The following is a 1,153,433-nucleotide window of genomic DNA, read 5'->3' as shown; positions in this document are numbered from 1 at the left end:
TTTCTTCCCTTCACTAAAATATAAGGTACCAAACAGCAGGAACCACATCTCTTCTGTTCACCCTTGTAACGCCAGCAGCCAAACACATTGTAGGTACTCAATAAATATTTGCTGAATGAAGGGATATAAAATTGATATGGAAGGATTCACAAAAAGCTGTTAACAGTGGTTTCCTCTAAACCTCTAAAGCAGGAAGAAACTACAGGAGCTGGGTGAAGGGGGTTTTTATTTTTTTACTCTACTTTTTTTTTTTTTTTTGGTCGCACTGCATGGCTTGCAGAATCTTGGTTCCCCAACCAAGGATTGAACCCGGGCCCTCAGCAGTGAAAGCACAGAGTCCTAACCACTGGGCAACCAGGGACTTTCCTTTACTCTACTTTCTAAATAGTTGGTTTTAAAATAGTAAGTCTGAACCACATTTATCACTAAAATATAGAACTGTGCCAAAACATTCAGATTTGACTAGGAAAGAATCACTATTCATTAATCTATTTTTGCCATGACCATCTCCCTCAGTGGAGTTTCAGTGGAGGACAGCAACAGTGAGAAGTTTCCGTGTCATCACCTTCCACTTCTGTTGGAAGGACCTTTCAGGTTTGTGAAAGAAGAGCCACTCTTGGTAGCAGATCCACTCTTTACCTAGGATTTCTGTTTCCTTTAAGCATGTTATTTGATTGTACGTATTTCGCTAATGAGTTTATTTAAAAGGCATTTTCTAAGAGCCTCTTCAGGTTGAAATGTGGCCGCAGGTGGTTGGGAAGATTATTCACCTATTAATGATGATGAGTGGGGAGACATAATGTGTGGGAAGACAGAAAGTCTTAGAAAATTAGTACATAGCAACATAGGCTTAAAGAGAGAGTCATTTCCATCCTTGTCAGATAAATAGGTGCTGAAATTGTAGATAGGACAAACGCACATCCTGGAGATGTGACAATACTTCCAAAGTGATGATAAGAGGCTACCCCAAACTGCAACGACCAAAAGACCCCCCCGGAGATACTTTAATCCCTCAGATTTGAGGCTAATTTTCTATGTACTACTGAAACCATCTTTTCTACATAAATATCAGCTGTTCCTTCCATAAAGGCAGCCTGAAATTGCCATTGGAGATGATTACTTGATTGGCAGAATGCTTACCTCAGACACACTACGTTCAGCCTCGGAAAGCTGGATGCCCAGTGGGTGCCTGTAAGAGCATGGAAGAGAATATCTTGACTCTACAAATCCCCCCCTCTGCCAACACACACACACACACACACACACACACACACACACACAATGACGTCATATCGCTGTGGCTGCACAAAACAAACACTGCACTTCCTCTAAATCAGTTTCTCAACCTCAACACCATTGACGTCTGGGGCGGGAAATTCTTTGTTGTGGGAGACTTTCCTGTGCATTTGTAGGATATTTAGTAGCATCTTTGGCCTCTACCCACTAGATACCAGTAGCATCTTTGGCCTCTACCCACTAGATACTAGATACCAATGTCTCCAGACATTGCCAAATGTCTCCTGGAGGGCAAAGTCACCCATGGTTGAGAATCATTGCTCTAAACCACCGTTTTCTAATAATGAGAGCAGTTATTAGTATTACCCCTTCATTTGTCTAGCACTTCATAGTGTACAAAACCCTAAGAATGTTTCAGAAAATCAATTTTATTACCAACAAGGAAAACAGTATGAAAAAGTGGTTGACCATGTCTTCCAGTGATCTTCCACAAGCTCCTATCGGAAGAAATTGTTGGCCAGCGGGAGGCTGATGAATGGAACTTTCTTCTTGGTTTTAGTTCCTTTGATGCCACCTGCAGTTTGGAATGCTGGGGCACGTTTTTTGTTCACTTTTTAGAAAATGTCAAAAGAAATGCTGGCTCTAAAGAATAAATCATAACTTAACTTATTAACTATACTTCATTAGTTTATCTCTTGTGTTCCTATTCTTCAGGGACTTAGGGAAAAGTGTGAAGGAAAGTCAGTGAAATTTCACCCTTTCCCCCATACTCAAGTCTTTAGTCACATTCTATAAGAGAAAACCTAAAAGGTGGCTTAAATACATTCAGCAGGTAGAGTGCTGGTGGGTGCATGAAATAACCTTTAGGTCTTTAACATTGTGTGACTATTCCATTTAATGGCTGTATCAGCTTTGTGCAGGGAGTTTTTGCCCCTTTAGTTATTGCTTTTTTTTTTCATATGTTATGTTGTTGTCCAACAACATTATCTCTTCTCTCTCTCTGTTTATGTCCGTCTGTCTCTCTCTCTCACTCTTTGTCTTTCTCTCTCTCTCAGTGGTATCTGAGGCCTCAACATCAAGGTGTTGTGGGAAGAATGAGGTCTTTAGAGGCAGACAATCCTGAATTTAAATCTTGGTTTTAACGATTCTAAAACTGTGACATTGGACAAAATTTCTAGCTTTTCAGTAATTCAGTAGTCTAGAGTTTATGGGTCAGGAGAATAACAGCTACTCTCAAAACTGCTTAGTTATGAGTGACATATAACCTTACTTAAGTTGATATAAGGAAAAAGGAAATTTGTTGGACCAGTATGAACAAGTCCGTGAGTAGAGCTGTCTACTTTCAGGAAGAGTTTGGTCTGGGTCTCAAATATTCTCAAAAAAAAATTGTTTCTCATTGTGCTTTCACTGAGTATATTCTCAGGTCCATATAGTGACCCCCTGTCCATTTCATGTCCATTCAACACCTGACCAGTATAAGAGTCTGTGCCTCAATAGATCCGTCAAAAGTTCTGGAGTTGAGTCTTGTTGTCATTGATTAGCCCCAGTTGGTGAAGAGTTTAGATCTGAACCAGTAACTCCTGTGGGAAGGCAGGACTGCACTAACTGGCTTAATCTGAAGCACATGGTGAAAGAACTGGGAAAGGTGGTTCCTCAAAGTCAAAATCAAGGGCAAACTGTAAGAAGGGGACTGGATGCTGAGCAGAGAAATAAAAAATGAAACCAACAAAAAACCGCAAAATAACCCAAAACTCTGAAGTCCACTAGAGCTACCTTAAATTATGTAATATACAAATGTCTTCTGGGGTAGTTTTCTCCTACTGCAGAATTTGGAAAAGGTAAGATGTTATTTCATTCATTTAAATATATTTTTGTATGTCTTGTGTGTGGATGTGTGTGTGTGTTTAATTGGCATTAAACTCTATAATGTCTGTTTGGTCACTTAAATTATTTATTTATTTATTTTTGAAAAAGGTGTTTTCAAAATAGTCTCATATGTCACATTTAGAAGAAACAAAAGGTTATATTATGAACAGTATCCCTCCCATCCCTGTTCCTTACCCACCTAGCTGTCCTACCCAAAGGCATTGAATCTTAGCAGTTTTTTGTATAGACTTCTAGAAATAGTTCACGCCTATACAAAGAGAGACCTATTTTATCTCTTCCCTCCCCGGTAGTGCTCTCCCCACTTTTCTCCTCCCCAACTCTTCCATCTTTTTCTACACAAAATAGAAGCATATTTTACATATTCTACTGCCTCTTACTTTTTTCATTTTAAAATATCTTAGAAATTTATCCATAACTATACAAAAAGGGCTTTTTCACACTTTTGCATACTATATCATTAATTTGTTTGCTCAGCAGTAGGTGTTTATTATATATAATAAACACTTTATATAGGTGCTTATTATATTTATTATATATCCATGAACAAAACAGAGAACAAAATGGGCAAAAATATCTGACCTTATGAAAGTTACATTCTAATGGGAGCAGACAATTAAAACATAAGAACAGGAACAAATTATATAGAATGGTAGAAGATGATAAATGCTATGGAAAAAAACAAAGCAAGCAAGGGGGATATGGTGTGAGAATTCAAATGTTTAGATCAGGAAAATCCTCACTAAAGTGACATTTGAAACAAAAAAGAAGAATTGAAGACAGTGAGGCGTGAACAATGCCATTATGTGGACTAAAATTTTCCCAGGCAGAGGAAATGGCAGATACAAAGGGCCTAAAGCAGAGGTGTACTTGGTATGTCCAAGAAAAAAACTGAGAGGCCAGTATGGATTGAGTAGTGAGCAAGAGAGAGTGATGGAAGATGCTGCCTGAGAGTCAGTGCAGCCAGTCGTGGACAGCCTGTGGCAATTGTGATGGCTTGGTTTTTACCCTGCATGCAATGAAGAAACATTAGAGGGTCATCAGCAGAGGAAGAATGTGATTTCACGAGCATTTAAAAGCCATCCCTGTGGTCAACATATAAAGAACAGACTAGGGCGGGAAAGGGCAAGATGGAAGCAAGGAGGCTATGTTCATATATTTTTCTATAATTTCTATTTTATCAAGAATGTCTCTCAAGAATGTATATTGAATTTTATCATGCACTTACTTTAGCATGTTTGGTAGTAATTATGATTTATCTCCTTAGATCTGTCTTACTAATATAATGAACTATAGTAATAGATTTCCAAATAAAGAATCAATCTTGCATTCCTGAAATAAACCCTGCTTGGTCATAGTATATTCCTTTTAACATGCTTACTGTTTCCACATAATAATGTTTTATATGACATTTGTTTATTAATGTTCATAAATCTGATTGGTTGGTAGTTTTCTTTCTGAACAATGTTTTTGGGTTTCTGAATAAATGTTTTTATTACTCCAGAAAACAATTGGAAGCTTCCTTCTCTTTTCTATGGTCTGAAACAATTTAAAATAGCATGATAATTAGTTGTTCTTTAAAAGTTTGTCAGAACTTCTCCTGTGAACCAACTGAGCCTTGGGCTTTTTTTGGAGGGGATGGGGAGCTGAAGCTATTTCACAAATTTCTTTATTTCTTCTATAGTAATTGATCAGTTTAGATTTTCTCTCACTTCTGAAGTCAGCTTGGGAATGTTATACTTCCCTAGAAAATTATCCATTTCAACCAGATTTTGAAATTAATTTGGAAAAGTTGTTGATCAGAGTCATCTGATATGATCACTTACATTTCCTCTGTATTTATAATTATTTCTTTTCTGGGTTTATATCCCCTCCTTTCTTGACTATATTAGTTAATAGTTTATCCATTTTGCTATATGTGGGCATGTTGTTGTTGCATTATTTTTAAAGACCATCTTTTAGATTTATTTGTTAGGGCTCCATATATTCTATATTCTAATTAACTAACTTTTGCTTTAATATATACTCATCTTCTGATTCCTTATGTGTGTCTTATAATCTGTTTCTAATTTCATGAGTTGGCTACATAATTCATTCTTCTTGTTTATTAACATGCGTTTTTAAGTATGACTTCACTGATGATTGCTGCTTTAACTGCAGTTCTTATATGTAGAGTTTTTATTATCAGTTTTCAGACATTCTGCAATTTTGTTTTATGAATATTCTCTTTGACCTAACAGTTGTTTGAGGGTGAGCTTTTAAATTTTGGGGTAATGGGTGATTTTTGTTTTCTGATTGGGATCAAGTGATATTTTCAGTACTGCTAATACCTGGAGTTATTTGATGCTTACTTTGTGACCTAAACTATGGCTTTTTCTAATGACCATTCAGTATCTAACTATAGAGATATTCTGTTTTCAGGTTAATAGGGCTTGATATGTATCCATTAGAACCACCATGTTAATTTTTTTAGGCCTCCTATATCTTCATGTATAATGTTTGTACTTTTGATATGTTATGGACTAAAGTGAAGTAACTGCTAATGCGGCTCTGTTCCTTGTTGTATCTCTCGTAGTTTTTGTTTTAGGAATGTTAATATATTATTTGGTAACTAGATATTTGTAAGGTCGGATCTTAACAAACGGCACCGCAAAACCGAGGAAAGCTTCAAGTGAGTTTTTTTAGGGAGCGCTCCCAGGCGAGGTTCACTGGTCCGAGAGAAAGGGGCCAGAGAAGTCGCGCCCAGTACTGGATGAGGGGGATTTTTATTGGGGTAAAAGCAGAAGGTGGCTTGCAAGGGGAGGGGGTGGTTTGCTATACAGGGTAATTCCTTATTTGGTGAGGATACAGCAGGGCCAGGTGTTGGTTGGTCTGTTGTGGGGCATAAGCCCATTTTCCTTTCCCGTCAGCCCCGTTGTTTTCTGGGCAGGAAGTTAGAGTCTCTTGTTGATTCCCAGAACAGGTGAGGTCGTTATGTCCCGATGCCTCTCCTACCTCATACGGTGTTTTCTCTTACCCACCCGGGCCTCCTTTCACCCGGGCCAACGGACCTTACAATATTGAGACTTTCTCTGTGGATTGTACCCTTTGGTATTATAAAGTGTCTTTATTTGTCTTAATTAATACTTTGTGTGCTGAACCAAACTTTGTCTGAGATTAAGATCACAGCCCTGGTTTCTTTTGGTTTATAGTTACTTGCTATGCATTTGCCCATCTTTTTGTTCTCAACCCTTCTGAATCTCTTTGCTTTACCCATCTTTTACATAGCACACAAGGGAGTTTTCTCTGCTATACTATCTACACATCTTTTTCTTTTAATAGGTGAGATTGGACCATTAACATTTAATGGTATGATTAGATATATTTGGTCTTAGTTAGGTTTGTTACTTTATGTTTAGCTTCTGTTTTTATTACTTTCAAATACTTTCATCATGTACCTTGTTTTTAAACTGTTTTATGTGTATGTATGTTTCTTCTGATAAATTTGAAGATTTATGGATTTTTTGTACTTGCTTATCATTATAGAACTTTTGATAATTTCCTTTCTCCTCATTTCTTTTGGCACTGTCTGTTAATTCCCTACCACGAGTAACAATGAAAATGTCTAATGCTTCTTCCTCCTCTTCCCTCCTTCTCTCTTTCTACCCAGTTTTAGATGATAAACTTACCTTTTTGTAACTACCTTTTTAACATTAAACTTTTACTTTTTTTCCATGTTGTGTCAGCTTTAATTGATTTCCTTTGACTTCCAGCTATTAAATACGAGAAAACCACCGATCTTCTATCCTATCTCTCCAAGCTGTTGTTAGTTATAACATTTCTAATTTTTCATGTTTATATCATTATATTCTCTTATATAAACATAATCCTCATACTTGTTTTAATCTTAATTCTGCAGTTAAATGGATTCAATTTTAATCAGTGGTCTTTTGCCATCATTTTTTCCAGTTATTTCTGAATTTGCTTAAGTTTATTTTCTAGTAGATTCTTCATGAAGTTCTCATGTGAAATAGTCTCTGAATGCTTTAATATTTTAAACTGTTGATTATCTTTATGCCTAACTGGCATTTTGGCTAGCTTTAGATTATAGGGTGACACTGTCTGTTCTTCAGGATTTTGTAGGTTGTGTGTTGCTTTGGAGAAGTTTAAGGCAATCTGATTTTTAAATTTTAATTATTATAAGTTACTCACCAGAGAAACTATGTATTCTTTGTTTTGGTATTCTAATAGCTTCTTAGTATTAAGCATACGAAGTCCTTTTTTTGTGTGTGGGGGGGGAATAATGTGGCTTTGCGGGAGGAAGATGAAATTCTTTTGTCATTTTTAGAAATTTTTCTTTATATATTTCAACATTTGTTCAATTTCATTACTTCAGTTTTCTTTTTCTGAGACTCCAATTATGTGTATGTTGGATTGTTTTTTGCCTGTCTATAACTAGACTTCCTTTTTTCTCTGCATCCTCCTTATTTTTTTCCCTTCCCTCTCTCCTTTCCTCCCTCATGCTCTTCCTTTCTTTCTTTTTTTTTTTTTTTTTTTGGTGGTACGCGGGCCTCGCACTGCTGCAGCCTCTCCCGTCGCAGAGCACAGGCCCCGGACGTGCAGGCCCAGCAGCCATGGCTCACAGGCCCAGCTGCTCCGCGGCATGTGGGATCCTCCCGGACAGGGGCATGAACCCACGTCCCCTGCATCGGCAGGTGGACCCTCAACCACTGCACCACCAGGGAAGCCCTCTTCCTTCCTTTCTTTCTTTCTTCCTTCCATTTGATTTTACTCACTTTTCTTATTTCTGTTCTTTGTATCTCTTACTGTATTTCAGCAGTGTCTATACTCTCTTATACTCCTAATTTCATATTCATTTCTTGCTTTTATTTTTCTTTCACTTTTTTTTTGCAGATCTCTGGGGGCTCATATTTCATCTCCAGTTTCCTAACCATCTCTTCCCTGGGGTCCTCTATTCTAGGTTGTGTTCTTGCTTCTTAGAAGCAATTGTCATATTAATAGTAGAAGTATCACTTATTTGGTTTAAATATTTGTCAAAGTTTTCATCTACTCCATTGAAACCTTTTTTCAAAAATTTTTTGGTGAGTGCTCTTCATCTATCACTATTATCAGTGATTACTTTTCTCAGTTTTTTGTTGTAGTATCTCTATATGTTATCCTTATCTGTCCTTTTTGATTGTTCACCTTGAAGTAAAAAGTTTTTTTTCTGAACCCACCATTTGCAAGAGTTTTCTGTGTGTGAATAGGGAAGACCTAAGATCATGCTTTAGTTGAGTAGGAATTTTCTTTTTGACCCAGGTGAATGTGAGACTTTGTTTAGCCTTTAAGTCTCCCCAATTAATAGAAAGAGCAACTGTGGGGTGGTTCATGATGCAAACTCTTTTCTCCTCACTGCCACATTCTGCTTCCTGCAAAATTTGACTTTTCTATATTATTCTTCTTTGGCTGGGGTTCTTTTGTTTTTCAGAACAAAGTCAGATCTGGGGAAACTCCTGTCTCTAGCTGGTTCATATCACTCTTATGGTAGTAGAGCAGATATTTAGATTCTTAACTTATGTTTGGGAAAGAATAATTTAATTTCTCTTTCTGATCTCTGCAGCTGAGGGACCTCACCTCTTCATTTTTCTGCATATACCTCCATATGATCTCTGCTGTTGGCAGCCATTCATCCATTTTCTGATGTAAGGTTTCAGCTGTATCCTAATTTCATCAGATATAGAACTTAAATTTCTTATTCACATTCAACTAATTTCTTTGAGGGAGGAGAATTTCCAACAGGATAAAGGGAAAATACTAACTTCATACCATCATATTAGAGCCAGAAATACTTCTATTTCAGTAGTTTAACCTAAACACTTGTTTAAAGTATTTTAGCCATGCCTTTTCATGTTGGTCAGAAAAAATCATATCTCACATAACCATAACAGGTTGACAACAATGTTTTTGTTTACCAGTTATTCTGATCCCTTTTCTTTCAACACATTTTAATGATCAATACATTATTTGTGATTATTTTTAATAATGATTAAATAAATAAAACCAGATTTATCTTATAAAATTTATATTTTAGCCTTTATATTAAAAGGAAAGTAGGAACTAATGGTCCCTAAGATCTAGAGGATTAAACGCCTAATTTTAAATTGTGTTTTTCTTTTCTCAGTAAAAGTAATAACAGAACTAGAAATATAGTGCCTTAGATCTGTTAATGCTTGATAACCTACCTGGTTTCTGAGTCTGTTAGTCAGAGTGCTTATGGCTGCAAACTATGAGCATATGGTTAGATCAGCCCCATCAATGGATGAAATTAAATCCAAGCCCACCATAATGACTCATTTTATTTAGGGAGTCATTTCTAATTGGAGAGGCTGTAATAGAAACCACCCCCCCTAAGTTATATGAATTGGAAATAAAAGGAAAACACCTTAAAGGAATTCTCAGAAATTATATCAAAATCATAATAATGAATTCAGAAAGGACAATCTATCACTTTCCCTCTCCTACACACCTTATTTCTTAAAGCTCTTGACTAGTTTCCCATTCCTTTTAGAATAAAAATCAGAACTCCTAAACACAGTCAACCAACGTTTCTGTGGTTTGGCTCTTACCTACATCTCCAGCTCCATCTTACATCACGCCTCTAAGTTGGTTTTTCTGGAGCAGAAAATCTTTACTTCTCTCATGCTTGGCATGCACTTTCCTACTCCAGGGCCTTTGCACTTGCTTTTTCCTCTGACTGCAGAAACTTGCCCCTTACCTTTGCTTATTTAACTAACACTCATCTTCAGATCTCAGCTCAAAAGTTTCCTCTTCAAAGGGGCTTTCTCTAGCCTCCTTGACTAGCTGTCCTGTTGCATCTTCTCACAGAATCTATCCCTTTCCTTTGCAATTCTAATGTCTCCTCCACTAGCTATAAGGTCCACAATATGGCTGTTTTTTGCACAGTATTTTATTCCCAGTGCTCATCCCAGTGCCTATCACATAGTAGGCACTTTATAAATATTTGTTGGGAGAATTAATAATGATGCTTAGCATTTATTGATTGCTAACTTTGTGTCAGGCATCTGTGTTATCTTACTGCAAATGAAGATCTTCATTTTAGACATTATGAAGTAAAGCAAAGGAAAAAAGAAAAAGAAAAACGATGAAAATAAATGAATTTAATTGTGTCCTTGAGGAAGAGTTTTTGATCTTGTAAAATTTTGCATATTTACTTCTTATGTTGGTTGAATATGAAAGGTACCCAGGAGTCTAGAATTTGCATCAAAGCTATCTAAACTCTTAAGCTTATAAAAATGAGCAAGGAATCTAATGATGGGATTTTAGAAGATATATTTGGCATTTACTGCTTATAATTGGATTAGAATTACAAGCCGATCAAATTTTCTCACACATTTCTTATTCTTACCCTTGATCCTATACTAACTCAGAAAGCCTGAGGTAGCGGGGGAAATACATTTTTAAAAAATGTATTGTAATCTAGGCCTTTTCTTCTGGAAGCTAATGAGAAGTTTGCTTCAGGTTTTGATTTTGAATTTCTCATATTTATTCCACTTTGTAGTGCCTGCTGGATATTCTCCCGTCCAGCACTACTTTGAATTTTGAGAGAAGAAAGTGAAGAAATTAAGAATTACAGAAGGGGCTACAGGAATGATCTGTTCAATGCTTCTCATTTTACATATGAAGAAACTGCTCCCCGGAGAGCATATGTGCTGAAACAGTGGTGAGAACTCTGGTTTCTACACTTCCTTCCCAAAGTCCATTCCGAGCCATACCTGGCCACAGAAAAAGACAAGGGTTAGACCCAGTGTCAAACCTTGCTTGTATATCAAGACTAGTTTTCTCATTGACTTGACTTCAAGATAGAATGATTTAAAAAAATCATGTCTTGGGCTTCCCTGGTGGCGCACTGGTTGAGAGTCCACCTGCCGATGCAGGGGACACGGGTTTGTGCCCCGGTCCGGGAAGATCCCACATGCCGCGGAGCGACTGGGCCCGTGAGCCATGGCCGATGAGCCTGCGCGTCCGGAGCCTGTGCTCCACAACGGGAGAGGCCACAACAGTGAGAGGCCCGCGTACCACAAAAAAAAAAAAAAAAAAATCATGTCTTGAAAATACATGGATTTTATATAGACACCACGAAAATAACATAAAAGCATTTCAACTTGCAAGTCTATTTTCCTTAAATATGATTTTTTTATATCATATAGAAGTTACCACTTTTGATCCATAGGATACCTATAGAGCAGAAAGAGCGCACAGAGCTTTGCCATATCTATGTTCAGTTCTTGGCCCCCTCCACTTATTAGCTAACACCTTGGGCAGACGACTTACACTTAGAACCTCGGTGTCTTTATCTGAAAGTTTGAAATATTAGTACCTATTTAATAGACTACTTGAAACACTTTCTTGGTACCTTAATATGCAGATAAATATGTATTTAATAATAAAATACTTTACAGATAGCTGTGAGGAGTAGATGATATGACAGCCCCTGGCATATGAAAGGTGTGCTAAATCTTAATTTCCCTTCCTGTTTTGAAATTAGCGGAGCTGCTCAGCTTCAGTCAGCATGGGTGAAGTTTTGCTTGTCATCCTACGAGGCGGCAGGCTATTTGAGATCTCTTTGGGAAATATTTCGTGTCAGTGTTACCTGCCATGGAACATGTACTGAGAATTTTTTTTTGTACTGAGTATTTAAGTGGTTTATAAAATGACCCCTATGGTGGTCCCTGCTATAAATGACAGGAAAATGCGCACGCTCTTGTGATTGAAAATTGCTGCTCACCAGCACACCAAACTTTTGTTAATGTGTTGATGGAGAATATTTGCATACAAGGTTTAAAGTTCTGTCAGTTTAATAGATTTGACTATCAACCAGAAAATAACAGATTTTTAGTACAAACCAGCAAGTCAAATGCAGTCTGCCTCATGAAGCAGACTAAATTCTTCAGAAGGAGGACATTGCTACATGACACTTGAAGAATATACCACTTAGGGTGAAATCTCGTTTCAGACCTGCAGATCCTGGCTTTTTCTACTTAGAACCCTACAGCCTTGGGGAAAGGCAATAGAATTTAGTGGGATAATGAACACTATCTCCCTCTAGTTCCCAGAACCATGAAGAAAGAGCTGAATTAGCTTCCAGGTGCCATGTTGCTGTGGAAAAAACATGGAACTAGAAACTCAGACTCTTGGGTTTTCTCCTACCACTATATGGCATTGGTCAAAATCACCTAACCTCTTTATTAAAAAGAAAGTTGAGAACTTAAAGAGGTTCTTTTTAATAAAGTCCTAGACCTGAAGTAGCCTCTCAGTAAAGGAATAAAATTATTACTTACTTATTACTCTACATACTGATGTGGTTTCAAGTTAGTTTACCAACCTGGCTGTGACCTCTGGATGAGCCCCCACTCCTCATGGTACCCTCATTGGCTGGATCCCTTGACTTCAACATAATACCCTTTACAGACTGTCTCCAGGGTCGAGGACAGAGGCCAAGGTTTGTTAGCTACAGATCTGTCTCACGTTCTCCATCTTGTCTGCAAGAGATTTTAAGACAATGATCTGCTAGTCTGGAAGCTCTTATCAAAGAAGGAAATATATTTTGTTCAAGAAAACTCATTTCTTAAAGAATCCAGGGGGCCTTCCAATTATTTCTGTTTCCTTTGCTGATTGCTCATAACTTATCCATTCAGTTATCTCTACTAGCATTTTCTCCAGAGGTTGATGTCAGACTCATTGATTTATAGGCTCAGAAATGTGACTTTTCTCCTTTCTCTTGGGTATGAGTACACCATTTACCCATGTTCCATAATCTGGACTTTTACCCATTCATCTATTTACACTAAGAGGACCAAAAATGGTCCTACCTGTTCATCATCAAAACTAGTGCTTCCAAAAGTCTGCATTTGAATTTGGGTAGGAGATCCACTCTCCAGTCCACCCAGTCCTCACTAAGCTTTCTATTTTAGCCTAGCATTTTCACACATTTATACAGCAGGACTGGTCCATGGAATGTTTCGAGTTTGCAGTCCATGTTAGTGTTATCCCTTTCATCTTGAGGATTATTTCCCTTGGTAATGAAGACAGAATCGCAAAAGGAGTTGCTGCCAAAGGTTTCCCTACCTTTGCTCACACTGTGTTCTCTGTCTAGAATCCTCTTCTTCACTTCTCCTAACTGTTTAGAATCTCTCCAGCATTATCTCATATAAGAGCAGCAATAACAACTATTTATTGTGCACCTACTATGACCTGGTGTGCTGTGCAGGGGTTATAAAAATGAATGTAATCTGATCCTGGGCTCAGATCCTTGGTCCCATGTGAGGGAGTGATGTGTAAAGCTGCACTTACAAAATGGTATGTATGGTGTGTTTTTGCACGTGGACTCAGGAGACACACTACCTAGGTTCAAATCCAGGCCCCAACACCTAGTGACCATTTAGCCTACAAAAAGTTTTTAACTGCTCTGTGCCTCAGTTTCCTCATCTGTGAACTGGGGATAAAAGTAGCATCCCCTTAAAGAGCACCCCTTATCGTCCTGTTGTGAAGATTAAAGGAGTTAATGTATATAAAGTATTAGAATAGTACCCAGTACGTATAAGACCTCAATCAGTGTTTGCTATCATTTCTATCATTCTTAAAGTATAAATGTAATAAGGAAGATATTCTCTGACCCCCTTCCTGCCCCCTATAATCACTCCCATGTATTACATGTTCCTTCTCTTTGCTGTACCACTCTGTGTATATATTTATAGCAGCCAACGCTGAAATGATATAATGTAATGGTCTCTCTCCAAGGTACTGCTGGTAATATATTGAAATCTTTCCTCTTGTTTGTTTTAAAAAGTTGTTACCTCAAGGTTACCTTTCCACCCAGTGTTCCCATTCATGGTCTCCTTGGCAGCCCCATGACCCATCTCTGGTATTCTTTGGACTTCCTTAAAATATAACAACTAAGAAGTTAATTGTTGACATGGAAAGGTCTTTAGGATCTCACCCCAATGCAAGTTTTCATTCTTTCATTCTCATTGGCCAGTGCCCCAGCTATACTGTTGTTAAATATTTTGAATTTCACCCTTGTTTTATCCCTCTGCAATTTATATAGAATACAGGTTCATGGTTCTTTATCCATGATCCCTAAATTAAGAAAGAACTGAAAACCAAGTTTTCTCCTTCCTTCCCCTTCCTTCCTTCCTTCCTTCTTCCCTTCCTTCCTTCCTTTCTTCCTTTCTTCTTTCCTTTCTTTCTTTTTCTTTCTTTCTCTCTTTTCTTTCTTTCTTCCTTTCTCTCTGTCTCTATCTCTCTCAACTTATACTACAACACATTTGACCACAAATCTTAACCTGAACTGAGGGATGGAGTTTACAGTCTTTATTTGTTATCCCATTTAGTATTAAACAAATATGTTTCACTACAACACTATTAATAAAGGTAACATAACCACTGCCTCAGACTATACTGGGGATTTTTTGAAATAAAAGTATATATATTATTTCATATTTCTGAAGTCCCCCCCAAAATTCTGAATTCTAAAACATGTCTGGCTCCAGGGGGTTCTGATAAGAGATTTATGAATTTTACAGACTGATACCTTGGATTTAAACCTTGGCCCTTCTGTATAAATTGTGTGATTTTGAACAATTTAGTTAACCTTTCTCTATATCAGAAACCCTCATCTATAGAATGGAAATAATATTAGTATCTCTCCATAGAGTTGCTAATAGGATTCAATAGCTAATGCACTGAAACTGCTTTAAAAAGTGCCTGTCTCATGGTAAGCACTCATTTATTAGTAACTATTACTTTTAAATTCGTTGTTGTTGATTTTATTTGAGGGCAAGGTGTGTGCTTTCCAACTTCATGCTTGTACAATACCTACTACACAGTGGGGACTCTGTAAAAGCTTGTTGAATAACTGAATGAATGAATGACTCCATTTGCCCCAAGTAGTGAGTTGATCCCTTTCCTGTTTTTCTAGAAAAGTTGGTTAAACAAGTTAAAATGCTTGTTTCATTTTTTTTACACTTTTCACACACCTCAACTCAGTCTGGCCTTTTTCTTTCTGACAGCATCTTATATATCTTTGCCCTCCTGTGCTTTCCATCCTTGGATATATGCTTTTCTTTCTATCTTTTATATATGACTTTATTCAGTCAAGCACTTTCAAAGTGAATATTGTCAAGCAATACTGCTTTCTTCACATTTTCCTTCTTCTTCTTCTTTTCTTTTTTTTTTTTTTTTTTGCCAGAGTTGGGGTTCTAAGCCTTTCCCATCACCCTTGAGACCTCTTCCCTCTTGTATTCCTCCTGGTACACACAGAATCCCATCTATATTTCCTTGAAACTTTCTGAAATCTACATAATAGAGTACATATTTCCTTTCTGTGGCTACTACAAACCACAGGAAATAGGGATGTTCTTCCTAGGCTACCATCATTTTAACCCCAAGAAATATTATCTTTGGTCCTTAGGGTCCACTTCTGGTTTCCAGCAAAACACATAATAACATCTCAATACATTTTTGTTTTAAAAGAATTCAGTGTTTCCTCATTGGTCAGAGTGAAGTTCAAGGACTTTGCCCGATGCATTGCTTATTCCATCATCTGAGGTAAAATTGTTGCAGGGATTGACTAGGAGGTATCAGGTTGTTCCATTGGCAGAGAAGGGGACTTTCTGAAAAAGTGGAGATCATTGGAGTTACTCAGCATTGTCATGTCTTTCTTCTGTAGTAAGAAGAAAGGACACCCCAATGGCATTAGTCTTCTTGTTCCTTTTCTCTTTCATTTTTATCCAGGCTCTTTTGATCTGCAGCTCCAGGCAGCTGTCTATGGGCACACCCTCTTTTCTGGCACACTGCGTTCTACTCCCACCACTTCCTTTAAATGTATTGATTCTGAGCAAAGTATCCCTTTTCACTGTCATAGTTGTATCGTGATTCCTATCATGTCAAACATCAGAAACACTTCAAGATCATACTTGCTTCCTTTGTTGAGTGTCTCATTTCAATTTATTGTCCAAATATTGCTCATTGATATCTATGCATTGGAAGGTACATTGATTACTTGTGACACATTTCCTGTTACTTGAGAACTTACGTACCTCTTACCCACTGTTGACTAGGCATACATGGCTTCTTCTCTATAATTTTGGGCCTTTTTCCTTTCTTCCAAATGCCATTTTATCACCCTTACGATTTAGTTGGAAAGTGCTAAGAACATTCTTCTTAGAACACACTGTTCTTTACCAAGAGTTCTTTATTCAGGAATTGTTTACCATGTTCCAGAAAGGCAACCCTGTTCCTTGACCCTATATACCTCTCAGGTCTTTAACTTCCTGTTGCCAGTGGCCTGTTTCTTCATTCAGTAGCGGTTATGTACTCTCATGACCTTGACTGGAACCATGCTTCCTCTGATATCTCAGTTTCAAATATCTCATTTTCAGACTGCAGTCTCCCATCCTTCCATCTCATTCACTCAATCTTCAACCTTGTCAAGACCTACAGTCCATTAACATAACTGATTCTCATTCCTGAAGAGAAAGGAAAGGCTGCTCCTCCCTCCTTCCCAAGACAGGATTCCATAATCCATTAATATAACCATGGTCTAGCAAATGTTTCCAATTCATTTTATCTAATCCATTTGTTGTTTTTCTTGGCAAAGCCCCAGACTGGTACCTTCTCAAATTAAATAGTTAAAGTTCATTGGGAAAAAATCAAATATGCATCCAGCATTTTATTTCGTTTAAATTCAAGATTATAAACCTCAAGCCTGCCTGACAGCTCTTCTATGTTTATCTGGTAAACTCATATTTCTACCTAACCAATGACAAAGACTCTCTCAGTGAATGACCAAACTCTGGACAGGTTCCTCTGAGCCCTTTTGTGACTAGGCCCTGACCTTGGGCTCTGTCCTTGGCCTGCTTAGTCCAGTTTTAGCAAGAATCCTGCTGAGTCTGTTTAGAAAAATCCACCACCCTTGAAATCTGATTACCCTCTATATCTAATCAAGTCCCTCATCCTCCCCCACTCTTGATATCATTCTGGCCTGCCTTCAGCAAGAATCCCATCAAGTTGGTTTAGCTAGAATCCTCCTTACCCTTGATGTTTCTCTCCTCTTAATAACTTTCCACCCACTGACCCCCACCCTGCTCCTTGGCTATAAATCTCCACCTGTCTTCATTGTATGGTGAGGACTAATTGACTTTCAACCACAGTCTGTGCCCTCTCTAACAAACTCACCAGCCACCATCATCACCCTTGCTCATTTTGCTGCATCCACCCTGGCCTTATCTTCTTCAAACAAGAATGATCTTCCTTTGACTGGAACACTCCTCCCACACAACTGGTATGTGGCAGCTTCATGCTTCAGGTCTTGAATTATAGATGTCGTTCTCAGAGGCACTGTGATTTTCTTTAATATAATATATATTTTATTTGCTGGCTAATTCTTTTTCCCCTCTATCTCCTCCCCAGACTAGAAGCTCCATGAAGGCAAAGATAATGTGTCCTATTTATGAATATACACCCAACATCTACCAAAGTGTCTGGTATGTGACATGTTCAGTAAAAATTTGTTCAATGACTGAAGCCAAAATTCTAGCTGGCAAGGTCTTTAGTGCTTCTTTGACTCACATTTTAGCTTCTGTGAAGTTCAGTAGTATGGTTCTGTAGATTGGTGGGAGATTTCTATGTTACTTATTACTTTGTATCTTCTTACACTCCAGTATGCCACTAGCCAGGTTAAGTCAAGGCAGTCCCTATTCCTTGATCCTCAAAGAGCTTGACTAAAATAATATCCTTTAACCATGTCTACCTACCTTACTATCTTTTAGAATTCTCACCATATAAGTCAACTTATATTTTTCTCTTTCAAAATCCACGTTACAGCTATTTTCTCTGATGAAAGTGGGATGAAAAGGAGAAGAAATCTTGTTACGGTATGTAATTTTGTCCACACTGAATAAAAATTCAGAAATAGCTAGCCTATTTAGGCTATATGTTCTTTGGATATTAAAAAAAAATGAGATGGAATAAAGTATATATTGTAATAACCATAGGGTAGAGCCCATAAATCTCTAGATCTTTTAGAAATTCAAAGGTTTTAATATGAAATATATACAAATATATCATATTAAATAGCTTAAGTACTTTCATAGAAATGTTCTTTTTTGGGCTTCCCTGGTGGCGCAGTGGTTGAGAGTCCGCTTGCCGATGCAGGGAACGCGGGTTCGTGCCCCGGTCCGGGAGGATCCCACATGCCGCGGAGCGGCTGGGCCCGTGAGCCATGGCCGCTGAGCCTGCGCGTCCGGAGCCTGTGCTCCGCAACGGGAGAGGCCACAACAGTGAGAGGCCTGCGTACCGCAAAAACAAACAAACAAAAAAGAAATGTTCTTTTTTTCTAAAGTGACTTATTTTTATATTTATTCCCATTTCAATAGTTTAATATACATAAATAGAACATGTACTTGAGTGGTAATTGACAATGGTGCTATTTTCCTCACGGTCTTAAAAAACCTATTCAGAGCTAAAAGTTTACTTGTAAAACATCTATAGCATCGTGACAAGAATTCAATATATTTAATAAGTAGTTAGCAGACATTTCTCCTAGGATGATAGCAACCTATGACTAGGATTATTCAGGTGCCAACATTATTAAATAATATGAGAGGTGAAAGAAAAACCAGTGTAACATTTAACATTCATTTAAATGCTCAGTTTTAATAGAAGTACCTAAAACAGTATACAGCCAAATTAAGTACTGAGCCCTTACTTTGTTAAAGCTAGAAAGGAATGTATGAATTTCTTCCCCAGGTTTTTACTGTTTTACTAAGGACAGTCTAGATTAATTTGAAAATGCAGTGCACTTTTTCTTAACAGAAAAAAAATTGAATCAGCTGAGAGATGAGAAGAATAAACACTGAAATAAACATTGCAGCCAAAACTAAAGTAACTGAAGTGAAAATGTTTTCCATAATGAACTTTTATGTTTAACAAGCCCAGACACTTGGAACAGTGTAAGGTATATTAAACCCTTTTATGAAAGGATTATGTTCTGTATGATGAGTGTTTTAATATAAGTATGGTACACAGCGTAAAATACAACTACATTTAACTCAAAGTAATTATGAGAACTCAGGCAAAATTATTTTCTCCTGTACTATCACATTGATACAGGAAAAAAAATTCTTCTGGAACCTTTCACCAACATGTCTCTGTTTCAATTATTTTTGGCAGTATATATATTGCGTCTCTGCCTCAGCTACCTTTTATATCGACAGTTGGTAGCACAAGCCTTTTAACGCACAAAGGGTAGCGGCTCTTCAGCCAATCTGTGATAAAAGGGAAAAAAATGAAATCACTATGGAAACTGCAGGAAGGATCTAAAAGCTCTCTTTATAAAGTAAACGTCTGATGTTTGTGACTGCAGGGGTAAAAAATTCATGAATCTGTGTGATGCTATCATTTCTGATTTGTTATCACTTCAAATGGCAACTCGGAAGCAGCCTGACCTTAGCTTCATTAAGTGTTATCTGGTCAGAGATAGTTACTATTCAACAGGAGGAAGACGCAGAGAGGTCAGGAGTTTAAGGGGATAGTGTGGGACACAGCGAAGAAACTAATTCACTTAGAATGTTTCCTTTCTTTTCTCATTTGATTGTCTTTTTCTTTTAAATCACGGTGACTTGATGAAATCAGGCACACCGAATTGTTCTGCTGTGTGTTTTATTTTGGTTCGTTTTTCATTCAGAAATGGAGCAAATCTCAGACCCAAATTCAACTTAGAAAACTATGTCTGTCTTTGCTTTCGAATTGAAAAATGCTAACGCTCTCCTTCCAATCAAAAAGCGAATAAATGCCAGGGAGAAGCCATTCTCACTTCAGCACTCTGGACCCTCAGGAGGAAAAAAGGAAGGAGATCGTGCTCTGATGAATTTGATCTGACAACAGACAGCAACAGACACCTGAGTCAAGGAAGAAGTTTCAGAATATCTCATCAGTTCTCAGAAGTTAAATGACTTTTAAAAGAATTATATGGATATCAAAATAGGGAACTTTTTATTTAATAATAGTTCACCTGTGGAAGAGGGAGTATGAGGTCACTGAAGAATTCTCAAATGTGAAATTCTGCAAATTCGAGAGTAGTCTTAATTCAGAGGAAGACGAATACTCAAGTAAGTAAACCAGTAAACTGCATAGGCTAGATGCTTATCTTTTCAATGTTTGCAGTTGAATACTACTTCATTAGTTAGATTTTCAGGCAATAGAAACTGTGGCTTTTTAAAAAAGTTTCTGGCAACTTTACTACAGTTGTAATGCATTGAAATGTCAAAGATTGATGTGCATGGTAATTGATTTCATATCGTCATGCTGTACTTAGACAATTATAAACATTGCTAATCTAATGTTTCAAGGTACTTATGAACAATTAGTGACTGCACTAGCATCTCAAACACACTTTTGATGATAAAAATATATTGAGATGAGTTCGATAAATCCTAAAAGGGCTGTTGTGTAAATGATGATTAGAAAAAAATTAGAGTTTCTTTTTTTTTTTTCCCCAGTGAAATGATTAAGGCTTTGAAAATAAAAACAAGAGTATTCTAGTTGTGAACATGCAAAAATTAAGCACAATTAGCAGGGAGAATACATTGCTTTATAATAATATATTTGTTCAAAATAAAAGAACATGACATCTACCATTCTAACTTTATTGAACTCCTACTCTTACTAATGACTAACTTGGCTGTTTGTGCGGCCTCTACAGTTTTCACAGCGCAATCTCTCATGTTAGAAGGGTGTCATTAATGGTCAGTGATATAGAATCGAATGGAAGTACGTGTTTGGGTACCCAAACATAAATATATGCAGACTTTCATTTGAAAATATTTAAATGCCTCATACATACAGACTTCGCTGATGCTTTTTGTGCATATAATGAAAACCAATTATCTGTGGAGAAAACTTGACTGGGTGGAAGGAAATTAAATTGGTTTTTAAAGACTTCCTTAAACAGCAGTAGCTAGGGAAAGCTCCAATAACATTTTAGCTCAGGATTGTAATGACTTTGCCATATTAATAAATCATGCTTTATCCTGACTTTTATCAAAAGACTTGGATGGGGAAGACTGCACATGACAGAAGCAGGAGAGAAGAGCACTTTCAGCTGAAGCTACACATGTATCAGCCACTCTCCCACTTCCTGTGAAGCTCTGGAAACAGCCACTGAAGTCAGGTAAGGTCCTAATTCACTCAAAGAACAGGATACAGGATAATATTAACAAAACTTCCATTTGTAATTTCTTGTAAGAAATATTCATGTTCTGGAATACTCTGTGGTTTTTTAAATGCTGTACAAAATAAATGCGAGGAAATCTTTACCAACTTTTCTGCCTAATTTCCTCTGGGAGTTTCCCAACTTCTTCAAAATGCTTTTGTGTTGAATATCAACTCTCATCTATCAGCTCCATGTTAAATTTTTTTTTGTTTCATTGGTGCTGTATGTCTGAGACCACTTAAGAGGACATTTATGGAAACATGGAAAACATATTGTTTCATTTACACATGGAACAATGCAAATACTTTCCCTTTGTTACTGTTCAAAATATTAACATTCTGTTCTCTGTATGTATGTTCTCAGAGTTGACTTCCAGCAGCTATTGTAGACTAAGGAAGACAGAATACAATCACCTCAAAATATCTGATTGCTTACTAATTAACGAGTAAAACATTTCACTGATTTTTTCTGAAACCAAATATTTATCTAATTTAAACTCTATATCAGGAAGTCGGTTAGGTAGACTCTATAAAATATGTATTACTATGCTGCAGTGAGGGAATTGTTAGGGAAAATGCATACTTTTCCCTCTATTAATTATCAAATGGCCATACTGTTAAATATTGCAGGCATTTGGATGTTGTAAACTAGCCTCTAATATTTTCCGTTAAATTTTCCCTGACTTTTCACAACAGTGCTCCTAGAAATAGTGTTTTCACTTAGTGAATTAAATGGAAACATAAAGAGCATTTATTCCATCCTCGGTCTTAAATATTAAGAAAATTTATATATTCCGTGGTGTGTTTTCTAATCAGTCAGTTGCATGATCAGATTTTTAATGTTGCTTTTGAATAGAGTAATATTTCCACACCCCACAGAAATTTCATCTCTCGTGTCTCTTTCTCTCCAACTCTCAAGAAAGTAAAGTTCTGTGGAATAAGTCCCCAGGGAATCTCTTTATGGCACTAAATACGCGGGGCCTAAAGGTGGTTTCCGAAGGTGCTCATAGTTTTGTATTATTTTCTTCCTATTAGAAATATTTTGTAATACTGCCGTCAGTTGCCAGCTTGCAGCCGTCAGAAATCTCAATCCCACATGAGCTTTCACTCTGAACCAGAACTTACTCTCTAATCTCAGATCGGCCAACTGAGATAAGACAAAAACTTTTAATTAGAATTTTAGTATGTAATCCAAACCATTTATAGATTATGCACAGAGGTGATCTTCTCTGTATTCAAATAACTGTGTGGAGAACTTAGACAACATTTAATTTGGTGGAGAGACTATTTTTAACTTTGCTGGAGTCCGGTTACCTGCGACGTTCCCGGAGTGTCTCTTAGAAGTTCTATCAGCATGAGGTTTATGGTGTGAATGAGTAACTGAATGTGTTTGTAGCAAGCCCTGGGGCGGGGGGCGGGGGGGGGGGGAATTATAAAAATTGGAATAGTCCGTAATATAATGAAGATATTCTGTTTTCCTTTCACATTTCTTCTGGGAAGCCTAATTTCATGTCTCTCAGTCCAAGCCATGTGGATGAAAAGAGAAAAATACAAGCGGAGTACCAGGGGAATTAGCCTGCCCCTTGCTACTGTTAATGAGTGGTGCCCCTAACCTCGTGTGTTTAGTCCTCAAAAACCCAGCACATGAAACAGTTTTTTTTTTCCTTTCCTTTCAAGAAACAGTTGGCACTTTATGTTGGACTTCTGCTTGACATGAATTATTTGGCAAATTGGGGACTGAAGTGTGAATTATAAACTTAGGGCTGTGTAATAGGCTTCAGGGGTGTTCTAGGGACAAAGACATCCTAGCAGGGTTTTCACAAAGAATTTTATTGAGAAAAAAATGATCTTTTCCCCCACTCCTGAAACAACAACAACAAAAATGTGTACCTTGCTCAAATACTGATTCCCGTTTATACACACACACACGCACACACACACACACTTTGCCTGAGCGTATCCTCTGTTTTTTACTTCCATGTGCACATGACTCTCATTAATGTTGATAACCCTCTGCACATGCCTCCAGAAAATAATGGACCCCGACTGTGAGAACTGTCTGTATTCAAACATGTTAAGAGCTGAATATATAAAATCTGTTTGGCACGCCAGGCTTGGGTTTTTGAAGACAACAGAAATTGGACAGAAAGATCAATAGGAAAAAAAAAAAAAACGTAAAAGATAATGACATCTGGATGCGGCCTGGGTAATGCTCTAATTAAATGTACTTACACCTAAGTCTTATCACATGCTCAGGAGCAAGGCTTAGATGCCCCTTTTAAACTGCAGCATTAGAGGTGGTCGTGGGAGCCTTGCCTGTGAGGTGTCACCTCCCCTGTGATCCAGTTCTGTTCTATATGTACACCTATAATCTATCTTAGTTTCTTTCACTGAATGGGCTCCTGCTATTTTGCTAGTAAGATAGCCATGCTAATTTAGGTTATCCCTTAAGCTTACAAAGATATGCATGTTCTTTAAAATGGGTTTGAAAAAAATCGGTTTATCCCACCTAGAGAAAGCAGGCTACAGGATTCTCTTGTTTCGTTGCTGTCTCATAGGTGAAGATGAGCGTAGTAAGAAACCCTGTATACTTTTCTCCCTGTTTGGGTAAAGTCTTTTGACATCCTTTCCCTTCTGAGCATAATAGAAGCTCTCCCTGAGGACAGTACACAAGGTAGACTTTCAGAAGTCACCACGTCAAGCAATTTTAACTTCTAAAAGAGTTCTATATTAATTGCACAGAGTTCTAGGTAAATTAGCATGACTTGAACTGGTTTCAAAATGCTGTCATTTAAGATAAGAGACAGTGTGAAAGGAGGGAACTGTATTTCCTGGGTCTTTTTTTCTTTTCTTTAAATAGAGTTTTGAAACATCATGATGTAATCTCTTATTTGGTTCCTAAAACAATAAATAAAACAACTCTATAGATATTTAGAAGAAGCTGCTGGGCAGTGCATAAACATATACTGTATGTCTCGTTACCATTAAGAGCCATGCATGGTTAAACCTCCTCCTATAGCTTTGAGTATTTCCCCTCTGGCTTTGTAAAGTGATGCTTGAGTGTGGGTTTTACCAAGGAATTTCATAACCATTTTATAGACTTGGTAGCACACCTACCATATCAGAATATGCACACTGTTTCTTGGGTAAATGTTAACAATCAATGAAATTCATGTTCATTCTGGAAAAAAGTCCAAAGTGCTGGTAGATTAAGGCTTTGTAGGGTGTATAAGTCTATCTCTTACTTTAGCTCAATGAGAAGCTACTTCTTTCTTTTGTTTTTTCTATTCCCTGACTTCTAATAGTGCTAAACAATCAAATGCAAGGCATTTTGCCTTCTTTCACTCCTTAGAAGAAAATTATTCAATTAATATGTGAAGATGAAGGTTAGAAACCCACTGTAATCTAGAAAGGTCCAGGAATTTAGAGAATCAAATGTACTCTCTGGATCTCAGGATCCATCAGGGAGAATATAGAATACAAGTTATTTTTCTCTGAGCTTCCTTAATTTTGTTTTACTGCTTTCGGTGTAATTAGAACACTTGTGAGGATCTGAGGAAGGGAGATGTTTGGGGGGTGCTTGAGATGTCTAGTGGGGTCTAGAAAGAGAGAGACCAAAAAGACTCCAACCTCTAGGAAAACAGTGGTTTACTGGGGCAGGCTTTTGTGCAGAAGGAATTCCGTGTGCCACACCCCTCTGCAAAAATGTTGGGACCCCTTTGGCTCAGGTAACCCCCTTCACATTCTAGGGTGCTTCCCATAGCCCCAATTGCTGTCTTCCTTTTTCAAATTGGCTGTGCTGTTCATCTTGGATGTCAAGGTTTTCTTTTACTCGCTAAGTCTTCCCCATGTAACCTAATGCTTCATTTCTCCCCAGAAGAATAAGATAGTTGCTTCAAATTCAGCATTTCAGTAATAGTAGTGAAAAGTCCCTCTTTGTAAAAGATACAGGATTAGTTCCTGCCACGAGCTCATCTGTATCATCTCCATTTATTTCTCGTGGGTGTTGGGAAGACCTTTGCATTTGACCAAAAAGCACTAGTAAATAAGGAGTTAAAATGAAGGCAGGCTCACTGGTTTGCTGAGATCTGTCAGAGTCTGACTGGCTGGCTACATATCTGTCTCTGGAACAATAGGTACCTGTATTCTGCACGGACTACTGGGCAGCGCTGACACTCTGGAGAAGGTCTGCCTCTGGCTGCGCTTTCCTGGTGAGAATCCCCAATGACAGTTCCACTTTTCAGTGGAGGAGAAAAAAATATCTGTCTATTCTCCTGATGAAGGACAGAGCTTTGATCATTTTTATTCAGGCTTGTCTTGGCCGGAGGTTTCAGGTTCTTAGTCTCAAGTCAGCAGTCTCTCCCGTTCCCTCTCTCTCTCTCTCTCTCTCTCTCTCTCTCTCTCTCTCTCCCCCACACACACACACACAAGCACACACATCCACTCCCTCCCTCCCTCTCACTCTCTCACTCTCTCTCTCATTTCCCCTCCTAGGTTGTATGCAGGCAGATGAGTGCCACAGCTGTAACTGAGGCACAGAGCAATAAACACAGTGCAGCCAATTTCTACAGTGGCGAGAGGGGCATCAGAGGTGACAGTAATGACAAGGACCCAAGGACCGTCCCTCTGACAAGTTATAGGTAAGAAAATGTTTATGCCCCGATTCTTGTATTTTTGCATCCTCGTGGCTGAGACATTGAGATAGAAAGCGAGTCTCAATAGGAAAATATTTGCCTCAGAGTATCATCTGCTGTCACTTGCCTGCAAACCTGTGTTCTCAGGGCTTTGTGTTACTAGAATCATCGGAGGTGAGGTGTGAGAGGGGCTGGGCAGCAGGGTGAGTTGCTTTTTATATCTGTCTGGTGACATTTATCATGCTGTTTAAATTCATATCTGGAAAAAATGCTGTTTGATGATAGTTGGCAATGTTTTGGGCAACATAGAACATATGGCCGTGTAGAATTCAAGTGATGCTCTTTCATTCTTAATTTGTAATTATTTTTACACTCAACTGTACTGAGGTCAGAGAGTTTTAAAAATTAATGAGATTCCCTGTGGAGTTCAAATAGTAATGCCTACGTGGGCTGTCTCAAAAAGATAAGATTATGCTGGTATATTTTTAACATAGATCTAACTCTTTTTTGCATGCACTCCATTTGAAATATTTTAATTGTACAATAGTTTATGGAAGCTTAAGTATTTGGGGATATTAGTCTTTAACATTTTTTTGTTAATGACCGGAGAAATTTTGTCAAAATTAGACTGTAGAAGATGAGTATTTTGTGTGGAGATATTGCTGAAACTTAACAGATATTATTGTTATGGCAATGGAGAATACCTTATACTTTCGAGGAAATGACAAATAATGAATGAGAAACATGCTAAGAAAATCTTCAAATTGGTTTCATCTTAAGTAATATATAAAAATTCAGGAGATATTTAGGGTAAAAAACTGTTGGCAGGAACAAAGAAGCAAGTGTACACATAGATGAGTATTCTTTGTCACAAAAATGAATCCAGGGCATGGATTTAGGAGGTTAAGTGATTTCTACATTCTCGGTGCCCCACAAAATGGGTGAGTCCAGTCATTTAAAAATGTACTGAAAACTTTCATTTCCCACAATTTAAAAACATTGTTTGTGTTTCTGATACAACACATTGTTTAAAAGAGGGGAATTGGAAAGCTGTCTGAGTATACAGTAATGGGGCTAAAGATGCTTTTTATCCCGAGTTCCCCATTTACAAGACCCATTCTGAGCTTCCTGTGATATATTGTTATGTAAATACTGTGCAGCCAGGGAAAGCAGTACTATGGAGATTCAATTTACTTTGAAAGTTGTTCATTATAGCAGGGATGAATGTTATTTATTTGATGTGATTCAAAGGCTGGAAATGACTTTTTCATTGTGGCGCCTTTTGTAGTGGGTGCAGGGTGATCTAATCTTTTTAATTTTGGCTTTCACACCAGTGGAGATGAAAAGAGATCTGAACTCATTTATCGGTTGCTAGGTCCTTCTGGAGACCCAAGTCCTGTTCTTGGTTGCTATGGCCAGTCTGACCTCAATCTCTGTGGTTTGGGGGACTTAAGCAGTCTTTTTTTTTTTTTTTTATTGAAGAGCATGTACCTTGATTTATGTCCAAAATTGTGGCTGAACGTCTTTGTCTGCAAGTGATAAATGGCGAACAATTCATCAGTTCTAACAAGTAAACACCGCTGTCCCACTAAAAATATGTTTTGTTCTGAGTTAATGGTATGGAACAAGGCAGCGTCCACATACGGCTATCTTTTATTGTGGAGGGGCCTCTGAAACTTGGAGCAAAGTGCAGGAAATTGGCATTCACTTTCTCGTCCATTAGCATTTCATTTGTGGTTCGGATGATGCGGCTTTAGGTGGATAGAGAACGAGAGGGTAACCCTTCCATTTCCTTCCTTTCTCTTTAGTGGGGGCTGTCTGTGAAACAGGAGCAGGCCTTCTTCAGATGCCTGGATTCTGCTGGGGCAGTAAGAAGTCAGGAGTAGTTTCTGTGATGAGGCTGGCCTCCGCTTTACAACTGCCAAGAGCTGAGGCAGAAACAGGCGGGTGTGCTACGGCTCGGTCGCCTTCAGTCTCCTGTCGGTTCTTTGAGGGAAAGTTGTATCTGTTATTGGTGACTCCCAAGAATGTTCTGCCTATGTGCTACTTAATGGTCCCCAGACGTCCTTGCATTCTAGAACCTTGTTAAAAAGAGCCTTGGTGATTAAGAGGCTGTGGAGTATACAGCCGTGCTTAGCAGATGAGCCCTCATGCATTTCCCCGTTCCCTTAAAAACTGCTTAACTGATGCTGCAGGGAGCACACACTCTGCTAATAAGACGATGAGGACAAAATAGGTATCTGGAAAGGCATTTATGGCTTATAAGCGCCATCAGCTTCCATCCAAGAGAGATTGCGGCTTTGTAGCGTAGTTTTTTCTTTTAATAGTAATATGCTAATGGTTTTTATTCTAAATCGGCCAGCACTGAGTATCTCCAGGAAAAATGGGCTCCCTAAGAAGCGGCATCCTCCTGGAATTGAAAGGTAACAATTAAACATTTTTTAAAGTGCAATTTTCAAACCGTTTCATGTACTTATTGCCAGTAGCATTAGAAAACTGCTTTCTGAATGAAACTGTTTAAAATTGAAACTATTGTTCTTCACATAAAAGGTTTAAAGAAGAAACTATCTTAGGGAATTTTATTGTTAGTCATTTGCTAAAGATTGACTAGGTTTTATTAACAAAATAGAATCAGGTACTTTGTATGTTTACTTTCAGCCTTGAAAATAAGCAGACTTGTATATTTTAGAAAAAAATCATTTGGGGGATCAATTAAAATGATCTTTATCTATTTTATGTAGATTTTATTTCTAGAACTGGTTAAGAAAAAACAGGATTTGGTGATATGGATGGTCTCTTCCGGCTTAAAAATTCTTCAAAGAGTGCTAGTTTTCTGAAAATACACGTAAGGTTTATTTTAGTCCTTTATTAGTATAACTGGACTAATTCAACTAATGTTTAGCTCTTTAGTTGAACAGCAGTTAAAAGTTCTATGCTCTGTTGTACAAGTAATAATTGTGGTAAAGGTAATTTCCGGAAAATTGATTTTTGAAGGTATTTTTTTAAACTGCTACTTTAGCGCTTTATTAAGAGTGAGGTTTTGCAAAGCTTAATTGTGGCTTCTTAACTTGGGTTTCTTACTTAGGTCTTCTTGAAGGTAATACGTTATATGAGTGGTTAATTTCACAAGAAATATTTAATTCCAGGTATGCAAAGACCAGTATTCCCCGGGATGTGGTATGTATGTATGTGTGTATACGGACGTATTGTAATATAAAATGTCTTATAAGTTTCACATTGTATTTTGCTTTACTGTTATTTCAAAGGATTTAAGTGAATGTTGGGTAGCACTCAAATTCCTGAAATGATTAAATTCAGTCTCTGAAGAATCTGGGGAAAAGGCCTGTAATGACAATTTGATGACTTTCATTTTAAGGTGTAATAGAAATTGAGTAAAATATTTTAATAGCTATTCTCTAATATCTCATTCCAAATACGATGTTTTTATTGCTCATTCTAGCTTACAGTTTTCTGGTGATAATAATGTGTGGCTGGTAATTGTTTCTTACATAGAAATCATTTTATCCTTATGTAAAAGTATTTTAGAAAAGTCTTCACGAATTTATCTCAGCTGAAGCAATTGTATTGAACTCCTGAGATAAAACAGTGAGTATTTCCAGATTCCTCCTATTTTAATTTGGTAATTCCTTACAAGATTTAGGTGTATCTTAAAGGGAGGAATATTCCATATGATAGTTTGTGGTTTAAAGAGGAAAACAACAGTCATTCATGTAAGTCAGGGAGGGCTGAGAAAACAGAAGGAATAGATACTATTACTATACACTATGACAAAACTGACTTGACTTTTCTTGCAGCTATCATGTATTTTAAAAAATTTTTAAATGGACTAAGAAATAAAAAATATGTGCATAAATGTGCAGTTACTATATCTATCTTTATTGAATAGGGAGGTGAAGATATATAAACGTAACTTGGTTGCAGCTAATGTTACCAGAAACATCTTTGCACCTCAGTTCTTTCAGGAGATGTAGACACAAGTAGTTAATCACATAGCTTTTAAAGAATCAAATACTTTGGGAACTGCAGTTGTGACATATTATATTAATTTTCATGTAAGTCAAAATGAAATCCTTAAATCATTTTTTCTGTGTATGTTACACAAAGCCATTATCTTCCAAACTGCATTGTTCTAAATGCTAATTAGAAAATTTTTATGCAGTTTAGCTTGATTGTAGTGAATATTTAAAGACAGAATATACTATTATTGCTAAATTAACATGCCGCAAGTGCATTTTTTAATAAAAGTAAAATTAAGCTCTAGTATCAGATTATTCTCCTCTCCTAATGTGTTTACTAAAATTTCCCAAGTTTGCTTTCTTCTTGTAGTTAATATTCCTTTCCAGATACCAGTGTTGCAGAGTAACTGGTTACTCTTAGTTTCTTTCTGCCTCCTATAGTTTTGGTTTTTGTCTTTTTGGTGTACCATTATTCTTATCTGTCACCTAGAAAGTTGTATTGACTTTGAAGGTAATTGTCTGACCTATTTGTCTGATTTTGGGGTAAAAAAAAAAAAAACCCAAACTTGTTTTATTAGAAATTTTGTATGAAGTGCTGAAAAATTTGAGTTGGCCTTGGGATGTTGTTCAAGTGGTTGATATTAGGATACAGGGTTTTCCCAGTAGTGGCAAGTTACTTGCGTAATTCAATAAAATCTTTCCTTCAGCTATGTTAGTTTATTTTCCACAAAATAGTTTGCCAGCTGGCAAACCTCAAATTACATTGACCATCCTCTAGAAAATTTATTATAGAGAAAGAAGTGGCAGAGGAGGGGACCTCTTAGATAACTCATGGATTTGCCCCAACTTACTATCCTAGCATGGTGGCAAGGTCACATGGTAAAGTTTTATCTACTGGTGTTTAGTGTTTAATCACCTCCGAGATCCAAGAGCAGATTTTAATTTGCATAGCCATCAGTCAAATACTTTTGTTTAAATGATACCAGAATGAATTAAGAAAATAAAATTTTTCTCAAACGCTTAACTGTATACTCTATCACTCACTAATAATTAATTGAGACATTTAAAATTTGTTCAGATTTTAAAATGTGAAAATTGTTATTTGCTTAATGGTGTCTCTAATTTTTTTAATCAAAAGAAGGCCTATATAGACTCATAATGACCCAAGTCGTTCTAAAGGCGCTAGACTTTATCATCCTATACTATATAGTAAACAGAACCTTTTTACATTCTTAGTAATAGCTCTAAGCCATTATTTATATTCTTAATATTGTTTGGCATTATTTAAGCATGATGATTCATAAATCCTTGAATTTCCTGTATTTTTCTGACAACTGAGTTCACAGTCCAAAAGCAAAGACTAAAATATACCAGAAAGCTAGGAGTGTCCTTAGAGAAAGGAAGACAAGGTAGCTTACCATGGTCAGGAACATATGGTGTATAGTTAATTACCACAATCTCAAGGGTTTTAACATAGTTTACTGCAGGCATCTTTAAAAGTATTGGATTTTCAGGAAATCTTTGAAGAAGAATTCAGTTTGCTGGAAATCTGAAACATAGACATCAAATAAATTACAATAATGTCTTCCCATACAGATTTAGAAAATATTCATTTGTTCATTCCACAAACACTTATTCAGTGCCTGCCCTGTGCCAGATACTATTCTTGTAGCTCTTAACTGAATATTCACCATTGATTCAATATTTATTACTTGCCTGATTTTGCAGATTATAGAAGTCTTACCAGATACTAATATATCATCAGTCACATCACAATCCATATCATTTTGGAACTTGTATTTCTCTTGCCTGTTCTTTAAATGGCTTAAAATATATTCTAGGCATACATACCAATTTAGAGGAATATATTGGCAAAACAGTCACAATGAGTTTTAATAAGCTGTCTTATTGATATTCAGACCCACGATGCAGCAGACACTAAGTTGGTTTTACTGCTTTTTACGCTTCCTTCCAAAGCTCCTTATACTATTTTAAGGGACCTCTAATTCTAATTGTTAATGGCTAACATTTATTTTCTATATACCAGTCAATGTGCTAAGCCCTCACCTTGATTCTTTCAATTACATTATGTGAAAGGTAGTATCACTGTCCCTCCTTGCAGATGAGGAAACTGAGGCTTTAAGAAGTTAAGTAACTCCCTGGAGGTCACAGAGCTAGTAAGCAGCTGAGATGACTTAAACCCCAGGTCTTTCAGACTCTATTCATTCTTCTAGTCATTCAACAAACATTATTGAGCATTTTCGATGGTGCTAGGCTGCTCAAGATGTTTAGAGAAAAAGAAGTTGTCTCTAACAGGCAAGTCTCTGCCCTTAGAACAGATACTCACAAGGACTTTGATACTTTCATTATGTAATTTTCCTTTGCATCTATGAATTTCCCAGAACCTATTAGATAACATTTTCAAATTTCAAAACTTCTTCAGACTTCTCACCATTTGGCTTCAGTCTTTCTTTTCGATCGCATTATTGCCTATTTCTAAACCGGAATTTTCTGCACTGGAAGGCTGATCTGCTCCTTGCCCACACAAGGTTTGCCTTGCATTTTCTCTGATCATTCCTGCACCTGAAACAGTTTTGCCACAGCTTTCTCAATGCCTCTCATGCTTCAGTGTCTGGGTCAAAGCCCTGTCTTAGAAATGAAATCCTAAAATTCTTTTATCTGTGTTGATATGTGACATTTGCAACAACCAAAGTGATTTGTGGGTGGGTAACATTTCACATATTTCCTGTGTACCAGCTGCTTCAATGTTTGTAGATGTACCCAACTGACATGTTGGCAAGAGTTCAGAGAATCAACAGTGAAATAAGAAAGTAAAAAATCTAAGACTGGAAGGCTTGGAAGCAGGAGCCCCACTGCCTAGTACAGCACCTGGCATAGATCATAGAGTTAATATACATTTGAGGCTGGGATGAGGGCAAGAGAGGATCCAAGGAGGGAGGGATGGACAACAGACAGAAAGTTCACAGGGAAAAAGAAAATAATATTTCTAAATGTATAGCCCAGGGCCTTCAAAGACCTTTAAATATTTAATAAGGGTCAAGGATCCTATTAAGGGATGTATAGATATACACAATAATCTTTACTTTCAAATATATTTTTGCTTCTTCTGAGAATAAATTGTCACTCATCAATATTAATACATGAGACATATAATGAACTTTCTGGTGTTTCTAAGAGAAAATGCAATTGTGTTCTGTTTGTATATGTTTTCCATCGCTATTCAGGCCCACGATGCAGAAGTTGCTGGCCACTGCTCCCCACAAAAGAGCCATTCTCTTAACCATCATAAAGTTTTATTAGTTAGTACTTCATGTTGGATTTTTTTTTTCAATAAAATTCAAATTCAGCATTCAAAATCCTAGTGCAAATCCCCTATATCAACAAGCAGCTCTTCTGGTTAATTTTATTTATGTTTTTACTCAATTATATTAAAAAATGTAGCCTTGAAATCTCAAGGGAAATATATAGGTCTATATTTTTATGGATTCTCAAAATCAATGCTTAAGGTAGAGAGTTTACTTCATAGGAGAATCCAGGTGGCTATTTCTTAAAGCAACTACTACATCTGACCTCTGCTATGGAGCTATTTTATTGACTATAAGAGCCATGACTTGTATACATAGATATGACTATAAGGCTTACTTAAAGGAGGTATTACTAATACATAATACATATGTAACATGTACTAATTTTCCTGGGTGAAGCAACCTGGAAAGTTTGCACACTGAACCAGTGAACATGATAGCGTATGTGTACACTCTAATTTATATGGGGGTCCTCTGCTGAAGCAGCCCCATTCTTCAGGCATCCCTAGTTGAGATAAGCGAGGATGAAGCATGGGTAATGAGATGGGTGGGATCGGGGTGGGGGTGGGAAGGAGGTCCAAGAGGGAGGGGATATATATATATATACAGATAGCTGATTCACTTCCTTGTACAGCAGAAACTAACACAACATTGTAAAACAATTATACTCCAATAACAAAAAAGAAACAAGTATTTCTGCAGTCAGTATTGTAACAGTAGCAGCTGAACAGTCCTTAAGAGTTCCAAAAATGAAACTGTGTTCCAAATGCTTATCTGCTTATTGCATGCTGTGTTGATGGTGGTAAAATGTAGAGGATGAGCTTGTCTCCCCTTTAACCCTAACTTTCTTTGGTCCTTTCATTTTGACACTAATTTCAGGCATGAACCTTGGCACCTAGCTACAGTGTGTAATTGTTGGTGTCTCGCTGCCACCTGGGTGCACAATGGAGAACAATATTTAGCCCCTGTGATTTACCATAAGAACACGCCACATGCAGTTGGAAAGGGAAATGTTTAATCAGCCAGTTTTCTTCTCTACACAGTTTCAATCAGTTGAGTGCTTTGAAGATTTTATTTTCTCTGAGTTAACTGGTGGTTTTGTCACTGCTCAGGTAAAACCTCTGGATCCCCCTCATATTTGAACTGTATAAATTGGGGGACATTGCCTATCAATTTGAATGTACAAACAAAAAGCAGATATTTTAAAAAGTGCTAAGTTAATAACTCATTTTGGTCAAAAGATTTTTTTTTTTTTTTAAAGTTCCTTGAGTCCTCTGTTTTGTTGTTGGCTGCGGACTTAATATGTAAGAGGCTCTAAGTGACGCACGAATAAATACCATTCCATTTTTAGGCGTGTCGTATGATGATGCTGTTGATCTTTAGAAGAGATTCCATTTGGTGACATTTACAAAAATAATTTCATGTTAGCAGCTTTTAATTTTAATTTTAAAAGAAATAACAAGAATGGTATAACTTGCAAGTGACAAGAAATTCACCCAAGAGGTGTGTATACTTACATACTGGAAATATGAAACATACCTTGCCTCCCATCTGATGTTGTGCTTATACGCAGTCCAGGGAAATAGTTTTGACAAATAGGAAAATGGTATAAGAATAGAATTATCTGTATAAACGGGCAGCATATCATCTTAAAGATTGAGATCTGTGGAATTTTTTTTTTTTTTTTTTTTTGGTTTTTGGGGTTTTTTTTGTTTGTTTCGTTTTGTTTTTAGAGCTGGTGCTTTCTAAGTGCTAGAAAGATTTGAATCCAGAGTTTAGTCTTCATTGTACTTTAATCCTACAAATTCATTGCAGTGCCATCCAGTCCAATCCACTTCAGTTCACCCAGTTGCTCACTGAATTTCTAATATTTATAAAAATTTTAACCTCCTCTCGTAAGTTATCTCTTTAGTGGTTTTATTTTATTTTATTTTTTGGTTGGGTTAATACATTAGGAAATGTCAGTATATATGGCAAAGAATTTGTGGTTCTTTACTGCAAAACAAACTATTTTATGAAGTTCAGGATTTCTACATGGTTTAGGGCATTTTCTTTTTTCCATTCCAAGTTGGGTAAAAGTTGGTACAGTATATGATCTTTCTAACTAAATTGGTCTCTCTTTTACTCAATAATCATAATTATTGTCATAAATTTGGGAAGAATTCAAATCATTTATTTACTCAATTATTCAATTGGCTTTTTTCCCTTAATTATCTTGTCTGACCATTGTTGCTAAAGGCACTGTGGAGGATTTTATAAAAGGAGAAAATGTGATCTTTCCCTCATCAACTATAGTATAATTGGAGAGAGAAAAAGAACTCTAAAGAACTAATTGGATAATATAATAAAATTACTCTTAGTAATCATGCTTCAGTACTGTGAAGAGAGAAGCTATTTTCTCACAGGTGGAAAACAGTATTAACAATCAAATATAGCTTTTGGGCTCAGAATATTGTTTCAGATTATTTGTAGCGAGAACAATAATGAGAACATTTAGAATAAAGGCTACTTCTTGAAAACAGATTTTACAATTTTCAATTGATTTCATTAGCAAAAAAGTTTCATTTCACTAGGATTTTTTAAAAATTAACTGTGTTGCATGGTTAGTTAGTCATTAATTCAACTGTCCAAAACTTAAAAATGCCTTACTTTAATTGATGATTTATAATAAAATATGTGTGTGGGAAGGTGGAGTTTACCATTACCTTAATTATACTTTGTGATATTCTTCCAAAATTTGGACACAAATGTAAATTGAAATATTTTTTGAAATACTTCAACTTTCTTGCTATCTTGAGAAGACAGGCTAACATATTCTATGAAATGGAAAACTTTTCAAAGCTGCCTTTAGCAACATCCCTGTACATATAAAGCCCTGCCCATAGCTTTGCTCTCTTGACAGAACTATTACACCATTCACCCACGTAGATAAAAACTCTATTCCAAATAAAGTCTAACATTAAGCAAAGAGCTTTGGGATTGGTTCAATTTTTAGTTTCTATCTTGAATATGAATTTTCAAGATTTTAAGGAAAAACAAAACTTTGTTTGCATGTTGATTATCATCTTCCAAAGCCAAAGATTAGTCAGCCAAAATTTTTTAAAACTTTGCTTAACGAGCCTTGAAGTGTTTACCCTTAGTTACATTGAGAACTGTGTTGAAAAGCCCAGTGACAACTTAATTATTTCTCTTCTTTTATCATGAGGAGTTTGTATTTTGTAGACATAGAGAGAAGAGCCTTGACCATTTTTGTTTTCTCTGCTCAGGAAAGGGAAGAATTGGGTAGAAAAAGGAACACCCCAATTCCACCAGATATTTCCTATGGACAGTGTATGGCAGCCACTAAGCAGGGAAGACAAATGTCCTGTTTTAAGGGGCTGGGTGAGGGGGCAGCAATGAACTGATTCTCCTTCGTATCCTAGCGTGTGAACGGACTTATAACAGACACATCATGGGGAAGATCACACAGAAGGATACTTGGAGACAATAGGAGCATCCTCTCTAGAATGTAACAGTTCTCGATTCTTGGTGTCTTTGGGAAGCAGGGTTCACCATCTACCTGTCTAAACAGGTAATGAGAGCAGAGACATGACACACCTCCCTGTGACTTGTGAAAGACTTCACTGTCCCCAAATAAGGAATTCCTCTCACGGCTGTCTTCTCTGAGCTGCCATTTCATTTTGATAGCCGTTTGCAATAGGCACTTTTGAACTCAATGCAATGTAAAAAGTTATGGTTGAAAAATTCCCCAGTAGGATTTCTCTCTACCTCCCCAGTAGGATTGAGAACATGAAGATCAGAGACTTAGAGACAGTCTATCTAGCCTAAAACTACACGTTTAGGCTCATACCATTGAAGAAAAATGAAACAGATAAAAAGGAAAACTTGAGAAGGCCAAAGAATTCTACATCAGGGAATATGGAAAACGGTTAAATTTGTGAACCGGAAGAAATAAAAGAAAGCATTTAGGAAAAAAGAGATCAAGTTTTTGTTGAGTTAGAGATTCACCGATTCTCAATTTCATTTTCACTTGCTGGATCATGATGTCCGTTGTCTTCTCCAAATGTAATTTCAGCGTCACATGTCTAAAAATAAATTCGTTTGAGTGTGGACATCCTCACCTTGTTCATTGTTTGAGGGGACGGCATACCTCTTCAGTCCATCTCCGGCATGCTCACTCTTCATTTAACTTTGGCCTAACTTGCTCGTTGTCATACTGTTCTTTCCCACAATAAAGTAGCCAAAGTATTTTGATGAATGATACTTCTAATGGCAAATATAACTTTTTATGCTTCATCTGGAAACATTTAAAGGTGAAATTGGAATGGGAGTGCTGCATCTATGTCCAGGAGCACAGAACCTTTTTCTTGCACCTATGGTGAATCCACATCTTGTCAGTAATGTACGATTGTCAGGTTTTTCAGGTTTATGTTCATTTTTTAGGCTATATTGACTAGTCGTGGCTTTAGTCCTTTTTACATTTGAGTTTAGTACTCTGTGATTTGAGGACCTTGAATGTTTTTTGAAAGTCTAATACTGTAATATTTGAATACACACTTTTGGAAGAAAGGTTTATTAGAATACAGGCATCCTAGAATGATTATCGGGATGGAATTTGGAGAATCTTCTCAGCTGATGTCTCCTTTTCTTGTTCACTTTGGGACTCTAAGTTAAGCAGCAGCCTTTGAGGCAGGAAGTGTAGAGTCTTCGAATCAAACCAAATTAGATTCAAATCCCAGACCTGGTATTATCTTGGACCAATTGTTTAGCATCTTTGAAATACAGTTTCTTTCTCTGAAAACTAAGGATTGCAACACCCACCTTACTAACATTCCTCGACCATTTCCCACATGCCAGGCATCATACCCACATGGCTATAAGGGAAGTACTGTTATTATCCACAGCTTACAAATTACCATACTGAGGCTTGAAGAGGTAAAATAAACCCACTTAAGCATACGTAGTTGTTAGGTATTAGGTCCTCTTGTTGTTTCTTTTATTTCTGTAGAATTTGTTTTTAGGCAGGGACTTGCAGGGTCAAAAGACAGGTACAAAATAAATTTAGTTAATTTTCAAAATGTCATTTAGTTTCATGTGCTTGACTATGAGAAGCAGTGTTAAAGCTGTAATTTATATTTCACCATGTTGCCGTATTGCGGACTGATGCTGTCTGAGGGTGCACTCTGTGCGTGGCCATGGAGGGCTATATGCTATGAGAGCTGCTTGATGCTTTTCTTCTTGAAGATGGTGATGGTGCCTCTCATTCTGATGAGCACAACCCCTTTTCAGTAAATAGTCTAGATAAATGGCTGTTGCATGGAATTGAATGCTCGCCTACAAGGCAATTGTTACATCTTAGATTAAGAGTGGATGCCATCATATATACAATGGAATATTACTCGGCCATGAAAAGAAAGGAAATTGAGTTATTAGTTGTGAGGTGGATGGACCTAGAGACTGTCATACAGAGTGAAGTAAGTCAGAAAGAGAAAAACAAATACCATATGCTAACACATATATATGGAATCTAAAAAAAAAAAAAGGTTCTGAAGAACCTAGGGGCAGGACAGGAATAAAGATGCAGACATAGAGAATGGACTTGAGGACTCGGGGAGGGGGAAGGGTAAGCTGGGACGAAGTGAGAGAGTGGCATGGACATATATACACTACCAAACGTAAAATAGCTAGCTAGTGGGAAGCAGCTGCATAGCACAGGGAGGTCAGCTTGGTGCTTTGTGACCACCTAGAGGGGTGGGATAGGGAGGGTGGGAGGGAGATGCAAGAGGGAGGGGATATGAGGATATATGTATATGTATAGCTGATTCACTTTGTTATACAGCAGAAACTAGCACAACAATGTAAAGCAATTATACTCCAATAAAGATGTTAAAAAAAAAAAAAAAGAGTGAATGCCATTTCCAGAAGAGCTTGACATTCTCAGGGAAGAGTTTTCTACCTTGAAGAATTTATATGTGTGATTTGTATGATCCTGGACAAAGAAAATAAAAATGAGGATTGTTTACTAGATATTTAAAACTTTCATTCTGTTGCGGCTTCATCTGCTGCCCATTCCCCATTTGCAAGACACTGCTAACCAGCTTTTTCTCCTACTTCATCTGTAGGCTCTTGAAGTCTGTGGGATGCCCAAGTGTGTATAGAAACACGGAAATAGCACAGTCCCTTTGGTTAAGAATAACATGTCAGTTTTCTTTCCCTGCTTTTGTGCGCTCTCTGGAGCTCACCCATGCATGATGTTCCAGTTGACTTCAAAGACAAGTCTGTGGTTGGATTAGCTCCACAGAACTGGAAGCAAGGTGAGAAACAGGCTTAGTGCTTTCAGAACCCACTGGGGAGCTGCTAGAGCCAAGCTGTGTAGTTACCAAGACCACATAGCTTGTGGTTCACTATGTCCTCCTGGAAGAACAGGAAAATTTGCATAATACTTTCTGTATTATTGTCACTATTAAAATTATTTTTTAAATGATGATTGGACAGTACCCAAAAAAGGTTGACTTATAGTTCTATAATTCCTGTGCTTGGGGAGCTTGGTGTCTAATAAAGGAGATACAGATATAATAAATTTGGAGTGAGAAAATACCACTGAAGTCATGAAGGTATAAAACATGCAAATCCTAGGGTAATTTTAGGTATTTAAAAAAGGGATGGCGTAGCTAGTGGTGTGTGCTTGAGAAATTACAACTAAGGTATGTTTACTTTCTAGACATAGCCAGCAAAGGTAGATTTCTTACAGAAGGTTAAAGCCAGGCACTGCTGAGGGAAGGAAGGGAGAAGACTGGATGAGTTGAAGACATCCTCACAAACTCAGGACACACTTTGAGAGAAGGCTTAGTAATGAAAGAGGAATGGCTGAATGATTTGGGCTTCGAGATGACTTGCTGGAGAAGAATACGGTTGACTGGAGAGGGTCAAGAGACAGAGCAGATAGGGCAGGGTGAGGTGCCCCTGTGGACTGTGAAGCTAGGAGAGCCTACAGAACAAAGTGTCAACATGAAACTTTCTTCTGTGGAGGAAGTAGAAGTGATGAGGTCCAGGGAAAATAGGGAAGCAGCCCTAGCAGTTCTGCTGTGTATTGACCACAGGCTTATTCTTGAAGTTTGAAAGCCATGTAAAGGCAGATGACGAGTTTGAATTTTCACAAACCAGGGGACCAGATAAAAGAGGCCATAATAATTCAGGCGAGTGACTGCCAGGTCCTGGACTGGGCCTGTCGACGTGACGTGAAATAAAAAGGCGGGAACGTTCGTAGACGTGAAGGAAATGAGCATACAGAGTAACAAAACCCAGCACCACAGAAGGACAACTCAGAAACAGTAAAGGAGACAAAGGAATTAGAAATTATTCAAAGGTTTTTCTTATTTGATGGGGGAATTACAAGTAGAGCAAGACTGAGTGAGGGTATATAATAATAATAATAATAATAATAATAATAATAATAATAATAATAATAATAATAAATTCCAGAAAGAGGGCCAAACATACTTACTGCATGTTTTTCTCTCTGACTCTGGAATGAAGAAGAAAGAGAATTAAGGCTATTTCTTTGCACTTGGATTTATTCCAATTTAAATCCAGGATCACAAAGTATTAACGTATACTAACACGTTGAAGTTATGTAGAGCTAAAAGCATTTTTTAATTTCCTAGTTCCCACACACCAGAGTTCTTTGAGGTCATTTCGTTCGGCATTGTCTAGGGAGACAGTACAGAGGGAAACTGCTGTCTGCGTGGTAACCAAAGGCATAGACTTTGTATTACTGAACCTCAGATTGAATCTCAACTGTGGTTATGTTCTAGTGAATAGAGCCGAAACAGAAATGAATCATTTGTCTCCAGAAATTGTCATTCTGGCTTTGCTTTTGGAGACACTCGGATGTGTACTGTGGCTGGAACAATCCTGCTTTGATTCATCAAACACTTGATATTGGGCTTTGAAAGTGAAGAAAAATATTGTGTGATTCAAATGAGCTTTTCATTTGCAAAAAGAAAAGACTGTGTATAAACTATCTTTTCTAATTATTTCCAGTAGGTATTTCTCTCCCGTGATATATGCCATAATTTTATGACCTTGTAACTGCTTAATATTTGCTTCAGAACATATTTGATGTAATTTCCTAAATCTTAGAAAATACAACAGGAGTTTTGGTCATAGTTTTCTTTTACCTGGAAATTCTGGATGAGGAAACCATCAGATGGAAGCATCTTTATTACATAGTTGAAATGAAGGCTGAACTTGGAGGAAGGACTTGTATGGGTCAAGGGGCTAGGTGGTGACAAAGCCAGGAGAATCTCAATTCTGTTTATATCCAGATGAGCCTCTATTTATGCTGTGCCATCCCTTCCCAGTGTAGGAGATTCTAAACTGAAGAAAACTAACTGCACATATATTTGCCATTGACCAATAAATCAGATCTTATGTTCAATGTCTCATAATGTGTCTGTACATCTATCACAAAGGCATTATTATAAAGTAAAGTATAAGCACTCCAGTAATGACTGATGGGGCTTAAATAGGAGTTGAGGAAGAGATTTTTTTAAAACAGTAATTATTTAAGAAAAAAATCGTTTCTCTGGTTTCCTCAGGAGATGTCATAAGAAAATTATGAATCTGCCTATCTCATTTCATGTTTGCTTGCTAAAGAACCTGCCATCCTAGGACTAGGGCTAATTGACCAGAAAGTTTCTCAAATGCGAATATAGTAGAAGAACAGAAAGGACTGATGGAAGAGGAAAGGGAAGTGGGTGGAACAGCCATTGACAGAGCCATAGCTGAGTCTGCTGTGGTCTCGGTTGTCACTCAGGCATCTGAGATGACTCGGGTCATCTGTTCAAGTGTATCCCTGTGTTTTTCCCTGTCCTAAAAGTCCTCTCCCTCGTTCTGGTCCCTGTCCATCTGCATTTCGATCTCTCTACTCCCCATCTCACTCAGACCTCTTGAAAATGTGATCTATATGTGCTTTGCACATTGCTTTGTCTCCACTTTACAATTCCCAGCATCTGATACCTGCTTTCACTTCACGATGGAGCTAATGATTCTTGGATTTGCTAAATCCACTGACTTTGGGGTCTTTCCCGGCTCTCTCTGAACTTTTGGCCCCATGAGTCACTCTGTCTTCCTTACAGTTCCCTACTCCCTTGGCTTCCACAGCACCATCCTGCCAGATCATCCTCTAGTTGTTCCTTCTCTGTCTCTTTCATGGCCTTCTTTTCTTCCTCTTCCCCAAGCTTCATCCTCAGCCCATTGCTTTTCCCACTCCCCACACTTTCCTTTTGTACTCATTCACTGTCACGATTTACAATTACTCAGACATTTTAAATGCACTGTAGTTCGGATCTCTTTCCTGCAATGCAGACTCGATTATTCAACTGCCTGCCCTGTCCAATGGGTACCCTCCAGCCCAACATGTGCAAACAAACCTCCGCATTGTCCCCGTAACCTGGTTTCTCCATCAGTGCTCTCTGCGTAGTTTTGTAGAACTGCTGTCTACTCATTCACCCATACTACAAACCCCAGGGTCATTTTTGGCTTCTCATTCCCCACTTCTGTTGTTTTTCACATCAAACCCATTACCAGGACCTGCTAATCTTCCATCCGAAATACTTCTTTTTTTTTTGGGACGTGGGCCTCTCACTGTTGTGGCCTCTCCCGTTGCGGAGCACAGGCTCCGGACGCGCAGGCTCAGCGGCCGTGGCTCAGGGGCCCAGCCGCTCCGCGGCATGTGGGATCCTCCCGGACCGGGGCACGAACCCGTGTCCCCTGCATCGGCAGGCGGACTCTCAACCACTGTGCCACTAGGGAAGCCCTGAAACACTTCTTGAATCCGACTGTACTGCCCATCATTACTACCACTGTTGTAGCTCAGACCTACTGCCACTTGCTGTGGTTTATCTCTTGCTTGGGCACCATTTCGATGGCTTTTCTTCCACCAGCCTTGTCACCATCAAATCCATCTTACATACAACCCAAAGTCAACCTGCCACTTGCAAGCTTAAAACCCTCTTGTGTTTTCCTGCCCTGCTGGATAAAGCCCAAAATAGTCCCATCTTAAATTCTACCCCTGAATATGCTACTTCCTGCCTCTCTCTAGTCTTATCTCTAACAATTTCCTGTTTTAAACTTTGCTCTCCAGCAGCACACAACAGCTGGGAATTCTAGGTATAAGCCATATCATCGCTTTGCTTTTACAGACTCCTTGGCCTCTAAGTCACTTTTCTCTGCTCTTCCTTGGCCCACTCCTAATCTTTCTTCAGTCAACACAAGTGTGTCACCTCCTCCAAGAATCCTTTATATGTCTTGTCACCCTCCATCCCAGTTATTCTTATCAGTACCCTGTGCATATGCCAGTCATTGAATTCACTGTCATTTTCTAATTGTATTTCTGTGAGCTGCATAGTCCACCAATAGCTGTTAACAACTTGTTAGCTACTTATTTCCTTCAACTAAATTCAGACGTCTTTGGATAAGAATTTGGTACATAAACAGTTGGTTCCACTGCTGACAACTGAGTCAGGAAGCTGATCATTTAAATAAATATATATATATATATATATATTTATATATTTATATACATTGTGTCTTTAATTTAATTTTACCTTTCCTTCTGAACAGTAACTGAGTCACAAATATACAAGTATCTTTTTTTTTTTTTTTTTTTTTTTGCGGTACGCGGGCCTCTGCCGTTGCGGAGCACAGGCTTCGGACGCGCAGGCCCAGCCGCATGGCTCACGGGCCCAGCCGCTCCGCGGCATGCGGGATTCTCCCGGACCGGGGCACGAACCCGCGTCCCCTGCATCGGCAGGCAGACTCCCAACCACTGCGCCACCAGGGAAGCCCTATACAAGTATCTTTAACCTCTCTCCCAACATCCGTAGTTTACCTATATTTTACTCCCCCAAAAAGCTTCAGTCCAAAAAGGACTAAGTTATTGACTTGCACAGAACACCACAATTCGTTTAGAAGTGTCACAAGAGTCTATTTTCTCAATTTCCAGATCAGTCCTCTTACTTTTATGACATTGCTTCTCTGTGATCTTTTTCAACATTTAAAGGTATATTTTATGTGACCTTTACTCAGTCACATGCCTAAAACATGGATTTTCCAGGGTGGTCAGTTACCATGTTGGAGAAAAGATTTTAAAGCTTTATTTATGCACATTTCAGACATATTATTTTTCGTACCAAGAAGTATCACACTGAGCTTTGCTGTCCCCCAAAATATGACAAATGCTATTTTCTCAGGCAGAAGAGTGAAGTTTATTTTTTGCTAATGAAATGCCAGACAAGCCCAGCCAACTTGCCGGGCATAATTAAATTGGAGCATCTTTGGCAGTTAGCTACGTAGCTCCATCCATGCAAAGTTTTGCAAAAATTTATCTTAAGCAATTTTTTTTTGCCAGTTTCTTTTCAGGATAAAGCTGGGCCATTCAGGAATTGGGGCAGTTCTCACAACATTATAAACATTTCTAAGGACTGGTTAAATAAACGCCATTATTGTCCTAATTATTCAACTCCAGCCTTTCTTCTTAGCCCCACCACAGGCACCAGAACTTCAGCACTTGACCCATTCGGGTGTGAATGAAGTGGCAAAGTTGTGATTTAAAAGCATTGCTTGTAAAGTCCCTTCATTTCTAATTTATGTTCCCCCTACTTACGTCTTACAATACTACTTATCCACCATCTTTTTTTGGCTCTTCCTAGTATCAGAGAGGGAACAAACACACATTCCTTAAGAAGTCACTCTTAGAATATCCTGCAGAAATAGATTCCAAAAAGAACACACCAAAGTGGAAAAGAGACAAATAGGTACCTTCCATTTTTTAAGCACACCATCCAATTTTAATTAACATATTCTCTGTTGTATCTATTCACCTCTTCTGTTGTAGCTCGAAAGCAGCCATAGGTAATATATAAACAGATGAGCATGAGTGTGGTCCAGTGAAACTTTATTTACACAAACAGGGGGCAGGCTGGATTTGGCCCACTGGTCATAGTTTACCAACTCGCCGTTTAACTCACTACCTCTGTTAGTTAACTCTTTTATTTTAATTTCTAAAGCTGTGGACATAGATATTAATGCTCACTTCTATAATGAATAAAATTTTAGGTTATATCAAAAACAAACACATGAATTCTTCAAAGGTGAGAAAAGATTAATTTTTAAGATCTTTTCTATATTTGAAGTTATTGCTTGTACAATTGTAAGTTGCTTGAGGAGAGTGAATAGATGATAATCATCTTATGCTGTCACCTTGACCAAAGTGCCTGGGTCATGGTACAGGCATATTTTTTGAACAAATAATGATTAGGGCCAATTCATAAGTCAGGTTGGTCATATTGTAGACAAAACATCAGACCGAGTTTTTAAGGCTCTCAATTCTTTGTGCTTCGTTATTTCAAAGGATCCCAGCTTAGCTGCACTGATAATGGGATAAAGAATGGTGCCCTTGGCAGTGGGGAAGCAGTGTGTGCTTCCACCTGAGCCCATGTTCTGAAGCTTGTGGGGATTTTCTATGGTAAGTAGGTATGGATAGGTTTGTAGTAAGTAAGGTACGACTTTTTCTCTAGTGCTTTAAATCTGCCCCATTACAAACAAGAAGGAAAGCGCTTTTAGCTGTGAATGTGGGCTGACAAGCATGATGGATTTACTAGTTTTTTTTTGTGTGTGTGGTACACGGGCTTCTCACTGTTGTGGCCTCTCCCGTTGAGGAGCACAGGCTCCGGACGCGCAGGCTCAGCGGCCATGGCTCACGGGCCCAGCCGCTCCGCGGCATGTGGGATCTTCCCGGACCGGGGCACGAACCCGGGTGTCCTGCGTCGGCAGGTGGACTCTCAACCACTGCGCCACCAGGGAAGCCCGATTTAGTAGTATTTTTGACTCCTTAGATTTGAGGTTGTCATGGGCATAGTGTCCTGGGAGAAGCTTTGGAAGTACTTGTGACGGGTAAATGGCCATATGCTGGAGAAGGTGCTACTTGTATCAATTAAAAATATCTCTTCTACAGAACTCGGTGACCACCATGGAGTAGTAGGCTCAATTACAAAAAACCTTTAACATGTATATTAATCATTCCATGCTAGCTGATGTAAATCTCCTTCATTCTGTTTATGAAAGTACTGCCCATTATAAAACCACTGTATACTTTCTCCCCTCCCCATGTAAGCACTGTGCTGTGCTTACAGCAGTATTCAAAGGTGCTTGTGTTAATTAATTAAAGAGATGAAAACAGTCCTTTCCGTGGTGGGGAAATGAGTATCTACTTTTATTCATCTAGTTTTACTTTTAATTGGCTTATGGATGATCGTTGATAGTTGTGTGCCAAACGTGCCCTTGGTTCTCACTGTGGCATATTTTTGTGTAACTGTGTGTTTCTAATTATACAATTATAAGGGCCCGTGCCTGCAAACACACACACGTGCACATAATGCAGATTTATTCACTTCAAGGAGACAATTCAGATGGCCAGGCTCAGAGTAGAGATCATCATGACATCTATCTGCCTTTTGTGACAATGGCATCCTAACAGACACAGTGTGCAGACATTGAGCCTCAGAATATTCTACCATCCTATAATAATTGCTACATGCTTTTTGCCATATTAAAAAAGAGCATCTTTAACCTTCCATAGAAGAAACCTTTATACCTTACTATTCACAGGCAGCTATTTTTAAAATTTCCAAATTCACTTGCAGCTCTATTCTCTGCAAGATCTTCCCATCTATTCCGACTGTGTCAAACTATACCAAAAACAGAAGGAAACAAGAAGAGACTATATGTGTCACTCATGTTGGCTGAGAGATAAGCTGAGAAAAAGAATTGGATGATGGAGGAATAAACGTACCATCATTTGAAACAGAACTCTTCTCTTTCAAGCTATATATAACTTATCCATTGTAAACTGAGTGAGACTTAATAGTAATGATTGTAATAACAATTTACCTTACATTTGTCTATTCCAGTAACTTACAAAGTCTTCTTCAAACTTGAATTCATTTCATCTTTTTGACAGCCCCATCAATTAGTCAGGACAGAGCTTATTATTTCCTCCCTGTTTCCCACCTCTGTGATTACTTCTGCTGCTCTTTCCAAGCCTGACGCACCACATTCAGAGAAGTAGAGCTCCCGCCTTAAACACCACCTAGAAGTCATTATGTTTGGGCAACGTGCTTGTTGACATGTTAGAATGTGGAAATTTCTGCTGTGGTTAGCATCCCCTTAGAGAGAACACAAATCACTAAAAAGCTCAGGTCAGATAACTTAGAATTACTGAGGTGATGCTACTTTTTTGAAATAGAGACATATGACAATATTAAAATGGATAGCATGACTTAATTTCTAAAATTTATTCTTAGTTATATCATAGAGTCATTTCAATTCCCTCCATTTCTCCAGTGATTTGGCCACTGATAATCATAATTATGACCCTTAGGTGTGCTAAGAAAATGAAATGCCTCCCGAATTATTAAAAAGTGTTCATTTATGTCTACTCTGTATGTCGTTTAGAGTATTTTACTGCATTATCAGTTTTTGAAAATTGGTCACCTGTGTATATGATATACACATAAGGTTAAATTTTAGAAATGGTAATATTTTTTAGAAGAAAACCCTATTCCTAGTGTTGAATAAACATGATTATATTTTATGTGACTTTCCCCCCTAGATTTCTGTTTGGTGTCCATGATTTATTTGCTCATAGGCCTAGGTTGGTATTTGAGAAAAAATAATCCTGAGCGTTTGTATGTTGCTTTATTAGGAACCAGTGTTTTCATTGTCATATACTCTGTCCAATTTATTATATAAGCTTCAAGAAGTATTATTACCAGCGTTTTATAAAGTAAGCCTCACAGAGTATAAGTGGTTTGCTCAAAGCCACGTGGCTAGTAAGTGGTAGAGAAGAAACCCAATTCCATCTGTCCAAGTCAAGAATTTTTTCCATCAAACCACAGCCATCTCAGAAACTCATCTCCCAGAACTGTGTCAGGAGGTTTCAGCTAGAATGGGCCTCTCTCCTTGTAAACCCATCTGGCAGAGTTTTTTTCTTAGAGCTCGTCAGAGGTACTAATATCAACCAACAAATCTGAGATTCAGAAAATTTGGTTTAATTATCAGTGAAAAGGGATAACGTCCCCAATATTAGATTGCATTCCATCCACCTAGAGAGGTGCATAGAATGCATCATTTTGCTGAGAGATGACTTTATTTATCCAACAATACAACCAAGACCATGATAAAGTGGGACCCTTTGTAATAGCTTTTTACCATATATGAGAATAGTAAGCTTTGAAAGGAACTATAGATGTGGGCATTCTCCATTTACCTTGGATACAAAACAGATTTTCTGCCTTTGATGAAAAGAACAGGCGGTGCCCATTCTAAGGAGAGCGTGTGAAATAAGAGAGAGCTCTGAGCGCAAGGTTTTATCATCACCTCCTGGTTTCATTTTTTCCATTCTAATCAGAAACCTGCTTTGAAACAAGCTGCCCTGATATTAAAAAGTGACATAGAAAAGTCACTGCCTTGAACTTGCTCGTATGAAAAGTGGCCCGAGAAAGCGAGGGACACCTCAGAGGAAGAAGTACCTTCGCCATTAATAATTATCTCTAAGGAACAAACAGTGCCTGGGAGGTAGGGCTGGATTCGGAGAAATAGAAATCTGAAACATTAGGGCCTCTGCTTTTTCATAAGATAATGGCTGATGCTGAATGCAAATTTCCAACTAAAATAAAGCTGCTAACAAAGCTTTCCTATATTCATTCATCCTGGAAGAGTAAAGAGAAATGTCTCCTGTATTCATTAAGCTACTTCTAATGATTCCTCATGTGTCAACTATACTGGGATAGAGAGAAGAGAAGAAGATTGGGGGGGGATCTTTTTTAATATGTCAGTCTTCAAAGAATTGAACGAGTAGCCCCAGAAATGATATTTCTGTAAGTCTGACACTGCCACTTCATAAACCAACAGAGAAGATATTGAAAGGAATTCTGTCAGCATTCTGGGACTAGTGTAATTTTGAACAATCAGGCATAATGGCAAGATCAAGCTTGATGTCGTGCTGTACAACTTGTAATTCTGCGAAATTATAAAACTTGTGAATGAAAGGGAGGGAGAAATACGTAACCATGGAATGGAGGTAAGGATGCAGGAAGCCTGAGATTCCACTTCTGTCGCATCCAGCCTTCCTGATATGCAGATTGTTCCACTGAGACAAAATAGCAGAGGTGAAACAGTCAAGGTTTCCGAAGAAAAGAATTTCCAGTTTCACCACAGAAAAAGATAAGTTTTGCATTTGGAACATCTGAGAAGTGTTGTCTCATGAAAATTTATGATCAGAATTAATTCACATTCATTCTGCTAAGAACCAAATCACCTGGGTTGAATCTGTGTGGGGAATCATAAAAAAGGATAATGAGAAATGACAGCAGGTCCACAGAGTGGTCAGTGAGGACCACTCGGCAGATCTGATTTTTCTCTTTTCCTTTTCTTTTAACTTCCCATTTGGTGTTTGGAGATTATCTGGTGTTGGAAAATCAATGTCATTTGTTGACATTTGTATATGATATGAAATAAGTAGCATCCTTTTTAAAATCACTCAAGTTAAAGGATTTAAATGGCCTTAAATGAGACCCTTATATGTGGCAATAAGAAAAAAATTACACTGCTCCATGCAAATGAGAATTTTATTTGTTAAGGAGAGTTTCGTGCCTGGCACAGTGCTCCGTGGACTGAATGATGCTCGCAGATAGAAAGCCTGAGTGTAGGATAACTTTCCCATAGAATTGCTGAGACGGTCCATTTCCTTTGCTCCGGATGGCTCAGCATCTCAAGTAAGAAACCAGATTCTGCTCTTTGACTCCTCATTGCCCCTGTTCCCCACATCCTGTTGGTCGCAGAATGCCGAGTACAGCATCTCGTCTTCACGCCTCTGTCATTCGTGTAGATAATTCCCAGCTGAGGCTGCTGACCTCTCTTGCCAGTAGAAGACGTTTGTTTCCCGGCCTTTCCATTTTCTTTGGAATAACAATTGCTATCAGGAAATTTACTTCTCTAATACTTCAGCCACTTTCTTCTATCTCCATGAGTTCTAATCCTAGAATTGCCCCTCACTCAATGATCCTTTAGGCTGGTGACTTTCTGGGACACACCATCCTTATCTGGAGAACTGGAGCCTGATTATTGCTAAAATCTCATTTCGGAATGTCTGCTCGTCTGTGTGTTGATAAGTCTGAGCCTTCTGAAGATTGACGGTGGTGAGCTTTCACAGGTGCAGATGTAGGATTAAAATGAACACCTTCTGTGTTTGTCTCACCATTCCTTTTTCTGTCTACTCTCTTTGTATCAGATGAGGCTACACACTGACCCCTTTATTCAAAATTTCAATTCTTGACTAGGGTACTACTTTATACATCAATATTTTCTTCCCCTCAGGACTGTCAAAGAGTACCCACGTCTGACGGACTGGGAAATGAGGGAAATGTTCCCCAGCTCGCTGCTAGCCCCTTGGGGACCAGCAAGTGGTACCCAAGTTCCATGGCACCTAGACCACAAAAATGCAATTCAGCATCTTGAGAACATCCAGGCAAAAGTGTGAGCTTTACCTAGAATAGCTTCTCCGTAGTTCTCTTTTAGGGGCCTCCAGGCTTCTTGCTTTCTCTCTCTGGTGACTGCGTCCGTTTTAGAACTGAAAGGAAAAAAGGTTTCAATCTGTTCCTTTTTCTCTGTATAACATTTACCGAAGAGCTCAATGCTAGTGGGCATTCAGCGAGTCATCTTCTTCTAGTACTTATATTACTCTCTCTTCGATGGAAATTTCTATTTCAGGTTCCTAAGGAGCCATTTCTAAGTCTCCCTTGTGGCCTCAAAGAGTTGGGACTTAAGCATAAACCTAAGCTTTCAGAATATAGAGAAAGGAAGGGAGCAAAGAAAGAAAAGACAAGCTGGGTGTGTAGACAGTTTTCCTGCTGCTGAATCGCACAGTTGTTAAAATTGCATCTCTGCTGCCCCGGTCAATGTCTCTTCAGTAACTCTGTGCAGAAATCTGGATTATGATATAAAAAACAAACAATTAAGCAAGTAATCCTTTTATGTTACTTAAAACGTAACCGTATAGAAATAACTACTTCTGGCTCTCGAGGCGGGTGTCTGACAGCATTGTAAGCGCTGATGATTTTTTAGGTAGTTCTGTCATCTTCTGTAATTTGCCTGTGCTCTCACCAAATAGAGGGGAATGAAATTATTTGTGGAGCTATGTCATGGTGAATTTTCAAAGCCAAATTGTCCCTGGGCTGAAAGAATTTCCTGCGACCACATCCAATTTTCCCAAAATCTGTATTAATGCTTTTACACTGAAATGGCAAAACTTTTGATTGTTAGTGCTTAGTTGCAGCTCAAGTCTAATCTATACAAACTAAATCTAATAATAACAGTAGTGTACGTTTATTGAGTGCTTACTACGTGCCATGCAGTAAGTTAAGCATTTTACAGGGATTAGTTTATTTAATCCTCAAAACCCTCAGCGGTAGTACCATTTTTATTCCCATTTTATAGGTGAGGAAATTAGGTCATAGAGACATAAATAACTTGTGCAACTTGCGAAAGGTAGTGTCAGGATTTGACCTCAGGAGGCCCGACTCCATTAGGCTGCAATTAGGTACCTACTCTACTAAAGGCCCTACTTCATGACTTTTATTCTTGCAGTTCTTTTCTGACTTATTTTCACGTTCAGTGAGCATCTTCCAGGATTTAAGTTTTCAGGGAGTAAATGGTATCCCGAAACAAAGATTAGTGAGAATCTGAGTGCATCGAACTTATTCTGAAAGAAGGAGATGCTGGCTCAATATAGAAGAAAATGCCTGAGGAAAAAGCAGATAAACAAGCCCAGGGCCCTGAGAAGTTCATAGGGTAAAGCTTTCGTTCCAGGCATATTAATTCCAGTGATATAGGAAAGGAAGAGCCCATGTATAGAAACCATGTTTTGATATAAGTCTCTATCCATAATGACATTGGTTTGGTGACCGTGGCAGGGCAAAGAGAAGGGAAGCAATGTAAAAGGACGCTGGGGCCAGACTGCCTGGATTCAAATCCTAGCCCTACCACTTCCTGACCAGGTGATCTGGGGCAAGTTCCTTGCTGCCTCTGTGACTCTGTTTCCTTATCTGTAAAAGAGAGATAATAGTACCTACCTTACAGAGTTGTCATGGGGGTTAAATGAGTTCATGTCTATAAAGCGTTTAGAACAGTGCCAGACACACAGTAAGGGTGTTTGCTCTGTCGTCGTCATCATCATCATCATCAACATCATCACGAGTTGCTCAAACATGGTGTGGCAAAGATAGCAACAGTGGTTTTATATTTAGACATTCTTAGGGCTTTCACATAGGAAAAGAAGATACTAGATTCATTTTATCTTAGATAGACTTGGCTATGTAAAGCGATTCTTAGATCACCTAGATTTATTTTGGTTTTAGAATTTGAGTGGTAATTTATAAGTTAGCCAACAAGTGTGTTTCCATGACTCAGTCTGAAAGTAGGATCTTGCTCCCAGACAAAGGGGCTTTAGCATCTAAATTGAATGATTATTAAACAGAGAGACTAACCCCCTATCCTCAAAAATTTGAAGATGGGAGTAGCAGAAAAAAAATGGGAGGTAATTCTACCTGCATTAGGGAAACTGGGGTTTGGAGTTTACATAGCATAAACATAGCTAATTTATTTCGGGGCAAGGTAAAGTGACGCTCGAGGAGCACAGTTCTGATAAATTCCCACACATTCCTCCTTTCTTCAAAGGGTTGGAATGGATGCTGCCTAACGCCCTTTGAGGGCATCCATGGGAGTGAGAGAGGCTTTATTCCTTCAGGACAATTTGGTCCAACTCTGCCTGCTCACCAATGGGGGAATCCTGGCAAAATTCCAAATGTAATTAGTGTTGTATCTATTATTTTACAGGATGGAGTGTGTTTGGGTGGATGAAGGGGGAAGCCTGTAATTTCAGAGCTGGTAGAAGAACATTTCTGCTAAACCTCTTTTTATTCTAAAAATTGATGAAAGGATCTCCATGTTCAAGATGATCTGAGGGCATTGTACTGTCCCCAGAATAGAATGCACCCCGGTTGTTACTAAATTTTGGTGGTGCAAGTTGGAAGAGTGTAAATATTTCCTCCAAAATATCAATTACCATTTCGACCCATTTTTGTGTGAGATTGAACTAATCTTTTTAATTATTTGAACTCTGAAGATTGTTCTCCATAAATATAAAATCAGAGCTATAAGCTTAATCTAGAACAGCTTAATCTAGTATTGCATTTTTAAATCATGCCACCATTGTCTTGTTTAGGAAGAATATGATTGGGTTAAACCAAATGTTGTGTTATCAGGTATTTCAGTACTCACATTCATCGTTGCCTGTGATGTGTAAACATTCTTATTATAGGTTCTTTGAATTACGTTCTAAATGACTACCATGTAAATAAATTAGAACAACATGGGTCATTTTCATCAAATGCTCAGTAACCTCATTGCTGTTGTGTAATTAGGTGAAGAAGGTCCACCCGAGCCTCCATGGGTCAGCTATGTGGACTCTAGCTGCCAAAGGCGCTTCTCCTTCTGAACCGAGCGCTTTGCTCAGCCAGTGTAGACATGGCCTGATAAACAATGGAACTTCTCCCTTGAGAACTGGAGTTTGGATTGATCTAATTCTTTAACTCAAAAATGTGCACAGGTTTGATGAGCGGTTAAGATACCTGCATTTTAGTAAAACGGGAGCTTAAATTGACAGTAATGTGAAGAATAGCATAATTTATAATGAACTTGAAAGGCAGTAGCACTCACTGTTGCGCAAGCTGATGAAGCGACTATCAAGTCAAAGTTTGAACATGAGCTTAAATATCTGTGGCAGGGAGGTTGTTCTTGCAGGTTTCTATCTGTCAGGTCTTAACACTAGACCTGTCAGAGTGCACCATGGCTGTGTCACTTTTAACCAAGACATCACATGTCACATATACAGTGGGAAACAACCTGCTTTGTGTTTTCTTCTCTAGAACTTTACGAGAAAAAGCAAAGGTAAAAGGAATTTTTTTTTTAACACTGCATTCTTAATTTGTAGATTCTCAGGCTGATGGAGTGAGTGATGGAGTGGGTTGCCAACCGTAGTTACTCCACTCAGTGCAGAATGGCTGCAGGGAATATATTAAGATACGCCCAAAACACTGTGCCCAGAGTGAAACAAGTACCTTTGAGGTTTATATCAGGTGTGTGAAGAATGCTGGAAACAAGACTTCTTGGGTTTTGATTTTGGTTTTGTATTTATGTTTCTCAAGGAAAGTGATGGCTCTTACCTGTTCTCCCAACTCTTTTAAAAAAAAATGCTGTAAAACACACCCAAAAGTTTAACCCACCCTCTCTCCTAGGATTTGATATGCTCTACTCCACTGCCTGGAAGGGTCTTCAATTTTATCAAAAGTTTTGATTTTCAAGACGTGATTGTGGTTTCTCATATTTAAAAAGGGTTTTGATTTTGGAGATATTTTAAAATTGGGAATTGAAGTTTGATAGGCTTTACCATTGTCTATTTTCTTAGAAAAATAAGTACTATTTGTAATGTATGAGTTAGCTGCAACATACTTAAGAAAATTACATTCAAACTATCTTTTAAAATATATGTTCATGTTATCCTTAGAAAGTTAAGTGGCTCAGAAAAATCAAGCGAAGGTGACTTTTTTTTTTTTTTTTTAGAAAATGTAGACCACATTTCCTTGTAGGATGAAGTTGTGCCTAATAGCCTCTGTTTAATTTATTCAGAAACTACACGCCTTTTGTTGCTATATTTTGTTAGAAAGGAAGGAGAGGCCATTTCTACAGGTGTCATAGAAGAATCGATATTGAGCCATGGATTATTGGATCCCATAGAGCCACAGAGACTTGGCAGTGAAATTCTTCCAAAGGTGAGTAAGGGCATTGATTTTTCTTCTCATGCCTGAAGATATATGACACAAGGAACAGAGGCTAAATTTAGACTAGAAACAAGTCTGATTTGAAACTATGCCTTTACAAAACTGGTGACATTTTTTTCAAAAAAATTAAATGAGGCAGTCAAATGAGAATTTGAGCATATACATTTTTCTCATATATTTTTCTTAGATTCACTTCTTTTCTTTATTCCTTTGGGTACTTTTGAAAAAAAGTTGACTCTTTGACCAACATTTTATCTGTAATTCAGATCCAGTGATTTCCTTGTGGAATACTTGCGTTGTACAATACAAAACAATCTGTCTCATAAACCTGTAACCAAGAAGGCAATAGTCCTTCAGCTTCTAAGAAAAAGCATATTATTCACACAAACTTAAAAATATGAGCCCTAATCTTCCTTATTTAAACTGTGTATTCGTCCAGCAAATTTGTGCCATGATTTTTAGACACATACTTGCTTATTTGTGTACTTATTTTACGGTTTCTTCTAGATTTCGCAAAGTTGAAAAACTATACATAATGCGTCGGTTGTTTGACCGCATTGCTTAGCATTCCTTCCATGCAGGCAGACGGTGTTCCTAGGTTTGGAAGCATAAATCCCAGGGGAAGTGAGCTGAAGAACATCTCATGCATCACTCGTCCTATCGTGAGCCCTGTGCTGCTCCATCTCTGTACAAGGTAAGCGATATATTGTGAGTTGGCTTCCGGCAGTTGAAAATGACATATGCTCATGGCTCTTGCTTCCAAGTGTGTGTTTTTGGAGCTCATAATGGGGAGTATAGAAATTGTGTTATAAGCAAAAGAATAACTGGAACATTTTAAGTTACTCACACATGCTTTAGCTTGCTCATCTGTCCCCAGGTAGCATTTGGTTGTTCTACCCTGGGACCCACATTCTGTGGTATTGTCTTCTTCGTGTGAAGCAAGGTGGTAAATTGGTCATTTTTATAATGAATTTGAGCACAGCAGATGATCAAGGAAGATAATTCAGGCCTCCAAGTAGAAAATTGCCACATTACCACCACTTTTCTATGTCTGGGGGTAGATAAAATTTGAGTTTTAATACTTTGTGGGATCAAAAACTGATTATAAGGAAGTTAAAATATGAAATGCTAGCACGTTCGTGGTAATATATAGAATTACCTTAATATTTTTTTCTTTTTGATATCCAGTGGAAAATTCTTAACACTTTTTTTCTTATCTTGAACTTTCAGACTGGCTGAAACAATAGAAACAACAAAAATTGTTTATAATTTGTATTCTAGTTTTGGATAATCTGGTTAATACCCTGACTCTGATTACCCAGAAGAACAATGTTCTATAAGAAAGACTATTAGAAGTCTGCTGCTGCATTATTAGTAAAATAACATGGAAAGTGCAACATTCTAGATGTCCCATCTAATGAGGTAAGATTTTGTCATGTCCCATAAATTGAGGTTACATTTAATTTTATTTATTATTATCTCAGCCCAAAGAAAGTTTTGGATTTCAATTTGACACAGAAACCCATACTATAAAGCTTTATATGCATTGTCTCAACTGTGGCCAATTTGAGGCATTTAAAGCAAGGCTATTTAATGTATTTTATTTGTGCATAAATTACATTATTTTTATTGTTTTTCCATCCTTTCCAGCTTAGTAAATTACAACTCAGTGTACCATGCATGTTTAAATAAAAATAAATTAAGTACATTATAATTCTTATTGTGGGGGAAGGGCATACAATTCTCTAACATTTGATGAAGTTTAACTTTTGATGTGTGGATTCTTAAATGTGATCAAACCAAAGACAATGGAATACTTTGAAGTATTCTAAAAGTAAAATGGAAACTAAAGATTTCATGGTAAGTGACAGGCTTGCATTTACTGTTATAATAATATAACGTCTGCATGGGAAGAAAAGAAGTACAAAAGACAACAGAGAGGTGATGGAGGAGCCAGATATATGGAAAGTTCCAGGTGCCTGTAGATACAATGTGAGAATTCTCAAATATCTAGTCCCCTTTATTTGGTACAGATACCGTCTTCCATCAAAAAAGAGCTCATGGGGGCTTCCCTGGTGGCGCAGTGGTTGAGAGTCTGCCTGCCGATGCAGGGGACGTGGGTTCGTGCCCCGGTCTGGGAAGATCCCACATGCCGCGGAGCGACTGGGCCCGTGAGCCATGGCCGCTGAGCCTGCGCGTCTGGAGCCTGTGCTCCGCAACGGGAGAGGCCACAACAGTGAGAGGCCCGCGTACCGCAAAAAAAAGAAAAAAGAAAAAAAGAGCTCATGGGCTCTTTTTGTAGTCCAAAAATATTAGTGTTTTCAACAGCACTACCCTTTATGTTTATACCAAAATCTCCCACAATATGTAAAATGTATCTTGTCCATTTCTGAGCAACATGGTAGTAACCATTCTCTCTTTGGGGTAAGCACATCCTGTGACTTTTCCTGAAGCGTTGCAGTGAGGAATTTCCACTAGATAATTTGTAGTTTGTAAAGCATGAGTTTTTGAGGGGAAAAGTGGCAGTTAATTGAAGCATAATTGTCTTTAGTGTGAAAATAGTCTGGGATGCCAACTTCGGCGAGCAGTGTCTTTGACTCATTAGCATTTTCTCTGCGTGCTTTGTTGTCATCCTTCGGGTTCTTTTTGGATCCATCTCTCCTTTGTTTCCCTTTGACTCCTCTATTGTATTCCAGTTGGCAGTTAAAGAACAGAAACAGAGCAATAAGACTGCATGGCTACATTTTCCCAGTGCCACCAACTGGGAATTAAGCTGACTAACATTTTGAAAGCTCAGCCCACTTTGTTCCCAGCAGGCATGACAGGTAAAAGCATTTCTGTATTAAAGTACACACTTTGTTTCTTCAGGTTCTTGCTCTAATCTCTCTTGTTTGCCAGTTGTGGAGAGAAACAAAAGTAGGTTGGGGACCAAATGCCTGGGGTATTTAATCAAATGCCCAGCAACTCTTGATTATAGGATGCAGAAATTTCACTTTCGAGGATTAACTCTGGTGCATTTTGTCAATCCAGATGGGTATCCCCTTCTACTCAGCATGTTATTGGGCTACTTCCTATCACTGAGTAAATAAGATGTAGTGGAGGAATCCCAAGTAGTTTTAATAGTAACTCCTGGGTTAGCAGAAACTAGATGGGCAGGGTGAAAACTCCCATCAAATATAGGTATTTGTGAAGGTCCTCAGACAGTACATTTTACATGTTACTGTTTGCTTCTATTAGACCAAGAAATTGAGAATTCTCTGTGTTCTGTTAATTTGATTAGTATCTCCTCAGTATAAACCTCTTTAAATATTTTATGAAGCTCACTTAATCAGGTAGATACCCTAACACACATCACTGTATTGATCCTTGACCTTTTGACCTGTCGCTCTGCCACGTTGGATGCCTTTTCTCACGTCCTTGCAGAGGAGAGCCTAGGAAGCAGACGGCATGAGGAAAGGCGTTAGTCCTTCTGCCTGAGCAGCAGTGGGCTGTTCAGTTGTCTCCTCGGAGGGGATTTCCTTGTGAGTGGTGAAATTGGGATGAATAATGTAATTTTGCATCTATACTGAATATATATTTTAAGGAAGGAAGCTTAAGAGCACTGTGTGAGAGTCATCTAGGAGGGATAAATGTAATATACATTTAAGGTGAGAAGACTAGCACTCTTGAGATACATGGAAATATTGTGATAATATCATAGCAGATCTTATGAATAAATCCAAATATTCCTCAGCTGGTGCCCACATGCCTTATATGGAAACAAATTTTACAAAACGTCTTCTTTCACTAGAGTTAGAGCCTATACATGTATCTTCTTACCATGAAGTATAAACCTAGTTTGTTTTGTTTTATCAGACTGGATCAAAAGTTAACAGAGGGTGCAATGGAAAAATAACATTTAAAGTGTTAACAATATATAAATATATTGTTTTCATACATATATATGTAAGTGTGCATATATGGATACACACACATATATATGAATGATTAAAGGCCAATGGATGTCCACACCATGACTGTACCTGGAATAGTTTCAGGAGTGTGAAGTCCCTTCTATTTTAGCCATTAGACAAATTCTTTAGCCAGTTTGGCCTCAAGTTGACAAAGAGTTTCTATTTATAAATGTCGATTGGGGTCCATGAAGAATCTCTGATACTCATTTATTTTCTAAAGAAAGGTTCAGGATCAATAAGTTTAAAATATTTCAAAGTCACCATGCAATTCTTTGCTTGACTAAAGCAACATTGTCATGAGTATAGCCAAAGTCTTTGGGACACTCGACATGGCTACCCTCCATTGTACTTTAGTGGATGACGTGGCCTCCTGGTTGTCTAGTAGCATGAGATCTCACTCACATTTGTTTAGTTAGTGCTTTCTGACTTTCAAAACCCTTTCCCAGGATAGTCGTGATCAGGGGTAAGGAGTAGAATCATGGGGAATAAGGATGAATCTTTTGTTTCTTTTTCTTTTCTCTTTTCTTTCTTACTGTGTTTCTTTTTCTAACTTGTTAAACGAAAAGATAAAATGTCTTTTTATTCTGGAAGATAAAATGTCTTTTGTTTTTGGATCAAATAACTGCATGACATGTGAATCACAATATAATTGTCATGGTGACAAGAGAGGGAAAGAAGTGGTTACCCTTCAGCTACTATGGTTCTTAGGGGCCACTGTGCTATTAACGAGCTAAGAGGAAGGATGCACCATTTCTTTCTAATGTAACATAAAGATAACAGTTCCCTTAAACAAATTCAGTTTTAAATATGAAGGTCAGTGATCCATGATCCAGGTTAAATATATGCACACACATGTTCATATGTATATACTTGTCCAAATTTTTCAGCCAAGTAATAAAAATGGTGGAGGGGAGAGAACAGGGTCTCTCTAAGGCGTCCCTGGGGAATGGGGGTGCAGCCCTAAACAGATGTCAAAACAAGTCCATTTTTAATTTGCAGCTTTGGGTTTTAGCTTAGAAATTCACTTACATTTTGTATTCTATTCCATTATGTATTGTGATTGTTTTATTATATAAGAAAGTTTTAATTTGCTTACCTCTGAATAAAACTGATATTTGAGATGAGTGCCATGTCTACCCTTTCATGACTCATTCAGAGAACGATTACTGAGCTTCTCCTATGTGCCAAGCACTGTCCTACCCCCTCCCCCAACTCTCACATATCCTGGATATTCCTATGCAAGTTTGAAAAGCACAGAATAGAGATATACGAGTTTGTGAGCCATGAGTTGGCATTTGATAGGTGAGTTGTAAACTACCATAATTACTAATACTGTGCACATTTTTCTACCCAGGGATTTTAGATGAGCATTGTCAGAATTTGGCAGAAAGCCCCGTTGAATCTGTAGGTTTTCGGTGAACTTAGAGCAGTTCCTTCACACTTTAAAAGTTTACATTTTCAGTGTTTGTTTTTCAGAGATACAGAAAGTTCTTCTTCGTTTTCCATTTCTACTTTGACAAATGTTCCACACTTAATAGTTTTATGTCCTTCCACTTTCACTGTTTCCCTCCTTGTTTCCCAACTTTTCTGAAGATGAACTGCTGCATTCTTCTCCTTCTTAATCCAGTTTTTGTGTACTTGGTGCATATTAAACCAGGAGATTAAAAATGCAATGGGTAGAGGGCTCTGGCTTCTTTGCTACAGGGTCTAGAATATTGATGTGCATGTGCGTGCGTGCGTGCGTGTGTGTGTGTGTGTGTTATGATGAAAACACTGCAGCCTAAGTTTAGTGCACAAAGGTAGAGGTTAAACTGAAATTGGATTGACTGGTTTAAATTCTTGCTCTACCACTTACTAGCTGTATAAACAGTTTCTAAATTTGCTTCTTCAGCTATAAAATGAGGAAAGCAATCACACCCACCCCCATTTGGTTGCTGTAAAGATTAAATGGAATAATGAGTGTAAAAAGTACAAGCCTCGGTAGACGGTAAGAGGTCAATAAATACCAGCAATGATCTTTAGTATTACTATTATTTATTTCATGTCAGTGCAGATACACACATACCCTGGATATGCAGTTTTCTAAATGATGCATTATTCAAAGAATGATGGCTAATCTTAGGCAAAGTTGTGAAAAGTCAATATCCACCTTCAGCATTGCCAGCTTTTATTGAGAAGGTTCATTCTCTCCTTACTCCATTTGAATGCCTGGTGCTTGCCTCTCTTCTTGCCTTTCAGAGTAAAACCTCCTTTCAAGTAAGGACCTGAAATTTATCCCCACAAAGGTCTAGATGATGGAGAACACTTGAGCTGTTGTCCTTGTAAAGGTCACTGACCTCTTATCAAAGATCAAATACAGAGCTGATGAGATTGCAGGCATCCGACAGCAGCTAGAGAAATTTGACGATGTGATCTCTCCCTTGCCTTCTGGAAGTCTCCCCAGCATGGGAATGGTTAACTGAGCCAAGGGGTAAGGTTGTTCTGGGGGTTGTCTAACATCCTCAAAGGCTGCCTCTCTCTACACTTGGGGTCATTTAGGAATGTCTGTCAGATTTTCTGGTTTTTTTTTTCATTTGTATCTGTGGGTTTTGAATCTAGTTATGCCTTAGACCACAAGTGGTAGACCTTTGAACACTTTTTCCTAATACTCTTCTTTATTTGGGGATATACAACCATTTTTTTCTACCCACATCCCATCCACATATTCGTTCTTGGTTATCCATTGTATTTCTTTCACAAAGACCTGTATTCATGATTTAAAGTTTTTCACACATCAAACTATTATTCTGAGACATGCTCCTGAAATCGTCTTCTTCGTTTCTGTAACTACTGTACCTGTATTTTCTGTGCACAGGCTTGAGGATTTGAGGGACTGGGTTCATGTTTCAGGTATGCCTACACGGGCAACGTATGGTTGGAAAACGCTTTCATTTCTTAGCTTTAATGGTCCATGAAGGGGGAAGAGAGGGCTCTGCCTTGGTGTTATATGAATCAACTGAAGTGTTTTGTAAACTCAAAAGTGGAGTAGAAGCTTTTTTGGTCTTCTTTTCACCCATTATGACTACCTCCTCAAGCGGCCTTTTTAAGGGAGAACATGAACAGACACATTGCGTTTAGTAATTTGTGAAAGAGGAGATAGGATTCTCTCCCTTTGAAAATGTCCCTTATTACCTGAAAAAGCTATTCTGTATATCCTTATGGTATTGCTGTCAGTTGCCTTTTGCCAGCGTTGTATCATTTAATGCAGAGACATCCCAGAGAGAAATTCTCAGATGAAACTCTAAGAGGAGAAATGTCTACCGTTAAACAGAAGGGGCCTGTATGGATGGGCTAGATCCACAAACTCTTTCTCAAAGGATCCAGATCGTTCTTTAGAGCATCCATATGCAGCGTGGTCAGTTTGAGATGCTCCCAGGTCACTCAGAAGTTTGGACTGAACCCATGAGGCATAACACCCTCTACACAAGTGAGAAAAGAAAAAAAGCTAATATTTATCAAGCACCTACTATGTGAGAAAAACACTTTCAATAATAATAGCTGATGACTTTGGGGTTTTGGTGGTTGCCAAAAGGCACTGAGCTACAGACATGACCCAGTTATCTAATCCTTACAGCAACTTTGTGACACTGGTATTATTATACTCCTTTTACAGTTGAGGAAACTGAGGGCTCTCTGATATCAAAGCCAGTGCTTTGGGATTTTCCCACAGATCCTGGGATATAAACAGCGTGATGTGCATCTTGCAGATGAGGCTGTTGAGACACAGTGGGTTGAAACAGCTTGTCCCCATGGCTCTGTGTGGAAGCGCTGGAATCTCATCCAGGTTGGCCTGACCCTGCACACTAGGCAGCCCTGCCATTCTGAGTGTGCTCCTTCTCAATAAGGACTTTTTTCCCTTCTTAATTTACAATCTGATGTGGATTAATACTTTCCTAAAATAGGATGGAACTGAATTACTGGAAAAATAAAATTAGAAAAGACATACAAAACACAATTTTTTATTATTAGATTCAGCAAACATAAAATTACTCTCACGTGGCTATAGGCGCTTCTAAATGCTTGCTCACAATTTCTGTTTTATCTCATGGTGGACCAATAAAAGAACTGCTGATGCCAGCACCAGTGCATGGACAGTGCTTTGAGGAGTGCTGCTTTAGGCCTTTGGAATATGAAGATAAGGCAGTGTCCACGCTCATTAACAAAAATCTTGTAGCCATAGATTTAATTTCAATATTTACCCATGAGGCCTTGAATAATACCCATGTTGGAAATATACTAAAACACAGTTAAAAGTTAAAAGTCAGGGGCCCTGTTTTTTGTGTTTTTTATCTGACTGAAGTTAAATAGAACGTCTTAGCAACGTACCCACAGGAACTAAATTAATTTTGTATAGAATATGGCTATCATGTGAAGGCCTATCCTCTTGTAACCTACATAGCTGAGAAATGTAGACCACTGTAAATTAGCCTATTTGATATAATAGAGATAACACTATATTGCAGGTAGATCACTTTCTCTCCAGAGGACAGGTTCATTGTTGTATTGATTAATTAATATTCTCTCCCACTGTATTCAAGTAGGTGAAAGAGATTAAAAGCAGTACGATAACAAAGCCAGCGAAGCAAACATTTCTGGTTAGTTCCCACAGTGACTAGAGACATGCTTGTCACCTGCTTCTTGCTGGGCAGAGCAAGTTAGCTTAGCAGCGGTCCCTTTTTTGGCATTCCTGAAAGCAAGTCTTAAAATAGAATGGCCATGAAAAACAGTGAACACATGTTTCCCAGGGGAGAACCGGGTCTGCAGCAGGTGCCTGTCTCCACAGCCATCTGTAGAAGTATCTGCGGGAAATAGATGAGGGGAAAAGGCTTAATAAACAGAAAATGTCAGAGTCGCTATTTTTGATGTTTATTTAGCATCATCATATCCCGGATTTCAAGACAAAGCTTAGCTTTTGTCTGATTCCTGTCCCACCCCTCCAAGCATATGACTGATGTTTGGAATGCTGTGTTTACATGGTATTAGTGCCGGTTAGGGTTAATCTTAATTGGGCTTTAATTTCTCAGAAGAGGTGCTAGATTCAGGGATCTGTTTGGATCAATCATTGTGGTGAATTGCGTTACCAACTCTCTGCAATCAGTAGAGGTAAAAATAGTGGCAGAATATACAGAGGACCTTTATTTGTCCTTATGATGGAGCCCTGTGCTGACCATGGCATTGGCGACCTTAGTACCCTGAAATTCAAATGAAGCTCCATTCTTGTCCTTAAGCAGTGCCCTACCTTGATATCTAATCTGTTATTCAGATTTGCTGCAAACATTCTTACACTGATCATTCATTTATGGGTACCTACCATGTGCCAGGTCCTATGGGAGATACCTTTATGAAGACTTGGTTCCACCTTCAGAGAATTCCCAGCCTGGTTGGGGATGCATAGGGATGCAGAGATAGATTTAGAGCATTGCAGCACTTGCTACAATAAATAGGGATTGACCGGCCTGTGAATTTAGGAGAAGTGACAAACTCGAGCTGTGGAATCAGAAAGTGCTTCACAAAATGAGTGCCATGCAGCCTAGATATGGAAAAATCAAGAAGAGTTTTAAATTTAATAATGGTAAACACTTATATCAATATTTTTGTGCAGTGTAACTTTCCTTGAGTTTTCATCCATGACATGTTTTCTTAGGACTCTTCATTAATACGTCTCCCAGTGGAACTCCTGTTTTGATGGAGTATTTTATGTTGTTTCTCTGTTTCTCCACATCATATTCCTTGTGTCTGGACAATAGCTAAAAGTTAGAGTGGCTAAAAGCAACATTTTATTTATGCTTTCAGTATCTCCCTACCGATTGCCTTTGCTATATTGACTGCCAGCAGCTTTCCTCTAGTTTCAAAAACTCACCATCTGCTGATGATTTTTATTTCCTTCTTCCCCTATGATAAAATTCATTAGTAGTTAATGAGTTCCTAACTGTTAAATAGGACTTTAGCCTTGCCTCAAAGATCTACAAGACAAAGCATACCTAAGATAACATTTCATGTAAAAAAAAAAAACAAGCTTATAAGTAATCAATTTTAGTTATGGGAACCTTGACCAAACAGAGGCTTTTGTTTAAAAGAAAAGAAAAGAAAAGAAAATGAGTAAACCCATAGGAAGAGTAGAGAATGTTTTAAAACATCACCCCTGCCCTGTTTTATTCTGTTTGAGAATTCCAGGGGAAAAGTGTGGTGCTTTTAAAAATGTAAATAAGCACTTTTAAGAATAAAGGCTGTCACCATGCGTTGCTAACTGGCAATTTAGACAAAGCCAACAAAGAAACAAGATTATATTAAACAACAGGAAAATTTGCCCAAGTGAGCTGAATGGGCTGCCTCAGAATGCTTGGCTACAAACTAGACACTGGGTGAGGCCACACAGACTTTAAGGGTCATTGATAAGGGGTGCCCCTACTACGGTATATGTCGGCTAAAGTGTGGAGGTAGCACATCCTTATACGTGTCAAGAAAGTGGCCAGAGGAAATCCCAGTATCCTATTTTTGAACAGACACATACTGTATTCCCATCCAGAATCCTGCTGTTCTGACATGAATAAAGACATCTGAATATCTGAAGAAGTTGGTAGAAAATGCGATAAATGTCAGTCGCTGTTCATTTATTAAGTTAGACTGATATAATTAAAACACTATTTTCAAACACAAAACCAAAAAGTTGGCACCAGGCCTTTACATGTGCCAGACACAGTTCTTCTAGGGATTAGAGACATGGCAGTGAATGAGAAACACAACTTCCTATCCTGTAGCACTTGAGGTCCAGACAGGGAGACAGATACTCATCCAGTGTTAAGCATGTGACAACAAGGTAGGTAGAGGGTATAATGGGTCTAACTAGTGAGGAAATATATCCAAGGCTTGGGGTATCTGAGAAAGTTTCCTCGGGAAGTGAGGTTTTAGTTTGGAGCTGAAATAGCAATTGAAGCTAGCCAGTTGTGAATAGAGGCTAAGGTTTGGTGAAATGTGGAGTCCAGGGGTAGGATGGAGTGGGGAAAAAATGTTGAGCAAATATGAGAGATGGGAGTGGGTTTCATAATAGGGTAGATTCTGTAAATCCCAGAATATATGAATTGGAATATACCCCTGGGAGCTTGGAGGAGTGAGAAGACCAATTACTAGAAGATGAAAGATCTAAGACCTAATGTCAACTCGGACACTTACCAAGGGTCAGCCTAGGTATGTCTCTTGGTTTCTCACAACTTCTTTTCTCTCACCTGTAAAATGGTGGATGTGATCAGTGCTTTGCCTAGCTTATGGGATGACTGTGTGTATCATATTAATATATGAAAATTCTTTATAAGCAGTTAATATATATGATGATAGACTTTGTTGATTAGTACTTTCCATGGCAAGAGAAACTATTTGGGAAAAATGGTTTCAAAACATAAATCCATTTTGGAAGATCTAGATCTAAGATTTGTGAACTCAAATGAGCCACCCCTTCACATTAATACTGAAGGGAGCTCAGTCAGGGCAATGCTATAGAATACTGGGAACTGCAGCAAAATGGAAAAGGCATGCCCTGTCTGAAAACCAAGACAATGTATTGTTATATAAAAATACAGCAATGCCGGGTCTTTCAATTTTGACTTCTAAATTTTTAAAGATCTTCTGATTGTAAAGTTGGAAATTCAGATGTTTATGTGAAGCTAGTTGGTAACTAGTTCAAATATTCAACAATGGCCCCCTGTGTGTCAATGTGAAACAACCCTCCCTCCCCCTCCAACACACACACACACACACACACACACACACACACACAAAGAGCTGTGAATTCTGACCTGGGGGCTGTGACATCAGGTTTAAATGAATAATGGAGAGTAAATACATCCCTAATCATCTGAAATTAATGTCAATGTCATATAAGTTAGCCGTATTCTTTGGTGCACAAAGAAAGAATACTACGCTACAATACTGAATGATATAAATGGCAGTCTTTATGTTCCTTGTCGCTAGACTGCTAAGACAACTTGTTTAGTCTTTCACCTTTCTTCCCTTCTGTAGAACCCATTGCAGCCTTCAGAGTCATATTTCCTGACTTCTGTATTGAATACGTCACTCTCTTGCTCAAGAGCTTCAGGTAGTTCCATCACATACATCAAACTCAGAATCTACTTTCTCTTGTTTTGTCTTCTTCTTCACTCATCCCAACTGATCCCTTCTTTCTGTTCTACGCTTTATTCTTTGCATCTTACTAAGAGCCAGCTCTGCCTTTTCCCGTGTACATTGAGCCTTCTGAAGCCGTTTTATTAACTATCAGCTCTCAGTTTTCTTTAGAACCACAAATATAAAATTGCACAGCTTGTAGTTATTTGTACCGGACTTTCAGAAATTTTCTTAAGCTGAGCAAGAAATGTGGACCTTGTGAATCATTTATTAGTATAGCCCTGTCTTATTAAACTATATTAAATCTCAAGCCCAATGAAAGTAGATGTAAATACCTGATTAGGAAGGCACAGACATATATACTTTAATGATTAGGTTTAGTCCAAATTTCAAAGACTACATTTCCTAAAATGTACTTCTTATTTTATGTTAGCATTTTCATGATAATATTAAAATATTGCCCTAAAAGTATTATTAGCACAATAATCTTCATGTGTAATGGGTGTGATATCATAAACCCCCAGCTTTTATCTGTGGCTTTTGTATTCCCAAAACAAGACTCTGAGTATTGTATGTCGTTTTAGAAACATGAAGAAAAAGTTCTTAGACAAAATTACATTTTTTAAAAGTGGTCACTTATGTTTATTTTTATATTTATTTTCACCATATCTTGGATATCCTAATACATATGGTTTCAGACTTCAATTTGTTTTATATCCAGGATATGAGGATAGGGAAAATAAGTGCCTTCTTTTCACTTACTGCTATACTGAGTTCTACCCTTTGGAAACATAGCAAATGACCCTTGGACTTACTTGCTAAGATTAGAGAAGGAAATGGTGAAGGAAGTAATATAGGAAGGATTATCTTCCTGGAAACCTTGGTCACCCCTGTTTGAGAGCATCTCATTTTAATCTTCATGTTATGTTCATTTTTATTTCACTTTGCTGTTGATGCCTTATGAAAGATTTTAATTGGAAAATATTAGGTTCTCATGTTCTCTCTGGGATTTATACTTCGAAATGGGTGAAATTTGGTTGTCAGATTGTACAAATTATTTAGAGGTGTCTAAGGCAAAATCAATGTAATGGTTTTCCTTAAGGTACTCAACAAACAATCAGGAAAATATTAATACTTAACTCCTATTATTATGCTTATAGAATCACAGGTTAGTGTAGAAACAGTTCTGAGTCAAGAATGCCTAGGTAATCAGTGATGAATACAAATCTTCTAAATGAATGACTGCTTGCAAAGAATTCGGGTTTTGTCAAAAGTTGAAAGAAAAATTGACAGCTGCATAGGACTGTGTTTGGATTTCTTCTACTGTAATACAGCAAAGGCTTGGATATGACAACAAAAACTGAAAAGGTTTACAGTGGAAACTGAGAGTAACACTTGTCTTCTGCAGTAATGAACATCTCAAGCTTCTTACTGTGGTTCCTTTCATGAAAACCAAAAGTATATATGGTGACAATGCCATGTGTAACTAACCCTGTCATTCTTTTGACCCATCAGCTAACAAAACATAGTTGCTGTTGCACATTGATAATGGGTGGATACTACACAGGTGGCTCCCATTTTACTAAGATTACTTATTTTTATTCTTCTAGAGATTTCAATATAATACAAAGACAAATTTCAGAATTGGATTTAAGTTTTGATATCACTGCCATGACAGAATTTTTGAAATGAATTTAAGAATAATTCTACCTATATAGATCTTATTGCCAAAAAAGGTTAAAAGTTTGATTTGTAAATTTTCTGATAGGACAGAAAGAAAATATTGTACGATCTAGGTACCTGAAAAGCAGTTTATTTTCTTATACATTGTCAAGAGGATAAATACACAATAAATTTAATACATGAAGGTGTGAACCATTTAAAATATTTATTGACTTCTGTATATATGAAGTCATTTTATTACTAAAAATATTTATTTTAATAAAAGTGGCCATTATAGTTATTGTGGATATATTTAGTGGTAAATTATATTCTCAATATATATAAATTAGATAGGTAGACTGAAAAATATAAACATATATGACTACATAAGATTTTATATTGTAATATAATTGACAGTGATGTATTAGTTATCAAGCAATCTAGTTTACTGTCCAAATTTGTCCCATAAATATAGTTTATAAAATGGCTTAAATATCTACTGTCTTTATAAGCTATTTACCTAATTTGTAAAAGTAATCTTTGTGTTTAAAATGGTAGACATATTGAAATGAAAATAATGGTGAGTTTCTTTTCCTATCTGAATTCCCATCATTAATTTTCAGTGATTAATGTAAAACATGTATGTATCAAAACATTTATTAACTTGATATTTACTGACTACTTTCTATAACCCAGGTGTTCTGCTAGGGTCAGGAGATAAAGAGATGAGTGAGATAAATTCTGTGTCCTAAAGGACTTCATTGTCAAGTCAGGGTGACAGGAAAATGGGTACATTGTCACACAAGGAATTAGAGAAGTTTTAGTTGGTTTCATTAACTCTGTGGGGTAACTGGGAAAGGTTTTACCTAAAAAGATGAAATTCAAGCTATTTACTAAAAGATGCAGAATGCAGACATGGGGGGAAAGCATTCTAGGCAGAGAAAAAATAACACCTGCAAAGGTACCTCACAATTCTGGTGGGAATTTCAATATGGTGATGCTTGGAGTGTATGTACATGTGAAGAAAGAGAGGTAATGAATTAGAAAGATGTGATGAAGCCAGATGGCGATGAGCTTTGAATGCAAACGAAAGGAATCTTAATTTTTAATCTCGTAGAAAATAGTCAGCCGATGTATATGATTGCATTTTTGTTTCTTAAACAGGCTTGTGATTTGAAATGCTTAGTTGTTGTAATTATTACTATTATATTTAAGATAGTTAACTCTGCCAACTGTGGAAAAATGCATATACTGGCTAAAAGGATAAACAAGAGGGAAAGATAAGGAAGATTTTATCATTTTCTAGATGCCCAAATAATAAAGAGCTGATTTTAAGCATAATGATGAAATGAAGAAAAAAAGGCTAGATACAATAAACATTTCTGAGTTAGTACTGATAAAAGTTAGTGACCAATTGAATGTGATGGGACAGAGAGAGGGAACCCTTAAGGATGGCACTGAATATTCTGGTGTAGAAGACTATAATGGATAATAATGCCATTACGGTTAATACTGGAAGAGAAAAATTTACTGGGAATGGGGAGGGAAATAAATATTAAATTTGAAATACTTGAAAAGAATCCTAGTATAGATCTCCAGAGATCAGTAATGTGGGTATGGAACTCAAAAGAGCTGTGACTGTTTCATTCTTATTTGTACCTTTTGAGGCAGGTGAGTGTTTGTAGTATTTATGTAACAGGCGAGTACCTTTCCCCCAAACCCCCAGTCTAGGGGAAGGGATGAAAGCATGGAAGAGTACCCACAGCTGGAAACTTAGCAAACTGGCTCACATTTAAAGGATGAGCATCATGGAAGAGTCTGTCAAAGGAGGAAGAACGAAGCCAGGGAAGACTTAGGGAAGAATGGATTTTGATCAGAAGGGAATCCTACTGGTGCCACATTTCACTAAGCCGCCAAGTAGTATGGAGATGAAGCATCAGCCTTTGGTTAGGAACAAGGAAGTTTATGGTCATCTCAAAAAGATTGCATTAGTGGGAATGTAAGCCATATTATAAGGGGTGGAATAATAAATATGACTTGAGGAAGCTGAGCCAGTAAAGGCAAGCAGCCTACATTTTCTACACATTTGGTGTTGAAGGAAAGGAGGGAGATAGAATGGTAGCTACAAGTACTGGTAGGATCAAAGGAAGACTGTTGAGAAAGTAAGGGGTTTGAGAACATTTGTAGTGAGAGATGTTTGTAATGAAAGAGAAACAGATTACCTAATGGAGCAACTCCTGGTGGAGATGGAAGAGGATACTATCCACCTGGAAGAGGGACCTTGGAAAGGAAAATGTATACCTCTCTCCTCCCAGAGAGGAGGAAAGAAGCTCAAGACAGTTGTCAAAGGGTAAAATTAAGAGGTTTCTACCTTTTGGCTCTTTTATTCTTTAGGAAGTGAAGCAAGGTAGTCAGCAGACAGTTGACAAGAAGAGTAGTGAAGCTGCCTGGAGGACTAGGACAGAGAGGTGAGTAGGTGTAAGTGACGGGGTTTCTGAAGTCATCCCTTCGTAGTGGCACCAATCTGCCGAGTGCTGTAAGTTTTTTGAGCATCATTGACTAGCTTTGGAGCAGGAATAGAGAAAGAGCTATTCGTTAAATTACCCCAAGTTAGAAATTGATCCAGGGTTATGACAAAAGAACAGTAGGGCAAAATATAGAAGTCTGAAGGTGGTCATGTAGTTATGTAGGGTGGGAGAGACTAAATAGTCAAGATTTGTAACATTGCTTCTATTTTTACCACAATCTTGGAGGTTTAGGCAGAAAGACTTAATTTATTCAACTCAGCTTTAAAAGAAGACAAATATTTAGACAGGAATCAGCTTGTCTTCTTTACTAGATTCATCATTGCGTAAGGTAGCATAAGTGGAGGAAACCTAGACTCATTGGCTTAATTTGCTTGAGCTTTTGTAGTAAAATGAGTTCTCAGAAATTTCATCCTTTGAATAGGATTTTAACCAGGAGACCATCATTACTTTGTCTCAACAGGTATCTTTGAAATTCCTTGAATTCTCCCTTGCATTCTAGTTAGTAAGGGATAATAAAGATACACCTTTGAGAAAGGATAATTATAAATTTATTTAGGAAGATTCCACTGTAGGCATACAGCTGATACTAGAGTTCCTCTCTTCTGTTGGCATCTTAAGTCAAACCTTCAATTTACTGTCACAGAAATTTGTTGAAGTCTGCCTTCAAATAGAAAAAGCTCTTTCATTACTACATTCTCTGCGGTGTGACAAAGTGGACTATATACCGAACTTGCTAGTCCGATTCTGCTCTCAACCACTTAAATCCAAATATGTTACTTCATATCTTAGGGCCACAATGTAATCAGCATAAAAAGAACTGCTTTCCTCCAAGGTTCAGGCTGAGAGCCTGAAATTTAGGAGAAATCATCTTATAATAAAATCCTCTTAGATGGACAATTAAGATGGTTTTACCTTCTCTCACTACCTTTCCCTTCCTCCTCCCCCCCTTACTAAATGAGGTTAGAATATTACAGAAGCAAATGTAAGTTGAATCAAGCATCTCATCCTTATGCGTCACTCCAGTCCCCAGCACAAGTGCCCTAGCTTGACGTAGGTGACTCTCCTCTTTGCTCCTAGTGCAACCTGATTCATTCACGTGTTCCCGTAGTCAACAAATATCTATCGAGCGCCTACTGTGTGATAGTCACATTTCTGGGTACCGGTGACATCTGTGAACTTAAATGATTCCCTGTAATGCTATATTTACCCCGCTGTGTTGAAAGTTTACGCTCATGTTTATGTCTTATCCACTAGACTGTACCTACCTGAAGGGAAGGGATTATGCCTCATTTCTTCAAATCCCCATAATCTAGTGCAGTGTTTGACACAGAGTGGGTGACCAGAGATTTGCTGAGTAAATTAATTATTGTGAATAGCTCAGTTAACACGAGCACATTTACACTCTGAGACTTATAACGGAGGAGACATATTTACAGAAGACTTGGATTAACTGTCTCTTAAGATCTAGTGATCTGCCATGTGGGAATCAAAGAAATACATTTAATTAACTTGATTTGTTTGGTGACCTCAGAAATAAAGCAACTTTGTAATTTTGGTAAAAGTTACAGTTGAACTATGAGAAACATTTTCTGAGAGTGCCAGCAACAGATGGAGGCATTAAAAAATCCTATTCATGAAAACCAGAGAGGGGCAGGTTAAAGCCGTAGAGAAAATAAAATCTTTGGTTTTCATCATTGCCATCTACTAGGTGATTTCTATGAGTCACTTATTTACTTTGTAATTGAACAAGTCATAAAAATGAATCGAGTATCCACAAATCTGTTGGAAATGAAGATGAAACCATCATGTGCTTTTATTTTCTAAGAAACTGAATTTTCAAGGCTCGGTACATTGTATGGTCATAATGCCGTTATTCAAACAAATGATTGTCCAGTTTGTCTCAGTAGAATCTTAGCCTATTTAAGGGGTATATTTTTCACTAAATTGGCATTGTTTGAATTCATTGGTCAAAACTGCCTTGATCTTTTATTACATAGGGAGTTACTTCCAGAAACCCAGTAAGTGATGGAAATATTTGTCATGCGTGTTTACTCTATGTGACACCCACCAAAATGGTCAAATTTTTTTAAAAAATTCAGTTTATCACTAGTCTATTTTGGCTACTCCCACCACACAAGTAGATGTGGTGAAATTTTTTTTATGCACAATTTTTAAAAGTTAAATTTAACAGTTGATTTGTGATTGTGCAAAAAAATTATTCACATGGAGTCCACGACTGGGATCTTATTTCTCCTCTTGTAAACTTTTTTGTTTCCAAGCTCTATCAGCTTCTTCAGTCATAAAGAATGAAAATTCAAAATTTGACATAAATTTCAAATTTGAAGTTTCTTTTATTATTTTGATCTCTAATTGAAACTCTAGAGCAGAGAAGGGAAATTATCTTAAGTAGAATTGTTTTCTACTGAGAACTTATAATAAACTCTTTGGGAAATCATACTTCTCCTCGTTATCAGGAATATACAAATTATTCTAGAGGGTCTCTCTTTAGAAATTCGTTGCCATTTTTCCCTTTCACATTATCTTTCAATTCTCCAAAGAAGGAGAGCATGGAATAGTGAAAAACATATAGGATTTGGTCCTGAGGTACCTGAATTTGAATCCTGACCCCAGAATTTACTTACGGTGTGAACCAGGGCAAATTGCTTCAGTTGTCTCATGTAGGAAACAATGAGTGTCATTTTGAAGAGTAAATGTAATAACTAATTATAGCAGGATTAAAAGTGGAATAAAGTAACCTATAGAAAGATGTCCACTTTGTAGTTGAGAACTATGGGGTGTGACAATGACAAAATGGCTTTGAATCCATTGATTCATAGGCTAACCAGAGCCATTGCTTTATTGTCATCTTTTGTTCATGTATATGCATTTGGATATCATTTTAGCTATTGCAAGATGTGATCAAAACCAAGACAATACTCGGCAGATACAAAGCTCTATGTTTAGATTTTTAAAAATCAGTTTCATGAGTACAGAATGGAAGAGACCTGGCTTGTCAAACAGTGCAAGTAAGGAAAGATGTAGCAGCTTTAAATGGCTGCTTTGTTCACAACATTCATTTACCAAATATTTATTGAGTGCATACTGTGTGCTCAGTGCTGAGGATGGAGCAGTAAACATAACAGACAAGATGTCCTGCCTTCATAGAACTTCTCTTCTAATTGATCATGAACTCAACCCAAAACAAATCCAATGAAGCTACTGTGAGAGAGAAGGAAGGAGGGAATTTGCTTTTATACTGCAGTTTCCAACTATAGTAAACAGGGTTCTAATGTATTTTATGCTTATTGAACATACTTGTTTTATACTTTAAATAAACATACTTTATTTTTGATGATACAAATTAAAAGGGATATTGATAAATTGGAGTGACTTGGGAAGACAATGCCATGAATTTTCTGAATTTACCATGTGTATGGTAAATGGTGTGCTAGGAGAAATGGGTGAAGAAACTATATAGGTTATGTCCAGAGACGAAAAGGGCCGGAAGAAGCGACAGCTGACGTTAAGCATGTAAGGGGTGGATTCAAAGGAAAGGCAAAGACTGACTTTACATTTTTCCAAATATAGGACTAGAAACAAAGAGTGGCAGTTCTTTAAAAAGTAGATTTCAGCTCAAGACAGCTAATTTTCTATTTAGAAGAGTTATTCTGTTGACAAGTGGTGGTCAAGGGTCAAGCTTCCTCTTTGCTGAAGGCCAGTCAGCAGAAGTTGGCAGATCAGGGTCAGGGGTCCTCTCTGAGTGGAAGACTGGCAAGATGTGCTTCTAATTCCCCAACTCTGCAACACCGTTTTTGCTCCATAGTTAACCACTGCAGTAATTTAAAAACGCAATAAAAATTGTGAATCACAACATTGTGCACCTGTAACTTACATAATATTGTATATCAACTATATTTCAATTAACAAAACAATTTTTTTTAAACCCCAGAGCCAGTGTATTTCTAATGAGAATATCTCTATAGGTTTCTTGCCTTTAAGGTTTCTTACAGTTTTGCAACTCTGAAAGTATCTCTTTACCTGGTAAATTTTAGAGGAAAAGAGAATGAAGCCTTTCTTATTTATCAGCCATGTTCAAGAAATGTTTTCTTGGTGTATGATTTCACTTTTGTTTTTTAAAGTGGCGACCCCTTGGAGATTCGCCTGTCTAAATCCATTTTCTCGTCGGGATTGGAGATGACAGGTTATTCTTTTACCTAAATATTAATTTCTATGGCATATCTATGTATTTCATTGGCTAATCTTCTGTGAATTCTCCAGATTTCGATTAGCTTGTCCTAAACTCCTGGCAAGCTAAATTTCTCTAACAGTCAATTCACTGCATTAAATGCCTGCTCAGCCTTGGAAGATACATTGATTTTTTTTCTCAGCAAAGTGACAAATACCATTTTCATGACTATAATAGAGATTGATTACATTTTATGGCACACAGAGAGAATGCTGATCTTAGTGAGACAACCTTGGGGCTTACAAAAATGAAAAAATCGTTTGAATTAATAATGAAGTTAATGAATTCATCTGTTGCTGATGAAGTAGAAGTATTTTGAGAAAAAATGAAGAGTTCTGCAGCTGCACAACCACTAGGAAGAATTAAGACCAGTTTCATTACTTTGGAGGTGCTGGTTTCGTGAAACCTTTTAAAAAGTTAATAGTACTTCTTCTTAAATGCAAAGCTGTGGCATTAACCCCCAGCACACCTGGGCAGGTTGTTTCTGATATGACTTATGTAGCCTAAATTTAAAATTGAACCAGTTTCCTTTTTATTCTAAGCTTCTTAATGGTTAGGCTTAAACTAGGACAAGTGTTAATTTTTTTATTATTCTGCCTTGCTGTATATAACCTAAAAGGTGTTTAAAAAACAAACAAACAAAGAAAACATGCACACATGTCATAAGCTTAATGCATGTAAAGGGTACAACTATGTTTTTTGAGAGCTAATAGAAATAAAAAACAAAGGTAAGTATTTTAAGGTGTTGAAATAAGCTATGGTGGACCTGGAAAACATTGCTAAAAAAAGATTATAGAATTACTTTCTCTGAAAAAAAACCTTTAAAACAAGGACACCAGCTCATGTCTGTTTAGGAACCATATCCATTTGTTCATCTTTTGTCCCGCTCAGCAAGCATTGTACCAAGCATCCCATCTAGCACATAGGAGGAGCACCACAGTATTTCTTGAATGAATGAACAAGTTTCCCTGATAGCAGAAAGAAATAAAAATCACCATAGCAAACAATGTTGGTCGAGCTACCAATATGTGCCATGGAACTTTACCTATCTTTTTCTCAATTTTTGCAGTTCTTACATGACTACAGGGTGTTAAGTTCCAGGGCAGCGGTTGGGCCACTAGCATTGATAAAGCTGAAGAATATTTATGCATATTCTGAAATATATGTTTATATGTTTGTTATAGTTATGAGGAAAAGCAACCAAACCTGAGGACTTGGGAAACACCAGAGAAATTACGGTGAATATTTTTGTGGCCCATTCTTTTATTCTGTGATTGTACTGCACATAGTAACACTGTTATTTTAAAAATATTTTCTAATTGTTTCATAGCTATATGCTTTGTCTCTTCTGTAAGCTTTTTGTTGATAAATAATTTTTGGTCCATCCTAGATGTTCTTTGTATCAAACTGACTGTAACCTTGGATTCAGAAAGTACTAAAAGTCTTAGTCAGTGAAGGGATGAAATCTCCCGTTTTAACATATTTATGCCAAAATGACGCAGAAGCTAGTCCAACAATAGTCGACCATATAGCTAGAGAAAACCTTTTGTATGATTTTATTTTATTGAACTTTCCAGTTTTACACTTATAGAAAGGATACTTTTGTTCGAGAACTCAGTGTTTGCTTAAGTATTCTCAGTTTGTAAAACATGACTTTAAAAGTAATTTAAATAAAATAAGAGCTATACGACTTACTAATTGCTGTCAAACTCTATGAAAACTCTGCAGTAAATAGTTTTCTCCTTATTATTTCCTGTCTGCATAGGCTTGGTAAAGCTGTTCCTTTCACTATAACAGAACAGCCAGCAAAGGTTACGTGTGCACCATTGGTGATATTAAATATATAAAAATATGATTTACTTTACATCATAACTATTTTATATTTTACTTTTCCCCTCATGTTTCTTTAAATTAGCTAGAATTCAGATTAAAAACAGTTGCTGAAAACTTGGAAAATTAAACCTGGGAAATACATAAATCTACCTAACTATATAGAATTTCATGATGAAATTATGTGGGTTTTTTCCCTATAATGTTTGAGAGTTCAAAGATATTTCCCGACTTTTAAAAAGATACATAAATTAGTTAATTTTTTTAAAAAATTGCTATGTTGGTGTAGGGAAAAAAACCCTCTTGAACATAGTATGAAGTTAGTGATTTAACTAGCATCTGTTGGATGAAATTATGAGAACAAATCGCTATTACACTTAAATGTAAAATAAATGTTCATATTCAACATTCCCATATAAGTTAGGATATTTTATGGGAGCTAAGCACCTAATAGTATTAAAATGGAGAATGAGTGAGGGTGGTCTTATGAAAGGTATCTAATGAATGATTAAGTAGCGTAATTACATAATTTAGTCTATGAGCACTAATATTATGGGTATGTATTTATTTCATACTCTTTAAAAATGTAAATATAAAGTTTCCTCCATCAAGTAGAAAGATTGATAGATTAATTAAAATGGAAAGGTTTTTGTAAAGTAGAAGTCAGCACGTACATCTGTAACTTTTCTGGATGATTTTAAAAACCCGCAGTTCCATTAAATTTTGAGAATTAATTAATCAAAGTGAAAGGAAGCCAGTTTCCCCTCCACACCACCTTCGAAAGTGACAGTATTTTCAGAAGTTATTTAAAATCCTTGACAAGCATTTAATAGATTGTAAATACTGTATTTTTTAGCTACTTCAAAGTTAAATTTTTAAGTTCATTTTTAAGTTACAAAAGTGTATTTTCTCATTGATAAAAAAATCTAAGTGATACAGACATGTGTAAATTAAAAAGTGAAAACCCTACCCTTCACTTCTTGTTCCATTCTCCAATTCCGCCACAATTGAGCTTTTTCTGCAAGCAAAGAAATGTATGAATACACATTTCTTTTTTCATTAAACATTGAATTATTATATACATATTTTTCTACAATTTATATTTAAAATTATGCATCTTGAATATTATTCTACAATAACATAGATTTTCAGAATTTATAGCTATAACTGCATAGCTTTCTGTAATACTTATGTAACCTGATGTAACTATTCCCTTATTAATGTTCATGTAAATTTTCTCCCCCTTTTTTCCTGAATAGTAATTATTATATGAGTATCTGTGTGTGTGCACGTGCATGTGATTTATCTATCCTCATGCGTCTCTGTAGTTGCTTTTCTAAGCTAGACTACTAGAAGCACTTTTTCTTTTGCTAAAGAGTGTGGGCATTTAAAATTTTGTTAGGTTTTACCTGTTGCCCCTTGAAATAGTGTGTCTATTTAAACTCTCAAAATAGATAGTAATAGTCCTCTTTTCTCAATACCTTCATCAACAATGAATATTATTTATTCTCTTAATTTTTAAACTATGATAGTATTTATAGATGGCTTTCTAATTTCTCTAAGGATTAACCAAACTAATGTTTACCTGAAGGGTTAGAATTGAGTGACAGCTTCTGAAAATGGGCATCTAAAACAGAATTATCAGAGGTAGAATAGTGTACTTTAAAAAGATTTTTTTTTAAGGGAATAGTAATGTCTTACCAAAATCAGTTGATCTTCAAAGTCAGTCTTTAAAACATATTGGAATATTGATATGTAGGAATTTCTGATAAGATTTTGGATTAAGTCCTTTTGAGAGAAATGAAAATATCGCTGTTTATTTGGAGCAAAGGTGATTATTATCACCACACATCTAGGTTAAAATAAGAAATTCTGTTTTGGACTTCTTGCCCAGACTTTCTTCTTGTCTCCCAATTTTCCCTTCCTTAAGTCCTTCTAATATATCCTTCAATTCACTTCTCCCCGAACACTTTAAATGTTCCCTGTTGCTTCTCAGCAATTAAAAATAATATCATAACTTGCAAACTTGTTCAAAAATCCAGTTTCTCAGTTCTCATCCCTGAAGATTCTGATTCACAAAGTCTGGAGTGGGTCGGATCATCTGGGTTTTCCATAGGAATGCCAGATGATTCTCCAGACTGTATCTTGAGAAAGACTGGAGGAAACTAGTTTAGTACTAACAGAGACTTCTAATAATCACCTTTTCAACCTCACACTTAATGTCTCTCTAGCCAATGTCTCTCTAGCCAATTGAACGACATGCTGTCTCTCAAACTGGATTCTGGGTTCTTCTGTCTCTGTGTTTGTATCTCTTTCCCCCTGGAAAGCCAATTCTCTCCTCTCCACCTCTATCTTTACCTTACCCCTCATGTCCTAACCTAATCCCACCTCTTAAACGAAGACTTCTGTTTTCTCATCCCATGATGGTCCACTTCCGCAGCATTTATCCACATCGTGCATTTGGTGCTACGGTGTAGTATCGTTACTTACGGTTCATGTGCGATTCTCTGTATCTCTTATCGTGCCTTACACATAACCAATGCTAAAAATGTGTTGCTTGGCTGGTTGAGTGAGTGAGTGATAATGTAATTAGACTAATAGGGAGCAGGTCAGAGAATGTACTTCAACCCCATGAAGCCACTTCTTGACATTTTGCAACTTGTTCTACTCCTCAGAGACTCCCTTGCTCTCATTTCAAATTGGATTGCTTGTTTTGGTGAATAAAACAAAAGCTAATGCTTACCATTTATTTGGCTCTGTTAATTACATATTTAAATCACCCTACATGCAGTGCTTGAGAACATTAATCCATAGCAGAGGCAGAGTTTAAAAATTATATGTGACATCTACTGATGCAGCTCCACACAATTTTTATCCCAGCAGGTGTAGGTTGCTAAAGGCCTAGATGTCTTAGCTTTCTTAAAGTAGGTTAGCTTTCTTCAAAGAAAATTAATTTTTGTTCAGAATGGTTTCTTATCAGTAGCTACAACATAATACTGTGATGAGGTCTTTAGAATAAATATAACATTTGTCACAAGTACAGCACTTGAAGTGCATTTGGTTTCTGTGCTCTATTCTTGCTATTTAGAACCAAATTATACAATTTAGCGTAGGTATGAGTATAACCCAGCACTGTGTTCATAAAAAAATGGGATATACTTCGTGCTACTAAAAAACGATAATTTCCTGAAAATGGAACTAGCATATATTTACCAGTGTTATCTAAAATTGTCTCAAGAAAAACACTATTCATTTGATAAAAACTTAATCGCAAGGTAGGCATCTTCCTAATACTGTTTCATGACATAGGAAAATTGGCACTATTTTTCCTCAGTTTTGAAAAGCAAACACTTGGTAAGTCACCTTGGAAAAATGGAGTTGATTTATTAATTTGTCATTTTCCGGGACTGAAAATATCTTGACAAATAAAAAGACGTCCATCGGACATATATTCCGTTCTCTTCAAACTAGCAATTTAGAGCATAAGTGGAACGTCTTTGGCCAGGCTGGTCTCCTGTAGGTCTGACTGTGGAGGAGCAGGTGTGTGCTTCCAAAGTGTCCTTACAAGTGTCTCAGTGGGGCTTCCCTCCCATGCCTCCGCAGGAGACAGCTCATCTGTTTAATCCTTATGTTTTAGTCAACCTTTCTTATTATGCAGACAGGGCTCTGAGGCTCAGCTGGATTTTGACTCTCTGAATGAATTGATGGGACTCTTTGATCTTAACTGTGTATTGCATCTGTTTCATTTTTCATCTTCACGCGTAGTCTTCCAAACTCCGATTCTAACTGGTGCTCTTAAAATAAATGGATAATTATACAAACAAACAAATAAAAATTGCCATTTAAAACTCAGCTACAAACTCCACTTTTCACGTTGGACATTTTTGTTGTTGTCGTCATAGTAAACTTTCTTGAAAAAAATCCCCAAAGCAATTTAATGCTGTTACTCTGTAAGGGACCACCAGACGTAAGAGTATTTCACTGTGTGTGTATGAGTGTGTATGTGTTTCGTGGGATCAGATTTGCATGGAAAATAAAGAACGACTGATCTTTGCAATTTAGTATATTGTATGATAGCGTAATATCTTAATAGACTATATTGAAGTAAGAGGCATACAACTTGCTTAGAAAAATCTATCGTAGAGCTATAAAGATCCTGCTGGGGAATAGTCCTCTTTTTGATGGGACTGAGAAAGACTGAGTTGCAGGGAAAATCAGGTAGAATCAGAACTCATCCACATGGAAAGATCATACTAGGTTATAGGACGCTAAAATAACATTTCTTTTAAACAAATTTCTAAAATGAAATATGTGTGTGTGAACTTGTGTGACGTGGGAACGGAGGAATGTTGAAGGGACAGCATGGATTGTTTCCTTCCCCACATTAAAGCAGATAAAGTTAGGATTAATTGAACCAGAAAATAGCAAGTTTTTATCTGAGTAACCTTTGATATTCTAATTTGGTATCTTGAAGACTTGTATTAATTCTTTTTATTTTGAATTCCCCACAAATCCTCATTTGTCTTTAAGTATACCATGATCTTGTGATGATAATGTAATGTCAAAGCTGTCAGAATAATTTCAGCTGAGCAAAAAACTGATGTCTCATAAGAGCCAGAAGCCCTTGAGAGTGTTATGAAAAGGTTTCTCTGGGAAAGGAGGAATATTGTGATATAACCTTCTAGTCTATTAAACATATACTTTATCCCAACATACATACACTAAATATACTAATAACTATTAGTGAATTGTCAGAATAAACATTTCCCTTAGAAATATTTAAAGTATATAAGGAATTTAATCCCTACTCGTAACCCTATCATCTTGCTGTTTTAAAAATATTCAGCTAACTTCCTTCCACTCAGAAGTACCCCTCAAACCCCTACGTGGTATTCAGCACCGACCTGGGGATTCTTTCATCACTATTCTTGTACTTGGCATATGGAATCTGAGAATAACTGTACAGGAAGGAAGTAGGGGCGTTTACGCAATCCTTCTTCAAGCACAACTACTCTAAACTACTCACTAAAGCTGGTATTACTCCCCTCTAACCCGTTTGTCTAGCTTACTACCCTCTGGGATGTGCTTTCCTTGTATTTATTTACTTATTTACTTACTTACTTCTTTCCTACTTACTTATTTATTACTTAATGCTTCCGTTGGAAAAAGAAGATCTAGCAACCAGCCAAGCAAAGATATGTGGTCTCAATGAACTTCATTTAGGTTCCCTGTTTTTATTTCTTTTAGTTTCTTATCTCACATGCCTGATTGTTCTGTTTCTTCTGTAAAATTGAAACAAAAATGCTTACACTCTTAGTCTAGGTATACAATGCCTGATTGTAATGGTTCTGTGCTGCTTGAACTTCTGAAAGTTACGGCCTTGCCCACATGAAATGGATCGACACAAGCCAAAATCTTATTTTATTTCTATGCTTTTCTGTGATTTACAAGTCCTGAAAAGTTCCAGTTGATGTTAGAATACTGTTCATTTGGTTCACCAATGTAATTCTCAGGTCAATGCAGCTTACTGTATTAGAATTTATTTGAAAGACGCTACATTGCTACCTGCACATTTCCTTACGTTCATCAGTTCATACCCATATAATTATTAACCTGCCTTCTTATTGCTTCTTAAGAGTAATTGGGTAATTCATTTGACCTATGTTAATCCTACCTAAATGTGAAAGGTGATTTTCTTACATTATCCTCCAAAGAAGGGGAAAACATTTATAGGTGTATTGGTGGAGATATTGTTTCTAACTATTACCTGCCACTGAAATGCTCTTGTACAAAATACATGGCTCTCTGACCATGTATTTTGGTCTATGACTGTCATTGCATGACCTCAATTCTTGAATATCTGTTGCACCCATAAATTGTCAGAGAACCAGAAGTTACCCAAGGCTGTGTCATTTTCAACTCAGAAGTTTGAACGACTAATTAGTGCGTCATGAAATCAACTTAGTACGTAGATCATAATCAGCATAAAAAGAGAAAAAAAAGAAATGTTAGAGCGTGTTGTGTATAATGAGACTAAGTATTGTTATCATGAACAAATTGTTTCAAAAATATTTTGAATGTATATGTGGTTCTTGCTTGTGCTGTAAATATATTTTTTTTTTTACCATGGATCTCAGTTGTTTTTTTTTTAAAAGCCTGAAAAACCAAACCAAACCAAAAGTGAGCTGGATCTTATAGCTTCTAGTAAGGTTTTGCCTGTATGCTGGGCTTTAGAATTTAGAGTATTATTTTACCATATTCGAGTTATACTTTTCACCAGTTAACCTCAAGCAAATCAAATGAATTAGCTTATTGCAATATAAATAATAATGAAAGCTTAGCAAATGTTTCCAGAATTGTTAAGAGCTAGGCTATATCAACACACTGAGGGTATAATATTCTTACCGATCAGACCATTTAGCTTTAAGTAGTTGTTTTAGAAACATGAATATTTAGTTACACAAGAGAAGCACAGAGACCACAGAAAAGGGATTTTGTTAATACCTTATTTTGTCATTGAGCCAGAGTAAATATAAACTTTGACTGTATACTTTTGTTATGACAAGAAAGAAAATAACAGTTATCACTCTTTTAAAATATCTCAAGGTTAAAATTTTTGCCTTTTCACTTAAAAAAGTCTTCCTAAATGTGATCCATTCATTAGGAATGGTATAATTGGGGATTTCCCCCTTGCCTTTGTATCCACCAGGAGTTAATGTAGAGAGGAAGCTCTGCTTGTCCTTTCATTGCGCACTTGCATTTTATTTCATGACTGAGAAATGTAAGTGCTGCTCTGCGAGGTCAGCATGAGAGAGAGAAGAAAGTTATCATTTGGTTGTGCACGTGTGTATATGGTTTAATATTTGTTGTCATGTCATTCTTACCCTCTGTAAAGTCCACAGTGGTGTGTAATTGGTACCCCGCAAGCAGCAGCACCAGAGTCACTTCAGAGCCTGTCAGAAACGTGGGCTGTCGGGCCCCACCCCAGACCTACCGAATCGAAATCCGCATTTTAACAAGATCGCCAAGGGAATTACATGATCATGAAACTTGAGAAGTGCTGTTATATAAACTAAGTATTACCAATTGCTATATGGACGTGTATCCATTTCGTGGATAACATTTTCTCTGGAAAAGAAAAATTAACAAGTGAGAAGAACCAGCAGTTTTTCATATCTTAGAGCAGCTGTGGACCATCTAACGGTGTTTATTATTAACAGTGATGACCATGCTGCTGCTGCTGGTGAGAGCACCTATTATCAAGTGCGCCCACATCTTGGCCATTGTGTCTAGTACATCAAGTAACACATTTAAGCATCTTCTTTCTCCTACCAGTTGGGTGCTGTTTTACAGATGAGGCAGTAGAGGCCAACGGTTGCCTAAGATCACCCTGGTGTGAATCCAGGCCTTCCAATGGCTAACATCTGTGACTGGTAGTCTCACCTTTTAAAAGTAAAAAAGCCTTATTTGTTTCAACTAGGGAGAAAACTTGCCACTTGAAAGATTCCTATGAAGGTATCAATTGACACTTGTTTAGATAATATTTTTAATTAACAGTGAGTTTTCAAATCTGTATATTTGAAAAGACAAGAAAAGCCTTAAGTTTTAAGCCCATATCAAACTTTAGGGTTATCAGTTCACAATCTATTATATACTGGGGGCGTGTAGCTGCTGTGTTGCATCTTGTGCCGCCTTGGCTCTAGACATTCTGCTGGCATCTAGGGAACTTAGCCTTGAGAGCAAACTGCCTATCTGAGGACAAACAATTGTACATTTGTAACATGAATAGAAGACGCCTTACTTGAAACAACTCTAAAATTGTACAGAATGTAGGAATGCAGTTTGTCTTTCATGTGCTGAATTAAATCCTTTATAAGGATGACATCTTTTGAGAAAGGAGATGCTGTAGGAATGTCAACATTTTGGCATTTACTGCGTGAGGAAAATCAACTTACGTAAAAAATGCTATCGATAGCTTGAAATATTTTTTCTTTTACTTTGTGTCTATATGAGGTGATGGATGTTCACTAAACTTATTGTGGCAATCATTTCACGACGTACGTAAGCCAAATCGTTTTGCTGTATACCTTAAATTTATACAGTGCTGTATGCAATTATGCACCAATAAAACTGGAAGAAAAAAACAAATTATGTAGAACTGGAAAAAATAGCATTAAGATGAGAGTTGGAAGCAAAACTTGACAAGGTCATGTTATGGTTCAGAAAAACAGTGTGTCCTTCAGATCAACTGGGCAAACAAGCTGGTGAACCATGTCCAGTAACACGGGGAAATGGAGGGTGTCTGGGCTTTTTTGTAAAGAAGCAAAGATGACTGCACATTCAAGTAGGGATAATGAAAAAAATTTTAAGTGTTAAATTTGATAATGAAAAAAATTTTAAGTGTTAAATTTGTTAATGTTTTAAATATATATATATATATATGCATAAATTCATACAATAGCAAAGAATATATTGTGAAAAGTAGTTCTTCCTCCACTCCTGCTCTCCAAGCCCCAGTTTCCATACTGAAGCAATCATTGTTAGTAGTTTCTTGTGTATTTTTCAAAGATATTCTCTTTATATACAAGCTTTATGTACAAAATCCTTATTAAACAAAATGATAACATATAGTACACATGGTTCTGCACCACTCTTCTTTCACTTAAAATGTATCCTAGAAATAATTCCATGTCAGTACTTTGTTCATTTTAATGCCATGCAGCATTCTAAGGTATGGCTATAACATAACTTATTTAACCAGTTACCTTTGGTGATTTTCTTTAGATCATCCTCAGTCTTTTGCTATTACAAAGAGTACTGCAACTAGGATTACTGTCCATGTAATGTCAAGCATATGTAATCTATGTATTCTCAGGTCTTCGTGTACCCAGTAATCAATGTATGTACAAGTCTGTATTCTGCTTTTTTCATTCAACATAGTCATAAGAATTTGGTTTTCTCAGTCATCCTCATTATCACATAATGACTGCATACAAGTAATTGCTATAATTTATTTAATAATTTCCCTCTTTGGGAACATTAGTTTGTTTGCATTTTCTCTTATAGATACTACAGTGATGAAAAACTTTGTGTATGTAACATATTTTATGCTCTTGGAATTTTCTGGAGGAAAGTTCCTTTTTTCTCTCAAAGTGTAAAGAGCTTTTTGACTCATTTTGAAATTCTGAGTCAGAATTATTTTCATAGGAGCAGATAGCATTATTGAAATGCTTGTTTTGGAATCTTATGAGAAATGTCTATTTTGAATTATTTTTAGGTATGAACTCTTTTTCAGTATTTTAAAGATATAATTTTGAATGAATATATGCCTAATTAATACATAGCCATCAGCATAAGGCCAAAGGAGTGATTTTTTTTGCATTATTAATTTATAAAGTCAGTAAATTAGGCCTTGAGGGAGGGTGTATGCAACAGAAGTGTTCATTTTTCATCAACATGTATTTCTTGAGAAGCTACTATGTGCCAGACCCCATGATGGTCACTAAGGCTACGACGATGAATGTGATGGGCACAGCTCACTTCCTAGCAGAGCAGTTCTAAAAGCCACATCTAAGATTCTTTGTCCTTGATGTTGTGTTACAACACACTCTTGTTCTCCAACATTTCCAGTTTCTTTGTTCTTTTGCTTTTAGGGTATCTGACTCATTTCTTAATATCAGCCCAAGATGTGAAGAGTAAAGAATATCTTACTCTCAGAAAGATATATATATATATATACACACACACACACACATATATATATATATGTATGTATATAGTTTAAGAATCCCTGAAGCCATATTTTCCCCTACCTTTCTGATATTGAAGAAACCCTTCGTCGTCTTAGGATGAAAATATCTTTCTCTGTAGTTTGTGGGATCCCTAAATCATCTTATCCTCATTGTATATATTTTAGATTGCATCTAAATACATTTATCTTTTCAGCAATTTAGCCTAAATAAACCACGGGCAGGGACTTCGGACCCTCTGTTACAGGAACATCTTCATGTGAAAATAAAATGTAAATTTAGGCTACATACCATGATTGATTAATACAGTGCATGAGAACTGCAATTTTCACAGGTCAAGATAACCATTTTGCTCCCCTTTAGGGAACCAAATATAAAGAATCCCTATGTAAAATTGCACTTCAAAATTGCATTTTAACTTTTCACCAAAATCTTTCATCCCAGAAAGACCCACTAATTTCTTGATGAATATAACTTTATTATTATAGTGTATTTTATTCTTTTTTAAACACTGTAGTGCAAACTTTTTACTTCATTGATGCTTAAACATTTCAATGGGAGAAAATAATTCTTTAGTAAATATTACATCAGTTTAAAGGTTACCGAGCAGATCAAGCTCTTCACTGACCAAGTGAATATTTCACTTTCAAAGATATTGTCATATCATTCTTTAGGAGCTTTACGTGTGCGGCCTAATATGCATTTAAATTTTACTAAATTCTGTATATGTTTGTGTATATCTACACATTTCTCTATGATTCAGTAGACTGACCTTTAGAAGGGAAAATGTGTATTAGGATGTAATGATACCTGTCTCTCAATCTAAGGTTGTATAAGTTATTGTTACCAGAGATACCCAAATTCGTTTCTCATTATTCTGTGTAAATATGATTTGAACTTTTATGTCAGGGTATGTTCCAGGAGTTGGAATTTATAGAGTACTCTTCTTGATGAAAAAGGAAAGGGTGGAGACAACTTCTTAATGTCAGAATACCGCTTCCATAAGTTGACTTAAAGCTATTTAGCCAGTAAGCTGGCTCCTCCTGGTAACAATCTGCTCATAAGCCATTACCAAGGTAGCACAAAGGTGGAAAAGAAAATACAAAGGCATCTGAAAATGGAACTCTGGTAGATTTTTTAAATTCTCCTCATTCTATTATCCCATATCCTTAATGTTGAGATTGAAGTCCTCCTTATTGCCACTTTGCACATACCCTACTGTTTGAACTAAAAACCCTAGGAACTCCATGTCTGAGGTCTGAGTGTATTCTTGGTCCCAAATCAATCTTGTCACTTCTCGGAAAGCAATGCAAGATAATAAGTAGTATTCACCTGATTGCTTTCCTGCTCCGAGACAGCTGGTGACGCGTGTCTTCCTGATAACCAGGAGTTTCAGATCTAAGGCAGGGATAAAGGGAAGCTGGGAGCTTGCGGAATCTAAATTTGACAGTCGATGGCTGAGGAGAGGGTCAGAAGGGATAGAATCTGTGACACGTATGAGAAAGGAACAAAATTTATCTGCTCTGGTTGCAATGATTAGATGTCTCTTTGTCTGGCTTTCTTACAGTGGTTGACTGATTGTACCTGCCAGCTGGCTAATATCATAATTAACAAAGTTGCTACTGCGTCTGCAAAGTTAAATCGAAAAATTTGCCAGTGATATGATGTCATTGTCACAAAGATCACAAGGGACTCGGAGTCGACTTTTGCTCAAGGTGGAACGGCGAAGCTGTGTAGGCAAAATGAGAAATCTCAAACTTGTTCAGCAAAGGTAGGTTTCTTTCATAATCCAACCTCCTGGGCTTTCTTATTAAGACTTTTGTTTGATGGTTAGTGGGCTTGTTTTTGGTTGTGTGACTAAAATGATTCAGATAAAGATCCACATGCTTCTTGAGCACTTACAGCACATTCTCAGGAAGCTTTGGGTTTTTTCCAAATATAGAAATTCAGAAATATAATGAAATAGCTTTTGATGCTGAGAATGGAATATAAAGCAATGTATTTGCCTGTTGTTGTGTCTAGCTAATCTTTATCAGTTTACAGACTATTTGGTAACAAATATCAATTGAGCATTTATATCGTATAGCACTTGGAATTATTTTGCTCAACAACATAAAAGCCACTACTTTGCTTTATTCTATTGTGTCAACCTAGGTATAGGAGTGAAAAAAAACAAGCGTAGTTATAGGATATGTAGAGGTTCTTTTTCAGTTTCAAGAAATGCTCAAAGTGGGGGGAAAAGGGCTGAGGTCTTGACTTAAGTCAAACACAGTGATTGGGGCTTTTTCTTTATAACACTTAGAAAGACTGGTATCTTTTGAAATCATGTGCTATTCCTCAATGTCTGTCTGGCCATTGACGTTTATACCTGTATTTTCTTTTTACTGTGATTTGCTTTGCTTGATTGAATATTCACGCTCTGGCGAGTTTCCCGTATGATAGCCTTCACATATTGCTAATTAATGGATGTGAATTATTGATAAGGAGGGGCATGTGCCTCTGTGCTTCCTCTGAGTACAGAGAGAGAGAAAAGCATCTCAAAAAATATACAGAAGGCAAAGTTTGGGTTATTTATGCTGTGTCACAGCACAGCTATAATACAAAGGCAATCGATTTGCAATGTAACTGGGGACAAACGTTAAGGTCCTTTTACTTTCCCCCCATGGTCATCCGGGCATTGTATCATGGCAGAAAAGCAGAGTAATTTGTTTCTTGTCCATTGCTATTTATCTTTTGTGTTAATAGCAGTTTTGAAACATCCTGAAATAACATTTTAGAAACAAATTAATGCACAGCACGTATATTTTTTAATAAGCCCGTAAACTTTCTCCTGGTTTTATTCTTAACCACGGGAGACTAGATATTTTGAATATACTCATTTTAAAATTTGACAATCAGATTTCATATTCTCAAATTTAAAAAATGAATCCTTTTATGGGATTATAAATTGTAAAGCCTTTAAGAGTCTGGATAATTTACAAGACTGTTTATTGAAATTTTGGTTAAATTTTGACTTAACATATCTCCAATCTTCACTAAAATTTAATGACGTTGATAAGAAAAACTGAAAGTTGAGGTTTAAGTCATTATTTTATTATATTCTGGACATCATTTTCGGAAGAGACTGTTATTTTCCTGATAAAGGCTCTCTTTCTTTTTTTTTCTTTGACTTTACATCTCTCCCTTCCTAGTATCTGGTACGTAATAGGCACTCGATACATATTTATTGAGTGAATGAATTAATGAATTTGAGTCTTTCTACTGCTATTCAAATATGGTTAACATTTGCTGTCTCCAAATCAATAACTTTTGTATGCAGTAAACATTATAGACAGAAACAAGTAGATGAATGGCACAATCACAGACAACAGGGAGGATTACGTTCCTAAAATAATATAATGTTGTTTTAACCTAAACCTCCATAATATTTTGTGTAATTGAGATTTGCTATTGTAAGAACTCAGCTGGAGGAGCAAAGGTCTATGAGGATTAGAAAGGGCTAGGAAAGTGGTTCACAGCTGATGCACCCGTTCTTTTAAACAGGATTATCTCCTGAGATGTGTAGAAATGAACTTTTGTCAGAGTTTCAAAGGAATTAATATTTTTGGTAAAATGTGCTAATGTAAAGAGTTAGAAGATTAGTGGTGCATAATGAAGGCAATGCATTCTTTCACATGGAAATAGGGATATAATAAATGTCCTGCAGGTGATTGGGGCTGTAGCAATTTTATTCAAGATTAAAGTTTGATTGACCTTTGTTGGGGTGATTAACCCTTCTGAAATTAAAAGCCAGAGCTGAATTATTCTGACCAATTTAAATGCAAACATTGAGCAGGTCGTATGTCATTCAAATAATAATAATAATAAACCCTCCTATTTTAATTTTCATTTTTGCACGTCTGAATGAGATGCTGCTTTGGAAGGATTACAGCTCAGGCAAAAGCATGCTGGTGGCAGAGAATACAGAATAACATATAGATAATTGGGAACATGTGGGAAGAGTCCCAGGCATTATCCCTCCCCCATTCAAAACATCAAAACCACCACCCCAACAAAAGGAGGGAGCCTGAAAGCAATCTCCACACACTGAAAATGTGTGCTCTCAGTAGAAAAACAGTCTGGGAATAGCCTGAAAATTCTAGGAATAAATAACAGTGACATCTCTATTCTAATCCAGTGCCAACCACCTAAACTGCATATTAGATCCACATTAAATCCATATGATGTCTTCTGAAAATGGGGGCTTTGGGGTACAGTTGCTTATGAAGCTGTTCATAAAAGTTGACTGTTTCCGATGACAGGAGTTTCATTCCCCATGGTCTCTGATAGTCTATGGATAGAGTTGGTATTTTCAAAAACATTTTAAGAGGAGCAAACCCTAGTTATTTACCAAGCTATGCAATGATTTGGTTTTATTTGTCTTTTTTAAATTTTCTTGAAGCCTTGTGAAAAGTTGAGTATTCACGTCGCTTCAAAACACTGTTTCCATTTTTCATACCATATTAAATGTTTTTATTCCTAAGCCAGTGAATATTTTTAGTTTTAGGTCCACCACATGGTGAACGCATCTTCCTTTTATGTGTCTGTGGACTATTAAAATGATAATAAAGGTTCTCTTCCTTCCATATGTAATTTATTTCTCGCTCTTTTCATCAAAGGAGTTACTCTGAATGTGTCAAGGTAGAAAAGTCCAAGGTATTGTAGTGTAAAAATTAAGAAGCCCGAGGTGTTATAGTTTCTTTTAGTACATGCTTTTCATGTACTCTTTTAATGTCCTTTTGAACAATGGGCTTCTACTCCAGGCCTATGAAGAAAGTCGAAGATGAAAAACTTGTGATAGACCGACTGAGATTATTCAGCTGGCAAAGTGACTCCGACATCCTCCAGAGAGCGGGATAATACCTTGCAGCATAGATTAATAACATGTTTAACTAAGATCTGTTTTCTATAAGGATAATTTCCTAATTCTTAATCGCGGGGCCAGTATTCAACCATAAATGGTAAACAAATACTTTCTGTACCTTGCCTGATAAAGTGTAGACTATCAGCTTTAGTTTTGGTACATTGAATTGTCAAACTTTTTAAAAAATCCAGCTGTTCCATGATAATATTTTCACTAAAAAAAATCAACACTACCATTAAATCAAATCCCTAAAATAAACATTACTAATTCTTCAGATATAAGTCAATAATCTTCTCTAATTTGATTATTCTTGTTTTACTCTTACCAGAACTGAATGAAAATAATTTGGAACATTACAATGTATTGTAAATGCAGCATTTTCTAAGCATAAAATGCTAATGGGCCAAACTACTGATAACATCTCGGTGTTGCCATTAATACTCAGCAGTCTTTTCCATAAAAGAAAATCATGGCACGAGAAGAGAAAGTCATACTGTCTTAGGGTAGAAAAGATAATTGGTGAAAGAGCAAGGTCAAATAGATTATATTTTGTTAAATCCCAAATCCAATCATTTGTTTTGCTTCAGTGTGTTTAGAAGACATTTTTATTTCTTTGTTGCCTTTGTTTCTGGCAATCTGTTTCCCTCTAATCCATCCAGTCCCAGACCTGACATTTTCGCTTTTAGTTATGAAATAACATTCTTTGCCATTAACAGGCCAAAATTAATCCGTCTGATATTTTCATGGGGCACACATTCTAGTTGGAGTCCTTCTGTTCAAAAAAGCATACGGTTTTAAAAGTGACTGGTGGCATTATTTTATACATTGCATATTATTTGCTAGTCAACAATTTAATTCAATTCCACAAAAATGTAGAGTAGGGCTACCATGAGCAATTTTATTGTTCTGGGCTAAAGAGAGAGAACAAGTGGCAAACTCGAGGATTTTCAGCATTTTAAAAATCAATAAGAGTGAAAAACTAGTCAGGAATTTTTCAAGATGTTATTCTCTTTAACAGACACTCATTCTAGAATAAAATTAGTGGGTTATGTCAGTCCAGTGAGTTCATTTTTGTAATTTGTTTGGCAAAATAATATGCTCTCAAGACAATAAATGCTCTAATGTTGACTTTCTGGCTAATTGTGAAGGTTAGTTCCCTAGCTTTAGTTTTCAAGTGAATTGGAAGGCCCCCTAATAGAGTGCAGTGGCCTCTGGCCTATTGATGCATTCCCTGCTATTTATGTTAAATGATCACACCACCTCTACATAATACCTTGGAAGCTGGAGAACTGCTTAATGATAACTTTGACTAAAATGCCTTTAGCATTAGTATTTCTGGAGCCATCACTGTCTGACCTTTATTCCATTTCAACATTTATTGAGCACCTCCTATGTTCCAGGTACCCCCTCCAAACAAGGGAGTTGGGTCTATGAGCCACATTTTATGAACCAGAAACTAAGACTCAGGGTGGAGAGTGATTTGCCTGAAGTCACATAGCAAGTCAACGGCACAACCTGGGTCGGAAGCTGGTGCCGTATTTCAAGGTCTTTGAGGCCAGAGCTGCCCTTGCATTGTCCGTAGTGTTCACTTTGCCAAAACTTGGTTATTGTGCACACAGGATATTTACCACTTTCCCCAGATGAAGGAATTTCCTAAATCGCAGGAACTACAATGAAAGAATTAATTCTCTCCTGATTCATTGCTAAGGAAGTAAGAGAAGAGGTGGTTTAGAACGACACAGATTATTCACTGGCGTGTCCGGGCAATGAATGTCACTTAGTTGGCTCATTTCATGGAGAACAGAAATTGTCCTCCGCAAATACTGATCATTTAGTTCATTGAAAACCAGTCTTCAGGCTCTTTTAAAATTGTCTTTAAAATGTGTGTGCTTACCTATCTTCCATTTAAAATTCATAAATAATTGTGTCTAACAGAGTCCGAGTCAGAGGAACCTCCATCCCACCTCATCTACCATCATTGGTTGAATAGTTGGACAACCATTGATAAATGTGCCTCCAGATTTTATAATTCCTGCCCTTGAAACTGGATATGAGCACAGAGTCTGTTAGATTTCTACTCCATAGGGTATTGTCCAATTGTTTATGCCAATTGAGTTTAAAGGAATATATAGAGACATTTTTTTAATAAATATTTTAAAAATATGAGTTCTATGGGGTGACTGTAATATGAGAAAAATACATCATGCTACTTGGCAAAAACAATTTTGCTTCTCATTTCCTGATTTATTATGAGAATAAAGGAATTAGCATGGGTTAGACAAAAAGTAAATCTCTGAAAAATTGGCCTAGGAGGTCCCAAAAGTTTGGGATTGACAGATAAATTTTTCTATTGGAGACTTGTTCCACCTTTTGAAAGTTGGTTCTTTTGGTCTACAAATTCTCAGAGCATGGCTCAGAGGACCGTGATGGGTCCAAATTCATCTCTGTATCTACCCATAGGGCCTAGAAAAGTGCCTGATGCAGGTAGGTACTGAGGAAATGTTTGTTAAATTGGATTGAAAGTGACTATTACCACTAAATAATGCTAGGCATGCTGAAATCAATACTTCACTTAAAGACCTGGTGTCTGCACTAAGAAATAAACTAAGAAATAAAGTTTCAGACTTTCAAACTTCAAAGTCTGAAAAGGGAAGAGAGAAGTTGAGAGAGAGAGATGTAGAGATAGTTATAGCTATATTCTCATATCTACATCAGGATGTTTTTTAAAATGGCCCAATTTTCTCCTTTACTTAGCTTTACCTCTAGGCCTATCAACCTATCCCAGCCCTGACTTGTTAGTCACTAGTTAGTCACTTAAAACCTACCGACAGTGAAGCTAGTTTTCCTGAACTGATTAGAGTATTTAATCAAAATGATCATATTGGATTATGTCTATAGGAAAACAGCGAAAATAATTCACAATATTCATTTTGAAAATGCATGAAAAAGCAACTAAAGGGCATTGTGTAGAACCAGGAAAGTTTAAGAGTATTTGCAGGAAAATAAGAAATTACTATTGTGATTCTAACTGCAAATGAAAGTACTTTGCAGCAGAGAAAATTAAAGTGTGTGATAAGACAATACATACTGAGAGCATCTTCCCTAAGAGTTGCTATGCGGGATGGGAGAGCAAGTTTGACCAACATCTCTTCTAATGAGATAAATATTTGAGCATTCATTAACCATTTGAGTCCTGCGTGATGATGATTAAACCCTTAGGCAGATGTGAATCAACTTTACTATGTGGAAACATTGAGGAAAACATTTATGAAAAATATGACCCAATTTCCGAAAATACAGGCCAATTAAAGTTCGAGATTTAATTTAGGGATTTTTACTCTGTCTGCATGATGTATATATTAATGATGATGTCTCTCCTCTCATTCTTCATCTTCTTAAGCAAAAGGGGATTTTTACTTATTGACATATTACTGAAGAATCTAGTTTTTCTCCAAAATTACACTTTTTTTTGCATAAATGTGCCTAATTACCTGAATTCAGTTTTGATTAGCAGTGTTAATTGATGCAGCTGTGGATGGGATCTGTTTACCTAAATTACCATGTGCAAACAGCAATATGTCTGGAAGTGAATATGCTAAACTGAAAATACTAATTAGCTAAGACAGATTGTTATTCAAGTCACATCGTGGAGCTTTCTAATGAAAGCCTGGATGTGTCAGGGCTTTATGATATTCAGACAGAAATGTCTATATTACATATGATTTCTAAATTTAATTCATAAGAACAGATGGGATGTCAGCCAGTGTTCTTCTGCCTTATTCCAGTATTAATGTGAATATTTTACTCAACTGGAGATATATTCATACGGCTTTTTTTGCTAAGAAACTGGTTGTGTGCTTTGACAGTGTGTCAGTTCTGTGCATTCAGAGTCATCTATTTCTTGACCAATATATTCCTAGATTATATCCACCTACTGTCCCAAAGATGAAGATAAATAAACCACCTTGCACGTTTAATCACATCAACTGGCTAATTTAATGAAATCAAATAGCAGAAAGTTTAGTTAAATAGACAGCTTACACTGAGTTGTATTTTATGGGTGTTTTCTTCTTGCATCCCAAATTAATAATAATAATAAAAGTTTGATCAAAGGATTCTTAAGAATCAGCAAGCAGTTTGCAGGGCTGAAAGGTGATTTCTCACTGTCTTCAGATTGCCCGGCATCTTTAATCATTTAAAAATGAATAGAAAAGCAGTGCTTATTTTCAAGTGCCCAGTTTTAAAGTATTACAGCTTTTTTTGTCTGAGGTTACCATTACCTTTGTCCTAAAGCATGATCTGCTTTGCTTAAGGATTCTCTCCAAAGAAAGCATTAATCTTTTACTGTCTGCTCAGGCAGGCACTCAGCGCTCATTAACGGCAATGTAACTTAGAGGTACCCAAAGATTATAGTACAAATCCTGCACATCATATAGTGAAGAAATAATGGACCCATATTCTTTTTCCCAAGAGGCAAAATAACTGTGCTTACTGCATAATGTCTCTTCTTCCCAAAGGCTGTGAAAATAAGGCCTCTTGACTCAAACTTAAGAGTTTAAGATCCCTTATTAGATATTTTAAGATGCCATGAGCAAAATGGGGATAATTTTCATGATGCAAATTTGAACATAATTATAGTTTGGCATATTTAATTTAGGTTTAAGTGAGAATTATAATTACCAAAAATTGAATTATTTCAATTATGCTAATTTCTATCCCCAAAGTTTTATGTAATTTGAGTTCTCTAATATAGGTTTAGACCCAGCAAAATTACAATGGAATCTAGTACTAAAAATAAGGAATTTGTGAAAATGACTCTGCTCTAGTTACATTTTAGCTGCAAAAAATGTTAAAGCACTCTTAACTAGCCCAGGAGAACATGCAGTGCTTGAAATACCTTAAATCAAAGTAGAAAGAAGGAACATTACACACTGCTTGGACCATTTGCATTCCATTTTCTATATCAATACCAATTGTAGTGTAGTATTGCTATTTGTTGTCTAATCAATAAGGCTAATCCCAGTATTTTTAAAATAAAATTCATGTATGTTACAGTTATGGTTATTTAATAAGTACACTTTGAAAAGTCACCTTCAGAATTGTCTTGCCTTTTATTATCATTTTACCATTAGTCTTTTCAAAGAGGCTTAATGTAAAATTCCTTTATTCTCAGAATTTCTTTATTCTTGAAAACTTGGAAGGTTTTCTTTCCCAGTAGGTAATGGTAATTTGCTGCATTGTTCTGTAGACAGTCCAAGAGATTTACTGTTATAGAAACAAAGTGTGTGTGTGTGTGTGTGTGTGTGTGTGTGTACACACACATTCATAAAATCACCTAAGTGAAGAGTTGAATTCGGACACTAGTCAGTCAACCAGTTTGATTGTCGGATGCGTTTACTTTCTATGCTGCTGGATTCACCAGAGCAACTGCTGAATTAATGTAAGTCTGCTTTCCAAGCATAGATAAAAGAAGAAAATCCTTTCTATAAAGTTCAGCCATCTATTCTATTCAAAGCAGTGTTTAGGGAACCTTTGCTCACCATTAGATTCCCTAAATATTGTAGTCAAAGTTTCTTTTTGTCTCCACGTGGAGACATGAACTTGTTCTGTGTCAGAATCTTTTCTAGAATCTTTGTTGACGCATGTGTGCATGTCTACGTAATAACCTTAAAATGGGAAAACAGGTCAGTGATGTGAAATGTAAAATGGAGTTAAGGAGTTTTATCAGACATTCCAATGAATTGTCTTTAGGCAAATCACTTAACTTCAGGGTGCAAATTAGTTAATTTTAAGAATAAATATAGTCTTCTTTCTGACTTATTAAGGCTTTATCACTTGTGCCCAAGGTTCAATGGATCTGTAAATGAAACGTAGGAATCTTTTCTTTGAACTCTAATTGGCATGTGGGGGAAGCAGGTCAGACTGAGCTAAAGGCTGAGGGACTTAATCCTTTGAAGAAATTTTGATTTAGTTTTATTGCTTCTAAGTATTACTAATATATTCTAAGATTAGTTTGACTCTTTCACTGCTTCGTGTGTGCTGGTTTCTTTTCAGAAGGATAGTTTGTAGGCTCCCTGAGGGATGTTTTTTACTTCTTTATTAAATCTCCCCTCTGCCTTCACGCAGCTTTATCACAGGACGAGGGGTATGCGCACAGGTTCTCGTGGAATGAACTGTGGTTACCACTGAGTAAAACTCATGGTCATTAACCCCATTTATAAATCTCAGTAACTTAAGTTACAGGATCCCATGTATTATCTGACCCAGGGGCTGTAAGACATTTAAAACATTTTTAAGCTTCTGGTTATTTTGAAAAAATCGCATATTTTTGATCAGTTTATGTTTTGGTCAAAGGAACCCTAACATTTCACAAAGGATAGAATTCATTTGAACTTGCTCCCTGAAAACTCTAACTAACATATGCTACACTTGAATTAATGCAAATGTCAAATGAATGGGATTTGAATGGGTAAACACAGCTTAGTAGACAGGCAGACCTAAATGCAGATTTTGCCTGTCACGTGTCAGCCGTGTGATCTTGGGGCCTTTTCTCAATTCTTCTGGGCCTTAGTTCACCCATGTAACAGAGAGAGAATGATACCTACTTATAGTGGTGTTATGATGAATAAATTATATAATGTATGTAAACACCTTAACTCGATGCCTGTCATCAAGTTGACAATAAATAATAGATACAATTACTGTATAAAATATAGTTGCTCCCTATTAAAGACCAACAGACACAATTAGAGAAATACTTTTAATGTGGCATTCATTGACTCTTAAAGTTTTATGCAGTAAATTGATTCAGATTTCCCACCAGTATATATACAAGCCCGTTTATCCCAGGTATATAGGTACACATGGCGTATGTATACACATACACATATCATTTATATAGGAATGAAATTAGACACCCAGCTTCCCAAGGTATGTAGTTCATGAACCTTCTTTCTTATAGCTATCTAACACTTCATAGCTCAAAAACTATTCTGTACACATTATCACATATAATCTTCACAGTAACAGGGTAAGGCAAATGGCATTACATTCTTCTTTATAAACGAGATACGCAGAGATGTTAGGTGACTTACCCAATGTCTCTTACTACAGTGAGGGACAGGGCAGGGGGATAGCGGGGAATAAAGGAAGGAAAATACACTCAGAGTCTTTATCTGGGCTGTTTGGAGAAAAGAAGCTAATGATGCTGTTTCTCCATGCAATATTGGCAGAGTAATGTCCTAAGAGAATATTACTAGATTTAAGTATAGGACCCAGGGATGAGTGTATTATGAAATCCAGGACATTATCCAGGTTTTGACAGGTGGAGTGGAATTTGTTTCTCCTCAACAAAACTTTAGTAAGATATTCTGACTCATTGATTGTTCGTAATAGTTAGACATTATCATTTCCACAGATACTACCAGGGCTTATGTGGAAATGAGGTGGGCCTTATTTGGAAAAGCTGGGGCCAGGAACTGAGGTCTCCCTCAGGCCTGGAAAAAGACCCAGAGGTCTAAACATGGGTGCAAGTCTAGGGATTTCTTAAGATATTAGCACCTGGAGCCAGATTTCTGAAAAATGTATTCTTCCTTCATGTAAGGAGCTAGGATAAGAGAGGGGAAATGACCCCAAAAATGCCATTTCACCCATTTGTAATTTGTTATGTTGGGTTAAAATATTTCACTGATTCAACAAATATCTTACAGGTACCTTGTATTTGTGAGATATTGCAAAAAGCACTGTAGGTATATAGAATAGGGATATAGAAACATAAGACACAGTGCCTTCAAGAATTTTACATAACTATCCTATCCTTGTATACCTATTATTGCAACAGCAATATAGTTTAGGTGGTAAATTCTTCCTCCTTTAATTCTAAAATTATTGATATCAAGTAATGCGTTTGTCCATTCATATGTGCATTCAACGAGCATTTTATTCCTTCCTGCACTGAGTAGTGGAATATGAATGTAGCTTTTGAAATTGGATGGGCTGGGTATACATCGTTATTTCTCCTCTAATTAAAGGTGGGGCAAATAATTTAAATCTTCAGCTTGCTTATCTGTATAAAATTGGGTTGATCATAAAAAGATTGATATGGGAATTGACAATATTTATAAGGCACTTCCCACTGTGCAGGGCACACACAAGTGCTATTATTTCTTGAAAGTGAAGGCTCTTCCGCTCAAGGGTTGTTAAAATAGTTGGAATGGATATACACATACCTAGAGCAACTAGAGAATTCTAACATGTGAGTAAGTACACTCTAACATGGTCCAAACTCCACAGGTGCTGACGGAATTTAGAAACAGGAAGGGTCTTTTAGAGAAAGAGAAAACAGTAGCAAAAATGCTTTCTGAACAGGGTGGTGTCGAGATTCTAGCCATGCCTTTCCCAGCATATGCAGCCTGATGAGCATCTCCCTGGAGACCATTGTTAATTTAGGAACCTACAACATCTGTGCAGTTTAAATAAGACCAGAGCCCAAATCCAAAACCACATAGAACACGATTTCTTATTCAGTGTGGTTGAATAGGACAACACCCATCCCTGGGCTTTGATTCATACACTACATGGACCTAATTGACACCGGTTGTTGCCTTTTCAGATAGCATGCATGGTAGAGTTTTGGTGTATTTGGACTCGTTCAGGCCTCTTATGTCCAGAAGTTCCAAATTACTTTTTTGCCATTAGCTTGTCAAGCTTGTCTTAAGCCCACTTAATGAGGTCTGCCAGCGGAATGCCTTTTATGTTCTGTGGCCTTTATGCTTTAGTCTCAGCTACTCTCAACTGTGGCTAAGTTAATGAAGTTGCCACAGTGCTCGCTTGTCTGCTGCTTTTGAAAACACACCTCGTATGTGTTTGGGTATTTAAATTCTGTTTTCTGGCTTTTAGGGTTTATATCCTCGTAGTGCATTCAAGTGCTATGGAAATAAGACCAGATGGATGTGACAACCAGCCATTCGGGAAATTACATACACATTACATTTTAGAAAACCAGTGTACATATGTCTTTCTGGATGCATTCATATGCTGGATTATTTTTGTTGCATCCAAATGGTTGGGATTTCAATGAACCAGTTACCTAGAATGTCAGCTGGAGAATTCCTTTCGGAGGAAAAGCATAGCCTGCAATGAGCCATTTTGTCAAACCCAGTTGAATATGGAGACAGAGTAAAGGTCACTCTGCATTTCTCTGCCTTCCTTTAGTTTTCTCCTCAGCACTCTTCACTACAGACATTATATTATAAAGTTGTCTATCATCCCCCTAGAATGTGAACTCTATAAGGAGAGGAAATTTTTCTGCTTTGTTTAATACTGCAGTGCTTGATACATGGTAAGCATGCTGTATGTAATAGTGAATAAATTGACCATCACTGAGATAATGAAATGGTATTTAACTCCCCCTTGTGCTAAAACCAGCATAACATGGAGATTTTCTTTTGTCTCTTAAATGATGAACATAGGATTGTGAATAATGATGATGATGATCATACCTAACACTTATATAATGTTTCCTATGTGCCAGGCACTGTTCTAAGCATCACAGGAACCTTTGGTGGGGGGACTGTTATCTTATGGATGGGGGATCTGAAGCACAAATACTATGACAGAGCCCAGGTCCAAACTCATCAGCCTGCCCTTCGACAGTTGATGTGCTGTCAAGATGTGGCTTCCAGGGCTTGAAAATAAGTCATCTCAGGAGTTTATCCACCCTTTCGATTAGCAAAAATCATCACATAACCATGATTTATTAGTTCTGTGCTATTCTTAAATATGCTATTCACTTCAACACAGTGGTGCAAGGAGAATTACTCATATTTCGCCCTAAGAAGTGGGAATCTGTAGAGGCAATCACTTCTTGTATTTTGTATTACCCTCTTCATTGATTTGCCTGTCTACTTACTCTTCTGTGGAAAGGGGAAGACTAGATGATAAATGCTGTAAATAAATATTTCAAGTTTCTGTGCTCATTAAAATATTATGTTAACAAGCCCAAAGCATAATGTCAAGCTAAATGAACTACTGGCATTGGGGATTCTACCTTGGCTTACTCATGGTTACTCAAGTTTTATTCTTGCTAACACAAATGGTGATGGAATAATCACATTTAGATTTGAAATCAAAACATAGAACTTTTAGCAACAAGTGTGTCAGTCCAACTGGGTTTATTTAGGTTGATTAAAGATTAGTTTCTATAACTCAGCACAGACCTCCCATGGTGGTGTATGCTTTGTCCCAGGTGAGTGCCAGAAAAGAATCGTTAATTCCCTACTAATTGGCAAAAATCACCTCCAGACACATAGGTAATCAGGGAGTGAACAGTATATAGAATGTAACGTATAACAGATCTTCAGAAGAATAGCACAGTTTTGAGGGATGCATTTGTGTACTGAGGGAACAGTGTTCCACAGCCATAGGGACCATATCTTCACTAGAAGTGGGAATTATGTTCATTACCTGTATATTCCCTGAGACCTTTCCTGTTGTCTATCCACCTAGCTGTATTATTTTACCAATTCATTCAAATTAATCTTCCTGCCTTCCTTCTTTTCCTGAATTTATCAGTTCCATGAAATCTCATTCAGAAATGAAATAGCTTTATTTTGGGTTTACATAGTCCTACATATTCCTTTTATATAATATATATTTATATGGTGTGCAATTTTAATATTACCTAATATGGTAGGATATCAATTCCTGCCCCTACTAACTGAATGAGATAGTGAATGCAGAATTACTTAGCAATACTGAGCACATGGTAAGAAAACCCAATAAATGACATCCGTTATTAGGCATCAATTTCTTGTAAACATACTCAAATACACTGGAAGAAAACTGAAGAAATCCATTTTGCACAAGAACTTTTGGATGAGCCCATAATTTTTCTCATTCAGGGTCAGATAAACAAAATCATACGTTTATGATTTAAATTACACTCTTGGATTTTATCATCATACTCTCTCTAGTCTGCTTCCTCATACCTTCCCTTTTATATATTATGAAATGAATTGGTCTTTGTCTAACAATCATCATCATCATTATCATCACCATGATAACTGTATCTCAGAAAAACACTTAACAATATTTACAGAGTACTTTACAGTTTATATGGCACCTCCTGTTAACGTTTTCTTCTTTCCACAACACTCTGTGGTTGACATTGCAAGTACAGAGGAAAGAAATCATGTTGCTAGTGTTGGACACATCTAAGATTTAGAGTCTAACTCTCAGATTGTACATCACAATGATAAATGGGAGATCTGTGCAATTATTAGCACTGTACAGAATTTTTAATAACACCTTCACGCATGTCCCACCTTTAGAGAACAAATGTTGGAAAAGACTTTTTTGAACTAATCAGTGATTGAGCCTGACTTAAGGAATGTAGACATTCTCTCCTGTGTCTCTTCCCCTATCACTTCCAGTTAGTGACCTTGGAAAGGGTTCTCAGACCTTGGCTTTCAGCTGCCCCCAAGCTCTTCTAGCAGGCAGAAGGCAAGCAGGTATTCAGGGTATAGGGCTAGATATATTTGCTTTTTCATCAGGATCGTAATGCGGCAAGGCCAGAAATATGACAGGTCTCGGTATTTTTTAAAGACTTAATTTTTTTAGAGCAGTTTTAGATTTACAATAAAATTGAAAAGAAGGTACAGAGATTTCCCATATGAGCTCTCCCCTCACCCATGCATAGCCTCTCGCATTATCAATATCACTCACCAGGACAATACATTTTTTACCAAGGATGAACGAACCTACATTGACACATCGTAATAACCCAAAGTTCATAGTTTACCTTAGAGTTCACTCTTGGTGGTGTACATTCTGTGGGTTTGGACAAATGCATAATGACATGCGTCCATCAGTATAACATCATACAGAGTACTTTTATTGCCCTAAAATCCCCTGCTCTGCCTATTCACCTCTCCCCTCCCCAGCCCTACCCCTGGCAACCACTGATCTTTTTCTGGGTCCATAGTTTTGCCTTTTCCAGAACTTCATATAGTATTGTCTTCTTTCACTTAGTAATGTGCATTTGGGGTTCCTTGATGTCTTTTCTGGCTTGATAGCTCATTTGTTTTTAGTGCTGAATACAATTCCATTGTTTGGATGTACCACTGTTAATTTATGCGTTTACCTATGTAAGGACATCTTGGTTGCTCAGGTCATGGAACTGATGAGGAAAAAAATCCTAGGGATGAAAAAGTTCTACTCATTAATGTTGCTAATATTGCACTGTTACTATGACTCCACACAAGTATGTCCAACAGCTCTAGAGCTGAATGGGACATGGTTTTTACAAACTATATGTGTCATTGGGTGGCATGAGAAATGGGAATGTGCCAGTTCTTATTTAAACAACAGTTCACCAGGTGACAAAACATTCAAGATAACAGTAAGGACTTATCTTTGGGTGCAATGTTGAGAGCGTAGTCATTGCAGGCACAAGAGGAAGTGGGAAATGGAAGAGGATGATTTAAGAGAACTGAAGGAGATATGCCTCAATCATTATTATTATCAAAAACGCTTGTTCTTTTTCTATCATATATCCCAAATTGGATGCCGTCTTCATCCTCGAAGGGCTTATGTCTTAGAAGGACATTGCTGTTTTGTTAACTTATTTTCCTGGTCATTGAGAATATTTGAAGAATATATATGTTTGATGGTAAAGGTTTAATCTTTCACATCTATATTTTTAATCAAGGAAATGTTGGTGTCAAAGTAAATTTTTGTGACTTTGACTATTCTGTTGTGGTGGGAGTGAAGAAAACTATTTTGATCGTATAAAGAACAAATGAAGAAAAGTCTAGTAACCGAACATTAAAAATAACCAGTGGAGGTTGACTTGAAAGGTTTATATTTATTTGATCAAGCTCTAACTGACTCTAAGTTCTGAAAGCAGAAACTTTGGGAAAGAATGATTTGGGAACATCGACAAAATGGAAAAAAGATATTAGATTTTGCAGAAATACAGCGCTGCTCATTCCCTGCTACTCACCTCGAATGGTTTAAAACTCTGAAAATGATTCTAGAACAAACACATCTGCACATCATTAGCTTTAAAACCAGGCCCTGTAACAAGTCGAAATATCCTTATTGGAACAAATCGGTAGAGCCTCAAATCCTTTTTGGATTTCAGAAGAGAACATGTTTTACCTTACCATGTGACTGGTAGAGTGTTGAGAATACCTTTTGTATACATGTGTTTTTATTTGATTTGTGAAACAGGCCCTTTCCTTTTATAGCCAGAGGAGCCATTCTCGGAAGGCATGCAGGCAATCAAAGTATTTTCAAATCCCGAAAGCCAAAGAAACGCTAGCTTTTGGTTTATTCACTGGGCTGTGTTTTTCTGAACATTTTCTTTTTTAAACTGGCCCTAAAGGGCAGTAAACTAGACCTCTATTAGGCCTAAGCGAATAGAAAAGATGAGGATTAAATGACATTCAGCAGGAATGTCATGCAGATGATGTCTGTCTCAAGACGAATGGCCCATGAGGTAAGTTTAAACGGGAAAAGGTAAACAGAGGGCCATCACTACGTGTTCACACCAGTCAAAACTTACTCACCAACACGTTTACTGCAAACTCAACTAGGTAGCATATTTGTCAAGAAAACATGCATATGAGGGGTTTTCTTTCTTAGTTTCCCCCCTTTCCAGTCTCCTTACTATGTATCAGCAGTGTGCTAGGTCTTGATGAGGCAATATAAACCTTCAAGAAACTGATGGGTATTTATTACTGAAAATGTAACTGTTGACATAGAAGCAGGTATTAATAACAAAGGGTAAAGGTTCAAGACCTGTGCTCCACAGAAAGAGAATGAGGTGATGTAAGCAAAGTTGGAATTTCAAATCTCTACAGAATTCAGTATTTTGTAATGAATGTTTCCTTTGCCATTTTATATGCCAGGAGACCAAAACACACAATGGTTGTTAAATAATTAGCATCCATTAAAAGTTCAAAGTTGAAAATGAATTGAGAAAATCAAATGGTATTATTGGCAGAGGAACCTTTCTTAGAGCTCTAAATGCTATATTGACAGCCATTAAAAGTAACGAAATATTATAAGAACTGAAATAATGTCGACGGTGTCCAAATATGGGGACATAGCCTGTGTTTTGACAGTCCAACATGGGAATTGTTCAGGGAATTCACCTGTGTCAGATAATTTAAGATGTGGTTGACGAATCCTTACTACCTTTGAATCATATAAAATATTTGTGGACTACTGTCAGTTGCTGCAAAGTTAAATTTAAACCCACACTCTTGGCTTCATGAAATGAAATATTTCTGTAGGATCTTTATTTTCTTGACTTTATTATTTCCGGTGCAATTTATACTGCCACCTACATAACCCCCTGCCACCAGGGATCCAAGACCAAACGTATTTTGTGGCATCTCTCCTTAATAGGTGTCTTTTGGCCATACATTCACCCACATACATGCCAAGTGGGGTTGGGAAAGTGTGGTTGGAAAGTAGGCTTACCAAATCTCAGAGACCCCAGATTATGGAGTTTTCACTAAAGCCATCGAGGGAGGTGAGTTGAGCTACCTTTACTGAGCATGTACTATATTCCAGTTTACATATACAGGTTTCCCCCTGCTGTCTGAAAGTAGAGCATTTCTATGAAACCTTTCATAGGCCAAAATGGTGTAAAGCAAAGAAGCAATCATCTTAGGATACATCTTGGTAACTGATGCACAAAATAAATTGAGATAAAGCACAGATGTTCACAAACACAGTTCAAGGCTATGGCGGCTTGTTGCTGAGATGCTGAGTGTAGTTCCCAAGGAAGGGGCTTGGCGATGCCACTCTTGCTGCTGGGATGCACTGCCTCTAGAATGGCTCATTGCAAAACAAACACTGAATACTCTTTTCACTTTTCTCCTTTTTTCGTAAAAGTGAAAATCCCCTTCGGATTTCTTTCAATTAGTAAAAAAAAAAAACAGGTATTAAGTGTAGATCTTTCATAAAAGTGAATTGGCCTAAACTTTCAAAAATCAGAGGATACCTATATAACCTCTGATTGATACACAACAACCCAGAAAAGTAGACAACACTCTCACTATTTTATAGACGAGAAAAGTGAAACCAAGTGTGTTTAATAAACTTTCCAAGGTTACCCAGATCCGATTTTTAAATGAGGGTTGACTCTAAAGACCATACTCTTCCTAGGACAACACACCATGCTCTCTTACTACCTTGAGAGGCTGTACCAATTTAAAGTACAAAAAGAATCAATGGTGTTTATGGTCCACTGTTAACAAACACGAAGCCCTGACCCACTGGCCCCTCAGTCCTCTTGGTAATTGAAATCACCAGGCCTGGCATTTCTTATGCCATCTAGGGGAAGATAGAAAGTCAGCTAAAGGAGGGAAAAAAACACAGAAGAAGAGAATATTAGCTCTGTCTATTTGGTGGTGGCTCTTCGAGGAAATAAAAGGACGATACATGTTTTCCTCCTAATTTTTCTGTTTAAAAGAGAACCCGGGGTTGCAGGGGAAATGCCTGGGGTGAAGGGCCAATAGAGAATATTGATGCTGTGATAATGAGCAAAGGGGAGTTGGTTTGGGGCTTATTTCTCCATCACCCTAGTCATTCCATCCTTCACAGAATGAGAATATTCTGTTCGGCTTCCAGGCTGGGGTTGTCATGTGAGAAGTGTACGTTAATTTCATCTTTTCTCATAACTTTCTTTTGGGGATAAGCATTTTGGTTTTCTGCTGTTTATTATTTCAAAGGCATCTATATGCTAATATGTTTTATGCTAATTATTTTCATGTTTTCCCCTTAGGTTATGCTTCGTATCATCCACCAGGGAGGATCATATCTCTTGAAAACTTTCAAATTTGATTTTGAAAATTATTCAGAAAATTTAAGCCATGCTATCTCTCAGTGTAGGAAAGCATAGGCTCTGGAGATTCCTATAATTCAAAGAAAATGGACTGGGATAACATCTGAGTTCTCATGCTGCCAAAATCCTCCTGAGGAGAACAGCCAGGTACACAAAGCATTTAACATTGTGGCATTGAAATGTGGGAAGAATAATTAAAATAAAAATCTAATAACAGGTTTTCAGAAATCACTAAATTACTGTTTGATCCAGAGAGGAGAAAGGAAAGACTGTTTTCATTCTCCATCGCATCTGAAGTGTGCTAACTGCTTCCATGACTATGAGTACCGTATTTTAATTGTATGTCATCACTCCTTAGTGTCATTTCTAGAAAGTTAATTGTCATGATATTAATGCCTGAAACTGAGTTTGTGCTTACAGGAAGAATCAGGTGAGAGAGGATTTCATACAATAAGCTAGCTTGATGTTTTCTTCCAGTTTTTTTTATTACAGAGATTTTTTTTTTCCGAAATTGCAACTGGGGGAGTAGGTTGCAATTTTTAAAAAAAAACATAGGAGTGAGCCAATTAATCTGTCTTAAAAAAACCTTTATGCAGGCACCTTCATCTGAGGATAACCAAGGCATAGAAACTGATTTCTCAACATGAGATATTAAAACCTTGGAGAGTATTTTACGTTTTTCCTTTGGTCAGGAAATGGACTTCTTTTGTCCCCAAGCACTTCAGGGGTGCAAAGAAAAGGCCCCCAAATCCCACTCCTCTGCATTGTTCTCTGCCCTGCTCTGTGCTTAAGAAAAGCAAGGATTCAGAAGCACTGGGGGATTCCCACTCCAGACTTCAGTTCATTTTGTGACTCGTCTTTTCTCTCTCCGCCTTTGATAGCTGCACCTCATTTCATTTCTATTTTTTAAATGCTTTCACTTTTAGACCTCAGTCGTGTCTTCATCCTGCAAGAAGTAGAGCCCAGCTGCTGCTATTTCTCCTCTTGCTTCACTTTAATGCCTCTTGAGCTCTAAGGTAGCTTTGTCAGTAGGAGAGTTCCCTTTCGGGGTCTCCTTCTGGAAGGGGGCAGGGCAAGTAAGCTAGGCTCTCCTCCAGACAGAAGGGGCTCAGAGTCAGCCTCCAAAAGGCAGGTGAAGACAGGTACCAGGACGACCTGTTTTGGAACAGCCAACCAGCATTTCAACACGTAACAATCTTCACCTCTCTCCAAATAGGAAGAATCATTGCTGGGGATACGTTTGGTAAATTGGTTAGAATCAGTGATTGTCCGTTAAAGGTAAAATAACATTTTGTTGAAACCTGGCTGTGTTTGGTACATTCTGTTGAAATAAAAGACCTACAGTAGTTTATGTGCTAAACCTTTGTGACCCATCATTATTTTCTTTTCATTCTACTTATTTGTCGGTGACAATAACAAAACAGCTAACCATTTTCCCTTTAAAAGTTGTGTTTAGAGAAGGCTCCCTTGAGCTAACATATTCCATATTTTTTTCTTTTAACATCTTTATTGGAGTATAATTGCTTTACAATGGTGTGTTAGTTTCTGCTTCATAACAAAGTGAATCAGCTATATGTATACATACATCCCCATATCTCCTCCCTCTTGCATCTCCCTCCCACCCTCCCTATCCCACCCCTCTAGGTGGTCACAAAGCACCGAGCTGATCTCCCTGTGCTATGAGGCTGCTTCCCACTAGCTAGCTGTTTTACATTTGGTAGTGTATATATGTCCATGCCACTCTCTCACTTCATCCCAGCTTACCCTTCCCCCTCCCCGAGTCCTCAAGTCCATTCTCTATGTCTGAGTCTTTATTCCTGTCCTGCCCCTAAGTTCTTCAGAACCTTTTTTTTTTTTTTTTAGGTTCCATATATATGTGTTAACATACAGTATTTGTTTTTCTCTTTCTGACTTACTTCACTCTGTATGACAGATTCTAGGTCCGTCTACCTCACTACAAATAACTCAATTTTGTTTCTTTTTACGGCTGGGTAATATTCCATTGTATATATGTGCCACATCTTCTTTATCCATTCATCTGTCGATGGACACTTAGGTTGTTTCCATCTCTGGGCTATTGTAAATAGAGCTGCAATGAACATTGTGGTACATGACTCTTTTTGAATTATGGTCTTCTCAGGGTATATGCCCAGTAGTGGGATTGCTGTGTCATATGGTAGTTCTATTTTTAGTTTTTTAAGGAACCTCCATACTGTTCTCCATAGTGACTGTATCAATTTACATTCCCACCAACAGTGCAAGAGGGTCCCCTTTTCTCCACACCCTCTCCAGCATTTATTGTTTGTAGATTTTTTGATGATGGCCATTCTGACCGGTGTGCAGTGATACATTAATCAAGACAGTATGGTACTGGCACAAAAACAGAAATATAGATCAATAGAACAGGGTAGAAAGCCCAGAGATAAACCCACGCACATATGGTCACCTTATCTTTGATAAAGGAGGCAAGAATATACAATGGAGAAAAGACAGCCTCTTCAATAAGTGGTGCTGGGAAAACTGGACAGCTACATGTAAAAGAATGAAATTAGAAGACTCTCTAACACCATACACAAAAATAAACTCAAAATGGATTAAAGACCTAAATGTAAGGCCAGACACTATAAAACCCTTAGAGGAAAACATAGGCAGAACGGTCTATGACATAAATGACGGCAAGATCCTTTTTGACCCACCTCCTAGAGAAATGGAAATAAAAACAAAAATAAACAAAAGGGACCTAATGACACTTAAAAGCTTTTGCACAGCAAAGGAAAACATAAACAAGACGAAAAGACAACCCTCAGAATGGGAGAAAATATTTGCAAGTACAGCAAAGATGAAAACGAAGCAACTGACAAAGAATTAATCTCCAAAATTTACAAGCAACTCATGCAGCTCAATATCAAAACAACAAGCAACCCAATCCAAAAATGGGCAGAAGACCTAAATAGACATTTCTCCAAAGAAGACATACAGATTGCCAACAAACACATGAAAGAATGCTCAACATCACTAATCATGAGAGAAATGCAAATCAAAACACATTCCATCTTAATGCAGCCCAGCTAAGAAAAAACTTTCTCTTCTTGCTCTTCTCTGAACATGAGTCAAAGGTAATTCAAATAGAAAAGCAATTCGCGTACAATTAGGCTCCAGAATTTATGAGGTGTAGATGAGCCATGTAATTTGATTAAGGAGGCTGCTATGAGTGTATTATTCCGTTGGAGAACTAAATTCTGTGAGGACAGAAAAGAGATCTATCAGCAACTGTTAGCCTGTAGTAACTCTAGAAGGTGGCTGCAGTTGGTGGACTTGAAGCAGACATTTGGTGGGCTTCACTTGGTCTATCTGAGCAGTGAAATTGGCTCAGCACAGCTCCAGAAATGCTGTATGATCCGAGAAGAGTAGCACAGCTGGGTCCTGAGCATGGTTAAAAGTACACGGCGTTGAAATGATAGAGACTATAATCAGAGAAACTGGATTTGCATCCCGCATCAATACCTGCTAATTGTCTGACCTGGATGAGTTTCTTGGCCTCCTGAGCCCCATTCTCCCCATGGGTGAAATGGGAGGAAAAATAAAAATCACACTTACTTTTTTAAGTTGGCTGTGAGGATTAAATGTGTGCATGGTGCCCACACCTAGTAAATACTCAGTTAATGGTCATTACTTCTATTATCATCATTATTCTTACTGGTCAATGATACTTGTAGGATTTTTATTATCATTATCACCATTAATGATGTTAATGGCTATGTGACAGGTTCAAAATTTTTCCTTATGGAGAACTTCGGTAGTTGAAATTCAAAGATGCATACACTGGGTACTTTTGCTGCTAGTAATACAGGTCCTGTGAAATGAAGATGTGGACAGGCTCAAGCTTTAAATGATTCACTGGAATCCTCTGGAATTCCAGTGATTCACTGGAAGCCTTTATACCACCGCAAACTTTCAGTAAACACTTTTTTGGTGGTCAAAGCTAAGATTTTGCACAGGATGGAAAAATTTTTAAGGCCTCCAAATGTTATTGCTTGTATTAACCAATGCCAAATATTCAGTAAGATAGGGAAAAAAGTCACTTAGCATCTCAATATTTTTACCCTCACTGCCAAGAATTCAGATGTCTAGCTAATGAGCTGGCTTTTTCACTTGTCTTTTCCATACCTGAGATTATGAAAATCTTCTAGTCTTGCTGGTATTAGTGGCCTTGTTGATTACAGGGTACAATTTGAAATTCCTGAATCCCATGAGGTGTGGAATTGCTCGGAACGAAGGCCTTCTAGAGGAAAAGCCACCTTGCTGGTTGAAAAGCCCTAGTGAGCTGCCAGGCCATCTTCATGGAGCCAGAGCTTCATATGAAAGCATGCAGTCAGGTCTCAAGGCCATTAAAAAGTTCAGCCTCGCTTGCTAAATGGGAGGAGTGTAAATGGTCTGTGCTTGCCTCCAAACACATGGCTGTTCCCAGACAGAAAAGTCAGACATTAATTAAACCATTGCAGGGTTAGAATGGATCATGCCATTCTGTTTTGAAAAGTCAGCTTTGACTTCTACTTGCATGCCAAAAAAAAAAAAAAAAAACAAAACCCACAAATGCATTTGCTAACGAAGGTTCTTATTGCATGCAAGTCACATTTAAAGTAAAAGAGAAATCTTTTTTCTTCGTATGTAGAATGGCTCTAATCACAACAGAGCCTTCATGAAAACAATATCTTGAGTGTATGCTTATATGTTTTATTTAATTTTCATCCTTTGTATTTAATTTTTAATTTAATTTTCCTCCTGTGGATTTCCCTCTTTCATGAAGCCATCCCCCAAAGTAAATGCTTACAATAAATTAACATCCATACCCCGGTGTATTTTAAGGTGTTTCATTTTAAATGTTCACACTTGGATTAAAGTGTGGTATCATTTACCTTCACAATGCTTAGCATATAGTAAAGGGTAAATAAATAGCAATTACAATAAAATAGCCTTATTAGAACTATAGTGATACTTTCCTAGATTTCATTTCCATTCTGTCATTCTTCAGTGAAGTTGGTGTAATTTCTCCTTGAATGGGCAAGACTTAGGATTGTTCACAGTCACAAGGAAGAGCACAAAATAAGAGAGATTTTCATTTATAAGGTTGCCTTTCTCTTATCTACTAGTCTTGCCTCCCAGACTGTCTGTCTGTCTCTGGAAAGCCAAGTCAATAAAAATGATGAGAGTTGGCATCTCACAAATGGATACCCTTAAACCATGAAGTAGTAATGCTGTGCAGGAAATATTTTTCTGACCTTTTCAAATTGCATCCAACTGTCTCGGGAATTTCTCAGTGACTAGAGGTAATAAGGTTCAATCCGTTTTACTGGCTGGCTTCAAATTTAGTTCTGCCGAATCTCTAACTTATCAATTCTTTGCATCTTGGCTCTGGAATCCATTCAGCACAGAAATCCATGCACCTAACCTTCTTTCCCCTCCTCAGGTTTCGCTAAAGGATCACACTGTGGAATCTACAACCATGACAACTCTCCACTTATTGCCCCTTCAAAAACAAAATATTAGCGTGGGGAAAATTAGTGGGCATAATGTCTTGTCAGAAGCCCTTGTTTAATTAGCTTGTAGATTTCAACTCCCTCTTACCTCTCAGTTTTTACCTATGTGATTTATGCCTCAGTAATCTTCATTATATAAAACTTTTTCCACTTCACTATACCAAGGCACCCTATAGAATATTAAAGAAGCAAAACTATGTGAATTTCTTTTGTGTTAAGTTGATTTTGGTTTTTCTTCTGTGAGTCCAAATGCGATGAACACACTCCCTCAGTAGGGATGGGAGTCATCCAAGTGTGACTTGCTAAAAGGCAGCTGGGCGGCCCCGTTCTTCACTGTGTTCCCTGAAGGAGAACAGAAAACAGAAGCTGGGGACACATTTCTTGACCTCGCCAAAGTGTTGGATGTCAGGAAGCCTTGACGAGGAGTTAAAAAGCTTGTCTTACTTTTCATATTTAGAGCATCTCTGTGCTGGATGTGATGCGGGGGGAGACGTCAGTGTTTTCTCATTTGTAGGAAACACCAAATTCAACACATTTTGTCACTCCCATCCATTGCCTTTGTACTGCCTTCTTCAGTGGTGATTAGAATCCTGGCTGGAAGTTCCTGTGGTCAGTGGAGCTTGGAGCCTTTTTCTGGAGCCTCTCTGTTCATGGGCAAACAGCCACCAGGAAGAGGAAATCTTTTTGAAGTTGTCCTTCTAAGAATCTGTATTTGCTTGTGCAGTAATTGTCAAGTTTGATCATCATAAGATATTTGGCTTTATAAAACTGGACTGAATGTCAATATTATGACATAGCGTGAGTGTGTTTCGTGTTTGGGAATTGCAATCATTGTTGCTTTTTTTGTGGTCATCCATTTACAATGCTTGGCGTCAGTTTACTTATCTCTTGTAAAAATAAAATACAGTGTGTGTGTGTGTGTGTGTGTGTGTGTGTGTGTGTGTGTGAACAAAGAAAAAAAAATGAGATTATTTCAAACATCCCTATTCAGAAAATAGGTTTAGAGGGAAGAGGACAAAGGGCAGACTTTTTTTTCATAGCTATGTATTTTTTTTTTTCTTGAAAGAAACTGAATCTACTTATACCAAAGTTCATCTTCATAATATAGCTTAACTTTTCCACTTTAGAAAACAGAAATAATGATGTTGATGAAAGTTAAAAAGAAGCTTACAAAGTATGTTTAAGGACATGAGTGTTTTTTGTCATTGCTATTTTGTCACTTGAAATTCAGTTCATCTTGACAGAGTCACAGTCCTGATTTTGTCCCCTTACAACCTGGGTATATGGTTAGCTGGCATTTTTTTGGGTAGAGATGAGGCATTTTGGTGGTTTTGCATTATCAGATTACCTAGCATTTGCAATGCAGCACCGTGATTTTTATCACTAGCTGGGGAAGAATGAAGACTTGCAGAGGAGGTAACTAGAGCAGGTCTGTTCCTTGAATGCAGCTGCAAACACCCGATAGGTTGTTAATACAGGTGCGTGTCAGGTGTGTGCACATCTACATGTATGTTGCAGTCATGTGTGAGGAGTGCACGATAACTTGAATTTGGGGTCAGAAGGCAACAACTCCAAAACCAAATGGATTCCAGTTTCTCCCTGGAAATGATATCTCAGTAAATTGGAAACTTGACTATATTGACAAACCCTTTCAAAACAAGAGTAGCTTAGGGACTTCCCTGGTGGTCCAGTGGTTAAGACCCTCTGCACTTCCGATGCAGGGAGCCTGGGTTCGATCCCCGGTCAGGGTGAAAAACAAAACAGAGTAGCTTAGCCAACTAGCTCTGATTATTACACATTTGGTGCCTCCTTTTCCCCATTTCTAAATAAACCATCTTTCCTACCCTTCAGGACCTGGAGTTAAAACAAAATCAGTGTCCAGCCCTTCCACTGAAAGTGTAAAGTGACTTGAGTCTGGTGAAAGAAAGGAGCGAGGGTGTGCCAGGTTTCATTTGGAATGAGTTATTTTGCTTTGCTGAGTGTTCTTAGAGTTTGGGGGAATGGTTTGGGAGCTAATCGGGAACCTCCAGGTAAAGAGGCACAAGGGGAATGAGTAGTCTAGTGTCTAGTTAGCAGTGCTGTGAATACTAATAGCTGCTCCGTATTGACTGCTATCTACCAGATGTGTCATTGATAACTGACAGCCTCCCTTAATCTTCCTAGGAGCCCCATAAGACAGGCACAACTATCTTTGATTTACAGGGGCCGAAAGTGAGGCTTAGAATGGTTAAAACTGAGTTTGCTTGTAAGTGGCAGGGGCACTGTATGAAGAGAATTATTTTTATATGGAAAAGAAATAATTCATTTACTGAACTCAGTGAGTTTTTGACATTTTCTCCTCCTCTACCACTTCTTCCTCCTTTCTTCTTCTTTGCTTTTCCTTCTCCTATTCTTTTCTCAAAGAAGGAATGAAATGAGGCCAAAACGGTAAAGCACTGTCCCACTGTGTCTTCAACAAGACAGTCATTCTTCTCTCCATCGTCATAGAGTTGCTTTCAGTAGAACTACATATATAATTATTCTGAAAGTTTAATAAGAGCCAAGCGTTCTGGCTAGTGGCTTAAATTATCTTATGCATAAGGTAGTTTTTATTACCTTAAAATAATAATACAGAGGCAGAAGATGGTGATCATATGCTGTCCTCACAAGCTCACATTCAACCCTGTCTAATCTATCTTTCATCTGTGGTAATGATTTACCAGGATGAAAGGATGGATGCAGAAAGCGGAAGTTCAAAGCTGTTTTTGTGAGTAATCCAGTAAAACCTACTTCTATAAATGTAATCTTTCTAAATCAGGATATCTAGGAAACTGAATTCCTTCAAATATACATTTGAAGGATCTTTTCTCTTCTTCTATTTTCTTCACATCTCAATATTACAAACATAAATACTCTCGATGGCCAAAGCAGGCTTGCTATTGTGGCCTTCGCTCAATGACGACATCGACACATAAGGATTACATTTCATTCTCACAGTGATGCCTGATGTACTTTAATTTGTTTCTCCGTGAAGGGGCTCGGTTATTTATTCTGGGTAAACTGGGCTTGTGTTGCCACAGCTCCACTTGCTCTCTGATGCCAAGGCCAGCAACCTGACGGGGCCTCATTTCTCCCTGGCACGTCAGGCAGAAAATTGATTCAAATCTAAGCCAAGTGGTAGAATCTCAAAAGCTCTGTCACCACTGTTCACGGCAAATATATTTCTTCCTAGAGTGGGTGTTCTGAAATTGTGGTCTGTATCTCACTTGAAATAAATAAGCCCCTTGAAAAAATTTCGAACAGGACTACACAGGAAAGGCAGCATGGCTTTAGATGGAAATATGATGTCAAGGTTGGTCTGTCTGTCTGTCTGTCTCTGTCTCTGTCTCTCTGAGGTCCTTGAAAATGCATGTGATCCCAGTACAGAGTTCTTCCATGAAAGCCTTTACGTTTTGCACAAGGCCCCTCCGACTCCCACTATCACCCTTATTGGAAATAAACTCAAAATAATATAAACAAACAGGAATAGATTGTTCTGAAATGATCTGCCAGACACAGTTCATCTTCAACACTTTGCTTTCCATTACTGCTGAAGGAAGGGAAATGACAGCATCAGCTTTAAATCTGTAGACTGAGTAGTGGGCCCCTGCCTGTGCTTCTGTGATATAGTGGCAATCTCCACTTATTGTCGGGGTTCAGCAGTATTTATTATTCCCTAATTGGAACCCCACTGATACGCTGGGGGATTTCCTCTCCATGGCAGGGCAATATATCCATATAGACATAGAGCATAGCCACCGTGGCCTATTGTAATACTGTAGTCAGAAATACCAACATTGGGATCAAAATTAAACCAACACCTAGGCTAATGGAGTTTCTAGACTGCCTTTTGATATTATTAGGAACTCACCATTTTTCTGTGTTTATCTTTGGACTTAAAGTGATGTCAGCAGAAATTCAAATTGAATACACTTTATCACAGTGTTTCCTCTTCTGTTTTAATTCCTCACTGCATTGCTTTCAGAAGTGAGGAGAACACTGGCAACATTACCAAAGATTACACATTACAAGGACACAACAAACACCAGAGGTCCGGGCACTCTATATAGAAATGTTACTGTTTTATTCTATCTTTATTCTACTTTCTATCTTTTTAGGTGCATCAGTGTAAGGTCAACTTTAGGAAAAGGCCTGGAAAGCCTTAATTTTACTAAAATTAAGTTAATTAAAATGAAATTAACAAGTAAATCCCTTTTATCTTAATTTTCGGTGCCAAAACAGGTTTCCTTACTTTGGACATCAGAGGGCCCCTTCATTGTGTTTATTTATGGTCACAGCACTTGCATTCCCTTCTCCCTTGTGCTATTTTTATTTTTGTCATTGGAGTCCGTGAAGACCTAATCATCAGTCCTCTAATTTTCCAGAAAAAAAATGTTGATTTATCGAACTGGCTGCAGAAAAGGAAGAAGAAGAAGATCAATCTGACATTGTAGGTTAATAGTAGGAAACAAAACACATTCATAATTAGAGGAGAAAAGGCCTTTTCTTGTTCATTCCAGTTTATAATAAAAAGCCCCTCGCCAAAGTGTCTTAGAAAATAATGCATTCGGACTGAGTCGAATTACCGCCTAGCAGATTCTATTTATCTGTAGCTTAAAAAGCAGCTGCGTTTTTGTAAAAAGCAATGAATGTGGCAGTCCTACTTAAAGGTAGAAGAAAAAGAACACCCCTTGTTTTGTAATAAGGGGATTTTCCATTTAAAAGAGAGAGCGAGCCTGTTGTGTGAAGTACGATTATTACATTCACTGTATTCTATCTCACCCACCAGGAGGCTAATAATGAAGGGGCCAGAGAAGGAGGCCAGTGCTACGAGGGTTATCTCTCAGCCTCAGATGCTGGATAAGTCGAAGAAGGCAGAATCGCTTTTGGATGACATTCAGAAAGGCCGGAGTGATTATTTGGAAGAGAAAAGCCTGCCTATTCTTTTCCAAGGTAAACAGTTCATTTCATCTGTCAACTGCATGTTTTATTATAAAAATATGTTTATATAAAGATATCTATGAAGTTTGCCTTTAAAAAATTATTTTAGGTGCCTGAATATTCCCCCAGCCTGCCTGTCGGTCCACTGATGAATTACTAGCAACCTGCCTTAGACAAAGGATGCACTCGGAGCCCCGCCACACCTTAAGCCACGCTCTGAAGGATCTGCCCAGCTCACTTTTAATCACGAGCAAGGAATTACCCACATGGAGTCAGCAGAAAATGAGAAAGTAAAGCTCGTGGTGCGAATAATTCCAGCAAGTGCCAAGGGGCTAGTTGAGGAATGGCTTCACGAGGTGAATATCTTCAGCTTGTACTTAGGGTTTGGGTAGCGTATAATCATTTTCTCTTTTAGGAGCAATGACTGTCGTAAGTGTCCTTCCCAGCTAAGAGCGCTTAGAGCATTTATCAGGCTGTTGACAGATGTGATACCCGTCTCGTCCTTGTTGTTATTTACTGTGACTAATTTTACATCTGCAAATATGCAGCAACCCACTGGGGCCGGGAGGCTGTCGAGCCCGTGGCTGTGAATAGCTGTGTGTATTTGTGTGAGTGCCTGTCCGGTAATCTCCGTCTCTGTGTGCGTATGTGCCCTTGTTCTCGTCTCCTCTCTGTTGTGCACGTAGGCGGGGAGGATTGGCCAGCCAGCAGGTTCTCAGATGTGATCCGAGACTTTCCTTTGATATTTGGACCAGGAAAAAAAATGATCGTGTCACATCATGATGAATGGTCAATCTGAATTTTCAATTCATACAGAAGGCGAAGGGGGAGGAGAGTATGAGCTCAGTGATGAGACTAACCTTTTCCCTTTGGGCAGAGCATGATTCAAATTAAACATCGCGTTCAGTATGAAATTTGAAGGCCTTTTTTTTTTTTTTCTTGTGCCTGCCTGGTTTAACTCCTTGATGGGCTGCTCTTTCAGGGAGGATCCCTTCTGTCCACCTCTGTGCCTGAGTCTATTCCCAGCAGCAGCCCGTAGTTCCTCTTCCTTTGTTCTATTTTTCTGAAGGTCAGGTCCAAAAGAAACCAAGAAAAGCATATTTTACTATCTTCAAAACTCTGTTATTCACAAGATAACATTCTCCCTAAAACATGTTATTTCTTGATATCCCAAACTAATATCTTAAATAAACAAACAAATAAATAATGTTCTAGTTTTAAGGGTAACTTTGCCGGGGAGGAGGGGGAGGGAAAGCGAGGGATCCTTTCGAAAGACCCTTCAAGGGTCCTCTGCTGTAGACCAGTGTCTGCTGGCAGAGGGAGCCTCAGAGGAAGAGCAGCAAACAAAAAGCCCAGATTTGCTCTCACTTCCCTAGTTCCCCACATAACTGAGTCACAGGATCGCCATGCCAACCTGCAGCAACTCTGGCCTCAAGCAAGCATGTGCCGGGACTCTTTGAAACCGCCCTTCAGTACTTACTGGTCCAAGGACTCAGGCCCAAACGTATAGAAAGAACTGCTGTCCGTGGACACGCGAGGCTGCTTGCCCATCTGGGTACATCCTTGCTGCCTCTGTTAGGCACCAGCAGGACTGAAGATGTGACTGATTCTCTTTCTGGAGTTTGGTGGCTTGTGGGGAAAGGGATAGTATTGAAAAGGCTAAGAGACAAGGTCATTCTTCCAATGCATCTTCAGAAGGAAAATGTTAAGGCTTTTAAATTCCTTTCCTACAGGGAAGAGGGCTGTGGTGGAGGACCTGAGGCAGCTGGGGGTGGAGGTTGAGGTGGGAGGGGGATGGGAGGTGGAAACAGAGGAGTAGCTGTGTTTATTTTAATACATCTCATTTAACCCTCACCTAAAAACAAATTGGAGAGGTTTGGGAGTGCATTAATCTGGACCCAGTTAGCAAGTCTTTCTCCTTCAAAAGTGCAACCTGAGATTAATGAATATAAACTAGAGTTTCAGATGCAGTGCTTAAATCATTTGCATGTTTCATGCATGATAATTGAATTTATGTCTGCACTTCCTTTCACTTACCTATTTCCAGTTCTGTCCCTGTGAGTCACATAAAGCAAGATTTCATTCTCCTAACCTCTGGGTTGGAAGAGCTTGCCTAGACCTTACTCCTAATGAGAAACTCAGGCGCTTGTTTCTTTTATTTGAATTTGAATAATACGATATTTTTCACAAAGCGGAGGCCAGGGCTTAATAGTCTGGGATGCTGTTTTGGGAGTTGGTAAGTAGGCACTCCAAGTTTATTTTTGAGAGGCCAGAAAATCCATGGGAACTGAAGGCACTGAGTTTTCAGTGGTCCCAGAGAATTGGGTTTCAGTGTGGCCACTTTTAAGTGTATTAGTAATGCCAAAAGCAAGGTCACTTTAATCAGCATAAAGAATGTTCTTGGACTCTGCACCGGAGTTACTTAGATCACAGGGATTTAGTGCACAGTATCGTTTCTGGCATAGTTAGATATTTGCTTCCGTAGTTGGGGGAGGGGATGGTGTCAGCCTCCACGAAGGTCTGTAGATGGTAGCACTCGTAGTCCCTTAGCATGCTATGGTTTTCCTTCTTTTTTTTTCTTTCTTTTTTGTTATTTAGGTGTAGAAGGCTTAATGCTGACTTAGTGCAAGCGGGTGCTAAGGCCCTCCTCCCCACCTGCTCCAACATGAAAAGCCTAAAAGCTGGCAGTGGGTATGAAAGAATGCTTCCTAGGGAAAAAGTTGAAGCCAGAGGCTTGAAATAATCCCCCTGGGTTCAGTTTGTATCAGTGGTTTGTCTGTCTTCTGTGTTTCCTCATGTGTTTCCAAGTCCAATGTCAAAGTAATGAGCTTTTCTCCAGGAATTGTCCCCAATGTCCTTTGTTTTTGGTGAATTCAGTGGTTGAGTGTTGCTGAGTGTCTTCTGGTCTCGTTTCCTGGTCCTTGTAGCTAAGCATGTCGTTGAAGGGTAAAATCTTGTTAATTTGTGATGTCACAATTTAAGTGTGTTTCCTGTCACTTATGTGTAGTTTAAAATGTTCCTTAAAATAGCATGAAATGATTGGTTAGCTTTGAAATGGTGGTGAAGTCATGTGAAGAAAATAAGTTTTGCATCCGACCAAGATAAATTCACTCTAGTGCTTTATGGCTTTTTATTCCTATGTGATAGTAATAAAGTCTCATGTAGGGATGGAAGCCATGAAATACATTGTGAAAAATCATCAACTAAGAAGGGGCCATCAGTATAGAAAACGTTAGCCTGTGGAGCTGTGAACGTGGAGAAATGACTTAGCGTATAGCTTTGCTATGTGTGTGGTGTTTCTTTGAGTTTCTTTATCCTGAGAGTTTGACAGCTAAGGAATTTAGGTTACAAGAGTTGATTCATCTTTGTAATCAAGGATTTACATGCACATTTGGGTTTGCACGTTTCTGTTTATCACATATTTTTCTCCGTTTTCTATTAACGAATGTGCTCTAGGGGGACTATTTATAACCCGCCAATCTGGGAGGCAGCATTTGGTCCTCCTATGCCTCCTTTCTCGTGATGTGGTCTTTCTTCTGAAACAAAGAAGAAATAGTCAAATCAGATTTGCCTTCTTGGAAATGTGGTCCAGATTGCTCTACTCCCAAGCTCCAAAAAAGGTAGACATTGGGTGGGCTAGATCCACACCTCCTCAGATCCACGGAGCCACTGAGGGTTGTTTCCAGCTTTACAGGTGTAGTATAGTCGAGAAACTCCGGGTGTCAGGGGAAAGGGGGCCTTGGAGCAGAGTTGGGTTCTAATCTCTCTGCCACTTCAACTTCAGGAACTGGGGCAAGTCATTTAAGCTCTGTGAGCCTCTTTATCTTTAAAATGTGGAGAAGTAATGCACCTCGGGGGGGATATTGTAAGGATTAGAGGAGCCTTAGGCATACCAGTGCCTAACAAAGCATTTAGCATGTGAAAAAACAGTTCATGAAATATTACGTTTTCCCCATCCTCTGTCTCTTCCCTCTTCTGTTCCCTTTTCTCCCCCCCTCCCCTCAGATGTCAGTCTAAAACCAGCCCCTTTTAGAGAGAAAAGACTAGAGTGCCTAATAAAATACAAGCAAGCAACTAAAAAAAAAAAAAAGAATGCCTAGTTGCCTCCTTTCCATATGTGGCTGAAATCTCTCTGTTGGATCAATAGTTTAATTTTTTTCCTTGAACTGTTTTAACGATGATCGACCTATTTTCACTGCTACTGTTTTCTGTATATTTATTTTTGCTTGATTGTTTTAATATTGACTATTGACCTCTACTCATTTTTACTGGTTTTCTGTATTTTTTTTCAATGAGAATTCCAATAAAACTTATTTTTGTTATCTTTTGCCTCTCCATTTCCTCCACACAATGGGATTTCAGCCTGTGCTCTGAAAATGTCTGGGCTGCTCCAGAAAGATAAATGATGCCTTTTCCTTCGAAACTGCCCACTGGTACTACCAGGAGAACTCTGGCCTCCCTTCATTTGCATATCAGTGTGCTTGGGGAAACTGATCAATTTAGTTGTAACTTTGATGCTAGTATAACTTTTAAACGTACAGAAATTATAACAGACTTTATCACTAAAGTCTATAGAATAATTGTGGATAAGTAAAAGGACTTCACAAGTACACAAATGCTGAAACTTTAACAATTACAGAATAATATAAGTGTATTGCTATAAAAAATAGAGTATAGTGAAAATCTGTGACACCGTATTTGTATCCAGAGTTCTTTTATTATAACTGAATTCGTTCTTTAAACCTCATTCTTACTCCTATATATCCAGATCCTAGTAATATCCCTGATCCTTAGTAATTACTCAAATATTAGTGGATTAATTAATGAGAAAGGAGAGGAAGGAAGAAGATGGGGGTAGGGAAATAAAGAAGTAAAAGGCCATATCACCGTAAGATGTAGACTGTATGGTTAGGAACGTAGGGCATACACACTCAGTTAAAGGTCTACTACGAGAGTGTAATTCTGGAGTAGGGCAGATACTACTAGGACATTCAAGATAAAATGTAATGAGTGACATATACAAAATTAAGCATTCAGAGCACGGAAAGTTCCCTAGAATCAGGGAAAGATCTATGTCAGGATTTAGGACATCAGCCAAATTTCCAAAGGCAGGAGTCAAGGACTTAAAAATTAATTTATCAAGGAATTTATGAAAAGCTCAAGTGAGCATTTCCTGGAAATTTTTCCAACGTATGAAGTATTCAACCCTGGAACACATATTTACTTCTAAATATCTTCACAAGTGCCGTTAGAAACAGATAGTAGATTTTAATGGACACGCTTAGATTAGTTAATTACTGCTGAATCCCAGTGGGCTGCATTTAACTCTTACCCATGTGAGATAGGACAAGTCTAGACTACCAGCATGCCTCTGATTTCAAGGATGGCCATGTATTTGCCAGTCTTTCCCCTCTATTTTTGTATGGTTGTCTTTAAACTCCAGTACTTGCTGTAACTATGAGGCAACTTGTGCAAAAGTGGTTGCCTGCAAGAAGGGCTCAGCATCCCCCAAAGCGCCGGATATTGAATGTGTCACAAGCCTTTCAGGGTGATTGTTTGACAGTAGATCTCGCAGTCTATTCCTATGTCAAGTGCAACAGAATGCTGCAATGAAGAGCGATTTCACTCAACAAGTGAATGAGTAAAGCTCTGTCTCACCAGTGGTCATGGCACAAGCAGGAGGCAAGAGCATCAGAAAAGAATGAGAGTGTGAATATGGGGCAGAACAATGCTTCTCGCTTTGTTTCCTTCCCATATCTTTATCAGAAGTTTCACTTCATCAGAGGTTTCACCAACAATAGTATCTTAATCAATGGAGGATAATATCTATGGGATCTGGATTTGGGCAGCTTAAGAAAAGCTACACATTGCCCTATACATTCAAATCCCAAAATGGTGCTATGGAATTATAGGGCCTCCTATTTGGTGAAATAAAGAGTTCAGAATTCTTCTCTTGTTCTTTGGATAGCCCCGGGGACTCTGAAGCCATGGTTCAAATAGCAAAGCCCCATCGCTTTAGTCACAATTTGGACCTTGCCAAGTAGGCATGTACTCTGAGTTGTCTTTGCCCGAGTGAGAACGGACTTACGCTGACCCACACTCTCACCTGCCTACCTTTATGACCAAAGTCACTCACACCTGCATGTCAGGCGTGACTGAGTGGGAGGTTCATCACTATCTCTGGATCAGAGTGGGGTCTTCACAGGAGAACAGAGCCCAGGACCTCAGTGAGCACCAAATAACATGACCCTCTTGGTCATGAGCTTCAGGTCTTCCATCTCTAAACCGTTCTTGGAACTGGATCTCCCAAGCATAGCTACCCCAGACCCTGTATTTATAGATTAAACTGTCCTTGGATTTGAAACACTAGTGGTCAAAGTGTGGAGGGGGATGGGGTTTGAAGAGCTCTTTCGTGATGCTACTGGATGGCTCTGCCCTTCACAACATTCCATGAAACAGACCCCCTAGACATGTGACAATCTGCTGCCTGACCTCCTCACCTTTCTTTTTACCTTTAGTCATCCTCGAGATGAATATAAAATAAACTGGTTGGTTTAAGGTAATAATATTAGCAGCCCTCCTGTTTCATTCTTTCATTCCATTAGCTCTTTTCTCTTTCATATGTTTAATTAGGCATGACGAAGTAAAACTTTCTAGCCAAGAGACATAAAAATATTCTGGGAATATGTTTTAATAGGGAATATATAAGTAACTTATTGGTCATCCAAAATCAGGTTACACAAAGAGGGCTCAGTAAATATCGATGACTTAATTGCTTGCTGAATCAAGTTCAAAGTGCTTACTGTAACCCACAGGGCTCCACCAGGTCTGCATTTGTCCTCTCTTTCTGACGTCATCTCCTGCCCCTCGTCCACCCAGCCCAGCCTTGTGGATTTTGTTGTATTTCCTGAATATACCAAATGAACTTCTACTGCAGAGCCTTTGAAATTGCCATTCCCTCTACCTAAAACCCTCTTCCTGGAAACCTACAGGTCTCACCCTCTCGTTGCCTCAACTCTCTGCTCAAAAGTCTCTTTATCAGTGAGACTTCTCAAGTGACTATGCCCTATAAAATAATAAATCCCACGTATGTATATAAAACATATATATGTAACATACACAACTGAGTCACTTTGCTGTATACCTGAAACTAACATAACATTGTAATTAACTCTACCTCAATAAAAAAAAAATAATAAGTCCCCTCCTTCTCCATACTCCCACCACCTTATCCAGATTCATTTTTCTCCATAGATAACACTTTTCATTATCTAATATACTACATATTTACCTGATTTTTAAAAATGGATTGATTGCTTTTCCTCACTAGAACATAACCTCCAGGAGGCCAGGGGATGGATCTGTCTCTTTTGTTTACTGCTTCATCACCAGAGTCTAGAATCACGTCTGCACATAGTAGACACTCAAATATTTGTTCAAAGTAATTTTCATCGGGCACTTCCTGGCATCTGTGTGTCGAGATACTGACAATATATATCCTAACAGCAAAGAATCACTTGTATTTCTCATCATTCAAATTAACCACGCTTTAAGCATTATCTTCTCGTAAGTCAAAAATTTTACTTTTCCAGTTTCCCCTCTTATAAGTAATAGTGTGATGTGCATCTTTGTCCGTCAGATTTAATCCAAATTCTTCCCTAGGAAAAGTTCTTAGTTGTGGAATTACGTGAGTCAGAAGTTAATGGGCGTCTTTATGGCTCTTTATTTCTATTACCCAATTGCTTTCCAGGCATGTTGTACCAATCCACACTCCAAGCAGAAGGAAAATGTCAAAATTTTTGTTTGACGTTTTTTTGAGCAGCATCACACTGATTTCTACCAAGTTAACCAGATTCCCTTGCTCTCTCAGTTCTTTTGATTGATTCCTCCTGAGAATGTCAAATTGTGCTATTTTTATTTACATTTTGAACTTTGATTCTAGATCTAGAATGAAAGAAATTACTTTAGAAATGGAAGGAAGTCAGAAATTATATTTTCCAATTCCTCTATTATACACAGGAACAGTGAATTTCCAAGGTCATCCTGTTGGTTGCAAGCAAGGCTGGGAGTGAGGGACACAAGGCTGCTGGCTCTCAGGTCAGCACCTAAAAATATGTGAAAACAGTGAGTCAGCTCGCAGGAATCAGAGTACACCATGCTACCTCTGAACTATCGGTGTCTACCTGTTCCCCATTAAAATTCATGTCAAAATGTCCACAAGAGTATCTCTTGATGTTGAGAGATTAGTGATATTTATGGTGAGTAGGATATCACTTTTAACTTGAACTACCTGTACTACTGGCTGTGTTAACTTGTTCTGGAATCCTTTGTTTATCTCAGTCTCTCTTGCACAATCTGGCCCCTTCACATTTACCTTCTTTCTGAATTTCATAGTTACAAGACATCCAAGAAACGAGTAGCATTTGCTGCATTTCTTTGAATATAAGTAAAACAATTAGGTAACTGGTCTTTTTAACCAAAGAAGAATGTTGTGTGCTTCTCTGAGCTAACGTGAAATTATCATGTGGGCACTGTGGGAATGACTATTCAAACCAGCTCGTACATTGATAAAAATCTATGCACCTTTGAAGACACCTATCTCATGTATAAACACATATAATCTCCCATTTCTCTCTAGAGAAATGTACACTAATGAAAAACTTAGAATTGTATCTTGCCGTTCCTTTAAAATCCTCAAAACTGGTCCTGTATTTTTTTTCTCTCATGTGTATGCCCTCGTAAGATCTCTTTTCAGGTGAGGTGTTCTTACCTTATTCATGGATTGAAATGTTCCAAGAGCGCCGTAAGTGAAGATCAAACAGTGCTTAACATCCGTGGTCAACAAGATTAATAGAGCTCTGCTTATTCCAGAAAGATCTTGAGGGATCAATCAATTGATAGCTTAAATAGGGCACTGTGTCCTGATAAAAAGCACTTGTATGTGAATATATGTCTTAGCTTCGGTGCCTCCTCTAAATGCAGGAATTCTGAAATTCCAAACTATTTGTGGAGAATACACTGTTATTTACTGATAGGCATTAATATCTCCCAAGAAAATGTAGGAGCCCAGGTAAAATAAACAAGTAGCTCAAATTGACAGGAAACTTCCAAAGGGAAACAGAAAGAATGGATTTAATAGTCACTCACCATAGCTGTGTGGGATAGATGTGTACATGTGGGCCTATGAGTTTGTTTCAGAAGCACAAATTTATTTTAAATTCAAGGGCAGAAAGTTGTGAGGCTCCCCTGAAAGAAACCAGACTTGAAACAAGTAACACTCGTGATTTTGAAAATTTTATTTTTACTTTAAATATGTATTTCTTAGTTATGGCCCCTTCTTATTTAGATTATAGGAAATAATTTCAATAAATATTTTCCGCAGTTTTATCAAATCCAAATCTTTAAAGCCAGTGGACCCCCAACATCTGTCAGCAGCTATGCCCTCTCAAGCCTAGTTAATAACCTTTTCTTAGATATTCAAAACTTCATTCCCTCTCACTCCATTGCTACACTCTCTTTCCCTTCAAGGTGCACAGAAACTCAAAACAATAATCCACCAGCCTGTTTCAGGCCGTGTCGTTTACAGACATCATCTTGATTAATCCTCTCAGCAACCTCACCAGCAAGTTTTTGTCCTCATTTTTTTTTTTTCTTCAGATTTAGAAACTGAGGGGCTGAGAGATTGTGATTCACCAGCTGCTTTTCACATACTCATTATGTCCCTGGTGTCCATCCTCAACCCCAGGGCATGACTCACACCAGGTGTGCCAGTTGTTGAGATATTGTGTCTCAGCTCCAGACCCCCTTCTATGTCTTGTATATGGTGATACTATAGGGTCCCCTACTCCTTCTCAGAGGATTGGGATTGGAGTGATTGCCCAGCCCACCCTACACACACACACACACACACACACACACACACACACACACACACACATCCCCTTCCTCATTTCCTCTAATGGTTGAGCCTGCCCAGGAAAGAGAGGATTTGTGACCCTGTCCCCCATCACTCCATGCCCCGAGCCACCCCAACTGCTGTCTTCTGTCTATTGTTGCCAACATTTTCCCATAATTCTTGCTAAAGGTCAGAATGATGCTAGAAAGGGCAGAGCGGGCCTTAACGGGGCTAAATGTCCTCTGAGTACCTGAGCAGTGAGCTTCCTGCCTCACATGAGGGAAGCAGGGTGCCGAGGGTCCCTGGGTGCCTTGGGGAGGCTTTCTAGACCTCCCCCACTTCCTTGTGTAGAGAGTGCAGTTGATGAAGGTCTGTAAGCTAATTCTGCTAGGGCAAGTGACGCCAAGAATAAAGGAGAGTGCTAGAGCAGATATTTCACAGTGACTCAGCACCCTTTTGCAATCCACACAAGGAGCTTTCTGTATTCACAGAGTACGTTGACCGATGGTGGCTAGCGAACATGACAGGAGAATCACAATCGGAGGGCCCAACTCTGCCCCTGGCTAGATGTGTGAGCATGTGAAGGTCGCTCACTCTCTTGACCCAAGTTCCTCATCTGTAATCTGGGATAATTTCCATCCTCACTCCGGGTGGTTTTGAGGCTCAGCTCAAGAGATACATAAACAGAAATGCTTTCGTGAAATACAGCACTTTGGAGGTGTAGCATCTAGAGGGTTACTAGGTTGGAAATTGACACAAAATGGGAAAAATGTAATTTCACTTGAAATAGAACTTGGCAATTTTAAGTTCATTCACTGGTTCATATGCCAAGCCCCGTACCAGGGGATGGGACGTTGCCAAGAGCAAGGCAGGCGCAGTCCTCAGTGGGGACTAATGGCACTGGGGGAAGACACAGACAGAGCCTGCGGTCAAAGTAGAATGAGGGTTATGAAAAGGGGCTGGGGCTCGGTGGGTATATGGAGGGCTCCATTTGGAGGATCAGAAAAGGCGTCCTAGAGACGCAACATTTAATCCTGGTTTCAGAGGTGGGAGGCCACAACTTCCTGAATACCCTATAACTCTCCCATTCTCTGATACTCTCCTACTCCCTGATTTACACACCTTAAAAAAAAAAGTCCAGTCATTCCTTCTACTGTCACACAGATGTAAAAATAAAATTAAAAGGAATTCTTAGTCTAAGGCTGATAACTGTTTACACGAAGCATTTTCCAATCTGCTCCTCCTTGGCTAGCTGAGCAGGGCTCAGTATCTACTGAACCGTGTTTGGGACATGCAACGCCACTTCTCCTGGTGGGTATAAAACGGGAGCCATGGGCTTCCCTGGTGGCGCAGCGGTTGAGAGTCCGCCTGCCGATGCAGGGGACACGGGTTCGTGCCCCAGTCCGGGAAGATCCCACATGCTGTGGAGCGGCTGGGCCCGTGAGCCATGGCCACTGAGCCTGTGCGTCCGGAGCCTGTGCTCCGCAACGGGAGAGGCCACAACAGTGAGAGGCCCGCGTACCGCAAAAAAATAATAATAATAAAATAAAATTAAAAATAAAACGGGAGCTATATCTCCATGTCTTTGATGGGATAGAAATACATTTTCCTGTGGCTGCAAAAACAAACCAGGTTTTTAGAGTCAACCCCTCCAACTACTTTCCTAAATAAACCTCACCTCTCCTACATGCACCAAACTTTCTCAGAGAATTGTCATTGTGTGGACAAGTTATTTAACCTCTCTAGGGAGGAACACTAAAACCACAGGGTGCTTCTTATGGGTTCTTGTAAGAGCTAAATGAATTATAACTTAAAATAGTGCCTGGAACATAGTAAATGTTAGACAAGTGTAGCCAATATTATTATGATTATAATCACCATCTCCTTCTTCCTACCTCCTACTTACTCTCAGTTCCCTACAGCTTGCTTATAACCCATGACTCATATCTGTATACAGTTATTGTTAAGGTCACCAATAACCTCCGTGTAGCTGAATCTAAGGGGCTATTTCAGTTCTCATTTTACTGACGTCTCCATAGTGATCTAGCCTGTTGATCAGAGCCTTTTAAACATGTATATTCTCTTCTGTTGACATCCATGACACAACAATTTCCTATTTTCCCTTTTATATCTCTGGCTACGGCTCCATTTCTTTTGTTGGCTTTTTAATATTTAATATGAAGTTACTCAAGATTTGGGCCCGGGTCTTTTCCTCTTCTCTCCCTAGGTAAGCCTCTTTAGGCCTGTGGCTTCATAACTTCTTGCCTATCTCTTCTCTTAGTTCCAAATCCATATACATAACTACCTTCCACTACATTCACTAGGATGTTTCAAATGTATATCATTTGCAACACGTTCAAAACAAATTAGTTTTCTTCTACCCTAAACCTGGGCCTCCTCCACAGTTTCCAATATCTGTGAATTATATCCATTGCATAAAGTAGAAATCCAGGAATAATCCTTGGTATAGTTCTTACCCCATTTCCTTTTTTTTAATTGAAGTATAATTGATTTACAATGTTATGTTTCTGGTGTACAGCAAAGTGATTCAGATGTATATATATATATATACATATGTATGTGTGTGTATATATATATATATGTCTGTATATACAGAGTCATTTTTATATTCTTTTCCACTACAGTTTATTATAAAATATTGATTGTGCTATACAGTAGGACCTTGTTGTTTATGTTTTATATATAATAGTTTGTATCTGCTAATCCCAAACTCCTAATTTATCCCTCCCCCCACCTCATTTCTAATTTCAAGTTATATCTTTTATGTATCTATTGATTCCATCCACTTTTCTCTGACCCCACTGCCACGACCCAAGGTCAATGCCAGAATGACTGCAGTAGCCTGCAGCTTGGCATTTCTGACCTATTCTGCACCCTCTCTGGGTATCCAGTCTCACAGCACAGCCAGACATAGCTCTTCATATTCAAAACTGACATGTCAACTTCCTCTCCTTCTTAAAACCTTTTTAGTGTTTTCCAATGCTGTTAGAAGAAAGGCCAAAGTCATCACCATGCCTTCCAAAGTACTACAGGATCTGGCCCCTGGCCTCCCTGTCCCCCTTGCTCTGTGCACTCTGTTCTCCTTCATGCCCCTCAGTCCTTTAAACAAGTTTGTACTTTCCCACCTCTTTACACTCATGGCTGCCTCCATCTGGAAGGCTCTCCAGTTCACCGCTCCACCTCCATCTTTCTAGGAAGAGACGTCTACTCAAACTTTAGACTCTCCTCCTCCCATACGCCACCTCCCCAGCTTCCCGTACTAGATCAGGTTCATCTGTTACATATTCCCACAGAAGTGTGTGCCTTTTTTTCAGGAATTTTGACTCAGTTTGTAATTATTCATTGTGTAATTAATTAATGTTCTTATCCCCAAATATAACTTAGGCTCTGTGAAAGAAAGGGCTTTTTCTGGTGTTGCTTCTGTTTTCCTCGAGCAACTTACCAGAGGACCTATTATCTAGAAGGTACTCAACATTTGCTGAATAATTGAGTGAGTGATTTCCCCATCCTGGGTTATCAGAGTATTTCATGTTTCTTTTCAAAACCCTCAAATCCCCTCCAAAGCTTGATCTTACCACATTCTAAGAAAGATTTGAAGATTATAATTAAATTTTTTGGCTAAAACATAGCAAGGGTTTCTTTTAAATAGATGTGGTTTCCCTATAAAAGCGAGATTCATTAAAGCACAAGTTGGGGCTTCCCTGGTGGCGCAGTGGTTGAGAGTCCGCCTGCCGATGCAGGCGACATGGGTTTGTGCCCCGGTCCGGGAAGATCCCACATGCCGTGGAGCAGCTGGGCCCGTGAGCCATGGCCGCTGAGCCTGCGCGTCCGGAGCCTACGCATCCGGAGCCTGTGCTCCACAACAGGAGAGGCCACGGCGGTGAGAGGCCCGAGTACCGCAAAAAAAAAAAAAAAGAAAAAAACACAAGTAGAAAGAATGTGTGTAAACAGCATCAAATGAAGTACCCAAGATTCAAATAGGAGAGAAGCCACAATTAACTTGAAATCTAAATTGTATTTGTGCATCAACAAAGTTAGAGAAAAACAAGTCATTAAGTAATTGCTATTGTGACATAGATTCATGCTATAGTTGAAGTACTTTGCACAGCTGTAATCTCAAACCACCTTGAGGTTTGCCGCGTTCTTTAATTTTCTGATTGACTAAATGGATTATTTGACATTTTGGCAGATCATTGAAATTACAGAATAACAAAGACTTCTTTCATTCCTCATTATTTGCTCTCTCTGAGCTTAATGCAAATTCTTTACAAAGGTATGATATTTCCTTTTCTATAATTTTATTTCAGTGTTGTAGTTTTATTGATAATAGTAGCAGTTCCTACACAAAAATTTCACATTATTAACTTAGCATTCTCTCTAATTAAAATGTAATGCATAATAAGATATGGACTTCATATCATATTCAGACTTTTATCTTCTTGTCATTTGTACAGAGAACTGTGTACTTTTATATTCTTGTCATTAGAACAAAGGATTTAAAAGAAAAACAAACACTCACTGATGATGGAAAATTTCTTCAGTTCTAGCTGCCAGTGCATCCTTTGGGAGATTAGGTATTTCCAGGTGGCCAGTTAAGTGATGGTTTGGACAGTGTTTACATTGATTAGACTGGCCAGAGGAGGGCTTTTAGGTTCCAGGCTCATTTTCTCTAGTCTATTCAGTTAGTACTGATTATATAAATATATAATAGTTGTCACTCGTCCACTGGGACACCCACAGACCTCTATTTACAACCTCCATCCAACTTCTAACTTGGGTAAAGTTCCTTAGGGCAACCTCGCTAATCAGGTTCTCATGCCCACTCAAGGACAGAGCGTATTTGTCACCTGGCTGATTGCCTAGGAAGGCAACCCCAACAAAGGTACATTGAGTTTCTACTAAGTGATAGGAGCTGGTCTAGGCATTAGAAATAGACACTGAAAAGACACCAAGTTCTCTTTAGCACAAGATACTCAGACTCAAGTGGGGAAAATAATTGTAATGTAGTATAATAACTGCTATCTTGAACAATTTAACCATCCCCTACCCAACTTGGCAAGCAGGGAAGGCTTGTCAAGGAACTAACATCTCAGCTGAGATTTGAAGGCGAAATAGGAGGAAATGCAGGGAAAAGGGGTGGAGGGGGAATACACAGCATTCAGAATGAAGCAGCAGTGTATGTTAACGTTGGAAACATCATCCGCCGTGACAAGATTCAAGATATGTAATCAATTCCAATTCAGTGCATCCCAAGCACAGGCTATAAGAGGGATAGCTTAAAAAGAGGTGATTCAAGTAGAGAACTGAAGGGTGTGTCAAATAAGGAGCTCAATTTTATCTCTTACGCAGCAGAGAGCCACTTAAGATTCTGAGACAGGGAACACTGGTCAGCTCTGCTTCTCAGGAAGATCTCTCTGATTGCAGGGGTGGGAGGAAAAGATAGGATGGAGAAAAGGAGACCCATTTGGAGGTTAACGCAGTAATCCACTACTGTGCTAATCAACCTACTATAGTAGCAGTGGAGATGGAGACCTCAGGGGACAGATAGGAAAGCTATTTAGGAGGAATATTAGGCAGGAATTTGCAACCACCTAATGCAGACAGGGAAGGAGGAGTGGAGTTGAGGCAATGCTTAGGCTTCCTTGGGCTCCTACGTGGGTGACATCAGTCCCGGAGATAACACAGGCTTCCTGTTGGCAGTGCGAATTAAAAATAGGTAGATACACTCCTGGATCCTGGAAACTTTAAGCAAAAGGGATCCGAAGCATTCATTAGCTGGTCCCTTTCCTGTCTGTGCAAGAGGTTTGAGCCTGTGGCCTTTTTCCTCCAAGGGAGTCTTCAGTTAGGTGGCCCTTTGTCTTCTCAGGACACCCTCCCTCCTGAATCTCTCTTTTGGTAACACATTTCAGATTGTGCTGTAGTTGTCCCTTAACTGTTTTCCTCAGCAGAACACGTTTCGGGCAGGAACAGTGTCTTATGACTCATTACTCAGACGTTTGTAATGTCTGAGTTTACTCATTTACAATTTACTCATTACTCAGACAAGATACACGACATCCATCGTGTCTCCTAGGTGTCAGGCACTAATCACGCTCAGGACCTTACACAGTGCTTGGCGCACAGGGGACCCACAATGGATGTTTGAGGCATTGAATTCAGGCCAGCATTTGACTTGATTGGCTACTAGTCAAAGATCTTCACTCTCATGTGAGGAAATCTCAGAGTGTGAAATTTTGGCAGACAGGTTGTCTAGACTAGCCTTTCTACGCATGTGGGCCAAGGACCAATACTATTGACGTCACCTGGGGGCTTGTTAGAGACACAGAATCTGAGGCCCCACCCTGACCCACTGAATTAGAATCCGTGTCGTAATAAGGGCCCTGGGAGATCAGTGTGCACAGTAAAGTTTGAGAAGCCTGGCTCTGGAGAGTCGGTGTGAATTGCTGTGGCCCGCAGTTGAGTTGTGTACACGTGGTGATTCCCCAGTACTTGTGGTTATCCCTCAGCGTGCTCCGGTCCAAGCTGAACTTTCTTGGAGGAGTCTGTGTGTAGCAGGTTTCAGACCACAGACATAAGAAATCCAATGAGGGAGAAATTATTTAAGGATGAGATTCCGGAAGAAGGCTTCATGTAGAAAAGGTTATCTTGAGGGATGAATATGATAATTTTTAAACTTAATTAATCATACATTTGATTATAAAAATTAAAATGGTAAAGACTATTTTAAAAAATATGTAAACCCTTCCTCAAATCCCATCATTCTTTTATTTCTATATTGTTTTCTCCCTTTTTTGGTCTATGGGCATCCATATTTCTCATGCTAAAGCAGAACTATTCAATAGAAATGTAATGTGAGGCACAAATTCAAGCCAGACATATAATTATAAATTTCTCAAGATCCACATTATAAAAATTAAAAAGATACAGGTGAAAGTAATTTTAATAACATTTTATTTAACATATTATATACAAATATTTTCAATACAAAATTAATGAGATTAATTCATATGTAAATACAGCCTTTTGCATGCTAGTTCTTCAAAATCCAGTGTGTATTTTACACTTAATACAAATCTTAGTTCAGACTGGCCTTATTTCAAGTGCTTTATGGCCACATATGGCTGGTGGCTACCATATTGGCAACATCATTCTAGAAGGTATGATCTACACAGGACATTTAAGGGATTCAGAAATAGTGAATATATATTAACTATTATTATTGTTGTTGTTTTCTTGTCGTTGTTGTTAAAATAGAGATCTGGTTAAGACAAATCCCATAGAGTCAGACCACCGTGTGGATTACCCCAAATAGTGGGTTAAGGGCTTTGAATTTTATTTAATGGCCATGAGAAAGCGCTGGCAATTTTGAGTGAAAATGCCAACTGTGCTGTGTTAGACGAATTGGAAGAAAGGGCAGTTGGAGGTGAGAAGACCAATTAGAAGTCCAAGAGAGAGGTAATTATGGTGTGGATTCCAGCCAAGGCAGGGGAAATGGGAGGAAAGGAACAAACCGGATAATGTTCACAAAGACATGGTGATTAATTTCATTTGGGATAGGGGTAGAGAAACAATAGAGTCAAAGATGACTCTGTGGCAGATGGGAAGGTCGGGGGAAGAGTTCGTCTAGGGTGTACGGAGTGATTCTGTTCAGGTTTATACATGTTGAATTTGAGATCTAAGTAAGATGACGTCCTGATCCAAATATCTAGCAGGTAATGATTGGTATGTGGTCTTGGAGTTTATCTAAAGGAAGGGTTAAACCAAAGAAGAAAGTAGAGAACATAACAGAGGAGATCTGTAGGGGAATATGAAAACTGTCTTTAAATACCTAACGAATTGATATTTGGGAAAATGATCACAGTTTACAAGTGCAGCTCTGAAAAGCAAAAATGGCATTAGTCAGAAAAGTCATAGAGAGGCAGAGTTTAGCTTCATATGTAAATAAATTACCTAACATTTAGATAATGGTCCATTCATAGAATAAGTGGCCTCAAAAGTTAGTAAATTCCTTGGCCCTTTTTAGAGCAAACATTTAGAAATAAAAGCACATGTAGATACAAATCAGATGTCTCTCTTCCTTTCTAACAAGACATTGCATCATTTCTGTAAGAGCTTGTCTAAACTCCAGTCTTAAACACATACCCTGAGTAGACTGTTAACCTCTACTAAACTCCTTTTTTCATAAGTGGCTGTGCTTAGGCCATCCCCATTCATAGTTTAACCACTGGCAGACAGGTTTGATTAGCCTACCTGGAGTCATCCTTCCTCTGCTTCTCTCTGAGCCTTTCTGACAGAGAATTCTCTCATCACATGGCTCTTCTGTTCTCCAGCCAGGGACCTATCTTCTTTTGGCTTTCTTCACTCTATCCTACCACTGATATCTATTAAAAGGGCATGAAAGCTTCGGCTTCTAGGAAGATTTCATTACTTCCTTTACTCCTCCTCCCTCTTGTTAGATTGAATCAGAACCAATAAAAAGAACATTTAGTCAATTATGGGGTTAAGTTGTGGTATGAGTTTGGTATGATGTGAAAAGAAGTAAAATGTGAACCTTCATGAGGCTGCATGGTCTCTCTCTCCTTCCCCTTTCCCTCCCTCCCTCTCTCTCTCTTTCCTCCCTCTTCCTTCTCTTCCTTCTTGTTTCCTCTTGGATCTTTTTCTTACTTTGGCTTGACATTGGAAATACTGGTGGTTGGTTAGAAATAGGCTTAATATCCCACTACGAATAAGAATTCTTTCTCTTCCATCCTGATCTTTTTACGAAACAAGCAGGATTCTGGGAGGATTTGGGACATGCCAGATGACACCATTGTGTTTCCTCTTTTAGTTTTAGGCAGAAATCCTGAAAGCAAAAGTTTTGTGGATCCACGTGACCCAGGTTATTAACTAAAACCTCCTCCGTTAGAGTACAGTGTAGTCGGTAAGAGCATAGACTCTGGAGTCAGGCAGCCAGGTTCAGTCCTGGCTCTACCGCTCATTAGCCGTGTGTCCTGGGTCAGATTGCTTAACCTCTGTGTTTCTCCCATTCCTAACCTGTAAAACAGGAATGAATTATTCTGCAGTTGTGTGGCTTGCACTGAGAGTAAAGCAGTATCCAAACAGATGACATTCCTGTTCTGATAGAGTTTGCATTCTAGCAAAGGAGACAAAACACAAGCAAATAAATATATGATTTGTTGAGTAGTGATAAGAGCAAAGAAGAAAAGCAATACAAGGTAAAGTGATAGAGAGTGATGGAAGGGGTACTAGTCTATGGAACAATCAGGTAAAGCCTTTGTAAGGAATCATGTCCCAGCAAAGACCTTGCATATAGCTGGGTGATGCATGTCCAAGCTGAGGGAATGGCAGGTGTAAGGTTCCAGTGAGGGAAGCTTCTCTGGGTGCTCAAGGAATAGTAAGGACCAGCATAACTGGAGTAAAGTAAGGGAGGAGAAAGTGGCAGAAGATGAAGTGAGGAAATAGAGGACAGATCATTTTGGCCTGTAGGCCATGGATGTTGGATGGTGTTCTAAGTGAAATGGAAAGCCATTAGAGAAGAGTCAGAGGTGACTGCAAAGTATTTTGCCAGTGCAGTTAGAATTCTGCATAAAGTTGTCATTTACTGAGGTGAGGGAAGATAGAGGGAGAAGCAAAATGGGGAGATCAAGTGCTTATAACCAGACACATTAAATTTGAGATGCCTATTAAATTTTTAATTGAAAAAGTCAAGTAGAAAGTTTAATATATACCTTTGGAGTTTAAATGGTGTGGTTGCTGTGAGTCCATATGAGATGAGAACTAAGAATTGACCACTGAGTTTGATAACAAAGAGGTCATTAGTGACCTAGACAGGAATATTTCAATGTTTTAATATTTCAGTATTTCAATGCGAGAATGAAAACTTGACAGCAGTGAGTTAGAAAGATAATGGGAAGATTCTGCTTCTGGCTATGAGGATTGAGCTTATATCAAACCAGTCTCCTGCTGAAATAACTAGAAAAGCTGGATTAAAAAAAAATCTCTTTGAAGATATTTGAGATAATACTAAGACTGACAGTACTGGAGAAGCCAAGAAGAGAAGAGAAAGGAAGTACATGGAGGGAACCTCAATATTTGTTGCTGTCTTTTTTTCCCCATTTAAGGCATTTGCCTATTCATAAGTGGTACTGAGTAGAGGCTAGGAGACAAGAAGAAAGTGATAGCCAAGGAATTAAGAAGCTGACTGGACCTATGGACAGTCTAACGGAGCTGCAGAGAAAAAATTAGAGAGAGAGCTGGTGAATAGCTCAGGATTTCATGTGGAGACCCTGAAGGGCCTCATCCTGAGAGCAAGAACAACCAGAAACAGACCAAACCTCCCAAAGAGTAAGCCCAGCTTCTACTCACCTCAGTCACAGCCTGCAGTAAGAGTCTTCCAAAAGCAATAATAAATCCTCTGGAGCAGAGCGTCCAAGAGAACCTTTCATGAGGAGGTAAATGTTCTCTATCTATGCTTCTAATGAGGTAGCCACCAGCCACATGTGGCTAGTGAGCGCTTGAAATGAGACTAGTATAACCAAAGAAATAATTGTTCATTTTATTAATTTTAATTTAAATTAATTTAAGTTTAGATGGCCACATGTGCTATTGGACAGTGTAGCTCTGGAGGAAAATAATATATTTATAGCCTCAAATTATCTGTATAATTTTTCACACATCATGTCTACTTTCAACCCAAAATTACCAGGCATGTCAGAATATAAGAGCAAATGACCAAAAGACAAGAGAAAGAAATTATTCAGAGGAACCATAGATGATCCAAATGGATTAACTATGATTAATATATTTTAAAAACTTAATGAAGAGATGGGGAATTTCAGCAGAACACTGGTACTAGAAAAAATAGAAATAAATGGAAATTCTAGAATAGAAAATTTTAAAACTCAGTAGATGAGTTTAATCATAGAATAGAAACAACTTATGAGAAGATTAGGAAACTAGAAGACAGATCATTAGAAAGTGGATTGAAGTACAGGGAAAGAAGAATGGAAAATATAGAAAAGCATCCATATGTCATATGAAACACAGTGAAAAGGTCTAACATACATGTAATTGAAGTACCAGAAGGAGAGGAGAAGGAATGGGGTATAAACAATCATTCAAGGCATAAAAATTTCCAAAACTGAGGAGAGGCTTCAGACCATATTCAGGAGGGGTGAGCTATGATGGTATAAATTTCAGAGTCATGGGCTCAAACAGTCTATCCTTTCTTAGACTAAATGAATCAAAGCACTGTATCTCTTACCTAACCAGTAGAAGCTGGCATAAATCGATACACAGTGCTGGATTAGTTATCAGGTTACCCCTATAAATCTAAGTAGTTGATCTTACTAGAATAACCACAGTTAGAAAAATTAAACACAACAGAACGATGCCTTGAAGAAAACATAAATGAAAACACTGATTTTGTGTTGAATACCTGACTGCACTCCTTACCACACTGGAAACTTGCAGCATAAAAAAGATGTGCCAATTCTAAATTCTTATTCACCTCCATTTCGTTTTAAGAAAATAGACTGGACCATATACTTTAATCTGCCTCCTGGTTCTCTTTTCCATATTAATCAGAAGTACCTCACTTACTTTAACTTCTTTTTTAGGGAGAGAATGCAGAGAATGAAAGTACCAACAATGAACCAGATACTTAGAATGGAAAGCTTACATAAAAGTAAAATAATGGAAGGAGAAAGGACCTAAAGGTTATTTAGTTCAGGGAGTTCTGGAGGGCTTGGAAGAAGGATGGGACAAAATAGGGGTGGGAAAAAGGTCTACAGGGGCTCTTCTGATTTCCTTCTTCAGCCAGAGCTGTCCCGAGTGTTCAATTATGGTTTTATTTGAAGAAATGTTTCGACTGATTACATGAAGGTAAAAAAAAAAAAATACTTTTCAAATTAAATGGCCGCCACTGGTCTAGTCCTGCCCACTCAGTGAGGAAACTGCCTCAGAGAAGAGAACAGCAAAGCTTTAAATTACAATTGTGTGGAGCTTCAAAGCAACTTTTTTTTTTTTTTTTTTTTGCTGCAAAAAAAACCTCCCAAGCTTTATCCAGCAAGAGTACTCACGTGTGAAATCTTACATTAGTCAAGTTGAGAAAGTTACCTGGATAATTTTCCTGGCAAATAAATCAGTAATCTGAAATGATTTAGCATGGGACTAATGACACTTTGTATCATTTTAAGTACAGTAAACTTAATTACAGACACTTTAGAGACTTAGAAAAATGGCTACAATAATGGCACGTCATTAATTCTAAGGAAACACAGCTTCCTGGGCAACACCTGCTAGATACATGTAACTTCCAAGTTAATATAGACTTTTAGAAATTAATAGTTTCCTTGCTTTTAAGCCGCAGTGAACTCCCAAAATCTCTACCCAGCTATGCCAGTGTCCACAGTGGTTCATTTCAATATTTCATAACTTTCAGAGACTGGAAAAATTCAGTACAAGTATTGAGTACTGGACACAGAATAAGTAGAGGCTGACTCCTCTCCTCGGAACTGCACAATCTAAACACGAATCTTTTAAGAGAAGTAATATGTGCTTAGTGCAAGTATAGAAGAGAAAATAAAAGATGGCACTCTCCACAAAACTTTTTCATTTCCAACTACAAAAGTTGTGTAAACAGTAACGCACTTATTTTTATCACTTCTTATGTGTCTGATGGGCTAAGAAACATATTTATGCTCATTTTCTTCAGCCTTGATCAAATGGTCCTTCAGCTTCAAACATGAAAGCTTTCAAATCTTCTAGTTCTTAGATTCCAGGCAGAATTTTGCCTTCATGGGCCGTAAGTATCACGTAACTGTAAGAAGGTAATTGCAGCCACATGACACATCCATGTTCTTTGTCTATCACAGAGCAGAATTCTTATATTTTAATGAAGTCAGGCTTATCAGTTCTTTCTTTCATGGATCATGTCTTTGATGTTGTATCTAAAAAGACATCACCAAATCCAACGTCATGTAGGTTTTCTTCTATATTATTCTCTAGGAGTTTTATAGGTTCACATTTTATATTTAGGTCTGTGATGTATTCTGAGTTAATTTTGGTGAAGGATGTAAGGTCTGTATCTAGATTCATTTTTTTGGCATGTCAATATCCAGTTGTTCCAGCACATTTGTTGAAAAAACTATCTTTGCTCCATTGTATTGCCTTTGCTCCTTTGTCAAAGATCAGTTGACTCAATTTATTTCTATTTCTGGTTCTCTATTCTGTTCTGTTGATCTGTTCGTCTATTCTTCCACCAAAACCACACTGTCTTGATTACTGTAGCTTTATAGTAAGTCTTGAAGTCAGGTGCTGTCAGTCCCCCAACTTCGTTCTTCTTCAATATTGTGCTGGCTATTTTAGGTCTTCCTATCAATCTCCTTGCCTCCTCCAATTTTGCTTATCATCTTACTTCTATAAAGTGGTTTCCCTTAGCTCTATGCTCTTGAGCAAAGTAAGTTATCTCACAAATTCTGTTTCCTTCCCCATAATTAAAGTGCTTGCATTAGAAAAAAAATGCCAAAATTTCTTAAAATTTCAATATTCACTGATCCCCAAATCATTCTTTTTACCAGACCACCTCCCTGCTTAAACTTCCATGGCTCCCCATTTACCTACATTATAAACTCCAATATTTTTTAACTTAGGAAAATGTTCTTTTTTTTTTTGTGGTATGTGGGCCTCTCACTGTTGTGGCCTCTCCTGTTGCAGAGCACAGGCTCTGGACGCGCAGGCTCAGCGGCCATGGCTCACGGGTCTAGCCGCTCCGCGGCATGTGGGATCTTCCCAGACCAGGGCACGAACCCGTGTCCCCTGCATCGGCAGGCGGACTCTCAACCACTGCACCACCAGGGAAGCCCAGGAAAATGTTCTTTTAAATTGTGTACCAACTTACCTTTCCAGTCTCTTATCCTTTTGTTTTAATCATGATTTACTCCATGAATGTTGGTTGGTGCCAGGCTGCACTCCATGTTCTTCCTACTTCTGTAATTTTCTCTTCAAACCTTATAACTTTCCCTACAGAGAGCCCCAGGAGACTACTGCAAATAAAAGAGTATAATCTGAGACAATAAAATAAAATACTTAACAAATTTTAAGAGATAAAGGAATGAACAGAATCGATAATGAAAAATAGGATCTTATAAAGTATAAAAAGAAGATTTGAATAGGAACCAAATAGAGTTTCCATAACGAAAAACTAAATGGCAGACTGAAGCTTAAATAGAGCTGAAAAGAGAATCAGTGAACAGGAAGACTGATTTGGAGAAATCATTCAGAATGCAAAACAGAGAAATGAATAAGTAGAAAATTTAAAAGAACATTTAAAGATGTGAAAGCAGGAATGAAAAGTTCCAATAATACTTCTCTTAAGAATTATAAGAAGTGAGAGAGGTCAGGAGGTAATTTCAAAGAAATATTGTTTGAAAAATTTTCTTTGAAAAGTAAAGATTAAAGTGATTACAGAAACTGATTAGAAAGCTCTTGCAGGGCTTCCCTGGTGGCGCAGTGGTTGAGGGTCCGCCTGCCGATGCAGGGGACGCGGGTTTGTGCCCCGGTCCGGGAAGATCCCACATGCCACGGATTAGCTGGACCCGTGAGCCATGGCCGCTGAGCCTGCGTGTCCGGAGACTGTGCTCCGCAACAGGAGAGGCCACAACAGTGAGAGGCCCGCGTACAGCAAAAAAAAAAAAAAAAGAAAGCGCTTGCAGAAAATAAAAATAAATCTACTACTGTATAGATCCTAGTAAAATTCAGAACATAAGAGACAAATAGAAAATATGATATGGAGCAAGATAAAAATATAGATTGCCTTCATAACATTTTCAAACTGACAATCTAAAATTCTATATTCTGCTAAACTTCCCTACCAAAATAAGAGTGAAATATAAATGTATTCCCTACCTTTAAGGAATTTATACACTGCTAAAAAAGAGATGAAGATTGGCTATCTAATACCATCTAAATGAGAGGTCAAGCAAACTCTTTCCGTAAATATTTTAAATATTCTGTGAATCTTTTAGACTTTCTTGATCACATAGAGTCTCTGTTACATATTCTGTATTGTTTTACATCCCTTTAAAAATATCAAAACCATTCTTACTTACAAAATCAGGCTCTAAGCAGATTTACCTGAGTCATATTTGCTGACCCTGATGTAAACTCTCAACTTCTTATTTAATGACCTCTACTTTCTTTGCAAGCTTTTTTCTTCTTTTTCTAAAACCAGTATGTTGAAAAAAATATCACCTCGACATTGGATTTTCTTTGTTCCTTTGGTAGAAATCAGTTGTCCATATATATGTGGGTCCAGACTTTCTTTTAAATATTGTTCCATGGAGACACTCTACTCTGATATATTTAACAGAATAGAATATGTTTACTACAAACAATAGCAGAGGAACATATATTGTGTTTCTGTACTGTCCCAAGTGCTATGGGTGACCCAGGCAGGGCACAGTTTTTGGCCAGCTGTATTCAGAAAAATGTGCCTCTTTAACAAGTTTATGATTTAAAAGTGAAGCAGGGGCTTCCCTGGTGGCGCAGTGGTTGGGAGTCCGCTTGCCGATGCAGGGGACACGGGCTCGTGCCCCGGTCCGGGAGGATCCCACATGCTGCGGAGCGGCTGGGCCCGTGAGCCATGGCCGCTGAGCCTGCACGTCCGGAGCCTGTGCTCTGCAGTGGAGGGGCCACAACAGTGAGAGGCCCGAGTACCGCAAAAAAAAAAAAAAAAAATAGTGAAGCAGTCAACTGGAGGCTATATCAATTCATATTTATCCTTGGAATTATGATCAAATATACTAAGATAATAAAAATTAATAGGATTCTGATCCTAAGTGTGAGCAGCTCAGTTGAATATTCACATTTAATGAATACCCTGAGCAGGGCAAACAACGGCCATATTACAGGGGTTGGTTACAAAGATGAATATAACAGTCACCTACTTGGAAGACTTCAGAATCTACAAACAAGAGAATTTGGGTGCATTAGTCAATGAATAATTTTAAATTCATGATTATCAGTTTCAAATGATTGTGTATTAAAAGGACATTGCAGACAAAGTCAAGAGGTTATTTTTGGACACTTACTGTAAGTCATTTAAAGAAAGAAACCAAGATGCTTCTGCCATACAGATAAATGTCTAGTTATTTCATGATTCTGTTTTCTTTGGGCTGTAATTTATTACTTACCCAAAATTTTTAAATATATCTATTCCCTCAGGTACTTATTTGTTCAGATATACTTTGTCCTCTTGGTATCAACCACTAAGCTCAGGGAGCATTTAGATTAAAGACTCCTCTAAATCTTTCTTGCTTTCTGTAGAAAGTGTGGCTGTCTGTAGTGTGCGTGTGTGTGTGTGTGTGTGTGTGTGTGTGTGTGTGTTGGGTGGAGAGTGAGGGGATTATATATTGCTGTTGGTAGAGGGATGGGAAGATCTCCCTTAACAACAACAACAAAAAACTACTTTCTTTCTTGATCTTTTAAACAACCAAGAAATCCCTGTGACTTCTGCTCCCAACCATCAATTACATCACTCAGTCAAAACCCCAGCACAATCACCTTCCAGCTCCCTACATAGCTAGCTCTATACAACATAACTCCAGCCATCTCAATGCGGAGGCCACAGTATTAACAGAATGTAGCAAGTTGCTTGTGTTGCTTCACTCACAGTAATCAGAAAAAGAAGTCAAGCAGGCACATTTATCATGGTGACCTCAGAGTCTGTAGGTGAGATGCTCCGAAGGGAGAAGATACCTTTGATTAAGTTAAGACAAACTATAATGGATGGGAATTCTGCGCAAGTCCAATAAATCACCAGAGCCTTCCTAGGCTAGCAGGAATAAGAATCATTGGTAAATTAAAACTTGCTGCAATGGCTATGCTGATACCTTTAGTGTGGATTCTGCCTGGACACCTCTGCAGAGGAAAGCTGTAAAGGAAGTCTAAATAGTCTTGAGAGGATCTTTGTGATTGACGACTCTAAAACGTATTACCCAGTGGACTTTTTCAGGGCTATGCTTTAATAAACCTCTGTCTCTTTTAACTGTGGGATGTGGTGAAAGGTCTCTGGGCTCAATTTTAGCAATCAGACTGGCAGGCTGAAATGGCAATGGTATTGGGACCATTGTGTATGTGGAACAGCCTCTCCTCTGAGGGTCTGAGAGTCAGAAGGTGTCATTTGAAATAAGAAAGTGTGAGTCTTTTTGTTTTGGGTTTCTCTATGTCTATACATTTTAAAAAAAATTTTTCCCTGGGATTCTGAGGCCATGAATAAAATATGAGTGTGTTCTATTTCTTTTTTTCCTTAATGAGAGATTGCCTTGGATGGTAGGCCATTCCCTGCACAAAGAAAGCCACACGGTGGATTTATTAACTCTTAGCAAATGTTTGTTCGATTCTGAGTAATGAGGAGGTTGGCCAGTGCAGCAAGATAAAAGGCTTTCCCACTTTGTGTTTATCCTCTGGGTAATGAAAAAACAAATTGGCGATTTTGTATTTTTCCTGTTGGAAATTCATAAGGTCACTGGGGGGAAACAGAGAAGGTTAACTGGTATGAACATTTGCCTGTAAGCATGGTGTTGGGAAAGAAAGGTCACAAATGGATGAAATACCCCAAACCATAACTAGTGCCACTGTAGAGCCCTAGGAAAAGAAATTACATTCAATGAAAGCAGAGCCTTGGGAATAGCACTGAATGCATGCAAGGAATCCCTCATTTTCAGCACAGACACATTGAAAAAAAATCTTTTGTAAACCAGTAGGATAATATCTCCCTTTCAAAAGTTTTTCGCTTTTTTGCCACTTTCCATTATCTCCCACTCTGTTGGCATTTTTTTCCTTCCTGCCTTTGTATTCTGTTTCCCCACCCCCTTTGCTTTTACATCTCCCATCACAGAGAAAAGCTACATGCTAAGAGTAGCAGGTAGCTAAGGGTCGAAGGGAGATGGGAGGAGAGGCTGACGAACCTGAAGCTGGAGACTTCTGGTGACTGATAATCTACAAAGAGTTCAGAGCATTCAGACCAGCCTTAAGCTTCAGCTGATAACTTTTCTTAATATGGAGCAAGATTAGTCCCTTGTTTCCTTTGTTAGACTCATGAGGAGCCAGAGAAATGGGATTGCCTGCAAGTTTGCAGAGAATTTCAGTTGAATATTTTGCTGCAAAATTACATCAGTCATTCCCTTTGGATGAATAAACCAGTTTGGCTAAGGAATCTGTTAAGTTAGAAGGCAAAGACCATGGTCATTTCCTGCCAGCAATCTTATTTCTCTGCCCTGGGAAAAACTACTTTTTTCCTACCCCTTTAGGAATCCCTATTCTGCTCTACAACAATCTAGATTGGGTTAAAATTGGAAGAAAACTCTTCTGGTTGACTGATTGCTTTCCCAGAATATGAAATAATCCCTGTCCTCGATGGGGAGGTATCACCAGAATAGGAAAACTGAAAGAAGGATTAGAGAAAGAAAGAAGATGGAGGGGGAAAAGGGAAAGACGAATGGAAAGATGAAAGGGGTGAAAGACCAGTCTTTGAAAAGGAGGAAAATTATAGAAAAGAGGAAGAAACTGGGAGAAACCAAACTGGAAAGAAAAGTCAGTATAAGCTAGGGTAGACGAGGGTCTTGGGAAATAAGTTCATTCAGAAAAGGATAATGTTGGATTTCAATTATCCCCCTAGTTCTGTCCTTCACAAGTGGAAAATTACAGGGTTCTGCCTGGAAAAATACCACCTCTTCATTCTGTATAGGAAGGAAAGGAAGACCAGAAGGTGCTCAGAGGAAAAGAGCCCGTGTGTGCATATGTTAACTCTGAACTTTGAAGCTTTGAAGAAAACTATATGGTCATGGAATCTTCAAGTCAGAGAGGACCATTGACATCTATCTAATCTAAATTGCTCATTTTGCAGATGAGAAAATCAAGGTCCAGATTATTGGGAGGGCTTATCCCACATTGAGACCGTCTGTTATAGTGATACAGTTGGGAGTTGAACCCAAATTTCTGCCTCCCTGTCATAGAAATTCTATAGCTGTTGCTAGAGCTGACCATTTATTTCTCATTGTAGATGCCTGGCCCCTGATAGAGCGCTGGGCTCCCGCCAGCTGCTCGCCCCTCACAGCTCTGACACTAGAAACCACAGGGGCTACAAAAGCTTTCCACGCAGGGGAGTGATGTAACAAAACTGGGTTGGCAGAAGATCATTCTAGCAGCTGAGTGTGGTGAGCAGGTGGGGATAAAGAAATCACAACACCGTAAAGCCCTGATAAAGTACCTGTGTGACCTTGAACAAACCCGTTAATCCCTGAACTCAGTTTTCTCACATATAAAATAAAGGCATTGGATGGTCCCATGCACCTGTAACGTTTCATGATTCTGAACCACCCCTATATGCAGTCGTGGCACTTAACGTTACTTAATTGCAACAGCTGACAGGCTATGACATGCCTGTCATTTATGTCCCTCGATGTTGGCCAAACAGGCCCTGAGGTAAATTGGCCACTCCACAAACAAATCCCTGAGGAATGGCAACTCTAGCGACTTGCCAGAGGCTGGGCCATGCCATCCAAATGGGGAAAAGACAGGAGCACACAGACATGTGTTTAACACTACTCCCTTTGATTAATGACTATTATCCAAGGTAATAGTCATAAAGTACAAAGAATTTACACAGCAAGAGACTCTACACCAGTTTCCCCAACCCCAACTAGCTAATAGGAGTAGAATTCCAGGGGTTCTGGCTGAAATAGTTCAGTATCTAATTGAAGGCAAAGAAATAACAGTCAGCTAATTCTGTCACCGGTGACATCGTCATCATGGAGAAAACCCAACTCCTCAATTGTTTCAAACCAGTTGCTCTCTTATTTTACATTTTAAAAGTTATCATTTCAAAGGAAAGACAGTCTCTTGTCAGAATTTACCATTTAGAATCAGGTTGATAATAGCCCATTATATGGAGAAGGAGGTCAGTGATGAGAGTTCTAAAAAAATAGTAAGCTCTTGTCATATGAAGATAGAAAAGTCTGCCGAAAGAGAAAAATGTTATGGAGAGAATATTGTTCGAATATTTTCAGAAATGTTGAGTGAGCTGTTCATAAAGCATTCTCTGAGGCTTGAGAAAAATTAAGTTACAAGTGCTAAATTAACAAACAGCTTTGGGATATTTGATAAACACGGGGAAACGACACTAGAATTTATTACTGGACATTCAAACATTATACCCACAACCAATAAGAGGAGCAAAAGTGATGTCGGGGAAATGGATTTGCCTGGAAGGAAGAACCAGGTAAACATTGAACGTCCACCCATTCAGAAGTGAAATGGTGTGTGAGTCTAACTCATTGATCAGACTGAAGAAAGACCTGCGATTAGGAGGAGGCATCTTGTTCTTTACTAGATTTGTTTTTCCTTAAAAGGAATTCAAAGGGAAATCAAAGAATTGGCCATTGCATAACTAGGGCTTTTATTTTTACGGTAACCATTTATTACAGATTTTCATTTATCTGAATTGAGAAGTCTTCCGTTTGATTTCTTGATTAGAGATTTGTCTTGGGTGATATTCAGATGAGCGATATTCAGATGAGTCTAAAAATCCAAATAAATATTAATGGTATGGGTACCAACTCTGTCAAGAAAAGCAGCCTGAGATGGGAAATGAAAGAACAAAGAGAGAGAATTTATTAGTTCTCCTAACAAAAACATTGTAGGGCTTCTATATGTCAGACACTGTGCTATGAACATATAGATCTCTGAGTTTTCAGAAGTTTCCTTTGAATATTGTGTTGAATGACCATTTTCTAACAAATGCTTTCATTCATAACTTATTGGAAGTCATATAAGGGATTAATAAAAAGAAAAGTAACACACTGCCTCGCTCAGTTCTACTATGTGAGTCTTTTAACCACAGATAAATCAATGAATTTCTCAGCACAATTTTTTAAAATATCTCATGGCTGTGAAATTTTAAATGAAGGTAATACCAACAGTAGCTTTTTGTCATCTCCCTTTCCTTTCCTCTTCCCTTTCCCAATTTTTTCAGTTGTAGGATAAATAAGTACTTTATATATAAGTATATATAAGTACTTTTACTTTTATATTATCAAGGGTGATAGCATTTACATGTTGTTCTCCAATTACAATGGAATCTTTACTGATTTACCTAAATGTTGAAAGCATTTAAAAGCATTCCTGTTATTATGACCATGTACGTATGTTTTACTGAAGAGACAATGTGTACTCATATTCCATCTCTTTCTTTATGTTTCTCTCTGCCACTCAAGAATACAATGTTTTCAGAACCAAGGTCAAAAGATTCTTTATTCCTACACTTCGTTAAATTCTAATTTGTTTTATTTGGGGGACACAGTATTCTTATTTGTTTTCTGAGTTTTTGATCGTCTCTTATCCTGAGAAAAAATGTTACTGATGTAGTTCGGCTCTTAATCATTGCAGCTACTCTTTGAGATCCATTCCCTTCTACCTGAAGCCATGCTTGTTGGATGACAATAACCTTTTGTTCTATAATTAGTTTTTCTTTTTTGGCCTGTTGTACAGCTGTCATCCTGGTCGTTCTTATCATTGGACTCTTGGTTTAGTTCCTCCATTTCTTATATCCTATACCTTCATTTTCTTGTTCTTAATCTCTGTTTTGCTGGAGTACATCCTTAAATAAGTACTTTGAAATAAGAAGGTAAACTTGAAGAGTCTTCACATACCTGAAAATGACTTTACTTACATCTGATTACTAGTTTATTAGTTATAGAATTCTAGAAACAATATAATATTCTATGAATTTTGAAGGCCCTGTTTTGTTGTTTTCTAGCATTTATTACTGATGGTGAGATGCTTGATGATGTTCTGCTTTTTATTCTTTTGTAAATTATCTTTTGTTTCTCTTTGGTAACTTTTGAGATCTCTATCTTCGGTGTTCAGAAATTATACAATGTTTTTTGTTGTGGGTCTTTTTTGGCACTTGAAAAACTTTTGAAGGAAAGCTTCATTTCTTTCAATGCTGGAAATTTTTCTTCATTTTGTTTTATTAAAATTTTCTTATGTATAATCTACTTAGAAATGCACAAGTCATAAGAGTACACTTAATTATTGATTACCAGCTGAAAACATTCTTGTAACCAGCACTAAGAATGAGAAATGGAAGGATTCCAGCACCCCAGAAGCCTTCCTCATGCTCTCTTCTAATCATTCTGCCAATGTAACCACTATCCTTATGCCTAACAGGAAGTTTCATTCTTCCTGCTTTTGCCTTTTATATAAATGGACTCAATATATTATTTCTTTCCTAATTTCCTTCTATGCAAAATTTTCATCCTTTCTCTGGAACTCCTAGTAGTCAGGTTTAGACCTTCTGGATTGATACTTTGTATCTGTTATCTGTTCTCTTGTATTTTCCATCTTTTTTTGCTCTTAGTAGTGGAACATATTCTTATCTTCTAATATTTTACTTTTGGGCCACTTTTTTTTCTCTGTTACTTTTTCATATTATGTAGGCTATTGATGTAAATCTGAGTGGTGTCACAATAGGCCCCCAAATATAGTGACTTAAATAATAAAAAACATTCTTTCATTCGCATGTAACTGACATGAAATGGATGGACTCACTGTGCTACATGAAGACTTTCAGAAAGCCAAGTTCCCTCCATCATGTCACTCTGGGTGTATGCACATGTTAAAACATTAAATTTGTACATATGAATTAAAAAAAAAACTTGCTCTCTTTCCTTCAGGATTTTGAAATCCTTTTGTCTTCTCTTTAATCATTCAGTAGATCTTTAGAGAACTCTGACTCTTAAGGAAATCTTACTGCTGCCAGAGGTTTGAGGGTATATGTTTTGGCTCCTACCTTCTTTTCTTATATATATTTATTATATTTCACAATATTTACCAGATATGTTTTATGATTTTTCCCCTTGGGATCATGTTAGTTTCTTTTCTGACTTGACTATGACTTTTTCCACTTATTTTGTACTGTTCTTGTTTCTTGTTTGATTTTAATGACGTTCAAGAGAGAAAGTATGGTAAGATGATCATAAACCACATGCATCCACCATTTTGAAAATTTTTTTTCTGGAAGAATATTTGTAAGACATACTCATGCCTTGAGAAATGATGTGATTCATACTAGACCCACTGGATGGGTCTATCACCAAAAATGAACCTAGATCTGTGCAACAGTGTTGCTGGAATACAGCAGAGCAGCAAGGCAAAGCTATATTCTTTTCATATGTAATTGAAAATGAAAGGAAAAAAAAGAAACAATTAACATCCTAATATTTTTGAAATGCAGATCTTTTTTTTCCCTAAAGACAAAAGTTCAAGAGAAATACTTGAACTGCTTGGTTACTCATAAGTTTAGCAAGGATTACAATTGGGCATAAATTTGATATGAATCAGAAACATTGTGCTATTGTGAAAAGCTACCATTATTCTGGGTGATGTTAAGTAAGTATGAGGCAGAAGAAACCAGAATCGATACTTCTAGCAATCTTTGTCAGACCTTTACTTTAAAAAAGTATCTAGTTTAGTTCGTAAATTTTTATTATGCATCTTCTTTCTTTCCCAGGTTCTGCACTGGGCACTGAGGATGAAATGGGGAAAAGTGTTAACCCCTCACCTGCATGCTTTGAGGTGCCAAGTTCCTCTCTGCTACCTGTACTGTGTGAGTCCCAGTCTCCAGAAACACCTTCCTCAAAGTTTCCCAAGTACCCATTTCTCTGTTTCAGGAGGTACTGTCCAAACCAGCAGCTGGGGTGCCTCAGGTAGCCCAAGGAATTCTGGGGCTCAAACTATGAAGACCTCCTGGACCTCAGAGCTGGTACCCCATTCCAGGAAGGAGGCCTAGCAAACAAATCTCTTCTACTGACCAGTATGATATTTCTTTCCAGGATCACTTGAGCTTCCAGGATGGTGCTGACTCATATTGTTTATACTGACAGAAATCACTGGGAATTTGCCTGGGACACTGCCTACCTTCAAGGCAAACCTGGGGTAAGAATCACCCTTTCGGTTCGTGGAGCAGGATGTTCAGAGGCCAGGTGCAAGAGAATGCAACAGGACTAGGGCAAGTAATTTAGATGCTAGAAAATGAGGTGGGACTTCCTGGTGGCTCAGTGGTTAAGAATCTGCCTGCCAGTGCAGGGGACACAGCTTCGAGCCCTGGTCCGGGAAAATACCACATGCCGTGGAGCAACGAAACCTGTGTGCCACAACTACTGAGCCTGCATGCCACAACTACTGAAGCCCGTGCACCTAGACCCCAGGCTCTGCAACAAGAGAAGCCACCTCAGGGAGAAGCCCACACACCGCAATGAAGAGTAGCCCCCCGCTCGCCGCAACTAAAGAAACCCCACGTGCAGCAACGAAGACCCAATGCAGCCAAGAATAAATAAATAAAATTTTTTAAATTGTTTAAAATATAATTTAAAAAAGAAAACAAGGTGCCTTGTATCCCACAGAAAGAAGTTGGACCTATTATTTTTTTTTAACGTCTTTATTGGGGTATAATTGCTTTATAATGGTGTGTTAGTTTCTGCTGTATAACAAAGTGAATCAGCTATACGTATACATATATCCCCATGTCCCCTCCCTCTTGCGTCTCCCTCCCACCCTCCCTATCCCACCCCTCTAGGTGGACACAGAGCACCGAGCTGATCTCCCCGTGCTATGCGGCTGCTTCCCCCTAGCTATCTATTTTACATCTGGTAGTGTATATATGTCCATGCCACCCTCTCAGAAGTTGGACTTCATGTTGAGGTCAGTGCAGAGCCAGTGAAGGGCTTTAAGTGGCGAAGTTACCTGGTCAGATTATTGTCACCTTACTTTAAAAACTAACAAACAATACCTAAGGAAGTAGAGCAAAGAGAAGCAAAATGGCCAGAGGAAAGAAGTCCATCCTTAAAGTAAAGATTAGAGGGATAACTTAAGTTTTATTGTCCCTATAAATGATTCGGGGGAGGAGGACATGGAATTTCTCTACAGCTTTCTGAGAGGAAATGGACTTAATTTATATCAGGGGAACATTTGTGTGAACATGAAGAAGACATTCTTTCCTCTGAGAAGGAACACAGGAACGGGCCACCCAATGGGTCTCTATCCCTGGAAACTTGAAAGAAAACATATCACCTCCAGTGGCTTCTATCTTCTTCTTGCCACAAGGATGATGACGAAATCGAGAACCTTGGGAATTAGCGAGGGAACTTTCAGTTTCAAGTGACAGGGATGCATCTCAAGTGAGTTTAAATGAGGGAAAATTTATTGGTTTACGTAATTAAAAAGGCAAGGAACTGATCTAACTTTAAGCATGGCTGGACCCAGAGGCTTAAAATATGTCATCTGGAACCTATTTTTCTCCATCCCCTACCTTTGCTTTCCTTTTTGTTGATCATGTGGCCCCAAGCTGCAGTTCCTATTACATCCTAATTCTTTAGCAAACATACTCCTCTCTCAAGAGTACTGGCAAAATTCTAAATTGACTCTGATTGTCTTGGTTTGAGTCAAGAGTTTACCCAGGAACCAATTACTGAGAGTGAGTCGTTTGAATAGTCTAATTGGTCACTCGAGTCATATATTCATCCTTGGAGCCAGGGAAATTGGGCCAGCCTCACCTAAGGGCCTGAGCACGATGACGAGCTGGTGGTGGGTGATTCCCCAAATTATACTGGAGTGTTTTAATAAAGAAGAAGGAAAATGTGCTGGACAGGCAAAACAAGCAAATAACAACAAAACAAAACCACCCTGCACACACGTACATGTACACACATATACGTCCTCTCTACCTTTTATAGACTCTTTAATGACTATATTTACCAAGCTTCGTATCTTAAGATTATGAATCCAGCCAAAAGTATTCCTGGTTTTACTCAATTTTACTCTGTGATCAGTTACGCATTTCCCGTCATGCTCCACAAACTTGTTTTGTTTCCATCCTGCACACTTTACAGTGAAAGCCAAGGCATAAGGAAACTAACTCCTTGGCTGTGGGTCACCCAATAAAATGTGTTCCTGTATATTCTCTGGACTGGAAATACCTCTTGGCAAGAAAATAATGGAACTAGCTGCCTTCATCATAAGGGAGAAGAGCCATGTGTAGCTTATGTCTGGAATAAAAAATCCAGTGTACAACTTTCAAGCAACAGATTGTCCCCAGCAGTACTGAGCCATGGGCAATGACAACTGAAGCCTTCTCAGGCTGTCCCCTGTACCTTAGTTGTGTTCTGAACTGAGAGCCCCAGCTGAGAGTGGTAGAGGCACCGTGCCCAGTTAATCCTTAACGCTCATGCCAAGACTGCCGACAAAGGGTCCCATTGTCACAGCACAGTGGGGCTATGGTACCAGAACGCTAGGAACTGGATGGTCACCACCAACTCATTGACTGAATGTTGTCTCCCCCCCCCACCCCCGCTTCCCAAAATGGAAATCAATGGTTGGCACTTAGCATTCATGAGCAGTCTAACAATACCACTCTTGATGCGCACATGCTCATGAGGAAAAGGAAATGGATAAGCTAAAAGCAGTCTTCACTTCCAAACCTCCGAGGGGTTGCACGCATCACTGACAAAAAAATTGATTTAGCAAAATTATGACTGGTCCTGACTGCCCTTTTAATTGCATGCGAAGTTCAGTGATGATGTGTCCAATTTTCCTCGTGCGTTACAAAAATAAAAGAAGGAATAGAAAGAAAAAATATGGGAATCAAGAGTCCCTGAAATTTCCTTTCAAATTTTCAGTTTCAGCACTTACCGTGCTGGCTCTTTCTCTTTATTGCTTGCTAAAAATGATCTCCCTTTCAATGTTGGAGCTTATTCTCTTGAACCATTTCAGACAGTTTTCTGTTATTACTTTAATTCTCAGTAAGCTGTTGGCAATTGCTATCAAATTGCTTCATGGATCAATTCTTCCCTCATAGCCCATTAAATTTTGCTTTTTCGTCCAGAGTAAGAAGTCACAAACACATTTGGTCACATTTGGTCAGTGGGCCATAAGCCCTTAACTCCTCTTTAGAACTTACTGCGATAGACTCCCGTTAGAATTTCTTAATGCCCCATATTTATGGAGCTTTACATATTCAGTACCATATCTTGCTATTATGGAAAGGTCTGTTGGGATTCAATGTTATTTCCTTGGATATGCAGTCAGGAAGGGGTGTAAGTATACCGGATGTAGTTATTGGCTGAATCCCAAGTCTTGTTGGTGATTGCAAAAATGGCCACAGATTAGTCCTTTCCCTTTATCGTGGCCACTTGGCGATGTGACTTTGCAGCTTCTTTTGCCAATAAGTGTGTCTCTTTCCCCACCTGTTAAATGGGAGCTGGTCCTGCGACTTGCTTTGATCAACAGCATGTGGCAGGAGTTGTGATGTGTCTGTCCCAGGCTGGGCTTCAAGAGGCTGTGCATGCGTCTGCTTGCTCTCCTGGAAGCCTGCTTCCGACAGGTGAGCAAGCCCAGAGGAGCTTGCTGGGAGGCGAGAAGCCACTGGAAGGAGAGCCACGGTGTCCTGGCCTACAGTAAACCAAACCCCAGCTGACTCTAGACGTGGCTCAAATTACTGACCACAGAGCTAAATTAATGGTTATTGTTTTAAGCCATTGAATTTGTAGTTTATTATGCTATAAAAATTTATTGATAAAATCCTTATCTTATTGGAGCTGGTGGTCCTTGCCATTTTTAGCCTGTAAATACCACCTTCTAGCTTCTATCCTAAACTAAGAAATCCTTGCTGTATGCCTAGTTAGAAAATTAATGACAATAAGGATCTATGACTATAATATTTATGTCTATGATGGTATCAGCCCTCTGTTAAAAGAATATGAACAGAGGCTTATTGCCATTTAAGTAATGTTCCATCTTATCAACCCGACATTTAAGACCCTGCACAATTGGGTTTTAGCCTACCCTTTCAGCGTGTATCTAATTCCATTCAAAAACATTTTCCTGGACTATCTGGATTACTCTATTTTTACCAAATTTCAATGCTTTCCCACCACCTTCCCTTTCCTCATACTGTTTGCACTCCCTGGAATGCCCTTCCCCTTATCTCTGTGCTGTAAAATCCCACATAACCGTCAAGGTCCGTTTCAAACGTTACCTCTTCCATGATGTTTTCCCAAAACATCCTGATCAGAAGGTATAATTTCTTCTTCCCGTGGAATGCTGAAATGTCTTGGCATCTAGCCTTCAGGAGTCACCAAAGGGCCTTGGGTTCTCGTTGCTTTGACCCCTGTGATGCTCTGGTATAGGACGTCACCTCTACCATTGTCATCATCCAAACTACTGAGCACTTGTCAGAAGCCAGACCCCCACATATGCGCTCATTTAGTCCTCTTCATTACCCTGTCTGGTAAGTGCCATTGCTTTCAGTTTATATGTGATAAAAATGAGGCTCAAAAACCTAAGTAACTGAGACTTCTCTGGCCGTCCAGTGGTTAAGACTCTGCGTTTCCACTGCAGGGGGCACGGGTTTGATCCCTGGTTGGGGAAGGTCCTTCATGCCATGTGGTGAGGCCAAAAAAAAAAACCCTCAGTAATTGGTCTAAGGTACCACAACTCCTGGGTGGCAGGTGCAGTATTAAGCCTGAGCTTTCACTTTGTCCCTTAGGTCTCCCTCACAGCCCCTGTGCAGGGACACACAGCAGTTGCTAAATCAAGGTCTTGGAGAGAGCATTGCCAGAGCTTTGACCGCACGTATCAGCCCAAATGAATGTCTGTACTGAGCTCGGGAGTCAAATGAAGGGGAGAAATTGCTGAGAAGAGTCAATGGGGGTAGCCAGTCAGTAATATGGGGCTCTATCAAGACTTGTTTCTTCAACTTCCTTTGGCTAACCTAGAATGTTCTGAAATGTTTTATGAGTTGTAATTGCCAGACAGTGGCTCACCACTAGAGACACTTAGTAAGCTTCCTGCTATTCGCTGCTAATTGGGAACTAATAACTCCCCCACCCCCATACTTTCTGGTCGTAATCAGTTTCTGTTTGTGGAGCCTAGCTTGTCTGTACGTTGCCCATGTGACTGACACCCAAGAGGTTGGCCCTAAAGAATCAGATTTCAATATGGCAGCTGCCTTTTGGCCTAGGTACTGGGAGCACGTCAGCAGCTGAGATGCAAGATAAGAGGCGGAAAGCTTGGCTGCTCTGGAGGTACAGGCGAGCCTCTCTTTTACGAGGACTTTTCCCAGGACTTAGTTTGTTTGTTAGTTTATTTGTTTGGAAAGCCACAGATCATTCTCTCACACGCATCAGGAAAGTGGGACAATTTCCCTATACTTGTGAGTGATTTCTTCTTAAAATAGTAAAAACAGAATGGAACTCAAAAGGCATCACGTTTTGGTTATGGAAAGGTGTTCTTGTAGACAGAAGTATCTGGATTCTCGCTTTGAATGGCTGGAATGATGAGGCTGACTTCACGTCCTGCAACCTGCCTGGCCACAGTCTTGGGCACAAAGACCCGGCTGGGGATCTTTGGTTCGGTCAGGAGGTGGCGTCTGCTTGGAAGGGGGAGCTCACACTGGGGGTCTCTCATTTGGAGAGGTTTGGCCTTGAACCTGGGTGCTATGGGATGCAGACTTCCTGACTAAACCCGTGCTCCCATCAAGGAGTTTCCTGGGTCTGAGTCTCAAATGGACCCCCCCCCCCCCCGCCAGAACCTTGGGTGTGGCTGCCTCAGAACACAGCACACAAGCCCTGAGGACCACAGCCAGACTGCATTGCACCCGAAGAGGCAGCTGCCCGCACAGAAGGCTCTGGCTCTATGTAGATTCTGTTTCCACCCAAGCAGCACCTAATCTGGCAGATGGTGATCTTTGCCAAGTTCCCTCCTTGGCTTCCTAACAGTCTTGACCACAGTGGAGTTGCAGCGGGCTGGTGCCAGACCCGATCCCAGTTCAATTTGATACAGCAAATATCTATAGACACTAGAAAGGCCCGGCAGCGTGCTAGGCCCAGAGGGGAATCGGACTTGGTTTGTATTCTCCAAAATCTCTTTAAGTACATGATATAAATAAATGGCATTGGAGAGAAAAAACAGAGAGAGCTTGTAGTACAAACTGCTTCTCGCTGTGTTTTCCATGCTTTTACTCCATCAGGTTTCATTTGCTTCCTCTCTCATGAAGTCACTTTCTCATGTTCGGTTCTCAGAACAGCAGCAACAACAGCTAAGCCATGTTTCTTTAGCATCTTCTTGACAATTACTGTGCTTCACTCTGAACTAATAACCTACCATTCGCAAGAAGCTGTTCCTGGAGGCTCACGATCAGACTCTTGCAGTGCCTTGCACATAATCGGTGTGCCTAAGAAGCTTATATACATATAAGCGTCCTTCCTCAATGTATCAAGGAAGGATAGCCAAGTGGTTCAGTGTGTGTTCTTTGATCAGGATGCCTGAGTTGGAAGTGCGGCCCTGCCACTTACTTGCAGTGACACTAGGGGCAAATGTCTTTACCTCTCAGAGTTTCTCAATGTCTTTGTCTGTCAAATAAGGATAACAATAGCAATAACAATACCTCAACTGAAGGCTGTTATCAGGTTTAAGCTGTAAGCTCAGCATGTAGGGCATGTTAAGCACTTAATAAATATTATTATTACTGTTATGATTTTTTTCTTTGCCAAGCATTCTACAACGTGCTTTATCTGCATGTTTTTCACTGAATGTTCATGGTGTACACTTTGAAACAGGTATTAACATATATATATTTATTTCCCAAAGCAAAATCAAGACTCAGAGAGATAATAAACTTATCCAAGGCCAGAGAAGGGACTGACTCAGAGATCTATTCTCTCAGCCCCCAGCAACCACAGAAGTCACCTTCTGTGCTGTGAGAAAAGAAAGGCTCTTTATGAACTTAAAAAAAAATTTTTTAAAACACTCTGTAAAGTTTGTGGGAGGCTTATTATTCCAGAACAGGCAAAGGTTATTCTACACAACTCCATTGGTCAGTAAGTCTGGCGGTCCTTGAAGCAGGACAATTCAGTTCAGGGCTAAGTTTTCTCTGCAATCTCCTTGCAGAATACTACTGTTATTTCCCATCAAACAGAACACACGGGAACTCATTTCCTTTGTTACTGGAACCTCTCCTTTCTCAGGCCACTCGTTATACTGAGAACATGCAGCCAGGTTATAACTTAGCATCTCTTCAGCAGTCTCAGGGTCCCATCCCAATTTGGGTCTTCATGAAAGAAAACTAAAATACAAACTGTCTCTGATCAGCTCCCTACCAATCAACGTCCTGGACAGAGCCAAGCGTGCACTCGCTCACTGTGCCTCAGGGAACCGAGAGTGTCTTTGGCAGGGTGGAGGGGGCTCGAGGTCCTAAACGATAATATTTCTACAGGACTCAACTCTGGAATTTGGTCGCTCCTGGTCTGTATGACCTTGGGCTTTTCTGCAATTGCTTCTTATCTTATAAAGCAGATTCCCAAAAGGCCCAGCTCCAGGTGGGTCTCCTAGTGATGACGGTGGCAGCTCCCAGCAGCAAGGTCTTCCAAGAGCTACTCCTTGTTCATGAACCTACTGTGCATGACACCATGCCTGCCCCTGGGGAGCTCTCCTTTAGTGTGGGACTCCTGGCAGCAGCACCTTTCAGCGATGGCAGCTGCCGGTTTCCTGTACTAGAGGCCGTGGACCATCCTCCCTGCACTGACCTCCATACCCCTCAGGTTCTATGGGATCTTAGAGCCCACACTGAGCATCATCTCTGGAGGCAGCTTCCAGCTGGGCCTCTGCAGAGCCCTCCACTGACAGCGGTGAGAAACAAGCTTTTAAAGAACATCACCTCAGCCTTCAGAACTGCTTAAGGAGTAACCATCGCTACTGCTAATGATAATAAATTAATATTAACAACAGCTACCATTTTCACACACTTCCTGCGTGCAGGAACTATATTAATATATTTTATCTTCATCACAATTTTATGAGGTAAACACCCCAATACCCATTTAAGACATGAGGAAATGGAGGACCAGAGAAGCTAAAGGACCTTTACTCAAGGTTACTGGTTGGTAGGTGGCAGAGCCAGCATTTGAACTCAAATTTGTCTGACTTAAAAGCTCTTGCTTTTATCCTCAAATTTCCATTTGTCAAGTGATAGGTACCGTTCTGAGAGCCCTGGACACGTCGCCTCGCGTAAAGAACGTGCGGACAGGGGCGCCGCACAAACCATCCATCCATCTGAGACGGCCCAGGGATCCACCTAGCTCAGGCTGAGCCCTCAGGATTCTGGGGAGGCGTCCCTACCACCTGGAAGTGGCTGTCAGGACACTGGCCACAGCTTAAATTCATCACATCTCTGTCCTCTTTGCCAACACCTCTCCCTCCCACCTCTACAAAGCAGATCCCTAAGACATGCAAACCAAATTCCCAATTTTGGCTAACCTACTTGCCCTGAAAACCGGTGGCAATGAACGCGTCTTACATGAAATAAACTGATTTGTGGGTCTCCCAGAAAGCAAGCTGAACTCAAATCTAATAACTGGCATGCAGCTCCAACTTTGATTATCCATGAGTGGAGTACCCACGGCCAATGTTTAATCCCACATGAAGTAACATATGCCAAAGGGCTTTGAAAAGTATAAAATATTCTGCAGATGTCAAATATGATTATGCTTGTCAATGCCACACTCACCCTCCCAGCAGGTATGTGCTGAGGGAATATATGTGACGTCAGGGCTAGTGGGAGCCAAGTATATTGAGAACATAGAGACTCTGATGGGGAGGCCCAGTGATGTCAGGGTAAGAGCCCTCATATAGCAGTCAGGAAACCTGGATCTGAACCCTGACCCTGCTGTTAACAAGCTGAGGAAACTTTGACAAGTCACTGGCCTTCTCTGATCTTCAATTCAATAATAATTCAATAACAATAGTAATGACATACATAAAACAACAATTGCAACTATTATCAATGGATGTATACTCACTCCAAGCCATGTGCTTGTCTAAGAGCTTTGCATACAATAGTTCATTTAATTCTCACAACAGTCCTCTGTACTGTTAACATCCCATTTTACAGATGCATAAATAGAGGCTCAGAGATATGAAATGACTTAAACTGGCTTCATATCAAGCAAGTAAGGAAGCCTATATTTGGATCTAAGCCAAATTCTTTTTTGCTGTTCATTGCAAAATCAAGTGATTGGTGGGTTATTTGTGCTCTGTCTCCAGTTCACTTGTAGGAAAATTAGCTATGGTTAGGTTTAGAATTTGTTAAAATCCCAGAGGGAACAAATAGACTCCTAATAAGTGAAGCAGACGCATGATTGATTATGACATTTTCCTAATACATGAGCTATGCCTGCTCTCTCTTCGGAAAATGCCTTTCAGACTGAGGGCATTGCTCCCAGAAGAGGCTACCTTGGGAGAAAATGGAATATTATACTTAACTCCTCATGTTTCAACTATCAATTGAGCCTTCTCTCTTGCTGCTTCTAGACTGTGAATTTTTTTATGGAAAGTGCTGGAACTCATCTACATCCCCAGCACCTATCACAGTGCTTGTCACACAGTAGATCAACATTCAATGGCAGATTGAATAGATGTGTTTGCAGGATGAATGAATGTATAAATGAATGAATGTCTGGCTCTTTGCCCTGTGATTCTTTGTCCTTTTCTAGTAGAGCTAATTGACTTCCTGGTAGAGCTAAATGACTAATCTCGTCCTCTGTCCCTTGGAGTCAAAGAAACCTAGTTCAGCAGCTCAGGTATTGAGTCAACCTTGGAGCTCATGTTTCTCTGCTGTTGTAGGTCTCTGTCTGACTTCTTATGAAAAGGTAGTGGACATTTGTTGTTCATGAGTACCCAGAACCCAGCTCACCTTCTTTCAGAAACACCTGCTCCGTCCTTTCATTTCATGTGACTCCTGTTGGGAGGACACTCTTCTCTTCCCTCCATTCCTTCCCTAGGAGTGAACCCAGGGTCCAGATATGAACAATCAGGGTACCCCATCCTCTGGCCAGAGTAATTACTTGCTTCATAAAAAAGCACATCACAGGCTTCCCTGGTGGCGCAGTGGTTGAGAGTCCACCTGCCGATTCAGGGGACACAGGTTCGTGCCCCGGTCCGGGAAGATCCCACACGCCGCAGAGCGGCTGGGCCCGTGAGCCGTGGCCGCTGAGCTTGCACGTCCGGAGCCTGTGCTCCGCAACGGGAGAGGCCACAACAGTGAGAGGCCCGCGTACCACACACACACACACACACACACACACAAAGCACATGACTCACACTGCCCCAGTGAATCATAGGACTTTTGTTGAGCCAATAAGGAAAAAGCAGCCCTTTTCCACTAGGGACACTAGACCAGTTCAATGCAAGCCTATAGCTGCTTGTGGCCACCTTGCTGCTGCAAAAGAATAGCCTGTGTGACAGTGAAGCCACATTAGGAAGAGTTGTGTTAAGAGCTGAAGAGAGATGTATTCTTGACAACACAATGTACATACTATTTACGGATTTATCCATGCTTGGAACCAAGTCTGCTAGTGGACTTTTAATTATGTAATCCAATAAACCCAGCCTCCTCTTGTGTGTGTGGGAGATCTGACCACCAGCCTGAACTGCTGTATACTATGGTTGTTGAGTACTATGCTTTAAGGACCTAACCTAACTTGCTCCCACTGCAGGATACAGCCAGCTCTTCTTACCAGTGTCTGCCCCATGCTGGTGGTTGTATGTAGTCTCTAAGTCCCTGTTCTTTAAGTGTGGGACGGTTCCATCACTAACAGAGTCCTCAAGTTGCTGTTGTGACATATGTTAGTGGAGAAAACTGGTGGTTTTCAGTTAAAGATAGAGTAGCATGGCTTAATAGGTAAGAGCCTTCAATCTCAGGTAAACAGGGTCCAAATTCCACTTTGACTATTCAGAAGCTATATAAGATTAGAAAGTTGCTTTATCTCCATGAAACTAAGCTCTTTTGACTATAAAATGGGGATAAAAATGTCCCCACTGCGAAGAATTAGATAAGTTATGTAAAGTGCCAAGAGCTTGGCAATACATAGTAAATGCGCCATAAAAGGTATCTATTGCATTCACTTTTTTATAAGCCTTAAAGGTAATCTACCAAAAAAATCCTCTTTGGTCCCCCTTAAAGCTGTATACTGACTATTTTATGAAAAACAGATATGCTTGTACTTGGAAATAAAAAACTATCTTAAGGAATGACCACTATAACAGATTGTGTGATTCTGAAATCTTCAGACACTGGAGGTAGGTGGTTAGGCATATAGAGTTGTGTAATGTGGACTTTGGAAGATGTTTCCTTACCTCTCTCTCTTTTTTTTTAACATCTTTATAGGAGTATACTTGCTTTACAATGGTGTATTAGTTTCTGCTGTATAACAAAGTGAATCAGCTATACATATACCTATATCCCCCTATCCCCTCCCCCTTGCGTCTCCCTCCCATCCTCACTATCCCACCCCTCTAGGTGGTCACAAAGCACCGAGCTGATCTCCCTGTGCTATGCGGCTGCTTCCCACTAGCTATCTATTTTACATTGGGTAGTATATATATGTGGGTTGTTGTTTTTAATTGACAGCTCTTGGGCAGAACAATAAAGATATAATTTATAGGCAGCAAATAATTTACATGAACACAAGAAGTATGGAAAGCCATTTTAGATTTCATTAAAAAGGATTAGAGAAATATGGGTAGGACTTCTTGATATGAAACCAGCTAAATCAAATATCACAAGTAAACAGTTATGTGGAGGGCTTTATTACAATAATTTATTTACATGTATGCGATACTGTACGATGAAATTTTTAGAAGACAGGCATATAATGTAGAAGGAGGCAAAGCTAGTCTGCGCAATTTTTTTGAATGGAAAAAAATAAAGGTACAACTTGGAGTGAAAAAGCAAAATAATTGTGGTAGAAAAGAAATAGTAAGGAAAACATAATGATATACTGAGAGAGCAGTATTTCTAAAGACACGAAGGTCCTTAGAGAAAGGATAAAGTATGGTTGGCAGCGACAGTAAAATGTATTGTCGGGGAGGGGAAATTTCCGCCTCTACCCTGCTTGAGTTCTTGTGACTGAACTAATAATAAAATTGACACAAGACAGATTAGCAGGAGAAAAAGAAACAAATTTAATTCCTGTGCACGGAGGTCTCATAGAAGCGGGATCTAAGAAGGGGTGAAAGCAGGCAGCTTATACACTTTTTAGACAAAGAAACAATGAATTTGAGAGGAATTGGCAGGACAAAGAAACTTCAGCTTGGCTGCTTAATTAGCAAGGAATTTAAGCAAAGTTTGGGCTTGGGTAGTGAAGTAGTAGAGAATAACAAGGTTTCTTTTACACTGTCTCCTCAGCTCTGAATTCCCTGTCTCTGGTGGTAAGGATATCTTCCTTCCTCCGGGTACAGGGAGGCCTCGTTGCACTTGGGAGATTTGCTTCTTGCGTTCAGGGAGACAGAGAGGAGGGTCCGAGCGTCCCTCTTGCACTGGCTGTTTCTTAAGTGACTTTTAATTCAAAATGATCAGTATGCCATTGGGGCATATTTTAGGGTGACCTGCCCTGGGCCCCCACGTTACCGAGCAAAGGACTCGCCGCCCAACAAGCATAGAAGCCAATACTATGGCACCGACCATTGAGAAAAGGAAGAGCCTTATCGTGAGGTCTCAGAAATCCCGGTAAGGAGACAGGAGGCGCAGCTCCAGTCTGTCTCCCTGATCGGGGCTTCAGTTTTATGAATTAGGGGAGGAGGGCTGGAAGTGCTGGCAGGGCAGGTTTTGATTAAATGAACTTATTTACAAAACAGAAAGAGACCCGCAGACATAGACAACAAACTTACGGTTACCCTAGGGGAAGCGGGGGAGGGGTAAATTACAGTTTGGGATTAACAAATACACACTGCTATGTGTACGGAAGATAAACAACAGGACTTACTGTACAGACCAGGGAACTCTACTCAATGTTCTGTAATAGCATATAAGGGTAAAGAGTCTGAAAAAGAACACATATATGTGTGTATATATATAACTGAATCACTTTGCTGTACGCCTATAACTAACACAACATTGTAAATCAACTATACTTAAATTAAAAAAAGAACTTGGTTGTTTATGCTAAGTGTGGGAAAGGGGCTTCACCAGGTCTTCCTGGACAATGGATCCTTTACTTCTGAAAGGGTCCTGGCCTTTAGATTCTTGTCCTGTCCCTGTCCCTTGGTTTCATGGGGGGAGACATTTTGGTTCCAGGTGTTATTTAAGATCAAAATTTTCTTCTCTGCGTGTACTTCGGCTGCATGACTTGCGGTTTTATTCTGTTGTCTCTGAAAACCAGCTCAGTATTTGTTAGGAACGGGATAGTGCCCACTTGGGGCTGGTTCTGCGGCTACGTTTCTGTATACCATCCACAGAGTTCTTTCCCTGTCGATACATTGTGATTTTTGTTCACACCCCTTCTACAGCCCAGCATTTACTTACCCTAGGAAGCAATTCAATGTATTAATACATTTTAACTAATGGGTCTAAATTCAGGCCTCATGCTCTAATTCCATCACTGACAAAAGTCTTCTTTCTAGTTTCTCAGAGTCGGCTCTTCCCCCCAAATTGATTGCCTTAGGAGGAAGAAGAATGAAAGGTGGGCACCCTCCTAAGAGCTCCCCTGATTAAGAGATGAGGGCTCTGCAATTGAAACCAATTTCCTTTTTGAAATGAGGCTGGATCCCATCTCTGTTGCCTTTGACCCTCTCCGTTGTCCCTTTAAATGTCACATCTGCCCGCATCACTCAATAGGTTTTGCATAAGTCAGGGATGCTTTCCCACCTGAGCTGAGGAGGGATGACGTCTTGGACACTGAGAATTCATCATCTTTACAGATGCTGAATGTGCTCAGTGTTAGAAAGGAAAACCACACAGCAAGGCCTTTAGAGGAGGGTCTGTGAAATCCCCTAATCCCAGGAATTTAGTCCTAAGGATTATTTCGAATGCCATCCCAGGGCTCCTTTAGTGACACCAGAGAAGAGTGACTACTAACAGCTTGGTAAAAACCACTTGCTAATGGTTGAGTGGCTGCTGTGTGGTTATTATTTTCTTTTCACTCCTGGGTGTAAATGTCCATTGGGCACGCACATCCAATGCTGTCGATCCTGGTTGGAGATCAATCTAGATTATTGGATGGGAGGTCGAGCAGCAATTCTGCCTCTTAGCCACCAGATGAGTATTGCAGAATCCAGGCAATGCTCCGTGTCTAGTGTGTGTTGTTTCCACAGGAAAGTTATCCTTGAATCTTTTTCTACTCCCCCCTGAAACTTGTAATTGGTGTGTTGTGTTTAAATCATAGTCTAAGCTTTGTTTGCTGTTAACTCTCCCAGGATATCTACCTTGAACAGAAATAGCAAGAATAGGAGGCGAGTGTGTTGCCTAGAGAATTAATCTAAGAACTCAAACAGCATCCTTTCCAGAGGCAAGAAAATTGATAGAAAATGGTGGGTGGGACACAGCTTGCTGTCAGAGTAATCATCTTTAGTTGTAGGAAGGTGGGGGGCAGGTGAGAGTGATCACCATCAAGTGAAACGCGTATCACAGAGAATGCATTTCTGGGAGCACATTCTGACGGCAATGCCTCGTCAGCGGCCAAATCTCTCGGCGGCTCGGCGAGCATCATTCTGCAAATGGCCATTGCGGCCTGGATTTCATCACTTCACATTTGCACCTTTCAGCTTTTAAGGGCCATTAGCACCTAAACACTGCCCCATCAAAACTCGATCTGAAAAGAGTTGTTGCTGGCAGCCAGATAGCCCATGGAATCTCAGCCTTCGACAGTTCTTAATAGGTAAATACCTTTGCTTATGAGAGAGAATGATGATCTGGAAAGGCTGGTGCTTGAAAACTCTGACGGTGTCCACGAGCAATTGGAAATTTGACACTGATTCTCATCACGCTCTTATGCTCGTGTCCCTGCCCCACGGGGTGGGCTGGAGTATCAGAGACCTCGCCTTTTGAAAATTTTGCCTAATGTGAGACATTAAAATTAAAGGTGGTGTTTACTGTTCAGTTATTACACAGATATTCCCAGATTTACAGCGAGATATTATTTCTCTTGAAATGCTTCCTGTCCTTGCCAGTTACTGAATGCAATCAGATAGCTTTGCGTGGGCTGGCATACCAATTAGAGGCCTTGTCTGTGTTACGTGTGATGTCTTCCCTCCTAAACTCGACAGCACGTCTGCACGTAAACAGATACAGAGAGCAGAAAGCTCAATTCCCAGAAAAACCTAGAAACTCTTTCTGTTCTTAAAATTACACGTGTACGTAGACTCAAGGTGGAAGGCAAAATAGCCATAAAGCTTGGCGAATAAAGGAAGGTTAATGAGGGAAAGAATCTGACAAAAATATTTAATTAGAATGCAATGGCCTGGCCCTATTATCTTGTATTATTATACATCTTGTCATTAACCAAATCTGTAGCTAAACTGTGGGCATTTGTCTTCATTATGTAGTAAAACAATATAATGAGCAAGTTCCAAACAATGAATAACTGCTCTAAAATCCTCCCAAACCTGCAGAATGGTAAATGTTTCTATTTCGATTCCATGGGCTCAGGGAGCTAGAGCTCAGCCCTGCTTTGAGAGCGGAAGGAATTCTTTTGTGTTTAAAGTTGTGGGTAGATGCATCAAACCAAGGTGTCTTACAGTGTGCCGTCCAATGAACTTGGCATCCCGAGGCCCAGGGGTCTGTCTCTGCTGTAAACTCACCAGGAGAGACCCTTTTCGGATTGTAGTTTCCTTATCTGTCAGACATGATGGATCTGTACCATCTCGAAGGTCCCTTCTGGTGCTAATATTCTGTGTTCAAGAAAATGATATGAATTGTTAATTCTCATTTGGGGTCTAGTTTAACTGATATGCAGGAAGCCATTCTTCATTCATTCATTTGTTCATTCACTAAACATTTATTGAATGTTAATAGAATGCCAGCTGCTACTTCAAGTATGAATGGTCCAGAGATGAAATTTCTGCCCCTAAGCTAGTGCTGTTGTTTCCAGTCCTAACTGCACATTAGATCAACTGGGGAAATATTTTAAAACCCTGATGCCTGTGCCCTAGCCCCAGAGATTCTAATTAAATTGGTTTTCAATAGGGCTCCATTCTACAGTATGGTTTGGCTTGAGAAACTCCTGATCTAGAGGAAGATGCAGAAATTACAATACATTATACTGTAGTGTTAAGTATGGTGTTTCTGAAAGACACGCCTTCCACTCACGAGAGAACTAACAGGGTACAGGGGAAGTTCTCCTGTAGGAAGTAACATCTGAGGTCAATTTTAGAAGATGAACAAGAGTAAAGCTGGCTGAGAGGTGCTGGGATTCAGGGTGGGCTGCCCCCAAATATGCCACAATGGCAAATTGATGGTTTTGAATTGAAGTTAAAAGACACAGCCAATGCAAGAGGGTCACTCTGACCCTCCTCTCTGGCTCTCTGAAATCGGGAAATAAATCTTCCACGTGAAAGGTGCACTCCCAGCGTCTGGAGGTAGAAGGACACCCTTATTGGCAGAGATAGGAAATTCAGAGTCAAGAAGCCTGTATAAACAAGCCTGTTACTTCTTTAGTTTACTATCCTAAGCCCAGACTCAACAAATTCTTCCTAACTGAGCACCTGAAACCTAAGTTTCTTTGTCCTGTCAATTCCTCACAAAAGTATTCTTTCTTTGTCTAAAAATATAAAAGCTGCTTTGGCTACTTCTTAGGTCTCATTTCTATGAGACCTCCATGTGTAAGAACTAAAATTTGTTTCTTTTTCTCCTACCAATCTGTCTTGTGTATCAGTCCAGCTGCAAGAACTCAAGTGGGGTAGAGGGGGGTATTTCCCCTCCCCGACACAAGGAAAGCAAATGTACTCCCAGAAGAGAGAGCTGAAGAGACATCAGACAACCTGGAGGTGCCCAGAATCCCTAGAAGTTCAGTATGGCCAAAGCCCAGGGGAAAAGGCTCCCCAGATAAGGTTTAGCAATAAAACACTTTGGTACACACTGCTAATTGCTCCTCAATAACCCTTCATTTTAAGCGGGGGAGGGGGAGGAGGGAGGGGAGGCCTATAGCTACCCAATTAGTAACCACATTCGCCAGGTCCCTGGCAACTAAGTATGGCCACAGAACTAAGTTCTGGCCAATAGGAATGTGAAAAGAAATGATGTGAATAACCTCTAGGTCTCACCCTCAGAAAAGCCATCTGCTTGCATCCACATCCTCTTTCTCCCTGCCCATGAGCTGAAACACAAAAATAGTGCTTCAACGGTTGGTCAACAGCATTCGAGGGAAAGAGAGAGAACGGATCAGAAGAAATCCCTTCTCTAAATGATACCCCGATCATCTACTAGCTTGGACTTGTACCCCAAGGGAGAAATAAAGTTTTTATTCTGCTTGAGCAACTGTTTGATATTCTTTGTTACAGCAGAAGGTTATTCTGGTGAAGAGAAAAATCACTACTTTTGGAGGGGTAGCTTTTATAAACATCTGCTTTTGTGAAGTTCTGTTGTGGAAAGTATAACACAGGATCTTTTCAAAATCCTAGTAAAGGAAGAAATTCTCTGAATGATCATTTTTCACAAAGTACCCCTTGCTCTCAATGCAGTTTTAGTACCTCTAACATAGGCTGGTGTTTCTATATATCACAAGATTGTAGATAAGTGTTCTTCATTCAACAACCAAGTCTGTTCTTTGGTTAATGAAGGCCCAGTTGTAATTCCAAAGATTTGTATTGTTAGAATGGGCCTGGAATTTGTCTTTTGTTTAATATTCTGGAATGATTTTGGTGGACGATGCCCAGACTTCAGGATAGTACAAGCTCTCAGACATTTTATGGGATTTTGATTGAGAATGTTTGCAGGAGCAATTTCCAGGGGAACACTTAGGTGATACGCCTCAGGAGGCTGCAATCTCAGGTCCCAAGGGAACAGAAATCACCAGTGGAAACATGACTATTACTGGGGAAATCGATCTTCTTGGCAGGACATAAATCCCACCCCCCGACCCTTGGTCGTCCTACGAGAGCAGAGGTGTTAAAATCATCAGGACAGGAGAGCAAAGAAAACTGGTTTGAATGCCAGAGACTTCCCTCCTGCTTCACTCTATGCTCTCCACAGACCTGCTTGCAAACACTGGGCAACTGGGGGAAGTTGGTCCTGTGTGCCGTGGTGCCTGCCTTCCCAACGGATGGTGGTTTCCACCTTTGTTCTCCAGGGCTGAGTGTCCTCGTTCAGTCTTGCCCCTAAGACTATATCTGGGCTGAGGACCCTCTCCCCACCATCTCTAAGGCTCCTATTCTTTCAGTCTCTCTTGCTGCTGCCTTGGTTCACATTCCCATGATCTTTTGTTTTTTATGAATTTTTATTGGAGTATAGTTGCTTTACAATGTTGTGCTAGTTCCTGCTGTACAGCAAAGTGAATCAGCTATACGTATACATATATCCCCTCTTTTTCGGATTCCCTTCCCATTTAGGTCACCACAGAGCACTGAGTAGAGTCCCCTGTGCTAGACAGTAGGTTCTCATTAGTTATCTATTTCATACATAGTAGTGTATATATGTCAATCCCAATCTCCCAGTTCATCCCACCCCCCTTCCCCCTTGATATCCACACGTTTGTTCTCTACATCTGTGTCTCTATTTCTGCTTTGCCAATAAGATCATCTACACCATTTTTCTAGATTCCACATATATGCGTCAGTGTATGTTGTTTGTTTTTCTCTTTCTGACTTACTGCACTCTGTACCCCATGATCTTTTATCTGAGCTACTGCAGCAATTGGCTCCTAACTTGTCTTCCACCCTCCCTCCATCGTCTCCACTCTAACTTCACACTGTAGCCACAGACCCTCCGAGAGCACAAATCCAACCGTGCTACTCCCCTGCTCCAGCCCTCCCATGTCTTCCCTTTGCCCACTGGATTCTTATCAGACCAGGTCAGCCAAATTCCTATAGCTCCCTTGGTCTTATTCCTCATCCTTCTTCCCTAGATTGGCAGATGCCTTGCTTCCCTTGCCTTCGGGAGTGGGTGACATCATTTTCATTGCAGGGGGTGAGGGAGACACTCCGCTGAGATACACTCAGGGTATCTCTGAGCCAGAGTTCCCACTCTGCTTCCATTTGGCTCAGCTCTTGGGGAGCAGCATTTCTGCATGGTGAATGCAGCCAAGGAGTCCAACTGCTGTTAGCATACCTGTAACTGGCTTCTGACTATTTATGCTGCTTCTGCTCTCAGGGTAAGAGATCAGATTGGCTGTGCATGGTTCTTACAATATAACTAGCAAGTGACGGTAGACGCTACTTTCTTTTTTTTTATTGAAGTATAGTTTTTTTTGGCAGCAAAAATTTTGAGATTTAATGTTTTTATTTTGTTTTTTTTGTTTGTTTGTTTTGTGGTACGCGGGCCCCTCACTGTTGCGGCCTCTCCCGTTGCGGAGCACAGGCTCCGGACGCGCAGGCTCAGCGGCCATGGCTCACGGGCCCAGCCGCTCCACGGCATGTGGGATTTTCCCGGACCGGGGCACAAACCCGTGTCGCCTGCATCGGCAGACGGACTCTCAACCACTGCGCCACCAGGGAAACCTGAGATTTAATGTTTTAAATAGATCTTGTACTTTCCAGTTCACTGTGGTGCCCACCACGTTTTAAAAAATTTTTATTTTATACTGGAGTATAGTTGATTTATAACGTTGTATTAGTTTCAGGTGTACAGCAAAGTAATTCAGATATATATATATATATATATATATATATATATGTTCTTTTTCAGACTGTTTTCCCTTATAGGTTACTACAAAATATTGAGTAAGTAGTTGCTTTCACTTTCACATGTGGTATGATTCTACAAAGCATGAATGTCTCCTCCCAACACACACACACACACACACACACACACACACACCTGATTCCTAAGAATCAAAACATTATTTTAAAAACCTAGGGCAGCAATAGAGAACAAGAGAATAGTAAATAGGGTGACAAAGTATCAAGAAAAGAAGAAGAGAGAGAATGGTTTTGAAAGGGAATTAAAGAGACCAACTCTGAAACTCTGAATACTTCTCAGCTTTGTCAACAGCTGCCCCTAGGCCCAGGCATCTGTGGTTCACAGCCAGAGTTGATTGGCTTTAGGTGGCCTGTGGATCAATGACTGTAAAGACGCCTAACATTTGTAATAACCTATATGAAAACCTTCTGAGGAGTTGGGATTCTTGGTCACTAGTCCTCTCTCTCTGAATCTCTCAAGAAATAAGGAAGCAAGATATTTAAATGCAAAGAGCACAAGCACCGAGGATAAGACAAAATGGCTTTCGGTCCCAGTTATCCCACTTACTAGCTGGGTGCCCTCAGCTAAGTAGCTTAACCTGCCCGAGCCTCCGTTTACTTAATGGCAAACATAGGAACATAAACACCAACTCACCAGGCTACTGTGAGTCTCAATGAGATAAGCATGTTTGGTTGGCAGTATTGAAGCAGCACATAGAGGTGATCAACAGATAGTTTAGCTCATCTCTTCTGAGCATGAATCCCATCTATGTTAAAGGATGGAAAGACTATTTGCCCTGTCTCTCACAGGGCTGTTAGGATCTTTCATTACATAATGTTCATTGAAAGACCCCTGTACATTCTATAGCACTGTATGTATAATTGAAGTTATTGTTGTTGCTTTGTTAATTATTTTTATGATTCCTCTAGTGATTATTTATAGGCACCTGGAGGTTAATGATTCTTAGTCTAAAGAATACAGATACCTGGTGCATGGGTGATACACGTCATTCCTGGCAGCTGCCCACTCATATTGGAGAGAAGGAAGAAAACCAATGTCAGAGAAAGGCTTGGCAATGCCCTGGAAGGCAGAATGAATAGACACCTAGGTTGGGACCTGGTTTTTGCTCTCAGATGATACGAGAAAGCTCAGAGCTGCTTTGCTGAAGCAGGGTGATTGTAAAGTCACAATAGGGCGTTAATCTTATATGATTGTTGTCACTGTCTGGTGAACCTCTACCTTACCTCAAAACTCAGCTCAAGCATCACCTATTTTATATGGGCTTAGTTCCTTCTTCTCTATGCTCTCACAGCACCCCATACTTACCTCTTTTCATGCAGCTATCATACTACATTATACTCTATCCATCCATCCATCCATTCGTCCATCCATCCATCCATCCATCATTCAGTAAATAGCTAGTGCATGTCTCTCCTGGGCTGGACACTGTGCTAAGTACTCAAGTTATACAGGTGGTCCATTCACCTATTCCTTCCACTAGACTGAGAGTTCTGTGACCCTTTTTCATTCATGCCTATGTCCTAGAGGCTTAGCCAAGGGCCTGCTACCTAATAGACACTCAGGAGATGGTTCAGTGTGGTGATTAAGAACACACCAAGTCTTGTGTAAGTGGCTGAAGCCTTAACCCTCATTTTTCTCATCTGTTATAATAATACCTACCTCTACATTTACTCTAAGGATGAAAATAAAACACTCCCATAAAACACTTGGAAAGGTACCTGGGATCTAGTAAGTGCTGTATAAATGAGAGCCTCAGTCATAATAAATTACTCCGGCTTACACTCTCAGGCATAGGAGGCCTGTCTGTCACAATGGATGGGGCAGCTCATGCTTCTTTGTCCTCCTTTCTCTCATCCCTCCCCACCCACCCCTCATCACCAATGCCCCCCGTAACCACATACATATTCAGAAGTATCTTCTGGGTCCCTCTTGCCCAGAAACTCACCTGGGGTAAGGAATCTGCTAAGGTCTGTGACAGGCCTTCCCAGTACCAGGTGTCATCTGTCTAGTTTTTAGCAACTTTGTCCCTTTCTGTTCTCATATCCAGAAGCATCCCAAGGGGCAAAACTCATATCCCAGCACAAAACACTTCACTTTAGAAGCAATACCGAAACTGTCTGGCCACGAACAATGTCCTTTTCCCCAGGATTAATGTTTCCTTTTCATAACTGCTGATCAAATTAAGACTACAATGTGAGCAAAAGCAGAGCGTGGCAGAAAGGAAAGTACAGAGTACAGAGGATTCTTCCCGCCCTCCTCCACTGCCAACCGTACAAGTCTCAAAGCTAAAATAAAATTAAAGGGAAAGGGAAAGAAAGGGACCAAACTGATTAGGTGCTGGTATGCAGTTTAGAAAATCAGTTTAACTGAAGTTAAAAAAAAAAAAAGTGCTGTGGTTGTTCCTGTGATTGGATTTAAAAATTCATCTCCTCAGATAAAATCCACTTTGTCACTCTGCTACCCTCTGTCCTGTCTCCAGGTCATCCTGATGTTGGGTCAATAGTCTCTGAATCGTGTTTCCTAGCTCCATGGCCAGTCACTGTGATGCTCACTTAATGACAGTCACCAGGAAGAATCTTAATCAAAATGTGGGTTTGGGGTCAGTTAAACCTGGGCTCATTTCCAGATCCATGCCCTTTGAGTTATGTGGCTTTGAGCAAGTTTCTGAACTTCTCTGAGCATGTTTCCCCATCTGTAAAATGGGTATAATAACACCTACCTCCCAAGGTAGCTATGAGGATTGCACAGGATATATACAATGCTCAGCATACAGTAGGTGCTCCACAGTTGAGAGTTCCTTTCTCTTTGACACCTGAAGATGTTACTCTTGTTTTTGTTTTGGTCTCCTTTAACATGTAAATCCCCATTAAAGGTGTAACTCTTTGTTATCAATTTGTTATTTGCTCCCAAATGGGTTTCAGATTTTTTTTTTTCTGAATACAGGCTTTTATAGAGGAAGAAAGAGGACAGAGAGAATGTGATAGATACAGAGTAACCATGGGATCCCAGGGCGAAGACAGCTGTGGAGAGTGGAAGGATTACAGAATCAGGAGACCAGGAGCCCAAATCTACTTTATATATAGTAGTATGTATATTTCAATCCCAACTAACACAACACTGTAAATCAACTACACTCCAATAAAAAATTTTAAAAAACGTATCCATTTCCTCCCTTCCTTCCTTCCTTCTCTTTCTTTTTAAATATTGACGCTGCAAATCACAACAGTCACATTGTATAAAGAAGTGAGTGAGAAGTCCAAAAAAGTGATCTATTCCCTAAGCACAGGATTGAAAGTGTCCTGCTGGCATTACTGGATTTTGTAGCTGTGGGCAGAGTCATGACTTGAAGCCTAGGCTATTTTTCTGCTTCTTGTCTCTTTGGGCAACTTTCACATGCTAAAGGGACACACACACACCCACACACACACACCGTGCATGCAACACAATGTATGTCTTTATTTATTGAACTCCTGCCATATAACAGGTATTAAGTGTCTTATGGAAATTATAATTTAACTTTCAAAACTCATGTATAAATTTTTTATATCAATTAAGATTTTTAGAAATCCAATTCAAACAAACCAAAACAAAAGGAGAATTTATTGACTTATAGAACAAACAAGTCTAGAGCTACAGCAGGATCTAAGGACTTAACTCTGTCTTTCTCCATCTCCCACCTCTGACTGTCTCTGTCAGGTTTGTGTTTAAACAGGCTTCTCCAAGGCTTCCAGTAGCTTCTGGTCTAATTTCTATCGGCTCAGTTACTCCAGCACCCAGAGATCATTTCCCCAATCATTCCCTAATATATCTTCAGTGGGAGTCTCATTGTCCCAGCCTGTGTCACATGCATGAACTTGAAACAGCCCCCATGGCCAGTGGTCACAGTGCTCAGAAAGTCCAGAGGCAGATCCCGTGTCCTCTCCCAAGAGTCTGAGGTCATCCTCTCACACCACATGCCTTGAGAGTGGAAGCCATGCTCTTCTAGAGATAACTAGACTTATGTTCCTGAAAGTATAGAAATGGTGAGAACAAGAGATGTGCACTGTAGTACCCCAGGAGGTGAGTAGTATTGTCCTTGTTTTGCAGAAGAAGAGATTGTAGGCTAAAAAGACTGAAGGACCTGCTCAAGGTCACAGAGCTGGCAAAACGAACCCAGGACTTGAGTTGACATTGGCCACTTTCAGGGTTTTCACCCTTATCCAGGTCTATGCTGCATAAACTAGAGGTTGACACTGAGTGAAGCAGTTAAGTCTTAGTGTCCCTAGATTGAGAAAACTCATTTTTGTCTGTTTTAATATCAATATAGCATGAGCATTCCTTCCCCCTTCACTATGTTCAATCCCTCTTTCTCTCACTTTTCCTCCTGGACAGATAATGGCTCTTTCTATCTACACTTCTTCACAGGCAGAGCCTCTATGTAAGTAAGTTCTTATTAGTAAATTTGGGGGGGGGGGTGCATATCTAATCTGCTTCCAGCTTTTTAAATAAAGGAAATAAGAAGTTCTCAGCAATGTCAGCCTTGTCAAACTGAAATGTGTGGAAATCTAAGTGTGGCCGCCAGGGGGTCCATGGCGGGGATAGATTTTTTTTTTTAATTTATTTCTACATTTGTGTTAAGGTCAGTGTATTCATTTCACAGTAGGGAAGGATGAATTTTGACATTTTTATAAGGGTGATTGATTGGTTTGTGTCCATTTGTAAGACTCAACATGGCAAGAGGCCATGGCTAATGGAAGAGGAGGGGGAAAAAAAACTCAAAAATAACTACTTTTGTCAGAAGTCTGCCTATCACCGTTTTGAAAGCTGTCCAGAATTGTGGACACAGATCCGAGCAGAAGATAGAAAAGTGTTCAACACACATTCATTAAAGTACAAAGGGAAGGTTATTGACAAGGATTTCATTTGAAATATGCATCCCAGCTGCCCCTGCTTTTTGCTGACAAACCTTCTGTGTCCCTCTCACGGAGGTATTACAGAGGAATGACATCTTCACAAAAGGGACCTTCTGCCTGGAACCCTCCTGCCCACACTTCATGGTCTCCACTGACGGTTCGGTTTATGTGGACCTTCCTTGGGGTGTTGGAGGCCTCCTGAGCCCTCAATTAGCTGTATGTATCCTGACCTTTGACCTCCACACGATTCTAATCAGAGCACCTGTAACTCCTCCCTCAATCGTTGTCCTCCTGGCTAGACTCTGAATTTGATGAGCTAATGAGGCTAGGGAACATGTGTGTCTGCTCCTTGTCGTATCTTACTTGACAAGCAGAGGACATAAAATTTATGGCAGGAGTTCCCAAATACCTATTAAATGAATAGCTTTTAAACCATTTCCATCTCTGCCTTTTGAGCTGTAGTACAGAGTCATGCTCTCATGTGAGGGAGATATGCCCTGGCTGATTTTACTAGCCATACTCTGGCACCATGGATAAAGAAGTGGACCCTTCTAAGTAGACATAAGTCTTGGAGAGCCCGTAGTACCATGAGTAAACTGTAACTTGAGTGCTTCTCATGTGGTTAGGTCATTGCTAAAGAATAAGTGGAAATAATGAGGTTAGCCACGTATGTTGTTATATTACTGCTCTGAACACTGATTCCTTTCCTTCTCTCCAAGGATGAGAGCAAGCTTCATCTAAATTATTATGCTTGTAGGTGATTGATAGGGAGCTGTGAACATTTAAGTGGAAAGCATTTCTCTATAAAAACAGAATACTCTTCCTTGGTGATTTGTCACATTTTTCTGTTATGACCTCATCTAATGTTTAACCACACTGAAGCTTCCATGTTGACCCAGGACTGCTTATTCCTGTGACCTCATGTGTATTAGGCTTTGTTTTAGAGCATCAGAAGTCAGAGACCTCTGTGTGAAGGTCAACTCCGGTCACCCCAAAGTCCTAAAGCTGATCCTTCTAAAGGCAATGACCCCACGTTTGAGCATTCCATGATGTCAGTGATATTTCCACAGGGCCTAGAGGTGGAAGTCACATGGTTCCGTTGACTCCACAGACAGTTCCTGGAATAGTTAATAAGTTACATTGTTCAGAGATTCCCTGGGGTCAATAATAGCTAGAAAGGTAACCTCAAATATTGTATTTTCTGTTGGGATTTCGCTTGCATGCTATTATAAAGGGATGAAATTATTCACTCATGGATATTCCTAGCCTCTTCCCTCTCCACTCTCTCCCCTAAAAGAATTTCGGTTTTATGGTGAATTATTTCTCCTCCTTTGTTCTAAAAATTCCCAGGGTGGTTCTTTGGGTTTCCACGTTGCAGAATCTGAAGGGTAGGCAGAGTAGAAAATACCTAATCCAGGAGGGGGTTTATGGCAGCAAAATGGGCCTGATCAAAGTGCACTCCTCAGAGGCCATGTGACACGTTGAAGGGGAAAGAGTATGATGGGTAGGGAGCATATCTGTGCGTTCACACCAGCCTTACAGCATGGGATGGAAGTACAAGGAGAGATGAAAAGGTATGATTAGGAAAAGAGCTAGAAACTCCCAGATATTGCAAGATATTAGAAAAAATTGGTGATGCCTAAGGTCACTAATAACAGTTTCATGACCTATGTACCACAATATGTTATATGACTTTCAAGAGACTTTAGGATGATTGGAAATTCTATTTTGACCACCTTTCTCTACTTAAAGCTCTACAAGTAGGTCAGGACCCAAACAAATAGACTAGGCCCAAAGCATTATCTGTGACTTTCCATGTGTGTCACCAAAATAAATGGGCTTCTTCCACAACTAGTTTCAGGTCCTGTCTTAAGGACCTTTCCCTTTGTTTTAATACCCTCTGATCCAAGTCTCTTCTTCCAACTCTTCACATCTGAACCAACCTTGGGATTCACTTCCAGACTAAGTGACTATGGAATCTATATTGGGGGTGAGTATCCACCTGTGAACGTTCTGTTACTCCTCCTTAGTATAGAATTAATAACATGCAGACCAAGCCTTGTCACACAGGGTCAGGCTGCTGCTAACTGGCCAAGGGATCTGTATCTGATGTGACCCTCAGAGTTGAGTTGAAGTACATGGATCGCATTCCTGATGGTTGCTTCAAATGAACCCCATGGGTTCGCCTCAATAACCCTTTCCTGTGCCATCTCCTTAACACAATCTAAACTTCTGAGGCTGTGTTTTATTACTGCATCCTAAATCATCACTTGGAATGAAGTGTGTTCCCAATGCACAACACACTGTGTGCATTTTTCTAAATTTGCCCTTTTCAAAAGTCAAAGGAGAGTTAGTCACACATAGATTTTTCAAAAGTTCAGCCAACCCCACTCCTGTCTCTTTCAATAGCACAGCTCTTCCTCCTTCCTCAAACCCTGTTTATTCCTTCATTTTTCACCCATAAACTTGGAATCTACCATTCCATCTTCTTCCCAGAAGCACTGCCCCGGGCACAGGGGGATAATAACCCAACTGAGAAGCTTCTTTTTCCAAGGTTGAGCAACTAGCATAGTATTTGACACATAGTAGATACCCAATAAATATTTTCTGAATGAATGGCTCTCCTTCAGAGGTACCCGGGAGTGTGTTCTCATGATGTCAGGAAGAGTGGAGAGTCAAGTTATCTAAATAATCCACTTGTAAATCGCTCAGCAGCATTGTATAAGTTTTGGTTTTTTTTGTTTTTTTTGTTTTTTTTTTTTTGCGGTACGCGGGCCTCTCACCGTTGTGGCCTCTCCCACCGCAGAGCACAGGCTCCGGACGCGAAGGCTCAGCGGCCATGGCTCACGCGCCCAGCCGCTCCGCGGCATGTGGGATCTTCCCAGACCAGGGCACGAACCCGAGTCCCCTGCATTGGCAGGTGGACTCTCAACCACTGCGCCACCAGGGAAGCCCTGTATAAGTTTTTATTCATTCAAACAACTCATCTGCCTGGGCTTCAGGGCAACGTCCGGGGCCATGGCCCGGTGTTTATACCTCTTTCAGATGGATAAAGAACTTGAGTTTGGTTAAGTCAAGGCTTTGGTTCAAATCTGGTTCTATCCCATTCTACCTGTGTGAATTTAGAGAAGTGATTCAACCTCACTGGCTCTTATCTTACCCGACTGAAAAGTGGGGATGATAATGCCTTCCTCACAGAGTTATAATGAGAATGAAATGAGATAAGAAAGCCTGGCATATGGTGAATGTTCAATAAATGGTCCCTGCTGGTATTGATTGATTCACTGAAGAGTCTTCTCTGGAAAATTAGAAGTTTTGAGTAGGTAAGTTAGCATGGATTCACTTTAAGGAGAAACAAAAATCTATTTTTATTTTTATCACAGAATGTTGCTCTACCCTCCCTCTGCAACTCATCTATTCTGTATCAAAATAATCTTGCTATTAGAAAATTCAGGGTCACCTTACCTAGGCAGGGGCTAATTTCCCCTCTAGAACATAATTTCTCATAATCCTGGACATAATAACTCCTCATATGCTTGAAAGCCATTAGTCAACATAAGCTCCACAAAGTAATATTTTCATTTAATTTAACATGTTTGTTGTTTTCCCAGGCATAATGGAAATAGGTCTATGGTCACAAGCCTTGCATCCTGGGCCATTGCCCGTAGAGGAAAACTATCACTAATTAGCACCTTTGTGCGGGCCTGTGGAAGGGCTGCTTTTCTTTTTTTTTTTCCTCCTGCTTTCATCCCTTTGGCAAACATCCCTTGAAGGCTAGTTGTAAATGCTAATGAAATCGCAGTTTCTGTTGGAAGATGAAATCCCAGAATATTTGAAAGCTCAAAAACTCACTTAACACTGTGGTGCATTGTCAGGTATATTAATATTCTTTTGAGACTTGCTTGTTTATGTAATTTAATATCTATTTAAAGAGCATTTGTCCAAAAGTGAGGCGATATCTATTATGCCTCTCACTTCTACACCATCAGCAGGGAGAGCTCATCCTAGTCACCTGGTGGGGGTAAAATACATCATCTTTATCCTTCGAGTTTCAAGGTAATTTGGTGATAAGAACTACATAAATATATCGGTGGATAGATGCAAGCTGTCAGTCTCTCAAAAGGGATATTAATATCCCTAAATATCCCTAAAAGAATATGGTATGACTATTTCAAGTGATGCACTTCCTTAGAGCTCTGGCCTTGCTAAGATGCCTAACACATTAAACGCAGAAAACTGAACAGCAGGAACACATTTTGCATTTCATTTAATCCTCTTGATAAGCAAGTCAACCTACTTTCTGATCCTAGCAAAAATGTCTGGGTATCAGGCCTAAAGCCTATGCACCCATCCTAAGACTCCACATGAGGCCACGCGGAGGAGAAGAAAAATATACACTTCAGTTAAATGACTTGAACATGGACGGAGCGCGCTCTGGAGAGTGAAGCGGTCTCGGTTACTTCGCCGTCATTTTAAATTCCAGCTTCCCAGTCTATCTTAATTGCGTCGTTGCTGTTTCTCCCACACAGCCCTCTTCCCTCTCTTTATCTGCGATTATACGCTGGTGTCTGATGCTTCACTATAGAGTGTTGGGTCTTGACAGTATTTCCCATCACGGTGGGAGAATTTTCTATTTTCCCAGGCCCTAGAGATCAGCTTTGTCTTTTGTGAGAAGGAGACTTTCAAAAGACAGCTGAAGTGGATAAGAGCGGCCCTGGGCTCGCCAAGGAGGCGGCTGCACGTGAGCTGCCAGGCGCGGCATTAGCCCTGCTCCAGCTCGGCTCCGGAATAGCTGGTTTTGAGCGGTTTGGCTAAAGCCTATGGAAATAAAAAGACTTTTCCATTTTACCTGTTCCCTGGGATGGCCCAGAGTTACCATTCAGAGAGCGCAGGAGGCCCCAGCCAAGAGGAAAACCAACAAAACTTATTGTAACTTAGCAGCAGAATCCCACAGCACAATGGCTCTCACGAGGGCAGACAAATACAGCCTTTGCTTTCCCGGCCTCTGCTACTTCCTTGGTTTATTTATACATTCAATAACACCATCAACGGGAACGGGAACCCTCCTCTCCTTGAGTCTGCGCTGCCAGGAGTAGACGTATGAGCAAGAGCTTTGACATATCAGTCAACAAGATCGTTGTCCAGGTTAAGTAAAGAGAATGTTGTCATGTGTGTAATACAAGACAAAACCATTATGCAAAATCAATATCTCCTTAAACACAAATTACTCTAATTAGGTTGGGACAATGGAGGGACTGATCTGTGAAGAAGTGAACGGCTTATTGCGATAATTATTTATTCTTTCAAAATAATTTTTCATCAGGTGAGTCAAGACATTTTGGAAGCTCTCTCTTACACCCCAGAGCTGACTTCCCCTTACTCCTCTGCTTTCTGAGCTGCAGCAGAAAGACTAATGTATCATATGAAGATGATTAGAGGTGGCCTAGGAATTGGAAGCTGGTATTAAGTGAGCTCAGACTGGCCTGTAACATAGGCTCTGAGATGCATTTATTGCATGGTTCTGCGGGAAGCAATGCATGGAAAGAACATTCGTGTTATTTTTGGCTTCGTTTTCAGTAAAATTAATCTTCATTTCGTTGTACTGAAAACAGCAAGCAAAAACAAATGCCTCTATCAGAAGCATTACTTTCTACACAATAACGTTTTGGAATAAAATCTGGGTTTTGGTGAAGACATATTTCCACATACAGAGACTTTTTGCTGTTGAGTAAGAAACAATCCAGTATATGTAATTTAAAATGCAAAAAGATACACGTAATAGAAGACAGTTACTACCTACTCTTGATCACAAAGAAAAACCTAATGAGATTGATATTAATGTTGAAGCCTGTATTTTAGCAGTGTTTGTAACTTTTTTCTCCAATGGGAACAATAACTGTGCTTTTATCAGGAGCCATAATATAGCCAAACATTTAAAGTTCTCCAAAATCTAAAGGGAAATAATACACAATAGCTCCTTGGCATGATGGTTTGGCTGATGGAATGAAATGTTAGCCTCACTGTAATTGGTGGAAGCAGAAGTGGCTCTAGCATGGACGTTAAGAGTGCCAGGTATTTGATCTTGGTCCTGAACAGCATAAGAAGAGCAAGAAAGGGCTGGGAGACTGGAAGAAGGCTAAATGCTATAGGCACCTATTTATACTTGAATATGGACATGGTAGGCAGCTTCTGAAATGGCCCCCCATTGTCTCCATCTCCTGGTTTTCATGGCCTTGTGTAATCTCCTCCCCTTGGGTACAGTGACTTAATCATAATGAATAGAATATGGCAGACAGGATGGGATGTTACTTCCAAGATTACTTTACAAAGAGATGGGGACTTCTGTCCTACTCGAATTCTCTCTCTGGTACTGCCTGCTTGTTTGCTCTGATGAAGCCAGCTGCCATGGTGGGAGATGCTCTTTGGAGAGGCTCAAGTGGCAAGGTGACCTCTAGCCAATGGTGGGGGAGGAACTGAGGCCCTGAGTCCAACAACCAGCGAGGAACTGAATCCTGCCAACAACCAAGGATGCTTGGAAGCAGCTCCTTCCCCAGCAGCACCTTGAGATGACTACAACTCAGGCTGCCACTTGGATAACCGCCTGTGAGAGGTCCTGAGCCAGAGGACCCAGCTAAGCTGCACCTGGATTCCTGACTCACAGATTTCGTGAAATAATACGTGTTGTTTTAAGCGACTAAGTTTGGGAGTAATTATTTATGCAGCAATCGCTAATGAATGTAGTGGAAAACTGAAAGTTTTATCAAGTTTATCAAATTAGGCATCACTTCTGGAATGGCTCAAGCCTCACTATTCCTCTTTTCAAACGATTAAAAACACCAACCTTGTCTATGGCTAGGCACCCGTTTTCCTCTTTTCCTAGCTACTATCAAGCCTTCCACTTGGTCAGGGTCTGGTTCTGATGACTGCGGTGCTAGAGTTGATCCCTCAAATCCTCCAGAGCTTTCTGATGGCTGCTAGGGCCAGAGATCATATGGGTTACAGTGACGCAGAAGAGTTACCGTTGATGGGAAAACACCTCACTCCCAAAGTTCTTCAGAAGCTGATCACTGTTCCATAGTGGTAAGAGCGCTAGGCCTGATCCATGGAGCTCAACTCAACAATGGACACCTCCTACATTATCTCCTTGACAGCTGTGTATCTTGTGCAGGGAAGGCACCATGCCAGGTCTCTGAGGAATGCCAAAACCAATAAAACAGTTCCTGCCCTTTAAGAAAGCCCAGTGCAATGAGGAAGACAGGCACATAAATAAATAACTCTAATATGAAGGTGGAGTAAACATCTGAGTGAAGTACTCTCTGGCTGCTTTGACGTGAATGATTAAAAGAAAGGAAAGTTTGGGGGAGTTACTTTGTTTAGGACTCTGTTAACCTGGGACAACAGAGAGAGGTGCTTTTCAATGGCGAGACTCCAAATTTTCTGAGGGAAGATGCAATGGAGGGAGTTTGAACTTGAGATATTATCTTATCGCTAACATGGTATGGTTTGGACTATGTTGTCATGCTGATCATTGCGTAACCTCCAGAAAACCTGGTCAAACAGCCGAGCTGGTGGGTAGTGAGTATAGCTTGAGATGGGAAATAAAATAGGAGTTAAATATTGCCCTGGATAGAGTGTGATCTTGGAGCTGACTTAATTGATGTCCTCTTTCTTCTACTTTTGGCAACTTGTGAGAGCAATACCCACCTTCCCTGGTATTACATTGTTTTTCTTCTCCAAGGAGGCAGTCAGGACTCTCATGCACAGAGGCTTTGGCTATAAATTCCCACAGGTTAACAGGATAAAAATATGGAGAATAGAGAGGCAAGGGTTATATTTCTGCCCTTTTCCAAGGCTGTGTGCCCACTCCTTCTTTAATCCTCCCTAAGAAGAAAAAATACTGATCTTATTGGTAGGATCACAGGATGTTGATTAGATCCCATTTACTAGAATGTAGGTTTGCCTTGTGTCAAACTGTCATGCATTTACCTCAGACCCTTCTCTTCTTTCTCCTTTAGCTAAGTGGCGGAGGGTTAGGTGGGGAAAGATTTGGAGGCAAGACCTGCCACAAGGAATCTCCACTGTCTTGCTTCTACCCTTTCATCTCATGAACTGCTTGGGGGTTCTACTGATACCTAATGGAGAAACGCCCTTCTAAGGCTCAGGGACTAAGCCACAAGCTCCAACCTAGTATTACTGTAGCTCTGAATTGGGGGCATAAGGCTTTGGCCCAATTAGTGACTGATTGGACTATTCTTTCCCGTTGGACTATTGGTCCCTGTGTATGAATGCATGTGTGTTCCTTCAGAATTTCAAATCTGCTACCCTAAAGATGTACAGTGCCATGGTGCTTCAGGGAATAAAGAATTTAATTTTGATGAGAAAATCTAGGAAGACTTCATGGAGATATGAATTGATTCTTGAAGAATGGGTAAGAATTTGGTTAAGTGGGTATGAAAGGTCAGGGCATTCCAGCATGTTCCAAGTTTAGGAAGCTAACTCTGGTGGCCCTGTGGGAGATGCATTAATGCTAGAGGCAACGAGAGGTATTAGGAGACAGTTGTCATAGTTCTGAGATGAACCTGACAAGATACTACAAAGAATAATGCTATACAGACAGTGTGGTGTCATCAGAAGTGGCATGGAATGAGTTATTTTTTGATAGGAGACATCTTAGTAAAATCTCAGTCAAACTTGTGATTTTAAGATAGCTCTTAGGGCTTCCCTGGTGGCGCAGTGGTTGAGAGTCCGCCTGCCGATGCAGGGGACACGGGTTCGTGCCCCAGTCCGGGAAGATCCCACATGCCGCGGAGCGGCTGGGCCCGTGAGCCATGGCCGCTGAGCCTGCGCCTCCAGAGCCTGTGCTGCGCAACGGGAGAAGCCACAGCAGTGAGAGGCCCGCGTGCCACAAAAAAGATATCTCTTAGGTTAGAACATGAACTGTGCTTAAAATACTGTATCTGGCAAAGAAGTGTTATAAAAGGAAACAAAATGCTTGGGATCCTTCTTTGAGGAGACTTATGTATAACCTAGTTTTACAGAAAATACCAAGATATTCAAAATGTTTGAAAAACACTTCTGAAAAATTTGCCTTAGAAGTGCAAATAGATGTGATTCTTCCATCGCCAATTTTGAATTGTGAAGAATAACACTGAATAGAGATGGTGAGGCAAGGGAACCTGAGCATGAATGGGCTGAAATGCCCAAACATGTTCAAGGACGTAGAAGAGTACATTGAATTGGTGAGCATTACTTATTTTCATTCCTGGACATTGCACTTGCCTATGAATATTCAGAGCTAAATAATAAATGGTTCTGACCATAAGAATCTTACATCTAGTGTATGTCATCTGGAAGAAATAAGTTCTGAACAACTTAAGGAGATGAGATGCATCTGTCGGTATAAAGAAATGGGCTGCTCATTCCTGCTAAGAGGAGAGAATTGTTAAGTGGTAAGTATGTAGAAGTGACTTAGTACATTCCTTTGGTAGAAGAGGAAATTTTGAAAAAATTAAAGGCCAGATGTGAGCAGCTTTGATGGCCAGACTGAGGATGTTGGTAGAAGTCTTGGTGATGGGTAGTTATCACACACAGAATAGCAAGTGGTTGCTTTCTAATGAAATCTGAAGGATGCTAAGAAGACTCGCACTTGAACTAAAAACATCCTCTTTGAAATGGACATTACTTTGCAAAGGTCATAAACTCTCTTAAAGTACAACTGCCTTAGAAAAGCTAACATATTAAGCTGGCCTTCAATCATTCACACTTTTATTGATATTTTAGATAATATAATGCTTTCCTCCTAAGATCAGTTTCTCCAAGGTTAAAAAGTTTTCAGAGACCAAGAGAGGACTGAGAAGAAATTTAGAAGACCAGGGTATTTTCCGAGAAGGACATCCTGAGTTGGGTTTCTCAGGAGGACATAGTCCATAAAGAGGGAACAGACTGATGAGACTGGGCCGAGGTGGATTAGAAAGTTAAAGAAAATTGGTTGTGGTATTTAGACCAAAGTTTGCAGAAAGTTCTCTATTGGAGGAACACAGAAGAACCAATAGCCAAGATGCCTCTCCTCTTACGATCATAGTACTGAAAGAAAAGTCAACATAGACCAATTAGCAAAATGTTGCTAATTGGCCTTTGCCACTTGGTCCTCCATGGTAAGTTGTTATCTCAGGATAGGGCAGGCCAAGAGAGTTGTATATGGTATTGGGCCTGGCTGGAAGGTCAGGATAAAGAGAGTAGCAATATAACAAAATAACACATCTGGGGCTTCTGTTCGTATAGTACAGTGGTCAGCCACGTTTTAAAAGTCCACTTATTAAATATTTTAAGTTTTGTGGGCCATATGGTCTCTATTGCAAATAATAAATTTTGTTATTATAGTGTGAAAACAGCTACAGACAACAAAAAAAATGAATGAGCATGGTTGTATTCCAATAAAATTTAATTTACAAACATAGGCTATAGGCCAGATTTGGCCTATAGGCCATATTTTGCCCATCTTGGCATTGAACAAATATGCTGGTACAATAAATTTTTAAACATTGGAACCAAGACTAGGTTCAGCATATCCTAGCCAATAAGTAGTTACAGTTAAGGTAAAGAGTCCAGAATTGGGATCTAGGTATCAGAATTGGGCAGCATGGCCCAGACTGCTACTGTGTCTGTCCTTTGGTAGAACTCCTGGTTCAGAGTCCGGACAGGCCAAGAGAAGATGGGTCAGGATGGAGACCAGAGGAAATCTCGAGATGAACGCATAGTAGCTTGCAAGGAGGAGAAAGGGACTAATTTGGTTCAAAGGGAAAACAACATATAACCAAGTGAACTATATGGATCTAATGTTAAGTCCCTTCTCTATGGACAGGTAGGGGTTGGCATTTATGATATTGACTGGACGCTGCTTCACAGGCAGAGTGGCACATGGTCCTGTCCATTCTAACAAGCAGCAATTTCTCATATGTTTACATCTCCCGCAGCCCTGGAGTTCGGCCCCCTCACCAGAAATGTGTTTATTAATATTCCACACAGTTAATTATGTTTCTAAATTTCTTCATAGAATTCAAAAATGTGATTTGATTTGGGACATTCCATTTACACTCAGAGAATGAAACTATAATTCATCTTTTATGCCTTTCTGCCTTGCATGCCAAATAATACTCAAATTGTCATTCTCTCTACAGAACCAAATACCATCTTGAAATTGTTTATTCTTATTGTTTAAAACAATTTTGATTCTAGATTCTTTTATCTCAAGTTCTTTTATCTCAAGTAAGCAATACACATTTAAGAAATTAAAAGTCATATTATTTTTTCTCACTGGAATAATTTTCTTTTAGGCAGAATATTGTTTTGTCAAAAACTGGGATGTCTCAATGCTTTCTATAATTTTTTTTCAGATAATGCTAGACAGTGTGTTAGATAATTGTCCAGAATCTGAATCCTAGTTCTAACTCTGCCACCTATTAACCTGTGTAACCTTGGGGAAATTGTCTATATTCATTTTGTTTTATTCCATTTTGTTGCTTCTCTTTTTCATCCCTGGGGAAAAAAAGAGATGTTAATTCTTACTCTGGTTCTCTAAGTAAGAATCTGATGTGTCAACATATTCAAAAGTATATTGTAAAACCCTGTAAGAACAGTAGGTATTACTATTCATCAAGCATTTATTTTGTTCTCAGTTTGTACCAGGAGCTGTACAATAGATGAGGGTATAAAAATGAATAAGACTAGTCTCTTCTTTCCAAAAACTCACTACATCAAGTAGTTAATTACAAGAGATAACACTTTTATAGTATTCACTATGTTCTAAGCACTCTGTATATGTTTCATTTAATCTTTGCAGTATAAGTACAGGTATTGTTCCCACGTTAAGATGAGAATATTAACCCAAAGAGAAGTTAAGTAATTTGCCCAAGGTCACACAGCTAGTAAGTGGTTGAGTCAGAATTACAACTTAGGATGTTTGATTCCACCGTGCTTGTGCTTCTACATCATGCTGTATTGAATATTAAGACTATACATACTTAACTGAAGGTGATTAGAAAGTCATTAGTGATTTTAGAAAGCAAATAATTAGGAAGAAATAAAAGTAGAAATGGCCAGAAGAAAGAAATATTTGCCTAAATGTTTTCCATGAAACACAAGTCCCATAGATGCTCTGTGGGAAAAAAAAAGGATTGTGTGGTCAGATGTTTGGGAAATATCTTGACCTTCCTCAGAAGCTTAATGTATGGTAACGTGGCAAAGTCCTGCTTAAAAGTGCAGCAGAAAGGATAACTAGCTCCTTTTGGTGGGTCTAATGGTTCCCAAAAGGATTTGTCCTCAGGATCCTTTTTCACCAACACAGTTATATGATTTCTGCTGAACATTTTGTCTCCCTGAAACACTGGTGTAGAACTTATCTTTGAAGCAACTTGGCGTGGAGTAGGGTATTGATTTGAAACAGCAAAATGAGATTGAGAAAGGGCTCTGACCAGGGGCAAAATAAGGAACTGCTGAAGAGCTTGTGAACACAGCTGGTGTTGAAAAACAACCATTGGTGATCATGCCAACTGGCATGGTTATGGGGTTATCTGTAGCTGTGCTCAGCAGTTGTGGAGTAGGGGCAGAGAAAGTGGAAGTTTGGGTTGATCTAGGATTAAAGACTGACAAGCAGATGAAGTAGAATATAAGAAGGGAGGAAATGAATTTACTATTAATATTTTAAAAGGACAAGGCAAAAATGATGTTGTTTCTTGTAAATTGTACAATCTTTAATAAACCTAAAGTCTTCAGAAATGTCACTGTATAAGCAACTTGACAAAGAAAACAGAGTAATGTGCTCATCAATTTTTTTAAAAGAATATTTATTTATTTGGTTGCACTGAGTCTTAGTTGCAGCTTGCCAGCTCCTTAGTTGCAGCACATGGTCTCCTTAGTTGTGGCATGCGAACTCTTAGTTGCAGCATGCATGTGGGAATCTAGTTCCCTGACCAGGGATTGAACCTGGGCCCCCTGAATTGGGAGTGCAGAGTCTTACCCACTGCGCCACCAGGGAAGTCCTGTACTCATCAATTTTGAGGGAAAGATAACTCTCTCCCTAAGTTAATCTAGCGTCCCTTACACATTCCTGTTGGGGGTCTGACTAGGACTTTCAAAGCACTGATGCTCAGACACCTCTGACATTATTCCCAGTACGTAGCAAATACAGGGGTCTCTGAGGCATCTTGACCAGAGAGGGCGCAGCCTAGATTGTTATCTCAGGTGCTGGTGGCTGAGTAAATGGCCTTGCTCAGTCGTGCCTAATGCACAGAATCCGGCTAAGGAAAGCAGTTCACAGGGCAACTGAGGAGAGTTGGAGGGTGGGTCTCTTGAAAGAGAGAGAGGGGGCAGGGCTCTCCTAGAAGGCAATGGGAGGGGCTAGGTTCTCTCAGTGGTTCTCCCAGAAGAAATAGTGCCCTCTTGCAGCAAACGTCGGTTGAGTTAGTAAGCACACCCATCACTTCCTAGGGCAGGGGTGCTTAAACTTTTAAGTCTTCAGGACTCCTTTACATCCTTCAAATTTATTAAGGTCCCCAAAGAGCTTTGGTTTCTGTGGGTTATATCGATCGGTGTGCTTTATATTTGAACTGAAAACTGAGAAACATTTAAATATTTATTAATTTCTTTCAAAATAGAAATAATAAACCCACTACATGTTAACCTAAGTAAAATAAAATTTCATGAGAAATAAAATTTCATGTCATGGACTTGCATTTTTGCAGATCTTTTTTTTTTTTTTTTTTTTTTTTTGCGGTACGCGGACCCCTCGCTGTTGTGGCCTCTCCCGTTGCGGAGCACAGGCTCCGGACGCGCAGGCTCAGCGACCATGGCTCACGGGCCCAGCCGCTCCGCGGCATGTGGGATCCCCCCAGACCGGGGCACGAACCCATGTCCCCTGCATCGGCAGGCGGACTCTTCAACCACTGCGCCACCAGGGAAACCCCCTGCAGATTTTTTTAATGATTGGCTTAATAGGAGACAGAATGTCCCACCTGTTTCTTCAATCAGTCTGTCATAATCTGTTGCACACGTACATATAATTAGAAAAGGGAGAGGCATTCGATTGCTTTTCCATATCCATTGGGAACATTCTCCTTTGAGACCAAACCAAAACTCTAAAAGCGAAAGTGGTAGTTTCTTAATGGTTAGTTGCAAAGAAGAACCTGAAACCATATTGATGAACTCTTGGTACTCTGTTATATTAAAATTCATGGCTCCATCTCAGACTTTAAGTGGATGTTGTATCCATGCAGGGCTTTGTAACATCATGCACTGACCATTTGGAAAACATTGGCTCACTGAGATATGCAGATCTTCCAAATGTTGATATATGTCATTAAACGATATAAAATACCACATTTATTAATATCACCTTCATCTTGGCAGAAGAGTCTTTAAGTTTTGAAAAGCTGTCGAGCTCACAGCAGCCGATACAAGTTTTCCAAAATTCTAATTTTTGCTCGAAAGCTCAAATTTTATCATTGGCAACAAAAATTGCCAGTGTTTTCTTTGAAATGACAGGTTCACTTAGGGTGACCGACCATCCCTCTTTGCCCAAGATTGAGGGCTTCCTGGGTAAGTGCTAGGGTTTCAGCACTAAAACCTGGAAAGTCCCGGGTGAACCTGGTTGAGGCAACCTAGGTTCATTCACTTTTGAGAAAATATTCATCAAAAACTCAAGTCAGAGTAACTTCAGTCATTCCTTCCAGCAAAATATGGTGTTCCAAACCAAACACAACTAGTTCAGTTTGTAAATCAAATAACCACACAAGTGCTTTTCCTTCAGACAATCAGCATTCTTTGGTATGCAGCAGACATGCTTTGATTTTCCTATTTTGTCACTCAGAATACTAAAAAGACAGGTACTCAAGGGTCAATGTTTAATAAAGATATTAATTTCTACTGCTTCATTACAGGCATTCTTAAATACAACTGGCATTTTTTGAAACATAAGCATGTGACTGTGAAGTATATCTTAACTACAGTGGTTTGGTGCCTCTGCCTTAGCTCATGCTTAGGTTATCAGCAGTTTGTCCCACCATGGCTTCTGCACCATGTGGATACAAGGTCAACAGAGAAAATAAAAAGGTAAATAGTGTCTTACTGTATCATGGAAATAGCTTTCATCTCATGAACTGCCTATCCTCAAGAGTCTAGAAACCATACTTTGAGAAGCCCTGTCCTGGGGCGTAAGCCTTGCCAGGGGCTCTGTGTAAGAACTGGTTCAAGCACCTGCCCCTTTGTGAACCCAGAATTACAATCCTCTTTTCCTCCCTCCAAGGATCTTTCCAGGGTTCGGGAAGGTTTTCCTTTTAAATTCTCAAAGCACATGAGCTTCGAATATACCTTCCTTTTGATAATAGAATTCTGACCCTATGTCCACGCTTCTGAATAAACTTACTTTCAGTGATTCAAAAGCTCTCTATCTTCATCCTTGTAAGAGAATCCACCTTCTATGATCCCAACATGGTTTTCTGGCCCTATCCATCTAAAAAAGAGTGAACACAAAACAAATTTAATCTCCATTGGGTCACAATCCTGCTATATATTTTAATACACTTTAATACCCCAGTGGTCTAATCAAGGTAGAAAACTAGCATTGAAAAGAGAAGAATGGGACCATTTTCAAATTCGTTAACGTACTAATTTTTATTATTTTACTAGAGGTATTAATAGATTTTATTTTGTAACATATACTAAAATTTAGTATAGGGCTGTAACATATACTAAAATTTTTTTTTTTTCGGTATGCGGGCCTCTCACTGTTGTGGCCTCTCCCGTTGCGGAGCACAGGCTCCAGATGCGCAGGCTCAGCAGCCATGGCTCATGGGCCCAGCTGCTCCACGGCATGTGGGATCTCCCCGGACCAGGGCACGAACCCGTGTCCCCTGCATCAGCAGGCGAACTCTCAACCACTGCGCCACCAGGGAAGCCCTATACTAAAATTTGAGGTTGCTATTGCCAGTAAGAAACCTCAGTTGGAATTATAAAAATAAAAATCACATCTTAACCCTGAGGCCTCTGCATAAAAACAAGGCTTTGTAATAGAAAGTAGACTCTGAGGCACTTTTCCTCAAGTCTTAGAGCTGTCCAGGGTTCTCGTTATCTGTCACAACATCTGCCATAGGCTGATGAAGAATGAAATAAATGTAGCACGGTGGTGACATTTTGCTACATTTAGGGTTTGAAATAGCTTTTTTTATTAAAAAAAAAAAAAAGGACAGATGAAAAGAAGCTCAAGACAAGATTGACAGGTAGACATATTCCCTGGAGACATACACTGCTATTCTTTGGAGTCAGAAACATAAGCTAGAATTAATTTAACTACATGGTTCTACTTTCATTTTATATGGCATTTTACAGTTTATTAAACATTTAACATGCCCTAACTTATTTCTCTTCACAGCATTCATAAAGTAGGTATGTACTTTCTCTCTCCATTCGACCAGACGAAGCCAAAGCTGAATGATTTGCCCAGGACACATCAAAATAACCCTGTCTGCCGACCCAAAGTGCAATGTTCATCCAGGGGACAGCGGTGGCTTTATGAAAACCTTGGTGGTGGAGAGGAAGAAGTGGGGCCTGAGAAGTGAAATGTGGCAGACTGGAGTCACTTGTTGATCTCTGCTAGCTTCTTGTGCTAGGCTGTTGGGAACACAGCATCATTCTCCTTCTACCTCGCCCCAGGGAACACATTTCCTGAATCCCTTGCCGGAGTGTTTCCAGATTAGGTGGAAGGTAGAGGAGAGACAGGTGTGATTTTATGGGTGCTTTAGCAAGAGTGTGTGGAGATACAGCCTCAGTGGGTCTGAGGTTTACAGCTGCCTCCCCGTGGTTTGCTGTGCTGAACCAAAGTCAGGGTTATAAACATTAGCAGTCACTGCAGGTGGTTTCTCATGGTTCCTGCAAACTTCCTGACTCTCTGAAAGCTAATGGAGACCTGAGAACAGGCAAAGCCTTTACTTGCTTGATCTTTGAAACTCCAGCCCTTACCACCATGTTCTAAACATCTATAGTCCCTAAATTAAACTCCTGCCAGCTTGAAATACCTGAGAGGCTTATTATTTTCTGAAAAAATACCAACTGGTAACTCCTCAACCCCACAAAAATGACAGTAAGATTTTTAAAAAAGAAGCATAAACCTTTAAGGACAACGAGAATGTGAGTTAAAACAGCACAGAGATGCCAACAATTTTTTTGGATGATAGAATTGAGTTGAGTGGTGGTAAATGACATATCAGAGAAGAGAAAACTGAAACTCAGCTCCATGTAGTGGTGAAATGCTGATTAGAAGTAAGCGGATTTATGCTGTACTATTGATTCCTGGAAAGTTTCAGGTAATTTTGAAGTTTATAACACAGAATGAGATAGAAATAAGTGGATTGATTGAAAGTCTGTATAAGTATAGTTCAGGAGCTGGAAAACTTTCTGTAAAGGGCCAAATAGTAAATATCTTAGCCTTATACTTCATATGGTCTCTGTCACAATTATTTAACTCTGCAGGTGTATTGCAGAAGCAACCATAAACAATACTTAAACAATGGACATGACAGTGTTCCACTTTATTTACAAAAACAAGTGGCAGGTCAAATTTGGTACATGGGCCATTGTTTGCTGACCTCTGTTTGGATCATTAGAACCTTTCATCAGCTTTCATAGTTCTCCCCATCCAGGACAAGACAAGAAATTTACTCTCTGGAAAGACTGAAATAAAGTGATTCTATAGTTGGGGACACTAGACACAGCTGGGGGGTGGATATGGAGTAAAGAATCACATAGAAAACAGAACTACATGCAAGCCTGCTAACTGGGCCATGGGACCCAGAGAGACCTTACCTAGCCTGATTCCTAAGAAGCATTTTTTTTTTTGAAAAGTGGAGGTAAATAACAAAGGAAAATTGAAAGTGGTTGCCTAAGGGGAATGAGAATCAGGTATGAGGTGTTCTTTCACTTTATAGGTATCATAGTAATTATTTGACCTTTAAAAACATTGCATGTATTATTTAGATAAAATTAAATTAAGAAAAAAAATAAAGTAGAGAAATTCAAGGTACTGCATGTATGTTTCATGACCCCATGGAGTAGGCAACACAGGTATTACTATCCTGATTTTCCAAGTGAAGAGGCTGAAGGGTTAAATTCGGAAGCTGAATAACATAGAGGGAAAGTTATTGCACTGGAGAAAGGAAATACATTGGGTTTATGGAAATACATTGGGTTAATCCTGACCTGTTTCCTCTCTTTCTGATATTTAAGTAAGTGTATGTTGGTAAGTTTTCAATCCCTTACCTGTTGCAGTGGGCGCCATCACTTCAGGGGAGGAAACTACAGGGCAAGTAGATGACAGCGCTCATAATACACACGCTATGGCTGCGGAAATTTACTTGGAATCATCACAACTGCCTTCCCCAGTTAGTTTCCCCAATGATAGTGGCAATTCTTGCCACTATCAAGACGCAAAAAAACCTACTTAAACAGATATGGCTACGAGGAAGGCGGAGTCCACAAGAGAAAAGGTTTTAGCAACCAATGCTTGGATATCACATCTGCCTCTCATAACCTGGATGACGTCGGGCAACTGACGCAGAGCCTCAGCTTCCTCTTCTGTTAACAAATATTTGGGGGATTGTGATGGTTAATTTTACATGTCAACTTGACTGGGTTGTGAAGTGCCCAGACATTTGGTTAAACATTGCTCCGATGGTGTTTCTGCGTGAGAGCAACATTTGAATTGGTAGATTGAATAAAACAGATTGCCCTCCCTAATGTGGATGGTCCCCACCCCATCTGTTAAAAGCCTGAATAGAACAAAAAAGCTGAATAAAGGAGAATTTGCTCCCTCTCTGCCTGGTTGTCTTCAAACTGGGACATTATTATTCTCCTGCCTTCAGACTTGGACTGGAACTTATACCATTGGTTCTGCTGTGTCTCCCGTGACCGAAGATCTCAGGACTTCTCAGCCTCTACAATCATGTGAGCTAATTATATATATATAATTATTATATATTAATATGATATATATTATATTCTATATATTATATTCTATATATTATGCATTACATATAATATATATTAACATTATATATACTATAATAATATAATTTTATATATATATATATATATATATATCCTATTGGTTCTGATTCTCTGGAGAACCCTGACCAACACAAAGGTACTAATACCTTACCTTTCGCCTTTGGATTTTGGAGAAAAAGTTTTATTTTGTATCGTACTTGATCAATTGTAAGTATATGCACACGTACAAAAAGATAGGTCTTATTATTATAACCATCTTCTTGGAAAAAAAAATAAAGAAAAATCCAGAGGTGTAAATATTTGTTGATTTTTTCTTTGAGAACAAGCAGTAGAAGGTAGTAGATTAGAGTGTGAACTTTGGGGTTAGATAGAAACTCTGCTGCCACATGTTAGCTATAGGATTTTGGACGAAGTACCTAACTTTACATCATCTCAGTATCCTCTGCTATAGAATGGAGTCAATAACACCTTTTCATAAGCCTGTTTTGAGGATGAAATGTGATAACATAGATAACATCTCTCACTCAGTAAATGGTGGCTAATATTGTTAAAGGTCAAACAATGACCAAGACCACTTGATTAATGAAGATGGGACTCCAACTCAAGCCCTCCACCCCTGACTGTTCAGCCCCATGACCTCCCACTTTATCAGCACTCTTGTGGTTGGAGAGCCATCCCCCTGATTTTGCTGGGTGAGAAAGAATTTCTCTGGTGCTGCTTGAAAGGGAATGGACAATTTTCTACATGACCTTCCTTAACTATACACATTTAATGAGAGAAGGGAAGCTTCATTTGGCATGAACAGTTCCTTTCTTTCCTCTGCTACCCGCTGAAATCGGGCTGTCCCCTAAAGGGAGCCTGTGATCTTAAGTCTTGGACTCCTTTTAATTAAAGCTGTGAATGGCTAATGACCAGCCTGCCAGGGGTGAGAGTTGGGTGAGGGACCAGATAGAAGCAAGTCCATAAGGAGTAAGATGTCAGTGGTTGTACAGACTATTGAATACCAGGCATCCAAGACCATGATGCATAATTGCTCAAAATGATTTCTCAGACTTGGCACGAATATATTAGACACACACCCGCCAATAGCCTTCATCCTTCTGAGACAGTAATGGGGCACTTCCTTTTCAAATGGGAAGTGCCTTTCAGGGCTGCATAACCCAAGAAACTTGAAATTCTGCAGGTCAGCAACAAATAATGATCATTTGTTTCTGGATAAAATCCTGGACCTGTCATCTTTTTCAGAGTGTTGCACATTTCCTGGAATGTAGGACACAGCTTACAGTTCTGAGCAGTTTTCGAGAGTGTGAATTAGATATCCTGATACAATGAAGGGTTGCTCAGGTTGCTATTCCACTTCTGATTACAAGAGTCCCCTTGAGGCTTTGCCTATGGGTAGATGAGTACTTTGAAAACTGTAGAAGCACTTTAAATGATTTTTATTTTTTCTCATGTCTCTGTATTTATTTTATAAAAATAAATTCTTCTTGTATATTATAATACAGTAAACTCTCTGGATCTGTGGTTCTTAATTTCTTTAGGGGTTTGAAGGAGGCAGAGCTCACAGACTTCTTGGAACTTCTCTCCACACAGATACCTACACACACACAGACACAAAGACACACACACACAAGTTCACATTGGATTTTTAAGGAATCCTTGTTCTACGAGCCATTGATTGGGATAAGGGATGGAATTAGACTGAGGAATAATATGTTCAGGGCCACAGAAGGAGGATTCTGGGGAAGGTGGCTGGATGTTTGTATGCACTTTCATGAGTCAGCTTCTTGAAGAGCCCATTCAAAGGGTTTAGGTCCGAAAAGGAGAAAAGAAGGAAGGCAATTGGATAGAAAGAAGAGAGGAGGGAGGGAGAGGAAGAGACATGGAGGGTGAAGGCAGAGAGGCAGAGACAATCAGAGAAGCTCAACCAATACTACTGATTGATTATCTCCTCTACACCAGGCACAGTCCCAGGAACAGGGCAGGCAGATATACATGAATGTTGTTTTGTCTGGAAAAGGTTCATGGAACAGAAGGGAGCACACGTGCAATCATTTAGCCCCGTAGAGGGGTGCACACAATGCCCGGAGAGGACAGTGGGGGACCCTCAGGAAAGGTTTCAAAGCAGAGGAGAGATTTGAGTTGGGCCTGAAATCTAACAAGGATTTCAGCAGGCCAGGTGGGTTTAAATATTTTTAGCCCTCTTGAATACCTGGGGATTTGTACTGGCGGCATGACTAATGTCATTGTTTGGACCTCCTATTTCAACTGGAATCATTCAACAAGTACATATGAGGCATCTGCTCTGCGGCAAGGACTGGGGGAGAAAAAGAAGCAGCATAGCCTGCAATCTGCAGGAACTTAGGCTCTAGGCAGGTTGAGGATGCTGGCGAACACAGACCAGAGAGAGGCCAGGGAAGGCAGGAAGCAGGGGGCCAGGGCGAGGCAGTGGGGACAGCCCAGAGCAAGAGGCCTCTTCTGGATTCAAAGCATCTAGGGCAGGAACTGGCAGCTGAACCCAGAGAACTGGGTACGCCTGACTCAGCGTCCCAGCACCTGGGCTTTTCCCAGGGAGAACATCCATTCATTAGGTGCTGAGGAGCTCCTCCTCTGTCTCTTCCATTTTCTCAGCGATGTCATTTTGTGAATAAAAAAAGGTTATTCTTGTTTGTTTGTCTTCGTTTTTGTATAATCCCTCGAAATGCTCATCTGGAATAAGAAGATCCTTGGAGCCCAGCAAGCTTCTGGTTATGTTAGCAGAGGAAATAAATATTTTAAAAATGCAATTGTGGTGGTATTCCATTTTTAAAAATCTATTTCAGCTGTGCAAGGAAGGTAACATCTTTTCCGTCTACGCTTCTAAGCTCTCAGCTGGGGCTCTGTAACAAAAGACAGATTAACAAGGCATATTCAATAGCAAACTAATTGAATATATTTTATGTGACATGAGCCTTCATAAGGAAATGAAGACCCCAAGAAGCGGTTGAACCTGAGTGTCTTACATTAGGTGTGATGAAGAGGGGATAGTCGGGGAAAGATGTGATAGGACAAGGGGGATGAGCTGAGGGTACAAACCTGGGGAAACTTAGTAAGACCTGTTCATTCCACTTGGCGTCCCTGTGTCTTCTGAGATAAGGACACTCCTTTCTTGGGTTGGGGCGGGGGTGTGATCCCTCACCTGAGGGCTTAGGACCTGCTTCAGGGGAAGCTCAGAGAGTCTTTCCAGCACCTGCTATTTCTCAAATTCTTTCAGCTTAAAATATTCAATATTCCAAAGCACCCTGTTTGGGGTGCTGTGTCCTGAATCCCATCACCTGCTCTCCCCAGCTTCTAATAGATTTTATTATACCTCACATGGTTCCCTGTTCTTAGTTCTCGGCTTCACTTCCTTAAAAGAGAAGGAAATGAATCCTCTGTCATTAGAGAGGCAGCTAAGGAAAATGGAATAAGAAATACTTGTCCCACTCAGAGACTATTTGAGGTTCTTCTAGGAATGTAGTCACTGATTTGTCATTTCAGACATGTTTATCCAGAGCCTACCCTATATTAGCCACAGTCCCAGGACCTGAGGATAAAGCAGATCAGGAAAAATCAGTAAAAATCCCTGCCCGCCTAGACCTTACATTCTAGCTAGGGAGATGCACTAAAAACAGATCATTCATGAAAATATGTAATATCTCAACTTGATAAAGACGAATAAATGAAGAAAAATAAAGCAAGGAGGAGGCATGGGAATGCTAAGGTAGGGGAAGGCGGCAATTTAAAATGAATTGGTCAGGAAAGGCCCTACAGAGAGTGGCATCTGAGCAAGTGGCAAAAATCCTACAAACAGACTTCCATGGGTCCACAAAGCCCTGTTGTACCTCAAGAGAAGTATTATAATTCTTTGGAAAGTCCTCTTTTTAGTGGTAAAATAAATAAAATATAAAATTTAATAAATAAATAAAGTGGTAAAATAAATAAAATATAAAATTTTAAACTATTTTAAATCTACAATTCAGGGGCATTAATTACACTCACCATGTTGTACAACCATCACTATTTCCAAAATTTTATTGTTTCAAACACAAACTCTGTAAACCATTAAGCAATAACTCCCCATCCCCCTTTCCTGCTGAGCCCCTGGTAACTTTTTAAAAAAATTTTTTTACTTAATATCTGTTTTATTTATTAATTTTTTAATTTAACATATTTATTGGAGTATAATTGCTTTACAATGTTGTATTAGTTTCTGCTGTATAACAAAGTGAATCAGCTATACATATATATATATATCCCCATATCCTCTCCCCCTTGCGTCTCCCTCCCATCCTCCCTATCCCACCCCTCTAGGTGGTCACAAAGCACTGAGCTGATCTCCCTGTGCTATGCAGCTGCTTCCCACTAGCTACTTTACATTTGGTAGTGTATATATGTCCACGCCACTATATCCAAAAATACAAGGGAAGAAATTGGTTCATGCTTAGGCAGGAGTTGATCAAGGTTCCAAAGCTTCCCCCTGCCCACCCACTGTCTCCACCAGTGAAGGGTCTTCCTAGTGTGTGGAAACTTTTCCTCTTTCACAGCTCCCTCCCAGAGGTGCAGGTCCCATCCCTATTCTTTTGTCTCTGTTTTTTCTTTTTTCTTTTGGTCTACCCAGGTACATGGGGATTTTCTTGCCTTTTGGGAAGTCTGAGGTCTTCTGCCAGCATTCAATAGGTGTTCTGTAGGAGTTGTTCCACATGTAGATGTATTTTTGATGTATTTGTGGGGAGGAAGGTGATCTCCACATCTTTCTCCTCTGCCATCTTGTAGGTCCCCTTCCCCTGGTAACTTTTAATCTACTTTCTGTCACTATGGATTTGCCTAGTCTAGATATTTCATATAAGTGGAATAGTACAATATTTGTCTTTCTATGTCTGGCTTATTTCATCTAGCATAATGTTTTCAAGATTCATACATGCTGTAGCATGTGTCAGAATTTTTTCTTTTTATGGATGAATAATATTCCGTTGTATATATATACGTTTTGTTATCCATTAATCTTTTGACAGACACTTGAGTTGTTTCCACATTTTGTCTACTGTGAATAAAGTTGCAGTGAACATCAGCATACAACTATCTGTTCAAGTCACTGTTTTCAATTCTTCTGGGCTTATATCTAAGAGTGGAATTGCTGGATCATATGATACCTCTATGTTTAGCTTTTTAAGGAAGACACTAAACTATCTTCCATAGTGGCTGCACCTTGTATATTCCCACCAGCAATGTACAAGTATTTTGATTTTTCCACATCATTGCCAATATTCATTTTGTTTTGTGTGTGTGTTTTTTTAAAATTACACCTGTCCTGGTAAGTATGAAGTGGTATATCTCATTGTGGTATCTATTTGCATTTCCCTAATGACTAATTATGTTGCGCATCTTTTCATGTGCTTATTAGCCAGTTGTATGTTTTCTTTAGAAAATATCTATTTAAGTCCTTTGCCCATTTTAAAATTGTATTGCTTGTCTTCTTGTTGTTGAGTGTTAAGAGTTATTTATATGTTTTGGATATTAAATCTGTATTAGATATATGATTGGCAAACATTTTCTGTTTGGAGAGATCTTTTAAATAAAAATTTTATTACAAACGATTAAGGAATGGGGCAAAATAAAGAAGTGAAGGAAGCAGAGAACAGACTAGTCTTTGGGAAATTAGGTGTTAAAGAGAAAGAGGTAACTAGGGAAGATTTGTGATAAAGCTGAGGGATAGTTAAATGTAACAGAAGGTGGAAGAGAAGGAAGGAGACAGTGAAAAGTGATGGATTCAAAGAGAGGACAGTTGATGGAGAAGGTGGTGAAGACTCCAGAGAAAGGAGTGGGTACAGGGCTACAGAAAGATAGAAGGATATAGCCAGAAATATAAGTCTGGCAAAAGGATGACAGTAAAGAGTGACCTCTTTTTCCTGATTTAAGAAGGAAAGTGATAAATCAGGGTTCCATGTCCTCCTTGCCATCTTCATGGATGTGAGAAGCCAAATTAAAATAAATCAGGTCAGTGTCATCTAGAATTTATAATTTCTCCCTCATAACTTCAATATGCTTCATGAATAGTTATTTATCATCAAAAAAGCCTCAAAGTTAGGCATAACACCTATGTCTGTACATTACAAACTTGAAATCAATTGTCTTTCAAAAGCCCCTAGATTTCCTGGGCCTTCCAATTTCCAGGCCAAAATGTTTTGCAAAGACCTGCCTGCCACTGCTCACTGTTAACGGCAGTGATGATGGAACTCTTTGTTTTGATATACCTGTTCTTGTAATTAAAGACCCTGACCAGTTGTTCCTGCAAAACCAGCCTTGTATCACCTCTGCTCTTGACGTGTTCCTCACCATATTAAAAGACCTAAGAAGAAACCAATTTAGCTTGGTTAACCCAGGTTTTAAGAAACTCATTCGAACACAAAACACTTTGTTTTATATTAGCAACTATTAACCTCCCAAAGACCAGAATTCCAGAAAATACACTTTGGGAAATGCTGACATGGATGAATAATTCCTTTTCTGGAGTGTTCTGCATCTCCTTAGTTTTATCTCACAAATGTCAGAAGAAAACCTGCTTCATCTCTGCCAGTGTTTTTCTTGCCTCCTCTGTAGCTCCTTTGCACTTTGCTTTTCTCTAGAAAGCAGTAAGAGGGGCATTCCCATGAATGGCATTCTCCAGAATCTAGTCTCATACTGAAAGCTGAAATATAATGAAATCTATGTACATATATATATGTATATGCATACAAGCACACACACGTCTATATTATCATTGTTATTATTATTATTGACTCAAATTCTTTCTACTGTTCTAATCTTTGACACCTCTATAGCAGTTTTATGGGCAACAGTCCATCGCATGGAATTTTTGAGCAGAGATAACTCAGTAGGGGTGTGTAAATGTGCCCCAGGGATGTGGAGAAGGCTGAAAATTGAACCCTGTCCGACACACAGCCTAACAGCAAGGTGGTGTGGCAGCACACGCCCGTCCTGCCCATTTGTACTTAGAAAGGGGCAGTTGGTTCATAATGAGCTGGTTCAACAAGCCTATAGCGTCTTTCCTGCTGCTGTGAACATGAGCCCCTACTGTAAGTGTAACAAAGTGATTCCATAAACAGTATGACCATGTATTAAACATATGTGATAGCATCAGATAGACACCATAATAACTACAGAATGTTAACAAGCACAAATGTGTTTGTGTTTGACAAAGCATAACACAAAACTTCTTTAAGCAGTGCCTTTCCTTTTAAAGGGCACCAGCAAGTCTGGAACATAAGATTCACATCAGGTAAACAACCAAACAAGCAACAATACATCAGGAAAAAGAAAACCTACAAAATATGGATCCCAATTCCAATTTTCAGAGAACACACTGAGTTCCTTATCCTCAGCCTAGAATCAGAATTAAAAGGTTATTTAGGTGTAAAAAACTGAAATTTAGTGTAAGAAAGAAGTACACTTGTTGGGAAAATAAGTGCTAGTTGAGATATTTAGAGGACAAGGAGAGATAGAACCAGACTCGGGTCAATGGGAAATGGCAGGCATCTATTGGAGGACGTGGGTCCCACTGCTGCCACAGTGGTGACCTCCCTAAGGGTCAAGATAAAGGAAAATGGAGGAAGAATATAATCTCATATGGCAGCAACATATAAGCAGCAGACATGTACATCTGTGAAAAGTACAAAATTGATGGGAAATCAAATGATCAGTACTTGAGGAGCCTGTTTTGGAGAATACATTTCACTCATTGTGCTGGGAAGTGGGAAAAACACGGACTGGACATTAGGAGACCTGAGTTGTGAACGTCCCTGGGTAGGCTAACTCCTATAACAAACATTTCCCAAATATGAGTTGATTTGCATAATAAAGGTTTATTTCTCACACATATCACAGGCCTATGTGGTCCAGCGGTGGGTTCTGCATCACCAAGGCATTCAGGGAGCTGAGGTACTTCCCTCTATCGGCTCCATGATTCCTAGGGCTTCATAGTCTTCCGGATCACATCAGATCAGGAGAGGAAGAGAGAAAGAGCGAATAAGAGGGACTGTGTGAGAAGCTTTATATGCTCGGAACCTGTAGGTATCGCTTCTACCCACATTCTGCTGGCCAGAACTCAATCATATAGGTCCCATCTATTTGCAAGGGGGGCTGGGAAATGTAGTCTTCCTATGAGTCAAAGAGGAAAATGAAAGGGGTTTATCTCTGCCACATAAACCTACAAGTGAAACTTTTTTGTCACACTTTTCTGTTCAGTGGTCAGTTCTCAAATCAGACAGAACTGGATTCAGAGCCACATTTCCCCACTTATCAGCTATATATATGGCCTTGGACTAGCTACACAAATTTTTGGAGTGTCATTCTTCCTTGCTTTTAAATTGGATAATGGTAGTATATTCATCATAGAGTGCCTATGAGGATTAAGCAATATGAATTATAACAAGAATTTAGCATAGTTTCTGACATAGAATAAGCACTCATTAAAGGTTAATTATACTGCAAGATTCATTTCAGGTCTAAAGTTTGAGATTTTATTTTTCTTATATTTGTTATTGGCTAGTCAGCCTATAGCCATTGTCATCAGAGAAGGAAAATGTTTCAGAGTTGGCAAAGATTTGACATCTGTGTCACCACTCTCCTCTCCCATTAACATTTTATCCATTGCTAATTGACAGCCACATTTTCCCCCTTTAAGTTTAACAAGTCCGCAGAGTCCTTATAAACTCGGCATTAGAGTCGGCATGCATGATGCAACATATCTGCCACTGTGAATTTAAATTTTATCCTAATAAGAAGTGAGATCAAAAGCTCTGGGACTGGGCTTCCCTGGTGGTGCAGTGGTTGAGAATCCGCCTGCTGATACAGGGGACACGGGTTCGTGCCCCGGTCCGGGAAGATCCCACATGCCGCGGAACGGCTGGGCCCGTGAGCCATGGCCGCTGGGCCTGCGCATCCGGAGCCTGTGCTCCGCAACGGGAGAGGCCACAACAGTGAGAGGTCCGCGTACCACCAAAAAAAAAAAAAAAAAAAAAAAAAAAAAAGCTCTGGGACTAGTTGCACCATACAGGTAACAGGTTTGGATACAAGAAAGATCTTGATTTCAAAATTGAATTTAGCATTACTCAGAGAGGAGAAGAATGTAAAGTAATATCCAGTTGTATGAAGTCTAGCTGGGGAGCACGTGAGCCATAATAAAGAAAAGAGAATAAGGATAACTGAAGCTGATAAAGAATTTTAATGGCCATGTATCCCCAAATCAGAAGCTAAATTCAATAAAATCAGAGCTGATGAAAACCTATTTGATTTGAGTGGTAAGACATTTTCAGGCAGATCTCTGGATGCTATTTGTGTGCTGTGATGAGTTCAGGAATCCAGGTGGGAGAGGTGCTGCAATTGTCTGCATCTGCAGAAAAGGCAGGTTGAGTTCCGTTCTCAAGGAACATATCCAAAAATACAAGGGAAGAAATTGGTTCATGCTTAGGCAGGAGTTGATCAAGGAAAGATTTTTTTTAATAATATGGAAAGAACCCCAGAGACCAAAGTCTCTTTCATAATAGCAGCAGAAAAAGATGGAAAAATCCCAAAGAGAAAACCTGCAGGGGCATAGCCGAGTGACAAGAAGTCAGAGGAAATTAATAAGAGGCCAGACGCAGCCCTCACAAACCAAAGATTCCAAGTGGCAGGAGGAAAAATGGCAAACTTTCTGCAAGTTCAGAATGGTGCAGAGAACCCGTGAAAATTAGGGCAAATGGATCTAAAATGAAAGTTTCAAAGTGAGGAAAATAAATTCCATTTTAGATTAGGACAGGGCTGCAACTGAGGAGTCTGTGAGTCATGGGGAGAGGCTGCCCACATATAGTGGTTTTGCCAGGCCATGCTTTTATCTCTAGTTCCTCTTTTAACCCTCAAATCGTCTTTCCTCTCTGACAATCCCTCATGGATGGCCACCCTGTCCTTCCACGCAACTCACACGGGGGAAAGAAACACAGTGGAACAAAACAGTGGAGCAATAAAACAGCCCACAGTTTGACTCCTAACTCTAGTACTTAATGCTTACACCCACTATTTCCTCACGTGTTTCTCAATAATGACTAACTATCATTATTGAAAAGCAAAATAATTCCACTTTATGGTTCTCATTAGTGAAAAGCAAAGGAATTCCACTCTACAGTTCTTCTATAGATTGGTGCCCTAAATATTTTATTTGATTGCTTTGTACAGCATTGAAAAAATAAATTGGACAACTTCTATTCCTGGTCATGAGAGACTAACAGGATCCAGACTCATCTTCCACCATAAATAACTAGAAAACTGGACAAAATATGTAAACAGCTGCTTTTGGACATTGGACCATAGGCAACAGAGGACTGTGGTCCTTGATAAATAAAGGAAAAAAACCCCAGAGGTTAGCCCTAGCTTTTTTCCCAGAGGCAATTTCTGGATCAATATGCAGATAGTAAGAACCCAAATAAAGCCCTGCACTCTCTCAGAGTTGAGGAAATAGAGACTGTACATTGGGAAGGCTGAGGGAGCTAAAAATTTCAGGGGAGAGTATCAGAAACAATGGAGACATAAGTAAAAGTGCTTATGAAATCTACATAGGGCTCACTTTGAGCCTTTGTCTGAATACCAATAAGTATTTAGTATGGCTGAATGCCGTAAGTAATGAAATCATGAAATTTGCTTCATGAAATCAAGCAAAGGATAATTTTCAAGGAAAGAACAATTCTGGGGACTTATAAGCTAATGTCCCCAGAGCTCACACAGGGCTAGAACTCTTTATGTTTCCGGAAGCCAGAGTGGAAAGACTATATTGAATACATGGGGCTTTCAGTAGAGACTTCAGAACACTCACAACTTACTAGTGGGACTAAAGTAACCCTACACTTACAATAAATAAAGCTTAAAATCAAGTCTCAAAAAGATCAAAGTGATCCACAAGTAACTTCACTGCCACCAACAATTTTTAAAGGAAGAGCAAAAAAAGCAGCACTTAACCTTGTAAAGTTCATAAAATTCATTCAATTAAAATTGCAGCTAGACATGCAAGGAAGATAGAAAATGAGTCCTATAAACAGAAAAAAAATCAATCAAAATAAACAGATCCGTCATGACAGAGACGATAGAATTGGCAGAGAAGGATGTCAAACATGCTCAGTGTGCTCAAAAATTCAAAGGAAAATATAATGTAACAACAGTAGAAATAGAAGGTATAAAAAAGAACAAAATGAAATTTGAAATAAAAAATAAAATACATGAAATAAAAATTTTACTGGACAGGATTTATAGCAATTAGACACTATAAAAAATTCAACAAACTTGAAAAAGTAATAATAGAAGCCACCTCAAAATTAAGCACATAAAGAAAAAAAAAACTTAAAAAAAAAACCCAAGAAGAACCTCAAAGAAAATATCAAGTGGTCTAACATACATATTATCAGAGTCCAAGAAAAGGGTGTGTGGGCAGAACAGAAAATATACTTAAAAGAAATAATGGGAGATTTCTCTGGCAGTCTACTGGTTAAGACTCTGTACTCCCAATGAAGGGGACATGGGTTGGATCCCTGGTTGGGGAGCTAAGATCCCACATGCCATGCTGTGGGGCCAAATAAAATAAAATTTAAAAAAAAGAAAAAGAAATAATGGCCAGAAATTTTCAAAATTTGACAAAAATTGTAAATCTAAAGATCCAAAAAAGAAACAGAATGCAAGAAAAAGAAAAAAACCCAAGATTCATTACAATCGAATTGTTGAAAAACAGAGATAAAGAGAAAATCTTAAAATTGGTCAAAGGAAAAAAGTCAAATAGGTATAGAAGAATAATAAGAAACACCTCAGACTTCATGAAAATTATGTAAACCAGAAGCAACAGCATGATGAATTTAAAGTGTTGAAAGAGGGGGTTTCCCTGGTGGCTCAGTGGTTGAGAATCCGCCTGCCAATGCAGGGGACACGGGTTCGAGCCCTGGTCCGAGAAGATCCCACATGCTGTGGAGCAACTAAGCCTGTGTGCCACAACTACTGAGCCTGTGCTCTAGAGCCCACAAGCCACAACTAATGAGCCTACACACGGCAACTACTGAAGCCCGCGTGCCTAGAGCCTGTGCTCCACAATGAAGAGAAGCCACTGTGATGAGAAGCCCACGCACTGCAAAAAAGAATAGCCCCCGCTTGCCACAACTAGAGAAAGCCTGCACACAGCAACAAAGACCCAATACAGCCAACAATTAATTAATTAATTTAAAAAAGAAAGAAGCTTCATATGTTTCTGCCATCGCCATAAAAAGAACTTCCCCTGGGCAGCTGCCGCCTCATCAAGCTGGACTCCAGAATGAACCCACTTGGACCAGAGCCACCCCAACTGCCCACAGACCATCAGGGAAAATCAAAGCTACTGCAGATGCCACAGCTTGAAGCAGAGTCCTCCAGCCAAGTCCAGCAGAGAATAACAGAACTGCCCCATCCTGCCTGTAGAGCCAAAGGGGGCGGGTGGGGAAAGATAAAAATAAAAGTGTTAAAAGAAAAATAACACTGTCATTCTAGAATTTTACACTCAGTGAAAATATCTTCCAAAATTAAAGTGAAAATAAAAACTTTTTTAGACACACAAAAGCTAACAGTTTATTGCTAGCAGGCCTGAACTGTAAGAAATACCAAAGGAGGGTCTTCAGGAAAAGGGAACAGAATACCATATGAAAAATCTGAATTTACAAAAAGGAATGAAGAGAACAGGAAGTGGTAAATATGTTGGAAATATAAAAAATATTTTGTCACTTTAAAAATTCTTTAGGGGATACTAGTTTAAAGTAAAAAAAATAACAACATGTCATAGGGTTTGTAACGTCTAGAAATAAAATGCATGGCAAAAATAGCACAAATTATGGAAGGGGACAAATAGAAGGTTTTTACATTATATGTGAAGTGGTATAATATTAGTTTATATAGACTGTGCTTAGTTAAAGATGTAGACTGTAAACCCTAGAGAAACCAGTGAAAAATAAAACAGATTATAGCTAATGAATAAGCCTTGGAGATAAAATGTAGTTATAAAAATGTTCAATAAATCCAAAAGAAAGCAGGAAAAGCAGAGAAATGAACAGAAACAAGTAGGACAAATAGAAACCCAATGACAAGATAATAGATGTAAAATAAACATATTGACAATTACATTAAATAGTTGGTCTTTTCAGACTGGATAAGAAAGCTTTTATGGTCTGAATGTTTGTATCCACCCCAAATTTATATGTTGAAATCCTAATGTCCAATGTGACAGTATTGGTGGGTTGGGCCTTTGGGAGGTGCCTAGGGCATGAGGGTGGAGCCTTCATGAGAGGGATTAGTGCTCTTATAAGAGAGATCCCACAGAATTCCCTAGCCCCTTTCACAATGTGAGGATGCAGAGAGAAGTCTATGACCTGGAAAAGGGCCTTCACCTCACCATGGTAGCACCATGATATTGAAATTCCGAACCTCCAGAACTGTAAGAAATAAATTTCTTTTGTTTATAAGCCACCTAGTCCATAGTATTTTGTTATAGCAGCCTGAACAGACTAAGACAAAAGCAAACCCCAAATATATGCTGTCTAAAAGAAACTGACTTTAAATATAAAGATACAGATAGTTTAAAAGTGAAAGGAAGGGAAAGATATACAACACAAGCACTAATCATGGGATAGAGTGACTAAATGAATATCAAAGGAAGTGGACCAAGAAATGTTACCAATGACAAAAGAGACATAACCTAGTAATAAAACACCAATTCATCAAGAAGAAATAACAAACTTAAATGTGTGTGCACTGAAAAACAGAGTTTTAAAATACATGAAACAAAAACTGATAGAAGAAAGGAGGAAATAAAAAATTCACAATTATGGTTCAAGTTTCAAAATTCCTTTTACAACTGATAGAACAAACAAACAAAAAAATCAAGAATATAGAAGACTCGAACAACACTATCAATTAACTTGACCAAATTTATAATTTTAGAACACTCTATCCAATAAAAGCAGAATATATATTCTTTTAAAATGCACACATATATTTACTAAGATATTCTATTCTGGGCCATAAAAAATCAGTAAATTTCCAAAGATTGAAATCTTAGAACGTATATTTTATGACCACACAAAATTAAATTAGATATCAAAAATATATCTTCAAAAATTTGGAAATGAAGTGATATATTTCTAAATAACTTATTGGTAGAGAAGAAATCACAAGAAATATTGAAAATATTTGGAACTGGAGAAAAATTAAATCAAATTTTGTGGCTGCAACTGAAGCAGTGATTAAAGGAAAATGTATATCTTTAAATGCTTACATTTTAAAAGAATTAAATGCTAAAATAAATTATCTAAACTTCTATTTTAAGAAGAAAATAGAAGAAAAATAAGAGCAATATAAGTGAAAGGAAGGAAATAATAAAGATAAGATGGAAATCAATAAAATAGAAAATGGATAAATTGTAGAGAAAAACCAATAAAATCAAAACTTGGTTCTTTGAAAAGGTTAGTAAAATTAATAAATCTCTAGTTAGGCTGATATTTAATGAGGAGTGGGGGTAATGAGGAATGAAATGGGAGATATCACTACAGAAACTACAGATATTAAAATAATAATCCAGAAATATTTTAAACAATTTTATACCACTAAAAGTTGACATCCTAAATGAAATGGATACATTCTTTGAAAGATACAAATTATAAAGCAAACTTAAGAATAGAAAATTTCAAAAACCCTATATCAATGTAAAAAACTGAATTTAAACTTTAAAACTTTTCTCAAAAGAAAACCCCGACCCCAGCGGATTCACTGGAGAATTCTACGAAACATTTAATGAAAACATAAAACCAATCTTGGGACATTACAAGAGAGAAAAATCTGTAGAACAATATTCTTCATAAACATAGAATCAAAAATTCCTCAATAAAGTATTAAAATCAAATCTAGATATATCAAAGTAATACACAATAATCAAGTGGGAATGTAAGTTTGGTTTAACATTTGAAAATCAATTAATTCACCGCCATTGTAATTCACCAATGTAATTTCTTTAGGAAAATAAAGAATTTTTGGTTACCTCAATAAATGCAAGAAAAGTATGTGAAAAATTCAGCATCCATTAATAATAAAAAATGATGGAATTAGATACAGAAAGAAACTTCTTTAATTGGAGAGAGAGCATCTACAAAAAACTTTCAGGAGATACTTTACTTAAAGATAAAAGACTGATTGCTTTCTTACTAAGACTGGGAACAAGGCAAGGATATTCACTCTTACAACTTCTATTCAACATGTCCTGGAGGTTCTAGCCGGTGCAATTAGGAAAGGACAAGGAATTACAGGCATACACATTCAAAGAAAGCAGTAAACTTCTATTTTTTCTCAGATACATAGAAGATCCAAAAGAATTTATTAAAACATTAGTAGAACTAAGTCATTTTAGCAAAATTGCTAAAACACACAAGTCAAAATACTAAAATCAAGTGTTGCTCCATGCTAGAAATAAACAATTAGAATATTAAATTTCAAAATACCATACCATTTGGAATCTCACTGTGAGTATTTATAGCAGTTTTATTTATAATAGTAAAAAAAAAGTGAAATAATCCCTATGTCCATGAACAGGTGAATAGACTTTTTAAAATGTGGTATATTCATACAATGGAAAACTACTCAGGAGAAAAAAATTACAAAACATGTATGAATCTCAAATACACTTATGCTAAAGTAAAGAAGCTAGAGACATAACAGTCCTTAGTACTCAATTCAATTATTATGAAACTCTAGAGAAGAAAAATCTAATATATAGTGAACAAAAGTGCATCAGCTGTTTCCTGGGGTTTGGGGGTGAGAAGGATATTGGATGAAAAAGGGAATGATTAAATCTTTTGTCTTGGTAAAATATTCATCTCGATTTTATTAGTGTTACAACATATTTATCAAAACTTATTGAACTGTATACTTTAAATTGTTGTATTTTATCTTATGTAAATGATGTCACAATAAAGTAAGTTAAAAAATAAGTTGAATTTGTCAGTCTCTCTCCATTAGGACCTGTCCCTGTGACTCCCTACTGCCTCATGCCAAGCCCACTTGCTTCTCTGAGAGGGCCAGGAGCAGAGTGAGGCAAAAGGTAAAGTACTGATAGAAGACAAAGTCTAAGGAGGCTCTCACTCTCAGTGTCATGCACAACCCTGTTCTTTTACATAACCCGCCTTGCCCTACAGCCTGGCTTCCATTCTCACTATTCTCTTAAAGATCACCAAAAACAACAGACTTTCTGTGCTTCTACTTACCGTCCATACAGCTTTGAGCAATGTTGACAATTCTAATAACCTTGGGGTCTTTTATGCTTATTAGCTCCCAATTACAGGTATGCTTTGGTTTTCTACATACTCCTCCTTAGCCTGTCCCTCCACGGCTGTGGTGGTAATTATTCTGCTCTTCAAAGGGCTTCTATATCTTCCTTTGAGCTTTGCTTTCTATTCTGAGCTCCAGATCTAAATTTTCTCCAGTCACTGTAGAGTAACACAGGAAGTCTCATATTTACTTTACACTTTCCACCAGATAAATATAAAATCATCAGCTTTGCTCCAAATTACCTTCTGACTTCCCTCCTCAGATGTTCTCCTAGTTACACTACTCCCTTCCATCACCCCATCCAGTCAACTCTGTCTCTTATAAATGTTGCCTCTTTCGTTCTTGCTGCTACCATCCACCTCCCCTCAAACTTACAGTATAACTCAATACCTTTTACAAGTGTTGCCTGAAGACTCCCAGCCGCTCTATGCCTCCCAGTCTCTGTTATTCTAATCCACCCCACCCACGGGTGTCATCTTCCTGTAAATCTAATAATTCATCCTCCTTTCAAAATTCTTAAATGACTCTCCTTCAAGTACTGAGTAACAGATTCCTAGTTTATGTTCAAGGTCCTCCATTCTTCACATCAAACCCCACTTTTTGCTCTTATCTCCCATTACTCCTCTACTCAAACCATCTAAGGGGAAAATTGCACTTTCCCTGAATATACCACCTACTACATGTCTAACCTTTGTTGCTGATGATTGTATTGGTTTGCTAGGGCTGCCAGAGCAAAGCACCACAGACTGACTGACTTAAAAAACAGATATTTATTTCCTCACAATTCTGGAGGCTGGAAGTCTGAAATCAAGATTTCAGCAGGATTGGTTTCTTCGAAGACCTTTCTCCTTAGCTTATATATGGCCATCTTCTCCCTGTGTCTTCATATGGTCTTCTCTCTGTGTATGTCTGGGTTCTAACTTTCTCTTATCACAAGGACATTAGTCATATTGGAATAAGGCCCACCCAAGTGACCTTATTTTAACTTAATTACCTCTTTGAAGACCCTATCTCCAAATACATTCTGAGGTACTTGGGGTTAGGACTTTAATATACAAATTTTGAGGGAGATACAATTAGCCCAAAACAATGGCTATTGGTTTAGTATGTCTTTGTTCTACATTACAACCCATCCAGTCTCTACCCAGCCTCAAAAACCAGATCAGATATTACCTCCGTCTTGAAGTTTTTCCATATGGGCAAACCAGATAGGCCCACTTACTCTGCTGAGCCCCGGTAATATTCGTTTTGTACGTCTGTCAGTATATGAATCATAGTCACTATGCATTAAAGCTACTAGTGAATTTTTCTTCTTCTATAATGTAAGTTCTCTGTAGCAGAGAAGGTGTTATTTTCATTATGGTAACTCCCTTGACCGCTAGCATTGTTCTGGCACAAATAAACTTTTGTAATTGAATGGGGTACTTCTAGATAGGTCAGCCTTCACGATAGGAGTTCAGGAGCCCAAAAAGGGTTTTTTCTGGTCTTCCATCTCCTCATGTCCTGATGTACTTCATTGGTTCACTTACGGCATTGATTCTAGATGAAGTACAATATCTTGATAAGTGTGGTGATATTTTAGGTTTTTAGAGTAGATGTTAATTTTGAGAAAGCATGAAGAATATTGACAGTTGGGGCAGGGAAGAAAGTGACAAAGGAGTATAAACATTTATTAAGGATTTATTGCAGGATAGGTCTTTCAGAAACTTTTTATTCTTTTAATCCTCATGGCAATGCTGTGGAGACAGGCTGTAGTTTTTCCACATTTTACAAAAGAGAAATCTGAGGCTCAGAGAAGATAAGTTACACGTAGTTATTGGTAGTTAGTGGCACAACCAGAATTCCAATGCAGGCCCAGCATGTTTCCAATACTTGGCCTCAAACTCTTTCTAAGAAGTCCCACTCAACTGTAGTTTGGGTAAATCTGAGAGTAACATAATACAGTGGTCCCCTACCCCTGGGCCATGGACCGGTGCCAGTCTGTGGCCTGTTAGGAACTGGGCCACACAGCAGGAGGTGAGTGGGAGGTAAGCGAGCAAAGTTTCATCTGTATTTACAGCCGCTCCCCATCGCTCACATTACCGCCTGAACTCCGCCTCCTGTCAGATCAGCAGCGCCATTAGATTCTCATAGGAGTGCAAACCCTACTGTGAACTGCACATGCGAGGGATCTAGGTTGTGCGCTCCTTACAAGAATCTAATGTCTGATGATCTGAGGTGGAGGTGAGGCAGTGATGCTAGCGCTGGGGAGTGGCTGCAAATACAGATCATCATTAGCAGAGAGCTTTGACTGCACAGGGACGGTAATAAATCAATTGCTTGCAGACTCATATCAAAACCCTATCGGGGAAGGGTAAGCTGGGATGAAGTGAGAGAGTGGCGTGGACATATATACACTACCAAACGTAAAATAGATAGCTAGTGGGAAGCAGCCTCATAGCACAGGGAGATCAGTTCGGTGCTTTGTGACCACCTAGAGGGGTGGGATAGGGAGGGTGGGAGGGAGATGCAAGAGGGAGGGGATATGGGTATATATGTATAGCTGATTCATTTTGTTATACAGCAGAAACTAACACACCATTGTAAAGCAATTATACTCCAATAAAGATGTTAAAAAAAAACAAAACCCTGTCGGTGAGTGGCAAGTGACAATTCAGCTGTATCTGGTGGCAGGCCTTATAGTGGCAGTGAGTTGATGTATTTCAATTGTACAGCCTCATCTGGTGGCAGCCTTTAAGTCAGAATCCGACAATTATTTTAGTCTGCACGTGGCCTGCCCATTATTTTATTTATCACTTCTGTCCGCACCTCTTTCCCACACTGTGCACTGGTGTCAGTCACAGTTTTGGTAAGCCCATAAGCTAACCCTAGCGAAAATGAGTAAAAAACAAACGTCACTGGAGAGCTTCTTTGAAAAGGGGGAAAGACCCAATGATGAGACAGCAGAAGACTCTAAGACTGCCAACAAAATGAAAGCTGCAGTGAAAAGAAAATAGGAAGAGGGCTACTTAAATGATGGGGTTATTGCAACAGGTGATTCACATTCTCCAAGCCTGCTTTGTATAATATGTGGCGACTGGCTACCCATGAAACCTTCAAAACTGCTTCGTCATATGGAGACCAAGCACCCTGCATTAAAAGACAAGCCTTCAGAGTTTTTCAAAAGAAAAAAATGTGAACATGAAGAACAGAAGCAATTTTTGAAGGCCACCACTTCATCAAATGTGTCTGCACTGAGAGCATCATTCTTAGTGGCTAATCACATTGCTACAGCTAAGAAGTCCTTTACTATTGGTGAAGAGTTGATCCTGCCTGCTGCTAAGGACATCTGTCGTGAACTTTCAGGAGAGGCTGCAGTTCAAAAGGCGGCACGTGTTCCTCTTTTGGCTAGCACCATAACTGGACAAACTGATGAAATAGCAGAGGATACTGAGGCACAGATTTTAGAGAGGATTAATGAGTCACTGTGGTACGCAATCCAGGTTGAAAAGTCTACTGATGTTGACAGCAAGGCAACAATGCTTGTTTTTGTGCAATATGTTTTTCAGGAGGATGTGCATGAGGATATGTTATGTACACTTTTGTTGCCAACCACCGCCACAGCTGAAGAACTATTCAAGTCTTTGAATGATTACGTATCAGGAAAACTGAACTGGTCATTTTGTGTCGGTATATGCACGGACAGAGCAGCTGCCATGACTGGACGGCTTTCTGGTTTCACTACTCAGGTCAAAGAGGTCACTTCTGAATGTGAGTCTATGCACTGTGTCATCCATAGAGAAGCGATGGCTAGTCAAAAGCTGTCAGCTGAGCTTAACGTTTTTCAGGATGGGATTAACATTATCAACCACATTAAAGTACATGCCCTTAACTCACGTCTGTTTGTGCAGCTCTGTGAGGAGATGCACGCAGAGCACACATGTCTTCTCTTATATGCAGAAGTGAGATGGTTTTCTAAAGGTAGATCACTGGCCAGAGCTTTTGAGTTACAAGAGCTGCTCCAGAGATTTCTTTTAGAAAAACAGTCATCACTGGCAGCACATTTCAGTGACACAGAATGTGTCGCAAAACTTGCTTACTTGTGTGACATATTCAACCTGCTCAACCAACTCAATCTATCACTTCAGGGGAGAACGACAACCATGTTCAAGTCATCAGATAAAGTGGCTGCATTCAAAGCCAAACTGGAATTATGGGGGTGACGGGTGAACACTGGGATTTTTTGACATGTTTCAAACATTAGCAGAGATTTTGAAAGAGACTGAACTAGGGCCTTCTTTCTCCCAGCTGGTGCACGATCACCTATCTCAGCTTTCAGAAGAGTTTGAGCATTACTTCCCAACCACACAAGACCCCCAAACTGGGAAGGAATGGATCCATGACCCATTTGTGAGTAATCCAGGTGAATCGACTTTGTCCGTGCTAGAAGAGGATCAACTGCTTGAGATCACAAATGATGGTGGCCTTAAAAGTATGTTTGAGACCATGTCAAATCTCCGTACGTTCTGGATTAAAGTCAAGGCGGAATATCCTGAGATCGCCACGAAAGCACTGAGAAGCCTGCTTCCATTTCCAACATCCTATCTTTGTGAAGCAGGGTTTTCTGCAGTGACAGCAATAAAAACGAGACTACAGAGTAGACTGATCATAAGCAACACACTTCGGGTGTCACTGTCTCCCATCACCCCCAGATGGGACCATCTAGTTGCAGGAAAACAAGCTCAGGGCTCCCACTGATTCTACATTATGGTGAGTTGTATAATTATTTCATTATATATTACAATGTAATAATAATAGAAATAAAGCGAACAATAAATGTAATGTGCTTGAATCATCCCGAAACCATCCCCCTGCCCCGGTCCGTGGAAAAATTGTCTTGCACGAAACCAGTCCCTGGTGCCAAAAAGGGTGGGGACGGCTGACATAGTATATGGTATTTCTAAAGTGAGAGGCACTGATCCAAGTGCCTTAGATACAGTAATTCATTTCATTTTTAAAACTTAGGAGGTAGGCCCTATATCATCACCATTGTACCTAGGAGAAAACTGAGGCACAAAGATGTTAAGTAACTTGCCCCAGATTAAAGTAATAAAAAGTAGAAGGTCCAGGATTTGACCTAAGCTGACTAATTCCAGAGCCGCAGCCCTACACTACTCTGCTGTACCGCGTCTCTTCACAAGTGGCCATCTTCCCTTGTATCCCAGGCACCCCTAGATTCACATTCCCACTTGGAATCTCTGCTCATCAGCTGTCTGATGAACAGCTGTCTGGAAGCCAGTCAGACACAGACACATGAGACAGGTCAACCTTTCCCAGTTTATTTCTTTCTCAAACTTTTCATAGTTCAGTAACTACTGAAATAATAGGTACTAGACATTCACTTTTCACCCTTCGGGAAACATGTTTCCCAGTCCACATGCCAGCACACATACCATCCAGTCCAAGCTGGGATGAGAATTAGGGTTTTTTTCTCTTATGGAAAGTGCGTTTCACACATCTAGTTGATCTCCATGGGTTGCTTTTTGGTTTTGGTTCTATTTTTACTTTTTGAAAGAGGAGCTTGTAAATTGGGAAGTTGTCCAAAAGTGTATCAATTATTTACACATATAGTTGTACGTGCAAATACTGTATTTCTGCAGACATTGTCCCCAGCTGCTGCTAAAATGCAAAAAGACATTTTACTAAATATTTTACCTGTGGCAACTTGCTTCTGTTTGTTGCCTTTGAAGAAGAAAATTGAATTTTACCACGGAGCACTGTGAGGTGTGTTCTGATCATCACATCTCCCCTTCTGATTCTCATGGTAGGCGGAGGACTTTTTCAGACTCCTTAACTCACTTGGCCCCTATGGAGATGGAATAATTGATCTCATTGGTAAATGTGGGAAGAATGGCTGGCTCAGATGCTGTTCCTCTTTTATGTTGTCTTGAACTGCTTCATGACTAAGAGAGGGAGTTCACCTTAAATGTGTGTGGCCGCTTCATACTGCAGAAGACACTTTCCCCACAAGACTTCAAACTAACTTTGGATTTAATCATTACATAAGAAGCAGAAGGCTTCTTGGGAGGAATGTCTCTCAGGCCTAAGCTATTCCATGAGGGGAATCAGTGTCAGTGGATAGAGCAGCATAAAATAAAAATGCTCACAAGATTTTGTGGAGGCCAAAATACTGAATAGAGTTTACAGAGTGTGTCGAGCTGTCACCATGCAAATTTCTAAACCTTGCTAGAATGTAGGAAGACCTCAAGGGCCCTTCTGTGAGAATGAAGCCAATATGGAGACAAATGCTTTGTCTCTTGTCCATGGTAAACACAGATGCCAAAATTAAGCTCTCGTGGGAACATTTCTGTCAATAGTGTTTAAGTTCGTAGACTGTGATTCTGGAACAACTGGCATCTACTAGATAATATCCTGGTGAGGCTAAAACTTCTCAGAATCCATTAAGTTCCTGGAGCGTCTTTGCCGATACTAATTGAGGCGATGCAGAGGACACGTTGTATGTGGATTGCTTTTTTGTTCAAATTTGGAACACAACCATTTGAGAAAATAAAAGAGATAGAGAATGAAAATACAGAAAAAGACTAAATTGGAGTGAGTAGCCAGTTCTAGAAGCCAAGCAGATTTATGACTACTGAATTTCAGAATCCCACAGACCTACCTACTGGGTCTCCCTGATGCTGAGGCCAGCAGTGTCCTCTGTTCCCTCCACTGCAGCCAAGGCAAAAGCATGTTCCTTGCAGGAAGCTCCCCTCGAAGACAGGACAGTGAGCTAGGATACGCATGCTCAGTTATTACTCTTCTCCAGTGTAAAGGTGGAGAAGCCAGAGAAAAATTCCCCTCCTCATGGAAACCAAGAGTGGGAAAATGGTGTTTCCATCTAGCAAAGCCAAAGTCCAATATAGCTCAATTTTCCTATTTCGCATTTTGGATCAATCTGTAAAGCATTTTACTGCAACTTATGCCAAGGAGATCAGTTCTTACACTAGTATTTTGTACTTTTGCAACTGCTGTGGTTGTGCAGTATAGCCATCTAGAATAGCATTAGCCCTTTACAAGTTTGCACCAGGACTGTAGTAAGATAAGGTCTTGCTTTTCCATGGCAGACTTCAACAATACCTACATCATTTTCTATTGTTAATATTTCAGTGTAGACCATTCCAGATTCTCATGTCAGAAAAGGAGAAAAGTACTTCCTCTTATTCTTGGGTTGGGCAACCATCATTTTTAAAATAACCTTCAAATACTGGGATAAGAGGAAGGAATCAAGCACATCTCTTTTGCCTTTTGTCACATGGGGCTCAATCATCTTGTTCTCTTTCTTGCTCATATATATCTCCCAGGTTTTTCATGTATATATATATATATCCTTCATTAATCATACATTATTCTACCCTCTCAACTCCACAAAGTCCCTTCTACAACAAGTAGATTTATTCCAGTTTTACATCTTTTTACAACGCTTTATTGGTGAGTAGATAAGATAAAAATAAGCTATATCTTTTTTAAAAATGCAATTGGTATGGCAGGTTTAAAATCAGTGGAGTGTGTCTGTAGAGCTGTAAAACAATGACTCTCATTCCTCTCCATTGGAGTGACGGGTCAGTGACAGATATGACCATTAGTTGATGTCCCATCTGGACACCTCGACCATCACACATGACACCTGCCATAGGCTTTGCTAAGCTGATTTGCCAACATTGAAAAGGTTACCAATCTGATTGCTTAAATTTTATTCCTAAGTCAGTTCTTTTCAGGTATGCCACATCACTGGGGCTTGGGGAGGATTAATGCATGAAAGTTTGAATTTCAGAAAGCATGTCAATTTTTCTCCAGTTATGAAAGACTCTGAAAGGTTTTCTTTTAAAAAAAAAAAAAAACACTTTTTTTTGCAAAGCATTAACTCTCAGTAAGTGTTTATCTTCAATTTTAACCTGAAACTAAGTTTGAGAAATTCCAGTCCACATGGATTTTGTTTTTACACAACTCATCAAGAAGGCTTACAGAAGACTGTCTCTGATAAAAAATGATGAAATTGCTACTTCAACTCCAAGAAAATCCAGAGTGTTTTACTTATTATGACACCATTAACTGAAAAAGCTCCAATTGGCTGGAAATCCAGTTTAAATATCAGAAATTTCTATACTTTCCAAACCAAGAAAAAAAGAAATAAAAAAAGGAAGGAGGAGAAGAAAGGAAGGAGAGGGAAAAGAAGGGAGGGAGAAGGAGAGGGGAGACATTGAGAGAGGTCGGGGAGAAAGAAGGAAAGAAAAAAAGAATGTTGCAGGAGCTTGGGATGGACACGTGCACTACTATGTATAAGACAAATGACCAATGGGGACCTACTGTATAGCACAGGGAACTCTACCCAATATTTTGTGATAACCTATATGAGAAAAGAATCTTAAAAAGATTGAGTATATGCATAACTGAATCACTTTGCTGTACACCTGAAACTAACACAACATTGTAAATCAACTATACTCCAATAACATTAAAATATTAAAAAAAAAAAAAAAGAGTGTCACAGAAGCTGCACTGACTTTCTGAACAGCATCCACAAGAAGCAATTAGAATAGGGTAGGAAGGGCACTGAGCTGGAATCCTTGATAAACACCTAGAAGAAATCTCCCAATAAGGGCTCACTCAGGACATCACTGCCAACCATCTCCATGCTTTCCTCTCTACATCTCCTCATTCTGTTCTGAACTTCTGCCCTGCTTCACCCTGGAAGAAAATGATCCCTGCAGATGAGAACAAATATAAATGATGCTTTCCAGCCTCCACCTGCCTCTTCGTTGCTCTCCAGCCTTTGTTTTTCTTTCAGTGACGCCCTAACACATTCCACAATTCCTTCAAGCCAGACCTGGAGGTCAGACTGGAGAGAAAAGACTCAGTTTTCAATGAGACTTTGGGCTTATCTCGCTTGGCCAGGCTCCTTCCTGCTAGTGTGCTTCACCTGCAGGGGTCCGCCTAGTGTGATGGGAGCAGCTCACTCCCTTTAGCTCCAGAGAGGCCTGAGCTCAAAGCCTAGCTCTTGATTTCATTAGCTGTATGGCCCATACCATGGCCAGTTTTTTTTTCCAAAATGCAATTCTGACTGGGTGCCTGCCCTCCTCAGAGCACCTCAGGGGGTCACTATTGATTTTGTGCACAAAAGCCAAACCTTGCATTCTGTCTTACAGGCTCTGCAGATTCTGGACTCTAACAGCCCCCTTGAGTTTCTCCCCACACCGCTCTCCCACTCACACTGAAAACTACAGCCCCCTGACATCTTCCTCAGTATTGTGAGCTCTTTTACTCGACTCTAGAATAGGGGACAACATACTTTTCCTGTAAAGACACAGATTGTCAATATTTTTTCAGGGTTTACAGGCCAAATGGTCTTTGTCACAACTACTCACCTCTGCCATGGTGGTGCCAGTGCAGCCACAGACAATAAATGGACGAACGGGCACGTCTGCGCCAGGAAAACTAGCCTGTGGGAGGTTGGGAGCAGTTGGTGCGGATGCAGATTTGACCCATGGGCTGTAGTTGGCTGACCCCAGCTCTGTATCTTCATCCGTGTTCTTTATTCCTTCTGCCTGGGGCACCTTCCACCTGCCTCTCACATGAGCAACATGTTTTTAACTGGTGCTGCTTCTTCCAAGAATCTTTCCTGATGCCCCACTCTGGGTCACCTGCCCTGTCCCCAAAAGATTCCAAGACAGAGGAGAAAAACAAATATCATTTATTAACACATATATGTGGAACCTAGAAAAATGGTACAGGTGAACCGGTTTGCAGGGCAGAAATAGAGACACAGATGTAGAGAACAAACGTATGGACACCAAGGGGGGAAAGTGGCGGGGTGGGGGGTGGTGGTGGGATGAATTGGGAGACTGGGATTGACATATATACACTAATATGTATAAAATAGATAACTAATAAGAACCTGCTGTATAAAAAATAAATTAAATAAAATTCAAAAACAAAAAAAAAAGATTCCAAGACAGCCTGCACTTACCCCACCACTGGCTCACCACTTTATATTATAATTGCTTATTTACATATTTACATCACTCCCTGGACTGTAAGTTCCACAGGGCGGGGATGAAGTTTGCCTTGTTTATTTTATACCCAGTACCCTCACCTAGTAGGTACTCAAAAAATACTAGCTCTTATTGTCATCATCATCACAGTAGGATTAGGTAAAGTGGGTCATTTTGGGTGAGCCTGAAAACCTACAACTCTTCTATCAGAAAAATCAAACCGACAGACTCACAAAGGCAAAGTTTTCCCAAATCAGGGTTGCCTCAGGGTCTGCATGGAAGTGATTTTTGCCAGTTAGTAGGTGCAACGTCCCGAGCCCAAAGTCAGTGGTTCTCAGCCTTCACGTGCATTGGCATCACCTGGGAGAGCTTTAAAAGTTACTGTTACTTAGATCCTACCTGTGGAGATTCTTCTTTAATTGTTCTGGGGTGCAGTCTAGCATGAGAATCTTTACAATCTCCTCAGGTATATTAGTTCCCTTGGGCTACCATAACAAATTACCGCAAATTGGGCGGCTTAGAGAAACAGAAATTTATTCTCTCAGAATTCTGGAGCCCAGAAGTCTGAAATTAAGTTATTGGAGGCTCTGGGGGAGAATCCTTCCTCGCCTCTTCCAGCTTCCGGTGCCTGTCCACATTCCTTGGCATCTTGGCTTGTCCGCATCCATCCAGTCTCCTCCTCCATCTTCACATCTTCTCCTCTGTGTTTCTGTTCTCCTCTGTATGTCTCTTATAAGGACACTTGACATTGGATTTAGGGTCCCTTGGGTAATCCAACACGATCTTCTCTCAAGACCTCAACTTAATTACATCCGCAAAGATCTTTTTTCCAAATAAGGTCAAATGCACAGGTTCCGGGAATCAAAACATGCACCTATCTTTTGGGGAGCCGATGTTCAACCCCAAACACCAGGGAATTCTGATTTACAGCCTCTCTCTAAGGAACACGCACATGTTTGCAGGTGGGATGTCACGTCTGTGCCGGGGCTTGAGTGGGGATTGATCCCTTCTCTAGCCAAGTGAGAATCATTTTGGAGCATTCCTCACCCTGATGAAAGAGGAACAGAGGGTTAAGGATGGAGGGTGAGGAAATGCCAGGCAAGTGAGACAAAGGAGATGCAAAGCATGGATTTCAGAACCAATTTCCCTGTTCTCTGTTCTTCCCCACTCTCTCCATCAGAATTATCTTTCCCTCTTTAGAGGAATCTGTACTATCCAGACTTTTCTCTCTTTTATTTTCTTTCCCTTTCTTGTTTGAAGCATTCTGTCTTAGACTGATTATCTACAATCCTATCATCTCTTATTATTTCAAAGACAACCATGCCATGCCCTTCATTTGGTCAGACTTATAGACAAAATTGTGGACAGGTTTTTGTATGTTTCTTTGGGTAACAGAGACATTCATAGCTATGATAAAGGAAATTCTGCTCTTCTTTCAGATTAGTTGAGGATAGGAAGTCAGATGTGCCCCTATATTTCAGTGAAACCAGAGCTGTCTCACACTGAGGCTGAATCCTTTAAAAACTAAAAAAGGGAAAGAAGTGAAATGTGTAATCCTCAAGAAATTAGGTTCATGCTCCTTTGTTTGCTGTTTAATTTTCAAGTCATTTTACTTTAGCTCTTATCAGAAATAACCTTGAATATCTAGCAGTGATGATTATATTCTGGAAGGAGGTTATGAGATTGGGGATAGAATGCTCAGTTACCTTTTGATTTTTCCTCTCTGCTATCTTTTGGAAATCAGATATCAGAAGCTCCAATAATTGGCAGTACAAACAGTACCTTCATGGCAATCCCCCAGCAACCTCTTTGAAGGGAAATGTCTAGTCCTTACTTATAATAAGATAATAATGTGATTTTGAAAGAGGCAGCATGAGTGTGGATTTTGTTTTGGTTGAAAAAAATAGAAGCTGCATTTTACTTATTTATTTGTTTATTTATTTATTTTTAGGCTGCACTGTGTGGCATGTGGGATCTTAGTTCCCCGACCAGGGATTGAACCCATGCCACTTGCATTGGGAGCTCAGAGTCTTAACCACTGGACCACCAGGGAAGTCCCTGCATTTTTTTTTTTTTAATGGAGGAACGGAAGGCTGTTGGATGCTGTTTAGATAAGAAGTAGCAGGAAGGTTATACTCACTGATGGGCTCTGCTGTCTGGCATGTGAGCTAATTCTCCCTGACTGCTAGCACCAACTCGCCTCTGCCATTTTGTTAGAGAGAAAAGAAAAAAAGAAGAAGAAAATACCCATTCTGCCTGTTTTCACTTTATTGTCTCGTTCTTATTCTAATCCTCCAATAAAAAGGGCAAAGTCCTTTATGCTGATTCAAGACTTTTTGCAATTTGGAGAAAAATCCTATTTTTTTCCTCCCAATTTTGATGAGATGTTGAGCAATCCTGGTAGACTAATTTAGGTAACTTTTCAGGTGTTCTTAACTGAAATGAGAATTGCCAAAGAAATGCAAAACATGCCAGCACTTATCGGAAATGCAAATGTGGCATTTGTTCAGCTTAATGTGAATAGCCTGGCCCAGGCAACAACAGAAGAGACAATTAGAATGCAGTTGTGGTTCCCAAAATTCACCCTTTCTTCCTGCTAATATGACATTCTTTCAAAAAGAAAAGAAAGAGAAAGAAAAAGAGGAAATGTATGTGGCTTTTCTTCAGTACCAGCACAAAAAATGCCAATTTGGTACGGGTTTTATTTAAACTCAGAAAATCTGTTATTGCGCAAGTACTGTCAGAACAAAGTAGCAATAAAGGAATTTTATGTCTGTACTGCCTTCATTATGGCTGGGTTTTAAGAGCAATGGAACTCAGGTCAACCAGCGTTAGGAGCAACTGTGGGTATTATTCGCCACTGAGGACTGTGGCAGAATAACCATGTTTACTGCCCATCAATTTTCAATGATTTTATGCCATCATTTGGGAGATGAATAAAATAACTCTGTAGCAGGCATGCATGTAAATAAATTAAGCATTAAGAACGAGCGAGTTGTAATCATCTTTCTTTGAGAATGTACTAAATACTTGCAATCAGTGAAATGGACAAGGAATTGCATTAAATTGCAGTTCCAGTTACACAGCATAGCAGCTAAAACAAGACTGGTTTGAGAGGACGTCTGCAGGCAGGGCAGAATGTAGTTGTCTCCTGGGTGTGTTTTAGACTACAAAACCACACTGGGCAAATAAGGCATGGGTCACTTAACCTTCCTAAGTGAAAGTATCTATTATTGATGAACAAACAGCAATGAATGAATTCTTTAGCCATATATTACCATTTCCCTCATTTAAGCATTCAAGCCTTCAAGGCCTGAGAACCATGGCAAATATAAAACCAATTGTCCCCTTGTATCATAATGCCTCTTCCACAATGACCACTTTAATTATTCAGAGGATCCTTTTAAACATTAAGATTGAATAGGAATGAGAGGAGAGGGTTTGATGCAGACATGTGGATTTTATTTTCCTTTTTCTTTTAGAAGGAAAATAGGAACTGTGTATAGGGAAGCATTTTCTTCACTTCTACTGAGTTAATGGTTGGACCTCAAGGGTGAAGATTTTCCAGCGTCTTCTCCGAAGTAAAAAGTAATGGTGCCCTCCAACTTCTCCTGATTTTCAGTTGAATAGAGGTACATTTGGCATCCCTGGATATGTGCTTCAGTCAAGAGATATCTTTAGCCTAACATCTTGATTTGTGATGCACATGAGCCAGTTTTTTGAGGAAAATCTCAATGCAGAAGAAAAAGTATAGGTTTCAATGGTCACCAGACACTGGTTCAAATCCTGATTCTGCCACTTACAAACTGTTCTTAGGTTAAGTTTCTGACAAACTGTTTGTCTTTAGGTTGAGTTTCTTTGCCTGTCTGAGCCTTTTTTTTTTCTCATGGATAAAATGGACATCTTATGCTCACATCATATTAACCTCCTGGTACTAAGTCTAGTGTAGTGTTTGCACAACTGGTGGAGGCTGAAGCTGTTAGTCTCACAGTTCAGAAGAGTCAAGATTGTTCTTGGAACAGTGCAGACGACAGGCAGCTAATGTTTACTGAGCTCCTACCATGTGCCAGGTAATCTGATAGATGCTTTCACATATGTCATCTCATTCATTTCTTATGACACTCAAGGTACTTTGCATAATCTCCATTTTGCTGTGGGACAGAATGAAGCTCAGGGAGTGTGTGGCTTGCTTGAAGACTACTTAACTACTAGAAGCTGGGGTTGGAAATTAGATCCAAGTCTTTTCATTCCAGGTTAAGGCCTCTATCTCCCCATTGTCCCCCCAACCACGTGTGCCAGCAGAGTTAGGAGGTCTAAACTTAAGGCCTAAAAAATAAAGCCTTTATCTATGACTACGTTATTACTATCGTTGACTCGGCAATTTTTTACATTCGTCAGAATTCTTTGTCACAAATAAGCGAAATTTAAATAGTACCGGATTATGAAAAAAGGAGCATTTATTGACTCAAGTAATGGAAAGCTTCAGGAGAAGCTGGTTTTAGGCACAGATGAATTCAGGGACCCAAGCAAGTCCAATGGCCCTTGGTTGTCTTCATTCCTCCTGACTGTTGGCTGCATCTCAGTGGACTCTCCCCTTCCTCTAATAGGTGACAATATGGCTGCCAGCATTTCCTTGCAAATAGCTTCACAGTGGAAATAAAGATCCTCTCTTCCCCACAGGAAGAGTTTCCAAAATGAAGTCTTTCCTTGGCCACTTGGGTCACAAGCCCACCCCTGAATCCATCAGTCTAAACCAGGACAGCTGGCCAGAACAGGGTCATATATATAAACTTCTGGAATCAGGAGTAAAATTCCGTCAGCCAAAACAGCATAAACAGAGACACGAGAGAGATGTCCCAAGGGAGGTGTCTAGAATTAATGTGAGTGAACCAAGTTATAGTTGCTGTTATGGAAAGAAAACTGAGAACCAAGCCTCTTGTCTATACACTATGTGACTTTGAGCCTATAAGAGTTCAGCCTTTGGTGCAAGACACACCAGATGAATTCTGGCTCTACCATTTTTCAGCTGTGTGACTTTGGGCAGGATACATCATCTCTGTTCCTCGGTTTCCTCATCTATAAAATGGCGCAACTCATAGAGTTTTGGAGGAAGACTAAACAGTTTAAAATATACATATCTATATCTATATATCTATCTACAGCTATAAAATGCTTGGCTATAGTAAGTGCTCATTCACAGCTGCTAGCAATCGTTTTAAAATTATTATGCCTCAGTTTCCTCGAATTTAACACAGGACTTTGCCTTCCTTGATTAACACTCAGGACGAAAGTGAGAACAAACACGTGATGGCACGCTGAAAGAATAAGAGACATTCTAAAAGAGTTTTGTGTTTATGGCATTGTTAATGAACTTACAGGAGTCAGATGCCCTTCCCTCATGGTACCTCTTTTAAGTAAAAATTGTCTGACCAGACCTTTGCAGTGATGTTGCTGGGATCCTACCATATTTGCCACTTTCCAGTAAGCTGCCCCAGCACGACTTTGCAGACGAGTGCTTGGCTTTTACTCTGAGTGAAAAAAGGGGAACCATTGCCTGTGTTTGGCAGATCAGCTCTCTCCTCTGCTCAAACCTTCCAGTGGCTTCCTATCTTAGAATAAAATGCAAGGTGCTCACCATGGTCAAAGGACCCTATAGAATCTGCCCTCCTAACTTCTTCCTCTCTCATCTCAGTGTTTCACATTCCCCTCTTCTCTCACTGGCTTCATTCACACTGGCCACCTTGATCTTTCTAAAATGTGAACATGGTAGGTATGGTACAGCCTCAGGGCCTTTGCATATACTTTTAACTATTCCTTACCCACCTTCTCACTTCAGTTAAATATCTGGGCAAATGTCAACCTTGTCTGTGAAGCCTTTTCTAATCCACTTGACACAAAATACACCCCTCAGCCTACCTTACCCTGACACGCTTTCTTTTTTTTAATAGGGTTTTTTTTTTAATTTTTTAAAATTAATTAATTTGGCTGTGTGGAGTCTTAGTTGCGGCATGCAGGATCTTCATTGCGGCATGCGGGATCTTTTGCTGTGGCGTGCACAAGCTCAGCAGTTGCAGCACGCGGGCTCTCTACGTGTGCTTCACGGGCTCAGTAGTTGCGGTGCACAGGCTTAGTTGCCCTGCGGCATGTGGGATCTTAGTTCTCCGACCAGGGATCGAACCTGCGTCCCCTGCATTGGAAGGCAGATTTTTAACCACCAGACCACCAGGGAAGTCCCTACCCTGTCATACTATTTATAAACACTCAGCTTTACTTGCCATTTTAGATATTTATTTATTCATTCATTTATAATGTTTTCCTTAACTGGAAAAAAAACTCCTTAAAGGAAGGATTATTGTTACTGTTGTTCATGGCTCCATCCCCAGTGCCTAGAAGAGTCTGCACATAGTGCTAGAGATTTAATAAATATTTGCAGAATGAATGAGTAAATGAGGGATGTAAAAGTATCTGTGCAAAACTTGGAACATAATCAATATTCAATAAATGTTGGTTTAAAACTATATTTTCAGAGAGACCTTCAAGATGACAGAGGAGTTAGACGTGGAGATCACCTTCCTCCCCACAAGTACATCAGAAACACATCTACATGTGGAACAACCCCTACAGAACACCTACTGAACGCTGGCAGAAGACCTCAGACTTCCCAAAAGGCAAGAAACTCCCCGCATAACTGGGTAGGGAAAAAGAAAAAAGAAAAACAGAGACAAAAGAATAGGGACGGGACCTGCACTTCTGGCAGGGAGTTGGGAAGGAGAAGAAGTTTCCTCACACTAGGAAACCCCTTCACTGGTGGAGATGCGGGGGGGGGGGGGGGGGGGGGGGGGGCTGTGGTGGGCGGGGGGGAAGCTTCGGAGCCACAGAGGCAAGCGCAGCAACAGGGGTGCGGAGGGCAAAGCGGAGAGATTCCCGCACAGAGGATCGGTGCCAACCAGCACACACCAGCCCGAGAGGCTTGTCTGTTCACCTGCGGGGGCAGGCAGGGGCTGGGAGCTGAGGCTCGGGCTTTGGAGGTCAGATCCCAGGGAGAGGACTGGGGTTGGCTGCGTGAACACAGCCTGCAGGGGGCTAGTGCGCCACAGCTAGCCAGGAGGGAGTCCGGGAAAAAGTCTGGAGCTGCTGAAGAGGCAAGAGACCATTGTTTCGGGGTGTGTGAGGAGAGGGGATTCAGAGCACCACCTAAACGAGCTCCAGAGATGGATGCGAGCCACGGTTATCAGCGCAGACCCCAGAGACGGGCATGAGACGCTAAGGCTGCCGCTGCCGCCACCAAGAAGCCTGTGTGCAAGCACAGGTCACTCTCCACACCTTCCCTCCCGGGAGCCTGAGCAGCCCGCCACTGCCAGGGTCCCGTGATCCTGGGACAAATTCCCCAGGAGAGCGCACACTGCACCTCAGGTTGTTGCAACGTCACAGCGGCCTCTGCCACCGCAGGCTTGCCCCGCATTCCGTACCCGTCCCTCCCCCTGTCCTGAATGAGCCAGAGCCCCCGAATCAGCTGCTCCTTTAACACGCTCCTGTGTGGGTGGGGAACAGACGTCCTCCGAGGACCTACAGGCAGAGGTGGGGCCAAATCCAAAGCTGAACCCCAGGAGCTGTGCGAACAAAGAAGAGAAAAGGAAATCTCTCCCAGCAGCCTCAGGAGCAGCGGATTAAATCTCCACAATCAACTTGATGTACCCTGCATCTGTGGAATACCTGAATAGACAACAAATCATTCCAAATTGAGGAGGTGGACTTTGGGAGCAACTGTAGACTTGGGGTTTGCTTTCTGTATCTAATTTGTTTCAGGTTTTATATTTATCTTAGTTTAGTATTTAGAGCTTATTAGATTTGTTTATTGATTTGGTTGCTCTCTTCCTTTTTTTTATACAGATATATACATGTTTTTTCTTTTTCTCTTTTTGTGAGTGTGTATGTGTATGCTTCTTTCTGTGATTTTGCCTGTATAGCTTTGTTTTACCATTTGTCCCAAGGTTCTGTCTGTCCATTTCTGTTTGTTCGTTTTTTTGGTTTTTTTTTTCTTTAGTATAGTTTTTAGTACTTGCTATCATTGGTGGATTTGTTTTTTGGTTTGGTTTCTCTCTTTTTTCTTTCTTTTCTTTTTTTTTTTACCGGTACACAGGCCTCTCACTGCTGTGGCCTCTCCCGCTGCAGAGCACAGGCTCTGGACGTGCAGGCCCAGCAGCCACGGCCCACAGGCCCAGCCACTCCACAGCATGCGGGATCCTCCTGGACCAGGGCAAGAACCCACGTCCCCTGCATCGGCAGGTGGACTCTCAACCACTGTGCCATCAGGGGAGCCCCTTTCTTTCTTTTTTTAATTACTTTTTATGTTTTTTATTTTTAATAATTTTTTGAAATTTTTTATTTTAATAAAATTTTTCTTTTCTTTTATTATTTTATTTTTTCTTTCTTTCTTCCTGTTTTCCTCCCTTTTCTTCTGAGCCATGTGGCTGACAGTGTCTTTGTGCTTTGGCTGTGTGTCAAGCCTGTGCCTTTGAGGTGAGAGAGCTGACTTCAAGACATTGGTCCACCAGAGACCTCCTTGCTCTATGTAATATCAAACAGCGAAAGCTCTCCCAGAGATCTCCATCTCAACACTAACACCCACCTCCATTCAATGACCAGCAAGCTACAGTGCTGGACACCCTATGCCAATAAACTAGAAAGACAAGACCACAACCCCACACATTAGCAGACATGCTACCTAAAATCATAATATGGTCACAAACACCACAAAACACACCACCGGATGTGGTCCTGCCCACCAGAAAGACAAGATCCAGCCTCATCCACCAGAACACAGGCACCAGTCCCCTCCACCAGGAAGCCTACACAACCCACTGAAACAACTTTAGCCACTGGGGGCTGACACCAAAAACAATGGGAACTACAAACCTGCAGTCTGCGAAAAGGAGTAAGTTAAGCTAAATGAGAAGACAGAGAAACACACAGCAGATGAAGGAGCAAGGTAAAAACCCAACAGACCAAACAAATGAAGAGGAAATAGGCAGTCGACCTGAAAAAGGATTCAGAGTAATGATAGTAAAGATGATCCAAAATCTTGGAAATAGAATGGAGAAAATACAAAAAATGTTTAACAAGGACCTAGAAGAACTAAAGAGCAAACAAACAATGATGAAAAACACAATAACTGAAATTAAAAATTCTCTAGAAGGAATCAATAGCAGAATACTGAGGCAGAAGAACAGATAAGTGACCTGGAAGATAAAATAGTGGAAATAACTACCACAGAGCAGAATAAAGAAAAGAGAATGAAAAGAATTGAGGACAGTCTCAGAGACCTCTGGGACAACATTAAAGGCACCAACATTTGAACTATAGGGGTCCCAGAAGAAGAAGAGTAAAAGAAAGGGACTGAGAAAATATTTGAAAAAAATATAGTTGAAAACTTCCCTATCATGGGAAAAGAAATAGTCAATCAAGTCCAGGAAGCACAGGGAGTCCCATACAGGATAAATCCAAGGAGAAACATGCCAGGCACATATTAATCAAACTATCACAAATTAAATACGAAGAAAAAATATTGAAAGCAGCAAGGGAAAAGCAACAAATAACATAAAAGGGAATCCACATAAGGTTAACAGCTGATCATTCAGCAGAAACTCTGCAAGCCAGAAGGGAGTGGCAGGACATATTTAAAGTCATGAAAGGGAAAAACCTACAATGAAAGTTACTCTACCCAGCAAGGATCTCATTCAGATTCGACAGACAAATTAAAAACTTTACAAACAAGCAGAAGCTAAGAGAATTCAGCACCACCAAGCCAGCTCTACAACAAATGCTAAAGGAACTTCTCTAGGCAGGAAACACAGGGAAGGAAAAGACCTCCAATAACAAATCTAAAACAATTAAGAAAATGGTAATAGGAACATACATGTCGATAATTACCTTAAATGTAAATGGATTAAATGCTCAAACCAAAAGACATAGGCTGGCTGAATGGATACAAAAACAAGACCTGTACATATGCTGTCTACAAGAGACCCACTTCAGACCTAGGGACAAATGCAGACTGAAAGTGAGGGGATGGAAAAAGATATTCCATGCAAATGCAAATCAAAAGAAAGCTGGAGTAGTAAATATCATATCAGACAAAATAGACTTTAAAATAAAGACTATTACAAGAGACAAAGAAGGACACTACATAATGATCAAGGGATCAACCCAAGAAGAAAATATAACAATTGTAAATATTTATGCACTCGACATAGGAGCACCTCAATACGTAAGGCAAATGCTAACAGCCATAAAAGGGGAAATCAACAGTAACACAATTATAGTAGGGGACTTTAACACCCTATTTTCACCAATGGACAGATCATCCAAAATGAAAATCAATAAGGAAACACAAGCTTTAAATGATACATTAAACAAGATGGACTTAATTGATATTTATAGGACATTCCCTCCCAAAACAACAGAATACACTTTCTTAAGTGCTCATGGAACATTTTGTAGGATAGATCATATCATGGGTCACAAATCAAGTCTTGGTAAATTTAAGAAAATTGAAATTGTATCAAGTATCTTTTCCGAGTACAATGCTATGAGACTAGATGTCAATTACAGAAAAAAACTGTAAAAAATACAAACACATGGAGGTCAAACAATACACTACTAAATAGCCAAGAGATCACTGAAGAAATCAAAAAATACCTAGCAACAAATGCCAATGGAAACACGATAACCCAAAACCTATGGGATGCAGCAATAGCAGTTCTAAGAGGGAAGTTCCTAGAAATAGAATCCTACCTCAAGAAACAAGAAACGTCTCAAATAAACAACCTAGCCTTACACCTAAAGCAATTAGACAATGAAGAACAAAAAAAACCCCAAAGTTATCATAAGGAAAGAAATCATAGGACTTCCCTTGTGGTGCAGTGGTTGAGAATCGGCCTGCTAATGCAGGGGACACAGGCTCGAGCCCTGGTCTGGGAGGATCCCACATGTCGTGGAGCAACTAGACCCATGAGCCACAGCTACTGAGCCTGCATGTCTAGAGCCTGTGCTCCACAACAAGAGAGGCCGTGATAGTGAGAGGCCTGCACACCACGATGAAGAGTGGCCCATGCTTGCCACAACTAGAGAAAGCCCTCACACAGAAACGAAGACTCAACACAGCAAAAATAAATTAATTAATTAATAAACTCCTATCCCCAACATCTTCTAAAAATAAAAAGAAATCATAAAGATCAGACCAGAAATAAACGAAAAGAAATGAAGGAAATGATAGCAAAGATCAATAAAACAAAAAGTTCTTTCTTTGAGAAGATAAACAAAATTGATAAACCATTAGCCAGACGCATCAAGAAAAAAAGGGAGAAGACTCAAATCAATAGAATTAGAAATGAAAAAGGAGAAGTAACAACTGACACTGCAGAAATACAAAGGCTCATGAGAGATTACTATGAGCAACGATATGCCAATAAAATGGACAACCTGAAAGAAATGGACAAATTGTTAGAAAAGCACAACCTGCCGAGACTGAACCAGGAAGAAATAGAAAATATAAACAGAACAATCACAAGCACTGAAATTGAGACTGTGATTAAAAAATCTTCCAACAGGGCTTCCTTGGTGGTACAGTGGTTGAGGGTCTGCATGCCGATGCAGGGGACATGGGTCCATGCCCCGGTCTGGGAAGATCCTGCATGCTGTGGAGCGACTAGGCCCGTGAGCCATGGCCGCTGAGCCTGCTCTTCCAGAGCCTGTGCTCTGCAACGGGAGAGGCCACAACAGTGAGGCCCGTGTACCACAAAAAAAAAACAATCTTGCAACAAAAAAAAGCCCAGGACCAGATGGCTTATAGGTGAATTCTATCAAATATTTAGAGAAGAGATAACACCTATCCTTCTCAAACTCTTCCAAAATATAGCAAAGGGAGGAACAGTCTAAAATCATTCTATGAGGCCACCATCTTCCTAATACTAAAGCCAGACAAAGATGTCATAAAAAAGGAAAACTACAGGCCAATATCACTGATGAACATAGATGCAAAAATCTTCAACAAAATACTAGCAAACAGAATCCAACAGCACATTAAAAAATCATACTCCAAGATCAAGTGGGGTTTATCCCAAGAATGCAAGGATTCTTCAATATATGCAAATCACTCAACGTCATAAACCATATTAACAAATTGAAGGAGAAAAACCATATGATCATCACAATAGATGCAGAAAAAGCTTTTGACAAAATTCAACACCCATTTATGATAATAAACCCTCCAGAAATTAGGCATAGAGGGAACTTACCTCAACATAATAAAGGCCATACATGACAAACCCACAGCCAACATCGTTCTCAATTGTGAAAAACTAAAACCATTTCCACCAAGATCAGGAACAGGACAAGGATGTCCACTCTCACCACTATTATTCAGCATAGTTTTGTAAGTTTTAGCCACAGCACTCAGAGAAGAAAAAGAAATAAAAGGAATCCAAATCGGAAAAGAAGAAGTAAAGCTGTCACTGTTTGCAGATGACATGATACTATTCATAGAGAATCCTATAGATACTACCAGAAAACTAGGAGAGCTAATCAATGAATTTGGTAAAGTAGCAGGATACAAAATTAATACACAGAAATCTCTTGCATTCCTATACACTAATGATGAGAAATCTGAAAGAGAAATTAAGGAAACACTCCCACTTACCATTGCAACAAGAAGAATAAAATATCTAGGAATAAACCTACCTAAGGAGACAAAAGACCTGTATGCAGAAAACTATAAGACACTGATGAAAAAAATTAAAGATGGTACAAACAGATGGAGAGATATACTATGTTCTTGGATTGGAAGAATCAACATTGTGGAAATGACTATAGTACCCAAAGCAATCTACAGATTCAGTGCAATCCCTATCAAAGTACCAATGGCATTTTTCACAGAACGAGAACAAGAAACTTCACAATTTGTATGGAAATACAAAAGACCCCGAATAGCCAAAGCAATCTTGAGAAAGCAAAACGGAGCTGGAGATATCAGAATCCCTGACTTCAGGCTATACTACAAAGCTACAGTAATCAAGACAGTATGGTACTGGCACAAAAACAGAATTATAGCTCAATGGAATAGTATAGAAAGCCCAGAAAAGACAGCCTCTTCAATAAGTGGTGCTGGGAAAACTGGACAGCTACAAGTAAAAGAAAGAAATTAGAACACTTCCTAAGACCACACACAAAAGTAAATTCAAAATGGAATAAAGACCTAAATATAAGGCCAGACACTATAAAACTCTTAGAGGAAAACATCAGCAGAACACTCTGTGACATAAATCACAGGAAGATCCTTTTTGACCCACCTCCTAGAGAAATGGAAATTAAAATAAAAATAAAGAAAGGGGACCTAATGAAACTTAAAAGCTTTTGCATAGCAAAGGAAAACCTAAACAAGACAAAACGACAACCCTCTAAATGGGAGAAAATATTTGCAAACGAATCAACTGACAAAGGATTAATCTCCAAAATTTATAAGCGGCTCATGCAGCTCAATATCACAAAAACACACAACCCAATCCAAAAATGGGCAGAAGACCTTAATAGACATTTCTCCAAAGACAATATACAGACTGCCAACAAACATGTGAAAGGATGCTCAACATCACTAATTATTAGAGAAATCAAAGCTACAATGAGGGCTTCCCTGGTGGCACAGTGGTTGGAAGTCTGCCTGCCGATGCAGGGGACACGGGTTCGTGCCCCGGTCCAGGAAGAGCCCACATGCCACGGAGCGGCTGGGCCCGTGAGCCATGGCCGCTGAGCCTGCGCGTGCGGAGCCTGTGCTCCGCAGCGGGAGAGGCCACAGCAGTGAGAGGCCCACGTACCACCAAAAAAAAAAAAAAAAAAACTACTATGAGGTATCACCTCACACCAGTCAGAATGGCCATCATCAAAAAATCTACAAACAGTAAATGCTGGAGAGGGTGTGGAGAAAAGGGAACCCTCTTGCACTGTTGGTGGGAATGTAACTTGATACAACCATTCTGGAGAACAGTATGGAGGTTCCTTAAAAAACTAAAAATAGAACTAACATATGACCCAGCAATCCCACTACTGGGCATATACCCTAAGAAAACCATAATTCAAATAGAGTCATGTACCACAAGTTTCATTGCAGCTCTATTTACAATAACCAGGACATGGAAGCAACCTAAGTGTCCGTCAACAGATGAATGGATAAAGAAGATGCTGCACATATATACAATGGAATATTACTCAGCTATAAAAAGAAACGAATTGAGTTATTTGTAGTGAGGTGGATGGACCTAGAGTCTGTCAAACAGAGTGAATTAAGTCAGAAACAGGAAAACAAATACCATATGCTAACACATATATATGGAATCTAAAAAAAAAAAAAACGTTCTTAAGAACGTAGGGGCAGGACAGGAATAGAGACTCAGATGTAGAGAATTGACTTGAGGACATGAGGAGTGGGAATGGTAAGCTGGGACGAAGTGAGAGTGGCATGGACATATATATACTACCAAATGTAAAATAGATCGCTAGTGGGAAGCAGCCACATAGCCCAGGGAGATCAGCTCCGTGCTTTGTGACCACCTAGATGGGTGCGATAGGGAGGGTGGGAGGGAGACACAAGAGGGAGGAGATATGGGGATATATGTATATGTATAGCTGATTCACTTGTTATAAAGCAGAAACTGCAGAAGCTAACACACCATTATAAAGCAATTATACTCCAATAATGATGTTAAAAATATATATATATTTTCAGTTAAAGCTTCAGTGAGATTTTGCTGGTAGTTTTTCAGTTACTGGAGATAGTATCCAGCAATTGCACTCCTAGGTATTTATTCAAGTGATTTGAAAATTACATCTGTATAAAAATCTGCAAGTGAATAATTTATAGCAACTTTATTCATAACCACCAAAAGTTGGAAGCAACGAGAATGTCTTTCATTAAATAAGTGAATGGATAAACAACCTGTGGCACATCTATACAATAGAATATTACGCAGAAATAAAAAGAAATGAGCTCTCAATCCACAAAAAGATGTGGATGAAGATCAAATTCATATAGCTAAGTGAAAGAAGCCATTTAAAGAAAGCTATATGTTATATGATTCCAATTATATGGCATCTGGAAAAGGCAAAAATCTAGTAATGGTAAAAAAAAAAATCAGTGATTGCCAAGGATTTGGGGGAAAGGGGAGGGAAGTTAAATAGGTAAAGCATGGGAAATGTTTTAGGGTAGTGAAACTATTCTGTATGATACTGCAATTGTGGATACATGACATTATGCATTTATCAAAGCCCACTGAATTTTACAGCACAAAAAGTGAGCCTTAATTTTTGTAAATTATTTAAAAAATCATTTTTGGAGGTCTAGTAGTCACAGAACGTAAAGCATACTGTCTTAAAACAATCTGTGTTGCAAATGTTTAAGACAACCTCACTGGAAGGGGTGGGAGAAAAAAGTGGTGCTGACCAAAGTAACTTTGGAAGTGAGTGGAATATAAAACTAAAGGCAGAAGAAGTTGTAGATAAACACCATATTCTAGTTGATAAAGTCATATCCCACAAGAATATCAGTTAACAATCCTGATATTTCTCTATGTGTGGACTGGAATTGAACAATTAAGTAAATGGATGGTGGATGGTAGAAGCCAAGTTTATCACTGTTGGAGCGGAAGTTTACAGATATACACAGGGAAGAGGCTAGAGTGATCCATGTTGCAATGAATCAGAATTAGAAACATCAGTATGAACTCATGTTTGGCTTAACATAGATACAGATGGTTCCATATAAAAATAGGTATAGATATGCATGTATTTGCAAATGAATACCACAATACCTTGCTGCATCAGCTGAGTTGGTCTAGAAGCAACAATACCCCCAGTAGCAGTGAGCACACCTAGTAGGCAGATCTTGGTTTCTAAGACCATTCCCCAACAAAAGGAAGAAAAGTTCCTTGAAGAAATAGCTGAAATTGCTGAGTCCTGGAATGGGACAGGAACTATACAAGACGAGTCTGGAGTGTCTTATAGTGTCAGAAAGTAAGGACTAAAAAATCAAAAACAAACAAACAAGACCCCTCAATGACGAGGGTATGTCCAAGAGACACAGGAACAAACGGAAAGAGCTCCCAGTGGCCAGAGCTGGAACAATGTGAGCGACAGAATAAAGAAAGTAGTATTGGGTTATAACCTAATATATGAAATAAATATCCACGAGCCATACTTATGTAAAGTATTGAATAAATAAATAAATGAGGGAGAATAGGCAAGTTTCCCATACAGAAGAATTTCAAATAATTTTAGATATTTCACCTTCTGGAATATGCGGTATAAGTCCCAGATCCCTTAAGTATAGCTGCATACAGTGGAGAAAACTAACAAGCACAACCTCAGCCAGGTGATCAAGGTCAACAATCTCAGTGTTTAAGTCATGTTGATAAATGTACCCTTGACGTGATGTGATGAAAATAACACTTCTCCTCTGTGGTATTCCTCCCTCAAATACATAACCCTAGTCTAATTATGAGAAAAGCTTCAGACCAATCCCAACAGAAGAATAGTCTACAAAATACCTGACTAGTACTCCTCAAACTGTCAAGGTCATAGAAAAAAGAAAAAAAAAAAGCACAGACTGAGAAACTGTCACAGCCAGAAGAGCCTAAGGATACGTGGTAATTACATGTGCTGTGTCATCCTGGATGGGGCCCTGGAACAGAAAAAGAACATTACATAAAAACTAAGGAGATCTGGACTTTAGTTAACAAGAATATATATCACTATTGGTTCATTAATTGTAAGAAACACTAATATAAGATGTTAATAATAGGAAAAATTGGGTTCAGGGTATGTGGGAACTCTCTGTACTATATTTGCAATTTTTCTATAAATATAAAACAGTTCTAAAAATGAAGTGGAAAATGTTACTGAAGACAGTCCCTGGGTAAAGAGCACCTTGAATAAGGGTGTGGAGAACAGAATAAAGAGGTGACAAGGGGGACTACCATCAGTGTCCCAGACTTTAACTGAACTAATTAACAGTTTTATCTACCTTCATTAATACATTTATCCAACACAGATCCATGCACGTTTGCATTTACCAGACCTATGCCAGGAGATGGGGACGCAATGGTGAACCAAGAAGGGGGCATGTCTGCTGTCCTCAGGGATCCAATGCCTAGGGAACCCAAACATTACTAAAACAATCATGAGTAAATGTAAAATTCCAGCTGTAGTTAGTGTTACAAAGGAGAAATACACAGAACAATGAGAACACAAAAAGGGGCATCTGAGTCCATCAGAGAAGCTAAGAAATGTGTCCCTGTCTCAATGTTAAAATCACAGTGGTATTATATGTACCCCTGTGAGAGAGTAGGGAAATACTTGAGCTGTTTACTGCACAAAATATAACTATTTGAGATGTCTTAGCTTCGTTTCGCTTGTTGCAGTCAGCCTGAACAGATTGACTGTTGTGCAAACAACTTCCATTTTGTTTAGGTTTTGATAATTGTCATTTTGTTATAAGCAATTGCTTCTTGTTTGAAGTGGGAAACTCTGTAAGGAAGAATTCAAAAGATTTTAAGACTACCTGACAGGATTGCTTCGTAATAACAAACAGAGCCATGAGAAATGTTTGAAGTGTGAAAGATTACTTCCTCAGCGTTTTTGTATTTTTGTTGTTTTTTTTTTTTCCTGGGTGCCCCGCCCTGCAATGATTTCCCCAGATAGATAAGAAATAATTGCTTGTTTCTTGAGGAATAAAAAGAAGGAATATCCTCAGGCTGCTTTCCTCATATTTGGTATGAATATGACTAGTGTCTATTCTAATCCTTGAGGCATTCTTAAGAGCCAGTAGATGAATAAAAAAAGGCTTTAACCTTTTTCCTTTGCTCATTATGTAAATTCTATTTTTCAGCTTCCTTTTTTTCCCCCTCAAGTCTCAGTGCCAACTCCCCTCCCCTTAATTTTTCTGAATGAGTATTCTTCTCTTTTGTCGTTTTCCAGGATGCAAATTCTTTTGGGGTGGATGGGTATCTATTAAGACTATTAATGTGTTTACAGGTATACCAATTTAGAATGTGGTAAAAGACAAGGAAAAAAAAATAAGTAAGCGGTGCCCTCTGGGTAACGCCGCGGAGCCGACGGTCATGGCAAAGTTTTTTCCGAGCATTACGTGGTAATCTGACTGCATTGTTAGAGTCGGTAGGGTATTCAGCATTCTAATCTCTTATGGGTAACAACTACCCAAGTAAATTAATTACAACTCGAGAAACGAACGTGCGCATCTGACACACAGGCGCCATTTTCCTCCAGGCAAGATGAAACAGCATGAGCATGGACATAAAATAATCATCAGACTCACTGCCAACCTTTGTCCTCATTTTCATTCTTGGTTCATACAGGAGTAACTAAGCAGGTTAGTGTCACAGAACTGGCTGTGGTTATTTTTAGTTTAAACAACAGTGTCTGCCTAAGATGAATGCATGTGCAAGATAGACTTCGCCCCAGAGAGCAGTTCATCTTTCCTTTGGTGTGCCATTTTCCCTTTACTGCCCCTCAAATGGATTCTGAACGTATAGATTACATTATCGCATTAAATAAGGATGCGTAAACTTCAAAGCGTTCAGAGTTAAGATGCACCTGGACTTTTAGATTCGGACTTGAAAGCAAGCTCACATTAACTGACGTATGAAGCGGTAATGGAGACACCTAATGTCATTGTCAAATTCCTATGAATAGTTTTTAAATGAGGCAAACCGAATGTAGGACTTAGGGGCTTTTGAATTATCCTCTCGAAACTGATGCTGCAAAGGAAGGGAAAAGAAAGATTTAATATTTTTCTAAAATCATATATTATGAAAGTACATTAATATCAGTATCCAGAGCTAACCTTGTATCTAGCTGTGTCCATTTAGTCATTTAACAAGAAAAATGTGTAAATCAGTTCTTGGCACATAGAAACAATGCTTTACATAAATTGTTATTTTTGTTTATTGCTTTATTCCTTCAACAAACATTCACTGGGCTTCCTGTATATCCAGGCACCATGCAATTAGGTGAGTTCGCGAGGATACCTCTAGCCACCAGGCTGTGAGCTGAAATGACATGTCTTATTTCTGAGCCAAAGGTTGTAATTGCTGGTGCAAGACTCCCCAGAGCTCTCTTCCTCTGCTGGGGTTACTGAGAGAAACACATGTCTCAAATGGGTGAGATACAATATGGGGGAGAGTGCCAGCCTGGGTTCCTGAGTGTGGCCCGCTAACCCATAGTGGACATGTAGTATGAGTGGAAAACCAACTTTTGTTGTATTAAGCCACAGGGTTTGGGGATTGATTTGTTATTGTAGCATAACCTAGTTGATCCTGACTAATAGCGTAGTTCACTACTTAACTAGTAATCATGATGATAAGTGTTGCCATTATTAAGTTTATAACAAAAATCCTATGCGGTAGCTATTGTTGTTCATACTTGAGGAAACTGAAGCTCAGAAGGTCAAATAACTTACTCAAAGTCACATAGTTTATAAAAAGCAGAGCAAGACTCTGAACCAAAAGCCCACGTCCATGAATATGTCTCCCACACTCTATCATAATTAGGGGCTACCCATAAGAATAAAGATCTTTTACAATATTAGGAAGATATTTACTGATTCATTCATGTAGTTCAAACCAGAGTAGAAGGAACTATGGTAAGACTTCCCTTGATACTCAGTGCCCTTCGGTTGCCCACCTCTATAGCTCTCATCATAGTCACTATTCCTTGTTGACCTCAATACAGAACTAATCTAAGTGAATATGAAAAGCCAGTTTATGGTGTTGAATAAAGTTAATGCATCACCTTCACGAAGTAACATTTCATTCTTAGTAAAGGCCTTAGAAGTATAATGTAAATGAACAGGTGGTGGTGGGATTTCCACTACAGCAACAAAATAGCAAAGGAAAAATTTCTGAGCAAGCTTCTTGCATTAGAGTCATCAACTTTGCCTAAGGATGAACAATTTGTCATCGGTATTAGTGCCTCCCAAGAATATGCTCATTCTTCCCAATAGGCAGGGTCTTATCAGGGACACACTGAGAACTCTTGAGATATGGGAGGATACAGCAGGACTAAAGTGTTTGGTGGAGGAAGGAAGGGTAGGTACGCTACTACCAGCATTTCCAGAATCATTGTTCCTCACAGTTGTTTTTCTGGGAAGTAAGCCTTACCCAAAACATGACAGTAATTCTGTAAATAAAGTGGTGAATCCCCCTAAGATGATTCAGACTTGAATCTGTACTACTTACTGTAGTGCAGTACTACTTACTCAGTAGATTAACTCTGGGGAAATAGTTAAACCTAAGTTCTCTCATCTGCACATTGGTTTTAATAAATAATATCATATATAATATTATTATTATATATATTATATCATCATATAATAGCATATGTCATCAAGTTATCATAAATTTGAATAAGATCATGGTTCTCCCATTATCTGTATGATCTTGGGCAAGTAACTTTAAATTGTCTGAGTCCTATTTTCTCCGTGTCAACTCTATGTTAGAGGCCTTGTTCAAATAATCACCAAGATCCTTCTAGCTCTGGTGTTATAGATCTATGCATATGAAAGCGTTAATTGGGAAGTGTTAGAGAAAAGTAAATTTGATTACCTTATGATCGATAACGTTTGTACTGTACTATTTTGAATGCAGCAGTTCTCGGGAACAAGGCTTCTCTAAGACATGAAAAAGCATGGTCCTTGATAGCTTCCATATGGGACTGTTGTCAGTGGCAGAGATTTGTCTCTGTAAAGGCCATTGGTCAGAAGCATAGAGCCCTTTGCTCCTCCTGCTTGAAATTGATGACCTTCTGCTCTAACCACCAGCAGGGAGACATCATATGTTTCCTGTTCTGATTTACACACAGGAGCTTCTAGCAGCAGGTTTGAAATTAATGAACCCACACCCTCCAGAAGTCAGAAGCAGCAGAATCATCAATTTCTCATTGATTTCAAGGTTGAGGAATGAAGGCTCTGCCCTCTCACCTCCTCTCCTCTCCTCTCCTTGGAGGATGGATGGAGTACTACAAAGAAAACATGGTTTCCAAAGGGTCAAAAAATGCTTCTGGAAGTCACTTCATGTTATCATCCCTTTACAATGATGATAAACCACTTATTAAGAGTTGACTGTATACTTAACCCTGAGCTCTGTTGCTTGCCTATATTTTCTTATTTAATCCTCACAACAACTCCACGATGTAAATGTTACTCTTATGCCCAGGACACTGAGGCTTAGAAAATAACTGGGAAGTCAGTTATAACTTGTATCTGTTTGACTCCAAAGCTAGTAATTCTCAATTTTTTGGTACCAGAACTGCTTTACATTCTTAAAAATTATTAAGGGCTCCCCAAAGCTTTTGCTTGTGTGTGTCCTATCTATTAATATTTACTGCTTTAGAAATTCAAGCTGTGAAAAACTTAAAACAATAGAAAACACAAGCAAACATTTCACTAGTCACTAGGGCAATGATGTGATCACCTTATTTAACCTCTGGAAAACTCCATTATACACCCTAAAGAAGAAGACTGGAGGAGGCAGATAACATTGCAGTATAATGTGAGAATAATTTTAACCTGTGAACTCCCTGAAAAAGTTTTGAGGTCAGTAGAGGTCCCAAAACCATCCTCAGAGAGCTGCTGTTATAACTTTCACATTCTACATTCTGTGCTAACATGACTTATATGTCTAACATAATGGTAAAACTGACATAAATGTCTTCTACAAATCAGACAGAGGTCTACAAGTCTCAAATGCCTCATCTCCATAGTTAGGAATTCATACCCTCTGTCCCTTTTGAATATGAGGGTTAGTCTTTTTTTGACTCTTCAAATGGTTATTGTGAAAGGTGATATTATTATTACTCATTATTCATAATTCTCCCCTGCTCCTGCTTTACTCATAACCTGAAATCAAAATGTTATCTGATAACATGTCATCATCTCACCCCATGAAAGAGATATTGTTGGAAGTAGTTCATTTTTACCTTCAAGAAATATTTATCCAATGCCTACTATGCGCCAGTCGCTAAGGCAGATTTACAACAACGAATGTAACTCAGTCCCTGTGTTCAAGAAGCTTAAAGTCTGACGTGATAGGAAGGAATATACAAATCAAAAGGTAATTTACAGTACATAGAAATATCAGGGATAACTGGAAAAATCACCAGAGAAAAGTTCTGTGAAAATCAAGCTCTTCGGCTCAAAATGTCTCAGGGCTGAAACACACCCTCTATTCATCCAGGCAACAACGCCTCTTGCTTCTTATCAGGAATGCAATTGGTCAAGGACACTAAATGGCTTCACAAAGTAACTTTTCAAGCTTTCCTTTTGGGCCAAGGTCTGGGCCTACGAGCATCAGGCAGCCCCGCGCGAGGGCTGGGAACAGCAGGTCCCAAAGGTTCCAGGTTCTGGCCCTTCCTTCCCAGACACAATGTCAAACACGCAAAAGCTCCTGTCATGTTACATTTTACATTTTGAAATATGCAAGCATGTTTTAAATACTCTTAAGGCATTTATTTCTGTATTTTGTTGTTGTTGTTGTTGTTTTTGAAATGAGGTGTGTCCAGTTTTTAAATCTAACAACTACTTTTGGGGACTTGCCCACATCTCTGGGATGTGAATGGGGGTTGTGTCCCGTTTTACTGTCTTTTAAGTTTACATTTAACGTGTTTCTCTTCTCTGCTCCCCTTGCCCACTGGGGCCTCCCCTTTGGCTCCTTAAAGTTTGCTGCTTAGAGTGGAAGTTCAGCAGGCAGGTGATCATGCTGCAAGTTCTTTCTGGACCTCTGGCAAGGGGAGTGATCAGTGAAGGAAGGCCACTGCTATCTTGGGATCTGCAAGGCTGGGTGTTTTCGGTACCTGCTGTCCACAGCCCTCCACTGTTATCGGAATACTTTGCCAGTGCACTAATCTCTTTGGAGATAAAAATGTTAACGTGTTACTAAATGTTAATTTTCTTTTGCAGAAAATACAGTACCATGTCTGAGTTAATTATTAATATTTAAAATATTTCATCCCTTAACTCCCTCATTTGCTTTGCCCACGGTCTATTCAGTTCCTTTGTTCTGCAGAATTCTGCAAAATGTGTGTTATCCACTACTGAGACTGTTCTGCCCTGATGTATTTATTTGTTTCTGGGGGTAGCTTGTCCTAAAATGTGTGTAGCAAGCAGGTATTTTAGGATAAAATTGTTGTCTGGTGCATGCTCTGTGTGGAATTCAGAGGAAAACCCAGATTCGGTGATGAACGATGCCAAAAAATGCAAGTAAGTAGCCATTGTTCAAATAACAGTGGTGCCGTTTCTCCTTTGTGGCCTTTTAGACTTTGTGGCCCTAAAATTCCATTTTATTGAGACCCATTTTCTACCTGGTCTGTCCTGACAGGGTTTTTTTGCTACTTTAAATGGTTTCTAAATAAAATTCTGTATTTCAAGAAAAAAAAAAAGGTAATTTATAAAAACAATGTGATAAGTTCGAATAGGGGACCACATGGTAACAGCACCTCATTCATCTCTCAAAGACCAGAGATGATTAAGAAATACACTAGTAATTTTACTGCTATATTTCAAAGGGCCCGTTTTTAAATTTAACTCCATTATCCAACTCCATGTCACTTTCAACATTGACTTCTAGTTTTCTCTCCTCTATTTAAATGTTGAAGGTTTCTTTTTTTATATTCAGACTCATTGCTTTGCATTTTCAAAGTCAAGTCTCACTGTTATTCCTTCTCTAGGTCCTATTGTATCATTTCCCTGATATCCTTGGTATTCATAATATCTCCCAAATGAGTACCATCTGTGAATTTCATCAGTGTGCTGTCTGTTCCCTATTCTGCCTTATGAATGAAGATGTTAAATAAGAACAGACATTGTAGGGCAGCTGCTTCCTACAGCACCCCACCAGAGTGCTCTCAGCGTTTAGGACACCATCTCACTGGCATTCATTATATTTTGTTTATAGTTTTTCAGGTAGCTTTGACTCCCAAGTGGTAAGGATGATGTTCAAATGAATTCAGTTTTGTGAATAAAATTTGAGGTAAGATGTGGCATACTTTCTGTTGAGTTCTGGGTTCTCGAAAGCAGTTACCTGACTTCCTCCCCTCCTGACCTCTGGCCCAAAATGACTCTAGTATTTGCTGATAGACTTAAAAATCTGCATGTGGAGAGTACTTTATCTCAGTGTACAGGATGATGAAATGGAAGTAGGTGTCATATTTTGATGTGAGGTGAGAAACCATGATGTGGGATTTGCAAGAGAAGTAATTAAAAATCAGTTAAGAGATTCTTAACCCAGTACCACAACAGGTTAGATTATTGGAGATTACAGTGTGACTTTTGGAGTCATTTGGTCCCATCCATTTACTAAGGTATAGGAGGGGTATTTCCCTCTTCACCTCAAGCCAGCAGAGAGAGAATTTAAAATAACTCAGAGAGTTTGATAACTATGCTCTGAAGTTTGGGGGATATTATATATTGATATTTTTCACCAACACAGAAACATCTAATGGTAAGAAGGAGTCACTGTCCTTGGCAAACTGCTTTCCTAGAATTATCTGAATTAATCTGAGCAAAAACTATGGAACCATGTATGGGATATGCACAAGAGAAACCCACTTGGGATCATTGTTATCTTGTCCAAAACTCATAAAAAGGAATTTTGCAGAGAGAAGCTAAAGGCGTCACTCAGTTTTTATTGATGACTAGTGAGATGTAAGTGTTCATCCAGAATAGAAATGAATTCATCTAGGTCAATGAGCTACTACTGGATATGGGGTAGGAATAGTGCAGCTTGGAAGAGCCCATGTGTATCAGTTAGCTTTTGCTGCATAAGAAAATACCCTCAAACTTAGTGTCTCCTAACCATTTGTTTAGCTTGTGATTCCTTAGGTCACCAGTGTAAGTGGGGAGTCAGCAAAGCATGCTTTGCAATTTTAGGCTGGCTCACTCATGTGTCTATGGTTAGTAATGGGTCTGTTGGGGGCTCACTGATTTACTGTAGCCTCAACTGAGATAGCTAGTCTCTGCTCCACACCGTCTCAACCTCCAACAGGCTGTTTTAGTGGCATCATTGGTGGTTTCCAAAAAAGAGTGAAGAAATGCAGGACTTCTGGAGGCCTAGGCTTATAACTGAAATATCTTCAATTCCTTCACATTCTGTTGTTCATGGCAAGTGACAAGGCCAACCCAGACGTGGTGGGTAGGGAACCAGATTCCACCTCTTATTGAAAGGACTTGAGTCCTTTCCTGAATCTTTCTTTGTGTAACATGAACATAAGCTCAGAGGTGCAGCAGTCAACTCCTGACCATGAGGTTACAAGCATGTTGAGAAAGACCTCATTCTAAGGATAGCAGAGGGGGAGAAAAAAAAAGGATCCTTCATGCTTAATGACATCATTGAGTCACCAACCTGCCCCGCACTGCCTACTCCTGTCGTCTTATTGCATGAGACAAATTAACCCCTTTCCTGTTTAAGCTACTGTTTGTTGAGGTTTTTGTTACTTGCAGGCAAACACATTCCTAACTGATACAATAGCAAATTTTTATATAAGATGAGCTAAACTGAGCTGCATGAATAAAGAGGGATAAAATTAAGAGAAGAGTCATAAAAAAATGGATTGAGTTATATGAGAAAACATCAAAGCAAGTCGACTTTTTCTGGTCAGAAAAGAAAATACAGAACTTGGAGAGTGAGTTTAGCAAAATTGTGTGAATCGTTAGTGTGCAAAGGATTATGAATAAGCTTTGTTTTTTATAGAAGGAAAGAAACAAGACCCAAGATTATACTGTAAGATTGTTAGATGGATAAATTCATCTCTGAAGAGAACAGTGTAAACACTGGAATTCTGTTTGAGCAGAATTGGCTCTGAATCTCCATTTCTAGAAATTTTTAAGAAGATAACGTATATTTTCTATCTAAACTTAGATATATTTTTGTCCCAAAGAAAAATAAATTAAGTAACCCCTTTTCAGTATTTTTCAGCCTTATATTTCTTCAAAAAAAGTCTTAGTTATACATAGAAGAAATAGATAAATATGTGAGGCAAAACCTGGTACCTTCAATAACTGGAGGTAAGGCATTCTAAGGATATGCCTTAGAATGCTGTCCTGGTGACCTATGCTTCTATTTTCTACATTCATAGTCAGAATCTTGACTTCTTGACTCTCCATGCCTCACATTTAGTTTTATTCAATAAAAGAATCTCATTTTCTTGCAGAGATTCTTGGTGTCTCTATACAACTCCTTCATGATAGAAAAGTGATTTATTTTACAACAAATAGTCATGGACCTTATAATTGTCTTTTTAAATCTTGTTTAACTTTATCATACAGCACATCTATCAGTTGCTTGAATCTATTGCCATCATTTTCTTCATTTGCTCCACTTTCTATGTATCACCTGAGGAGCCACCATCCTTTAGAGTTTAAGCTTTTAGCCCAAGATACCCAGGTTTAGTTATTGCAAATAGTGTATTCATAATATAGGTGACTTATTCAGTCCTTGGAATGTTTCCTTTGGTTGTAACTTGTGGCATGCCAAAAACAAAACAAAACAAAAGCCTTATTAAGATAGAATTCTATGTGGAGGTTATTTATTCTGGTTTATCCCGACTTTGACACCAAAATCAGGACTATAACAGTTATGTAGTGCCCATACAGATCAGGTACCTGCCTGCAAGGTTTACAAAAACAAAGCAGAGTGACTTCCCTGGTAGTTAAGAATCCGCCTGCCAATGCAGGGGACACGGGTTTGATCCCTGGTCCAGGAAGATCCCACATGCCGCAGAGCATGTAAGCCCGTGCACCACAACTACTGAATCTGTGCTCTAGAGCCTGCGAGCCACAACTACTGAGCCTGCGTGCCACAACTACTGAAGCCCACGCACCTAGAGCCCATACTCTGCAACAAGAGAAGCCACCACAATGAGAAGCCTGCGCACCGCGACGAAGAGTAGCCCCCGCTGACTACAACTAGAGAAAGCCCATGCACAGCAACGAAGACCAAACACAGCCAAAAATAAATAAATTTATTTTAAAAAAAAACAAAGCAGAATTTGAGAATGACTGGAATCTAGACTATAGGATAAAAAAATGTATGTCTTAAAACACATTCTTATATTTAAAAATTATGAATAAGTTACTTTGAATTCTGACAGAAAAATCAAATTTCTCCTCAGTTAGGAACTTCAAGATCCATGGGGATACTTCAACACCCTTCTGGATTTTTCTTGCAATCTGTTCCATGCCATCCCCACCAGTTGGCATTTTCAGAGAAGTGTCTATACCTTGCTTTAGGACCCTAATTATTAAATATGACTTATCTCTAGTCTTCGATAACGCCTTTTCTCAAAGGATAATCTCCAAATACTGTCATCATCAATTAACTTTTATGGAGGGCTTAGCTTTCCATATTTCCTAAGCACTCAGGAAAATGTTGGCTGGTGCCAGAGGTGGATTTACTATGAAGCTAATGAGGTCAAACTTCGGAACCCTTCAATTGCACAGGTCCCTTCCAAGGCTCTGGGAGAGGACCCTACAAATGTGTAAAATTTGTACGAATAAGATAATTTAACCACGATTACTTAAGGCTACTGTTTCTTTCCATTCCCATCTCCACTCTGTCCTACTTCCCTTCAAGTCAGATAGCGATGTGGCTGTAGGTATTTGGGGATCCAGCTAAGGGGAGATTGAACTGCTCATACCTTAATTTGCATGGCATATACTTACGAGGCTCACAGCCCCTTCAGAGTATAGTTAAGATACTGCTAACCTTCCTGGTGATGACATGTCTCCCAGGCACTCTCCTGCTCTTCACTAGCTGCCTCACTCGGCTTCATGGCACCAGGTGCAGGGGCAGAGGTCAGAGCATCATGTGAGCGTGTCCGATGGCAGGTAGCATGGGACATATGTGGGTCCTGGAGAAGAAACATGGTTTGAAACACGCGGAGAAGGAAGCAGGCCTGTGGAAAGTCTTCCAAAATTATATTTCCAAATTATTGTCAATTGAAGAAGCAATCAAAGAATATGCAGCCCAAAGTATCATAGAGATATAATAGGCAGTTAAATAAAAACTTTGTTATTTTTTGTAATGTTCGTGGTATTTGACAGCTTTTAAAAATGTATCATTTGTTGTGATTTCTATTCTTATTCTAAATAAATATTTATTCTAGTAATTAAGTTGTCCTTTATAATTTTGTATTCTTTTTCTTAAAGTGGGCTTCATAAATTGTAAAAGCTTCAGGCTTCCATAAACTTAAATCCATCTCTGACTGAAGTCCCTCTCTCTCTCTCTCTCTCTCTCTCTCTCTCTCTCTCTATATATATATATATATATATATATGTGTGTGTGTGTGTGTGTGTGTGTGTATATATATATATATACACACACATATATATATATACACACACATATATATACACACACACATATATATATATAGAGAGAGAGAGATCTCTCTCACACACCCACACCCACACACATGCACAAAAACACATAGAGTTTAGTGCACTTGACTTGAATTTTTGTTCTTTACAACATTGCTTTTTGTTCGTTTGTTAAATCAGACTTCTTGGTAGTGTGATGGAGAAGGATATTTTAAATCTCTTCCTGGGGGAATAGTCACTTATCCAGGATTGGTGGAGGTCTGAGCTGATAAGATGCTTTCCCATTAGGCTTCTCTGTGAGGTTCCTTTTCTAGCAAGACGTTAGAGTGTTTAACCACTTCGCCTGCATGATCAAGTTCGTGACCTTCCCAGCGATGGCTGTCTGTGTGTCACCATGGTCATCTTCTTCTTCCTCCTGCTCCTCCTTTAATAAACCCTATAACTTACATTTTATTTTGTCCAAGAGAAAGAGATAAGGAAAATAAATGCACCAGGAAGAGTACTTCCAGCCCACAAGAGGTCAACCTGCATTCCAGGTAGGGCTGCTCTTCCTGTGGTACCAGAGGGTGGCAAAGGGCAAAGTAGATGTGGACCTTCTGAATAGGATTAGGAGGATGTTGAGGCCAAACTGCAAGTGGTTGGTTCGGTGGGAGGAGGTTCTAGTACCGGGGAAGAATCCACATAGATATAAAGTTCCAGGAAGTCTAAGAACAGAACCAGGAAGTTCAGAGACTCATCTAAAGTCTAAATTAGAGATTGAAAGAGTCAAGTGACCAGGGGATGGAGAATGAGTCCATTGGAAACACTCGGAGATGTGGGCTCAGTTTATGTCCTAGATCAGAACCAAAATGGAGGTGGTATCAGGGATGCAAAACTACAGTCAGAGGTATGTGGGCCGTGAATGACATCCAGGGCCAGGTTGGCAGCCAGTGCCCCAGCTGCTCCAAACCCTGTGCTCCTTACTTTGAAGGACTGGACCTGGCTGTTGGCTGGAAATCACAGTGATAAGAGTCTTCTTCCTCTGGGGAACAGTGTGGACTCCAAGAGACAAAGTTCGCTGTGGAGTTCATGACATCACCTTCAAGCAATGATTCCAATTACAAATAGGCACAGGTATGACTCACTTCATACTTTAATGGCAGGTGTCATTTTTAGAAGAAGATGAAGGATTCCAGGGTTCAGAGTACAGTCCCTCCCATAGCAAAGTTCTTCAACCCAATGATTCTCTCCATTAATGAATAGCAACATCTTCTCTTTACCTCGAAAGTACTTGTTAAAATCATTTATTGTTATTAGTGAGGTGAATTTTTACAAAATAATTCATTGTATTAACACTGTTAGTCTGCTTTAGAGGTTTTTACATTCTTCTTTTTCATTTAATGAACATAGCATACATCCTAGATGTTAGAGTTGCTATTATTAGGAAGAAAAGTAGCATCATTTAATTTTACTTACATATTTTATTTGTCCAACTGAGTGCTATTATGTCCCAGAATAATGAAGGATATTCATAACTTTCTCCATTCTCAAAATAAACCAAGGACTTAAAGTTTTCCCCAGGTACCTCTAGCCTTGAATTTTCAAGTATTATTCCTCCTTACACATTCCTCCATTTTTTTCTGTCAGACCTTCCAACTTTAAATATTGCTTCAAACCCCTGAGGGTTTTATAAGCTTAACCACAGGCAGCATTTAAATGGACTTCACTTATAATTAATTAGTTGAATGTGTTTAACTATTACTCATTGTCCAAATAAATGTAAAATAAAGTGCCTCTACTTAAATGTACAAAATAGCCGTCTATAAAATCATAAGCAATAAAGTCACAGAGTTGGATTTGTTCTATTTCTTTGGCTGAAATAAAAATAGAACGTCAGCTGCTTAATAACATTTTCTTATACTAAAGGAAGATATAGCACTTTTGATTGCCTATCAACTTTAATATTTGCTGATATAGAAAAGCGCTAGTCTCTGCTAAATATGGAGAAGGCTTGACCTACTTTATTTGATTTTAACATCTTGCATTTTAAAATGTAGGATCAAGGACTGTAGATTTTTATCATCTTTCCTTAGCTTTCTCTAAAATAAAGGCAATACAGGGAAATTTTGGAAGGTAAAAAGATGCGGGACTCTTGAGGCCAATTTAATAGAAAGGATTATTTTAAATAAATTTAAAAGTGACATGTTGAGACTTGTGCAAGGAGGCACAGAATTTTCTTCAAATAGTATAAAAAATCAGTTATATTCACAATGAATGCTTGGCTTAGAAAGACTTTATAAGCCTGTCCCTCTCATTTGCTTGTCTCTCACAAATCTGTCAGATACCGAGGGGCATGAGATATTGGGAATTGTTCTTTGGGTTTAATGGAAGAGAGGGCTGTGTTTGTCTGGAGGGAAAAGCCCACTGTTATGTGTCAAGTTTGGGGCCTGCTGATAGAGCACTCAACAGACACAATTTACTGTGCAAATCAACCAAATCTAGAACAGAGAAGAGAAAGGCAGTGATATTACCTTCAACAGACACAGTTGGATGACAACACAAGGCAGGAAAGGTTTGCAGCTATCAGTAATCTGGGCAAGAAGTTACCTGAGAAACTTCGACAGCAGATAAGAGATGGCAAGAGCTGTAGAGGGAAAGAGGTGTCTGGGGCAAGCGTTGAGCCTACATGATCCCCAGAGTACTTACATAAATAGATATCTGGGGGTGGGAGTTGATTAAGAAGGGAGTTGGTGTTTTTGCAATCATAGAGGGCTGAAGGGTCAGAGAAATATGGTTTAATAGCTGATGTTACCTATTTCTACTGTCCATTATAACATGAACTGGGATAACATGGTTCCAAACAGAATTTTCGAAGAAATGATGGAATTCCAAACACTGTTTCCCTATAATTTACAGTGTCTGGACTACTGGGCTCTAATCTGTTAATCAACTATTAAAGAGTCTTTAAAATTTTCTGATTTGTGCCTGAATGGTTATGGCATTCATATAAAAATATATTATGCCCACTTGTTTGGGTTTGAGTGCCCCCCAGAACAGATCCTGACATAAGGATTTTGGAGCATGACCTCTTCAACCCCCTCCACTTTTGATAATCACTGCAAATGGATTGCTGGAGAGGTATCACAGTGTAAGAGTTACAGGCAAAATCTCTCAAGCCAAACTACTGGGTTTATGGTCTGACACTGCCACTTACTAACCATATGGCCTTTCAGTAGTCCCTCCTGTCTGTGACTTGACATTCTTTTCAAAAAATGTTGATGCTACTAGGAGTCAACTCTTAGCGTTGTTGCAAGTATAAAGTAAATTAAAACAAATACTGTGCTTAGAATGGGGCCAGGTGCATGACAATTACCCACTAAATATTAGTTCCTTTTATCATGGATTTTTTTCACACAGCTTCAAAAATCCTTCTCAAAACAGTTCCAGGAAGCCACTGTCAATGAATAAGGGTTCACATAAGAGATGAAATCAATTTGTCTAGTCTCCATCCTCTATAAAGTGAGAAGACAATGATACAAGTAGAGACCTGTGTTTCTGTGTCCATATAGCTTTAAAGACTTGTGAAATCACAGAATCTCAGGGGAGAAAAGGACCATAATAGTCAGCCACTGTAGCCTCTGTGCTGCTCTGGAAATGTCTTCTGTAGTATGCCGTAGCGCACATGCATGTGGGCCTCTGCTTGCTACTCAATGCTCATCAAATTATTTAATTTTAACTTTAGACATTGTCTTAGTTCCAGCTGCTATAACAAAATAACATGACTGGGTGGCTTAAACAACAGAAGTTTATTTCTCACAGTTCTGGAGGCTGGGAAGTCCAAGATCAAGGTTCTGGCTCATTCAGTTTCTGGTGAGGGTTCTCTTCCTGGCTTACAGATAGCTGCTTTCCTGCTGTGATCTCACATGGTCCTTCCTTGGTGTGTGCACATGAAGAGAGAGAGATTTCTTTCTCTTTTTTTAAAAGGTCTCTAACTCAATAGGATTACCCTAATGATCTCATTTAACCTGAATTACCTCTTAAAAGCCCTATATTCAAATACAGTCGCATTGGGAGTTAGGACTTCAACATATAGATTTTGGGGGAACACCATTTAGTCCATAGCAAACATTTTTAGTCTTACTGAACTGAATTTAGCCTCACTATAAGTCACAATTTTGTTACCAAGGGCAACAAAGGAAATGAGACGTCCTCCACATGACATACGTATAAGAATTCAAAACACTTAAAGTGTCCTCTCTAGTTTGTCTTGTCTTCAAGTTAAATGTCCCCAGTTCTTTCAATAATTTTTCACCTAGACCTCTCACCATCCCATGAAAACTATATCCTTTGTTAATTTCTATGCTTAAAAATGGCATCTACAATTGAAAACAATGTTTCCAACGTGATCTGATCAATATAAAATGCAAAGGAGGGCTTCCCTGGTGGCGCAGTGGTTAAGAATCCACCTGCCGGGGCTTCCCTGGTGGCGCAGTGGTTGAGAGTCCGCCTGCCGATGCAGGGGACACGGGTTTGTGCCCCGGTCCGGGAGGATCCCACATGCCGCAGAGCGGCTGGGCCGGTGAGCCATGGCCGCTGACCCTGCACGTCTGGAGCCTGTGCTCCGCAACGGAAGAGGCCACAACAGTGAGAGGCCCGCCTACCACAAAAAAAAAAAAAAAAAAAAAAAAAAAAAAAAAAAAAAAAGAATCCACCTGCCAATGCAGGGGACATGGGTTCAAGCCCTGGTCCGGGAAGATCCCACACGCCACGGAGTGGCTAAGCCCGTGCACCACAGCTACTGAGCCTGCGCTCTAGAGCCCGCGAGCCACAACTACTGATCCCAAGTGCCACGGCTACTGGGCCCATGCTCTGCAACAGGAGAGGCCACCGCAATGAGAAGCCCGCGCACAGCAACGAAGACCTGACACAGCCAATAAATAAACAAGTAAAATAAATTTATTTTTAAAAATGCAAAGGAATTAGTATCTTCTCTGTTGTTATAACTATTCTTGCTTTGTCACAGGCTGACGTTGCATTCAATATGTTAGTCATTGGATGACAGTTTATAGGCAATTAGCTTATTCTAGCATTTTAGGTACTTAGTAAGCACTGGTTGAATTGAACTGAAGTCCACTCTGAAGGGGTTTTTTGTTATCTTAAATTTTATTTTTTCTGAATCATCTCCTGTCTAAAGGGTTCACACAAGACTAGAAACTGGGCCATTTTGGCGTTCTCTTGATATTTTTGAATTTACATTAAGAACAGTAAAAAAGGTCTGGACCAGTATGGAGAAAAGTTGCAATGGATCAATATAGAAAGTGCCTGCACAGAAGAAAAACTGATAATATTTTTTTCATCTCTTTCCAGAACAAGAGAGAGAGTGAACAAAGGACTAAGCTTCTGTTGCGTGTCTTCAATAATTGCTTTAACATGTGACTTACATTTAAGCAATAAAGGACATTAACTAAGGGTTTAATATATGTCAGCTACTGTGCCAGACACTTCCGTATTATCTCGTTAATCCCCTCTACAGACCTGTGAGGTAGGTCTTATTAACCTCACTTTACAGAAAAGTTATGGAGCTTGCCTAACTTTACATGCTAAAGATAGTCCTTGCATAGGAGGCCAAATCCCACGTACTTTCCACCACACCTGAGCTAGTGAAACTGGGGTGTGCTGTGGATACTGGTACCACAGCTAATATATGGCATATCATCCTGGGACATTAATATTCCTGCTGGCAGGTATATTAGTATATATTAGGGTTGCCATAACAAATACCACAGACTGGGTGGCATAAACAACAGAAATTTATTGAGTCCTGGAAGCTAGAAGTCCAAGATCAAGAGATGGGCAGAGTTGGTTTCTTCTGAAGCTTCTCTCCTTGGCTTGTAGATAGCCATCTTCTTCAAATATCTTCATATGTACTTCCTTCTGTTTGTAACTGGGTTTTAATCTCCTCTTCTCATAAGGACATCAGTCGTATTGGATTAGAACTTGCCCCAATTACCTCACTTAAACTTATTTACCTCTTTAAAGACCTTTTCTCCTAATACAGTCACATTCTGAGGTACTGGGGGGTTAGAACTTCAACGTGAATTTCGAGGGAACTCAATTCAGCTCATAATAGCAAGTAATCAAAAGCATATTAAAAAGTAGGTGAAATATAATGCACAGTGGCCTGGACTCGAAAGTTTGATTGCTTTGGTTGGATCCTGATTCTTTCATTAACCATCTGAATGACCTTGGGCAAGTTATTTACCTGTCTGTATCTCAGTCTCCTAATCTTTAAGATGGAGATTTAATAGTATGTTTATAGGTTTTTATAAGGATTAATTGAATATATATATTTATATATTGCATTAAGTCCTGCATATTTATTAACTCTTATTAAATTATTGAATAAAGTAAAATGCAAAATTCTTTTAAAGTTAAAACATATTGTAGAATTTTTTCACTTACAGAATGCTGATTCAATCACATATATCCATTCATTGTCCTCTTCTAATGGGGTCGAGTGGAGAAAAAGTCTGAGAAACAGTTTCTGCTACCATGGATTTACCCTTCATGCTAGGCAGACTTCTAAGATGCTTCATGCTAGGCAGACTTCTAAGATGCTTCTTGATGCTTTCCACCAGTGGTATTCAGGCCTGATAAAAGCCCTCCCTGTAAGTGTAGGCTGGACCTAATTAATCACTTATAATGAATAAAATACAGCAGAAGTGTTGGAATGGCACTTCCAAAGTTAGGTTATAGAAATCTGTGACTTCCATCTTGCTTGCTTGTCCTCTTTTCTGGATCTTTTTGCCTGCTTTCTTTGATGGGGCAAGTCGTAGTGTTCGGCGTTACCCTATGCATAGGCCCACATGGCAAGGAACTTAGCATAGCTTCTGGCCCACAGACTTTGGGGAACTGAGGCCCCTCAGTTCAACACCATATAAAAAACTGAATCCTGCCAACAACAACATGATTAAGTTTGGAACTGAATTCTTCCCCAAGCAAATTCTTTCCTTTCAAGGCTTGGATGACTGAAGCCCCAATTGGCACCTGGATTACAACTTGTGAGAGACCCTGCGGCAGAAGACCCAGCTAAGCTGTGCCCAGGTCCCCAACCTACAGAAACTATGAGGAAAATAAATACTGTTGATCCAAGCCACTAAATTTTGGGATAATTTGTTATGCAGCAATAGGTAACTAATACACTCTTCTGAAAGTGAAGAATGTTGTGAAAGAAGATGGAGCCATCAAGATTCAAGTGGAAAACAAGATGCATGCAAACACAGCAGAAGGACATAAAGAGGGCTAGAAAGGAGCTGTCCTCCGAAGATCACAACTGTTTTCTAACACTCACTCTGCTCAAGTGGTTTTTCCCCATCAGCATCTCTAGAATCAACCCTCAATTGGATAGCTTGCAAATACCCTTGCTTTGCACCAGTTGCATTTCAAAGCACTTAAATTGCTCAACCTGCTCCAATACATTTACTCCTACTGTTTTCATCATTCACGATGCCCTCAGCTTTTATAATCTAGGAGATGACCTAAAGATCAGAGTTAATTTAATTTAAAATCAATGAACTAGAGAAGAAAGCCCCTGCCTCCAGCATCGACATTGAACTGCAGGCTTCTGCAAACTCAGGGGCAAAGACACATAACAGCATATGCCATGTTGTTATTTCTAGCCAGGTGCCTACAGTCACACAATCACAAAATTCTACCTAAAAAGATTTTGAAAATTGGTCCCCACCTGATTTAATACTACTTATAGGAGACTTCTGTTTGATCAAATGAATTGCAAACCACTTCCTGGATTCCTGGATTTTTGAGTCTTAAATCCCAGTGAGTAACTAAAACCAATATTAATGAATCCTACATCCTTGATATATTGGACAAAGTCGCTCATGACTGAGATAATCAAAGGGCTTAGATTTCTGAGCAATGGTTATTATAAAATATTTGTGTTTTTAACTGAGTTCTATTTGCAAAGTTACTAACTCCTACTGCAAGAAGTAAGAAGGCTCTGTGATGCAAAGCCTGGGGGTATCTAGTTCACATGTAATTGTTTTATCCTCAAAGTCTGATTTCTGGTTTTCAGGGGTCTGCAGTGAGATGGCTTCATAGCTAATTGTTTTCTATTCGTCCACTCCTTCATTTGTTTATCCATTCAGCAAACACTTACTGCATATCTCTTCTATGCCAAGCACAATGCTAGATCTTAGGGATTAAAAATGAATAACACAGTCCCTCAGTCAAATAAACTAAGTTTTGCTATTGTAATAAACAAGCTCAAAATCATCTCTATGGCTTATCCCAACAAGTTTATTTCTTGCTTACACCAAGCCTACAAAGCCCACCTGATACCTCCATGGCAGCCTGGGTTTCTGTGTTTGCTGAGACAAGGGACAACCAGAATGGAAATCCTGGTAGCAGTAATTAAATGCTTCCATCAGAAAGAGACAAGAGCTCTTCTGTTTGCATGGTCAGGTCTGCCCCCAAGTAGAAGTGCAACCACCAGAACAGTTTCATTAAGAGGAAAAAGAGAAATAGAAAATAAGATAGTTTTCCACACACTGACTTTGATCCCTGACACTCTCCATCCAGTTCAGTTTTGTTAGCCTGTACAGACATGTCATGGGCACTTGTATGACTTTTTTTTAAACATTTTTATTGGAGTATAATTGCTTTACATTGTTGTATTAGTTGCTGCTAACAACTATAACAAAGTGAATCAGCTATATGTATACATATACCCCACATCCCCTCCCTCTTGTGTCTCCCTCCCACCCTCCCTATCCCACCCCTCTAGGTGGTCACAAAGCACCGAGCTGATCTCCCTGTGCTATGCAGCTGCTTCCCACTAGCTATCTGTTGTACATTTGGTAGTGTATATATGTCCATGCCACTCTCTTGCTTCATCCCAGCTTACCCTTCCCCCTCCCCAGGTCCTCAAGTCTATTCTCTACGTCTGTGTCCTTATTCCTGTTCTGCTCCTAGGTTGATCAGAACCTTTTTTATTTTAATTACATATATATGTTAGCATTCGGTATTTGTTTTTCTCTTTCTTATTTCACTCTGTATGACAGACTCTAAGTCCACCCACCTCACTACAAATAACTCAATTTCATTCCTTTTTATGGCTGAGTAATATTCCATTGTATATATGTGCCACATCTTCTTTATCCATTCATCTGTCGATGGACACTTAGGTTGTTTCCATGTCCTGGCTATTGTAAATAGTGCTGCAATGAACCTTGTGGTACATGATTCTTTTTGAATGGTATATGCCCAGTAGTGGGATTGCTGGGTCGTATGGTAGTTCTATTTTTAGTTTTTTACGGAACCTCCATACTGTTCTCCATATTGGCTGTATCAATTTACATACCCACCAACAGTGCAAGAGGGTTCCCTTTTCTCCACACCCTCTCCAGCATTTGTTGTTTGTAGATTTTTTGATAATGGCCATTCTGACCAGTATGAGGTGATACCTCATTGTAGTTTTGATTTGCATTTCTCTAATGATTAGTGATGTTGAGCATCCTTTCATGTGTTTGTTGGCAATCTGTATATCTTCTTTGGAGAAATATCTATTTAGAACTTCTGCCCATTTTTGTATTGAGTTGTTTGTTTTTTTGATATGAGCTACATGGGCTGCTTGTATATTTTAGAGATTAATCCTTTGTCAGTTGTTTCATTTGCAAATATTTTCTCCCATTCTGAGAGTTGTCTTTTCATCTTCTTTAAGGTTTCTTTTGCTATGCGAAAGCTTTTAAGTTTCATTAGGTCCCATTTGTTTATTTTTGTTTTTATTTCAACTTTTGTAGGAGGTGGGTCAAAGGATCTTGCTGTGATTGATGTCACAGAGTGTTCTGCCTATGATTTCCTCTAAGAGTTTTACAGGGTTTGGCCTTACATTTAGGTCTTTAATCCATGTTGAGTTTATTTTTGTGTATGGTGTTAGGGAGTGTTCTAATTTCATTCTTTTACATGTAGCTGTCCAGTTTTCGCAGCACCACTTACTAAAGGGACTGTCTTTTCTCCATTGTATATTTTTGCTTCCTTTATCAAATATAAGGTGACCATATGTGTGTGGGTTTATCTCTGGGCTTTCTATCCTGTTCCATTGATCTATATTTCTATTTTTGTGCCAGTACCATACTGTCTTCATTATTGTAGCTTTGTAGTATAGTCTGAAGCCTGGGAGCCTGATTCCTCCAGCTCTGTTTTTCTGTCTCAAGATTGCTTTGGCTATTCAGGATCTTTTGTGTTTCCATATAAATTGTGAAATGTTTTGTTCTCATTCTGTGAAAAATGCCATTGGTAGTTTGATAGGGATTGCATTGAATCTGTAGATTGCTTTGGGTAGTAGAGTCATTTTCACAATGTTGATTCTTCCAATCCAAGAACATGGTATATCTCTCCATCTGTTTGTATAGTTTTTAATTTCTTTCATCAGTGTCTTACAGTTTTCTGCATACAGGTCTTTTGTCTCCATAGGCAGTTTTATTCTTAGGTATTTTATTCTTTTTGTTGCAATGGTAAATGGGAGAGTTTCCTTAATTTCTCTTTCAGATTTTTCATCAGTAGTGTAGAGGAATGCAAAAGATTTCTGGACATTACTTTTTTATCCTGTTACTTCACCAAGTTCATTAATTAGCTCTAGTACTTTTCTGGTAGCATCTTTAGGATTTTATATGTATAGTATAATGTCATCTGCAAGCAGTGACAGCTTTACTTCTTCTTTTCTGATTTGGATTCGTTTTATTTCTGTTTCCTCTCTGATTGCCACAGCTAAAGCTTCCAAAACTATGTTGAATAATAGTGGTGAGAGTGGGCAACGTTGTGTTCTTCCTGATCTTAGTGAAAATGGTTTCAGTTTTTCACCATTGAGAACGATGCTGGCTGTGGGTTTTTCATACATGGCCTATATTATGTTGAGGTAGTTTCCCTCTATGCCTCCTTTTGGAGAGTTTTTATCATACATGGGTGTTGAATTTTGTTGAAAGATTTTTCTGCATCTGTTGAGATTATCATATGGTTTTTATCCTTCAGATTGTTACTATGGATTCTGTTTGCTAGTATTTTGTTAAGGATTTTTGCATCTATGTTCATCTTTGATATTGACCTGTAGTTTTTTTTTTTTTTTTTTTTTTTGTAACACCTTTGTCTGGGTTTCCATCTGGTCCTGGACTTTTGTTTTTTGGAAGATTTCTAATCACAGTTTCAATTTCAGGGCTTGTGATTGGTCTGTTCATATTTTCTATTTCTTCCTGGTTCAGTCTTGCAAGGTTGTGCTTTTCTAAAAATTGGTCCATTTCTTCCAGGTGGTCCATTTTATTGGCATATAGCTGCTTGTAGTAATCGCTCATGATCCTTTGTATTTTTCAGTGTCAGTTGTTACTTCTTTTTCATTTCTAATTCTGTTGATTTGAGTCTTCTCCCTTTTTTTCTTGATGAGTCTGGCTAATGGTTTATCCACTTTGTTTATCTTCTCAAAGAACCAGCTTTTTGTTTAATTGATATTTGCTATCATTTCCTACATTTCTTTTTCATTGATTTCTGATCTGATCTTTATGATTTCTTTCCTTCTGCTAATTTTGGGTTTTTTTGTTCTTCTATCTCTAATTGCTTTAGGTGTACGTTTAGGTTATTTATTTGAGATTTTTCCTGTTTCTTGAGGTAGGATAGTATTGCTGTAAACTTCCCTCTTAGAAATCTTTTGCTGCATCCCATAGGTTTTTGGACCAAAGTGTTTTCATTGTCGTTTGTTTGTAGGTATTTTTTGATTTCCTCTTTGATTCCTTCAGTGATCTCTTGGTTATTTAGTAGCATATTGCTTAGCTTCCATGTGTTTGTATTTTTTACAGTTTTTCTTTTCCTGTAATTGGTATCTAATCTCATAGCATTGTGGTTAGAAAAGATACTTGATATGATTTCTGTATCTTCTCATTTTGCTTAACTTAGTGTGTTTGGGGTCTCCTTTTCTCAGGCTGCAGGTTCGTAGGTCCCGTTGTTTTTGGTGTCTGCCTCCAGTGGCTAAGGTTGTTTCAGTGCATTGTGTAGGCTTCCTGGTAGAGGAGACTGGTGCTTTTGTTCTGGTGGATTCAGCTGGATCTTGTTCTGGTGGGCAGGAGCACATACGGTGGTGTGTTTTCGGGTGTCTGTGACCTTATTATGATTTTAGGCAGCCTCTCTGCTAATGGGTGGGGCTGTTTTCCTGTCTTCCTAGTTGTCCAGCATGGGGTGTCCAGCACTGGAGCTTGCTGGTCGTTGAGTGGACCTGGGTCTTAGCATTGAGACAGAGATCTCTTGGAGAGCTCTGGCCGATTGTTATTATGTGTGGCCAGCAAGTCTCTGGTGGTCAAGTGTCCTGAACTCAGCTCTCCCACCTCAGAGCCTCAGGCCTGACCCCTGGCCAGAGCACCAAGGCCCTGTCTGTCATGTGGCTCAGAAGAAAAGAGAGAAAAAAGAGAAAGAAAGAAAAATAAAATAAAGTCATTAGAATAAAAAATTTTTAAATATTATTAAAATTTAAAAAGTAATAAAAAAAAAGAAGAGAGCAACCAAATCAATAAATAAATGCACCAATGATAACAAGTGCTAAAAACTAAGGTATGATAACCAAAATAAATCAGAAACTAGTCAGTCACACACAGCAAACCTCAAGTCTACAGTTGCTTCCAAAGTCCACTGTCTCAATTTTGGGATGATTCATTGTCTATTCAGGTATTTCACAGATGCAGGGTACATCCTAGTGTGGGTTTCCTAGTGTGTGGAGATTTAATCTGCTACTCCTGAGGCTGCATGGAAAAATTTCCCTTTCTCTTCTTTGTTTGCACAGCTTCTGGGGTTCAGCTCTTATTTGGCCTCACCTCTGCAGGCAGGTTCCCCTCTGAGTCTGTTCTTTGCCCAGACAGGAGGGGGTTAAAGGAGTGGCTGATTAGGGGCTCTGGCTCACTCAGGCTGGGGGGATGGAGGGGTATGGAATGCGGCGTGAGCCTGTGGCGTCAGAGGCCAGTGTGATGTTGTAACAGCCTGAGACGTGCCACATGTTCTCCCAGAGAAGTTGTCCCTGGATCATGGGTAGTGGTGAGCTGCACAGCCTCCTGGGAGGGAAGGTGTGGATAGTGACCTGTGCTTGCACACAGGCTTCTTGGTGGCTGCAGCAGCAGCCTTAGTGTTTCATGCCTGTCTCTGGTGTCCGCGCTGATAGCCACAGCTCGCACCCATCTCTGGAGCTCATTTAGGTGGTGCTCTGAGTCCCCTCTCCTCGTGCACCCTGAAACAATAGTCTCTTGACTCTTAGGCAGTACCAGACTTTTTCCTGGACTCCCTCCTGGCTAGCTGTGACACACCAGCCCACTTCAGGCTGTGTTAATGCAGTCAACCCCAGTCCTCTCCCTGGGATCTGACGTCTGAAGCCCGAGCCTCAGCTCCCAGCCCCCACCCACTCCGGTGGGTGAGCAGAGAAGCCTCTTAGGCTGGTGAGTTCTCGCTGGCACCAATCCTCTGTGCAGGAATCTCTCCACTTTTCCCTCTGTACCCCTGTTGCTGCGCTCTCCTCCGTGGCTCCGAAGCTTCCCGCTCCCGCCTCTCCCTGTCTCTACCAGTGAAGGGGGCTTCCTAGTGTGTGGAAACTTTTCCTCCTTCACAGCTCCCTCCCAGACATGCAGGTCCCATCCCTATTCCTTTGTGTCTGTTTTTTCTTTTTTCTTTTGCCCTACCCAGGTACATGGGGAGTTTCTTGCATTTTGGGAAGTCTGAGGTCTTCTGCTAGCATTCAGTAGGTGTTCTGTAGGAGCTGTTCCACATGTAGATGTATTTCTGGGGAGAAAGGTGATTGTGTCTTACTCCTCTGCCATCTTGAAGGTCTCCTCTCTGAGACTTCCAAGTTCTCAGTTCAACAGCATGGACTGGCGCTCTGTGAACTGTAGTTCCATGGGATGTACTCCTTTTATGATTTTTGTCAGGCCTTCAAACTATTAAACATATCTTGGAGACCCCCCCATTATAGTTCTCATGGACAATTAAAGGAACAGGGACTCCCCTTTAGAAATGACTCATCTCCCTTCCTCTGAAAATATTGTGGTTCTTCCCTCTCTTCCCCTCTGTCCCAGGTAGGAAAGCCTGGTCACTCCTTGAAAGTGGAGAAATGAACAAAAGAGGACATAGTTCAGACCAAGCTAGATTTTGAGAATTACATTAAATTCTCCATCATTTATTTATCTATGTAATCATTTGACCATTTGACAACTATGTAATAAGCATCTGTACTATATGCTGTGTGCTAGGAATGAGATAGTTATCAAAATAGACATGATTCAAACAATATATTGAGGGAGATTGTCAAGAAATGAGCAACTACAATGCAGTGTAGTAAAAGCTTTGCTAGAAAAGTGCAGAGACCTCTGGGGACACACTGGGGCACCCAATGGATAAGGGTAGGCCCTTGGAGGAAATAATGCCCAAGCAAATGTCTAAGATCGGCAGAGGAATAAGTTAGGTGAAAAGAGCGGTGGGGGGAATGAGTGATTGTTCCACAAGAACAAATGCCAGGAGGAGAGAGAGAGGGAGAAGAAGAGGAAGACAGAAAACAGAGAGGAGAAAGCAGATGAAGCTTTTGACATAATCAGGGAACTATCCAGAGCATAGATTCAAGGTGGGGGAGTTTTGAGAGACAAGACTAGAGCCATGAGGAGGAGTCAGGTTTCACAGGACTTTGTAAGCCATGAATAAGAGTTTGGACTTTTTCCTAAGAGCAATGGGATACCACTGAAAGGTTTCAAATAGAAGAAAGTGATATGACAGGTACTTCATATTTGAAGTAACAACTGCCTACTTTACAAAAAGCCTAGCAGTTTTTATGCTGGCAAAGACCCAACACAATCCAATGCTTGTTCACAGCAGTCCTGGTCTTCGGCTGGTTTCCTTAGTAGGGAGATTTATGTAGAGTGAATTGGGGATTTGTGTCTTTGGTATGATTAGGAACACCAGGAGAGCCTCTAACACAAAACTATACTTTCCACTCTCTGCCATCAACACCGAAACCCCACTCTATTCACTTTTGTTTTTTTCATTTACCTGGTCATCAAATATGCACCAAGCCCCTGCTATGGGAATGGAATAGAGCTTGTGCAGTAAAGAAAAGAAGACAAGGACGGGGCTCTTGCTTTCAAAAGGCTAAAAGGTCTAGCAGGGGAGATAAGACAAACTGAATAGTATTGAAACAGAGCAGGACCCTATGGTCTTTACCTCCCCATATCCTCAGCCTGCCTTTTGTCTGTGAAAAAATTTTAGCCAAACAATAAATTTAATCAGAGAAGTGAGAAAATGCAGAAACAAAGGAAACCAGTCAACAGAGACCAAATAATAAGAGTTTAGTCATTAAGCAAAGTCAAGGGCCTTTAGTTCCTCCTCAAGGGCTATAGATAATATTCTGAGCCATATCCTGTGAGCTGTCTTATAGATACTAAAACCCCCAAAAGGTGGAAGAAGTTAACTACATGATGACCAGCCTGTAGCCATGACATAAGCTGCCACAGTTTCGAGAACTGGCCTCATGGAAATGGGAACAAACTGATCCTGGAACTGAAGATTAACTGTACTTAAAATAATCAAAATGACGCTGGTCAGACCACAGTATGATCCATTTCAAGATGACTGGCAGAGCTGACTGTGCTGTTTCTACATGTAGCCCCCTCCCTCCGTCTATAAAAGCTTTTGTCCACTGGTTGGAGAGGGGGGAGTCGGCTTTTGGACAGGAGTCTGCCCTCTCCCCCACCCCCAACCACTGCCCCCAGTTGCCAGCATCCGAAATAAAGCAAAGTTTCCTTTCCACCAACTTACCTCTTTATTGGCTTTTGAGTGGCGAGAAGCCAGACCCCCATTTTTGGTAACAGTATCATGTGTGGGAGGAGAACAGAGCTATAAGAATCCAGAGGAAGAAATGAGCCTTTCAGACTGGGGACCCCAGGGAAGGCTTTGTGTAAAAAATACCACCATGACTGGGCCTTCAAAGATGAATATGAAAAGCTTTTGCACAGCAAAGGAAACCATTAACAAAAGGAAAAGACAATCTACCGAATGGGAGAAAATATTTGCAAGGGATACAACTGATAAGGGATTAATATCCAACATGTAAAAGTAGCTCATACAACTCAGCATCAAAAAACAAAAAACCCAATTAAAAAATGGGCAGAAGAACAAAACAGACATTTTTCCAAAGAGGAAATGCAGATGGCCAACAGGCATAAGAAAAGATGCTCAACATCACTAATCACCAGAAAAATGCAAATCAAAACCACAATGAGATATCACCTCACACCTCATAGTCAGAACGGCTATCATCAAAAAGAACACAAATAACTAATGTTGGCAAGGATATGGAGAAAAGGGGAGACTTGTACAGTGTTGGTGGGAATATAAATTGGTGCAGCCACTGAGGAAAACAGTATGGTGATTTTTCAAAAATCTAAAAATAGAACTACCATATGACACAGCAATTCCACTCCTGGGTATACATCCGAAAAAAACAAAAAAACAAATTCAAAAAGATACATGCACTCCAATGTTCATAGCAGCAGTATTTACAAATGCCAAGATATGGAAGCAACCTAAGTGTCCATCAACAGATGAATGGATAAAGAAGATGTGGTGTATACGTACAATGGAATACTACTCAGCCATAAAAAAGAACAAAATTTTGTCATTTGCAGCAACATGGATGGACTTGGAGGGCATTATGCTAAGTGAAATAAGTCAGTGAGAGAAATACAAATACTGTATGATATCACTTATATGTGGAATCTAAAAAATACAACAAAGTAGTGAATATAACAAAAAAGCAGACTCACAGATATAGAGAACAAACTAGTGGTTACCAGTGGAGAGGGGGGAAAGGGGTAAAATAGGGATGGGGAGGTGGGAGATACAAACTATTGGGTGTAAGAGAGGCTCAAGGATGTGTTGTACAACATGGGCAATATAGCCAACATTTTAAAATAACTGTAAATGGAAAGTAACCTTTCAAAATTCTATAAAAACTTTTTAAAAGTTGCATGATTTCCTCAGTGCTGAGCCACGTTTTCATCAGAAGTCTTTCAGCTCTCCAAGAGAAAAATTTAATGCAAATGAGCATAAACAAAAAGAGAGCATTATAGGCTCCCACACTGGGAAGTCCAGAGGTGCTGCTGACTTCAAGCCTAGCTGGATCCAGGGACTCAAGGTTATAATCAGAGCTCAACCTTTCTTTCTCCATTCTTATGACGGGTTCTCTCTGGCAGGCAAGATGGCTCTCAGCAAACCCAGTGTATTCATTCCACAGGGCTGCTCTAACAAATCACCACAAACTGTGTCTTAAAACAACAGAAATTTGTTTTCTCACAGTTCAGGTCTGAAGTCTGAAATCAAGGTGTCAGCAGGGTTGATTCCTTCTAGAGGCACTAAGGAAAAATCCATTCCATGCCTGTCTCCTATCTTCTTGCATTTGCCAGAAATCCTTGGCACTTTTTTTTTTTTTTTTTTTTTTTTTTTGCTTTTAGATGCATTCTACAAATCTCTGCCTCCACCTCACATCCCTGTCCTCTCTGTGTTTCTCCTCCGTGCCTCTTTATTTAAAATCTTCCTCTTCTTTCTCTTGTAAGGACACCAGTCACTGGATTTAGCACCCACGCTAAATCTAGAATGATCTTTCTTGAGATCCTAAACTCAATTATATCTACAAAGAGTTCATTCCAAACAAGTCATAGTTTGAGTTTCCAGGTGGACATAAATTTTAAGGGGACACTGTTAAACCCACTACACCCAGCAAAGTCATCTTTCCCACTATCTATGGTACAAAGTCCCCCTCCAGTGGACCCAGATGGGATCATGTGCCTGATCTGTGGTGAAGGAATTGGCTGTTGAGTTTAGTCCCACCAGAGCCACATGGAGTGAGTTCTCAAGGGAAAAAAAATGTTCTGCTCTCAGAACAGGAGAAGACACATCAATGACAGGATCCTGGAACAAGCTCCTGGCAGAGCTTTCTGAGGGAGGATATGGAAAGGTCTTTGGAATCATTATGCTTCAGAAGTGAATGGACTGCAGAGGTTAGTGTAGTGGCTTCCATTCCCTATTACAGATGAGGAACCAGAAGCACAGGACAAGAATGATTGAAGACCCCTGGACCTAACAGTCAGTGAGGGACATTCTGTTTGAGGACATTCTGTTTGAGGACACCTGCATTTCGGGAGCAAGAGGCACCCGGAGAATGGGACAAATCAGATGGGGAGAGGCCAGTACAGGAGACATGGATGGATCTTCAAAACACATTTTACAATAATTCCTACAGCTATCCCTGCCTTAGTCTACTTAAGCACTTTACCTATGGAGCTCAAAATTAGACCACTGGTTTTCAGAGGCAACTCTGAAGGCCTGTGTTGATGTCATGTTTCCATCCATCTTCAGTGAAATTAGAAAATTAAGATAATGTGGAAATTTTTAAGCTAAATTAATTCAATTTATTTTTTTAAATCATTTATTTATTTATTTACTACGTGTTTGGCCGCACCGGGTCGGGTCTTAGTTGCGGCACATGGGATCTTTAGTTGCAGTATGTGAACTCATAGTTGTAGCATGTGGGATCTAGTCTCCTGACCAGGGATTGAACCTGGGCCCCCTGCATTGGGAGCATTGAGCCCTAGCCACTGGACCATCAGGGAAGTCCCGTAAATTAATTCAATTTAAATGGCTACATGTTGGTCCCAAAATTCTATCCTTTCTACTTTTTTGGTATTTGTTAAGCTGTTTTTAAAAATTAAACCATGGTCAGAGTAGAAAGTAATTATTATTTTGTGTCATTTAGTCTTGTGCCTGTATTTGGCAAATGAAAACGTTGGCAACCCCAGGGTAGGTTTCCATATTTCTGGACAGGGAGGGGATTTTACCGACTCATGAAATCCAAAGGTCTTGGATACCTAATCTTGGCCAACTGCTTCATCTCATTAGGTAGCTCCAGAGCTCAGAAACCCCAGGGAAAAATCACAGAGGACTTCCCTGAACATTCATTTTCTAAAAAGGAAGGTAGCCTGGATTTTGAATTGATTTTTATTGTGTTTGGAATGTTTTAAGAAAGCTCTCTTTCGCTCAGGATGAGATGGAGTTTGTTAGCAGCATTTTTAGTTGCTAAGGGATGTGCCGGGCATCCCTTAGTGAAGCAGGCATGTGGTACTTCCTAAAATCCTGTAGCTTAGAGACCATACCACCATCACTGCAAGTGTTCAAAAACTATAAGACCCACTTGTTGGTCAAAGCAGCTGAGCTGGTTGAAAGCCTCTGATTTCTTTGAAAACATTTACCCGTACTTTTTCAAACAGGAAAATTAACAGGGCATTCTTCAGAGTAATTGACCTGTGAATTTGAATTTGATTTGTTTATCCACAACAGCCATCACACCAAGTTAGCAATAAGCATGTTTCAGTCGAACTTCACGGTTGGTGACCCCTGAGTTGTACATTATCCATCATGCTACAGGCACTCCTGGCCCACTTTATCCAAGCCACTCTTGTTAGAATAACTGTTTGGAAGTAGGAGGGCCATTGTGAAAGCTTATTTAAGGAGCTAGTTAGACATAAAGCAATTCTTTCCTGGAATTTAGAAGGGTGAGTTATCTTTGCCTAACCAGGAGGCAAAGAGATACTCAAGAGTGGCATATTGGTCATCCACTGGGGTAACCAGAGAGACCTGAATTTTCATTAGGTGGTCCTATTGTATCTACTCTCCACCTCTCTCAGCTTCCTTTAGGTTTGTTCAGTTCCTGAAGGATGAAGGAGATAAACAATGCTAAAAAGCCAGCAAAGAAAAGGAATAAGAGTAATCTAGTACGTGATCAATGCCTCACCGTCCAGACCCTAAAATAGAGAAAATAGTAAACATCCCTTACCCACTTCTTTTTTTTTTTTGGTCAACATCTTTATTGGAGTATAATTGCTCTACAACGGTGCATTAGCTTCTGCTGTATAAGAAAGTAAATCAGCCGTGCATATACACATACCCCCATACCCCCACCCTCTTGCGTCTCCCTCCCACCCTCCCTATCCCACCCCTCTAGGTGGTCACAAAGCACCAAGCTGATCTCCCTGTGTTATGCAGCTGCTTCCCACCATCCATCCATTCTACATTTCCTTACCCACTTTTTATTCACTCACTGGTGTGTTCATTGTTTGGTTGGTACATTCATTCATCAATCCATTAAAAATCAAAATTTTATTAGTGACTATTACATGCAAGATATTCTTGTCTTAGGACATTGGATAGAGAGGTAATTAGAATGGACTTAAAGTAAAGGAGCTTTTAGTAAACTCATTTTAGCCTAGTGTTGAGGAGATTGTTGGTGCCCTGAGGGTCCTTGGGTATCCTGTTGGCCTCAAAAGTGCCGACCAGGTTTCAGGCTTCTATTTCAGAAGAAGTGAAGCAGTCCAACTGACTGATTAGGGCTTTCTCCAGGTCTAATATTTTAAGGGAGAGAAACACATCATTGATGAGTCCTTCCCAGGGAAGGAAAGCAGACAAGGACTCAAGGCATAAGCCTGTCCAGGAAGAATGCATGTGTGTCTCCTGGAACTTAAACCCAAGGGAAATCTTGCTGGGAAAGAAGGGAAAAGAGACAAGTCACTAACCACCCTGAGTTGCCATTAATAAAATTTGTACTTATTGATATTAAGAATCATTATTGATTATTGGATATTAATAAACAATCCTAGCACAGGTTTAGTGCCTACTCATGACCATCACTGGGCTGGAGCCACAGACAGACAAAACATAGTTCTTACCCTACAGGAGCGTCTTATATAGTCATGGATGAATATTGGTGAAGAAAAAGGAGACAGTCTTGGTTTCAATTGAGCTTTGCGAAACACAAGAGGGAAGATAAAATCTTTTCATCCTTCTGGCATCTCATTGGAGGGATGGTTCTATCTGTAATTGAAAACAATAATAGCAACATATATTGCATATGTACTGTGTGCCAGGTACTATTCTAAGTGCTTTGAATACAAAGTGGGCAATCTGCAACCCAGAAAAGGGTCCTCACCAGAACCTGACCGTGCTGGCACCCTGACCTCGGAATTCAGCCTCCAAAACTATGAGAAACAAATTTGTTATATATAAGCCACCTATGGTACTTTGTTATAGCAGCTTAAACAGACTAAGACAGTGATCAAGGAAGTGACATCTGAGCAGCTAAATGAAGTAAAGGTGTGAACCACGTGGACACGTAGAGGAAGAGTGATCCAGGAGGGGGAAGGGCAAACACAAACCTGTGTCTGTTCACTTCGAGAACACAGGCTTTATATGTCATGTTGAGCATAAAAAGACGAGTCAGATTTGGACCCTGAACTCAAGGAGTTAATAGTCAAATAGGGGGAAATGGGTAAGTTTAAAAATGTAAACGATTAGATTGATTGACCTCACAATGCACCTGACAATGAGGCTTAGGGCACTGTGAGGGATGAAGACAGGACAGGGATGATCAGGGACGACCTCAGTTTGGAATCAAACCTTTACTTCCTAGGGTTAAAAATATAGCAGTCTGATCATCACATGCAGTAAACAAAATCATGGTTGTGATTGTTTCCTTTTACCTTTTCCACAATAAAACTTGCCAAGAGTAGCGGGTTATACCTAGATCTGCATGTTTGTGTGATGGCCTGTAGCATCTTCTCATCGATATGGTGATAAATCTGAAATCCATCAAGAAACAATGGACAAAGAAGCTTTGCTTCACAAATGTTAACCTTAAAATCTAACGTCCCCGTTGCTGCAAATAAAGGGATATTTGCTAAGAATTCCCAGCTAAAGCCACCAGTCAAACTCACTTGCCCTTCCTGGCTTTCTCCTTTTCTCTCTCATGCACTGAAGAATGATTTATCTTTTAACTTAGCCTTAATTCACAATTTCACAATTAATTAAACATCAGCCTAATCATTATACCCACAAAACATTTAAACTGATGTTGGGAGAATAATGGGGAAATGAATAATGCTTTGAAGGTCCATTTCAAATTAGTTATTTGATTAATGAATATTCCACAAGGGCATTTGGGAGATGACCTCTGTTGATGACTTAAAAAAAGACATGTCTGTTTAGATAATGAGAAGACAAAGCGAGCTTGAGTTATCTCTGAGTGTACGTTGTGTAGAATTACAAGGATTAATCCATATAAAATGTTACTTTTCCTGTGGCTTGCTGGAGATAACATAGAGTTGTAAGATCAATAAATAAAGTTTGGCATTTCAAAGATGCTGCTTGATGATAAACTGTGCAGTGCGCACCTCAGACTGCCAGCCGTGGTGGCTCTGAGCACGAGACGCCCACCGGAGGTTTATGAAAGAAAGCTGGGCTTGTTCCTGATAAGGCTTGCAGTGGGGCAGGCTGTTTGCCTCATAAGCTCTCCATAATCTCTCCTAACACCTGACCTTTCGATTTCTTAGATGTAGAAGAAGAAAATTGGTTGTCACCTGCTTCCTGTATATTCAAACAAATAAGAAACAGCTTACCTTGTTTTGTAGTTTAGAAGGAACCTTTTCCCAGCAGTTTCGTGATCAAAAGCGCATATTGCAAAAGGGAATCAAATATAGGTCAAAGACGCTGACTGCAGCGCATGATAAGAGTAAGACTGAGAAGGAGGTGTTTCAATCACAACCAGACTGCCTTCTTTATGGAGAAATACATATCACAGACTTGACGTTGTAATCTCAGACAGTTAGGTTACTTTTCATCCTTAATTATGCTAAATCTTAGAACAGTCCAAGCTGAATCAAAAATGGGGGTCACCAGAGTCCCCAAAGGATTGGAGTTGTCTGAACATGAAGCAAATGCTAGAGAAGGTTTAATTGCTATGGCCAACAACATAGTACTTCCTTCCCTCCTGAGCTGTTTTTCACTTTAAAGCGTGGAAGTCACCCTCTAAAAGCAGGATTTGCATTCATTCAATAGATAACTAATAATCCAGTGCTAAATAATTTCTTGGGAGCAAGTTGAGAACTTGAACTCTTGTGGACCCCAGGGGACCTTTGGATGCCCGTTAGAGGGAGTATAAGGCAGGGCCTCTAACTGCTACACACAAGAAGTTGGTAGGAGACCAGCTGTTGGTGCCCACCTCCTTCCCAACGTATAAAGGATGAGTTAACATTTTCTAAAACCATCTGTTGAGCAACTCTGAATGAGTTTAACTCTAAGGTAAGAAAGATGGACTACTCTTTTAGAAACAGGAGACAGGATATGGTTCAGTCTTCAAGGCTCTAGACTGAAATAATAGAAATTTTAGAAACTAGATCCTGGATCTAGTGGTGGCGTTGACACTGATTAACTGTTCAGCTTCATGCAAGTCACTTCATTTCCTTCCTCTAAAAACGGAAGAGCACAAGGTCCTACTGCATAGCACAGAGAACTATATTCAGTATCCTGTGATAAACCATAAAGAATGTATATATATATATATATATATATATATATATATATATACACACAACTGAATCACATTGCTGTACAGCAGAAATTAACACAACACTGTAAATCAACTATACTTCAATTTTAAAAGATAATAATAATTAAAAAAATTAAAATGGAAGTGCTTTGATCAGCTTAAAGTTTCCATTCAGCTCAAAATCTCTCTTCTTCTATTCCTTTGCATGGGTGAAAAAAATCAAGAAGTGTGGCAGTGAGATTTTTTGTAGTTGTTGTCACATGACCATGAGGGAGAAGAATTTATTAGCCTTTTGGGCAGTTGTTCTTTAGAACTGAGTCTTCAATTTTTGCTTTGCAGATGTCCTTTAACATAAATCACCCAGCAGGAAGTTATTTATTACACTCTGCATTTATCTGCACTCATTTCCAAAAAGTACTTGAGAGCCAGGTTTCTCATATCATTTGTAGTATTGCATGATGATTTTGGCATCTTTTGGCATGCAATCCTTTTGGACTTGAGATATTCTAGCTCAGGTAGTATTTCTAAAGGTAATTGTCAAGGGAAAATCCTTGCTTTAATTTGGCCTTGAAAAGATTTCCTTATGCTGACTATTTTCAAGATAACCTTCCTCCAGGAGATCATTTAAAAGTCAAATGACAAGACTGGCTTGAATTTTCCCTTTTCAAGTCCAGAAAGATTTTCTTGAAATATTTGGCATCTTACTCTTTGACAAAGCAGCATTTGGGGACTGCCCGGGATGTCAAGCACTTTTTGGTTTCTTATCCTTTGCTCTCTATTCTCACAAATGGAGACATCCTTGCCATTGGGATCAGTTCATACCTAGGGCAGGGGGGATTTGAGTAAATCTTTTACCTTTCCCTGAGCCTTGTATTGTGTTTTCCTCAATACTCCTTTAGCTTGACCTTTGAGCTCCACTCCAATGACTGATTTTCTACTATTGTGCCTTCATCTTTGTATCTCCTCTAGAGCCTCAATACCTGAGAGCAATGGTCGCCTAGTCTTTGAACTGGTGCTCAGTGACTGGCTCTGTGATATTCCCTGAAATTTTTCCCTGATGCCACCCACTTGCCTAGCTTTATCAGTCAATATTAGACCTTGTTCTGGTTCATTAAGAGGCTACAACTCTTTAAGAGTGCTCTCAGGGACATCCACCCACAGGGTTCCAGGGACCAAGGTTCTGTACTTACGACATTGGCTGTTCCTTGAATTCATTTCTTGATCCTAGTCCAACCAGAAGTGATAACGCAGCTTTAACATCCTATGTGATTCCATCTTCACCTGTATGCATTACAATTTTAACAATGTACAACACTATCTTTAGTCAACTAACATAAAAATGTTCCTTATTAATAATTGATCAATGTGCAAATTCCTTTAGTTATTTTTGTTAATAACAAATCCCATCCTCCAGAGTCTACACAGGGACCTGGATTTCACAATACCACATGGGCCTGGACTGTGACAATCCCAGATTGGACTCATAAATACAATTGCTTTACTGATGAGTTAACCATCATGATATCCTGGTCCCTCTGCTTCCCTCCATCAGCAAGCTCGTTCTGTTATAGATGTCTGATTTCCTGTTTTAAATCCTCCTCTTTCCAGCCCCAGGACAGCCAACTATACTCTGCTTATCCACATGCAAATAAAGACAAGAAACCTGACTGAATAACAGATTGACATAGGACAGCTCTGTTAACAGAAAATGTCCTATTATTCAGAACCTGTAATGCCACCAGTGTCTTTCCAGTTTTCCATTTGCTCCTATTCTTTGCCATCTTTCCCCTTTCATTGTGGGTGCCACCTTCTCATTAGTATCCCAGCAGGAAAGAGTCTTCACAGAGAAAGTTGCTGAAGCTGTCCTTGGTGGAAACCTGTTCCCCTGCTTGCATTTTCATGGCTGAAACCCATGGTTATATTTGCTGCCTACCCTTTATCACCTGGGCTTTCATGAAAGAAAAGGAATTTGAGGAGCAAGTGTAGTAAGAATCTAAAAAGACCAGAAAGTGTACTTAAGGACTGGATCTCCAGCAGAGCAGAGGTGTCTGGGAGAGTAGGTGCAGTCTTTATTCAGAAAGGGACCCAATTCAGAGGGCTTTTAAGTGCAGAGAAATCACACAGCTGATAATCATCAGACATGATTTTTCCATTGAACTGCCATTGTGGAGTCACATTTTAAGACACTAAACTTATTTTCCCCACTCCGTGAAAGTTCAAAATCAGGGCTATTGTGAGTATACCATACCTTTAAAGTTGGTAGGAGGGAGGGAATTTCCCCTCTTTCCTAAAGCAAAAGACGTTTTTACACATACAGATAGAATACATGGATAGGATCCTGGCATATGGCAGATGTTAAATTTGGCCTTAAGAGTAACACCTCACAAGAAAAAGAGAAGTGAGGGAAGCCTTGCTGTACAGTGTCTTCAGTGCAAACTTGCAAGTCAAATGCTATGGCTGACTATGGGGCAGAAATCTGAGTTAGTATTATTTTGGACTCATTTCTCCTGGACAATCAGGACTCTTGTACCCCTTGGGGCTTGGATGTAGAGAGGATGAGACAGTCTCTAGCATTTCCCTAGGATCCTTGATTGCTGGTATTGTGATGTAAGAGGGCGCTACTGAGCCATTCTTAGCAAGAATTTTTTCCCCGGACAAATTCTAGGATTTGAAGGCATAAGTGGCAGTGGAGATGGAGCCAGAGGTGCACAGATACAGTGATCTATACTTTATCTTTGTGAGTTATCTTTAAGACACCATTTATGGTTTTTTGCTTTGTTTTGTTTTTTGTTTTTGAGGAACTGTGGCTCTCCCATACCAGGAAGGGAATGTAGGTAACTTTTTCCATTATGGTGCCACTGGAAGGACTGATTGGGACAAATTTCATCACAAAGAACAAAAACTTTGCTAAATTAATTAAGAATACAGAAGGAGCTCATGGTACCATTTGTAGGAGGTTTAGCAAAGTTTTATACTGGCCGGCCCTGGAAACATGGAGCCTCAAGACTGAAGGACTTTCTGCAACTGTTTTTTCTCTTCTTCCCCATGGCCCAATACGACCTTAGTTTGCCCATATTCCCATAGAGATAATCCAATTCACTCTGTTCAATTTGGGGAGTGTTTCCAACATCTTCCCCTGGTCTAAACAGGACTGGCCAGGAAGGGACTCTTCTATGCCTAATCCCTAGCATGCTAATGAAAACATGGTGAGCACCCAATCAATATATGTTTATCGAATTAATGAATGAATGAGCCAAACAACCTTTAAATGAATTAGAGAAATATCACTGCAAAACCTCTTTACCCAAAATATCAGGGAAGCAACGATCTCATGGAAAACAAAAAGTGACTTGAATGAGGAATAGACACAAATGTTCACTGTACAAGGACCTCTGCTTTATATTCTGGATGGTGTCACAGGAGGAGGGAGGGAGGCACAACAGAAAAAAAATAGCTATATGTGCCCAAGGACATCAGGGATGGGCTTATTTCTCAGAGAGAGGAATATGGGACGCCAAGATCCCCAAATCTGCCTAATACACTGGCTTCATGTTTCAACCTTCTCAGAAGAATCATGTCTTAAAAGAAGATTTCCAGGAGAGGGACCACAAAAGATAAAGGTGTAAAGCTTTATGAGCGTCGAAAACATTTTGCACGGTTAGACTCCAAAACTCTCCATAGAGATGCCCCCTGATAAAGACTCCTTCTTTGACCAAATTTAAGTCAGGATCCTCTAGGCCCTCTTTGACTAAGCTTCAACTCTGGCCTGCCTCTAGCAAGAATTCTGTTAGGCCAGTTTAGCAATAATCCCTCACCCTTGGTATTACCTCTTGGTAATTTTCTGTCTACTGACCCTCTCACTTTCCTATAAATCTCTGGCTGTCCTTGCTGTATTTGGAGTTGAGTTCAGTCTTTCTCCCCTGTTGCAATAGTCTTGACCCCTATTGCAATAGCTTTGAATAAAGCCTTCCTTGTCATTTTTTAAAAAGTGTTGGAATGGGGTGTCCCTGGTGGCGCAGTGGTTGAGAGTCCACCTGCCGATGCAGGGGACACGGGTTCGTGCCCTGGTCCGGGAAGATCCCACATGCTGCGGAGTGGCTGGGCCTGTGAGCCATGGCCGCTGAGCCTGCACGAGGCCACAACGGTGAGAGGCCCGTGTACCGCAAAAAAAAAATAAAAGTGTTGGAATAATTTATCTTTTATACCCCTTTTTCCACTCACTAGCTATTCTTCCCCCGCTCCAGGCTACGTTCCCTGGTCTCTCTGGGGAAGAAGGAGAAATGTCTGCCACTTCCCGTAGCACCATCTAGAATATAAGATAGAGATCCTCACATCACTGAATTTTTGTGTTTATTCCTCATTCAAGTCAATTTTGGTTTTCTTTGAGACAATGTTTTTCTTCTCTGGTATTTCTGGTAAAGAGATTTGGCAATGATATTTCTCTAATTCACTTAAAGATTATTTGATTGATTCATTCATTCAACAAAAATATATTGAGGGCCCACCACTTGTTCATCTTTAGACCAGGTACTAGGTAAAGAATCCTTAAAACTCATAGTCACGTCTTTTGTTTTGTTTTCAATTTTTTTTTTTTTTTTTTTTGCGGTACGCGGGCCTCTCACTGTTGTGGCCTCTCCCGTTGTGGAGCACAGGCTCCAGATGCGCAGGCTCAGCGGCCATGGCTCACGGGCCCAGCCGCTCCACGGCATGTGGGATCTTCTCGGACTGGGGCACGAACCCGTGTTCCCTGCATCGGCAGGCGGACTCTCAACCACTGCGCCACCAGGGAAGCCCTGTTTTCAATTATTTTTTAACTGTTTTCTAAAACATAAAAGAATTCATTGGTAAAAATGGAATGCCCTCAAGCACGTACCATCTCACTCCCCTCTCCCAACTTCTAATCTCCCAGGGAGGTTCTTACAGATTTTTGTCCAAGCCCAATATAAAAACACAGGTTCAAGAGACCCAACCGGACCCAACTTGCCATTTACAATTGATATCTCATGGCTGTTCCATCTTCATTTCCTTCAACAAAAGTTTTAAAATAATTTTGATGTCAAGGGAGTCAACTCTCATATGCAGTGTCTAGAACACTGTACATGACCCACAAACATCTGCTGAATAAATAATCTTCCATACAAACGCCTTGGTTAATGCAAGATCACCTGTTGCTCCCATGGAAACTTCTATATGTACTTTGCCACCAACGACAGTTTCTTTATCTGATCTACTATCATATAATATTTTACCCTTGTATGTATACTGCCCACGTTATTTGGTTGCTCTAGTCTTATATGTATATATTGTCTCCCAAGTAGAATAAAAACTTCTTGAGAGTTCAATGGTAAAGCTCACATTATTAAAAGACAGCAACGTGCCAGTCTTTGGACGAGGTGCTGGGGATACGGTAACAGCTAGTATTTATGAGCACTTACTACCAGACACATACTTCATTAAGCACTTAAAGTAGAATTAACTCTTTGAATCTCCATTACAGCTATGAGGCAGGTACTACGTATTATTAGCAACACTTCACCTATGAAGAAACCGAGGCACAAAGAGGTTAAATAACTTGCCTAAGGCTGCACAGTCAGAGGTAGAGCCAGGTTTCTAGCCCATACAGTCCAAATCCAGACTCCATGCGGCTTCTGAGATCTCTGTTTTATGGTCTGGCTCATAACTCTCAGTTAATTAAATTGAATATATGGGAAGATAAAATTTTTCTACTATTCACTCAATCTTAAGAGAACTGTGTTGGAGAAAATAGGTTGGCAAGTTTGACATCTTTTTAGCTGGTGTGCGTGAAGAGATGCCTGCTGTTCTGGAAATAACTTCAGCATGACACTGTGTTTTGCCAGCCTTCCAGCTAACTTTAAATCATGTGGGTCACAACTAAAAATGCTCTGTCCTTTTTCTTGTTGGGATTTTGAAGTTACAGAGCTTACATAAGTAGATGTTGTTAAGACAAGGATGAGAGATGATTTGATTCGGGTATATTTGCTCAGGAAGAAAGTGCAATCGAGAATTAGCCCTGAAGGGAAGGACTTCTGATACCAGTCTTTCATTCTTCAGAGAATCCACTGTGCCTCTAAGCAAGTCATTTTACTTCTCTCTGTCTGTTTACCCTTTTCTAAAATGTGTGAGAGAATCCCTATGCCTCCTGGAAGCAGATAAAGATGCTAGCTTATTTAAGTATCAGAAGAAAACGGGACGAAAAATTCTATGATTACATGTTTTTGTTATACTAAACAACAGCAGATCCATAAAAAGTTTAAGTGCCTTGATGTGCGGGTAGCACACCCACAAAATTAAGCCCCATTATGGCAACATTTTGAAGGAAGGGCTGCTGAACTGCTTATACCCACCCACTCTGGGTCCCAGAAGTTTAACTGAAATAGGCTTTGAGAGTCTATTCTAGAGGAATCAATATAAAATACCATCAGGAGGGGCTTTAACTCTAGACTTCAGGAAGACAAAAGAAACGGTTCAGAATAATGTGAATACACACTATAAAAAGACTAGGACGTCATGATACATACATAACAAATGAGAAATTCTATGTCCATTAAATTCTGAGATAAATTACCAATTTGTCCTCACTTAGAAACTGATGACAACCCTTAACCAATGAGGTCAAAAGAAAAGTTTCATCCATTAAGTCTTCTTTATTCAGACTCTCCTGGTTTCCTGTGTATGTTTCTCACAATCTGTGCTGAGGTTGGTAGTACCTTTGTATTAATTTTCATTTCTTTTTGCAGATAACTCTCAGTCTCTGCAAATGTTTTGGCATAAAGTTCACTCTAAGTGTTCGTTATCAATTGACAGGTATTTTGACACTTTCCAATAGACTCCTCAAGATGCCTGTAGCCACAATCTGCTAAACCCAGACTGGTGTATCTGACCCACTCTGCTTTACATGCTCTCTACTGTGCTGTGTGATGAACAGACACATTGAGTCACCCAGATGGGGCGAAGCTGAAGAAGACAAATGCTTCTTTCAGCACCCTGAAAATCTCACTACCCAACATAGCCCCGAACCTGCAAACAAAAGCAAAACCAAGCACCTCTATATCTAATATCGTCATGCTTTAAGTCTTTATTGCCTTAACATCAAGTGCCGAGTGGCATCTTGACTTTCTTTTGGATAATGAAATACAAAACCTATCGTGTATGTGAGAAAGTGATGAAGTAAAGGGGGCAATGGGGAACTAACTTCAGGAAGTGAAAGAGAAAAGGTGTGTGCTGCATGTCATATCTGGTTTTGCATTAGGATGGTGGTGAGATGGCTTTCCTTTGTTCCTTCCTTCTGAGGAAGGTACATATTTTGTATGTGTCTCTAATGCAGGGAGTTAGATATCTTTGTTTACTTCTACCTCAGTCCAGGGGCTCTATCTTTTCACAGTTATCAGGAGTTATTTGGAATATGAGAGTAAGAGAATAATTCTACATTTGAAATTCTGTGGAATAAGAGGGATGGATTAATTAGGAAGAGACTCAAGTGCACTGACAACATAGCTTTCAGCCCAGGCTACACTATATTTCTAAGTCTACCAGGTATGCAACCATACTTTGTAAATGAGGAAGGGTTGTCTAAATGCAAGGTAGCTTTTTGTTGTAAGAAAAGTCTGGGTATTTGCACACCCTTTGGCACTTAAATATATTGGCAGCAGCCAATTAAGCTCAGCATAAACACAGAGCTAGAATAGGTTTTCTTCCGATCGGTGTGCACTTCAAGCCCCTTTCCCATTTGACTTGGACCATTCTTTCTAATCTACTTTTCAGTGGAGCTGAGATTCGTTTACCAGGCAGGCCCTCCTTGTGATCTTACCTGAGAAGACACACTTAAAGAACTGCGTACACGGTGACAAGGTTTGTGGGCAGATATTTGGACAATTAGTTCTGTGTTGCTTGTGATGTGGTGAGGACAAGACAGTCCTGGAATCTGGTCCAAGCTCTTTATCACAATTCATCATTGCATTCTTCCCACAGGAGGGAGGCCATCCATGCTGTCTTGGCAAAAGGTGTGTTCTTGATCCCACCTTCTTTTTCTTTTTTCTTCCTTTTTTGCAGTACGCGGGGCTCTCACTGTTGTGGCCTCTCCCGTTGCAGAGCACAGGCTCCGGACGCACAAGCTCAGCGGCCATGGCTCACGGGCCCAGCCGCTCCACGGTATGTGGGATCCTTCTGGACCGGGGCACGAACCCGTGTCCCCTGCATCGGCAGGCGGACTCTCAACCACTGCGCCACCAGGGAAGGCCCCCACCTTCTTTTTCAATATTCCACGGAACAATGAAGGGTCGCTTCAAGTAAATACTTAAGCAAGTGGGGTTGAAACTGGAGTTTTTCAATTTGATATGGCATTAGACATAGGAGGATTCCCTCACCTCTTTTCAGGCAACTGGTGTGTCATGAATGGCTCAAGGCTCCCCATTACTGACCGGAGGTGGAGAAACAGAGCCGTCTTCAGACTTGAATTTAGCTCTTCTGCTTGCCAGCTGTGTGAACATGGACAGGTTACTTAGACTTTTATAACTTCAGTTACCTTATCTACCAAACAGTGATAGTATGCACTTCAGAGGGTAGTGTGAGTATGGGCTTTACCTGCAGGTGTTCCTTCAGCAGAAGTTTCTTAAAAGTCCCAGCTTACTTTAAATCATTGTAAAAGTAATCTCTTTGAAGACTTCTAGCAGAGAGGTAGCACTGCTTGGTGATCAGCCCTCACTTTGGCCAGCAAGGTGCCAGACACCAATACATACAATGAAAAGATCCAAGAAAGAAGAGTGGATCGTATGCCCCAGAGAGGCTGCAATGCACAGGCTTGGAAGATGGCAGATGTACCGTGGCCCCCAGGAGCCCATGCCAATGATTCAGGTGTACGTGTGCACTTCACACGCTCCACCAAACATCCCCCAATGTCTGTGGCTCCAAGCCTATAACCCAGGGCCTGTACTCACCCATCTGGATTTCACCTGAGGTATGAGGATTTTATGAGTGCTATGGTCTGAACATTTGTGTCCCCCAAAATTCATATGTTGAAATTCTAACCTCCAAAGTGATGGCATTAGGAGGTGTGACCTTTGGGAGGTGCTTAGGTCATGAGGGTGGAGCCCTCACAAATGGGATTAGTGCCTTATAAAAGAGGATTCAGAGAGATCCTTGCCCCTTCCATCATGGGAGGACATGGTGAGAAGGCTACGAAGTCTATAAACCAGGAAGAAGGTTCTCACCAGACCGCAAGTCGGCTGGTGTCATGATCTTGGACTTCCCAGCCTTCAGAACTGTGAGAAATAAAGGTTGTTTATAAGCCACCCAGTTTATGTTATTTCTGTTATAGCATCCTGAACCAACTAAAACACTTCAATAAACCCAGCACATAGCGGGTGTTCAAGAAATCCTAGTCTCCTTCTCATCCCCTCCCTTGTTAAAATGCACTTGGCTATCCTGTTAATACAGTCATGCTACTTGCATGAATAAACATTGTTAGAGTGTAGTATTTGGTGGTTTTCCTTAGACCCAATATTTTACTTACCCAAAGTAGACACTTTTTATCCATTCTGTGTATGGACTTAAATAGTACATTAAACAAATAAGGAATAGTCATTTATCCTATACTTTATTGTAATGAAATTTTGTTTTAAATCAGTGAGTGAAATTATAGGCATATAAATGCTTTACACACAATAAAAATAAGTTAGACTTGCTACCAATAATTTCATCCTGAAAACCAAACATTTCACTTAGTCCTCATTGTGTGGCATGCTCATTTAGTGAAGCTGCTTGGAAGTTATTTTTAAACACAGCCACTTCAGTCATCATGTCTCACATACTGTCTAGAAGATGCAATGTTTCATTATCAAATGGAAACATTATGGACTGTGCCATATGAGTCATTAAAGAAACAGCAAGATATGTTTTCACTCCCAAACAATAAAGCTTGTTACTATTATTGATGATGTCCTTATAGAACCTCTTAACTGAGAAGCTCAAATGACATTCTAATTGAACTACATAAAATTCCAATAATGCAGATATTCTAAAAGATTTTAGTATCCACAGTCCATGCTTTCATTTATTTAACAAGCATTTATTGAGCATTTACTATGTGCTAGATACAGAGCTCAGCCCTGAAGACTCAGAAATGAATAAGGCCAAGACAAAGCCTTATGTGAATCAGTTGGTATGGAGACAAATTTAATTAGAAACTATTTTAAAGTCTGGTTTACTTTAACCTGCAGAGTAATCTCTGTACACTGAAGAACTTCCTATTTAGCATAATTAAAAACAGAACCTCTTGGGATGCAGATTTCAAAATAAAAAAGCAAAGATGATTTCTGAAAACCATGTCATTTGGAAGAAACTGAGAGATCATTAAAAAATCTTCCTATATTCTGTTTAAGGGTATTTTTGGTTTAAGGTATGAGTGAGAGAAACTTGGAGCACATCTCAAATTGGATTTTTTTTTTTTTTTGGTTATCTTAAAAGCTTTGAAGAAAACTGTGCTTTAGAAAACAAAGACCAGAATGAGGTTTATATTTGGACCAGTGATTCACACTATATATGTTTGTCATTTTTCCATCAATTTCAGATAAGAAAAAAGGGAATATTGATATAGTCACATACCTAAAAAGACTATTAATCTATTTTTTCTGATAAGTGTGAAAGTACTTAGGTTCTTATTGTTAGAGAAAGAATTTCTTTAAAATTTTTGATTCCATGTAGCTCTGAAACCCCAAAGTACTAGAAATATATATACATATAAATGTGTGTGTGCAGGTGAATTTCCCAAGGACTTTCAGATTTTATCATTAAAACACAATTCATACCACTATCAAAGATTGCTCTATGAATCTGTAAGCCCAAATTAAGGAAACGTTGAAACAATAATCAATAAAATCAATACATATTTTTTAATAAATTTTCTATTGTTTTCCAATTGTGTACTTTAAAATGTTCCTGTGACATGTGCACAACACTTCAAAATGTTAATTAATTTATTTTAAAGTAATATATCTTACTTTATAATACTTACTGTATTAGAGTTCTAATTTGTAATGAAAAGATGATAAATGAATAGAAAATTACATTCCATAATGTGTCCTCAATGTTAACCACACCTTTGGGAAACCCAACAACATGGATCTTGAGAACAAAGCCGAGGCATTATTGTCTATGCAATGGACATTTACCCGAAGTTCAGACTTAGTACCAGGGAGAAAATGAAACTTCTTGTAGCCATCTCAATCAACAGAAATATTTTATATAGTCACTTACCATTTAATGAAGGTCTACTATGTACAGGCATTGCCCTGGGTGCTGGAGATTCAACAATAACTAACACACACTCTCCTCCAGGAGTTCATTGTTTGTCAGTGAAGACACTCAAAGCACAATATGACAGAGACCAATGGAATTTTTTGTGAGACTGTACCATCACTTCCCTATCCAGACAGGGAGCATTGGGACATTCTCTTCCTGGAATGCCCATTCCTTCCTTTTCTGAACTAGCTAATGCCAATCATGCTTCAGATATCAGTTTAAACAATACTTTTCCAGAGACACTTTCTCTGAGACCCTGCAGCCAAGGGTAGGTCCATCTGTTTTACACTTCCATAGCACCCTGTACTTTCTTTCTTTCTTCTTCCTTTTTGAAATTCACAGCACCTTATGATTATTTGTTTGATGCCTGTCTTTCTGCTAGCATATCTGCTCCACAAAGATAGAGCTTATGTGTCTTCTGTTCACAGCTGTCCCCCACATCTAGAACAGAGATTTCCATATCATATGCCCTTGGAAGAGAGCATCAGAGGAAAGCTGAGCAATTGTACACTTTCTGAATCATGTGAACTCACCCATTTTTATCAGACTCCAGGACTTCACCCTCAGCCTGCTGTCTGATCTCTGTCTGTTAGCTTTTCGCTACCTAAAAACTGATCCTAGGCTGCTTGCCTGTAGGAGCCATCCAAACGGTTCTCTTCACTTCTAAGAAGCACTCAGAATGTAAACTATTCTTCCCAGTTTGGACCCAAGCTACTCCCAAGTCTCTCTTTAGAACGGTTGACTTCCCTGTTGTTACCCCATGTTTGCATCACATGATCCCCTAGAGGCCTAGGTTGAGTTCCAGTTGAATATTTCTAGTCAAAATTGATGGGTTTGTCAAGTTACAGTGCAGACAACAAGCCTGGCAAGCATAGATCACAAAGAAACATTGCACATCGAAGGCTTTGTGTATGAAATTTGGTATCTTTTAAAATTTAGGTTTAAATATTAATGAAATTTGTATTTGTACAAATTAGATGAGAAAACAGGGTGAGAAAAGTGCTTCTTAGATTCTCACGAGACAAATCAAGCAAGAATGTGTGCTTCCTTCCACAACAGAACATGTTTTGAAATTCCCCCTTCATACATATTTAAATTTGAAGTCTAGCAGCAGTTATTTCTTTACAAGGATGACCAGATTTATACAAAAAAAAGAAACAAAATACATTGGCAATCCAACCAATTTCTTGGTCCACTGGAAAATTACCAAAACATCACAATTTCACCAAAATGGCACAACCAGGACAATGTATGTAGGAACTGCACACATAAGCTCTATAATGATATATTTGCATAAAGGGATATATATTAAAACATGATTTGTAATATAAATTCCTTTTATTTACTCTTATTTATTTATTTATTTATTTTTTTTGCGGTATGCAGGCCTCTCACTGTTGTGGCCTCTCCCGTTGCGGAGCACAGGCTCCGGACGCGCAGGCTCAGCGGCCATGGCTCACGGGCCCAGCCGCTCCACGGCATGTGGGATCCTCCCGGACAAGGGCACGAACCCGTGACCCCTGCATTGGCAGGCGGACTCTCAACCACTGCGCCATCAGGGAAGCCCCTACTCTTATTTATTTTTGAAAGTATCTACAGGGTATACATTTCAAGTTATTTATAATAACCCCTGCCCTTAAAGAGTTAAATGAGATTTTGCCTGAGGAAAAATTTTACTGCTAACTCCTTATTTACAGTTAGATTTAGGTCAATATTGCTCAAAGAGCAAAGCTAATTAATGGGGAAGTTAGATTGGTTCTTAAGATACTTCCTATTCTAGTCCTTACTTGAAAGTAAAGATACAATTTAATATCCAAAATAAGTGAATTAGCTTGAATCCTACAGCTTCTTAAAATAAGTTATCTTGTCACCTTTCTTTGAAATCATGAAATACTAAAAATTCAAAAGGAAAGGTTAAAGAGTTGTGATACATTTGTTTTCAAATATCAAATGAGGACACAATTATTCTCACCTCAACTCCGTAAGAAAACAAAGAGCATGCATGCTTACCATGAGACAGTGAAAAAGAAAAGACATCTTCCCAAGAGTGACTAAAATACTAGAAAAGATTATCAAAGAAGACCCAGAAATCACTTTTGTTATTTTTTAACATCATCATATCCTTTCTTCAGAATACAAATGTTGTACAGCTATATAAAATGCAAACATTATGGAACTAATACAAAAAGTGAATATCACTCCCAAAGGTAACTCTCTGAAAAGTTAGGTGCTCTTCTCTAATTTATTATTATTTTTAAATGAGATTATATTACATAATTGCTCTGCAACTTGATTTTTATACTTATCAATTATCTTAATCATCTTTTCATATCATCAATATTATTTTCTCTCTCTTTTATTCTATTCTTTCCTTTTTTAATGGCTGCATATAAGTAATCCATTAAAAGAATTTTCTCATATTTTTAACAATTTTCATAGAGATAAACTTTTCTGTTATTTCCATCTTGAGGTTAGTACAAAAAATACTGCAACGAATATTCTATTATGTATTTATATGTAAAATGTGGAAGCATTTCTGTAGGAAAAAATTTCTAGAAAGGTTGATTCTTTTAAAAATTAATAGATACTCAATATTGTTTTCTGAAAGTTTGTGCCTGTTTCTACATACCCTTACAAGTATGGGTACCATCAGTTTTTAAGTATTTTTAAGTATTCTGCAAATTTGATAAGACCAACATTCTCTTATTTTTGGTTTCATTTGTATTTCTTTGAATGCTGAGTAATTTGCACCGAAACCACTTATTCTTTTTCTGTTACAGTATCCCATCCCTCCCTTATCCACAGGGGACACTTTCTAAGACCCCCCCCCCCCCCCGCCCAACCAGTGGATGACTGAAACTGCAGATGTTACTGAATCCTATATACACTATGTTTCTTTTCCACACATACACACCTATGATAAAGGTTAATTTATAAATTAGGCACAGTAAGAGATTAACAATACTAACTAATAATAAAATAGAACAATTATAGAGCAATTATGTGAATGTGGTGTCTCCCTCTCTCTCTCTTTCTCTCTCTCTCTCTCAAAACACATCGTTGTACTGTACTCACTTTTCTTATTTCTTGTGATGAGGTGCAATTCACATGCCAGGCAGGACACAGCAGGATGGTGCATGATCCCATCTCACTACTCAGAATTTAAAACTTATGAAAAAAAAAAAAAAACAAAAAAACAAAAAAAAAACTTATGAATTGTTTCTTTCTGGAATTTTCCACTTAATATTTTCAGACTGCAGTTGAATGTGAGTAACTGAAACTGGAAAGTGACACCACAAATAAGGGGAAACTACCGCATTTTTTCCTTTCTTTTCTTTTGGTTTGTTTGTCTTTTTCTTATTGATTTTTAGGAGCTCTTTATATACCATGGACAAAACACTTCTTCCATTAAATATTTTGTTCTTATTTTCTAACAGTATTAATTATATTTAACTTGGTTAAACTGAACCACTTAAGGTTTACTGGTTCGAAGTCAGTGGGACAAGAGAGCTTGTATTCATAATTTTTTTCCTTTTTGGCTACTGATAGATATATCCATGCCTTCTAAGTCTGAGAGTAAATAAATAGATTTTCAGACATGAACTCTCCCTAAAAATACTTACCACTAACTAACTCATTTTTAGGAAGCTACCAAAAATGTTCCACAAACTCTCTCACGTGTGTCTCTTCCTATAAGGGCATTAATCGCACCATGAGTGCCCCACCCTCATGACCTAATTACCTCTCAAAGGCACCATCTCAAATACCATCATGTTGGGGGTTAAGGTTTCAACATGTGAATTTTGCAGGCACACAAACATACAATCCATAACACTGAGCTTTTCAAAGGTTTTTATTGTTCTTTTCATTTTCTTCTTTATTTTTTATTTTCTACTACCTGGGTTGAAATCTCAGCTTCATTATTTACTAACTATGCAACTTCAGAAAAAATTTTTACCTCTTTATGCTCTCATTTTGCCATTTCTTCACCTGGAAAATGGAGGTTATTCTATTTCCCTCATAGGATTGTGATTAGAATTAAATGTCTGTAATGTTATTAGCAGAGGTCTGTATTGCTATAGATGTAAATATATAGATAATATACTAGTAAACAGAGTCAAGTAATATAGCAAACAAATAATTCACTACAAACAAGTAGGGTTTATTTCCTGATGTAAGCAGACTTCATTACTAGAAACTTAGGTCTATAATGTGAATACCGTCACCATTACTTGGAGATAATAATAGTACATACCTAATAGAGTTGGTATAAGGATTAAATGAAAAATTTTTATTGAAGTATAGTTGATTTACAATATTGTGTTAGTTTCAGGTGTACAGCAAAGTGATCCAGTTACATATATATCTATTTTTTCAGATTATTTTCCATTATAGAGTCTTACAAAATATTGAGTGTACTTCCCTGTCCTTTACAGTTAATCCTTGTTTCTCATCTATTTTTTGTATATAAGTTTGTATTTATTAGTCCCATACTCCTAATTTATCTCCCCACCCTTTCCCCTTTGGTAACCATAAATGAAATATTTTATGTAATGCTTAGCTCAGTAGCTGGTAAGTATTAACTTTGAATATATTTTGGCCATTTTTATTCTTAACATTATTATTATAGATTATAGGTAAGATAGTATATGATCATCCAGAGAAATTTTGATATTTTGATAAATCTAACAACTCTTCTTGATTTAAATATATGAATCCTTATAGGTAAGGTGTTGAAAGAAATTTCTTTAATAAGAGAAAGAATAGCTGTGTAAAGATAGCTGGCAAATATCATATCCAACAATGAAACATTAGCAGAATTATCATTAATCGCATCACCAAGGATACTTTCTATCATAGCTATAATTTAACATAATTCTAGGAATTGTAGCTAATGCAGTAAGTCAAGAAAAGTATGAGACACAAATACCTAAAACGAGTGAAATAATTTATTATTTACTTATGATACATATTTCTACCCAGAAAACCCCAGAGAGTCAACTTGTAAGCAAATTTAAGAAGGTGGCTGCTGACAAAATAAATAGACAAATTAATAGCTTTTCTTCTCTACCAGCAATAACCAGTTAGAAATCAGAATAGAATAAGAGTTCTTATCCACAGAGCAAGGAAAAACCCTAGCAATGAACTGAACAAGTGATGTGCACAGCCTATGTGAAACAAAGAATAGGATGCCACTGAGATTCTAAAAATATGTTTAAATAAAGAAGAAAATGCTATCTGCTTGGATGGATATAATGTTCTTTATGAAGATATTAATTTTATACAAATAAATCAATAACTTCAATGAAATTCTAGAGAACTTCTGAAGAAATTATATACCAAATAAAATCATAATTAAAAGATATTATATTACATGGGGAAATTTTCTCAATACAATGTGAAGTGAGGGAAGTAGAATAGAAAACTATATGCACTATATGTATTGCTGCTGTAAAGCTGACCTTGAATGACATAGGTTTGAATTGCATGGGTCCACTTATATGCTGATTTTTTTAAACAGTAAATACTACAGTTCTATACAACCCGTAGTTGGTTGAATCCATGGATGTGGAACCATGCATGTGAAGGGCCGACTGTAAGTTATACCTGGATTTTCAACTCATTGGAGGGTCAGCGTCCCTAACTCCCCCATTGTTCAAGGATCAACTGTAGTTTTATTTATAAAAATAAATAAAATATTAATTTAATTAAATTATTTAAATAAATATATTTTTATTATTAAATTACATTTTTTAATTAAAATTAAATTTAATTATACATTTAAAATACAGGAGCGATACATATAAAATATCTAAAAACATACTGCAAAATTTTAACACTGGGATGGGAGGGTGAGGACAGGGATGACTGGCAATATTTTCCTGTATTTTTTCCATTTTACACAGTGAGAATGTATTACTTTCTGTATTTTTATAAAAGGTATATACTACAGAAGTAAAATCTAATAAAATGAATTTATCAGTGTGAACTAAGTTGATGGTGCCATTTGTTTTCTGTCATTCACACTTGGGCCCTGCAAAAACATCATTATCCGCACTGTTTTTGTGCAATGGATAATATATTTAATAATTAACTCTCCACAGTATGTGGAAATTATGCTTCAGTACTAAGTTTTATTTCACATAATAGATTTCAGTAATGTGTTTCAGCACACAGTATAATTAGTTAATGGGGTTATAGTCATAAAGACTTGGTCCAACATAGAATTATGTTCCCTTTAAGACCTCTTCCTCCTGAAATTATGCACTCTGCTGTGCCTGGATCACACATATAAACACACACTTAATTTTTCATTTAGATGATCATAATTTGTGGCTTTCAGAGAGTGCTTTCTATTTTAATTTCTATTTTTACCTTGTGGTGGAAAAATGTCAATAGATTGAAAATCAGGTGAGGTTTAGAAATATTAGGAAAATTTACTAATAAACCTCATTAATACATCATTAAATATTGTGTGTTTGGAGTGAAGTAAAAGAGAAAAGTTCTTGTCTAGAAAAAAATATAATACATTAATTTTTTAAAATGCACTTTTAGGGCTTCCCTGGTAGCACAGTGGTTGAGAATCCGCCTGCCAATGCAGGGGACAAGGGTTCTATCCCTGGTCCAGGAAGTTCCCACATGCCGTGGAGCAACTAAGCCCATGTGCTACAACTAAAAGCCTGTGCTCTAAAGCCTGTGAGCCACAACTACTGAGCCCACGTACTGCAACTACTGAAGCCCGTGAGCCTAGAGCCCGTGTTCTGCAGCAAGAGAAGCCACCGCAGTAAGAAGACTGCGCACCTCAACAAAGAGTAGCCCCTGCTCGCTGCAACTAGAGAAAGCCCGCACGCAGCAGCGAAGACCCAACGTAGCCAAAAATAAATAAATAAAATTAATAAAAAAATTTTTTAAATGAGAAAGAATATATTAAAAAATAATAAAATAGGGCTTCCCTGGTGGCGCAGTGGTTGAGAGTCCGCCTGCTGATGCAGGGGATACGGGATCTTGCCCCGGTCTGGGAAGATCCCACATGCCGCGGAGCGGCTGGGCCCGTGAGCCATGGCCACTGAGCCTGCGCGTGCGGAGCCTGTGCTCCGCAAGGGGAGAGGCCACAACAGTGAGAGGCCCTCGTACCGCAAAAAAAATAAATAAATAAAATAATAATAATAATAATAATAAAATAAAATACACTTTTACACATTCTAACGTAAAACATTTTATTCATATAAATGTTATTTTATATAATAGTATTTTTATAGAGGATTCATAAAAAATTTTTCAACAGGCCAAAAAAAAAAAAAGCTAATTACTATTATTTCAGTGAATGTTTTCTTTTGTAATACAAGGCATTAAGAGGCCGTCTCCTGGTAGAAAAATGAATATGAACTCTTGTTGGTCATTGATACAAAAACTGTCTTTATAAGTTGATGTAATAGAATGCTCAAATTTGGAAGTCAGGTAGACCATATCAAAATAAGCTTATTTCTCTCTTAGTACTTCGTGTTACACTTTCATACATACTATTGTAAGTATTTCATAATAGTTTGTTAAGTTTGACATTATTATTGTAATGGTTTTATCAGTATGATATAGGTCGATGATGACATTTGTTTTCTGTCATTCACATTTGGGCCCGGAAACATGTCATTATCAACACTGTTACAGAAAAAAAAACTTTAATGCAAAGCTATTAATTTGCCAAATAACAAAGAAAATCGTAGAATTGAGGACAAATGCTCTGCTAATTAAAATGTACAGTACTTTTATTCTTCATAGTATAATATATGACTGTCCATAATATTTCTTCTGAAATTATCAATACTTAGTTATATTACATTTTGATGCATTTCCATTCACCAAACTCAAATGTCATGTAATTTACATGGAAGGGGAAAGTTTGTCTTTCTCCTTTGCAAGTGAGAAAGATACCCAGTCTTCTGAAAACTGGGCATTACATTTAGTCCCTTCCCTTGCAATTCACATTCAAGCCTTTGGTGTAAGTCCTGTCAATTCTGCTTTAAAGTTATTGCACATCAATTATTTCTCTCCATCTCCATTGACCCCACTCCAAGTCAAACCCAAATCCCTCCACCTGGACCACTACAGCATCTCCTAACTGATCTTTCCCCTCCACTTTTTTTTTTGTTTGTTTTAGCTTACAAACAACAGAAATTCATTTCTTACGGTTTTAGAGGCTGGAAATCCAAGATCAAGGCACCAGCAGATTCAGTGTCTGGTGAGAACCCTTTTCCTGGTTCATATATGTTCATCTTCTTGCTGTAACCTCACATGGTGGAAGAGATCTCCCTTGACATTCAGGACATTCTCTGCAAAGTAGAGTAATCATGTCAAGCTTAAATTCATTTGTACCATTCCCCCACACCTGCAAAAGACCACAATAGCTTCCTAGTGCTCTTAGAATAAAATAATCACATCCTAATTCTTTACCCTGTTTGCAGGGCTCTGCATGCATGGATGACACTTGAACTAGCTCTTCAACCTCCACTTGTGCCATAAATACCTCACTCTCCACTCTGGCCACATGATCTTCTGCTGGCACTCTCTGGAGAGAGCTCTTAGCTGTCTCCAGACAATTTTACTAGATTCTTCTTCTATCTGGGTTATTCTTCAAATGACCAACTTCTTATCCAAGTCTCATCTTAAATGCTACTTACTTAAAGAGTATTTCCTTAAGCATTAAATCTAAGTAGGGCCCTGTCTTTTTAATATGATAGTATACTTCATTTGAATTTAATTTGATGACTGCACTATATTTACATAATTTTAAAAGTCAATTATTTTTACAGGGCTCAAAACAAAAGCTATTTTTCTCTATCTCATGTCTTACCTCCCTTCAATTTCCTCTTCAGAGAAGCAGACATTTAAAACTCATTCAGTAGCTTCTCCTGCTGTTTTCCTACATATATTTTTTTGTTTTATTATATAAATTTCAGGCATACAGCATTATAATTTGACTTCTGTAAACACTACAGAATGATCACCACCAAAAGTCTACTTATCATCCATCACCATACAGTTGACTGCCTTCACCCATTTTGCGCATCCCCAACCCACTTCCTGTCTGGTAACTGCTAATCTGATCTCTGTATCTATGAGTTTGTTTTCATTTAATTTTGTTTGTTTGCTTTTTTTTTAAGATTTCACATATGATTAATATTATGCAGTACTTGTCTTCTCCATCTGACTTATTTTACTTATAACACCTTCAAGGTCCATCCATGTTGTCACAAGTGTCAAGATTTTATTCTTTGTTACAGCTGAGTAGTATTCCATTGTGTGTATATATATCACATCTTCTTTATCCATTCATTCACTGATGAACACTTAGGTTGTTTCCATATTGTAGCTATTGTAACTAATACTGCAATTAACATAAGGGTGCATATATCTTTTTGAATTAGTGTTTTCATGTTTTTTGGAATAAATATCTAGAAGTAGAATAGCTGGGTAATATGGTAATTCTATTTTTAATTTTTTGCAGAATCTCCATACTGTTTTCCCTAGTGACTATACCAATATACAGTCCCATCAATCGTGTATGAGGTTTACCTTTTCTCTACATCCTCTCCAACATTTGTTATTTCTTGTCTTTTTGATAATAGGCATTCTAACAAGTGTGACATTATATCTCAGTGTGATTTTGTTTACATTTCCTTAATAACTAGTGATGTTAAACATATTTTCATGTGCCTGTTGGCCATCTACGTGTTTTCTTTAGAAAATGTCTATTCAGATCCACCACCCATTTTCTAGTCAGGTTGTTTTTGTTGTTGTTGTTCAGTTCTATGAGTTATTTATATTTGGATATTAACCCCTTATCAAATATATGACTTGCAATTATCTTCTCCCATTAAGTAGGTTGCCTTTTCATTTTGATGATGGTTTCTGTTGCTATGAAGAAGTTTTTAGTCTGATGTAGCCCCAGTTTTTCATTTTTACTTTTGTTTTCCTTGCCTTTGGAGTAAGATCCACAAAAACATCACTAAGACTGATGTCAGTGATGTTACCACCTATGTTTTCTTCTAGGAATTTTATGGTTTCATGTCTTACATTCAAGTCTTTAATCCATTTTGAGTTAATTTTTTGTATGGTGTAAGACAGTGGTCTAGTTTCATTATTTTGCATGTGGCTGTCAAGTTTTCCCAACTTATTGAAGAGACTGTCCTTCCTCTGTTGTATGTTCTTTGCTCCTTTGTTGTAAATTAATTGTTGATATGTGTGGGGGTTTATTTCTGGACTCTCAATTCTGTTCCATCGATCTGTCTTTTTTTGTGCCAGTACCATACTGTTTTGATTATGATAGCTTTGTATTATAGTTTGAAATCAGGGAGCATGATAATTCCAGTTTTCTTCTTCTTTCTCAAGATTATTTTGGCTATTTGGGATCTTCCATGGTTCCATAAAAATTTTAGAAATATTTGTTCTAGTTCTGTGAAATATGCCATTGAAATTTTGATAGGGATTGCATGGAATCTATAGATTGCTTTGGGTAGTATGGACATTTTAGCAATATTAATTCTTCCAATCCATGAATATGAAATATCTTTTCATTTGTTTTTGTTTTCTTCAATTTTTTTCATCAGTTTCTTATAGGTTTCAGTGTACAGGTCTTTCACCTCTTCTGTTAAATTTATTCCCAGGTATTTTGTCCTTTTTGATGCAATTGTAAATGGGATTGTTCTCTTAATTTCTCTTTCTGATGGTTCACTATTGGTGTAGAGAAATGTCACAGATTTCTTTATACTGATTTTGTATCCTACAACTTTACTGAATTCTAAATTACTAATTACTGTTATTTGTTCTACCAGTTTTGGTGTGGAGTCTTTAGGGTTTTCTATATATAGTATTATGTCATCTGCAAATAGCAACAATTTTACTCCTTCTTTTCCAATTTGAATTCCATTTATTTCTTTTTCCTGTATGATTGCTATGGCTAGGACTTCCAATACTATGTTAAATGAAAATGGAAAAAGTGAGCATCCTTGTCTTGTTTCTGATCTCAGAGGAAAAGCTTTCAGCTTTTTACCAGTAAGTATGATGCTAGTTGTGGATTTGTCATATATAGCCTTTATTACATTGAGGTCCATTCCTTCTACACACGCTTTGTTGAGAGCTTTTATCATAAATGGATGTTGAATTTTGCCAAATGCATTTCCTGCATCAGCTGAGATAATTGTATGGTTTTTATCCTTCATTTTGTTAATGTGATGTATCATGTTGATTGATTTGCAGATGTTGAACCACACTTACATCCTTGGAAAAAATTCCACTTGATCATAATGTATGATTTTCTTTAATGTATTGTTGGAATTGGTTTGCTAATATTTTGTTGTGAATTTTTCATCTATATTCACCAAGGATTTTGACCTCTAATTTTCTTTTTTTGTGGTATACTTGTCTGGTTTGTTGGACAGGAAATGCATGTTTTGGTATCAGTGTAATGCTGGCTTTGTAAAATGTGTTTGGAAGGTTTCCCTACTCTTCAATTTTGGGGATGATTTTGAAAAGGATACATACTGAATGTCTTTGAATGTTTTGTAGAATTCACCAGTGAAGCTGTCTGGTCCAGGGCTTTTGTTCATTTGGAGATTTTTTAATGCTGCTTTAATTTCCTTACCAGTAGTCAGTCTATTCAAAATTTCTATCTATTCATGATTCAGTCTTGGATGTTTGTATGTTTCTAGAAATTTATCCATTTTTCTCTAGGTTGTCCAACTTGTTGGCATATAATTTTATGTACTAGCCTCTTATGATCTTTGTATTTCTATAATATAAATAGTAACTTCTTTTCATTTCTGATTTTATTTACTTGATTTTATTTACTTGAGTCTTCTCCCTTTTTTTCTTGGTTAGTCTACTTAAAGGTTTGTCAATTTTGTATATCTTTTCAAAGAACTAGCTCTTAGTTTCATTGATTTTTTTCTATGTTTTTTTTGTTGTTGTTAGTATCTATTTCATTTATTTCCACTGTAATCCTTATTATTTCCATCCTTCTACTAATTTGGGGATTCATTTGCTCTTTTTTGTAGTTCCTTTCGGTATAAAGTTAGACTGTTTATCTTGGTTTTCTCTTACTTTTTGAGGAAGGACTGTATTACTATGAACTTCCCTCTTAGAACCAGTTTTGCTATATCCCATAGATTTTTGTATGTTGTATTTCTGTTTTCACTTGTCTCTAAATATTTTTTGATTTCTCCTTGATTTCTTTGATGAACCATTAGTTGTTCAGTAGCATGTCGTTTAATCTCCACGTTTTTGTGGCTTTCCCTATTCTTTTCTAGTGATTGAGTTCTAGTTTCATATCATTGTGATTGGGGAAGATGCTTGATAGTATTTCAATCTTCTTTAATTTACTGAGATTTGTTTTGTGACCTAACATGTTATCTCTCTGGGAGAATATTCCATCTGCACTTGAGAAGAATATGTATTCTGCTACTTTTGGAAGGAATGTTCTGTACATATTCTAAAGTCCATCTGGCCTAACGTGTTGTTTAAGTCTAAAGTTTCCTTATAGGTTTTCTGTCTGGATGATCTATCCATTCATGAAAGTGGGATGTTAGACAATTACTATTATTGTATTGCATTAAATTTCTCCCTTTAAGTCTGTTAATATTTGCTTTATATATCTTGATGCTCTTCCCATTCTTTTATTCTTTACCAAAACACCCTATGGATTTATTTCTCAAACACAACACAATCAGTAATACTGTTATGCATTTGTTTGCTCATTTGTTATCTCTCCTTCACCACTAGAATGTAGGCTCAGCAAGAGCAGGACCCTTATATGTCTCATTCATCATTGTATACCCTGTTCCTGGCACAGTTCTTGGAGCATGGTGGGCTCTCAATAAAAATTGAGTGAATGTATAGTTTTTGCATGATAAACACATTAAGGCTGTATAAAAATTTAGACACTCACTCTTTCAAATATTTCTAACTTCTCATGTAAATTTCAGTAATACAAAAAGCAAATTATGAGCCATAAGACAGGCTAGTATTCCATTATTCTCTAAGACCAGACTTTTGAAAATTGGCTTATGAAATATTCAAAGGAAAGCAAAATTTTATTCAATCTAATTCAGAAAGAAATCTGACTTTAGTTTAATTGCTGTAATTGTAGTGAATGTCACTTTAAAATATATCTTGGTAAATGGATATTGTTAACAATAATATAATGTTTTCTTTTGCTAATTAGTTTCTTGAAGCCTGTGTTTAGGAAATCTTTTCATTTTCTAATTAGTTTTCTTTTTTTGTTTGTTGTTGGATTTTTTTTCCTGAATAGTTAATTACATTTCACAGTACTTAGGGTAGACAATTCACAATCTCTTTTATCCGACTCTAGGTTTAACTTTTCATTTGGAGTTTTGTCATCCTATGCTGACTTCTGCTTTGGGTTGCTTCAAACGATGATTTAAAAAGAAAAATCTAGGTAGCACACTATGTAAACTCTAATCAAGAAAATATACCACGTTGCAAGTTAAATAAATACTTTAGTCTCAGACATGGGCATTTATCCTGCTCCTACTGTATGGATGATTCTAGCAAAAAGTAAAAATAATACAAGTGGTTGTAGGAAAATAACATGTGTTATATCCTGCTATTTTTTAATAGGCATCTTCAAAGAGATAACCCCCTAAGAAGAGCTTATCTAATCTGAACTAAAAACATAAAGAGATTTCTTATAAATGGACTGACTTGCCTTGAAGTTGACATGTCAGGATTAATTATTAAAATAACATTTTATTTATGGAATTTTGTAAGTTAAATTACTCCAAAGCATGTAGAAAGAAAAAAATGATATTAGCCAGGCAGTTTGCCACAATTAAAAAAAACTACTAAATTGCACACAGCATCTCTCTGCCACATCTTTCTTTTACACCATTATTCAAAAACCTGGGAGTAGGGCTTTGTTCACCAGCCAGCAGTGAATATATTGGTTATAATGTCAATGAACTTTAAAACAAGCTCACCAAAACGGAACTCATTATTCTCCGAGGCACATCACTATTGGCATATGGTACATTCATGCAATGACTTTTCATTGTACAAGTGGGTTATATTTCTCAGAATGATTCTATTTTTTTTTAATGCTTAAACTGGCATTCATTTTTATTTACTGCAGATCTGAGAAGCTTTGTGTGGAGAAATACATCTTTAAGTAAATATAAATTTTGTCCTTGGTGACAGGCTAATACATATTACACCAGGGAATTTGGTAGAGATTGATTTCTGTTTGTGGGTAAGAATAATACTGGCATGTTTATTCTTCTATAAAGTTCATGAGGGAAGGAGATAAAGAAAAGATAGATTTTTGGAGTGGTTCTAATTACAAACAGATTACAGAATTGATATCCTATGACGGTAATGGAGAAGAATACGCTTCAATTATGCATTGATGTAGAATGGTGGATTATGGACCTGTGACCTGGTGAATAAATCGGAGGCAAGAGTGATTTGCAGGGAGAAGCTTAGTGTTGAGTTTCCCTAGGTGAGGCACATCCTGAAATCAAGGCAATCGTCTGAATAATTCTCTGCCAGACTTGGGACCTGGGGTTGATCAGAATCAGCAGATCATCTCAATAATATCAAAAGAGAAGCATATTTTGCTCCATAGGGAATAAATACTTCTGTAAGACAATAACAGCTTGAAAATCACATTTTTAGTCATAGGAAATATATAAAACATAAAAATATCGTTTCTCTTTCTCATCTTGGAACCAAGTCATCAACAAATGTATGGTTTTGCCTTTTTTCCATTCTATGTACAATGTTATAAAGATTCAAAATGAACATAATCAAGGTGCATCAGGCATAAAAGTAAGACTATAAGGGAAGAGGTAAACAGTAACACAAACAAATGTACATTTTGGCTATATTTAGTTCCTAACATTTGGATACCAAGCACTGTTTTTCCCAGAAGGGATGTTAACTTGCCAAACTCTCATTCGGTGGAACACTACGTAGAGCTTATCTTTTCTTCCCTTACATTTTAAAAGGCTATCTGTTTCCCTCTTTTGAAATTACTTATTACATAAATTACTTCAAATCTTTTCTTGTCCCCTTTTCCTCAAATGACCCTAATGTCATCCCCAAGGGACAGACAGATGCAATTTCGTACCCCAAATCTCGACTTTAATTTATTTTATTATTATTACTAATACCTAACATTTCTCATTAGGTCCCTGACTTTACTCAGTGATCTTGTATTAGGCTCAACACGGGAGGCTTGGCATTTGCTCCACATTTCTGTTTTCTTTTCCATCTTTTTTTTGGCCTTTTTGTGTTATGAGCAATTTAGCAAAACAAAATATGAAAACTAGAACTAAAATTTGTGAAATAAATTCTTAATTTCATAAGTAGGCCTTTGCCTGTCTCCCTAAGAAAGTAAATAAGTAATAAATGAAGACATAAGTTAGGAAGAAAAGGTTAAAATGAGATGATGGCTGCATTTGAGAATAAAGGTCAGCTATTAGTTTGTAGTGGCAACTTGAACACAATGACTGTTGTTTCCACAGTTCCCTTCCTGGGGAAGGCGCATGCCTCGATGGCTGTTCTGAACTAAGCACATTGTCTGAACACTGCAAACATTAAAAACTTCAATACCTGCAATTTCTCATGGATGGTAAATCTAGTAAATTTAATTCTCCTAAGTTCAACAATTACATTTTAGTAGATCTATATATGTCTCCCTAAAAAAGTAAATAAGTAATAAATGAAGTAATAAATAAGTAATAAATAAATGAAACCTATACTAAGAATGATAACTATATGAGCTAATATCTGTTGCACTTACCCATGCAGCAGGTCTATTTTATATTCATTATCTCATTTGATTTTCTTAACCACCCTATGAAGTGGGTTGAATGAGTGGGACTTTTTGGGTATAATCATAAGCATTTTCATTTGTCTCCCAATGTTTCTTTAAAATTGGTACAGTGAGAAAGTTCTTTCCACCCCACCTGGAAACATGGTCAGGCTCCATAATTTCTTTGACTTCTCTTAAGGAAGCAAAACTCCTATAGTCACTTTAAGCCATAAAATATAATCTCAATTTTAGTATATAATTTATGAGGCATATTTAAGGTAAAAGCTACTTCTTCCTGAGCCCTCAATGTCCCATGGTTCACATTAAGCATTCCTACCCAGGCCTACTTGCTCAGCTATGCAGGCCCACAGGACGAATTCTATGAAGATTTCCACACCTGGAAACACTCATGCCTTCTTTTAAAAAATAGCTTAGATCAAACGTTTATTAAATACAAAAGGATTTTATAAGGTATGTATAAGATGGAAAGAATAACAGCACAATGAACCCCTAAGTACACAATATCCAGTTTAAGAAATAGAACACTTTGTGTGCCCTTTGTATTATGTAGCTGTAGTTCATTCATTTCCTCTATAATATTTCATTGTATGAACTTACTATGATTTATCCATTTTATTGGGTACTATGGATTGACATTGTGCTTTTAAGTTGCACTTCCTTAACTACTGATGGGATTGAATATCTTTTCATATGTTTATTGTTCATTCATACCACCTCCTCTGTCATTTGCATATATTTTCTATTGTTTGTCCTTCTCTTACTGATTTTTAAGAGTTCTCTCTCATATGTATATATATCCTGACCCCTAGTCCATTGACTGGTATAGCAGTTAATATTTTCTGCCAGTGCATAGTTTGTCTTTTCATTTTCTTCATGAGCATTTTCGATGAAGAGAAGTTCTTAAACTTAATGTAACGAACATATCAATAATTTCCTTTATGCTTTCCATTTTTAAAGTCTTGTTTAAGCATCCTTCTTAATCACAAAATTTTACAGTGTATTATCCACCTGGAATTGATTTTTGTATATGGTATGATATGAAACTCCATGTCTTTTTTATCCCTATGAATGATCCTCCCAGCATCATTAATTGCATTAGATTTCCATGTATCTGTGAGTCTGCTTGAGGAATTCTACATTCTGCTCCACTGATCAGTTTGTCTATCCTTGCAGTAATGACCCGCTATCTTAATTACTAAAGTTTTATAATAAGTGTTGACATTTTGTGTGCCGCACTCCTGCATAGTTTTTCTCCATCAGGCGTACTGTGGCTATTATTGGCTTGCTGCCCTTCCATATAGATTTTAGAATCAGCGTGTCACAATTCACGTACACAATGCAACACAACAAAACAAGGATTATGATGACCTTAACTCCATAGATTAAGTCAGTGAGCACTGACATCTTCACCATGGCTTGGTGATATGTCTCAATATCAATAGGACAATTCCTTCTTTCTTAACTACGGTTTTCAATGTTGCCTTGATTGTTTGGGGACATTTGTTTTTCCATACAAACTTTAGACTAAGTTTACCGAGTTCTTCAAAACATCCAAATGAAATTTTAGAGATTGCATATGTGTGAATTAATCTGGAGAAGAATTTACTTTTCCATAAGGGATAGAACCACCAAAAAGCATAAAATGTCTCTTCATTTATTCAGAACATCTCTCTCTTTTATTCAAGTTTTAAGATATTCTCCATAGAAGTCTTGCGTGTTCCATTTAAGTTAAAATTCTTTGTACGTGTTGCTGTTGTAGATGGTTTTTACTTTAATTAAATTTTCTGGTTGCTTATTGCTTTTGTAGAAACTGCTATTAATTTTTGTACTTTGGTCTTGTATTTAGCTATCTTGCTAAACTCTTATTAGGTCTAACAGTTTGTCAGGTTTTATTATTTTTTTAAAAAAATCTTTCCTTCCAATCCTCATTTCTCTAATTTCTTTTTCTTTCCTCACAACACTGACCTGGACCTTCAGTACTATGTTAAACAGTAACAGGGGTATTGGTCCCATATCACACACTCCTAGTCCTGTTATAATCCTTCACTAGGCTTCAAGTGCTAGAGAAGGAGTAGGGATACCCACAGACCAGCAGCAGGTCTTGAGGTTATATAGTTTGCAACAGTGGGAGCTGTGACAAACACCTGCATCATTTAATTCCAAAGACCTTGATCTTTGCACTGTATTTACAAAAAACACTAGAATTTAATTTACTTTAATAAATATGTATTGATCACCTGTTAGCACTAAATAAATATACTGAGTCACTGAGGTTTCTGCATAAAATTTGTATTATAATTTCATGAGAAACACATTTATATATATATATATATATATATATATATATATAAAATATACTATTCAATCCAAAAAAATTTTAAAAACAAACCCTTGGAATTTTCTCAGCAAGGAGATGCCTCAAACAGATTCATTAACCAGAAGATTGAACAAGAACACTGTCATTTTTCAAAGCATTAAATTATCCAAGTGAAATCATAACATCAGTTTTATAAAAGGAATATTTTACTCTTCACTTGAATAGTAGGCCTTAAAAGCTAAAAGTTAGTCATTTCAAGTTTGCCCTTCTTTCACAGTGGTATTTGATTATTCATAATGAGAAGCCAGTGCCTTTGAAAGTAGACTATAAGAGGAAATAGATCTTTTTTTTTCATTTTCCTAGTGACTGCACAAATGGAGGACCTCATTAATCAAGATGACTCCATTGAAAAGCTGACATTGGACACATCACCATGCAGTTGTCATTTTTGGCCCCCTGTGATCTATTTCAGTTTCACACACTTGCAAAACAAGTTTTATCCCCTTGCACCCAATCAAGAATCTAACTGATTGTCTTCGAGTATTTGAAAATTATTATAGGAGGGAAATGCATTCAATGAACATTTATTAAGCACCAACGAGGCTCTATGTGGCAGGCAAGGCTCTCAGCGTACAGAGAAAGATGTAATCATCTCCTCACATGTCTCCAAAGCCGGAGGAGAGATACAAAGTAAGCAGAGACTTCCAATAGCAAAGAATAAGAGCTGTAATCAAGGTCTGTTGTAGTGTTTTGAACGTACAGATGGATAATGTACTAGGTGTCTATTACTACATAGTATTACTACAAATTTAACAGCTTAAAAATGATACATGTTTATTTTCACCCAGTGGGTCAGGTCCTAGCTGGGTCCTCTCTAAGTTCTTACAAGGTTACAAATAAGATGTCACCTGAGGCTGTGGTCTCATCTGAAGTTTGACAGGGGAAAAATCCTCTTCCAAGTTCACATGATTGTTGAGAGCCCTCAGTTCTTTGTAGGCTGTAGTAATAGTGGTCCCAGTCTCTTGCCAGGTAACATTGGAGGATGTCCTCCAGTTTCTTGCCATGTGGCACTCTCCATCATTGCAGCTTGCTTTTTCAAAGTTAGGTTAGCAAGGAAGAGAGAGACTCAGCAAGATGGGAACTACAAATGTGCATAACATAATTAAGTACAAAATAATAACACATTCTGTCTACAAGCAAGTCACAGGTTCTGCCTATACTCAAGGGAAAGGATCCCACTGGGGCATGAGGACAATACAATGGTTCTGTCTGACTCAGATATTTACTCTGGCCCTAGGGTGCTAACTGAGTCCTGAAAACATGGATGGATGCTCCAGACAGAATTCATCTCATAGCATAAGAGAGCAAAGACTAGTCAGAAACTTCAAGTAGTCTTTGGGACTGTTATATGGTGGGAAGGGGGTGATCATGGGCTGAAAATGGATGCTAATCATAGTAACCAACTTTTCAGAGCACTTACCATGGTCAAGTTTTTTTCAGAGGAATTTACATGTGTTGTTTCCCATTAATCTTTACAACCCTTAGTCTGCTTGGACAGCCATAATAAAACACCATAGACTGGAGGTTTAAACAACAGACATTTACTTCTCAACATTCTGGAAGCCGAGAAGTTCAAGATCAAGGTACCTGCTGACTCAGTTCCTGAGAGAGCTCTCTTTCTGGCTTGCAGATGGTCATCTTCTCACTATGTCCTCACTTGGTCTTTCCTCAGCGTGTTCCCATTGGTGGGGAGCTGGGGAGAGAAAGGAAGATTTTCCTTTTCTTATAAAGTGAGCAATCCCATCATTAGAGTCCCATCTTCATGACCTAATCCAACATTAATTACCTCCCAAAGGCCCCACCTCCAAATCACCATGTTGGGGGTTAGGGTTTTAATATAGGAATTTGGGGGAGAGACAAACATTATGTCCATAAAAAATTCCATGATGTTACTTTTATTAATATCCCCATTTTTCAGATGAGGAAGTAGAAGTGGAAAGGAGTTTAGAAATGTTTCCCCAGACAGGCAAAGAGAGACCAGGTTATAACTTTGTATTCCTTATCAAGGAATTTTAATTTTATCCTGAAGATACTGAGGGAATATTTAAGCTAAGGAAGAATATAAGCAGTTATATTTATTGGAAATTCTGTGTGTGTGTGTGTGTGTGTGTGTGTGTGTGTGTGTGTGTGTGTGTTCAGTGATTAGGGTCAGGGAATAGTGCAATAGTCTAGACAAGAGATGCTGAGGAGCTAATCTGTGGCAGAAGAAGTAAGAATGGAGGAGAGGGACTAACATTAAGATATATTTAGGAGGTAGAATCTACAGTGCTAAGGCACTATTTGAATGTAAGCATTGAAGGGATCAGGGATGATCAGGGATGATTCCCAGGGTTCTGATTGGGTAACTGAGTGAATAATGGTGCCACTCACAAAGGGAGGTTAACAGGTGGTGGAGTGGGTTTGTAGGGGAAGAGGAGACAGCTGCAAGTTCAATTAAGGGAACTTCAGTGAATTCAATTTTTGTTAAAGCAGGAGGTAAGGTCGTCAGCTAATGTATGGTGACTGAGGGCATGGCTGAGAGTGGAGGAGGTCTGAAACATTGCTGTGATGGATGCAATCTGAAATTAATAGGTGATGAAAAAATCATGGCTGTATACTCAGGCCCAAAGGAGGTTGGAGAACATGAATTTGTGGTGGAGCCTAGCATTGGGCTCATTGTCTCATTGGGTGTCTTTTGTTCTGCCACCAGGGAAAAGAAAATGAATAGTGACAGTTGTTCAAGGATGGAGATTGGCAAGAGGGAGCATCAGGAGGATAAGGGAGCATTTGTACTGTGAGCACGGCACCATGGCTGGGTGGAAGGCAAATAGAGCCAGAATAGAGAAGGGACTAGAAGAACTGGCAGAGCACTGGGTGTCAATGGAAAGTTCACTGTCTTCCAACTACATAGAGAACAAAATCCAAAGCGCTGACCAATACCCATAAGGTCCTACACGATCTTGCCCCTGGTTACCTCTCCAAAAGTCCCAAGCTATCTCTTCACTAGTGTAATGGGTATAGTCCTGTTGCGTGATGTTGGCAACTGCTGCGTCTTCTGCCCAGACCATTCTTTCCCAAGTAGTCTACATGGCCCCCTTGAACTTCATTCAGTTTTCTCTTTTCTTCTTGACTTCTTAGAGTGGACTTCCTTGATCCCTTATCTAAAATAGTACCTATTTTCACTATCCATCCACTTACAGAAATTTACTTTCTATTCTTAGTAATTATCGTTATTAGACACTATGTTATATACTGTCTCTTTATTTTCTGTCTCATCTACTAGACTATAAGTGCCAAGAGGACAAAGACTTTACATTATCTTTAAGTAATTCTTGCATATATTTCAAAAACCAAATGATTTTAATGCACAATGTAAAGTCTTGCAGTCCCCTATTCATTCAGTTACTCTTCTAGAGGACAGCCACATGTATTGAATTCTTGTGTATTTCTCCAGGCGCCCCATGCAAATATAAGCAAACACAAATGCATGTTCTTAGCTTTCTTCTTCTTTTCTTGCAGAAAAGGGCACATATTAAACACACAACTGGGCTTGCTCTTCTGTTGCAGACCTTTCCCAGCAGTGCATAGCAAAAGTCTTCATTTTACTTTTGTTTTAGAGATTTAGAGTCTTTGGATTCTTTGATTTACAGCCACCTAGTGTTTCATTATATAACTATACCACAGTTTATTGGACATATGGGAGTTTTCTATTTCTCCTATTTAATAACTAGGTAACATTGTACATACATTATTTTATCTGTGTGTAAATATAGCTCTAGATTAAATTCCCCAAGGTGGTTCAATGTCTACATACATTTATAATTTTTATAGATATCAAATTCTCCCCACCCCATAGGGATTGTGCCAATTTATACTCCCACCAGCCATGTGTAAAAATGGTGTTTCCCCACAGTCTTGCCAAAAGTGAATTTTTTGCCAATCTGAAAGATGAAAAATGGTATCTTGGTGTATTGTTTTGTTTGCATCTCTCTGACTACGAGTAAAGTAGAGCTTCCTTTCTTATGTAAAGGTCTTTTATGCATTTATATGCATTGTTCTTTTCTATGAACATGAAATAAAACATGGTACTGTGAGTTGTTCTGGGCAGAATGTGCATCCTTACATCTGCCAAAGGATAAGGATAAAAATGATGCTGTGACTCTGACTGTCTGGTACTCTTCTTCCAAGATGAATGTCTGGGCATCCAGACCTGACTGCTTAGGTCTAACCACACTCCTTGGCCTCCCATTATTTTTCATTCTATCTTTGACTCAGCTAACCTAGGGTTATCAGCTCCTCTGGCCTTGGATCCACTTATTCATCAATGTCTTCTCTCCTTCTGCTTATTGTTGTTCAGATTTAGTCCCTCTCATCAACTCCTTCTTGGACTCAATGTTCTACTACCTGCTCTCGGACTCAGGGTTCTATAAACTGCCCCCTTCCTGCCTTTGTCCCCAGAGAGTTAGGTGTTGAATACAGAAAATAAATGTTCTTTTCTCTCTTGCTCTTGTCTTTCAGCAGTAAGCGAAATCATTTGTAATTACCAAAGCCACGTGCTGGTAAATTCCTCTCTCTCAAAAATGTGGACAGCTGTCATGGAAAATGACTTCCTAAACTCATATGACTCTTTAACAAATCAGAGGATGACAATCACTAAAATGAAAGTGTGTCTTTCAAGTCTTTGGGGGGAAACATATAATCTGTTTTTGAACCTCTGTATGGTGTCACTGGGTTGCTTGGTCGGTTTTTCTTTTGTTTGCTCTGTGTATTATGAAAAACGATCCTATTACTGCAAATTCAATTGAATTTAGCAAGAATTTATTGAGCACCTAGTAATGTTCTTAGCATTGTGCTAGAGGTTGTGGGGAAAATAAATGAAGTGTATGATATACCCTTGCCCTCGAGGAGTGTAGGATTTTAAGAAGAAACAATATGTATGCAAATAATCCAATTAGCTTGGAAACACACAGAGTGCAAACATGGAAAAGTAGGGAATAAAATAAGTCATCTGGATATAAATTATGCTCCAGACACACTGGAGCATTCATCTCTCTGGACAAGTCAAACTTGTTCCTTCTTTAGGACTTCTGTCCGGAAAGCTCTATCTCTAAGCCATGGAATAGCTAGCTTCTATTTCTGATCACTCAAGACTCAATAAGGCCTTCTGTTTTTGTTTTTTTGGTTTTTTTTGGCTGCGTTGGGTCTTCGTTGCTGCGCGTGGGCTTTCTCCAGTTGCGGCAAGCAGGGGCTACTCTTCGCTGTGGTGCGCTGGCTTCTCACTGCGGTGGCTTCCCTTGTTGCAGAGCACAGGCTCTAGGTGCATGGGCTTCAGTAGTTGTGGCTCGCGGGCTCTAGAGCACAGGCTCAGTAGTTACGGCGCATGGGCTTAGTTGCTCCGCGGCACGTGGGGTCTTCCCGGACGAGGGATCAAACCCGTGTCCCCTGCATTGGCAGGCAGATTCTTAACGACTACACCACCAGGGAAGTCCCAAGGCCCTCTGTATTAACCAGTCTAAATTATCCAGCACCAATAACACTTTCTCTTTTTTATTTTCTCCATACCATTCCAGTCTCTGAAATTGTTTTATTTGTTTACTTGCCCAGTGCCTTCCTTCTCCCACCAAATGTAAGTTCCAGGAATGCAGGCACTTTGGTTTATTCCCTTCTATATTCCCAAGGACTATGCCAGTGCCCTGTACATGGTAGTGGCTCAATAAATCCTTGAATTAATGAAACAGATGTACAAAATGGATGGGACTGACACTAAGAGAGATGAGAAGAAATCAAAGTCTGCTGGTGTTGCTGGGTGTGGCTTCATGGATGTGGCGGCAATTTGGGTAGTATTTGAAGAATTATGGCATTTTCACTGAAAAAAAAAGAAGGATCCTGACTCAATTATCCAGTTAGCTGGTAGGTGTCTTGATGGAGAGAAGATTTAACAGGCTTTTAGAATTATTTGTCTTCTCACCATAGAGATGTGTCAAAACCAGCAAGATCCGCTCCCAAGGGGTACAGCTGTGGTTTTCAAAGCACTGTATACTGAAGAGTTTCCTGAATTGTGAAGGAAGAAGGGCTCCTGTTGCCACTGATAATCCATAAAAACTCATCAGGATGCTTGATTTTTGCCACTGACAGAATCTCCTTTGGTGTTCAAAAGTATACTTAATATTATTAGAGGACATTATTCCAAAAACAAACAAACAAAAACTACAAGACTCGAAACAAGGAGTATGAGGGAAGTTAAATTTCATGTCTCAGGGGATTAATGTGGCGATGAGTTTAAGTATATTTTTTGGAACTTATTTTCAAAGACAGGGTCAAGCTCTATAGCCCAAGAAATAACCTAGAGACACTGTTGTTCTCCTTTTCTTTCCCAATCCAGTCAGTCACCAACTCTCATTAAATCTACCTTCTTATAAACCTCTTCACTCCATGTTTTTCCCAATGCTACTTCCTTTGTGTAATTCTCCGTAGCTCTTACTTGGGCTGGCTGCCATAGCCTCCTAACAGAATCCCATGCCCTCATCTTGACTTTCCACATTGTAGTCAAATAAGTTCTAAGAAGCAAATCTGGCCACATCACACCCCTATTTAAATGAGTAAAGGTTAAGGTCCTCCTGTTATCTCATGGATAAATTCCAAACTCCAAATCATGATATTCAAGCCTATTAATGATTTATCACTTTTCTCTCCCCCTAGACTTATCCCTCAATATTCTCCTAAAACTCTCCCCATCCTCAGTCACCTGTACTCTACATTAGAGACATATGGAACTGCTTGTTGGTCCCTAGACTAGCAGCACTATTTCTTGTTTCTGAACATACATTCTTTTACCCTATTGACCCTGCATCACCATTCCACTTCTGCTCTTACCTAAGCAACATTTCCATGTCTCAATGATGCCTCTCCAATCTTGGATGCCTAGTACTCTGGGAAGCTTTTCTAGACAGTCCCCCTACTATTCAACCAATATCATCTATTCACAGTGCCTCCATCCTCTACTTCCCACTGTTGTACTTATACTCTATCTTAATACCCTGATTCTCCCAACAGCCTGGGAGAGCCTTAAGGTCAGCATATGCCTTATTCATCTTTGTATCCATAGCATCTTACATAAGTCTGGCATGGTTCCAATGGGCACCCAACACACATTTGTTAACTTCCAAAATAAGATACCCATTGCAAAAGACAAGAAGAAGCAAAGACTAGAAAAGTCATGTTTGCCAGAAGGTAGCAGTTGCAATCTTATAGTATCAGTCAAGAAAATGCAGGTGGGGTGGGGAGGGTGGGATTGGATATAAAAGTCTATGAGTTCAGTGCTGTGAAGGAACTGAAGACGCAGCCAAGAATGATTTTAAGTTCTTATTTTCCCAGCAAGGCAGCAGCTGGTGCCTGGCAGAAGGGGAAGAGTGCTGCCATGTCACTGAACAGCAGTCTTAGAGTAGCCACTGAGCCAGCAGCCTAAACATTCTTCCCTGGGCCAAAACGGGGCTGCAGGGAAAAGGCGGCAGCACAGCAAGCGTCAGCTGGAGAAAGCAGCAGAGGCCATGGTGGCATACCAGCAGGGGAACTGCTTCTCCAGATGAACCCAGTTAATTAAGACTAATAGGGCACAAGGCCAGCCTGAAGGGCTAAATACCCAAATTTTAGCTTATGAAGTCTCCCATGCAAAGAACCTCAACAACACCCTTCCTTTGCTTCCCGCCACCTATATCCTACACGCCATCAAACCTTGATCATAATATCTGATAAATGTCTTCACACATTCCTTCCATCCAATGTTCTTTGCCACAACTTTTACTCAGACCTTAAGACATTTAATCTAGACTCTCCTTAACAGCCTACTAACAGATTTCTGTGTACAAAAATCATCAGTCTAAACTCCATATTCTTGGATTTTATTTGTCTATAGAAATTGAGCAATGTCATGTCACCTCCATTCTACCTACTTAAGGAAGGTGCCTTTAGTTGTTTTCACCTATTAAAAACCACCCTGAGTGGTGGATTCCTCCTAAGAAGCTAAGAGGTGACAGATGATATGATATTAGAATGGCCCCCAGATGCCAGTCTAATGAGAATTCTGTTAATCCATTAGCTCCTTAAGATAATAGCATGTGTTATCAATGGTTCCTGCTATAGGACAGTGACAGGCAGTGACTTTCTTCTTAGTGACTAGAGTCCCTTCTCAAAAAATCTGCTTCCCTGACCATTTCTGTGGGTAGATTTTATACTTCCAGTCTTCAACCTCCTCTGCTTTTTTCTTTTTTTGCGGTACACGGGCCTCTCACTGTTGTGGCCTCTCCCGTTGCGGAGCACAGGTTCCGGACGTGCAGGCTCAGCAGCCATGGCTCATGGGCCTAGCCGCTCCACGGCATGTGGGATCTTCCCAGAGCAGGGCACGAACCCGTGTCCCTTGCATTGGCAGGCAGACTCTCAACCACTGCGCCACCAGGGAAGCCCTCCTCTGTTTTTATCTGACTGCACTTCCACTCCAGCGAATGACTTCAGTTTTCTATTGGGATAGCAGCTTAGTTGCTTAAGGACAAGTTCTCTTTAATCTTTTGGTCCTCCCCTGCTAAAGTTTGAAAACTTTGTTTTTGTTTTTTTGGTTTTTGTTTAGTTATCAGAAGTTTGGTCAACACCTAACCCTTTCAAAACTCCTTTATGAAACCTGGTTTCTTCAGACCCCAGGAATTACTGTCCATGTCTGCTTTTAGGTCCCCACTGTAACATTATTCAACTTATTTATTCTTCTCCCATGAACTTTTCAGGATGGTCTTTTGATCTATGGAAACTAGGATGGTGACTGACACGTAGTAGCTCCTTAGTATTTAATAAGTTATAAAGAAACTGATATAGTGCCCATCGCATCACAGTTTTCACTAAGTGGTGTCTCTTAGGTATATGAATAAATGCATGAACAAATGAATGAATAAACAAACATAGATGTTGGATGTTTTCATCACAGGATAAAATGCATAAACTGCTAGAATTTCCAAGGGAGACCTGGTGGGTGGTACATTTTAAAATCAGTAGTAGGAGCTACTTTTTTTTTTTAATTTTATTTATTTATTCTTGGCTGTGTTGGGTCTTCACTGCTATGAGCGGGCTTTCTCTAGTTGTGGCAAGCAGGGGTTACTCTTTGTTGAGGTGCGCAGGCTTCTCATTGCGGTGGCTTCTCTTGTTGCGGAGCATGGGCTGTAGGTGCGTGGACTTCAGTAGTTGTGGCTCGCGGGTTCAGTAGTTGTGGCTCGCTAGCTCTAGAGCACAGACTCAGTAGTTGTGGCACACAGGCTTAGTTGCTCTGTGGCATGTGAGATCTTCCCGGTCCAGGGATTGAACCCGTGTCCCCTGAATTGGCAGGTGGATTCTTAACCACTGTGCCCCCAGGGAAGCAAGGAACTAGTTCTTTCTGATGTCTAAAGGAAAAGAGAAAATGATCAGTCAACTTGAAAAGCAAATACTTTGCATAATTATTTTATTAATATTATGAGTGATGCTGGGCCCATTTGTTGTAAAGTGACAACCATTTCACAGAAATTGCTTGGGGCCAGTTTGGGGATGAAAAGTGCTTCTTTTCAATGTGTGCTTTCATGTGCCATCCACAGGGGCAAGGGAGAGACAAAGAGCTAACTTGGATCCTGTTTAGAATAATCAGTCCGTTATTACATACTCCAGCCTCTTTCCCTGAAAGCCTTGAGGCACGGGACTGACTACACAAAGAGTACACGACCATAATGCATAATCAACAACTGGCCCAAAGTTAAAATGCTTCCAAAGGATGAATCTATGAAAGCCACAGGAAGACGCAGTCACAGTGCCCAGCTCATGAGGCCCCAAGAAATGGGGAAAAGGCAAACATTTCGGTGAAGGCAAAGACAACTGCAGCCCTAATGAACCTCAGAGAATCTTGCCTTTGCCTTTCTAGCACCTTCACTCTGACTCTCAGGGTCTTGCCTTGAGAATTCACTTTATTTTTTACTCTTTACTTAATTTGGCTACCTGACTCTCAATTTTGCAATTCCCATCATGACCTCTGACTCTAGCCCCCAGCCAATTCCTGTCTAACACCATGGTCTTTGCTCTTAGAACTCAGACACCGGGTTCAGCTCTCTAGCTTTTGCCCGTTTCAGGACATCAGCTCTCCCACACTCCTCTTTCCCCCACTTTGACTTCATCTGAAACTTGACACCAAAGGCAAGTAATTTCAGCATTTTCTTCCTCTCAACTCCTGATGGTTTACTATCTGTCAAAAAATAATAATAATTCTTTAGATCTGAGAAAGCAGAATTCTACTGAGAAGAGGGAAATCACTAGAGCCCAGAATAGGTCAAAGAATGTGTGAAAGGAAGTAAGAGATAGAAAAATAATGTTTCCGTTAATTAATTTATACCCTACTGTTCTCTAAAATAAAGTTAAAGGCATTTTGAGATACAAAAATTTATAACAAGGTTAGAAAAACCGGCAAAGAAAAGACCAGTTAGAACTCTTGGATCAAGTTACCAATTTGAGTGATGTTCAAAATGTATTATCATAAAACCTGATACATTTGCCAGAGGTTAAGCACAAATCTGGCCTTCAGCTTATCCTATACAATCTTTTATTCTACTTTTATGACTTTACATAATAAAAATTTGCTATTTTATTATATTGTCACTATAATAAAATTGTTGAAAGTCCCATCGTGTTCCATTTTATGGTAACACTGGCACGAATCTCACTTTTTCTTCCGTTTTTCATTTTCTTCATCATTCATGGGATAATACGAAAGAGACTGACTGGAATAATCTTGGGCTATTGGTAATAAGGCAAGGTCCAGTTGAAGTCTGACTCAAAGAAACTTTCACCAAGACTATGTGAATCCCAATACCAGAGTCTTCTACCATCTCTTTTCTGCTCCTTTTTTCCATTGCTATGGAAACCCATGTAATTAAGTGGAGGAAAGGTCCCAGAAACTATCTTGTTCTGGTACCTTAGATGGTTCTTTGTGATTCCAAGATTTACAGTGCCACCAATTATGTTCAGCTTTGTGTTTTGAACAGCTCAAATTACATATAGTTCATATATATATATCTGCGGGAATGTTTATCTATGAGAAAAAAAATAAGAATGGAAAAATAGCTGAGACTGCAGAAAGCATGAAACCAGGAGCAGAAAAATATTATAAAAATCTAGGCATCTGACACTACTCTGCCTTGAGGAGATACTGCCAGGTTCCTACAGATGCTGGCACTGGGGAGAATGGTGTGGCTGTTACTGAGTTTCCGAATGATTATTGAAATTCCTCAGAATTTCAGTGTACTACCATTCCCTTAACATTCTTCTGTGGTTAGACATGCTGGTGATCCCCAAATTCCTGCCCTTATAAATACATCTATATACACATCTTTACTCATGAAAGGTTTTCCACATTAAGATATTTTCTTTGAGAGAGATTCTTAGTGGAATGAAGAGCTTCAGCTCCACATTCAGATTTCCTCTTCTTAATCTTATCTCCACCATTCATTAGCTGTGGGGCTGTAGACAAGTTACTTTACTTCTCTCTGTCACAAATTTCCTCTTTTTCAAAATTAGGATAATGCTAGCAGCCAATGCTATGGGGTAAGTTATGAAATGTAGTTAATATAATATCTAGAAAGGGCCTAGAAATGTAACTGATACATAATAAATGCTCAATAAACACTGTATATAATTTCCTCCAGTGGAAGTTAAACTATGTTTTTTCAGTTATCTGTGAACCCCCAAGCCCACATGCTAAGCCTTCGTCTTATTTGTACCTTCAGATCACAGAACAGTGCTCGCTGTATAGCAGGTACTCAAATAAGCTCCAGGAGGGCAGGGACCTTCTGTGCTGTTGACTGCTGAATATCCAGAGCCTGTAACAGTACCTGACACCCAATGGCACACAGTACACTTTTGCCGAATGTATAACTCTTTGCAGAACTAAATGTAAGTCATTTGAAACTCGTGAGGACCTGAGCAGGAAATAGTTCATCATTTTTGCTGTTGTGGCTTGGAATGCTTGGAGTATGAGACTGGAGACAAGTTAAGTGTTCAGTGTCTGCGTGTGTGGCAGGGGCAGGGAGGAAGGAAGGGAGCTTTGTATAAGCAGGGAGTGCAAGCTGGGGACTCAAGGAAGAGGCAGAACATGCCCAGAACAGAAGGCTGCAGGATTGCATTGGGAAGTGAAGTGGGAGCCCAGGAGACCCCAAACTCCTGGGAATGGGGTGGGTGTGGAGAGAAGAGGGCAGGAGGAAAAAGGCAGGTAGAGTTGCCAGAAAAGCAGACTTTGCTTCTTTCCACTAAGACAGCCAAAAGAAAGGAATAAAGTTCTTCTCCAGAGCAGTTGCTGACACGGTCAAGCTGTGAAAATGATTAATTAGGTAGTTTTCATTAAATTGAGGGACCACGGCACAGTGGAAAGAATAAGATGCCAGGGTTGGTTACAGCCAACAGACTTGATGTACAGTTCGGTCTGTGCCACTCACCAGTACGTGACTCAACACCGAACCTCAAGTTTCCTGATCCTCAGAAAAGGCCAATACAGCGTCACTTACGGGGTTGTGGTGAGGGTTAAAACTTCCCCGAGACAGGGCGCTTGAAGCTTCTCTGTTTAGCGCCTGGCACCTAGTGGGTCCTTAATAAACGGTAACTAGTTGTGTTGAAATTAATCACAGTAATCAGGCCTCACAATAAAAACTGACATAGGGCTTATCAAACGAATTCTCTCCACCGCATGAAAGAAACATGAGAACAAGCCCAAATTAGCTTCCTATTTTCCAGCAGCAAGCAGAGGAGACTGCTGAAGGTCACAGCAGCCATCTCGTAGAGAAAGAAAATGACATGGAACACTGGGTCCCTGCTCATCGGCAATGAATGCCCACCCAATTAAGCAGATTAAACATTCACTCCGTGTGATGAGAAAGCCCCATGCAGCTGAGCTAGGCCGCCTTCTCTGCTTCCTAGTCCAGAGTCTCTGTTAAATCACCCTTCCTTTCCCTTCCACAGTCACGAAATAATTGGCACTTGTTTAATGCCAAATCTACATTTGTTTTGCATGGGAACAAAATTTGCTTGCAAACAGCTCTGTGTGTGAGCAAATGGGCGTTTGTGCTGGTAAATAAAATAGACATGCAGTTTTCTAGTTTGCAGATGTATTATTCAACAAAACAAGCAGAAATGGCCTTTAGTTTTCAGTTATTCCTAAGTACTTAGGAACAAATTGTAGCAGAAAAGCCCTTTTTATTTTTGTCATTTATGCCTGTTCCTGAGGTTTGCACATTTGTCCTAGATGCATATGTTATCAGAACTGACTAGAATTTCAAAACTTTTAGATTACATCTCTTTGATGAAGCAATTTAGAGATTTAACAAATATTTGCTGAGCACCTACTATGTGCTGGTTTGTAGGGATTCAGAGATGAAGTCACAGTGCCTGCCTTTGGGGGATCTTGCAAGTCACAGAGACTGATCTGTAAATGGAATAGGACAATAAAATAAAAGAATTACCCTGAGAGAGTGCTATGTGACAAGTTAGGGAGCAAAAAAACCAGAATCATTATTTCTGCCTGCACAGTTGGAAGAGATGGTATTTGATTTTAGCAGTGAAAGCAAAGAAAGAAATGGGTTTCCCAGGCTAAGGGAAAAGCATGGGGAGTTGTGAGAATCCAGGATTTTGGAGGGCGTTTAGTGAGGGGGATTTCATGTGTCTGGAAATGGGTAGTGGGAGGATATGAAGCTGCATTTTGAAGGGCCTTGAAAGCTGTGTCAAGGATTTGGACTTTATCAGTGCTTCTGTAACTTCAATATGCATGTGGATTACCTGGGGATTTTGTTAAAATGGTCATTTAATTCTGTAGATTTGGGATGGAGCTGGAGATGCTGCATTTTTTACAAGCCCCTAAGAAGTGGAATGCTGGTAAATACTTAACAGCTGGCTCTGGGGCCAGGGATCAGAAGGGCATTTTCCAATTCCCATGGTATAATTACTCCCACCATGGCCTATTTCAAGCTGTCAGCATCATGCCAGTGAAGGTGATGTTGGAAAGAGATGTGTACAATTGGCTTTTTGAAGCCTGTGCAAGCTGGCAATAGGACACCACGTCCCCAAGGTGTTGCCCAACCTTGCTGGCCCAAGGATCCCCCTTTGAATAGGAAGACTCTAGTACACTGGTTCTCAGCCTTGGCTGCCATGGGAATTACTGTGGGATTTTTTGAAGCTCAGGAAGGAGAAATACAGAAAACAAGCTCCTCCAAGCCCCAATTCACATATTCAGCAAGTATTTTAAGACACAGTGGCAAAATGGTCAGAGTAGCTTTATATTTTCCCCTGTTCCTTTTTGTTCCCTTTTGTTTCCCCTTTCTCACTCCACGTGTGTAGAGCCCTTATCCAGTGCTCATTTTGCTGACAAATATTGTTTTTTCTTCTTCTTCTAAGAGCCCATAAATTCTATTTTCCTTAAACTTTTTTTCTGTTTCCAGTCCTCTTAAGGAAAAAGAAAACCTTTATTTCTCCACTTCAGACTCTGGCTGGATATTGGTCAGGTATGGAACAATCAACTCTGTTTCAGTAGGTATTATTATAATATAAGCATTATAAGGCCAACAGAGCAGGAGATGATTGTCATTGAAAAGATATTTTATTATACTCACAGATCCCAAAAGAGGGAGTGCACATCACGCTATGGAAGGCCATATGAGAAAGGCCTGGTGTCGGTTATAAGGCAGAGAGGCGGGCATGATGAGCGTGAGCTTTTATTGTGGGAATGAAAAGACAAGGCAGAGTAAGCAGGTTTAGGATTGGCTAGTTTGAATATTTTCAGTGGGTTCTGGAGCATGGCGGCTGTTCCTGGTTATCTGGTACCTTCCCCTGGGGTGATTAGGGCCGGTAGATAGTGGCTCAGAGACTAAGAGCCCAAAAAGGAAGGCAGCTGGGGGCGTGGACTCCGGATTGTTTGGTTTATATTTGAAAAGCACGTCCCCAGGAGGAGAATTTCTCTGGAGGAGGAGGTAGGGGGTTGACCAGGAAGTCAGGAGGTCAAGGTAGACTGACACAGACTTATTATCAGGTTGTCCAGAATAAGGCATGTCCAACATATGCCTGCAGGACAGATGTCAAAGCACCAAGTTTACAGACACTAGAAACACAGTTACTACAAACTCAGAGTGAGATATACTTTACTTACAACCCCTTTACCTTGAATTTTAAGAGTAGATACATTTTAACACCAATGACTCTCTAGAGTCTTTAATATGGTATTATCAGCTTTTATCCTATTATTCAATTCAACAAAACTCTGAGTACCTGCTACTTGCCAGAGGGAGCCATGAGTGCTGAAGCTGGGGAAGGAGACGTGCCAGGAACAGGGAGTGATGGAGGAAGAATGAATATAACACAGTTTTGGCCACCCTACTCCTTGCTACCTAATGGGAGAGACCAACATGCAAACAGCTACCTGGAAAGCAAGGCAGAATAAATTGAGGCTTACAGAATCTAGAAGAAGAAGATATAACAGGTAATCCCTATGGGATGCTGATTGTCTCAGCTCATCTTTGACAAGAACTGTGTGGAAGACAATTAAAAGTGGAAATCACTCACACTCCCCAGAAATGCAAATTTTCTGTGGTGTTGATTGAAAGGAGGATAATTTTCTCAGTATATCAGCCCTCCAAGTAGTATACAGGGTGTTTTTGTTCTGAAAATTAAAGAGTTTAACTTGTAATTTTGTCTAGAGTGAAGGCTACTTCTTCAGCTTAAGAGTCAGCTGCTGGAATGTTGGAGGACAGTTTGGATCCGTTAGAATATGTTGGCAGAAAATAACAGAAAAACTGCCTCGTGGTAGTTTAACCCATAAAGATATGCATTGGTCCAAAGGTGAGTGGTCCCAGCGTTGATTTGGTATTTGTGGCAGATGGAAAAATGGGTATAATTCTTTGTAGCTCCTTCCAAGAGACTGAGCCTTTATCACCTCTTGAGTCTGGATTGCCTTGTCGCCTTCTTGAACTAATAGAATGCAGCAGAAGAACTGTTGGACAAGTTTTGAGACTAGGCTTCAGGAGACTTTATGCACTTCCACTTTTACTCTTGTACTCCAACTAACCATAATATTCCTGGACTAACTTACAGGAGGTGAGACACTATGTGAGTAGAAACGGGCCATTCTAGCTGTGTACTCTCCCCACCCCTGCCTACCAACCAACTCTCAACTGACCTGGCAGCTGACCATGGATGCACGAATCAGACCAGCTGAGTCCTGAAGACCCACTCAGCTCAGCCAGCCCAAACTGCCCCCTATAGAATCTTGAGCTAAATAAATGGTTATTGTTTTAAGCAATATTTTTGGAGTAACAAGAGCTAGCAGATACAGCACCTTCATGATGTCACCAGGAAGCAGGTTCTTTCTGCTTTTCTCTCCTGCCATCAACTGTGTATCATTAGCAGTAGCTCCATTATGGCTAAAGGATGGCCACTGAAACTCGAAGCGTCACATTCTTATACTATAGCACCACAAGATAAAGGAAGGAAAAGAGGAAAAAAAAAGCCTCTCTTACTGGTCCAGCATTTTACCAGCAGCATAAGCTCTCTCAGACAGCTCCTAGCTGATTTCACTCTGTGTCTCACTGGCTGTGACAGATTCACGCAGCCTCCCTAGACAATCCCTGGCAAATGAGATAGTGTATATAAAGTCATTACATATTTATATGATGTTTGGATCAATTATGATTATTTTATTTTTTATTTTTTCTGTTTTTGCCTCTCCTCGCCTCTGGCAATAGAGGACAGGATCAAGTTTTCTGGACAGGATCAAGTTCAGTCTAGAAAAGTTATAGAATGAAGTGAGTTTTGCAGGTGGAAAGAAATGTTATTTAGTAAATTGGCTATCAGTGAGAGGAAGGCCTTCTGATGTCAAAGAGAGAGAAAACTAAGTTGTGAGAATATACACAGTAAATTAATCATAAAATTTAAGAAAGCTTATATAAAATGAAAGTCAAGTGAGAAGAGAAATAGCTACAAAGTTGTGGAAATTGGAACTTTATATGTTTGGCATTGGCATATGATTGGTTTGGCATATGACTGGCATTTAATTTCAAAGCAAAAACACATTTGCTATTAGGAGGATTTCTAAATATGCTAGATGAGTTGACCCAGGCCTCATAGTGAAGCATCTGACACTTTGGAAGTCACCTCAAGCATCTGATTTGTTCACAGACATCTGTAGAGAGAGTGTGAGTGTGCACCTTTAGGTCCCGAAAGTTTGGGAGAAGGGTATTTTATGTGCCAAGCAATCCAGCAGAGAACATCCAGCTCATAAGACCATTAATTTGTTTGGTACCTTTAAAGTTATCATTCTGGTAAAAGAAAATCTATACAATCACAACGAAGTTACTTATTTTCTTATAGTAATATCCTTGAGAAGCAGATAATCTGAAAAAGGCAAAAATGTCGCGTTATTAAAGGAACAACTTATAATTGGGATTCCAATAACTTGCAACTGAGGTGTAGTTATTTTCTGTAAGAAGCTATCAAAACAAGTTTTCTATCACCTGTGGAGCATAATCAAATACTTGGGAGGCAAAGGAAACTCGCAAGAGCATACACTTTATCTTGTTTGGGTTGAAATGAATATTCCCCTACTGAATGCTTTTAGACAATCTGCCACCCTACTGTGAAATATAGGCACAACCAGTAGATTGCATTTATAATACGAAATTTAAAGTAATTTGACTGTGATTGAAAAACAAATAAAACAAGGAGCTCAACTCTTGAGAGGACTTGAGAGGCTGTGATGATATGTCTTTAATACTTGGATTGCATGTAGGAAAAATTAAACTTGTTCTGTGCCCAATGCTTGGTGCTTTTTTTAAGGAAGGATGGAGAAAGGTAAAGAGGGAAAAAGGGAAGGAGGGAGAAAAAAAGAAAATACAAATATGAATAATTGAAGAAAGTGTGGGTCTGGAAGTCAAAACAAAGTTTCAAGAACACAAATCTGGGCTCCTCATAAGGAACAATTTATAATGAAATTCAAGTCTTGGCCTCAGTGGGAACAGGTTGCCTGGGGAAGTCAAGGGATGCATGCCACTTGAAGTGTTCAAGGAAAAGGTACATGGTCACTTGTTAGGAGTGTTGTAAGTAATTCTCATGTAATAGATGAGGTTTGGATAAAGTGATATTTAATATCCTTTCTAACTCTGAGATGATCTGAGTTACAACATATACAATATTGATTAACTTAGTTACCAGGGCCAGACCTAGTCAAAACTATGGATGAGCTGACAGCATTTCCCCCCCAAATTCCTACTTCTTCCTTTCTCTATATCAGTCACTTTATTTCAGTGTCCCCTTTCTTCTCTGTACCAGTTCTCCCTGTCCCCTATCCCATAGCAATACAGTCACAATCACTGTCTCCAAAGCAAGCAAGAAGAGCAACCTAATTAACTCACTGTATTTTTGTGCTATAGACACAACCCAGTGATTTTCCCCACCAGATAAATTCCCATTCTCGAAGGACCATAGAGGAAATGCAATGCTTAGAGCAAAGGTATAAGAGAATCACTGAGGATGGTGTTCCAGACATCAACCTTCCAGACATATGGCTCTGCTTGCAAAAGATACCTCCTTTCTACCCCTCAAGGCGTGTGGTTGACTACCCACACTTGAAGTCTGCCCTGTCAAAAACGGAAGACTCTTTGGCAGTCATACAGAAGCTGCTGCTGCTGAGAACTTTGACTTTTGTCGTACAAATGGCATTAACAGCATAATTACCCCTACGTTGTTTCAGGTAGACAATTATGACTCCAGTATCTATTGGTGTAGGTAATTGGGGCTTGATTTATACTTGCTGACACAATTAATAAAGTATAAAAATTCACAGACAAGAGTGATCCATATGCCACCCAGCTTCTTGGAAAAGGAGCGTTTATTCAGATTCTTTGTAGATCTGCCCTAACCATACATAAATAGTAACATTTTCCCAGATACTTATGACCATGTGTGAGAAGAATACACGTTCGCTCAGGAACATGTAAATGAAACCCACCCCAGTGTCTTAGCCAAATCTCATCAGCTCTTGCCTGGACGCCTAAAGTAAACTCCTAACTGCTGTCTCATTCTTCTGCAATCCAGTCCCTCAGTGCCTCCAATCACCTCACTAGAACACACCGGATCACGTCACTTTCTGCCTACAAACTTCCAATGTCACCCTATGGCCAGAAGAATCAAGTCCAGACCCCCTAGCCTGCGGCACATAAAGGTATCATAGAAATACTATTTTCCTGACAAGTCCCAATTGTAAAATATCCTCTCTATTGTTATTATAATTTCCCAGAAATGTCAACAACTACCAGTTGGACTCTTGTTCCTGCAGCAGCACAGAAAAAAACTTTTGTTAAGCCGTGGGTCCCTATTATTTTTAGGAAGTTTGATCACAGTAATTAAAACAGAATAAAAGCCCTTTCTCATTTCCTGCCAATACCACTTCTTTCACCTACATATATACCAAATAGTGGAGGCATTCTTCACTCCTCTGCTAAAAATAAATTAATGATGATGATGATGATAATAATAATGAGAAATGTCTCTTTGCTTTTATCATTAGAGTAAAATCCAGAAATGCCAACATCCCACAGGGTCTTGCATGATCTACTTCCTTTTCATTCTCCACCTAGCCTGAGTTCCAACCACACTCATCTTTCACTTCCTCAAACCCTCCACATTTTTCTCTGCTCCTGACCTCTCCCCAAACACCTTCTCCCTAATATAGGTCAGGCTATTTCTAACTCATCCTTTGGAACTCAGGCTAAATACCGCTTCCTCAGAGCTGTCTTCTCTACAGCTCATTTAGATGTCCTGCAGGTTTCCTTGAAAGTACTTATTACCATTTAAAATTCTAATGGAATTTGTCAGATCATTTGTGCTTACCTCCTCCTGTATGAGGACAAGTTTCAAGTCTATACCCAATTCATAATCCCTAAGAGGAACCTATATATATATATATTTTTTTTTAACATCTTTATTGGAGTATAATTGCTTTACAATGGTGTGTTTCTGCTTTATAACAAAGTGAATGAGCTATACATATACATATATCCCCAAATCTCCTCCCTCTATATTTTTGAATGAAAAATGATTAGATGCTGAAGAATGAACTGTAATTCAAAGCCAGAACTGTGAACACCCCACCATTTTTTTTTCTTTGCTTGATTTAGATATGCTTCAGTCTTTTTTAAAATTGGATATATACCACAAAAACTCTCTTAAAACTGAGGAGTTTTAAGAAATTTCCTGGGGAAATCGTTGAGGCTTCCATGCCTAAACAAGCCTAATTACTTAATATAACTTAACTAAGATTTCCATAAAATGTCATCCATTAAATCACTCTATAAATAGGTTCAATAATAATGATATTTTTGAAATCAATTTGTGTAGCTATGTATAAACAGAGTACAAATAGTTTATATTTTAGATATGTTAGGGTTGAGCATTTAAATATATCATATGGCAAACCCCAGATATATCCTTAGAGTTGTACAGAAATTTTATTACAATATAGCTGTATTCCTTGTTTTAGTTCTCTAATGAATAGAATTGGGATGGAGGAAAGATGAATAACTGGCACTCAAACTTCAAGCTATGGTGCTGAGATTATAATACCTACCTTACAGTGTTATGGGAATTAATTAAAATAATACTGGAAATGCCTACAAAATGCTGTTGCTTAGCAGGCATGTACTAAATAGCAGCTACTATTATTATTTATCATGTTGTTATTATCACCATGCCTCTTAAAACCATATGTGAACAGTGTTATTATGGAGCTAATAATCGAAGAGCAATGAATTATTTTCTGCGATGGTCATTTTTGTGCAATTGCAAAAACTTGAAAAGCTCCCCATTGCCAGTGACTCCCCATTGCCAATTGGATAAACTCCCAGTTTTCTAGCAGGACTTTCCAAATCCTTTACAAACAATGGTCAAAGAACATGAAAACAGAAGAGAAAACACAAAAGGTCAATAAACATTGAATTTATATTTGGCATCACCGGTATCCAAAGAAATATAAATTAAAACAATGGTATGCTATGTTTCACTATCAAATTAACAAAGCTAATTTTTGATAATTTTGTGATAACATTTACAGTGGGTAAAGATACAATAAAAGAGAGACATTTACATTATCTCTTGCAGAAGAATAATTCATTAAAATAATTTTGAAAAAATTAATAATGTGTATCAGGACCCTTAAAACTATTCTTATTTTTTACCCAATGGTTCCACTTTTGACAATAATAATTGTTAATATTTGAGCCAACTACTGTGCTAAGTGCCTCATTTACATTTTCTGATGAATAAAGCCTAGGAAAATAATCCAAAAGTTAGAAAAAATATTTATGCAAAAAATGGTCTTTACAGAACTGTTTATAATGTCAAAAACTTTTTAAAAAAATCCATCAGCCAAGGAACAGTTTCATTCATTGTAGTAGATTACAATGCAACTATTGAAACTACAATTATGAAGAAGGGGTAATACAGAATTATGTATTAGTTATAATGTTATTTGGAAAAAAAACAATATATAGAATTGTGTGCAAGATTTGATTTCAACAAAAAAAATTCTTTAAAGCATGGGAGAAAGCCTGGAAATAAACACAACACATCAAAATATTAGCAATGATTTCTACCACATGATGAGATTATGAATGATTTAAAATTTTTTTCCCTTTATACTTTTCTAAATTTTCTATTTTTACAGTAAGTTTGTATCAATATTTTTGCGATTAGAAAAAAAAAACATAAAATTCCCTAACCAAATCCAATACACCTTTCAACAATAGCTTTCATCATTCATTCCAGACCACTGTTTTAGATTCATCTTATGCCAAGCCTCCACACTCACCCATTCTGAACCTGATATAGATGCTCTGCTTTTATATCCCACCGTGCCTTCCCAAGTATAAAATTGCCTTTATGGTGTTCCCTTTTTCCTCCATGACTCACCCTTTGAACCCCTCCATTTCCTCCATGACTCATCCTTTGAACCCCTACCCCCAAATGTCTTCTTCTCAAATAAACCTTCCTCTCAGGTAGTAAAGCTAGGCTCTTCCTGTGAGAGCTTAGTGCTCCTTAAACACACCTCCAGCATAGCACTCGTCACTCCATGTTATGCTACAATTTGTTAACTTGTCCACCTCAAAACAGTCAGCAATCTTTTCCTGGCTCCCTAGCACCCAGCACAGTGCCAGGCATGTTTGCTGGACAGATAGACAGATGGGCAGGTGGATGAATGGTTAGAAGGATATATGCAGAATAATGTTATATTAAGCTCAAAGCCACTTCGCAGCACAGACACTGACTGGAGAGAGTCACAAAGGTCTTTGAAAGAAGAATAAGGGAGGTACAAAGCATCTAATACTACTTGGTTAAATATATCAGTACCAATTTTGGCAAAGTAAAAGGAAATTAAGACAAATTCCCTCCATTAAAAAAATAGGATACTTTTTTAAAAAGTCATGGAAAAAGAACATAACCCCCAAGTTTTTGTATTTATGAGTTTGAGTTGCAGGTTTCATTTCATACGTTGGCTTTTGGGATAGGATTCACAGCTTTGCTCTAAGTTTTTAATGTGAGTTTTGAAGCTGTTTAAGGGGCTTCAAGCAGAGGCCGGTCTTGAAATAACTTCGGACCAGAAGACTGGGAGATAAAGCATTTCTTTGAGTGTGATGCAGACAGCGATACTTTTCATAATATCCAAATATTATTTTTCATCAAACCTGTAGAAAATTTTCAACCTGCCCTAATTTTTACCAATGAATCTAATAGACCTGGATTAAACTGCAGGGAAGATAAGAACATAAATTTCATTCCTTTCATTTCTTGTAATATTAGGGTTTGTATTCTTTCCAGCTGTAATAACCTCTAGACTTCAACAAAACTGAAAACCTTTGAATAGCCTTTCACAACCTTTCAGTGGAGTAATGAAGTTTTAAGTGCTCACCGGGGATTTTTCAGTTCAGAAAAATCTAAGCAGCAGTAGATATTAAAATCGAACGTTTACTTCAACCCTTTTACAGCCTAATGGGTTTTTCTGACCATGTAATTTTTAAAAGGTTGGGTTTCATTTATTAATATAGTGTACCCATGCTGGAAACCTTTATTCTTTAAGGTCTCTGATGAGAGTCTTACGGTTAAACCTTGGTTGAAAGCCAGAGGGATCAGCGGGGACAAGGAAAACAGAAACCTACAAGAGGACTTGCGAGGGCTGCCCCAAGCAGGTTGTTTTGGGTTTAGAAAATGGGGAAAAGTCTTCTCTTTATGACTTAAACACCACAGGAAGTGAAAAACAAATGCAGGATGGAGAGCCCCTGTGTTCACATAATTATGAGTGTGTGAGTCACTGGAGTTCACACAGTTACTCACAACCAAAAGGTCTGCCTAGGAAATCCAGCTATTCGCTAAGCTGATGGGAGGGTACTGTTCTCTGGAGCTGCTCTACCGGGGACCAGTGGGAGGATGTTTGAAAACCAAGGAGAAACTGCAGGGTGAGCAACAGGCAGGCCCACACTTAAGCAGAGAGGATGGGATTTGGAAAGATTCCATTTTACACACTGTATGCTGAAACCAGTATGCAGAGAAAGCCTGCATGAACTCCAACCAAGTGGTAATAAAAAAACAAATGCCACTTCTCATATGCATAATGCCTCCATGCAGTTGACGGAGATTTGCAAGATATGTACACTAGAGTGGAAAGGGGCAGGATTTATTTCCATTGACTAGGATGTAGTAAAGCTACTCTCAGGTTTATATATTATCCAGTGTGCTCTTTTAAATTATAAAATAAAAGTGCCACTTGAGGATGTAATTGAAAATAATATTGTAAAGTAAAGGAGCTTGGGGGTCATAAGAATAGATAGTTTGCGTGTTTTTCATCTTCACATTTCACAAATAGATGGTTTTGTTCTCGTATGTATATGTGGCTCCCAAATTGGAATCTTGCCTTAATAGATAAGGCAATTTCAGAAAACATAGAGAGTGTACTGAATTATCCCTGTAACAGTTTTATAATGGTATCAGCGTTCATCATAACTACCACATGAGAGGTATTTATGGTTTTTCAGAGAAATGAAAAAATTCAGATAGGCAAAAGCAAAGCCGAAATCTCTTATAATTGCAATGGCCATAGGCAAAAAGTCAGTATTTGGGCTATAACTTTTCAGTAGATTCTATTTAACATTATGTCCTGAAGACTTTTTTTATATATCCCCTTCTATATTAATTACATAACACTGCTTTGATTGTTCTGCTGTAAAATTTTGATAAGGGCCCAAATAAGAATCATTAGAAACCGTGCCTCATTCTTGCAAAAGCTTTCATTTGAATGATTAACCCCGATATCTCAATCAAGATCTTGTCCTGTTTCTCTAGCTGCCTTGGTGGACCTCCATTTTGGGCTACCATAAACCGTATGGTATAATCAGTTCTTCCAAACATCTGTCACATAGGTGCCTGTGGAGCCACTCCAATCATTTACGCTATCATGCCCAGTTTATTGTCATTAACCTACTAATCTCCTGTATCTTTTCTCTCCTACTTTCAAATATTACCCCTTGATGCCTGATTGATAACTAATTCATTTCATCATTGAGTCACTCAGTAAGTATGTATTGTATGCTGACTACGTACCAGGCAATGTGCTTGACACTGGGGATGTGAAACAAAATTGCATCCTTCTTTACTCAATGAAGTTACCAGTCTACTGGGAAATAAGAATACTAACCCAACAATTACAAAATGATCATCAGAATCAGTAGGAACTTAGAACAAGAAACACCTTGGCCTTTCTGAAAGACTCAGGAAAGATTTCATCTTTCAAAAATATTAATATTTTTATGTCACATCCACATGAAGAGAATTCTTAACTGCCTTCTACAGCGTAAAGTGCAAAGCCCTCAGTTTGGCTTCATGACTCTATAAAATCAAACCCCCTCCAATCTGTCTAATCCTGCCTCTCATTTCTCTGTACACACTCTTCACTCCAGCTAACTCACTTCTCATCTATAACTGTTGTTGATCATGCTCTTTCCTCACCCAGAATACCTTCCCCAATCCCTTCTGATTCTCCAATCCTAACTACTTATCCAGGCCCATTTCTTTCATTCAGACTCCCTGACATGCCAACTAATATTGATCTTCCTCTGCTTTGGCCTTCCAAAGCAATTATTATAATGTTTCCCGTTTTAGTAAATATTGTGTGTGTGTGTCCTACATCCCTAAATAATAGATTGTTGGATCCTGGAGAAATGATTTCTTTATATCCTCAGTACATGGCACAGCATTATGTATGTCATATAATCTAAAAAAATGCTGTGTTACCAGAAGAGTGAATAAGTAATTGCACAAACTGTTTAACTATATACCATATAACTATGGTATATAGCTCTTCATTATTCATTTAGTTCATTTAGTATTATATCAAATGATATGATACTTCCCAACTACTTAGAGAGACTCAGGGAGACTCACAGTCAAGGAGCATAACTTGAATTCACTGAGCATTTGAAAAATAGAAAATGAGTGCCTACTGTGAAGTGTCAGTCACCACACTAAGTATTAGGTAGTCACTGGTAGGCAAGACTGCCATGATGCCTGCCCTCCCTGGGCATACAACAGTCTTTGATGTGATAAATGCTCCATCCAGAGAGACATGCGATGTGAAGGGAATGCATGGTGCTGAGCAGAATCTAACATAATCTAGGGGGTCAGCAAAAGCTTCCCAGAGGCAATGAAAAAAATAATAAATTAAATATGTCCTGAAGGATAATAAGAATCAACAAAGTAAAGAGACAATGGTAGAGGAAACAGCAAGCACAAAGGCTGGTGGGCAAAATGAGTGTGTCATATCTGAGGACCTAGAAAATATCCAATACAGCTAGAACACAAAATGAGAGGAACGAAAGATGGAGCTAAGGAGGTAGGTGAAGATGAGATCATGCTAAAAACTTTGGAATTGACCCTAAGGGTGTTGGGAGCCTTTTAAGGATTTTAACGAAAGCGGATCGTATGAGATCTGTCTCTAGAATGTTCATTAGGCAAGGTGGAGGATGGAATGGAGGAGACCAAGGAAGGAGTCAAGGAGATTAGTTGAGAGGCTGTTGCTTTAGTCCAGGAGGAAGCTGATGATAGGCTAAAGTTGACTACTGTAGATGACATTGAATTGGAAGTTAAAGAACTATGTAGGAGAAAGAATGGAGAGGATGCGGTATCAGGACCTAAAAATCACATAGTTATTGGACTTGGAAAACACAGTGGTTCTGGAATCAGGTAGACATCGTTCAAGTTTTGGTTTTTGTTCTCCGGGTGACTTGGGCTGAGTTATTTTGCCCTTTCTAGACCAGTTTCCTTGTTTATAAGATGGTGATTATAGCTGGCTCATGGAAGCTGAAACAAGGGTGACTTCAGTAAGAGAATATAGACAAACCTACTTCACACAGGGTTTAGTGCATAGGAAATGCTCAGAATTGTTAGTCCTTTTTCTTTCTTTTCTCCTCCACATGTGAGAAAACTATGTCATCAGGAAAGGTACCCGTTCTCTAGCAAAATCTTACCTTAATACAGCCTTTTATTGGAAATCTTTCTAGGGCGACTATTTTGCTCTGTTCTATGTTGCATGATGGCAGGGGCTTATGAACAATTAAACAGGTCAAGTGTTATTGACAAATACATTGGTATATGGCAGGAGAGAAGAATGGAAGAGATGGAGGAAAGCTCAGAGAGAGGGAAATGGAAAAATAGGGAAATTAAAAGAAAAAGCATGAGTTTAGAGGGTGCATAGAATTTATCACCTGGATGCTTTCTTCACTTCTATCATAAATTTATACAAGAAGAGGATTTGCTTTGGGGAAGATTGAAAATTTGCAAGGGTGCAAGCTTCTAGCAGCATGCAAAGAAAAATATTCTTTTAGTGCAACTGTTTTATGGCCTAACCCAGATGGAGCATATGTTTACATTTGAAGGATTATTTCCAGCATTTATCACTCTAGTAAAAATGTTAATTCCACATACATTTTCCAGTTTTACGTTTCAGATCAGTAATTTAAACCTTGTGGCAAAATGGTGAAATTACCAGAGTGACTTCATTAATCTTTTATTCCAGTGATTAACTGCAGCTTTCTTTTGGTGATTTTCACTGGACTCTTTGTCACTCTCTTCTTACTCTCTGTCCTGTGTAGCTTTGAACTTTCCTGACTATATTGGTTGTTCCAGTGTCCTTTTCCTTGGGGAATGTTTAGATCTCTAGCTTTCCATAAAAAGCCACTTCAGCCCATAAAGTTCAAGCATGCCCATGATTTAGAATCAGAGTGTTCCTCTCCCCTATACCTGGTGGACACATGACCCAAGCTGGTTCAAATAGAGTCTTCCTCAGGAGCTTGACCAGAGCCATAAGGAAAGAGGTGCTCATTTCTATGGGATTGGAAGTTGAAAGGACAAGTCAACCACAGGAAGAGTTTCCTGCCTGAAACTGAAGCCAATAGGGGAGAAAGGAAAGCTTACAACTAGAGAGAACAAGACAAGCCTTGCTGATATTCTCTGAGTACCTGGATCCAGACACACCTGAATCCATCGATCTCTCCTATGGTTGAGTTATATGAACCATAAGGTCCCTTGCTTTTCGCTGAGGCTTCTTTGTGTTGGCTTTCCATCACAACTACAACAACCTGACCCCACTTTCATATTCAGTAATACCTAAATGCTTATATATTGATAAAAATACTTGCTAAGAGACATCTAGAACTGTTTTACTAGAATTCTATCTAGATCAACCCTTTAGCCCAGTTTTATATTAAATCTTTCTCAGAAATGTCAATTTGACAGAACTTCTAATAAAGATGCTTTCACTTAACATAAGCAATTACAAAATAATATTTGTTACTTTATAGATTCAGGATGTTTAAGAAGCTGTGAAGCTTATTGGAAAGAAAACACACTTTGAAGACAGACCTGGAGTAATATCCTACATCGGCCACCTAATAGTTGTATGATTTTTCACATGTATTAATAGCTATGCTGAGCCTCAAACTTCTCATAAATAAAGGGGGAGTGATAACGTATCAACACTTTGGGGAAGATTAAATGAAATTACATTTATAAAGTACTAACTTCACAACAGGGATATACTTAGAGTGTATTATGCTAAGTGAAATAAGTCAGACAGAGAAAGACAAATACAGGATGATATCACTTATATGTGGAATCTAAAAAACACAACAAACCAGTGAATATAACAAAAAAGAAACAGACTCCCAGATATAGAGGACAAACTAGTGGTTACCAGTGGGGAGAGGGAGAGGAGGAGAGGCAAGATAAGGGTAGGCGGTTAAGAGGTACAAACTACTATGTATAAAATAAATAAGCTACAAGGATATATTGAATAACACAGGGAATATAGCCAACATTTTATAAGTATAAATGGAATATAACCTTTAAAATTTTTGAATCTCTATGCTGAAACCGACAAAATATTGTACATCAGCTATGCCTCAATTAAAAAAAAAAAAAAGTACTGACTCCTAGAGGGAAAAGAAAAGGATTTTGTTCACTGTTACATTCCTAGGCCCTAGAACAGTGTCTGGCACACATTACTATTTGCATCAAACAGAAATATCTGGTACCTCGCGAGTGTTCATTATATGATAACTAGGATGATGGTGTAATAATGATGATGATGTACCCGTGGGCTAGCAAACTGAGTCACTCATGGGAAAGAAAGTGAGCTGGTAACCTCATAGGAAAGCTGTTGAAGCTATTCCCCTATCCAAAGTGGACTCCTGACATTATGGAAGCTGACAAATAAGTGGCTTACTAGAATACTTCTTTATAACCCAGAACGTAAATGAAGGCCATACTTTTTTTCATTAATATTAATGAGTAATAGTGAGCATGCACTGAGTACTATGCTAGGTGCTAGCAATGTGATGAAGAGTAGCAACAGTAGCATTAAGAGTAACAACTAAGTTTTCTGAGTATTCTCTTTGTGCCAGGTACTCCTCTGAGCACTTTACATGTTTTAGCTCACTCATTCTCACAAAAGCTCTATGTCATTGGCGCTACTATTATCATCACAAGTCTACAAATAAGGAGACTGGGGCATAGAGCATTTAGATAACTTGTCCAAGGGTAGACAACTGAATCTGAACCCTGTTGCTCTGGTTCTAGGATCCACAGTCTGCTACATTTTCAGATCTTCTTTTTTAAAAAATTTTTAATTGAAGTATAGTGGATTTACAATATTATATTAGTTTCAGGTGTATAACAGTGATTCAAAATTTTTATAGATTGTATTCCATTTAAAGTTATTACAAAATATTGGCTGTATTCCCTGTGCTATGCAATACATCCTTGTAGCTTATGTATTTTATGCATAGTAATTTGCACCTCTTAATCCCCTACCCATATCTTGCCCCTCTCCCCTCGCTCTCCCCACTGGTAACCCCTAGTTTGTTCTCTATAATATTCAGATCTTCTTAAAGAGCAACCAGAATGTGAGGACCAGAGTGTGTGGTCTAATAGTAGACATGAGGTGGCTAGTGTGCAACGGAACGGTGTTCTCTTTGTCCTAAAGAATGAATAAAACATGGAAAAGTATATCCGAACTCAAATTGAGTTTTCTCAGCTCAAAGACAAGGCCAGATCTAGAAACAATGTGAAGGTGTTTTCAAGATCGTCTTCTCCTCCCTGCAAGGCCTTTCCAACCAGCTCTGGCTTCCTTGGACATAAAGGTCTAGGAATTATTCTTCCTTCCTCCCTTTTTCCTTATCCCTATCACATGCCTTTCTGTTACTGAATACTTATTCCTTGAATAGTTTTTACTTAATTCTTGTGAGAGAGATTGGAGACACAAATTCACACAGGTGTTGAGGATTAATCATCATTCCATGGTCTTTCCCTAAAGTAATGAATCTTATTTCTTCCCACTTAAACTACTAAAGAGTTCTCTAACTGTTCTTCCAGACTTCAGTCTCTGCTCCTTTATTTTGGACACAGCCGAAAGGCTAAGCTTTTCCAATGCTGCTTTGAGTGACTTTCCTATTCCAAAATCTATGGCTGCCCACTTACAATAGAAAACAATTCAAATTCCTTAAACCAGAATTTGATACTCTCAACATCTGCGTCAGCCTACCTTTCGGATGTGTTTTCTGCCATGACTTCACACCTGTTTTACTGTATCTTATGCACATCCACGTGCTCCAGCCTCCTCACTGTTTCCTATACTCTTCCCGAAACCTGGAGTCTTCTTCTCATCTTTTTCACTCATTTCACCCATTTACATTTTTTGAGCCTTTGCTTCGGGCCGCTCATATTCTAGGCCCTGGGAATACAGCATTAATCAAGTGGGACAAGATATCTACTTCCACGGAGCTTTTATTCTAATGAGTGAAAAGAGTAAATAAATAAACACAACAATTTCACAGAGTGATAAGTGCTCTGAAGACAATAAAACAGAGTGATGTGATAGAAAGTGAGTGGGATGTGTCATTTCACTGAGTGTTCAGGGAAAGATATTTCTGAGTGGTTGATGTTTGATCTCAAACTAAATATCCAGAAGGAGCCCAGCCATGTGAAGATCAGAGAGTTCCAGGGAGAGAGCTCAGCAAGTACCCCCAATATTCAAATATTATCCACTTTCGAAGGCCTAGTTCAGATGCAGCCTCAGCCTCAAACTTTTTCTTATCTTCCCACCTGAATTTCAGCCCATAATACTTTTTCTTTGCAGTGCTTACTACTTTATATCTTGGATGTTAGCTATTTATGCACAAGTCTTTCTACCCTATTAGAATTTCCAATTCTTCAAAATCTGCTCTTCTTTTTATCACCTCCTGTACTTAATGCAATATTAATCCAGACACTCAAACATTTCGTGAATAAGAGAATAAAGGAAGGAAGGAATGAGCAAAGGAAAAATGGTGGAATTTTATTTCACTTGTGGAAGGAATGCAGAAGACAGACAGTAGGGATACAGAGTCTTGGAGTGCCTCAAAAAGTGCCACAAAATCTGCGAATGAGACTGGTTCTTCTAATAGGAGAATAGAATCCTCCAATTTCATTTGGCCCATTTTGGAGGAAGTTCGAAATAAATTTTGTGTTTCCGATGAGTGTTTTAAGCTTCTGTCTTTCACAGGGTATGTTGAGTTGTTCTGATGGGGGCAGACTCCAAAGCCATAGGGAAATTCTCCAAAGATCCAACAGTCTGGATCCTGGGCATACTTGAATGAATTTAATCGTATACAGCTGGAGGTAACTGTAGCACCAGTTTCTTAGTAAAGTTGGTATTCATTGAAAGTGACAAGCCTGACAACTTCATTAACGGCATTGACATTAAGCAACACTGACTGTGTCTTACAGTTAAATAGGAAAGGAAAACTTACAATTTTGGTACATTTTAATCAAACTCCACTGGTAGTCCGTGTCAGATCTGTCCTTGTCATTTTGTGCTCTGTTTTTTCAGCGTGCTCTTCCTTCAAGTGTTGCTGGGGAGATGCTCCTCTCCCAGCCCTCTCTCTGCATAGTAACCAAGGGAGGTTGAGGAGGAGATGCTGCATAGTGTTCACAATAGATTAGCTGTGAGCTCTCTCTCTCTCTGGCATGCTACCTACCACTCAGTGTCCAACAGACAGTTGCTAACTTTCATCTATCTGTAGAATGCTCACAGCCAGGAAAAGATGCCTTAACACAGTGTTTATTACCTTTCTAGAACCACTTCTGCCTTCAGATATTCTCCTGTAGGCTGAAATGCCTTTGTTCTTGACTGAGAAGGAATCCTGAATAGAGAATTAGTTTCACTTCCCCAATTAACCTAAGAGAATAAATGTGGAGAAATATAGCAGGAAATATTCTATAAGATGGAGGAATGACACACTTAGTGTGTCATGTTTTAGCAACAAATGCAGTTCAAAGTTAAAAAAATAGTTGAATTTGATTCAAATGTCTGGTTGAAATCACATCTTTTTAAAGTGGTGCGAATATGTCTTTTAAAATACTATAATGGATTTTTTAGTGTTTCCATTTCCTATATTTACTTTATGTTTATGACAATATCACATTTAGTAAGAAATCACCATTTTGACATCTTTCTTTTGAAATGTCTTTATTTTGTACATTTATTTCTTGTCAATGTTTTGAATAACTTATCTCTTTGAATGAGTTCTCTAGGCTTGTGCTTGTGTGGTATTTAACAAGTAGCTCTTAAAGGGATGTTGTAAAATAATTTGACAACCAGACTTAATTTCTAAAGTTGCCCAATAAGATTTGTATGGAGTTTTAAGTTTTATTCTTCCTTGATTATATCTCTGTAGCAACCCAACATTTTTTTTCCCTCAACACAGCAGTAACCTCTGACATTGAGCCCTGTCTGCCAAATCATATGCCCAAAATTGGTAGTAATGAATCCAGTTCTCAGGTGGAGTTGAGCTGTCACCTAATTTCCCTGAGACGGTGTCAGAGGGATAATGCCAATGTGTCCACAGTGACATAGTTGGGTCTGCACTCTTGGGATATGACACAATTTTAAGAATGTCCATGTCAAAAGGACAGTGTTTGGCCTCCATCAGGGAAAGACATGCTCCTATATAAAATATAAATTGTATGTTCAAATAAAACACATGGGAAGAAAATGTCTGTGTGAAATCTTTTTATGCCTTTGTGCATTTTTCCTCTTACCCTCTGAAGAGTTCCCACAGGGCCAGCACTAAGTTTCTCTTCATTAGAACCCAGATTTCAATTTAAATTTTAATTAGAATAGATGACTAGAATATTTACCATTCTCTGTAGTTTCTGCATGAAGCTAATCAGCATCTAGAAGCATGTCCTATGTTTTCATAAAAAGATTAGGCTCTTATTCCACAAAGATTTACTGCTATCCATAAAATTATTTTATATCCACCATACCACTATTTTTGTTGGATGAATCATTTTTGGAAGAAAAATATTGTTTTTCCATTTATATAGTCACAAAACCCAGCAGAAAACTTGATTTTACATATGCCCAAAACTTTCATTTTTATAAGATCATAGCTTTACTAACACACATCCCATAAATCCCTGGACTTTCCCCCAGTATTTCAAGTGTAATTTTGAATATTGTAATAATTTCTGCAAACTAAAAGGAAATGTTAGCAAGCACCCAATACATGCTATTCTATAACCCAAACTGGTTCCATGATAATAAATACAGATCTGAGTGATCATGTTTAATGACTATGAAATCAACACTTACATTTTTGCACCTTACAGTTTACAGAACAATAGCACTTATTCATTCATTCATGTAACAAGTAACTACTGACCTACTCTGGGTCAGGGACTGTTCTAGATTGGGAGGGTGGGAGGCAGATTCAGCAATAAATAGGACTGGCAAGGCCTGACCACACACTGCTTACATTTTCTCAACTCATTAGGAATACTACTATCTGTATTTTACAGGCTGAAAGAGTTCAGGCTCAGAGGAGCTACGTGACTAGCCTAACATCATCACATAGCTGATGAGTGGCCAAGCTGTGACTTAACACCTATCGCATCTTCCCTCCAAGGTCAATGTATTAGATAACAGTAAAAATAGGTAAGAAATTCAAGGTTCTCTTTAAGACAGTTCTTTTCTCCTCTATGAGGTCTATAGAACAAATCTATCTTAAAATCACAACAAATACCAACAACAACTCAAGTGGAAAAGAAAATTAAAATAAAACATGGTTATTCTCTGGCACAACTAATGCTTCACTCCCTCTTAGCTAGTTTCATTCCTTCCAAAATGAAAATACCTTGGTCATTTCTTTTTATTAGAAAGATTATGCAGGCTGTTTGTTATGGACTGAATGTGTCCCTCAAAATTCATATGCTGAAGCCCTAACCCACAATGTGATAATATTTGGAGGTGTGGGCTTTGGGAGGAAGTTTGGTTTGGATGAGGTCATGAGAATGGACCCCCATGATGAGCTTAGTACCTTTATAAGAAGAGGAAGAGAGACCAGAGTTCACTCTCTCTCTCTTTCTCTCCCTCCCTCTCTCCTCCATGTGATGACATAATAATAAGGCAGCCATCGCCAAGCCAGGAAGAGGGCCCTCACCAAGAACCAAGTCTGCTGGCACCTTGATCTCGGACTTCTTAACCTCCAGAACTGTGAGAAATAAATGTCTGCTGTTTAAGTCACTCAGACTGTAGTATTTTGTTTTAGCAGCCCAAGTAGGCTAATACATTTATAAAAGAGAAATCAAAATACTGAAAAGAATGATGAAAAAGTAAAAATAATACAGTTTCACCATCCAGAGATAACCATTATTGCTCTATGTCAGTACATATATATCCATATATTTATTATAATTGTTAAAATATGATCAAACTGTATACGTTGTTCTATAATCCAAATGCATTCCATGTTAATAAATATAGATCCAGGGCTTCCCTGGTGGCGCAGTGGTTTAGAGTCCGCCTGCCGATGCAGGGGACATGGGTTAGTGCCCCGGTCCGGGAAGATTCCCACATGCTGCTGAGCAGCTAGGCCCGTGAGCCATGGCCGCTGAGCCTGCGCGTCTGGAGCCTGTGCTCCGCAACGGGAGAGGCCACAACAGTGAGAGGCCCGTGTACCGCAATAAATAAATAAATATAGATCCAGGTGCTCATTTTTAATGACTCTATAGCATTCCATTCTGAGTTTATATCATAATGTATTGAACCAATCTCCTTTTAATGGACATTCAACAGTTTCCGTTTTAACTAAAAAACAGCTAAAATTAACACCCTTTCATAAAGATCTTTACATACTTGCCTATCTGTTGCTATTGTATAAATTCTTAGGGGTGAAATTGATTGGGTATGATGGTGGACACATTTTAATAATCATACATGTCTCAGTTTATAGCTTCTACCAACAGGGTATGAGGCACCCATCCCTCATGCTCTTACCTTTTTAATCTTTGACAATCTGATAAGCAGGGGAAAATATTATCTCAGTGTAGTTCTTTTTATGTTTCCTTTTCTTCCTGATAATAAATTAATATTTATACATTATAGAGAATTGAGAAAAGTATATAAAATCATCAAAAATAAAACTCATTCAATAATGGTACATCCAAGAGGTAAACATTATCAACATTCTGCTATAGCTCTTTACATTACATTATTTTTCAATGTTATAACTTTTTAAAATAAAGTTGGGATTATACTGTAAACCTGCTTTTGTTTTCTTCCTTTTTCAAAGTAAACCTTTTAATTGAAAAAATTATGTATACAGAGAAAGATTAACAAATCATAATTGATTAATTTTTGCCAAGTAAACACATCTATGTAACCATCATCCAGGTCAAAACCAGAAACATTACCAGACCCTTCCCCCACCCGCTGGAAGTCTCCCTTGAACTCCCTATCAGTTAAACAATCCCCTCAAAAGTACCCACTGTTCTTACTTCTATTACCATAGATTAATTCTGTCTGGTTGTGTGAAATCATATATTGTGTTCTTTCATTTCTGTTTTTTCACCCGACAAATATATCCACATTGTTGCATGTAGCTAGTGGTAGTCTATTCATTTTAATTGTTATATTGCTATATTATTACATTATTATACCACTATTTATCTCTTCTACTGGTGATGGACATTTGGGTTGCTTCCAATTTAGGTTATTATAAATAATATCAATACTACTGTGACATTCCTTCCTAAAGTCCCCTCCATCTTCCTTTTCTGGACCACCTGATTTCCAAGGCCTACTGTACAAGGACTATCCTGGGAATTCCATGTGTCCCTGTCCCCTGGGCTGAATTCTTACCTGGATTCCACAGCTTCCTCATTCTTGATTTAATCTCTTATTTTTATGGGTATATTTCCAGTAGCTTCCTGAAAAAGATGGATATGAAATATATTTTTTGAGAACTTACAGGTTGGAAAGCATCTTCTCTTTGAATTATAATAGTGTTGCTCCACTTTTTCTAGCCTACTGTGTTGCTAGTGTGAAGTCCAACTTCATTCTCACTCCTGATCCTCTTAATGTCCAGTGTTGGGAAACTCTATGATAATGTGCCATCCTGTGTATTTTATCCCATTCTCTGAAATGGGCATTCAGTTGGCTCTTTCAATGATTATACTCATGCTTTTCAATTCCTGGAAAATTTCATCATTATTTCCTTTATAATTTCTTTCCCTCAGTTTCCCTCATTCTAGCACTACTGACAAAAAAAATTGAAACTACCAATTTGCACTTTGTGTTAACTCTTGGGAGACCTCTTGAACCTTGATTCATCTTTCTTTTTCTTCTTGGAAGATTTTCTTAACTTTTCTGTTGATTTTTAAAAATGTTGTGCTAATTTATTTTTAATGTCCAAGAGCTTTTAAAGCCCAAGGTTTTCTATTCTTTTAAATAGGCTCGTTTTTATTTATTTAAGGAAATCATTTGCTGTTTTTTATTTGTTTTTTTATTTTGCTATGTGTTTTATTTCCTTTACTTCCCCTTTTAATCTGCTTCTTTGTTTTGATCTCTTTATGTAATTAGAGAATTTCCTCAAAAATCTGCGGATTTTTGGCTATCTGGTCATATTTTAAAATGAAGCACTAAAAAGCTATATATTCATAGGCCAGTTTGATAGTTAGTAGATTTCACTGTAAAGTTACTGGGAATGGTACTGGGTGACCCTCTAATGTCAAGGTCCATAGGTTTTCATTCTTGGGAGATTCTGTTTCCCCAAAGAGGACTCCTTCATTATCTTTCCTGAAGTGTATAATCCTTATAACCAAGATTCTGAAGCAGAGCTTTGAAAGATGCTGCTCTTCTCACCATTGTGTGCATGTGTGTATATAACTCCAGGACTCACAGGAGTTATTCCACTTCCCTAGTGATACTGGGCAAGTCATTAAGCTTTCTGAACTTCAGTTTTCTTATCAATAAAATGAAATGACAATTCCTATTTCATAGGGTGTTATGAGAATTAAAGCAGATATTATACATATAATATTGAACATATTGGCTGTATATATTCCAGTGAACGTTCTAGCAGTTATCATTCTAATTGTTAGTATTATTATTATTATCATTATAATCAACTGCACAATAGCAAGAATCTTCTCGGATTTAATCTTACATCTCTTTGGAAAACAACTTGCTATAATGGTAGAAATGGGAAAGAGTAAGAATTAAAATCATATTGTTCAGGTTATATCACTATTTATCTTACAAAGGCTCATTCAAGTCAGCATAGACACATTTGATAAAATGAGTGGAACCACTACATCAGTTATTCGTAAAACCAGTAGTTTGCAAACATTTTCTATAAATGGCCAGATAGTAAATATCTTAGGATTTATGGGACGAACTCTCTCTGTCACATTTTATGCCACAGTACCATAAAGGCAGCCATGGACAACTCATAAACAAATGGACATGGCTGTGTTCCTAATAAAACTTTATTTAAAAAATAGGTGGTGGCCCAACTTGGTTTGAAGGCTATAACTTACAGACCCTGCTTAAGAAAAATATCTTTTGTTGAAACTACTATAGCTGGGTTAATTAACACTATTTCTATAACTAACAAGCTCAAATTCTCAATGATGTAACACAATCAGTGTATATTTCTTATACAGAATCTTGTGGGCAGCCTTCCAATGGTGCTTTGGGGATTCTGTCTCCTTCTCTCTTGTGGCAATCCCACCTTTAAGGGTTCCTTGGAGACCCTTGCTGGATCCTTTTCATCCAGCCAGTCCTTGAGTAAAAAGAGAGAATGAAGAGGATCATGTGGAACTTCTCATGGCCAGGCCACACTTGAACCCACATATTAGGGGCCAGAACTAACTACAAAAGAGGCTGAGAAATATAACTTCCTGTAAAAGAGCCCAGTAAAGAAATGAGGATTGATGAGCATCTAGCCAATAGCTACCAAAAAAACAAAAGAGAGAGAGAGAGTTACAAGTAAAAAAAAAAAAAAAAAAAAAAAGCCATTCAGCTTTTGCAGAATATTTTCCCTCCAAAAAATCTGGATCATCTTTCAGGGTTAGTTAGCTACATAATTTGTTGGACAGAGTATACAATGAAAATGTGAGGCCCCTTGAACAAAAACCAGGTAAAAAGCTTTTGCCTTCCTTCTGTCACTTCTGTAGAGCTGTCACAGTATCTTCTTAATTTGTATTTAACCTCTCATTCTCTTGGTCATGGGGATACTTACAAGGCAAGGGTGCTCATAGGCACCCAGGGCCCACCCATAATTAGCACATGGGACCCTCTGGACCCTGACTCTCCCTGTATATGCACCGAAGCCCCCCAGTGCCACCCCCAAGGTAGAGGGTCAGCAGCCAGGACCCAGTTTGGGGCAGATGAGCCTGTTGTAAGCCAAGACTCCAAGACCCAGCTCCTGCTCTGTTGTCATCAAGCTTCACTTACAAAACACAAATTCAAAGATAAAATTATTAAGAATTTCAAGATGGCAACCACAGAGCATTAAATGCCAAGAGTGGGGGCCCCATCTAAGGGTGGGGTTGTATACAACTGCACTGGCCACATCTCATGAGGCCAGCCCTACTGTCCTTTCAGCTTGATCACTTGCTGAAGGGGAAAGGCCTAGAAGTCCCCACTTCAAGAAGTTTACTAAGAAGTCAAACTCAGAGCCTCTACCTGCTCCTGCCCAGCTTTTTCCAACCTTGTTCTCCAGAAAAAACATTACATCAAGCTGCTGTAGAAACTTGACTAAGATTGAATTGGCCTTTAACAAGACAACCTTTAGCTCTGGATTGTCTAAATTATTGTATGGAGGGACTTCCTTGGCGGTCCAGTGGTTAAGACTTCGCCTTCCAATGCAGGGGGTGCGGGTTCGATCCTTGCTCGGGGAGCTAAGATCTCACATGCCTCGTGGCCAAAAAACCAAAAAAACATAAAAACAAAAGTAATATTGTAACAAATTCAATAAAGACTTTAAAAATGGTCCTCATCAAACAAATCTTTGAAAAAAAATAAATTATTGTATGGTAAGGAAATGCTAATGGACTCAGCACTCCAACATTAAATCATTCTACTATTTTTCATATATAACATTTATTCCTATTTTAAAAGTCATGCAGGTGAACTTCAGGAAGTTAACGACCCATTCATTATTTATTCCATGCTAATAACACTGTGAAAGGCTCCATAGAGTCAGGGTGGAGAGTTCTGACTGACTGATATCCAATCCTATTTCCTGGATTAGCTTCATGGCCTTATGCAAGATGTTGCATTTCTATGAGCCCCCGTTTCATCATCTGTAATACTGGTTTGATAATATCCACCTCACAGTACTGTAGTGAGGATGCCAAGGAGATAACGTGTACAGATCCTGGCACATAGTAAGCATTCAAAACATGGAAACCATTATTGCTATATGAATTGGTGATAATGCCAGTCATTATTCGGAGGTGGGGGGAAAAAGTCTTCCAACACAACCCCTAAACTGCAAGATTATGAGTTTAGAGGGAGAATGACTTCTAAACAAAAACTGCAAAGCCAGGCAGTAAATACAAAAAGCCACAATAACAGGACATAACATGTGTGTTATAAGAGTATTAAGGGTGCTGTAGGGGTTTCTCATTTAGATTGGAGACACTTGTCAGAGTCTTTCCAGGCTATTCTTGAGTCTGCTGGCTCTAAAGGTAAACACTTTTACATAATTTTCGGGGGGGGGGGGGGGTCGGGGACACAATTTAAATGCAATGCCATTTAGTGGCTCAGGAATTTACAATGGGTTAATTATTTATGTGCGTGAAAGTAAACAATGTGATGCATGTACCCACAGTAAATAATAAAATCAGGAAATGTAAATAATAAAAATCAGGAAATGTAAGTGATTTCTGGATATTGCCTTTAGTGCTGCAATTCAGCCAGCATTCATTATACGCTATAAGCTCAATGGAGAAGAGGAAGCATCCTCATAAAATAAACATTTGTCTGAAAATTTTCCAGTTGAAGGAGAGGCTGGCTCTTAGCTCAGCTACCTCCACTGCACATGATGACTGGACATTAGTGAATCACACAGCCTGGGTCAGCCTAAAATTGTCTTATAATGAAACTGAGATATAATGGGAAGTTGTGCTATTTTTGTATTTCCAAAGAAGGAGGCCTCTCATACAGCTGTGCTCCTGTGTTGAAAAGTGACCCTCAAAACAAACAAGAAAATGATATAGGACAATCTAAGCTCTAAGATTAAAGGAGGTAACAAGACAATCTTGTTTATGCTTCATAAAAGGATGTTCTCACAACAGAAATACCTCTATGGTTACTGGTAATAAGAAAAGATCAAATTAATCAGCTTTCCCTGAACTCTGGTGATCCTACACATAATTTTAAGTATGGGAGCCCTACTTACCTCATCAGGTTGATTACATTTTTGACTTCAAAAATATCTAACTATTCTTAGAGAGTCTGTGTATAGAGATACAGAAGTCTACTCAGTTCTATAATGTCCTAGCAGAGTACTGGAATTGCATTTAAATGTGGACAATTAGAATGAACAAAAATTGCAAATCTCTTAGTGAATCACAAGGCCTGTTTTATGTTTGAGGATACTGTTACATAAGATATTTGTATCTGACCATGCAGTATATATGGTCTATAATATATATAGACCATGCAGTCTATTGTCCCTAGAAACATGTCTAAACCTGCTAGTTTCTCAGCAAGAATAGAGGCCATTATATTTTAAATGTGTATGCCAACATTGTATTTGTAAATGTCAGAAATTCACTTCTATGACTGTATTAGTTCCTTATGGCTGTTATAACAAATTATCACAAACTTACTGGCTTCAAACAACACAAATTTATTAACCTACAGTTCTGGAGGACAGAAGTCTAAAAATAGGTCCACAGGCCCACATTCCTTCTGGAGGCTCTCAGGGAGAATGTCTTTCTTTGCTTTTTCCAGCTTATGGAGGCCACCTGCATTCTTTGGCTCATGGTCCCTTTCCTGCATCTTCAAAGCCAGCAGTGTAGCATGTTCTATCTTCTCTGACCACTAGCCTCCCTCTTATAAGGACCCTTGTGATTACATCAGGCTTACCAGAATAATCCGGGATAATCTCTCCTCCACAAGATCTTTCATTGAATTACATCTGCAAAATTTCTTTCACTTTGTAAGGTGACAGATTCACTGGTTCTGGGGATTAGAAGGGAGACATCTTTGGGGGTCCATTATTCATCCTACCACCATGTCTGTCATCACTGCAACTCTTTTTTCCACTTCATGTGCAAATGCTCATATGATTTTATATATCAGCATATAAACAAGTTCAACTTTCTTCCATGGCTTAAATAAATAAATAGACCCTCTCTTGATGCCAAATCTCCCTCTACCTACCCTTCCTTATCTTTCTTCCCATTCATAGTCAAGTAATTGGGCACACTAACTACACTATCTCCAAGACATGTTTCTTTTTTCCAGTCTTAAAATCTTAATCTGCTGCTGCCTAACACCTGCCCCCACCACTCCATCATCATTTGGCAAAATTCAAAAATGACATTTCCATTGTCAAAATCCTATCCTTATTTAACTTCTCAGTAGCATTCCGTACTATTGATGCATCTTTTATTCTTCAAACTCCCTCTTCCCTTGGATCTTGTGATGGACATTTGTTGGTTTGTCACCCAGAACTTTATTTTGGTATGGGCCCTTGGTTTTCCTCTAGGGAACACTCCTCTTTCCTTCACTTTCAGTGGTGTTACATTTATCCCCAGTAACTGGACTGGGTATGTGACTTAGGCCTAACCAATCAGCGCATCATCTGTCCTTGGTCACAGTGATTGGTTCAGGAACAGGCAAATGGCCCAATCCAAGTCAGTGAGGTTCTATCCCAGGACTTTTATTGGGACAACTGAGAGAGACTTTTTCCAACAGGACTATAGAAGTTGGCAGCCAGTTTGACACTGACCAGAGTCTGTGAATGAAGCCAATATGGAGGAGAAACGTAGAAAAGAGAGAAGAAAAACCATGTTGTGTTTATTTCATCTCTTGATTTAATCTAGGCTGAATTCAACCTCCGGGCACTTTGATTATGTGATCTAGTATATTCCTTTCATCTGCTTAAACCAACTTGAGCATCTTTTTGGCCACTTTCAACAGAAAGAGCTTCACTTGACATGGTCGCCACCATGGCATCCTTGCCTCTCTGTTCTCTCCTCCTCAAGACTTTTTGGTCCTCCCTTTTTTCTGCTCTCCCTTAAACATTGAGGTCCCTGGTTCTGACCTTGTCCCTCACATTTTTGCCCCTACATTCTCTTCCAAATCAATGTTCACATTGTCAGTTACCACCTGGATGCTCATGATGCCCGCATGTATATCTACAACTAAGACCCCTCCTGAATTCCACTTCCATTTAACCAATGATGCCTCCTAGATATTCCACAGGCAACTTACATTTAATGTATCCAAAGCAAACACATCCTCTTCCTCCCTACCACCACCCTTACCCAATCAATTCCCTCTTCTGTATTCTCTATCTTAGTAACCACCTCTTAAGGGTTGAAATGTATCCTCCCAAAAGATAAATAGACCCTCTCTTGATGCCAAATCTCCCTGACCCCCAGTACCCCAGAATACACAATTCCGTTATCCTCTGCTAGGAATCATACAATGATTGCTTATTGTCTTCAGGATAAAATATAAGCTTCTCAAAATAAACACAAGATCCCGCATTATCTCACCTCCATCAGTCTAGCCTTCCCTCCTGCCACTTTTCACCTTGAACTCCACAACTCCCGATCACCACATCTTGTAGCTCCATAATATTCCTTTCTTTCTCATGGCTCTGTGTTTTGTGCTCACTGCTGTCTCTGTAGGACTGTCTCTCCAGCTGATATACCAAACTGTTACTCCATCCTCAAATCTCAACTCAGTGACTATCTCCTTGGAGATGCTTCCTCATATTCTCTCAGAAGCCTTAAATATTTTCTCTTCAGTCCCATCATTTTTGGTGCTTCCTCCATCATAGCACTTATAGTACTGCCCTGGAGATGCTGGTTTGCATGTCTGGGTTTTCTCAGGAATGTGAGCTCTCTGAGGGGAGCAACTCTGTCATCAATTTTGTACACTTTACATCTATCACAAAGATAAGGCCAAGCAGGGGTTCAGTAAATATCTGTTGATGCCGCAGATGAGTTAATTAAAAATTAATTAAGTAAATTAACTAAACTAGAATTGTAAGAAATTGCTGCAAACAATTCAATATATCAGAATTTGGCTTTCATTATATTGAAGAGAAGGGATGGGAATGATCATTTATTGTGTTAATGCTTATCATTCACATTCATTCCTTCATTTACCAAACATTATTGCATACATAGGATGTCAGACCCTGTGTCCACCACTGAAGACATGAAGACAAATATGACAGACCACTGCCCACAAGGAGCTCACAATCACAACTACAAACAAATGAGTGTTATCCAGGGCTATAAATACATAAACAAGAGCCAGTAGAGGATCCTTTTGAGGCAATGGTTATGGAGCAGGGCCTTGGTGGAGTGGAGTAGTGGGAAAAGGGTAGGGAAGAGTAATTTAATCCTCACATCACCTTACTGCAGATATTATCTACAATTTACAGGTAGAAAAAACCCACCCGAAGTAATTAAATAGGAATTCTGATCTTTCCTCTCTTCAAAGAAAATGAAAAGGATTTAATTTGTAACCTAGAGACTGAACTGCCCCGGAGCCTGAGGGGAGGGCGGACTTTCTGAGGCTGCTGGCTCTGGAGGGGCCCCAGCAGCAGAAGCTGCCACAGACCTGGGGACCGCAGGCCAGAAGCAAGAAGAACTACAATCCTGAAGCCTGTGAAACAAAAGCCACATTCACAGAAAGATACACAAGATGAAAAGGCAGAGGGCTATGTACCAGATGAAGGAACAAGATAAAACCCCAGAAAAACAACTAAATGAAGTGGAGATAGGCAACCTTCCAGAAAAATAATTCAGAATAATGAGAGTGAAGATGATCCAGGACCTCGGAAAAAGAATGGAGGCAAAGATCGGGAAGATGCCAAGAAATGATTAACAAAGACCTAGAAGAATTAAAGAACAAACAAACAGAGATGAACAATACAATAACTGAAATGAAAACTACACTACAAGGAATCAATAGCAGAATAACTGAGGCAGAAGAACAGATAAGTAACCTGGAAGACAGAATGGTGGAATTCACAGCTGCAGAACAGAATAAAGAAAAAAGAATGAAAAGAAATGAAGACAGCCTAAGAGACCTCTGGGACAACATTAAACACAACAACATTCGCATTCTAGGGGTCCCAGAAGGAGAAGAGAGAGAGAGAACCCAAGAAAATATTTGAAGAGATTATAGTCAAAAACTTCCCTAACATGGGAAAGGATAAAACCACACAAGTCCAGGAAGCACAGCAAGTCCCATACAGGATAAACCCAAGGAGAAACATGCTGAGGCACATAGCAATCAAATTGGCAAAAATTAAAGACAAAGAAAAATTATTGAGAGCAGCAAGGGAAAAACAACAAATAATACACAAGGGAACTCCCATAAGGTTAACAGCTGATTTACCAGCAGAAGCTCTACAAGCCGGAAGGGAGTGGCATGATATACTTAAAGTGATGAAAGGGAAGAACCCACAACCAAGATTACTCTACTGGGCAAGGATCTCATTCAGATTCGATGGAGAAATCAAAAGCTATACAGACAAGCAAAAGCTAAGAGAATTCAGCACCAACAAACCATCTCTACAACAAATGCTAAAGGAACGTCCCTAAGTGGGAAACACAAGAGAAGAAAAGGACCTACAAAAACAAATCCAAAACAATTAAGAAAATGGTCATAGGAACATACATATCGATAATTACCTTAAACGTGAATGGATTAAATGCTCCAACCAAAAGACACAGGCTTGCTGAATGGATACAAAAACAAGACCCTTATATATGCTGTCTACAAGAGACCCACTTCAGACCTAGGGACACATACAGACTGAAAGTGAGGGGATGGAAAAAGATATTCCATGCAAATGGAAATCAAAAGAAAGCTGGAGTAGCAATATTCATATCAGACAAAATAGACTTTAAAATAAAGAATGTTACAAGAGACAAGGAAGGACACTGCATAATGATCAAGGGATCAATCTAAGAAGAAGATATAACAATTATAAATATATATGCACCCAACATAGGAGCACCTCAATACATAAGGCAACTGCTAACAGTTATAAAAGAGGAAATTGACAGTAACACAATAATAGTGGGGAACATTAACACCTCACTTACATCAATGGACAGATCATCCAAAATGAAAATAAATAAGGAAACAGAAGCTTTAAATGACACAATAGACCAGATAGATTTAATTGACATTTATAGGACATTCCATCAAAAAATGGCAGATTACACTTTCCTCTCAAGTGCGCACAGAACATTCTCCAGGATAGATCACATCTTGGCTCACAAATCAAGCCTCAATAAATTTAGGAAAATTGAAATCATATCAAACATCTCTTCTGACCACAACGCTATGAGATTAGAAATGAATTACAGGGGAAAAAACGTAAAAAACACAAACACATGGAGGCTAAACAATGCGTTACCAAATAACCAAGAGATCATTGAAAAAAACAAAGAGGAAATCAAAAAATACCTAGAGACAAATGACAATGAAAACACAACGATCCAAAACCTATGGGATGCAGCAAAAGCAGTTCTAAGAGGGAAGTTTATAGCTATACAAGCCTACCTCAAGAAACAAGAAACATCTCAAATAAACAATCTAAACCTACACCTAAAGGAACTAGAGAAAGAAGAACAAACAAAACTCAAAGTTAGCAGAAGGAAAGAAATCATAAAGATCAGAGCAGAAATAAATGAAATAGAAACAAAGAAAACAATAGCAAAGATCAATAAAACTAAAAGCTGGGTCTTTGAGAAGATAAACAAAATTGATAAACCATTAGCCAGACTCATCAAGAAAAAGAGGGAGAGGATTCAAATCAATAAAATTAGAAACGAAAAACGAGAAGTTACAACAGACACTGCAGAAATACAAAACAACCTAAGAGACTACTACAAGCAACTCTATGCCAATAAAATGGACAACCTGGAAGAAATGGACAAATTCTTAGAAAGGTATAACTTTCCAAGACTGAACAAGGAAGAAATAGAAAATATGAACAGACCAATCACAAGTAATCAAATTGAAACTGTGATTATAACTCTTCGAACAAACAAAAGTCCAGGACCAGATGGCTTCACAGGTGAATTCTATCAAACATTTAGAGAACAGCTAACACCCATCCTTCTGAAACTATTCCAAAAAATTGCAGAGGAACACTCCCAAACACATTCTATGAGGCCACCATCACCCTGATACCAAAACCAGACAAAGATACTACAAAAAAAGAAAATTACAGACCAATATCACTGAGGAATATAGATGCAAAAATCCTCAACAAAATACTAGCAAACAGAATCCAACAACACATTAAAAGGGTCATACACCATGATCGAGTGGGATTTATCCCAGGGATGCAAGGATTCTTCAATATATGCAAATTAATCAATGTGATACACCATATTAACAAACTGAAGAATAAAAACCATATGATCATCTCAATAGATGCAGAAAAAGCTTTTGACAAAATTCAACACCCATTTATAATAAAAACTCTCTAGAAAGTGGGCATAGAGGGAACTTACCTCAACATAATAAAGGCCATATACGACAAATCCACAGCAAACATCATTCTCAATGGTGAAAAACTGAAAGCATTTCCTCTAAGATCAAGAAAAAGACAAGGATGTCCACTCTCACCACTATTATTCAACATAGTTTTGGAAGTCCTAACCATGGCAATCAGAGAAGAAAAAGAAATAAAAGGAATACAAATTGGAAAAGAAGAAGTAAAACTGTCACTGTTTGCAGATGACATGATACTATATATAGAGAATCTTAAAGATGCCACCAGAAAACTACTAGAGCTAATCAATGAATTTAGCAAAGTTGCAGGATACAAAATTAATGCACAGAATCTCTTGCATTCCTATACACTAATGATGAAAACTGTGAAAGAAAAATTAAGGGAACACTCCCATTTACCACTGCAACAAAAAGAATAAAATACGTAGGAATAAACCTACCTAGGGAGAGAAAAGACCTGTATGCAGAAAACTATAAGACACTGATGAAAAAAATTAAACATGATACCAACAGATGGAGAGATATACCATGTTCTTGGATTGGAAGAATCAATATTGTGAAAATGACTATACTACCCAAAGCAATCTACAGATTCAATGCAATCCCTATCAAATTCCCAATGGCATTTTTTACGGAACTAGAACAAAAAATCTTAAAATTTGTATGGAGACACAAAAGACCCCGAATAGCCAAAGCAGTCTTGAGGGAAAAAAATGGAGCTGGAGGAAATCAGACTCCCAGACTTCAGACAATACGACAAAGCTAGAGTAATCAAGACAATATGGTACTGGCACAAAAACAGAAACACAGCTCAATGGAACAAGATAGAAAGCCCAGAGATAAACCCACACACCTATGGTCAACTAATCTATGACAAAGGAGGCAAGGATATACAATGGAGAAAAGACAGTCTCTTCAATAAGTGGTGCTGGGAAAAGTGTATAGCTACATGTAAAACAATGAAATTAGGACACTCCCTAACACCATACACAAAAATAAACTCAAAATGGATCAGAGACCTAAATGTAAGACCGGACACCATAAAACTCTTAGAGGAAACCATAGGAAGAACACTTTTTGACATAAATCACAGCAAGATGTTTTTTGAGCTACCTCCTAGAGTAATGGAAATAAAAGCAAAAATAAACAAATGGGACCTAATGAAACTTAAAAGCTTTTGCACAGCAAAGGAAACCATAAACAAGACGAAAAGACAATCCTCAGAATGGGAGAAAATATTTGCAAAGGATTAATCTCCAAAATATATAAACACCTCACGCAGCTCAATATTAAAAAAACAAACAACCCAATCCAAAACTGGGCAGAAGATCTAAATAGACATTTCTCCAAAGAAGATATACAGATTGCCAAGAAGCACATGAAAAGCTGGCTCAACATCACTAATTATTAGAGAAATGCAAATCAAAACTACAATGAGGTATCGCCTCACACCAGTTACAATGGAAATCATCAGAAAATCTACAAACAACAAATGCTGGAGAGGGTGTGGAGAAAAGGGAACCCTCTTGCACTGTTGGTGGGAATGTAAATTGATACAGCCACTATGGAGGACAGTATGGAGGTTCCTTAAAAAACTGAAAATAGAATTACCATATGATCCAGCAATCCCACTACTGGGCATATACCCAGAGAAAACCATAATTCAGAAAGACACATGCACCCCAATGTTCATTGCAACACTATTTACAATAGCCAGGTCATGGAAGCAACCTAAATGCCCATCGACAGATGAATGGATAAACAAGGTGTGGTACATATATACAATGGAATGTTACTCAGCCATAAACAGGAACGAAATTGGGTCATTTGTTGAGCCATGGGTGGATCTAGAGACTGTCATACAGAGTGAAGTAAGTCAGAAAGAGAAAAACAAATATCGTATATTAACGCATTTATGTGGAACCTAGAAAAATGGTACAGATGAACTGGTTTGCAGGGCAGAGTTGAGACACAGATGTAGAGAACAAACATATGGACACCAAGGGGGGAAAGCCACAGGTGTGTGGGGATGGTGGTGTGCTGAATTGGGCGATTGGGACTGACATGTATACACTGATGTGTATAAAACTGATGACTAATAAGAACCTGCTGTATAAAAACATAAATAAAATAAAATTCAAAAAAAATTTTTTTAATTTCATAAAGTCCATAATATTCCTTTTTTCTTTTGTGGATTGACTTTTTGTGTTGTGCGTTAAAAGTCAAAGCTCATGCTCTCCAGACCAAACCCAAGGTCATGTAGATTTTCTGTTTATCTCTGTAATTTTTACATTTTCACATTTTAAATGTCTGTTAATAAATTTGAGTGAGTTTGGCATAAAAAATAAATTGTAACCTAGAGCCCTAAGTCTGAAAATATCTCCTTTTAAGTTGTCCTTCCTCTCTTAAATCTCTCACACTATAGCAGCTTGGAGCCTCTCCCGTTCCAGACAACTGACTCCCAACTTCTCTCCTGCAACTGCTTCCTGTCTCCTAACCCACAACCTCTTGTGATTACAGTTGGCTCTCAGTAGTCACAGATTCAGCATTTGTGAATTCAACCAACCGCAGTTCAAATATTTTTGATGTGCTCAAGAGACTTGAGAATCTGTGGGTTCTGGTATCTGCGGGGGATCCTGGAAGCAATCTCCCTTGAATACAGAGGGAGATTGTATTTCTTCCCCACTTCTTCCTCAAGCCCCATAATCTCCCAGGCCAATGAGTCAGACTCCCTAGGAAAGACAGAAAAGAGGTTATCTAGGGCCACCAACATCCCCCTAACCGCCCAGTTTCTCCACACAGTGCCAGGGAACTCCTAAAGGGTGAGGCTGCTCTCCAACTTTAATACTTAGCTAAGAAGAAACCTCTTCTTTCTTCATTCTTTCATTAAATACATTTTTTGAGTATATTTAGAAAAACTTGTGTGTGTTGAATCTATTTTTTCAGCTGCTCAGTTTATGAAATCTGAATACGGATCAAGTGTTTTCCATGAACAGTTCTTAGCAGAAGCACGCAGAAAATAACTGTTCTCATAGAGTTTGAATTTTAGTTGGGGCATACAGATAACAAACAAACATAATAAATAAGCAAATTATATAATACACTTGAAAGTGATAAGTACTACAGAAAAAATTTACAAGGGGCATTTGGAAAGGACAAGTTTACTCACTTTGAAATGGGAGAAAGAGCTTCACAGAGATTGCCCAATTAGCAACTGGAAGAGTTCAATCTCTTTTCCCTACACCATGCTGCCCTAATTAAAACAGATTATAAAGTCATTATGTATTAATGGTAATATACGAATATAATGGAATATATGTGATTTAAATTACAATCACATTTCTAGAATACATGGTCAGAATAACTTGGGAGCATGCATTCACAGGGATTTTTTTTTTCATTTTTAAAAATTCTTTAATGTTTTATTTTTTTAGTGTACAACACTATATTTCTATTCTATATATACTCTGTAAACACCAGACACATTTTAAATCTATTCTGGTAGTAATTTTGGATTTTGCCCTATTTTTAAAAGAATACCCATTTGATTGTAGAAAGCACAAGTGCTCTTTATTGGAGAAACATGGGATAAATGAGAGACTCAGAAGACCTGAGTTCTAGTCTCAGATTTGCCATTAAGTACATGTTTGGTCTTGGATAAATTATTGAGCTTTGTCTGTTCTCAGCCAGGCATTGAGCAAAGGTGACTTCCACACTTAATAAAAGGTCCTCCAAAAATGACAACAGTCTGTGAAAGTTCATATAAACTTGAATACTCAGTTTAGAAATGAATTATTTACACACAGGTTAACTACCTGTTTTCTAAAGTTGTCATAAAAATGTCTAAGGGGAGAAATCTAATTTTTTTTAACATTTTTATTGAGTATAATTGCTTTACAATGGTGTGTTAGTTTCTGCTTTATAACGAAGTAAATCACTTATACATATACATATATCCCCATATCTCTTCCCTCTTGCATCTCCCTCCCTCCCACCCTCCCTATCCCACCCTTCTAGCTGGTCACAAAGCACCGAGCTGATCTCCCTGTGCTATGTGACTGCTTCCCACTAGCTATCTATTTTACATTTGGTAGTATATATATGTCCATATATACACTACCACTCTTTCACTTTGTCCCAGCTTATCCTTCCCCCTCCCCATGTTCTCAAGTCCATTTTCTAGTAGGGCTGCATCTTTATTCCTACCTTGCCCCTAGGTTCTTCATGACCATTTTTTTTTTTTTTAGATTCCATATATATGTGTTAGCATACGGTATTTGTTTTTCTCTTTCTGACTTACTTCACTCTGTATGACATACTCTAGGTCCATCCACCTCACTACAAATACCTCAATTTCATTCCTTTTTATGGCTGAGTAATATTCCATTGTATACATGTGCCACATCTTCTTTATCCACTCATCTGTCGATGGACACTTAGGTTGCTTCCATGTCCTGGCTATCGTAAACAGAGCTGCAATGAACATTGTGGTACATGACTCTTTTTGAATTATGGTTTTCTCAGGGTATATGCCCAGTAGTGGGATTGCTGTGTCATATGGTAGTTCTATTTTTAGTTGAGAATTCTAATTTGATCGCCCTGGTGGTGCCTATGTGCAGTGGACTGTATTCTCTACCCTGTTACATGGAAAGTGAGTTATTGCCCTTTCTCTTTTAATTTTAAAGGAGTCAAAGGGAGAAACTACCACTGCTTCCCTTTATTCATTAAGTCTCATTACTTACTGTAAAGTTTTATTAACATTAGGCCTTTGGGGTGGTCAAACAAAAGCACTGAATATTATTACTCTATATCGTGGTGTCTCTTTGATGTCAAATATTTACATTGATGCTATATGATTACATCTGTGACATGTCTGCCCAGGATAACTATGCCTTCTTTAGGCTCCTTTATTCCAAGTTCCATGTCTTTTCATTTATCCCAGCTGGAAATTCTTTCTCTTAACTATCTCTCTCTTTGAATTCCATTCCACCCAGTAAGTGTAAGAAGAGCTAAAGACAGGTTAGTATTTCAAGTAACATCTCACCAGTGTCCCAGGGAACAAATCCCACCCCTTCCCCAAATTCGCTGCTTCCCCATCTGTCTCCAAAGCTCTCTAGGCTTTATTTTTTCTATCTGAGAATAAGACTTTAAAAAAACTCATAGTTTCTTTTCCCTTTTTGTGTCTGTTTCAGGACTATGGCCATTCCCTTATTTCTTACCAACTGAATATTTGGGAAATAGCCTGGCAAATGGACTTCAGGCTTCTCTACACAGAAGTCCAATTGGCTGGATTACTGAGTCCATCTTGTTCCAACCGAGTCTCTTGAATTCTGGTCAGGCTTCATCCACCCTGGGGCTTTCTTCTTACCGGCACTGACCCAGTGGGATCCAGGACTGTTTCCAACACCAGCTCTAACCTCAAGAACCTCACAAAAATGGGCACTATTTTCACGTTCCATCTTAAATAAGAGTTCCAGTGACATCTACAGCTCTTGCACCAAACTAAGAGAACTAATCCAGAGGCACCTTGTGGTTAGAGAGAACAGAGAGAAAGTTCCTATTGCACTCCCACTGTTGGCTGATTATGTAGGGAGATGTACGTCCACCCTGTCTAGCGACACGTGGTTATCAAACACTTGAAGTATGGCTAGTGCGACTGAGGAATTGAAATTTTAATTTTTATTTGAAAAGTTAAATCAGTTAAATTTAAAAACTGATGCTCAATTTGGTTATTAAAAAAGTTTTAAGGAACAACTTGGGCATGTGACTCTACGTTGTCAACTCTTAATTTTATGAAGCCTAAATACAGATCAAGTATTTCCAACGAAAATTTAGTGTCCAACTGAGATGTGCTGTTTAGAAAATACATCAGATTTCAAGAACTTAGTAACAAAAAATATCAAATATCTCATTAATAATTTTATGTTGATTTCAGATTGAAATAATATTGTTTCTTTCTTGGCTGTGCCCTCAACACCTAGTCCAATGCCCTGACATGTAGTGGGTGCTCAATAAAGAGTTGACTGAGTGAGTTTTGTAGATGAGCTAGAAAACTGAGAGGCAGTAGAAGCAGGGACCACAAGCAGAGCTAAAGAAGAATGCTGGGCCCTTCTCACCACTGTCTGCCTGTGAGCTGCTTTCCCACTGGTGAACAATGAATGTATTTCTTTTACATATGAGATGTGTTCAGTTGTCCCCTAATCTTTGAGCCTGGCTTTTCAAATGGATGAAAATGAGGTTCCAGAGAACATCAAACCGAAGCAAATACCATACTGGATGAGCCAGTCTGAGCCAATTATAGTCTACAGACAAGGAACCTCATTATAAAACCCTGCGGCTGGGGCTCAAGGTGTGGTCAAGATCCCTTTCATCAGGTCGTGAAAACGTCACACAATTGGAAAAACACATTAGAGTCAATACTCATCCATCTCCACACTGAATTATTGCCAAAGCTGAACATTTGCATTCAGCTTGAAAGGAAGGAAGGAAGGAAGGAAGGAAGGGCGGGAGGGAGGAAGGGAGGGAGGAAGGAAGGGAGGGAGGAAGGAAGGGAGAGAGAGAAGTACAGAGTAGCTGTCTAGACCTTGGTCCCACATGGTGTTGAATAAAACAATTTTAGCGTGCACACAGGCACTACCTTGCTGTGAGAGCCAGGAAGGACTTACACAAAAGGAAGGTTAAACCCCAGGAAACAAGGAAAGGCATGAACATCTAATTTCCTTCAATTTGGTATGATGCTAAATAAAATCCAGCAAGAACTAAAGTGCACAGGACCACCCTGGCAGCAGGGGAGGAAAATCCAACACTTACAAACAAGCATCTTTCAGAAACCCAAACAAATTTCGTTTTTTAACACTTTGTAGTCAAGGCATAGAAATGTTTAGTTCTGATTTATTTATCTCTTCTTCCATTCATTTAATAAATTCAAACCACATGTCCTGTGCTAGGCTAGGTACAGGATGTAATAGGTAACTAACACATGTTTTGTCTTTCTGAGGACCTTCAGTCTATTACACAGGAGAGACAGTCACAAACGAATAATCATATTGTAAGACATTTTTTAAATAGATAATTCTAGAAGCCTAGTTTCCTAGGGCTGCTGAAACAAATTACAACAAACTTGCTGTCTTAAAACAGCAGAAATTTATTTTCTCATAGTCCTGGAGGTTAGGAGTCTGAAATCAAGGTGTCAGCAGGGACATGATTTTTCTGAAGGTTCTAGAGGAGAGTGCTTTCTTCCCTCTTCCAGGGTCTGGGGGCTCCAGGTGTTCCCTGGCTTGTGGCTACATAACTCCAGTCTCTGCCTCCTCTTCAAATGGCCTTTTCCTCTTCTCCATCTGTCCCTCCTCTGTGTGTTTCTTATAGAGACACTAGGCATTAGTTTTAGCGCCCACCCAGATAAACCAGGATGTCTCATCTCAGGATTTTTAACTTAATTACGTCTGCAAAGACTGTTTACAAATGAGATCACATTGACAGGTTCCAGGATGTGGACAGGTTGCTCCTGTGTGCTCCTAGCTAAAATCCACTCTGCCCTTTTCTCAGCACTCATAGTCTCACCACCACTATCCGCCCTGTCATTACCACAGTGTGCCTTTTACACCAGTTACCACAAGAATCCCTGAATACCAGGCTAGCCTCATTCCCAGGACTGTTGAGGCAACACCCACCGCATCTGTCACTCTCTATCCTCCTACCTTTCTTAATTTTTCTTCATAGCACTTGTCATCACCTGAAATAATATACTTTAACTTGTCTATTTCCTCCCAGTAGATTGTAAACTCCATGGGGGGCAGGGATTATTGGAATTTTTATTTTATTCCCTGCTATATCTCTAGACTCCAGACGACAGTAGGTGCTCAATCACTATTTATTGAATGAATGAATGAATGAATCTCATTGGTCACGACTTATACACATGACAAGACCTTCAAGGGAAACTAGGAAATGTTGTCTTTCTGCAAGTGATCATAAGCCTTGCTAAAAATTGGAAGGAGGAAAGAAGTATTGTAGGACAATCAGCAGCCCCTATTGGAGGTGGCACCCATTAAGTGATCTTATGTAAACCTTATAAATAATGTTTACCTTCACTAAAATAAAACTATAAAGCAGCGTGCAAAAATTATGTGCCTTAGGAGTTCTGGTGACAGAAAACCCTGTCAGCAAAAAAAGAAAAGAGGGCTTCCCTGGTGGCGCAGTGGTTGAGAGTCCGCCTGTCGATGCAGAGGACACGGGTTCGTGCCCCAGTCCGGGACGATCCCACATGCCGCGGAGCAGCTGGGCCCGTGAGTCATGGCCGCTGGGCCTGCGTGTGCGGAGTCTGCGCTCCGCAACGGTACGGGAGAGGCCACGGCAATGGGGAAAAAAAAAAAAGAAAAGAAAAATAGATATATACATAGATCATGAAACTCTACTGTTCATGTGAGCAAATTGGTCCTCAAGGAAGTAACAAAACTTACTCTGGGACACGAAATCCACTAAGTGTCAAAATGAGGGCCAAACCTTTTGGTTTTGTGTTCTCCCAGGTATGCCATGAAATTTCTTGTTATACTGTTAGGTTGTTGTTGACTTTCCATAAACAGAGACATGCGGGGAGAGAGAGATGACTATACATGTGGTCAGAAAATCCATATCCTTCAGACAGGGTTAAAGAGTAAAAGGTGAAGGAAACTCAGGAGAAATGAGAGGCCAAGAAATTCTGAATTTGTGAACTCTTGTGTTTTAGGTGAAAAGACTTTAAAAATGTTGCACTAATGACTGTTGGAGTCCAGCTAGTTCTAGATGTCTTTCTGTTAATCCAATACCTTATCTGCTGTATTATTTACTTACTGAATATTGGACCTGTGCTTTTAAATGTAACCTTTTCAACTGGAATCATAGGTAAATTTCCAGGTTCATTTGTGTTAGCTGATTGGCTATACATTGTTGAAAATCAATTAAAGTTAAAAAAAAAAGTCACCTTTCTATCTTTTCCAGATCCCCTCATAAGATCTGTGTTGTAGAGTATGGACGATTTTGCTGGTGATGTATGAGGTTGAGCCAAACTCAGTTTCTCCTGTTCAGATGTTGAGTCTAAGGAAGTGCTGACAAGCCAGAGTAAAAAAAAGAAAAAAGAAAAGTTGGCACTTCTTTTGGCAAGCGATTTGACATGTGGAGCCATTATTATTTTAGAAAGAAAGATGGCTTCCTGTGACAGACCTAATCCTCTCTACCTGCCCACCCCCACCACTACCACATACACACAGAAGATCATCACCTTGCCTGAAGTCCTGAAACCAATTACTAAGAAATAATCTCTAAACCACTTGTGTCTTCATGCTGTGAAGTTTAAAGTACAAAGAGAGGAGACAAGATCTTTCTAACACAGGCAATTGATCCCGCCTCAAGGAAGCAGGATGTGAGTGGTACTGACATAGCATTGTGTTTTCCCTACCAGAGTCTTGACTCCATTACACAGTAATTCCTCCACTATTAGTTTTCACCTACCTACTCTGTGCTCTGTGAGGGAAGGATCTGTCTCTGTCTTTTCACCTAGACATCTCCAAATCTTCTATAGAGCTTGGGCATAACAGATAATAAATATTATTGAATTGAACCAATCCAGCTATCACAGATAAAAGGGAAGATTTGAGGGCTAAAGTCAGTGGGGGCATGGAGAGCATCAGGGTTAAGGAAAGGATATGTTAACATAAAAAAAAAATTGTTGAATACAAACTCAATAAAATATCTGCTCACTGAAATTTAGGTCTTCGTAATCAGATGACCTCATTTTATAACCTAACTAAAAAAATTTTAAAGCAAGATATATTTCCTTAGTGTGCAAACAATATAAAGGGAGTCTAAACAACTTAAGCTATTGTTGTTATATTAATAGATGGCATTGATTTGGGTCAGTGTCATTTTAAGCTTCACAGGAGATAGAAAGAAGCATAAATTGGTTGTCATAGAAATTAGGACATGATTCAGATTCTTAAAGAAGCTTGATTGGAATTTGGAATTGACTTGCAATTCAATATATTTTTAGCTGATGTTGAAGCCAAACTCAAAATGAAATCTATCAGTTAATTAAGTGTATAGAAGAGTTTTTAATTAGATTTCACCAAAAGAATTGCTGTGATGAAATAATGGTATCCTATTTAGCATATTTGCTCCAAATTTCTCCTCCTAGCCCCCAATTCTACTCCAGCTTTTCCTAACCCCTCAAACAAAAAGAAACAAAAACAAACAAAGAAACAAACGAAACAACCTTTATGAGTATATGGCAGAGCTGTAATTTCCTGCCTTACTTGTCATAGGTCACTGGAGGTCCTTTTCAGGAGGTATTGTTTTGCGACAGAGAATGCTATAAAGTCCTTCAAATGTGTGAGTTTCACCCCAGCTATCAGTGTTAGAAGCCTCAAAATTCTAAGAAGTAGGTGACATGAAAGTTGATTAACTTAGCATTTGTTTTTCTAAACATATATAAATTACGAAGGTATATATTTCTATAAATATAGTGCTAAGGGGAAAAGGAAAGATCTTATATAACCCTTATATTACCTTTAGTAAAATGAAACTATAAAGGCAACACCTTTTATAAAGAGACTATCCTAACATTTTAAACATATTAATTGTGTAATTATAGTCACTGCTTTTTGTTTATATTTACAATTTCTTCTTCACTAACTACTTTTCAGTATAACAAGGGCTAATGTCTATTCAGCTCTTACTATGCTTTGGGTGCCGTATTAAGTATTTATGTACACTGTGGCATTTAATTGTCCCCAAAACCCTCGGGATAGATACTATTATGATCTTCATTTTACCCATAAAGAAATTCAGCATAAAGAGATTAAGTGACTGGCCAAATAAATGGCAAACTTTTTTTTTTTTAAGGACATAAGATCTTTTTTTCTTTTTTTTTACATCTTTATTGGAGTATAATTGCTTTACGATGTTCTGTTAGTTTCTGCTGTATAACAAAGTGGATCAGCTATAGGTATACATATATCCCCACATCCCCTCCCTCTTGAGCCTCTCTCCCACCTTCCCTATCCCACCCCTCTAGGTGGTCACAAAGCACCAAGCTGATTTCCCTGTGCTATGCAGCTGCTTCCAACTAGCTATCTGTTTTACATTTGGTAGAGTATATATGTCAATGCTACTCTCTCACTTTGTCCCAGCTTCTCCTCCCCACCCCGGTGTCCTCAAGTCCATTCTCTACGTCTGTGTCTTTATTCTTGTCCTGCCACTAGGCCCATCAGAACCATTATTTTTTTAGATTCCGTATGTATGTGTGAGCATTTGGCATTTGGTATTTTTTTCTGACTTACTTCACTCTGTATGACAGACTCTAGGTCCATCCACTTCAGTACAAATAACTCAATTTCATTTCTTTTTATGGCTGAGTAATATTCCACTGTATATATGTGCCACATCTTCTTTATCCATTCATCCGTCCGTGGACATTCAGCTTGTTTCCATGTCCTGGCTATTGTAAATAGTGCTGCAATGAACACTGTGGTACATGACTCTTTTTGAATTATGGTTTTCTCAGGACATATGCCCAGTAGTGGGATTGCTGGGTTGTATGGTAGTTCTATTTTTAGTTTTTTAAGGAACCTCCATACTGTTCTCCATAGTGGCTGTACCAATTTACATACCCACCAACAGTGCAAGAGGGTTCCCTTTTCTCCACACCCTCTCCAGCATTTACTGCTTGTAGACTTTGTGATGATGGCCATTCTGACTGGTGTGAGGTGAAGTCTCATTGTGGTTTTGATTTGCATTTCTCTAATGATTAGTGATGTTGAGCATCCTTTCATGTGTTTGCTGGTAATCTGTATATCTTCTTTGGAGAAATGTCTGTTTAGGTCTTCCACCCATTTTTGGATTGGGTTGTTTGATTTTTGATATTGAGCTGAATGAGATGCTTGTATAGTTTGGAGATTAATCCTTTGTCAGTTGCTTCTTTGGCAAATATTTTCTCCCATTCTGAGGATTGTCTTTTAGTTTTGTTTATGGTTTCCTTTGCTGTGCAAAAGCTTTTACGTTTCATTAGGTCCCATTTGTTTATTTTTGTTTTTATTTCCATTTCTCTAGGAGGTGGGTCAAAAAGGATCTTGCTGTGATTTATGTCATAGAGTGTTCTGCTTATGCTTTCCTCTAAGAGTTTTATAGTGTCTGGCCTTATATTTAGGTCTTTAATCCATTTTAAGTTTATTTTTGTGTATGGTGTTAGGGAGTGTTCTAATTTCATTCTTTTACATGTAGCTGTCCAGTTTTCCCAGCACCACTTATTGAAGAGGCTGTCTTTTCTCCATTGTATATTCTTGCCTCCTTTATCAAAGATAAGGTGACCATATGTGCGTGGGTTTATCTCTGGGCTTTCTATACTGTTCCATTTATCTATATTTCTGTTTTTGTGCCAGTACCATACTGTCTTGATTACTGTATCTTTGTATTATAGTCTGAAGTCAGGGAGCCTGATTCCTCCAGCTCTGTTTTTCTTTCCCAAGATTGTTTTGGCTACTCAGGGTCTTTTGTGTTTCCATACATATTGTATAATTTTTTGTTCTAGTTATGTGAAAAATGTAAATGACAGGGCTTCCCTGGTGGCGCAGTGGTTGAGAGTCCGCTTGCCGATGCAGGGGACATGGGTTCGTGCCCCAGTCCGGGAAGATCCCACATGCCGCAGAGCGGCTGGGCCCGTGAGCCATGGCCGCTGAGCCTGCGCATCTAGAGCCTGTGCTCCACAACGGGAGAGGCCACAACAGTGAGAGGCCCGCGTACCGCAAAAAAAAAAAAAAAAAAAAAATTAAAGAAAAATGTAAATGACAGACACTTATCTCAATCTCCAAAGCATTCACCACCTCCCTTACTTTTAGGAAATGCTTATACATTTGTATCGTCTGGTTACAGATAATATGCATAATAAAGACCCTTATCTCTCTTTATAATGACCACTCATTTTGTGATTTTATGACTTTTCGAGTGGTTCCTACTAGATCCTGAGTCCCACTTCTGTCACCTTCCCCCATTTTCATCCTGGTCCTGAATTAACAGTTCTAAATGTCAGCTTTATCTACTAACTTTCTGATGAAAAAAACCTCCTTCTCTAACATCCATTTTGCCTCCTTTTCCCATTTCCACTAGGAAAAATATTCCCAAAGGAAATATTCATAACATCTGTACACAAGAACAAGAAGAAAGAATTCTCCCAGTTGTCAACAAGTGTACTGTCACTCTTAAAGAAGCTGGGATCTGTTAAGACAAAATTTGGGGAGCTGAGTTGTACCTTGAGTGATTGCACATGGACTTCACAAAAGGAAGCCTACATACAAACTTATGCTAGTTCCTACTTTGAATTAAGCAACATTTTGAAAAATTACATTAAATTGTTTTATATTGACAACCAGATGAAGTGAGAATGGTGTGTGGATCCAGATCACCCTTTTATTTTGATAGAGTTATCACGTCTGCTACACAATGTCACCAATGTGCATGATGTTCCTTAGTCCCTGGTATGATAGTTTTTCCTCTGGGTTTATCTGTGAAGTGGGAGAAAAAAAAAATTAAAGCAACAGCAATGAAAGAATTCTTATTATGAGATGCATCAAAAAGAGTTAAAAAAAAGAAGTGTAATGAGAAGCATCCAGAAATGCAACCACTTCCCAATGTTTCCTTTGATTGTGATGGATTTCAACTAGAGTTGAAAGACATGAACAGTCTCTAGGTCCATACAGATTGAAGTAAGTCAGGGAGAGAAAAACAAATACCGAATATTAACACATGTATGTGGAATCTAGAAAAATGGTACAGATGAACCAGTTTGCAAGGCAGAAATAAAGACACAGACATAGAGAACAAACATATGGACACCAAGGCGGGAAAGGGGAGAGGGATGAATCGGTAGATTGGGATTGACATATATACACTACAATGTATAAAATAGATAACTAATGAGAACCTGCTGTGTAGCACAGGGAATTCTACTTCACTTTATTGTACAGTAGAAACTAACACAACATTGCAAAACAACTACACTCCAATTTAAAAAAAAAAAAGACATGATGAGGACCTTCAAGATAGTGGAAGAGTAAGATGTGGAGATCACCTTCCTCCCCACAAATACATCAAAAATACATTTACATGTGGAACAACTCCTACAGAACACCTACTTAACACTGGCAGAAGACCTCAGACTTCCCAAAAGGCAAGAAACTCCCCACGTACCTGGGTAGGGCAAAAGAAAAAAACAGAGACAAAAGAATAGGGATGGGACCTGCACCTCTGGGAGGGAGCTGTGAAGGAGGAAAAGTTTCCACACACTAGGAAGACCCTTCACTGGTGGAGACAGTGGGTGGGCAGGGGGAAGCTTTGGAACCGTGAAGGAGAGCACAGCAACAGGGGTGAACAGGGCAAAGCAGAGAGACTCCTGCAAAGAGGATCAGTGCTGACCAGCACTCACCAGCCTGACAGGCTTGTCTGGTCACCTGTCAGGGAGGGTGGGGCTGGGAGCTGAGGCTCAGGCTTCGGAGGTCAGATCTGAGGGAGAGGACTGAGGTTGGCTGCATGAAAAGAGCCTGAAGGGAACTAGTGCACCACAGCTAGCTGGGAGGGAGTCTGGGAAAAAGTCTGGAACTGCCTAAATATCAAGAGACAATTGTTTCAGGGTGCACGAAGAGAGGAGATTCACAGTACCGTCTAAATGAGCTCCAAGACGGGCGCAAGCCAAGCTATCAGCTTGGACACCAAGGACAGGCATGAAACGCTAAGGCTGCTGCAGCAGCCACAAAGAAGCCTGTGTGCAAGCACAGGACACTATCCCCACCTAGGCCTCCCAGAAGCCTGTGCAGCCCGCCACTGCCAGGGTCCTGTGATCCAGGGGCAACTTTCCCAGGAGAACACATGGCCTGCCTCAGGCTATTGAAACATCATGCCAGCCTCTGCCATCACAGGCTTGCCCCACATTCCATACCCCTCCCTCCCCCTGGCCTGAGTAAGCTACAGCCCCCTAATCAGCCGCTCCTTTAACCTCCTCCTGTCTGGGTGAAGAACAGGTTTCAGAGGGTGGCCTACATGCAGAGGCAGAACCAAATCCAAACCTGAACCCCAGGAGCTCTGCAAAGACAAAGGGAAATTTCTCCATGCAGCCTCAGGAGCAGCAGATTAAATCTCCACAATCAACTTGATGTACCCTGCATCTGTGGAATACCTGAATAGACAATGGCTCATTCCAAAATTGAGGCAGTACACCTTGGAAGCAACTGTAGACTTCGGGTTTGCTATATGTGACTGACTAGTTTCTGATTTTTAGGTTCATCTTAGTTTAGTTTCTAGTGCTTGTTATCATTGGTGAATTTATTTATTGATTTTGTTGCTCTCTTCTTTTATTTGCTTTTTTATTACTTTTTAAATTTTTTTATTTAAATAATTTTTTAATTGTTTATTTTAATCACTTTATTTTATTTTTCTTTCTTTTTTTTTTTTCTCCCTTTTCTTCTGAGTCGTGTAGCTGACAGGGTCTTGGTGCTCCAGCCCACTGTCAGACCTAAGACTCTGAGAGCCAAGTTCAGGACATTGAACCACCAGAGATCTCCTGGCCCCACATAATATCAATCAGTGAGAGCTCTTCCAGAGGTCTCTGTCTCAGTGCTAAGACGCAGCTCTACCACGAAGCTCCTGTGCTGGACACCCAATGCCAAACAGCTACTGGAACAGGAGCACAACCTCACTCACTATCAGAGAGGCTGCCTAAAATCATACTAACTTCACAGACAACTCAAAACGCACCACAGGACGCGGTACTGACCACCAGAAAGACAAGAACCAGTCTCATCCACCAGAACACAGGCAATAGTGCCCTCCACAAGGAAGCCTATACAACCCACTGAACAAACCTTACCCCCTGGGGGTAGACACCAGAAACAACAGGAACTAGAACGCTGCAGCCTGCGAAAAGGAGACCCCAAACACAGTAAGTTAAGCAAAATGAGAAGACAGAGGAATATGCAGCAGATGACAGAGCAAGGTAAAAACCCACCAGACCAAACAAATGAAGAAGAAATAGGCAGTCTAGCTGAAAATGAATTCAGAGAAATGATAGTAAAGACGATCCAAAATCTTGGAAATAGAATGGACAAAATACAAGAAACATTTAACAAGGACCTAGAAGAACTAAAGAGCAAACAAACAATGATGAACAACACAATAAATGAAATTTAAAATTCTCTAGAAGGAATCAATAGCAGAATAACTGAGGCAGAAGAACAGATAAGTGACCTGGAAGATAAAATAGTGGAAATAACTACACAGAGCAGAATAAAGAAAAGAGAATGAAAAGAATTGAGGACGGTCTCAGAGAACTCTGGGACAACATTAAACGCATCAACATTCGAATTATAGGGGTCCCAGAAGAGGAAAAGAAAAAGAAAGGGACAGAGAAAATATTTGAAGAGATTATAGTTGAAAACTTCCATAATATTGCGAAGGAAATAGTCAATCAAGTCCAGGAAGTGCAGACAGTCCCATACAGGATAAATCCAAGGAGAAACATGCCAAGACACATATTAATCAAACTATCACAAATTAAATACAAAGAAAAAATACTGAAAGCAGCAAGAGAAATGCAGCAAATAACATAAAAGGGAATCCACATAAGGTTAACAGCTGATCTTGCAGCAGAAGCTCTGCAAGCCAGAAGGGAGTGGCAGGACATATTTAAAGTCATGAAAGGGAAAAACCTACAACAAAGATTACTCTACCCAGCAAGGATCTCATTCAGATTTGAGCCAGAAATTAACACCTTTACAAACAAGCAAAAGTTAAGAGAATTCAGCACCACCAAACCAGCTTTACAACAAATGCTAAAGGAACCTCTCTAGGCAGAAAACACAAGAGAAGGAAAAGACCTACAATAACAAACCCAAAACAATTGAGAAAATGGTAGTAGGAACATACATATCGATAATTACCTTGCATTTAAATGGATTAAATGCTCCAACCAAAAGACATAGATTGGCTGAAAGGATACAAAAACAAGACTCATATATATGCTGTCCACAAGAGCCCCACTTCAGACCTAGGGACACATACAGACTAAAAGTGAGGGGATGGAAAAAGATATTCCATGCAAACGGAAATCAAAAGAAAGCTGGAGTAGCAATTCTCATATCAGACAAAATGGACTTTAAAATAAAGACTATTACAAGAGACAAAGAAGGACACTACATAATGAACAAGGGATCAATCCAAGAAGAAGATATAACAATTGTAAATATTTATGCACCCAACAAAGGAGCACCTCAATACATAAGGAAAATGCTAACAGCCATAAAAGGGGAAATCGAAAGTAACACAATAATAGTAGTGGACTTTAACACCCCACTTACACCAATGGACAGATCACCCAAAATGAAAATAAGTAAGGAAACACAAGCTTTAAATGACACATTAGACAAGATGGACTTAATTGATATTTATAGGACATTCCATGCAAAAACAACAGAATACACTTTCCTCTCAAGTGCTCATGGGACATTCTCCAGGACAGATCATATCTTGGGTCACAGGTCAAGCCTCGGTAAATTTAAGAAAATTGAAATCATATCAAGTATCTTTTCTGAGTACAACACTATGAGACTAGATATCAATTACAGAAAAAAATCTGTAAAAAATACACACACATGGAGGTCAAACAATACACTACTAAATAACCAAGAGATCACTGAAGAAATCAAAAGGAAATCAAAAAATACCTAGAAACAAATGATAATGAAAACAAGATGACCCAAAACCTAGGGGATGCAGCAAAAGCAGTTCAAAGAGGGAAGTTTATAGCAATACAATTCTATCTCAAGAAACCAGAAACATCTCAAATAAACAACCTAGCCTTACACCTAAAGTAATTAGACAATGAAGAACAAAAAACCCCCAAAGTTAGCAGAAGGAAAGAAATCAAAAAGATCAGATCAGAAATAAGTGAAAAAGAAATGAAGATAACAATAGCAAAGATCAATAAAACAAAATGCCAGTTTTTGAGAAGATAAACAAAATGGATAAACCATTAGCCAGACTCATTAAGAAAAAAAAGGAAGAAGACTCAAATCAAAAGATTTAGAAATGAAAAAGGAGAAGTAACAACTGACACTGCAGAAATACAAAGGATCATGAGAAATTACTACAAGCAACTCTGTGCCAGTAAAATGGACAACCTGGAAGAAATGGATAAATTCTTAGAAAAGCACAACCTTCCGAGACTGAACCAGGAAGAAATAGAAAATACAGACAGACCAATCACAAGCACTGAAAATGAAACTGTGATGAAAAATCTTCCAACAAACAAAAGCCCAGAACCAGATGGCTTCACAGGTGAATTTCATTCAAAAATTTACAGAAGAGCTAAGGCCTATCCTTCTCAAGCTCCTCCAAAATATAACAGAAGGAGGAACACTCCCAAACTCATTCTACGAGGCCACCATCACCCTGATACCAAAACCAGACAAAGATTGTCAGAAAAAAGGAAAACTACAGGCCAATATCACTGATGAACATAGATGCAAATATCTTCAACAAAATACTAGCAAACAGAATCCAACAGCAGTTTAAAAGGATCATACACCATGATCAAGTGGAGTTTATCCCAGGAATGCAAGGATTCTTCAATATATGTAAATCAATCAATATAATACTCCATATTAACAAACTGAAGGATAAAAACCATATGAACATCTCAATAGATGCAGAAAAGGCTTTCAACAAAATTCAACACCCATTTATAATAAAAACTCTCCAGAAAGTAGGCATAGAGGGAAATTACCTCAACAAAATAAAGGCCATATATGACAAATGCACAGCCAACATGGTTCTCAGTGGTGAAGAACTGAAACCATTTTCCCTAAGATCAGGAACAAGAAAAGGTTGCACTCTTACCACTATTATTCAACATAGTTTTGGAAGTTTTAGCCACAGCAATCAGAGAAGAAAAAGAAATAAATGGAATCCAAATTGGAAAAGAAGTAAAACTCTCACTGTTTCCAGATGACATGATACTATATATAGAGTATCCTAAAGATTCTACCAGAAACTATTAGAGCTAATCAATGAATTTGGTAAAGTAGCAGGATACAAAATTAATGCACAGAAATCTGTTGCATTCCTATACACTAAGGATGAAAAATCTGAAAGAGAAATTAAGGAAACACTCCCATTTACCATTGTAACAAGAAGAATAAAATACCTAGGAATAAACCTACCTAAGGAGACAATAGACCTGTATGCAGAAAACTATGACACTGATGAAAGAAATTAAAGATGATACAAACAGATGGAGAGATGAAAATGACTATAGTACCCAAAGCAATCTACAGATTCAATGCAATCCCTATCAAACTACCACAGGCATTTTTCACAGAATGAGAATAAAAAACTTCACAATTTGTATGGAAATACAAAAGACCCCGAATAGCCAAAGCAATCTTGAGAAAGCAAATTGGAGCTGGAGGTATCAGGCTCCCTGGCTTCAGACTATACTAAAAGCTACAGTAATCAAGACAGTATGGTACAGGAACAAAAACAGAATTATAGAATAATGGAACAGGATAGAAAGCCCAGAGATAAACCCATGCACATATCTGGTCACCTTATCTTTGATAAAGGAGGCAAGAATATACAATGGAGAAAAGACAGCCTCTTCAATAAGTGGTGCTGGGAGCCCTGACAGCTACATGTAAAAGAATGAAATTAGAACACTCCCTAACACAATACACAAAAATAAACTCTAAATGGATTAAAGACCTAAATGTAAGGCCAGACACTATCAAACTCTTAGAGGAAAACATAGGCCGGACACTCTATGACATAAATCACAGCAAGATCCTTTTTGACCCACCTCACAGAGAAATGGAAATAAAAACAAAAATAAACATATGGGACCGAATGAAACTTAAAAGCTTTTGCACAGCAAAGGAAACCATAAACAAAACTAAAAGACTATCCTCAGAATGGGAGAAAATATTTGCAAACGAAGCAACTGACAAAGGATTAATCTCCAAAATACACAAACAGCTCATGCAGCTCAATATCAAAAAAACAAACAACCCAATCCAAAAATGGGTGGAAGACCTAAACAGACATTTCTCCAAAGAAGATATACAGATTACCAGCAAACACATGGAAGGATGCTCAACATCACTAATCATTAGAGAAATGTAAATCAAAACCACAATGAGACATCACCTCACACGGTTCAGAATGGCCATCATTAGAAAATCTGCAAACAATAAATGCTGGAGAGGGTGTGGAGAAAGGGAAACCCTCTTGCACTGTTGGTGGGAATGTAAATTGATACAGCCACTACGGAGAACAATACGGAGGTTCCCTAAAAATGTAAAAATAGAACTATCATATGATCCAGGAATCCCACTCTTGGGCATATACCCTGAGAAAACCATAATTCAAAAAGGGACATGTACCACAATGTTCATTGCAGCAGTATTTACAATAGCCAGAATATGGAAGCAACCCAAATGTCCATCGACAGATGAATGGATAAAGAAGATGTGGCACATATATACAATGGAATATTACTTAGCCATAAAAAGAAACAAATTTGAGTTATTTGTAGTGAGGTGGATGGACCTAGAATCTGTCAGTCAGAAGGAGAAAAACAAATACCATATGCTAATACATATATATGGAATCTAAAATGATGGTTCTGATGAGCCTAGTGGCAGGACAAGAATGAAGCCACAGACTAGAGAATGGACTTGAGGACATGGGCAGTGGGAAGGGTTAGCTGGGATGATGTGAGAGAGTGTCATGGACATATATACACTCCCAAATGTAAAATAGGTAGCTAGTAGGAAGCAGCCGCATAGCACAGTGAGATCAGCTTGGTTCTTTTGACCACCTAGAGGGGTGGGATAGGGAGGGTGGAAGGGAGACGCAGGAGGGAGGGGTTATGGGGATATATGTATACATATAGCTGATTCACTTTCTTATACAGTAGAAACTAACACAACAGTGTAAAACAATTATACTTCAATAAAGATGTAAAAAAAAAAAAGACATGAACAAAACAGTCAATTTTTGCTTTCTGACTATGGTGGGCATAAAAATTAAGTGGGATTATTGTCTAACTAATCTTTCCCTAAGCACTGTTAAGAGATAAACTGAAAAGTATAAAAAATATTTGGAGTTTGAGCAAAAACCGATTGGACTCAACACCAAACAGGAGGTGGTTAGGGGTACTCTGAAGACAGTGGTCAAGGACAAGACTTATGTAGAGAAGGTACAGAAGCAAAACAAGGAAATTATTTGATTGGCTATAGTTTAAAGCCTAGCTGGGCTCTGATTGGTTGTTCCTAGGTTTCGATCTCATAACTTTGAGGCATTTCTAGGCGTTAGTTTCGGTTTGCTTACATAGGTAGTCTGGCAACAGAGCCACACCAGTCTAATGGCCTCCTGGTTTAATTAATTGAACAGCACATGGCTGAAATTACTTTTTTAGAGAAATATAATACATCTTGCCAAACAGCAAATTGAGCTGGAAGAAGAGGATTGGAATGAATTTGGAGTCAACACACCTGAGCAATTCTAAACAACCTGGAAAAAAAATCCTGTCTAATTTTGAAAGATCTTATAAAAAGCTTTCAAATTCCTGCAGACTCTCTACTCCATGTTAAGAAAACAAAACAAAACAAAAAAACTCTCACCAACAGTAAATGGTGGCTTCTCCAATTGAAGACCTCCATATGTTAATTTTCACAGACTCTTTATTTTCTTAAAAATTTTAAGCATTTCTTAAAGTAAATAAAGACAGAGAACTATATATCTCCATTCTCTTAGTCAAAACTTTCTAAAATTAAAGATTTTTAATTTGAACTTTCCTTATTTTCTCTCCTTCAAACTGAAACCCCAAACCCATTTAGTTCTTTGCTCTTGGATCTTTCACTATATGTATTAGAACAAGTACATCTGAAAGCAAAATTTAGATTAAAATGCCTTAGGTTGAAGTGTTTTCACTAAAATATTCTCCATTTCAGAAAACTCTTTTGGCTTTTATTTACATTTGAACACCTTTGTAAATTAGGTTGTTTTTTCCCCCCTAAAGTGGCTTAAAACTTCTGCATCCTTAACTGAAGATCCCTTGATTAGACTCAATCCAATATGTTAAAAATGAGCTTCCAATAACTGCAGCTTCAAAGAAGCCTTCCTAGACTATAACTATAAAAAAGTCTACTTAGCCTACCATTGCTGAATAAGGAACAGTTATAAATGTCATTGAAAACCAGACTATTTATTATATTTCCCCATCTGTTTACTACATTGGTTATTTGAGTCTCTTCTAGGTGTAAAATGCTTTACATTAATAAATTCAAATGATGTCTGTTGTCTTGTACAAACACAGATGTCATTTTTGCAGCTTGAACTTGTTTAAGTTCACAAAATAAAATATTAAAAAATAAAAACATGAATTTTGAATTGAAAGAGGGAAAAATTGTAGTGAGCATGAAAAGCCCATGTTCAACTTTTATACATTCATCTCTTACTCAACTACACAATGTTTCAACTAATCACTAACCTCCACTAAATAAGGCACTTTAAAAAGTTTCTTTGGTGTAATGGCATCACATGTAACCATTTCTTATCAACCCTTATAATGACTCATCCATAGACATCCAAATTCATAACCAGAGCAAAATCTGTTTTTCATTTTGTTTATGAAAATTGAAACAAGTTAGGGCATTGGTTACACAGGCCAATTGGTCATCTGTCTATTCTTAGCCACAATGATTTCACCAAAAAATGAGAAGATTTATTGGACCAATTAACATAGCCTAAAAGGTACTCTGAGGACACAGGTCTCAGCTTTTGTTTTCAAAGCAATACAGAGTAATAATACTTCAATATGATTGCAGGGAAACTTTAATATCAAACACTGGCCTGGCTTGGGAATCTAGCTTCAAGCAATCCTCTCCCTATTTCTGTGAGATTCATATTTGACACATTCCAGCTCATTTTCAAGAGCCATGTCCAGCAGCCAGGAATGGGAAGCATATTGTTAAGACTGCATCTGTTTTCTCTGAGTGTGAATTTTGCACACTTTAGAACAACACTTCATCCTCCTGGAAGATGAAATTGATTATGATGACCACTTATTGAGCACTTACCATATGCCAGGCATTGGACTAAGAAATTTTTATTATTTAATCTATAGGACAACCCTATGATACAGATATTATTATTATTTTCATTTAACAGATGAGGAGAAATAGAAGCTGAAAAGCCTCAGCCTTCACTGAGATCATACTCCTATAAAATGAGAGCTTCAGAACTACAACCCAGATTTGGCTAAGTCCAGAATGTATGCTCACAACCACTATGCTCTATTGATTTCAACTATTTAAAAAATCCAAACTCATTGGGTCTAAGATTCAAGGATGTTTTCTTGTTCATTTCCTTTGAGACGCCTCTGCTACTTTTTAATACCACTGACGAAAGCAGTAGATAAAGGCATAACTTCTATGGTTGCTGAGCTCTTTGGACTTATGTGTTTTGAAATTAAAGGAAAGATAAATCCTACTCGTCTCTTGGGTTTACTACAGAACTTGATAAAGAGTCATCAGCCTTTCTGCTGGGATATTTATCATCTTGGCAACCACAGAGGAGGAGATGATTTTGCCTTCAACAATAAGATTTTCCTCAGAGGTGTATATAAGGTAAACACTAACTGTCCCCGGTATCATTGAGGTCTATTTTAGCACAGCTGGGCTTATGTAAGGAAGCACAGAAGAGTTCAGACATTGTCTTCTACATTGGCTGAGGTCCTTGCAAGATGGGAGCCCACTCTCACCCCATCTTCCCAGTTTCCTAGCATCCAAGGCTATACTCTATGCCCAGATATTCACAGCTGTCCTCTGCTGCAGCCCACACACACAGAGCACCCTCTGTGGTGGCCTTAATTAACCCCTTTCACTTTGGAAATACAATTTGTATTATATCCTCTTAAAGTCCTGCTTAATATTAAGTTATGGAATTCCAAACTTCAGACATGAGTAAGATTGTAAATATCATCTCTACAGTATCTCCTTGATACAGATAAGAAATCCAAAGCTTAGACACATGACCCAGATCACCCAGTTGGTGAGTGGCAAGGGTGGGGAAAATGCTATACCTGCCTGGGGACTCTCAGTCCAGTGTTCTTTACATTGCCCTACGTCACCACCTCCTATATACCATGCTGTCAGCCAGTTAACCCAAAAAACTAATCTGCAATGTAGATCCCCGTGAACAACACTTTCCCTTCCTTTCCAATTACTTTATGCATTTCAGCAGGGGATGCTTTTGAAGACAGGAGTAACAAATAACTTTAGTGATTTAAGAAGATCCAGGCCTAAACTGTCCAGTTAGAGAGACAGCCTTCTGGGCAACCAACACTTATATTCATTGTTAAGACACATTCATCATGGTTGTCTTTGGTTTGGCCCAACCAAAACTCTAGAAAGAACTTGGAAAGGCACAGTTAATCATAGAATGAATTATTAGATCAAAAGCAGGGCCTGTGAGAAAGCTTATAGAATTTAGGATTACTCAGCCTGAAGAAGAAGAAAAAGCAACTTTTGGAATTGCCTTTGGTCAAGGGGATTTATAATAGAGAAAAGAGTGACTTGTCTTCCATGGTTAGGATACACAAAGAGAAATTGGGCTTAAAGTGCAGCAAGATAAATGGATGGCCCCACTGAGTGCCAGTGTGGTCAGTCAGGTGGCCTCTGGAGGCTTTCTGTAAGCCTGACTGCAAGGGGAGAGCTTGACCTGCACTATACAGAAAGCCATCTTATCAGAGATTTGGAGGACAGGTGTATGTCTATAATGGTCAAGCCAGGCTCTTTGCTGACAGCAGAAGCATGCACTGTGCAAAGTCTTCCTCACAATCACATTACCTAGAGTTGATTTTGTTTGCTTTATAACTGCTGAGAAATTTTGAAGAATCACCTACCATACACAAGCTTCTATCATGTGGGCAATGAAGCTTCTACTTGTCATTGACAAAGGGATCAAATTTCATCCCATCTCAAAAAGAGAGTCCAATTTTGGACCATAATCTGGTTAAAACTGCTCTCTGCAAAGAGGTTTCTAAATCAGTTACTTTCCTAGCACAATGGCATAAGATCTGCAATTCTCCTCTTTGAATTACACTGACTGTGCTCTGAGAAGCACAAAGTCAATCTTCATTGCTACCAAATCTGAAGGTTAAGTTTCTGGGCAAGAAAGGAGGTGATGCTGAAGCCATGATCCATCAGTGATGTCAACCTGCCAGAAGTAACTTATCATGGCACAGGTATTGGACATTTAATTTGAAGCCTTCTTTTTTTTCCTCACTCCTGAGAATCTGACGTTCAGTCACTTTATTTTTTCTAATTTGTTGGAAGAAAGATGAAGAGAAGAGAATTTATGATCTCCAAACAATGAAACACCTTTTCATTACCATCATTATTGATTTCTTGTACACCAGTCCTACTAGCATTTTGTCGTGTCCTTTTGAAAACTTGCAATTGTTTGAAGGCTAATTGTGAGGTTTGTTGGAACACATGTAAATCACCAATTCCTTTTTTTAAATTGAGAGAGAAACTCTGGTAGGAGTTCAAGGTAGGAGAAGCTTTTTTTATTATTAATTCCAAATGTGAAATGGCCTTTAGTTAGTTCATCTGGGTGATCTTAAGATGAAAGTCATCTTTTCAACGCCTAACCCCTCATAGATAGGCTAGTGAGTTTCAGGTTGGTAGGAAAGTAAGTTATCCTCTTCAGCAAAGCTTTTTGTGTATGGGGTGGGGGGGTGGGGGGTTAGGTATTTAGACAGCGGTCTTAGTGTTTAAAAATACTCTTTCTTACTAAGAATCCAAAATTAGCAAATCTAAACAATATGAAGTGAATTATATTTGCAGTGGAGAAGAAGACAGAGAAAGAGATTGAACTGTGGGGGAGATTCCATTCAAGAGATAATTCTAGAGGAGGAGCTTCAAGAGAGCGGAAGATTAAGATGCAGAGATCACCTTCCTCCCCACAAATACACCAGAAATACATCTACACGTGGAACAACCCCTACAGAACACCTACTGAACACTGGCAGAAGACTTCAGACTTTCCAAAAGGCAAGAAACGCCCCACGTACCTGGGTAGGGCAAAAGAAAAAAGGAAAAACAGAAACAAAGGAATAGGGACAGGACCCGCACCAGTGGGAGGGAGCTGTGAAGGAGGAAAGGTTTCCACACACTAGGAAGCCCCTTCGCGGGCAGAGGCTGCGGGGGGCGGAGGGGGAAAGCTTCGGAGCCACGGAGGAGAGCACCGCCACAGGGGTGCAGAGGGCAAAGCAGAGATTACCACACAGATGGTGCTGACCAGCACTCACCAGCCCGAGAGGCTTGTCTGCTCACCCGCCGGGGTGGGTGGGGCTGGGAGCTGAAGCTCGGGCTTCGGAGGTCAGATCCCAGGGAGAGGACTGGGGTTGGCTGCGTGAACACAGCCTGAAGGGGCCTAGTGCGTCACAGCTAGCCAGGAGGGAGTCCAGGAAACAGTCTGGAGCTGCCGAAGAGGCAGGAGACTTTCTCTTGCCTCTGTGTTTCCTGGTGCGCGAGGAGAGGGGATTAAGAGCGCCGCTTAAACGAACTCCAGAGACAGGCACGAGCCGCAGCTATCAGCGCGGACCCCACAGACGGGCATGAGATGCTAAGGCTGCTGCTGCGGCCACCAAGAAGCCTGTGTGCGAGCACAGGGCACTCTCCACACCTCCCCTCCCTGGAGCCTGTGCAACCCACCACTGCCAGGGTCCCGGAATCCAGGGACAACTTCCCTGGGAGAACGCATGATGCGCCTCAGGCTGATGCAATGTCACGCTGGCCTCTGCTGCTGCCGCAGGCTTGCCCCGCACTCCATACCCCTCCCTCCCCCCCGGCCTGAGTGAACCAGAGCCCCCGAATCAGCTGCTCCTTTAACCCCGTCCTGTCTGAGCGAAGAACAGACGCCCTCAGGCGACCTACGCATGGAGGCGGGGCCAAATCCAAAGCTGAGCCCCTGGGAGCTGTGTGAACAAAGAAGAGAAAGAGAAATCTCTCCCAGCAGCCTCAGAGCAGCGGATTAAATCTCCCCAGTCAACTTGATGTACCCTGCATCTGTGGAATACCTGAATAGACAATGAATCAACCCAAATTGAGGAGGTGGACTTTGGGAGCAATGATATATATATTTTTTCCCCTTTTTCTCTTTTTGTGAGTGTGTAAGCGTATGCTTCTGTGTGTGTTTGTCTGTATAGCTTTGCTTTTACCATTTGTCCTAGGGTTCTGTCTGTCCGTTATTTTTATTTATTTATTTTTTTAGTATACTTTTCAGAGCTTGTTATCATTGGTGGATTTGTTTTTTGGTTTGGTTGTTCTCTTCTTTCATTCTTTTTTTTTTAAATTACTTTAAAAATTTTTAATAATTATTATTTTTTTATTTTAAAAACTTTTATTTTATCTTACTTAATTTTAGTTTATCTTTTTCTTTCATTTTTCTCCCTTTTATTCTGAGCCGTGTGGATGACAGGCTGTTGGTGCTCCAGCCAGGCTTCAGATCTGTGCCTCTGAGGTGGGAGAGCCAAGTTCAGGACACTGGTCCACCAGAGACCTCCCAGCTCCATGTAATATCAAATGGCGAAAATCTCCCAGATATCTCCATCTCAATGCCAAGACCCAGCTCCACTCAACGACCAGCAGGTTACACTGCTGGACACCCTATGCCAAACAACTAGCAAGACAGGAACACAACCCCACCCATTAGCAGAGAGGCTGCCTAAAATCATAATAAGGTCACAGACACCCCAAAACACACCACCAGAGGTGGACATGCCCACCAGAAAGACAAGATCCAGCCTCATCCACCAGAACACAGGCACTAGTCCCCTTACCAATGAAGCCTACAAAACCCACTGAACAAACCTTACCCCCTGGGGGTAGACACCAGAAACAACAGGAACTAGAACGCTGCAGCCTGCAAAAAGGAGACCCCAAACACAGTAAGTTAAGCAAAATGAGAAGACAAACGCACAGCAGATGAAGGAGCAAGGTAAAAACCCACCAGACCTAACAAATGAAAAAGAAATAGGCAGTCTACCTGAAAAAGAATTCAGAATGATAGTAAAGATGATCCAAAATCTTGGAAATAGAATGGACAAAATACAAGAAACGTTTAACAAGGACCTAGAAGAACTAAAGAGCAAACAAACAATAATGAGCAACACAATAAATGAAATTAAAAATTCTCTAGAAGGAATGAATAGCAGAATAACTGAGGCAGAAGGACAGATAAGTGACCTGGAAGATGAAATAGTGGAGATAACTACTGCAGAGCAGAAAAAAGAAAAAAGAATGAAAAGAATAGAGGACAGTCTCAGAGACCTCTGGGACAACATTAAATGCACCAACATTTGAATTTTAGGGGTCCCAGAAGAAGAAGAGAAAAAGAAAGGGACGGAGAAAATATTTGAAGAGATTATAGATGAAAACTTCCCTAATATGGGAAAGGAAACAGTCAATCAAGTCCAGGAAGCGCAGAGAGTCCCATACAGGATAAATCCAAGGAGAAACATGCCAGGCACATATTAATCAAACTATCACAAATTAAATACAAAGAAAATATATTGAAAGCAGCAAGGGAAAAGCAGCAAATAACATAAAAGGGAATCCTCATAAGGTTAACAGCTGATCTTTCAGCAGAAATTCTGCAAGCCAGAGAGGAGTGGCAGGACATATTTAAAGTCATGAAAGGGAAAAACCTACAACAAAGATTACTCTATGCAGCAAGGATCTCATTCAGATTCGATGCAGAAATTAAAACCTTTATGGCCAAGCAAAAGCTAAGAGAATTTAGCACAACCAAACAAGCTTTACAACAAATGCTAAAGGAACTTCTCTAGGCAGGAAATACAAGAGAAGGAAAAGACCTACAATAACAAATGCAAAACAATTAAGAAAATGGTAACAGGAACATACATATCGATTAGTACCTTAAATGTAAATGGATTAAATGCTCCAACCAAAAGACATAAACTGGCTGAATGGATACAAAAACAAGACCCATATATATGCTGTCTACAAGAGCCCCACTTCAGACCTAGAACACATACAGACTGAAAGTGAGAGGATGGAAAAAGATATTCCATGCAAATAGAAATCAAAAGAAAGCTGGTGTAGTAATTCTCATATCAGACAAAATAGACTTTAACACAAAGACTATTACAAGAGACAAAGAAGGACACTACATAATGATCAAGAGATCAATCCAGGAAGAAGATGTAACAATTGTAAATATTTATGCACCCAACATAGGAGCACCTCAATACATAAGGCAAATACTAACAGCCATAAAAGGGGAAATTCACAGTAACACAATCATAGTAGGGGACTTTAACATCCCGCTTTCACCAATGGACAGATCACCCAAAATGAAAATAAATAAGGAAACAAAAGCTTTAAATGATACATTAAACAAGATGGACTTAGTTGAGATTTATAGGACATTCCATTCAAACACAACAGAATACATTTTCTTCTCAAGTGCTCATGGAACATTCTCCAGGATAGATCATATCTTGGGTCACAAGTCAAGCCTTGGTAAATTTAAGAAAATTGAAATCATATCAAGTATCTTTTCTGACCACAACACTATGAGACTAGATATCAATTAAAGGAAAAAATCTGTAAAAAATTTAAACACATGGAGGCTAAAAAATGCACTACTTAATAACAAAGAGATCACTGAAGAAATCAGGAGGAAATCAAAAAATACCTAGAAACAAATGACAACGAAAACACGACAACCCAAAACCTATGGGATGCAGCAAAAGCAGTTCTAAGTGGGAAGTTTATAGCAATACAATTCTACCTCAAGAAACAAGAAACATCTCCAATAAAAAAACCTAGTCTTACACCTACAGCAATTAGAGAAAGAAGAACAAAAAAAAAACAAAATTAGCAGAAGGAAAGAAATCATAAAGATCAGACCAGAAATAAATGAAAAATAAATGAAGGAAACGATAGCAAAGATCAATAAAACTAAAAGTTGGTTCTTTGAGAAGATAAACAAAATGGTTAAACCATTAGCCAGACTCATCAAGAAAAAAAGGGAGAACACTCAAATCAGTAGAATTAGAAATGAACAGGGGGAAGTAACAACTGACACTGCAGAAATACAAAGGATCATGAGAGATTACTACAAGGTACTATATGCCAATAAAATGGACAAGCTGGAAGAAATGGACAAATTCTTAGAAATGCACAACCTTCTGAGACTGAAGCAGGAAGAAATAGAAAATATGAACAGACCAATCACAAGCACTGAAATTGAAACTGTGATTAAAAATTTTCCAACAAACAAAAGCCCAGGACCAGATGGCTTCACAGGCAAATTCTATCAAACATTTAGAGAACAGCTAAGACCTAACCTTCTCAAACTCTTCCAAAATATAGCAGAGGGAGGTACATTCCCAAACCCATTCTATGAGGCCACCATCACCGTGATACCGAAACCAGACAAAGATGTCACAAAAAAAGAAAACTACATGCCAATATCACTGATGAAAATAGATGAAAAAATCCTCAACAAAATACTAGCAAAACAGAATCCAACAGCACATTAAAAGGATCATATACCATGATCAAGTGGGGTTTATCCCAGGAATGCAAGGATTCTTCATTATACGCAAATCAATCAATGTGATACACCATATTAACAAACTGCAGGAGAAAAACCATATGATCATCTCAATAGATGCAGAGAAAGCTTTCAACAAAATTCAACACCCATTTATGATAAAAACCCTCCAGAAAGTAGGCATAGAGGGAATTTACCTCAACATAATAAAGGCGATATGTGACAAACCCACAACCAACATCATCCTCAATGGTGAAAAACTGAAACCATTTCCACTAAGATCAGGAACAAGATATGGTTGCGCACTCTCCCCACTATTATTCAACATAGTTTTGGAAGTTTTAGCCACAGCAATCATAGAAGAAAAAGAAATAAAAGGAATCCATATCAGAAAAGAAGAAGTAAAGCCATCACTGTTTGCAGATGACATGATACTATACATAGAGAATCCTAAAGATGCTACCAGAAAACTACTAGAGCTAATCAATGAATTGGTAAAGTAGCAGGATACAACATTAATGCACAGATGTCTCTTGCATTCCTATACACTAATGATGAAAAATCTGAAAGTGAAATTAAGAGAACACTCCCATTTACCATTGCAACAAAAAGAGTAAAATACCTAGGAATAAACCTACCTAAGAAGACAAAAGACCTGTATGCAAAAAATTATAAGACACTGATGAAAGAAATTAAAGGTGATACAAAAATACATGGAGAGATATACCATGTTCTTGGATTGGAAGAATCAACATTGTGAAAATGACTATAGTACCCAAAGCAATCTACAGATTCAATAATTCCCTATCAAACTACCACAGGCATTTTTCACAGAACTGGAAAAAAAATTTTCACAATTTGTATGAAAACACAAATACCCCGAACAGCCAAAGCAATCTTGAGAAAGAAAAACGGAGCTGGAGGAATCAGGCTTCCAGACTTCTGACTATACTACAAAGATTCAGTAATCAAGACCGTATGGTACTGGCACAAAAACAGAAATATAGATCAATGGAACAGGATAGAAAGCCCAGAGATAAACCCATGCACATATGATCATCTTTTCTTTGAGAAAGGAGGCAAGAATATACAATGGAGAAAAGACAGCCTCTTCAATAAGTGGTGCTGGGAAAACTGGACAGCTACATGTAAAAGAATGAAATTAGAACACTCCCTAACACAATACACAAAAATAAACTCTAAATGGATTAAAGACCTAAATGTAAGGCCAGACACTATCAAACTCTTAGAGGAAAACATAGGCAGAACACTCTATGACGTAAATCACAGCAAGATCCTTTTTGACCCACCGCCTAGAGAAATGGAAATAAAAACAAAAATGAACAAATGGGACCTAATAAAACTTAAAAGCTTTTGCACAGCAAAGGAAACCATAAACAAAATGAAAAGACAACCCTCAGAATTGGAGAAAATATTTGCAAATGAAGCAACTGACAAAGGATTAATCTCCAAAACATACAAGCAACTCATGCAGCTCAATACCAAAAACACAAACAACCCAATCCAAAAATGGGCAGAAGACCTAAACAGACATTTCTCCAAAGAAGATATACAGATTTGCCAACGAACACATGAAAGGATGCTCAACATCATTAATCATTACAGAAATGCAAATCAAAACTACAATGAGGTCACACCTCACATCGGCAGAATGGTCGTCATTAAAAAATCTACAAACAATAAATGCTGGAGAGGGTGTGGGGAAAAGGGAACCCTCATACATTTTTGGGTGGGAATATAAATTGATACAGCCACTATGGAGAACAGTATGAAGGTTCCTTAAAAAACTACAAATAGAACTACCATACAACCCAGCAATCCCACTACTGGGCATATACCCTGAGAAGACCATAATTCAAAAAGAGTCATGTACCACGATGTTCATTGCAGCTCTATTTACAATAGCCAGGACATGGAAGCAACCTAAGTGTCCATCGACAGATGAATGGATAAAGAAGATGTGGCACCTATATACAATAGAATATTACTCAGCCATAAAAAGGAATGAAATTGAGGTATTTGTAGTGAGGTGGATGGACCTAGAGTATGTCATACAGAGTGAAGTAAGTCAGAAAGAGAAAAACAAATACCGTATGCTAACACATATATATGGAATCTAAAAAAAAAAAAAAAGAAAAAATGGTCATGAAGAACCTAGGGGCAAGACGGGAATAAAGACGCAGCCCTACTAGAAAATGGACTTGAGGACACGGGGAGGGGGAAGGGTATGCTGGGACAAAGTGAGAGAGTGGTAGTGTATATATGGACATATATACACTACCAAATGTAAAATAGATAGCTAGTGGGAAGCAGTCACATAGCACAGGGAGATCAGCTCGTTGCTTTGTGACCAGCTAGAAGGGTGGGAGAGGGTGGGTGGGAGGGAGGGAGACTCAAGAGGGAAGAGATATGGGGATATATGTACATGTATAACTGATTCACTTCATTATAAAGCAGAAACTAACACTCCATTGTAAAGCAATTATATTCCAATAAAAACATTAAAAAAAAGAGAGCTAATTCTAAGTACAAAAGAGGTAAATTCATGTTCGTCATTTTGATACACGTCTTCCACTGTATCATTGTATCATTTGATACAAGTCTCCCAAATTTTACCTGAGATTTGTGACAGTGACTTAATCTACTGGGATCACCATAACAAAATACCATAAACTGGGGGAGCTTAAACAATAGAAATTAATTTTCTCACAGTTTTAGAGGCTGGAAGTCTAAGATTCAAGTGCCAACATGGTCAGGTTCTGGTAAGGTCCCTCTTCCTGGCTTGCATACTCACCTTCTGGCTATGTGCTCACATGGTTTTTCCCTAGTGAATGCATGCAGGAGAGAGAGAGCAAGCTCTCTGGTGTCTTTTCTTTATAAAGGCACTCATCCTATATAAGGGTACCACCCTCCTGACCTCATCCAACCCTAATTGCCTCCCAGAGTCCCCATTTCCGTATACCATTATGCTGGGGATTAGGAGCTCAACATGTAAATTTTAGGGAGATATAAATATTCAGCCCATAACACACAGTAAAACTAGAGTTGAACTAAACTGTGCATCATACTCAACAAAAGCTTTACCTAGGTAAATCTTCCTTCTGTCTTTTCAGACTCTTAGGAATCCTTCAGAAATCCACCTCCTCCATCACCAGAGCTGCACCTTCACTGGCTCCATTCAGCCACATCTGCATTCATCCAGGAGGCTCCAGCTCTCTTCCCTTCCTGTCTTCCCCATCAAACTGCCAGTTGTCACCCAGGAGGTCATAAAAGGGACAGTGTGCATGATCAAAGGGGTGATCATGTTGCATTTTGTGTCATTCCAGGGAAATATCCCTCCTCCTTTTTCTTCTTGTATATCTCTGCCACCTGTCTTGTATATCTCTGATCTACTCTCTCTGGTTCATCAAAGACAAGAATCTGCACTGTTCCCAATGCCTTAGCAGCCTGGGAGAAGAACTTGATTATGGTTTACTTGGATAAAGTGACTTATAACTTACAATGCTTTCATATTTTTCCAGTTTGTGTTATCCTCACTTTTATAAGGTATTTACCTGCATTACACAGATGAGGAAATTAAAATCAAAGAGTTGAATCGCTTGCCTGAGGACCATGGAATGTAAGTAGTGTATTCAGGACCCAAACTAAGTCCTCCCAACCGCAGCTCCCGGGCCCTTTCAAGACATCACAGATATCCCCATAGAAGAGCATCACATAGTCAGTAAACCAGCCAAATGTGGTTTGAAAAGATTTCTCCACAATCTTTGCAATTATGATACAATAAACTTTCTGTTGTCCAATTATTCTGAAATGCTTTTTTAAACATAAAAACTAGTAAATGTTAATAACTGAAATTCTATAAAGGAATGCATACATACGTGTACATATATTTTTTAAAGGATGGAGAACACAAACTTTTCTACTGAGCTGCCACCTCAGGCTTCTCTCAGTCTCACTCTTTTCATCCAGCTGCCTCCAAGGAGGGAACATGTATTTTTTGAGCTCCTAGTAGGTTCCCAGCATTAAGCTGCATCCCACATGAGAATCACAGGGTATTGACCAAGGGAATGCATTGTAAAGCCAGACAAACCTCAGTCCCAAACCTGATTGTGCCACTTAGCCATGTGACCTTGAGCTTATTAATTTTCCTTTCCAAGCCTCAGTTTCCCCATTTGCTAAACTGGAATAAAAGCAATAGCCAGAATGATTGTGAGTATTAAACAAGCTAACTCGTGTAAAACGCTCAGCACGCTAGCTGCCACGTGGTACGTATTGCCTGTCATCATTATTTTCGTTACCAGTTATTGTTCAAAGATAAGTAAGACAGTTCTACCTCAGAAGACTCAAGATACAGTGGGAAAATGAAACAGGCATAACTAATGCCAGTACAGGCAGATTTTGGAAAGGGAATGGAACAGAGACATAGATTGTCCTTCCACAGCTGTCTCCTTGCTAAGTCCCAAATGCCATAACTCTCGTGCCCTAAGACTTAGCAAAATCCTCACTGATTTAAACCCTAGTACATTTTCCCTTGGAAAATAGAAATCTTAATGCATGAAATTATGTCTGCAGAAATGGTAAGCATATGGGGTAAAAACTCAAAGCAAAAAAAAAAAGTGTAACAGTTTAGGACTCCAGCTTGATGTACTGTTGCAATTCGCAGCCTTGTCAGTCTGTTTTATAACACCATTGCTCAAATTTGTGACAAAGTCCCAGCCCCAGAATCCTAGAATGATGCAATTTGGCATGGATAGACTTGTTTACACTCTCTTCTTGTGAATATTTTCATTTAGAAGTTTCTTTCACTGGTGTTTCTGGTGTAGGCACCCCTGATTATAAGCAGGGAGGTAAAAATATCAAACCTCAAGGCGAAGTGGGACAGAAATTAAGCTGGGTCTGAGATGATCTCCCCAAGCCCCTCCCACTTACCCACTTTTCTGAGATGTCCCTAACAGAGATGTAAAGCCAGCACAGCTGGTTCACCAGGCATAATTGTATTTTCTTTTATTTACCAAATACTTCTCATGGGTCAGGGTTGCTTCAGGAAATTCATAATTAATATAATTCATTAGCCCTCATAACAACCCTATGAGATGGAAGCTTTTATTATTCTTAATTTACATATGTGGAAACTGAGACACAAAGAAATTAAGCAATTTACCCCAAGGCACAGAGACAGTAAATGATGGGGCATGAATTATGAACATAGGCCAGCTCTGGAATCCATATTTTAACCTCCATGCCAGTGTTTATTTGTGGGGTGTTGGTGTTGCTGGTTTTTCACTTATGACTACATGGCATTTATGAAACTGGCATTAGAAGTACAATGACTGTGAATGTGATTAGGACTCTTTGGGCACACCGGCCTGCAGGATTTGAAAGCATTAATGTTCCATCTCAAGAGTTAATTCTTGCACACTGGTTCATAAGGATTAAACCTCTCCTACTGAGATAATGATAGTTTTATATACTTCAATTTTATAATAACATGAATTCTAATGCAATTAGGTGGCCCTAGTTTTTACTAGGTTTGTGATCTATGATCTTAAATTGTAGTTGTATGGATATGGGAGGAAACAGGGAACACCAGATATCGAACATACGGCTTTTTTAAAAACAATTTAAATTGGACTTTTATGTAATTTTTCATTTCTCAAATTCCTCTTTCACACTCAAATTGCAGAGCCAAATTCTACTTTAAACCAGATGATAAGTGGACAGATATTACAGTTCAGTTTTTTTTGTTTTTTAACATTTGTTAGAAGAGAAAGCAGTATATTCATTTAGTGCCTTCCTTTTCCTGCCACCATGAAATAACATACCTAAATTCAGTTCAGCAATTAAGAAGCATTGCAGCTCTATTACATGTTGGAAAGTATGACTACTGCATGGCCACGGACTAGCACTTAGTCGGTATTCAATAAATAATTGATAAATGAATAGTCCCAGAGATTCAAGGATGAATACAATTCTTCCCTGCCCTCCAATGGCTTATGATCCATTAAGTCAGTCTTGAAAACCAACAACTAAAATGCAATGTGATAGATTTTGAGAACAATGTACATACATGAGCACTATAAGTGAGAATTGGTGGTAGTAATATTATATATACACAGATATATTAATAAAAAACAGGATAATCTCCCTTGTTCCCTATCTTTAATCTCAGCATCCTGAAATATTCTTAATAATAAAAGTTAAGTATGCTTCAATATATAGAGTTTAATTTTCCTAATAATAAAAGAGGGGTACACTATACATACTTTGGAATTCTACAGATATCATGCATATACCTCCAGGCCAACAATATGCATGTAATCCTTTAAAAAAATACATTATGTTGTATATGTTGAATATATCATAATGTATTGAATGATAAATTATAGACAATCAGGTTATAGCCTTGATTTTACTTTTTTGTTTGTGTGTTTTGTTTTTGTCTTTAAAAATCCCCATACATCTATCTTTCATTGTAAGTGCTGTTTATTTGTTTTAATCAGCTTTACTGAGGTATAGTTTATAACCAATGAAATTCACCCCTTTAAAGTGCACAGACTGATATGTTTTAACAATATGTATACAAAATATGTACTGTCATGTAAAAGCCACAAAAAGCAAAATGTAGAACACATCCACCACCCTCAAGAAGTTTCCTATGCCCCTTTGCAGCCCTAGCCCTCCACAGCTGCTGATCTGCTTTTATGACTATAGTTTGTGCCATTTCTTCTTTCACTTAGGTTTTAGAAATAATAAACTAGATGTTTTCCAAAAATGTTCTCCTAATCTGTGTCTCGCCTATTCATGCCCTTAGTGTCTTTTGAAGAGCAAAATTTATAATTTTGAAGAAATACAATTTATTAATTTTTCTTTTCTGGTTTGTGATATTTGTGTCCTATCTAACAAATCTTTACCTAAAACAAGATCACAAATGTCTTTTCTTTTAAGACGTATAATTGTAGCTCTTAGGTTTAGATCTCTAATATACTTTGAGTTGGCTTTTATGTATGGAGTGAGGTACGGGTTGAGTTTTATTTTTTAACAGTATGGATATCCATTTATTATGAAACAATTTATTAAGGAGAATATATTTTCCACATTAAATTGTCTAGGTTCTTTTGTCAAAAATCAGTTGAATATGTATGAATATGTCTATTTTTGGCCTCCACTTATACTAATGCTATATTCAACTACTGTGGCTTTGTATTTAATTCAGGTGATAAAAGCGGTCCAACTTTGTTTTTCTACAAGGTTATCTTTGTTATTCTAAGTCCTTTGTACATCCATACAATTTTGAAATCAATTTCTCCAATTTTATTTTTTTCTAAAGCCTACTGGGATTTGACTGGAATTACATTGAATCTACAGATCAATTTGAAGAGAACTGACATCCTAAGAGTACTAAGTCTTCCAATCCACCATATGCTTCTCCATTTATTTAGATCTTCTTTAAACTATTTTAGCAAGGATTTATAGTTTTCAGTGTAAAAGCTTTGCACGTGTTTTGTTAAATTTATTTGAGAATTTTATGTTGTTTACTTTATTGCAATATGTTTAAATTTCGATTTCTAATTACTTGCTGCTTGTATGTAAAAATACATTTGGTTTTTGAATATTGACCTTGTATCCTGAAACCATGCTAAGTTCAATTAGATTTTTTGTAGATTCCTTGGGATTTTTCATATATAAACTCGTGATTATACGAAAGAGATAGTGTTACTTTTTCCTTCCCAATATGTATGCATTTTTTTCTTGCCTTATTGTACTGATAAGGACTTCTAGTACTTTGCTCAATAGAAGTAGTGAGTGTGGACATCCATGCTTTGTACCTCATCTTAAGAGGAAAGCATTAAGTATTTCACCATTAGTATGATGTCTGTGGTTTTTTTCATAGATATCTTTTATTATGTTGAAAATTTTTCTCACAATTCCTTGTTTGCTACAATTTTTTTAAAAAATCATGAATGGGTGTTGAATTTTTTCAAATGCTTTTTCCTACTCTATTGAAATTAAACCTTTAAAAAAATTTTAATCTTGTTGGTATAGTGAATTATACTGATTGGTTTCCAAATGTTAAATGAACATTGAATTTTTTTGGAATAAATCTCAGTTGATCATGATATATATTTTATATATTTTACATAGTGATGGATTTGATTATATTGGTCTGTAGTTTTATCTTGTGATACCTTCTTTGTCTAGTTTTGATATATTGGCCTCATGAAGTGAATTGAGAACTGTTCCCACCTCTTCCATTCTCTGTAAGAGTATGCAAAATTGGTATGATTTCTTCCCTAAATGCTTGACAGAATTCACCAGTGAAACCACCTAGGCCTGGAGTTTACTTTTGGGGAAGTTCTTAAATATAAATGTCATTTCTTTAATAGATATACGGTTATTCAGGTTATCTGTTTTTCTCCTTAGGTGTGCTTGGTAGTTTGTATTTTCCAAGATATTTTGTGTAAGTTGTCAAATTTATTGTAATATTTTTCATTTGTTACCCTTTAATGTTTATAGAATCTGAAGTGATGTCCTCACTTTAATTCTTGAGGTTGGTAATTTCTGTTTTCTCTTTTTTTTTTTTTTTCTGGATTAGTCTAGCTAAAGTTTTATCAATTATATTGATTTTTTCAAAGAACCAGCTTTTGGTTTCACTTATTTTCTCTATCTAATTCTATTTTGTTATTTTGCATTCATCTTCATTATATCCTTTCTTCTGCGTACTCTGGGTTATTCTGTGTGTGTGTGTTTTTCTAATTTGTTACAGTTAAGGCTCGGATCATTTTTTGAAATCTTTAAAATCTCTTCTAATATAAATGTTCCATGTTACAAATTTCACACAAATTGGATAACTCTGTTCCATGAATTTTGATATTTTATGTTTTCATTTCAACTCAATTTAAAATGTTTTTTGCTTTCTCTTGTAATTTCATTTTCAATCAGTTATTTAGAAGTGTGTTATTTAATTTCCAGTTAGTGATATTCCTGATATTTTTCTTTTGTTGATTTCTAATTTAATTCATTTTTGTCACAGAATATAATCTATGTTTTCAATCCTTTCCAATTTATTAAAGAATTCTTTTATGATCCAGCATGTTTTTTCTTTATAGAACTGATCTCTAAAGCGACACTGCTGTCAAAGAATATGTTCGTTTTTATTTCAAATAGATATTGCCTAATTACTTTCCCTAAAAACACAATTTATAATGCCATTTCCCATATTGTCTTTATTATAATATGTTATCAAATTATATTTTCCCATATATTTAGTAAAATATAGTACTTTTTAAAAAATTTTTGCATCTCTCAGGAAACAGGTAAGGTTGAGGAATCTTTTGGAAGTATATTATGCATTTACATTTTCTTATGACTTTCTTGTCAGTGTTCTTTGTCCAACATTTTATTTTAAACATGAAATTTTAAGAACTTTCTTGAATCTTTTGAATTTGGCACTATTATTTATGGAAATGACACATTTCTTAATGTTTCTTTTATATAGTAGGTAAAAACAAACAAATATATGTGTATAAATATATGTATATATATTTGCTTTTTATAGAGTCTCTATACATATATTTTTCTCTAATCCTTAAAACAGCCATCAAAGGACAGATACATTTATTTATATGCCATCAGTGTGTGTCTGGTACTAGTATTACAGCTTTCAAATTGTAGCTGAAGAAACAGTTAATTGGAGTTACTCGTTGAAGTTTACACAGGAAGTGAATTACAGAGCTGAATTTGAACCCAGGTCTGTCTATCTCCAAAATCCATGTCCTTATCACTGCAACATGCAGCCTTCTCTTAAATAAAGAAAAAGTTCAAAGTGCCAATGGTTTTTTTGTTGCCACTATTACTGTATGCTAAAAGAGAATAACAAGCCATTTATATATAAATGTTGCAGCTATCTAACCGTAGGAATCATGGAATGCTACAGTCAAGAAATAGTCATGCAATCTCAAGCATTCAGAGCCAAATTCCATCCTCCTGTCAATGTCCAAAGATCACACCTAGTCTGTCCCACCCATATTGTGCACTTTCTCTTTCTGTGGACTCAAAATCTTACTAACTACTATGCCAGTTCCTTTCCCTCTCATACTAACTATAGTTCTAATGAAAAAATTCCAGAGAGTTATCCATAAAAGGTCAAGGTCCAAGAGCCTGGACTGATTCACGAAACATTCAATCACAGTTTCCACTGTAGGCCATGATCTGTATCCATTTAGATGAGCCACAGGAGTCAGAGAGTTGAGGAATCCCGTTTGGCAGAATAGCAGTAAGTAGCCCCTCAAAATGCTTTGCATGCAATCATTATTATCTTAAATTCTGGAAACAGAGAGTGAGTAAAAGAGATGTTCTTCCCATTATCCTTATTATCTCCATAGAAGCAATTTGTGCTGGGTTGTCATTTTATAAAACTATGCATTGCAAATGCATCTGGCCACTGCTATGGTTCTCCATTATGTAATGGCAGCTGACCTCCGCTCATACTGACATCCCTCTAACACATTCTGTCCACCTCATTAACACAGGCTTACGATGATATACTTACAGCCTCTCTGGTTGTTTGGGTCAATCCAGATAATTATTCCTAGTTAAGAGTTTTATCTCTTCCCTGAAGTTGTTGCTACCAGTAGGAGTACTTAATAGTTTTGACAAAAAAGAAAAGTCAACTACATCATTCTTGGCTCTACAGAGCAAACAAAAATAACATGGCTTAGCTCTGTTAAGATCTATTGAATAATGGTGTCCAGGCGCTAAGGGCTTTTTACCTGTGAATCAATGCCAGGCAACATTCTAGACTCTAGGACACAGCAATGAACAAAACAGCAATTAAAAAATTCCTACTCTCGTGGAGCTTATATTCTAGAGGGAAATATATGTCTACCTCATTTTATCATGCTTCACTTTATTGTGCTTTGCAGACATTGCATTTTTTACAAATTGAAGTTTTGTGGCAGCCCTGCATCAAGCAAGTCAATCATTTTTCCAACAGTATTTGCTCACTTCATGCCTCTGTGTCCCATTTTGGTAATTCTCACAATATTTTAAACATTTTTATATTTGCTATGGTGACCTGTGACCAGCGATCTTTGACATTACTATTGTAATTGTTTTGGGGCACCACAAACCACACCCATATAAGGCAGCAAATTTAATCAATAAATGTGTTTTGATTTCTCCACCAACTAGCTATTTCCCCATCTCTTCCCCTCTCCTGGGGCTTCCCTACTCCCTGAGACACAACAATATTAAAACTAGGACAATTAATAACCCTACAATGGCCTCTAAGTGTTAAAGTAAAAGGAAGGGTCACACATCTCTCCCTTTAAATCAAAAGTTGGAAATGATTAAGCTTAGTGAGAAAGGCATGTTGAAAACCAAGATGGGCTGAAAGATAGGCCTCTTGCAGCAGTTAGGATAATAAGAAAGTGAAACAGCCTTATTGCTGATATGGAGAAAGTTTTAGTGGTCTGGATAGAAGATCAAACCAGCTACAACATTCCCTTAAGCCAAAGCATAATCCAGAGCAAGGTCCTAACTCTTCAATTCTATGAAGGCGAGAGAGACGAGGAAGCTGCAGAAGAAAAGTTTGAAGCTAGCAGAGGTTGGCTCATGGGGGTTAAGAAGAGAAGGTGTCTCTATAACATAAAAGTGCAAGGTGAAGCAGCAAGTGCTGATGTAGAGCCTGCTGCAAGTTATCCAGAAGATCTAGCTAAGATCATTAATAAAGGTGGCTACACTAAAAAACAGATTTTCAGTGTTGAAAAGGCAGCCTTCTATTAGAAGAAGATGCCATCTAGGACTTTCATAGCTAGAGAGGAGAAATCAATGCCTGATTTCAAAGCTTCAAAGGACAGAATGACCCTCTTGCTAGGGGCTAAGGCAGCTGGTGACTTTAAGTTGCAGCCAATGCTCATTTACCAGGGCCCTTAAGAATTATACTGAATCTACTCTGTCTGTGCTCTACAAATGGAACAAGAAAGACTGGATGACAGCACATTTGCTAACTACATGGTTTACTGAATACTTTAAGCCTACTGTTGAGAAATACTACTTAGAAAAAAAGATTCCTTTCAAAATATTACTGCTCATTGAAAATGCACCTGGTCACCCAAGAAATCTGATGGAGATACACAACGAGATTAATGTTGTTTTCATGCCTGCTAATATAATATCCATTCTGTAGCCCATGGATCAAGGAGTAATTTTGACTTCCAAGTCTTATTATTTAAGAAATACATTCTGTAAAGCTACAGCTGCCATAAATAATGATTCCTCTGAGGGATCTGAGCAGAGTCATTTGAAAACCATATGGAAAGAATTCATTCTTCTAGATGCCATTAAGTACAGTCAAGATTCATGGGAAGAGGTCAAAATATCAACGTTAACAGCAGTTGAAAGAAATTGGTTCCAACCCTCATGGATGACTCTGAGGGGTTCAAGACTTCAGTGGAGGAAGTCACTGCAGATGTGGTGGAAACAGCAAGAGAACTAGATATGGAGCCTGAATTTGTGACTTGAATTGCTGCAATCTCATGATAAAATTTTAATGCATGAAGAGTTGCTTCTTATGAATGAGTAAAGGAAGTTGTTTCTTGAAATGGAATCTACTCCTGGTGAAGATGCTATGAAGACTGCTGAAATAGCAATAAAGGATTTAGAATATTACATAAACTTAGTTGATAGAGCAGCAGCAGGGTTTGAGAGGATTGACTCCAATTTTGAAAAAAGTTCTACTGTGGGTAAAATGCTATCAAACAGCATTGCCTGCTACAGGGAAATCACTCATGCAAAGAAGAGTCAATTGATGTGGCCAACATAATTGTTGTCTTATTTGAAGAAACTGCCACGGCCACTCCAGCCTTCAGCAACCAGCACCCTGATCAGTCAGCAGCTATCAACATGGAGGCCAGACCCGCCATCAGCAAAAGATTATGACTCCCTGAAGGCTCAGATTATGGTTAGCATTTTTTAGCAATAAATTATTTTAAAATTATGTACATTGTTTTTTAGACATAATGCTACTGCACACTTAATAGACTACAGAATAGTGTAAACATAACTTTTACGTACATTGGGAAACCAAAAATTCATGTGACTTGCTTTATTGTCGTGGCCTAGAACCAAACCCGCAGTATCTCTAAGGTATGCCTGTAAATGTGTCCATTAAAAAAAATATGGCTCCCAGCTCTGTCATTTACAAGCTCTAAGTGCTTAGAATTTACATAAGCTGAAAGTTACATAAACTGTCATTTTTCTCATAAGGGTAGTGATTATAGCTAGGGTGGTTATAAAGGTGAAAAGAGATAATATAGGTAAAGTGTTTTAGCACAAGGCGTAGTACATAATAAGCCCTAAATATGAATGAGATTTGTTATTATTATTTTACTACATTTCTGTTCACTCCTATTTTCAGAGACATTATACACACTATTTTAAAAATTTATTTTATATACTCTCAACCTAATCAGTCAGATGTCCACAGTCTAATTCTCTGTTGTATTATATCTGACAAAATTCTAACCATGTCCCCCCATATTATCTCTGCTCAACCACACTGCATTTTCTTTATTTTGTTTAAGTCCTTGTTACCTTAAAATGGATCAGATATATCCTCCCAAATCCAATTTGTTCAGCTCAAAGTTAACTTCCCTATACATATAATGTAGGTCACACAGGAGAAGGATGTTGATATCATGGGTGATTCATGGAGATGGAAGCAGTCATGAGAATCAACAGCACTGTGGAAGCTCTTGCAGACAAACAGACAGTCAAATGCATCATAAGGCAGGATGCTAAGGGACCAGTCAGCTCAGAAACATTGACTCTCTGTCACACACTGCTTAGAAGAAATGAATGGCAAAAAAAAGGGACAATAACAAAAAGCTCTTATTTAAATCACTATGCCAGTGAGGATAGGGGGAGACATGGGGTAGTCTTAGAGCATTCAAATAGAATGAATAGGTCTGGAGTTCTAGTCTTCCCTCTGTCTCCAACCCGATGCATGACACTGAAAAAGTCAAATACCCTCTCCATGCTCATCTGTAAAATCAGGCCAGGCCATCTCATGCTTCCTTGTTGCTTCTATATTGCTGTTAATCTCTGCTGCATAGTTATTTTTGAATGAGAAGCCTATAAGAATAGAATTTTTTTAAGATAATTTCCTTTCTTCTTCATCAATAATATGGAGAAAATAAGACCTACCTGACAGGATTGCTGTGAAGGTCTAATTGGAAAGTACATGCAGAGCACTTAGCATGATGTCTGGGATGTTGTAGGTTACCAAAATGTGATGTTCCATCACGTCATGATAATCCTGACAATGTAAAATAATCAAATTGAAAAATGACCTGTCTTTAAAATGAACTACCAAAAGAGAGAAGAAAGTAACAAATACAGAAACAAAATTAAAATATTTGGGTGGTGAGATTATGAATATTGTGGGTTCATTTTTCTATTTGAGAGACAACATAAGGTAATGGTTTGACTCATGGCTTTTCTTGGCACTGAAACCAGCTCTTTCACCAACTGTGGGACTTTTAAACAAGTTTTATAACCTCCCTGTAAATGAAGATGTAATAATACTTACTTATCAAGAAATGAGTTTATATTTGTGAAGCACATGTTAAGCACTATTTAAGTGTTTGTTAAATAAAATACTTTCCAAATCTGCAATCATGGACATGTGCACTCCTATAATGGAAAGGAAGGGATATTCTTTTATAAAGCAATGATTATTGTCCCTAATTGAGTAATTTTTTTCCATGCCAGGCCCTGTTCAAAGAACTTTATGTGGATCAACTAATCCTCATAATAATCCTGTGAGATGGGTACAATTATCATCAGAGGTGAGAAACATCCAGAGGGAGACAGTCCTGGTCTCTTCAGTCTCACCAAGTCACTAGGGCGAATCTGCTCATCCCTGTGTGCTCCCCTAGTTTGCTGGCTTCTGCAGATGGTATACCTTGGATCTCATTTGCCCAGAAGCTGAGCTGCTCCGGGTGAACTGGGACAAAACTGGACTAGTCTCACCTTGTCCTTTTCTCTTCCTGGCACCTGCTTAGGGATCCAGTTCACATGCTGCTCTTGCTTCTCCTCTTATCAAAACTAACTCTCTTTTCAGGTTCTCATGGAAGACAAAGTGATAAGCTGATGGTCCAAAGACTTGCTTTGAGTCTTGGTTCTATCTCAAATGCTGTATAGCTTTGAATAAGTTACTGGATGGCTTAGAGTGTGAAATTCATATGTAAATTTCAGTCCACTGTGTTTCTGAGAATTTTTGTCAGAGAGAAAGATGGAGATTGTTACCCATCAAGACACTGAATGCATGTTGTCTCAGAAAACTGAAAGGCGGACAATGTTTAAAATACCAACATCCACTCTAGACTTTGTGCTAGACTCGGAATGGCAGACTGCCCGAAATTACGAACCTCCATTTCCCATGGTGTTATTATACACCAATATAGGGAAATGTACTTCTGAGGATCACAAAAGGTTCTAAAATTCAAGGTTACAGTTTTTGACCCATTGATTTCCTGTAGTTGGATGCAGTGATTTCCATTAGGCAGAGTACCGAGTGATTTTCACTGTGATGAAAGCCTGCCATTGAAATTGGCAGTGTCTTCTGAATATTTGCTGCTCCCAAGGAATAAGAGGAAGAGAAGCCACCTATAGAGTGATGTTTGTTTGCTTTCAGTTACTTTTATTACCCAGAATAATCCCAATTTGAAAGTCTCCAGCGAGAGGACTATCAAATGGGATAATAAAATGCTTGCAACATTTCTTTTCTGCTTTTCAGAAATTGCACATTTTGACACTATTTAGAGCAATATTAGTGTTTTCAGAAAAATGCTACTAGGTGGCATGTATGTAATTTGGCCTACCACTTTAAAAATTACTCTAACTTATAGTTTAGGACCTGTTAAATTTATGGCCTGACTTTTTAAAAAAGGAATGAATAAAAAGTTTCAGTGGAAAACTACAAATTTATTTTTACCCTAAGCATTTTAAACTTGAGAAAGTAAAAGAATGTATTTGTTATTTTGACCTTTTACAGACCGATTTGTCTTGCAGCTAGCATTAGTAATTCTTCAACATCTACTAAAATTGCTAGCAGTTATGTGTATGAAGAAACTATTTCTCAGTCATTTCTTTGTCCAGAGCCTTTATGAAGGAGTCATTCTAATGTTCTGGTTCAAAACATTAACATCAATTGGAATAACTGTTTTCAGTATCACCAAGTAAATATCCACTCAGTATAAAAGAGGAATGGCTGCCTTTTGTTGAACAACTCACCAGATCTTCAGCTGGAAGAGCTGCATGTATTATCTATAAATTCACAACAACTGGGCTTCCCTGGTGGCACCATGGTTAAGAAGCCGCCTGCCAATGCAGGGGACACAAGTTCGAGCCCTGCTCCGGGAAGATCCCACATGCCGTGGAGCAACTGGGCCCGTGCGCCACAACTACTGAGCCTGCACTCTACAGCCTGTGAGCCACAACTACTGAGCCCGCACGCCACAATTCCTGAAGCCCGGGCTCCTGAAGCCTGTGCTCTGCAACAAGAGAAGCCACTGCAGTGAGATGCCGGTGCACCACAAGGAAGAGTAGCCCCTGCTCACCTCAACTACAGAAAGCCCGCGCACAGCAACAAAGACCCAACGCAGCCAAAAATAAATAAACTAAAAAAAAAAAAAAAAATTCACAACAACTCTGCGATGCAGATATCATTACCCTCACTTCACAGATAAGAAAGTTGAGGATTCGAGGATCTAAGATGCTTGATTGAGATCACACAGCTAGCAAGTTACAGAGCCTGGAGTAAAAACCAGGTTTGTCTTCTTTCTGATTCACCATAACTTACCAAGCTTTTTTAGAATAAAAAAGACAGCCAGGCAAAAAAAAGATTGATATGAAATTTTCCAATGCAAAGCTGATTCTACTTATAAGTTTCTCTAGTTAGAGGGAGCTGGCAGAGTAGGGTTAAAGTAATTTGGGCTTTGAAATCTACCAGACCTAGATTCAAAATCAGCTCTACCACTTGACAAGTACATGGCTTTGGAGAAGTTACTTAATATCCACCATATCACCTCATAAAGTTGGGAAGATTAAATAAGATAAATCTCGTAAGTGCTGAACACATTACTTGTACCTGGTATGGACTTAATAAGTAGTATGTCTCTTTAGCCTATTACTATTTTTTAAAAGAACGAGATTCTAAACTGCCCAAAAATATAAGTATTCAAAAGTAGTTGTCTCATAACTTCTCAAGGCCACAATTATTGTATTTCTTTTGTTTTGTCACTTATCAGCAGGAACATAAACCACCTTCTTACAGGGGATCTGGAGGATTTGTAAGAGGACCCGCTTCCCCTGACACGTGTGAGAAGGAGCAGTTCGTTTTTTTTACCATCAGAAAAATAGAGACCACTTTCCTTCCTCAGATGCACAAGGTTTCTATTATGTGAAAGCAGATTGAATGCCGGTCTGACAAGATTTGGCATGGGGTCTAATAGGAACCGAAATGGAACTGGGACTCAACATGATTTATCACAGTAATTTTTATAAATACCAAAATGGAAAACTTTTTGGTGCTGGAATGAAAAAGTGAATTGACTGTCTGATCAAGGATCAGTCAGTACTTTTCATAGGTCATTTGAACAGAACCCAAGGGATGTTAAAAGGACTTGAAATACTGATGTCTGTAGCTACTAAATGAAATCTGACCAACACCCATACATATAATGGGATTGAGCAGCAGTTGCTTTGAATGGTGGACAAAGTTGCTTTGCTAAAAGATGGTGGAGAACTGTATTTACTGGGTCTAGGAAGAAGTGACAATTGATTTAATCTAAGGAGTTCATGAGAGGGAAAGGTTGGCAGAGCTGAAGGCATATGCAGGCCAAGACCAAAGTGCTATCTGTAGGGAGGGCTCTCCAGGGAGAAGTCACTGCTCTCTCCCAAGTGGAAAAGCCCATGGAAAATCTGTGCCATGCAGAATTTTTTTTCACTCTTTTCCCACTATACTTTCTGACCAATTTGCAATGTTCTGCTGTTCTGCTGAAGTCTTGGGATAGAATTTTTAATCTTCTCAGTTCCATACTTTTGTCATAATTAAGTTTTGAAATAACATTGTTCTCATGTGTATCCTACTGGAATAGTCTTTCACTCATGGCTGCTGACTTTAAGAAACTCGATGACACTAGGAAGTGAAATCTATCTGCATTCTATATAGGCATTTATGTATTTATACAGTGTCTATGAAGCAGCATAAATGCAGTGTTCTTCTAGCCAGCTGCTCTGTCAGAATAGCTCTTCCAAATGCCTTACAGTTTATAGGGACTTTTCATACAAGGAAAGAAGAGGGAGAATATTTTACTGGGGACATATGATGTGTGGGATTCTATGCTAAATGTTTTATTCAACCCTCTTCATCACCTGTAAGATAATCATCATCTACGTCATTCAGCTGAGAAAACCAAGGTTCAGAGAGGTTCAGCAACCTGTTCAAACACACAGCTAATAAATAGCAAATTCTGGGCTAAAACCCAGATATTTCAATCTAAGCCTGGACTACTATAGGAAGATAAAGCTCAAAAAGTACACTGAGTGAGAATACTGAAGTCCAGCTAAGGAATTTAGACTTCAGTATTTATTTTGTAAGTGACAGAAAATTCCTCAAGATTATGAGGAAGGAAATGTCATGAGTCTTCTGGGTTCTCTCAGCTCAAGTCTCAGTGCCTTTTGTTTTTCTTTATTATGCTATTCCTTATCTATATTCTTTCCATTCTTTCCATATTCATTCATTTATACTCTTCCATCTTATGAGGAAACTTCTCTTATTAACTCCACTTAATAAATCAGGAAAAAGAGGTACAGAGGAGTAAAGGAGCTTTCCCAAGGTCAAAACCAGGGAGAGACAGGATTAGAACTCAGGTCTCTCTGGACTCAATCAATCACAGAGCATAACTCCGTGCATCTATGCACATAAATATGTATAGTAATAAGTATTTGAATATATAAACCCATATAAATTTCAGCTTACTGTAAACCCCGCTGTCAAAAAAAATTTCAAAACACTATATATTTCAGGTAGGGAATATCCGAAATGCCACGACGTATAACAGGAAAACAGCAAAACAAAGGAATACAAACAACTGTTGCAATCACCAAGCTGAAGTCTTGGGATGCAAAAGATTATTGAACTCTTTCACAAATATCTAAAAAGGAGTGCCTCTGTATTGATACTGACTCGTCATCATTTTTCTCAGCTAATATCATTGCTGCACAGAATATCATAAAGTTTAGGAACAAAGAAAATAATTTGAGAATCCTCTTCAGGAAAAAAAGTACATTTCAAGGAGAAGTGGATTTTTTTCTACTTGTTTTTGCTTTATCATGGCACATTAACTTGATGAAAATTTCCCTTGTGGATATGAGGAATGGTTTTGACCCTATGTACCTGTATATTTATTTTGATGGTTCTAAATTTAGCAAAGCGTTATTGTCACCATTGATCCTAGAGAATTATTCACCTGTTAGTGAGTCAATAGCTGCATGGGTTTATGGTATCATGAGGGACATTGACTGTCAAGTTTATTTACAGTAATTTATAATTTTTAATTGTTCTCTGTTCCTATTCCTAAAATAACTAACCAAAGATGATCATTTCACTGGATGAAGAAAATGTTCACATAAGTGATAGGGGAAAGAAGTGCCGGTGTATGTACTTGAGAAGAAATAGGACATGCCTAAAGGCCCCTAGAACTTTTCTAATGCTGGCAAAACCTTAAGCAATCCTCAGAAGCCAAGTGGACTGTTGTCTCCCAAGAGAAGTGTGCCCTGCGTGAAGTGGTTCCCCCCCTTCTCTGTCTCTCCATCCTGACTTACCTCTAACAGCTTTCACAGTGGATGACCTTCTTTCCCTACAACACTCAGATGCACAGTATGCACTCAATAAGTATGTCAAATTACTGAAGTCATTCACAAGGCTGTTTCCACTTTTTTTTACCATGAGCTCTTTAAGTACAAAGATGATGTGTATTTATGGACTTTGCATGCCCAGAGCATTACTTCCTGCTTGGACCTTCATACATGCTCAGTAGATGTTTTTTAAGAGGCAGCATGGGCAATAGTAAGACTTTGGAGCCAGTCAGCCTGTGTTCAAATTCTGACTCTGCTGTTGACTAGCCTTGTAACCTTGGGCAAGTTACTGCTCCATGCCTCAGCTTCCTCATCTGCAAAATGGGATAACAGAGAACTTATAAGATAGCTGTGAGGATTTGGTGTGTTTTTATACATAAAGTGCTCAACAAAATAAAAGCTATTTCTCCAGCACAGATGGTCCTTGCCAAATGGCTGCTCTCCAGGTAATGACTCCAGGATCAAACTCTTCCTATCTTGTAATGCTATCATCTTTAACACCTGGTATCCAAGATTCCATGGAAGGGGAAGAAAGAGGATAATTATATCTGGAAGCTTTTCTTAGGAGCTAGGCCTCAGGACTAGCTCCTAAGCCAGTCTCAGGACTCTTCCTGAGCCAGGGAACTGGTCAACAGATCTGTCATTATGTGCACTGGTATAAAGTGAACCAGTTTAGTGGAGCATAGCATTCTCCCTGTCACTGGAAAGACTTCAATAGATGCTAGCAATTATTTATAAAAATCAAAGCTCTAAAACCATATAAGTAGATGTTCATAGCTGGGTAGTTTAGTTTCAATTGCTTAAGTACCACTATTTTAATTTTAAATTCAACTGCTTTCTTCATGGCCCTCTGGATAATTCCGGCAGCACTCTACTACCATTGATGCTTCCAGTCCACCTGAGACCTTTAAACCTGAGGTCACAAAGACCTACTGAGGAAATGCGGGTGACATAAATGAACAATGCAGCAGAGGTGGGTGGGGACTGCAGGGCTCTGGGGAGTAGCACCTGCTCCATCAGGCACCATGACAGTGGTCAGTAGGAACACCAGCCCACCAGCCCAGAGTATGGGTCTCATTCTGCCACCCCATCCCCTGACTGTGTTCCCCCTGACATTAGGATATGGCCCCTATTGTAGGATGGTGGCTAAGTGCCTAGATTCTGGAACCAGTCTAGGAAGGTTTAAAGACCAACACTAAAACTTAACTGGCTGTTTACCCAGTTCCCCCGTTTGTAAACTGAGGATACTAGTGGTATCCAACTCAAAGGATTGCTGAGTGGTGTCAATGAGCTAACATGCATAAAATATTTAGAACATGCCTCATGTGTAGTATAATGTTCAATATACATTAGCCATTACTTTTCTTCTCATTACCTCTGGCTTAGTGGGCTGAATTTGAAAGTTGGGGCTTCAATTTGCAATTTTTGCTTTAAACTGTAGCAACTGGGATTCAAATCAGAAAGCACTTAGCAGCCTATAAAACCAAGCTTTAGAGAATAGCCCCAGCTTCCTGGGAAATGCCTGGCACCCCTTGCTTTGCTTTGCCCCACCTTCACTCTTTGCTGCCTACTCCATTCCTGCTTCTATCTGGCTCTTGATCTCTGTAGTTGTAGCTCAGATTTTTAACTCCATTCTTGCTTTTTGCATTGACAATATTATTTTTCTGCTTTGAACTCATTTCCCCCTAGATAAATTGAGTTCAAAGGCCACAATGCACCCTGACCTCTCACCCCGTTTGGCCATTACTACTGATTACTGGTCTGACCAAGCTGAAACTCCCAGAAGAAACAAGACATTAAGCAATTCATCCAAAGTCACACAGCCAGTAAGGCAAGGAACCAGGATCTGAACCAGATCCCATGACTATCGTCAGGGATCCCAAACTTTCAGCCATACTGTCGTCACTCTATTTTGCTGAGGCAGAAATTTGAGTCTCAAACAATTTGGGGCATAACTTACGAGAACAAACCACTTAGCTAGGAAGTCAGCCTCAACCCAGGAGTCATATCTCAATGGGCCTTTGCTGTTCTCTGCTCATTATGGAGGTGTGCAGAATTCCCAAGAGGTGAAAAAAGCTTTGTTTCTCTATGACAAATGGCCATACAGTGAAAGATCAAGTTTTAGTGAAAGTTAAAAATGCATGCAGGGCTTCCCTGGTGGCGCAGTGGTTGAGAGTCCACCTGCCGATGCAGGGGACACGGGTTCGTGCCCCGGTCCGGGAGGATCCCACATGCCACGGAGCGGCTGGGCCCGTGAGCCATGGCCGCTGGACCTGTGCATCCGGAGCCTGTGCTCCGCAACGGGAGAGGCCACGACAGTGAGAGGCCCACGTACCGCAAAAAAAAAAAAAAAAAAAAAAAAAAAAAAGCATGCAGTTAGCATCAGTGACAGAGCTGCATAGGAAGTTTGTGACTCTCAACAGAATTAAGAGGAGATTCATAAAGATCTGGATGTTTCTCTCAGAAAAACCACGGGTCTACACACAGAGTCACAAAATGATGGCCCACAAGCTAAGTCTTACGATTTGGGGGAGGAAAGAACATATTGTTAAAAAGCATTTGAAATCTGTTAGATAGACATGGACTCTCCAGTATGCCTCAGCTACTGGCATTCTTTTTTTGGAAAGAACGTCTATTATGTAATACATAATAGAATAAATGAGTATGAAGAATTAAGTTTCTATACATAACATTTTGCATTCCCCCTAAAGACACCCATTAATTATGTTACCCTATTGCTTAAACAACACAGAATAGCCGTTTGAAATATTTTAACACAATGCTTTTTTTTTCCCATGAATCTTTAAACTCATCCGTAAAAGTCATGAGCCTGGAAGAATATTGTCTAAGGATCAGTGAAACGTCTTGTTGGTTCAGATTCAGGCTTACTTCACAGAGTTTACACAGCATGTGCCAGACACAGTGTTAAGAACTTTCACAGACTTTTCTTCTGCACAAAAATCCAATGTGCTTTAATAATATTATCCCCATTTTACAGTTTTGGAAACTTTGATTCAAAGAGGCTTAGTCATTTTCCCAATATCGTACCACTGGGAAATGGTGGTTTGGGGGTTCCTACTTAAATTCAGGGCTTTTCACCATTTCATGCTGCCTCCCATTAGTGTGATTCAGCCTTTGGAAATAATTTTCCAAAAAAAATAGCCTAGAAGAGTATCCATCCATTAAAAATTATTCCATTGTCCAAGTACCTTGTCATGACTGAGATGGAGGAGAGCATCAGTTGTTTGAAATATTTAATAACAATTCCTTGGATGGTAGTTCTAATTTTAGCTTCCTGAGGTCCCTGTTTCTTCAGGCAATGAATAATTTGCATGGCAAGTTTACTTCTGAGTAAGACACTAGAGTTGAATCCAAGGACACTTAGAATAGTTTCATAGGACAGTTTGGTTTCAGAACTGCATAAAAACTTGCTAAAAATTCTACATTTATGGTTCACTCTTGATTATATACTTAATTATTTTATAGTTTTCAAGTGTCCATTGAATTCTACTTCAACACAATAACCATTTATATTTCATAATGATAATGGCGAGATGGTGACTTTTTAAAGCTCATTTGAAACTCTATTTTTATTCCTGGTAATAACCTTTGACATTCCGTGGCCATTCTCCCTCCAGGTTTTCTAAAAATATTAAGAAGTGTGGGACCCAGGACCCAGTTTTAATCTCAGGTCATTAGACTCTTCCATCTACTACCCTCCTTGGTGCAGTCAATTAGTCCATTTTCCCTAATTTTTTGAAGATTTTTACTCCTATCTCACTGTCACACCCTCCAGCACTATTTTTACCTCAATTCTTTGTGAAGTCTGTAGATCAGAGCCTAGCCAGTAGTAAACATTGCAGGCTTTGTGGCTCAAGAGACAAAACAACTTACTTATGTAACAAAGCAGAAAATTCCTACCTGAGATGCCATCAGAGTCAATTTCACCCTCTGCCCCAGTGACCCAGATCCTAGAATCCTCTTCTTCCTGGAGAGCCCAGCCATTTCAACTTGGGCAGCTAGCCAGAGGTGAGGGAACTCACTGAATCTCTGCCTGCTGGGCTGAGATTCCACACCCTGATGCCTGGCAGGGGCCAACAGTGAAGTGTCCAGTAGGTAGGTGATGAATAGCATGAGTCTTAAGCAGTGATGAGGTGTGGTCACCAGTTGGGTGGCAGGCACTGGAGTGGAGGTGCGCAGAGTGAAGGAATGCACCGGCTGTGGTTCACAATGCTAGCCAGTTCCAGCAGCACCGGGGGCCATACAAAACCGGGCACTGGGCCAGAATGGGCCAGACTGGGCTGTGGTTTGCCAACTTTTAATGTAGATTATCATTCCAATACCTAGTCTCTCAAGCTCTGGACACTTTTTCTTCCAATGATCTTGTCCTCACCCTACCTTTGACATACGTTTTCATGGTTATGACTTCTCATTGCAAAATCCTGCAACCACTCCACATAAATTCCATTCTAAGCACCCTCTCTTTTTTTCTTAACATCTTTATTGGAGTATAATTGCTTTAAAATTTGTGTTAGTTTTTGCTGTATAAACAAGTGAATCAGCTCTGTGTACACATATATCCCCATATGCATCTCCCTCCCACCCTCCCTACGTCACCCCTCTAAGTGGTCACAAACACCGACCTGATCTCCCTGAGCTATGCGGCTGCTTCCCACTAGCTATCTACTTTACATTTGGCAGTGTATATATGTCAATGCCACTCTCTCACTTCGTCCCAGCTTACCCTTCCCCCTCTCCGTGTCCTCAAGTCCATTCTCTGCATCTGCGTCTTTATTCCTGTCCTGCTCCAAGGTTCTTCAGAACCTTTTTTTTTCTTTTAGATTCCATACATATGTGTTAGCTTACGGTATTTGTTTTTCTCTTTCTCACTAACTTCACTCTATATGACAGTCTCTAGGTCCATCCACCTCACTACAAATAACTCAATTTTGTTTCTTTTTATGGCTGAGTAATATTCTATTGTATACATGTGCCACATATTCTATATCCATTCATCTGTCGATGGACACTTAGGTTGCTTCCATTACCTGGCTACTGTAAGTAGTGCTGCAAAGAACATTGTGGTACATGTCTCTTTTTGAACTATGGTTTTCTCAGGGTTTATGCCCAGTAGTGGAATTATTAGTTCATATAGTAGTTCTATTTTTACTTTTTTAAGGAACCTCCATACTGTTCTCCATAGTGGCTGTAGCAATTTACATTCCCACCAACACTGCAAGAGGGTTCCCTTTTCTCCACACCCTCTCCAGCATTTATTGTTTATAGATTTTTTGATGATGGCCATTCTGACCACTGTGAGGTGATATCTCATTGTGGGGTTTGTTTTTTTTTTTGACATATAACATTATATTCACTTCAGTATAGAACATAATGATTGGATATTTGTATATTGTGGTTTTGATTTGGATTTCTCTAATGATTAGTGATGCTGAGCATCCTTTCATGTGTTTGCTGGCAATCTGTATGTCTCCTTTGGAGAAATTTCTATTTAGGTCTTCTGAGCATTTTTGCATTGGGTTGTTTGTTTTTCTGATATTGAACTGCATGAGCTGCTTGTATATTTTAGGGATTAATCCTTTGTCAGTTGTTTCGTTTGCAAATATTTTCTCCCATTCTGAGGATTGTCTTTTCATCTTGTTTATGGTTTCCTTTGCTGTGCACAAGCTTTTAAGTTTCATTAGGTCCCATTTATTTATTTCTGTTTTTATTTCCATTTCTCTAGGAGGTGGGTCAAGAAGAATCTTGTTGTGATTTATGTCATACAATGTTCTGCCTATGTTTTCCTCTATGAGTTTGATGGTATCTGGCCTTACATTTAGGTCTTTAATCCATTTTGAGTTAATTTTTGTGTATGGTGTTAGGGAGTGTTCTAATTTCATTCTTCTACATGTAGCTGTCCAGTTTTCCCAGCACCACTTATTGAAGAGGTTGTCTTTTCTCCATTGTATATTCTTGCCTCCTTTATCAAAGATAAGGTGACCATATGTGTGTGGGTTTATCACTGGGCTTTCTATCCTGTTCCATTGATCTATATTTCTGTTTTTGTGCCATTACCATCTTCTCTTGATTACTGTAGCTTTGTAGTATAGTCTGAAGTCTGGGAGCCTGACTCCTCCAGCTCCGTTTTTCTTTCTCAAGATTGCTTTGGCTATTTGGAGTCTTTTGTGTTTCCATACAAATTGTGAAATTTTTTGTTCTAGCTCTGTGAAAAATGCCATTGGTAGTTTGATACGGATTGCATTGAATCTGTAGATTGCTTTGGGTAGTATAGTCATTTTCACAATGTTGATTCTTCCAATCCAAGAACGTGGTCTATCTCTCCATCTGTTTGTTGTTTTTAATTTCTTTCATCAGTGTCTTATAGCTTTCTGCATACAAGTCTTTTGTCTCCTGAGGTAGGTTTATTCCTAGGTATTTTATTCTTTTTGTTGCAATGGTAAATGGGCATATATCCTTAATTTCTCTTTCTGATTTTTCATCATTAGTGTATAGGAATGCAAGAGATTTCTGTGCATCAATTTTGTATCCTGCTACTTTACCAAATGCATTGATCAGCTCTAGTAGTTTTCTGGTAGCATCTTTAGGATTCTCTCTATATATTATCAGTGACAGTTTTAATTCTTCTTTCCTGCTTTGTATTTCTTTTTCTTCTCTGATTGCTGTGGCTAAAACTTCCAAAACTAGTTGAATAATAGTGGTGAGAGTGGGCAACCTTGTCTTGTTCCTGATCTTAGAGGAAATTTCACATTTGAGAATGATTTCACCTTTGAGAATGATGTTCGCTGTGGGTTTGTCATATACGCCCTTTATTATGTTGAGGTAGATACCCTCGAAGCCTACTTTCTGGGGAGTTTTTTTCATAAATGGGTGTCGAAGGCTTTTTCTGCATCTACTGAGATTGCCTTATGGTTTTTATTCTTCAATTTGTTAATATGGTGTATCACATTGATTGATTTGTGTATATTGAAGAATCCTTGCATTCCTGGAATAAGCCCCATTTGATCATGGTGTATGATCTTTTTAATGTGCTGTTGGATTCTGTTTGCTAGTAGTTTGTTGAGGATTTTTGCATCTATATTCATCAGTGATATTGGCCTGTAGTTTTCTTTCTTTGTGACATCTTTGTCTGGTTTTGGTATCAGGGTGATGGTGGCCTCATAGAATGAGTTTGGGAGTGTTCTTCCTTCTGCAATATTTTGGAAAAGTTTGAGAAGGATAGGTGTTAGCTCTTCTGTAAATATTTCATAAAATTCGCCTGTGAAGCCATCCGGTCCTGGGCCTTTCTTTGTTTGAAGATTTTTAATCACAGTTTCAATTTCATTACTTATGATTGGTCTGTTCATATTTTCTATTTCTTCCTGGTTCAGTCTTGGAAGGTTGTGCTTTTCCAAGAATTTGTCCATTTCTTCCAGTTGTCCAGGTTATTGGCATATAGTTGCTTGTAATAATCTCTCATGATCCTTTGTATTCCTGCAGTGTCAGTTGTTACTTCTCCTTTTTCATTTCTAATTCTGTTGATTTTGTTGATTTCTTTTTCATTTAGTTCTGACCTGATCTTTATGATTTCTTTCCTTCTGCTAACATCTGGATTTTTTTGTTCTTCATTTTCTAATTCCTTTAGGTATAAGGCTAGGTTGTTTATTTCAGACTTTTCTTGTTTCTTGAGTAGGATTGTATTGCTATAAACTTCCCTCTTAGAACTGCTTTTGCTGCATCCCATAGGTTTTGGGTCATCGTGTTTTCATTGTCATTTGTTTCTAGGTATTTTTTTATTTATTCAGTGATCTCTTGGTTGTTTATTAGCATATTTTTTACCATCCATGTGTTTGTATTTTTTACAGTTTTTCTTGTAAGTGATATCTAGTCTCATAGCGTTGTGTTTGGAAAAGATACTTGATATGATTTCAATTTTCTTAAATTTACCAAGACTTGATTTGTGACCCAAGACGAGGTCTATTCTGGAGAATGTTCTGTGAGCACTTGAGAAGAAAGTGTAATTTGCTGTTTTTGGATGGAATGTCATATAAATATCAATTAAGTCCATCTTGTCTAATGTGTCATTTAAAGCTTGTGTTTCCTTATTTATTTTCGTTTTGGATGATCTGTCCATTGGTGAAAGTGGGGTGTTAAAGTCCCCTACTATTATTGTGTTACTGTCGACTTCCGCTTTTATGGCTGTTAGCATTTGCCTTATGTATTGAGGTGTTCCTATGTTGGGTGCATAAATATTTACAATTGTTATATCTTCTTCTTGGATTGAGTCCTTGATCATTATGTAGTGTCCTTCTTTGTCTCTTGTAATAGTCTTTATTTTAAAGTCTATTTTTTCTGGTAAGATAATTGCTACTCCAGCTCTCTTTTGATTTCCATTTGCATGGAATATCTTTTTCCATCCTCTCACTTTCAGTCTGTATGTGTCCCTAGGTCTGAAGTGGGTCTCTTGTGGACAGCATATATATGGGTCTTGTTTTTGTATCCATTCAGCGAGTCTGTGTCTTTTGGTTGGAGTATTTAATCCATTCACGTTTAAGGTAATTATTGACATATATGTTCCTATTACTCTTTTCTTAATTGTTTGGGGTTTGTTTTTGGAGGTCTCTTCCTTCTTTTGTGTTTCCTGCCTAGAGAAGTTCTTTTAGCATTTGTTGTAAAGCTGGTTTGGTGGTGCTGAATTCTCTTAACTTTTGCTTTTCTGTAAAGGCTTTAATTTCTCCATCAAACCTGAATGAGATCCTTGCTGGGTAGAGTAATCCTTGTATTTTTTCCCTTTTCATCACTTCAAATATGTCCTGCCACTCCTTTCTGGCTTGCAGAATTTCTGCTGAAAGGTCACCTGTTAATCTTATGGGAATTCCCTTGTATGTTATTTGTTGATTTTCCTTGATGCTTTGAATATTTTTTCTTTGTTTTTAATTTTTGATTAATATGTGTCTTGGCTTGTTTCTCCTTGGATTTATCCTGTATGGGACTTTCTGCACTTCCTGGACTTGATTTACTATTTCCTTTCCCATGTTAGGGAAGTTTTCAACTCTAATCTCTTCAAATATATTCTCAGACACTTTCTTTTTCTCTTCTTTTTCTGGGTACACTATAATTCAAATGTTGGTGTGTTTAATGTTGTCTTAGCAGTCTCTGAGACTTTTCTCAATTCTTTTCATTCTTTTTTCTTTATTCTGCTCTGGGGCAGTTATTTCCACTATTTTATCTTCCAGGTCACCTATCCATTCTTCTGCCTCAGTTATTCTGCTATTAATTCCTTCTAGAGAATTTTTAATTTCATTTATTGTGTTGTTCATCATTGTTTGTTTCTTCTTTAGTTCTTCTAGGTCCTTGCTAAATGCTTCTTATATTTTCTCTCTTCTAATTCCAAGATTTTGGATCATCTTTACTATCGTTACTCTGAATTCTTTTTCAGGTAGACTGCCAACTTCCTCTTCATTTGTTTGGTCCGGTGGGTTTTTACCTTGCTCCTTCATCTGCTGCATATTTCTCTGTCTTCTCGTTTTGCTTAACTTACTGTGTTTGGGGGTCTCCTTTGTTCTTGGCTGTCCTATGTTCTTTGCATTTTCACATAAATTTTAGGTTCTACTTGCCAATTCCTACCACACACACAAAAAAAGAAACTGCTGGATTTAAATTGGGATTTTATTGAATCTAAAGATGACCTTTAGGACTGTTGACATCTTAACAATATTGTTGTCTATAAACATGGAATTTCTCACCATTCATGTGAGACATCTTTATTTTTTCTCAGCTATTTGGAAATTTTCAAGTTTTCACTATAGAAGTTTCATACCTCTTTTGGTAAATGTATTCTTATGTATTTGATACCTTTTAAAGCTAATGTAGATGGTAATTTTTACCTTTATTTTAATGTGTTTATTGCTCTAATATAAAAAGGTAATTGATGTTTGTATACTAATCTTTTATCCAGAAATTTTGCTAAACTCACTAGTTCTTATAATTGTTTGAACATTTCTTTGGATTTTCTGATCACATTTGCTTTTAACTTTAGTAGTCCTACTGACTTGACATTACTTCTATGAAAAGTTCATCTCTACTTCACTTTTTACTTTTGTTTTCCTAGGGAGAAATTAGAGTAATGTGAGAACATAATCTAGATGAAGAGCCAAATAGGACCCAAAGACATAAAATATACAAAAGATAATTCCAGTTAAGCTCTCTTTTTCTAGTCTTATCTTTCTCATTTCTCACTGAGAATTCACTTCAAGGACTGAAAACTTCTGGCATATTCCAGAGGAAAGTAAGACTTTCCCAATGGCATCTCTGGAAATTATTCCAAAATTCTCCTCCATCCATCTTTTCTCTGAATTCTCTTTTAGGCCTCATCTCTGAAGAGTAGCAGATTAAACCATAGCTTCAAACTTTTATATCTTTAACAAAATCAGGAGTTACCTAGATGGTAATGTGCATATAATAAAAGACCAAAATTATGAGATGACTTTCTGATCTTATTGAAGAATAATATAGAGAAGTGAAAAGAGTTCAGGTTTTGGCATTTCAAGACTTAAGGTTCAAATTCTCTCTCTTCTACTTGCTGGATGGGTGATCTTGAATAAATTACCTTTGTAAATCTCATTTTCTGCATCTCTATGAAGGAGATATTAGTCACTTCCTCTCAGAGATGCTGTAAGTGTTCAATAAGATGACACATATAGAGATTGGTTCAAGATGGCAGAGTAGAAGGACGTGTGCTCACTCTCTCTTGTGAGAGCACCAGAATCACAACTAACTGCTGAACAATCATCAACAGGAAGACCCTGGAACTCACCAAAAAAGATACTCCACATCCAAAGACAAAGGAGAAGCCTCAATGAGACTGTAATAGGGGCACAATCACAATAAAATCAAATCCCATAACCATTGGGTGGGTGACTCACAAACTGGAGAACAATTATACCACAGAAGTCCACCCACTGGAGTGAAGGTTCTAAGACATATCTCAGGCTTCCCAACCTGGGGGTCTAGCAACGGGAGGAGGAATTCCTAGAGAATCAAACTTTGAAGGCTAGTGGGACTTGATTGCAGGACTTTGACAGGACTGGGGGAAACAGAGACTCCACTCTTGGAGGGCACACACAAAGTAGTGTGCACATCAGGACCCAGGGGGAAGGAGCAGTGACCCCAAGGGAGACTGAATCAGACCTACCTGCTATTGTTGGAGGGTCTACTGCAGAGGTTGGTGGTGGCTGTGGCTCACTGTGAGGACAAGGACACTGGCAGCAGAAGTTATGGGAACTACTCCTTAGCATGAGCCCTCCTGGAACTGTCATTAGCCCCATCAAAGAATCTGTAGCCTTCAGTGCTGTGTCCCTTCAGGCCAAACAACTAACAGGGAGGGAACTCAGCCCCACCCATCAGCAGACAAGCAGATTAAAGTTTTACTGAGCTCTGCCCACTGAGAAACACCCAGCTATGCCCACCACCACTCCCTCCCATCAGGAAGTTTGCACAAGCCTCTTAGATAGCCTCATCCACCAGAGGGCAGACAGCAGAAGCAAGAAGAACTACAATCCTGCAGCCTGTGGAACTAAAACCACATTCACAGAAAGATAGACAAGATGAAAAGGCAGAGGACTATGTAGCAGATGAAGGAACAAGATAAAACCCCAGAAAAACAACTAAATGAAGTGGAGATAGGCAACCTTCCAGAAAAAGAATTCAGAATAATGATAGTGAAGATGATCCAGGACCTCAGAAAAAGAATGGAGACAAAGATCGAGAAGATGCAAGAAATGTTTAACAAAGATCTGGAAGAATTAAAGAAAAAACAACTAGAAGAATTAAAGAACAAACGAACAGGGATGAACAATACAATAACTGAAATTAAAAATGCACTAGAGCGAATCAATAGCAGAATAATGAGGCAGAAGAACGGATAAGTGACCTGGAAGACAGAATGGTGGAATTCACTGCTGTGGAACAGAATAAAGAAAAAAGAATGAAAAGAAATGAAGACAGTCTAAGAGACCTCTGGGACCACATTAAACGCACAAGCATTCGCATTATATGGGTCCCAGAGGAGAAGACAGAGAGAAAGGACCCAAGGAAATATTTGAAGAGATTATAGTCAAAAACTTTCCTAACATGCAAAAGGAAACAGCCACCCAAGTCCAGGAAACACAGAGAGTCACAGGCAGGATAAACCCAAGGAGAAACACACTGAGACACATAGCAATCATACTGACAAAAATTAAAGACAAAGAAAAATTATTAAAAGCAACAAGGGAAAAACCACAAATAACATACAAGGGAACTCCCATAAGGTCGACAGCAGATTTCTCAGCAGAAACTCTACAAGTCAGAAGGGAGTGGCACGATATATTTAAAGTGATGAAAGGGAAGAACCTACAACCAAGATTATTTTACCGGGCAAGGATCTCATTCTGATTTGATGGAGAAATCGAAAGCTTTACAGACAAGCAAAAGCTAAAAGAATTCAGCACCACAAAACCAGCTCTACAACAAATGCTAAAGGAACTTCTCTAAGTGGGAAACGCAAAAGAAGTACCTACAAAAACAAACCCAAAACAATTAAGAAAATGGTAGCAGGAACATACATATCGATAATCACCTTAAACATGAATGGATTAAATGCTCCAACCAAAAGACACAGGCTTGCTGAATGGATACAAAAACAAGACCCATATATATGCTGTCCACAAGAGACCCACTACAGACCTAGGGACACATACAGACTGAAAGAGAGAGGATGGAAAAAGATATTCCATGCAAATGGGAATCAAAAGAAAGCTGGAGTAGCAATTCTCATATCAGACATAATAGACTTTAAAATAAAGACTATTACAAGAGACAAAGAAGGACACGACATAATAATCAAGGGATCAATCCAAGAAGATATAAAAATTATAAATATATATGTACGAAACATAGGAGCACCTCAATACATAAGGCAAATGCTAACAGCTATAAAAGAGGGAATCGACAGTAACACAATAGTAGTGAGAGACTTTAACACCTCACTTACACTAATGGACAGATCATCCAGACAGAAAATTAATAAGCAAACAGAAGCTTTAAATGACACAATAGACCAGATAGATTTAGTTGATATTTATAGGACATTCCATCCGAAAACAGCAGATTACACTTTCTTCTCAAGTGCACATGGAGCCTTCTCCAGGATAGATCACATCTTGGCTCACAAATCAAGCCTCAGTAAATTTAAGAATATTGGAATCATATCAAGCATCTTTTCTAACCACAATGCTAAGAAATTAGAAATCAAGTAAAGGGGAAAAAATGTAAAAAACACAAACATATGAAGGCTAAAGAATACATTACTAAATAACCAAGAGATCACTGAAGAAATCAAAGAAGAAATCAAAAAATACCTAGAGATAAATAACAACGAAAACATGATGATCCAAAACCTACGGGATGCAGCAAAAGCAGTTCAAGAAACAAGAAAAATCTCAAATAAACAACCTAACCTTACACCTAAAGCAATTAGAAAAAGAACAAACAAAACCAAAGTTAATAGAAGGAAAGAAATCATAAAGATCAGCACAGAAATAAATGAAATAGAAACAAAGAAAACAATAGCAAAGATCAATAAAACTAAAAGCTGGTTCTTAGAAAAGATAAACAAAATTGATAAAGCTTTAGCCAGACTCATCAAGAAAAAGAAGGAGAGGGCCCAAATCAATAAAGTTAGAAATGAAAAACAAGTTACAACAGACACCTCAGAAATACAAAGCATCATAACAGACTACTACAAGCAACTCTATGCCAATAAAATGGACAACCTGGAAGAAATGGACAAATTCTTAGAAAGGTATAACCTTCCAAGACTAAACTAGGAAGAAATAGAAAATATGAACATACCAATCACAAGTAATGAAATTGAAACTGTGATTAAAAATCTTCGAACAAACAAAAGTCCAGGACCAGATGGCTTCACAGGTGAATTCTATCAAACATTTAGAGAAGAGATAACACCCATCCTTCTGAAACTCTTCCAAAAAATTGCAGAGGAAGGAACACTCCCAAACTCATTCTACGAGGCCACCATCACCCTGATAGCAAAACTAGACAAAGATGACACAAAAAAAGAAAACTACAGGCCAATATCACTAATGAACATAGATGCAAAAATCCTCAACAAAATACTAGCAAACAGAATCCAACAGCACATTAAAAGGATCTTATGGGCTTCCCTGGTGGTGCAGTGGTTGAGAATCTGCCTGCTAATGCAGGGGACACGGGTTTGAGCCCTGGTCTGGGAGGATCCCACATGCCACAGAGCAACTAGGTCCGTGAGCCACAACTACTGAGCCTGCGTGTCTGAAACCTGTGCTCCACAACCAGAGCGGCTGCGATAGTGAGAGGCCCACGCACAGAAATGAAAACCTAACACAACAAAAATAAATTAATTAATTAATAAATTCCTACCCCCAACATCTTATTTTAAAAAAAAAAAAAGGATCTTACACCATGATCAAGTGAGGTTTATCCCAGGAAGGCAAGGATTCTTCAATATATCCAAATCAATCAATGTGATACACCATATTAATAAACTGAAGGATAAAAGCCATATGATATATATACACTACCAAATGTAAAATAGACATATAGTGGGAAGCAGACTCATAGCACAGGGAGATCAGCTCGGTGCTTTGTGACCACTTAGAGGGGTGGGAGAGGGAGTGTGGGAGGGAGACACAAGAGGGAGAAGATATGGGGATATATGTATATGTATAGCTGATTCACTTTGATATAAAGCAGAAACTAACACAGCATTGTAAAGCAATTATACTCCAATAAAAATGTTAAAAATAAATATATATGGTAATCTCAACAGATACAGAAAAAGCTTTCAACAAAATTCAACACCCATTTATGATAAAAACTCTCCAGAAAGTGGGCATAGAGGGAACCTACCTCAACATAATAAAAGCCATATATGACAAACCCACAGCCAACATCATTCTCAATGGTGAAAAACTGAAACCATTTCCTCTAAGATCAGGAACAAGACAAGGATGTCCACTCTCACCACTATTATTCAACATAGTTTTGGAAGTCCTAGCCAGGGCAATCAGAGAAGAAAAAGAAATAAAAGAGAATACAAATCAGAAAAGAAGACGTAAAACTGTCACTGTTTGCAGATGACATGATACTATACATAGAAAACCCTAAAGCTGCCACCAGAAAAATACTAGAGGTAAACAATGGAGACACAAAAGACCCCGAATAGCAAAAGCAATCTTGAGGGAAAAAAACGGAGCTGGAGAAATCAGACTCCCTGACTTCAGACTATACTACAAAGCTACAGTAATCAAGACAGTATGGTACTGGTACAAAAACAGAAATATAGATCAATGGAACAGGATAGAAAGCCCAGAGTTAAACCCACGCACCTATGGTCAACTAATCTATAACAAAGGAGGCAAGGATATACAATGGAGGAAAGACAGTCTCTTCAATAAGTGGTGCTGGGAAAACTGGACAGCTACATGTAAAAGAATGAAATTAGAACACTCTCTAACACCATACACAAAAATAAACTCAAAATGGATTAAAGACCTAAATGTAAGACTGGACACTATAAAACTCCTAGCAGAAAACATAGGAAGAACACCCTTTGACATGAATCACAGCAAGATGTTTTTTGAGCTACCTCCTAGAGTAATGGAAATAAAACCAAAAATAAACAAATGGGACCTAATGAAACTTAAAAGCTTTTGCACAGCAAAGGAAACCATGAACAAGATGAAAAGACAACCCTCAGAAGGGGAGAAAGTATTTGCAAATGAAACAACTGACAATGGATTAATCTCCAAAATATACAAGTGGCTCATGCAGCTCAGTATCAAAAAAACAAAGAACCAAATCCAAAAATGGGCAGAAGACCTAAACAGACATTTCTCCGAAGAAGATATGCAGATTTCCAGCAAACACATGAAAGGATGCTCAATATGACTAATCATTAGAGAACTGCAAATCAAAACTACAATGAGATATCACCTCACACCAGTCAGAATGGCCATTATCAAAAAATCTACAAACAGTAAATGCTGGAGAGGGTGTGGAGAAAAGGGAACCCTCTTTCACTGTTGGTGGGAATGTAAACTGATACAGCCACTATGAAGAAAAGTATGGAGGTTCCTTAAAAAACTAAAAATAGAATTACCATATGACACAGCAATCCCACTACTGGGCATACACCCAGAGAAAAACATAATTCAAAAAGACACATGCATCCCAATGTTCATTGCAGCACTATTTACAATAGCCAGGTCATGGAAGCAACCTAAATGCCCACCGACAGATGAATGGATAAAGAAGATGTGGTACACATATACGCTGGACTATTACTCAGCCATAAAAAGGAATGAAATTGGGTCATTTGTAGAGATGTGGATGGACCTAGAGACTGTCATACAGAGTGAAGTAAGTCAGAACAAGAAAAACAAATATTGTATGTTAACGCATATGTGTGGAATATAGAAAACTGGTACAGATGACCGGTTCGCAAGGCAGAAATAGAGACACAGATGTAGAGAACAAATATATGGACACCAAGGGGGAAAGCAGGGGTGGGGGATGAATTGGGAGATTGGGATTGACATATATACACCAATATGTATATAATAGAAAACTAATAAGAACCTGCTGTAAAAATAAATTAATTAATTTAATTAAATTTTTAAAAAATAGGTAACACATATAAAGCACATAGCCCAGGGTCTGGTATGCTATAGCCATTTAAGCACTAGTTCTCCTTCTAGCTGTATTGTTTTTGAGATATACCACAGTTAAACTTTTCCCAAGATAACTTGGAATGTAAGTCACTGGAAATTAATTTGGGATTTTATTAAGTATATCTCATTTTTTTTCTATTTTTTAACTATAACAACATGTGAAAAATATTATTTTATTTCAGAAGAATTTAAAACTTGAATAATTTGCTATCATCACAAATAAAAGCAGCGACGGCAACCACTACAAATTCACATCATTACGCTTCTGTTAGAGCCTGATACTTTACTGCATCCCTAAATATCTCTTTCTCATTCCTTATAGCTGCTCTTTCAAGTCTTCTCAATTCTTTGCAATGCCTCAAGGACATCTCAGTCCCATAACTCTCAGCAGATAGGAAAAAATAAAAGCCATCAGCCATGAAATTCCCTTAGGACTTCTCCCCACCTACTTTGTTATGTCTCTGGCTCTTCACTTCTTCTGGCTTATTTTCCTTCTCATTTCAAGGATATTTTCCCCCTTCTTTCTAAGAAATCTCTTCAGTTGTATCCTTTAATCTCATACTGTTTTCTCTTCCTACAAATTTACTCAACTGTTTATTTCCTCCATATTTCACACTCTTAATTTCTTCATCTGAACAGACTCTTGCCCCTGGCTTGCAAGCAGACTGAAAGTTTGGTCTTTGCTTTTTTCCTCATTCTGCATTAGCTTTTGGGGATTCTCTCATACTCTATCCACTCTCTTTTTCTAGTGAATCTCAAATTCTCAGCTCTGGCTCTGACTTCATGCATGAACTCAAGGTCAATATTTCCTATTACTGCCTTCTTGGTATTTTCACTGGGCTATTCCACTCATAATTCAAATTCAGTGAGGCTAAAATGGAATGTTATACTCTCCCACTTCCCACCCTCATTTGGGCTTGACCCTGAAGAACGCTAAGCCCTCTGGGCTGGGCTAGTGGAAAAAGGGAGGAATTGGAACTGGCAGGCCTGAAGCTAAAGAAGTAAACTTAACTGTCAGGCCTATCCAGATGTGAAAAGCAAAAATCAGCACTGGAATGACATATAAAAGAGGAACTAATATAGTGAAGCAGGAGTCAGTAATCTAGAGCAATGTGGAAGGTAGGCGGGTGGGAATGTATTGCTCCCGAGTTATACTCCTGGTTGGGAATATGGTTCCATTTAATGGTTGAGGATATAAGAGCAACAAAAGCTTGTACGTTTCCAGGGCCCGTTTCAGTAAAAAGGTTTGAACCCAAGGTAGTTTTCCCTGCCTCAGTGATAGAATTGGGTACAGGTTGAAAAGGAAAGCTGACCCAGCAATCCCACTTCTGGGAGTACATCCGAAGGAAATGCAGTCACAGCCTTAAAGACATATCTGCACCCCCATGTTTACTGCAGCATTATTCACAATAGCCAAGACAACATGGAAACAACTTAAGTGTCTGGTGTTGGACAAAGGCCCATGGGATAATAGCCATAAAAAAAAAGAAGGAAATCTGCCATTTGCAACAACATGGATGAACCTTGAGGGCATTAAGTTAAAGTGAAATAAATCACTTTAATATGAAACTGCATGGTCTCACGTATATGTGGAATCTAAAAAGACTAACTCATAGAAACAGAGAGATTGATGGTTACCAGGGGTTGGAGGGGTGGGAGAAAAGAGGAAATGCTGGTCAAAGAGTACAAACTTTCAGCTATAAAAGGAATAAGTTCTGAGGATCCAGTGAAGATACAGCATGATGACTATAGTTAGCAATACTATATTGCATATTTGAAATTTTCTGAGTAGATCTTAAATGTTCTCACCACTAAAAAAACTAAGGTAACTATGTGAGGTGATGGATGTGTTAACTAATCTTCCGTGGTAATCACTTCACTATATATATATATATATATATATATATATATATATATATATATATATATATATATATATATATAATCATCCCATTTTACACCTTAAACTTACACAGTGTTATTTGTCAATTACATCTCATAAAGCTGGAAAGAAAGAAAAGAAAAGGAATGATGGGAGTGAGTCATAATAGGAAAAATACAGCAGGTATGAGACGTAGGTTCCTTGGGTGCCAGCTTTATGAAACCCAGACTAATTGAGCCAAATGTATTCTCTCTACAGATCTTTACTGAGCACTTACTGTGTACAGAGCAATACTAAGCTGGGGTCTGGGAATGCAATTGTGAATAAAAAGAAATTCACACCACACAGCCCTTTTTCTCACAAGCAGTCTGGGAAAAGTTATAAAACAGTGAAGAGCTGATTATGATATGGAGGTGGGAGGGAGATGCCAACATGGGGAAGTATAGTGTGCTGAGGGGCACCTAACACAGAGTCACAAAAATCAGGAAATGGATGGTGAACATTTGTTATGTTAGCTGCTAGCCCAGCATCTTTGATCTTTCTTTGAATCCTCAGGAAATGTCCAGCCTTATGCATCCCTCTTCCCTAAAATAGGATCCAGAAAACTTGCCTCCCAGCCTCTTTTGTAACTGAGGCACAGGTGTGTTCCCTAGACCACACTAACCTGACTCATCTTTGAAAGACTTTGACTTAGAACTGTGAAAGAGGAATACAAAGGCCCCCATGGAACAATTTGGCTTTCAAGGCACCCAAGCCTTAGCAGCTACACTGGTTGGAAAGTCAGGTTTCTGAATCAGGTTAGTATCAATTTTGGCAACAGGAGCATTTCCAGTCAAGTCGAGGATCCAAAATTTTTGATCCATGTAATAACATTTTCTTCTTAATAAGCCAGCCTTGGTTTCTACCACTTGCAACTAAAAAAAACCCCAACAAATATAAAAGGCTTCCCAGGGTAAGTGTTGTCTAAACTGAGATGTCAACAAGGAATGGGGTAGTTAGGGAAAGAGGAAAAGTGTTTGGAACAGAAGGAACAATATGGTCCAGTGAAGAGAGAAAGTATTTGTGTATTTAGGGGACTAAAAATGTTAGGTGGCATGGCAGATGGTGAGTAGTGAGAAATGAGACTGAACAAGCAGGGGCCTGGCCATGTAGGATCACACAATCCAGGTTAAGAAGCCCTTTACCAAGACTGACTCAGCAAATGGGCAGGATTGAGGTTATTGAGTTCATTGCCAAGAATTTAAGAGGCTGAGCCAACTAAGTTGGCTCAGGCCAACTTCATTCCTATATGCTGCCTCCAGGAATGATATTTTCCTCAAAATTCTCTAGCCAAGGCTGAGTCTCATTACCTTTATCTCCAAATTAGACATTGCAAAAGAGCAAGGTGTCTATCATGAAATATTTTCAAACATGGACTAGAGAACTACCTACGAAACTTTTATCTAACAGAGGTATCCAGTGGATGGACTTTCAATCCAGCACAAAAATGTAAGAAGATCTTTTAATCATGTCATTTACTCAATATCTCCATGTCAGTGCTTTTTCCCAGGGAACCCAGCTCATATTCTATTTACCACACCCAGAGACCCACTGTCCATCCAGACATAGTGCATCAAAACAGCACCAGTCACAAGTGCCAATTTGTGAAAGATCGTCACAACGTTGGCCACACTAACTCGATGCACCAAAGACCATTTGCTACTTGAAGACCTGAGATCAGCATGTTCTCAGGATAATAATAGATATTGTTATAAAAATAGTGTTAAGGTCAAACAATATTGAGAAACACTTGTTGAAAGGCTTATGTGCTGAAAGAATGCTTGATGTGCACCAAAACCTCCAAGACAGAGACGATATGCAGCATGTTCCGAATTTATCTGATTACTCTCTTGCCCACAAAACCCATCCTGGGTCATGATGTCTCTTTAATATGACCTGCAAGTCATGTAAAGCTGAGTCTCAGGTCAGTATTTACCTGAAAGAGAAAAAGATGAACCAAAAGAAACATAACCCAGGTCATGTCACTCGTCCAGTGGCTTCCCATCTCACTTCAATATAGTTTTCCTTTTTGTGAAAAAGACCTAATTCCACATATCTAATATTTTCCTTTTTCACTGGGGTTTTTTTTTTTTTCACTTCCTTGGGTTTTTTTATTTGTTTGTTTGTTTTTACTCCCTTGGTTTTTATTATTAACTTCTTCCCTGTGGTGTTGGTCTCTCTCTGTCTTGGGGAAAAAGTTCCTTCATTAAGTTCACATGGAAAAATCTACACTTCCCAGGGTCCAATCAGATTTTTCACATCCTAACCTGGCTCTGACACATTTTCCAATTAAGATACACACACTCCAATATAAACAAAGCCAGGACCTTGAGGAGAGCAGAGGAAGTTTCTTAATGAGGTCATCTGTTTTAAACAGCAGTTGATATGAATCAAAAATAAAAAAGCTCAGGGACCAAAGATCAGTTTTAAATCAGTGTGGGGTAGGCAATGAAGACAGAAATCCCAGACCATGAAAATGCTTTGAATCTGCAGCTTAAATAGAAAAGCTACTTCCCGATTATGGCTGTCCCAGCAGAAGGAAATGAATCAGAATTACCTTGTTGTCTGACACTGTTGGACCCCAAATGAACAGAAGGGTTCTGCAGAGCCTTCCATATTTGCCTAGAGCAGTGGGTCTCAGACTTTAATTGGCAATCAATCCTAGGCTTGTCAAAACTCAGATTTCTGGGTCCCACTCCTTGAGTTTCAGATTCCACAGCTTACCCATTTCTATCAAGTTTCTAGGTGATGCTGACAATGTTGTTCTGGGGACCACATTTTGAGAACCAGACTTAGATGACAGCAAACTATGGCCTGGGACAAATCTATTGTTAATAAGTTACTTTCTCTTTTTCTTTCTTCCTTTTTTCATTTTTTTTCTTTAAAACACGAACAGCCTAATAGCAAAATGCTAGAGAGCAGACATGTGGATCAGAGAGACACTGGGTTCAAGCCCAGATATGTCACACACTCTCTGAGGCCCTAGAACAATTTACTTACCCTATGGAAACCCCAGTTGTCCCATGTGCAGAACAGGGCAACAACGGCTCACAACACATGGACTGTTGTGAAGATTGAGTAGGACAACGCTCTCAACAGAGACTCTGGCTCAAAGCAAAGCGCTCAATAAATGGGAACCACAGTGAGTATTGTTTTGTTGATTTTTCACTGGTGCTATCCTGACCCTAAACTCCAAGTAATGAGCAAAGAAAGTCTGGGTGTTTTAAATTGCACTTTTCAAAAATCCAATGGGCAAGGCATATTAAATCTCCAGCTCTCCAGGACACAAACCAAGAATTAGTATAGAACTCATCCCCAAATTACCGAGGTTGGTTTTTTTTTAACGGGAAAATATTTTCTCCAATTGCTTTTCCCTTTAGATGGTTCCCATCTGCAGCAGACATTGTACTTTGGGGCCCCCAGGCAAAAAATTCCAGAAGGGCTTCCTTACCCATTACTAACTGTAAAATAAGTAGGGAGTCTTCTATTTCTTGGGGATCCTCAGATCACAGTGTAAATATCAGTCCTTTCCTATCAGGCTTGGTTAGAACACACTGCTGTGAGCACACATGGTATCCTCCACCCTTACCTCTTAATATTTTATACATCTGTAATCATTTCATGAATTGTTTGTAATAATTAATGTTTTTTTTCTCTCATCTAGCACACTTTTCATGAGATAATCATGTTTACTAAGTTCCCCACTGTACCCCCTAGAATAGAATCTGGAACATAGAAAAGTCCATAGTAAATATTTGATGAGGATCAGACCAAATGACTGAATTACCAAGAATTTGGAACAGCAGAATGAGAAAAGCAATTTATTTCTCTTGTGCATCTACCAATCGGCATGTTTCAGGAATGTATGCACTTGACAAGAAAAAATAAAATTTGATTCCACCAACATGTTTTGGTGATTGGATATTGGAATTTCCCACTGAGTTTAGGACTTCATTAATCCATTGTTTAAGAGCCCAAATCAAGAACCCATAATATGAGAATGTCTATTTAAGAAATAATGAGGTGTGGGGATTTTACACATGTTGGAAATTCAAATCATGGTATTGCATCTACATAGTATTTGGCAAAATTCATTCAACTCAGTTGTATTTTTTTCTGTTGAAAACTCTGATCTTTTTCCTTGTTACTTTCCTTGGTATATTTCCTTTAATATGCATACAAATGTAAGTGCATTTCTGAGCCTTTGCTTTCTTATTTTAAATTACCTCTCCACTTCAACACAAATTGTATATTTGGAATTCCATTTGTGGCCAAAATGCATTGTTTAATTGTGCAATATGTAATTTGTAATATAATCATGCTGGTCAAATTATTTCCTGGGCTGCTCAATTACTGTGATTATATTTGTTAAGTTTACAAGCCACATGCTGTTATTCTCCTTTCCCTCTGGCTGGTAAATAGTTTTATTTAGCTTTTAGTTCTTGGGTTCAGGGCTTCAAGTGGGTGTCATAAAGGGGAGTGAAATTTGATATCTTGTTTTCTACCATTACAGCCCCACTTGTGTTAATGAAGATGGGAGCTGAAGCTGAAAGACCAGGAGCAACTTTTACTGTTATGTGCCCACTCAACACTTAGAAAGAGAGATTGATGATAGCACATTTCAAATTCATCTTCCAGAACATTCCACCTCAAATGGGGAAATGGCTAATGTTTATTGGGTGCTTTCTTTGTGCCAGCTACTAGACTAAGCACTTTACATACATTTAAATGTTCACCTTCAGAACAACACCGTGAGGTCAATACCATGATGATCACTGTCTTAGCCTAGGTTCCTCAAAGAGCAGAGTCTGTGGCAGGGGCTTGTGTGCACGTAGCTGAATTTGGAAAGCGAACAAGGAAAGGGAGTAAGGACTAGGAGGAACGAAACAGGGGAGTGTGGAAAGCCAAGCCAAGGGTGTGCTGTCTGGCTGATCTACTCTGTGGGCAACAGGGGTTCTAATTCATGAAGGTAGCTCTGAGAAGCTGTGCAGAAAGCACCCCAGAATTATCTAAGACTCTGAAGAGAGGAATATTTTCCCCCTGGACTTTGTCCCCTTGGCCAAGAGTTGTCCTATAGGGTGTCGACACCATAACACTTCCAGGACTGCAATGCCTAAGAGTAGTGAGTCTGGAAGGTGCCCCATGTGGCTGCAGCAGAGACGCCCTGGGGCAAAATGTAGCACATGCCTGGGGAAGCCAAAGGGAGCTTCTGTAAAGTACACCTAGAGTAAGACGGTATGCAACATGAAACTGGGCACTAGAGGCGTCCTATACACACTGTTTTTCTTTTTCTTTTTTTTCTTTTTTGTGACATACTTCAAAGACCTTTTATTAATATTCTTATAATTCACCAACATTTTTGTAGCTTTATTGGGGTATAATTAATATATAAATACACCCCCAAACTGCTCATGTTTAATGTATACAATTTGATGAGTTTGGACATATGCATCTACCCATGACCCATCACCACAATCAAGATAATAAATATATCCATCACCTACAAATGTTCCCTCATGTCCCTTTGCTTTTTCTGTTTTTGTTTTTGTGGTCTGAACACTTAACATGAAATCTACCCTCCTAACAAATTTTTAAGTGCACAACATCGGATTGTTAACTATAGGTACAATGCACAGCAGATCTCCGGAACTTATTCATCTTGTATAACTGTAACTTTATACCCATTGAACAACAATTTCCCATTCCCCCCCTCCAATCCCCTGGCAACCACCATTCTGTTTTCTGCTTCTATCATTTTGACTATTTTAGATACTTCATATAAGTGGACTCATGCAGTGTTTGTCCTTCTGTGACTAACTTATTTCACTTAGCATAATGTCAAGTTCCATCCATGTTGTTGCAAATGAACCATTCTTGCATCCTAGGGATAAATCCCACTTGACCGTGGTGTATGATCCTTTTAATGTGCTGTTGAGTTCAATTTGCATGTATTTTGTTGGGAGTTTTGCATCTATGTTCATCATGGAAACTGGCCTGTAATTTTATTTTCTTGTACAGTCTTTGTCTGGCTTTGGGGTAACTCTCTTTTTCAAAGAAGAAAACTGAGGCTTGGAGAGGTTACCTAAGGATATAGAGCTAGTATCTGGCAGAGCTCATGATCTTGTGTCAGGATTGCAGCCTGTATTAATTTCCTAGGGCTGGTTAACAAATCACCACAAACTAGGTGGCTGAAACAACAGAAATTTATTTTCTGACAGTTCTGAAGGATCGAAGTCTGAAATAGGCAGTGACAGTCTATAGGCAGTGACATATGTACTGGGTTTGAAAAGGAGTCAGGAGTTTACCACAGGGAGAGGACAAGAAACAGCGCTCTCGGCAAAGTGAAGAATAAGGACAAAAGATGGAGGCACAGATGTGTGTAGCATATTTTTGTGACAGCGCGTGTGGTTCTGAGAGCAGAGGGAGGGAGGGATTTGGGGTGGAAGGAGTAAGGGGTCAGGCTGTAAGAAACTTTTTTTTTTTTTGGGGGGGGGGTATGCGGGCCTCTCACTGTTGTGGCCTCTCCCATTGCAGAGCACAGGCTCCAGACGCGCAGGCTCAGCAGCCATGGCTCACGGGCCCAGCCGCTCCGCGGCACGTGGGATCCTCACGGACCGGGGCATGAACCCGCGTCCCCTGCATCGGCAGGTGGACTCTCAACCACTGTGCCACTAGGAAAGCCCTGTAAGAAACTTTTGAGTGCCATACTATTCATTCTACCTGTAGCCAACAGAATGCACCACCATATACATATATGGTATATATATATATATATCTCTCCCGTCATTCTTTCTCCTCTTTCTCTTTCTCTCTCATTCTCTCTCTCTCTCTCACGCACATACATACACGTACACACACATACAATCCTGTGATGCTGTTTCCCATATTAGTGTTGCAAATTCCTCCTTGTCTGTATCTGGAGACAAGAAAAATAAGGGAAAGAAAGGTTATGTGGATAAAATGTTCCCGAATGAAGCTAAAGATAGCCCTTAACAGGTGGATCTCGGTGACGGCAGCTTTTGCAATTCACAGGATAATTTCTTTCCCATTTTCATCAAGACCACCCAGCCAACAATCTTTACCCCTTCAAATCATTCTAACATCATTGCCAGATTCATCTCCTGGGGAAAAATCAAGTGTATATCACCTTATTCCCCTGTTAAGAATCTTTCCCTAGTTTTCTAAGCCCATCAAGGAGCTCCTGCTGTTCCCAAAAGCCACAGAGCCCACCAGAGGGGAAAAGGCTGTAAGGGGGAAAAATTCCTCTTAAAATTTTAAGATGAAATAGAAATATTTAAGGAAGGGAATCAAATAAATATGTTCACCTGGATATGACTCACATAGTATTTGTAGATAAGAACATGTTTGATGGTTTCTGAACTAGTGGTGTAGGATGTTGGCCTGGAAGAGAATTGTCTGTCAATACAATCATTTAATATGTTTGCTGTTTTGGAAGATGGTATGTGGGAGGAAACCTGAGACAGGTGGTTGTACTATATTTACACCTTGCTGCTGTTTTTCCTTCATAATCAAAAGTGACACTACCAGTGATAAATGCTATCTTCCAGGGCAGCTGTGGGTAAAAAAGCAGATATGAAGCCCCCATGCACACCGCTTGCCTCTAAAGATGGAACCTTGATTCGTGGCTCTCACAGAAGTGCCGTCCAGTAGGTCTTCCTGCAATGATGGAAATGTTCTTTCTCTGTGCTGTCCCATTGCATAACTATGAGACACATGTAGCAATTGAGCCCTCAAATTGTGGCTAGTGCAACTGAGGAACTGAATTTTTAATTTCATTTCATTTTAATTAATTTACATTTGAATAGCCATATGTGGCTAAGGCTATCATATTGAACAACACAGTTCTATACCTACCAGGGTCCTTTTTTCTAGTCCTGGGTCTCTTCTTCGTGTGTGTATGTGTGTTTTTATGGGTGGTTGTATTTGTTTCCTGAGGCTGCTGTAACAAATTACTTCAAACTGAGTAGCATATAACAACAGAAATTTATTCTTTTACTATTATGGAGCCCGAAGTCCAAAATCAAGTTGCCAGGGTTGGTTCCTGCTGGAGGCTTTAAGGGAGAATCTGTTCCATGCCTGTCCCCTAGCTTCCGGCGGCTGGCAGGAATCGTCAATGTTCCTCGGCTTGTAGATGCTTCTGTCTTTCCAATCTCCGCTTCTGTCTTCACATCACCTCCTTCTCTGTGTCTCTGTTTCTTTGTCTCAAATGTCCCTTTCTCTCTTCTGAAGAGACACTGGTGTGGGATTTAGAGTCTATCCTAAATCCACAATGATCTCATCTCCAGATCCTTAATTTAATTACATCTGCAAAGACCCTGTTTCCAAAAACGGTCACGTTTACAGTTACCAAGGGTTAGGTCTTGGACGTATGTTCTGGGGGGACACAGTGCAACCCACTAGAGCAGTATTCTGGCACTTTCTTCCACAAGGAGGCTTTCGTGTGGGACACAAATTACCTTCCCAAACAACAATTCGCATGTTTGTCCTCATGATATCCAAAACCACACACATGCCTCTTTCCCCCAAGCCAACCCCTTTTCTACAGCCTTCATACCTTGAGCTATTTTGACTCTTTTATATTCAGTCGATTACATTTTTAGGTGTTTTCCAATATTAAAGGTAATTCCCTGCTAGGGAAACAGACCTAACTTTGTTCTGTAAAAGCAATGCAACAGAGGTCTCAGGACACTACGAGAGCATTCAAAGAGTTTCTCTCCTGCCTCTTTTGGATTCTTTACTTGGAAGAATATTAAGTGATATCCAGACAGCACCCAGCTTTGTTTCAGCCATCTGCATGTGAGATTTCTTTTTTCTCAGGTGTAGGAGGACATAAGGAAACTTCCTGCCACTTTGTGTGGGGAGGGGCAGCTACAGACACTGGAAGACTGTGGCTTCGGGGAAGAAAAGTGCCCTGACCCCATTCCTAGGTCCCCTGGAGTGGAAGCCATCGGCAGGGCAAGATCCAGCATAACCCCGTCATCTCCTCTGAGGTGGGATGTTCTTGGTAATGACTCTATATTTAGCAAGCTGGCACAATTTTTAGACAGAGAGTTCTCACAAGAACTTGGCAAACATTCCATGTTTCCTTTGCTGCAATATGTAGAATTGATATTTCTGACAAAATTGCTCACACATCTTAGTGTAACCTGTTTAGTAGCTGCACTTTGTTAATTTTATTTTTTTTCCCAAGCAAAAGGAAAAAAAGGATTAACTGTAAGGTGTTGGAGGCTGGGTAGGGGAATTTGACCACAGGTCTCCTGGAAAGTCAGGCCTGTCAAGTCTTCTTTGCTAGGGTTTCACATACCAAAACTTCCCATCCAGCCTCCCGCCCATCCTTGAATCACAACCACACACCTACCAGTAATGCTGGAATTGAAAGACCCTGACTAGCCTCCCTGTTCAGACATTCCACCTTTCCATTCATTCTGCACCACCCTAACAGCTTCATCTCCTAAAACACAAAGGCACTTAAATATCAGCATCTGGGCGGGAGGCTGATCCTCAGTGAATAATACACTGGTTTTTCTGCACTTTGCTGCACACTGGAAATAGTTCCTAAATATTTTTTAAATAAATGATAAATATTATAGTGAGTCCAAACATAATTGTTAGAACACCAAAGCCACTCCCTCACACATAATTAGAAGACTAAATTGATTTTTTTTTAAACTGTTCATTTAAAATTAAAAATTAGGGCTTCCCTGTTGGCGCAGTGGTTAAGAATCCACCCGCCAATGCAGTGAACAGGTTCGAGCCCTGGCCCGGGAAGATCCCACATGCTGCGGAGCAACTAAGCTCGTGCGCCACAACTACTGAGCCTGCGCTCTAGAGCTTGCAAGCCACAGCTGCTGAGCCTGTGAGCCACAACTACTGAAGCCCACGTGCCACAACTACTGAAGCCACAACTACTGAAGCCCGCGTGCCACAACTACTGAAGCCTGCGTGCCTAGAGTCCGTGCTCCGCAACAAGAGAAGCCACTGCAATGAGAAGCCCGCACACAACAAAGAGTAGCCCCCGCTCACCGCAACTAGAGAAAGCCCGCGCATAGCAACGAAGGCCCAATGCGCCAAAAACAAATAAATAAAATAAATTAATTAATAAAAAATAAAAAATAATTAAATTAAAAATTTTAAAACCTGTAGTTCCCTCAAATTCCGAACTCCTTTTCCCAACACTCAAGATCCTAAAGCCTCACTCTCTCCTCTTCCACTGACTTCATCGCTCACCTCTGCCCTTTACAAATCATATTACTCTTGTGTTGTTATCAAATAGCTACCATTATTGCGTGTCAGTGGCTTTATACACTTTTTCTTATTTAATCTTAAAAACTATCCTATGAGATGGTTGTTATTTTTCCCATTTTACAGATGAGGAAAAGGAGTCTTAGAAATGTTAAAAGGTTTTTTGCTCAAAATCACACAACTGGTAAGCAGCAAGGCAGGAGTTTGAACCCATACTTGTTTGATATCAAAATTCACATGCTTAACCTAAGCACAGTCTCAGGCACAATGGTAGTGTTCAAAATCCAGTAGTTATTATTGGGTGTAACCAGGTACAATCACAGTCTGTTCTGTCCTGCCTCCCTGCTTTGGAAGGTCCTGTCTTAAGGACTTCTGTGAGCATTGGACAAACTGTACTCCCCTGAAAGCCAATGGCAGGGATTCTGGTTGCTATTGTTACAAAACAAATTATCCCCAAACTTAGCAGCTTAAAATAACTATTTTAATATGCTCACATTTCTGTGTCTGAAATTCAGACAGGGCACAGTGGGCATGGCTTATCTCTGCTCCATGATATTTAGGACTTTACCTAGAAAAACTCAAAAGCCATTGGGGGTGATTCGATGGCTGGAGATGGAATCATCTGAAAGTGCAACTAGCTGTCCAAGATGGTCTACTGATAAGGCTGTCCACTGATGCTCTCTGCCAGCTGGGGGTTTAGCTGGGAGTATTGTCTGGAGCACCTATTCATGGCCTCTTCAGCATGACTCAGAGTAATTGGACTTCTTAACGTGCTGACTAGCCTCCTTAGAATGAACATTCCAAGGGAACCAGGAAGAAGCTGCATGGTCTTTTCTAAACTAGCTTCAGATGTCATATAATGCCACTTCCACTGCATTTTTTTGGTTAGTAGGGAGTCATTCATGCCAGTTCAATTCAAAGAGAGGGAACAGAGACCCCACCTCTTGACTGAAGGCGTGTCAAAGAATTTGCTTACATATTTTAAAATCACGACATCAATATCACCCATAATGAAAGAACAATTTCAGTGAGAGGATGAACATCTGCTCCTGAAACTCAAGTATTGGAAGGGACATCTACATGGATGCTGAAGTCGCCATGATGATGACAGTGTTTGGAGCAAAAAGGAAACCTATGAACCAGTTGCCAAAGTCTTCAGAAAAGAAATATGAAGGGGTTTCTTGGATGTTGGTGGCAGGGGGTAGTACATGGCAACAACATGCAGAGGTAGAGGATGTCTTAACCAGATGGTAGTTACTATTAAACATAATCAGGTATAAGCACAATCTGTTTCCTCCTGCCTCCTCAAAGGAGGAGGGTTTTTTCCTCATAAGAGCAGAAAATTAATGGTCTACCAAGGCAATGGGCATCCAAGATAATGTCATCCTTACCTTTGACCCCTGTGACATTTGGAGAAAGAAAAATGACATGAATTTCTGAAAGGACTGCAACAGACTCAGTGCCCTCTGAGAAGAGCCAGGGTTCAGGTTAGGCAGAGACAAGAGTATTGTGTGATGGCCTCAGAATTATTTACAATGGAACTCACTTTCCAGAGGTTCCAGTAAAGTGAGTTAGGAGGGAAGACAGCAGAAGGAAGAAGAGATATAGAAGATAAAATCTAGCAATGTTTGTGCCTGCAAGTAAAAGGAAAAAACACATAGAATTAAATCAAAGGGACATTTATTATATCTAACAAGAAATCCTGACAGAGATTGAGCCTGGATTCCTTTGATTCTACCCATCTGTCATCTACTATGTGTAGCAATGCCTCCCTTCGTAATACAAACATGTCTGTCCCAGCTACGTGTCACATCCTCAGAAATTAGCATCTACCCTTGAAGCAAAGGGAGAAGAAGCAAAAAAGACTTTTCTCCTCACTTGCCTATTTTTTTAATGAGGAAGGAAAGTTTACCCATAAGCCTTCAGCCTTCAGCTGACTTCCCTTAAATTCCACTATCACAACTTTCATCCCTATATCAATGGGGGATAAGGAAGTTTAATCTTCTTCCTCGTGATAGCACTTCAATTTGGGAAAATAGTAACATGATCCTTCTGAATCTTTTTGCTATTATGTTGCTTCTATGTAAATGGTTCCTTTCTGTATTTCTCTTAATGTACAGTGCCTACAAATGCTCAAAATTCTTATGTGAGAAAATAAGAGCAGATTTTATCCTCTTGCATCTGAAATACTCCATACTTGTAGTTGCTATATTGACAAGCTACAATTTGTGGCACTGTCAAAATACAACATTTTTTTGTCTCCTACCTTTCCATTAAAATGTAATCAGAGATGGTTTTTAAAAATGATATTTTTCTTACTCTTAAGTAACAGACATTCCTAAGGTCACTTTCAATTACAAACATACACTCAATTCGGTAATGAAAATGTCCATTTCGAGATAGGAATCAAAATCATCAACTTGGTCAAACGCTATATCCTTTCCACTTCCTCAGCTGGAGTCAGCTTCAGGCTGGAAGCCTGCAACATGAAAAGGGTGGTGGTTTTATGTGCTTGTGAACGGTGGTGGGTGGTGGTTGGCTTCTCTGTTTTTCCACTTGCTAGGTAATTTCTGACCTTTCCACACTAAGTGTGGAAAGTGTGGATAAGATGAAAGGAAAGGTCTTAAATCATAACCTGCTCTCTCTCCGGGCTTGGCAGATGTCTAGTGCTTTTTTTGTGTGGGCGGGTGGGTGTTTTTGTGCACTTTGGTTGAGAATTCCATCTCTGAGGACCAGTTTTCCTGAAAATCTCTTGACCCTACCACACATATTTCTACTTTGACTTGTTGTCCTGATGATTATTACTTGAGACCTTTCCTTAACCCCTAGAAGTCAGCATTCTCCTTCATGTTCTTGTTACTGGGGCCGTTCTTCTCATACAGGTAGACAGATTAAACAGGACTCAAGAAAGCGTTACATCAGCTCTCTCTCATCTGTGTGGCCCACCTATGGTCCACTCCTCACCCCAACAAATGTTGGATGTAGCAGCTGGTTTTTATGCAGCCAGCTCTATCCTCAGGTATGAGTCAGGCACCACCAACCCCGCCACGCCCCCCCCCCCCCCCCCCCCCACCTAACAATGTAATGGATGGAGCAGACACTGAAGTTCTCCAAATGGCTTCATGGAAGCTCCCGTCAGGGGAGCAGGCTGGAGGTAAAGTTACAGCTTTTGCCAAAGTAATTTTCTGCCCACATTTACCTCCTCTCCACATTCTCATCCAGTTTGTAGCTATTTCCTTAGCAACTCTGTACACGGTAATTTGTCTAACCCTCACTGTGGTCTCTAATATCTATCATGCTGGAGTCCAAGATAAACCCAAGGTAAGAAGAAGAGTCTCATTCTAACCTGCTGTTTCATACTCATAAACATGTAGCATGAGGTCTTACTAGCCATCTTAGTCTTTCAAGCCACATTGAGTGTATTCTTTGCCATCATCCCTGTGGCAGACTGCCAGTGTTCTACAAAATCTGCTCTTCCTTTCTTCTTAGTAAACGAGTTTTAGCTTGTCCCCTTACCTTAAGCTGGAGGATGCATTTCCTGACTCCTTTGCAGCTAGGTGTGGCCCTGGTATTAAGTTCTCACCAATAGGATGTAAGTGGAAGTGAAGAGTGTCCCTGTCATTCCATGTGTTTAAGAGGAAATCATGAGATTCAATTCTGGTTATGATGGAATAAACACACCCTACACTATCTCTCCCACTTAATTCAACTAAAAAGTTTGGGCAAAGTATATAAAGCAACTACCAGAGGACTCTGAAAAAGTGCTTAAGAACATGAGGACTGAATAGGAAGTTCAGGGCTCCAAAGCAACCCAGCAGTGTTGTTGTTATTGTTTGTTTGCTTTTGCTTCTGATATATGTTGACTTGGGCTCTGGATCGGCCCAAAAATGGAATCACAAAGAGGAAGCTCCAAGAGAAGCCCATGTTCTCTCGTCAGAGAACCAAGAATGGTAGTTACAAAAATCAATGCATGCGTGAAAACTCACAGAACTATACACCCCCCAAAATGAAATTTACTACATGTAAATTAAAAATAACTTTTAAAAAAGAAATCACTTTTCCTGGGCATTCTTCTTCCAACACTTTAGAAAACTGGCATAAAACTGGGCCATTTTGCCCACTCAGGCAAGGATAACACCCTAGTGGATAGCAGCACACCCAGCAGTCTGGACTACTATCTGGGAGGTCTGCTTTCTGTAACAACTTCACCTCTACTTTACCTAATCAAACCTCTAATGCTTTCCACGTGGATGACAACTAAACTGTGTCTGCCCCATCGATCATGGGTGCGGGCAGCTGTTTAAACTCAGGCAATGTGTCATCCAAGCTAATCTGGATTGTATTGGATTCACATTCTGTCATAAAATATATTTGCCATTCCTCCCGAGTAAGCCATACCTGAAAATTTAATACTGATAAAGGCATGGATAAATATGTTGATTAAGACCACAGAGAGAGCCACAGGGCACCAATGAACTTTACTTCAAGGAGAAAAGGAGAGAATGGAGAATGCTTACCAAAACATGAAGAACTGATAAAACTTTTCAACTGGAATTTCTATCTAGGCTGATAGCAATTAATGCTTTGTCAAACAAAGCAGTAATCCATCTGATTATGTCAGGTCTAGCTTATTTTTCCCCATTTTATCCACAAGAAAATAATGGGAGATTTTTCATTAGTGACTTGCTAAAATGCAAATATACTCTGTCTCTCACATTTCTCTGGCAGTCTAGTTTTCGACAAGGCAAATAAAAAATAAATTTAGCCAACAAACCTCGGCTTTAGTATGCTAAAATTTGTCTTGGTGGTAAACTTCCTTTAGAAGGCAGACAAACAGTATAATGATCAATTCTAAATCTTGTTCAGGAGTGAGTATACCAGTCTGAGATTTGCTGAATCTATACTTTACCCTCTTTTTGAAAATCAGAATATCTTTTTTTCATGTCCAGAGTTTTCTGGCACATCTTTTCTTTGTCTTAATTCATCAAGAATCATCAAAGCAGTTCAATGACCTGACTTACAAGTTCTCCACAACCATGAGAAATAATCTGGTTCACAAGCCCCCCCAAAAAAAAAGTCACCTGTAGTACCTGGGTTGCCTGTCTTTCAAACTCTTTATCCAACTGAGGTTTCAGTCCTTCATATCAAAGTTCATTTATTCATTAGTTCATTCACCCATTCAACATACATCTGTTGAGAGTCTCCTATGAGAACCAGACTTTGTTGGAAGTGTTGAAGATTCAGCAGAGAACCAAACAGACAGAAATCCTTCAAGGAGTTTACAATTAATCAAATAAAAGTATAAAATTATAGAGTGTCAGATGGTGACCAGTTGGATGAAGACGGATATTTTAGGGAAGAGGAGGCTAGTATGAGTGTGGGATTAAAATTCTTAAAAGGATGGTCAGGAAAGGAGTTACTGAAAAAAAGATTCACTTGAGCAAAAGATTGAAGGTGGGGAAGGAGAAAACCATGCAGATTTCTGGGGTAGAGGGCTCCAGGCAAAGGAAGTAGCAAGTACCAATGCCCCGAAGACAGAAACATGCATGACATGTTTGATAAACAGTAAGAAGGACAGTGTTGCCGGAGTGGAATAAGTGAGTGGTAGAGAACTAGGACATGAAGACAGAGACGCGATGGGTAAAAGACTACATAGGAGAGGGTTAGTCTCCAAGTTCTACATTACTTGACCCGCACTGGGAGTTTCTGGGGGAATTTAAGACATTAATGACATATAGTGTTACTCTGCCTCCTTTCTGGAGGAGTCTCTTCTTAAATTTTTTTATTTAGCAAATATTTATTAAGTACCTATAATGTGAAGGTGCCTTGTAGGGACTGTATAAACCTCCCAGGAACCTTATAGTCTGTTGGGAAATAAAGCCTTTATAACTCACTATGGGGACTTTAGCTTTTACTCTGAGCAAGAAGGCAAGCACTGGTTTGAGCAGAGTAGTGACTTTGACTGACTTAGGTTTTAAATGGATCATTCTGGCTGCTGTGCTAAAAATAGATTCTAATAGTTCAGGAAGGAAACAGGGAAAACAATTAGGAGAATATTGAAATAATCTATGCAAAAAAGGATGCTTCAACCAGCATAGTAGTGAAGACAGACAATGTCAGAATCTGGGTACATTTTAAAAGTAGAGTCTACAGAATGGATGTGGGGATGGAAAGAAAAAGAGATGTCCAGGATGGATCCAAGGTTCCAAGTTTTTGTTTCCCCCTCCAAGGAATCAAAAAGAGTCACCATTTCTTTAGCTGGAGACAACAGTGGAAGAGGGCAATTGAGTGGAAAAAGATCAGGGGTTTTGTTTAGGACATTTTAATTTTGAGAGGTTTATTATATATCCAAGTGGAGATGATGAATAGGCAAGACTTGGAAAATGTCCAGGTGTGAGATAGAAATCAGGGAGTCATAAGCATATAGACAGAAGTTAAAACTGTGATGCTCTAAGAACTTACCAAGGAAGTGAGTGAAGACTAATTCCTAGGGCACTTGAATACTTAGAATTGGGGGAGATGAGGAGAAACAGCAAAAAAAGGATTGAAAAGAAGCAATCAGGAAGGTAGAAAAAGAAGTAGCCAAGACAGCAAGGTGTGTTGGAAGCCAAGTAGAAAATCATATCAAGGAGGACAGAGTGATCAACAGTTACTGTTAGGAAAATTCAGACAAGGACTAAAGACTAACTATGTGGAGGTCATCTGTGACGCTTACAACAGTAATTTTGGTGATGTGCTGGCCTGAAAAGAATTGCAAGAGTGGGATGGGATCAGCAAGACTAGACATCTTTTTCTGTAAACTTATGAAGACAAGGAAACAAGTTGAATTTTGGTTTGTTTCTTTGTTTTTGATTTTTTTAAGGGAAAAATTACAACATCTTTGCATGATGGAAATGATCCAGTAGAGCACAAAAAAGGTATAATTTTAGAAAAAAAAAGAGAGAGAGAGAGAAATTTCTGCAATGTTGTCCCTGAGTAGGTAAGGAGATGAGATCCAGTGGGCAGGTGAAGAGCTCGACTTCAGACAGGTGCAGAGAGATGGTGGCTATTATTCCCACCCTCCATTTTTTCTAAGTAAATCAACAGGCCCCTCATCTTTTAGTTTTACTATTCTTATACATAATGCATGCTACTGCTTTCTATAAATAAGATTTAAGCTTTTATCCCCTGCTCATTGATCAGGTGAAGTGGCTCCTGGATAATTTTGTATTCATTCGTATTCATTGAGACACTTCATTGTTCCAGGACTGTCCTGAGCATCTGAGATGCAGCAGTGAACAAGACAGAAAAGGCCCTGCACTCCTAGAGCTTGCACTAACAGTAGAAGGAGAAGGCCAATGTGCCAGTAGATATGCAAATGAAGACGATGAGTTCAGATGGTGATGAATGCAGAAACAGAACCTCCCTGGAGTAAAGAGGGTGGGAGCTTGTTTAGAGCGAGCCAAGGGGTCAGGGAAAGTCTTCAACACTTGAGCTGCAACCTGAACTTTGAGAAGGAACCTATTGTGGGTGAGGGACAGATGCTGGAGATGGAGCGAGAGACGATGCGGGGGAACAAAAGAAAAGAACAAAGGGAAGTCCAGTTTGATTGGAGTGTAGTGAGCACAAGATAGGCAGGTGCTAGAGAAGGTCAGGTGGTAAAGACTTGGGAAGGTGCTACAGACTGAATGTTTGTGCTTCCCAAAATTCCCATGTTGTGATCTTAACCCCCAATGTAATGGTATTAGGAAGTAGGACTTTTGGGAGGTGATTAGGTCATGAGGGTGGAGCCCTCATGAATGGGATTAGTGCTCTTACAACAGAGACCTTGAGAGCTCCTTCACTCCCTCTGCCATGTGAGGACACATCAAGAAGATAGCTTTGAACCAGGAAGCAGGCTCTCACCAGACAGTGAATCTGTCAGCACCCTGATATAGGACATCCAGCCTCTAAAACTATGAGAAACAAGTATTTATTCATTAAGACACCCAGTCTATGGCATTTTTGTTATAGTAGCCCAAACAGATTAAACAAAAGGAGACTCAACTTTATGCCAAAGGCACTGGTAGGTCATTAGTGAGTCACAAGCCTGACCCCTATTCCCATTTTAAAGATATCCTTCTGGTTACTTGTGTGGAGAATGGATCATAAGGGTATCTGGGAGCAAAGGAAACAGGGAAGAGGCCTCTGCAGTCCTCCAGGCAAGAGATGGGGAGGCTTGTTCAAGAACAGTGGCAGCGAAGATGAAGAGAGGTGGATGGATTTGTTTTCTATCTCAGAGGTTTGACCAGAATGACTTGCTGATGAATTGGATGTGAAGAGTAAGAGAAAAAAGAGGAATCAGCGGTGATTCCTAAACTTTTGGCCTGAGTCACTGGGTCAAGCTGCTATAGCAGAGATGGAAAAACAACACAGGGGAGATTGGTTTGGAGGAACAGTGAAAACTTCAATTCCATTTTGGATTTAATTCGGAAATACCTATCAAACATTCAAGTCAAAACAGTTACTAGGCAATTAGCTATAATAAGTAACGAGAGCTGACACTTCTATGGTGTTTACTATGAACTAGGCACGGTTCTCAGCACTTTACAAACATTAAATCGGCATAGATTACATTTACATACTGGGTGAGTTCACCTGGGGAGAAAAGGCAGCTAAAGAAGGAGGCTCAGGAATAAGCCCTGAACACACTAGCATTTAGAGGTCAGTTAGATTCCCTTCTTCCCCAGATCCCCAGGTAAAAGTCACTGGTTATAGGCTTTTACGTAATAGATCAGAATTCCAAATCCTATTTGTTGACAACATCTGCACAGACAGCTGCTTACCTCCTATCTCTTGGTGTGTCTTCCAAAGTCCCAGGCATTAGTGGGAGGAATTCATGTAAATACCAGCTGTATACATAAGCCTTTCTGTTTTCTGTCTAAAAAATGATTGTCTCTAAGGATGCTTACCCAGTCTTAGATTGCTGTTTATCTCTATTTGAAATCCCCCCACCTCCCAAATGCACTTCAGTGGGAAAACGTATTAAGTTTCAGCTGGCTCTCCATCACGTTTGCTATACGCTTCAGGTTGTATATCTCAATTGGCCTTGCTGGAGAAAAATTCAGCTGCCTTCTTCACCAAATTTACCGCTAATTTCTTCCTCCCAGGGTAAGTTTTCACCTCCATCAAAACTCTACTATCTGGTAAGTGACCTTCTCAGTTGAGTACTAGTATTGATATACATAATTCATGTTTCCTCCACTTGGAAAGTAAAAGGAGGAGGTTGCAAATTCCGCTTTACAGGAAAACCCCATAGCCAACAGCATCAGTCCCAAGGGAGAATGGGTTAGGGAGGGTTAGTGACCAGCATGGTAGCTGTGCAGGCCAGCACCGCTCTTGGGAAAGCAACCGTGAAGAGTATACCTGTTACTGCTGGATCAGTAGTTGCTTCTACACGGAAAAACAGCCCCTACTACACACAAATTTCAGTGCATTGCATTCTTAGGGCTAATTTAATAGCACTTACTTGAACCAGTTTTAATGATGTGGGCCAACTGCTTAAATGGTAGAGGGTGCATTATCTTTTTCTCCACTGTTTTATTATTTGGGGAGACCAGACTTGGCTTCTATTCACGATCAGCTCCAAGAGACTTAAAAGGGGCTTTGATTCCAAAGTATATACATAAATCGTGTGGGGTTTTTTCCTTTTGGAGATGATGAAAGGCCAATATTTTTCTTTTATGCTTCAACAGTAAACAGAAGTCCTTCTGAAATCTTTTAAATAGCAATTCTTATTAATTACAAGTGAAGGCTTAAAGAGGGTTTAAATAAGACGAACCAAAATGATCATGTTGGTGGCAGTATTCCATGTATTATTTCTCATATTGTGCTCCCTTGCATACAAATTCTCTTTCTCTCAATCTCACCCTCTCTTTATTTTTCTCTACCTCTCTCCCTCCCTCCCCTCTCTCCCTCTCTCATTGTTTCCAATTTTCAGTCCTTGTCCCATGACATTTCTGTCTCTGATAGCATCGCTTCTGACCTCTTCCCTGGGGTTTTCCTGCTGGCTTCTCACCACAGCATCCAGGACGTATCCAACAGGGAAATCATACGGAAAATGAATCTGAAAGCAAGAATTTGGCTCTTCAAGGAGATAATACGAGTCAGAAAATGTCTCATCTAATTCTCTGGATTCTGCCTTATAATCTGCCGTGAAATATTGAACCCCTGATTTTAAATCAGAACTTGAAATGGGTCCAAGATGTAGATACTTAAATGAAAATCTTTAGGGGTTTTCCTCTCCCATATAAAACTAATATTTTGATTTTCTGCCAGTTTAGTATATGGATTTCAGATATGCTGATGAACTGATTTTTTTCAAAAGGACTACAGAAATAAACCACTGTGGTATGACTTTATTTGGGGAAACAGCTTCTAATTAGAAAACTGCTTCATTATTATTTATAACATGTTATAAATTAGGTTTGTGCCATGGTTTCTTAACCTAAATATTTTACAAATCCTCCTCTATATTTTTAGGTGGAAATATAATACGCAGAGCTACATTATATGGGAAAGAAACTGAAGCCCCTGGGTTACGTATTTTAACTTCTTAAGTAAAATGTAAATTTTTAAAACAGATCTAAGAGGAAAAACTGGTATAGTTGTATGTTGGTAGAAAGCCCTCAAGGGTGTAAAACCTCTGTGTTGAAGGAACAATCTAGAATTTGGGAACAGCTAGAGGCAAAAGTCCTAGTGGATGAACACAGAGTGTTTATCCCAAACCCCAAACCTATCAGGACAGGGCAGCCATAGAGTAGATTGGATGAAAGTTCACATGAACAGATGGAGGATAGGGTTCCTGAAGCAGAAGGAAAATCCTGTAGAGAAAACTACTAAGAGACTTTATCAGATTTTCATATTTAACCTACTTCATTAATTCAGTTTTCCTAATGGTCTACCGTATGATTTCTAAAACCCATGAGTTGTTTTGTTCTATTTTTAATAAGAAATTTAACAGAAAAATAGCTCTAAGAGTCTGTTCTGAATCTCCTAAGAAAAATACCTGTATCCCTTCCCTGCAAGCTTACAGGAAAGAGGAAGAGAATTCTTGATTTAAAAGGCCTTCCTGTCCCCTCCACCCGCTCCAAGATTAGAGCCCCAGTGATCAGCTTTCCTAGCTCTCTTGATTTCTGCTTTATCATACTAGCAATTAGTTCATCATCTGACACTTTTTGTTCTATGGACATCTTCCCCACTGAACTCTTCCAGGGATTCAGGAACCATGTCTGTCTGGTTTACTTTTCTTAGGTGAGGCACTGTATGGCATAGAGTCAGTGTTCAAGAAATACCTGTTGAATGAGAACAAAGGAGCATGCTCTGGTATAGGTACAGACCCCAAGGAAGCTGGAAAGTTGAGAATGGAGCCACATGAGAAGGGTAACAGTAACAGCATCATCATCAAAGACAATATCAGTGCCCTTCTATTAAGTGCACACTCTGTGCATTATTGCCTTATGATTAAGAGCACAGGCCATGCTCTTTGTCTGCGTGAGTTTGAAAGCAGTCCCTACTCTCTCCTGAACTATGTGAACCTGAGCATGTTATTTAAGTGTGTTCTCTCTCTTTCCCCATAAAAAGAGGATTCTAATGTTATTTTTACCTCTTAGGGCTATCGTGAGGATTAACTGAAGTAGACACTGAGAAAGGTTTAGTATAGTCAGGCCCTCAGTGGGTAGTGTGCATTAAGCACTGGGCTGGAGTTCAGGGAATTCCTTTAGGAATACTGTGCACATGTGTCACTAACTCCACTTTGCGAAGCTGGAACCCCGTCTCTTGCTCTAGGTCATCCAGTGGTCAATCATGGAGCTGGGATTATGCCAGGGCATGCCCTCTCCCGAGGTGGAATCTTCACACTAGTTTCACTGACTCAGAGAAAGTTACTCGCCAACTAACTACTAACTACTACCATAGTTAAGACCCACTGAAGGGCCAGAGGAGATGGCCCAGGTGGTAAGAGTGAGCCATGGCTGCCACACAACAGGAACGAAGCCCAAAGTTGAAAGGCAAATTCTGGCATGGAACTCCACCTCACTGGCATACAGCGGGCAAGATGTTGAAAGCCTTGTTTGCTGCTGAAGTCATCAATGGAGCATCCCCACGGGGCCACAGAGGCCACTTCCAAAAGATTTCACCCACCTCACTCAGCCTCTAGAACTGGCTAGGGATTGTCCTACCAACAAGGTGCCGATTAACTAATAAGTCACTCAAGGCATCAACAAACCTGGGTTGAATTAAATAAAACAAGAGCAGATAGTCTGAAAGGCAGTTGTCTCCCATTCAGTTAAGGAGGGAAAAGCCTAGAGAGAATTAGTAAAGAAATATGGAATATACATTTGCCTGCAGTTGAATCGTTAAGCGAAATGGCTCATGGTGCAAGCTAAACGAGAGTGCGGTTGTTTCCGTCTTGTGGTCCGTGTGACATTTTCCCTCCACTTGGGTCACTGACTCTTCAAATGCTCTATTGTGCCAGGCTGAAGGTATAAGTATTGGGTAGCTCTTAGTGATTCCTAATGCATAGGCCTACCTCTCTGTCAATCAGGAAGAAGGTGTTTCTTATGGAAAATACCGAGTTACGGAGATAGCCAGCCAAAACTGGGTTTGCATTCTGACTCTGCATTGTCTAGCTTGGTTAAAGGACTTCAACCTTTCTGAGCCTCAGTTCCCAATAAAACAAGGAAGTGACTTCACAGTGATATAACAGAGATTAAATTTATTGGCCTATATAGTGCTTAGCACAAAGAAACAAGCATCCCCTGACAGTGTTCCTAGCATTTTCAGTCACCTTATCTATCAGTACTTTATGTAATCATTACAGAAGCCCTATACGGTCACTAATAGCTTAGCATCATTCCTGGCCTTGTAGACTAAAGATCTTGGTCTTTTCCTAAGCACAGCGGAAAGCCATTGAAACATTTCATGCTGAGAGATGTTGGGAATGGGTAAGTGTCATGTTCAAATTTGCATTTTGGAAAGATTGCTCTGGCTACAAGGTGGAGAACAGTCTGCAGGGATGGCAGAATAGATTCGGAGATATGTTATGTGGTAATTATAGTAGTAAAGGTGAGGGGTAGGATTAGGATGGACTAGGGTGGTGGAGGTGATGGAGAAGGAGAGAAGTAAAGAGATTCGAGTGATATTAATGAGTAAACTCAACAGAACTTGGAGGTATATTTAGTATGAAGGATCAAAGAGTGGGAAGTGTCAAGAATGATACTAGATTAGGAATGTGTGATGCTCACAGAGATGGGCAACACTCAAAGAAGTCACAGGCTGGAAGTAGAGTGGGAGCAGAGCATGAGTTTGATCTTGGAGAGACTTTGTATTGATTTGACTCACATACTATCAGAGATACTGAGTAGCCATTGACTGTACTGATTAGCAGCATGGAAGAGAGACTGGGGCTGGAGGCAGCATATAGAGAGTCACCTGCATGTGACTCTATTCTTTTAACCTTTCCATTGGGAATATTTACTTGTTTGTTTGCTTGCTTGTTGAAGGGTTGGTTGATTGATCGATTTGATTTCATTGGCTTTGGCTGTCTGAAATAGAAGCCCCTTCCTAACTGCGCTTTTCTGACACTGTTGAGCCTTCCTTGACGGAGCACAAAGAGCTTGACCAAAGTTCCCCTCAGCTCAACACTGCCAGAGGATGGGCTATGACTTAGGCTCGGCCAGTGGGATACTCTTAGCCAGAGCTCACCTATGACCCAAGGTTGTTGGGTCAGATAGAGGTCCTCATTAGCCCCAGCAGCAGCCCAAGTGGCCTTGAGTCCAATCTGTTTCTACTTCACAGTCTTTGCTGTGGTTCCTGTTGCCCAGCTCTAGATTCCTACCCATTATCCAAATTTCTGGTAGAGTCTATGAGCCTCCCATATCTTCACATAATTGTTCTTTTTATTTATTTTTTATTTTTTGCTTAAATTGAGCAGTTTCATGAAATTAAGAACTCTGATTGATACCTTTCCTTTCAATGTATTTTTCTTTCTTCCTTTTTCTCCAATTTCCCTAAAACTTCTTCTATCCTGAGTTCTTCTTTCTGACTGGCTACCTCCCTACCACCACCATCCTTTCTAAACTCCATCTTGCTCTTTACCTGTCCTTCCACAGACCCTCCTTATCTGGTCATAATATCAAACTAGGGATTCAGGGTTAGAAATAGAGTGAATACAAGGACTTTATAAAATCAAGAATTTAAAACTTGTGACAAGTTGGAAAGAGAAGCTGAAATTTATGGGATGAGATTTAATTGAGATAAATGTACATTTCTGAGCCTAGTTTCTAAAATGAAGTATAGAAGATAAGCAATGGTTTAACAGCAAATTATATTAAAAAACAAAACCAAAAAAACACTTAAGGAAGATTGCCAGATAAAATATCTGTGACATACTTATTCTAAATAATTATTCACCATTTATCTGAAATTTTAATTTAACTGGTGTTCTAGGTTTTTGCACCCCAATGTTCATAGCAGTATTGTTTACAATTGCCAAGGTATGGAAGCAATCTAAGTGTCCACCAACAAGTGAGTAGATTAAGAAGATGTGTTATATATGTACAATGGAACACTACTCAGTCATAAAAAAAAAAGAATGAAATTTTGCCGCTTGCAACAACATATATGGACTTGGAGGGCATTATGCTAAGTGAAATAAGTCAGAGAAAGACAAATACTGTATGATATCACTTATATGTGGAATCTAAAAAATACAACAAACTAGTGAATAAAACAAAAAAGAAGCAGATTCACAGATATAGAGAACAAACCAGTGTTTACCAGTGGGGAGAGGGAAGGGGCGAGGAGCAATACAGGGAAAGGGGGGAAAAGGGCTGTTATGGGCTTATATGAAATCATCTGTGTGAAACTTTTGAAAATTGTAAAGTACTATAGAATTTAATGACTCACTCAATTTTTTTTTAAAGGAGAAAAAAATTTAACTGAGTGTTCTATATTTTATTAGTAAATCTGGAAGACTTACTTTTAAGGTTCTAACAGATTGAAAGCTCAGTATAGGTCTTCAGACCTGGGTGCCCTGGAAAACAAATCAATTTTGCAGTATATGAATGAAATAATGATGACTAGAAGAAAGAAAGAAATCCCAGGATTTACTGAGCTCAGAGCTCACGTATTGATTGTTGTGTGCCTTTCCAGGACCCACTCTTGGAGAGATGCTAGTGAACTAGAGCACTGTTCACAGTGAGCAGTGATCATGGAAACCACATTTTAGGAAGAATAGCTGAAAGAATCTGAAAAAGGAAGACCAAAATGGATCATGCTGCCAAGACACCCAGAAGGACCCTGATTCCTGTCTTTTCTACTAAGCCTGGTTCTCCAGCCTTCTCCTTAACTATGAGCAGCCTAATGTCTCACCAAGAAATTTCTTTTCATCTTAGGTTTGCCAGTCAATTTCTGTTACTTGCAACCAAAGATCTCAAATGATACAATGGGTTTTTGTATGAAGGGATACAAAAGGGATCTTTTACAGAAGAGAATTTGGTCATATTTAGAGAGCAAAGCTGAGAATGAAATCACACAAGTCAATATGGGAAAGAACTTTCTAATTATCTGAGTGATTCCAAATTAAAAAGGCCTGCGGATTGGTGAGAACCCATTACTAAAAATGTTTAAGAAGAGGTAGGATGACCAACAAATAGGGACAAGATTCCTCTCCTAACTGGGATAATAGACTGGATCAGATGTCTTATATGGCATGTTTTGTTTTGTTTTAACTTAGAGGACTTTGTTCAAATAAAATCTTAAATAGAATTAAAACAAAATATCATCCAAAAGCTGAGATACTGTGGTAGTTGTAGATAGGGATCAAGTTACCCCTGTTTATCCTTCCCCTAAACTTACAGACATTCCAGAATGGAACTTTTGGAACCTAGGACTTATTAAAGCATAGTTTAAAAATCACTGAACTAAAATACTTAATATTTCTTTGAGCACTTTCAATGTCTCAGGTACTCCACTAAGTACTTTTTATGTATTATCTCATTTAACCCTCTCCCAAACTACATGAAGTACAATTATTAGCCCCGTTTTACAGATGAGGGAATGGAAGCACAGAGAGGGTAATTAACTTACTTAAGGTCACACAGCTAAAAGATAGGGGACCTAAAATTCAAATAAAGTTGCTCTGACTACCAAGATTGCACTATGAACAGCTATGTTATTTTGCTTTTAAGATTTATGACTGAGGGAAGTTTGATGTTCAGTGCTATCATTTCTACTGAGTTCTGTGCTCCTTTCATTCATTTACCATCAGATTAATTTCAGCTTTTCTAGGCTTTTCTAAAATAGCACCAACTCAAATGAATTTAATTTGTTTTTCATGAAAGTTCACAGTTTTCCTTCTAACTGGTTTTCCTTAATTAGTATTTTTTTAGAGTGGTTCACATACCTCTCTAAACTAGGTGCTTTAAGGTATCACCTCTTAGGGTTGACTGTAAAAGACTGTTACCTGCCGGGGTCAGCATTCGTTCCATCACTTTAAGCGTTCATTGTGCCTCCTTCATCTTTTCACAGCAAAACAAAGTGGGGGAAAGAGACTGGGTTCGTTTGCCTGGCTTCAGTTGACCAAATGAGGATGGAGATTTCTCTGATGATCACAGCCTGGAAAGGGAGGCAGGCAGAGGAAGAAAGCAACGGCTCACACTAATTGTCCTGGTGTTGCTACGACCTCTCTTGCCGCTGTCATGAAGTCAGACAGGTAGTTTGGAGGCAGCAGAAGGAGCAGGCTGACCTAATCAAACGCTGTCCTGACCATTCCTAGGAAAGCCGCCAGCTGCGGCTCGCAGGAAGCAGTAGCCAACGTGAGCAGTGTTGCTGTCACCCATTCTCCTCGGCTCAGTGTGATCCTTGACTCATGCTGTTAACCACGTCCTACCGTTCTCTGTCCCCATGTGAGGAAGCAGATTCCTAAAGGCACAGGCCACCAGGACCAGGCTTTATGTTAGGGGCCTGGGTTCCCGAGAAGGGGTACAAAGGAACAGCCTCCCCTCCCTCGTGCTCCTGCGTTCTCCTTCCCACACACAGGTGGGCGCTCTGTCACCTGTAAATCCACCCATCCATCCCGTTACTCACTGCCGCTAACAGGCTGTCAGGGCCTCAGTTTTCTCTTTGTGAGGTGCTCTCAAATACTGTTTGTCTAATGTCGCCCATGAGCCCCAAAGGCATGGACCGTTATTTCATATTTTATAAAGGATGGTGTAAGTTCAGCACTCCATACATATAAAATAGTGAATAGCAGATTTCCCCCATACCGAAGCCATTTCATTTTCTTCCACAAAACAGCTGCTTTTATCTCTATGCAGAAAGCCCAACGAGGGAAATATCTTCATTGCTCAGACAGCTACAAAATGTGATCACATTTTTCCCCACAGCTAATGTGCTCTTATGTATAAAATTTAAATTTGAAAGTCTGAGCAGATGGCCTATAAAGTTCTTGTTTTCCCTCTGAATTTAATTTCTTCCTGCTTAGAGTGGGATTTTTTTTAATCGTTTGAAAAGGAACAATAAAATGTTTCTGTAGAGTGTAATAATCATTATCTTAATGATTGTTCACTGCCAGAGGTATCCCAGAGGAAAGATTGGACCTTGACTTTGGGTCTGGAATCTTACCTGCCCTGTCACGTTCACAAACATTAATCAGTTCCACAAAACCTTGCCAACTGGGCCCTGCACATTTTGGAGTTGGTCATCATTCTTACTTGAACTAGGCAGAAGTTTACCTTATTTTAGAAAACAAAATGACCTAAGTAAATTAGTTGTATAAAGAAAAGAGGCAAAATATTAAGGCTCATTTAGAAAATATTGTTTTTCAGTGCTTTTAGAACTATTTTATTTCATTTCGTTCAGAGACATTAATGAGCTAATTACCTTTTTTACTAAAGGAGGCCCATAAGACTCCAACTTAGCAATACTTAATTGATCATCAGTTTTGGTGATTATATGTAACAAAATTGTGTTGTTTTTCAAACTAATCCAGATTCTTTTTTATCATTTACTACATTTAAAGGTATCTATCCTGGGCTTCCCTGGTGTCGCAGTGGTTGAAAGTCCGCCTGCCAATGCAGGGGACACGGGTTCGTGCCCTGGTCTGGGAGGATCCCACATGCCGCGGAGCGGCTGGGCCCGTGAGCCATGGCCGCTGAGCCTGCGCGTCCGGAGCCTGTGCTCCGCAATGGGAGAGGCCATCAACAGTGAGAGGCCCGCGTATCGCAAAAAAAAAAAAAAAAAGGTATCTACCATAGGAAGGTTAAATAAGTTGATAAAATGTAGGGATTGACATCACCTTTTACTCCAAACATTATTTTGCAAGTTGAATTCATTGGCATCACCCTGCCCTTAAAATTTGCAGAGCTGAGTGGTGAGAGTACAAATGGATACCTATCTACTATATGTCCACATATTATTTATTTATTTTGCGGTACGCGGGCCCCTCACTGTTGTGGCCTCTCCCGTTGCGGAGCACAGGCTCCAGACGCGCAGGCTCAGTGGCCATGGCTCACGGGCCCAGCCGCTCTGAGGCATGTGGGATCCTCCCGGACTGGGGCACGAACCCGTGTCCCCTGCATCGGCAGGTGGACTCTCAACCACTGTGCCACCAGGGAAGCCCATACGTCCACATATTTAAAAGTCATAAATGAAGCTAACACATGTGAAATGAAGTACATTCTATCTGTCTATTTTCAAACATATACCTTGTCCTATACTCCTTAGTCTGGAAAATTGAAGGCCAGGTTCAAGTTTAGAACTCTTGGATCATCATGTACTATACCTGAACATGGCAGCACAGGGAGCATCAGTGCCCAGCCTACTATTCACTCACCTTCTCTTCCCAGTCCAACTGCATCCTGCACCGTGCAGGCTATCATGCGCTCACAGTGCATGCACCTCCTGGCTCAAATTTCCAAGCTCCAGCTCTACCTTTCTCCGCAGCTCCCTGCAAACAGCTGCCCCTTGGCCATCCTTCAGGCCTAAGGATATCAAACACTGGCATCATAGTCTTCCCTTGGAAGAGACCTATGCATATTCTGCAAGTGGGCTTAGGGCCATTGGGATAGGAAATTCCAGGGACATGGATATGAAGAATATAGTCTAGTAGGTGCAGAGAAGGGAGGGGTCCAGGTAGAATCTTATTTATCTATCATGTCATGTTCACAACCATCTACTGAGATAATAAAACCTTCGACTCTTGGCCCCAATAGTAGGGTTATAGCCACAGGAGACCCAGGGCAGGTGCCCTGCTAGCAACAGGACTGCCTGCTGTCACAGTACTATGAATCAGGCCGGCAGTACTTGTTTCACAAAGTAGTCACCAGGCACTGAGAAGTAGCACTGGCAAGGGTCCTACTATGTGCCGTAAGAAAGACAAACATCTATGAGATTTAGTCTCTGTCCTCAAAGAACTTACAGTCTAGCTGGGAAGATCAAAAGCACAGAAAATAATAGTGGTACAGAGATGAAAGCCCAAAGAAGAGGTAGAAGTCAAGTCAATGGTTTATTCTTCCCCAGAAGCAGTTAGGGACTAAGAATTATTAAATAAACGAGTCTTCTTTAACCACTTAGATAAAATGTTCTACCTTCCTAAATCAACCTTCATGACTCTCCTTGAAAGAAGCTTAATATTATCCCATAGAACACTCTGGAAATGAACAGGTTAAGATTTTGGCTTCCATCCCTGAGCAAGTCTGATGCAGGCAGGATTAGAAGGAGAAAGATTCAGCTCCCAGTTCAGCACATTGTGTGCCAACCCATCTGCCCACATCAGTGTCTATTTAAAAGTGAAGCCAATCAGACTAGCCCCATCTTCACCTGTCCTACTGATCGCCTATAGCAAGGGAGGAACAGAAAGCCCACACGTTGGTCTGGAAAATTGAGCCTCTGTGTAATTTCCAGTCGTGTGTCTGCTTGGAGGCACACAGCCAACAAAGCCATCAATCTGGCAGTTTTCTAACACTGACCCAGTATATATTTGCTAGGCCATTTGCACCATCTGCCATGCAAATGTCAGTTAAGGAAATAGCAGAGAGTTGTGGGAATATCAGAGTTAAAATGCTATTTAGCAGGAATGCCCAGAGGAGAACAAAGAGCTGGGAGAGCCAAGGGCAATAAAAAGAGAACAGAGGTTTAACAGACCAAGGCTCCCAACCTTGCTCTCTCTTCAGGCTTATTTTATTACGGCACCTTCAGAAACATGGGCCTTCCTTACTGACAAAGACACTCTGTATGATTCCACCGAATTAAAGCTCTCATGTAGCAACTATATACATTACATTTATGTATAAACTTACATTTCATATATATAAATTATAATTTATATGTAACTATATATATAAATTTTGTAAGTTTGTATATATAATTTTATAAATTTTTAAAATTTATATATAATGTATATATAAACTTTATATATTCATATACATAAAAATTTTAAGGGGAAAACCAGCAACCATAGTTCCATCTCCCTAAGATAGCTCCCCTCCCACCCCCATGAATATTGCCTCCTGGTTTGGGTCCATATGTTAGCAATACTTGTAACCATCTATTGAGCCCTTACTATAATATGCTGGGCACTGTATTAGCTTCTAATTATATATTTTTCTAAAGTTTACATCAACACTAAAAAGTCAATATTTTCTTCTAATTTTATAGATGCAACAAACAAGGCTCAGAGAAGTACTTTTTTAAGCCCCAGGACACCCAGCTTGTAAATGAAAGACCCAGACTTCAAATCAGTTCATCCATGTCCTTCATACTGCAGCCACTCCTGTGGGTATGCACACTTGTTTATACAGGGTTAAAATCACAGAGCATATACTATTTTGTGTTTAGTTTTGTTCAGTTAACAGGACATCATAAGTATTTTTTATGTCACTTTTAACAGCTAGATAATAACCTAATGATTTATATTGATTTATAGTTAATACTACAATGAACTTGTTGGTATATATAGGTTTTTGCATCTGTTGTATTATTTCTTTAGGATCAATTTCCAGTAGTAGATTACTGGGTCAAACAGTATGACCATTTTTATGGCACTTGGTATACATTGTCATATTGACTTTCAAAGATATTCTATTAGAAGCATGTAAGTGTTTCAACTTATAATAACCACACCAGCACAGGATGTTTTATTAAACATTTTCCAATTTATTACATTTAAAATAGCACCTCAAGCTTGCTTTGGTTTGCCTTTTTTATTCCAAAGTTGTGATGGCTATTTCACCCATCTACTTGTTTATTGCTTTTAGGCTGTCTTATATAGCTGTTCTCTCTCCCTAGCTCAAGTCTCAAGGTGCTTTGTATAAATATGTACGCACTCTTCATGTGGAGGTACTATGACCTCTTTGCCTTATTGTCTTTATTTTTGCAGAAATATCTGAAAAGGAAATGCTAACATATAAAATGCCACTGACAAATCCTTCTCCAGAATGATGTCTAAAACTGAAATAAGAGATAGCAGTATGAGCAAGTTATTTGGAAATATATAGGTAAATATCAAGAGAAAGAGCTGAAAAGGCTTTAGAGAAGTAGCCTCTTGTGGGGTATTGGGGGTTAGAGAAGGGGACAGGGCTGGGAGCTACTCGTTTTCATAAGTCTTGCATAACTATTTGACTTTTTATGTGGCAATTACAACTGAAGAAAAAAATTAAATTTATAAATTCTTCTCAACAAATGAATTGGAGGCTCACATAATGCTCTGTGCCCCTGCCTGAGAAAATCTTCCAATTAAGCTTCTTTCTTTCAAAAATTAACATGTTTTGTATTTCCTTCTTATTGCTCACAGCCACAAGATATTAAAAGGAAGGGACAAAATCTGGCCAAACTGTGTTCAAGGATGCTATCAGAGTCATGTCTTTCTGAATTCCAGATTCTCATTATTTCCCTTTTTTATGTACTTTGCATAGCATTAATTGGAGTTCCTGCATTGCAGTGGGGATTCATAACAGGAGGGGTCCTCTCTCCAGAGAAAAACTGATGCTCATTAACAAAAGAGAAATGAATCTTCAAATAAATTTTTTCTTGGGAACCTAGGATTCAAATACATGTGAGTAGTGGTCTGTCATTCTACTCTCTCTTATAGGAGAAAATCAAAATTACCTGAGATGAATCATGTCCCCTAAGACCAGGCTGATTTCTAGACCCAGACCCCCTGAGTTGAATCCTTGCTCTCCTACTTCCCAGGCATATGACCTTCGGCAGGTTATTTAACCTTCCTTTGTCTCAGTTTTCTTCTCTGCAAAATGGAGATAATAATAACACCTGCCTCACGGTTTTTGTAAGAAAGTCTTGAGTAAATACATTTAAAGGGCTCAGAACAGTGCCTGCCACAGAACAAGAACTCAATAAATGTTTTCAAATAACATTTTTGTTATTATTCTCATTTTGACAGTTTATCCTAGAGAGTAGGAAACTTTGTCCATGATCATAATGCATGGCATAACTGTGAATAGAGATTCGTATTGAATTAAAAATCAGATATATTCAAATACTAACTTTGACTCTGCTACTTATCAGCGGTGCAACTCTGTGCAAGACATTAATTTCCTCATTATACACTGGATCTTGATATCTAGACCATATGATTGACTGGGAAGATCAAAGAAGAGAATGCATCTGAAATCTGCTCGTCTCGTTTTTGCCAGTGTATGTTGCTCAAAGGGACAAAGAGAGCAGGGGCACATGAAGAATTATAGCAGTGACCTGAGATGGCTGAAACTGAACCATCTTCTCTTGCCCTAATGGTACCAATTGCAGGTGACTGGTGGGAGAGCAGTGGGAGCAGAGAAAGCTATTGAATACATGTTCATTACTTAACACATAATTACTGTTGAGCCAGGTGCTGTGTTGGGAGATAAATCAGGTCACTGTCCTCAGTGAGCTCAGCGCAGAGCAGGAAACAAAGGTAAACATCATTAGAATACTGTGTTCTAAGTACAAGAATAGAGCTATACAGATGGCTGCACAAAGGAGAGGTGCCTAGGGTGTGGGGAAGCTGCTTGGAAGGGAGGTGTATTAGTAATCTGTTGCTGTGTAACAAATTACGCCAAAACCTAGTGGCTTAAAACAGCACAGGTATGTTATCACACCACTTCAATGGGTCAGGAATCTGTGCATGGCTTAGCTGGGTCCTCTGTTTCATAGTTTCTTGTGAGGCTGCAGTCAAGGTGTTATTCCAAGTATGCAGTCTCATCTGAAAGCTCTACTGCAGAAAAGACCCACCTCCAAGGTCTGTGGTTGCTGGCAGAATCCATTTCTGTGTGCACTGTTAGAGAGAGCATCAAGTCCTCTCTGTTGGCTGGAGGCTGCCCTCGGGTCCTTGCCATGTTGACCTCTCCACATGGCAGCTTGCGACATCCAGTCATTCAAGCCAAGAAGGCAAGGGAGAGAGCTTACTCATAAGATCAACATCACAATTATTTGTAACCCTACCATGGAAGGGACACCCCATCACACTTGCCACGCTAATTATCCCACTACTTTTGCCAATGCTTGGCAAATCACTAGGGTTCAGCCCAGACTCAGGCAGGAGTTGGGGGGGTGGGTGTTGCACAAGGGCATGAATACATGGAGGCAGGAAACACTGGGGTCCTTCTTAGAAATAAGTCTACCCCAAAAGGACTCCTGAGCTGATTCTTGAAGCAGGAAAAGTTGATCTCAGTCTACATGTGAGAAAAGTAGAAGGTTGTGGAGGAGACAGGACAAGAAAACAAACCAAAAAAAGGGAATAAAAGGATAAATGTTATCTTATTTCTTAAGGTGTTGTCTTGGAGGAAAAGAACAAAGATGCACTTTAAACAATAGAAGGAAATTAGACAACTGATATAGATAAGGGAAGAATAGGGGTGAATTTTGAAGGGAAAAACGAAGACTTAGTCTTGCTTGTGGAATAGCTGAAAGCCACACTGCTGATGAGGGCGATTTTCCTAGATTTATTTTGAACTGGTGAGTGGATAAGAGGTCAGAGTGACAGAGGTGGGCATGTGCTGAAACAAGGATGGCAGCCACAATCGTTCCCTTGGCTTTTTGTCTTTATTTCCCCAATAAATAGACCTCTTCAGGCTTCCCTGGTGGCGCAGTGGTTGAGAGTCCGCCTGCTGATGCAGGGGACATGGGTTCGTGCCCCGGTCCGGAAGATCCCACATGCCGCGGAGCGGCTGGGCCCGTAAGCCATGGCCGCTGGGCCTGCGCGTCTGGAGCCTGTGCTCCGCAACGGGAGAGGCCACAACAGTGAGAGGCCCGCATACCGTAAAAGAAAATTGAAAAAAAAAAAATAGACCTCTTCATTAGACTGTGGTGGCCATTTAATTAATTAATTAATCACTTAGTGCCAGTTGCAACACTTTCCTGAGTCTTTTTAGCTTTTAGTGTAGCCCATGTTCTCATGTGCTTGTTTCCCTCATGTGCTTATAAAAAAAGAAAAAAAAAATGATGGCAAAGAATCATAGCCATTACATTGAGTATTTCAGCCTAGAATTTGACTTTCTCACTGGTCTCCATTATTCTGGCCAAGATTTAAGTGATTACAATGAGGAAGGATGATGAGTGCTCTCAATTGGACTTTGGAGTTCAGTTTGGTCACTCTCTTCTGCCTTGATGTCCACGGTTATAAAATGGGAATAACAGGACCTACCACCCCTATCTTTTCTAGTTGATGTCACTATTGAATGAGATAATGTAGTCAATACAGTTTAGAAATTATAAATAATACATACAATACATAAGAAAGTAATTCTTTCCACAAACGGTTATTGAGTGCACTGCACAAGACACAGTGCAAATGTCTAGAATAGAACCCAGCCCGTATGTCTGAGTGGCTCAACAGTATTGGGAGAGAAAGACAACATTTCAACACATCCTTAGAATACAATTTCCTAAATGTGATGACAGAGACTTATACAAAACCCATTAAGGCTATTGACAAATTTATTGCATCATATATTTTCTCCACATCTTTATTGGGGTATAATTGCTTTACAATTTTGTGTTAGTTTCTGCTGTATAACAAAGTGAATCAGCTGTATGTATACATATATCCCCGTATCCCCTCCCTCTTGCGTCTCCCTCCCACCTTTCCTATCCCACCCCTCCAGGTGGTCACAAAGCACCGAGCTGATATCCCTGTGCTATGTGGCTGCTTCCCACAAGCTGTCTATTTTACATTTGGTAATGTATATATGTTGATGCCACTCTCTCACTTTGTCGCAGCTTACCCTTCCCCCTCCCTGTGTCTTCAAGTCCATTCTCTAGTAGGTCTCAGTCTTTATTCCCGTCCTGCCCCTAGGTTCTTCACTAACACATGTTTCTTTTTGAATTATGGTTTTCTCAGGGTATAAGCCCAGTAGTGGGATTGCTGGGTCATATGGTAGTTCTATTTTAGTTTTTAAAGGAACCTCCATACTGTTCTCCATACTGGCTATATCAATTTACATTCCCACCAACAGTGAAAGACGGTTCCCTTTTCTCCAACCCTCTCCAGCATTTACTGTTTGTAGATTTTTTGATGATGGCCATTCTGACTGGTGTGAGATGATATCTCATTGTGGTTTTGATTTGCATTTCTCTAATGATTAGTGATGTTGAGCATCCTTTCATGAGTTTGCTAGCAATCTGTATATCTTCTTTGGAGAAATGTCTATTTCTTCTTTGGAGAAATGGTCTTATGCCCATTTTTAAATTGGGTGGTTTGTTTTTTCGATATTGAGCTGCATGAGCTGCCTGTATATTTTGGAGATTAATCCTTTGTCAGTTGCTTCGTTTGCAAATATTTTCTCCCATTCTGAGGGCTGTCTTTTCATTTTGTTTATGGTTTCCTTTGCTATGCAAGAGCTTTAAAGTTTCATTAGGTCCCATTTGTTTATTTTTGTTTTTATTTCCATTTCTCTAGGAGGTGAGTCAGAAAGGATCTTGTTGTGATTTATGTCATGGAGTGTTCTGCCTATGTTTTCCTCTAAGAGTTTTATGGTGTCTGCCCTTACATTTAGGTCTTTAATCCATTTTGAGTTTATTTTTGTGTATGGTGTTAGGGAGTGTTCTAATTTCATTCTTTTACATGTAGCTGTCCAGTTTTCCCAGCACCACTTATTGAAGAGGCTGTCTTTTCTCCATTGTATACTCTTGTCTCCTTTGTCAAAGACAAGGTGACCATATGTGTGTGGGTTTATCGCTGGGCTTTCTATCCTGTTCCATTGATCTATATTTCTGTTTTTGTGCCAGTACCATACTGTCTTGATTACTGTAGCTTTGTAGTATAGTCTGAAGTCCAGGAGCCTGATTCTTCCAGCTCCGTTTTTCTTTCTCAAGATTGCTTTGGCTATTTGGGGTCTTTTGTGTCTCCATACAAATTTTAAGATTTTTTGTTCCAGCTATGTAAAAAATGCCATTGGTAATTTGATAGGGATTGCATTGAATCTGTAGATTGCTTTGGGTAGTATAGTCATTTTCACAGTGTTGATTCTTCCAATCCAAAAACATGGTATATCTCTCCATCTGTTTGTATCATCTTTAATTTCTTTCATCAGTGTCTTATAGCTTTCTGCACACAGGTCTTTTGCCTCCTTAGGTAGGTATTCCTAGGTATTTTATTCTTCTTCTTGCAATGGTAAAAGGGAGTGTTTCCTTAATTTCTCTTTCTGATTTTTCATTGTTAGTGTATAGGACTGCAAGAGATTTCTGTGCATTAATTTTGTATCCTGCTACTTTACCAAATTCATTGATTAGCTCTAGTAGTTTTCTGGTAGCATCTTTAGAATTTTCTATGTATAGTATCATGTCATCTGCAAATAGTGACAGTTTTATGTCTTTTCCAATTTGTATTCCTTTTATTTCTTTTTCTTCTCTGATTTCTGTAGCTAAAACTTCCAAAACTATGTTGAATAATAGTGGTGTAAGTGGGCACCCTTGTCTTTTTCCTGATCTTCGAGGAAATGCTTTCAGTTTTTCACCATTGACAATGATGTTGGCTGTGGGTTTGTCATATATGGCTTTTATTACGTTGAGGTGGGTTCCCTCTCTGCTCACTTTCTGGAGAATTTTTATCATATAGGAGTGTTGAATTTTGTCGAAAGCTTTTTCTGCATCTATTGAGATGATCATATGGTTTTTATCCTTCAATTTGTTAATATGGTGTATCACATGATTGATTTGTGTATATTGAAGAATCCTTGCATTCCTGGGATAAATTCCACTTGATCATGGTGTATGATCTCTTTAATGTGCTGTTGGATTCTGTTTGCTAGTATCTTGTTGAGGATTTTTGCATCTATGTTCATCAGTGGTTTGGGCCTGCAAGTTTCTTTTTCTGTGACATCTTTCTCTGGTTTTGGTATCAGGGTGATGGCGGTGTCATAGAATGAGTTTGGGAGTGTTCCTCCCTCTGCTATATTTTGGAAGAGTTTGAGAAGGATAGGTGTTAGCTCTTCTGTAAATGTTTGATAGAATTTGCCTGTGCAGCCATCTGGTCCTGGGCTTTTTTTTGTTGGAAGATTTTTAATCACAGTTTCAATTTCATTACTTGTGATTGGTCTGTTCATATTTTCTATTTCTTCCTGGTTCAGTCTTGGAAGGTTGTGCTTTTCTAAGAATTTGTCCATTTCTTCCAGGTTGTCCATTTTACTGGCATATAGTTGCTTATAGTTGTCTCTCAGGATCCTTTGTATTTCTCTGGTGTCAGTTGTTACTTCTCCTGCATCATATTTTAAATATTCATCTTATCAATACTTCTGTGAAGTCACATAACATTTAACAAGTATTATTGTGCATCTTTTTGTTTGTGTGTGTTTGTTTTTTTTTACTGTCACCATGGTGTGGTGGTTAAGCACATGACTCTGGAGAAAGCCTGCCTGAGTTCAAGTCTTGGCTGTGATACTTTCAAACTGTGTGAACTCGGGCAAGTTACTTAAACACACTGTATCTCATTTTCCTCTTTTTTAGAATGTGGATGATAATAGTATCTATCACATAGGGGTATTATGAGGGTTAAATAAGTTAGCATAAGTGAAGCTCTTAGAACCGTGCTCGACATGTAATAGGCACAGTACAAGTGTGTGTTTTCATAACCATGGGCAAAGTCCTATGCCGGGCCCACGGATACAATGCTGAACAAGAAGAATGTAGTCCCTGCTTCCTAGTAAGTTGGAGCTTAATGCATGAGTCTTATGCTCCATTACACACCAAATCATCTAAGCCAGGAGCCTGGAAGTTACCTGAGACACATCTGTCTTCCTCAATTCCACCACTGCTCACCCAGTCCTCATAACTGGTCACTGAGTCAGATCATGTACATTTTCCAAAGATCCCATATCTGTCCCCTTCTTCCAAACTCCATGACTCCCACATTCATTCAGTAACTCATCTTCCCTCACCTGTATCAGTGTCTTTGGCCCCAGTGCCTCCTTCATGCTGTTGGTTGTGTGTCAGTCTGAACACCTTTACCCATGACTCAAACCCCTGTAATGTTCTTCACCACTTCCTGGAACAAAATCAAATTCCTTAACAAGACCCTTCATAATATGCTCCTGGAACATCTCAACACTTTCCCAGAGGCAGTGTTGCATAGTGGTTTAAGGACACAGACTCAGGAGACAGGTAATCAGAAGTGAGCTCCACCATTTACAAGCTCTATAATCTTGGTCGGATTAATGATTTAACATATATAAAGTACTCTGGCACAGAGTAAGCATTATATAAATGTTAGCAGTAATTATTACCTATGCAGTCTTATCTTGAATCTCTCTTTCTTAACTCCTCCATCCTATTACAACCATATAGAACCATTGTTCATACCCTATATGCCATCTTACCTGTTTATCTCATTCCTCTCATCTTCCTATGTGATAGACAGACCCTAGGGTGAACCCCAATGAGTCCCTCCTTCTGGTGTTCACAGCTCTGTGTAATTCTCTGTCCTTAGGTGCAGGTCAGACCTGTGATTTGCTTCTAACCAATAGAATATGTCAAAGGCAATGGGATTTTGTTACACTGTATAAGACTCTGTCCTAGACTAGACTAGAGATTCTCCTTGCTGGCCTAGTGAAGTAAGAGACCATGTTGGAGAAGATCACATGGCAAGGAACCGTGGGCAGACTCTAGGACCTGAGGATGGCCTCCATATAATAGCCAGCAAATTATGGGGCCCTCAGTCATATAACCACAAGGAAATGAAAACTGCCAACAACATGAGTGAACTTAGAAATACATTCTTCCCCAATCAAGCCTCCAGATGAAAATTCAGCCCATCTTACATCTCGAGTATGGCCTTGTGTGACCATGAACAGAGAACCCAGCTAACCCATGCCCAGACTCCTGATCCACAGAAACTGTGAGATAATAAATGTTTACATCATTAAGTTTGTGGTAATTTGTTACACAGAGATATAAAACAAATATACCCTCATTCCCATTCTCTTGGTGAACTCCTATTCAAACCTCTGTTGAAGTGTTACCTCTTCTGTGAAGCCTTCCCTGATGCTCCCATGCACAGATGGCCTCTCCCTCCTGATCCCCCTATGGCACCTCTTGCTCCCTTTCAGAACAGAAGAGTTGCACTGCATTGCATTTTTACTGTTTACTAAGCTCTAAGTCCTTAAGGATGGGAGCTATATTTTATTCATCTTTGAATTTTCAGTTTCTGTAATACGATGTCAATTTTGTAGGAGACAGGAAGGAAGAGAATGAAAAAGAATAAGAAAAGGGAGGATACCAGGGCAACTAAATGCTCAATAAATGTTTGTTGATAAGAGAATGAATAAACAGTACTTCGATTATTTTCTTCTCTGGTCTATTGAATTCCTCCGAGACGCTTTCATTTCACTCTGATCGGCATCTCAAATATTGAGGCTATCATCATAATAGATGACTAAATTATCACTAACTGGATTGCAAGCGAAAAATGAAAACAGCATTGAGAAAAGGATGCTACACCAAGAGAAATATTTTTATTTACTTCTATTTTTAAAAGAAAACCTGGGCAGAATAAGGTCCAAATAGTAGATGAAGAAGTGACGGGGGTAATTTTTTCAGTATGGCAAATACTGGAAATGCATGTTGAAATAGACCAATTGATAGGAAACGTGGATAAAACTCAACCAACTTGGAAAAGATCTCTTTTAACTTTATTCAACAGAGATAAACAATAGAACTAGCATGATTCTCAATTTCTCAAACTTTTTATGAAAAAGAAATCGAGTTACTTAATTTCTCTGATGGAAAAGTAAAACAATTAAATTACCACTTCTTCCTTCTCTAAGATCCTTGTCACTCCAGAGTGCATCGTTACTTATCCTTATTGTGCAGACTTCTTGTTTACCTTGTGCGTTATGTTATATCCAAAAGGAAACAAAAGCAGAAGAGGCCCACTGTACATTATATATATATAAAACCTGGCTGAAGCACACTTTAATCACAGGTAAATTCTGAATTGTTCCTGGAGTCTGCTTTCTGCAGATCAGGGCCACTGAGGGCAGGCAAATGATGAGCAATCCAGCTGCTGGGATGGAATGATGGATGGGTACATAGACAGGCACCTGCTGTTAACATTCAGTGACAGCAGCTGCCCTACAGTGTTATGGTACCTGCTGAGAGGAATAAGCATTAACTTCTGACAATAACAGCTACTTCGTGTTGCATGTGTGTCCAGGAACTTTTCAGTTTACCCACTTAAACTTTTCAGTTTAAGGAGATATTATACACGTCAAACATGTCATTCCCAGTGCCTGGCACTTAGTAGGAATATAGTAATATTAATTGAACATAAATCTGAATTGCTGCTCCTAAATTGTTCCCTGCCTTTGGGAAATGAATGCCTGTGATTGGAACTGGCGTTACCGATACTTAGGTCAATTTGGATGGTATTCTGGCCTGGTAGGCCAAACGTTGAAAGTTTAAGGGTGTGACCTGACACCTGATAGAGAACTGTTTCTTTTAAACTTAGACTTGTACAATGCCAAAAAGAAAACACAAAAACAAGAACATTGGATTTGACTCTGATCTTTTGTGTTCAAGAGGGAAAAAAAAAAAAGCCAGTGAGTTGTTGGGGAAAACAACAAACTCAGTTAGTTGGTTCTATCAGAGCAGCAAATGGACTGTGTTTCTCTAAGCTTTGTACAGCCTGGGAGTCTCCCTTCTTGGGCCACCCTGAGTCTGCTACATAAGGATAAGGACTGTCTCAGTTTCCTATTCCTGCTTCACAAATTACCACAAACTTAGTTGCTTACAGCAAGATATATTTATTCTAAGAACTCCAAAATCAGTCTCACTGGGCTACAGGCAAGTGGTCTACAGGGCTGGTTCCTTCTGGAAGCTCTGAGGAGAGAACTGGTTTTCTTGTTTTCTTTAAGCTACTGATGGCTCCTTGTATTTCTTCGCTTCAGGACACTTTTTCCATCTTCAACACAGCACCCAATCTCTTCAGCCTTCATCACACAGCCTCCTGCTCTGATAGGACCCTTATGATTACATCAGGCCCACCCAGATAATCCAGGATAATCTCCCACACCTCAAGATGCTTAACTTAATCACACCTGCAAGATCCCTTTTGCCCTATCAGGTAGCATATTCCCAGGTTCTGGGGATTAGCACGTGGACATCTCGGAGGACCATTGTCCAGCCTACCACAATGATTAACCACAAATCTAATTGATAGAATATTGAGAATTCAACAAAACAATGCAAACTTAGGAACAAAACCAAATCTTGGACTAACAAATGTGCTTTTAAGTGTAAACAGGGCATGTTGTTTTGAGTCTTTCAGCCAGCTGTTTCTCAACCTATTTTCCTTCCACAAGACAAGGTAGCACACTTGAACTTCTCATCAATAAAGATTGCTCACTCCCTATCATCTCAGTATTCCATGACTGAGAACCACTGTGTTTAGCCCTTGAGAAGTCCACAGGGATGAATAATTTCCTAACTTTTGCTGTGAGGATCCTCTCCTGGACCCCTCTGTGATCCCCTGGTGACCAAGTACGTAAATTTATTTCTGATTGTGTTTAACAAACTCGGAGGGAATTTACTCACCCTTTATCAGCATAAAAATGTCCACACATCATGCTTTCTCCTGACTGACTTCATTTTCTGCCTCAAGCTCAGCCAGTGCAAAACAAAATCAGCTCCTGGGTTTTTACATCCTGTGCCTTGTACTCGTCAGGCCTATTGCTTCCAGTGGATGGGTGAAAATTGGGAGCTAGGGGATAGTGGGCTGGGTTGAGCCTGATTCATTCCTCTTGGTTTAGTTGGCTCCTGACGTCGTCAAAGACCAGTGTTCTATTATGTTTCCTGTATTAGATAGTGGCAGAGTTGCCAGCTGGGAACAGCTTGCCCTCTGCCCCTGCAATAAAGCCAAGCAAAATCTGACTTGCCAATCTTGTGCCCCATCAGAATATCCATGGGCAGAGATTTTTCTCTACTTAATTAGAATCTGTCTTAGTGGGCCCACCAGGCCCTGGGAGCCCAAAGATGCTCCTACACAGCAGTTTTCCTTCTTTCTCTCTTCTTTTGGTTTGGCACTGCCTTGTCAACAGGTGTGATCAAGAGTAAGGAGACATGCAATGCCAGTGCTCCCGTTCTGGTCCAGGATGAGAACCCACGACTGAAAAGATGGCACTCACAGCATTAGGCAGGCTGCCACGAAATCATCCTTCCTTGGCACTGGTGCCCATGGTGAGCATCTAGGCAACTTTTGATTGGGCACCATGCCCTCCAAACAGATGGGCATGAATGTAGGCAGGCAAGAGACCATTTATTTATATCAACTGTATTTGCTGAGGGCAAGGTTCCCAGCTGGGAACATCAAAACAGCTCTTTGTCCTGGCCGTCTGCAGCTCTGATGGAGGTGAGGCAGCCTTGCAAATTCAGCTGGATTAATTTTGAAAAATAAGAACAATGTTTCTATGGACACCAGGGGACATTTTTGGCTCCCTTCAATGGTTCAGAGTACAGAGCAGGCTGGTCCCAAGTCATTTTAATAAAATCTCCCGTCCCTGTTTGGATTTGGTGGGAGAGAGCCAAGAAAGCTTTCCAAATAAGGCCAAATTTAGGTGAACAGAGTTAGCCTCACACGGAAGCCAGCTTTGTAAGTCTTTTTACACACAATGGTGTGGCTTCCAGAGAAAATTAAGCTTAAGTCACCAAGGCTCAGGTGCTAGGAAAGACATTCTGGTTCATCTCACCACTGCACCATTTTTCTAAGCATCCACTGACCTTCCTGTTGTCCCTCTTGTAAATGATGAATGGGATCAAGTGTAAGCTTAAAGTGCAAGGGTAGACCTTAGGCCAACTTCCATAAGAGCTTCAGTTGGCTTTAAGGGTAAATAGATAAATTTTAAAAGAATTATTACCTATATTTAGACAATACAGAGCAATTGAGCAATTGTAGAGGTCTCTGAAGAATACAGCCTTATTATTAATATTAGTATTAACTACTAAAACACACCGCTTGCTTAACAATGCATCTGGCATGGTCTTAAGCACTTTGCAGGCGATATTTCGATTCATCTTCACAATAATCCTATGGAGGTGGGTACTATCATTAGTATCATTACAGATGAGCAAACTGAAGTTTAGAGAGACTGACCCGAAGTCACACAGCTAGTAACTGGGATAACCAGGGTACAAACCCAGGGCTGCCTGACAACAGAGCCTACGGCTGCCCCCCTTCCTCTAGAAACACTGAAAGCTGCCATTCTGTTTAGTAATTGGCTTGCTAACTTGGGGATGTTTCTTATAACAGGTTTAGGCCAATGTTTCTCAAACTTTAATGTGTCTACAGATCACTGGGGAGATTTTGCTAATATGCAGATTATGATTCAGCAGAGTGTGTTCAGTAGAACTGACCTGATTCAGTAAATTTCTGCAATTCTAATAAGCCCATGAAGGTGGCACCCAGCTGCATCGAGAGCAGCGAAGTTTCAGGGTAGAGCACTAAGTCACATAAAAATGACCAAGGAAGCTTTTAAAAATACCAATGCCCATGTCATACCCCCAGAGATTCTGATTTAATTGCTTAACAACCACTGGGTTAGCGATTCTCTTACTCACCAGCTTTTGTCATTTATTTGAGACAGGAATGCTGAATTCTAAAAGATGTCCTTGGTTGCATTCCTTACAGATGGAAAATAAGACAATGGATGAAGATGCGTTGTTGGAGGGCGCTCCCAGTTCCTAGTCAGTTTCTTTTCGTGATGCTGATTATATATAACAATCCCAGAGGCAACTGATGGGATGGACCTGTTACTCACAATGGTCTTGAGCGTGAACAGCTGGGAGCGAGAGCAGGCTGCGATCAGCAGCACCGCTGCGATCGCTTAAGAGCAAAGTGTGACAAAATGTATGTTGATGGAGGTGACAAAAAATTATAATCAGAAACATCATCTTTCTATGGCATAGGTTTTGTTGATTGTTATTTTTTGGTTGAGAGGATCTGAATAGGGAAACCCGGAGCCATTCAAAACTCTACTGTGTCAAACCTTTCATTAATTACACATAACAAGCAATAGTATGGATCAGGTGCTCAAGGATTCCATTTATTAGAGAGGAGAAATTGATTCCATGTTGGCGGATATGTGGCCATGGCTCTTTCTGGGGTTTCCTGCTAAGTGTGATCAAACCAAAAGGACTATAGATTATTAAATCCAAATCAATATTTTTGCTGCAAAAGCAAAGCATTCGATGAGAGGGGAAAATAAAGTATCCTCTTTTCAGAAGGTCTCAGCCTCATGTATTATCGATGCAAAGATGATCAGATAAAAACTAGATTTTGGGGTTTCCCTGGTGGCACAGTGGTTGAGAGTCCGCCTGCTGATGCAGGGGACACGGGTTCGTGCCCTGGTCCGGGAAGATCCCACATGCAGCTGGGATCATGGGCTGGGCCCGTGAGCCATGGCCGCTGAGCCTGCGCGTCCAGAGCCTGTGCTCCGCAACGGGAGAGGCCACAACAGTGAGAGGCCCGTGTACCGCAAAAAAAAAACAAAAAAATAAACTAGATTTTGGCAAGCTGTCAAATAAAAAATGCAGAGCGAATCAAAAATTTGTAAAATAGTATTGAGTTATTACAATTCTATTATAGATACCAGTAATCATTTTTACTGAAACAAACCTCTTATATGACTGTATAGCTGGGATGTTACGGTACGAGGATTTAGGACTCGACCTCATTTGGGGGAGGGGGAAAATACCACAAAATTAAAAATAAAATGTGAAGAGTAAATGATTTAGTCACAGTTCAGTAGCAGATTGAATAAAAACAATAGGGTTTTCCTTCCTGGGCTACATTTTGCTGACTTCCTTGAAAACTTACTGGCATTAGATTCAGAGCAGGATGAATTGCTTTATAGAATCTGTAAACTTAATGTGTGCACGTGCCACACATGCACAACGCAAGACATTGGAGAGGAAAAATGACTTGGTGAGATATTTTGTCACTTACGGATTTTCTTTTATAGAAAAAAATCCCAGTTTTATACTTTTATTAGCTGTCTCGTTTTATGTAGGAGCCTTCTCCCTCCCTCTTTGGGACTAAAGCTCTGACAAAGCCAGAAATATATTCAAGAATGGAGAGATGGCTGTCACCATTCCTAAATATTCAGAAGATAATCGCCAACCAAAGTTAGAGCATCTTGACATAAAACATCCCTTCAGCTCCCAAGCCGATTTGCCTATCCAGGATCAAATAAATAGCTGTAGTTATAAAATCATACATACTGATACGTAGTCAGCATCAGGAAAATGACACCAAGAACGTGTGACAGGGATGGCTGCTTTCTCTCCTTGGCTTTTCCTCCGTACCTGGGCAGAGAACAAAGACAGTTTCTTGGAACTAAAAATGACTCTGAAGGAAGGTTAAGTGTAGAATGCAACCAAAAGCATCAGCCCTGGGTTTTCCCACTTTAGGGCTAAAACTGAAATGTGACATTATTTTAAGGATTGAAATATGAAACAACTTTGTCTTTAAGAAACAGAACTGACTCCATGTAAATGGACTTTGATCAAGAGGCTGAAAGGGGGAAATGTTTTACTTAATCAGACCCAGAGCCAAACTACCCCATGCCATGAGCCATTTCAGTTCTACTTGGGGATGGGAGAGTATGGTCAATTTTAATTCGACTTTGATAGGCGAAACTTTCATGTGAATTACATATTTGCCAATTTGTGTTAATATTAGACACTTAACACCTCACCTAAAGTGCTGATGCCAGGAAAGCCTGCAGGATTCATCATTCCCTATGCCTGAAAGAGCACAAAAAACTCAGATTCTCTGCCATGACCTATTAATTATGTTGAATCATTATTTTTGACTTGATGGTTCATTCATGTCACTGTGGCTGTTTTCAAGAATGTAGGAAAAATGCAGATGCCAGGGGAATTTTCATTTCTTACCTAGAGCCAACTTTAAAAAGTTCCCATGACACTTGAATTTGTCTAGGGTAACTGGTTATACGCTCTGTGGCGTTCATCTTCCCAAGACTAGGGCTTGATTATGCAGTGGTGGTCCTCGCAGTCACTAGACTAGGGAACTCAGCATAAACTAGATTAGGGTTGGAGACACCTCGAGAGAGAACAAATGTGTTGTTTGAAATGGGCCTGTTACATGTTGCGTGTTACGTGCCCTGCCTCGTCACAGTCCAGTCAGGAAAACAGAAACCACACTCATGATTTCACACAGAAGGGATCTAGTACACGGAGTTGGTTATACAGGTGCAGATGAGGGCACAGGCCGTTTTGGCCAAAGTACAAATAAAAATCTCTAGAGCGAAATGCTTTCAAACTGCACACAGGGGTTTGGTCGACTTAACCAAATGCCCTGGTTCAAATTGCATTTCAGCCATTTGGATCGCCTGACTTGCTTCTTTTGGGAGGTATAAAATCTCTCCTCATTTCCTATCGTCAATTGCAACATGGAGTGGCTGAAAATTGTTCAGGCAATTACTGTGCTTCACCAACTGGGTGCCTTTGGCCATAACGGGCATTTGGGGTTTGCAATAGCTCTGCTGTCATTTCCCTTCTTCTGGCTGATCCTGATACAAAGTGCTGACGGCTCTGAGAGCATGTCCTCTTGCTCACTGGAAGGGAAGTCACATTCCTGAAAAAATGCTGTTTGCTTTTAGATGTGCCACGATGATGGGAGTGGAAGGGTGGTGGACAGGAGGATAAGGACAGAGGAGATGGCTCACCCCCAATGTTAATCGAGCCACCACTGATGAGTCCTGTTGACTCTGCCTAATTATCTCTCAAATTCATCCCTTTTCTCTATTCCAATGAATGTTCCCACTATGTTCCTTCAGGCCATTTCATTCCTCAGCTTAAATATCACAATAACCTTCTAACTGGTTCCTCTGCCTTTGATCCAAACTTCTTCCTATTAATTCTCATGGCAGTGGTTCTCAGCCAGGGGTGTACCGCCCTCAGCAGCAGCAGGCATTTGGAAATGTGGGAGTGTTTGGGGGTTGTGATAATGGGGGTGGGGGGGATATGCTGGCATTAAGGGGGCAGGAGCCAAGGACACTGAAATACCTAATGTATTCATCTCCTATTGCTCTAGTAACGAAATACCACAAACTTAGCAGCTTAAAAAAATACCCATTTATTACCTCACAGCTCTGTAGGTCAGAAGTCTGACAAAGGTCTAAAGGGCTAACGTCAAAGGATCAGTAGGGCCCTGGAGGCCAGGTGGGAGAATCCCTGTCCAAGCACAGTCATGCTGTTGGCAGAATTCAGTTTCATGGGACTGTAGGACTGAGGCTCCAGTTCCCTGGCTGACTCTCAGCAGGGATTATTCTCAGCTTCTAGGGTCTCCCACATTACTTGGCTCATGACCCCTTCATCTTCAAAGCAGGTAATGATAGGTTGAATTCTTCTTATGCCTTGTGTTTCCTGCCTCCTCTTCTGCCACGTCTTTCTCTGACTTCTGCTTTGCTCTTCCATTTTTAAGGGCCCGTGTGATTAAATCAAGTCTACCCACTCTAAGTAAATCAGGATAACCTCCCCATTTTAAGGTCCTGTCTTGCAAAGTCCCTTTTGCCATGTAACATAACAGAGTCACAGTTTCCAAGAATTTGAACATGGACATCTTTAAGGAGCCATTAATCTGCCAACCACACCTGGAATGATCTGCACAACAGAGAACTGTTCCACCCAAAATGCCAATAGCAGCCTCACTGAGAAATATCTATCTAGAATGCAAATCTGACTGTGTCTCTTTCCTGCCTTAGAATCCTTCAGGGAACCTTCACTGACTTCAAGATGAAATCCAAGGCAGAGACCAGGAAGGGCTTTATGATCCACTGTCTCTTTAATCCTCTAGCTCACATGTTACTATCCTGACTCTGCCTCTTGGCTTCAGCCATACTGAATGATTTTCTGACCATCCGGTGTGTTCTCTTACCTCTCATTCCTTATGAAGTCTCTTTCCTCCACCTGGAACACTCTTTCCCCAAATTCTCACCTACCTTCCTTAACCTAACTTACTCCAACTCAGTTTTCAGGTCTTTCCTGATCTTACTTCCTCATGAAAGCCTGCCATGACCCTTCAAGTCTGAGTTAGGACTCTTCCCACATGCTCCCAGAGCACCTGCATGCCCACCCATACGATTCATCACACTGCTTTGTAATTTCTTGCCTGTTTGTTGGGTCTCCCCTAAGCTCTAAGAAGACAAGGACGGCATCTGTCTTGTTGCTGTGGTATCCATGGCACTCAGCTCACACCTGTCATGCACTCACAGTTTTATTAAATAAATTACGTGGTCATGTTGACTTTGATATAAAGGGCAGAGTAAATTTGGTTCCAACTCTTCCACAAGAGACATAATCATAACAATAGCCATGTACCAATCTTTGACAGTCAGAGAGCATTTTATCAGAACTTTATATCTGCATGAAGTTGGAAGTATTATTACTAAATCAGTATTACAGAGGAGGAAACTTTAAGTCAAACAGAATAAATAACTAATCATAGAAGCAGGTGGCCCAGAGGGGGCAAAGCTAGGAACCAAGTCTAGTTTCTGATTCTCAAGCCAACCATGGTACTTTTCTGAACCAACAACTAGTGTCTTATGGTTTATAAAGCATTATGTCACAGAGTCCTTATAACCTCACTATAAGATAAAAATGTTGATCCCTTTCTCAAACATGAGGAAAGAGACTCATCAATGTTAAGCGACCAAGGTCACACAGTGTATGTGGAAAATTCAGAACTAGAAGCCAGATATTCCATTCCTTTTGCTTTAACCATATCACCTATTAACTAGGAAGATGGCAGAACTTGGAGAGTAGAGAAGCCTATCTTGGCACTTTATTCTCAATTTCTTCAAGTCATCATCTCACACCTCCCTGCCCATATGCAAGGAACTTAAACCAGTGAAAAATCTATTTAGACAAATAGGGAACCCCTCTATTCATGAATCATATGTGTATATATATATATATATATATATATATATATAAATATATATATATATATATATAAAATGTATGTGATGAAAAGAAAGAGAATTATGTGAATTTAACATCCAAAAAGATGATAAGTGATTAATAATGGCAATTACCTTAAGAATAAATAGATTACCTTAGTGATCACAACACCTATGTGAAATAAAATCTAACCTTGAGGTGGAAACATCTGCCACCATAATGTATCAGTCAGCACTCTTTTGGTTCCTTTTTCCCAACCTCCAAGATAGCCTCCAATAGTCTTCATCTCTTGGTATCCACATCCTTGTGTATTCCCCTCCCACAATGAATCATGGCTGACCCATATCAACAATAGAATACTAAAGAAGTGACAGTGTGTAACTTTCAAGGCTAAGTCATAACAGACATTTGCATCTTCCACCTTGATCTCCTGGGTTCCTTGTTCTAGGAGAAGCCATTCACCATGTCATAAGAGCACAAGCAGCTCGGTGGAGAGGTCTGTAGGAAGAGGACATGAAATCTCCTACCAACAGCCAGTATCAATGTACCCCACGTGACTGAGTCACTTTGGAAAGATCTTCCAGTCCCAGTCAAGCCTTCAGGTGACTGCAGCTCCAACCAACACTGAATGAACCAACCAACCCCAAGTCAAGACCACCCAGACAAGCAGCTCCTGAATCTCTGACCCACAGAAACTGTGAGAGATAATAAATGCATATTGTTGTCTGAAGCTACTATGTTTTATAGTAATTTATTAGACAGCAATAGACAGAAATACAGGTTGCAAGTGACAGAACTCCAATTTGAACTAGCTTTAAACAGAGTGGGACCTTTTAACCTATGTAACTATAGGAAGGTCTGGGGGTACATAGCTTCTGGGAAAATGGAATGAGGAACCCAAAAGGAATCAGACCCTTTTCTTTTATCTCTCATCTCTTTCTCTCTGCACATGTTTTATTCTTAAGGCAGAAAACACAGCCACCAAAATGATCAGGTGTTACATCTCACTTTCTCCCATCCCAAGGTCTGAAAGCCTGGAAAGTGCTCCAATTGTCCTAACACAGATCGCATGCCCATCCTAGGCCAATCAGTGTAGGCCAAGCTGGTGGGATCCATGAGAATATGTCCAAACCACATGATTAGGGTGAGGAAAACATTTCTTAGAAGTGGAACGGGGCAGGCAGAGTTTCCTTGGAAGTAGAACAGGAGGCCCACTGCCCGCTGTGTGTTTGATTAGGAGCATGAGGGTGCATACATGCATGCTCAGAGTTGCTCTGTGCTAATCCCCTGGTGATACTTGACATTACTACTTTCACATATCATTTCATCACCTGGCCCTAAGGACAAGCTTCTGACCAGCAAGAAGATCTTATCAGCCAAATTTCCAATAAGAAGTAAATCTTGGGGCTTCCCTGGTGGCGCAGTGGTTAAGAATCCACCTGCCAATGCAGGGGACATGGGTTCAAACCCTGGTCCGGGAAGATCCCACATGCTATGGAGCAACTAAGCCCGTGCACCACAACTGCTGAGCCTGCGCTCTAGAGCCCGCAAGCCACAACTGCTGAGCCTGCACACCACAACTACTGAAGCGCGCGTGCCTAGAGCCCGTGCTCCGCAACAAGAGAAGCCACCGCAATGAGAAGCCCACGCACTGCAATGAAGAGTAGCCCCCGCTCGCCGCAACTAGAGAAAGCCCGTGTGCAGCAACAGACCCCATGCAGCCAAAAATAAATAAATATAATAAATAAATTTATTACAAAAAAGAAGTAAATCTTGTTTTTCAAAGAAAGAGAGGAAAAAGAAAAGAAAAATTAACCCAAATCAGCTCAATATTAGAAAACCCTTTTTAAAATGCTTTCCCTAGAATGTAGGACCTAGAAAATGAGGTAGAGAAATGGTAATAATTAATGATAACAGACACCATCTATCAAGCACATGTCAGACACATGAGGTTTCTGGATATCACATAATTTGCCCCATCTCACAGAGCAGGTAAGTGCCAGAGCCAAGGCCACTCCTGGGTCTGTTGGTCACATAAGTCCAAGCTCTTAATCACTATGCAAAATACCAGAGATGGGGTCACATAAGTCCAAGCATTATCCAAGTTCCCGTTTAGCACCTAAGCTAAACAGAGGCAGAGCAAGCTGAACACAGCTCAGGATTTACTCTCCTGTATCTAGCTAGACCTCACCTCAGCACTCCTCTGAGCTCCATCTGGGAGAACTGAAATCCAGCCCACACCTGCTGCTCTTGTCTATGAAACAGACCCAAGGCAAAGGTTTTCAGAATTTTTTTATAGCAAAACCTCTGCTTTTCATTGTCCTCAGAAATAAGCTTTGCTAAACCAGTTTCATTTTTGGGTGGCTCTCAGAGGGAGTTACATGAAAAGAAAACCCACGTGACTCATTGTGGCTGAGAGCAAACCACGTGGAACAAAAGATTTTGAGTGTTCATCAAGGCAGGCATGCCATCATCAGTGACAAGTGAGGTCAACATGCAGTTGAGGACCGTTCCTGTGGCACAACAACCATCAACTGTGTCTTGGAGAAGATATATCTCCATCTCGTGGTTTCCTTACCTGAAAAGTGGAAGTAAATCACATATCTCACAGTTATTGTGGAGACCAATTGAGGTATCATTTGTAGAAACACCCAGCACGGTACTTGATAAATATTGCTGGAATTTGTCTTTCATCAACAGGAATTTGGTTTGTTCTGTGTTTTAGTGCATGAGACTTTTCTCCTCAAGGAAATTGTAAGTTCCCTATGTCAGAGACACCCTATTCTTCCTGTTCTGTACTCTACACATCACCTATGAGCAGGTAGTGCTCGATGGACTAACACAGTGGGCTGTGCTGGGCTCCATGGAGAGCACATTAAACAAACCAGCAGGCAGCATGCTTTCTGGCATGCTGCAATATGCCCTCATTTCAACCAGGTAACAATAATATGGATGAATACCTCAAAGGTTGGATAAACAGATATCCAAGCTAACAGGCTCAGTGACTGTAAGAGACAAGCCTGTAGATAGATATAAATATTTTAATCCTACAAGTCAAAAATAGTGTCAGTAGGTATAGGAGGTCAGTTGATAGGACCTACTCCTCCACTACCTGATCTAGGCAACCATGCCCTCTCTATGACCCCTTTGACAAGGAAACCCAAGGCGGCCACATTTCAAACCACATGATCCTATCACCTTACTCAGCTGCACAGACGATTGGACCAGAGCTAGTGTTTTAAGATACAACTAGGCACAGAATGAAGAATTGGGCCAATGAGATTCCTTCCCTTGGGAAACTGTCTTAGTCTGTTTGGGCTGCTGTAACAAAATACCATAGACGGAGTGTCTTAGAAACATTTATTTCTCACAGTTCAGGAGCCTGGGAAGTCTAAGATCAAGGTTCTGGCAGATTCAATGTCTGGCAAGAGCTGCTTCCTCATTCACAGCCATCTTCTCTCTGTCACCTCACATGGAGGAAGGAAGGTTTCTTTAAGAAGGGCAATAATCCTATCATGAGAACTCCACCTTCCTGATTTAATCACTTCCCAAAGGCCCCCACCTCCTAATACCATCACCTTGGGGGTTAAGATTTCAGCAAATGAATATGAGAGGGACACAAACATCCAGTCTCTAGCAGAATGTGAACCTAGAAATACTGAGAGAATAAGGCAGTGTGAGATGGAAGTTAAAACTAAAGTATACTATTAGGAGGCAGATTACAGTAGGAAATAAAGACTGGAGTCAGATGGCCTGGATCCATGTACCAGCTCTGTTAGTTCCTACCTGTGTGATCTTAAGCAAGATACTTCACCTCTCTGCATCTCAGTGCCCTCATCTGTAAAATGGAGATGATCATAGAACCTGCCTTGTAGGCTTAATGTAAGGATTCAAAGAGTATATGAATATGGAAAGTTCTTGAAATGATAGCTGACATATAGTTAGTGCCATACAAGGGATGGCTAGTATTACCAGGTAGACTCCAGGATCAAGGCAAGTCCATGCCATGTGCAGGCCATTAAGAGAAAGCAGAAACTATGAGAGACCATAGGAAGCTGGTCAATACTGAGGGATAATGAAGCATGTGCAGGGAGAAGCCATGAGTCACAAAGACCCCCTAGCTCCTGAGAGAGATACACAGAGCATAACCTGTCTTGAAGATGAATTTCCTCCAATTTCCTTGAAATGGACTCCCTGGAGGATGGGTCAACCTGCCTGTTCTCTGAGCTGGGCAACCTAAAGAACCTAAAAACTTGGTTCAAGAAGGACCCTGAATAAGCAGAAGCATTATGTCTTTACTGCTAGGAAGTCTGCAAAGGCTAGATGGAAATAACATACCCCAATTTTTTCAGTAAAGAGAAAAATAATGAGGCTCTGAAAAAAATCCATCAGTATGCCCCTTACCTCATCATGAATTTCTGGTGCAAGCCCCAAGTTGGCATATAGGAGCTTTCCATATCTAGCAAAGTGATAACCCTTATCAAAGAGGCAGAGTCTGAAGCAAAGAATGTCTTGCAGCCCTGATAAGCTCTAAGGGGCTGGGCCAGGGTAATGGACCATAGGAGATGGAGCAGGGGTCTGCCAGCCTCAATAATACAGCATTGTTGCTGCACTGGAAAATGTTTTAATTTACATTTTCAAGTGCAAAATATTTCCCCCTCATGCTTTAGCTAAATTAGGTAGTTAAAGTCTGTGAAGTGGCAGTAATTGGAAACAATGGATTTTATATTTGACATTTATTATTTTAGTGGAATCTGTTTTACATTTATATCAAACATCCAAGGACCCCTGAAGAAGTTGCTTTTGCTATTGCATTGCCATTTAATTCTAATAATGCACTTTGAATCCCCAAGTCTTGATTATAATTATATCGTTTCAGATGGAGTAAGAGATAGGATAGAGGTAAACCTTCAATGGCAGTTGTACCCCCATGCTTTCCTCTCCTTTGTTGAACTTTCATAGGCTGATAATTTGTTCAATGTATTTTACCCTGATTTTTTACACTTTCATGTCGTTCTCTAATTACTTTATATACTTTAGTCTTACTTCACCACAAAGCTACTTAAGGGCAAAGAGCATGGCTTATAACCTCATAGTACTTGCTTTGAATCCAAGCACGTAATAAGAATGAAGAAATGTTTGATTGACTGTTCAAAACACATTAGTGTTATCTTATAGGCAACAGGAGAGCAGACCCCAGGGGAGGCAGTTGGAAAGACAAAATTCCAGTTTGGTACAAGGAAAGACTCTTATAGAGCTACTTAAGTTGGATTAGGCTGATCCAAAAGTGGTGAGTCCTTTGTCCCCAGTAGTGTTCAAACAGAAATACAATGACCACTTGATAGTGAGGAAATCAGCCAGTAATTAAAAGGTTTGGAGTCAAAAAGAATTGGGCCAGACCCCTAGCTCCATACCTTAAAACTGTGCAACCATAGCTAAGTTACTGACCGCCCTCTGAGCCTCAGCTTCCTCATCTTTCAATGGGATAAACTGTCTACCTCTTATGAAAAGTGAGGAAACATATCCATGTAATGAATCAGATGTCCTGAGGGGCCCCCAGATATTCAGTGGTTCTTTCCCCCTTAAGACAGCCCACGTCTTTCATGGTGGAGGCAGGTCAAAAATTACCATTTCATTCTTGCCTTTGATAATTAAAGAAACAGAGACTAAGCAAAGCTTTAAAATAAAATTCAAAGATAACACTAGAAATAAAACCAGAATGCATACCATCCAAATTATAGGAGAAGCTGAAAGTAACTGAGAAAAAAGGGAAAAAGAAAATCTAAGATGACAGAGGCTATAAAGTAAAATGATATAACAAAAATAACATATTTATTAATGTAGATGAAAGTATTGGTGCCAGGGCCCATAGTAAAGACCTTACGTACTTTATCTCATTTAGTTCTCACGTGCCCTAGAAATTGGCATCATCGTTATGTGCATTTTACAGGTGAGAAAACTATGGCTCAGGGAAACAGAAAATTCTTAAATTTACCCAAATTTGAACTGCAGTAGCCCAACCACAGAGGGCATCGTCCTAAACATTATGACACCATGTAGGAACAAAAGGAGGATGCATCTCTCTAGATGTCTAAATATGCTCACAGATATACACTGGTAGAAGTGAATGGGTCATAAATAAATGAAAATATTAAATAGTGTTTATTTCTATATAGGTAGTGGGATTATGAGCAATCTCAATTTTCTTTTTTAATGTTGTCCATATTTTCTGAAATTTTCTGCAGTGAGCGTATATTTTTATAGTCAGGGGTAAGGCTGTAAAATTTACAATAGATTGTTCCTTTTCTTTTTATACTAGGAAGCCTTAAGTCATGGTAAAAAATTCTTGAGATTTTCATGGGATTTATGCTTCCTGAGGGAAAATGTTTCCAAAGGGTTCTCATTATTTCTTCCAGTGGAACCAGAATTAAAACTAGTAGATGAAACTGTTTCTTTTGTTGTGTCTAGTATAAGGCTTTAAAAAAAAAAGTAGAGGAAGGTTTTGTCAGAGGAAAACTAAATAACTTCTCATCCTATGTTACAATTTGATTCAAAGTAAAAATTTTAAAATATGGTTGTCAGAAGTTCTACAATGAAGTTTGAAGCACTGGTATAAAGCATGTCTCATCTGAGGAGTTCAGAGAGAACCCCACATCCAGGAAAAGCCCCACCCAAAAAGCAGCATGTGAGAGTGCATGCTACACACTAGTCATGTGGTCACACAGCAATACACTCTTCCCCAAAGTATTTCCATTCCACCAAACCAGAGAAATTGCCGGAAAGCATCCTAATGTTGAGTCCAGCCTTTCTTTTGCAAAGAGGAAACTGAGAACCTGAAGGGCTATATCACTTTGTTTCCAGCATTTCCTCCCTAGACAAAGCTATGGCTGTCACTCACCTGGATTCCTCCCTTGATCTGATTCGTGCCCACTCCAGCCTCTCTCAAATCCACTTACCACCCACTGATCACCCCACTCTCCGACTCGTGGCTTCTTACTGCTCTTACAATAAAGAACAGTGTTCTTACCATGTTTGACAAGGTCCCCCATAATCTGACCCTATCCCTCTCACGTTATCTAAATCACCCTCTTTAATTCTCTAAGTTCCAACTGCACTCTTCTTTCTGTTTTCCAAACTTGCCATTCTACCTTCCACCAAAGCACCTTCACGGGTGCTCTCTTCCTCCATCTGCTGGTCTCCTAGACAATTTCCACTCAGAAGCCTTCCCAGGCTCTAGTCCCAGTCAGATTCCTTTCACCCATCATCTATATGTCCTTCCTAGCACTCATCACAGCTGTAGCTTTACATTTCTGTGTCTGTTTTCTCCCACTAGGTTGTAAATCCCAAGGGATAGGGACGTGTCAGTTTCACCCACCATTCCATCGCCAGAACTAGCCCCGTGCCTGCCACATTGTAGGGCTTCATCAACATTTGTTGGGTGAATGAATGGGTGGCACACAGCAAGTCAAGGATAGAGCAGGGTAAGTCCTTCATCCCACACTATTTCTTTTACACTTTGGGGGACAGAAAAGGAACTTCTGGAATCCCAGGAATTTGTCCACCCTGCATTGTCTAAAATTGCTTATTCCTCTTATCTTAGAAACACAGTTTTAGAACCAGTGGGCCATTAGATGTCATCTAATCCAAGCTTCTCATTTTATAATCAAAGAAACAGGGGCCCAGAGAAGTTACATGGTTTCTCCAGGGCACATACCAGTAGTGATGTAGTCAAAACCTAAAACCCAAAACTAGGACTCCAGCATTGTTTCTAAAGAACCCATTGTCTCTTCCAAATAGGGCTGCCTTTATCCATCAGTTGTAGCTCTAGCCCAATACTTTTTTTTCCTTCTGACTTCTCTCAAAGTCTCCCTTTCCACCCTCGATCCCAAGTCCCCACTGAATTCCTGCATTTTACTTAGAGTGGCAAAACTACTTGCTTGTGTTTGGTTCAACATGTTTCCCTGACATTCTGAACTTTCAATAAATCAACCAATGACAAAAATGTATCCAGTCCCTCCTGTGTCTTCAGACTAATCTGGGCACCACAGGGAATAAAGGAAAGCCACAAACGTCCTTATGACAGTCAAGAAACAGAAAAGCTACTTAAGGAAGTAGGGTTTGCACACCTAACACTACTAGAAGGGGGAAAAAACAGTAATGTTAGTAATCAAGCTTTTGAATATAGACTCTAAGTGCTACAGAGATTCAGCCAAAGAAAGACAAGGAAGGCTGCATGTGGAAGGTAGGAGTTGATCTGGAGCTTGAAGGAAGGGAAGAACTTGGACCTGCAGAGAGGAGAGAGAAAAAGCAAATCACCATCTTCCAACAAAGGATAATGTCTCAATAAGCCTCATCAGCAAGTTTTGTAAAATATCAACCAAATGAAGAGCAGGGCCAGGTTTGGCAACATGAAGAAAAATAAGGGCGGAATGTCTTTTCCAAATTCCATAGGGACAACTGACAGACAAGTTAGTGAGGCTTGGAGTATGACTCTCAGACTCTGCTATGACCTCTCTGTCATCATCTTGTCCAGATGTCAATATTAATAGTTAATAATAAAGTCAACCATTATTGAAATCTAACTACATGGCATGCATTGTGTTAAGTGCTTTGCATGTATTGTCTCACTTATTCTCACTTAATCTTCCCAATACTCCTATGAGAACAGATAATGTTATTATCCTCACTTTATATGAGGAAACTGAGGCTTTGGCAGAGTAGATAACTTGCCAAAGAAGATTACATGGCTGGATTACATAAATCCAGTCTCAACTCAAATTCTCTGATCTTAGCCTGAGCAACAATAAAAATAACTCAGAAGTTTCCAATGCCATTTTTAAAAACCTAAATAATAGCGCAGAGCATGAACTGAGAAAACCATTCATTCTACCTATTATGGATAATTGTAAGCCACTTTTTTGCGTTGTGCAGGAATCCAGAGATGCAAAAGGGTCAGTTCTCACAACTTTACAGTATTAAAATTTCATTAGTTTAAAACCATTAAGTCATTAAGGGGGAGAAAAGCTACAGTGTATCTGAATTGGCAACCCCAAAACTACACGAATCCCTTTCCATTCTTCCCTCAACACTGAATTGTTCTTCCTGGTGTTAATAACAGCATTTTAACACACCCATTAGGTGTAACAGATGTAAACTGCAGCACCAAAGCAAAGAAGAAAGTGAGGGAGAGAGGGATTCCAAAAAATTGTCTTCTGTTATTGTCAAACGATGCTAGCCACCGCTTCTATCTTCCCTCCACCTCCGGTAATGTGTGTTGACAACAGTGACACCTCCTGGTGAAAACAAACTCGATCTCCTGCTGCATTTCATTTTGCTCACTCACTGCAAATTACTCTTGACTCTTCTTGTTGCCTCCAGGTGTAATTTTCTTTTCCTCATCTGTAAAAGCATACACTGACCGGCCCATCTTCAACCTCAGAAACTCAATAACTCATTGCTAACCTGACCACAGAACTCCACTACACAAAGCCCCCCGAGTTTCATCCTGAACACGTCAGCATGACTAGCCCAGAGACCCAATTCATAGTCTTCCTACTTACAGCTACATTAAATATACGTAAAACAAACTAAATACCAGCTACTGAAAAATAGTTCAATTAAATCCTACAATGAGACTGCCCCTTGATTTTAATGTGTTTGATCCCCTGGGAAACATGGTTGGTGTATGCCTTTCTTTTCCTGTAGAATGCTTTTTTGGTCTCGGACTTGTGTAAATCATACAGCCACCAAAAAGACTAAAAGATGTTGGTATTATTGTTAACCAAAAGCAGTAAAAGATTTGTTTAATGAGTGTGGAACATACTGTTTCATCTCATTTGCAGAACCTTCTAGGGCATGATCCCTGTGGTTACCTTGAGAATAGTATATTGGAAAATATAGTAAGGTGTTTTGTCCCTTCTTTGAAAGCAGTGCAGCATTTTATTTGTTAAACTAGACCACTGAATAAGCATAGTTGAAGGAGAGAGGAATTGGCCAATCACAGGAGAGAGTGGAGAGCTCAGACTCCACGGTATTCTCAAATTTTATAAAATAGCTGAGGGCTTCTGTTGTTCTCTCTAAAAGGAAGGCATTGAGTGTTTCAAGGCATGAAGAATTTACCTTGAAACTGGGTTTGCTTCTATTCCATGCACAGTCTGCACAATGTGAGTGTTTGGCTAACTAAACCTTGTAAGTTCACAGGTTGGAAAATGTCTATGAACTTTCCCTTAGTTATGCTTTTATTTTGAAAAGGTTCCTCTGAGAGAGCTGCACAGTAATTCTCAGGTGAACTTGCATCCTAAATTAATAAAAATTCAAACGCTAGCTCCTTCCCACATCTAGTGATTCTTTTGGCAAATAAACCTTGGAGATTAGATTATGTCTTTGCTATGCATGAACAGAAAACACTTGTATTAGAGAGAACAAAAGCCCTTCAAACTGATCAAAAAGGAAAAGGCAGTTGGGTTGTGGAAGCTATGTTTTTGCTTCTGTTTTGTTTTTCAATGAAAATTGCGGTTGAAATTTCAACTTCATTCTGACATAGTGACGATTCCAAACATGGGCATTTCAAATCATGCATGCAAAAGCAAATTGTGGTGGAAGGGCCAGTTCCTAAACTCTCTGCTTGCTTTAAAACACACATGAAATATAGACAACGGGACTAGAGAACGTATTTCATGATTAACCAAGCATTAAAATGACAGACCTGGATCATGTCAGCACATAATATACAGGTACTGAATTTATGTTTGGACTTCATTAAGTAGTTTATTTATTTCATCAACAGTGACTAAAGTGTGTGCAGTGGGTTAAGCAAAATGCTAGGTGTTGGGAACAATGATGACCCCTGCCCTCAAGGGAGATCAGTCTAGTAGGAGAAGCAAGAGTTGTTTGGGACATACATATACTAAAAATTATTCATTATTTATCTGAAATTCAGATTTAATTAGGTGTCCTGTATTTTTATCTATTAAATCCTATAGCCCCAGGAGAAGGTAAATGGGCGATTTCATCACAGCGTGAAGTGGTAAGTATGATCTGAGTGCTAAACAAGTGCATACAGAGGTACAGGTAACCCAGATTTGGGAACCAGTATCTAAACGATGAATAGGAGTTAACCAGGAAAAGAGAAAGAGGGAAGGGATTTCAAGAGGAAATGCAAGTTCAAAGTTCACATGGAGTCAAAGAGACTGGCACATGTCTATCACTGTTGTTAAAAATGACAGAGCACAGGGTGATAAGGCAGGGCAGATAAGCAGATGCCAAGCTATGGGGGCCCTATAAAGGCATGTGGGCACTTTTAGGACGGTGGAGAGGTGTAAAGTTTTCTAGGCAGAGGTGTTATACAATCAGATACATGATTTAGGAAGACTATTCTGGGTGAATGGTGGAAAATGGACTGACAGCTGGCAAGACAGGGGGCAAGAAACCCGTTGAAATAATTTGCCTAAGGGACACTGGTGACTTGAACTAAAATCCTAGCAATGGGGATGTAAGAAGTGGGTAAATTAGACACCTGTCGTAGAAATGGACTACGAGATAGGCACAAGAAGATTTGATGATCAACTGGATGTGGGGTTGTTGGAAAGGAAGGAATGAAATATAATAATTGAGTATAATTGAGCACTTATAGATCAGTCACTATGCTAACTGCTACATGCATATATGTACAGTCCTTACAAGTCTATGCAATAGGCACTATTATTCCGGTTTTATTAGTGAGAAAAAATGAGATTTAGAGAGACAAATAAGTAATTAGCCTGTAAAGCTAATTGTAAGTGATGCAGTAAGAATGATGACCAGGTTTGGAGGCTGGGCAAAGGGCTGAACAATGGTACCGCTGACCAAGATTAGAAATATAGGAGGGTATACATTTGTGGGAAAGATGCTGAGCTCCTTTTTAGAGTTATTGAGTCTTAGGTGCCTGGGAATGATGTCTGAGGGAAACTGGATAGATGGGGTTAGAGTTCAGCCAAGGGACTGGACCAGGAATCAGGACTGGGAAGTCATCAGAGTAGCGCTCAAAATTAAAAATATAGATAAGGTGACGGAATTCCCTGGCAGTTCGGTGGATAGGACTCCATGCTTCCACTACAAGGGGCGTGGGTTGGGGAACTAACATCCCGCAGACTGTGCCGCGAAGCCAAAAAAAAAAGGAGTATACATAAGACGAGAGTACGGGTTACTGTAAGAGTATAGATAAGATGACCCAGAGAAGGTATACAGACTGAGACCAGAAAGGGGCCTAGGGAAGAATCCTGAGAAACACCAACGTTTAAGGGTCAGGAGTGGCCAGAGTAGTAGGGGAAAGACCAGGAGAAAATTGTCTCAAGGAAAAAAAGAGGACACTCTAAGATGTAGGAAGTGTCAGCACTGTGATTTGAGCTATGCGAGATGTGCTCTTGTATAGGAGCAGAAAAGAAAAGTTCCAAAGCTAGCTGGTTGAAGTAAAAGGATTTAAATTAGTAAATTTAGGGTATATACTGGTGTACAAGGAGAGACAGATAAAACAGGGGGAGAGGAAGGTGGAAGTGTAAACTGCTGTGTATTCTTGCCAGCCCAGTGACCAGGTAGGAGTAAAGTCAATTTCAATAAAGACTAAACTGTACATTTTAATAAGTTCAATACAGACCAACACCACTCCTGGTTGATCTAGTCATGGGGAGGGGGGTGCCACCACCCCATGCTGATGGTGTTATTAGGAAAAACAAAGGTGGGGGTGGAGCCATATTTAACCAAGCAGGTTTGACCCAAAGGAAGAATCTGGGGAGGTGCTGGGGAAAGGAAGGAGTTTAAAGTGGTTTCGGTTGATGATGAACCCAAGTGATTGGCAGAATGAAATTCAGAAAGAAATTTTTTTAAACATCTTTATTAGAGTATAACTGCTTTACGGTGCTGTGTTAGTTGCTGTTGTATAGCAAAGTGAATCAGCTACATGTATACATATATCCCCATATCTCCTCTTTTTTGCGTCTCCCTCCCACCCTCCCTCTCCCACTCCTCTAGGTGGACACAACGCACCAAGCTGATCTCCCTGTGCTATGCAGCTGCTTCCCACTAGCTATCTATTTTACATTTGGTACTGTATATATGTCAATGCCACTCTCGCACTTCATCCCAGCTTACCCTTTCCCCTTCCCGTGTCCTCAAGTCTGTTTTCTACGTCTGCATCTTTATTCCTATCCTGCCCCTAGGTTCTTCAAAACCCTTTTTTTTTTTATATTCCATATATGTTAGCTTATGGTATTTGTTTTTCTCTTTCTGACTTACTTCACTCTGTATGACAGACTCTAGGTTCATCCACCTCACTACAAACAATTCAATTTTATTTCTTTTTATGGCTGAGTAATATTCCATTGTATATATGTGCCACATCTTCTTTATCCATTCATCTGTTGATGGACATTTAGGTTGCTTCCATATCCTAGCTATTGTAAATAGAGCTGCAATGAACATTGTGGTACATGACTCTTTTTGAATTATGGTTTTCTCAAGGTATATGCCCACTATTGGGATTGCTGGGTCATATGGTAGTTCTAGTTTTAGTTTTTTAAGGAGCCGCCACTGTGCTCCATAGTGGCTGTATCAATTTACATTTCCACCAACAGCGCAAGAGGGTTTCCTTTTCTCCACACCCTCTCCAGCATTTATTGTTTGTAGCTTTTTTGATAATGGCCATTCTGACTGATGTGAGATGATACCTCATTGTACTTCTGATTTGCATTTTTCTAATGATTAGTGATATTGAACAACCTTCCAGGTGTTCGTTGGCAATCTGTATATCTTCTTTGGAGAAATGTCTATTTAGGTCTTCTACCCATTTTTGGATTGAGTTGTTTGTTTTTTTTTTTTTTTGATATTGAGCTGCTTGTATATTTTGGAGATTAATCCTTTGTCAGTTGCTTCGTTTGCAAATATTTTCTCCTGTTCTGAGGGTTGTCTTTTAACCTTGTTTACGGTTTCCTTTGCTGTGCAAACACTTTTAAGTTTCATTAGGTCTCATTTGTTATTTTTGTTTTTATTTCCATTTCTCTAGGAGGTGGGTCAAAAAAAAACTTGCTGTGATTTATGTCATACAGTGTTCTGCCTACGTTTTCCTCTAAGAGTTTTTTAGTGTCTGCCCTTACATTTAGGTCTTTAATCCATTTTGAGTTTATTTTTGTGTATGCTGATAGGGAGTGTTCTAATTTCATTATTTTACATGTAGCTGTCCAGTTTTCCCAGCACCATATATTGAAGAGGCTGTCTTTCCTCCATTGTATATTCTTGCCTCCTTTGTCAAACATAAGGTAACCATATGTGCATGGGTTTATCTCTGGGCTTTCTATCCTTTTCCATTGATCTATATTTCTGTTTTTGTGCTAGTACCATAGTATCTTGATTACTGTAGCTTTGTAGTATAGTCCGAATTCAGGGAGCGTGATTCTTCCAGCTCCATTTTTCTTTCTCAAGATTGCTTTGGCTATTTGGGGTCTTTTGTGTTTCCATACAAATTGTGAAGTTTTTTGTTCTAGTTCTGTGAAAAATGCCATTGGTAGTTTGATAGGGATTGCATTGAATCTGTAGATTGCTTTGGGTAGTATAATCATTTTCACAGTGTTGATTCTTCCAATCCAAGAACATGGTATATCTCTCCATCTGTTTGTATCATCTTTAATTTCTTTCATCACTGTCCTATATTTTTATGCATACAGGTCTTTTGTCTCCTTATGTAGGTTTATTCCTAGGTATTTCATTCTTTTTGTTGCAGTGGTAAATGGGAGTGTTTCCATAATTTCTCTTTCAGATTTTTCATCACTAGTGTATAGGACTGCAAGAGATTTCTGTACATTAATTTTGTATCCTGCTACTCTACCAAATTCATTGATTAGCTCTTGTAGTTTTCTAGTAGCCTCTTTAGGATTCTCTATGTATAGTATCATATCATCTGCATCAGTGACAGTTTTACTTTTCCAATTTGGATTCTTTTTATTTTTCTTCTCTGATTTCTGTAGCTAAAACTTCCAAAACTATGTAGAATAATAGTGGTGAGAGTGGACAACCTTGTCTTGTTCCTCATCTTAGTGGAAATGGTTTCAGTTTTTCACCACTGACAGTGATGTTGGCTGTGGGTTTGTCATATATGGCCTTTACTATGTTGAGGTAAGTTCCCTCTATGCCTACTTTCTGGAGGGTTTATAACATAAATGGGTGTTGAATTTCATCAAAAGCTTTTTCTGCATCAGTGAAATGATCATATGGTTTTTATCCTTCAGTTTGTTAATATGGTGTATCACATTGATTGATTTGCCTATATTGAAGAATCCTTGTATTCCTGGGATAAATCTCACTTGATCATGGTGTATGATCATTTTAATGCGCTGTTGCATTCTGTTTGCTAGTATTTTGTTGAGAATTTTTTCATCTATGTTCATCAGCAATATTGGCCTGTAGTTTTCTTTCTTTGTGACATCTTTGTCTGGTTTTGGTATCAGGGCTATGGTGGTCTCGTAGAATGAGTTTGCAAGTGTTCCTTCCTCTGCTATATTCTGGAAGAGTTTGAGAAGGATAGTTGTTAGCTCTTCTCTATTTGATAGAATTCACATGTGAAGCCATCTGGTCCTGGGCTTTTGTTTGTTAGAAGATTTTTAATCACTGTTCCAATTTCAGTGCTTGTGATGGGTCTGTTTATATTTTCTATTTCTTCAAGGTTCAGTCTCAGAAGGTTGTGCATTTCTAAGAATTTGTCCATTTCTTCCAGGCTGTCCATTTTATTGGCATATAGTTGCTTGTAATAATCTCTCATGATCCTTTGTATTTCTGCAGTGTCAGTTGTTACTTCTCCTTATTCATTTCTAATTCTGATGAATTGAGTCTTCTCCCTTTTTTTCTTGTTGAGTCTGGCTAATGGTTTATCAATTTTGTTTATCTTCTCAAAGAACTTCTCAACTTTTAGTTTTATTTTTCTTTGCTATCATTTCCTTAATTTCGTTTTCATTTACTTCTGATCTGATTTTTATGATTTCTTTCCTTCTGCTAACTCATGGTTTGTTTATTCTTCTTTCTCTAATTGCTTTAGGTGTAAGGTTAGGTTGTTTATTTGAGATGTTTCTTGTTTCTTGAGGTAGGATTGTATTGCTATATTCTTCCCTCTTAGAACTGCTTTTGCTGCATCCCATAGGTTTTTGGTCGTCCTGTTTTCATTGTCATTTGTTTCTAGGTATTTTCTGATTTCCTCTTTGATTTCTTCAGTGGTCTCTTGGTTAATTAGTAGAGTATTGCTTAGCCTCCATGTTTGTACTTTTTTACAGACTTTTTTCCTGTAATTGATATCTAGTCTCATAGCATTGTGGTCAGAAAAGATACTTGATACAATTTCAATTTTCTTAAATTTACCAAGGCTTGATTTGTGACCCAATATATGATCTATCCTGGAGAATGTTCCATAAGCACTTGAGAAGAAAGTGTAATCTGCTGTTTTGGGATGGAATGTCCTATAAATATCAATTAAGTCCATTTTGTTTAATGTATCATTTAAAGCTGTGTTTCCTTATTTATTTTCACTTTGGATGATCTGTCCATTCGTGAAAGTGGGGTGTTAAAATCCCCTACTATGATTGTGTTACTGTCGATGTCCTCTTTTATGGATGTTAGTGTTTGTCTTATTATGTATTGAGGTGTCCCTATGTTGGGTGCATAAATATTTGCAATTGTTATATATTCTTCTTGGTTTGATCCCTTGATCATTACATAGTTCCTTCTTTGTCTCTTGTAATAGTCTTTATTTTAAAGTCTATTTTGTTTAATATGAGAATTGATACTCCAGCTTTCTTTGATTTCTATTTTCATGGAATATCTTTTTCCATCCCCTCACTTCAGTCTGTATGTGTCCCTAGGTCTGAAGTGGGTCTCTTATAGACAGCATATGCACAGGTTTTGTTTTTGTATCCATTCAGCCAGTCTATGTCTTTCGGTTGGAGCATTTAATCCATTCACATTTAAGGCAGTTATTGATATGTATGTTCCTATTACCATTTTCTTAATTGTTTTGGGTTTGTTATTGTAGGTCATTTCCTTCTCTTATGTTTCCTGCCTAGAGAAGTGCTTTTAGCATTTGTTGTAAAGCTGGTTTTGTTGTACTGAATTCTCTTAGCTTTTGCTTTTCTGTAAAGGTTTTAATTTCTCCACTGAATCTGAATGAGATCCTTGCTGGGCAGAGTAATCTTGGTTGTAGGTTTTTCCCTTTCATCACTTTAAATATGTCCTGCCACTCCCTTCTGGCTTGCAGAGTTTCTGCTGAAAGATCAGCTGTTAACCTTATGGGGATTCCCTCGTATGTTATTTGTTGCTTTTCCCTTGCTGCTTTTAATATTTTTTCTTTGTTTTTAATTTTTGGTAGTTTGATTAATATGTGTCTTCGTGTGTTTCTCCTTGGATTTATCCTGTATGGGATTCTCTGCAAGTCCTGTACTTGATTCACTCTTTCCTTTCCCATATTAGGGAAGTTTTCAACTATAATCTCTTCAAATATTTTCTCAGTCCCTTTGTTTTGCTCTTCTTTTTCTGGGACCCCTATAATTCGAATGTTGGTGTGTTTAATGTTGTCTCAGAGGTTTCTGAGACTGTCCTCAGTTCTTTTCAGTCTTTTTTCTTTATTCTGCTCTGTGGTAGTTATTTCCACTATTTTACCTCCTAGGTCACTTATCCGTTCTTCTGCCTCAGTTGTTCTGCTATTGATTCCTTCTAGAGAATTTTTAATTTCATTTATTGTGTTGTTCATCATTGTTTGTTTGCTCTTTCGTTCTCTAGGTCCTTGTTAAATGTTTCTTGTATTTTCCCCATTCTATTTCCAAGATTTGGGATCATCTTTACTATCATTACTCTGAATTCTTTTTCAGGTAGACTGCCTATTTCCTCTTCATTTGTTTGGCCTGGTGGGTTTTTACTTTGCTCCTTCATCTGCTGCATATTTCTCTGTCTTCTCATTTTGCTTAACTTACTGTGTTTGGGGTCTCCTTTTCACAGGCTGCGGTTTCACAGTTCCTTTTGTTTTTGGTGTTTGCCCCCAGTGGGTAAGTTTGGTTCAGTAGGTTGTGTAGGCTTCCTGGTGGAGGGGAATGGTGCCTGTGTTCTGGTGGATGAGGCTGGATCTTGTGTTTCTGGTGGGCAGGACCACGTCCGGTGGTGTGTTTTGGGGTGTCTGTGAACTTATTATGATTTTAGCAGCCTCTCTGCTAATGGGTGGGGTTGTTTTCCTGTCTTGCTAGTTGCTTGGCATGGCGTGTCCAGCGCTGGAGCTTGCTGGTCGTTGAGTGGAGCTGGGTCTTAGCGTTGAGATGGAGATCTCTGGGAGATCTCTCACTGACTGATATTACATGGGGCCAGGAGTTCTCTGGTGGTCCAATGTCCTGAACTCAGCTCTCTCACCTCAGAGGCTTAGGCCTGACACCTGGCCGGAGCACCGAGACCCTGTCACTACACGGCTCAGAAGAAAAGGTAGGAAAAAAAAGAAAGGAAGAAACATAAAATAAAATTAAAAAGTTATTAAAATAAAAAAAAATTAATAATATTATTAAAATTTTTAAAAAAAGAAAAACCAAGAAGAGAGCAACAAAACCAATAAACAAATCCACCAATGATAACAAGCGCTAAAAACTAAACCAAGATAAACACAAAAATCAGAAACTGGTCACTCGCATACAGCAAACCCCATGTCTACGGTTGCTCCCAAAATTCACTGCCTCAGTTTGAGGATGATTCGTTGTCTATTCAGGTATTCCTCAGATGCAGGGTACATCAAATTGACTGTGGAGATTTAATTCACTGCTCCTGAGGCTGCTGGGAGAGATTTCCCTTTCTCTTCTTTGTTCGTACAGCTCCTGGGGTTCAGCTTTGGATTTGGCCCTGCCCCTGCATGTAGGTCACCTGAGGGCATCTGTTCTTCACTCAGAGAGGACGGAGTTAAAGGAGCAGCTGATTAGGGGGCTCTGGCTCACTCAGGCTGGGGGGAGGGAGGGTTACATAATGCGGGGTGAGCCTGTGGCGGCAGAGGCCAATGTGACATTGCAACAGCCTGAAGCGCGCTGTGTGTTCTCCTGGGGAAGTTGTCCCTGGACCACGGGACCCTGGCAGTGGCAGGCTGCACAGGCTCCCACGAGGGGAGGTGTGGAGAGTGACCTGTGCTCGCACACAGGCTTCTTGGTGACTTCAGCAGCAGCCTTAGCATTTCATGCCCATCCCTGGTGTCCACACTGATAGCCACAGCTCGCGTCTGTCTCTGGAGCTCGTTTAGGCAGTGCTCTGAATCCCCTCTCGTCGCACACCCCAGAACAATGTTCTCTTGCCTCTTAGGCAGTTCCAGACTTTATCCCGGACTCCCTCCCATCTAGCTGTGGCGCATTAGCCCCCTTCAGGCTGTGTTCCTACAGCCAACCCCAGTCCTCTCCCTGGGGTCTGACCTCCGAAGCCCAAGCCTCAGCTCCCAGCCCCCAACCGCCCCGGCGGGTGAGCAGACAAACCTCTCGGGCTGGTGAGTGCTGGTCAGCACCAATCCTCTGTGCGTGAATCTCTCCACTTTGCCCTCCGCACCCCTGTGGCTGCGCTCTCCTCCGTGGCTCCAAAGCTTCCCCCCTCCGCCACCCACAGTCTCCGCCCGCAAAGGGGCTTCCTCGTGTGTGGAAACCTTTCCTCCGTCACGGCTCCCTCCCACTGGTGCAGGTCCTGTCCCCATTCTTTTTCTCTGTTTTTTCTTTTGCCCTACCCAGGTATGTGGGGAGTTTCTTGCCTTTTGGGAGGTCTGAGGTCTTCTGCCAGCGTTCGGTAGGTGTTCTGTAGGCGTTGTTCCACATGTAGATGTATTTCTGATGTATTTGTGGGGAGGAAGGTGATCTCCACGTCTTACTCCTCCTCCATCTTGAAGATCTCCCCCCACCCCCCGGAAATTCAAATTTTTCAGGTAAGAAGTCACTGTCAATCCAGGCTAACAGTGATTTGAAATGTTATGGACTGTAAAAGGTGTTAAAATGTGAGAAAAAAAATAAAGAAATAAATAAAAAGTGCCCTAGGCTCTATGAAATAATATAGTTATTTCATGTTTCTAGCAATTGGCCCGAAGGAACCATGGACTTCCCCCTGGTGCCCCAGGAAATTGACTTGGATCAGAACTTAGATGGGTTACCCTGGGATCAGAGCTTACATTGCTCTGTCTTACTCTTATCCAAAGTACTGGCCCTGCCCAGAAGAGGTCCTGAAAGGAGAACAGGGAGTTTTATCAGGCTTGGCTCAATGATCAGGGTGATGGAGGCTTCAGGCCATAATTGTTCCAGTCCAGCAGAATTCTTCTTAGGGCAGATGGCAAGCTGTGTTACTGGGCTCACTGCAGAGACCAGATCACACTCTTCTTCCAAGTTAATAAAATAAGGACTAAAATAGTCCAGTGGGTTTAGTAACTACATTACTGCTTTTCTTTCCAAGAACAATTCTGATGGAATCGAGAAGAAAAATTGCATTGAGCTGAAGTTGGAAAGGAGGTGAATAAACAGGCAGTATGTGAAAATGATGCTTATGATAAGCTCAGTTCTAAATGAAAGGACAGATATTTTGATCCTCAAATGTGGTGTCTGCCCATTTTATCTATTATGGAAGGTCAAAATAATACATTCCTGGAAAACCTTTTGGGGGTTTCACTGGTGAGGGAACCTAGTTTAAAATCAGTAGTTATATAGAACCAAAAGCTCTTGAAATGAAAGATTTCTTCATGCACTTGCTTCCAGATGTGTTAGATTAGACCACTGAAGAGACATAATACATTTTTGCATATTAAATGACTTTTATCTTTTTGATCCAGTGTGAAAGAATTTTTAAATTCGACTTGCTTTACTCCACTGACTAGCGTACATTTATATCTTTCTGTCTAGTATGTATTCTAGTTGACACCAAAGTGCTCTTCTTTAAAAACTTCCCACAACCATATTATCAGCTGCTGATGGCCTCCTCCACCCTCACATCATTATTCTAAACTAGTGAGGTCTTGCTGTCTAGGTAGTAGTTATGTTTAGAGATACATGGAATAGTTCTTAAAGTTCTGTTCATGATTTCCAAACTTGAAGAATAAAATGTAAAATAGGCATTGCCTCTGCTATTGAGGTTGTCCAGCGAAAGATCCAACTTTCTTACTCTCCAAGGAGAAGTAAAGCCACACAGATATGTTAACAGTCCAATGGTTCAGATTCTTTTTGCTTAGAAGATACATATTATTCTAGCTTCATCAGTCTAGCCAAAGAGATGTTTTGATGTATTCTCTTTATGCAGCTTAACTCCCTAAGTGAAGTGGAGCTAGTGGAGCCAACAGTAAGATGTCTTAGGAGAAAACTGACCAATGAGAAAGATCATCTCTGCCCTTCTGACTTAACAGTCTTGATGAAAAGGACGTTTAAAAACTAGGGCTGCTTTTATTCCCTGAGGATCAGTGAGAGATCAGAGCCTCATTTAGGGGTGGGAATGCTGTGGTGTGGATCTTGCTAGACTACCTGATACTCTGAGACCAAAGTTAACAACTCATGACTTCTGCAAGAACATGGCAAGCAACTAAAGATGGGAACATAGCAGCAGCCGGATCTTCAGCCAAGTAGCGTTATTTGTATCATATCTAATGCCATCTACGTCCTTTCTGATAAAGAGCATCCAGGTTGTAAGAACTTGTACCTTTAGGCCAAAAATAAGAGGAAGGAATGAGCTAATGGGTGCCAAGTCTATATTTTCCTTTCGATCTATTGCCTTTAAATCAGTAGGCTGGGCTTCCCTGGTGGCGCAGTGGTTGAGAGTCCGCCTGCCGATGCAGGGGACACGGGTTCGTGCCCTGGTCCGGGAAGATCCCTCATGCCGCGGAGCGGCTGGGCCCATGAGCCATGGCCGCTGAGCCTGCGCGTCCGGAGCCTGTGCTCCGCAACGGCAGAGGCCACAGCAATGAGAGGCCCGCGTACCGCAAAAAAAAAAAAAAAAAATCAGTAGGCTTGTTTTCCTTCTGCTAAATATTTTGTGCTTATGAATGCTGAATTTGGAACAGGCAGCTGGACTATTCCAACTAGCCTAGAAGATAATTTGCAAAAATGGAACTTTTAGACACTGTGGAGGTTCATTTGCCTGGCTGGTAGGCCCCATGTTTGGATGTTCTGTGAGTTCCTTACTCTATTTGTTTCCTATCGCTGCTATAAAAAATTACCACATTCTTATTGGCTTAAAATAACAGAAATTTATTATCTCCCAGTTCTGAAGGCCAAAAGCCCTAAATCAGTATCACTGGGCCAAAATCAAGGTGTCATCAGGATCACACTCCCTCCAGAGACTCTAGGGAAAAATTCATTCCTTGCCTCTTCCAGTTTCTGGTGGCTGCTGGCATTCTTTGGCTTGCAGCCACATCACTCCAATCTTCAAGGCCAGTATCTTGAAATCCTTCTGCTCCACCTCCACACCAGCTTCTCCTCTGTGTGTGTCAAGTTTTCCACTGCCTTCCTCATATAAGGATACATGTGATTGCATTTAGGGCCTAACTGGAAAATCCAGGATATCTCCCCATCTCAAGATTCTTAACTTAATCACATGCATAAAGACCCTTTTTTGAGCCCAGTAAGATAACAGTCACAGGCTCTAGGGGTTAGGATGTAGAGGGCCCATTTTTCAGCCTACCACACTCACTGCTTACCTATCATTGAACACATACAAAGTCACATAGATAGAGGCAGAGATCCAATCTGAAAGCAAATGACAAATTATCAGTTTACTCTTCTTCAAACTTTCCTATATTCAGTTATCAGGAAAATTCACTTGCGAAGAACTGTTTATTCAAACAATGCTAGATGAATAAGATGCCTAGAAAAACAAAACAAAAAACCTCTTTGGCTCATCACTTTGCATCATGCCTTAGGAAGAGCTTAATAAGGAAATGAGAGAGAAAACGGAGAACTAAAATCTCTCTACATCCTCTGATTGTGCTACTACCCTCAGTTTTTGTCAACTGACGCAGGTGTGTGAGGAGAGGAGAAAGAATGGAGTTGTCCACCCTTGGAATTCAATATATCCTTAAAATCCTTATAGAAACTCTGTGACAATGTGAAAGCCATTTGCTTTTGTATTGGAAGAGGACATGCTTCCCTGGGGTAATAAAACTCGATTCAATTCCCGACCCTAGGGAAGATATAGACTTGGATTCAGAGTTAAACCATTCAGAATTTAAATACATCAAATTCCTAATATCTTAAAAAGTCATGTTGGTGAGTCATCCAGGCAAGATGGTGTGGTGGATGAGATTAGGGGTGGGGATATATCAAGAGCAAAAACAAGATCTGAGAGCCTGCAACTCTAGAAGAGCCCAAAGTGACGCTGAACTTCAAAAACAGGAGAAAAACTGCCAGTGAAGCCTTCCAAAGGAAACTTTTGCTTTTTGTTTCCACCTTTTATTTCCACTATTTTCTCTCTTCCATTAAATATTTTCTAGCCCTATAATAAATGTGATGTTCTGAGTGGATATGAGTAAGAGGCATTCTGGGATTTAGACCAGAAATCACCCAACAGGTGAAGGCGCACACACACACACACAGAGCTATCCTCACACAGAAGGCTGTATGAAGACACCCGTGTACGATGTGGAGGGTAAAGTGACTCTGGAAGCTAAATTGTACCGACGGTTTCTAATCCCAGCTCACCAGGGATTTGTATTATACAATAAGGAAATGACTTGTTGGATAACTTCCAGAGTTTGTCTTAAAATTTAATTGCAGCCTATCTAACACTTTTATAAAACATATACATTTTACTTAGGTTTCTTAGTCAAAATATTCCTCTAACTTTTTTTTTAGTAAGTGACAAAAGTGTTCTAGCTGTAATTAATGGAGTACAAAAATATTGCAGAAACATGCCTTAAGGCTTAAACTATAATTCTATTACTAATATATTCCCTTGGCTTGCCTTTTGAACTCTGCTGCCTCTTGCCTTGCAGCTGTGTTTAATGAGTGGAGAGATTATTCAAATGAGCCCACAGCAGAGCATTATTTCTGAGGTGCTCGCCATCTTGAACAGGCATCCTCTCTCACAACCAGGCGGTCAGAGCAGACCATCCATTCCTCTTTAGTTACCTGGCCATGTATGTGGTAATATAATTCCACAGACATCCAATCACATCCCTAGATTTGGAAAGAAGCTACTAATGATACTGTGACCAAACAAAAGGACAGCAGAAACAGCCTTCAAGGTGACAAATGAGAAGATACCTACACCAGCCTCTACCCGGCTTCAGCTTTCAATTTGTCACTGCCTGTCAGTGATGGAGACTGTCAGTGTCTAATAATGAAAACATGCAGCCATACAAAATAGTCTCTTTAAAAAGCACTGTTTGCAGGCATATGGCCTTTGCCCCAACTTATATTGAAACGCAACCCATTATAAATGGGCAGGCCAATGTTTAATGATTTTTAGGATGTTAAAATGAGTTTCTACTCATGTAAGATTTAAAAGTAAGTATAACTCTCTAGGGGAGAAACCCCTGAGACGATTACAAAGTTGCCAAGAAAATTTAATAAGAACTAATTTTAAACTGATAAACATTCAATCCAATATGGTGAGATTAAGCAATAAGAATTCTTCCTGGGAATTTACAGAGAGATAAGCATCTCATGAATAAGTAAATTCTGAAACAGGAGGCTACAGGGTGTTTATTGATTTTGAAATCATTTGTTTGAGAAATTGCCCTTGAGGAAAAGACTATTATGTCTGATAATATAATAGTTATATTCAGAGACAACCCACTTCTTTGGCTGATGGCAGAATATAAAGATTACCCACCCAATACAAAATTTATAAGCAAAAATTTAAATTGCAAAACCCGGTTACTCATTATTATAATCTTCCATTTCCTAATTTCTAGAAGTTAATTTTCGCATGTAATACAAAAGTCAAAAATAAGTAAAAGCTAAATAACTGAAATCCTCGATTCACAAATAGTTTTGCTACAACTGGAATTGGGGAGTTTTTTTTGGAAAAAAAGGCTCTCTCCATGGACATCCTAAATTCCATACCCATTAATCCCAATTCCTTACACCATCTGTATCTACCTGTGCAACTCGGGATAATTCGAATTAAAATTTGGAGAAGCTTCTGAATCACTTCAAAATTTTAAAAACAAAATGTTCTTTCAATTTATCATTCTCATGAAAGAAAAAACTGCAATCATTTTTAACAATGGTTGGAAACATAAATGGTGTTTTGTAAATTCTGAGTTAGTCAGAAAATTCCAATACAATGCTCTGTGTTTTCTAACAATTAAAAAAATTATTTTTTTCTAAACACTTCCCCTGAAGAAAGTTGCCACATTTCTTAACTGTCATCCAACATAAAGTGAGGTAATAGAATCCAATTTAGTTGCCAATGACTCAGTTTCTATAACAATACCATCTTCCATGATGAATCATTATTGGGTTCCACAAAAGTGGTAAAATGCCCATCCTCTCCTCCCTACCTCTAGTTTCTGAAAACGAAAGAGCAAACTCTCTGTCTCTCTCTGTCCTCTCAATTTCATCCCTTCTTATCACTTCTAGAACTTCACTACATCAATTGTGCCCTCTTCTATGTCTATTCTGTTGCCTCTTCTGTTGGCTATCTCCTCTTAGCCTACTAACATGCTCAAGTGATCTTACTTCACTAAAAATTAAGATCGTCCTCTCTCAAGTTACCAGCTCATATTCAGCCATATTCTTGAGTAACTACACACTGGTCTCCACACTGTCACTCCACACACTGCTTCATCCTTTGATCCATTTTCCACCAGCATGCTGAAACGTCTCCTAAACCTCCCCTGTGTTCAACTGCTTCAGGTTCTCTTAAAGTCACTCCCTTAATCCCTCTCTCTGCCTTCCATGACCCTGCATTCTCCTGGCTCTCCTGGCTCTAGCAGGCCTTCCTGTTAGCCTCTGAGCCTGAAATACCATCCTACTTTTCCTCCTAAAGAAACACTACAAATCCTTCAAGGTCAACATAAAACACCACATTGTCTGTGGAATCTTCCCTGACTCTGTCCAAAAGAAGGAATCATCCACACCTTGTACATACCTCTTTAAAGCTCTTATCACATGAAACGGAACTTCCATTCATTAAGTCACCAAACATTACTGAGCATCTTCTTGGTGCCAGGTACTCTTCCAGGCACTTGGGACATCTCAATGAGCAAAACCAAGGTCCCTGCCTTTAAGAAGCTGCAGTCCAGTGGGAATAATTGTGACACATAAGAGTATTATGTAGGAAAAAAAAGAATATTATGTAGTATATTAGAAGGTTATATGCCCTACAAAAAAAAAAACAAGAGTGCATCATGGAAGGATTGCAACAGTGGAGAAAGACCGCAGTTGTATGACAAAATATGATGTTTGCATGTTTGTCTCCCCTACTGGATTGTGGTCTTCTTGAAGGCAGAAATCATGCCTTATTCATTTTTGTACGTCCAGAGATTAGCCCAGTGCCTGGTACATGGTAGATTGTCATTTATTCATCTGTTCCTTCAATAAACATCTATTGAGGAGTAACTGCCCCCCAGGACCATGCTAGGCACTATGAATAATAATAACAGCAACACTTACTGACTGTTTATTCTGTACCAGCTACTTCCATTTCATATATGAAGAAGCAAAATCTCAGGGAGGTTAAAAATCTTATTAGTCCAAGGTCACAATGTTAACAAATGGCTGAGCCATAGTTTGAATCCAGCCAGTCTGACTCCAAAGCCTGTAATCTAAGCTACGTTACGCTGCCTCTATAGAACCTATCCTCAAGCTGTGTAAAACTAGCAGATAGGACAAATATTAACAAACTGTTCCAGAGGGACCAACCATCCTGGTTTGCCCAGGACTATCCTAGTTTCAGTACTAGAAATCCTGCATCCCAGGAAACGACTCCGTCTCACGCAAACTGGAATACTTGTTCAATCTAAATCTCTGCTCAGATTTTGCTTTCTCCATTAGACCTACTGACCTTTTAATCTACCCTCCTGCACCACACCCATATCCTGAACTACTTTTTCCTACCATACTTACTATCTTATAACAAACTATATAATTTGCTTATTTGTTATGTTCAGTGTTTCTTGCCCATCTATCAATTAGAGTGTAACGCAAGCACCCAGAACAGTACCTAACACTCTATAAAGAGCTGCTTTCTAGCACTCAAGAATGAGTGACCCAGCATGGCAAGTGCCCTTAAGGAAATATGCCTCTCATTTTATGGAGTCAACAAGGAAGGTCGGAGACACCTTCCTGAAGGAACTGTGGCTAACTCAACAACTGAGCAGCAGATTGACTAGCTGACAAGGAGGAGCCCAAGGGTATGGGAAAAATATTCTGAACAGAGGGCATGACAATCACAAAGACCCAACTGGCATGGTGCTGTAAGTATGTATGTATGGGATGTGGGGTGCTTAGGAGAAGTTTGGAGTTGCTGGGATACAAGGAGCGAGGCAGGAATTGGCCAGATATAAGGATGAAGAAACAAGCATAAAATATATTTGGGTTTCCATCTGTCTTTAGCATAAAGTCCAAGCTCTCAACATACAAAGTCCTTTACTATCCCAACTTCTAAGCTCCCATGACTGCTTCATGTATCCATTCCAGTCAAGCTGGACATTCTCTGTTCATACTCTAGACTGTCAAACCTTCTATGTCTTTACAGAGAAATACCTCTATTTTAAATGCTTTTCCCCTCCAGCTTCTCAGGCAATCTCCTTCAAGGTACAATTCAAAACCACCTTTTCTATGAACACCCAATGGCCCTATGAAAGCAATAGTCCTTTCTCTCTTAATGCTCAGAACCATTAATCTGCACCTCCAACTCTTGCCTGCTTTCTTCTCTCTATAAGGTTACCTTTGTGCAGCATGTTCACGCCCCCTATCTACCTCTAACCTCATCTCTGACTCTCACCTCCTCTGAGGACTTTGGCTTCTTTCTGCTCCATGCAGTTGCTAGCTCCTACCTCAAGACTTTGGCACTGGTGTTCCTTCTGCCCGGGACTCAATCCCTCAAGATCTTCATTTGACTGTATTTTTCACATCATTCAGGCCTGCTGCTCAGAGAAGCATCCCAGAACTCTCCCCCTGTCCCAGCCACTTTCTATCATATTACCTCTGTATTCACTTCTTTATAGAGCTCACCAATACTTTTTTTTTTTGGCCATGCAGTGAAGCTTATGGGATATTAGTTCTCTGACCAGGGATTGAACCCCAGCCCTGGCAGTGAAAGCGCCAAATTCTAACCACTGGACCACCAGGGGATTCCCTCATCAGTACCTATTTTTAAAATGTGTTTACTGGAATGCAAGCTCAATGAGAGCAGAGACCTTGTCTGTCTTGGATTCGGCTGACTCCCCAGTGCTTGTAACACATAATAGGATCAATATGTGTGGAAAGAATGACAACCTCATGGCCTCTATTAACTTACCAGCTAATTTGAGAACATAGAAATTCCTTTACGTCTTTGAACCCCCAAGACATAAAGGTGCATAGTCTTTTTCCCAATGGATAGTAGTCATTCAAATACTTACTGAATGACTGAACAAGATTTCTCTAGATATATTCTAATGATAAAAACCCTACAAACCAATGGCTTTTAAACTTTGCTGCCCATTAGAATCACCTGGAGAGCCTTTTAGAAATGCCAGTGCCCTGGTCCCACCCTCTGATACTCTAATTCAATTGGTTTGGGAAGGGGTTTGGGCATCAACATTTTTTTAAAGCTCCTCATATGATTCTAATGGACAGCCAAGGTTGAGAACTGCTCTAAACCCTGCAAAAGAATGCTAAGTCCAAATAAAATGTTGAATTCCAAACAAACTTTAGGACATGGCCATTGATTTCTTGAATTGCTCTTCATGAGGAATTGTGAGCAACTCCCTGCTGAAAGAGAACACTTCGAAGAAAAAAGAAAAAAAGACTTCGGCGCCATACACTGAAGGAGGTGGCCTTTCAAAGCAAACACTTCTTAGACCCATCTACTGTTCACAACTTCTTTGGAAAATTCATTGGCAATAGCACATGCAGGACCCCACAATCAGACTAGGAAAATACTGTGTCATAAAGGCATTTAGAATCATTCTTGAAGTTATTTGGTGGCTTTATGCAAAAGGGTGGATTATACCTCCTTATCAAGGTATTAATATGAATGTATAAGCCCATTGTGCTCAGGATTCAATAGACCTGCAATGATTTAGGCAGAGAGTGTGTTTGTGAAGCAGAAGAAAGCCTGCCTAATTAGGAAACAAGGAACGGGAAAATAAATAAAGGGGTTGAACAAAGTCAGCTCTGGCTCTAATTTGCCTGGAGACATCCTAACACTTGCTGCAGAATAAATCGAATTTTTGCTGTATACATTCAATATTTGTTAATAAGCTGCCAGCTAGCAGGGTTTTTTTTTTTTCCCCTGTTTTTCCTGTACATGCAGGGAATGGTGTGCATATTGTCAGGCTGGGACATGCAATGAGCCACATGGAGGCAACTCCCAGGCTATGGAGGGACAGCTTGGGCCAGGAGGGGACTGTCTCCAACTTGCAAAAACAGGGGATGGGGAACACAGGTGAGATCCATGGGTTTCACATACTATCTTGGGAGGAAAATATGATTTTTACAGGCAATTTGACAAGGAATTTCTATCCTGCTAGTCTGGGTTAGCGTTTCTGAATGTGATAAATAACAGGGCTCTTGGACAGCTCATTTTTTCTTTATTTTGATACCCTTACAGCAGTAATCATGCCTCTTGTCAAGTGTTATAAAGATAAAGACAAATGTTCCCTATTGCTATTCTGTCAATGCAGCTCAACCCAAGCCAAAGAAAGGCACCCCTGCCAGATGTGTGGAATGTACCATTTGTCTTGTCTCTGTCACAGACTGAGGCCCATCCTATCCCAACAGGATCCTCAGGTCAGAAAAATTGAAATCCACTGCAGACAGTGTTGAGGTTTGCTTTACCTGATCTAGAATCCAGCACCCCATGCATGTTCCCTCCATGCTGACACCGAGATCTATCTTCCTTTTCTGGGTCTATTGATTAGACCGTGCAACACATCTGTAAGGTCAAATAAGCAAAACAATCGCTTTGTCAAATAAGATGGGCTTTGGCATCAGTGATTTTTTTTTTTAATCAGAAAGATTCTGCACAGTTGTCATTTATTGATGGTAGCAATATTTGAAAAACATGAAATGATTTCCAGAGATGTGGTTCAGGAACCCGTCTGAAAAATTGTGTATGCCAAAACAGATGGAGTTTGGCTTAATTGTTGAAATAAATTGCCATATGGAACAAAACACAGCTGATTACTGCATTAACACTAATGTTAATATGCTTCATTATTCTATTGTCATTGTAGCTACAGTTGTCACCAGACTTTAATCAACGTTTATAAGGGAATTCAAAGTGTGAAATTTGGGGCCCAAAGGAGATTTCAGACATCATCTAGTTATTTTACAGATGAGGAAACTGAGGCTTACAGAGGATGAATGATTTGTATTAAGGCATATACCCTACATCCTGAAAATGAAAGGTATTTTTAAAATGTAGGCCACATTTGGGCAAGTTATTCATAAACAACAAGGCCATTATAACTCAAAATAAAAAACAACACTACTGCAAATGAGCATGACAGGAGATTTTGTGCAATTAGACAAAACAGACAGGACTACCTAATTTGACACAATTTCTTCTTCATGCTTAGCATCTCTTAGTTAACACCCAAGATATTATATATGTTCTCTTCTGGAACTTTTGCAGTGATTTCTCGCTTAGTATCTTCTTCCCAGGATATTCTCAATATAAAATAAAAATCATTGTGGATGATAGGAGGAAAACACAAATAAACCACAGGAGATGTTGGGGAATAGAAAATGGGATATGAGAATAAAGAGATATCTCCCATTTCCAGTTGTGGTGAGTGAAGTGTTTTCCTTAGTTTTTCTCATAACTGTTGATCCTTCCCTGGTCCCCTTTTCTCTGTAAAGTTGGAAATGAATGGGAATTGATCTGAAAAGCTATTTCAAAAGTTATTACAGGATTGTCAGTAATCCTCTAAACCTAACTTTCGTCCCTACTGCCACCCCTACACCCGACACACAAAACCCTTTGAAAAGCTAGTGTTGGAAGTCTGAAGTGAGAAAACAGTAAGCCAGTAGCCATCCCCTACCCCCGCCCCAGCTCAAGGTCAGTGACCCAGAAACAAGTGAGAGGAGGCTCCAAACTCTGTGAAAGAAATTGTACAGTTGTGTTGAATGGATGCTTCGTTTCATGATTTGTGTTTCATCCTACTGCGGCAAACTTTTAAGAGATGTCCAAATCCTTTCATTTTCTCTGGATACCACCCCTGACAGAGTCCTCTGTTACAGTTCTCGTCACCTTTAATTTCCCTTTTATGTTAATTTTTTTCTACCTTTCCCTTCTCATTTGTTAGCTCCCGACCAGAAAAAAAAAAAAAAAGCAATTACCTGTGCAACTTTCTGCCTAATACACAATAGGAGCTCAGTCACTGTTATTGAATAAGTGCATGAATCTAGCATTTTACTGAGCTCCTGAGTTCTAAGTACTGTATTAGGCAGTGTGTGTTTATGTGTTTGGGTCTGCAATGTTAAGCATGAGTTAGGGTAAAAGTCAAGCTGCTATAATAAAGAGACCTGAAAATATAGTGGCATACTTAACATGGGAGTTTATTTTTCTCTCACGTAACACACCAGCGGTAGGCAAGTGGTTCAGGATGGGTAACTAGATCTGATTTGCAAAGTCATTCTGGGACCTGAGCTGGTGGGTTATCTCTGCTACCCTTAACATGTGGCTTCCATCTCTGGGTCTAAGGTGACTCAATATGCCAGCCTGAGAAAACGAGGAGGGGAAAATGAGAGGAAGGAAGAGAGAGTGAAGAACAAGCAGCTTTCTAACCACACATTTCTCCCACTCACAGCCCACTGGACAAAACTTCGTCACGTGACCACACCTTAGCCACAAGAGAAGCTGGGAAATTTAGTCTAAGCTGGACAGCTGTGTGCCCAGATAAAACTCAAATATGAGGAGGTAGAGGAAGTGGGGAGGTCTATTAATAAAGAAAAAGAAAAAAGTGGATGTTGGGGGACTAGCTGTCTACAACACTGTGATAAAAGAAATATATATCTATATTACTCAGATGACCAAAATACATTTCTCTGATGTATTTGATCTTTGTCCATGGTCCCTGGCTCACAGCTCCCAAAAGCCTTGGAATTTCCTGAGCTATAAGAGCAATGGGAGTATCTTTGGTCTCTTGTCCTCTTCCTAAAATCACTTCAGAGCCATAAAGGTGAAATGGGTGTCTTGTTGTTCATAACAAGCCCCTTTTCACCACAACTGGGTTTATGTTAACAAGGTGACTTTTACAAAGCACCTAAAGATGGGGGCTGGTTGCCAGGGGAACCAACCTTAGATAAAGGGGTGGAACTTTCTGTCCCACCCCCTCTAATTTCTGGGGACAGGAAAGGAGCTGGAGATTGAATCAACTACCAATGGGCAATGATTTAATCAATCACGTCTATGTAATGAAGCCTCCGTGAAAACTCAAAAGCAAGCAGTTCAGAAAGCTTCCAGGTTGGTGAATCAGAACATTCCACATGCCACTATGCCGAGCCCAAACTCCGCGGGAGGCAACTCCTTTGTTTGGTACCTCGCCCTAAGTATCTCTTCATTTGGCTATTGATTTGTATCCTTTAATATCCTTTGTAATAATCTGGTCATCTAGTGAGTGAATGGGTTTCCTGAGTTCTGCAAACCACTCGAACAAATTTATTGAACCCGTGGATGAAGTCATGAGAACTTCTGGTTTATAGCCAGTTGGTCAGAAGTACAAGTAACAACCTGGATTTGCAAGTGGCATCTGAGGTGGAGGACAGTCCTGTGGGACTGAGCCCTTAATCTGTGGAATTTGATGCTGTCTCCAAGTAGTGGTGTCAGAATTCAGTTGAATTGTAGGACACCCAGCTGGTGTCAGAGAATTGTTTGGTGGTGTGGGGGGAAACTACCCCCCTGCCATACGTTGGCACTCATGATCAGAAGCCTTATGTCTCTACCACAGTGTGTGTTTTGGAGAAAAGAGAAGCAAAAAGAAAATACACTTTGGGGTTCACAGAATATAAACAAATAGGGATATGAGCTATATCAGTTAGATTTTTCTGTCCCAAACTTAGCACTTAAAACATTTATTTGCTCACAGTTCTGTGGATTAGCAATTTGGGTTAGGCTCAGCTGACACCATTCATCTCTGGTCCACATGTTGTTGCTCAGACCCAATCATGTGTCAGTTAGCTGACAATAGCCTCATTGGCATGTCTTGTGGTTGCCTGTCTACTGCCAGCAGCAAAAAAAGTAACTGGTCATATGTTACTCATCATCCAGCAAGTAAGCCTGAGCTTATCCACATAGTAGTAGTAACAGGGTTACCAAGAGCAGCCTGGGAGGGTCCCGTGTGCTATATTTTTGAAGGTTCTACTTGCATCACATGTGCTAATGTCCCACTGGCAGAGCAAGCCCAGATTCAAGTGGTAGAGAAACTGATACCACCTCTTGAGGGCAGCTGCTGCAAAGTCACATCACAAAAGGGCATGCGTATAGAAAGAGGAAGAATTCCGGGCCATTTTTGCAAACAATTTATCAAAAAAGCTAGACTCAAAGGACACAAAAGAAGTATCATGTAACTTTCTGCAAAGCTTTATAAGAGAAGGCATGTGCTAAGATTCTTGGTGAAATTTTGTGAAAGGAATAATTATATAGCTGTAGCATCATCAAAAGTCCAATCTAAGCAGAATGAACCATTTCATTCTCTAACTTAAAGAATTAAATAAACTCTTAAAAAAGAGTGTCATAAAAGCATTAGGAAAACAAAAATAACTCACTTTCTGGCTATCAAGAGTCATGCTCCCCAGAAAGAGTATATTTTGAGCTAAGCAAATAAAATTATATTAGCCCTAAAGACACTTGGAGAGCATTTTACATATTCTCCCATTTTACCTTTCTAATTCAATTCCGTAAGTTTTTATTGCATACCTACTACATGCTAAGCCCTGTGGCAATTATGTAAAGACAAAGAATATTATAAGATTGTGAGTTTGGGTATTATTTTATTTCTTTTTTTCTTGTTAAATCATTAATAAAGTGAATTTGATGAGAGTACTCCTATTTTCTTGGTAGGAGAACTAAGTTCTGAGTGTCTTACAACCCAGTCCAAAAATGGGCAGAAGACTTAAATAGACATTCGTCCAAAGAAGACATACAGATTGCCAACAAACACATGAAAAGATGCTCAGCATCACTAATCATTAGAGAAATGCAAATCAAAATCACAATGAGATATCACGTCACACTGGTCAGAATGGCCATCATCAAAAAATCTACAAACAATAAATGCTGGAGAGGGTGTGGAGAAAAGGGAACCCTCCTGCACTATTGGTGGGAATGTAAATTGATACAGCCACTATGGAGAACAGTATGGAGGTTCCTTAAAAAACAAAAATTGGAACTACCATATGACCTAGCAATCCCAATAGTGGGCATATACCCTGAGAAAACCATAATTCAAAAAGAGTCATGTACCACAATGTTCATTGCAGCACTATTTACAATAGCCAGGACATGGAAGCAACATAAATGTCCATCGACAGATGAATGGATAAAGAAGATGTGTTACATATATACAATGGAATATTACTCAGCCATAAAAAGGAATGAAATTGAGTTATTTGTAGTGAGGTGGGTGCACCTAGAGTCTGTCATACAGAGTGAAGTAAGTCAGATAGAGAAAAACAAATACCGTATACTTATGCATATATAGGAATCTAAAAAAAAGGTACTGGGACTTCCCTTGTGGCACAGTGGTTGGGACTCTGCCTGCCAATGCAGGGGACTTGGGTTCAAGCCCTGGTCCGGGAAGACCCACATGCCATGGAGCAACTAAGCCTGTACGCCACAACTATTGAGCCTGCCAGCTCTAGAGCCCACGAGCCACAACTACTGAGCCTGCATGCCACAACTATTGAAGACCACGCGCCTAGAGCCTACGCTCCACAGCAAGAGAAGCCACCACAATGAGAAGCTCGCGCACTGCAACGAAGAGTAGCCCCCACTCACCGCAACCAGAGAAAGCCCGTGCATGGCAACGAAGACCCAACACAGCCAAACTTAATTAATTAATTAATTAATTTTTAAATGGTACTGATGAACCTAATGGCAGGGCAGGAATAAAGACGCAGGCATAGAGAATGGACTCGAGGACACAGCAGGGGAATGGGAAGCCAGAATGAAGTGAGAGAGTAGCATTGACACATATGCACTACCAAATGTAAAATAGGTAGCTAGTGGGAAGCTGCTGCCTAGCATAGGGAGATCAGCTTGATGCTTTGTGACGACCTAGAGGAGTGGGATAGGGAGGGTGGGAGGGAGGCTCAAGAGGGAGGGGATATGGGGATATATGTATACATACAGCTGATTCACTTTGTTGTACAGCAGAGACTAACACAAGATTGTAAAGCAATTACACTCCAATAAAGATTAAAAAAAAAAAAAAAAGAATGTTTTACTAAAGCTACCCAAGGATACAGTGGCAGAACCCAGGAGAGCATCCAGAGCCGCCTCTGCAGTGTGCTGGGGCACTGTTGACAGGAAGAAGGCAAACGAGACAAAAGAGGACTAGATGGGGACATCTCTTATTTTAGGAATGTTTAGATGTAAAAATAGGATCATGAAGAATTAGATGCAAGTTATAAAATTAACTCTATGTGGTTAGCATACATACTAATAATATGCTTCTAGAAGCTTCCATCTGACTCAGAATAAAATCCAAGTCCTTACTATGTCCTACAAAGGCCTGAAAGACTTAGCTGTTCCTCTGACCTTGTCTCCTAGCATCTCCTCTACCTCTCTCTGCTCCCACTACCTTGCCTTATTGCTGTTCCTCAGAAATACCAAGACATCTCATCTCAGGGCTTTGTACTTCCTGTCCTCTCTGGCTGGACCACTTTTCCTTCCCAGATCTCTGCAAGCCTTCTTCAATTCTTGGCTCAGAGATCACCACACTAAGGAGGCCCTTCCTTACTATAAACATACTATATGAAACACAACCCTCCCTCTGCCTTTCATTCTCTGCCCCCCTAACATGTTCTCTATTTTTATTCTTAGAGCTTATCATCTCCTGATTCTACATATATTTATTGTCTGTTTCTCCTACTAGAATATAAGCTCTTCAGGACCTGGTCTGTTTTCGTTGACTGTTTTATCCTCAGTACCTAGGAGAGTGTCTAGCACACAGTGTTAAGTAAACATTGGTTGAATGAATTTTTCATCACTGATGTACGTGCATAGATATATACCATGTATATACATCTATGCATATATCTATATAATCTACATATATCTATATAATCTACATATATAAACCTATATAACCTATATAATCTACATATATAAACCTACATAATCATACATGTCAATGCAGAATAATTATTAATGAAGCCCAGAACCATACTATAGCAATCTCTTCTCATCAGGGCCTTGCTGTCTCTCTAAAGTTGTTAACTTTATGTTTCTACCTGGTTCTGATCTTCTTTTGTTATTCTGTTTCATCGGTGCTCACTGATTGGTTTCTGATTCACATTTCACACAGATTCATGAACTTCACCTTCTTTTGTCAGACCAGGTGTGACTAATTAAAGAGAATCCCAGTGACCTTCAATTGCTTAAAGTGTACTCTTTCAAGTAGAGAGAACATCTGCCTTGCAATGCATAGATGCCACTGATAATAGTTAATTCTATTGCTCTAGATGTTCCCTTTCATATTTGCTATTACATAAACCCAGGCAATGATGAAAGACAATGTCTCCATACAACAGATTCTGCATTACAAAATGCACCCCACAAAATTACTGTTACACAGTATCCACTGCAGATATATAATGAAGAGGTTCAAATGCACCTCTCAATAGTTCAGTATCCTATAAGAAAAGGAAGACTTTCAGATTAATTATTGCTTGGAAGCCTCTCAATTACACAAAAGCTCTTTGTTGTGTGATTGTCTTCTGCTTCTAAAATATCCCCTACCTTAAACAAGTGAGAATAAAAGCTCTCGGCTTCCTAGTTCACTGAGGTCTTGCCATTCAACCCTGTGGTTAGGTACACGTGAGTTACTGAGTACAGCGGGATCACCATAGAAGGAATTCCACAGAACCTGGGTAGGTGGACAGGAGGAACCATAGCTTGGAGAAAAAGTAAAAATGTTCGGGGGGAATTTGCAAGACAGCATCTACTTTCCCAGCTTTCAGTTCTAGCCCTTCTTTTCACCCCCAACCACTTCTCCAATTTAGACCCTCACAATCTCTCACTAGACTATTCTAATGGCCTCTAACTGTCCTCTCTGACTCCAGTTTCTCTCTCCTCTAATTTCTCCTTGACAGAATCACATGTGTCTTTCTCCTAACTCACAAATGGTATCATATCACTTCAACAGCCTTCAATGCTTCCTATTGCCCGTACAGTCAACTCCGTACCCCTTAGCAAAGCACTAAACTTCTTGCTGATCTAATCCCAGACCACTCTCCCAACTTCATCTCCCAGTTCACGCCCTCATTCAGCATCAACACTGCAGCTAAAGAGAGCTGCATATCAGGTACTTTCTGTGTTTTCTCATCTGATTCCTCTTGTTTCTTCCACCAAGAAATCATTCCCTTGAATCCAGCTCACTCCTCCATACCTAGACCACAGTGGACCTAATTCATGAGCCCTTCCCTGGGCCTTTCAGTAGAAATTAATTGCTCCCTCCTCCATGCTCCATCAGACTCTACAATTTCTCCTCTACTGAATATGTATCATACTCCTCCTTGTTATTGGTGTATGCTTTAATCTCCTCACTAAATTGTCAGCTCTTTAAGAATGATTTCATCTCCGTATCTCTTCTCGGGCTTTTACTATATGCTAGGCATGGTTTCAAATGCTGCAGGTGTACTAGTAGTTTTTTTAATACTTACAGCAAACCTACGAAGTAATACTTTTATCTCCATTTTATAAATAAGTAGAAAGAGGTACAGACAAGTTAGGTAATTCATCTACCCTCACAAAGGGTATTGGCGCTAGTCAAACTGACCCCAGAGTCCATATACTTAAACACTACAGTATGAATATATTTAAATTTATCCGAACAAAGCATTTAAATAGTTCCAAAGACTGATAGAAAATGCTATAAAAGCAGGTGATAAGAATATTAGGGAGTAACTCAGACTAAAAAAGCCCAGAGAAGTTAAGCTGCTTATCCGAGTTCACACAGTGAGTTACTGGCAGAGACAAAATGAAATCTGGGTCTCTGGAGGCTGGCCTAGTGCTCCTTAAACTAGATCATGGCTGCCATGTGGTCCCTATGGAGTGACTGGTGAGAAAAAAAGAGATGAGAAATGTAAGTGAGTCTCATGTAACTGTAAGAAGTAATAAGGAACTCAGGCAAGGATGGATCTCAAGATACTGTAAGCAAACTCCCTAATAAACACACCTCTAAGGATGAATTTTTTTTAACTCTGAAACTCGAAAAACCTAAATCCATGGACCCAAGTAAAAACATGGGCAAAGTGTGAACGGACAGAACCTAAAATTTAATAGCAAACTCTTTTTTCAGTACTTACCACATGCTGGAGTTGTGTTAACACTTGACCTGATATAATCCTCACAACAAACCTATCATCATTACCATTAGCCTCATTTTAAAGAGACAGGAACAGTCTACGAGAAATTGAGTAAATTTCCTAAGGTCACAGAGAGGGTAAGAGGTAGCACTGGGATGCATATTCCAAACAAATGAATTTTTCAGGTAATAGAAGCTCATTCCTTGAAGCCCTAAAACCATTTTGGATTTCAGCACCCTTATATGCAGTATATACTTTCCTGCCTTCCAAGAAAAAGAACTGCAATATATTTTAATTTTTCACTTGGTTCCCAAAGTCATCAGTATGTGTGTCCCTATGCACCAGCTTCCTTCAAAATGGTTGTAAAGAGGCAATTATCATACAACAATGCCATACTGAGGCAGGTATACCTAGTGTCTGACAATAAATGGTCTCTTAAATACTGTTTTCTTAGTCCCTTTGCCTGCTATTATAGTTTTCCCACTTTTCCTCATCAAAACATGGCAGCTATGATTTCTTGCAGTTATATGCCTTCATCATCCTCACCACTTGCTGCTATGGACTGGGAGACCACATAATGGTCATGTTAGAATTTGGCAAAAATTCAGAGCTGTTAAAATTTGAGCGAGGAGCAGAAATACTGTACCACAAGCAAAGTTCCTGAGCCGAAGTGAAGCCATGTGGTTTCCTTTTACTGGTCAAACCCCTTTCTTTAGCTGTATTCCTGATTATGTAAATGCTAAACAAATACTGGGGGCAGGGCTGGGGCTGGAGATGGCAATGTAACATTACCTTGTAAGGGTAGATTTATCAGGGTGAATTTTAAAAAGCACCATTTTTAAAGAAAAAATAATAAAATATTCTAATAGAATCATATTCTAAAAATTCAAATGCTGCTTTTAATCTTTATTAAATATTAGAGAGGTGATATGGTGAGATATAAGAACCTGGACTTTAGATCTGGAAATACTTAAGTTTTACTCTTTCTCCACTCCTTTCTGACAATTGACTTTGGACAAGTTACTTAATTTTCTCTGAGCCTCCATTTTTTATTTTCATATCTTAAATTGTGGATAATGATAAAACTTATAAACTATGTAAAGTACCTGACACATAACAGTTAGCTTTAAAATCCCATATAATAGAGTGGAGATCATATTTTTATTACTTGAACTTAAAATACACTTAGTCTCAAAGTTACTTTCATGGTCTAGAATTTATAACTCATAATAATATTGCAGAAAAGTTAAAGAATTCATGTTGTCATCTCAGAAACTCTGAGGCTAGCAGAGTTTTATCTTTAGAGTTTTTGTATGGCTTAAATTTACCAGTCATCATTTGAGCCAGATGGCTGGAATTCAGTAGTTTCTTGCTAAATATCAGTTGGAAGGATGGATGGATGGAGGGATGGATGGAAAGAAATACCAACGCTTGGACACAAGTTAGTATTTAAAGAGGATGGATTTTCAGTTGAATACATATGTGTACTTGCTATTTTATCGAGATTGGAAGCATCATTTAATACAAGATTGATTTGGCAATACCTACCTGCACTTGAGCTTTATGTTTGAAGAGACCTCAGAAACATGGGACTGGAAGAAAGAGGAGAGAAACCAGGTAGAGTTAGAATGGTGATGGGGATAGCACAGCATCTGGCCCAGCTACAGAGGCTGGCCCAGGGAAAGGCAGCTGTCTAGACTTAGAATCCAAGGAGTCCAGAAAACTCAGCACAATTCCTGGGTGAGCTGGTCTGACAGAGTGCACATGAATAGCAAATTGAAAAAGGAGGAGAGTAAGAACTCTCGGGAGATGGAAGAGGACAATAATGGCAGTGCTGGGAGCTCTATCCATTCCCTTTAGAGTTGGGGCCTGCAGTCTGATACACCAGGATGATGCCCTAACCCTCAGGGAAAGAGACTGAATGCAACCAAACAGGTTGATGTTTGGGGCCAGAGGGCCAAAGGAAATGGACAGAGAGATTTGGCTGACAGAAGAGTGGGAGGTAAGGTGGAAGTCCAGGAAAAGGAAGGTGCCAGACCAGATAAAAGCAAAAGAATAGCAAATACTACAACTCCAGCAGTGTGATGACAAAACAGTGTCCCTTCCAAATCTAACTGTTAAGAAAGCAACATGCCCAGCGCCCTTGCCTGGGTCCTGGGTCCTGGATCCCAGGTCCAAGAGTGGGACTCATTTTCAAGTCCTTCTGAATAGTGAAAATGAGGCTATATTTCTGCCTCACTCAGGATGAGCTTTAGAATCAGGACATAGCTGATGCTGGGTAGTGAGAATCAACTAATGAGAAACTGGGAAGGCAGAAGCAAGAGAAGCAATGCTGATATTATGTTTCTGAGGTAAATATACTTTGAAAACCTCCTTGCGGGCATGAACCAAGTTTTCTTTATCTACTCATACCTTATAACACAGCCTTGCATAGGGAGGTGGGCACTATAGTTAATCCTAAGCAACAGTTAAATCTATACTCATGGGTACAAAATAAGTACATCAGTACTATCTGTTACAAGCACAACTTACCTTTTTTTTCCTGTGTATCTGTAGACAAGGATATCCTGCCACATCCCCTTTGCTACTCAAAAATATTTTCATAGCTTCTGACTTTATCTGGGCCCACATTGCTTTTCAAAGGGAAGTGTTAATTACTTCACAGGATTTATCTGTTTATCTGAAACTCTCTTATCAAAGGTATTTTGACCCATACAGATTAGAGCTCTGAGCTTCTGAATAATTTTCTCTTCATAGTAGTGCTAAATTTAATTAAACAAACATTTGTTTAGCAACTGCCGTGGAGATTAGATGAAAGGATGCAAAGGAATGGCAGGCATATGGAGCAAATATGATTAAGACAAGGTCCCTGTCCTCAAGAAGCTTTAAAACTAGTCAAGAAGCAAGTACAAATAATGAAGTATGCTAAAGCTGAATGAAACAAATACTGTAATGAAAATGCAAAGAACATGGAAGCAATTAATTCCTTCTCAAACTGTGTATAATCTCAATATCACCTCCCTTGTGCATATCCTGGGCCCTCCAACAAATTGCACTTATTCTCTTCTCTAGTATTTATTCCAACCTATTCTCTTTAGTATTTATTCCAACCTATGAAGGGACTTTCTTAGGCTTTCTACCATCTTAGTTACATGTTCCCCATCCTCCAAGTAGACTGAAAGCTGATGGATGACTTTTGTGACTCTGGCACAGATTCTTGGACATAGAGTGCATTTAATCTCCATTTCTTGAATTGAACATAAACACACACACACATACACACACACACACACATGCACACACGGACAAACACACACAATTAATGCCCATTGTTTCAGGAGCTAATAATTATTCTTAATACTTGGATTCCAAAAGATACCCCCGCAAGTATCCATGATTAAAATGTTGAATTAGAGATGGTTCATTTCCCACGTTTCAAAACAACTCTCTTAGCTATTTTTACTAAAGAAAGTTACAAAATCATGATTCAATTTCCTGATGTAGGAACATAAATACTTTACAGGGAAAAATCTAAATACATCACTACTTTAATACCCACAATGTATAATATCTATAAAATGAAATGTTAGCTCTATCTAGGCATACAAAATATTCAAAAACATAATCAAATAACAAAAACTCACTCTTTGCAGAAGACAGTAACTATAGTCACTTGGTTACTGCTTTAATGCATTTACTGCTTAAATGCATTAAAAGAAAAGACAATAATGTACAGCATCTGTATTAATTTAAAAGAATTCAAATCTTGAAATTGGGGCCAAATCCAGAATGTGGAACACTGAAATCAATAAATGCATAATTTTCACCTATGTATACTCCTCTAAATCACAGAATACAGATGATTTTTGAAGTAAACATTCCATTATAAAAAGACCTTGTCTGATGCTTACCAATGTAAACCTCTTTTCCAGGCCACACCCTTCACTGGGAATCCAAGGGCTGGCATTCAGTGTCCACATCCAGAGTTCTTGGATCTCCAATCTTTGCAAGTTATTCCTCAAAGAGTTTGATAAACAAGGATGGGTGGATAAGTTACTTTCCCCTAATGAGACTATGGCAGGGCTAGAGGTCCTAATAAACATGTGTTGGAGGAAGGAAGGAAGGAAAGAAGGAAGGAAGGAAAGAAGAAAGGGAGGATGGATTTCATTTTATCTGATGAATTTAAAATTTTAAAGTCTCCAGAAGTTCTCCTAACAGCATACAGCAAATGGAGAAACATAATTGAAGAAAAATCTAATAAATCTTGATAAGAATAAGAAGAATCAGTGGCATTTGAGTCACAGCATGCTCATACACTCTACAACCCAACTCAGTGCAACGGAAGCTCTATTCTGGGCAGTTACAGCCAGGAAAATGGGGCAAGAAGGGAAGAAAGGAGAGACTGAGGGAGTTTAACAGTTATTATGTGTCAACTTGACTGGACCACAAGGTACCCCAGATATTTGATAAGCATTATTCTGGGTGTTTCTGTAAGGGTGTTTTTGGATGAGATGAACATTTAAATCAGTAGACTGAGAAAAGAAGACTGCCCTCCCTAATGTGGTGGACTTCATCCAATCAGCTGAAGGCTTGAATAGAAAAAAAGGCTGACCCTCCTCCAAGTAAAGAAAGATAAAGTATTTTATATAGTATAGTGAATTTGAGAGTTACTCTTGCTTAGTTAAGCAACATTTCAATAATGGGAATACAATTTTCACCTTTGTTAAACTTGGTCTTAAAGTTATAATTTATTTTATGTTAACACACCTATCCTTTGTCATTGATTTTAAGAATTAGACTTGATTTAATTCTGCACCATTAAAAATCTTCTATACTCTGGTTCTAAATTAAAACTAAGTTCTGTTTAAAACTGTTGGTCCCCTATTAAGCACTCAATAGTGAGGCCCCACCAAAAGGAAGAACTCAGGTAAGGTGGATCCTTGGAAATGGGGCATTCATCTTCTACTCAGTCCTGGAAAGATCCCCATCTCTGCTGCTGCATAGAGCACATTGTCTCCTGAGATCAACTTGGAGACCTTTTGGAATATACTCCTGAGATATACGTCTCCCACCTCAGAGAAACATGCAGTAGTAGGGAGGTCCCATGGTCCCCTCCACAAAACTCACATTTACACACCAATGAGAAAGCAAGGACTGGATGCTGCCACACAGAGAGCACAAAATGGCCATCTGCTTTAGTTTGTTAAGCTGAAAGAATTTATTAAAAGATAATGTAACCACACAGTTACACTAAAAAATAAATATTCATTTATTTATTCCCTTAATCCCTCCTTCCAGACCTAGAAAAGGAAATGGAAGGAGGTATGCAAAAGCAGATTCCATACAACCTCCCCACTTCAGGTCTTTTAAGTTACAATTGAATCTGAAAGGAAAGGCACATGGTGGGGGTGATGAGAAGATGGAGATGAGATTAAAATCAAATTTGAGGAGTACCACTTCTACAATGATGGTGTGAGAGTCTCCAAGAATCTTCCCCCCAGCAAAACAACCATAACTGATGAAATTTATTTTTTAAATAATTTGAAGTCTCTGAAAATTATCCTAATGGCATACAACAAGTGGAGAAACATTTATTTAAGAAAATCTAATAAATCTTGATAGGAAAAGCAAGAGTCTGTGGCATTTGAACCATGACCCACTCCTTCACCCGACACTCCAGCTCATTTCAATGGAAATTAAATCATGGAAAGAGCAACCATAGGAGAGCTAGAATAGCTATTCTAATATTAGACAAAACAGACTTTAAAACAAAAATATGTTACTAGAAATAATGATGATCATTTAATAATAATAAATGGATCAACCCATCAGTAAGATATAACACTTACATGCATATATGCACCTAACAACAGAGTCTCCACAATACAAAAGCAAAAACTGACAGATTGAAGGGAGAAACAGACAATTCAACAGTACTGGTTGGAACCTTCAGTGTCCCACTTTCGAAAATGGATAGAACCACCAAGCAGGAGATCAACAAGTATATGAAGACTTGAATGACACTAAATCAACTAAACCTAACAACATGCTATACAACAGTCCACCCCATAAAAGCACAATACATTTTTCTCAAGCACACATGGATCATTCACAAAGATAGACCATGTGGTAGACCATTAAAAAACCTCAATAGAAATGGAAAGATTGAAAGTATACAAAGAATGCTCTCCAACCACAATGGGATGAAGTGAGAACTCAATAACAGAAGGAAATTTAATAAATTCACAAGTATGTGGAAATTAAATAATATACTTCAAAATTACCAATAGGTCAAGAAGTAAATCACAAGGAAAATTAGAAAATACTTTGTGATGATGAAAACAAAAACCATAATATAGCAGACTTTATGGGATTCAATTAAAGCAGTACTTGGGAAAATGTATCAACTAAAGAAGCATTTGGAAGGAAATTATAATAAATGCTTATAGTTTTGAAAAGAAAGATCTCGGGCTTCCCTGGTGGCGCAGTGGTTGAAAGTCGACCTGCCGATGCAGGGGACACGGGTTCGTGCCCCGGTCCGGGAGGACCCCACATGCCACGTAGAGGCTAGGCCCGTGAGCCATGGCCACTGAGCGTGCGCATCTGGAGCCTGTGCTCTGCAAAGGGAGAGGCCACAGCAGTGAGAGGCCCGCGTACTACAAAAAAAAAAAAAAGGAAGATCTCAAGTCAATAATCTAACCATCTACCTTAGGACACTGAAAAAAGAAGAGTGAACTAAATCTAAATCAAGCAGAAGAAAGGAAGTAATAAAGACTAGAGCAGAAATAAAAGAAATAGAGAATAGAAAAACAATAGTGAAAATCAACAATGAAAAATTGATTCTTTGAAAGATCAACAAAATTGACAAACATTTAGCCAGACTGATCAAGAAAAAGAAAAAAGGCTTAAATTACTAGACTCAGAAATGAAAGAAGGGACATCACTACCAAGCTTACAAAATAAATAGGTTTTAAGGGAATACTACGGAAAAACTGTATGCAATGAATTAGATAACTTAGATAAAATAAACAGATTCCTAGAGAGACGCAAACTACCAAAATGGACTCAAGAAGAAATGGAAAATATGAATAGACCTATAACAAATAGGGAGACTGAATTAGCAATTTTAAACTTCCCACAAAGAAAAGCCCAGGATCAGATGCCTTCACAAATAAATTGTATCTAATATTTTAAAAAGAAATAATAGCAATTTTTTAGAAACACTTGAAAAAAACAGAAGAGAACACTTCTTAATTCATTCTATGGGGTTATTATCCTAATACCAAAACCAGACACAGATATCATAAAAGAACACTATAGAAAAATATCTCTTATAAAGATAGATGCAAAAAGATCCAACAAAATACTATCAAATCAATCTAGACATATAAAAAGTATTATACAACATGATCAAGTAAGGTTTATTTTGGTAATGCAAGGTTGCTTTAACATCAGAAAATTAATTAATGTAATCACCATATTTATAAAATAAAGGAAAAACCCACATGGTCATCTCAGTAGACACAGAAAAACAGTTGACAAAATTCAACACATTTTCATGATTTAAAAAAAAAAAAACACTTAAATACCATAATGTGAAAGACCAATGCCTTCCTCCTAAGATCAAAAACAAGACAAAGATGTTCATTCTCATAACCTCTACTTAATTTTGTACTAGAAGTTCTAGCCAGGGCAGTTAGGCAGGAAAGAGAAAATAACAGCATCAAGATTAGAAAGAAAAAGTAAAAATATCTCTATTTGTAGATGACAGTCTTTTATGTAGAAAATCCTAATAAATCCACTAAAAAACTATTAGAACTAATAAACAAGTTTAGTAGAGTTGCAGGACACAGATCAATATAAAAAATAAACTGTTTCTATAAATAAGCTATGAATAATCTGAAAATAAAGTTGAGAAAACATTTCCATTTAAAATAGCATTTTAAAGAACAAAGCACTTAGAAAAAAATTTAACAAAAGAAATACAAAACTTGTACTCTCAAAAACACAAAACATGTTAAAGAAAGGGAAGATCTAAATAAATGGAAAGATATCCCATGTTCACAGATTGGAAGACAATATTAAGATGGCTACTCCCCAAACTGATCTACAAATTCACTGCAATCCCTAGAAATATCTGATCTGGCTTTCTTGCAGAAACTGACAAGTTTATGCTAAAATTCACATGAAAATACACAGGACCTAGAACAGTCAAAGCAATTCTGAAAAAGAATAAAATTGGCAGACTCACTTCTCCCAATTTCAAAACCTGCTATGAAGTACTGGTATAAAGACAGACATATAGGTTAATGAAATAGAATTGAGAGTGTGAAATAAACTTTTACATTTATTATGGTCAACTGATTTCTGACAAGGAAGTCAAGACAACTCAATGGGAAAAGAACAGACTTTTCAACAAGTGGTGCTGGAACAACTGGATATCCACATGCAAAAGAATGAAGTTGAACTACTTTCTTATACTGTACACAAAAATTAACTAAAAATGGATGATAACCCTACATATAACAGCTGAAACTATGAAACACTTAGAAGAAAACATAGGAGTAAAACTTTGTGACCTTGGGTTAAACAAAATCTTCTTAGATACAATGAAAAGTACACGTGAAAGCACAAGTGAAGTGTACTTTTGTTTGTGATAAAGAACACTTGATATGAAACCTACCCTCTTAAACAAATTTTCAAGTGTACAATACAGCATTGTTTACTATGGGTACTATGTTGTACAGCAGACTTCCAGAACTTATTCATCGTGTATAACTGTGTAATTGAACAACAACTCCCCATTCCCCCGTCCCTTCAACCCCTGGCAACCACCTTTCTATTCTCTGCTTCTATGAATTTGAATATTTTAGGTACCTTATATAAATGGAATTATGCAGTATTTATCTTTCTATGACTGGCATATTTCACCTAGCATAATGTCATCCAGGTTCTTCTGTGTTGTCACAAATGGCAAGATTTCCTTTTTTTTTAAGGCTGAATAATAGTCCATTGTATGTATATACTACATTTTCTTTATTAAGATCATAGACTTTGAAAACATATTCCTCAGTATAATCACTCTTCCATGATATACTACCTGTTTGACCTTGGGCAAGTGACTAACCTCTCTGAGCCTCTCTCTCTGCCTGTAAGATGGGAATAATGTACCTTGGACATGGTTCTTGCCCTAGTCCCTGACATGATGATCCCACAACTTCCCAGCCTATAACAAGTATTCAATAGTTGTTACTTCTGATCCTCCTTTTTCCCTTTTTCATTCCCTCCTTACCTCTTCTGGTTCAATTTGGATGCAGATATAAAGAGATTCACAAACATTTTCACTCTTTGGTTGTTGTTGTATTTAAGAGTTGAATGAGGGAAGTTAGTCAAGTTTTTGGTTGGTTTTTTTGTTGTTGTTTTTTTTTTTAATACCAAGTTTGAAGGACAGTGAGGTAACAGACATGACCAGTAGCTCTCCACTGTAATAGCAGTTCTGAGTGGTGAGAACACTGAGAAGCCCTCCAAGAAAAAAAATACTTTATGGCTTGGTTTCCCTATCTACAAAATGGGAATAGTTATAATTAACCTGCCTGCCAAGTAATATTTTTATAAGAATCAGATGAGTTAGAAAATGTGAAATGTTTATTTAAAAACACCCATAAAGATATCATACTCAACTCTTCTTTCACCTATCTATATGCTTCACTCAGTGAGAAACTGAGTTCAAAACAATTAAGAAATTCACACACCCCTCCTACTCTTCGCTCACACCCTCTCACCCAAGCACCCCCCCCAAAAAATGATCATTCATTCTTGAATTGAATGTGGATTTTGTTTACTCTTCAGGAAAGTATCACTGCAGTAGAGCAAAAGTAATAATTCATACACATTCCACTATTAGCATTTCTAAAATCTTCAAAGTTAGAACTAGGAGATTTACTGCAGCTTTAGGAGATGCTGAAGGTGCCCCACAGCAATAACTGATGCTCTGAAAGCACACAGAGAGAAGAAATCATCTGAATTCTTTCCAGCTGTTTCTCTTCAAATTTATGAAATATTGATAGAAAAATATAAATAGGTATTAATGCTGTTTTAGTAATGATTCGGTCTGGTGGAGACAGAGCATAATTTATTTCCAGCCTGCAGGATTAACACTGGAGTTGCCACTGATTCTGCATTAATAGCCAGAAATGTGTTGCATCAGTCTGTGTGCTCCAGGTTTCTCAGGCAGGAAATGAGACCTGATCTCCCAAGGCATGTCTGTGGAGGACACTGCTTAAAGCCTCAACTCCAGTAGAGATGCCCTACTCACAAAATCATGAGCCAGAGACTCTATCCTGTCCTGTTTCCCCTGTTTTTCCAATGCCTACCTATATCAGTCAAGGATTGCATTTGGTTCTGAGTCTTAGAAAACCCAACTGTCAGGGTTTCTACAAGAAATCTGAGAGGTAATTGATAGTGTTGATTTATCAAGTGTAGGATATTAAGGCCATGGTCTCTCATTTTCTTTGTCTTACTATGGCTGCTAGAGCTCCAGCAATCACATTTATTACAGGCAGAAAAGGAAGATAGAGTATAAAATAAAGGTGGATGGTGCTGTCCATTGTATCAAGAAAGCAAAGGCCTTATCAGAAATCACAAGTAAGACTTCCTACTTACATTTCATTGGGCAGAACAGTGTTACATGGCCACCCATGGTTTCAAGGCAATCTAAAAATGTGAGTGTATACATGGAATCTAAAAAAAAAATGGTTCTGACGAACCTAGGGGCAGGACATGAATAAAGATGCAGGCTTAGAGAATGGACCTGAGGACACGGGGAGAGGGAAGGGTAAGCTGGGACGAAGTAAGAGAGTGGCATGGACATATATACACTACCAAATGTAAAATAGATAGCTAGTGGGAAGCAGCTGCATCGCACAGGGAGATCAGCCCGGTGCTCTGTGACCACCGAGAGGGGTGGGACAGGGAGAGTGGGAGGGAGATGCAAGAGGGAGGGGATATGGGGATATATGTATACACACAACTGATTCACTTTGTTGTACAGCAGAGACTAACACAACATCGTAAAGCAATTATACTCCAATAAAGATGCTAAAAAAACATTTAAAAATTTTAAATGTGAGTTTTAGCTTTGCAACTTCTATGGTAAAGGCAAGGGAAAGAGTTTGGAATGGATACTGAGAAAGCTAACACAGTAACTGGCTTGCAAGCTCTAAATTATATTTGACAGATGAATGAGGTCATTGGAACTGATTCTTGCCTCACTAGCAACTGGTAGAGAGAATTCTGTGACCCTAGAAGTACATTTGTCAGATCCAAATTAGGGTTCCCCAAATGAAACTATAATGGGGGGGTCAGTAATACAGATAATATCCCGACAGAAAATTTAGATGGATGGATAGATAGATATAGAGATACATACATACATACAAAGACACATAGCTACATACATAGAACATGGATAGAGACATAGAGACACAGATACATAGATAGGTGATGTGTGTATATATATATATAATAAAAAACAGATATCTTCTTTATTAAGTAGAATAAAACCTTTTCGGCTGTGCAGCTCAGGCTCCCTAAACCACTCATCCTCACCTGGGGTGTGTGACCTACCCCACACCCCCAAACACACACATACACACCAAATATGCGTCACACTGAAAGTGTAAAGGAAACAAAAATGAAGGAATGTTAAAGAGAGCCAACATATACAGGGGCACATGTGTATATTTGGGGAAGGGGTACAAAATAGTTGGGGGGAAGATGATCATGAATTGCATCTATTTATAGTCTCTGCTCCAGAATGTGGGAGATACTTTGCATCCACAGAAAGAAGAGAAACACCTTTCCCAGCAGCAAGCCTGTGAGGGCTTCTTTCCTTCCCCATGGCTTCTAACGCCTACTCCCCTCCCCCTCCCTGCCTTCCCTGCTCCCACCTACGCACCCCACCAACAGGGAAGGAAATGAGGATGTGGGGCAGAAAGCCTGTGTTTATGAGCACTGAGTCCTGTTGCTTCCACCTCTTTAGTATCTCTCAGATCAACCAATTCCATTCCCCATGCACGGCCTGGGTTCAATCTGAGTCTACTCTGGCCAGAGCCACTACAGTGGTTGCCTGTTAGTGGCTCTCCCTGCCCTAGTGCTTGATCCACAATGTCCCCAGGGTTATTTTTCCCTTATCCTTCAAAGAGTATTTATGCACGTGTGTGCATTCATACATGCATGCATGCATATACACACACATACATAATATGCACACATGCATACACATACATGTGTACATACACATGTACATGCATACGTTTATGCATACACACATATGTTTATAGTATTGTTTTTCTATTATACCTGATTTTTAAAAATTAAATATAAATCAAAGGTTTAAAATGACAAACAAGTATCTCCCTTCCCTCCACACACCTCCCATTCCCAGGACCACAGGCTAGAAGCAATCATTTCAGACCTTTAGCTGATTCTGTAGGTAGTTGCCTCTATATTGCTAAGCAACATGCTTCTGATGCTCTTGCTGGATGTATCATTTCAGTATCACCTATTTCTGTTGTGATCTTCCTAAGGCACAAATCTTATCATGGCTCTCTGTCACCATAGATGGCTGTGCAAGCTGTGCACTGCCGGTCACCCAGAAGCACGCTTCCCTTTGTACTTCCTGGAGATGGGCAACGTGGCAGCCCTGTCTTCCCCCTAGATTGCAAGGTCTCTGAGACCTACGAGGGTCCTGGGCCAGACCTACCCCACCAGTTTCTCCTGGTCCACAACCAGGTAGTCAGTTTCAGGGTGACTGAATGTGATGGCTAATTTTATGTGTCAACATGACTGGGCCAGATATCTGCTTAAGTGTTATTTCTGAAGGTGTCTTTGAGAGTGTTTCCAGAAGAGATCAGCATTTGAACTGGTGATGGACTGAGTAAAGCTTGTGTCCCTCCCCATTGTGGGTAGGTATCATCCCACATTGAGGGCTTGAATAGAACAGGAAGGCAGAAAGTTGGAGTCCCTCTCTCTCTGCCTGAATGTGTGAGCTGGCCCATCAGTCTTCTGCCCTCACTGTCCTGGTTTTCAGGGTTTCAGGTCTGGACTGGAATCTACGCCACCAGCTCTCCAGTTCTCAGGTCTTCAAACTACACCACAAGCTTTCCTGGGCTTCCAGCTTGCAGATGGCAAATTATGGGCCTCCATAATTGCATGACCCAATCCTTATAATAAATCCTATGTATTATAGTAAGAATAGGTAGATCATAGATAAATAGATAGATAGATACATACATACATACATACATAGATAATTTCCTATTGGTTCTATTTCTCTGGAGAACCCTGACTAATACGTTGCACAAGTCTGATGCCTGAGATTAATAGCAAACATGGCTGGCCCTGGTACAACAGTAAGAAATTAGGCCAGAATTTTGATATTAGATCTGGGTAACATGCAGTTTGTACAAGAGGCTTGAGAAGGCACCTTCCAGGGCTTTCCAATACCTGGTCCTCTCCATTTCGACAGGAGACAATCACACCATGAAATCCCTAATGAGGGAGCTAGAAGCTCTGCTCACCCTACAACCTCCAAGCTGGAAGCCACCTCATGTACTGTGTTGAAAACTCTGCCATTTGTTCTCAGTTCAGGAAGGTGTAACTTGTAGCAGGTTTGTGTCAGCATGTGAGCCAATTTCAGGACAGGGGTCATGCCTCTTTTTGACTGAAGATGTAGCTCTGAGCCAAGCCGGGTAGATCTGAAGGGAATGAGCACTCTTTCTGTGAGAAGTCATCAAAGTTTGTGTTCTGCTTCTGCCTCTTTAGCATGGACCTTGCCCATTCCCTGAGAAGCTGTGTCCCACTTCTCTGAGTCCAGACAAGAATCGGGGGATACACAAGGTTCTCTCTCTCTCCCTCTCTCTCTCTTCCCCTCCCTTCCCTTCTCCTTCCTTCCTTCCTTTCTTCCATCCTTCCCTCCTTCCTTTTTTCTCCATTCAAATTTATGTTTGTTTTGAGTACCCATAAAAATTTTTTCTGAGCTGGACCTGATCTGAGGCCTAAAATATGGGAAACTCTGATCCAAGCAAATAAAATCTTCTAGAAATCAAAATACACAAAGCAGTATCTAGTCTTTATAAAATAATTAAAATATATTCTACTTTTGCCAATAAACTAAGTCTTGTTAGGTTAGAATTTTGAAGTAGGTATTCAACAGCCTTCTCAGTTAAATAAGGCACTTCTTCTTTGCAATATGTAACTTGTTGCTGTAAGAACTTTGGTCAAAAACAGAGTCAGCAAGGTCTTAGGATAGAAGGATAAATAATGTTAGTTATGTCATAAAGGCAGCAGTGATAGAGGATACATTTTCAAGCATAGATCCATATGGCTGGATTTGAAAGAATGTGTGTATATGATCTGTTTAAACTGATCTCTCCTTTTGTTCTCTGAAATTTCACCATTAGAGATTCAGTCCTTTGCTATAAATATTGCCCAGTCCCTGCACTTAACATGTAGCTATTTCTGAAGGAATTAACATATTAAGTGTCTAAGAAAGCATGAGTATACTAAAAGTGAAATAGGAACAGGAGGCGAAATGCAACAAAGACTCATTCCCAAGGGTTTACCCTAGGGTGTTTTTAATTAGGTTTCATTTTTTTGCAAATGAAAAGTAATTAAAATAGAAATCTAGTAAAGGCTTCCATCAAATATTTTAAAAATGAAAAAAATGAGCATTCACAATGATATTTGATTAGCATTTTCATTACCAATTTTCCTTTATCCTTGTCTACAAATGTCAGCATATAGACTGGGCTTCTTTGGTTTTGCTTTCTTTCATAGCTTCATGTTTTAAGCCCAGAAAATCTGGCCATTAGAAATTTATTTTTAAATGGATTAAGTGCTCTCCCAGGAGCCATCTTTAAACTTTTCCATCTATATTTTGATAAAACTCCACATGAAGTCAATAACAAATTAGAACATAAATATTTAAGCAGCTCAAAGATAAAATGAGAGCTTCCTTCTTTCTCTCTTTTTTATGTTGCTGGTAATATGCCAAACAGAGAGAGGAATTAAGGGTCTTGGGGAATATGTCAAAAGCCTCTGCTTGTGCAAACAAGAAAAACCTAGCAAAAGGTCACTAATCCAAGAGAGGCTGGTGTCACCTTGGAGTTGATCTCATTCACTTCAGGAATTCCTAATACTCTCTCCATCTTCTTCCTAGAAGTTTTTAATGCAGGAGGAAAGGCACTAATGATTTTTCTCGTGGGGCTTTTGCCCTTAATGAAGGCTTGCTATTAGAACTCTGCTATTTTTATTTAATGTACAGGAAATTCTATTTATTTTCAAAGGACACCTAAAGAAGAAAAGGGTTCTTCATTTCAAAAGCAAATCAGATGAAATAAGGAGCAGACAGAGTATCCCCATTGAAAGAAACAAAGAATCAGTGAAATGAATATATGCTAATATATGCAAAGACGATTTCAGAAAGTGATGAACTTAAACAGATAAAACCCTGAATAAGCCACCCATTTGCTAAAAATCACTCCGAAAAGACTGTTTACTGGGATCACCTAGGCATGGAGATTGTCTATCAAGGAATGAAACTTATCTGTTCTGTGTGCCGAGATAAGATCTCCTGCCAGGGAGGATTTTTCTCAGGCTTTCATGATAATTGTAGATATTTGATTGCAAATCAGAATGTTTGTTCTACCTAATGAACAAAAGCACTGGATTAGTCATAGCTGGTATTAAAAGTTGTTTTTGTTTACAGCATGATTTAGACTCTAATGTTCTTGGAGTACTCCAAGAACATTCTCAAATGGCATGTTTGTAGCACACACTAGTTCCCACTTTGTTCAAGCTGGAAACTGACAAATAAGTCTCCGCTTGCCCTTGACTAACAGAAGCATCTCCAGGCTGTGCTCTGACTAATAGGCAAGTGTGGGGAACAGTCCGGAGGACAGTGGTTTGTTCTGATTCACTTCCATTTCATTAAGGATAGGAGAAGGCATTCAGTGTCATGTCATGTCATGTTCTGTCATGTCCTGTCATGTCATTAAAGGTGTACTTTCAGAGTAACTTCATGATGTTTTCATCTAGCCGAAGGATAATAACACAAGGGATATTGAGAGGGGATGCCCAGCCAATCTCTCTAATCCATCTCCATGGGAAGGTAGAATGACTAGAATGCATGCATTCGTTCATCCAGCAAATATTGATTAAGCAAGTTCCAGGTACTGAGCCTGATGTTGCAGATATGACAATCAGCAAGAGAAACACTTTCCCTTACCACCTTTCCAGACACACACAACTGAGCTTACATTGTCCAGCTGTATGAAATTTGAGCAAAAATGAACATAAAGTCAACAGTATTTGTATTCAACTGTCAATTATTAGCAAGGAAGGGAGTCGATGTCTGCCTTATAGAAACCAGAATGTTAGCACCGAGAGAAAAAATGCGGACCATCTCTTTGTTAGGAGAGGTGATGAAATGGGATCAGAAAGCTTAAAGGTTTCACATGGGTATTTGAGTGGTAAAGTCAAAACTTGAACTCAGACTCTACTCTTCATCTGCAGCTTCTGCACCACCCCACAAGGCCTCCTTCTCCCACACCCCCACCATCCATGTTTGCTTCAGAGAAAGACAAAGTCTAATTTCTGAATGATGGCTACATAGATTACATCACGATGTAGTTAATGACAAAAGCAAGACTTCAATACATGCATACTTTAAATAACACATTAGGCTTATCACTGCTGATATCTTTAATTATGCCAAGGCAAAACTGGAGACAATCTAATGGGAAATACAGATTACTTGTTAAAATTATTAACAGAGTTAATGTGCTTACACTTGTTTACGTGTACTGGAATCAGCTCAGATATTTGACTGCAATGACAATATGTGTAAAGATCAATTAAAAGTCATAGAGCTGAGATATTGGATTTCCAGACCCTAATAGGATTTCATCTGCACTTGCTATATTATGTTATACAATTATAATTGAGCTTCCATCAAACCACAGAATCTGTCACCTCACCAATTTATTTTCCAAGCACTAATGAAACTTATTTCTTGCTGAGAATGCTTTTAAAAGCATAACCCTGAGGAAGAGAGGTGACACAAGAGATGATAGGCTTCTATTTACTTAGCAAACCTAGGTAAAAACTTGGACATAGGTAAAGTGAATTTGACAGTTTTAGGAGGGTCCTCAGCAGGCATTTGTTCATATTATGAAGAGCACCGAAGTGCTTTCAAAAAGAACTGTAAACAACACATACAACTCATGCTCACTTTAAGCCCTAATATCAGATTGATTCTCCGCCTCTTTATTGTAAGGTAGTCAAGCTAAAGGCAGAATTGATACAATATTTTCCTCTGGATCTTTCTTAATTATTTTTCCCAAATTGATATCATGCATTGAATTATAAAACAGACGTCTCTGTAAAAGAACTTAGTGAGGCTACTTTCACTTGATAAAATGAAAATTCTCTTTCCAATTTTGTTCAGAGAAGGGAAGACAATATCTAGAGACCATAGTGTAATACAGCTGTAAGATGACAAACATCTGGAATGACAGAACAATGATACTCTTTGGAGAGACTCAAAGCTCCTATAATAATAATCTTGTGCTCCTCAAACTGACCTGTGATTGTACAGTGACGAGTGAGATGGACAGCTACCCCTGGCTGGCAGGGAGTGTAATTCCTTAGAATCATTTATTTACAGACAGTCATTAAGGGACACTAGAGATCATGTGATGTGGACCTCAACAGGAAAACCCCTGCCTGACAGATGTATGGCCAGATCCACCTGACATATCCAGGAATGAGACATTCACCTCACTGAAACAATTGCCAGACAATTGTCAGAAAGTTCTTCCTCGTGCCTTGCTGCTATCTTCCCCTTTGTAACTTTAAGCCTACCCTCTGAAGCCCCACAGTGCAGTTCAGGTCAAGAAGTACTTACTCTGTACCCACGTATTCCCAACAGACAGAGCAGATCGCAGGAGCTCAGCTGCCCTTTTCTTCAGCAGTCCTAACTCCTCTTCCTCACCCGTGGGTTTGTGATGGAGAATACTTGGACTGGGACACACTTCCCAATTCTACGATGCAATGCATGAGCTCAGAGCACACCTACACTCATTTTCTTTGGACATATAATATTTTAATAGATGCACTCTTGACTGGTCATTTGGAGACAATAAATTTAATCAAAACATTTTGTAAGCAATGCTATACTAAATATTTGAAAATCTCTCTCATGTATCCTCTTCACTCTACCTCTCCTGACTAATGCTCAATTCTCTTAATGAATTTATTCTCTGTCCTCTAAGAGAGAGTTTTCCTGAGGGTATCCAGGTCACCCCTCACACCCAATCAGTCACCAAGTCCTGCTAATAGTACCTCTTTTAAAGCTCTTTATCCCAAACTCCCACCCTGCTGCAGGCCACTGCCATCCCTCAGCAGGTGACTGCAGCAGCTTCCCATGCATCTCTGTGCCTCCATCCTTGCTCCCTTCCAATTACTGCTTTAGATCATCATCAGTGATCTTTCCAAAATATTAATCTCACCATGCCACACCCCTGCTGAAAACCCTCAGTAGCTCCCAATTGCTCTGAAGTCCAAACCCTTTATCTTCTCTAACATAAACTCTTTATAATCTGATCTCTTCTTAATTTCTCTTATCTCTTATCTCTCTCCAGTCTCCCCCTTGGAAATCTTAGCCCCAGGCAAAGAAAACTCCTTTCAGTTTCAACAACATGCTACATGGCCTTTGCCCATGTTGTTTCCTGTACATGAAACATTCTCTCCTAAATCTTCACCAACAACCCCTTCTCCCAGCTAATGCAGGCTTCCAGTCTTACATTGCCCTTCCTCAAGGACATGTTCTCGGACACTTAGGACACCAGCCATGCGTTCCCACGGAACCTTTCAATTCCCCGGGCCTCATGCTCATCACACGTTTGTTCATTACTTATTCTATTGCCTCTCTTCCTCTCTAAAACATCAGCTCTCTGACGGCAAAGCCCATGCCGTCTTGTTTACCATTGCACAGTGCCTAGTACACAGCACATGGCTATACACGTTTTTGAAGGAAGAGGAAGAAAGGAGGGACAGGGGACAAGGGCAGCTCTGAAGACACTCTGCCTTCCTCACCATTTTGCCCAAGTCTGACTCTGGCGACTTCCTATACCTTTATTGAACTACCATTCTTTAAAATCGGATTGTCAGCAAGAATTCAAGTGTTATCTATTGAATTGCAGCAGAGCTCAATTCCCCAGATGTGTACTGTTTAGGTTTGGTTTATCCTTCTCTCTCTTTTAACCTGTTATCCAAAGCATCATCAGAAAAGATGATGCTGATAAGTGATGGTTCTATTTGCCTTAAAACTTTCCCTTCAAGGCATGGATGTAGGTATGCTTTCAGAGGCTGCTGAAAATATCATACTTCATGGAGGGAGGGGGAACATACTGGTTTTACCATATTTTTATGGTGAACTTAAAATGCTGAAGTGGTGTGGGATACATTGTCCTGGAAATTGCTCTCAGGCCTCCAATGACTTGGATGGATTCAGGATGAGGACTGTGAGATTTATGGTTATGACTGCAGTTTAAACCCATAAACCACAAATGCATATCTGACTGGAAATAAAAAGGAACTGAGTGTTACATCCTCCTAAGCAGATTCTTCCATAGAGTAATGTTGGAGAGGAATCTAGCCCCGAGTGCTTAACTTTGCAATTCAGAAGAGTTGTGACTTAGCTACCCTTATATAACATGGGCAGCTTTTCATTATGTTTATTTGATGCAGTGTTATTGAGGCAATATTTCATATGAATAATTCATTTCTACTCCAACTTTATCTAGCAAAGTCAAAAGCAGAATCCTAAATTTCAAAACAGATCAAAGAGTTCCTTAAATAAATTGGAAATGCCTTGAGTTGCCTGCTTTCTAAATCTCCCTGTCTTGTCTATGCATTAAGCAAGCACTTACTATGGGTGGTTAGATACCAAAATTATTAAATGTTCACAGCTCTCCCTGCATTTTCTTCGGCAAAGATGAATTTTAGTGCTCCAGTTTTGCACTGTTTCTTCTTGTTCTTATCCAGAAATTGAGTTCTATGAGAGCAAATCACATCCAAGTAATTTTTTTTTACATATTTTTAACTTCGGTTGTACATGCCTGACTTTCTGAGGCCATCTCAGCCCTGATTCCCTTCTGTTCACTGGCCAGCCTGATGAACACAGCGGGCAGGCTGGGGTGAATAAAACAGAGCAATTACATTTGGATGCTCAAGACTGCCAGCTGCCTGGGGACGCCTCACCACAGCCTCCCCATCGTGGCTATCCTCCTTTCAGATCTTACCAAGTCATGCAAGAAAGTCGCCCTTCAAAATGATTGACATCCAAAGACTTGCCCAGGCTTTATCCAGCCACGAGAGTTGCAAACAAGAATGGAGCAATCAGAGAGAAAAATTTAAAACGGAGGGAAAAAAAGTACTCAGAATCACTGAATCATACCTAAGTGTACTTTTTTTTTTTTAATGCCTTCAGGTCAATAGGAAAAAAATTAAAATAACTAAAAGATCTCTTCAAACCATCAAAGAATGCTCACTTCGTAGATGACTGTGTTAGAAAGGGCCTCAGAGGCAGTCATCTGGCCATCTTGTTGTGTCCCAGAGGAAGACCATGTTTCCTGGCTGGGGCAGGTAAGCATTTGGGGAAGAGTGTGATGGAGACAAAGAAGTACAACAAACACAGGCATCAGAAAACTCTAACTTCCAATTGTAACTCAGCCACTTACCAGCTAGGGGGCCTTAGGCAACGTGACATACATTTCTAGATCTGTGTAACAGAGGAATAATACTACCTACTTTATGAGATGTTACTGGAAAACATAAATAAGTTGATATTTGTAGAGTGTCTAGTACATAGTAGGAAATGGCAACTCTTATTCAGTAATCTGGATTAAGTGTCTACTCTTCGGATTTATGTAGATATTCTGGAGGTGTTTACTGTTGCCTGTAGCACCGTGTGTTGAAGCTGAGTAAAAATATCTGCTACAAACATATTCCCTTAGTCACTTATCTCTGGAGTAGATATGTTTAGTTGCTTACCCAATAGCCAGATCTACCCGCTGCTTCCTCTGGGTGGAGCCTGTTTCCATCATGGAGGCTCAAAATGCCACATACTCATTTCCCATCATGCCTGTGGCTACGCATAAATAAGAGTTGCTGGGAACTTCTGGGAAGGAGTGTCTTCCCTGATAAAAGAAAGAAGAATGTGAGGAGAAAACCCTTTCCCACTCTCCAATCTTTCTGTCACATAAGGATATCCTTCAAGCTGCTGCAGCCACCTTAAATCTTGAGGAAACAGCCGAAACAGACTCTGACCTTACTCATTAATACCAGAGAGCCATTGAACTAACCCACAAATGACCTAGCACCACACTCCTTGTCATGTGAGATAATGAAGTACTTTCCTCATTTAAAATATAGCCCCTCTCATTATTTATAACTGAACAATACAGCCCTTATTTCCTTTTCTTCCTCCAGGGCATCAAGAGACTCTTTCCATTTTATGTTTGAGCATTTGAGCAGGAGTATGCAGAAGTTATTAAACAGGAGTTTATCTTTATGAATAATGCTAATGAATTTTCCAGAGAGGTTGGGTAACTCATCCAATGTCACACAGCCAACAGCAGAGAAGAATTGGAACTCAAGTCTATCTGACTCAAAGGCCAGTCTTTTCAGAACACTGCTACTACATACATGTAGCTGTTAGCCAGTCCAAGAAGAAATACTTTAAGTAGGTATATTTCCCTTTTCTTTTCTACCTCTCCTTTCAGTTTCTATTCTGCATAATTCTAAATCTCCCAAAGTTTCACCTCCTTAAGCAAACTGACGTTGTGAAATTTCCCCTTCTTTGTCCTCCTGTTCTGGGTTCCATTTCCTCAGGAAGCCAATATGTCTAAAAAGTTAAAGCTAGATAATAAGTAAATTTCTTTAATGGGATCCTAGTTTGGAGAGTGCCTTCAATGGAAGTTTTCAATGCCCTAGTGGACACAAAGGGCTGGTTCAGCCAATAGGAGTTAACTGAGGGGTATGGAGCATGATTAGAATCCGTTTATTCCTTAAGCAGGTACTTATTAAGCACCTCACTTACTATGCCAACAGTATTCTAGATGCTAGGAATATAGCACTAAACCAAATAAATTCTCTCCCTTCATAAAATTTAAACTCCAGCTGAGGAGAGATAATTTAAAAATAAATATGTAATATTTCAAATGGTGAAAACTGCTCTAAAGAAAAATAAAGCAGGCTAACAAGAAGAGATTGGTGGGGGTAGACTGTCTCATTAAGAGTGAGCAGGACACACCATGCAAAGAAAAGGACGTAAATGTTAACAATATGACAATATAAAATTCATGGAAAAGTACAATGGGAGAGGAAAGTGAAGAAAACTGCAAGAAAGCTATTACCCTCTTCTTATAAAGTAGGACATCAAGAAATACTGCTAAACTGGATTGAACAAAAAAGAGAAAATTAACCATATTACTTAAAGTTACAAAGATGATCAGTAGAAAAACTAAAAAATCCTAGAGAAGAAAGGATAGGAGAAGGGATATTTTAAGAGAGCTAAATCCTCATTTTTCATTTCTAGAAGTCAATAGAAACTGCTTAATTGAGAAAATAGGTGTTATCTCACTTGCTAACTTTCACTGATCAGTGGTGGCTGCCTGGGGGTCTCCTGAGTAGAACTCCATACACAAGACCAGCTCTTTAAGAAAGTGGACTGTAATCAATTAATTAGTGCCGTCTGTCATGGAGGCAGAAAGTATCGATGATAGCCCATAGTCCAAGAACTGTCATCTCCATTTGGAGCAACGCCGAGTCATTTGGATATGGGATGGCCCAGGGCAAGGCGAGAGCAATAGCAGCAGTAAGAATAGGTTACACCAGATTAGAGAAAGAGAAATAGGATGATAAGGGGATTCCTGATACGATGGATTCTTATGTCATACTTTTCATTTTGATTGACAACATTCTGAAATGTACAAGGGAGATAAACTATAGAGAAGACTGACAGAAAAGAGTTAGCTTTACATCACTAATATAAGAATTAGGTGTGTTGGGCTTCAAACCCTGCCTTTCCGAAGTCTCAGAGAAGAATTTAAGCAACAGAGTTTCTAAGACGTGTGCCTTCCTTGGCTGGATTGTATCCAGTGACTCATTTAAAGTCAGTGAAATGTACTTTGGGTATTGTAAACCTTCAGTGGAGAAAACTTACTGTTGGTCCAATGAAGCCCTCCCTGCCGTACCAATTACCTAAACAGAGGATGCCAAAATACCAGGGTCCCAGCTGTACCATCATGCCAAATCCTGGGAACACAAACAAAGCTTGAAATCTTGTCTCTAATTAAATCATGTGGTGCCTGGTGACTCTGCTGGCCACCTACTCAGCAGAAAATCATGTGAAACTCTGAGCCGGCTCCCTTGGTGGCTAATGTCTCTAATAAAGACACAACCCCCAGCCTGTCTGTGCTCCCCAGGACTGGCACCAAATGAAGAGGACAGCAACACTTGTGGTTATCAAAAGGGCACGGTTAGAAAGCTGCCTACTCACTAAACAAAGCAACAGTGAAGCTTCATTAACACTTCAGTACTCTAAGTCCGTCTCCACCTCGGTGACAAGCACCCAGAGAGGTGACTATTGCAAAGAGCCCTACACTAGAGGTCTCATTCACACCCCAGCTCTGATACGTTTACTAACTTGTTCAACCTATATTCTGCCCAATCCTATGCTAAGTGATAGACGACCCAGGGTCTCCCACTCCAGTACCCCAGGCTCCATCAGTATCTGGGGCACCTCACTTTACAGTGTTAATTCCTAGGCATAAATTGTTTCCAGTGTGGACAGACAGGCTGCCTCTGTGCTGAGCATCCCATTGTCCATGAGGAATGATTAGTGGAGCCCTGCCTCCAAACACCTCTCCCACTTGGTCCAGGAGCCTAAAGTTAGACACTTATCCCTTTAGATTCCTTATTAAATGCCCCTATAGAAATGGTTCTGCACAGTTATCAGCCATTAACACCTTAGTATGATATGTTCCCAGAGGAGAGCCTACTGTGTGCCTTAAATAGACTCTATAATCCTCAAAGTACTCCAGCAGGACCTAACCATTCTAACCATTCAACACACACACACACACACACACACACACACACAATTTTTTGAGGACCTACTATGTGCAGGGCATTTGTGCTCAGGTGGAAGATGGTTTGGCATGTCATAACTAAAGGTAAATCACGTATGGCCCTGAGCACCATCTAGTAGGAGTGATAAGACACATACATAAATAAATATTATACAGTGAATTTATTGCCATGACAAAGGTACATAGTATTATGTTTGGGATGTAGTTGTGCTAGAGACCAAGCTAGGACCTAGACATTCATTCAACACCTATTTATAGAGCACAAATGGACTCACTCATATGAGAGACTTGCAGGACCAAAGACTTTAATGTCAGAAAAAAACCAGGGTATCTGTGGGGTGCATATGCAAGTGAGGGGTAAAGAAGGAAAAATGGAGAGACTCATAAGACTATCAGTTTGGGGTAGGATGATGGGAAAGGGGGGAAATGGGATATAAAATTAGAAAAATCAAGAGGTGACAGATCATGGAAGATTTTGTATGTCACACTAGAGAGTTCTAACCTTATTCTATGGTCAATAGAAATTGGGGGGCTATAGAAATTTTAGGGCTGTAAATTGACATAATCAAGACACTGCTTTCTACAAATTAACCTGGCAACAACATATGGAAGCAATTAAACTAAAGATAAATAAGGTAGGAGACCAGTGAGGAAATTACTGAGTGCTCAAAGAAAGAGGGAATAAGGGCATGAGCTGAACATTTGACAGTGGAAACAGAGAGGAGGATAAATGCTGGCATTACTGGGTTCTGAAATAGCCATCATCAGCTCCTTAAGCCCAAGTCTTGGGTCATATTTTCTACCGAGCATACCACATGGTGCCTGGCACAGAGTAGGCACGGGATAAATGTCAGAGGTAGGTAAATGGATGGATGAGGGAGAGGGAGGAATTAAAGATGGCGATGCTTGGGGCTAGATGTCTGGCACCACCTTTGGAATAGGTTTGGGAAAATGAACCATGATGGATCCATGTTGTTGACTGAGGGAAATAAGAGATCAGAAAATACCTGGATCATGGGGTTTGGAGACAGCACAAGGGACCTGGGATTTTGACAGGAGAAAGACAGAAAGCAGGAAAGAACAGCAAGGGGCTGATTCTAGGCTGCCTCTCAGAACAGGGGGTTCAGACTTGATACCCCATGGGTTCAGGGGGTGGCTGACCCCTCCGAGGACTGTCAGGCAAAAAGGAGGTTGATAAGCATTGCAGCAGGACAAGTGCTGGCATGCGGCACTGGTTACAAATACAGGATTTGCACTCAGAATTCTGACAGGCCTGTGCAGGAATCCTGATTATACCACTTACTTAACCAGGTCACGTTATTAGAAATATCCAGGTCTTGATTTGCTCCTTGATAGAGATAATCATACCAAATAGGGTTATTCAGGAGATGGAAGAGATAGCAGCTGTCCACCAAAAATGCTCACTCTCTGAAACTTGCACAGTCTGAGTCACTGCTAGGAGGAAACCACCCAGCCAGACAGCTGCATAACCCAGTCCCCCTTGTGGCCAAGTACTCCATGTGTTAGACAAAAGAATGTGAGCAGAAAAGACACATGCCTCTTCTGGCCAGGACTTTTTAAGGAGCAGGTAAACCTTTTCTACTCACTTTTCCCCAGCTAAGTGCTAGAGGCAGAGGATCCCAGGTCCTGGAGGATGTGCAGCAGCCCCATGGACAAGGCCTTCATAGCAAACCATCGTGTGGAGGAAAGCTGCCCTGGGACCACAGCTCCAGCAACAGAGGGCCCTGTGGACAAGAAATAGCCTCTTTGGTGTCAAAACACTGCAATTCTGTGGTTTATCTGTGATGGCAGGACACCTCATGCTAACAGATGCAGCAAGGATTACCGGATAAATAAGAGATAAAGCATGTAGGACTCTATCTACTCATGGTAAGTACTCAATAAACGGTAGCCAGAAAAAAAAAGTTAGAAGAAGAAGAAAAAAGAAAAATAGAACTTGCGACAATGAGCAAAGAGGATGGTTCTAGGGAGCTCTGAGATCTGTGGGGTCTGGCAGCTCTTTCTTTTGTTTAGGGCCTGAAGCAAGGTCTTAACCTAGTAGAAGTGAAGGTACTTTTGAGAATCTAAAGAGAGGGACACTTTCACAGGAATGAATGAATTAATGATAGTTCATGGGCCTCCTGAACCCGATCTTTGTACAAAACACACACACACACACACACACACACACACACACACACACACACACACACACACACACACACACACTTCCCGCCAGCCCCAACTGATGCGCACACATGCTTATCCATCTCCCCACCCCCAAGCCAGGTTAAATTCTTTGGCTTGGAATTTGGAGCTGCTGACAACCTCCTACCTCCTCACCCTAGAGCCCATCTGCCAGGCCTGTGACAGACAGAATAATGACCCCTTGAAAGATGTCCATATCCCAGTTGCCAGAACCTGTGAATGTGTCACCTCACCTGGCAAAAGGGATCTTGCGGATTGATTAAGCTAAGGATCTTGAAATGAGATTATCCTGGATTATCCAGGTGGGCCCAATGTCATCACAAAGGTCCTTATAGTGAAAGAGAAGGTCAGAGTGAGAGAGAAAATGTGACAAGGGTAACAAGGTCAGAGAATCAGAGATTTGAAGACACTATGCTGCAGGCTTTGAAGAGGCAGGAAGGAGCCACCAGCCAAGGAATACAGGTGGCTTCCAGAAGCTGGAAAAGGTGAGGAAACAGATTCTCCTCTGGAGCCTCCAGAAGGAACCAGTCTACCAACAAACAGCCTGACTTTAGCCCTGTGAAATGGAGTTGGGATTTCTGACTTCCAGAAATGGAAGATAAGAAATATGTGGAGATTTGTTACAGCAGCAGAAGGGAACTAATACACCTCCCCAGAACCAGTCCCCATGGCCCTGCTGCTGGGCTCCTCCCTGCCTTGGCTTGCTACACTCTCCGCACAGAGATAAGAGGCCACTGGGTTCTCAAAGCTTAGTCCCTAGAGCAGAGAAGCAAGGCCCTATGCCGATGGGCAGAGCCTCTTCACAGCACAGCTGTCCAACTGTGTAATCCAGCCATTATCCATCACGAGCCAAACCAAGCATGATGGCACACTAGATAACCACCAGCTCTATTAACTGGGAAGTGACTTCTCGGCAACCTAAAGGATTTCATAGTCAGCAGATTACTAATCCATTACTGGGAAGGCTTTACACTTTTTCTCAAGTTCTTCACAAGGTAGTCAATTAGTCAGCGGGTGTCATAAGATAATATTTTTATTGAAACTTCTACATCCGCTAGATTTGTTTTGTGTGTTAAACAATATAATGGGTGAGTTTCCAAATTCACTTCATATTTTAAAAGATGATAATGAGCACATAATGGCACCTAGACCCACATAAAACCTCCTCAGGTGGAATCAGGCCCTCTCTATCCCCCTACCATGGCTAAAATAGGGTTGGCAAGGTAGGAGAGGGTTACAGGCTGAATTTTATGCCCTGAAATTCCTATGTTGAAGTCCTAACCTCAGTACCTCAGAATGTGACTGTATTTGGAGATAGGGTCTTCAAAGAGATAATTAAGTTAAAATGAGGTCATTAGGGTGGGCTTTAATCCAATATGACTGGTATCCTTAAAATAAGAGGAAATTAGGACACAGACCCGCCCAGAAGGAAAACCATGTGAAGACACAGGCAGAAGATAGTCACCTACAAGCCAAGGAGAGAGGCCTTAGAAGAAACCAAACCTGCTGACACCTCAATGTTGGACTTCTAGTCTCCAAAACTGTGAGTAAATTAATTTCTGTTGTTTAAGCCACCCAGTCTATGGTACTTTGTCATGGCAGCCCTAGAAAACTAATACAGGGTTTTTTCTTTATCAGCACCCTAGAAATTGCACTGAAGATTTCTTTACTAGGCAAATAGCTGGAATTAATGTACTAAGATCTTGTTTCCAATATATTCAACTCTTTTACAAAAGTAGCAAATTGGTATCTTATATTCTGTCAGTGCAGTAAATAATCAGGCAAAAGGAACTAACATTTTTCAAATTCCTGCTATAAACCAGTCACTGTAATAAGCTCTTTACATCTGTTATCTCATTTAATCCTTAAAGGGGCATTGTTGTTTCTTAAAAACAAACAAACAAAAATACACATGAGGAAATGAAGGCTCAAAGAAGTTAAATAACCTGCCCAAGGCCACGTGGATGCTTTGTGAAATTAACATCTCAATCTGTGTCTCTCAATTTCCTGTTTACCCCAGATTTTGCACAAACTTTGCCACACAGCTGCATGATATCTTTGCACTGAAAGTGGTGAGAGTTCCTAAAGAGGTATAAAGATTAATAGAGGCCCTATTCCATCTCCTTTGAGCATTCGAGCTGTTTCTGGGGAGAGGGGTACAGAGTAGTAAGAGTATGAGAAAAGGAAAAGCATCCTTTTTTTGTATACATAGGAAACAAAAATCTGGCTGCCTATCGAGAGGGTATGTGCATCATTTCCCCTCCCTTGGTAACACTGCGGATGCTGCAGATGCTTGGGAGTGCAATAAACAAGTTGTAATATATTAGCACGAACAGTTGCAGTGAGCTCCTATAGCTGGCAGAATTCCTGAGAAATGGTTTTTATGGTACCGATCTCCTTGGAGACCTTAAATAACGGCCTCAAATGTATGGTACAGGGATCACAGGGTTTATTACTTTAGTTTTAGCCTGGTGTTCTGCAACTTATAGTTTTACTGATAAATTGGGATCCATTCAGCTGGTACATATTATGTGGGATTGTAGAACTGTCTCTCTGTATTGAAGGATTAGAAATGGGCAGATGCCTTGATTGGGTAATAACGGCGCTAGCCCAAGCTGTGCGTGTCAGACAGGGCCCGGCTGTGCATCTGGGCTCATTTTAAAGAGGAATGGGCTCCACAGTAGGACTGCACCCCTTCCTCTATACCTTCTAGTCCCAGAGAAACCCGACACGGAGTTAGTAGTCTCATGCTTTCACTACAACCTGGCTAAAGGCAAACAAATTCAGCTCCCTTTTGGGGAGGGTGGAGAAGATCTCCACTAAAATAAAAATTACACTTCTGAATCTAGCAATAGAGGGGTGGCTTTTTATGCAGAACCTAGGAGTACACTGTTCCCTATTTTCCATGGATTAAGTTAAAATAAAATCTGCTTTTAGGGCTTCCCTGGTGGCGCAGTGGTTGGGAGTCCGCCTGCCGATGCAGGGGACATGGGTTCGTGCCCTGGTCCGGGAGGATCCCGCGTGCCGTGGAGCAGCTGGGCCCGTGAGCCATGGCCGCTGAGCCTGCGCATCCGGAGCCTGTGCTCCGCAATGGGAGAAGCCACAACAGTGAGAGGCCCGCGTACCACCTCTCACTGCAGAAAAAAAAATCTGCTTTTAGTGGCTGTGGCTGCTTTATATACACTTAATTTGACATTGTTAGCAATCAGATTTTACAGGCCATGAACATAGTACATTTGAGAGAAAGCTATTCATGTTCCTGATTTTCAACCAGTTGATCAGCCTCTTGGCTTTAAAAAAAAAAAAATTATTATTATTATTATTTTTTTTAGGAAAGGGACATCAATTGAATTTTGTTGTGTTGGTGGTCTAGTTTTTAAAAAATCAAGCTAGTATGCAGGAATAGTAACTTTCTTTCAGCTGAAAGTCTGGTATAGATTTTAGAATTTGGACACTGGAGCCCTTTCAAATCCCACCTGACTGTTAATCTGTAAAGGATGAAGGATTTACACAAAGAGCCTCAACTCCAAGGTGTCATTAAGTTCTATGGGGTCAATAATTCCTGAAAATGAATTTAAACAACAAAGCTCAATAATTCTATAAACATTGTTAGCCTGTTTCTTTGGGGAACAAAGAGGACAGGGGGAGGAAGGAAATGGGCTTAGGTATGAGAGATTGGAAAAATGGTTCGAAGAGAAGAAACAGTCCCCACCCCCACCCATGAATTCTGGATCTTCCTTTGAGCTCAGAAGGTACCCAGTCTTCTGTAGTAAGAAATGCTTTCCAATGTGTGGATGTGCTTTGGGCTCAGTCCTGGGTAGCCAACCTTCTTCCTAGTGGGTCTGGTCCTGAGACAGTTAACAGTTCTTTATGATGTCATTCGGCTCCTTGGAAAGGAGATGGGGCAGAGGATGAAATGGACATCCAGTGTTGTGAGAGAGTTGCCATATTCCATGCCTCAGTTACATTAACTGCTGCTGCAGAGCCATTCAGAGCCAGCTCTGTTGAAGGCTCCCACCTGGTCAGGTACAAGGTAGCATCCTCATGGGGATTTTATCAAGGATCAAGCTAATTATTTTTGATAAATGGGAAAGATAACCCAGGGTGCTTACTATTGTTTAACCTATGGTAAGATTCTCAGTGGCCTTGTCTCCTGGGAAAGATGCATTCTAAAAATGACTCCTGTGAAAGCAAAGATCCAGTGTGCAGTGGCCATTCAAACAGAGGAGGGAGGGAAATGTGACAAGATAGAGGGAGAAGGATTCAACGATAATTATTGCTAACTTAAAAATAACACAGCAAGGGGCTTCCCTGGTGGCGCAGTGGTTGAGAGTCCGCCTGCTGATGCAGGGGACACGGGTTCATGCCCTGGTCTGGGAAGATCCCACATGCCGTGGAGCGGCTGGGCCCATGAGCCATGGCCGCTGAGCCTGTGCGTCTGGAGCTTGTGCTCCACAACGGGAGAGGCCACAACAGTGAGAGGCCCGCATACTACAAAAAATAATAATAATAATAACACAGCAAAGGAAACCATTGCCAAAAACCAAGACAACCTACTGAATGGGAGAAAATATTTGCAAATGATATGACTGATAAGGGATTACTATCCAACATATATAAACAGCTCATACAACTCAATATCAAAAAAAACAAACAATACAATTTTTTAAATGGGCAGAAAACCTGAACATTTTTCCAAAGAAGACATACAGATGGCCAACAAACACATGTAAGGATGTTCAACATTGCTAATCATCAGAGAAATGCAAATCAAAACCTCAATGAGATATCACCTCACACCCGTCAGAAGGGCTATCATCAAAAAGAACACAAATAACAAATGTTGGTGAGAATATGGAGAAAAGGGAACCCTTCTACACTGTTAATGGGAATGTACATTGGTGCAGCCACAATGGAAAACAGTATGAAGGTTCCTCAAAAAACTAAAACTAGAGCTACCGTATGACCCAGCAATCCCACTCCTGGATATATATATGAAAAAAAAACCCACTAATTTGAAAAGATATATGCATCCCAATGTTCATAGCATCATTATTTATAATTGCCAAGATACAGAAGCAACCTAAATGTCCATCAGCAGATGAATGGATAAAGAAGATGTGGTATATATATACAATGTAATATTACTCAGCCATAAAATGGAATGAAATTTTGTCATTTGCAACAACATGGATGGACCTGGAGGTCTTTATGCTAAGTGAAATAAGTCAGAGAAAGACAAATACTGTATGATATCACTTATATGTGGAATCTAAAAAATACACAAACAAGTGAATATAACAAAAAAGAAGCAGACTCACAGATATAGAGAACAAACCAGTGGTTAACAGTGGGGAGAGGGAATGGGGGAGGGGAAAAATAGGGGTAGGGCCTTAAGAGGTACAAACTATTAGGTATAAAATAAGCTAAAGGGATATATTATACAAAATGGGGAATATAGCCAATATTTTATAATAATATAAAGGGACTATAAACTTTAAAAGTTGTAAATCACTATATTGTACATCTGGAACTTAGATAATATTGTAAAGCAACTATACTTCAATAAAAAAATAAAAATAACATAGTTATGTTATGGGCTAAGTTGTATCTCCCCAAAATTCTATGTTGAAGTTCTAAACCCAGTACCTCAGAATGTGACTACACTTGGAGATAAGGCCTTTAAAAATTAAGGTAAAATGAGATCATATAGATGGGCCTAATTCAATATGACTAATGTCCTTATAAAAAGAGGAGATTAGGACACAGAGACACACAGAGAAAAAAACCATGTGAGGACACCAGGAGATGTCTATCTACAGGCCAAGGAGAGAGGCCTCAGAAGAAATCAACCCTGCTGACATCTTGATCTTGGACTTCTAGTCTTCAGGACTGTGAGGAAACAAATTTCTGATGCTTAAGCCACCCAGTCTGTGTACTTTGTCATGGCAGCCCTAGCAAACTAATACACTCTCTAAGAAAGAAACTAATAAAAGATAGTACATGACGAAGGTGTTTCTTATAAGAGCAGCAATCTTGCCCCCCTTGCTCACCTTTCTATTCTAGCAACTCAAGAATGGTGTATCACAGGCGCCCCATAAATATCTGTTCCCTGCATGTGCCAAGCACACCTGGCCTCAGGACATTTGCACTTGTTACTCCCTCTATCTTGATGTCCCCATTCTCCCATCTGCATTGCTCACTCTTGCTCTTCCTTTTAATCACTCTCAGTGCCTTCTCCTTACTTGCGCTTTTCTTATTGCACCAACCACCTGACATAGCACATGGCTGTTTACTGTCCGTCCCCTCACACTGCCCACCCCCAATGGAACAAAAGTTCCATGAGAGTATAAGCTTTATCTTTTCTGTGCAGTTGATATCTTCAGCATTTAAATGGTACCTTGCACAGAGTGAGCACCAAAAAACCCTTGTTGAACAAAGGCATGCATTGGTCCTACAGTTATACTCTCCCTCAAAGTCATCCTCATACTTTTACTCCAATTCTGTGTTCATCAAACCACCTAATTAGTATCACTGATCTTAATTCAGTGAGCTTAACACCAGGAGACTTCTCTGAAGAGTGCTTTTTATCTTCTTTTTTTCACTTTAACAATAAGGTCAAGACAACAGACAACAGTTTTATAGATGAGTTCTAGTAAACATGGAAGGGTTTCCCATTGTCCACAAGACCAAGGCCAAATCCTTAGTATGTCATACTATGCTTTTTGTGATCAGGCTCCTACCCACCCCTCCACCCTCACTCTCACTACTCTCTGCCTCCTATTTTAAACTTTGATACATTGAGCCACTCATGACTAATCCATTCACTCACAATCCATTCACTCACTAATCCATTCACTCACAATCCATTCACTCCTCTGTGCCCGGCACAGTCGTTCCCTGCACAGGGACCTTTGCATGTGCTGTTTCTTCCCCTCACCAACACCCTCCCTCTAGCTTTGCCAAGTGTTCTTTCACAGGCAGATTATAAGAGCTGAAATTCAGACATAGAAGACCACACCAGAGGAAGATCAGAAATGGCCACCAGGGAGCTTCAGGATCATGAAACTTATGCACAAAGAAGGGAGGGAAACCAAAGATAGCTACTTTATTTTATGTGGTCACTTGATGGCCATTTTTTCCTATGTTGTCCTTCATATCTGTCCCCATCAATGTAAATGTGTAAAAAGCAAGGGCTTGTAGTGATTTAACTCAACCTGTACATTTCATCCATTTCATCCCAGTATGTAAATGGGAACTTTATGAAAACTTGATTGACATTAAATAACAGCAAGATTCCATTTTGCATTCATGAGATGAGTAAAATGCATAAAATTCAGATGATATCAAGCATTGGCGAGGATTTGCAAAGTGAGTCCTCTTGTACACACTGCTGGAAGTGCTAAAACCTCTTTGGACGGCACTTGGCTCAGCAGTTCCATGTCTTGGCATTTACCCCAGAGAGACATGCACATGTGCCCAAGGAGGCATTGATGAGGGTGCTCATGGTAGTATTGTCATAGCCAAACATTGGAAACTATCTAAATGTCCATCAGTACAGGAATGGCTAGATGAATTCCAGCATGTCTATGCTATGGAATACTACATAGTCATTGAAAAGCATGAGATGTATCTATTTGTACTACGTAAACAGATCATCCATGTGAACTCCATGAACTCAGGGAGTTTGATTTTCTCAGCGGGTTGTCCAGTGTATTCTTAGCAATTCAGAACAGTGCCTGGCACTGAGCATTTACCTGAAAAATATTCATTGAATAAATGGAAGTTGAGTTAAAAAAAACATATCACAGAATATGTACAGTATACTACATTTATATGTGATCATTTGTATTAGAAAAAAGGAAAACAATAGTATTTTCTATGAATGCATATATGTGTATTAAAACTTAGGAAAAGATCTGGAAATATACAAACAAACTGGGAATTCACTGGGGGCAAAGTAGGGAGGGTCAATGGGGACTTCAGCTTTAATGGTAATGTTTTAATTATTAGAAGGAGAATATTCACTTATTACTTGGTTAATAAAAATTAATTTTAAAATGTTCCAATGCATGATTAAAACTATGATGCTTGCTCCTGAGGGAGAGGAAAACAATTAGTCCAGTATTAATTTTCTTTTGTCTAGAAATGGGATGAGTCCCAGAATTTGAAGATAGAACCCAATCTGCAACTGCAAGAAAATCGAGATCTACCAGGGCAAGAGCCAGGCCTTTAGGGAGCAGAGTGATGTCTGTGGAATTCAGGATGAAGAAATGGGTCCCAGAAAATTTACTTAGGAAGAAGAGTAAGGGATAAATAAAAAAGGTGGTTCATAAAGGATTCCAAAGTAAGGATGACTAGCATTGTTGAGTTACCAGCAGATGAACTGTTTTGGAGAAAAACCTTGCTCCAAGGGGAGACAATTTGTGATTTTGGAAATCCTGGGCTTGAAGTGACTGTGAGATGTCCTGCTGGAAATATCTGGTAGACAGCGGGATATTTGTGGAAATGGAACAGGGGTGATGCCAATTTGGAAGTTATTTGCGCAGAAAGGATAATGAAACAATGGAATTTGAACCAGCTCTCCACTGGGGAGAGTATGAGGAGAGAAGAGTAGGGGGCAGGTGTCTAGTCAACAGCCATCCCAGCTAGGGAAATACCCAGGGATGGTGCTTGTCTTGCAGTACCTCTGTCACATCACTCAAAAGGTCAAGCATTCGGGATTCAGACAGTAATGACAATGACTGAACTTTGACCAATGTAAGTCAATAGGAAGCAACTATTAGCAAATTCATTAACTAGAGTCCTGTTGCCTGGACAGAGATGTCCTTGATTGCTAGGCCATCCCTGCCTGTAAGAGTTATGGCTTGTATGAAATGCATCAGTCTTGTGTTTCCTGGGAAGGTGTTTTCCCTTCATGAAGTATAAGATTAGTTTTACTGGACCACCAGGGCAGATTATCCACAGAAGAACACCAAACCACTACTTCTGTGCCATAATTTCAGGACAAGGATTCCTCGAAAGAAATGTCAGACTGATGCCCAAAACTCTATTGAAAGAATCAGTTCCTGCTTGTTAAAACTCTCAGTTAAAATGCATGTAACCCCCATGGCAATGGCACCTTGGAAAGCAGGCTGGCTTTGGAATCAGCCCAGCTAGAAATCAAATCCCACTTCTACTGCTTTAGCTGTCTGAGCTTACTTCTCAAGGTCTCTATTGCCACATCTGTAAGATGGGGTGATAATGTCTATCTGGCAGAGTTCTATAAGAAATAAAAAAAACAATGTATGTAGACCACATGGCACATAAGAGCCCTAGTATCAACAGCAGTGCCTTATTCCCCTGTCCCCTCTCTGAGGGAACAAAAGGAAACAATTCCTGAAAGCTAGGAGTGAAGAGACATGCTTGACCTACAATGGATTTGTTTCACCAAAGAATTCCAGACAACTCTAAATGATCACTATGCTGATAACTAATTCTTGACGAGGTAGGTCTATGCTCACCTGGATCTTGCACATCACCAAAGGAAAAAAAAAATCAACCTGACATTAAGAAAGGAATACCTAACTAAGCAGAGTCATAGATCTTTTTCTTGGAATCCTAGGTATGAGAAGAGGAAGAGGAAAGAAAAGTAGAAGAGTTCTTTCCTGGAAGAAGACAGTCCCGAGGCATCCCCATCTCACTTTAGATCCCTAACTCACTAGGCTTCTCCTCCTGCTCTTTGTGATGAGGCCAGTCCAGTATGTACTGGAAGTAGAAGGAATTAGGAAGACAAGAGGAGGGGAAAGAGCAGCAATTAGAGTGGAGCCAAGAACCCGGATCCCGCTTGCTGTCTCACTCTGCCTGCGTGGTGCCAGAGCACCTGGCCTCACAGTGGAACAGCTCAGCCATCAGTATGTTCCATCCACATGGTGCCAGATGCTTGAGTAACTGCCCCAACTTTTCATATTGTGTTTGCATGTGTGGCTGTCAAAAGACCTAGTCATGCTATAGAGTTGCAAATAAATAAAAAATGGTGGGAACAAAAGGATCTCCTCCTCCTGTACCTTTCCCAATAACTCCTAGTCAGAAAGTGAATACACACATCCTAGTCACCCACACACACTATTTCAGGGACATTTTAACCAACCGTCTCAGCCTATTTTACATTTCTTTACAGTATATATAGCCAAACGTATGATGACATAAAGATTAAGAGAACAGGTTCTAGAGCCTAAGCACCACAGTCCATCCCTGCTTTGCCGTTTATTAAGTTGAGTGACTTTGGCCTTGCTACTTAGTTTCTCTGTGCCTCAGTTTCCTCATCTGTAAAATTGTAAAATGTGGATATATTAGTACCTACTTTATTATTACAACCTGTGTTATGGGTTTATTCTGAGGACTAAGTAAACAGACATAAAGCTATTAGGACAGTAGATTCTACTAATGCAATAGCAGATCAGGCATATAGTTAGAGTTTAGTAAATATTAGTTATCATTATTGCTAATATTAACAGCAATTTAATATCACAAGATTGTGAGGGATCATAAAAGACCATCCAATCCCTGCATTTTGAGTATTATTTTCAACACTACTTCTTATCAATCATTCTATGATCTCACTTAATTCTATGATTAACCCTCAATTTTAGAATACTCTTGAGTATGTGTGTATATGCTATTTATCTACAGCTTTTAATAACGCTGACAAAGCATAACACAGTGACCACATGTCCCAGATTTTCTTGGATAACCTAATTTTACTCTTTTTTCATAAAAGGCTTTGATTTGCTGAATACATAGATAAATGGGATTTAATTTTTATATCATGGCAAGATTTCTAAATACATAATTTTAAAAATCAAGTAGAAATCTTTTGGTCCTGACTTCCTTATGAAAATGGTTATAATGAATGTATGTAATTTTAAAAGAATAGGTTCTAATGATTCCCATGTTGGTAACAACACATCTAAGAATTACAAAAAAATGTGGTGAAGGCTTTTGACCTAGAGATTCGTTTTGTCTCTAAGGAAGCTTGTTTGTACCTCAGTCAACAGAGTGCTTTATGCAGGATGTAAGCAATTAGAGTACAACCTTTGTGATTCTAATGACTAATGACCACAAGACCCAATGAACACATGATCTACTGACTTTTGCTTATTAGTGAGAATGTAAAAAGATGAGATGAAAAACAAACAGGCTGCTTTATACACTAAAAATATGAGAAATACATCTTAGTGTTATTTGTGCTTAGTTATTTTCCAATTTAGGATATTCATGTCGAAGGCATCTGAGAATCCAAAGCACTTTTAAAGAACTAACTGATTTTTGTCATCCTTGCTATTAATTATAGTGTGGCGGCTTCACAGAAGGAGATTAAACTGGCTATATCTCAACAGGAAAATACTAGAAGAAACTATTCTTTAGGTTTTGAGTGAGAAGACCTGGATTCTCCATTCCTGACTCTATCATGGAGCAGCTATGTGGCTTTAGGCAAATCATACACTCATTTTTATGACTGGACTGCAAGACCACTGAGGTCCTTTAGAGCTTAGCAACCCATGAATTATAAGACTGATCAATTTTGTAAAATAAAAAAAGTTACAAATAAAAAAATAAGGAAATGCAAATCAAAACTACAATGAGGTATCACCTCACACTGGTCAGAATGGTCATCATCAAAAAGTCTACAAACAATAAATGCTGCAGAGGGTGCGGAGAAAAGCGAACCCCCTCTTGCACTGTTGGTGGGAATGTAAATTGATACAGCCACTATGGAGAACAGTACAGAGGTTCCTTAAAAAACTAAAAATAGAATTACCATACGACCCAACAATCCCACTACTGGGCATATACCCTGAGAAAACTATAATTCAAAAAGAGTCATGGGGGCTTCCCTGGTGGCGCAGTGGTTGAGAGTCCGCCTGCCGATGCAGGGGACACAGGTTCGTGGCCCGGTCCGGGAGGATCCCACATGCCGCAGAGCGGCTGGGCCCGTGGGCCATGGCCATTGGGCCTGCGCGTCCGGAGCCTGTGCTCCACAGAGGGAGGGGCCACAACAGTGAGAGGCCCGCGTACCGCAAAAAAAAAAAAAAAAAGTCATGTACCACAATGTTCATTGCAGCTCTATTTACAATAGCCAGGACGTGGAAGCAACCTAAGTGTCCATCAACAGATGAATGGATAAAGATGTGGCACATATATACAATGGAATATTACTCAGCCATAAAAAGAAATGAAATTGAGTTACTTGTAGTGAGGTGGATGGACCTAGAGTCTGTCACACAGAGTGAAGTAAGTCAGAAAGAGAAAAACCAATAAGTATGCTAACACATATGTATGGAATCTTAAAAAAAAAAATGGTTCTGAAGAACCTAGGGGCAGGACAGGAACAAAGATGCAGACGTAGAGAATGGACTTGAGGACACAGGGAGGGGGAAGGGTAAGCTGGGACGAAGTGAGAGAGTGGCATGGACATACGTACACTACCTAACGTAAAATAGCTAGCTAGTGGGAAGCAGCCACATAGCACAGGGAAATCAGCTCAGTGCTTTGTGACCACCTAGAGGGGTGGGATGTGGAGGGTGGGAGGGAGACACAAGAGGGAGGGGATATGGGGATATGTGTATATGTATAGCTGATTCACTTTGTTACACAGCAGAAGCTAATGCACCATTGTAGAGCAATTATACTCCAATAAAGATGTTGAAAAAAATTAAATTAAAAATTAAAAAAAAATAAGGTGTTTCAAAAGGATATTTTTCTGGATTCTTCTTTTGAAATTCTGCCTTTTCTTCAAGATTAATGGGGATTACTTAACTGCCTTACCTTGTTTAAATTGCACCCCTCTCCCAAAAGCTTCTATCTGGATAGGGCAGAAGAAACCACAGCCCCAGTCAGCCCACAGCGATACCCTCTGTCCACCCATGGACATGAAGTACCTTACACTAGAGCCATGCCTGTGCAGTCCATTCAAATCAGCTAACGCATAAATGGCTCCAACTTGGAAATTTCTGGTGGGGGTTATGAAGCCCCATAAAACTAAAAGTCTTTTGAAGAAGAAGGATAAGTTCATAAAACTTCTGCCTTAAGGCATATTATGGTAAGTTCTGAGGTAAGAGGTAGAAGGTACTCTGAGAGTTTTTAAAAGACCGTTAATGCTAGGGGACTCTGGGGAATTCTCATGGAGAAGTTGGAATTTGGGTTACATTTCAAAACTGAGTTGGAGTTAGACAAGCCAAAATGGTAGGGAGGGCATTTCAGAAGCAAAGATTGTCGTAAAGGAACAATTCAGAGGACAGAAGTGTAGTGAGTTGAATAGCTTCCCCCAAAAGATAATGTCCAAGTTCTATCCTCCAACATCTGTGAATGTGACCTTCAAAAAGAGATTCTTTATAGATGTGGATCTATGTAAAGGATCTGAAGATGAGATCATCCTGGGTTTAGAGTGGGCCCTAAATCTGATGACAGGTGTCCTTATAAGAGACATAAAAGGAGAAGACACACAGAGACAAAGGGGAAAAACTATGTCATGATGGAGGCAGGGATTAGAGTTATGCTGTCACAAACCAAGGAACACCAGGAGCCATCAGAAGCTGGAGGAGGCAAGGAAGAATTCTTCCCCATGGCCTTCACAGGGAGTGAAGCCCCGCCAACAGCTTGATTTTGGACTTGTGGCTCAGAGAACTTTGAGAGAATAAAGTTCTGGGTTGCTTTGCTTTTTTCTTTTTTTTTTTTTGCTACCTAGTGTGTGGTAATTTGTTATGGGAGCCCTGGGGAACTAATACAGGGGATGTTCTCAGGAATGGAATATGAGTGGTGCACCTGGCTCTTTCTTGAACGGTGCTTGTTGTCAAGAGACTGAGGGGAGAAAGGAAAGAGAATAATGAAAGGATAAGACTTCAAAGAAAGCCACAAATGATGTGGCAAGCTCTTTGAACAGGAATGGAGAAACCCACAAACATTTGAGACATAGTAGAAGTAGGCAAAGTAGGAAAAGTAGGCAATTATTAAGACTGGATAATTGGTGTTATGTGTGAGACAGACTTGCACGGGAATAAGCTAGAGATGGGAAACTATTACAAAAGCTAAAGGAAACGTAACATGGGGTTAAATGGAAGCAATGGTAACAGAGTTGAGATCTAGCAGATGTTGGGCTGAGGATTCTGTGATTAGCTGGATGGGTTAGGGAGCATGAGAGAGAAGGCCAAGCGAAGCTTGTGGAAGCTCCAGTTTTAAGGGTTTAAATAAGGGAAGAGAAGCCGGTAAATGAGATCTGGATTCCACCAGAGGAGGAAAAAAAGAACTGGTGGAGTTCCAAAGGAGGCTGGAATTTGGAGGAGCAGGCACTGTCTAACATTATGGACAGGTCAACAGGCTTAACAAAGAGAGTTTGGTGATTAGGTGGTTGGTGGAAATTTTTGAGAGCCCAGTAGCTATGGAATAGCAAGAAGGGCATACAAATTATAAGAGAGTAAGAAAGGAAATGGACCTATCAAGTATAATGTACTCCCTTAAGATTATTTTGGTAAAAGAGAATAATATAGGATGTAGCTTGAAGTAAACAGTGTGAAGAAAAGGTTTTTTAGATTTTGATTAAGCTTTAGTATGTTAGCATGCTATCTCCAGAGAGCCCCTGCTAACCTGCAAATTATATGGGAAACACTAATTCATAGCATGAATACCTTTGCCAGATGAGCTAACTGTCACTCAGAAAGAGCTCTCCTTCAAGGATGCCTGAGGGACTGGAATATAGCATGAATCTGCATTTACTAGGAAAGAGATCAGAGCAGAACAGCTTATGTTTTAATGGCATGTACAGCTGATGGTCCTGGGCAGCAGGGAGGTAGCATGAAGCCTTGGGAAAACAAGAGGTGGGAAGTGGGGATGGGGTAGGGAAAACCAGATGCACCAAATGACAACTGTGCCTACTTTGCCATTCTGTCTACAGACAGCCTCTGCCTCGCGGGTCCGTAGTCACTCAGTGATTTGTCTGGTAATTATCTAGCAAGTATCCTCCAAAGAGAATTCAAGAAATGGGTAATAACCTGAAAGTACACACTGCCTCTGATTTCTGGGCCTTTTCATATACTCAGGAGTATTTTTCAAGAGTTTTCAAGAAAGTGCAAGGCAATTGCTGCCAGTCCAAGAAGAGTTTGTCCAAAGATCCTCTCAGAGTATCAGAAACAGAGAATTTCTAAATGGAAAAGACAAGTGGTCAGCCAGCCCTGCTCTCTGCAGCAACACAGGTCATTATCCAATACGTATATCATGGAACAAGCCCTCAGCAACTCATTTCTTCCTGTTTGTTTACCAGCTTAAATATTGGGGCCCATCATGCACAAGTTTCTTGCTAGCAGAGAATATCTAGAAATTTAACGACATTTATAAAGAAACATGAATACGGTCAGAAAATCAAGATATTCAATGGTCATTTGAAAGCTCCCTTAGCCTCTCGTTTTCCTATCCCAGCAACTCTGCCTATGCCCTCAAAACTGGTAAGAATTTACTGTGGTTTTTAAATGTTTTATTCAAAATTCCACAGCCATGTTTAGCAGCTGAGGATTACGCAGAGGGAGAAAATATGGAAAAACAGAAGACTTCCATTTTGTGGAAGATTAGACAATTCATAATAACAGCTGACTTGGTTATTGTAAGGTTTGAATGGAGAACACAGTCTGAATGAGCACCTACAAACTCAGCGTTTCATGGAACACAGGAAGCGCTTCAATCTCCTGGGAACCTCAGTGAACACATTAAGGTTGGCAGTAAAGATCCAGTGACAATGAGGTTAAGACCTGAACAAAGAATAGCAATACATATTTACCCCAAGCTCAGAAGACACAGACTTCCACTCACTCAACAAATATTTACTGACATCCTGCCATGAGCCAGACAGGGCTAGAAAGGCAAGGAACTCGTTATGAATCAGGAAGAAGCCAAAAGATTCAGCCTTTATTATAGTATGAATCATTTATAATGTGACACTGCATGGTGGTCCTCAAATGTGGAAAGAGACTTCCTCAAGTTTCAGAAGTGGTAATGCATGTGGGTAAGACAGAGGCTACGGGACAGATGGTGGCAATAACCCACAGAGTGACTGGAGATGAGGAGCATTCTAGCATCCCTTGGAAGTATGTGCCTCCAATGGGAGAGCAACAAATAGACTCTGAGTCATCGTCAAGGGAAGACTCCAGTGGTTCGGCTGCCCCAAGCCAGGGTCCTGCACAAATCCGATGGATGACTCTTCTTGCCCCTGCACAGTATCTCTTCTCCCTCTTTCTACTAACAGAACCCCAACTGCCTCTAGAAAATCCATTCTACATGACTCAGGTGAGACTAAACCTTCACAATACTCATCTCCCTTCTTCCTATGGCGAGACTACCAGAGTCCTAGACTTTTATTGTCAGACCTCTCTTTCTGCTGCACTTGAGAAAGTGCTTGTCCAAGAGGTGAAGAGAAATGCAGAACCATAAAGACATGGCTGGGGCACTGGAAGCCAGAAACTACCCCTGGACTTTTCATTACTTGAGACTTAGCTGCTTTGAATAGCTTTCTGTTAAAAAAAAAAAAAAAAAACCTTCAAAACTGCTAACTAATACAAAAGAAAGCTCCAAACCACTCCCAAACCAGGCTTGCTGAAGAACAATTAAAAAGTGGGAGGACAACGCTTTGAGACTAGATATCAATTATAGGAAAAAACCTGTGAGAAATACAAACACACAGAGGCTAAACAACACACTACTTAATAATCAAGAGATCACTGAAGAAATTAAAGGGGAAATCAAAAAATACCTAGAAACAAATGACAATGAAAACATGACAACCCAAAACCTATGGGATGCAACAAAAGCAGTTCTAAGAGGGAACTATATAGCTATACAAGCCTACCTTAAGAAACAAGAAATATCTCAAATAAACAACCTAACCTTACACCTAAAGCAATTAGAGAAAGAAGAACCAAAAAACCCCATGGTTACCAGAAGGAAAGAAATCATAAACATCAGATCAGAAATAGATGAAAAAGAAACGAAGGAAACAATAGCAAAGAACAACAAAACTAAAAGCTGGTTCTTTGAGAAGATAAACAAAATTGATAAACCATTAGCCACTCATCAGGAAAAAAAGGGAGAAGACTCAAATCAATAGAATTAGAAATGAAAAAGGAGAAGTAACAATTAACACTGCAGAAATACAAAGGATCATGAGAGATTACTACAAGCAACTATATGCCAATAAAATGGACAACCTGGAAGAAATGGACAAATTCTTAGAAATGCACAACCTTCTGAGACTGAAGCAGGAAGAAATAGAAAATATGAACAGACCAATCACAAGCACTGAAATTGAAACTGTGATGAAAAATCTTCCAACAAACAAAAGCCCAGGACCAGATGGCTTCACAGGCGAAACCTATCAAACATTTAGAGAAGAGAACACCTATCTTTCTCAAACTCTTCCAAAATATAGCAGAGGGAGGAACACTCCCAAACTCATTCTACAAGGCCACCATCACTCTGATACCAAAACCAGACAAAGATGTCACAAACAAAGAAACTACAGGCCAATATCACTGATGAACATAGATGCAAAAATCCTCAACAAAATATTAGCAAACAGAATCGAACAGCACACTGAAAACATCATACACCATGATCAAGTGGGATTTATCCCAGGAATGCAAGGATTGTTCAATATATGCAAATCAACCAATGTGATAAACCATATTAACAAATCGAAGGAGAAAAACCATATGATCATCTCTAGATGCAGATAAGGGTTTCGACAAAGTTCAACACGTATTTATGATAAAAACCCTCGAGAAAGTAGGCATAGAGGTAACTTACCTCAACATAATAAGGCCATATAGGACAAACCCAGAGCCAATTTCGTTCTCAATGGTGAAAAACTGAAACCATTTCCACTAAGATCAGGAACAAGATAAGGTTGCCCACTCTCACCACTATTATTCAACAGAGTTTTGAAAGTTTTAGTGACAGTGATCAGAGAAGAAAAAGAAATAAAAGGAATCCAAATCGGAAAAGAAGTAAAATGGTCACTGATGTAGATGATATGATACTTTACATAGAGAATCCTAAAGAGGCTACCAGAAAACTACAAGAGCTAATCAATGAATTGGTAAAGTAGCAGGATACAAAATTAATGTGTACAGAAATCTCTTGCATCCCTATACACTAATAATGAAAAATCTGAAAGAGAAATTAAGGAAACACTCCCATTTACCACTGCAACAAAAAGAATAAAATACCTAGGAATAAACCTACATAAAGAGACAAAAGACCTGTATGCATAAAAATATAGGACAGTGATGAAAGAAATTAAAGATGATACAAACAGATGGAGAGATATACCATGTTCTTGGATTGGAAGAATCAACATTTTGAAAATCACTAATACTACCCAAAGAAATCTACAGATTCAATGCAATCCCTATCAAACTACCAATAGCATTTTTCACAGAACTAGAACCAAAAATCTCACAATTTGTATGGAAACACAAAAGACCCCGAGTAGCCAAAGCAATCTTGAGAAAGAAAAACAGAGCTGGAGGAATCACGCTCCCTGACTTCAGACTATACTACAAAGCTACAGTAAACAAGACACTATGGTACTGGCACAAAAACAGAAATATAGATCAATGAAAAAGGATAGAAAGCCCAGAGATTAACCCACGCACATATGGTCACCTTATCTTTGATAAAGGAGACGAGAAGATACAATGGAGAAAACACAGTCGCTTCAATAAGTGGTGCTGGGAAAACTGGACAGCTACATGTAAAAGAATGAAATTAGAACACTCCCTAACACCATATACACAAAAGTAAACTCAAAATGGATTAAAGACCTAAATGTAAGGCCAGACACCATCAAACTCTTAGAGGAAAACATAGGCAGAACATTCTATGACATAAATCACAGTAAGATCCTTTTTGACCCACCTCCTAGAGAAGTGGATAGAAAAACAAACAAATGGGACCTAATGAAACTTAAAAGCTTTTGCAAAGCAAAGGAAACCATAAACAAGACGAAAACACAACCCTCAGAATGGGAGAAAATATTTGCAAATGAAGCAGCTGACAGAGGATTAATCTCCAAAACACACAAGCAACTCATGAAGCTCAATATCAAAAAAACAAACAACCCAATCCAAAAATGGGCAGAAGACGTAAATAGACATTTCTCCAAAGAAGATATACAGATTGTCAACAAACACATGAAAGAATGCTCAACATCCAAATCATTAGAGAAATGTAAACCAAAACTACAATGAGATATCATCTCACACCAGTCAGAATGGCCATCATTAAAAAATCTACAAACAATAAATGCTAGAAAGGGCGTGGAGAAAAGGGAACGCTCTTGCACTGCTGGTGGGAATGTGAATTGGTACAGCCACCATGGAGAACAGTATGGAGGCTCCTAAAAAACTAAAAATAGAACTACCATATGACCCAGCAATCCCACTACTGGGCATATACCCTGAGAAAACCATAATTCAAAAAGAGTCATGTATCAAAATGTTCATTGCAGCTCTATTTACAATAGCCAGGACATGAAAGCAACCTAAGTGTCCATCAACAGATGAATGGATAAAGAAGATGTGGCATATATATACAATGGAATATTACTCAGCCATAAAAAGGAATGAAACTGAGTTATTTGTAGTGAGGTGGATGGACCTAGAGACTGTCATACAGAGTGAAGTCAGAAAGAGAAAAACAAATACCGTATGCTAACACATATATATGGAATCTAAAAAAAAAAGGAAGAAAATGGTCAGAAGAACCTAGCGGCAAGATGGGAATAAATATGCAGACCTACCAGAGAATGGACTTGAGGATATGGGAAGGGTGAAGGGTAAGCTGGGACAAACTGAAAGAGTGGCATGGGCATATATACACTACCAAATGTAAAATAGGTAGCTAGTGCAAAGCAGCCGCATAGCATAGGGAGATCAGCTTGGTGCTTTGGGACCACCTAGAGGGGTGGGATGGGGAGGGTGGGGTGGAGGGAGATGCAAGAGGGAAGAGATATAGGGACATATGTATATGTATAACTGATTCACTTTGTTATAAAGCAGAAACTGACACATCATTGTAAAGCAATTATACTCTAATAAAGATGTTAAAAAAAGAATCAATTGTAATGTAATCAATAAACTGTAGTGTTTATTTAAAAAAAACAGAAAAACAAAGAAGTGGGAGGAAACTTAAGTCATAGAGTTCCCTTTCCAAGCCAGCAAAATGGTGAGTCTTTTGAAAGAAGCTGTTTGATGCATAGCCTCAAACTGCCCCCTTACCAACCACCCTGCTCAAAATCAAGCTATTCTATTTATTTTTAAGATTGTAATGACATTTATTATGTTTTTTAGTTACAAAAGTTACATATTTTTATCATAGAAAGCACTTAAAAACAGAAAATGTACTCCCACCACCTGGAGGAAAATAGTATTAAACACTTTAACATGCAGACTTTTAAATGCATATACAACTTATAAATGCATATGCTACTTTTAAAATTATCCTTCCCCCTTTTAACTTTAACTTAGTACTACATAAACATTTTCCACATGAATCATTATTTTCTTAACGTCTTTATTGCAGCATAATTGCTTTACAATGGTGTGTTAGTTTCTGCTTTATAACGAAGTGAATCAGCTATACATTTACATACATCCCCATATCTCCTCCCTCTTGCATCTCCCTTCCATCCTCTCTAACCCACCAATAGGTGGACACAAAGCACTGAGCTGATTTCCCTGTGCCATGCAGCTGCTTCCCACTAACTATCTATTTTACATTTGGTAGTGTATATATGTCCATGCCACTCTCTCACTTCGTCCCAGCTTACCCTTCCCACTCCCCGAGTCCTCAAGTCCACCCTCTATGTCTGCGTCTTTATTCTTGTCCTGCCCCTAGGTACATCAGAACCACTTTTTTTTTTTTTTGATTCCATATATATGTGTTACCATATGGTATTTGTTTTTCTCTTTCTGACGTACTTCACTCTGTATGACAGTCTTGAGGTCCATCCACCTCACTACAAATAACTCAATTTCATTTCTTTACATGGTTGAGTAATATTCCATTGTATATGTGTGCTACATCTTCTTTATCCATTCATCTGTCGATGGACATTTAGATTGCTTCCATGTCCTGGCTATTGTAAACAGAGCTGCAGTGAACATTGTGGTACATGACTCTTTTTGAATTACGGTTTTCTCAGGGTATATGCCCAGTAGTGGGATTGCTGGGTCATATGGTAGTTCTATTTTTAGTTTTTTGAGGAACCTCCATACTGTTCTCCATAGTGGCTGTATCAATTTACATTGCCACCAACAATGCAAGAGGGTTCCCTTTTCTCCACACCCTCTCCAGCATTTATTGTTTGTAGATTTTTTAATGATGGCCATTCTGACTGGTGTCAGGTGATACCTCATTGTAGTTTTGATTTGCATTTCTCAAATGATTAGTGATGTTGAGCATCCTTTCATATGTTCGTTGGCAATCTGTATATCTTCTTTGGAGAAATGTCTGCTTAGGTCTTCTGCCCATTATTGGATTGGATTGGGGTTTTTTTCATATTGAGCTGCAGGAGCTGCTTGTATATTTTGGAGATTAATCCTTTGTCAGTTGCTTCACTTGCAAATATTTTCCTCCATTCTGAGGGTTGTCTTTTTGTCTTGTTCATGGTTTCCTTTGCTATGCAAAAGCTTTTAAGTTTCATTAGGTCCCATTTGTTTATTTTTGTTTTTCTTTCCATTTCTCTAGGAGGTGGGTCAAGAAGGATCTTGCTGTGATTTATGTCATAGAGTGTTCTTCCTATGTTTTCCTCTAAGAGTTTTATAGTGTCTGGCCTTACATTTAGGTCTTTAATCCATTTTGAGTTTATTTTTGTGTATGGTGTTAGGGAGTGTTCTAATTTCATTCTTTTACTTGTAGCTGTGCAGTTTTCCCAGCACCACTTATTGAAGCGACTGTCTTTTCTCCATTGTATATTCTTGCCTCCTTTATCAAAGGTAAGGTGACCATATGTGCGTGGGTTTATATCTGGGCTTCCTACCCTGTTCCATTGATCTATATTTCTGTTCTTGTGCCAGTACCATACTGGCTTGATTACCATAGCTTTGTAGTATAGTCTGAAGTCAGGGAGCGTGATTCCTCCAGCTCTGTTTTTCTTTCTCAAGATTGCTTTGGCTATTTGGGGTCTTTTGTGTGTCCATACAAATTGTGAAAATTTTTGTTCTAGCTCTGTGAAAAATGTCATTGGTAGTTTGATAGGGATTGCATTGAATCTGTAGATTGCTTTGGGTAAAATAGTAATTTTCAAAATGTTGATTCTTCCAATCCAAGAACATGGTACATATCTCCACCTGTTTGTATCATCTTTAATTTCTTTCATCAGTGTCTTACAGTTTTCTGCATACAGATCTTTTGTCTCCTTATGTAGGTTTACTCCTAGGTATTTTATTCTTTCTGTTGCAGTGATAAATGGGAGTGTTTCCTTAATTTCTCTGTCAGATTTTTCATCATTACTGTATAGGACTGCAAGAGATTTCTATGCATTAATTTTGTATCCTGCTACTTTACCAAATTCATTGATTAGCTCTAGTAGTTTTCTGGTAGCACCTTTAAGATTCTCTGTATAGTATCATGTCATCAGCAAACAGTGACAGTTTTACTTCTTCTTTTCTGATTTGGATTCCTTTCATTTCTTTGTCTTCTCTGATCACTGTCACTAAACCTTGCGAAACTCTGTTGAATAATAGTGGTGAGAGTGGGCAACCTTATCTCGTTCCTGATCTTAGAGGAAACGGTTTCAGTTTGTCACCATTGAGAATGAAACTGGCTGTGGGTTTGTCATATATGGCTTTATTATGTTGAGCTAAGTTCCCTCTTTGCCTACTTTCTGGAGGGTTTTTATCATAAATACGTGTTGAACTTTGTCGAAACCTAGAGATGATCATATGGTTTTTCTCCTTCGATTTGTTAATATGGTTTATCACATTGATTGATTTGCATATATTGGACAATCCTTGCATTCCTGGAATAAACCCCGCTTGATCATGGTGTATGATCCTCTTAATGTGCTGTTGGATTCTGTTTGCTAGTATTTTGTTGAGGATTTTTGCATCTGTGTTCATCAGTGATATTTGCCTGTAGTTTTCTTTTTTTGTGGCATCTTTCTCTGGTTTTGGTATCAGGGTGATGGCGGTCTCATAGAATGAGTTTGGGAGTGTTCCTCCCTCTGCTATATTTTGGAAGAGTTTGAGAAAGATAGGTCTTAGCTCTTCTCTAAATGTTTGATAGAATTTGCCTGTGAAGCCATCTGGTCCTGGGCTTTTGTTTGTTTGAAGCTTTTTCATCACAGTTTCAATTTCAGTGCTTGTGATTGGTCTGTTCATATTTTCTATTTCTTCCTGCTTCAGTCTCAGAAGGTTGTGCATTTCTGAGAATTTGTCCATTTCTTCCAGGTTGTCCATTTTATTGGCATATAGTTGCTTGTAGTAATCTCTCATGATCCTTTGTATTTCTGCAGTGTTAGTTGTTACTTCTCCGTTTTTGTTTCTAATTCTATTGATTTGAGTCTTCTCCCTTTTTTTCCTGATGAGTGGCTAATGGTTTATCAATTTTGTTTATCTTCTCAAAGAACAAGCTTTTATTTTCATTGATCTTTGCTATTGTTTTCTTTGTTTTTATTTCATTTATTTCTCATCTGATCTTTATGATTTCTTTCCTTCGGCTAACTTTGCGGGTCTTTTGTTCTTCCTTCTGTAATTGCTTTAGGTGTAAGGTTAGGTTGTTTTTTTGAGATGTTTCTTATTTCTTGAGGTAGGATTGTATTGCTGTAAACTTCCCTCTTAGAACTGCTTTTGCTGCATCCTATAGGTTTTGGTTTGTCATGTTTTCATTGTCATTTGTTTATAGGTGTTTTTTGATTTCCTCTTTGGTTTCTTCAGTGATCTCTTGGTTATTTAGCAGTTTATTATTTAGCCTCCATGTGTTTGTATTTTTTACAGATGTTTCCTGTCATTGATATCTAGTCTCATAGCATTGTGGTCGGAAAAGATACCTGATATAATTTCAATTTTCTTAAATTTACCAAGGCTTGATATGTGACCCAAGATATGATCTATCCTGGAGAATGTTCCATGAGCACTTGAGAAGAAAGTGTAATCTGCTGTTTTTGGATAGAATGTCCTATAAATATCAATTAAGTCCATCTTGTTTAATGTGTCATTTAAAGCTTGTGTTTCCTCATTTATTTTCATTTTGGTTGATCTGTCCATTGGTGAAAGTGGGGTGTTAAAATCCCCTACTATGATTGTGTTACCATCAATTTCCCCTTTCATGGCTGTTAGCATTTGCCTTATGTATTGAGGTGCTCCTATGTTGGGTGCATAAATATTTACAATTGTTATATCTTCTTTTTGGTTTGATCCCTTGATCATTATGTAGTGTCTCTTCTTTGTGTCTTGTAATAGTCTTTACTTTAAAATTTATTTTGTCTGATATGAGAATTGCTACTCCAGCTTTCTTTTGATTTCCATTTGCATGAAATATCTTTTTCCATCCCCTCACTTTCAGTCTGTATGTGTCCCTAGGTCTGAAGCGGGTCTCTTGTAGACAGCATATGTATAGGTCTTGTTTTTGTATCCATTCAGCCAGCCTATATCTTTTGGTTTGAGCACTTAATCCATTTACATTTAAGGTAGTTATCAATATGTATGTTCCTATTACCATTTTCTTAATTGTTTTGAGTTTGTTTTTGTAAGCCTTTTCCTTCTCTTGTGTTCCCTTCCTCGAGAAGTTCCTTTAGCATTTGTTGTAGAGCTGGTTTGGTGGTGCTGAATTCTCTCAGCTTTTGCTTGTCTGTAAAGCTTTTAATTTCTCTGTCGAATATGAATGAGCTCCTTGCTGGGTAGAGTAATCTTGCCTGTAGGTTTTTCCTTTTCATCGCTTTAAATATGTCCTGCCACTCCCTTCTGGCTTGCAGAGTTTCTGCTGAAAGATCAGCAGTTAACCTTATGGGGATTCCCCTGTATGTTAATTGTTGCTTTTCCCTTGCTGCTTTTAATATTTTTTCTTTGTTTTTAATTTTTGATAGTTTGATTAATATGTGTCTTGGCATGTTTCTCCTTGGATTTATCCTGTATGGGACTGTCTGCACTTCCTGGACTTGATTGACTATTTCCTTACCCGTATTAGGGAAGTTTTCAACTATAATCTCTTCAAATATTTTCTCAGTCCCTTTCTTTTTCTCTTCTTCTTCTGGGACCCCTATAATTCGAAAACTGATGCATTTAATGTTGTCCCAGAGGTCTCTGAGATTGTCCTCAATTCTTTTCATTCTTTCTTCTTTATTCTGGTCTATGGTAGTTATTTCCACTATTTTATCTTCCAGGTCACTTATCCGTTCTTCTGCCTCAGTTATTCTGCTATTGATTCCTTCTAGAGAATTTTTAATTTCATTTATTGTGTTGTTCATCATTGTCTGTTTGCCCTTTAGTTCTTCTAGGTCCTTGTTAAACGTTTCTTATATGTTCTCCATTCTATTTCCAAGATTTTGGATCACGTTTACTATCATTACTGTGAATTCTTTTTCAGGTAGACTGCCTATTTCCTCTTCATTTGTTTGGTCTGGTGGGTTTTTACCTTGCTCCTTCATCCGCTGTGTACTTCTCTGTGTTCTCATTTTGCTTAACTTACTGTGTTTGGGGTCTCCGTTTCACAGCTTGCAGGTTCATAGTTCCTGTTGTTTTTGGTGTCTGCTCCCAGTGCGTAAAGTTGTTTCAGTGGGTTGTGTAGGCTTCCTGGTGGAGGGGACTGGTGCCTGTGTTCTGGGGGAGGAGGCTGAACTTTGTCTTTCTGGTGGGCAGGGCTGCATCTTGTGGTGTGTTTTGGGGTGTCTGTGAACTTATGATTTTAGGTAGCCTCTCTGCTAATGGGTGGGGTTGTGTTCTTGTCTTGCTAGTTGTTTGGCATAGGGTGTCCAGCACTGTAGCTTGCTGGTCATTGAGTGGAGCTGGGTTTTAGCGTTGAGATCTAGATCTCTGGGAGAGCTCTCACCGTTTGATATTACGTGGGGCCAGGAGGGTCTGGTGGGCCAATGTCCTGAACTCGGCTCTCCCACCTCAGAGGCTTAGGCCTGACACCCGGCCAGAGCCCCAAGACCCTGTCAGCCACATGGCTACCCCAGGGCATAGCGTGGAAGTGGCTGGAGGGAGAAGAGCCCAATCAATATTTTTATGCAGCATAATTTTAATGAAGCATAATATTCTATCAAACACATGTTCCATAATTTATTTAACCAGAATTTTAGGTTACTTCCAATATTGTGCTGGTATGCATAACATTATACACATTATAAACTTTTACATATATCTTCATCCTTGAGATATGCTCCTAGAAGTTCATCACTTGATAACAGGTATTAAGTCTTCAAAATTTTTGATAAATGACAATGGGATTTTTAAAACACTGAAAGAACTTCTTCCTTGACCCTTTTTGCACCAGTGGAAAAGAATATTCACTAACAAGCTACATTCCTAACACAAACGTTTTGGGATATGTATTAACATATAGTAGTAACATATTGCTGCAGCATGTTACTACATGCTGTGGTAACATATTGCTACAAACTTCACAGTTACGGCATCCATTCATTGTCTCACCATTCTCTAGGTCAGAAGTCCAGAGGGCTTGGCTGGCTGCTCTGTTTAGGTGTCAGTTAGCCTGGGTTCTTATCTGGAGGCTCTGGGGATACCTCTTGTTTCCACACTTGTTCCAGGCTCATTCAGTTATTGGCAGGATTCATTTCCTTCTCACAGTTGCCACATGACTCCTTCCATCTTGAAACCAACTACTGGGGTCCTTCTCATGCCTGGAATGTCTCTGACTTCTTCTGCTACATCTCTCTGACTCCAGCCAAGAAAGTTCTCTGCTTTTAAGGGCTCATGTGATTAGAATGGGCTCACCCAATAATCCAGAATAATCTCCCTATTTTAAGGTCCATCCCTTAATTACCTCTGCAAAGTCCCTTTAGGCATGTAATGGAACATATTATAGCTTTCAGGGATTAGAGTGTGGAAACTTTTGGGGGTGGCTATCCTGCCTACCAGAGGGTAGAATCACAAAGCTGCACTAAATAACTTTACCATCTACAGTCACCTGACTAGACATCTTCCCCCCCATGGCAATGTTTGGGGGACTAGTTCAGTCTTTTCAAGCATTTATGGAGAGATGCTCTCTTCGCACCTACTGCACACACCCCAGCAAGTTCCCAATTGGTCAAAGGGATTATCTTGTGAAACTTTCCAACATCTTTTGTTGCTAGGAAACCATGGTCCCCATTCCCTGAGGAGCAGGCTTCCCCTTAGATTTACATGCAGTGCTGTACCACTGTAATAAACTACATTGTGTCATGTGCTCAGGCTGTTGCCAGTCAAAAAGAATGTAAAAATTCAAGTGATTTTACATACAAATATAGACATGGGTGGCAACTCTGTCCCGAACATATGTATAGGTGTCTACATACATATAAATGTTATTGTGAGCTACTAAGTTTGTTCTTTTTCCCCCCTGGAATCTAACTCATTTATTCCTTATTAGTTTTCTGCAAAGGTTTTCTTTTCTATGGCTAATTTCGAAGGAAGTAATGTGAGAGTTTTCGCAAAAGCAGTTTCCATGGTTACACTGAAGTCTTGCTAAAAATAGCATATGATGTAATCAGTAAAACTTAGCTGCTAAAGTAACTAGACAAAATGGATCTGCATTTCTGTAGGAAGTTTGTTCTGTCGTTCAAGCTGTGTCTATGACACATGAAGAGAACAGTCTGAATTATTTTTGATGCCCGAGATTCCAGCTCCACAAACACTTCTGTGGGCAGCTCCCAAGCTGTTCACGCTCTGGAATTATTTCTAACACTGTGTGAAGCACAGAGGCAGAGAGAGACAGGGGAGAAGGGGCAGGAGGGAGAGAAGGGAATGGAAAGAGGTAAGTACTTCCCTGCTTCGTTTCTCCCCATGAGATAACCTCTCCCTTTTCTCAAACAGTCCCTTTAAACTCACTAACATGTGGCATAACATAAGGAAGAGGTGTTACTCAAATTTGATTCGTCTACACAGTCTAAATTCTACAGCGAGCTATCTACTCCGTCTTCCTCACTTTGTCTAGTGGGCTTTCTCTTGAGTGACTGAATCAAGGTTCAGTTCGGTACCAGAAGGCACTACAAGAGGGGGACCAATTCACGTTATTATTTCTCTTCCATTATTGCTGCTTGCTCCTTTTATATGACACTAGAAAACTGCAGACACCTGAGATTAAAACATCTTTCCTCTTGCACTTGCTGTTCTTTGACCTCATTACATTTGAACTGTCACTCTGCACATCTGGGTCTCTGTTTCTAATATCCTTTTTCCCCACACTTTATATAATTGGAAAAGAGAGTCAAGAATGGCAGCCCCACCTGCTTCCAAGGCCATTGTCCCCCCAAATCTTTGAAGCCATAAGTCAAAAGAGGTACCTGCATCTTCCCTGCTTGAGCACCACACTCAGCGTCACCCCCTCTCTGACCACAGAGCCGACTCTAGCCTTCAAGGCTGCCATTTTGTTATTTCTGCCACAGTGTCTTCCTCAGACACCATTCCCTCCCTCTTCTCCCTCAGTTGTTCAAAAGGACTCTCTCAAATAAAAATTCAATCTCCGAACCAAGTTCTTTTCACTGGGTCTCCATCTAGAAAAGCCCTAGAAATATTTCTGGTTTCCTTTTGGAGCCAGAACAGCAATGCTTGTTTCTTGTCAGTTTGGGGACTCAGGGGGACACCATCATTTTATTTAGAGTTGATAGCCCTGGAGAGAGAAGGCTGGAAATGATTTTTAAAAGGCCATGCCCATTGCATATGTTGGCAATTTCTGAAATGCATCTTGATATCAGGGACATTGTTAACAACTGTATGGCCAAAGCAACTTAAAAGTCTATAAATTATGCCGGACCAAACTAACATGACCGTGTTCCTTTAAAAACACTGTCTTCTTAAGTAACTGGCTTTAGAAGGGTACTTGGAGCCAACATTTTTAAGTGACTTTTTATGGCACACCTTTAAGATCATTTGCTTCTCATTACCTTCTATGGAATACTAACTCCTGAATATAGTCTCAGGGATAGTACCGGACCTGGTCCAGGAATTCTCAAAGTAATATGCATAGACAGTGTAATTCAAATGTAGAGTACATCAGGTTGGAAGCAGATGCTGTGAATTGAATGCATTTAAATTCCTACAGTTTTATTTATTGAGCTACTTGAATGGAGACATTCAGTGAAGGGTTCTCATTTCAAGGCCTAATTAAAGAAATCCACTTCACAGAGAGATGGAGGTGAGAGGAGAAAAGATGCATGAGGGCTGAAGGCCAATGTTACACAGTGATGGTAGCCCAGGTGTTCCAAGTGGGGGGTTCGGGAGATGCAAAGGGCTTCTTCCTGCAGGAGATATTTGTATTGAGGGCAGGTGTTTTCACTAGGCATTGTGCCAGAAATCTTTTCTGAGTTACTGATCCCTCCAGATGCACTCTAAATCCTCCTCCCAGCTCCCTACTCCCTGCCCAGAGAGTGTCAGCCCTGGGGGGCACACCCCATCGGTGGCTCCTATACTCTCTGGCTTCCAGCTGGGTCAGTCAATGCAGAGTCCTGACAAGACATGTGGGGAGTAGGGGTGGGAGGAGAGTGAGGTCAGGATATTTATTTCCTTGGTTCCTTGACTGTAGGGTCTTCATGAGGTGAATCCAATCATTGATCTTTCCCCTGATCTCTTCAAACCTGGAGGTCATAACAGAGTCTCTGCTAGTAGCCCTGGGTTACTGCACTGTTTTTTGTGGTTCACACACCCTATCCAACTTCTTGTTTAAAAAACAAACCCTCCTCAAATTAATATAATTTGCTAATTCGTGTCATCTATTGTTGGTACTCTAATTTCAGAATCTTTAGTAAATGAACACTTGTCTTAGTCCATTCAGGCTGCTGTAACAGAATGCCATAGACTGAGTGGCATATACATAACCATTGTTTATTTCTCACAGTTCTTGGGGTTGAGAAGTCCAAGATCAAGGCACTGGCAGTCTAGTGAGAGTCTGTTTCCTATTTCATAGAGGGACATCATTTTGCTGTGTCCTCACATGGCAGAAGGAGTGAGGGATTTCTCTGGGAACATTCTTGCCCCCAGCTTATTGATAAACAAAATTATAAGCTATTTATGATAATTTGATATATATTGTGAAAGGAGTCCTGCCATTGAGTTAATTAACACCTCCATCCCTCCTATATTTACCCCCTTTGGTGGGGGGTGGGGGGTACCTTTAAGTTCTACTTTCCTAGCAAATTTAAATTATACAATACAGCATTATCAACTATAGTCACCATGTTTTACATTAGATCCCCAGACCTTATTCATCTGATAACTAAAACTTTGTACCTTTTATCAACCTCTCCCTGTTTCCTTCATCATTCAGGCCCCAGCAACTACTTTTCTATTCTCCATTTCTATGAGTTTGACTTATTTTTTTAGATTCCACATGTAAGTGATACCATGCAGTATTTGTCCTTCTCTGTCTGGCTCATTTCACTCAGCATAATGTCCTCCAGGTTCATCCACGTTGTCGCAAATGACAGGATTTCCTTCTTTTTTAAGATTGAATAATATTCCACTGTATGTATATATCACATTTTCTTGATCCTTCATCCACTGACTGACACTTAGGTTGTTTCCTTACTTTGGCTTTCGTGAATAATACTGCAATGAACATGGGAGTATAGATATATCTTTGAGATAATGGTTTCATTTCCTTTGGAGATATACCCATAAGTGGAATTGCTGGATCATATGACAGTCTTATTTTTAATTTCCTGAGAAACTTCCATTCTGTTTTCCACAGTGACAATACCAGTTTACATTCCTACCAACAGTGCACAAGAGTTCCCTTTTATCCACATCCTCCCAGGCACTTCTTTTTTTTATAATGGCCATGGGATCTCTTTTATAAGGACACTAATCCCATTCAGGAGGGTTCCACCCTTAAGACCTAATAACTTCCTAAAGGCCTTCACTTCCTAGTACCATCACATTGGGGATTAGGTTTTAACACATGAATTTGGGAGGAAACAAACATTCAGTCTATGGCAACTCTTGACCCTTGATTATCTCATTTCTTCAGGGTGTCTTCTATGAGAGCTGGATATACATATATATCCAGTTTATATATACATATATAAACTGCTTCAGAATGAGGAGTCATATGGGAGATCTAAAAGTGATCTAGAGAAAGGGACACTGAGTGTAACTAAAAGCACCTAGAAATAAACAGAGAAGATGGGGAGAGGGTAGAAATCACTAGGATTCACTGGAACTAGCTACAAAATACAAAGAATTGGTTAAAGCACAGGGAAAGTAGAGTGAGGTCATCTCAATGTCTAAAAAATATTATTTCGTGAGTAATTTACTATCAATATGAAGCCAAATTACTCACTTCACATTACTGTTTGTCACTTTTAGAGACATATTTCCAACACGTTATTCTTTAAAAATAAGTTCAGGGACTTCCCTGGTGGCACCAGTGGTTAAGAATCCTCCTGCCAATGAAGGGGACACGGGTTCGAGCCCTGGTCCAGGAAGATCTCACATGCTGCAGAGCAACGAAGCCTGTGTTCCACAACTACTGAGCCTGTGCTCTAGAGACTGCGAGCCACAGCTACTGAGCCTGCGTGCCACAACTACTGAAGCCCACGTGCCTAGAGCCTGTGCTCCACAACAAAGAGAAGCCACCACAATGAGAAGCCTGCACACTGCAATGAAGAGTAGCCCCCGCTCGCTGCAACTAGAGAAAGCCCGCACGCAGCAACGAAGACTCAACATAGCCTAAATAAATAAATAAATAAATAAAATTTATTTTAAAAATAAAATAAAATAAGTTTAAAAAATAAGTTCAATTCTTTGGGACATTCTGACGCAGTGTTAATCATCCCAGTGACGGTGATGATGATAAATAGCATCATTGTGATCCCAGCTGCCAATCATTTAGCTCATTCTGCTCAAGACGCTGGGCTAAGCCCTTTGCATCCTTCATCCTCACAGCAGTCCCTAAAAATGGGTGTTGCTATTCTCCCCATTGTCAGAAAAAAACGGAGCTGAGAAAAGCTGCAGGCTATAACATGGAAGTGAAGAACTGGAATTCCAATCAGAGCTCCTAAGTCTTTGTTGCAGTCATCTTCCAACCTCCCCTTTCACTACCTAAGTGCATGTGGCTAGAGGAAAACACACATCTGTGCTAACATGTATTACCTTAAACGATCCCAAAGCTCAGAGGTACCTCAGCATCACCCAGCAAGAAATCCACTCTCCCACTGTCCAGTACTCACACCCAGTCTCCATGCATAAACCACCCATAAGCTGATTACTTCCAAATTTATATCTCTAGGCCTAACCTCTTCCTAAAATTCCAGTCTCAGGTATCCAGCTGTCTTCAGAACATCTCCACTTATATCTCTAATAGACAACTCCAAGATGTCCAAAATTTCTTGAAATTTCATCACTCCCCAGAATCTGTTCCTGCCTAGCTTTTCCCATCTCTATGTCAGAATGTAGGCACATTTATCTCATTGCTCAAGCTGAAAACATAAGGTCACTCTTGATCCCGCTTTCCTCTGTGCCCCCCTACAACCCACAGCAAGCCCTGTCCTGAGTCTGATATCGTACCAGCTCCATTACTCACCACCAGAGTCCAAGGCATCATAACCTTTTGTTAGGTGACTGCAGGAGTGTTTTGACTGGTCTCTCTGCTTCCATTTTTACCTTCTTAAAGGCATTTAACCATACACTAGGCAGAATGATCTTTTCAAAATGCAAATCAGATCACAGCCATTCCTTTGATCAAAACCTCTGTACCTCCCACAATCAGCTCCATGGCCTACAAGGTACTAGAGGGCCTGACTGCTGTCCCCTTGCTGTCCTTATCTCTTACAAAGTTCTGCGCCATTCGCTTCATCCTAGACACACTGACCATATTGCTCTTTCTCAAAAATGCCAGTCCTCCTCACATCATGACCTTTGCACTTGCCATTCTTTCTGCCTGGAATGCTCCTCTCTTAGATCTCTCGTTTCATGCAGGCTTTTGCTCAACAGTCAGCTTTCCCTACCACTCAAAAATCACCCCATATTCCCTGCCCCCCATTACTCTTTATTGTCTCTTCTTATTCTCCTTCTTTTTGGGATGCTTTCTACTACCCGACATTTTGTTGCAGGGGTATTCATGCCTTTATCTTTCATTTCCTTCAAATGTAAGCTCCATGAGAGCAAGGACTTGATTAGTCAAGCTCTCTGCTGTATACCCAGAACCTAGAATCATGATTCAACCTTAGAGGAATGCGTAAGTATTGGTTTAATTAATGAAAGAAGAGAGAAGGAAGGAAGGAAGGGAGGAAGGGAGGAAGGGAAGGAGGGAAAGGGGGAGGGAGGGAGGGAGGGAGGAAGGAAGGAAGGAAGGAAGGAAGGAAGGAAGGAAGGAAGGAAGGAAGGAAAAGGGAATCTGGAGCCTATTGTGGTAAGCAGAATTACTGCCCCTCAAAGATATCCACGTCCTATTCCTGTGACTATGTTACAGATGAAGTTACAGTTGCTAGTATGATGATTTTAAAGTAGGCATCTCAGCCTAGATAATGCAGGTGGGCCCAATGCAATCACAAAGTTCCTTCAACATAGAAGGAGGCAGAAAAGAAGGTGAGAGTGATGTGATTGATGTAGAAGGACTGGATGCAGCATTGCTGGCTTTGACAATGAAGAAAGGGGGACATGAGCCAAGGAAGGCAGGCAGCCTCTAGAAGCTGCAAAAAGCAAGGAAACAGATTCTCCCCTCAAGCCTCCAGAAGGAAACACAATGCTGCTAAAACTTTGATTTTAGCCAGTAAAACCCACGTCAGACTTCTAACCAACAGAACTGGAAAGATGATAATTTGTGTTGTTTCAAGCCTGTGATAGTCTGTCACAGCAACGATGGAAAACCAATACACCTATACACATGTTCTAGGCTATACCACCTCTCCTAATTTTCCCTATTACTCTCTTAGTGATTTGGGGCTATTCTTCTGTCAGTATAATTATATAGTTATACTTCCCTCTTTTCCAACACACAAAAGGCATATTCTCCATCTCCTGTCTATATGTTAGCTATTAAACATGCATGATAAACATATTTTTGAATCAAAAATAGGACACTGAAATGAAAAATGTAGGTAAGTTTCCCGGCTATGTGACTTTGGGCAAGGTACTCTACCTTTCTATGCCTCAGGTTCTTCACTTGTAAAATGTATATTATAATAATAGTTCACTGTTCCCCAGACACTTAGAAGTAGATAACAAATACTCAATAAATATTAGCTACTATTATTATTAATGCATCCAATAGGAGAGATTATTGATGTCAAGCCTGTTTTAGAAAACTGAAGAAGCATAGACCCTACGTCATTAAGCCATGTTACCACCAAATTCTATACTTTTCAGTAGTTTTGCAGTCGATGGCTTTCTCATGCTGTCAAGAATGATTTAATCCATCACCTGAGCAAAGACTTTAAGTCTGACACTGCTCAGTGTGGGCAAAGATACGGAGAAATGGGCCCTCTCACACTCATTTGTAAGTAATTTGTAATTTGGCCTGAGTGTTAGATGTAAGCCAGCTGACCTATCTTACGTTTGCTTTTCTGTGTTGCTCAAAATTTGTATAATAAGTATAAATTATATTTAACCTACAAAATTTAAAAGCTGTTTTTATTTTGAACAAAAAAAAACAAGTTAGCCTCACTGATTAAAGTTTAGAAATTGTCTCTCAGTCTTCTCTGGAGTATATTTGTGGCAGAGAATATATGACCATGGCATATTCAATGCTCTTGTCCTCAACCCAGACCAAGGACTAGTACTTAGAATTTCCAAGGAGCACAACAACAACAAAAGAACAAAACCCTGAGAGCTCGAGGCTATAAATACGTATGGAGAAGTAATAATCTCTATTGCATTTTTCCCACACAGAATAAGATTGTTGCAAAACTTAGTAATGTGGTTCTTTCTTGAGTGGTACAAAGAGTCCATGGGTTACACTGTAACAGTGAAGAAACAGAGCAATAAAAAGGAGTTAGACATTTGGTCCAATTGTTGGAGTCAACTCGCCTCTTTTGAGTAAACCAAATTCATTAGCATGTATTATGAGGATATGTGCATTCTACAGCTGCTTCCCACATTTCAAATTTGACACTAGATAATGCTTCTGACAGGTTTCTGATGAGTTCTTCCAACTTTTGGAAATTAAAAAATCACTTTCCACGGCTAGTTTAATATTGCTAGGGGGAACGGACTGGGGTATCGAATTGGTCAGCAGGAAGATTTTAAATACTGCATTCGGAACTGAAAGGTAGAGTGATCCTTTTCTATTTATTGATTTATTATTTTATTCACTCACTCATTCATTCACTCAGCCATTTATTCATTTAACAGTTATTTGAGGTCCAAACATGGTGCTAAGTGCTGGCAATGCAGCAATGGACAAGACAGACATGGTAGTGTCTTACTCTTCATGTAAAAATGAAAAGGAAGAATCAAAACTAAAATTTCCCTAGAAATCCACTGACAAGGACTAGTAAAAATTCCCACTCCATATTCTTTGATTCTGCATATTCTTTCACCTTTATTAGAGAGAAAAGGAGACCTACACATGTCTCCCAAAAGGACATTATGGATATGTGACAAAGTGCAGTAAAAAGAGACCAAGGGCAGGCATTTTGTCCATTCATTAATTCATTCACTCTTTCAACAAAAATTTGGGGGGCATCTACTATGTTCCAGGTACTTTTCTAGGTGGTAGTGATACAACAGTAAACAAAACATATAACATGCCCATTCTACTGGAGCTTAACATTCTAAGGAAGAATATTAACTACTTACATTTAGGAAGATTAAACATTAACGTTTACCAAGAGAAAAAAAAATTAGGAAAATAGGTCTCTGAGTACCCTTCCCTCCTCCATTCTAGCCTACTGAAATATTGCCTTTACACGAGTACAAGGCTCAAATACCAAGCTGGCTATTTTTCCTCCTCTATATCCCTTTTATATCTTGCTGACTCAGAGCTCTTTATGCCTTGTGTTGTGTTCATGCTTTATACCCATTATAGATGAGAAACCTCTTGTCCATCTCCTGACAGCACCTAGGATATGGCACAACCTTAATAAATTCTCCTCCAAATAAGCACATATAAATAAAAGGATAAATGAATATTAAAATGGTTAATCATATTCCTTTCCTAGAAGAAAGCTGAATTAGATTAATACTCCTCCAGTCCATAAATAAAATTATTTTGATAGAAGATTCAATTAGTTTGCTATATAGTAATATTAATGTCAGTTATATTTGATGAGTTTTCTCAAATTCAACAGAGTCAAAATTAAACTTTTTACTTTGTCTCTAAAACCTACTTCTCCTGTTGTTTTCCTTATATCATATAATGACACTGAAATCCTCTTGGTTGCTCAAGTTAAAAACTCTGGTCTCTCTTGATTCACCAAGCTCTTTTTTTGTTTATTCACTCTCCAATCCTCACTGATTTCTTTTTATTTTCCCTCATGAATATTTTTTTTTTTTTTTTTTTTCAGGGTGTTGACTTAGTTTTATTTTAAACACAAGGGGAAATATTTGGATTTCTTTTTTTTTTTTTTTTTTTTTTTTTATTAACATCTTTATTGGGGTATAATTACTTTACAATGGTGTGTTAGTTTCTGCTTTATAACAAAGTGAATCAGTTATACATATACATATGTTCCCATATCTCTTCCCTCTTGCGTCTCCCTCCCTCCCACCCTCCCTATCCCACCCCTCCAGGCTGTCACAGAGCACCGAGCCAATATCCCCGTGCCATGCGGCTGCTTCCCTCTAGCTATCTACCTTACTACGTTTGTTAGTGTGTATATGTCCATGACTCTCTCTCGCCCCATCACAGCTCACCCTTCCCCCTCCCCATAACCTCAAGTCCGTTCTCTAGGAGGTCTGCGTCTTTATTCCTGCCTTACCCCTAGGTTCTTCATGACATTTTTTTTTTTTTTCTTAAATTCCATATATATGTGTTAGCATACTGTATTTGTCTTTTTCGTTCTGACTTACTTCACTGTGTATGACAGACTCTAGGTCTATCCACCTCATTACAAATAGCTCAATTTCGTTTCTTTTTATGGCTGAGTAATATTCCATTGTATATATGTGCCACATCTTCTTTATCCATTCATCTGATGATGGACACTTAGGTTGTTTCCATCTCCGGGCTATTGTAAATAGAGCTGCGATGAACATTTTGGTACATGACTCTTTTTGAATTTCGGTTTTCTCAGGGTATATGCCCAGTAGTGGGATTGCTGGGTCATATGGTAGTTCTATTTGTAGTTTTTTAAGGAACCTCCATACTGTTCTCCATAGTGGCTGAACCAATTCACATTCCCACCAGCAGTGCAAGAGGGTTCCCTTTTCTCCACACCCTCTCCAGCATTTATTGTTTCTAGATTTATTGATGATGGCCATTCTGACTGGTGTGAGATGATATCTCATTGTAGTTTTGATTTGCATTTCTCTAATGATTAATGATGTTGAGCATTCTTTCATGTGTTTGTTGGCAGTCTGTATATCTTCTTTGGAGAAATGTCTATTTAGGTCTTCTGCCCATTTTTGGATTGGGTTGTTTGTTTTTTTGTTGTTGAGCTGCAAGAGCTGCTTGTAAATTTTGGAGATTAATCCTTTGTCAGTTGCTTCATTTGCAAATATTTTCTCCCATTCTGAGGGTTGTCTTTTGGTCTTGTTTATGGTTTCCTTTGCTGTGCAAAAGCTTTGAAGTTTCATTAGGTCCCATTTGTTTATTTTTGTTTTTATTTCCATTACTCTAGGGGGTGGGTCAGAAAGAATCTTGCTGTGATTTATGTCATAGAGTGTTCTGCCTATGTTTTCCTCTAATAGTTTGATAGTTTCTGGCCTTATATTTAGGTCTTTAATCCATTTTGAGCTTATTTTTGTGTATGGTGTTAGGGAGTGTTCTAATTTCATTCTTTTACATGTACCTGTCCAGTTTTCCCAGCACCATTTATTGAAGAGGCTGTCCTTTTTCCACTGTACATTCCTGCCACCTTTATCAAAGATAAGGTGTCCATATGTGCATGGGTTTATCTCTGGGCTTTCTATCCTGTTCCATTGATCTATCTTTCTGTTTTTGTGCCAGTACCATACTGTCTTGATAACTGTAGCTTTGTAGTATAGTCTGAAGTCAGGGAGCCTGATTCCTCCAGTTCCTTTTTTTGTTCTCAAGATTGCTTTGGCTATTCGGGGTCTTTTGTGTTTCCATACAAATTGCGAAATTTTTTGTTCTAGTTCTGTGAAAAATGCCAGTGGTAGTTTGATAGGGATTGCATTGAATCTATAGATTGCTTTGGGTAGTAGAGTCATTTTCACAATGTTGATTCTTCCAATCCAAGAACATGGTATATGTCTCCATCTATTTGTATCATCTTTAATTTCTTTCATCAGTGTCTTATAGTTTTCTGCATACAGGTCTTTTGTCTCCTTAGGTAGGTTTATTCCTAGATATTTTATTCTTTTTGTTGCAATGGTAAATGGGAGTGTTTTCTTGATTTCACTTTCAGATTTTTCATCATTAGTATATAGGAATGCCAGAGATTTCTGTGCATTAATTTTGTATCCTGCTACTTTACCAAATTCATTGATTAGCTCTAGTAGTTTTCTGGTAGCATCTTTAGGCTTCTCTATGTATAGGATCATGTCATCTGCAAACAGTGACAGCTTTACTTCTTCTTTTCCGATTTGTATTCCTTTTATTTCCTTCTCTTCTCTGATTGCTGTGGCTAAAACTTCCAAAACTATGTTGAATAAGAGTGGTGAGAGTGGGCACCCTTGTCTTGTTCCTGATCTTAGTGGAAATGCTTTCAGTTTTTCACCATTGAGGATGATGTTTGCTGTGGGCTTGTCGTATACGGCCTTTATTATGTTGAGGAAAGTTCCCTCTATGCCTACTTTCTGCAGGGTTTTTATCATAAATGGGTGTTGAATTTTGTCAAAAGCTTTCTCTGCATCTATTGAGATGATCATATGGTTTTTCTCCTTCAGTTTGTTAATATGGTTTATCACATTGATAGATTTGCGTATATTGAAGAATCCTTGCATTCCTGGAACAAACCCCACCTGATCATGGTGTATGATCCTTTTAATGTGCTGTTGGATTCTGTTTGCTAGTATTTTGTTGAGGATTTTTGCATCTATGTTCATCAGTGATATTGGTCTGTAGTTTTCTTTCTTTGTGACATCCTTGCCTGGTTTTGGTATCAAGGTGATGGTGGCCTCGTAGAATGAGTTTGGGAGTGTTCCTCCCTCTGCTATATTTTGGAAGAGTTTGAGAAGGATAGGTGTTAGCTCTTCTCTAAATGTTTGATAGAATTCGCCTGTGAAGCCATCTGGTCCTGGGCTTTTCTTTGTTGGAAGATTTTTAATCACAGTTTCAATTTCAGTGCTTGTGATTGGTCTGTTCATATTTTCTATTTCTTCCTGATTCAGTCTTGGCAGGTTGTGCATTTCTAAGAATTTGTCCATTTCTTCCAGATTGTCCATTTTATTGGCATAGAGTTGCTTGTAGTAATCTCTCATGATCTCTTTTATTTCTGCAGTGTCAGTTGTTACCTCTCCTTTTTCATTTCTAATTCTATTGATTTGAGTCTTCTCCCTTTTTTTCTTGATAAGTCTGGCTAGTGGTTTATCTATTTTGTTTATCTTCTCAAAGAACCAGCTTTTAGTTTCATTGATCTTTGCTATTGTTTCCTTCATTTCTTTTTCATTTATTTCTGATCTGATTTTTATGATTTCTTTCCTTCTGCTAGCTTTGGGGTTTTTTTGTTCTTCTTTCTCTAATTGCTTGAGGTGCAAGGTTAGGTTGTTTATTCTAGATGTCTCCTGCTTCTTAAGGTGGGCTTGTATTGCTATAAACTTCCCCCTTAGAACTGCTTTTGCTGCATCCCACAGGTTTTGGGTCGTTGTGTCTCCATTGTCATTTGTTTCTAGGTATTTTTTGATTTCCTCTTTGATTTCTTCAGTGACATCTTGGTTATTTAGTAGTGTATTGTTTAGCCTCCATGTGTTTGTATTTTTTACAGATCTTTTCCTGTAATTGATATCTAGTCTCATGGCGTTGTGGTCAGAAAAGATACTTGATACTATTTCAATTTTCTTAAATTTGCCAAGGCTTGATTTGTGACCCAAGATATGATCTATCCTGGAGAATGTTCCGTGAGCACTTGAGAAAAATGTGTATTCTGTTGTTTTTGGATGGAGTGTCCTATAAATATCAATTAAGTCCATCTTGTTTAATGTATCATTTAAAGCTTGTGTTTCCTTATTTATTTTCATTTTGGATGATCTGTCCATGGGTGAAAGTGGGGTGTTTAAGTCCCCTACTATGAATGTGTTACTGTCAATTTCCCCTTTTATGGCTGTTAGTATTTGCCTTATGTATTGAGGTGCTCCTATGTTGGGTGCATAAATATTTACAATTGTTATATCTTCTTCTTGGATCGATCCCTTGATCATTATGTAGTGTCCTTCTTTGTCTCTTTTAATAGTCCTTATTTTAAAGTCTATTTTGTCTGATATGAGAATTGCTACTCCAGCTTTCTTTTGGTTTCCATTTGCATGGAAAATCTTTTTCCATCCCCTTACTTTTAGTCTGTATGTGTCTCTAGGTCTGAAGTGGGTCTCTTGTAGACAGCATATGTAAGGGTCTTGTTTTTGTATCCATTCAGCTAATCTGTGTCTTTTGGTGGGAGCATTTAGTCCATTTACATTTAAGGTAATTATCGATATGTATGTTCCTATTCCCATTTTCTATATTGTTTTGGGTTCGTTATTATAGGTCTTTTCCTTCTCTTGTGTTTCTTGCCTAGAGAAGATCCTTTAGCATTTGTTGTAAAGCTGGTTTGGTGGTGCTGAACTTTCTCAGCTTTTGCTTGTCTGTAAAGGTTTTTATTTCTCCATCAAATCTAAATGAGATCCTTGCTGGGTAGAGTAGTCTTGGTTGCAGGTTTTTCTCCTTCATCACTTTCAGTATGTCCTGCCACTCCCTTCTGGCTTGTAGGGTTTCTGCTGAAAGATCAGCAGTTAACCTTATGGGGATTCCCTTATGTGTTATTTGTTGTTTTTCCCTTGCTGCTTTTAATATGCTTTCTTTGTATTTAATTTTTGACAGTTTGATTAATATGTGTCTTGGCGTATTTCTCCTTGTATTTATCCTGTATGGGACTCTCTGTGCTTCCTGGACTTGATTAACTATTTCCTTTCCCATATTAGGGAAGTTTTCAACTATAATCTCTTCAAATATTTTCTCAGTCCCTTTCTTTTTCTCTTCTTCTTCTGGAACCCCTATAATTCGAATGTTGGTGCGTTTAATGTTGTCCCAGAGGTCTCTGAGACTGTCCTCAGTTCTTTTCATTCTTTTTTCTTTATTCTGCTCTGCAGTAGTTATTTCCACTATTTTATCTTCCAGGTCACTTATCCGTTCTTCTGCCTCAGTTATTCTGCTATTGATCCCATCTAGAGTATTTTTAATTTCATTTATTGTGTTGTTCATCATTGCTTGTTTCATCTTTAGTTCTTCTAGGTCCTTGTTAACTGATTCTTGCATTTTGTCCATTCTATTGTCCATTCTATCTCCAAGATTTCGGATCAACCTTACTATCATTATTCTGAATTCTTTTTCAGGTAGACTGCCTATTTCCTCTTCATTTGTTAGGTCTGGTGCATTTTTATCTTGCTCCTTTATCTGCTGTGTGTTTTTCTGTTTTCTCATTTTGCTTATCTTACTGTGTTTGGGGTCTCCTTTTTGTAGGCTGCAGGTTCGTAGTTCCTCCTGTTTTTGATGTCTGTCTCCAGTGGCTAAGGTTGGTTCAGTGGGTTGTGTAGGCTTCCTGGTGAGGGGGACTAGTGCCTGTGTTGTGGTGGAAGAGGCTGGATCTTGTCTCTCTAGTGGGCAGGTTCACGTCTGGTGGTGTGTTTTGGGGTGTCTGTGGCCTTATTATGATTTTAGGCAGCCTCTCTGCTAATGGGTGGGGTTGTGTTCCTGTTTTGCTAGTTGTTTGGCACAGGTTGTCCAGCACTGTGGCTTGCTGGTCGTTGAGTGAAGCTGGGTGCTGGTGTTAAGATGGAGGTCTCTGGGAGATTTTCGCCGTTTGATATTATCTGGAGCTGGGAGGTCTCTTGTGAACCAGTGTCTTGAAGTTGGCTCTCCTACCTCAGAGGGAGAGCCCTGCCTCCTGGCTGGAGCACCAAGAGCCTTTCATCCACACGGCTCAGAATAAAAGGGAGAAAAAGTAGAGGGAATTAGTAGACGTATGAGGAAAGAAAGAAGGAAAGGAGGGAAGGAAGGAGGGAAGGAAGGAAGGAAGGAAGGAAGAAAGAAAGAAAGAAGCAAAGAAGGAAAGAAGGCAAGAAGGAACGAAAGGAGGGAGGGAGGGAGGGAGGAAGGAAGGAGGGAAAGAAGTAAAAACAAAAAGAAAGAAGATACAGTAAAAATAAAATAAAGTATAATAAAGTTATTGAATTAAAAAATTCTTAATTAGAAAAAAAAAAAAAAAAAAAAAAAGGACGGATAGAACCTTAGGACAAATGTTGGAAGCAAAGCTGTACAGACAAAGTCTTACACAGAAGCGTACACATACACCCTCACAAAAAGAGGTAAAGGGGGAAAAGTCATAAATCTTGCTGTCAGAGACCACCTCCTCAATTTGGGATAATTCGTTGTCTAAAGGAGGGAAGGAAGGAGGGAAGGAAGGAAGGAAGGAAGAAAGAAAGAAGCAAGGAAGGAAAGAAGGCAAGAAGGAACGAAAGGAGGGAGGGAGGAAGGAAGGAAGGAGGGAAAGAAGGGAAAACAGAAAGAAGATACAGTAAAAATAAAATAGAGTATAATAAAGTTATTGAATTAAAAAATTCTTAATTAGAAAAAAAAAAAAAAAGGACGGATAGAACCTTAGGACAAATGTTGGAAGCAAAGCTGTACAGACAAAGTCTTACACAGAAGCGTACACATACACCCTCACAAAAAGAGGTAAAGGGGGAAAAATCATAAATCTTGTTGTCAGAGACCACCTCCTCAATTTGGGATAATTCGTTATTTAAAGGAGGGAAGGAAGGAGGGAAGGAAGGAAGGAAGAAAGAAAGAAGCAAGGAAGGAAAGAAGGCAAGAAGGAACGAAAGGAGGGAGGGAGGAAGGAAGGGAGGAGGGAAAGAAGGGAAAACAGAAAGAAGATACAGTAAAAATAGAATAGAGTATAATAAAGTTATTGAATTAAAAAATTCTTAATTAGAAAAAAAAAAAAAAAAGGGACGGATAGAACCTTAGGACAAATGTTGGAAGCAAAGCTATACAGACAAAGTCTTACACAGAAGCGTACACATACACCCTCACAAAAAGAGGTAAAGGGGGAAAAATCATAAATCTTGCTGTCAGAGACCACCTCCTCAATTTGGGATGATTCGTTGTCTAAAGGAGGGAAGGAAGGAAGGAAAGAAAGAAAGAAAGAAAGGACGAAGGTAAAGTATAATAACGTTCTTAAAATTAAAATTGATTATTAAGAAAAAAAAATTTTAAGAAAAAACCATGGACGGATAGAACCTAGGACAAATGGTGGAAGCAAGACTATACAGACAAGATCTCACACAGAAGCATACACATACACATTCACAAAAAGAGGAATAGGGAGAAAAATCATAGATCTTGCTCCCAAAGTCCACCTCCTTAATTTGGGATGATTGGCTGTCTATTCATGTATTCCACAGATGCAGGGTACATCAAGTTGATTGTGGAGCTTTAATCCTCTGCTTCTGAGGCTGCTGGGAGAGATTTCCCTTTCTCTTCTTTGTTCTCACAGCTTCCAGGGGCTCAGCTTTGGATTTGGCCCTGCCTCTGCGTGTAGGTCGCTGGAGGGCGTCTGTTTTTTGCTCAGACAGGACGGGGTTAAAGGAGCCGCTGATTCGGGGGTTCTGGCGTACGGAGGCCGGCGGCGGGGAGGGAGGGGCACGGAATGCGGGGCGGGCCTGCGGCGGCAAAGTCCGGCGTGACTCTGCACCAGCCCGAGGCCCGCCGTGCGCTCTCCCGGGGAAGTCGTCTCCGGATCCCGGGAACCCGGCAGTGGCGGGCTGCACAGGCTCCGCGGAAGAGGGGAGTGGAGAGCGACCTGCGCTCGCGCACAGGCCCCTTGGTGGCGGCAGCAGTAGCCCCAACGTCTCCCGCCCGCCTTGGGGTCCGCGCCTCCAGCCGCGGCTTGCGCCCGTCTCTGGAGTCAGCGCCCTCAGCCGCGGCTCGCGCCCGTCTCTGGGGTCCGCGCCCTCCTCCCTCATGAATATTAATACATTGAATCCACCTGAATTTTTCTCTTCCCCTTGGTCTCAATTGCCATGGCAATAGCAAGTCTAATTATCCCTTGCTTGAACCACTGAAGTTGCTTCCAATAGTCTCCCTGTCAACATTCTTTACCATCTTCAATTTCATCTTGCACACATTTTAGGTCACTCTCATAAAAATCTTTAATGACTCTCAAATTACATTGTTAGAAATGTTTCATTGAGAAAGTGTCCTATGGTTAAATAATTTGGAGCAATATTGGCTTAAACGCATTTAAACAGGTTTCTTTGTTGCAGGACTTCTTAGAGTTTGTGATACCCTACCCCGTATGATGAGTCTCCAAGAGGAAGTAAGTATTTCCCAACATATTTGATTTGAGACTTTTTTCATGTGAAACTGAGTCTGATATTGTAGGTTGGCTCACTCCTTAACCATGCCAACATCTTAATTCTCTATATTCTTCTATTATAGAAGTTAGAATAATAAACAAAAACAAACTCATTTCCTAAACTTCCTGGCTGCCAGGGTGCCTGAGTGACAGTTCTGATCAGTGGGATATAGACAGAAGCCATGGAGAGCCCTTCCTATTACCTGTTTCCCGTCTTCTCTTCCTGAGGGATGGCACTATCTAGGGAAGAGCAGGAACATGGGAGGAGCGTGTTTCCCTAATAACATCATTAACCCATGAACAAACCCTGGACTTCCCATAAGAAAATTAAACTCCTTTATCATTTAAGCTACTCTGTTTTGGATGTTCTGTTACTTGTAGCTGAATGCAATCCTAATCAATACAAACAACTCACAGACACTGAGCACTGTTTGGCAAATAACAAAATACAAAATAAAGTTTAGATTTCCAAGCATTGCATACAACCCATTATTTTCCATACCTCTCCCTCACTGCTAACCCTTCGACGGTGCTAAAATTCTTAATAGTCCCAAATATCTCTTGCTATGAATTTATGTGATGTATTTAATATGTATACAATACATATAATATGTATGTCGCTTACCAGTTCTGTCCATTATGGCACCACAATCTTAACCGCAACTGTTAGTTGTATTCTTCTGCTTCAGATGTCTCTCTTAGGTAACACCTATAAGTACTGTTTATTGAATTAACCATAGCCAGGCCTACTGCTGTTAGTAACTCTACAGATCATTGCACATTTGGGAACTTCAGGAAATACATCTTTCCTTTACTGCTCACTCTGAAAACTATGCCTGCTACAAATGCAGAGCAACACCTTCTAGTCTCTCCTGAGTTAGTTTTGTTGCTGACTCAGACTCCGTGGCAATAGACCCTTCTGTGCTGAGCGCTGCCTCAAAGTGTTTTTCTGCCATTACCCCCATAGACACAATATCTGAGCTGCATCATCAACACACTCCACTGGTTATAGCTTTTGCTTTTCAGTTATTTTATACCCACTATCTTTCTCCTTTGGTATGACCTGCCCTTTTCTTCATTCACCTGGTAAATGACTCCTCATCTTGGAAGACACTGAGATGAAATTTCACCTCCCCTGTGAAGTCTTTTCCACAATATCCAGAGCTTCTAGAGCCTGTTCCCTTCCTTAGCATGTTGAACACACCTCTACTGAAGCACTGACTGCAAGGGAATGTAATTTCTATTCATGTGGCTCTCCATCCTAATAATCTGTAAATTCTTTATGAAAAGACATCATGTCACCTCTACATTTGAAACTCCAGCATCCTATCTTGTGCTTGATATATGCTAGATGCTGAATAAATATTTAATCAATGAATGAATAAATGACTCAACCAGTCAATGATATATAGTTGGTAGGAATATGGTCTTACAAAGGCTTCAATTTAGCCAAGTTTGAATTTCTTCTCTTAGCAAAACTGTGTTAATCACCAAGAAGACTAGTGAAAGGACAGAATCCAATTCTAAACTGACTACATAGTCATAGCTTTATCATTACATATTAGGTACTACATATTGTTTTATCAAATACAGTTGACCCTTGAACAACATGGGCTTGAACTATGAGGGTACACTTATATGAGGGTTTTTTTCAATAAATACGCACAGTACTATACAATTTGCATTCAGTCGAATCTGTGGATGTAGAACCACAGATATGGAGAGCTGACTATGGGACTTGAGCGGTCTCAGGTTTTGGTATCCCTGCCGGCTTTTGGAACCAATCTCCTGCATATACCAAGGGAAGACTACTTAAAGTATATATGAATTATACTATAATTGTTATCAAGATATAAAACGTTTTTAGCTACTTGTGAGAATATGTAAGTTACCCATTGAAATATAATTGCTAACTATTAAATGTTACTGATAAGATATGCTCCCAAAAATACCAGTACAAGTAAAGTCACATCTCTTTCATTGTTGCCAATAATCAGTTAAGTTCCCACCTGCCATAGAAGCAGGAAGTCCAATATTATCCTGTGTCCCTGCCAATTATCCAAGAACTCCTGAGAGCTTCCAAAGGTAAATCCCTTCTCCCCCTTTTCCAGGTGCACAGAGAATTCTGCAGATCACCACCATCACTGCTCCTCACCATCATATGGTGTCAAAATTAAAGCTCATCCCTACACAGTCCCACAGTCCCTGAGCTCATGTTCACTCTGGTTATGCCATGTCCAGGTTCTGTGGTCTCATTTCCTCAGTGCTCCAAGATTGTAATTCTAGTGGACATCTTTTCGGTTCACATAATTCCCAACTGTTAGGGCATAAGTCAGCATAAGGGCACCTAAATCCATCCCCTCCCCGCAAGGATATGACGTCTAAATTATCCCTACACCTAAAACCATTCTTACATCTCCCAAAGGATGAGTCCTCTTCCCTGCCACCCCAAATATAAAAAGTCTCTTGTTACCCATTTTTCCTGATCATTCATGTCACTTTTCCTATATATCTCTACCAAGAGAAGCTATTAGTGTTTCTATAGTGTGCATTATGGACTGAATGTGTCTCCCTGCCTCTCCAAATTCATCTGTTGAAATCCTAACCCCCATTTGATGGTATTAAGAGGTGGGGCCTTTGAGAAGTGATTAAGTTATGAGGATGGATCCCTCATCAATGTGATTAGTGCCATTATAAAGAGACCCTCAGAGAGCTCCCTCACACCTTATGCCACCTGAGGACACAGAGAAAAGACTGCCCTCTATGAGGAAGCTGGCTCTCACCAGACACCAGATCTGCCAGTGCCTTGATCTTGGACTTCCCAGCCTCCAGAACTGTGAGAAATAAATTTTTATTGTTTATAAGCCACCTCGTCTATAGTATCGTGGTATAGCAGCCTGAACAGATGAAGACAGTGCCAAAAGCTACCTTTTTGAGAAAAGCTAAAATTAGTGGCTACCATGCTGAGTTAACCCTTGCATGGTCTGAGCCCTAACAGGTAACTTCTGTAGGTAAAGAAGTGAGGATCAGGGGGCCTCAAGCATGACATTCCCCGGATAAGACACTCAGCTACATTAAAAGGAACATCAGGCCTTTGAGGCAACTGTCCTTTATTTCCATGGAAGAAAAGAGAAACAGAAAGAAGCATATCAAGAGAAGGTAACCAGGCTAAGAAGAGTATTTTCAACAGTGCAGAATACAAAGGTATACACACGTGAAGCAACATAGTGACTTTGGGCAATGTTCCTGTCTAATTGTGCTTTAAGGGCTATACATCTTTAGAGAGACGAGGTCAAGCTCATTGTTTAAAAACACTGGCTAATATGCTTATCAGCATCTAGTTTTCCCTGCTCAAATCTGATTTAAATTGTCTAGAAGCAAAGATTGTACAGTGAGATCCTGATATATGTCATTATATGTGATTTGCTTGTCAAACATTTTTGCTTGAAAAATAGAAGTTTTTTCAGATAGTAAGATACAGAATGGACCTGCCAATATTTCACCCCCTCATAAACATTGATAATTTTATTATCTACAAATAGAGTCATCAAGACAGATGCCTCTGGGTGACTGAAATCCCTCTGTATGAAATGTTATTTACTGGCTAAAGAATCTTGAAACTGATTCTATTTTTCAAGTGTCTCACAGGTGAGCCATCATCCAGAAGCTACAGGCTATGAATCGGGGAGTGGGGGGGAGGCATCTTTTTCATTCTTCTGAATATACTCTTCACAGTTGACAAGATGTATTGTGGTATTGTGCCAGAGGGAGCCTTTTTCTACAAATCTTCACAAAATAATTTCAGAACCGAAAATAAAAATTAAGACACACAACAAAATTCTCTCCTCTCTCTCCTCACCACCCCCTCACCCATCTCCCCTTTCTTGCTCTTTTTCTTCTTCTCTTTCCCTTCAAGTTCACTGAAATCTGAAATCCTATAGAAATTGCCTGTGGAAGTAAGAAGGTAAGATCAGGGTTTTAATACCAGTACTCGTAGAGCTAATTCTGGCAAACCAAAAGCTCCAGAACACACCATGGAAGCTCTAGATGAACTGTATTCTCCTTGAGGGCTGTGACTATATTTGTAGCACACTTTTCCTTACTACTCATAATCCATTTCCCATTTCTGGTACTAACTTCAGCAGATAAGGTTCTTTGATTGCAAGAAACAGAAACCAACTCTGCTAATTTAAGCAAAAAGGATTTTATTTTAAATATATGGAGGAGCCCAGAGATAAAGGACTTAGCTTAGAAAGGCCAGAAACCAGGGAAGCTCTGATAGTGTAGGTCCAACAACCTGAGAACTAGCTCTTCAAGCTACCATCACTGAGGATGAGTCAGTAATTCAGTTCTTTGCAATTTTGCTCGGGATTGAAATTCCAATGAGAAAACATTCAATTGGCTGTGCTTGAGCCTATGCCCACTCTTTAGAAGGGAAATTAGGGAGGTTCAATTTACAATCTGTCTATATGGTACCCAATGGGTAAATTGTAGCTTAAAAAAAAAGGGTACTGTTACTAGAAAAAAGGGTAACAGATGCTGAGGAGTAAAAAGGGGAAAAAGGGAAATAACACATGTTCCAGGTGATCTGAATTTCTCTTAAGAGGCTTTACTGTATTATATTTCTCTGGTATTCCCCAGAGTACCTAGCCAAAAAGTAAGTGCAGAACACAGAGCAAGAACTCAATATATATTTTACTGATTGGTTCCCATCACCACTCACTAGACTATTACCTCCATGAGGGCAGGGACATTATCTTTTATGTATTACTTTTTTTTTTTTTTTTTTTTTTTTTTGCAGTACACGGGCCTCTCACGGTTGTGGCCTCTCCCGTTGTGAAGCACAGGCTCCGGACGCGCAGGCTCAGCAGCCATGGCTCACGGGCCTAGCCGCTCCGCGGCATGTGGGATCTTCCCAGACTGGGGAACGAACCCATGTCCCCTGCATTGGCAGACAGACTCTCAACCATTGCGCCACCAGGGAAGCCCTACTTTTTTTTTTTTTAAACATCTTTATTGGAGTATAATTGCTTTACAAAGATGATATACAGATTGCCAACAAACACATGAAAGGATGCTCAACATCACTAATCATTAGAGAAATGCAAATCAAATGAGGTATCACCTCACACCGGTCAGAATGGCCATCATCAAAACATCTACAAACAATAAATGCTGGAGGGGGTGTGAAGAAAAGGGAACCCTCTTGCACTGTTGGTGGGAATGTAAATTGATACAGCCACTATGGAGAACAGTATGGAGGTTCCTCAAAAAACTAAAAATAGAACTACCATAAGACCCAGCAATCCCACTACTGGGCATATACCCTGAGAAAACCCTAATTCAAAGAGAGTCATGTACCACAATGTTATGTATTACTTTTATGTATCCTCAATGCCTAGCAGAATATCTAGAATAAAGGACCCTCAATAAATATTTGAAAAATAAATGAATTTTTAAAACTATCCCAAGTATTTAGATAAGTTCACTTTCCTCTTAGCAACTTTTTTCACCTTTCTCTATTCTTCATTTATTCAACTTTCGCTTTCCTTAACTTTAGCCTGAGCCAGATTTGTTTTTTAATCAGAGACAAAACACTCTTAAGTGTCTAAACATTAGGAACAAAAAAATCCACCAGAACAAAGAGCTTTACCTGACGTCATGTTGATGGCAGTATGGTTTACTCTATCATATTTCCTATCATCTGAGCAAGAGAATCTGGAATAATACATTTTTTAAAAATCAACTTGTAAGCAAATTGGAGACTCTTAAAAATTTGCCCTCAGCAATTAACCACAGGCAGACCACATTCTCCATATGCCTATAACAATCTCAGGATTCAGAAACGCTGCTTATTATAGGAGACAGTAACTTGGAAAACCCCTTTTACTGGAAAAATTCCAAGGCAGAAAAACCATATAGATCTGATATCTGAATTTCACCTTTAATGTAGCCCAACTTTTCTTTAAGAAGAAATGGAGGGGGGGATAATAGTGTTCTTGACAGTTCATTTAATAGTTCAAATTTTAATTATATTTTGTTAATTGGAAGGATACACACTCCCAAGGAGCATTCTCTCTGCATAGCTGTTAGCCAGTCACAGTGAACCTAACTAGCCTTTTGTACAATTAACAGAGTTCAGTGGATGCCACTGCTGCCACTTGGCATGGCCTCTGTGTTTTGACAATGCGACTTCTATTTATGACTAGACTTGCTGACACGTGGGGTAAAATCTTAGGGTGAAGGCCAAGGGAAAGTTTCATTAGATAGCTTCAGCCTCTGAACTTCCTTCTTTTGAAGAAAAATATTTGCCAGATAATATGGGTCTTAGATCTCTGCAATTTTACTGTGTGGTCGATTTGGTAAATAAGTGGTGGGAGGAAAAGGTGAGAAACTTAATAACTCAAAGTACCGGTGTAAAGTACGAGACTGTATCAGTACTTCTCAGACTTTCACATGCATTCAGGTCACTGGAGGTTTTGTTAAACATTCACACTCTGATTCAGTGAGTAGGCCTGAGAGTCTGTATATCTAACAAGTTCCCACACAGAACTGCTGCTAGTGGTAAGAACCTGAATAATGAGTTCTGATCCACCCAAAGCATTATAAATCGGTCTGCTTAGAACATTCTCCTCCTGGCTAAAACTTTTGACACATCTTCCTTGCACACTCCAATCTTCTTTCGAGCTTCAGACTGTGAAAATTAGCAGATACAAAGAATTTCCCCTTCAATCTATCATCCCCACATTTTCTTGTTTCTGAGTTTCACATGCCACCCTCATTTTGCATGAGCTCTGAACCTAACATTATATTAGGCTTGCTTCACACCTCAAACTTAATATGTATTTGCAATTCTTCATGAAAGTATAGTCATACTTCATTCTTTTCATGACTTCTTTTCTAATAAACTTCTCTTCGCTTCTTACAAGGATAAAGGGGGCACCCTCAGATATACACAAGGTATTATTTAAAGTATCGCCTCGTCTACTTACCAAAAAAAAAAAAAGGAAGAATAATCAACCTGCCCCTTAAGAAAAGCCATGATGGTTAGCTTGATTATTTTTAAATTTCAACCCACATCCACTGAGGGCAATAGAATCTCTGCTTAACTTTCAGTTCTTCCATCCTTTACAACTCACGATTATGCAGCACTACTTTTTCATCTCTGTTCAGAAATGGAGATGGCATTCCATCCACAGTGAACTTCTTTCCACAATGCAAAGAAGTCATTTCAAAGGGGCTCATTAACTACTTCCAGGCTCTGTGTTAACAATGGACTGAGACAAAAGACTCTGCCAGAGCCACAGCCATATCTGTTCACAGCATGTCCTTGGGAGATTTCCCTGAGTCCTCCCGGGACCAGAATAGTTAAGTTCACAAGTCCTCCTGCCCTCTCTACTAGACCGGATTGATGGCTCACTGCTTTTTTTCTCCTCCAAAGATGACATTCGTCACCGAGCAGGGGGATCAGTATTGTAATCCTTCTTAGATTCTGTTGAATTGGAGTTTACTGCTTTGACCTTTGCAATGATACGTATTTTTTTGAACGACTGCATGTTCCATTTCTTCAGGGGATTTGAAGTGATGAGGGCCAAGGAGCTAGCAGTGGTGGGGAGGGATGCTGGAGGAGGGATCTAGAGTGATGGTGATGTGGTTTTTGACCTTCCAGCCCAGAGATCTGTACTCTGTGACTGAAGATATCCTGTGGCTATATGGATTAACATTGCAGAGGCTAAATGGCAAACCTGAATTGCATGTAGCAGGAAACTAGGGAATTTTTCAAGTCTAACCAAGTGCTGTACTGAAGACAATGGGATCATCCATAATGGCCGTCTGGCGCACCACGTCAGTCCGGACGGTTTTTCTCCATTTTATACACTCTGCCCTAAAAAAACCCACACTGGGCTTATTCACGTGCCAGTATGGGACATTATTTCATCAGATAAGAAGTCATGGAATGCCAGCAGAGATTGAGCAGGGGTAGACATGCTGCCCACCGCTATTTTTAAACACCATGACTGGTAGCCATACACCAAGCAGGAGAATAAAAATGCACAACTTACACTACTAATTACATGGTCTTCTTATATACCTCTTGATTTTTGAAATCTGACTTTGCAGAGAAAAACACTGGCATCCAAATTCAGAGTCAAGGTACGTTTGCAGGTGCCACTCTGTGCCTAGCACTGTGCCAGACCTCAAAAAGCCTTACAAGTTCCAGAGATGGTCAGCCCCAGTGGGGTTCGCAGATCTGCCCCTGTGCGTGATCTTGGGAAGTTACTGAACTGGGTTTCCTTATCTGTTAGACAGAAAATGATTTCTACCTCACAGGGGTTGTTACAAGGATTAAATGATTAGAGAGAAAGAGAGAAAGAGAGAGAGAGAGGGGGGTATAGAAAGACATCAACATAGATAGATGTAAATATATCTTAGAATAGTAAAGTGAGCTACTATTATTATGAATGTTGTATTTAATTCTTACAGGGAAGGTAGAATTTGTTGTGCTCATGTCTTAGTCTGTTCCGACTGCTATAAAGAAAAACCACAGAGACTAGGTGGCTTATAAACAACAGAAATTTGTTTCTCACAGTTCTGGAGGTTGGAAGTTCAAGATCAAGGCACAGGCAGATTTAGTGTTTGGTGAAAGCCTGCCTCCTAGAGGGTTATCTTTTCACTGTGCCCTCACATGGTGCAAATGGCTAGGGAACTCCGTGGGGCCTCTGTAATAAGGGCACTAATCCCATTCACGAGGGTTCTACCCTCATGGTCTAAGCACCTCCCAGAGGCTTCACCTCCTAATACCATCACACCGGCCTCTGTAATAAGGGCACTAATCCCATTCACAAGGGTTCTACCCTCATGGTCTAAGCACCTCCCACAGGCTTCACCTCCTAATACCATCACACTGGCCATTAAGATTTCAACATTATGAATTTGGGGAAGACACAAACAGTCAGACCATAGCAACCCATTTTACAAATGAGAAAACTGAGCCTAGGGAGCAAGACTGATGGGGAATTGCATTAACTCTTTCAAGCCATTTGATATCCTGGAGTAAGACCAAAGGAAAAAAGAAAGACCCCTCCACAAAAGGAAGAAAGGACTTTGCAACAGTGCCAGAAGCTGCTGAATAATCCAGAATCCCAGCTTAGATAATGTCCTGTACAACTTTCCTTCCACTGGCCACGTGTATTTCCTTCCATTTGCTACTCACTAAGGATTGGGTAATTTGAGGAATATGCAAAGTTAAAGGAAATTCTTGTGTATTAATACCTGGGGTTTCACGTACCCACCCTTTTTTTTTCTTGTATAAATTTATTTCATAGATAAACTCACATAAATTTGCAAAGTCATGTGTACAGGATGTTCCTTGCTGCTTTTTAATCATAATAAAACAAACACATAGATACTAGCAAATAGCCTAAATGTTTTTCAAAAGGTAGAATATACATTCATTATGGTACATTTTTCCAGCTTTACTGAGATACTGTCATATAACATATATAAGATTAAGGTGTACACATGGTGATTGGATACACATATACTGCAAAATGTTTAGCACAGTGAGGTTAACACCTCCATTCTCTCCTCTCCTCTCCTCTCCTCTCCTCTCACATAACTACCATTGTGTGTGTGTGTGTCTATGTGTGTGCAGTGATAACAGTGATATCCTGCCCCATGTTCTCTGATGATTAATATCTCCAGAGAGAAGTTACTCAGGGAAACACCTAAAATGTATGGCAGTGATTAGTACTTGTAGCCTGAATTGGACCTGTCTAACTGGGCTTTGTTTTTGTGTGTTTATTTTCTTTTCCCTGCTCAATACCAACTCAGAAAATAAGTGCCGGCTTTACTGGGGCTTTCTACATTTGCAAAAGAAGACCACAACTTTAAAATAAGTCTTGGATAAATAGTGATATAACTAAACTGTAGAAACTAGGGAATGTTAGGGGAAAAGTCCTTGTTGGAATGTTGGCAGAAAAGTAAGAGGTAAGGTTAGTAATGAGAGGCCAACTCTAAGGTTTGGGGTGATGGAACAAGCACTGGGCTGCCAGCGTGTGGTCCAGTTCCTTTTCTTTAATCAACAGATGATTACTGAGCTTCTCCTCTCTGCAACCTGTGTGAGGAGGGTACTGGCAGTACAGGGATGAGTGAGATGCTGCCTCGTTCTTCTTGAGAGGAGGGACCTCTTACCATCATAACTGTGATAACACAGCGTCCTACCCTTCCAGTTCACACCCCAGTACTAGCCCACTATCCCTCAAATCCTCTCTAAGCTTTAACCATACAAACGGTTCAGCATGTAACACTGACTTCAGCATGGCACGGGCAGTACTGGTTTTGCCATTTAGTAGTTGTGTTACTTTTGGCAACCTGCTTAAACTAATTGAATTTCCATTTCCTCATCTGAAGAGTAGAGTTTATAACCCTCACTTCGTCAGAAAACTACTATGAATGTTAGAGATGGTTTACATCAAGAACTTAGAATCAGGTATATACTAAATGGTCAATACTTGGTACACTTATTAACATGTTCATTGTAGTCAGACTTTGAGTTATTAACAATAACAAATACCATTACTTGAAATATTATTCAGCCATGAGAAAGGAGGATATCCAGCCATTTGCAACAATGTGGATGGACCTTGAGCACATCATGCTAAGCAAAATATGTCAGAGAGAGACAAGTACTATACAATTTCGCTTATACATGAAACCTAAAAGAGCCAAACCTATAAAAACAGACAGAAAGTGGTGGTTACCATAAGGGGACAAGATCGAGGGTGTTTAAGGCTACAACTTTGTAATGAGTAGTAAATAAGCCACAGAGATCTAATGCACAGTGTAACGGATATAGTCAACAATGTTTACACTATATAAATGATGTAATGTGATAAACACTACTACATCAGCAATCATATTACAATATACAAATATATCAAAGTAACATACTGTACACCTCAAACTTACACAATGTTACGTCAAATTTATTCAATAAAAAATTAACGATAAATACCATTACTATTTATTGCAAAAAACACTCAGTCCACTTTAAAGAAATGGGGGTTTATTTGAAGGATACAGCTGTATCCATTTCTGGGCCCCTGTCAGCCCCAAGCTCAGTGCTTTCTTCACTAAACAGGTTGGGTACAAGCTCTGGACCCAGAGTCAGACTAACGAAATTTGAATCCCTGCTCTTCTACTCATATGCTGGGTGGCAGCAGGGGGGCCTTAAGCATGTTGCAGAACATCTCTCCGCCTCAGTTTCCTTGACTGTGAGATAAGGTTCATAACAAACCTCGTCTCACAGGAGTGCCATGAGAATAAAGTGACACCATCATGTCAAGTTCTTATCACCCAGCACCCAGCACAGAGTACATGCTTGATCAATGTCAACCACTTCAAAATTTTACAGACTTGTGTGGAATGGAATAATACAGGCTTGGACGTGGAAAGCTCCAGCATGGAAATATAAATCAAGTGCCCTTCAGAGGCAAAGGTGGCAATAAATATGTGTGGCTGGAGAGACCCAGAAGGGCTGTAATTCCTCTTTTTGCTTTAGCCTCACCATCTGTGAATTAACAGACCAGCTGGACAAGATGGTCTCCAAAGGCCAATAGTAGCTCAGGTTGGCTGTGATTTTAAGAAATGCCCCAGAGGAGCATCTAGTCTTCAGACTCAAGTGTGGGGAAAATCCTGGTGAGGATGGGTGGGGAGGAGGGTTATGGTAGAGGGGTCAGGACGAAAAGCCACAGGCATGACCTCTCCCCTTTACAGTCCAATCCACCTCCCCCCCAAACCTGGCTCACACCAGTCAGCACCCTCATTGCACTTCTGCTCATTACTTCAGAGAAATAAGCCAAAATGTGGTGTTCCATGACCTCATAGAAAAGCAAGACAATATATATCACTCTGTAAATTGAATAGTGTGGCCAAATTCTGCTCTGGTTTGTAGTTAGGATGTAGAGAAAACACAGGCCAAATAGAAATCGGCAGACTAGAAGCCAACCCCTGGTCAAGCAACATAAAAACAAATGGCTAATAGTGGAGACTCTGGCCCACTTCTGAAGCAGGAACCAGGAACGTGGGCCCTCCGGGAGTTGTGGCTGCAGCTCACAGCTCATAATCTCTGCCACCCTTCAGGTATTTGGGGATCGTTTCACTTTTATTGTGATTTGAAATTATTCCATGACTCAATTCTATTGTTGTTCTGTGTACAATGAGTAACGAAACATTTTTAACAGCATCTTTTGGGCACCTGTTCCTTTGATTTTTCCAGCTTAATGACATTATTGTGAGGGCTTCAGGGACTGTTATGCAGATGTACTTCCTGGCGAAGTTGCTGCTTCAGGAGAAGTCATTACTTTTCGTGGGGCCCACAGGCACTGGAGAGGCTGCTCTGACAAACAGCTTCCTGCGACAGTTACCTCATGAAAAATATGTTATGTGTCAAATTAACTTCACAGTGCAGACCTCAGCTAAGCAGACCCAGGACATCTCCCTAACGGATCTTGAAAGGTGCCCAGAGTTTTAATTAAAATCAAGAATGTAATTGTGCTTAGTTTACTCCTCAGAGATTATCCACAAAATAATATGAAGCGCTTGCCTTCGCTTTCTGACAGAATAAATGAAACTTGATTTGTTCCTCCCTGTAATGTTTATTACCAGGGAAACTACATTTTAATTGTTGTTGACAAATATTCTGATTTATGGGGTGCATAAAATGGAACGCCGTCTAGATAGCATGTGTCTACTTAACTTTTTCTTTGCAAAAATTTTGCTGCAGGAGGCTGTGCTAGCTGTCTGTCATGGGTATTCTTTAGGCCAAAGCATATTAAAGTAAATCACCAGATTGGATCTTGACTAGTAAAAAGAGCCATCTGTTAGGGAAAGATGTAAGCAGTGGGCGAGAGAGTTGGTATTTGCCAACACAGGGAGGGCAAAAAGATCAGCTGGAAGAATGGCAGTGTCCAGGGGATTCTATCCAGAAGCTGGTTAGCTTTCCAGCATCCAAATCATGCATTTTTAATTCATCACATGGCAAAAAGACAAGTCAGACACTAACTGGCACCATAAAACAAAATGTGCACCATACCAGGAACTGTTCAGTCAGAGAGACTTTGTAGCCCATTCCACGTGGACCATTTTGTATTCTGTTTAAAGTTTCGAACTGAAACCTGAGGATGCAGACATGGCTAAAGCATCTACTTAAATCATAGATTCCATTCATAATGCTCATTCATTATTAGGAAAACATTTGGAGGTAAATATGCCCATGGACTTTTTCAGAATATAGTAAAAGTAAATAGAGTAAAAAGTAACTTTTTCAGAATATAGTAACTGGCGTATATGGAATGTACCAATTTTACATATATATATATATATATATATATATATATAGTCTTTCACATATATTATAATCTTTTAGGTATATTATATACTCTTTCATATATATTATATATAATCTTTCATATTCATATATATATATATATAGTCTTTCACATATATTATAATCTTTTAGGTATATTATATACTCTTTCATATATATTATATATAATCTTTCATATTCATATATATATATAGTCTTTCACATATATTATAATCTTTTAGGTATATTATATACTCTTTCATATATATTATATATAATCTTTCATATTCATATATATATATAGTCTTTCACATATATTATAATCTTTTAGGTATATTATATACTCTTTCATATATATTATATATAATCTTTCATATTCATATATATATATATATATATATATATATATATATATATATATATATATATATCTTTCACATGTTATTGACAGAAAGTGTTTGCTACCATATCATCAATGTGACGGTTCTGATGGTGGTCACCTTTTATATGTGTCTTTAAGAAAACTAGAATAGGGATTAATTCTAATGCTATATGTTAAAATATATATTAATATATTTGAGAACTATTAAGTTGAACAATCTTAAGACTCACAGTATTCCTTTCCACTAGGGATGGTTAGGCCTCAACAATACACAAAATTACTATTCTGTTCTCCCAGGTCTTTGTCCTAGAAAAAGCAAAATGGATATTAATGGAGGATCCTCTTTGCCCTCAGCACAGCTGTGGGCGATTACAGTCTTGCATACTTTGGTCTCAAGATTTTTCTTAAGGCTGCTATCTCAAACTTGTATCCCGACACATTTCACTTTTACTGCATTTTTAGCTCAAAAAGCTCTTTCAGGCATAATTAAATCATTTAATGTTCCTGGAGTGTTATTTCCCTCCTTAAGAAATGCAATTTCGTGTCATTTCTTTAATTTGAACTCCTATTAGTGTTTCTGCTTTGGAATATAGCTGTCTTTACGAAGTTCCTGCAGGTACATTTCCAATGCCTAGGATTTTAAGAAATTAACCCACTACTGCCCCACTGCAGATGGGCAGGGCCAGACCACTACCCCCACTTGTGTACTTTCTGTGGTATATTTTGAGACTTGAACATCACTGAGAGGGCTCAGCATTACATCTTAGCCAAGTTCTCCATCCCTGTCTCCTGGGAAGAGAACAATGTGACAATCAAACCTTTTCTTATAGTTGACATTTACAGGGTTCAAATAGAAAAATGGAGTTTTTTCTTCTTTAGCCTTGAAATTTTTCAAATCTCATGGCAAGTCTGGAAAGATATTAAAGAATTTTGATCACAGAGGCACGAAAGAATGGTTGGGACTCAGAGGGGTCATTGTAGAACCTGGAGGAGAATTTTGGAATAACTGCTCAATTTGGCAACTTTACCAAAAATGAAACAGTATCAAAAACAGCTGCTGTCTTAGCTCAGGCTGCCATAGCAAAATATCACAGACTGGGTGGCTTAAACAACAAAAATTTATTTCCTTACAGTTCTGGAGGCTAGGAGGCCAAGAGCAAGGTGTTGGCAGGGTTGGTTTCTCCTGAGATCTCTCCTTGGCTTGCAGATGGTATCTTCACACTGTGTCCTCACATGGTCTTTACTGAGTGAGTACATCCCTGATATCTCTCCCTCTTCTTATAAGGACACAAATCATACTGGATTAGGGCCCACTTATATGACCTTTTTAACCTTAATTAGCTCTTTAAACACCGTACCTCCAAATACAGTCATATTCTAAGGTGCTAGGGGTTAGGACTTCAACATATGAATTTTGAGGGAACAGAATTCAATCCATACCAGCTGCAAATGCTCTTAAGTGTGGAGAGAGCAGCCAGTGGGCATAAAATTAATTAAATATGCCCAAGATGCAGAGCACCCCACTGGGCAACATGAATAAAGAAAGGCCCATCCTTTGGACTTGAAGTATTTTCCTTCTGTGCCTGAAAGGGCTATATAAAAATCTATAGGATTCACAGCCCAAGACAATATCTTGGAGATAGAAAAAGATTCAAGAAATAGATAATTAAAGCTAAGTAACTGTTCATAGGATGTTCCTGGTTAATCTAGCCTCAGATTCATTCTAAGCCCAGTATTAGGGCACCGGATAAAACTTCTCCCAGCGGCTCTAGAATGTGCACTCCTCCGAGGCAGGGACTCTGTGTCATACATCTCTTGTATCTCTCACGCCCAGAGAAAAGCCTGACACATTCTGGGGAGATGTGTTTCCTAAACGGAAGCAAAGCCTTTGTCAGCAGAGCAAATGAAGAGACTGTGGAGAGCCTCAAGTCCTGCTGATTTCATTACATTAGGTGGAACTATCTGGTGTTTCTCTCAAATTAGAGCTTTTTCTGCCAGAGTGGTATTTGAAATAGAATGCACGACAACTGTGAATAAAATGAAGAATTCCCTTTAAAATTCACTTTATTCGTTCCCAGTGTTTACTCAGAAAGTACTTGCAGAGCATATTAAAGCATTCAAAGTTTCAGACGGATTAACAGCCCCCTTGGAATGTCAGGGGCCCCATGGAAATGATCTAAATATTTCCTGAAAACTCTCATCAAACTTCAGCACACTACATCATTTACCTTTACATATTTTCTTACAGAAATATATGACATGTGCTTTCTTCTCCCACTTCTATATCTCTTCTTCTACAGTGCTAGATGGAAATTTCTACTAAGTTCCTAATTTTACCCCTTATTGGTTTTATTAAATACCAGCCATTCAGCCAACTCACTCTCAGACAAATCATTGTTTTTTATCAACGAACTCTGGTTTTCACTCATTAGCATGGCAATAAGGGGACTTGTAAATGTTTTAGGTGTAACATATTAACTTTTCAGTTGAAGACTTAGCTGGGAAGCATGATGCAGAGCCCATGAAAGAATCAAGCCCATCCTTCAGACTCCAAGTGTTTTCTTAAAAGAATAGCTGGAAGAGATTATGGGAACATATGTATATGTATAACTGATTCACTTTGTTATAAAGCAGAAACTAACATACCACTGTAAAGCAATTATACTCCAATAAAGATGTTAAAAAAAAAAAAAAGAATAGCTGGTGTAAATCTTGGCTTGACTGTCCAAGATTTTCTTTATTCTTCTAAGTACTCAAAGCAATTTCACAAGTGTTCTTTTTTATCTTTACAATATCCCTCTCCAGAAAACCAGCCTTGGTACCTCTGTTTGGTGAATGGAAACTCACACAAGACGAGGTAAGTGTTTTCCTATAAGCCTCAGTGTGCAGAGAGCTGGGCTCCGGGGCTTCGCTGATTTCAGTGGTAGACCTGACTTTAACAGCTTGGAATGACCCTTCTTGAAGGTGCCTGTTATCTGTAAAGCTCCTGGCATTTTGTGGGCACTCATTTCAACTCAACTTGATGTAGCAATAGACATCAAATCAACTGAGCTTCAGCTAAAAATCTCTACAGTGGTTCAGGACCACTTATAAAACAAAGCCCCCTTGTAAATACTGTTTTCTTGATGGAAAATTATCAGCAGAGCCACTTTTAGCAACCAGGAGATGACAACTGGGAGGTGTTAATAATCCTCGCTCTGGGGCTTCCCTGGTGGTGCAGTGGTTGAGAGTCCGCCTGCTGATGCAGGGGACACGGGTTCGTGCCCCGGTCCGGGAAGATCCCACATGCCACGGAGCGGCTGGGCCCGTGAGCCATGGCCGCTGAGCCTGCGCGTCCGGAGCCTGTGCTCCGCAACGGGAGAGGCCACAACAGTAAGAGGCCCGCGTACCGCAAAAAAAAAATGAAAAAAAAAAATCCTTGCTCTGTAAGGAACAGAACTGTGACTATTATTGAAAAGACAGAAGGGACTTTTCCCTCCCACCACAGGACTCTGTCTTAACGCCATTGTTGACTGTAGCTCCAGATGAAGTTTAAGTTAGAACCACGTAAGCATAGAATCTTAGGGTTGTAAGGGGTTTTAAGGGGCATCTTATCCAGCATTCCATCCAATGCTTGAATTTTTTCCATAATATCCCCCAAATGATTGCCACTAACTCTTTGCTGAAGCATTTCCAATGCTGTAAGGGGCATTTCTCCTCTGAACATGTCTGAAAGATGAGGGCCTTCCATGTTTCACTGCCATACAATGAGCAGAAATGTCTAACTTTGACATAATAATTCCTGTTCCACCTGGTGGGTTCCCAGACAGCTGATCTAATTCTTCTTCTACAAAATAGTACTTTTAATAGTTTGTGATACCCATCCTGTCTCCTTTTCTTCCAGCTAAACAATCCCAGCTCCTCTAACTGAGACAGGTTGGGAACTGGGACCTGGGCTGCTTTGCTGCAGTGCTTGCACCTGGACAAACATCTCCTTGAGCAACAGGGTACTGCACATGCCTCCTGCACACAGCACCACCAAGGCGGTGGACAAACCACCTAAGCGAACCCTCCAGCCTGACCCCTGGACCCACCCCTACCCTTCACTCCATATAAGGAACCAGCTCCCACCCCCAACCCCCACCCCCGCCAGTGAGCGTGAGCAAAGGAGACTGTTACTTGTTTTCGTTCCCTCCTGCTGCAGCAGGAGCCCCAGTAAAACCTTGCCTGAATTTCTGGTCTGGCCTCATTAATTTGTATTGATTAAGGAGGTCAAGAACCTAGGTCGGTAACAGACCCTGTTTTGCTACCGGTAACCTGTTTTTGTTCTCAGCTCCTCAGAGGTGGCAGTTGTGTTTGGTCTTTTTGTATCTTGCTGTTCATAATTTGCCCCAACAGTGCAAGCACGCTGTTATTTTTAGTCCCTTATAGTTTCTTTGTATTCTGTTGCTTGAGGAGATGTTTGTCCAGGGGCAAGCACTGCAGCAAAGGGTCCCAGGTCCCAGGTCCCAGCCTGTCTCATAACCACCCTTAATAGGACATGAATTCAGGTCACCATCTTTCCTTGTGGTCATGTCACAGACTGTATACATTTCAGTATTTATTCATTTGACAGATATTTATTGAGTGCCTACAGTATGCCAAGAACTCTCGCAATATATTCATATACTCTCATGTGAAGCAAAGAACTAAAAATCACGCTACAGATGTGATTTACAGCTCTGCAGACAGACTACAAAAACTTGGTCATTTAGTATCTTTCTGGATGAGTTTCTTCCAGAATATCATTTCCCATTAGACTAGAAGCTATACTTCTATTATTATAACTGAAGACTGAAGCAGTTTTATCTTGTTTCTATTTTTGGTTGTTGTTGGTTTTAGTCGGCAATAATGGCGGTCATTGTGGCAACAATTCCAAAATCTCCATGGCTTAACCCTTTAATGGTTTTCTTTTGCTCACTTTTCAGGTGATATGAGGTCACAGATCAGAAGGCAAGGGCAGGGGAGGGGCTCTGCTCCACAGAGTCTTTCATGGACCCAGAATTTGGCATCTCCTAGTGTAACAGAGAAGAACAAACCTGACTCCATATTGGATCTATTCATCTTTTTTTTTTACTTTTTTTTTTTATATTGGAGTACAGCTGATTAACAATGTTGTAATAGCTTCAGGTGCACAGCAAATCAACTCAGCCATACACATACCTGGATTTCTTCCTTTAGCTCTAACCCTTGGGCTCTGTTGTCTGTGCTTAGTCATGTTGGCTCTGCACCTTTGTAAAAGAATGTTGCCTAGAGTCTGAAATATACAGCCTACTCTCAAGTCCATTCTCAAGGCTCCGACCTTTCAAGGTATATAGAGATAAAAAGTTGCAGAAACAGACAATAACACTTGTTCTCTTGTTGGAAGTTTACAGGAACATTGTGACCAGACGTGTGGACAGCTGCAAGAGCAAAGGATTCCTACACCAAGAAGTCTGAAATAACCAGCAACACCCCCTCCCCTTTTAGTAGAAAAGAAGCCTGAATTCTAACTCAGGTGAGATGGTTCTTTGGACACTAGTCCACCATCTTCTTGGACTGCTGGCTTTCGGAATAAAGTCGCTATTCCTCGCCCCAACACTTTGTCTCTCAATTTCTTGGCCTGTCTTGTGATGAGCATTATGAGCTTGGACTCAGTAACACTAGGGCCTCAGAAGGCCCCAATGGATGAAAAGGGAAAAGAGAAATTGTGGAGAAGGCTTAGTGCTCTTAACTATCTTGGCCCACAGGGGAAGCACATCTTTTCCTCATGTTCTATTGGCAAAAACCCATCACTAGGGAGGTTGGGAAATGTAGTCTAGATGGGTGCCCAGCAAAAAGAAAGAAGCTGAGTTACGTTGATTACAGTAGTGTCCACACAGCTTTTTTGGCAGCTGTCACTCACCATGGCCTTATAGCAAATTCACTGCCCATTTAAACCCTAAATCTCTTACAAAAAGCCACATGAATTGTACTGTCCTAAATTTGTATAGTTGGTTTATTAAACTCAAGAGTAGATATGTTTGTTAAATTATTGTCTGATTCAATTCAGACCATTTGTTCTGTATAGTTTATAATCTTTATTTTCACAGGTTTTATTTACTATCACTTCCATGCTCATATCATCTTATCATCTGTACATTTCATAAAATTGCTGTTATATCCTCATCAAAGACATTAATTGAACAGTTAAACTATTTGGGGCAGAGGGCGGAGCACTATGGCACAGTATTGGCACCCCCTTGGAAGGTAACAGAAATGAGCATCCTTTGTATTTATCATCCTTCCAGTGATGAAGCCATATATATAGTCATCCTGCAAAAATGCACATCTCTACATTATTCCCTTGTTTGAAGTCTGTCATTCATTTATTGAATGGACAATTATCTACTAACCTTTACTGTAGGCCAAGCACATTGCTAAGCTTTTGATACATTTATCTTTAATACTCACAACTACCTATAAAGTAGTTATGTTCACCTTACAGATAAAGGAACTTAAATTTAGTGAGGTAAAGAAATCCACTCAAGCCACATAGTTTGGAGTCAGAATTTAAACCCTGATGTCTTCCTCCAAAGTGTCCTTTGACATGCACTTCACTACCTCTTCTCTGCTCTCCTCCCTCTCGGGGCCCTATGGGCATGGGATCAGGAAGGGAGGATAACTTCAATAGCACATGTCACCATTATCCTCTAGGAACCATTGTTATGTTCATTATCACTTATTATTTTCCCAAGATCAAATGTCAAATAACCAAACCATGGGATTCTCCATATCCAGTAGATCTCATTGCTGGCCTTTTCTCTGGTATACTCTGACTCTTTTGGCCACTCCTGCTCTTTGAAATACCCTCTTTTCTCAGCTTCAGTGATACCTCACTCTCCCGATTTCCTTCTCTCCCTCTAGCCATTCCTTCTTTTTTACTTCTCCTCTACTTAGCATAAATGTTGTTGGTCCTTAAAGTTGGAATCCAGGCCCCCATCTTCTCTTCTATGCCTGTGGTTATGTCACCACATACATGCAGATATGTCCAAATGTGCATATGCCATTTTAGACTTTCCTCTGCGCTCCAGACCCAAATATCCAGCTACTTCTTTGATGCACCACACTCAACAGTCCAAAAAGAGACATTAGCTTTCCTGGTGAACCTGGTTTTCTTCCAGGGGTCTCTTAGCTCACTGAACAGTACCCCTATGTGCACCAGAATCTGAGAATCACCTCTCTGCCCATTACCATCCTGTCATTTTTGCCTCATAATTATCTTTTTTTATATATAAATTTATTTATTTTATTTATTTATTTTTGGCTGCATTGGGTCTTCGTTGTTGCTCACGGACATTTTCTAGTCACGGCGATCGGGGGCTACTCTTCATTATGCTGTGCTGGCTTCTCAATGCAGTGGCTTCTCTTGTTGCGGAGCACAGGCTCTAGGCGTGTGGGCTTCAGTAGTTGTGGCTCACGGGCTCTAGAGTGCAGGCTCAGTAGTTGTGGCACACGGGCTTAGTTGCTCCGAGGCATGTGGGATCTTCCTGGACCAGGGCTTGAACCCATGTCCCCTGCATTGGCAGGCAGATTCCTAACCACCGTACCACCAGGGAAGCCCCGTCTTGTAATTATCTTTACATTCATTCATTCTCTCTGTCCCTGCCACTTCCACCCCAATCCAGCCCTTCTATGCTATGTCTCCTGAAATAGCTTGCTGGCTGGCCTGCCAGCAGCCATTCTGACAATCCATGCTCCACGCTGCAACCGGAGTGATCTCACCCAAACTTAAATCTACTTACAGCTTCCTCTGCTTTAAACTCTCCAATGGTTCCCCATTTTTCCCTGACCCCTAGCCATCTTTTCTCAACCCCCCTTAAATGCCACACTCCCTCCTGTGACAAGACATTTGCACATGTCATTTCTTTTGCCTGAAGTGCCCTTTCCCATGACCATCCCACTCCCTTACCAGAAATAAATCACATTCCTGCCTCACCTCAGGGCAACCACTTCCCAGGGAAGACTAGGTCAATCTCCCTGTCATATGATCACACTTACATACCGTTTTTTGTTTTTTTTTTAATCAGGGTTGTCATTTTACATTTATTCTGGTGATTCGTTGATTAATGCCTGTCTTCTCCACCAGACTGTAAGCTCCATAAGGGCAAAGCCAGTACCTCCTTGTACCCCCATTGTATTCCCATTGCCTAATAGAGTGCCTAGCACATTTCTGTTGAATAAATGAATGACCCAATGCATGCTCTAACTCTAGTCATTTGACTTCCAGGAAACTGCCCTGATTTAATGAAAATAAAATATTTACTTCATTATTAAATTTTGTCTTCACGAGAATTCATTACAGGTTAGGCAGGAGCCCACACTTCACCTAACCGGTAGCCACATATTCATCCGTGTGCATGGAATTTGCCATATTAGTGCACAGCACGTGGTGAAACACAAACTCCAATGCTGGAATGTTTTCCAGTCATGAGCTATTAATAATTTAACAAAATTAATTCAAAACACTTCACTCAACAGTGAAACAGAGATGAGGAGGAAAGGATGTGTACGCTGGTCTTCCAGGGTTGAATTAAATATGGCAAAACAAGTAAAAGGAAAAAGCCACTGACACTTGTTTAAAGTGAATGTCCCTGTTTAGAATTTAATACAATTTTTACGTTTTTCTAAAGATATTAAAGAACAAACATCAGAGACATAAATAAAAAGCTTTCCTTACACAGGTGAATGATTTAACGTGGTAATAGTCATTTGTCAGGACTCAGAAAAGGAAAGAAAAATGGAAGGGATTTTTCTTCTCCAGCATGAAGCAGTAATCAAGTCAAAGAAAAGCTTTCAGTAATTATTATTATTAGGAGTCATCATTAGGAGTAAAAAGTGAGATAGACAATCCACAGAGCATAGAATTAGCTCCTACCCAGAGGATCCTACAATTTTCACTAGAACAGCGTGGGGAAGCAGGAGACATTTATTAGGTGAGCCAGTAATGGAGCAAAGTTTCCCACTTGAAATTTTACTTTGGATAGGGAAACCAGCTGAATTCTCTACCCTAGACACCAAGCATGAAAAGGAGAAAGATGGTGGACAAGCCGCCATAATCATTATCCAGAAGACAGAGAGGGGAAGGCGAAAACAGATGTACAGCCAACAAAATGTAACTTTGGTCAACAAGAAACACTGGTACACAGACCAGTGGTGCCCAAAGATTAGAGCATCACAATCACATGAGGGCCTGTTAAAATACAATGACTGGGACCCACCCCCAGAATTTCCTATTGGGTAGGTCTAGGGTTGAAACTGAGTCCCCCTAAAACTGAGTTCTTCTGCCAAGTTTATGATCCAAAACTTTACTCCATTTCTTTTCCTGAAACTGTTCCTCTCAAGGTTGAGGGGTATCAAAGAAAAGGGGGGAATGAAACCATATACATGCCCCTGTTTCCCTGTCTTTTGAAGTAAAAGGTTTTTGCCTTAGTCTTCCAGGCCTCCCTTGGGTCTCAAACGGCTGACTCAAGAGTTAATGATTAGTACAACTGTTTTTCTCTTGTAAACACTGCGAAATAAATTTTTTTGATATATATTTTTAAAAAGAGTTAATGATTAGGAAATACGAAGATGGAGAAACAAAGAATAGGTGTTAGATCTGGAAACTGGAAACAATTTAGACTATAAATCCACCACATAGCAGAATCACCAAGCTCCCAGTTCCTGGGAAGATACAAAGGCCTGACGCACGTTCTTAAGTTGTTACAGGAAACAGACCCCCACCAGATGGAAGCTGCTGACCGCAAGCACATAGACCCTAGGCTGGTTGAAACCAGAAGGCTGACGATGCTTGAAACTTCACCTTGATGCCAACCAATCGAGAACTGTGCATGAGCTGATCACACACCCTGCAGCCCCCCTCCCTCACACTGCCTTTAAAACCCCGTCCCTGAAAGCCATCAGGAATTTCAGGTCTTTTGAGCATGACCTGTCTGTTCTCTTTGCTTGGCACCCTGCAATATACGCTGTACTTTCCTTCACCACAACCCAGTGTCAGTAGACACTGTGAAGGGGGAATAAATATCTCCATTTTACAATGACGAAACTGAGGCTGGGGCATTAGGTGACTGGCCAGCTCAGTGAGTGGAAAATTCAGTCTAATTCTAAAGCCTAGTCATCTTAACTGCTACTCTGTACAGTCTTCTCAGCATTGGACCCAAATTTAAGAACCTCGCTTCAAACTAGGGCACTATCAATTCCAAATAAGTCATCACTGACCTTCCCCTGCCCACCCCCCAAAATTAAAAAAAAAATCACTATACTGGGCTTCCCTGGTGGCGCAGTGGTTAGAGTCCACCTGCCGATGCAGGGGATGCAGGTTTGTGCCGCGGTCCGGGAAGATCCCAAATGCCGCGGAGCGGCTGGGTCCGTGAGCCATGGTCGCTGGGCCTGTGCGTCCGGAGCCTGTTGCTCCGCAATGGGAGAGGCCACAACAGTGAGAGGCCCACGTACAGGAAAAAAAAAAAAAAAAAAAAAACACTATAATGACTTTCAAAGTCTATAGCAGCAGTAAGCCCCCAGACACACCGAAAGATGTTTATGGTTAAACGTTATTGGTGCTGCAATAATGCACTGTGAAAGGATAATTAACAATACTGCAGACAGCATCTGAATGGATGTGCCAGGCCCAAAGGGAGAGAGAAATGGAATAAGAGAATGGAAGGCTCCAACAGAATTGCATTAGGAACTGAGAAGTGTGGATCTTACCACGAGTGAGTAATAGAGAAGACCGCCAGGGAGCCATCAAGAATCCTGGAGAGACAATGGGGACAGTCAAAATAGAAACGAGTTAGAAATCAGAGATCAGGACATGAAGAACACTGCCAAGGTGAAACAATGACCTACACAGGAGCCAGCAGACAAGCAGCAGGGTGGTTGTAGAGGGGCTTCTATGTCATATAAATGAATTCCCACCCACAGTTACCCCCACTGCCCTCCAAAGAAACCTATATCCTAGAGAAAAGGGAGCAGTCAGGAGGACGGCTTTGGAGTGTAACAGAGGGTGCATGAGTGACATTGGTTACAATACCCCTCCATACCTCAATTACTCATCTGTTTAATGGAACTAATAATTCCTACCTCAAAGGGTTGTAAGAATTAAATAACATGTGTAACATTAGGCACTTAGTGCCTGGGGCATCATACTAGTTCAGAAGATTCTGGCTCTTTTATTATTATTGCTATTGTTGCTTGATTATTATCATCATTAATATCATCATCCTCGAGGGAAGAACAATTATTTTTAAAGGCAAAATATAATGGACTAAATCGTCTTCAGTGAAAAGTTCATGGGTATTCCTCTTGTTAGTCAAAAGTTTGGCAGTTTGGGTCGTGCAGTTTCTAATGACACAGGTGTGCCTGATAGAATTAGCAAAAAAGTAAAATAAAATAAAGCAGCATTTGGTGCCCTACTTTTCTCCAGTACCGTTTACATGTTCTCCTAATTAAATTTTTGAGTAAATTCTGTTCCACAGCCATGCTGGGTTTGCTCAGATGCACTGCAGAATGATTCACAGCCTCGATATAAACTTCTCCGCTCTGAGTGCCAAATTCCTTCTGTAGGTGCGACATCAGAATCCATTTATTATTTCACCCTCGCTTAATTAATTCTGCTGCCAGCTACCTGTTGATGATGGAGTTCTGTTGACAATGCTGAACAAAGTTTTAATCCAAAGAGTTTTAATAACGTGTTTACTGCTAGGTGGTCTGCCACTTTTGATTAAACTTCATGAGGATTTATAACCATCATTCCCCCTACATGTCTGTAACCTTTAAGGGATGTCTGATAAAAAGTAAAGGTCGTGGGCTCCAAAAGCCCTTGTTCTAATAAATATGTTAGACAGCTGATTCTGAACATGTAGCTGTTTCTCACCCTTCCTCCACCCTTCCCTCTCTTACTTTTTACAGCAATCCCCAACAAGAATAAAAATTAACACGAATAGAATTAATGGTTTAATTTTGCCAGAGAAAGAGAGTTTACGATGTCTCACTGGGGAAAGGGGCTTCTGTCTTTGCTGATGACCCAAACATGTCTGCCAAGGAGAAATACGGTGTCCAGTCTCCCATTGAACTGCCACAGGAATGGATTGGCCATGGCTTCTGGCTTGACAGGTGCAATAAATATTAATTAGTGTGCTTGGCTATAGAGGGAGTAATGATATACACTGCTCCTCTGAAGCGTTAAATTGTAGTGTTAGTCTTGATAATGCCTCATCTTCTCCATCACGGCAGGAAAACATTTTGAGTTACATGCGTCCCCATACAGGCAAAGGAATAAAGGTTTATCTGTTGTCAGGAATTACAGGTGCGAAAAGTGGGGCTTAAGACTGATCCTGAGTTAGGCGCTAGGCATTCCCTGTGTGAATGCTGTATTCTTTTTTTAAGTCTGCATTTCAGGTGGCACGAACCAATTTCTAAAATGTTTGCTGTTAAGTGATAAAACTGAAACATTTTGCTATTGTCGATATTTGATTATGTTGGAAATGGATTTGAAAACTCCTTGTCTAAAACAACTGCCGCAAATATGCATTAGATATTAGAGAAACTGTGTTTATTAGATAATGGGGAAGTTGATAGGTTTATGATGTTGGACTGAATGATTAGGATGTTCCTGAGTGTTTGTGAAGAAGTATTTATAACAGCCTGGGAACTAGAGATTGCTGTATTTGGGAACTAACGATAAAACTGTTCTTAAAATTCAGCTCTGATCAGAAACAAACAAAAACACCAGGCGAGGAAGCCGTGATAAGCAAATTAACATTAGCACAGATTCTAGGCTTGCAACAAAACACGTTTTTGAAATGGGTATGTTTAGCTGTTTACACCTGAAGTTACAGCAAAACAACAGTATTTCACCAAGAAAAGAGGCTCTAATTAAATACTGATATTTTCCAAATCCTTAATTATAACGGCTTACAGTTCTAAGGGCTTCTCTAGGAGCTAATTTACTGGAATATTAGCATTTACACTTCTTCATTTGTTGAAGATCTTGCTCCCTCATGAATTGCCCTTTTTTAGTTTGTTGTTACTTCCTTTGGCATTCTCTTCCTGGGAATGTTTCCTACCCCCTGTATAGGAAAGACTAGCAAGAAATTTGGCAAAAAAAGTTTCATTCTGGGTGGAATTCTTTCCCCTCCCACATGGCTCAAATGTACAGATACCTGTTTCTGTACTGCAGCTGCAAAGAAATGGTTTTGAACAATGTGGATGCATGCTTGTTTCTTATTCTCTCCTGGAGCCCTGGGTTCTAGCAGCATATCCCCAAGCAAGCATTTCTGGAGCTACAGTGAGCACAGGAAAGCAGCACCCAATGCGCACTGAAATATTAACTAATGATGAGTCTCCCTGAATCAGCAGGTGCCTGGGGACTGGGTCCAGATCATCTCTGCAAAGTACGCCCACCGGGCAATCTCCCAGGACACAGGCGGCTCCAGTCAGTGGGACATGCCGTTCCCCTACTCCCTCTTCCTCTACAACATCTCCACCTGCTTTTCCAGAGAGAAGCAGAGTCCATCTTCTCCGCAGGCACTTGGAAAAGGTTTGTCTACCCTCTGCAGGTGGGCTCCACAACTATAGTCCTCTATATTTCCTGCCAAGATCCTAAAGCACAGAGATCACTGTGTATAGGCAGCTGATGGGAAGTAGGGACAAATATGTGAATGGTCACCTCTTGTCCCCAACATGGAGACAGATCCTAGAACTTTGTCCTGGGAAGGGTGGACCAAGAGGAGAAGAGGGAGGCCAATGGGATAAGAGCAGGGCATATTCTCTAGCGTCAAGTAATAATGTGCCCCTTTACAATCCCCTGGACTAGAAGGTTCTGTCTAGCTGTTATGAAACAATTCATAGAAATGGCCAAGATTCTGTCAATAAAATACAGATAATTAATGAGATCCTTGAAGAACATTAGGATGCAGATGCTACGGCGCTGTTATTAAACACTGCCTTACTCGTGTGTGCTTGCTATCTACTTTGAAAATTTCCGAAGCTCAAACCCCTCAACCAAAATCAAGGTATGTATATCCAAAGGCAAACCAGGAGATCGTATTCAGGAACAAATTGGTCCCATGAAAATTAAAATTCCACCAACTAAATATTGAGAAAAGCATATAAAAAACTGAGCAAGCTTTCATCGTTTCCTTGAGCTCCAGTGATTCTTTAAAACTCTCTTTCACATGTAAGGTGCCATATCTACTCTAGTCCTGGGCTATGACCTAATGATTGGAATTACCAAGCTCCTCCTATGCATGGTTAAGAGACTCAAACAGAAAAATGACTAGTTAGATGCAATTATGCTTTTGCCCATAAGAACAGAAAATATCCGGCTGAAACCTCTAAAAATATATACCTTAAAAGCTAGTCTGGGGGGGGGGGGGGTTTAAATCAAAACGCTAATGAATTTGGAACAAGACAGATCTGGGTTTAAATATGGATTCATCAGGAGATTTTTGGTCTTGGGTAAGTCACTTGAGCCTCAGTTTCCTCATCTGTAAACTGAGTATAGTGGTACTTCTCTCAAAGGGCCACTAGGAGGATCAAATGAGATTATGTTTACAATGTTTGGCAGAGTACTTAGTGCTAATAAATAGATACTATATATAGTAGTTACATGATAATAGTTATCACTATAATTATTGCCATTAAATTAAATTCCAAAATCTTCATCATGACCATAAATCCCTACATCATTAGATTCCTCTCCATAGTCATCATACCTTGTGGTAGGCAGAATTACGGCTATCAGGAAGATTCCACGCCCCAATCCCCAATCCGAGACTGTGAATCTGATGAGATATCACTCCCATGAATATGTTACAGTAAATATGTTTAAGCAACTAATCAATTGACTTTAAAATAGAGTATCACAGATTATCCAGGTGGGTCCAATAAAATCGCATGCACCCTTAAAAGCAAAGACAGGCAAGGTACAGAAGTGAAATCTGAGAAGGACTTAACCTGCTGTTGTTGGCTTGAGGATGGAAGGAGCCACATGGATAGTGTGAAAAAGAAATGAATTCTGCCAACCACCAGTGAAGCCCCCCGAGCCCCAGATGAGAACTGCATCCTGACTGACAGCTTGATTTCAGCCTTGGGAGACCCCAAGCAGAGAACTCAGCTGTACCCAGACTTCTGACCCACAGAAGCTGTTAGATAATAAATGGATGTTGTTTTAGGCCCCTAAGTTTGTGGTCATTTGTTATGGCAATGATAGAAAACTACTACAGCTGTCCACCCTATACCATAACAAACAGTTTTTGAACATGCCGTGATCTTTCTACCTCAGGGCCTTTGCACAGGCTGATTCCTCTATGATCTCTTTCCCCAACTCCTCACCCAGCTAACACCTTTTGTTCATATTTTGTGTCAGGTCAAATTTCACTTCTTCATAGAAGCAGTCTTTGAAATTCTTATCTGAAGTGGGTCCCCCCCCATTTCTACTCTCTTTGAAGACCCTATTGGTCTCTTTCCCAATCTTTGTCAGAGTTTATAATTATTTTCTTTGTCTTTTTTCTTGTTTATTTTTCCCTACTTGACTGTAAATGCTGCACATACCATGATTCAATAAATAGTTGTTGAATGAATATCGGTTAATGCTTTACCTCACTTGATCTTTATGAATCGTGTCTACTTCCATGATGAAGTATTATTATTCCCATTTCCATGAGTACTATTATTATCCCCATTTTATAGATGAGGAACCTGAAAAGTAAAGAGATTGAGTAATGGTCCCAAGATCACACAGCCCCTAAGTGACTGAGCCCAAGCATGACCCCAAAGTTAGTGCTCTCAATCTCTGAACTTTTATATCCCTCTGATGTTAAGTTCTATAGGTAGGAAAATATAACATCAGAGCGAGCCAACAGATTTTATGCTCCTAAATTCAGATATTTGGGGCTATCTAAGATGTAACACACCCTTACATTCAAAACTTCATGCCACAGCAGTTGAGATGTGGTCTCTGTATCAGTGTCAGGGCTGCCAAAACAAAGTAAGAGGCTTAAAACAACAGAAATTATTATCTCATGGTTCTGGAGGCTAGAAGTCTGAAATCAAGGTATCGGCAGGGCCATGCTCCCTCTGAAACCTGCAGGAGAGAATCTTTCCTTGCCTCCTCTTAGATTCTGGTGGCTTGCTGCAATCCCTGGTGTTCCTGGGGCTGTGGATGCATCACTCCAATCTCTGCCTCTGTCTTCACACAGTGTGCTCCCCTTGTGTGTCTGTGTCCAAATTTCCAAATTATTGTGTCCAAATAAGGACACCAGTCATGCTGGATCTAAGGCCCACCCCACTACAGTATGATCTCATCATTACTTAGCTAATGACATCTGCAATCACCCTATTTCCAAATAAGGTTTCATTCTCAGTTACTGAAGGTTAGGATTTCAATATATGAATTTGGAAGCCACAATTCCACCCCTAACAATCTTCAGACAACAATATGTGATTTTGATGTTTATGTCCATGCAGGTCCTGCTCCTCTCTCTGCTGATGTGTGTGGCTCCTTGTTACCCAGGTAGACCACAGCGGCTAAGGTCAGAGGCTGCTGCTGCTGCCGTGGTGGCTGCAACAGGAGGGAGCAATCAGAGAAAAGGCTTGTTTGTGAAAGCCAAGCTCTGTCGCCTCATTACTTTCTCTCCCACTTCCTGCTTCCTTCTTGCTCTCTGCTCAGGCTCTTGGGTGGTCATTTATGGGAAAGCACGTGATAGGCATGCATCACTGTGAAAGTGTGATCACTGTCTTGGACATGTGATTTTGCAAATGAGAGTTTTACAAAAGCGTCTGCAGAAATCTGGTTGGCTCCTTTCTTGACGGTTCTAACTGGAGACAAAAATAGAAACATGTACAGCAACCACCAAAATTAATGATGCCAGACTATCAAAACACTAAATACCTGCTCCTAATTCTGCAGCCAGTCATGACTCATATATGTTTTATTGTACTAGCAAGAGACCACGGCACAGCTTGAAGTGTGACTTTGAGGTCACTGAATACAGGGAATTCTCCAACTGTTTCACAGCTACCTCTGGGTGTGTGTGCAGAGCCTGCATATTTGCAAGGGGGAAAAATCCGTGTTTTAAAATTAGCCAGTCAAAATTTTCCAATAACAGAAAAATGTGAGATGAAACCTTTGAAATATGCCTTAGGGCATCTACCATACATTGGTTATACTGGGACTGGAACAAAGGACCTCTGGCTTTTAGGAAAATATATGTTGTGTTTCTTGAGCTGTTTTGTTCACACTCGTCTCAGGCTTCCCTATAGCCCATGGCTACCAAAAGGAAAGCAGTAAGGGAAAAACACTGTAATATCTGAACCACACTGCTGTTCATGGAGTCCTGGCATTTCTGGTTCACGTGTTCCAAAATAATAATTAGATATTTAAAAATTGGTATGGCTTGGACAAACTGGCAAAGAGAACAGACTCTGCCCTTTGCAATACAGGGACAGGCATTAACCTGTTAGTGCCTAGATGCTGGAGGAGGTCTGAGGGGTCCAGAAGAAGGATCAGGGTGGCCAGGGTAACAAGGGACACTCCAGGGACACAGGATCATATTTACCAACTGATCAATTGTATCAGTGTGAACCAGGTAAAGACCAACTCTGTGCAAATTTATACCGCAAAACTCGCCTTGACTGTAACTATCTGTAGACACACTACCATAAAGGATATTGGTAGGTATTTTCTTTGGGGTACATTGTGAGTTCTCCCAGCTGTCCCTTGCTACAGCTCCCCAAGGTCCCCTTAAGCCACTGAGCTGTGGCCTTGTTTTACCTGGGCCTTAACCGTCCATGTGAGGGGGGTCTTGCTGAGTCAGAGGAGTCCCTATGTCACTAGCTGGTTAGCCCCCACTCGCAAAAGGTGATATTTTCCCAGGCATTTCCAACACAAGTTGCAGCAATTTTACAGGAAGCACTACGTTTACAGGAAACAAATATATTCAAAGATATTCATACAAACAGATTTTCTGCTCAAAAATAAATGACACTTGCTTAAAACATAGCTTCAGATGCCCTCCAAGTAATTTCCCATTTTACCCTGTGACACAGCTGTCACAGGTCAAAACAGAATAATGGCTAATTCCTACAGTAAAAAAAAGAATTGGAAAATCCATTAACTGTTTCTCTTAAGCTTAAAGGAAGCAAACTGATAGCCATGAGGATAATTCATATTCTTGAACTAGTTGTCAACAATTGAAGCTCAAATTTCACATTTAAATAAAATTTGAATTTCCAGTTTGGCTTTAAAAATTGGATGATCTGGCCACCCTGGACCTGCCTTCCCACATCACAGCAGAGTCAGGAGGGGCCACTGGGCCAGCCCCAAGTCACCACAATGCCCACCTTCTTATCTTATTTCTGTTACCTGTCTGACCTCTGTGGGCACTTGATTATGTCTGTCTATTGCCAAGGCGAATTTCTTTCTGCAAGGAAAGGCCTCTGTATTGATTAAAAGTTTTCAGGACATTAACCTGGATTTTCTTAGTCTTGGTACTGCCTGTGAAATTCAATACTCAAACTATCCCAAAACATCCTGAATTGCTATTCAAGTCAGGTGCATTTACTTAAATAAGCAATTAGCCTTGGCAATAAAGCCTGAAAAGAAATGAAGTGCATGAATCTGCTACTTGTTCTTCCCTAGATGATGCCATTAGTCAGTGTGCAAGTGTGTAGCAAATATTGTGCCAATTCTGGTACCAAGAAGATTGAAGATAGGAATGTCTATTGTTTCAGAAACTTCAAAGGGGCAGAAGGTGGGGTTGGCTGAGAAATGGTAAGTGAATCTACTAAATGTCTGCGTGAATACAACACTCTACTAGGCAGGCTGTGGGCTTGGGAGGAGGGGGTAGAGGCTGAGACAATGGACCCTAAAATTACATAGTGTATTATATATATGAATAGTGAATACATAATGTGCATATTATATATGTGAACATGGATATACACATATAGCACATATATATTCATATATATACACGCGCACACACACACACACACACACAAACATACTTGCCACTGGTTAGGAAATCAAAATAACCATAAAATACACCTGTAAATCAATGACTGGTATTTAAGGTACAAGTATAACTTAAATATTTTACAGCCTAAATATTTTATAAATCAGAAAAACAAATTCACTGTGTTATCTAAAGTCTCTTCATAGAAGATTGATAGACTGTCAAATATATGCGCAGACATGCTGAAAAAGATTCAAAAATATATATAGTCGTTTTTACCTCTCTGCGTGGAAACTAGTGTTGCCTGTTGAGTTTTCTCTGTGAAAGTTGACTTGGGTTTTTCAAGAGGGAAAAGATGGTTCAATTAAAAGGCCATACATATTTTACCATTGTCTACAGTAAAGGGAAAAGGAAGGCTTTGTAGAAATCACTCACATGCTCTCATCTCCCTCCTTTTCTCTAAATCCCAATACTTTCCCTACCCTGGGAGGCATCTTCGCCATATCCAAGATCCAGCACATGTCCTCCCCTTGGGAAGTCTCAAACCATAAACTGGAGCTGAGGTGACTGACTGCTCCTTCTCTTGGAGAAAACGTACTTAATCTCCAAATATAAGGCTTGAAAGGAAAAAACTTTAAAGACTAAAAACACTTTTCTTTCACAATTAAGCCAGACTAGACTGAAACAGAAGCTCTTGCTAAATCTGAATGGCCATGAAAACACATTTGACTCAATTGTTTTGTAATAGATTAGGGACAGGTGAGTTGATGTACATTTACATTCCTTAGGTTAATAAATATTTCTTGAGAACCTACTGTGTGCTAGGTTATGTGCTAGATACTAGGGATATAAAAAATACAGCCCTTGACTTAAAAGGACCCAGTCCAGTAGAAGAATCAGACATAATGAATGCTATAACAGTATGTACAAAGTGCTATGGGAGTATTTCAGAAAGAGGCATAGTGGATTTATCAGGTAGCTATTGCTGCATAACAAAGCACCCCAAACTCGGACTACAAACACCAACCATTAATAATTTCTCACAAGTCTAAGGGTCAGTTGAATGATTCTGCTGATCTCAGCTTGGCTCAATTATGCATCTGCATGGGTCATGACTTGGCTCTGTTTCACGTGTCTCACTTCCAATGGAACTCCCTGTACATGTCCTCAGAGAAAAAAATGAAGAGGATCAAAGGGGAGAAAAAAAAGCTTTTTTAAACCTCTGCTTGAGTCAAGTTGTTACTGTTTCATTAGCCAGAGCAAGTCACATGAACAAGCCTAGTGTCAGTTTGACAGGGAAAGTGTATTCCAGGTATAAGAGGAACAGACATACAGTTTCTCCCCTGCAAAGAAGAGACTGGAAGAAAGAGAGGAACTGGAAGCTAGGGAACCAATTAGGAGCTGCTGCAGGTGCACAAACAAAAAATAAATATCAATAAAATAAGTACTTGAGCCAAGGTGGCAGCAGCAGAGAAGACAAGAAGGGTAGAGATTGAGAGGCATCGTGAGAGGAGAATCTACGAGAATGAATGGATATAGGAGCTGGGCAAGAGAGAAGACTCAAATGTGCACTGAAGTATATACGATGGATATGAGCTGATGACAGTGCTAGTAACAGGTCATAAAAGAGAAGCAAGTTTGGGGACAAGGATGAGCTCTGTTTTTGTCATGTTGATTTAGAAGTACCTGCAATAGTACTGAGATCTAGTAGTCTACCATATAAAGAAGAGAATTTTCAAAGATTAATGAGCACTGCTGAGGACAGTTGTGATAAATTGGAAAGAGCCACAAATGTGGAGCTAGAACTGCTGGAATCCCAGTTCTTCCCCTTATTAATTGTGTAAAAATATGAGGATAAAGCAGAGAAGAAAATGTGGAAACACGGGGGGTACCAATTGTTCATTTACTGATATGTTTTAAATCTTTGTCTTGCTTTCACTCTAGTGCTGCCTCTTCCCTCAGCCTACATCCCCTGTTCATTTTTAAAAACCAGCCATGCCTACAAAATTCTTCACAAGAAAAAAAAAATCTGTGCATCCAGAGGGACATGCATTTCACCTACAGTTTTTGTAAACCATTTGGGACTTTTTTTTTAATATCAATGAGTTCTGTTCAGATAAGCTACTGCTGTAAATTTTTTCTTTAAAACTTTAAGTTACTGTAATTTAAAAAATAACAGCTGTTTTGCATTTATATTGACTTATTTTTGTATTATTATTTCATCAGGAAAAACTTGACTCAAATAAATTTTAGATATGATTTCCAAAAGCTGAGTTTATAAATGTGATTTGATTGAATTTGGTTGCTAAAAAGTTTTCCAGTGAAACATATGTGCAGTTTTATGTTGAAAGCGTATGGAAAAGTAGAGGGTCATTATACCAAAACCGACTGCGCAGATCAGCTTCAGGAGTGTATCTACTACAAAAATTCAAGTCAACTCTGGAGTGAAGAGAGCGCAGAATGACTAAGAAGTCTTTGAAATAACCAAGTCTATAGCCAGGCCAATCATGCTCCTGGATGGGGCTGAATTTAAGCTCAGTTTGAAGGAACAGAGAGTTGTAGGTTGAATGAGAGGGAGAAGACAATGCAGAACTGGCAAGGAAGATAGTCCATTATGCATTTGCACCTGGAATAAAGACTTGAGTTGAAGGCAGAATCCTGAGACCACTGAAAGCCCCCTGAACTACGTATGAAGATCAGACACATTTGCTTGGCCTTTATGGCCTTCCTAGGCCTGCCCCACTCCTCTCCAAGCTTCTCTACTCCAGTTACATGGGTCCACCTCAATATCCTACCAGTCCACCATACTTCAGAACTATCAGCCTAGATTGAAAATATGGTTCTCAGTGCTGGCTATCCATTAGTGTCACCTGTGAAATTTTGTCAGCCTTGCTCTTTGTTTTTATTGTATCTATCCTTCCTCTCCAAAAGAAGAAGGGCAGATATATTAAATTCCGTGGCATCAGAGTCTAGGTCTAATGCAAGATTGTGGAGACAATGGTGAAGAAAGTCGACATTTGTTTTGAGGGTGATTTTAATGAGTATGATATTGATTGACACCTCCCTACAGAAACATGATACCTAGGTCACAAAGAGATATACACATTTGTCCTCCTGGTGGTAGATTAATGACTTTTTGAAAGCTGCCATCTTCAAGAGGCTGCGTGAAGCATCATAGCAAGAGACCACTGAAGAATAAAAGTCAGCAATTCTCTCCCAATCCTTCAGCATTCTGCAGATAGGCCAGCTTGGTCTGTAAGTCAGTTACATTCACAAAAGGGGCTTTAGGCTTCTGTTTTCCTCCTTTTAAAAGGTCTAGTATGAGAAGGTCTTGTAAGCAGGGCAAAACAGCCCAAGTTTGGTTGCCAAATAGTCTGCATGTAGGTGCGAGGTGTTTATAGGAGTTAGGAACACAGGCTGCAAAGGTGAGTGCAAGGACAGCTCCTCCCACTGGACGAAGGGTGCTCTTGAAGGTCCCCCACTCCACCCTCAGGTTCACTGATGCCTAGAAGGACTCACAAAACTCAGAAAAGCTGTTATATTCACGGTCATGGTTAACTACAGAGAAAGGATACAGATTTAAATCAGCAGAGGGACAAGGCACAAACCTCCAGCTATCCTTTTCCAGTGGAGTTATATGGAGAGCACTTAATTCTCCCAGAAACAATGTGTGACAACACATATAGAGTATCGCCAACCAGGGAAGCCTTACTGTTCAAGGTGCTATTGGGGGTCAGCCACGTAGGCATGGATCACCCTTGTGGCTGACCTTTGTTTCTTAGCCTCCAGGAGTTCCAGAGGTCAAACTGATACCATGTGGTCCCAGACCCCCACCATAAATCACAACATGAGTATAAACCATCTGGTATGGTTCAAGGCCACAGGTAAACAATGACACTCTTGTCAGGTATCCTATTCCAAGGTCTCAGAGGTTGTCTCTCAGGACCCAGTCAAGGGCCTTGACTTTTCTTTGGAATGTGCAGGGTTTGAACATTCCAGGCCTGCTGAGTCAAACCTTTGCAGCACCGAAGGGGAGCTACTCGGGTTGTACTCTCAGGGCTGTCCACTGGAAAACCCTGCTTGTCTTTCCAGGAAGGGAAGGAAGCGCTGCTCTGGGACCCCACATTCCTTATTCTTACAGCAAAGGCCGAAACTGAAGTCTGATCATACGTATCTTTGAAGTCTCGATTTTAGGTCTATAAAGCACAATACTCTGCAATCTCACATATAACAGAAGAGCACAATGTATACGCTAAAAAACAAGAATGAAAATTCAAGTCTTTCAACATTTTCTATGCTAATTAACCTTCTGCTAAACATTTTGAAAAGTCAAGAAATAGTCTTTAGCCTTGAAATAGTCTTTGGTTTTCAGTATTTTTTTTCCCTCTTCCATATACTTGGTATCAGATATTTTTTAAATATGTATTTATAGAAAAATCCAGTATTGAAGTTCTGAGAGACCTGCAAGTCAAAACATCTTAATACACTCCTCCTGAAGAGAGACTTATATAATATATACAAGACAATCCTCTCCCTCAGATTATCCCGCCTGTGAAATCTCTCTCTTGTTCTGTTTTAACACAAAACTCTGAAGACCTTTGTCTATCTTTTTGCTGCCTACTTTAAAGTACTTGCAAATTAAATCTATGCTCTTTGATCCATGTTGATTTCTTAGTGTCTGTATTTAATACTTTTCACCAAAGGGCAAAGGCAGCTTCCAGATACGCTAAGAATCCTATCTTTTCATGGGTTGAGAGGAAAACAAGCTGCAACACTCAGAGAACTGAACAAAGATCAGAAGTTTGCAAGGAAACTGAGACTCTCCCACACCGTACCCAGGTCCATGCCAAATTTGTACAGGTGTACACCACAGGAACAGATGAAGAAATGTGATCATAAGAGCTCTCAGGATGCGCCTGAGCCCATAACGCACCTCTCCCAAAGTGGACTTGTGCATCTGTTATGAACTTGAAATATCTGTTTACTTGCCAGCAAAAACCTACTTAAATTGCTAACCTTGTACTCTATTGTGTCTTACGGTTTTAAAAAGAAAGAAAGAAAAACATGATAAGATGCCATGAGAGGGGTGTCATGGTGTGCTCAATGTGAAGGGAGTGTAGAGCACAATACAAGAGGCACAAGATTTGAGGTGTCCCAATGCTTGGAATATTATAGTGATTAGATTTCCAACCTTTTGTGCTGGGAATGCATTGTTACTTGGGAGGAATGTTGAACTGTAAAGGTTATTTAATGTGGGTTTTATAATAAGGTTTGTTGAGGGCAAAAAATATTTTTATTTGGAAAATAAATATGGGAAGGTTGTTCCCCACTCCAGACCCTGGATATTTTCAAAGATAGTCTCTTTATGTGGTCCGTATCTTCCTTCTCAGTAATACCCTCGATTCTTGCTCCTCTCCCTACTTCAGTCTCCTAAACCTGACTTTTTCCCTATAAACTTCTCAAATTTTTTATTCACGTGACAAACGGTGTTAGTGCCCAATTATTCCTTGGCCCCATGGAGCTTAAATTCAAGTGGGGCAAAATAGATAATTAACATAATGTGTATGCAAATTAAGTACGTTAGAAGGTGCTGAGTGCTATGGAGAAAAGTAAACAAGGTGAAGGGGATGTGAAAGTGCCAGAGGGTCGAACCAAAACTTCCCTGTGTTCCTTCTGTTTTCCTTATACTTCTCAGCTGTCCTAATACACTGATTCTGCTTGATTTCCTGCTGGGAGAAAGCAAGTTCTTTTCCTTTCTCTCTTGTTTCCCACTAGGATGTACAATGTGCCAATAATAATTAATATTTGAATGGAGGCTTCATAATCATATTTCTTTTAATCCTCTAAACAATCTATTTGAAGAAAACAAGCCTCAGAAAAGTGAATAACTTGGTTAAGGTCAAAAAGCTACTAAATAACAAATAGGAATCTTGAACCCAGGTTCTCTGAAATCAAGTTGCATGGATTTTGTATACACGGTCACTCTAATTGTTTGACTCCCAAAAGAAAAACAAGGTATGAATAACAGCACAAGTGGAGGAGAGACTGCCTCAGGTAAAATGGCAAAAGAATCATTCATGAAGGCAATAGGTAAATGGTCTTGGTGGATACTATGGGTGCTCAACCAATCATTCAACAAACGTTTATTGAGCACCTATTATGTGCTAGGTGTTGAGTCATCATCTGCATGACTTAGATTTAAATCAATATGCAGTGTCAGGCTGAGGCATAAATGTTTTAAATGATAATTTAAATATTAATAAATGTCTCATGGGTCTATTAACTCTAATGGGAGTCTAGAAAAAAGTTACTAATATATGGACAAGAAGAAGAAGAAATAAAGGACATAGGAAGTGCAAATAAACTAAATTTAGACCTGAGGGCAGAATTAAGTGTTAAATCAGAGAGTGCTCCCATTACCTTAATCTATGTTCAGTAGGGCGAAGTCAGGCTATAGCATTAATCACTGTAAATTCCTTTTGAAAAACCTTAAAGAGAGACGTTGTGGGAAAGAGCTATGGTGTAACAGACCAAGCACAAGACTTAAGACTTTTCACTCCTGACTCTGTCATTTAGCAGTTTTGTGACCTTTATCTATAAAATGAAGTTAATAACCCTTACCCAGCAGGGTTGGGACTGCATAAGGTCACACATATAAACGTGGCACCAAGTGAGAATATTTGTCTGAGCTCTTGCAACTGCAGGGACAGAAATGTAACTCCAAAGGTTATTTATTGGTTTGCTGGGGCTTTAGGTGTGTCTAGAGGCAAGAACTCAACTGTTGTCACCAGGAACCCAGCTCTCTCTATCTCTTGGCTATGCTCTCATTTGTGCTAACTTTATCCTCAGGTTGGTGCTTTCCTTGAGGGAACAAAATGGCAGCTGGCAGCTCTAGACTCAATTCTTCCCAGTTACAGAGCTTTTTCACCATAATTCTACCCAAACCCTTAACAGTGCCCTCGTTGGCCTGGATTGGGCCATGGGGCTACTTCTAAACCAATCATTAGGGACAAGACAATTCACTGCTCTGATTTGCCTGGCTTGGGTCATATGCCTTGCTTTGCAGCCAGAGATAAAGTCAGCCCCAACTGACTTACAAACACTGAAGGAGAGAAGGATGATGTCCCAGAGGAACCGAGAATGCTGTTGTGAGAATGGGGAATACAATATGACCAAAACAAATTAAATCCACCAATATAGAGGTTCAATTAGTATTTGTTGCTTCTGGATCAGTTGCATTTGGGTATCATGTCTCTGGATAGAACAAAAATAGAATACAGAACCCAGCCCCTGTGCTAATCATGTTTTCTAAATAATGTTTCTTCTACAAGAAAATGTAATAATAAAAATAATGCTGTTTTCTCTGAGCACAGAGAGCCCACTCAAATAGTCTTGTGCTTCAGAAAAAACATTCATTGCTATGAAAAATGCATTTCTTGCTTGGCTCATGAGCTGGGAAGAGAATATTGAAATATTAATATTTAGTGCATGTACCTAGAAATGACCCTGTATACATAAATATGCCTTAGCATCTCCATTTATACCTACATCAAGGAAAAAATTAAATTATGATATGCTGTGAAGAAATGAAATGAAACACCGGACATATATTAAACTTAAAGAATAGAAATGAACCCACAACACGAGAAAATTTGGAATCTCACATACTCTGCTTTCCTTAATATGGCTCTCTGTGCTTTCTTGTCTGTTTCTATTGACTAGCTGCAAACTGGGTGATATATAAAATTAACAGCTTTTTACCTTTCACTTTGCCTAAAGAACTTGATAAAGGAGGCCTTTCGCATCTCAAATACAGTATGTTTTTCTTTCTACCACCCAATTTCTCCCTTTCTTCACAGCCACAGTTTTAGATAAGGCAGTCTACACTAGCTGTTTCTACTTTCTCAGCCCTGCCCCCACTCACACAAAGCTCATGAAAACCTGGTTTCTGTCTCTAACACATAGAAACTGCCCTCACTAATGAGCTTTTTCCAAGTCCAACAGATCCTTTCCCATCCTTACTTTATTTAATGTGTCTATAACATTCTCTCTTCTGGAAACTCTCCTTCCTCGATTTCCATTTCACCAACCTCTTCTAATTTTCTGTCTACTTCTTTGGGTGCTCCCTTTCAGTCTCCCTCACAGCACCCTTTCCTCCATGTGTCTTTTAAATATGATTTTCCTGGGTTGGTTCTTACTCTTACATAATCTCCCCTAATCCTATGTCTTCACTCTCCCCTAATATGCTGACAGACCCCAAATCTTTTATCTCAAGCCCAGACCTCTATCTATATAAAACTGTCCCTGGACATCTCTCCACTGGACTGTCCCATGCTTGCACGAACTATAAAAAAAATAAGGAGGACCAGGAAAAGATCCCTTGGGAAGAGCAATACCTAACAGATGTATGGAGGAAGAACACTGAGGGCTCAGAGGCAAAAAAACAGGAGTGAGTGATGTCCTAGCAGCCAAAACAAGAGAGGTTTCTTCGAAAGAAAAAGAGGCGCAAAAATATTGTATGCAAGATCAAGTGACATAAGGACTTAAGACTATCCCTCTAAACTCATAGCTAGAAGTACCATCCACATTTTTTTCTTTATGTGCATGTAAATCAGAATCTTTATTCTGATTTAAAATAAAATTTAGAAACAAATATAACCACAAAAATAAACCAAGTAAATATCTCACTTAAAAAAAAAAAAAGGAATAGGTAGGAAAGCACATATAGAGAACATGAGCCATTCTTTTAAGAATTTGACTTCCATCTCAACATAGGAAACTGCTTCATGTGTCACATTATTCGTCATTTTATTACAGTAATATAACCACACAATTACAAAGTTAAATTTCTGTAAAACCATGTTATGGAAATTCCTGGAGTAAACAGTGAGGGCTGTTCGTACTCAGTCTGCTAATGAAAGGACCCATCTTACCAAAAGAAAGCCAAGTGAAGAAAATATTTTGCTGTACTTCCTCTGGTTTATTTTGAAGATGTAAAGGATTCTGTTAAGAATGTTTCCCCCCAAAGGCTTTAATTTGGAAGAGATGGGGAGGACAGACAGAAGTCTGTGTTCAACCATTGTTAAAGAGGCCACCTTGGGAGCTGGGGAATGTTCCCTTTGGTTTATTGTCTATTCAGCAAGGCTGGTAGTATTTTCGCTCCCAACTGATTAATCTATCAAACCCCCAATGTTTTCAAGGAACCATAGACTATGCAGGTAACCCTTATCAGGATGATGTTCCTGCATCATGAATCTAACTTTCATTTCCGTAGATGGCAGCATGACTAATGATGAGGCTTTGAATTTCTATAACAATTTACAGTTTCCAGACCACTTTCACATTCATCATCTCATTTGATTCTCATGACAATCCTGTGAGGTCTTCAGGGCAGGAATTATTGCTCTTATATTTCAAATGAAGAAGAACTCAAGGCTCAGAGGGGATATCCCCTCCCCAACCAAGTAAATAATGAAGTCATGACTCTAACATAGGCCTTCTGATATTAATTTCAGTGTTTCTTCCATAGACAATTTCCCAAATTTTTTCCTGAAGGACCATAGTTTTGAGAGCTATGCCATGAAAACAAAAGCATTTCTGAACTAATAAGACACAAACACACACACACACACACACACATTATATCCCTTGTATCAGCTGAGGTTCAGTACAGGAGACAGAAACCACTAAGCGTTTCAAGCAGAAAAGGAATTTAATATGAGAAATTCAGTGATTACAAAATTTTTGGAAGGGCTGGAGAAGCAGAAGTCATGAGCTGCCCCAGGCTATTCAGCCCAAGAGCCCATCACTGTCTCCACAATACTGAAGTCTGGAAGCTGCTACTGTCACATGACAAAGCCAAAACTGCCTATAAATAATAATGTCCCTATGACCTTGCTTGCCAGCTTCAACAACAGCAGGAATATTGCCGGCATCTCACTTTTACTTCCCAAATTTCATAGGAATGCATGTGATTGGCAGAACTGAATTCTCAACCAGATTTTAGTTGCAAGGGGGTCTGGGAAATGTAGTTTTTAGAATGGGGTTGATAACACCAATCACAATCTCAATCATACCCCTTTTAAAAATTCATGATGCTGGGCTTCCCTGGTGGCGCAGTGGTTGAGAGTCTGCCTGTCGATACAGGGGACATGGGTTCGTGCCCCGGTCTGGAAAGATCCCACATGCTGCGGCGCGGCTGGGCCCGTGAGCCATGGCCGCTGAGCCCGGGCGTCCAGAGCCTGTGCTCCGCAATGGGAGAGGCCACAACAGTGAGAGGCCCGCGTACTGCCAAAAAAAAAAAAAAAAAAAAAAACATGGTGCTTATTAGCATTTTTAGGCTATAAAAAATATCCTGCAGTAAAGGAAACTATTAAACTTTAACCTTGCTAAACTCAGCTTTTCCCCAAAGTATTTGACCATGGAACTCCTCATGCAGCAGCCCTTCATTAAGCAGAACACGCTTGGGGAAATGCACTGCAGCAAGCTGGGGGGCAGTCATAATGCAGCACACACACAGGCATCAATGTGTCAATCAAGCAACCGATAAACATAAAATCAAAGAGCATCTGCTGCGAGCACTATGGTGGGCACTGGGGCAGCTCCATAGGCTAATAATCCCCATCAGCGCAACAAACGTAAGGCAAAATCCCTTTCCCTGGAGAGACTGCAGTATAGTTGAGAAAACTACTGTTTAGGCCTAGGCCCCCAGAATTTAAGATGCCAGAATTTATACAAAGTGAGAAACGAGTTAAGACTAATAATTGCGGTAGAACAGAAATCATGACCCATCATTGAGGGGCAAATCCAGCCAGCAATCCGAGGTTTTGAAAATAACTGAATATTGTTACGTGAGTCAAATACTTTCTGTAGACAGGCCACACCACTCTCTATTGTCTCTTATCTGCCCAAATCACAAAATTATGTTTCTCTTTGGCACCTGTAGGCATTTGAATATGACTTATGCAGGTGGACACGTGCCGGAGAGAAAACCATGGAAAAGGTGAGATTTGAACTGAGCTTTGAAAGCTGAGTGGGACATCCTCAGCAGTATTTCTCCGGGACCCCTAAGAGAATATGTGAGTTACCTATGTTAGTGGGCATGATATGGTTCAAGGGGAATCCCTGATTCAGCCTCGCTGAGCACTCTGGAAACATGCTTCTGCCTCTCTGCAGGGAGAAATTTCTAATGAGAACAGAATATATGAGGCAGGTCTCAACTGTGATTTAGGGGAGAGAATGTATCTTTCCTAAAGGAAAGAGGGTACAGAAGAGGAAGCCAACATATCCCTCCTCATTTATGGGAGAGAGAGAGAAAACACATGCTATATTATAGCTATTGCATCTCATTGTTCTAGTGGGGCTACCATGAATAAAGCAATCTTTTCTGCACCCAGACTCAACTTTTAAGTGGCTTAAGTGAAATACTTAAAACACAATTCCCCATGCACCCAAATTTGGAAATCTTATCCTATAACAATTGGGATTTCTTTTCTCCCCTCACTTCCCACCCCCCACTTACTTATACTGAAAAACCTAATACAATCTATTTTTTTTAGTGCTTTCAAAGAGAAATCCATTTTCAGGAGGACTTTTAAAAGCCCTAAAGACCATTAATTAGGGAACATAAAAATGAAGGGGTTTTTTGGTTTGTTTTTTTTTTTAAGGTAGCAGCATTATTCAGGCTCATAAAACTAGCTTTGGGAAATTGAAGAGAAATTAGAATGAATGAAAAACATTCATTTTTTCTGTACCACAAAAAATACATCTTTTTGTACCACATTATTAGAATTATTTCCAAGGTGATCATTATGGAGTAAGAAACTACTCACCGTAAATGTTACCTAGCTGGTTTTATACCATAAACATCACTATTTATTTGAAACCAACCATGGTATCTTTGTCTTTAAAAGGGATAGCTAGCATTCATTCTGAAAGAAACACACGTTTCATTCATCGTCAGCTTCCTGGAAGCTGGATTAATGTTGCTTTCCCTCTTACAGCAAACGCACACATATGTCACCAGCAAAGGATACCCTCAAGGCACTCAGCAAGTGAAGGGAAGAGTTGGGTCCAGGACGTGGAACTCTGGCTTCCTAGCCTATGTGAAATACACCAAAACCAACACCTCTCAGATATCAGCCTGTTGTTCATTCAGTAAATAGTCAGAGTACCTACTAGGCACCAGGTACTGGGGTAGGCACTGGGGATACAACAGTGTATAAAAGACATGTATCTCTACCATCATGGAGTTTACAGTCAAGTAGGACAGAAAGTGCACAATCAAATAAATATATAATTCTAAGTGATGGAGGACAATGGGGGAGGCAGAATTCTACCAAGAGAGGGTTACAGGGACAGCCACTCTGAGGAACTAACATTTGAGCTAAGATCTAAAGGACCAAACTTTCTGAGAAGAGGCCAGTGAAGGCAGAGACACTGCACTGGGAAAGAGTGGGATGTCTGAAGAGTGTTCAGTTTGCAGTGAGCAAAGCAGATAAGAAAGGGAGGTGATGTGGCCAGAGACGGGGCCCATGGCGAAGAGCCCCGATTTCACTCTGGGGGCCATGGGAAGCCACTATAGGGCTTTGTATTAGTCAGCTTGGGCCACCATAACAAAATACCATAGCCTGAGTGGCTTAAACACCAGAAATTTATTCCTCACAGTTCTGGAGGCTGGAAGTCCAAGATCAAGTCAGCTTGGTTCCTGCTGAGAGCCCTCTCTCTGACTCGTAGACCACTGCCTTCTCACTGTGTGCTCACATGGCCTTTCTGTGGTATGTGTGCAGAGAGAGAATAAGCTCTCTGATCCCTCTTCTTATAAGGACACTAAGCCTTATAACCAGATCAGAAACCCACCCTTATGACCCCATTTAACCTTAATTATTTCCACAAAGACCCCATCTCCAAATACAGTCACTTTGGGGGGTTAGGGCTTCAGCATATGAATTTGGAGGAGACATAGACATTCAGTCTGTAATGGGTTTAAAACAGGGAAATAACATCATCTGATCATCTAATTTCATTTTTTAAAGGTCACTTTGACTACTGTGTGGAGTGTGGCTCATGAGGAAAAAGAAAAGAAGCAGAGGGACCTGAAAAAAGAAAACAATGACTTAGACCAAGGTGGAAGTGGTGCTGCAAAGAAAAAAATGTAGGAGAGGATTGGGTAATCAGATATTTTTTTAAAAAATTTCCTAATATTTGGAGAAAATGAATACAAGCTGGTATATTATGAAGGAAAATTAGAGCAGGAAGTAACAAATTACCCACTTTTAAATGACTTTTTAAAACAATATCATTTAAATCATTTAAGGAGAGAGACAACCTGCATGGTCCCCACATGGTAATGCTGCAGAATTGTTTTGATCATTAGCCTGCCTTCTTGTATTATCATTGTGATTCATAGTTATGGAAAAATTCAAGAAGGTTGCAAGGTTCAGTTAAGATAGGCAATTAAACATACAAATGTTTATTAGAATACTTATTAGGTTCATATTTCTATGTAACAAATTTCCACAAAATTAGCAGCTTAAAACAATACCCATTTGTTATCTCACCCATTTCTGTGGCTCAGAAGCCCTGGCGTAGCTCAGCTGAGTACTCTGCTCAGGGTCTCATAAGGCTAAAATCAAGGTGTCACCTGGGCTGGGTTCCTGTCTGGACCTCAGAGTTCTCACTCAAACTCACATGGCTGTTGGAAGAATTCAGTTCCTTGTGGTTGTATGACCGAGGCTCCTGTTTATTTGCTGATTGCCGGCTGGGGCCACTTTCATCTCCTACAAGCTACCCGTGGCTCTTCATTTAAAAGCTCCCCAAATTAGATCAGGCCCAGCCAATAATCTCCCCCTTGATTAATTTAACTGATTAGTGACCTTGATTACATCTGCAAAGCTCTTTTTGTCACATAACACAACATAATCACAGGAGCAATATCTCATCATAGTCACAGCCTCCACTCATACTCAAAAGGGAGGGAATTGTACAAGGGCAAATGTTATTAGGTGGCATCTTACCCTGCTGACCACAGAATATCACCAAATCCTTGAACCTTGTGTAAAGACTTCTCACATCACAATCTCTTGCCATGAAATTCCTCACAATATACTCTGTTGAAAATCACAGAGGTTGAAATAGAAAAAAAGTCAATATATTGGCTTGGAAAATGAATCTGTTTAAAATGGTCATGTTTGTCAAGGGCCAGCTTCTTGGCTGGTGCATAAGGGCTCTTTCAGTCCATCGCAATGTCTTCCATATTGGTTTTTGTCAGAAGATATCTTTGGAGGCCATCTTCTTCTAGCTTGGGTTCTTTTCTAGAGAGTACTGCTCTCTAACTTCTATTTGCCCTTCAATAAAGCAGCAGGAACACATCTTCCTATAAAAAGGGACAGTCCTTCTCCCTAACTGGTCTAGGCTAGACTGGCTAATCTGAGCAGCAAACATGTAGACAACCATCAGCTCACCAAGGAACACTTTAGAAAATCTAAGAAGGAACCCTGAGATAAGGAAAGGTGACAAAAGATGAACTAGAGGGTCCGGAAAAATATTTATGGAGGGTGACCTGGAATAGGATGTGTGAGATAAGGAGCCAGATGTGCTTAGCTGGGCTAACCAACTTTTTCGCAGCCTTGCCATCGAAAATATAGAAATTGAAACTGAGATTCTGCAGAATGAAAGGAGACTATGGGATGGACATACTGTCTACCTCATCTATGTGACTTCATCGCAGTGGACGATGTTTGATGACAGCTCTCTTCCTACCTCTCAGTATCCTAACAACCGACTCCACAGTCCCTGGGCATCCTGGCTGTTACCTTGTCCTGCCCCCTTTGTCAGAAAGAGCAGATGTCCTCTACTTCTCTAGTTCCAGCCATACCACAAGTTCCATCTCTCTGACGTGACTTCCAAAATCATGTATCTGGGAGTCACTCCTGAGAATAAATCCTGCAATTTCTACAGCCTGCTGTACATTTCCATATCCTACAATTATTTATTGAGCACCTACTATGTACTACCTGGAAATACAAAAGTGAACAATATATAAAATGTCCTACTCTTATGGAGCCTACACAGTAGCAGGGAGTACAGTGTACAGCCTCCACTGTAACAGAAAATAAACAGATAAATAAACAACAACAACAAAAGCAAGATCAATTTAGATCATAGTAAGTGCTAGAAGGAAACTAAAACAGGGTGAAAAGATAGACAGGAATGGGAAAGAGAAGGTCTTTTGGAGGAGATGACATTTGAAGTAAAACCTGAATGCTCAGGAGTATCCAGCTTGGGAAGAGCTGGTGGAGAGGAGAAAGACAGGGCATAGGAGAATGTTCCCGGCAGAGGTAAGAAAGGGTTGCAGTGAACTTGATGGTGGAGGAAAAGAAAGCAGTCGCCATGGCTGCAGTACAGTGAATGAGGCAAAGAGTGGAGTGAGGAAGTCACAGAGCTGGGCAGAGGCCAGATCACAAAGGATCTTTTATAGGCTTTAGGAAGATTTTTGAACTTTAGATCCTAAATTATGTCAAAATTACCTCCTGCATCATCTTCCCTCAAACTATTCTTGTTAAATTTCCCATCTCTATCAAAACAGATTTTACCTCCATTCTGCTTCACTTGGCTCAAAATTTAGGATTTAACTTGTCTTCTTATGTCCCTTGGTCCTTAATAATCTATCAGCTATGTCAATTCCCCCCTCCTCCTTTTACTCCTCATCCTTTTACAGTCCCACATGACCACTCTGCCGCAGACTTTCCCCACCTCACGCCTAGACTATTGCAGTAGCATCCTAACTGGCCCTCTGACTTTCATTTCTCCTTGTACCAATCCATCAGACATGATTAACATGATTATTGTCTTAAATCATCATATTCATAATGTTACTCCCCTGTTTACAACCTTCCAGTCGATATCTAGGACTTAAAGGATCAAGACCAAATCCTTGATAGGGGAGGGGGATTCAAGTCCCTAAGCCCCGACATAACTTGAACTTGATGTGAATTCAGACCTTCCCTCTCCATACTCCTTTTTCTTCTCTCTCCCAAACACAGCTTGCTCACTTTCTCCTTCTTGACTTTTCTCACACTGTTTCTTTGCTTGGATGCCCCATCTTTACAAGTCTAAAATCTATTCCTTAGACTCCAGCTCGACATCCAGCTCTTTCCTCTCTCTCAGTCTCTAGAAGAGTAGTTTTCGAAGTGTGCTCCTGGGGGTCCTGACATGCCATTAGGGGGTCTGTGAGATCCTCCTTTCCCAACTATAGCCAGGTGAGGCCAGATTTTCTCCATGTACTTCAACCAAAGCAACATATCACAACAGATAGACTGAAGAAGCAGACAGTAAACCAGATATTAATGAAATTTGTAAAAATCTAAAACAATTTCACACTTCTCATTAAATTTTTTTGGTTTTGAAAGTGCCAAATAAAAGCAAAACAACACTTAGATAAGGGAAAACTTTATTTAGAGAGACTATTGCAATGAGGGAAACACTTTGACCTCAGGACCAGCAAGTGTCTCAAACTCCGACAAACAAAGGCTCCTCTTATATAGGGAGGGGTTAGCAGGGGTAGCAGGGACTTTGTGGGAGAGGAGGACCAGCTAATGGGGTAAGAAGGACACTTCAACAAGAAATGTTTCTTTTTGTAGTTAGCCAGCTCTCAGAATGACCTGTTAAGGAGGGGATGGTCTGCAACTTTGTGCTTTGGTGTGTGCTCAAACTTGGAGGCAAGCCAATATTTAGGGGCCTGTGGGGAAGAGAGAAGCCTGATTAAAATTTGGTCAAGGCAAAGTTCAGTGGATAAGTAAAAGGTGATTGTGAGCTCTTGGTTAAAAAATATGGTTATTTTTCATGAAAATAATTTTATGTTTACATGTAATAGGTTATTTATTTTGGAATTAATTAGTAAATAAATATTTTAAGTGTCTCATTTTTGTATTAAATGCCAGTTATATATGGTTAATGTTGATAGATATAACCCACATAAACAAAAGCTCTTTGAGGTCCTCAATAATTTTTAAGAGCATAAAGGGATCCTGAAACCAAAATGTTCAAGAACCATTGCTCTGGATCACTCGTAACTGTGCCCATTAATCATAGAACAATGATGTGACTTAGAGATCTTTCAGTTCAATCTTTTCATGCTATACATGAATAGAGACTTTGGAAGGCTGTGTGACTTGCCCAAGACCACAGTCAATAAAAAGCACCACTAAGATTAAAATGCTGACCTCCTGATTCCTAATCCTATGTCTACCCTACTGTTGCTACTTTGTTTTTCAGATGTGTGTCTAGGATGTATCCAACCTTTGAGATCAAGTCTCTGTTTTGTACTTCTTTCATAAACTTTAGAGCAGCTGACACACACCCCTAATAATCATATGATAGGTACTGAAAATTCCTGTTGGATTAATGGATACAGGAAGGAAGGAAGGAAGGAAGGAAGGAAGGAAGGAAGGGAAGGAGGGAGGGAGGGAGGCAGGAAGGGAGGGAAAGAGGGAAGGAGGGAGGGAAGGAGGATGCTTTTTGCAGACCCACAGACCTTGAAACCACTGCTGTCTTCCAACAACACCTACACCCATACCATTTCACACACATTAATCTCCTAGTAGTTATTTTTAGACTCCCAGGGCCACAGAAATCTGTTCTAAGAAAAACTCCCAAATATTCCTGAATAGTTTATTCTGCAGCGTGAGATATCCAAAGGAAGGCCCACAGAAGCAGCATGGCTTGTCACCATCCTGATGTGCACAGCCCGCCGTAAGCCACAGCAGGAATGTCGCTGATGCTTTGCTCTGTCCCACTTTGTTACCCACATCCCCTGTGACTTCACAGAGTCCTGAGTCCTGCTCAAAGGGTTCAAGTGGACCAGAGGAAAAAGGGAGATGGAGGACTGTGTCAACACAGACAACAGCTTCTCCAGTCAGGGGGTGCTAGAGCAGAGCTACAAGGGGGAGATGGGGTCAGGGGAACAGACAGTAAATGTTAGAACAGGCTGCTTTAAAAAACAGAAGAAACAAGAAAGGCTATCAATCTTTTAAGAAAAAGGAACAAAAAGCTAGGAAATAATTGGGGGAAAATTATTTCTTAACAAAAGGAAACCATCCCCTCCTTATTTTAAGTGACAGTCTTGCAAAGGCTATAGTCAGACATTGTTCTGTAGTCCCAAGAAAATTATCCAGACCTCAGGTCTTAGAAATTAGAATGTAAAGGTGGGAGCTTGTGATGGAGTTATTAGCTTGGATCCAATTGTTGATCACTTCACGACCATAAATGAGGGCTTCAGGAAATGTCCATACTGCATAGGAGATGATCCAATGGTCATTTGTTTTCCACAGTCAAGTCAATGCCAGCTAAATTTAGCCACAGATTAATTAATCCTGCTCAGGGTGCTCGGAAACTTTACATAAAGCTCACAGATCTATCTCATTTCTCCACTGTCTTCCCTCAATTCACATAGGATTCCAAAAACTTCCTCAAGTCCATATATTTCCTCACCCTTCACTGCTGTCACCTGGGTCCAAGTTGCCATTGTTGCTCATTGCATCAACCAGGATAACGCGAGGAAAATGAAGTCCAAGCTCTGATTAGAGGGAATTTAATATAGGGTGCTAGTTAGAAAGGTGTTAGAAGAGCTGAAAAGCCAAACGGGGTATGATGATGCAACCCGGAGATTAGTGACATCAGGTAGCCACTATTCCCTCCAGGACTGGAGGAACCGAGGGAAGAGATGGCACTGCTAAAGTTTAAGAACTAGAGAAGCCAGGTAGAAACACGAACCATGAAGAACAGTGTCCTGCAGGATCTGGGCCCACAAACAATGGGACTGTCCAGGGGGCAGAACAGCTGACACCAAAATGACTAACATTGCTAGGGATGCACCACAAAGAAGAAAGAGACAAGAGGAAATATCCTGGGTTCTCCCTTCCTCTAGTTCTGCTATCTCCTTCCACTGTCTTCCATTGGTTCAACCCACCCAAAAGGTAGTTGGCCAGAGAGTTTGGGAAATAGACTTCGTTTTGCAAGGGAAGGGTGGAGAATGGATTTGAGAATAAACAGGTAAATGATGAACAGGTAAATCACTAACCCCATGGTAATTTCCTCCCAACTGGTGTCCTGGCTTTTACTTTTGCCTCTCTCCCATCCTTTCTCTACACAGAGATCTTTATAAATTGATCTTCATCACCTCTAACCTTCAGTAACTTCCTATTGCTTCCAGGATAACAACTAAATCCCTTAGCATGGTCTACAGGGCCCTGTGTGGTCCTGCCTCTACAATCTTCCCAGTTGCATTTCAAGCCATTCTCCTCCTCAGTCACCAAAACACAATCCTAAGTGCTGCCTTCCAAGTCCCTCTAATGTGTCAAACTGCAGGGCCTTCGCACCAGTCCTTCCATCTGTCTGGAAATATCTATTCCCCCTGCTTTGGCTAAATCTTACTCACCCTCTAGGTTTCAGCTTAAATGTCATTTCTTAGGAGAGACTTTGCTGAGCTTTCCTGATTCAATGAGGTGCAACATTCGGGGTCTTCATCAATTCCTGTTCTTTTTCCTTCGTGGCACTTCACATAGTTTATAAGTATATATTTACTTACATCTCTATTTTTTAAATATCTGCTCCCCACCTGTCCAGAAACTCAACAACAGTAGGTGTTTCACTGAGCATCACCTCTGGGGTAGCTGCTGCATCTAGCACCGTGCCTGGCATTAAACTACTCACTAAAGAATGGCAGAGGATGTGTACAGAGGGATGCTGTGGTGGGAGCATATTATTTAATTCATATGTTTTTCCAAGATGCATCCAGTCTCCTTTCTGATCCTTCATTTAGAAACCCAGGAACTAACCATTTCTGAATAAAGTCTCCCCAACGGGTGCAAACTCGTTGCTGCTAAACTGAGCTTCAAGGATACATTTTTTTGACTTCTGTGTTTAGAAGGACAAAAAGTTTATTGTGTCCTTTGGAGAATAACTCTTGCTGAGAAAACAGGAGAATTCTGAGGCGGCCAGTTATGCTTTCGTGACAACATGTGAAAAAGCTTCTCCCTTTTTATTTTCCCATCAACATTGTAACTTGTCCTTATTTTTTTTTTGTGGTTGTGATTCTGTCATGCTTTGTAATGTTCATTTAATAACATAAGGATATCACAGCATGTTTATATTACTCACAAAAGACCATACCATTCTTTCTGGATGTGTAGCACATTTTTAAAAAGCTCTTGTAAGTAGGTTTTGTTTTTCATGCAGGAAAGGCTACTAGTTTAATACAAGTCAAGGACACATCAGTGGTTGTAACCATGGCCCCTCCTTGTGGCAGAATACATGCAATGACTCCAAATGCCATCTCTATTTTTTTTCTCTCTATCTAACCTTTATCAGCAAACCAACAGAGAAGCACAATCCCCAGGCAATCTTGGCCTGGAATTTTAGCCATGGTTTTGCCGCATTCCTGCAAGTTTCCTTACCACCCAACGCATTTTCTGAATGGGGCAACCCTCAAGCCTTTTTAATTCTGGCTCATTATTTTTCATTCTACTGAGCTAAGTGTGTTAGTAATGAAAACAACACAAAAGTTAAGTATGGTATACACACTGATCTAAACTTTTGAGTTGGCAATTAGTTGGAGCGAAATGCAATTAGATGTTTTCCTTCAAGTCCTAATTTACATGCTGGAAAACATGGGCAGCTTTCACAAGTAATTGCAAAAATAAGCCCTGCTTTCTGTGTTTGTGTGCAAATACAAAGCTTCCCAGCACACCTGCCTTTGCCTAAATAGAACAGAGTCCCAGGGGTCTTCTTGCTTTATGATCATTGAGATATACAGCAGAAAAGAAACTGATCAGCCTTTAGGTAAAATGTGTTTTCTCTCCATTGCAGAAGCTCGTCGTTAATTGGCATTAACTTTACCCATGGAGAGCTGGTGTGTATAAACTAAGTCTGACAGTATCTCCATGTAACCCCATGAGGTGAATTAAGGCTCTTCAGAGATCTAGCACCCCTTTTTGTGTACTTAGAGTAACAGCTAATGCAATTCAATTCATTAAACATTTCATGAGCACCCACCCTATGCAAGACTGTTTGGAGCCCTGGGGGGTACAAATTGAATGAGATACAATTTGACATCAAGAGGTTACAGTCTAGTAGAGCAGATAAGGCACGAGAGGTTACAGTCTTGTTGATGTCAAGAGGTTACAGTCTAGACATCAAGAGGTTACAGTCTAGTAGAGCAGATAAAGCACAGACACAAATACTATCATGAGATAGGCTCCGCAAGAGGTTGGCTGGGTACGGAGTGACTAAGGAGTAACACTCCTAGAGGCTGCACCTCCATGTCTCCTGACGAATGATGAGAAGCGGGGGGGGGTATCTCTACCATGTCAGTGCCCAACAGAGAATCTAGTTTTAGCTCAGATCCCATTCAAGAAGTTACTCTTTTTTTAACTGAAGTATAGTTGATTTAAGAAGTTACTCTTGCAATACAAGGACATGGCAGGAAGACTTCCCACCTCTGCAGAAAAACAAAGTACAGAAAGGGAAAAGTACGGTGATTTTGTAGGACATAAGAACAAATGAAAAATCAAGGACTATGGGTTTTCTGCAAATAACATTAAGGGCTCTGATAGAAGAAAGCAACATTTTACTGCAAATGTGGGATCAAAACAACAAGGGACACACAGAAAGAATCCAGGAGCTGGTAGAACTTGGAGGATACAAAGAGGAGAAAAAAAATATCCAGCACAGAACAGAAAACCTTCTGTTGGCCACACTGCTGAGTAGGTTATCAATTCTTTAATGAGGAGAAAACTGACCAACATCAGAATCCCCCCATGTATAATGTATAATTCCTTCTTTATAAATAATTTTGTCTAGTAACTGCATGTAGTTCTCATTGCATAGTATGGGTTCAGTTATTTTTTACTTATTTATACCCCACGTTGCTTCAAGGCAGCTAACATTTTATTATCTTGATAAATTCCTAAGATAAAGAGCGCTTTTTAGATATTGTCATATACATGTAATTCTAAGCTGGGTGGATCCCACCTGACTGCAATGATCAAGATTTTAATGCTCAGAGCTTATAAAATCTCACAAGTAACACACTGCATTGTATTTGCAAAGGGTCAAGACTTTTTTGTGCCTGAGTGTGCTATAGATTACAAAAATGCAAAATGTTGCAAAATGCTGTAGCCAAGATATAAACAGAGAAAATAAGTAAATCCAGTTGGAGGGACCACGGAGAACCTCATGGGGGGAGCACCTCTTAAAGGATGGATGGGAGGGTAGGAAGAGAGGCATTTCTGACATGGGAATGGTGTGTGCAAAGCTACAGAGTTAGGAAATTACCTGGCTGTATGCACTGTAGAGAAGAAGAAAACAGAGAAATGCTTCTCCATTTATGTTCTCACTTTTTAAGTCTTTGTTCTTTTTACATAGAGGGAATACTTTTATAGGAGATGAAAGAGAGCACAGTACCTATTTCCCTATGACAGATAATGAGATGCTAATGGGGCCCGCCTCAAACCAGATGGAGAATGTCCGCCAGCACAGTTATGAGTTAGGGAAGGATTTCAGAGAAAACAATTCTTCTTAAAAATGTCCTCGCATCCTTATACTCAAGTTCACTTTAAATTCCTCTAATAGAAGCAAAATCTTTCATTTTACAATTGGTAATGGTGTGTTAAAGGGAAATACTCTTAGAAAAGACAACAGAGTAGCTGTCATTCCATGGAAGTGTAGATGGCGTCACTGTCTGTTGGGTGTGGCCAGGATTCTGGAGAAAGGAGAAGGGGACAACATAATGAAACTGTAAGCCTGAAACAGGGACCAGGTTAAGGTCCAGGTTTGAGTTAGGAAACAAGCAAGGTGAAAAAGGTCCAGAAGAAGAAGGTCGGTAGTAAGAATAACTAGTGTGGCCGATTTCATACTTATATGGGAAATAGTTGTAGGTGCAGAGATATTTCCCAAATGCCTTCTTGAGCAGGGCAGGGCAAATTTAGTCACTGCATTTTGGTACAGCTCTCTAATAGTCACAAACTTTCCTATAAAACCCGCACAAATATGTCCAAAGACGTCAAAATTGCTATGTTCCTTGCTGCCATTCCAGGTTTCAGTAAGATCTTTTTTTTTTTTTAACATCTTTATTGGAGCATAATTGCTTTACAAGGCATGTTAGTTTCTGCTGTATAACAAAGTGAATCAGCTATACATATACATATATCCCCATATCTACTCCCTCTTGCATCTCCCTCCCTTCCACCCTCCCTACCCCACCCCTCTAGGTGGTCACAAAGCACCGAGCTGATCTCCCTGTGCAATGCGGCTACTTCCCACTAGCTAGCTATTTTACATTTGGTAGTGTATATATGTCCATGCCACTTTCTCACTTCGTCCCAGCTTACCCTTCCCCCTCCCCGGGTCCTCAAGTCCATTCTCTATGTCTGTGTCTTTATTCCTGTCCTGCCCCTAGGTTCTTCAGAAACCTTTTTTTTTTTTTTAGATTCCATATATATGTGTTAGCATACAGTATTTGTTTTTCTCTTTCTGACTTACTTCACTCTGTATGACAGTCTCTAGGTCCATCCACCTCACTACAAATAACTGTTTCACTTCTTTTTATGGCTGAGTAATATTCCATTGTATATATGTGCCACATCTTCTTTATGCATTCATCTGTCGATGGACACTTAGGTTGCTTCCATGTCCTGGCTATTGTAAATAGAGTCAATAAGATCTTTTTATTCTACAAGGAAGACCAGAACTATGGACTGCTGAACAATTATTTAAAGGAGAACCCTATTTTTAAACACAGACTTATTTTAATTTTTTTCAATATTCAGAGGTAATGCACCTGAGGTTTGGAAGAGGGAGAGCTGCCACAGAAATTAAGAACATGCAGGACCACTGCTTAATGCCAGTATAGGAAGGGCTTCTAAACAGGAGTGGCATGATTGAAGAGGGGCTCCCTTTTCACGGGAGAGGGACTATAGGCTGATAAATCAAGAGGTGCTTTTATAAAGAGAGCATCACTAAATGGACAGGGGAGCCTGGGAGCTGTCAACTACAGTCCCACGCTCTGTAGGAGACATAAGGAGGGATCACAGGTGATTAGAAGTGTTTTGAGCTAACTGACTCTCCCAGGTAGGGTTAAGCTTAGCAAGAAGACCCCTGCCAGACTACTGCTCCAGCTTTGATCTGCGCCCAGTAAGCAGCTGGCATCATGACCCTTTATCAAAAGCATGTGTGAGTGGATGAAAAGATAAAGTAGAAGACGGTAGGTAGGAAGTATCCAGGTGTCCATGGTTAATTGCATTAAGCCTCACTTGTGCATCTGTGCATCACATGGGGTCTTTTTTTCTTTGTATACGAGCATCATCAGCACAGAGCAAAGGGCAGGGAGGTCCGCACTTCCTTCATCAGTGATGTAGAGATTTACTTATTTCCAGACATCAACTGTACTGCACTGTTTTATTGTCACCACATTCTCTTATGTTCCCTGCTGAGAATGCCTTTTAATAATGACCAACTATTCTAATAGGAGGATTCCTGGCTTGTTTTAAATTCACTCAAATTTAAAATCAACAGGCAGGTAAGAAATAGCAAGAGCCTTAATTAGGGTAATGGTTTTTTAAAAAAGATAATTCCAAGAAAAAATATGGGAGTTAAAAGCCGCAGGAGTTGGTTATTAACTGGATTCAGTTGAGAACTATGGGCTATGAGTTGGGTGACTGAATAGAGGACGGTGCCATCAACTGAGGTGGAAAACTGACTACGTGCAGAACTCAAGGTGCCTAAGGGACACTGTATTAATAAAGATCAAGCTCCACTGTGGCAACAAATAGCCCGAAAATCTCAGTGGCTTAACAAACTTTTATTCCTTGCTCATATTACAGCCTATTGCAATTTGGGCAGTTCTCCTAGGAAGCTCCCCTTCAAGGAGTGACTCAGGAACCCAGGCTCCTCCCATATTGTGACTCTGCCATCTTGGAGAACTTTGCTTCCAGGCATGAGGATAGGAAAGTGAGGGATTGGTGCATATCATTTCCGTTCACATCAATCCATAAGCTAGGGCTCATTCCCAAACTAAATGCAGGAGAGGCTAGCAATTATAGTCTTCCTGTGTGCCCAGAAAGAAGAACAGGGTAGGGTAAGCATCTAGCCATTTCTGCCACAGACATCCAAGTAATAATAGAGTAGATAGCTGAATAATCCAGCCTAGGGCGAGAGGGGCAAGAGTCAGAGCTAGAGATGTAGATTTGGATGTAACCAACTACTTACACCTAGAAAAATCTATCAGATCAATCAAGGGGAGCATAGATCACAAGAAAAGAAGGGAAATCTGAGAAACACCAAGTTTTAAAGAACCAGAGAAGGAAGAGACATGGAGAAAGATGGCCAAAGTAGAAATTCACCAGGGACGAGGTGGGGAACACAGAAAGCAGCATAAAGAATTTGCTTCTAATAATTAAGAGATGTATTCAGCATTCACTGAGGTGAAGCCGATTAAGAGTGAAGGGACCATGTTTACAGAGTCAAAACATTAGCTCATTCTGACAAAGAATTTTTATTCCTTCTGGGTAATAGAGAACTGCTGGGATTTGTGGTTTGGATGCTGGATCAATGAAATTTCTAGGACCTCTCCATCGTATTAACATAAACAACATTAGGATTTTGAGAAAACACTTTCAGAACTGTTGGCATCTATATAATAGAAGGTAAACTGGGCTAGTAGACATATGAAGTGAGTCCTAGTTCTGGCTCTGTGTGGCCATGATGAAGTCAGTCTCTCTGAATGTCAGTACCTGTCTCTGAATGTGGAAATGCACCTTTAATAATAGCAATAATGGGTGACATTCAGTATTCACAATAATGAGTGTTCATGATGTATCAGACCCTGTGCTAACTCCTTCTCACAGATTATCTCATTTATTCAGTCCTATGAAGGAGATTATTTATTTATTTATTTATTCCAGTCCTATGAAGGAGATAATTTGAGAATATCCACTTTACAAATGGGGAAACTGATGCTGGGAAAAGTTAAGTAAGTTGCCCCTGATCACACACATGTGAAATTTAGGTACAGACAGGTAGAAATATAGGCTCAGAAAGATCAGGATCCCCACACCAGTTGATGCTGCCAAGCTTTCTTCATTTATTCAGAAAATATATAATGAGTGCTTCAGAGACATTGTCCCTGCTCTCAATGAGCAATTTTCCAAGAAATGGGAAGCCAAGCACAGCACAGAGGTCTTTAACTCCCAATACCCAGGCGAGGGAGCTAATCGGGAGCTATGCTCTCCTCAACACACACTTCCTCACCCAGGCGCCACGTGGGATATATTTCAAGTCCAGAATTTGATGGGCCCTTAATACATTTGAAAAGGTGCTTTTCCATTTTTGAGAAGGTGATTCCCCCCATCTTTGTTAGCTGAGTAGGTTAGTAATTAGGTTCTTTATCACTTTGTCAAAAATGGAGCAAGGAAAGCTAAACAAAGCTAGACTTCAATGACCTGTATTCCATAATGTGAAGAAAATGAACAAGGTGACCTAATTTTTAAATCCCTTTCAAGGTAAAGAGCTCAATCTTTTCACTTACCAAAAAAAAAGTGTTTTTCTTTTAAAGCTATCTATCAATTTACATAGTATAATATCCTTATTATAATAAACCACAGAATTTAATGTATTCTATGAGATTGTGAATATGACCATGTAATACAAATTATCAGGGAAAAACTACAGTATCACAATAAACTAAACTAGCTTACTATTTTACTTTTTAATTTCAATTTAAGTGCATTCTTTATTCCCCTATAATTGTCAGTAAAATTAAATTCTCTTTTCCAATTAGACTAAAATCAAAATGTTTAGCTGTTGAGCCTCTCTGAGCTCTCTACAAATCTTCTTTAACAGGTAAAATAAAAGCCATATCTGGCACCCTATCAGTCTCCAACAGTGTTACTACACATTGTACGCAGTAAAAAGATGGTGACTTTTTTTTTAATTTTCAAAGCCCAACTTCAGAAAAGATGCCTCACTAATGATTTTATTTTCCTATTACTACCAATAAACCTATGAAGCCAAGTCTTTTTACTGCTACATCCCCAGGGCCCAGCCCAGGACCTGGGTCATAGTGCATATTCAATATTTGGTTCTTGAATGATTTGAATAGATAAAAACATATTATTTATTAAGGATAGAGCAGTGAACACGACATATAAGGTCCCTATCAAGAAGCCTACATTTGCGTGATGAAGGATGGAATAAAAGCAAACAAGTAAATAAAATAATTTGTTTTAGCAAGAGATCATAGCTGCTAGCATACTCTTGACACCCGCCCCCCCCAAATAGTCCTCATTTATACCATTGAAGGTCATCCTCTTTAACTGACTGAACAGCTTCTGGAAGAATAAATATGGTATGATATAAGTGGGCACCCCATCAGCCAGTTTTGTCTACTGAGGCCTGGTTATCCACCTTGACCAGCCTTACAATCTGTTCTTTAATAAACAGATGCCCTTCACCACCCCAGTTCCAACAAAGCGACTGCTAAAATAGCCCGGAGTTGTCTGCATGCTGCTAGTCTCTCTCACAGGCTGGAGAATCCTCCAGGGCAAAACTTAATTTCAATTATTCTGCAGGGCAGAAACTAAAGACTAATGTCATCTGGGTCTGTAGATGTACACTTGCAATGGTTCACTTAAGAATGTTGTTCTGGGTGAGCTGTATGCATGCCTATCTCAAATGTTTTGCACACATAGTTCTAAATTGTCCCCATTTGATGGAAGGTAAACACAGTGGCCCTAGGCAAAACTGAAAATCAAGACAAGTCTGTCTTAAATATCTAGCCTCCTCTTTCTATACCCTGCGATATTATGCTCATATACTCACTATTCGTCAGGGTTTGTGCAGGAAAATGGAAACCACTCTAGGTATTTCAAGTAGATTTTATTTTAGTTCAGATAATTAGGTGTTATCAAATCATTGGAGGGGGGGCTTGAGGAATGAGCCCAACTGGAGCACCAAAGAAAACAATTATTGTGTGGGGGAGGAAGGTTTGGATTTTGAAATTTAATTTTCATATATAGCCTGAATAAAGTAGCCCTTAGTTGCTCAAAGAATAAGAATTGCCTATCAAAAACTCTATTCAAAAGCTTTTGGCTTTTCTAAAGAATTCTGGCTTCAAAAGCAGATTTCTAAAATTTAAGCCTTACTTGGTACATAAGAAAAGTCTTTAAAATTCCATGGAAAATAACTATTCACTCCAAAAATATCATTTGGAATTCAAAAACAGAAGAAATAAAGCTAATATCCAGCATTGAGAGGACTGTTTTAAGTGGAAGAAACCTTCTAAAGATCAAAGGTAATACAATAAGTAATTCCAACCTTTGTCTTTTATTACCATTTTGTGTAGGTTTAGGTACTTTGGGTCTGTGCTGTCTCCTCTTTCCTTTACTAAGCCCTAGGAATCTGTAGCTTGCTTACAGACCACAGGCAGCAATATTACCCATTATAACAGCACTAGATCTACAGTCTACCTTCTCACATTCAAGAATCTGACAAAATCATTCCATAAAGCAATTTATGCAGAATTGCTCTATTACTTTAAAAATAAAATTAAACTTCGAAGGGAAAAATTTTTAACTATAATAAAGTACAGTTTAGTACTTACATGGTTCTAGTACCAAACTGTTTTATTCCTCTATTTTTGTTTGCAATATGTATTGGTACTTTCCAATTCTCTTTGAAGATCTGCCCATGCTGGCATTCCCCGCCATTACAAACACCTATGGCAGTCCTTTCTTCCAGAGCTGCACAAAGGATGTCTGTTCACATGGTGCTTGGTCCTGACTGCCTAAGAATGAAGCCATCTCCACAGCTGTGGAAGCAAAGCCTCCGAAGGGGCTATGATGCTCTCTGTGCCTTTTCCTAAGTCAAAATAAAGAAGGCGAAGCGTCCAGAAAAACCCAAAAAAGGAGGGAGTTCAGTGAATTTCCGGGGTTGGCAAACACGCAGAGATTTGGGGAGAATGGCAGGCTGGAAAGGGCATGGGAGCTCTGAGCCCTCTCCCCATACTTTGCCCTCTGCATCTCTCCCACCTGGCTGTTCCTGAGTTTTACCTTTCATAATGAGCTGGTGATCTAGAACTTATGGGGACAGAAGACAGGGGCCTTAGACCCTAAGGGCAAAGTGTGTGTCCTTCATCTGTGCACTGAGAATCATCCATCCCTCACTGGCTGAGTCCAAAACAGACTGGAAAAGAGAAAAGCCATGTGGCTGACAGGGTCTTGGTGCTCCAGCTGGGTATCATGCCTGTGCCTCTGAGGTGTGAGAGCCGAGTTCAGGACATTGGTCCACCAGAGACCTCCCGGCTCCACGTAATATCAAACGGCGAAAGCTCTCCCAGAGATCTTCATCTCAACGCTAAGACCCAGCTCCACCCAACAGCCAGCAAGCTCCAGTGCTGGTCACCGCATGCCAAACAACTAACAAGACAGGAACACAACCCCACCCATTAGCAGAGAGGCTGCCTAAAATCATAATAAGGTCACAGACACCCCAAAACAAACCACTGGACACGGTCCTGCCCACCAGAAAGACAAGCTCCAGCCTCATCCACCAGAACACAGGTACCATTCCCCTCAAGCAAGAAGCCTACACAACCCACTGAAACAACTTTAGCCACTGTTGGCAGACACCAAAAACAATGGGAACTAAGAACCTGCAGCCTGCAAAAAGGAGACCCCAAACACAGTAAGTTAAGCAAAATGAGAAGACAGAAAAACACACAGCAGATGAAGAAGCAAGGTAAAAACCCACCAGACCAAACAAATGAAGAGGAAATAGGCAGTCTACCTGGAAAAGAATTCAGAGTAATAATAGTAAAGATGATCCAAAATCTTGGAAATAGAAGGGAGAAAATACAAGAAATGTTAAACAAGGACCTAGAAGAACTAAAGAGCAAACAAATGATGAACAACACAATAAATGAAATTTAAAATCTCTAGAAGGAATCAATAGCAGCATAACTGAGTCAGAAGAATGGATAAGGGACCTGGAAGATAAAAGAGTGGAAATAACTACCTCAGAGCAGAGTAAAGAAAAAAGAAAGAAAAGAATTGAAGACAGTTTCGGAGACCTCTGGGACAACGTTAAAGCATCAACATTTGAATTATATGGGACCCAGAAGAAGAAGAGAAAAAGAAAGGGACTGAGAAAATATTTGAAGAGATTATAATTGAAAACTTCCCTAACAAGGGAAAGGAAATAGTCAAGTCCAGGAAGTGCAGAGAGTCCCATACAGGATAAATCCAAGGAGAAACACGCCAAGACACATATTGATCAAACTATCAAAAATTAAATACAAAGAAAAAATATTAAAAGCAGCAACGGAAAAGCAACAAATAATATACAAGGGAATCCCCATGAGGTTAACAGCTGATCTTTCAGCAGAAACTCTGCAAGCCAGAAGGGGGTAGCAGGACATATTTAAAGTGATGAAACAGAATAACCTACAACCAAGATTTCTCTACCTGGCAAGGATCACATTCAGATTTGACAGAGAAATTAAAACCTTTACAGTCAAGCAAAGGCTAAGAGAATTCAGCACCACCAAACCAGCTTTACAACAAATGCGAAAGGAACTTCTCTAGGCAGGAAACACAAGAGAAGGAAAAAATCTACAATAACAAACCCCAAAAAATTAAGAAAATGGTAATAGGGGGCTTCCCTGGTGGCGCAGTGGTTGAGAGTCAGCCTGCCGATGCAGGGGACGCAGGTTTGTGCCCCAGTCCGGGAGGATCCCACGTGCCACGGAGCGCCTGGGCCCGTGAGCCATGGCCGCTGAGCCTGTGCATCCGGAGCCTGTGCTCCGCAGTGGGAGAGGCCACAGCAGTGAGAGGCCCGCATACCGCCAAAAAAAAAAAAAAAATTGTAATAGAAACATACATATTGATAACTTCCTTAAATGTAAATGGATTAAATACTTCAGCCAAAAGACACAGACTGGCTGAATGGATACAAAGACAAGACCTGCACATATGCTGTCTACAAGAGACCCACTTCAGACCTAGGGACACATACAGACTGAAAGTGAGGGGATAGAAAAAGATATTCCATGCAAATGGAAATCAAAAGAAAGCTGGAGTAGCAATTCTCATATCAGACAAAATAGACTTTAAAATAAAGACTATTAAAAGAGACAAAAAAGGACACTACATAATGATCAAGGGATCAATCCAAGAAGAAGATATAACAATTGTAAATCTCTATGCACCCAACATAAGAGCACCTCAATACATAAGGCAAATGCTAACAGCCATAAAAGGGGAAATTGACTGTAACACAATCATAGTAGGGGACTTTAACACCCTGCTTTCACCAATGGACAGATCATCCAAAATGAAAATAAATAAGGAAACACAAGCTTTAAATGATACATTAAACAACATGGACTTAATTGATATTTATAGGACATTCCATCTAAAAACAACAGAATACACTTTCTTCTCAAGTGCTCATGGAATATTCTCCAGGATAGATTATATCATGGGTCACAAATCAAACCTTGGTAAATTTAATAAAATTGAAATCATATCAAGTATCTTTCCCAACCACAACGCTATGAGACTAGATATCAATTACAGGAAAAAACTGTAAAAAACACAAACACATGGAGGCTAAACAATATACTACTAAATAACCAAGAGATGACTTCAGAAATCAAAGAGGAAATAAAAAGATACCTAGAAACAAATGACAATGAAAACAGGATGACCCAAAACCTATGGGATGCAGCAAAAGCAGTTCTAAGAGGGAAGTTTAGAGCAATACAATCCTACCTCAAGAAACAAGAAACATCTCAAACAACCTAACCTTACACCTAAAGAAATTAGAGAAAGAAGAACAAAACAACCCCTAAGTTAACAGAAGGAAAGAAATCTTAAAGATCAGATCAGAAATAAATGAAAAATAAATGAAGAAAACAATAGCAAAAATCAATAAAACTAAAAGCTTGTTTTTTGAGAAGATAAACAAAATTGATAAACCATTAGCCAGACTCATCAAGAAAAAAAGGGAGAAGACTCAAATCAATATAATTAGAAAGGAAAAAGGAGAAGTAACAACTGACAATGCAGAAATACAAAGGATATGAGAGATTACTACAAGCAACTATATGCCAATAAAATGGACAACCTGGAAGTAATGGACAAATTCTTGGAAAAGCACAACCTTCCGAGACTGAACCAGGAAGAAACAGAAAATATAAACAGACCAATCACAAGCACTGAAATTGAAACTGTGATTAAAAATCTTCCAACAAGGGCTTCCCTGGTGGCGCAGTGGTTGAGAGTCCGCCTGCCGATGCAGGGGACACGGGTTTGTGCCCCGGTCCGGGAAGATCCCACATGTCGTGCAGCGGCTGGGCCCGTGAGCCATGGCTGCTGAACCTGCATGTCCGGAGCCTGTGCTCCACAACAGGAGAGGCCACAATAGTGAAAGGCCCTCGTACCACAAAAAAAAAAAAAAAAAAAAAATCTTCCAACAAACAAATGTCCTGGACCAGATGGCTTCACAGGTGAATTCTATCAAACATTTAGAGAAGAGCTAACACCTATCCTTCTCAAACTCTTCCAAAATATAGCAGAGGGAGGAACACTCCCAAACTCATTGTACAAGGCCACCATCACCCTGATACCAAATCCAAACAAAGATGTCACAAAGAAAGAAAACTACAGGCCAATATGACTGATGAACACAGATACAAAAATCCTCAAAAAAAATATTAGCAAACAGAATCTAACAGCACATTAAAAGGATCATACACCATGACCAAGTGGGGTTTATCCCCGGAAAGCAAGGATGCTTCAATATACGCAAATCAATCAGAGTGATAACACCATATTAAAAAATTGAAGGATAAAAATCATATGATCATCACAATAGATGCAGAAAAAGCTTTCAACAAAATTCAACACCCATTTATCATAAAAACTCTCCAGAAAGTAGACATCGAAGGAACTTACTTCAACATAATAAAGGTCATATATGTCAAACCCACAACCAACATCATTCTCAATGGTGAAAAACTGAAACCATTTCCTCTAAGATCAGGAACAGGACAAGGTTGTCCACTGTAACCACTATTATTCAACATAGTTTTGGAAGTTTTAGCCACAGCAATCAGAGAAGAAAAAGAAATAAAAGGAATCCAAATAGGAAAAGAAGAAGTAAAGCTGTCACTGTTTGCAGATGACATGATACTATACATAGAGAATCCTGAAGAGGCTACCAGAAAACTACAAGAGCTAATCAATGAATTTGGTAAAGTAGCAGGATACAAAATTAATGCACAGAAATCCCTTGTATTCCTATACACTAATGATGAGAAATCTGAAAGAGAAATTAAGGAAACACTCCCACTTACCATTGCAACAAAAAGAATAAAATACCTAGGAATAAACCTACCTAAGGAGACAACAGACCTGTATGCAGAAGACTATGACACTGATGATAGAAATTAAAGATGATTCAAACAGATGGAGAGATAAAGCATGCTCTTGGATTGGAAGAATCAACATTGTGAAAATGACTATACTACCCAAAGCAATCTACAGATTCAGTGCAATCCCTATCAAACTACCACAGGCATTTTTCACAGAACTAGAATAAAGAATTTCACAATTTGTATGGAAACACAAAAGACCCTGAATAGCCAATGCAATCTTGAGAAAGAAAAATGGAGCTGGAGGAATCAGGCTCCTGGACTTCAGACTATACTACAAAGCTACAGTAATCAAGACAGTATGGTACTGGAACAAAAACAGAAAGACAGATCAATGGAACAGGATAGAAAGCCCAGAGACAAACCCACGCATATATGGTCACCTTATCTTTGATAAAGGAGGCAAGAATATACAATGGAGAAAAGACAGCCTCTTCAATGAGTGGTGCTGGGAAAACTGGACAGCTACATGGAAAAGAATGAAATTAGAACACTCCCTAACACCACACACAAAAATAAACTCAAAATGGTTTAAAGATCTAAATGTAAGACCAGACACTATAAAATTCTTAGAGGAAAACATAGGCAGAACACTCTATGACATAAATCACAGCAAGATCCTTTCTGACCCGCCTCCTAGAGAAATGGCAATAAAAACTAAAATGGAAAATGAGACCTAATGAAACTTAAAAGCTTTTGCACAGCAAAGGAAACCATAACCAAGATGAAAAGACAACCCTCAGAATGGATGAAAATATTTGCAAACGAAGCAACTGACAAAGGATTAATCTCCAAGATATACAAGCAGCTCTGGCAGCTCAATATCAAAAAAACAAACAAACCAATCCAAAAATGGGCAGAAGATCTAAAGAGATATTTCTCCAAAGAAGATATACAGATTGCCAACAACTACACGAAAGGATGCTCAACATCACTAATCATTTGAGAAATGCAAATCAAAACTACAACGGGGTATCACCTCACACCGGTCCGAATCGCCATCGTCAAAATATCTACAAACAATAAATGTTGGAGAGGGTGTGGAGAAAAGGGAACCCTCTTGCACTCTTGGTGGGAATGTAAATCGATACAGCCACTATGGAGAACAGTATGGAGGTTCCTTAAAAAACTAATAATAGAACTTCCATACGACCCAGCAATCCCACTACTGGGCATATACCCTGAGAAAAGCATAATTCAAAAAGAGTCATGTACCACAATGTTCACTGCAGCTCTATTTACAATAGGCAGGACTTGGAAGCAACCTAAGTGTCCATCAACAGCTGAATGGATAAAGAAGATGTGGCACATATATATAATGGAATACTACTCAGCCATAAAAAGAAACGAAACTGAGTTATTTGTAGCGAGGTGGATGGACCTAGAGACTGTCATACAGAGTGAAGTAAGTCAGAAAGAGAAAAACAAATATCGTATGCTAACACATATATATGGAATCTAAAAAAAAAAAAAAAAGGTTTCTGAAGAACCTAGGGGCAGGACAGGAATAAAGACGCAGATGTAGAGAATGGACTTGAGGACACGGGGAGGGGGAAGGGTAAGCTGGGACGAAGTGAGAGAGTGGCATGGACATATATACACTACCAAATGTAAAACAGCTAGTGGGAAACAGCCACATAGCACAGAGAGATCAGCTCGGTGCTTTGTGACCACCTAGAGGGGTGGGATAGGGAGGGTGGGAGGGAGATGCAAGATGGAGGAGATTTGGGGATATATATATATGTATAGCTGATTCACTTTGTTATACAGCAGAAACTAACACACCATTGTAAGGCAATTATACTCCAATAAAGATGTTTAAAAACAAAAAACAAAAAACTAACCGTCATAGTCACATACTGTGACTCCTCTACTCAGAGATGAAGTTATTCCAGATCAGGAAGCTATCCAGGAACTACAGAATGTAAACAACTTAGCGTTTTTTCCAACACTTCACCTTATATACTCAGCATTATTGTAATCATTTTAGAGATAAGGAAACTTAGGCTGAGAGAGATTTAAAGGGCTTCTGGTATAGTCCTAACTAGAACTCAAGTGTGTTTCCAATTCAGCTTTCTCTTCATGACACCACAATTTTGGGTTGAGAGGAACAACAAGATTAGTGACCTGGGCTGGTAGAAGGAGTCATCATCTTGGGGCAGATCATGAGAATGCAGCCGTGAGCAGTTACTGGATTTGCCTATATGAACGGTGTTGGGGAAGAGAACAGACTTGGCATTTCAGACAGATGATAGGACCCTGCATCCAGGACGAACCGGTCTCTTTTCTTTCAAAATTTAAACTTTTCTACTCATTAATAACTTGGGCTTTTAAAGGAATTACATATGTTAATTTTTTAACTTGCATAAATTAGAGGAGCGTCTTACAATATTCTTTCTCTTAAGTGCCAGGATTATCCTAAACTAGAGCAAAGTATGTAAAACTTCATCACATCTGGCTGAGTTTTTGAGATTTCAGGAGCATGTTTCCTGGGGTTTGCTTGCCTATGTATTATTATGCTTCTCTAATATGCTTGTGTAATTATTATACAAATTTATTGATTTTGCAGGATTCATAGTCCCAGCAATTTCTCATTGATTAGTTCAGGATTGATTTTATCAAAGGCTAAACGAGGACCTCCAGGAACTGAAGAAGCTCAAAAATGAATGCAACTGGGAATTTCTTTCTATCTGCTGAGTCTCGTATGGAAACTTTTTGCTAGCATCCGTGAGTGGAACTTCCTAAGTACCAGCACAGAGCTAGGAAGCTTATGGCAATTTTAAGAAAAATGTTTAGGTTCAATAATAACAGTTTACTGGAAGCACCTCTGATTTTCTTTTCCTGCCCTTTTTTATGGGCTTGGTTGTTTTGCTAAATTAAGTTTGAGGTTCACTCGCTTTGTTATAACACCACGTTAATGAGGCCAAAATGTCAGGCTCCATCTCTGTAGTGACAAACTGCGCCCCTAACCTCAGGGAGCTTCCCTGGTAGATGAAAACAGGGAGGATATTTGCAAATACAGGGAAAACAATTTCAGGCCCTGACACGGAGACTGGCATTGCCTTCACTTTACACAAAATAGCAAATTGTTCCCTTCCGTAAGAAAGAAAAACCCAAAGGAAATTATTAGTGTCATAGAAAAAATGAGATTGTCAAAACAAAAAAACAAATTAGAAGGTCCAAAAATGATTAACACAAAACCAAACCCATGGTTTAGAAGACAGAAGTTTTATTTGGTTTGAGATGCCCCAGGGATTACTCGGCATAAATGTGCTAAACAGTCCAGGTTGCACATCATGTAATTAAAATCTGATTAATTCTTATCAGGTTAGCAAAGGATGGTGCTTTTTACCCCCCAAACAAATTGGCAATGCACCTGAATATTAAATTTAATTTGTCATTTTGCACATTTCACTGGCTCTATTGTAACAGACTTAGAAGCACATTTGCCACTCTGTCCTTTTTTGACATCAGTTCTCCCTACACTACGTACATTAGGTAAATACTAAAATGTAGATAGGAGAGAGTATTTTTAAAATTCTCTCATTTAGGAACATCACAATGAACTAATTGTGATTCAAGATATCAACACTACTTCTTGGCAGTTGCTACCAGGAAAAGACAATAAAATGTAAATGAACAAATTACTGTTTAAACAGCAATACTTTTGATAATCAGCAGATACATTGAGGGATAAATATGGGGGAGAAAATCTGAAAAGGGAAAAAGGGGATTTAAATTTAAACAGAATTTCTTTTAATGTTTCCCCCATCGTACTAAAGTCCATCTTTAATTCATATTACAGTGAGTAATTTGTAATGCTATGTCAAAATAAATATGCAGGGCTTCCCTGGTGGCGCAGTGGTTGAGAGTCCGCCTGCCGATGCAGAGGACACGGGTTCGTGCCCCGGTCCGGGAAGATCCCACATGCCACGGACCGGCTGGGCCCGTGAGCCATGGTCGCTGAGCCTGCGCGTCCAGAGCCTGTGCTCCGCAACGGGAGAGGCCACAACAGTGAGAGGCCCGCGTACCGCAAAAAAAAAAAAAAAAAAAAAGATATGCAAAGAAGATATGCATTTAAATTTTAAATCTGACCCCTAAGTTTGAATTTAACATTGTGCCCTAACTGAGTCCTGTATGTGGAATGGGAATTTTGAATCTGTTTTGAATGTCACAAGGATCAGCGATCATGCATAGTGTTATCATTGTTCATTATCTAATATGACTTGTGAAAAGAACATGAAATGGCATTAATCATTATTTTCTACTAATAATAATATACTTTCAATGCAAAGTTCACCATTTTCTAAATATCTGGCAGCAGGAAGTTCTTCTCCTTCATCACAGTCACCAACCACCCCCGCTCCTTTATTCCGGATTTGCAGCTGGAAGCCTTGGTGACTGATAAAAAGCTAGACCTTACAACATTAAAGAAAAACTGAACTCCTGACCCCAAACCCAAACACCTAGAATCACAAAATCATCGGGCCCATGGGACCTCAGGAGTTGCCGAAGGTCACCCAGCTGGTTAAAGGCAGAGAGGGAAATGGAAACCAGAGCTCCTAACTTCAGGTTGAGTGTTCGTCCGCATACACAAAAATGAGCAGAATAACATCAGCTGGAGAAGCACAGACCTAGGATCACACAGACCTGGGTCTGAATTCTGATTCTGCCAATTCTTTGCTTTAATTTCTTCATCTGAAAAAGGTATAAGCTAATGATACATACTAGGCATGTTACTGTGAGGATTAAGTGATACGATACACAGAAAGTACTTAATCATAGGCCTGGCAAAGAGTAAATAATAAATATTAACAATGGATATTAACTCATGTTGCCTAGACAACAATTTTTGTTCATATAAGTAACCTTTGTCTCCCACTCTCCTCCAAAAAAAACACAAACTATACATATAGTTTTATATATATATATATATATATATATAAAGTTATATATATACACAGTTGGTAAGGATGAAACTTGGACTCAAGATCAGTGTATTGCTTCATCAACAGGGAAAAACAAGAGATTCAAAGAAGACAACATAACTTACTACAGGGCAAATAATATCCAATGTGTCTTCAACGGCCTGTAAAATGATCCTAGTGACCTTATTTGTCTGCCCATCCAACTCCCAACACACATCTGTGCCCTTTAGCACAACTGGAAAGTGAGCAAACATGGTGATGGAATAAGCGAAGGGAGCTGGTGGTGTTTATCTAGGCCAATGTTGCATGTGTACATGTCGGGGGGTGGGTGATGCATGTGAGTACTCAAGGAAGAGGGAGGAGGGAGACACAAAGGGTGAGAGAGAGATTGACTAGTGAGGCTAACTGCTTAACCAGAAAAGTACACCTTGTTTCTACCAGGGCAAGGCTCCTAGGTACTGTTAAGTAGCCATAGCCTAAATGTCAGAGCTGGAATAAGGGAGTCATTGGGGGATTTGCCAACCTAGAAGGAGCCCTAGACCCTCATTAGAGATGGAGACAAGTGTGTTCACCAGAACTCTCTCCAGTCAGAACACAGTATGTGCTGAATGATTTAAGAAGTTGTCGGGAATTGGGACTCCACAGGGGTATTTCTTCAGTGTGGCTGTATTGGTCTGGACTCTCGAGTTTTAAATTTATCCTCTCAATTAGGACACTTCCAAGAGTGAAGTAAAACACTATTAATAACTATGCTGGGAGAACAGGTATAAAGTAGGACTGTCCCAAAATGAGGACACATGGTCACCTTAGTTTTAAGTGTTGGAAATCTAATCGAACTGGCTTCAGCAAAATGACATTTATTGGGCTCAGTGTTTTAAAAGTCCAGTGGTAAGTCTAGCGTCAAGGATGCCAGTTTCCAAGACTCAGTCTCTCTCACTCCATCTCTCTGTTCTGTTTTCCCTCTCTCAGGCATGCCCAGTCCCCGTAGTGGCCCCTGGCACCTCCAGGCTTACATCCTGCATCTTAGCAACATCAGCTTCTGTTTCCCAACACTCTACCAAAGTCCAAGAAAAGTTTCATTGGTCCACTTGGGTCTCAAGCCCATCTTTGACCCAGTCACTGTGGCCATGAGGGAATGGAATAGGCTGATTTGTCAAATCTGTATCATAAGGCCACTTCTGGACTTGAGGATAAGAGAGAGGACGAGTCAACCACCCAAACCACATGGACCAAGCTTAATCAAGGTATGATTCCCCAATGGAAAAGCAAGACATAAATTTGCAAGAAGGGGAATTATACTGGCCAGGTAAGATCAATAATGTCCACTAACTCCAGGACTTGTGTTTAGCTAATAAACATTTTTTTGGTAAGATCCTTATGTGCCAGGATCCATGTTAATGACTCTATCTGGATTACCCCATTTAAACTTCAAAACAATTATACAAGCTAGATACTTTATTATATGCATACTATAGATGAGGTAGCTCAGGTACATAGAAAATTAAGTCACTTCCCCATTCACAAGCCAGGGCATGAAAAATTCAAGACTGGAAGCCAGGCAGTCAGATTCCAGAACACATGCTCTTAGCTCTTACCTAGGGAAACATCCCATGCAGGCTATGGCAAGCACATTTGGTTAGATCTCTTGGAACAACACGGGAGAGGTTTGGAGTGGATTAGAAGAAAGAGCCTAAGGCCAGTCAAGAAAAGCATCCTGTCTGTTGATTTAAAGCCCCAAAGTCCTGATACAAATTACTGCAGTACCTGACAGAGTCCGGAGGCCCTGCAGTCAGCCAGCTTCTTGGGATAAGAATGAGAAGCAGCTTGATCTGTCTGGCTTCAGCTGTATCTCTAAAATACCAGCAGGGAAGTCTCTCAACACAACTGAGAGAGTATGCTCCAACAGTGGGTCCTATGAATTCAAAAAGCCCTCCATTAATAAACAACAACAAAAATTTAACCTCAAAGAATGGGAAAAAAAGGAGGGGGGGTATTTACAAACTACTTTTCTTATAGCAAAGAATTTCTTATTACAGTTATGCAAAAGGAACTTCAAAGATTCCAGAAATAAATTAGTTATGTCAATGCAGAGCATTACTTGGCAACTTTGAGTGCAAGTATATTTAAATATATTTGGCCATGTTTACCTGCACATTCCTAAATTAGACCTGAATAACTAGCTGATAGATACATAGTACAAACAGCTTGTTTGTAACAGGAAAACTATTCAATCTATCTTCCTTTATAACTGAGCTTCCACAACCTTGATTTATTGGTGTAGTTCAGGAAATTTATCCCACATAGTGTTATAGGGAATCACTTTCATTTGTATGCTAACTGCTTTTGATTATTTTTTTTAGCATCGTCAGTGGCCTTGATGATTGATTTTCAATCTAGCTAAACGAGTTCGTATTATGCATATTTCCCAGTAGGAAAGAGATTATCTTAGCAGATAGTAAACTTCATGGCACAAAGAAAGTTCTAGCTCATTCCACTGACATTTGAAAGTTTTCAAGGGACATGCCACATGAGCAAGGCTTCTGGGCTTTTGAAGGAAAGATTATAGCAACAACCAAAAAAAGTAGTTAATTCTTTAATGAAATGACATAGATACAGTGAGGGTACACATAACAGTTAAACAGTTACTTAAGAATTTAGTCTCTGGGGTCAAGACTCTGGGGTTTGAATCTTAGCATCACCACTTACCAGTATGTGACTCTAGGCAAGTTACTGAACCTGTCTAGACCTTCGTTTCCACACCGCAAAATCAGAGCCACTAGCAATATCAACAATATTGAGTTGTTTGAGGATTAAATAAAATGATGCATGTGTGACACATATGGCATGGTTCTTGGCTCATAGAAAGCCCTCAATAAATACTAGCTCTTGTTGCTGTTGTTGTTGTTGTTTTTAGAGTTGCAAAGGAAATAAACACAAAGATACCTCTCTGGCCACCAGATACCTAATAACTTAAGGGGAATGGAATACGAGATTGACCATTTCCACGTAGCCCATTGTGACTTCTCTGCACATAGGCTAGAATTTATTCTTTTGATTATCAATCCACATTTGTCACAATGTCCCAGTCAAAGAATGAAGTGGGATCATTATTCCGAGATGCTTTTAATTAATACAGCAGTAAATTTTCATTCATTTCAGAGCTTTCCTTCCTGACCCATATCTATCATATTTGATCATATATCATATCCTGACCATATAAACAAAGCCTTTGTCCTATACATTGCCTTTCTGTATCTTTCACCCCCAGCCCCCGCCATGCCACCAATTCTCCTCCAAAAGACTTGTAGCATTACTAGCTGTAACTTTGCAAAATCTGAGGATATGCTTCACATTATACTTGAGGCAGGTACCAGACAGCGCATTTCCCATCCTCGTCCCCCAGCCCTCCAGGGAAAATAGGACTGTATGATATGTAATGGACATACCTGTGGTTTCTGCACCCATCCATGTTCTTTTTTTTGATGACACTACTGGATTTGCTTTGGGGAAGTCCCTTTAGACCACTGCACACAGTTACAGTGAGGTTGTCAGTTAAGGTACCTACTTCTCCTGGACAAAGAATGGACATATGACCTGTATTTGTTTCCTAAGGGTACCAAAACAAATTAAAACAAACTTCCTGGCTCAAAACAACAAAAACTTACTCTCTCACAGTTTAGGAGGACCCCAGTCCAAAATCAAGCTGCCATCAGGGCTGGTTATTTCTGGAGGCTCTGAGGGATAAACTGTCCCCTGTCTCCCTTCCAACCTACAGTGGATGTTGTCAATCCTTGGTATTCCTCAGCTTGTAGACACATCACTCCTATCTCGCCTCCTTCTCCGTGTCTCTGGGCCTCCTTCTTTTCTGCCTCTCATTAGGACATTCTCATCAGATGCAGGACCCACCCTTATCAGGTATGGCCTCATTTCTACCCTTACCTTAGTTACATCTGTAAAAAGCCTTATTCTAAATAAGGTCCCATGTTTTGAAGTTCTGGGTGGACATGAATTTTGAGGGGATGCTATTCGACCCATTCCATGACCCAAGACAGGCCAATCCAACTCTCTTTCCCTGGAAAACCAAAAGAACTAAAATTATTTGCAACACGTTTGTTTTACCAGCAGAATCCTGAAGAGACTGCCCACTAGTTCCTGTTACCTATGTCCCAGAAGCTTCTCTGGTCTCCTACGTTGCATGGCTGAGTTATTCAGGGTCTCCTTCATTCTGTGCATTACCCAATATCCTGGCAATAAATTCCCATGTAGCTTAACCAGGTGGAATCAGGTTCTGCTACGAGAAACCAAAGGAGTCTAAAGCAGAGACTACAATGTCTGAACCACCTCAGTCCTGAAATGTAGAAATAAGAATAATTGATGTCAAGGCCTGTTTTTTACACTTTCCACTAACTAAATAGTCCTTTGATCACAACTCTTCCACCCATCTAACTTAGAATATTTTATTTCTGGAGACTTTACCTGCTTGTCACAGTAATTTTTCTAGAAGTCTTAGAAGTTTATGCAAACATGTAGGTGATAGTTCCCAGCATCCTTCCAAATCCTGAGAGTGCTGACAGACTGACTAAACTAAGAAGTTATCTTATAATCCTAGGGCAGACTAATTAAATCCTACACATTGACATTTTTGGCTAAAAAATGGTAACTACACTAATTAGCCCATTAGAAAATGTGCATATCTCATTGTGCCAAATGAGAGGGGATTCCTTATAATTGTTCCTATAGGATTGCACGCAACTACTGGGGACACGAGCTAATTGCAGGAAACGTCATTACCTTCCAAGTCCCATCACCCACTTAACTACTGAGGAGGTTCCCACCCTAACAGTGAGGAGGAGTCAGAGCTGGATGGGTTTTCCTAGAATCGTGGCTCATCACCACCGCACTCCAAAGTTTTTAGGAACATAATAAGTCTTTGCAAGTGGAATGAACGTGGCCTCTGACTTTCTACCAGACCCCACACTGTCTCAGGACACCAGGAAGCCAATAATGCTAACAAACTAGTACAGAGTGAAAAATTAAAACATTGTAAACTTTTGAAGACACTGCAGAAGCTATAGCCCATGTTTATGAAGAACATTTGGAGCTTTCAGGAAATCATTTATTTAAGTAAAATCCCTAAAGATTTACTAAATGTCAGGCAGAGAAATTAAAATGTCAGTATACTGCAGCAAGGTCAAAACTGAATTAATAGCATGGAGGCAAATTACTCAATTGGATACAATTTAACCAATCTTTGTGGACACCCACCATGTGCCTGACACTTTAGTAGGCCCAGCAAGGGATCAAAACTAAGAAAGAAGAGGCTAAGGCCGCCAGAGAGTTTGCAATCCAGTAAGAAGAATGAGAGCAGAAGGCAAACCCCAGAAATACAAAGGGGAAAATGCTATAAGAAAGAAAGAAACAAAGTGCTGGAGGAAAAAGGATTACTTCAATTGCAAAGATCAAGAAAGGCTTTCCCAGAGGAAGTAAAAATAGGGGTGGTCCTTGACTGACAGATATGCAGAAAAGATTAACCAGATGGACAGTCAACCCAAGTAAAATCATAAAGATAGGAAAATCCATGGTATATTCAGAGGACAGAAATTAGCTTTTCTGAGATACAGGGCTTCCTAAAGAGGGAGACACGGCTGGAAAAATAGGTTTGCAGCCACCCCAAAGAGAGGCTTACAGGATAGGTACATGGTCTTTTTTATTCATGGAGGGCAATGAGAGTCATTGAAAGTTTTTGCAAGGGAGCATTCTGTTCAGCACTAGCTTAAGGAGGATTCATCTGAAGGCAATGTGAATGACAAACAGGAGCCAGAGATATCAATCTGTTGGGCATCTGACTCAGTTTTAAGCAGGAGAGTTTGGAAAGAAAGCAGGAAGGAGGGAAGGAGGACACATGTGCAAGAGACAGGACAATGTCCCAACCCAGAAAAGAAGTTCTCAACCCTGGCTGCATGGTAGACTCTCATGGGTAACTTTATTGAAATACTGAATGCCAGGGCCCACCCCAAACCAATAACATCAGAACCTCTGTGGTTGGGCCCAGACATTGGGATGTTTGAAAAGTTCACCAGGTGATTCCAATACACAGATAGTACTGATCCTCGCTTATTCTTCAAGGTATAGTCCAGGGGCCAGCAGGCCCAGCATCACCTGAGAGCACGTTGGAAATACAAATTCTCAGACCACTCCTCTCAGAATATGCACATTAACAAGATGACCAGGAAATATGCCCATGAACATTTAAGTTAGAGAAGTACAAACAGATGCTTCTGGGACAGGCCCTGAGATGATTCAGGTCTAATCAGCACCCAGGTGAAGCCAACACAGGTCCACAAACCACACTTGAGAATGTGTTAGAAATGCCAACACTGCACATGGCCAGACCACTCAATGGGGCTTCTGCTGTTTTCCTGAGGTCCAGTTTCTTCCCTTTCACTCTGTGTTCTAGTGTCAGACCTCATCCCCATCTCTGCAACCCGTCACCATGTTCACAGGTGTCAAGAACAACTCCAGGAAAACAGTTTGGCTGTTCCTCAAGAAGCTACACATGAATTACTATATGACCCAGCAATTCCACTCCTAGGTATATACCCAAAAGAATTGAAAGCAGAGGTCACAAATCAAGCCTCAGTAAATTTAAGAAAATTGAAATCATATCAAGCATCTTTTCCAACCACAACACTATGAGATTAGAAATCAATTACGGGAAAAAAAAAACAACTGTAAAAAATACAAACACATGAAGGTTAAAAAATACGCTACTAAATAACCAAGAGACCACTGGAGAAATCAAAGAGGAAATCAAAAAATACCTAGAAACAAATGACAACAAAAACACGATGACGCAAAACCTATGGGATGCAGCAAAAGCAGTTCTAAGAGGGAAGTTTATAGCAATACAATCCTATCTCAAGAAACAAGAAAAATCTCAAATAAACGACCTAACCTTACACCTAAAGCAAATAGAGAAAGAAGAACAAACAAAACCCAAAGTTAGTAGAAGGAAAGAAATCATAAAAATCAGAGCAGAAATAAATGAAAAATAAATGAAGAAAACAATAACAAAGATCAATAAAACTAAAAGCTGGTTCTTTGAGAAGATAAACAAAACTGATAAATCTTTAGGCAGACTCATCAAGAAAAAAAGGGAGAAGTCTCAAATCAATAAAATTAGAAATGAAAAAGGAGAAGTTACAACTGACACCACAGAAATACAAAGGTTCATAAGAGACTACTACAAGCAACTATATGCCAATAAAATGGACAACCTGGAAAAAATGGACAATTCTTAGAAAAGTACAACCTTCCAAGACTGGACCAGGAAGAAACAGAAAATATGAACAGACCAATCACAAGTAATGAAATTGAAACTTCATTAAATAAGTCTTCCAACAAACAGAAGTCCAGGACCAGATGGCTTCATAGGTGAATTCTATCAAATATTTAGAGAAGAGCTAACACCTATCCTTCTCAAGCTCTTCCAAAAAGCTGTAGAGGGTGGAACACCCAAATTCATTCTACAAGGCCACCAACACACTGATACCAAAGACATCATCAAAACAGAAAATTACAGGCCAATATCACTGATGAACATAGATGCAAAAATCTTCAACAAAATATGAGCAAACCAAATCAAACAACACATTAAAAGGATCACACACCATGATCAAGTGGGATTTGTCCCAGGGATGCAAGGATTCTTCAATATACGCAAATCATTCAATGTGATACACCATATTAACAAACAGAAGAATAAAAACCATATGATCATCTCAATAGATGCAGAAAAAGCTTTTGACAGAATTCAACACCAGTTTATGATAAGAACCCTCCAGAAAGTGGGCACAGAGGGAACCTACCTCAACATAATAAAGGCCATATATGACAAACTCACAGCAAACATTATTCTCAGTGGTGAAAAACTGAAAGCATTTCCACTAAGATCAGGAACAAGACAAGGTTGTCCACTCTCACCACTATTATTCAACATAGTTTTGGAAGGTTTAGCCACAGCAATTAGAGAAGAAAAAGAAATACAAAGAATCTAAATTGGAAAAGAAGTAAAACTGTCACTGTTTGCACATGACATGATACCATACATAGCAAATCCTAAACAGGGCACCAGAAAACTACTAGAGCTAATCAATGAATTTAGTAAAGTCGTAGAATAAAAAATTAATACACAGAAATCTCTTGCATTCCTGTACACTAACAACAAAAGATCAGAAAGAGAAATTAAGGGAAAAATCCCATTTACCACTGCAACAAAAAGAATAAAATACCTAGGAATAAACCTACCTAAGGAGACAAAAGACCTGTATGCAGAAAGCTATAAGATACTGATGAAAGAAATTAAAGATGATACAAACAGATGGAGAGATATAGCATGTTCTTGGATGGGAAGAATCAATATTGTGGAAATGACTATACTACCCAAAGCAATCTACAGATTCAATGCAATCCCTATCAAACTACCAATGGCATTTTTCACAGAACTAGAACAAAAAACTTTACAATTTGTATGGAAACAAAAAAGACCCCAAATAGCCAAAGCAATCTTGAGAAAGAAAAATGGAGCTGGAGGAATCAGGCTCCCTGACTTCAGACTATGCTACAGCAATCAAGATAGTATGGTACTGGCACAAAAACAGAAATATAAGATCAATGGAACAGGATAGAAAGCCCAGAGAGAAACCCACACACCTATGGTCACCTACTCTATGACAAAGGAGGCAAAAATATACAATGGAGAAGGGACAGACTCTTCAATAAGTGGTGCTGGGAAAACTGGACAGCTACATGTAAAAGAATAAAATTAGAACACTCCCTAACACCATACACAAAAATAAACTCAAAATTGATTAAAGACCTAAATGTAAGGCCAGACACTATAAAACTGTTAGAGGAGAACATAGGCAGGACACTCTTTGATATAAATCACAACAAGATCTTTTTTGACCCACCTCCTAGAGTAATGAAAATAAAAACAAAAATAAACAAATGGGACCTATTTAAGCTTAAAACATTTTGCACAGCAAATGAACCCATAAACAAGACAAAAAGATAACCCTCAGAATGGGAGAAAATATTTGCAAACAAAGCAACTGCAGCAAAAAAAAAAAAAAAAAAAAAAAAAGCAACTGCAAAGGATTAATCTCCAAAATATATAAGTAGCTCATGCAGCTCAGTATCAAAAAAACAAACAACCCAATCAAAAACCCAAACAAAAATGTCTGTTTAGAAGACCTAAACAGACATTTCTCCAAAGATGACATACAGATAGCCAACAAACACAGGAGGGAAAAAGTCCATTTCAAACAGAAAACTCTTAATACCCAGAACCCATGAGACCTAAAATGACCAAGATGAATAGAGTGAAAACATGAGTCCTCTCATGCACATTCTCTTCTTGAAACTGAGACGGTCCAGCTTGATGTTTGGTACAATGACAAATTGTTCTAGGCAGATTTTCCAAAGTAATCCAAAGTCCCTGAGCCCCTCTACACAAATTGTCTACTGTGGTGACTTAATTTCATGTTTTTACTTTTAAGGAGAAGAGATTTGGATGAATGTTCTAATGTAGTAATTAGCAATTACATTAATATCATTGATTTCCCATTATGTTGTCCCATTATTCTAATTATGTTTCTCTTTAAACAATTTTTCAGACTACAATCTCCTACTTAGATGAGCCTAATACCCTGAATAACCTCCCCTCGCCATTGTCCACCCAAGTTGGTAATGAGTCCTGTGCTATTTAACCTCACATCACACAATTTTTTAAAAATCATTCCAAAGAGCCCTGAGTCAATGTACTCTCTGTGCAATTACCTCCAGGACCCAGAACCAACATTGCAGTAATCAAAGCAGGTGGTCATTTGGAAGGGCTCTCTACACAAACAGCTCCTTGACATCTCACTGATATGCCTGAAATCCTACTCTTGAAGAGCCCTTTTGGGAGATCTTTGGGGGGTTTCAGTCTTCAATCATTTCTGAAGAGAGCAAGCTGTATCAAGCAAAAATCTGGAGAGGATACCATTTAACAAGAGCCTATAAGACACACCAAATACTCTCAAATGAGAGCTAACACTCTGTTTCATGCACCATTCAACTCATTTAATTTCCTCCAAAACTTCTGTAAGGCAGGTGATATTATGATCCCCATTTTACAGATGAGGAAACTGAAGTTGACACAGCTAGGATTCAAACCCAAGCAGGCTGGCTCCAGGATCTGTGCTCTTAACCTCTGCTGTTCTGCTCTCTGATATATTTCTTTTTCAATCATCTCATGAAGCTGGCATTTTATATCTTCTTGGACAGGTGAAGCTAATGATCACAGAGGTTAAATAACTTAGCCAAAGGCACACAGCTAGTAAGTGCCCAGATTAATGTAAACCCAGGTATTTCTGACTCCAGAGACTTGCTCCTTCCGCTCTGCTGCCTACCCAAGAAGAATATATCACAATATCCAATCATGATGAGCATTTATGAGCAAGACCTAAACAACCAGGAAATAAAAAATAATATATAGTCTATATGGTTTACTAATTAAGGGAAAGAGTGGCAGATAGGTATGGCGGAGCCTACTAGCTAATCAACAAACCTATTTCCTCTTCCTCTTGGGCACACAGTGCATTTTCCAACATCCTTTGTAGCCAAGCGTAACCAAGTGCCTGAGTTTTAGTCAGTGAGTTTTGGCCAAAATATTGCAGCAAAATCCTCCAACTTTCTTTCCTCATAGCCTGACTAAATGGAGAGGCTCCAAGAACCTAGAGCAGGGAGGAGCCACAAGAGTGGAGGAGCCTGGGTTCCTGATTGACCATGTGGAAGGCTGACCAACCAGGAACAGGCCCAAAGGATTATGGCAATAAGAAGTAAGCTTGGGGATTTCCCTGGTGGCCTAGTGGTCAGGATTCTGGGTTTTCACTGCCGTGTCCTGGGTTCAAGCCCAGGTCAGGGAACTGAGATCCTGCAAGCCGTGAAGCATGACCAAAAAAAAAAAAAAAAGTATGCTTGTACTGTGCTGAGTCAGAGATTTCAAATTTATCTCTTATAGCAACTACTGTTACATTAACTATTGATAATATAGGATAAAAGTTGAATGTTGTCATCAAAAACTTAAAATATATGTCATTGATTAACAGTTGGATTTTGAATAGAAGAGAAATAAACAACTAACTCAGGTTGGAAAGCTGGAGATCATGTGATATGTATCCACAAAACATTTGGTAAAATTTTCCCTGCAGTAACTTGGAAAGGAGCTCACATGCCTACTGGCTTTCACTCCAAATGAAATGGGCTGCCATTTGGATGTTTTGAGTAGCAGGATGACATGGTCTGATGTTATTAAATGGATCACCGCTGGCTGCTTTGTTGAGACTAGGCTGGGGGTCAAGGGTAGAAGATGGACAACCAGTTAGGAGGCTACTTCCACTGACCACAAAGAGTGAATTCATAGGATGAAGACTCTCCTCCTGCATCCCGATGATGCTTGGTTCTCCTAAAGACTGTTTCTGAGCCACCAGGCCAGATGAAGTTACTACCATTGGTTCTGAGAACACTATTATTTCTGATCAATGACATTTCAAAAACAAATTGAATGTGGAGAAATGACTTGCATCTGAGCATTCAGTTTTTTCTTTGTTAACATATTCTTTCAGATGGTCTTGATTTTCTTTCTTATGATCTTATTTATATTAAAAAGAAATGGATGTTCAATTAAATAATTGGACACAGATGTCCAGTTTATTTAAAGAATCCTTAAATACCTAATTTTGTTGCTTGTAGAATCATGACTTCTCTAAAATTTGGGTGTATGAAAATAGAAGTAATATTTAGGGGTCTGCCAACTGCAACAGGGCTGAGAGATTTATACTTGGCCTTCCTGAGATAGACATATACAGTTCACTGAAACTCCCCTGGGCATAAGCATAAAGCTCATAAAGCCAGGTAGTAGGAAACACCACCTTCAATGCTTCAGTTTAACATCTCTCTGTCCTACCCTCAAGTAAGTCTAGAACATATGTTCCTCCATGGACATACTGCATCTGTTTTCCAGTTACAAAGGCCTGCATTATTTACTGTATCTCTGCCTACGGTGTGATCACATTCTAGTAAAATCCTAAGAGATTCACAGGGCCGGGAATAGTGTTCTTGGAAAACTATGAAGAAGTAGGAATTCTAGCACGTGGTGTTTATCCTTCACTTATACCCAAATTCCAATTTAGCCAGTAATTAGCAATCACAGCACCCCATACACTGGATTTGCTTAATTGCCTAAGTGTGAGAGGTAGGCTTGTGTGTCCACCACTTGTTTCTGATCCATGTCATTACTGAAATTTACATCTTAGAAGTTCAGGCTTTTGTAGTTTGCTTTGGGGTTGTTTGAACATTTTTAAAAACTAGAGTGGACAGCCAGGGAGTCACAGTTTTCCTCAAATGGAGGAAGGAAGGACTCTCTTCCAAGTCAGTATTCAGATACTGCATGTTCTCATCAATGACGAAATGATCCCTTGAAGGTGCTGAGAAGGAAAAGGCGAAATGGGATACCCACTTTTTTCCTGTTTGCTGACCATCATTCAAAGGTAGAGTTAGCCGTTACTGAAATAAACTGTGGAGAAAATATCAAAATAAGCCTATTACACTAGGACCCAACCATTACAGCCAAGGAAATAACACAATAAATCCTTTGAAATGAAGAAATATAGCAAGAGGCACTTGAAAATTGAGAGGTGTTTTGTCACTAAATTGCAGCATTAATAGTGCTTTGATGCTCCTTGCTAAATTGTATAGTTCTGACACTCAAAACGAATATTAGGAAAATCATACTTATTTTATACAACTCGTTAGCGGAAAGAAAGAAAATAAGATGATGTTTTAAAATCATAAATCTCCTTTATAACTAACTGTGAATCTGATGATATTGGAAGGGGAAAGCAAATTGAAAGGAAAAGGATGATTCTAAACCGCATTATAATCTTGGATGTAAATGAACTATTATCTCATCAGTAGAGGATTAAGTCCTATTTGGAATATGATGCTGAATGTTGGCAATATTCCTTCTCTGAAAATGATAGGAAACTAGAAATCACGGAAGAAGTTATTTCTTTTTTCATTATCAGCGGGACACTGGTGTCATTTCTATATACCTGTGATCTTTTTTAACCAATTTTTCTTCCCTACATATATACCCATCTATCCCAACTAATGAAATATCACTTAAATTTACGCTACTTGATAAAAATGACAAATTCAAAGAATCAGAAGGAAACTGGATGTTCACAGCACAGTACTCCATAGGCAAGGTTTAACTGATCGCCAGCACCATTTTCAGACTCTCATTAATGCTTGCCTGGTATTCTAGATGTCTGTTTACCCAGTCTCGTTTTAATTTGTTAAAGGAAGTTAAAGTCATGACTCAGCTATAATGTGGCAGCATTTGAGTATTAAACAAAAATGCAAATCTAGCAGTATACATCCCTAATGAGACGTAGCAAGCTCATTTTTCTTCATATTTCTAATTCAGTTTCTTTGGTTTGGGGCAGAATTTCTGTGGCACATGGTTATGTTTAAACTTTATTACTAAGCTACTCCCACATTATTAGCCAACTTGAAGGCCTAATTCTGAAATCTGTTGGCTTAGAGACATGCGTAAACACTTGGGAAAATATATTTTTTTCACGCAGCCACTGCACTGAAAGCGGGGAAACGTCTGAGCTGTTCTAAAACTCTGTCCTGTCTGTGCACAAAAGTGACAGCTATGTTTCAGAGTTCCCAGTGTCTTTAGACATATACAATGAGTCTTTCTCATCCGTCTTAATTTTTCATTCTAAATAATGCATGATTCTGTCATTAACCAGCAGACAGAAGACCCCCTGAGGGGTACCCTAGTTGTCTTAATTTGGATCTTGGGTGAAGGGAATATTGGGGAGGTGATCTCAGGAAACACCATGAGCAAGAAGGGGAAGCTAGGAAGACTGTGAAAGGTGGGTTAATGAGGGATTACTCTGTGGGCAACCCAGACTCTATCCTACGGGGAACTCTCTGAGCAGTTGTGTAGAAAGACCTGAAAATTGCTGAAGGGCAAGGAAACAGGGTATTAATCTGTCCGTTTCTAAACCTCAGTGGTTAAGGGTTGCTCCTGAGGGGAACCCCTTAGGAGTGCTAAGGGAACCCCTTAGCACTTCTGGCCTGCCCAGTGTCCTAACCAAACACATTTCAGCAGCCGGAGAACACCCGAGGACACAGCGCTGCAGGAAGCCACCAGCAGGTCAAGTAACTTCCGTGCTGGTGCCTCCAAGAGAGCCAAGGGAGCATGGGCTCCCTGCAGCACTGTGAGGCAGAATGCTGACAGGCTCGGCTTGAATCTGTAGGGAAGCAGAACTTACCACCCTAAAACGCGTCTCTTTAGCATGCAAATTATTTTAGCTGAAAACAATCAAGGCCCAAATGACTCAGGAAGAAACTCTGACCTTCCCCAAAACTGCCAAAAAAAATTTAGATACAGGGCCTGAAACTTCACATAAAACACTGACCAGCTAAAACTGGTTTTGCCTCCTTAAATAGGTTGTTGATTAACCAAACCTAGAGTTATTTTACAAAGACAGCACTGCACATGTGCAAGATGGGAACCCATGTCTCCCAGATAAAGCCGGAATCAAGAATCTCCAGTATACAGAACTCAAAGAATAGAAATGTTGCCACCTGGGCCTTTTACAAAGAAAGAAGTCCTTCAATAAGGAAAATGTGGCTTCTAGCAGCACGAGTAGATTATATGGACTGATTCTAGACTAGCGAATCAGCTTCCAAGTTTGAAAATCCCTTACCCCTTAAATTTCTGCTCCAAACCCTGAATTGGGGAGACAGATTTGAGCCGTGCCTCCTAAGGCCCATCAACCTCTTAATAAAGCTCTTTCTTTTCTCAAAAGCCTGTGCCGTAGTATTGGCTTCTATGTGCTTCATTGGGCAGGGAGCCTTGCTCCGTAACAGGCCTATTGCTGGAACAGAGCTATCACCAGAGATACCTGCGAAGAATATGGGCTAGTGTGGTGGAGGAAACAGGGCCTAAAGATCAGAGTCCTCTCAATGGATAAAGAAGATGTGGTACATATATACAATGGAATATTACTCAGCCATAAAAAGAATGAAATAATGCCATTTGCAGCAACATGGACAGACACAGAGATTATCATACTAAGTGAAGTAAGTCAGACAAAGACAAATATCATGACATCACTTATATGTGGAATCAAAAAAAATTATATAAATGAACTTATTGACAAAACAAAAACAGACTCACAGACTTCGAAAACAAACTTATGGTTACCAAAGGGGAAATGGGGGGGGATAATAGGAGTTTGGGATTAACATATACCCACTACTATATACAAAACAGATAATCAACAAGGACCTACTACTGTATAGCACAGGGAACTCTACACAATATTCTGTAATAACCTATATGCGAAAAGAATCTGAAAAAGAATGGATATATGTATATGTATAACTGAATCACTTTGCCGTACACCTGAAACTAAAACACTGTAAATCAACTATATTTACCTCAATATAAAATAAACAGTTAAATTTAATTTAAAAAAAGAAACGCAAAAAAAGAGAGTGATTAAATAAACAGTAGAACATCTTTTAAAAAAGATGGTCAGAGTCCTCTCTGTATCCCATTGTCTCCACAGGGCCCAGCCAGAAGAAGCTAGAAGAGTAGAGGAAAATGTCTTCTTCCCTGACAAATCCCTGCTTCCCCTCTACTCAGGTGTGATTTGGACACAGTACTTAAGATCTCTGAACCTCACTTTTCTATACAGTGAGGTCTGTGATGCTGACCTCTCGGGGTGATCATAAGGATTCAATATAATTATGTGATGTTATATGTAAACTCCCAGCAAAGAGCTAAGCACACCATAGGTGTTCAATAAATGCTAATTATTTGGGTTGTGATGATTATAATCTTTATTAATTATAATGCACAATAAATATCCTCCGAACCTCGGCCTCTCCTTGCAGAGTAGGATAGTCCTGCCGTGCTCACCTCACCCCCACGGCAGGTGGTCTAGGATAGGAAGCAGCAGGAGTCTCTTAATCTCTACTGCATCACTTCTTAGCACATTTCTCAAACATAACACATTTTGTGACATTGTGTGCTGGATACAGGTAGGCAATTCTCTGAGAAACCCCAGCAGCCGAGCAGGGTGTGAGACAGAGAAATCAATCCTCATCTAAACTTCTCATAATACTCATCAGAATCCCTTATTACACTCAAAAGAAAAAAGTCATGTGATAAAGTCTGTGGGCTGTGGATATTGATGTAATCTAAGGGAGATACTGATTCTGATATCTATTAACCTTAAAACTGTTGACTGAAAAAAATGAACAACGTAAAAGTTGAGAATTACATTTTATTCGGCCAACATATTGAGGATTTAAGCTCGGGAGACAGGCTCTCAGCCGCTGAGGGACTGTTCTGAAGAGGTAAGGAAGGAGCCAGGATACATTGGAGTCTGCAACAAAAACAAGGTAGTCTGAACATCAAAAGATTATTGTTAATTAAAGAAAAGCCAGACATCTCAAGTTAACGAATTTAGTACTTTTCGGTATATGGGAAGATACAAGAGTCTGGGCTCACTGAAATCATTCCTTTGATATGCACCTAAACAATCTAGGGCTACTATCCTGTTTTTCTCCATCCTGGATCTCCTCAGGGTGCACAGTCGGGGATGGCTGCAGTGGCTGATGGTCTGATGGCAGCAGCATCATTTATTAACTGACATGGCAGGCAACATTTTTCATCCACAACACTGAGACCCACTCTTGCCCCTATCCTTCCAGCAAAGCTCCAATCCTCTTGGGCTAATGGTACCAGCAGGTCAAAGTCACCTTTGTCCCAACCCCTAAACAGCTGGACCTCCAAGGTGAAGGAGACATAACAATAGCTGTCTTCAGGTAGTCCTGTTAGAAGGAATACTGCTCCCAAGTTCTACCTAATGTCTGTTGATTTTTATAATGCCAAGCTTTTCATATTCTAGTTCTATTACTTTGTTTTCCCTCTCTGTTTAAAAAAAAAATAGTAGAAAAAAATCAACAACTCATGTTCCCAAGGTTATTCTGTAGGAAAACAATGTCTCCCTGGATCTGAGTTCTACTACCATTTGTAAAGTCAATAAAGCCCTCAATTCCATCAGGAGGCCCGGCCCTTGATCCTTTTTGTTTACATGGCTAAGTATCCCTAAACTATTCCTCCCAACTCTGTCCTTACAAATAAATGTCCCAGGGAAGAATTAGAAATGAGAACTCTATGCCCTCTTCTATCCCTGTGATCCCTTCTACTGACATTTCAGAAGAACCGTAGGATTGGAGGAAGGAAAAAAAAGGGCAGGGAATGGAGAATCATATCATCCATGAGTTTACTGTATAGTACATTCATTTGCATTGGAATCAATCAGCTTTCTATTACATTGGGTACCTAAATAGTACACTGACTTACACGTTATTTTTTATGAAGGAAGACTGAGGTGAGAGAATTATTTATATGGCCCTCACCTTTACAAAAAGAAATGAATGGTTAATGAAAATCTACCCAATTGGTGAACTTTCCTATCTCATTCTGACGTGGCTGCATATCTGGCTGGCAAGCTGAATCATAAACAGTTGATGCTCTAGTCTGATGCAGCTGTGCTTATGGAATTGTTGCCCCCATAAACTTTTCATGGGTTCTACTGTGGAAGTGAACCAATTAAGAGGTTTTACCCATTTGAACCCTCCACTTAAAGTATCCTCAGCAAGGAGATAAACATCTTTGATGCCTTTGACTTCTTGGTGAGCTAAAATTTTATTCAAATTGGCTTGGTAATATCTTAAAATATATATGCCTGTGATGTTTTGCTCTTACATTCATAGTAAATGAGTATTTGGACATCATTAAACAAGAACACTTGCTGAATTTTTGCTCCCCCTTTTGTAAAATGAAATTTCAGGACAGACTTTTTAATTTGTTCAAAGCCTCCTTTTTATTAAATTGGTTTGTATCTCTAACTATTCCATTGTGACCTCCCTGGCATCAATGTGAAGAAATGCTTTGAGAAAAAGCTGATAGCTATGTTTTATGGAAGCCGAAGTTCTCCTTGCAAATTAAAATTACATTCCACTTTGCTGAACACTAAGAAAATCGGCTTTGGAAAATTACCTCAGCCCTAAAGATTGGGCTGCCACATACCAGTCAAACCCTGTTCTTTTAATGCGCATCTGTGAGCAAACATGCTTGGCTCTGTCTCACTGGACTAAACAAAATCTCATTAATAGACTTGGCCTAAAGAAGCACTTGAAAAGACAGCTAATCATGTTCTACATGATAGGAAGTGTCACACAATATCAGAACGGAGGTGAATTTTGGACAAGTACTTCCATCAGAGGACTGCACCCTCTTCCAAAAAATAGTTCAGAATGTGTCAAATCTGGTCTTTCAACTGTTCCCACCCCTCGACTGAGAATATTAACAAGCCATTTTAAGATGAGGACCAGAAGAAAAAAGAAAGAGGGCAAGGTGGCAGCTTGCTTGTGACAGGGAGAAAACAGGCAGTAACAATGGGCACTGGAGTTATGGACGTGAATGGGAAACCAATCCTGCTTTCCAAGGGTTTACCGTTTAGAAGGGAGACAGATCAACAAAGTGAAATGAAACAAAAACGCAATTACAAAACAGTAAAAGCGTTGCTTTAATTGAGACTGAAGCAAGACAAGAAGCTCTAAAGTCAACTTGGGGGAGTCAACAACCTACAGAGGATGCTGAGTTGAGGCTTCAAGAATGAGTAATTTAGAAGACAAACATGGGAGAAAACTACAAGCTGAAGGAACAGTGTTTGCACATTCAGTATTGCCAGAGCAGAGGTTCAAGACGCTAGAGGGAAGGGGTGAGGCTAGGCAGGTAACATGAAGCCACTTCAAGAAGGACCTTGAATGCTTTGAAAAGAAACTTGGATTTGGTTCTGCAGTTAGTCTAGAACCAGCTAAGATTATTGTGTAGGGGAATAACAAGATTATACCCAATTATTAGAAAAATCTCTCTGCTCACAGTACAGAAAAGAGATCTGAGAGTTGCAAGAATACAGTCAGGCTGACCTCTGGGAAGGACAGGATTCCTACCACCAATATAGTGGTGTATTTCAAGGGCTATGTCTGTTAACACTCTCCATTAGATGTCTATAGCATGATGCTAAACTAAAACCAAACTTTATGAGGAGGCCAACTGGTCTAAGTTAAGGCTCTCTGATGGTCCAGCTTAAATCTGAGAATAAATTGTAGAATTTAGACTTTCCAATCACATAAACATTATTTAAGTCAAGTTTTTGGTAAGTTTTGGACAGCTGTAAATCAAAGATTATATCCTCCCTGGCACTTCCCTGGTACACAGTTTCCTCTAAGCCCATTAAGGACATGCATATGCTTTAACTTCAGTACCATGCTATCTGTGAAAGATCTAACCTTCCCAGTCATTTGAGACTCATTCAGTATGCCTCAACACATTTAAAATGATGAACTCTGGAGTTCCTTCCCTGTCATATCCTGATTTGCCAGGTGTTGTCTTGCCTTTATCTGATTTCAACTTCTCAAGAACCCAATCAGTCCAATTTGCTTTCCTTGAGTACTTTTGGTAAGAAAAACATGATGAGATAAAGCTCAGACTAGTATATGCCCCTATTTCTCTGTGCTGAGCAAAGTTAAGTGAGGAAGAATTCAGAAGCTCCATGGCACTTAGACATGAATACTACATTGGCTAAGTCTTCATTACTCAGGTTATACTGTTGGTCTGTCTAGTAACATAATGCCTAGGACATTAGGTGGTTTACATGCAGTAGCTGTGTAGAAACAGAAGCTCAGAGAGGTTAATTAGCAGCTTGTGAGCAGCAGAGTTGGAATTATTGCCCAGATCTTCCTGAAGCTTTAGCCTGAGATGTTCTACAATGCCATTCCACCATCTTGGAAGTAATACTCCTTCTTAGTTTAGTTTTGGTTTCCATTCAGGAATATAACTGAATTTCATCCAAAATCTAACATGAGCAAAGAGTGGATTCAAACTTCTCAGGTACATCCTCACATCCAAGTTTCCAGAGCTTAGGAACTTGCCAAGCTTTCTGTTGTTCATATTTTTCATGTTTTTCCCCCAAAGTCTTTTTCTGTTTTTCTCAATAAGAATTCAATTCCTATACCACTTCCTTATTTAAGGAGTTGGGTTTTACGTGTGTTATGACAGTTAAATATTCAGTATTCTTATAATGAAAAACCAATAAATTGAGGTGTGAATTTTCATAATTTCACATGAGAATGCATCTGTCTTTGGTTTCATCAATTTACATGTGGTTATTTCTTTTTCTTTTTTTTTTTTTTTTTTTTTTTTTTGCGGTATGTGGGCCTCTCACTGTTGTGGCCTCTCCCATTGCGGAGCACAGGCTCCGGACGCGCAGGCTCAACGGCCATGGCTCACGGGCCTTAGCCGCTCCGCAGCATGTGGGATCTTCCCGGACCGGGGCACGAACCTGTGTCCCCTGCATCGGCAGGCGGACTCTCAACCACTGCGTTACCAAGGAAGCCCTACATGTGGTTATTTCTTATCATAAATAGGTTTTGAGCTGTCAGGATGATCCTTTTCTTCACACATTTCCCAAACAAAAATTTTGCATAGAGCTATCTATACCCCCAAGAAGCATGAAAAATTCAGGTTTCCTGACAAGGAAGAAAACATGATAATTGATGACTAAGATAGGCTGCCCTTCTCTGGAGATTTTTAATTACTACCTTTCATTTACATAACACTTGAAGCTCTTCCAAGAGCTTTCAGGTACATTATCACATTTGTTCCTCAGCACAACCCTGAAAAGAGAAAGAGCAAATATTACAACCATCACTTTCAAGAATAAGCCACTAAGAATGAGAGAGGTGAAGTGATTTGACAAGGTCACACAGCTTGTTATGGATGGAGCTGGTGCTGGAACTCAGGATACCTAACACCACTGGCTAGAAAGATCCGGCGTGGCTTCTCTTAAAGACCTAAGGAGTGTGCAGCTGATGGCAAAGTTAGTGTAATAGTTTCTTTTATGAGCATTCGTTATCTTTCCATTGGACCCTTCAAAAAACTATGGTTTGAGACAAGGGGTGGGATTGTGGGCATCCATTCCAGCAAAGCCTGTTGGCTTTGGAGTCAACTCAATCACTTGCTAACTAAGCATCTATAAGTCTCATTTTCCTTAGCTATCAAATAAGCATGATAATAGTACCTATCTCATGGAGTTACTGTGAGGATTGGAAGAGATGGTGCAGGTAAGGCACTTAGCATCATGCCTGGTACATAGTAAGTGCTCAATAAATGATTGCTGCTATTTTAGGGTTGTTGTTGTTGTCACCATCATTGTCATTATTATTATTATAGATCATGAAGAGTGTAATTCTGAACTCTGGGGGTAAGACTCTCCAAATACTGCCAAGATGTCATATGGGGATTATATTGGCCTGTACTTTTCTGACCCTGACTCAAATAATGAGGTTTGCAATTTCATAGACCGGGTGTGCTAATTAGAAGCTTTTTAAAGATTTCTCTTGTCCACTGAGGCCACTAAATAATCTCCACATGGGTCAAGCTCTGTAACCACCCCCGTTGTCTCACTGATTGTACAAGTCGGCAGTTACAGCCATGATGGAAGATGTGTGGTGAAGCAGAACAAAAAGTGTCTAAAGACCCAAAACTGAACTTGTCTGTGGTCTGGTTTATTCTTTCATCACACCCAATACCCAAATTTATCTTCATAATAATTAGATAATAGGACATTTTCTTAACCAGCATCCTGCCCATTTTTAAATACATCTTTTATTAGATGGTAGAGCTTATAAAATATTCATCAACACAAGCTACTGCAGTTTTTTTTTTTTTCTGCTGACCTAACCTCAAAGCTGCTCAAGTGGAAATTAGATTTTTTTTGTTAACTTGCTGAAACTGTCTGCATTTGCTTGATTTCCTAAGGAGCAGGGAAAATGTAATTCCGTAGGATTAATAAGGGCAACGTACATTCTTATTCCAAAAAGACACACAAAAAGGGGGCAGAAATGCTTTTCAGTGAGTATAATTGATATTGTATCACAGGGTTCTGCCCAAGCTCGTTGTATTTTGAATAGGTGCACAGCTTCTTTGAATCCCCATCAAGAACAGCTTGTGGGTCTCCTACGTCTTACCTTGAATTAGAGAAGAATTTTAGAGACCTTGTGAAATATATAATGAGATGCTTGTGATGTTAGTCAGCAAAAACAGACATCTGATTGCACTTCCAAAAAGAACAAGAAAGAAATTTTGTCATTTTACAGATTTTGCTCCTAAGTTAAAAGTAGGAAAACCTAAGAATTATTTTTATCTGTTCTTTGCTCAGCTCACATATATATTCCCTATTCTTTCCACGCTCTCTTCTTCCTTCAGTACCTTGTGCTCCTTTATTTCTCTCTCTTAATTAAAACGTTGAAGGTTCCAGAAAGTTATTGGTTTGTTACTGAAAGTCTTGCTTGTTTTTCTGTGACGATTATAATGCCAGGACCTCAAAGCACCCTCTCCATAATCCCATGCCTTACCTCGGCATTTTGGCTTTGAGGTAACTTTGCCGCAGACTCTCAGAGACCCATTTGATGAGAATGTTCATCAAAACACTAAAAATAGACTAAAACACTCAACTTCATCCAGCAAATCTCGACTCCTCTACTGTAAAAAAGCAGCCCACCCCCTCCACGGCACTCCTCACACATGCTCAGTGTCTCAACCATGACATGAAGTGAAGTTTCCCTATTTTAATTAGGTTTAAATTTATCTCATTAGAAAAGAAGGAGGCACAGGGATATCGGCTTGGTGTTTTGTGACCGCCTGGAGGGGTGGGATAGGGAGGGTGGGAGGGAGGGAGACGCAAGAGGGAAGAGATATGGGAACATATGTATATGTATAACTGATTCACTTTGTTATAAAGCAGAAACTAACACACCATTGTAAAGCAATCATACCCCAATAAAGATGTTAAAAAAAAAAAAGAAAAGAAGGAAATCTGCTTAGCATGTACATCACTGAAGGGAAGGCCACTTCTAGCCCCACGGAAGAGCTTGAGACCACCGCCCCCCTTATATTAACAATTATTGCAACAACATTTTCTTGCAGAGATATGTTTCCTGCCCACTCAGTCACTAATTTTATGATAATTGAAATTTATGCTATTGATATTAAGAAAATTGAACCATGTGAAATGAAAATATAATATGGTATTATTGTACTAGTTAAGTTTTCTGTTTGTAGTTTAAGGTCCTCAGGGCCACATACCAATAACCTGCTTGGAACTTTTCTGTCTCTGAAGTAACCTTAGGAAGGGGATAGTGTCAGAGTGGTACTTCCACTGACATACTTTCTGTTTGATTAGAGTGTGTTTATCTCAGGTTTGAGATAAAATGGAAGTGGTGGTAACTGCCATGCCCTCCTGGTAAAGCTTTACTTTCCCATTTCCATCTCCTGTTCTCATGTCACTCTCTCTCCCTCTCCCCTTTGGAATCTTCAAAAACGGAGAATCCATGTCAGTGGTTTCCACTCAGTAAGCTCCAAGCTTTTTGGAAGGCTTCAGACTTATTACACCGGGTAGAAAACCCAGATGCCCTCCAAGCATTAGCTCAGTTTTGTCACCATAAGCAACCTAAAGCAATGAGCCTGCAGTGATTAAGCCCCCCAGTTTTCTGAGTGGAGCTGAGGATATAACCGCACTTCTGAATAAAGCCCAGAATCCCGTGGGCCTGTCCTGCTCTGTTAGACCTCCAAACTTGACACACCCATCTGGTTCAGACGATGTCTTGACATCCAACCCAAAACACAGGGCCATTAACCATGATGCACAAGAGAAGGCTCTACCATCCTGTCCATCATCAAACACATCTGCCCTAAGAAGAATGTTCTGACTGGAAACATAAATGAAACAATGAAAAAAGAAGAGTTGGTGCCGTCTGCTTCTTTTCCCTACTGTATTCAATAATTAGGCTTCTCCTCACCCCACTTTTTAAAAAAATTCTCGTCTTAATCTTTCACCATGTAGCTGAGCTAGACTTCTATTTACTACATTTACTATAGTACTTACTAAACTTTTGTTTTTATATTTTAACATGTTTGAATTCTTGACATGCCTAAAAAAGCAACGTGTACAATGATTGTAGTATTTCCTTTTTTCTAAAATGCTATTATTAAATCAAGAAGTGTCTAATAATCTATGTCATCCTAAAATCACTGAAATCAGGTTCTTCTGCTGGGTAACTTCAGAGCAATCTAGATCAACACCCAAAGGTATACTTATCTCCCAGGATTCCTAAGCCCCCCGTGCTTCAATGATGAAGTCACTCAAACATTCTGTAAATTCAGCCTCACTTTTGGACCCTGTGGCCAATCCAGTTCCCCTTATCCCCCAAATCTTAACAGACACAGGCCATCCTTACATCCCAGTAACGGTAACTGAGCTCTTATCTTGTCTCGCTTCCTTTAGCGACGTTCTCCCACCACAACCTGCTTGTTCTGTGGCTCCTATAAGTCAACAAATGCATGTCATCTCTGCTGAGTATCCACCAGTGTTCTACAATGTGTTTTCAGGCACAGGAAAAAAAAAAGACCTATTGAACTTTGCAATGTTTACATTTATTTTTGGTGTTTCTCTTGTTTTCACTTTGAACTGATTTGGCAGAGGGCATTATAATCTCTACAGCACTTATGTCCTTTTAAGAATATAGGTCTTACCCCTTTCTTTTGCTTATTACCAGAGCTTTGTGGCATCTCAAGCTACCCGTTTCTTGGGGGCACTCACCATTACCTACATCATGGCCGCAGCAGCCCTCACTGACCTTGGCTTGGGTTTTCTCCTGTTTCCTGCTGATGACTATGGTCTCAACCTTTGCTTTGTCCTTGGAGGTCTGTTGGATTTTCAGGACCCACACTGGCCATTTTACCTTGGGCGGCCTTGTTTATAAGGGTTATTCAGTGTTTCATGAGCAGGTTAAGGGAGGAAGATCAGTGTAGGAGTTCAAAACACAGATATAATATCACAGGGACCTTGAGTAGGTTATCTAATTTCTCTGAACTTTAGCTTCATCTGTAAAATGAGAATAATAATACCATTAGTGTTACATGAGGATTAAATAAGAAAATGTATGTAAATGTCTGATCACAGTTTCTATTATACTAAGTATTCCCTAATCTGTAGAAATTATTAACTATTATTATTAGGTGACATGCCCAAAGACAGAGAGCAAGTGGGTGACATCAGTTTAAGCCACTCACTTGCCCTGCTTCACTTTCAGAGCTGACCTAATGGTGTGGATCGGTGTCCCAAGTAGAAATCTCTCCATCCTGGAGCTCTCTGATCACCATGGCACAACAGGGACTTTGGAGGGGCCAACTCTGGGTCTCTCTTCCCTTTCCCAGGAGAAAAGTGATCATGGGGGAGAGTAATTAAACTTATGCTGTATTGGTTATACTGAGGAAAACCTGGATCTATTGGAAGAAACAAAAAGTGACTCAAGAAAAAATTATTCTAATCATCTGTGGTATATGACAATGGAACAGATCATTGCATAAGATGATGAGTCCTCTACCACTGAAGATGTTCAAGCTAGGACAGATGTTGTAAAGGGTTAAGAACCGACAGCCTGACCCTGAGATTCTAAAGATTAGGAAACAAGGCAGCTGCTCAGAGTCTACTGATTCATTCAACATTAGCTATCAAAGAATACAGCATGGCTCCAAGTCATGGTTTGATTTGGAGATGTCAAAAGCACTTTTTTTAAACCACTATAGAGGGGAAACCATGGTATAAAGCTGAATCACTTTGCTATACACCTGAAACTAACACAACATTGTCAATTAACTATACTTCAATTTTTTAAAATGGTTTAAGGAACAAAAAGAAAAACAAAGAAGGGCCTTGTGGTGATAGCTCCCTTCGTGGAACAGGTCATCTACCTAAATTCTTTTATGCAGTTTAGAGGAAGGTCCAAAGTTCTGCCTAAGTCTTTTGGGGCTTGATTGTTTTTAGCTTGAAATAATCCACATGCCAAAGAGATAGATTTTGGGGTGGCAAATTTTTCTCCCCTACAAGAACGACAAGCCAACGTCCGTACAATGACTACAAGGTCCTACGTGATCTGGCCACGCATAAGCTCTCTGACCTCAGCTCCCACTACTCTCCCATCCATCGCTCTACTGTAGCCACACTGGCCTCTTTGCTGTGCCTGGACAATCCAGACACTCTCTTGCCACAGGGCCTTTGTACTTACTGACACCCTTTCCCCAGATCTCCACGTGGCTCACTCCCTCACCCTCTCCAGGTCTTTACTCAAATACCACCTTTCCAGTGAGATGTTCTCTGACCACCTTCTCTAGAATTTCAATAGCACTCACTCCCCACAACTTTTCCTACCCGCATCCTTGCTTGATTTTTCCCCCATAGCACGTATCACTATATAGCATGTTAAACATGTTACTTTTCACCATGTTCAACTGCCTGGTCACACCCAATAGAATATTAGATTCATGAGGAGAGGGATTGCCTCTGTTTTGTTCACTGCTATGTCTTCAAGGCCTGGAATGATGCCTGGAACATAGTAGGTGCCTAATGGATCTTTGTTGAATGAAGGAAAGGGACAGAAGGACCTCAGATCCCTGACCTTATGGAGCAGACATATCACCTCAAGCTCAGAGAGAACCACTGTTTTAAGTTCCTTTTTACGTTCTCCCTTTGTTACAGCAGCCAAACCAATACTCAACTAATGCAGGGATAGTGATTCTCTCTTCAGCAGAGGAGAAATGATGCCCCACTACAGCATCATCCTCAACTTCCAGGGGGTGCTCTTCTGAAAGGGGATACACTGGTGACTAAGACAGACAGGGCCCTCCCCTCACAAAGTTTACATCTGAATAAAGAGGAAGGCACTAATCACATAATCGCACCAACAAATAACAAGTTGCAAGCAAGTGAGACAAATGAGAGGTGGCAATGGGAGCCAATGTAGGGAAGACCTGACCTGCTGGGAGGGCTGATGTGTGAAAGGTGAGGAAGCCTTTCTTTGGGAAGGAGGAGAGGGAAAAATCTCCCAGGCAGAGCGGACGGAAGGTATATGCCGAGTCCCTGGGTTGGGGGAAGTGTGGCAAATGTGAGGGACTAAAGGAAGCCTGCTGGCTGGAGCAGACTGTGGGGGACTGGTGAGCGCTGTCTGAAGGAGCCCAAGAGAAAAGAGCTGAGGAGTTTTGGCTTCTTATCACAAACAATGCAAGCCCAAGATGTGCTTTAGGCAGGAGGGCAGGTGGCGTGACTGATATCCGCCTCCTGGCTTTCAGAAACGCCTTGGGAACCTTCCTTTGTGCCTCTCTCTCCAGCCGAGTGGCTCCCCTGTCTCCCCTGAGATGAGGAAAGCCCGGAAACTTCAGAATGGGAAGTTTGCTCCTGTTACAGCTCTTTTATTGGGCTCCTCGCAAATCAGTTGCAAGAACCTGCCCTGGAGACAACAGGATGTAAATGCAGGCGATGTGGAATTGTAATCACATAAACATTATGAAACAATGCAAACCAGTTGGGCCCCCTGTGGAGAAATAATCCCCATGCTCCTTTCTGAATTGTCTTTATGGAAATTTCATAAAATTTGCCATTATTAGAACTGAGTGCCAATTATTTCTTTATTTGGTTCATCAGTTGTGGGAAGAACATTAATTGCTTTCTCCTTCTTTTCTGGAGTTCATCAGGTAGGAAAGAGGCAACAAGGATTGACAGGGCTGGGGCCTCTGCTGATGGAAAGAAGGCAAGAGAGCCTGTGGGACGTTATCACAGATGTGGCTTTAGAGGTGGGAGCGGCTAAGAGAGTGGTCGTGGCAGATGGGGCCACGCTAACAAGTGTGCTCAGGAAGCCGAAGTCATTACGGTGTGTTGACATAACATTTGCCAGCTTCACAGGGGCCATCATTGTAAATTAGATTTAATATTGATCAGGCCATTCACAATCAGGGCCAGGAGAAAATTGGACACAGAGTTCTTAGTCAGAATTGGCTCTTAAGATTCTGCTTTCTAATTACCATAGAAGCACAGAAATCCAGGGCCTGTCTGGCTGACCCAGCGTGGCAATAACTGCTCTCCTGTTCCCTGAGGGCAGGGCGGGAGTGACAGCAATTTCCACTGTCTTTCCATTTTCTCTCCTAGGCCGGCTGTGCCGCAGCGGAAGAGAGAGGAAGGGGTGAGCGGCAGGCTGTGGCAAAGCGGGCAGAGGGATTTCACGGTACAGATGGCTGCACTTCTCTTCTCAGTTGTCACTTCAGAAAGCTGAGAAACTTTTTAAAGAAATTTGGTTTTCCCATAGTCTAAATAAGCCATTTTTTTAAGTTCATTCAGGATTAGGAGTTTGGAGAAAATGCCAGTAGTATCTCCCACCACCACCAGCCTACCTCACCCTTCGAGGCGGCATGGTGGACAAGCCTGGGTTTGAATCCTGACCTTGACACTCTGCATTGTCTGACCTTGGGCAGATGACTTGACATCTCTGCACTTCAGTTGAAGAAACAGAAATCATAAAATAGAAGTCATGAGACTACATACCTCAAAGGGTTGCTGTGAGGACGAAACGGATAATGCATTAATTAGGCATTCAGCTAATATCATATATATTTTTCAGTACTATTATTGTTATATGTTTATTGTTGCCCTTATTATAATATGGTTTGTCCTATTAGACAAGAATACTCATACTACTAATACTAATAGGAGCATGACATCTAATTTTTTACTTTAAAAACAGTAACTGGCCAGGACAACTCCAAGACAAGTATCAGAAAGCAGCCTCAGCACATCTGTGCTTCTCTCTACCAACTCCAGCTCCAATCTAGAGGTTTTCAGAACCCTTGAACTTCAAGTTTCTCATTTTTGCATCTTTTCCCTGTGAGCTTCAGGTGGACGTGATAATTCTCAAGACTTATCCTCACCTTTTGTGGACTTCCCAGGCAGGGGACGTGCTGGAATCAGAGATCACGTCCAATTTATCTTTGGATCTCTTGACATCTTACACAGACCTTGGCCCTTAAAAGCAGGGCCAGAACTGGGGTGAAGCAAGGGAGGTTCCTTGGGCATAAAACCTAAGGCTGTTATTACTCTCAGGCACCAGCTCTACACTTTCACTCTCACTACACTGAGAATGAGCACTTCCTTAAATGTTGTGCCCTAGAAGCCTCACTTGTGTCACCAGAGTCCTGGCTCTGCCTAGAAGAGATGCTTTATCAAGATGACATGAACAGATGAATGATAAGAAAAGGATCTCCCAACTGTTCTATAATGCAAACTCCCAGCCCTGGGCCCCCAGATGCTAGTGCTCATTTGCTGGCCTGGATATACGTGGGAAGAGAACATTTTGAGACAAAAAACTTTTAGAAATCTGCTCTACCAATAAGAAATGCAAAAGTACCCATTTTTAAAAATCTAAACAGCAGTCCCAGGTTTACCTTACCTGCAAAGAGTTCTTCCTCTAAACATCATGGAGTTATTGGTTCAGAATTAATTACAAAATTCAAGTCCAACCAGAAACACCTGCTGCCCTCTAGGAAAAGGCTAACCAAGGAACTGAAAGAAAACAGGTCCCAGGAGCCTTAGCTCCCCATTTATTAATTTACAAAGCCTGCGTCCTCCTGCCCCCTCAAACAATTTCCAGGAAGAGTCAGGCAGGTCTACAACCTCTGTGGGATTTTACTCTCTGTCCCCCAGGACTATTTCTTGCACAACCGACACCTTTCCATAGGAAAAAAAAATTATTTCCCTTTGACTGTAACCTCTCATTCAATTCCAGCCTCTGCCTTCAACTGCACAATCTTTCTGCCCTTGAAGCCATAAGTTGTCTAATCCATCCTTCCCGCTTCTCATTTTAGTGAGCTCATCTACTCCTGGACACTAAACTGCAGCTGTGGAATTTGTTTATGGAGTAAGACCACGCACTAAATATGTTCAGAATTTTATCATAAGCAAAATGCACGTGATAAAATATGTGTATATGAGGGCTTTCCTGGTGGCGCAGTGGTTGAGAGTCCGCCTGCCAATGCAGGGGACGCGGGTTCGTGCCCCGGTCTGGGAAGATCCCACATGCCGCGGAGCGGCTGGGCCCATGAGCCATGGCCGCTGAGCCTGCGCGTCTGGAGCCTGTGCTCCGCAACGGGAGAGGCCACAACAGTGAGAGGCCCGTGTACCGCAAAAAAAAAAAAATGTGTATATGAAAAAGCATCCAGATGATGACATACCACTAAAATCTCAACCATTTGTTGTGCATTTACTATGTGCCCAAACTTCTTTCACTTTATCATGCTACTAATTAACTCAGTTTTCTCTTCTATAAAATGTGCCATGTGAACTGATTTAAGTTACCTTATTTAAATTTGAAGGCACCCATTGCAGTGCTACTCGGGTTGCTGAAGCTCTGAGGAGCCCAGGGCCTGACTTAGTTATACACACTGCAGTGGACATCTATCGTTTTTTCCTACCCAGCATCCATTCCCCTGTTTCTGGAAACACTGCCCCAATTTTCTTTTAGAAACCACCTTTCCTCCTCTCTCAGATCATATGCACGGGGTGGAACTCGCCCCTTTGGTTTCAAAGATGGGTATGGGTCATAGATTTAGCCAATCTGAATGATGCACATCTGAGCCCCTGCGACTGCCCATGTGTGGACATGCAGTGAAAGCCAGAGTGATGGAATACAGACCCAGAACATTAGCTGGAGAAATTATTCCTTCTCTGCAAAGGATGGCCATCAGCTGGGAGTTACTGAATGGTCACTTTGCTTTCATGCAGGAAGACCCTGCCTGCAGAAAGTAGACCTGGAGCTGGGGCAGAAAGATTCTAGAACACCTTAGGTGCACTTCTGGAGCCAGCTATGCCAGAAGTTGGACTTTGCAGTTACATAAACCAATTTGTTTTCACTGAAGCCAATATGTGATATATGAGACAGTCATTCATAATAGTCTAAAGCAATGATTTAAATCAATTGGAGGGTAGTGACTTCCATAATAATGCAACAACTTGGCCCAGACCAGTCCTGCCATTGTCTTCACAGTCAGATCTGCCAGGCATGCACCCAAGTGATCAGTCCAAATTGACCCCAAAACAGGCTACTGTAAGTATCTTCATTCATTATCCATAAACATGTGGGGGGTGGCGTGGAATAGATCCCATCCCCTTTCAGAGAGAGAAATGTAGTGCAGAGAACATCAGGATTTTGACAATTCCCTCCTGATGAAACTGACCTGCATTTAAGAAAGCAAGTTTTTTGCCCTCCAGTTAAATACTTGAGTGGCAAGAACAAGGGCCCACAGACAGGGGTGTTTTATTTTGCACTCCAGAACGGTGGAGATTAGGTGAGCTGCACCTTCACACCCAGAAGCTGCAGAAGCTAATGAAAGCTGAAATGAGCCAGGAGCCGGCATGCTGGGCAAGGAGAAATGGATGAACTTGGGAGAGTGGCTGCTGCAGGGAGCTGCTCACAGGCAGCCATCTCTAATTGTATGAGCAATAACGCTGACACTGCGGGGGCTGGAGGCTTGGCAGAAGTCGAATGTTGCTTAAATGAGACTGCACTGAGTTTTTAAACTTCTCTCTCGGTCAGTAAGACCTGACTGGTCCATTTACATAAATCCTCAGCCCACAGAGCAGATTCCATGAGAAAGCTCTGGAAGCACCATGATAGCTAAGGGCACAATAGCACTATTAAAGGACCTGCAGGCATTTGTAGCTCAGCCTTCTCTGATGTGCTTACCAGATTTCTGGGTTCTCTTTGGGTTCCTCTAAATGTAAATGCTTCTTCAAACTGAGGCATCTCCTGCTGAACAGTGCTAGGGAGAGGCAATGTTGGACCACGTAGCACATTTTTAATGATGTGGAACAAAGCTTTAATCACCATATTATTTACAAGATAATGTCTTCCTTGCATTTGGTTTAACAGCACTTTGCCCACAGCTTTCATCAAAACAACTACCCATCTGACTTATTGGAAGATTATATTAAATGTCAGAAGAGCTCCCTAGACTCATAAAGTGCTTCCTCGCCAATCAGGATTTTAATTTTGGGTAGGGAAATAATAAATACAATAATTATTGAACACTGTGACATTAGCTGATAAAGATACCCACTTCCCTTGAATTATCAATTTCACACTGGCATAAAAATAGATCAGTGACAATTTAATCCCACATCTGGTGACCTTTAAGTAATGTTGTAACACTTCACAGGTTTGTCATTAGAATGTCATCTGCCTTCTCTCTGAAAGAAATGATACCTAAATGCTTCATTTTGAACTGTCTCCAAAGTTTGCTAATGTTTAATATCTGGTAACGAATCTAGAGAAGTATAAAAGACCCATACCAGGCAACTTTGTCAAAAGCAATTTTTAAAATAATTTACCACATGAGAGAGATTGGGTAGTCAAAAAGCCATAGAACCACGATATACATTGTGTTCACGGGGAGACCCGCTCACAGCCTTCCCCTCCTGGTGGGTAAGTATGTTGGTGCCAGCACTGGGGGTGTCCACTGGCTGAATCCAGCAAGATTTCAAATGTACGTCTCTTTCTACTCAACCATTCTACTTTTAGAACCCTAGTCTACAGAAATGTTTATACATGGGCACAAAAGACTGTTCATTACAGCACTGTTGGTAATATCAACCATATCCAAAATTGTAAACAACTTAAATTTACTTTAAAAGAGGAATGCCTTTAGTAACAGTATTCATTTTCACCTCTGAATACACTGTCATGGCACCTATCCCACTGTAGTATCTGTTTCATGGTAGGCAATTAATACATATTAATTAGAAATTTGCTCTTGCCAGTTTAGTAATTATAACCAAAAATACTTTTTGATTTTGTTTGTTGAGATAATTTTTCAGATGATTTATCCAACAATTCATTCATTTATTCTTGCAGTCAGCTAACAAATACTTACTGAGGTCTGTACCATGTGCAAGACAATGTTCTAATTGCTAGCTTAAGTGGGGTTAAACCGGTGAATAAAAATAAACCATCCAATCCTCAAAAATAAATAAAAGAGGAATGCTTAAATAAATTGGTATACCTGCATAATCGTGTACAATGCAGTCACTAAAAAAGAATGAGCTACCAGACATACTGACCTAGTAAGTTCTTCGTGCTGTGCCGTTAACTCCACATCCAACTTATCAAGACATCTTCTTGGACTCGTTTCAAACTATGACCAGAATCCAACCACTTCTCACTACCTCCCATGCTCCCACCCTGATTCAAGGCATCACCATCTCTCATTTAAATGACTGCAGTAACCTCCTAACAGGTCTCCCGCTTCTACCTTGTCTCCAAAAAGTCTATTATGAACACAGCAGCCAAAGTGATCTTTTCAAATGTAATTCAGATCAAGTCTCTATATCAAAACCTTATAGTGACTTCCCATTTTACTCAGCATAAAAGACAAAGTCCTCACAATGGCGTGAGGTCCTACCTGATCAACTCATTCCCTCCACCCCAACAATTACTTCTATGACTTCATATTCTTCTACCTGCCCCCCTCCAACCCTTACTCACCCTGCTTTAGCCTGACTTTCTCTCTTTTCCTCAATCAAGCAGAGTCCTCAGGGCCTTTGCACTGGCTGTTCTCTCTGGAAAACTCTTCCCCAGACACCCACATGTTCACTCCCTCACCTCCTTCAACTCTTTGTTCAAATACTACCTTCTCAATAAGGCCCACCTTGACCACAATGTGTAAAAACAGCAAAGGGTCATCCCCCTGGCATTTCTAATCCCATTTTCCTTGCTGTCCTTTTTCTTTCCACCATAGCACTTATCTTCTAATCTACCACATAATTTATTTATCTGCTGCTTATCAGTTGCATACTGTCTACCTACCCCTTTCCCCACTAGCATGTGAACACCAAAAGGGCAAGGATCTTTGCCTGTTTTGCTCACCAGTGTATCCCAAGAACCTCGAATAGTACCTGGCACATAGTAGATGCTCGTATATTTGCCGAACAAATGAATGAATGGACATAATAAAATTATGTTCATAATAAAAATGATTTACCAAGCACTGATCTCCTTATAAGCACTAAACTAAGCACTTCATATATATTGTCATTTCATCCTTACATCGATTCGAGGGAAAGCAGGAAGGGCAGAAGAGAGGGTAAGGTATTATAATTCCCATTCTGTAGCTGAAGAAAATGGAAAACCAGAAGGTTAACCCACGAAGGTTATACTCTAATAAGCAGCAGAATGAATCAGGGGAGGGGAAGAAGATTTGCTTGCAAGTCTGTCCACCTGCTAAATGCGAGATCTTAACCACTTTGCCTTATTGCTTCTCCGATCACAGCCCAACCAATTAAAAAGCTACATATCCACTCAACTTCTTGTTCCATCCTTTTTTAGGTTTCCATAATACCTACTATTTAGATGAACGTCAACTGAACATGCTTTAACTTTGTATATATAAAAATTAAGTGTGGTCCTGGGTAAGATGATGGACGAGGTCATGAGTCTTTAAGTTTCCTTCAAGCTTTGTGACTTTATCAATATTAAGTTGCAAATCACATTTTACTTCTGGGAGTGGTGTTTTGGTTTGTTTATTTTTACTGTGAGGGACTGTATCTCTCCCTCTTGCCCAACTGTTAGCTTTAGTCATAAACAGCAATCAGTGGAATATGAGGGTTTTTTATGAGATAGTTCATTCCAATGTGATATTCTTTGGTATTCTGGAAAATTTTTAATGTTAGCAAATTTGCTTTGGGATTTACAAATATGATTTTGTTCTACATGCTCCTGTTTCATGAGTGAGATTAATTTAGTCAGGACATTGCTAAAAAAAAGACTCTTTAAAATTTAGTATAATATGTCAGTAAATAATTTCTCTCCCATAAACTAAATGAGTTCTGGTTTAAAAAAAAAAAAACTGGTAAAATATCTAGAACCTAGGTGGTAAAATTAAATTGGAATGTTTTAAGGAGGAAACACCCTCACTGATTTTTTTAGAACTCTTCTAGGATCAGTGATGTTAAAGTTAATCCCACACTCTCAACACTGATTTGGAGACCTCACTGCGTGGGTAACAAAGCAGACTCTGTGGGTGCCCCACCCATATCCTTCTGAGCCATATCACTTCCTACATACAGCCTGATTTCTAATGGCCAGCATCCATATCTTTTGCTTGAGAAGTTTCTTAGGCCTCCTAACCCTCTTCTGTCCAAGCACACAGGCCAGAGTGTCAAGAAGTGTATACCCCTGGGAACAGCTCTCAGTTACAGGGGATTAGTATATAAAGACCCTAGCTCCCTCAATCCATAGGACGACTCTGGGGTGCCTCTGCTACACTGGCTCCTAGTGTAGCCCAGTGAAGCTCCAGTGGTCACCTGCCTTACCATATGTTCTTTATTTGTGCCTTCCTTTTCCTATCTCATTTCTCTACTCCCTAACCACTGTTTCCTGGGACTATCTCCCAAGTAATTTACTTGCATTTGAATCTGCTTCTGGGGGAACCCAGACTAATACAGCTTCCTTCATTTGGGGCTTAGCTGTAGGTCTAGGGAATAATAATAATATATCACTTCCTTCTTCAGCAAATATTTATTGAGTACTTACCTTGTTCCAGGCATTGTTTTTGTCACTGGGGATCCAGCAGAGATCAGATAAACAAAAATCTCTGTCCTCGTGGAATTTACATCCTTGTGGGGGAAAATAATAACCAAAATAAAAATATATTGTAAGGCAGATTATGATAAGTGCTATGGAGGAAAACAAAGCCAAGGAGTGGAATAGGGAGTACCAGCCATTGACGTGTCCAATTGTGAAAATGTGGGCAGTGAAGCCCTGACAGGAGGGTGAAATGTGAATAAAGACCAGAAGCGGGTGGGGAGCAAGAGAGGAAGGAAGAGTGCTAGCCTAGGCAGGAGGAAACAGGTACAGAGGGGGCCAGGCCTGGAATGTTCCAGAACAAGCAGGGCCTCTGGGGCTGGAGCAGAGTTAGGAAGGAGAAGGTGACAGGAGATGAGTCATTTTTGTTATTGTTGCCATTTGTTGTCAGTACCACTGCTTAATAGGTTTCTTTTGCTTCCACATTTTCTTATGAAAATTACAGAAAGGTTGGAAGATTTTTCAGTGAACACCCATGTACTCACCACCTGAATTCTACCATTTTGCTATGCTTGCTTTTCCACACATCTAGCCTTTGACCCATCTATCAAGCCATCTTGTTAATGCATCTCAAAGTAAATTACAGACATTTAACAGTCATTATACAGATATTGTTTCTAAACCCGACAACAGCCTTGCAAGGTGGATGCTATATCCCCATGTTACAGAAGAGGAGCCAGAGACTCTGAGAGGTTGAATATCTCAGCTAAGGCAATAACACAGGCACTGGCTCGGTGATTCTAGTCCAGGTCTGCTCAAGGCCAGCGCTCACATCTTTTCCACTAATAACACACTTGCTGCTCTTGGCCAACAGATTAATGCTGAAGAACAGACAAGGAGTTGATAAGTAGCTCTGCTCTTCTCTGCAGGGAACTGTTTCCCCTTCCCTATTTCCTATGCATCTGAAAGGTGGAGATCCAGTGATTTGCTGGTGAATGTTTACCAATCAGCTCTTTGGATGGGGGTGGAGAGAAGGGGGAAACCCCAGCTTGCAACATTTGCCAGTTCCTGAGATATAAATACTCCTACCATGGTGATCTTAAGCCACCAACCCAACATCAGGTGGCAAGCTCTTGTGAGCTGGTGCAAGCTGGCTCCAGCAGAGCATTGCAGTTTTTCAGCCTTACACTGTGGATGACAAGAACCACTGGCCCTTATGACCAGCATCAGATTCAGGATCAGAGCCCAGTGCCTGTACCCAGTGCTCAGTAAATACAAGTGGTGGTGGTGAGGATAGAGATCTGCACCTTTCCACCCAGGCCCATGTCCAGCATCACACATCTGCTCACACATATGCACACACACATTTTCTTCCCAGGGTAGATGATAGTGCATCTGAATAATGAATACAGGACACTATATATAACACACTTGTATAAGCAAACTTCTCCACAGAAAGTAACTGAACCCCTTTCTCCATGTAATTTCTAGCCCTCGGTCCACTGTCCCTGCTTTTCCCCTTTTCACCATCCCTGCTCCTCCCTGCGCTGCTGGCCAGGCTCTTCTCGGGCAAGAACACTCATGCTGTGCCTGATATCAGAGAACACCATATTTTACGTGGGTTGAGGTTATAAATCACATAAAAGACAGACACTCTGCCTTCAGAAGCTTGCCTTTCCCTCCTCCTCCTTGAGCTTCCTTTCTTGGCTGAAACATTCGCTCACCTTCAAAGCATTTCCCAGAGCTGCCCCAGTCGAGGTTCTGCCTGTTTCTTTTCATCATGCCATCATGCCACCTGAAAGCCTAGTTCTTTTTATCTCCCTGCTTCTCCTCACCCTGACTGCTCTCTACCTTCTTCTTTCCCTCTGCAGCCTTTCCCCAGGGGCCTCACACACATAAGATAACATACCTGATCCCATCACCTAAAGCCCCCTGTCTTCCAGACCTGGCTGAGCTCCTTGCACCGACTTTGGTAGGTCAGTTCAGCTCTACAGACAGGCTTTTCCAAATTGAATCCCTTAATCATTTCCTCCTTCCCTACCTCATCCCACCTCTCACCCAAAATCCCACCCCCTGCCATACTCTTGCCCCATGCAGGCCACATCCCTAGCATTCTGTAGTGCAAATAACAATTATTGCTGGCAGAATCAGCATGAACAAAATCTGACACTTAACGACTTCAAGGCGTTTTTATAGTACAGCAAATCCCATTACCATGCAACAAAGAACAGCTAATTGTTAAGAATTAATAATGAGAAACAAGTATAGATAATGGTTTAGCTGACACTGTCATATACACTATGTTCTGAAATATTTGCTCCTTTCGGTTGTGAATGTGCTATTTTTGTCACTAATAAGCCTATAGAAGCCTTGTGGAAATGAGAAGCTTCCTCAAAGAAAGTTATGCATTCTGAGATTTCTGTGATAAGGGGAAGGGGTCAATGTGCCTGTAGTTTCCGTGCTTCATTAAAATTCTGCTTTCGTACTGCATAATGTGAGTAATATTAATTTTCTAAACATTCGTGTACAGCAGCTGCTAACTAATTTCCATAACAGTGCTCCTATTCTACAGGCATTTTAAAAAGGGGAAAGGAGATGACTGCAAAAAGAAAGGCTCATCCTAACCCACTCTGAATCATTCAGACCAAAAGAAGGACCACATTAGGAATGCTGGCACTCCACCCACGAAGATGTCTGGGATTTGACAAGCTGCCTGGGACCCAGGGCTGACATACATGGAATGAACTGTGGGCTTATTCACAGGGTTGCATCTTTCTCCTAACACCTCCGTGATGGCCCAGTTCATGTAACCTAGACTGGCTAATAATCTGGGAATGTCTACAGCCCTAAACAGACTCAGCACTAGCTGCTCCCTTCCTGCCCTGGTTGGGGCCGCTGAAGTCTCAGTGAGACAGGTCGCAGTCACAGCTGCCCAAGCTGTTTTGGGGAGGGCAGCGTAGCTGGTGCTTGTGGACCCCTTGCTTTCAGGGGCTTGCCTCAGGGCATCCTCCACCCAGCTTCCTTCAGAAAACACTGGGATGCCCAGGCTCACAGTCAGAATACAATTCTAAGTGTTTTCGTTATACACATTCTCAGTCTGGACTTCTGTTTTCTGACAAGATGAAGAACAAGTAATGTCATGAACTTGAACAATTAAATCTCCCTTTACTCTCTCCATCAGTCCTGTACTTTTGGAGATATCATCCAGTATGGCACCCATTCACCTTTGCAACCCATCTTTACCTTCATACTCTAGCCCCAACTTATCTCTTTAGCCTTACTTTCCACTTCTCCTTTCCAAGTGCTCAGCAATCCCACCACATCCGTCTACTTGACCACTCCCCCCAAAAAAATCACATCAAGTCACTCCTCCAAGTCTTTTCTCAAGCTATCATCTCTGGCTAGATAACCCAACCTCTTCAATCCCAGTAAAACTTTACTTTTTATCCTTTTCTAATCACACAAAGTTATTCACCTCCATTTTCAAACTGTCCTCAGCTTTTGTCTAACTTAGCACTTGTCATGATGTTGGTTGGTTGGCAGATTGGTTGGTTGGTCAGTTATATGCAGATCTGTTTCCTTTGCATCTTTGTGACCCTTAGAATCCATGAGCCAGGGTTTTACCCATCTTTATACACACTGTGCTCATAACATCACAGGGACTAAATAAATCCTTATTGAATGGAATTTACCCTCAAAATCAGCCTGCACAGGATATGTAAAAATAGGTGACCATAAATTTTGCCAAGTCATACACACACATAATTAGAGCCAGCCCGTGTAAAACTAAGTAAACTGGCTCCTATTCTGTAGGTCTCCCATTCGAAAACTGGCTACTGTTTACCAATCAATTACCATCCATATAGATTAGCTAGTGAGGGTGCTCCAGAGAAACAGAACCAACAGAGGACGTGTATGTATATATCTGAAAAAGAGATTTATCATAAGGAACTGACTCACGCAATTATGGAGGCTGAGAAGCCCCACAATCTGCCATCTGTAAGCTAGAGACCCAGGAAAGCCAGCGGTGTCGTTCCAGGCTGAAGCCAGAGGCCTGATAACTGAGAGCTGATGGTTCCAGTCCAAGTCTGAAGGTCTGACAACTAGGAGCACCCATGCTGTAAGTCAAAGTCCAAAGGCTGGAGAAGACCAATGTCCAGCTCCAGCTGTCAGAAAGAGGGAGAGTGAATTCTCCCTTCCTCTACTTTCTTGTTCTATTCAGGCCCTCAACAGATTGGATGAGACCCACCCACGTTGGGGAGGGTCACCTGCCTTACTCACTCTACCGATTCAAATGTGGACCTCATCCAAAAACACCCTCACAGTCACACCCAGAAATACCTGTGCCAACTACTTGTGCACCCCGTGATTTAGTCAAGTTGACACACAGAATTAATCATCACAGTGTTTTTTATGTAGGTCAATGCTAATCCTCACCAACAACCCTACAAGATATGTATTATTATTGTCACATTTAAACAGATTATGAATTGAAGAATCATAGAGGTGAAGTCACTTGACCTAAGCCACACACCTAGTGAGCGGCACAGCTAGTGAGGGACTCAAACCTGAGTCTGGGTGGCTCCAAAGTCTGTGCCCCTGCCATCCCGTCTACTAAGTCTTAGCACAAAAAGCCTACCCCTGCTACCTCACTTCACAAAGCAGTCCAAAGGAAAAATCAGGAAAACAGCTAAGAGAGGAGCTGCTCCTTCCCATGGGATCTACTTCTTAGGGCGGTGTGGACGGAGCTATTGGAGCCCAACCACAGTAAGTAAATGTTGAACGAACATTGTTGCTGCAGAAAGGGCATCATGGAGATTCATACAAGGCTCGCCGGACCCCAGGAGAAGTGGCATCTATTTTCATGCTGGACATTTTCCCCTGTTTTCTCTCTTCCACCTTCCTGACCCATCCTCCACCCTCCTGAGTTGGCTTCACGACTCTCATTCTGCTCTCTGTTAACGTGAAATTGTTCCTTCCCCCTTTCATATTTCAGCACTTACAGAGTCAGTCCCCAGAGTCTCTGCCTTCTCAAAAACTGTCAAAATCATCCGAGATACAAAATTGAAACAATAAACCAGAATGAGAATGCAAGCCAACAGTGAAAACTCCCCATATGACAACAGTCAGAAATGCAAAATTACTGTTCCCAAGTCTGCTATCGTTGAGGATTCTATGACTAAATTTTTTGCCTTAATTCTAAATGTGGTACTGGCCTCAACACACACTAAAATGGGCAGGAACGTTCTGCAAACAATTGTTCTTGGAAGCCAAAGAAGCAACTGATGTTAATCTTAACATCAGCACTTCAAAGTCATCAATAGAGTCAGAACAAGACTAGGTTCCGAGTAATAAAAGTGAGAGATGGACTCCATAGCCACCTGGTGAAATCTCTATAGGTCTTGACCACTAACTGAGAGGTGGTGGATTATTTTATTTTTTTAATTGGGTGCCTTTTTGAAATACATAATTTAAACACCCACCCAAAAAGCACCTAAATGTGAATGGCAAAGAGTCAAGAGCTAAAGAATGGGGGCTAACAAACAGTTAGATTCAAAAGATCAGGCATGTACTTGGCTAAAAATGTGCCTGAAGGAGACGTGGGTCAACTTCGTGTAAACTGTAAAGGAGACCAGCCCAGGGATTCTTGAAAAAATATCCTCAACACAAAAAGTTTCCCCAGCAGCTGGCACAGATTAGACACTCAATATATGTTTGCTGAATGAACAAATGAATTTACAGTTAGAAGAAAATGAAATGTATTTTAATTTTATAAATTAAGTTTAAATTTAAATTTTTAATATAAATTAAATTATAAACTTTATTGTGCATAAAATAATCAGTTCCTCCAGTAACACGTTTCAAAATCTTGCAATAAAGTTGAATTCATACATACCTAGACAGAAGGAATAGGAAGATGACAACTAGACATGTTCTTTAAATTCTGCTCAACAAAAGGATTTTGTGAATTTACTGTGTCCCCAAGACTATGGGGGGATACTGAGGCAGACTGGAGGTGGTCCCTGACATCGGGATGACCACCTGGTGACGTTCCCTCAAGCAATCCCAAAGGAGCAGCCCCTGCCCAACTCTATATCCCCGTTATCCCTCACAGGGCCTTATATTTCACCATTGAAGATTAATTCCTTCAGACCTTGAAGGTTAATTGAATCTCTTAATAAAGGTTAAATACTCCTGGGATGAGTACCTTCTTAGGCCATTATCACCTGAGACTGGGCCCGAGCATTGGATCTCAGCTAGCCGAGAGCATGCTATAGATAGAGGATGGAGGAGCAATGGGGGAAAGGTTTCAGTACTGAAGACACAGAGAAAGGAGGCACCTGAGAGCATCCTTGATTCACTTCATTTGCAATTTCCTCATTTTTCCTGTGTCCTAACCACTTGAGAAGGCACAGAATATTCATACAGGACTGCATCAACACCCCCTCCACCACCACATCCTCTGAAATGCCTTCTCCAGTTCCTCGTCACTGGGTTTCTGGGCTCAACACCTGAGCCAGTTCTAATAATAACAGGTCATGCTCACTGGGTGTTTCACCTGTGCTGGCCAGTATCCTAAGAGCTTTACAAGAATTATCTCCTGTAAGCCTCACAAACCATTCTATTCCTACCGTACAGGTGAGAAAAGGGGGGGGGGGGTCAGAGAAGTTAAGTAACTTTTTATGATCACCTAGCTTTAAATCGCAAAACCAGGATTTTAAACTTAAGTCCAACTCCAGACCCGAAGTTCTTAATCTCATTACTATAATGCCCCATAACTTAGGCTGAAATTATTACAATAGCCCTATTAGACAGACCTAAGAAGCAATGGTCCCATTCTAACCTAGATTCAAGGTCCAGTTCAACTGCGGAAGTTTGGACCTTAGTGTCCTCATCTGTAAAATAGAGTTAATAAAATCTCACGTGAGATCAAGTGAGGATCAGACGAGTTCATGAAGAAAGTGGCCAGGGTAAATACTCCGCAAAGAGCAGCTATAAAGGCATAAACTCCCTGCCTAGGCTTCTTTGTTCTGGTAATGTTCCTCTTGGACTTTAGGGGTCGCTCAAGCCTCCACTCCCTGCCTCACGCCCTGAAGTTGTCAGTGTTCTCAGCCTGACTGTGCATTTAAATCTCCCAGGGATAAATACATACACACATGTGCATGTTTCTTTATATATGCATAGGTGTGCACATCTGTGTAAATATGTATACATATGTATGTGTGTATATATAAATACATGTCCAGGGGTGGGGCCTGGACATTTATTTTTTAGAGTCACCCAAGTGACTCTAATGTACAGCAGGGTTAAGTGCCACAGCAAACGAAGAACTGATAGAAAAGGCCAATGACTTTCTGGAGTTGAAGCAACAAGGAAATGGATGTTTCTGAGCGAGAAATTAAAAGTTAACTAGAAATTAAAAGTTCTAGTGCCCACTTGTCAAGGTTCCAAGTTCCGAATCTGTTCTTTCACTCCTCCATTTTAGACACTCTCCCTCTTTATAGGAGCCCTCTCTTGGCTTACTAGTAAAAATCCTAGCCATACTCAGGCCCTGGACCCTGAGCTTGACTCTGCCCCCAGGGCCCACCTTCCCACAGCCTAGATTCCCCGACATGAAGCCCTGAAGACCACTGGGACATGACCCTTTCCTTGATGCTGTCTTCAGCCAGCCCCCTTTAGAGGTTGAGGCAGTCCTCAGATGCCATGCCCTCCACCACCATGGATGACCTTCCAGTAACAGCCCAAGCAGGCAGGAAGGTGTCCCACTTCTATCCACCCCACAAGTATGACAAGGACCAGCTCGATCTTGCTTCAAGTAGTCCCCTTTAAATCCTGAGCTGAGACAAGACTCCTAGAACCAGGGTCTCTTTCCCCAAAAGCAAAAATAAACACATATTAGATTTTGTTGATGACTATTGCAGGATGATCACACACTCACAATTCAAAATCCTGTCCTCGTCCACCCTGAGTTCAGCTGACAAGGCCATTCCCCTGCCCCAGATGGACCTGCTGCCCTCATAATGCAGGATTCAAATATTCCCTCCCCTACTCCCTCTCCAGATCCTTCAGTTCCTCATTCACGGTTTTCCCAAACTATGAAAGACCCACAGAGGAAAGCACGCTCACTAGCCACCCTGCTCTGAATTAGGAATCCAAGCAGTTAATAAATTATCTGGTTATAATTAAGAGCCTCACAATTTTTTTCGTAAGAGGCGAAATGATGCCCCCCTTCAGTCACATACTTGTCACTCAAAGGGGACTGAGCATATAGTCACCAAACTTGGCAGCATTTCACTCTGAGACTGAAAACAAACATGATAAATTTCTCCTCCAGAGATAATTCTGGTGATGTGTATAGGCCACTGAAAATGAGAATGTTATGACTTTAGTGCTGTGATAATATATGGTAGTAATTATATTAACAAGGGAAATTACATCCCTTTTCAGCAATTTCAGCTCATACCACCCACATGAATAGTGGGCAGAAGCAAAAATGCTGAAATGGCACTAGTAAAATAGAAGGAGCAATATTTGCTGAATTTAGAACCTACTTTAATCACTTTTTTTAAAGTATTGAGTTCCTACTATGTGCTAAGCACCATATGAGCACAGCAGGGCATGAATCCAACATGGCCTCTAATCTCAAGATGCTTACCATGTAATAAAGGAAATAAGGTATGCACATAAATCAGTGTAATACCAGATAGGAAGTGAGAGATGACAAAAGAGGGTACAGATAGAGTTCTATGGGGATTGAAAAGAGGAAGCTATCACTTCTAGACAAAGCTATGATGAAGCTCTGGACTGCCCAGGAAGTCAATCAGACACCCAGGAGGTGATGAGTAAGGAGCACTCCACAGTTTTCCAGCATCAAGATAAACTGCAGCTAATTAACACTGGAAATTCTGCCCATTGACCTGGCCCCAGAAAATATCCACCAGAATGCTCCATAACTGGATGACCATGAAAGCAAACCCAAATCCCACGGCTCCAGAAATCCTTCTGAAAAGTCTTTTGGGGCTTCCCTGGTGGCGCAGTGGTTGGGAGTCCGCCTGCCGATGCAGGGGACACGAGTTCATGCCCTGGTCCGGGAAGACCCCACATGCCACAGAGCGGCTAGGCCCGTGAGCCATGGCCGCTGAGCTTGCGCGTCCGGAGCCTGTGCTCCGCAACGGGAGAGGCCACAACAGTGAGAGGCCCGCGTACCGCCAAAAAAAAAAAAAAAAAAGTCTTTTGCCAAGGACATACAAACGTGTGGATTAATGAACTATAAATAGGGATTAAATGCATTAGTAAAACTCCATAATTCATTTTGAAATTTTATTGGAACCAAATTTGAGTTACTCGCTCTATTTACCTCTACCAATTTGATTAGCTTTTGTTTCGTTTCTCCCATGTGCAAGAAGGTATAGAGGATTCGAAGAGAAATAAAACATAGCCAGACCATGAAGAATCTTGGAATCTCATACAGGAGAGGAAGACATACAAAGTAAATGTAAAGATGATCTGCTGTCTTATCAACATGATCTGGTGGAAGAAATAGTTTTGAATCAGACAGACTTGAGCTGAATTCCTACTTTGTAGCCTACCAGCTCTGTGACCTAAAAAAGAATTATTGACTCTCTCTAGGTTAACTTTCCTTTATCTGTAAACTGTTCAAATCACAGGGCTGTGGTAAGGATTAAATAATATAATATCATGAAAGCATTCTGTCTAGTGCCTACAAACATCTAATGAATCTGCTCAATAATATGAGTCAGAAAGCTGGGGTAGGTCAGAAGGTTTTTTAAAAAGAAAGACATAAAGTCATCCTCAAAGAAAGAGCTCATCTTGAAGTTGGAGGGACCAGGAAGTCTTCATGAAGAAGGTATCATTTGAACAGGACCTTGGGGGATAGGTAGGGATTTGTCAGTATGTCATCCACTTTGGCTGGTAGAGATGAGGTGAACAGAGCTGTGCTGAGATATGACATTGGATTCTTAGAAGGCTAAGAATTTTGTGAAAACAAATTTCACAAAAGAATTTTTGTGAAAACACTTGACTTAGAGATTCACTCTAGACAAATCGGTAATTTAACACACATAGCCTCCAAAATACCAACCCATGTACTCAAAACTCCAATGGTGCCCAGGACAAAGGACCTACACATGGCAAAGAAGGGCAGTTCTTCCAGAACACAGAAAAAGGAAGAGCTTCAAAAAGTCAGCATAATATTTATACCATAATTTTTTTTAATTTCAAACAAAAGACTAAAAATCTTTCCTATAAATACTGAAGTAAAAAATGCTATAGTACATTGGGAAACAGAATTCAGAAGCATAATAAAGGAATAATATAATCCAATTCAATGGAGTTTACCCTGGAATTGCAAGGAATTTGGGGATTAAGTACTAGGAAATTTATTTATAAAATTACTTTAAGAGGATAAGAAGAGAAATATATTGTCATTTCCACGGGTGCTAAAGTCATTTAATAAAATGTAGTATCTATTCCTAAGTTTAAAAGAAAAAAAGATAAAATGTGAATAGATATATCAATATGGCAAATACATAAATATATGCAACAACATAAAAGTTATCACAATTAATGGGGAAATACTAGAAGATTCCCATTAAAGTCTGGAACAAGTTCACTTGTGCTGCTAATATTTCACATTACCCTGGAGCACCTAGATAGTTCATAAAATTTGGTACCTAAAAAAAGAGAGAAAAATCATAAAGGAGAAAGTAAAATTGTCATAATTTGTAAAAAATGATGATTGCCTAAAAGCTCAAGAAAATCAACTGAGAAACTAGTCTTAATGTTTGTAACAAAAAGAATTAAATAAGGTAGTGCTCAAAAAAAGTAATATATGGAAAGAAACAGTCTTCATGTATACACATAACAATTAGAAGAAATACTGGAAGGAAAGACCCTTATTTACATAAGTGGCAAAAAAAATGTAAGATACCTATCGATAAACTTAACAAGAAAAGTGCAGAAGCTATACAAAACAATTTTAAAGTGCTTTTAAAAAATCCCACAAAAAAATGATTTAAGCTAATGGAAAGACATTCCACATTCTTGTAGAAAGTCTTATCATCATAAAGTTGTAAATTTTCATCAGGTTAGTTTAAAAATTTGCACAAACCCAAAAATCTACCAAGGAGACTTCTTTTGGAACTAAAATAATTTATTCTAAAGTTCATAAAAGGAAAAAAAGCAACAATAGTACAAAAGTTTGGTGGATAAAAATTGTAATGTGAGATTAGCCTTACCAATATTAAAATGTACAATAAATCTACAATAATTAAATAATATGATATAAACCATAATATGCAGATAGACAACATAAAACAGACTAGAAATCCCTGAAAAAGACTCAAATGCATATTGAAATTTAGATACACTGAAGATGATATTTCAAATCAGATAGTTCAAATCTTATTTTAAAGATAAAATATTAAGCTATACTCCTGTGACAACAGACTATCTGTTAGAGAAGATATTGACTACTTACCTCACAATATCTGCAAAAATAAATCCCAAATAGATCAAAGATTTAAAGGTGAAAAAAAAAAAACCTTAAAAGAATTAGAAGAAAAGATGGGGAAGTAATTATTTTTTATTTTTTATTATCTTCAAGTGGGGAGGACCTTTGAATCCCAGGAGTCATAAATAAATTATTAATAAATTTGACTACATAAGAATATTTTAAATCTCTGTATGGAATAGCACAAAAAAACAAAGCCAAAAAATAACCTGAGGAAAACTTTTGCAATTCACAATAAAACAAAAGGATAATTTTCCTAATATATGAAAAGCATCTACAAATCAATAAGCAAAATATGAGTAACCCAGTAGAAAAATGGGCAAAGGATAAGAACAGTTTTTACTAGACAGAAAATATGAATAGCAATGTAAATATACGAAGGGCTGTTCACCTAACCCATAATGAGAGAAATGTAAATTCAAACTACAACTAGATATTATTTTTCACCTAACATATTGGCAAAGATCACTAATGTTTGCTATATCACTCTGATAATGAGGACGTGGGGAAACAGCCTTTTTTTTTTACATTTCTGATGAGATTGTAAATTGCCACAATCACTGAGGGCAATTTGGCAATATCTGTCAAAAATTAAAATGCCTGCTATACCCTTCGATACAATTAGATTTCCAAGGAATTCACCCTGCAGACTACACAATCACTGAGGGCAATTTGGCAATATCTGTCAAAAATTAAAATGCCTGCTATACCCTTCGATACAATTAGATTTCCAAGGAATTCACCCTGCAGACTAAAGTATGTTCAGAGATAGTCCCTTCAGTATGAAATCTTTGACGTGGGCAAAAAAGGTCCCTTCTGATGGTTTGAGAAGGCTCTATTTATCACATCCACACAATAGATTTACTGAAGAGTGCAAGAGCACCTTTATCACACAGCACCTGGCACTCAGCACAGCATAATGCAAATTATAACCCTGAACATCTGTTCATATTCTTAACACTATTCAGGTCCCAAGGAAAAGCTCCACATTTTTTGCCCTGTGTCTTCAAAATGAAAGGCAACTCTAACCAAATATGCTAGAAATTTGTGGGTTGTGCCACTGCCAGCATCAGAAACGACCACTGCTTTGGGGAACAGGAAAGGTGTGGGCTACAGAAGCATTTACTAAGAGCAAAGACCAATTAACTTCTTAAATGTTCCTCTCAGATAGCAGGAACGCGGTAGATTCTTGCATTCTTTTTTTTTGACAATAAAGCTGATCATACATTTTCTTGCTTCATGTGTTTTATTTATTTTAATGTTTGAATTGTGACAGTATCCACAGAAGTTGCTGAATAACAATTGGTTGAGGAACATTATCCAATGTAGACAACTAATAATTCTAATTCTAATTGTGGCATGATATAGATTCCTTACAACTTGGCTACTGGAGGGACTCTGAACACCAGAACTGAAAAGCTTTACTTTTATATTAAATGAAGTTTAATTTAAGTTGATATATTTTACTAACGCAAAAATTATCATTTTATTAATTACATATGTAATTAAATGAGATTTAGATTTCAAAAAGTAAATATGCAAGAAATTTAGCTATATTCAAATTTTTATTTTTTATATTCAATCATTAAATTTTCCTTTTGCCTTTACATTTAGTGGTTATTTTAAAAGAAAAATAACTTTTCAAAGACATAAAAATTAATTTTAATTGATTGATATTTTATACTTTATTTATATTTCGATGCAAACATATCCAAATTTTGTACACTTTGAATTACATGTTCAATCCTAAAATCATTATTGAAAACCTTGATTAAAATATCATACTTGGGCTTCCCTTGCGGCGCAGTGGTTAAGAATCCGCCTGCCAATGCAGGGAACACGGGTTCAATCCCTGCTCCGGGAAGATCCCACATGCCATGGAGCAACTAAGCCCGTGAGCCACAACTACTGAAGCCTGCGTGCCTAAAGCCTGTGCTCTGCAACAAGAGAAGCCACCGCAATGAGAAGCCCGCACACCACGATGAAGAGTGGACCCCGCTCTCCACAACTAGAGAAAGCCCGTGAACAGCAACAAAGACCCAACACAGCCAAAAATAAATAATAAATTAATTAATTAAAAATATATATAATCATACTTATTCATTTTGCTAAAATGAAAGAAAAATAAATTTTATAGAATACATAGATAATGAATTATATGCTTTATTTTTATTATCAATCCAAATATCAGTGTATCACCAGAATACCATGGCATGTACAATAATTGAATTCCACTTTTTATATTTTGCCAAGTTTCAGTTACATAAGAAACATAGCTTTCTTCACATTTTTCTATTTCATGTTACTTGTCAAAGTAATAGGGGTAGACATATTTTAGTTAATAGTTTGTGAGCTTGATTTATAACTTTTAAATATTTAGACACATTATGTGGAGGCTCCACTTGTACTAATGCCCTGAGCTCCACAAATGTTATGAGAGGGGCCGAGTGCAGCACTGCACATAATAGAAAAAAATATGAGATTCTTAATATCTATCAATGTGACACTTGCTGAATACCTTATATGTATAATTTTTAAAGGACATATAAGTGTTTGTGTGTGGCTGGGTGTGTATTATCTCTAGAATGATACACAAGAAACCAGTAGCAACAACTGCATCTAGAAAATGAAATCTTTAAAGACTATTTAGTTCACTGAAACACCCCTAGGACCAGAAGAGTTGTCAGACACACAGTAAGTACTCAATAAATAAGTCTGTGATGAATGAATGAATGAACCAATCAAGAGGGAAAATTAGCTGATAAGCACTTCACTAATTATCCTTTTGTATATACGTTGAATTTTGAACTATATACATGTTCCCCTTAATTCGGGGAGGGAATCCAATGACCAATAAATCTTAACATTCCAAGTAGTTTTGATATTATCATCTCAGAACCAAATACCATCAGATTTTCATAACCATAATTTCTACTGTTCAATGTCCTGAAATTGCAGTGGACGTACATGTGTTGTAACATAGCACTACTTTGCATATGTCTGGTTCTTTATAGTTAACCACATTCTGTCACATGCACAGTGTGGCTCATTCAAGGTAAGTAGAGAAAATGTCATCATCTCTAATTTATAGATTAAAAACCTGCCCAAGTTCAAACAATGCAGAATGCTATTCACCTTCCATAGCCCACACAGTTGTTGGAAAAACATGTTCGTGTCATTTTTTTACATTGCTCTGGAAAGACAGCTTTGTTCTATGGAATAGGCAGCAGATTCACTTATCTAAGCGGTTGGCATCATTTACTATTATGACATCCACTAAAGTTGAGTTTGTGGCCAGTTCCAAACTCACACTTTATGAAGAGAAAGAGGAACTGTATTTTGTCTCCCCTATTGTTTATTTTTATGGTGCCCTGTCTTTAGTAATAAATTTTGTTACACAATTGTGGTAAAATATAATAGGTTTGCCTGAAAATCCTTCTCTTAGGTGATGAAACTTTCTAAAAAGAATTCTCCTTTCCACGTTTTGCTTTTCCTTTTTAATCTACTTCCCTATGACTTTTTATTTAAAACATTTCACTTTTTAAAAAAATGACTATCACATTTTTCTTAATTCCATCTTCTTTTCAACTCCCTCATCCTTTATTCACTGTGCTTTTGTATCCTTTTATTTTCAAGTTCTTTGCATGTTTTCTCCCTTTTGTTTTATTTCCATGGGAGTTATTATTATCATCTTAGTCTTTTCGTCTAGGCTTGTACACTGAGGCCTGACCCAATAGTGAGGAAATGAATAGGGAAAGTATCACAGCCATGTTACAGTGGAAGAGGCAGACAGGTGCAAAGGAGGGGGAAAAAGAAAAAGACTGGATGAAGACCTGATTATTTTTTTAGTCTCCAGGATGTAATATCTTTGAAGATGAAAAATAATGACATTTACACAGGCACCTAAATAGAAATGTGACTTGCAGAACATAGAAATGCAGAGAAAACAGCTTCCTTTATTTAGAAACTTGGTTCAGTGTCCAATAGACTGAGTCAAATTTACTTTGAAGGCATGAGTGAGAGTATTGCCCTGCAAGGCCAAACTTGACAAATGAACTCGGTCTCTATCTTGAAACAAACTCACTAGTAAGTGAAATTCAGAATTCTGCTTGGCTTGTTGTTTTTTTTTTACATCTTTATTGGAGTATAATTGCTTTACAATGTTGTGTTAGTTTCTGCTGTACAATAAAGTGAATCAGCTCTATGTATATATATATCGGAAGCAAGCCCATGCTCCTTAAAGATCTCCAAAGCAAGATATCTATTTAATAAATCAGTAAGAATGATCATAGTATGATTCTCATGCAGAAAGATCAACAATCAGTATTAGAAATTTTGACAAGTAGGTGTTCCTATCTCTATTTAATAAGCATTTTTGTGTTTCAGATCTAGCTGTTTACAGGCCCTCTTTCCTTGGAGCTCATCCTGGTTTGATTTATCTTTCACCTGCCTGTCTTCCCCTGATATCGCCTTACTCTTTAGTCCATCTATAATTCTACCCTGACTATCCTATAACCCCTGGAGCATCTACAGAGCAAAAATGAACAATTAAAATAAGAGATAGATCTCTGCTAAATGGGAACATGTATATTTTATAAAGTTTTTATTGCCTTTGCAATGAACTAAACTAAATCTGAAAATTTCATCTCACAAAAACATTAAGAGACAAACTGATGCATGTGCATGGGTGTGTCTGTGCATATGTAGGTGTAACTGTGTGTGTATGAGTGTGTGAATATTTCTAAATGTGTCTGTGTGTGAGTATGCAAGTGCGTGTTATGTGTATTTGTGTCTGCCATGAAGAGGTAACGAGGTAAATCAGACCATTTTTTATCTACCTGGCACTAAACATCTAGTTACTTGCAAGTATGTATGATTAATTTTTTTATTTAAAAAATGAAAATCTGGACGCTAAACATATATAGCAATTGTGAATGACTTTGCCTTTGCCTTAAACTCTTTTTTTCATTTACTCCTTTTCTTTTCCTTGTCTGCTAGCTTTCACCCTCGTTTTGCTTTTCCTATCTGGTGTTTCCTAGTTCTGCTCAGTTTAATTTATCCAAATGTCATACCCGATAAGTTGCTGAATTTCCACTCCACTCCTGCTGAATTATTGTATTACTTTTAAATATCTTGCATCTGCTCTTGATTCTTCCATCTGCTTCTCTTCCTCTTTACTTTCTCATCAGGAGGCCTGGCTCTAGGTTAGAGACATTGGCCAGACACCCTTTATTTTCCATTTCTTAACGACTGACACAAAGTCCATTATCCTTTCAGACTCTCTCTCTGAAAAAGCTGGACTCAGGCAAATTTGTAAAGTAGGTCAGATATGTGAGTGCCACCACGCCCACCTTAAGTACTTTCTCATTCATGTTTGTCACGCTCCTGCAGAGGTACCCCGCATTCTAGACCTTCCAGTTTTTTCCTTTTAACTCCCATCCTTTAAAAAGTACACATCCAATGTCCCTTTTCCCCATTACCTCACTTCTAGGAGAAATTCACTAGGAAAATCCATCAAAATATTACTCATAGACAATAAAAAGTTTTCATCTTCTATAGAATGAGTTTCAAGATCTTTGCTTCTATGTTGTTGTAATTACAGGCATGTGAGGCAGACCCAGAAAAGTAACCAGCTGTAACTGATTTGAGGCACTTGTAAGCAGAGTTGGCTGCTCTCTTAAACAAGAATTTGATGGCTAGGTCAACTAAAAAACTGGCATATAGTTGTTTGCTTGGATAAAAATATTGTATCAATATTAAATTTCCTGAAGTTGGAAAAAAACAGAATTTGATGGCATTTTAGAAAAAGAAAGGAAATTAACATTTGCCAAGTTTTTACTTTGTGCCAGACATAAGCTAAATGTCACACTCGTTTTAGTCAATGAAGAGCTAGAATACTTGCCCAAGGTAAAAAAGTCATATGGCTACAAGAAGTGGAGATGCTAGTAAGCCAACAGCAAAGCCCAATGCTCTGTCCACTACACCGGCTACACCTGTGCTGCTGCTTGAGCCTAGAGTCGTGGACTGATAGCTTTCCTCTGTTTTGGGTTCCAACCAGGAATCATACATTGGCACCTTTTATGTGTCAGGACAAAGATGGAAGTGAGAAACAGCTTGGAATGGATGGTGCACTGTTACAAGAGCACAACGTCTGGAGCAGGGATATGTTCTAAGGAGGATCAGCTGGGACACCATTTTGAAGGCTTTGTAGTATATGCTACAGAACTCAGACTTGACACCAAAGACATTGGGGCACCTGTAAGGGTTCTAAGCAAGGAAATGAGATGGACAGGGTTGAGTTCTAGATTCATCATTCTAGAACAGGATACATACCATCTTTGAGAGGGACAAACCCTAACTAGGGTGACTAGTTGGGCAGCTACATTGCTGTTACCCAGGCAAGAGATGAAAGTGGGCTTAAATAAGGCAACAGAGGATGTGGGGAAACCTGTATTTAGGAGGTAAAACCAGTAGGACTTGCTGATCATTTGGATACAAAGAGTAGAGGAGAGAAAGGAATCAAAGATGCCCATTTTTCCTTTGTATTTGTTCCCAAGTGCCACATTCTTTTTCTAACTCAAAGGAAACTATTGTAATCAACAGGGGTGCCTTAGGACAGATTCCCAAACTGAATTTATGAATGTTTGAGGCTGACAAAATTATGCCTAACCTGACCAGTGATACATTTGGCAAGTATAGTTTATGACCAGAATATATCACATCCACACAATTAGAGAATAATTTAGCCTTAAGAAAGGGCTAGAATTCTCTTTTCTGGAAAATTGTCTTTTCCAACCTCAAGAGGAATTCCTGAAAGAGACAGTCCTTATAATTCTTGGTTATGTTTACAGCAATTTGATTTTAGAAATCATCCTAAAGACAGATATTTCTATAGTAAATATTCCCAGCTGCCGTCTTTGGAAGGAGTAATTTGATTAGCGGTACTGTGTTGAATTGCATTACAACTGGTTTCTTCACATAATGTCTATTACCTACATAAAGAAAAAAAATAAATCATGAACTAATGTCTAGGTGATCTGCTTGGCACAAAAGTGATGGCAGGATGGGGTTAACAAGTGTTTCTGGGGAGGTAACAGGGAATGATGAGCTCTCAGGTTTTGATGTTTATTAAAGAGTTTATTGAAATCTCATAGACCAGTAACAAATGAGCTAATAAAACAAATAAGATTAAGCAGTGCCAGTAAACAAAATTATAATAAAACTCCAGGAGAGTAGACGTAAACCATTTTTATTTTTTTAATTCTTGCTAAAATCATATTAATATTTCCAAATCTTATAAGGAGTTTTGGAATTAGTACCCTGTTTGAAAATGGGCATAACCATTCAAATCATGATTCATGTAATTTATGAATTCATTTAACGGACTATTTAGCCACAGCAGCAAACTTTTTAAAGGAAAATAACTTTTCCTGGCATGAGATAAGGGGAAAACCACTGAAAATCAATCAGCAAATAAATGGTCTATGCTGCAGAGTTCTGTTGGAAAATGAAAATCAAGTAAACAAGCTTGAGTTGAAGAGGGGAGGTAGGGACTGGGTTAGAAGAAAACAACTTCCTGAAGGAAGAAAGTCTTGCTGAAGGAAGTTATTAGACCTTAGGAGATGTTTCTAGCCGCCTCCTACCTTGCCCATTTTTCTAAAAAGAGCAAATGTCTGCAGATCAAATACAGGCAGATGGGCTGTGAACAGCCTCCAGGGATTCCCATATCCAACATGGCCTGGGAACAGTAAAATGACTATTTTGGCCAAAACAAAATAGTTTTTGGCTCCTAGGTAACAGAGCAACCAGCCTGAAGGAGCTAAATGGACAAGAACCAAGCACATCTCAGCAGCAAAAGTGTGGACCCAAGTCCCCACAGGACAACAGTCATCCCAGTGGATTCTTCCATGCACAGATAAAATTAGAGACCAAATACTCCCTAAATACTTTGGAGTTATGTGAAGTCACTCAGAAGCTAGGAGGTGATATTATATTGACTGAGTTTCTACCACCCTGGCAGAATGGAGACTTGGCACAATAAGTTGAGACATAGGAAAACAAAGGTCCTATTTCTTACCCACCTAAATAGTGGACTAGGGGTTGTACCTGCTACATACGGGAGAATGCTTTAAATCTCCTGGGCAGATATGGACAGGTTGGCAGGAAGAAAGAAGAGAAGGTGAAGGCAGCCTGGTAAGAAATTAGGGAAATTTCTTGAGACCCAGGAAGGTACCCAGAGGAGCAGGATCACTAATTTTTAAAGACCTTGGATTTCTGAACCTCCTTCTGGATGGGGAAGGGTATTATGGACTGGATGTTTGTGTCCCTGCCCCCCCAAATTCATATATTGAAAGCTTAACCACCAACAGTATAGTATTAGAAGGTAGAGCCTTTGGGAGGTAATTAGGTTTAGATGAGGTCATGAGGGTAAAACCCTGATAATGGAATTTGCGCCCTTGGAAGAAGAAAAAGACTAGAGCTCTCTCTCCTCCATGTGAGGATACATCAAGAAAGCAGCCACCTATCAACCAGGAAGAGGATTTTCACCAAGAAGCTGACCCTGTTGGCACCCTGTTCTCAGACTTCTAGCCTGCAGAACTATGAGAAATAAATGTTTGCTGTTTAAGCCTCCCAGTCTATGGTATTCGGTTATAGTAGCCCAAAATGACGACCAGAAAGGGCAATTCCAAGGATGACACATGGATCCTGCAATTGGTGCAGATAAATGCTTGGGCTGGATTTCTTAACTGCGATCCCAAGATTGAGCTTTGAGTTTTTATCTCTGGGCTTCCTGACACCCAAAAGAAACGTGAAATATGAGTAAATTATGTGATTCACATCTTTTAAGAAAAGCTATATATGACAGTTCTTCTAGACACCAATAAACATTTAAAGAAATATATTATTTTTGCCTTTATTCCATGGATACTGCCCAACGTAAGACACAATACTTCCTCTGACAGTTTTGTAAAAAATAAAAGTGGAATTTCCATCTTTTTCTTGTTTCAACTCTTAATAAAACTTTGTATCTTAATATTATTATTCATCTTTGCTGTGTTTATGTACTCATCTTTTCTGTTGGATCAGGTTTTCTGCCAGGATAAGGTCTCTGACTTATTACAGAAACCAAGTTCCTAGCACAGTGGCACTTGCAAGGGCTTCACAAATGTGTGCTTAACCAAAAGTAAGTAATGCAGTGGAATTACTTTTGATGGAGAGAGGGTACTGACCTAAGCTAATCAGCTCCAGATATGTTAACTTTCAGGATCTCAGTCAGCTTGGGCTGCTATAACAAAATACCATAGACTGGATAACCTAAACAACAGACATTTATTTCCCACAGTACCACAGGCTGGGAAGTACAAGTTCAAGGTGCCAGCAAATTCAGTTCTTGGGGAGGGCCCTCTTCCTGGCTAATTTCTCACTGTAAATTCACATGATGGAGAGAGAAGCTCTGCTGTCTCTTCCTCTTCTATAGGGGTGCTAATCCTATCACAGGGGTTCCACCCTCATGATCTCATCTAAACCTAATCACCTTCCAAAGGCCCCACCTCCTAACACCATCACACTGGGGGTTAGGGCTTCAACCTATGAATACTAGGGGGACACAAACATTCAGTCCATAACAGGATCTAACTTGAACAGTACATAACAGGATCTAATTTGAATGATTGATAAAAACCTAAAACACCTAAACTCTCCTAAGCACATAGCTTCCTTAACATACACTGAAAAGAAGCCAAAGCCTATTATATCTACAATTTCTTCTCTAGATATGTAAAAATGTTTCCTTATTTTGCACTAGGGCTACAAAAGTCTCCCTACATTTCTAGATCCTTTTTTAAATGATGGATCTTTGGTTCAGTTACAAAATAAGATTTGTTGAGTCAGGGCAAAAGTACCTAAGTATCTTAGAAATAAAGCTCAATCTTGAATCCAATGTTTGATTGTGTAAATAACCCATTTTCAAACTTTTGTTAATGACACAGCATGGACACTGACTAATCAGAATGGATACCAGCTGTAAACAAGTGCTATGATCATCTGGGCGTGTGCCAGGGAAATATCTGTGGGTTATCAATGGATTTAAAACTCAAAGTACTCAATAGATGGTGAGTAACTAAATTAGCAATTAATTAGTTGTGATTTTATTCATACAGAACTTTCTAGAAGTAGCAGCTGTAAGAACATTCTTATGATAATCTAAGGTCTTTGCTCAGGTAAAAACTGATATTTTTTTCACAATTGAAACCACCTAGCCAACAAATTTATATGTGTAATTTGAACCTCAGAAAAGCATTCAGATTTCCCCAACATGATTGAATGTTGGAACTAATAAGGCAGTGACAATATTTCCTTTATACAAACAATTTTACAATTATGCAGGACAGTGGCATCTCATGACTTCTACCAACACAAAATCACTGGGCAGCCAGCTTCTACTTTATGCAGCAAGGTTAGCAATTATTCTGTAACACTTAATTTCCTGTTATTAATGCTTTCCCAGAAGTATTTAAGCATGATATGGCCTTATGAATATAGTTATCAGTGGAACTATGTTTGGTATTTGGATTCTTTTGGAAATCTGATAAAGATAATATTCCTCCAAAGGTTACTGTCCAGATTACAAGTCATTTTATAATCAGACCTAAGTTCCATCCAGCTGTCATTAAGAGTGTCTCGCTAGCCAGTGAAGGACTTTGTAGCTGGGTCAGGGCCATGGAAGTCTGGGGCAAGATTGCTAAGGTAACAAATCTGTCCAAAGACTTCTCTCAGCATCAACCTTTCATCTTGTTAAATTTATATAAGCGAAGCACTGTGAGGAGAATGCTAATAGACCAAATGACAGAAACAATTGTACAAGATATTTTTAAGCTTGATAGGTGTGTGTTTAAGCTCCTTTATAAAGATACAACGATATGTGTGGGCTTAGAGATGTTCATGGAAATGAGCTAAATTACCCTGGGTCCACACATCGTTTACATTAGCATATGAAACATGTGGCTCTACAAACCAGAATTTAATATAATGATACACATTGACTGAGTGCCTCCTTGGTACCTGAATTTATTTTTCAGTGTAACATTTGAGTCTGAGAAGAATTAAACCCTAAAGAAAGTGACGCTTCACATGTCTTCCAAAGAGTCCAGACTCAGTGAGGTAGAGAAACTTCAATTCTTGTACATGGGAGTGTTGGCTAGGTGGAGTGAGGCTGTTGTATTAAAAATATATAGGATATCCAGTAATCCCACTCCTGGGCATATACGCAGACATAACTATAATTCAAAAAGATACATGAACCCCTATGTTCATAGAAGCACTATTCACAGTAGCCAAGACATGGAAACAACCTAAATGTCCATCGACAGATGAATGGATAAAGATGTGGTATATGTGTATATACACACACACACACACACACACACACACACACACACACACACACAATGGAATACTACTCAGCCATTAAAAAGAATGAAATAATGTCATTTGCCGCAACATGGATGGACCTAGAGATTATCATACTAAGTGAAGTCAGAGAAAGAAAGACAAATATCATATGATATCACATATGTGGAATCTAAAATATGACACAAATGAACACATCTATGAAACAGAAACAGACATAGAGAACAGACCTGTGGTTGCCAAGGGGGAGGCGGGTGGAGGAGGGAAGGATTGGGAGTTTGGGATTAGCAGATGCAAACTATTATATAGAGAATGTATAAACAACAAGGTCCTACTGTATAGCACAGGGAACTATATTCAATATCCTGTGATAAACCGTAATGGAAAAGAATATGAAAAAGAATATATATATATATATATATATATATGTATGTATAACTGAGTCACATTGCTGTACAGCAGAAATTAACACAACATTGTAAATCAACTATACGTCAATAAAATGTTTAAAAATACATATATATTTATATAATATCAAAGGCTAATGGGGTCATGTCTAAAGGATACAAGAGTCAAATCAAAGGGCTCTCTGGCCTAAGATGGGACAATTTGAACCTGAAAAAGAGTAATTATGACATGGATTCAAATACATCAAAAATAGAAAAGTCCATGAGTTCATAATGATACTGAAAAAAAAAAAAAACCTCATTGACCTCTATCAGGAGTTGCTAAGGCCACCAACTCATTACTGAAATTTAACAAATAACAGGAAAGAATGAAGCACATGTCTTGCCTTTCCTGCATGAATTGTATTTCTATATAACCAAATTGCTGATAAAAATGTTTTTAAAAAACAATTCCAGATAATAACTGCAGAAGAAATAATAGGATTAAAAATCACCACTTTTCAACTCTTAATGAAATGATGGATCTAAACAACATATATCAATGAATGCCAAAACTATTAGGTGAAATGTTGGTGCGGAACTTGAAGGAGAGACTATGTTGACAACATCTGAACTCACTAATCAATCAAAACATCATTAAAGATGGGACAATCAGACCTGAGGTACCTCATGATGTAATGCAATGGGAAGTACACCCATCGCCTATGAAATAGTGTTGCCTAGGAATGATGACTGAACCTGAATCTAATCAACCCTCTAGTTCTAACTATAAGGAATAGAGGAAGTCGTTTTGAAAAAATGCAAAATCCAAAAATTGGGACATTTTAAAGACAAATGACCCAGTTTCTCCAACAAATCAATAGTGTGAAAATAAAGCAGGGAGGAGAGCTGCTTTAGAATAGAAGGGCCTTAAGAGACATAACAGTCAAATACAATGGGTAGACCTTTTTTGATTCTGAGTTGAACAATCAAATGTAAAACAACATCTTTGAGAAAGAAGAAATTTAACGTTAACTGAGAAATAGATGATACAAAATTATTATTTGTGTTCAGTATGATAATATTAGCTGGTGATGTTTTAAAAGATTCTAAGCAGTTAGAGATGCATACTAAAGTTTTTACAAGTGAAATAAAATGGTGTCAGAGGTTTGCTTTAAAATGCTTTAAAATGCCAGGGGGAAATGTGGGAAAGTTGGGTAAAATACATTGGCATAATGTTTATGAGTGTCAAAATACTGAAAACAAAATACCTGTGGAAAACTGGGTTCTTGAATTACAGTGTTGGAACTGATTGACTAATTTTTTTTACAAATTCAACATTGGGAGAACCAGTAAATTATTCTTACTTCTGGCAAGAGTTCATATTGAGTGGAATCAGCCAAACCACCAAATTTAAAAGTTTATGTTTATCCTGGCCTTTATTCTGAAAGAAGACAACTTGTCAGTTCCTAAAGATAATCTAAACTCTGAAACTTGTCCTTATCTGAAAATATGAACAAAGGAAGAATTCGATACACTGAAAACACTGCCCTCAGATAAGGTTAAATGATTTGGTAATTCAGAAGAGCATACCATCTAATCACCAGCAGTAACCTCTGAAGATTCTAAGCTTTCTGCTAATTGGAGCTGCAATAAAGCAACTGAGGCTGCTTCCTTACCAAGCCAGACACTCAGGTTTCTGTCAACAGCATGAAAAACTGAAGGAGAAAAAACTAGAACTACATGGTCACTCTTCCTATTATAATTATGTTAATTAAGAACAAAAGAGCTTTTAAAGAATTAAGGGGTTACTTATAATGTGACAATGATAATATATAAAGCGTTCCTACAAATCAATAAAACGATGAACACTCCAATAGAAAAATGGCAAAGGACACAAAATCAATTGAGAGAAATACAAATGGCCAATAAACACTTTTATTATTTACTTCATTACTTTTTTTTATCTTTATTGGCATATAATTGCTTTCCAATGTTGTGTTAGTTTCTGCTGTACAACAAAGTGCATCAGCTACACGCCTATGTATGTCCCCATATCCTCTCTCCCTCTTGAACCTCCCTCCCCCCCTCCCTATCCCACCCCTCTAGGTCATCACAAAGCATTGAGCTGATCTCCCTGTGCTATGCAGCAGCTTCCCACTAGCCATCTATTTTACATTTGGTAGTGTTTATATGTCAAGGCTACTCTCTCACTTCATCTCAGCTTCCCCTCCCTTCCCCCATGTCCTCAAGGCCATTCTCTACATCTGCATCTTTATTCCTGCCCTGCCACTAGGTTCATCAGTACCATTTTTTAGAGTCCATATATGTGCATTAGCATACGGAATTTGTTTTTATCTTTCTGACTTACTTCACTCTGTATGACAGACTCTAGGTCCATCCATCTCATTACAAATAACTCAGTTTTGTTCCTTTTCATGGCTGAGTAATATTCCACTGTATATATGTGCCACATCTTCTTTATCCATTCATCTGTCAATGGACATTTAGGTTGCTTCCATGTCCACTCCCAAACTCATTCTACAAGGCCACCATCACCCTGATACCAAAACCAGACAAAGATGTCACACACAAAAAAAAGAAAATTACAGGCTTGTATCACTGATAAACATAGATGCAAAAATCCTCAACAGAACACTAGCAAACAGAATCCAACAGCACATTAAAAAGATCATACACCATGATCAAGTGGGATTTATCCCAGGAATGCAAGGATTCTTCAATGTATGCAAATCAATCAATATGATACACCATATTAACAAATTGAAGGATAAAAACCATATGATAAAAGCGAGAGAGAGGCATGGACATATATACACTACCAAACGTAAGGTAGATAGCTAGTGGGAAACAGCCGCATAGCACAGGGAGATCAGCTCGGTGCTTTGTGACTGCCTGGAGGGGTGGGATAGGGAGGGTGAGAGGGAGGGAGACGCAAGAGGGAAGAGATACGGGAACATATGTATATGTATAGCTGATTCATTTTGTTGTAAAGCAGAAACTAACACACCACTGTAAAGCAATTATACTCCAATAAAGATGTTAAAAAAAAAAACCATATGATACAATATTAGGAAAACTTTGGGGATATATTCAACAACTAGTAAATTTTAACATAGTCAGTATTTCAATACCATTTTTTTATCATGAAAAGTCTCATGTGATTGTGTAATAAAACACTGTGAAAGGCTAAAAAAATAAAAACCATATGATAACCTCAATTGATGCAGAAAAGGCCTTTGACAAAATTCACCACCCATTTATGATAAAAACTCTCCAGTGGGCATAGAGGGAACCTACCTGAAAATAATAAAAGCCATACATGACAAACCCACAGCCAACATCATTCTCAGTGGTGAAAAACTGAAAGCATTTCCTCTAAGACCAACAGACATTTTAAAAATCATTTTTAAACACTTAAATATCAACCTCAATAATAATCAACAAATGCAAATTAAGACAAGGAAATACCACTTTTGTCTATCATACTGGTGAATGTTTTCAATGATAAACAGTAGTGACTTTTTTTTTAGGAAGAAGTAATAAAACTTGGTTCAACACTTCTGTAGGTCAATTTGGCAACATGTATAAACATCATTATCTTTGAATGAACAATTCTACATCCTGGAATTAGTCCAAAGGATATAATTATGGACATGGACAAGGATTTAGGTAGAAGGAAGTCCATTCCAGTGATGTTTATAGTAGTAAAAATTGAAAATAACCTAGATATCCAATAATAGAAATAAATTAAATAAATTATGATACATACATGAAATAGACACCCATGCTGTCATTAGCTATGTTGTCATAAAGCTATCCAGATAAACATGGAAAGATTCATAAATTGGCTTATATAAGTATAAAAATGGGGCTATTAAAGGAGTATGGGTTATATGTGCATATGTAAATATATGCAAAACAGTTACCAAGAAAATGTACTCAAAATGGTAATCAATACTCTCTTTGACTAATGGGCTTGTAATTACTTTTATTATCATCTTTTTTATTAGTCAATAGTCTCTAAAAATTTTACTCTGAAAATATAAGGATAAGAACTATTTTTTAAGAGTAAAAAGAAAACTTTCTAAACACTAACTTCTACTACTCCAGCTGTGCTCAATTGTTCTTTCACTCAATCTGGGTTTATTGTACTCTATTTCCTCACTGATGGAACATAAGAGGGAAGCCATAGCCCTGCCATTTCTACCTGCTGGCTCCACTGAGAGCCCTAGAGAAGAGACTTACTGGTAGCTGGCCTCTAAGTGTGGAAAGCCTTTATCACTCAAGTTACTATACTTAGTGTTTCATTTTACCTCACAACTATTCCAGCAGTACCAACACCTCTATCTTCACTCCCTGGCTAAAACTAAAACTCAAGCAACATGGAGCCCCTGTGCCCTTCTCTTCTATGTCAGTGGTCCCCTATCAGAAATATACTGACACCAAAAAGCTCATTCATCTAGCCTGACTTCCATTCCAATAAATGCTTAATCTACTGGTTACAATCTTTTCATAACCTCATGCTCCTATTTCCAGGGCAAATCTATATTACTTCTTAGCTGTATCCATTTGGGGCTCTCAAAGGCATAGTGCCTTTTTCTCTCCTTTGGTAAGTTAGTTTTAAATATCAGAGCTTAATTAACAATTTTTAAATACAGAAAATAATTGTTTTGTCCTATTTCCAAATTAAGACAAAATTTTAAACCTCTATCCTTATAATTTAAAAAAGCAATTAAGGTCACAGAAATCAGTTAAACTGAACATTGTACAAAGCAGATTAGAGAAATTTAATCCTTTTTTTTTTCTTTTCTTTCTTTCTTTTTTTTTTTTTTTTTTTTTGCAGTATGCAGGCCTCTCACTGCTGTGGCCTCTCCCATTGCAGAGCACAGGCTCCGGACGCACAGGCTCAGTGGCCATGGCTCACGGGCCCAGCCACTCCGCAGTACTTGGGATCGTCCCGGACCGGGGCACGAACCCGTGTCCCCTGCATCGGCAGGCAGACTCTCAACCACTGCGCCTTCTGAGATCTTATAATTTCAGGCAAATCACTCACATTTGCATAGTGTGAATGTAAAATTTCATATACTCATTCAACAAGCATTTGTTGAGTACCTACTAATGGCCAGGGACACTCCTTCCACTAAAGTCCTGGTGGCATGGACACTATTTGAGAAGCGAATGGATTAGTCAAGGACAAAGACATGTAAGTGAGCAATCCAAGCCAATGGATGAGTGTAATAATGGAATTGTGCTCAGGGTATCCTGTGCTGTGTCCCCCATAGGGACAACTAAAGAGCCACTCTTTATTCACTAAAGGAGAGTTTCTCAAATGCAGTGTTACTCCAGGTGCTAGCAGGTGATAAACAATAAAGTGTTTCCTAAACCCTGGAATAGACTAGGTTAAACTGAGTTCAACAGGTGTCTTTGCTGTATAATTTATCAGAGCTTTTAATATCTAATGTTCATCGTGAATTCCCAAGGATAAACTTCCAAGGATTTGCATTGTGCATCTCCAAGGATAAGCTTGCACTTCCCAAGCTTACTTGACCACAGAACCCTTTCTTCACAGATTGTCTTGATTGAGAGCTTTAGAGTTCACAAAGTGGTTTTCCATGATATATGATTTCATGTGCCTGAGACTGCAAGCTTCTTGTGAAGATGAACTGGAGACATCCATGAGATCACAAAATAGGAAAGTATCTTACCCATCTTTATATCTCCAGAGTCTAGCATAGCATTCAGCACAAAAAAAAGATACTCAATAAACAGTTGATATATTTGTGACTTACTACACCTTCCCAGCTGAGCCACCACAACCCAGAGGGAGTAGTTCAAGCATGTATTATCCACATTTTACAGAAGAAAAAATACAGCCCAGGGACATTAAGTGACTCAACCAAGATCACAGAGTGAGCTAGTGATACAACTAGGATTGGAAACCAGATCCAATCCCAAGTCCAGTGCCCCTTTTCTTATAATCTGAATTTTCTGGGTAGTCTTAATTTCAGATATTCTGCTTCACTTTTAAACAAGGCCAGGTAACACCCTGGTTTTTTGTTTGGGAAATAGCCTCCATAACCACAACTTTTTATGTTTTATAGACATAAAAAAGATAAACATCTACCTAATAAATATAAAAACATAAAATACAGTCATGATATAAGTGAAATCTACATGATATTGTATATGAGTGATTAAACAAGAAGGACCTTGAACTATAGTCCGATTATTCTGGGGGAGAAGGGCATTTACAATAATGGTAAAGTCCATTTTCAGTTCAGATTCTAGGTAGGAACAGCCACAGCCTGGCAAAGATGCCAGGAACCTCCTACAGAGACATCACTCAGAGAAAGAAGATGCTCTCCAGAGCTGGATGTAGGTCCCTCAGAGATACCACAGCACAAAACACTGTCAACCACTCCTCAGCTAACAAGCCTGGTGGCCCCCCAAGGCTGCATGTCAGGAAAGCATATAAACAAAGATGAGACCAAGATGGATCAACAAATTTTCTGTAGCAAGAGGTCCCCTGAGCAGCATGGGCTGCATGGGATGATAGAAGATAGCATCTTCTATCATCAGACCAGCCTTAGGACTGTTTGCTCAGCCACACAAGTTCAGGGTTATTGCTAGCCCTTTATGAGCAGGACAGAGGTAGCCATAAGAATGACCTCTGTTCTGGAGGCAGAGACACTCTGAGTCAGAACCTTGCCTCTGCTATGATACCTTGCCAAGTATAGAGTTTATCTCTATAACCCTTCATCTATAAAATAAGAATAATAATTTTAGCTTCCTCACAGGATGACTGTGGTTTACATGAGATAAAAGGACCAAGTGCTTACCAGAGGACCTAGAACACAGTGAGTGCTCAATATTTTTATTATTAAAAGGTATTATTTTAATTAATAATTCTATTATCATAACACATCACACACATTAGGCTATGCAATCATTCCCATTATTGAATGTAGCTTAGTCATCCTTAGTTAGTCTTTTTGTCTTCTCCTGAAAGTTCCCAGTTCAAGACGCTTCCAGGAATCAACAGAGAAGTTAAAGTAAGGGGACCTTATCTATACCTTACAGTCATTGCTCAGGGACCCAGAATGGCTAAAAGCATGGAAGTAGCCTCCTTGTAGACTGCTGTCTCAATAAGGCTTTGTTCTGTGTGGGAATCCCAAATTATGAGTATGTACTTGTCCAAATGACCAAGTCCTCAAATAGATCAGAGACAGTATCGCTGAAATAAAGGGAACAGCCTCTCTCTGCTATTCCTCTCAGTCAAGATCATCTTGCTCTTCCAGCACAGTTACAAAAACCAATAAGAGTGGGTCATTTCTAGGGCTAGGATCACAACACAGGTTTTTTGGCTCACAAGGCATTGTTTTACATTGAACATAGTATTTCTTAATTTTAGTTTTCTTATCTGAATAGAAAGCCCTAAAATTTTTAAAAGAAGAATGAAGTTAACAGGTTGATAAGCATAGCCTTGATCAGTCACCACCTAATTCCTGCTGGGTCTCTTCAATCTAAGCTGTGTACTGACTAATAAGTACTCTCTCCTGTCACATGCAATGGCTTGCATGCATCACAGAGTTATTTGCAAGTTAATATATATTAAAATCACATATGCCCACACACATTACTTCTGTGTGTCAGGGGACCTCAAGAGATAATACATCCATCTTCATTTGTGACAGTGTATGCACCCATAGTTCATAAATGGTGATAAATGAATTGTCATGCCGTCCCAATGGTATAATACACTTATCCCCTATTCTTGCCATATTAATACATGTTCATTTCAGCACCAGTCAGATCTTTAAAATGAATGATCCAACATCTGCCTCCTATTGGTAACCACAGAATGCTAATTTCACCTCTCAACACCCAGTATAATTTGTTTGGTATGTAAATCAACAGCAGAAGAGAGGAACCAAAAAAGTAATAATAATAATTTCAACTCATTATGCCTCTCTGATATGCTAAGATAAATTGAGATGGAAAATGTTTACTTTGTTTATATTTCAGTAAATCCAGGAGGAGATTGCCCTCCGCAGCTGACCCACCCCCAGCTCATGGCCAGCCACAGTGGGGAGAATTGTTCGGGTTGATGAATGGGACTGTGAACTGTTTTTAAGCCAGTCCAATTGATGTGTTTATCACTTTAGCATCTGCCTGTATTAAGTGATTATTAATAATTGCCATCCTCACCTTACTTTATGCAGCCAACTTTCAATTTTTCAGAGGCTAACAGTAGTTTGTAACTTAACCCTGCCTATAGCTTTTTAAGGAGCATGAAATATCTTTCAGCCATTTCAGCCCTTCAGCACCTGCACTTAGTGATGGCTAACAAAAGGAGATACAACCTGAGGTGACCAAACCTTGAGACTGAAAGGGAACTTAGGGTCCATCACCTCTTCACCTCTCCCTGTCTCTTCTTCCCACTCTCTCAGCTTCCCTCCCTCACACCTTCCTTCTATCCCTCAAAGCTTTTCAGTTTGGCTGGTACTATGATATTTAGGACTACAGAAATAAGACAGATGGCTAAAATGAGGCGATGCATTAAGAGTGAATCTTGTTAACTAGTTTTCACTAAGAAAGATGACGCAGCACTAATTAGTTATTTTTCTGATCATGCACCCTATGGGTATAAAAAAAATTTAAAGCACACACCATATGTATAACTAAGTTCTATACATATAGGACTTTATATATTGTAGATTATTTAAACTTACACCAAAAGGAGATAAAATGGGAGTAGATATTCAATTTTTCTCTTTTTTACATGTTGGAAACAATAGACCCAGATAAGCCATGCCCTTTAATGAGCATTTCCCAGATCCCGAATGGTCCAATATACCTCTCTGGGTGGTGTCTCGTGAACAGACACTTGGACATACTCCTCTTGGTCAGGGTTCTGCAGACTCAGCATAGAGTTTGTTTAACCTCTTGCTTGCCTGAGGTTTGCATTCTGATACAATTATCTGTTTTGGTAAGTTTAGGAGTAAAACTTAGAAAACAAGAGTCAAACCTTCTGAAGTTATGTATGCTTTAAAAATGAATATTTTCTCAATCACTTCTCCATTTAGGACTAACAGGTGGCCCTGGGACGCGGCCAGGGCCAACTTGAGGCTTCAGTCAAAAGCAAACAAAGAACAGGTGAAGCTTCTCACTGGGGTGGTCTCAGGGGCAGCTGTCTGCACAACTCGCAGAGAAAAGAACGCTGGAGGGAAACACGGAACTGACAAAGTCGGTGATTTATAATCTCTCCCTCCCATAAAATGACTCTCGTTATTCTTGGGAGCTTAGACTCTGAAGCGAGCTGTAATGGGCCACTGGGCTAAAAATGAAGTGCAGATTTATTTCTATAATCACCAGCAGACAAACCCTTCCCTGGGAAATCACTAAATTGGCTTCTAAAGTGCTGGGATACCTTTAGAATGCTTGAGATTTATCTTTGGGATTGAGTGCTTGTGTTGCTCTGGGAAATTCTAACTATTTGAGTTGTAGATGCCCGATCAGTGTGCTGGGGAAGTTGGAAAGACAACAGAGAAGTGAGCTCTGCTTCCCTTTCACGCTCTGTTCTGAGAAAATTCTTATGCTTAAGAGATGGTAAGTAAATAACAATTACAAACACATCAAATACTGAGCCAAGAGACTACCTGATACAGCTTCTGTCCAGGAAACCAAATAAGTTCAGCCTCAATGTAAATTTAAATTCCTGAAATTGAACTTGACTCATGGTAAGGCATGAACTTGACTCATGGCTCTTGGCTGAAGGTGCCGTACTTCCCTTGTTATTCAAAAAGTCACTGGATCTAGAAAATATTCAGGTATAATTGTATAGCTGTGAATCTCAAGAGTTACGGTACAAGATACATACAAAAAAGTAAAACAAAAAAACAAATAAATAAGAACCACAAGATCCTTAGTGTAATTCTAGCTCACAGCTCATTTATAATACTGCCCTTACTCTGGCACACAGGTGATCAAGCAGCCACTGCAATTCTCACCAGTGCCTCTTGGCAGAGGTCTTAACTCATAACAAATTCATTTATTGCCTACGTGCATGTAGACATCCTTTTCCTGACTTCTTTCTGCCTCATCCTTAAGAATCTTACCAACTCTTTTTTTTTTTTGCGGTACACGGGCCTCTCACTGCTGTGGCCTCTCCCGTTGCGGAGTACAGGCTCCGGACGCGCAGGCTCAGCAGCCATGGCTCACGGGCCCAGCCGCTCCGCGGCATGCGGGATCTTCCCGGACCAGGGCACGAACCCGTGTCCCCTGCATCGGCAGGCGGACTCTCAACCACTGCGCCACCAGGGAAGCCCTTACCAACTCTTAATTGTGTACAATGGCAAAAGTACTTCAAGCAGTTTCTGAAAGTGAAAACTACGAATCTCCATTTGTGGAATTACCATGATATTCAGACCATAATCAAAAAATGCAGAGAATTTTAGAGCTGGAAAGGTTCTGAAGGAGCATTTACACCCATCTTTATGGACAAAAACACTGAAGCCCAGTGAGAATAAGTAAGTTGCCCAAGGTCACCCAAGCAGTCAGTGGCAGAGCTGGGAGTAAAATCTGGTTCATCTAGCTCTGCCATGATGCCTCCTTAAAATACTTTAAAGAATTATAGACCCAGAAGAATGACAAAAGAAGAAAGATATTTCTTTGCTCTGAATGCGTCAAATGTCTGAGCAGGTCAGACACTGTTTCCAACATCTAGAGCTTTAGCCCATAATGGGATAGACTGCCAATATTTGCTGGAAAATGGCTTCTTCTCTCACTGGCCAATTAATTTTTTTAATGATTTATGGGTGATTCTCAAAGAAAATGCTTTTCCTGTGAGAAGAATTAATATGCTGAACTTAAAATATTTGCACTAATTACTAAAGGTCAAAGTGAGACTGCAAAGACATTAATCAGAGGGCCCAAGGGAATGGGAATACATTGAACAAATAATGTGAAACTCTGATCAAAATACTGAGGAAGGTGCACTTTTTTGCTTATGCAATTACAAACTGGAGCGAGGACATTCTCCCTTAAATCTAGACCACGAGGTTCATGATGACTTGCAAGTAATGACCATAGTATCAAAACCTCTCATGGCTCTGAATGCCCTTAAGAGAAACTTCAAAGTCAGTTATTAACATGGAGATAAGGCTCTTCCTAATCTGATCTCACCCTGCTCATCTCTTTCCACCGTTTTCTTCTATCCATCCACACTTGCCTTCTTTCAGTTCCTCAGACTCACCATGACTCTAGAACTGCCCACTTGTTGTTTCTTCTGCCTAGAACACGTCCTCCTCTGACTATCCCACCCACTCCCTTACATCTGAATAAATCCTACTCATCCTTTTGGTCTCATTAGGTGTCATGCTCTATGTAGAAAGGTTGCATCACTCTCCCCAGTTCTTCACTTTTTACTGTATTCACAAAATTTGTCCTGTGACTTTTCAGTTTCTCCCACTAACGGATAAGAGAATATTTTCCCACTCATTAAATTTGAGTTCAGCTATATGACTTTATTTGACCAAGAGATTGAGGCAGAAGTAAGTGTGCCAGTTCTGATCATAATGCTTTAAGAGGTCTCATATGTTTCCGCTTGCCTACTTTGATTCTGCTGTAGCATGAGAAGAACATACTTGGACTAGCCTACTTATCCCAGGAGGAGGATGAGGGATATATAGAGCAGAGCCACCAAGGAAAACTTCATCAACAAAGCCCAGACCAGGTCAGCTGTTCCCCAGGTGACCCACGGACATATGACCAAGTCCAAAAATAGATCTGCAGAGCTGTTTAGCCTAGGTAGCCAACCTGAAGATACCTGAGAAATGACAAATGATTGCTATTTTAAGTCACTAAATTTGGGGGTGGTTTGTTATACAGCAGTAGTATTTTTTCCACCATAGCAGTTATCAAACGTTATTACAGTCCTTGGGTTCATTTCCTCTCTCTTGAGGATTGTACGTTCCAATACAATTGAAACTATGCCCATCTTGTTCAACACATTATTTCAAGTTTTAGTACAGTCTACTGGTACACAATAGATACCCATTAAATAAGTGGTTGTAGAATGAATTCTTTATCATTGCAAAACAGTTTCTCTTCCATTATTCTGTCTCTCTCTAGCCCTGACAGCAAACTGCCCACCTATACTTTTTGAGGTCCTCCCGAAGTAGGTACAGTATTTAACCTGACAACCATCCTGCAAAATAAATTATGCTTATTTGACCATGTGCTAGACAGAATGATTGTGAATACAAGGCCCTATCTTGCTCGTCTATTATTGTTTATCTCGTGGTCTTATAGTCAGTACTAAACAGATGGATGAACATTAACAAATAAAACATATTCTTACATTTGGCACCACATTTCTATGTTCCTCCAAATTTCTTCAACCTGTATAAATTAGATTCAAAGTCAGTCTTTGAATACATGCAAACCTGTTAGGAATTAAGACCCTGTTCTTCTGTAAATGGTTATTGGAAACCTGAATACAGTGGTGAAAACTGCACTTAAAATAGTCATCAAAGAGCCCATCTCATGCACCTGTTTCCACATGGTGCTTTGGAAAAGGGGGAGAGACGCAGAGAATTTTACAATCTTTTGTTAATCCCTTGTGCCTTTGTACCACATCCCAACTCTCCACTTGCGCTGAAGGTTCATAATTGTAAAGGTTTGGCATTGTCAACGGCTCAGCTACCATGAACTAAGAGAAAATGGAGATATTCATTTAGCCCATTTTTTAAACTTATTTTTTAATTACTGTGGTAACAATGTTAAGGTACTTAATATCGTTGAACTGTACATTCATTTAGCCCAACTTTGCTGCCATATGGTCCCAAAGTCCTTAATCTCGGGGACCCGTAGGACAAAAGAAACTGAGAGGCACACTCTTATGTTTGAGAGGCACACTACTGGTCTCCACCACTGGAGAACTACACTTTCTTCTCACCTATAGTCTTTACTCTGTGATCTGCCCCCCATAGGAGAGGGGAATGAGGGAAAAGTACCCTTCATGTTAGAACGTTCCAGCGCCAGGTGACGCCACAGTCACCAGCGCCAGGCGTGAGCTGAAGAAGAAAATCACTAACAGAGCATCCCATGAGCCGGCTTTCTTATTAAAAGATCAACATACCCTTAGCATCTTTTGAAAGGGACGGCCTCATTTTCTGAAAAGTAGGGCTGCAAAAAACATAATATCTTCTTGGAACATATCCGTAAACGGAAGCCTAAAGGGGAGTGGAAATTCCATATCCTGGGTAAATAGCAGCCCCTCTTGAACTCACGGTTCTTTTAATACATGACCAATGAGATTACAAAGATGTTCTACAGGGAACAAACTTGTCCCACATGTTCAGTGCACACCAGCTAGGGGACGGTCCAGTGTTCTCAGCTATCTTCTGCACCGGCAGAGCATGGAGAAGGGACTCTGATTTTGTAGTTCTGGGCCTGGCACCTCCATTTTGAACAAGCCCCCTAGTTGGTCAGATGTAGGTGGTCTATAGACAATGTTTTAGAAATGTCTCCATCTCTTTCATGAAACCAAAACAAACTGGATGCAAAAGGAATCTTTCACCTTCCCCAGGCACCCGTGAATCTTATGTGGAACCTAGGAGCAATAATAACATCTATGTCATAGTGTGAGGATTAGACTAGATAATGCATGTAAGGATTCAGAAATTTGCCTGGTCTCTTGAAGGTTCTTCACAAATGCCAGTTATTATTATGATGCAGTCTTTTATGCATGGTTGATTCCTGAAGTACAAACAAGCCTCCAACTTTTCCAACCCTATGTGTGAGAAGGTTAAAAAAAAAAAAAAAAAAGGACTTAAAGTAAGATCTATTTTCCCCTCCCTCCTTTGTCTTGTGAATTCCTGCTTTATAAAGATAATTCTTAAATAATGCCCTTTCTGTGTTCTTGCCTCACCCAGAGCTAGATTCCTCTTTGAGGCTACCTGAGCAGTCATGCTTTCCTCTCTCACACCACTTGTTACTTGGTACTGCAATACTGTGCTGACTAATCTGCCTCCTCACTGGATTTTAACTAGCTTCAGAACAGGGTCCATTATTCCTCTAAATAAGTACTCTGGGTATTGATCTGCACCACCCAATTGCCCAGTACAGTGCCTGGGTCCCATAGGTGCTCAGTAAAACTTTAGGGAACAGAGAAGAAACAGAAAGGCACACTTAGACTAAAAGAGTGGACATGATGACAGGTATGGCATCCCAAAGCAAGCAGGCAAGTTGAGAAGTCCAAGCAGGAGAGCCACAGTCTGTGTCCAGAACCTAAAGAAGGGCACAAACCAATGTACGATCTTGGCATATAGGTGGTAGGGCATAGTGGTTAAGGCTGCAGGCTCTGGAGCCAGGAGCCTACCTGAGCTTGGATCTAGGTTCCATCCCTTACCAACTGTGTGACCTTTGACAAGTTAGTCACAGATGAGCCTCAGTTCCCTCATTTGCAAAATGGGAATAGTAACACTGATACCCTCCTAAGATTCATGTGAGGATTAAATGAAATAATAATAGGAACTATGTGCCTAGCACATAGTTAAGTGTTTAACAAATGTTAACGGCTGCCACTGCTGCTGTTGTTGTTACATAATAATGGTTGAAATTATAGGCTTTGTAGTCAGACTTGAATAGAAATCCATGTTCTAGCTCCTATTAGTTTCTGTGACCTTAAGCAAGTTAGTTAAATTTTGTAAACCTGTTTCCTCATCTATAATGAGGCAATAATAGCTGTGTCAGGAAAATAATAAATAAAAAATAGCACCATGATGCCTGGCACTTATTAAGTTTTCCATAAAGGATCATTAAGGCAGGAATTCCCACACAGAACTCAAACCGAGGCAGGAACAGAGTGGAATCCAGACAGAATTGGAGCAGTGTCGTGGAATCAGGCCAAGGGAAATGGTGTCATAGGCCTATTGAAAGAGGCCTGGTTGCCTTCTACCTGCTTAATGCATGTGGACAAGGACCTAGGTGACTGTCATAGCCCAAAGTGAGGCCGGACTTTGGGGATGTGACATCCTCCCCCACACCCCAGGCCGGGCATCTTTTGCACTCCTGCAGCTTATTGTTTTCCTCTGTCTTATCCTCAACTTAGAAGTATTTATGTGGGTATCAACACCACGTCTCATCTCCCTTGGTGCCCCTACGGGCATACTGAAGGAACCTAGTAACATTCACTGAGTTGGCACTAACAATCCAACAGCCTCGATAGATGGCTGGTTGCTCTGAAAGTGTCTCAGTTCCAACACTTGGGGTCTACTGCCCTCAGTGTATTTCTTAACATCTATCCTCACCTGTATTTTTTTTGTTTGCTTTAAGACTTGGAATTATCTTGTGCCAACTACAAAGTAAACTGGTTTAAATCCTCAACCTTAGGTTGTATAAAATTTCTGAGTCCACAACCCTAAGGTCAAACTGCCTTCCATCCCCTTCCTATCTCCACTCCCTGCTCCCCAACAAAAGGTTCTACAAAATCTCACTGGCAGTAAATCAACTACTAAAAACAACGATTTCTAAAAGTAAAGTTTTGTAATCAATTTTCCCAAAGAAGAGGGGAAAAAAGCAAACACGGTGTTTTTTAATCATATATACATACACACCAAGAAAACTTAGTTCTTAATCTTAGTGAAGTTGATCTCTGTGTGTTTCAGAAACTCAATTTGCAGCCTGGGAAAGTAATATTTATTTGAAGGAGCTTATTGCCAAAAGTGAATCATAAATCTGCAGGCTTTTGAGACTTCAAGGCAGAGAGAACAGAGGCAATTATTAGTCTGAATGTTCCACTGACAATATGAAATCTTTGTCTTTCAAAGCATTTGTTTAAGTAGGAAAAAGTTTGCCTAGCCTGGAGAACGTTCTATTGTGGGAAATGAAACTTCTGAAAGCTCCAAAGCTTATTTATATATTTGCTAGGCTTCTCTCTGCCAACTTTCTCCTCTCCCAGAGCGTCCGTTAATGCTAAGAAAAGCCTCCGAAAAGCACACATTATAAGCAGAGAAAATCTTAATGAATGTAATATATTTGGCAAATCTGTTTTATCTACCAAGGAAATTTCCTTCCTCTCTTCATCACTCATCTCTTTTTTGTTTGTTTGTTTTTTAATGTTTTTCTCCTTGATTCATCTTAGGCAGTTTATTTTTCTCTCCTTCCAAAAATGAAAAATAAAAATAGAAACCCAAACAATCTCTTGACTTCCATTCTCTTGTCATTTTCCATTTCTTCCCACTTACTCGATTTCCTTCCTTTTGGGAAACTAGGAGAAGGCTGAAGGTGGCAGGGGTAGTGCAGGGAACCTTAAGAGCCCTTTGCTAACTTCCCTTCTCTAGCTCAACCAGAGAAGTAGCCATTGCAAAACCCAACTATGAAAGCGTGGACTATACACTTTATAGGTCATCCTTGGCCAGTGTGCATGCCAAGCTCACCTCCCGCTGCCGCTCAGCATGCTGCTTCCCTCAGCTCGTGTGTGCTCAAGAATTGCTAAGCCATCTTAACACAGACCTGAACAGCCCCACCTAAGCTGTCAGCTATAGAAAGTGGTTTTTTCCATCATACAAGGCATTCCAAATCCAAAAGATTAGGAGTTACCTGGATAATTTCCTCCTAACACTAATGAGGTTAAAGTTGAATGCATTTGTATATCTTTGTACATAATTTGATTCTCCTTCCTACTGAATCTGTGCTACCTGAGACCACACCTATGACCTGAGATTCCCTTAAAACTTCGCTAATCAGAGCATGGTGCCTGGGCCAGAGGCATCAGCATCACCCGGGAGCTTCTTAGAAATGTAGCATTTCAAGCCGTTATCCCCTGACCTACCGAACAGGAAACTTCATGGCTCGCCTGCACATCAAGGTTTGAGAAGCTCTGTTAACCCAGTGCATACAAGGCACCTGGGGTTTGGCTTGGAGAAGTGAGAGGGCTGCTGCTTCTGCTGTGCCACACCCTCTACAGGGCAGTTCGTAGCGTCTCCAGATCCCCCACCCCTTCTCCATCTCTAATTGTCTTCACCGCTCCATCCGCTGGCTGCACTGGGCTGCCAGGGCCTTGGTCTCCGTTAACTGCAGGTACTGCTGGTGCATGGGCCGGCCACACTCTTCCCTCCTTGCCAGGTCTGCCCGTACCTGTGTGAGCTGTTATCGCAGAGACCGATGACATGACATTTACAGTTCCTTTCCCAGAAAGAAGCATAAGACATTTCATGAAAGCTGCACATAATCCTCCTCAATCCACTGTAGAATGGGGAGGGGGGATGCATTTTAAAATAATCCCATTTGATTCATCCCACCTACATGGTATTCTCTCCCCTTCTTGAGTAGAAGGAAAGCAAATAACTAAAGACGCACTGCCCCTGGGGGAGGTGTGCTCGTGTGTGTGTGTGTGTGAGCGTGCATGGAATATTTTTAAGTTTTAAAAAGGAGTCTGGTTTGTACAACTTCAGATTCTTCATAGGACTTCTGACTCTCTGACAATAGGCATTTGTCTAAGTATTCCACTCCCCACTCTGCAAACCCTGGCTGCCTACTGGAAGCCCATAACCCCAAGTCCCCACATTCCCATGCGTGCCCGGGCTGGAGACCACATGTGATGAGCTCTGTCACAGCTTCACACTGAAGACACAACCCCAAACCACATCATTAGGCTTGCAGCAGATACTTTCCATGCTGGGGCAGTATAAACACTTCTCCAAACGCATACCCATGCATTTTAGTTCCTTGTTTTTTCTGGGCTTCTCATACTCCCAAGCAGCCTCTAGCATTAAGCCATTCACTTGGAATCATGAGTTCTTCCTTTCTTTCCTTTTAGGCAGACAAGAACGTGGGCAGGCAGCCTCTGGCTGATGCAAACGCAGTGAACTTCTCCCAGACATCAAGGGTTCCAGCCAGTTTGTTGTGGTTTTGTTCTTCTGAATAACCTGTCAAGCTCATCTGCTTGACACTCAACATCTCAGCCCTGTGAGGAGAGCAGGGTCTGGAAGCTTCCAAAGAGATCACATCTCCTGTCAGATCACTGTTGGGCATAACACCTCTTCCCAGCGGTATTTGTGAGAGATGTCAGAGTGTGTGCTTCCTGACATGTAGCATTAGGCCTAGGGTTTTTAAAATACCTTCAAGAGCAAAAAGAAAGAGTTGCATCCTCCTTCTACTTTAACATGGCTGCAGACATTGTTTCATGTTAGCCTCCTAGCAGTGCAAGAGTAAGGGAGATAGAAACAGGTAGCTAAGGAAGAGGACTGGACCTCTCATAGGGGTGCCCACCATGTGTTGTTCATGGACTGGAGCATCTGGTCCTCTGAAAGTGTCTGGGCAGCTCTGTAAGAACACAGCAGGGCCCCCCCCTGAACTCCTCACTGAGCTATACAACATTTGCAAACTCTAGGACCCCTGCTTCTCTTAGGAAGTCCCCACCTATGACCAGATTGAGAGAAGAGTCTTCTCTCCTAGCCAGGGAATGAAACACAGCCTCTCAGAAATGAAACTTTTAATCTAAGATTCCATTTACATTAAACCCAGTTAACTCAGCTGCAACAGAGACCACAGGGATGTGTTTTTGAACAAGGAGGAATGCCCTTGTTTTAACTGAGTTCCAGCAGGGATTCATAACTTAGAGTGGGGCCTAGTATGTGCCTTTTCTGTGAGTCTTGGGGGTTTGGAAAAAATCCAATCTGAATATTTTAAAATCCTTAGAAGGATCTGGTTGGTAACAAGGAGTGACTTGCTTTCCACAGATTAACTCAAATGGAAAATAAGATTAGTCTAAATGACTCCCATGCATATTTCTAGAAGAGTCCCAAAATGGAATGTCCTTCTCTCACAATGCATTTTGTAACACCATTCTTTAAATCTACTCAAGAAAGGAACAAAATGTAAGAATGGCCCTCATTTTAGTCCTTGGTCCTAATTCTGCCCATTTTTAGAAGCTATAAGATTGAGTGGCATAAAATCCCTTAGGTTATCACTGTTTCCATACTGTGCAACAAATACTTGGTGTCCCTATTGAGTGCTTGGGAGCACCGTGGAGGATACCAAAGTGTAAAACTCAGTTTACTGCACAAGGTTGTAAACCACATAAAGCAAGGATGGCCTTTTCTCACCTAGAAGTCAGCCTTAGCCTGGAATCTCAGTCAAAGAAATATACTCAAAAATAACCAAGAAGAAATTTCTATCTATATGGAAATCTATTAAAAATTCTCCAAAGAGATCCCTCTCACAACACACAGCAAAACTGACTGAAACCAGCTTTTCTGTCACTTTTTATCTACATAAATATATTATTTGTGCGTGCATCTGTATGCATTGCACCTGCCCCCAGAAACTCTCTTCTCCAAAATCTCTCAAACTCCCACAAGATTTCTTCTGTCTCCCTTCCCTGTTTCTGTAGGTAATACTTTTCTCTTGTCAGTAGATCTCTGATATTTCCAGTATAAACCTGGCTGGCCTCTCCCACCTTCTTCCACAATCAGTAAGTGACTGGCCCAGGAGCCCACCTGGTAAGACACAAGGAAGGGGAAGCAGGAGGAGGTGGAAACTGCTTCTCCTCAGCAAACTGAGGAGGGGAAAGGCTATGAACGTTTAAATAATATTCATTTCCCTATCAGGAGGGAACTGTTTAACAAATATTAATTGAATACTTATTTTATGGGCTACACACAACCCAGTATGAACTTATTGATAAAACAGACCTGGTCCCTGCCCTCAAGGAGTTTATTGTCTACAGGGGGAAGCAATTCTCAGTAACTGAATAATTACTATTATGATAAGTCCTGCAGCCACCAGCAGGGTACAGCTCTAATCCGGATGTCCCTTAAGATGTAAGTTAAAGCAGTCAGATCCCATTCCATATCCAGTGATTAAGTCCAGAGCCCTCTTCAAGATGCCTGCAAAATTCCCAAGGAGCGGAAGATGGGGGAATGAGGTACATTTTCCTACCCCTGCTGAATTCTCTCTCATTTCCTGCCTCTGCTGAATTCTTGTTCTCTGCTCTGTGCCTGGAGGTCAGTCCTTCATCTCCCTGATTCCCCACTCAAGCAACAAGGGAACAAAGCCTGTGATGTGTAGCAAAACTTTCGCTGAAGTTTTCTAGGTCACTGCCAAAGAGTTACATTCCTGCATGACACAGCAAGTAACTTAAAACTACATATTAGTCATCTCATCTTATAAGTCCCTTTGGCCACCATGACACAGGGGATTTCACACTGGGCTCCCTACTCCAGTTAGCACCCAGTCGTTTATCATCTTGCTGCTGCTGTGAGTATGCACGCACACACACACACACACGCACACGCACACACACACACACACGCACACACAATTATCCAAGTAATTCCAAATTCTTTCACTTTGTTATACACAGAAATTCAGTTCTCTCCAACCCTTATATCCAAACTCAGCTCTAGACCCAAACTTTAGTTACTCAGAGGAGCAAAAGAGTTGGCTGTATGTTAAAAGCAAAAAGAACCACAAATTTATAGTCTTTTCTCTAATAAGAACTAGCCTCCTTTATTAAGTGACAAAAAGAATTATGCCAACACTGAGAGATATAAAAATTGTCCCTTTCTGTGTAATGAGATTAGACCAAATACTCTCTAAGACCCACTAGACTATAAGTTCCAAAAGAACATGGACAGTGTCTGTCTTATTCTCTTCTGTATGTAGTATCTAGTGATCTCAACAAATGTTTTGAATAATTTACTAATATCCTGTTCAGTACTAACATTCTGTAATTCTTTAAGATCTGCAATTCTTTTATCTATTTTTATTTTTTAATCATACTTGTCTCACATATGGAAGAAGTGTAGAACAAAAGCTTTAGCCAAAAGAATTAAAGCATTAAATCTATATACTTATTATTATATCAGTTAGGATTACTTCGGCTATGAATAACTGAAAAACCAACTCAAAGTGGTTTAAATGATAAAGAAATTATTATTTCACAGAATAAAAAGTTCAAGGATGAGGTCGTCCCAGGGCTAATCAATTTTCCAACTTGGCAACATTATCGATATCCAGGTTCTTTACAACTTTCTACTCTGCCATCCTCAGTGAGGTCCTTCAGAACATCTTCTCATAACTGCAGAATAGCTGGAGCCACATGAAACATCACACTCCACACAACAAAGCCCTTCTCTGGGCCCTTCATCAGGAACAAAGGTAACCTTCCCAGAAGCCACTCCATAGACTTTAGCTCACATTTCACTAGCCAAAACAACATTACCTGCTCAGTCCTAAACCAATGCAAGGGAAATGGAATAGCCACTACTGCCTAAGACTAACCTGGATTCAGCTCTTGGAGTTGGGACACCAGAGTCCCAAAAGAACCCAAAGTCCCTGAAGAACATGGTCACTCCTTGCCTGAACATAATTGGAGTTCTCTTAGCAAGGATAAAGGAAGGAGTGTCTACTGGGTAGTCAACCAACAGTATATGCCATATATACTATCATTTAAAAAATGTCATTCTGAATGCAATGAGAATAATTTTGACTGGGAAACTAATTCCAAATGAAAGGAATGTTTTGAAGATTGGGTCACTGATTAACCCAAAATTGTCAATATTGATGTATTAATCTCTTTTTCCACAAACCTTTCATTGTATTTTGTGTCCAAAGTTATTGGGAGTATTAGAGATAAAAATTGTCCATGTCTTCCTTACCTGGATTATTTAGGATTCCTATTTTAATTGGAACTTTTCAGAAGGATGTTCTGATGCCATTCCTGATGCCATGACACTGAAACAAACAGAAACCACATGCAATAGGTTACACCAAACTCTAGGAAGCTGTTATTTATTTCAAATACAATACAACCCACCCTCTTAGAAATATTCATTATCTTGCAGAAATTTCTCTCCTGGATACCAAGCTAGAACACACAAGAGCTAGTCATTAATGCTAGGGACCACAGCAAACTGTGAGAGACACTGAGGCTGGAAATGCAAAGTGTCAGGCCATGTAGTAGAGATCCACAGAGAAAGACAGAACACCCTTTTCATCTCCACTGCCCTTGATAAATTAAAGACTCTTCTAGATGCAAGTGACAAAAATCTGACCTAAACTATCTTAAACAAAACAGAACTTTTATTGACTTATCAGAACATTCTCTGTGAATCTCCATAGAAAGGAAACTTCTTTCCATTTTAAATTTTTGTATCATCTTCTTTTAGGATTTTTTTTTGAAAGAGCAGAAAGTTTAAAGGCTTCCTACTTGCTTGCCAAATAGCACAGCATGATAAATCTTACAGCACCCAAATTACAATCAGCAGCATCTCAGTAGCTCACATCTGCCTGTGGAATTCCCTTTACAATCAATCAGGTGTATTGAAAAGGCCTTTGTGATGCAGGTGGGAACAAAAGTCACCTGTGTTTTTCAGTTTACTCTAATTTGTACACAAGATATAATTTGCTACACTGCAGGTCTCTTGCTCAAAGAGATTCAAAACAACAAAAGCAAAAATAATCACTACTATTCTGAGCGTGAGATAAGTGATAGGAAAACTAGCTGTGATCAGCTGGGAATTACATTAAATCTAAACCATATGCAGGAGCAAAGAGCTTTAGTAGGGGAAAAGACCTAAAAAATGTAACCATTGTAATCTTTTATTTCATAGATGAAGAAATGAAGTCAGTGGCCTTGTAGTTAACATGGCCAGTTGGATACATAAGGTGATTTTCATTCCCTCCTCAATCCCAACTAGACTATCAGTAAAGGAATACAAAAAGTGTAAACCCAACTGGGCAAAAGAGAACAGGAGAGGAAATACATAGTGGACAGGAGACCACAGGGTAGTGGATAAGTGGTGGTCATCAACTTAGCAGCCAGAGAAATCTGGAAACTAAGTGGCAAGAAAACCTACCTGTGCCTCTAAACCGCAGAAAGCCCTGGGAATTGGTGATACCAGGTACCTCTGAAGGGTTGAAGGATGGAAATGAAGATCCAGAGGACTGGATGAAAGTCAGGATAAGGAGCCAATAAATCTCTTAGGTCACCTTCCCAAATCTACTTAGCCAAGAGATGGTTTATCCTCCACTTCGGCAGAAGGTGGGAGGGTTTCCACTCTAGAAACACTGAACAGGAGAAACTCCATGCTAATGCAACAGAGGGAGGGATGGGGCGCAATGGGGGAATTATACTGAATTAATAATGATGACAGTGATGATAGTTAAAATAGGTGTAACTATTTAATGAACACTCATGATGTTTAAAACACCACAAGCAGGTTATAGGCCTTGATTCACTTAATCCTAAAAACTACAGGTATACTCCACTTTTCAAAAGTTTGCTTTACACCACTCCACTTATGAAAGGCCTACCTTAGTATCGGTTTTTGCTAACTGAGAGAAATCAAAGAGGATTTTCACTTTTACAAAAAAAAAAAAAAAAAAAAAAGATGAAAAGTGAAAATAGCATTCAACTGCCTCAAACCACTTGCAGTGAACCACTGCAGAGGCAGCTGGCAACCCAAGCAGTGAGAGTGGCCCCACCAAGCTCCTTCCCCAGGAACCACACTCAGCATCTCAGCATCAAGCCACCACAGCTTTGAACTGTGTCTGTGAGCATCTGTGCTTTACCTCGGTTTATTTTGCGCCCTTTAGCAAAATGTTTCCTACGGTAATTGCTTCTTCTCTTTATGCCATTTCAGCTTATGGAAGCCTTCATAGGAATGCTCTGATTTCAGATAGCAGGGGAAACCTGTACCCTATAAAGTAGGTATTACTAGTGCCCTCATTTTACAGATGATGAAACAGGTCAAACAAGTGCAAGGAAGTCACAAGTAACAGAGCAGAACTTTGAAACCAGACAGTCTGATTTCAGCAACCGATTATTAACCACTGTATAGGGGATCATCATCCCCTAGTCATGGTTTCCGGAAAGCCCTCATTCAGATGTACAGCTGCAACAGTAAATTGGAGTATTCATCTTTAGAGCAGTTGAAGAACCACAGAGAAAAGACCTACACGTCCTGCCTGATCCAAGTCACCAGCCAACCTGGTCCACCAAGCACCCAAAGCCTTATTCAACTCCTTAGAACATTACAATTGCATATGAACAGAGAGCCTAGGACACCATATATTTGAGGAAAGTCTCTAAGGTGAAAAAGAGGAACCAAAACAAATTGGAAAAATGGAATTCAGAAAAATCAAAAAGAAATTAAAATATCTTCAGAGAAATAAGAAAAAATACTGCATCCAAGAAACAAGTGCAGAATGCTATTTTTTTAAAAAAAAGAATCTTTTATTTTTTTTAATTTAAAATCTTAAATAGAAAAATCAGAAGTTAAAGTTGAAATTAGAAAATACATAAGAAAAACTAAGAAAACTATATAATCAATCTAGGATTCCAATATCTTATTAATAGGAGTTTTACAAAGGAAAGGGAAAAAAAAAAGAGAAAAGGGAGGAGAGAAAAATTACCAAAGAAATGATACAAGAAAATTTCTCAGAACTGAAAAAAATGAAAGGGCCTATTGAGTGTCCAACACAATGAACAACAAAAACAACTCCAAAGTACATTATTAATTTCAGAATATCAGGGATAAAGAGACAATCCAAAAAACTTCAGAGAGGACAAAGAAAACATGTACAAAGAATGAGAAATCAGAACATTAGATCTCTCAAAAGGAACTCTAGAAGTTAGTAGACTGGGGAGAAACATCTTCATAATTCTGAAGGAAAATGATTTCTAAAACAGCTTTGGCTAATTCTCCAACCTTTCCTGCTCTTCCCTACCCTATCCAATTTAACTTGCAACCAGTTTCAAATCCAGAAGAAATTAAGTTCCCGGGGGCCCATGGACTAACCTGCACTGGATTTGGTTGGTTTGGTGGCAGTAGCTAATACTGTAATCCCACCACTGCTGCTGTCACCATTCCAAGGAATCCAACATCGATTTATATCATTTGTTGCAGACCCAGACTATTCCAACTTTATGATACGTTTCCAAAATCTGATCTTTTGAAACTGGCAAATTAATTTCTATATTTGTTTTCTATTGGCTGCTGTAACCAATTACCACTAATTCAGTGATACATAACAACACAAATTTGTTATTTCACAGTTCTGTAGGTCAGAAGTCTGAGTAGACAAGACATGGTTTCTCAGCTACTGGTATCACAGGCTGAAATCAAGGCATAGTCCAACCTGAGCTCTGATCTGGAGGCTCTGGGGAAGAATCTGCTTCCAGATGCATTCCCATTATTGGTGGAATTCAGTTCCTTGTGGAGGTAGGGCCAGAGTTTTTCTTGCAGACTGTCAGCAAGAAACTTCTCTCAGTTCCTAGAGGTCCCCATTCTCTGCACATAGCCCTCTACATCACAGGGCCAGCAACAGCACACCAAGTCCTTCTCACACTTGGAATCTCATTGACTTCTCTTGCTGCATCTCTTCTGCCTCCAGTCAGAGAAAGCTCTCTGCTTTTAAGGGCTCTTGTGATTAGATTGGGCCCATCCAGATAGTCCAGGATGATCTACTATTTTAAGGTACGTAACCTTAAATACACCTGCAAAATCCCTTTTGCCATGTTACGCAACGTATTCATAGGTTCCAGCATTGGAACGTGGATCTTGGGGGAACCATTCTGCCTACCACAATTTCTAAAGGAAATAAACTCAGTTTATTACAGCAATAGATAAATCTGTTTTGTCCCTGACCCCTCACTGGAATAGGAACATTTGTACTTTCATATGCATCTGATAAGACCAGCAATTAACTAATACAACAAAATTTGAGTGCCTACTATGTGAAAACACTGTGGTAGGCCTTGGGAATTCAAAAGTGATTAAAACACAGAGTCCATTCTCAAGATGTTCACAATCCAGTATACGAGACAGAAAAATAATCATAAATACATATGGAAAATTCAGTGTCAGATAAACTCAAGAATCTTTAAAAGCATAATAATGGGGCATCAACCCAGCCTTAGAGATGGGGGAACTTTATCAGAGATGACCCACCTGTCACCTGATGAGACTCAGATCAGAAACCAAGCCATCCAGATCCAGTTAGAAAGTCCAGTACTTATTTCACTGCAGTGCATCACCTCTACTTTGCAAGTTTTCTGTTCAATTTACTTAGCTCTTTGCCTCATTTTTATAATGCATGTGATATAATTATGGATTTATGAAACACCCAAAAGACACCAATTGAGTTTTACTTTTTGCCTTTCGGCTTACTGCACAAAACAGGAGCAAAATTATACCCATACTCAGACATTATTGCTTTGTTGATTTTCGTGTTTCCCAAAATGGATAATATTTTGTTGTTCTACCACAGTCATTAAAAGAAATAGAAGATCTGATCTGTAGAAACATTGTGATTGTCACAGGGAAGCTTCCTGGAGGACATGCAGGCTATTGATATTCTCTCCTCAAGCTGGAAACGGTCTCTGGAGATCCATGAGAAACACAGAATCACAACAAAGACTGGAAAACAAATTGATGAAATCAGAGATGGCTGCAGACCTGTAAATACCTTTTCACGCTGTTGCCATTTCAGTTTGAACTCTACTTTAGTTTTGCAAATTGATGGAAAAAAATCTAGTTTTATTTCAGTGTGTTTAACTTTTCAGTTAAAGACCAAAGAGTAGGTTTCTACACTCAAAATGGTTCCTTTTGATAGCTTTGTTAAAAATCACAAAGCTCCTTCCCCACAAAAGAGGCCCATTCATTACATTGCAATGTTAGAAGCAAACTCAAAGGAGAATGTGTGACTTTCTTTGAAAGAAGGTTTTAATATTTTCATAAAGATCCTCTCTTCGGCTCCTCAAGCATTTGCCTTTCATTTTGTTTTATTGAATTAGGCCGCAAAGCACTCGAGCATGAAGCTCTTTGTCATTTCTAACCAGGCTTACATTGATTCCACATATCCATATGCCTCGTCTTGGTACATTAATCTATACATCTATTCCACTGAAAAGAAGAACTCTCTAATTTATTATGTAAAAGGATAAGCCACCTCCATAGCCCATCTGCATGCAGGTATGCTTAGAAGTAGATTTGTTTCCTCAGACTTAGAGCTGACTCCTTTAGTGGCATTAAACCAAGGGAAAAATGAAATTATACTGTGATTTTTATGGTGGATTATACTACAACCATGACAAAAGCAGGACAAAAATCTTGGCTTTTATTTCTTTAAATATAAGCAAATTTTAACACAAAGAACTCTAAACCAGTATAAACAAAACTCTGCACACACACCCCTTCAAAAATGCAAATCACACTGTTAATTCACCATCTGCAACTCATTGGGGTCAGATTGCCCTTAGCCCAAGCAAAGGATTTCCTGGGGTGGTAAAGTGCATTATGGAAGTGACCCCCCGAAATGTATTTTCCTCCTAAATATTACTCTTCCAAATATTAATAAGGGAAATGTATAAAATAAGCAATAAAACAATCAAGGATTTCAGAGTCGGAAGACCTTAGTTATTGTTTATAACACATTATCAGCTTAACCTTTCTCCAGTGTTCTTGCATTTGAAGCAAGATAATTAATGAATATTTTCTGAAGGCCATCTCCTTAGTCACAGAGAGTTTTTAGGTACATTTTAAGCTTCTCTTTCACCTTATTCTTAGTCTTAGTCTTAGTCTTAGTCTTAGTCTTTCACCTTATTCTTACTCTTAGAAAAGAGGCATCTTTTCTAAGAAGAATGGGTACCTGGTCCGTCCGTTCTGCAAATATCTATTCAGTGTCTCTTCTGGGTGCTGGCATATAGTAACAAGCCAGTCAGATTAGTTCCCTGCTGTTGTGGAAGACAAACAGCAAACATGTGAATATATTAGAAAACTTCCAAAGCTGTGAAGGCTTTGAAGAAAATTCAATACGACAATGTGAAGACACTGACTGATGGAGCAACATCAGATGTGGGTATCAGCAAGGACCAGAGCTGAGATCTAAATGACAAGAGTCAATCACATGGAGTTCAGGAAAAAGTAGTCCAGCAAGTGCAAAGGCCTGAGCTGGAAATGAGACCTGAGGCTGGTTCACTCCAGCTGGAACAGGAAGATAATCCATCTTCCACTCACTGAGCCTCTGTTCAGTAGGGCCTAGGAATACAGAGGTGAAAACGTTCATTTCTGTTCTCAAAAAGCTCAGTCTAGTGGAAATGACAGATAAACGATTAGAACATAATACAATAAATGCTATGATAGCGGTATTCACATGGGGTACGGGACAGGAGAGGACAGATCAGGTAGGGTTGTGGAACCAGTCATAAATTAGGTGCCAGCCAACATGGGTTTTCATACTGGATCAACCATTAATTAGCATGAACCTTGGCAGGTGAAAGTCATATTTTCATGCACCCAGTAAATCAGTCAACAAATACTGAGTGAGTATAATATTCCAGGACTATATTAGGTGTAGGGGATCTACATTAGTTAGGGTGCTTTCGGTTGCTAGGAATAGAAAGTCAACTCAAAAATCTAAAAATGGCTTAAACAAAAGAGGAGCTTTCTTGATTTGCCTAACGGACAAGTCCAGGAGTTTGACTTCAAGTACAGTCTAGTCCAAACTCTCAAACAATAAAGCTAAGTCCATCCAACCTCAGAAGTACAAAACTGTAGGCCTTCAGTTATAGATAACTTACTTATATTTTGCACATAATTAAAATTTTCCTGTTCTTTGCAATGGCATTCTGTCTCTCAGTTTGATTTCTTTAATTAGCCCCACATCTTAAAAGGGCTGCGTTCAACATTTGGTATTTGATGATCCCATGGGTCTTTGTTGCTGACAACAATGCTGCCATCTCTATGTCTGGTTTATAGTCAAATGCATATGTGTCCCTAATTGCTTTTCTTTTTAATGGAAATTTGATGAGGAAAGTTCTCAGATTTTCTATAATGTTCATCATAAAATAACTCCCTGTCCCAGAATTGTGCTCAAAACCTTAAGTCATTTTGGCTGGAGTATGAGTTTTGTCCACACCTATATTTGTTGAATATAAAAATCAATAATACCACCACTCTGTACATTTATCTAATGTAATAATCAATACCAATACCTTTCCTGATATTTACTTAATATGATAATCAATAACAATACAGTTTGTTTATTTGATGCCATTGATCAAGGAAGAACACCAAATCTATGTGCTTTACCCACCCTATGTACATTCAGACCGGGCCATCCACTGCTAACATCTCCCTTCTGCTTCCCACTCTCCAGACTAAAGAGAGAGCATCCTTCAGCTCCTTGTTATGGAAGGCAATGGTCAGTAAATTATCATATTTTTGTGAGGCAGCCAGCATTGATGGATCCTCTCTCTACATTATTGTAGGTATTGTGAAGGAAATAGAGAAATAGTAAATGATTTACCCCTATATATGTTAGTGTAATACTAGCTGCTGCAACAGATCCCAACAGCCCCAAGATCCTAGTGCTTAATGCATGATAAATTGGTAAGTTGGTTGCTTACCCTATAACAGCATAGTGTGGTTATTTCTGGTTGATCAAATATTTCCATATAGTACTTCAGAGACCTAGGCCTCTTCCATATTACCTTCTCCTAGAATCCTACAATCCTCTGCGTTCAGACAGCATACATGAAAAGAGCATGGAAGACCATGTCATGTGTACAGTGTTCGAATAAGTCATACCTGGAAGTAGTACTCATCACTTCTGCCTATATTCCTTTGGCTAGAACTCAGTCCACATCTAACTACATGGCATGCTGAGAATATGGTCTAGCTATATGCCCAAGAAGAAGGAAATGGACTTGTTAAATAGCCAATCTCTGCCACCATCCCATCCTTGAGTTGCCTATAATTCAAAGAGGAAGACAAGATGAGACAAACGAAGTATTATACACATGATGAAAAGGGAGAAACATTACAGACTGGATTAGTCAGGCTTTCTAAGGAGAAACTTTAAAAATGGGTAGAATTGGGGGGGCTTCCCTGGTGGCGCAGTGGTTGAGAGTCCGCCTGCTGATGCAGGGGACACGGGTTCGTGCCCCAGTCTGGGAAGATCCCACGTGCCGCGGAGCAGCTGGGCCTGTGAGCCATGGCCGCTGGGCCTGCGGGTCCGGAGCCTGTGCTCCACGACGGGAGAGGACACGGCAGTCCTGGCCCACGTACCAGAAAAAAAAAAAAAAAAAAAAAAAGGTAGAATTGGGGGATAAACATGAAGAACCATCCCAAGAAGTAAAACAATACAGTATAGGCAAAAGCAGAGATAGATATAGGCATGCATTGGGCGGAGGAATATAAAGGGCTCATCTGACAATTGTACAGAATCCATGCCAGAAAGTAGAAAACAACATACCTGGCTAAGGAGACTAGTATGAAAATACCTTGACTAGGACCACTGATTCTGCCACCTTGAACACATGTTTGCAGTGCATGAGGATTCCTCTGATCCAGCCCAAAGAGCCCATCTATTGCCATCTATTTCTAAGTAATTTCTAAATCTCAGCCGACTTTTCAAGTTTGAGTGGAAAATGTTGACATTACCTACAGGGTATCCCTCACTAATTTTGAGTTTCTCAAAGAACAAAGAAAAAACAAATAGCAAATTCTAAGAGACCATGAATAACTTAAGTAACCATTTCACTTGTGGATTAAACTGCAAGTCTTTGTAACACAACAAAACTAAGACGGCACTGAGGATCAGACGCTCCAGTTGAGGACACATAGGAGTAGATAATTAAATTCTTAACCATGGACATGGAGTTACAGCAAAATTAAAGTAGAAATTAAACACCAGTATTTCTCTCTTTGGATTAACCCCCAAATAACCATAGAATCAGGGGGGCCACAGCTCTAATCAAATACTCCCTACAGAAGAGGAAGTTTCTAAAGGTTAATTCACATGGGATCCCAATAGAAGTCCTTATGGGTAAGTATTTCTAAACCTTTTAGGGAGGACTCTCTAGTTGCCAACCTGTTCTGATACTTGCTCCAGTGCTTCAATATGCTCCAACACTCCCCTTGCTAAATTGAGAACTACATCTTCAACTCCAACATGTTTTGTACTCCATGATATAGCACACAAATCAGGACTGTCCTGTCCCCTTGTGGAAATTTTAGGGCAGTGGTTATTTACCTTTAAGGAATTTTGAAGTCTGAAAATCCAAAGGAAGCTATGGCTCTTGTCCGCAACCCCCCAGAAAAATTCACATAAGCATAGAAGGGATTTCAATTTTATGTGAGGGAAGCATTCCAGAGAACCTCTTATAATTCAAAATCCCCATTTTTCAGCAACAATTTCCCATGGGATCACCATAGACTCCTATGGGGCAGCACAGCATATTAATAAAGACTGTCTGCTTCCTGTACCAACTCAGATTTCCCCATTTTACAGATGAGAAAAATGACACATGGAGACATCAGGCAACTTATCATTTTCCACCTCCAGGAAGTGACAGAGCAGGAGGAAGTGACCAAGCAGTCTACTTCCAAAGACCTTGCTCATACGTATAACCATAGCGAGATACTGTCCCCACTCCCCTGTTCTAATAATACATTCCTTTTATTTAACTTAAAAAAGATAGAAACTAGTACTCCATCTCCCTCCCATGCCCTTTGATCAGGTTAGCAATGAGGTATACCTTCACACATCCTTAGGAAGAATTCCTTACTTTCAAAAACTTAGGCAGATGTGGTACCAAACGCTGTGCCTCCTCTCTCCTAAGCTCAAGCCAGGCCACTTGGTTTCTGCTAATACTAATTACTGAACCATGCATAATGGAGTTCCCATATTTCTTCATTTTTAATCTCTCTGACTTTCAGGCCATACATCAAGACAAAGTCCTCCTGGACCTAGTATCGTGTTACATTCTCCAGACACCATCACAAGAACAGTGGTATTCTCCTCTTAATTTGCTACAGCTCTGGAGTCCCTAAAGTTTGCAGTTAGACACACCTCTGGTCAGGGAAAGACTATAATCAAAGCTCTCTCAGTCCAAGTTAATAAAAAATCTTCTTTAGTTTTCAATTTAAATCTCCTCGTCTTGGTTTTTTCTGAGGCTAAAACTCAGGGTCATATCTAACTAAATGGGGAGACAAATATTTTAATTGATTTACTTATTTTCTGTAATCTTAAGCAATCTAACGCCTCACACTTGATTAAGTCAACTGTGTTACAATTCACAATAAACTCAAACATTATTTAACACTTTTTAAATTTAATCCACATGCATATGTTTTCAATGTTGTTTATGAAGCATTCCCTCCTACCACCTCTCCAGAGAGGCACTGTGGCTGATAGGTGCCTTTATATAATTCCAGACTGAATATATAGCTTTAACCACAAGTGGAGGCTTAAGATTATTTTCACTCCCCCATTATCTCTGGCAGCACTTCTCGATCTACTTCAAATAAACACATATTATAAGTAAAAACACTATTTATTTCAACATAAAGACCATGTAGAATTTCTACACTCAAGCTATTCCAAATAAACATGAATATCTAGTAAAAATATTGTGTTTGTTATACAAGTTGCAAATGCAACTATAATATATTGATAGATTCCTTAACAAGCTCTATCACCTTCCAGATAGCAATTTCGCATTCCCATTGGTGTCAAAGAATGCCAAAGCAACTCTATGGCTTAATTCCATATTTTTCCTACCTAAAGTATTGAGTGTGGGATCTGAATTTATACATTATTTAAGTGGTGTAAAAATTTGTAGCCAGGAATTTGACATACAAACTACTCTAGAATCACCAAAAAATATAGACCCCTAGCAAAGACTGGATAAAAGAACCCCATATAGGTGCCTCCTCAACTCAAAGCTCAAACAAGACTCCCCCCGTACGTAACTCCAACTGAAGATGAGCTCATAACACGAAATTGTGAAACACATGGAAACTCACAGTCCTAAGAGAGAAAGCAAACACAATAAATGGGGGGATTTACAGCGGGAAGAACTCAGGTAATGGAGCAATCTAAAATGAAGTCTTTAAAATAAGTATGTTAGTAATGTTCTGTAAGGTAAAGGAAGGAAAAATATTAACAAGACAAAACGAAAATGCTATTAAAAAAGAACAGGCAGACTTGAGAAAGGAAAAAAATTTTTCTAGAAATTTTTCTAGAAAACCATAGTCTACGGCCATACCACCCTGAACACGCCCAATCTCGTCTAGAAATGAAAACCATAGTCATTGAAATAATCAATTGATGGCTTAAACAAAAGACTAGACATAACTGAAAACGAAATTAGTGAGCTGGAAGGTAAAGAACTAAGGCAATCACTGGGAACACGAAAAAAATTTAAGAAATACAAAGGACAGAATAAGAAGTTTTAGTACACATATCATAGGGGTTTCAGGAAGAAGGAAAAGGTAATGAGAAAGAAGCAATACTCAAAGAGATAGTAGTGAAGATGTTTCCAGAAATGAATAAAGGCATGAGTCATTAGATTTTAAAGAACATAGTGAGTTCCTGGCAGAATTTTTTTTTTTTTGGCCGTGCCATGCAGCTTGCGGGATTTTAGTTCCCTGACCAGGGACTGAACCCAGGCCCTTGGCAGTGAGAATGTGGAGTCCTAACCACTGGACCACCAGGGAATTCCCTTGGCAGAATTTTTTTTAAATCACAAATCATACTGAAACTTTAGAAAATCTGAAATAGAGACAGTAAAGCTACCTGGAAGAAATGACTGTTTACCTGTAAATAAACAACAATCAGACTGACAACAAGCTTGTCATCTGCAAAAACAGGTTCCAGAAAACAAAGGAAAAACATATTCAGTGTTCTGAGTAAAATAACTGTCAACCTTGAATTCTCTGCCCAGTGAAACTAACATTCAAAAGAGTGAGAGTAAAATAAAGACACTTTTAGACATAACAAAGAATAAAGGAATTTGCTACTTGTAGACCACCCTGCCCCCCACTGAAAGAATCACTAAAAACTAAACTGGAGCAAAAAGCAAAAAAGCAAAGATGGAGTGGAATATAAGAAACAATGGTTTAAAACAAGAACTTGGTTTTCATTTGCAAATCTAAATAGACTCTATAACATAATAATAATCATAGTAACTAATATTGAGGGGTTGTCTAAAAACACAGTGGAGCTAAAAATGTGAGAATAACAATAACATGGAAAATAGGATGGGTTCAGAGGAAAATTGACACGTCCTAAGGTTCTTGCCTTTTTCAGGAAAATGAAGGGGAAAAATAAACCAAATAGCACAAGGGAGAAAAGGTTATGCCATAGTTGTGTTTGGGTTATGAGTGGGAGAAAGGGTGTTAAGATTTCTTTTTCCTAAAGATTCTGACAATAAGACTTCATCCTTCTCAAATGAGATTGATATAAATTGCTTTAAAGTTGTTTTTCAAATATTTTTTCTTCCCATTAGAAGTGACTACCATTTATCTAGAAATTCGAAGAGAATGGCTTTGATCCAGAACTAAGAAAAGTTGATCTGTTTCCTCCTTACCTGTTTGTGACCCACTTCATGCAGAATTAATCATGATAGTGTTTCCAAGATTAATATTTATTTCTTTGAGTTTCTATGAGCTCTAAAATCCTCCATCAAAGTAGATAAATTATCTCAGGAATTCCACACACTTTACAAATTAAAAATAAAAATATTTTCTGCAAGAATTGAATGTCCTCCATAATCATTGTAAAGAGAAAATTAGATCACGGAAAATATTCATTTGGGGTTTTGCAATAAAGTAGATATTGAAAAAAACAGTATCCCAATGGCCTTTAGACCCTACTGTCAAAAGGAAACAATTCTGGTTGCAGAATTTTGTGACTGGCTATGTATTTATATATCCTCTTAGACTGTATAATCCAATTAAATGCTTGTCGATTGGTTTTGAATGTATCACAGTGACAACATGTTGGGAACTTCATGTTTAAAAATATTTTACTGGGCTTCCCTGGTGGCGCGGTGGTTGAGAGTCCGCCTGCCGATGCAGGGGACACGGGTTCATGCCCCGGTCCGGGAGGATCGCACGTGCCGCGGAGCGGCTGAGCCCGTGAGCCATGGCCGCTAAGCCTGCGCGTCAGGAGCCTGTGCTCCGCAATGGGAGAGGCCACAGCAGTGAGAGGCCCGCGTACCGCAAAAATAAATAAGTAAATAATAAAATAAAAATAAAAATATTTTTGCATTAGCTACTGTTTAGAATATGCATCATTTGAAATATAGTTTCCCATAAAATTCTGACTCTGAATGAAACATGGATCCATGCTCTAGAGCTTCACAATTCCCATTTACTGAGCTACTTATTCTAACAGTATTTAAATTTATCTAGTTTTTGGCCTTCGTTTCTGGTCAAGTGTCAAGCAATAAAAAGTGTATATTTCTCAAACAATAAATAATGTTTAATGTTTATCAGATTTCATTCTTACACTTAGACATTTCAATTGATACAGCAAGGTGTCCTGTCTGCACTTAACAGTAACTCTAGGACTCCATCATCTTTTGTCAGTCAAAACAGATTATAGTATTTCCACTTAAAAATGTAGTATCATCTATTTTTCTATCTGTCATCTCTACTTTAAAAAAAGAGAAAATTTTATATAAAAAAAAGAATTAAATGTCCTAAAAAGCCCTCAAAAATAGCATCTTTTATATTCACCTAAAAGAAAAATTCTCAAGTACCCCTTTCATTTTTCCTGGGAGAAAATCCATAGACAATAAATGTTAACTATAATTTATGAATAAATATTATCAGTATCAGTGCTGCCCTATCACCAAGGAAGTGACTTGGAAAGTCACCTGCAGAATCTATATTCGAGAAAAAAATGTCCATCTATAAAATGATATTTTAGGGATTTGTTGTACTAACTAGCCACTGTTGCCTCAAAGAATCATTTTTACTTGAACACAAGTTGCTAAAAACTTAACTTTGCTTTTTTATTTGGTGCTTTTGAGAGACTAAATTGCAACTCACAAAGACAGCTGTTAAGGTCTGAGTGGAAAAATATTTAGATTAAATATGTTCACATTCAAGAATCATTGTAATTGGTCCATTAAACAGCAGCATTGCAGTGGGGTCTATATTTTTATTTGCTCCATTACTTAAAACTAAATAGCAGTTATTATCTATGTTACAGTGGTTAAAGATTCTACAGTTTACATTGCTGAGGTTGAAATATAGCTTTGTATCAACTCATTGACAATTTCTTCTATTTAATTTATTAAATGATAGATGATAGTTTGGCTGAATTCTCTGCTTTTATATCAAGTTTTTTTAAAAGGAAATTTGGAAAGAATCCAATGAAGAAGATGTTTATATAAGTCGAAATATAATGGGTTATCAGCAATAACAACAATTCCAAAATCTCAATGAAAACAAGGGTTTATTTCTTCTTTGTGCTATATATCCATTGCTGGTTGGCCATGGATCTGCTCCACGTCAACTTCACTCTAGGACCTAAGAATGACTGAACACTCTCTGAGGCAACATAGGTCTCTGCAGCAGGGAGAAAAAAGATAAGGCAAACCATGAGATGGTTATATAAGCTTCTATTAGAAGTGCCACACACCACCTCCACTCTTCTTTTATTGGCCGGAGCAAGTCACATGACCAAGCCTCCCTCAACAAGAAAGAAAATGTGTAATCCTCCCACAGGATGAGACACCACATGAGGGCCATCAAAATACACGGTAAGCAGTCATACAATACATCACAGTGACCATGCCAATATTTTCTATAAAATGGAGGAAAGAATCACTTCAATATGCTAATTGTTTTCCAAGGCAAAATTGGTCCTGTTTCTTCACTGAAGAGAAAAAGTGACTCTCACTTAAGAAAAAAAGAAAATTCCAGATAAATTAAACATATTGACTTGAACCACTGGACAGTATAACAAAGAGTGAAAAGTGTTATTCTCACCTGAAAAACAAATTTTGGTTCAAGATTACAAAAATTAAATTGTCCTCTGACTTTCTACTCAATAAGGAATGAGAGGACATAGAATGTCCACTGTACCAGACAGCCTTAAAGGACATGTTCATTTATGAAAAGAAATTTTTCAGAGAAGTCTTCTAAGGGCATTTCACCAAAAGAAGCTTATATTTCAATTTCATTTCACATAAGGGATGGAGAATATGCTTAAGAGGTGAAGGCTAAAAAAAGTGAAGTTTAAACTAATTTAACACTGCCAAAATCAACTGCCACCTCAGGCACCTTTATGATTTGTACTTCAAAAATCTTGAGAGGTTTTCAGAAAGCTTAGAGTATTCATTTTAAGTCTTAAAAATGTTTTGGTGTTGTGGACAACATTAAGAAACCTCCAGATTATAGAACAAATTGTCAGTATTTGAAACTGCCCTTTTTTGCTTTTACTCAAGGAAGTAAATTTTATCACAGCAGTTACTTGATGTGATTATTAAAACAAGGTCACACATTAGAAGCCACGTCCCTAGTTGGCTTAAATGTCAATAATGCTTTGCATTAAGTAGCTCTGTATATTTGCTGACCACTAAGACCTGGCCTCTTTTATGACTATGTGCCAAACCCCAAATTAAGTCAACATGAACCCAAGAGGGCTTCCTAATGTTTGGATTCAGAAGAATATATAAAAACTTTTAGCACCATAATCACAATAACGATCAGTAATGAAAATAAGTTAAAATGTGATGCTCATCCTCAAGCCCATCCATTCAATAAACATTAACAAGCAATTCTGTTCATTCTTCTAAGAAATTTAACATCAGCCACATCAGCTTTTCCCAGAGTACATCCTGTAAATTGGTAGCTCTGTAGGATTTAATTGATATATGAATCTATATGACAAATAGATTCAGTAATCAAATGAGTTTGGGAAACAGAGTTAATCAAAAATAAAATGTTTGTTTATTGAAAAGTTCTCACAGCTATTAAAAGACCAATGCACATCAAGAATCTCCAAGAGAGAAGTGTAGCATGTAGCACTTCCCAAAATTATTTGACCACTGAATCCCTTTTTATTTTTTTGAAGACATCAACAGTGGGACTAGCTGTTCCACACGATACACTTCAAAAAGTTCTGAATTAGACTCTTTCAGATGATGTCTACATTAGAGTACTATTGTAAATATTATGTAGAGTTCATGCTTTAGTCACAACATCTGTTCAAAATTATTAAATCACTCCATTTAGACAAAAAGTGACTAATTAGACAGTAATGGCCATTACACAGCTGATTCCACCATAACAGTGCAGATTTCCTTTCCTCCATCATCTTAAGACCAAATTTAAAGAACCTTTGACAATGTGATCAATTGCTTCATTATCAGGAATTTATGAATAGAAAGGAAAGGGAGAAGAACAAATTAATCAATGAATGTTTTCATTACCTATATATCATATTTTACCATCCTATCGTATAGAACCGGCCAATGCAAACCCAATCTCAGAGGTCCCTTCAATGACATGGAAACAATATATGTAAATGATAAGAAGCAAGCAGTTTTCCCAGAAAAACAATCTGGCTGGAATAGGGGTTGCTCACATTTTGTTAGACGGAGCCTATCTCGATTTTACAAGGGTCAAAGTAGTAAACAGGATTGAAGTGCTGATAGTGAAGAACATAAGAGCAGATCACCAGCAGCCCTCTTAGTTCAGGTGCAGAGAAGGAACCAATGTCAGTTGACTTATCTTCTTTACCAGTGGGAGGTATGGTATAAAAGGAAAAGTGATGGCAGAATGTCTCTAGTTAATGTTATGAAATTATCAAGGCCTGTTGGCCACCAAACCCCAATATCTTCTCAATGAAGCCTACCTCGACCCCTCCATTAATACTGCAACCTGCCCTCCACCCTCCATCAGCCCCACGATACCCCGGAACTCCCACTAACCTTGTCCTACATTTTTTTCTGTAATTCTTGTCACGATCCAACACATATAATTTGCATATTTATGATGCTTAATGATTATTGTCTGTTTCCCCCACTAATTTAAGCTATACAATGACTGCACAAATATTTGTTGAATTAATGAATTAGAGAAAATAAGTACTGAGAACTTTGGTCCTGGGAAGTTTCCCTTGTAGGACTTCCAAAGACATTCGTTCCAACAGTGCCTGTCCCCATCTGCACATTCCCCCAGGAGGGGAAAGAAGATGGGGAGACAGCTGAAATCCCCCCACAGCCCCTTGCCAGTGCTGAGGCCTTTATCTACTACTATCCTCACCACCCTGTTACTAACCCTCTTTCATTGAAAAGGATTATAAAGAACAAGAAAGGCAGAAGTCCCTCTCCTGACAATATTCTCTAAAACCTATGAAGCAAGAGAACATAGTGCAGAAGCCTCATAACTGAAGTCCCTGCATTTTTACCTCAGTCTATTCTTTTTTAAAAAATATTTTGGGGTTTTTTTTTATATTTTATTTACTTATTTATTTAGTTAGTTAGTTGCACCAGGTCTTAGTTGCAGCAGGCAGGCTACTTAGTTGTGCCTAATGGGCTCCTTAGTTGCAGCACGTGGGCTCCTTAGTTGCAGCAGGCAGCCCCCTTAGTTGCAGCTCACTGGCTCCTTAGTTGTGGCATGAGAACTCTTAGTGACGGCATGCATGTGGGATCTAGTTCCCTGACCAGGGGTTGAACCCAGGCCCCCTGCATTGGGAGAGCAGAGTCTTAACCACTGCGCTACCAGGTAGGTCCCTACCTCAGTCTATTCTCAACACAGCAGCCAGGGTGATCCTTTGAAAAATGTCAGGTCACAACATTCCTCAGTTCAAATGGTCCCTATTTCCCTCAGACTAAAAACCAAAGTCTTCAGGCTTCCCTGGTGGCGCAGTGGTTGAGAGTCTGCCTGCCAATGCAGGGGACACGGGTTCATGCCCCGGTCTGGGAAGATCCCACATGCCACGGAGCAGCTGGGCCCGTGAGCCATGGCCACTGAGCCTGCGCGTCCGGAGCCTGTGCTCCGCAACGGGAGAGGCCACAACGGTGAGAGGCAGGCGTACCGCAAGAAAAAAAAAAAAAACCAAAGTCTTCACTACCGTATGTGTGGCCTTCCATTCCCTCTCAGACCTCATTTCTAATTACTATCCCCACCTCTGGACCCCACTCTTAGCTCCTCACTGTCTCTCAAACATGATAAGCATGCTCCTACCCCAGGGCCTTTGCACCAGCTGTTCCTTCAGCCACATGGTATAGGCCATGTGGATATCTCCTCTCAGCAGATATCCACATGGCCTATACCATCACCTTCTTCAAATTTTTGCTCAAGCACCACCTTGTCAGGGAGGTCTTCTGTGACCCTCATATTGAATACTGACACTTGTCCCCTGCTTGTCCCCAGTATGTGCCTGCTCTCTCTTACCCTGCTCCATCACCTTCTTACTTATACATAACTCACTTATATCACATAATTTACTTATCATGTTTATTGTTTTAATTCTCCACTAGAACTTAATTCGAAAAGATACATGCACCTTAATGTTCACTGCAACATTATTTACAATAGCCAGGACACAGAAGCAACCTAAATGTCCATCAACAGAAGAATGGATAAATAACATGTAGTACATATATACAATGGAATATTTCTCAGCCATAAAAAAGAATGAAATAGTGCCATTTGCAGCAACATGGATGGACCTAGAGATTGTCATCCTGAGTGACGTAAGTCAGACAGAGAAAGAGAAATATATGATATCACTTATATATGGAATCTAAAAAAGAAGGGTACAAATGAACTTACCTACAAAACAGAAATAGAGTTACAGAGTAGAAAATAAACTTACGGTTACCAGAGGGTAAGGGCGGGGAGAGATAAACTGGAAGACTGGGATTGGCATATACACACTACTATATATAAAATAGATAACTGATAAGGACCTACTGTATAGCACAGGGAACTCTACTCAGTACTTTCCAATGGCCTATCTAGGAAAAGAATCTAAAAAAGAGTGGATATATGTATATTTAGAACATATTCACTTTGCTGTACACCTGAAACTAACACAACACTATAAATCAGCTATACTCCTATAAAAATTTTAAAAAGAAAAGACTCTTCAGAAGGGCAGAGAACTGTTGCAATTTCTCTTCCCTTTTTTATCCTTGAGACCTGGAATAATCCTAGCACACAGTGCTCAACAAATGTTTGTTGAATTAATAGAGTGGTTTAAATAATGCATTTTGGTTACACAGACTGGATTTGAATCCCAGTTCTATCATTTATTATTGCCCATATAATCTCTGAACCCCAATTACTGTGAAGTAAGGATAAAAATACCTAAGTCATAGAGTGAAATGCCTTATACAGCTAATAAATAGGAGGCATTATTATGCATTGTGGAGGCTTCTGGAAGCAGAATATAGAAGCAAATGAGGAGGCAGGGGGTGGTATTATGTTGGGAGATTGGAAATGGAGAGAGAATGTACTCAGCTCTTGTGCATCTCTGAATATGTACGTGTAAAACCAACATATATTAAGGATAAAAATGGACATAATTTAACCAAAGTGATCTACTACACAGTGGATTTGATGAATAATTCAAATACAAATTAAAGTGGCTGACCAGTATGATGCTTTGAAGTTGCTCTCTTCATATTGGTTGATATGTACTATAAAGTATTTTTCTTTTTCATACCTCAGAAACGATATTTCTATGGTATCTCAAGGTTGTTCAGGTTGCCTTCATTTCATACATTCTAGAATGTCATTAGAATGACTTTGCACTTGCCATTTCTTCCCTGTGTCTCTTAGTCAGACTGGCTTTGGCAGCAAGGAAAGGCCATATGGTGACCATCCATATGGATGGGCTGGCTGAGTTTTAGAATCTTATTCCCTATTGATATTCCTGTTGTGTGAACAAAATAACTTCTATTTAAGAGTAGAAGACGTGGGATTCCAGTCTTGAATATTACATCAGTTAGAAAATGTGTTCAACTGTGAATAGCAGAGACATAAAAAGCAGGGGTTAAACAAATTAGGAGTGATACAATGGCTCCGTGACCTAATCATAGACCCTCTCTCTCTCTTCTCTGCCTTCTACCTTCTGACTTGTGACTTCCTTCCTGTCACAATATGAGGCTGCCTCGTATACACGAAGTGGCTACTAGAACTCCAGCCAGCATTTTCTCATTCCAGGTAGGAAGAAGGGAAAAGACAAGGAACAAAGGGAGCATACCAGATGAGCCACTGTCCCTTTTTAAGGAGTTTTACCAGAAGACTCACCCAATAACTTCCTCTTATATCTCACTAGCTAGAATTTAGTCATATACCCCTCCCATCTTCCCGGGAGGCTGAGAAATCCAGCATATTTCAGTGAAGCACGATGCTGCTCTAATAAAATCAGGGTTTTATAATCCAAAAAAGGCAGAGGTAGTGGATACTGAGTAGGTATCTAGCAGTCTTTTATCCGGAAAAATATTTGATTTCTCCAATAAATAGAGAAATTTTAAAAGATGATGGTCATAGCTTGCTAATGACTTTCTAGTTACTTCTGCACCAACCTAGGAATTAAAATCCTTCCCTTAGTTCTCCAAATGGTGGTTTATAGAGATTATCTTTTTTAAAAAGACAATCGTTACATTGGTATCTACCCTACATCACCAAGACTCCAGCTCAGCTTTTGCTGACCAGGTCTCTATTTGGCTGACTACACAGGTGATTCTAATCATTCTTCACTGGGCTCTGTAGGAAGAAACACTTCTCAGAACCCCATCATTGGGATCATGATTTCGCTGCAATGCTCCAGGATCAGAAGCTCCCTTGTGTAACCAAGAACCCTGCCTGCCTCTTACCTCTACACAATACATACTGTAGAATTGATATTTGGAGAGCCATATTTGTTTTTCACTTGGGAAACTCTCCAAGAATCCTTTAAGGACTCATTAGCTCTTTCAGGTGACCAGGGGGTCATTTTGTACATTTCACCCTTGCCAACAACTTGTATGGGTACCCGTTCCAAGGACTAATTTACTAAATGGCCCCTCAGTTGCCTGAAAGAGTGACACAGCTTTAGAAAGTACCTGACATACTCCCATGCAGCGGCCCATCTACTAAGAAGATCTGGAGGCAAAAAAAAAAAATATATATATATATATATATATAGGATTTTGTTGTTCCTGATTATTTTCTAATACTGCTTGAGGAATGGGAAAACATAAAAGTCAACAATTTGTGCTAAAGACCAAGTACGTAGTCACTTGGGACATAGCCACAAAAAAAACACATGCCTACACATACCCCACATCTTTCCCTCCACTCCCAGTCCAATGCTTTCCTTTTGTTCTCTAAATAAAATACAACCTGCATTCACTACAAGATAAGCCTTTGATTTCTGATCTGAATTTCTTTCCTCCTTCATGGAGATGGCTCCATGGAGCTTTCAAGTTCTCGAATATAATCTTTTCTGGCCACACAACCATGAGAGGACTACAGCCATAGAATCTGTGGTGTCAGATAAAAATGGCATGAATGCAAATGCAAAGGCATCACAGAGATGATGACCATGAAGTTCTCTCTACCCGAGAAGGAACAAACAAGATGCTGGACCCGGAAGGAGCAGTTACAACAAATGACACGGGCTTCTGTGGACAGAGTGTAGCCCAGAGCCTCAGCTGGTCATGTGGGTAGTTCCCAAAGGCTGCACATCCTCACATCTCTCTTGTCACTCCCACTGAGACCTTTTGGAAAGAGGGCCAAGTCGCCCTTCATCAGGATATGCTGATTCAGACAGACAGCTAAGCCGAGATGGCTTTGGTGAACACACTCTATGGGATGAAATGAGTTCCCCCGTGGTCTGCTGCCCTGTTGCTGTTAAACTGAAAACAGAGGAGCTCAGAGTTGCTAAGAGATTGTCACATTGCTGCAGGAAGAATTTACACGATTGGCGCCCTCAGGCTGAATCTGTCAGTATTCAAGACTGTGTAATTTTTTTTTAGCTATTTCTTCATTCTAGCCTCTATGGAGTACAGCCTTCTCTCCGTACGGACAGAGTGGGCATTTATAGCACTTCAAGATCTGAACAAAGGCAAAGATTGGCAACCAGAGGTGTGGGTTTAAGACCTGACCCCTGGGGCAAAACTGGTAAGAATGCAAACTGTCAGAACTGGGAGTGTGGACAGCTCCAGGGATAGACAGAAAAGGCATCTGGAAGGAGGTGAGCCAAGGCATTGGCAGAAATGAGGAAGTGTCCCTAGAAACTGGGAGTCATGATAGCTGGGGTCTGAAACTTCTGAAACCCAATAGTAGGTTTGCACTAGGAATAAAGATCCAAGTTAAATGGCAGGGCAGAACCAAGATGCAGCATGTATATTGCTCAATTTGCCCTACCCCTTCCCCACTAATCAGAAAATCAACACCCATAGCCCCAGCTGATGGTGCAGGGAGCTATGTAGCCTCACATACCTTTGCCACACATCACTGGATCTCAGAGGAACATCAGACTCAAGCACAGCCAACCCAGCAGCTGAGCAGCGACCATCTGATTCTCTCTCTTGAGAATTTAAAATAAAAGACACACTGATTGCAGCTGGTCAGATAGTGCTGGGCACTAAATCTCTAACATCATACAGAATGGGACCAGAATCAATGCCAAAACAACCTTGAGTCACATGCAAGCCAGAGTTTCAGGGGAGCCTGAGGAAGGAAGCTGGCGTGGAAAAGAACAAAGATATGCAGAGAGTAGCAAAGGTGAGAGATCATGCAATCCCAGAGGGAAAGGAAAATGCGGAAAGTAGATATCTGACAGTTTTCCAGTTTCTAAGAGGTCCAGAGGTAATTCCTTCAATCTGGTTCTCTGAGATCTCCTGCATCCTCATCATCTAACTGAAACCTTGATCCTGCATGGCACCCCACATTCAGCATACACCCCACTGTTGTAATGGGTCTCTTGCTCCAAACAGATTCTTTGGATTGCAAAGAACAGAGCACTCAGGCCACCCTAAGAAAGAGTGAATTACCAGAGAGATACGCATGAACGTGTCCAGGGCCATAGAAACTTCTGAGAACCAAGACAGGCTAGGGATCAGATGCTCTCTGTCTCTCTGCTTCTCTCAGCGTCTTCACAGTCTGTCTCTGGTGGTGCCTCTGTCCCTCTCTGTGTCCTGCTCCATTCTCCTCTCTATACTAACTGGTTTATTCTTTCCGTCTACTCTGCATAACTTTCCTCTACTTCAAAGATTCTGCTCCCTCATAGCCTTTGCTTTATAACTTCAGCCTGCTGGGAAGCTTCATGGCCCTATCTTACCTCACAGCTTCTCTTTATAGACTCCTTCTTCTTCAGAGACCGCTGCTAACTGTATTTTCTAGTCCACCTTCAAAAGAGGGAATATGATGAGCCCTGCTTCATTCTTTTGCACCAGGTCATGAGCTGGCCAGTCTCTGGTTTGACTATTCTTGGATCAAAGCCCACTCCTTATACAGCCAGCCCCAGCCAGTAGGGCAGAGTCCCACTGTATAAAACAGAGCAATCTAGGCCTGCCCATTTAGAGGGGGGCTCTGAGCATGGCAGACACGGTGATGGGCATGTTTTATATGCCAGCCCCTCCTTGCCATAAATACCCTTGAGATACCCTCCTCTGTTTTCCAAGAAACAGTTAATTATGTGATAAAGCAATTGATCCTGCGGGATTAATAATCATGTAATTTTTTTATTTTCTTCTTTTCATTTTCAGAAGTTTCCAAATTTCCATAAGTAATATGTCCTACTTTTATAATCAATACTATTGCATTAAGTATTAAGAAAACAGATATAGAATCATTTATACAACAAATATATTGAGCATCAACCATGGACCAGGCTATATGCTAAACAATGCAGATACAGCAGTGAACAAGAAACGGACCTCTTATCATGGAACTTGGGTGACTGCATAATGTTATCAGCCAAATCAGGACACTTTTGAGGGTGAAAGGAATGATGCTACTAATAATCAGATAAAGACGAAACTGGGACTGTGGGCTTATGGTAAATGTTTCCATTTATGCATGCCAGCTAACATTTTAACCTTTCTGTGTTTTTGAGCAGAGGACTAAGTCTTTAACTCTCCTGTCAAAAACTAATTTCTAAAAATCAGAAAATTCAGAGACTATGCCAGGCAGGTACTGGGGACAGTGAAGTCTTTTATAGTCCTTCAAATCTCAGCATTCTCATGGGATACTTTGGAAAACACATAGGGTTCCAGTTTAATCAGGAAGGGCAAGAGAGGGAAGAGCGAGGTAGGTGGTAAAGAGGGAGAACTAGAATTTGTTGATCACTTACATGTGCCAGCTACAGGGCTGGGTACCTTCCATATGCAATCAAAATTAATTTCATGACAACTCCGTGATGTGGTTATTATTATACCCATTCTCATAATGAAAAAGAACCCAGGGCTCAGAAAGTTTAAGTTGCCCAAGGTAGCACATCCAGCATTGGGACTAAACTTTGAACCCAGCTCTAGCTAACTCCACTACATCAACCCACCTCTCAGAACTTAAATTTGAGACCTAAAGCACTGAAACATTACAACTAATTTCCTCTAAAGTAAATATGAATAGTGATGGGGCTGTCATTAAAAGTCAAGTTATAGTGGTCATTTCTTCCGTATCATCAGTGTTTCAGCTTATACGGTAGAAATGTAGAAAATGAGCTTAACTGATGCTGCTTCTTGGAGTACTTCTCATGGTCCTTATGTAGGTGAATTTGCCATGTAATTTGAAAATGAGATTTTTGAAGGCAATTACAGGAAAACTTCTGAAGAGTGCAATTAGCCCAGGGAAAAACACCAAATATGCTGAAAAGCATTTGGAATTAATTTCCTATGAGTTGAGTCAAAAGAGAATAATTCCATTGATACCAGATTGGTTAGAGAGGTATGTCAAATTCTGTTTTGACAAATATCATCACAACTCAAATCTCCATTCTCTTTAATGGGATTTGACCTGCATCAAATTCTTCCAAAGCATGTAAGTGGAAAAAAGTAGATTTTGCTGGAAGAGTTTTGCTTTGTTTGTTTGGGCTTTTCCAATTGCTATAGTCTATACTTATTGCCAAATGAAAGGCACTCTGGATCAAAAAGTCATAAGAGCAAAAAAAAAAAAAAAAAAAATTCTTAAAATGAAATCACCTGTAAGACACTTTTCACTGCCCTATGTTAACAAAATTCATTTACAGACTAACATTATTAAAGAATGTCAAAACACATGAAAACAGCATAGAAAATCATACTGCATCTGTGATCTGTTTCATCTCTGCTTCAGATCACAAGGTACATTTTGGACTAAATGTCTTCGGAGGAGCCAAACTGAAGATACTGCCATTGGAAGACCCTTCTGAAACAGAAAGTCTCTTCTTATCCTCAGATCTCTCTTGAAACAAAAGAACTTCCTAATGACATATTTTGGAAAGTCTGAAATTAAAGTTCAGAATTTGTCCTTACTGTACTTAAAATGTGAGAGATGAAGAGATAGAAGAATAGAGTTTGATGAGGAAAGGAACTTTCAGACCTAAATGTTTGGGGTCAGTACATAAATAGAATGGGTAATTTCACTCAATGTAAAAGGAAAACAGATCCTTTTGTCCCAAATAAGTAACTGATGCATCTATTCCAGAACTTGCAGTTCTTCACTTTTAGATCTCAAGGCTGCAATTCAAACCAGTGTTTCAAAATACTTAGGGTCTTTATTCTCCTTCAGTCTCTTCCATTAGCAGAGAACACAATCTTCTTTCATGTTGTGTAGCTGATAACAAAAACTGACTAGCGCAAGAATGCCCCACTGAATTCACAGTCAGCTTTTCAGAGCTTAATTGTATAGAAATAAATGCAACTACTTAACTGTCTCGCTGAATTATGGATTTTAGAAAACTGTTTAATAAGGAGGAAAACACTTAAGACAGCTTCTATTGAATTTTGCAAACACAGAAAACTAACATGAAACAGGAACTGATAACAGACTTTGTTGGGAAAGTTAAATTGTAATTTTATGACCATTTAGAAGCCTAGATATCTTCACAAGGACAAACCACACTATTATCTATATGTTAGTAATCTAGGATTTGTATAATTATATTTTAAATGGTCAAATCCTTCTTTACCTACAACTTTACATTTAAAACTTTTGATACTTCTTTTATTTATTTAGCTCCTGGAATCTACAAAAAATAACAAACCCTCCAAATGTTTGCCACTTCCTCTCCTGCAACTGTTCTATTGTTCAGGAGACTGGATAATCATCAGAATCACTGATTGTAAATTCCTCAGTGGAAGGTAAACCTCTTAAGACCTAAAAGGTATTCATTTTTATTTTATCCAGGGCACTTAGTAAAGCTACAGGCACAAAGCAGGTCCTCAGAAAATCTGTCCTAATTGACTTGAACTTATATAGTAAACCCAAAGACTCACAAGACTTCTTACGTTTATTTGTTATTTTTAAATTGTTTATTCACTTAGATTTGCTGAGAGCTCACCGAATGTCACTCAAGGTGATTAGAGTAAACCAAGCACAGTCTTCACGCTGCAGCAGCTCCCAGCCTAGTGCAAGGGAAAAAAATAAGGAGACAGGAAATCATAATACTGTGTGATAAACACCAAACATGATAGAAGCATGGGAGAGAAGCACCTAACTTACTCAGAGGACTCAGAGCTTTAGAAGAAGATTACGTCTAAGCTGAAACTATAAGCACAAGCACTGAAAAGAGAGGGGCAGTAGATTCTAGGCAGAGGAAAACGCACACTGCAAAGATCAAGGTTCAAGAGAAAAACCATGTATTGGGGAACTTCAAACGATTCAGCATGGCTGGAGTATATGGAGTACGCGGCAGGTAGGGACAAAGACAAGACTGAACTATGAGTTCTTCACTAAAAGTGAAGAATTGCAAGTTCTGGAATAGATGCATCAGTTACTTATTTGGGACAAAAGGATCTTGTTTTCCTTTTACATTGAATGAAATTACCCATTCTATTTATGTACTGACCCCAAACATTTAGGTCTGAAATTTCCTTTCCTCATCAAACTCTATTCTTCTATCTCTTCATCTCTCACATTTTAAGTACAATAAGGACAAATTTTGAACTTTAATTTCAGACTTTCCAAATGCAGCGTGAAGACTGTGCTTGGTTTACTCTAATCACCTTGCATTTATTTCTATACAGTAAATGGGGGGAAACTCTGGAGAGCTTTGGGCACCAGGCTAATTTGTTCTTTTCTTTTTCAGTCCATACCTGTGAGTATTTATTTGTCTCTTGTGCATTTGCCAGTCCACTAGGGTTTGGTTGATTCAGGCTCTACCAGCTGGGCTTGCCTCCCAGTTGCAGGCTGGATTTGGTTCTGTACCACACATCTCTCATGCTCCTTAAATCAGGGGTTAGCAAAGACATGCTCTTCTCATGATGAGAGTCAGGAGCTCATTTTCACTTCTCTTTGGATCACCTGTGCTAAAAACCACTGGCCAAAGCAGTGGTTTAGCCAGACCACTGGCCAAAGCAGTGGTTTAGCCAGACTCAAAATCAAGAGGCCAGGGAGCACATTCCATCCAACTTGAAGGTCAGGGGTAGGGGAGAAAGTGAACATATTTTGAAGCATGATCTGATCTATGAAACTTTTCTACTCCAGGAAGCATTCAATGACTATTCTAATTCTTCTCAGGAAAAATCAAAATCTTTATACCGTTTTTTGGGTTTGTTTTTGTCTGAAGATTTTTTTGTTTTTAATTTTTATAGGAGTATAGTTGATTTACAATGTTGTATTAGTTTCAGGTGTACAGCAAAGTGAATCAGTTATACATATACATGTAGCCACTCGTTTTTGTTTTTTTTTTAGACTCTACTCAATACTCTATAATGGCCTGTATGGGAAAAGAATCTAACTCATTCTTTACATACAACCTTGGAATAAAAATTGTTGATGCTTCTGTGTTCTTTCCCATTGCAAAGCGTTGGGTTTTATCCTAGCCCCCAAAATGATGTCGTTACTAAAGCCAACAGGAACAAAAGAGAATATGCTTTAAAATCGGGGAATATAATTCAGCAGCTATCCTTCCAGATGGTTTTAGCATATGGACACAAACACATTATATACTTCTTTTTCTACTTCCACTCTCTCTTCCTCCCCCCACCCCTTAATCCTCACTAGATTCTGATCCTAAGCATAGAAAGTCATCCTAAGAAAGGGGGGAGGGCATGTAAGGGGAGAGAGGTATAAGAGGATGTTAATTTTGAAAAGGTACTTGTGGCTACATTATACACAGGATTCTACCCTTATGAGCCCCCAAGATATTTTTTTGAATAATTAAATCTATCTGTTCTCTATGCTGCATCCACATAGAACTTTCAGTAAGCTTTTGCCGAACTATAAAAGATAAACACTAACAATATTGCATTTGGTCAAACTGAATATATCCACAATAGGACTTTGCTGTTGAGCAAATAAAATGACCTTTCTGGTGAGCAGCTTAACAAAACATGCAAAACTTAAAAAATTTTCATACCCTTTTATCCCACATTTTTACTTCTAGGAAATTACTCTTAAGGAATGAATAGGGACATGCACAAAGATCTGGCCAAACATCATCATGCTTTGATGATCATCATGATGAACATTAAAATGGCTAAACATCATCAAAAATATTCCCATCACGACCAATTTCTAACTACCAATATAAAGTCACTGAACACAGAATTAGGAAGAGATACACGTATCAGCTTTAACACATCACTGAAAATAAAGTACATGGAGATCTTACTCCCTGTTTTTTGTTTTGGAAATGACACATCTCACACATACATGCACACACACACACACACATGCATACTTCATTTTACTCACAGCCCACTGGTCAGAATTAGTCACGTGGCCTTCCTAACTGCTAGGGTATCCAGAAGGCAAAAGCAGGATATTGGTGAGCACAGCAATATTCTCCACAAAGCCCAATCCTTTGGCATCCTCTTTCATACCTGGCAAATCCATCATATACTTTTTTTTTTTAACATCTTCATTGGAGTATAATTGCTTTACAATGGTGTGTTAGTTTCTGCTGTATAAGAAAGTGAAACAGCTATACGTATATATATATCTCCATATCCTCTCCTTCTTGCGTCTCCTTCCCACCCTCCCTATCCCACCCCTCTAGGTGGTCACAAAGCACCAAGCTGATCTCCCTGTGCTATGTGGCTACTTCCCACTAGCTATCTATTTTACATTTGGTAGTGTATATATGTCACTGCCACTCTCTCACTTCGTCCCAGCTTACCCTTCCCCCTCCCCGTGTCCTCAAGTCCATTCTCTACGTCTGTGTCTTTACTTCTGTCCTGCCCCTAGGTTCTTCAGAACCTTTTTTTTTTTTAGATTCCATATATATGTGTTTGCATATGGTATTTGTTTTCCTCTTTCTGACTTACTTCACTCTGTATGACAGATTCTAGGTCCACCCACCTCACTACAAATAACTCAATTTCGTTTCTTTTTTCCATCATATACTTTTCTCAGGCAAAAATTATTCTCTCCATAAAAGAAACTCTACCACTAGCTTCAAAATAATTATTTGTTCTCACTTATTACATATATGATACACAGATATAAAGAAAAAAAGTAAAATTATTTCTGAGTGATGGGTTTAGGAATTTTTAATTTTCTTTTGATGAATTTGTACTTCCTAACTTTCCATAATAAACACTGATTGCTTTTATAATAATAAAAATATTTTTATGTTTAATATATATGTGTGTGTCTTTCTTGAATAATTCCTGCAAATTCTTCTCATTTTGACTCTAAGATGGGGGAGGCAGAATACATAATCCTTTGGTTACCACTTTTCTGGTCACTCCCTGCAACTGTGGCAATCTTCCTTTATCTTTAGAAATTGCTCTTCCATTTTGCCTTACAAACGTTACTTGGCATTGACTGGCAAAGCTGCTTGGAATCTAGATTTTCTTATAAGTTTCCCTTCCCAGTCCAACACCATAGCTGCCTCCAGATCAATGTGCCTCAGGCAAATCTGATTAATGTCTTCTCGACTCCTCCCATGCCACTAGTTGATGTCAAAAAATGGAAATATGGAAAACATTCAAGGAAAATAGTCTTCCTGATTTCCTCCAATAAATTTTCTGAAGAAGAACACTTTTAAAAAGGTGGTAAGTCAAGTCTTTGATTTTCATTTTCCATCTCATTTCCATGATCTGAAACTTAATCCTCAGAGTACATAAGAAGGTTTTCTCCATCTATGAAAACCCAGAGGTGAGAAGATCACTCAACTGGAAAAAAATACTCTAAGTGAGCATTCTGGTTGAGTGTACTTATAATATCTAAGAATTTTTACAAAGTTATTATAAAATATCAACTATATTCCCTGTGCTATAACTTATAGCACTTACAGCACTTGTGCTGTAACTTATTTATTTTATACCCAGTAGTTTTTACCTCTTAATCCTTCACCTACTTTGCCCCTCCCCCACTTCCTCTCCCCACTGATAACCACTAGTTTGTTCTCTGTATCTGTGAATCTGTTTTTGTTTTACTTGTTCATTTGTTTTGTTTTTTTAGATTTCACGTATAAATAAAAACACACAGTATTTGCCTTTCTCTGTCTGACTTATTTCACTAGGCATAATACCCTCCAGGTCCATCCATGTTGTCACAAATGGCAAAATTTTTATTCTTTTTTATGGCTGAGTAATATTCCATTGTGTATATACACCACATCTTCTTTATCCACTCATTTGTTGATGTGCACTTAGGTTGCTTCCATTTCTTGGCTATGGTAAGTAATGCTACTATGAACATGGGGGTGCATATATCTTTTTATAGAGTATAACGTATAAAAATATCAAATTAGTATGTTGTATACCTGAAACTAATATAATCTTGTAAATCAACTATACTTCAATTTTTTTAAAGAAGCAACTGACAGTTTTCCATAAGCAGTATATGAGTGTCCATTGCTCCAAAGCAATTCTAGTGAGAAGGTAGGGTAGCTAATTGTGGTCTTAATATGTGTTTGTACAATAAGCTACTGATCCTCTGCAATAAATACCAAGTAAATCTTCGTGAAAATGATATTAAAATAATTATCCTGACGTACTACAATAACAGGGTTAACAAGGTTGTCAATCAGTTTCCTATATATATTAATAAACCAGAATATCGTAAAAAAAATCTAAGGCTCTAAATAAGTATAAGGTATTATTACTACATTGTAGTATATCTAATATTCATTTGTACTTAGTATACATGAGTTTTCTAGGAGAGGTTGTTACTTGTGCACAAACTTTTATTTATCTTAGTTTCAGCATAATGCATTTGTTATTGATTGCCTTTAGTATTGGAATAATAAAGATTTACATCTACATTTTTAACCTGAAATAAATTACAATAGCAGTCTCTCTTAATTGTTTACTTGTAATCCAAGTTATCTTTCAAAGTGGATTTTAGAATAGCAAGTTCATAAATCCAAATTATTCTATTAAAGGTAAACAATAAAGCATGAGGACAAATTTATAAACATTTTAGAGGATTTTTGATACAACTTTATTACCACTGCAGTGTTCCCCTACATATCAGGTAACCATATCCCAGCACTGAGTGTTTTGTCAGATAATGGAGGAATATTCATCGAATTGAAAAGGGCTAGGGAACGACATTAGATTACAACTTTTATATACAGGAGAAGTACATCATAGCAATACCTTTTCTTCTTTTTATCTGCTTCCCCTTTCCCTTCAGGCACAAATATAAATGAAAAATGCCTTCTACCTTCAATCAAATGCCAAAGATAAAATGCCGATTGCTTGCTCAACTCCTTACAATGGAGGTATAACAAATGTTAATCTATTTCTGCAGCCAACAGAGAGGGGAAGCTGGAAAGAGGAGAAAGGGATTAGAAGAGCTTTTCTTCGGTGGCATTTTTGAGACTTCAAAATGCTCTTAGAAGCTACTTAACAACAAAATCAATTGATCCCGTTGTTGTGGCAGAATTCTGTTTCAGTATATCACAGCTGAGTGAGGAAACTAAGGTGCTGGAGTGGCAGTAATGCATTGCCCATGGATACTTCCAAAACCTTTTCATTATAGCACTTTAAAGAAACCTTATGAAAATCCTCTGGCCTGCCACAAGACCTGTGTCCCTGGGGGCAGGCCCACCGTGGAGAAAATCAAAGCCCAGATCACCATCTCAGAGGATCTCACATGATTTATTTCTGAAGCTCTAACTCTGCCCAGCCTCTACCCACCTCCCAACCCACGCTCTGGTTTCACCTCCCCTCTGTAGTGGGTGTGTAGGAGACCCTCTCCCTTTCATCATGGGTTCCATGTGGCTCCCTGTTGTGCTGTTATGGTTTCTGGTCTCACCCCTTTGCTTCAGACACCAATGCCCAGCCTTGAATACTAACACCCCCTGGGGAAACCCTGACCCACCACCACCACCACAAATAAAGGTTCATATCCTGCTTAGCTGCTGGAGAAGAGAGGAAGAAGAGAAGGAATTTGAGACAGCATCTTTCCTCCCTCCCTGTGATGGCTAATTTTGTGTCAACTTTACTGGTCCATGGTGCCCAGCTGTTTGCTCACACACCAGTCTAGATGTTGCTATAGAAGTATTATTAAATTAACATTTAAATCAGTAGACATTGAGTAAAGCAGATTGCCCTCCATGGTGTGGGTGGTCTTCATCTAATCAGTTGAAGGCCTGAAAAGACTGAGGTCCCCTGAAGAGGAAGGAATTCTGCCTCTACACTGCCTTCAGACCCAAGACTGCAATATCAACTCCTGCTGGAATTTCCAGTCTGCTGGCCTGTCCTGAAGACTTTAGACTTTTCAACTCCCGCAATTCCATGAGCCGAGTTATATATATATTTCTATTATTTCTGTTTCTCTTATTGGTTCCGCTTCTCTGAAGATCCCTGACTAATACACTTCCCCAGCAGCTTCCCCCTCTTCGTGGGACAGCATATAAGGCCTAAAAAGGTGGACTTGCACACTCAGGATCCTAATCCCCTCAACAAAGGGATCATCCAAACCTTCAGGGTGTAAGTTGTGAAGTCCAATCATGTGACTTTTCTCTGACCAGTTTTTGAGGCCTTTTATACTGACCCACCCCCTAAGGCTTGAAAGGAAATCATTATCAAGAGGACCCTCCCTTCTCGCCCTGTTGCTGCCTCAAACCCAGTGACCAGGGGGCTTTGGCTCCTCTCCCAACCCAGGGGGACACGTTCCTTCTCTCTCTCCTTTTGGTGACTGCTCCTGAGGAGAAACAGCTCTTTCATTTAGTGAAACTCTGTCATCTGAGAGACCAAGAACTAGTGGGTAGGCCACTTCTGGACATGTGTCTGTACCTACCACATACTTCACGATGATTGAGCCTCAAGACAGACTGGGGTTTCCCTCAAGCTTCCAGAAAGGTAAGAGATTCCCAATGGGTGTTATAAGATGAAACTGTACATTATTCCATTTATCTGCCTCTGTGGAACAAGAGTTTGGACAAGAGAACAGACCTAAATTCTACCTTGAGGCTTTTCATTCTTTCTAGCTCTTCAGTTTAAACTCTGAGCTGTTCTCTGCAGGCATAAGTCAAACTCCAGTATCATCTTCTAAATTCCTCACTAGGCACTTAGAGTCAGGACTCTCCAAACCAGGATGAATCTTCCTGATCCACGCCCTTTCCAAGTGACCTTAGTGTGTTTTATCATCACCCTTCATCTTTTGAAAGTCAAAACCAGTTTTTCATATGCTTTCTTCCTTACCATTCTCCATTCTCCCTTCACCATTTTCCCTTTCTTTGTTTAGTCTCTCTCCAGTATTGGATTTGACCTGAGTTATTCCAGCAACTGCATTTTCCTTCTATTTCAAACTTGCTCTACAGACCAAATCTCAACATATTTCTCCGTTCACTATACTCTGGATTTTTTTCTTTTATACTACGAGTTTATGGACACTCTCGGAAAGCTTGAATTACAAGTTGCCGATTGGCTTATCTACTTCATCCGTATTTATTATCTTTACTCACAAAAACAGGGCACCAAAATTCTCTGGGAAATCAGCTCTGCTACTCCCAAAGTATAAGGAAGAAATTGTGTAAGATTCCTGAGAGACTTAAAGTCATCATCATGGTAACTTGGAAATAACCAACTACAACTGCTCCATTGAGGCCAAAGACCCAGCTAACTACCACCGCTTAATTAATCCAAGAAACTCTAACTGAATGCCCAAGTGGGTTGTGAAAATAATCACTAAATAACCAAAAGGTCTTCTAGAAGCCAAGAGCATAGTGCTTGGGCCTGCCTATAAGAACAGATATTGAATTCCTCCCTTCTGGCTTCCTTCATGTTTACTGCAAAGTTGATTACCCCTAAGAAGAAAGGGAAGGAAAAGGATCTCTGAACAGAGGAGCTTTGCCCAAAAATGAGGCTCTCCCTAGACAGTGAGCCACATTTTCTGGAGAAGACACAGAAGCCCATGAACCATGAAACAGAAAGAATGATCTGTAGGTAACTAGTGTCTTGACCCCAAAGGAAGGATATCCTAGGCAACTACCCTGACAAAATGTATGGAAGTGCCCTGACAAGGCTAAAAGTAGAGTTTACTGTCCAGCAATGCAAAACAACTTTTAAGAATACAAGATATAGAGATGGCCTGAGTTCAAATCCTGCTTCCCATTTTACTAGATCTATCATCTTTCTGAGCTTATCAAACTAAGCCTCAGTGTCCCTATCTGTAAAGTGGGAGTAATCATAGGATTGTGGTGAGGATTAAATAACATCATCTAAATTAAGTACTTAATTAAATAAGTTACACATGGTAAATGCTTTTAAAATGTTATGACTGATTATCATATATGAAGGATCCCATTAACAGTTATCCCATGCACCAAGCACTGAATAATTTGGAAAACAATTCACCATTGTAGAAAGACTTGGATTTTGAGATACTCAAGGACCAAAGAAGAAAATGAAAAAACTGAACTGATGCGTAGCATTAGTGTTTTATCCCAAGTAATGGTAAGAAATTTGAGAAATAAAACAGGAATCAGTCCAGGAAGTGAGCAGCTGGTGTTATTAGACAGTGTCAGAGAATGGGTTTTGGATTACTGAATGATTGTTTAAGGTCCCAGAACAACAGACACCTGGCTGGAGATAGGGCTGGTGTATGAGAAAATCTACTGTCTATCAGCAGAATGAATAAACAAAATGGTGGTCTATTCACGTAATAGGATACTATTCACAATAAAAAAGATAATTAAGAACAAAACACACAACACATGGACGAATTGCAAATATGCCATGAGTGAAAGAAGCCAATTACAGAAGTATATACTGCATGATTCCATTTTTATGAAGTTCTAGAAGAGACAAAACTAATCTAATGATGACAGAAAACCAAACAGTGGTTGTCTCTGTGATGGGGTGGGAGGGGAGGGATTGACAGGAAGAGGCAATCTGGGGAGCGATGGAAATGTTCTATATCTTGTTTTGGTGGTGATTTATCAAAATTCATTGAACTGAACTATGTGTTTTTTTACTGTATCTTAATTATCACTCAAGAACAGTACAGTGAGAGCAAAATAAACACATTTCAGATTAACAGAGACTGAGAGTTTAGCATTCACAGGCCCTCTTTGAAAAATGTACTAAAGGATATTCCTCATAAAGAAGAAAATTAAATGAAGAAATGAAAAATGAGAGCAAAGAAGCAAAGAAACTGGGGAAGCATCAACTGTATAAAAGAATGCCAAAAATATTCACTAATCTTATGTGTGTGTGTCTCAAAAGGTAGAATTAAATACTATACAATAATAACACGAAAGGCAGGAGCTATTGCTTTTTCATGAAAAGAGCACAGATATTGATTAAATTTAGACTTTTTAGGTCAAGTATGCATACAAAAAAGGAAAGATAGTGCCTAAGAAGGTATAACAATGTACAACTTGTGGAGTGGAAGGGGATGTGGAAAGGCACACAGAGATAAAGAATGCTCAATGAATCTAACAGACACAACCAAACACATAACGCAAACACACACACACACACACACACACACACACACGAGAGAGAGAGAGAGAGAGAGAGAGAGAGAGAGAGAGAATGAAAAAAATCAAAGAAATATTGTAGTCATAAAGTACCAAATAAAATGGTGGAAATAGAGACATCAGTAAGGACAAAAAACGTACACACACTAAACTCATCAGTCTTAGATTGATTTTGAAACATGTATACTCTCCAATTACATACTGCTTCCAGGAGACACACCTAAACATAATGCCAAAAAGATTAAAAGTAGAGAGGTGCAAAATTATACAATGGGCAAATACTAATGAAAGTAAAATTGATATAGTCATATTAAATCAGACAAATATATATTTACAGGAGAAAACATGTGATGAAAAATATTACTATGTAGTGATAAAGTGAACAAGTTTTCTGAAGGGTATAATAATCTTGAACCTGTATAATAACATAGCTTCAACATATATAAAGCAAAAACAAAACACTCACAAGGAGAAATGAACAAATCCACAATCATTAGGGGAAGATTTTAACATCTTGCGCTAACTGCTGTATAAAAAGTTAATAAACTTTCCCAAATGCACTGCAATGTATACCCTACACCAAAAATTAAAGAATACATTGTATTTTCAATTACACATGAATGAAGTACCAAAATTTGACTGGGTACTTGCCTACAAAGCAAGATTCAATAAATTCAAAACATTCTGTAGCATACAGACCACATTTTGTGACCAAAGTACTATAATATTAGAAATCAGTAGTTCAAAAATAAAACTCAAAACCATTTTAGAAAATTCTAAAATATCTCATAAATCATTTATAAGACCAGGAATAAATCATAAAGAAAATTATCACTATGCAGACCTGAATGGCAATAAAAGTACTACATACCAAAATTGACGTATGCAACTATCAATACTCAGTACTTAGGGGCAATTGTAGTCTTAAATGCATATATTAGATAAGAAGAAAAATCAAATTCAAAAAATTAGAAAATGAAAAGTAGTAAACCCATATGAAGGAGCAGTAGAAAGGAAACAAAAACTAGAAGGGCAGAAATTTATCGTGTAGAAACAAAACAACAAAACAAAGAGGGTCAACAGAACCAAAGCCTGGGCCTTTGCAAAGACAGAAAAGACACCAATCCTCTGGCAAGACTGAATAAGAAAAAGAACTAAGGTACAAATTAGCCTTATTAAACATGAAAAAAGATACATAACTACAGATATATTCAAAATTTAAAGCATCTTAAGAGAATGCTTGAACAACCTGATGCCAATAAACTTGAAACCTAGAAAGGCATGCATTGTTCAAAAAAAAAATGCTTGAATCACCAAACTCTCTCATAAAAAACATAGAAAACCTGAACAGACTTACGATTATTAAAGTTGAATCTGTAATTAAAAACCTATGGGCTTCCCTGGTGGTGCAGTGGTTGAGAGTCCGCCTGCCGATGCAGGGGGTGCGGGTTCGTTCCCCAGTCCGGGAGGATCCCACGTGCCGCGGAGCAGCTGGGCCTGTGGGCCGTGGCCACTGGGCCTGTGCGTCCGGAGCCTGTGCTCTGCGGCGGAAGGGGCCACAGCGGTGAGAGGCCCGCGTACCGCAAAAAAAAAAAAAAAAAACCTATGTTCTCCCCACTCTCCAGAAAAAAAAGGGCACAATGATTGTACAGGTAGATGCCAAACCTGCAAGGAAAAAATATTTCCTAACTTATGTAAATGTTACCAAGCATATAGAAAGAGGAAAAGCTCCCCAACTCATTATGTGAGGCTCATAACCTTAGTGCCCATGGAAGAGGAGGATACAAAAAGTGAAGATTACAGGTCAGGCTCACTCATGAACATGGATGTCAAAGTCTTAAATAATTTATTACCAATCAAACGCAGTGAAGTATTTAAAAACAATTACCCCATAACCAAGTAAGGCTTATTTCAAGAATGCAAGGATGATTTAGTATCAGAAAATCAATAAAAGTAATAAACAACCCTAATAGATAAAAGGAGAAAAACCCATGTGATAATCTCAAAAGATGCAGAAAAAGAACAGATGAAATTACACTGACTCAAGTAAAAACTCCTAGCAACCAGGACTGGAGGGGAACTTTCTTTACTTGATAAAGGGTATCTACCAAAAAACGTCAACAAATAGCGCACTGAACAGTGAAATGTTAAAAGCACTCCATTTTAAGGAATAAAGATGCCCTTTAAAATTGCTTGTATTCAGCATTTTCCTGAATGTCCTAGCTAAAGCAAAAAGACCAAGGGAGAAAAAAAGATGTAATGATTGGGCAGGAAGAATCAAAACTGTCATTATTCATAGATGATATGATTGTCTACATGGAAAAATCTATGAGATTATATTTTAAAAAACTATTAAAAGCAATAAGAGCTTGGTGGATACAAAATAATATACAAAAATCAATAATATCTCTATACACCAGCAACATCCAATTAAAAAATATAATTTAAAAATCGTATCAGTCACCGTAGCAATAATACATTATACCTATAAGGTATGTAAGAACATAGCTGACAAAAGACATTAATATTATAGAAACAGTATAAAATTTTATTAAAGGATGTAAATTTTTAAAACCTGGAAAACAAATGAAAAATGCTGCAAGTTCATGAATAAGAAAGACTCAATATTTTATTTTTTTAATAGATCTTTACTGGAGTATAAATGCTTCATAATACTGTGTTAGTTTCTGTTGTACGCCAAAGTGAATCAGCCATACGCATACATATGTCCCCATATACCCCCCTCTTGACCCTCCCTCCCATCCTCCCTATCCCACCCCTCTCCGTCATTGCTAAGCACCGGGCTGATCTCCCTGTGCTATGCTGCGGCTTCCCACTAGCTATCTGCTTTACATCTGGTAGTGTATATATGTCCATGCTGCTCTCACCTCACCCCAGCTTCCCCCTCCCACCCCACGTCCTCAAGTCCATTCTCTATGTCTACATCTTTATTCCTGCCCTGCAACTAGGTTCATCAGAACCTTTTTTTTTTTCTTTAGATTCCATATATATGTGCTAGCATACGGTATTTGTTCTCTTTCTGACTTACTTCACTCTGTATGACAGATTCTAGGTCCATCCACCTCACTACAAATAACTCAATTTCGTTTCTTTTCATGGCTGAGTAATATTCCGTTGTATATATGTGCCACATCTTCTTTATCCATTCATCTGTCGACAGACATTTAGGTTGGTTCCGTGTCCTGGCTATTGTAAATGGTGCTGCAATGAACATTGTGGTACATGTCTCTTTTTGAATTATGGTTTTCTCAGGGTATATGCCCATTAGTGGGATTGCTGGGTCATATGGTAGTTCTACTTTTAGTTTTTTAAGGAACTTCCATACTGTTTTCCATAGTGGTTGTATCAGTTTACATTCCCACCAACAGTGCAGGAGGGTTTCCTTTTCACCACACCCTTTCCAGCATTTATTGTTTCTAGATTTTTTGATAATGGCCATTCTGACTGGTGTGAGGTGATATCTCATTGTAGTTTTGATTTGCATTTCTCTAACGATTTAGTGATGTTGGGCATCTTTTTATGTGTCTGTTGGCCATCTGTATGTCTTCCTTGGTGAAATGTCTATTTAGGTCTTCCACCCACTTTTTAATTGGATTGTGGGTTTTTTTGATATTGAGCTCCATGAGCTGTTTGTATATTTTGGAGATTAACCCTTTGTCTGTTGTTTCATTTGCAAATATTTTCTCCCATTCTGGGGGTTGTCTTTTCATCTTGTTTATGGTTTCCTTTGTTGTGCACAAGCTTTTAAGTTTAATTAAGTCCCATTTGTTTATTTTTGTTTTTATTTCCATTACTCTAGGAGGTGGGTCAAAAAGGATCTTGCTGTGGTTTATGTCAAAGAGTGTTTTTCCTATGTTTTCCTCTAAGGGTTTTATAGGGTCTGGTCTTACATTTAGGTCTTTAATCCATTTGGGGTTTACTTTTGTGTATGGTGTTAGGTAGCGTTCTAATTTCATTCTATTACATGTAGCTGTCCAGTCTTCCCAGCACCACTTATTGAAGAGGCTGTCTTTTCTCCATTGTATGTTCTTGCCTCCTTTGTGGTAAATTAGGTGACCATATGTGTGTGGGTTTATCTCTGGGCATTCTATCCTGTACCACTGATCTATATTTCTGTTATTATGCCAGTACCAGACTATCTTGATTACTGTAGCTCTGTGGTATAGTTTGAAGTTGGGGAGCCTGATTCCTCCAGCTCCATTTTTCTTTCTCAAGATGGTTTTGGCTATTTGGGGTCTTTTGTGTTTCCATACGAATTGTAAAAATTTTTGTTCTAATTCTGTGAAGAATGTCATTGGTAGTTTGATAGGGATTGCATTGAATCTGTAGATTGCTTTGGGTAGTATAGTCATTTTCACAATGTTGATTCTTCCAATCCAAGAACATGGTATATTTCTCCATCTGTTTATGTCATCTTTGAAGAAAGACTCAATATTTTAAAGATAGCAATTCTCTCCAAATTAATCTATAAAGTCAATACATTCCAATCAAATCTTCCTAGGTTTTTCATAGATGTCATCAAGCTGATGCTAAAATTCCCACAGAACAAGAAAGGACAAAGAAGAACAAGGACGGGAGGCTTCCCTGGTGGCGCAGTGGTTGGGAATCCGCCTGCCAATGCAGGGAACACAGGTTCAAGCCCTGGTCCGGGAAGATCCCACATGCCACAGAGCAACTAAGCCCGTGCACCACAACTACTGAGCCTGCGCTCTAGAGCCCATGAGCCACAACTACTGAGCCCACGTGCCACAACTACTGAAGCCTGTGCACCTAGGGCCCGTGCTCTGCAACAAGAGAAGCCACTGCAATGAGAAGCCCGCGCACCGCAATGAAGAGTAGCCTCCACTCGCCGCAACTAGAGAAAGCCTGCGCGCAGCAACGAAGACCCAATGCAGCCAAAAAATAAATAAATAAACAAATTTACTTAAAAAAGAAGAAGAAGAACCAGGACAATTTTGAAGAAAATAAATGAAGTGGAACGCATCTTAGGAGATATCAAGATTTATTATAAAGTCAGATATAGGGCAAGGTGAGAGAGTGGGCAATTGGAACAGAACAAGATCCTGGAAACAGACCTGGGTTTATGTATTGGAACTTAGTATGTGACAAAACAGGCCTTGAAATTAGTAGGGAAAATATGATCTATTTTTTCACAATATAAATTTTTGAAAAATTTTAATGGTTAATCTATTAACACAAACTGTTGGCAAGTGCGTGGGAAATGGAAACTCACAAATACCCTCACAGGAAGGCAAAATACCTAGTCAATCAGGAAGTGATGCACAAACTTTTGACTGGCAGTTCCACCCCTGGTTTCTACCCTAGAGAAACTCTGGCACATGCATACAAGGAGAGATGTATAAAAATGTCCACTGCACTATTTCTAAAAAGAAATAACTGGAACAAAGTGCTTTTCAGAACAGACTATAAAATGTGGTTTATTCACAGAATGGAACACTTTAAGCTATTACGATGAACTAAATCTTGACAGAATGTTGATGGAAAAAAGGAAGTTGCAAAATCATTTGCACTATATATATATATATATATATATATATATATATATATATATATGTCATTCACATAAATTTTTTCAAACACACAAAACAATCTTCCATGTTAGTAAAAATTAAAAAGCAAGCATGGGAATGATATCCATTCAACTTAGAATTTCTGTTTTCTGACATTTGCTTGAGTGGCCTGAGGTAAAAATATAAAATGTGAACCTATGGTAAATCTGGGTGATGATACATGAGTGCCTGACAAGTTATTTTCTGTACTTATTTGTATGTTTAAAATGGGTGAGACTAAGCCACTGAAGATGTAAGTTAATAACTGTCTGTAAAGATGTGACTGAGAAGACCTAAGTTCAGTGAAGCTAAAATGGAGCTGAACACAGGTGGACAGAATGGAAGGATAACTGAGTGACGTAAGGTTTGGGGTGGGGGGTGGAAATCAGACAGCAGGAATATGGCAGGGGTCTTGCTGTCCTGTGCAGTGAAGAGCAACACAGAGCACTGCTTTTTTTCCGGAAAAGAGATAATTCATGGGCCCTCACCTTATGAGCCTTCAAGACCTCATAAACTACTCCATCAAAATTCCTTCCCTCCCTTTTCTCAACTCCATGTGTAGTTAGCCACCTCTGATATTAACCCAGCTTCCAAGGTACCCTAACACTCTGCCATGGATAGACTGGACAGCATTCACTGGAAAGGAAGATTCCTGCCATTGAGAGTGTAATGAAGCAACTATGGCTTGGCCTTTGGATTAGGATCCAGAAAGCACAGAGCTCAGATCCTGCACTATCAGTAGCTGCCTGGCATTGAGCAAGTTAACCACCCTCTCTGAACCTCCATTTCTTCATCTTCAGAAGGGGTATAACAAGAATACTTGCTTCATTGGCTTATCCTGAAGTTTTGTTTTTTTTTTAATTTCATGTACATTTGAATTTTCTTTCATAATAATGAGAGATAGTCTGTATCAAGGACTTTCTATTTGCCAGTCTCTAGGCTGGAAAATCAACACACATAGTTCTGTTTGATGTTAACAAAAACTCTACGAGGCAGGTATTAATATCAGTCCCAACTTACAGATGAGGAAACTGAGGCTCAGTGGGATACATAATTCGGCCTTATAGCTAATAAATTACAGAGGTGGATCTCAAGCCCAGTTTTCTAACTCCAAAGCTTGAATCTTTTCCACTGAAGCACACTCCTAGAAATTTAAAGTTATTCTTGTTGAAAATACTACAAATTCTTTACCAGAAGTTTGCTTCAAAACACTGTGGTTTGGGATTTGCTCTTTTTGGAAAGCTTACAAAAAGATTAAGAGTCTTAGGACTGATGCTATTTTTTAAAAGTCTCAGAGCTGCGAGAGACTATTATCAAACCCTAACCCTATTTGGTTAGGATGACAATCCTGGAATATTAGTAAAAGTATTTGGCTAATGCCTTTAATAAACTTAGCACTTATCTAGGTGCTAGGTTTTTTTAAGAGGTTCTTTGTTTTATTTTCTCCCATTTTCTGAAGATAATTTTTAGTTTCTATTTTTAATACAATTTTTTAAAAAATACTATTTAAGCCATATTCAGTAAACTAGTGGAGCATAATATCCTAACTTAGATTACAGTTTAAAAATGGATTTAAGAATCATTTAAACAAATTCCTAAATATTATATTTATGTTCTTAAAAAATTATACTCTCCCATCTAATAGTATTTAATAATAATACAGAAAGAAGATTGGCCCCATGAGTATGACCCAATAGCAATCTTTTTTTCTTTGAAATTTTTAAATTTATTTTTTATACAGCACGTTCTTCTTCTCTATTTTATACGTATTAGTGTATATGTGTCAATCCCAACCTCCCAATTCATCCCACCACCACCTGAAGTTTAAGTAATATGATGTGTACAAAGAGGTTAGCACATTACCAATCATATAGGAAATGTGAAACAGACCAGCAACATCTGCACCACCTGGGAACTTGCTAGAAATAAAAATTCTCAACCCTGCCGCAGACCTGCTGAATCAGAAACTATAGGGGTAAAGCCCAGCAGTCTGTGTTTTTGTAACAAGCCCTCCAGGTCATTCTGATGGCACAAGAATTTGAAAACTACTGGGTTCTAATAATCAGGAGCACCCCAAAAGCTGAAGTCAATTAGCCTCCTCCCCTCCATGGACTGCACAGAGGAGGGGTGGACACATGAACAAAATTAACATACTTTTAAGAAAACGGAAGGGGGATGCTAGGTAAGAAGCCACACATATGCTGACATTCCTTGAGTATTTACTATAAACCATTGGGTTAACCATTTTGCAAATATTATGTAACAACCAACAAGACAGGCAGTATTTTTACACACATAACAGATGCAAAAATTAAAGGACAGAGGATTTACACAACTTGCCCAAGATCACAAAACCAACCAGTGATGGAGCTGGATTCCCATCAAGCTAGACTCCAGAGATTGCCTCCTAAACCATGCACGGGTTTTTCTTTTCAAAGTTTCTCTACTTGCAAAATGGAGGGCTCGCTCCAGATCTCTGGTAACCCTCATGCTGCCGGGAGGAAGCCAGCTTCCTAGGTGATATCTGTAGCCTGCTTCACTTTACAGTTAAGGATGAGGCTAAGAGAAGCTAAAATACTTCCCGAAGCCAACGAGTCTGTCGGCACCACAACCAGAACTTGAAGCCCTGTTTTCTTAGAATAAGATTTATGATATCTGTTAAAAGTACATCTGTCTTAGCATTCAGGGATATTTATCTCCTTTTTTTACTTCGTTTAATCTGTTGTTAAATCTGGAGTTTTAAACAACTGAGTTATTAGCAACTTCTTGACTGGAGTAGAAGCTGCTGAAAAGATCGTAAATGAGCAGTTTCACTTAGAGAGGAAAGGCCCTCTTCTTCCTTCATAAGCCCTCTGAAAAACTGCCATCTGTGCTGTGGTAGCAGCTGTTCCAGTCTCATATTTGACTCCATGGGGAGTCAACTAACTTTGGGCTCCTTTTTGAAAAATTGGAAATCAACATCAAATCAGGTGATGGAGAAAGCCAGTGAATCTAACCCTAACCCTTCTGTTCATACTCCCTTGCTATGGGGCACAGACACTCTTCCCTTCACCAGCTTTGATCTGAGAGCTGATAATTGTCTGCATTTCTTATGTTGGCATACCGAGATCCTTCAAGAACTCTGAGCCTGGCATAGGCTGGACTTGTTTTAGACTAGAAAAAAGAAATCAATATTTCTTTCTAAAAGTTTTACTTGGAGCAGTATTCAGAAGCCTTCTATTTCTGCTGCTTTAGTCAAAATGATTGAAAGATTTAGTATGAGACATTCACTCTGTTCTCTGTAAATTGCTGCCTTAAATTCCTAAAGTGACCAAAGAGTGGGCAAAGTGTTAGGGCTATCAGTCAGCAAAGGAGGAGTCAGCAGAATGACTGTTTCTTTTCAAATTATCACCCTTTGTGATTTGGGTATCTAGTTTACCATTTGATCATTTTCTAGCTTCATGGCACTATCTTTCATCTTTTCACCTTCTTTGTGGTAGATTGAAAGATGGGTTCCAATTCCTCACCCCTCCCTTGCTGTGGCCTCACCATGGCCAGAACGTATTTCCTGCCTTTAATGTTGGGCTCTACTATCTGGCTTGCTTTCATCAGTGGCAGAGGAGGGAAGTGACGGCCCAAAGCCTAGACATGAATTTTTCTGATGGCCATCTTGCTCCCCTCCTATTGCCATGACAAGAACTAGCCCTGCTAGCTGGGGCTGGATGGCTCCAGGGAGGATGAAAGGCATGTGGAGCCCGTCTAGCCTAGGCCTGCAGTGAAAAGCAAGCCACCCCAGACACTGCAACTCGACAGGTGACACCCAGCTGAACCCAGCCCACATGAGCCAATCTCCACCTAACCTACACATTCATGAGCTGAATAGGAGCTTACTGTTGTATGCTACTAAGATTTTGTGCTGCATTGATGTAGCAATAGTTAACTAGAACACTCTTCCAAAAGAAAATTAGATAATTCCATGCATAAATAAGCCTATAAGAAAACATGATTGCTTTTGAAACACATATGGAAAAGGGTCAGATCCATGAATTTGTCCCCTTTGGAGGCTATACCTTTACTCCTTTGGTGCTGCCTTCTTCCAAAAAAGTTTGGGGAAATGCTTTTAAGAATTCCTTTCTTAATCTATAGCCCAGATTCTGGATTATCCTCAGTAATAACAACCCTTCATACTTTGAAAAAGCCTTGATTTTTTCTTAAGCTAAAAGAAAGACATTAGGGGGTATTTTAATTTCTTCAGAATCAACCAGAATAATTTTAATGTTTAGTCTGGGGAAAATAATATAAATATAGTTTAGAAAGTTTAGAAAATTAAAATAAAATGTTTCAAACTCACAACCATAACTCAGTTGTTGTTTTGGTGTATTTAATTTCTTTTTTCCTCAAATGCATATTTTTCCTAACGTGTTTCAAAAGCTCTTTCACAAGAAGAGGTGGGTTTCTTGTTAAAAGTTTGCAATGTGAGACTTGAACTGAAAATAAATATTTGGTATCAAATGGAAACATTTTTAAATCATCTCTTTTATATGTATCTTACTTTATTTACACTAATTACAGCTTCCAGAATGTGTGCCAATAAAATTGCCAGTCATGTATCTCTCTGGTTTCCTCTGAAATAAAATCAGGAATAGGAAGACAGTAGCAGGAAAATTCAGGAGTTAGAAGAGTTAGAAGGTATGATCCAGGAGTGTAAAAAGCAAGAGCCTCAATGGGGGGCTTGACTAGATCTGGCGACACAAGGAGATGGTACATGGTTGATGAAACTCTGAGAGAAAAGATTCTCTACTTTAAGCCAATTCCAGATGGTTATTCCGTGAAAGCTAAACTGAGCTCTGAAGAACTAGAATGTGTATATGAGTTTTAACCCCTGCTACGTGGCTTCCAGGCTTTGGTCTATCAAAATCATCATATTCCTTCAACAAAGCAATATCCCAGCTTGGTGAAAACTTTTGATGTCAGTAAAAATCTAGAATTTGGATGGGGTCCAAGTTCTGACAAATTTAGTGCCACTACACCATGGTTCTTCCAGACCATGGCCATATTTCTGTGCAAATAGTCCCCAGTTCTTTGCCTCTAATTCCAAGGAGTGACACTAACGCCCAAAGATGAATCATAATCAACAAATATGACAAGCTATATTTCATAAAATACCTTTATTTAGCACCCAGTGGAACATCTTAAGGAAATGAACTTCTGATAAGCCTTTATATATAACTAAATGTTTTCTTGTTAGTTTCTTTAAAAATTTACCCTAATCTTTGCACAGAGTTGTAATTATGGTATGCCTACAAATTTCTTTCCTTTCTTTAACATTTGTATCATAACCATATAACTACATATATTTAACAAGTGTGTAATATTCTACAATTAAAGACATTTATTTAGTCATTCCCTTACAGCTGGATATTTAGTTTTTGGGTTTTTTAAATAAATAATAGTGAAAGTAACATACCAGTGCATATAAATTTCCCCTTTCACATTAGTTTCTTGTGAAAGATTCCTAGACATGAACTATTAGATCAACAGCTGTGAACATTTTTAGGGCACTTTGTACATAGTGAGATGCTGTTTTCTAGACGGTTATGCCATTTTTACTGGAGTGAAGAATACCAATTTCACCAGTGTTGCAAGTATTAGATATTACCATTTATAAATCATTTTTGCTGATGTAATAGGCAAGCAGGTTACCTCTTTATATTTTTAAAACAGCATTTATTTGATTACAAGGCAGATTATTTTCCATGTTTATTTATAGTTTTGTGTCATGTTTATTTGCTAGCGATCTTTTCATGGTTGGTTTGTTGGTTTGTTTGTTTGTTTTTGCTAGTTTTATATTTAGTAAAGAAAAGACATCAACTAAAGAATCAGTGATTTGCTGCGGGTGGGGAGATGGGGGGAAGACAGACCTCAAAATAAAGAGATTGTAAAGAATCATCTTTACCAATAAACACACTGAAGATGTTCCCACCCCCAAAATATTCTTTGAAAATTGTTGGATTAAGGGATAATAGGGAAAACTGTGTTAAACGCATAGAATACGCTAGACCTAATTGACATACTGGAAATAAACAATGTAGATGGGATTAAATAATAGCAACATAAGAGTTTTTGAACCACTCAGAAGTGACACTGCGGAGCAAATGCGCAAAGAGTAAAAGCTATGGCTAAACTTAGTGTCTGTGCTAAGAACCTGCCAGTGGGGACCCAGTGCACCAACTCTCAGGAGAGCCTGGGCCTTACAAGGTTAAGCTCAGTCCACATTTGGGAACAGTGACATTGAGTGGTATCCTTGGACCCACAAACAGATATGACCTCTATTGAGGACAATGACAAGGATCTTTAGGGAAAATATAGTAGCATGGTTAAGGGGCGAAGACTTCCTTTTGATCTCTACGACCTTCTAGCTGTGTGACCTTGAAAACATGGCTTCCTTTCTCGAACCCTCAGTTCCACATGTGCAACTTGAATAGCTGCGTTTATCCCGAAAGACTGTGAGAATTCAATACGGCAATGCTTGGAAACTGATTAGCTCAGTGCCCAGCCTGGATTTAGCTCTCAGCAAATCTGATTTTCTGAGCAATTATTATTAATTGCCTGTAAAAGAAATGTCTACATGAATGATATTTTAGACTTCTTTAATAGACTAAATGAGACCAAGAGTAGGGAGTTACTTATAGCCATATTTGCCAGGTCTGGACTTGCACCTTTGATTTGGCCACCTTGCCTGACCCCCATGTCATGCAGCCAGCACCCAATAAGAGCACATCTATGACAATTTAAGATTATTCCCAGCCTGTTTTGAATTTTACAACAATGAATTATAATTTAGCAATTAGGGCACTTAAGCAGATTCTACGGTTCTGGTAACAATCTAGGTATTAAACTGAATGGCAGGTACCTGGATATTGGTTTTAATATTATTTTTCAATTGAACATACTCATTTTACTTCACCAAAAAAAAAATCAAAAATAAATTGGTGGTCCGTAAGCAGAAAAAAAATAAGTTTTACAAATTACTTAGACCTAGATCTACAGAATCGCTAAGGTTCTAAAATGGTCATTAAATCACTGTTAACATTTTACGGTACTTTTCCGAACAAATTATATGGGTCACAACTATTTTAAAGACAGGGAAACAGAGGGTCAAAGAGATTAAGTGCCCTGCCCAAAGCTAGAAATGTGGCAGAACTAAATCTGGGACAAGGTCTACCTGGTTTAAACTCTGTATTCTAACTTATTCCTTCTCTCCTGATTTCTGCCTCTCCCTTGGAGCTGATACTAACACAGTTTTCTGAACACTGAACTTGTCTCCTTTCTCAGCAACAATCTGCATTCTCACTCTTCCGTCCCTCAGGTGGTGGCCAGCCTCCAGGCACTCAAGAAAATGAACCCTTTCCCCATTCCAGTTGAGACTAGCCCCCAGGGTAAATGCATATGACCAGTGTCCCTATGAAAGCTCCCCCTTAACAAGGAATTAGACATTAATTCAGCCATACTTCCCTTAAGACTTTTATTAAAATTAACACGAATGTATTTTTTTTCTTCAAGTTGAGTCAGTGAGATTTAAGAATTTCTAAAACTATGAGGATAGTACATTCAAATCAGTTATTATTAAGGGAAGCTAGAGGTGTTTAGGGTGTGTCCTTCAACCTCCTGAGATTGGTATCAAGGAAAAACATGCCCTTTCAAAAAAGATTCTAGAATGCCACCGTGAGAGAGAAAATGCTAAGCTGGCCTGACCCTTTTGCCATTTCTTTGGATGAAGTCTAATAAATTCGTTCTTAAAATAATTTTTTTCTACTATGGAAGTAGTTCCTGTTCATTACAGAATAACTGTAAAATAAAGAAGGATTCTAACTCAAAAAGAATCACTGTTAGCATTTTGGTGTTTTCAAAGCAGAAATAGAGACACAGACATAGAGAACAAACATATAGATACCAAGGGGCAAAGGGGAGTGGTGGGATGAATTGGGAGATTGGGATTGACATATACACTATTGATACTATGTATAAAATGGACAACTAATGAGAACCTACTGTATAGCACAGGGAATTCTACTCAATGCTCTGTAGTGACCTAAATGAGAAGGAAATCCAAAAATGAGGGCATATATGTATACGTATAGCTGATTCACTTTGCTGTATAGTAGAAACTAACACAATATTGTAAAGCAACTATAGTCCAATAATATATATATATATATATTTCGTTGTTTTCAACTTGCAGTCTCTTTGCTTAGTAAAAATTTATAAAGAGTGATTGTTAACAGTAACTATTTTTATTTTTCAAGTTATAAATACAAATTGCAAAATATTTGGAATTTAGAAGTCTGAAAATATAAAATCACCCAGAACGTCTATGTACAGAGAAAATTAATGAAAAACATTTTAGTGTTTGCCCTCCCAGCCTTCCTGCTATATATATTTTACATTATTTAAATCAAACTATAGAGGTTAGCTTTAAAGTAAATTCAACACAAAAACACCCAGGTACTATACAGATGTTGCAAAGAGTCTTTCCCTTGGAAACCCAATGTCTAAGGTCATTAATATGAATTTTAAAGAAAGAGAACGTCATCTCTCAAGTTCCTTGGCAAAGAAAATGGCTAATATATTGCTCTTTGTAACTCTGATTTTGTGGAAGGAAAAGAATATAATTTGTTTAGTAATTTTTCTGGCACAGTATCCCCAGCATGTAAATAGTTTTGTCATTCTTAGTAAGTGTTTGCAGAATAACACCAATTCGCATTTCAAGTGGTTTTCAAACATGGTGACAACGTCCATCTGAATTATGGTGGGAAGAATGTAGCCCAGAAAAACACATTTCCTAGTACTATAAAAAGCATAAACAAAAAATAAAGAGCAGAGACACCCACTGTCTTAGTCAGTGCTGGCTCCTATGACAAAATATCATAGACTGGGTGGCTTAAACGTTTCTTTCCCACAGTTCTGGAGGCTGGGAAGTCCAAGATCAAGGTCCCAGCAGATTTGCTGTCTGGTGAGGGCCCATTTCCTGGTTCACAGATGGCTGTCTTCTCACTGTGTCCTCACGGGATGGAAGGAGCAAGAGAGCTCTCTGGGGCTTCTTTGATGACGGCACTAATCCCATTCATGAAGGCTCCACCCTCATGACTAAGTCACCTCCCAAAGGCCCCACCTCTTAATACCATCACCTTAAGCCTTAGGTTTCAACACATGAATTAGGGAGGGGGAGGGAACACATTCAGTCTATAGCACCCACTTTCTCTCGTTTTATCTTTTCTCCTCATGCTGTTCACTAATACATCTGCTGTCTTCCTTCATAGAGGACATGGCTTCTTGCTACATCTGTGTTTCCTCCTTCCCGCTTCCTGCCCTCACAGTTTTCTAAAGACTGCCTCCTCTGAATAGATGAAGACAGATGGGGGAGGCTGTAACTCACACTGTGGACATATAAAGAGGTATATGCACACAGAGGTGCAACTGAAACCCTGGCACAAGGATCCTCAGAGCTCCACAACTCTGGAATTACATCTGTAATGAGACCAACAAAAGCCACGTAACATTGCTAATTATTGCTCAACATTGCTAATTATTAGAGAAATCAAAACTACAATGAGGTATCACTTCACACCAGTCAGAATGGCCATCATTAAAAAGTCCACAAATAACAAATGCTGGATTAACACAACATTGTAAATCAACTATACTTCAATTTTAAAAAATGCTGGAGGGCTTCCCTGGTGGCGCAGTGGTTAAGAATCCGCCTGCAAGTGCAGGGGACACGGGTTCGTGCCCCGGTCTGGGAAGATTCCACATGCCACGGAGCGGCTAGGCCCATGAGCCACAACTACTGAGCCTGCACTCTGGAGCCTGTGCTCCGCAACGGGAGAGGCCGCAACAGTGAGAGGCCTGCGCACCGCGATGAAGAGTGGCCCCCGCTCGCCGCAACTGGAGAAAGCCCTCGCACAGAAACGAAGACCCAACACAGCCATAAATAAATAAATAAAATTTTAAAAATAAATAAAAATAATAAAAAAGTGCTGGAGAAGGCAGAGAGAAAAGGGAACCCACCTACACTGTTGGTGGGAATGTAAATTTGTGCAACCACAGTCTGGGAACCAGTATGAAGATTCCTCAAAAAACTAAAAATAGAGTGGCCATATGATCCAGCAATCCCACTCCTGGGCATATATTTGAACAAAACTATAATTCAAAAAGACACATGCACCCCTATGTTCATAGCAATGCTATTTACAATAGCCAAGACATGGAAGCAACCTAAATGTCCTTCAACAGATGAATGAATAAAGAAGATGTGGTACATATATACAATGGAATACTACTTAGCCATTAAAAAAAATGAAGTAATGCCATTTGCAGCAACATGGATGGACCTAGAGATTATCATACCAAGTGAAGTCAGACAGAGAAAGACAAATATCATATGATATCACTTATATGTGAAATCTAAAATATGACACAAATGAACTTCTACAAAACAGAAACAGAGTTACAGACATAGAGAACAGACTGTGGTTACCAAGGGGGAGGAAGGTAGGGAGAGATGGAGTAGGAGTTTGGGATTGGCAGATGTAAGCTATTATATACAGGATGGATAAACAACAAGGTCCTACTGTATAGCACAGGGAACTATATTCAGTACCCTGTGATAAACCATAATGGGAAAGAATATGAAAAAGAATATATATATGTAAAACTGAATCACTTTGCTGTACAGCAGAAATTAACACAACATTGAAAATCAACTATACTTCAATAAAATAAATTTTGAAAAAAAAGAAACAAGCTGTTGGCACTCCTGTCTTCCACTAGACCCCAGGGGAGTTGTCATTCTTGTAGGCTTCCGTTCTCCTCTTGAGAATACACCTAGAGTTTCTGGCCTTTTCTTGCAAGATGAAGTGGAGGGCAGCCAAGAGGACAAAAGGCAAGTGAAAGAAACTGTGGTTTTCAACCCATTGTCTAGTATGGCTCAGGATGCAGTCATCTAGGAGGAAGGAGATGGTGGTGGTATATGGAGAGGAAACCAATGAGACTGGAGCCCAAAGCATCACCACTCCAGGGACCACAGTAAAGTGCAAAGCATGCTTCTAAGATATGTCCATCCTTCTCAAGCTCCGAAACTCTTGCACAAGAGTCTGGATCGGACATCAGGGGAAAAGCTCATCACCTATGCAAAGTTCACGCAGAGGGTATGTGAGAACATATATCACACTGGAGACAGAGCACTAATAACCTCCACCAACCCTCCACACCTCCATCTCCTCCTCAACTGCCACCAGCCACGACCACCAGAACCACCTGCACCACCACCTTGGTGCAAGTTACTATCTCTTCCCTTTTGAAAGAAATTTTTTAAATATGAAAAATATAGAGAATAAAAGTCCCACTGAGAAGAGATCTTTGTTAGCATCTTGTTATGTGTTCTATTCTGTTTTATGATTTTATTTATACTGAGTTGGTAAGACATTCACATGTTCAAAATATGAAAGGTAAGAGAGAATATATATCTCCCATCCACTGTTGCCCAAACATCCAGTTCTCTGCCCCCTGAGGCTACTATGTTTCAAGTATTTTTTAAATAAAGGAAATAAAACATTATAGATATAGTTGAAGTCTCCTTTTTCCCATTCTCCTTCAATGCTCCCGAAAGGCAACCATTATCATGAATCTGACACATCCGTCCAATGCCTTTTTATGGTTTTTACATACATATGCATGTATTTGTGAACCACAGAAAGTTTTGTACTGTGTGCTTTTTGTAATTCATATCAATGATATCATACCTTTAAGCACTAGCCTATGTTACCAGTTCATTCATTTTAACTGATATATGACATTCTAGTGTATGACTATACTATGTTTTGTTCATTTTCCTGTTGATAGATAGGAAATTCTTTCCCATTTTTCAGCATTATAAACAATGCTACCACTTTTGTGTTTTCTAAATTAAAATAACATTTAGGGCCATGTCTCCCCCAGCTGAATCTGTGAGTTCAAAATAATCAAGTCAAAATCTAAGAGGATACTTTATGAAAATAGATAGGCTAATTATAAAATTCACCTAGAAGAAAAAACAGGAATGAGCAAATGTTTCTTGAAAAAAGAGGCAAGGAAAATTGCCCTTTAGTTTTATATCTGCTATTTTCTTTCACTTTGTATATTATGCATGGGAGAGGAAGGATCAGCTGGATGCTTCTAAAAAAGAAGAGGTGATTTTTCTTTCCCTGGAGGTTTTTCTCTCTAGAAGGGATGCTGGAAATGGTACAGCCATCTAGCTACCAGCCTGAGAGGGAAGCAAACACAGAAAAGTCTAAAGAGTCAGAATCAAAAGAAACTAAACCAGACATTGAAATACCATAGTTGGGACCAGCCCTACCTCCTCACTTGTTATTTAGATAATAAGTGTCTTCAGTTATATACCCTAATTTAAAGGAGCAGGAGAGAGGGGAGGATTATCCTACTTGTAGCCAAAAGTATCGTGACTGATACATCTTAAAACAATGTCTGATTTAATCAGTCCTGGACTGTTGGATTTTTTTCATGTGATTTTCAATTTTTTAGCATCCCCACCAAACAAAATACTGCAAGGAATATCCCTGTTGCTAAATCCCTATGCAAGTCTATGAGACTTTTCTTAGGATAGATTTCTAAAAATTCCTACTGAAGTGGAATTACTCAACCTAGAAAATGGGGGGGGAAAAGAGGTTTGCTTGATAGAAAACAATGTAACAAATTCTAATTGAGTAGAGAAAATATAAAAATTCAGAATAATTTCTGAGTCTTAACCCGGTACCCAGTGTCTCCGGCTCCAATTACTATCTCCAGAGGGTCAGGACATCTCCCTGCCCTGGACCCCAAGGCCTCAACTGTATTTGCTGCCAGCAGAATAACAGTAACATTAATGACGATAGTTAACATTAATTAAACATTTAGTCTCTGGAAAAAGGTATCCATACATTATCTCATTTAATCTTCATAACAATCCCATTAAGAAGATACTGTTATTATTCCCATTTTATAAATAAGAGAATGAGGCTTAGGGAGAGTTAGTGACTTGTCCGGGATCACACGGCTACACAAAGGAGCTGGGATTCCCACCTGCATCCTCTGCCCACACTCCTGCTTCTCTGACCTCTCCCAAAGTCTTTGCTGAGAGCTCTACTTCCAGATCTTTCCACCCAAGTTTCCTAGCTTTGTCGTGTTCTTTTAGCTAACATTTAAAAATATATGTTAAAGGAATATTCCAAAAAATAAGTGCCAGGGTGGCCAGGAATAAGGCTAGTAACCAGACATGTTGCCAGCAGCCTAACCTGCTCCCTCAGTTACTCCAGAGGTGGGGGCTTGCCTGGAGGGACACTTTGGTGTTGGTGGAGCTGAGCAAGGGAAAACATCTCCCAGCACAGAACTTGGATCACAGTCTCCCAATAATAGCAATGCTAATACTTACATAGCACTTACTAGATGCCAGGCACTAACTTAAGCACTTTGTGCATATTTTATTTATTTAACCCTCACAACAGCCCTATGAAGTAGGTGGGATTTTTTAAGCCCGTTTTAGAAATGAGGAAAGTGAGGCACAAAAACAGGTTAAATAACTTTGCCAGAGCTAGCAGGTGACAGGGCCAAGACTCAAGCCCAGACAGATCCTCTGGCTGTAAAATTCTTGGTCTTAACCGGGTGCCAGCGGCTCACCCACTGTTGTCCTGGATTCCCTCATTAATGGGGTCTAACAGCACCATATTGGCCTGGGGAAGATGGGAGTGGGATGTGGGCGGGGGATATGCAAATGTTTGTTTCCACTTTTTTTTTAGGGAACCTAAAGGTATGCATGTCAGTTTTCATTATCCCCAAATCCAACTGAGAATTTGACTATGTCACTCTCTCAAGTCACTAATGAAACTTTTTCTGCCAGGTTATTTCTCAACCGCTGACAGTGGTTGTCTACAGCTGGGTCGATATTTTCATGTCTACTCATAATCCTGTGTGTCAAGGTCACTGAAAAATAAACGCCAGGGTTTTTTCTTGGTGTTCTAGCTGTTGCTGTGATTTTAGACACAAAATCTAAAGTCTATCTCCCAGGTATTATGTGTGCAGAATTCAAGAGGTATAAATTTATGTAGAATTTATTCACATAAACATGGAAGTATTCTCAACTCCTGTGCTTTTTGAAGCAAAACAGCCCATGCATCATCTTCATTTTGCTGAGGTAGCTGTGGAAGCTTCAACAAATGACACTTGGGTTTCAAACTATGCCTTTATCTCCAGGCCAAGTACTCTTACATCTTTTATTAAAAAAGAAAAAAAAAACCAAACAAACCAGGGTACTGCAAGAATTCTCTTTGCTATCAGGAGCTTGTGATGTTTTAGATTAATAATAATCTTTAATGTAACTGAATGAGCACTATTCTATTACTTTATCTCTTCCTCTCTTTGTTTTTGCTGTTTTTCTATTTATTAATGCAATCATGAAAGGGGCTCAAGAAGGAAAAGAAAAAAGAAGAAAACTGTGGGAAGTACCTGCAAGTTCAAAGACGAGCTGTTGGGAGATCACAATTCGTAACAACTGAAAGACTGAGATGTGTTCAGATACATACATTTCAAAGTAAACCAGAAATCTTTCCTTGGGGGGCAGAAGGGAAAAGGAGGTTTCCAGTATTCTTGTCCTATACAAACGATTCTCAGAATGGTCTGTGGAATTAATGACACCACGGCAAAAATACACAATTTAGCCACTAGCACGCATTGCATTCTTACTTTTTACTTAATGATATGTGCTTCCTTTACTCCCCAGTTTTATTGAGATATAATTAACATAAAACATAATTATTTCTTTATCATTTTATCACAAGCTTTCTCCCTATACACCTCCATTTTAAAAGAAGCTGGAATCTATCTGGCAAATATAGATTTGTTTTGCACGGGGATGGGGGGGACCCAAAACATCACTTCTCAGAACCTTCCTTTACTTTTCAGTATCTATATGCAGGCCAAACATAAATGCACATAAAGTGAGACCAATTATTAAATGTTTACTAAATACCAGTTTCTAAACAGCATGCTTTACATTCATTATTTAAACCTATGAAAGCTCATGAAATGTTAACCATCCCATTTTAAATAGGAGAGGAATGAAGAAACTTAAGTTCAATTGCAGTGAGTAACAGATGCAGGCTTGTAACCCTTCTGATGGATGCACTTTCTGCTACCATGCTTTTCTTCTGGAACAACTAAAAAAACAAATATACACAGGGCCAATGATTTCAGTGGACAAGCCAGTATGAGATAATTCTCAGTATGAAGACTGTTCTCTCCCATCTTCACACAGCTATAGAAGGCAGGCATATTTGCAAATCTGGAACTTACTAAACTTCCAGTATCACATATGTTAATGCAGTAGCTAATAGAAATAGGAATATAACCAGTGTTATAGAAAAGCAGTTGATGAAGACCTCAAGCTTTAAATATAATTACTAAAAATTTACAGACTGACAAGTCTGATTCATATACCAGCTTAGATATGCACATCACCAGCAAGAATGAGGCACCAAAACTGACAACACAGACCCAAGACACCAATGGAAGAAAAGTGTCCAAACAGGACCAGGATACTTCCCTTAGGTATTTTATTAATACCTTAATGTAGACAGATTGGTAGGAAACACCAAAAGACTATGGTGCTATGTTTATCAGTGTAATTTATTTGCAGCTTACTGCACTATTATGTAGACTATATCATTCTTTCCTTAGTGTAGATTTAGCCATCTTCAAATAATCATTGATGAGCTTTTAGAGTCCTGTGTTAAAAGAACCACTCCAAATAAGAGAAAAGTACCAGAAATCAGGGGTACTATTTCTACTGCTGTTGGGGATAGTAATCAGACTCAATTGAAATAACAGTTTTATGTCTGTTTGATTTCCTGAACAAGTTTCATTACATACTAAATAAGTATTATATTTTAAACCTATAGTGCTGACAAGATTTACGCTGACAAGCGTTTTCACAAACACTTCACTAACTTATGAAGAAATATGTTTGAAAGCCTAATTCTTCCACAGATAAATCAGAGATTAAAATGCATGCCTTTCCATTTTTCCTCCAATGCTTTGTAAGATGCTAGAAGGAAGTGTGCAGGAATGTATAGATGTCAGAAACCATTTTGTACCATGAAATACTGGTGGACAAAGAAGATGCCAGATTTTTCTACAATTTACTTAATCTTAGAGAAGCTTCGGTAGTTCAGATACATATTCCTGATTACCCTTTATGGAAAATGCATCCTTTTCAAGGCCTACTCCAGAGATATTAGCCCCTTGTCTCTCACTGGTTTTTTGACACATTCTCATGAGTCACTTGCACACTCCTGGAGAGCCTTGGAGAAAGAGGCTTTGTTTTGTTTTATGCAAAACCTTTGATTCCTGTAATGTGCAGCACACACCTTTAGTGTCAGGTAAATGACAAGCAGTCATCGTTAGAGGCAGTAACACACTCAGATGTGAAATTTTACAACAATCCCTGTTTTCCTTGAGCTACTAAAATCATTAAATTTATGACATTGGTGGATTAGTAGAACTGTATGCCTCTGCTCTATTTACTTAATTTTTGAATTGACTGGAACGTGCTTTTAATGTGGAAATCGTATTATGGTGTTCAAATATCTTGTGCTCTGAACAAGATTATTAGCTGTAGAAACCAAATGCGATTTTATCCCTTGTCATTGCCCTCTGTTTTCCTTGACGTGTTCATCCCATCTATTGCAAACCAAATTTGATGTCAGAATTTGCTCCAAAATATCAACAATACCAGGTTTTGTAATTGCAAAGCTAACACATATGAATAATAAAATTGCAAGCAAGCAGAGAGCCATCAAAAATTCAAGATGATTATTTTTTAATGACTGCATTACTTCCTGTATGTGATGGTATACAAAGCGTGGGGGCACTGTCTTTCTCAAGATTGAATTCCAGTGAATTTCTGAGCCTGAGGACCATGAGGGCAGAGGCAATATTTTTTCCATCAATCTCATAGTAATTCGTCTCTTGGAAAGCAGCAAGTGAGGTAAGAGAAAAGGATTCCTAGCTCATGCCTCATCTTCCCCAAAACACCTTTAAGCTAATTACATGAACACTACATGAGGAATGAAATATCCTTTGCCTCCAGTGCTAGTTCAGGGGTTGGGAAGAAAGAATTCCAATTCTAGTCCTGTCATTGATCTGTGGGACTTATTAACATACCCTCTAAAATCTATCTCAATTTAAGTTTATCCTAGAACCACAAGATGATAGAGACTACCTAGTAGTCTAACTCCCTCATTTTTAGGTGAAGAAGCCAAGGCTCAGTTAGCTTCAGGGACTAGCCCAGAGCCAACCTCTTTGATGCTACATGGCTTGTTTAAGTGTAGACCTATCCCACTGCGTCACGGCAGGGATCCAACTTCCCCTTGGGATTCACTTTCTTGGTCCCAAACTACCTGCTCTGACCCAGTTCAAGCCCCACAACCAACTCTCTTTCAACCCACTGCCCTTGCGTCTTATCGCATTTCCTCAACACCAACGGTAGAACTATTGCCCTTTAAAGTGTTCTGTTCAATTGCAAACACACTGGGAGGTGTGATGCTTTACAATCTAACAATGTCTACCATTTATTGAATGCCTTTTATACCCCAGACACCATATCAGGCATGCTGTGAACACTCTTGCATTTAGTCTTCACAACGCTCTAAGATTGGTACCATTATACAGATGGGAAAACTAAAGGTCATAGAGAGCATAATTAACGTGCCTAAGGTAAGTGGTACAACCAGAATTTATACTTGCCTCTGTCTGGTGCTTACTGCCTGTCATTTCCTCCTAAAACTTTTTTTTTTTTTGCGGTACGCGGGCCTCTCACTGTTGCGGCCTCTCCCGTTGTGGAGCACAGGCTCCGGATGCGCAGGCTCAGTGGCCATGGCTCACGGGCCTAGTCGCTCCGCGGCATGTGGGATCTTCCCGGACCGGGGCACGAACCCGTGTCCCCTGCATCGGCTGGCGGACTCTCAACCACTGCGCCACCAGGGAAGCCCCCTCCTAAAACTTTCGATCATTCAGTTCAACACACATTTTCCAACATCAAATATGTACTGGTCACAGTGCTGGCAGAACAGGAAATGCAGGGATGAAAGAACAACTTGGGGCACTGGGGGAAGCTGTGACACTTGAGATCCTGAACTATTTGTCCACAAAGTAGTGACACAGTGCCTGAGCCTAGTAACACCACAGGGCTTACAAAGAGGCAGATCCCTGGACAGTTCCAGGCAATAATAAATTAGACGTGGTCTGAAAAGGACATGCATCCAAGCCTCCATATACTCGGGTGGCTCTACAAATTCCAAATATCTCTTTCCTCCCAGCCCTAGGTGCTATTCCCCAGCAGCTCCTCAATTTCCAAGAGTTGCAGGCTCTCTTTGCCTGGCTCTGTAAGGCTAAGGAAAGGGTGGTTCCCACCCCCCACCTGCATACCTAGACAGGATGTTCAGCAATTCGCTCCTCCGTCTGTTTTTATTTGTTATGCACTGGCATTCTGTGGGTATTTTATAAATCGCTAATGTTTGCAGAATTTGGTTCTCTGGCTGCTTCCCCGCCTCTTCCCTCACTCCCCGACTTCAACTGCCAGTGTAACGGCTGTTTTTCCCCTCATATTTGAACACTGGCTCAAGCTTCCTCTTTTAAATTACTTCTGCTGTCAGCTCATTTAGTGGCATCGCTCATCCACAGGCCTGGGGTTTGCTTTTTTTTTAAAGTTTCTTTCTTCAACAAAACCTTGAAGATAGGGTCCCAGACTGATCACACTGTGTTCTGGTCATTTGCCACTTGCATCTTGAATGTATTTCATCAGCAATATGCTTTTTCTACTGCCTCTTCATCTCCACAGATTTGTGAAGTGTTCTGTATTGCGGTATATGAGATGGGGTGAGAAGGGGCGGAGGGTACCTTGCCATTGGTTCTGATTTCTCTATTGAGTTTCCACGTTTGTCTTCAGTGGGTTCACTGAGCTTGGGAAAAACAGCAATCAAAGCAACTAAGTATCCGTGAGATCTAAGCAAAGCAAAACAGTTAAACCCTACAAAGATGAATCGTGTTTAAAAAGAAAATCAGATGATTTACTCGTAGCAAGAAATTAAAAAGTCGACTAGAAAAGGAACAGTGAAGTTCGAGAAGGAAATGCTGACAGCTAAATTACCCTTCAAGTAAAGAGAGATAATCCTCCTGCCAGGCCTAGAAGAGGGGCCATTCATGCCAGAGCTCGAATTTAAATTCTGACAGCCTTGTATGGACATTCGGCCCATTATTCTCTTTCCTGTATTTAGTTATTGGTTCATTCTTCATTGCAATAAATGTTTGGATACATTCAGCCAGAGGCTTTTTGGATGATGAGCACATTTCTACAAAGCAGAAAAAATAAACATGATATGGTTGCTGCCTATTTCCAGAACCCCATGTGGCTGTTCTTAGAGGGAGCTGTCTACCTCTGGAGGCCAGCTTCCCATTTGAAAAGGTGTGTCCTGAGACCAGCTTTCTAAATCAATTACAAAATTCCAATCTCATTCTGTCACTCACTTCAGCTTTGTAAGAAAGAAAGGGAAATTTTTAACGACTCTGGAAACTTCCATATGCATAAAAGCTACAACCAGCAAATATACATTTTCTTTTTTGGCAGATGACTCTGGTAAATAAGGTAAACCACTAATAACCCTTTTCAGAGCGCAGGATAGATCATTCCCAAATATATTGAGAGGAATCATATTGAGCAGCTTGACGTCCAGACAGATCTTTAGAGAGAGCCCTGCCAAGAACAAAAAATAAATAAATAAATAAAACTGCCCACAAGGGGAAAGAAAAAATTGCCCACGAGGAAAAAATAAACCTGAACAAATCAAAATCCGAGTCTGCACCAGAGTTTTAATCTGATGCATTCTATGCTGCACGCTTTTATAATTTGCTTGCGTTCCAATTCTTCTCAAAAGTTGATATAAATTTGATCAGTCCTTTTTTAAAGCAGGTGTGTTAATGACTGCATTTGCCATGGTTAGCAAATTTTTGCTGTAAAGGGCCAGATAATCAGTATTTTCAGCTTTACTGGCCATATTATCTCTCTGGCAACTATAAACTCTGTGTTGTAATGAGGAAGGAGCCATAGACAACAGTAAACATATGAGTAGTCTATGTGCCAATAAAACTTTATTTATAAAAACAAGGTGGCATAGGAGCCACCTATGTAGCATAGGAGCTATAGTTTCCTGAGCCCTGCTCTTGGGAATAAGGTGGTAGGGTATGACCAAGAGCAAGCCAGCCACTTCCGCTTCCCAGGGTATGGGCTTCCTGGTTCCAGACGTAAGCAGTATGTACCACCTGGGGAAGATGAGCTCAGTCTATGGGGAAAACCACTCATTTTGGAAGTCTAGACTTCCTGAGCTGTCTGACAACTATGACACATCACAGCATTATTTCATCTCTCGCTCACTTACAATGAGTCACTGCTTGATTTGCAAATTTCCCTACTTCAATGATAATATTGAAAGCCCACTAATATTAGTCACGCAAGAAGCTGCCCCTAAAGATGGGAGAGGAAATTACTTTACAGTTTTAATTTCAGACTATAAACTAGAATGACTATGTATCAGATGGTTTTTAATGCTGCCTTTGGTACTAACACAAACAAGAATGTTCACTTTCAAGTTATGTTGTTCTCCATAGCAGAATATTGCCTGGAGCCTTGCATCAAGAGACAAACAGATATGCCCTACAATACAGAGGACAAGACATTGGCTCTGGACTCAGAGAGATCTGGGTTCTAACCTCTTCTCTGCCATTTACTACCAATGAAATCTGGCAAGTTATTCAACCTCTCTGAGTTCATTTCCCTGATTGCAGAATTATGCAATAAGCTCTGCCCTGGCTCTCTCTCTCTCTCTACCTCAAAGGATTATTGGCCAAGAATTAGGGTGTTGGGGACAGAGGGCTGTGAAAAGAGATAATGGCTAAGGACTAGCTCTGTCCATTGTACGGTGCTCCTCACACAAGAAGTGTTATAACTTTTGAGCCTGGAATCAGCCATTAGACTCCAGAGTCCCTCCACTTTCATTGCATCAATTTGTGCCTCTGGTGTGATCCTCAGAGTAGATTTACCCGTTGAAAAGCTATCTGGTCTCATGGATTAAGTTCACTGAGGAGCATCCTGATGACCAGGTATTGACACTGAGACATATTAGAACTCAGTTTACCTGCACCATTTCCTATCTTCAGCTCTTAGGGCAAAAATCACTGAATAACTTGAGGTTGAAAAAACAGGCAGGCAGGTGATGCAGGCTCAGTGAGGGGTCACCTCTTCCCCCATTCTGAACCCTTTCGTCTTGCTTACGTTCTACCCTGGAAATCTACAGAAGAATAGTGCACTCCACCATTCTCTTGGTGACTAATTTATCCCTAGGCCAGACATTCTTCTCACAAGGAGATTTTTCTCAATTTAAGATGTCCCCGTCTTGATATTTCCACCCCTCCTGATTATAAAAATCATTTATTTCTTGCCATGATATTGTGTCTTTGCAACGGTCAGAGGCAATTGGTCAGTCTGAGACAGGCCCAGGGCATGAAGTAGAATTTATCAAAAATATCCTATAGAGAAGAAAATGTAATTTAAATGGGGTGAGCAGTGGGGATGCCAACCCTGATCCTAGATGATAAAACTATTATCAAGGTATCTATTTCTTACCCAACTAATATCATTTCTAAGATTTATATAATTCCCAAGCAAAATTCCAATGCAGGGGGAGTATTTTGTCTTATATACCTTGACAAGATTATTCTAAAGTTCATACAGATGAATAAACAGGTGAAACAAGTTGAGGAAAGTTTTAAAATGAAGAGTGATGAACAGATGCTTGACCTAACATTTCTAATTTTAAAATTGTAATACTCACATATGAAATAAAAATTGAAATCCAGATGAATGGAAATAGTTTCACACTGAAACAGATTCCAGTGTATTTATGGCAAAGTATCAAAGCTAAATGGTAAAGGTACACCTTAAACTTATACAGTGCTGTATGTCAGTTATATCTCAGTAAAACTGAAAGAATAAATATGTACATACCCCAAAAAAATATATATATGGCAAAGGTAAAGATTAAAGATTGAGAACCACCTCTTATAGGTAGCCTTCCTTGGTTATCTCAGTTCTGGATTAAATGTCCATCTTTGGTAATCATATAGTATCCTTTGAATGTTTCCTTTTTTTATGTATTGAAGTATGCCATACAGTTGAATACAAAGTATAGGGGTCCAACTCAATAAATTTTCACAAAGTGAATACACCAAAGTAGCCAGCAACCAGATCAAGTAATAAAACGCTATCAGAATGTTAGAAGCCCCCTCATTCCCCTTCCAGGGACCATCCCCACCTCTAGCACCAAGGTCTCTGATGGTCACTATTATTCGGACTTCTAACAATGAGATTAGTTTTGCCTATTTTGGAACTTTCTATAAATGGATTCATATAATACATACTCTTTTGTGCCTGGCTTCTTTGGTTCAATATTATTTTTGTAAGATTTATCCATCTTGTTGGAGTTCATGTTTTCTCATTGCTGTACAGTGTTCCATTAAGTGAATATACTGTGATATATTTTTCCAATTTATCACAGATGATATTTGTCATGTTTCCATTTGGGGGCTATGTGCAACTACAAACATTCTGGTGCAAGTCTCTTGGTTGAACATATGTGCACATTTCCACTGGTATATGCCTAGTGATGGAGGTACTGGGTCATAAAGTATGTATACTTTTATCTTTAGTAGACAATGCTAAGCAGCTTTCCATAGTGACTGCACCAATTTCCACGCCACCAGCAGTGTATGAGAATTTCCTTTGCTCCACATCCTCACTGACTTTTGATATTATCTGTTCCATTTTAGCCATTCTTGTGGGGTTCTAGGCATACATCTAAAAGTACTCTGTCATACTTTATCTGGTTACTTGTCTATCTCCATCACACATTTGCAAGAATCCATTCTAAAAAGTTAAGAAACCAAGGCCCCTGGGACTTCCCTGGTGGTCCAGTGGTTGAAACTTTGCCTTCCAATGCAGGGGGTGCGGGTTCGATTCCTGGTCGGGAGCTAAGATTCCCACATCCCTCGCGGCCAAAAAATAAAAAAATAAAAAAAAAAAGAAACCAAGGCCCAGAGAGGTTGAAAGATATGCCCAAGGTCACAACTTATAATTATCCTTTACAGCACAGAAATCCCTACTGGGCAATGTTAATAGGATCAGGGAAGACAAACTGCCTTCTTTAAAGGAGTTTTAAAAACTACTTCCACATGATTAATACAACTTGCTCATATAACCAGAGTGTCGCTCAGACACGTGTGCAGGCGCATGCGTATACGCACACATTCGGCAATTCTAAATGGAAGGTTTAATTTGGAAACCAACTGCTGTTAGTTAAATGACCCTGCAACAAACAGCCACACATCTCTCCCTTATCTCCCTTTGGTTAAATGTTTTGAAATGAGTTTCAAATGGGGTTGGCTCAAATGACAGCTCTTCATTTCACCTTGTTTCTGCAGATGCCATTTGTGGGAATGTTTTATGGTTCTGTTAATTACCTACGTCAAGAGGTTGTTTTATTGTTTCTAGAGAAGTAGAGTTATAAATGTAAATATTCTGAGGCAGCAAATTGCCTCAGCAAAGTAAAATTAGGAGTTCTTACTACATGAACCAATGCATATATTTAAAATTTTCATTTTTTCAGCTATTACTAATATCCTAAAATATTTTTCAGGCACAGATCAATGCATGGAAAAGCTGAGGCAGATTCTGTGCTTTAAAAGAAGACTGGAAGTCCAAAAGATGGGGATTTGAAACCCAGTTGTAGCATTCAAACAACATTCTTTTTTTCCTCTGGACCTAGGTTTTCTCATCTCTGAAGTGGGAAATTATAATACTAGCTATCCACTAGTGTCGCCGGGGCAAAGCCCATTAACAATTCCTGGGAAATACAAATAGAATCTGGGTCATAAAATAAAGTCTAACCTTTTGTGTTTGTCTGTGTGTGTGTGTGTGTGTGTGTGTGTGTGTGTGCGCGCACGCGCGCGCGCGCTTAGTCTCGTTTCACATGCTCATAGGGGGCCACGTGCAGAAGCCTTGCACCCAGCACTTCAGACCAGAATTCCCAGTGTGAAACGGCTGTGCTGACACCTCAGCTCCGTGAGCAGGACGCTCAATCCTAGATGGCAGCGGTGGGCTGTGTGCGGAGATGCTGCACCCGCACTCCGATCTGGAGCCTGAGCAGCACAGCTGCGCCTGCCCCCCGAGAGCTCTGCCCCCTCCCCGCTGACAAGAACCCTACAAAGCAGCTCCACCACAGCCTGTCGGGGAGAGCATGAACTCTACAGCACGAGCCCATACCTCTCCGTTCTCTGAGCAAAGAATAAAGCTTTCCTTTGCTTCTGAACCAAACTCAGTCTCCATCTACAGGCTCGAATGACATCGGGCAGAACCTCTATTGGGGACCAACTTGGGAGGGTCAGTAATGCTAGTGTTGTTGTGAGGCTCTTACATAAAAAGACCTGGCAATCATAAATGTACAATTATTGCCTACTGATGATTGAGGGCTGAGGAATTCTATCCCATGATGAATGCATAAAAAGCTTATAGCATAATGGCTGAGAGCTGAAGTCCTGGAGCCGTACTGCCTGGATATATATTCTGACTTCACCCGTTACTAGCTGTGTTTCAGCTTCTGTCTCTATAAAATGGGTAGCCATAGTACCAGTTTCACGGTGTTGTGAAGACTGAGATAATCCATGAAACCTGCTTAGAACAGAACTTGACACACAGTTGAGTAAGGTATAAACATTAGCTGCAAACATGTGTGGGTTTGTCCCAGGGGATGATCAAGTACGTTTACCTTGATGACCAGATAGTGTGGAAAGAAGGCTGATTTCCTTTGTTGCATTTCACTTGTCCCAACCCGGCTGGCACCCCTCCAAGTCTAACATTTCTCCTGCTCTGTTCCTTGAAATGGAAAATAATGCCTTAATTATGAATATAAATGGAATGTTTCTCTCCTAGGTGTCAATAAAAATGATTTTTTTTTTTTCCTGAGGAAGAAAGTACTCTTTAGCCCTCCTGGCAAATCCCAGCATCACAGCCTTGCTGTGCTCAGCATGAGGGGCTTGGCCCTTGCCAGGAGCCACGATGCGTATGCGCCTCAGCAGCTCTGAGCACAGCGAGGGGTCTCAGCACCTCAGGCGGGCAGCAGTGGGAGCAGCTCAGCATCCTGGCACAGACCAGTGCCCACCACGGAGTCCTTACAGAAAGGGTGCCCAAGAGGACCGCCTCTCAGGCCACGGCCACCAAGACGTTGCTTCACACAGGACCATGGCCCCACCACTCCACAGCCTTGCTCCAAAAGGGACGCCTCATTTCTGGCATTGGGAGAAAAGCCTAGATTTTGAAATCAGCCTGACCTGGGTTCAAGTCCCAGCTCCACCAACTTAAAACAACACGATCCCAGACTAGGTTATTTACCCTTTCTGACCATCAGTCTTACCTCAAATGTGATCATGAACAATGAGATAAGGTAAGTTTGTAAAGTTAGGTCTGACAAACGTCAAACGGAGGATTTAATTCAAAGTAATTAGGACTGACAGTGCCTCGGGTGAGTGGCAGCAATAAATGCAAATATTATTTCAGGCAAACACAGGATTACACCTCAATGATTTCATAAATCAGCAAAGGATTTTACACAGTGTTATGTTGTAAGGTTAAAACCCAGACCCATGGCCAGGCTGAAGAACTCCTTTCCTATTTCCACCCCTTTCTGGCCCAGGTATCTTGGACAAATTATGTCTAGTCTCAGGTTCCACATGTGCAAAATGGCATAATAACAGCACTAGTTTTAAAGGGTTGTTGTGAGAATCAAATGAAATAATTCACCTTAAATGCTTACCACTGTATCTGGTGCATGATAAATACCAAATAAATGTTGGTTATTGTTGTTTTAAAAAAAAAAAAAGAAAAAGTAGGTTTCTAAAGCACGTCTGCCAGGAGCTGGCACATAGCAGCTATGATTATAATTTTCCAAACCTCAGCACTAATGTATCTGGACCTTTCCACATATGACCTCTACAAGAGCCATGAAAGAAATAGGAGATTCCTGCATAGAGCTTGGACTGCATCTTTTCTGCTCTTTGGAGCACAGAAGCAATTGGCTGTTTCAGTCCTGAAGGGCCTCACGTGACCTGACCCTCAGTCAATTTAGGCTGCAGGCCACAGGCAGAGAAGGCAAGGCCTCCCTTCACACAGCTTAATTACCTTTCGTCTTTGCTTACAAACAGGCCAGATTTCCTTTTTTTTTTTTTTAATATTCATTTATTTATTTGGCTGTGCCGGGTCTTAGTTGCCGCACACAGGATCTTCGTTGTGGCATGCAGGATCTATTTTTTTCTTTTTTAGTTGCAGCATGTGGGCTCTTAGTTGCAGCATGCAGGATCTAGTTCCCTGACCAGGGATCGAACCCGGGACCTCTTCATTGGAGAGCAGAGCCTTAACCACTGGACCACCAGGAAAGTCCCCAGATTTCTTTCTTATAGAAGTTTGCTAAAAATGTCAAGAAGCAGCCAACACACTTCAATATTCTGACCTTTTTCAACCACTTCCCCTAGAGGAACAGGCTCGGGAGACACATGGTCTCACTTCCAAGGTGGTCGCAGGCAACAGATTACTAAACGTTTCACCACATGTATCATTAGAAGGGTCACCAGCTTCCTAGACTGCAGTCTCTTCATTTCTGCTGTCCAACTCTCAACACCTGCCCAGGAAGCCAAGATCACATATTGTTAGGGTTTTTACAGCAGTGCTTTATTCCCAGTTCCAATTCCATATTCAAAAGGATTCAGATTTTAGCTATTCTAATATATCAGGAACTGAAACAGGGTACAGGCTCTGAAGTCAGACAGGCTGGTTGCAGTCCAGACTCTACAATTTACTACTGCATGACCTTGGACACTAACTTAAGTGCTCTGAGCCTCAGTTTCTTCATCTGTGAAATGGAGGTGATAATCATATTACCCTCCTCATGCGGTTGTTGTGAGCATTAAATGAGTTGATATTATATAAAGCCCTCTGTGCCAGGCATGTGATAAACTCTCAATAAATATTAGCTCTCATTATTATTAAACACCTAGTTGTTCTGAGCATTGTGCTAGTTTGGGAGAAGATCATGGATAACAGGCTCTGTACACTGTCCCTGGTCTCATGGAGTTTATAGTATAGAAGCAAACCTATCAAACATAATTACACAGATAATTATTTATATTGCAAGAATAATAAATGCTATGAAGATGTTCCACATTGTTTACATCCTTGGTAAACTGGGGCTTCTGAACTGAAAGGAGATTTGCTGAGGGGATCAAATGAACACAGAACCAGCATTTGTAACATTCTGCTTGGAAAGTAAACCTAGAAAAAGTCAACTCTGCTCACTCATTTCACTTTATATAATGCTTTAAAGTAGTTCGCATTGCATTTTAACCTCTGTATAGAGGCAGGATAGTATTGTGATTAAGAACAGCCTCAGCAATCAGACTGCCTGAGTTCAAACTCAAGCTCTATCATGGACTGGCTTTGTGACCTTGGATACTTTCCATATCTCTCTGTGCTTTGGTTCCTCATCTGTAAAATGGACATGACAATAGTTCCACAATGTTATTGGGAGGGTTAACTAATTTAGTTGATATCCATAAATTAATTAGAACAGTGTTTAACCTATAGTAGGCACTAAATAAATTGTAGCTCTTATTACTATGTCATTTGAACTTCTCAACAGCCCTACAGGTAAGGTAGTTATTGCTTCCATTTTACACATAAGGAAAGAGACTCTAAGAAATAAGCCAGTAATTCACAAAGCTGGAAATCAAAACCAGAGCTCCTGGCTTCATCTCAGTGGTGATTCCCTCTCCTCCCAAAAGTCTGTCAATTGGCAAAACAATTCTCTTTGAAAAGTCAACACATAAAATGTGTAGGTTAAAGTGTTTCATGAAGAGAGACAGTACTGTGACATGTAACTGACTAACATAGTGAAAGAAACTAAAAAAAGCCAAAGGTTTTATTTTTAAAGATAAATGAGTAGCAAATCAGCTGACTTAAAATGAGAGAGGGCTTCCCTGGTGGCACAGTGGTTGGGAGTCCGCCTGCCAATGCAGGGGACACGGGTTCGTGCCACGGTCCGGGAGGATCCCACATGCCGCGGAGCGGCTGGGCCCGTGAGCCGTGGCCGCTGAGCCTACGCGTCCGGAGCCTGTGCTCTGCAGCGGGTTGGTTAGAGTACCACAGTTTACATCAGGTTAAAACAAAAGATCACATTAGCAATTGCACAAGCTTATATTCAGTAGTTTATCCACAGAGCAACATTAGTAAGCCAATTTTAGAGAGTCTGATCAAACTGTTACTGTAAGATAAAAGAAGCATGATATTTAGGGGTCAAGATTTTCAATGCAGCACACACAGAAAACCTATATTTATTCTATCACCAGCACTTATCAAGGAATTATTTTATTGTTTTTATTTTTTTAATTGTGCTGAAATATACACAACATCAAATTTAGCATCTTAATCTTTTTAAATGTCCAGTTCACTGGCATTAAGCACATTCATACTGAAAAACCATCACCACCACTCATTTCCAGAACTCTTTCCATCTTGCAAAACTGAAACCTTGTACCCACGAAAAAATAGTTCCCCATTCCTCCCTCAGAATTATAACTTTTAACTCAAATAAGTTGTTTTTGTTTTTGTTTTTGTTTTGCTGTACGTGGGCCTCTCACTATTGTGGCCTCTGTCGTTGTGGAGCACAGGCTCCGGACGCACAGGCTCAGTGGCCATGGCTCACGGGCCCAGCCACTCCGCGGCATGTGGGATCTTCCCCGAACGGAGGCACGAACCCGTGTCCCCTAGCATCGGCAGGCGGACTCTCAACCACTGCGCCACCAGGGAAGCCCTCAAATAAGTTTTTTAATCAGGATCACTGTCTTTCAACTACTTCGTTTTCTTTAAAACAAAATTTACCACAATTTAAAAGCTTTTCAAGAATTCAAATATGCTGCAGCTCATTCTAACTAGAAAGTCATACTCAGTCACTTCAGGTGTTTGGAGACTGTCCCCCATCTAACGCTACGCTGTTGTTTTTATGGCCCTACCCACAATTTTGATTTTAGAACGTCAAACAACAGAAGACAGTTGTTTGTAAATCCAGCCCAGATGACAAGGATAGAGGTTTCTAGAATCCACCCTAGGAACAGTTTGTCACTTGATATCAGTGTCATTTCCACTGAAACAGGATAAAGCAGAGGAAGCTTCCTTCATACACACAACCCAGTGGCTATCCGGTCAGTCTGGAAGAATGTGCTGGTCACCCCAGCCTACACCCCACAATTACGCCTTCGAACATGTTTGCCATAAGAGGCCGCGTATTCTAGTTGCTATCAGAGCCCTCAAAGAGACTTCATAACATCCAGTTCAACAGATAACAAGTCACAGAGAGACACTATTCTTTGCACATGATAATGAATTTTTCATCTCAAGCTTTTGATGTGTAAGGACATATATTTAGAAGGAAAAGCTTTTAGTACAGCTAATCAAAGAAAAGGGGATTTTTTAAAAAGAAAAATTTATCAGGAGTTTCTTCAGGACAAACAGTGTGACCCAGGGCTTTGTTCCTGGAGATGATGTGTGTTTGAGGACAACGGAAACTGCCTCGGAGTCGTCTGATTGCCCCCTCCCGTCAGCACAAGGCAGCTCCTTACAAATGGGCACCAGCCTGCTGTACAGGTGGTGATGAAAGCAGTCAACCACCTCACATTTATTTGGCCTCATGTGGTTCCCCCCGGGTATCATTTCTTCACTCTGAGCTTTGTAGATGCTCCTGTTCTGCTTGCTAATGACATTAACAGGAGTGTCGAGTCTCATCTATGAGCTGTGGCCATTTTTAGCAAAGCACTTGGTCTGGAAAGCTCCAAATTCACCAAATATATACATGCAAAGGATTCCTTTAGTAACAAACTATTCGTACTAGATTTGACTTTAAAAAGAACTGAAGCAGAAATATCCGTGTGTGTGTGTGCATGTGCACGTATGTGTGGATGTTTGAAGGGAAAATCATGGAAATCCACCATTGTAAAAAGCAGATATATTATGAAGGGAAAAAAATTTAGCTGTGTTTCTGCACTTTTGTAAGTCGACTTTCTCCCTGTAATTATATTATGTCAAGTATGGTATCTGTATTTCAGCCTGTGATCCCTGTTTGTTGATTACGCACACAGCACTTCAACTCCCGTACCTTTTCTTAAGGGAATTAGAGTAGCCTGACCAGCTTGCCTCTCAGGTGAAGCTGGCCTCCTCAAGCCCGGGCCACAGTCATTTTTTCCTGTCTGCTGGCCTCAAAGATTCAGTGAAAATAAAAACATCAGAAGCATCTCAGTTCGGGCAACACTCCTTGTGAAATGTTCACTTTAATGACACTAATGTTGTGCCCCTTGGTGTGCCATCTTATTGTGAGACTTAATCAAAGGCAAAAAAAAATAAAGATGTCTGGCTTGGGTGCAGGTACTTCTTTGTTGGAGTGCTTCCTGGGGGTGGGGGAGTGGTCCACAGTAGTAGGGGCTTATACACAAAGGCTGAGCTGCCCAGGGTCTGGGCATGTGTTTTTGCATGGGTCCAGAGGTTTGCTCTGTGTGTGTGTGTGTGTGTGTGTGTGTGTGTGTGTGTGTGCTTTGCATAGTCCCATATATATGGACCCCAGGATTAAGACAGGGAAAAAAAAAAAAAAAAAAAAAAAATATATATATATATATATATATATATATAGTGCATGTGGTGGGTGTGTGAACACATGAATGTGCACTCACATGTCCATGTATTTGTACATATGATCTGCAGAGTCCTTTATAGCCCTGGGATTCATGTGCTCATTATATAAAAGTGTCTTTTATTTGTAGCCACATGGGGCCAATTGGGCTGCCTGTGGCCCTAGACACTGTGTATGGGGCCAACCACTTTTATTCAAAAGAAAAGACAAACCACTTAACCAAAGGGCCAGGCTCACAATGGTCACTCGGTTTGGTAAATGTTTTTGAAGAAGAAGGGAGAAAAGAAAAAAATTCCAAAGAATCTCAAAATTAGGATTTTTTACCTTGACGTGGATGTTAGGATTTAAGGGATGATAATAATTAATCATACCTCTTCCCTGATGGGTTCTGAACCCACTGAGGAGCTAGACCGACCTAGATCAGCAGATCTGAAATCATCAGATTTATTTCCAAAAAAGGCTGCCTTGGAGAACTTGCCTTGACCTCTGACAGAACTGACTTGCCAGCCAGAACCCCAGGTTTCCTTCCAAAGGGCAGAACCTCCCTGCTGAGTTTATGGTTCAAAAGGACTGAACTTTCACACATCATGACCCTCTTCCCAGCCAGGGAAGGGGATGGAAAAAAGGACAGAGGCTTTCTTCCCAAGTTTTCCATTCTTCCACAAGGTGGAAGTTCCTACTTTCCGGAACTAGGCAAATAAATAAATAAATAAAACAGGAGAAAGAAAATAATTTTGCTTATGACTCCAAAGATTTTGTTCTCTTAACCTGCTAGGCTTAAGCATCCAGGTAAACCAAGAGTGTGTGAAGAACTGTGGAGTCCCCATAGGGGAACAGATCAGCGGTTCACCAGGACACCTTCATGTATCCCACACATCATAGTCCTCCACCATCTGGTCCCTTTCCAAATGTATCTCTATTTCTCCCCAAATCCTCTTCTTCCAGCAAACCCAGACCTACATACCCACATGAATTCCCATCTTTCCACTTTTACATGAATGTCACATCTTAGATAAGTTAAACTTAGGAGAATTCAGCCTTATACAATCGTTCCACCACCCTAGTCATTCCTCCATTCCACTGTATGGCACATCAGATATACACAGATTGTGTCTCCTTTCGAGTGACGTTCACTCCACTGCTGACTATTCTTCCTTCTCAAACCGAATACCAGCACCTCAGCCTCGCTTTTGTATCAACTTAGCTTGGGCATCAGAAATGCAGATGCAGTCACATCTCTGTCTTTCTCTGTCCTCCAGGAAATTGAGATGGAGCTTAGAGACACCAAAGAGGTGGCCACAGAGGCAAAGGACCGCCTCCTTGTCCTGCACCAACCTTTAGTTGCCTCATTCTCAATATTACAAGCATCTTGCCTCAACAATTTGACTCTAGTGGTTAAAGCATTGCTATTTTTTGTTCAACACCATCCCAAACACAAGCCAACTATAGAAATTTGAGGGGTGGAAGAGGCTCTGTGGTCCAAAGAAATAGCAATCTGTGCTAACTCTGCAGGGAAAAGTGATTGTGCTGAGCTTGAAGACAGAAGGTGCATGCACACCACAGAGTCAATACAAGAGCCTACACTTTCTTGTCTATTTAAGGGAGTTTTAAGAGTAAAATCTAACTTTCCATGAATTTATGTTTATATGCCCCTCTTTTAAGTGCAACTCTTGCATAAGACATGACACTGCCAGGCCTAATGCAAGTGCCCAACACAATACCCTCTTTGTTTCAATGCACAATTGAGCCCCACCTACTCCTCAGTGCTGCCTCTGACCACTGAGGCCTCAGTGATCGCTCCCTCCTCTGGGCTCACTGGATACCGGTATCATTTTCCTGGAATGTAATTTAGCAACCTTGTATCATTACCCATCTCGTTTCGGGTGGTGTATATGGACACAGCCAATCTGTCTGATGGCATTATAACCCCTGGAAGACAGGGACCTTATCTCTTAGTCTTTGCATTGCTAGCATCCAGCCTGAGTAAATTCTGCATAAACATATGTGACGTCGATGAATTAATAAAAATTATCATTCTTTGGAAAGACCCCGGAGGTACTAAGAGGTCCAGGTACCAAGAAAAATGTTTGCATACTCTGTCCACCTAGAGTTGCCTGCTCATCCTTAACAATCCAGACCAAATGCCAGCTCCTCTTCAGTGTCGTTGAGACAAACACAGGCTTTGGCGTCAGCCAGAGAGAGATTCAAATCTTTTCTGCACCACAACTGGCCGAGTGATTTTGAGTGACAAGTGTCCTGGAGCCTGAATAGAAGTTTCTACTTCTATTAAGTGGAAATAGTGATAACCACCTTAGAACCTTAGAAGGCAAGAATAAAATTAAATAACATATGGAAGTGTTTTAAACAAGGTAGATATGGAAGACAAGGTAGACATGGTAATTATTAATATTTTCTTCAAAGTCCTCACCTCTGTGCTCCTACCCCACTTTGTACCTGCTGCTGTCACAATCCTTATATACTGCATTGTGAATATCTGAGTCAACATCTGACTCCTCCACCAGCTAGGCTGGGAGCTTCTTGAGGACAGGGATTATTCCATCTTTATGAGCACTTACTTACAGCCAGACTCTGTGCTAGGCCCTCTACCTACATTATCTCATTTAAACCTCACAACAAACAACAATTATCCCCATTTTAAACATGAAGAATTTAATCCCCACAACAACCTACTATTATCACTACTTTAAACATGATAAAATTGACCTTGGAGGGTTTAAAAAACTTGCACACAAGTTCACACAGGTACAGGTAATGGAGGTGGTCTCTGCACCCATGTCACTGCAAATCCAAGTCCATATGCTTAATTGCTTCACTATGTTGGAACCAAGGATATCTCAGCCATCCTTGTGTCACCCCTCCAATACTTACTAGCATGTGAGTGGCATGAATAAACATTTACAAAGTGATTATTTAGTAAATAAAGAGATTGTGATTTCATATAAATGATTATCTATGTTCCACCTTGAGGTGATCCTACATCTGGAACACTGCCTGAGACATGATTGCAATGACATGAGTAACTTTTTCAGAAAAGGGCTCTAAATTTACCAGCTCCTGTTTCACAGGAGGCACACATTTAGTACATAAAGGAAAATCATTGTTTATACCCCAAAGAGATTCTCCCATAGGTCCGGAGGGAGGATGTTCATTGCAGCATTATTTGTAAAGGCAGGAAATTGCACTATCATCACTGGGACAGTAGAAAGGCAATATGTGATAGATGTTCACCCTGGGGTACAGCCATCATAGGAATGGATCATAAGTGGACAAAGAAACATAGGTTCTTCATAAAGGCAACGTGCTGAGTGAAAGACAAAACAAACTGAGATTTATAGCTGTGCCATTTACACAATACCATTTACATAAATTAAAAATGCATATACGGGCTTCCCTGGATGGCGCAGTGGTTGGGGGTCCGCCTGCTGATGCGGGGGACGCGGGTTCGTGCCCCGGTCCGGGAAGATCCCACATGCCACGGAGCGGCTGGGCCCGTGAGCCATGGCCGCTGAGCCTGCGCGTCCAGAGCCTGTGCTCCGCAACGGGAGAGGCCACAACAGTGAGAGGCCCGCGTACCGCAAAAAAAAAAAAAAAAAAAAAAAATGCATATACACAAAGCATAGTACACATTCCAGTGGTATGGCTGGTAATTAAGAGCATGATTTAAGACCTCAGCTGCCTAGGTTCAAATCCTAACCTCTTTGCTTAGTCGCTGAGTGACCTCAGGCAAGTTACTTACCATCTCTGTGCCTCAGTTCTTTCTTCTATTAAATGGTGTTAATAAAGGTTCTTAACTCAAAAGATTGTTACGAGAATTTGATAATAACACATAAAGGGCTTAGAAGAGAACCTGGCACACAGTAGGTTCTATACAGGTGTTATTTACTATTACACTTTTTAGAAACACAAAGAAGAAATACATATGAAACACATTAGAATTACTGTCTATAGGGAATGGAATGGGAATGGGATAAAAAGGAATAAATTCAGACAAACAACAGGAGCCTTGCATGAAACAGCAATGATAATTTACCTTGTATTCAGAAGTATGATTAATCCTCTTCGATATACATTTTTCTTAAAAAAAAAAAAAAAACACAAGAATTTACTAACCAAGCTGTTATTAACCATTCGCCTTACTGAGTTGGTAAGTGATTATTTGCAAGTCACATTTGTGGTAAGTCAACCATTCAAAATTCAAAAACTTCACTCTGAAATTAGGATCCACGTATACTTAAGATATGACTACAGCTAAGCCCAGTCCACACCACTACCCATTCTGAGCCAACAAAGCCACTGGATAATAAATAAACGAGCATTTATTAAATGCCTACTATGTGAAGGACACTGAATTGGCTATAATGAAACAAAAGAAAGTCATGAATGTAAACTTTAAAATATAAAGTACTGTTTAAGGGCCAGTTGAGCTGTACCAGCTACAGCTGGTGAAAGTCATTTTAAACTACTAGCAGCTGGAGTATTAGAGAAAGAAAGTATTCACAGGAGAAGTGGGAAACAAAGCTAACCCCATCAGTTGCTTGAATAACTTCTGTGGATCTCCTTATTAAAAGATGCTTCAGAAACAACCTATGCATCCATCAATGAATGAAAGGATAAATAAAATGTGGTATATATACATAATGGAATATTATTCAGCCATGAAAAAGAAATAAGAGAATCTTGCCATTTGCAACAACATGGATGGACCTTGAGGGCATTATGCTAAGTGAAATAAGTCAGACAAAGAAAGACAAATACCATATGATATTATATGTGGAGTCTAAAAAAAAACTGAGCTCATAGATACAGAGAACAGATTGGTAGTTACCAGAGGCAGGGACTAGTGGCGGGGGTGGGTGAAATGGGGTTGTCAAAAGTTATGACTTCCAGGGCCTCCCTGGTGGCGCAGTGGTTGAGAGCCTGCCTGCCGATGCAGGGGACACGGGTTCGTGCCCCAGTCCGGGAGGATCCCACGTGCTGAGGAGCGGCTGGGCCCGTAAGCCATGGCCGCTGAGCCTGCGCGTCCAGAGCCTGTGCTCCTCAACAGGAGAGGCCGCAGCAGTGAGAGGCCCGCGTACCACACACACACACACAAAAAATTACGACCTCCATAAGTCATGGGGATATAATATACAGCATGTGACTATAGTTAATAATGCCGTATTGTATATGTGAAAGCTGCTAAGCAGGAGGTCTTAAAAGTTCTCATCGGGGCTTCCCTGGTGGCGCAGTGGTTGAGAGTCTGCCTGCCAATGCAGGGGACACGGGTTCGAGCCCTGGTCTGGGAAGATCCCACATGCCGCGGAGCAACTAAGCCCGTGAGCCACAGCTACTGAGCCTGCGCGTCTGGAGCCTGTGCTCCACAACGGGAGAGGCCGCGACAGTGAGAGGCCCGCGCATCGCGATGAAAAGTGGCCCCCGCTCGCCGCCACTGGAGAAAGCCCTTGCACAGAAACGAAGACCCAACACAGCCAAAAATAAATATAAATAAATTAATTAATTTAAAAAAAAAAGTTCTCATCACAAGAAAAAAATTTTAACTACTTATGGTGATGACTGTTAACCAGACTTACTGTGGCAATCGTTTCATAATGGATACAAATATCAAGTCATTATGTTGTATACCTAAATCTAATATAATGTTATATGTCAATTATACCTTAATTTTTAAAATTTTAATTAAAAAACGGTATTTTTTAAAGAGACACTTAAGCCACAAATCAGCTAAGAGCTACACATGAAGGGAAGACTCGTAACAAAATAACTTCAACTGACCTTGGCCTCCAGATTAACTAACATCTCCTGATATCTGGTACTACAATTAAGATGGGTTCATTCCCTAAGAGGTGAGCCAGCAATGCACTGTGGACAGCAGATAAATAGGGGGAAATTATTATTATGGAGATTAGGGGAGGGGAGAGTCCTTACACCAATTTCTTTTGAATCTTATCAAATCATTAATAATTACCAAAACTCAGTAATAAGATGCAAATGCAAAGTGATAGGATTATGCTGTGGGTAAAGCATTTTTTTAATTTTTAAAATACATGTTTTAGTACAAACATCAATATATATATATGTATGATTCTTGTGCTATCACAAATGATCCCAAAATCTAGTCTAAAGAGAAGTCTTATTAGTGTATGATTACTCTCATCAGGATTCTTAGCAATTCTAGACTGCCATGGTCCAAAATGATGCAGAAGTTCAGAAATCAGTAACCTGTGCACGATGACACTATCTATGTCTTCTTCATTGGTGAAAATGTGAAATCAAAGCTTTGGCTTGGCCAGCCTTGTACAGGAAACCAATAGGCTTGGTTGTTTTCCTTACTTATTTTGATGGGATGGAATTTTTTAATAAGTTCTTGTGAGGAATTCATATTCCTTTTGGGCCTAGACTTTGTCTCCTAAAATATTCAGGTCCCTTTAAAGCCATGTCTTTCAGTGACTGTATCAATGATGAAATAATTCTTAGGATTCGCTTTTGCTGCAAGTGACCAAAAGCCCAAACAACAGTGGCTCTGAAAAGATAGAAGTGTATTCTGTCTCCAATAAGCATCAGCAGTCCAGTGCTGAGTTGGCAGCTCCACAGTCATAAAGGACCCAATCTCCTCCATCCTTTAAGGAGGCCCACACCTTGGAGCCCAGATGACTGCCCTATGCAGTTCCAGCCATCACATCAACATTCCAGGCAGCAGAGGAGGAAGAGAAGGAAGGGAGCACATAATCTCTCTTTAAGAAAACATACAGTAGATGGCACACCCCACTTCCCCCTCGTGGCCCATCATCCGTGGCCACACTTCCTACAAAGGAGGCTGGAAAATGATGTCATTATTCCAAACAGCCATGGGCCCATCTAACAAGGGATTCTATCACAGCAGGAGAAAAGGAGAATGGATTTAAAGGATAATCAGCAAACTCAGCCACACTATTCCCGAGTAAAACAATCATTTTTATTTTTATGCGTTCATTTCCCATCTTGGGATAACTACTCTGGTATACCATACATTTTCCAAATGTTACTTTTTCTGCCACAAGGAGAACAAAAAAAGGAAAATAATATTCAACTACTTCTAGCATTCAAGAGATATCAGGCATTGTGTTGGTGCTTTCACATTTGTTATCTCATTTAATTCCCACAACAAGGTATTATCCTCATTTGGGGAAATTAAGATTCACAGCATTGATATGTGAAATGGGAGTATTTTAAGCTTAGAGCCTCTCCTAGTTTTCTCCCCTATGAAATGTATTTAGCTAAATTCTTTTCTTCCTTAGAATTTATCAGCAACCCCTATTCAACTTTCCCCATAACCAAGACCTTTTTTCTGAAGCACCAGTTAATAAATCAGGATTCTGCATTGCGTCTGTGGAAAGGTAATTACCAACACTTGCAACGTGGAACAGAAATTCTCAAACGTTTCAGTCTTTGTTTTAAGTCATGAATTCATGTTCTTCATACCCCCGTTATTAACTGGATGCTTTATTTTACTGTGTGCTGTTCGGAAGTACCACGTAGTGTTATCAATGGCTCTAGTGCCACGTAACGTTGGGATGGGTTTGCCTGGCTTCCACCCCAGAAAAACTCCCAACTTTCAAGATTACTCCAGCAATCCCTCCTTCCTCTCCACTCTGGAGTATCATCATATCACTGGGACTTTCAAGGCAATTGAATTCATAATTGTAGCAGAAGATATTTATTGAGTGTTTCATATGCGCCAATGATGTGGAAATGATCTATGAGGTAGAAAGAATTGGTATAATTATTATTATCCCCATTTTACGGATGAAAACACAGGACCTTAGAAAGGCTTAGTAACATGCCCCAATTCCAGTAATCACTATGTAGAAGAGCTGGGACTTGAACTTGCTTCTCTTTGACCAAATAGCTCATACTCTTCACCTGCCTGCAAGGAACCAGGTACCAGCTGAGGTGTTGACAACACAGCAGGTGTGCCAGAATTGGTCCCTGTCCTCAAGGAATCACAGTCCAGTGGGGTAAACGGTGCTGTGCCTTCAATTACACTACACTGAGACAAGTTCTAGGACTGCCCGAGACCCGCTGTTGTTGGTGCCAACACAGAGGAGTAGCTAATCCCACACTCAGAATGTAAGACCCTGCATTGTCTTCTGTCTTTTATGTGTTCAGCACCTCTCTACCTGGGGACCAGAGTCTCATACATCTTTGTTTCCTTAGTCCCTAACACAATTCCTGACACATAATAAGTGTTCATGAAGTGGCCCATGCTACAGAACCAGTACAGCCCAGAATGAAGTGTGGGTGCCCTGACAAGTAAGACAATCTAGGACTAAATCCACACTTTCTAGCTGAGATGCTACCCACCCAGATTTACACCAATTTCATTTTTCACCTAGTGGTATTAGAAGACACGTGAACTAGTTGGACAGAAAAATCCCAGAGTGAGCCGCAGCTGGACTGTTTCTAATCCCTGGGCCAGCTTCTGGCAGAGTGAGAAGGAAAGACATAGGTCATGTGATTGAGGAAGCAGCCACAAGGCAGAAGATTTCTGAGAAGTGGGGGAGACCTGGAATGCTCAGGACTAAGGTTGTTTTCTTTTTCAAAAATGCCCGTCAACTGTTTAAAAATCCTCTGTCCAGGCTTCCCTGGTGGCACAGCAGTTGAGAGTCCTCCTGCCAATGCAGGGAACATGGGTTCATGCCCTGGTCCGGGAAGATCCCACATGCTGCGGAGTGGCTGGGCCCGTGAGCCATGGCTGCTGAGCCTGCGCGTCCGGAGCCTGTGCTCCACAACAGGAGAGGCCACAACAGTGAGAGGCCCGCGTACCACAAAAAAAAAAAAAAAAAAAAAAAAAAAAAAATCCTCTGTCCAGCAGCAAAGATGAAGACATTATGCAATGACCCAAGTAGACACTTGAGAGAACTGGAGGTCAGTTCAATAGCAAACTGGAACAGAAATAGCTAAAGTGATAGAAATACAATTGATCAACTGATGAAGTCACAGTGCTTTAAGTCTGCACAGTGAGCAATTTCAGACAGACAAACTGAGAATTCTCTGCAGTTGCAATGCCAACTCAAAATTAAAAAAACAGCAACAAAAAAAACACGTGAACCTGTTTAAATCAGCATGGAAAGCAGATTGGTGTAGAACATGAAAAATAATTAGCATAGCCCAGAGAAAATACACGGTGACCAGTGTGGAAATAAATGAAGACTGATCAGATGAGAACAAGCAAAGCCTGTTTATTCAGAGCTTGCTATATAGCAAGGGAGTCGGCCACTATCGCTTACATTTGGCAGACCCAAAGGCAGGCAAAAGAGTGAGAAAGCTTTACAGTGGAAAAATGAGAAGGCTTCAGGGATGCCCTGATTGGAAGCTGTCGGCATGGGGAAGCTGTAGGCAGCCTCACCAGAAGAGGAACATCCTATGTGATTGGTTATGGGTGTATATTTGGCTTTCTCTAATTGGTCCTAAGTTAGAAGTGGGGACAAAAATTAGGGACGCTGTCAGTTATTAAGCTTGGCCATGTGAGGCCAATCGCTCCAGAGGCTATTGTTTGGCTTCCTGGACCACTTGCTAGAGATAGTGATCCGACTTCCTGCAAGTGTGACTGATAGACAGCAGGCTGGTGTCCTGGGCTGGTTACTGTTGATAATGAGTTGGTTTCCTGGGCTGGTTGCTGCAGACTGTGGGTCAGGGTTTGATTTTTATAAACGGTCTGGCCTTTGTCTGTTTGTATCTTCCATCTCTCACTGGGGAAACACATTTTAGAACAATCCAGCACAGGACTGACGTCAGTATACTGTGAGCAGGCCCAGGTCCACAAGCCACTTTCTAGTTGTATGACTTACACCAAGTTGCTTGACTTCCTTAACCCTCAGTTTCCTCATCTGCAAAATGGAGATATTACACAGGAGTTTGATGAGGATCAAATGACATAGGGCACATAAAGTGTTTGGCATAGTGCCTGGAACATGGATTGTGGCCAATTGATATGAGATGCTATGAACATTATGAACATTATCATTATCCTTTTTTACCTAAGCTAATCTAGGAACTTAACCAGATAAAGGGGATGAAATTCCAAAGGACACCATTCCAGGGAAAACCCTATAGAGAGGTTTAATAAGATGTAAAGAATATATTGGATGCTGTATATGATCACAAAAAGATTAACTGGGAAAGGGATATGCATCCCCCCACCCTCAGAGAAGAATACCACCAGAGAGTTGCCTTTAGTATCTTATGTTTGCTATCTTATGATTGATACTAACTAATTTACCTGAGAGTAAACTAACTCCAGAGAGAGTTACATGGCAACAATATGGGGAAAAAAAGTACAGGGGAGGTTAAAACAGTCGTAAACTTGTGAGAAGAAACAAAAGAACACAAGATAGTAGGAATCTCGTGACATCTCCTGAGGTAGGCAGTATCATTACACCTATTTTACAGACAAGAAGACTGAGGCAGAGAGAGTTAATAACCTGATGGTCACAGTAAGAATCAAGGAGATTTAGCAGCTAAGTAGAAATTTGCAAAAAAAAAAAAAAAAAAAGTCCTGGATGGTTCTATTAAGAACACACCAGAGAAATAGAGGCTTACGGATTTCCCTGGTGGCACAGTGGATGGGACTCTGCGCTCCCAAGGCAGGGGGCCTGGGTTCGATCCCTGGTCAGGGAACTAGATCCCACATGCATGTCGCAACTGAGAGTTCGCATGCCACAACTAAGGAGCCCTCCTACCGCAACTAAGACCTAGCGCAACCAAATAAACAATATTTTTTAAAAAAAGAAAGAAATACAGGCTTAGGTACAAATGAACTGAGAGTGTGGAACAAAAAGTTTATAACCACCAAGTTGTCTTAGTTATATTTGCTTCCCACATTTTGCATTAAGTTTCTCAGAAGTGTTATTCACCTTCCTGTGGGGAGAAGATGCCTGAAAGAGGCAAATTATTCTTTTTGCAACAGGACCTAAACTTCCTGTCTCTCTCAGCCTTGGCCTCCAAGATCCCAAGGACCTCCTCTAGGCAGCCAACACCAGGGCAGGCTTTGGTTCAAAAAGCCTGAGTCTGTATTGTAAGAAAAGAAGAAGAGCCACTAAAAATGTTTGGATGATTTAACAAGGCAGTTTGTACCTTCTGGAATGTACAAGTTGTTAATAAATTGCATTTCTTCCCTTTTTATAGAATACATTCCTAGTGTGGTGTTTGGTTTACGTTTTATAATAGGTGCTATAGTTTCAGCGTTTGAACATGGGTTTCATTAATCCTTAATTTGCGCCTCCACCAGAAGGAATTGTCTTCTAGACTTTGGGAACAGTGCCCTCTCCTGGATGAAGTGACATCTACCTTCCTGATTTGCAAAGCTTAGCAACAAGGACACGAATGCTAAAAGACAGGAGAGGCTCCGGAGACCTCACATAGTGGGAACTGCTGGTCTCTCTTGGGGACGCAAAGAGGGGTGCCCTAGGTGGTCAGGAAGACCCAGGCCCAGTTATATCCCAGTGAAAGGTGAGAGCCCTGGACTTCCACGGCTATAAAGGAAAAAAAAAAAAAAAGGAGAGAAAAGAAAAGAAAAGGAGAGGATGTGATCACTGCCTGGATCCAGAAGTCTAAATACCTGACAATGAGTTGGATGGATGAATTTAATCTCACTTCAGATTGATGCAGGGATTCAAACAGAAACTTGATGGGCTTAAAGAAAAAATGTCACATACTTAACGCTTAGAATGACTCCTGGAAATTAGATCCTGCTCATCTACTAAATTTGTTTAGCTCCACCAAAACAACAGAGTTAGACTGCATTTAAAGGATGCTTTTTGAAGTGTTAGTCTAGAACTTGAGGAAATATTGGTTTCTCTAAAAAGAATAGGGAAGGGGTGTGTGATCACAGGTGCTGTTCACCAACATTTCCGGTTCTCTTTCTGGACAGGGATGAGGACTGCACGTTCTGTACCTCCATGAAGTTAGATGTGGCCATGTGGCTTGCTGTGGCCAATCAAGTGTGAGTGGAAGTTAAGCCTTAAAGAACTGGTGCAAGGTTCACCACCTTTCCTTCTCCTCTCCACCACAGGGTGGGCAAACTACAGCCCACAGCCTGAATCCAGGCCACTGCAAATTTTTATAAATAAAGTTTTATCAGAGCACAGCCATGCCCATCCTTTTACGTATAGGCTATGGCTGTTTGCGTGCTACAACAGCAGTGCTGAGCAGCTGCAACAGAGACCATACGGCCTGCAAAACCCCAAATATTTACCACCTGGCCCTTTACAGAAAAAGTTTGAGAACCCATGCTCTCAACAGTGGGGGTCCCTGAAAGAAAATATCATGGAGCACAGCTCGTGCTGGACAAGATGGACATGTAGCACAAGAATGAAATAAACCCTCATTTTAAGCCACTGAGATTTGAAAGTGGTTTTGCTACCGCAGCATGACCAAGCCTATCCTGACACACAGGTTAAAAAAGTCCTCTAACAAAAAGAAAAAGAGAGTGTATACCCAGAATCTAAAACACCTTGAAAGAAGCTCTCCAAATATTAATGATACAAAATATGCAAATTCAATGTCACTAACATTATTCTTTTAACCTGGTGGGGAATAAACGTGATTCCCACATGCAAATGAGGCTGTTATCAAGTAAGTGTGATATTTTCCCCCTAAAATCAAAATGAATTAATTTCTGTATCTAAGGAAGGCCAGCCAGCTCTAATCAGACAATGGTTTGCTTTATGAAAGGAGTAAAGAGGCTCATTACAGGAAATCCCAGGCATGTTGATAAATTCCCAAACTTGGACTCTCATAAAACTCAGGAACACACTTCCCATTGCCTTCCACGTTTCTTCTGAGTCACTGAGCCAGAGGCAGCTGCCTGATTTGTGACCTTCAGCCGTCCGCCATCCCTCATAGATCATTTCCACCTAATACAGCCTTAAAATTGTCATCATTTTCTTTACTTCAACATTTGAAAGAAATGTTGAAGATTGATCCACCACTGAGTTGGCTATTTTGCAACTTCTCCCAGCTGGTTAAGAAGGAAGTCGTTGTAAATAAATGCAGCTTTCCTGGATATTTTAAATGGTAACAATCACAACAATTTTAGCAACAGAGAGAGTAAGGGAGGAAAGGGAAAGAGAAGACTGGATAAAACGGTCCACAGGCAACTCATATCACCCCTAGGGAACCAGAGTAGAGCTTTTCCCAGTTCCCTCCAACTGAAAGCTGTAACCACTTAGTAGTCAGGAGCTTGGAGGAAAAGGAGCGCCCCCTGCCCATGTTTTCCATCAGGCTTGACTTCACATCTGGCTAAATCTAAAAGCCCTTCTGTGTCCCAGGCAGGACACCGAGCACTGAAGAAGCATGGCTCTTTGCTGACCCACTAGCAGTTTAGAGGTGGTTCCACTGGACCCTGGATGAAAGAGAGACAGCAGGTTCCCCACAAGGTCATTGCAGATAAATAGGGAGATTCCATCAGAAATGCATCTGTGGACCTAGGACTCAATTCCTCTGAAACTGGGAGTGGGACAGAGGGGATGGCAGGAGTGATGTACTACTCAGTCTCAGGGATCAGCCTCCGGGCATTCTGTAAAGCAGCTCCATGCCCCTGATGCTGGATGTGTGCTGCTCACAACTGCTTCATCCAAATTCGACTCAGAGGGGCTTCCCTGGTGGCGCAGTGGTTAAGCGTCCACCTGCCAATGCAGGGGACACAGGTACGAGCCCTGGTCCGGGAAGAACCCACATGCCATGGAGCAACTAAGCTCGTGTGCCACAACTACTGAGCCTGCACTCTAGGGACTGTGAGCTACAACTACTGAGCCCGCGTGCCACAACTACTGAAACCTGTGCGCCTAGAGCCCATGCTCCGCAACGAGAAGCCACCGCAATGAGAAGCCCACGCACCGCAACGAAGAGTAGCCCCCGCTCGCTGCAACTATAGAAAGCCCGCGCACAGCAACAAAGACCCAACACAGCCAAAAATAAATTAAAAAAAAAAAATTCGGCTCAGAATGGAAATTCTTCTAACTAATACAGAACTTCACACTCTCTCAGCCTGTGACTCGTATTCTCTATGGGCCCAAAAAGGAGAAAGGAGAAAAAAAGGAAGGGTTTTTCCTTTTGCCATTAGTGCCAGCCTCCTCTGTGTGCCTGTCTGATTCCTTCCAATTTATTCCAGGACAATAAGTAGAAATGAGTTTCCCAACCCCTTCAGGGCAGGTAGGAGACATAAGAATGGAAATAGAGCTGGGGGCCTCAGCTGGGGTGGTTGAACTGAGTCTGGCATTTTGGTTTTGTCAATTGCCTGTGGTTGCTTGTTAAGTTCACAGATAATCTGCAACTAGGGCAGCTGCTGAACACACTGGAAAAACAAAGTTCAAAACGACCTCACTAAATTAAAGATGAGATCCAAAGCCACCAGCAGATGAAGGTTAACAGAGGGCCCCTACTGCATCTCAGATTAAGGGGAAAACACTAAAACTACACAAGTACAAACAGCATGTGAAAGTGCTGGCCATGAGTGTGTATGGCTGAGGAAGATCTAAAGGTCTTAGTGGACAAGTTCACTGAGCCAGCAATGTAAGAGAAATGTTAAAGGTTAAATAAGAATATAAAAGACAGAAATTATGAAATAATCTTCATAGATTCATACATCCTTTTATTCAACAAACTTTACTGAATGCCTACTACGTGCCATGCATTGTGCTAGGATCTAGAGCAAGAGTCAACAAACTAGAGCCCATAAGCCACATCTGCCATACCACTTGTTTATGCGTGGCCCTTGAGCTAAGAATGATCTTCACATTTCTATAATATAAAACATAAAAAAGAGTATTAGCCTTTCAGAGACAACAGCTGTTCAAAGAATATAGGACACTGCCTCTTGGCCTGCAATGACTAAAATATTGCTATCTGGCTCTTTTTAGGCAAAAAAATAAAAGGGTTGCTGACCCCTAATCCAGGGGTACAAAGTTGAATAAGAAATAACCCCTGCCTTCAAGGAACTCACAGTTTGGCATGAACTCAATAATCAGTATCAGAACACTTTGTCCTTTCCTGGCTTCACAACTTAGAAGCAAGATAGAAAAATTGAAGGAAGCTCATGGAAAGTTATAAAGATTAATAGAAGAATGGGAAGAAGAATTTATGAGAAAATTTTAAAGGAATTTGGATTATTTATTCTTAAGAAAAGGAGACTATGGGGAGACTTAAGAATAGTCTTCAAATATTTCAGGGGATATTATTAAGCAAAAGGCTTTTCCATTGTGGAGATAAAGGTTAATAGAATGTAGGCTAAAATTTTTTATTATAGAGATGGAAGGATTTCCTAGAAGGCTTTTAAATTTCTACAATGAATTGAGAAATCCATTTTCTTTAATCCTTTAAAACTAGTGTCTTTTCTCATCTGTCTAGGAGCTGTTAAGTGTTGTTTGAGTGTTGTCTGAGCTAAAGGTAGAGGTGCACTAAACGCCCTGTGTTCAAGCCAGCTCTCTGATTCTTCCATTCAGAAGCTGGGGCTTTTCAGAAGGATAAAGTCTTTTTCCCCCTCTGGGTCTCAATTTTCCCCTCTTGAAAAATGAGAGCCTGACATGCTCTGAGTCTGTGATTTCCTGGGCTGAAACTTTGAAATGGTTCAGTAGCCAAGGAAAGCAAAGGAGCTTCAATGATCCCCTCTCACAAGAGAGGAGGCAATGGATGCTGTTTCATTCTCGACATGAATAAAGAAATTTAGACTCAATATCTGTTTTAATTCAAAGGTAACTACTGGTTGGAAAGAAAAAAGTAGAACATGTTTACTAGATGGAAAAGACCAAAGAAAACTTGAATAAATGCCTAAAGAGTATAAAAGGGGAAATGTCAAGGAGGCATACACAAAGAAAGACATAAAATAAGAAGACAGAAGCAAGAACTGACATTCCACAATCCCAGTCAATGTGATGGGGTGATAGGCTCCTCTTTAGAAGATGTACTCTTAGGTTAGACCCAAATTCAAAATTCTACTACATGCCATTTACAAGAGAGCCACTGAAAACCAATGGGGCACAAGTGTAAAAAATAAAGGGTTTAATACGGAACTTGGTTCATGATATGCATGCTGAAGTCTTTAGGCGGAAAGTGTACTGAGGGGTGCAGTTGACCATGGTATTCATCAAAAAAGTAAGACAGACAGACATTTGAATAGAGGGATGGATGGACAGATATGCGAAAAAGGAAATATAGGAAAATATTAAATGCAGAAGCTAGGAGGTAGATATATGGATGCTTACTGAACAATTCTGTATGTTTGAATTTTTTATCATAAAAACTTAGGGAAAAAAATAAACCAAACAGTACAAAGAGTAAGATTTCATTTTTTGTTAATTCTATCGATGCATAAAGAAAAAGAGAGCTTTTAAAAAGTTGTGATATTTGAAGTAGGCAGAATCTGAGTTATTTGGGCTTCTTTGCCCTGCTCTTTTTATGACTTTGATAATAATTCCAAGGCCCACAGCAGGAGGTCAACTTATTTTAATGTGCTTTGTGCCTCTGTCCAAATGTGGCCATTCCTTGCTTTTTAGGGAAGATCATAAAGAAGCACAGTTTAAAGACAGTTTTTAGGAATTGGTGCTATTAGAGGCTTCTTTCTTTATACTTATTTATATCCAGAATTCTCCCTCAGCAGAAGGACATTGGTCTTAGAATCAGACAGAGTATGATTTCATCCCAGTTTCATCACATTGCAGCCCTGGGCATGTTAATTAAACAGTGGCCTTTGGTCAAAGAGAGATGTAACATTGGATGTGTTATACGCTACTTGATATGACATTACGTCTCCACTCAGATTCCTAATAAGCACCTTACACTTAATATGTTAAAACCAGCACTCCTGATCTTTCACCTCAAACCTGCTTCTCTTATAGCTTCCCCATCTCAAATGGGGACATTTCTCAGGCTAATATCCTTGGAGCCATCTCTTTTCCCTCTCCTTCTCTCATACCCCATTTGTGAAGCAAATCCTGTTGGCTCAACCTTCAAAAGATACCCAGAATCAGATTGATTTCATCACCTCCTATGCTACATCTCTGGTGCCAACCCTTGCTTCTTTTCTGGATTATTGCAACAGCCCTGGAACTGATTTCCTGGCTTCAAACCTAAGGTCCTGTAGTTTAGCCTCAACATAGTAGCCAGACTGATCTCTTATAATTGTATCTGATCATGTCACTTCTCTGCTCAAAACTCTTCAGTGGCTCCCCATCTCAATCAAAGTCAAGCCTGAAGTCCTTCTTCAATGGCTTACAAGGTCACCCTGCTGCTACCTCTGAGACCCATTCTTCCCCATTCCCCCGCTGCTCACTCAGCTCCAGCCACGCCAGCCACCTTGCCATTCCTTGAACTTGTCAAGCACATACCAGTCCCAGAGCATTTGCTGTTTTCTCTGCTGGGAATTCTCCTCTCCCTGATATCCACATGACTCACTCTCTTCCACCCTTCACATCTCTGCAAAAAGACCCCACTTCGTCATTGCCCTTCCCCGCCCACCCAGGCGACACGGCTACACCCCCACCCCCGCACTCCCTGTTCCGCTTACTCTGCTTTATCCTTTTCCACAGTGCGTACCTTTCTCCGTCATATTACATACTTACTTGTTTCCTATGGCCTGTGTCCCCTGCACCTCGTGCATAAGCTACAAGCGGTCAAGAGAGACTTTGTTTTGGGCTCTACTGTACGCTCAGAACTAGAACAACATGGCACTTATTTTCTCCTCAATATGTTGAAGGAATACAGAAGTGCTTTGAAATTTATAAAGCCCTAAATACATGTGGTGGGGCATTATTATTATTTACATGGGGAGGCCAAAGGAGAGCCTTTCTTTAAAAAAAAATCTCCGGTTCATTTTTCTCCTCAACTTTGCTACATATAAGGAGATCCTCTATCACCTGCAGATTAGATACTGCCAAACATGGTCACGTGACACCCAGGGGTGTGACTCAAAACAGTTCACAACTTGCTCCTCAGGAGCCCATCAGAATGGACACAAGGACCAACTGTCACCGGCAAAGCCCATTAACAATCCCTGGGAAATAAAAATAGAATCTGGGTCATAAAATAGTCTAACCTTTTCCTTTCCTCTGCGCCGAGTCTGGTTTCACTGGTCCCAGTGCCAAGGGGCCGAGCCGACACCTCAGCTTGCAGGGCGCGTGCGGAAGCGCGGGGCCCACACGATCCAAGATGGCGGCGGCGGTGGGACGTGCGCAGAGGCTCTGCCTCAGCCCTGCAGTCCTGAGCCTGCGCAGCACGGCAGCGCCCGCCAGCCCCGCCCTCCCCAGAACTCCACCCCCTCCCCCATGACAAGAATCCTATAAGGGGACTCGCCCGGCGGTCCAGTGGCTACGACTCGGCACTTCCACTGCAGGCGGCACGGGTTCGGGTAACTAAGATCCGGCATTCCGCGAGGCGAGGCCAAAAATAAGACAACAAAACCCTATGAAGCAGCCCCTCCCACAGCCTGTCAGGGAGAGCATGTACTCTACAGCGTGAGCTTGTACCTCACCGTTCTTTGATCAAAGAACTCTACTTTCTGAACCAAATTCAGTCTCCTACTGGTGTAAGCGACACTGGGCAGAAGGGTCCTTGCTGGGGATCAACTCGGGAGGGTCGGTAATAATCAAAATAATATCAGCTGAAACTACCAGGTACCAGATGAACATCGTCCTAGAGAAACTTATGATCAATGACAGTTCTACTACACTGTTATCTGTAAAATCTTGTAGAGAAATAAGCATTGAATTGGGAATCCGAAAAACCTGGGTTCACTGCCACTCCCTCCAACTCAGGGTTTCTCAGCCTCAGCACCACTAACATCTTGTGCCATATAATACTTCGATGTGTGGGGCTGTCCTGTGCATATAGGATACTTAGCAGCATCCCCAGCCTCTGCCCATCAGTAGCATTTCCGCTCACTTGTGACAACCAAAAATGTCTCCAGACGTTGCTAAATGTCTCCCGGGCATTGAGAACTACTCTGACTCCTAGCTATGGAAACAAATAAATCAGTAAAACCCTTTGAGGGTTAATTTCCTTGTTTGTAAAAAAGGACCAGTAATAATAGCTTTAACGACTAAAAGAAATAATGCATACAAGTACTCACAAATTTTACCATATTACTATTTTTGTACCTATTCATTTTTACTCCCGACAAATAACAAGCTATTTATCCTGCTCTAATAAATGACTTTGCTTATGTAGGCTACACTGATGATGGATGGGCATACTGCATTTTTACAATCATAATGTTGAGCTTTTTAGTGCCTTATCAGGTCACACCTGCAACTCACAAATTATCTCCAAATCCATTCCCTGGTTGGTTTCTCCCCTGAAAGAGCATGCCCTTTAAAGAGTGCATTAAGAGACAATCTGCTCACCCATGGTTAATTTTATGGGCTGTTTATCTACAGTAGGATTTACTTGAGTCTATCTTAGTAAATGTAATGAAGCCTGAGTGTGCTTTCATGGGGGCTGTGAGGTGAGGCTAGTGAGAGTAGAGAAAAGCCTTAGGCTAGTTTTGGAAATGTCACTTCAGAATCACTTAAATTGGAAAAGTTCTAGACAGTTCTAAAAGAAGAGCTCCAGTAAACAAACCCATCACAACAAATAAGACAGAAAACCCACGTCCACTCTTTGGAGGCAGAGAATAGTGCAGCATTTGATGTGGATTCTATCTTGAAAACTATTAATAATCTGGTCTGCCAATTTTTCAGTCCCCTCAGGGACTAGACAAGTACATTGTGCAGTAGCCTATGTCCATTGTGATATTAATTTATGTCTTTCTCTGGTAAAAAGATTTAAATGGATGGTAGGACTCTAGGACGGATGGATAGAATTACCATCATTTTACAAATGAAGAGATGCGAAGAGGTTTGGTAGCCTATGCAAGGTCACACAGAGATAATAAATGATGGAGTCAAGATTTGAACTCAAGTCAGCTACCTTTAGATCCTGGTTCCTTTCATTAAACTGCACGGAAATAATTCAACATTCTTGGAGTGCGTTACCACCTGCCCCGCAGAAAGCAATGGCAGGAAATATAAGTGGCTTTTAACAGGATCAACACCTTTACAAAAGGAAAAGCCCAAAACACTGAGAAAAGAAGTTGGGTGAATGACAGGAAACACTATGGGCCCCTCCCCTGGAGCAACTGTTGATGAAGGCACACAGGCAAGAGCTTACACATCTGAACGCTCAGGGTGATTCGTATTCTCTTAGAGGGTTGTTAGGGTGCTGAGCCCTAATCTGCCAGGTGGCATGTGCGCCATGAAAACTACCTCCACCAATAGATGTACATCCAGTGCAGCAGGGAAATCACCCAGTGAGAGCAGATGCTGGCCCCAGACCTCCTACTGTACAAACCCCTCTCTAGTTGGCTGACCACAGAGCAGGCCAGGGATGTGTGGACACTCAGAAGAGCTTGTGATGCCTACTTACTACTAGAATAGACATTTTTCAGTATTTTAATGGCTTCCCCAGCTATTCAGCCCTGCTCCACACTTCCTAGATATGTGACCTTACCTGAATTACTTAACTCTTCCAAGCCTTCATTTCATTTCTTTGTAAAATGAAGATGATGATAACAGTGCTTACCGCCCAAAATTGCTGTGAGGATTAAATGAGATGCAAAGGGCTATGCACTGTTCCTGACATATATTAGATGCACAACTATTAGTGCTCCTTATTATTAAAGGGGAAAGCTTGAAATATCCAACATATCAATTAACTTTGGTAAAAATGAACCTGAGTCCCATATATTAGATGTGACTATTCCCTAAGGTCAGACAAACATGGGGTAGTCTGCACCCTCACTGAATCACACCATCCAACCCTGGTAACTGAGTCAACTTGATTCCCTTTTAGTTCTATTCCAGGCACTGGTACTAAGTTTGTCTCCAAATAAGACAAATGGGATGGCCTCCATGGCAGCAGGGTGCCTTGCAGAGTCAATCATGATTCATTCTGTGTCTCCCAGGGGCTGAGTCCCCCATGTGGCATCTCAAGTTTTCAACTGGAAAGCCCCAACCTTCCCGGAAGCCAAACCCAGAGTCTTACGTGTCAGCCCCCAATGGCAAGGTCTCCTGTCCCTCAATGCCAGTTACCAACTCCCTGACTGCTGATCCCTGGCTTTCCCAGTGCTCACTGCCAATGTGATCAGAACTCAGCTTCTTCAAAGCTGTGTGAGTCTTGGGCAAATGTATTTCCCAGATCTTGGATCCTCAGTAGACCCTGGATTAAAAGTTCAGGAATCCCACATATTCTTCCCCTGGACTTAGCTCCCCACAGTGGATCTTCTAAACATCCCTATGTGCAAACCCTGGATATGCTCCTGTATTTGGCCCCTGCCGTTGGCTGACCCAGACTCCAGGCAGTAAAGCATGGTGGTTATGAACACAGTGTTGGAGTTACACAAAGGAGAGTTTGAATCCCAGGTGTGCCACTTACTAACTAAGGTCTTGAACAATTACTTATGCTTTCTGAACCAAATTATAAAATGAAGATAAAAATGCATACTTCTGAGAGTTGCTATAAGAGAGGAAGGTTAAACTTTGTTCCATAGTTGGCATGGAGAAGCATTCCCCAAGTAGTCTTATTTTCGATGGAAAATAGCACTCCCCCTCTCCACCGCAACTTGACGTCTGGTCATTTTCTATCTAAACTAGATCCTTAACAAAACTACTTGGAAATTACTCAAAAGTCTAGAGAGCGACTCATACCAATACTTCTAGTTCTCTCAATCAAAATTATGCAAAATCAAATTTGGACATGCACTGTTTTTACTGTTTGTTTACAATTTTATTCCTTCAACCAATACATAGTGAGCATCTAGAGTGCCAAGGACTGGGCCAAGTGATCAAGACAGACCTGATACTTACCCTCATGGAGGTTACAGCCCATTGTTCCCCAACCAGATTTAAGGGACCTTCTTTCATGGAAATCTCCTTAAATAATCCAGGATGGTGTCTAGCACAGTGCTTGTGAAATAATTCTTCTGCTAGTACTTGTCTACATTTTCCAATATTTTCAACAGGAGTACATTACTCTTACAATTTAAAAATCCATTAAATTTGAAAAATACTGGCTGATTCTCTGAGAAGTGCATAAAAGTAATTTGTCAGACCACCTTATGCAGCAGGAAGTCCCATCCATCCCACTGCCATAGCTGTGTCTCTCCCAGGTAAACTCCTGAGCAAAGAGTCACTGCTGGCTCTTCATCTGCTGCCCAACATCTATTCTCTTCCCTCCAAGGACTTTGCCATTTTTCTAGGCCTGAACCACCCAGTATTCCAAAATAAATACTGTGTTTAAAATCCAACCAATTTCCTCTGGAAGTTTAGAACAGGCACCAGTTACTTTATCCGGATTCCTTAAGCAAGGAAAAAAGACTCCAATTGCTACAGTCAGTCTTTTAGAAAAGCAAAGCAACTTCTCTCCTTGGGAGTTGCTACGTATGATGCCACACTGTTTTAAAGGGTCTTAGATAAGTCTTCAATTTCGTGACGTTTAGAGATTAATAATACCTTTGGGGAAAAAATGCTGAAAGGTAGGCAGGACTTGTCACAGGAAAAGAAAAGAATCTTTCCTGCTTTGCTGTGATTAGCTGCATCAATTGTAGTGCGAGTTCTAGAGCTAAATGAATTAGTATGCATCCCACCCAGAGTTCTTTATTTGTTGAAGTAAAATGCTTACAATCTTTGCTTGGGGGAGAAAAAGAGGGTATGTCATTGAATGAATATGAATTAATCAGTACTTTATGGACAGAACCCATAATTTTAAAGCAGCGAAAAAAGGCAAGGCATTTATCAGGGTTCCTCTCAGCAATCTCCCTCCGTCATTGCTAATAAATCTTTTATGAAATATGGAGTGTTGCAATCTTTGCAGGAACATCCCCCTGCCCACCTTCCTTGGAAGAAAAAAATAAGTTAGCATTCATCTCTAATATTTTCTCCTCCCTTCCCTATTTGAATTTCCTGTACTCAGAAAATATCAGAAGCACTTTATTTTTTAAGCTTTTTTCCCAAATTTATAAGTTCAAGACCTCTTTCATCAGAAGAAATAATTCACATGAAACTTCTCCCAAGAGAGTGGAGGCAAGAAGCTGAGTTTCAGGTGAGAAACACAATATTTTAGTAAGTATAATATCCTGGGCCTGCTAAACAATCAATATTTATATATGGAGTGACACAGTCTGTAGATTAAAGGAGTTTGGAGATAGATAAGGAGATAATTAAACGATACAACATTCCAGTTCTGATGCTTTATAATTTTCATATAACCACTCATAGAAACAAGATTCTACCGAATTATAAACAGCCTGCCAATAGCTTCACGATGCCCTGATTTAATTAGGATTTTATGCTCCTACTTGAAGGTTAGGTTCATTAGCTGTGAAATACACCACTAGATGTCTGGATTAAGATTTTAAGAGAACCCTAAATATGGAGTGGCACGTAGCCAGTTTCTAGCCGCTTAAACTGTGCAAAGGGATGTGTGATCATTCTCCCCGAGGTTGGTAACTTTTTATTTTTAGCCACAAATCCACAGGCCATCTCTCTTGGATAGGGATGGGGCCTGATGGCCGGTGGAAAGATTGAAAAGGTACGTGACTGAGAAACAAGGTGTTAAGAGGCTATAATGAAGGGCTGGCGGGAGAGGGGTAGGATGCCCGTAATGATTTTGCCATTGAGAGTACGTGCCATTTTACAGCCTGGATTTATTTATAACAACAGGTGGTGGTATTTGTGGGGAACTGCTTGTTTTTTCATTTGAGAAGGGCAGCTCCATACATCTGTTAGAAGGCGAAACAAAACCTTTTCCAAACACCGTTTTCCTCGCTTTCTGCATCACCATTAGGAAGCAAGAATTTGTAGCAAAAGGCCACCCTGCCATTATTTCTTCCTGATGACACTCATTTAGCAGCCATTAAAATGCAAATAGAACTATGATTTTTAGATCACAAAATTAACATTAACGGTTGGATGATTGATTAAAGGTCATAGCAACTGTATAACTTAATTTCTTAGATAATTGTGTTCAGTTTTCTGCATACTGTTTGGGTCTCTGAATTCATTTGATCTGTTGTTGAACACTGACAGGTGCAGTAATTGGCAGAGTCTCCTTGGGGCTCACTGCTTCCCTTGAACCACGCCCTCTTGTCTTCCTCGAAGCCATCGTCTAAAACACAGACGAGAAAGCCAAACCAGCCAGTGCACAGCCAGCAGACTTGTGAGTCTGGGCGAGGTCACTGGAGAGGTTATTACAGACCTGGAAAGCTCCAAATAAAATTTCATTCCATGGTTAACGAGTTTTCCCCCTAAGACCTTCCTGCATGGGGCTCACAGGGGTGTAAAATGACCCCTAGCCCTCCCCTGGGGTTGAGGCTAGCCTCTGCAGAGCCGGGGTTGAAGGATCCCATCTCAGACCCATTTTTCTTTAATGGAGGCAATAAGCCATAAAGAGAGGTAATAATAAAACACCAGCCTTTTCATGTCACCTCTGTATGTGAGAGTTCAGGCAGTGACCCAGTAAGCTGAAATGGGAAGTGGCCAGAAATTCTATCTCCTCTGCTTCTCAAATGTCAAAAAATCAAATATATATGGTGCTTACCTGGTATACTAAATACCTTTGAACTCTGTATTGTAAAGTTAGGAACTCACTGGGAAAGCAACATAGCATTGAGAGAATTGAGTTAAGCTGCATTATTATTATTATTGTCATTATCATTTTTATTGTTATTGTCATTATCATTATTATTATCTCTTAAAGTACTTTCTCCTGGAAATTTCACAGGACTTTGTTTTATCATGATGGATTCTATTTTGCAAACCTCTGTCTATCAGCTGCTAGATTTCTGGCTCAAATCAAGCAACGCCTCCCCATAGCCGAGCTACAACTAATGTTGATGACATCATCCTGGCACACCTTCCTCGATGTAAACAAATTCACCCTTAGATCAAAACACCTTCACTTAAGTCATAAACAAGTGGATTTGAAATTATAACAAACCAATACACAACAAGGTCACAACCATGTCTCATCAGGAGTTCATTCAACACAAGTATTTATTCAACAAATATATACTGAGCACCTACTATACAGGCCAGGCTCTGTTCCAGGGCTGGGGATACTCTAATAAGGAGGACAGACGATCGCTTCAGGATATAACTTACAGCCTCTGAAGAGATACAGGGAAGGGAGAGCAAGCAATGAACAATACCTAAAGGTGGGCTGAGCACTACAAAAGAGAAAGCAAAAAGTGAAAAAGTAGTGATGGAGTTTGTAGCAGTCTTTGTATTCCCAGCACCCTTCACCGTGCACACTCGGTCCTAAATTAAAGCTTACTGAAACCATTAATCTCTTCTTTAATGAATCAACAAGAGGATATAAGGATATAATTCTGGGAAATCCTAGGAGAGTCCATGAAAAAAATGAGGCTTGCAAGCCACAACACTGGCTACTGTCAGTTCCTCAAACGCACCGTGCTTCCCTCCTATATGCCTAGTTAATGTCCACTCATACTCCAGACCTCAGCCCAAAGGCCAGGACCACAGGGAAGGCATGCCTGACCTCCCCTTCCCTTTCCCAACCCAGGTCAAGTCCAGGTCCTGGGTACAGAGGCCCAGTCAGGTGCCCAGGTGCAGGTTCCCACAGACTCCACCACACCAACCTCCTACCATACGCCCTCTGCATGGCCCACATCACACAATTTACACTGATTTGGAGGATTATTAGATGAATGTCTCTCTCCCCACTGTGGACTCCAGGCTTTGTGAGGGCCTAACAATGTCTGTCTTGCACCATTGTGTTCATGGCAGCCCCTCAATAAATAGTTGTTAAACGCACAGATGGAGTTTGCTGTGTTGGGTCTTTAAAAATGGCAAGAATATGAACAGGCAAAGAGGAAGAAGAGCAAACACAGAGGGTGGAAAGAGTGCAGAGTGGGTCCCACAGGGCTGCACAGGGTGGATGCCAGACATTTCACCAGCTGTGCGACTGGGCTCAGACCACACAGAGCAGACGCCTGGAGGCTGGTGCTCCCTGCCTGCGTTAACCGTTTTGCTCCTGGGTTGTGGAAGGGTGGGTGGGTCCCAGACAAAGGTAAGCCTGGGGCTAGCCTGTAGGGGTGCTCTTCAAGGCAGCCGCTATCTACCAACATTTTTTTTAGTGTTTTCTGGTTTTTTGGGGGGGTGGGGGTGGGAAAATACAGGTGAGAAAAGGGCTGGAGAACAGGTGACCCTTTCGTTTTTATTTTTTCTCAGACAGGAAGTACTGTCACTCTGATGGCAGGTTCACCTGAAGGACACATCGTGAGAGTTTGTAACGGCCTCCAGGACTGTCCAGTTGAATTTCAAAATGAGAAAGCCTTTTCTCCTTTTGACAAACAATGTGCACTGGAATTAGGTGTGAGGGGTCTGGCCATGTTTCTAAGTGTAGTGTGTGGCCGCTGCAGGAGCGGCCAGAGCAGAGAGGAGCTCGGTCAGGGTGGCTTGGTCCGGGGACAGCAGCCAGGCGCTTGCGGGGGAAGGGGGACAAGAGCAGGTACGTACACAGGGAGCTCCGTCCAGTGGGCAGCCCTTCAAGGAGGGATTTCAGAGTAAAGGTTCAGGGAATGAAGGAGAACAAAAAAGACAAGCTAGTGAGAAGTAAGGTCTGAGGCTGGAGGCAAGGAGGGGAGTGCTGAACGTTATCAACTGAGCGGTGAAGCATCTTTCACAAAAACTGGCCTCTCTGGATGACGCTGGGAGGAGCCCTGCATCCTTTGTCAGGAGGCTGTTGTTCCCCCACTTCCTTAAAGCAGTGAAGAGCAACAAGTGACTTCAGCGGTTCCTAAGGCTCTTCTTTCCCTGTGTTCCGCACTGGACAGAGCTTAGAATCACAGCCCAAGTTGCTATCACACACCAGCGGCAACACCACGGGTGGACTCTGCAGGGCATGCCCCACAATCGCCTACGGCCCATCCTCTGAGCCAGGTCTTCCCTGGACCGGCCAGCAACGGCAGGTAGATGGCGGGTGAGTTACTCTCAAGAGCGTGTTCAGGGACTTCCCTCGTGGTCCAGTGGTTAAGACTCCCCATTCCCAATGCAGGGAGCCTGGGTTCGACCCATGGTCAGGGAACTAGATCCTGCATGCCACAACTAAAAGATCCCACACGCAGCAATGAAGATCCCACATGCGGCAACTAAGACCCAGTGCAGCCAAATAAATAAATAAATATATATTTTAAAAAAAGAGCACGTGCAAAACTTCAAATTTCCCCTTGCCTTTTCTTGGGATGACAGAATTCGGGATGATTTCCTTCTAGCTCTTATTTTAAAAACAAACAAAAACTAGCATAAAATGCCTCACATAAACATTTTGATAGAGGCAGCTCTGCAGACTTAAGTGGCTACCCAGGCTGTTTTGGGAATCACAGTCAGCCCTGCAACCCATCCTCCCCTTGGCCCCTGCTCCGGCCTCTAAAAAGACTGATACCCACTGCCCAGCTCAGGCCTCTCTGTCCCCACAGCCTGGGTCTGCTGCTGGGAGTGGAGAAAAGGAAGCCCTCCCAGCAGGCTCCCAGAGCTCACACCTCTGTTGCAGACCCAACCAAACCCCCGTCCATGTGCCCGTTGCCACAGGGATGAAGTGCATGGTCTCTATCTGCCAACATTATTAACAAGCTGAAGATTCAGTCACAGTACCAGCTGTCCGAGGGCAAACTCAGAAGTAAAGAGGGCCCCCTGGGGGGCTACTCCTTTATGGAAAATATGAAATATACATTAGGAAGATAAGCTAAATTATGAGAAGCCTTAAAACTCAGGCATAGGCTTTTTTTTTTTTTAACATCTTTATTGGGGTATAATTGCTTTACAATGGTGTGTTAGTTTCTGCTTTATAACAAAGTGAATCAGTCATACATAAACATATGTTCCCATATGTCTTCCCTCTTGCGTCTCCCTCCCTCCCACCCTCCCTATCCCACCCCTCCAGGCTGTCACAAAGCACCGAGCCAATATCCCTGAGGCATAGGCTTTTGATATTGAGTTCAGCAAGCAACACAGGAAGTCATTGTAGATCCCTAAGAAAGGGAGAAATGATGAAAGGCGTATTTTTAGGAGGACTGATTACAAAGTTCAGGCCAGGGACTTCCCTCGTGGCGCAGTGGTTAAGAATCCACCTGCCAATGCAGGGGACACAGGTTCGATTCCTGGTCCAAGAAGATCCCACATGCCGCAGAGTAACTATGCCCGTGCGTCACAACTACCGAGCCTGTGCTCCAGAGCCCACGAGCCACAACTGCTGAGCCTGAGTGCCACAACTACTGAAGCCCACACTAGAGCCTGTGCCCCATAACAAAAGAAGCCACCACAATGAGAAGCCCGTGCACCACAACGAAGAGCAGACCCCGCTCGCCACAACTAGAGAAAGCCCGCACACAGCAACGAAGACCCAAGGCAGTCAAAAATAAATAAATAAATAAATTTTTTAAAAAATAAAATAAACAAAGTTCAGGCCAGATGCTGTGTAAGGCGCTGGAGAAGATGTAAAGATGATACCTAGACATTAGGCTTTGCCAAAATGAAGTTTCCCATTTATAATGCTCAGGGGAGAGTCTGAATTTCCCCAAGAGTTAAAGTCTCCACTTTCAACTGCTATGAGGCTGGTCTGGGTTGTTTTCTTTTCTGGTGTCTTAGCTCCCTAAAAGCAATGCCTTACATCCTTAGTAATGAGTCTAGCCTTTGGTAAATGTTTGTTGAAATGAATGAATGAATGAACGGCCTTTTTCAGAACAAAAACATAAAAAGTGGTCCCCAAGTCTGTGCTACTATGGAAATCCTCTCCCCCCTCCAACCTTTCTTAAACAAGTTTCCCCAACTAAAGCTTGTCTTTCATCAGCTTTGCCAAAACCAAAGACAGCCTAAATCTTCTCCCCTTCCTTGTCTGCAGTCTGACAGAGCCCTATCTCTGAGTGAGATTGCCCACCCCCCTCTGAATCCAACCCAGTCCCCCTTCTTGGCAAACACTAACTTGGTAAGCTGTATTTCATGAAGTTAACCAGGCTCATTACAGAGAATATATTTCCAGGAGGAGGGATGTTAATTTCTTCCTCATACAAAGACCAAAAATCAATATCGTAAATCCAGGAAATCTCCCCTAAATGTCTCCCCTGGCATCACTCTCCCCTGCGCTCTGGGTAAATACCATTATGACAGGTTAGCTATATTTCAGCTCAGCAATATGATATTGAGGTGACTGCAGGACAAGGCATGCTGCTGAAGTAAGGAGTACTGGCTGAGACGTTATTCCTCAAGGTATTTTGTGACATTGGAATTCCACCAAATCGAGTTGAATGTACTTTTAACTTTTAAACAAGCCCCAGTTCCAATCCTCAGCCTGCTTAAAACATGCTGAACTTGGATGGTGACCTATAGATTTTCAACCTGAGTTAGAGGTGGATGAAAAGGAAGCAGTTTCCCAGGGCATGTTTTCATCTCAATATATTCATTTACTCAAATGTGTAATAAACACCAACTGCACACATTGTATGAGAGATACATAAAACCGTGAGGACAGAGGCACCAATTTTGCAGGAATTTACAGTCTAAGTAAGCAAAGAGAGCTTAAACTAAGACTTAGTTTTAATTTTAATACACATCAGACCCTAATAAAAATTTCTCTGCAGAAACGTGAAATCTCCAAGTAATGTTTTCCCTGTCACCTTTTGAGAGTCCCTTAACCTCATACAACACCAAGAACACAGCTTCATTTGAGGAGTAAACAAGAATCTAATTTTAGAAATCCTCCAAGACGTTGACCTTTGTGTAGGAATCTGTCAGCCTAAGACCCAGGGTCTTCGATGGGTTATTATAAATTAAAATCTAATACTCCTTCCTTCTCTCTGGATCTATAATGCCCCATTCAATCAGCAACGTCCAGCTTACGTGTGCAATTCAGCTCCAAGAGGTAGACTGCAAAGCCTAGTGACTTCAACAGCCCAAGGGTACAGGCGAAATTAATTAAGGCATTGCCACTAAATATTAGCTGTTCTTGAGTCCTCCCTCCCAAGTTTATTTCTAATTATCTCCCATTGAGTCACGTCCCCAACGAGTCAAAATTTTTATTAGATTTTTAGGAGCCTATCTCCTGACGGCTTCAAAGGATTTTTATATTTTAGCATAGTTGATTCCTTCTAATATGCTTCCGTCTCTTAACTAATCTCTGTCCTGAATCATATTATAAAACTACAGAGTGGAATAAGTCCTTTGAGGTCACCTAGCCCAACTCCATCTGATTACAGACAAGGAAACTGAGGCCTAAGGAAGTTCGGTATCTTGAGAAATATGAGTAAGTTAATGCTGCATAAACCTGATGTTACGGAGACCTCCTGTTAGATCCTATCAAGACCAAATTGGAAGTGGTCCTAGAATAAAGGCTTACACATTTTGATTTTGAAGATATCCCATCAAAATGTTACCCTAGGCTCCAATCATCCTACATAAAGTCTCCCACATCAACAAGCCCAGCCCATGCACTCAGAGCTTCCAAGTGATCTTTTCAGTGCCTGCTTCTTTAATGTGGACAAAGAGACAAGGAATCCTCATACATAGGAGCAAAGATTCCACCATGAGAGACACTAAAGCAAACTAAAAGCAAGACAGAAGAAAATGAACCTAGAGACAACAGAAGATCCAGGAAACAGAAGAAAATCTCAAAAAAGTATAACATCAGAGTGATATTTAATACATAAAACGTGATGCTATGAAAGGGAATTTATTAAAGAACAAGAAAGAGTTCCTAGTAAATATATGAAAAATGAGTCTAGTGTAGTCTATAATTACTAGAATATCGTGCACTAAAATGAATCCGTTAAATCAAAGTGTAATAGCAAGAGTCAATCCCAAATACCTGTGAGTTTAAAACAATAAATTGAAGTATGTTAAGTACAATCTGATGTCATTTATGAACATTTAAGAAATAATACTGTTTATGGACACACATACACAAAGCAAATGCACACAACAAGAACTGGAAGGAAATTCACCAAATTCCTTACAGTTGTTATATCATGGGAGGGAGGAAGGGGCATGAGATTAGAGAGAAAAATAAAGACTTCAAATTAAAAAAAAAAAAAGAAAAGAAAGAAAAAGTCCCTAGATATTAAAAATATGAAAGCACATAAAAAACTTAATAAGGAGTTTGGACAATCAAACCCAAAAACCTCACAGAAAGGAAAACAAAAAAATTAAGAGAGGAAAACTAGGCCAAAAAAAAGATAAGAATACTAGGGGGGTTAATTCAGAAAGTCTGTCATGCAACCAACAGGAATTCCAGGAATTCAGCAAATGGAGGGAAGGGAACATCAGAAGTATAAAACAAGAACATTTCTCAGGACTTCAGAACAGAAGTCTGCCTGAAGGAGCTTTCTGAGTGCCCAATGCCATGCTACAGCTGTGTGGAATTCCAGAAGGCCAGGGATAAAAAGGAGATCTGGAGAGCCTTCGAGAAGAGAAGGAGAGTTTTCATCAAAGGACCAGTAGTCAGGATACCTTTGCACTTCTAGACATTGGGAATAAAAAAATGATGGAGCAAGGCCTCCAAAATTCTGAGTGGAGATTATTTTGAAACTTAGCCTTCTATACCAACCAAATGATGAATCAAATGTGAGGATGGAATATTGACTATTTCACACCAACAAGGTTCAGTGCATGTGTCTCCTATGCATTATTTTTTAGGAAGTTACTGACGGATTGGGCTTCTGCAAAAAGAGACAGAAAAAATGAGAGGAAAACATGGCATTCAGGAAAGGGACCCAACAGAGAAGAATACTAAAGGGAAGCTCAAAGGGGAAAGCTGTGAAGCAGGCCATGGAAGGAACCATCTGGAGAGAGGACTAAAGAGGGAGGTGTGCAGGAGACAAAAAATAGGAGCTGTAGACGACCTGCTGGTTTGGGGAAAGGGAGCACTTTGGCAGCCTGCACAACAGCCGTTTCTCATTTGTCTATGCAGCTAGATTTTGTTTGGGATGCAGTCTGCCCAGCTCCCGGGATGAATTGGGATTGGCCTAAACCAACCATGACATCCCATCCCCAAAGGCCAACAATTTATCTAATACAGACATGTGACTGGTTCTGGCCTATGAGATATACATGCAAGACTTCAGAGGGATTCTAAGAATTTGTTCCCTGGTAAAAGAGAGCAACCAAAGGCAAAGGCCCGGTTTTGACTCCTGCCATCTTCCTTCCTGCTCCTCCCTGTGTGGTATAAGGACATGACACTTGGAGCTGCAGCAGTGGTCTCAGGACCACCCAAGAGATAAGGCCAACATGCTGAGGATGGCAGAGGAAAAAGACAAGGAGAGCCAGGTCTAAACCTACTCTGGAGCCAACTACTGCCGTGATTCTTGTTACGTGAGATAATAACATGTCTTTGTTATTTAAGCTACTGTTTGTTGGGTGCTCTATTACTTGAGGCCAAAGCATCTTAGCTGGTACGGAAAATACCATGGACAGGTTTTCGCAGATATGTCAGAACATCTGCTTTAAAAAAATTAACAATAGGTACATTGAAATCTGAGCAAATGAAGGTGAGACAACATCTACTCCACAAAGACTGGCCAATAACCTTATGAAAAGATTTCAACCTTACAGGTGAAAGGGAAATGCAAATTGAAATCACATTTAGATGCCATTTTATGTCCATGATATTGAAAAAATACTAATAAAGTCTGACCATTCCAGGAAAGCCCTCATAAAGTGCTGGTGGGTATTTAATTATTTCAACCATTTTGGAGAACAATTTGACAATACCTTGTAAAATTGCCAATGCTTATATACCAAAATTCATCATATTTAGAGAAACTCTTCCACATTTGCACAAGAAAACAAATATGAGAATGTTCTTTGCAGCACTGTTTATAATGGCAAAAAATGGATAGAAAAGAAATTTTGTTTATCACTGGGAAAACAGATTAATACAGTGCATTACAGCCATGCAATGAAATACCATACATTAGTTTTAAAAGCCAGAGTTACATTTATCAACATGGATAAATCTAAAAAGCAAATATTGAGGGGAAAAGTAGGTACAAAAGGCTAAATAAAGTATTATGCCATTTACATTGAATTTTAAAACAAAGCAATACTACGTATCGTTTAGGAATACTTGCGTATATAAGTAAAAAAATAATCCACAGAATAACAGACAGAACTTCAGGATCATGGTTACTCTAAGGAAATAAGTAAGGAGAAGAACAAGAATGAGATTAGGAAGAGAAACTCAAAGGGTTTTCAATTGTATCTATAGTGCATTTTTTATGCCTGAAACAAATGTGGCAAAATGTTAGGTTATGACTAAGTAAGATAATAGGTATCTGGGTGTTCATGGTATTTTTTTATATAACGATTTGCTTGAAATTTGCATAATGTAATCATAGTACCCTAATTGGCTCAGTAATGTGCTCCTAGTCAAAGTAATGTTAAAATTGGTTATTGAATAAACTAAAAATTGTCATATAAAAATATGAATAGAAGAGAAAATAAGAGGCTTGAGAATTCTAACAGAAAGTAGATCTAAAATGTTCACAACTTTTAAATTAAGGAAAAAATAGTAACTTCACTATTTAGAAATAAGAGCAGTGAAGACCAAAAGAAGCTTTCAAATTTGAGGTGACTGGCTCTGGCAAGTAGGTAGGGAGTGGTTGGGAGAAGGAAACTTCTTATTGTTACTGACAGAAGACTGAAGACAAGTATGTGTTATTCCAGTTCTTTAAAAGAAAGTATTTCAGTGATTTTTGCTGTCAGTCTCAGTCAAAATTATCTAATATGGTTATAAATTATGAGCACTTGGAAAAGGAAGTAGTGATAACCAGGACCCGAGGAATTTACTAAGATCAGTTTAGTCTGTTTTGCCCCAGAAACAGAGACGAGTAGGGCTGGTGTCCAGGGTCATTTGGGGTAATCAGGAAGAGAGTGGCAGTCCATCATCAAGCACCTGAATGGCAGCAGTTGGCAACGAATGGGCTGGGCAATGGATACAGAATGGGGGGAGGCAGAGGGAAGGGATTATTTGTGGCCAGTACAAACAGTCCATGGACAAAAGGCCAGTGTGGTGTTGAGACCTAGCGCAGAGGAGGTCCTGATGGGGAGATAAGTGGGAAGGGAAGAGAAGATCTCATCAAGAAGGCAAGATAGAAACACACACCCCAAAGGGAGCCAAGGTGGACTTAGTAAATGTTTGCTGGTGTTCAACTGGGCAGAACAAGAGTCAGGAGTGAGTGTGAAGAGCAGGAACAGTATTTCCAGAGTGATGCTGAAGGGACAAATACCAGGAGCCAGAGAATGTGGGAACTTGGAGACCTGAAAAATCTTCCAGATGACTTCCTCTTCTCCCAGCATGGTTTTTACTCAGCTGTTCATACATGCAATATGTCTCTTCCCCCAAACCCCACAGAATCTCAAAAGCACTCTCTGGCCCATGTTCCTACTGCAATAGTCCTAACACAGACAGCATATTGGTTTCCACAATGAAGAACAGCTAGACCAGATGGTTTGGCTTCTACCACTTACTAACCCTGCGAATTTGGGCAAGTATTTATCCCTTCTGTGCCTCAGTTTCCTCAACTTTAAAATGGGTATGAGTACCTAACCTCATAAAGCAATGTGCTTATCAAAGGGCTTGGCACAGAAAAATCATTCTATAAATCTCAACAGTTACTATCATTTGTTTTGGAAGCCAGACCTCAAAAAAGAGTAACCAGAGACACACTCAGAGGAAAGCAAGCAGGCTGGTGAAGGAAAATGAAATCAACTCAAGGGAAAAACATTGGAAAAAAATTAAGATCCTTATCATGGCTTGGTTAGTCGAAACTTTGGTGCCAAAGAAGTAAACAGCTTTGGAGAGAGTAAAGAGAAGTTCTAATAAGTAGCATAATTTTGAGCAGCTACTCTCTGCCAGGCCCTGTGGGAAACACTCAGTGGCAAATTCTATTAGTTTCTAGTCCAGGTACTATTACTACACAAAAAGTTATCTCCAAAATTTAGTAGTTTAAAACAATAACCAGGGACTTCCCAGGTGGCACAGTGGGTAAGAATCCGCCTGCCAATGCAAGGGACACGAGTTCAAGCCCTGGTCCGGGAAGATCCCACATGCCGCAGAGCAACTAAGCCTGCATGCCACAACTACTAAGCCTGTGCTCTAGAGCCCACAAGCCACAGCTACTGAGCCTGCGAGCCACAACTACTGAAGCCCGTGCGCCTAGAGCCTGTGCCCCACAACAAGAGAAGCCACCGCAATGAGAAGCCCGCGCACCACAATGAAGAGTAGCCCCCGCCCACTGCAACTAGAGAAAGCCCGTGTGCAGCAACGAAGACCCAACGCAGCCAAAAATAAAATTAAAAAAAAAAAAGACAATAACCATTGAATTATGCTCACAGATTCTATGGGTTGGGAATTCAGACAGGCTTGTCTTATTACATAATGCTGGGGCCTTGGTTTGGAAGACCCAACAATGCGGGGCGGGGGGGAGGTGCTGGAACCACCTGAAGCCTCATTCACTCACCTGTTGGGACCTGGGGTGGATTAATTGGAAGACCACAACTGCTGACCAAAGTACCTACATGTGGCCCCTCTCTGTGTGACTTGGCTTCCTCACAGTATGGCAGCCTCAGGGGAGTTCAACTTCTTACAAGGTATCTCAAGCCTCCAGGTGCAGGTGTTCCAGGAAACAAGGTAGAAGATTCATGACTTTTTACGACCCAGCCTCAGAAGTCACACAGCAGCACATCTGCCCATATTCCACTGGTTACAGATGAGGCTTGAGGGGAAGGGACGTATATCCCACTTCTTAAAGGGAGGAGTGTCCATGAATTTGTAAATATGCTTTAAAAACCACACAGTTATCTACCTGATGTTTATCTCCCATTTCATCCTTGCTGCAATGGACTGAACACTCGGGTCCCCCAAAATTCATATAGTGAAATCCTAATCCTCAATGTGATGGTATTAGGAGGTGGAACCTTTGGAAGGTGATCAGGTCACCAGGATGGAACCCTCATGCATAGGATCAATCCCTTATAAAAGGGACCCCAGAGCGCTCCCTTGCCCTCTTTCCACCATGTGAGGACACAGCAAGAAGACAGCCATCTATGAACCCAGAAGTAGGCCTTCACCAGTCATCAGATCTGCTGGTTCCTTGATCCTGGACTTCCCAGCCCCCAGAACTGAAAGAAATAAATATTTGTTGCTTAAGCCACCCAGTCTATGGTACTTTTTTATAGCAGCCCATACTAGACTAAGACACTTACCAACACAACTGCAATTTTGTTCAGAGTAGCAGTGTGACCAGCCCAAGGTAATGAACCGTTAACAATCCTATTCCTTTTCGCCAGTAATCTGTTATGCCAGGGTCCCTTAAAACTAAGAGTGGTGGGACTTCCCCTCATGGTCCAGTGGTTAAGACTCCATGCTCCCAATGCAGGGGGCCCGTGTTCGATACCTGGTCAGGGAACTAGATCCCGCATACCACAACTAAAAAAAAAGAGCCCACACGCTGCAACTAAAGATCCCACGTGCCACAGCTAAGACCCAGCGCAGAAAATTAATTAATTAATTAATTTAAAAACAAAACAAAACAAAACACTAAGAGTGGTCATGTGACCCGGCTCTGACCAATGAATCATAAGGAAAACTCTGCTAGGGGGCTTCTAGGAAGTGTTTTGCTTTCCTACTAAAAGAGTCAGACTCGGCCATTACCAAAACTTCCCCTTTTCTTCTTTCCTTGAGTGCACATATCACACTTGGATATGGCCGCTTTCATGTGACCATACAATAAGCATGAGGATGAAAAGCCAATATGCTGAGGATGGTAGTGAGGAAGATATAAAGAGTTTGGATCCTTGTTTGCATCATGAAGCAGCTAAACAAATGCCAGCAGCCACTTACCACCAGATTTCACGTTATGCAAGAAAAATTAACTCCAGCAGTTTAAGCCAATATTAGGTTTCTTTTTCTTGCAACTGAAAGCATTCCTAGCTGATACAAACTCATAATTTCATTTAAGTCTCATAATAAATGAATTAGGTATTATTCATTTAGGCTTTATTATCCCCATTTTACGGTTGGAACTTGAGTAACTTTTCCAAGGTCTCAGAGCTAGAGAATGATGCTAGATTTTGAACCCAGGGATAATTTCAAAGCCCAAGCAAGGTTTTTCCTCTACTCCCTTGCTTTTCACAGTATGGCCCTTGAACCAGCAGGGTTGGTATCACCTGGGAGCTTGTTAGAGATCCAGAATCTCAGACTGTGTCTCATATCCACCAGATCAAAATGTGCAATTTAAAAGATCCGTAAATCTGGCCTAGATATCCCCGGGGGGAAAATGAGGGCCCCTGGTTGAAACCTACGGGAGGCCAGATTTCAGCTCAAAGAAAATGAGAAAAATTTAGTAATTAAAACTATCAGGAAGGAAAGGATCTGCTTGTAAAGCAGTGAGTTCTCCATCACTGGAGGTATTCAACACCAATGGAACACCCAGTTGGTAGGGATGCTGTGGTGATAACCTTGAGGATTTTCCATTCTGGTGAGCATTCTCATTGACCTTTCCAGTGCCTGAAACCTCACCATTACAGATATCCCTGGACATTAAAGTCCTGTCTAATAAATGTCATTTAAAGTCATTGATATTCCACATAGTAGAGAAAAGTTTGCAGTGCTCTGTGCACGGGTAGGGATAAGTAGGTAATGCTGGGAGATGGGGAGAAGAAGGTCTGGGGCCAGGTGTTGGCCCCCTTAAGGGCCAGCTCTCATGAGGCAGCCCAGCTGGAAGCAGGAGGAAGAGCACAGAGGCTGAGCACCTGAACCTGGGGCAGCAAGTGGGTAAGGGAAGGGACCTCAGGGCCATGGCTATCAGTGGCCTAGGATGCAAAATCTGCAGCTGCCTTCGCTCCAAACGGATGCCACCTGCCATTGGGTTTGAGGCTTCCCTCAGCTTCCCCTGCAGTTGCATCATCCCTGCCTGAGCCCCAGGCAAAAGCTGCAAACTGAAGCCAGCTTTGGAAATGTACACATGTAACCACATTCTCACCCTTTTGAATTTACTTCCACAGTATAATTAAGCACATATACTGAACACACATGGCTATAATACGAGCTGTCGATTCAATCTGGAAGTGTGCATTAAACAAATCCAAGTGAGGAGCAACAATCTCTGAGCCTTAGGCCTGGGGAGGAGCCACACACCGGCCCCACAAAAATGAGCATTTCGTGGGACACACTGCCACCCAGTGGCCATAAGGGAAATTGTCAAGACTTGGAAGCACAAAGCAAACTGTGCCTTGGAGTCCTTGGACCACCTAATGCCTGGCAAATTCTCATAAATGTTTTGAACCAAATTACCCCTAGGGCTCAAAAGCCTCAGGATGATGGCAGAAGCTCTGCTCAGGGGGACATAGGTCTGTGTCAAAACAGACAGAAGAAATGAGTTTTCTGAAATTTGCATCAATGCTACAGTAAGAATGCCTTCCTGCCTCCCTTCTTCCTTTCTTCTTTCCTTCCCTCTTTCCCTCCCTCCCTCTCTTATCTGTCATGTGATGGGTACGGTGCTAGGCACATGGGATCAAAAGCTACCTCTGGATGTTCACAGCCCAAAGGGGACAGAGGCTTTAAACCCACCATCACTATTCAATGTGGAAATAGCACATTAGAATGGAAGGAAAGTGTTCAAGGTGCAGTTGGACATCAAGGAAGGGGCTCCTGAGACTGATGTTGGCAGTTAGGAAACTGTTACTTCCATGTTGGCCTTGTTTATTAAGGGTTTGAGTTCATATTTTGTTTGTATATGAAGATTTCTGTACTTGTTTACTGAATATTTGTAAGGTATCAGAAACAGGATTTATACTGTAGTCCTGGTAGACCACATCTGATCACCATTTGAGCTAAGGTACTCACTAAAGCCTGACTTTTCGAGATCTTGTCTGATAAAACTCTCTCCTTTTTCTTGATACAAATTGCAGGGAGGATGTTTCCCTCTGGTTTAAAATATACTGTGCTTTCATGGGTTCAGGAGTAGTTCATAAAACCCCGGCCATTGTTCCAATATAACCCTTCCTTCTCACTTCTCCCTGTGGCACCTACACTTTTAGAAAGAGCCCTTGAAAAGCTACCCGAAGCTTTTCAAATCTTTATCTCATCATGGTTATCCAGGAAACTATTTACCAATGATAAAATCCCAGGGAGAAATTTTGTTAAACCAGGTATGAATCACAAGTGAGGATGATCTTTTTTTTTTTTTTTTGCGGTACGCAGGCCTCTCACTGCTGTGGCCTCTCCCGTTGCGGAGCACAGGCTCCGGACGCGCAGGCTCAGCGGCCATGGCTCACTGGCCCAGCCGCGCCGCGGTATGTGGGATCTTCCCGGACCGGGGCACGAACCCGTGTCCCCTGCATCGGCAGGCAGACTCTCAACCACTGCACCACCAGGGAAGCCCGAGGATGATTTTTAAAGAAATATAAAGGCATTCTAGGGAGAAAGGAGGAGCAGGGGAGTCTTTGCTGGGAAGAGTATTTAAATTAGGATTTTCATTTAGAGCTCAAATGAGTCCAAAACTGACAATATCACCACCATGAGAGCAGGCTATTTCTGTGCATTAATATTTTTACATTCATTTTTATTTTCTTAAAAGAGTCATCACACACACACGCGTGGACACACACACACACACCTCTGTCTACTGTGAAAACTCTACTCTTACTTCAGGGAGTTCACAGCTAACCCTCTCTGTGAAGCTTTTCCAACTGGCCCCTTAGGCTGCCAGAGTACCCTCTCCCCTTCTGCAATGGACTGAATGTTTGTGCCCCTCCAAAATACATATGTTGAAACCCTGATCCTAATGTGATGGTGTTAGGAGGTGGGGTCTTTGCAAGGTGATTACACGGTGAGGGTGGAGCCTTCATGAACGAGATTAGCGTCCTTGGAGGCCAGAGAGCTCGCTAGGAAACCGTAAACCGTGGGGACACTGCCAGAAGACAGCTATCTGTAAATCCAGAAGAGGGTCCTCACCAGAACCTGACCATACTGGCACCCTGATCTTGGACTTCCAGCCTCTGGAACTGTGAGAAATAAACTGTTGTTTAAGCCCCCCAGTCTGCAGTAATTTCTTACAGCCACCCACACTGAACAAGGCAGTCCCTCTACTCCCTAGTACACCCTGCATACTCACTGGCCATTTTGGTTGCTTCACCAGCCCATAAGCTTCTTGAGCTCAGGAATGGTGAGAAAGAATAATCATCCCCCTTTGGAGTTCAGAGAACAACCAAGATGATTCTAGAGAATTATCAAACCAGTCACAGGCTCACAGTTCTACCCAAATACTACACTGGACCTGATTTATTGAGTTGAAAACCAAATTTTTTATAAATACATCATCATCTCAGATACATGCTTGTGGCTACTGTCTGGGAAAGGGAAGATACCCATCAATGCTGCCCTTGGAGAATGTCACAAAGATGATGATAAAAAAGGCCTTCTTTTTAAAATGAGAGGGATTTATCTTTCTCCAGCTGATCCTAGAGGGTTTAGTTTTCAATCCTTATAAAGTTCTTTTCCCATATTACCTTACAGTGTCAGTTTTCAAGCTATGAATTTACAAGTTCCTTGAGGGCAGGGACCGACCCTCCTTCAAAAATGTATCAGTGGTTCTTAACCTTTTTTTGAGATGTAAGTTTTACAGAATCCAGTAAATAATGCCCTGTCTTCCCCTTTCAAATTCCAAATCAAGTGAGAAATAAGGTACCAGCATCATGGAGATCAAAGTATAATAGCAATTATTAGTAATACATACTGTGTTCTAGGAACCATAAGTACTTAGACATGTTAAGTCATTTGATAGTATTACAGGATGGGAAACTAAGAGACATGAGGTTGAATCATTTGGCCATGGTCATGTCACTAGTAAGTGGCAGAACCAGGATTGGTATCCAGCAGTGGTGCCAGGGCCCAACTTGAAACCACCACACAGCGCTGCCCCTCAAAAGCCAAACATGCCCATGAAGCTGGTTGGAGAATGAGCCTTGGTCTGGGGCGAAACGGACTTCCTGTTCCTAAAATATGCCTTCTAAGTTGAAATTTACCCTCCATAACTACAGGTCTCCCCTTGCAAAGGTAGAGCCTTCTCCTTAATGGAGAGCCAGTGAGAATCTGCCTTCTCTCCAGGACCAGCTACATAATTTACAAGGACAAGTGCAAAATGAAAATGCAGGGGCCCTTATTTAAAGATTGTTAATAATTTCAAAATGACAAAAGTAGAACATTAACCTAAGCACAGGGCCCTTCTGAGCACAGGAGCCTGTGCAACTGCATAAGTTACACACTATGAAGCTGGCCCTGCCTCTGCAGCAGGCAGATTCCAACGAGATAGAGGCCCAGGAGGCTCTGAAGGCGCACACTCAGACTCCCGGACACAGAAGGTGCTCCAGGGGAGGAGCGAGCCAGATTGCTGAGAAAATAAAGGCGGAACTGGTCTTCCCATCCTCTATGCTGCTGGGGAGTAGAATGAAAATTCCTTCCTTCTCCTCAACAAAAAATGAGGAGTGGGGAAGAAACAAGCCACCATCAAGGGACCTCTTTTGAGAATATGGTGAAAATTACACACGTGCACACTGCATTTTGCACACACTTTCATGGGCTTCACAAACCTCCTGGAGTATTGTCTCAGTCCACTCAGGCTACTGTAGCAAAATACCATAGACTGAGCAGCTTAAACAACAGACATTTATGTTCTTCCCGGTTCTGGAGGCTGGGAAGTCCAAGATCAAAGTGCCCTCCAATCCAGTGTCTGGTGAGAGGCTGCTTCCTGGTTTGCAGATGGCCCCCTTCTCACTGTGTCTTCTCATGGCTAAGAGAGAGGGAGGGAGCAAGCTCTCTGGTGTCTCTTCTTATTAGGGCACTTATTCCTTCATGGGGGCCCCACTTTAATGGCCCCATCCAAATCTAATCACCTCCCCAAAAGCCCTACCTCCAAATACCATCACATTGAGGGGGCAGGGGGTCAACATATGAATTTTGGAGGAAGACAAACATTCAGTCCATAGTAGGTGTATCTCTGCAAATCTGCTGCCTTAAGCATAGAAGGGGATAGGAATGGGTACACACACACATACATACATATGTACATACATAGATATATATACCGTACACACACATGTACACACATACATATACACAAACATACATATATATATATATATATATATATACACATATATATGAGAGACCCCCTCAAGGTACCTTCCAGCTCTCAAATTGATCTTCCTGAAACTTTCACCCCAGCAGCACTCCATCTGGCTCAGAATTAGTCAACTCATCCTCTTCCCCAGGTAAAGGTCAAACTGCATCTACTGTGCACAGGAACCCTCAGTCTCTGTCACCCACGGCTGTCAATCCAAAGGGCCAGATTTACACTCGGTGCCGTCTGGGCTCTCATTAACCTTGAATCACCTCCCCCTACACAGAGCCATGACATTTAAAATCCTATCAAAGTCGTCTAAAACAACCATCAGATTGAACCTTTGGGGGATAAAATAAATGACCCATGAGCCCAGGATGAGAAGGAAAGAAAAACAGGCCCTAAAGAAGTAAGGTCTCTAGTGAAAGCATCACTCACAAAATATCACTTTGTGTTGGTGTCTGTCTGTGGTACACCCGGAACTGAATGAGGTTCATCAAACTGAGCCCTTTAAATGTAATTTTGGTTCTGAAGCCACCTTGAAAACGCCGACTAATCGAAATTTCCAAGAAGGTATATTGCAATTTTTAATGGGTTTCAATAAATGTTATACAAATTCCAAAGACTTTGGTCTTATTTTGTAAAAAACAAATGATGATCCATATAGGCCACTGTAAAAGTGATTGTTTCTCCAATATTTTTATACTGCATCAAATATATCTCCTTCCCCAGCCAAGCTAGTGGGAATCACTTATACTTATTCATTGGTTGAAAATTTATTGAGAACCTACTATGTGTCAGATGATGTGATAGGTTGTAGGAATACAAGGATAATAAAAACCGGCTTCTATCTTAAAGAGCCTCCCTTTCTTATTACAGTGTAACAGGCATTTCTTGGGGTATTGGGAGAATATTTAAACACCTTTGTTGCCACAGTTGCCTTTGGAAGACAAGGGGACACATGACTATCCCTTTGTTAAAAGTGGGGTATTCTAGGCACCAAGCTCAGGCACCATTGCAGGAAACAGTCGTATGGGGATAAATGCCGTGATAGGGCCATGTTCACAGTACAAGCTCTAGAAGGACTGAAAAGGGCCTGACAGAATAGAGGAGGAGACGTTTTGATGGGGAGAACATTCTAGGCAGAGGAAAAGGCATGAGCAGAGACGTAGAGGTACAAATGTGAATGTGGTTTAAGGAGCACTAAATGCAGCACAGTGTTGTGTTGGAAAGATGAGCCTCACTCCTGCCATTTGCTAACCTCATGGTCTTGAAGAGATCATCTGACTTTCAGAACCTCAGTTTCCTTATCTGTAAATTGGGATAATTACCCCTATTCACAGATATGCTAAGAGGTTTTGATGAAAATTTATATAAAAATGATTTGCAAATTTGATGAGCTCTACAAATGTCAGTTGTGCTTGCCTTTCACTATTAAGCCTATTATTTCTCTTTTAATCATGAGAAATAGACTCTCAGAAAAGATGTCATAGGTCACCTGGTTCAACTCACTCAGATAACAAAGCTGGAGCCCAGAGAGACAGTCGCCAGCATCACCATCAACAAGAGCAAAAGCTTCAGCTGAGCACCATGGTTGTCATCGTCACCATTTTTGAGTAATTTCTGCATCCCAGCTTCTTTCCCAAGGATTTTATTTACCTTGCCTCATTTACAACAACCCTATGTTAGCAGTACAGTAATTACGTCCATCTGATAGAGGAAGAAACTGAGGCTTGTCTAGCCACCCAGGGTTTAAAATGGCAAAGTCAGAAATCTGAACCCAGGTCTGACCCGTGATCCAAGCCCTTCAGGTTAAGCGGTAATGCCTCTTCTGCTGTCCTTTTCTTCCTTTCTTCTCTCACTCTTTTACTTCCCTTCCCGACATGAATGTAGACCACTTCTAAACACCCAGGCTTTTCAAGGAGGTACTTTTCAAGGAGGAAGTGAAGGGAGGGAAACTGGCAGACAGGCCCCCAGCTGCAAGTGTCTGAGCCCCGAGTCACCTGTGGCCAGGAAAGCACCACAGCACACAGAAGAAGCCTCTCCCCAGAATTAGGGCTCGCGCTGGAAGCAGGAGCTGCGCAGTGGGAGCTCCGAGCAGATGGCCGGAGAAGCTGGCTGGGCAGGAACCTTCCCGACCCATTAGCGGGAACAGTGTGGCGCACCCACGGTGGAAGTGGACAGAGGGGCTCGGCAGCGCTCACCCGCTCTGCTTTTCACGACCCGCTCAGTGCTCCTTCGCTTCCTGCGGGCGCTCCTCCTAGGTTACCTGCTTCCTCCTGACACACCTCTTTTTGTTTGTCCCACCACGTTTTTACTTCTGGAGTGGAATCATTGCCTCCCTTTCTTATTACAGTGTAACAGGCATTTCTTGGGGTATTGGGAGAATATTTAAACACTTCGTTGCCACAGTTGCCTTTGGAAGACAAGGGGACACATGACCATCCCTTTGTTAAAAGCGGGGTATTCCAGGCACCACGGCATGAATTCGTAGATAAGCGTGGGCCCACAGGAACACAAACCCAAGGAGAAAATAAAATCTATAATCTAAAAGGAATCAGGCTGTCTTGGTTTGGGCACCAGTGTCCCAAAGGATAAGCTATACCCTACAGGTGCATGCCTCTGGGGGAAGACTGGAATCCAGCATTGACTCTGCCATGGATCTATTTCAAATTTCTCTCTTTAGAACCATTGGCAGGTTTAATCCAGCCAACTCTAAATCTCATGAGAACAGTTTCTGGAGAGACCCAGAGCCTGGCACTAAGTACAATAACTCCCAACAGATATTTGTGCAAGGAAGGAGCGAATGAATGAAGACATTGAAGGTTCTAGTAAAAATATAAATATGTCGTGCAAGTGGTACAGGAAAGGCAGTCATGAGGCCACACTCCCCACCAAGAATTTGGAATTGCCCTCTGAAAATGAAGTATGCAAGTGATAGTGAGAAAATACAGACTCTAACCAGACTTGATTTGTCTGACTTTCTCTGGGAGAGAAATCATTTGTATGTTACATACCAATTCCAGTCAGTTGACTGTGGTCCCTGGAATGCTGTGTAGAGGAGGACTTTTGAGGTTTCATCTGAGCCCAGTGGGAAAGAAAGCCATGATCAATTAGTAATATCAGCCACGCAAAGAGGAGGGGATTGATGGCAAGGACAGCATATACTTGTCATCCCTTTATTGACACATCCAAAAAACTGTTAATCAGAAGTGGGATTGATCAACCACAGAAGAATGGATAAGGGGGACCACTGAGCAGATTAGACACTGCCCAAGAGAACCCTAGAGCAAGCATTTCCCTTATGGGGAAGGGCATGAAGCAGACGCACGTCATTAAGTATACTTACCACCCTAGCGCTGATTCCAGATTTACCAAGCAAACTCTTATTTGCCTTCCCATGTAACATGCCTTTAGGGAAAGAATATCCTGGGTCAGGACACACTTAAGAGTCAAGTGGCCAGTTCCCTTGACATTTATAGTTCTTGGTGGAAATTAAGAGGATATCTTTCTGGTTTCATTGATTACTCTCTGCAGACTAGGTTCATATGTGCCCATCCCAGAAAGATGAATCTGCACTCAGGGTAAATTAAATCACTGGCCATTGTTGATTGAGCACAACCTCCAGCTCAGCTCTCCTCCGTGAAGGTCAGGGGGTGGGGCTGAAAGTTCCAAACATCAAATCACACAGTTGGTCCTTCTGGCAACTAGCCTCCCCACTTCCTCTAAGAGTCACCTTATTAGCATAAACTTAGGTATGGCTGAAGGGGTTTTCTTATGGATAACAAAAAACACCCCTCATAGCTCTATCACACAGACATTCCAAGGGCTTTAGGAGTAGGAGCTGTGTGCCAGGACCTGGGGATGAAGACCAAATATATATTTATTATTATATCACAATATCAGAGGTGCAGAATAGCATGGGAGCAAGTAATATGTTTGAGCTATGCAAGCACATCAGAGAAGGTTTGCCTAAAGCAGTGATGAGAGCTGAGACCTAAAGGGTAAAAGCAGTTGTCCGATGCAAAGAGTGTAAGAAAGTGTGCTTCATGGGGAAGGGAGCAGCTTGGCGAAGGCTTTGTGGTAGGAGGAGCTGCAGGAACACAGGAGGAGGACGGTGCCAGATGGAGCTGGAAAGGGGAGGAAGGAGCCTGACCCCATGGGACTTACAGGGCAAATGAAGGATGTTTTTCTTTATTTGGGGAGAGGGAGTGACATGCTTACATGTGTGCTGCAGACAACCTCAGCGTGAAGAGTAAATTATCACATCGCATTCACGCATTCAGCATTCCTGCGCCCTGCCCTAGGCCAGCCACAGGGAAGGTGAGCAGAGCTGCCTTCAACAGAAGCCCCTAGACTCTTGACTCATCTTTCCAAGACTGACTCGTACCTTGATTACCACATATGTGTATGCTATGCGCAAGAAAAACACGCCTTTCCAAAGAACACTTTGGAGAGAAACAACCTGGCTCTATCCCTCACATTCAGAGGCATAGAGAGTTTTATATTGGCTTTTTGCGTTTAATTTATTTTGCAGAAAGAAATTTAAAAGTCTTCGGGATTGGAGGTTTCCTTTGAACTAACATCAAACCACCAAACCTGGTAAGGAACGTTCAGCCTAGCTTTGATATGCCTCAGCACACACATAGCATTGCTTCTGCTTTGGACATGCAAAGGGAAGGAAAAAATAGCACTCTGCGTGGTGAATCACTCCTTATTAAAAATAATTAGTGGAGATAGTGCATAAGTCACTTTTAAACCCACCCTTTTCTCTAATTATCCTCTTAAACACATACCAAGACCAATTCACTAAACACTGCTTTGGACATTTTAGAAAAATATCTTTTTACTGTATCCAACAAGAGCTTAAGCAAGAAATTGTTTACACTCAGGCCAAACAAAATATGAATTAAACTGACTTTTATTTCCTTGTTTTTAAATCTCACTCTTTTTCACGCTTAAATCGTGTCTGTCATGTTTTAGCTAAGAATTAAATGAACTGCTCCCCCACTACCACCACTCAAGTCCAAGAGTATGGGTAGATCCACAACCACCATTAAATTCTTGTGGAATTTTATATACTTTTCGGGGGATTAAGCAGAAATTTTGCCCAAAACAGGACAGTGTACCTTGTGGAATAGGTTTTTTTAAAAAAAAAACTAAACTCCGACTTTCCATAAATTCTAACCAATACCTATAAAATCTATTTTATGTTCATGATCATTCTAATCTGGCTCCGCCCCTTACCAACCACATGACCTGCCCAAGTCACTCGACCTGTCTGAGGTTTGGTCTGCTTACCTTTATAATGGGAATAATAATTCAGCTAAGGTTTAAAGACAGTTTCAAAGCAAAAGGTGAAGCTATCAGGCCTGTGTTTCCAAGGAATGCTGGAAATGCGCTGGCTTTTTCAGAACCTCAGTACGTTAACCACGCTCTCTCCTTAGCACACGTCACTTCTGCTGCCCTGAAAACACAAGCCATGCTTTTCATTGCTTTGTGCCTCTGCAGATGCTCATACCCACTCTGCCTGAACTTCCCCAACTTCCTTATCTCGAGGTGATCACCCCCTACTCTGGTGTTTTCATGATCTTCCCCCAGCTTATCGCACCATATTATAGTTACTTATTTATGTCCCTGCCTCTCTCAACGTGGGAGGTTTTTCCTTGGGGCAGCAAGAATGTCTTATTCATCCCTATATCCTTAGCCTCTTTCAGATTTCCTGATATCAGAAATGCATTGACAAGAAATGAATGCACAACAATATGTAATAAATCTAGGAAAAACGTGTAAGTTATAGGGAGACTAAAAATTATCATAACATATGTCAAGTTTACTAACTACTGGTTTTGCCTCCATTCAAACATTATGGGCAATTTTAATTAATCGTTGAGCATGAAAGGGTGAGAGCTGCCTTTAACCAAATCCACTCCATCTAGCCACCCTCTGCCTCTCTTATTCTTTCTTGCCCTTTATTTCTTTCCATCCTAGAAATAATCGCAATTCATAAGTTTCCTTTTGTTACTATTTTTTTTCCACTAAAAGTTCTTGATGGCAAGGATCTGTCTGTGTTGTTCATTGCTGAGGCATAGCTCCTGAAACACAGTATATTTTCTTTTTTATTTGTTCAGGAAATGAGTGAAGTCAGAAAGTATGGAACAAACTATAATATAGAATCTCTGCATTCTATCAAGTTAGTAAGCTTTCAAGATGATTAAGGAGAGTCATCATTTCAGCTTTGTTGGGACCTAAAGAGGGCCCAATAAATAAGGCCCTTTCTGAGCCAGTTGAGAATTAAAACAAAGGAGCTGACAGAATCAAAATTTTAAAAATTGGCAAATGACCCCATGGTACTAAACCTCAGAATCATATAAAGTCAACCCCTAATCTCTGGGCAGTCTCTGCTTGGGGGTGGGGAAAGCATCCCTTAAAAAATTATGTCATAGGCTACAACATGGATGAGTCCTGAGGACATTGTGCTGAGGGAAATAAGCCAGTGACAAAAACACAAATACTATTATATACAAAGGAATAAAAATTAGGAAATCCTACCATCAGCCATAAAAAATGAGAAAATCCTACCATTTGCAATAGTGTGGATGGACCTTGAGGGCATTGTGTTCAATGAAATTAGTCAGACAGAGAAAGACAAATACTGTATGATCACTTATATGTGGAATTTAAAACAAAACACAAAAAAGCAAACTCATAAAAAAAAAAAGAGATCAGACTTGTGGATACCAGAGGCAGGGGTTGGTGGGGTAGAGGGAAGTGGTCAAAAGGTACAAACTCCCATTCATAAAATAAATAAGTACTAGGGATGTAACATAAACATGATGACTATAGCTAACACTGCTGAATGATACATAGGAAAATCGTTAAGAATGTAAATCCTGTGAATTCTCATCACAAGGAGAAACTATTTTTTCTCTTTTTTTCTTTCTTTCCTTTTTATTGTATCTGTATGAGAAGATGGATGTAACTGAATCTCTTGTGGTAATTATTTCATAATATATGTACATCAAACCATCATGCTGTGTACCACAATGTTCATTGCAGCACTATGTACAATGGCCGGGACATGGAAGCAACCTAAGTGTCCATCGACAGATGAATGGATAAAGAAGATGTGGCACATATATACAATGGAACATTACTCAGCCATAAAAAGAAACGAAACTGAATTATTTGTAGTGAGGTGGATGGACCTAGAGTCTGTCATACAGAGTGAAGTAAGTCAGAAAGAGAAAAACAAATACCGTATGCTAACACACATATATGGAATCTAAAAAAAATTTTTAAATGATTTTGAAGAACCTAGGGACAGGATAGGAATAAAGACGCAGACGTAGAGAATGGACTTGAGGACACGGGGAGGGGGAAGGGTAAGCTGGGATGAAGTGAGAGAGTGGCATGGACATATATACACTACCAAATGTAAACCAGATAGCTAGTGGGAAGCAGCCACAGAGCACAGGGAGATCAGCTCGGTGCTTTGTGACCACCTAGAGGGGTGGGATAGGGAGGGTGGGAGGGAGACACAAGAGACAGGAGATATGGGGATATATGTATATGTATAGCTGATTCACTTTGTTATAAAGCAGAAACTAACACACCATTGTAAAGCAATTATACTCCAATAAAGATGTTAAAAAAAAAACCCATCATGCTGCACGCCTTAAACTTATACAGTGATGTCAATTATTTCTCAATAAAGCTGGGGAGAAAAGAATTATAAAAAATGACAAATTCTGTACAAGTCCACTTACATGAGGTTCCTAGAATAGTCAAAACCATAGAAAAAGAAAGAAAAATGGTGGTTGCCGGAGGCTGGGGAGGAAGGGGAATGGGGAGTTATTGTTTAACAGGTGTGGAGTTTCAGTTTTACAAGATAAAAGAGCTCTGGAGATGGATGGTGGTGACGGTTGTGCATGAATATATTTCAGATCACTGACCTGCACGTTTAAGATGGTAAGTTTTATGTTTTGTGCATTTTACCACAATAAAAAAAAATGGGGGAAATTATGGTAGAGAATTGCAGAAGAGAACACAAGTTCCCTGTGGACAGTTAATTCCCAAGAGCAAGGGTGGAAGGGTATGGCCCCAAGGCACAGCTTCTTGGTCCACTCACTGCTCGGGGCAGCCCTCTGCCCCCTGCAGGCAGAGAGAGGCAGGAAACAGAGAGGGCAATAAACAGATGGGGCTCCCAGTCCCTCCCATGGAGGAAGACACTGGAAACAGAGAAGTCTCCCTTCTCCCACCCCCCAACTAGCCTTGACTCCAAATACACCTGTTTTCGGATGCTCTCTGCCAAGATTCTGAATTTGGTCACGTGCATTAAGTCAACCAGGTCAATGTTAACAGTTAGAAGAGATAGCAGACAGCATCACTCTCAAGCCAGTAAAATAACAAGAGGCCCAGGCATCCTAGTTAATTTAGTCATTTTCCATCAGTTTTAGGACCCACAATACTACTGGGTGGTAATATAACTAAGAGGGAAAAAACCTTACAAAATAATACTATCACCTGTTGTCAATCCAGCTTTGGTTTCATGGCTTGTTCTACAGCCTCCGAGCCAGTTTGCTACCTGATTTGATCCAAAATGCTCCCAGCCACTGAGCTGCCAGCGAAGGTAAGAACCTTGCCTTTGTGGGCAGAAGCCACCTAGGATAGCCCTTTCTTAAATATTCGAGATGCCCTGTACTGAAGTCATTCTTTTCCTGGATGGCTAAAGGGCCTGAGGAATTCTCTGGAAGCAGTGTTCTCCGGCTGGGAAAGCCAGATAGAGGAAGGCAGGTAGAAAGGGAGGAAGAGACTCTTTAACACTCTTCAAGAATACTCCTTCAAGATGCCAAAAAGGAGAAACTCTGAACGGCATTTTCCCCAGACCTCTCAGGCTACTGGGAGCAGATCTTTGTGGAGGGGTTGGAGAGAATTTATCACAAAACAGAGAGAAGGTCCCAAATGCAAATGTTTGAAGATTTGGTCTGGTGCCTGCCTTTTGAGCTCAAAGGGAAAAGTACATGGGGGAAAAGGCCCTTAAAACTACTAGGTAATTTTTTTTCTGCTTTGCTTCCCCCCTGTGTAGAGCAAACTCTTGGGTTACATCCCAGCCTGGAATAAATCTTCTGGGCTGAATGATAAATCATGGATTGTAATGGAAATCACTATTGACCTTTAAAAGGGCGCTGTCTTTATATTTTCACACTGTGCTGTTTGAAATGTCAACTCAGAATCAGGAAAATAATATACCATGGATTTCTCTCCATACCTCTAATAACAGAGCTTGAAACTGACCTGGGAAACATTGGTATGGGTTTTCTCATTACGGTTTCAGCATCATCGGAAATGGTGATTAATGATTCAGTCTTGGGAACAGCATTGTTAGACATTGTAATTACTTTGCGAATTGTGTCCAAACAGCAACTAGCTTACCCTGTTCATTCCACCCCCCCTGAGAAATGGATGTATTTCAACCCTCATGTGGTAAAACTTTGTGGTTCTTGATTAAAAGCCTACATAAGATGGGAACATCATTTTCTTGTATTATTGTTTATCTTGTTTACTGTCTTCTCCTTGTCCAATTATTCCTTTTTCATTTCTCCTCCCATTTCTTTTTTTTCCTTTTCTTTTTTTTTTTGCGGTATGCGGGCCTCTCACCGCTGTGGCCTCTCCCGCTGCGGAGCACAGGCTCCGGACGCGCAGGCTCAGCGGCCATGGCTCACGGGCCCAGCCGCTCCGCGGCATGTGGGATCTTCCCGGACCGGAGCACGAACCCGTGTCCCCTGCATCGGCAGGCGGACTCTCAACCACTGCGCCACCAGGGAAGCCCTCTCCTCCCATTTCTTAATGTACCAGGCCTCTCCGGCAATTCATTAGTTTTAGCTTTTCATTCTTCATTCTTTTTATTTCTAATTTCTCTTTCTATTTTTCCTCTAATTTCATAATCTTTCTCTCTCTCTGTATAATTCACTGGTCTTTTTCACTCCTTTTTCATTTTTCTGTCTGATTTATCCATTCCCTTTCTCATTTGCTCCAGAAGAACCTTTTAAAGCCCACAGATTCCCTTAGCCTTGTCTATTTGGGCTGACAGCCAGGAGTATCTTCCATCCCCTGCCTTAATCCTCACATGACTGGCCAACATAAGATGATGGCTGAGCTGCACATAGCCAGCCCTTCCTGCCGGCTCTCTCAGCAAACTACCATGGAGAGGCATCGATAGACTCAATTGAACACAGAAGCTGGTGAGCATAACCTCTCTTCATTTTAAAAATATCTAGGTAGAAATGACTAACATTTTTCTCTGTTAAAAAAAAAATTTAAAAAGGTTTTAGGGCTTCCCTGGTGGCGCAGTGGTTGAGAGTCCACCTGCCCATGCAGGGGACACGGGTTCGTGCCCCGGTCCGGGAAGATCCCACATTCCGCGGAGTGGCTGGGCCCGTGAGCCATGGCCGCTGAGCCTGCGCGTCCGGAGCCTGTGCTCCACAATGGGAGAGGCCACAACAGTGAGAGGCCCGCGTACCGCAAAAAAAAAAAAAAAAAAAAATTAAATAGGTTTTAGATGACGTGGCTCTGCTGAGTTGTTCTGAGGGGTCTGTTGCAGCCTCTCTACAGAAGCAGGAGGGACCCCCACTCAAAATTTAGTTTGGATGTCAAGACGGAGAATGTCACACATATACCAGAAGGCTATGAAAAGGCTATGATGTATATAATTGAGGCTTTTCTGGGGAGATCAGGGCAGACCTCCCAGTCAGGCCCAAAATGCCTTGGGAACACAAAGAAAGGAAGCTGGGTAGGGTTATAGGGTATAGACAGAGTGTAGGGTCAGAGTGAGGGTACCCACATGCTGGCAGGGGCTAACATCCTTTAAATCTCCCACCAAGACCAAAGGAGAGACCACTGTGGCTTTCTTATCAGCTTGCTCAGATGTGGGGCAGAGACGGAGAAGAAGAGGTGAGTCTTAAGAGCTGTCAAAAGTGGAGCATCAAATATGGAGTTAGACTCCTTGCGAGATCTCTGACCCATGATAACTTAAAGCAAGTTGACAGTCCCAGACCTAAACCACAACTGGGGAAGCCCAGGGAGAGAGATAGAGAGAGTTCTACAGAGAATCTCTGGGGCTTGGAAAAGAGAAGCATCACCAGGCATGGTGAGCTCATTCATGCAATCTCTTTGGCCAAAGGACCCACAGGAACCTAAAGTCTTAGCCAAGTTAAAAAGCAAAGAAGAAGAGCTCACCCTGCATCTAGATGCAGACAGGGCCACCCACAAAATGTGATATAAACTTCACAGAAAGTGTTCCCTGGCCCAAAAAGTCTTTTGACTCAGGGACGGCCTAGAGTCAGACACACTCCTTCAGCCCTCCTTTAAACTCAGGGGTCAAAGACTCCCATAATGTTTAGAATAGCACGGAAGAAAGAGCATATTTTGTGGACCTGGATTCAAGTCCCTTTCTTGCTACTTTCATGATCTTGAGAAATATATACTCATTTCTGAGCCCCAGGTTCTGCATCTAAACAATGGGGATAAAAATACCTACTCCATTTCATCAATTCTAAAATGTCTTTTTCCTTGCATTTTAGCATCTCCAAAAACTGGGTACATTCGAGGACATCTTACAAATTTTAACTGGCAGCTTTTTTTTCTCAGTGGCACATAAAATAATGGTGTATCTTATGACAACTAGCATCTTAGATTAATGAAATTCAGTACTTCACAGGGCTTAGAAAATGCAAATGTGAAAAGATCTTGTTCACTCTAAACTCTATATAAATGTATTGTATACCTCTGGGAGCCTCATCCTTAACTGTAAAATGGAGGTACCAACTATGGCGTTGTTGTAAGGGTCAAGTAAGTTAACACATGGAAAGTGTTCAAAACAGTGCACGGCTCAGAGCAGGAAACCTTCGTATTATTATGATGCCAAGACCTCTGACTGAAGAGAAGTTGGTTATTGATCTATTCCCCAAACGCTGAATGTTCTGTGGGTGCCAGCAGGGCTCTAGAGTCAAACTCAATGGTTCTGAATCTTGGCTCTGCCACTTACTAACTCCGGGCAATGGACATAGTTTCATTCAGCCTCCTCTTCAGCATCTGTGAAATGAAAATTATAGCACCTGCTTCAGAAAGTGTTGGTGAGCCTTAAATGGGTCAGTTCTTGGAGAGAGCCTAGCATGGTGCCTGGCAAGTGGAAGTCCTCCATACATGCTAGTTACCATCTTTAGTAAGTGATTCTGCTTTGAAAAACATCTGGTCTAGCTGTAGAGATGGCCCAGAGAGAGAGAATTACAATACCACAAGTGAAACGTGGCCCCCCTTAATACACTGACCTTGTATAAGTCCTGTCAATGTCCTCTAGTCAAAGACCATCCAGGAACATACCTGAGGTCAAATAGAGTTGGTGCTGCACCCTGCTATAAGGCCACCTGACATCATGAGGAAACATGAAGCATCTCAGAAAAAGGGTATCAGGGGGACTTCCCTGGTGGCGCAGTGGTTAAGAATCCGCCTGCCAATGCAGGGGACACGGGTTCGAGCCCTGGTCCGGGAATATCCCACATGCCACAGAGCAACTAAGCCCGTGCGCCAGAACTACTGAGGCTGCACTCTAGAGCCCACGAGCCACAACTACTGAGCCCGTGTGCTGCAACTACTCAAGCCCGCGCACCTAGAGCCCGTGCTCCACAACAAGAGAAGCCACCGCAATAAGAAGCCCGTGCACTGCAACGAAGAGTAGACCCTGCTCTCTGCGGCTAGAGAAAGCCCACGCGCAGCAACGAAGACCCAATGCAGACAAAAAAAGAAAAAAAAAAGAAGAAAAAAAAAGAGAAAGAAAGAGTGTTCAGGAAGGGCTTGCTCTAGGAGTCAGGCCTGTGTTAGCTGATTTGCAGGAGGACTCAATGAAGTGAATTGGGAGCTGTGAGAAAGTAGGTAAATTTAGTGATTATCTTAATTTTTCTTTAATAGGCAGGAAGAAAGAAGCAGGCCTAGAGTTGTCACTGAAGAAGAAACAGTAGTCCCTCTTGTTAGCCAGGAGAGGGGGGTATTTGGTCATTTTTGCAGTTGCAAGGTGTCTGTTTTTATTCCTGCTCAGACATAATTTCAGAGTAGTCTCGTTTTTGTCTTGTTCCATCACATCCATGAAAGTCCCATCTGATGCTGATATCCCGAGAAATTGCTTATGTTCACCAAGGGCACATCCCCTAACTGTCAGCTATAGGGTGACCAACCGTCCCAGTTTGCGTGGGACTGAGGAGGACCCAGGGTGAGGGGCTGGGACACAGCATTTTCAGTGCTAAGATGGAGACAGTCACGGGCAAATCGGGATGCACTGGTCACCCTAGCTCTCAGGGCTGCCTTCTCGTTTCTCGGGCCTCACCCCTTTTGAGAGCATGTCCTGTGAATTACCTAGTTTACACCCTATTGACTGGTTCATTTGTCTGCACATGAGGATGTGCTTGGGAGGCAAAGTCCCAGCTCTTTCATTCACTGGCCATGGGGCCTTGAGCAAAGTGCTCAAGGCCTCTGAGTCTCCGTTTCCTCCTCTCTAAAATGAGGTTGGTACATACTTCGTAAGGAGGCTTAAGGAGATAATGGCATCTTCAAAAATGCCTCACACATCATAGGTGCTGCATTGATGTTACACCTCATTCCTCCCCTAACTTCCACCTCTACCCCATCAGCTCTGAGCCATTTCATGCAACGGCCTCGGATTACCAATTACATCTCGGGAAGCTTATTTTTATAGCTCTTACTATGGTTCCAGATGCCTGTAAACACTTAAAAATTGATTTTAATTATATTACCGCTGTTCCTTTTCTTCTCTTCAAAACTCCATTTATTTCTTATGCATCTCTATTCCCTTCCCCCGCAAGTAATGACCTGTAAGTAATGACAATAATAATAACAAGCCCTGCATTTCTAGAACACTTTACAGATTATAAAATGCCTTTCACCAGAAAACAAAAACAAAAAACCTGATAGGCCAGTATTATTACTTTCCTGTTTACAGATTAACAAACCGAGGCTTGGAGAAGCTGTGTGCCTGATTCGAGATCACATGCCTCGTAAAGAAACAGAACCAACCTTCTGAGTCTCCACTCTACTCTAAAACAACTTTCCCCAGGGGCTCAAAACTGGATTCCAATGCATCCCCGTTCCTCGAATAACAGAGGCCCTGGATGGGGCCTCTTGACAAGATGTGGCTATTGAGACAAGCAGCTCTCATTTGTAATTTCCTGTGTTATCCCCCAGAGTCCACAGCTTAATTTCACTTAAAATCCAGTGTGGCTCTTGCCAGACCCATGAGAAAATCCTATTCGAGATGGAACCACTGAAATCTGATTCAGAACTCTGCTGGATTTTCTTCCATCAGTTCGGCTTAGGCCCGGGCAGCTGGGCTCAGCTGGGACTGGATAATTCTAACCTCCTTTGACTTGCCATCCCCTTCTCCACTACCCCAAGAAGGGATGTCAAATGGACTCACAACTGTTGCCCTTTGGAATCCTTTAAGTGCTTAGGCCTAAGCAGAAATTACAAATAGGGTCTGGTATTTAACTCAGACTGATTCCAAAATATTTCCCCGTCTGGAGCTCTTCCATGGAAACCATTTGCCGTATGCAGATGCAGGGTGTGGGGCTGCAGGAGACCCAGGAATGCACGATCTACTAGCAGAATGTGTATGAACACAGACTACCCTTTCCAGGGTAACCAAAGCCAGAGGAATTTGTGATGAGGCAGAAAGAGGCTAAGTTTGGAGACAGCAGATTCAGGTTCAAATACCGGTTCCCATGATCACAAGGTGAGCAGCCCCATGCTATGCACTCAGTCTCTTCAAGTATGTGCTTTCCTTTGTAACAAGAAAACAATAATGCCTGTACTGCCCTTCTAGTTAGGGTAGTCCTGAGCTAATGGACATAAAAGTACTTTAGAAACTGGAAATCACTGGACAAGCATAGGCTGTTAATATCACAGGGAAGCTTTCTAAAGTTTGCAGTATATTCTTCAGAAAGAGATTCACTGAGCATTCCAATTCTCTTTGGTCTTTGTTTTTTTCTTCTGGTTCCTTTGATCTCCCTGCACAAGCTCAAAGTAGCCAGAGAACAGATCTGCATTCGTTTCATAATTCACACAGTTTATTCAAGGCAGTATCTGGTATTCCAACTCACAAAGATAGCCCAAAAGAGCTTAAGTGATTCAAAGGAGGGAAAAACACTTTTCCCTCAAAATTTGCTTTGTGTTTTTTGTTTCTCTAATTTATAAAGAAATTTTACATCCTCTTTCAGAGGGAAAAAAAGAAACAGGAAAATAAAAGTACTTGAGAATTGGAAAGGGAAATTACATCTCTCATACTTAAGGATGGTTGAAAAGGGATTACATTTATAAATAACAAAGAGTTATTCGTAATGTAGAGTCAAGGAGGAGTTGTGAATTCACAACACAGAGAGATAAAATCATCAAAGTGATTGTTCCAAGTATTTGCAAATCTTTGCTAAGCAAAGATGAATTTGCTTCTTACAACTCAAGTCAGAATTCTAGTAGGCCTTTGTCCAGGGAAAGAGACATTTTTAGAAAACATGACCCACCTGTTCTTTACATCGTAATAATATTTCTTTCACCCACACAGGGGTTAATATGTTTTCTGAGAACTGGCAATATCGTTTACAAATAATTCACAAAGGACTGGGACTAGGGAAGTCCAGAAATGTGTTTCTCTGTGCTGTCCTTCCAACCTGGCCCTGCTTCTGTTTACGGTACCCCGTTGTTATATGTTTCCAGCAGAACTTTATTGTTTTAGGAACTTTCCATTTCAACAGGATGATTGACAGATGAATCTAGCTGTAAACAGGTGACAGGACATGTGCATACATATTAACCACATAGCATGAAATCCTACAACACGCACCAGCCCACAAACGATGGAATTTAAATTTGACAGTTGAATCTTGGACTCATTCCACAAGATTTCGTTGAGGAGATACCAAAAGTCCTCACCACTGTGCAGCAGCCTCAGTTTCAAGGTCCCACCTCAGCATGAGGGGGTGCAAGTGTAGGAACGCAAACAGCACTGGGTGTCGGAAAGCGGAAACTTCTCTAAGTGGCCACAAGATGGCCTCACTGTTCGTCTGAATGTTAAATGTCAAATTTAACACTAAACGTTCATGTTAAATGTTCCAGTTGCAGCTTTAGCCCTCAAAGCAGGGTGGCGGGCACAGAGAGATATTTTTTAAATTGCCACTGACAAATGTGACGAATCTTAAAAGTTGATTTCCCCACTCCCACCTCCCTTTTTGGTCTCTGGTGTGGCTGTCTTCTCTTTCCATTTGTCTGGTACATCAGAAAGCCTAGTTGCAAAGTACTTATTCCTCAATCAAAGTACTTATTCCTCAATCACCTTTTATAAATGGAGCCCTATATTTTTTTCAGCTTTAGTGAGGCATAATTAACAAATAAAAATGTAAGATATCTAAAGTATACATAATGATAGTTTGATAGGCGTACACATTGTGAAAGGATTCCCCCAATCTTGTTAATTAACACATCCATTTTATCACATATTTATCTTTTTTTTTCTTGGTGAGAACATTTAAGATCTAAAATCTTAGCAAATTTCAATAACACAATACAGTATTAACAACCATAGCCACCATGTTACACATTAGATCCTCAGACCTTACTCATCTCATAGCCAAGAAGCACTGTAAATTTTTTTTGTTTTGTTTTTCCATACGTGGGCCGCTCACTGTTGTGGCCTCTCCCGTTGCGGAGCACAGGCTCCGGACTCGCAGGCTCAGCGGTCATGGCTCACGGGCCCAGCCCCTCCGCAGCATGTGGGATCTTCCCAGACCGGGGCACGAACCCATGTCCCCGGCATCGGCAGGCGGACTCTCAACCACTGCGCCACCAGGGAAGCCCGAAGCACTGTATTTTAAAACAAGTCCCAGCCTTCCTATTGTTCCATTCCTATAAACTTCAGTAATTCTTCTTACAGAAGAGAACTTTTTAATATAAAAGTTTAACCACTTCTATGCCTATAATTTTATCTTATTTCTCTTTAAAAATTTTTTTTCTCTTTCCATCTCTATTTTCCCAAGGTTTTCTTGACAAAGATATTGGTTTTTCAGTGAACTGGCTCTTAAATTAATGTATTAATTCTACAGTTTTTCTGTTTTCTAAGTCAGAGATTTCTGTTAATAGTTTACTTAATATTTCATTCTTACCACTGCTTTCCTTAAGTTGGTTCAGTTTGTGTTTCTTAGGTTGAATGCTTGCTTGTTGAATAATGAACTCCCTTAAGAATATCAATTTGCTGAACACAATTTTGGCCTCATTCCTTATGATGTTCTCATTTCCCATATTTTCTAAATCGTCTATAGTTGTAGTTTTTAATCTCTACTTTAAACTATGAAATATTTAAATTGTTTCTTCTTTTTTTCCCATTTCTAAATGAATGTGTGTTTGTTTACAATGTCTATTAATTTTATAGCATTTATTACCTTTCACTCACCTCCACTATTATATCACATATTATAATAACACTATATTTTAGGAAAATTATTATTTTTAAATTATATATATTCACTTTAAAGAATGTTAACACATTCTGTTTTGTGTCTACAATTAGTCAATTAATTAGACTTTATTTGGTAAATTTTGGCACTCTCCACCAACTCTTTAAAACTAAAATACTGCAATACTTTAATACTATGACTTTCACTTTGATATATGTCTTGGTCATCTAGACCACATCTTTAAGAAACTTCTTGCCAAGATGACATTGTAAGTATATATCTTGAGGTCCTCTCTTCTGCTCCTTTATTGATAGATAAAATACAAAAGAGGACTTCCCTGGTGGTCCAGTGACTAAGACTTCACACTCCCAATGCAAGGGGCCCAGGTTCGATCCCTGGTCGGGGAACTAGATCCCACGTGTCGCGACTAAGACCCAGTGCAGCCAAATAAATAAATAAATATTTTTTTAATAAATAAAATACAGAAGAAAATAAGAGTCACAGCCATGTTAACTAGACATTGTGGTGGTCATTTGGCAACATACACAAATATCAAATCATTATGTTGAACACCTGAAACTAACACAGTTGACCCTTGAACATGGATTTGAACTACATGGGTCCACTTGTACCCAGATTTTTTCTCAATAGTAAATGCTACAGTACTATACCGTCCACAGTTGGTTGAACCTGCCAATGCTGAACCGTGGATACAGGAAACTGAGGATGTAGAGGAATCACAGATACCGAGGGCCGATGGTAAGTTATACACAGATTTTTAGAATTTTAACTGTGCAGAGTGTCAGCGCCCCTAACCCCTGAGTTGTTCAAGGGTCAACTGTATAATGTTGTGTGTCAATTATACCTCAATTTTTATTTATTTTTTTAACTTTAAATTTTACATTTGTTTAAAAAACAAAATGAACAAATGCCCAGAACTGGAACAGAAATACAAAGCATTAGATGTAGCAGTGAAAGCTACAGGCCTCCTGGGCTCCAGGTCAAGAAGCAATCTGAGGTGGCCAGAAACTCAGCTTCTGTGGGGTTAACAGGTCAGGTTGATACTGATAATATTAATAACTAGCACAACACAGGCACCAAACAGTGAGCATGGATGCGGCAACCACTAGAATAAACTCTGGATGGAAACAAACAATTGGGCCCGCCCAGAGCATACAGGCTGACTATCGCCCCTAGCGACAGGAATAGGAATACCCCTTGGGAGGCCAGGCTCCTGGCCTGAGACCAGGGCCTGTAGTGAGGCTCCCCAACTCAAGAAAGGAAACTGAAAGCAGCGGCTGCCTGCGACCTTGACCACGGCATCTGTGATGCTGCAAGCTTAGGAGGGCACACTTCAGCCTTTCCACTTGGCTGCCAGCCAAGCTGTCTATGGGCTCAGTGACTGTATCTGTGACATCCCCAACATCATTGTGGAGCAGGAGCACCAAGCAGCCAATATAAGACCTGGGGACCCCACGGACCAGGTGGAGACAAACCTCAAACCCACAAGAGTCGGGGTGCAGGGGATCAGAGAGAGAAAATAGGCAGAGAGAATAATAAAGATATAAAATCTTCCTTTCAAGAAGGGCCTGCAAACCGAAATCCAAAACACAGGAAGAAAAGTAATGTTAAGAAAGAACACCAACTCCATTACAATCAATGGATGAAATCGCTGTTAAAAGAAAATTAAAATGACACACTTTAAATTTTTTTAAATAAATGTATTTTAGTATCCTCAAGAAAAGTAATTTTTTTAATTTTTAAGTAGCCAGGAAAAAAAAAAAGAACAAGAAATTATGAAACTAAAAGAGGCAGAAGCAAAACAGGAGAAGGTTGATATGGAAAAGAAAACATCAGCGAATAACTTTTTCAAGAGAGCTCTATGCGTGGTATGTTTCATGAGCCCTTACACATCTGTCATTCTGCTATGTTTACACCTGAAAAACAACTTGGCTGAGTATAAAATTCTCAAGCTATACCTTCTATCCCCCAAATGTATAGTCATCATTCCATTTCCTTCTGTCATTTTTCTTTGCAGGAAAGAAGGCTAAGGCCAATCTGTATATTTTTCTTTAATAGATTTACAAGGGGACAAGGGAGGCTGTCTGGATACATCTGAGGTTCTTTCATCTTTGCAGTTCAAAGAATTTGTACCAGTGTGTCTAAGTATGGTTTTCTTTTCATTCATTTTGCTGGTACAGATTGAGTCCTTTTTATGTTTATTTATCTGGTATTGCTTCTATAACAGCCAGTGTTCAACTGTGGAAAACACAACCCACAAGTTTAAGCAGAGAGAAATTTATTACAAGGTATTAAATTATTTACAGGAAATTGGCAGGAAAACGGAATAAAAAGGACCCTAGACCTGCGTTGTCCAATACAGGAGCCACAGACAGCTGAGTGCTTGAAATGTGGCTAGTCTCAGGTAAGATACGCATCAGTACGAAAAAAGTGATATCTTGACTACATGTGGAAATTATACTATTTTTTGATATATTGGGTTAAACAAAATATACTATTAAAATTAATGTCACCTATTTCTTTGGACTGCAACTGCAGCTACTAGAGAAGTTTAAACGACGTACGTGTGTTCTTACATTTCTATAGGATAGTGCTGCTCTAGACTGACCTTCAGTGAGTGACTCCCAGATGCACGTCTGAGAACTGGGCTGCCAGTACAGCCGCTGCTCCAGCCCCCACAGGGCAGTGTAGAGTCAGGAGGCTCCTGCCAAGACAAGAGCTGTTGCCACACCAGCTGGCTCCAAAACTCTGCCGCCTCTGCCTCCACCAGGAAGCTGACCGCCGAACTGGAAAGCTGCCTGCAGAGTTGCCTCTGCCATAATCAGCACCAGCAAACTGGATGCCTCTGACCTGCCTACCTGCTCCTCTCCCACATGACTCACTTCTAAATCCAGTCTCACTTGAGTGCGTCATCTTGGAAGAACCTAAATCATATTCGAAACTGCAGGCAACTGTGGGAAGAGTGGGACTTGGCTCTACATACTACTAGAGGGTTGGAATGCGTTTTGAGCAAGCAAGTCTGCAGTAACTAGCACTGCTTCCATTAAAAGCGCTCTTGTTTCTTCATTATGAACACAAATCCTTCTTGGATTGAATCACTGTAGGTCTACTATGTGCTTTCCCATTATCCTTCTCTTCAGTCTAGGAAAACCTCTCAAGTTTCCTCTCAATGTTACCACTTCCATTTTCTACAGTATTAGTTTGGCTCCTTAATACTTCCAATTAGGATTTTAATTTTCCTAATAAATATTAGTTTCCTCAGAATTCTACGATGAACAGTACAAAACTGGAAGTTATAGAAATGTATAGCTAGGGGCCCCAACCAAGTCTAGGGATGCTGTTCTTTTTTCTTTATTCAACAGTAGTTTTTTCCCTAGACCCCATGTCTTGTTTCATTTTATTGTTTGCTTATCTTTGAAAGAAAAGAGATTAACACTTAATTGGTATTTGCCCAGTATGTAAAGAGATTAACACTTAATTGGTATTTGCCCAGTATGTATCATCCCATTCTCTGTCCTTCGCCCTCAAACCAAAGGCCAATCGGTTTTGCATTGAACAAGTTGGATTTATTACCAGTAGTAGTAAGACAGAATTATGACATGGGGAACCACAGGGCAATTCAGTACAAGGATGTAGAAAGAACTTATTTTTGGATTTGGGCTTTGATTGGGTGATGTGGCGAATTAGGCAGTGTCAGAAAGCCAGGACAATTTTATCACTGTGTATCTTAGTAAGTCTGATTTATAGGGAGGGCAGAATGGAGCAAGGTGGAAGGTATAATTGACAAGGAAACAGCCATTACTCATTTTAGCTGGCAGAGGCTTCTTGGTATTTTGTGACTTGGACAATGTTCATGTGTTGTCTGTGTTCAGACATAATTACCAAGTGCTCTTTGTTTTGGCTTTGAAGCATCCTGGTCATGGAGTGGCCCTGTCTGATGCTGATGTCCTATGAAACTACTCATGTCCAACAAGAGCACATCAAAACTTAACTGAGCGCAGGCCAGCTTATAATGACACCAAGGGCTAGTTCCTGAATGTCAGGGACTGCTTTTCTCCTTCGCATCACTTAGGTGCTAGTATAACTCCACTCTGAAATCCGCTTCTGGAGAGAAAGCTGTTGACAGTTCCTTGGCCCAATTCCCAGGATCAAGCAGAAATTCATCTAGTGTTACTGCATCTCCACTGTTGGTTCTCTCACTCTCTGAACAGATGCAAAGTGTCCTAGCTTTAACTCGTACTAGGGCTCATCTCCAAGATGAAATGCACCAACCCCAATCCCTTCGTGCTTTCCTGCCATTCATCTCTGGAAATTACAGACTATGAGAGTATGAGGAAAGAGAGATACCCATGGGAACTGTGAGGAGAGGAATACTCCAGGCCTCTCCTCCAGCAATACCCACACTGTACAGGTAAGGTCAAAACATGCCCTGCATTTTGAACCAGGGTACGGGCAGTAGAAGACTGAAAAACAGTCCTTTGAGAATTTTTTTTAATTTTTTTTTTTTACTGAAGTATAGTTGATGTACAATATTATATGATTACAGGTGTATGGTATAGTGATTCACAATTTTTAAGGTTATATTCCATTTATAATTGTTATAAAATACTGGCTATATGCCCCATGTTATACAATATATCCTTGTAGCTTATTTTATACATAATAGTTTGTACCTCTTATTATTTTTAAACAAAAATACTTCCTCTATTTCCGGCCACATTGCATTTCTCAATCCATTTCCACTGGCTGTTCAGTAAATGAAAGTTCTCCCAGATTCTGCCAATACATTAAAAGTTTATTCTAGTTTTTGAAAATGTATTGCCTTTTCTTTTTTTGGAGAAGATATACCAGGAACTTGTAGCCAGGCACCATGATTTTCAATTGGAAACTTGTCAATCCAAATTTGTATTGAAAACATTCTTACCTTGTCCAGCTTTCCATGCCCAAAGATATCTCTGAGAAAGATACCAAACTTGTCTTAGCAACTCACACAGGAGTCTGGATCACCCACTGAAGTTCACTAAAAATGGCTATTTAATTAGCATGTCTAACTACTGCCTGCTTATCTTTATAAAAACGAACCAAATGTTAATGTAATCTTGGCCTGCTGAGATAGGACACAGAATGTGGAGAATGATACGTGATTTTTCTCTGTTCAGGCACCACATAGACAAATAGAGAGACCCACATCTACACCTATATATACAACTGGAGCTTGTTTGGGATAGAGTGATCCATGTGTGAAATGACTTAAAACCATGTCATATGAGTAACAGTTAATGGAACTGAAGATGGCCAGCCTAAAGAAGAGAGGATTTGGTGGCAGGAATGGGGGATGGGGCTTCAGGGCAAGTAGAAATATAATGGTCTTCAAATATCTGAAGGCCATCAGATAGAAGGATTATTTTAAAGGCAAGGACCAGGTAAGGACCAGAATCAATAAGTGGAAGCTTTAAGAAAGAGAATCACAGTTATGAACTTCCTTATAGAGCTGGGCTCCATTAAAACAGACTGTCACTAGAGGTGTCTTCTTACCAAAAAAACTGATTAGCAGGGATTTTTATAGAGGGGATTCAAGAATATACTGGGTGATTCATCTAGGGGACCTTTAATATCTTTTCCAATCTTAAAATTTAATGATACAAAGAAAGACTAAGGAGGAGACTGTGGATAGTAAATGTAATGTGGGATCGCAATTTGGATTCTGGACAGAAAAAGAACATTCATGGGGAACCCGGCAAACTCAGATAATGTCTATAGATTAGTTAGTAGTATTGTATCAATGTTAATTTCCTGGTTTTGATCATTACACTACGGTTATATCAATATAAGATGTTGACATTAGCAGAAGCTGAGGAATGAGTATTTGGGAACTCTGTACTATTTTTGCGACTTTTCTGTCGTTATAACATCATTTCAAAATAAAAACTTTTAAAATATTAAACAGAAATATTAAAAACTTCAGAAAAACAAAGAGTCCATGATACCAAGGTTCCAGAGAATAGTCTGTTACCTACCTATCCCTCAGGCCCAGCCTTCCTGTAATTTTCCTAAAATTACTGTTTATTTAATCAGTTTACCAGACAGGCTAAAGTTGGTGGTGTACACCAGATAATAGTTTTATTTTTCTCTAATCACTCCTTCCCAACATGTTCTGTCAAATCATCCTTCCCCACCTCTGGGTAGTATCTCAGGTCTACCCGAGATTTTTAAACTTACTTTCAAGAATTAAAACTCATTAGGGAATTCCCTGGCAGTCCAGTGGTGAGGACTCTGTACTTCCACTGCTTGGCTGGGGTTTGATCCCCGGTCTGGGAACTAAGATCCCACATGCCGCTTTTCACAGACCAAAAAAAAAACTCATTAAAAAGTCCTGTTTAAAACTTCAATCACGGGCTTCCCTGGTGGTGCAGTGGTTGAGAATCTGCCTGCCAATGCAGGGGACACGGGTTCGAGCCCTGGTCTGGGAAGGTCCCACATGCCACGGGGCAACTAGACCTGTGAGCCACAACTACTGAGCCTGTGCGTCTGGAGCCTGTGCTCCGCAACAAGAGAGGAAGCGACAGTGAAAGGCCCGCGCACCGCGATGAAGAGTGGCCCCTGCTTGCCACAACTAGAGAAAGCCCTCGCATAGAAACGAAGACCCAACACAGCCAAAAAAAACAAAAACAAAAAACTTCAATCACATACTCAAATCAGAGTCCCCCACCACCATACCCCAGCTCCACCCCAACCTAAGGCATAGTGACTACAGCCTACAGCACGGAAAGGAAGTACTGTCTATCCTTCCTCCATCTCCTTCACTGTCCTTCCCCACCCCACACTGCTGCTTCCGGCTTCTCCAGGGTCAAAGCATGGGGCAGGGGGATTAGAGGAAAAGAAGCAAGTGTTTCTTTCATGGCTGGTACTGTTACAACACAGCAGACCCTGGTCTTGAGGTAGGAGCCCATTTGCTGGCTCTCTCCAGTGGGGTCATTTGTGGGGCTTTCAAAGGCCCACTGTGCGGACTAGCCAGCTGAAAAGCCCCCTCCAAAGCAAATGCACTCTCCCACTTCTCCCAGAAGTTTCTTGCAAACTGCTCAGCTCCTACTCAGAAATATATCATAGAGCAGCTTATTGCTGGGGTCCCTTCACCCCACCAGCAATGCTCCTGGTTCAAGGCCAGCTATCTTCCACTGTAACTCCTGGAAGACGCATGTCCTCACCCCTAGAAATTCTGGTAGCACAGACATGCTCACTGTTGCCCTCTTCACTCATTTAGGGATCACTGTTTGTTCTGACCGGCCTCCCGCATTCCAGACTCATCAGGCAGGAAGCAAGCACCAGGTCCCACTCATTCATATCCCTAAATTCCAAAGACACACATCCATTTCTCCATGAATTCTCCACCCTGCTCTATTTCAATCCCAGGGTACCACTGGAGCCCCCAATTCTCTCAAGGGTCACCTCATAAGAAGAGAAAGGGAAATGCCACAGTACCGTCCACTACCCCAGAGAGTCTTTAATCAAACCCTTTCTCCTGCATGAGTTGGAAGCATGTGATGGAAGGTTGATACCAGCTTTGCTGTCTTTTCACAATTTCTGCACGCATGTGGCAGCGCTAGTACACCATTCAGAAATCTAGGGATAATTACCACTTTTTGTTCTCAGCACTGGGGCTTCAGATGAAATAGCAAGACACCATGAAAAATTCCATTTGATATCCTGTTACACTTAAAACACACCATGACGCCTTCCATATAAACCCTCAGCCCTCAGCAGGGCTATCTGCAGACTACACAATGAGAAACAGAGAAGCTGTGACCATTGGCACACTGCTGCATCTGGGCTGCTCAGATAAGACTTTTGGAAAGATTCAAACCACAGCCTTTTGCAATAGTTACGCAATCACTTCCGGCCCACCGTCATGCTGAATTCATTCCAGAAAACTGAACCTTCCTTAAGAGGCTATCAGAAAACTAAAGTAGAAAGGGTTGTAACTGATGTGTAGAAATATCCTTTGGGGGACTGAAAATATAAGAGAAGAAAAGACTCAATTAGGACAAAATAGCTTTATACAGTTAAAGGCCATTCTGCAAAGAAGAGAATTAATAAATCATTCTGAATTGTCCCAAGGAAGAGTTATAGAAGCCACAGAGAAGCCAGTTTTGGGCCCAATAATATTTGTTCATTCACTCATTCATTCACTGACTTCCTGCTTTGCTCCAGGATCTGAGTTGGGGCTGGTGTTGCCATGGTAATAAGATTTGGTCCTTGCCTTCAAGGAGCTCAAAGAAAATCTCCGTAATGGAATAAACACAGGAAGTAGTATGACCCCCCCTGGATCCCATACTTTATCCTGCATGACAGTGAGGAGAGATGATTCAAAATTCAGGAGTGGGAGGAAAGAAGCAATGAAAGAGCTGATCTTTAGAGCCCCTCCAACCCACCTGAACCTGAAGTTCTACCTATGCTCTGGAAGGCGTCGACATAAGGCATGATGTCCTGCTGGCAATTTGCATAAAATACAATGAGAAAGTGAAGGAACTGACTTGGTTGCAGAAATTAATTTCAGACCAGAAAAAGGAGCAAAAATATACAGAGCCCAACATGAGGGATGTGTTCATCAAAATGCAGAGGACACTCAGTAACAGGATTTCCATCAAGGAGTCCTAGTCCAGCAGAGGAATTCAGGTAGCTAATGAGTAATGGAAATGCTTAGAAATGGTCTATATGTGCTTGTACTGAAACACAGAACAAGGGACAAAGATTTACAAAACTTGTCCAACAATATTAAATGGGACATTTTCTGCCTCTACACTGTGACTGAGGGAGTGAGGGTGCTTAAATAATGTGCTGGACACACCAAGACATCCACCACTAGCTTATATACAAGAAAGAGTGCCAACAAGATTGTTAGTCCCCTGGTGTAGAAAATTACGCCACTGCCCTCCCAAACCGTGTAGGAGGAGCTTCCAGAAAAGCAACAGTTTGTCATGTGAGGTAACATATTCACAGGTTCCAGGGCTTAAGGCAGGCACATCTGTGGGGGGCATTTTTCTGCCTATCACTAGAGGGTTTGATCTGTGTTTCCTGGAATTTGGGGAACACAGAGACTGGTGCCTGATTCTCACCTAGTAAAGTCCAAAGGGGAGAGGCCGGCTGGAGCTATCTATGATGGAGAGCAAAGACAGAACACTGTACTTCTAGCATTTAGAGAGGCAACATGCCAGGTAACCTGTGGGCTAAATGGATGTTGCAGAGGAGAGCCAGGCTAGAGCCTCCTTGAAAGCACCCCATCTAAGAACACTGCCCACCAGGGTCCAGACTGCCTCAGCAAAAAGGTTACACAGTGTGAACTGCTGGCGTAGGGTTGAGGGCATGACACAAGAGGGCAGCAGGAGACTACCTCTCCCACATCAGGAAATGTTTCAACCTCAGAGGTCTCCAACAGGGTGTCCCCAAAGAACCAACAAAAGCACCCTATTTGATAAATGGTCAGTATTTGGATGTCGACTATGCAGAGGGTTTTTGCAGACTAACACCAACTAGGTTTATTTAGAAAAAAAGTTCCTCAACTTCTAGCCCCTCCTTGCTACCTAACCCTGGAGCATCTAGCAAGTAGATGCAAGAGGTAGAAAGAGGAAGAAAGAAAAGGCAGACATTGCCTCCCCCACTTCCCACTTCAAGACTCTGGGAGGACATGGAAGGAGAATCTTTTAATAGACATGCGATTGAAGTCTTGATTGGGCTAGAATTTTTAATAACTGAAACTGCTCTAATCCCCCACGTCCAGAAAAACAAAAACCTGAGCCACCATCCAGGAGCTTGGAATGGAGTTTATATCAAGGTTTTATTTGAAGGCAGTGGTAAGAAAGAATAAAGTTGTTTCCTCCTGGCAGAGCACCCAAAGCCAGTACATCCAATATACTGATCACATTTGGGGGTTGGGGCCTATCTAGGATCCTTTAAGAATCTGAATACTGCCCAACAGATGTGCACTTGCTCAACAAAAAACTGTAGACACATAAAAGAGAACCACCAATCCATCTCAGAGAGGCTAGAGCAGTCTTTGATGGATGAGATTCTGCCCAGAGACTTACCTATGCAATGGCACCTAAACTTCCCTGGGAGGGTAAGCTCTATGCTGTGCTTTGTTTTGTTTAATGTCAGACTTGATTTAGGGCTTGACAAGTGAGTCTAGTTTTAAGCAAGGAAAGGAGGGAAAGCATTCCAGGAGGAAAGCATTACACAAAGAAAGTGCTATAGACTGAATGTTTGTGTTCCCCCAAAATTCGTATGTTGAAACCTAATCCACAATATGACCGTATCTGGAGGTGAGGCCTTTGGGAGGTGATTAGGCCATGAGGGTGGAGTCCTCAAGAACGGGATTAGTGCCCTTATAAAGTGACCCCAAAGAGCCCCCTTTCCCTTCCACCATGTGAGGACATCTATGAATCAGGAAGCAGGCTCTCCCCAGACACCAAATCTGCCTTGATCTTGGACTTCCCAGCCTCCAGAACTGTGAGAAATAAATTTCCGTTGTCAATAAGCCACCCAGTCTATCGTATTCTGTTCTAGCAGCCGGAACAGACTGACAGAAGGAAAGCAATGGGATAACAGGTGGGAATGAACAGGGCAACTGCAAGGAAAAGAGACCAGAGGTACTTGACTAGAGCAAAAGATGAGTGTCCAGGAAGCAGGAAAAGGAAAGTTACCTAAGTAGGGCAGAGTCTTTAAAGATGGCAAAAGAAGTTTGGGTTTGTTGCAATGTATAAAAAAGAACCATTAGGGCTTCTGAGACTGAGAATTGGCACATAAAAGTGTTATGTTCTGTTCTGTTAATGAAAATAAGCAAAATGGGTTAGAAGAGAGAGGAGTGGGGGTGAGAACAGCTCAGGATCTGCTGCCGAATTCCTATGGTGACTCTGCTTTTTGAATGGAAGTTGGGACCTGTGATGGGACAAGTAGGATGCACCTTAGATCAACAAAAAGAATATCTGAATTAAGGACATCCCAGAAAATCTTTGGTTATTGTAAGTACAGTCATGTAGCAATGAGGAGGTGTGATTTCTTAACCCCTCCTTCTTTGTTATAACGTGTTGCAAGAGGAGATCTCCCCAATCCTTCTGAAACTGGCCACTTTGCAGACACGCAGGAAGTTATTTAGCAACAGTTGCACCGTTGTGAGATTTCATTCCTTTCCAAAACTATGCATTAGTTAGACTTCTATTTACAACCATTCATCTCAAGCAACCAAAACAAAACAAAATTATTCTGAATGTGAATAAACTAGGTGGCTACCTCCATGAAGCTAAATTTCTCAGAAAGTGCCACGCGCCCTTCTTCATTCTTTTTTTTTTTTTTTTTTTTTTGCGCAGCACGTGGGATCTTCCCGGACCGGGGCACGAACCTGTGTCCCCTGCATTAGCAGGCGGACTCTCAACCACTGCGCCACCCGGGAAGCCCCCTTCTTCATTCTTATTGCACAGTTGGGCGTCGTGGGTACCAGCCATGCCAACAGTATTAATACTTCTCAGGAAGGACAGTATAATTCCTCTCTGGGAAAACGTTTCTCACACACACACACACACACACACACACACTCCATTTAACAATATAACTATTAGATAACTAATAAGTATCTACTGTATAGCACAGGGAACTGTACTCAATTCTCTGTAGTGACCTATATGGGAAAAGAATCTAAAAAAGTGGATGTAATGGCGGACTCCGGGAGGGTTCCCACAAAGGAATACTTCCCAGAACTTCTGCTGCCAGTGTCCTTGTCCCCGCGGTGAGCCACAGCCACCCCCCACCTCTGCAGAGACCCTCCAACATATTAGCAGTCCTGTTGAAGTCCTTCAATCAAATCCTGCTAGCCTTCAAAGTCTGATTCTCTGGGAATTCCTCCTCCCGTTGCCAGACCCCCAGGTTGGGAAGCCTGATGTGGGGCTCAGAACCTTTACTCCAATAACTGCTGGACCATAGCGGATGAGAGAATATGGAGCAGACTTGGACCCAAGCCATAGACTAAAACCAAGCCCAGCCAATCCCAGCCTCAATCAGCTAAACCCCAGATGAAAACTGAAGGAAGGTTCAATCACAAATAGTTAAATAAAGGCAAATCCAAGTAACCTGTGCTGCTTGGCCCTGAAGATAATGGCCAGCATCAAAGCCACAGGAAGGGCACTGAGGTGATAATGATGATGAGATGAGCAATGGCATGTGCACATGGGAAGGTGTTCGTAAACACCTAAGAACATTGTAAGATGCTCTTAAAACACAGAGCATCTTTTCCAGCCTTCTTTACCTATGTGCAAGTTCAGTGACAAGGAATGTGCCCTCTACTTATTAGTCATCACTGAATGGTTCTGGATGAGAAGGAAATAATTGGGAAACTTCTGGAAAAGACAATCTACTTTGAGAAGTGAAGAATGGAATCCTTGGGAAGATGAAAAAAATGAGCAAAAACACAGACTTCAGATATTAAATAAGTCCACAAAAGAGAAAAAAGACTTCCATGTACAAATCTGGGGCAAAGCTGCCATTGGTTTGTATTTGGGAGCATATTTTTGAAGGTTTACTTGAGCCCACTGATGTGAATGCTCAGCGGAGAGAAGGAAATTTAGTTGTTGGAAGAACACATTACAGCTTCATTACTGGTCCAGCTGTGGTCCCCGGGTACTTCTCTGTTGATGAGAATAATGTGGTACTCGTTCTAAATGGAAGAGAAAAAGCAAAGGTCTTTTTTGCCACCCAGTGGTTACTTTATGCACAAAATTTAGTGCAAACTCAAAAACTCCAGCATCTTGCTGTTGTTTTGGTTGCAAATGAACATTGTAATAATGAATGGATAAACCAATTTCTCAAAAGAAATGGAGGCTCTGTGGAACTACTTTTCATAATATATGACAGCCCCTGGATTAATAACATGGATGTTATTCAATGGCCTTTAGGAGTAGCAACATACAGGAATTTTCCTGTGGTGGAGGCAAATTGGTCAATGCTGCATATGAAGGGCCATACTTGTGTAATATTGTAGGAACCATTTATGAAAATTCATCCAGACAAGCACTAATGAATTTTGAAACAAGATGGGAATGATAAGCTTTGTTGGGTTTCAGCAACAGAACAGTGGCAGCCTCAAGAAACAAATGAAAGCCTTAAGAATTAGCAAGATGCTCTGCTTCAGAGTGATCTCACATTGTGCCCAGCAGGAGTAAACAGAGAGTGTTACAGAATATAAGAGGCTTGCTCCTATGGCTCCGTTCCCATGGTAGAAGACATAATGACAGCTGGCAGCTGTGGAAATTCATCTGTTTACCATAATGCTCCTCTGCAGTTACTCAAGTCCATGAATGCTCCCTTTATCTTTATTAAGAACTGGAAGGAACTTCCTATTTTAGAAAAAGAGAAAACTATAATTTTACAAGAAAAGATTCAAAGAAGAAAAAGGTTACTTCACTGGTATCAATATTTCAAAGCAGAGCTAAAAATGAGATTTATTAATATTGTGGGAAGTTCACTTTTAAAGAATAATAAAGGTTAACTGTAATTCAAAAATTAATTAATTAAAAATTTTAAAAGTGGATATGTTTATGTATAACTGATTTCACCTTGCTGTACAGCAGAAACTAACACAATGCTGTAAATCAACTATACTTCAATAAAAATTAAAAAAAAAAAAACTATTGTATAACCTTAGCTCTCTCTGTCTTGATTTCCTTATTCAACTCCCACTACCATTAAGTTCCCCGCCATGCACTACAGCCACATGAGGTTGACATTAAGTTTGACATAATTTTCTAAGTTTTGAAGCAGTAGAAGAAACTACAAATGACAGGACCAATCATTTTATCATTAAAAATTCAAAATTTATGCTAAAATTTTTTTTAATGGAAAGAAATACAAAGGACAAAATAATATTTATAGTAATTAAATAAGCAAAGGGTTAATACCTACGTTAAAATGCACTTGTGAAAATTTCATAAGAACTCTACTAAGGGTCCCTGGACACAAATGAATATATGGCATAATCAAAGAGTTTGCATCCAAAAACAGAAATTATAATTAGTAGACACAATATGGGGAAATGTTCAATCCACCTAATAATCAAAGAAATAATCGTTGAAATAACAACAAGGCACCACTTTATACCAATGTGATTTCAAATTAGAATACCCAGATAAGGTAGTGCACTTGTACCTGCATAGAATAAAAAGGTATGATAATGATTTTTGAAAGAAGAGTTAACATAGTAAAGAACTATTAAAATGTTAATGTTACTTGATTCAGAAATCTTATTTCCATGGACTTATTCTAAGAAAATAGTGCAAAAGTTTTTCCTAAACTTACATAAAGATTGGCAATATTACAATACTAAAACAAAACAAAACAAACCTGGGCTGTCTGCCTTACAAGTTTGGAAATGGTGAATAAACAATGTTCCACCTAATTAATAGAACAAAAGAATCCTTAAAACAAATGAGAACAGATTGATTCTTGGGTAGCAGGAATGTGAGTGAATTTTTCTCTTTTATTTAAAGTTCCACTGATGTTGCTATAATAATGTTTGTATAGTTAATTTCTGTCTTAATCAGTGTACTACTATGGTACCCATGATAAAGAACATTCCTTTCTTCTTTCCTCTCCTTTTGCCCTTCTCTGTAGCATTGGCAATTCAAAACAATCATTAAGTAATCCTCAGTTTACATTATAAATGCTCCATAGAAAGACATTTCAAAACATGCAATCTATTAATTTGTCCTTGGATTTCAACTTTCCAGACCAGCCAATTCGGAGTTTCCTACGCCCAGCAAGACTCTTCATTTCTTTATTATCTGTCAATTTATTTCATTTTGCTTCAGGAAATTATCACCCTGAAGTAGCATGTGTGTATTATTTTACTTCTAAATATAACTAGAAAGCCATCTGTGAAAAGTAGAGATATTTTCCTGAATCATTAACACTTTACTTTGACAATCAATAAGCACTTTTTAGAGTGACATTGACATTCTGAACTAAGAACTAAGCCCAAAGAACATGACACAGAGTAAGAAGTTTTTCAAGTGGGCCCAGTAATATATAAAGCTGCTTTAAAAGGCATTCATTTCAAATCAAAGCAGATCAAAAGTACTAAACAATGGTTTGTTTTGTAAATCATGGTCTACAAGTAGCTTAGAACTAGAATTTCTCAAGGAAATTATGCCATTTAAAACAGAATCATCTTTATCCTAATGGGATGTGTTCAACCAATCAAGAGAGGTAATGTCCTTGGGAGACTCAGCAGAGTTAAACAAAAATATCATTACAAGTCTCTTTATACATTTAATATTGAAAAGGAGTAGGAGAGCTGAGACTTTTATATGAGAACACAAAACATTTTGAATTAGATTTTAAAGTGGTCTAAATAATCCAAAATTATAGTTCTCTTACTTGAATACATTTTTTAAATTCATGCAAGATGTTACAATTTTAAAATACATTTAGAGCCCCAAATATTATAGTTTCATATCATTTCATGTAATACATGAAAGTTATCACTAATTTTATCACATTACTGATTTTTTTTCATCAAGAAAATGGCCTCTTGGTTATTAAGAGGCCACGTCCATTTCACAGGAATCATGTTTCCACAAGGGAACTTCCACTATAGCAGTGGTTCTCAATCCTTGCTATATATTAGAATTAGCTGGGGTTCTTTAAAAAAATATAGGTTTCACCAAAAAACTATTCATTCCGAAGGGGTGGAGTGGAGAACTTGCATCAGACCTTATAAAAGCTTCCTATGAGATCCTAATGTTCATCCCGGGTTGAAATCACTACAGTAAACTCATACTTCTATTCTCTCTCCCCATCCCTCACTTACTCATCCCCAAGTGAAAAATTTACCTGCCTTGTGAGTGTTTAGAGTATGACATACATTGGTTCTTGTTCCTCCACTGGGTAGCATTAATGCTTTAAAAAGCAGTACACCATTTCTTACACAGTTAAACAAATACCATATGATCCAACAATCACACTGCTGGGAATTTACTCAAGAGAAATGAAAACATAAGTCCACACAAACACCTGTAGACAAATGTTTACAGCAGCTTTATTCATAATAGCCAAAAACTTGAAACAACCCAAATGCCCAGCAACCGGCAAACAGATAAACAGTGATACATCCATGCAATGGAATACAACTCAGTGATACTGATAGATGCAACAACATGGAGGCTACGTGATGTACAATTCCATTTATATAACATTCTAGAAGCAAAACTGTCAGGGCAGAAATCTGATCAGGATTGCCAGGGTCTGGAGGTAAGAGCAGAAAGGAGGGGAGACTGACTGCAAAGGCACAGAGGGAACCTCCTGGGGTGATAGAAAGGCTATACATCTTGATTGTGATGGTGGTTACGTGATTCTATACATATGTCAAAACTCATCCAACTATACATTGGAAATGATAAATTTTACTGTATTTAAATTATATTTCAATTTTTTTAAGTACCCAGTTATGTATTTCTTCTCTGTCTGCTCACACAGTTAGGGATCACAGAGGGTAAGGCAGAAATTCTGAGTATGCTAGTCACTCTAAACACTCAAACTCTCCCTCAGGCAGTTAACCCAAGGTCTAGAACCTGGGGAGAGGAAGCCCAAAGGTGAATTCAACCACATTTTCCAATCCACTTTACAACAAGGCTGATATGTCCATCACCTGAATGACCCCTGAATCTACTTCTCAAATAGTTCTAAATTCAGAGGGTAAGAGAGGAAGGTAGAAATAATCATCACTCCAACTCCCCTCTCCCCAATATATGGCTATAATGATCAGGAAATCTTGTGAGATCAATACTACACTAAATTAGGGCAATCAAAATAACACATGGAAAGATGAAGGCAGACAGAAGGTCTTAACCTCAGTACTTTTATGAGTATTGACTGTGGTAGGCTGCAACACATTATGCCTTGGCTGACGTTTACAGACACAAAGCCAGTTTCCATTAGCATTAATAAGAAGACTTTTCTGACAGACTTAGATCTAAGCAGATGTGACTGAATCAAACACTAATCTGCTGGAAAAAAAGTATTTTCATATCATGCAAGACATACAAAACTTCATTATACAGGGTTATTATGCATTGGTGGAATAATTTTTACTCCCTATAAGTTATTTATTAGAAAGGACAGTAGACCAGGGGTTGATGTTACATAAGACTGTTAAGTGCACATAGATCACAGAGGACTGGCCTTTTTTTTTTTTTTTTTTTTTTTTGCGGTACGCGGGTCTCAGTGTTGTGGCCTCTCCCATTGCAGAGCACAGGCTCCGGACGCACAGGCTCAGTGGCCATGGCTCACAGGCCCAGCTGCTCCGCGGCATGTGGGATCCTCCTAGACCGGGGCACGAACCCGTGTCCCCTGCATCGGCAGGCAGACTCTCAACCACCGCGCCACCAGGGAAGCCCAAGAGGACTGGCCTTTTAATTAAAGCATCTGGGTATTAACAGGCAGCAATAGTTCAGCAGACCCAGGTTCTATTCCTATTCTATTCTATGCTAGTTCAAAACTGTTTTGAACTTCAGCAGTTCAAGGGCGAAGGAAAGAATTGAGCGTAAATCTCTTGAAATCATTTGGCTTGTCAACCATAATTTGTTAATTACATAACATATTTTAGAGACTGAAATTCTGGCTTCAAATACAAAAGAGTGAAAAGTGTTTCAATAGATAAAAAAAAAGAATTGGAATGCAATGCATGAGCCTTGATGGTTCTCAAAAAACAAGCAAAAAAACAATAAAAGACATTTTGGAGAAGATGAGGGATATCTGAATATGAACTGAGTATCAGATGATGTTACGAAATTTGTTCATTTTTTTGGTGTGATAATGATATTGTAGTTATGTAAGAGATTATCCTTATTTTTATGTGATATATGCTAAAATATTAGGGGCCAAAGTGTCCTGATTTCCATAATTTGCTTCAGATGGTACAGAAAATTATATACCATATATTTTTTCATACACATATACACATTCATAAACACAAAAATATTTAAATATATGTATACTTATGCATATAAATACACATATAAATATGGATAGACATGGAAAATACAGTTAAATAATATTGTTGAATGTGGGTATATGAGAGTTTATTGTATTTTCTTTCAATTTTTCTTTAAATCAAACTTTTCATAATAAATTTAGAGAAGAATGTAAGCATTCTATAGAGGACATGTCATCTTCTTGGCTTTAGGAAGAGAAAGAACTCAATGAAATTGTAAATCAAAGGTTAAATATAATTTAAACACAACAATGTTATTATACTTATAGTTCAGTGTATACTGAACTATACACTTAAAAATAGTTAAGATGGGGGCTTCCCTGGTGGCGCAACGGTTGAGAGTCCGCCTGCCGATGCAGGGTACATGGGTTCGTGCCCCGGTCCGGGAAGATCCCACATGCCGCGGAGCGGCTGGGCCCGTGAACCATAGCCGCTGAGTCTGCGCGTCCGGAGCCTGTGCTCTGCAATGGGAGAGGCCACAACAGTGAGAGGCCCGTGTACCGCAAAAAAAAAAAAAAAAAGGTTAAGATGGTAAAGCTTCTGTGCATTTTACCGCAATTTTTTTCTTTTTAGGAGAAAGGGGAAGGACCTAGAGAAAAAGCTAAATCAATATAAAAGGAAAATAGGAAATCTTCAAAGCCAGGCTAGAACACCAAAAAGTAAGAAAGGACAAATATTCCAACCTGTCTATAAACATTATACCAGAAAATGAGAAGATGATACTAAGAGAGGATATCTGGAGTGCAAAGAAACCTTACAGAGGAGGGGCCAAGGTATGGGAGAGAAGCTTGGAGTGAATTGTATCCCCACCAAAATTCATATATTGGAGTCCTCACCGCCAGTACCTCAGAATGTGACCTTATTTGGAGGTAGGGTCCTTGCAGGTGTAATTTGTTAAATTAAGATGTGGTCACACTGGAGTAGGGTGGACACTTTATTCAATGTGACCACTATCGCATTTGGACACAAGACACAAACACACTTAGGGAGAAGATGATGTGAAGAGACACAAGGAGAAGACGGTCATCTGCAAGCCAAACAGAGAGACCTGGAGTGGATCCTTCCTTCACGGACCTCAAAAGGAACCAGCCTTGCCGACACCTTGATCACAGACTCTGGCCTCCAGAATTGAGACAATACATTTCTGTTGTTTTAAGTCACCCAGTCTGTAGTATGTACTTTTGTTACAGCAGCCATAACAAAACAGTACACCCCTCAAAGGAAGCCCAGGTCAGAAAACTGCTCAGAAGCACCCCACTAAAGCTGTTAAAAGTCAATCAGGAATTGGGGAACCATCCTGAAAACAAGGAATGCTACACAAGGTCATTACAGACTATGTGGACAGATTGGAAGACTGAAGCTGTCAGGGCAGAGATCTTAAAACCTTATTAAGTAAGTTTGGCAAGATGAAACAGCTATTTTAAGAAGATACACATAGCACAAGGAACTCCACTCAATACTCTGTAATGACTTATATGGGAATAGAATCTAAAAAAGAGTGGATATATGTATATGCATAACTGATGCACTTTGCTGTACACCTGAAACTAACACAACATTGTAAATCAACTATGCTTCAATAAAAATTAATTTTAAAACAACAGACACAGGTATTACTTATGTCCTGAGGAAGCAGGCCCGGGAATTTTAGAAAGTAAGGACTTTAAGATGCAAAGAGAGAGAGAGAGAGATGGTAAGGGCAAGACAATAATATATTGAATCCAGGCCTAACCACGTGCTAGTCTGATGGGAGAATATCTCCTAGGTAGAATTACTCATTTTAGGAAGTTGAAGGCAGACAAGATGCATGTCAACAATTAATGCTTTAGGCAAAGCCAGAACTCCTGGATTTCACCTCTCTCATTATGAGGAAAAGTCACAGTAGAAATATCTAATAAGAGTATGTTAGGTGGGCTTCCCTGGTGGTGCAGTGGTTGAGAGTCTGCCTGCCGATGCAGGGGACGTGGGTTCATGCCCCGGTCCGGGAAGATCCCACATGCCATGGAGCGGCTAGGCCCGTGAGCCATGGCCACTGAGCCTGCGCGTCTGGAGCCTGTGCTCTGCAACGGGAGAGGCCACAGCAGTGAGAGGCCCGCGTAACGCCAAAAAAAAAAAAAAAAAAAAGCAGCAAGGGAAAAGCAACAAATAATATACAAGGGAATCCCCATAAGATTAGCAGCTGATTTTTCAGCAGAAACTCTGCAAGCCATAGGGAGTGGCAGGACATATTTAAAGTGATGAAAGGGAAAAACCTACAACCAAGATTACTCTACTCAGCAAGGATCTGATTCAGATTTGATGGAGAAATTAAAACCTTTACAGATAAGAAAAAGTTAAGAGAATTCAGCACTACCAAACCAGCTCTACAGCAAATGCTAAAGGAACTCCTCTAGGCAGGAAACACAAGAGAAGGAAAAGACCTACAAGAACAAACCCAAAACAGGTAAGAAAATGGTAATAGGAACATACATATCAATAATTACCTTAAATATAAATGGATTAAATACATCAGCCAAAAGACACAGACAGGCTGAATGGATACAAAGACAAGACCTGCACATATGCTGTCTAAAAGAGACCCACTTCACTTCAGACCTAGGGACACATACAGACTGAAAGTGAGGCGATAGAAAAAAGATATTCCATGCAAATGGAAATCAAAAGAAAGCTGGAGTAGCAATTCTCCTATCAGACAACATAGACTTTATCACAAGAGACAAAGAAGAGAGAGAAAGAGACAAGACACAAAGAAGGACACTACATAACAATCAAGGGATTGATCCAAGAAGATATAGCAATTGTAGATCTCTATGCACCCAACCTAGGAGCACCTCAATACATAAGGCAAATGCTAACAGCCATAAAAGGGGAAATCGACAGTAACACAATAATAGCAAGGGACTTTAACACCCTACTTTCACCAAAGGACAGATCATCAAAAATGAAAATAAATATGGAAACACATGCTTTAAATGACACATTAAGCAACACGGACTTGATATTTGTAGGACATTCCATCCAAAAACAACAGAATACACTTTCTTCTCAAGTGCTCATGGAACATTCTCCAGGATAGACCATATCTTGGGTCACAAATCAAGCCTTGGTAAATTTAAGAAAATTGAAATCATATCAAGTATGTTTTCCGACCCCAACGCTATGAGACTAGATATCAATTACAGGAAAAAAAAAAAACTGTAAAAGATACAAATACATGGAAGCTAAACAATATACCACTCAATAACCAAGAGATCACTGTAAGAAACCAAAGAGGAAATCAAAAAATACCTAGAAACAAATGACAATGAAAACACGATGACGCAAAACCTAAGGGATGCAGCAAAAGCAGTTCTAAGAGGGAAGTTTAGAGCAATACAATCCTACCTCAAGAAACAAGAAAAATTTCAAATAAACAACTTAAACTTACACCTAAAGCAATTAGAGAAAGAAGAACAAAGAAAACCCAAAGTTAGCAGAGGGAAAGAAATCATAAAGATCAGATCAGAAATAAAAGAAAAACAAATGAAGGAAACAATAGCAAAGATCAATAAAACTCAAAGTTGGTTCCTTGAGAAGATACACAAAATTGGTAAACCATTAGCCAGACTCATCAAGAAAAAAAGAGAGAAGACTCAAATCAACAGAATTAGAAATGAAAAAGGAGAAGTAATAACAGACACTGAAGAAATACAAAGAATCATGAGAGATAACTACAAGGAACCATATGCCAATAGAATGGACAACCTGGAAGAAATAGACAAATTCTTAGAAAAGCACAACCTTCTGAGACTGAATGAGGAAGAAATAGAAAATATAAACAGACCAATCACAAGCACCGAAATTGAAACTGTGATTAAAAATCTTCCAACAGGAATTTCCTGGTGGCGCAGTGGCTGAGAGTCTGCCTGACGATGCAGTGGACACAGGTTCGTGCCCCAGTCCGGGAAGGTCCCACATGCCGCGGAGTGGCTGGGCCCATGAGCCATGGTCGCTGAGCCTGCACGTCCGGAGCCTGTGCTCCGCAACAGGAGAGGCCACAACAGTGAGAGGCCCACATACCGCCAAAAAAAAAAAAAAAAAAAAAAAAAACTTCCAACAAACAAAAGCCCAGGACCAGATGGCTTCACAGGTGAATTCTATCAAACATTTACAGAACAGCTAACACCTATCCTTCTCAAACTCTTCCAAAATATAGCAGAGGGAGGAACACTCCCAAACTCATTCTATAAGGCCACCATCACCCTGATACCAAAACCAGACAAAGATGTCACCAAAAAACTACAGGCCAATATCTCTGACAAACACAGATGCAAAAATCCTCAACAAAATACTAGCAAACAGAATCCAACAGCACATTAAAAGGATCAGACACCATAATCAAGTGGGATTTATCCCAGGAATGCAAAGATTCTTCAATATATGCAAATCAATCAATGTGATAAACCATATTAAAAAATTGAAGGATAAAAAAACCATATGATAATCTCAATAGATACAGAAAAAGCTTTTGACAAAATTCAACACCCATTTATGATAAAAACTCTCTAGAAAGTAGGCATAGAGGGAACCTACCTCAACATAATAAAGGCCATATATGACAAACCCACAGCCAACATCATTGTCAATGGTGAAAAACTGAAACATTTCCTCTGAGATCAGGAACAGGACAGGGCTGCACACTCTCACCCCTATTATTCAACATAGTTTTGGAAGTTGCAGCCACGGCAATCAGAGAAGAAAAAGAAATAAAAGGAATCCAAATTGGAAAGGAAGAAATAAAGCTGTCACTGTCTGCAGATGCCATGATACTATGCATAGAGAAGCCTAAGGATGCTACCAGAGGATTGCTAGAGCTAATCAATGAATTTGGTAGAGTAGCAGGATACAAAATTAATACACAGAGATCTCTTGCATTCCTATACACTAATGAAAAATCTGAAAGAGAAATTAAGGAAACATTCCCATTTACCACTGCAACAAAAAGAATAAAATACCTAGGAATAAACCTACCTAAGGAGACAAAAGACCTGTATGCAGAAAACTATAAGACGCTGATGAAAGAAATTAAAGATGATACAAACAGATGGAGATATACACTACATTCTTGGATTGGAAGAATCAACATTGTGAAAATGACTATACTACCCAAAGCAATCTACAGATTCAATGCAATCCCTATCAACCTACCAATGGCATTTTTCACAGAACTAGAACAAAAATTTTCACAATTTGTATGGAAACACAAAAGAGCCCGAGTAGCCAAAGCAATCTTGAGAAAGAAAAACGGAGCTGGAGGAATCAGGCTCCCTGACTTGAGACTATACTACAAAACTACAGTAATCAAGACAGTATGGTACTGGCACAAAAACATAAATATCGATCAATGGAACAGGATAGAAAGCCCAGAGATAAACCCACACACATATGGTTACCTTATCTTTGATAAAGGAGGCAAGAATACACAATGGAGAAAAGACAGCCTCTTCAATAAGTGGTACTGGGAAAACTGGACAGCTACATGTAAAAGAATGAAATTAGAACACTTCCTAATGCCATACACAAAAATAAACTCCAAATGGATTAAAGACCTAAATGTAAGGGCAGACACTATAAAACTCTTAGAGGAAAACATAGGCAGAACATTCTATGACACAAATCACAGCAAGATCCTTTTTGACCCACCTCCTAGAGAAACGGAAATAATAACAAAAATAAGCAAATAGGACCTAATGAAACTTAAAAGCTTTTGCACAGCAAAAGAAACCACAAACAAAACAAAAAGACAATCCTCAGCATGGGAGAAAATATTTGCAAATGAAGCAACTGACAATGGGTTAATCTCCAAAGTATACAAGCAGCTCATGCAGCTCAATACCAAAAAAACGAACAACCCAATCCCAAAATGGGCAAAAGACCTAAATAGACATTTCTCCAAAGAAGATATACAGATTGCCAGCAAACACATGAAATGATGTTCAACATCACTAATCATTAGAGAAATGCAAATCAAAACTACAATGAGGTATCACCTCACACTGGTCAGAATGGCCATCATCAAAAAATCTACAAACAATAAATTCTGGAGAGGGTGTGCTGAAGAAAAGGGAACCCTCTTGCACTGTTGGTGGGAATGTAAATTGATACAGCCACTATGGAAAACAGTATGGAGGTTCCTTAAAAAACTAAAAATAGAACTACCATATGACCCTGGAAACCCACTACTATACCTTGAGAAAACCATAATTCAAAAAGAGTCATGTACCACAATGTTCCTTGCAGCTCTATTTACGATAGCCAGGACATGGAAGCAACCTAAGTGTCCATCGACAGATGAATGGATAAAGAAGAAGTGGCACATATATACAATGGAATATTACTCAGCCATAAAAAGAAACGAAACTGAGTTATTTGTAGTGAGGTGGATAGACCTACAGTCTGTCATACAGAGTGAAGAAAGTCAGAAAGAGAAAAACAAATACTGTATGCTAACACGTATATATGGAATCTAAAAAAAATAGTTCTGACGAACCTAGTGGCAGGACAAGAATAAAGACGCAGACGTAGAGAATGGACTTGAGGACACAGTGGGGGGAGGGGAAGCTGGGACAAAGTGAGAGAGTAGCATTGACATATATACAGTAGCAAATGTAAAATAGCTAGTGGGAAGCAGCTGCATAGCACAGGGAGGTCAGCTCGGTGCTTTGCAACCACTTGGAGGGGTGGGATAAGGAAGGTGGGAGGGAGACCCAAGAGGGAGGGGATATGGGGATATACGTATGCATATAGCTGATTCACTTTGTTATACAGCAGAAACTAACACACCATTGTAAAGCAATTATACTCCAATAAAGATGTTTAAAAAAAAAGAAAAAAAATGGAGCAATAAAAAAATCTTAAAAAAAAAAAAGCAAGCAAGAAAGAAATAGAATGGAGACTTATTTTCAATCAAGAGTGCAGATAATCTAATTCATGTTCCTCTTCTGTCCCATTTCAGAGCCTTCTGGTAGCAAAAGATACACCGCCTACCTGTTGTCACAGGAGGATACTCAGAGGAGCTGTGGTTGGTATTAGGAGTGTGGTTTCAAGAAATAAGGAGGAGAAAAAACAAAAAAAACAAGAACTTACATTGCTAGCATCAGAAGATAGGGGAAAAAAAAAAAGAAGGAGGAGAAATTGACCATCTCCTCTACCAAGGGAAATCATCACACGGGGCATGGACAACCCTAAGAATTAATAAAGAGCAAAAAGCTGGGGACTATCAGGGAAGGGCATTACTACCTTGGGTGAGCTGTCCTAAAGTCAAGGCTTAGAAAAACAACATCGGGATACCTGGTTGTTACCACAAACGCAGGCTGCAATCCCCAGTTGAACTTCACCCATAATAAAGCTGTTTTTTAAAAAATCTCCATCTAAATACTGCATCTACTTCTCGAATGGTTTGAAAGATGGAAGAGGAAAAGATGTGATTAAAACCAGAACAGACACACTTAGAAAACCTTCAAGCAGAACACGTCTTTCAAATATAATCTTAGAACCTGAAAATATAAAGCGAATAAAATTGGAATTATTTTAGTAAAAGGAGAGAAAAGGAAGTTAGGAAGCCCATCCACTCAGCATGCCCCTCACCTCCTGCAGAGCCTCTGAGTGCTCTTTGGAGCACAGCTTGAATATCACTGCCTTAAAGAATTAGAATCACTGGCCATTTAATGCATACGGTGAACTGGCCATTTTTAAGGACCTATAGGTTGACCAAGGACCTATGAGCTGCTCTGGTTCAAAACCCTGAGCACAGCAGATCAGATTAATTGTCTCAGGAATCTGGGGAGAACACACACACAAGGAAATAAGGCTGTTAAATGTAGGTGACCCTGAAAGGGTACTAAGAAGGGTCATGAACTTGAAAAGAACCATAAAGCGTAAGTAAAATGAAGAAGCAAAAGCTGTAAGAGGAAAAACCTAACCCAGCAGTTAAGTCAGAAGGAAGCAAGACGTGCAGAAAGTGAGTCCCATTAATAGTGAAGCATTAGAGTAGAAATCTACCAACAGTTGTAGCTGAGGTCCCTTCACTGGGCATTTGGGGATTCCTTCCTCGCCCGGCACATAGTAGGCACTCAAGAAATAGATACTTTGAGAATTGAAAACAAAGGTCATTTGAGTCTTGTCCCATTCTCCAGTCCCTGCTCTTCTTGGAGCCTTGGTGTTTGCTTTCCCCAGGTTCCCACGTGCGTCCTCCTCACAACACGCTCCTCACTGCTTGGCAGCTTGAATGAGAATTTCTTCACACCAAAGCAAGAGTGTGACTGAAGCAGGGACATACCGCATTTAGGGTACTTTCAAAAAAATGAGGAATAGAGAACAGAACTTCTGGAAATATAGAACTAGAGCTCGGGACAGAGGCCAAGGCAAATGTTGATTTGAAGGCCACGCCCATAAAAGCGCTACAAAGCAGACACACAGAGAAAAGAGCTAAGCATAGTCCTGAGGAAATCCTTCACTTAGGGGAGAAGAGACAAAGGAAGCAAAGGAGACAGAAGCCGTACTTACGGAAGGCCCCAGCCTGTTTTTTGCATCAGGCTCATATATAATCCTTTGCACTGACCACTCAAACAGGGCTGCTTTTATCTTATACAAAGCACTGTATAGGCTTCAAATTTTCATGTAGAGGGACCGTCGCAAGACTAACAGTCCTGGCTTCTTGCCCTCCTCCTTACTCCCCAGGAGAGGAGGAATGACTTACCTAACTGATGAACAGGTAATAGGAACAGCTATAAAACAGGCTCAGTGGGGCAGACTGAGTAAATGCACTTGGGAATGACATACGAGTGACCCATTAGGCTCTGAGCTGTGTTCTGTAGTCTCAGCTCTGCAATAATCAACCTAAGAGGATCTTTTGAATCCATGTGCCAATCTGTCAACTGGTTCTAAAATTTGGGCAGGGCAAAGAAAGGCATTTTATTTTAATTTTCAGTCTGTTGCAGACTCATTACTCAGAAGCAGACTCTGAGACAGAGGTCAGCATGCAGGAAGTTGGTTGGGGAATGAGGGAAAAAAGCGGAAATACAGGACAAGAGGTTAGGCTGTGATGTCTCAGAGGGCTGCCAGATTTAGCCAATAAACATGCAGGGTGCCCAGTTAAATTCAAATTTCAGAGAAACAGCAAAAAGAATTTTAGCAGCAATATGTTCCATGCAATACTGGGGACATACTGATTCTAAAAATTTATTTGTTGTTTATCTAAAATTCAAATTTACCTAGACAGCCTGTATTTATTTTATCTGGCAACCCTAAAGCCTCAGCCACCCGGCATGGAGCTTTGGAGCTAGCAGAGCCCTTTCAACCTGCCGTGAGTTGGGCAAGGGTGCTGGGATGTTACAGCTCCACACAGGTTAGTCATTGGAGGCAGCTGCTCCCGGGAATAGGGTAGAAGCTTGAGCAAAGTGGTTCTCTTCAGCCACAGGCAATTCCTGGAAAGGACTGGCAGCTAGAGAGTGTCAGCCAACTATGATCCCAACAGCAAGGGGAATAAGTCCTTCAGTCCTGGAGGGGGGATCTAGGTGGTACAAAACAGCTTCCACGCCCTACATCTCTCCCCAACAAAAAACCCTCTAACGATGAAACATTATTTATTTAGCCCCTTCTTTGTTTTCAGCAATGTGCTATGTCCCAGAGACACTTCTGCTCTTACTGAAAACTGTCAGCTGATGAAAAGAGAGAAGCCAATCTAAATATATATTTGGCGAATGAATTCTCAATTTTTTATATTGAGATTCTCATATTTACTTTTTTCCTTGGTTTTTTGATATGTGTGGACCCTGTTTCAATTTTTTGTTCAAAAATATTTTTTTGAAGACACATTTAATCCTACTACCATTCCCAAATAAAAAATTTACCGTAAGTTAGGGAAACAGGATAATTCCTTAATTTGAAAAGGGGTTTCTACCAAAAACCAAAAACAAGTCTTGTTCTTTTCTTTTTTTTATTCGACTCTCTTTTTTAATTTAACTCGTTATCATAGAAATTTTCAAACATACACAAATATAGGGAAAATAGATTAATGAGCTCCATGTACCTATCACTCATCTTCAACAATTATCAATATTTTGCCAATTTCCAAATATCATTCTGAAAAATAAAATATTAGACCACATCTCCATAAAAGTCAGGAACAATATAATATGATGCCTACTTTTATGGTCAATAATTTTGTCCTAGAGTTACTGGTCAATACAAAAAGATCAGCACAAAAGAAATAAGTATGAATATTGGCAAAGTAGACAGATACCTAGAAAATCCAAGGCAATCACATAATATCTGTATGGACTAATTAAATTTTTCAGAAACATAAAAACAAGATTAACATATAAAAATCTACAGGGGCTTCCCTGGTGGCACAGTGGTTGAGAATCCACCTGCCAATGCAGGGTACACGGGTTCAATCCCTGGTCCAGGAAGATCCCACATGCCGCGGAGCAACTAAGCCCGTGTACCACAACTACTGAGCCTGCGCTCTAGAGCCCGTGAGCCACAACTACTGAGCCCACGTGCCACAAGTACTGAAGCCCGTGTGCCTAGAGCTCGTGCTCTGCAACAAGAGAAGCCACTGCAATGAGAAGCCTGCACACTGCAATGAAGACTAGCCCCCGCTCGGCGCAACTAGAAAAAGCCCGTGAGCAGTAATGAAGACCCAATGCAGCCAAAAATAAATAAAATAAATTTATAAAATATAATAATAATAAAATAAAAATCTACAGCCTTTCTATAATCAACAAAAACTTATTTGAAAATGTAATAGAGAAGAAAGCCAAATTCGATTCCAATGAAACCTTGAATTACTTAGGAAAAAACTTAAAAGTATGAAATTTATTGAAGATAACCATATAATTTTAATGAAGGCTGTGAAAGATATTCCTAGATAAAAAGGTTCAACATTATACAGATATTAATACTCCCCAAGTTAAATAAAAACTGTGATGCAATTTTAGTCAAAATTCCAACAGGATATTTTATAGAGTTGGCAAGTTAGTTTTAAAGTTCATCTATGAGATGTGCCAAAAAGTCAACATTTTTTTTTTTAGAAAAATGAACAAGAAACAGGACTTACTTTGCCAAGTATCAAAATGTATTATGAAGTCACAATAATTGAAATAATGTGAAAAACATTATTGTGAAAAACAGCCAATGATCTTAGAATGTGATAAATGAGGCACTTAAAATCATACAGGTACTGACAGATTATTTAATAAATGGTGTTGGGACAAGGAGCTATCCATTTGAAAAAAAGGAAAACTAAATGCCTTCCTCACACCATACTTAAAAATAAATTCCAACATGTATTTAAGATGTAAATTTTTTTAAGGATAAAAGAAAAATGGGAAAATATATCTATAATCTTGGGAGGAGAAAACTGTCTTGACAAAACATAAAACCCAAAATATATTATGTGTATGGCAGAAGACATAAAGTCGAAAAGCAAGCAAATTATGACAAAATATATTTGCAACTGATATAATACAATTTTATACTTTATTTTACTTTGTATACATATATATCAGTTTATCTGAATTACTTAAATATAGACAAATATATTAAATAGATATATATTCATACAAAGAACCTATCAATCAGTAAAAAACAACCCTATAGTTGAGGTCTATCCCTATGGGGCTTTTCCTGTAGACTCACATTGCTGGAAATGCCTCACAGAGTAACTGTGTGGTTTTGCTTCACTCACAGAACTATTTGTTAGATCTTCGGAAAGAACTACAACATCTGCTAAAAGTATGAAAGCCCTAGTAGTTAAATTTTTTTACCTTAGGTATTGGCATATCCCACAGTCTATATCATTCTTGGAGCGAATATGATTTGAACTCAGTTTTAGAGGGTGTCTGAAAACCAGGCAAATCCATCTACTCTGAGCCTATAAGTGGTCCTAAAGTAAATTACATGAAGAATGCCCAAGATTCTAGTGGGGAAATGTTTGATGTTATCAATGTGTCCATATTCAAGTGGAGACAAAAGAAGTCCAACTAAAAGAATTATGGGCTAAAAGATAGGACAACTGTGGATTAAGCATAGCTTCTTTTTAAAAGGGCTGTCTTGAAGATAAACCCTGACTCAAACTTTGGAGGAACTAAGGTGACCTTGATGGACAGTGGAGGCGATCACATGTAAAATTCTTTAAATAAAAATGTATTGACTTTAGTTGAGGGATAAATCAAGAGCCTTGGATGAGCATACATATACTACTCTATACATGTAGTAGAAAAAAGAACTACTTGTACTATATACAAGATAGATAACCAACAAGGACCTACTGTATAGCACAGGGAACTCTACTCAATATACTGTGATAACCTATATGAGAAAAGAATCTAAAAAAGAATAAAAAGGGAATTCCCTGGCAGTCCAGTGGTTAGGACTCTGCCAAGGAAGGGCATGGGTTCAATCCCTGATTGGGTAACTGAGATCCCACATGCCACGCAGCGTGATCATTAAATAAATAAATAAATAATAAAAAAGAATAAATATATGTAAATGTATTCAATATAACTGAATCACTTTGCTGTACACCTGAAACTAACACAACATTGTAAATCAACTATATTCCAATAAAATTAAAATATTTTTAAAAATTTATTGACTTTAAATAATTTGCCTAATGTTATAAATAATATTTTTAAACCCTTTACACTATAAAAAAAATTGACCATCTAATTAAAAATTACCCAACTGGGGCTTCCCTGGTGGCACAGTGGTTGAGAAGCCGCCTGCCAATGCAGGGGACATGGGTTCAAGCCCTGGTCCGGGAAGATCCCACATGCCACAGAGCAACTAAGCCTGTGCACCACTCCTACTGAGCCTGTACTCTAGAGCCCGCGAGCCACAACTACTGAAGCCCACGCACCTGGAGCCCATGCTCTGCAACAAAAGAAGCCACTGCAATGAGAAGCCTGCACACCGCAACGAAGAGTAGCCCCCGCTCGCCGCAACTAGAGAAATCCCACGTGTAGCAACGAAGACCCAACGCAGCCATAAATAAATAAATAAATAAATAAATAAATAAATAAGAAAGGAAATAGGTAAAGAATATAAGCATACAACTTGCAGATGACAAGATACAAATGTTCAAAACCACATATGAAATATTGTTCATATGAATAAACTCAGTTAATAAAATAATGAGATAAAAAGTTAAGAGTAAGTTAATAAATCAAGTTAATAAGATAATGAGGTGTCAATTTTTTAATATATTTATTTATTTATTTTTGGCTGCATTGGGTCATTGTTGCTGTGCACGAGCTTTCTCTAGTTGCGGCGAGCAGGGGCTACTCTTCTTTGCAGTGAGCAGGCTTCTCATTGCAGTGGCTTCTCTTGTTGCAAAGCATGGGCTCTAGGCACGCAGGCTTCAGTAGTTGTGGCACGCGGGCTCAGTAGTTGTGGCGCACAGGCTTAGCTGCTCTGCAGCATGTGGGATCTTCCCGGAACAGGGCTCGAAGCCGTGTCCCCTGCATTGGCAGGCAGATTGTTAACCACTGCACCACCAGGGAAGTCCCAAGGCATCAATTTTTGACTATCATTCTAAGTCAGAAACTGTAAAGGGCCCGTGATTTTACCCTACCTGCAAGCTAACAAATTAGCTTACCACAGTATAATATACATTCTGACAAAAGAATATAAGGCACCCCCCTAAACAAAATAGATGCTCTGATCAGCAAATACATGTATAAAAGCTGTTCAGTGCTTATGTTCCTACTTTTAAGCAATTGGCATTCTGGTATATGCATCAGTCTCCTAGAAGTTTGGTTAGTGTGAGTCAATCACCACATATATGATCAACTCTGAATATTAACTGATACAGTGATATTCTTGGACCTGCAAGTCTGGGAACAGAGTCAGGACCCATACTGATTACATCAAGGTACTGTCGACCTGCTGGGCAATCAGCCTTTCCCAAAGACATCTATCTCTCTGATCCTTTGCAGGCCTTCATCAAATCAGAATATTTTCAGCTGTTGCTCTTTTGAGATCACTTCCAACCTCTCTCATTATCATAGTCATTTCCAGTTTGTTAGTACTGGTTAAAAAATACCATCCAAACTTGAACACACTACTCCAGACACAATCTGAACAGCACAGAGTATATCATCTGCACTGGACCCTATTCTTGTCTGAATGTGCCCTAAATACGAACTGGCTTTTTCACCAGTTGCTATACTTGTAGAATCTTCTCAAATTTGTATTTAACCCCAACTCCCAAGTCTTTTTCACATAGGAAAGGAAGATAATAAACGTAGATGAGAGCTTGTGCTGTGGAATCAGACTTCCTAAGTTTGAATTCTTGCTCTGTGGTGTGCTGACTAGGTAATGTTGAGAAAGTTACTTCTTGTCTTTAAACCTTAATTTTCTCACCTGTAAAATAGCAGTAATAACAAGAACATCCACCTCAAAGGTTTATTGTAAGGATTAAGTAATTTACCTCAGGAGAACGACTTGGTATAATGCAGGCTATTTCCCATGCATCCCACATTGCACTGAATACATCCTATTTAATCCTCACAAGAATATTATGATGTACATATTATTGCATCCATTTTACAGATGGGAAATCTGAAGTGCATAGAGTTTAAGTAGCTCGCCTAAGGTCAAAGAGTTGCTAAGTGGCAGAGCCAGGGTTGCAGTAAGTTCTTCCTGACTTCTAGTTCTCTCTCTTGCACCATTTAGATGCATTCTTCCCCTTCCTGTATTTCTACATTTTTTAAGCCTTTACAGAGCATAATAAACAGCTAGGAGTACAAGCTCTTGGGGCAGACTGCCTTGTTTGATAAACTGGAACAAGTTACTTAATCTCTACTTAAATGATCTGGGATAAGTTACTGAACTTCTCCATGCCTCAGTTTCCCTATCTGTAAAATAAGAATTTTATTTAGCAATACCTAACTCAGAGATTTCAGAGCTGATTAAGTAAGACAGCATTTAACACAGTGTCTATCCACTGGCTAGTACACAATAGACGTTAGCTGTGTTATTCCCTTCCCACTCCAGGTCACCTTGCCAATACCAGCCAAGTCTGCTTAGGAAACCATCCTAGAGTATTTCCAGGGATCCACATCAAATTTACAAAATTTCTCCGAACTCTCTCAAACACATACTTTCCTATATCTATCAGACTATGTCTAGAGTTCTTTTACTCACTTTTATGAAATCCAAGATGATAGGGTTGAAAAGAGGGAGAAATAAAGGCCATCGTAACTCATAATATGCATAATAAGGCCCAGAAATAATAGAAAGTTGGCTTCAGCTATGACTCATCAAGGGCTATTTGCATCAGTTCCTCCTGCTTTACCACAACTCACTCCTCTTATTGCTCAGCCCTATATATTTATCAACCGCAACTCACATTTGTGAGTACTGATTACAAAATGTTCTTTTGTACATCGGCCCAGCTGCCAGGAGATCCCACCCCCACACTCAGAAAAAATGGGTTCAGATAAGTAAGCTTTCAGTATTTCAAGGCTGAAGGAGAAGGAACTCATAAACCCCACATAAGTTCTGTGAGATATTTATTACTGTCCCCATTTTACGGCTGAGGAAGACGGGGCTTGTCAAGGCCATTATTTGTATTTTACCCAAATCACTGAGTTGATTAGGGGTAGAGATAAGAGTTGACCCAGATCTCCCACAATGCCACTCCAGGCAGAAAGACCCTGTGGGTTGCCAATAGCAATGCTTCCCAAATTGGTCCTCCATCCACGTGGCACCTACAACAGTTTTGCAATACCTTCCTACCTCCTATGGGACTATTTACTTAATTTTTTTTAATCAATGTACTTTTTGCTACCTAAATTAGTTAGAGAATTCCCGTCTAAATAGTAACGACTGTGAAACAACAGGTTTTATACACCATGTATATTTTATATAATAAATTTTAAGTGTATTCATTTCCTAGGGCTGCCATAACAAAATACTATAAAACTGGGTAGGTTAAAACAACTGAAATTTATTCTCTCACTAGTCAAGAAGCCAGAAGTTCAAAATAACGGTGTCAATAGCGTTGGTTCCTCCTGGAGGAGAAACTATTCCACACCCCCTCTCCTAGCTTTTTGATGTCCCTTGGCTTGTACAGACATCATTCCAATCTCTACCTCAGTATTCACATGAGCTTTTTCTCTCTGTATGTCTCTGTCCAAATCGCCCTCTCCCTTCTCTTATAAAGTCATTGGATTCAAGGCCCACTCTAAGATTATTTCATCTCAAGATCCTTAACGAATTACATCTGCAAAGACCCTGCTACCAAATAAGGTCACATTCTGAGGTCCTGGGTGAAGTTCTGGAATTTTGAGAGGAACACAGTTCAACCCACTACAACATGTGAATAACGACTACAATTTTTTTGAAAGTTTATCCACACACCACCAAAAATCATCTCGCATTCTGATAGTGGCTTGCAAATCACGCTAGGGAGACACTGATGTACACAATATTTGGAGGTCCTTGGGCACCTCCCCTAGCTCTAAAAGCAGCAGATTTTATAGTCAAGGTGGTTGCACTTCCTTCACTACATTTGAACCAATGTATGTTTTGGTAAATCAAGAAGTTAGTCCCCTAGATAGAGCTGATTCTCTGGTTTTGAGATTTCAAGAAATATTATTAATAATATATTGTTTCAAGTGTTATTTCAAGAAGGTAGATGAACACTAGCTTATTGCATGATTCATTATTTTCTGAAATCAGCAGCTGGGCACGTACAGGTCTCTGTGGGATTGTATTTGGGGATTTAATTAAGTCTTCTCTCCACAGAGGAAACCAAAGCCAAGTTAAAAGAAGCCATTGGGCAACACTGGACATTGTGAAATTCCATTTTGTGCAGAAAGGCAGGATGCCTGAGAGCATGGTACTCAGGAACCCAGAGTAAGCCCAATAACATTCGGAAGACCTTACTCTTCTAAGTGCACAGACTTCATCCCTCTCTAAAGGTATGCATTGGATAAAGGAAATTAAAGATCTCCGGGAAGACATTTTTACTGATCATTCTTCTTTTTAACTTAGATGCTTTTTTGCTCCAAAATCTTAAAAATTATCATTTATCAAAAACATAAGAGGGCAAACTGTCTTAAATTAAAAATTATCAGATGGTGGAGATCAATTATTGCATGGGCTTAAGGCAAAATATTATAAAAGATGTATAAGAGCAGGGCTTCCCTGGTGGCGCGGTGGTTGAGAGTCCGCCTGCCGTTGCAGGGGACACGGGTTCGTGCCCTGGTCCGGGAAGATCCCACATGCCGCGGAGCGGCTGTGCCCGTGAGCCATGGCCGCTGAGCCTGCGCGTCCGGAGCCTGTGCTCCGCAACGGGAGAGGCCACAACAGTGAGAGGCCCGCGTACCGTAAAAAAAAAAAAAAGATTTATAAGAGCAGATGCTGTGCTTGGAAACATCTCAATAAGCACATTTCCACAAACACATATGGTGTAGGAGCTTTCACATACATACTACCTTAGTTTTTATAACTGAGTTAAATAATTCAAGATGGTGTAACCACCATAAAACACTTTAAATAAATTGGGTTGTTGCCGTAACAAGTAACCTAAACAAAGAAACAACCACCAAAAAAGCCACTTAGACAAGGGGAGGTGGAGAAGGTGCCAAACTGAAAGGTTCAGTATTTGTTGGCAAAAACTCAAAGTACAAGATCTGACTAACCCGTACCGTGTGTTTCTACCAACAAACACATTTTAAAGAAGCCACCCAAACTTGCATGTAAGGCTGCTGGCCTTCAAACAGTGTTTGTCACTATATGACTCAATATCACCCAACACCATGGCCGACATAGAGAGCTTTGTAAAACTTTTCTGCAGAATTTCCTCAGAGACTGTCCACTCACCTCACAAGAAAATGTGTTCCTTTACTTTTCAGTAACTCTTAGGTTTTCATGATGTACATCGCCCAAATAAATAGGAAGGTTTTGGAGGGTCAAGGATGAGCAACTCCAAATGAAAATGTATTGCTTTGCCAGAAACATACATTCTACACAAGAGACAGGCAGCATTCTGATATGTTTGTAGAGGGAAGGAAATGGGGATGGGGAGGGTAGAAGGGCCCACTGGAGGAAAAGTTGGAGAATGAAAAAGAAATTGTGGTGTACTCTACCCCTTTCAGGAATTCAAAGCAGGTATCAATGTACTAAAAGCCATATGGAAACACTGCAGGAAAGAAACCTATTTAACTTGGTTTTACATATCTTTTCTCAAACTGACTTGACTGCAAATCCCCTTCTTCATGTAACAACTTTTAACATCCCAAGTCTTCAGGATGTGTTTTGAGGAATGTGCTAGACTAAGACAGTTCCAAGATGGCCCCACTAATTCTTACCTCCTGGGAATCACACCCTTGTACAGTCCCCTCCCACATTTAATAGATCTGACCGATACGTAGAAAATGATATTGCAGAAATGATAGAGTGTGACTTCTGAGACTAGGCCATTAAAGACATTATGGCTTTCACCTTGCACTCTCGTGGGATTGCTCATCCTGGGAAAAGCCAGCCACCATGTCATGAGGATACTCAAGCTGCCTGTGGACAGGACCACATGTAAAGGAACTAAGCACCATGTGAGTAAGCTGTCATGGAAGCAAACCCTGCAGCCTCAGTCAAGCCTTCAGATGACTTCAGCCCCAGCTGACATCTTGACTGAACCTCAGCAAGGACCCTGAGCAGCTAAGCCAGTCCTGAATTTCAAACCGCAGAGACTATGTGAGATCATAAATACTTAATGTTGTTTTAAGCCACTAGTTTGGAGGTAACTTAAGCAGCAATAGATAACTAGTACAGGGAATATTAAACTAAAGCATTTGGTATTAATCATTTTGGTTTGTCATTTAACCATCACCATGGAATATGTTTTTTACACTATCCTGCCTCTCTAGACACAGTTAATTGGTTAAGGGATGGATTCATACCTAAAGCCAAGCCAATTGGGTCATTCCTTAGGATTTTTGTAACTGAAGCTGGACAAAAAGATTTATTCTCTGGTGGTAAGGCCAAGAGATATGGGACTCAGGAGCTGCCAGTGGCCATATTTCAAATTTCAAAAATTTTTTCCTAAGAAAAAGAAGTTGACAACATAAAGAGAAGCAGGGTTGAGAGACTCAGAAAAAAAAAACCTAGTAGGATTCAAGTGCCCAGTTCCAGTGACTCCTGATACCACCTGCCCCTCACCCTTCTCAATGTGAGCCTTCCAAGAAGTTCCCCTTTTTGCATAGGTTGGCTTAAGCTGGGTTTCTAAACCTTTGTCTCCAAAAGAATCTTGACTGACACACTCCCACACAACTTCACGCTCCCCCTAGCATAGCACTGGTGACATTGGGCTGTAATTGCTCTTGCTTATCTACCTTCCTGTCCACAGAGAGTGGCCTTCAGGTTCACAGCATCTGCCCTTCTCTGGAAACTGCACTCAACAGGGTAGGCCTCTGACAACCATGTCTGTACTTCATTCACTCAAGGTGGACCAATCAGATTTTCCCTCTAGGAATTTGGAACTGAGACCCACAGAGACTGGACACAGAAACCCCTTCACACCAACAATAGCACTCTCAGAGAAGATTGTTAACCTCTAGCCAGTAAGGTGCCCCAAGCTGCCATAGTCCCTGCTCCTCCTGTGAATTCTCTAAGAACCTCCAGTATTCTTCTAACAAGCTTGCAGGATCAATTCTCCTCCCCAAAGCCAAGAGAAACTTGACTAATGCATGCCCACATTACTTAATGCTCCATGCAAGCAGAGAGCTCGCAAGTTCATCACTGTATCTCCAAGGCCAGCACAGCCTCTAGAGCGGAGTCAGAACTTGCTAAATATTTCATGAATGACTGAAGCTCACCGTACTCAGTGGTAGATACTCTTCTTCCCACCTAGTTGGGAAGATCTCAATCCTTTTACTCTCTTGCCTTCAAGGTCTTGAACTCCTCTTTCCTGGCCTTGGTTCCCCCTTGTGCTGTCAGCTACAAGGACTAGTGAGTCCTTTGTAGGCAGCACATCACATCGCTGATCAAGGATATATGTTAGAACTAGAAGTCCCAGGCCTCCCAGCATCCAAGAAACTTTACCACTGACTACACACCGAGGGTCACGAGTCCTATCATCCTGCTTGTACTGTGTACCTTGTCTATGCTGAGCTAGAGCCATGTTGACCAGATGATTTCCATGGCCAGTGCTGGCTTTATCCTGACAATGTCATGTTTCCAGGAGGCTCCTCTGGTTCTTGTTCCCAGCACAGTAGAAGGGGCTTTTTATCATGACCTCACTGTTTTGGGTGGCAAAGGATGAGTTCCAGGGAAATTTCCACCTTTCCATAAAACCATCCTTCTAAGAACAGACTTCGTGTATGAATAGAACGAGAAGAATTGGTGGGGAATGGGACAGAGCATGGGGGATTATAAATCAAGTTCAAGAACTTCCAACTGCAAGAAGAGGAGCTAAGAAATCATGAGTAGCAGAGGATAAAGAAGCAAACTGTAGTGGGCAATTGTTTAGTTGATTACCTAAAATTCCCCCACTTTCTCCCATTTCTAAAAGTACTCAGAGTTTCCTTTGGGGAGCTGGCCCTCCTCTATGCTTAGTCATGGGTGGAATTGATACCCCTTTAGCTTCAGACCTAAATAGCCAGAGACAATCACCTTTTACCTCAGTGATCTATCATGTGGCATTTCTCTGGTCACAGCAACTGGTGACATGACATAAACTGGTTTAATAACAGTGAAGCCCTGCATTCTCTTTGATATTTGGAGGAGAAAGTCTATCTTTCTCTGACATGGAAGAAGTATGTAGACCCAGGAGCTGTTGACGGCCATCTTGCACCCATGGGGGCAGGAAGCCTTTGGATAAAGCTGGCACTTCGAAAGGTGAACTTGAAAAGTGAACTAAGTCCTGAGTGACATCACTGAGCTCCTATAGCAAACTAACCCTGAAGGCCATTCTACCTCTCAGTTTTACAGTAATATAAGCCAATAAACTTTCTATTGGGTTAGGTAAGTTTGAGTTCACCTTTCTGGTCCTTAACACCTAAAAGGTATGAACCAATACACAAGGGCTAACTAGCAGGTGCCACATGCTAGAGTCGGCACAGAATATAGAGATGGTTTTCTACAGTCTCTCGGCCCTGCCCCTTAGTGGGTATAAACCTACTGGTCTGAAAAGGGTGGACTTAGAGCCACTCTCTCAGAGTTGTGTTTTGTATAGTTTCTTTTCACAAAGCGAAAAAATGATTCAACCCCCTGAATCAACTATATTTCAATTTTTAAAAAGATGTGGTATGTACATGTATACAATGAAATTTTATTCAGCCATAAAAAAAGAAGGAATTCCTGCCATTTGCAACAACATGGTTGGTCCCTGAAGGCATTGTGCTAAGTGAAATAAGTCAGATAGAGAGAAACAAATACTGTATAATCTCTCTTATATGTGGAATCTAAAAAACAACAACAAATAACCAAGCTCATAGATACAGAGAACAGATTGGTGGTTGCCAGAGGCAGCGGGGGTGGAGGGTGGAAGAACTGGGTGAAGGGGATCAAAAGGTATACACTTCCAGTTATAAAATAACTAAGTCCCGGGGATGTAATGCACAGCATGGTGACTATAGCTAAGAACACTGTATTGCATATTTGAAAGTTGCTAAGAGAGTAGATCTTAAAAGACCTCATCACAAGAAAAAACAAAATTTTTAACTCTGTATGGTAACAGATGTTAACTAGACTTATTGTGGTGATTATTTCACAGTATATACAAATATCAGATCATTATATTATACATTTGAAACTAATATAGTTTATATATGTCAACTATACTTCAATAAAAAAAATTTTTTTAATTAAATAAAAAAGCTACCCCACTCCTGCAACACAATGGAAAAAAGACAGTCCCTTTTCCCACTGGAAAACAGAGACAATCTTTTGCAGTTAACAATGGTACAAGGAATCGCAATGAAATTTCCCCCTTAAGGGCCTACACTGTAAACACTGACACTAGACAATTGTCTCATTAAACTTTGTGTTTCCATAATGCTGCACACATAAGAAGTGCACAAGTGTAAAAAATAATTGAATCATTTTACTCTTAGACCATTTTATATTGTACTATCAAAACTTTAAAACTTTGTATAAATGCAGTAGATTTATTCAGAACACTCATTATTGAGACAATAAGAATTGGACAGTGTTTTCACATTTTCAAGAATTTGAGGTGGGAAAAATAATTAGCAAACTGCAAGGAAATTACTATAATACAATTTTTATGATAATGAAAATCTTTCTACCCTGCTCATTACTGAAACTTAAAAAAACAATCAATGAGGGCTTCCTTGGTGGCACAGTGGTTAAGAATCTGCCTGCCAATGCAGGGGACACGGGTTTCAGCCCTGGTCTGGGAAGATCCCACATGCCACGGAGCAACTAAGCCCGTGCACCACAACTACTGAGCCTGCGCTCTAGAGCCCACGAGCCACAACTACTGAGCCCACATGCCACAACTACTGAAGCCCGCACACCTAGAGCCCGTGCTCGGCAAAAAAGAGAAGCCACCGCAATGAGACGCCCCCATCTCATTTCAACTAGAGAAAGCCCTCGCACAGAAACGAAGACCCAACACAGCCAAAAATTAATTAATTAATTTTTTTAAAAAAATATATATATACTCCCTAAATATCCTATTGGCAATGTATACTAATATTTAATTGAGTGCTACTGTATTACAGTAATTGAAGTTATATCCTGGGATTATTTGATATTTTTAAAACATCAATTTGCTACAATTGGATTAAATGGACCAAAATTTTTAATCCTATGAGTAAATTATACTTCTTCATAGCATAAAGCTTAGAAATACAAACAGAAAGAAATGGAAAAACATTCCTATGATTTTCTCATCATCCAGATGTACATAGTTCTCTTTCCTACGCATACGTAGCAGGATGACATATAAAATATTAATTGCTTTGCTTTCTAAGACTCTGTGTTTGTTGCTCCCCACCCCCAGCTAGACGGGTGGGCACGCATTATTTTCGAGATTTTTAGCAGAGGTACCAAAGAGAACACACCACATTTTTTTTTCTTTTAAGACCAAAAGTCACATTGCAGTGTAAAACAGAAAGGATTGGAAAAGATATGCAAATAGTTGAAAACAGTTTTTCCTGGACCCTCCCCCCCTCCACCTCCCACTCCCTGGCTGGTGAAGAACCTCTAAGTTGGGAAATGGGAGGAGAGTCAGGAGAGGAAGCAAGAGGCTCAAGTGCAGAGTGTGGTAGGGGAACTGGGCCCTGCCACGGACTCTGCTGACTGTGCCCTGGTACCCATCTTCCTCTTTCTTTCTTACTCTCAGAACCCCAATTTTACTCTGGTGCCATTTTCCCAGCCTTCTTTGCAGTAAGGCATGGCCAGGTAACAAAGTACCAGCTAATCAGATATGAGCAAAAGTCTGCTAGAGATTTCTAGAAAATATTTCACTTTCTTGATATAGATGTCATCTCTTCCTTCTTCCTCCCTTAAGTGCAGAACTGATACCTAGTGTGCAGCAGCCAGTTTGTAACCATGAGGAAACAAGGCCACAGGCTAAGATAGGTTAGCAAACAAATAGATAAAGGCCCTAGATGTACACCGTCCAATAAGTAGCCACTCGTTACATGAGGCTATCAAGCAATTGAAATGCAGCGAGTTCAAATAGAGATGTGCCGTGAGTGTAAAATACACAGCGAATTTTGAAGAATTTTAGTACCACGAAAATGTAAAAATATCTCCTTAATAATTTTTATACGGATTGCATATTGAAAGTTTGGGGATATATTGGGTTAAATAATACATATCATTAAAATCAATTTAACCTGTTTCTTTTGCTCTTTTTAATGTTGCTACCATAAATTCTTAAATTATGTATGCAGCTCCCATTATATATCTGTTGGACAGCACTGCCCCAGAACATGAAGGACATCATGGAGTCATTGCACAACTCTTGCTTGTGAGAAAAATAAAGCCTTACTGACTTAAGCTGCCATATACCACGTTCTCTGTTTCTCACAACCAAAAGCATTCCTGGCAGATACAAGAGTCCTTAAGGTGGAGTTTTGGAATGGGTGGAAATTTTTTAAACCCTTTAAAATTTGGGGAGCCCAGAGTTGAGAAGATCTATGAGTTGCGTGTAAGCTGGTGAGGTATAGAGGAGCAGCAATCAGAGAGAAGAAGGGGCAGAGGGGCACATGCATGTATTAAAGGAGCCTAGTTGGCGCCCTGGATCTCCATGGCTCCCAGGTTGTCCTGCAAGAGCATCCACAATCTCCCCAGGGCCCAGATGGTGCTCGGAAATAAGCTGAGAGATGAAAAGAACAGCCCAGAAGAAAAGATTATCCTTCAGCCCAGACAAGAAATTGCTACAGTGTAAGGATATGATTTGCTGCCCTGGGGGAATGTTGAGGATGAGGCCCCATCTCCAGAGAGACCCAGCGTCAGGAAACCAGGTGGACCCAAGCCAGGGCCTTCAGGCTGACAGATGGGCAGAAAGACATCTGATGCAGGATGTCGTGGGCAAGATGAAAGAGTAGGCACCCCCTTCCTGTTGCTGCTAAAGTGGCATTTACACAAGCTCCCATTAAATCAATTAAACGAGGAGGCCATTAGACTGAGGTGGCTGTAAAGTCATGGCGGCCAATGTAAGCAAACCAAAATCTAAGCCTGTAAATGACTCAAGGTTACGAAACCAAAATGCTAAGGACAAGCAATCACAAACAGCCATCTAGGCTTTAAGCTGTAGCCAAATAATTTCCTTCCTTTGCTTCTGCACCTTCTCTGTAGGTCCTGCCCCTGGCTCCTGTCCACAGAGCACTCCTAACCACTTCCTGTTTGGCACTGCCCCATTCGAATCAATTTTTGCTCAAATAAACTCTTAAAATGTTTAACATGTCTCAGTTTTTCTTTTAACACTCCCGAGGGGTTAGCATCAACTCCAGGGGGGCAAGAGGAATACAGAGAGGAAACAATCCTGAATCTGTCGGAACTTTAAGACTGAAATGACTGAGAAACCACTGAAGTCAACTGGGTTCATCTGGAAGCAACTAAGTACCACTTTCTGTATCCAGAAGAATGGGCAGGGATGGACTCTGGGGGTGGGAGTATGGAGCTAGTAGTCAAAAATTGCGTTTTAGAAAATAATTAAGTCATATTTCTAGCACACCCAATTTCTGTGGCCTTGACATACCCATAGACATACACATGCATGCATTCACACACACATGCACACACATACAGAGTTTTGTGCGTGTGTGTGTGTATATATATATGTACACACACATATATATGTACACACACATATGTACACACACACACACATATATATATATTTTTGGCCACACCACATGGCATGCAGGATCTTAGTCCCCCAACCAAGGATCAAACCCACGCCCCCTGCAGTGGAAGCGCAGAGTCTCAACCACTGGACCAACAGGGAAGTCCCTGCATATTTTTAAACAAAAATAGAATTGTACTGTACACGCTGTTCTATAATCTGCTTTTCTTGTTTAATGACATATCTGGAACATTTTTACATGGACCAAACTTTCATGCCAGGCTGAAATGTGCTCAGCCTCTGGGAGATTGCATTTTCCAAAGAGGCCTCAATAACATCTATCCCGCATGCTCTTCTGCAATGTGACCTGGCCACTCCACCATCAGGAAGTGGAGCCTAATTCCCCTCCCCCTGAATCTAGGCTGGCCTTGGTGATTCACTTATACCAACAGAATGTAGCAAAAGTGATGGCTTTGTGACTTCTGAGACTAAATCAGAAAGGCTAGGCAACTTTCCCCTGGTTGCACTTCGATTGTTCGCTGTCTGGATACTCTGTCTTGGCAGCCACTCACCCTCCTGTACAAGCCCAAGCCCCATGGGGAGGCCAAGTGTAGATGCTCCAGGTGACAATTTCAGTTAAGCCCAGCCCAGGTACCAGACATGTAAGTAAAAAGTCTCCAGATGATTCCAGCCCCTCACCTTCTGAGTCATCATTAGCTATTCAAGTCTTCCCACCCGAAGCCCCAGGCATTGTGGAGCAGAAGCAAGCCATCTCTACAGTCCCCTGTTAGATTCCTGACCCATGGAATCTGGGAGCTTAATAAAATTGTTGTTATTTTACGCCACTAAGTTTTACAAGGGTTTGTTCTGCAGCAATTGAAAACCAGACCACAGGTCCAACAGTATCCAGAGGGCTATAGACAAAATGTTTGTGCTCCCCCCAAAATTCACATGTTAAAACCTAACCTCCAATGCAATGGTATTAGGAGGTGGGGCCTTTGGGAGGTGATTAGGGCATGAGGGTAGTGCTTTGATAAGAGAAACGCCAGAGAGCTCCCTCACCCCTTCTATCATGTGAAGACACAGAGAGAAGACAGCCATCTGTGAACCAGGAAGAGTGTTCTCACCAGACATCAGATCTGCCACAATCTTGATCTTGGACTTCCCAGCTTCCAGAACTCTGAGAAATAAATTTCTGTTGTTTATCAGCCACCCAGTTTATGGTATTCTGTTATAGCAGCCCAAACTGACTAAGACACAGGGGAAACTAAAATAATGTTGCCAGCCTAAAACTAATTAACAAAGCGAATTCTGTATAAACAGCTAATGCAGTACAATGAAAGTCAAGTCCCAATTTAATTTTTTAAAATTATTTCTGCTACCTTTCCCCTTTGTCAATGTACAACTTCATCATGTGTGGCTAATGCACATTACGTGTCAGAAATTTTACTAAGCACCAAACATACTAAGCCTTCATTTAATTCACAAGAACCCTGAAAGAAGCATATTTTATTTTCATTTACAGATGCCAAATCTGAGGCTCAAAACAGTTACTCAGCTAAAAAATGGCAGAGCAGAGATTTGCTTGCCAACCCTGTGACTCCAAAACTGCCCACTACACTCCAAGAGAGTCAGCCGTGTAGCACATGCAGAAAAGCTTACGTAGCATAATAAAACCATATCTTCACCATTCATCTAAAAATAGTGAAATCTGGTCATGGAGAGGATTCCACTGCCCCATCCTAGTTCTTTTTTGTGATGGTATACTCTCACAATACATCCACTAAACTTTTACTTCTCAGGGATGTTTATATAAGTTAATATCCTTTTCTCAGCCAAAATTTTTATTAAGCCTATTTGTCAACATATGCACATATAGAAGACCCCCTCCACCAAGAAACACTAAACATAACATTGTCGATATCAACATATATTGAGCTGTTCTTTTTATACTTTGATTTTTTTTTTTTTTTTTACTTTTTGGCCGCCCTACACAGCATGTGGGATCTTAGTTCCCTGACCAGGGATCAAACCCGTGCGCCCTGCTTTGGAAGGCAGAGTCTTAACCTCTGGACGACCAGGGAAGTCCCTATACTTTGATTTTTAAGAGGGCATGTGTTGACTTATAACTGGCATTCTGTGACTGTAAGAGTGGACAAATAAAGGGGTGGGGGAGGCACAAGAAAATGGTGAGAATGACTGAAGCATTTATAATTTATCAGGACATTGGTACTAACCCTTCTTGGTGGTTGTTTGGTTTTTACACCGGAAACGGGGGATGTAAGTTTAATACTGAAACTAATTCCTGGGACAGAAACTATCAAATGGTTTCTACAAAGATTCATTTTTATATCCTCAGCTTTGATTGTCCTTTTACATCAACAGCAGTAATACCAACATCAACAAAAACAATATGAACTTGTAATGAGTGTTCACCATGTACCTGCACCAGGCACTAGGTTAAATGCTTTAAGCTTTCCCTCGTTTAACCTTAATAGCACCAGTGTGATGCCATCATCATCATTATCTGTATTTTACATATAAGGAAACAGCCGTGAGTAGCTGACCCAGAGTGAACGTAGGGGAAGCTGTGGAGCTCTCCTTGAACTAAGGTCCATCTGACTCCAGAGTCCACGTTCTTAGCTCTGTCTATCCTCTTTCCATTTGGCATACGCGCTCTTCACGGCGGCCCTGCATCTATTGTACATTCTTCCCATGTTTGGCAAATTTCCCACGTTATGAGTCCCACTCTCAAAGGCAGAAATCAGAAACTCACTTTCTTGGCCTCTCTTGCAGCCACGGTGCTGACGTGTGACGTAGGCTCTACTAATCAGATACACCCATATGTAAATTCAATTTGCAGAACAATTGGAGGAAACAGGCAGTGTACAGAATTATTCTTCTGGGAAGGGTGGAGGTGGAGGTGCCCAACATGGGAGGTGGGAGGCGGCAGACGTCCCAGTGCGGGTCTTCACTGCAGACAGCAGTAGAGGGCGCTCTAACAGGGTCTTCAGCGGCTGACGCTGTGATGGAGTAGTCAGCGTAGCCAACTCGTCATTTGCTTCTGGTTGTGAGGCCACCAAGCCTGACTCTGACCCTCCCAGAGTTTCTCTGAGCTATCAGTTAGACCTTAATAAATTATGTTTCTGCTGAAACTGGCTAGAGTAACTTCTGTTACATGGGACTAAAAACCCAACTGGCACAATTCCTTCAGAACTTGAGAACAAATATTTCAAAAGGAACCACACATACCTGTTTGTTTGGTTTTTCACAAAATACAATCAATTTTATCATTAATGATTTATTTTAAATGCACACAGCTTTTTCTAAGTGGGTGAGCCTTCGAATAATTCATCAAAAGCAGCAGGACTAGCTAACCTCCTTAGCTGTATAGAGAGGTCTACTGACTTTTTCACCAACTGAGAACCATTTCTTTCATAAACAGAAATCCCCCCAAAATTTCAGATGTACTATTTTCCCCTTTGGAAATATTTTCTTTCTTGGCTTTTTCACTATTAATATTGATGTGATATATCTGGTTCTAGCTGTGAATTTAATCAAACTCTTACTCCATTGTCTTAACTTTATTCCTAAAGCCAAACTCTGAAACTTTTGCTAAATCTTGTCAGTATTTCATTCTTATAAAATATAATCCTTATCCTCTACCTCTGTTCTACTGATGGATCGATCACTGCACCTTAAATGATGTTATGTAATTGTGAGACATTCAAAACATTTTAATCTGATTTTGCCCACTGATTGTCAACTAATCAACAGTCTTCAATATTACATGTGGTGTGCTTGTACCAGAAATATGGTAACAAATGTTGATTGCCTACTTAACAGCCCTTTTTCCTTATTACTTGCTCACAGAGCTCCCAGTTTGTGCGGGCATATGGCAGAAACATGCTCCAAGATGGCGGGCTCTCCCCCCAACCACAACTAATGAACCCTGTTGGTTTCCCTTCCCTTTTGCTTGATTTAGGGGTGGACATGTGGTGGGCACACAAATCTGACCAATCAGACTGAGGGGTGGTCTAACTTTGGAGCAATTTATCTTCCTGCTAAAAACCTCTGTCTTCCTATTTTGAATGCTATAATGCATGGATGTGATAGAGTTGGCAGCAGCCATCCTGTGACTCTGAAGGACTTAAAAAATAATAATAATAAAATAAATCCACAAGGTCTGCGAGAACAAAAGAAAAGACAATAGCAAAAAAAAAAAGTGCTGGAAACTAGAAAACAGATGGATGAGGTGTAATCAATGGCAGACCCAATAGAGTTGAATCCTAAGCTGGCAATGAGGAAAGCTGAGAAACAACACATCAGAATCCTCAAAGGTTTCAGGAACTGGTAGTACCAGAGACGTCTGGTACTGGAGATGGAAAAAGATGATAAAATAAGGAGGCAGCAGTTAACCCGCTGGAACAATTTATTCATTCCACACAGCTAGATCAATGCCCGTTTCCAACACCAGCAAAAAACTGATGGTTTATTCACTAGAGAAGGTAAAATAGTGTTCTCTGGACTTGAGGACTGTTTAAATTATGGATACTGTACTGAAATCAGGTGTATTAAGTAACGGTGTGTTCACTGAAGGCTGAATGCTGAGACCCTCAGCTCTCTTTCCTTATTTGGCTCCCAAAACACTGGCAAACAGATCTTAATCCTCCAGATAGATAACTGAAACGCTTTCCAAGTAATCTAAGTAGCCCAAGAAGAAAGAACTAAAGATACCGTCAAAGGGATCGAGGTTAATCATTCAGGACACCTACAGTGAGGTTCCTAAAGTGCACAAGTTACCCATACTCTCAAAACTGCAAATTATTATTTTGGGGTCTCACTCAATCAGGAGCAGACAATCCAGGATTTCCAATGATCTGAGAAAAGCCCCTAGCGTAAACACTGGGAACCAAACAAACAGAAGGAGAAGGAACTTGAAGGAAACAGAAAGGAGAGGAAAACTTCTGAGACTAACGTTCTCAAAGAGAAAAGAAAATATTTTGCTTTCATAAAACTAGAACTAGAGGGCTTCCCTGGTGGCGCAGTGGTTGAGAGTCCGCCTGCCGATGCAGGGGACACGGGTTCGTGCCCCGGTCTGGGAATATCCCACATGCCGCAGAGCGGCTGTGCCCGTGAGCCATGGCCGCTGAGCCTGCGCGTCCGGAGCCTGTGCTCTGCAACGGGAGAGGCCACAGCAGTGAGAGGCCCGCGTACCGCAAAAAAAAAAAAAAAAAAAAAAAAAACCTAGAACTAAATGCTACTTTAAAAGTATAATCTGAAAAAAAATAAAAGTATAATCTGAGTATAAGAACGAGCACTTGATGAAGTAAGTCAGAAAAAGACAAATACCATATGATATCACTTCTTTGTGGAACCTAAAATATGACACTAATGAACTTATCTACAAAAGAGAAACAGACTCACAGACATAGAGAACAGACTTGTGGTTGCCAAGGCGGGGGGGAAGGGATGGACTGGGAGTTTGGGGTTAGTAGATGCAAACTATTCTATATAGAATGGATAAACAACAAGGTCCTACTGTAGAGCACAGGGAACTATATTCAATATCCTGTGATAAACCATAATGGAAAAGAGTATGAAAAATAATGTATATATATATATAACTAAATCACTTTGTTGCATAGCAGAAATTAACACATTGTAAATCAACTATACTTCAATAAAAGAATGAACACTTGGAAATTTAAAATATGCTAACAGATTTAAAAACCAGAGGATAAATTTGTAGAAATCTCCCCAAAATGGAGCAAAAAGACAATGCTATGAGAAAAATTTTAAATTAAAGAACTAGCCCAAGAAGTCCAACATCCAGATAATAGGAGCTCCAGAAAGATAAAAGACAGAGAAAATAAACAGAAGAAAATAATCAATTCAGAAAAATGTCCTAGAACCACAGGGCATAAATCACCAGATTGAAAGGACGCTCTGGAAGCCATACCCCATGGATTAAAAACAGAACCACCCATGACACACTATTGTGGAATTTCAAAACACTGAGGGTCCAAGAGATGATTCTACCAGCCTCCAGAGAAGAAAAAAGGGTCTCATATATTCCGTATTGGAAACAAAATGGTTTCAAATCCAAACAGCAATGCTGAAAGCAAAACAACTGTATCAGTCAGAGTTTGGCCAAGAAAACAGAAGCCACTCTAGGGACACAAATAGAAGCGTTTTAATAGAGAGAATCAGAAGCTTATACAAACTAAGGGTTGAGGGTGTGAAGGTCAGAGGAGAAGCCAGTGGAAGCAGTGATTTACAGGCCCGGCAAGCCATAGAAAATCTCAGCATCCTAAAATGAGACACTGCCTTTAATCCCAAGTGTTGAAGGACCTGAGGGCCACCTCTAAGAGCTGAGAGCAGTCCTCATTGACAGCCAGCAAGCCAATGGGGATTTCAGTCCTACAGCTGCAAGGAAATGAATTCTGCTAACAACCAGAGGGAGCATGGAAATGGAGCTTTCTCCAACCAAGCCTCCAAGTGAGGATACAGCCAATCGACATCTTGATTTCAGCCTTATGATATTGTAAGCAGAGAAGCCAGCTAAAATGTGCTGAATTCCTGGCCTGTGGAAACTGTGGGATAATAAATGTGTGTATGTGTGTGTGTGTTTAATAGATCTTTATTGGAGTATAATTACTTCACAATACTGTGTTAGTTTCTGTTACACAACAAAGCGAATCAGCCATATGCACACACATGTCCCCATACCCCCTCCCTCTTGAGCCTCCCTCCCATCCTCCCTGTCCCACCCCTCTAGGTCATTGCAAAGCACTGAGCCGATCTCCCTGTGCTATGCTGCTGCTTCCCACCAGCCAACTATTTTACACTCGGTAGTGTATGTATGTCGATGCTACTCTCACTTCTCCCCAGTTTCGTCCCCCACCCCATGTCCTCAAGTCCATTTTCTACATCTATCTCTTTATTCCTGCCCTGCAACTAGGTTCATCAGTACCTTTTTTTTTTTAGATTCCATATATATTTGTTAGCATATAGTATTTGTTTTTCTCTTTCTGACTTACTTCACTCTGTATGACAGACTCTAGGTCCATCCACCTCACTTCAAATAGCTCAATTTTGTTTCTTTTTATGGCTGAGTAATATTCCATTGTATATATGTGCCACATCTTCTTTATCCATTCATCTGTCGATGGACATTTGGGTTGGTCCCATGTCCTGGCTATTCTAAATAGAGCTGCAATGAACATTGTGGTACATGTCTCTTTTTGAATTATGGTTTTCTCAGGGTATATGCCCATTAGTGGGATTGCTGGGTCATATGGTAGGTCTATTTTTAGTTTTTTAAGGAACCTCCATACTGTTTTCCATAGTGGCTGTATCAATTTACATTACCACCAACAGTGCAGGAGGGTCCCTTTTTCACCACACCCTTTCCAGCATTTACTGTTTCTAGATTTTTTGATAATGGCCATTCTGACTGGCATAAGGTGATACCTCATTGTAGTTGTGATTTGCATTTCTCTAATAGTTAGTGATGTTGAGCATCTTTTCATGTGCCTCTTGGCCATCTGTGTGTCTTCTATGGTGAAATGTCTATTTAGGTCTTCTGCCCATTTTTTAATTGGATTGTTTGCTTTTCTGATATTGAGCTCCATAAGCTGTTTGTGTATTTTGGAAATTAATCCTTTGTCCATCGTTTCATTTACAAATATTTTCTCCCATTCTGAGGGTTGTCTTTTTTGTCTTGTTTATGGCTTTCTTTGCTGTGCAAAAGCTTTTAAGTTTAATTAAGTCCCATTTGTTTATTTTTGTTTTTATTTCCATTACTCTAGGATGTGGGTCAAAAAAGATCTTGCTGTGGTTTATGTCAAAGAGTATTTTTCCTATGTTCTCCCCTAAGAGTTTTATAGTGTCTGGTCTTACATTTAAGTCTTTAATCCATTTGGAGTTTATTTTTGTGTATGGTGTTAGGTAGTGTTCTAATTTCATTCTTTTACATGTAGCTGTCCAGTTTTCCCAGCACCACTTATTGAAGAGACTGTCATTTCTCCATTGTATATCCTTACCTCCTTTGTCATAGATTACTTGACCATAGGTGCGTGGGTTTATCTCTGGGCTTTCTATCTTTTTCCATTGATCTATATTTCTGTTTTTGTGCCAGTACCATATTGTCTTGATTACTGTAGCTTTGTAGTATAGTCTGAAGTCAGGAAGTCTGATTCCTCCAGCTCCACTTTTACCCCTCAAGACTGCTTTGGCTATTCGGGGTCTTTTGTCTCTCCATACAAATTTTAAGATTTTTTTGTTCTAGTTCTGTAAAAAATGCCACTGGTAATTTGATAGGGATTGCTTTGAATTTGTAGATTGCTTTGGGCAGTATAGTCATTTTCACAATATTGATTCCTCTAGTCCAAGAATATGGTATATCTCTCCATCTGTTTGTATCACCTTTAATTTCTTTATCAGTGTCTTACAGTTTTCTGCATACAGGTCTTTTTTCTCCCTAGGTAGGTTAGGTTTACTCCTAGGTATTTTATTCTTTTTGTTGCAGTGGTAAATGAGAGTGTTTCCTTAATTTCTCTTTCAGATTTTTCATCATTAGTGTACAGGAATGCCAGAGATTTCTGTGCATTAATTTTGTATCCTGCAACTTTACCAAATTCATTGATTAGCTCTAGTAGTTTTCTGGTGGCATCTTTAGGATTCTCTATGTATAGTGTCATGTCATCTGCAAACAGTGACAGTTTTACTTCTTCTTTTCCAATTTGGATTCCTTTAATTTCTTTTTCTTCTCTGATTGCTGCAGCTAGGCCTTCAAAAACTATGTTGAATAAGAGTGGCAAGAGTGGACATCTTTGTCTTGTTCCTGATCTTAGTGGAAATGCTTTCAGTTTTTCACCATTGAGTATGATGCTTGCTGTGGGTTTGTCACATATGGCCTTTTTTATGTTGAGGTAGGTTTCCTCTATGCCCATTTTCTGGAGAGTTTTTAGCATAAATGGGTGTTGAATTTTGTCAGAAGCTTTTTCTGCACCTATTGAGATAATCATATGGTTTTTATTCCTTAATTTGTTAATGCAGTGTTTCACATTGATTGATTTGTTTATGTTGAAGAATCCTTGCATCCCTGGGATAAACCCCACTTGATCATGGTGTATGATCCTTTTAATGTGCTGTTGGATTCTGTTTGCTAGTATTTTGTTCAGGATTTTTGCATCTATGTTCATCAGTGATATTGGTCTATAATTTTCTTTTTAGGTGTTATGTTTTTCTGGTTTTGGTATCAGGGTGATGGTGGCTTCATAGAACGAATTTGGGAGTGTTTCTCCCCCTGCCATTTTTTGGAAGAGTTTGAGAAGGATTGATGCTGTTACATTTGTGGGAATTTGTTACATGGCAATAGAAAACTAACACACTCACCATGGCCTGCTGTTTGGATGAGCTGAGGAAATTCCCTTCACCCACAGAAGGGGTCAGTTTTGATTTCCTCTAGAGAGTAGAAGAGGGGCCATAGAGGCAGGAAAGCATCAGATAGAGAGCCATCCATCGCCTGACTATATTTCTGCAGATGTCTATCACCTGACCCAAACTACAGCAGATGGTCCAACTGTGGCATATCCTGTGTTTCCCAGAACTCACTCTTGATCTGACCCCTGACTTTCCAGAAGGAGCTCTTGGATTCTCTCAGAAGTGCTAAAGACAAACTTGACTTGGGGAACTGTAGCTTATCTTCTGAGAACCTGCCACAATGGTTGTGCTTGCTACTCAGTTGTCAAAAATATGAGCAATAGGGCTTCCCTGGTGGCGCAGTGGTTGAGAGCTTGCCTGCTAATGCAGGGGACACGGGTTCGAGCCCTGGTCTGGGAGGATCCCACATGCCGCGGAGCAACTAGGCCCGTGAGCCACAACTACTGAGCCTGTGCGTCTGGAGCCTGTGCTCTGCAACAGGAGAGGCAACGATAGTGAGAGGCCCGCGCACCGCGATAAAGAGTGGCCCCCGCTTGCCACAACTAGAGAAAGCCCTCGCACAGAAACGAAGACCCAACACAGCAAAAATAAATTAATTAATTAATAAACTCCTACCCCCAACATCTTCAAAAAAAAAAGAAAACCACAGCTTTAAATATATATATCTATATATCTATCTATCTATCTATATCTATCTATCTATCTATATGAGCAATATATTACCTAAGGTAAAAGTATAAAGCAAAGCAAGGGATAATTACCAAAAAATAATCAGGCTAATGGTTACCTCTTGAGGAGGAGGGTGGAGAATTTGATTAAAGAAGAGCACACAGTGAATTTCAAGTCACTGCAATGTTTCACTTGTTAACCCAGGTAACAGGGACACAAGTGTCATTTTATCAGTATTCTTAAACCCTACATATATATCTTATACTGCCTTCTGTGTGTATTATACTTCACACATAAGTGCTTAGCAAAAGGTAGTGTTATTAGAAAATCAACGGTGTAAAGACATGAAACTAAAGATTAACTTTTCATCCTGACTGCTTTGCCCTTGAATGCCTTTCCCTAGAATTTACTAGAATGTTAAAAGTACTGGTCATAGGAAATGGAGTCCCTAAAATCCAGAAACGCTTTAGAGTCTCCATTATGAGAAAAAGGTGGAATATTCAGTAAACAATATTAGATTGGATTCATACCTGCAATATTATGATTTATACATGTCTCATATATATTTGGTCTCCATCCACACTTACTGGCTCACAGCTCCCAAAACCCTTGGAATTTCCTGAGCAGCAAGAGCAATGGGATATTTGGTCTCTTGTCCTCAGTCCCTGAAAAGGCTTCAGGAAAGGTGACTTCTGGATTCCTCCCAAGGGTGGGGGCTGGTTGTCAAGAGAACCAACCATGTGCTTAGAGGGTTGGAACTTTCAGTCTCACGCCCCTAACCTCCAGGGAAGAGATAGGAGCTGGAGGTTGAATCAATCGTCAGTGGCCAATGATTTAGGCAGTCGTGCCTGTGTAATGAAGCCTCCATAAAAACCCAGAAAGACAGGGTCTAAAGAACTGCAGGGTTGATGAATAGGTGGAGATTGGGGAGAGAGGCCCCCCTGGAGAGGGCATGGAAGCTACACACCCTTTCCCCATACCTCACCCTATGTATCTCTTCATCTGGCTGTTGATTTGTATCCTTTAATATCCTTTTATAATAAATTGGTAATCTAGCGAGTAAATGGGTTTTCCTGAGTTCTGTGAGCCATTCTAACAAATTAAGTAACCCCTAGGAGGGGGCCATTGGAACCTCCAATTTATAACAGGTTGGTCAGAAGCACAGGTAACAACCTGGGCTTGCACCTTGTGGGACTGAGCCCTTTACCTGTGGAATCTGGTTCTGTCTCCAGGTCAACAGTGTCAGAATTGAGTTGAATTCTCAGACACCTGTCAGGCATCCAAGAATTGCTTGTTGGTGTGGGGAAGCCTCCACACATAAATTGGAATTGGATCTGGGAACTCTTTTGGAATACCTCAAATCTTACACCAAAATAAATTACAGGTGGGTCAAGACTGCCATGTAAAACAATGAAAACCTAAAAGTACGAGATGAAAATACAGAAGGATTATTTTCTAATCTAGGAGTAGGAAAAGCCTTGGTGAGCATGATATAAAACATAGGAGCTATAAAAGGAAAGCTATGTCTGAATACATTTTTTTAAATTCTGCTCAGGAAAAAAACAAACAAACAAACAAAAAAACACCAAAAACAAACTCAAAAGACATGAAAAACTGGAAACAACTATTTGCATTCCTACAAATCAATAAGAAAGAGACCAATAACTCAATCGAAAATGGGCAAAGGATACGAACAGACAGTTGCCAGGCAAGGAATTCCAAATGGCTTTTAAACATATGAAAATATGCTCAACCTTCTCCATAATAAGGGAAATGCAAATTAAAACTACCAGATTGGCAGATACAAATTTTGATAACACCATGTGGATGGAGGTTAGAGAAACAGATGCTCTCACATATTGCTGGTAGGAGTGTAAACTGGCTCAATCCCTGTAGAGAACAATTTGACAATATCTATCAAAATCTAAACTGCATGTTTTGGCAGGCACCATTAGTTTACACCCCAAAATCATTCCTCCATGTTCCTTGCTAACTGAGTCCAGGTGCTCAGGCGGCAATGGGCCAAGTTCTAAGCACTAAGTTTATTTATTGACTCATTCTTATTTATTAAGCACTTACTCTCTGCTAGGCACTGTTCTGGGCTCTGGCGATACAACATCGAATGAAGCCACCAAACTCCAGCCTTCATGATAATCTTGCACCTACTGATTGAAATTCCAGAACATAATGGCAACTGTGGCATTCTGATGTATATTTTAAGTAATAGATACCATATAGTTTTTCATCCAAATTGAGACACTTTTGAAAGTGAGTGGACTGCTGTTAATAAAATACAGTGGGACAACAGGCACAAGCTAGGACTGTCCCAAGCAAAGTGGGAAATATGGTCACTCCTAGTAATCCTGAGATCACGATGATGTCACCATCATCTCAGTTGCTGTTCTAAAATGATTTCACCAGGAAACTCTGGAAGAAAAGTCAGACCAAACTAGCTCTGGAGAAAGTACAAATGACAGATACATATGAAAAGACACTCAACCTCTTTAATTATGAGGAAAACTGGAATTAAGTCAGTAGTAAGATGTCTTGAAAGAACTTGAAATAGAGGAAGGATGTAGTCAGAATGCTTTCAAAACATACGCACCTTTGTTTGATTTGAAATTTTAATGCAGTATGTAATTTTCCAGGCATATCTCCAGACATAAAACTGATTAAAACATATTGTTAAACTAAGGAAAAACAGTATTATACTAACAGATTTCAGTTCTTATTAATAGCACAGAACACTAGAATATCAAAACCTATATTGTAATCACTACTCATTTGTACCAGGTAGTCACTTTCCCAGACTGCTGGTGACCCAATAGGGGTTAGAGAAACATAGGGAAACAATGGTCAGAGTACTTCTGGAGAGGCTTTCTTAAGGGACAAATTCAAAAGGAGAGTTTACTGGAGCTGCCTCTCCTCATGCTCCAACGTTGAAAGTGGCCATAATGCCCGGAGCTGCAGCAGCTATCTTGTAACCATGAGGTGACAATCATGAAAAGAAAAATCAATTTGCTATGGGTTGCAGAGAAGAAGACCCAGAGGAATGAGAAGAAAGAACCTAGAGCTCTTGACAACCTTGCTGAGCTGCCAGACCACTCCTAACATCACTTGAGAATTGTAGCTGTGGGTCAAAGATGGGAGAGAGACTTTCCTCTGCATACCCTTCAGAACTTTTTGAATTTCATACTATGTAGTTTCATACTATTTCACCATATGCCACCCCAAATAAGTACTATTTTGAGATTTTTACTTGAAAAACAACAGGAGAAAAAGGAGCTCTGACCTCCCCTTTTTTCTTCTTGAAAGCAAGGGGTAAAACTCCATGTGAAAACATGACCTCCCTATACCAGGAGGAAAGAAACATTCTTATCACCAGAGATGAGGTGTCAAGGCCAAGAGAATTCTGTACAAATAAACCTTGTTAAAATAACTCCCATCTTCCTTTGGCCTCCCCATGTATTTTGATTCCTTGTCCACAGTTGCCTCTCTTTGTTCAACCTAGTATAAAAATATTCAGATTTTGCCACTTCTATGTTCTTCATTTTCCTATGGGGGTTCCCAGATATATGTAAAATCTGTATACTTTTCTCCCCTAAATATGTCTTATGTCAATTTAATTCTCAGGCCCAAAAGAGACCCCAAGAAGGCAGAAGTAAAGTTTTGTCTTCCCAACACCTATTCAAGTAAGACTGTAAAGCCTGGGACCCCATCAATCCTTAAACATTTAAAACAAAAATATTCTTTGTCTACATTGGTTGGTTTGTTTGCTTTTTAGTGGAAATATAATTTTAAAAAACATGTGGTTTGATACTTACAAAGAAGTAAATTATAGGGCTTCCCTGGTGGCGCAGTGGTTGAGAGTCCACCTGCCGATGCAGAGGACAGGGGTTCGTGCCCCGGTCTGGGAGGATCCCACGTGCCGCGGAGCGGCTGGGCCCGTGAGCCATAGCCGCTGGGCCTGCGCGTTCGGAGACTGTGCTCCACAACGGGAGAGGCCGCAGCGGTGAGAGGCCTGCGTACCGGGAAAAAAAAAAAGTAAATTATAGACAAAAAGGTCCTTCAGTATCAACTCTCACGTTATATTGACAAAGCTCAAAGTGGCAGAAATCATTATCACCAGTCAAGCTGAAGCCTAGGTATCCAGACCCCTTTCATCTAATTTATTTGCACTCAATCCGAAGTACTGATTTATATTTTAATTATAGAACAAAATTTGACTTTCCTAGTTTCAGAACCCAGAAACCTGTGCCAAATCCTTTGAGAATTTACTTTATTACAAGATTTTTTTTAAATACCCAGATGCCGACTTTGTCTTTTAAGAATCACTTTCCACACCTATGGCTTCAAAGACTAAACCTGTCAGGCTTGTTGGTGTGTGACTCCTTCCTCTAAGATTCCAGACATTCTCGTCTGGGGCATCACGCTGTGGGGAGACCGCAGTGTGAAATGGCCGTGATCTTTGTGGGTTACTGTCTGGCTATACCTCACTGGGACACCAGAGGGCGCGCGGAGGGCTGGCACTTGTTTTTCTTTAAATCCTGAATCTAAGTCCCCGCGGAGAACAACAAAAGACTGGGAACACAGGGGCCGGGAGACAAAGGGACAAGGGAAAAAGGCTGCACGCCCTGTTTTACTGGCGTTGAAGTTTGCTTACTCATCCACCTACCTCCCCGCCTTAAGGAACTAGATATAAACAACTTATGCTACAAAATAATGAAATCTTGGGCTAACAAGGAAAATCAGAGAATGGATTAGTCACCCTAGTTCTATGAAAGACTATCACAGGTGTGCGTTTGAGCTATTTGCTTTGTTTGATATTAGTAACTTACCCCCCAAAGATTTTTATTTCTTGTTTTTCTGCGTTCATGAATAATACAGGTACATAGCAAAAAATTTAGAAAATACAGAAACAAAAAAAAGAGAGATCATCAACATACTCTAACCTAACATTTTCACATATTTCTTTTCAAACTTTTTTCAGTATATAGAAACGCACAGAAAAACAGTGCACTTCATATTATTTTGTGCTGGCTTCCTTCTCATTTACTATATCATCAACTTCATTTTTATCCATAAATTCTGATAACCTTTCTAGTCACATGAGTGAATCACAGAAGAATAAGAAATGTCAGAAGCTTTTTCCCTAAAATAGCAAATTGAATGCCAAACCCGAGTCGTGCATATGAAGCGGGAATTTTTCTGTTGCTTTGCATTTAGAAAAGGAAACAGGTAAAGATTAAAGAAAAGAAGTAGAAACTATGCCATCCCACCCAAAAAAGGGGGAATGAACTTGTCCTTCCCGGCTGTCTGAGGATGACTTAAGGTCAGACAGATCAATCTACACAGCCACTAACCGGCAGGTCAGCAGGTGGCCAGCAAGACCCCAAAAAAGTTAGAAACAGGAAGGTCAGTGACCTTGAGTCTTGGGGCCAGTGCCAGCAGGTGGCTTCCTCAGAAATCGGAAGGGAAGCTGAGACCAGCCCTGGGGCCGATAACCACAGCCAAGGTGATACCGAGATCTGATGCTCTGGAACACTGCCTGCATCACACACACACACCTAATCACTCAGCTCACAGATTCCCTTGCATTAGTACAGCAACAAAAAAAGAAAAGAGTGGTGTTCTCAGCCCTGGGAATTTAGGAAAATCACTGGAGCTCTCTGGGTCTCAGTCTCCTTACCCAGATAACTGAAACGGCGGAAAAGATCCAAGGCTCCTGCCAGCCCCTCAAAGTCTGTGATCCTTTATGATCCCCGACTGTGCATAACAATGAAAAATGGAGACATTCTCTGCCTTCTGCAGCCCAGGAGCAGCAGACCCTCTACTTGCTGTTTCCCAGATCCCCACATTCTCCTTCACAAGCTCTGTGCCTTAACCATTAGTGCTTTCCCCTTGCAGAAGTGCTGGAAAACTTTTCCCCTTCTCTTTCAAAGTTCATCATCCTTTGAAGGCCCAGCTAGGTTTTCCTCAAGCACCTCAGGCAGAGGTAGTCCTCCCTTCTCTGTAATTCCATACTATTTTGGACATACTTCCATCACTTTCTACCTGTGACCGTAACCTTCCTGTGCCTCAGCTTCCTCATCTGTAAAAGGGGGAGAATTATTGTACCAAACTCAAAGGATTGTAAGAGGATTAAACGGTTAACAGGTGTAAAGCATTTAAAGCAGAGCCAACATTTATCAGGTTCTCAATAGGCCTGGATTATGCCTCCACCATAACACTTAACAAAGTGTTGAATAATGATCAGTTAAAGGGTCTACCTCCCCCATGATCTGAGTCCTCAAGGCAGGAAGTGAGTCTTATCCATATCTTTGTCCCCACTGCCTAGCTCCATGCCTGGCACAAAGAATAAATCAATAAAGGTTTTTGTTTGTTTGTTTTCTTAATGAGAAGGAAAAAAAAGACTGAAGGGTTGATTGAACTAGAGGGGGACACACTTTTGCCTCTCAGTTTTAACTTTGGATTATTGTTGAAATAAATTAGGCTGGGAAACAGTGAAGTATGACTTTTTTCCCCTTCATAATCTAAACATCTACCCATCCAGGCCCAAATCATAAACATTTATCTTTGAATTTTAATGTTTATGAAGGGTTAATTCCCATATTTGCAGGGGAAGTTCGGTGTTTTAATAGATATAATGTTTCAGTGAATGAAAAATTACAGAATCCAAAAACTACTCAGGAGCAATTTAGGCTCTTTAATTATGGGGAGAAGGGAAGAAGAAGGTTGGGTAGTGAGCTAGCCCAAGTTCTTGTTTATATTATGTTCAAAGGCTGGGTTGAGGAAGTGAGCATAACAGAAAAAAGGGAAGAGACACAAGAAACTAGGTCATGCATCCTCTGATAAAAACAAAAAGTTATTTAAGAGAATGAAAAGACAAGGCACAGCTTGGGAGAAAATACATCTCCCAAGATATATATGTGTTTATATATATATGTATATGTGTATGTATATATATATGTGTGGGGGTGTGTGTGTTGATATATCCCAAGATATATATCATATATGATATATCTGACAAAGACTAGTAATCAAAATGTACAAAGAACTTTCAAAATTCAATAATAAGAAAACATCCCAATTTTTAAAAGGGCAAAAGATTTGGATACTTAAATAAATCCATAGAAAAATGCTCAGCACCATTAATTATTAGGGAAAGGCACATTAAAACTACAGTGAGGGCTTCCCTGGTGGCGCAGGGAAAAGAGTCCACCTGCCGATGCAGGGGACACGGGCTTGTGCCCCGGTCCGGGAAGATCCCACATGCCGCGGAGCGGCTGGGCCCATGAGCCATGGCCGCTGAGCCTGTGCGTCTGGAGCCTGTGCTCCGCAATGGGAGAGGCCACAACAGTAAGAGGCCCGTGTACCACAAAAAAATAAATAAATAAAAACTACAGTGAAGAGGAAGGGGGAGGGGAAGGGGGAGGGGGAGGGGAGGGAAGGGGAGGGGAGGGAAGGGGGAGGGGAGGGAAGGGGGAGGGGAGGGGAGGGAAGGGGGAGGGGAGGGGAGGGAAGGGGGAGGGGAGGGGAGGGAAGGGGGAGGGGAGGGGAGGGTTAATTTGGGAACGTGGGTCTAGCAGATGCAAACCATTATATATAGAATGGATAAACAACCTCCTACTGTATAGTGCAGGGAACCACATTCAATAACCTATAATAAACCATAATGGGAAAGAATATGAAAAAAGAATATGTATAACTGAATTACTTTGCTGTACACCAGAAACTAACACAACATTGTAAATCAACTATACTTCAACTAAACAAAAAAATTAACACCGACATCACCAAAAAAACAAACTACAGTGAGATCCCGCTACACGCCTATTAGAAAGGCTTAAATAAAAAATACAATACCGTGCTAGCAAAGATATGGGACAACAAGAACTCTCATACATTGTTGGTAGAAATGCAAAATGTTACAGCCACTTAGGAAAACAGTTTGGCAGTTTCTCATGAAGGTAGACATACACTTACCCTAAGACTCAGCAGTCCCCCTTCTAGGTATTGACCCAAGAGAACTGAAGATCTATGTCCACACAAAAACCTGTACACTAATGTTTGTAATAGCTATTTTTATAACAGTCAAAAACTGGAAAAAATACAAATGCCCATTAACTAGAGAGTGGATAAACAAACATCCATACAATAGAACACTAATCAGCAATTTAAAAAAAACGACTGCTACATACAACAACTTGGACGACTCTCAAAAGCATTATGCTAAGTGAAAGAAGCCATATTCAAAAGGCTACAAACTGGGTTTCCCTGGTGGCGCACTGGTTAAGAATCTGCCTGTTAATGTAGGGGACATGGGTTTGAGCCCTGGTCCGGGAAGATCCCACATGTTGCAGAGCAACTAAGCCCATGTGCCACAACTACTGAGCCTGCGCTCTAGAGCCCGTGAGCCACAACTACTGAGCCTGTGCTCTAGAGCCCATGAGCCACAACTACTGAGCCTGTGCTCTAGAGCCCGTGAGACACAACTACTGAAGCCCGCGCGCCTAGAGCCCGAGCTCCGCAACAAGAGCAGCCACCACAATGAGACGCCTGCGCACTGCAACGAAGAGTAGCCCGGCTCACTGCAACTAGAGAAAGCCCGCGTGCAGCAATTAAGACCCAACGCAGCCAAAAATAAAATAAATAAAATAAAATAAAAGGCTACAAACTGCACAGTCCCATTAGTACGACATTCTGGAAATTGAAATCTCATCAGTGGTGCCTGGGACTGGAGACAGAGGACTCACTGCAAAGAGGCATAAAGGGACTTTGTGATTAAAGTGGTGGAAAGATTTTGATTATGGTCAAAATTCATAGAATGCTATGCCTAAAAAAGAATGAATTGTACTGCTTGTAAATTATATCTCAATAAACCCTAAAAATAATAAATAAATAAATAGAAATGAATAAGAGGCCGAAGTTCTTAACACAGCCTGCGAGACTTTGTCCCACTCCGGGTTGGCCTTTCAGCCTCGTCTCTTCCCTGACCTTCCTCTTGCTTCCTGATCACATCAGCCTTCTTTCAGCCCCTCTGCTCACCACTTTTCCTCATTTCCTATAATCTTTGCACATCCAGTTCCATCTACCAAGAAAGCTCTTCCCTCTGCATCTTCTTCTTAGTAATTGTCACAGTGGTGATTTTACATTGTTGTTGTTGTTGTTACTATTCTGTGTCTCCTCCACTAAAATGGAAGCTCCTTGAGGTCAGGGTCTGTCTTTGTTCATCACTGTATCTCCAGCCCCCCCGCACTGTGCTGGTACAACGACCTGTACAATGAATACTCAACTACTACATTCAACTGCCTTCTCTATGTCTCAGTCTTAACACATCCCAAACTGAAATGCTTCTTATCTCCCAAAAGACTGCTCCGCAGGCAGAGCTGCTTCGTTGCACAGTTCAAGGAGTGCCAGCCACAGAGCGTCCATGGGAATGGCGCCGTGCTTCTCCCAAGCTGTGCCCTTCACGTGGACTCTCCACATGGATGCAGTGCTCCGAGCATTATTCTTCTCCACTGCAGTTGATGGCAACTCTATCCTCCCAGTTGCTCAGGCCAAACATTTTGGAAGCATCTTTGATTCCTCTTTCGCTCTCACACCTCACAGTCACTCTATCAGGAAATTTTACTGGCTCTACCTTTGAAATATATCAGCTCCTCTCACATTCCCAACCACGTCCACTCCAGCCTGAACCACTATCACTACCGCAGTAGACCTCTTTGGTCTCCCTGCTGCTGCTCTTGTCCACTACAGTCTATTCTCAACCCAGGAGCCAAGAGTCCTTTAAAACATAAACCAGACCATGTCATTTCTCTTTTCAAAGCCCTATAGTAACTCTCTATTTCCCCTCAGAATAAAAGCCAAAGTCTACAATGAACTTTAAGGCCCCACAGGCCTCCCAAATAGTTATACGACTACACCTCTTACCTCCCTCAAGTCTGTTCAAACGTTACCTTCTTAAAATAAAGCCTAGGGCTTCCCTAGAGCTTCCCTAGGGCTTCCCTGGTGCTGCAGTGGTTAAGAATCTGCCTGCTAATGCAGGGGACACAGTTTCGAGCCCTAGTCCGGGAAGATCCCACATGCTGCAGAGCAACTAAGCCCGTGCGCCACAACTACTGAAGCAGGCGCACCACAACGAAGAGTAGCCCCTGCTCTCTGCAACTAGAGAAAGACTGCGTGCAGCAACGAAGGCCCAACACAGCCACAAATAAATAAGTTAAAAAAATAAATTTAAAAAAAAATGAAGCCTACTTTGACCACATTCTGTTTACTTAACTTGCCACTCTCCAAACCCACTTACCGTGCTATTTTCTTCTATTTCCACTCTTGTCACCATCTAACTTATTTATCTATGATCATCATTATTTATGGTCTGTCCTCCTTCTGTTAGGAAATAAGCTCCACAAGAACAGAATTTATTAACTGAAACCTCCTCATGCATCTAAAGCAATGTTTGGCATATTGTAGGTTCAACAGTGAATAAATAACTACAGTGTCTGCTAAGTAATTAGAGGTTAATAAATATTAGTACAGGAACAAGTGTGACACATACAAAGTGATAAAACTTTTTCTCTCCATAACTCATATTTCTTTGTTAATATACATGTATGTGGAACTGTGCATTAGGGTGAAAACTGCACAAGATTTGCAGTCAAGGCTTGGGTGATTCCTGGCCTCTCACCACTTCCTACCTGTATAACTACACAAGATTCCCGTACAGGGATAAAACACGTGCCCTGTTAACCTCCCAGGGCTGTTGGGAAGAGAAAATGAATGTGAATGCTTTTGCAAGCTGTGATAAGCTCTACAGTTACTTAGGTAAAGCAAGATTTGAAACTTTCAATCACATCAATTGCCATCGTGCTGTTTACCTCCAAGGAGAGTTCTATGCCCTCTGTACTGCCAGTCCGATTGTAACCTTTACTTTCTCCCAGTGCTGACAGTGAGGAATCTCTGAGCTGCCTTATCCTGTTCAGGTTAGTTACCCTCTCCTTTCCTTCCATTTTAGGAAGATGGACAGCAGGTGTTGTGTTCCCTGCTCCATAATCTCTGCTGACTCAGGCTGCTTCTTCCCATCCCTAGGGGGGATAAAAGAGGAGCAGTAACAACACATGTAGAGCCACTGGCATAGCTTTACAGAGCTTAGGTGGAGAGGATGGTGTCTCTTCTGAAGAGACAAAGATTAAGCCTGTTCTCCCACAGTGTGGAACCTTGTGCAAACAGTTCAGAAGACCTGGCTTCCCACTGCCCTGAAGCCTCTCCAACTGAGAGACCAGAGGGAAGTCTCTTCAATCCTACCCAGAAAAGGACATCAGCATAGTTATCGCAGGGCCCTTTGGACTTTACGAGAGTTAATGGAGGGTCAGAAGTAGAAGGAGGCCCAGGGACAGAGTTTTATTGAGGCTTTGGGTGTATTTAAGAGTGAAAAAAATAAATGTGCCAAAACAGGCCTCAGAAATCGCCATTTTTTTAAACTCAAGATGGATTAAAGACCTAAATGTAAGGCCAGACACTATAGAACTCTTAGAGGAAAACACAGGCAGAACACTCTATGACATAAATCACAACAAGATCCTTTTTGACCCACCTCCTAGAGAAATGGAAATAAAAACAAAAATAAACAAATGGGACCTAATGAAACTTAAAAGCTTTTGCACAGCAAAGGAAACCATAAACAAGATGAAAAGACAACCCTCAGGATAGGAGAAAATATTTGCAAACAAAGCAACTGACAAAGGATTAATCTCCAAAATATACAAGCAGCTTATGCAGCTCAATATCAAAAAAACAACCCAATCCAAAAGTGGGCAGAAGACCTAAATAGACATTTCTCCAAAGAAGATATACAGATTGCCAACAAACACATGAAAGGATGCTCAACATCACTAATCATTAGAGAAATGCAAATCAGAACTACAATGAGGTATCACCTCACACCAGTCAGAATGACCATCATCAAAACATCTAGAAACTATAAATGCTGGAGGGGGTGTGGAGAAAAGAGAACACTCTTGCACTGTTGATGGGAATGTAAGCTGATACAGCCACTATGGAGAACAGTATGGAGGTTCCTTAAAAAACTACAAATAGAACTACCATATGACCCAGCAATTCCACTACTGGGCATATACCCTGAGAAAACCATAATTCAAAAAGAGTCATAAAAAAAAAAAAAGAGTCATGTACCACAATGTTCATCGCAGCTCTATTTACAACAGCCAGGACATGGAAGCAACCTAAGTGTCCATCGACAGATGAATGGATAAAGAAGATGTGGCACATATATACAATGGAATATTACTCAGCCATAAAAAAATTGAAACTGAGTTATTTGTAGTGAGGTGGATGGACCTGGAGACTGTCATACAGAGTGAAGTAAGTCAGAAAGAGAAAAACAAATACCGTATGCTAACACATATATATGGAATCTAAAAAAAAAAAAAAATGAAGAACCTAGGGGCAGGGTGGGAATAAAGACACAGACATAGAGAATAGACTTGAGGACATGGGGAGGGGGAAGGGCAAGCTGGGATGAAGTGAGAGGGTGGCATGGACATATATACACTACCAAATGTAAAATAGATAGCTAGTGGGAAACAGCCACATAGCACAGGGAGATCAGCTCAGTGCTTTGTGACCACCTAGAGGGGTGGGATAGGGAGGGTGGGAGGGAGACGCAAGAGGGAGGGGATATGGGGATATATGTATATGTATAGCTGATTCACTTTGTTATACAGCAGAAACTAACACACAGTTGTAAAGCAATTATACTCCAATAAAGATGTTATAAAAAAAAGAAATTGCCATTTTTTAATGTCTGCATTTAAATCCAAAATCACTTTCATCAGATGGAAAACACCATGTAACCTATGATCTATAAAAATACTAATTCCTAGTACAAGGAATGGATTTCTTAAGACACGTAAGTTTAAGTTCTATAATAAAGACATTTAATCATGTCAGTTTGTGACTCTATAAATTCACTTATTTAGAGTTAACCTTAGAATTTTGTAAGTGAGGCCCTCTTGGTCCCCCTGGGAACAGGCTTGATCCTGTTTATGAAAAGGCTCAGGATAATATAAATTATTATATTAATGTACTTTCCTAACCCTATGTTTAATCAATGGCACATCCTTGTTTTGAATTATTTAAATGTATTATTATTTAACCATTTAAGTGTTTGTCATTTCCGAGTAAACTGTAGACGCCTCAGGAAAAAGACCTAAATACAGGAAATATCAGCTAATAAAATTTCATTTGGCCTGCGTGAGCCCTTTTGTGTCTGAAAAGCTTACAAATAGTTTGAAGACGCACTAGACTGTGGGGCAACTCCGACTGCCCCTGACATCTGGCAACCATATGATACCCTTGAACTTTGACTAAAGAAAAAATATATAAATTTGTGAAGGTAAAACTCTGCTTCCTAACACAACATTCTAAATCAACCATACTCTAATAAAATTAAAATTAAAAAAAAAAAAAACCCTGTGTCAACTCGGTATTCTTGGTCACTTAAAACAAAAATCTCCCGCCAGAAACCTAAATCATCTGGAAAGCATGAAAAGTCCTGGCAAACTATGTTCAACAGTTCACCATCACTAAAACTGGAAGCGCATTTTGTTTCATTTATTCTAAACCATTTACTATTTTCAGGGACGAAAAGAGTCCAAGGCGCCCAGAATGTATAATGTGAGGAGCAACAGGCTATTTTCACACTCGCAGGTGAGTGGTAGGAGGGAAAAAAATCTCTCCTTACCTTGAAGTAGTACTTGAGAGAAAGGGAACGAACAGCTCCTCGTTAGTATAGTGGTTAGTATCCCCGCCTGTCACGCGGGAGACCGGGGTTCAATTCCCCGACGGGGAGAAGAGATTACTTTTACTAACCACTACTACTATTTTCTGCGTAATTCAACTGCCCAGCATGGCTGACAAACACAACATGCGGATATTTTTTATAAGTGCGTCTTTTCAAAGTGGTAACTTTTAAGCTTAATGCTCACCGTGAGATAAAAGCCAACTCCGAGAGTAAACGCTTTACACTGTTGTCAGAAGGGTTAAGAAAGACGAAAACGTTCTTTAAAAACCCACTGCGCGCTCCCAGCCGGTAGCTGACGCTAGCTGGCGAAGGCCTACGCATGCGCAGTAGCGCCCCCGCCAAATTCCAAACGGAGGTCACGAACTCAGCCCACTGAACGGGGAGGGGGTGGGGAAGATGAGGGCCGAGTCTCCGCCCCTAGCCGGGCAGGTTAGAACGGAAATCGCTTGCAGAAGAAGGGGAAGGACCGGTGTCCTTTGACCCTGGAGACTCGACTAAAAGGGAAACTCCATTCTCCCGCCTCTGCTAGTTCCATCCTTGCCTAGGTAGAGGGATAGCTGTGAGGAAAATCTTGGCACTAAAAGAATCAGTCTCCAGTCCGACCTAAACTGGATGGAGGGGCAGGGAGAGAATGGAAGACAAGGCGAGGCGTGCCCGGAAGAGACGCCATGTTACCGGAGTTCTAAGAAATTGCGTGAGCCACAGCCCAGCAGGACCTCGTGGCGCAACGGTAGCGCGTCTGACTCCAGATCAGAAGGCTGCGTGTTCGAATCACGTCGGGGTCATGGTTTTTATTTTTAGGCCCACTGGTTTCTATAAAGCTAGATGTGTTCCCGCCATTTTTTGAAAATGCCTTTGATTTTAGGATTAAATCTTCCTCATTCAAATGTTATCCCAGTAATCTTTAGTCTACAAAAAGACAAGAATCACTATATATCGTGAAACGTTAAGGCTGGTTTTTTTTTGTTTTTTTTTTTTTTTACTGTTTGGCCTTGTGAGTTCTCTGTCATTCAAAGTGCATAATGCATAGAGATGTGGGCTATTACTGTCGTGCATTCGTGGGCATATCAGCCCATGGTGGTCCTTAACAGGAAACATACGATACATATACCGTACAAGCTGTTTTTCCAAAAACAATTTTAGACCCGTTTGCCTTCGGAAAGCAAGTCCAACAGGGTACAGTTTCTAACTTTGTGTAATAGTTTACATGCTTCAGCCCATGTGCCAGGCACTGTAGACAACCCTGCAATGTGTGCACATTGTACACGCTTACGGATGAAACTGTGGCACACAGAAGAATAGCTACCCACCCGAGACTCTGAACTTGTGACTGACCCCAGATCCCACTCTTTACTAAATGTTTTATAATAAAGGTGGAAACTGTTGAAAAAACTTGCTAGAATCCATTGGACCTAAGTGATACCAATGCATCTTTTATATTTTCACCAATTAATGCGAGTGGTGACAAATCAGGTACCACTTTCAACTATTAATCTCTCATAGCAGGGAGCAAAGTTTACTCATTCACCTTTGTAAGCTCCAGTACTCTTAGTAGTGAATAGTGCCGTAACAGGCATGTGTCAAATGTCTGTTGTACAAAAAATGAATAGCAAGACTAGGAGAAATTAATTTTTTTTATTATTGGATATGTTCTGTGGAAGTCACCAAGTTTTCCTGCTCAGTATTTTGAAAATAGCAAATATTAATTTCTTATGTTTCAACCTAATATAGCATTGGAAATAGTGTTTTTATTCTGTGTAGTTTGTTCTTCCCTTTCTTTTTTGGTGGTCACTCATTTCAAAAGATATTTATGGACCACTGATACTGTGATAAACACTGAGGAAAAGGATACAGAGTGAAAGTGGGGGTTTTTTTGAGCAGCAGGAAAAAGATACATTAAGTAACCAAACACCGTAATATGTTGGGGTGAGTGCCATGAGAGTAGCATGAACAGAGTGGTGTGAGGGTGCTTAAAATAGGGACATTAACTCCGCTTTGGGTAGTTCAAAAAGTCCTCATAAAGGAAGATCTTGAAAAATAATGAAAAAAAAAAAAAAAAGAAAAATAATGAAAGTTTCTTTGTGACTTTAAGGCATTTATTCATCCAATGGACATACATAAATGCCTTCTATGAGTCAAGGTCACCCTGTGATCTGACTTCTTCAACTATAAAAGTAGAGGTTTATATGTATTACCTTGCTAGGGCCGCCATAGCAAAATACCACAGACTGGGTAGCTTAAACAACAGAAATTTTCTGACCGTTCTGAAGGCTAGAAGTCCAAGATCAAGGTGACAGCATGGTTGGTTTCTTCTAAGGCCTGTCCTTGCCTCATAGATGGCCACCTTGTTGTGTTCTCACATGGTCTTTCCAATGTACGCACACTTCCCTAGTGTCTCTCTGTGTGTCCAAGTTTCCTCTTACAAGGACACCAGTCAGATCGTATTAGGACCCATTCTAATGGCTTCATTTTAGCTTAATCACCTCTTAAAAGGCCTCATCTCCAAATACAGCCACATTTTGAGGTAGCAGGGGAGTAAAGCAATATATATATGTCATTATTAATAGTGCTATAGCTCTAAAATTGTCACTTCACAGGTTCCAGCTTCTTTCCCAAGGCTGGACATTTGTAGTTTCTCAGAATGACCCATTTGCTAACTTGCTGTAACTTTGAAATGACCCAAAATCCAACACTTCATTTTAACTCAAACCTCTATAATCATTGTATAGTAATGATATAAGGAAAGAGGCTCTGGAATACACAAATTCATATTTGAATTCCCAAATCCTGACACTTAATAGCTCTGTGATTTTGTTCTATTTCACTAAAAAGTTTCCATGTATCTTTTATTCATACAAGTGGATTTATCCACTAGTACAGAAGCACTGAGCATTTATCTCACCTATTTAATAAGCTTTCTCTTTTGAATTATTTTTAATCATTTACCTAAGACTGATGTACTCTGGATAAACTGATAAAATGGAGACTTTGGAAATGAAAACTGAAAAACAGATTCTGAATTCTGATAAGCCAAGTGATTCCTCAGTTTCTCACACTAATTCAAAGTAGTTATGATTATAAAATTGTATGTGTTCATTGTAGAAATCTTGGGAAATACAGAAAAACATAGGGAAGAAAGGAAAAAACACCTGTCCCCATCACCTAGAGGAAACTACTACAAACATTCTGGTCTATATTCATGTAGTCCATTTAAATATACACATATCCATACACATTTCAGTTCTTTATAGAACTGAGATCTTACTCTAACATGGGTCTCTTTTTCTATTTGTATTTTACTTACTGCTGTGTTGTAAACATTCTCTCATATTCTTAAATAAATGTCAAGAACATGATTTTCATGACCATGTAGTATTTCATCAACTGCTGTTTGAGGTGACATCCTTAAATCCACAACCAAGTCCTATACAAAACAGGATATGAAAAATAAAAAAGTCACCTGCATGTTAATAACATTAAGAACTCCAAAAAGGGAAATGAAGGCAGTTATCAAGTGTTTTAGGAAAAAAAAAAAAAGTTTTGGAAGAGTTTTCTGACAAAGTAATAGCATCATTAAAAAAAAAAAATCTGTGGTTTCACATAGAAATATCCTTCCACTGTTTCCCAAAGTTTTGGGTACCAGAGCTGTAACATATTTTTTTTTTTTTTTTTTTTTTTTGCGATACGCGGGCCTCTTACTGTTGTGGCCTCTCCCGTTGCAGAGCACGGGCTCCAGACGCGCAGGCTCAGCGGCCACGGCTCACGGGCCCAGCCGCTTCGCAGCATGCGGGATCTTCCCGGACCGGGGCACGAACCTGTGTTCCCTGCATTGGCAGGCGGACTCTCAACCACTGTGCCACCAGGGAAGCCCCCGAGCTGTAACATTTTAAAGATTTTTTAAAAAAAATCTCTAATACCTGTTTCAACATAAAAGATAATTAAAATATTTGTTATATTGGATGACTGTAACACAAAATAAAACGTCATCTTTTTTTTTTTAATTCAGAAATTTCACAGGAGATGACTGAAAGAATCAAGTCCTTGAGGACAGAAGGGTGAGATCCAGAGTACAACTGGTGGAATTCACTCTGATAGAAGGACACCACTTCAATTTAAGCAAGAAAGATGCAAGAGAAAATGAGTGCAGATTTGACCGTCTGAAGTTGAGGTATTCCTACAGATGGTTTCTATTTTCTCAAGTATGAAGCAAGGTTACCAGCTGAAAATGGGGAGAGGTACGGGGAAGGGATGTGAGCAATTTGAGAAGTGAAGATATGAATGGTTAATCCAGAGAATGAAGAGCTTTGTCAGCCAGTGTCGAGTGCTCCTGTGAGGTCTGAGGTCATGAATTAAAACCAGTTGTTGTATGATTTTTCTCCAGCAATCTTTGCTACTTGGGCGCAAGCAGTGAGAAAGTTTGTTCCAGCAAGGTTCAGTCCCAGCAAGGTTGAGGCTCTTCCAAGCAAGAAAGATAGAGACATTGGAGTAAGAGAGTTGAAAATGTTTGCAAAAGAGTGATTATATGGATTGATCAGGGAATCTACTTCAGTTGAGTTGGAATGATTATATGATGGCAGGAGCAGGATAATAGGTTTTTCTTTAAAGTGTTGGGGTTAATGAATTGCTGGTCAGTGAGAATACGATAAATGAGCTGAGGAAAAGAGGCTAGTGATTGACAATTGGGATGCTTGAATTTGAGATTTAGAAGGTAAAACAGCTATTGATGACAGGGTTCAGAGTCTTACCACTGGAGTGGATGGATGAGATGGAATAGAGGAACAGGTTATTGGAGATGAAGAGGTCAAAGACCTAAGAGGCCCAATGTCAGTGTTACATGGGCCGTCTGTTAGAATGTTGAATTCACAAAGAACGTAGACAAAAGGGATGGTGAGGAAAACTTAGAGCATGGAGCAATGGTCTAATTTCTGAGGGAGATTGGCCAAGGGTTGAGAAATGATAGCAGTTAAGAGGATGAGGTGTGATTTATGATGATATGAACTTCAAATATTTTTGAAGGAGGAAAGAGGAGAAATCGTTTGGAAGTGGTAACCAGGAACAAAGAGGCCACCCAAACTCTGTAGCCCAACCTCTCGGCCTTAAGGTACATAAGAGTATGGAAAAAAAAAAAAAAACCCTCTACTTCGGAGCTCTACAGCAGAGTTAAAATCAAAATTACCTTCATCACTAAAAATAGTGGTGCTGGGGATATACCCGGATGCATCTAGGATAATTCCAAGTCTGAATTTGGTAACTCATGGCTTTGTGGATGATGTAGAAAGTCAATCTCACTGTCTGATAGCTATGACATCAACCATGTCTCCTGAGAAATGTAGAATCTGCAAGTAACCTCCTTTTGATAGTGTCCAGGGATAAGAAAAGGAGAGAGAATTAATGAGAGGGAATGAGAATGTTTTTACTCAGGGAACATTGATTTCAGGCATCTAGAATGCAGTTGTGAATTATGTTATCTTTAATGTTGGCCTGTAGCGTACAGTACTATGTATATTTAAAAGAACTTTCAGAAGACATACAGATGGCCACCACACACTGAAAAGGTGCTCAACATCACTAATCATTAGGGAAATGCAAATCGAAACCACAGCAAGATACCATCTCACACCTGTCAAAAGGGCTATTATCAAAAAGACAAGTATTGGCAAGGATGTGGAGAAAAGGGAATTCTGGTACACTATTTATGAGAATGTAAATTGGTACAGCCACTATGGAAAACAGTATGAAGTTTCCTCAAAAAATTAAAAATAGGAGTACCATATGATCTAGCAATTCCACTTCTAGGTATTTATACGAAGAAAACAAAAATACTAATTCAAAAAGATATATGTACCCCTACGTTTATTGCAGCATCGTTTACAACATCGAAGATATGGAAGCAAACTAAGTGTCCCTCCATAGGTGAATGGATAAAGAAAATGTGATATACATTGATAGACATAGACACACACACACACACACACACACACACACACACAGGAATATTACTCAGCCATAAAAAAAATGAAATCTTGCCATTTGCAGCAACATGGATGTACCTGGGGGGTATTAGGCTAAGTGAAATAAGTCAGACAGAGAAAAATACTGTATGATTTCACTCATACGTGGAATCTGAAAAACAAAACAGATGGACAAACAAAACAGAAACAGACTCTCAGATACAGTGAACAAACTGGTGGTTGCCATAGGGGAAGGGGATTATGAGGTACAAACTTCCAATTATAAGATAAATAAGTCATGGGAGGGCTTCCCTGGTAGCGCAGTGGTTGAAAGTCTGCCTGCCAATGCAGGGGACACGGGTTCGTGGCCCGGTCCGGGAAAATCCCACATGCCGCGGAGCGGCTGGGCCCGTGAGCCATGGCCGCCGAGCCTGCGCGTCCGCAGCCTGCGCGTCTGGAGCCTGTGCTCCGCAACGGGAGAAGCCACAATAGTGAGGCCCGCGTACCGCAAAAAAAAAACAAAAAACAAAAAACGATAAATAAATCATGGGAATGTAATGTACACATAAGGGAATGGTCAAAAATATTTTAACAACTTTGTATGGTGATCATTTCATAAAGCATAAAAATATAGAATCACTGTTGTACACTTGAAACTAATATTGTATTGATGTGTTTATTATAACTCAATCAGAAATAAAAATAAAATATAACAACTTTCAGACTCAACAGGTGATTTTTTTTTTTTTTTTTTCTTGTGGTAAAAGGTAGGATTAAATTGCCTGGAAAATTTCTGGTACAATGGCCCTATGAAAAAAGCAGAGTTCCAGTGCAGCACCCTCAGATGTCCCTCCAGGTGGCTCTGTGATTCCAGCATTGTACTCTACTGGCATCAAATTTACGTAGATTATTATTTTCAAAGTGTCAGCGATGCCTCCTCCTCCTCTGAAGATCCACTTCAGGAACCTAGCTGCCCAGGTATCCTCAGACCATAGGGCAGCTATCAGAGGCTGGAGATCCTTATGTACTCCACCCTCGTCAGATCAAATACTAAGCCCTGGTAACTCTGACCCTTTTCAGTTAGAGCGGCAAAACCTACCTCTTAAAAACTGTTAGTACAGTCAAGTCAACCCCTTCAACTAGCAAGGTAACGATTTAACAGGATACCTTGCTAATTCAAATAGGATAGAATAAATCCGTTAACTGTGGCCTTGCAGATATTCTGCTCAGGACGTTTGCCTTGCGCGTAATTTGAGACTATACTGGAAGAAATAACTGAACTGTGCCAGGCACACTGCCTGGGACCATCCCACACTCACTGACTACATTTATGGGGTTACCAGTCACTGTGAAATTATGGTCGTTCGCCGGTCAGCTCAGTTCACCGTCTGAAGATGAAACCGTTGCCTCTGTACCTAGTGAAGCTGGGGGTGGATAGGTAATGGTTAAGGTAACTCTTACACAGCAACCTAAAGACCTACGAAACAACTGGCTAATTTGAGACTATACTGGAAGAAATAACTGAACTGTGCCAGGCACACTGCCTGGGACCATCCCACACTCACTGACTACATTTATGGGGTTACCAGTCACTGCGAAATTATGGTCGTTCGCCTGTCAGCTCAGTTCACCGTCTGAAGATGAAACCGTTGCCTCTGTACCTAGTGAAGCTGGGGGTGGATAGGTAATGGTTAAGGTAACTCTTACACAGCAACCTAAAGACCTACGAAACAACTGGCTAATTAAAATACAATTTTTATTTTGCATTTCTGGTCTGAATACTATTGCTCAAATATATGTAAATACTGATATTTTTAGAAAATAATTAGTAAAATTGCCTCTAGGAAAATAGACTATCGTAAAAAGAAATGTCTCCTCAATTTCTAAAAATAAAATGGCTTAATTCATAGGAAACATTTTTAGTATTTCCAGTAAATTTACTGGAACTTAAACAACCATGCAGAAATCAGATAAACTTTTTTTTTAAAGTAGCTTATAAAACATAGTTTGGAGGTCAGAATCTGGGGAAATGATTAAGACACCCTAAATCCAAGGTCAGGTTCTTTCTTTTCTTGGAAGAAAATATCTTGAAACATATAAATTCGAAAGGTATTTAAACGTTTGTCGTTAATGGTATTTGTTTTCAGAAAGACATTTTTATTGTAAAATTTCTGAGACTCCACCAAGTTTTAACTCGGATCCGTAATAGGGGTTTGATTAGGGTTTCCGGCCTAATTATTAGTCACTAGGCTTCCCCTAAGAGTAAAATCTACAATGCACCTGTCTCAGTTGTAAGTTATCCATTAAGGAATTCCTAAATCATTTCATTTCGTTGTATTATGAAGCATTAGGTTTAAGTTACGGGTAAGATACTTACGGGTGGAGGGATCCAACCCAGAGACGGCTCTGAACAAAATGCAATTGAGCCCCAAATAACTAAATTAAATAATTTAGAAAGGCCCCAACCTTCTTTAGGGTAAGAGGCAAGTGCAATATTTGACAATAAAATTTCGTCACAAATTCAAGGGTAGTTCAAAGTGCCGCGCAGTCAAGGTCTGGCTTTTTCCGAATTTCGGGAACAAAAGAAGCGTTCGCAAGCAGAGACGGAGATTTAACTGCCCGCTTTCCCCTTGCCTCCCCCAAGTAAATCAAATCGAGGAAGATGAGCGTCCACATGAACGCCTCACTCCTTTTCTTTCCCTTCAGGGCTAGCTTTTGGAGAGGAAAGGCTGCGGCTATTCTTCGGTGAACCAGTGTCCCGGGATTGAGAAAGGCCCAGACCCGGGTCCTCGCAGCTGCCGTGAAATCCGGCCCATTCGCCGGCGACCGACCCCGGAGAGAAAGCCGCTTCGCCAGAGGGGCAGGGAGAGGAAACGGCGCACAAAAAGCAGTACGACTTGCCTCTTATCGCCATCCTAAGAGGAAGGATGGGGAAATGGGAAACAGAAACGAGCCGCGCGACGGAGCTCCCGCCCAAGCGGCTTTTAAACTGCGTTTCCACCACCTCTACCAGAGCGCCGCGGCTAATGGAACCCGCGCGAGGCGTCCCGCCAATCACCGCCGCGCTTCCTACGGCCGCGGGCCAATGGCGGCACCCGTTCTTGGGGCGTGGGCGAAGAGGCTGCTCTCCCTTGGCCGTGGGGTGTGCGCTGGGGTTGGTGCGGACTCCTGGCTTGGCTGCACTGGGCCCCGCTTGTTCTGCAGGGGCTTTTGTGTCCGGCGTTGGCTTGGCTTTGTGTGCGCGAGTTTCCGCTGTGCTCCGTGGCGCAAGTCCCGGCCGAGAGCTGTGAGACTCGGAGGCGGTAGCGCGGCCCCCCACCCCCCCCGGGCAAGGAGCGAGCGCGCCGGCGTGAGCGGCGGGTGCAACGGCTGCGGGGAAGGGGATTCGCCGCCGCCGAGATGCCGGAGTTCCTGGAAGACCCCTCGGTCCTGACGAAAGAGAAGTTGAAGAGTGAGTTGGTCGCCAACAATGTGACGCTACCGGCCGGGGAGCAGCGCAAAGACGTGTACGTGCAGCTCTACCTGCAGCACCTCACGGCGCGCAACCGGCCGCCGCTCGCCGCCGGCGCCAACAGCAAGGGGCCCCCGGACTTTTCCAGCGACGAAGAGCGCGAACCTACCCCGGTCCTGGGCTCCGGGGCCGCCGCCGCGGGCCGCAGCCGCGCCGCCGTCGGCAGGGTAAGGACGCACGGCCGGGGCCACAAAGGCAGGCGTTTAGCGGTGGGCGCCCCCCCCCCCAACCTCGCGCGCGCGCAGCCCTCCCTCGGCGGCGGGGCTATTCCCCCACCCGCCCGGGGGGCTGGCCTCTGGGTCTGCGGACGCCGGGCTCGGCCCCTTCGCCGCGGGCTCTCGGGCTCTGAGAGGGAAGGGCGCCGGAAAGGAGATCCCCGAAGTTGAGGCCGCGGGGCGCGCGTTTTAGCCGCGGTGTGTCGGGGGGTGTGAAGTTGGCGTTTGCTCTCGGGTTGCGAGCGGGTGATGGGCGCGCGCAGGCAGCTCTGTGTCCCTGGACGCCCGGCCGCTGGAGGTGGGCAGCTGAACAGGGACTTCCCTGCCCTTTTCGAAAGCCCTAAGGAGGGTCAGTTCGAAACGGCTACAGGTTACGTTTGAGCGTTTTCCCGCTTTATTAACAGAAATGACTAGTAACCGGGTCTCAGAGCGCTCCCTGGAGGGCAATTTGTGACATACTGATACCTAACCAAAATTTGAAATAAAGAAATTCCCGCCTTTTTATGTTTTTTGCATATGGAGGGCTTTTTGAACGGTTTATGTTTTTCTTGTTTGTGTTACTCCTTTCCAGCAGCAGGCCGTCTTTTGGCGGGGCAGCGTTACTCAAAATTAAACGAGCATTTTAAAATACACCTTTGAGTGGTTATCATAGACGCTCAAATATTTAAAAATTCTAGTTACTTAGGGCTTGGGTTTTAGGGGTTTGGGGGGTTGTTTTTCCTTTTGGTGTATTTGCATGAAAAAAGGAGAAGCTTCGGAATCAGGAGAAATGTTTATTTCATGACATTCTGCTCTGTCATTGTTGCAATTTGGGATATCTAATCCCGGGTAAACTCAGATTGGCTCCAGCAAATGCATATTTCGTTTGAGAATAGTTGGGTTTTGTTCTCTGGGGTTTTATGTGCTATTAGTATGAATCAGCCTGGTTATCAGGCTACAAAGCATAATAGAATGTAGTTAAAACTAGTGACTGGTGTAAAGTGCAATGCTTTGTAAAACATTGAAAGTGGAGTTTAGAGTTGTACTGATTACTAGTATAACTCAAAACGACTGTTTCTTTCAAAGTTATCTTAAGTTTTAAAAAATTTATCCAGTGTATTTTCTGGACTACCCAGATGGAAATGAAGGAAAGATATAATAGACACATGTAGATTTAATTAAATCTTAGCCTGGGCTTTAGAGAAATTGAAAACCTTATGTCTTAAATCGATGCATGGCACATAGTAGTGCCAAATAAATATTGGTTTGTTAAGTAAAAGATGGATCGCACCTTCTTGTTTCTCATGTCTTGTTTTTGAATTTGAAGAAAGCCACTGTACTCCATAAGAAGAAATTTATTTTTGAAATAAAGTATATCCCTTACCTGTTTCTCCCCAACCCCTCTGAAAACGAAAGTAATATTCAAACTATTAGTAAAAATTTGGTTGAAAATGAAATATCTTCCATTTAAATCAGCACATTTTTTTTTAAGTCTTCTATAGAACCTTATGTTGGTCTCCTGTGCAAATGTATCATTCTTGAGCTGTGGAAGTATTTGGTTGTATGTTTATGATAGGATTATTCATTCTTATTTTGATGATGATTCGCTGTCGACAGAAACAGCTGTCTCGGTTTTGATGTTTTTCCTTCAACTTTTTCAAAGAGTGTATGTCCCGATCTACCCTGTGTTCTTTGGGGTGTAAGAAGAACCTGAATGTAAAATTTTTTAATTTCAGTTCAATTATCCAACATTTTTGAGTTCCTATCATGCGCTCTTAACTGCAGGAGTTTGATTTCTGCAGACCTGCCAACCACCATAGTTAATTTTTTAAGAGAACCTCCTATGTCCAGTAGCATGTATCTCAATGTTTGACTCCATATAGATATCAACTGTGTCAAAGACAGCTTTAAGTTTTTTCTACCTTGTGTATTTAAAACTCAAAAAAGTGTACCCTGGGTTGGGTGCAGTGGTGTCAACAACTTGAAAAAGCTAATAGTGGTAGTTGGTCACTAACATCACTTTCCTCTTTAAAGCACATTAAGTAAAAATGAGTCCTAATTTAACTAAGGAGTCTGATAAATTTTTTTATCAGGCATAGGAAAAAAATATATTGAATTTATAAGAAGACAACCTTAGACCATTTATAATAATTGGTATATAAAATTATTCTCCTTTTATATGTACAGTGTTTTATGTTCTAGTCATTGTTAGCCCTATGTGTAATAACAATATAGAGTCACATTTCTTAAAGAATATTTATGCTCTAGGAGAAAGCCAAATTATGTTTGACAGTTTCAGATAAGGCAGATTTTTTTAAATGGTGAATTTTTAACATTTTAAAACAAACATTAACATGGATTTGGCCAAGGACATAGCATATACCTTCGATTTAAACATGGGTTTATGAAGAGTATTTTTAACTAAAGGAGAAATTGTTTCATTTCAGCCATTGCCATGGTCAGGTACACTTGATGTGATAGGGCAAAATATTTGCATGTTCAAAATTTGGTTTTAGTTTTTAGTTTTCTTATTTCTATGCTTTTTATGCATCTTGATGGTAACAAGTATTTTCCAGTGATGAAATTATCAGCATTGTCAACACAAAAATAAACGTTTACATACAGAGTTGATGGTCTGCCTTTTCGTTCAGGATGCAAAGCAGTGTAGCTGTTTGGAATCCATTGGAGCATAGCATTCTTGAATGGTCTGATCTGATGAATTATGAATTCTTAACAGGAAATATTTAATGACATGGAACAGAACAGTAAAGAGTGTGTTAGGTAGTAAAAGTTAAATCATAAATTGACCACTATATTCTACACTAAGGTGTTAAGTATACAGACTTCTGAATCAGAATTATAGATTCAAATTCCAGTTCTGCCCTTATTCAGATGACCTCGAACAAAGAGCATTGCCTATCAGATGCTCAGTTTTCATCTGAAATAGGAATAATCTAATAGCAACTTAGAGAATTACTTGAGGTTGCATTTGTGAAGATGTCTAGTGCTCAGCAACTACAGCACATGTTAGCTATTACAATATGTGATTTCTGAATTTTGTCGTTTTTATTTAACGCCAGAACAATACAGTGCTACCATAATGTATTCAGAAGTGGATGAGGTAAGTTTGTGAAAGTGATATGTACGTAAAGTCTGCTCAAATGTTACCATATAACTGGGTATGCAGATTGCCTGAGTTACCTGAACAACTTTGGACTTGTTTCCTCTCTTGTAAAATGGGGATATTAGTATCTATTGCATAGGATTTTTAGGATTCAATAAGTTAATACATATAAGGCACTTAGAACACAATTTGGTATATAAATGCTCAATAGAATCTGTTCTGTAGTAATAATTAGTTATACTTCAGCATCTTTGCTACTAATGGTAGAGATTTAAATAAGAGTGCATAGGTGATATCACAGAACTTTTGGATTTTAAAGTTGAAAAAGAAATTAGAGATCATCTGGTAGTTGGGAAGAAACTGGAGAACAGTGCCTGGCACGTAGCTGGTACTTGGTATTTTGACCGAAGGAAACTAAGAGATTACATGATTTGCTTAAAGGAACAAAGCTCTCTGGAGGCAGAAATCATTACAACTAATGGCTCCTTCTTCCTGGTTGAAACTGCTGGCTTGATAAATATGTATACTCCCAATTTTTATTCTTATTAAATTTGATATTTCATAGAATGGCATTACTTTTCTGGAGCTTTTCTCTGTAAAAATAAAACTCAGGTGGCCCGTTATGAGCACCTGCTCTATTTGACTTACCTTATGCCAGTTTATTGGCCTTTACTTAAAATTTCCTTGTACAGCTGTAGAGTTTCAATATGTTTTAAGAAAATGTGAGGGAGTTGGTTTCCTGCTTGGATATGCTAAATCTTTGTTTTTTCTTAATAAGAAATTGGTTTTTTAAAATAAGTGGCTAATTTCCCCCTCACCAGATGGCACTTTGATTCATTCATTCAACAAAACATGTATCAGGTACCTATTCCTGTGTCAGGCACTCTTTTTAATTTTAGCTGCTTGGGATACAATATGACAGTGCTCCTGCTTTGTGTTACCCTCTTAAATGCTACATCTAAAATCACCTGAGCTGTACATCAAAATACAGATTGTCAGGCCCAATATTAGGACCCAGAATGGGGTAAGACTTTTTAAAATAGAGGCAACTTTTCCTGAAGTTTTGAGGTTTTGATAACAAACCAGGCTTAAGGACTATTGTTCAAGGAGTTTACCATCTGGAGAAGGTAAAACATATGTACAGATAACTAATAAAAAGCAGAATGTAGTTAGTGCCAAAGACAGATTATTTCTTGAAAACCTCACGCTGCTTCAGGAAGTTGAAATTCCTGGATGTTTGGTTATAGGAGTAGGATTTGAACATTCTTATGGTTACAGGGATTTTTTTCTACAAGTAATCTGTACCTGACTGCTTTTTTTTCTATAAAGTATTTATGTTACACAATGGGGTTTTTCTTCCCAACCTGTCCACACTTTTGGCATATTCAAGTAGGTCACAGGATTAGGTCTCTTTGATTAAAAAAAAAAGAGTCTTTTCTAAAGAATTCAAGGATTTGATATATAGAACTCTTAGACTCTGGGCAGCTATTTTGACATCAAGGTGTGAGTTGCTTAAGATTTGAGCTTAATGATCCTACATTAGTACAATATTAAAGCCTTCTGAAAGTACCCTTGGTAACTTTTCACAGACATTTAAAAAATTGTATTGAAGATTTCTCATGAGTTGACATCATTGTTCTTATTATGTTCTTTATATGAAGTATTTCACATTTTTATTTGATTGAGAAACAAATTCTAATACATGACAAATAATGCCTGATTTTTCTTTCCCCCTCAGCATCACTGGAAAGTAAACAGCCCATACAGCTCTATGATTTTTTTTTTTTCTTTTTTTTTTCTTTATTTATTTGGCTGCACCGGGTCTTAGTTGGGGCACGCAAGATCTTTAGTTGCAGCATGTGGGATCTAGTTCCCTGACCAGGGATCGAACCCGGGCCCCCTGCATTGGGAGCCTGGAGTCTTAGCCACTGGACCACCAGGGAAGTCCCCAGCTCTATGATTTTTGCTATTTTCCATAAAATATTTCTAGGATGCAGTATTGACTCTTCTGCCTTAAATAGTAATTTGGGCCTACATTGACTTTGATGTTTGTGGCCATTATTTAAACAGCCGTTTATATTGTCCTCTGATGGTTACTGGGATTACTGAGACATTTGTAAAGCTATTTGCCACAACCCTAAAAGCTAACCATACTTTTGCTCCCTTACCCTGTTTAACCTTGGAAGTTTATATAGTTTTTCCAATAAAGAATGCCATTGCTTAAATTATTTTAAAACCTGCCTTTAAAATTTTTCTCAAAGCTTGTTCCACGCTTTTCAGCTAGTCTTAGTGAAATGGTCATATAGACTATGTGTGGCAACAAAGCCATGTCAGAGGTGATGTGTAGCCATAGAGTCTGACTTCCTTCATGAGTCAAAAACTGGCTTTTAAAGTCACTGTATTACAAGAAGAATATTCATTTGGGCTTCTTAAATTTTGATATGCTTGTTTGAAATAAATCATTTTTATATATAACATGTATTAACCTTTATGGTAAAATCTTAAACTTTCCTGGATTAATTTAAACTTTCAAGGATTATAGAAAAACCAGTAGTAAATTGTATTTACAGTTATCTGGATGAAAATGTTTAGACTCAGACTTTTTGCTCTTTTGAATTTTTGATGCCGTCACCTCTTTAGATAGTTAACCAAAATTGACTATTTTAACAGTAATATCTAAAATTTGAGTTACTTGCTTGGCTTATTAGGTTTGTATAATTACAGCTGAACTTAGAAAATACTTTTGAATAATAAGTTGCTTTTAATTTAATCAAATTGCTAAGCTCTACTATAAGTCAACTTGAAGGTAAATTTGCATGTTTATTGTATGCAGTGTTATTTATATAGTATCAATAAATGAACATTTAAAAATTCATGTGGAAATGACAACTGGACTTCCTTTACAGAAAGCCACAAAGAAAACTGATAAACCCAGACTAGAAGATAAAGATGATCTAGATGTAACCGAGCTCTCTAATGAAGACCTTCTGGATCAGCTTGTGAAATATGGAGTGAACCCTGGTCCTATTGTGGGTAAGCTGATAAAATTTCAAATATCTTTTTATGAAGCAGTACCCCACACTGTTTTCCCCTCTTGTCTAGCAGGTAGAGTTTTCGTTCTAAGGACCAGTCTGTCATTAATCATTTATATGACCAGGACCTTAGTTTCCCTAACTATATAAATGAGGGAAATAAAATGAGAGAATTGAACTAATTAATCCCCAAGATTACCTCTGTTGAGATTGTTTCGTATTGTGCCCGTTGTCATACTACTTGATGAGACATATGGGTCTTATATGACAATTGAGGAAAATCTGAGGTAACATAGCTGGCCAAATTAATCCAAATCAGTAAGTTAGTGACAGACTTCTTAAAAGAACTCAAGTTATTCAATTCCCAGCGTAGTACCCACTTTCAGTTATCATTAAAAGTACCTATTAAAAAGTCTTGTTTTGATTGGAATTCAGGAACAAACTGAAAACTAAAGAACAAACCGAAAAGGAAGACTTAAAAGTAAATACCCTGGATTTTCATCATTTGGTTACTGTTAAGTCAGTGAGTTTGCAAGGCTGATTGTGCCTTAATTTTGGAGGGTCTTGGCAATAACCTCAAGATGAGAAAGTTCTATTTGATCTTCTAAGTTGTGTAAAAAAAAAATTTTTTTTTTTAATTGACTGCATCAGGTCTTAGTTGCAGCACGTGGGATCTTCGTTGTGGCATACGGGCTTTCGTTGCAGCACATGGGCTTCTCGCTAGTTGTGGCACGTGGGCTTAATTGCCCCACAGCGTGTGGAATCTTACTTCCCTGCTCAGGGATTGAACCCACGTCCCCTGCATTGGAAGGCGGATGCTTAACCACTGGACCACCAAGGAAGTCCCTGTAAATTTTTGAATACTGTAGATTTGGGGGTTGTTTTTTACCTATAGGTGTAGTTGCAAATAAGAATTTAGAATATTGTCTTTCTTTTGTCTTATTTAATGTACGGCTTCCCAAGAGATGATAATAAGCCTATTAGTATAATTACCAACAGACATTTGATACCCTTTTTATATTTTTCATTTAAAATTACAAAAGGGAGGTGCTGAAGACTGTGTATTGTGTATTAACATACATTAAATTACATGTTGATATACCAGTTGTTTATTTTTTCCCCAGCTTTATTAAGGTATAATTGACAAACAAATGTTGTACATTTAAGGTGTACAACGTGCTGTTTTAATATACATGTACATTGTGAAATGATCACCATAATCAAGCTAATTAACATATCCATCACTTCAGAGTTTTCTTTTATGCATGTATATGTGGTGAGAGCACTTAAGATCTACCTTCCTAGTAAATTTCAAGGATGTAATACAGTGTTGTTAACTGTAGCCCAAGCTACACTTAGATTTCTAGAACTTATTCATCTTGTGTAACTGAAATTTTAAGGCCAGCGTCTCCTTATTTCCCCCTCCCCAGCTGTTCATCTTAAGACTACTTATCTGTAACATTCTGAGATACGTATTGTTTCTAAAAAATACATGTTTATCATTTTATTCATCTTATAGAAATCAGGGAAAGACATATAGCTAGTGTAAAACAGAAAGTAAAAGCTATTTTTAGTTTTAAATTGTCATTGAAATGTTACTGAATTATTTATAATCAATTTTACTTTGCTATCTAATTGGCAAATCATTTCTCTTTGTAACACACATTTTCCGTAAAAGGTCATTTTTACTGCAGCAGTATATTGAAATATGATTTAACATCGTAAATTTACTCAGTGCTAGGTGTCAGAGATACTCAGTTTTAAAAAATGTGACTTTTAGGACTTTTCCCATAACTAAATGGCCTTTATAGGCATATTAGTCTCTTAGAGTTGTGGGATTTTAATCATAATAATTCAGAGGAGTACACTCTGTTTATAAACATGATTTTTCTACAAAGGCAAGTACTATTAGTACTAGAGAAATTACACAAAGTTCAAAACTTTTCAGTCAGAGATACTCAGTCATACATGGCTCTTCAATAGGTTATCCATAGTAAGACTTAAATCAATCTATTATGTATTCTACAACAACAAAAAAAAAACCAGAAAACCATTGTTATAATCATTTATTAACATCCCAGAAAAACACCTATTTTAGAAAAGAATCCATTATGTAGTATTTTTAAGCATTTAAGTTTAGAAAAGGAAACAGTGAAAAGTAACACTTTAATGTTTCTAAAGCTAATGTCTGAGCTGGATCTTAAATAAGACAATACAAGTAATAAAGCAAATTCTGCCTTAATACAGGAACAACCAGGAAGCTATATGAGAAAAAGCTGTTGAAACTGAGGGAACAAGGAACAGAATCTAGATCTTCTACTCCTCTGCCGGCAATTTCTTCTTCAGTGGAAAATACAAGACAGAATGGAAGTAATGACTCTGACAGATACAGTGACAATGAAGAAGGTAAAATTTTATATGATGTTAATAAAGTGTATAATCAAAAAAATCAAATTTTTTTCAGACTCATAAGACACAGTAACCATGAAGAAGATAAAATTTTAAATAATATTACCAAGATATATGTAAATTTTGTTCATATCATTAGAGTAGTCCTCCAAGTAATTTGATTTAAATACCTTTTGTTGAGAATTCTAAGAAACAGAAAAGTAGAAATGTCTAATTTTTTGTCACGTAAAATCACTCTCTATCTTTTTTGCTGCAAATTTCATCTTTCTAAGAGAAAAAAGTATTACAAGTAGAGACAAAGTTTCCCCAGTTATCCCTTTCTAAGTATCATCTCCAGAGAAGCAACCACTATCATTAATTTGATGATTATCTTTCCAGCCTGATTTTAAATACTTTTTCATATGCATCTGCCTAATACATGGTATTATCTTGTACTTGAAAAAAAATTTGTGTAAGTGATATGCTAAATCTTATCACTTGCTTTTCTTTACTCTGTTATATTAAGATCTCTTACTGATATATTACATGTGTCTGATTTATTTCTCGTAATTGATCTGTAGCAGTAGTATTTACATACGGCATGTTTTCTCTGTTCTCATATTGATAAGCATTTAAATTTATAGTTTTTGCTAGAAGATCTGATTTCAAGAAAACTTTATAGTAAATATTTTGACATGTTTTTAGTAGACTATTTTAAGAAAATTTGGCCATGGTATATAAATATTTTTTGAGTAGTACATGAAATAAACGACCTTTTAAAATTTATTTTAAGAACAACTTGACACTTATAAATTTTTAATTCATATGACTTGTTTGTTAATTTCATGACTATTTAATGACTCAAATTGTTTATATCTCCATAAGCATTGCCTGCCAGGGCACAGTCTGTCAAATTGGTTGTTCAGAATGTTCCTTCAACAGCACTATGTTATTAGCAAAGAGGCAAAGAATAGAATCAGCTTAAACACAAGTAATGCTTAAACTTCCTGCCTCTTTTGCCTCTACAGGAAAGAAGAAAGAACACAAGAAAGTGAAGTCCACTAGGGATTTTTTTCCTTTTTCTGAACTTCCAACTACTCCCTCTGGTGGATTTTTTCAGGGTATTTCTTTTCCTGAAATCTCCACCCGTCCTCCTTTGGGCAGGACTGAACAACAGGCAGCTAAGAAAGTACATTCTTCTAAGGGAGACCCACCTAGGGAACCTCTTATTGCCACAGCCTTGCCTGGCAGGGAACAGATGCAGAAGTTAGCTTCTGGAGGGAATTTGTTTGTTTCCTCCAAGTCTAGCCATGATAGATGTTTAGAGAAAAGTTCTTCGACATCTCCTCAGCATGAACTCGCTGCCATGTTGGTCTCTGCTGCAGCTTCTCCTTCACTGATTAAAGAAACCACCAGTACTTGCTATAAAGACATAGTAGAAAATATTTACTGTGGAGAGAAAAGTGGAATTCAACCATTATGTACTGAGAGGTCCCATGTTTCAGATCAGTCAGTTCTCTCCAGTGAAAGGAGAGCACTAGAAGAATCTGAGAGATCACAAGTAATTTCTCCACCACTGGCTAAGGCAATCAGAGATTACGTCAGTTCTCTGTTGGTCCAGGGTGGAGTAGGTAGTTTGCCTGGGACTTCTAGCTCTACACCCCCACTGGATGTAGAAAATATATGGAAGAGAATTGATGCACCTAATTTTCGAGAAACAGAATCCCTGTCTCCTCCACGAAAATTACCTAGACTCAGTGAAAAGTCAGTAGAAGAAAAGGATTCAGGTTCCTCTGTGGCATTTCAAAATATACCTGGATCCGAACTGATGTCTTCTTCTGCAAAAACCGTTGTCTCTCACTCACTGACTACCTTAGGCATAGAAATGTCTAAGCAATCACAGCATGATAAAATAGATGCCCCCGAACTATCTTTTCCCTTCCATGAATCTATTTTAAAAGTAATTGAAGAGGAGTGGCAGCAAATCGGCAGGCAGCTGCCTTCATTGGCATGCAAGTATCCAATTTCTTCCAGAGAGGCAACACGGATATTATCAGTTCCAGAAGTAGATGATGAAATCCTAGGGTTTATTTCTGAAGCCACTCCACCAGCAGGTATTCAGGCAGCTTCCCCTGAGTCCTGTGATAAACAGTTGGACTTAGCACTTTGTGGAACGTATGAAGCTGCAGCATCAGCATTGCAGATTGCAACCCATACTGCCTTTGTAGTTCGGGCTATGCAGGCAGACATTAGTCAGGCTGCACAAATTCTTAGCTCAGATCCTAGTCACGTGCACCAGGCACTTGGGATGCTAAGCAAAACATATGATGCGGCCTCATTTCTTTGTGAAGCTGCCTTTGATGAAATAAAAATGGCTGCTTATACCATGGGATCTTCCACTTTAGGTCGCCGGTATCTCTGGCTAAAAGATTGCAAAATTAATCCAGCTTCTAAGAATAAGCTGGCTGTTACTCCCTTTAAAGGCGGAACATTATTTGGAAGAGAAGTATTCAAAGTAATTAAAAAGAGTGGAAAAAAACACTAATAAAATTAAGAATAAAGACATCTATCTTATCTTTGATATGGGGAACTTGGCAGCTTTTCTAGGAATTTAAAGTACTCTTATGCCAGAATTTTCTAATGTCTTTTTAGTCTCCAGAATAGGCTAATTTCAAAGTGTCAAACTTCTACCAATTAAATTTTAGTATAAAAGTAATTGCCTACATATATCTGCCTTTTTTTTAGTTGCACAGAAAGAAAGCCTGATACTAACAGTTTAAAGCTTTTCTAGATAGCATTTTTTTCTCAAATAGTTCAGTCTTTCCTATTTTAAGATTTTACAACTCTTCAAAACTAAGAAAATTCCATTAACTAGATTTAAGTTGAGTCTCCATGGTTTTAAATATTACTTAATATTTTATTACTTTCCAGAACTTGTCTACATATTTTCTCTTATTTTCTCACTTGTGTTGTTTTTTACTGATATCTACAGTATCGTTTGTAATAGTCCAAATCAGTGCAACTCAAAGTGCCAGTCTACAAACTGTTACTGATCCACAGATAAGATAAGTGTGTACCAGAATTTGAATCTAGATGAATGACAGGTTTTATTTTTGTGGTAAAACTTTATTGGTAGAGGAAAGACAGTGCGCTGATTTACATTCTGGCGCAAATGCCTTGTTTTTTCATGGACTGGTAACAAGCAGTTGGTGGACTACACTTTGAGAAATACTGCTCTAGACCATAGTATTCTGGGATAGTGCATTCTCACCATCACTGTAAAACTATAGACAGATGAATTAGGAAAGATGGGACTTTTTTTTTAATAAGTAACACTTTTAAGGTACGTTGTAATTCATGTATGATTAGGCTTAATCTAAGCTAAATTCTAAAAGCAAATTTAAGTTATTTTTTTTAAGTCATAAGAGATCCTACTATATCCCAGTTTCTGTGTGTCTATATAAAGCAGTATATTATTCTCTGTTTTCATTTCTATGATTGTAAGATGAGAGAGTCTAACTGTAGAGGCACTTGATAATCGAATTTCTTTGTATTTTTATGGAAAATAGTAGTATTAATTATAAACAAAATATAGTCCCTTGGGACTTACAGCCATTACTATATTCTTAGACTAACCTATCCATCTTTGCAGCTTTCTGGGAGTAATTCTATTTGTTATTTGTCTTCTGAAATGTACATGTATACATGTACCTACTAAGTACTATGTGATTTTTTTTTTAATGTATTACTGTAGAATGCTTTTGCAAATTCAATAAAGTTGTTAAATTTGAACAGTTTTGTGTGGTCTCCACAAACATGTTGTATGTGTGTTTTATTCTTAGAGTTGCAACAAGTTAGATATTTGTGGATGAACAACATCCCTTTTCCATTTCATCACTGAAACTCACTTGACATTCCAGTGGTTTAGCTGAACATATTCAAATTATTATTAAATGTTTTGGGGTTTTTTTTTTCCCTATTTGAGGACAATGGTTTTGGGGTGTCTTTTTTTTTCTAATTGAAGTATAGTTGATGAGGACCATGTTTTTATTGGCTATTGGAATTTAAGTTTGTAAGAGGAATTATTCTGTAACCAGATATCTTATTTGTTTAATCAATTTCTGCTCAACTACTACTGGGTTCTTTTTGCTTTCTGATTCTTAGGTTCTGAGTTAACGTAAGACTTTATAATGCTGAAGATTGTCCCATAGATAATAGAGCCATTAATAGAATTACTGGGAAGTGGGGGATGGAATTGATACCTTAATCCTAAATAAAGATGGAACTATTTGAACTAACATGGTAAAAAAATCACTGTTTATTTTTGGGAAACTTGCAAGTAGACTGGACTGACTGGTACTAGGCTAGATATTTAGCAAGACACATAACTATCTTGACTACTTTTTAGCACAACTGCATTGAATTCATGCAAAACTAAGCTTTTGTTTAAGAGTTGACTCCATTTCTGTGTCATAAGAAAGTAACTTTTTGGTAATAGAAGTTTTAGAAGTGACAACTGACATTAATTTTGCTATATGATAAATGGCCACAAAAATGTAGAAGCTAACTAAAATTTTTATCAAGTCTCTTGAAAAGTCTGGCCCTTCAAATGGTGATAAAATCAAAACTAGGAGAATGGGATATTGAAGCCTATGATAAAAGATATACGTATTTGAGTTGTTATGGTAATAACCATCATGGTGATTTGCTATAATATACATGCACTAGCTTCTCTTCCAAGAAATGGTACTTTATTATGGGGGAGGCTGAGGAGAAGTGACCTGTGGTTGGTTGTACTTTTCTGTGAACAAGTTTCTTCCATACCTCTTCAGTTGTACACAGGGTTTTTATAGTCACATCAAAAAAGGACAGACTTCTAAAATGCACTTATGTATAAACGTCATTGTACTTATTGTTATTAGTGGCTTGATACCATACAAGTTTTTTTCAGTCTTAAAATTCTCTATAGCTTTTTCCCTTCCATATTCTAAATTTTAATTTAATAACTAACCTTTGTTTATGTAGTAAAAATGCACTGTATGGACAAAAGAATGGTAACAACTATGTATTCTAATGTACTTTTCCCACTTCCTAATTGTTTTCAGTGAAAAGCCTCCATGGGTTTTTACTTTGTTTCAGGCTATTAGTCCCAGAAAAAAGAAAGAATAAACAGGAAGAAGTGGTGATCATATTAAGGAGTGGGGGAGATAAACAAAATGGAATGAAATAAAAATGGAAAAGAAAAGTTTTTAAAGACAGAAATTGCAGTTGACAAGTTTGGGTCTGTTGAGGTAGTACTAATATACAGACTTATTTTATGTATCAGTGTGCCGAAAAACCAGGGTTCCAGAGTAATGTTAGGATGACATTGTAGTTTATTGTGTGTCTCAGAGAGTAATGATTTCTCCGATGTTATTTCCAGACTCTAAAATAGAGCTCAAGCTTGAGAAGAGAGAACCACTAAAGGGCAGAGCAAAGACTCCGGTAACACTCAAGCAAAGAAGAGTTGAGCACAATCAGGTATCTTTAGCTTTATGGTCGCTGTATTCAGGTATAAGTAATCTTCTGACAACACTGATGTGCCTGGTCCCTGCCTTTAGTTCATAGTTGACACCCAAAATCCAGCACACTCGATAAAGCATTCATTAAATGGCACTAGAAATCTAATCTTTGTGTGTTTTGTCAGTAGTGTAGCCTGTGTTTACTGCAAAAGCAAGTGTTTAATAAATGTCTCATTTGTGTTTGACTCTATGCTAAGCATAGTTCAGAGCCAGTCATACTGCTTTTTAAGAGACATTTTAAAAGGTGGAAATACCTAAGCAATTCTGATATAATAAAAAACAGGGGAATGGTTTTATATTTGTGTCTTTGTCTCTAGATTTTTGACTTTGCTTTTATTTTTGCCTGTCTTATAATAATTCTGTGGCTTTTCCCTCAACTCTGAAGCTAGTCTGATCCTAAGACCACACTGTTTTCTTTCCTTATTCTAGACAAAAATTCACCTTTTTATGGGTGAGGCAAGATGCAGTTTTCCAAAAGGAAAATGTAGGAAACTAAGGGGAAAATAAGCACAGGAATAATGAACTCAGTTTACAGCGAACAAATTATTGACTAATCAAGCATTGATTTGGCTGACGATTTACAAGTCAGCTATCCCTAGAGTCATTTTCCTTACCCTTTTTCTGTCCAGCTGGAAGATTTGTCTAGTTGGCTATTTATCTTTTCCATTTTCTCTTTGTCATTTTAAAGTCGCACATCATCAATGGAAGTATTCTTGATTTCTTAAGCCATGTGTCTTTCTTAGTTTGATGTAGTTAAGTTGAATTTCAGAACTATTTGTTAGAAATGAGCTTGGTGACTGTATGGAGAATGTATAGAGCTTTGAATGAAAGAAGATTTGGTTTAATATTGAACCAAAGACTGGAATAAATATTTTGTCGTCTTTTTATCTGGTGTTGCCAGGGAAGAGCTGCAGGGGCACACGAAAGAATAAGGAAATAACGGAGCAAGAGAAACTAGGAAAATCTGGTGAAGGACACTGAAATGGACAGACATGGAGAATCTTGGTCCATTTTATGTAGGCAAGATGGTATAGTGCTAGCAAGAATGCATTGACTTGTCAGATAAGAGGTTAAAAGGAGGGTGGGAAAATGGTTTTAAATATGGTTTAAGGTATAATTGTTTGACCTGAGGAATCTAAACTGAGGGACAGGATAAATAGTCAAAGGAGAGAGTAGATTTAGGAGATGAGAGGCAGGATTAGACAACGGCCTTATTATACAAATTTTTTTTTTTTAAATTTTGGCTGCACTGGCTCTTCTTGGCGGCGTGCGGGCTTCTTCTCTAGTTGTGGCATGTGGCATTTGGGATCTTAGTTCCCTGACCAGGGATTGAACCCATGTCCCCTGCGTTGGAAGGCAGGTTCTTTTTTTTTTAAATAAATTTATTTATTTTTGGCTTTATTAGGTCTTCGTTGCTGCCCACAGGCTTTCTCTAGTTTCAGCGAGCGGGGCTACTCTTCGTTGCGGTGCGCAGGCTTCTCATCGTGGTGGCTTCTCTTGTTGCGGAGCATGGGCTCTGGGCGCACAGGCTTCAGTAGTTGTGGCTCGTGGGCTCTAGAGTGCAGGCTCAGTAGTTGTGGCGCACGGGCTTAGTTGCTCCGCGGCATGTGGGATCTTTCCAGACTAGGGCTCAAACCTGTGGCCCCTGCATTCAGGTGGATTCTTAACCACTGGACCACCAAGGAAGTCCCACAAAATTTAAGTCATATGGAAGAGTAAAGGGAAGAGTTTACTGACCCTTCAGTCACAGAACCTCAACAGCTGTCAACGTTCTGCCAGTTTTATTTTATCTTCACCTGCACCCTGCGGCGTTTTTAATTCCTTTGGTTTTGTTGTTTGTTGCTGAAGTATATTAAAACAAATCTCTGCCATCATCTCATTTCACACATTAAAATTTCAGTATATATCTCTAAAAGATTGGAGCTGATTTTTGTGTTTTTTTTGTTTTTTGGGGTTTTTTTTTGGTTTTTGTTTTTTTTGCACAGGCTCTGGACGCACAGACTCAGCAGCCATGGCTCACGGGCCCAGCTGCTCCGCAGCATGTGGGATCCTCCCGGACCGGGGCACGAACCCGTGTTCCCTGCATCAGCAGGTGGACTCCCAACCACTGCGCCACCAGGGAAGCCCTGGAACTGTTTTTTATTTATATATATTAGATATATATGTTAGATATGAAAGAATTATTAATTTTATTTGGAGTGATAGTGGCATTGTGTGTGTGTATAAAACTTTCATATCTGTGTTCAAAGCTTTATACATTCTCCATACAATAATCTCCAGTTTCAGAAATGTCTCTTTTATGATTGAATTATTCAAATCAGGTTCCATACAAACTCCACATATCATTTGGTGTTTTTGATTTTGTTTTGTCTTTTTTTTAATTAATAAATTTATTTAATTTTAGCTGCATTGAGTCTTCATTGCTGCGTGTGGGCTTTCTCTAGTTGTGGCGAGCGGGGGCTACTCTTCGTTGCGGTGCACGGGCTTCTCATCGCGGTGGTTTCTCTTGTTGTGAAGCATAGGCTCTAGACACACGGGCTTCAGTAGTTGGAGCATGCAGGCTCAGTAGTTGTGGCACGCAGGCCCTAGAGAGCACGGGCTTCAGTAGTTGTGGCCCTTGGGCTCAGTAGTTGTGGCTCACGGGCTTAGTTGCTCTGCGGCATGTGGAATCTTCCCGGACTAGGACTTGAACCTGTGTCCACTGCATTGGCAGGCGAATTCTTAACCACTGTGCCACCTGGGAAGCCCTTGTTTTGTCTTTTAAGTCTGTAGCTATTTCCACTAAAACGGTTTTCCGTCCCTCCGTTTATTTGGTGAAGAAACCAGGTTAGTTCTCTATAATATTTCTCACATTGTGGATTTGGCAGATTGCTTCTTCAAGGGTCGTTTAATTTGCTCTTTCATACCCTGGATTTCCTGTAGACTGGGAGTTAGAACTATAGTGGGGCTGTGCAATAGACCTTTCTGTGATGATGAAATTGTTGTATATCTGCTGTTCATTAAGTAGCCACTTAATACTTGGAATGTGACTTGTATGGCTGAGAAACTAAAATTTTGATTTTATGTTATTTAAATTTAAATAACTACACGTGGCTAGTAGCTATCATTTTGTACAGCACAGATCTAAGGGGTTGGTTAGATTTGAGTTCAGTTACTTTGACAAGAATACTTCACAAATGGCGTTGTGGCCTTCACATTGCATCATTTCAGAGACACATGATGTCCTTTTGATGATGCTAAAATTAATTAGTAATAGGTTCAGGCATTGAAAGCCTAATTCATCCGTTATAAAGTTCCACGTCGCCCTTTCATTTAATGGTTATGAGAGCCATTATGATTATTTCCTAGATACGTTATTTCATTACTTCAAATGAAATAATGGATCTAGGAATTCTCTGATTCCTTTACATCTGTAACTGGAATTCTTTTATAAAGAACTTTCCCTTGTGAATTGCCTAGTTACCTTGAAATAAAATTCATATAGGAGAGCCAGGATAAATGCTTACATGCCTTTTATTTGCCAGTTATCAAGTTAAAGTGCTTTAGTCATTTTGAAAAACGATCAATAATATCTTTTTACTACTGTGGTTTTTATATATTTGATTTATGATCAATTGCAGTCATTATTCTTTTTTCACATTCAAGTTACTGAATTGAGTTGAGTTGATTCCTGTATCCTTTTAGTGACCCCATTTGTCTTTGATACTTTCTTGTTTGCTGGCACAATAAGAAGTCCTGGGCTGTATATTTCCGGCCTCTTATCAAGTCAGTCATTTTTCTTAAGAACCCCTTATCCTTTTAATAGAAAGTATTATTTGGAAGCTACCTACAGCCTGGATACTAGTGTGTTCATTCCTACTGGGTTGTCATCGTTCTAGGCTTTTTCAGTAGGTAAAGCTAGGAGTACTTACTTTTTAGAAAGAGAAGATAGGTCATGAATTCCTTAAATTTATGAATGCAGGCTAATTTCTAGGTGTCACACTTGTATCACTTTTCTCTTATGCTGAGTATCTTGGTTCTTAATATTGTTTCTTATGTAATTTTCACTATATATATGTTTTTAAATAACAGTATTACTACTAATAGTAAAGCTGCTAATTGTATCTTCAGATGGGGGGGCAGTTTTTCTTATGTTAAGGATATAAAATCAAAATACTGTGCTTAAAGTCACTTGAAAGAATTTTTTTCTTTCATATTTATTTTTTAATTTTTGAGAATATATATGTGGCTTTATTTGGGCAAAAGAAGAGTCAGAAATCTGGCTTCTATCTTTGTTCCTTCTATCCATAGGTTACTATTTTTATTAAGTTTCGGTTTATATTTTGTTTCTTTTTGAAAATATAAGTAAATAATAGATTTATATATTTATTTATGCTCCCCTCCATATATGAAAGACAGCCTACATTGCACATCTCTATTTTTCTGTTTTTAATCTAAACACTTATCCTGAGATCATGTCAAGATATAGTATAGCCTTCTTCCTCATTGCTTTATACCACTGCATGGTATTGCATTTTATGGATTTACTGTAATTTATTCAGCCAGTTTCTTTTTGATGGATATTTTGATTTTTTGTTATTGATTATTCAGTTATGTGCTATTCTGAATAATGCAAAGGTACACCAGTGAACAGCCTTTTTACCTGTGTTGTTTCATGTTTTAGCCAGTTTATCTTCAGGAAATCTAGAAGTGGAATTGCTGGGTAATTTTGCTAGATGTTAGCAAATTGCCCTGTGTAAGAGTTGAAGCATTTCACATTCCCACAAGTAATGTATGGGAGTACCTTTCTCTAATGGAGGAATATGATGCTGTTTTTTAAAAAAATAAAAGTTAATATGAATAACCATATTGGTCATGTTTTACTTAATAGTTCATTAAAGTAAGGTGGCTTTTAATTATCTTGATTATTTTTTTATAACCTAGTTAAAGCTTATATTTTTACTGAATGAGATTTATAGCCTCCTTTAATAACCCAGCTCCTGCATTCTCATGTGCCTCAACTGCCTGATGTCTTCTGAATAACTTTTTACCTGATAGGGTTATTTTGTTTCTTCCTCCTGTTGTCTCCATGATAAATTGAGGACTTTCTATAGAACATCTTGCTGAAAATAGATGACACTACAGTCCTTATTTTGACCACAGAGCATATAGCAGTCGCATTACTAATTTTATGTAGCAATGAGTTTTTCTTTTCAGTCAATAATTGCTTGGTCCATCTTACTCTAAGTAGTTATAACACTGAATTGTAATTATGTTTTTTATTTATATTTTCTTCTCAGAGTCACTTGTTGCATAGTGAATTCTGGTAGAAAAATTTTTTTTCAGTCTTCAAGGTATCTTTTCTGGTTGTATGAAAGATAGTTTTCTGTGCAGATGATTAATTCTAAATTAGATGATAGGCAAGAACTAATAAAATTGGTTGACAGTCCTCAACCAAAGAATTTAATAAACCTGAGCAAAAGAAAGCATAAATGATTTATAGTTAAAAGTGTCCATCCTACCCCTGTTCCCAGCTATTTCCACAGGCAACCAATGAATTTCTTGTGTTTTCTTCCATGGGAGAAAATTTAAAATGGAACTTGGCCTTTAATTTCAAAGATAACTAATTAAAATGTAAACTTTTTTTTGTATTAAGTGTAATAGTTTCAATAGATGTTTGGTAAAATTTTTGATGAAGAGATTATTTCAGTTATTTATTCAGAATAAAACATAACGAATGGAAAGTCCTGGAATTTGGTAGGTAACCAATTTTAAGGGAAAAGTATGTCTCTTCTTCCCCCCTCCTTACCTTCATGGACGTAGGTCAAATATCTAGGCTTTATATTGTATTAGTTGCATAACTGATAACTTTATTAGCCCTTTAAAGTAATGTTCTTTTTAATTCTTTGAGGAGTTTTTAAATACTGAGTATACATTGATAATACCAGGTAGACTATCAAACTAGAATATTTTTTAAATACTCTCATTGTTTTTATTGGCATTGAGCAATTGATTATTAAAGAGGAAGCAGTGTTGGAAGTAGTTTGAAAAAAATACTTGGCTTTGAGACGCATCATAAGTCAGTTACATTATTCTCAACCCTGGCTGCACATCAGAATCCCTTCAGGAGCTACAAAATTTAATTAAGCCCAGGCCGGTCTAGAAGAGATTCTGACTTAATTGGTCTAGGGTGGGGTTGGGGCACTTGGTATTTTTTAAAAGCTTCCCAGATGATACTGTGCCACCGGGATTGAGAATTTAAGATTAAAACTAGTGTTCCCTTCTACTCAAATAATCAGGAATTTATTAATAAGCATCTATTATATGTGTATGTAATTTGTTTACAAATTTGCCTTTTGACTAACAATGTTTGCATTCAGCAAATTTTTCCTAATTGGTAGCTGGAAAAGAAACCCAGAGATTCAGATTGTGAGTCAAAGGGGGAAACTCTTATAAAGTCAGTTCCAAATATAGATAAATACAAAACCAGATGTATGAAACTATGTCTGTATCTTGTAGTGTTTTGGTAGTAATGCTTCCAGCCAAATAAGTGTACTTATTGGATGACTGCTCTTGTCCCGAGATAAAAGTAAAATATGTCTATCTTTAAAATTAATAGACACTAACTTAGATATAAAAACATCAGTTATCTACATAAAATATTAGCTTGAAAGCAAAAGTGATAGTATAAGCATATTCTAGTATAACTAATCATTGATAGATGTCCTCTAGTTAAAAGAGTCATCTGGTAATAAAAGTTTCAAACGTTGAATAACTTGATCCTTGGAATGTAGAATCTCAGGCCTCACCCTGGAGCTACTGAATCAGAATATGCATGTTAACAAAAGCTTCAGGTAGAAGCACTAGTCTAGTGCTTTTCAAATAGTTATGTGAGGACTGCTAAATTATTTTTTAAATGAGGAAAAATCAGTCGACTTTTCCAAGGAGAAATAAATCTGGGACTGGAAATGGACAGTGGTCTATCCCTATTACCATTTTTTCTTTTTTTTTCAGTAGTGAGGAGTGAGTGGCACTGAGTCCTGGCAGCGACATTTTAGGCTTGCCTGTTCACAAAAAAAGATGACCATCAAGTTTTTGTTGCTGCTCAATTTTATTACCTGTTTCTAAGATGAGTTTGACACCTGGGAACTTTTAAGTCAGATAGCTGTGTATAGATTATTGAAACTGATTCTATTTAAATAGTCCTAACCGCACGACAAGAATAATGTTTAATCTGTGCTAACAATTACAAAATTTGTATTTTGTTTTAAAAGGAAACTGACTTGTTTTATATAACAAATGACTATCTTACAAGTCATGATCAGCCTGCTTTTTTGTTTAGACAGCTAGCGATGCAGCTGTGATACTGGAGCCAGATAGTAAACAGCAAGTCACAAAAGGAGCCAGTGATAAATTGATGTCTTTTTTCCCCTCTCACTTTTATCATAATATGTGAGCTCCTATAGTTGGACTCTAATGTATTTTACCATATTTTAAGTGTTTTCTTATGCCTACATATCTATTCAGTCAATACATTTGAAATAGTTTGAGGGCATAGCATTATTTTCAAATGCTGGCATTTGGAAACTTTTCATGGATTCTCAGTATGCTAATATGGCCATCATTATTAAGGTGTTTGATATTAGAATATGACTTTTTAATGTGTTGATGCTTGAATAGAGCTATTCTCAAGCTGGAGTAACTGAGACTGAATGGACAAGTGGATCTTCAAAAGGCGGACCTCTGCAGGCATTAACTAGGGAATCTACGAGAGGGTCGAGAAGAACTCCGAGGAAAAGGGTGATGCAAGGCTTATTGCTTAGAATGGGGTTCTCAGATTGGCAGGGTTTTAGTGGTTATTTTATATTTATTGTTTTTGTTTTGTTTTCAAACTAACAGGTGGAAACTTCAGAACATTTTCGTATAGATGGTGCAATAATTTCAGAGAGTACTCCCATAGCTGAAACTATAATGGCTTCAAGCAACGAAACTTTAGTAAATATGTTTCATAAACTATACAAGTGGTATTCTTTGTCAATTATCCTTTACTTAGAATTGGGGAGGTGGCGAATTTTGGCAAACCTCAAACACATGTTTTTAAACATATTTTAAGTTCATTTTCCCCATATAATTCTGAATTTTAGAAGTTTTCAGTGTAGCCACTTTAATATATATATAATTCATTGTGCAAGAATACTTAGTGTTATAAGGATACTTTTTTGCTAACATGTTTAAAGAATAATAAGGCTTCCTTCACATATGAAACACTAATGTATTTCTAGGTTCTTATACCTAAATTTTTATTAAGGGAAAGTTTCAAATATTAGAGAAATCGACTATCATTTTTTCTTTTAACGTGTCTTTGTTATGTTTGGATAATTCTGAGTCTGAATAATTTGAATCTTGGCAGGTTGTCAATAGGGTGACTGGAAATTTCAAGCATGCAGCTCCTATTCTGCCAATCACTGAATTCTCAGACATACCCAGAAGAACACCAAAGAAACCATTGACAAGAGCTGAAGTAAATGAATAAAATTTAGATCGATGCTATCATTGATCTTTTAATGAAGAAATATTTATTTGTTTTTTGGAGTGGGAGGGAGCAGAGCTTTGTTGGGTGGGGGTGTGTGTGTCTATTTATGTGCATATATTATCTTAAAGACATACTTTATTAGTGACAATGGAAAGTAATATCGTATGACATGCTAATACTATCCTCTTGCTACTTCTGTGTGCCTCTTTAAGTTCCAGTTTTCAAGGGAGTGCTCATTTGTGTGCTGCTTGTAATATGTTCTCTTTGTTAAAATGGACGTGAGTGGAAAGTGTTACTTGGGCTGTGGGGGAAGCTATACTTACTACCTTTCATTGAAAGGTCAGATAATGGGACTTTAAAGTGACTTTGTATTATACTTGAATTGATTAACTCCTGTAAAATTAAGCTTTAAAGTACTAACTGCATGGATACATTATAATTTTAATGATTCTTTAGCAAAGATTATTTTGATCTGGGCATAAAGGTAATTTAGCAAAGCAATCAGGTTGTTTAAAAAATTATTTTATGTTTCTTAAATTAGGAAGATTGGATTGACTCTCTAGTTAAAAGCATATACTAAAATTTGTTAAAAGATCCATCTTAATTTGATATCTTCTATATTTGATCATTTATTTTATTACAAAATTAAGAGGAAGAAACAATGTACTTTTAATGTCAATGAAAAGCATTGGAGGGAACTTACACTGCCATATTAGCTATACTAGAAAGAAATAAAAAAATTTCATTTTTTGTTTTTTTTGTTTTTAACTTACTTGAATATGTGCCCCCCCCCCCCATTACAACATGAACATATCTTCACACTGAGGAAATTTGAAGAGAGCCATGGAAATGTATGGATAATTAAGCAATAATGAATTCAGAAATGGCAGTTGTAGAAGTTGGATAGATTGAAGTGCATTCTGTTCTCCAAAGCTTCTGTTTAAAATTATGTTCTAATTATTGCATATTTACACTAAATTTTAACTTCTGGTTGTTTTTTTGTTTGTTTGTTTCTTATTAGGTGGGAGAAAAAACAGAGGAAAGAAGAGTAGAAAGGGATATTCTTAAGGAAATGTTTCCCTTTGAAGCAGCTACACCAACAGGAATTAGGTATTCAGATACACTGAAACAATTATTTAGTGTATTCAATTAAGGCATTTTTATTTATTTGTTCCCACCTTTATTGAGGTATATTGACACATTAAACTATATATTTAGGGTATACAACATAATTATTTTATATATACATACATAAATGAATTCTAATTTTTAATTCTTCACAAAATTACTGTACCTCTGCTCTCATAAGTAAACTGTTCTTTTTGGGAGCACTTTAATTCTTCTAAGCACTAACTAGTTCATATTCTTGAAAGTTGAGTCAGTTTCAAAATTAACTTTGTTAAGCTGAAAGGTTGTAAATAAATCATTTACCTACTATTAATTCTTATTTTTAAATCTAAACTGAAACCTGGTAAGAAGGAAATCTGTTTTATTCCTGAGAGTCTCTCTTTTCTAATTGAAAAGACTGCTTTTAGATATCTGTTGAATTGTTTCCTGACTGAAGGAATCACAACCAAACTACCTTATTTTTTCCTCTTATCCCCTAAATATATTAGCTTGAAAAACCTTTAAGAAGGCAAATTTAGTGAATATTTATAATACTCTGAATATTATTTTCTAATAAAAGATACAAATCTAACTCTTTAAATGAAAAATGTATAGAAGTTTTTAAATAGGTTGACTGATCTCACTGTTGATATTATATGACAATTTTCTACTGTTACCTCAAGGAATGTGTTTGGAATTAGGAGTAATCATGTCATTTTATGTTATTTAAGTTATGACTTTATCTAATAGTTGTTTTTCTCTTCCTCCTTTCACTCCCAACAGTGCTAGTTGCCGCAGACCAATCAAAGGGGCTGCCGGCCGGCCATTAGAACTCAGTGATTTCAGGATGGAGGAATCTTTTTCGTCTAAATATATTCCTAAGTATCTTCCCTTGGCAGATGTCAAGTCAGAAAAGACGAAAAAGGGACGCTCCATTCCCATGTGGATAAAAATTTTGCTCTTCGTTGTCGTAGCCTTTTTTTTGTTTTTGGTCTATCAAGCTATGGAAACCAACCAAGGAAATCCATTCTATAAGTTTCTTTCTAATGACTCTAAAAAAGTCAACTGAATGATATCTCTTTGGCACATTCAGCTTGGTCTCCTATTTTTAATAACTGTATTAAAAAAATCTGTGTACACTTGACTCAAGAACAAAAAAAAATGTGATTTCACCTCAGTAAATGTAGTATTCCATTGAAAAGCAAGCAAGATATATATAAATGGACTTCATTCAATGTTTTGGACTTCGGACTAGTAGGAGATCACTTCGTGCCATATGAATAATCTTTTTTAGCTCTGGAACTTTTTTGTAGGCTTTATTTTTTTAATGTGGACATCTTATTTCTTTTTTGAGAAAAAATGTATATTGTTTTTGTGTATTTGGGAAACAAGAAGGGCAAAACGTGGTAGTATAATGTGAAGCTACACACTTAAATACTTTGAATTCTTACAGAAAAGATTTTAAGAATTATTCTCTGCTGAATAAAAACTAGAGACATGTGAAACGTGAAATTCGGTAAGAGAAAAAGTAACTTGAGATTGTAGTTTTGCTGACTGCAACAAAGTTTGATGGTGTTTATGGGGAAAAGTACAGTGATAATCTCTTCTGTAACTTTTATTAATAGTAATAATGTTATTGTTGTAGCCCTATTGTACTCACTTTTTAAAAGATATCTAGTATTGTGAATGTCCTACTTCGGTAAGACCCATTTAAATGCAGTTGATTTTTAGCAGGGATCTATCAGTGCAACTTACACATGTTTTAGAGAACTGTTAGCTGGCTGTACATGTTTTTAAAGACTGTTTAGCTAGCTATAAGGCTATAATTGGAAACTTGTACTTTTTATTTAAAGCAAAACATTTATTCTATCAATCCATTACCAAAATACTTTTTAGATAAATAGGTGTGTGTGTGTGTTTAGAAGTTAGAAATTTTAAACACCAGTCTTAGGTTCCATTTGGATTCATTATTGAATTATCTTCGGTTACCAAAAATGCATTTTGCCAAGTTTTTTTTGCCCTATATTTCCCAACTTAATTTGATTTGAAAGTATGTGCTTTTAAAAGCAAAAAGTATGTGCTTTTAAACTACATAATAAACTTTCCTTGGATACTCAATAGTTAATACATAAATTTTTAAACTCTGAAATTGAGGCGGGCATTATGATTTTTGTTTACTTTTGAAATGTTTATCTTTGTGGTTGATTAATTTTTTTTTTAGCTAAAACTTACCTCATGTATAACTTTGTTCGGTAAAGTAGTAGGTAATTGAAATTTCAGTAGAATCAAGTAAAACAAAAATTTCAATTGAATCATGTGAGTTTCAACTTTACAGTCATTGACAGTAAAGCACATTAAAAATGTAAGTTTTTTAAAAATATCTTCTGAAATAAAAAAGATACTTTTTAAAAAGGAAAAGCTGAAGATGTATATTTAGACCAACACACAAGTTTGATTTGCATCAGCCATAGTCTGATATTTAGCTTTTAGATATTTTGTAGACATTTTTCACTTTGCAGTTGACCAGAAATATTCGTAGGTCTCGTCTCTGCAAAGGCAGTGGGAAACTTACTCCTAGATCAGAAATGCTTGCCTCTCCAAGTAAAAGTGTTTTGAGATGAGCCACAGAGGGAGCACATTTTATTCAGCGTTGCCTCTATACAGTGATAGCAGTCTACTTTTACTTTTTTTGTTTTTAAACTTTGATTCCCATATTGCTTTCAATCTTTCGTTTATAATTAGAAATTGTGAGAAACTGCATTTAATGTTCAGAAATGTGGGAAGGTAAATCAGACTTAATATGTACATGAGATCAATTTTCTAATAGGAAAGGTATGGTCCAAAATAGCAAAGTAGGACCAGGTAAAACGCGTAGTCTTTTTTTAATTTTTTAAATGTGTACTTGGTCTTTTGTCTGTGTCTGTTTTCTTCCACTAGAATAAATGTGTCCTTGATGTAAATGCAAAGCATTTCTTCCTGATTAAACTTGTAGATGTAGACTTTACAATTTAATTCAATAATAAAAAAGTAATTAACCTCTAGTTTTGTCATTGCAATAAATACTTTTCAAATAGCACAAACTGTAAGGTTTCCTGATAACGTTTTGTATGTGAGATTTATGGATTGTTGAATTTTAGTTCTCTTTTCAGTCTACTGCTCTATGTTTTGCTTCTAATCATTGTAGTAATCTGGTCCTCTCTTGTTCCTAGGTAAGCAGTGTATAGGCATTATACTCACAGAATGTTGTAGGGAAGCTCTCAGAGGCACCTCTCTCACTTTCTACAGTATAGCAACTAATACTTTTCAGTCCACACTTCCTTTTTTCCATCAGTTTTCCTGTCTTCGTACTCATCTATGGCGCTCATGATCGTTAGTCTTGCTTTGAGACTAAGCAAAGATGTTGCTGCCATATATTCATCACGGAGCTGTGTTCACAAGTTGAAAATGCTTTTCTCTCTCCGTCATTCATGTGTCCCCCAAAGGTGATTTTATTTAAATTAGTGATTCTCAAGGTAATATGTACACTGTAATTAATTAGAAAGCAAGTAGCATCAAAGGCTTAAAATAACAATAAAGTATGCTTTATTGCATGCTTACTGTGTGCTAGATACTGTTCTATGTACTTAATATGTATTGACTCACTTAATCCTCAAGATAGTCCTATGAAATAGGTATTTTCTTATTCTCTCATTACAAATGAGGAAATTGGTGCTTGGAGGGGTTAGGAAACGTGCCCAAATTTGCACAGCTGAGAAATGATGAGTCTGGTTGCATATGATACTGGCAGAGAGGACCTAAAAGACCGAAACTCTTAAACAGACTCTGAACCAGTTCTCCTGTTCAGCCTTGCTCCTTCCACAACTTCAGTGGTGCCTCTAAGTTCCAAACCTCTTTAAGGGATCTTTAAGGTTCACTTGTAGTTTTAATCTTTGTCTGTAGCCATTTAACTTTGAGCCTTCTTACCCTTAATTTGTTCTCTATTTATTAATCTGTTTTCCATCTTCATACAGTTTTTTGCAACATATTGTCTTCTGATGTCTCATTTATTTCTCTTCCATTCATGTAGTCAGTCTGTCGCTTTGAATTAGCAGTCACTGAGAGCTATTCAGAGTTCATATAGTATCTTCCCGCCAAAGATTTAGGAAGAAAGCAGAGAAGGAAACATGGAATTTTTAGTGTAGGGAGACCCAAAACAGATCAATTCTGTTATGTTCTGGTATAAAATCATTAGTTGAACTGACACTTCATGACGTTTATTGCTATTATGTTCCCAGCTCTTTGAAACTGACTGCTTGTAAAATTTTACACCCACTTGAAGAAATATTTATTCATTGCCTCCTCTTGCCAGGTATAATGTTTGGCGATGCTGGATGCAGTTTTTTTGTTTTTGTTTTTGTTTTTTTGCGGTACGCGGGCCTCTCACTGTGTGGCCTCTCCCGTTGCAGAGCACAGGTTCCGTACGCGCAGGCTCAGCGGCCATGGCTCACGGGCGTAGCCGCTTCGCGGCATGTAGGATCTTCCTGGACCGGGAAACGAACCTGTGTCCCCTGCATCGGCAGGCGGACTCTCAACCACTGTGCCACCAGGGAAGCCCTGGATGCAGTTTTAAGAATATCTTTGGGTATTCTTTGGGGGAAGTTTTTGGGGTCAAAAACATTTGTCCCATTAATAGCAACATAGGTTTATTTAGCTGTTTAAGTATTAATGGGGGACTTCCCTAGTGGTCCAGTGGTTACGACTCCCCACTCCCAATGCAGGGGTCCTCGGTTCAATCCCTGGTCAGGGAACTAGATCCCACATGCCACAGCAAAAATATCCCGCGTGCAGCAACTAAAAATCCCACAATGCCACAATTAAAGATGCTGCACACAGCAATGAAGATCCCTCATGCTGCGACTAAGACCCAACACAGCCAAATAAATAAATAAAAATTTTAAATCTATTGTATTAATTGTTCTTTAGCTAATTAAGAGGAATTAGTAATGTTTAACCCTTGTAAATCAAAGAACCAAAAATTTGTCAGCTTGTTTGGAATAAATCAAAGCTGACTATGAAAATAAAATCCTAATCAAATGCGTTTATACTAGACCAGTACTGACTTTGTTGTCCAGAATTTAACACATTGATCTTATGGTAGTGAATAATTTGAAACTGTGAAGCAGTGTAAACTGTACTTGTTTTATTTGTCCCACTGACAGAAACTAGTCAGCTTCTGGTTTGATTGGGAGAAGTAAGTTATCTATTGCTTAATAGCAATTAACCTCAAAACTTATCAGCTTAAAACAATTATTGTAGTTTTTATGTGTCAGAAATCAGGGAGCAGGACTTCCCTGGTGGCACAGTGGTTAGGAATCCACCTGCTAATGCAGGGGACACGGGTTCAATTCCTGGTCCGGGAAGATCCCACATGCCACAGAGCAACTAAGCCCATGCGCCACAACTACTGAGCCTGCACTCTAGAACCTGTGCTCTAGAGCCTGCAAGCCACACTACTGAGCCCACATGCCACAACTACTGAAGCCCGTGTGCCTAGAGCCGGTGCTCCACAGCAAGAGAAGCCACTGCAATGAGAAGCCTGCGCACTGCAACGAAAAGTAGCCCCTGCTCACCACGACTAGAGAAAGCCCACACACAGCAACGAAGACCCAACGCAGCCAAAAATTAATTAATTAAGGCAGCGACTTAGCTGTGTGGTTCTAGCTCAAGACCTCATCACTTTGTAGTTAGTTGTCAGCGATATAATCTGAAGGTCCAACTGGGGCAGAATGTGCTCCCAAGCTCACAGGGTAGTTGGCAGGCCTCAGTTCCTTACAGGCTGTTGGCTGGAGACATCATAGGTCACCTGAGTGCCCTCATGACATGGCAGCTGGCTTCTCCCAGAATAATCCAAGAAAATGCACCCATGATTGGAGCCACAGCATTTATACAACCTAATCTTGGAAACGATATACCATCACTTCCGCCATATTCTATTGGTTTTACAGGTCAAAGGGGGAAGGGACGACACAAGAATGAATACCCAGGAGGCAGAGGTGATTGGGACTCTTCTTGGAGTTTGGCTACCACAACTATCTTAATCTGAGGGGTTATATAGATATTTAGTTTGGACATGCTGTATAGCATTTGAAAACAGTGTTCAGTATTGCTTTGGAATGTATACGGACATTTCTTTGGAATGTTCGCTTTGATCTGTCCATCATTCCAAAACATTATATATAAAATTAAATATGAATGAAAAGCAGTGAGACTGGAGAGGGGGGTAGATTTGAGTTGTCTTGCAGAGGTAAATTTAACAGACTTGATTAATATATGGTCAGAGAGAGAGAAGTAAAAAATTACCTGGAGATTTTTTACTTGGCTGGCCTAGTGGAAGGTGGTTCCAGTCACTGAAAGAATTCTGAAAGAAGACTATAGGGGAAAGAGGATAGACTTTGAATACATTCAATCTGATATTTCTGTGAGAAATTGTAGCAACAATATTTGACCCATAGTAAGCACTCAGACACTGTGTGAATAAATCCAAATGGAGGTCATCTGTTGGCAATTAGGTAACTAATTAGTTACCTAATTTGAATTAGGTAACTAATTAGGAGAGAAACTTAGGAGAGAAACTAGAAACAGTTGGAAGTCCTTAGCAAATAGATATATTCAGAATGATGGAAATATATAAGATTATTCACAGATTTGGAAGTGAGAAAGAGCTAAGGATGAGAGTATCAGTGTTTAAGGGATGGGTAATCAAGGAAGACCAAGAGAATGCAGTGTCATCGAAGAGGGCATTTTAAGAAGAGTGGTCAACAGTTATGCTAAGTAAAATGGGGGCATAGAATGATGTCTACTGAATTTAGTCAGGTGACTGGTGAGAATAATTTCAGTGTTAAGGCAGGGGCAGATGTGTAGACAACTCTTAGAGAACAGGGCAGTAGCTTGAGAGTTGGCAGTATGTCAAGAAAGGTGGGTGCTTCCCTGGTGGCACAGTGGTTAAGAATCCGCCTGCCAATGCGGGGGACACGGGTTCGAACCCTGGTCCAGGAAGGTCCCACATGCTGCGGAGCAACTAAGCCCGTGAGCCACAACTACTGAGCCCAAGGGCCACAACTACTGAAGCCCGTGCACCTAGAGCCCGTGCTCCACAACAAGAGAAGACACCGCAATGGGAAGCCCGCGCACTGCAACGAAGAGTAACCCCCACTCACCACAACTAGAGAAAGCCCACACACAGCAACGAAGACCCAACGCAGCCAAAAATAAATATAAATAAAATAAATTTTTTTAAAAGCGTTTGTTTCTAAAATGAGAGACCATGCAGCCATACATAGATCAAGAAGCCATATTACCAATCCCCCAGAGATTCTCAGTCTCCCTTCTAGTTTCTATCCCTCTCCAACCCTCCACCTAGAATAACCACTGTGCTAATATAGCACCATGGATTTTTGTTGTTGTTGCTTTATTAATAAAATCATACATTATTTACTCCTTTGAGTGGCTTTCACTTTGCATTGTGTTCATGAGATTAATCCATATATGTAGTGATAGATTTTTGTCACTGCTATATTTCATTGCGTGGATATAGCATACCATCCATGTAACTTTTAATGGGCATTTGGGTAGTTTGAAGGTTTGGGCTATTACCAAAAATGCTGCTGTAAACATTTCTGTACATGTCCTTTGTGTGTATATATGTGTAGTTCTGTCTTCATTTTGTTACAGGGTTTGCTTATGTACCAGTTGTCCATCTTTCATAATGATTTGTGGAAGTTCTTTATATGTTCTGGACTCTAGCCCTTTGTCAGTGTATCAGATTCTAATCAGGAGGCAAACATGACATCAGTTACTTGAACAGAAATACTTTAAAGAATTATTAACCAGTCATAAAGTTAGGTAACTGAAAGAGTAACAAAAGAATTTTGAAGTATGGAGAGAGCACTGCAGCAACTATAGAACCTAAGGTCAAGAGAAAAAAGAGAAGAGGTTGGAATTATTAAAACTTAGAAGCTTGGGGCAGGAACCCTAGGGGCTGAAACTCAGACCTCTGAAGAGGGCATGCTGCCACCTGAAGGGAGAGGAAAGGCACAAAGAAACTCCACACTGGATTCTGAAACTGATATAGAAACTGTAGCACCACAGAGAAGAAACATCACTGGGTTGATACTCAGAGGAGCTGCAAGAAGATCATGCACAGGAAGGACAAATCTTTCTCCAGCCTTTCAGTCTCTAGTAACCACTATAAGCAGAGCCTAACAGGGAACCAGCCTGCAAAGTAGAAGTGTGGTTGCAGAGTCCTAACCTCAGCATCACAAAGCAGAATATGTAAGGGGTTGCTTTTGGAGCCAAGAGACAGGAATTGGTACAAGGCAACTGACCAAAATTAACTTGAGAAAAAATAATAGTACTATATCTATTAAATTGAATATGTAATTTTAAACTTCACACAAAACTCAGTGATAGCATTCACTAATGAATTCTACCAAAATATAAGGAAGATATCATACTAATCTTATACTCCCAGAGGACAGAAATAAACACTTCTCAACTTGTTCCATGCAATTCTGTCAGTGAAAGGATGATTTTTAAAATAGTGCTGGAGAAATTAGATCTCCATATAGGGAAGAGATTAACCTTGACCCCTAACTCACACTGTGCAGAAAAAATTAATTTGAGGTGGATCATTGACCTAAATGTGAAAGCTAAATCAAGCCTCTGAATAGAAACCATGAGAATATCTTTCTGACCTTAGAGTTGGCAAACATTTCCTTTAAAAGACCCAAAAAAGCACTAACCAATTAGTAAATTGGATTACATACTAAGAAGTGTGAATCAAAAGACACTTAGAAAACAGGTCAAAGAACAGCAGAAGATATTCCCAATACATACATCTGACAAAGGACTTAAACAGAATGTTTTGAAAAGTCCCACAAATCAATAAGAAAAAGACAACTCAAACAAAAAACTAACAAAAGCCTGAAAATCTCATCACAAAAGGAAATATCCAAATAAGCATTTGAAATTGTGGTTAAAGGCTGACAGCAGCAAATGTGAAAAAGCTAATGGAGCAACTGAAACGGCAACAGCATTACACTGGAATACTATTCGGTAGTATCTACTAACGCTAAACATGCCTATCCTGTGACCTAGCAATTCCACTCAGGTATTTACCCAAGAGGCATGAAAACATAACCACAAAAAAGAATTGTTAAATGCTCATAATGATGTTTTATTCATAACTGCTCCCAACTGGAAATAGTTCACACATCCATCAACAGGAGAACAGATAATCTGTGGAATACTCTTATAATGCAATACTATGTTGCAATAAGCAAACTACAGCTACATGTAACAATGTGGATGAATTGCACAGACATAATGTTAAAACAATCCTGGGGCAAAAGTATTTAGTGTATGATTCAGTCCAAAATTCCTAAAGTAGGAAAATGGGCAAAAATATTCTATGGTGATAGAAGAACAAGGCATACATACCTTTGGGGAAAGGGTAGGTATTAGGTGAACATGAAGGATTCTTTTGCAGTGATAGAATGTTCTATATATCTTGATCTAGGTTGTGGTTAACAAGGGTATATACATATGTAACCAAGAGTTTCATCAATCTATACACAAGATTTTGTGCAATTTACTGTGTTTTAAACCTCAATAAGTAAAACAAAAAAAATATTTCTTATCAAAGAGATTGAGAAAATTAATTTAAAATTAATGCAGCTTTCATCTAGTAATGGTCTTTTAATCTCATTTTTATTCATTGCCCATTTGTATTTTTGCCCACTTTTGGTAGTTGGGAGGCTTGGATCTTATTGACAGGTGGGATCATTTTAATATTTTATGTTTATATTTCAAGTTTTTCCTAGCCTCTTTCTATTGGTCTACAGTGTTTTTGTCTATTATTAGTTAAAAAAAAACAACAACATTGCGTTTCACATCTGTCTCTGGACGTGACAGAATAACCAGTAACAGATTTGTCCTTCCATTGTAAAAAGTTAAAAAACTAGGCAAAATATCAATATATGAAACAACTGCTTTTCGACATTGGATAACAGACAGTATGTGACTGATCCCTGAGAGAAGAGAAACAAAAGTAGCCATACAATTACACTTTTTTCCTACAGCACTTTCCAGCTGGTGACAAAAGGAGGGTGAGTCTGAAGCAGAGCACAGGGTCTCTGGTTAGTTGAAGACACGGAAATCAAAGTTCAAGGAGGCTAAGGCAATTAGAATTTGTGGGAAAGAGTAACAGGAAAGGGAACTATGCAGGAAAAGAGCTCCAGAAATTTGCATAGGAGTCTCTTGAGTCTGGCTAAATACCAAATTGTGTGCATAGGTTGAAGAACACCGCCCCAGAGGCTCTGAGCTCAACACTTTCCTGAACTCACACAGGGCTGGGAGACATTCTCATCACAAAAAGCCAGAGTGGAAAGACCTTGTTAAATGCCCAGGATATTTAGTATAGATCCCAGAAGGGCCACGACTGAGTAGTACTAAACAAGCTCTAGAATAAAAGCTACTCTAGATACATCCTAACAGAACTTAAAAATAAGCTTTGAAAGGATTAAGCTGACCTCCTAGTAAATTAAGTCTTCCAGAACACAGTTGAACACTCTTCAAAGGAAGACAATAAAATGCACTCTCAGTAATATTCACAATATCAAGGATCCAGTAAAATATTAAATAGAGATGCAAAGGAGCAGGAAAATGTGACCTATAAGCAGAAAATAAGTCAATAGACACAGACCAAGAAATGATTCATTACTAAATTTACTCAAAAAGTTAAATACATGAACATAATGATGAAAGTAATGGGAGCTACAAAAAAAAAAAAAAAGAAAAAAAAACTTCTGGAGATGAAAAATTACAATATCAAAACACAATTTTATTGGATGGACTTATCAGATTAGACAGTGCAAAAGAAGACGAATGAACCTGAAGACAGAGCAATACAATTATCCAAACTGAAACACAAAGAGAAAAAGCCTCAGTGACCTGTGAGATGATATCAAGCAGTCTTTCATACATGTAATTGGAATACCAGAAGGAGAGGAGAGAGAGCAGAAAAACCATTTGAAGAAATGATGGACGAAATTTTACTAAATTTCACAAAAACTATAAACCCAGTCATGTGAGTAGTACCAAAGTCAAGATATAAAATATTTCTATCACCCCAGAAAGTTCCCTTATTGACCCTTTGTAATCAATCTCCTGCCTCCAACCCCATACCCTGGCAAGAACTGCTTTTTGTTCCTACAGTTTTGCCTTTTCCAGAGTGACGTAAATTACCCGTACAGTTTGTAGCCTTTTGAGTCTGGCTTCCATCACTCAGCACACTGGTTCTCAACTGGTGGTTTTGCACCCCAGGGGACACTTGGCAATGTCTGGATATTTTTAGTTGTTACAGCTTTGTTTGGGGGAGGGCACTCATGAGTAGAGGCCAGGGATGCTGCTGAACCTCCTACAATACACAGGACAGCCCCCATAACAAAGAGTTACCAGGCCTAAGATGTCAGCAGTGCTGAAGCTGAGAAACTTGACTTAGACTAAATCTTCTGAGAATTGTCGCATTTAATTTGTTCCTTTTACTTTGGAATAGGATTTTTATGTCCTTATTTCCAACTTACACGTCTCATTTGCTCAAGTGTCTGTTCAAATCTTTTGACCATTTTTAAAAGTAGTTGAGGGACTTCCCTGGGGGTCCAGTGGGTAAGACTCCGTGCTCCCAATGCAGGGGGCCCGGTTCGATCCCTGGTCAGGGAACTAGATCCCACATGCATGCCGCAACTAAGAGTTCGCATGCTGCAACTAAGAGTTCGCGTGCCACAACTATGAGCCCACATGCCGCAAGGAAGACCCAGAGCAGCCAAAAAAAGAAATACAAAGCACTATTATCTCCATTCTATATGAATCTAACTTCATGGGAATATATTTTATAGTATATACAATTTATGTAGCATATATCAATTTCTTGATTTTTCCCTCTTTTAATGTTGATTGGAAAATTAGAATTGTTCCATGAAATAGATAACCCTTAAAAGAAAAAAAAAATACTGAGAAGCCAATATGCATTTGGATGAAAAGAAAGTTAGATTGGTAAAAATCAAGAAATTTTTTATAGATTAAAAGACTTAATCTTAGGCATTATTTTTAAAAAAATAAAGGATACTGTATGTACAGTCCCAACTGTTCTAGTAAGAGCTTGCCTTCTGTTAAGTAGAAGTCCTCTTCCCTTCCCAGTCAGGATAGATTTAGGGGTACAGGTTGGAGAAAAGTCTGGGACAGGTGAATTATTCTGTGTAAATAAAGGAGATGAATAAAGGAGGGGAGAGGGCCACTGCATGTGGAGAGAGGGAAGAAGTGAGAATTCTCAGGGCAGAGCAGCCCAAAAAGGTCTTTGGGAGAGAAAGAATGACTAGGAGATTTTTACTTTATTTGCTCTGAGGAGTGCTGTGCAGCTCTTTCATTATCAGACTAAAAATGTCTTTGATAAAGGCTACATTGCTCACCAATTCTTTTTTTTTTTAATATATTCAAAATTGCTAGCTAGTCATATTTTTTTAATTTTTTGTACAATTTTTAAAGGTTACTTTCCGTTTATAGTTTTACAAAGTATTGGCTGTATCCCTCGGGTTGTACAACACATCCTTGAGCCTGTCTTACAACCAATAGTTTGTACCCCCCACTCCCCACCCCTATGTTGCCCCCCTTCCCCCAATAACCACGAGTTTGTTCTCTATATCTGGCTCACCAATTCACTTTTGTGAAAGTGAACAATTTTGAGTGAAGTTAAAGGTGGGGCTGGTTCTCTGGGTTGAGGAAAGGCAAAAACAGATTACACAGGGAAGCTGGACTTGAGGACAGAAGAGATCAAGAGTGTATAATTTCTTGGAATTTAGCAAAAAGTCCTAGGAGAACTTCAGACTGTGGGATTAGTGAAGTATGAACTTAGATCCCCAAGGAGTAAATAATCCGGCAAATATCTGACTTATAGCTAGATATTCAGCAAATAGCTGACTTATAGCTGGGAGATATATACATGTATATTAAAAATATATATATACGTATATACATATATATATATCTCCAATCTGTGGCCGCTGAACCACTGTATTTGGTAGTTTAACCTAGAGCCATCTGCCATACCTACATAGATGTCTGAATGTATGTCAAAAGGTTATTGGGTTGGGCTTTCCTGGTGGCGCGGTGGTTGGGGGTCCGCCTCCTGATGCAGGGGACACGGGTTCGTGCCCCGGTCTGGGAGGATTCCACATGTCGTGGAGCGGCTGGGCCCATGAGCCATGGCCGCTGAGCCTGCGCGTCCGGAGCCTGTGCTCCGCAACAGGAGAGGCCGCAGCAGTGAGAGGCCCCCGTACCGCAAAAAAAAAAAAAAAAAAAATTATTGGGTTTTTTTGGTTTGTTTATTTATTTATTTATTTAATCATTTATTTATTTATGGTTGTGTTGGGTCTTAGTTGCTGTGTGCGGGCTTTCTCTAGTTGCAGAGAGCGGGGGCTACTCTTCATTATGGTGCGAGGGCTTCTTATCGCAGTGGCTGCTTTTGTTGCGGAGCATGGGATCTAGGCGCTCAGGCTTCAGTAGTTGTAGCACTCGGGCTCAGTAGTTGTGGCTCGCAGGGCCTAGAGCACAGGCTCAGTAGTTGTGACGCAGGGGCTTAGCTGAATCGCACCCTGAGGCTCCTCAGGGCTCACTGTGAGGAGTGGCTGCAGTCTGATGGCAAGTATTCTTTGTTTCCTTCCTGAGTTCCCTCAGGGCTCACCAGCTCACCCATCAGCTGGTGGCTGCAATCTCAGATGACTGTGACATCCTTTGTTTACTGATATGACAGGCAATATTCCATTTCTCACATTAGAAATTAGGAAGGCCCAGAAAGGGTAGAGGGATCTATCTACTAGACTGAAACAGTGGGCAAGGGCTACGGATTCACCTTCCTCTCTCTGTCCCACCCTCAGGACCCCTTTATGACTATTTCATAGCTCTGTGATAGGGGCCTGTCTAACGCATGCATCCTCCATGCCCAGTTGCCTGAGGCAGAGTGAACTTCAGATCATGAAGAACTACTTTTTTCTGAGAGGCCTTGCCATTCCACAGCTGAGCTTGAACTGAATATGGTACCAACTTCCCATTGCTCCGGAAGTTGGGACAAAAACTGTTGGGCAGGGCAGGAGCTGGAATGAGAACTAGGGTCTGAAGCATAGAACATCTGTGTAGGTGTGGTAGATGACTCTAGGTTAAACTACCAAACACAGTGGTTCAGTGGCCACGGATTGGATTACTGAGAGCGTTCAGGCTCCCTGCAGAGCAGAGTCCCTGTACACGTTTATCAGCTACCTCCCCTCAGGTGTCTCTGGGCCAAGCATTTCCTCGGGCTGGTCTCCAGGCCAAGGCAGAGCCTTTGAAAGTCTCTAAAGGAACATCATGGATCTGCAGGACTGAGAGTCTGTGCCACTCCTCAGCGAAGGATCACTGACTGAAAACCCAATTGACAACCCCATAAAGAAGACCTTTTCTGAGTTTTTCAAAGAAGGGAAATAGAAAATACTTGAATCCACTTTTAAAAAATGAACGAAAGGGAAGGAATACAGACCTCCATTAATTCACTTGACAGTGATGCTTCCCCATGTTGGTTTTTTTTAAACCTTTAATATCCACCTCCAACCATATAATTTTCATTTATTCTGTTCTTCTGATTTTACATTAATCCTTTCTTCTTTTCAAATCAGACACTTATGGCTGAAAATATCCCACAAATAATTGCTTTTGCTGCACAAATGTTAATAGGTAAGGTATGAGCATTCACCTACAAGTATTTGGGTGGACACGTCTTCATTTTTCTTAGATAAATACTGAAAAATGCAACGGCTGAGTCTTATGGTAGGTGCATGTTTAACTTTTTAAAACATTGCCCCACTCTTTTCAAAATGGCTGTAACATTTCACAATCCTACCAGAAAGTACTGCCATTAGTATTGTCAGTCTACTTAATTTTGGCTTGTCGACTGAAAAAAAAAAGCACAACATAAAAGCTGAGAATTATATTTTATTCAGCAGACTTTCTGAGGCCTTAAGCCCGGAAGACAGCCTCTCAGATAGATCTGAGGAGCTGCTCCGAAGGGGTAAGGGAGGAACCAGACTTTATAGTAGTTTTTGCAACAAAAATGAGGCAGTTGGCACATCAAAAGATTACTGTTAATTGAAGAAAACCAGACATCTCAAGTTAATGAATTTAGTGCTTTTCCATGTCGGAGAAGATGCGAGAAGATGAGAGAGTCTGGGCTCATTGAAATCATCCCTTTGGTATGCACCTTAACTATCTAGGGCCAGTATCCAGTTCTTTCCCATCCTGAATCCCCTCAGGGTGCACCGTTGGGGCGGCTGTGTGGCCAAGGAGGCAACCTGTTTGTCTCCATCCTGAGTTCCCTCAGGGCTCACAGTGGGGTCAGCTGTAGTGGCTGACGGCTAGATGGCTGCGACATCCTTTGCTGATATGGGAGGCGGCATTCTTTGTCCACAGGCACAGGAGGTATGTACCAATATCTCATGGTGGGTTTCATTTGTATTCCCCTGGTGACTAAGGATGTTGAACATCTTTTCATGTTCTGATTGGGCATTTGTGTATTGTCTTTTAAGAACTGTTTATTTCAATCTTTTGCCCATTTTGGGGGTTGTCTTCTTATTGAGTTGTAAGAATTCTTTATACATTCTGAATGCATCCCTATGTTGTTTTTTTTTTTTTCCTATGTTGTTTTAAACAACTACGTTTTGTATGTTTTTTGTTGTTATTGTATAACAATTGAAAACTGATATAACACATATAGAACACCTCATACAACAAAGACAGAATCCATGTTGTTTTCATTTTCTATTGCTACCATAACAAATTACCACGGATTAGCGATTTAAGGCAATACCCATTTATTCTCTCACAGTTTCCATGAGTCAGAAGTCTGGGCACATTGTGGCCCAGCTGAGTTCTCTGCTTATGGTCTCACAGCACCAAAATCAAGGATTCAGCAGGGTTGTATTCTTTACTGGAGCCTCTTGGGAAGAATCCACATCCAAATTCCAGTGCTCCAAGGGCAATGGTGCTTCAAGGACAAAGGACAACCTTGCCTGAAAAAGTGTCAGCGTTACACCCCCTACCAGACTCTTAGTCACCCTCCCCGACATGTTGCGATGGTTACGAAATTCCTGAGCCCACCTGGGCAACAGGACCTGTCCCAAATAAGGAAAGACATTTGCCCTGTCCCACTCTAACCCCATAGAAGGAAGGTGTATGTGCCTTGACCATCAGTAAACGAAATTTTCACCTCGGACCATTTCTTTGTTTTCTGGCTATAAAAACTGATCAATAGCACATGTTCGGGCTCGACTCTCCCAGACTACTAGGAAGTAGGACCGCTGTTCTAGCAGCGACACTTCCCTCTAATAAATTCTATCTTCTTTACATTCTGCCTTGTGTCTGGAAATTCTTCTCCAACCCGCGTTCAGACCAAGACACAACCTTCAAGAATGTGGGAGAATTCAATTCCTTTTCATGCTTTGCCTTTGGCCCCTCCATCTTCAAGCCAGCAGAGCCAGCTGAGTCCTTCTTATGTTTTTAATCTCTGCCTTCCTCTTCTGCTTTTAAGGGCTCATGTGATTATAGTGGACCCATCTGGATAACTCAGGATAATCTTCCTATTTTAATAATTACATCTTCAAAGTTCCTTTGCCATATAATATAACACATCTGCAGATTAATACCAGGAGGTAAAGGTCATGAGAGTCCGAACTCTACCACACATGTTCTTTTCAACCAGAACTGGAACATTATTCAAAATTGACTAAATGCCATGCCATAAAGCAAGACCTCCAAATTTTAAAAGATTGAAATATTTCGCAGCATATTCGCTGACTACAGTGCTATTGAGCTAGAAATAAATAACAAAATCGAGAAAACCTCCAGCTGCCTGGGAATTAAACAGCACGCTTTCAAATAACTCATGAATTAAAGAAAGAATTGCAACAAATTAGAAAATATTTTGACTTGAGTGATAATAAAGATACAACTATGAAAACTTCTGCGGTATTATATAATTAGTGATTAGAGTAAACATGCTCAGTGGTAAAATTTTGAAAGCTTTCCATTTGAAATCAAGAATAAGGCAAGATGTCCATATCACCACTTTTACTCAACATTGTACTGGAATTCTTAAAAAACAATAAAGCAGGGAAAATAAATAAAAGAAAAGTCTTGAAAGGAAAAAATAAAAGTATTCCATTATTAGAATAGGTTTACTTAGCAAGGTCTCTGAATATAAGATGTTAACACTAAGATCGGTTGCGTTACTGTATATCAGCAATAAACAAAAAATACCCTTTACAATAATCTCAAAAACATGGAACTAAACCTATCAAACAATGTCAAAGACCTTTCACTGGAAACTACTAATTTTGAGAGAAATTAAAAGAAATCCAAATAAATACTATGTTCATAGATTGAAAGAGTTAGTGTAAACATGTTATTTCTTCCCCAACTCATCTATAAATTCAATGCAATTCCAATCAAAATCCCAGCTGATTTTTGGTGTGAAAATTGACATGAAATTTTGATTTAGGTGATTTTAAATTTTAGATAGCAATGCAAAGAGACAAGAATAGCTCTGGCAATCTTACAAAAGAACAAAGCTGGACAATCACACTGCCAGTGAACATGGCCCATTATAAAGCTGTGGAAATTTATTTATTATTTAAAATTTTTTATTTATTTACTTTTGGTCGTGCTGCACGGTATGCAGGATCTTAGTTCTCTGACCAGAGGTTGAACCTGTGCCCCCTGCTGTGGAAGCATGGAGTCTTAACCACTGGACCATCAGGGAAGTTCTATTTATTTATTTTTTAAGCTTGGAAATTTAGACAGTATGGTTTTGTTCCAACAATAGACAAATAAGCCAATGGAACAGAACAGAGCCCACAGACAAGTTGAAAAGAGTCACCTGATAGATGACAAAGGCTATATTGCTACGTAGTGGAGAAAGGACAGTCTTTTTACTGTGAATATCCTTATGGGAAAACATTAAACTTGATCCCTACCTCACAATAATATAAAAATTAATCCAGGTGGATTGTCCATAAAATTGGAAAGATAAAGCAATAATGATTTTAGAATAAAGTATAGGAAAGTAATATCTCTGTAAACTTTGAGTAGGTAAAGCCCTTTAAATAAGACACAAAAAGCACCAACCATAAACAAAATAACTGATAAATTGGACTCTAGTAAAATTAAGAACTTCTGTTCACCAAAAGACACCATTAAAAGGGTGGAAAGGCAAGCCAAAGAGTGGGTGGAGATATTTGCTATACATGTGTCTGACAAAGGGCTTATATTCAGAATATGTAAAGAATTTTTAAAAACTGATCTGAAAAAAAAAAGACAGGCAGACAACGAATAGAAAAATGGGCAAAAGATTTGGCGTTTCACAAAAGAGGATACCCACATATTCTATAAATGTGGAAAAATGATCAACTTCATTAATTAGCAAGGAAGTACAAATTAAAACCAGAATGCCATATTACCGCACACAGAGTAGCTAGAAGAAAAAGACAGAATACCTAGGTTTGGTAAAGTTGAGGAGCAATTAAAATTCTTATGCATGGTGGGTGGAAGTGAAAAGTGGTAGAACTACCTGGGAAAAGCATCTACTAAAATAGAACATCTCTATAACCAGCAGTTCTACTCCTAAGTACATACCCAACAGAGATGTGTTCACATGCTCACCAAAAGCATATATGAGAATATATATGTGTAGCAGCACTATTCATAATATCCCAGAACTAGAAGCAACTCAAATTTACTTCTACAGTAAATGGATGATAAATTGTGGTATACTCATACAGTGAAATGTTATAGAGCAATGAAAATGAAAAATCTATAGCCATACACAAAACATAGATAAAGCACACAAAATGTGGAACAAAAGAAGCTCATAGATAAGAAAAGGGCATTCTATTTTTTTGTTTGCTTGTTTGTATTGTGGAACTTGATAAGATGTTTCTAAATTTCTATGGGCAGCAAAACATAATTCTAATGTGTTAAACATAATTCTCATACAAATAATGTGTGTCAAACTTTAATTCATTACAAGGGAACCAAACAGAATATGAAAAACTAGGATTTTAGACTCAGTGGGAGGGGAAAAGGAATGCTAAGATCAAAACTGGTTAATATTTTCTTGGGCGATAAACTATAACCTTTGGGGTTATCTTCTCAGTTAGATAGAAAAGAAAGTCATTTTACCTCAGTTTTATAGAATTGTAGGGGCGAGGGATAAATTCGGAGTTTGGGATAACATATACACACTACTATATATAAAATAGAAAATCAACAAGGACCTACTGTATAGCAGAGGGAACTCTACTCAATATTGTGTAATAACCTATATGGGAAAACAATCTGAAAAAGAATGGACACATGTATATGTATAACTGAATCACTTTGCTGTACACCTGAAACTAACACAACATTTTAAATCAACTATAATCCAATATAAAATAAAAATTAAATAAAAATGTGAACATGGAGAATCAATAAGACAAACTCATCCACATCAAATCCAGTTTCCATTCCATCTCCAGAATTGGAGCTAAAAATCAAAGCAGGCTGACATAGATGAGATATAGGAAATCTCATATAGATTTTTCCTTTCAAGTGATTGTACTAGGTTAAATACTCTAGTGTTATATGTCAATTAATATTTCCTTTAAAATGATATTCAGCAATTAGATGTACTGAAAGAACCAATATCAGAACTGATATCCCATATGGCTACATACCAAACAATGAAAAAGTGCCTTTAATTTGAATACACTAAGATTTCATCTGAGGATAAATGCACAAACCATCTTATGAAACAAACTTCTCCTTCTGTAGAAAAATATCATCAGCTATTTGAAAAATCACATATGCCAAGACATCTGTACAGATTAATTATGGCAGTTTTTTTTTTTTACCAAAGGTACTGACACCTTCAATGAAGTTAACTTCCTTCTTTTTAACTTGGTAACAACTTATTCAAAGTATAGTACTCTCCGTTACTCTGCAACAGTTAATTTGTTGCAACTGACAGCATTTACAGATAATAAAATATTTGTAAAAATAAATGTGTATCATCACATGCTTAAATAAATATTCAAAAAATAAAATATTGGGGGACTTCCCTGGTGGCGCAGTGGTTAAGAATCCGTCTGCTAATGCAGGGATATACGGGTTCAAGCCCTAGTTCGGGAAGATCCCACATGCCCACCACAAGCACTGAGCCTGCGCTCTAGATAGAGTCCATGAGCCACAACTGCTCAGCCTGCGTGCTGCGACTACTGAAGCCGGAGTGCCTAGAGCCCATGCTCCGCAACGGGAGGAAACACTGCAATGAGAAGTCTGCGCAACGCAAAGAAGAGTAGCCTCCCGCACGCAGCAACAAAGACCCAGTGCAGCCAAAAATAAATAAACTGCACTTACCAAAGTTAAAAAAATAAATAAATAAAATAAAATATTGGGATTGACATATATACACTAATATGTATAAAATAGATAACTCGGGCTTCCCTGGTGGTGCAGTGGTTGGGAATCCACCTGCCGGTGCAGGGGACGTGGGTTCAAACCCTGGTCCGGGAGGATCCCACATGCTGTGGAGCAACTGGACCGGTGCTCCACAACTACTGAGCCTGCTCTCTAGGGCCCACAGGCCACAACTGGTGAGCCTGCGTGCCGCAACTGCTGGGGCCTGCGCACCTGGAGCCCGTGCTCCGCAATGGGGAGAGACCACCGTGGAGAGAAGCCCACCCACTGCAACGAAGAGTAGCCACTACTCACCGCAACTAGAGAAATCCTGCATGCAACAACGAAGACCCCCCCCCCAAAAAAAGATAACTAATAAGAACCTGCTGTATAAAAAATAAATAGAATAAAATTCAAAAATTCAAAAAAATAAATAAAATGATATGAGGGAAAAAAAGAAAAGATATTTGCACAACCATGTTCATAATTCACAGCATTATTCACAATAGTCAAGAGGTGGAAGCAACCCAGTGTCCATAAACAGATGAATGGATAAACAAAATGTAATATATACATACAATGGAATATTATTCAGCCTTGAAAAGGAAGGAAATCCTATCACAGGTTACAACACGGATGAAGCTTGAGGACTTATATTAAGTGAAATAAGCCAGTCACAAAAAGACAAATACTGAATGATTCTACTTATATGAGGTATCTAAAGTAGCCAAATTCATAGAAAGTAAAATGGCGGTTGGCAAAGCCTATGGGGAGGGGGTAATGAGGAGTTGTTAAACAGGTATAAAATTTCAGCTTTGCAAGATGAAAAAGTTCTGGATATCTGTTGTACAACAGGGTGAATATACTTTACTGAACTATAAACTTATAAATGGTTAAGATGGCAAATTTTATATTGTGGTGTTTTTTAACCACGATTTTAAATTTTTAAAATATTTTAAAAGTCACTTGTGTCTGAATCTATGAATTTCTAAAGCATATCCTAAGTAGAATGAGTGGGGCTTGCATAGAAGACATTATTTAAACATCCACATAGTTATTTTGCATTAATTGTGCAGTCTTTTTCTAGTTACAAATGTTATACAAAGTTCTCAAGATTTATCTGGTTTTGTGAGTTATTTCTATCATGGTCCAAAAACCATGGACTCTTGTAATCCTATGTCTTTTTAAACATGCTGTGCCTTACAATTCCAACCATGTAATCATCTCAAGAGATGCAGAAAAAAATTCAATAAAATTCAACACCTATTCATTATAAAAAATTATAATGGGGCTTCCCTGGTGGCGCAGTGGTTGAGAGTCCGCCTGCCGATGCAGGGGACGCGGGTTCGTGCCCTGGTCCGGGAAGATCCCACGTGCCGTGGAGCGGCTGGGCCCGTGAGCCATGGCCACTGAGCCTGCGCGTCCGGAGCCTGTGCTCCGCAACGGGAGAGGCCACAACAGTCAGAGCCCCGCGTACCGAAAAAAAAAAAATAATAATAAAAATAATACCTACTCATATGGCCACAAGCTATCTCAGAAATAATATCCCAGAATCTAAATAATTTTACCAAAAGGGGACACTAGATGTCACTGTGGAACTCACTGTAGTTTGTAATATATCCTACTATCAGAAAGCTTTAACCAAGTAGTGGGTCACCTGAAAGTAACAGTTGAAATGTTGAGTTGCTATTATTGCATGCTGGATGGAAAATGCAATACAGTTTCAATCCTTATGTTCATACCATTACACTAAAATGAGCATGAAGGTAGTGTAATAGAAAATCAGTAAATGGGAAATAATTGGCCTTAATTTGGGCTTATTATTTCCAATATAATATAACTTGATTATCAAGGTTTTTAAATCAGTTTAGGATAATTTAATTTCTATTGACAACATAACTCTTTCATTAAAACAGGAGCCCTTTACCTTATTAACTTGCACATAGTAAATCCTGAAATATCCAGAAACATCAGGGTAATCTAGTTCTCTACCCCATAGGCAACCAGTCTTGGGTTTTGTGTGTATATCTTTCCAGAGATGTTACATAGACACACAGAAACACACACAATATTACACGATGGTACTATATTCTTTCTATACATGTCTTACTTTTTCATTTAACAGTATTTTGCAGATCTTTATACATCAGTAAAAAAGGGTCCAGTTTTATCTATCTATCAATCTATCCACAAAGTATTCCATGTATAGCTATATGATAATTTGTTTTTTAACCCTATCGGTGTACTTACTGCATTGTTTCCAATCTGTTGTAGTTATAAATAATGCCACAATGAATCCTCTTGTACATACATAGTTTTGCACAAGTGTTGTAAGTGTGAGATAAATTTCCAGAAGTGAGATGACTGGACCAAAGAGTACATGCATTTGTGATTTTTGATAGATGGACATTGTCAGGACAATATGTCTTGATAAGCTAAGGTATTCTCTCTCTCTTACTCTCTCTACACCCTCTTTTAGCTGTGTGTGTGATAGACAAAGATATATATAACTGGGTATCATGTAAAGTTGTTTAATCCTAAGTGGGGCTGGAGTCAGCTGTATATTTTCAGTTTATGAGGTTTTTTTTTCTAGTTTTTCCTCTGATTATCTATTATCTGTCCCACCTTTTAGCTGTCAATTGACTTGTTTGTAACAGCTTCCTGCCTACCCTCTCCTAATTTTCATCTTCTAATCTTTCAGTGCCTTAAAAAGCAGATCTAGGGCTTCCCTGGTGGCACAGTGGTTGAGAGTCCGCCTGCCGATGCAGGGGACACGGGTTTTGCCCCGGTCTGGGAAGATCCCACATGCCGCGGAGCAGCTGGGCCCGTGAGCCATAGCCGCTGAGCCTGGGCGTCCGGAGCCTGTGCTCCGCAACGGGAGAGGCCACAACAATGAGAGGCCCGCGTACCGAAAAAAAAAAAAAAAGCAGATCTAAAAGTTTATTAGGTTTCTGTCAAGAAAAGATCAAACGACATTCACTAACTGTATGATTGTTTCTCAACCAGAGATTGAATTCTACCTCTGTTTCAAATTTGTAATCTGAGTTATTCAGATTATTTGTTAGTAGTGCCAAATAATAAAATACTCAACCATTCATTTTGAATTAACACCTCAGACTTTATAGAATGTCAGTACTCTTTCAATCTCAGTTAAAAGGAACGACATTTACTGAAATCACATCCTAGCTATTTAGAAAATTGTGAAAACAGGACAGTCTTGAAAAAGGGACACCGAAAAATTTTGGCTAAACTGTTGGCTCCTAAAGGTTTCTAATACAATATAAAACATCAAAGTGAAGAGTAGGACACATAAGACTATTTTAAGCTATGAATCTGCAGCATAAGTGGCCATAACAAATGAATGCAAAGAATGTAACTGCTCTTTAGTGATCCTCGAACTTAAAATTGGAACCATATTTCAAGTAGGTTTCTCTTGGCAGCATGTAAACCATTCAGCAAATATTTATGGAACACTTTCCTATGCATCTCTGGCACTCTAGGTGCTGAGAACCCACTGATAAGCAAAACAGATCTTTGTAGAACTTAGGATCTTATAGAAATGTAAAGGAGGTAAATGCTTTCTCAGCCTGAGCAAATGGGACCTAATTCACTTCTGCAGTTAAAACGCCCAAAATAGGGCTTCCCTGGTGGTGCAGTGGTTAAGAATCCACCTGCCAATGCAGGGGACACGGGTTCAATCCCTGGTCCGGGAAGATCCCACATGCTGCAGAGCAACTAAGCCCGTGCGCCACAACTACTGAGCCTGCGAGCCACAACTACTGAGCCTGTGTGCCACAACTACTGAGCCCATGAGCCTAGAGCCCATGCTCTGCAACAAAAGAAGCTACCGCAACGAGAAGCCCGTGCACCGCAACGAAGAGTAGCCCCCGCTCGCTGCAACTAGAGAAAGCCTGCGTGCAGCAACGAAGACCCAACACAACCAAAAATAAGTAAATAAATAAATAAATTTATTTTTAAAAAATGCCCAAAATAAGTAGGTTCAATAATGTAAGCCCTTCCTTAAGAAAGGACTAGGTTCCTAAATACTATTACTCTGTAAAAGGAACCAGGGATTCATGGAGAAATGACTGATTCGAAGACTAGGGCATGAAAAAAACAAATGACCCAGGAATATCTTGCCTTGGAAAGCAAGGATATGTGCAGGAAGTGATGGGACATGTTAAAAGAACAAGTCAGCCTGAAGGGACTTTCACTGGGATAATATGAACATCAAAATAACAGTAATGTATTATAACCCAGAATCCAGAGTCTACACTGATAGTAAATAAATTTTTTTAAAAGGGAATCTCATTCTTAAAGTAGAATGGACAACTAAAAAAATGTAGAAGGAACAAGGATTTAGAAAATTACCATTTTCAACCATCATAGTAGTCACTCAGGCAAGAATCATCAATGGGTGTGAAAATGAGTGGGTGTGAGATTTTTCAGAAACAGGCTATTGACATAGTCTCAAAAGTATGAAAAGTATCTCCCCACAAATTGCTTATGAATTACAAAGGGAAAAATAATAACTTTACAGTGAAGAAGCTTGAAGGACACTACCTTAAACCAAGTGATCAAAGGTAATCTCACCAGTAATGGTACAAATCAACCACAAACGCCTCCCAAAGCAGGGCACTGAGGAGAATACATCACTTACATGGCCTTCCTTCCTTCCTTCCATCCCTAAATGCACAACTTTAATCATGAGGAAACATCAGAGAGGGAAATTTTACAAAATAGCTGGCCTGTACTCTTTAAAATTGTTCATGTCGTGAAAGACTAAGAAATACTGAGAAACTTATAGAGCAAAGGGAGCTAAAGAGACATGACCCCTAAATGCAACATGTCATCTTGGATCAGATGTGGACCAGAAAAAAGGCATTATTATAAAGGACACAATTGGCATAATTGGCAGATTTTGAATGTGTTTTGTATATTATCAAAGTTAAATTTCCTGATTTTGATAATTTTACTATGATTGTGTAAGAAAATAGTGCTTCTTCTCAAGAAATGCACTCTGAAGTATTTAGGGGTAAAACAGTATAAGTCTGCAACTTACTCTCAAATGGTTCAAATTATAAAGATGGACTGATAGATGGACAAAAAAGAATCTATTAAAGCAATTGTGGCAAAATGTTAAAAACTGGTAAATCTAGATGAAGTACATCGTTGTACTATTCTTCCATATTTCCTGTAAATTTGAAATTATTTCAAATTTTAAAATAATTATAATTAAAGAAGGAAGCACAGAGCTGTACCTTGTACTGCAGTTATTTAATGAACACTTACTAACAATCCAAATGCTTACAAGGGTCACCAGGAAATAGCACGTTAACCTTTGGACTAGAAGTGACTATTATAGAGACATGACCCTGATAACTACTAACTATTGCTAGAAAAAGTATCTTTAAATCAACTAATCCCAAACTGAAATCATTTTTTATAGGTGACTGCTGCATTTAACAGTGTATATCTAAGGGCTACATATAAGTCTACTCATTTTTATCCTGGTCAACCTCATTGTTATTCTCCAAGAATGTTCATCAGGAAGTTACATTGTTATCTAAGTACAGATAGAATCTATGCAAATATATCTACATTGGGTGCAGATGAGACTAGGAACTCACTCCTGAATGAGTCCCTGAATATCCATATGTTCTTACCTTTCTCAGTTCTATACATCTGGGTGCTGTCATGAGATTAATTCTCAATCAAGCAACATGAGCAGAAATGACATTTTACTTTCACTCTGAGGCAGCTGAGAGAGGCTGTGACTTTTCCTTGTTGCATCTTATCTTTTGGCCAAACCTGCAGCAGTCTTGTGTTGAGATGACAGAGCCAAAAGATTAAAACACCTTTGATCCCTGAGTCACCACTTGGAGGAGAGCTCCCTGGAGAACCACTCAATCAGCATTAAACTTTACAGAAGCAAGAAGTACACTTTTATTGAGTTACACTGCTAAGATTTGGAGTTAATTTGTTAATAATGATAGCCATAGCTGTTTTCCATTCCTCTTCCTCTTCTCCTTCTATTTTTCCTTTCTTTAAAAAACATTGGTTGGTTTCTTTTCTTTAATTTCTTGGTTTCTATTCTTCATTTCAGGCAACCAGGGCCAGTGAGCTCTGTAAGGTTTATGACAGGGAGACAGCCGGCAGGATTGGGAAGCTGGATATAACCAGAAGGAATAGGCAAATAAGAGACAATACATTGAAGGTAATGAAAACCAGAGAAGGGAGTTACAAATGTGGAAAGGAAAAAAAAAAAAAAAAGGCTAGAATGAATTCTGGGGAATTCTGACTTGGAATTGGAAGTATTTGTGTGCACTCATGGTTTTTAAGAGGATATAATTAATGATAGATAGATGGATTGATACAAATGTGTATATATGTATGTATGTATATATACTGAGAAAACCTAGAAGCAATAACACATAGCATTGTTATGCATATTTTGATCCCAGATCTTGGTTCTAAATGCTATTCTCTTAACAGAACCAAAGCTCTTTGGAGAAATGGCTGATTCCAGGGCTGGGGCAGAAAAAGTATAAGGCGAGCCTTGAACATCTTGCTGTACCAGAAAGTAACAAAGTGCTCAAAAAATGATGGGGACTTGTAGAAAGAATACAAGATCAGCTTAAAGGGGTTCCCACTGGCCAAATCTGGGACAATATAAGCATCAAATGAAATAATGTTAGTATTAGATAATTCATTGAATAAAACAGGAATCCATTAGTCCATACTGATACAAATAAATGAAGAATGAACTAAATAAGAAGAGTAAGGAAAGCACTTCCTCACAGAAGAATAAATGTAGGACTGATGGAGTTAGAAAATCACTACTTGGCAATTATCACAATAGTAATTGATTCAGGCAACAATCACTGACAAATGTGAAAATCAGTAGGTGAAAGTGTGTTGAAGAACAGAATACTTAGGTAGTTTCAAAGTATCTCCCCACAAATTACATATTAATTACAGATAAAAATAGTAACTTTACAATAAAGAAACTGGGCAGATGCCACCTTGATCAAGTGATCAAACTTCCCCTCATCAGTAATAAGACAAATCAATATCATGTGCCTTCTGATATGATTCTCCGAAAAGAACAAGAAATCCTTCCTATGATATTCCTGCCCTAAATGCATACGCTGTATCTAATCATGAGAAAACATCAGAGATGCCCAATTCAAGTAACATTCTCCAAATAACTGTCTTGTATTCTTAAAATGCCAAGGGCATGAATGACAAAGAAAGATAGAAGGACTGTTCCAGACTGAAGAAACTTAAAGTGACATGAAAATTAAACATAACATGTTCCTGGACTGGATACTGGACTAGAAGAAAAGGTATTCTTGGTTTGTTTTGATTTGTTTTTTGCTATAAATGACATTATTGGGATATTTAGATTGGATGGTAGTATTATATCAGTGATCATATCTTGATTTTGATGCTTGTGCTCTATCTTTTAGGAAATACAATACTGAAGTATTTAGGAATAATAAAGCATCGTATATTTAACTTAACTCTCAGTTGGTTCAGGAAAAATATGTATGTATATAGGTATTTATGTGTATTTATGTATTTGTACATGTAATCTATATATCTACATATAAATATATTATATGTGTGTATAACTCTCCATATATCTGTGTCTAAAAATAGGCGGGAGAGACAGAGAGACAGAGTCATAAACCACATGGCAAAATGTTAACAATCTGGGAAGCTGAGTGAAGGGTATATAGAAGCTCTTTGTACTATTCTTGCACCTTTTCTGTAAATTTAAAATTACTTCAAAAAATTTAAAAAGTAAACAAATATTCAAAGTCAGAAAATACGAAAAATAAAATACTGAGAATTTTACCATAAAGGATGAAAGCTGATCCCATGGGAGTAAAGGAGATTCTTGGGAAGAGAATGTGAAAGGAGAGAGGCCTTTGGAAATATTCACAGTACCCTACACCAGGTATTCAATAGATATTAAACAATTTAAGAATAAATATCAATAACTTAGACCAACCGGGGCATTATGTTGTTTTTTAAAATGATTTTACTAAGATACCTGTATTTTTTTCTAGACATATTTACACATTTTAACAACCATGCTACATTAAACATTTTAACAGTTGAAACCTGCCTATGACTTTTTTTCAATTACCCTTGGATCCATTGTGTTAAGGCAAAATTGCAAACGTTTCAACAATTCTTTAAAATACGTGATGTTACAGTGATATTTCTTAGAGTGAAAGGTAGTCCAAAAACTTTTAAGTTGTCTAGATTACTATTACATAGAGCAGTTTCAACATACATTAGCAAATGGACTAGAAGGGAGGATGCGTAAATGTTTTTGGAAAGATCGGACCTAACTGGGAGATTGTGTTAACAGAAAAACAATGACTGTAAGTAGCCAGGAGGATGAGGGCATGGCAAAGTAAGGTATAAGAAGTTCTTAATGTTTAGGACTGAAGCTTGTCCACATAACTCAGGAGATTCAAGCACAGAGTCCTAACCACTGGGCCTCTAGGGAATTCCCGATCATATATTTAAAAAAATTAAAAACAGGCTCCTCAGCTTCAGCCATACCACTTAAATAATAATAATAATAATAATAATGTTCATTTAATTTCAGACATCTAATTTGATCATTCAAACACCCAGGAACAAGTTATTCTGACCCATAAACTGCCGTGGGTGAGTAGATTAGCTGACAAAACTCTACGTTGATTTTTATTTTCTCCTATTTTGTCATTTAAATGATGGATGATTTAAATATTTTTCAAAGTTGAAATTCTTGAAGTCAAAAGAGGGAAAAAATAGTGTCTTTTCCACAAAATTTCAAAGCAGCACAAATTATAGAAAATTTAAGTAACTGCTAGTGTTATGTACATTAACTGTAATTGTGTAATAGTCAGCAATATTCAGTTTCTCTCAGAAGAATAAAATCAGTCAGTTAAATTCCACTAACATTTGAGGCTACTGCTGTCTAAAAATATGTTTGATTCCCTAAAGTTATTCCTTCCCAATTGACTATCTTCCAGGTTTAGAGATATAATAGCAGAATTTGAGAATTTTTCCTGAAGTTTCATTATGTTTGCAAATTTTAACTTCATTTAGAGCTGACTGCAGTTACATTGGACTCATTTGTGAGAAGGTCTCTGAGTAGCTACAGCAAAAAGATCATAAGTGGCATGAGGTTTGAATTGTGATAAAATTACTATACATTTCAGTTCATAATAACCCAGTGTATAAACAGAAATTTAGGTGTTAGGTATATTCTGTCCCATCTAAGGATGAACGAAACTATTTCTCCTCCTTTTACTAAGGCTTAGTCCATTTTATATTCATTATTTTTCATATTTGCTATTCTTCAGGTATATACATTTCTCCCTCAAATTTCCTGTATGTTACCAAGTCTGTGGCTGTGACCATCTTTAAGCAGCTGATATTCTCCTGTCCCCTTTCATACTTCTGTTAAGAATTTGCCCCAGTTTGTATGGGGTGCTGATGGTGTGCACCGCAGCCTTGCACCTTGTTCTTGAATGTGGAAGAACAAGATGAACAGTCAGTTTGAAGCAAACCAGATCAGCAGGGATTCCTTTCTAGTAAGTGAGCACTTTATATCCATGGCAAACCAGGCAACTCAGGATGTTGTCAGTGTTGGGTCAGGCCCGTTCCACAGGCTCACGCCTATCTTTGAATTCCTTAGATCATCAGTCCCTAAAACTGGCTATTTTAAGAATCACCTGGGGATCTTTAAAAAAAAAAATGGCAGCTTCTAGAACTCCTCATCAGACTTAGTAGAATCTTTGAGGTCTGACAACATCTGTGCTTAAAAAGCTCCGCAGGTGCTTCGATGAGAAACCAGGTTTGGGAACCTCTAACTTATGATGACAGGGCCTCACTTAAAATCTGTCCAGGTGATGAATTGTAGCCATGGAGTGACTGAAGTGCCACATAGATGTGCTCCTTCCACGTGGACTCTTTTAGGTTCTGCCATATCAAGGTATGGCTCTCCTCTCTGGGCCAAAGCATATTTTATGATTTTAATTGCAGAAAGAAAGAAATTTCAAGATATCAAGAGATAAAGACTGGGTAAAATGATTCACTTGCCTTTTATTTCCTCTAAAATACAATGTCTCTGGATATACAGATATAACTTTCACTGTTTTCAGCTCCATGCACAAACATGGGTAAATTTAAGAGTCTGAGACCGGGCCTCAGAGCTAGCTCTGCTATCTCGGGGTGCGTTATGGTAAAGAGACCACCAGTCTTACAGACAAGGTACTCTAGGCTCAACCTAGCATACCTTTCCAAAGAATGGGGATTTTAAAACTTTCCAGAATGGAAACTAAAGCCCCAACTGTGAAGTCCATTTTATTTTACTTCAGATACAAAGAGACAAATTTCTCCCTACTCTATTTATGAAGTCATACAAAAACAAAACAACAAACCACCCCAAAAATAAAAAACAAGATTTCTAATCAAAAAAGACAATAAATAAGTGGATGTTACTCTTTTTTCCTCAGGGCAGATATGAAAATGGACTTCAGTCTCCCTCACATAATTTTTTATGTCCTTTTATTACATGACTGTGCTAGGAATTATTTAAGGATTTTCTTGTGATTCTCCATGACAGAGATAATTGTCAAATCTACAAGGGCAAACTTGACTTCTAGCTCTGAGTTTTTCAAATGCCCATGGCAAAGTTCCCCTTGAATGTTCTATCTCTCTAGCGCCTCAAAGTTTAACTGTTTATCTCCTAAATATGGGTCTGGGTTAGGATTGGTCACAAAGGAAATTTGTGGAAAGGCAGAAGTGAAGCAGCAGTCATTATACTCTGAAGGTCGGTGTAGGACATGAGGTGCTGTGGCCGCTCACGCTCATTTTGCTGATTTGCTGGCTCACCTTAAATCGGGGCAGAGGCCAGGCGTGAAGCTTTTTCAGAACTGGATCTTCTTCGGTTTCTCTGAGTCCTGGGCCAGAGGCATAGTGGCACCGTGGCTCTCATAAGCACCTGCACCATGGCTCCTGCAGGGACCAGCATTGTAGGTGATGAGACAGACTCACAGTCTAGTTTGACTTTGTGGGTTCCAATTTGTCCCTGCTCACCCCCACTTCATGTTCAGCTTTCCTGCCTGACTGTAAGTCCTATTGATTTACAGTAATTTCAGGTCCAGTCCCGGACACAGAGGCAAATTCTTCTCCAGCTCCCACAGTCTCATAAGGTCTAATCCCTACAATAAATCTTTTATTCCATATGACTCACTGTGGCTATGCTTCCCTGATCAAACTCTGATACAGACAGTGGTATTGAAAGTAATTCCAGAACAAAACCTTAACAATGGGTTTCTCTGAATTTGTTCTGGGTTATCTGGTCTGATTGGATTTAAAGGCATTGGTGACCAGCTGTCAATGATAATGGTGACACTGGTTGTCCATGGCATGCATTAGCAAAAAAAAATTTCTTAAATTATGACCTCTGGATACCAGTAATCAAATGGCTGAAGAAGGCAAGGCTTTGGGTGACCAAGTAGATGCTTCCACAAAATATTTAAGTGAAAATAAGGACTACAGTGGGGTTGGCTGGTTTTTTTCCTAATTATGTTAGATAAGTAGGGGAAAGGAAAGGATGAGCTTAGGGTTTTAAACTCTCAGTTCAAGATGAGATAAGGGACCAGAAAACCTAAATGATTGCCTTCCTATATGTACAAGGCTGTAATTTCTAAAAACTAAACCCAAAATCTAATCCTGAATGACAATGCAGTTGAATTCCCAATCTTGCAGGCCTTGTGTTAACATAAGGGCTTTTTTTTGGAGCAGTGTGGATGGGAACACATGGGAAGATTCAGATGACACTGGGATCATGAACCCCTAAGTTCTGCTGAGCCTCTATTGCTAGTAGAAATAGCTCTTCCTCCCCCTGAGGTAGTTGCCTTGTAGGGTGTGCTGATCCTTCTCAGAACCAGTTGTCAATACCTCCCATTGCTTCTAGGCCCCATTGCAGGAAACCCTAGAAGGTAAGATAAAAGGTGTGCAAGATTTATATGAAGAGAAACCTGGGCAACACACATGGGGATGGAGGCTGAGAATGTTTGGTTGGATGTGTAGTAGTCAGCCTCCAGGATGGCCCCAATGATCTCCACCTCCCTTCCTACATCGTATCAGGATTCGTCTGCATGACCAGTAAAATACAGAAGTGATGGTGTGTCACTTCTGAGATTAGGTTATAAAGGACACTGCAACTTCTGTCCTGGTTGCTCTTTCTTTCTTGAATTACTCTGGGGAAGCCACGTCATGAGGAGCCCTATGGAGAGGGCCACACGACAAGGAATTGAAGCATCCTGCCAGTTGCCAAGTTTGCGACCCTGAAAGCAGATACTCTGGCCCTGGTCAAGTCTTTAGAGACCACAGTCCCAGCCAACAGCTTGCCTACAACCCTATGACAGTCCCTGAGTCAGGCCATGTAGTTCAGCCACATCCAGATTCCTGACCCTCAGAAAATATGAAATAATAGTATTTGTTGTTTTATGTCCCTAAATTTTGGAGTAATTTGATAAGTAGCAATAACACTACTACGTGGGGGTGAGCAGGGACAAATATAATGGTAGATCAAGGCAAACTTACTGATATGAGTACAGTAAAGAAAGTGGCCCAGTCCATTGTTTTAGCTCAGATTGCTGAGGGTGTCTCTAACAGTTTGGCTGAAATTTAAACTCAGTGGTAGCCCATATTAAATGAAATTAAAAGGCTAGACTGCCTTGGTATACTGAATAGGAAGGCATTGACAAAGACTCTCTCCTTGACCAAACTTTAGTTAGGCTACTCTGAGACCTTTTTCCACTAAGCCCATCCTTGGGCATGATCATAAGGAACACAAGTGTAGCAAGAATTCTAAGTCGGTTTAGCCAGAATCTCCCAAACTTGGTATCTGATCACGCTCGATACCTGATCAAATTCCTCATCTCCCAAGTGATGTCTGATAACCTTGGCCTGCCTTCTGCAAGAATCCTGTGAGGTCAATTTAGCAAGAATTACCTTAATCTCTCAATAACTTACCATCCACTGACGTCCCCCTCCACAACCTCGGACCCCAGCTCTGCTCCTTGGCTAAAAATCCTCAGTTTTAGAAATTATTTCACTGAGAACTAACAGAACACAAATTTCTTTTGCTTAAGCCACTCAGTCTGAGGTACTTTGTTATGACAGCCTCTGGCAAACTAATACAGCAGATTTTGACTTAGTGATGAGTGATTAGAAAACCAAACAAATGCCAAAAGTGACAATTATTACCTCTAGAGGAAAACGGATCATTCAAGGTTAGAAATATAATTACAGCATTCACCATGGCTTACTATAAATAGTAGTCATCATAATGTGAACACTAAATATTGATCTCGCCAAAATTATTATTGAGCTCTATTCAAAGGATGGGGAATTGAAAAGATTGAAGCCCATGATATCTGCTTTTTAAAGAAAATGTCCAGTTTCTTTCTTAAGAGGATAACATTTTAACTTTTTCTAATATTGTAATGCTAATTTTCTACAAAAATCTTGCATGTTTATATAGGAACGGAGTTTTAGGCAATATTGCTACCATTGGCATACATGATAGCTCAATTTTTCAAGTCCATTTAATAAAACAAACAAAAAAGGAAGAAGAAAGAAGAAATTATCTCACTGAGTTTTCACAAACTCTTCAAGATATGTATTACTCCCATCCAAGACCAGCTGCAAAATCTGCAGGGCCCAGTGCAAAATGAAAAACACAGGGTCTCTTGTTCATTAAGAATTTCAAAACGGTGACAGCAGAACATTAAACTAAGCATAGGCCCTGCATAACTGTATAGGTAGCAAGCCCATGAGGCCAGCCCTGCTTCCACCATTTAAGAAACAGGTGCACAGAGATCAGCTAAATTCCCAAGGTTACTTTAACAATAGCTGGGAAAATGTCAGAGCCAGAATTCTAACAGAGGTTTGATCCCTACTAAACTCTTTCCAATTAAACTAGGCCTTTCTTTGTTTAACTGAATCTAATGAAGATTTTCTAAATTTATTGAAAACAAAATCTGCTGCCAGTCACTTTCACTCTAGTTCACCCCTGTACTCCCAGGTGTTAAAAATAATTTATTGAATGCTTTAATGTGTTATATAATCTATTGTGATGAAGCAGCAAGCTGTCTTAAGAGTTCTTGCTACACATTTCCTTTTAAAATACTCTCCTAAATGCTGATGGAAAATTCAGACATGTCTATGTGTAATGTCAATGGATGGAACTTAAAAAAAACAGTACCATAATAGCAGAAGCTGTGACACAAAAACTGTACTGCAGTGACATTCTAACCGCAAGCCGAAATAATATATCATCGCGTATTCAGAATTTTTTTTTTTTTTTTTTTTTTTTTTTTTGCGGTATGCGGGTCTCTCACTGCTGTGGCCTCTCCTGTTGCGGAGCACAGGCTCCGGACACGCAGGCTCAGCAGCCATGGCTCAAGGGCCCAGCCGCTCCACGGCATGTGGGATCCTCCCGGACTGGCGCATGAACCCGTGTCCCCTGCATCGTCAGGCGGACTCTCAACCACTGCGCCACCAGGGAAGCCCCGGATTTTTTTTTTTAGGTGAATAGTATATTGGGGCTCATTTAAATGAAAAGAAAGTAAGCCCCAGATTCCAGGAGAGACGTTTGAAGGTGAAGGGACAAAAAGAGAAGGTCACGAGCACAAACCCACACAACTCAGAACACCGGCCTGGAATGCGCGCCTGCGCAAAAAGAACCCTCCTGCGCAGAAGCCGGGCCGGAAGGGCTAGGGCGAGTGGGGCGGGGATACGGCTGCTAGGAGAACGCGATGACGTTAGGGCCTCGGCGCTCTTCTTCGCCAATGGGTGCCGCCAGTCTGTAGTGACGCACTATGTGCGTCGCGCTGACGACGCGCGAAAGGCACAGATCTAAAGACCCGGAGGACGTTCGGCCTCTGTGAGCCCCAGCCTTTCCGAGGGAGCGGTGGTGTGTTCGCCATCTTAGGGAGTGAGTGTGGCTCGGCCTTCCCTGCAGTGCGTGCGGGGAGCGGAGAGCGGAGACCCGGTGGGGCGCTTCTTTGGCTGTAGGCCCTGTTGGCATCCTCCTTTGGGGAGGCCGCGGTGACCTCCTCAAGGGCGCGGAGGAGGGAAGAGGCAAGGCCTGGTTGCGGGGGTGGTCCCAGGGTGCCGGTGACTTTAGCCGGCCTAACGGACCCCTTTGCCTTACCTCTGACCGCCGCTTCCTCTCCCCCTAGAAAAATGTTCTCGTCCGTGGCGCACTTGGCGCGGGCGAACCCCTTCAACGCACCCCACCTGCAGTTGGTGCAAGATGGTCTCGCGGGCCCCCGCAGCAACCCCGCCGGGACCCCGGGCCCACCCCGTCGCTCCCGCAAGCTGGCAGCCGCCTCTGTGGAAGGTGAGGTCAGACCCTGTCCCGATACGGTTGTGAGGTCCCCTCGGCCTTCGTGGCGTGCTCGGCCCGGAGGACAGGGAAGGACGCGCGCCCTGCCCGCGGCAGCGCAGGAGGGCGCCCAGTTGCTTGTCCGAGGATGTCAGCTCGTTCCGCCCGAAGCCGGGTGTCGGATCCTTGGCTCTCCCTCAAGGGCGTGGAAGGGTCTAGGCCTTGCTCCCTCCGTGACCTCCGCGTCCTCGAGTGAGTGGAGCCATAGAGGCCGTGACTAGCTCCTTATCTTCACCGTGAGCCCGCTTGGTCAGCCGACTAGGCATTGGGTAAAGTCTATATCCTAACCACTGGCCACCGCAGTTCTAACTGTATTATCAGTTCTTTGATTTTGCTTTCACTTTCTTTTTAAAAATATTGTTTCCTCCCTTTAGTATTCCCGGAGTCTAATATTAGTTGATACAAGGTGTGTGTGATAACTGGGTAATTCTTGTTTTAATGCGCCTGATTGACTTGTAGACCCGGAGAGACCATAGAAAGGATATAATAGATAGGAATCCCTTTGATCTTATCTCTCGGGTTTCTTGATGATTAGACCCAACTTTATTTTAACTGTGTGTATTTTAAATCCCAGTGGAGTGTATTTATAGAGAAACCTGAAAACCGAATTGCAGGAGTACAGAATATGTTATCTACCTTGTACCTGTAAAATGTAAAGATTTAAAAAAAAAATTACTACGTGTTTCTGTTCTGTCTTTAGTGTGAGGAAAAAACCCTTACATCATCATTCGGTCCTTCAATTTAGACAGTTAAATCTATGGTCATTTGTGTAGTAAATGTATTTGACTGCAGGAATTTATGTTTATCTATTTTTGCACTATAGGGATCCATAAGTGGGGATAGTATTGGTTAGTGGCTGGGGTAGCCTTAGAGGTTTGCAAGCTTTTACATGATTTAAGTTGGATTGGTACTCAGAAGTGTGTTCTTATCAGCCGTTAGTAATTTGGAAGAGCTATTAATGATATAGAAAACTTTTTTTAAAATTTATATGGCAAAACGAGAGAGAGCTAGTATCTCACAGATAAGAACCTTCAGAATCTTTAAATGATTGTTTTGATTTTGGCAGTGAATTCCTTGCTCACACTAGGTGGAAAATTATCTTTCAGTTTACTTGTAAATGGTGGGCAGAGCTGTTCAGTTGTGATACTACTTTTTCACAGGGAAACGTAGTTCTCTTGCATTCCCATGGCCTTAGTCACCTCTGAAGAAATACTTACTTGATTTTTTTTTTTCAATCAAACAGAGCAGTATAGCTGTGACTATGGATCTGGCAGATTCTTTCTCCTCTGTGGACTTGGAGGAATTATTAGTTGTGGCACAACACATACAGCATTGGTTCCTCTAGATCTGGTTAAATGCAGAATGCAGGTTTGTTTTTGCATGTTGGACTAAATAAAACATTGTTGAAACATGGCTGTTACCTACTAACAAGCTGTGTGGAAACCTAACTGTCCAGGAGGTAAGTTGATAACCAGTAACATGAGTATTATATTAAAACGCATGGTGTGTCTTGTCTTATTATATTACAGAGTACAGTTGTGAATATGGCTCTGCGAAGTTTTACGCACTGTGTGGCTTTGGTGGGGTCTTAAGTTGTGGTCTGACACACACTGCTGTTGTTCCTCTGGATTTAGTGAAATGCCGTATGCAGGTTTGTATTGAGATGACAACATTGAACATCTCTTCTGTGTGTGACTTAATTCCAAGTAATATTAAAGGACTTCACAATTGAGAAGAATGAAGACGTTATGACTGCCGGAAATTTTAGTAGAACACCAAACTCAGATTTCTTTAACGCATGATTTTTACTTTAATTAGTGCTTTAAATCCAAGAAATACCTCTTTTAAAATAAGAGTGAAGGTAGATTGTTGATCTCAGACTCTGGTTGTAAGTGGTTCTTGCTGCTGGGCTGAATTCTGCCTAGAGTTCTTCAAGGCCTACCGATTCTTTTTTCTCCAAATAGTCATTTTACAAGCACTTACACGTCAGAGTAGGCAATCATTCTTTGTGTATTATATGATGTAACTTCATGTCTCTTATTTATTGATAAGATCAAGGCAGAGAACACTATAGATTAAAAAACTCTCACTGTATAGTGTTTAAAATTTGTGGGCATAGCTTCTTGCATATTTATTTACATAAAAGGTTTTCTTTTACAATTAAAATGTCTTAATTAGGATTATTGAAACACAAATAATCAAACATCAAAAATTTATTTGTCCCAAACAGGATTAGCGGTCTACTTACCTAAAAGAGAAAGGAAGGTGAAATGTTAGCAGGGAGAGGAAGGTGATGTATACCAGCCCTTCTAGTACTGGCAGAAATAGATTAAGATTTTTACCCCCATTAGTTAATAGAATGAATATTAAATACAGCTTTGCTAAAACGTCTTATGCATGTCTCTTAAAGGGAATTTAATTTCTTAACTCAAAAGAGGGTTTTCATGTTGATGTACCTTTTTAACTTGTATTTAATTTGATTGTCTTAAGTTCACAAAACTTTATAATCACTTAATGGGTTAGCATATCTCAAGGATATAGACTTAATGATTGTTTATGAAGTAGCTTTAAGACTAATTTTTAAGTGGTAAAAAGAGTTGGGTGGTGGGAAAATCTCGTGTCAGTTTTATCATGTATTTTTGTAGGAATTTTATCCTCTTAACTAACTCTCCAAGACTTAAGTCTGACTGAAAGAAAGCTAGACCTTACTGTACAAAAAGTTACATTTACAAAGATAATAGTAGACATTAAGCTGATATCATGCAGTGAACTTGTATTTACCCACCTTTTGTGTAGTTACTAAAGTTTATATTAGAACCAAAAGGAAAAACTAATAATAACAGAATTAAATGTTTATGAGAAGTGTTATTATCTCTGTCGTACATTTAATTTTTTTTCTTCTTCTTGTTTTAAATAAAGGTGGACCCACAAAAGTACAAGGGCATATTTAATGGATTCTCAGTTACACTCAAAGAAGATGGTGTTCGTGGTTTGGCCAAAGGATGGGCTCCGACTTTCATTGGCTACTCTATGCAAGGGCTCTGCAAATTTGGCTTTTATGAAGTCTTCAAAGTTTTGTATAGCAACATGCTTGGAGAGGTATGTAATTTACCTTTGAAATTGAAAGTTCTCAGCTTTTAGGGACTTCCCTGGTGGTCCAGTGGTTAAGGCTCCACGCTCCCAACGCAAGGGGCCCAGGTTCGATCCCTGGTCAGGGAACTAGATCCCACATGCCGAAACTAAGACCTGGCGCAGCCAAACAAATAAATAAATATTTAAAAAAGAAGAAAAAGGAAAAAAAAGTCCTCAGTTTTTAATATAAGACCAAAAAGGATCTTAGATTTTTGTTTGACTCAACCTGTTTTTAGAACTGAGGAAATAGTCTCAGGAAGGGTGAACAGTATGTTTCAAATCATAAGGCTGTTTTTTTTTTTATCAACATCTTTATAGGAGTATAATTGCTTTACAATGTTGTGTCATGAGGCTGTTTTAACATAAACAGGATAAGAAAAAGAAACTATTTCATTGGATTTCAGTGCTCTTTTTATTGTGCTGTGCTGCTTTCCAAATAAGTTGGATTTGAGTTTTTTAAAGAGAAGGATTGTAGTATCCTGTGTGAGTTCAAGGGTCAACTATCCTTGGCACCTAGACATTCAAAAAATATTCACAGTGTACTGTGATTGATGAGGTTATGAGGGTTACTCAGTCTCATGTGTGTTATCTGTGGACTGTGATAAAGAAACACTTAAAATGTCTGAAATTTAACTGTTGCCTAGAACTGTCTCTTAAATTGAGAACAGCCAGTGCAGCAGCAATTCATGTTTCTCCTTATGTTTTTCATTTAGGAGAATGCCTATCTCTGGCGCACATCACTATATTTGGCTGCCTCTGCCAGTGCTGAATTCTTTGCTGACATTGCTCTGGCTCCTATGGAAGCTGCTAAGGTTCGAATTCAAACCCAACCAGGATATGCTAACACTTTGAGGGATGCAGCTCCCAAAATGTATAAGGAAGAAGGCATAAAGGCGTAAGTAAATGTTTGCCTAAATATATAGTATAAAAATACTCATTTGAGAAAACCGCATTTGTTAGCATTAAACCTGCCAGACTTTCTCTTTTTCATATCTCTTTCCGCCTCACATAGAACGTAAACTCTAGGGGCAAGGATAACTTGATACATGGCTTGAACCCTGAATTAAGGGGTTTTTTTTTCCCCTAAAGTTAGAATCATTTGTCAGTCTACAAATGACTTGATATTTGACCTAAATATTAACTCTTAACTTGGGGGTTGGGGAGTGCCCTTGTTAGAATTCTTGTCATCTATGTTCACAGTTAAGAATTTGCATATAGTCGGGCCACACATGCTTCCTTAGATCCACCTTTGTGGATGCCAATCTTGAGCTGAGTTCTACTTGTAAACTTACTGTTTCTTGTAGTTCCAGTGAAAGAAATATCCAGCAACTTTTTTGGTTGTATAGTCAAAGGTGCTTGAGTCATTGGCATGTGAGATAAATATACCTGCATGTTAGTCTTAGGTTCTGATAGAAATGACATGCAGTAGTGCTGCCATTTTGTTACTATCAGGACTTGACTGGTGTGCGGACACGTCTGTTAATAATGAAAAAGTCTGCTAGATGAATATATGCAACTGAGTAAAATAAGTCTTCTGATTTCCTAGATTCTACAAGGGGGTTGCTCCTCTCTGGATGAGACAGATACCATACACCATGATGAAGTTCGCCTGCTTTGAACGTACTGTTGAAGCATTGTACAAGTTTGTGGTTCCCAAGCCCCGGAGTGAATGTTCAAAGCCAGAGCAGCTGGTTGTCACATTTGTGGCAGGTTACATAGGTATGAATTATTTAGAACATGCTTGTCTGTGAAATTAAGAATAGTCATTTCCAGTATTGGCCTCTTTTGTGAGGGAAAAATATTCCAAAGAAGTTTTATCTTTCCATTGCGTTTTATACACTCTTCAGGATTCATAAATACTTGCTAATTCGTTCCTAAAATAATTGTTTTGTGGTTTGCATGTCATAATTAAGCTCGGGAATGTATTGACTTCACTGCTGTGCCTTTTTTTGTTGTTTAGTTTTTCCAATAACAAATTTTTAATACAAGAGAAAGTGTTAAAATCTGAATATAACTTGAGGGATTGTTCTGTTTTACAGAGGGTAGACTGCTTTTAACTTTTCAGTCTCACTCTAAAATATGATTTATTTAAACACAAGAAAATTTTATTACTCATGAAAATGTTGTTGGCTGTGATGTGAAAATTTTTTTTAACTGACCCCATATTGGATCATTTATCTTGACTTTTTTTCAGCTGGAGTCTTCTGTGCCATTGTTTCTCACCCTGCTGATTCTGTGGTGTCTGTGTTGAATAAAGAGAAGGGTAGCAGTGCATCTCTGGTCCTCCAGAGACTTGGATTTAGAGGTAAGATTTTTTTTCCTCCCCTCTAAAGAAAGAATAACACTTTGGAGTATATTTTTCACTCACATTTCATATTTTATCCAGGTGTATGGAAGGGACTCTTTGCCCGTATCATCATGATTGGCACTCTGACTGCACTGCAGTGGTTCATCTATGACTCCGTGAAGGTCTACTTCAGGCTCCCTCGCCCTCCTCCCCCTGAGATGCCAGAATCTCTGAAGAAGAAGCTTGGGTACACTGAGTAGATGAAAGCAGATGTGGACTGAATCTGCTTGTTGATCAGTGTTGAGGAAAATGCAGAAGGAACTTTTATATATCTGACAGTGTAGGAAATTACCTATTCCTAATATAATTACTGTAGTACTCTTGCCAGAAGCAAGAGTTTCAAACTTACTGTTGAAATAAACCCAACTGTTCATGGTTTGCCTGTGACTTGATAATTATTTTTAAAACTAGTTTTTAAAGAATTAACCCTAAAATGGAAAGAATTATGCATACATTAGAACCTCAAGGAAAAAAAAATCACTGTTGGTTGAATACTATGATCCCTACTCATAAATTGTCATATGTTTCAGGATTTGTCACTCAAGAGAGTTCTTACATTTTTAGGAACCATGCCCTAAATTTTTAAAAACAATTTAATTGTTCAGTTTGAATATGGATAAATATTCATTTGTGGTTTATTTTGACAAGTACATTTCCGTATATAATCAGATTTTTGCAACACTTAATATACTTTTAAAAATCCTAATCAGTGTGTTAATCCTTATTTGTAAAAGAAGGTAATCTAAATTAGGCTGTTTCTTAGAATGATAGCTTTTTAGAAGGACCAAAACATTTGATAGCTAAAAACTATTTCAGGTAACTTAATTCTCACACAGATCTGACTTTCTAAATTACAAAAAAAAACTATTTCCGGTTTTGTTTTTAAAAAAGGTACCTGCTTGACACCTGGAGTAGGTGAATGCCCCTGGGATGGTGGCACTTCGGCACATTGAAGCATCTGGAATTTGGTTTAAGCCCAAACTGATTTTTTAAAAGCTAGAACGTAAGCCACTGTTTAGTTTTCCCTTGTATTTTGGTTAGGAAGTATAAAAGCCCAACCTGTAATATAGTTTATTTTTTCAAGTCTGATTACATTTTACCTTCAGGCCTTTGGATATAATATCTGGATTGAGTTGACAGACCCTGTGTAAAGTATGCAGATGGGACCTCAGGAAAAAAACTTCAAAGGAGTCTAAACAGGAAGATAAATGTTTTCATTACAAACCCATGTTATAAGGTCAGTGAACTAAATTTAGAAACCAGGTATATCTCATTACATGTTAACTTCTCTCTGTCATCATCACCTGGTCTTGTTTAAGGTTCCAGTCTTATTTTACCTGTATTGCAGAGAAAAAGGAGGGGTTATGGGTGTAAATTTGGACCAAACTGACAAAAGGTAGAGCTGCGGTCTGACCCCAAGCAAATGATGGCTGTGGCAGTTGGTGTCATCAGTGTGCATTAGTTACTGCTGTGTAACGAATCATCTGAAATGTAATGGCAAGAGATGATAACGATCTCAAGCTTTCTGTGGGTCAGAAATTAAGGAGCATTTGTTGGGTTCTTCTGCTTCTGTGTCTCATGAAGTTACAATCAGATGGTAGCTCTTGGGTCATCTCCAAAGGCTTTTTCACATCCGGTTAGAGGGAGATTGGTTGAGCATCTCCCTGTTAGTGGCTCAGGCTTTCCTCAAAATCCACAGCATGGTGGCTTTAGGGCAACTGGACTTATTTCAGGGCTCTGAAGTGGAGCCAGGCAGAAGCTGGATCTTTTATAGGAATTAGCCTTGGAAGTCCTAGCATCACTTCCACTATACTCTTGGTCACCAGAAGTCCCAGAAGATCAAATCCCAGCTTCATGGAAAAGGAGCATAGACTCCACCTCCTACTGGGAGGAGGGTCAGTCACATTGTAAGAGCCTGTGGGATTGGATATGTATGTATATTGGGCCAATGGAGAGATGGACTGTGGATTTAAAAACTTCAGGGTATGCAGTTCAGTCAGCTTCACCATGAGAGGTTTCCACTGCCAGCCAGGATTCAAGTCTTATTTTCAAGAGAAGCAATTGGTTTCATTCGTGGGTATTGACATAAAGTATGCTGTTCAAGCTGTCAAGAATTGCTTGCTATTTGTAGTTAGAGAACTTTCAAAGCTATTTCTGAGGTAAAACCATTTCATCCTCAAAATTCAATTAAAATGCCCACTTAAAATGTGAATTCCCATTTTGTATTTTAAAATTTATTCATGCTGAAAATAAAAATTCTAATAAGGATATTTTAACATTGTTTTTTTCACATTTGGCTTTAAGAAAATGTTAATTCCACAAAACAGAACCCAGTGGGATGAGTATATGTGATTAGTTGTTTAATTGAATTATGTCTTAACACTAGGACATAATTAGTTTCCAGAGAGATCAAATAAAATTCAACTTGTCTCTAAGAAGCTCTAAGAAAGCCAGATTTTTGCTAAATTATCTGATGACATATACAACAAAATTGAAAAACTTAACAGCTTAACCAAATCTCCATTGTGTGAAAGCTTCATGAAATGTTTTGATACCATTTTGGGGAAAGTGTCCACAATATTCATCAAGTTTGGTGCATGGCAGTCAGTCTTGCTGCTAAATTAGGAGTTATATACTGTTTCTTCAACATAAATTATATAAACATTGTTTATACAATTTTTATCATTTACATGATAAATCAATAATTGTTAAAAATCCCAGATACCATGTGGATAAGAAACTGATTGCAAACTTTGAGGAATCCGGAGTTCACAACGGAATGCTGTGCCTCTTGATATATCAAACAATGATGTACCTTAGTAAGCTAGCTACTCTTAACAGCACTTACCTCAGATATTATCTACTGAATCATTTTCTCTTTTGCAAGGCAGCCCTGACTTCACATCCTCCAAAGTGGTCATAGGAGGTGTATGAGATGTTCACCTCACATTGATAAACGGTTTATGAATCTTTGGTGACTTGAATTTCCTAGAAAGCAACTATTCCAAGGTTTTCATTTGTGGTTTTATAGACTCTATAAAGTACCATGCATGCAACAGTCACTTAAAGGTTGGCTATACTGCATGAAAGCCTAGAAAATGTGTCTCCTACATAAGATACAATTCGTACCCAATATACTGTGATTTGATGTGCAAGTCAGCTAGGTTTCTTTGTGGAACGCAGCATATGCAAGATTTGAAGATGGAGGATAATTCATGTTAGGGGCAATATCTATTATTTCAAGACCCATGATCTCAACACCAGGCGGCTGTATCAACCAAGGTTAAAACTGCTTTTTCAGACATCGTTAATATTCTGAAAATAATAATGTAATCAACTTTTAATCATGGATAAACAATTCTTCACTGACTTTATTGACTGCACAACTGGTTAGACTTTAAATAGTATTAAAGCAGGGAAATTCCACAGAAAGCTGAAGATGACTCACCCGTAAGAGACCATATCTATTATTGAAGTGATTAATTTTACATTTTCTACTGTTGGGAAACAGATCCAAAGTTTTCCATTCTATATTTGCTCCAAATCTATCTGTCTTGGAAACAAAATCATGACAATGAACCTAGTGACATTCCAGATTTGAGGGTTCCTTCAAGAAAGTCCCACTCAGGATGGCTACCAAATTACTGATAGATTTGTGAATCATTAAAATAATGAGTAGAATAGCACCAAACAAGATGAGTACCTCATTTATTTGGCACTGATAGAAATTAAAATTTTTTTTTTGGCCGTGCTGTGTGGCTTGCGGAGTCTTAGTTCTTTGACAGGGATTGAACCTGGGCCCCGGCAGTGAAAGCGCCGGGTCCTAAGCACTGGACCACCATGGAATTCCCCAGAAACTAATATTTTTCATTAATGAATTTTCAGAGGGTTGAATTTATATTTTTAAGTGCTGAAGTTTTTTTTTGAACTTTTGAATTTTATTTATACAGCAGGTTCTTATTAATTATCCATTTTATACACATTAATGTATACATGTCAATCCCAATCTCCCAATTCATCACACCACCACCACCACCCCCGCCGCTTCCCCCCTTGGTGTCCATACGTTTGTTCTCTACATCTGTCTCAATTTCTGCCCTGCAAACCGATTTAGCTGGACCATTTTTCTAGGTTCCACATATATGCGTTAATATACGATATGTGTTTTTCTCCTTCTGACTTACTTCACTCTGTATGACAGTCTCTAGATTCATCCACGTCTCTACAAATAACCCAATTTCGTCCCTTTTTATGGCTGAATAATATTCCATTGCAAATATGTACCACATCTTTATCCATTCATCTGTTGATGGGCATTTAGGTTGCTTCCATGACCTGGCTATTGTAAATAGTGCTGCAGTGAACATTGGGGTGCATGTGCCTTTTTTTTTTTTTGCGGTACGCGGGCCTCTCACTGCTGTGGCCGCTCCCGTTGCGGAGCACAGGCGCACAGGCTCAGCGGCCATGGCTCACGAGCCCAGCCGCTCCACGGCATGTGGGATCTTCCCGGACCGGGGCACGAACCCGTGTCCCCTGCATCGGCAGGCAGACTCAACCACTGCGCCGCCAGGGAAGCCCTGCATGTGCCTTTTTGAATTATGGTTTTCCCTGGGTATATGTCCAGTAGTGGGATTGCAGGGTCATATGGTAATTCTATTTTTAGTTTTTTTAAGGAACCTCCATACTGTTCTCCATAGAGGCTGTATCAATTTACATTCCCACCAACAGTGCAAGAGGGTTTCCTTTTCTCCACACCCTCTCCAGCATTTATTGTTTGTAGATTTTCTGATGATGGCCATTCTAACTGGTGTGAGGTGATACCTCATTTTAGTTTTGATTTGCATTTCTCTAATAATTAGTGATGTTGAGCAGCTTTTCATGTGCTTCTTGGCCATCTGTATGTCTTCTTTGGAGAAATGTCTATGTAGGTCTGCCCATTTTTTGATTGGGTCGTTTATTTGTTTTTGTTTTATAAATTTATTTATTTTTGGTTGTGTTGGGTCTTTGTTGCTGCACACAGGCTTTCTCTAGTTGTAGCGGATGCAGGCTACTCTTCCTTGCGGTGCGCAGGCTTCTCATTGCAGTGACTTCTCGTTGTGGAACAGAGCTCTAGGCACGCGGACTTCAGTAGATGTGGTGTGCGGGCTCAGTAGTTGTGGCTCACAGGCTCTAGAGCACAGGCTCAGTAGTTGTGGCATATGGGCTTAGTTGCTCTGCGGCATGTGGGCTCTTCCTGGACCAGGGCTGGAACCCATGTCCCCTGCATTGACAGGAGGACTCCTAATCACTGTGCCACCAGGGAAGTCTGGGTTGTTTGTTTTTTTAATATTGAGCTGCATGAGCTGTTTTTATATTTTGGAGATTAATCCTTTGTCCACTGATTCATTTGCAAATATTTTCTCCAATTCTGAGGGTTGTTTTTTATCTTGTTTGTAGTTTCCTTTGCTTTGCAAAAGCTTTTAAGTTTCATTAGGTCCCATTTGTTTATTTTTCTTTTTCTTTCCATTACTCTAGGAGGTGGATCAAAAAAGATCTTGCTGTGATTTATGTCAAAGAGTGTTCTTCCTATGTTTTCCTCTAAGAGTTTTATAATATCCAGTCTTACAGTTTACTTTTGTGTATGGTGTTAGGGAGTGTCTAATTTCATTCTTTTACAATGTAGCTGTCCAGTTTTCCCAGCACCACTTATAGAAGAGACTGTCTTTTCTCCGTTGTATATCCTTGCCTCCTTTGTCATAGATTAGTTGACCATAGGTGCATGGGTTTACCTCTGGGCTTTCTATCTTGTTCCATTGATCTATGTTTCTGGATTTGTGCCACTACCATATTGTCTTGATTACTGTAGCTTTGTAGTATAGTCTGAAGTCAGGGAGTCTGATTCCTCCAGCTCCGTTTTTTTCCCTCAAGACTGCTTTGGCTATTTGGGGTCTTTTGTGTCTCCATACAAATTTAAAAATTTTTTGTTCTAGTTCTGTAAAAAATGCCGTTGGTAGTTTGAGAGGGATTGCTTTGAATCTGTACATTGCTTTGGGTAGTACAGTCATTTTCCCAATACTTATTCTTCCAGTCCAAGAATATGGTATATCTCTCCATCTGTTTGTATCACCTTTAATTTCTGTCATCAGTGTCTTACAGTTTTCTGCATACAGGTCTTTTTTCTCCCTAGGTACGTTTATTCCTAGGTATTTTATTCTTTTTGTTGCAGTGGTAAATGAGAGTGTTTGCTTAATTTCTCTTTCAGATTTTTCATCATTAGTGTATAGGAATGCAAGAGATTTCTGTGCATTAATTTTGTATTCTGCAACTTTACCAAATTGATTGATTAGGTCTAGTAGTTCTCTGGTGGCATCTTTAGGATTCTCTATGTATAGTATCATGTCATCTGCAAACAGTGACAGTTTTACTTCTTATTTTCCAATTTGTATTCCTTTATTTTTTTTTCTTCTCTGATTGACATGGCTAGGACTTCCAAAACTATGTTGAATAATAGTGGTGAGAGTGGACATCCTTGTCTTGTTCCTGATCTTAGAGGAAATGCTTTCAGTTTTTCACCTTTGAGAATGGTGTTTGCTGTGAGTTTGTCATATATGGCCTTTTTTATGTTGAGGTAGGTTCCCTCTGTGCCCACTTTCTGGAGAGTTTTTTTTTTTTTTTTTTTTTGCGGTACGCGGGCCTCTCACTGTTGTGGCCTCTCCCGTTGCGGAGCACAGGCTCCGGACGCACAGGCTCAGCGGCCATGGCTCTCGGGCCCAGCCGCTCCGCGGCATGTGGGATCCTCCTAGACCGGGGCACGAACCCGTGTCCCCTGCATCGGCAGGCAGACTCTCAACCACTGCGCCACCAGGGAAGCCCTCTGGAGAGTTTTTTTTATCATAAATGGGTGTTGAATTTTGTCAAAAACTTTTTCTGCATCTATTGAGATGATCATATGGTTTTTATTCTTCAGTTTGTTAATATGGTGTATCACATTGATTGATTTGCATATAGTGAAGAATCCTTGCATCGCTGGGATAAATCCCACTTGATCATGGTGTATGATCCTTTTAATGTGTTGTTGGATTCTGTTTGCTAGTATTTGTTGAGGAGTTTTGCATCTATATTCATCAGTGATATTGGTCTGTAATTTTCTTTTTTTGTAGTATCTTTGTCTGGTTTTGGTATCAGAGTGATGGTGGCCTCATAGAATGAGTTTGGGAGTGTTCCTTCCTCTGCAGTTGTTTGGAAGAGTTTGAGAAGGATGGGTGTTAGCTCTTCTCTAAATGTTTGATAGAATTCACGTGTGAAGCCATCTGGTCCTGGACTTTGGTTTGTTGGAAGATTTTTAATCACAGTTTCAATTTCATTACTTGTGATTGGTCTGTTCATATTTTCTATTTTTTCCTGGTTCAGTCTTGGAAGGTTTTACCTTTCTAAGAATTTGTCCATTTCTTTCAGATTGTCCATTTTATTGGCATAGAGTTGCTTTTAGTAGTCTCTTAGGATGCTTTGTATTTCTGCGGTGTCTGTTGTAACTTCTCCTTTTTCATTTCTAATTTTATTGATTTGAGTCCTCTCCCTCTTTTTCTTGATGAGTCTGGCTAATGGTTTATCAATTTTGTTTACCTTCTCAAAGAACCAGATTTTAGTTTTATTGATCTTTGCTATTTTTTTTTTAAAGGTGTTCAGGTTAGGAGTTTATTAATTAATTAATTTATTTTTGCTGTGTTGGGTCTTCGTTTCTGTGCGAGGACTTTCTCTAGTGGCAAGCGGGGGCCACTCTTCATCGCGGTGCACGGGCCTCTCACTATTGCAGCCTCTCTTGTTGCGGAGCACAGGCTCCAGACACGCAGGCTCAGTAGTTGTGGCTCACGGGCCTAGTTGCTCTGTGGCATGTGGGATCCTGCCAGACCAGGGCTCGAACCCGTTTTCCCTGCATTAGCAGGCAGATTCTCAACCACTGTGCTACCAGGGAAGCCCTGCTATTGTTTTCTTCATTTCTATTTCATTTATTTCTGCTCTGATCTTTATGATTTCTTTCCTTCTACTAACTTTGGGTTTTGTTTGTTTTTCTTTCTCTAATTCCTTTAGGTGTAAGGTTAGATAGTTTATTTGAAGTTTTTCTTGTTTCTTGAGGTAGGCTTGTATTGCTTTAAACTTCCCATTAGAACTGCTTTTGCTGCATCCCATAGGTTTTGGATCATTGTGTTTTCATTGTCATTTGTCTCTAGGTATTTTCTGATTTCCTCTTTGATTTCTTCAGTGATGTCTTGGTTATTTAATAATGTAGTGTTTAGCCTCCATGTGTCTGTGTTTTTTACGTTTTTTCCCCTGTAATTGATTTCTAATCTCATAGCGTTGTGGTCAGAAAAGATGCTTGATATGATTTCAATTTTCTTAAATTTACTGAGGCTTGATTTGTGACCCAAGATGTGATCTATCCTGGAGAATGTTTCATGCACACTTGAGAAGAAAGTGTAATCTGCTGTTTTTGGATGGAATGTCCTATAAATATCAGTTAAATCTATCTGGTCTGTAATGTCATTTAAAGCTTGTGTTTCCTTATTAATTTTCAGTTTGGATGATCTGTCCATTGGTGTAAGTGAGGTGTTAAAGTCCCCCACTATTACTGTGTTACTGTCGATTTCCTCTTTTTTTTTTTTTTTTTGGGATATGTGGGCCTCTCACTGTTCTGGCCTCTCCTGTTGCGGCCTCTCCTGTTGTGGAGCACAGGCTCCGGACGCGCAGGCTCAGCAGCCATGGCTCACGGGCCCAAGCTGCTCTGTGGCATGTGGGATCTTCCCGGACCGGGACACGAACCCGTGTCCCCTGCATCAGCAGGCGGACTCTCAACCTGCGCCACCAGGGAAGCCCAATTTCCTCTTTTATAGCTGTTACCAGTTGACTTATGTATTGAGGTGGTCCTTTGTTGGGTGCATATATATTTATAATTGTTATATCTTCTTCTTGGATTGATCCCTTGATCATTAGGTAGTGTCCTTCCTTGTCTCTTGTAACATTCTTTATTTTAAAGTCTATTTTATCTGATAGAGTATTGCGACTCCAGCTTTCTTTTAATTTCCATTTGTATTGAATATCTTTTTCCACCCCCTCACTTTTAGTCTGTATGTGTTCCTAGGTCTGAAGTGGGTCTCTTGTAGACAGCTTATATATGGGTCTTGTTTTTGTATCCATTCAGTGAACCTATGTCTTTTGGTTGGAACATATAATCCATTCACGTTTAAGGTAATTATCAATATGTATGTTCCTATTACCATTTTCTTAATTGTTTTGGGTTTGTTTTTGTAGGTCCTTTTCTTTGTGTTTCCCACTTAGAGAAGTTCCTTTAGCCTTTGTTGTAGAGCTGCATTGGTGGTGCTGAATTCTCTTAGCTTTTGCTTGTCTGTAAAGCTTTTGATTTCTCCATTGAATCTGAATGAGATTCTTGCTGAGTAGAGTAATCTTGGTTGTACGTTCTTCCCTTTTATCACTTTAAATATGTCATGCCACTCCCTTCTGGCTTGTAGAGTTTCTGCTGAGAAATCAGCTGTTAACCTTATGGGAGTTCCCTTGTATGTTATTTGTCATTTTTCCCTTGCTGCTTTCAGTAATTTTTCTTTGTCTTTAATTTTTGCCAATTTGATTACTATGTGTCTTGGCATGTTTCTCCTTGGGTTTATCCTGCTTGGGACTCTCTGCGCTTCCTGGACTTGGGTGGCTATTTCCTTTCCTGTGTTATGGAAGTTTTTGCCTGTCATCTCTTCAAATATTTTCTCTGGTCCTTTCTCTCTCTCTTCTCCTTCTGGGACCCCTATAATGCGAATGTTGTTGCATTTAATGTTGTCCCAGAGATCTCTTAGGCTGTCTTCATTTCTTTTCATTCTTTTTTCTTTATTCTGTTCTTCAGCAGTGAATTCCACCATTCTGTCTTCCAGGTCACTTATCCATTCTTCTGCCTCAGTTATTCTGCTATTGATTCCTTCTAGTGTATTTTTCATTTCAGTTATTGTATTGTTCATCCCTGTTTGTTTGTTCTTTAATTCTTCTAGGTCTTTGTTAAACATTTCTTGCATCTTCTCGATCTTTGCCTCCATTCCTTTTCTGAGGTCCTGGATCATCTTCACTATCATTATTCTGAATTCTTTTTCTGGAAGGGTGCTTATATCCACTTCATTTAGTTGTTTTTCTGGGGTTTTATCTTGTTCCTTCATCTGGTACCTAGCCCTCTGCCTTTTCATCTTGTCTGTCTGTCTGTGAATATGGTTTTTGTTCCACAGGCTGCAGGATTGTAGTTCTTGCTTCTGCCATCTGCCCTCTGGTGGATGAGACTGTCTAAGAGTCTTGTGTAAATTTCCTGATGGGAGGGACCTGTGGTGGGTAGAGCTGGCTGTTGCTCTGGTGGGCAGAGCTCAGTAAAACTTGTCTGCTGATGGGTGGGGCTGGGTTCCCTCCCTGTTGGTTGTTTGGCCTGAGGCATCCCAACACTGGAGCCTACCGGGGGCTCTTTGGTGGGGCTAATGGCAGACTCTGGGAGGTCTCAAGCCAAGGAGTACTTCACAGGACTTCTGCTACCAGTGTCCTTGTCCTCATGATGAGACACAGCCAGCCCCCACCTCTGCGGGAGACTCTCCAACACTAGCAGGTAGGTCTGGTTCAGTCTCCTATGGGGTCACTGCTCCTTCCCCTGGGTCCTGATGCACACACTACTTTGTGTGTGCCCTCCAAGAGTGGAGTCTCTGTTTCCACCAGTCCTGTCGATGTCCTGCAGTCAAATCCCACTAGCCTTCAAAGTCTGATTCTCTGGGGATTCCTTCTCCCATTGCCGGACCCCCAGGTTGGGAAGCCTGATGTGGGGCTCAGAACCTTCACTCCAGTGGGTGGACTTCTGTGGTATAAGTGTTTTCCAGTTTGTGAGTCACCCACCCAGCACTTATGGGGTTTGATTTTATTGTGATTGCACCCCTCCTACTATCTCATTGTGGCTTCTCCTTTGTCTTTGGATGTGAGGTATCTTTTTTGGTGAGTTCCAGTGTCTTCCTGTCGATGATTATTCAGCAGTTAGTTGTGATTCTGGTGTTCTCAAAAGAGGGAGTGAGAGCGTGTCCTTCTACTCTGCCATCTTGAACCAATCCAGCCTGAAATTTTTCTTTTTAAATATTTTTCACGTCTAAAATGCATTATTGTGTCTGATTAAGTTGATTAATTTCATTTGGTATCATCATTATGAACATCAAATACTGCATTAGGATGTACTACAGTGATACTCTCCCTGTGGGCTATAGAGCTGTTTTCCAAAAAGCAGTTCCATAGTATGTAACTTTTTGTTATATTAATTAATGGCTTTGTCCTTTTTCACATGTGTCAGGCACTTTAGATATATTAATGCTAATATTCACAGCACTGCTATAAGGTAGATATTATTATTTATTATTTACAGATGAAGAAATTAAGGGTCACAGATATTAAATTTGTCCGAGGCCAGAGAACTAGGCAGAGCTAGGATTGCAACCTAGTGTCTCTGATTTCAAACTCTCATGTTTCTACGTATTAAAACAGAGATGAATCAAATATTGTTCCAAAAAATATGTCTTTTGCCCCATAAATCATTATGGTTTGGAATAAGAACTCAAATACCCATAACACAAATAATTGCTGTATCTAGTAACACAGTCACCATATATAATGGATTCTATTCCTAGTATTTAAGGCAAATGCATACAAGCACTTACTCTGTGCAGCTGTGTACTAGGTGCAAAGGGATATTACTTTTTAATTTTTTAAAAATTTTTGGCCGTGTTGTGTCTTTGTTGCTGTGCATGGGCTTTCTCTAGGTGTGGCGAACAGGGGCTACTCTTTGTTGCGGTGCATGGGCTTCTCATTGTGGTGGCTTCTCTTGTTGCAGAGCACGGACTCTAGGTGCGCGGGCTTCAGTAGTTGCAGCCCGCAGGCTCAGTAGTTGCAGCACGAGGGCCCTAGAGCGCAGGTTCAGTAGTTGTGGCGCACAGGCTTAGTTGCTCTGCGGCATGTGGAATCTTCCTGAACCAGGGATCAAACCTGTGTCCCCTGCATTGGCAGGTGGATTGTTAACTACTGAGCCACCAGGGAAGTCCCAGGATATCACTTTTAAAAACAGAATACGTGATATGAGGAATCAAGAAACTCATGATCTCGTTTCAGACACCCATGAAACGATTTGCAAAGAACGATGGACACTTAGTGCTTAAATAAAGTTTTGGCAATAAAATTGTGAGGGAGACTTCAAATGCTACAGCATTTCAGGAAAGAGAAAATAATATGGAGTCATAGAAGCAGGGAGAAAGTTTCTTGGGGCTCAACTTAGAACTATGTGAACCAATTTTTTATTTATTTTTTTTGCATTACGCGGGCCTCTCACTGTTGTGGCCTCTCCCGTTGCAGAGCACAGGCTCTGGACGCACAGGCCCAGCGGCCATGGCTCATGGGCCTAGCCGCTCCGTGGCATGTGGGATCTTCCCGGACCGGGGCACGAACCCGTGTCCCCTGCATCGGCAGGCGGACCCTCAACCACTGCGCCACCAGGGAAGCCCTATGTGAATCAATTTTAATGCTAACTCTTTAATGGCAAAAAGCCCAAGTCTTAGGGATGAGCCATTCTGGTGTAAGAATTCATGAACTTGAGACTCATCCTAGAAGCGGCCAAGATGGTGGAGTAGGAAGGCCCTGAGCTCTCCTCCTCCCACAGACATACAAAAGTTACAACTATCTAAAGCGCAATTATTGATGAGAACCACCTGAAGGCTAGCAGAAAAGATATTCTACAACTGAAGATATAAAGAAGGAAGCACAATGATACAATTAGGAGGGTCAGAGATGAGGTGTACTAAAGACCCATACTCCAGGGTAGGTGACCCACAAGTGGGAGGATAATTACAACTGCAGAGTTTCTCCCCCGAAAGTGAGAGGTCTGAGCTCCACTTCCTGCTCGCCAGACCCAGGGGTCCTGCTCTGAGGAGACAAGCCCCCAGAACATTTGGCTTTGAAGGCCAGTAGGGCTTACTTTTGGGAAACTTGGAGGGTTGGGAGATATAGGCTCCACTCTTAGAGTACACACAAAATCTCATATGTTCCAAGACCCAGTGCAGAAGCAGTAGTTTTAAAGGAGCCTGGGTCAGACCCACTGGCTGATCTTGGAGAGCCTCCTGGAGAGGCAGGAGGCAATTGAGACTCACTCTGGCGACGTAGACACCGGCAGCAGCCATTTTGGGGAGCTCCCCCACGAGAACACTGGTGCTGCCAAGTGTCATTTTGGAATCCTCCTTCTAGCTTATAGGGTCTGGACCCGGCCCTGTCTGCCAGCTGCTAGGGACCAGAACTGGGACACTGCAAGCCACACAGCTAGCTAGGTGGGGACACAACAGGCCAGCTTCCCTGGGATTCAGCTGCCCTGGAACCCAGCCTTGCCCACCAGAGAGCCCAGGATTTGTCTCCAACCCGTGTCCACCAGTGGGCCAGCACTGGCCCCGGGAACTGGCCTCACCCAATAGGAGGTGGTCACCAGCCCCAGGACCCCATGGGTGCTGGCTCTACCCACCTGTGGGTTGACACCAACTCTGGAACACCTAGGGCACTGCCACCAGAGACCCTGGGACCTGGCTCTGCCCATCAGCAATTCCACTCCTGGGTGTTTAACCAAAGAAAATAAAAACACTAATTTGAAAAAATACATACACCCCCTATGTTCATTACAGCGTTATTCACAATTGCCAACATATAGAAGCAACCTAAGTGCCCATCAATAGATGAAAGGATAAAGAAGATGGGGTAGATATGGGGTATACCATATATCACAATGGGATATATATCACATATCACAGTGAGGTATATATCACAATGGAATATTAGTCATGAAAAGGGATGAAATCTTGCCATTTGTGACAATATGGATGGACGTAGAGTGTATTATACCAAGTGAAATAGACAGAGAAAGACAAAAATACTGTATGATTTCACTTATATGTGGAATCTAAAAAACAAAACAAATGAACATAACGAAACAGAAACCGACTCGGAGATAGAGAACAAACAGGTGGTTGCCAGAGCGGAGGGGGGTGGGAGGGGAGAGAAATAGGTGGGGAGATTAAGAGGTACAAACTTCCAGTTACAAAATAAATGAGTCATGGGGATGAAATGTAGTGTGGGGAATAGAGTTAATAATTGTGTAATATATTTTCATGGTGACAGAAGCAACTAGACTTACCATGGTGATCATTCATTTTGAAATGTATAAAAATATCAAATCAGTGAAAATTCCCTGGCGGTCCAGTGGTAAGGACTCTGCGATTTCACTGCCGAGTGCCTGGGTTCAGTCCCTGGTCGGGGAACTATCCTGCAAGCCACTTGGTGTGACAAAAAAAAAATCAAATCACTGTGTTGTGTACCTGAAACTAATGTAGTGTTGTAGTGTTGCAGGTCAGTTATACTTCAAAAACAGACAAACAAATTCATAGAAAAAGAGATCAGATTTGTGGTTATCAGAGGTGGGGGGTGGGGGAGAGGGATTGGATTAGGTAGTCAAAAGGTACAAATTTACAAGATAAAGAAATACTAGGGATATAATATACAACATGATAAATATAATTAACACTGGTGTATGTTTTATATGAAGGTTAAGAGTAAATCCTAAAAAAAAAAAAAAGTAAATCCTGAGTTCTCATCACAAAGAAAAATATGTATTTTCTATTTCTTTCATTTTTTATCTATAGGAGATGATGGATGTTCACTAAACTTATTGTGATAATCACTGCATGATGTATGTAAGTCAAATTATGATGTTGCACACCTTAAACTTCTACAGTGCTGTATGTCGATTACATCTCAGTAAAACCGGAAGAAAAAAATTCATAAACTCTTCTTTTTGAGGTAACTAGTTCTATGCACCTGGATACTGTTGATGCTAGGCATTTGAAACTAGGGCTAATGTTTGTCGGTGGGTTTTTTTTTAGATTATTATATTGTACTTTTTAAATGACTTTATTGAGGAATAATTGATGTACAATAAACTGCACATATTTAGAGAGTACAATTTGATGAGTTTGACACAAGTCTATACCCGTGAAACCATCAAGACAATCAACATAATAAACATCCTTCACCTCTCAAGATTTCTTTGTGCTTCTTTAAAAGTTATACTTCCCAGGCAACCACTGATTCATTTTCTGCCCCTACATATGAGATTGGATTTTCTAGAATTTTATATAAGTGGAATTGCTAATGTGATGCTGTTTTAAATGTTAGAACTTCTTTGCTTTGGCTGCTTCTGGTCACATCAACACCACACATGAGTTGTGCTGCTTTGGGGCAGCGTCCATCTGAGGCTTGGCAAGCCCCCTGCAATCTGTGCTGCCCCCCACCCCGCAAGCCCTGCTCTAGATGCCACTTCCCTACCTCATTTTAGGTGACCTTTCCCTGTTTCCTAAAGCCATAAAGGACCCAGGAATTCTTACATGATTCTTTTCCTGCAGCTCCCTGGTTGTGACCTTTCTAGTTTCTCTTACTCTAAATGGATAATATATGTTACAGCCCTGATCCTGATGGGCAGTTCTTCAGCTGGGCCCCAACCACACGTACTATGCTCCTTGGCAGTTAGTGAGGGCAAGTGGGGATTCAGATCCTGCCCCATCTAGATTTCCCAGCGCTAGACTGGCAGACCCTGAGTGTGTATGTGTGTGTGCATGTGCGCGTGTGCGTGCGAACATATGCATGTATATGTAAGGGGGATGCATAAGGTTCTTACTATATAAAGTTGCAAACATGTTTTATATAAAGTTTTAAATACATTTGAGCATATTTATTTTGGAAAATCCAGTGCTAAGTCCTTCAAAAACTTTTATTTTTACTGTACAAAATAGAATCAAATACAAAATAGTATTTACTCCAAAATTTCATTATTTCTGACTTGTCAGTCTTTTTATAACATGACAGAGGTCCCATTAAAAAGTTTCTTCAGTCTAATCTAAGTAATTTCAAGCTAATCCATATCTGAAATGTGTTTTATTTCATCTTTCATATCCTTAATCTCAGCTCGGACTGTTGTTAAGTTAGATATTTTCTCTTTTAAGAAAGCAATTTCTTTCTCTCTTTGTAGTAAGTCAGTAACCAATCTCCCAATGCGTACTGTTAAATCATTTACCAAGGGTTCCAAGCGGGAAAAGTCCTTCTTTAGATTATACACCTTTGGTTTTAGATCATTTGCAAAAGTCACTGTCTTCAGAACTTTAGCTCTGTCACTTTCTAAGCTTAAAAATCTATCTGTGTGCTTGCTGAAATCACTCTGTAGCTCAGAAAGTATCTTCTTAACAGAGTTAATTCTTTGTGAATTGTCAGATGCTGTCTTTCGGAGCATTGTTGTTCGGTCAATGCTACTTGAAAGAAGATCACCTATGTTTTTTACTGTATGTTTTTCTACTTTTTCTATTTTATTTTCTAGTTCTTGAACAGAATCTGTCAATGATGTTACATCAGTTACTACACCTGAAATACGTCGCATATCTGTTTTTACAGTTGTAATCTTGAGACTGACATCTTTTGCCATGGAAGTTGTACTTTGGTCTACTTTTGTAACATCTTCAGAAACAGTGGTCAAATTGTTGTTCAGTATATCCTGCTTTTCAGTTATTCTGTTGGACCAAGTTTTCACTTCATAAATCTCCTCCTGTAGACGCTTTAGATGAGTAATTATTTGAAAAGACTTCAATTGTTCTATGATAGCTTCAGACTTCAGACACTGTAAGAAAATATAGTACCAGAATAATTAAATTGAGTGAAAGCTTAACATTTAAAATTCAACTTAAATTTTCGGTGTTATTTTAAACTATAAAGTTACTGCTCTTCTGGAAAGCATTTGGTAAAAGATGCATCAAGTGTATTGCTAATGAATAGGAAGGGAAACTGAGGAAATTTCATGTGACTGCAAATGGCATTTTCCAGTTATTTTGGCACCACCAGTCCTCTGCATGGTGACAAAATGAGCTAAATGAGGGGAGATGATGTACCTTCTGTTGCTGGAGAAGGGAGGAGGAAGCCCCCTCTAGATGAGTTTCGCTAAATTTGGGGGGGTCAAACAAGACAACATGACTTCTGAAATGCAAGTTTGTTTGTAGGTACAAGTGCTAGAATGAAGGGACTTTATTGTCCTATTACTTTTATGAATACTTTCCTGGGGTATTGAACTAATTCCATTCAATTAGTAATCCTTAAGTTCCTAGTGTGTTGTCAGGCATGTGAAGTCTGAGGAACATAAAGATGAGTACAGCTTCGGTTGTGGCTTCAACTCAGTTCAGTAGTTTAATAGAGATGATAGATATGTAAAAAAGAAAACAACAAACAAACAAAGCACTATCTCCAAGGTTCTAAAATTCCAAGATTCCAAATACAAGTGATTCTCAACTTTTGGATGTTTCAATGCCATCCTCCTTCCCCAGCATCCATTGAATACTGATGTCTCTAAATTGTTTTGATTTAACTTGGACAAATCAGCTGATGAACATTTTGAGCCACACAACTGCCTGGCAACATTTCAAGTTGTTATTTTTGTTGTGTGCATGTGTATGTGTGTTTATATAGCAGTTTTGGGGAAATTGAGTTATTTTATTGTATTTTTAATATTTGAATTTTTATTGCATTGTACCATCAGTTAATAAAGTTAAGAGGGAAAGGGGAATATTAAAGTGTTGATTATAGTGATAAGATGGGTAAGTATCATAAACAATACAAAATTGAAAATTAAAACATACATGCATGAGGTCTATCCATGTTGTCACAAATGGCAGGATATCCTTTCTCAAGGCTGAATATATCAATGTATCACAGTATCATGTTGTACACTTTAAATTTACACAATGTTATATGTCAAATTTATTTAATTAAAAAAAATAAAACATGGGCTTCCCTGGTGGCGCAGTGGTTGAGAGTCCGCCTGCCGATGCAGGAGACGCAGGTTCGTGCCCCAGTCTGGGAAGATCCCACATGCCGCGGAGCGGCTGGGCCCGTGAGCCATGGCCGCTGGGCCTGCGCGTCCGGAGCCTGTGCTCCGCAACGGAAGAGGCCACAACAGTGAGACGCCCGCATACCGAAAAAAAAAAAAAAAAAAAAAAAACCACACATAGGAATTGTCAGGTTTCAATTAAGTTTCAATCAGAAGATTAACTTAAGCCTGTGCGCTGTATGCTAAACTATGAAGAAAAAAAATTAAAGAACAAATGTAAAATATATTGTCAAAGCCTGTGTTGTAACACAGATATACATTGTGATTACATTGAAAAAAGAAATCCCATTTATAACATGTAAGCCAGTTGTTCCACTTTGCACATTTAACTTTCAGCTTGTTTTCTAGGAAAGCATTGTTTTATTTATTTATTTTTATTTTTTTGCGGTACGCGGGCCTCTCACTGTTGTGGCCTCTCCCGTTGCGGAGCACAGGTCCCGGACGCGCAGGCTCAGCTGCCATGGCTCACGGGCCCAGCCGCTCCGCGGCACGTGGGATCCTCCCGGACCGGGGCACGAATCCGTGTCCCGTGCATCGGCAGGCGGACTCTCAACCACTGCGCCGCTAGGGAAGCCCGGAAAGCATTGTTTTAAAGTGGAGATTGTCTACAGCTTTCTACTAATAATCAAAACCATCTTGATTCAACAACGTTTACTGTGCACAAATAGGAAGGAAATCAAGCAGTGAGTGCAAAACCTTAAATTTTATTTTTTAGGGGAAAGTTTTGCAATAAATTTTATTTGCTGAAAGATTTTCAAAGGTAAAAGGAGAGGGCTTACTTTCATCTATTTCATTACTAGGTTATCATTTATTAATGTATCTAATCTGGTAGAGTTGAGATAGCTTAACAGCATTAAACAAGACATCTCAGAAAGGGCTAAATTTATTCTTAGAAGTATAAGATCATTAAGAAACTGTTAGTAAGCCTCTTTGTCACACTTGGTAGGCTATAAAAGCAATTTATTACTAACTTCTATTAGTCTTCACTAAAATAGAAACTCAATACAGTATAGGAATAGCCTAGAAATTGTTTCACTGAATTATGTTTAAAGATTACATAATGGCTTGTTTAAGCTATTTGCTTAAGATGAACAGAAGAGTTGGAGTCTATTGGTAGCTTGAAAGATTCACCCAGTAATTTGAATACTTACTAATATTCCTGTTCCTATCATATGAGCAAGGTACTAAGCTAGATGCTGCCCTGCAATGTTAAATGTTGTCTGGATCTACAAGCAGAACAACGTGAGTCAAGGGAATGATTTGTGGGTCCAATCAGCCTTCCAGAAACTTTGCTAAAGGATCTTTGGACTGTACTAAGGGACCTGGAAATTTTATTGATCTCTAAAGTTTAAAACCACTTAAAGCCAGGAGAGATTTTAGAAATTATTTGGTACAATTCCTTCATTTTACAAATTAAAAAACTGAGCCCCAAAATAAAGTGCCCAAGAACACAGAGTCAGTGGCAAAGCCTAGATTAGAAGATTCCAGTCTAGGGTTTTTTTCTCCTCCACTGCTTTCTCACTCTTCCCTAAACATTTATTGATTCTTTCTTATGCCCAAGGCCCAAATAATTTTAGGTCACAGTTACAACTTTTGAGGGACTTATAGTCTAGTTTAATGGCAACATAGTAGTGGGCGCATTTGACTGGATTATAGCTTTCTGAATTCTCAAGATAGTTCTACTGACAGCTGATTTCTTGTGATTTTTTTTTTTCCCTCCCTGGTTGAACAGCAGCAGGTTGCACTGTATAGTGGGAGGTCAGTGGCCTCTGGAATTGGACAGACTCAGCAGTGTGATTGTAAGATTCCTAATCTTGCTGAACCTCAATTTCCTCATTTGTAAAAGGGGTCTCATAGCTAGCAAAGCTGTGGTGAGAATCTGTGATAACAGATAACATGCAAAGTGCCTAGCACAATGACTGGGACAGGGTAGATACATACTCAATACATGGAGCTGTTAGGATGATGACGAATGTAGGCCTCCTAGCAGTGTGACACATAATAGGCTCCAAAATGTCGGTTCTATCCTTCCCTGCTCTGTAAAGCTGGGATGGAGCATTTTGATTTGTGTTAAATTAGTAGTTCATAGCTGAAGCGACACAGATACTGGGTGAATTTGCAGAGCTTTTGCCAACTGTGCAAATATGAGGTAAATCTACAGAGAAATGCATTAAAAATTATGTTTGGTGAATATGACATCATGTTAATCTTTGGCCAAGATTATAGATTCACACAAAGACCTACAATTAGATTAAAATTAAAATAATGCCATTGGAGATTCCCTGGCGGTCCAGTGGTTAGGACTTCACGCTTTCACTGCCAAGGGTGTGGGTTCAATCCCTGGTCTGGGAACTAAGATTCTGCAAGCCGCATGGTGCAGCCAAAAAAAAAAAAAAAAAAAAAAAAAGCCATTAACTTTGTATCTTACAAATTTACTTTTCTATCAATCCATACAGGCTAATAAATCAACATTTTTCATTATAAAATATAAAAATACACTTAGTCAACAGCTTCTCATCTTTAGGCAAAATTTAAGGAAATATTACTACAAATATACTTTTCAACTTTACATTGGAGGGTTAAGAAAATTAGGTGTTTGTTTTGTAAAAGTGATTTATATGGCTAATTAAAAAAATGGACACTACTCTCTATCAGAAACTTAATGTAAAATTTATTATTAATTACAAAGATACAAAAATGTGTCTTAGGATATGGTAATCTTCCTTAAAGGGAAAACTAACAATGTAATTTAATATTTGATACACAGGAAGGTTTTTGAAATTTCAAGTATCTTTGTTAAATAAATGAATATAAGAAACAGAGGAAGACAAACTAGGTACATCTAAATCTCTCTAGTGACAATTTTTTATAGGAAAACCCCTGAATAAAGGAATATATACATGTGTATATACATGTACACAATATTTTCTCATGAAATACTTGTAGAAGGGCAGTTTTTGTTTCCCTTGTAATTGTCACTATAGAGCACAGTGGCCACCTTATTTCCATTTATTTTCTGTAACCATTACTATGGTACATACCGTAGTTAATAATAATGATGTGTCAAATCTGGTGACACACCAATAAATAAATAAATAAATAAATAAAAGTAAAGAGTACAAGAGATCACATATGCCCTGGCAGGATGGAGGTTGAAACGACAAAGTTCCAGTTAACTTTATAATCTATTTTATTAGCATGCAAATAAAAGCAAACATATACAATTTTGTTAGTACACACAGACAAGAACTTAGATATTCAGAAGTCAAGAAATTTAATGTTAATATTCTAGAAATTAATGCTGTGCCTATGACCCACGGCTGTCTACCATAGGCCTTCCTAACCCCAAAGCAGAACTCATTTGGGATTTTTCAAAAAATGTACAGATTTACATGATAAAACCACCTGACCACAACTATCTTTTGTAACTGACTTCTTTCAAGTTCTTTGTGTTTAATTCCACTGAAATTGCATTATAAAACTGGGACTATAGTTGGTTATTGGCAAGAAGAAACATGTTGTTAGAACAGTACTTTCAAATGCAGTTAACTCAGTTTTTTCAACACCAACCTTGGACACCCTTGATACATCAGTTTACCAATAAAAGTGTTATGCGCTTCCCCAAACTTGCACATTTCCGATTATCATTATTGCAAAAATCTGTCTAGACCTCCCCTTAATTTCATCTCAATATGTCCATGTCTTATTCTTTGTGACTCTATTTTATAATTTTGTGTAAAATAAAATCACTATGTAAAACAAATTTGGTTGGGTAATTAGTTTGGGGACTCTAAAATAATGACATATTTTAGTTACCATAATTATCACATCATATCTCATTATGCTGCTTTTTCTTCTTTAAAATAGGCCACAGGCTTATTAGTGTATTTTTATTGTAAGTAGAAAATTTATCTAGAGATCATGTACCTAGCAAACACAAGAGTCTGTAACACAGTTAGAACCTTAAAAAAAAACAAAGCAAAAAACGCCCAGGTATACAAAGATATTCCCAAAGTCCATACTTCACAGGATGCACACTTAATTCATACGGAAAACTTTCAAAAAGAACACATTTACTCTTTAAAAAAATTTCTTACAAGTATCTATAACAGTTTAGAACCTTAACAAAAAGTAAAAATGTTTCCCAGTCTCCATAGTTTTCAAAAAGTGCATATTAATTCATAGCAAAGCATTCCAGGCTCTCCCTCAGGCATGTTATCTTTTATTTTAGACAAAATTCCTATAAACTTGGTTGTCTGGATTCTTAGCCTGCAGTAAATTGCGAAGGAAATGAAAAACTGGCTGAGGTGAAAACATTACTGATCAACCTGACAGTAAGATCAGGTCAGTGGGTCACTTTTTCAGGTGACAGAAAAGGTATAAGAAATAGACAGAAGGTTTGAAAAATAGCAAACTGGGGTTGAGTGAGGAGGTAAACACCCCTCAATAGCTCCTAGGGACATTAATATATTTGGGTCCAATATGACAGATGAAATTCACAATAATGTCCATTAATTATTAGAAAAACATTTAAAAATATTAAGTATATTGCTTCAAAAAAGTAGAGAAATATATATTTTAGAAATGTTTCTATTTAAAATGGTGAAAATGAAATAAGTTTTATTGCTTAAAAAGATAAGCTTTGACTCTCTGGATAACACATTTGTGTGGACACCTCACTTATTTTCCAATAATGTAGGGTAAAGTGAGGCATATCAAAATAACTCAAAAGCATGGAACTAATCAGGTTATGTATAATAATGTGGTTCATCAGGATAAATGTAGTGCATTCAAAAATCACTATCAATTCCTTTATTTTCTAGATTATATTCTTCTGGAGTCCCCTTTTCTCTTGTACTTGAATATACTATAAAATCATGAACTTTTCCTTTTAGAACATCCAGTTCATTCTGCATCTTTAATATGCTATTATCATACTGAATTCCTTCAAGGGTTTTCTGCATCTCCATTATTTCAGATACTGCTTTCAGCATATCATCTTCCATATTAAACATCTGAAGAGTCAAGTCTTCCATCTTCTTTTCTGTCCTTATCAGATCCTGAGAGACTCTGAGAACAGAGCGAATAGCACTTTCAATTGTTGGCAAATGTGTCTTGCATTCTTCAGCTTTGGGTTCGTAGCTGGAAAGTTTATTAGTCAGGTCTTCATCTCTGGCAAAGAGAGCATGCTGTTCCTCCTCTAACTTTTCAAGTGCTTCTGTGTCGGAGCCAAGCTGCTCCTCTACTCGCAGAAGATCCTCTTCTTCTTGTCTTTTTATAGTTCTAATATTTCTTAGTGTGCTATCTTCCAAATCTTTTAGCCTTTCAGTGAGCAATTTTATTTCTTGTTCAGCTGAGTTAATTTGGACAGTAACTTGAGAATGTATATGTTTTGATTCTGATTTGAAAATGTCTGTATTAACATTCATTTCTTCTAGGCTTCTCTTCCAGAAATCTGTAACGTTCTGGAATTTCTCATTAAGGCTTTGCATCTTTTGAGTGAGCATCTCTTCACTATTCTGAATGTCATGCATGATACTTTGGAGGCTGGATACTTCCTGCTCAAACTGGGTCACCAAAGACATGGACGATGTAGCTTCCTGCAGGATACTTTCAGTAGCTGCAAGCTGCATTTATAACACAAAACAATTCCCAAGGCTACTTAATAACTTTTATATTAGGGAAACATACTTTAACAATCACTTGCCAAGTTCAAATTCTGAAGATGTCTAAAATATCCAAATACATAAGAATCATACAGACAAAAACAATTGTTACATATTTAAGCTGTTAAAAATATGTTTTAAACACATTTAATAGATTAGCACTATGGTAGAAAAATATGGTTGTCCCTCATCCCTAGGTATCCACCTGTGAGGCACTGGTATTCCTGTGGATACCAAAATCCATGGGTGCTCAAGTCCCTCATGTAATATTTGGATGGGGAACCCACAGATACAGAGGGCCAACTGTATACACCTGAACTTATAATCCTAAATATTTGTGCATTTTCATGGAGGGATATTCAAAAGAAAAATAATGTTAAAGAAGCCTGAAGTATATCACATTTCCTTCTTTTTTTATTCCAATGGAAAGCAACTTAGTTGTCATTTTAATAGTTATTTGGCTTTTTAGAAACTGACTTAGTTATAAAATTTGTTAACTTTCCTAAGTTCTATGATTCTGGAAGACTTTCTGCCTGAAAAAAAAATTTGTTGACTGACCTCTTGCAGAAAAGGTACCAGAATCAGATCTTATAACTATCACAAAGGCAAAAAGTGAATAAAAAATCAGTTTACAGAGACAACTGATGTCAAACAGTAAAGTGTTCTAAGTATCTATAAATTATGGTAAGCTCCTAGCATCTCCTAAGTCTAGAATATAGAAGGACCAGGGTGTGGACCTCTTTCTTAGCCTATACTCACACAAAGATAACAGCCTTAGAGACTATAGGAAGGCCTAGAAATGATCGTTAATTTATCAAATGTTTGCAGCATTATGTTGAAGACATAATACTGTACAAGACACAGTTCTGCCCTTAAGCAGCTTAGTTTACTTGGGGAGAAAGTGAAGTCTACATGCGCTGTGACAGGGAAAGCTATGGAAGCACTTACATAGGGCATCCAAACCGAACTTCGATGATCAAGGAAAATACTATAGAAATATTATCTAACAGCTGCTTCTAGTTACTTCCTCTAAATCATCCTACACACTACAGCCAGATTTGAAGTTTTAAAAACTGCTATGTACACCATGGTAGAACATTAAAAACCCCTTAACGTTTCCTAACACTTCTAGGAGGAAGTCCCAAATTCCATAACTTCTCTATATGTTAGCCTTCCTTCTTTGTCTAGCTAAGTTCTGTCCTTCCTTCAAGGCTCAGACCAGGTCTCAGGTTTTCAGTGCAGCATTCTTCCATGACCCTAGCCATGAGAGCCTGAACTCCTGTAGAATCTATCATATTACATATTTGCCACTTATTTGGCATTTAGCGCATATAATTCAAGAATTCTTGAGTGTTCGCTCTGTGCCAGACCTTGTGCTAGACACTGGATATAAAAACAAAGATACAGTATAGTCCCTATACTGATGAATTAGCCAGGAGAAGCTATGAGAGCTTCTAAATTCCTTAGGGGAAGAGACCATGTTTTATGCCTTTTTGTAGTCCCCGTATCTCAGGGTATAAAGAACATGTTTCTTGATATTTAGGAAGAAGAATGGCCAGAAGCCTCCTGGGTCCACCCCAATCAGGACCTGAAGCAGTTCCAGGTGATAGCTGGGAACAATGCATAACAGTATCACTCTGAAACCTTGTTTAAAAATTATTTTTAATGTATACATGTAGCTATAATACAATCTCCTTTAAAAACACCAACTATGAGAAATACTTGTACATTGGTAATAGTGTTATGTTTAGTTGTCTTATTAGCAGCATCTTGCAGAGACAAGCTTATCTTAATCCAAGGTAATTCCTTGTTTAGGCTGTTCACCAGAGCATCACTATAACCTGGAGGCAGTATAACCCAGGAGACTCCAATTATAAGATCAACTTTTCAGGATAACAAAGGTCTCAAGACTTAATCTGCAAACAATAAGTGACTAGCACACCACAATAGCTAGCATTTATGGGCTGCCATTATAGTCTAATAGTTTTTCATTTTTTACAAAAGTTAATATCTTAAATTTATTACTGCTTGGAAGTTTTCAAAGAGCTTGCATATATATTGTATCTCATCTGATCCTTACACAAATCTTGATATTCTCATTTAATAAATGATGAAATAGAGGCCAAGAGAAGTTAAAGTGATTTTTCCAAAGTCACACAGTTATGATGAGAGCCCATGTCTAGTTGTTTTCCCCTCCTACTGCATTAAGCTGGCCTTTAGGGCCAGCTTTGTAAAGAGTCAGCTATTGTTAAACTACTCCTAGGGCAGACTGGGAGAGAACGAACTATGTGAAGACAATATTTCTTGGATCCTAGGATGATATTTTAAATACCTGCTTCAAAGGCATTTATTTATTTACTTTTAATTGAAGTATAGTTGATTAACAATCTTATATTAGTTTCAAGTGTACAACATAGATTTACAGATTATACTCCATTTAAAGTTATTGCAAACAAATGGCTATATTTGCCTGTGCCATAAAATACATCCTTGTTGCTTACAAAAGCATTTTTGTAATCTACATGAGTTTTATTAAAAACATTGCCCATTATAAAATTGGCCACGTAGTGGAAAGTAAGAAAAAAATGAATATTTAAATTTATGCATGGAGAAGCCCTTAGGTTTACATTCTCAGTCTACCAAACTGTAGATTTAATACAAAAAATTTAGGACACGGACTTCCCTGGTGGCACAGTGGTCGAGAATCCACCTGCCAATGCAGGGGACACGGGTTTGAGCCCTGGTCTGGGAAGATCCCACATGCCGCGGAGCAACTAAGCCCGTGAGCCACAACTACTGAGCCTGTGCTCTAGAGCCCGCCAGCCACAACTACTGAGCCCGTGTGCCACAACTACTGAAGCCCACTCGCCTAGAGCCTGAGCTCCGCAACAAGAAGCCACTACAGTGAGAAGCTCGCGCACCACAACGAAGAGTAGCCCCCATTAGCAGCAACTAGAGAAAAGCCTGCGCACAGCAACAAACGCCCAACGCAGCCAAAAATAAATAAATTAAAAAAAACCCCTTAGGGCAGTATTCCACCTTACAGCTGCTTAGGAGTAATTAGATATTAGAAGAGGGAGACTAGAGGGCTACTGGGGAGAGATACTGAGAGTGATAGCCGACAGGCCAGGCTCTAATCTCCTGTAATATTTGACTTCAAATTCTAATCATATGTTAAATCTTTGTCCTCCTTACCGGGTTCCAAGCTTGCAAGGCAGAGATTCACTAAAAGCATTTTAATTGCTGCCAAATTTTTCATTTAAAAAGGAAATCTTTCTTCAAAATCTGTTTTCAATAGCATTTAAGTACATGAAGTTTCTATCTCCTGAAATTTTTTCTATCATTACGTTTGCTCTGATTAGAGGGCTTTCAATAACTACAATCAGTTTCCAACCTGAGCCCTAGGTCAAAATACCAACTCTTGCAGCACCTTCCCAGAGGCCTCTAAACTCACCCTCCATGGAATTCACTGGCACGTGTAAGGGATGATTTTAATCCATGACTCTTATCTTTTCGGGGACTACAGGCTTATTCTGTGCATCAGGCTGCAGGGACTTCGGCCGGCCGTCTATTTCATTTCTATTTTTGCAACATCTTTGCTTACCCTGGGGCCAAGCACAAATCCTTTTCTACCTTATCACTGAGTAAAGGCTCAGTGATGAACAAAGGAACAAACAAGCCATGTTTCCCAATGATAGCTTGGTCTCTGGTAGCCAGACAAGGCCCACATGATGACTTATTGGTTGCAGCTGACCTTCTCCTGAGACATGTGGTAGTTAAAAATTTTTTATCTGTCTCACATTTCTAAGAATCACAGTAGTAATGCACTTGTATTTGCAGCTTGAAGAAACACAAAATAGACATGGATTTTAATTTTCATTTGTCTATAAAAATCAATATTTATTTTAGGTTAGTCATTCTTATATGCATATGAATATATATGCTTACCAAGTGGAAATAAAGAAAAAAAACTGATGGATCTTAGTCCAAAAAGTGCTACTCCTATTTTAATTTTATATCTAAAGATCAATAATATTTTCAGTGCCCTAGATACTTGATATTTAAATAGAAAATTGAGGTCACGTCAATATGACAATATTGGTCTTTTTAAACAATAACATTTGTCATATATTAGAAAATTCTTGTCCTTTTGAAATGTAAGCTAAGACTAAGTTGGATTAAAGGGAGAATGTGAAGAAGTAGGAAAACCAGTGAGAGTTAAAGTAGTAATGGTCTAAAAGGCAGGGAAAAAGAATTTATCAACTGGGGTAGAAGGGTGGCAATGGGGAAGAAAAACGGTAAAATCTCCCCAAATATGCCAATTAATAATTACCTTTTCTGAAATTAAACTGATTTTACTTTGAAGCCCTTGGAATTCGTTGGTTTCCATTTTCAGTAACTGGTATTGGTTTTCCACCTTTGCAAACTTCTCCGACTGCTGAAATACAAACCTGAAAAAGGGGGAAAAAAAATCAGTACTTCCTAACTCAAACCCATTTAAGTTCGGATGTTAAAGCAGTATTTTATGCCCACTTCTGGTAAGGACAACATAAATTCTGGTATAGGTAGTGGCAGCTTTTATAAGAAGGGAGGAGTGAGTACGCAGTCCAGTGGTTCAATAGCTTCACTGCATATTGGAGTCGCCTGGCAGCTTTACTTTTTAAATTTTTAAAATTTATTTATTTATATTTTTGGCTGCGTTGGGTCTTCGTTGCTTTGCCCGGGCTTTCTCTAGTTGCGGTGAGCGGGGTGTACTCTTTGTTGCGGTGCGCAGGTTTCTCACTGCCGTGGCTTCTCTTGTTGTGGAGCACGGGCTCTAGACGCGCAGGCTTCAGTAGTTGTGGCACACAGGCTCAGTAGTTGTGGCACGCGGGCTCTAGAGCGCAGGCTCAGTAGTTGTGGCGCACGGGCTTAGTTGTTCCGCGGCTTGTGGGATCTTCCTGGATCGGGGCACGAACCCGTGTTCCCTACACTGGCAGGCGGATTCTTAACCACTGCGCCACCAGGGAAACCCTCACCTGGCAGTTTTAAAAAAGTGTAATGCCGGGGTCTTACCACAGAAATTCTGACTTAATTGGTTTGGGATGTGACTTAGATATTGTAAATTTTCAAATCTCCTAGCCAAGATGACAACGACAAGTTGACACTTTATTGTAAAAATGACTTCCACTGCAAGACAAACATTTAAAGATTCAAAACTCAACGGAGAGGTGATTGAATCAAACTCATAAATATCATTAGGCTAACTGTTGCTTATAAAACTGTCCAAAACTAAAATGGAGTTTTTGCATTTTAAACAAATGTTTACAATGTCAGATGAAATAAATTTCTTTTGATGATGGCTAATGTTTATTCTATGAGATAACAGTGAATTAAGTAAGCCCAGGTTACATAATTAGTACAGACTGACTTCTCCTGTGTGTTAATATGAACTTTTAAACAAAACTTCTCGTTATTAGAAAACACTATTATCCTAATTTCAAAGAAGGATGTGTAGACAATTCTTTTCTGATTGGCTATTTCATTCTTGGCTTTTAGGGACCAGCAGACAGAGATGAAGGAGAAAGATGGTCTAAAGAAATGTCTAATTTCAGGAACTAGTTTTATCATCCATTACTCCAGTGTTAACCTCATGGATTTATCCTATAGATCAGTGTGTTCATTTAGAATAAAATCATTATTATAAGAGGGATTTCTTATGAAGGTTGATCCACAAAAATTAATTACAGAACTTTCTGTTTTATTTAATCTTTTTAATGTTATCTCCACCCTTCTCTTCAAAATTCAAATATTAAGCAAAAGCTTGAAGAAAACTGTATCATATTAGTGACCATCTCTGATGATAATTTGTAGAGTTTTTTTCATGGTTAGCTTCTCACCAAAATAAAAAAATAAAATTCACTATTTCTATATGTGAATAGTGCATAAAAGAAAAAACAAGTATAAAGTTTATTTAGTGCTAGTAATGAAAATAATCAACAGTGGTCTGTATGATGCTGAGTTAAAATACATTTGTTTTATTTTCACTTACAAGTGCCAGACACTATTCTAAGGGCATTATAAATATTAACTCATTTAACATTAAGGAAGAGAATGATTTTTCTAGAAGCCAAAAATGTACACTAGAGAAGGTGGTTTCAATTGTGAAACATTAATTTTTGAAACTGGCATCCAGATTATGCCCAAGGTGCTTTGTTTCCTTTTTATGAGTCAGAGGCATTTTCTAACAGGAGCAGTTCAAGACCTCCTTACTCCCTATCTTCCTTCGTTTAGATGAGACAACAATTAGGGTCTGCTAAAGGCTACAGCTTCTAGGAGAAGAAAGGATTATAAACAATTCTGGATTAGGGATTTCTATTTCTAGGGTCTTGGCCTCTTTTTGGATTAATATCAAAGGTAGACCGCATATCATACTGGTTGAATGTGAAGCTAGGCAACTTTGGCTCTGCCATTTACTAGCTGTACAAGCACCTTGGGCAAGTTATTTAACTTACCTTTGCTAGTTTCCTCATCTGCAAAGTGGGGATAAAACTACTTAGTTCATAGGGTGTTGCAGAGATTAAACAGGTTCACATTAATAAAGCTCTTAAAGTGCCTTGAACATAAAACGTCAACTATTCCCTTTACGTACCTTGGCCCTTTCTTTTGAATTGCTTTGCACAGCTGCTTTTCCCATCCCTCTGACAAGCCTAGAGTGGTAAAATGGATCAGGGCTCCCTTCTACTTAACACTTGATAGAAGCCCCAGGCCTGTCACACTTTGAACCAGGGTTGGGTTTATAGCAAACAAAGGATGAAGTGAATGGATGAGACCCACTAATAGGAAAAGCAGCATTCTCTTACTCTGTTTGGGGGCCTCTTTTCCCTATCATAGATAAAGATCTTGAAGGTATGGATGTATGAGAAAAGCACCCGGATTAATTGGCCACCTTAGTGTAGGCTTTACAAAGGGAATCTTCCTGACTTCTTCATAATCCATTGCAGTTTACAGAGAACTCATATAGATTCAGGGTCCTGTGGGAATAAACCATGTAGTTCCTTGGAGTCTTGTCTCTGCATAGCTCCTTTAGGAGGCCTAGATGTCAGACAGCTGATGGAGGATTTATATATACAGGATTTTTCTCTGGCTCTGTTTCAACTTAGTAATGAGAAACAGTCAGTATCCATTTAGCTGTATGTTTCATACAGCAACTTCATTTTCAGCATAATACTGAAAGTTCAGGAACACACAGACCATATTCCATTTTTAAAAATCAAGGTAATTAAAGGATAACTGTCTTTCAGATTAAACTCCACTAACAACAAAAGCTGAAAAATGGGGTTAGCCAAGATTTTACTGTATAAACGATTTATAGAGAAAGTTGTATTAGAGAAAAAAAAACCCTGAATTATCTGATGGTTGAAAGAGCTTTTGACTTCTGATACATAATTATCACAAATGCTATGACAAACTTTTATAAAGGCAATTAAAAAATCTGTTGAAATTTCCAGAAGAAACTTAAAAGTTTTACAATGGAACTTCTAGTTGACTAAATTTCTATGTAATAAGCTTTTAAGGTTTTGTCTTGTTTAGTACCTTCATAAATTTTAAAAACTTTTTGAAAGCAGAATGTCTTCAATCTCTTACGTGGAAAATTTCCTTAAAGAGTTTATAAATGACGTATGCAAACCAACACTCAGGCCCTATAGTTCTGGGCAACTGTTATCTCCAACATCTTATTGTCAGGCTGACAGAAGATGATTATCAGGACTTTGTTTAATAGAGAGATGTTCAAGTACCACCCTTTTGTTGCATTATCTCTGTTTATTTTCCAAACAAGGATCCAAACACTAATGGTTTGAAGATACTGAAATAGTGATGCCTTGAAATCAACCTCGGACAGTGCAAGGGTTCAAATCTCTGCCCCAACTTAATCAGACAAAATTAGAGTACTCCTAAGCTGTATTTAGGCACATATATTCGATTTTGTATTTTAACAACGAGAACAATGTCAGTACAATAGCATGCAATAAAGATTTGATAGACCAATCTTTAGGTGCTAATCCTAGTGGTAAAAATGTCAGTGGCTTAGTTATAATTCCAGTGTGCTGAGATGCTAAATGTTTGCATTTTCTTTTTTTTTGCGGGACGCGGGCCTCTGACTGTTGTGGCCTCTCCCGTTGCGGAGCACAGGCTCCGGACACGCAGGCTCAGTGGCCATGGCTCACGGGCCCAGCCGCTCCGCGGCATGTGGGATCTTCCCGGCCCGGGGCACGAACCCGCGCCCCCTACATCGGCAGGCGGACTCTCAACCACTGCGCTACCAGGGAAGCCCAATGTTTGCATTTTATTTAGAAAATTCCCAAATTTACCACGAATACATATGTGCTATTGTGACCAAAGAATTTATACTTCAACTCTTGTCGCAAAAGATTTCACAAGAGCAATTAACAGTCATTTAATAACAATCATTGAATCTGCCCATTTTAGAAATAATCTTTGAGCATTGTTTTATTATTTTGCAAAGACACAGTTCAAATAAAATCTTCCTACTTGAATATAACTTGTTTGTATCTTTACTGCAGGCACTAACAGTAAATTCCTGAGCTGAAGTGTCTGCTTTTCAACAGTTGTTTTCCTTTATAGATTCCTGTTAGTGTGTTTTCCTAGGACACTAACTAAATTATTTAAAAGTTGAGCATTTTCTGATGTAATTTATCTCATATGAATATGAATCTTTGGATGAGAATTAACAAATTCAGTAACTAAAACCAGTTGTATTAGGTTCTAGAAAGAAGCAACATATATATTTTAGCCTACTAAGTTCTAGTACTGAATAACTTTCCCAGCACAAAGTTTTTGATTTACCTGAAGAAGGTCATGCGATATAAGACATAAAAGCAGTTTATTTAAAACAGTAAGTTCTGTACATTTATTCTTTTAAGATCAAAATATTCCATAAACAAATATATTAGTAAAATAACAATTTATTTCTTTTTGGAGAGAATATTTAATAATCAACATTTCACTTTATTGTAACAAATCTTTTATTGACTGATTGACTGAGGATGAGTCATCAGTAAAGTATACTTCAAAATTTACTAGCATCAAAAATGTTCTAGACCTTCCCTGGTGGCGCAGTGGTTAAGAATCCACCTGCCAATGCAGGGGACACACGGGTTCGAGCCCTGGTCCGGCAAGATCCCACATGCCACGGAGCAACTAAGCCCGTGAGCCACAACTCCTGAGCCTGCGCTCTAGAGCCCACGAGCCACAACTGCTGAGCCCGCATGCCGCAACTACTGAAGCCCGTGTGCCTAAAGCCCGTGCTCCACAAGAGAAGCCACGGCAATGAGAAGCCCGCGCACCACAATGAAGAGTAGCCCCCGCTCACCGCAACTAGAGAAAGCCTGCTTAGTAACAAAGACCCAACGCAGCCAAAAAAAAGGAAAAAATGTTCTAGATGAGAGGACATCCAGGGTTGCTTCTAGAATCCAATTATTCTTGAAGATAAATAGCTATCTTCTAAATACTTCAAAAATCAGTGAAAATGGAGGGGAACTCTAAAGAGTCAGTCTTGTTATTAAAACGAAATAGGTTAATCCTAAAGAATATGATTGAGGAAAACAAAATAAGTTGGTTTTAAGGTTATTTCTTAATATTCATCTTTCCTATGACATCAATATATCGCTATTTGCTTGGTTTAAAAACTATAAGTTTTTAGTTTCAGGTGAACAAAAGTGTTATACTAAAACTCAGTCTGTAACTTAGGAACAGACTTATTAACGCATGCACAATAACCAAAATAAGAGCTATCTTCCAAAACTTTATATTATGCACGTTTGTTGCTCTAAGAGCATAATGAATTCTTTTAAGGTTGCAAACGTTGCCACTAGGCATTTATGGGGTGGGGCAAATTTGTCCCAAATGCACAGCGGACAGGAAGTAACGGGTTCTAAAAACGGGAAAGCTTCTGTCCTGTACAGGCGCTTAATGAAATTTGGCCGAATCTGCATTTCTTAATGGTTGACGTTCCCAAACCTTGGCCTCAGCTCCAGCTGGGCGATCGAGGCACGCCAGCAGTACAAAAATAAATTACGAGAAACGAGCGAAAGTTAAAATAAAGGTTGGGCCGTCCCTTCCCTGGGGTCGATGCTGAGGAACAGAAGTCGCAAGCGTGGCGGCTAGAGGTTAGCGGGACGCCGAGCCGGGCGGGGCCGGGGCAGACGCGGGACCCAGAGAAGAGAGGGCGACCACGGGAGGCCGGACACCCGGGCGGCCTCGGACCACTTACCAGGCCAGGCCCAGGCACGTCCCCAGCGACAGAAGGCTCAAGCCGGTCCGGGGATCCGCCCAGCCCCCGCCTCCACCGCCCCGACCCTCGAGGCTCTTCCCGTCCTCGCTTCGCTTCCCAGGCTCCGCTGGGGCTCCCTTGGGCGCCGACCTCTTCCGGCTCTTCCCCTCAGACATGTCTGGAGGTCCTGAGGATGACAAACCCGGGGCTGCCTCTTCACCCTGGGGTAGCGAGACGTGGCCTCCTCAGCCTCCGCGGGAAGGCTCGGCGGTGACCGCGCCCCGTTTCAGACTTGACACCGCCCAGAAACCAGCCCCCTTCCTCTCCCGGCCATCCTCCCTGCTCCACAGCGTCTCCCAGCCACCCGCTTTCTAGTTCCTCCAGCTGGGGTAAGCGGCAATCCTACTTCCCCAAACTTCTGCGTTAACGCTGCAAAAGCGAGGAAACCCGTCTGCAAGCCGCCGGGACGCGGCGGGGCGGGGGGGGGGGGGGGGGGCGGGGGGGGCGGGGCGGGGCGGGGCAGCGCGCGTCGAGCGCGCCGCCGCCTCGGTCCGCCCTTCGTTGGAGCGCGGCGCGCCCCAGTTGGTGCGGCGGAGGCTTTTTTCTGCGCGCGCGGGCACTAGCCGGATCCGGAGCGCGCGCGGCGACGGACGCCTGGAGGGGTTCCGGGTGTGTTTCTTGGCACGCGCGGGCCGGCGTCGTCCCAGGGGGGCGGACTGGCGGGTTTTCACTGCTCCACGGTCCTGAGGCGGAGAGGCTGGCTTTATTCCTGGGCAGAAGGGGTGAGGGAGCCGGAGGTGAGGCGTCTGGGCTGTCAGCGACCCGCGAGGACTTGAAGTAGACGCGGCGGCGTCCGCAGTGGCTCCGGGCTCCCGCCCGGGTGCAGCCGCAGCGGGACGGAAGGAACGACAGTCCGAGTGGCGCTCCTTCCTTTGTGTCTGGGTTGGAATACTCACCTCGGCGCCCCGGGACTGCGTGGGCCGCCTGCGGGGGTGACGCCTCCTCCGCAGGTCGGAGATTCCCGGGGGTCTTCAGGAGCCCCCCGGCTGCGGAGGCCCAGGTGAGACACCTGTGAGGCCCCGACCTGCCCCCGGGCTGTGGCCCGAGCCCCAAATTTCCTTTTGGAAGTCCCGTTGCCTCCACTCACCCCTACCTTGATTTTCCGGTCTGTCCCTTCAGGGCTTCTCTTCCCAGTGAAGACCCAGGTGCGAAGGTTTGGGTAACTTTGCGCCTCGCTTTTCTCCCCGAACCCGGTTCTTCGGAGGTTCAGTAGTCGATTTTAGAGACTCAGAATTCTGGGTCAAGGAATTATTATTAATCATTCTGATACTGTACCAGGAAGTGAACTTATCTAAAGAGGAAATGTTTTCCTGGATGGAACTGTTCTTTATATTTCACAAGCCTGCAGAGTACTGACTTTACATGTTGATGTGGTTACGGAAGGTGGGACACTGAGAATTTGTTCAGAATATCTAAATGTGTGCAGAGTTAAAAAACGTATAAAACTTAACGTCTTTAGTTTTAATAGGGCTAGGTAAAGTTGGAAATTAGTTTCAGATGGTCAGAGTGTGTCTATTGCCTTAGCTATTGGACAAAAGCTAAAAAGTTCATTTTTGTTTTGTTAAATAGAGTTTTATTACTGAAAAATTAAGGGACGTTTTATGTTTTAATATGATTTTTAAAAAAGTAATTAGTTTATTATTTATTTTTGGTTGCATTGGGTCTTTGTTGCTGTGCGTGGGCGTCTCATTGCGGTGGCTTCTCTTGTGGAACACGGGCTGGGTAGTTGTGGCTCACGGGCTCTAGAGCGCAGGCTTAGTAGTTGCGTCGCACGGGCTTAGTTGCTCCGCAGCATGTGGAATTTCCCCCGGACCAGGGCTCGAACCCGTGTCCCCTGCACTGGCGGGGGGGGGTTCTTAACTACTGCACCACCAGGGAAGCCCGGGACGTTTTATGTTTAACTTGAGATCATAAAAACACTAACATTTAAAAACGTAGCCTTGATCCTAACCATAACTTTTTCTTTTATCAATCAGTTTCATGCCAGTACTGGGCATTTTGTGAACCTTGACAAGCATAGGCAAATTCTCTACTTACCTGTGTTTCAAAGTGACACATTCGGTGGTACTTTTTATAGTCATTATTGATTACTGATTAATGAAGCTTAACGATTATTGCTCCTCTTCTGTGTGCTCAAAATCACTTGTACTTATCTCTTGGCGCTTAGTACATCACATTATAATTATCTGTATTTTACTCTCCTACAAGATTGTGAATTCCTTCAGGGGTATGATTTAATCTCTGTAGATTCAGGGCCTGACACACAGGAGGGGCTCAAATGTTTATTGAATGAGTATATAAATAAACACATTTAGACACTCACTGTATTACATTGGGTAGATTCTGTTTAAAAACTTGAAAATGTTCTGATCTGGGTTTTATACCTATTGAAAAATTTGCATCATATTTGAAATAAAGTCGGTAGGAACTTAGAGTATTATACTGTGAAGAATATTATTCTTTGTGTCCTCCTAGTCTAAGAAATGACATCAGAGGATATTTTCTGTTGCTTTGTCATAGTTAGCAGCTCAGCTGAAAAATTAGTGGAGTAAGCACATGAGAAATGTGTTTACCAATGAAGACCTACCAGCTGACACTGATCTTGAGTGAGCACTAATACGCAATACCAAGAATGCTCTATTTAGTCTTAATGATGGTAAAGAAATCAAGTAGTTTATAAATATTAGGACTTTAGTATGACCATTGTTTATAAAATCTTAACTTAAAGGAAGTTTTAAAATTGTACAAATGATAATGTGTATTGAAAAAATATTAAGACAGTATAGAAAAGAAGAAAAAAGAACTGGGGAAAATTCCCCCCAAATCTTGCTACTTGGAAGTAACCCAAACATTTTGTTGAACAGACTTCTAAACATCTCTCTATGCATTTATATGAGACCAACACATATTTTGTGCTATACATGGTATCATATTTAAATTTTTTTCAATCAGTGACATGTCATGAGCACCTTTCCATGTCAGTACATGGAGATGTCTTATTGTAAATGGCTATATAATATTCCATCTTATGTACCGAGTCTTTTTTTTTTTTTTTTTTTTCGGTACGTGGGCCTCTCACTGTTGTGGCCTCTCTTGTTGCGGAGCACAGGCTCCGGACGCGCAGGCCCAGTGGCCGTGGCTCACGGGCGCAGCCCCTCCGCGGCATGTGGGATCTTCCCAGACCGGGGCACGAACCCGTGTCCCCTGCATCAGCAGGTGGACTCTCAACCACTGCGCCACCAGGGAAGCCCCATACTCTAATTTTTTTAATCCATACTCCGAATGATGGGCATTTAGGTTGTTCTAATATTTTTATCTTACCTAAACACTCTCTATTAACCCTTTTTGTGGATATTTTTGCATACATATATGAGTATCTCTCTGAGGTAAATTCCTAGAAGTGGGATTTCTGGGTTAAAGAGAATGCTTACTTTAAACACATCTTACCTTATAAGCCTTCCAGAAAAGTTGCATCCACTTTGTACTCTCCTCAGGTATCTTAAAAGAATAATCATTACCTCACACCTTTGAAAGCATTAGATTTTGTTTATTTAAAAAAAATCTTTGCATGTCTGCCTGATGAAAGTCCACTGGGGAAAGCCAGGACATAGATGAAGCCCAGGGGAGGACAGAGTGACCGGCGGTGCAGACAGCCTGCTCGTTTTCTTTTCGGCGTCCCCCTTCCGTCCTCCTTTCTGTGGGCGGACACGTAGGAGAGTTTAAATAAACTCTGTTTAAATAAATAGGAAAAAAAACTTTGCAAAAGAAGTCTTATTTTCTTTACATTTTTCATTACCAATGAGGTTATACATCTTTTCATATCTTTATTGGCTTGACAAATATTTTGATGTTTGCCTGTAGCTCATGGTTGACAGAGAAGGAAAAATTTGAGGGAGGATGGATGCAAAAGCGCGAAATTGTTTGCTTCAACATAGAGAAGCCCTGGAAAGGGACGTCAAAACATCCTACATCATGGATCACATGATTAGTGATGGAGTTTTAACAGTGTCGGAGGAGGAAAAAGTAAAAAATGAGGTAAAGCCCTCTGAGGCAGTCTATGCTTTCTTAAAAAGTTTTAGAATTTATTTCAAAACTTGTACTGGTCTCCACTAATTTATGTTGCAAATATATTCTTTGTAGTATACTAAACTACTTTTTTTTTTTTTAGCCCACCCAACGGCAACGAGCAGCTATGCTAATTAAAACGATACTTGAAAAAGATAATTATTCCTATATATCATTCTACAATGCTCTGCTACATGAAGGGTATAAAGATCTTGCCGACCTTCTCCATCGTGGCATTCCTGTCATATCTTCTTCCAATGGCAAAGATTCAGTTGGAATAACTTCATATGGTTTGTATCCATGATACTTTCTATCATAAAGGCTCCGTTGCTGCAGTTTGGTCTTATTGTAGATGAAATCTGCTACAGAGACTGATCAGTTCACTGAATCATGCATGTGAAAAAATTATCGTTTTCCAATTCAAATATTTTTATTTGCATCTATGTTACCTCTCTCATTTCCTTGCCCAGTGAACTATCTACTGCTGAGGTAATAATATACATACCATAATTTTTAGAGATAATACGGCAATTTATAGTCCTTTATTTAAGTTCTTCAGTTTTGTGTTTATCAAGTTCAAGCATAGGAAAGAATAAGAATCTTTAGAAATCTGTGTTCTTGAAAGCAATTCCATATTCTTTCCTTTACAGTCTCTTCTCAGTTTTTAGTATGAGAAAAAGATTGGAGAGTCAGGGAGGAATAGGGTGAGTAAGGGCAGATACAGATGGAGATTTTCATTGTCTTTAGTCATCTTGAGAGGTATATGTTTGCTTTTGTTCTGGGTGTTCTGAGAAATCAAAGTTGAAGTTAATATGCTAGCCACATTTTCTTACTTCTCTTGGAAATTCTGAGGCTGAGACCTCAGCCTTGCTCTCTTTGGTTTTTATGGTGTTACTTGAGTAACCATTTCAGAGTTCTCTTCATTCATGCTTGTTTTGTTTTGGATTTCAGTAAGGACAGTCCTGTGTGAAGGTGGAGTACCACAGAGGCCCGTTGTTTTTGTTACTAGGAGGAAGCTAGTGAATGCAATTCAGCAGAAGCTCTTCAAACTGAGTGGTGAACCGGGATGGGTCACCATATATGGAATGGCAGGTTGTGGGAAGTCTGTATTAGCTGCAGAAGCTGTTCGAGATCATTCTTTCTTAGAAGGTAAGTTTTGATTACCATTGCTGGCTAAGAAGATATTGTTTAGGCATTGCATTAGTTTCCTGTTGCTGCTGTAATAAATTACCAAAACTTTTGGGGGCTTAAAACAACACAAATTTATTATCTTGAAGTTCTGGAGGTCAGAAGACAAAAATAGCTCTTACTGAGCTAAAATCCAAGTGTCAGCAGTGCTTAGTTGCTTTTGGAGGCTCTAGGGAGAATCCTTTTCCTTGCATTTCCCAGCTTCTAGAGGTGGCCTGCATTCCTTGACTCATGGTCCATTTCCCCATTTTCAAAGCTGGCAGTGCATAGCATCTTCAAATCTTTCTCTCTTCTCTGGTCTTTGCTTCTGTCATCACATCTCCTCCCCTGACTTTCTTGCGTCCCTCTTACAGGGGCCCTTGTGATTACATGGGCCCCACTGGATAATCAAGGATTATCTCATCTCAGAATCCTTAATTTAATCGCATTTACAAAGTCCCTTTTGCTGTGTAAGGTGATATATTTACAAGTTCTGTGGAATATGTTGTGGAGATCATTGGCTGGTGCGGGGGAGCGGGGTGGGGGGGCATTTTTCTGCCTACCGCAGGTGATTGAATTTGAATTTTATTTTCTGCCCTGCCTGTCACAATCAGGCTTGACTAGCCAGGCCAATAAATTCATGTGTTACCAGATGGCACTTATTATCAATGGAATGAAGCTATTTCCCTCGTATCTTAATAATTGGGGGAATTGTAGGGTTGACAAAGTATCTTGAAAGGTTGTCCAGCTTGTATCCCTGACTTTCAACAGTATTAGACTTACAGCTTCCTGTCAGTTGAGTGTCTGTTTTGGCACAGAGTGTTGTAGGGAAGGAGATAGTTGGAAAGTTGGTTCCAATAAGGACCATCCCAGTGGGAGATTCTCCCATGTATTTGGCATCTGTATTAAATAAACTATTAATTCCATTTCCGCAATTAATTCTATCAGTTACTTATCTTTAAAAATAAAAATCTTTAGTAACTTGTTTATCTTATGTGTAATCTCAAGAAAAAGAAAAATTGTGAGTTGACTGTAACAACCAATGGGTTTTTGCAGGCAGGCTTTATAGATTCATGTGACATCTGGCAACTGATTTCCCTTGCTTCAGATATTCATGTATTCAATAAATACTTGAGAACCTATTATGGATCTTGGCAATGTTTTGGGGCAAAAGGGATTCAAAAAGAAGCCTGTGCATCTAAGGAATTTACTTACGGTCTGGTAAGGGAGGCAGACATACAAACAAATTACATCATGTGTGATAAATTGAACAGTAGAAACAAGTATAAGGTACAAAGTTAGAACAAAGGAAGGAAGCTTTCTGTCTGGGGGAAGAAAATGAACAAGACAGGCTTCCTGAAATGACATTTTAGCTGGAGTTTGAAGGAAGAATAGAAAGAAGTTTGCAAGGCCGACTAGGCAAGGATGGGAGAGTAGAGAAGGTGGGAAGGGTATTGGGTAGTTACTGGAGTGGGGAAGGACATATGGTGCAGAAGAGGATTTAGGACATTTGGCAGGTGTACTGTTGACCCTAATGAGTCTGGTAGGTTCTCAGGGTATTCCCTATCAGGAATATTATATAGCTTCCTCAGTCTTTGGTTGCCTCCATCCATTTTCTGGGGAACTTAAAAAGATAGTTCCTGACTTATAGTGCTTAATAACTTTTTTTGTGTTTACAATATATAATCACCAATTAAGGTAGTTTATGACGGGCTTCCCTGGTGGCACAGTGGTTGAGAGTCCGCCTGCCGATGCAGGGGACACGGGTTTGTGACCCGGTCCGGGAAGATCCCACAGGCCGTGTAGCGGCTGGGCCCGTGAGCCATGGCCACTGAGCCTGTGCGTCTGGAGCCTGTGCTCCGCAGCGGGAGAGGCCACAACAGTGAGAGGCCCGCAAAAAAAAAGATAGTTTATGACAAGATGACAAAATGAATAGAGTAAATAGTCAGCACCTGAGAGATTTAGAAAGTTGGAGGCTAGGGCACATCTATTGTACACACCTGGTTTTAGTTAATACTTCACAGCCCTTGTTAACAGTATTGATCATACTCTTGTCAGAAGTAGGCCTAATTTCCTAAGCCCTGGTTTTTCTCCTTTGTCATTGTAGAGAAGTTTCATGAGACTCAGAGCCATGCACATTTCAGGGCTAAGGATTTATTTATTTATTCACTTTTTTTTTCCCCTCTCCTGCAAAGTTGATCACCAAGGATATTTCAGGATAAAATTGGTTTAAATTTCTTTAGTGTGAAGAAATGGTCTTCCTTTCAATATAGTGATGAATTTCCTTTAAACTATGTATTTATAATATACCAATTTATAGGGTTAAAATGTGCTCTTTAAATCTATGTATTTATAATATATGTATTTATATATTATTTTAAACTATGTATTTATAATACTATGTATTTATAATATACCAATTTGTAGGGTTAAAATGTGCTCTTTAAATCAGTTTTAATCGCTCTATATTATTGGGGTGAATTTTCAATTTTAGGGGTTAAAATTGACCAACAACTTATGGAATTAACTAGCCAGGAATCATATTGTATGAATTGTGGTCTCGGAATAGATTTTCACCACTTTGTTTTGAGAAAATGCCAGAGATACTAGCAATTGTCCAGTGCATAATGAGCTTAATTCATATCCCTTATAAGCTTTTGTGAGATCTCAAGTATGGAAGATTGAGTAAATCATATTTAGTTTATAGCCCATTATCCTATTAGGTCTATCTAAGGCTTAGCTTCTTGCTGTGTTTATTTCCTTTTAAAAATTTCCCATTCTCATTTCCCTCCTCTAAAGGAAAACACACTCCTCCTATGTGTTTCCTTTACACAACTACAACACTGCTTCATTTCTGACACCAGATGTGTGAGTTTTCCACACATCCAGCAATTCTTCAACACGAGCTGGGTGTCCTGTGATTTAACTCACTTCTGAAACTATCTACCTGGAGATAGCATCAGATCCCATAGGTTAAGGGTTCAGTCCTACAAGACTGCCCCCTAACCCCTTCACATGCCAATTGCTAGTCCAGGTTGTTTGTTACCTGTGCTTCTGACAACTATACTTATTAGATTACTGGTTTATTATACAAGGATAAAACTCTGGAACAGCCAGATGGAAGAGATGCATGGGGCACGTATGTGGGAAGGGGTGTAGAGCTTCCGTGCCCAATTTGGGTGTATCACTCTTCCTACATCTCCTTGTGTTCAGCAACCCAGATGCTCTGTGAATCTTGCCCTTTTGGTTTTTTTATGGAGTCTTCATTCATTATGTAGGTATGATTGATTAAATCATTGGCTGATTGTGATTGAACTCAATCTCCAGCCACTCACTCCCCTCTCCTCTGGAGGTCTGGAGGGTGGGGCTGAAAGTTCCAACTCTAATCAAGGGGTTGGTTCCTCTGGTAACCAGCCCCTATCCTTAGGTTATCTAGGGGCTTTTCAGAAATCACTTTATTAACAGAAACTCAGGTGTGGTTAAAAGGGGCTTGTTATATGAATAATGTAAGACACCATTTCACTTTTATACCCTGGAGCTATTTCAGGAACAAAACTAAATAGTATAACAAAAGATGCCCCTAAGGCTCTTCTTATATGGGAAATTACAAGGATCTTAGAGCTGTGTGCCAGGAAGAGTGATGAAAACCAAATATATATTTAATCACAGAATTACACCTCCCCATAGGCGATCTTTCTAATGTATTTATTGTATATTCTTTGTAAATGTATGTGTAAGGTATGTTTTCTTGTAAAATGTTTGTTTATATGTAAATATTTTAAATTTGCATACATGTTAATGTTAATTATTTTCTTCTGTTTCTTATCTCACTTGACACTATGTTTTTAAGATTTATCCTTGTTTTATGTACATATTATTTGTTACACCTGATTGCTATCCTCCATGGGGTACCTCCAATACATTTTATTGTTCATTCCCTAGTTAATAGATATATAGATTGTCTCCAACTCTTTGCTGCCCCAGCAAAGCTCGGTTGAACTTTTACAGATATGAGAATTTCTTGAGTATATGTAGCTAGGACCAGAATCTCCAAGTTACAGGATATATAAATATCAAATTTGATTGCCCTCCAATCTGTGCATTCCCATCAATAGCATGTGAGGGCTCCTGTATCCTCACTTCTTTAGTGACACTAGGTATCATCCAGCTTTGTAATTTTTGCCAGGCCAGCAGGTGTAAAGTGGTATCTTTTAATTTGCATTTCTCTGATAACTTGAATTTGACCATTTCTTCATAAGCTTTTTAGGCTTTTGGGTTTCCTTGTTTATAAATTTTGTTGATAACATTTGTCAGTTTTTCCATTTTGTTGCTTTTTAGGAATTTCTTATATATTCTAGATAGTAGGGCTTGTTGCTTTTAGACTTTGTAAATACTTTCTCCTTATATTATCTGTATTAATTTTGTCCTGGATGTCCTTGATAGAAATCTTTAATTCTGATGTAGTCAAATTAATTTTTTTTGCCTTCTAATTTGTGTTTCCTGAATTTTCTTAAGTAGTCCTATTATAGTCTTACCATTCATATTTAGCTTTTTTAAAAAATAAATTTATTTTATTTTTGGCTGCATTGGGTCTTGGTTCCTGCACTCAGGCTTTCTCTAGTTGTGGCGAGCAGGGGCTACTCTTGGTTGCCGTGCGCGGGCTTCTCACTGCAGTGGCTTCTGTTGTTGCAGAGCATGGGCTCTAGGCGTGTGGGCTTCAGTAGTTGTGGCTCGCAGGCTCTAGAGTGCAGGCTCAGTAGTTGTGGCGCACAGACTTAGTTGCTCCGCGGCATATGGGATCTTCCCGGACCAGGGCTCAAACCTGTGTCCCTTGAATTGGCAGGCAGATTCTTAACCACTGCACCACCAGGGAAGCCCCATATTTAGCTTTTTAATCTATTTGGAGTCTGCTTTTGTATATCCACTAGTTCAAGAGTAGATACTTTCCTAAAGAAAAAAAGTTTTTTTTTTTTTGGCTGTGCTGCGTAGCATGCAGGATCTTAGTTCCCTGACCAGGGATTGAACCCGTGCCCCCTGCAGTGGAAGCGTGGAGTCTTAACTACTGGACTGCCTGGGAAGTCCCCCTAAAGATGAATTTTAATCTCTGGAGTTCATTTCCATTCTAAAATATAGGAATATTAGATTTTTGCTGTTTAATTGTAGTATAAAACCTTTTTTTTTCTTTTGTAAGTGGGTAACTGTATGGGTTACAAACTTCATTAAAACTGTGTTCCTACAGAAATTTTGTTATCTTAGAGCGGTGTTTGGTGTAAATTAATACTATTAAGTGCTTGCTTCGGCAGCACATATACTAAAATTGGAATGATACAGAGAAGATTAGCATGGCCCCTAATCCTTGCGCAAGGATGACACGCAAATTCGTGAAGCGTTCCATATTTGTCTTTCGTGCCCGAGGCTTTTTGTTCTTATTTTGATTAACATTTTTGGAAGGATTCTTCAAGAATAAAATAAATCACATACCTACAGCAAAAAAAAAAAAAAAAAAAAAAAAACTATTAAGTTCTTAACTACTTATGCCTATACATTTTTAGGAAACCTACTTTCGTTTTGAAAGTTCAACCCTTTATTTATTTAGGGAAATTATAAAGAGTTGATGTATTTTTAAACCATTCATACAATTTTATTTAAGTGCTGAGTTTTTAAAGTATGAAAGTTTTCTTCAGAGGCTGTCTACCTATTTGCTTCCTTCTTTCCCAAGATTTCCTTGATGCTGTTAGATTATTAATTGCTACCTGCATAAACCTCATGTGAAAGTAGGAGGGGTTAATTTTCTCTGAATAAAGGCAATTTTCCTCTGATTAAGTTTCTCTGAATGAAATTATAGGTACAAGCCTCATTCAAGGCTAAATTGCTCCCTCTTGTGCCCGTAGTCAAGATGTTTAGATTCTTTCTGAAATGCGAAATTAATGCTTCTGTATTTAACTGTCTTACTGTGATGGTAGGAGATTTGCAGATCAGTTGGTCTTTTGGGCTTTTTGTCTTTCTTTTTAAAGCTAATAGTGTTTTATTTTTCTTGCGTATGTTAATAATGCCCTAATTTAGTTTTAAATTTAGGAGAGAAAGACCTTTTATACTGTAGATAATAGATACTTAAATTTATTTTTATTTATTTTTTGAATTTTGTTTTATTTATTTTTTTATACAGCAGGTTCTTATTAGTCATCAGTTTTATACACATCAGTGTATACATGTGAATCCCAATCTCCCAATTCAGCACACCACCATCCCCATCCCCCCACGGCTTTCCCCCCCTTGGTGTCCATATGTTTGTTCTCTACATCTGTGTCTGAACTTCTGCCCTGCAAACTGGTTCATCTGTACCATTTATCTAGGTTCCACATACATGCGTTAATATACGATATTTGTTTTTCTCTTTCTGACTTACTTCACTCTGTATGACGGTCTCTAGATCCATCCACGTCTCAACAAATGACTCAACTTTGTACCTTTTTATGGCTGAGTAATATTCCATTGTATGTATGTACCACATCTTCTTTCTCCATTCGTCTGTCAATGGGCATTTAGGTTGCTTCCATGACCTGGCTATTGTAAATAGTGCTGCAATGAACATTGGGGTGCATGTGTCTTTTTGAAATATGGTTTTTTCTGGGTATATGCCCAGTAGTGGGATTGCTGGATCATATGGTAATTCTATTTTTAGTTTTTTAAGGAACCTCCATACTGTTCTCCATAGTGGCTGTATCAATTTACATTCCCACCAGAAGGTTCCCTTTCTCTACACTCTCTCCAGCATTTGTTGTTTGTAGATTTTCTGATGATGCCCTTTCTTTTTTTTTTTTTTTTTTTTTTGTGATACGCGGGCCTCTCACTGTTGTGGCCTCTCCCGTTGCGGAGCACAGGCTCCAGACGCACAGGCTCAGCTGCCATGGCTCACAGGCCCAGCCGCTCTGCAGTATGTGGGATCTTCCCGGACCGGGGCACGAACCTGTGTCCCCTGCATTGGCAGGCGGACTCTCAACCACTGCGCCAACAGGGAAGCCCACTCTTTCTTTTTTTTTTTTTTTGCGGTACGCGGGCCTCTCACTGCTGTGGCCTCTTGCGTTGCGGAGCACAGGCTCTGGATGCACAGGCTCAGCAGCCATGGCTCACGGGCCCAGCCGCTCCGCGACAACGTGGGATCCTCCCGGACCGGGGCACGAACCCATGTCCCCTGTATCAGCAGGCGGACCCTCAACACCTGCGCCACCAGGGAAGCCCTGATGATGTCCTTTCTAACTGGTGTGAGGTGATACCTCACTGTAGTTTTGATTTGCATTTCTCTGATAATTAGTGATGTTGAGCAGCTTTTCATGTGCTTCTTGGCAATCTGTATGTCTTCTTTGGAGAAATGTCTATTTAGGTCTTCTGCCCATTTTTGGATCGGGTTGTTTGTTTCTTTAATATTGAGCTGCGTGAGCTGTTTATATATTTTGGAAATTAATCTTTTGTCCATTGATTCATTTGCAAATATTTTCTCCCATTCTGAGGGTCTTCTTTTCATCTTGTTTTGCTGTGCAAAGCTTTTAAGTTTCATTAGGTCCCATTTGTTTATTTTTGTTTTTATTTCCGTTACTCTAGGAGGTGGATCAAAAAAGATCTTGGTGTGACTTATGTCAAAGAATGTTCTTCCTATGTTTTCCTTTAAGAGTTTTATAGTGTCCGGTCTTACATTTAGGTCTCGAATCCATTTTGAGTTTATTTTTGTGTATGGTGTTAAGGAGTGTTCTAATTTCATTCTTTTACATGTAGCTGTCCAGTTTTCCCAGCACCACTTATTGAAGAGACTGTCTTTTCTCCTTTGTATATCCCTGCCTCCTTTGTCATAGATTAGTTGACCATAGGTGCATGGGTTTATCTCTGGCCTTTCTATCCTGTTCCATTGATCTATATTTCTTTTCTTGTGCCAGTAACATATTGTCTTGATTACTATAGCTTTGTAGTATAGCCTGAAGTCAGGGAGTCTGATTCCTCCAGCTCTGCTTTTTTCCCTCAAGACTGCTTTGGCTATTTGGGGTCTTTTGTGTCTCCATACAAATTTCAAGAATTTTTGTTTTAGTTCTGTAAAAAATGCCATTGGTAATTTGATAGGGATTGCATTGATTCTGTAGATTGCTTAGGGTAGTATAGTCATTTTCACAATATTGATTCTTCCAATCCAAGAACATGGTATATCTCTCCATCTGTTGGTATCACCTTTAATTTCTTTCATCAGTGTCTTACAGTTTTCTGCATACAGGTCTTTTTTCTCCCTAGGTAGGTTTATTCCTAGGTATTTTAGTCTTTTTGTTGCAATGGTAAATGGGAGTGTTTCCTTAATTTCTCTTTCAGATTTTTCATCATTAGTGTATAGGAATGCAAGAGATTTCTGTGCATTAGCTTTGTATCCTGCAACTTTACCAAATTGATTGATTAGCACTAGTAGTTTTCTGGTGGCATTTTTAGGATTCTCTATATATAGTATCATGTCATCTGCAAACAGTGACAGTTTTACTTCTTCTTTTCCAATTTGTATTCCTTTTATTTCTTTTTCTTCTCTGATTGTCATGGCTAGGACTTCCAAAACTATGTTGCATAATAGTGGTGAGAGTGGATATTCTTGTCTTGTTCCTGATCTTAGAGGAAATACTTTCAGTTTTCAAAATTGAGAATGATGTTTGCTGTGGGTTTGTTGTATACGGCCTTTATTATGTTGAGGTAGGTTCCCTCTATGCCCACTTTCTGGAGAGTTTTTATCATAAATGGGTGATGAATTTTGTCAAAAGCTTTTTCTTCATCTATTGAGATGATCATATGGTTTTTCTTCTTCAGTTTGTTAATATGGTGTATCACATTGATTTGCATATAGTGAAGAATCCTTGCATCGCTGGGATAAATCCCACTTGATCATGGTGTATGATCCTTTTAATGTGTTGTTGGATTCTGTTTGCTAGTATTTTGTTGAGGATTTTTGCATCTATATTCATCAGTGATATTGGTCTGTAATTTTCTTTTTTTGTAGTATTTTTGTCTGGTATCAGGGTGATGGTGGCCTCATAGAATGAGTTTGGGCCTGTTCCTTCCTCTGCAATTGTTTGGAAGAGTTTGAGAAGGATGGGTGTTAGCTCTTCTCTAAATGTTTGATAGAATTCATGTGTGAAGCCATCTGGTCCTGGACTTTGGTTTGTTGGAAGATTTTTAATCACAGTTTCAATTTCATTACTTGTGATTGGTCTGTTCATATTTTCTATTTCTTCCTGGTTCAGTCTTGGAAGGTTATACCTTTGTAAGGATTTGTCCATTTCTTCCAGGTGGTCCATTTTATTGGCATAGAGTTGCTTGTAGTAGTCTCTTTGGATGCTCTGTATTTCTGTGGTGTCTGTTGTTCTCCTTTTTCATTTCTAATTTTATTGATTTGAGTCCTCTCCTTCTTTTTCTTGATGAGTCTGGCTAATGGTTTATCAATTTTGTTTATCTTCTCAAAGAACCAGCTTTTTTTTTTGATCTTTGCTATTGTTTTCTTCGTTTCTATTTCATGTATTTCTGCTCTGATCTTTATGATTTCCTTCCTTCTGCTAACTTTAGGTTTTGTTTGTTCTTCTTTCTCTAGTTCCTTTAAGTGTAAAGTTAGATTGTTTATTTGAGATTTTTCTTGTTTCTTGATGTAGGCTTGTATAGGTATAAACTTTCCTCTTAGAACTGCTTTTGCTGCATCCCATAGGTTTTGGATCGTCGTGTTTTCACTGTCATTTGTCTCTAGGTATTTTTTGATTTCCTCTTTGATTTCTTCAGTGTTCTGTTGGTTATTTAGTAATGTATTGTTTAGCCTCCATGTGTTTGTGTTTTTTATGTTTTCTTCCCTGTAATTCATTTCTAATCTCATAGTGTTGTGGTCCGAAAAGATGCTTGATAAGATTTCAGTTTTCTTAAACTTACTGAGGCTTGATTTGTGACCCAAGATGTGATCTATCCTGGAGAATGGTCCTTGTGCACTCGAGAAGAAAGTGTAATCTACTGTTTTGGGGTGGAATGTCCTATAAATGTCAATTAAATCTATCTGGTCTGTTGTGTCATTGAAAGCTTCTGTTTCCTTATTTATTTTCATTTTGGATGATCTGTCCATTGGTGTAAGTGAGGTGTTAAAGTCCCCCAGTATTACTGTGTTACTGTCGATTTCCTTTTTTATAGCTGTTAGCAGTTGCCTTATGTATTGAGGTGCTCCTATGTTGTGTGCATATATATTTATAATTGTTATATCTTCTTCTTGGATTCCTTGATCATTATGTAGTGTCCTTCTTTGTCTCTTGTAATATTCTTTATTTTAAAGTCTATTTTATCTGATATGAGTATTGCTACTCCAGCTTTCTTTTGATTTCCATCTGTATGGAATATCTTTTTTCACCCCCTCACTTTCAGTCTGTAATGTCCCTAGGTCTGAAGTGGGTCTCTTGTAGATAGCATATATAGGGTTCTTGTTTTTTTTTTTTTGCGGTACGCGGGCCTCTCACTGTTGTGGCCTCTCCCGTTGCGGAGCATAGGCTCCAGACGTGCAGGCTCAGCGGCCATGGCTCACGGGCCCAGCTGCTCTGCGGCCTGTGGGATCTTCCCGGACTGGGGCACGAACCCGTGTCCCCTGCATCGGCAGGCGGACTCTCAACCACTGCGCCACCAGGGAAGCCCTGGTTCTTGTTTTTATATCCATTCAGCAAGCCTGTGTCTTTTGGTTGGAGCATTTAATCCATTCACGTTTAAGGTAATTATTGTTATGTATATTCCTATGACCATTTTCTTAATTGTTTTGAGTTTGTTTTTGTAGGTCCTTTTCTTCTCTTTTGTTTCCCACTTAGAGAAGCTCCTTTAGCATTTGTTGTAAAGTTGGTTTGGTGGTGCTGAATTCTCTTACCTTTTGTTTGTCTGTAAAGCTTTTGATTTCTCCATTGAATCTGAATGAGATCCTTGCTGGGTAGAGTAATCTTGGTTGTAGGTTCTTCCCTTTCATCACTTTAAGTATATCATGCCACTCCCTTCTGGCTTGTAGAGTTTCTGCTGAGAAATCAGCTGTTAACCTTATGGGAGTTCCCTTGTATGTTATTTGTCATTTTTCCCTTGCTGCTTTCAAGAATTTTTCTTTGTCTTTAATTTTTGCCAATTTGATTGCTGTGTGTCTTGGCATGTTTCTCCATGGGTTTATCCTGTATGGGACTTGCTGCACTTCCTGGACTTGGGTGGCTATTTCCTTTCCCATGTTAGGGAAGTTTTTGCCTATCATCTCTTCAAATATTTTCTCTCGTCCTTTCTATCTCTCTTCTCCTTCTGGGACCCCTATAATGCGAATGTTGTTGCATTTAATGTTGTCCCAGAGGTCTCTTAGGCTGTCTTCATTTCTTTTCATTCTTTTTTCTTATTCTGTTCTTCAGCAGTGAATTCCACCATTTTGTCTTCCAGGTCACTTATCCGTTCTTCTGCCTCAGTTATTCTGCTATTGATTCCTTCTAGTGTATTTTTCATTTCATTTACTGTATTGTTCATCTCTGTTTGTTTGTTCTTTAATTCTTCTAGGTCTTTGTTAAACATTTCTTGCATCTTCTCGATCTTTGCCTCTATTCTTTTTCTGAGGTCCTGGATCATCTTCACTATCATTATTCTGAATTCTTTTTCTGAAAGGTTGCTTATCTCCACTTCACTTAGTTGTTTTTCTGGGGTTTTATCTTGTTCCTTTATCTGGTACATAGCCCTCTGCCTTTTCATCTTGTCTATCTGTCTGTGAATGTGGTTTTTGTTCCACAGGCTGCAGGATTGTAGTTCTTCTTGTTTCTGCTGTCTGCCCTCTGGTGGATGAGGCTATCTAAGAGTCTTGTGTAAATTTCCTGATGGGAGGGACCTGTGGTGGGTAGAGCTGGCTGTTGCTCTGGTGGGCGGAGCTCAGTAAAACTGTAATCCACTTGTCTGCTGATGGATAGGGCAGGGTTCCCTCCCTGTTGGTTGTTTGGCCTGAGGCATCCCAACACTGGAGCCTACCTGGGCTTTTTGGTGGGGCTAATGGCAGACTGGGAGGTCTCAAGCCAAGGAGTACTTCACAGAACTTCTGCTACCAGTGTCTTTGTCCTCAGGGTGAGCCACAGCCCCCCCCCCCCCCACCTCTGCAGGAGACCCTCCAACACTAGCAGGTAGGTCTGGTTCAGTCTCCCCTGGGGTCACTGCTCCTTCCCCTGGGTCCTGATGTGCACACTACTTTGTGTGTGCCCTCTAAGTGTGGAGTGTCTGTTTCCCCCAGTCCTGTCAAAGACCTGCAATCAAATCCTGCTAGGCTTCAAAGTCTGATTCTCTGGGAATTCCTCCTCCCATTGCTGGACCCCCAGGTTGGGAAGCCTGACGTGGGGCTCAGAATCTTCACTCTAGTGGGTGGACTTCTGTGGGTGGACTTCTGTGGTGTAAGTGTTCTCCAGTCTGTGAGTCACCCACCCACCAGTTATGGCATTTGATTTTACTGTGCTTGTGCCCCTCCTACCATCTCATTGTGGCTTCTCCTTTGTCTTTGCATGTGGGGTATCTTTTTTGGTGAGTTCCAGTGTCTTCCTGTCGATCATTGGCCAGCAGCTAGTTGTGATTCTGGTGTTCTCACAAGAGGGAGTGAGAGCACGTCCTTCTACTCCGCCATCTTGGTTCCTCGCTTGGTACTTAAATTTAAATCTGAAAAATTCATTAGCTAGTTGTATCAGGATACTTTCTTTGCCTTGTCTTTAATCCTGGGATGATTTTAGAAAATCTTAAATAGAAAGTGCAAATTAAAAAATAACACTTCAGGAGCAACAGGTATTTTAAAACTGTGTTTTTAACATAACAGTTGTAGTATCTTCATTTAAAAAGAAGTAAAGTTCTTTTCATTTGCCCTTCTGTTCTTTCTCCTAAATTCGTCACCAGTGGTAGTCATGGTTAACAGTTTAGAGTGAGTTTTTCCAAACTTTTTCCTATGCATTTACAATCATGTATACACAGAGAACATAGCTAAAAGTAACATAGTCAAAGTAAGTGAAGCCTCACGGATTTACTGTTTCATAAGTGCTGACTCAAGCTGAAGCAAGCCTAGAGAACGTCAGGAAGCTTTCAGGAATAGAGTAGGACTTGTTGTTTACCTTCTTCTAAGACATTGGCACTGGTAATCAAACCATGCTTCACAGCCTTGCCTTACCTCACTTACTGCAGAGTTCTATTTCTTCTGGTCATTTGTGTTTTAAAAAAATATTTATCTAATTATTCTGGCTGTGCTGGGTCTTTGTTGTGGCACGCAGGCTTCTTAGTTGTGGCATGCATGCGGGCTCTAGTTCCCCAACCAGGGATCAAACCCAGGCCCTCTGCATTGGGAGCACGGGGTCTTACCCACTGGACCACAGGGAAGTTCTTGGTCATTTGTTATCTTTTAGATTCTCTTGTAGTTACTACTCAGTTCATTGCCAAATTCTGATCTAGGTCCCCTCCCCTCATTCCCAAGCCTTTGCTATACCTTCTAGATTCCTCTGTGATCAGGAAGCTCCTCTATATCATCAGCCCTTCTTAGAATATTTGCCTCCTTGCCTTATGTGAAACTGGGCAGTTTCTTGAGGATACCACCTTCTCCATAGCCTCCTTCAGTGGTGTAGCAACTTTTTTCCCTTTCTGTTCCACATATTTCAGCACCAGGAAATGGGTGGATGCTGTCCTTGCTCTCTGTTACCTTGTCCAGGCCATTAATACTTCCTTCTCCAGCTAAATTCTTTGTCCTTTGAGGTTCATTTTTCTAATCTTTCCCTGTTATGTTATTGCCCTCTCATTCATTGATGATTGGAGTTCTTAGTTATAAATTTAAGGCTTTCTCCTGTTGGCACTCTTAGTAATTTTGATATCTATGTGGATGCGTCATCCAAAAACTTGGCCTCTCAGTTTCTTGACTTCTTTATCTGCAGTGACCATTTTCTTCACTCACCTTCAGCCATATAATTCACTGATCACAGGCTGGATCCCGGCCCATGGCATTACCAGAAACGATACCAGTTTTGAAATCTTGATGTTAAACATTCTATACTACTCTTTGCCTACCTCCATCTATTCTATTTTTTGAGTTCACTACAGTTTTCTGACCTGTCAGGGCTTATCCCTTAATTCCCTAATATCCTCACTGTTTATCCCATCAGCCCCCTCTTAGGTTTGGGCCTAGATTTTTATTGCCCATTATTTAATTGCTCCTCAGCGTATATTCTTCACTCTTTAGGTCTCTCCTTATCTTGGGTGAAAGATGATTCCTTCTCTATTGCTAGGAGATGGAATAGGTATTCTTCTTGATCCCCATTGCTTCATCCAGACATTACTTCCTTTCTCCTTGCTGAAGAAATCACCCAACTGAGTTCCAATTTAAATTCATGATCATAAACCTTGGCAATTTTACTAGGTTCATTTAGTGGATGTGTAACCATCGCATTGGGGTTTGTAGGGTGTAATCAGAAAACAACTTTAGGGCTTCCTGGGTGGCGCAGTGGTTGAGAGTCCGCCTGCCGATGTAGGGGACATGGGTTCGTGCCCCAGTCCGGGAAGATCCCACATGCCGCGGAGCGGCTGGGCCCGTGAGCCATGGCCGCTGAGCCTGTGCATCCGGAGCCTGTGCTCCGCAACGGGAGAGGCCACAACAGTGAGAAGCCTGTGTACCGCAAAAAAAAAAAAAAAAAGAAAACAACTTTACTCTTTTCCTTCGTTGCCTGTTCTAAACTCTTCTCTGGGCCTGATTCTTTCCCTGGCCTTGTACAGGTTCAGAGTATCCAGGTCATTTCACTAATTAAAGTGTCAGGTCCTGGGAATTCCCTGGGGGTCCAGTGGTTAAGACTTGGGCTTTCACTGCTGTGGACCCGAATTCGATCCCTGGTCAGGGAGCTAAGGTACCGCAAGCTGCGTGGTGTGGCCAAAGGAAAAAAAAAAAAGTCAAGTTCTATTTAATACGCTAAATTTCACTTATATATAATGTTCTCCTCTTCTCAGTTTGGCCTGCCTTAGGCTTTGGAGGCCTGCAGTGGAAGAAGAGATTAAGATGGACATTGCAGGTTGTTTCCAGTTTTTTCCTGTTGTAGACAGTGCTGTGGTGAATATCCTGTGGAGGCAGAATAGTTTAGAAGTAGATCATTGACACTGGATGTTTGAATCCCAGCTCTGGGATTCAACCTTTCTGTACCTCAGTTTCCTCATCTGTAATATGGGGATGATAATGGTATCTGCTTGATAGTCTACTCTGAGGATTAAATGTAGATTAATATGTAGAACTCTTAGGAAAGTGTTCAATAAATGTCTGTCATAAGAAGATCTTTGTGCATATATACAAATATTTCTTTTAGATGATTACAATTTTAAAATAGTGATTTCTTTTTGTACTTAATTATTTGTGAATGTCAGTAAATAAGTTGCCCTTTGGTGTAATAAAACTCATTTATCTTTGTATCTATTTTTTGCTTTTTCTTATACATTTATGATCATATAATATAAATCTTTATGGTTAATGCCACTGGTCTGGTCTAATGCTGCTGTTCCCCATATTTTATTTATTTATTTTTAAATTTTTATTCATTAATTTTTTTGGCTGCATTGGGTCTTCGTTGCTGCGCGCGGGCTCTTTGGTTGTGGCAAGCGGGGGCTACTCTTCATTGGGGTGCGCAGGCTTTTTGTTGCAGTAGCTTCTCGTGGCAGAGCATGGGCTCTAGGTGCGTGGGCTTCAGTAGTTGTGGCACACGGGCTTCAGTAGTTGTGGCGTGCAGGCTCAGTAGTTGTGGTGCATGGGCTTAGTTGCTCTGTGGCATATGGGATCTTCCTGGACCAGGGCTCGAACCCCTGTCCTCTACATTGGCAGGTGGATTCTTGACCACTGCACCACCAGGGAAGTCCCTCCCCATATTTTATACATAGGGACCCCTCTTACTTTTTTTATATCTATATAGAGCTGATTACGTATAGTCTATGAAAGCTTAAGATTTTTGGTTCTGATAATGTGCATGTAAAAATGTGTATTTTAAGATATGCTATATGCTGTGGCTTGATTAACAAAAATGATGATGAAAGTTGACAGTAACAGTAATAATAATGTCTGTTGTTATATAATGCTTACTAGTTCAAAGCTTAATATTTGTAAGGTACTCTCAGATCCATATCACTAATAATCCTGTCTGTTATAACCCTTTACATTTAGCATAGCAAAACCACATATTTTATATTATTAATTTCTCACAGTAACTCTGAAATAGGTGGGGGTAAACAGTCTTATTCTGGTATAATAAATGAGACAGGTTATTTGCTAAAGATATAATAGCTAGTAAGCAGTAGAGCCAGACTTGAACCTAACTTCTTACTTTTAAGTCAGTGTGTGGGAACCATAATGAGTGACTTATGTGTTCCTGGACATGAGTGGTTCTCAGAGGTGATTTAGCCCCTCAGGGGACATGTGACAGAGTTTAGAGACATTTTTGGTTGTCGTAACTGGGGAGGGAAAATGCTACTAGCATCTAGTGGATAGAGGCCAGGGAGGCTGTTAAATATCCTATAATGCACAGGACAGTCCCTCACAACAAAGAATTATCTGGCCCCAAATGTGCAGAGTGCTTACGTTGAGAAACTGTTGTACAGTGATCATTGATGACATAAGATAAAGATTGTGAAATTTTGTTTGGTGAGATTTCACTGATAAGCAGCAGATTAACTCCATACTTCAGTTTCTTCACATCTGCAACTTTTCTTAGATTTGGGCTATAAAGCTCAATAATAACCCTACAAGCAACATATATACTCTGAATCAAGAGAAGTTTGAAGATGTGATGAGATTGAAGATTGGAACAAATCTTTCCTCCTCTTTCAAAGGAGGGCAGCTGTTCAAAGGCCTTAAATTTATTATTCTTTTCCTCACCAGTTTGTTTCCCAGGGGGTGTGCATTGGGTTTCAGTTGGGAAACAAGACAAATCTGGGCTTCTGATGAAACTGCAGAATCTTTGCACACGGTTGGATCAGGATGAGAATTTCTCCCAGAGGCTTCCACTTAATATTGAAGAAGCTAAAGACCGTCTCCGCATTCTGATGCTGCGCAAACATCCAAGGTACAGATGGTTATACTTATTTGGTGTATGAAGTCACAGTGAGACTTAACTACTGACATCTTGAGAACATCATAGCCTTTTCTTGCTGTTGAGTAGAGGGTCTAAGAAAGAACCATTGCCTTCCTGCTCTTCCTCTCTCTTGTATTAAAAAAAAGTGTCTGCCACTGACCTTTGCATCGTACCTGCCAATTCTCTCTTGTGTGCCATTGTAGGCTCTCAAGAAATATTCCTTAAGTAGGTGAGTTGGTGAATGGTCTTTGTTAAAAGATGCAGACTTTTTACCTTGAATACATTATTTCTAATAGATTAACACAGAACAAGAGACAGAATAAATGCATGCAGGCAACTTGCAAAAGACTGAGTCAGGAAGGATTATTTATTTAAAGGGACCCTTCTACTGTGTTCTCTTACTTTTTGGGTATACACGTAACTCTTCTACTTCCAAGTACTTTAAGAGTTTGTTTTGTTTATTTCAATAATTAATTAATTTATTAAATAAATGCCATTATAATTATGTGCCAGGCACTGTTGTCAGCTATATCACAGTTTTCATTAGCCAAAGGGAGGCAGCAACTGAGTTGCTATCTTTGTTAAGAGTTAAGGGATTTAGTCAACAATTTGATTTCTGCCACCTAGCAGCTATTTTATTTGTTCATTTAACCAACATTGAGTGTCGTGCCAGGTTCTGGGTCAAGTGCTACAAGTACAAAGATTAATAAAGCATTCCTTGCGAGTATAACAGTAAATTGGGTGAGAATTAGGTAATGGCTCTGAAGTTTTTTTTATTGCCCCCATGCACCTGATGATGCTGTATACTTTCATGTGTAGTAGTGGCTGAATATGGTAGTGCTTCCCCAAATTGGTAAGGGGATTCATATCAGAATATTGGGTGAGAGGAATAATTTTGGGAAAAAGCCTCCTAGTGATTATGATGGATACTCATTACGGAGGGCAAGCTCCCTTCTCTCTGGCTTCTTTCTCTTCCAGATCCCTCTGTTATCTCCCCCTCCCCTTGATAGTCACTAGTATCCATTTTCCTGCAGAAATGGGATTGAGACCACTAACCACTTCCTCTTTTCTTGATCAGTAACTTCTCCTTAGTTCTACTTTCTTTGCAAAAATAAAAATGATTCCTGTGTAGGAAAATATTGTAACCACTCTCAGATGTATCAGATCATGGCATATAAAGTCATTTTGTTTCTCTCTCAGCATCATTTTGGTTTATGTTTTTGTAATTTTCCAGCCTGTGTATATTCCTAGAGTCTTTTTTTGTAGTGTACAGAAGTAGTATGCCATTCAGATAATAACGCTAGTGTATAATTATGCTGTCAGGTTTTAGTTGTATTATTTTCTCCATTTGTTCTGACGAGTTTAAAAAAGTTTTTTGGAGGGGCTGATTAGGAATTAGCACACAGATTCTTTGTCATTATGCGTAAACAAATTGATTTCTTGGATGGAAAAAAAGCCCACTAGTGTACCAAGTGAAAAGTAATATTTGCTGGTGCATTCAGTTAGGTTGGGACATATGAAATTGCTAGTTTTGTATGTAAAATGGTCAAATATTGTCATCGTTCTGTGATGCTTTCTAATGCTAACCTAAGCCCAGTTCTTGCTTGGTTTGGGTGCTTAAAGACTGAATTGGAAAAATCTCATTACTTGGATAGTTCTTTTTAGGCACTAGGAGGCTTATTTCTAATACTTATAATAAAGTATACACAGTTCTCTTTTTATAAGTCCTTTAACTTTAATATGCAGTAATTTGGGGTAGAAGGAAGGGAAGGTCTCTAATTTTCTTTTCCTTATTGGTATATTGTGAAAGGGATACCAAAGAAAAGAGAAAGAACCATGAAATGGACATCTATTTTTTTTTTAATTTTGTAAATTTTAAGAAAACACTGGTGGCATTCTCTTTTTTTTAAAGGAAGTTTAAAATAAATGTCATTAGTGACTCAATACAGTTTTTACTTATTAAGGTCTCTGTTGATTTTGGATGATGTTTGGGATCCTTGGGTGTTAAAAGCTTTTGACAATCAGTGTCAGATTCTTCTTACAACCAGAGACAAGAGCGTTACAGATTCAGTAATGGGTAAGGATTATTATTATTATTATTATTATTAATTTGCTTTTTATAATAATTCAGTTACATTTAAATATGTGGCATACCAAATTGCTTACTATGTCTTGTGATTTCACAGGTCCTAAATATGTAGTCCCTGTGGAGAGTGGTTTAGGAAAAGAAAAAGGACTTGAAATTTTATCCCTTTTTGTTAATATGAAGAAAGCAGATTTGCCAGAACAAGCTCACAGTATTATAAAAGAATGTAAAGGTATAGTTATTTATTTTGTGTATGAGGGGGTTATAGAGATATTAATTTACCCTTTTGTAAGTTAAGCTAATGAACATAACAGTTTAACACATGAACATCCAAAAGCTTTACTAGAATATTTAGTATTTTAGGTTCTTCTCTGATACCCTACATGGATAGTGATATTTTGGTATTCATTCTTTAGTTAAAATAATATTTAACAAACACCCACAATATGTTATGAAAGGGGTAAGATGAAGACATGACCTCTGTTGTCAAAGAATAAAAAATGTAGTGAGAGTCACAGTTTAAAATTTTTTTGGTTGGGATTTTATTTTTTTATTTTTTATTTTTTGGCTGTGCTGCGTGGCTTTTGGGATCTTAGTTCCCTGACCAGGGATTGAATTTGGGCCACCACGATGAAAGCATGGAGTCCTAACCACTGGACTGCCAGGGAATTCCCTGGTTGGGATTTTATAAAAATAATGTTCTAATTTGATAAAAACTGGTGCTGTCTTCTTAATTTGCATTTTTAAATAGTGAAGTTAAACTTTTTTATTGAATATTGCATTTTAAGAAATTATCCTGGACTTCCCTGGTGGCGCAGTAGTTAAGAATCCACCTGCCAATGCAGGGAACACGGGTTTGAACCCTGGTGTGGGAAGATTCCACATGCTGTGGAGCAACTAAGCCCGTGCGCCACAACTACTGAGCCTGCGCTCTATAGCCTGCGAGCCACAATTACTGAGCCTGTGTGCCACAACTATTGAAGCCCGTGCCCCTAGATCCTGTGCTCCACAACAAGAGAAGCCACCGCAATGAGAAGCCTGTGCACCACAACGAAGAGTAGCGCCTGCTCGAAGCAACTAGAGAAAAGCCTGTGTGCAGCAATGAAGACCCAGTGCAGCCAAAAATAAATAAATAAATTTATTTAAAAAAAAATTATCCTTGACTCACTTTTGTGATATAAGTATTTTTCATTGATTTTTTGACACTCTAACTATGGAAACTATTAACCTTTTGTCATATTTTTTCCAACTGTTTTTCTTCTAGTTGTGTCTGCCTTTTAATTTCATTTGTAGTATTTTTTTGACACACAGAAATTTAAAATTTTATATAGTCAAATCTATCAGCTCTTAAGATTATTTTCTCCATCATTGTTAATGCTTGGAAATAGTTTCTTGTTTTTCTTTCTTCCATCAAACTTGTTTTTGAGTTAATTGACTTTTAAAAAGTATCTCAACCTTAGGAAAAAATACTTGATTTGTATTCATTATGAAGGTGATGCATGTGCATTTTGAAACACTTAAAAAGAAAAAATAGAAATTATCCATAATCTGATAATTATTAGCATCATGAGAGTATTTCTCCTAGTCTTTCAGGACATATAAAACCTTGAAAAAAATATTGAGATTATAATGGTATATATAATTTTCAATCTTACCCTTTTTAATAGCAAATCTTGAGCATTTTCCCATGTTATTAAATATCTTTTTTTTTTTTTTTTTTGCGGTACGCGGGCCTCTCACTGTTGTGGCCTCTCCCATTGCGGAGCACAGGCTCCGGACGTGCAGGCTCAGCAGCCATGGCTCACGGGCCTAGCTGCTCCGCGGCATGAGGGATCTTCCCGGACAAGGGCACGAACCTGTGTCCCCTGCATCGGCAGGCGGACTCTCAACCACTGCGCCACCAGGGAAGCCCTATTAAATATCTTTTGAAAATTTACCAGTGGCATAATATTGTGATATACTTTATTCAGTCATTTCCCTGTTATTGTTTAAGATTTTTCACTATTTTAAATACTGTAATGAATATCCTTAAGTGAAATATTTCTTATTTCTAATGACTTCTTTAGAATAAGTACCTGAAGTGAATGCAAGAGTTATAAATATTTTAAAGCTTTGGATAGCATGTGGCAGAAATTCTTTCTTGAGGATAAATTGATTCTTAGTGGTAATTTGGAAATGATACCGTAATAACACTGACTTTTTTTATTTTTTAGGTTCACCTCTTGTAGTGTCTTTAATTGGTGCACTTCTACGAGATTTTCCCAACCGCTGGGAGTACTACCTCAGACAACTTCAGAATAAGCAATTTAAGAAGATAAGGAAATCTTCATCTTATGATTATGAGGCTTTGGATGAAGCCATGTCTATAAGTGTTGAAATGCTCAGAGAAGACATCAAAGATTATTACACAGATCTTTCCATCCTTCAGAAAGATGTTAAGGTGCCTACGAAGGTAATAGAAGGACCAACAATCTTTATCATTGGGTATTGTGGCACATAACCTTTGGTTTACTCCTGAGGATATTGTTACAGAGGATATTGGGAGGATAAAACCTGTGTACCTGAGGGTGGTGGACTGGAGGGTGTAGAAATCCCACTGTTCTTAGTTTCCATCATGGGCTTTGGTGTTGAACTCAGATGAGTTACCTAGTTCTCAGTGGTTCTAGTGAACCTGGAGAAGCATATGACTTCTTTAGAACTCTTTTTCTTTTCTATCTTGATGAGTATTTGAGCTTCTTATGAAATGGAGATATTATTCAGGGCTTTAATACATGATGTTTTTAATACAATTAAAAAAATTATTTGTTTTATTTATTTTTGGCTGTGTTGGGTCTTCGTTGCTTTGCGTGGGCTTTGTCTAGTTGCGGTGAGTGGGGGCTACGCTTTGTTGCGGTGTGCGGGCTTCTCATTGTGGTGGCTTCTCTTGTTTTGGAGCACGGGCTCTAGGTGCGCAGGCTCAGTAGTTGTGGCTCGTGGGCTCTAGAGCGCAGGCTCAGTAGTTGTGGCGCATGGGCTTAGTTGCTCTGGGGCATGTGGGTTCTTCCCGGACCAGGGCTCGAACCTGTGTCCCCTGCATTGGCAGGCGGATTCTTAACCACTGTGCCACCAGGGAAGCCCTAACACATGATTTTTTGTCTGTTAACCTCCTGTGTGCAATCCTGGTCATTGTACATTGTGGCACATTAAATGTTTAAAATGATTCCTAGGTGTTGTGTATCCTCTGGGATATGGAAACTGAAGAAGTTGAAGACATACTGCAGGAGTTTGTTAATAAGTCTCTCTTGTTCTGTGATCGAAATGGAAAATCATTTCTTTATTATTTACATGATCTTCAAGTAGATTTCCTTACACAGAAGAATCACAGCCAGCTTCAGGTACTTGCATCTCTGTACGTTCTTTTTTTTTTCTTAACTTTTAATTTTGAAATGATTTTAGACTTATAGAAAAGTTGCAAAATAATACAGTTTCTATGCATATACTTTCATCTAGCTTCCCCCAATGTTAACATCTTACATAACTATAATACAGTTATGAGAGCCAGAAAATTAACATTGATAAAATACTGTTAACTAATACACAGACTTTATTTGAATTTTGCCAGCTTTCCCACTAATGTCCTTTTTTGTGGTTCAGATCCAATTCTGTATTCTATATTGCATAATATCATCGTATTTCCTTCGTTTCCTCAAATCTAGGAAAATTCCTTGATTTTCTTTCTTTCATGATCACTTTTGAAGAGTACTCACTAGTTATTTTGCACAGTGTCCCTTAGTTTGGTTTTTTTTTTTAATTAATTTATTTTTGGCTGTTTTGGGTCTTCATTGCTGCGCAGGGGCTTTCTCTAGTTGTGGAGAGGGGGGCTACTCTTTGTTGTGGTCCATGGGCTTCCCATTGCAGTGGCTTCTCTTGTTGTGGAGCACAGGCTCTAGGCACGTGAGTTTCAGTAGTTGTGGCCCGTGGGCTCTAGAGCTCAGGGTCAGTAGTTGTGGCGCATGGGCTTTGTTGCTCTGCAGCATGTGGGACCTTCCCAGACCAGGGCTTGAACCCATGTCCCCTGCATTGTCAGGCAGATTCTTTTATTTTTTATTATTATTATTTTTTGCGGTACGCGGGCCTCTCACTGTTGTGGCCTCTCCCGTTGTGGAGCACAGGCTCCGGACGCGCAGGCTCAGCAGGCATGGCTCACAGGCCCAGCTGCTCCGCGGCATGTGGGATCTTCCCGGACCGGGGCATGAACCCATGTCCCCTGCATCGGCAGGCAGACTCCCAACCACTGCGCCACCAGGGAAGCCCCTCTTAGTTTGGGTTTGTCTGATGTTTTCTCTTGACTAGAGTAAGGTTATATATTTTTGGCAATAACACCACAGAAGTGCTGTTGTGTCCTTCTCAGTGCATCATATCAGGGTGTTGACACATCTAATCAGTGATATTAACATTGATTACTTGGTTAAAGTTTCTCAACTGTAAAGTTACTGTTTTTTTCTTTTGTAGTTAATAAGTATCTTGTGGGGAGATTCTCTGTACATTCTTAAATAGCTTTGGAAGCTGGAGTTTCTGTGATGCTTAGGTTATGAAATTGTTTCTGTCCTCTGAAATGTTTCATTTGGGTTTCAGGATCTACACAAGAAACTAATCACTCAGTTCCAGAGACATTTCCGGCTACATTGTCTTTCACCGGATCAGGAGGACTGCATGTATTGGTACAATTTTCTGGCCTATCACATGGCTAGTGCTAAAATGCACAAAGTAAGATTACTCATTTAAAAAACTATTTTCTTTTATCTCACTTTTATTTTGTCCCATGTTTAGAATTTTCTTTTATTAGTAAAAATAGGGTTATAACCTGTGTAAGTAATTTTGTTACTGTTTTTACCTGCAGGTACCTTAGTAACTGCAGTAAATGAACCACCTAAAAATTCAGTCTCTTCATACCAGTAGCTATCCTTTGTGGACAATATGGATTTGTTTTTAAGTTCTGAGAGGAAATGGAGAGTGGGAAAGTATATTCATTCATTCAGCAAGTATTTATGGAGTGCCTGTTGTGTACTGATGGTGTTCTTCATTATGAAGGATATACCACAGGCACAAAGTCCCTGCTCTCATTGAGCTTACATTCTGGGGGGAGATTGACACGGGACAAATAAATTTATCATATGTTAGCGGGGTAGTAAGTGCTCAGAAGAAGAAAAAAGTGTGCAAGGAGAAAGGAAGTGATGATTTGGCATTGAGTCATCATGATTTGCTGATGGATTTGATGTACATTGTAAGAAAAAGAGAAGAGTCAAAGATGACTCCAAGCTTGTGCAGTTAAAGATTGGAGTTGCCATGAACTGAGTTTGGGATAGCTGTGGGTCAAACAAGTATTTTACCAGGAGTGAAGGGAAGGTTAGGAACTCATTTGGAATATATTAAGTCTGGTGTAGACATTAAGACATCTGACTGGATATATTTAGCATATAGTTGGATATATGAATCTGGATTTCTGGGGAAAACTATGGACTAAAGATAAAATTTGGGAATCATCAGCACATAGATATTTGAAGTTATGACTACCAATTAACTACTCACAATGTTAACATTTTAGAAAACCGTATATACTTTGAGAAAAGGGAACCCTCTTGCACCGCTGGTGGGAATGTAAATTGATACAGCCACTGTGGAGAACAGTATGGAGGTTCCTTAAAAAACTAAAAATAGAACTACCATATGACCCAGCAATCCCACTACTGGGCATACACCCTGAGAAAACCATAATTCAAAAAGAGTCATGTACCACAATGTTCATTGCAGTTCTATTTACAATAGCCAGGACATGGAAGCAACCTAAGTATCCATCAACAGATGAATGGATAAAGAAGATGTGGCACATATATACAATGGAATATTACTCAGCCATAAAAAGAAACAAAATTGAGTTATTTTTAGTGAGGTGGACAGACCTAGAGTCTGTCATACAGAGTGAAGTAAGTCAGAAAGAGAAAAACAAATACCATATACTAACACATATATATGGAATCTAAAAAAAAAAAAAGGTCATGAAGAACCTAGGGGCAAGATGGGAATAAAGATGCAGACCTACTAGAGAATGGACTTGAGGACATGGGGAGGGGGAAGGGTAAGCTGGGACAAAGTGAGAGAGTGGCATGGGCATATATATACTACCAAATGCAAAATAGATAGCTAGTGGGAAGCAGCCGCATAGCACAGGGAAATCAGCTCTGTGCTTTGTGACCACTTGGGTGGGATAGGGAGGGTGGGAGGGAGAGAGACGCAAGTGGGAAGAGATATGGGGATATATGCATATGTATAGCTGATTGACTTTGTTGTAAAGCAGAAATACACCATTGTAAAGCAATTATACTCCAATAAAGATGTTAAAAAAAAACCATATATACTTTGAATAATTTTTCAGTCTTATGTACTTTAATCTCTTGGTTACATACAGTTTACGTTTAATAATCTACATTGGAATGACAGTATTCCAATAAATATCTGTGCTCTGATTTACTTAGCTGAACTTTAATTGTTGAACACTTAGGTTGTTTTCATTTTTTTTTTTTTTTACTCTTATGATGCTGTAATGAAATTCTTGTTTGTCTTCACACCTGTATTATTTCCTTTGGAAATTTCTTGAAGTGGAATTATTGGGTCAATGCATCTTTTAAAAACTTTTGATATGTATGGTAGTGTGACAGGATTCAGTTCCTTTCATTTTTTTTAACCTTTTTTTTCCTGATTTTTAAAGATAATAGTTTACTTTCATTGGAAAAATTGAGGAAAAAACTAAGTGAAGAAAATGAAGATCACAACCATTGCTAATGCTTTTTTTTTTTTTTTTTTTTTGGTACGCGGGCCTCTCACTGTTGTGGCCTCTCCTGTCGTGGAGCACAGGCTCCGGACGTGCAGGCTCAGCGGCCATGGCTCACAGGCCCAGCCGCTCCGCGGCATGTGGGATCTTCTCAGACCAGGGCACAAACCCGTGTCCCCTGCATCGGCAGGCGGACTCTCAACCACTGCGCCACCAGGGAAGCCCGCTAATGCTTTTATGTGTAGTTTTCCAGATCATTTTGCTGCTCAGATACACACACCTGTTCTTTAAAACCAGAATGGGATCATGATAGAAATGTAGTCTTATATCTTATTTTTCCTACTTAATTGTAGTTCAGAGTTATCTTTCTATGTCAGTTTATATATAATAGATTGACATAATTTTTAAAGCTGCATACTATTTAATTGTATAGGTACATTATGATTGGTCAGTTGGTTGGTGGATGGTCAGATTGCTTAAGCACACTTGTCTGACTTATTTTTTTAGGGCACATAAGTGTAATTCTGGGTCAATGATGTGTACAGTTTGAATTTTAATACAGATTGCTAAACTGTCCTCTAGAAGGGTGCTCTGATTTACATCACTACCAGCAGTGTATGAGGGTGTTCATTTCCTCTGATTCTAGCTAACATTTTTATCATTCCTTTTAGTCTTTAGAAATCTGATGTTAAAAGATAGTAAATCTTCGTTGTTTCTCTTTGATTACTGGTGAGATTTTTGGCTATTTGTGCTTTTTGTTTTGTGAATTGGCTCTCATCCATTGATTGCCTTTGCCTGTTTTTCTATTGGAGTGTTTATCTGTTTCTTACTCTTTTATTAGAATTTTTATAAAAATATTAAGCCTTCATCTATCATACATTTGTAAATAAATTTTTTTCCTGGTTTATTTTTTGTCTTAAATTTTATTTATATTGTTTTTTACTATATTGAACACTTGAGTTTTTATGTAGTTAAATGCACCACTATTTTTCTTTTCGGTATTTTGCTTTGGGGTCATGTTTATAAAAATTTCCTTAACCCCAGGGTTACAAAAAGAGTAAATATCTGTATCTTCTAGTATTTTTTTTTAAATTAAATTAAATTTATTTATTTTATTTTTGGCTGCTTTTTTTTGGATCTTGAGGGCTTTCTCTAGTTGCGGCGAGCGGGGGCTACTCTTCGTTGTGGTGTGTGGACTTCGCATTGCGGTGGCTTCTCTTGTTGGGAGCACAGGCTCTAGGCGCGTGGGCTTCAGTAGTTGTGGCTCGCGGGCTTTAGAGCGCAGGTTCAGTAGTTGTGGCGCATGGGCTTAGTTGTTCTGCAGCATGTGGGATATTCCTGAACCAGGGCTCGAACCTGTGTCCCCTGCATTGGCAGGTGAATTCTTAACCATTGCGCCACCAGGGCAGCCCTCTTCTAGTATTTTTTGAAGTTTCTATTTTATATTTAAGTCTGAAAAATCCATCTGAAATTTATTTTGAATTAAGGTGTGAGGTCCATTTTTTGTTTCTTTGGAACTATTAATGATATGTTCCTTTTTGTCCTTAAATTCTAGGCATCTGCTAAGTTTCTCTCATTAGTGTTAGGATAATGATGGTAGATTTAAAATTCTTTGATCTCTTTAACAGTGCTTCTGATCTTTTTTTTTTATTTTAAGGAACTGTGTGCTTTAATGTTTTCCCTGGATTGGATTAAAGCAAAAACGGAGCTCGTAGGCCCTGCTCATCTGATTCATGAATTTGTGGAATACAGGCATATGTTGGATGAAAAGGTATATATTATTATGAAAAATAAGTCCTTAAAGGACATCTCATTTTGACATTTAATTCTAGGTTTAATAGTGAGGATGAACAAAATAGCAGAGGTGAAGAGTGATAATTTCCTTACTTAATCTTTGATTATTCTAATTATTTTGCTTCCTCTCCTGCTGTGGATAGGATTGAGGTTTGAAAGCTGGGGAAGTAAAGTGTTCAGTGTTTTTTTGTTTTTTTTTTTTGTTTTTTTGGTTTTTTTTTTTGCGTTACGCGAGCGTCTCACTGTTGTGGCCTCTCCCATTGCGGAGCACGGGCTCCGGACGCGCAGGCTCAGTGGCCATGGCTCACGGGCCCAGCCGCTCCGCGGCATGTGGGATCTTCCCGGACCGGGGCACGAACCCGTGTCCCCTGCATCGGCAGGCGGACTCTCAACCACTGCACCACCAGGGAAGCCCTTCAGTGTTTTTTTTAGGAAAGGGAATGTGTTAAGAAGGTAGCACTTAGATAATGAGATTTTTTTTTTTTACCCTATGTTTAAAAGTCCGAAGAGGATCACTATGTATTTGTTACCTAATGGTTGGCTATTTAATTTTAGCTCGTATAGAGAATATTTAAGCCTTTAAAGTGACAAAATCACAGAAACAAAAAAATGTCAGATTTGGGCTCTGGTTACATTTCTAAGAGATTTCATTTTGTTCATAGGATGGTACAGTCTGTGAGAATTTCCAGGAGTTTTTATCTTTAAATGGACATCTTCTTGGACGACAGCCATTTCCTAATATTGTACAACTGGGCCTCTGTGAACTGGAAACTTCAGAAGTTTATCAGCAAGCTAAGCTGAAGGCCAAGCAGGAGGTCGATAACGGAATGCTTTACTTGGAATGGATGTAAGTAGGTTAGGAGAGAAACCAAAGGGAACAGCACTAACTGTGTCATTATTTTTCAGGTAGTGAATAAGTTCACTCCAGGAAGACTTAACTACTTTGGATAGGGCTCAAACTTTTAATAAGCATTCTTACTTATTGAAAAGTTCTAGAGAAGTAACCATAGGAGAAATACATATTTTCAGAGTCCATAAAAATAGATGCTTGCCTATAAGATGACTTTTGACAAGTCATCCTAAATATTAATATAAATGCTTCACTTACTGTAATACAGTATAGTAGCAAAGAGCATTGTTTTTGAAGCTACAAACCTAGGTTTGAGACTCAGTTCTAAAACCTAAGAGTTTTGTGATTTTGAACAAGTTACAGGTTACTCTTCTCTCTCATACGTGAAATAGAGATAACAATCCTTTGAGGTAAGTGCTGTTTTTGTGAAGATTTAAATCAGATATTGGATATAAAGTGATGAGAACTTTGCCTTGCATATAGCCCATATTAAACTTCCACTGAATCCTGATTCTTCTAGCTCCTAAGAGGCCATTCAGTTGTGTTCTTATCTTATCAATTTGTAAAAGAAAGGGTAAGACTGCTATCTTTTTAATGCCTATTATATACTGTATGCTCACATACATTGTTCATTTTATCTTCAAAACAACCTTATAACGTAAATATTATTTGCCCTACTTTACAATTGAGAAAATTGAGGCACAGAGAGGTTGAGACTTGACTGAGCTCATGTGGCTTGCTGAATGTGATTTAAACTGTGGGTCTGGCTTTATTTTCATGCTCCTTTTGATAAGTATGAATGGTCGTCTTTTCACATGTATAATTTATATCTAAATTGACCTCCTGGTTGATATCGTCTGTGATCTATATAGCCCTGGACCTTCTTTCCAAATAATTCAGGTTGCCATAGGTGGTTTCCCTAATTCAGTTTAGTTCAATAAATATTTGAGTTTCTCTACTGTGCTAAAGCACTGTTACTAGGTGCTAAGGCTCTCCCCAAGGAGCTTACAATCTACTAGTGAAGAAAGAAGTTTAAACAGATAATTATAATGTGATAAATGCAACAGAAGTAATGTATAAAATAGAGGTAAAACTGAGAAGTGGGTAATTTAGCTTGGATGGATGAGGGATTCTGGTAAGGTTCCGTAAAGGAGAGAGTTAAAAAAATTTTTTTTTAATTAAAAATTAAATTAAAAAAAATTAAATTTTATTTTATTTTACTTTTTGGCCACACCATGCAACCTGTGGGATCTTAGTTCCCTGACCAAGCATTGAACCCGGGCCCACGGCAGTGAAAGTGCCAAGTCCTAAACACTGGACCACCAGGGAATTCCTCAAAAAATTAAATTATAATTTTTCATTGATTTTATTTTTGTTTTAACGCAATCCATGTTCCTGATTTTTTTTTTTTTTAAATCAGTGTTAGAGGGATGTAAAATGAAAAGTCAGAGACTCTTCATGTTCCCCTACCTTCTCACTTCCCAGAGTTCACCATTCTTTAACATTTTTTTGGGAAGAGGTTTCACTCTCCCTGGAAGCAGCCACCTAATTAATTGAGATCTGTCTGTATTCTAGAATACTTGTTTGCTCAATATCATAGCATTGTGTCATTTTACGGCGGTTTTCTGTTTACTTGTTTTTTTCCATAATTTCTATCCATTCTATAGTATAGAACATTTGGAGGTTAAAATAACAGACTCTGGCTCTAGACCGCTTGGGCTTGAATCCCAGCTCTGCTATTTTTTAGTTGTGTATCATTAGGAGAAAGTTATTCAACTTATCTTGCCTAGTGGTACTATGCATAGCATTGTTGTGAGGATTAAATGAGTGTGTGTGTATACACAAACATACATACCTACATAGGTTGCTTAGAACAGTACCTAGATCATAGAAAGTGCTCAATGAATGTTAGTTGTTGTTTTTAAGAATAAATAGCATTTCGGGAATTCCCTGGTGGTCCAGTGGTTAGGATTCTGTGCTTTCACTGCCGAGGGCCTGGGTTCTATCCCTGTTTGGGGAACTAAGATCCTGCAAGGCACGTGGTGTGGCCAAAAAAGATTAAAAAAGAAAAGGATAGGGCTTCCTTGGTGCAGTGGTTAAGGATCTGCCTGCCAATGCAGGGGACACGGGTTCTAGTCCTGGTCTGGGAAGATTCCACATGCTGCGGAGCGACTAAGCCTGTGCGCCACAGCACCGAGCCTGTGCTCTAGAGTCCGTGAGCCACAACTGCTGAAACCCGCGTGCCCCAACTACTGAAGCCCGTGCATCTAGAGCCTGTGTGCCACAACAAGAGAAGCCACCGCGATGAGAAGCCTGCGCACCACAACGAAGAGTAGCCCCCTGCTCGCCGCAACTAGAGAAAGCCCGCACGCAGCAACGAAGACCCAATGCAGCCAAAAATAAAATAAAAATAGATAAAAATAAATAAATTTATTTAAAAAAAAGAAAAGGATAAATAGCATTTAGCATTTTGCCTGGTCCATGTAGTTGATATTCAAGAGAAATTTGTAGAAGATCGACTGAATTCATGTTTTAGTTAGTGACTAAAATAGAATTGTGATACTTGGTCTGATAATCAGATGGGCATTGGTTTAGTTCTTGTTCTCTTTTGAACTTTGAGTTTGTTATTTTTACTTTTTCTTGCTGTTTTTTTTTTTCCGCTTCATCAACTGCATTTCAACCTGTGATGTTCTCTCATAGGATGGTTAGTCATTAATAGCTGTATCTTTTTAACTGGGTTTGACCAGGTCATATTCAAAGAATGCTTTATTTTTCAGTACTAGAAAGCTTTTTTTTTTCTTCTGTAGAAAGTTTAGGTTGATATAAACGTAATTTGATTTCATCTTTCAAAGAAATCATTCATGCATTCGTTTGTTATTTATCTAATACTTTTTGGCCACATGCCCATCATTGTGACAGGTCACTTTCCGAGCTTTGAGGAATTGAGTAGATAGATCGGGGGACATATTTTCTTAATCTGATTCTCTAAACTTTGCCAGTAGCTTACCTGTTTATCCTCCAGATTCTCATCACTCTAGTTTCTACAGTTGTTTGTTTTATCAATTCTAGTGAAGTTTAATACTTTCTAGGCAAGGTTTAAGTCTGATCTGCCTTTGTGTTCCCTTTCTTCATTTGGTCTGTTTTGTGTGTGATACCTGTTCAGAGCAGGTATCATTACTCACATTTTACATATGAGGAAAAGGAAACTTACTAGGTTAAGTAATTTGCATAAGTTTACACACCTAATAAGTAGTAGAAGCAGGGTTGCCCTTTAGGTTTATCTGACGCCTAACCTTTTCCTCTTAAGATAAGCATGATACCACTTAACATATTTACTCACAGTGACTGGGGTGTATGTATGTGGAATTCTGACACTGTTCTAATACTTTCCCCATTTTAAGTATACATCACATTCCTTTATCCTTTTGCCTTTGTGAAATAATATCTTTACTAGTGCAATACTTAGTATTTAGTAGATTAAGATACAAAGAAAATGACATTACTTTTTTTCTCTATATCTGAATAATTGTAGTTAGAGAAGAATGGTTTTAAAGTGCACATCATAATGGTGGGTGTAGTGTCATACTTTAGTTAGAAAATGAGCTTCATTTTGCTATAGCTCTTTCCTTTTGAAAAAGATGGAGATTTTTTTGAGGCTATCCTCTTATAATGTTTTCTCTGCACATGTTGTTATTAATGTAATAGAGGATAATAAAAACTGACATGTATTTGATTAACTAGATTTCTTCCAACTCAGTGATATTTGTAGTACGTGACAGGTTGCTTGATATAGCGTAGCATTTATCTTAAAATGCTGCTTTTGTTATATTATGCTTTTTTTCCTCAGGTGATGTGTGCTGTCATTTACATATTGGTAATTTAATTTTAAGAGTTTTGTGTTTTTGGAACATAACTATGTTAAAAGACAGTTTATTACTGAAAGAAAATAATTACTTTTACTCTTGTTTATTGGATTTCTGTTCATTTTTTCCCTTATATTTAGAAACAAAGAAAACATCAAGAATCTCTCCCGCTTGGTCGTCCGCCCCCATACAGATGCTGTGTACCATGCTTGCTTTTCTGAGGATGGTCAAAGAATAGCTTCTTGTGGAGCTGATAAAAACTTGCAGGTAAACCTCTCTCTTGAGAAAAATTCAAAGAGTCATGCACCTAATACTGTGCATATTAGAATATATTTAAATTCTAAAATTCAAGAAAATTGCACATTAGGAATAGAGAAATGTTCAGATCTCTTGAACATTTTATGAAAGCTTTCTCTATAGATTTAAAAGATATGGTGGTGTATTTTCATAATTCTAAACTTGCCAAGTGACATAGAAGTGCCTTTTACCCTAGCAGTCAGTTCTTGTCATCCATGTGACAGCTAAGGGTAATGAGGAACTGATAACTGTTAAAAGACATAAGGACTTCATAGCACAGTGAACAGGATTCTGATTAAAAAACAGTGACTGTGGGGCTTCCCTGGTGGCGCAGTGGTTGAGATTCCTTCTGCCGATGCAGGGGACACGGGTTCGTGCCCCAGTCCGGGAAGATCCCACATGCCGTGGAGCGGCTGTGCCCGTGAGCCATGGCCGCTGAGCCTGCGCGTCCGGAGCCTGTTGCTCCGCAACAGGAGAGGCCACAACAGTGAGAGGCCCGCGTACTGCAAAAAAAAACCAAAAAACAAAACAGTGACTGTGTAAAATACCTATTTTATCATAGGCTCGGGCATAGATTTCTGACTGCAAATAGGAATTGGACTAGATTATTTCCTTAGGCGCTTGAAGGAATTTTAATTTCTCATTTGTTTTCAGAAAACATGAATGAGTGCTTTTCTTTAAATTGGTACTCAACCTTTTGATTTTGAAGGAAACAAAAACTAGTTAAAACATTTAAATTTAAGATTGCAAGATTATGTTTGTAAGCCTTATTTCTATATGTGTACTTTATTACTACTTTTATTAATTTTGGCTTTTGAGCGCAGAAAGCATATTGAATGAAGTGTTTTCTACTGATTGTTAAGAATTTGCGAAACTGAAGCTACTGTGAGCTCTATTGATTGATTGCTGCACTATGCGGCAGGCGGGATCTTACTTCTCTGACCAGAGATCGATCCTGGGCCCCCTGCAGTGGGAGCGTGGAGTCTTAACCACTGGACCACCAGGGAAGTTCCTTTTTTCTTTTTTTTTGGGGGGGTGCAGGATGATTTTCTTTTTATGTTAAGGCATACGAATTCTGACAGAAATTCTCATTTTTGCAGTGATATTGCCAAGGTTCATTTCTGTTGCAAAATAACAGTGATAAAGATCTTTTAAAGAAATATTTTTATTGAATGACGGCCCATGGTTAAATAGGTATAGTAAAAAGATTTTATTGTTGCTTATATAGGTTTTCAAAGCTGAAACAGGAGAGAAACTTCTAGAAATCAAGGCTCATGAGGATGAAGTGCTTTGCTGTGCATTCTCTGCAGATGACAGATTTATAGCAACCTGCTCAGTGGATAAAAAAGTGAAGGTAGGGAAATATTTTCCTCTTGAGTTGTAATCACCACAGAATTTATTTTCTTTTTCTGTAATAGAGGGACTAGAGTAAGTAGAGTTAAAGGACTCTTGCCTATTGATCTGCTAACTTGAGGCAAACCAGTTTTATCCATTGTAAATTAATTCTGTCTAAAACTTTTTATTTTTAAGCACAAGCAAAAATGCCTAGGTTGATTAGCCTAGGAAACACAGCTGATATTTATATTTATCAGGCAGCTGGGAAACACAATTTCAGATTAATGAATTTGCCTGACACTTATTGACAGGTCTGTGGGTTAAATATCAGTTGAAATCTCTAAGTGTACTGTGGTCGGAAGTGTTGCTGCACAAAATTATTGTCTGAGATCGATTCCTGTTGTAAAATATATAATTTGTGAAATGCAACCCAGATTTTTTTTTACCTTTATGAGCTGGCTTACATTCAATGCAAAACTAGATGAATAAACATACTAACAATCAGGTTACTAGTCTACAAAGTAAACAGAGAAGAGAAAACTCACAGGGTAATTCTTATCTTTGTTAATTATTCTTTTTTTTGTTTCTTGTCCCTAAATTTGGCTTTTAGCCAGAGTATTTTTATGGAATTTAAGAGAAAGTGAAGTCTAGGGGAATATTTTATTTGATAAATGGAGGGGAGACCTCATTTTGGGCTTTTTTCAAAGGGGGTGTGGAATGCTGAATCTGTTTAGGTGGGGTGGGCCTTAGTGGACCTGGGAGCAAGAAAGTTGGCTTGAGAGTTTTTGTGGAGTTTGCATCTACTTGAAGAGGACCCCGGAGTGTCCAGACTAAATTGAGACTTTGGAAAAATCTTCTTGATAGATTGGACTCTCTACGTGGCTTTACAACCAACCAGTTAATTCACTCTATAACCTCTGTTCTGAGTCAGACTTGGAGCTGGCCATTCTGTGGTCCAGAGTCAGAGCTATGTGGCTCAAGTTTCTATTTGTAAGAAATTTAAAGCAAGAGGCAGAAATACTTATTACAGAACTTTAAAATAAAATAAACTCTTTGGATCTCTGGAGAGTGCTTTGATAAGATAAAAGAAAATGCTATGGGAGGGACATTAGTATCTCTAAAAGTCCAAAAGCCCAGTGAAAATTCATTAGGTAATTTATTTCTTTTGTTTGTGTGATGAAACAGACTACTTACATAGTAACTAGGAAAATGATTACTTTTTACTGAGAACACTGCATGAGGCTTTATACTACACACTTTCTTATATTACATTATCAATTTCTCACTACAATTGCAAAGTAAGTGTTGATCCCATTTTAGAGATGAGGAAACAGGTTCAGAGATGAAGTCATTTGCCCAGGCTCATATTAACTAATGCCTGATGGCACCAGGGTTGAAAGCTAGGTTTCCCTCAGAATCTAAAGTCTTTATTTTTTTTCACTGAGCCATTTGCCTTTACTTATTTATTAGTACCTTGAAGTCAGCAGAACACTTACCAAATTCTTTGTCATTTGACACCATGCATTGTGTAAGATGGGTACAGGTATCCCCATTTTACAAAGGGGGGAACTGAAATGCAGGTAAATTAAGGACTTGACTAGGGACACACAACTTATAAGTGGTAGAGCCAGGTCTTAGATTGGCTCTGATTAATTTTTCTGATCTGAAGTCCATTATTCCGTCCCTTTTATAGCACTTTTCTGCCTGCTGTCAAGTCATATGAACATGTGAAATCTTACCCTTGAAAAATGTAATGTTTTACATTACTTGCAGGTAGACTTGCAGGTAATTAAAAAAAATAACATTCTGGCAAAATGCTGACATAATTTAGGGAAGGGAGAGGTATTCATTAGTATCATGTCTGGGAAAATCTTCAAAACAGCTCACATTTGCTTTGCCTCTCTGTTTTCTCTTTGAAAATAAGGGGTACTTGTAAATTTTATTTTCTCTATTCTCTTTAGGTTTGGAATTCTGTGTCTGGGGAACTAGTACATACCTATGACGAGCACTCAGAGCAAGTCAATTGCTGCCACTTCACCAACAATAGTAATCACCTGCTCTTAGCCACTGGTTCAAATGACTGCTTCCTCAAAGTAAGTGTGGATAATGAGAATTATGTAGATAAATTTGATAGATACATCACAACATCTCCTTTTTTTTCATATATTGTATTAATCAGGGATCTTTTGGTTGCAGGGGTAGAAACTTTCATATTAGCTTAAGCAACAACAACAACAAATCTATTATTGGCTCTTGTAACTGAAAAGTCTAGAAGGAGTGTGACTTCAGGCATAGCTGATTCCAGATGCCTAAAATACGTTCTCAGGCTCTAACCCCCCCCCTCCATCTCTAAACTCTGTTTCCCTTTTTGTTGATTCAGGCATACTCTTTCTGTGTAGCAGATTTGGCTATCCTTAGCTCCAGGCTTACATGGATATTACAGCTCATAATCACAGAAGAAGGGAAACTCGCTCTTTCCCAGGTCCCATAGTTTTCCCATAGAGAAAACTCTAGTTGACATGGTTTGGGTTACATGCGCATTTCAGAATAACCCTAGCGGTCAGTAGGATGGAATCCTTCAATTGGCCAGGGGTCACAGGTTTTAGCCATGTAGAAATGGGACAAATAGGTGAGGTCAGCTCCACTTGAATTATGACTGGGGCTTGATTCAAGATTCGAAAGAGAGGGTCTGTTATCAGAAAGAGGAGGGAAAAAATGTACTGATAGGAAAAGAAAAAAATTTAAACCAAACTAAAACCAGAAATAGATATTCGTTCCACATATGTTTGATAATTTTTTTAAGATAAATTTATTTATTTTATTTATTTATTTTTGGCTGTGTTGGGTTTTCGTTGCTGCATGTGGGGGCTACTCTTCATTGCAGTGTGTGGGCTTCTCATTGTGGTGGCTTCTCTTGTTGCGGAGCACGGGCTCTAGGCGTACGGGCTTCAGTAGTTGTGGCACGCAGGCTCAGTAGTTGTGGCTCGTGGGCTCTAGAGTGCAAGCTCAGTAGTTGTGGCACACAGGCTTAGTTGCTTCGCGGCATGTGGGATCTTCCCGGACCAGGGCTTGAACCTGTGCCCCCTGCATTGGCAGGCGGATTCTTAACCACTGTACCACCAGGGAAACCTGGTCAACAGTTTTGAATAAGGACAAGTTTTACTTTAAGACCGGTCATTCCACACTTGCATTTCCATGAGGACTATTAGGACTTACTTCTTGTGCTTTTTTTTTTTTAAAAAAATCTGATTTTATTGTATTCTTTCAAGTCCTGGATCCTATGTCCTATGCAAGGGTTCTATTCTCTTATTTTTATAAACTTTAAGTTCTTGTTTTTAAAAAAAAAATTTATTTCTTTGGCTGCGTTGGGTCTTTGTTGCTGTGCATGGGCTTTCTCCAGTTGCGGTGAGCAGGGGCTACTCTTCATTGAGGTGTGCGGACTTCTCATTGCGGTGGCTTCTCTTGTTGCAGAGCACGGGCTCTAGGGTGCGTGGGCTTCAGTATTTGTGGCTCGTGGGCTCTAGAGTGCAGGCTCAGTAGTTGTGGTGTACAGGTTTATTTGCTTCGCGGCATGTGGGATCTTCTAGGACCAGGGCTTGAACCCGTGTCCCCAACATTGGCAGATGGATTTTTAACTACTGTGCCACCAGGGAAGTCGCACTTCTTGTGCTTTTTTTTTTTTAAATTTTGGCTGCGTTGGGTCTTTGTTGCTGTGCACGGGCTTTATCTAGTTGCAGAGGGCGGGTCTGCTTTTTGGTGCATGTGCGGGCTTCTCATTGCGGTGGCTTCTCTCCTTGCGGAGCACAGGCTCTAGGCGTGTGGGCTTCAGTAGTTGCGGCGCATGGGCTCGATAGTTGTGGCTTGCGGGCTCTAGAGCCCAGGCTCAGTAGTTGTGGCGCACAGGCTTAGTTGCTGTGTGGCATGTGGGATCTTCCTGGACCAGGGCTTGAACCCGTGTCCCCTGCATTGGCAGGCGGATTCTTAACTACTGCGCCTCCAGGGAAGCCCTTCTTGTGCTTTTTGAACTGAGAGAAGCCAATGAAAAGATGTAAATTTGATGCTGCTCGCATGTAATTTGCATTATCTGCAGAATGGGGTTTATCTGGGACTGGGATAAAAGAAGCTAGGGATGGAGTTGGACATAAAGAACAGGACTTAACTCACTGATCATTTCCAAAGGATTTTTATTAAGATTAATTTTGGGAGGTAAATGATTTCTTCTGTGTTTAATCTAATTTGCATAAATCCCCCTTGCCCATTTTATTTACATTTTTTATACTTTTCAAACATACCCCAAAGGAGAGAGAATAGTAACTCTCGTGGTGTCCATCGTCTAGCTCCAACAATTGTCAACATTTGCCAGTTGTATTTTATTCCCCCACCACCTCCCATTTTTTTGGATTAGAGCATTTTATAGCAAATCCCAGGTAACATATCATTTCACCCAGAATACTTAAGCATGAATCTCTGAGGTCTAAAACATAAATACCATGCCATTATCATACCTAACATAATAAACAGTAATTTCATAATATACCTCATCCATGTTCTTTTTTCCTTATTAGTCTCAAAGCATATCTTTCTACCATATATTAATTGGAGTCAGAATCCAAACTTCAAGTGGCATTTGGTTGATATGTCTCTTAAATCTTTTATTCTTTAAATGTTCCCCTTCCCGTCTATCTCTTTTTTTATGCCATTGATTTGTTAGAAAAATTGAGTCATTTATCCTGTGGAATGTCCCACCTTCTCATTTGGTTGATTGTTTCCAGGAAGGGTGGTTTAACTTGCTCTTCTAATCCCTTATATTTCCCGTCAAATGTATTTATATCTATCTTTGCAGTCTTTGTATTTTTGAGTCATTTTTTAAGAGTGTTAATAGATTTTATCCTAGTTAGTAGACTCTAGGTTTGCATAGGGAAATCTTAGAAATGACTATTTTTAGAGTTGGATAACTTAGCATCTAAAAAAATTGGGCAGTTTATTTTACATATTACTTGTTATACAACTGAGTAAAATAATAATGATTTCAAACTACTTTGTTAAAATAGGCAGTAATTGTTTAGCTAGTTTAGTGCTCAGACTGAAGCCTAGATAAACCTTCAAGTCCCTTAGTAGATTTAGGTGCTGATCTAAGGACTGCCCCATTACTTGTTAATCACAAGTTCACCTTTGTGTTTGACACCTTTGTCAAACTGTGAATGGAACGCTTCCTGTAACTGAAAAAGCTTAATTGGGAGGGAAGGAAGAACTTCACATGATTTCTAACTTTTCCCCATTCAGTGCTAGTTTTTCAGTTATCTTTTTATCTTTCTCAAATAGCTCTGGGCTCTGAATCAAAAAGAATGTCGAAATACCATGTTTGGCCATACAAATTCAGTCAATCACTGCAGATTTTCACCAGATGATAAGCTTTTGGCTAGTTGTTCAGCTGATGGAACATTAAAGGTATGCTTTTGTTCATTGTTAAAATGGGTTGTAAATAATTTTATTGTTTTACGGAAAGAGGTTTCTGTTTTTCACATTTCTACAGAAAGCGTCTTCCTTCAACTTCCAGGAGCATATTTAATATAACTGTAATTGGTTGTCATAATGATTGCTTATTAATGGTTTACTACCTTATGCTTTAAAGTTCATATAATTTTAATTCTTAATTTTTAAGCATGTATTTCGTTTATGGTTTCATAAAATCTTTTGAGATCTATGGGATCAAATTTGTAAAGGTCCTGCTTTTATTTATCATTCATTTATTCTGCCTTTTATGTTCCTGTATTCCTGTTTTTGTGAAATCTTATGGGGGAAAACTCAGAGCTAGGGAAAAAAGCTTATCCAGCCTCCTGAAATTTATAGTCTTTAAAAAAACTGAATTCTTCTTCCTTAAATCTCCACCTTACTTCTCAATAAGAACCCATGCCATTTTCTTTTCTTTTCTTTTTTTTTTTTTGGCAGTACGCGGGCCTCTCCTGTTGCGGAGCACAGGCTCTGGACGCGCAGGCTCAGTGGCCATGGCTCACGGGCCCAGCCGCTCTGCGGCATGTGGGATCTTTCCGGACCGGGGCACGAACCCGTGTTCCCTGCATCGGCAGGTGGACTCTCAACCACTGCGCCACCAGGGAAGCCCCCTATGCCACTTTCTTATTCCTCTCTCCTGTCATTCTGGTCTCCTGTTTATTGATTCTCCTTTCTTTGGTGTTAAATCCAATCCATCTTTGACTTCCTCATCTCTTGGTCTACCTTTTCCCCTCCCATTCTGTAGCGTTTGCTCTGGTTTATGCTGTTACACCCTCATGTGTGATAGCAGCCTTCTAAGATATACTCCTCATCCTTCCTTATCCCAATATGTAGATGCTAGATTAACTCTCTACCTCTGTTTTCATCTTGCCGTTTTTAGCTGGAACACATATGTACCAAATTCTAAACTGTGGTAAACCCAGGCTCATCAGGCACACCTCTAAGGCTCTTCACTTTCCATCATTCTGCTACCTCTGATCCTGTCCAGTACATTAATTGTCACTTCTGGGCAAGATAATTTTGGGGGCTTATTTCAGCTACTGTCCCTATATATGTTTCATTAGTCTTTTTTGGAATTTTTTTGGCCTCCAATTCACTTGTCTGTAGTTTTTAATGACCCTCAAAACTTTATAAATTTAAAAAATAAATGCAAAGCCTTCTTCAGAAGGTGTTCTCTTATGACATCCATCCATCTGGTTCTGAGAACAAATATATACATATCTACTATATACCTGTATCTATATATATCGATAGATGGAAGCTGCTTGGTCTTCTGATTTCCACTTATAAATTTGTTATAGGAATTTTATGGGTAGAATTCTACTTGATATAATTTCCTGACATCTAGTAGATGTTGGAGCATTCTTAGAATATTCAGCCAAATGGATCTGGCCTCTATGACATATTCTCTACAAATATCAAATATCTGTCTCTTCTTTGGGATGACCATATCAGAGGAGGCTCAGTGAAGGCAACCCTCTTCTGAAAGATTCTTCTAGTCCTATGAGCTTGTTATTTCTTGGTTTTTACTAAGTTAATGACTTCAGAAGGCATTTTATATCTCAAGGAAGGTTCTCCTTTTACCTTATCTCCATTGCTAATGCAAGTTCTGGGAAGATTCCATTATTATTAGTTTGCTTAATGTTGAAGAAAGTTGTGAAACCAGGCCATTTATCTGTTCTACAAGTTTGAGCTGTGTAACTCTACTGGGCCTTCTTTGCTGCCATTTGTTTCCCGAACTGAATTCACCATAGTGCCTGTTCCAAACCTTTTCTGCTGTTCTTAAGCCCCTAACAATGTCACTGTATCTCTTTCATTCTATGGAGATAACCTTACCTCATACCTATTCAGAAGGTTGACACCACCCAAGAGCTCCCTGCCATGAGTCCTCTCAAAAATTGCCATAAGAAGTCTCTACTCTCCTTTTTTTTCTCATCTCAGTGCCCAGGAAGTCCTCTGCTTGTGCCTACTGTTCCTTTTTTTCCTTCTTCCCCTGAGACCTTGCCTCATTGGTTATTTCCTCTCGATGTTGCATCTTTAGTTTTTTTTCTCTTTTGAATCCTTTCCCACAGCCTACAGATGTTCTTGGCCCTTCCTAAGCATTATACAAGCAAAAAGTGAAAAACCTTTGATTCTTCCTTGATTGTGTTATCCTCTGAAAGAGTCATTCAGTTTTTCTTTTTGATTAGACCTTTATGACTAGACTTCTTAAGTCACCTATACTTGCCTCAACCTTCTGACTACTTATTCATTACTTAACCCTTTTTTAGCCTGGTCCTGTCTTCCCTTGAAGAGTAAAATCCAGTTTTATTTTGTTTTCGTTCTTTTTGTTGTAAAATCTAATGCTCTTTGGATGAGTGTGGAATCCGGTATTTTTCTTTATCCAGTCCTTATTCTTTTGGTTGTATTACACCCCCTTCTGTTTCCTTTTTGAAACTCTACTCGTTTGACATGAATGTTTTCTTCTTTCTCTTTCTGTGTCTCTAACCTCTTCTTTAACTCTTTTTCCTGCCCATTAAAATATAGCTGTTTCCTCAAGATTCTAATCTTGACTACCTACCTCCATCACCTTTCTTCCGTCCCAGTTCAGCTGGTCTTGTGGCTTCAGTTCTTCTCCCTTCTGTGAGTGACTTTCAGATGTGTTCTCTCCAGCCCTCATTTCTCTTATGTGCTGTGTCCTGCATCTTTAACTGCCTGCTCACTGCTGTCACTTAGATAATATGCCGGACCTCAAACTTACTGTGCTCCAAACTGAACTCTTCATTTTTTCTTCCCCAAACTTCCTATATGTTTCAGGATTTTGATTAGATCAGTGTTTAGGATTTTTACATCATTGTGACTGATCACAGTTGGGCCATGTAGTATATGTTGATTTTTTCCCCCTTTCCTGTACAACACTTTGTTTTCTTTGGGATTAAAGATGTTGTATATTTAACAGTGAAGCTTTGTTTTTTTCATTTGTTTAATTTTTTTTTAAAGGTTGACATTTATTTTTTAATTTTTAAAATTTATTTATTATTTATTTATTTTTGGCTGCATTGGGTCTTCATTGCTGCACACAGGCTTTCTCTAGTTGCGGCCAGCGGGGGCTACTCTTTGTTGTGAAGTGCCGACTTCTCACCGCAGTGGCTTCTCTTGTTGTGGAGCACGGGCTCTGGGTGCGGGCTTCAGTAGTTGTGGCTTGCGGGCTCTAGAGCACAGGCTCAGGAGTTGTGGCTCGTGGGCTTAGTTGCTCCGTGGCATGTGAGATCTTCCCGGACCAGGGCTCGAACCCGTGTCCCCTACATTGGCAGGCGGATTCTTAACCACTGCACCACCAGGGAAGCCCAAAGGTTGACATTTATTTATTTAAATTTATTTATTTTGGTTGAGCCAGGTCTTAGTTGCAGCACACGGACTTATTTGTTGTGCATGCGAACTCTTAATTGCGACAGGCATGCGGGATCTAGTTCCCCAACCAGGGATTGAACTCTGGCCCCCTACATTGGGAGCGTGGAATCTTCCCACTGGACCACCAGGGAAGTCCCCCTATTATTTTTTAAATGTGCATACCACTAATTCACCTTCAAACTATCCCTTGCCTAAGTTCTTTCTTAAATAATTTAAATGTATCAGGTATTTGATTTGACATTTTCTCTTCTTAGAAATAACTTCCTTAGAGGGTTCTACCTTGCTCCATTATGATTGGTGGTACTATTCCCAGTGTTCAGCTGCCATCTTGGGAGTTCCTTTTGCTTTTTTCTTGAGTTGAAACCCTTGTTTCCTGAATTTCTTGGTTTACCCTCTCCGCTTGGTGGAAAATCTCCTCTAGCTTTCTAAGAAAGAATCTCTGGGAGGTAAAGTTTTGAGAACTTGTCTGTCTAAAAGTGTCTTTCTTCTAGCTTCATACTTAATTTATATGTATATATATATATATATATATATTTTTTTTTTTTTTTCGGTACGTGGGCCTCTCACTGTTGTGGCCTCTCCCATTGCGGAGCACAGGCTCTGGGCGCGCAGGCTCAGCGGCCATGGCTCATGGGCCCAGCTGCTCCGCGGCATGTGAGATCTTCCTGGACCAGGGCACGAACCCGTGTCCCCTGCATCAGCAGGTGGATTCTCAACCACTGCGCCACCAAGGAAACCCATTAATTTATATTTTTGACTGCATACAGAAGAAAGTAATTTTTCCTTAGAATTTTGGAGACATTGCTTGCTCTCTTGTCTTCTAGCTTCCAAAGTTTCTCTTGAGATGTTTGATGCCATTCTGATTCGTATGTGATCTATTTTCCTGTCTTGAAACTTTTAAGATCTTTTTTTATTCCCAGTATTTTAAAAAATTAATGATAATGTGCCTTGGTGTGGGTTTGTCTTCATTTATTGTGCTTGGCACTCGATAGCCTCTTTCAATTTGGAAATTCATGTCCTTCAGTTCTGGAGGTTTCCTTTAATTATTTGACTTATTCTTCTCTAGTTTCTCTTTCTAGAATGTCTATTAGGGATGTTTTCTTATTTTTCTCTTTTCTTCATCCATTTGTCCTACTTTTTGGAAGATTTATTTAGCTTTATTTTTCACTCCTTCTATTGTGTTTTTAATTTCTGCTATCATATTTTTAAGTGTACCCATTCTTATGATCAGTTTCTTTTTTAATATTCTTTTTTCGTGGGTGCAATACCTTTTATATTTTTGTGGGTATTAGTAATAGTTTTTTTTTAAGTTTTCATATTCTTTTATAGTTGCTATTTCTTCTGTTTGTTGGTTTTGGTTTCTGTCTGCACTTGAGAGCTATATCTTACTTGCCTGATCCTTGGATATGTGCTCATGCTTAAAGAGTGCAGCACTGGGACTTCCCTGGTGGCGCAGTGGTTAAGAATCCTCCTGCCAGTGCAGGCAACACGAGTTCGAGCCCTGGTCCAGGAAGATTCCACATGCTGCAGAGCAACTAAGCGTGTGTGCCATAACTACTGAGCTTGCGCTCTAGAGCCCATGAGCCACAACTACTGAGCCCGTGTACCACAGCTACTGAAGCCCACATGCCCTAGAGCTGGTGGTGCTCTGCCACAAAGGGCAGCCACCACAATGAGAAGCCCGTGTACCACAATGAAGAGTAGCCCCCGCTCGCTGCAACTAGAGAAAGACTGTGCACAACAATGAAGACCCAACACAGCCAAAAATAAATAATAAGAAACAGACAAACAAACAAACACATTTAAAGAGTGCAGCACCAAAAAACTGATAGGAAATTGTGAACTTATTTATAGTGGGTTTCCCTGTAGTGTTATCTGGCTGTCATTTTTTGATGGTGAACTCCTAATGTCAGACTCTTTAAATCTTTTGTCTTGATCTGGTGGGGTATTCAGAGAAAAATCTTCAGTCCCCTTCCTGTAGGGTATAAGTCTGGCTGGCAAGTTCTACGAAGATATCTAGGCAGAGATGTCAACACTTGGAATATAGACTTTCTCTTAAATTCCCTATTTTCAGAATGGTGACCCTGCTCTCAACTGTGTTGGGTGTAGATTAACCCTCTTTTCTTCAGCCAGAGTAGGGCAATCTGGATGGCAGAGTAGGGGAAGGGATTTCAAGGGACTTTCGATGATTCCTCCTGTGTTAGCTCCATCTTTACTGGAAGGTGCTAGGCCCAACACTTCCTGAGCCTTTTGGGGGTTCTCTGGTGTGAATTGGGCTACTTCTTGGCTTTCTCCACTGTGAGCTCAGGATTCAATTTTAAGGAGTCCCCTTATCACTTGTCTTTTTTCTTTCTAGCCTTTATAGTTTTGTCGCTCTAATATCTTCCTCCATTCTCCTTTACTTTGTGAATTATGCCTAGAGAGAAAAATTCTCTTTACTGTTGTTTTACGTGGGTTTTGGGAGGGTGTGGAGATGAATGTATGTGTTCTATCTTCAGAACCCTGTTTCTTTCAGTAACGCTATTGTCTCTACTCACCTGTGCTTGAAACATGGGAATAATTTGTCTTTTCACTTAAAATGTATTTATTGATCATTTATTGAGTACTTACTATGTGCCAGATTCTGTACTAGGCATCTGGTTTTTTTTTTTTTTTTTTTTTTTTTTTTTTGCGGTACGCGGACCTCTCACTGTTGTGGCCTCTCCCGTTGCGGAGCACAGACTCCGGACGCGCAGGCCCAGCGGCCGTTGCTCACGGGCCCAGCCGCTCCGCGGCATGTGGGATCTTCCCAGACTGGGGCACGAACCCGTGTCCCCTGCATCGGCAGGCGGACTCTCAAACACTGTGCCACCAGGGAAGCCCTAGGCATTTGGTTTTTAAATACTTAAAAAAAAAAAAAGTATAGTTCCTGGCTTGAAGTTGTTCAGGGTCTAGCTAGGGAGAAAGGTAAGTGAATAGGCAAACCATGAAAATGGTAAAAGTATGTGGAGGGGGCTCAGAGCAGGCAGTGGCTCTGTGGGGGAGTGTGCAGGCTCCTGCTGCTGCACCCAGACTGCACTTGTTCTCGCTTTTCATTGTCTGTGCTTTTCCATTTTGTTCTTTAGCTTATGGTGACCCCTTAGCCTAGACTCTCTGGTATTTTTTGGTATTGAAATCCATCTTAAGTCCATCTTAAGTTGGTATAAAGTAGGCTGATCTTCTGGGAGGAGAGTGAGGTGGCCCCCTCTGCAAAAAGTGTTTCCTCAAGCCCATGGCTCTGGTAAAGCATTCCCACTGTGCTGTATCTTTTCCTCTCAAATGACACATCTGGCATATCTTGTGTTAGAGTCATTTATATGTTTGTCTTACCTCCTTTACTGGCCTATAAACTCCTTGAGAGTAGTGTCTATATCTGATTCACTTATATAATCTCGAAGTGACTAGCATCGTGGTTAATAAATGTGTTCAAGATGATAAACCTTTGCTGTGTCCCTTCAAATTGAATTAAGACTTCTCAAAACTCAAAAGAAAAACAAGTTAAAAGTCTTCAGGGACAGGATTTTGATTTCAGGTATGGGTATCAGAATGTGACTGTAGAGCACTAACAGCAGGGGACAGACATTGCTGCACTCTTGGTAAGAACTGCCGTGTTTGTGGCAGCTTTTACTGTTAAGCCAGTATCGTTGGCTGGTTCACACTGATACAGTGACGTTTACTAAGCAGAGGTCTTGCAAAATGATTCTGGATAAGAGCATTTCAAGGTCAAAGTCTTGTAAAGCTTTTATTTTCCGAGAGGATGAAGAACCATAAAATTATTTCCTGTCCCAAATGGCTCTGTAATCTTCTGAGTGTTTTATAGCATATCATGTTGGTAAGCATGTGTTTTTCAGGCCTTGATGATAAACTGTTTCAAAATGTGAGTTTTATTTAAAAATTGGCATTTGAACCACACAAGGACCAGGGTTCACATGGGCCTCGGATACAGTGCAGTGACTTGCTCAAAATGAAATGCTGGTATGTACTTGGTCCCTCAGTATGTGGAATTTCATCACTCCTTGGATAGTGGCTAAGGTCAGGTTCACATGCAGAAGATGTAGTTTAGATAGATGTAGTGAAATTGGGTTGTGTTAGTTTTCTTTTTCTTTCTTAAATCCAGGCAATGATTGCTTTGTTTTTCGTATTAAGAGGGAAACAGAGTGTGATTTCTCATATAATCTGACTGATGTGACTGAAGCTTCTGGCACTGATGTTCAGATTTTCTCTCTTCAGTGTCAAGGAGGGCTAACTACTTTAGATGTCTCTTTTGGTTCATCCAGTTTACCTATAGTTATTGCAAGGGGAAGGGTTTTGGTTTTGGCTGTATTTCTAGTGTACATAATCTTTAAACTCAAGAGAGATGTAAACGTGTGCCTGGCCAGTCAAATCGGGTTTTACCCTGGGAGCTGTGCTTTGGAAGCTGAGTTAAAGCCTGAGAAGCAGCTTTTTTTGTTTTTAAATCCTTTTCCTTGGCCAACCCTTGGTCTGTGAATGGCAGCCATTATCATTCTGTGGAACTGGGACACTGCTCAAGGCCCAGGGGAGTGAAGATGGATCTTCTTGAAGACCTTTGTCATTTGGGCTGCTCAGGTGGCTCTGTTAGCGAGTGAGGTTTAGTCTTTCGTATCCCATTCCTCAGGATCCAGTTGTTTTAGAGCCCTGTCTGACCCCACCAAGCACACAAGGTGGCTTGCTTCCTTTCGGCATATTTTTGTTTTCTATTTTCAGGGACTTCCTTATGTCTCTGATGCTCTGCTAGGTTATAACTCAGCTTGGGGGGGGGGGGGGTGCCTGTGTGTAGTGTCTGTGCTGTGCATGTGAAGCAAACCTCATGCCTGGCCCAGCAGAGGGCAGCCGTGGCAAGTCGTGAGTCTCTTCTTTCTTCCACGCTCATTCTTGCTGTCAACACCTGATCTTTAGCCTCCTCCACACCGTGCAAGGCTCTTTTAACATTTTGTGTAGTTTTACATTCTGCATTTTGGGCAGTGCTCTTAAGTTTTTTCTTTTTAGGAAGGTGCTGAATGAAACTGGAATACTTAATTTAAAAGCCTTATGAAAAGTTATGCATAATTAAAAATAAGTCATTAGATGAACTGAATAATTTGTGTGACATTTAGGCCAGGTGGAATTCTAGAGGTGTGATTTGAGATCAAAACAAACTTAAACTTTTTTTATTTTTGTAAATTGAAGCTTTGGGATGTGAAATCAGCAAACGAGAGGAAGAGCATTAATGTGAAGCAGTTCTTCCTAAATTCAGAGGAGCCTCATGAGGATATGGAAGTGATAGTGAAATGCTGTTCATGGTCTGCTGATGGTGCTAGGATAATGGTGGCAGCAAAAAATAAAGTCTTTGTAAGTACCAGTATTTTAAAAAGCCAAAATTAAAAAGCCAAATTTAGTCTAATTTAAAGAAAATTGAAACATCTAATTGATTTTTGCATTTTATACTGTTTATTGATATAAAGTATAGCTGAACGAGTTTGGGCAGATGCTCTAACCTCCCATAGTTCTCAGAACTATGCTTCAGGGAATGTCCATAGGCCTTGTGAGGAAGGGTCTCCATGGTCACGGGTTTGGGAAATGTTATGTATTACTTTCCGCTATTAGAGGTACTTCAGTGTGTACAAACATATTTAAGGACTCCGGAGTCCTACAATAAAGAAACAATTTATGTTGTTTAACCAGTGTTTCTCAAATTTATCTAAAATATGGATGGAATGCTTTCTGCATTACTCTCCCCCCTTTCCCCCATTTGAAATACATTGGTTTAGGTGATTTTCGAAGTTATTTCTTAGCTGTAAAATTTTATGATTTGGTGACTGAGAGAAATACTTATCAACAACTGAAGAAGTTTGTGAAATTTCTATGAAGTAAATGAGGAAGATATGCAAAGAAAGGTAAATGGCAAAGAAATGTTTCTTCTTTATTCAATTCAAGTGATAGTTTACATTTGTAGTATTCACAGTGCTCTTACGTGTAATTTCTTTTGATATAAATATACAAAGGGCACAGCAGATTGCAATAGCCCTATGATAATAATGAGGCAGCTGAGGTTCAGAGAAGCCAAATAATGTATCCAAAGTTACACAGTGATTAGGAGAGCTGGGTATTCTAATTTAGGGCACAGTGCCATTCCATTCTGATGGTAATTTTAAAGACTTAAATAAGAGATATTACAAGTTTATTCTGTTTTATTTTAAGCTTTATTGTGGTATAATCGACATATTATAAAATATTTAAAGTGTATAACGTGATGATTTGATAAACGTATACTGTGAAGAGATTCCTCCCATCAAACCAATTAACACGTGTCAGCTCATGTATTTGCCTTTTTTCTTTTTCTTTCTTTTTTTTTTGTTGAAAACATTTAAGTTCTACTCTCTTATACTATGCAATGTTATCAACTATAGTCACCATTTTATACATTAGATCCTCAGACCTTATTTATCTTATAACTAAAAGTTTGTATCCTTTTATCAACCTCTCCCTATTTCCCCCACCCAAGAGATTACAGTTTTAAAGAACACAGTTGAAATATGCATATAGTTGGGGCCTTCCCTGGTGGCACAGTGGTTAAGAATCCACCCGCCAATGCAGGGTACACGGGTTTGAGCCCTGCTCCAGGAAGATCCCACATGCTGCGGAGCAACTAAGCCCGTGCGCCACACGGACTGAGCCTGCACTCTAGAGCCCGCGATCCACAACTGCTGAAGCCTGTGCGCCACAACTACCGAAGCCTGCGCACCTAGAGCCCATGCTCTGTAACAAGAGAAGCCATCACAATGAGAAGCCTGCGCACCGCAACTAGAGAAAGCCTGCGCACAGCAACCAAGACCCAGTGCAGCCAAAAATAAATAAATTAATAAAATAAATCGAAAAAAATATATATATACTTGTATAAAAACTGAGGGGCCATTTATATTATTATTATTGATCTAGTAGTTATGACGCTTGGATCTTGGTTGCTTATAGGTTTTTACCCCTTTAACAGGAAACCAAAGAAAAATATCTCCTTTTGTCTTTAAGTATGTTAAAGTCTGTAAGAACAGAAAGGAACCACTACATTTACAAGATGTGAAGATTTGTAAAATTTGCCATTTTAACCATTTTAAAATACACAATTCAGTGGCATTAATTACATTCACAGTCTTGTGCAGATATCACTACTTTTACAAAATTTTTTCATTGTCCCAAACAGAAACACTGTAACCAATAAGCAGTAACTCCCTATTCTCTCTCTTCAGCCCCTGGTACCTCTAATCTAAACTATGACTTTGCCTTTTCTAGATATTTCATATAAGTGGAGTCGTACAATATTGATCCTTTTGGGTATGGCTCATTTCATTTAGCATAACGTTTTCAAGGTTCATTCATGTTGTAGCATGTGTTAGAACTTCATTTCTTTTTATGGCTGAGTAATAATCTTATATGGATATACTGTATTTTGTTTATCCATTCATCTGTTGTTGGGTTGTTTTCACCTTTTGGCTGTTGTGAATAATGCCACAAGAACTAGTGTACAAGTATCTGTTTGAGTCCCTGCTTTCAGTTCTTCTGTGTATATACCTAGGAGTAGAATTTCTGGGTCGTATGGTAATTTTATACTGGGCTTTTTGAGGAACCACCAGACCTTTCCATAGTGGCTATACCATTTTCTGTTCCCACTAGTAGTGTACAAGGATTCCAATTTCTTTACATCCTGCCAACACTTGCTTTTTTTCATTATTAAAAATTATAACTGTCATATTAGGTGTAAAGTTATGGTTTGGTTTGCATTCCCCTAATGACTAATGGTGTTGAGCAAAATTTGAATGTTTAAAATTATCTGTCCAGTGAGAGAGGAAAATAATTTTATATTGTGTGAAGTGCTTTCCTGTTTCAAAAATCTATAGGCCAACTCTTTATTTTACCATGCTAAAATAAAGCTACCCTAAGATTACCCTTAACTACATATAGATTCCAGTTCTTACTCTTTGGTCTCTTTATTCTTTTCCTCTATTTCTTTCCAATTCTCTTGTGTTATTAGCCCACTCCTATTATTAGGTCTTTTTGCTACCCAATAATTGGGACAGCTGCCTATTCTGTACTTGCCAAGTTTCCTCTATGACTGTCAGCCACTAATTTTTAAGAACAACTTGTCCTGGGAAGCATTTTAAGTATGATTTCCTTTCATTTATTGTTGGCCCCTGATGCCATGCTGCTTATCGTCTATGTGTGCTCACAGGGCTATGCATTCACAAAACATTTTCATGGCTTCCACTGGAAACTTTTTTTTTTCCTTCCTGAAGACTATGGCTTGGCCTTAAATCGTTATACTGTATATTGGTATAAACGTTTTTATCATTTGGCAAAAACTTTGGAAGAGTATATTCATCATGTAAACATCTTTCAAAAATTGAAATGAATTACTCAAAAATAGCTTTTTTTGGTTCAAAGATGGGAAAATGATTGATAATGGAGTAATTTAGGCTCTGAAGAGAAATAGAAATGATTGAACTAATTTCATTTTAGTAAGCCTCTGCCCTATATTATTTTGATCATCTTCATTTATGAGTAGGCATTTTCTCTTTTAATAAATGAGCATTAGGGAGAACTGTTCTGTATATTAATTTGGCTAGTCCATTCATGTATTCACAAAGGTTTTATTTCTCCCTAGGCTAGCACGATCATCTGTGATAAGTTTTCCTTTATAGGAAACATGTTTCAGGATAAGCAGTATTTAAAAAGTATATGTATATTAATTTATATCTTTTTAATGAGTTAATAATTTTGCCAATTATCAGTAATTGTAGTATTTTTTTTAGGACTTATACTCTATGTTTGAAATGGGAGGGTATTCTTTTAGAAATAAATTTAGATTCACTTTGGGTATAGCTTATCTTTTAACATATTTACTTTTATAGATATCTCTCTATTTTATGTTGACAGCTGTTTGACATTCACACTAGTGGCCTGTTGGCAGAAATCCACACAGGCCATCATAGCACTGTCCAGTACTGTGACTTCTCCCCCCATAACCATCTGGCAGTGGTGGCTTTGCCCCAGTACTGCGTGGAGGTGAGTAGTTGAATTTACTCTGTGAAGTCTGGGTCTTCAGAGGTACAAGGATGACAAAGAATGGGTTGCTTAAACCATTAACTGCTGAGGATGTTTGCTTGAGATATTATAGAGTGTTTTCATCATTAGCATAATGACCTTTAGCTTTAGGATATTAAGCCGCATTAACAGCTTTAATACTTTAGCAGTGATTGAAGAATTGGTTTGACAGTAAACAGAGAATGACAGACAGCATCATTCACCAGGCATTTATCGAACAGTCAGTATGTGCCAAGGTCTGGGGAAACAATGGCATGACCATTGGTTTCCTAGGCAGAAACATGGCATCTCTTAAATATGGGTACAGACTCTTCTGTAAAAGAAATGATGAGAAATGAGTCCAGTTCACATTTCTTAGATCATTGAGAAAGGTAAGATGGAAGTTAAAATTAGAATTGGTTAACCTAGAATTTTCATTGCTAAGCACTAATGAATAAAATGATTTCTTGTTTATATTTATAATTTTGCCCTTAACCTGATGGATTTTATACTCAGTGTCTATACCTAGAAGAATTCTACCCAGTGAGTTGCTGTATTAATTTTTTCAAAAGCAATGAATTCCCTGATATTTTTTCTCCATAGATGGATTAGTTTTTCCAAGCTTTGTTACTACTCATTCCTTGAGTTTATCTTACCACCAAGTAATTTGAAGCCCCTTGTGATTACAGTCCAAGAAGATGGGTTTGGGCCTTTATTTGGAAAATAGGGAAATTCATTTGGTTCACAGGCTACCTTCAAAGGAAGCTTGACAATGGCAAGCACTTCTTCAGTGTTCTGAGCCTGTTTCAGTGATTTTTTAGTGAGTTCACCAACCTTGCCCTATACATGAAGGTATGGCTGGAGAGTGGCTGAGCTATATAGCCCTTCAGCATGGAGATACAAGCAAGATGAGAGTGAGTGGATAAGCTCTGTAAGCTCCTCCTAATTCTGAGTACAGCAGTGCAACTAACACTGAATAACTTCCCTGTGAGAATCTTCCCATTGGAAGCAGAGGCAATGAGAGTGAACGAGCTCCAGTCCTGTTTGCAGCAATGGGAGTGAGTAGGTGCTGTGGGCAGTGTTCTCTTCAGCAGAGGTCTTGAATCGAAAGATTCAGAGCTACTAGGAGATCTCACACCTTACCCGTAGATCCTCAAGGTAGGCATGCTTGGAAATTTCCCCTTCCTGGGTTTTGTCTGGATTTTAGGAGGAGTGGAGGAGCAGCCCTTCTTGTGGCCTTTCCTGTCACTTCTAAAATCCTTACCCCTTGCTATTCTTAAAAATCTCCTGGAAACATTGTCTTTCTTCTTGAAATATAGGGACTTAGTTTTGGAGGCTGTGAGTGACAAAGAAATGAGAGAGAGCAAGAAGGGAAGAGAAAGAAGGATTTTCAAGGGAGAATTTTCAGTTGTGGAACCACTTTCATTTCTGGCCTTTAGCTCTGTATGTCCCAGATTGGACTCCAGAGATAAGGCAGAGAAAATTTCACATAACGAATTGGTAACCATAGAACTCACTGATTGAAAACTACTGGGCATGTGATGAAGTACTTGTTTTGTCCATGCTAGTTCTGAAATCATAAAGTAGGTCTGTAATTCAGAATGTAATGAGAGGAACTCAGGCACATATGGTACTTCATTAGACTGGAATATATTTGAGTAATTTGCAGCAGAACTCAGGACAAAATACAGCCAGGCTAGTGATAGACATTGACAATTTGTAATAAGCATGAATAACAGGAGAAGTATATACATGTACAATTAGCACATTCATTTGTTTTAGGGTTTTGCAGTCATTTGAAATGAGGATTAGATGACAGTGGAAAGTAAAATATGGAAACCACTTATGTTCATCCTATTATTTTTCTAGATTGATTTTTAAAAAATGGATAAAACGTTTGTATGACTCCAAATCAAAGCTTTATAATAAATTTTATTCAGGGAAGTCTGACTTTCATCCCTATCCCTTCCCTGCCACTCTCCCTCCCTACCTTCTGAAGGTAACCGTTTTTGTCTTAACATCCTAATGTTTCTTTTTGCATGTATAAACAGATATCTATGTGTATAATATATAGCCTTATATATCCATCTATATATATATCACATCTCTAGAGTCACATTTTTTATCTCATTTAGTATAGCTTGCATATATATATATATATATATATATATATATATATACACAGAGAGAGAGAGAGAGAGAGAGCGAGAGAGAGAGAGAGAGAGAGAGAAACATATATACCCTTCTGCAGAAATGTATATACCATTCTTTGCTTTTTTGGTGTAAACAACATATCCCAGAGACTAGTCGTTATCAGGGTGTTTTTCTCATTACTTTCTTAAGATTGCATATTATCCCATTTTGTGATTAATGCAGTTTATTCAGTTAGTTCCCTATTGATGGTCATTTGAGTTGTTTCCAGTTTTTTGCTGTTAAAAATAACAATGCAGTGAATAATCCACACAAGTTATTTTGTATTTTTGCTAGTGTATTTTTGGGCTATATTCATGGAAGTGGAATTGCTGGATCATTCTTGCTATTTTTAATATTCTTGATATATTCAAAATGCTTATGAATGTGATTTCCTATTTGTTGTGTTTATTCTGTAGTTGTGGAATATGGACTCATCTTTAAAAGTAGCTGATTGTAGAGGACATTTAAGTTGGGTCCATTGTGTGATGTTTTCTCCTGATGGATCATCATTTTTGACGTCTTCTGATGACCAGACAATCAGGGTGAGATATATTGAGATTTTCATTTTAGACATTTAATGATGGTAAGCTAAATCTCCTAGTTAAGAAATTGATGGGAAGTATTGAGGGAAGTAAAACAGGAAACTGCTGGTTTCATATTTATCCTTGAAAAGAGCTATTATGTGGACTATAGCAGTCTCATTCATTCGGTACATGTTAATTGAGTGTTACCATGGTCCAGGTGCTGGAGAAGTCCAATGATTAAACTGTATTTTGGTTAATTTAAATATATTATATTTGAGTCCTCAGAGTAACTTTTGACTCTTTCCATTACCGTGAATTCCCACATCCAATTACTTGCCAATTCTAATGGATTCTATTGATACCTTTCCATTTTCTATCATTTCTTTCTACTTTTCCACTTCAAGTTTAGGTGCTCATTAGCTGTTGCCTTTCTTGTATTAGCCTCTGCTACAAGTCTTTTCTTTCTTGGTTTTTTACATGCTGCTTGCAAGGTATATTCCTCATGTACAATACAGTCATGTAATTTTTTTTTTTTTTTTGCCAAGTGGCTTGCAGGAGCTTAGTTCCCTAACCAGGGATCGAACCCGTGCCCCCTGCAGTGGAAGCATAGAGTCTTAACCCCTGTACTGCCAGGGAAGCCCCCAGTCATGTCATTTTTGCTCAAAACAGATAGTAGCTCCCTTGTCTACCGAAGTATTGGGTTGGCCAAAAAGTGCCTTTGGTTTTTGAGTAAAAATAAGACACATTTTTCATTTTCATCAAGAACTTTGTTGAACAACTTATTCACCCTTTCGTTCCACTACCTTCTGCCATTTTTCCAGGCAACTTCATAATTGCATCTTCCCAAAACTTTTTATCTTTTTGAGCAGAGAACTGTTCCAGGTGCCTTTTACAGTCTTCCAGGGAATTGAAATTTTTTCCATTAAGAGAATTTTGTAAAGACCTAAGTAAATGGAAATCCGAAGGTGCAACATCTGGTGAATACGCAGATGAATCAGAACTTTCCAGCCAAGCTGTAACAGTGTTTGCCTGGTCATCAAAGAAACATGTGGTCTTGCATTATCCTGATGGAAGATTATGTGTTTTCTGTTGACTAAGTCTGGACGCTTTCCGTTGAGTGCTGCTTTGATTTGGTCTAATTGGGAGCAGTAATTCTTGGAATTAATCGTTTGGTTTTCCGGAAGGAGCTCATAATAGAGAACTCCCTTCCAGTCCCACCATATATGCAACATCACCTTCTTTGGATGAAGACCAGCCTTTGGTGTGGTTGTTGACGGTTCATTTCATTTGCCCCACGATCTCTTCTGTTTCACGTTATTGTACAGTATCCACTTTTCATTGCCTGTCACAATTTGCTTTATTAATTAATTAATTAACATCTTTATTGGAGTATAATTGCTTTACAATGTTGTGTTAGTTTCTGCTGTATAACAAAGTGAATCAGCTATACGTATACATATATCCCCATATCCCCTCCCTCTTGCGTCTCCCTCCCACCCTCCCTATTCCACCGCTCTAGGTGGTCACAAAGCACAGAGCTGATCTCCCTGTGCAATGCAGCTGCTTCTCACTAGCTATCTATTTTACATTTGGTAGTGTATATATGTCAATGCTACTCTCTCACTTCGTCCCAAACGGAATGTTTCAGTAGAGAATTGCATGTGGAAATATGATCAAGAAGGTTTTTTTCACTTATATGGAACCCAAACATTAAAGCAGTGAACATATTCAAGCTGGTGCAGGTGATTTTCAACGCTTGATTTGGATATTTTGAGTATGTCGGCTATCTCCTGCATGGTATAACGTTGGTTGTTGTCAATTAATATCTCGATTTGATCGTTATCAACTTCAACTGGTGTACCCGACTGTGGAGCATCATGCAGCAAGAAATCTCCAACACGAAACTTCGCAAACCATTTTTGACATGTTTGGTCTGTCACAGCACCTCCTCCATACACTGCACAAATCTTTTCTTTTGTGTTTCAGTTGCGTTCTTTTTTTTTAAAATAAATTAATTTAATTTATTTATTTTTGGCTGTGTTGGGTCTTCCTTGCTGTGCACGGGCTTTCTCTAATTGCGGTGAGCAGGAGCTACTCTTCGTTGTGGTGCATGGGCTTCTCATTGTGGTGGCTTCTCTTGTTGCGGAGCGTGGGCTCTAGGCACATGGACTTCAGTAGTTGCAGCACACGGGCTCAGTAGTTGTGGCTCACAGGCTCTAGAGCACAGGTTCAGTAGTTGTGGTGCATGGGCTTAGTTGCTCCGCGGAATGTGGGATCTTTCTGGACGAGGGCTCGAACCTGTGTCCCCTGCATTGGCAGGTAGATTCTCAACCACTGCACCACCAGGGAAGCCCTTGGTTGCGTTTTTACCTTTTTTGAAATGATAAAGCATAATATGCCCAAAATGTTGCTTTTTTCTTCCATCTTCAATATTAAAATAGCTACACAAAAATTCACCAATTTTGATAAGTCTTTTTTTTTAAATGCATGCTGATATGGCAGTTGTCACATATAGTCTAATAAAATTGTTTCGAATGAAGTTAAAGACACCTAAGTGCTACTAGAGCCATCTTACGGAAAAAACTGAACCTTTTGGCCAACCCAACAAATACGTACTCCGAAGTCTGCCATTAAACTTCTCTACAGTACAGCCTATTCTCTACCAGTCTGTCTTCTGTTTTATTCCTACAAGTAACCTACACTGAATTGCTCACATTTCCCCAAACACCCTGTACTTCCCTGCTTCTGTACTTTTGCTTATGTATTTTTTTAAAGGTATTTAAAAAATATTTTATTTATTTATTTTTGGCTGCGTTGGGTCTTTGTTGTTGTGCAGGGGCTTTCTCTAGTTGTGGTGAGCAGGGGCTGCTCTTCGTTGCAGTGCACGGGCTTCTCATTGCGGTGGCTTCTTTTTTGCAGAGCACAGCCTCCAGGTGTTCAGGCTTCAGGAGCTGTGGCTTGCGGGCTCCAGAGCGCAGGCTCAGCGCTCCGCGGCATGTGGGATCCTCCTGGACCAGGGCTCGAACCCATGTCCCCTGCATTGGCAGGCGGATTCCCAACCACTGCGCCACCAGGGGAGCCCTATGTGTTTTCTGACATTTGGAATAACCTACTTCTCTGTATCTTTCCTTGTCGAAAACCTAACAGCCCTACAAGTCCCCTCAAGCTTTCAGTGAAGCCTTTCCTAGTATTCCATTTGGGGAAATGTCTTTCTCCTTTAATGCTATGTGACTGTGTGTCATTTTCTTATGGTACTTATCAAATTGTGCCTTAAATTTAAGCACAGAGTTTTCTTTTTAACATCTTTATTGGAGTATAGTTGCTTTACAGTGGTGTGTTAGTTCCTGCTGTATAACAAAGTGAATCAGCTATATGTATGCTTATATCCCCATATCCCCTCCCTCTTGTGTCTCTCTCCCACCCTCCCTATCCCACCCCTCTAGGTGGTCACAAAGCACCCAGCTGATCTCCCAGCACAGAGTTATTTTAAAACTCTTTACCACTAATGCTTCACTGCCCCTCAGACTTGTTCACACATCTTAAATTATAAGCTCTTTGAGGCCGGAGACCCTGGTTTGTCCCTGTAGCATCTAATACAGTGTTTTGTACAAATTTGTGTTTAGCTAAAATTTGTTTAGTATTTACTGTATGCCAGACATTGGGCAAAGTACTGTGCCTGTGTTAATTTGCTAATTCTCATAGCAATCCTTTTTTGCGGCTGAGGAAACAGTCACAGAAAGGTTAAGTCAGTGCTGTTTAAAGTGCCAGTCTCAATAAGGTTGAGCCAGAATGTAAATCAATGCACTGCTTCCTTCATCAAGAAAGTCTTGTTTAAAAAAATCAACTGTATCATAAGCATACTGTTAACAGTGTGTTTAGTGATATAGCTGATTTGCTCCTTATCTTGGTATCAAGCAGTGAGAAACAGCAGGAGGTCCTTATCTTTGAGCAGCACCAGGTTAAGTAATCTGCCCAAAGTCACAACTTTCAGTAGAACTAGAATTCCTACTAAGGTATTTTGATTCTAGCATTCATTACTCTTAATAATAACTGCTTCTTCCTATACTATGTAATTAATAAATTTTTATTGTTGAATTATAATCTAATTGAAAATTTTCTAGCATTATAGGCATTTGGAGAGTGAGGTATGATTGTATATTGTTTTTAAGACTAAGACTTGTCTTTGCATTATTTCAGAGAATGCAGTTATCTTACTTTAGTATTTTAATTTCTTAATCAGCTCTGGGAGACAAAGAAAGTATGTAAGAACTCTGCTGTAGCGTTAAAGCAAGAAATAGATGTTGTGTTTCAAGAAAATGAAGTGATGGTTCTTGCAGTTGATGACATAAAACGTCTGCAAGTGAGTATTTTTTAGAAAATAGTTGGAAAAAGTGTTTTGATTGAACTCTCAATTCAAAATTTTTCTTGTTTGTTTTTGGACTTGATCATGCGTAATTGTATAGTATATAACAGATGATCAGTAGGTATCAGTTTTATAGATATGTGGGTCTTGAGCTGAGGCTCACATATGCTAGTATTTAGAATTAAACAAGGTGATACCTTGCTTTACCTCATTCCTCTCCTGTTAGTAACTGGAAGACAGGGGGCAAGAACATGTGAGAGAATGAGATGAGATAATGGAATGGAACTAGAGTGAAGAGAGAAATGGAATAGAGAAGAGGAGAGGGAAATAGAGGGAGCACGCACATGAAAGGTGTGAAATGTAGCAAGAGCTTGAGACAGATTGACAGGGTAGGATGGAGTTTAACAAGTTCTAAAGCTGCAAAGCTCAACTTGATGTAGTAGAGGGAATAGTGACTGTTCACTGAGGAGACCAAGGTACAAGTTCAAGCTTTATCGTCAGCCAGTTCTGTGATGTTGAGTAAATAGCATCACTTCTCTGAACCTCACTTTCTTCACCTGTAAGGTCCTTTTCATTTTCAAAAATCTGTAAGCTGCTTTATAGTGTCAAGGTGGAATCCAAACTCAGGAAGCAGAGATCTGGGAATAAATTGTCTATGGCGTGTGGTAATTTCTTCTCATCTGCTGTGTGGGTCAGAGTCAAGCTGTGAGACTCCTCTAAATATGGCTTGTTTTGTATTTTACAAGTTTTACTATTGTCCTGAATGTGTCGATGAGGAGCTCCTAATGCCCTGTATTTCTGGGATGAATTGGGATGTGGAATTGAATGTGATTTCCTCATTACTGATTTTTAGCAGACTGATTCTTCCACTTGGGGTTTTTTCCACTACAGTTTTCTTGTCAAGTTCAATGCTTATATTACCTTTATTAAATTTGTGCAACCTTTCTTTAATAGTTGTCATAACTGAGACTTCAAGAAGTCATCTGACTATAAAAATATTTTATTCTATGTCATTGATTGTGGGAGAGTTTAGAGGACAATTAAACTGACAAGTAATAGTTCCATTTAAGTGAACATACATTTTTTAGTCACTACTTAAAAAAGTATGGAAATTGATTTTTGAGGGAAAGAAGATAATCACCTTTTAGTAATTCAGTCTTCATTCTGAATGTCTAATAGATCAGAACATGCCGGGTAAAATATTGTAAAGGAAAAGCTATCTTGATTGATTGACCCTATAATCTTTGTACCTGAAATGAAGGTGACTGCTTATTTCGTATTGAAAAATAATTCAAGACTTTTAGGTTGTAATTGTAATTAGAGGGATAGATCTGACAGTTAGTTTATTTAAGATTGAGAAATATTTTCCCAGGTCACATGTTTTAGTTGAGTGATAAGGTATTTTTATTAGTGGGATTTTAAAGAATAATCATTAGTTTGGGTACAGGTTATGAAACTTGGTACTCTTAGTCTATGCATTACAACCCAAATTGTGCTAATGGGTTGTTCTCCAACGCCTCCTCCTCCTAGAAGAAAAAGCGGAAAAAAATCTTAATTTATACTGTTTGGTGAGTAATTTGGAGGATATAAAACCCATTTTAATTTTAATTTGTCTTTTTATGTAATGTCTGTCTCAGTCCTGTTTCACCAAACCCCTTGAAAAATATCAGGGAAGTGTATTTTAATAAACGATAGCCCTATTAAAATGGGCTTTGTGAAGAAATGGGAAACAGTGTGGAGCTAGCTGTGGGATTGCAAATCAGACAGATGTGTCTCAGGTGGTGGGCACAGTAGCTGCTTTTTAAACCTTTTAAAGCTTGTTTTATTTTACGAAAATGTATATGAACCACAAAAGTGAAATGAAACGAAAGTGTGAAGTGCTAAATGCAGCTGCTGAGAATAGAATAGGGTTTTGTTGTTCCCCCTGGGAGCTCTCGTTGGTTATATTCATTTTAATTTTTTCAGTTGAAGTCTCTGTTCTAAAGAACAAAAACTGCTCTTACAGTCTAATACTTGATTGTGACTTATTTTTCATTAGCTCATTACTGGAAACACAGGTCAGATTGATTATCTGACTGAAGCTCAAGTGAGTTGCTGTTGCTTAAGTCCACAGCTTCAGTACCTTGCATTTGGAGGCGAAGATGGAGCCATTCAGGTATTCAGTTCTTTTCTGCAGAGGCATTCTGTGCAGTATAGTTTTTATTTAAAATTAATGATACACCTGGCATTGTAGACTTATATACTAAATAAATCTTTCTATGATAATTAGTCATTCCTCTGTTAGATTAAAAATAATCTTACAATCCTATTAGTTGTATATTTTTCATATTGCTTTTACTATTCTTTCTCATACTTTTTGTCTTTTTGTGTTCCTTATTCTCTGCCCAGTTGTCTTGCTGTTCTCCAAATATATCAAACACTCTCAGAGATTTAGCTAACTATGCAAAGAGCATTTTTTCTCTTCTTAGAAACTTGGCCGTTTAGGGGTGTAAGTTGTTTCCATGTTGGTTCTGATCTGGTTCATCGGGAATATCAGTGCAGGTGCCTTATGTTTACCTATTTCACCAGTCCTCGCTGTTCTACTTTTGGTATTAGAAGTACACCAGTTTACCACCTGAAATCCTTAATTTATCAAATAAGATCAAATAAATAAAAATAAAAGCTTGTAAGGAAAAAAAGAGAGTATAATAAAAATCATTTTGGAAAAAAGTGATTTCATCACAAGTGAAATTCATCACAAAAGCAAGTTTTCTCTAGCTACATAATAGTTTTTAAAAGAATATTGACTCCTTTTCTCAGCTGAGCTTTTTGGAATTGTTTCTTAATTTATTAATTATGCCACTGGCCACATTTATTTTACTTTGGATTCATTGTCGTAAGGAATTACACAAATATTCTCCAGTCCATATTGCCCTACAAAGAGGAGTTTTTTTTTACCTTTCAGCTTTATTGAGATATAATTGACATACAGCACTGTGTAAGTTTAAGGTATACAGCATAATTATTTGACTTACATCATAAAATGTTTATTATAGTAAGTTTAGTGAACATCCACCATCTCACATAGACACAAAATCAAAGAAACAGAAAAATATTTTTCCTTTTGATGAGAACACTTAGGATTTACTCTCTTAGTAACTTTCTTGTAGAGTATACAGCAGTGTTAATTATATTTATCGTGTTGTACATTACATCCCTAGTGCTTACTTAGTACATATTTACTTTTTTTGGTGTGAGTTTATTTGAAAGCCTTTTTGACATAGTTGTTATTTTTTGACTTCTTTTCTACTTTCTTATTCTCTGTATTTGGCATATTAATCTTTAGCCCTTTCAAGTCTCCTCAGTGTACTGCCTCCCAGCCTGCTCGTGTATGCTCTTTTCCTTTACCTGTCTCCCTCATCATCCTTTATCTTGCATTGTCTCTGTGTTGTTTTATAAAGAGCTTGCTTTGTCTCTCATCCAGGATTTTTTTCTTTCTTCCTTCTCATCCATCTTGAATGTCATTTTCTTTTTGGAGGCTGAGCTCAGACTGCTACTTGTTTGATGAATTGGGTAGTTGAATACTCAAGAAGGACCACTGGTTCTTACTGCCATCTGGTCATTCCAGTGAATGTTTTATTTTAGGGTGTTTATGGGTGTGCATGTGTGTGTGTGCATAGATGTGCATGTCTGTATTTGTGCCGTTCATTTGTGTATCTTTAGTTAAACTGAAAGCACTGAGATGGAAATTCTATACCCTTCTGTAGTCTAGTTTCAATTTAATATTTTGGGGTTGTAATGCCTGGGTGTTGCTGAATTTCTTCGTATTAATTTTCTCTGGTTTTTTACTTTGAAGATTTTAGAACTCCTAAACAACAGAATCTTCCAATCCAGGATTGGGCACAAGAACACTGTACGGCACATCCAGTTCACAGCTGATGCAAAGACTCTTATCTCAAGCTCTGATGACTCTGCAATTCAGGTGAGAGGGAGGTTGAATTTCTGACATACATAATGCTGACTCTAATGAAGGGACACTTTGATTATGCCTCAAATCTGATATGTATTTTAAACTTTCAGATCACATTATTTTGGGCTTCCCTTTAGATTATGCACATGGGCATAAATGAAACCCATATTTTTCTGTGAGTGAGGCAGGCAGTTTGACTCAGAACCCTCTAGTGGGAGATTCTTTATTTTGAAAATGAAGCATTCATTTGAATTCTCCCACCTGCCTTCGTATTTGAATCAATAAATATACTTTTTGCCACATTTATGTAATTTCTATTTTACTTTACAGTAGTAAAATCTAATTGAAATAATTTCATTCTTTCTTTAAGAGTAAGATATTTATTACAGGGATAAAATCCTGTGAAAAAAGAATAGTTTACCATAACGAAGGATTATGGATCTAGAGGCCTTAAGCCTACTGTATGTTCTTTTATTTTTTAATTTTTTAACATCTTTATTGAGGTATAATTCTTTTATAGTGGTGTGTTAATTTCTGCTTTATAACAAAATGAATCAGCTATACATATACACACATCCCCATATCTCCTCTGTCTTACGTCTCCCTCCCACTCTCTCTATCCCAGCCCTCTAGGTGGTCACAAAGCACCGAGCTGATCTCCCTGTGCTATGTGGCTGCTTCCCACTAGCTACCTATTTTACATTTGGTAGCATATATAAGTCCATGCCACTCTCTCACTTCGTTGCAGCTTACCCTTCCCCCTCCCTGTGTCCTCAAGTCCATCCTCTACATCTGCGTCTTTATTCTTGTCCTGCCCCTAGGTTCTTCAGAACCATTTTTTTTTTAGATTCCATATGTATGTGTTAGTATATGGTATTTGTTTTTCTCTTTCTGACTTACTTCACTCTGTATGACAGACTCTAGGTCCATCCACGTCACTACAAATAACTCAATTTGGTTTCTTTTTATGGCTGAGTAATATTCCATTGTATATATGTGACATATCTTCTTTATCCATTCATCTGTCGATGGACACTTAGGTTGCTTCCATGTCCTGGCCATTGTAAATAGTGCTGCGATGAACATTGTGGTACATGACTCTTTGAATTACGGATTTTTTCAGGGTATATGCCCAGTAATGGGATTGCCGGGTCGTATGGTAGTTCTATTTTTAGTTTTTTAAAGAACCTCCATACTGTTTTCCATAGAGGCTGTATCAGTTTACATTCCCACCAACAGTGCAAGAGGGTTCCCTTTTCTCCACACCCTCTCCAGCATTTATTATTTGTAGATTTTTTGATGATGGCCATTCTGAGCAGTGTGAGGTGATACCTTGTTGTAGTTTTGATTTGCATTTCTCTAATGATTAATGATGTTGAGCATCCTTTCATGTGTTTGCTGGCAATCTGTATATCTTCTTTGGAGAAATGTCTATTTAGGTCTTCTGCCCATTTTTGGATTGAGTGTTTGTTCTTTTGATATTGAGCTGCATGAGCTACTTGTAAATTTTGGAGATTAATTCTTTGTCACTTGCTTTGTTTGCAAATATTTTCTCTCATTCTGAGGGTTGTCTTTTCGTCTTGTTTATGGTTTCCTTTGCTGTGCAAAAGCTTTTAAGTTTCACTGGGTCCCATTTGTTTATTTTTGCTTTTATTTCCGTTTCTCTAGGAGGTGGGTCAGAAAGGATCTTGCTGTGATTTATGTCATAGAATGTTCTGCCTATGTTTTCCTCTAACAGTTTTATAGTGTCTGGCCTTACATTGAGATCTTTAATACATTTTGAGTTTATTTTTGTGTATGGTGTTAGAGAGTGTTCTAATTTCATTCTTTTACATGTATCTGTCCAGTTTTCCCAGCACCACTTACTGAGGAGGCTATCTTTTCTCCATTGTATATCCTTGCCTCCTTTATCAAAAATAAGGTGACCATATGTGCGTGGGTTTATCTCTGGGCTTTCTATCCTGTTCCGTTGATCTATATTTCTGTTTTTGTGCCAGTACCATACTGTCTTGATTACTGTAGCTTTGTAGTGTAGTCTGAAGTCCAGGAGCCTGATTCCTCCAGCTCCGTTTTTCTTTCTCAAGATTGCTTTGGCTATTTGGGGTCTTTTGTGTTTCCATACAAATTGTGAAACTTTTTGTTCTGGTTCTGTGAAAAATGCCATTGGTAGTTTGAGAGGGATAGCATTGAATCTGTAAATTGCTTTGGGTAGTATAGTCATTTTCACAATGTTGATTCTTCCAATCCAGGAACATGGTATATATCTCCATCTGTTTGTATCATCTTTAATTTCTTTCATCAGTGTCTTACAGTTTTCTGCATACAAGTCTTTTGTCTCCTTTGGTAGGTTTATTCCTAGGTATTTTATTCTTTTTGTTGCAGTGGTAAATGAGAGTGTTTCCTTAATTTCTCTTTCAGATTTTTCATCATTAGTGTATAGGAATGCCAGAGATTTCTCTGCATTAATTTTGTATCCTGCTACTTTACCAAATTCATTGATTAGCTCTAGTAGTCTTCTGGTAGCATCTTTAGGATTCTCTATGTATAGTATCATGTCATCTGCAAACAGTGATGGCTTTACTTCTTTCTGATTTGGATTCCTTTTATTTATTTTTCTTCTCTGATTGCTGTGGCTAAAACTTCCAAAACTATGTTGAATAATACTGGTGAGAGTGGACAACCTTGTCTTGTTCCTGATCTTAGTGGAAATGGTTTCAGTTTTTCACCATTGAGAACAATGTTGGCTGTTGGGTTTGTCATATATGGCCTTTATTATGTTGAGATAGGTTCCCTCTATGCCTACTTTCTGGAGGGTTTTTATCATAAATGGGTGTTGAATTTTGTTAAAAGCTTTTTCTGCATCTATTGAGATGATCATAGGGTTTTTCTCCTTCAATTGTTAATATGGTATATCACATTGATTCATATGCATATATTGAAGAATCCTTGTATTCCTGGGATAAACCCCACTTGAGCATGGTATATGATCCTTTTAATGTGCTGTTGGATTCTGTGTGCTAGTATTTTGTTGAGGATTTTTGCATCTGTGTTCATCAGTGACATTGGCCTGTAGTTTTCTTTTTTTATGACATCTTTGTCTGGGTTTGGTATCAGGGTGATGGTAGCCTCATAGAATGAGTTTGGGAGTGTTTCTCCCTCTACTATATTTTGGAAGAGTTTGAGAAGGTTAGGTGTTAGCTCTTCTGTAAATTTTTGATAGAATTCGCCTGTGAAGCCATCTGGTGCTGGGCTTTTGTTTGTTGGAAGATTTTTAATCACAGTTTCAATTTCCGTGTTTGTGACTGGTCTGATTATATTTCCTGTTTCTTCCTGTTTCAGTCTCAGAAGGTTGTGCTTTTCTAAGAATTTGTCCATTTCTTCCAGGTTGTCCATTCTATTGACATATAGTTCCTTGTAGTAATCTCTCATGATCCTTTGTATTTCTACAGTGTCCGTTGTTACTTCTCCGTTTTCATTTCTAATTCTGTTGATTTGAGTCTTCTCTCTTTTTTTCTTGATGAGTCTGGCTAATGGTTTATCAATTTTGTGTATCTTCTCAAAGAACCAGCTTTGAGTTTTATTGATCTTTGCTATTGTTTCTTTCATTTCTTTTTCATTTATTTCTGATCTGATCTTTATGATTTCTTTTCTTCTGCTAACTTTGGGGTTTTTTGGTTCTTCTTTCTCGAATTGCTTTAGGTGTAAGGTTAGGTTGTTTAATGGAGATATTTCTTGTTTCTTGAGGTAGGATTGTATTGCTATAAACTTCCCTCTTAGAACTGCTTTTGCTGCATCCCATAGGTTTTGGGTCATCGTGTTTTCTTTGTCATTTGTTTCTAGGTATTTTTTGATTTCCTCTTTGAGTTCTTCAGTGATCTCTTGATTATTAAGTAGTGTATTGTTTAGCCTCCATGTGTTTGTATTTCTTACAGATTTTTTCCTGTAATCGATACCTAGTCTCATAGTGTTGTGGTTGGAGAAGATATTGATACAATTTTAATTTTCTTAAATTTACCAAGGCTTGATTTGTGACCCAAGATATGATCTGTCTCGGAGAATGTTCCATGAGCACTTGAGAAGAAAGTGTATTCTGTTGTTTTTGCATGGAATGTCCTATAAATAGCAGTTAAGTCCATCTTGTTTATTGTATCATTTAAAGCTTGTGTTTCCTTATTTATTTTCACTTTGAATGAGCTGTCCATTGGTGAAATTGGGGTGTTAAAGTCCCCTACTATGACTGTGTTACTGTCGATTTCCCCTTTTATGACTGTTAGTATCTGCCTTATGTACTGAGGTGCTCCTATGTTGGGTGCATAAATATTTACAATTGTTATATCTTCTTCTTGGATTGATCCCTTGATCATTATTAGTGTCGTTCTTTGTCTCTTCTAATAGTCTTTGTTTTAAAGTCTATTTTGTCTGATATGAGAATTGCTACTCCAGCTTTATTTTGATTTCCATTTGCATGGAATATCTTTTTCCCTCACTTTTAGTCTGTATGTGTCCCTAGGTCTGAAGTGGGTCTCTTGTAGACAGCATATATACGGGTCTTGTTTTTGTATCCATTCAGCCAGTCTATGTCTTTTGGTTGGAGCATTTAATCCATTTATATTTAAGGTTAATTATCAATATGTATGTTCCTGTTACCATTTTCTTAATTGTTTTGGGTTTGTTATTGTAGGTTTTTTCCTTCTCTTGTGTTTCCTGCCTAGAGAAGTTCCTTTAGCTTTTGTTGTAAAGCTGGTTTGGTGGTGCTGAATTCTCTTAGCTTTTGCTTGTCTGTAAAGGTTTTAATTTCTCCGTTGAATCTGAATGAGATCCTTCCTGGGTAGAGTAATCTTGGTTGTAGGTTTTTCCCTTTCATCACTTTAAATATGTCCTGCCACTCCCTTCTGGCTTGCAGAGTTTCTGCTGAAAGATCAGCTGTTAACCTTATGGGGATTCCCTTGTATGTTATTTGTTGTTTTTCCCTTGCTGTTTTTAATATTTTTTCTTTGTATTTAATTTTTGATAGTTTGATTAATATGTGTCTTGGCATGTTTCTCCTTGGATTTATCCTGTATGGGACTGTCTGTGCTTCCTGGACTTGATTGAGTATTTCCTTTCCCATATTAGGGAAGTTTTCAACTATAATCTCTTCAAATATTTTCTCAGTCCCTTTCTTTTTCTCTTCTTCTTCTGGGTCCCCTGTAATTCAAATATTGGTGCATTTAATGTTTTCCCAGAGGTCTCTGAGACTGTCCTCAATTCTTTTCATTCTTTATTCTGCTCTGTGGTAGTTATTTCCATTATTTTATCTTCCAGATCACTTATCTATTCTTCTGCCTCAGTTATTCTGCTATTGATTCCTTCTAGAGAAATTTTAATTTCATTTACTGTGTTGTTCATCATTGCTTGTTTGCTCTTTTGTTCTTCTATGTCCTTGTTAAACATTTCTTGTATTTTCTGCATTCCATTTCCAAGATTTTGGATCACCTTTACTATCATTACTCTGAATTCTTTTTCAGGTAGACTGCCTATTTCCTCTACATTTGTTGGTCTGGTGGGTTTTTACCTTGCTCCTTCTTCTGCTGTGTGTTTCTCTGTGTTCTTATTTTGCTTAACTTACTGTGTTTGGGGTCTCCTTTTTGCCGGCTGCAGGTTCGTAGTTTTCGTTGTTTTTGGTGTCTGTCCCCAGTGTCTAAGGTTGGTTCATTGGGTTGTGTAGGCTTCCTGGTGGAGGAGACTGGTGCCTGTGTTCTGGTGGATGAGGCTGGATCTTGTCTTTCTGGTGGGCAGGACCGCGTCCAGTGGTGTGTTTTGGGGTGTCTGTGACCTTATTATGGTTTTAGACAGCCTCTCTGCTAGTGGGTGGGGTTGTGTTCCTGTCTTGCTAGTTTTTTGTAGCTTGCTCGTCGTTGAGTGGATCTGGGTCTTAGCATTGAGATGGAGATCTCTGGGAGAGCTTTTGCCGTTTGATATTACGTGGAGCTGGGAGGTCTCTGGTGGACCAATGTCCTGAGCTCGGCTCTCCCACCTCAGAGGCACAGGCCTGACACCTGGCTGGAGCACCAAGACCCTGTTAGCCACGTGGCTTTTGACTGAACATTTTTATTCCTGTCTTAAGAAAATAATCAAGTATGGAGAAATATTTATGCACAGAGGTTTTCTTCAGTGTTATCTGGGTAGCGTCGGAGGGCAAGAGGAGTGGGGAGCCCTCAGGAAGAGAAGGAGGTGGCAGAGAAGGGGCTGCCCAGGGCTGCGTCTGCCGCAGCTCCAACCCCTCTGTGAGGAAGCACTTGTGTGTGTGTACATTTAATATCAACATGTTAAGTGACATAGTATCCCCCAAAACCACAAGATACAAGTAAGTGGGGACAAACTGAGAGCTGCAAGACTTGCACAGTAACAGCATCTGTATGGGTAGAAGCAGAGGGAAGCATAATGAGTCTGACAAACCTAAAAACAGGAGAATCCCAAAAGAGCCAAGTACCATCCACTGAAAAGTATGCACATACTTTTAAAAGTGCACATACTTTTAAAAGTCATAGTATTACAAGGCTCATTATAAAAAATAGACTCCCCCATTTCTCTTTCTCTTAAAGCACCACTTTTAGCTTTTAGATGTTTCTTTTGCTGTTTACCTTCATGACCCTATACTGCATGCTTGTAGTGCTAATTCTTGATTTTTTAGGTTTGAGGGTTTATCTACTGAATTCCTTATATTAAGATGAAAATTTAGCTCTTTTTCTCCTCCCACTTGTCCTACCTCCAACATATACACACACCCTTTTGTCGATCCCTGTCATCCCAACACAATCACAACAAAAGTTTGTTTAGGTCATTAGTGTCATTGTTATGACTAAGTAGACTAAGTGTACTATGAATGCCTTTTCTGCCTTAGTGCAATTTAGGAAAAGTCTACCTTTGGTAATAGTTGGAAATTATTTTACCCTAAATCCTTGAAGACATTGTTTTTTTCTTTTTCCAAGTTTCAAAGCTCATGTTGAGAAGTCTGAAGCCATTTTGATTCCTAATCTTTCTCTCTGGAAGATTTTAGGATCTTTTCTTTGTCCCCAGAATTTTGAAATTTCATGATGATGTGCCTTTGTGTGTTTGTTTCATCCATTGTTTTTGACTTGCACTATCCCTTCTCAGTTTGGAAACTTAAGTTTTTCAATTCATAGAAATTTACTTGAATTATTTCTTTGATTCACTCCCACCCCCCACACTCCCCATATGCTTCCTTTTTCTGGTAACATCCCTTATTCAGATATTGGATCTCCTGGACTGATCATCTAGTTTTTTTTTTCTATGTTTCATCTTTCTGTACCATACTCTATTTTCTGGGAGTTTTCCTCAGCTTTATCTTCCAACCCTTTCATTGAGTTTTTCGTTTCTACCATTATATTTTTAATGCTGGAGAGTCCTTTCTATTGTTTGTTTAATTTTTCTGTAGAGCATGTGTTCTTGTTTTGTAGATGAAATATCTTCTCTGAGGATAGATGGGTATATAAATAATGTATAAATTTTGTCATATATATTACATGTATTTTTTCCCTCAAAATCTCATTTTCCTGCATAGTTGCTCTTCCCTCCAATTTTTTTCTATTTGGATGTTTTGGCCTCTTATTTTAAAGGCCTTCCTCAGCTGTGTGGTGATCATTCATTACCCAGAGATGGATACTAAAAGGCTGACTGGGAGCTCTGTGTATTGACTGAGACCTCCTCTGAAAGGTGATCTGGATGGGGAAACTCTGTTGTCAGTGTCTTTAGGTCTTTGTCTTGGTCTTGTCAGATTCCTAGAGAGGAATCTCTGGTCTTCTCCTGGAGGTTATAAACCTGGCAGATAGGTTCTTAGAGCTAAGTGGGGGAAGAGAGCGGGAGGGGGGGTGTGGATCGTATAATGTCTCAGCGTTTAGTGTGTAAACCTTCACTGATTCCCCTGTTCTCAAAATTGCTATCCTACCCTCAGTTGTGCTGGTGTCCTTTAATCCAGAGATTCTTCTTTCTGGTTTGTTTTAGCAGTATTATTCAGCACTTTATTCTTTTTTTTTCTCATAATAACATTGTTTGGGATTCAATAGTGATTCTTTTCTTTTTACAGGAAATTAGTTTTCCTGAACTTTTTGAAGGGATTGGGAAGGACAACATTTCTTTCTTCACAGCTCTGCAGTTCCATGTTCTGTTGTTTTCATGAAGTGTTAAAAATAATGGCATTGTTCTGATGAGATCCCTTTGTTCTATCCCCTTCCCTCATTTTTATGGAGACCTTCCCTTTCCTTTGCTGCCATCATCCTTGTTTTTCTTACTTTAGATTCTATTCCCAACAGTTTCTCCTCATTGTAGGATTGTCCTGGTTATTTTTGAGAGTTCATAGGGTCTAGACTGCTTTAGCCCTTCCAGACTGTGCCACACAGTACAGTCAGTCTTGCACTCAGTTTCTGCTGCTGTTCCCTGTTGGTCCTTTGCACTTTTCAGTGGATGGTGCTTGGCTCTTTTGAGATTCTCCTGTTTTTAGGTTTGTCAGACTCATTATGCTTCCCTCTGCTTCTACCCATACAGATGCTGTTACTGTGCAAGTCTTGCAGCTCTCAGTTTGTCCCCACTTACTTGTATCTTGTGGTTTTGGGGGATACTGTGTCACTTAACATGTTGATATTAAGTCTTGTTGATATTAGTCTTGTTGATATTGTCTGTGCATTTTTGGATTTGCTATTTTAGTTGCTTTGCTACTCTTATGGAGGCTTCAAGGAGATGCCTGCATCACTGCCATCTTCCCACAACTCCTGATACATCTTTTTTTAGCCCCACCCTCATTCCCACCTCTGGATGTACTTTGTGCCCTCAGTTTCTGAGCATTTTGGGAGTTCTGTAGTGTCAGTTTTGTTGCTTTTGTCTTTCTAATGCTTTTAAGATTCGGTTTTCTTGGTTACCATTCTCCTGCGATACAGCCTCCAATGTTTTGTTGTTACCTTCTTTCTCATTCTTGACTTTGTCATTTTAGTGGGGTTTTAGAAGTGACGGAGAAGGAGATAAATGCGTATGTTCAAACAGGAGTTAGTATGTATTCTCTTATTTTATACATATGTATATATTTCCTACAGTGGCAATGTTTAACTACACTGTTAAAAACTGTTTTGGAAAAAATCTTTTTATGTTATGTCTCTATGAGTCCTATATGATTGGAATGAAATTTGCCTTTAGTACAGAAACTTACTTATTATAGGCTCCCATGGTACTAGTGTATTAGCTCTGAAACTCAGTGTAATATTCACCTTTCTTCCTCTCTAGATGGCTTTGAAATGTGTAAAACTAAGCTACATCTGATGAAATTCTGCTGAGACATTGTATACAGTATAGTCTTTCTGTCAACAGCTAAATTCACAGGTTTTATGACCTCCTTGAAGATCAGATATTCTCAGCCAGAGGGAGAAATAATTTCTAGGAATATTTTTAGGATCCAAGTTAGATTATTTGTAGAAATGAGCTGTGTTTCATCCTCTTTTTCTGCTCTACTCAGAATACTTTTTACATTTAAAATGTTTTAATGCATGTACATTCATGCAACAAAAATCTTGGTAGGTATTTCCAAGAATTGACTGGTTGGGTTTTTGTTTTATAGTTTTTTAATGTTTTAATAAATAATTAATTGGAGGTTTTTTTTTTTTTCCCTGCAGCTTTACTGAGGTATAATTGGCAAAATTGTATTATGTTTAAGACACATAATGTGATGATTTGATATATGTACAAATTGTGAAATAATTACCACAATCAAGTTAATTAACAAATCTGAAAACCCCTTACATAGTTGCCATTTTGGAGGTTTATTTTAATCATCTTTGTATCCCCAGTGCCTGGAATGTAGTTGGGGTTTGGTAAATCTTTGTCAAGCTCAATTAAAGTTATTGCCAAAATTTGAAGAATCAGCTCTCTTGATTATAGCACCTAGAATTGTGAAAGTTGAGGTCTGTTTTGGTAGTTTTTCTTAAAAAATTTATTTATTTTTGGCTGTGTTGGGTCTTCGTTTCTGTGCGAGGGCTTTCTTTAGTTGTGCAAGCGGGGGCCACTCTTCATAACGGTGTGCGGCCCTCTCACTGTCGCGGCCTCTCTTGTTGTGGAGCACAGGCTCCAGACGTGCAGGCTCAGTAGTTGTGACTCACGGGCTTAGTTGCTCCATGGCATGTGGGATCTTCCCAGACCAGGGCTCGAACCCGTGTCCCCTGCATTGGCCGGCAGATTCTCAACCACTGCGCCACCAGGGAAGCCCTGTTTTGGTAGTTTTTGATCTTTTACCTTGATGTAAATAAAGCCCAAGTAGTAGCTGTGTTTACCTGAGCCAATGAATGAGAATATATTGATTCTTACAAGTATAAAAAGATTCTTTAGCATTTTTTAAAATTTAAATTTATATAGCTGAAAAAATTCCAGTGTGCATACATTGCAAAAATTATAGCTAATTGTAGAGACATACCCAAACTTAACCTTTATACATGTGACTGATAATGCTGGTGGAAGTTTAGCTATTATATAAGGTGATTCAACTAGCACAGTATGTTTGAGGTCAACAAAAAAGGTATCCTTGTCATCATTGCCTTATCAGAAAGCATCTGCAACAAAAGCTGCTAAGGCTAGTCTTCATTTCCCCTCAGTGATTGTCAAATTCTTTGTTATATCTACTCAGGAAGGCTCTCTGACTTCTTGATGTGTGGAGGGTAGCAGTAAGAACCTCAGTCAGGAGTGAACATTGAATCAGACACAGCTGGGAATGGCAGTGCCAGCCAACCTGGAAGAGCTGTTAGTAACAGCCACTGATCCTCTAGTCCAGTAAAGCCCAGACAGTAGGAGGAGGGAGCCAGAAGTTTCCTAGTGGTAGTGGTCCAGGGTATTCTATGTTTAGTCACACAGGATGCCATTTTTCCTGATACGATTTGGGGAGCCAGAAAGCTTCTGTTTCTTCCCCCTACCTCAGCATATCTTACTGCGCTCTTAAAGTGCTGAAATTCCCATTTCATCCTCTTTAGAACTACTCTCACTTCCAGCTCCTCTTCTAAGGTCCCTTGCTCTCATACAAGATACCCTGCTTCTGTGAATGAACACTCAGACAGAAAAGATGGAGATATCTGAGAGCCAGGGCTCGGTGGGGCTGGGAGGGTGACTGCTAAATGTGGAGGACAGAGGAGTAAAGAAAGGGGGTAAGAGAGGTGAATTTCTTTTACAATTTTGCCTAAGCCCAGTAAGAAAAGCCTTAAAGGCATTTCTACTGTTTAACCTTCACCAGTCAAAAAGGAGACCCAGAATATTACTAATGTGCATACCTGAGATGGTGGCTGCTTTTTCATTATCTTTTTATTCCCAATATTAAAAAATAGAAGAAAATTCTGTGGGAGACTCCCTGATTGCCCACAGCTCAGAAGTCTAGCTTCAGGCTCTCTGGGCTGTTTCTTTGAATATCTTTCTCAACTTTTTTCCCTACTGTTCCTTCTATGTATCCTGTTCCAGTCAGATTGAACTATGAACAGGTACCTGTAATCTTTCCACATTTTCCTGCTCCTGTGCTTTAACTCTAGCATTCATTCTCTTTGTTTGAAGTGTCCTTCTCAGTTTGTGAATCATAGTTCCAGCTCATTTCTCAAGCCTACTATGAACGCATTGTCTCCAACATTGCAATCTCTTCTCTTTCTCTTGTATCTGAGGAGTTCTTCCTGGAGTGCCATGTGAAACATAATGTACTATATCACTTTTGTCATTTTGAGGATTGCATCAGGGCCTAGGCAAGATCTCTGAAGCTCAGAAATTCCACGACCTGGTTTGAAGCTGCTCTGGTCAACTGACCTTCCCAGGCAATAGGGCCAGTAGGATTCAGTAGCTTCATTGGAGCCAGAATCTGGACACTTGGCCTAACTTGTGAAGTTTAGAAATCTGTGAATATGTAATTGGGATAATTTTCTTTGGAAAATTTAATCAGATGGTGAGCTCATGAACATATTGTGACTTTTCTCTATCTTCTGGTATAATTAACTGCTCTCCAAGCAACTGAAGAAAACAGACTTTATTTAGGAGGAAAAATATTTTATTTTGCCCATAGTCAAGTTAATTAACCCCAGCTTTTCTCTTCTCTGTCTGTAAAATGGGAATACCGTATTCTTACTTGGTTTTCTTCTTTATTTTACTGAAGTGCCATGAGGATGAAAGACTTTAGATAAGCGAGTGATACACCTCCACCTCTCTAATGGGATATTATGGGGAAAGGGTTATAGCAGACTTATTTCTCTGATATTCAGGTATGGAATTGGCAATCAGAGGAATATGTCTTTCTGCAAGCCCATCAGGAAACTGTGAAAGACTTTAAACTCTTGAAAAATTCAAGATTGCTTTCCTGGTCGTTTGATGGAACAGTGAAGGTAATTTGAAGCACACATTTCTTTTAAAAAAAATATTCTAATATTGATCGCATTGATTATATTGTGACAGCCAAAAGCAGGTGGCTGATATGTAAATACTTAAATTTTTAAATTTCTAAAATAGAAATGCCTGTTTTCTGTCTACTGCAGTCATCCATCTGCTGTGTGTTTATGAGCATTTGTACTAAAAGGCACTTAAAGAGGTCAGAACAACCAATGTGCTAAAGCTCTTGGTTTATAGGATGTCTTCTGGCTGTGTATGCTCAGTAAGACAAAATGTTCTTAATTGTCAACTTCTGAGTTTTTCCTTGAAGGTATGGAATATTATTACTGGAAGAATAGAAAAAGACTTTGTCTGTCATCAGGATACAGTTCTTTCTTGTGATATTTCTCCTGATGCAACCAAGTATTCTTCTACCTCTGCTGACAAGACTGCAAAGGTAGGCCAATCGGTTGAAAGGTGCACGCATAAGACCTTGGTATTTGTTATGTATTATGAGTCCAACTAATGTGTAAAACAGAATAATAAGTTTCTGTCCACATGTCTGTCTCATTTTGTGAATTTTTGGAGGATGCCCATTGACATTTAGTCTGTGTCAAATAGATTAAGTGAATGACATTGAGGATTTTTGATTTCTCCCTTACTGATAACTTTTGTCTGTTAGTAATCAAAGGCAGTGTCTACTGAATATTTTAGGCAATAAAAAGCATTGAAAGAGATTTACATTTAATTGTACACCCACAGTAAATTTTTTTGTAATTGATGTAAATCGATGCTTTTAAAAATCACATTCCAGTGAAATGATGCTCCCTGGTTGGGGACATTGAATACTCCATTCTCCATTCTCTTCTTTTTTCACCATCTTTGTTAATGGCATCATTATCTACCCGTCTTTCCAAACTGTGAACCCTGGAGTTGCCTGGGACTCTCCTGTCTTTTGTGCTCTATTGATTACTCCTCAGTGTCTCCTGGATCCTTGTTCTCTTCCTTGTCCCCACCCTGAAGACCAGGCTCTCCTTTTTTATTGGTGGACCTGCCACTGGTCTGTACTTCCTCCGGTTTATCTTCCCTACTGCTGCCCGAGTTCCCTGTTGAAACTCCTCTGTGACCTGATGGTTTATAAGCTCAACTCCTTAGCCCATCACCACCTCTTTCTGCTACATTGTTCCCTCTGTGCCAGACTACTACTTCCATCTTTTTGTGTGCACTGTTAACTTTCACTTGATACAACCTTGTATCCTTTTTTACCTGGAAGCATTATGACTCATTCTTCTCGACCTAGATTTAAGGTCAGTCCTTCAGTGAACCCTTTCCTGGCCCTCAGGCAGGATTAGCTGCTCCACCCTCAGTGTTCCTATTACATATTACTCATGTTAATTTACTTCATACCACTGTTGGCTCAAACATTTATGATTAAACTAGAAACTTTTCAGGGACAGGGACTGAATCCAGTTATCTTTGCACCACCAGTTCTTTGCTCACAGTGCCTGGAACACATTTTCAGTTTAAGCTTGTTAAATGGTGATGACAGAACCACCAGGGAGAATATTGGAAGGAAAAGAACAGCCTTTGGCTGCTAAGATAGTAGGATGGTATAGGGACTAACCTTTAAAGTACTCTTGCCGTACGTTAGGCCCTTTGCTAGGAATTTCAGTCTCTATTATCTCATTTAATTTTCACTCTATAGGTGCTATTGTCTCCATCATACAGATGAAGAAACTGAAGCCAGAGAAGCTTATGTGGGTTGTCCTAGGCCAAGGAGCTAGTAAATAGTGGAGCCAGGACTCCACTCAAGTCTGCTGTACTCCATAGACTGCTTTGCTATTCTTCCTTCTAAGTCTAAAGTTAAGGAAGCTGTGACTTTGATCCTTGAGCTTAAGTTTACTTGAGTAATTAAAGGGAAACTCTAAAAAATGAACCAGGTTGCTAGTTGGCATTTGGGCCTCTCATGAAAGTTTATGAACTGTTGAATGTTAGAACTTCATATGATTGAATTTATGGCTAACTAGCACTCGAGGCAGGGTTTATACATGCTTATTTCGAGTGTATTTACTATTCCTAAACAATCTGAATTGCCTTCCAGATTTGGAGTTTTGAACTCCTTTCCCCTCTTCATGAATTGAGAGGCCACAAAGGCTGCGTGCGCTGCTCTGCCTTCTCTGTGGACAGTAGCCTGTTGGCAACTGGAGATGACAACGGAGAAATCAGGGTAGGGTGTTTGCTGACATGAAAGCACTGCTCTCCTTATAGCTTTGGCTAGCCCTCTGTACCATATCTGGGGCTTTTGTTAATGTGACAGGGAAGCACAGGCCCCAGGGTTCTGGTTGGATGAGGCATTCTTTGTTCTGTTTCTTATGCACGTTGTGTTCACAGCTGCACTTCACTGCAGAAAAGAATTCATTTTAGAGTTAAAGTGAAGCATTTCCCATGTACGTGAGGAGGCAGATGCCCTAGTTATTTGCAGTTGATTCTGTGCTGTTAGCTTGAGAATGATTCATCTTAATTCTTGGACCTGAACCAAAGATTGTTTTTAGTGGCAGAATGTGAGGAAAATAATTTTTGTAAATTGTTGTCTAGATTATAAATGAATTGCAATTCTGCTGTTTCCTGCACTGAAAGGTCTCTTTAGGACTATATCCATTAGGTAGTCAACATTTAGAGTGGAGCCTATTGCCATCCTCGTGGGATTGTCTGCCTCTGGTTGTGTTAGAAGGATTGGGTGGTTGATGGAAAAAGTTTGGGCATTGGGGGTGGCTGCTTTGGTAACTGGTATAATCAGGAGAGTCTTGTTTTTTGTATGTTATTTTGTTCGTTTTTTACGAAGCAGGAGTTAAAATTCAAGGAATAGGTAGGTATATAATGCAGAAGAATGAGACAGTATGCATTATGCAGGAATAGGGGCATTATCAGATAGACTTTCCAGGAAAATTAAGATTCTCTTGCTTGAGGACTAAGTAACCAACCTTCTGTATACCATTCTCATAAATGCCATGCCAGCCGAAGGGGCAGGACTGCTTTGGGAACATTCATTTTGCTCTGAGTTTTCACCTGTGGATGAAAGGGCTCTTTTACTGGTTATGAGGCAGTGTTTCATTTTCCAGAAACCCCTAAAGGTAAAAATTGTCTCTTTAAATAAGGGTTATTTAAAAATTTTCTTTAGTACATTAAAAAAATTTTCTGTTTTTCTTGATTTTTCAAAATATAGGAAAGCTATTAATTTTTTATATATATATCTTCTATCTAGCTGTCTTACTGAATTCTTTATAATCAGTTTTTCCATTTGATTCTCTTGGATTTCCCAGGGGACATTTACAAATGATGATTTTGATTATTTTCTTTTGCTATTTATGCCTCTGTTTTTCTTATTCTGATGTATAATTTCTTTGAAAAATTAGAGTACTGCTCATATATTAAGTATCACTGGAAATAAATGAAAATATTAATATCTATAAATAATTGGGTTGTTTTTAAGAGCTTAGTAAACTAATCTTAGTGAATGTATGTGTATATGCTTGCTTGCTTGTTTATTTTATACATATAAAATATAAAAAAATACATACATATATATATATATATATATATATATATATATATATATAAATAAAACCTTACTGGGACTTAACTGTTTAAAATATATATACTTCAGGTGTTTGAATAGTGTCTGTCAATATTCTTAGTGGTAGATCCTGAACTAGAATTCTTTGTTCTTTTGAGGTAGTTTGTTAGGCCTTTTTTGTTTATTCCTTGCTTCTCCCATCATACTCTTTTTTTTTTTTTGAATTTTTAAAATTTTTGGTTGCGTCGGGTCTTTGTTGCTGCACGCGGGCTCTCTCTAGTTGCGGCGAGCGGGGGCTACTCTTCATTGAGGTGTGCAGGCTTCTCATTGCGGCGGCCTCTCATTGCAGGGCACGGGCTCTAGGTGCGTGGGCTTCAGTAGTTGCAGCACGCAGCCTCAGTAGTTGTGGCTTGCAGGCTCTAGAGTGCAGGCTCAGTAGTTGTGGCTCACGGGCTCTAGAGCGCAGGCTCAGTAGTTGTGGCTTGCAGGCTCTAGAGCACAGGTTCAGTAGTTGTGGTGCACGGGCTTAGTTGCTCCACTGTATGTGGGATCTTCCCAGACCAGGGCTCAAACCCCTGTCCCTTGCATTGGCAGGCGGATTCTTAACCAGTGAGCCACCAGGGAAGCCCCATACTCCTTTTATTCAGTGAAAGAGTCACAGTATTCTAATCAGTCACTCTAAGTCATTTAGTTATATTTTTTGGAGTATAGTTAATGATAAATATTGTAAGTAATGCATTTTAATTATAATTAGTAATTTTAAAAAATTTGCACAGGAATGTAATCTAAAAAAATTCCTAAGGTATCACTGAATTGTAATTATATTTTTAAGAAAGATTTCCAAATATGTTCCAAATGAGATAGATAGATATATAAAACTTCTGAGTAACCCTGTTAATGAACTGTGTATTGTTTTTATAGATATGGAATGTCTCAAATGGTGAGCTTCTTCATTTGTTTGCTCCGATTTCAGTAGAAGAAGGAGCTGCTACTCACGGAGGCTGGGTGACTGACCTTTGCTTTTCTCCAGATAGCAAAATGCTTGTTTCTGCTGGAGGATATCTTAAGGTAAGGGTTTCTCAAAGACTGAAAGAAAAGAACAGCCTGTATCCTACTTTCCAAATTATTTTCACTTCCTGTGTCTCAGTTGGGCCTCGTACAACCCATCAGAGAGGAAGGGTGATTACTGTTATCCCGTTCTGAGTGACGAAACTGAGATCTGCAAGGCTGCATTCTTCAGATCTCTTGGAAGTTTTGATGACAGTGTTAGGGATGTTCTGAGTCCAGAGCTCTCATCCTGCCCCAAACAAAGTCTTAGGCGATCAGAATGACTAGAAAGTGGGGTGTTTAACTTAATTTGATTTTCTACTTCACTAATTGTGAGCTGTGTTGGTTGAGTCTTTAAAAAAATTTATTTGTGAAATTTCCTTTCTTAAGTATTAGTGGTAATGGTAGTGGTAGTCGTGGTAGTAATAATAATAAAAATAGCAGCGGCAGCATGTTGCTTTATAGTTTACAAAATGCTTTACTTACATCATCTTATTAGCCAGCTTTGCGAGGCTTAAATTTTATCATTCTTGGTTTGTAGGTGAGGAAACTGATGTTCACAGAGGTTGTGAATTTCCTACAATTACTTAGTAGATTGCCTTATACAAACTTATTATTAGCAAATACTGAGGCCACAGTTGAGCGTGTTGTGGTGCCTCAGGGTCATTTTTTGGTGCTTGCAATCTTTTTATCCATCCACTCACTAAGAATGTATTAAGTGCCCACTGTGTGCTGGCACTGCTACATGGCACAATGTTTAAGACTTGGTTCTTGCCCAGGTGGTTGACAGTCTTTGGAGGAAGCAGACAGTAAATAAATAAAGTCTCTAAGTGTAAGAGGGGTTCTGGGACACATTTGCATAAGGATAGTAGAGGCACAAAGGAGAGGACAGTTCTACCTTTGGGAGTTAGCAGAGGCTTCCATTGGAGGGGAATGCTTGAGCTGAGTCTTGAGTAGTGATTTACTTGTAAAAGGGGTTGAAGATGATACTGTGTATTGTACTGATCACTTAAAATAGATCCCTTATGAATTAGACCCTAATGAATTAGATCTTAACGATACTGTTTTTTCTTACTGAAAACATTCAACTGTAGGAGATGATTCTGATTAATTGTCTCATATAGTATAGATGTTCAAAAATATTTGAATGACTGAATTGAAGTTTTTGGTTATATGGGACCTATGTAGATGCAATTTTATTTAATGTAAAAATCTAGCTTATAAAAAAGATAAATCAGAGGGCAGTTTTTAGCTCTATGAGAGGATGTATGTTATGATTCCTTTACAAGTTTACATTGAAAATACAATGCTGCTTACAAGATGTTGCATTAACCTGTACCTAAATAAAGGTACACCTTTATTTAGTTATTAGGGGATTGTGAGACTATCACCACTTGTCCTCCTTTAGTGTAGAGATAAACTGCACTCTTAGTCTGTTCTGAGGATGATTCTTAGAGGAGCGACATTGCTGTCTTTGTGTTGGAAGCTGGGAGTCTTCAGCCGTATTAACTGCTGAAAAACTTAACTGCTCAGCTTTGACACTGAGCTTCTAGAGACCATGTCTTTTGATGCTCTGGGCACCATAGAAGGGTATCACATAATTGTGAGTCTGGCTTACAAGATATGATAGAGATCAGTGACTAGATTTCCAGAGTTCCTGGAGAACCTTGAAATAAACAGCAGAATCGATGTTGAAGTTATGTCTTCAGGGTGAAAGAGCCTATAGCCTATATATTTAGTCTGTATATTTCAGTGGCAATCAGGCTGTTCTTCCTTTTGGTTTGATTACTAGCATGGTTAAACTGGTTGTGATATAGCCCAGCCTGCATCTACCCAGCATGTTCATGAGACTATCTAAGAGCACAGAGCAAATTAAAAGTAAAAAGAAACAGCTGCTGTAATGTCCAAGAAAATAGGCCTTTTGAGTCTGTTTACTTTATAATCCAAGCTGTATGAATTGAATGTCAGTAAGATAAAGTAGGTATCCAGTAGCTAAAAAGCTCTTAACTTTCAAAATTATTCCTATTTATAAGTAAAAAAAAATGTAATTTACTTGTGTTATGCCACAGAGTACATACTGTTAGAATGACAAGAAATCCACATTAATTCATACTCATGAGGAGAAAGGCTGATTTGAAATATGAAATACATGATGATAAGTTCAGGTTTTCCATTACATAGAGGCCACAGAATATAAAGGTCAGGAGTGTGAGACTTGGGGCAGACTACCTGAATTCAAAGCCTGGATCTGCCACTCAGTAGCTTTGTGATCTTGCACAAGGTGATTTAGTCTCTACTTTCTCACCTGTAAAATGGGTGTAATAATAACACCTACCTCATAGGGTTGGGAGGGTTAAAGGAGTTAATACAAGTAAAATAATTATACATGGTGGCACATAGTGTACCCTGAGTAAATGTTAGCTATCTTTTAAAAATTGAAGTATAGTTGATTTACAGTGTTTCAGTTGTACAGCAAAGTGACTCATATATATATATATATATATATATAAAATATATATTACAATATTATATATATATTATAATATTATATATTCTTTTTCAGATTCTTTTCCATTATAGGTTATTACAAGATGTTGAATATAGTTCCCTGGGCTATACAATAGGTCCTTGTTGTTTATCTATTTTATATATAGTAGTTTGTATCTGTTAATCCCAAATTCCCAATTTATCCCTCCTTCCAAAAATATCCCTGCTATTTTTTTTTAATTTACTTTATTCCTTAAAGCAGATTTAGTTTCTCAGCAAAACTGAATGGAAAGTACAGAGTTCCCATATACCCACCCCTTCCCCACGTGCAAGCTTCCCCCACTGTCAACATCCCCCACCAGAGGGTACATTTGTTACAGCTGATGAATGTTCATTGACATGTCATTATCACCCAAAATCCATAATTTCTATTAGGGTTCACTCTTGGTGTTGTACAGTCTGTGAATTTTGACAAATGTATAACGACACGTGTCCACCATTGTAGTATTATACGGAGTAGTTTCACTGCCCAGAAGTCCCCTGCATAAGTCCTATTTAATATCATTGTCTTTTAGTCCATATTCACATTAGTGGCTGGGGTAGTGTTTCCAAGTCGAGTGGTCTGTTTTAATAGAGGGAAAGGCAGTGGGTGCACTTGGTTTGGAAGCTGGATAACTCTTCCATCTCTGCCACCTGCTAGTGGTGTTGTCCACAGTGACAAGGCCTTTCTTCTCTCTCAACCCTGGTTTCCTTACTTGTTAAGTGAGGCAGTTGGACTAGGTGATCTCTAAGGGCCTCACTACCTCTACGATTTGCCTCTAGCGACTCTCCTCTACAGTCTTGATTACACTGCTATTTTATAAAGCAAAATTGTTAGTCCTGGAAAATTTCAAGTTAGTACATGTTGCTTCATTGAGGTTTACTTAAGTCCACAAGGTATACTTTTACCAGTTACCATTACTAATAACTAATATTAGTATAACTAATAACTAGTGAATAGTTGACCCAGTCACACGAGCAAGGCGGAATGCTAGGCATTGCCACGGACACAGAAGTGATCATTGCATTCATAATACTCAGAATCTTGATGTACCTGAGGCCTTTTCAAAAGGTGTTCATATACGTGGTCTCTTTTGCCTTCATCTTAGTTGTGAGATATGTAGGTAAGCTTCATGATCTCCATTTAGTAAAGGAATATAAATATTGTTATAATCTTAGTGAATTCAGTAATTGGGAAGAGAAAGGAAGGACTTGGCCAGAGCACCTGCTACATTTGAGATGTTCAGTATTTATTTAGTAAATAAATGTATAGACTTTTAAATAAAAAACTTGGTCATGGGCTCTTGAATCACTCCTGGTGAAAGGGAAGATTCAGTAGAGAGAACATTCTATCCTGCAGCCCGTATTATCAGTAGTCTTGATATCTGCCAAAATTCCTGTCCATTTCTGCAAAGGGGCATTTTTAGAGAAGAGAGGGTCATTCTTTCCATTCCACTGAGAAGGATATGCAGACAGGAGAATTCAGTCCAGCCATGGCCATAATGGGCTTTGTGTAGCCTTCTGTCTGCAGCTCTGAGTAGGCTGCATGTTTCTCCAGCATGCCTTACAGTGGGTTTAGGTGTAGGGTAGCTGTGAGGCAGTCACCAGGGTTAATCAGGAATGGTGGACTGGGTTGATAATACTGTATTCAGCATTAAACCTTAGACATCCTTCCTGGTGTTTGCTTTAGTTTGGGAGTGGGGAGGTGATGGGGTGAAGGATCCAGCTGGCACTGCAGATTGTCTCACACTATAATTGCCAACCTAATAAGAATTTTATTTTTCTCTGAACAGTGGTGGAATGTTGTCACTGGGGAATCCTCACAGACCTTCTACACAAATGGAACCAATCTTAAGAAAATACATGTGTCCCCTGACTTCAAAACATATGTGACTGTTGATAATCTTGGTATTTTATATATCTTAAAGATTTTAGAGTAAAATAGTTAAGCAGCGATGTAAGTTGAACTCTTTTAATTTTGAATTGGAAAAAAAATCCTAATGAAACTGTATTTCAACTTTTTATAAAGCTGTGAATTGTTTTGCAGTATTGCATTCATTACGAAAGTGTTTGTGGTTGGATGAATACTATTAATGTAGCTTTTCCCAAATGAACACACCTTTAATCTTACTTTTCATCATCATCATCATCATTTTTAACAGTTTGTCCTTAAGATACAAATGAAAATGTAAATATGTACCTTGTTATACCACTGGTAAAATTCTCCCTTGATGCATTCAAATTGGTTGACATAATTAATGAGAATAATTTGAAGGAAATATATATTTTAATAATATTATTATTATGCAGGCTGTGCCTCAGGGTAGTGGTGGCTTGATTTCTGAACCACATTTACCCCAAGGGGGTATAGTTCTCACAAATATAATCTCAGAACTTATGTGCACCCCTTAAACTTGCTTTAAAAATATTGTGTCTACGTGCACAGTTTGCAAAATTTCCTTTAATTCACTTGATAAGTGAGTCTTAGTTTTCAAAAGTACTCTCTGTGAAGCAAAAGTTACGTGTGTTGGAGTGAGTAGATTTTGTTGGTCTACCTTTTCTCATTAGCTGATGGCAGCCCTGGGCTGGACCTGGACTCTAGCAGTCAGTCTCTGAACTGGGCACTCTCCTGCTTTCTCTGGTTTTTTACATACCAGACTTCCTACTTGACTGAACTTAACCTTTCTTAATCCTCACTTTTCTCTCTTTTTTTAAAGTAATTGCTCCACAGTTAAATGTTAGTAAATGTGAATAATTGGCGAGGAGCCAATTTTAATCATAATTTTTAACAACAGAATTTTTCCAAGATATAGAAAATAGTAAAAAATAATTTTCTGGGCTTCCCTGGTGGCACAGTGGTTGAGAGTCCGCCTGCCGATGCAGGGGACACGGGTTCATGCCCCGGTCTGGGAAGATCCTACATGCCGCGGAGCGGCTGGGCCCGTGAGCCATGGCCACTGAGCCTGTGCATCCGGAGCCTGTGCTCCGCAACGAGAGAGGCCACAGCAGTGAGAGGCCCGCGTACCGCAAAAAAAAAAAAATTTCTTCTAATTCCATTTACTTTTAGATGAACGGCATTGCTAGTGCTTTTCTCTTAGTGAATTTCAACAGAATTCTCTGTGGTTTTCTACACAGTACTGGAAGAGTCATTGTGACTGCAAGATGTCACCTTTAACCTTCCAGCCAGTCTGTTTTCCTTCCCCTTCTCACCCTCCTTCTCTCCTTCCCTCCCTCCAAGTTTAATCAGGAAAGATAGTTTTGATAGGGAGGGAAAAAGCATATCAGCATCAGTAACTAGCTTTTTTGATTTCCTGATTAGGAACTTTAATTGTAGCTTAAATCTAAACATTTTCCCTGAAATATATTGTTAAGGGAAATGGTGATAAATTAGTAATAGATGTGGTTCTTACATAAAAAAAACAACCAAAATTCAAAATTTTTTGTTGCTGCAACAACAACTAAATCAGATGAGTATTAGCATTAACAGTAGGTAAACACTGAGCCAGTTTCTATTGTTGGTGCATATTAGTAGATGTGGGGTAGGTAGGGAGGGAACAGACCCCTCCAGATGTATTTTAGATTAGATGTTCCTATTTAGCATTTGAGGGAACCATACAGAGAGTGAATAAAATATTTTACATTGTTAAGGAGGTTTTTTTGTTTTTTTGTTTTATGGTGGGTTGAGGAATTAATTTAGGGGCTTACTGTGATATAAGCAAATGTGACATGAAAGTCTTAATTTTATAAAAAGAAATTTCTGTAAATGATATGTTCTGCTTAGAGTACCCAAATCATAATTTGATTTGCATACAATGTTTAGGAACTCATTTATAGCTCAGAGTATAAAGTATTAACTTTTGGAATTAAAAGTCACTTGACTGTAAAAGTATAACAACAAACATCAGCTTTTAAAACACCTTGATTGGCTCTTATCTTACAAATAAATTAAAAAGAAAAATGAGAAGAAAGACCAGGTAACATAAGGAAGAAGAAAAGCCTTTCATAGCAGCTTAAGTGGCCAGTCAAGGGGAGGGTTTTGTTTTGTACTTTTGGTTGAGCATATTTTTTTTGTATTGGAAATACATTGCATTTTGTATATATAAGATTTTTTTTTACATTGGATGTGTCTTGTATGTTTTGAAAACTGTTAGTTTTGTATTTATGATACAGCTTACATAATTTTTTGGTGTGTGTTGGTATACATTTTAATACACGAATTTAAAACATTTTATAAAAATAAAATTTCTAAAATATTTTTGAAAAACATTTTCAGATTGTTTCAGACTCCTTCCTTGTCCTTTGTTGATCAGAAAACGAATGCGAAAGAGTCTTCAAATTAAAGCCATCAACTTCTATCCATGCTTTGTCAGCTATCTGTAATTTAATTCTATCAAAATTTTCTTTTTCCTCAGTTTGTCTCTGATGCCTGGTGTGGCTGGCATGGAGAAGATCCTGTAAAGAAGAGAATTCATTTATTCATTTTATCGTTCAGTACATATTTGTTGAGAACTGCCTGGCATTTTTGTAGGTATTGGGGATATAGCAGTGAGCAAAACAAAGTCCTTGCCCTCCTGCAGTTGGCGGCTAGGGAGAGACAGAAAAAAAGTCAGTCAGTCAAATTTATAGTGATTAGTTGGTATGTAAGTGAGGAGAGGAGGAGGGCTACAGTTCTAGAGGGAGCTGCTTGTTTGGAAGGTGACACTCGAGTTCAGACCTGAAAGGTGAGGGAGGGAGTGAGTCAGGCAAGTATCTGGAGAGAGTCCCCAAGCAAGGGTACAGCAAGTGCAAAGACTGGAAAGTGGGACGGGTTGGTCTGTTCCAGAACCAGCATGGAGGCTGGTGTGGCTGGAGAAGACTGAGCGAGGGGAGCTTAGTAGGACGTGTAGCCAGCTCTGTGGAGGGTCTCCCAGGCCATGGCGAGGATGTCTACCCTGAGATAGTAGCTAGCGCAGGAGTGTGAGCAGTGGGGAGATCTGACGTAAGCTGTAACTTGATCACTTTGGCGGTGGGAACCAGTTGAGGATCAGCTGAAAGGAGAACAGGTGAGGAGGGAAGCAGGGAGACCAATGAGAAGCTTTTACAATAATCTGGGCAAAATGAAGGCGGCTAGACTGGGGTGGCGGCAGGAGAGGCTGTGACAAGTTGGATTCTGGGTATACTTTGACGGTAAGAGTTAATAAGAGTTGCTAATGGATCGGATACAGGTTGTGAGAGGGACAAGTCAAGAATGATACCAAGGTTTTGGCCTCCAGCTTGAACAACTGGGAGAATAGAGTTGCTGTTAGCTGAGATGAAAAGACTATGTAAAAGGAGCAGGGTTTAGGACAAAGTAAGTTTGAGGTAGGTGTTAGGAAGACACCTGAGGCTGTTGAGTAGATGGTTCTTTTATAGAAAAAGTCTGTGATGGAGATAAAAATCTGAGAGTCATCAGTGAATTGATGGTATTTAAAAACCACAGGACCAGATGCAACAAAATGGGTGTAGATAGACAAGACAGGAGACCCCAGACTGAGCCCAGGGCAGTCTGGAGGTTGGTGAGCTGAGGGACCGGCACAGGACACTGAGAAGAACCAGCAAGGACTAACAGTTGCAGCTTAGTGTGGTAAGTGCAACGGGTGTGGGGTCCTTCACTCTGTGTGCTCTTGGGCAAAATTCCTTTATTGGTTTATTCGTGCAGCCACCTGTCTATCCTCTATGTCTTGAATATCTACTACGCCTAGCACTGTTTTCAGCAGCAGCCAAGGCAATAAACACACACATTTTAGTTGTTGGGGGAAATTGGGGACAAGAGATAATAAGAAACCCAGAAAATATCAGCAGTTGTCTTATCTGTAGGGGTTCCTCCCTCTCAGCATTGTTGTAAGGATTTAATAAGATAATGCTCACAGAGTGCTTACTTATCTCAGTGCTTGGACCAAGAAAGTGCTCACTGCACATTCCTTGGTGTTATTTGGATCCCATCCTCTTGCGTGGCAACAGTTCCCCGATCACTCTCTCTCCCAGCAGTCATGCCTCTGCGTGATCTTTCCAAAGTGCTTATCATGTCAGTCGTCTTTAAAATCCTGGACCTGCTTGTGCTCTCTTGCTTCTGTGGCGTTGTATGTGCGGTTCTCTCTTCTATACTGCCCTCCCCCACCTAATTCTTTTTCCTGATTCCTTCTTATCTTTTTCCTTGAGATGATCCTTCTACTGAAGGCTTCCCTGCCCTCTTGTAGCCCCCTCTTTTCTCTGTTGTGGTTTTTTTTGACCTGTATCATTTATTTAATGGAGTCCCGCATTAGACTGTAAGCTCAATGAAAGCCAGGTCTCTTAGGTGTTTTGTACCAGAGTCCAACGGAAGCCTGGCTCCAGTTGGAGCCTCAATAAATCTTTGCTGAATGATTGGAATTCCTGTATGCCCACATGCCCATAGTGCATTCTGTGTTCTCCCTCTGCACTAGGATGTCACGAGGCTGTCAAATTAAGATGTAGCACATTACCAGCATTTTCTTTATCTTCCCATTTTAGTTTGGCATTTTGCTGTGAAGCATCATTAGGGGAAAGTAAAACTTTACTTGGATAAAAAAAGATCTGCTTCCAAATTATATGAAATGAATAAACATATCCCTGGAGTGTTTAAGTTGGCAAGTATGGCAGTCTATTATTCAACATATGTTTTGTGTTGTTATTATAATTTACTTACCGACCTTTAGAGAAGGAGAAAATGATTTTCTAATAACTCTTAGTCTCTTAAGAGCACTTGAATGGATTTCCTTGCTCATAACCTCTATCCTTAAGACTATGGATATACCACACAGCTATTAAAACATCTAAATTAGAAAATCATTTGCTGTGGGGCTATGAGTTTAACGCTAGAAGAATTGTTGTGTAGTTGTATATATTCACATGGCAGGGGCAGAAGAATTTGCATCAAACATGGGACTCAACAGAGACCAGGCCTTTGAAGTCATTTGGCATCAACAGGGACTTACTGCTGAGTCAGATGGCATTGTGAGCAGACCAAAACTTGGGACATTTTCGTTACAGTTATGATTCAGGAAAATGAGTCGCTGGTGTTCATTGTAACTTCATTTATGAGGTCAGGCCCTCAGAACTGCTTATCACGTGGAAGTAAAAGAAAAATCTGCCTCTGTAATTTCTCATCACCAGGGCTAGAGTAAGTGTCTAGAGAGAGCATTCTGGGCCTGAGTTTGGGTTTGGTGGTTCTGAGCAACTGATCAGCTGGGAAACATCCAGCAGTGAATGAAGACTCCAGCTTAGTACCAAGGTGGCTGCTCTGAGGAGTTGGAGCAGACTTTCACATTCATCAGATTCAAATCTTCCTCCCCTCCCCAGCCCTTATTTTATCTTCACAGTAGCTGATGCGTTTGCAGACTATGCAGTCCTAGCTTACAGGGGAAGAACTACATCCCAGGCAGTTAATCTGATAAAGCCAGGGCCAGAATCCAAATCCGATTTTCTTTTCTTTATGGAAACACCCACTGGGCTATGTGTTGAGTGTTTCGGTTGGAAGTGGAATCCTCTTGGAAACGTGGCCAATGAACCCCAGACTAGGGGTCAAGGTGTGAGTTTCAGCAGCTGGGGAAGATTTTGGAGATCTGTGTTTCTCATTTCTGATTTATTTGCTGCACTCTGTCAACTTTCTGAGACATAAAAAATCCTTTTTAGGAGGAAGGAAGAAGGAGCTACTATTTTTTTAAGGGCCTTTTATGTGTCAGGCCCCATGCTGGGCACTTTCCACACATTATTTAATTAAATCCTAACGACAAGGCTGCAAGCTGTTATCTCTGTTTTCTAGATGTGGAAACAGGTGTAGAGAGGTTAAATCACTAGGGCCCCATATGCAAGGTGGGGAGCTGTGGTTTCGGTCCATGGTTGTTGGTCTCCACCACAGCCCCCTGGGCTGGAGGATCCAGGAGCATCATTTCAGCTCTGTACTTAAATCATTGTTCATTTCACTCATTCACATCATGGGTCATGCATGACCGATCTTAAGTCCTGAGCTCTCAGAGATGATGTCAAAGGTGGTCTCTGCTGCTGAAGAGCTTCCACTTCTGTTATCCTGGCTAACCCATCTCTGTGCCCGTAGGGATTGCTCTTGGAAAAAAAGCAGCAGGGGCCATTCTGATGGGAGCCAAACAGACAGCAGAGGTTGGGGGATGCTTTGGATTTGCCAGCACTTGGCCGCGGCTCAACCTAGTCTCAGTTCACAAATGATTCAAACACTGAGCAAGGTAGGTGGCAGCCCTACTGCAACCTGGTCTGTGGAGAAGCCTGTTCTACTTGGAAACTTTTAGGGGGTTCATTTCAAATTAGTGGCAGCCCTGGGGCTACTGGATCCATATGTTTCTTCTGCCATCTTGATTTCATTTCCTTTTCTCCTTTTCCTTACATTTGAAAAGGTGCCAACTCTCAGAGCCTCAGTTTCCTCATTTGTCAAATAAGGACTGCAACATCTAATTGCAAGGTTTTTGTGAGGCTTGAAAAATATGTCAAACATCTGACACAGGTCTCAATAGTATAATTACCTTTGTCCCAGTTACAATTTGCTATTCCTTTGCTGCCCACATTTCCTTGGTTTACAGATTGGGACTGTGCGGCTTTTGATCCATAGAAGACACCTCACTCCAGGCATCCTCCTCTACCTCATGGTGGATCTATCCTCATGGCTATTGGCTCCCAGGAGACAGACCTTGCTCAGCAGGAAAGCTGTCCCAGACATTATTCTTTTTGGGATATGCATGGACTTGAGTGGTGGAGGATTAGGAGTGGCATTGGGGAAAAGACCTTGGGTCACAGCGGCTTTGCTTTGGCTGTCAAGTGGATCCAAGTTCAAATCCTGGCTGCACTACCATCCCAGCTGTGTGGCCTTCAGCAAATGGTTTAATCTTCTCAAGGAGCTACTTCCGTGGTAGCCTCGGATGTGGGGATCTACGTGGGCTACCCAGCTTCTCAGGGGATCTGGAGGGCCTGGTCCATCCAGGAGTGAAGCTTCTCACACTTTACTGCAAAAACCGCCCCCCACCCCAAACCCAGGTCTCACTCCAGACCCATTAACTCAGAGTTGCCAGGCATGGGACCCAGGCATCCATATGTTTGAAAGTTCCCCGGGTGATTCCAGAGCACAGCGGAGGTTGAGAACCCATGTCCTCCGCCCTTGCCCTGGATGGCCTACCAAGCCATTGCCAGTCCCACTCCTGTGCCACAGCCAGCTGTGCCTGTGATGTCTGCTTTTGCAGCATGGTTTGTCCACCTGCTCTGTTGTGACACTCTCAGGAACGTCCCGAGCAGCACAGATGTCTGGTGTGCATATTAGCACAGCTGGGGGGGGGGGGTGTTTTCTGCTTGGATTTGATGGCTGGCTAATAGAGCAACTCTGCCAAGGTTGGAGTATTACCAGTATTACCAGTTCCTCCTCCAGTCACTGTTTTCTCTGTTCAGGTGTCTCACCTGTGTCTGTTTGCTTTCACCTTTTACCTAGTGCTGTGACATTCCCATTGTGACAGATACTGGTTTTTTTGTTGTTGTTGTTGTTTTGTGGCAGATACTGTTGGTGGCCATCCTAATATCCAGTCTCTCCCTTTTCCTCACAACTGCTGTATTGTTGGGAGCTGCAGTGTGCTCAGCTAAAATCAACAACAGCTACATTTTCCAATTGCTTATCTAGGGGTAGCAGATGTAAGCAGAACTTGTAGGGTGAAGCTTCCAGGAAAGCTCCTAAAAGCTTGCCTTACTCAGTTGGGAGGCAGGAGCCCTTTGTTCCTTACCATCTTTTTTCCTGCCTGGAATGTGGATTCGCTGAATGATGGTCTAACAGCCATTTTGTGCCCATGAGGTGACCTTGTAGATGGATGCCACAAGCTAAGGGTGGCAGAGCAGAAATATAGAAGGAGCTTGGCATTTTGATCACAACTGTGGAGCTACCATTCTAGCCCTGTACTGTTTATCTCTGAAGTTCATGTTACATGAGAAAATATTCAACCTCTCCCTTGTTTTAAGAGACTCTTATCTCTGGTCTTTGCTACTAGTCCCTGAATTCAGCTCCTGATACTCCCATAAACAAACCAAGTATGTAAGAACAGTTCAGCAAATGTCAGTGACCCCTGCATCCCTGTCTCTTCCATCCCCTAGCCCTAGCCGCCCACCGTACCTCCTCTAATAACTAGAAATCAAGGTGGAAGGTTGTTGAAGTTTGGTGGAATCTCAGAAAGGCACAGACAGGTGATTCATGGACCAGGCCCAGTCCACAGAGGAGTTTTGTTTGGCCCACACTTAATTTTTAAAAAAACACTGAACTTGTTGCCAGCATTTGAAAGTCTGGTGGTTTCACATAAAAATCCTGATTTCTTAGAAAATCTATTGAGCCAGGGTCGTCTTTTCTGCCTGGCAGCCATCAGCTGGAGCTGAGCATCAGCCGCCCCCTGAGATGGTGGATGCGTGGATCATCACAGTCCACCTTCACTCATGTCACCTGTGTGGCCTGGAGGTATCTGAGTTTGCAGTCTTCCCTCTCCCTGCCAAGTGCGCACCCCAGAGATGGTCTGCTAAAACAGGATTCCTGATTTTCCTGTGCCTTTCCTTCTTCCCAGTCTCCCCTGACCCAACACTAGCATGTTGGGCTTTTTGGTTTTTGTTCTTCTCTGAGAAAACTGTGCACGCATTTAAAAAAAAATTATTTATTTATTTTTGGCTGCATTGGGTCTTTGTTGCTGTGCGCGGGCTTTCTCTAGTTGTGGTGAGTGGGGGCTACTCTTTGTTGCGATGCGCGGGCTTCTCATTGTGGTGGCTTCTCTTGTTGTGGAGCAAGGGCTCTAGGCGCGCGGGCTTCAGTAGTTGTGGTTCAGGGCTCTATAGCGCAGGCTCAGTATTTGCGGCGCACGGGCTTAGTTGCTCCGCAGCATGTGGGATCTTCCCGGACCAGGGCTCGAACCTGTGTCCCCTGCATTGGCAGGTGGATTCTTAACCACTGCGTCACCAGGGAAGCCCTTATCTTTATTTTTATTTATTTATTTTGGGCTGCATTGGGTCTTCATTGCTGCACGCGGGCTTTCTCTAATTGTAGTGAGTGGGGCCTACTCTTCGTTGCTACTCTTCGTTGCGGTGCTTGGGCTTCTTATCGCGGCGGCTTCTCTTCTGGAGCACAGGCTCTGGGCGCGTGGGCTCAGTAATTGTGGCTCACAGGCTCTAGAGTGCAGGCTCAGTAGTTGTGGCGCACGGGCTTAGTTGCTCTGCGGCATGTGGGATCTTCCCAGACCAGGACTCGAACCCGTGTCCCCTGCATTGGCAGGCAGATTCTTAACCACCGCACCACCAGGCAAGTCCCTCATATGTCTTATTGACGAGAGGCAACAAGAGGGAGAACTGCACGCTCCCTGGGGAGCAGCTGTTGGGCATTTGATTGAAGCACCGAGACATCCAGAGGACAATTAAATTGAGTACTGAATATGGATAGTTTTGAATGGCTTTTATTACCATGTTGTGAACTGACTTCAAGTTGCTAAGAGCAGCTCCATCTCAGCTTGCTCTTACCGGGTGCTGAGACATCACTCCGAGTTTTCCAGTATGGCAGGACTTGGAAGATGCTCTGGGCTTGTGAAGTGACATGTGTGCTCCTCGGCTGTCTGAAAACCTCAGCGGCTGTACTGCCACCTTCAGCTGGAGTGACCCTACTGGAGCCGTTAAATGGAGAATCTCTATCTCAGTCTGACGTGTGTGTAAGTCTTTATATCATTAGTCATTAACTATGCTTGGGAAGTTAAATGCCCATGAAGCTCTTACAAACAAACATAGGTGTCTGGGGTTTTGGAGAGAAAAACAAAAACTGTCTGGATGATAATTTGTAGCTATGATTATTTATGAGCAACAGAGTGCAGCGTGTTGGGTTGGGAATGATCATCTCTGCATTAGCGACTCTAAGTAAAATGGAGCCACGGTGAACACAGAGTGAATTCTCGGTCAGTAGACTGGCTTGAGGTCAAGACAGGAAACAGTTACGTGGAACCGGCATTTCCCAGGTCAGCACCAAAGTCTTAGGGTTAATTCCACTGCAAAAATTTGAGTATTAATGGAATCTCGTAGGATGCTGGATGGTGATTGGGCAACAGACCTAATGAAATTCCCTGCTTTGGAACTGGTTTCTGTGGGAAGCAGGACCCTGTTGCTGGGGCAAGCTGGGCGTGTGGATGGCTGGAAGGGAGTGCGGGGGAGGCTGTTGGAGCCTTGGGGCAGGTAGACTCTGCCAGCCTTTGTTGGTTGGTTACCCACTTTTTTTTTTTTTTTTTTTTTGGTTACCCACTTTTAAGAAAATGTGTCTATAACTGTCATATTACTTAATTTTCATAGGAAACATACTCAGTGAATAGCTTGTATAAAAAAGGAACTGAAAGGCTTCCTTGGTGGTGCAGTGGTTGAGAGTCTGCCTGCCGATGCAAGGGACACGGCTTCGTGCCCCGGTCTGGAAAGATCCCACATGCCGCGGAGCAGCTGGGCCTATGAGCCATGGCCGCTGAGCCTGCGCGTCCGGAGCCTGTGCTCCACAATGCGAGAGGCCCCAACAGTGAGAGGCCCGTGTACAGCAAAAAAAAAAAAAAAAAAAAAAAGGAACTGAAAAACTTAATGTCTTAAAAAACAAAAAAGAGGCTTCATTCCATACAGACTTCTGAACACGGTTATTGTATTCCAGTTCTGTGGAAGAACAACTCTGGAGGCTAGCCCACTTATCAAATTTTCTTTTCTTTTCAGAAATAGCTTAGGAGCAATGCTGCTTGGGGTCCAAGTATGAATTTTCGCTGATTTTTGAGACTTTGGCCATGTGTTCTTTATCTAAGCCCGTCTTCTGCCCCATCATATCCAAACATTTTATGCACCAGCAATATTCCCAAGTATTCCAGCAGAAAATCTGGTATGTCTTGAAAAAAATCACTTCCATGACTTATTAATGAACTAACTAGGCATAATTTTCATTGGGTTCATTTACCCAAATCTATCATAGAGTATCATTTAAGAAGAAAAAAAATAGATGGAGTAATTGAATCGAAGTCCTTTTTGGAATAATATTAACATTCCAGGATCTCCACCCCCATGGATATTTCAGTTGCCAATGTGTCAAATTTCCCCTTCAAGAAAATGAGGTGCAAATCCCTTCAGTACAAGGGCTGCCTCTCTTCTGTTTGCCCCTCAGACTCCCTCCTCCCTCTTCCCTGCCCTGTTGTGGTTCTGGAAGTGCCTTGTGTAGACCAAATCAATGCGCTCCTTGCCCTATGGCTTCCAGTGGGTTTAGGTAATGCAGGGTGGATGGTGCAGAGTGAGATCAGGGTATTTTTTTTTTTTAATTGAAGTTTAGTTGGTTTACAGTATTGTGTTAGTTTCAGGTGTACAGCAAAGTGATTCAGTTTCATACATATATATATATTTTTTCCAGATTCTTTTTCATTGTACGTTATTACAAGATATTGAATATAGTTCCCTATGCTATACATCAGGTCCTTGTTGTTTATCTGTTTTATATATAGTAGTGCATATCTGTTAATCCCAAACTCCTAATTTATCCCTTTCCCCTTTGGTAACCATAAGTTTGTTTTCTATGTCTGTGAGTCTGTTTCTGTTTTGTAAAAAAGTTCATTTGTATCATTTTTTAGGATTCCACATATGTGATGTCATATGATACCTGTCTTTCTCTGTCTGACTGCGCTTAGTATGATAATCTGTAGATCCATCCATATTGCTGCAAATGACATTATTTCATTTTTTTAATGGCCAAGTAATATTCCATTGTGTATATGTACCACATCTTCTTTATCCATTCATCTGTTGGTGGACATTTAGGATGCTTCAATGTCTTGGCTATTGTAAATAGTGCTGCTGTGAACATTGGGATGCATCTATCTTTTAAATTAGAGTTCTTGTCTTTTCTGGATATATGCCCAGGAATGGGATTGCTGGATCATATGGTAACTGTATTTTTAGCTTTCTAGGGGACTTTCATACTGTTCTCCATAGTGATTGTACCAATTTACATTCCCAGCAACAGTGTAGCAGGTTCCCTTTTCTCCACATCCTCTCCAGCATTTATTATTTAGAGACTTTTTGATGATGTCCATTCTGACCGGTGTGAGATGATACCTCATTGTAGTTTTGATTTGCATTTCTCTAATAACTAGTGATGCTGAACATATTTTCATGTACCTGTTGGCCATCTGTATGTCTCCTTTGGAGAAATGTCTATTTAGGTCTTCAGCCCATTTTTTTTTTTTAAGTTTGTCTTCTCTTTTTAAAAAAAATTATTTTATTTTTGCCTGTGTTGGGTCTTCGTTGCTGCACACGGGCCTTCTCTAGTTGCGGCGAGCAGGGGCTACTCTTTGTTGCGGGGTGCGGGCTTCTTACTGTGGTGGCTTCTCTTGTTGCAGAGCACAGGCTCTAGGCATGTGGGCTTCAGTAGTTGTGGCTCGCGGGCTCTTGAGTGCAGGCTCAGTAGTTGTGGTGCACGGGCTTAGTTGCTCCACGGCATGTGGGATCTTCCTGGACCAGGGATCGAACCCATGTCTGCTGCATTGGCAGGCAGATTCTTACCCACTGCGCCACCAGGGAAGCCCACATTCTTTTTTCTAAATATTCTTTTCCATTATGGTTTATCATAGGATATTGAATATAGTTCTTTGTGCTATACAGTAGGACCTTGTTGTTTATCCATCCTGTATCTAAAAGCTTACATCTGCTCACCCCAACCTCCCACTCCATCCCTCCCCCAACCCTCTACCCCTTGGCAACCACAAGTCTCTTCTCTACTTCTTGGAGTCTCATCAGTGTCTTATAGTTTTCGGAGTACAGGTCTTTTGCCTCCTTAGGTAGGTTTATTCCTAGGTATTTTATTCTTTTTGATGTGATGGTAAATGGGATTGTTTCCTTAATTTCTCTTTCTGATACTTTGTTGTTAGTATATAGGAATGCAATAATTTTCTGTATATTAATTCTGTATCCTGCAACTTTACCAAATTCATTGATGAGCTCTAATAGTTTTCTAATGGTTTTCACAGTGACAGTGTTACTTCTTCCTTTCCAGTTTGGATTCCTTTTACTTCTTTTTCTTGTCTAATTGCTGTGGCTAGGACTTCCAAAACTATGTTGAAAAAAAGTGGTGAGAATGGGCATTCTTGTCTTGTTCCTGATCTTAGAGGGAATGCTTTCAGCTTTTCACCATTGAGTACAGTAAGTCCCCTACATATGAACCTTCAAGTTGCAAACTTTCAAAGATGCAAACATGTGTTCCATCAACATCAGGCATGAATGAAGTTGCAGCTTGCCCTCTGTCTCCTGTTGTTGACGATCCTTCAGCTCTACCATCTCCCACCTCCTCTGCCTCCTCCAGTCAGTAATTCTACTTGCCTGTTGACTCGATGCCAGCCCCTGGATGCCAGCTGTTGTACTGTACTACTGTACTTTTCAAGGTACTGTACTGTAAGATTAAAAATGTTTTAATTTTTGTGTTTGTTTTTTATGTATTATTTGTGTAAAGTATTATAAGCCTATTACAGTACTATATAGCCAATTGTATTAGTTGGGTTCCTAGGCTAACTTTGTTGGACTTATGAACAAATTGGACTTACAAATGTGCGCTTGGAATGGAACTCATTCGTATGTAGGGGACTTACTCTATGATGTTAGCTGTGGATTTGTCATGTATGGCCTTTATTATGTTGAGGTATGTTTCCTCTTTGCCCACTTTCTGGAGAGTTATCAAAAATGGATGTTGAATTTTATCGAAAGCTTTTTCTGCATCTGTTGAGATGATCATATGGTTTTTCTTCAATTTGTGAGTGTGGTGTATCACACTGATTGATTTCCAGATATTGAAAAATCCTTGTATCCCTGGTATAAATGTCACTTGGTCGTGGTGTATGATCCTTTTAATGTATTGTTGGATTTGTATTTTGTTGAGGTATTTTTGCTAGTATCTTGTTGAGGATGTTTGTATCTATATTCATCAGTGATGCTGGCCTGTAATTTTCTTTTTTTGTGATATCTTTGTCTGGTTTTGGTATCAGGGTGATGGTGGACTCATAGAATGAGCTCAGAAGTATTCCTTCCCCTGCAGTTTTTTGGAATAGTTTCAGAAGGATAGGCGTTAACTCTAAATGTTTGGTAGAATTCACCTGTGAAGCCATCTGGTCTAGGACTTTTGTTTGCTGGGAGTTTTTAAAATTACGGATCCCTTTCTGAAGCCCACAGCATCTGTCTGGAAGCCCCCTCCACAAGCCGCTTCCTTTCCCACTCCCTTCAGGCCACACCAGCCCAGGGTTAGTTTCCCTACATGCTGCCAAGACCTTTGTTAGTATTCTACTTATTAAACTCTTAAATTCTCCCAATTGGAGTGTGCCATCTACTTCATGCTGGGATCATAACTGATACAAATAAGCATTGATCCACAGAGATAATAAATAAGAGGGTTGCTGACCTCTTGGTGGCTAGCAAAGATTAAAAAGGGGCTGAATTAGCCCAGGCAAAGCATTACTGTCTAAAATCCCAGCCCAAACCTTCCTTCAGGAAACCTGCCCTTCTGCCTCTGTGAATGTTGCCCCATCTCTGGATGGTTTTAGCCCTTTCAGGTTCAAAGCCCTAGGCCTCTGCATGTCAGGCTGGGAGCACCCCGTGATTGGTTTGGCATGTGTTTTGGAGAGTAACTTGGATCCAGCAGTGGGGAGATCTTTTGCTGAAAGTCACAGGATATGGAATGTGAATCACTGATTTTTCCAGTGTGTCTCTAACATGACCCTTTTATTACTTGACTCATAGCTGGTACATGTGTTTTAGGAAAAATGACTGTTGTTATGGAAAATCTGTGTCCCCTCAAAATCCATATGTTGATGTCCTAATGCTCCATGGTGAGTATTTGGAAATGGGCCTCTGGGAGATAATTAGGGTAAGATGGGGTCATGGGGGTGGGGCCCTCATGATGGGATTAGTGCCTTTATAAGGAGAGAAGCCAGAGAGCTTGATGCTCCCTCACCCTCTGCAGACACACACCACAGAGGCTCATGTGAGCACACAGCAAGACAGCAGCCACCAACAAGCCAAGCCAGGAGAAAAGGGCCTTAGAATGAAACCTACCTTGCTGGCACCTTGATCTTGGACTTCCCAGGACCTCCAGAACTGTGAGAAATAAATTTGTTGTTTAAGCCACCCAGTATTTTGTTATGGCAGCCTAAGACAAACATGTAGATGTTGTCCTATAAAAGTAATCTAGTTTGGTAGTCCTCCCTTTTACCAATTTCTGTTTTGGTAATTCTTCCTTACAGCCCACTTTAACATTAAAGACAATGGGGGCTTTATGGCTGAAATTCAAGCTTTAAAGGCCTGGCTGAACTTGGAAATGAGCAAATTTTCTCAATTTTGCCAAATGAAAAAATCCCTTTAGCTATGGATGCTGAGAAGGCTGGGCTTTTGTTTCTATCCTAAGTGGAAGTGGGAAGGTGCTCACAGAATGATGCCAAGCACCAGCAGCTGTACAGTTTCCATTTTATTTTGTGTGTTTTTTTATAGGATATAAATAATGACAAAAATTACAAAATTTATAACTGGAAGCCCAAGCATATTTACATGTTTCCTTTTCAGCAAAGCTACTATTTACTTTGCTCCTATACAGTTTCTTTTTGGTACCATATTTTAGGGTTATTTTACTCTCAATTTACTACATACATATCAACAGTGAATAGGCAAAATATATACAAGGAACTGTTCAGTTCAAGTAATTTAATATTGTATTAAAATTCTCCAACACTGAACTAAAACCATATACATTTGTCAGTTTGAAATAAAATTTAGTTTTTAAAACTCACCAACTGATGAATGTAACTGATAATCTCAGGTTTAAAATAATATTGGTTAATTAAAAAAAATTAAGACAATCCCACAATTTATCAATATCGCTTATTATAATGAACTCCAAAATGATTCACAATATGATTGGTTAGAACAATATACGTTATTTTTTCTATAATGATATTGGTACTGTTTATATAATTTGATTCTACATAAATATACATTATGGTATCATACAAATACTCCACAGAGACATTAAAAAAATTAAAATACCTTAATGAAATGTAAGTAAATTTTATTTAATCAAAGAGTAAGCAAACATTTATTTATTTATTTTGTTTCAAGAAAAGAGTTTTATTACTTTGGAATCTCTATTTTTTTTTTTGTATTTGTGTTTTTCTAGAAAAGAAAATTTTTTTTTGCAATAGAATTTTATTAACACCTTTCTCAAACAAACAAGGTTTCCATGACAGAAATCTTGACAGCAGGAGCCCTAGATTTTTTGTTTAACATGTTTTTTTAAAACTGTGAAGTTAAAAAAAAAAATCAAAAATCTTTGCAGGCTCATGGCTGTGTCAGCACTTTCGGTAAGACGCCAGCCTGCTTGCCCAAATCTCCTGCTCTAGTGAGCGTCTCTGGTATCGTACTTTGCAACGCCCAAGCCAGTTCTCTTGGTAGTAGCAGTAGAAATTTAGTTATTTGAAATGAAAGCAAAACATCCCTCACAACTAACCTAGTTTTCTTATCAATGTGTTAGTGAAACATTCTTTTAATAAAAATATTTAATACAAGACACATTTTTCTGTGCATAATAAATTCTTCTGTTTTAAATCATTAAGTTTTTGAATCAATCCATAGATGTAAAGGTTTTCTTTATCTGACATAGTTGATTACATATAAAATCCACAAATATAGAAATTGGGAAATAGGATTTCCTGGCAATCGGGTACTTTTTGTCCTTTTGCATGAAACGATACTCGGTGAGATAATGATTTTACAGATGCTTTCTGGGGGTAGTTCTGTTCTCATTCTACCTTGAAAACTGCTGACAGTGAAAAATAAACCCAAGATTTTTATACTTTTAGGCAGTATTAGAGATCCCCTGTATTTTTTTTCTTAAGGTATTATCCCCAAATACAGCAAAGCAAGTGTTGGGGCAAAGTCACTAGAAATACCTTGGGTGGTAGCAGGGAGGGGAGTCGGGACAGTGAGCCACAAATCTCAACTCATTTCTCTCAGGGGTTACGACTGGAAAGTCTTGGTTGCACTTTCTGTCACTGGTGCAGAAAGAACGTCCCCAGGAATGGCCAGTGGCCTTTCGCCCGTGACAAGGCCACACAAACAGCAGTCTTCCTCCTGCGCCGGGTGGAAAGCCTGCTCCGGGACTGCTCGGCGTGCAAGGCACCGCGAGGACGGGAGGACGGTGAGTATCAGAAAATCGTGGTCTCATACTTGGTATTTATTCCCCTCTTGGTTTCTTGTCCCGGCTCCACAATCCACGGCAGATTGGCCAGAGTCTTTTGCTCAGATGGGTCGATCTGCTTTAAAACAGAAAGGCTGATGCCCGTTATACGGTACCTGCCTGGGGTTGCACGCATGCATCCTAACGCTGCCTGGAAACCATCACTGTGCTCTGGCAGGACCTCAGGATGTTGGGGGCGTGAGAGTCCTCTGTTCGTTCTTCTGATACACATTTACTGCAAGGCACTGGGCGGGGGGGATGGTGAGTGAGACACAGCCCTTGCTCTTGAAGGCACACAGGTGGGGAGCAGACGTAGGAATACTTTACTGAGAAGTGAGATTTGAGGGGGAAGAAGGTGCTCTGTGGGCACCCAGGAAGGCCACTGACCCATGTCAGGAGCCAGGGGGGCTTCCTAGAGAAGGTGAACCAGGCTATGTCCTGCCTGCCTCTCAAGCCTCCAGTGGTTTCCATTACAGTCAGAATAAACCCAGAGTCCTCGAGGTGACCCACGGTGGCCCTGTCCGCCTGCCTTTCTACGCTCCAGCCACACCGGCCTCCCTGCTGCTCCCTGTACACCAAGCCCCAGCCCAGACCCTCTGTGCTCATCACCTCTCTGCCTGAATACTCTCCAGACACCTGCCTGCTTTATGCCCTAATGTGAATCAGGGTGCAGTTCAAACATCACCTCCTCACCAGCTTACCCCAAGCAAAACAGCACCTCAACTTTTCTGCTTTCCTCTGCTGTCTCTTCTTTATAATCCTTTTGCCACATACATCATGTTTATTTGTTCATTCTCCACTACAATGTATGCTTATGAAGGTGGGATTCTGTCTGTTCTGTTTACTCCTGTTTCCCTCAAACTCAGAAAAGCTCCCGGCAACCCACTAAACAGTAGGCACCCAATATATACTTGTTGACTAGACATTATTTAAAAGTTAATTAAGGTAATGTCTAAACGGAGAGCTGGAGGAGAAGCAAGAGTTTCCTGGTAAAGGCAGGGGGTGTGGAGCAGCATGTGCAAGGTCCCCGAGGTAGGGAAAGAGGCCGGCTGAGGGCTTGCAGTCAGGTCGCCGAGGGCACCTGGCGGGGAGACAACTGAGGGTGAAGAGGTGAGTGGGCCCAGGTCAGGGTGAGCCTTGAACCAAACTGAGCTGTAAAACGTCAACACCATTTCAGCCCCTGCGTGTACAAGGTTAAACAGGCCCTTTCTGGGTGAAGCTTGAGTTCTGAGCTCTCACGGGCGGCCTGGGGCAGTTCTCCACCAGATTGCTGCCTCTTTCTTTGGTGTTTCCATGTCTCCCCCTGGCCCTGGCCACCTGCTCTGCTCAGGAAACCGGAGCAAGGGAGCTGTCCGAAGAGTGCGGGGGTCTGTGCCCGTCGGCCACCTGCAATTTGACTGTGTCTCCACAAGGCTGTGGGGAGGACTCTACATGTCTAATCATGGGCTGTTTCTCAAAAATAAACTACTGGGGCCGAGGGAAAGGGAACACAGACACCTATTGAGGGGGACAGGATCTTGGGGTAGTTAAAGGACAGCAGTATTATTCACTGTACGTTTCATATTTTTCAGTGAAGGCTTCTAAATGAGTATTCTGAGCTCTTACGGCACCCACCCTTTGTGCTCATCTGGAAGAAATCTATGGGGACCAGACAAAAGTCAGATGGAGGTCCCTGCCACGAACAGATTTATCCAGCCCACACAGGAATGAATACTGTACTCTAAGAGCTAATTCCCCCAAATGTTCTGAAAATTCCTGGACATTTGACTTGCTTTTCTTGTGGGATAAGATAGATAGACAATAAACAGGATAAGCCAGGAGAAGCCTGGGTGGTCCAGGAGAAGCCTCTCTGTGTAGCTGGGCCCTGGATGACAAGCCAGACTCAGCCGTGCAGAAACAAGGGGGAGACAAAGCCAGGTGGAGGGAACACGGGGCACAGAGGCCTTAGGTGGGAGTGAGCTTTGTTTGTTGCCAGGAAGAAGAAGGCCTGAGTGTCAGGAGTGTGGTGGGAAATTGGGGCAGTGGTACCATGATCTGATCTGTGTTTTAAGAAGGTCACCCTGGTTGCCGGGCAGAGGAGGGGAGTTTTTAGGAGATGTATGGGAGTATTTTGGAGATTACTGGTGGTGATGGCTTGGATGGGAAGAGTAACAGAGGAAATGGAGAGGAGTGGACGGGTCTGAGAGATGTTTTAGGGGCTGAACGGATGGAATCTGCTTGTGGGGTGGACACAGGTGAGAGGAGGACAGAAATCAAGGGTGTCTTCTAGATTTATGGCTTGAGCAACACGGTGAACGGTTATGCCATTTACTGAGCTGGGAGAGACAGAGAGAAGCAACTTTGCGGAGAGATCAAGAATTCTGTTCTGGACACACGTGTGCTAAGCCTCGAAGGAGAAATGAGGGAGCAATTGAACCTGTAAGTCTGCCGTTCTGGGAGTGCTTCAGGATTGGGAGCCAGTGGGGCCGGGAGGGGCTGAGGTGGGGGGACTGGGGGTCAGAAGGAAAGTCAGAGGATGCTTGCAGTTACTGGTGATCAGTGATGTGGGGTGAGCGTGGGAGTGAAGGGTGAGGTGGGGGAAGAGGTCTGAGAGGTGAGCTGTCAAGGAGCAGAGGGGCCACACGCTAGGAGGATCAGCCCCATGGATGTTGAAGTTGCCAAGAATGGAGACAGGAGTAGAGGCCAAAGAGAAGAGCGTGAACAAGAAGCCACATGGTCACAAAGGGTGGTGCCTCTGCAAACATTAAAAACCCTACAATTCCCCACGACTTCGGGGACAGGGCTCGGTGGGGAGGAGGAGGAGTCACAGGCGGAAGGATACGTGGGCTGAGCGATGCCTCTGAGGGTGCCTGCTGCCCTGAGTCCCCGAGTTTCTAGGATGCCATACGGCAGCAGAAACCAGACGGGAGGCTTCCAGCTTCTGGGTATTGCTACCACCAGAGGAGGCTGCTTTGAAGTCATGAAAGTCTGTTAGGACAGGATGTGTGCAGAGCGTGTGGGAGGGAAGGGGGGAAATTTCTGGAGGGAGGCAGATGCCGGGGAGGAGGGGCAGTACCTTCTGAACAGTCCCCGCTCTGCAGGAAGCCTGCGCCTAGGCCTCCTTGTCAGGCCCGCGTACAGCCTGCACCTCCAGCCTCCTCTAGCTGGGTACCAGGGATGCCCTCCCCAAGAGCCTCTGCTACCCTCTCTGCTGACCAGCGGCTTGTGAGAGGCTTGCCCCCTAGAGGATGGCAGCCGGGGCCTCAGGGATCCTTTTTCCCAAGATCGCCTGGACCTTGAGGGAAGACTCCCCCGGGAGGCCAGCAGCACCCAGTCCCCTCACAGGCTGCTGCAAGGGACAAAAGAAGTGGAATTTTCTTGGGAGCCTCCAAGTTCAGGCAGATGGTCCCCAAGACTTTGCAGGAACTGGGCTGAGAGGAGGACAGACACATGCCAGGATGAGGCCAAGGGAAGGACAAGAAGGGCAGGCCCTGGATTCTCGCCAGCCCCAACGGCACCAAGGATCCCTCCCCTCCAGTTCAAGGTTTCCAGAACATCTGTCTTTTCTACTTACCACCGACTTGCGAATGCTGACTCGGGGCTTGGGGATGGGCTTGGAGGGCTTGTTTTCAAAGCTTTCTGGAAGTGTGGAGGAATGCCCCCCTTTCCTGGCTTGCAGCGCGAGCTGGTAAGCAACTTCAAATGCCTGTCCCAGCGTTAGGATGATCTCGTAGGCTAAATTCTGCAAGAGAAATGAGAAAGCATTTATGATAGCATCTTCCAGATCAGAACAGAGTGGCTGAGGAACACCGAGTGGGCGAACCGGCAAGGACCCTGAACTGCTCCACCTGATGTGGCAGAGAGCCAGGGGAAATTTGACAAACAGGACACTGGGTCCGATTTAGGGTCTGTACGAGGCGTCAGTTACTGCCGCGGTGCACTTGCTTACAGCCACCTAAGGAGCCTGTGCCGGGACCCCGGAGCCCGCTCCATCCGGGGTGGCTGCTTTGCTCCCAGGTCTCGGAAGGGAAGGGGTCCCTCAGCCTGGGAGGAGGATCCCACACACTCCACAGGAGGTGTTCCTGAGAAGTTGGGGTCTTTTTACTTCCAACATCTGTGATTCAGTGAACATCTCTGAGACACAATCAAAATCTAATTTAGGCAGAGGGGAGAGGCATTAGTCATGCTGGTGTGGCGTCTCACACTCACAGCGAGCATGCAAACAGAGCCAATTATCCAGCTATTTCTTGAGGCGTTTGCTCTCCCTGTGGGTCCACTCCATATTTTATTATCAAATCAGCAAGAGACAGGAGATCCTGTCAGGCTCGAATGCCATGCCAAGCAGTGTCTGGGAGAGAAGTTCTTTCCTTCGGACCTTCAATCACTCCCCTCAGGACGTCTAGCTTCTCGTCTCCAGATTCGTACTTCATTTCTGCCTTCTCTTCTGAGCACAGTCCCACCCTGTCTGCTCTCACTGAGAAAACAGGACATGGTCTGACCCCACAGAAGCAGGGTCTCGACAAGACCCTGAGGTCACAGCGCATCAAAGAGCTGGATGCCTGTGGGTCACAGAGAGCTTTCTTACAACCACCGCACCAGCTGAGAGCCGGCGTGGTCTGTCCCAAGTTTCCATGCTCACGAACACCCCTAGAAAGTCTGTGTGGTTTTTTCCTCAAAACCACAGAAATTGCTTTTGCTGATGTTGCACCCCTGCTCCCTCCGCCCCAGTCAAGCACACAGAACATCTTGGTTCCCATGATTCTGGGGAGATCCGCTGAGGACTGTTCTCACTTGACGAAGATGGAGGGAGACGCGGCATGGCTGTCAGGGCTCGTGTGGAAGAGGCCCACGGATCTCCAGACGGACCAGATTTCAGATCCACGCCGGACTTCCGGGGTTTAGGCCCAAGCCTGAGGGTAAACGCCTCTGAGTGGGAGAACTGGTCTGACAGAGGACGTGTCTTCTCCTCTGAGCTACTTGTTAAGAAGCCGTGGCCCCTCAAGACAGACGTGTGCTTACTGGAGACCCAGCCTTGCACGGCCTGCTGAGCACTTCCCGCAAGGAGCTCGGGGCCCGAGGTTGCCTCCAAGCACGCGTCAGACTAGGAAATCAGTAATGCACCGACAAGTGACAGTGGAGGGCTGGCAGACAGCTCCGGCCGTGGCTGCACCAGGAGGGCTGAACCCTCAGTGCCTACGCCTGGCACTTGCGTCACCACCAGTGTTGCCCATTGCCTGGTGTGCAATGGGTCCCCTGGAAAGGGGGCCTGGGGCTTTGGGCTTTGGCTGTCCCCATGAAGTCCGGACTCTTGTCTTGTCCACAGGTGCTGTGGAGATAGTGGCTGTCTGTCTGTCAGGGACACGTAGCAGATAATTCATGCTCTGGGTGGGCAACTGGACTAAGGGAAAGATGGCAGATGCAGCAGTTCTGTAACATGTTGCTTTTTGATGCCAGAACAAAGGTGCTTAATAAGCGTGAATTCCTTTATCGTTAACCTAGAAACAAGTTCCTGAAAGTGAGATTTACTTAAAGTTCCAGTGTCTTCAAATGAAAGCTAAAGATGTTCATTTGAGCAGGTGAGATTTTCACAAGATTTTGATGGGAAGGCTAAAGGTTTTTGGAAGCTTCTGGGTTAGAAGCTCTGCCCTCCTTTCATTGTAAAGAAGTTGCTGGTGTTAGGAAATTGCTGAGATAAGACGCAGAGACCAGACCAGACCAGACGGTGAGGTTTCCTGCCAAGCAGCTTTTCCTTAGTTTGGCTTGCATTCTTTCTCCATGACATCTTGCTTTTCGTTTCATGTCGAATGCTGCATTTTAAGAGTTCTTTTGTGATCTGTAAAGAGTTGGAGATGGTTACCTTTCCTGCACTTTCTGTCACCTCGGTGTTGGAGGCTTCAATTCTGGATGCCAGTGACAGCCCACAAGGAGCAGCTGCTTGCTGATGGGGCTCTGCACGCGGAGTCCTGTGCAGCCAAAGTACCGGGGCCCTTGAGGGCACAGATCCTCATCAGATGGGACCTGAGGACACACGTTTGAATAGGAAGGCGGGTTCATTTCTCCAGCCTCTCCTTAGTAATATCCGCACTACTTGAAATGGGAAGAGAGTACTGTGAGAGCAGAAGACACTATAGGAAAGGGCCAAAAATGTTACCGTAATCTGATCAGAGAGGCTTAGGTG

General features: G+C 39.6%; 5 protein-coding genes, 2 long non-coding RNA genes and 1 pseudogene across 58 annotated transcripts in view; 5 read left to right on the top strand and 3 right to left on the bottom strand.

Annotated features, from left to right (window-relative positions):
• The first annotated feature begins 10,562 nt into the window (after nucleotides 1–10,562).
• LOC307193980 lies at nucleotides 10,563–120,424 on the top strand. 17 transcript variants are annotated; one of them, XR_013830451.1, is made up of 15 exons: nucleotides 10,563–10,840; nucleotides 17,590–17,663; nucleotides 18,004–18,053; nucleotides 20,015–20,288; nucleotides 21,227–21,349; nucleotides 25,885–28,447; nucleotides 54,440–55,277; nucleotides 55,868–55,980; nucleotides 56,517–56,708; nucleotides 57,983–58,111; nucleotides 61,478–61,709; nucleotides 88,976–89,179; nucleotides 108,111–108,317; nucleotides 118,515–118,678; nucleotides 118,776–120,424. It is a non-coding gene; the product is annotated as an uncharacterized lncRNA (long non-coding RNA). The 17 variants fall into 17 exon arrangements; XR_013830452.1 differs by having other exon boundaries at nucleotides 19,865–20,288; XR_013830453.1 differs by lacking the exons at nucleotides 10,563–10,840; nucleotides 17,590–17,663; nucleotides 18,004–18,053 and adding an exon at nucleotides 19,057–19,135 and having other exon boundaries at nucleotides 19,963–20,288.
• Nucleotides 120,425–250,488: 130,064 nt separating this feature from the next.
• Nucleotides 250,489–931,536, bottom strand: LOC307193759. Of its 10 annotated transcripts, none has more exons than XR_013830398.1 (19): nucleotides 931,404–931,536; nucleotides 921,222–921,418; nucleotides 808,239–808,282; nucleotides 758,155–758,218; nucleotides 731,523–731,598; nucleotides 652,597–652,744; nucleotides 499,698–499,794; nucleotides 466,021–466,104; nucleotides 395,629–395,740; nucleotides 339,859–339,926; nucleotides 338,995–339,071; nucleotides 305,658–305,763; nucleotides 304,919–305,100; nucleotides 294,031–294,173; nucleotides 288,922–289,014; nucleotides 282,915–283,025; nucleotides 275,721–275,811; nucleotides 271,877–272,021; nucleotides 250,489–250,627 (listed from the first exon to the last, which is right to left on the bottom strand). It is a non-coding gene; the product is annotated as an uncharacterized lncRNA (long non-coding RNA). The 10 variants fall into 10 exon arrangements; XR_013830399.1 differs by lacking the exon at nucleotides 758,155–758,218 and adding an exon at nucleotides 335,465–335,597; XR_013830400.1 differs by lacking the exon at nucleotides 758,155–758,218.
• Nucleotides 876,208–881,114, top strand: LOC307194358 (ribitol-5-phosphate xylosyltransferase 1-like; annotated as a pseudogene). The gene has a single exon. The product of its transcript is annotated as a ribitol-5-phosphate xylosyltransferase 1-like (transcript).
• Nucleotides 931,537–940,266: 8,730 nt separating the features above from the next.
• TMPO (thymopoietin) lies at nucleotides 940,267–967,640 on the top strand. Of its 4 annotated transcripts, XM_079937570.1 has the most exons (9): nucleotides 940,267–940,848; nucleotides 946,906–947,032; nucleotides 949,279–949,437; nucleotides 954,842–954,939; nucleotides 962,640–962,759; nucleotides 962,859–962,954; nucleotides 963,370–963,480; nucleotides 964,514–964,602; nucleotides 965,383–967,640. In XM_079937570.1, the coding sequence occupies exons 1-9, from the start codon at nucleotides 940,570–940,572 to the stop codon at nucleotides 965,666–965,668; spliced, it is 1,365 nt and encodes a 454-aa protein (XP_079793696.1). In that variant the 5' UTR covers nucleotides 940,267–940,569; the 3' UTR covers nucleotides 965,669–967,640. The 4 variants fall into 4 exon arrangements, with proteins under 4 accessions (XP_079793696.1, XP_079793697.1, XP_079793698.1 ...); XM_079937571.1 differs by lacking the exons at nucleotides 962,640–962,759; nucleotides 962,859–962,954; XM_079937572.1 differs by lacking the exons at nucleotides 962,640–962,759; nucleotides 962,859–962,954; nucleotides 963,370–963,480.
• Nucleotides 967,641–1,000,085: 32,445 nt separating this feature from the next.
• Nucleotides 1,000,086–1,008,517, top strand: SLC25A3 (solute carrier family 25 member 3). Of its 5 annotated transcripts, XR_013830585.1 has the most exons (9): nucleotides 1,000,120–1,000,317; nucleotides 1,000,419–1,000,579; nucleotides 1,002,154–1,002,275; nucleotides 1,003,544–1,003,723; nucleotides 1,004,470–1,004,651; nucleotides 1,005,303–1,005,475; nucleotides 1,005,951–1,006,061; nucleotides 1,006,143–1,007,106; nucleotides 1,007,210–1,008,509. XR_013830585.1 is itself a non-coding variant. In XM_079937818.1 (8 exons), the coding sequence occupies exons 2-8, from the start codon at nucleotides 1,000,423–1,000,425 to the stop codon at nucleotides 1,006,301–1,006,303; spliced, it is 1,086 nt and encodes a 361-aa protein (XP_079793944.1). In that variant the 5' UTR covers nucleotides 1,000,086–1,000,171; nucleotides 1,000,419–1,000,422; the 3' UTR covers nucleotides 1,006,304–1,008,510. The 5 variants fall into 5 exon arrangements, 4 of the variants coding, with proteins under 4 accessions (XP_079793944.1, XP_079793943.1, XP_079793945.1 ...); XM_079937818.1 differs by having other exon boundaries at nucleotides 1,000,086–1,000,171; nucleotides 1,006,143–1,008,510; XM_079937817.1 differs by having other exon boundaries at nucleotides 1,006,143–1,008,510.
• Nucleotides 1,008,518–1,021,802: 13,285 nt separating this feature from the next.
• On the bottom strand, nucleotides 1,021,803–1,040,416 carry IKBIP (IKBKB interacting protein). 2 transcript variants are annotated; one of them, XM_079937811.1, is made up of 3 exons: nucleotides 1,040,041–1,040,416; nucleotides 1,034,101–1,034,218; nucleotides 1,021,803–1,022,841 (listed from the first exon to the last, which is right to left on the bottom strand). In XM_079937811.1, the coding sequence occupies exons 1-3, from the start codon at nucleotides 1,040,214–1,040,216 to the stop codon at nucleotides 1,022,086–1,022,088; spliced, it is 1,050 nt and encodes a 349-aa protein (XP_079793937.1). In that variant the 5' UTR covers nucleotides 1,040,217–1,040,416; the 3' UTR covers nucleotides 1,021,803–1,022,085. The 2 variants fall into 2 exon arrangements, with proteins under 2 accessions (XP_079793937.1, XP_079793936.1); XM_079937810.1 differs by lacking the exon at nucleotides 1,021,803–1,022,841 and adding an exon at nucleotides 1,027,237–1,029,728.
• Nucleotides 1,040,417–1,040,721: 305 nt separating this feature from the next.
• Nucleotides 1,040,722–1,132,336, top strand: APAF1 (apoptotic peptidase activating factor 1). 4 transcript variants are annotated; one of them, XM_079937806.1, is made up of 27 exons: nucleotides 1,040,723–1,041,100; nucleotides 1,043,962–1,044,135; nucleotides 1,044,269–1,044,455; nucleotides 1,045,117–1,045,314; nucleotides 1,062,242–1,062,425; nucleotides 1,064,399–1,064,511; nucleotides 1,064,621–1,064,752; nucleotides 1,066,734–1,066,972; nucleotides 1,067,727–1,067,894; nucleotides 1,069,135–1,069,266; nucleotides 1,072,986–1,073,099; nucleotides 1,073,785–1,073,969; nucleotides 1,077,976–1,078,102; nucleotides 1,079,361–1,079,486; nucleotides 1,081,429–1,081,560; nucleotides 1,084,790–1,084,915; nucleotides 1,093,574–1,093,735; nucleotides 1,097,312–1,097,440; nucleotides 1,100,068–1,100,193; nucleotides 1,104,416–1,104,535; nucleotides 1,106,577–1,106,693; nucleotides 1,108,374–1,108,499; nucleotides 1,120,751–1,120,870; nucleotides 1,121,185–1,121,310; nucleotides 1,122,955–1,123,080; nucleotides 1,125,349–1,125,495; nucleotides 1,129,794–1,132,336. In XM_079937806.1, the coding sequence occupies exons 2-27, from the start codon at nucleotides 1,043,998–1,044,000 to the stop codon at nucleotides 1,129,938–1,129,940; spliced, it is 3,747 nt and encodes a 1,248-aa protein (XP_079793932.1). In that variant the 5' UTR covers nucleotides 1,040,723–1,041,100; nucleotides 1,043,962–1,043,997; the 3' UTR covers nucleotides 1,129,941–1,132,336. The 4 variants fall into 4 exon arrangements, with proteins under 4 accessions (XP_079793934.1, XP_079793932.1, XP_079793933.1 ...); XM_079937808.1 differs by lacking the exon at nucleotides 1,067,727–1,067,894 and having other exon boundaries at nucleotides 1,040,722–1,041,100; XM_079937807.1 differs by lacking the exon at nucleotides 1,093,574–1,093,735.
• A 13,669-nt stretch (nucleotides 1,132,337–1,146,005) lies between these two features.
• The window catches only part of ANKS1B (ankyrin repeat and sterile alpha motif domain containing 1B), a gene marked incomplete at its 5' end in the record, with an annotated part of 1,156,737 nt that continues 1,149,309 nt past the window's right edge, over nucleotides 1,146,006–1,153,433 (bottom strand). For 12 of the 15 annotated variants that reach the window (XM_079937794.1, XM_079937790.1, XM_079937799.1 and 9 more), the window contains 2 exons: nucleotides 1,146,006–1,147,355; nucleotides 1,150,830–1,150,997. In XM_079937794.1, the coding sequence (XP_079793920.1) occupies nucleotides 1,147,245–1,147,355; nucleotides 1,150,830–1,150,997 (279 nt within the window). In that variant the 3' untranslated portion in view covers nucleotides 1,146,006–1,147,244. The remainder of the gene's footprint in view (nucleotides 1,147,356–1,150,829; nucleotides 1,150,998–1,153,433) is intronic. The other 3 variants (XM_079937795.1, XM_079937798.1, XM_079937797.1) reach the window with 1 other exon arrangement.

The sequence above is a fragment of the Stenella coeruleoalba genome, assembly GCF_951394435.1.
Source record: "Stenella coeruleoalba genome assembly, chromosome: 11".
In the NCBI taxonomy this organism is placed as follows: domain Eukaryota; kingdom Metazoa; phylum Chordata; class Mammalia; order Artiodactyla; family Delphinidae; genus Stenella; species Stenella coeruleoalba.
This window is presented reverse-complemented; position numbering and strand designations above follow the sequence as displayed.

What these genes read in the sequence shown, in the direction of transcription:
- TMPO (XM_079937569.1), top strand. Translation starts at nt 940,570, where the DNA reads ATGCCGGAGTTCCTGGAAGACCCCTCGGTCCTGACGAAAGAGAAGTTG. An exon ending in GCCGCGCCGCCGTCGGCAGG is followed by an intron (nt 940,849 to 946,905) that starts GTAAGGACGCAC and finishes CTTCCTTTACAG; the next exon opens with AAAGCCACAAAGAAAACTGA. An exon ending in GAACCCTGGTCCTATTGTGG is followed by an intron (nt 947,033 to 949,278) that starts GTAAGCTGATAA and finishes GCCTTAATACAG; the next exon opens with GAACAACCAGGAAGCTATAT.
- SLC25A3 (XM_079937820.1), top strand. Translation starts at nt 1,000,423, where the DNA reads ATGTTCTCGTCCGTGGCGCACTTGGCGCGGGCGAACCCCTTCAACGCA. An exon ending in AAGGAAGAAGGCATAAAGGC is followed by an intron (nt 1,004,652 to 1,005,302) that starts GTAAGTAAATGT and finishes CTGATTTCCTAG; the next exon opens with ATTCTACAAGGGGGTTGCTC. An exon ending in CCAGAGACTTGGATTTAGAG is followed by an intron (nt 1,006,062 to 1,006,142) that starts GTAAGATTTTTT and finishes TATTTTATCCAG; the next exon opens with GTGTATGGAAGGGACTCTTT.
- IKBIP (XM_079937810.1), bottom strand. Translation starts at nt 1,040,216, where the DNA reads ATGTCTGAGGGGAAGAGCCGGAAGAGGTCGGCGCCCAAGGGAGCCCCA. An exon ending in ACGTGCCTGGGCCTGGCCTG is followed by an intron (nt 1,034,219 to 1,040,040) that starts GTAAGTGGTCCG and finishes CCCCTTTTTCAG; the next exon opens with GTTTGTATTTCAGCAGTCGG. An exon ending in TCAGTTTAATTTCAGAAAAG is followed by an intron (nt 1,029,729 to 1,034,100) that starts GTAATTATTAAT and finishes TTATAAATGCAG; the next exon opens with CTTGCAGCTACTGAAAGTAT.
- APAF1 (XM_079937806.1), top strand. Translation starts at nt 1,043,998, where the DNA reads ATGGATGCAAAAGCGCGAAATTGTTTGCTTCAACATAGAGAAGCCCTG. An exon ending in GCGAAGATGGAGCCATTCAG is followed by an intron (nt 1,106,694 to 1,108,373) that starts GTATTCAGTTCT and finishes TTTACTTTGAAG; the next exon opens with ATTTTAGAACTCCTAAACAA. An exon ending in CTGATGACTCTGCAATTCAG is followed by an intron (nt 1,108,500 to 1,120,750) that starts GTGAGAGGGAGG and finishes TCTGATATTCAG; the next exon opens with GTATGGAATTGGCAATCAGA.